At 40.1% G+C, this 1,153,433-nt stretch overlaps 6 protein-coding genes, 2 non-coding genes and 1 pseudogene across 8 annotated transcripts; 5 read left to right on the forward strand and 4 right to left on the reverse strand.

Moving 5' to 3' along the window:
• Window positions 1-43,239: 43,239 nt before the first annotated feature.
• Window positions 43,240-201,096, forward strand: LOC126236606 (transducin beta-like protein 3). The gene is made up of 15 exons (XM_049946043.1): window positions 43,240-43,415; window positions 43,540-43,591; window positions 72,511-72,718; window positions 84,327-84,501; window positions 108,062-108,232; window positions 129,326-129,495; window positions 129,588-129,787; window positions 137,372-137,575; window positions 139,661-139,847; window positions 147,447-147,568; window positions 152,686-152,844; window positions 156,522-156,687; window positions 171,360-171,584; window positions 199,713-199,844; window positions 200,708-201,096. The coding sequence occupies exons 1-15, from the start codon at window positions 43,387-43,389 to the stop codon at window positions 200,884-200,886; spliced, it is 2,379 nt and encodes a 792-aa protein (XP_049802000.1). The 5' UTR covers window positions 43,240-43,386; the 3' UTR covers window positions 200,887-201,096.
• On the reverse strand, window positions 63,457-63,531 carry Trnas-uga (transfer RNA serine (anticodon UGA)). The gene has a single exon. It is a non-coding gene; the product is annotated as a tRNA-Ser (tRNA).
• Window positions 175,234-175,308, forward strand: Trnas-uga (transfer RNA serine (anticodon UGA)). Its single transcript has one exon. It is a non-coding gene; the product is annotated as a tRNA-Ser (tRNA).
• Window positions 201,097-202,894: 1,798 nt separating the features above from the next.
• Window positions 202,895-214,600, reverse strand: LOC126236607 (DCN1-like protein 3). The gene is made up of 3 exons (XM_049946044.1): window positions 214,314-214,600; window positions 214,035-214,211; window positions 202,895-207,169 (listed from the first exon to the last, which is right to left on the reverse strand). The coding sequence occupies exons 2-3, from the start codon at window positions 214,114-214,116 to the stop codon at window positions 206,289-206,291; spliced, it is 963 nt and encodes a 320-aa protein (XP_049802001.1). The 5' UTR covers window positions 214,117-214,211; window positions 214,314-214,600; the 3' UTR covers window positions 202,895-206,288.
• A 717-nt stretch (window positions 214,601-215,317) lies between these two features.
• On the forward strand, window positions 215,318-640,348 carry LOC126236611 (coiled-coil domain-containing protein 40). The gene is made up of 14 exons (XM_049946047.1): window positions 215,318-215,355; window positions 215,437-215,681; window positions 266,347-266,566; window positions 369,661-369,818; window positions 369,914-370,158; window positions 424,820-425,063; window positions 434,769-434,951; window positions 466,265-466,510; window positions 556,375-556,549; window positions 585,201-585,409; window positions 608,373-608,588; window positions 625,018-625,212; window positions 638,616-638,774; window positions 640,055-640,348. The coding sequence occupies exons 2-14, from the start codon at window positions 215,454-215,456 to the stop codon at window positions 640,283-640,285; spliced, it is 2,709 nt and encodes a 902-aa protein (XP_049802004.1). The 5' UTR covers window positions 215,318-215,355; window positions 215,437-215,453; the 3' UTR covers window positions 640,286-640,348.
• Window positions 407,527-407,644, forward strand: LOC126237782 (5S ribosomal RNA; annotated as a pseudogene).
• Window positions 640,349-640,371: 23 nt separating the features above from the next.
• On the reverse strand, window positions 640,372-751,256 carry LOC126236609 (tyrosine--tRNA ligase, mitochondrial). The gene is made up of 9 exons (XM_049946046.1): window positions 750,755-751,256; window positions 750,437-750,584; window positions 717,940-718,130; window positions 717,570-717,865; window positions 710,950-711,158; window positions 710,725-710,791; window positions 679,297-679,485; window positions 640,696-640,821; window positions 640,372-640,506 (listed from the first exon to the last, which is right to left on the reverse strand). The coding sequence occupies exons 1-9, from the start codon at window positions 750,883-750,885 to the stop codon at window positions 640,469-640,471; spliced, it is 1,395 nt and encodes a 464-aa protein (XP_049802003.1). The 5' UTR covers window positions 750,886-751,256; the 3' UTR covers window positions 640,372-640,468.
• Window positions 751,257-751,397: 141 nt separating this feature from the next.
• LOC126236608 (eukaryotic peptide chain release factor GTP-binding subunit ERF3A) lies at window positions 751,398-825,588 on the forward strand. The gene is made up of 10 exons (XM_049946045.1): window positions 751,398-751,729; window positions 752,211-752,468; window positions 756,260-756,406; window positions 761,691-761,836; window positions 762,082-762,383; window positions 765,875-766,049; window positions 789,954-790,127; window positions 790,216-790,305; window positions 809,390-809,558; window positions 824,208-825,588. Exons 1-10 carry the CDS (start codon window positions 751,519-751,521, stop codon window positions 824,249-824,251), a joined length of 1,716 nt encoding a protein of 571 aa, XP_049802002.1. The 5' UTR covers window positions 751,398-751,518; the 3' UTR covers window positions 824,252-825,588.
• Window positions 825,589-977,441: 151,853 nt separating this feature from the next.
• LOC126235160 (putative 3-methyladenine DNA glycosylase) lies at window positions 977,442-1,094,057 on the reverse strand. The gene is made up of 3 exons (XM_049943893.1): window positions 1,093,945-1,094,057; window positions 1,011,100-1,011,551; window positions 977,442-978,332 (listed from the first exon to the last, which is right to left on the reverse strand). The coding sequence occupies exons 1-3, from the start codon at window positions 1,094,055-1,094,057 to the stop codon at window positions 977,896-977,898; spliced, it is 1,002 nt and encodes a 333-aa protein (XP_049799850.1). The 3' UTR covers window positions 977,442-977,895.
• Window positions 1,094,058-1,153,433: the final 59,376 nt, after the last annotated feature.

The raw sequence follows: 1,153,433 nt of genomic DNA on the forward strand, positions 1-1,153,433 counted from the left end.
TTACTCCATACAACTAGCTTTGAACGTATCTGTATTTACAGTTTTTAGTTCATAAGCTACCAAAGGTTTCGTAGACGGTTATTGCGGCTCGTTTCAGTTGAGATAACTGTTCAATTTTAGCTTTCCGGTGGAGGTACATCAGGTTTGTTATGGCAAGCGACTCTTCTCGGACTGCTTTATCAAATACATAGAATTCAACACGGCTGTAGGAGTGACATAATTGTCATGGAAACAATTTAAAAATGTAAACACATATTATCATGCACGATATACCACTTCTTCATTTCTTCATTCACCCACGACCTCTCAGAAACACAGACAGCTTTCTTGGTTGCTTGTGTAGTACTTCTTCACTTCAGCATCAAGTATTTCGGTGTTATGTTTAGTTTTAATCATCGCGATTGAAGCAGATATGTTGTGTGGCTTTGGACTTCCATTTCACTATCCTGTTGTATATGACGGATAATTGAGTTACATTAACACATTTGATACGAGGGTCACTCCAAAAGAAATGCACACTATTTTTGTAAAAATACAGTTTTCATTCTGCATGTGTGAAAGTTTTACGGTGTGTAGATACATCCTTCCCGCTTGTTTTCCTACTTAGTTCAACATGTTCCTGTGAGTGGCGCCGTCACAGCATGTCTTCAAGATGGCTGCTACACTTGACGTTCGTCAGAAGCAAATTGCTGTCATAGAATTCCTGTGCTGTGAAAACGAGACAGTGGGAAACATCCACAAGAGGTTAAGAAAAGGTGTATGGAGATGCTGCTGTCGATCGCAGTACAGTTAGTCAGTGGGCAAGCAGGTTACGTGATGAAAGCGCGCACGGCAATATTTAGGATTGTCCTCGCAGCGGCAGGCCTCGTACTGCACACACTCCCGACAATATGCATAGAGTTACCGAATTGGTCACTGCTGACAGACGCGTCACAGTGAACGAATTGTCACACTACATTGGGATAGGGGAAGGAAGTGTTTGCAGAATACTGAAAGTGCTGGCGTTAAAAAAGGTTTGTGCCAGGTCGGTTCCCAGGATGTTAGACAGTGTCTCACAAAGAAACAAGAAAAACGGTATGCAGAGAACTTTTGGAACAGTATGAGAATGGCGGCGATTAATTTCTTGGAAGAATTGTGACAGGTGATGAAACATGACTCTATTATTTTTCACCAGAGACGAAGAGGCAATCAGTGGAGTGCTATCATGCAAATCCACCCAACAAAAAAAAAATTTAAAACCACACCTTCTGCTGGAAAAGTTATGGCTATGGTGTTTTTCGATTCCGAAGGACATCATGCCAAGTGGAACCACCATAAACTCCAATGCATATGTGACGATACTGAAGAAACGTCAAGCTCGACTGAGTCATGTTCGAGCACATCAGCAAAAGCAGGATGTTTTGCTGTTGCATGACAATTCATGGGCACGTTGTTGTTGTTGTGGTCTTCAGTCCTGAGACTGGTTTGATGCAGCTCTCCATGCTACTCTATCCTGTGCAAGCTTCTTCATCTCCCAGTACCTACTGCACCCTACACCCTTCTGAATCTGCTTGGTGTATTCATCTCTTGGTCTCCCTCTACGATTTTTACCCTCTAGACTGCCGTCCAATACTAAATTGGTGATCCCTTCATGCCTCAGAACATGTCCTACCAACCGATCCCTTCTTCTAGTTAAGTTGGGCCACAAACTTCTCTCCTCCCCAATCCTATTCAACACCTCCTAATTAGTTATGTGATCTACTCATCTAATCTTCAGCATTCTTCTGTAGCACCACATTTCGAAAGCTTCTATTCTCTTCTTGTCCAAACTGGTTATTGTTCACGTTTCACTTCCATACATGGCTACACTCCATACAAATACTTTCAGAAACGACTTCCTGACACTTAAAATCAATACTCAATGTTAGCAAATTTCTCTTCTTCAGAAACGCTTTTCTTGCCATTGCCAGTCTACATTTTATATCCTCTCTACTTCGACCATCATCAGTTATTTTGCTCCCCAAATAGCAAAACTCCTTTACTACTTTAAGTGTCTCATTTCCTAATCTAATTCCCTCAGCATCACCCAACTTGATTCGACTACATTCCATTATCCTCGTTTTGCTTTTGTTGATGTTCATCTTATATCCTCCTTTCAAGACACTGTCCATTCCGTTCAACTGCTCTTCCAAGTCCTTTGCTGTCTCTGACAGAACTACAATGTCATCGGCGAACCTCAAAGTTTTTATTTCTTCTCCATGGATTTTAATACCTACTCCGAACTTTTCTTTTGTTTCCTTTACTGCTTGCTCAGTATACAGATTGAGTAACATCGGGGAGAGGCTACAACCCTGTCTCACTCCCTTCCCAACCACTGCTTCCCTTTCATGCCCCTCGACTCTTACAACTGCCATTTGGTTTCTATACAAATTGTAAATAGCCTTTCGCTCCCTGTATTTTACCCCTGCCACCATCAGCATTTGAAAGAGAGTATTCCAGTCAACATTGTCAAAAGCTTTCTCCAAGTCTACAAATGCTAGAAACATAGGTTTGCCTCTCCTTGATCTAGCTTCTAAGGTAAGTCGTAGGGTCAGTATTGCCTCACGTGTTCCAATATTTCTATGGAATCCAAACTGATCTTCCCCTAGGTCGGCTTCTACTAGTTTTTCCATTCGTCTGTAAAGAATTCGTGTTAGTATTTTGCAGCCGTGACTTATTAAACTGATAGTTGGGTAATTTTGACATCTCTCAACACATGCTTTCTTTGGGATTCGAATTATTATATTCTTCTTGAAGTGTGAGGGTATTTCGCCTGTCTCATACATCTTTCTCACCAGATGGTAGAGTTTTGTCATGACTGGCTCTTCCAAGGCCGTAAGTAGTTCTAATGAAATGTTGTCTACTACCGGGGCCTTGTTTCGACTCAGGTCTTTCAGTGCTCTGTCAAACTCTTCACGCACTATCGTATCTCCCATTCCACTTCATCTACATCCTCTTCCATTTCCATAATATTGTCCTCAAGTACATCGCCCTTGTATAGACCCTCTGTATACTCCTTCCACCTTTCTGCTTTCCCTTCTTTGCTTAGAACTGGGTTTCCATCTGAGCTCTTGATATTCATACAAGTGGTTCTCTTTTCTCCAAAGGTCTCCTTAAATTTCCTGTAGGCAGTATCTATCTTACCCCTAGTGAGATAAACCTCTACATCCTTACATTTATCCTCTAGCCATCCCTGCTTAGCCATTTTGCACTTCCTGTTGATCTCATTTTTGAGACGTTTGTATTCCTTTTTGCCTGCTTCATTTACTGCATTTTTATATTTTCTCCTTTCATCAATTAAATTCAATATTTCTTCTGTTACCCAAGGATTTCTACTAGCCCTCGTCTTTTTACCTACTTGATCCTCTGCTGCCTTCACTACTTCACCCCTCAAAGCTACCCATTCTTCTTCTACTGTATTTCTTTTCCCCCATTCCTGTCAATTGTTCCCTTATGCTTTCCCTGAAACTCTGTACAACCTCTGGTTCTTTCAGTTTATCCAGGTCCCATCTCCTTAAATTCCCACCTTTTTGCAGTTTCTTCAGTTGTAATCTACAGTTCATAACTTATAGATTGTGGTCAGAGTCCACATCTGCCCCTGGAAATGTCTTACAATTTAAAACCTGGTTCCTAAATCTCTGTCTTACCATTATATAATCTATCTTAAATCTGTCAGTATCTCCAGGCTTCTTCCATGTGTACAACCTTCTTTTATGATTCTTGAACCAAGTGTTAGCTTTGCTTAAGTTGTGCTCTGTGCAAAATTCTACCAGGTGGCTACCTATTTCATTTCTTAGCCTCAATCCATATTCATCTACTACGTTTCCTTCTCTCCCTTTTCCTACTACCGAATTCCAGTCACACATGACTATTAAATTTTCGTCTCCCTTCACTATCTGAATAATTTGTTTTATTTCGTAATACATTTCTTCAATTTCCTCATCATCTGCAGAGCTAGTTGGCATATAAACTTGTACTACTGTAGTAGGCGTGGGCTTAGTGTCTATCTTGGCCAAAATAATGCGTTCGCTATGCTGTTTGTAGTAGCTTACCCGCATTCCTATTTTTTTATTCATTACCAAACCTGCTCCTGCATTACCCCTATTTGACTTTGTATTTATAACCCTGTATTCTCCTGACCAAAAGTCTTGTCTGACATGGCCACATGTCAGTCAAAGAACCATGGAAGCGATCACAAAACTCGGATGGACAACACTGAAACACCTGCCTTACAGTCCTGACCTGGCTCCATGTGACTATAATCTCTTTGGGAAACTGAAAGACTCTCTTCGTAGAGCAAGGATTGAAGATGATGACTCCCTTGTGCACACTGCCAAACAGTGGCTCTAACAGGTTGGTCCAGAATGTTACCATGTGGGTATACATGCGCTGGTTCCAAGTCGGCGTAAGGCAATTGAGAGGGATGGAAATTATGTGGAGAAATGAAAGTATTGTTCCTAAAGGATGTATCTACACACTGTAAGACTTTCAAACATGTAGAATAAAAGATGGATTTAAAAAAAAATAGTGTGCATTTCTTTTGGAGTGACCCTTGTATTATTTATGGAATATTGCGTTGGTTCTTGGAGGAACATAGACATATTAATAATCTGCATACAACATATTAATGTTCCACAATAATATTTATAGTGTGTGGAGCCCATATCATATAGGCCTGGCCGGTGATATTGAATATACACAGAGAAGGGCAGCACAAACAGCCACATCTTTGTTTCACCCATGGCAGAGTGTCACTGAGACGTTGAAATGACTGAAGTGGCAAACTCCTGAAACAAGATGTAAATTATCCTGATGAGTCTAGGAATATACACTGACTGAAAAAACTGCATCACCAAAAATAATTAATGTAGAGAATGAAATTTTGGGAATAGATTCGTCTAGATCAGTGGTTTCCAACAGCTGGTCCGCGGACCCCCAGGGGTCCACCAGCTATGGCAGAGGGGTCCGCCAGATGCTATTGGGATAAAAAATATATTAAATATATTTCGTATGATAACAGATTTTTTGTTTTGGCCGCTTCCTGCATGAGCAGAGCTTTAGCGAACGCTAACTTCTGCGTCTAGCGTCTTCCTAGAGCCAACTGACACTAGCACACTCTAGCGCAAAACTAGAAATAGATAGAGGCAAATAGTTCTGCTGTATGCCGTTAGACTGTGCGCGCTGCTTCTTTGCAGCTGACAACTGACAGTCACTTTACACAGAAACTCGCAATTCAGCAATCGACCATTGTTAATTTATTGCCAGTGCTTTCACAGACCGTGTTGTTTACATATCCAATATTCTGTATTAAAACAGTAGTGTTTTTTTAGCGTTGTTTTTCGAGGAAACTACAGTTCGCGTTAAAACGAGAAAGGCCTACAGATGAAGAGGAAGATAATGCATTTGATGTTCAAGCAAGTAAGTCAGTGACTCTCGAACCAAAGTTGTCAGTGTCCATTGAACCTAAATCGTCGACGTCCCTTAAACCTAACCCTTCCAACATCAGTGTTAAGCTTACTGGAAAAATTAGAACATATAACTCTGATTACTTGGAAATCGGTTTTACATTCACTGGACCTGAGCAACAGCCTAAACCCCAAGTGTTATTTGCTGTGAAAGCCTTTCGTATGAATGTATGAAACCAGCAAAATTCCGGCGCCATCTTGAAACAAAGCACATAGAGTACAAAAGTAAGACATTAGAGTTTTTCAAAAATAAATTAGGAGAGTTGAAAACATCTCGTAAAACAATAAACACTGTGGTGCAAATGTAAATGCAACCCTTGCGTCTTACGAGGTGGCTCAGCCTGTATCTAAATGTGGGAAAAACCACACAATTGCTGAGGAACTTATACTGCTATCAGCAATAATACTTTGCAAGAGAGTGTTAGGTGATGCAGCTGCTAAGGTAATAGGAACTGTCCCACTCTCAAATAATACTGTTCAAAGACGAATTACTAATATGGCAGTTAACATCGAAGAAACATTGCTGGCTAGACTTTGCATGAATGACATATACGCTATACAATTGGATGAAAGCACAGACATATAAAAAAAAGCTATAATGTTGGTTTTTGCATGATTCTTATGGGAGGACCAAGTGTTCGAAGATTTTCTTTTTTCATGCGAACTACTGCATACAATAGCAGACGATATTTTTACTGCATTAAATAATTATCTCAATGAACACGATGTCACCTGGAAAAAAATGTGTAGGCTTGTCGACTGATGGAGCAGTCAATGGCTAACAGAAAAGCAGGACTTCTAGCTCGTATCAAAGCAGTAGCCCCTGAGGTGAAATGGACTCACTGTTGTATCCATTGTGAAGCCTCACTAGCCAAAAGAATGCATGAACCCTTGCAAAATATACTTAACGAAGTAGTTCAAATCATCAACTACATTAAAACTCTACATCTACAATCCAGATTATTTTCTTTGTTGTGTAAATAGATCGGCAGTGAGCATGAGCAACTTCTTATTCATACAGAAGTAAGATGGCTTTCTCGAGGTAGGATGTTGTCAAGATTTTTTGAATTCAGAGACGAGGTTCGTGTCTTCCTTCTTGACACAAAGTACGCGGATTTCCTCACTAACTTCTCTTGGCTTTGCTCAGTTGCGTACTTAGCTGACGTGTTTGAACACTTGAATGTGTTAAACTTGAGTTTACAAGGAAAAAATGTAGACATGTTCAAAGTTGAGGATAAGATTAGTGCTATGGTCAAAAAGTGTCAGATCTGAGCGTCAAGGATAGAAAACGAGTCACTAATTAACTTTTCTACTTTAAAACAATTCTTGGAGTCGTCAGAGGAGAGTTTGCCTGACCAGATCAAGATCAATGTAGCCAAGCATCTACGAGGCCTAGCCACCACTTTTAGAGAGTATTTACCTGAATCTAACCCTGATGACAGATGGATTCGAAATACCTTCAGCTGTGAAGAAATAGACAAAATCCAAGGTCTCACTAAAGAAGAGAAAGATCAACTTGTCGATATGTACAGCTGTGGTACAATGATAAACATTTTCATTGGTGATAAAATTACAGACTTCTGGGAATCAGCATGCAAGGACTACAAGAAACTTTTAGATAAAGCAATGAAAAAGATCCTTCCATTTGTAACCTCATATTGGTGTGAGCAAGCATTTTCTTCCAAGTGTTTCATGAAAAACAAATGTAGGAATTGGCTCGACATGCGGTCGGATTTCAGAGTGAAAGTTTCAAGTTTGGAACCTAATATTTCAGAAATAATGGACTCAAAGGTCGGATTGAACTCATCTCATTAAGAACTGAAAATTAAAACTAACTGTATACTGATGGAGTGCTCTGTTGTAACTGTATTTTTTTCAAATAATTAATACCTTGTATGAAATTAGTGTTTTCTTACTTTTCACACATGTCTACTCAATGCAATCTCAAGTGTACTACACTTGAAAGACCAATACACTCAGTTTTAATTTTTCCTGTCATTTTCAGTTCATAATCAATTTTTATTTTTTTGAGAAGTTTGTTATACTAAACACCCACATTTGAAGACAAAGATTTTGAGCAATAATCAAAAATTTAACAATAACAATGATGACTAAATTGAAAAAGTGTTAAGCTCAATACTTTTTCAATAATGAATGTGTCAATGTGTTTTCTAAGTACAAAAATCAGAAAACGTATAAAAAGACTCTTAATTTGGCTTTTTAGGTACTTGATACTGTGATATGACAAGGTACCAATCATGCTCGATGAGGGAGTCCTCGAGAAAATTCTTTTGGGAACCCCTGGTCTAGATAACATATTTAATTGATAAACATTGTAAGATCATAGGTTAATGTAAGTGCAAGACGAGCCATTGCAAATGGGGAATCCTGGTACATTAATAATTGGTGTAACCGCAAGAATACTGGATGCAAGCATGCAGCCGTGCATGCATTGAGTTGTACAGGTGAAAGATGTAGTTTGTGGGATGGGATTCCATGTCTGCTGCACTTGGTTGGTCCATATAGGGAACATTAATGCTGATTGCGGATGACGCTGGAGTTGTCCCATATGTGCTCGATTAGATACAGATCTGGTGACCAAGCAGACCAAGCCAACATATCGACACTGTAGAGTATGCTGGTTTATAACAGCGGTATGAGGGAGCGTTACCTTCTTGGAAAACACTCTGTGGAGTGCTGTTCATGAATGGCAGCACAACAGGTCGAACCACCAGAGTGAAGTACAAATTTGCAGTCAGGATGTGTGGGGTAACCACGAGAGCGCTCCTGCTATCATACGAAATTGCACACCACATTGTAACTCCAAATGTAGGTCCAGTGTGTCTAGCACGCAGACAGGTTCTTTGCAGGCCCTCAACTGGCCTCTTTCTAACCAACACAGAGCCATCACTGGCACTGAGGCAGGACCAGCTTTCATCAGAAAACACAACAGACACTGTCCCTGCAATACAATGAGCTCTCGCTTGAAACGACTACGTCGCAAATAGCGGTGGTTTGGGGTCAGTGGAATGTACGTTACAGGTCGTCTGGTTCGGAGTTGTCCTTGAAGTAACTGATTTTCAACAGTTCGTCGTGTCACTGTGGTACCAACTGCTGCTCAGACTGCTGATGTAGAAGATGGGCCAGAGCCATACGCCGAAAACGATGGTCTTTCCTCTCAGTAGTGCCACTTGGCCACCCACAACCTAGTTCTCACGTGACCACTGCTGTCAGCACTCATTTACAGTGGCTACACTCCTGCAATATCTTTCTGGAGTATCACACAACGAACATCTAATCTCTCATAGCCCTATTATACGACCTCGTTTGAACTCAGTTAGGTGTTGGTAATGGCGTCTTTATCACCTTAAAGGTATTCTTGACTTACATCAGCTCACTAAGTCCAATCTCAAAGTTATCTAAAGCTCACGACTGTTATAGCGTGTGTCTGAAGCAAGCCTGATTCACAAAAAAATGGCTCTGAGCACTATGGAACTCAACTTCTGACGTCATCAGTCCCCTAGAACTTAGAACTACTTAAACCTAACTAACCTGAGGACATCACACACATCCATGCCCGAGGCAGGATTCGAACCTGCGACCGTAGCGGTCTTGCGGTTCCAGACTGTAGCGCCTAGAACCCCACGGCCACTCATGCCGGCCCTGACTCACATCATCATAGTGGTACTATTAGCGCCTCTCTAATGCAACTCGAACGAAACTGAAATAGATATCGTCTATCAGATGTAGAAACATACCTACCGACTTTCGTTTGTATCGCACAACTCCTCCTCGGTGTTTCGACATTTTTTTTTTCAACATTGTACTACAACTCCCTCCACATTGCTCCCACAGGGACTGTGAGGATAAGATAAAAATTATAGCACACACAGAAGCATTTAAACAATCTTTTCCCCAGCTCCATACGTGGATGAAAGGGGAGAAAGTCCTAATAACCAGTACAGTGGGATTTACCATCTGCCATGCACTTCACAATGGTTCCCAGAATGTAGATGTAGTTATACTTGTGGACGTAGACTAAGGAATTGCCTCGGTTTGCGGTTTATGTTCGGCTGAAATCGGTAATTGGTCACGTTACATCCGTCCGTTCGGCTAACTTAACATCCTTCTCATGCTGTGCGGTGCGATCATTGTCGATAAAATTTCTGAAGCCGTCTTTAAGGATTCGATAGCAGCTAAATATTTGTGAGAAGCAAGACTATAAATACTAACTGCTCCCCATTTCAGCTGCAACAATTTAAGATGTCCTCTTAGGTTCTTGCCTAATCACGCCCTTGGAAATCGCGACATAAGGGCAATTCACACTGGCCATCGCATAACATCACATCAAAACATTTCACAGTGCTTTAGAATTTTGTCTTTGTGGGATTTCAAAGACTTAATATGTTTTAAGAAAATGGACCAAGCAAGCTGTAATTTATATTGGTTATTTTCAAGCATCGTATGTTTCAACAAGAAATATCTACAAACAACAGTGACCCCAAAGTGTTTGAAAATGACCGACGAAAGAAGTTAGCTAATAGCACGGACAATAAATAGACTATAGCGTTCTTGGACCATGTTTTCGTTCTTAAAACATATTGAAGCTGTGGACCCCCACTAGAACAAAATTCCAAAAAATTTGCCAGGCATGGCACAGGATAAAATGTTCCAATACCAAAGAACTTCCATAAAGGCGGTAGAGTTGAAGAACGAATGCATTCGTTTCAACACGTAATGTCTACAAGCAGCAGCGATCCCAAACTGCTTCAAAATGACTGACAGTCGAAATTGAATAATGACACAAACAATAGATTACTGCCTGTTTGGGCAATATTTTCGTTCTTAATTGCATTTTAAATGGCGTCATTCACACACGCTGTCAATGACCACCACATCAGATCACATCACATCAAGTGTTATCGGGAAGAAAGTTTGACTGTGTCATGCTAACACCAGAAGTTAACCTATTTTCGCTGCACTCGCTCATGTTGTAGCAGTGTGCAGTGGCATACATCGACAGACATCGTCAATAAACCGTCAGCTGATTTGTTCTTCGTAGCTGTCAAAGGAGTTCATGCTCCATCACAGTAAATTTTACTGAAAGGAAATTCAAGGAGTTACCATTCGAGCTTGGTTGATCGGTTGATTCAGGGGAGGAGGCCAAACAACCTGGACATCGGTCCCATCGGATTAGGGAACGATGGGGAAGGAAGTTGGAAGTGACCTTTCAAAGGAACTATCCCAGTCTTTGCCTGAAGCGATTTAGGGAAATCACAGAAAACCTAAATTAGAATGGCTGGACGCGGGTCGTTCGAGCTTGGACGATCCTGTTTACTTGTGTAGCAGTCGTATCTGCCCTTGTGTCAATTCAGGTTCAGATTACAGCTCGACACCACTGTTTAGGGAGTTTGTATAAGTTTCTGTGGTTTGTTCTCAACAAATATTTTTATCACAGAAAACCTGAATTGATATTTTGTGTCTGTGCCTGACGGAGTTTATGAACGCCTACAGATTATGGCTGGGAAGAACCCTGACAGCAACGCCACCATGTTGAATATTGCTTTTCGTGCGAACACAAGACGTCGTGTTACGACTCGAACTGTGCGCAATAGGCTGCATGACGCGCAACTTCACTCCCGACGTCCACAGTGAGGTCCATCTTTGCAACCAGCACACTATGCAGGGCGGTACAGATGGGCCCAGCAACATGCTGAATGGACCGATCAGGATTGGCATCACGTTCTACTCTCCAATGAGTGTCACATATGCCTTCAACCAGACAATCGTCGGACACGTGTTTGGAGGCAACCTGGTCAGGCTGAACGCCTTAGACGCACTGTCCAGCGAGTGCAGCAAGGTGAAAGTTCCCTGATGTTTCGGGGTGGCGTGATGTGGGACCGACGTACACCTCTGGTGGTCATGGAAGGCGCCGTAATGGCTGTACAATACGTGAATGCCATCCTCCGACCGATAGTGCAACCATATCGGCAGCATATTGGCGAGGCAATCGTCTTAATTCTCGTCCCCATCGTGCACATCTTGTGAATGACTTCCTTCAGGATAACGACATCGCTCGACTAGAGTGGCCAGCATGTTATCCAGACATGAACCCTATCGACATGCCTGGGATAAATTGAAATGGGCTATTTATGGCGACGTCACCCACCAACCACTCTGGGGAAGCTACGCCGAATCGCCGTTGAGGAGTGGGACAATCTGGACCAACAGTGCCTTGATGAACTTGTGGATAGTATGCCATGACGAATACAGACATGCATCAATGCAAGTGGATGTGTTACTGGGTATTAGGGCTACCAGTGTGTGCATCAGTCTGGTCCACCACCTCTGAAGGTATCGCTGCATGGTAGCACAAAATGCAATGTGTGATTTTCAGGAGCAGTAAGAAGGGCGGAAATGATGTTTATGTTGATCTCTATTCCAATTTTCTGTACAGGTTGTGGAACTCTCGGAACCAAGGTGATTCAAAACTTTTTTGAAGTGTGTACTTGCAATACCAGAGGAATTACGACCGACGTCTCAAGAGTCGAAATTTTCTGAGATGATAGACATGCCCACTGTGTCAAGACTTACAGTGCAGCTACCCCCGTTTTGGCTGCACAGACCTGCACTATAGTTTACTCAAGTTGAGGCAAATTTTCTCTGCTGTGGAATTATCACAGACTCCATAAAATTCCCTCTGGTTCATGAACCCCTAGACCATCGTTATACTGTAGAAGTCCAGGATATAATACCGGCACCTCCTGCGACAGTCTTACAAGAAGCTCATGGTAGAGTTGATATGCATGGTGTCCGCCTCACAGGAAGAGAGTGTGAGGCAATTACTTACACAGGAAGACATCAGAGTCAGAAAGCCGTCAGTTATTCCGACATCTGTGCACCAAAGTCGATATGGGAATGGTACCAGGCACATTGCTGCACATGCTGTGGAGCAGCCACCTGCCAGGTCAAATGAAGGCCATTGTAGTATTCCATACAGAGATGCCCCTAGATGCCATAGTGGGCCTGGCAGATAAAATTCAGGGTGCAGTGTGTTACCCCATGAAATATAGCACCATCGGCGTGCAGTAGCACATCGACAGCTACAGCAATGTGTGTCGATTACGATTACCTCACAAAAGAGGTTGATGCCCTTGCCAACAAATCAGTGACCTTCTCTCTGCCAGAAAAATTCGTTCCTCCACGAACTCCTCAGCCATGAGTGGCGCAGTACAGGCATCGCCAAACATTTGTTGGTATCTTCAGAAGTTTGAAGACCAGGCACGCAAATGCACTTCACCATTTTCCTTCCCAAACAGCAATGGCAATGGGACATGGGCGCACGAGATTGCTCGTCACTGTTCCTGTACCACTTCATAAGGATTGGAAGACAGGCTGGAAGTTTCTGGTGAATGCAACACTGCATAAGTATCGACAGCCAACTTCGTTCTACCTCTGAGGGCAACAACTCAACAACAGCGACCTGCGGCATGCAATACACAGAACTGGATTTGGAATTATGCTGTTCCTTTGTTTAGAACTTGACCACAGTGGGTGTGAGTGAACCCATGATTAGAGCTGAGTTCCTGGGGCATTACCATCTCCTGGCAGTCGTCGTCGATGCATATCTTGTCGATAGCAACACGAGCCTAGCTGCTGCCCGGTTTTGATGCAGCGCAGCAATGCACAGCGCCAAGTTTATCCATTCAACATCTGCTGGAACAGTTTCTGGGTATTACACAACCTCTGGGCCTTCCAAAAGGGTTACGTTACAGCACTGTGCACTATTTTAAGACTACGTCAAGCCCATCAATTTCATGTAGTCCAAGAAGGCTTGCCACCAGCCATTATGCTATGGTCAAGGCAGAATTCAGTACTATGCCGAAGGAAGGCATCATTCGCCCTTCTAATAGCCTATGGTTATCACCTCCACACTTAGTGCCTAAAAAATGTGGCGCACGGCTTCCATGCAGAGATCACTGCGCACTTAACTCTAGAAAGATGCCAGATCGTTATCCTGTACCATTGTTGAGAGATTATAATTACGCTTTATATGAAGCAATTATTGCTAGACTGTGCCAAGGCCTATACGCAAATTCCTGTGGCAATAGGCACAACTAAACTCGATAAAGCGCAAGAGGTGGACCAGTAGCTTCAGGACATTCTGAAAGATGCTTTCTCCAACCATCAGCTGAAACTGATCAACATTCCTGCTACAAACGTAAAGCTTTATTGAAAATACTCAAATGGGCGATCTCTCCTGTTTCTATTTTCCGCATTCCGCAGACACACTTTTGAGAGCCTTCACAACCTATGCCACCTTGACATCAGATCAACAGTTCAACCAATTGCTTACCATTCCGTATGGTCCGGCATGCAAAGGGACTGTCAAGTATGGACATGCACATGTGTTCAATGTCAATGTAGTAAGGTGTCTTGCCATGTACATGCACCAGCAGGAAATTTCTCTACAGCTGCAAGATTCACCCATGTTTACATCGTTGTAGTAGGACCATTGCAGCCATCAAATGATCAATGATACCTGTTAACAGCTATATTCCGTTTTGCCGGTTGGCCCAAAGCCATTCCAGTCAACAATATTTCAGCAGAAACACTAGCTTCCACCATTGTTCACACCGGATTTCGGATTACTGTTGTCCACTACATATCAAAGCAGACCATAGCTGATAATTAGTGTCTAAAATGTCTGCCCAGCTGAGCAAAATATCTGGTGCAGCACGACACAAAACTACAGGCCATCACCCAGCAAATAATGGCGTGGTAGAACATTAGCACTGTCCATTAAGAGCCGCACTCATGTTTCATGATTCAATTGGACAACAGCTTTGCTCAGCCTGTGAAGTAATATATATATATATATATATATATATATATATATATATATATATATAAGGTGTCTTGCCATGTACATGCACCAGCAGGAAATTTCTCTGACACAGCTGCAAGATTCACACATGTTCACATCGTTGTAGTAGGACCATTACAGCCATCAAATATCTTTTTGTGGGCGTGGGGGGTTTCATTAAACATTACATTAAGTGATGAAGGGTAAAAATACAATTGTTCATGATGTTCACAGTTATGTAAGAAAGAAGACATAATGGATAAGAAAAACAGGCTCTATTTATTGTATTGTATATTGTATGATGTGTTTGTGTGCATATATTTTCGCTCAGCAAAGAATAAACTTTATCATTGTTGTATAACCTCACTTTCACTGTTTGTCACTGAGCTAAGCAAACTGACATGACGTGACTGACAGTGTGAATACACCCTGACATGGCGGTACTGTGACATGACTTGATGTCCATCTTGAATTGGCCATTAGTGTGAGAGCACGCTCTTACATGTATATAACATCGAATATTGCAGACCATACTTCTGTTACACTAATAAGAAAGTCCCTGAGTGTATTACAAATGTGCAGATGAAAATAAAATATCATGTACAGGGTGTGGACCCATTTTATTCTCTGTAAGAACTGTTATGGGCTGTGACCATGGTTAATGGAACACGTAATAAGCCTGAACTGAAAATGAAAGAACCACAGAATACAAATACCATCGCAGATTAATACAAATTATGCACAAATGCTCAGCATAATACATGTATGTAATATAAATCAGTATGCACTGAAGTTAGCGTTACTACCTAAATTACAGTAAATAAGCTATTGTCATAAATAAAATGCTAAGCCACCTAATTAAAAATATATTTAAATAACAGAAAAAGCTGTGAACCATGTGGCATTATGAACAACAAACTGGCGGCCTTAAGATCTATGATTCACAGGTTACACAAGCTCCCTCTTAATAAATAAGTCGTTAATAAGGAATGGGCCACTATAAATTTTTTTGCTTATGCAAATGGTTGCCAAATTAAGGTTGTCGAAGATATTGACAGGTAAATAACAAAAAAGAGTATAGGAATAATGGGTTTATAGACACTAGGGGTGAAAGGGGAGGGTTGAGACCAGGGGAGGTTTGAGACTTTGGTTTTACTGGCTCAGTACATTTCTATAAGAACTGAATGACAACTTATTATGGCTGCCATATTGGAAATTTTCAGCTGACTTTATTTTAGTTGCTACAGGTAAGTTAACATGAATTTTATTATCTAATGTAAAAAATGTGCTATTTTGAAGTTTGTTCACGCAAAAGTAATTAAATTTATTGCATTGCAGCTATTACTTTAAATGCTCAATATTTTAACTTTGAAATGAACTAAAAGTTCTTGTCATTACATAAACGAAATCCACAGGATTGTGAGAGACAGCAAAAATGTTGGAATACCTACATCAATTACAAAGACGGGTAACCAACAGAGGATTGGACCACTACTGTCTCAGTCCTGCACTGAAGGATCGAACTGATGAGTGGCCCACCGCTTCAGGTAGACAAAGGCTATGCAAAACAGAGTCAACACTAACACGGTGCCTATAGTTATGATGCTTATGCTCTCGATCGTGTGTTGCTGCTCCTACCGATTTTACTGCACATGTGAAAGCATTTGCTCCATTGAAATACATTCTTCTTGCATGTCGATTAGCTGGTTTAAGAATAGAATTAGTTTAGGATCAAATATCTCTATTTCCGGTAGGTCAGATTTCCCACTAGAAGGGTCACTATTGGCTTCTCTGTACAACTGAGGCTGAATAATGATCCATGTGGTTTCCCCTGCAACAAAGGCTGAGAGGTGCAAGCTCTGTTCTATTATCTCAGGAGAAAGAAAACTGGCATTCTACGGATCGGAGCGTGGAATGTCAGATCCCTTAATCGGGCAGGTAGGTTAGAAAATTTAAAAAGGGAAATGGATATGTTAAAGTTAGATATAGTGGGAATTAGTGAAGTTCGGTGGCAGGAGGAACAAGACTTTTGGTCAGGTGATTACAGGGTTATAAATACAAAATCAAATAAGGGTAATGCAGGAGTAGGTTTAATAATGAACAAAAAAATAGGAGTGCGGGTTAGCTACTACAAACAGCATAGTGAACGCATTATTGTGGCCAAGATAGACACAAAGCCCATGCCTACTACAGTAGTACAAGTTTATATGCCAACTAGCTCTGCAGATGATGAAGAAATTGATGAAATGTATGACAAGATAAAAGAAATTATTCAGATACTGAAGGGAGATGAAAATTTAATAGTCATGGGTGACTGGAATTCGAGTGTAGGAAAAGGGAGAGAAGGAAACGTAGTAGGTGAATATGGATTGGGGCTAAGAAATGAAAGAGGAAGCCGCCTTGTAGAATTTTGCACAGAGCATAACTTAATCATAGCTAACACTTGGTTCAAGAATCATAAAAGAAGGTTGTATACCTGGAAGAATCCTGGAGATACTAATAGGTATCAGATAGATTATATAATGGTAAGACAGAGATTTGGGAACCAGGTTTTAAATTGTGAGACATTTCCAGGGGCAGATGTGGATTCTGACCACAATCTATTGGTTATGAACTGCAGATTGAAACTGAAGAAACTGCAAAAAGGTGGGAATTTAAGGAGATGGGACCTGGATAAACTGAAAGAACCAGAGGTTGTAGAGAGTTTCAGGGAGAGCATAAGGGAACAATTGACAGGAACGGGGGAAAGAAATACAGTAGAAGAAGAATGGGTAGCTCTGAGGGATGAAGTAGTGAAGGCAGCAGAGGATCAAGTAGGTAAAAAGACGAGGGCTAATAGAAATCCTTGGGTAACAGAAGAAGAAATATTGAATTTAATTGATGAAATGAGAAAATATAAAAATGCAGTAAATGAAGCAGGCAAAAGGGAATACAAACGTCTCAAAAATGAGATCGACAGAGTGCAAAATGGCTAAGCAGGGATGGCTAGAGGACAAATGTAAGGATTTAGAGGCTTGTCTCACTAGGGGTAAGATAGATACTGCCTACAGGAAAATTAAAGAGACCTTTGGAGAGAAGAGTACCACTTGTATGAATATCAAGAGCTCAGATGGCAACCCAGTTCTAAGCAAAGAAGGGAAGGCAGAAAGGTGGAAGGAGTATATAGAGGGTTTATACAAGGGCGATGTACTTGAGGACAGTATTATGGAAATGGAAGAGGATGTAGATGAAGATGAGATGGGAGACAAGATACTGCGTGAAGAGTTTGACAGAGCACTGAAAGACCTGAGTCGAAACAAGGCCCCGGGAGTAGACAACATTCCATTAAAACTACTGATGGCCTTGCGAGAGCCAGTCATGACAAAACTCTACCATCTGGTGAGCAAGATGTATGAGACAGGCGAAACACCCACAGACTTCAAGAAGAATGTAATAATTCCAATCCCAAAGAAAGCAGGTGTTGACAGATATGAAAATTACCGAACTATCAGTTTAATAAGTCACAGCTGCAAAATACTAACGCGAATTCTTTACAGACGAATGGAAAAACTGGTAGAAGCAGACCTCGGGGAAGATCAGTTTGGATTCCGTAGAAATGTTGGAACACGTGAGGCAATACTAACCTTACGACTTATCTTAGAAGAAAGATTAAGAAAAGGCAAACCTACGTTTCTAGCATTTGTAGACTTAGAGAAAGCTTTTGACAACGTTAACTGGAATACTCTCTTTCAAATTCTGAAGGTGGCAGGGGTAAAATACAGGGAGCGAAAGGCTATTTACAATTTGTACAGAAACCAGATGGCAGTTATAAGAGTCGAGGGGCATGAAAGGGAAGCAGTGGTTGGGAATGGAGTGAGACAGGGTTGAAGCCTCTCCCCGATGTTATTCAATCTGTATATTGAGCAAGCAGTAAAGGAAACAAAAGAAAAATTCTGGCTCGGGTGGTGGTTTGACAGTTTGTGCAGGTATCGGTCCGTGAGTGTCGGTTTTCGATACACGCTGTGTCCCAGGTACGTCGATGATACTTTCGTGGTGTGGAGCCATGGTGAAGAACAGCTCGGTGAATTCCTGAGACACTTGAACAGCCTCCATGCCAACATAACATTTACCATGGAAGTAGAAAAGGACAAGAAACTGCCATTTCTAGATGTGCTGGTCACAAGGGACGGCGAAAACCTGGGACACAGCGTGTATCGAAAACCGACACACACGGACCGATACCTGCACAAACTGTCATACCACCACCCGAGCCAGAAAAGAGGCATGATTAGTACGCTCGTAACGAGAGCAGGACGAATATGTGAGCCTCAACACCTCAAACGAGAAATGCAACACCTGGAAACTGTTCTGAGGAGCAATGGGTACTCCACAAATTACATTAGAAGTGTAACAGAGCCAAACACTCGGCGAAGTAAGGAACCAGAAAAAGAAATGTCGGGTACGGCCTTTCTGCCATACATTCCCAGAGTGACGGACAGAATCGGCCGTATATTGCGCAAACACGGCGTAAAGACGATTTTCAAACCGACAAGGAAGATCAAAGAGTGTCTTAGATCGGCGAAGGAGAAAAGAGACCCACTTGCAATGTCGGGAATATACCGTATACCTTGCACATGCGGAAAAGTTTATGTCGGAATGACTGGACGATCCATTAACACCAGGATCAAAGAGCATAAGCGACATTGCAGGTTGGGGCAGGTGGAGAAATCGGCCGTGGCAGAGCACGCACTGAATGAGACCGACCACGTAATAAAATTCGCCGACACGGAAGTTCTGGCTGTAGAGAAGCACTATCACACGCGCTTGTTCAGAGAAGCTGTAGAAATCCAAAAACACGCGAACAGTTTCAACAAGAAAGAGGAAAGCCTTAAGGTAAACGGATCCTGGCTTCCCGTACTGCAGCGAACGACCGTCGCAGGTAGCAAGAGAAGAACCGCACCGGAAATGACCGCGGAGAAGCCCTCGGACGTTGGCGCGCCAGGTACATATAGTCTGCGGCCGCGAGCTCGCCTCCAGTTCACCACCGGCAATGGAGGGTGAAGCTTTGACAATGCCAGCCACTCGTGCTGGCGAAACGTCAGAAAAATCATTAGATGAACGTCGGCCGAAGAACCCGAGACAGAAGCCAATAGGCAGTTTGTCAAACTCACCATCCTTGCCTACTCTTGACGATATTTTGTCAAATGGCAACAGCATACACCTACACAGTATTGCATAACTTCATATGATGGTAATCCTGTCTCAGAATGGACTTCTGAATTAGACATGCTTACAACAAAGGATAAATACACATCCCGGTCATTATGGTGTGCATTCACATAATGGATCAACATCCTTCCAACTGTGTGATGAACTCTCTCCATCCTACCAGTAGCCTCAGGGTGTAGTGGACTTGTCCTTAACTTCCTAATCTTTAGCAAATAACACAGCTGCTTTAACAAATCTGATGTGAAATTTCTCCCTTGATCAGTGACCATCGTTTCTGGCACCCCAGATCTGAGCAACCAACTGTTGACCAATGCTTTCACTATAACTGCTGTCAGTTGGGTAGATATTGCAATTATTTCCTCATATCTAGAAAAATGATCAATAATAGTTAGCACAAATCAGTTCTTAGCTGGAGTCCTGTTGAACGGCACAAGACCGTCCAACCTAATCATTTCAAAAGGTTCCGTCACTTCTGATAACCTCTGCAAAGGTGTTAACTTATGGCTCATAGGTGTCTTCTAGCTCACTTTTTCCACAATGCCTTATGTACCAGTGCACATCTTCTTTCCTAGATTTCCAACAGTAGCATTCCACTAGTCACCTATTCATTGTTCTACAATCCCCAAATTCTTACAATACGTTGTCACACACTTACTTCAGCATTTCCTCTTTTAGCTTCACTGGCACTATTATTTGCAGTAATCCCCATCCCACATAGTGAATTGTGTTTGCGATGCATATTGTTTACATTCTGCACCAGCACGTTATGCTGCTTCCCATTCTTCAAGATCTTGACCCAGCATCTATATCAATGCTGCTGTTTGGCTTAATTTATCTGTATTTCTGTGTCTCTTGCCAGGCTTGTGTATGACATCATAATCGAACTCACTTAGCCTTAGTGCCCACCTAATCAACCTACTAGAAGGCTCCTTCAACCACAACAACCACTTAAGAGCTGCATGGTCAGTTTTACCACTTTAAACCACTTTCTGCACAAATAAAATCAGAAATACATGATTTTATACATCACGCTAAGCATATATTTTTCTGTAATAGAGTAGTTCCTCTCTGCTCTGTTCAGCTGCCTAGAGGCATACTGTACCGGATGCCCCTCTTTGTTTACTACTTTACTGAGAACAGAACCTTCAGTTTGATTAAAAGAGTCGGTTAACAACATAAACTCTCTCTTGCAGTAGGGAAAAATTAGTACTGAGCTTTATGTCAATATTGTCTTTAACTACTTGAACGTGTCATGGCACTCCGAAATCTACTCGTTTTCTTAACTGTTGTGTAAGTTGTCCCACTGTATCTGCAGACCCCTTAATGAATTTTCTATAATGATTCCCCAACCTTAAAAAAGATTGTGACTTCTTGCCTTTAATAACAAGTAGAAATTCCAGTACTGCATTTATCAACCTTGGATCCATCTTGACCTCTTCACTGCTAATAACATCCCCTAAATAAGTAACTTATTCCAATACAAAGTGACATTTTTCCATGCTTAATGTTAAATTTGCAGCTCATAATCTTCTAACAACCTCTCGCAAATGTGTATGTTCTGCCATATCCTTCGTAAAACCAGTTATGTCATCTAGGAGTATCATGCACTGGTGAAATTTCAGTCCACTTAGCATTCCATAAAGCAAACGCTTAAACATTGTTGCAGTATTTTTTTTAACCCAATCGCCATCCTATTATACTAAAAGTGGTCGCAGGGGACAGAGAGCACTGTTCTGGATGGTCCTTCTCATGTAAAATTCTATCTTACGGCACCCCCTCATTAGTTCTAAGACAGGGAAATACTTCCACTGTCCCAGATTGCAATATTTTCAGTGATGCTCAGGACTGGATATGCATCAGTTATGGTTTCGCTGTTAACATGTCTGTAGTCATAACAGAATGTATATCTTCTAGTCCAATCTAACGACTTAATTGGTACAACTACAACAGTTACACTGCATGAACTATTGCTTTTGTCTATTGCCCCAACCTCCAGCTGTTGATCAATAAATTCTTCTAATACTGGTGGCAAACATGGTGGTATGCAGTATGATCTATGACATACTGGCAACTGTACCTGTAGGTTTACAATGCTGTGTAATAGGAATTGTTGGTAAAGGCCCTTGAGGAAAAAACAAATCCTCAAATTCAAACAATAATTTCTCCATCTCCACTCTGTCCATGCTCCAACTTCCTATACAATTCAGTTCTATCAGCAGTTTGCATGTTACCCTGGTGCACACTAACTGAATCCCTACCCACATAACCCATGACTTCAAAAATAGCTAGCACTATTCCTTTGCTGGTGTGTGGTCCATCACTGCCAAAATGTTCTAAATTCACAGACACTACTTTTCCATCCAATTCATTACATATGCATACTATGCTTCTCCTTGCAAAGCAATGCGATGTGTCCCATTTACCCAAATGAGCTTCCTTGTACCTTGTGGCACCATAACATGTGTATTAATCCTTTGTGTTGTTGACTACAGTTCAAGTGGTTCATCCCTTAAGATTGATGAACCTTGTGTCCATCCATCAATAGCGACCGCCTATTCTAGCTGGAATGCCGTTCCTCTAAGTTCAACTACATGTCACCTAAAGTCAGTTTTGGCATAATATATCAGAATGTGTAATTGTAAGGTCATGCAGTAACCATCACTTACCCAGGACATAGCTTCTACACATTGTTTGAAAAGCTGCATCCCTACCTGAAAATCTATGAGTACCCTTCCTTAACCCAATCACTATTTTCAACCCTGCATAAATTGCAGTGTGGAGAGTTTTATCATCTCTGACCCACAAAGTCCATACATGCCACTGACACGTTCAACCCTATGTCCAATAAAATGTTGTGCTTTCTATTCTGCTCTATACTAAATTTCCCTCTGCATCCTTATTTGTTGCATCAGAATTTATTGGGAACTCAATGCAGTGGACCTGAGGTTCCCTTTTGCATTTAACACCTGCTTATTTGTCTCCTGTTTCCCAATACCATTCCCACAGTCACAATGGCAATGCTCAACCAAACCACACCTACCACATTAAGGTTGGCGACATTGCCTCTGGACATGTCCCATTCTCCCATATCTATAACATCTCAAGTTAGTGGAGAATATTCCTCTCTTATCCCGCTTTTTGTGTAGTACATCAGTTCCTGCAAACTCCATGAGTAATTTGACTGCAGACTATAAATCCTTCCTATTGTACCCTTCTAGACACATCAGGCGCATATCCCCTTAAAAATGCGTCCAGTGCCCTCTGTTCTGTTTCATGGGCATGATCTATTTCCCACATCACTTTCCCCTAATTCATATGTTTGCATAGTCACATGGTCTTTCCACAAAATTTTCTACCGACTCACAATGATTCTTTGACAGACTACCAAACTGCTCACCAAAAACACCTTGTGCTGTTTTGCTGCTTGTACATCTGTAGCAGTCCTTTTCTTCTATTCATCAAATGTCTGTGCGTCTCTTAGTCCCTGTTTACATCTGACATATGTGGAGAGGCATCATTGCTTGCACATTATGACATGTCGCTGTTGTTATCTGTCCCAAAGGTGGCCATTAAGTAAGTGGTCATAATGTTCCAGGTGATAAGTGTGTAGGTGTGTGTGTGTGTGTGTGTGTGTGTGTGTGTGTGTGTGTTTGTGTGTATCTGTGTGTGTGTGTGTGTGTGTGTAAGGTGGTTCTCCTAAGAGTCATGAGGGGAACTTTCTATTCTGTTTCAGCAGATATTTGTAATTTTGGTTTTGCATTGTGTAGCGGGAGTCAGCCCAAACATATAGCGCTCATCACATCTTTCATGTGACACCCAGTGTCAACAGAAAGCATAAGTTTGTCTCTCGTTCAAAGCATAGAATGCTACTAAGTTGCTACTGTACTGCTGTTTGTTCTTGTATATGTTGATACAACAAATATTGGACTAGATTAATTTGGCAGTGCTGTATCGGAAAGGCATGCAAATTTCCGATTTAAAAATAGTTTTGCTTGTAATGGAAATGAAACAAACGCTTTGTTTTGACACAGGCGTCACATTAAAGACGTGGCAAGCAGTAATTGTTTGGGCTGACTCCAGCTGCACAATGCAAAAACAAAATAACAAATATCTGCAATAACACAGTATATATATATATATATATATATATATATATATATATATATATATATATATATATACTACTGGCCATTAAAATTGCTACACCGCGAAGATGACGTGCTACAGACGCGAAATTTAACCGACAGGAAGAAGATGCTGTGATCTGCAAATGATTAGCTTTTCAGAGCATTCACACAAGGTTGGAATTAGTGAGTTCAGGAGGGTAATACGGAACGCCGTGCTGGATCCCAACGGCCTCGTATCACTAGGAGTCGAGATGGCAGGCATCTTATCCACATGGCTGTAACGGATCGTGCAGCCACGTCTCGATCCCTGAGTCAACAGATGGGGACGTTTGCAAGACAACAATCATCTGCCGAACAGTTCGACGACGTTTGCAGTAGCATGGACTATCAGCTCGGAGCCATGGCTTTGGTTAACCTTGATGCTGCATCACAGACAGGAGCGCCTGCGATGGAGTACTCAACGACGAACCTGGGTGCATGAATGGCAAAACGTCATTTTTTCGGATGAATCCAAGTTCAGTTTACAGCATCATGATGGTCGCATCCGTATTTGGCGACATTGCGGTGAACCCACATTGGAAGCATGTATTCGTCATCGCCATACTGGCGTATCACCCGGCGTGATGGTATGGGGTGCTCTGGTTACACGTGGACATTACATTTCAGATGTGTTACGACCCGTGGCTCTACCCTTCATTCGATTCCTGTGAAACCCTACATATCAGCAGGATAATGCACGACCGCATGTTGCAGGTCCTGTACGGGCCTTTCTGGATACATAAAATGTTCGACTGCTGCCCTGACCAGCACATTCTCCAGATCTCTCACCTACTGAAAACGTCTGGTCAGTGGTGGCCGAGCAACTGGCTTGTCACAATACACCAGTCACTACTCTTGATGAACTGTGGTATCGTGTTGAAGCTTCATGGGCAGCTGTTCCTGTGCACGCCATCCAAGCTCTGTTTGACTCAATGCCCAGGCATATCAAGGCTGTTATTACGGCCAGAGGTGGTTGTTCTGGGTACTGATTTCTCAGGATCTATGCACCGAATCTACTGACTTGAAACCCACGGTATTCTGGAGGTATGTTGATGACACCTTTGCAGTTTGGCCCCATGGTGAAGACAACTTCCAAGACTTCTTAAGACATCTGAATTCCCTCCACGATCAAATAAACTTCACAATTGAAATTGAAAAGGAGGGATGCCTTCCTTTCTTGGATGTTTTGGTTCGGCGCAGAGAGGATGGCACTTTGGGACATGAAGTGCATAGGAAGCCGAGGCACACCGATCTGTGTTTACGTGCAAATAGCTGCCGCCATCCTGCCCGGACAATGAGGGTTCTCCGAACTTTGACCCACAGAGCACATATTATTTCTGACGAAAGCAGTCTGCAAAATGAACTTTACCACTTACAAAGAGTGTTTGAAGACAATGAGTACTCTCCACAACAAATACAGAGGGCACCGAAAATGAAACCGAAAGAGGCCACAAAGAAAGCAGAAGAAGATGAAGAAACCTTTAAATCGATGGCCTTCCTGCCATATGTGGGTAGCCTCTCATCAAAAATAGGACGGATTCTCGGCAGATACAAAGTAAAAGTGATTTTTCGTCTTACACCCAAGACAGCTGCACTCGTGGGCTCCATCAAAGATGATTTGATGCTCCGAAAATCTGGAGTTTACAAAATTCCATGTGAATGTGGCCTTTCTTACATCGGAGAAACAACTCTTACTGTCCAAGGAAGTGTACAGAACAGCGGAGGTACACACGGCTTTTACAACCTAACAAGTCGGCAGTGGCAAAGCACTGTATTGACAATGGTCACAGTATGTTGTACGACAACGTCGAAATTTTGGCAACTACATCATCCTTTTGGGACTCGATAGTGAAGGAGGCAATTGAAATTCGCTTGACGACGAATTTAATAAATAGAGATAGTGGCTTCAATCTTGATAAATCATGGAATCCGGCACTTGCTGTAATAAACTCATAAAGACGTCGTCACAGTGCAGCTCACAATGATACATCGATATGCCAACACAGATCGACTGTGGAGTCATAGATACAACTCGCGCATTATGCGTCTCGCGGGCCCCGAGGAATCGCTTCATGACGTCATCAACAAGGCTGAAAGCGTGACAGCGCTGCCTGGTGACTAGACCTGTAAACAACTCTGTTGACGCAAGTGACGTCACACGTTGACTACAGTGTTTATACAGACTTGCCTTCAGCTGTTGTTTTGGAATGTCAAATCAATCCAGATTGTTTGAATGAAGCTTCCGTTAACAGAATAAAATGTAGAAAGAAGGTTTAAATGCTAATAATCTGTATTATGGTGACATGATAAATCCGCAGCGTAGTCAAGGTTACATATTAGAGCCGTACGTGATTGATTGAAACCAACTCATTACAAATTATTGGTCGAAAGGCAGAGTGATTTAAAGCATAACACATATTACGCATTGCGGACAATGTGTCTAAATGTTTTTAACGCATTAACTGCTGCTTACTAATGTAGGCTAATTACCACTGAGACGTTTGCAGCACGAATTTGTCTTTGAACCCATACCAACAGTAGTAAATGCGGAAAAACGAATCAAATACGGTAAAGGATGCGTAGTGGAACGCCCATTGCATTTTTCCAGTTTCTGTACGATATCTGTACGTAATATGCATCAAAACACGTCGGATGCTTGTTCATTTTCTAATATATGTTTTTTGGGGATGACCTAGTAGTTTTATTATTTTTTTTATTATGAGAAATGCGTTAAATGTGGGAAAGTGCATTTAAATATGCCACAAACAAATATTAGGCAAAGACACAGGTCTGTCTGTTATCACAACCTTTATTTCTCATTCGCTGTGTTCCACAACTGTCAACGAAATTATCGCTTTTCAACCTAATGTAGACCTCAGACTATCCTACAAATAAAGTTATTACTCCAGTCAAGGTTTCTAGGGAAAAGGGGGCGAAATCCAGTATAGTGCTCTTGCCCAGATATGTGCTCTTGCCCTGTGTGCGTTACCGATATGCTTAAATTTTGATCGTTGTTTTTCTGTAAACAAACAGCTATACGCCAATCACATCTTCCTGTATGTAGTTTCTCAAAAATCCAGTTTATGTGATCTTAAAATAAAAAGAGCTCAATGAGGGAATATTAATAGATCGAAGCAATACTGACATCTCCAAATTGTAAGACTGCTATAGATGGAAGTCACTGATTGTCAGAGTGTGTCAGTGGGACAAAACATTTGAAGTAAATCACGAAGCTTTAGGTTAGTTCAACTATTACTTCTTAATGTAGTAGGCAGTCACAATTTTCTTCCGTATTTTTATGTATATACATACAACAGAAGCAACCAAATGGTACCGTTCCACTCGCAAATAGAGAGAGGGAAGAAAGGCTGTCTATCATCCGAGCCCTGATTTCTCATGCCTTCTAAATTTTCTCAATAGTGTTATACAAAATAATACTCACACATAGTTTGAAACTACTGGTAACCTATCTAGCATCCAGCCTCTGAGTTGCTTCAATGTGTTGCTTAAATCTGACATGGATCTCAAACTTTGGAGCAGTACTCATGAATGTGTCACGTAAGTGTTCGATACGGGTGGTCTAAGTGATCTTCCCCTCATTTCCAGTCACAAAACATATTCATCTTCCCAGAGGAAAGAAGTAATGCCCCAGAAAGCTAGAAATGGTTCTTTTATTCAAGTGCTGTTTCTCTCATACTTTGTACAAAGCATTTCAGAATTTTACAATGAGTACTGGCAGCCCTACATATAATGGTAACATTAAAACCCTGTTAATTTGAACCTTAGTGTTAACTATCATATGCATCCTTGAGTAAGAACATTACGTTTAATTATAATTATAGAAGGAGAGGCTAATAAAATAATCCAAATATGGAAACTTATTGGATAAATTATAAGAAGAGTAATTTTTAATCGGGATTGAGAAGTGAATATTTCCACCAATTTCGGAATGTCTTCTGATGTTTACAAGATGTTGGTAACACAAGACATATTTAACAATATGATGTCAGAAACAAACATATATATAGCACAGGAACTGTCCAACATGCCATGCAAAAAAAGATGTCAGCTAGCCAATTGGGTTGAAAGTTCTAAGGCAGAAATAGGCAAGTTTACTGGTGTAATGCTAATTATGATGTTAAATGAGGTCCCAGAAACTTCTCTTTATTAGTCAAAGAATTACGAAAATAAATATATAAAAGCCACTATACCTTGTGATTGATTTCCAGCGTTATTATCTTGCAGGCATTTTGTTGATAATGATGACCATAGAAAAGTAAAGGACACAACTTACAAAGTACAGTTGCTAGTTGAACGTCTGCAGAGTAACTTTCGAAATGCTCTGACCCCCTGGAAGAGACTGATAACTGATGAATCTATGATTCCTTGGCGAGGAAGATTGATTTTTTAGGTAGTATGTCCCCACCGAAGTCTCACAAATTTGGTGTAAAACTATACAAAATTTGTGCAGAGGAAGGCTACACTTTTGCCTTGAGTATCTACCAAGGGAAAGACAACATACTGCAAGGTTCAAATCATGCTGAAACTATCACTATGGTGTATCTTAGCATCTTTTTTGAAAAAGCCGCATTCGTTTTGCTGACAATTTCTATATAAGCATTTCCTAGTGTGTAAGTTGTTAGGTAAAAATGTACTTCGTTATGGAACAATACTTCCATATAGAGCAGGACCTTCCAAGTATATTGTGGAGAAGAGGCTTAAAAATGAGGAAATATATGGAGCGGAGAACAATAATTGAATCAAAATTTTTGGCTGGATGCATAAAAGGAGAGTTATAATGATTTCAACGGTTCATGGGCAGACACCGAGAAATAGAACAGAAATGTGGAAGTTTAAATGAAACCAATGGCTGTGCTGGAGTACAACAAGATAAAAAAAAAGGTTTTGATCTCAGTGACTAGGTGTCTTTGTATTATTTACAGTTGAGAAAGGGAGTAAAATGGTGGAGAAAAGTTGCAATGGAACTTCTACTGGGATCTCTATAGCAAATGCTTGGATTCTGCATTGCAAAAGGAGCTCTTCGAGGAGAAGAATGTCACTTCGAATTTTCAAAGACTTCATTGTCTTGCATTTATTAGGATATGCAGCCTGTGCCACTTCTCCGTCAAGAAAGAAAGCTTATACTTTGGGAAAATTGAGGTACAGCACTGAAATTTCGGTGACATTGCACATTCTGCTACAACAGTGTTTTCGCTCAGGAAGGCAAAAAAGCAATATACAACAAAACCAAGAAATGTACACCTTTTGCAATGACTTCCCAGGACACTTTAAAATGTAGATAAGTTGTTTCATCAAAACCAAAGCCAAAAATGACTTTTTAAAAATGCAATATAAGTAGTGCAAAGGTTACACTGATAAATATTTTTTGTATTGTTTGTACAATTTATTTGTTTTTGAAATAAATTAGTAGCATAAAATGTCCTTCAAAAATAAAAAAGCAGGAGGTAATAAAACCAAGAATGAGTTTCTAAGATTCCAGTTGTTAAATAGTGCAAAGTTCTTGTGAAAACGACTTGTATTGTTTCCTGTAAGATACGCGGTAACGAAAGAAAACAGTACAGTAAAAATGTTTCGGGGTCATTTCAGGGTCTTGTGGTCCTACTACAGCAATTTATGTAGATATGACCCTTGACTGTAGAAAGCTCAGGAAGTACCAGTGTGGTGCAGTGACGTCATACAGAGGTACAATTACACTTACGGTGACCTTGGCCGCGTTTCAGCAACGTTTCTGTCAGGTCATCTGTGGGCTGATACACAGTACAGTCGTGACATCAAATCTTCATTTGCAGGGAACATGTTAAGGGCCACGAAAGGGCTCCAGCAGGAGAGGGGTATGAACACCCTCCATAGCAGTCTGCAGCAGGGTCAGCACCTCGTCCATGCAAATTGGCTTCCTCTTACACAGCTAAGGTTGTTCTCTGAGAACACTGCTGCTGTACTCTAGAGATCGGCACCATGTCCCCATCAGGATGCTAAATGTCTCTCAAAATACAAAGATAATCGTTAGTCTACATACAAAAGAAAATATTTATACACATAAATCTTCAGCATGTTCCAGTTAACCACAAAGTTAATTTTTTTATAATCTGTATTTGAGAGCCCTTTTATCTCTCCCTCTCTCTCAGTATTATACATGACCAAATCACACCCCTGTTTAACTGTTTACAATCTTTACTTTTCTAAGTAAATTTTTCCAATATATTGCTAAAACAACTATTTTTTTACCTAACAGACACCTCAAAACTCAAGTTGCTGAAGCCCCATTCAGGAGAAACAATGGGTCGTTGTAGTTTACAAGACTAACACCATAACCACAGTAACATGCAACTCATCATACAACCAAAACACAAAATATTTTTGTAAACATTCCCACTGACTACCATCGCATTACACCTGACTTTCCTTGCACCTTATGTACTAAAGTACTATAACAAAGTACATTACCAACTGTATAATAAACTACATACCTATTACTACTGTTTTTCATCCCCCACCTCAATGACCCAGCTCATCTACACCACTACACACAAAGTGAGTTCTGATCTACAAACAAGTTTTTAAAAATGCATTTTAAAGCTGCTATGGCTAAACTGAAAGATACATAAAAAAGTAAACATTGTGTTCATTATTGTGCCATTTCCATCTTGACTGATTGACACTGATAACATTCAGACAAAGCTACATATATGATTAAGTGCGACAAAAACTCACAAAGAATTCTGGGTCATAAAATTACACACTGACATAAATATAGTAACGTAAACCTGGCTGAAGATTGTCGAAATCCATTCCTTTCCTTGTAACAGACTCCTTCTCTTGACGTATCTTCTCTTCCCTTCTTGATACCTCATCAACAGACCTGGGTAGACAACCCTTAATTCTGTCATCATCATTCCATGGATAACTTCTACTTATCGATTGTTACCAACACTCTTAACTTTGGATATTGCTATGATCTTTCATACATAGTCACACTTTTAAAAGCTCTGTAAAAAGAACATTAATATTAATAATAAATTTTCAGTTCACTTCAATTGTTTGATTCACTGCTGCTCTGGCAGGAAATTCACCAATGCAATTACACAAATTCATTCACCTCTGCATCTATTTGCAGAAACTCATCTCGAAATTCAGCACACCACTATTTTAGCTACTGGCATTTAAAATCAGTAAACGAATTCTTTGCATCCATAATTCATATTTTCTATCACAGAAAATGATAGCAATGCGAAAAACTCTTCTTTTCTGGTCACAGTACACCTTCATGTACTGACCAAACAGAAGGAAACGAAACACAATCATAAGAGCTTCCAAGTCTCTAAGAGTAGTTTCGTTTGGATATGGACAAAATTTGACTCACGAATGTGAATGTCTGAGTCACCATTACAACACCACACACTGCCTATTCAGACAGATGAAACCAATGCCAGGAATAGAGCTATCCAACCCAAGACAGAACACTTTCTTCACATCAGTATGTCATAGTACTAGGGGATTGATTAACGGCTCCTTCAACACCACGATTTCTCGTTATGCTTCTTCGATCCAATTCCAAACAGTATTCTTTGCCGTTAGGAGACAGAGCGGCAATGTAGGTACAATCATATTGATGAATCTTTTGTAAAAATTTACAGTTCCTAAAGAGGTGAACCTGTTGCTTAGTCCTTGGTACTGGATAATTTCTAATCGCATGGAGCTTCTGCAGGTTTGGACGATTCCTTCTGGGAGAAATAACTTGCCTAAGGTAATCGATGTCCTTATGCACAAGCTTTGATTTCATAAGGTTCACAGCTATTCGGTGCTCTCTCGATGCTCACAGCAGGGAAAACAAGGTCTTATTATGCTCTTGCCACGATCTGTCCACATTCAGAATGTCGTCCATGTACAGTGTCAGCTTCTTCCTTATGTCTTCAGGAATTACTGTGTTAAGGGCACTGATGAAAATGTGTGATGACACATTCAGCATAGAAGGTAACTTTTTAAACTGATAGCAACGGCCAAAACACAGGATTGCACTATATTGGCGGCACACTGGGTACAGTTCCACCTGCCAGTAATATGTAACACCAAAAATCCAGATAAAATACTTTCTGCACCAGCCAAAATTTGCGCCATTTAATATCCGTTGATAACTGGCACTAAACTTTTGATTCTGAAACTGTAACCTCTATTACAGAAACTATATTTAATGCATAATCGATGTACTAGCATATTTACTTTTGACTGCATATAATTAATTATAATGAAAATATTCTAAATTGCTGGGTAATAGCCAAGAGAACTTTAGTGGAATGTATTGATAGCAAGAAGAGGAAGAACAGTTTGAGTTATGAAAGAGTGCGCAAGTGTTTGTTGTTCACTCCCGCCGCCGCGGTGTACAGTTTTGCTCGTGCCAATAAAGACGCGCCTGATTTGTTGACTTACGAGTATTGAGAGAATGTTAGGAGTGGATAGGCGGAGGAAGCTGCAGTTCTAACTATTGCCTGTCCCATAATTATCTGTGGCTCTGGAGACGACTCGGGGTTCTCGAACAGCAACAGCAGCAACAACGGCAGCTCAGCAATGTCCTTAGCTACATTTTTCGTCATTCGCACAGCTACAACATCATAAGACTGTCCAGTGACAGACGTAACAATGTAGAGGCTTTGCCCTGTTGATTTCTTTCACAGAGTTTGAATAACTTGAAAAATAACTTGTAGGGCATCTTTGTTATCATTTCCCTCAGACATTATTACAAAGCAGGGTCCCTTTCCCTTCCCATGGAATCACCGAGTGTCGTAAGAATAAGGAAACAAATCAACTATTTACTGCCAGTTTTATGGGTTTGATAATGAATAGTTTCAGCCTACATTTTCTGCCTCTGTAACTGTTATTTCTTATTTTACATGACAGAGGATGCTTATAGTAAATTAAAATTTCACTTGCAAAACTAATAATTAAAGATACAGCACAAATTAAGAGTGTGCAATCTCATTTATTCTGTATTTAGCTTAGTGAGTGACTGCTTCTGGCTTGGTATGTGTTTTATTGTTGTTATTTTAAAAGTAAAACCAACTGCTCATTTGCTTAAAATAAATTCAGTCAATCTTTCAATGATCAAAAGCAAATTGTTTTTCTTTTTCTAAATTTTGTATTGTGTTACACTGAGGTTACTGAAAGTAATTTTTTTTCGAGAACAGAGTTTAAGTTAAGCCAGTCATTCATTTAACCAGTAACTCTATTTAATTTTACTTTCAAAATTTAGTATTTCAGAATAAGTAACTGCAAACTCAGTGCTTTCTGATTTTTTTTCTCGTTAACTGTTGTGCTGCGGAAAAGCCTGACAACCTCCTGCTGGCATGCCAGTGATTATTTGCTTAAATTTCTTTGCCATTACCTTGCTCAAGATTCTTGAGATCCGTTGCCCAAGCGGGCTGGCACCTTTTAATTATTTTTTTTAGCTAATCAGCGTTTTCGTGGTGCTATCAGAGATTTTATAGTAAATATTATGTGGTACCCATTTTTCCTCCTGTGTGGTTCGTGAAAGATTGTACTATACTCCACCCATTTTAAAATTATCATCAGTATTTAGCTTAAGTTTAGAAGTTCTTGAAAAGTGCTAAAGGAAGCTCCAAGCGGCCATTAAAACTTTTCTGAATGTCAGGTCAGTTGACAAGACAGGTGGTAAGTATGCTGTTTCCATGAGCCAATTGACAGCAAGTGTGGCCCGGGGGGGGGGGGAGGGGGGGAGGGGGGAAATCATTTGCAAGTCTGGAAAGAGGACTTAAGGTTCATAACATAATGCATGAACCGCTGAATGTCGTTGTGGGAGGGTATCATTAGAGAGCTAGATATCTTGATCCTAAATAATATTATCATGGTCTCTTATAATAGGGCTAGAATAACAATTTCATTGTCACTACTTGTAGACCATTACATCACTAGGCAACATCATGCACACAGTACGATGAAACTAATTATTTAAAAGAGACAATAGGCTAGTTGTTAACAGTGCTACATTACGTTACAGTTGATAAATTCCTTTATATCATGGAATGGGTGGGCAACTAACCAGTCATAAAGTGTTTGTTTGAATGCTTATTCTGGTAAATCTTGTACAATTTGTAAATGCTTATTAAATAATTTGTGCCCTGTGAGTTCATAGCTGTTAAATCATTTTGACACTCTGTGGTGTCGTGTATTAATTGTTCTATTACTTCTTGTGATGCAACAATACACATTTTCTCTTAATTTTGCTTCCAGTAACTACTCTTTGTATAAAGTAAAACATAGTATACATGTTACTACAGACATGATTTTTTGTTCACATTGTCATAATGTCAAGAGCCTATAATTACCCTAATAGTTTGCTTCTGAAGTAGTAGGATACCGTGCACACAACTAGTGTTTCCCAGTAAAATAATACCGTATAATACAGGGTGATTCAAAAAGAATACCACAACTTTAGGGATTTAAAACTCTGCAACGACAAAAGGCAGAGCTAAGCACTATCTGTCGGCGAATTAAGGGAGCTATAAAGTTTCATTTAGTTGTACATTTGTTCGCTTGAGGCGCTGTTGACTAGGCGTCAGCGTCAGTTGATGCTAAGATGGCGACCGCTCAACAGAAAGCTTTTTGTGTTATTGAGTACGGCAGAAGTGAATCGACGACAGTTGTTCAGCGTGCATTTCGAAAGAAGTATGGTGTTAAACCTCCTGATAGGTGGTGTATTAAACGTTGGTGTAAACAGTTTACAGAGAATGGGTGTTTGTGCAAAGGGAAAAGTTCTGGACGGCCGAGAACGAGTGATGAAAATGTAGCACACATCCAGCAAGCATTTGTTCGCAGCCCAGGAAAATCGACTCGCAGAGCTAGCAGAGAGCTGCAAATTCCACAATCAACTGTATGGAGAGTCCTACGAAAAAGTTATGAAACCATTATCGTCTGAAATTGGTTCAAGCACTGTCTGCAGCTGATAAGATTAAAAGAATCGATTTCTGTGATTTTATCCTTGCTCAAATGGAAACAGATGAATCTTTCGTTTCAAAGATTGTGTTTAGTGATGAAGCAACTTTCCACTCTAACGGGAAAGTCAACTGTCACAATGTCTGTATAAGGGGCACTGAGAATCCGCGGAAAACAACTCAGTATGAACGTGACTCGCCTAAGGTGAACGTTTTCTGTGCCATTTCAGCCAATAAAGTTTTTGGTCCCTTTTTCTTCGAAGGTGCTACTGTAACTGGACTACAGTATATGGAGATGTTAGAGAATTGGCTGTTCCCTCAGCTCGAACAAGAAGCACAACAATTCATATTTCAGCAGGATGGAGCGCCACGGCATTGGCACTTATCTGTCCGTAACTACCTGAACGTCAACTACCCGAGGCGATGGATCGTCCGCCAGGCAGCCCGTGACAGAGCACTTCATCACTGGCCTCCAAGAAGCCCTGATCTTACCCCCTGCGATTTTTTCTTATGGGGGTATGTTAAGGATATGGTGTTTCGGCCACCTCTCCCAGCCACCATTGATGATTTGAAACGAGAAATAACAGCAGCTATCCAAACTGTTACACTTGATATGCTACAGAGAGTGTGGAACGAGTTGGAGTATCGGGTTGATATTGCTCGTGTGTCTGGAGGGGGCCATATTGAACATCTCTGAACTTGTTTTTGAGTGAAAAAAAAACCTTTTTAAATACTCTTTGTAATGATGTATAACAGAAGGTTATATTATGTTTCTTTCATTAAATACACATTTTTAAAGTTGTGATATTCTTTTTGAATCACCCTGTATTATGCTTGAAAAATAGGATGTACTAACGTACATTTCAGGTACGAAATCCAAAATTTACCATAGCAAATAAATGACACTTGATAAAGTACCATCAATATTTTTTACATATTGACACCAAGATAAATTAGCCTCCAAATATGTGCCCAAAAACTTGATATGATTTGGATCATCTGATGAAAGCTTGTCTTTTAGATTAAAACCGTCTACTGCATTTTGTTTTCATTTGGCAATTAACCATTTGCTTTAAAACAATAGGATACTTGAGCAATTGTCTTTGTAACACGAGTTTTAAGGCTACTGAAATCATTACTACTGTGAAGAAAAATTATGTCATCTCCATAAAGCACTGAAGTGGATATAAAAATTGATGACACATCATTAATCGTTATTAGAAACAAGAAAGGGCCCAATACAGATTCATGTGGAACATTTACCTTAACTTGTTCCACGCTGGACTTTTGTTTGCTGACCAAGATAACTTGCTTATGGTTCATTTCCCGTTATACATATATACAATAGGTGTCAAATGAAAAGCAGTTCCAAGTTGAGGAGTGAACATAGAGAAATTTAATGATAGAACGTATTGATGAAAGTGAGAGAGACAGGGAAGCCTGTTCCCAGAAGAAAATAACTTTGGCATTTGACACAATGCGATTAAGAGAAGCTGAGGCAGAAGTTTTGAGCACTGAACTATACATCACACAAGGAACGGGCCAATTGCAGATTCTGATGGAGGGAGATGGTCAGCACTCAATAAATGGCTGAGCAGATCAGGGGGTCAGGCACTTTTCAAAACCTAATAAGCAATAATTCTGAGCACAGAATACTGGCATAGAAAAGTTATGGAAAAAGTATGAAGTGCAGAGGAAGGAAAGTAAAGGATAATTAGAAAAACAAAAGAGAGCATAATAAAGGAAATTAAACAATGTGAAGTAATGAGGTTCATATTGCTGCACAGTGGTTAATATTGTAAAGATATTTTAATTTCTATGTAATGATAATAATTGTTTTCTTTAATCAATTACAATAAAGTTGAAACAAAAGATTTATTGTTGTTTTCAATTATTTGGAGCTACTCTTGACCTGATTAAAACCCTGAGTATATGAGTACAGTGGTGTTCTTATTGACATCATCAGTGAATGATGACTGTTTTGCACAGTAGTTCAAAGTTTGTTTACAAAGTATGTAAGACAGACAATATATTTAATACACCATTGACCTATAAGAATCTCGACTAAGGCTAACAAAAAAAAAGCAGAGCTGTTTAAAGGCAAGCCTGACTTTTTCATATACCTTGAAGAAATTGTAAATAACAGCCAGAACTTCATATAAATGTTTTGAAATTGTGCTTTTAGGCATACAGTAAATGATAATAAAGAGGTCTCTAGTTGACAGGTATCTCAGTGTTGCTTGTAATTTAATGTGAGCTGTCACGTCATCCCACATGCATGCACTGATTTCTGTTTCCAGCAAGGAGATAGCTCAAACGGTATTCAGAAGCACAGTACTTTTATTCATTCATTTGAATGGTTTCTTCCCTTCCAAAAACAATTTTATATTTTTATTTAGCTGCCTCTATTAACTCAAGGATCATATCACAATGATAAGGGATCTGTCAAGGTAACACAATGCAAACCAATAAGCCAAAATATATAACACAAAACATATACCCCAGTATGCTTTATAAGGATAGGTCAGGTAACCAACAGGAACAGGACAGGTGGTCAGCTGTTGCATTGGTTGAGGAATCGTCCCAGTATTAGCCTTAGTGATCTAGGAAAACCACGGAAAACCCAAATCAGGATGGCTGGGCAGAGCAGCTGCATCCTCCTGGATGTGAGAACAATGTCTTAACAGCTACACAGCCTCATTCAGTAATTACTCTTGTATGGTGTTCCTTGACTTACACACAATTTGTTTCAGATAACATACAATTTAAAACATAGTTTAGTTCTTCATTGTCACATACATGAGGATATCTGCTAATGACTCCTGGAATATTTCCAGGAATTTGTAATGTAAAACATAGCTCTGATCTTCACTGCTGCACACACTACGACTCTCATCGAGAATTCCTGGAATGTGAAGGTTCTGCTGTTTTTTTATTTATTTATTTATCATCATCCCAATGATCACATTTGTGATATAGGATTTGTCAGGGTACATTTTAACAACTATATAATATCTTTACAAAATGTGTATCTGCACTGAATTCGAATTAATCTATCTTATGTTTAATACAATATACAACTAATAAGTGTTTTTATAACACACTTTATTATGCACTGATGTAATTTCATTTGTCACATTAACTTAAACATATATTTTATACAGTTGCGCAGAGATATTCACTTGTGCTGTTATAGCATTTGTCAAGCATGTGGTTCTTTAGAACAGTTTTAAATTTATCCTCATTTTCCAGGTCTTTGATATGTTTTGGTAGTGCATTAAAAAGTTTGATGCCTTGATTACATACAAGTTTCTGGCTTCGGGTCCTTGTTACAGCCTGTATGTGGAGATCTTTACATTGCTGTGTATCGTAATTATGGAAGTCTGTATTGGTTTTCATTTTGTCCTGATTTCTTTTGATCACCAACAGACATTTCAGAATGTATAATGATGGAATTGTTAAAATTTTCAATGCTTTAAAAAGGGGCCTACAATGTGTTTGAGGGGGGCTGTGGTTCATTATCGGAATAGCACGTTTTTGTAATTTGAAAATCTCATTTAGACGACAATTTGTTTTTCCCCAGAATACTATCCCATAGGATGCAATGGACTGAAAATAGCCACAACATACTAATCTGGTACAGTCATTACTACAAACTCTTGAAATTACTCTAAGCACAAAACATGCTGAATTTAGTTTTAGGGCTACGTTCACCACATGGTCCTTCCAATTAATCTTCTCATCAATGTGCATACCCAGGAATTTTGCACACTGTACTCTTTCAAGTTGTTTCCCCTCCATGGTGGGATTTAGGTCGCCCTGTTCACTGTGCTCCTCGTCTAAAGTCCAGACTCTATTTTAAACAATGTGCCACTGTCCACTTGAAAACTAAGCCAATGGACATTCCTATTGTGCGTTTTACATCTTCAGACACGATCCTTGTGAAAACAATAAACCATAATTGTGTACTGGACTGTGGCTAGGTGATATATGAGTAGTTATCCCCTTTCATTACTAACCACTGCTCTGTGTCCTCTAAGTAATCTCCAACTGTGTAAATGCATTACTTCTGAAGAAAGATTTAGTAATATTTTTTAACTTCCTTTAGTAATTTATTATTCAATTTTATCCCCTGATATAGAATTCTGTTTTGTGGCTATTTTTTTAGGTAAATGGAGCTCCAAACTAGCTCTTTTTCCATGATTATAAATAGAACTATTAGTGCAGTAAACAGAAATATTTAAGCTGATATGAGCTACAGGTTGATAGATATACTCACTTAGTGCAGTAAGGGTGTCCTTTTTTTTAATAGCTCTTTATAATGCGCTCAACTACTATTTACAGTTTTATTCTTATGGTTCTTCTCTGCAGTTCAAAAACTGTATCTGTTTTTTGTGACTTCGATCTCCAGAAAAGAGTCCTATAGTTGAAAATTGAGGGTAGGTAGGCATGGTATGTCACCACAAGACATTGATTGTTACAAACTTGTGGTAATACTCTACAGACATAGCATACTGATGACATTCTTTTCGCTCTTGTATGCTTAAAGTGACAAGTTTGTTTCACCTCTTTATGCTGAAGTGCATTCTTTTCGTTTTCTTTATGTTCAACGTTAATGTATTACATACTTTCCAATTGTAAACATTCTTGGTGGTTTCCTTTACTTTCTGTAATAGGAGATCTGATGTTCTATCTGCGACTATGAGGTTGCTGTCATCAGCAAAGAGAACATTTTCTCTGTGTCTTACACTATCGGGATAGTCATTTACATGCGTATTATGAACAGAAGTGGCTCCAACACGCTTCCCTGAGGAACACCTACATTTATATAATTCGTGCTGTTAGTTGTTTTATTAAAAATTTACCATCAGCAGATGTATGAGCGATCTCCACTTTTTGCACCCTGCTTTCCAAGAAAGACTGAAACCATTCATTTGCCTCTTATACTTAATGATACTAGCTTGTTCAATAGTATTTTGTTGGTCATAAGTGTGATAAGCCTTGGTTAAGTCTAAGAAAATTCCTGAACACAAATCATTCCTATCACGATCTTCAAGTTGTAGTTTTGTGATGTCTGCAAGGCCGATATCATACTATTTCCACTTTTGAAACCAAACTACACTTTGTTAAAGAGGCTGTATTTACTCACGTCACTTAGTCTTGCTTTCATGATTGTGTCAATTATTTTTTGAGAATGAAGATAGCAGTGAAACTGGCATGTAACTTTCAATGCTTTCTGTATCACATTTCTTTAGTAAGGACTATTTTACTATCCCTACCTTTGATATGTATGTGATCTTAATATGCTATCCCTACCTTTGATATGTATGTGTTCTTAATATTCACTTTGGAAATGAGAGAAAAGAATCAATTACTGAATCTCTTGCTAACTTTTAACATGAAATCTACCATAGAAACAGCAACTCATATCGCAAAGACCACACAGCTCAAAAACTATCTCTGAGTATGGAAACTGGGCTGCAATTTAAACACTGTGTAACAGCTACAAGTAGAAACTAATGAAAATATAAACCACTTTCTACATTAATGGAGCAAAGAAAACTGGAAAGAGATTTATAACGACAAACACACAGATTTATTAACTTTATCAGCAATTTTTCCTACTTTTTTGAATTGCACTTCCCTCCAACACAGAAGGAAATATACAAAAGGAAAACAAAATGGATCACTTCTGGGATTCTGATATCCTCAAAAATTCCGCCAATAAGATGTAAGCCATATGGAATATTGTTTAAGGGAACTGCAGCAGAGCAGATAGATTTCCATAATATTAACCGTGTAATGGAGAAGTAAACTGTTATAATTGAACCTACAACAATTGCAAATACATTTAATTCCTATTTTACACAGATAGCTGAACATCTTACAAAACAAAATAATCAGTGTACTCCTAGAAATCAATCCAGGTGTACTATAAATAATAAATCTCATTTTCTATACCCCACCCATGAAAATGAAATACATGCTGTAATCTAAGAACTGAAACCCAAACTCTCTGTTGGTACTAACAATATCACTGACCACATTTTCAAGAAATGTGCTCCTCTCATGGACAGGCCACTTGTCGGCATTTGTAACTGTTATCTATCGGAAGGGGTGTTCCCATAAAAATTGAAGAAAGTAAAAGGAAAACCCCTGTTGAAGAAGGGATAAAAGCAGAAGTACAAAGCTACAGGTCTATTTCACTACTATTGGGTTTTTTCAAAATAACTGAAAAATCTGTTATAAAAGACTAATCAGTATTATAGAAAAAGTAATTACTTCTCAAATACACAACACGGATTCCGAAAATCTAAATCTACTGGGGCTGCTGTTTTTGCATTCCTAAATGAAGCATTAAAAGCAATAGACAGCAAAGAGCATACCTCAGCCATATTTCTAGACCTCTCTAAAGCATTTGATGTCATCACAACACCTTGCTTAAGAAACTGGAATCTGTGGGTTCTAGGGGCTCGGTTTATGAATTGTTAAAATCAAATCTGCAAAATAGAGAGCAATTAGTTGAGCTTGATATCCTAGAAGGGAACAGGATAAAGTCCTACTACCCAGAAAAGCAGTACGATGTACCACAAGGATACATTCTAGGAGCAATTCTGCTTCTACTCTTTGTAAATGACTTGGAACAGACCGGTCCACACCACAATTACATAGAACTCGCAGATGGCACAAATGTTATACTAAAAGAAAGGACCAGAGAAGAATTACTGCAAGCGATTAAAAATTGTACCGTACACATTACAGACTGGTTTTATGGAAACAATTTAATAATAAACACATAAAAACAGTTACAATGCACTTACACACAATGCAATATAAATGTACACTAACACCAGACATAAAGTTGTTTACCAGAACCCTTGAAAATGTAATCTCTACAAAATTTCTTGGAATATGGATTCAAGAAGATCTACGATGGGTCCAACATGCAAAATACATTGCAAGTAATTTGAATACCATTGGTTATACTATCGAAATTCTTTCTGGCTGCACATCGAAAGAGACACTAAAAGCTTTATACATCACACAGGCAGAGTCCTTACTGCAATATGGCGTAATCTTTTGGGGAAAAGCATCTGCTAGCATATGGTCTTTAATATGCTAAAAGATAACTGTAAGAGACATACAAAATGCTACCTCAAGAAGCTCATGTGACCCCTTATTTAAGAAATTCCACATCCTTCCACTACCTTGTCTATATGTTTTACATGTCATAATGTTTGTTAGGAAAACTTTAGAAAATAGATGCAATCATGTATCAACTAACCAGCATATCCATCTGAACAACACAGGGAGAATGTGGGATATACATGTCCAACATGCATACACAACACTAAAACAGAATGGACCACTGCAAACAGGAAACAGGCTATACAGTAAGCTATCTAGAAACATTAAAACAAAAAATAAATTTCAAAATTTAAAATTGAAGTCGTTAAATATTTATTGCAAAAGTGTTGTTATAATATACATAAACATCTTCAAACATAAAAATTTATTTCCAAATATTAAAAATAGAATGAGTGAAATGTTAATCAAATGTTTTATGTATAAGAACTGATTGAATTTCTTGTGTTAAGTGTCATGTATGAAAGCTGAAATTTCAGTTGTGATAAAATTAAGCGTAAATCAATGTAAATGTTCTTGTAGGATTTAAATGTGTATTGCAAATCACTACGACTTGTCCAGTATCATGTTGTATGCCTTGTACAATAGATGATTAAAAGGACCAATAAAGAAATAAAATGAAGTATTATACTTGGGCCTGCCTTTTCCATTTCTTGTTTTATAAAATGCCACAACACTTATTTTCTGCATTATATAGTATCGTGTTGTCACTACTTGTCCAGTATCATGTTGTATGCCTTGTACAATAGATGATTTAAAGGACCAATAAAGAAATAAAATGAAGTATTATACTTGGGCCTGCGTTTTGCATTTCTTGTTTTATAACATGCCACAACACTTATTTTCTGCATTATATAGTATCGTGTTGTCACTGAATGATTTTTGCCTCAAGAAGAACCTTCCATCATGTTTTCTTATACTCGTTATAGTACTCAATGAACTGTGGATTGTTGCAGGTCTTTTGCGAAGAAATGAGAATTTTAAGGCGAAAACTGTCTGACACATACAGTTATTCATCTATTTTTCTTAGCAGTTGCAGTAGAAATGGGCTACTTTTGGACATGTCACCTCATGTTACAGTGTTTAGCGCCTCCAAACGATTCCTACGAGAAACCTATTCTTGTATCCTATATTTGTTGAGCTGTTTTCTTTTGTTGGCGTTGCTGTGAGCTCTTAAGCTAAACTGTTTTTAGCCTTGCAAATCTTCTTTCAGTTCATGGATAAAGCAGCATTAGAAAACCAGAATCCGCTGTTGTGGACCATGGCCTCCGCGGAAGATTGTTGGAGCATGTGTGTGCAAGTTTTCGTTGTCTCTAGTAAGTCGACTCTAACCAACGAGCCGTTTCGAATTCCGTCTGCCCCGAAATGCATCTTTCTGTAGCATATCTTGCAGGAATCATCTTTGAAAGTGTGTTGACAAACACGTGGTTGTGGGACGCGAAATACGGTTTTTTAGTAAACATAGTTGTGCGCAGCGTTGAGATAATAACAATGTGTCAGTCGTAGTAGTAGGTAAATTTGGGGGTCACACCAAGTCCGTCGTCGATTTTAGTATGGTTGCCAGCAAGAAAATAAGAGATGCGTAAGTGCAACAAATGAGATATGTTTTAAAGTTGTGCAATTATTTGGAGTGAAAGTAAATTACGGTACTGTAAACAGTGACATTGAAAATTAATTCGAAAATCATATTTTATTCATTGTTTTAGGTTTGACGTCGACGTTAAACACGGTGCCTTTTTCACTGGAGGCTATGTTGAGGTCGGTATAGTGAACTTCAATGGATAGCCCTTTTATGTCTATTGTGGATTAATGTTGTTATATTAAGAGTTGTACATGGTAAATCCTTTCGCTACCGACTAAATTTCGGATGTTGTCCAGAGATAATTCCTGAGTATTTTGTTGAAAAGCCGGTTTGTCACGCAGTTACCTCCAATTGCCTTTCTTACAGTGAATATACCTTCACAACAGCGAAAAAATCTGTGATACGCAATCATCAAAACAATTGTGTTCAATATGATGGGAAATTTATTGACAGTACCACCCCAATAATAAATACATTCACAGCGAACTGGATCGACAAACCATTGCGTTCAGGTTTGCGCCATCCCATATCGTGAATGCATCCTCTCTTGTAAACATAGCGTCATCTGTAAACAACAGGAAAATAGTGGTTTTCTACATATTGCTGTATGGACTAATTTACAAAACTCCCTCGACTTTGTAAGTTCGCTGGCTGCAATATGTGCACTTCCTGTCGGTGATTCAGGTGCAGTTACTGTCCATTCAAGATTTTCAAAACAGTTGTTTGCAAGTTTTCAGTTCAGAGATATTGCAACATGCTGACTAATTGGAGGATGTTTGTCTCCAACTCATTCTCTTCCATTCAGACACAAAAGAATTTGCTTTTGCTACTGCAGTTATGTGCAGGCACAAATTGTTGTGATGTGGTTATTGTCACTGCTGGAACAGCTCTCCCATTGCATTCACAAGGTGCATATGGCCATCTCTTCATTAATAAACCTATTCATACTGCTGTGCATAACTGTGGCATACAAGTGACATCGTCTTAAAAACAAATCTAAGACAGAAATGAGCAATACAGCTAATAGCCCCTACTATTAATGTATTTGCCCTGTTGTGCATGAATTTCTGGTGTAGTATAGATGGAAAGATAAATGGAGGTATGAAATGCAATGCAGTGACACTGTACTGGAATGTAAGTTGTGAAAGAATAACAACTGTATTAATGTTTAACACAATTCTAATATATTGTTTACCTTTCAGACTCAGTTACACATTTTTAATACTGTACATGACATGTTTTCATCTCTGTGGACCTTCTTCACATCTAGAAACTAAGTAAAAATAAACATTTACTTTCTTATTTTAGATAAAGCAGAGAAGTATGGTACATAGTTGTAGAATTTATCCATTGATATGTGCTTGGAAGTGCAACGCAATGAACCTAAGGGATACTTCCTTACAGTGTCAGAAGAAATTGAGTTTTTCAAACACTTTTTATAGGAGCCTGGGTGCTTTTTAAATTAACAGAATGTTTTTGTTGACTAAGCACTTTTTAGAAACTTTGAAGGCCTCTCCCAATTGTATATCTCTACACAGCACTCATATGAGCAACAGTCCCACTCACCGATGAGAGAGAGCAGCAGTGTGTTGGCTCACACACCATCCCGAAAGTAAACGAGTGTGCAGACTGGCTTCCGTACATACTGTAAAACTGCATGCCATACGATGCCACTAAGTGAAATCAATTGAATTTAACCATAACTGCCACATCCTGTTCCCTGTAACTATGGTTACACACATAGTTTCACTTAATTATGATTGTATTATTTTATACCTGTCATGGCTTTACACTTTCAATGTCTTAAAATTTTAATGTTTAAGTCACTTAATTTGATTGTCGTTACTTTACATAATTCCACTTTTATAATTCTATTGTTGTATGCCTTGTACAGTTTACACATCCATTGTGCTACACTCTTAATATTTTAATGAGAAATTTTACATAATTTTACTTTTGCAATTTTATTACCTATGTTTAAAAATTTACTATAATGTTTTACCAAATGTAATCCAGTGTGCTCATGACATTCCTCCCTCCTTGTTCTGTACCATTAATTTTAACATGAAAATATTTTTGGCTGCATAATTTTATTGTTTATAATTTTAGTGTACGGTAAGACACTCTTTTTTACACAAGTTAGTGTAATACTTGTTGTAAATCCAACCCCCCCCCTTTCCCCCTGCCTTCTTTTCGCTCTCCCAACCCGCCCTGCCCCACATTTCTCCGTCACCCTTCCCCCCAGCTCCCTTTACCAGCTGCCAATTTAAAACGTGGACCACAGTTGCATATCACAGCACTTGCATGTGTGGTTTTGGCAAAGACATGACATTTGCTGACACAACTGCGTAGACAAATTCTACATTTATGTAGAATACTTTCTGTACAGTAATAGACAATACATAATTAATTTAACATTGTTTTTTGATCTAAAGATGCCCAGGGAGATTGAAACATGTCATGTTAAAAAATGTGCAGCTGGGGCTGAAAATTAAATGATATATTAGAATGGTTTTAAAGAGAAAAGCAATGACTCTGCAATGAGCCACCATAGACACAGGGTCTCTTGTACCAAAATACTGTGAAAAATCCCTTAATAATCTCCAAAATTGTGTCAGTAGAATTCAGGTTCACTCTTTAATTAATTATTGTTTTAAGTCTGCTGGCAGTTACTGCTAACCTGGGAAATGGTTATTGAACTACATTGATTTTTTAGTATAAATGTAGCTGTAACGTTTTTGTGCGAGTGTGGAGATTCTGATGGTGGAAGTGGACTGTTACCCAAGTGCAGTTTAATGTGAATACTGAAATTATTTTCTGTTAGTAAGCATTGTTCTTAGTTTCAACTGATATGTTTTTAACAATGCTATGGCAAAGTAGAAAGCATAGTGTGAGATGGTTGCCAGCGGGTCTGTATCCAGTTGTTTACAGAAATGTGGGAGATCAAGGCATCTATAATCTTGTCGCTCTGTAGTGTCATTTGAGGGAGCTATATAAGGTTTTTTTTTTTTTTTTTTTTTTTTTTTTCCTCTTTTAATCAGGTGATTGGTGCAGGAATAATGAGGCCAGGGCAGCAAGCACAAGGGCTCCAAAGGTTAAGATGCCACAACTCTATTCACGTAATGTGGTATATCAAATGTGCACCAAAATACTTATCAGAAATATGTGGGTCAACTGAAGTTTGTCGTACCACCTGCCTGCTTTGACTCGTGACATAACTGTGTGAAATAATGGTGGTGTGGCATATTTGGAATATATAATGTTTACAGGAGGTATGTTGGGAATACACGGTGGCACCCTGTACTGTGGGATGCCTTTTCTTTATCTAAATTGTTTGCGAGTGCTGTTAGTGATGCATCGGACTTCTGTAATGTTGTCTGTGAGAATAATATTGCAAGAGTTGTGGCGGTTTATTGGTCAGTTATTTTGATGTTGGCAATTATGGGCAATAGAGTCATTTTCAGATTTGGAATTATTAATGTGGTCTGTTGTTTATGGCTGGAGATTTTTTTTGGAGAACTTAACAAGATTACTGCATTAGGACTAGGGACCAGGAGTGTTGCATTGTCGATGGGCCGTGTGTGGCATTGTATCCAGAGAGTTCCTTGTTTTGACAGGTCTAGGCTGGCCATCTCAGAGTTTATGTTAGTGACATTTTTGCTATTGCTAGATTTATGTGTCAGCTGACTTTGGTTGGTAAGAATGATTTGTTTGGTTTTATTATTTTTTAAATTGAAGTATGCATGGTGTATCGGTTGACATGCATAATTGTTTCTTGTGTATCAAAACTGATATGAGGTTGTGTTGTTAGTTGTTGGTAATTATGTTGGATTGTGGTTGGTATGCATTGTGGAGTTTGTTTTACATACATTGGTGAAGTCAAGTTTTAGATATCATGTGGGTGAGTTTTGGTTGTGTGGTACCGAGGACTTTGTTTTAGCTATGTAGCGAAGGTTTGGATACCAGATTTGTTGAGTTATATATAAAACTGTGGAAGTGTGGATTTCTTTTGAGCTATATAAGCCAAGTGAAATTTCTGGTTCTGGGTTTTGGAGTTGTCCACCTGCGGATCCGGGGATTAGAATAGGCTCGAGGTATTCCTGCCTGTCATAAGAGATGACTAAAAGGAGTCTCACACATTTCGGCCTTTATGTGATGGTCCCCTTTTGGGTTTGACCCCCATTTTTCCAAGTTTTCCCAAAGAGTGAGCCAGTTGCGGAAGAGCACCTTACATGGTGCATCTTGTCCGTCATGCACTGAGACCTCTTGCATCCTTTGTCAACATGGATCTGCACTTCTGCTCATTCTCCAGCTGTTGGGCATTTTCCTCCATCCACTGTGCTGTACCATTTTCTGCATTGACGATGATAATGGACCTGTTTGCTTGGTTGCGCCTGATATCCAGCACTGTAGCCAGTCTCTTGTGTTAGGGCCACCAAGTACCCTGTTGGTTGTAGCCCCCTGACCACACAGGGATCACTGTGTTGATGCCAGCGCCGTTAACTCACCACGTATGCCAAGGAGTAGATGCCTGTCACCCTGGGGCATTATGACTCCTGGCAATGGCCATCCTGCCAGGTGGCCTTTGCTGTGGCTGGGTGGCACCCATTGGGAGGGCCCATGGTCACTGGGTGGCATCAGGGTGGATGCCGCTTGATGAAGCGTACCATGTCATTACTTGCTGGTGATCACACACCAGCAGTCTCCAAGTGTTCCAAGTCTCAGTACAACGCAAGGAAGTATGACCCTAAATCATTCCTCTCTCTGGCCACACCGTGGGAGGAACACCATGCAAAGGATGGCAACGAACCTTATCGTCCCATTATCTCGTATGTATGAGAGCTGATGGGGACTGCTTTGTTATAATGAAGCCTCAGTTTTTTGTTGAGCATTTAGAAGACAAGTTTGGGTAGGTGGAGGGCTTGTCCAAAATGTGGTCAGGGTCTTTACTTGTGACGTGTTGGGGGATGTTTCTGTTACCATCCATCCGCATACGAGCTTAAATATGGCCCAGGGTATTATATTCCACAGGGACGTTCTTTTGCAGTCTGACAATGAGCTGCGTGCCAACTTAGAACTCTGAGATGGTCATTTCGTCCGGCACGTCCATAGGGTTCCGAGGGATAGTCAAGTTGCCACTGGTGCCTTCATCTTGGCCTTTGAGGGTGACACATTGCCCGAGAAGGTCAAGGTGATGGTCTACCACTGTGGTGTCAAGCCATATATCCCTCCCCCGATGCGGTGCTTTAAGTGCTGCAAGTTCGGCCATATGTCATCCCGCTGTACTTCCAGTGTCACATGTCAAGATTGTGGACGTCCTTCGCATCCCAATATTCCATGTGGCCCACCTCCCATCTGTGTCAACTGCAGATAGGATCATTCTCCTTGCTTGCCAGACTGCAGGATTTTACAGCAAGAAAGGAAAATCATGGAATATAAGACCCTGGACCGACCGACCTACACTGAAGCTAAGAGGAAATTTGAGCGCCACCATCCTGTGGCTATGACCTCCTCTTACGCTGCTGCTACGAGAACAGTTGTAGCCTCATCACTTCTACGATTTCCAGTCGGCTCTCTGAGTCGGAAGACCACACCTGCCCCCTTGATGGTGGGGTGCGCTTCCCTCCCTGTTGCTCCCACACCACCTACCTCAGGAGCACTGCCCCCCACCCCACCCCCCCACCCCCACCCATTGGGGACACCAGTCCCCACTTCTCAGCCGGAGAAGCTTAAGTCTTCTTCGGCTCCTCTCGCTAGGAAGGGGTACCTTGGGTCACTCCCTTCCCAGGTTTCTGCTAGTGGGAAAGATGACACCCGTCAGTGGCTGAAGTGCCCCAAAGCAGCTTGTCGTAGGGCTTCACGATCATCCTCAGTCCCTGAGGCTGAAGCAGTGAAGGCCTTCCAACAAGAGAAACCCAAGGAGCTGTGAGAGAAACCCAAAAAGAAGACCACCAAGACCAAATGAATTGCGGTGGCACCCACAGCACCGCTACCTATAAGCTCAGCCTCTGAGGATGGGGTGGAGATTCTGTCATCTGCTGAGGATGTAGATCTCGCCGGACCCTCAGACACAATGGACATAGACTGCTCAGGAAATAAGTCGGTGGCAACAGGTGACTCATAAGCGGCTTCAATGTTCCATGCCTTCTCAGCCTCACAATCACATTATCCTCCAGAGGAATTGCGGCGGTTTTCTGCACCACCTGACTGAGCTATGGCAGTTGTTAAGCTTGACCCCTGTCCTTCGTGGCTACAGGGGATATTACAAGAAACGTAGTGAATATAATAGTGTGTCAGGTGGAGTTTGCGTCTATGTCCTGAACTTGGTATGTAGTCAGCCTGTGCTCCTTCGAACCCCTCTTGAAGCTGTGGCTGTCGGGATACTTATACACAGGAAATAACTGTCTGCAATGTATATCTTCCTCCAAATGGTGCAGTACCCCTGAACGCATTGGCTGCACTGATTGTTCAACTACCTAAACCTTTCTCACTTTTGGGTGATTTTAACACTCATAACCCTTCATGTGGTGGCACCGTGCTTACTGGTTGAGGCAGAGATGTCGAAACTTTCCTGTCTCAGTTTGACCTGTGTGGTAGTGACCACTTCCTCATGTTCCTGTCACTCCCCCAGTGTCATGCCCATGGACGTCTACCCAGATGGGCTTTTAACAAGGCAGACTGGGAAGCCTTCACCTCCGCTGTCACTGTTGAATCTCTCATATGGTGCCATCAATGTTGTGGTTGAGCAGGTAACTACAACGTTCGTTTCTGTGGCGAAAAATGCGATCCCTCATTCTTTGGGGTGCCCCTAGTGAAAATCGGTACCTTGGTGGTCACCGGAAGTCGCTGAGGCAAGTAAAGAGTGTCGGCGAGTTCTACAGCGACATAAGCAGCACCCTTCCCTAGAGCACCTAATAGCCTTTAAACGGCTCTGTGCCCATGTTCACCAGCTTATCAAAAGGTGGAAACAGGAGTGTTGGGAGAGGCCTGCCACATGTCAAGTCTGGATGAAGATCAGATGTGGTTTTGGGTACCAGACCCCAAGCAGGTGTCCTTGGCGTTACCATCAGCTTCACCAACGTTCTTTGCAAGATCCTAGAACGTATGGTGTGTCGGCAGTTATGTTGGGTCCTGGAGTCACATGGCCTACTGGCTCCATGCCAGGGCAGTTTCCGCCAGGGTCATTCTACCATTGATAATCTTGTGTCCCTCGAGTCTGCCATCCGAACAGCCTTTCCAGACGCCAATACCTTGTTGCTGTCTTTTTTTATTTACGAAAAGTGTATGACACGAGCTGGTGACATCATATCCTTGCCACATTATCTGAGTGGGTCTCCGAGGCCGCTCTCGATTTTTATCCAAAATTTTCTGTCGCGTCGGACTTTCTGTGTCCAAGTTGGTGCTTCCCATAGGTCCTACTGTATCCAGGAGAATGGGGTCCCACAGGGTTCTGTATTGAGTGTATCTCTATTTTTAGTGGCCATTAATGGTCTAGTAGCAGCTGTAGGGCCGTCAGTCTTACCTTCTGTGTATGCAGCTGACTTCTGCAATTTGTACTGCTCCTCCAGTACTGGTGTTGCTGAGCCTTCAGGGAGCCATCTACAAGGCACAGTCATGGGCTCTAGCTCACGGTTTCCAGTTTTTGGTCGCAAAGTCTTGTGTTATGCACTTCTGTTGGCATCGTACCATTCTTTTGGAAGCAGAACTTTACCTTAATGACGATCCACTCACTATATTGGAGACATATCAATTCTTAGGACTAGTTTTCAACGCCCAATTGACTTGGCTTCCTTACCTTCGTCAGCTTAAGCGGAAGTGCTGGCAGCACCTCACTGCTCTCTGCTGCCTGAGCGACACCAACTGGGTTGCAGATCGCTCTACACTGCTGCAGCCCTTGTTCAATCCCACCTTGACTATGGTAGTGTGGTTTATGGTTTGGCAGCGCCCTCAGCATTGCATTTACTCGACCCAGCACACCACTGTGGTGTTCGGCTAGCGGCAGGAGCTTTGAGGACAAGTCCAGTGATCAGTGTCCTGATGGAAGCTGGGTCCCCTCCATTGACGGTTAGGCATGCACAACTGCTCACCAGTTATGTTGCAGATGTTTGTAGTTCCCCTGCGCATCCGTATTACTGTCTCCTTTTCCTACCCTTGGCGGTTCATCTCCCGCATCAGTGCCCCAGGTCAGGGCTTACAATTGCAGTTCGCGTCCGATCCCTTATATTCAAACTGAAGCCCTTGCCTTGACCACCTATACTTGAGGTCCATTCTTGTACACCTCCATGGTGTACACCAAGGCCCTTTCACATGACCCTAAGGACTCAGTTAATGCCGCAGCTCTCCGCTGCCACTTCCTGTCGATTCTTGACGTGTACCGAGGCCATGAAGTGGTTTATACCAGTAGCTCATTGGCTGATGGTCATGTCGGCTTCTTGTGTGTCCATGGAGGACATATTGAACAGCATTCCTTGCTCGATGGCTGCAGTGTTCTCACTGCAGAGCTGGTGGCTACATCTCGTGCTCTTGAGCACATCCGCTCATGCCCTGAGGATTCATTTCTTCTCTGTACTGACTCCTTGAGTAGCCTACAAGCTATCAACCAGTGCTACCCTCGTCATCCTTTGGTAGCGACCATCCAGGAGTCCATATATGCCCTGGAATGGCCCAGTTGTTCAGTGGTGTTTGTCTGGACCCCAAGTTACGTTTGAATCCCAGGCAATGAACTTGCCGACAGGCTGGCCAAACAGGCTACGCGGAAACCGCTTATGGAGATCGGCTTCTCTGAACCTGACCTGCGTTCTGTCTTATGCCACAGGGTTTTTCGGTTTTGGGAGACAGAATGGCGTAACAGTATGTGAACAAACTGCGTGTCATTAAGGAGACTATGAATGTGTGAAAGTCTTCCATGCAGTCCTCTCACAGGACTGTGCCGGCCTTGCATTGGCCATACATGGCTAATACATGGTTACCTGCTCCGTCACGGGGACCCACATCGGTGTCGCTGTGGCTCACAAACTACGGTTGTCCACCTCTTGCTGGATTGCCCACTTTTAGCCACTCTGTGGCAGACTTTTAACTTTCCCAGCACCCTACCTTCGGTGTTGGGCAACAGTGACTCAACAGCAGCTTTAGTTTTACATTTTATTTGTGAGCGTGGGTTTTATCGTTTGATCTAAGTTTTCGCGCATGTCCTTTGTCCCTCTGTGTCCTCCACCCTAACGCTTTTAGGGTGGAGGTTTTAATGTGTTGCAGAGTGGCTGGTATCTCCTTTTTATTCTTGTAGTCGGCCAGCCACTGTAATCTGCTTTCTTGTTTTACTCTCTTCTTGCGTGTCTGTTATTTTCTTGTCCTCTTTTGTTCCTTTTAGTGTTTGTTACTTTTCCTTCATTCTTGTGGTTTTTCTTTTCTTTCCGTTTTGTGTTGTATGTCTTGTTTGTTTTATTCTCCCCCTTGTGGCATTGTCTTATTTGGAACAAGGGACCAATGACCAAGCATTTTGGTCCCTTCCCCCCTCTTTTAAACAAACCAACCAACATTTTGGAGTTGTGTGTGAGTTTGTGATATCGTGGACTTTATGTGAGCTATATAGGCCAAGTCAAGTCTCCAATACCATTTTTTTCACTGTGGCTGAGTTGATTTATGAGCATTTTATACACTTGATTTTTGAGTTAGCATTTGTTTTGGTCCATCTTGATTATTAGCACTGTCATGTATTTAGCTCATCTCACCTAAAACATCCTAATTTCCACAACTGAAATTAAGTATTTTTTGTATTATTTGTGTCTGTTCGCTTCTGTATTGAGTTATGTTGTGGTCATCATCGTGTTGCATAAGCTTGAAATAAGGGTGTCTACCATCTTAGTGATGTCGCAGGTACAACAATCTTCTGCTATCCCAAATTTGTCTAATAAGCAGTAGAGCTTTTGAAATTTTAGTTTTTATAGTGAAAAGCACATGTAGTATGGCACAGACATAGGCATTTTTCTATACTAGAGGTCATTTGGGGCTAGAGTGTGATTGTAGCTCCTCCCCTCCTCCTTCCATCACCTCTAATTGACAATGTGAGTTGAAGTGTAGGTGTAGCTGTAGATTAGTTTAGAAAAAAAGGTGACAGTTTGGTCCTGAAGATAGCAAAGCCAATTGGTATGAATGTTAAGTAAGGGTTGTGGTAACATATTGATCTGTATTGTAGCCTACATTAGTGCCATCATTAAAGCAATTTGCTATATTTTATGCGTTTTATGTTATACAAATTAAAACGGCAAGGTAAATTCAGAAAATCTGTACTAGATAATGGGCAAGTCTCCAACGATTACTTTAACGCATATTATATACGTATATTATATATAAACTAAAAAAATGAAAGGTGAGTTCACTATGAAAATTTTAGCTGGTAGTGTTGCCAAAGTCTTCACTCTTCCTGGTCCAGTCATGAGGATATAAGCATTCATTATTATAACTGCAATTTTGAACATTTGGTTTACTTGAATGCATAGTTCTAAACCTCACCAACATGTTCGTGTCCTGCAGATACTATACCTGTTGTATTTTTTAAAACTGTTTGTTTGCTATGCATATATGTATTTCGTTTTGAGATGTACATCCTCTTCCTGCAGTAGATGGTAGTACCTGCACCAACTGGATTGTCTAATACAGACATGTTTTTCTGATCGAAAAATAAGTATTCAGTAATCAATCTCTCTCCCTCAGAAAATGTATTATTTTGGTGAAGCACATGATATGTTGCACAAGAGAGTGGACCTTATAGTTATGTTCCATAAAACATGGAACTTAAATGTTTGATATATGATTGAAGAAACTGCAGGAGTGTCATTAAAGTATTTTAGGCCAGATAAATTTGTTGGTTATTCATGCATTTTGGTAAATGGGAATTGCCACCATCTTCAAGTGTAATGTAACAGCCGTTGGTGTGATCTTGAGGGATGTACAAGTATTGGTCATTGCAGAACTGCTGTCGGCCCATGATAAGTCATACAGGCCTTAAGATTGTGCCAGATCATGTGTGCCTCATGGAAACTGCGTTGGCTGCATATGGTGGTTCCTCATATGGGCATAGATGAATATTACTAGTCACCTGTAACTGTAAATTCTGGATATTCTTCAGCTGTCAAAGTGGATCATGGTAGTGAAACGTTGCATACCACAGAGACTGGGAATCCTGACTTCACCACCCATATTACAAAAGTGGTAAATTTTTTAAATAAATTCCTCAACATGTTAAGCATGCTAAGTGGTAATGGAGTAGTTGGCTTTCAAGCTGATAAGGTTGTTTGTGGGAACATATAGGACACATACTGACCTTTGTAGTATTAGGTTTGTCAGATAATGCTGAGCTATGTCTGGATTCACTATTATTGCCCTGATCATGGGGTATGAATGGAATCTATAGTTTATAACACGAACACTCTCAGCAGTTTGGTTGGTCTGTTTGACAGTTATCACTCCCGAACAACAGATTTCATGAGATGTTACACGAGATGAATGCACTTGTGAGGAAATAGCCACCTGTGTATTATTTAGAAAGTAGTAGGAGAACTTTCAGAGTCAATAAAATCAGCAGAATTCCTGGAATGGCTCACTTCTAACTGAGGTTGCTCAAGTAAGTAAAATGTTGATTACGTGATGCTGTAACTGCCGAACTACATGCCGCTCTGAATTACAGTAAGAGGGTTTTTCTTGATACCAACAAGGATAATAAGTTGATAGTGTGTGATTAAGAATACTATGAAGAGTGGATAGTTTTGTCTGAAAGACAGAACACACTATTCTTATATTCAGTTTTATATTCAAGACCTGAGTGTGTAGCTTTATGTTTCATCCTTAAAAAGGGACTGAGTACATAGCTACTTATTTCATCTTACTAAAAGTTAAAGTGCATAGCCTCAAGTGCCAACATTTCTGGCAAAGGCTAGTGATATGCGGCAATTTGTTTCAACTGCCCATGAACCAAATACACAATGTACTGCTCCACCCATGCATTTGATTTGCTCTGGAAAACAATTATTTTTGTGACAATGAATGTAGGGGCTTCAAGGAGAAAAGTATAGGAAATCAAGGTTACTCAATGTACTCAGTACTCTTATGTGAAACAGTCATTGAAGACCATTAAGCCACATAGTTTCTTTGTAATGAAGTCACTCCATTTTCCTGTAATGAAGGAGACTGTTTAAAAAGTCAGTGTTCCACTCAAACAGTAAATTTAATGAAAACAATACAATCTGCACGTGCTCAAGGAATTGCAAATCTGTACCAACAAGTACACCTAGGACAGAAAAAAAAGTAGCATTAGGTTGTTGTGCTGACAAGAACAACACAATATCTCAAAGGACAGACCCAGAAAAGCAAAATAATGCTTATTATAAGAGAGATTTACCATTATCACAAAAATTGAAGTGAGGTATTAACAACAGACATTAAAGGGTTGATACAAAAGTGATAGGGTATGTGCCTTAGTTCGGACTAATTGACCAAATGATGACCATCCTATCCATGATACAGACACCAGCACGATGATGGTTCCCATATTAGTGGATTCAGGACACATACATAGGCAATGGAACTTATGGTACAGACCCGCACCACCAACAAACAGTGGCTGTATCAGTCAATGTGCATAACAGGATTACCATGTATGAGTCTCTCATTAAACTCATCTCCAGTGCTCCCCAACTTTTCATTCAATGTGGGGTTTCTGACACACACACACACACACACACACACACACACACATATTCACATTTTCTGAATTAGCATGTTCAATGACTCTTTTTTTTCTTTTTAGCAAGAAGCTAACTTGATATAAATTCAATTGCAGTTTCTTTAAGTACAATTGTAAAGTACAGTAAATTTTTGCTGACGTATTTTCTTCATCTATATTACAGACTGCTTGGTAGAGCTGATTTACATGCCTCTGTTCCATTCTAACAAAACTAAACTCTACCCGAACAGGCCATGAAGGCCCAACAGGATCGACCAGCAAGCCGTGTCACCCTCAGCCTGCAGGCGTCACTGGATGTGGATATGGAGGGGCATGTGGTCAGCACACTGCTCTCCTTGCCATATGTCAGTTTACGAGACTGGAGTCACTACATCTCAATTGCATAGCTACTCAGTTTGCCTCACAAGGGCTGAGTGCACCCTGCTTGCCAACAGCGCTTGGCAGACCGAATGGTCACCCATCCAAGTGCTATCCCAGTCCGACAGCACTTGACTTCGGTGATCTGACGGTGATGGAAACTGGTGTTACCACTGCGGCAAGGCTGTTGGCTCCATTCTGATGAACATCTCTCAATAAAGACAGAAGAAAATAACAATAATAATTATTAAAAAATCCAAAGAACAGTGTTTGCGATATCATGGAGCTTGCCCCCTCAACATCTGTAGCCCGTGCGATAGGCGCCACAGTGTACAGTCTATGATGCACAGTGGATGAGCCCCAGTCGGACGTGGCACTTGCTTGGTCCCATATAAAATAATAAAAAACAACATCAACAAGAATCAAATCATCATGAAAGAAAAATTAAATATAATGAATAATGGTGTATTAAAACATGGTAACTGTTAACTGTATCATATAGATACAAAACAATGTAAATGTGGTTGTGCTAGCACTAGCTGTACAAATGTTGGTAGCAGTAATTTTGCTCCAGATGTCCAATCACAAGTAATGAAGTCTGTTTAACAGTAATCGAGAGTGACAGTTTGTTTATGCAATAGATTTAGATACATGAATGAACAATAATTGTCAGTCTCATAAAAAATATCAACTATTATTTACATTATAGTTAACAATCTATATGTTGGCATTCTCTTTTTTTCCGAACAAGCACAAGTTTATATTTAACTGATCAGTAGACTGCAGATTTGTAGACCATAAAAAGTACATTTTAGGTGGCTAAAATAGACTTTTTCAGTACCTCATTTATGCTATATAAAATTTAAAATAGACCCTAAAAGTATTATGCAGAGAAACTGCATATAATGTAAAATACAGTGTCGACATGAGCATAATACTATTCATTAAAAGCAAGGAAAATGAAAATATGCACAGTTGCTCAACAGAGCATATATTCTACCATCTTAATGTCCAAATTGCACAACACAGCAAACATCCAACCACTTTAATGTTCAAACTCATCCCAAACCTTTCAAGTTTTTCTAAGATAAAAATGCAATATCAAACACATACAGCTATATGTTGAAATATATGTAATACATAATTTAATATGTTACAGATACACTTGTGGTTTGAGACAAGGGCCATAGTTTGCCTTACAGAATAATTAAAACCTTTTCTAGGTTTTCCATAGAAAAACTATGGTTTTTATCAGTCAGTATTAATTTAAAAGCCAAAAACAGGAAAGCATTCTACGTCAACAGATGTGGCATGGACATACTTGGCTTTTGGCTCATGTTGGACAGAAATGCTGCTGTGAGGGGAGCTGGATTTTCTGTTAAATATGTATGCTGCTTGCTGGTGTTCTTCTGCAAAACCTTTTACATTTTTGCTCATAATTTTTCTCCCACTTCTCCTGGCACTTCAATTAACTTTCTTTTTGACTTACCCCAGTAAAAATATGTTCCTGTAGCTAGGTCTCCCTGAGCTTTGTAATTTGAAAATAATTCTTGGCAGAAATGTGTAGTTGGCTCTAATATATGCTAAACCCCGTTGTATTTGAATGATCTTTGAGTAATGGTTTTGCTAAAGTTACAAAGGCAGCTTCCTGTGGTAGATTTTCAGTTACTCTCTGGACTGCTGGGTGATGCTTACTGTAGCATTCCACTACTGCTAACGAATGCTTCAGTGGATAACAACAGATTCAGGTTCCAAGGGACATCTGGAAATTGTTCTTTGAATGCTTATATCCTTGATGGTTCCTTAACAAAAGCTTTCTTTACAATAGAGATTGATTAACTTGTTCTGCTATACGGTTGGTACCACATGCTACAGAAGTTAAATGCAGCTTGAAAGAATAGAAAATTTGAAGCATCTGAAATACATATATGCAGTGGAATCTGTGAAGGTCAGAAGCATCTTGTTCACATCCATGCCATTTGTATATAACATCTTCAGCATCTGGGTCCAACTTTCCAACAATCAAATTTGCCACGTACTGGACAAGATTCCATCAACAGTAATTCATTTGTAAGATTCCACAATTTCTTCTCGGATTCTATACAATGCGTCTGTGTAAGCTGAATCCACCTAATATTTGCTCAGTGTTGAATCTACAGGAACAGAGTGATGGCAGTACTTCTCAAGAAATCCTTTGAAAACAGGATTTTTTAGTTTTTGAAGAGAGATTTGCTGCCACAATAGCATGACACAACTCACACTTGAAATCTAATGTAATAAAGTTACAAGATGCTATATAGAAGTGCATATAAAAAGTATTGACACTTTAAGGGACAACGATGCTTAATTTTAGCAAATAAAAGAAATAAAATAAAACAAAACATGCAGTACAGTTTAGCAGTTTTAGTTTTCCAGATATCTCGTCACTGAATAGATTTTTGTTACAACTCAAGGCTTTAAAAGAATTAGAACTTGGTGCATCATTTTAAAAACATTTATGATTAGTCCTTCATGTATGACATTTTCACACTGCTTACTTTATATCGAAATTGAAATCTGTAACTTAAAAGTTACAATAAAAGTGAACAGTTGAATCCCAGTATCTCTAGTATAATTTTAAGCAGTATTTAGAAAATATTATGCTTCAAAGATGCTCTGGTGTTGATGATGTGAGAAGAAATTCGCAATTCGAAGAAAATGCTGAAAACAGCTAGTTCCAGTTCTAGTCATAAACAACAGTGGTGCCAGAGTTTCCACTCTACACAACAGGTGGAAAAATTGTATTCTGCCAGGCATGCGACAAAGAGGTTAGTTGTTATGTTTTTAGGGTTCTTAGTTCTTCTTTCATCTTACGTCAGTTCAAGACCTACGAATATTTGTGGAAACAGGCAGTTAGCCAGCAATTACAATCTTTCAATATGCAAGAATTTTATGTGACATTAAAAAAATACATATTTTGGGATTTTAAAGGTAAAATAGGCAAAAATAGGTGGTAACGTGAAAGTAGGCTATTTTAGGCATTATAAAATTAACAATATCAAGTTTAATTAGTTGTGATATGCAAAAGTGCAATTTTATTTATAAGTAAGAAATCAGGAAAGGAATAGGTTTTAACCTAAAAGTCCACAGTCTACCGATCAGTCAGACATCACCCAGAAAGATGATAGGAAAGATGAATGAGTGGTTGGAGGAATTTTGTCTAATAAGTAGGAGACATTCTTCAAATAAGTTTCTATGTTCCGAGCCTGAACGGGAACTACATCCTGTAGCCTTTTTATGGACATTTGAAGATGCTTTCACACCAACACAGAATGTCAAAAACAAAAGCAAATTTATGAGGGCATCTAAAGGCCAAAGCTGGAGAATGCGAAGACCTTAATGTGAAGAAATTCCAGAATTGGAAGACTTTTGAGATGTAATTTAAAGAGAAATATTGGTTTGGGGGAAAGCAGCAGAAACTAATCAGTTACTGGACCCAAGACCACACAAACCTAAATGGGGTGGGTTCTGAAATATCTTAGATGAATGGTCAGTAGGTGAAGGCATGATATTTTCATTTCTCCTATGTTTACAGATTCCTCCAACTTTTCCTTCAATTAATTTGTGCGAGTCCTACAATCTCTGTCACTGTTTTCTATACTAGTAGTCCTTGCAGTACATTTAACATTTGTGTGGCTAACCATATCTTCCATTTGCCTAGTAATTTAGTGTAACTTTCAATATGTTCTCTTGAGTACAAAATTTGCAGGTACAGGTACTATTTTCCCATTTCTCAAGTGGGGTTGTGTTGAAATATTTCTTTCACTTCTGTAAAAAAGTGATTGCTACAGTCCATGTGTTTCTCTAGTTTCTAATTCGTATTGTGTTTCCCTTAACTCAGTACTACTTTCAAGATATTCTCTTCCTGTGATTTTCTTTGGGCATTTATATTAGATGATGCTTCCTGCACCACTTCTATGACTTCAGTTCACATTGCTTCTAAATTTTTGTTGAACTCCTATTTCAAGCATTTGTTCTTTTTTTTCACTTCTTCTAATGTTAGTTTTAAAATTATTCAATTGATCATTAACTATACTAATATCTGATTTTAACTGTGTCTCCTCCCAGTAGTTTGTCAAGTTTCATAACACTAGCATTTAATTCAGCATATCTGTCTGCATTTTTTGGTTAGAAGCTTCAATGGCAGCTGAAAACTTCTCGGTATTTCTTTTTATCTTGACTATTTAGTTATTTATTGAAACTATCTATTCTGAGATTCAACTATTTATTTTATTTAATATCTACAGCATAATTCCTTGTTTAAATCTGTATTTTTTATTTCATTTAAGACATTGCTGGTCCTGTTTATAGTTACATTAGCTATTAACTTTTAACAAAGAAATAGTTAATTTGGTCTCTTCTTGTTATTCCTTTCACTGAGAAGGTTTCATAAACTCACCCACTGGTGGTTCAGTTTGACCTTCTTTACTTTCATAATCACCTTCCAGCTGCTTGTTGTTGTCATCTTCCACATTAGTGACAGCATTGACTGCATCAGTCCACTACTACACATTGGAAAACTGTGTTTGCTCTTGCGACAGCAGTTGGTAGTAGCAGGACAGGGAAACTGTGTCCGTATCCGTGGATGGAATGGACAGATACCATGACTCAATGTCCACATCAGGGACATGCTGTGTTCTCTCACCAATGACTGCAAGGCATTCCTCCACCACCAACATACGACCCTCTTCTGAAGATGTGGAGTTGGCCTGCCCAAAGAAGAGGTCATCAGTCCAGCAGCTATGTAGATACAGGGATAGTGGATTTCAACTCGACACAGGGTTGGATTCCACAGTTACGAAAATACTACAGGAATGCTCTGTTCTGGAGGTGGCAGTGTCCGTGGATGGAATGGACAGACCCCATGGACAGACACCATGACTCAATGTCCACTCCAGGGACATGCTGTGTTCTCTCACCAATGACTGCACAGCATTCCTCCACCACCAACATACAACCCTCTTCTGCCCAAAGAAGAGGTCTTCAGTCTAGCAGCTATATACACTGGTGTCCAAATTAAAGCAACAGACTACTATTTCCCTGTTTTACATCTAATTCACCATATGATGGAAAATCCAGGATGGAATGTAACAATGTTATGAAAAGGGAAGTTGTCACTCACCATATAGCAGAGATGCTGAGCCGCAGATAAGCAGAACAGATAGACTGTCACAAATAAATCTTTCAGGCATTAAGGCCTTCGTCAACAGTAGACATGTGTATATACACACACACACACACACACACACACACACACACACACACACACACACACACACAAACTGCAGTCTCAGGCAACTGAAACCATACTGTAAGTGTGGTTTCAGTTGCCTGAGACTGTAGTAGTGTGTGAGTTGCATTCGCATGTGTGTGTGTGTGTGTGTGTGTGTGTGTGTGTGTGTGTGTGTGTGTGTTGAAGGCCTTCATGGCCTAAAGCTTCATTTGTGACAATCTTTTTGTTGTGCCAATCTGCGATGCAGCATCTCTGCTATATGGTGAGTGGCAACTGTCCTTTTCATAATATTGTTATAATTCACCATATAATCATACAAACTGTCAACAGATGTCATTACAATTGTGTTCTGCACAGAAGATGGCATTTGGATCAACAGACAGCCACGCCAATGACGACGTGAGGGCAGTTATCAAGCGGGGCTTTGTTTGCTGGGTAGTTGCACATTCACAAATGCTGTGTACACAGTCATAGATAGTGCAGTATGGCACAGAGAAGATACCTACAGACACTCTCCTGTGGAGGGCCATAGGAAGAAAGTGTGACTTCAGAAAGAGTGGACCATTATTTGGCTGTAAGAGCATGACAGTACCTCCTTAGTAGTGCACAGAAACTAGCATCATCCCCTGGACATGTTGTACCAAAACAAATGGTGTACAGAAAGCTTCAGCAGAGTGGCCTTTATTGTTGGAGACCTGCTGTCTATTTACCTCTGGCATGTCTTTACAGAAGGGAACATCTTAGAGTGGAGCCATCAACATGCCACCTGGAAGGTCGAAGTGAGGGCCAATGTTCTTTTCACTGATGAGTCACAATTTGGCCTAGAGAGTAATTCTCAACACATACGCATCTGGGGGGCACGTGGAACATGATTTTGGGACCCAAACATTGTGGTAAGAAATTGATATTGATGAGGATTCCTAATGGTGTGGGTAGGGATTGTGTTGAGCACTTTAACACCTATTCATGAAATTGTATGGCTTAATCATCAAGATTTAACTGCTGTCAGGTACTGTGAGGAGATTTTGGGATCTCTTGCATGTTGTGAGGTGCTGTGGGCCCAGACTCGTATTGGACGATAATGGTCGACATCATAGAGCATGTGAAGATAGTAACTGTTCCGAAAGAACAGATACCAGTCATGACCATGCAGCTTCTCTAGAAAGAAATGATAATTAATCGAAACTGTCAGTTGCCGACAGCGGTTGTTGATATACCTCAATGGGGACAGATGAAAATGTGTGCCCTGACCGGGACTCGAACCCAGGATATCCTGCTTACATGGCAGATGCTCTATCCATCTGAGCCACCAAGGGCACAGAGGATAGTGCGATTGCAGGGACTTACCCCTGCATGCTTCCCGTGAGATCCACGTTCCCAACTGTCCACAACCTACAATCGTAATGTTCCTAAAGGATATTTGCCCATTCACTCATTATTCATGCCAACTAAGGTGACGATTCCTGTGGGAATTCGGGTAAAGTGTGTGCATTCGCACAGAAGGAGGTCCATGGCTGGGTAGCCTTTAACTATATGAAGATAGTAACTGTTCCGAAAGAACAGATACCAATGATGACCATGCAGCTTCTCTAGAAAGTAATGATAATTAATCGAAACCCTCAGCTGCCGACAGGTGTTGTTGATATACCTCAGTGGGGACAGCTGAAAATGTGTGCCCCGACCGGGACTCGAACCCGGGATCTCCTGCTTTCATGGCAGACGCTCTATCCATATGAGCCACCGAGGGCATACAGGATAGCATGACTGCAGGGACTTATCCCCTGCACACTTCCCATGAGATCCACATTCCCAACTGCCCACAACCTACATTTGTGATGTTCCTAAGGATTAGAGAACCTGCATGATCATCACTGGTATCTGTTCTTTCGGAACAATTACTATCTTCGTATAGTTAAAGGCTACCCAACCATTGACTTCTTCTGTGCGAATGCGAACACTTTGCCTGAACTCTTACGGAAATTGTCACCTTAGTTGGCGCGAGTAATGAGTGAATGGGCAAATATCCTGTAGGAACATTACGAATGTAGGTTGTGGACAGTTGGGAATGTGGGTCTCACAGGAAGCGTGCAGGGGTTAAGTCCTTGCAGTCACGCTTCCCTCTGTGCCCTCGGTGGCTCAGATGGATAGAGCGTGTGCCATGTAAGCAGGAGATCCCGGGTTCGAGTCCCGGTTGGGGCACACATTTTCAGCTGTCTCCATTGAGATATATCAACACCACCTGTCGGCAGCTGAGGGTTTTGATTAATTATCATTTCTTTCTAGAGGAGCTGCTTTGTCATCATTGGTATCAGTTCTTTCAGAACAATTACTATCTTCATATTGTCGCAGAAGAGGCTGAGTAGTAGCGTGGTGTAGTGGTTATGATACTAAACTGTTGAATGTAGGGTCGTGAGTTCGAAACTCACCTGGATTGTACCATTTTAATTTCTATATTAGATTCGAGTACATTCTAGAAGTGTTCACAGATGTCAAGACTCGTTGTACTGGAATTTTCTGTAGCTGTATATATACTGTATGTGTTCTGGCCGGAGGCAGTTCGCTCCGTGCTCTTGTATGTGCAAGTACTGAATAAACCTTCATTAAGTGAAGTTAGTGTTCGTCATTCATCTAATCACACCTTCTTCTACGTGTCATTATTCTGGTGGAGACGCTGTGTATTGGAACTTGTGATAGTGCACATTATCGACAACACAGTGGGTCCCATCAGGTCACGACAGAGTTTGAGCCATATTCAACAGATTGCAATCTATCGGAGACAGAAGAAGAACAGGACGTTATGATGACAGCAACTGTGTGCCACCACATGAGACGTCCTTCCAGGTTCTCTGGTGATGATGGCCAAGATCCAAACAAGTGGCTGAAGGTATATGAGTGTAAAGCCAAATTTAACAAATGAGATGTCACCGTGTGTTTGGCTAACGTATTTTTCTACTTGGAGGGCACTGCCAAGCAATGGTATGAGAATAACGAGGAGAAGTTCACAAGCTGGGAAATACTCCATGCGGAACTGTGCAAGTACTTCGGTGACACACGACAGAAGTGCAGGGCTGAACATAAATTAAAGTGCAAGACACAGTGCCAGGAGAAACTACAGCATCCTACATTAAAGACATCTCGGAGCTGTGTAAAATAGTGGATCCTAGAATGGAGGAGGAGCATAAGTTTGCACATCTCATGAAGGGTGTTGCTGGGGACATGTATCAGGCCCTACTCCTGAAGGAGGTTTTGACAGCAGACAACTTCATAAAATGGTGCCAGTGTATTGAGACAATGCATCAAAAAAGAATTACATGCAAAAAGTTTGAACGGCTTCCAAACGTCGTATCAATGTCTGTGATGGAGGAAGCAACTGATTTCACAAGTATTCTCCGTCAGATAGTGCGAGAGGAAGTTCAGAAGGCACTCGGATTGCACGGCGAGCAAAAAAACGGAGACGCTTCAAGAGCTCATAAGGGAGGAAGTGGATCAGACATTGAACCCAATCTCTCGTCCTTCATTTCCCTCTAAAACGGTGAAAAAGTCGAGACCCAGGCAGAGTTACATCCCTACAATGCTGCATGAGGAACCTGTTTGGGTACCAAGGAAGACTGATGTCTGGAGGACCCAGGATAACCAACCAGTATGTTTCTACTGTGGACGACCGGGACATGTGGTGCACTATTGTCGAGAAAGGCGGCGGATATTTGATGGCACCCGTGCCAGAAGACAGCAGACCGATCTTAGCCGATGCCAACTCCGGGACGACGAAGATGAACAAAAAGATGTGGGTGGAGGACGACGTAGGTCACCATCGCCACAAGCTAGACGCTGTAGAGGACGCTCCCCAACAGCCGATCAAGGTCTGCATCGCTGTTTGGAAGCTCTAGCTGATCACCAGCCGCCACAACCTGGAAAACTAAAGGGTGTGACCTTCCTTGGAGGTGAGGCCTCCGAAGAGAAAGATCCTCTGCCGCCGATCACTACAAAAATAATAGGAAACTACATCGGTATCCTCATGGATGGCCAATCAGCCCATGCTCTTGTGGACTCTGGAGCATCACAGTCAGTCATTTCGGAGAAGTATCGTCGCCAGTTGAAGAAAACTGTATTCATCGATAGCAAAACATCTCTGCTGAAGATGGCTAATGGGAAATATGTAAAACCTACAGGAAGATGTACCATTCATGTGGGTATAAGTGGCCATACACAGCCCTTAGAATGTATCGTTGTACAAGAGTATAGTCATGACGTCATTCTCGGATGGGGCTTTTTGAAAGCTTCTCAGGCAATTATTGATTGTGGTCACTCGAAGATTATGCTAGACGAGATGAGATACTGTGGATGGTTAAGATGCACATCCAAGTGTGTTGAGACTGTGTGTGCTGGATGAAGTGATCATTCCTGCAGTCAGCGCTAGAAAGATAACTGTCACGTGTTATGCCACGCATCAACCCATGGATCTTGTAGTGGAATGTGAGAGAAGCATACCACTGAAGAATAACTTGGTCATCCCAGCCTCTGTTGTTTCGTTTAAGAATGGATTCGGTGAATTGTGGATAGTTAACTATCGCTGAGAACTGCAGATCCTTCCAAGATGCATGTGCGTAGCAGCAGCTGAGCCGTTAATTGAAGAACATCTGAGAAACCTCCCATGCCGAGTCTGTGGGCGAAATTAGTGCTACCACTATGAGACAAGATCTTCTAGCTCGAATATCACCAGAACTCACCAAGGAACAACAGAAGAAGCTACATGCCATTCTTCAAGAGGTCTCTAAATGCTGTGATCCACAGGTGAAGAGCATATTAGACAAATCGGTGGTGAAGCAGCGGATTAGCACTGGAGACCATCAACCAATAAGTCAGAAAGCATACTGTGTGACAGCAATGGAATGTTGATTAATTTGCGATGAGGTAGAGAAAATGATGATGAATAACATCATTCAGCCTTCACAGAGCCCATGGTCATCACCAGTGGTCCTCGTCAGGAAGAAGGATGACAGTTGGCAGGACGTTTACCCTCTTCCATGAATTGGCGATACTCTAGATTGTCTGAAGGGGGCTAAGTTTTCTCAACCATGGACATGTACTCGGGATACTGGCAAATCGAAATAGATGAGGCTGATTGTGAGAAAACTGCATTCATCACCCCTGAGGGCCGGTATGAGTTTAAGGTAATGCTGTTCAGTTTGTGTAATGCACCAGCAACTTTTGAATGGATGATGGATAATCTTCTACGTCACCTGAAGTGGACGATGTGTCTTTGTTATTTAGATGAGATTATAGTGTTCTCAGAGACATTTTATGAACATATAAAAAGACTGAGGGTCGTTCTTAAGTGTTTCCAACAAGGCAGACTGAAACTTAATCCAAGAAAATGTCTCTTTGGAACAAAAGAAATCAAAATACTTGGACACCTTGTGTCAAATGAAGGTGTGCGTCCAGACCCAGAAAAGGTGAGATCTATAACAGAATTTCCTATTCCTAAAAGTATTAGAGATGTGAGAAGCTTCCTCAGATTATGTTCTTATTACCGTCGTTTTATCAAAGACTTTTGTATCAAAGCCAGGCCACTCCAAGAGTTGTTAAAAGCTGATCTGGGGTGGTGCTCAACAAGGTTCTTTCAATGTGCTGTGAAAAGCTCTGACGACTGACCCTGTCCTTGGTCTGTACGATGAGAGAGCACCTACAGAACTACACACAGATGCCAATGGGTATGGGCTCAGTGCTGTTCTGGTGCAAATTTTGGATGGAAAAGAGAAGGTTATAGCCTATGCTTCTAGAACACTTACAAAAGCCGAAAGTCTCAACTACAGAAAGAGAATGTCTTGCCGTGATCTGGGCCATGTGAAATTTCGACAGTATCTCAATGGAAGGCCATTCACAGTTGTTACAGACCATCATTAACTTTGTTGGTTGACAGTTCTTAAGGATCCAACTGGATGACTTACCAGATGGGCACTACATCTTCAAGAGTATGACATTACCATAGTGTACAGAAGTGGAAGAAAACACCAAGATGCCGACTGTCTCTCAAGAAACCCTATGCAAGACCATCAAGACTTTGATGAAGATAGTGACTGTCTCGCTGGACTCTAGGACCTCTCTGCTGAGCAGGAGGAGGACGCCAAGATATCTCAAATTATGCTTGCCTTAGATCGGTCAGAGCATGTGAAAGGACAATTTAAGGTAGTTAATGGATTACTTTGCAAGAAAAACTTTGATCCATTTGGAAAGAGGTGGCTACCAGTGATTCCTAAACACATGCACTTAGATGTTAGGCAGAAATTCCATGACACACCTGAGGCCAGACATCTAGGATTTATTAAGACTTACTATAGAATCCGCAAGAGATTTTTCTGGCCAGGTTTATTAGGAGTGTCCGTCACTATGTGTCACACTGTAGAGAGTGCCAGAGGAGAAAGGCAGTTCCTCAGAAACCACCTGTCCGACTCATAACAATTCCACCAGCCGAAACACCTTTCCAGCGTGTTGGGATTGACCTCCTCGGACAATTTCCAACTTCTGCTAGTGGCAATAGATGGATTATTGTTTGCACTGATTATCTGGCACGCTATGCCATTACAAAAGCCATGAAAACATCCGAGGTAGCCAAATTCATCGTGGAAGACATTGTATTAAAACACGGTGCCCCAAGGTCATTAATTACGGATCGAGGGAAAATTTTTCAATCGAATTTTGTGACAGAGATAAACCGTCGGTGCAACATTACTTGTCACATGACGACTACCTACCATCCGCAAATTAATGGGCTTACTGAACGCCTTAATAAGACCTTGGCCGACATACTATCAATGTTCGTCAGTGTTGAACGGAGCAACTGGGATGAGGTGCTACCTTTCGTGACGTTTGCCTACAACATCGCCAAACAAGACACCACAGGATTTACGCCATTTTTCCTGGTGCATGGGCGTGAGGCGACTACGACGATGGACACTGTGTTTCTGTTACATCCTGATGACGTGGACGCCGACTTAATCGGCCAGGTGTTAACCAGACCTGAGGAAACTCGGCAGCTAGATCAACTCCGCACGCTGAAGGCTTAAGAAAATGATCACCTAAGGTCTGACGTGAGCCACTGCCCTGTTGTCTACCAGCCTGGTGACCTCGTCTGGATCTTCACTCCTGTTCGGAAAGTTGGTCTCTCTGAGAAGCTCCTCAGGTGCTACTTTGGACCTTATAAGGTTGTAAGACAGTTGTCTGATGTTACTTATGAAGTTGAAGATTTCGACCCTGACACAAGATGCCGAAAGATCAGAGGTACGGTCCACATACTTCGAATGAAGTCCTACAAGAATCCTGCCACCCGGGCTAAATTCGAAGCTCCGGCGACAGGCAGCAGTTGGAAAGGTGACGGAAGAGTGTAGCGGCAAAAGAAGTTCTAAGAAGATCACTGCCAGGGCGAGCATCAGTCATCGGGAGTCAGAGTATGCAGGACCGATGACTCATTCCCGGACTAGGACGACGTAACACCGAGACGCTGTTCTCTTAAGGAGGGAGCAATGTTGCAGATGAGGCTGAGTAGTAGCGTGGTATAGTGGTTATGATACTAAGCTCTTGAATGGAGGGTTGTGAGTTCAAAACTCACCTGGATTGTACCACTTTAATTTCTATATTCGGTTAGAGTACATTCTAGAAGTGTCCATAAATGTCAAGATTCATTGTACTGGAATGTTTTGTAGCTGTATATAAGGGTGTTACAAAAAGGTACGGCCAAACTTTCAGGAAACATTCCTCACACACAAAGAAAGAAAATATGTTATGTGGACATGTGTCCGGAAACGCTTACTTTCCATGTTCGAGCTCATTTTATTACTTCTCTTCAAATCACATTAATCATGGAATGGAAACACACAGCAACAGAACGTACCAGCGTGACTTCAAACACTTTGTTACAGGAAATGTTCAAAATGTCCTTCGTTAGCGAGGATACATGCATCCACCCTCCGTCGCATGGAATCCCTGATGTGCTGATGCAGCCCTGGAGAATGGCGTATTGTATCACATCCGTCCTCAATACGAGCACGAAGAGCCTCTACATTTGGTACCGGGGTTGTGTAGACAAGAGCTTTCAAATGCCCCCATAAATGAAAGTCAAGAGGGTTGAGATCAGGAGAGCATGGAGGCCATGGAATTGGTCCACCTCTACCAATCCATCGGTCACCGAATCTGTTGTTGAGAAGCGTACGAGCACTTCGACTGAAATGTGCAGGAGCTCCATCGTGCATGAACCACATGTTGTGTCGTACTTGTAAAGGCACATGTTCTAGCAGCACAGGTAGAGTATGCCGTATGAAATCATGATAACGTGCTCCATTGAGCGTAGGTGGAAGAACATGGGGCCCAATCAAGACATCATCAACAATGCCTGTACTGTAGAGCAATGAGTCGCATGTCAGCACAAGCACCAAAGTCAACATTACCTTCCTTCATTTAGGCCAACTGGCGGTGAATTGAGGAAGTACAGTACATACTGACGAAACTAAAATGAGCTCTAACATGGAAATTAAGCTTTTCCAGACTCATGTCCACATAACATCTTATCTTTATTTGTGTGTGAGGAATGTTTCCTGAAAGTTTGGCCGTATCTTTTTGTAACACCCTGTATGCTGTATGTGTTCTGGCGGGAGGCAGTTCACTCTGCGCTCTTGCATGTGCAAGTGCTGAATAAACCTTTGTTAAGTGAAGTTAGTGTTTGTCATTCATCTAATCACACCTTCTTCTACGTGAGAATATAGTTAAAGGCTACCCGGCCATTGACCTTCTTCAGTGCGAATGCGCACACTTTGCCTGAACTCTTATGGGAATCGTCACCTTAGTTGGCGCGAGTAATGAGTGAATGGGCAAATACATTACGAATGTAGATTGTGGACAGTTGGGAAAGTGGGTCTCATGGGAAGCGTCCAGGGGATAAGTCCCTGGAGTCATGCTATCCCCTGTGCCCTCGGTGGGTCAGATGGATAGAGCGTCTGCCATGTAAGCAGGAGATCGCGGGTTCGAGTCCCAGTCGGGGTACACATTTTCAGCTGTCCCCATTGACGTATATCAACAACACTTGTCGGCAGCTGAGGGTTTCGATTAATTATCATTTAATAGAGCATGGGTGGTTGATGTTTTTTTGGAAACAGAAGATATTGCACACATGGCATGGCCTGCTTGCTCTCCTGATTTTAATCCTATAAAGCATGTCTGGCATGTACTAAGGAGATGGGTTGCATCATGTCAGCATTCACCAACCACTCTCTAAGACTTGTGAACAGCTCTGCAGGAAGAAAGGGCATTATTGCCTCAACATGAGATTAATGACATCATTCACAGCATGTCTCATCATTGTCAGATCTGTATTGGTGCCAAAGGTGGTCACACGCCATACTAAGCACATTAACCAGTTGTCAGAATGTGTGTGCAAATCTGTTGTTGGAAAAAAAAATGAAGATCATTTTTGTCTATCATTATGCATGTTGCAGTTGATTATATTCTGTATTATTTAAATTGCTACTACTTTACTGTCACCTGTTCATACTGTTTTGTGCCAAAATAAACACAGCCTTGCAAAATTTCCATTTGTTGGTTTAATTTTGGTCACCAGTGTAGATACTGGGATAGTGAATTTCAACTTGACAAAGTGTGGGATACTGCAGTTATGAAAATACTACAGGAATGCTCTGTCCTGAAGGCGGTGGTGTCCATTGACAGAATGGACAGACACCAGGACTCAGTGCCTGGACCAGGGCCGTGCTGCATTGTCCCACAATCGGCTACACTGAATTACCCCCCTCCCACCCCCCCCACCCCCACATGAACATAGCACCCTCTTCTGGATATGGGTGGTTGGTCTGCACAAAGAAGAGGTCATCAGTCCAGCAGCTATACATATATGCAGAACACAGCATCCCAACACTTTGCCTGAAGGTGACGGGTATGAATTCATTGAAACATTGCAACAAGACAATGCTGTAACTCAGTTGATCACCTGGCAAGATTTTATCATGCTGAAGATTGTGTTGGTAAGTGGCTGAATGAGGAAAACTGTGAGATAAATGAAACTGTAACAGTGAAGAAGAAGGCATAGGAGCAGAAAGCATGAAGATTTCTCGCACTGTTGGTTCTAAAGCTGTAGATGTCTTCCTGGAGTACATTATGCAACAACCAAATACACGTCACACCAATTTAGTGATTGTAAAGTGGTTGTGAAATAAAGCCGCCATCATGTGTCATCATTGCAACAACTAAAAATTTGGGTTGTTTTATAGTGAGTGATACTTCTTTATGTGTACACATTGGAGGACTTAAGTTTTCTATGTGAATGACTCTGTCTTTGGATTTAATAAAGTATAGTACCTGTGTGTTTAAACTAAATGTCAGTGACTCTTAGTAATCTGGAACTTCTTCTAATCAGGCACCAATATGTGCAAAGGAAGGTTGGATTAGTGAAAGTGTACTGTATTTTGTTAAGCCTAGCTCACTGCTGGCATGGTGTCAGTTCCAGAGTTGGTACTTTTATCCTTCCCTATGACCTTCATTCATTTTCCCCTTTCTTTATGCTATTTCCATTTTTTGTCCTGGATGAAGGAGGTATAAGAAAATACAGAGATTCAATGATATTTTTAAATTTGTTTAAAGTGTACCATTCAATTTCTTGTGTTGACAAGTCCAAATACATTACATACTACTTCATGAATGTTCAATGTTAATTATTTGTATTCCAGTGGACATCTGATGGCAAGCAGCTTTTGTGTCAGAGCAGTGGCTCCGTAAATGTTCTAAATGTTGAGGATTGTCGTGTTGTATCCATTATTGGAGAGTCAGTAGAGGATGAAGATGAGGATCCCATTACAGCTCTGACACTTAGTTCAGATAATGAGGTACTTGTAACAAGTCACCGAAGTGGGTTGTTCAAACAGTGGAAGTGGAAAGGTATGTATGTGTTTACCTAACTTGCATGTTTTGTTCTGCAATGAGATAGACCACAGGAAAGTAGCAGAGAACTTCCAGGTTGTTATTGTTTTCTGTTTTGATTTTTCTGTAATCTCAGTTTTGGTTTACTATATTTCTGTTTACGTTTTTCTGTGATGTATGTTTTGGTCTTTATGTAATTTTGTTGCACCACTACAGTTGAGATGTAATGTTCTAATTCTAATGGGGAACAACTGAGAAGAGAGGGGTCAAGAATTTATAAATGACAATAGCAAACTACCTGCAGTGGCGTGTGACACTGACAGTGTGCAGCTGCACATGTTGCCTACTATTACAGCAGAAGTTGTGTTCCACGCTGATGAAATTCTGAATTTCATTAATTAACTGTACTCATTATACAAACTTAACCATTTTTGCTGCCCTAACCAATTGCCTTTTTGGCAAAGTGTTCTACAATACAGCATAAGAAACATGAGCCAGTCCATAGAGTTCATCTGTCTTTTCTACAGTAAATTATAACAATATATATGGTGAGTAGCAACTTTCCTTTTCATAATATTGTTACATTCCATTCTGGATTTTCTACAGTAAATTATCTTTTTTCTAACCCAGTTTCAGTGGCAGTCACTCTGGTCATCATCATCATCATCTCTTCTTTTAGAATCAGTACAGGTTCTCCAAGTACTGATTATGCTACATTCCTTTCTAGCTGCTGTACCGTCCTCACTGCCCACTGCGCTAGATCCTATAATACACTGTTATGTATTACTTACCATATGATACGGTGGGTTTTGAAATACATCTATGGCATTATGCTGATCCTATTAGGAGCTTGCAAATTAAGCAAAATTAGCTACAGTCACAAATTACAAAACGTTAGCTTAGGACAAATGTAATATTATTTAATTAATTTTCTCTCACAGTTGCAAACATATTCCTTAGTGATGACTAGTTTTGAATGAATTCATTCATTTTTGGACCATTGGCTGCGTCTTTATCATATGATTGTCAAATAATTCCAATGTCGTATATAAAAGTTTTGTCCTGTTCTTACGGTGTACATTTGAACTCTCTGTCAAAAGTACAACTGATTTCCATATACCAGATCAACTTAGCGTTTGCACCTGGTGTATGAAAGTTAACTGTTATAGTGGTACGGTATTAATGTTGTTTTAAGGTGGCCTTTTCGGTTTGCACTCATTTATGTTCTGACACTTTATATTTTTATTTGTTTTCTATATGCGTCATTGTCATCCACTATTGAGTTGTAAGCTATTACATATTTAAATGACAGACTTATTATCAAGTTTAATTTACTGCCACTGATTACAGGTTTTGGGCCCAAGTGTATAAGTCTGTTTTTCAGATAATGGCATAGCCTTTTGGTGGCATCGTGAGTAACACAAGTTTTTCGTTACTGGCATACTGTTGGTGTGACATGGTGGAACAGTCTGTGCATGAGTGCTTAAGTTGTCTTGAGCGGACAAGTGGACAGCGTGGAAATTCAAAATTGAAGTGATATTCAGAGGAAAAGGCTTTGTAGATATTGTCAGTGGTGTAGCTATTAAGCCTCCAATGAGAAAGAAGGTGAGGCAAAGACATGGCTGGAAAAGGACTCAGAGGTGCAGGAACTTATTGTGACGTGGATGAAGGTAATGCAACTCACTCACCTACTCTCGTGTAAAATGTCAGCTGAAGTGGGGGCTAAACTGAAAACTATGTGTGAGAGTGAGTCCGTGGCAAGCATTCAACTACTTCTGTAATACAATGTAAAAATAAAGTGAGAGAGAAATGAGAAGCTGCGAGTATTGTAAGGAAAGGGGTCATGTGATGTGAGATTACAGATTGTTGAAGTACAAGGAAGGCAAAAAGGCTCATGTTGTAAGTCAGTGAGTTGACCCTTATAATTGGTTTGTGGATACAGGTGTTAGTGAGCACATGTGGAATAGGAGAGAATTGTTTAAGAATAAGAAACTGGACTGTGTGTGAAGCTCATTGCAGGTTGCTGTGGTTGATGGGAAACTTCTTGATGTGATTAGTGTGGTACTACGGAACTGTATGCACGGAGTGGGGTTTAGTTTATCAAAACATTACCTTGTAAAGTGCTTGATGTGTCAATCTGCTTTCAGGAGGAACTGTATTGGACAAAGGTATGTGTTGAGTATCAAACAAGGAACAGTGTGAATTCATGAACAGTGAAAAGGAAGTTCATGCATTAGCCAAATGTGTGAATAAAATTTATTGTATGTTTTTTCCTTAAACGGAACACAATAAGTACTGCCAATGGTTATTTTGACATGCACAGATAAAATTCACTCAAACAAATGCACTATTAACAAACTAGAGACTTCTCACTGCTCAATATTGATACTGCATGTGAGTTAAGAAATTTGGTCTGTTAAATTTGCCTAAACGTGTTGAAAGCTTGAGTGTGTGGCAGTTGCATAAAAAATTGTGCCATCAGAACATTACGCATCTGAGAGAGTTATTTTTATGTAAAGGAGTGGCTTCATTGCTGACTTTGTCGCCTGTGAAGAGTATCTGGCAGGTAAACATCATCACTTGCCTTTCCCCATCAGTCCATCAGGAGCTAATGCCTGCCTTGAACTGGTTCATGCAAATGTCTGTGGATTGATGTAGACGCATTGACTTGGAGGAGTGACATATTTTTTGCTTTTGAAGGACGACTACTCAGGTTATTGCAAAGTATTCTTTATGAAACAAAAGGATGAGGTCAAAGGTTTGATCAAGAACTTTATTGCAAAAACTGAGAGAGAAACCGGCCTAAAAATTCAAGTTCTAAGGAATGATAATACTAAATTGAACTGCTCCAAGTCCTGTAGGAGCTAAAACTCATTTTGAAGCCTTTTATGACAGAGAGATACACATGGACGATTTGAAAATATTTGGTGTTTTTGTGTCTGTTCCTTTACACAAAGAAAAGAAATTTAAACTAGGCCCCAAAATAAAATAGGTTTATTTATGGATTATGATAATGATGGGAAGGTGTACAGAATATTCATATCTTCCATAAAGACAATTGTGGTGCATCGAGACGTAGTTTTCTTGCCGCCAGCAGTATCTGAAAGGAAGAAGAGAACTGGTTTCCCTGTAATAGAATGAGATACTGTTTGTTGTGTAATAGAATCAGATACTGTTTGTTGTGAAGAAGAGAACTTAGATAAAATTTCAGAATCAGATGGTTAGAAAGAAGTAGAAATCAGGATTGAGGTTGTGGAAGAAAATAGAAGTCAGCTTAAAGAACAACAAGAAATCAGTGAAGACAGAGAAAACAAAGAAGACTCTTTTTAAGAATGTAGAGGAGAAACTAGGTGAGAGGCCATACAATCTGAGACCAAAGAGGAATATTCAATATCCAAATTACTTGAGAGTTATGGCCTGGGCCTGTTGACAGCAGTGAATGTTGCTGACCCCCACTGTCTACACTGAAATGATGTCTTGTAACGGTGCTGAAAATCAGAAAGATGCCACAGCAAGAGAGCTGCAAGTTCTGGAAGAAAATAACACAGGGGATAATGTATGTAAGCTAAATGATTGTAATGTTATTGACACAAAGTATGTTTTTAGGTTAAAAAAAGTGGTGAGAAAGGTAATGTTGTTTCTTATGAAGCTTGTGTTGTAGCTGAATGTTTCCAATGAAGATTTATTTATTCAGAAATATACAGTCCAATAACAGAATTAGCTTCAGAGAACCTTTTTCTGTTTTTTTGTGGTTGTAGGAATAAATTTCTTATCTATCACTGGGCATTTGCAATGCTTTTCTGTATGGAGAGATAGTTGGAGATTTATATGTTAAATTACCTATTGGATTTTGCAATAAAATGAATGGTAAAGTTTCTGAGCTTAGAAAGGTTCTGTATAGTTTAAAGGACTCACCAAAAAATTTGAATGTTCAGTTCCATACAGTAATAACTGGCTTAGGATGTGTAAGAAGTGATTTTTAATATTGTTTGTATATAAAGGTGAAAATAGCAAAAAGCAGAGGCATTGAGGTGGCGATAGGCACATGCAAAAGAAGGAAATCTTGCTAGCTTTTGCAGTTATCCTATGATGAGTTAGAGTATAAAACCAGCCCATAACCCCCCCCCCCCCCCCACACACACACCCCTACGTGGTGCAGGCTAGACTATCAATGTCAGTGATGTTTTTCACCAGGCGGATTGATTGTGGTTGGGGTAGTGTCAAGTGAGGTGAGTGGATGGAGAGGGAGGTGAGAGGCAGGGAGAAGGACGGGAGGGTGGGTGGCTAATGGCTCGGAGGGAGGCGGCTGGTTTGTCAGCTAGGAATGCGGGAGGGACAGGCGGCAGGTATATCGGCTGGCACAATCGTAGTGCTGGTGAGAAGTGGCACATGCTGAAGGTGAATTGGAACGGGGTGACAGGATGGGGGGGAGGGGGGAGGGGAAACTTTTGGGTGGAGGGTGTGGGGACAGTGGGTTACCTGAGATTGAGGCTAGGGTGATGTGTTGTAAGGGTAACTTCATAGCTGCGTAGTTCAGAGAGGCTTGTGGTGGAGGGAAGGATCCAGATGACTCAGGCTGTGAGGCAGCTATTGAAATTAAGCGTGTTGTGTTTAGCTGCATGTTGTGCTACAGGATGATCAAATTTTCTTGACAGCAATTTGACGGTGGCCGTTCATCCTGGTGGACAACTGGTTGGTAGTCATACCAACATAAAAAGCTGTGCAGAGTTTGCAGCACAGTCGATATGTGACTCTGTTAGTCCAGCTGGCTCCATGTTGGGGCATATACATGTGTGTGTGTGTGTGTGTGTGTGTGTGTGTGTGTGTGTGTGTTTTATACTCATCAAAGGATAACTGCGAAAGCTAGCAAGTTTTCTTTCTTCTGTGTATGCCTATTGCCAGCTCAGCGCTTCTGCTTTTTGGTGAGTGATCTTCTTTGATCCAAAAGTATTTAAATTGTACAGGAACTTTCCTATAACGAAAATAGCAATAAAACATACATTGACAGTCTGCTGGTTGTTTCAACTCCTCAGAGTGAAATTAACTTCAAAATGAAGGAAACTTTACAATGAAGGATTTAGGACTGAGTTGGTACTCTTTGAAATGAATATTGTTCAAAATTAAATGGCAGAAACTATTACTATTTGTCAAAGTACCTGTCTTGAAAAAGTAGTAGAAGTTTTTGGTGTGCTTGAACGTAAATCTGTCTCGACTCCCATAGAGGAAAATTTTGAGAGCACATTGTGTTTAAACAAGAAAAATCTGAAAATGGAGACATTCAGAAAAGATGTAGAAAATTAGGGTCATTGCCGTATGCGATGGTAGGTTCCAGACTAGATATTTGTGTAGCATTAAGTATTCTAAGCAGGTACCCATTACATGTGAGTCTGGATTTGTGGAATGCTTTGAAAGCATGTTTGATCAGTAATTTGTATTATAGTCTTTCTGGCAGAAAAAGAGCTGTTGTACTTTATGAAGATAATATGCCAGTAATAAGCCTTTGCAAGAGCCCATGGTTCCATCACAGATTTAAGCATACAAATGTCAAAATTTTGTTTGTTAGGAAGTAACTTTGTGCTCAGAAAGTTGTGTTAAAGCACATTAGCACAGATGAGCATGTTCTGAGGACGCCACTTGGTAAAATAAAATTTGAAACATTTAGAGCCTTGCTATGACTTATTTAAATCTTGTAATGCTGTTTGTGTAGCATTGATAATTAACACTGGGAGGGGGGTGGGGGGAGGTGTTAGTGGTACAGTGTTAATGTTGTTTTAAGGTGGCTTCTTTTAGTTTATGTTAACTTCCATTCTAGGATGCTTTTTGTTTTTATTTAGTCTCTGTGTGTCTCCCTGTTTTCTGCCGTTGAGTTGTAAGCTATAACATGTTTAAATAAACTCTATACAAGCAGCTTTATTATTGGGCTTTCTTTACTGACCCTGATTACAAGTTGTGACAATGGCAGACAACATGTGTAGTGTAAGAAGAGAACAAATTTTGCCATATTTTACAGGCTGTAATATACACCTTAATTTTTAAGCAATTTAAAAAAAATACATTTTTACCATTTTTATTATTAGATTGTAAAACCAGTCTAAAAATACTTAGTTTATAAAACCAAACTGACCTTTAAAATCCCTGAAAATCGTCATTTCTACTGTCTTCTTCCTCTTCATCATCGTCGTCATTGTCTTAATATATAAGATGGTCTTCTGTTCCTTCGAGAGTGTTACTTATGCTGCACTTCTTGAAAGATTTAACAATAATGTCTTCTCTCACTCTAGACAACGACTGTTTTATCCACTGACACACTTGTTTGATTGCAGGTTGTTTTAAAGCTCCTTTCGACGTGAATTCATGTTGGGTTTCAGCCATCATCCATTTGTTCCATTCCTCTCTCGTTAACACTTCAAATGGTTTATTTATTGAGACATCAAGACGTTGCTGTCCACTGACACACTTGTTTGATTGTTGGTCATTTTAAAGATCCTTTCGATGTGAATTCATGTTGGGTTTCAGCTATCATCCATTTGTTCCATTCCTCTCTCGTAAACACTTCAAGTGGTTTATTTATTGAGACATCAAGAGGTTACAGTTGTGAAGTAAGTCCTCCGGGAACAACAGTAATCTCTGTGTTTCCCAGTCTTAATTTCATTTCCATAGAATTTTTCAAATGATTACTAAACTGATCTAGCACAAGAAGAGAACTCTTCCTCAATAAAGCACCGTTCCTTCCCTCCCACATTCTGTTAATCCATAATTTCATACCACCCTTGCCCATCTAACCCTTATCATGTATGTAAACAACAACACCACCTGGTGGTATTTCAGGAGGTTTTGGCATTGTTTTGTACTTGAAAATGATCATTGAATTAAGCACAACATAAAAGGTCAACAGTGTAGTGCATATTTTCATGTCCACTTGTTTTTATAGTTACAATTTTAGCACGTTTCATGGCAACACTTACATTACTCGGCACATCAGATGTCCGAGGAGTTTTGTCAGTATTCTCTATTTGGCTTAGTTCCACACTTTTTACCTTCAGTGTTGAATAATAAAGTGATGGAGAGAGAATATTTTCTCTTATACTATTGTGGCATTTTCTGAGATATTTTGGTTTTGGTTCACATGCTAAGTCTATGACGCTTCATAAATCTGTAGCACCAACCAACTCCAACCTTAAAGTCTGTTAAGTTCCACTGTAGCACCAGCTTATGAGCACATCTTTGAATCATTTTTGTATTAATTCCAATGCCATTTTGGAGGTGTCCTTCAATCCATTTCAATACATCATCTTCCAGTTTTGCCATTTTGCATTCAGTCCTCTATTTGCACACTTCCTCTTTCTCATTTTTTTCAGTTCTTCTTTTCCAGTCCACGAATCACGAATGGTTTTTTCTGTTAGTGGAGAGCCGAAATGCAGATTAGCTGCTCTGTTTCCGTGATCTTATTCATATGCTATTACTTTCAATTTATAGCCACCATAATGCGAATACCTTGTATTTTTTCTGTTACAAAACTAGCTATTAACAAAATTATTGTACTGTTACCAGTAACACAAATGACTTTCAATTCAAGTTCACTAACACCGTAGATTGCAGTGACGCATTGTCGGCTAGACAGTGTTCTGGGTTTGTGATGGTGGAGTGGGAGGGACACAGTATAAGCAAGCTTGTGAATCCCAGCAACTCATGTTCATTGCATCGGTGCACTGCTGCTGCCAGTTGAATCAAGAGGTAGATTTCCCGTTACACTGGAAATATTTTACAATCACATGATAAAGACACAGACAGGTGTTCGAAAATGAGTAGATTTCTTGACACTAGCCACCATTGAAGTATATTTATGCAACTGTGATATGAAACTAAATAATTATTATGACAACACAATCTTGGAATTACACATATCCAATTACATATGTAATAGTGTATGTCAATGGTTTGTTTTATGTAAATTCCATCTTGTGTGATTTTTGTAATTTAGATGTTTATAATGTATGTTTGAAATTACAGTAGGGAGCAAATCACGTTTTCACATCCCATATTTAATCAGGGAAATTTATGTAAAACTTGGGAAGCTTCACATGCTATTAGAGTGAGAAGATGGGATGATATGCGGTAGTAATAGGCAGTGTAGCACATGATGCAGCAACCAGCACTGCCTCATCTGTTTGTAGTATGGAACATTTTGCATTGATTATCATGTTATTTTTTGGTATAGTCACAGTGCTTACCCGTTTAGTGATGATTACGGGTAGCATAAAACAAATGCTCAAGAGTTACATTAACAAGCACATAATTTTACTAGGGAGAGTTAGAAGCAGAAACAGTGGCCCAATGTGGCACTCACCGCAGCGTTACCAATTGGCTGAGTGGGCAGTGGCTGGAGTGTGTGGCATGGAACAGAGACAGAGAAAACACTGGTGCTGCTGCAAAATATTCTCTACCTCTCACAGGGCAGACTGTCATGGACCTGACCTGTTACTTGCACAGCACAACATTACTTGCTGTAGAGATTGGCAACTATTTCTTAATTTAAACAAGCAATATAATGAACGTGGCCAGGTAGATAGGATCTGTTTCGTTTGACTGCACTGTATGCAATAAACAGTTACACAGCACCAATAATGAACTGTTTAGGTGTTACTGTTCACACCATCTTAAGATGGAATGATCACATACATAAAGATGTTGAGAAAGTGAATGCAAAAGTAACACCTTTTGGAAGAATTCTTAGAAAACACAATTCATGCCTATGTATAGAGCTCATTTTGGAGTATTGCTCCTCTGTGTTGTATCATTTTGAAACTGAATTAACAGAAGAGAGAGGGAAAGTTTAGAAAAGAGGTGCACAATTCATGACCATTTTGGTGAGTCAGAGGGGTTACAGGTATAATGTACTGAATAAATGCCATTGTGAGATGCCATAAGAAACCTTCTGTGAGATTCATTCTTATCACATACTGACAGTACTGGGCATATAGAGAAATTCGAACTCGTGGAGATTTTTATAAGGTGCAGAGATCGTCATTCTTCAGGAACACGATGAGCAAGTGGAAATATAGGAGAAACTAATTATTATGTTACAGTGTATGCTGTGTACCCTCCATTGTAAATTCACTTCTGGAGTGCAAATATAGATATGCAGTAGCTCATGACTCAGAAAAACTAATTCTAGTCTCCACAATCTTCTGTTGGTTACTCTGGCACCTATGTGGGTTAAATTTCATGTGGTTTTATCTTTCTGCAGGAGAAAGCTGCAAAGGAAATGTGTATGTAACCCAGAAAGTGCCCTCCTCATTGGCTTGTAAGTAAGAAACCAGTATCAAATGTGGATGCAAAAAAGCTCAGTCTGAAAAAAATTCGGAATCTTGATGAATATCAATGACCTGTATCAATAAGGTCATTATTCTAAATGAATAAGGTGCTTGTTCATCCACCACCCATCATGTGTGCCCATTATATAAGTGTTGTTTTAAAATGTGTAAAAAATGGTTTTCAGTAGCCGTAATTATTTTGAAAGCTTTGTAATTCCAAAAGAGTATTAATTGTCTTGTGGGGCATACCAATAATATCAACTTTTCAATTGGAAATGGGTAATTTTGCTTTTCTATTGTCATCTCCCATCTTGTACAGCAGATACAGAAAAAGATAAGTGAATGAATGTAGGTTATGGTGATATTATCATCTTCTGTGGTGTTACTTCATCACTGTACAGAGTTTGTCAGAAGATGCCTGTTATTTGTATAGTCTTATACTTGTTCTTTCCTACACTCTGTCGTGCAAGTTCCTGCAATGAGGATTATTTTGTTGAATGGTTCATTCATTATAAGATTCAAATTATAATAGTTTTTGCACAAAATAGACTTTTTGCAACCATAGTGCTGTTGATACACATCTGGATTTCATACTACACAAAAACCTCATGAGCTGCTGTGATCTCCCTCTACCATTTTTTAATTGTGATATGTTTGACCCCCATATTATTCCACATGTGAAAACCTACTTAGAAAGTTTCTAGAACCACTGGACTCGCATTCGGGAGGACGACAGTTCAATCCCGTCTCCGGCCATCCTGATTTAGGTTTTCCGTGATTTCCCTTAATCGTTTCAGGCAAATGCCGGGATGGTTCCTTTGAAAGGGCACGGCCGATTTCCTTCCCAATCCTTTCCTAACCCGAGCTTGCGCTCCGTCTCTAATGACCTCGTTGTCGACGGGACGTTAAACACTAACCACCAACCAAAGTTTCTAGAACCAACTTTAAGTGATGAGCCTGGGAACATATTACAACCACTTGCGTATCACACCCCTTGGGATTGCTAAGGCAAGGGTAGACTAATCACAGTGCACACAGAGGCGTTAAATCAGTCATTCTTCGTGCACTCCCAACTTGAATAGACTGAAGAAAAGCTCTGATAACTGGTACAATGGGATGTACGCTCTGCCATGCTCTTGACAGTGGTTTGCAAAGTATGGATGTAAATGTATTGAAACTTATTTATTGTTTTGCAACATGGTAATCTAATGTATGAGCTTAAGCTTGTGATTATAACCAGTTGGCTAAGGATTACATGGGGAATTATACAAAGCTTTCAAAAAGAATGATCTGATTTCAAAACACCGTATTTATTGATAAAAACACACTACAAACCTGGAATGAATAGCAAAATACTGACCAAATCTTGAAGTTTTAGCTATGCTATTATAAATGCTCTGTATGTCCACCAGCAGCAGTACGAAAAGCATCTAGATGATAGCTGAATTCGGTATAAACTTAACACAGTGTATCTGATTTTGCAGAAGTTACGGTGGCTGTTATTCTGTTCTTCACTCTTTCAATGTTACAAGGTAAAGGGGAGATGAACACACTTTGCCTCACATATCCCCACAAGAAAAAATCGCACGGGTCAAATCTGGCGATATTGGAGGCCAAGAATACAGGGCAGTGCCTCGGGCTTCCATGCGCCCTGTTGAATGTTGATCTATCTTCAAATGTGCAGAATTGTTTTTTTTTTTTTTTTTTTTTTTTTTTTTTTTTTTTTTTCCCCACAACTTCAGGAGGACTCCAATGACTTCATTTTTCAACAGGATGGAACTGTTACCATACTAGCACAATAATGTATCTCAGTTACTCAGTGACAGTATGCTTTGACACAGGTTAAGGCACATTGGACCCTGTGACAATGCCCTGCTTTCGTGGCCTCCAAAATCATCAGACATGACTCCATCCGATTTTTTCTTGTCGGGTTATGTGAAGGAAAGTATGTTCATATCCCTTTTACCTGGTGACATAGAAGAAGTGAAGAACAGTATAACAGCTGCTGTAACTTCTGTAAAAGCACATACATTGTGTAAAGTTTATGATAAATTTAGCTATCATCTAGATGCTTTTCATGCAGTTGCTGGTGGACACACAGCAGAGCAATTTACCACATGTTTGTAGTATGTTTTTATCAATAAATATGGAGTTTTGAAATCGGGTCATTCTTTTTGAAATACTCTGTATATTACCTTTTATAAGATTTCATGGTGATAGATTAGCTTTTTTCTGACCTCATATTATATACATGTAATGTTATCTGCACAGATTTTTGTTTCAAATCTTAAATGAATATTATTATATTGTAGAGAAGCTGTTAACAAAGGTTTGGAAGAGTATCCACAAAGGGCCTGTCTCTTGCCTTGCATTGGACAATGCTGGAGGTATCTTAGCTAGTGGTGGGTCAGATGCTAGTGTTCGTCTATGGGATGTTCCTCATCACACATGCTCAGATACTCTCAGAGGTGGACAAGGTGTTGTAAGGTAATCTTTTCTATATGTGACTTGTCCACCCCCAGTTTCTAGTAATAATATTGTGATTATTAGTGAGTAAGTTTATCTGAAACCAAACAACATGGTTGAAAAGTGTTAATTTGTTTTGTATGTTATTACTGATTAGTGGTTAAAGTGCTTTAAAGTAAACACTTTCAGCTCCAGTAAAACCAACACACATATTGTGCAGCTGAAGCAAATTTCACCAGTGAGTATATGTCACATTAAACTCAAGTGAAATGTGTGTGACAGCAAATAAATTCTCTTACTCACTTCCACTTAGATATTACCCCAAATTACCAGTATATCTCCCTAAGCTATGGCATTTATAATTAATTTTCTCAATATTTGATACCTTTAATAATTTTGTGGTCTAGCTAGGTAGCAGCCTTTCAGTTGGTTTCAGTACGTCCACCTTTATAAGGCAGAGGGCGTTTTGGTTCAACATTTCTTTCAGTTGGTTGTCCTTCGCTGACAAAATCTTTCTCTCCAATGTCTGTAAGCTGAGAAATCACATTTTTAATGCCTGCAGCTTTGAAGGAGGCTCACATAATTATTAGGAACATGAAAAGTTCCTTCTCATCTGGCACTGATAATGAAATAATAAACCCCTTGTGCAATATAATCCCCTGCTCCATGAATACTGGTATTTTGCCTCAGCCACTTGTAACCTGCTTGATAGTTCCATTACACAAGAAAGTGATAAGAATGAGATCAACAAATATTGAGACATATCCTTCTCCTCCCAACTGTCTCCAAAATAACAGAAAAAAATTTATACTTAAGGTATTATGATCTTTCATGAAAGTGACTCCCTGCTAACGGCGCAGCTGTTTGAATTTCGAAAAAATAAATCCATCAGTGAGGCCCTCTTTTCATTTACTAACCAGATAGCACATGCATTTAATGATAAATCTTGCTTCTGGATTTTTTACTGATCTTACAGAGGCATTTGATTTAGGTAACCACACTCTGCTTATGCACAGTGTGGAAACTTCTTGTTTAAGAGAGATCTATAATGAGTTTGTCATATCTTTCAAACAGAAGATTGATAGAAAGAACAACACGTGATGGAAGAACAACTCATTCAGATATATGTCGTCATCTTAGAAGTCCCACTGGGCTCAATCTTAGGCCCCCTTCTCTTCCTTCTCTTTATTAATAACCCCTCTGGAAATCTACCTTAACAACACCTGTGTTACTCACTGTAATTTGGCTTTATGTTAACAACACAACTCCTGTGATCTTCTGCTTATCAAAGAACTGTACAGCACACATATAGAAGCATTATCCATAGGCAGTAGAGTTATTGGACAGGTCACTGAGACTAAATTCCTTGAGATACAACATTACAGTGACATGTCCATTCCAAAGAAATATATGGCTGTGCAAAATGAGTATTTTCTGCTATGCTTTGGGAGTTCTCTGTCAAATGTGGTTCCTCACTAGCATTAGAACTGTGTACTTCGCCCTGATTAACTCAGTCATTTTGTATAGCATTTCTTTTGGGGGGTCACTGAGATAAACTTATGCTGCAGTGTTTACCTCCAACATGCCAGTGTAGAAGTTGTCACAGAATCAGCTACACAAAAAATCCACGCAATTCACATGTCTATTTACATGTGAAAGCTGACTTCAGAATTTGTCTTTTTGTGAGACCATGTGTGCCAGATTCGTGTGCCAATTTGAAATTCTAAATTCACGTATTTTGCTGTTCATATCACTTCTGCATAATCTTTCACTGATTGTATCAATACTCATTGAGATGTGAAATTTTGAACATTTATGAGTGCCCGATAAACTTCTTCTGTCATTGTCAGCTGTAGGCTTGACTTACTTGTGGTCTTTAAAAATTTTTGAGAACAATAAGCTAATCCTCATGCAGCATGATGATTCTCTAATTTCATTGTATAATTACATGAGAAATAAGTTATTTTTGAAAATTTTTAGACACTGAAGAAACTATATTTTTGAAAATTTTCCTAAGTTTCCTGTACATGTGCTTTGGATAACTTATTTAGTAGCAAATAAGCATTAGTGATTCACAGATACTGCCAAACAATAGATCACTCCAAGTTTCAGTGTATATCAATGCAAATAAACATACATTTTTGATAGTTTTCGAAAATGATCGTTGTCCTGTGTGTAATCTAATTTGGTGTTTGTAGTTTTGTTACTGTATGTATTGTCCTACATTTACTTTTTTCTTCAAGAGGAGTGTACATTACTTACATTTATTGTAAATTAACAGTATTTTTGATTTTGTTAATGACTGTAATTAATCTCAAAAAGTTTTAGAAAACTAGTAATTTTTACCATAGGTTTTTCTGTTGCCTAATGGAAATCTCATTTTGTGTATTTGCTTCAGTTCTTATAGGGAATTAATTATTTCATAGCTCAACAGACTGAATGATAGTCAGCAGGCTTCGTTTAAAGATATTGTTCTCGATCTTGTAATACATTACACCAGGCACAATGCAGCTCCACTGTGAATGCTGTTCTCAAACAAGGGATGGGTTGATTGATATTCGTAAGCAGATGGAAATCACTCTGACTACTGTCAGCCGATTGGCAACCACTGTGAATCAGTGTGCTGGAAGAACTGCTAAGGGTCATACACATGTGGTACCAGTGCCAAAGGTATCTCAGGTACTATCCTCTCTTGTGGACCCTGTCTCCTGTGCAGGAACTACAGGATCTGTCATACCTAGTCCACTTGACTGCGAGTGACATGTCACTGGTAGATCTAGGTGTACTGTACAGGATAGATGGGGACCGGGGAGGACTCAAGAGTGTTATACCAATCCCCTAACCAACAAGTTCATGGTGCTTCTTTCACTGAGACAGCCATGGGACTCACTTCACCTGTTTTGGGAATTTGCTGTGTCCTGTGTCAAGCGGAGGTAAACACAAATGGGTAGGAGCCTATCAATCGTTGGCAGTTCAGATGCATAGCAGGTAATGGTACCCGTAAGGGAAATGGCAGCAAAGGTGGAAAGGAACACCAGATAAACTTAGTGTGTATGCCTGGGAGTCTTACTCAGCATGTTGAAGAGGCTATTCTGGCAGCCATTGAAGGAACAGGGTGCAACCAACTGCAGATTGTGGTACACATTGGAGTAAACAATGCCTGTCATCTGGACTCCAAGGTCATACTTGAATCATTCCAGTGACTGACAGAGAAGGTTGAGAAGATCAGCGTTGCACATGGAATTTCAGCAAAGCTCACAATTTGCAGTGTTGCCCCAAGTTGGATTGTGGCCCCTTGTTGTGAGCGAAGTGGAAGGACTGGACCAGAGACTTTGAAGGTGCAGTGACAATCTTGGCTGTGACTTTATGGACTTGTGCTATGAGGAGAGAACTGTAGGAACCCACTAAACAGGCCAGATGTGTACTACACATCAGAGGCTGCCTCCCATGTAGCTGACTGTGTCTGGCATGCACACAAGGGCTCTTTTTCAGATTAGCTACTCCATCCAGTCCTGATAACAACAACCATGGGAGACGAAGAAATATTAAATGTAAGATCGAAAAGAATGCCCCCCACAGGCGAGAGTACTAAAATCCTGCTGAGCATTTGCAACAAAGTGCTAAAGTTTGAAAAACTCCTGAAAAGCAATGAAGCATACATATTACTAGGTACAGAAAATTGGCTGAAACCTAAAATTGGTAGCAGTGAGATTTTTGAGGACAATTTAAGTGTATTTTGAAAGGATAGGCCAGTGGGAAATGGAGGTGATGTATTTGTCACAGTATACAAGAAACTCACATCCTCGGAGATAGAAATTGAAGCTGCATGTGAAATTGTTTGACAAAGATTCAGTATCAGCATTGGGCATAAAATGGTAACTGGATCCTTATATCACCCATCAGACTCATGTACTGATGTAACAAAAAACTTCAGTGAAAACTTTAGTGTGCTTGTACATAAGTTTCTGAATCATAACATAATCATCAATGGAAGCTTTAATCATCCAACAATCAATTGATAAAATTACAGTTTTATTAGTGAAACATTACTAAATGTCTTCTCTGAAAACTACCAAAAACAGGTAGTTCGGATTGGATCTAATGGCAACAAATAAACCTGACCACTTTGAAGATGTCTGCATCAAAAATGATATCAGTGACCATGAGATGATTGTGGCAACAATGATTACCAAATTGCAATGGACATCTAAAACAAGTAGAGAGATAAACTAGATAAAATATCAGTAGTGTCATATTTCAATGAGGAACTTGAAACTTTCAACTCACATAGATGAACTATGGTTCAAGCTTAAAAGAATAGTTGACCTTGCACTGGATAGATATGTACCCAGTAGAACAGTCCATAATGGGAGAGTTCCTCCATGGTATATAGTCACCGTAAGGAAACTTTAAAGAAACAGGGATTAGTGCATAATAGGTCTAAAACAAAGCATAGGCCTATAGGTAGAGAGATGCTGAATGAAACCCGTTTATATATGGAGAAAGCTATGCATAATGCCTGTAGCAGAATATTATCAAATTATCTTTCACAGAACCCAAAGAAATTCTGGTCATATGTAAAGGCTGTTAGTGACACCCACGCTAGGGTCCCCAACGAATTAGACAGGAACTGAAATTGAGGGTAGTGAAGCAAAAACAAATGCTTAACTCCATTTCGAAATTTTTCTTTACGAATTGCCCCAATGTAATACTCATACCACTGAAAAGAGTGAAATTAGTGTTAGTGTTGAGAAACAGCTGAAATTGTTGAAATTGAACGAAACTCCAGGTCTTGATGGAATCCCTGTCAGATTCTGTACTGAATTTGGGAATGAGTTAGTCCCGCTTCTAATTATAATCTGTCGTAGATCCCTTGAACAAAAAACTGTGTCCAGTGGCTGGAAGAAAACACTGGTCTTACCCATCTACAAAAAGAATCGTAGAAGTGATGCACAAAACTATTGTCCAGCATCCTTAACATCACTTTGTTGTAGAATCTTGGAACATATGCCAACTAGCACAGATTCTGGAAACATTGATGTGAAACCTGACTTTCACTCTTCTCGCATGACATGCTGAAAGCTTTGGATCAAGGCAGTCAGGTAGATTAAGTATTTCTTGATTTCCAAAAAGTATTTGACTCACTACCACATCTATGCTTATTGTGAAAAGTACAGTCATATGGGGTATCAAGGGAAATTTGTGACGGGATTGAGGATTTTTTGGCAGTGAGGACACAGTGTGTTATCTAGGATGGAGAGTCATTGTCACATATAAAAGTAACTTTGGGTGAGCCACAGGGAAGTCTGTTGGTATCTGTGTTGTTCATGTTGTATATGAGGATGGTTTGAAAAGTTCTTGGAATCATCATGAGAGGTCAGTGCTAGCATGATATTCATTGCAATGTTGCCTTTAAACACATGCCTCGCAGTGCTCTTGGAAGAGAGCTGTGGTGGTGACATGGCTCTGTTGGTGTTCTTGTACAGTGATTTATGAAGATGGTAAAAATCTAGATTCGAGCAGTGTTTAAGTACTTCATAAAGAAAGGCATGAAAGCAAAGGACATCTTCATATTCAACTGTCACCAAGTGGACAAATGAATTTAAATTTGGTCGGGAGGGCTTAGATGAAGATCCACGCAGTGGTCGGCCAAGATGTGTCACTGTCACTACTCCAGAAATCATTGCAAAAGTTCACAAGATGGTCATGGAGGATCGCCGATCGAAAGTGCTTGAAATTGCTCGCGCGTGCCAAGATGTCATCTGAAAGAGTATATCACGTTTTAACTGAAGAATTAGAAATAAAAAAATTATCTGCAATATGGGTGCTGTGACTCTTGACGCGGCCGCACACATGTGCAGTTGCCATGGCAAAATTACCCATGAATTGGTGCCAAACCCGCCCTATTCATCTGATATGGCTCCGACAGACTTCCATCTCTTCCCAAAACTGAAAATTTTTCTTGCTGGACGAAAATTCACTTCAAACAAAGAACTGATAGCCAGAGATGACAACTATTTTGCAGGCCTGGAGTAAACTAATTTTCGAGATGGGATCAAAGCACTAGAACATCGTTGGACCAGTTGCATTAATCTACAAGGGGACTACATTGAAGAATAAAAAAACGTTTCAGTGATGTAAGTACTTTTTTTCTATTCCGTTCTTAGAACTTTTCAAACCACCCTCGTACTTAATGACCTTGCAGACAACCCCAGACTTTTAGCAGGTGTTTCAGTTATTTATAATAAAGTAATATCTGAAAGAAGCTGCATAAAAATTCAGTCAGATCTTGATAAGATCGGCAACTTGCTTTAAACGTTCAAAATTGTGCAATTTACAAAATGAAAGAATGTCACATTTGGAATGTGCCAATTCGTACAAATATCTGAGTGTAACATTTGGTAGGGGAAATGGAATGCTTATGTAGGCTCAGTCATGGGTAAAACAGGTGGTAGACTTCTGTTTATTGGTAGAATACTGGGGAAATGCAATCAGTCTACAAAGAGGATTGCTTACAAATCATTCATGTGACCCATTCTAGAGTACTGCTCAAGTGTGCAGGACCTGTACCAGACAGGATTAACAGCGAATATTGAATGTATACAGAGATGGGCAGCACAAATTGTCACAGCTTGGTTTGACCCGTGGGAGAGTGTCACAGAGGTGCTGAAGAAACTGAACTGGCAGAGACTTATTGACAGACATAAACTGTCGTGAGAATTTCTACTTACAAAATTTCAAAAACAAGCTTTAAATGATGACTTTAGGAGTATATTACAAACCCCTACACATCACTCCTCTAGGGATCATTGAGGGAAAGATTACATTAATTATGCTGCATATGTTAAAGAAACAAGACGAAAACCAAATAACTGGACGTACCATCTGCGATGAACTTCACAGTGGTTTGCAGAGTACCAATGTAGACGTAGAAAATAATTGTTGTACAAAAGCAAATTGACAGGATAATGATACATTCGTAGCAAATCCACCTCCCAAGCCAACCTTCAAAGAAGGGGGAATTCTAACTGCCCTAGGCATAGAAGACCACCTCTGTAGCTGATTGGTCAGTGTAGGTGGCTGCCATGCAGGGGGCCCAGATTCGATTCCCAGTACTGCCAAGGATTTTTACTTGGTGGTAGAATTGGTACGGGATGCACTCAGCCTCACACAGTGATTGAGGAGCTACTTGACTGAGTAGTAACAGCTCCGTAGTCTGGAAAGTTTGCAAAACGGCTGGAAGAGAGGTGTGCTGAGCACACACCCCTCCGTACCACATCTGCATGACACCACAAGGCAAAGAATGACATGGTGGCGGGTAGATATCCCTTGGGCCTTCATGGCCTGCTGAGGAGCTTGTTTATGCTTACTTATCCCACAGACTGTGTCATTTGTAAATCTCAGATATATACATACTATGGACTGTTTCACTTGTAAATCTCTTTGTAACAAATAATGTGCATGATCGCCACAACCGTACAAGTGGTATCATACATCATACAGAGACTGAGTAAATGCCACAGTAGGATGAGGCACATTGGTAGCCTACTCTATAATACACTATGTGATCAAAAGTATCCGGACACCCCCAAAAACATAAGTTTTAGGTTCATTGTGCTGCCACCTACTGCCAGGTACTCCATATCAGTGACCTCAATAGTCATTAGATGTCGCGAGAGAGCAAAATGGGGCACTCCGCGGAACTCAGATACTTCAAATGTGGTCAGGTCATTGCATCTCACTTGTGTCATACATCTGTACATGAGATTTCCACACTCCTAAACATCCCTAGGTCCACTGTTTCCGATGTGACAGTGAAGTGGAAACGTGAAGGGACACGTACAGCACAAAAGCATACAGGCTGACCTTGTCTGTTGACTTACAGAGACCTCTGACAGTGGAAGAGGGCTGCTATGTGTAATAGGCAGACATCTATCCAGACCATCACACAGGAATTCCAAACTGCATCGGGATCCACTGCAAGTACTGTGACAGTTAGGTGAGAGGTGAGAAAACTTGGATTTCATGGTCGAGCGGCTGCTCATAAACCACACACCATGCCGGTAAATGCTAAATGATGCCTCCCTTGGTGTAAGGAGCATAAATATTGGACGATTGAACAGTGTAAAAACATTGTGTGTAGTGACAAATCACGGTACACAGTGTGGCGATCCGATGGCAGGGTGTTGGTATGGTGAATGCCTGGTGAACGTCATTTGCCATTGTGTGTAGTGCGAACAGTAAAATTCGGAGGTGGTGGTGTTATGGTGTGGTCATGTGTTTCGTGGAGGAGGCTTGCACCCCTTATTGTTTTATGTGCCACTGTCACACCACAGGCCTACATTGAAGTTTGAAACACCATCTTGCTTCCCACTGTTGAAGAGCAATTCGGGGATGGTGATTGCATCTTTTAACACAATCGAGCACCTGTTCATAATGCACGGCCTGTGGGGGCGTGGTGAAATGACACTAATATCCCTGTAATGGACTGGCCTGCACAGAGTCCTGACCTGAATCCTATAGAGCACCTTTGGGATGTTTTGGAACGCCGACTTCATACCAGGCCTCACCGAACCTTATTGATACCTCTCCTCAGTGTAGCACTCTGTGAAGAATGGGCTGCCATTCCCCAAGAAACCTTCCAGCACCTGATTGAACGTATGTCTGTGAAAGTGGAAGCTGTCATCAAGACTAAGGGTGGGCCAACACCGTATTGAATTCCAGCATTACCGATGGATGGCACCACGAACTTGTAAGTCATTTTCAGCCAGGTGTCCGGATACTTTTGAACACATAGTGTAAATTACAAGAGAGAAATTTACCAGTATAATGCTCCAGAATTGTTTTTATCCTGTTGCTGAATTTATGGAGATAAGTTTATACCAGATATAAGTTTAACTTTGTATACACACTAATAATCTTGAACGAAATTTTATCCATGCTGGATCTCATGAACTTTGCAGCCATTAATCTTTTCAGTGAAGAATGTAACCAGCCACAAATTATGTTAGTTAACGTATGCTTTGTCCTGTAAGTACACATATATTGAAAAATGGAGATCACTGTTAAAAACTACTGTCCTTTACAGTGCATGTGTATTTTTACAACATTAATTTAACAAAAAGTTATATCCCTCTTCAACAATTGCTGTGACTTGTCACATATCATAAACATGATTTCACATATAAATAAATGAGTCAGTGGAGACTGATTATTGTGTAAAATACTTGGTGGATTCTTAAGGATGTAACTTTCGATTCTGTTCGCTGTATGGCATATGTTATGTTTGGATGCATGCAGTGATTATACAGCGTGATTCAGTGATAATGTTACAAACTTTCAGGGATAGTGGACAAGAGTAAATGAAGTAAGGGACTCTGGCCTGGAAATGACCATGTTGAATACCATAAGCGAAAATCATTTTGATACCTCTGTCGGTGGAAAAGATGTACCAGTACTATTGTTGCTAAGATTGTAGTGTAGGTAACTTTCAGAGGTGCTAATATGAACATAAACAAGAAAATGTCTAAGAAACATAGACTCTGAGATGCATACCTTAAGAGCTATGAGCATACAAGAGACTTGTTTCGCATTAGTGAAGGTGAGTAAGTGTTCATAGCCCTTAAGGAATGCATTTTAGAGTCCAATTTGTTTGGTAGAAGAGATGTGTTTCACAGTAGTAAAGGCGAATAAGTGCTCATAGCTCTTAAGGAATGGTTTTTGGAGCCCATGTTTATTACACATTTTTTTTAAATTTGGTCCATACTGCCATGTCTGAAAGGTACCTGCCCTACGATCTTAGCAACAACCAGTACTGGCCCAAGTATTTCACAGTCAGAGGTATCAGAACAGTTTTCACTTACAACTTTCAACTCAAGTCATTTTCAAACCTCAAATTGTTGTATTTACCTTTCTCCATCATCCCTAAAAGTTTGTAACATTGTTATGGAATCAACTTGTATGTGACTCCTTGAATAGTCAGAACAATTAATTTTCATTATGCTTATTATTCCATTCTCTAGCCCCCGCTCCCCCCTCTCCCCAAACCTACACTCTCCCCTGAATCTGTGTCCACAAAAATTCAAAAGATCTACTCACCAAGCGGTGGCAGGAGAACATATATATAGAAAAAGGGTTTTACACATGTAAGCTTTCGGAGCCAATGGGTCGTTGTTCTGGCAAGAAGGGTTGAAGGGGAAGGAAGAGGGGTGAAGGAATGGTAAGTCTCCCCTAACCCAGGGTTTTGGGTGACTTTTCCGAACTCTTCCCTTTTCCTAAACCTCTCCACTCCTTTTCCTTTACCCTTCTTCCTTCCACTTGAACACTTCTGCCAGAAGAAGGAGCCACTGGCTCTGAAAGCTTGCATACTTAAAACCTTTTTTTATATGTGTGTTCTCCTGCCGCTGCTTGGTGAATAGACTTTTTACGTGTCCAATCAGATATATTGTCAAAAATTAACTATTTTCATTGTTACACTAAGATTCAAAGATATGCAGGAGATGCAAAACTTTTTTTTGAGCATTTTATCTAGTATAAGATGCAAAAAGTATAACGTTAATTTGGCTGGAAAGAAGATTATGATTTTAGATTTCGAAGATTTGATATTAACCTTACATTAGTGTAACATAATGATGATTTTATTTATTAACCTTAAGCATGGCAGCTACATCTGCTTATTTTGTTTTTTTCTTCTTAATTTTCTTAATGTACTCCTAATTCTTTGGCTGGAGACACAGAAATAGAAACAACTTCCAATTTTTGGGCCCAAAGAAATCATCAGACAAAAGGAAGAGATATGATTGAAGATAAGTTGAAAAAGGCCAAGAGACATAGGTGAAGCAGGAGCCAACAGGACAGCAAAGAGGGAGAATGGTTCCATAGAAATATAGAGGAAACTGGTAGATATTGGACTATATGCAGATATATATACTTTCAGAATTAGACTGTTGGAGATTGCACCATAGGACACATTGTTAAAGACACAAGACATGTAGTTGAAGTGAGAAAGCGCAAAAATATGCTTGTGAAAGTAATATATTAAAATTAGAGTCAATAGCATAAAATTCATTCCATTTTGAGAATAAGATCCCATCTTCAGGGAAAATGTACAAGAGCCTTAAAAAATGTAAATACTCTGACAGAAGAGAAAATCCCAACACCAAGGAGAGTTATGCAAGATAAATGAAAGTTGGTAGGCGTGTTTCTACATCTGAAAGATGGCTTCTATTCAAATTTTGTTCCAGATGTATAAGAGTGGCATTAGTAGCATGATCAAGAGGATGCAAGTCAGGTTTGCATTAATGCTCGGTTTACACTAGCAAGTTATTGCAGCAATTTACATCTGCAGAGGAACTTGCTGCACGATTTGCGAGTGTAAATATCACCAAGACGACTTGCGACCATAGCAATTTATTGCAGAAGTTGTAAACGCTGCGCTAGTGCACACGATACTCCTTAAAGCCTGTACTATGGTAAGTTGACGGGCTTCACCTTAAGAGAAAGAATTTTTGTACAGATTTTGACCGCGTGTACCTGAATGGAGGCAAATCAGACTTACACCCAATCAGTAATAACAATGATACGTCAAGCAATTCCGGAGTGCAACCACACGTTAGGACGGGCAAGAAACAACACAGAAGATGTTACCAATTTGTTAATAATATGGTCGCCAGCCTAATTAGGCATTAACTGAGTTTCTTCCCTGTAGAAGTTGATGTACGTTCGAGCATAACAACACGTAGTAACACTGCATAATATGGTAAATTTTAGAACCAGAAAATCTACTGAACTGATAATTTCACTTTCTGTACCAATATGGATAAACCATAAATACACAACATTACACTATAATGTTTACTATGGAACTTCGTACTGTCTATTGATCTGATTAAAATCGGGCATAGGTTACCCTAGAAATAGCACTGTCGAAACACACATACAATGTCAATTTTGAATAAGGTAAAACACTGATAAATTTTGGTTTTATATTGATTTAACTTTGCTGGTCAAATCAGTTCAGTACACTTCAGAATTCAAATGAATAGAAAAGAAAAAGGGGGGGGGGACCCTGAAACTGTTATGATCACTGTATTGAAATTTTGATTATTGAAATCATTAAGCACACAAGATTTCCAATGTATGAGTTACTACTCTTTTTTCTTTTTTTTATTTCCTGCTCATTTAACTACCATTATTTTTGTCTCAAATTAATTAAACTTCATTACTAAACCAATTTCAACATTATCCTCCAACTTTGTCAGACCTTTGTTATTTACCTATATATTCATTAACAACAAAGTTCTTTAAACATCATTCTAACATAGATAGGTCTGCAGGTAATTATTATTAACATAAACTTTGAATCTTCATTTCAGGACATTCGGATTGCACAACATGTGGAAAGGACCCTGTCTAGGTTAGTTGTGAGGATAATTAAATGATAGGACAGTTCTGGTAAAATTTAAGTTGTTATTGAACAGTATGGAACAAAAGTAACACTGGTCCACACGAATACAGTATTAAAAGTTTCAACCTGTTCGTATCGATGTGGCGGTCGGCAGGCGGCGAGATGGCGAGGCACAGAGCACACATACAATCACAGCAATGGCTCTAGATGTATCGGCACTTTGCTTCTTCTTAGCGTCGCAATACTTTTCCGTTTAGTGCCTATGGAATATTGCCATGCTGTATAGGCGTCGGAAACGGCACATCCGAGGCTCAACGAAATCACGTTTTCCAGAAGAGCCTCCTCGATCCAGAACGTGTTTCTCAGACCGATGCCCAACTCCGACTACTACTGCTGAGCCCGTTATGCCGTGCAGCGCCCGTGTGCATTTTCCCGTGCTCGCCTGCCATCCACCTTTTACCGCTCCCCTACAGACAGGGTATTCACCCGAGGTTTTGCATCCTACATATTCTAATACATTGCCTACGTATGGACCAGACGCACAATTACAAGTTTAACATCTTACAGCAGTTTTAACATTTGTTAAACTTCAATTCTATTGCAATATTGCTTGAAATTTGACATAAACATTAAAATTCACATCGAAATTTGTTTACAGTTTTCTTAACACAATGACATGAAAAGAAAAAGAAATGAAATCAGAACATCGATTACACTAATTTATCGAAAATCAGAAGAAAAAAATTATTATATGTACAATAGTACAGCGTTGTTGTTGTTACAAAGTGACTTGCACACGTTTTCCGCTTCCAGTGTAAACACCACGCAAGAAGTATCTGCAAGTAACTTGCAGCTTTTAGGATTTATTTCTATTTCCTGCAAGTAGGAAGCGCAAGTTATAGTAAGCATGTTGCCTGCATAACACTCATATTTAACATTTTACTTAATGTGGTGACTTAATTTTATGCAACCATCTTACGTATTATATGCAAACAAATTTCAGAAATGGGGAAGAAACGGGAATGGATGAAGCAGGATAAAGAACATTTTATTGAAGCCGTGGAGAGCTACCCCGAAATACGGAACATGCATAACCGAGACTTTACGGATAGAGTGAAGAAGATGAGCGCATTAAATGAAATCTCGTCTATTTCGACACGTCTATAAAAGAAGTACATAGAAAGTAGCATAACTTGAAGACACAATCCCTTTGCCACCTGCATCCACTCGCTTGTTGTTTTAGGAGTCTAGAAAAAGACGATGTGTAATTATTACATGTTCTATTTACTTAGCTTGTCACTTTCCATTTTATGAGCATTAGAAGAAAAAAAAAACATTTTTATAAGCATATCATTCTGTAAAATGCAGTTTATTTCAATACAAATTTAATTTCATTGTGTTTTCACATACCTTCAAATAATTTTCCCTTTTCAAGACGTTAAAAATGGCTCTACATTCATCGGGTACGATCAGAGAAATCGTGCTGACGGGAATATGAAACAAGTACATTAGGGACTTGTATGAGTCTCCTACAGAGAAAAGATTTCAAAATTCAAACTTTTTTTGGTTGTATGTTTCACATAAATGAAATGCCTATTTTATTCGTAGCTCACCGGTAGCTATAAATCATAGAGTGACTAGCAAACGTTCTTTTGCTGAAATAGCAGTACCGAAGTTTGTGTCTCGTTTTGATATGGGCATCAACAAATATTCCAGATCATTTGAGGACATTCTGCAAAAGTTTTCAAAAGTATCCATGCTCTCGGTACTAAGTTCTTGCAAAAGGCACCAATTTGCAATGTTCTCATTATCTACTCTCTAACCCAAATACTTCTCTTTTTCTTTTTCACGTTTTACATTACAATTACAAGAGCTGCAGCATATCTCACCAGCCTACTTGTCATTTTACACTTCGGCTCACACTCGTAGTGGTACTGAAAGCATATGTAAACAGTATCAGCATGTTGTTGACGCAAGTTTCTTGCCAAAGAACTTGTGGAAGAATCTTGCTTAATTCTTGTGCTGCTGTGTAAACACAGCTGCAAGAGGCTAGCAATAACTTGCAGCAATAACTTCTGCAAGCGACTTGCTAGTGTAAACCCAGCTTAAGTAAACTCTGGAATGGTGTAGCAGCCCTTTTTCTGTTTTCGCTTTTTCGTCTAATAGGTGAAAGTTTGATTTTATTTTTTACACATTGACTGTCATTGGAGGGTTTTACTTTTATTTAATATTGTCCCGGCTAAGTATCAGTTTGATTACTTTTAAAACCCAATGTTAAACGTGGGTCACTACACGTATAGTCTTCCCAACTCTGAGAGAAAAAATCTTTAGTAGTTTTACTACCAATGTTTACAGACGACGATACTTTAACCTTTCGTTCAATTGTTTTAGTTACGACTCGCTAGTTTGTTCTTGGCATAGATCACATAACCTTAACGTTTATTAATCTAAGTTAAATTAATGTTCAAGACTTGTATTATGTTTCAAATTAACGTCAGTTTATTGACAAGAATTATTAATAAATAGGTTCACTCATACGATCTGATTCAAAGAAGTTCTTTAATTAGATGTCTAAGTAGGATTGCCGCTAGCATAAGAGATGTTAGATAATATCCTGTCACTTTCGGTAAATAAGTTATTTCTATTTAATATCCGCAAACTGTCATTAACTATGATCACTAGTCGCGTGAAATTAAAGTTTCCCACTATCACAATTCAAAGTCCGAATCCGGTTAAAATTCTCAATTCAGTAAAGTGTTTAAATATTCACACGAATTGACATTAAAGCCAAAGAGATTACTATTCACCTGCCCGTTTATCTAATCTGATAAATGTCCAAATTAAAGTCTTGAACTGACAATCCTCAAAAACAATCTCGTCACAATCTATTCTTGATGCCCATTTAATAATGTCCCAATTGTTGTTCTCTAAAGCTGTATGTCCTAAATAACTTTTGAACTAGAACAGGCTAGAGACTGGAGTATCGTAATTACAACGTATGGCTATTTATACTTTAATAAACACTATCTTTGGTGTCGCAGACCTACGTTCTATGACTATAATATTGATTTTCTTACATATTGGAACTTCCCCCATGAACCATGGACCTTGCCGCTGGTGAGGAGGCTTGCGTGCCTCAGCAATACAGATGGCCGTACCGTAGGTGCAACCACAATGGAGGGGTATCTGTTGAGAGGCCAGACAAACATGTGGTTCCTGAAGAGGGGCAGCAGCCTTTTCAGTAGTTGCAAGGGCAACAGTCTGGATGATTGACTGATCTGGCCTTGTAACATTAACCAAAACGGCCTTGCTGTGCTGTTACTGCGAACGGCTGAAAGCAAGGGGAAACTACAGCCGTAATTTTTCCCGAGGACATGCAGCTTTACTGTATGATTAAATGATGATAGCGTCCTCGTGGGTAAAATATTCCGGAGGTAAAATAGTCCCCGATTCGGATCTCCGGGCGGGGAATACTCAAGAGGACGTCGTTATCAAGAGAAAGAAAACTGGCATTCTACGGATCGGAGCGTGGAATGTCAGATCCCTTAATCGTGCAGGTAGGTTAGAAAATTTAAAAAGGGAAATGGATAGGTTAAAGTTAGATATAGTGGGAATTAGTGAAGTTCGGTGGCAGGAGGAACAAGACTTTTGGTCAGGTGATTACAGGGTTATAAATACAAAATTAAATAGGGGTAATGCAGGAGTAGGTTTAATAATGAATAAAAAAAATAGGAGTGCGGGTTAGCTACTACAAACAGCATAGTGAACGCATTATTGTGGCCAAGATAGACACAAAGCCCATGCCTACTACAGTAGTACAAGTTTATATGCCAACTAGCTCTGCAGATGATGAAGAAATTGATGAAATGTATGACGAGATAAAAGAAATTATTCAGGTAGTGAAGGGAGAGGAAAATTTAATAGCCATGGGTGACTGGAATTCGTCAGTAGGAAAAGGGAGAGAAGGAAACATAGTAGGTGAATATGAATTGGGGGGAAGAAATGAAAGAGGAAGCCGCCTTGTAGAATTTTGTACAGAGCATAACTTAATCATAGCTAACACTTGGTTCAAGAATCATAAAAGAAGGTTGTATACCTGGAAGAATCCTGGAGATACTAAAAGGTATCAGATAGATTAAATAATGGTAAGACAGAGATTTAGGAACCAGGTTTTAAATTGTAAGACATTTCCAGGGGCAGATGTGGATTCTGACCACAATCTATTGGTTATGAACTGCAGATTGAAACTGAAGAAACTGCAAAAATGAGATGGGACCTGGATAAACTGAAAGAACCAGAGGTTGTAGAGAGTTTCAGGGAGAGCATAAGGGAACAATTGACAGGAATGGGGGAAAGAAATACAGTAGAAGAAGAATGGGTAGCTCTGAGGGATGAAGTAGTGAAGGCAGCAGAGGATCAAGTAGGTAAAAAGACGAGGGCTAAAAGAAATCCTTGGGTAACAGAAGAAATATTGAATTTAATTGATGAAAGGAGAAAAATATAAAAATGCAGTAAATGAAGCAGGCAAAAAGGAATACAAATGTCTCAAAAATGAGATCGACAAGAAGTGCAAAGTGGCTAAGCAGGGATGGCTAGAGGACAAATGTAAGGATGTAGAGGCTTATCTCACTAGGGATAAGATAGATACTGCCTACAGGAAAATTAAAGAGACCTTTGGAGAGAAGAGAACCACTTGTATGAATAGCAAGAGCTCAGATGACAACCCAGTTCTAAGCAAAGAAGGGAAGGCAGAAAGGTGGAAGGAGTATATAGAGGGTTTATACAAGGGCAATATACTTGAGGACAATATTATGGAAATGGAAGAGGATGTAGATGAAGATGAAATGGGAGATAAGTAGAGAAGAGTTTGACAGAGCACTGAAAGACCTGAGTCGAAACAAGGCCCCGGGAGTAGACAACATTCCATTAGAACTACTGATGGCCTTGCGAGAGCCAGTCATGACAAAACTCTACCATCTGGTGAGCAAGATGTATGAGACAGGCGAAATACCCACAGACTTCAAGAAGAATATAATAATTCCAATCCCAAAGAAAGCAGGTGTTGACAGATGTGAAAATTACCGAACTATCAGTTTAATAAGTCACAGCTGCAAAATACTAACACGAATTCTTTACAGACGAATGGAAAAACTGGTAGAAGCGGACCTCGGGGAAGATCAGTTTGGATTCCGTAGAAATGTTGGAACACGTGAGGCAATACTAACCTTACGACTTATCTTAGAAGAAAGATTAATGAAAGGCAAACCTACGTTTCTAGCATTTGTAGACTTAGAGAAAGCTTTTGGCAACGTTAACTGGAATACTCTCTTTCAAATTCTGAAGGTGGCAGGGGTAAAATACAGGGAGCGAAAGGCTATTTACAATTTGTACAGAAACCAGATGGCAGTTATAAGAGTCGAGGGGCATGAAAGGGAAGCAGTGGTTGGGAAAGGAGTGAGACAGGGTTGTAGCCTCTCCCCGATGTTATTCAATCTGTATATTGAGCAAGCAGTAAAGGAAACAAAAGAAAAATTCGGAGTAGGTATTAAAATTCATGGAGAAGAAGTAAAAACTTTGAGGTTCGCCGATGACATTGTAATTCTGTCAAGGACAGCAAAGGACTTGGAAGAGCAGTTGAACGGAATGGACAGTGTCTTGAAAGGAGTATATAAGATGAACATCAACAAAAGCAAAACGAGGATAATGGAATGTAGTCAAATTAAATCGGGTGATGCTGAGGGGATTAGATTAGGATATGAGACACTTAAAGTAGTAAAGGAGTTTTGCTATTTAGGGAGTAAAATAACTGATGATGGTCGAAGTAGAGAGGATATAAAATGTAGACTGGCAATGGCAAGTAAATCGTTTCTGAAGAAGAGAAATTTGTTAACATCGAGTATAGATTTAAGTGTCAGGAAGTCGTTTCTGAAAGTATTTGTATGGAGTGTAGCCATGTATGGAAGTGAAACATGGACGATAACCAGTTTCTACAAGAAGAGAATAGAAGCTTTCGAAATGTGGTGCTACAGAAGAATGCTGAAGATAGGGTGGGTAGATCACGTAACTAATGAGGAGGTATTGAATAGGATTGGGGAGAAGAGAAGTTTGTGGCACAACTTGACTAGAAGAAGGGATCGGTTGGTAGGACATGTTTTGAGGCATCAAGGGATCACAAATTTAGCATTGGAGGGCAGCGTGGAGGGTAAAAATCGTAGAGGGAAACCAAGAGATGAATACACTAAGCAGATTCAGAAGGACGTAGGTTGCAGTAGGTACTGGGAGATGAAGAAGCTTGCACAGGATAGAGTAGCGTGGAGAGCTGCATCAAACCAGTCTCAGGACTGAAGACCACAACAACAACAACAACATATTGGAATAACTAATATTTTAATATTTTATACTGTTTTTCCCCATTCCCATGTTTCTAAAATTTATGATTCAATTTTCCTTTTATTTTCTTTTGCTTTCTATACTAGATATTTCCCTCTGTTTGTTTTTTATTTATTTTTTGTAATTACTACTTGTGGAGGGACTTGAGGTCATTTTGTGAATTGATATTTTAATGACATGGGAGCTAATTTGGGAGCTATTTTTGTTTTTTCAACACCGAGAGACACTGTAGGTGTTACAATGGTCATGAGCATTAGTTACCTTTGAGATCAGATGTAGTGAGTTGATGTTAGTGAAGAATATCTTGAAGATGGCAATGATACCATTGTCAGCAGCTCACTGAGTTTGAATGAGGTCATGTAATAGGTCTGTGGGAAGCTGGATGTTCCTTCTGCAGTATTGCAAAAAGACTTGGTAGGAATATAGCCACTGTGCATGACTGCTGGCAGCAGTGGTCATGAGAAGATACAATTGCGAGAGGACTAGTCTCCGGACTGCTGCGAGGCATTACTGAGAGGGAAGACCATTGTGCTCAGCATATGGCCATGGTGCATCATATTGTGTTTGCAGCAGCAATTCGAACTGCAGTTGGCATCACAGTGACATAACGAACTGGTACAAATTGGTTTCTTCAGGGACAGCTCTGAGCCAGACACCCTGTAGCGTCCCAAACCAGTAGCAATTGTGGCTTTGGTGGTGTCAAGCAAGAACTCATTGGAAGGTACAGTGGAGGTCTGTTGTGTTTTCTGATGAAAACTGGTTCTGCCTTGGTGCCAGTGATGACCATTTGTTGGTTAGGAGGAGGCCAGATGAACATGTGCAACCAACCTGTCTGCAGCCTAGACAAAATGGAGCTACACTTGGAGTTGTGCTCTATGATTTTGTATGATAACAAGAGCTCCCTCGTGGTTATCCCATGCTCCGTGACTACGGATTTGTACGTCAATCTGGTGTTTTGACCTGTTGTGCTGCCATTGATAAACAGCATTCCAGGGGGGTGTTTTCCAACAGGATAACACTCACGCACATACCGCCATTTTAATCCAACATGCTATCTCTACAAACTGTTGACATGTTGCCATTTCATGCTCAGTAATCAGATCTGTCTCCAGTTGGGAACATGTGGGACATCATCGAATGACAACTCTAGTGTCATCCACAACTGTATTAACCATCCCTTTATTGACCTACAAAGTGCAACAGGCATGGAACTCCATCCCACAAACTGACATCAAGCACCTGTGTGACACAATGCATACGTGTTTGATTTCACGTTCTGGTAGTTAACACTAGTTATTAATGTACCAGAGTTTTGGATTTTCAATAGTTTTTATTGCACTTACATTAACTTGTGAACTTGTAACAATTATTATTTAAATATACCTAGACAAATGTATTTCGAAAATTTCATTACTCAACATTAACTATTTCTTGGTACTGGGATTTTTTTCTGTCAGTGTACTTTGTTAAAATACAACATAAAATAACAGTAAAATAATTGGATTAAGCAGTCTGTATCTTATTTTATGTTCAATCCTCTGCACAATCTTATGGCACTGTTGAAACCCCAACAACTTCTTCCATCGACTGGAGCAACTACCTTCTATCATGTGTTCTGCTAGATGTCTACTGGGAAATGTTAATAGGCATCCTGCAGCACTCGTGATGCTCTGGTGTCTACAAAAGAGATTCCGTGCAAGACACTTGTGTTACCCTTTTAGAATGTTGCTCATGTGTGGGGAACCCATATCAAATAGGACTAACAGGGGATACTGACTGTATGTGGAGGGAGGCAGTACGAATGGTCACAGGATTGTTTTACCCACATGGGAGTGTAATCAGTATGCTTAACTGGTAGACACTTGATGATAAACATCAGCTGTCCTGTGAAAGCCTAGTTACAAAGTTTCAAGAACCAGTATTCAGTCAGGAGTCATGGAATAAACTATAACTTTTTGCCAGTAATTTCTAAAGAGACCAGGAAGACAAGTTTAGACTAGTAAAATCATGCACAGAGTAATCATTCTTCCACCACCCCATATGTGAATGGAATTGGAAGAAATCCCAATACAGTGGTACAATGGGAAGTACCCTCTGCCATGCACTTCACAGTTGTTGGCAGAGTATAGATGTAGACATCACTAATAATTTAGATTTTTTGTGGTGAGGATCCTGTACAGTTGGACAATTTTTCACGAGTTGTGATTGGGATGCGAGGAGTGTATGAAGCAGACTGCACCCCACATGTAGAGAGCCAGTGGTAATGGTACTTGACTGCCTAGGTTGACACTGAAGTCATTTGCCTCCTGCTTATTAAAGATTAGGGAGTCTGGTTACCAATAGAAAGTGTGTGATAACAATAGGTATTGTGGTAATAGTATAGGCAGCAATCTCAGTTACAGGATTGAAGGGGGTGACACAAATATGGCAGAAAAAGAATAATTTAATTGAAGGCTGTGTCACATTTCTGGTATATTGATTTCTTTCGTAGAAGTGCAAAGTTGATTTATAAATGCAGAACTGAGCAGGTTTCTGATTACTGGAGGGTGGGCTCTCATAGATATGCGACTAATGAAACCTACTTAACTAAGCAACACTGTGGCTTCAATCTGAAAGCATGGGGGTTATTTGTCTAACAGTATCACAGTTAAATGATTAATGAAAAATATCATATAAAGATGTGAAACAAATACTAACAAAGAGATAGAGGGGCTGGCCAGTACTCAGCTCAGTACAGCCGATAGATACATAAAACACAACAGAAAATTTATGTTCCAAGCTTTCGGAACTTAGTTCCTTCATCAGTGAGGAGAGAGGGGAAAGAAAGGGAAGAAGGGAAAGTGGATTCAGTTACTCACAACCCAGGTTATGAAGCAACAGGGAAAGGAAAACAGGGAGGGTAGCAAGGATGGAGTCATGGTTGTCAGAGGGAAGCCAAAGATATTCTACTGTAAGTACTGTGCCAGCTTCAAACCAAAGAGGATGCATACAGAAGTAAAGAGGTATAGTATAAAGATAAACACAACTATATAGGATGAAAAGATGCATGAATGGCTAAAGAGGAAAGGGAAAGAGGAGAAGACTGAAGAGTAAATGGGAGTGAGGTTGTTTAACGTAGGTTCAGTCCAGGGGGATGGCGGGATGAAAGGATGTGTTGGAGTGCAAGTTCCCATCTCCGCAGTTCCGGGGGACTGGTGTTGGGTGGGAGAAGCCAAATGGCACATACGGTGTAGCAGGTTCCTAGGTCCCTAGAATTATGCTGGAGGCCATGCTCTGCTACTGGGTATTGGACATCTCCTAGGCGGACAGTTCGTCTGTGTCCGTTCATGCGCTCAGCCAGTTTAGTTGTTGTCATACCGATGTAAAAGGCTGTGCAGTGCAGGCATGTCAGCTGATAAATGACATGTGTTGTTTCACATGTGGCCCTGCCTTGAATTGTGTATGTTTTACCAGTAGCGGGGCTGGAGTAGGTGGTTGTGGGGGGATTCATGGGGCAGGTTTTGCAGCGGGGTCGGTTACAGGGGTAGGAACCGCTGGGTAGAGAAGGTAGTCTGGTAATATTGTAGGGTTTGACAAGGATGTTACGGAGGTTAGGGGGGGCGACGAAAGGCAACTCTGGGTGGTGTGGGGAGAATTTTGTCAAGGGATGATCTCATTTCAGGGGTTGACTTGAGAAAGTCATATCCCTGGTGGAGTAATTTGTTGATGTATTCGAGGCCAGGATAATATTGGGTGACAAGGTAGATGCTTCTGTGTGGTGTGGGGGTAGGAACATTGTTGTTGGACGGGGAGGAATTTATTGCTCGGGAGATCCGTTTGTGTACAAGGTCTGCAGGATAGTTGCGGGAGAGGAAAGCACTGGTCACTATCACAGTTAAGGTTCATAAGATATTTGAGTAGTGATTGTTTGTGTAAAATTAAGTTTTAAGTTTTTTGAGTATTTAATTCATAGTAAACAGGTCAACTATGACATTAGAACATGCAAAATGGAAATGAAATGCCTTTTATCTTTTTGAAATAACATTATTACTTCTTCGTGCAGTGATTTAGAGGTAACAAAAAAACGTATCTGAGAACATAAAATGCCAGATTTGAAGCTTGATATTTCATGACATTTATCTCTCTCTATTTTTGACCACTGAAGGATGTTTATTTTGCAATAAAGTTATTGTTTCCAGCACTTAAAATCAATACAGGGAATCTGTGACTTGACCCATGCTACAAATATATTTATCTCAATTTACCTGTAAAACTGTTTGCACCCCTTTCTACATTTCCTGGTCTTTAGTGGAGGATCATATGTTGAAGCTGTATAACTGTATACAAATTACATTGAATGTAATTGAGAAAAAATGGTAGGGTTTAGTCTTACAGATTCTGTTTACCTGTTTCCTTGAAAAATATGTTTAAATCACAGTATAAGGTGATAAATACCTGTGTTTTGTCCTCTATCTGTTGTACTGTACAGCTGATGTGGTGAATTTAAAAAAAAAATAAAAAAATCCTCTTAATGAATTTATAAGAGTAGTAGGTTTAAGTGAGAAGTGATAGATGTTGGAATGCTAACTTAAACTTGCTTTTAGTGAACTTTTGTGGTTCATGAATACTTTTTATTGAATTTGCTGGGCTTAATTAGCTGTGAATAGTACCTTATTTGGAAATGTCATGTGTATCTTATTTGCAGAACTAAACATTTTTATATATTGAGATTGTTGTTATCAGAATTTATAAGGAACTATGGATCTACAAAGAATGAAAATGTTAACACTATATGTACATTTTCAGTGTTTTGAAGTTTCGTCCACTGAGAACTTCACCCCAGGTGTTTGCAGCATCTGATTATGGAGTTATACATGGATGGGGATTGCAGAGTGGGCTGTTGGAAGTGACATTAACTGGTCATTTCAGTAAAGTAACGGATATGACATTTGACCATAATAGTAAATACCTTATCAGGTAAAAATCACACAATTGACAGCTATATGCTGGTTGTAATTCACACCAAAGTTTCATGTTGTTAATACCATATGTAATTCATTCACTACACTTCGTAAATATCCTTACCTTGTGAGCTGTTTTGGAATTCTGTCTCATTCAACAGATTTTTGTGTGCTCTTAAGTTTTGCAATTTCCTTCCCAAATGAGGACCGTACAGAATTATTAGAAGCAAATGTTGATAAATATACTACGTTTAGTATATTATTATTAATATGGTATGTATTGTTATTTATTCCAGCTGCTTTAAGTTTTGTTTTGAGTGTGTGTGTTGGGGGGGGGGGAGGGGTGAAAGGGGGGGGGGAGGTGGGGGTGCGTGTGTGTTTCCAGAAGTGAAACCAGATTGAATGGTTGTATAAAATATAAAAAAATAAAAGATACATCTTCCCATGTTTGTAAAATCTTGTCTCTATCTGTGTAATGAGTCTGCTATGACATGTCTAATTTGAAAGGGGAAGTATTCTACAAAGTTTCCTCTCTTTTCTCAAACTGATTGTGAAGATATTTGTGTGGGTAATCATAGTGTAAATTCAAAACAAAACTGAAGTGTTAAAATGCTCACAAGTTACTTAAAGAGAAAGAGGTAATTTATTTAAAGAAATAGAATGTTTGCCATTCCACAGTGGGCAACTTCACTGTTTAATCAATTGATTATTCTAACAGTAATTTATATAAATAATAGGAGTAAAGGGAACCAGCTGTTGAGTATTCAGGGTCTGCATGAACAAGCTAGTCTTGTGGACAGTGCCCTCCTCCAAGCTAACAGAAAGAAAGAAAGAAAGAAATAACCATGCACGCACAAACTCCTACATTCTTACAGCACTACAGCATGAACAAGAATTTACATAATTTAGAAGTATGTACAAACCATTAGCCATAATTGGTACGTATGCATAATGATCAAAAATAATCTTGCAGTAAATAAAATATTTTATGGCTTTCAGGGTAAAATACTATGTTAGTTGGGAAAAGGTAATGCTGAGATAAAGTACTATGATTACTGAAAATGAGACACAATGTATCAACCACCCAAATGCATAACATCACATTAAGCCTTACCCAAAGAAATATGGGTTGCCTATTCTGACTTAAAATTTAGGTATTACTCTTCAGAATAATATTTACAAATACTTTAGCACTCAGAATGAGGGAGCAATGTGCTGCACACCAAGCTGATGCAAGGTAAAGGCAGTCAGTCACAAAAACCAATAATATAATAGAAAAAAAGTACCAGAATTATTCTTAGCATTTTTTAAATAACGCGTTATGTGGTACTAAGGCAATTTTACGAACATTTATGCTGAGAATCTTGAGCTACAGTACTTGTGTTATTGAAGTAAAGTTAAACCAAAGATCACAGAACAGAACTTGTGAAGTAGGCATTATTTCAGTTATCAGATTGGTAGACAATACTGAGATCTCATTTTTTTGGAGTAGGGACAATGAATTAATGGCATCTGTCCATCCTCAAAGGATGATAGTGTAGCATACTTGGTTCAAACTCTGCAACATCTGCTATGGCTGAAAAGTCCCATGCGAGAGTGGCAGTCTTTACTGCAGTTTGGACACTTGAAATGTGAAGGACTTGCACTAGATGTTGCTCTTTCCTTCCATCTTGCTCTCTTCCTGATGTTTTCTTGCATATGTTCGTTCTCTGCAAGCTCAACCCCATTGTGCACAGCTTGTCGCCACTTGACACGATCACCAGCTGTATTTTCCCACTGCCTTGGATCGATGCTGGCCTTGGTCAGATCACTCTTGCAGGCGTCCTTGAAGTGTATGTGCGGTCTTCCTACTGGCCTCACACCCTCTTGAAGTTCTCCATACAGCACTTTTTTCGGTATTCGCTTAGGATCCATATGCCTGACAAGTCCCAGCCACCTTAGATGTTGGTGGCTCAGGAGTGCATGAATGCTGGTTGTGCTTGCGAGCCGTAATATTTCGGTGTTGGGTACTCTATCCTTCCAAGAGATCTGAAGGATTCTCCAGATACAATGGAGATGGAAGCTGCTCAGTCGGGATTTGTGTTTAACAAGAGTTGTCCATGTCTCACAGTTATACAAAAGGGTGATGATAACACAAGTGTTATATACTTGCAATTTAGTTTTTAATGTGAGTTGTCCATTCTCCCATACTCTGTTTTTCAACCTACCCATGACAGCCGATGCTTTTGCAATTCTGTTGGTAATCTCAGTGTCCACAGATAAGTTGGGACCTATTGTAGATCCCAAGTAGGTAAAACCATCAACTACGTGGAGAGGATTGCTGTCAATGCTGACGGATGGACGATTGGTGGTTCCCTGTGCCATGATTTTAGTCTTTTGGAGACTGGTGGTAAGACCAAATTTTCCACATGCATGTGATAACTTGTTGATTAGATACTGCAGATCATCCTCTGAGTCTGCTACCAAAGCTGCATCGCCTGCATATAACCACTCGCGAATAACAGTTGTATTGACTTTGGTCGTGGCCTTGAGACGGGCCATGTTAAGAGATTTCTATCAGACCTTGTATGTAAATACACTCCCTCCTTACAGTCTTCAAAAGCAAATATCAGCAGAAAGGAAAAGGAAATGCCAAACAGAGTAGGAGCTAACACACATCTGTGCTTTACACCGCTGTTTATGGGGAATGATTCCGATGTTTTGCCATTGAAACAGACTGTTGCTTGCATTTTCTCATGGAAAGAGACAGCTATTCACTGTAGTTTAGGTGGGCATCCAATCTTCTGCTGCAACTTGAAGAGCCCAATTTTGCTCACTAAATCAAATGCTTTCCTGAGATCAACAAAATCAATATACAGTGGTCTCTGCTGCTCACAGCACTTCTCTTGCAGTTGTCATAGAGAAAAAATCATGTCCTCGGTTGATCAACCAGGTCTGAAGCCGCATTGAGATTCTGGGTAGATTCTAGATGCTAGGAATTGCAATCGCATTAGGATGACTCTTGCGTAAGCTTTCCTAGCTACACTCAACAGTGAAATGCCTTGGTAATTGTTGCAATCACTTATGTCTCCTTTCTGTATACAAAGTAACAATCTTTGAATTTTGCATACTTAGTGGGACATAGCCTTCTTTCCAGATGGTTGTGAGAAGTGAATTTAGGTGCTGTAGAAGGACAGGCTTGTTATACTTAATAATCTCTGCAGGGATCCCGTCTTCACCGGGAGCCTTTCCATTAGCTAGGCACTCTATCGCTCTGCCAAGTTCTTCCATAGTGACCTTTGCATCAAGCTCTTCCATAACTGGCATTTGTTTGATGGTATCAAGTGCATCCTTGCTTACTTCATTTTCAGCTGCATACAACTCAAGGTAGTGTTCAACCCAGCGCTCCATCTGGTTGCCTTCATCAGTGATAACTTCTCCTGTCTTCGTCTTCAGAGGAGCTGTTTTTCTGGCAGTTGGACCAACTGCTTTCTTAGTACCATCGTACATTGCCTTAATGTCCCCAAAATCAGCAGCTTTCTGTATACATGTTTCACCAGTAGTTATTTGCGCATCTCCTAGATGTTTGTTGTGCCCTATTCTTTGCTTCTTGCCAGTCATCCCGAGTTCTTTCATTTGGGGTTCTTTTATAAGCAAGCAGGGCATTCCATTTTACCTCAGTGACTTGTTCCTTCTCCTCCAAATTTTGCTCATACCAATCCTTGTTTCTATTCTCTTTCATTCCATAGGCCAATACTGCCAAGTTGTACATGGTGTCAGAAAGTTATTCCCATTTGTTATCAATATTCACTTCTGTTTGTGCATTTGAGTAAAGCACTTTCAAAACTACTGGCAAATTCTTGTCTTTGTTGTGAGCTATGAACATGATATGTGTTGATCCGCAGTTGACATCTCCATTTAGCGTGATGATATTTCTTAGGGGTGAGCCTCAGTCTACTTGCCACTAAAGCATGGTCAGTGTTGCAGTCAGCGCTATGATAGCTTCGTGTCAGTAGGACATTTTTAGATCTGTACACCTAGCTATGACAAAATCAAGTTGGTGCCATGATGAGAGTGGGGGTGTCTCCAGATCACCTTGTGTCGATCTTTTAAGTTGGAAATATGTGTTTGTGATACACGTATCGTTTATTTTTCCCACTCTTTGATGACCCAGGATTAGGTGGGAGCATACACACTAAAGATGTTATTAGTTCCACTTGAAGAGCATATGTGTAAAGTAAGAATCCACTCTGTTCCACCAGATGGTGGCACAATACTGTTCAGGAGGGTGTTTTTAACCACGAATCCTACACCGTGAAGTCTTGGCTCATCTTGTGACTTCCCCTGCCAGAAGAACATGTAATTAGCTTCTCTAATAGCATCCATGTCTGGTAGCCGCATCTCTTGCAGTCCCACAATGTCCAAATTCAAGCGATGGAGCTCCCTATCAATAACTGCAGTCTTACTAATGAAATCAACCTCATGGGTATCGTCAGTGTATCTTGAACACATGGTCCTGACTTTGCAGGTAGCAATATGAAATGGCGGTTTCTTTTTTATTTTTTGTAGGTGTACTTTATCTACCCACTTGTTGAAGACCACTTCTAAGCTCCACGCACCCTATGAAGCAGGCGGGTAGTGGTGGGACAGTATCTTATTGGCTGGGGGCTGCCCAGCTTGAGGTGTGTGGTAGCTGTCCAGTGAGTTGTGACGATCTCTCCTACTGTTGTAAGTGGCCCCTGGCGCTCAAGTCTTATGCCAATCAGACTGAGCTTATAACCAGTGACTGCCTCTTCCCGTGTTGTTCCGATGTCACTAGACGTCGCTGAAGTGTCCTCTACAGGTTGCTACATGCCTGGGCGATAAATATGAAGAAACGTGAGTCGCCCATGCATCACGGTCTCCCTCTCAACCTAAATGATAGTGTCCAGAGGAAAGGCAAACCAATACGTCTGGTAGCACTTCGGTTGCAGGAGTTACTGGGAGGGGACGTAGTACACCTTCCTACTGCCTTTGGGGTTCCACTCCAGATTTTCTTTCAGGGTTTTCTTCTTTATCCTTCATCCCTCCAAAGACTAACTGCGAGGCAGTGGTAAGTAAGATAATTAGATGAGGAGAGGAGTGGTAACTGAGGGTAGGGAATATGTAGGGTCGTCGTCTGGCTCCTCCGCTGATACCTGTCCTGTCCGGTTAGGTTGGACCTGCCAGTAGCTACGCAGGCGTAGCTCTCAGCTTCACCGGAGCACACAAAGTCTCCTGCCTGTATGGACAGTACTACAATAAGGCGGTGCCTCCTGGATTGAAGTAAATAACAAGACAACAAATATGAGGGTTGGAACTTAAACAGTGGTAACTATTTATTAACAACTGATACAAAAGAGTTACATGTTTGCACCTGTTACTGTCCTTCAAAGTAGTCACCAGTGTTGTGTAGACTACCTGTTGCCAGCGATGTGAAAGGCATAGTATACTGTTAGCAAAGCCTGTTCTATTGATGGTGTGAATGGAGCAGTCTACTGCCTGTCGAATTTCTGGAACAGCTCTGAAGCGAATGCCACAAAGTGGTTCCTTCATTTTCGGAATCAAATGCACAGTATTACTGTTAATTTTTCTAGCATCACCTGCGATCAGCTTTGCGAAAGAAGCGGCAACACTTTCTGCATAACCCACCCATCATTTTCCACGACAATGCACGGGTCCATACAGCATTCATGGGACTGGAAGTACTGTACCATCCACCATACTCCCCGGACTTACGTCCTTGTGACTTTGATTTGGTTCTGAAGATGAAGGAACCACTTCATGGCATTTGATTCAGAACTGTTCCAGAGATTTGACAGGCAGTAGACCGCTCCATTCGCACCATCAACAGAACACGCTCTGCTAATGGTATACTGCACCTTCCACATTGCTGACAATGGGTTCTACACAATGTAGGTGACTACCTTGAAGGACAGTAACAGGTGCAAACATGAAACTCTTTTGTCTTGGTTGTGAATAAATAGTTGCCACTATTTAAGTTCCAACCCTCGTATAAATAAAGAGTTATGTTGTTTCTTCCAGTCTTTTCAAGTTTTTGAGAAAGTAATCTGTCATGAAATATGGGCTCATTTTCCTGAGCAGAAATTGTTAACTAACTGCCACTCAGTTTGGCTTTCATAAAGAATTCTCAGTGGAGGAAGCCATATGGGTGTCTCAAAAAGGAAGTCATGACCGAGCTAAACACGAAAAGATTCAGTTGGCAGGTTGCCAAAACCTTTGATTGTGTGGATCTAAAATATTGTGGAATTCATAGAGGGGTTACACAAGGTTCAGTACTGGAATTGCTAGAATTGATTGACTGTGATTCTGCTAAATGACAGGTTTTGGCAATTCCAGAATATTGTGCATGGCCACTATGAGAAATACGACGACTGACTGTGATTCTGCTAAACCACAGATTTTGGCAATTCTAGCATATTGTGTATGACCACAGTGAGGAATACTATGGATGACTTACTATGTAGGTGGGATTTGATGAAGGATGGTGGGTGAGTCAGAAGTCATCTGAATGGAGTATGAACCGTTTATTACTGCAGTAATTCGTACAGAAAGCTCTTTCTGCACTGGATGGTGGGCCTCAACCGATGGACCCAGCAGTAAAGTGCTATAGTAGGTGACCAGCAGCTGCTGTGCTCAGTGCAGACCAGGCGTGACATGACATGGCATAGTCAACATCCCTGGTTTTTGGCCAAGCTATGTCGGGGCTGATGCAGCAGGCTGACACAACATGCGGCGTATGAGTTGACTGTCTGTCGGTAACTGGTGTGATGACCTGCCTGGCTGGATGGACAGTATTTGTGCTTGTCAAAGCTGGTTTGTTGTGTTGCTGCTGCAATGTCACATAAGCCACATGCCTATGTGCCTGATATCAGTAACAAGCCAGGTACTGACCAGCAGGTGGATGGCGGAACCTAGCAGATGCTGTTGCAAAGTGCTCTGTTAGTGTATACTGAAAGTGGCATTCTTTAAGGCATTAAGCCCTATCACCTAGGCCCACACTGTTAACAGTCCTCTCCCCTTTGAAGAATTCAGTCCTCTGAATTTTCGCTGTTCCTGTACCTGGAACTAGTAATTCTTCACAGTTCATTTCATACATATTTGGTTAGTCTTTGGTCTACAATATCTGTAGAAATCCTGTAATGTTTCAACAGTCAAGCATCTTTGTCATTGATCTCGACAATATCAGTATAAGCGTGCAGGTGCTTGGTAGCGGTGGGGTCTGTGCAACTCTAAGCCTGAGATAGAAGCAGACAGTGCCTATCACAGATAAAATCATGATTATGACTTATTTGAGATTCCCCATGCAATGAGTCTGTGCTGGTGCTTGCTATCTTGCTGTCTTATATCCCAAAACAGTTGCTCCACTGAAAAAAGACCATTATGGGCAGCACAACATTTGGTATACGGAACTGAAAAGGGTTAAATCCAGTGTAGCGTTCAGGTAGCTCAGGTTTTCTCTAAGTAGAATTTTGAACAGGAGGTCGAGTAAGTGGAGACAGAACTGTGGTGTTTAACGTTGTGGCTCTGGTAATGGTGCCAGGTAAGTCGTTTGAAGTTGTCACAATGGACGCAGTTGATTATCAGACCCATGTCTGCAGTTTTGACCTCTTTGTGCTACTTAACCAATTCTGGTCATAGGTGCAAGTGACTACCACTAGGTCTTCCACGGAACAGAGCCAACGTGCACCTGTGTTTCAAAAATATTTGTTTCTGCATTTAACCACTACCAAGAACACTCAGATGTGGGTTTCTCTGCACAGAATAGGTCGAGCTCACGTGGCCCTGGATCAGTATTTTGACCCAACATTATAGTAACTATTAGGCGGAGAGTAGTGTGAGACTTCATGTCAGGTGGGACCCATAATACATCACACGTCTTCAGCTGTACACACTTGTTCAGAGCTGCCCATGCCACTGGATGGGAAGGATAGGTTATCATAGTCTGGGGCTAGGATAATTTTAGGAGCACAGAATGTGTTGTAAGGATAACTCCCATCTTTGCAGTTCAGAAAAGCTGTAGGGGAGGATCCAGATGGCTCATATATTGAAGCACCTATTGAAATTAAGCATGTTATGCTTAGCTGCATGTTGTGTGACAGGGCAGTCTACTTTGCTCTTGGCCACAGTTTGGCAGAGGCCATTCATCCTGGTGAAGAGCTAGTTGGTAGTCATACAAATATAAAAAGCTAAACAATGGTTGCAGCAGAGCTGATAAATGACATAGCTGCTTTCCCATGTGGCCCAGCACCTGATGGGGTAAAATAACCTGTGACAGGACTGGAATAGGAAGTGCTGGGTGGGTGGATTGAGCAGGTTTTGCACCTGGGTCTTCCACAGTGATATGATCATTGTGTCAAGATCTTAGGACTGGAAGGAGCATAGGGATCAACTACGGTGTTGTGGAGGTTGGGTGGGCTGTGGAAAACCACTTTAGGAGGGGTGGGATGCATCTCGGGTAGGATGTCCTTCATTTCAGAACATGAGTGAGTATAGGTAATCAAAGCCCTTGCAAAGGATGTGGTTCAGTTGTGCCAGTCCTGGGTGGTACTGGGTGATGAAGGCGAAACACCTTTGTGGTTGGTTCTTGGGGATGGTGGGAGGATTGGGGGTGTGAGAGGAAATGGCATGGGAGATCTGTTAACGGACTAGGTCTTGGGAATAATGCCTGTCTATGAAGGCCTTGGTGAGACCCTCAGAATACTGAGCAAGGAATTCTTGTCACTGCAGATATGCCATCCCCAAGTGGTCAGGCTGTATAGGAGGGATTCTTTGGTGTCAAAAGGATGACAGCTGTCAAAGTGCAGGTACTGTTGTTACTTGGTGGATGTTATGTGGACGTAGGTGGGGATGGAGCGAACAGAGAGGAGGAGGTCAATATCTAATAAGGTGGCACACTGGATTGTGGAGGACCAGGTGAAGCAGATGGGAGAGGAGATGTTGAGGATGTTAGGGAATGGAGATAAGGTGTCTTCACACTGAGTCCAGATCATGAAGATATCATCAATGAACCTGAGCCAGATTAAGGGTATAGTGTTTGGGAGGCTAGGAAGGTCTCCTCTAGATGGCCAGTAAAAAGGTTGGCATAGGATGGTTCCATGCAGGTGCCCTTGGCTGCACCACGGATTTGTTTATATACCCTCCCTTTGAATGAGAAGTAGTTGTGGGTTAGGATAAAGTTAGTAAGGTTTATGAGGAATGAGGTGTGGGTTTGAAGTCTGAAGGACGTTGGGAGAGGTAGTGGTATTCAGTAGCGACAAGAACATGGGTGTGAAGAATGTTGGTGCCTAGGGAAGTGCCATCAACATGCTGAGTAGGGAACCAGGTGGAAGAGGGGTGGGGATGGTGGAGACTTAATGAACGATGTGGTTGACATCTGTAATGGGGAAGATGATATTCTGGGCAATTGTTTATTTGGGGGAGCATTTTTTGCTGTTCTCTGCCAATGCACTGACTGGTCTCTGTCCTCTTCTCTGCGCTTCTCCTTTTCTGTTTCCATTCTGTCCCCCACCCCCACCCCTCCTCCACAGCCTCCTGATGGTGCACCTGGCAGTATCATCTAGTTCCAGCATGCTCCACCAGGCAGTACAACTCCTCTTGCTCCACCCGTAACGTTCTATCCCTCCCTTCTAGATTGCTGCTTGTATTTGACCCGACACCATTGTACGCTGGCCAGAGCCATGTGTGCGGGAGGTGTACTTGCTTGTGTGAATGTGCGTGTATGTTCTCTTTGTGTTCTGAAGAAGACTCTGGCTAAAAGTTAAATGTGTTACTCTCTTCATTGTGCCTGATTGCAACCCAATGGTCATCTTTACTGTGAGCAGCAATCTGTCCTATATTGCTGATATTCCTACCTTGTCTTTCCATTGTTTGAACTTTCTTCTGTAACATATATGTAAGAGGCCTTGTTACTTCTGCAAAATCTGGCTCAAACTTTTGGTAATAATTAGCAAAACCTAAAAAGAACTGAAGCTCTTTTTCAATAGCAGGAGTGAGGAACTTCTGGATGGCATGTACATGCTGTCGTCTCATTTGCACACCATCCTTGCTGATAACAAAGCCTAAATAGTGAACTTAATATGAAGTGACACTTTCTAAACTGAGTATTAGTTGTATCGCTTGGAATGGACTGAAGAGATTCTGCAAATGTACCATGTGCTCTTGGAGGTCCTTAGAAAATACTATGATATTGTCTAAGCACATCTTACACTATTTTGATCTGAGGTCTTGTACCAACCCGTCCAATATGCATTGGAATGTTGCTGGTATATTCTTGAACCTGAATGGCACTCGGTGGCACTGGTAATGACTAGCTGGAGCCATAAATGTGGTCTTATGTATGTCCTCTGGCGCTACCTTTAACTGTTAGTTCTCACTTTTCAAATCCATAATAGTAAAATGATGACATTGCCATGCATTATTCAAGGGTTCTGCGACATTTGGCATATGTGATGCATCTGTGATTGAACACTAATTCAAATATTAATTGCCACAACAGAACTTATAAGCTCTGCTGCAATCTGACAAGGAGACCACATGACAATTGGATGTTGTAATGTTTTTTATATTTATGGGCTCAAAAAATCAGAATTCAAATATCAATCTGCCATAGCAGTTCAATGCAACTCTCAAAAATTCCCAAGAACAGTGACTTTTGCATTCTATGAGCAAGTTTAACTCACTAAAGTTACAACAATTTTTCGACTGGTCATGTGGTTCTATTGGTGGTACTCGAGTCTGCTAATTGCTAGATCACTTGTTGAGTCTTGTTCGATCCTTTTCCTTCTCCTCCTCCTCCTCCTCCTCCTTCTTCTTCTTCTTCTTCTTCTTCTCCCCCTCCCTTTCCCTCCCCCTCTTCCTCCCTCCCCACACTCCCCTCCTCATCCCTCCACTCCCCTTCCCCATCCTCCTTCCCTTTCTTCTCCTCATCCTCTTCCCCCTCCCCCTCTCCTCCTCCCCTGCCGTACCCCTATCCCTCTCCATCTCCCTTCTCTCACCTCCCCCTGTTCTATTCAATCTGAATACCCAAATCATTCAAATATAAAAGTCATCAAATATGTGCTAATTAATACACACATTATTATTTTTACAAAAAATGCGTGTCATCCTATTTCTAATTACATATTGCATGCAAAAGTCCAGTTTTCATTGCAAGTATAAATGGTCACTTATAAAAGTTTAATTTTAAAAAAGATTGTAAATTAAATGAAAAAAGTCAGGTTTAATACTTCTTATTTGCACCGTCAGTAGTTTTGTGCCATAGAGTAACATTAGTCAGAGTGATAAGTGTTGTAAAACCATGAGACCCATGCCATTACGCTATGTTTGTTTCACATAGTTCATGGGGAATTACATTTTTTTCTTTGGCACAGCTGCATTATTTCACAGTTCTAAACTCAAGGCAGATGTGAACCATTGCAAAATACTGCTGAAAGAGAGCCCTGTCTTTTTTTCTGTCAGTTTCCCATACCTGCTATTTTTGGGTGTAGACTGGTATGTGGAGACTATTTTACTTCACACAGCAAATCATTGGACAGGTTCCTTCAAAATATGGTAGCACTATATGAGAGGTGTGCTTGTTTCATTTATAGGAAGGCCTTTGTGCAAAATCGACAGTCTTATGAAAGGCAAGATATATTTTCAGAAAAAAATAGTACACATGATTTTATGTAGCTCCTAGTCCACAGTACGCATGGCATTGTCAATTTTTCAAGGTTTTCAGAAAAATCCATCGTTTAAAACTTCTACAAATTATTTTCTATAGTTTTCTAGATGTTTTCTCTTTTATCAAGACTATATAACCAGTTGTTATTTATGCTTTATTTGCCATTTAGATAGGATGGGTTCTGAGGCAGTTCTTATCATGCTCTCTGACACGAATTCAAAAAGTTTTTAAATGGCTGGAAACAATAATTTTGATTGAAGAAGCTCTATTTTACTGTGTAGTAAGTCATGTCAGTGTAACAATAGTATTTGTGCTAGACGTATATTGGTGAGGTAACTGATGGAAATAGCTACCTTGATTGAAACTGGTGCTGGTAATTGGTGTTGACACTTTTCTGATTGCTACCGACACAACACTTTTTTACTGGGTATAACAAGATACCAGAATCTGTTACACATAACATTTCAATGTCTGTTAACTCAGTTTATCATTCCTGCTGTCATAGGTGTAGATGCACTAAAACAAAAAGTTGTCTGTTACTTCACATTAGCAGTGGTCAGAAATCGGTTGATACGGTCAATGTCATTTGGTTTTTATTGATTCAAGTAGTCCTGTTAGCTACCTTGCTAACAATCTTCTTGCAAGTGCATATGTAATATGTGCACAGCAGACAATTGAAACATGAGAAAAGCATTTAGGGTATAGGGCGTACACTATATTTATTAATATGATTTAGTGATGTAAAGTGCAGGAAATTTGATTAGTCCAACTGTCAGGCCATTCTTTGTAGTCAGCTTGACAGCAGTATGCAAAGAAGTCAGTTATGAAAGTCTGCATGATACAAAAGAGCAACTTTCTTCCCCATTTTTCTTTTTGATGTGGCACAGCAGCAAGCTCAATAAGTTGGAAGGAATGAAACCTGCACCCCAAATCAACTGTCTTGTTTTGTGCTGTCAGATGCATTACTTTCTGTCTTCTGTACTGTTTTGTTTTTGTGGCATGACACATATCTAAATCTACCAACTTAGTTATACAGAAATGGCAATTTTATTCCATCTCCCCTTCCGAAGGTGTGTGTGTGTGTGTGTCTATGTAAACAGAGTTTTTTTTTTTTTACAATCTATTGATTTGTGAGTGATACGACAAGCCACAGAGAAGTGTTCCGTTGAACTTGCTACTGCAGTGTGTAACGAGTTACCCCTCACACAGTGACCCTTAAATTAGCACGCAGCAAGGTTGTTTCCTGTGTGCCATGATGGTTTCCTTCATTTTAGGCACTGGTGTTCTGCTTATGCAATACTTGATGAATGAATGGGTGACTGAGGATTCTTCAGAATGTTGTTCATTTCTTTAGGAACACTTGCGATCTTCTTAGAGCTGGAAGTGAGATATTGCTGAGAACAGAAAGCCAGAGGGTGATTGTACTCCAAATACATCCTTTAATTATTTACTTTTGAATACATTATGGGCACAGCAGTGATCAATGTCTTATAAATAATTACTATTAAAAACAGTCTTGATCGCAATTTATTTAACAAGGTGACCGGTTTCAACCACTACTGTGGTCATCTTCAGACCATTGAGTAGGAACCTCTTTCTGTTGAAGAAATTATTTGTATTGCTTGATTTGCGCATCTGCCTTGTAATGTTGTTAGCAAGAAAGAGAATGTAAAACAGAAACAGAAGAAAAAAAAAAATCGGGAAACTAATTCACAAAAGTAAATTGAAAGCAAGTGGTATGAAATACAGTGTGTTTTAAATGTAATTTGTAAATAAGTCGAAACTTCCTGGAAGATTAAAACTGTTTGCTGGAGCAAGACTTGAACTCGGGACTCTTACTTTTTGCGGGCAAGTGCTCTACCTTGTCTTCTACTGTCCAAACTTCACATAAGCTCTCCAGCGAAACTTGCAAGTCTTAGGAAGTGAGGCACAGAAAATGTAGGTACATTTTGCTGTTTGGGCAGCTAAGTAACTGATGATGGCTGAAGTGGACAGGATGTAAAATGCAGACATAAGAGCAAGGTAAATGTTTTTGAGAAAGATAAATTTGCTAACATGAAATAAAAATTTAAGTGTTTGGAAGTAATTTCTGAATTAATTTGTCTAGGTGTAGCCTTGTGTGAACGTGTTACATAGATACTTCACAGTGCAGACAAGAAGAGAATAAAAGCTTTTGGAATGTAATACCACAGAAGATTGCTGAAAATAGATAGGTAGATTATATAACTAAAGAGGAGGTACTGTATCAAACTGGGGATAAAAAGAGCTGTATGGTACAACTTGACTAAAAGAAGGAAAAAGTTGACGAGAGACGTCCTAAGGCATCAAAGAATAGTTAATTTGGTAATTGAGGGAACTGTGAGTGGTACAAATGTAGAGTGAGACCAAGGCTTGCCTTCATTAAACATGTTCAAGTGCATATAGATTGCAGTAATTATGCAGAGATGTAAAGACTTGTGCTCCATTGTTGTAGAGAGCTGTGTCAAACCAGTTCTCGGACTGAAAACCACAACAACAGATACAGACAATGTGTAATGTCCCAGTATGGAAATTTTGTTAAGGTAACATTTACGTCTGTGTTGCGGTGTTACAACATAGCTGAGAGAAATCTGCTATGAAGTTGTTGGTGTAAATTCTGAAGATTTAGAAGAAAGCAGATAATTACCATAATAGTTAGCAGTTGCCAGATGAATTCTGTTCAATCCTGCCTACTTGTCAAATATGTGGGGTCCAGGAAACCAGCCTTCTCGGATCGCTAGACAACATTAAAAAAAAAAATCGCATTAATGAGTTTTATTACGAAATGAACAATGACAATACTTAAGTTTGACAATAACACAGAAGTGTCACAAGCAAAGGGCGACATGCAAATAAGAAATCTCTTCAGTATGTACAATTCCTAAGTCGCTGGTCTTGAAGTGCGTAATCTTGATGCTGCTGTAGAAATGGGCTACAATCAGTCGGCACGGTGCTTATGTCCTCTAAGTGAAGAGGTCGCTGCTGTCATGTCGTCCTGGAGAGGGGTTGGTCAGCGTGCGATTGGCTGATATCTTCTTCATAACCCTCTCTGCTCTCTCGTTTGTGACAGGTGTCAAGATGCTTGACTTTGCACCATAACAAATTCTATGCATAAATATTAGTGCATCTGCCTGCTTTATCCTTGATATGATTGTACTAATACAGTCAATAATTAAAATAACAAGAAATGCTTCAAAAAAGGGAGAGAAGAAAATCCTATAATGTACAAAGTTGTTGTAACTTAGATTTTTGAGAATATTTATTTGTTGTCATTCATATTTTGTGTATAATAATCATAAATTAAGTTTCACACCAATTTGTATTATCTGAAGGATGTAACATATTGTAGCACAATGAACGAGAGAAGACTGAGGATGATCATCCAGCAGCGATCACATACATAGATGGAATATTGCAGGTGGTGCTGGGAGGTGCCTGCTCAGCCATTGTGCATGGTCACTTGGCCACATTGTCTCCCCGTGCTGAACACCCTTTGCAATAATGGACAAGGAATGACTGTCACGTTGTATGTGTCAGTCATGCAGCGAATGTCAGAGATGATGGCTGATGCCCAATGTCTAGGTTGCAGCTCTGTGGGTTGCTGTATCCCTTGTTTCATGGGGAATCGGCAAGCTGCTTCTCGGTAAATTGACTCCCACCCAGCCAAGTGGCCGGGCAGTGTACTGATGTCTTCAAAACTGTCAAATGGCATCTCCAGTTTTACCAGCTCCCTGTCAGCATAGCAGGAGTGTATGCCTGGATGGTCCTCACCTGGTGGTGCAGTTGGAGTTTTGGTGAGTGTGACACTGTTAGTGGAGGCCCCCCATCAGGTCCTGGCATGGACTGGAGCTGCAGTGGTAGGAGCAGTGCCACTGGGACCAGTACTGCAGTTCAGTATTTTTCAGACATCTGGTCCATTACAGAGGGATTTGAGAGAATGGCAATGATTAGTGAACGGTGCTGAGAACCAGAGGTAACACGAACAGCTGGGGAGCACGAGGGGAGATAATGGAGGGTCCGGCGAAAGAGAAATGAAAGGTGGTGTCACTGCAATGTGTGTTTGCTGGTTGGCCCAGAGACGGTGGTGGCTGGCTGCATGCCACAGGAGTTGGTTTTGATGGCATGTCACTGCTACCGGCGTACTGCTGCAATGCATTTGTCCTGGCATTTGAAGCCCCCCCCCCCCCAAAAAAAAAAAAAAAAAAAAAAAACACCCACACACACACACACACAAACACTGATGCTCAGTCGGAAGCATGGAGACAATACTGTAGGCAGCCCCAGAGACATTGGCAACATGAGTTGGAAGAGCATGCAGGGATGACGGGCGTGAAATAGTTCCACTGGACTCATCTGACTTATCAACGTCAACCTTTAGGATTTGCAAAAAATTGTTAGTGCCTCATCTCTGTGAGTGTTGGACACATATTTCTTCATCTGTGTTTTAAATATCTGCATGAGTCTTTTGAATTCCCCATTTGATTGAGGGTGGAAAGAAGGCAACAGCAGGTGCTGAATGCCATTTCTGCAGAAAAGCCTGTCTGGAAACCTGGAAGTGAATCTGTGGTTCATTGTCTGACACCAGTATGATAGGAAGTCCTTCAATAATGAAAATTCCGCATAGCGCTGCAACCATAGCCTCCACATTCGTCGTCCATTAGTTGACCACATACAGAAAGTTGGAGGACAATCAGCCAGGTTGTATCCAGGATGGGGCCTGCGAAGTCGACATGAACTTGCTCCGACTGGTGTGAGGGCATCAGCCAGAGTGAGAATGTTTGGTGGGGAGCTACTACTATTGTTCATACTGATGACAGTTGTGGACATGTTCAACATGCTAGCCTATGCTCAGCCTTACACTTGGTGTAGGGCAAGCAGTTTAGTTCACTTCAGTGACATTGGTGCAAGTGCTATAAGATTGTTGGGCACAGAGTTTCCTGTAGGAGAACATGGGGAGACTGTTGATCCGTGTTCAGCAGCATAACTCCATCCACTAGATTAGCCAATGTTGGAAGTAGAAGTAATCCTGCAACAGGTTGGAAGCTCAGTCGGGAATACAGTTCAGCCAGCGCTGTTTATGTACCACTGTATGTGTTGTAAGATGGTGTCCTTGGCCTTGGCCTCAGCCACATGGGTCCCCGTGATGGAAAAATCATCCACTGGTTGTTTAGCCTCTACATACAACTGGAAGCAGATCATCTTGTCTTGGTCCCACTCTGGTTCTGGCCCCATCAGGAGATAACTTTTGCATGGTCAAATTGGGTGGTATTACAGAAGGGAATTTCATAATTGTGCCTTCTGATAAAGAGTTCACAGTACTGGAGTTGGTGGCCAGTCCTCTCAGGTAGCATTGCTGCAGGACTGACTGAGAGACATCAACGGCTCATAGTCCTTATAAAGAGGTGAAACTTTGTTCCAATAAGAATACATGAAATTTCTTCAGTGCCAAGATGGACATGAGGGTCTCTTTTTCGATTTATGAGTACCTCTTCTGTACAGCATTGTGTGTCTTCGATCCCAGGCCCCGTTCAGAGGTGTTTGCTGCCACCACTAGCTGTATGCCTGGTTGAAATGTGGTGAGATATGGTACCAACAGGAGGGGCATCTTCAGGATCTTGAATGTTTTTTCACTTGCCTCCGACCATACGAAAGGCACACTCTTCTTCCACAGATTGTTGAGCAGGTGCGCTGTTGACACCACATCTGCGATACATTTCCAATAGTACATTATTTTTGCTGGAACATGTTTCAATCTGTGGAGTGATGATTTCGACCAGCTTCTGTGTGGGCTTAATACCTTAATGAGTGATGATGTAGCCAATGTATTCAAGCAACAGTTGAAACACGGAGGTTTTTCAAGATTGCATTATAGGCCTGCAAACCTGTAACAGGTGCCACAACTTTCCCAAGTGTTCTTTCTTTGGGGCACCTATCACCACAACGTCGTGTAGATAATGTATTCAGCCTTGGACATCCTGCAGGAGCTGCTTGAGGAATCTTTGAAAGATCAATGGGCCTTAGGACACCCTGGAAACTAAGCATTTGAAACAGTATAATCTGTGTGGTGTGTTAACTACCAGGACTTTCTGCAATTCCTCATGCAGGGTAGATGTAAATAAGCTTCAAAAAGTAGTGGCTTCCCATGAGTGCGGAATATAGCTCTTTTTGTTTCGGAATGGGATATATATCGATCTCTGTGGGGGAATTAATCATAACCTTTAAGTTTCTACGCAGGTGCAATTTCGTTGATGGGTTTTTCACAAGAACCAAAGATGTTTCCCCCTCAGTTACAGACAGGAGTTCAATGACATACAAGGCTACAAATCTATCTAGCTCATTCTTGACAGCATTCTGCACTGATTTCATTAGTGCAATGTGCACCTTATAATTCTTCCCATTTCCTAGACCAACGGAGAAAATGTCAAGGTACGTTTGCTGAGGATTTCCAGTTCCTGGAATGGTATTTGTTCAGAGACCACATAGGCCAAGTCACATATTACAAATTCTAAAGCAGAAAAAGTATCAATCCCAAATAGAAAGTGTCTTATGACATTTTTGTATGTTGCTGTGATTGTGTTGTTTGTTATATGCCACGAAGCAGTGGGCAATGAATTGAAGGAAAGGTGCTCCCAGCTGGAGATTTGTTTTTTTGAAGGAGAGGTGCTCCCAGCTGGAGATATGTTTAAGAGTTTAACAGGGATGTCAGGCTGTAGCTGAAATTGTTTATTGCACAAAGTGAGCATAGTGAACAGTTTCTTTTGTGACACCACTGCAGTGTGTGACCCTGATGAAATCACATTACTGTCCATTGGGTCTTGTCAAGGCGATTGTTTCTTGTCCAGAGTGTGGGAGACAGACACCAGATCTACTTCCTTCTGGCACGCCTCGCACTGTGCCCACCTGTCAGGGCAGTAGTGCCTGGTATGTTGAAATATAGTCTGGGCATGATGGAAACAAGCACCGGTCGGGGAGGGGGGGGGGGGAGACTTCACTGTTGCTATATTTTCTGTGTCAGCAAAGTTGGATCCCTTTCCAGAGTGTGTTGCAAGAGCCACCACCTTGTCCTGGAACTCTAATTGATGGCCTGCATCCTGGGAAACTTCATAGGATTGGGCCCATTTTAAAATTTCTTCTCAAGGAGGGTCCTCAATTGTAGAGCTTTCTGACATACCTCCTTATACAGAACTGCCCTAATGATCACACCCCTAAACATCACCTCTGCATGTGATTCATTATTTACTGGAATTACAAAATGACATATCCTACTGACTCCCTGCAGCTCAGCCGTCCAAGTGTGTATAACTGATTTGGTCGTTTACAACAATGATAAAATTCCACCTCGGTTCAATGACGTAGCAGTGTCAGTAAAAGTGGGTAGTTAATAGTTGGTAGTTAATTTGTCAAAGAACAGATGTGCCAGTTCTGTGAGAGGGGCCAGTTTGCACCTTAGCTGGTACGTACTGCGTGAGATACGCAACAGGAAAGTGATTAATAAAATCACTTGCTTCATCAGTTACCTGGAATGTGGCAAAGTGCTACCACAGACACTTCTCGTATGCTTCCTACTATTCTCGTGTCTTGTAAGGTGGGAGTGGTGGCAAATTTGTAGTCGACAGCAATGGGGACAACAAGGCTTTCTGATGTTTCTGTCCATCTAACTGCTGTTGCCCAAGTTGCTGGAGCACGACTTGTATCCACACACCTGGTAAGGTAGCCTATTGTGCAGGGTCCATGGGTATGTAACAAACATGAACAATCCTATCGTCATCTCTAGTTATGTTGTAACTAACAAGATAAAAAAACATGAGACGGCACTTCCAGAACATGTATATTTAATAATCTCACAGGACAGTAATTCTCGACAGATACAGTGCATGGTGTAGCCATATGATGAGCCGCTACAGTGCAGTTCTAGCGAGCTTAGTAAATAGCATGATGAGTGAGAGTTGACTGAGGACAAATGCTGAGGGTGATCGCATATGCAGGTGGCATGTCACAAGTAGTTCTGGGAGGTGCCTGTGCAGCTGTCATGTATGGTCTGTTGCCCGCGGTGTCTCCTCCAGGTGGGCATACTTCACGTTAGTGTACACCGAGTGACTGTTGCACCACATGTGGCAGTTGTGTGACAACATCTGATGTCGGAGATGATGGCTGGTGCAGGGGATCTAGGTAGTAGCCCGTTGGGTTACCACAACTTAAACCAATTTTAGCAAATGCCAGAATATTTCTTTAGGGAAAACAATTAAATTCTAACATATCTTTTTTAGTTTTCTGAATTTCAGACATTTTACAGTCAGTAATGTAGAAGAACATTGTTGTTCATTACTAATAGTGAGAATGTTTGTTTTAGCTTGGACAATTGAATTCAGAATGCATATTTCAGAGATGCTGACATCTAACAACAACAAATGAGACATCTAACAACAACAAATGAATTAGTAGGTAACAAATCTGTGCAAAAGTGTTGTAACACTGAGTAACCAAAATTTGTGATATTGAAGAGAACAGTTTTTTTACATAGCTACTGGAACTGGAGAAATATTATGAATGATAATATACTAATTTTTAACCACTGAAAATAGCATGTTTCTGGCTGTTTGTTGAGAGTCTTGAAACTGTTATTGGAGTGATGGAAAACAAAACAAAATCTTCCACTCCAGTTGTCCAAAAGTAATGTCAACAGTGTAATGCCCAAAAGTAAAGCTCATTTACGTTTGAATATATTTTTTTTACGTAGACATTCTAGTAGAAAGTAAAGCTTTCCTCTCAACTGGACTGAAATATTGTACACATACACTTTTGTTAACTGGGATTACGTTGCAATGGACTCAAGAATGAGAGAAGATATATTGCAAAATATAATTTAAAAACAACTTTACCATAATGCTCTTCAGTTGTGCTTTCTAAACCACACTGGAAATCTACTTTACCTAATAATGATAAAATCCAACAATGGAAAATCCAGGATGGAATGTAACAATATTATGAGAAGGAAAGTTGCTACTCACCATATAGCAGAGATGCTGAGTCGCAGACAGGCGCAACAAAAAGCCTCTCACAATTAAAGCTTTTGGCCATTAAGGCCTTCATCAACCATAGACACACATACGGGCACACACACGTACACACACTCACGCAAATGCAATTTGTGTGTGTGAGTTACGTGTGTGTGTGTGTGTGTGTGTGTGTGTGTATTGTTGACAAAGGCCGTAATGGCCAAAAGCTTTAATTGCGAGAGGCTTTTTGTTGTTCCTATCTGTGACTCAGCATCTTCGCTATATGATGAGTAGCAACTTTCCTTCTCATAATATTAATAATGATAAAATATTGATATTATCAATAATAATAATAGTAGTAGTAGTAGTAGTAGTAGTAGTAACTTTAACAACTGAAGTATCTTCTTTACAGCTGTGGCCGTGATAAAATTCTTATTCTTTGGGACGTGGATAAGGAATGTTCTGTTCGTACAGTACCTGTCTATGAATCCCTTGAAAGTTTGGTTCTCTTACCTCAGAAATTTTCACTACCTAATCTGGCAATTGAGAAAGGTATCCATATTGCAACAGCAGGCGAAAAAGGTAAGAATATATCTAGTATATTGATTTTCAGTTTGATGAAATGCCATAGTTAGGAAACAAGGATACAATCTTTTTTCTTTTTAAAATTTCAGGAAAAGTACGTGTTTGGGATGTGGAGCGGGGCTGTGAAGTTTACTGTCAAGAAAACCCTATAGTATCTGCTGCATCTGAAGATGGTGGCCTCTCCATCATTAAATTAATGTTTTGCCATACTACAAGCACTCTGGCTGTCATATCATATGATCATAATATTATTTTGCATAGTTTGAATACCTTCATGTGTGAGAAACAGGTAAGCACAATGCAGTGCCAAATTTCATTATTGGTATTTGCTTGACACAGTTTCTCACAGTCACTAGAGTTTCTGCCTGGTAAAAATTAGTCACAGCTCAATTTACTGTATTTCATTCTCAGCACTTCATTTAAAACATTTAGACCTGTGTTTTAGTGTGAACCGATGAGCTTTGTGGCATTTTATATGAACAACACTTATAACAATGAAAAATATTGTCTCAGGGTGAGCATAACATCTGTTACTGATTACAAAAATTTATTTCTAAGGAACTATGCTAGATACATACCATTGTTGCAGGGCAGAGGGTGCTTTGTGCCAGTGTTGCATGGCAAAGTGTTCTGATACCATTGTTCCACGGTGGTAGCTGGTACTTTGTACCAGTGTTGTAGGACTGAGGGTGCTTTGTACCAATGTTCTGTGTGGTTTATTGCAAATGGTAGCATACCAGATAACGTATTTTTTTTTTTTTTTTTTTTTTTTGTATATACCGCGTTTGCAATAAGTTGTGGAAATGAGGGAATCACAAATGCGTCAGGAAAAGTCAGGAAAATTCGAAAAAAACTATGGAAAATCTCTTTTCGTGATTCAACAGATGGAATAGTTAGTTTATGCAGATGACATGCACTGTTGCTGGCTGAGTGCAGATGATAAACTGGTGAGTGTTGTGCGGCCCCTCCCTACTCCATCATTCCTACTGCTTATCACCTCCCCATCGCTCCCCTCAGTCAGTGCCACCACTGCTGCTTGCTGCCAGCTGAGCAGCTGCTGACAACAGTGGCAGGGAGACATGAGGAGTGGTTTGTTTGGATCTCAAAGCATTTGCATAAGTTATCCGTTGCACGGACTGATCAATGCAGTGAATAGCTGATCATATGTGAGCGGATTTCCGTAGTGGGCCTGAACTGCAGGTCAGAACAGTGGGCCGGTACTGATGGATCAGGCTCGTCAGTGTAAGGTCCATTGTTTCCCACCAATGTCCAGGCTGCATCTCTCGGATGAAGTCTGTCCGATCTGCCCGCAGGCTGGATCCGTTCATGTATGGCATACATTGGCAGATTTTCAAGATTTATTTGTAGCCTTAGAACTCCAGTGCATCTTCACAGGCCAGAGGCCACAAATAACGGATATCAGAAGTTGGAACTCTGTCTCACTGCAAATACATTTACAGTGTGGTGTTTTACAGGCATTTTGTTTATTGTAGTATGTTTTCACACTTAGAAAGTAGTTCATGTATTCGAGAGAAAGTACGGACAGTGCTAGGAAGAAAATTGTGGTAGTCACCGGCAGTTTGCATGCTATATACTCATATAATTCTCAAAAGAAAAATTGCACATACCTGTCAAATTATGGACGTAACACAGCAGGTAATAGCCTACAGTAATGAAAATAGTACAAGGATTATTTTATTTGCACTCACCATAGTGTTATTTATACAATTCATCCTCCCCTTTTGTATTTCTTTCAAGAGGCCAACATCTTTCTGGGCTTATTTCTGAAATTATTGAAGATATTTTAAATCCATCCTTGCAACTACAAGCAAATTGGTATTTTTTTTACCAAATATGTTTTGTTTTATTGAAATAAAATATCATCAGTGGTCTATAATGAAACATGTTTACAATCTGGCTTGCTTTCTACATCTAAAAAGAGATTGTTACAAAAGATGTCGGAGTTCCTTATGATTTCTTATATCCAGTTTTCAGTCACATCAGGAAACGGTGTCAGCTTGCATGTTTCTTTAGATATTTTTATGTTTGGGACTGTTGTTTCTTGTACCATAGTTGCAAAGATGGATTTAAAATACCTTTAGTTATTATAATCAAACAATGGAAACTCCAGGTAGGAATATCAACAATGTAGGAAAAGACAGATTGCTCCTTTCCATAATGAAGACATGTCAAGTTGCAAACAGACACAATTAAAAAACACTTACTTAAAGCTTTTGGCCACAGTTTTCATCAGTAAAAGAGAGACACGTGCCATCCACACACACAAGCAAGCACACCTCATGCACACATGACTGCCAAATTCAGCATCTCAGACCGAAATGCAACTATCACATTGGATATGAGCAGCTATCTGGTGCAGGCTGCAAAGGGGATGGGATAGCAGTGAATGGGCGGCGAGTGGGGGGTGGGGGAGAGATAAATGCTGTCTGGTGGAGTGTGTAGGGACTACACTGCTAACAGGGAGGTGGGGAAAAAAGGGGAGGAGAGGGAAAAAATGTGCGAATGTGTTGGCAGAGGGCTGCAGGTTGAGGCCAGGATAGTTCCATGAGCAGAGAATGTGTTGTAAGGATAATTCTTGTCAGCACAGTTCAGAAAAACTAGTGGTGGAGGGTAGGATCCAGATGGCTCGGGTAGTGAAGCAGCCATTGAAATGAAGTATGTTATGTTCAGCTGCATGTTGTGCCACAGGGTGGCCTGCTTCATTCTTGGCCATAGTTTGGTGGTGACTGTGCATCCTGGTAGACAGCTTTTTGGTAATCATATCAATATAAAAAGCTGTGCAATGGTTGCAGCAGAGTTGATAAATGACTTGGCTGCTTTCACAGGTGGCCCAGCCCCTGATGAGGCAGGATAAACCTGTGATAAGACTGGAACAGGATGTGCTGGGTGGGTGGATTTGGCAGGTTTTGCACCTGGGCCTTCCACAGGGGTATGATCATTGTAGTGAGGGGTTGGAATTGGGAGTGGCGTAAGGATGGACTAGGATGTTGTGGAGGTTGGGTGGGCGACAGAACACAACTTTAGAATGGGTGGGAAGTATCTCGAATAGGATGCCCCTCATTTCAGAGCATGATGATAGGTAATCGAAACCCTGGGAAAGGATGTGATTCAGTTGTGCCAGTCTGGGGTGGTAATGTGTGATGAAGGTGACACTCCTTTGTGGCTGGTTCTTGGGGGTGTGAGCGGAAATGGCACAGAACATCTGTTTGTGGACTAGGTCTGGGGGATAGTGCCTGTCTGTGAAGGTGCCATTTCCCCTCACACCCCCAATCCTCCCACCACCCCCAAGAATCAGCCACAAAGTAGTGTCACCTTCATAACCTAGTACCACCCCCGGACTGGCGCAACTGAACCACATCCTTTGCCAGGGCTTTGACTACCTATCATCATGTTCTGAAATGAGGGACATCCTATCCGAGATACTTCCCATCCCTTTCTAAAGTGGTGTTCCATCACCCACCCAACCTCCACAACATTGTAGTCCATCCATACGCTACTCCAATTCCAATCCCTTGCCACAATGGTCATACCTCTGTGGAAGACCCAGGTGCAAAACCTGTGGGGACTGATGACCATAGCTGTTAAGTCCCATAGTGCTCAGAGCCTTTTGCAAAACCTGCCAAATCCATCCACCCAGCATTTCCAGTCCTGTCACAGGTTTATGCTACTCCATCAGGGGCTAGGCCGCCTGTGAAAGCGGCTATGTCATTTACCAGGTCTTCTGCAACCATTGCACAGCTTTTTATAATGGTACATGTACAACCAGGTGTCCACCAGGATGAACAGCCACCACCAAACTGTGGCCTAGAGCAAGGTAGACCACCCTGTGGATCAATGTGCAGATGGACATAACACACTAGATTTCAATGGCTGCTTCACTACCCGAGCCATCTGGATCCTTCCCTCCACCACTAGCTTTTCTGAACTGTGCAGATAAGAGTTATCCATATAACACATTCTCTGCTCGTGGAACTATCCTGGACTCAACCAACAGTAATATACTGTCCTCACACCCTCCAACCAATGGTTTCCACCCCCTCTGTTCTATCATCTCATCCCCATTCTCATCTCCCACCCCGTTTATTTGCAGCCCTCTGCCAACACATCCGCCTCTCTCCCCCCCCCCCCCCCCATTTTTTCTCCTTTCTTCCCCATCTCCCTGCCCAACACTTCCTGACGTTGCACCTGTTGTCAGTGTAGTCCCTACACACTCCACCAGACAGCATTTGTCTCTCCACCACTCCCCACCCCCCACCTGTACACTGCTATCCCATCCTATGTTCAGCCTCCACCAGATTGCTGCTTGTGTCCCACATGATAGTTGCATTCCAGCCCGAGATGCTAAATTTGGCGGTCATGTATGCATGAGGTGTACTTACTTGCATGTGTGTCCCTGTTTCACTGATGAAGGCTGCCACTGAAAGCTTTACATAAACATCTTTTAATTGTGTATGTGTGCAACCTGATGTGTTGTAAATTCTTATAATACACCTATCGACAGTATGGTCTCATAAACAAAGATCTTTTTGTGGAACTTCATTTCGCATTTTGTATTTTAGTTTTTATAACAGTGTGGTTTGCTGCTGGAATACAGTCTAGAAATATTTCAGCTATCTCTTTGTATGCCATAATTTTTCACATTCTTGTTTGTGTAATGCTCATGTGTCAGTTTTCGTAAACAAAATATTTCACGATACAATGGTATAAGGTTTTTTATGTGGTCTTTGGTCCAGCCCCTTTAGCAACCAAAACTTACTGTCACATGAAAGCCCCTCATTCATCAGTGGTGAAATTCGAATAACATTTACATTTCTCTTGTTGCCATATTAAAATTTGCTTCTTTTGGCAAACAAAACAGAGATTGCACACTGTTACCTCACCAACATTCTAATATGGTTGCAATTGTGACAAAATCTTGAAACAGTGGTTTATTAAGTGAGGAACTGAGGGCAGTTCAGATCAGAAGCTTACAAAAAATCACATTCTCGGTATAAAAATAAATGTGTAATTTCTGCACTTACGTTGTTGCAAAGCCATACTGTTTCTCATTTCACCAGCTATTGAAGAAAGACTCTTAAAAAATTACAGCAGTCCATTGGAAAGGTGACAGTTACTCGTGTATCGTGGTAGAAATGAAATTTCTGCACATTTATTGTACAGCAAGCCACAACTCAAATTCTTTTTCAGGTTTTCTCTAATCATATTTACCACGACATGTGGGTTCTCTGACCCCCAGATCCAAACATTATGCCTGTTTTCCTACGTTCTTGCAGATATGAAAAGCTGTTCATCAGAAAATCGAACTTTATTTAGGTAATCATTGCCCGCATCAATTTATTCCAGCATGTTCCCAGCCAACTCATCACTTGTGGGCCTGTCGTCTGGCTGCAGAGCTTGCAGGGGTTGCACTAAGTATGCAAGAAAATGTAGCCTTTCGTGTAAAATATTTATCACAGTTCTCTGTGGTATGCCTGTTATTTTGGAAACCTGCTGCATCAATTTCCACAGACTGTGTTAAAATGCAGCACCCAAGGTTGCATGAGTTGCACTAAGTATGCAATGAAATGCAGCTGTTTATGTAAAATTTTTATCACGCTGCTCTGATGTATGCCTGTTTCTTTGGATATATCAATTTCTGCAGACTGTGTTAAAATGCTGAACACATGGTATCAATAGTGTCATCACTAAGTCCATGTGTATCGCTTCTTGTCTTGTCATTATTACTTTTCATATGGTTCTTTGTGATGCTCTTTGCATATGGTGAATCTTGATCATAAGCTCTTTGGAGCACTTGCTGAACTGTAATAGATACCATGTTACATGAAACCACAAAATACATTGTGCTTTGTCTTGCATAGATACCACTGTTACTGCAACACTTCTAAATTATGATGTATAGAAGAAATCAGATGCTGTCAAAACACATGTAAAAGTGTACCCACGAAAACTTTTTGGGTTAAGATACGATTTGCAAATAACCACACATCTGCGCTTAACATAATTCCTTAGACATAAATTATTGCATTCAGGCAAATATATTGTGCTCGCTCTGTATTAAAATCTCCTCAATGTAAATTTTTGCTTTAATGGGGTCCCGGGTTCGATTGCCAACGGGGTCAGGGATTTTCACCTGCCTCGAGATGACTGGGTGTTTGTGTTGTTCTCATCATTTCATCATCATTCCTGAAAGTGGCGAGATTGGACTGAGCAAAGGTTGGGAATTTGTACAGGCGCTGATAACCACCCAGTTGAGCGCCCCACAAACCAAACATCATCGTCATCATCATCAAACTAAATATGTTCAAAAATATGCTCCAGTATGTAGAGTAACTGATAGACTCATAAATTTCTTTTTTGTAGGCTTCACACATATTTGCTATTTAATGTCAAATCTGAAGGAATGTATAATCGCAAGTAATCCCCTCAGTAATTCAGTTTGAGAGACTTTGGCATCCTGTCACCTTGTTGCTTAATTTATTGTACCTTCTATTGTAAGCTGCAAATCAGTGCCTTTCTTGTGTCTTTTTCCTAAAAACATTGAAAATTTACTTTTTCAAAATTACCAAAGCTGTACAAACAGCCATATGCAAACTGTGACAGCTCCTCAATGATAGTCCTGTGAAAATAACTTTTTGTTATTATTTAGCTTGTATTGCTTGCATACATGGTATTCAGTATAAATTGATTTTGAATGCCTCATGAACCTTATCTTTGAATACTGAGGAACTGCTGTTTCCTGGTTTCCAGCAAAGAGGAAACTGTTCTTTAGAAACAAAGTCTTCTTGTACTACTATAAATAAGTGAAGAGAAAAATTTAAGAAATTAACAAATATTTGTAACAAAATGCCATATCATTAACAGTATGAGTCTGTCTCTTTACATGCTTTATAGCCTTTTTGTGTGATTTCTATTTTCATTATGTCTCACAAGATTGAGAATCAGTTCCATATTTTTATGTTGGTATTACACTGATTATGTGTACAATGTTTGTTGTTCTTCATCCCTCTGTAGTGCTCATGCTGTCTTTTTGTGGTTTCTCTATCCTTCTATACTTCCTTTTCATTTTGTAAACAATATCTGCATGGTATTAATTTCAGAGTTAACTATGGTTAGTTCCGTGTATCATAATTTGTAGCTACTTTGGATCTAGCTCATTGCTAGGTTTTGTTCCCTGCCTTAACATTAATTCTTTTACTGTTCAGTGACTTCAAACAAAAGTAAAGCTTTCACCAATCTGAATATTGATTTGATCACATCAGCACTTCACTGGGAATTTTGGGAATGGATTTCCCCTTGCTTTTTTCTGACTTACAAACCAATAACCCATGCAGTCAGATATGAAACTACAGTTTGTTGTAGAATCCAAACCACCGTGAAGCTTACGTTTTCCACAGATGCAACATATTAACAGGCATTGAACTCATATTCAGTGCCCAAGATATACTACATCAATCAGTGATTAGATATCAAACTCTATGCACTGCTAAACTAATGCATCTGTACTTTGCAAGCTACCTTATATTGTGTGTTGTTAAGGATACTTCTTGTAGCACTATTATTTCTCTGTTGCCCTGTTCCATTCGTAAGTGATAAGTCGGAAGAACGTCTGTTTATAGTCACCAGTGTGACTTGACTTTTTTTGTAGCTATGCTTATGTAACATATCAGTAGCACAATTTGTTTACCTGCCTATGTTTTACACAAAGATGAAATTTTTTGACTGTATTGTCCTGCATATGTCTATTGTGGGTAGTATTAATCTTCATAGAGTGAAACCTGCTCTTGCCCCATGATATCGCACAGTTTTGTGTGATGAGACAAGTGAGATCTAATAATGTGTCTTTTTGTTGTAGTTGGCAGGGTTTAGTGACGAAATACTGGATGTAGTCTTTGTAGGGGAAGGAAATTCCCACTTGGCTGTAGCCACTAATAGTATAGATATAAAACTGTACAAGCGATTGAACATGGATTGCCAACTTTTGAGAGGTCATTCTGATCTTGTACTTGGCCTTGCATCCTGCTACGCCAATGCTAGACTTTTGTTATCATGTGCGAAGGTAAGTTGTTATAGATAATTTTAAAACCTAAAACAGCACAAATTGAATTACAATGATCATTAAGAAGTGGGTTATAACATTGCATATTTTAGATCTGTGGATAAGAGAGCCAAGTGGAAGAGAAACAATGCAAACTTAAAAACATGTTACCAGTTGTAGCCCACAGGCCTACAGTTCTGGTCCATAAGTGAATATTAATTGATAACTTCTAACAGTAGAAAAGGATGGAATGATGACAGTTTATGACAAGGATAGGTTACTACTCACCATGTAGTGGGAGATGTTGAGTCACAGACAAGCACAACAAAAAGACTACTAAACACACAAGGTTTCGGTCAGAAGAACTACTTTTGAAATAGACAAAACACACACACACACACACACACACGCAAATGCATCTCATACACACACGATGCTGAGGCCAGATTGCAAGCAACTGCGCATGATGGGAGAAGCAATCTGGGTGGAGGGCGTAAGGAGAAGGCTGAAACTGGTAGGTGGACAAAGAGCAGGGTATGGGTGGGGGATGGTAAAGTGCTGTTTGGTTGAGCATGCAGTAATGACGTGGAGAGAGAGTAGGGCAGCTAGGTGCATTTGGGTGGTTAGAGAGAGGTTTGGGGGTGAGGGAGGGGGCAGCAGAAAAGGAGAGAAGTAAAAAGTCTGGAAGCGCTTGTGGAATAGAAGGCTGTAGAAAGGGAACGAGGGAGGGGATAGGTGAGTGAAGACAATGACTAACAAAGGTTGAGGCCAGGAAGGTTATAGGAACATAGAATATATTGAAATGAGGCGGTGGTGTTGTGAAGGATCCAGATGCCACAGCCTGTGAAGCAGTCATTAAAATGAAGAACATTGTGTTGGGCAGCATGCTCAGCAACTGGGTGGTCCAGCTGTTTGTTGGTGGTCATTCATGCAGACAGACAGCTTGTTGGTTGTCATGCCCACGTTGAGTGAAGTTTAGCTTGTAAATCACATGACTGGTTTCATAGGTAGTCCATCCTTTGATGGGGTAGGTGATGATTGTGATGGGAATGGAGTAGGTGCTGTTGGGAGGATGAATAGGACTGATATAGCATCTATGTTTATCACAGGGATATCAGGCATGAGGGAATGTGTTGGGGCAGGGGTTGTATAAGGATAGACGAGGACATTGTGTAGGTTCACTGGTTGGCAGTATACTGCTGTGGGAGGTTGGGGAGAAAAGTGGGTATGACAATTCTCATTTCAGGATACAATGAGAGGTAGTCCGAACCCTGGTGGAGAATGTGATTCAGTGCTCCACTCGTGGATGGTACTGACTCATGATGGACTAGACAGTGGCACTTTTGAGAGGTGGTGAGTGACTAGAGAGATAAGGCCCAACCCACTTCCCCACCCTTCTTCTAACCACCTGACTGCACATAGCTGTCCTACCTATCCCTATCTTGTCCTTGTATGCACCCCAAAACAGCACTTTACTGTCCTCCACCTGTACCCTGGTCTCCCTCTGCCTCCCCACCACAGCCTCATCCTTACTTTCACCACCTAGACTGCTTCTCCCATCATGAGCAATTGCTCGCATTTTGACCTCGGCAGTCAGAGACAGTGGTCATAGTATGTCAGCTTTGAACGATGTGAATCCCTCAAAGTTGATTGGCATCACTGTCACAGCTGGTCTTAAGAAAGACATCCTATTGCATTTTGACACAGTGTTTCCTTGCTGGAGGAATTATTGAGTGATACTTTCACTGCTTAGGGGTCACTGTGTGGATGTTTCTTCAATACTTTTGTTGATTTATGACAGTCACCTGTTCTCAGATGGCACAAGTGCTGTGACTGAGTGTTTTTATCATTCCTGTAAATGCTGAGGTTGTACTTTTCTGGTAATAAATTGACTTTTTTAGGATATTAAACTTTATAAATTCTAAATTTAATTTTATTTTAATTTATAGTTTCATATTATGTATATATTCTATTCAGTACCCCTTTTACAATATAAAAGATTTTGTAGTACTTGCCAAATGTGCTACACCCAATTCCAGTTTTACTTATATATATGTGTGTGATAATAATTCTGTTTCCTTTCTGTTGATGTAACAATGAGAACAGGACAATTCTGTGAGACTGTGGATTATGGATGCAGAGCAACAGAACATGACATGTGTTGGTTCAGCAGTGAGACATACAGCATCGGTTGGTTCTGTTGTATTCTCTCGCCTGTCAGACTCCTTTTTTCTGTCAGTCAGTCAAGATTCATGTGTCAAACTGTGGGAAATACCCGAAAAACTGGAATTTGGTAAGTGTACTTTATCCTGATTAATTTTTTTATTTCTAGACTCAGTGACATCAACTAAATGATGATTGAACTTGAAGCTCTGCGGATTGTTACTCTTATAATTCTTTTGTCAGGTCAAATGTTTTATTATAGGGAAACAGAGTAGGGAGAACAATAATACAGATGGTAGAGAAATCTTGGAAAAAAATAATATTTTATGTTAAAGATAAATCATTTGAGTCTATTCAGCAATGCGCTGACACACTGACAGAGAAGAAGGACGACTGATGTGAAGAGTTACTGGTAAAGGATAGCGTATCCACAGAAACTGAAGTTTTATTTGCCAGTAGGAAACTTTGCTTATGATATAGAAATGAAAAAAGCTTACACATTAGTGTAATATGCTGAGAGGAATAATATGTTTATCCTTAACACATTCTTTCAGAGAGAGGTGGGATGCGGGGGGTAGGAGGGGGGAGGATTAAAATGTGGATTTTTCAACAAAGTGGAACTAAAAATGAAATTGACTATATTTTATTAAACAAGGAAGAAATAAAACGAAGTGTGACATTCTCCAATCACTTTACATTTTCAAGTGATCGTAAGTTAGTAAGATCAAGAGTGAAAATATACACTAGACTAGAAAGAAAGACATTCACCTTGTGGGAAATCAGGACTCTGGACTGTGACAATTTATTTAGGAATAGCGAGCTATACCAGATCAAAGCAAGCAACAGTTCAACCTCTCAGCAAATGATTATTATTCTAGATGGAAGGGACAGGTATTTAACAAAGAGACTGGAGCAAACACAAAAAGTTGTTGCTGGAACAAAAAAGCAGGAAAATGTTAAATAAAGCAGGGCAGCTATTGAAAAGAAGACATGAATTAAATTTGAAACATGAACTAATCAAAACTATTTCAAAATGTCTCTTGCAGAATGTGAAATTGTGCAGTGATAATTTAATAAGAGGAACAATTGAAAACAGTAAGAGTTTGAGAAACAGTACAAGAATTTATCTTGCATAGACATCACATTTCATTAGTTAAGATGGCTGGTGGCACAATTTCTAACAACAGAAAGCAAAATTGTACAACCATTCCTAGATTTCTTTGATATATATATGGTGTTTGAAAGATAAATTAGAAACACAGATTATTAATAATGAAAACAGTGATGTTACAGAAGTAATAATGATGGTTTGAGTAATTCTGTTTGAAATACAAAGAAACAAAAGGTGCCATATAGGATGGTGCTTCAATATACATGAATAAAGTTGGAGATAAAGTAATACAAAAAAAACTTGCAAAATTGGGTATAAAATATCTGTGGAGGAAAATAGTTCTTCAAAACAGGAACAAAGATGTAATCATTCTATTTCACAAGAATGGAAGTGCATAAGATAGACGTACCAGTGTCCTCGATGTAATCCTCAATGTAATCTTGAAGATATTTACAAAAAATTACCACTACTGGCACTGAAAAAACATTGGATATTAAGCAAGTAAAGAAACAAGTTGGTTTCACTACGGGCCTGATTTAAAATATACACTCCTGGAAATTGAAATAAGAACACCGTGAATTCATTGTCCCAGGAAGGGGAAACTTTATTGACACATTCCTGGGGTCAGATACATCACATGATCACACTGACAGAACCACAGGCACATAGACACAGGCAACAGAGCATGCACAATGTCGGCACTAGTACAGTGTATATCCACCTTTCGCAGCAATGCAGGCTGCTATTCTCCCATGGAGACGATCGTAGAGATGCTGGATGAAGTCCTGTGGAACGGCTTGCCATGCCATTTCCACCTGGCGCCTCAGTTGGACCAGTGTTCGTGCTGGACGTGCAGACCGCGTGAGACGACGCTTCATCCAGTCCCAAACATGCTCAATGGGGGACAGATCCGGAGATCTTGCTGGCCAGGGTAGTTGACTTACACCTTCTAGAGCACGTTGGGTGGCACGGGATACATGCGGACGTGCATTGTCCTGTTGGAACAGCAACTTCCCTTGCCGATCTGGGAATGGTAGAACGATGGGTTCGATGACGGTTTGGATGTACCGTGCACTATTCAGTGTCCCCTCGACGATCACCAGTGGTGTACGGCCAGTGTAGGAGATCGCTCCCCACACCATGATGCCGGGTGTTGGCCCTGTGTGCCTCGGTCGTATGCAGTCCTGATTGTGGCGCTCACCTGCACGGCGCCAAACACGCATACGACCATCATTGGCACCAAGGCAGAAGCGACTCTCATCGCTGAAGACGACATGTCTCCATTCGTCCCTCCATTCACGCCTGTCGCGACACCACTGGAGGCGGGCTGCACGATGTTGGGGCGTGAGCGGAAGACGGCCTAACGGTGTGCGGGACTGTAGCCCAGCTTCATGGAGACGGTTGCGAATGGTCCTCGCCGATACCCCAGGAGCAACAGTGTCCCTAATTTGCTGGGAAGAGGCGGTGCGGTCCCCTACGGCACTGCGTAGGATCCTACAGTCTTGGCGTGCATCCGTGCGTCGCTGCGGTCCGGTCCCAGGTCGACGGGCACGTGCACCTTCCGCCGACCACTGGCGACAACATCGATGTACTGTGGAGACCTTCACGCCCCACGTGTTGAGCAATTCGGCGGTACGTCCACCCGGCCTCCCGCATGCCCACTATACGCCCTCGCTCAAAGTCCGTCAACTGCACATACGGTTCACGTCCACGCTGTCGCGGCATGCTACCAGTGTTAAAGACTGCGATGGAGCTCCGTATGCCACGGCAAACTGGCTGACACTGACGGTGGCGGTGCACAAATGCTGCGCAGCTAGCGCCATTCGACGACCAACACCGCGGTTCCTGGTGTGTCCGCTGTGCCGTGCGTGTGATCATTGCTTGTACAGCCCTCTCGCAGTGTCCGGAGCAAGTATGGTGGGTCTGACACACCGGTGTCAATGTGTTCTTTTTTCCATTTCCAGGAGTGTAGAATGGGATCGTGAGTATAAATTACAGGTTTGCTGGGATTTATAGAGTTAATTTGAAACCAAGTATTGATCCAACCTGTGGTATCATCATCATCATCATCATCATCAGCAGCAGCAGCAGCAGCAGCAGCAGCAGTAATAACAGTAGTCATTTGGCATCACTGTTCCACAAAGACCTCCTTTAGACTTTCTCATACATTACGATCTTCAGGTACAGATGTCCATGTAGCTCCTGCGTGTTTTCCCTTGTCATCTAATCACGTTGATTTATGTCATCACACCAATGTTTTCATATGTTTTAGAATCTAGCAAACCGAGTCCTACGACCAAGTCACTTGGCTACATGTCCTGCACGCCTCCATTTTTATTTGCGCTGCTTCTACTCCAGCGTGTTTCCTGATCAGTTTGTTTGTTCTCCAGTTTTTCTAACAATTTCTAACATGTATTCCTACATTCTTTTCTGAACAACTCTGTTTTTGAATGGTTTTTGCATTTAAAGTCCGTATTAGTGGTAGAGTCATAACAGATACTGATAATACATACTGATTACAAACTTTATGTTTCAGCCACATAAGATGTTTGATTTGGAAAACTCTGTTTCATGTATCAAAAGCACTCGAGGTCATTTTATATCTTTCCCCCTCCATTTAGTTATTGCCGTAAACTGTGGCTTATGTTGATACTAACGATGTACGTCACTTTGGATTGGAAGAGATTCCTTATGGTTCCGGACAGATAGCTGAAGTAGTCAAGACTGCCAGTCATGCTTGCGAGATGAAGGCAGAGCTCACCTTCTGTAGTATACTCGACAGAACCAACTGTGGTTCTTTGGTACAGAGCTGAGTGTTCCTGAATTAGTGGCTTAGATGGTTCGGCGACGACTGTGTAGGTTGCAGATTTCTCGACATGTCAAAGGATAGTGGGTTTCCGGCTTTCACTAAATAGGTCAGGAGTCCACTACATGCAGGAAATGGCCTTGTGGGTTGGGGGGGCTGTATCGAGGGCATGGGTGGTTTTCTTAGGTTAGAGGGTCTCAGGAATGTGCAGGGAGGGCTTCAGCTTCAAAAGGTGCAGGATGAAGCAGGAAGCGGAAGAGACATAGGAATAATCAATATTGTAGTTGTTCACTGTCATAGCTTTGTTGGAAAAGAATCAGAGCTCCAAGCACTAATAGAAAATATTGAATCTCAAATCATTATAGGTACATAAAGCTGCCTAAAGCCGGAAATAAGTTCAGCTGAAAGTTTTACAAAAGGCGTAGCTGTTTTCAGAAAGGATAGATTAAAAACAGTTGGTGGTGGACTGTTTATTGCTGTCAGAAGCAGTTTACCTTGTAGTGAAATTGAAGTGATAGTTCCTGTGAGTTAGTGTGGGCAGAGGTTATACTTGGCAACCGGAATGAGTTAATAACTGGTTCCTTTCACAAACCCTCCCACCCTCCCCCAGACTCAAGATGATGCAGTTGCTGAACAGTTCATTGAAAACTTGAATTTCATTTCAAATAGATGCTTGTCTAGACAATTGTAGTCCGTGACTTTAATCTACCCTCGATATGTTGATGAAAATACATGTTTAAAGTCAGTGATAGGCATAACACATTGTCCAAAATCATACTCAATGCCTTCTCAAACAATTATTTTCAACAACTAGTTCAGAAGCCCACTCAGAGTGTAGATGGTTGTAAAAAATACTTGACCTCTTAGCAATAAATAATCCTGACCAAATAAGGATCATCATAACAGATACAGGTATTAGGGACCACAAGGTTGTTGTAGCTGGACTGAATACTGTAACATCCAAATCCACCAAAAATAAACACAAAATACTCTATTTAAAAAAAAAAGCAGATAAAATTTTCTTGAGACCTTCCTAAGAGATCATAGACCAGATGTGGTTTTAATTCAGAGAAATAATATCAATGGCAATTGAGAGATATATACCAAATAAATTAATAAGAGATGGTACTGATCCCCAGTGGTACATAAAACAGGTCAGAACACTATTGCAGAAGCAATGAAAAAAGCATGCCAAATTTAAGAGAGTGCAAAATTCCAAAGACTGGCAATTTTACAGGACTTGAAATTTAGCATGAACTTCAATGTGACATGCTTTTAATAGTTTTCACAACAATTCTCTGTCCCTAAATCTGGCAGAAAACGCAAAGAGATATTGATCGTATGTAAATTATGCCAGTGGCAAGATACAATCAATACCATCGCTGCGCAATAGCAATGGTGACATTATTGATGACAGCACCACTAAAGCAAAGTTATTAAACACGGTTTTTCCAAAATTCCTTCACAAAAGAAGACAAAAAACAAAACAAAAAAAAAAATTACAAGAATTCAAATCAAGAACAACTGCCAACAGGAATAACTTAGAAGTAAATATCCATGGTGTAGTGAAGCAGCATAAAACACTTAAGGAAGGCAAGTTTCACGGTCTAGATTTTATACCATTCAGGTTCCTTTCAGAGTATGCTGATACAGTAGCGCCATACTTAGCAATCATATACGAACAGTTGCTCGCAAAAAGATCCGTACCCAAGACTGGAAAGTTGCACAAATCACAACAATACCCAAGAAAGGAAATAGGAGTATCTGCTGAATTACAGACCCATATCACTAACGTCAATTTGCCATAGGATTTTGGAACATATACTGTGCCTGAACATTATGAATCCCCAGAAGAAAAGGATTTATTGACAAACAGCCAACACTGATTCAGAATATTGTCACTGAGAAGCACAATGAACTCTTTATTCTGATGAAGTAATGAGTGCTATCAACAGGGTGTGTCAAATTGATTCCATATTTTTTTATTTCCAGAAGGCTATTCCTCATAAGCGTCTCCTATTTAATATCACGTAGTATCGTGTCAGTTGTATATGACTAGATTTTTGATTTCCTGTCGGAAAGGTCACAGTTTGTAATACTTGACAGAAAGTCATTGAGTGAAACAGAAGTAATATCTGGCATTCCAGAAGAATGTGTTACAGGCCCTCTGTTGCCCTTGATCTACAAAACGATGTAAGAGACAACCTGAACAGTCCTCTTCGATTGTTTGCAGATGATGCCATCAAGTACTGTTATGTAATGTCATCAGATGATCAAAATGAATTGCAAAATGATTTAGACAAGATATCTGATTGGACAAAAAGTGGCAATTGACTCTAAACCATGAAAAGCACTAAAAAGAATCCACTAAATTTCAGCTACACAATAAATCACATACACCAATAGGCTGTAAACTCAGCTAAATACTTAGTGATTACAATTATGAATAACTTAAATTGGAACGATCACATATATAACATGTGGGGAAAAGAAACCAAAAACTGCAATTTATTGGTAGAATGCTTAGAACATGTAACAAGTCTACTAAAGAAACTGCTTACACTATGCTTGTCTGCCATCTTCTGGCATATTACTGCTCAATGTGGGATACATTTCAGATAGGATTAACAGAGTACGTTGATAAAGTTCAAAGAAGGGCTGCTCGTTTTGTATTATTGCGAAGTAGAGGAGAGAGTGCCACAGATATGATACATGAATTGGTGTGGCAGTCATTAAAACAAAGATTTTTTAACTTTATCGGACCTTCTCATGAAATTTCAATCACCAATTTTCTCCTCAGAGAGTGAAAAGACTTTGTTGGCACCCACCTACAGAGGGAGAAATGATCAACAAAATAAAATAAGAGGAATCAGAGCTCACATGGGAAGGTTTAAGTTGTTTGTTTTTCTCGTGCACTTTTGAGAATGGAATGGTAGAGAAGTAGCTTAAAGGTGGTTCGATGGACCCTATGCTAGTCACTTAATTGTGAATTGCAGAGTAATCATGTGGATGTTGATGAACTGCCTTGAACACTGACATTCTTCTATAGGTCTTTTGACTAGCATTTTAACTTGTGCTATTTTCTTTTCAGGCGTGTTTACATACCAGATGTTTTACTAATACACTTAGATTTTCTTATATTTTTCTCTCTGTGTGAGGACTGTTCACCAAATCGAAGTGACACTGAGCAGTGCACCAATATACAGAAAGGTAAATAAACAGCTTAGTTCTTGAATAATGACTGTCTTTAGAGTTCACCCCCCAACACACACACACACACACACACACACACACACACACACACACACAGAGTCACCATTTTCTTCTGGCGCTTCAGCATGACTTTATCTTAGCATATTGTTGTCCTTTCTGCATGTCTGTCTGCTGCTCAATGCCTCTTGAGTTTGGTGAATAAAGGTCTATTCTCATATTGATAATTATACTCTGTTGTAGGTTTTTCTTTGGTGCTTTGTCTCATTTGTTTAATGTCATGTCATTAATGTCATTCTCACCACGTGTGATTATTAATTCACACCCTTTCTTTACCAAAAAGCATATTGCAGTTGAATGTTCGAATTCACTGGCTGAATATATTCTTGACTTCAAATTTTTACCTTTAGCACCCAAAGAAGGCATCATTTTTCTTCTTGTATTGTGTTGTAGTTTAAACTATTATAACTAAAAGTTGAAGATTTTTACATTTTTGCTTTTCTTTAATCTGATTATTTTTTAATAAATCTATTTGTATGGCAGAGCAAGTAAATATATTTCAATTTATCATCTTGAGTGCACTAGCATTGTTTTTAATTCAGGGACCTCTCATTCTTTGAATGTTACGCACACCGAGAAGGCACACCAAAAAGACATTAATTGTGTCTGCATTTCACCAAACGATAAGCTGATTGCCACAGGGTCGCAAGACAAAAGTGTGAAGGTAAAGTATACATTTTTAAAACTTTTAATGAATGTTGTACTGGCTCTGTAGAGTGAAATTAGGCTGCACTGCAATATTGTATCTTGGCAAAAACTCTTATAAATGAACAAACTGTTTTTGATATGATATGTGCTGATTTCCATCACAAACTTTTGAATTGACTACTTCTTTTAGCCATGTACTAGAGCCATGAGTGAAGGCAGATTCAGCTGCTCCCATAGTAATCTAGTATGATGGGAAAGATGTGAATCTGGTCAATTGGTAAGAGTGGGGAATTGCTACTGTAGTGTGAAGAACAACAAATCGTACAAAATTTTAAATTGATGGTAGTTCTAATGGTTACTTTGGTATGTCAAATCTTATTGTAACTTGAGTTGTTGTCTTTAATTCTCTGTATCATTGTCTTTCCCACTGTATAATGTACTTGAGTGGTGCTCACATCTGCTATAAATATTGCTTCATTTTTCTTAGTAACACATAACATTACGTTTGCAACATGAAAATAAGTCAAGACTATTATTGATATTGGTTGCTACACTGTGTATGCCCATCTCCTGGTGAAATAAGGTTCCAGACTATGCACTTTGAGATAGAAAATTGAGATTTGCTACTGTCTATTTCATGCACATGTGGTCAAGAGTGTGGAACAATCTTGGGTGGAAGAAGACTTGGCCATGAACCAAAAGCCACTCAAGAAAATTTTGTATAATTTTAATGCTACTTTCCTGAGCTAGTGTGATTGTGCGAGTGATCACGGGTGAGATTGTGGGAGAGTGAGTGACGTTTTATCTAAGTTTTTTTGTATCTCTTTTCTCACTTTTTCCCTATTTTATACATATTTGTTTCTACTAATTTTGTATGGGCACTGATAACGTCATTGTTGAGCACCTCTTCACACACACACACACACACACACACACACACACACACACACTCACTCACTCACTCACTCACTCACTCTCTCACTCTCTCTCTCTCTCTCTTGTACAAGAACCAAGCTATGAATGACAGGAAACTTCTTCCACTTCTTTCTGTAGACTTATCAGACATCCAGCAGTAAATCTTACTGTAACACCCCCTCCATTTGATGTGCGCGGAAGTGGAAGTCAAACACGGACTACTTTAAATGGTGTAGCTGACAGGTGCACATTTGTGTTTCACAGTTGTTTACTTTCATGGTTCACAACCTCCCATATACACATTTAATATGGCCAGTGCACTATTGTTTAACTTTCGATAAGCGTCTTTAAAAGGCAAACATCCACATTCTGCTACAATAGTTTACTGTTGAACATTCAGGAGCAGTAAAAACCTAACCACACAGTTCTTGAAGAATAACAAGGTACGTATGGAACAGACACTGTCATTGTTTTAACATATGGCCTAATTGTGTTACTCTTATTTCACAGATGCATTGTTGTTGTTCTAACAAATACAGGTTCCTCGTCTGAAACTCGGTCATGCACTGACTGTCTCAGAACCAAAAATTGGGCCCTCATGTATCCTCACAATAATAGGTACTGAAACTACACATTCTTTGATGTTTAATTTACAGTAATTGCAATTAAAACTTAACTCATTTGATTAACTGTACACATCGAAAAATTGGTTCTTTTTAACAGTTTCTTCTACTACAAGAATTAGGACGAATTACTTGTTTAAATGATGAAATTAACAGATGTCATTATGCAAACAATACTTTTGACAAAACTGTTAATTACTTTGGAATTAATTAAGGGCTGGCTTTGCTAACATGTTTTCAAATAGAGCCAAATAGATCCTTTAAGAATACTATTAGCTGTTCCTCCAAATGTATATATTTAGTGCAGAATTTATATTTGTTTATAGGGACCGATGCCCTTTCTAGTCTGGTCCCTTCACCCCCACAAACCAACCATATTTGTTTATACATAGAATTGAATTTGTGAAATAATTACTGATATCACCCTATAACAAAAGATACTGATGAGGAGGAATAGTCAAAATAAATTAGAAAATCAGTTACATACATAAAACTATTAAATTAGATCTGGTGTTATATTCTTTAAAACCGAGGGCCAACCTTTCTCTTTTATGAAAATGCAAATTATACTCACATATGTTAATGGTAATTAATTCAAAAATGAAAAAATGAATTTCAAGGAGGCAGATGGCAAAACAAGAGGGGAAGTAAAAATATCCCAGCTTGGTTTGTCACAAGTTGTCATGAATTTGTATAATTGTTTGGCTTTGTAGACGAGCAGTCCAGTTGTTTGTTGTTTTGTTGGGTGGGGGTTATCTAGTTCTCTCATGTTCTTCCACTTTCTTCACTGTTCCTGGTCACTTAGTATATGTTTCTGATCTTTAATTTTGTCTTTCAGAGTATACAGATTTGACTCATGTAACTGGATTTGCCCCTAGGTCACAGGCTGCCATTGTTTTATGCAGCACTGTTTGTATAAACTGAAATGTTTGGAAAGAATTGCTGTGGTTTGAGTTTCTTGTGTATCAAACTATAGTGTGCTAGACACAGAGGAATTTTCATCTCAGGTAATACAGGTTCTGGGTGTTTCACATGCCTCTGTGTAAAGCATGTACATTGAGTATCCTGATTCTTGAAAAACTGTTGCCACCTGAGTTATCTGACATGGGCAACAACATGTTGATTACAAGGTCTCAATTTACTATCATGGATTGTATATGTGTCAAAATGCAGCTTATCATACATCCATTCGGTTGCTGAGCAACAACTAGTGAAGTGCCGTATCATTCAGAACCACTACATCACTATGGAGTAATGAAGTCCTTATCCCTCGGATTACCATACTTCATGGGGTGTAGAGCTTAGTTTTGGCGTGTGAACATGTTATTGGACACTCTGAGCATGTTGGATAAAGGTCACTTTGACTGATGAGCCTCAGTACACGTTAGTACATGCCAATGATATTTTACCAGTGGATCAAGAATCACATGAAATGATGTATCACACCTGTTCACAGGGCACCATTTAGGCAAGTAGTGTAGGTACTACCATGTGGGTGATACATATGATGAAGCTGCGACCCTGATATGCCTGTAATCATGGGCATCACAGCTGGGAGGGGCAAGGGGTGGGGGCATGACATGTACCCCCAATATTTATTGAAAAGCATTTTTCAGAGTTTTGAGTCTTAGTTGACAAAAAATGACACTTGAATGAATATATCCAAGCTGAGCTATTTACACATACTAAAAGCTCTTGTGCAGTAAGAATTAATGGCTTGCACTATTCCCGTCCCCAGTACACTCATTACTGTAATTGTCTGCCTCTAACAAGTGATACAAGAACCTTATGTCTAGTCATGTGTGTCCTTTTTTGTACCCCAAGAGCAACCTGTACCTTTAGCATAACTAACATATATCACCCCATCACTTCCTTATGGTGACAGAATTATTTTACCATCTCTACAGATGGCCCCTGTCCAACCAACCTCTCTGTGTTGTGGGTGGTGATTGAGGAATCGTGCATCAAGGTAGCTCATGGAGTCCATACCATGATGCTTCACAGCCCTTATCAGGTTGAAAGATTGTGCTGCAGAGTACTATATAGTGTTGAGCAGTACCCTGAATGTTTGGTACATTCTGGCAATAAAGTAAATCTCTTAGTCCATCATCTTTCGAGCATCCTCCATGGACAGTATTATTTCTTCTATCTGTAATTCGGATGATAACTGTACAACAGTCTTCAAGCGAAATTTCGATAGAAGAACCCAAATTCTGTTTGCCAGGATAACTCAGGAAACACTGGTAAACTCCCTGTTAACATGGCAACAATCCTTTCATGTCCAACATGTCCACATGTTTCATGTGAGTTTGCAATGTATCCTCTGCTGTAGTGAGTTGTAGTGGACTGAAAACTCACTCTTGTAGTTGGACATTTTTAGAGTCAGTGGTGTATGAGTAATAGAACAGTAATAATTTGGTGGTTTCAGAGTCACAAATCTGACATGTGAATATTACAGTTTTGCTACTCATAGTTACTGCACCAGTTTTAGAGTTAGTGGTGTATGAGCATTAGAACAGTAATAATTTGGAGGTTTCAAAGTCAAAAATCTGCCATGTGAATATTACAATATTGCCAGCTACTTGTAGTCACTGCAGTTTTGTGAAAACTGCATTGGGTGAGTATTCCTCTTCATTATTTAGAAACATAATATTTTGCTTCTATCTCTCTATTTTTTTTCATAGAAAGAGTGTTGGTACCTAGAAAGTGAGGGTATGGATGAAGTCTACTTTTTGTTCTAAGTTTGGCTGTCACAATTAAATCTTTTAAAGAAATCTGTGTTGTGGGGTTGCATATGTGCTACATATTTGGGTAAGGGTTAGTAAACACCCACATCATCTTCATTGAAGGAGGGTACCATTTTTAAGGCTAATTTATTGCTTTGTGTTTCAGTGTATGAGTATATAGATAATTTTCATGTTTTTTACAGTTATGTGACACTTGTAAAGGGTGCTAGGTAGGCAATGTTTGGAATAGGGCCCCTGGTCCAGAGGTGAACTGTTTTCATGCTGCATGGAAAACAATTCGTTTCAATCTTTCATGTCAGCAGACTAGGAGGGTGATAGTATGTTTTTGCAACTCTGGTGATTACTACATTTCTGGTCTGCAAATTAATTTAATAACAAGGCCCAGTGCTGGGGTACATATAAAGCATACCACGTTCACATCATATTACACAGTTGGTATCTTTTTCTTCACTGATGGTCTGTGTCCAGTCACATTACAACGTGTTTTGATTGACTTTGTGTAATGCAGCCTCTATAAATTCTGTAAATGACATTTTTCACTTGGATGTAACAGTTTTCATTGTGCTTTTGCAGTTTTGTTTTACATGCTATTTTCAACCATAAAATTTTATGTTATATTATGACGTAGAAATAGGTTAAAAATAACGATGACCTTGTAGGGCTGTGTCAACCTTGATGGAAATAACCAGTGGCTATTATCAATGACACAAGTAATGTGATAACTAGATTAGTGGCATTTATATACAGGTTGACTGACTTTTGAAGCATGAGGAATGAGATTTAATGCTGCTTGTGTGCATTTTCTTGAAAATATATATTTTAAAAAAATATGCAATTTTCTTCTCCAGTTATGGTCAGCTGCTGATTTATCCCTCTTAGGAGTCATGAATGGACACAGGAAAGGAGTGTGGTGTGTGCAGTTCTCACCTGTTGATAAAGTTGTTGTGTCGTCATCTGCAGACTGCTCTATCAAATTATGGGCTATCTCGGATTTGTCTTGCATCAAGGTATTGTTCTGCCACTAATGTTTTCTGATTCTGTATTGCTTATGAGGTGAAGCAAACTCCTGACAGTTTTCTTGGTTGCAGATTGTCATTGTATCTAGTTTTGTGGATATACCATTTGTTACATTGTGCAATGACTGCAGATTAGATTAATTACTTCTTCACTTCAAAGAAGTTTGAATTACATTATTAAACAAGATATTAAATTGTTTTTAGTATATTTGTTTCCTTCCATTCCCATTCTAAACAAAATGGAGTGGTAGTACAAGGTATAATGAAATGAGTTATTTGTTTGATTAATAAAATTAAATTTCTTTTGAATCATATTTACCTTTTAGCTCATTAAATGACATCCATTAATTTTCTAATTTATTGAAATCTATTATCAGTTTAACGAGTTCAGCAAAATACTCAATTATTTCAGTCATGATTTGTTTATTTGATATGAATTTTCTCATGCCAATCCATGTCTTCAGTGGGTTAAATCTAGAGAACAGTAATATTTAGTGTCTTTTGACAATTGTGGACATGACAATTGCAGGTGTGCTGTGCGTTTGTCCTGATGAGAAACAATTGTTTTCTTCATTAAGGCTTGTGGGTTGCCTTTCTCATCAGGACAAACATCAATATCTCATGAAGCAAATCAAAAAAAGACACAAATATGAACCCGTAAGTGTTTATCATTTCTTGGGTAGTTAATCACACTGTTGAACTGCTGAAAACTTCCTGAAACATTTTCAGTTATAAGAACAGCTGCACTTTTCCCATGGAGAAACCAACTGCTTTGATTGTTGCTTGTGTAAAGCCTTGTTTACACCGGGTCACCATCTTGTAACATTCTGGTATGCGGCACTGCCTCAAGCTACATTGACGCATGCTGTCCCATGATTAATATGACGAAAGTAACACCTGGTGTTATGTTATAAGCTGCCGCAGTGTACCATGGGAAGCTCTCTGGCTCTGTGAATTCCTGTGTGGCATTTTCTGTGTGGCAGAGCAAAATTTGAAACATGAAGTGATCTAATGAAAAGTATCTAAGATTTCTTGAGGGCTGCAGATAATCTGAGGTGCCGTGGAACTAACTACAAAATAACCATATAAAAAGAGATTTTATATGGAATGATGGAATAAAATATGAAATTGATAAAGAGTACTGTAAAGAAAAAGATAAAGACTGTGTGAAGTGCAATTCAGTAAGAACACTCCTGTGTGACCAGTAAAAAATGCCGCTCAGCCCTTAATATGATTGACAGGAAATGCTTTGCTTGTGAATTGTTAAAATTCATTCTCAATGTACGGATCCAAATCCAGGAAATACCAACTTAATTGTTAAAGTGTTTCAATATTTCAGTAGCTATACATATTTTATAACATTAAGGGTACATGTGCAAACTACTATAGTGCACCAATCAGTGGTCATAAAATTATCAATAAGTATACTTTCAAATCAGGAAATTTTATTCTGTTCGTGAAACATCTCACTTTTTTCAATTTCTTGTAATCAGTAGACTACACATAGTGCCTTCTACCAAATGCATTTGAATAGGTTGATAGATGTAAAAAAATTAATTGTAGTTTCAAAATTCATTTACGATAGTACACCACACGATCACATTTGTAGCAGTAAAGTAACTAAAAAGTGAGTCAATTTGTATAATTCTATTTATTTACATAAATTAATATACATGATTATGTCCTGCCATTCGGCCTTCCGGTGTGGTGTCAAAAAATATTCCTTGAATGCTTCTCATGCTAGTCGTCCATCATTGGAAGGTGTTCGAGATATCTTCCCTAAAATGCTTATACTCATATAATTTTGTGTAGTTTCCCTAGAGCCACCAAGAACAGTTGTCTCTTTGTCTAAGTTTTCTGTCCTGAAAATCGTTGGGGGTGAGTGAATTATTCTGGAAGTTGTACTCTGCTTTAAAGAATTGTGTAGATATCTAAAAGCTTTTGTTACTTTTTCAACTTTCTCTACTTTAAGCAATATAGGCTTTCTAAATCTGTAAAAACAGAGGACGTTGCTCGAAATGCATTTTCAACTAAATGTCTTGGTTGAGGAAGTTGGTAATTAAATATTCTTTCCTATAACTTTGGTAATTCCTGAGCATGTGGTTTCTTGATATTAGTGGTCAATGGGAATGCTAAAATATATAGACTCAGTTTCTCTCTTATTGGAGGAGATTATGTGGGAGGAAATTTTAATTTATTTTCTGTTACGCTTTATGAAAAGAAGTGTTCTTGAAAACTCCTTCATCAGATACGCAACCATGACATCTGACATGTATGACTGAAAACAGTAATTTGTGCCTACAGTTACTATAAGCACAATGCTAAATGTTGGTTTGAAGCTAATATATTCATTTCCAGTCTTAGTGGGACACACAATTTGTATTTTTGTCATCTGTCACTCCTATAATATGAGAGAAGTTCCATTTCACTTTGAAAATTCTGGCAACATTCTTCCATTCCTCAGTATCCTACGGAACCTGGAAAGTGAAATATAATCATTACTTTCCCTAATTTTTCAGAAGATGTGCGACTGAATGGTGATGACACAAATCAGTCTACAAAAGAAAATATGCCTCGAACTCCAGGCAAAACATTGCAAAACAAAATTAACAAAAGTAAAAAACAAAAAAATAGGACAGCAGAGCAAATGGAGAATGATGCTATAGCTGAAGAAGTATACGAGATATTGAAAAAGTGCTACCACCAGATATGAATGGAGTGTCTGTTGTGAATACATTGGGAATGAACCGAGGAAATGCCCCTAGACAACCCAAACATATGTGAAGCACTTACTTATGAATGTGCTGTTCAAAGCAGCATTGGGGTAGTATGAAATCATAATATGGTACCAAGTTGAATTCATGGTGGAATACTGTTGGAATACTGTCTTGGTAGTTGGTAATTAAAGTCTCCATTGGACATACTTGTAGAATTATTAAATAAGGCACCATCTTCGGTTGCTATATCTAGTATATTAGTTCGTGGGGCTACTTTAAATACTTTCTTCTTCCAATATTGTTTTCTTTTCTGCTGAATTTCATTTTCATTGTTGGATGCATGTGTAGTGACCAAGTAAGCTGCTGGTTCAATCACTTGATTTCCCATTCTCCTGCAAGACTGACCTAGTGTGGCACAGATTCTGTTGCTTCAGTATAAACAAACCTGCCGCATGCGGCATAGGCAGCAAGATGTTGCCTTTTGTAGCGTGGCACATATACTTAGTATGCCACGTTGTTGCGAGATGTTGCCTCAGTGTAATCGAGGCATCAGAATTAGAAGGCATTACATCTCTTTCACTCTGACAATCAATCAAATAAATTGCACTTAAAAACAAGCAGATCAGCTTCTGTGAACAAAAATTATGCCTCTAAGATAAAAAGAAACATAAAAATCATGTGCAACTTGTGTCAAAGGCCCTAACTTATCAGAGGTCCCTTGTATTACATACAACAATTTCTTAACAGCAATATAAATTAGGATATATTGCTATACACCACATAGTGGAGGTATTGGGTGCCAGCCTGGCACATTTGGCATTGGAGCCTAAGTGCCTGGAGACAACAGAAGTGAGTAGCAATCTATGCTAATTCATATAGTGGATTTTTCACAGGTTGGTTCTGCCTATAATAATTTTTGTTAATTAAATGTACATGTTCCTTTATTTGCAGACATTGGAAGGTCATGAATCATCTGTGTTACGTGTTGAGTTTTTGAATAATGGCATGCAGCTTGTTTCATCTGGAGCTGATGGACTTCTTAAGATATGGAGTGTGAAAACCAGTGAATGTGTTGCAACTATGGATCAGCATGCTGGGAGGGTTTGGGCACTGGCAGGTATGTTCTCTTTCGAAATTATGAAATAACTGTTTTCCATGAGACAACCCCACTTAAATAAATTCATTTCATTTATTTAATTCCCTTGACAACTGAGTAAAACACAATTTTTGTACCATATGCATTTTGCCTATATTCTTTGCAACACATCTTCAGTGGCCTGAAATATGTACATATTTTTGTTTGTACTATTTAGTTTACATTTAGCATTTTATATACATAATTACAAACAGTTCTGACACTTTTTCTTTTGTGTGACGTCGTAGGAATTTAAAGTTCTGCTCACAGATTTCGTGGATGGTGATCTACATATTATGATGCTGTGTTCTTTTTCCTTTGTTATGTCTGTTCTTCTTCTGGTAATTGCAATTTGAATTTTTTTTCTTCCAACTTTAGGGATTGAATGCATGTTTTGATGTTATGTTTTGGATGGTGTTGCCAATTGTTGAATGTTATTGCCAACTCCTGAATGTGTGCTCCCATCATCATTTTTTGTCAGACACTTATTTTCCAGCATGGATATCACAAATACACAAATGAATATCCTCTTGTCATAGAACTATCCTGCAGCCTACTGTCGAATTTCCTTCTGCGTATTCATAGCAAAAACCTGCAAATTGATATTCATAGTTCCCTTTGCACCCATCTAACATTTTTGTTTGTCCATTTCCTGTGTCTCTTTCTTGACTATACTGTTTTTACTTTTTTCCCCCCTCTCTCACATTCACCATCCAGTTTTACCTCCAATACACTCGTAGCATTTACCCATCACACACTGATGTTATTTACATACCTTTCCTTCCCTTCTCTTCCCTACTATCAACCCATCCCAAAAGGCTCTCTGCACGGTCGACCTGCAGTAAAAAAATTGACCGTGCATCCAGAAACACTATGTAGCCCTAAAAGTGAGTGTTTTCTCTAGCCCAAAAAAGGATTTGTCCGAAAGCTAGCAATGATTACAGTCTGCTTTATGTGCCTGCCTCTACTATTCTGTAAGTTGTTACAGTAGAACCATTATTAATGAATCGCTGGAGACATTTTTTTCCCGTGGAAAGGCATTTTCCCGAAATGGAGGTGTTGTCTGAGTACATAGGAATGTCATAGAATCATAATTCAAACATGTTTTGGTGATATAAGAGCTATTCACCAATATCCTGTGCTACAAATTTAAATACAGTATTGTAGAAACACCTCTTGTGTTTTAAAATCAATGAGAGTGGTTTGTTTTGCCTTTCCCGAGTACTGTAATAAAAGAAGTTGTCATTCTAATTTGTTGATATTAATTACAATATACTCATCTACATTCAAAGAGGAAAAGAAACAACCTTCACCTCCTCCTCAACCTGTGCTTCCACTTCGTTGTCATTGTCATCACCAGCTCCTTCACACATCTCTTTTGTGTCCACCTTTGTTGTGGAATTCAGGATGTCAGCATCACAATAAAGTTATTTCTGGAATTACACATTTTCAGAAATATCATTGATACTACTCCAGTCTTCTGAAGTAATGCCATCTTCAGCAGCAACTGGCTATACCACAGACACCGTTTGCGAATCAATTTAACACAGTCCGTTGTGTTACAGGACTCCAAGCAGCAACAAAAATATGCATAGCCTGTAGAATTCAACTGCTGAGTCTCATCACTTCCTGCCTCCCAAGGAAGGAAACTGGCTTCTGCACAAATGCTACTTTGTATCTGGCTTTGACAGAGTGTATTATTCCCAAATCCAGTGGCTTGTATAGTTCTAAGGAAGGAACACAACAATTAAATTAGTCAGAAATGATGTTTTCGTGGGATGTCCAGGCCATTGGTCAATAATAAGTACAAATTTCCTCCCTCCTGTACCTGTTTTGGCATCTAAATATCTGAGAACTCTCTTAAAGATATCTGGTGTCATCCAGGCTCTACTATTGGACTCGTAAATAGAAGGTAGAGCTTTTGCGTTTTTGAAATGTGTGGGAGTTCTAAATTTCCGTATTAGTGGAAGGCAGCTTTTCACTTGCATCATTATTTGTACACAGTGACATCATCAGCCTTTCTTTACTTTTTTTTTTTTTATCTCTGTGGCATTTATGCCCCTTAACAGAACATGTTTTTGCAGGAAATAAATTTTAAAAGGTGTCAGGTTCATCAGTGGTGAAAACGTATCTGGGCCCAAAACCCTGTGGCAATCTACTGTAGTTTACACTTTCTCCACTTACACTTTGGAATGACAGATTATGATGTTTTTTAGAAAGACCCAACCAGCCAGTCAATGGACTTCAGTTTTCAGTGCTGATTTCATGAGCCTTTTCTTGTAGTTTGTTTCCACTTACAGAAATGCTGCCACTTTGTGTTTGTTGACACCCCTTGGGTCAATCAAAACTTGCTGTACCAGTTGCTGGATTTGACCCGTGATGTAACTGCGTTGTTTGAAATCATGGAGGCATGCATGGAAGTAGAAGGTGTGTAATAAAAGGGATCATGTTTGAAGAGTACGGTGGAGTATTTGGTGACACTCTCTAGTGCTGAATGTAGATGTTTCAGAATGTTTTTGAGTGATGTTAGGGACTCATCGGACTGCTTGAGTGCCATTTACTAGGAATATTATTGGAAGTGCGTGTGGCAGTTTGCTAGTGAGTTACTTTTATGTTGGCAGTTATTGGCTATAGATTTGCTTCTGGACTGGAACTCTTAGTGCAATGTGTTGTTTATGAATGGAGATTTAATTTTGCTTATTGTTTGTTATTAGTTATGGATATGATTACGAAGTTTATCAGCAGGTCATTGTGTGCCACTATGAGCTACAATATGGTGAAAACTATTAAATTTTTGTAGTTGTTTGGTTTGATTGCCAAATATGCGAAGTACCTCGGCTGTGGCAATGTTATGGGATTAATCAAAGTTGCTGCTTCTCAGACCAGAGATGAATATATCTGGCGTTCTTGATGAGACTATATTTGGCATTCAGTTCAGAGAGGTTCCTGATTTCAAAACTCTAGGCTGGCCATTCTAGATTTTGTGTTGTTAATATATCAACAATGTAGGAAATGACAGATTGCTACTTATCGTGCAGAAGACACACTAAGTTACTTACACAATGCATTCGGCCACAGACTTCATCAGCAAAAGAGAAAGGGAAACACCTACCATTCATACACACAAGCAAGCACACCTCATGCAAACATGACTGCCAATTCTGGCAGATCAGGCCAGAATGCAACTATCATGTGGGATGGAAGCAGCAATCTGGAGGTGGCGGGGAAGGGAAAAAGGATTGTAGTGTACAGTTGGAGGGAGAAGGGTGGGGGGGGGGGGGTGGGGGGGGGGCGGCAGAGGAATGCTGTCTGGCGAAGTGTGTAGCGGCCAGAATGCTAACAGCCTCTCCCCTGGATCCATTTCCCTCCTCACCGCGAAGACCACAGGCACTCACCTACATGCTCCCCAAAGTCCACGAACTCAACAATCCTGGATGCCCTATTGTGGTTGGGTATGTGCCCGCATTGAAAGAATTTTGGCCCTCATTGAGCAACACCTCCAACCAATTGCACATAATCTCATCAAAGATGGCAACCAATTCCTTCACCAACTCTCCACCATCCCTAACCCTTTACCTCCTGGATCTGTACTTGTCACTGTTGGTGCAACCTCCGTTCACACCAGCATCCCTCAAGCCCACACCTTACTAACTTTATTGTAACCTACGCCTACTCTTCCTTTGAAGGGAAGATATACGAACAAATCCGTGGCACAGCCATGGGCACCCACATGGCACCCTTTTATGCCAACCTGTCTATGGACCATCTACAGGAGACCACCTTTCAAGGGAAGGTACACAAACAAATCCACAGTGCAGTTATTGGCACCCACATGGCATCCTTTTATGCCAACCTGTTTATGGGCCATGTAGATGAGACCTTCATAGCCTCCCAAAACTGCCATACCCTTAGCCTAGTTCAGGTTCATTGATGATATCTTCATGATCTGGACTTAGGCCAAGACACCCTATCTTCACTTCTTTACAACCTCGAAACCTTCTCTCCCATCTGCTTCATGTGGTCCTCCTCAACCCGGCGTGCCACCTTTCTAGACGTTGACCTTCTCCTCTCTGATGGCTCCATGCCCCCAGGGGCTCAGCATTCATTTGCTGGGTACGGGCTTGGCGACCCCGGGGTTCCTGAGCTGGGGACTGGTAAGCGCCGCCAGTCCCCTGTCACCGTAAGCTCTGAGCATACTTCAGCCACCACCGTGCGGTGCGGCGGTGGAACGTTGTGTGTCTCAGGGAATGGGGATCTTGGCTTGACCGCCCGGATCGCAAGGATGGAATAAACCTCTATAAAAAAAAACCTCAATCTCAAGGTGTGCTGCGCGCTGATGAGATGCATGGCTGTTGAGGTGGAACAGTCGTTAGCGGGCAACTTCTGGGGAACCTGCCGCACCTCAGTTGTATAAGGCTTACCTAGGCACGTGGGGCTCTGTCTAGGTGGACTCCTAGTTCCCTAGCTGCTCGTGGGACCGAGATGGAACCCTCGAACTTTTCTTCTTCTCCTCCCAGCGGAAAGGGTGGGCCGCTGGTAGGTTCTAACACCCAATCTCACAAGAGGGCTCGTGTAGCCAGTCCTCCTGATTCAGGTAGTAGTAACAGAACACATGTTGCTTCGCAGAATGTGTTTCTTATAATTAAAAGAAAAGATGGGAGTTTCGAAAAAGTTTCACCATTTTATATCCAGAAAGGCTTAGAGGGTATTGCTGGCACATTAAAATCTGTAAAGCGCTTGCGAAATGGCACCTTGTTGGTTGAAACATCTAGCTTCCAGCAAGTCCAGAACCTTCAGAAGGCACAATTTCTTGGGGAGCTTGCGATAGAGACTGAATTTCACAACACCTTGAACTACAGCAAGGGTGTTGTGACTTGCAGAGATCTCGTTGACATTCCCCAAGACGAACTGAAGGCTGAATGGTCCCGGGAAGGAATTGTCGATGTGCAACATGTTATGAAACGGGTGGATGGTACTCTCATAAAGACTGACTCATTTATCCTTACATTTAACAGCACCAAATTGCCAGAGCATGTGAAGGCAGGTTTCCTACGTCTCAGTGTACGGCCGTATTACCCCAACCCCATGCGGTGTTTTAAATGCCAACACTTTGGACACACTGCTCTCGGCTGTAGAGGGGAAGCCACTTGCGGGAATTGTGGTAAAGCCGCCCATGAGGGAGTTGGTTGCTCCTCTCCTCCCAAGTGTGTTAACTGCTCTGGGGATCACCCTGTGTGGAGTATGGAATGCAGAGTTTTCCTTGAGGAACGGAAGATCCAGGAACTTAAGACTACAAAATGCATCCCGTATGGTGAGGCGAAGAATATTTACAAGTCCATGCAGCCGCCCACGTTCGCTGCTTCCTTTTCTTCCGTTCTCAAACTGCCAGTCTTGAAAACCGATGTCGCTACACAAACGGAGGTTGCTACTGTCAGCACTAGCACCTGCGTTTGTCAATGTACGTGTGCTGCTGCCGTTCCTGTGCAGCCTGCTGCTCCCCCCGGCCTTCTGACCAGGCTGTGGTAGCTGACATCATGGAACTTCCTGCCCCTTCCCGGGTCCAGTCTTGTGCACTGCCCAGCGCTGCTACACCCCCTACTGCTTCTGAGGTTTTGGCTCCAATGCCACCTCAGGCCAGAAAATCAAAGCCAAAGACAAAGGTGAAGACTCGCCCACTAAAGGAGACTGAAGTTATACAGTCTGCTGATGTGGATGTCATTCTCTCTGACGTCTCTCTCGACTCCTCTTCTGAGGCGATGGAGGTTGATGTCAGACTGGGGCAATCATCTCGCCCCAAAACTGAGCCTCCACCTGTTGTGGGCTCTCCTTCCCGACAGAAAGTGAGAATGAAGGTACTTCCACCCTGATAGATGGCTCCCATTAAACAGTGGAACATGAATGGATTCCGGGCACATATGGAGGAACTGAACCTCCTAGCACGGCAATGCCCCCTGTGCTTATGTTTACAGGAAACGCATTTCAAACCATCTGATGCTCCTATACTAAGGGGCTATACGTTATATCGCCACCGAGCGAGGTGGCGCAGTGGTTAGACACTGGACTCGCATTCGGGAGGACGACGGTTCAATCCCGTCTCCAGCCATCCTGATTTAGGTTTTCCGTGATTTCCCTAAATCGTTTCAGGCAAATGCCAGGATGGTTCCTTAGGGCATGGCCGATTTCCTTCCCCATCCTTCCCTAACCCGAGCTAGCGCTCCGTCTCTAATGACCTCGTTGTCGACGGGACGTTAAACAACACTAACCTAACCTAACCGTTATATCGCCGAGATGACCTGACTGGAGAAAGGGCCAAAGGCGGAGTTGCCGTGTTTGTCAATAATGACCACCACTCCTCTGCTCTCCCCCTGGATACTGACCTGCAAGCAGTTGCAGTTGAAATTTATTCCCGTTGGAGGCTTACCGTTTGCTCCCTTTATTTACCCCCTCTAGATGCAATGACCTTAGACGCTCTCACAGATCTTATCGACCAACTCCCCCGCCCGTTTCTCCTCCTGGGAGACTTCAATGCCCATCATGTCCTGTGGGGCTTCACTTCTCTTTGCGCTCGAGGTCGAATTTTGGAGAGCCTCCTAACATCTCAAGTGTTGTGCATCCTCAACACAGGTACTCCGACTCATTTCTCTAGTGCTACAGGGTCATTCTCAGCCATTGACCTGTCTTTCTGCTCTCCAACCCTCACTGACTCCGTTCACTGGGAGGTCATTGACGACCTACATTCCAGCGATCACTTCCCTATCCGCATTCATCTCCTGGATGGTGTATTGCTGGAGCAGCGGCCACCATCGTGGATGATTGGCAGGGCTAACTGGCCACTGTTCACTCGGTTGGCTGTCTTTGACCGCCACAACAGCGTACAGGAATGGGTGGATCACATCACGCTTGTGATCCACTATGCTGCTGACCTGTCCATGCCACAGTCTTCTGGCACTCTTAAGCGGCGCCTTGTGCCTTGGTGGACAGAAGAGTGCCGTTCAGCCATCCAGGACAGGCGTGCGGCTCTTCGCTGATTTAAATGCCGCCCAACAGCAGTCAATCTTACCGCCTTTCGTATCGCGAGAGCCAGGGCACGCCGTGTCATTAAAGAGAGCAAGAAAAGGTCATGGCAGGAGTTTCTGGACTCCATCAACCGTTCCACTTGTTCCACAAAAGTATGGGAAGCCATCTAGAGGATTTCCGGTAAACGCAGCCGTTTACCAGTAGCTGCAGTCCTGAACCAGGGATGCCTCCAAATGACACCCAGAGCCATAGCTCAGTCGCTGGCAGAGCATTTTGCACAAAGTACTACCACTGCAACCCAGGATCCAGCGTTTCGTCACTACCGTGCGACTGTCGAAAGAGCGAACTTGGACTTTCGGTCGAACAGTTCTGAGGTCTACAACTCCCCTTTCTCCATGTGGGAACTTGACTCGGCTCTTACTGAGACTTCTGACACTGCACCAGGTTACGACCGCATCCGGTACTCCATGCTTCGACATCTGCCAGCGGCGTCAAAGGAAATCCTCCTCGAATGTTTTAATCTCATATGGCAGACAGGAGTGTTCCCCACATCGTGGAGGGAGGCAATCCTCATCCCTCTCCTCAAACCAGGAAAGGACCGCACATGTCCCAGTAGTTATCGTAGTATCGCCTTGACAAGCTGTGTCGGAAAGACCCTGGAACGGATGGTTAACCGTCGTCTGGTCTGGCTGCTAGAGACCAGACAGCTCCTTAGTCGCTTTCAGTGTGGATTCCGAAAATTTCGGTCCACAGTCGACAACCTGACCCTCCTCGAGGTGGCTATTCAGCAGGCTTTCCTCCGTCAGCATCACTGTATCGGTATCTTCTTTGATATCAGTAAGGCATATGATACTACTTGGAGACACTGTATTCTTGCACAATTGCATCAATGGGGCTTTCGTGGCCGCCTCCCCATTTTCATTTGGTCTTTCCTGTCTCAGTGGTTTTTTCGGACCCGCGTTGGTAACACACTGTCTGATCGCTTTGAGCAAGAGATCGGTGTCCCCCAGGACAGTGTTTTAAGCGTTACCCTCTTTGCCGTAGCCATCAACAGTATAACGCCTACAGTGAGGAGTCCAGTACAGTGCTCCTTGTTTGTGGACGACTTTGCTGTTTTCTGTTCCTCCTCTAGTGTTGCAACCACGAGCCGTCAATTGCAGCTAACAGTGCGGCGGTTAGAGGAGTGGGCTGCCGATAAGTGTGTTTGTGTTCATTTTAATCGTTCTCGTTGTCTTTTTACGTTGCCTGCCTTGCATATGGGGGATACTGTCCTACATTTTAGAGACACAGTGCGGTTTCTGGGCCTAATTTTTGACTCCAGGTTGTCATGGTTGCCACACCTATGTGACTTGAAAGCCAGAACGCTGAAGGCACTGAACATCCTCAAGTGCCTCAGCCACAGGTCTTGGGGAGCGGACAGGGTGCGTCTCCTTCAGTTTTATCGAGCTTTTGTGCGCTCACGGCTGGACTATGGGTGCACAGTATATGGGTTAGCGAGGCCGTCTTATTTGCGGATCCTTGACGCTGTTCACCATGCTGGGATTCGACTGGCCATGGGTGTTTATCGGACCAGTCCCGTACCCAGCCTCTGTGCTGAGGCTGGCGAACTGCCACTTACCATCCGGCGGCAGCTCCTGCTGGTGCACCAGGCTTGTAAGTTTCTTGCAGCTCCCAGCTCGCCTGATCACCGTCATGTTGCCCATCCACCTTTGGACCGCCTTTTTTCTCGCCGCCCCCAGGCTACGTTGCCGTTTGGGATCCGTGTGCAACGTGTGCTTGAGTCCCTCGGTGTGGAGTCTGTACCACCCCAAATCCTGGGTTTTAACCGCCTGCCACCCTGGTTACTGAAGAGGCCCGGTGTGATTTTAGATTTATTGCAGTACAAGAGAGATTGCACTCCTGCCACCGTTTTTAATGCAGCATTTTCTGCCATTTTATCTGAGCACCACGACTATGTAGCTGTTTTTATGGATGGGACGAAACACGGGGATTCCGTGGGTTGCTCAGTTGTTTCTCCGGAGCGTGTCCTCAAGGTCCGACTGCCTCAGACTTTTAGTGTCTTTGATGCAGAATTGTCTGCGATGTTGCGGGCACTGGAGCAGATGAGACTTTCTTCCTCTCCTAAATTTGTTGTCTGTTCCGATTCACTAAGTGCCCTTCACTCATTGCAACGTTTGTATCCGGCAGACAAAATAGTCCAGACCATCCAGGATGCCCTCCTCCGACTACAGCGACTGGGGAAGGTTGTAGCTTTCTGCTGGGTTCCGGGGCATGTCGGCATTGCTGGGAATGAAAGGGCAGATCTCGCAGCCAAGGAGGCATGTCTCGATCCACAAGTATCTCAGTGTGCTATCCCCTTGCACGCACTCACCTCGCTGTGGAGCTCACGAGTCATGCGTCGGTGGGAGGATGAGTGGCTGGAAGTGACTGACAATAAGCTCCGTATAGTCAAGCCCACAACGCGTGTGTGGTGTACTTCCTTTCAGCCCCATCGACGGGACGAGGTTCTCCTCACGCGGCTTCGAATAGGCCACAGCCCTATGACGCATGGCTTCCTGCTCCGGCGAGAGGACCCTCCAATGTGTGGTGCTTGCGGCGTCCAGGTCACTGTGCGCCACGTTTTATTGGATTGCGTTTTATTTTCTGACCAGCAGGCCGCGGCTGACTTGCCGGCGGACCTGCCATCTCTTTTAGGAAACACTCGGACCAATGTGGTTAAAGTTTTAAAGTTCTGTGCCATGTCAAATGTTTTTACAAAGATTTTAGGGAGAGGATTTTAACTTGTTCACTGTGTGACAAGCTCGCCCATATTTTATGTAAGTGGCCAGCCAATGACAATTTCCTGTCGCATTCTTGTTGCTATGTTTTCCCTTTCCTTCGGTTTTACTTTCTGATGTAGTATTTTCCTTCTCTTCCTGCTTTCTTTGAGTGTGTTTTTCAGTTTTATTAGGTCTGTCCATATTTGTTCCTTTTAATGTGTGTCAGGGCGCTGATGACCTCGAAGTTGAGCACCCATAAGCCCCAACACACACACACACACACACACACTCTGATGGCTCCATCTGCATCTCTGTCCACACTAAACCCACCAATCACCATCAGTACTTGCATTATGACAGCTGTCATTCCTTTCACACCAAAAAATCCCTCCCATACAGCCTGGCTACCTGGGGATGGCATATCTGCAGTGACAAAAGCTCCTGTGCTCAGTATGTGAAGGTCTCACCAAGGCTTTCACAGACAAGCACTGTCCCCCAGACCTAGTCCACAAACAGGTCTCCTGTGCCATTTCCCCTCACAGTCCCAATCTTCCCACCATTCCCAAGAACCGGCCACGAAGGAGTGCCCCCTTGCATTACCCGGTACCACCCCTGACAGGATCAAATGAACCACGCCCTTCACCAGGACTTTGATTACCTATCATCATGCCCAGAAATGAGGGACGTCCTACCCGAGATCTTCCTCACCCCTTCTGAAGTGTGTTCCATCGACAACCCAACCTCCACAACATCCTAGATCATCCCTATGCCACTACCAATCCTAACTCCTTGCCACAAGGATCATATCCCAGCGGAAGGCCCAGATGCAAGACCTGCCCACTCCACCCACCCAGCACTTCCTATTCCGTCCTGTCACAGGTTTATCTTAATCCATCAGGGGATGGGCCACCTGCGAAAGCAGCCATGTCATTTACCAGCTTAGCTGCTTTTAATATTGGATGACTACCTGCCAGCTGTCCACCTGGATAAATGACCTATGCCAAACTGTGGCCAAGAGCGAAGTAGACTGCCAAGTGGCACAACATGCAGCTGAGCATAATGTGCTTGACTTCAATGGTTGCTTCACTGTGTTCCGGCCTCTTTGTTTGCTACCCTCTGCCAAAGCACCTGCTCATCTTCCCCTGCTCCTCTCCTTTTCGCTCCCTTTTTCCCCACCTCCATGCACCATAACCTCCTCACACTGCACCTGCTGGCATTCTGGTCCCTGCACAGTCTGCCAGACAGCGTTCCTCTGTCCCACCTACCCTTACACTACTATTCCTTCCCCTTCCCTGCCCCCTCCACATTGTTGCTGCCATCCCATGTAACACTTGCATTCTGGCCTAAGCTGCCAAAGTTAGCGCTCACGTGTGCATGAGGTGTGCTTGCTTGTGTGTGCGTGTTTTTTCTCTTTTGCTGATGAAGGCTGTGGCTGAAAGCTCTATGTAAGTGTCTTTTAATTGTGTCTGTCTACAACTTAATGTGTCTTCTTTATGGTAAGTAGCAACCTATCTGCTGCAACATTGTTGATATTCCTTTGTGGATTTTATATTGTTTGATTTTGTTGTGAACATACTATTTTTGCTATCACTTCTCAATTGAGTTTTGTGCCCTTGAGACTGGTGTTAGTGATTGTACGTTGAGGTATTGGTTTTCTTTTTGTAGGGAAGTTTGTTCAGTGACCAAGTATAGGAGACAGTTGAGAGGAGGGGGGGGGGGTGTTGTGGAAATTGGTGTGTCTGTATTATTTGTTAAGGTGAAATGTGGGAGAGTGAGTCATATTGTGGGATTTGTTTCTGATTCATAGTCATCTTATAAGGATTTAGGGAATGGTGGTTTAAGCATTTAGTTGTCAGTCAGAGAGTGGAGTTTCAAAATTTTCAAATGGGTCTTGTACATATACAACAGAAGGGTACTGGGGGGATCATTAAATCTGTGATAGACAGAGGGAAGAAGTACACATTCACCTTGCAATCTCACTTAGATGAGTACTGCTGGAGGAAGATTTTGTTATATAATTTTTGTCTGTTTATGAATTTGTAAAACATTATTGGGAAAATGTGTAGGCCAAATTTTTTAAGTTGAATTAATGGATGGAGGTAAGTGGTTAATTTGATTCAGGATATTTTGTTAGGGTCAATTTTGGGTTTGGGTGTAGTGTGTTTTCTTGGTGTAGTTTCTAGTTTCTCTGGAAGGTTTGATGAGGGGTGGGGGTTGTGTTAGATTGGTTTTTTTTGGGGTGTTTTATGTTTTCTATTTCACAAGTATGAATGATGTAATTTTTTAAAATTATGTATTTACTTGGGTTTTGTGTTTCACATGGGTATTAGATTGTGGGTGGGTGGTGGTTTAAGAGGGGTTATGTTTGGAAGAAATGGATGACATCAGCAGTTTTTGTTTCCCAGTCTGTGTGTGGAGGGTGGGGGCACAAAAATCTTTTCGTTGTTTTATTTGTTTTAATTTTAGTGTGTATGGTATGTTTATTTATGTGCTTAATTGGTGTTGCTTGTATATTGAAATTGATATTAATGTATTTTTTTAAAATTTTGGTGTTATGTTTTAACTATTTTGATTGTGGTTGGTGGATGTACTGGATTTTATTCTAGATATTTCAGTTAGGTTAGGTGTTCAGTAACAGCTGTGCAAGTGAGTTTTGGTTTCTTGGCATCATGGACTTGGTTTGAGCTGTGTAGGTCAAGCAAAATTTCTGATACCAATTTTTGGAGCGATTTGTTCTTTTACGGTATTGTGAATTTTGTATGAGCTTGCAGGTCAAGTGAAATTTCTGATACACTTCTTTGCAGATAATTTGTGTCTTGTTATCTTAGAATTCACTTTCTCTTTTTACATTTATTGAGGATTTTGTTTGCTGTTTTTTGAGTAATCTTTTGTTTTATTATGTCTCTAATATTAGAAATGTCATATAATTAATTTGTCTTCACCCAAGGTATCCTAATTCTCACAATTATTTCCTTAGTGTCACACAGTTTATCCAGTTAAATATATGTTGCATTATTTTTGTCTGTTTCTATCTTTAATTTGTGATGTCATGCTCACCATATTGTATAAGGGCGAAATGACAGTGTCTGCCATCTTGATGACTTCTCGGATCAAGACTGACAGATATTGGATGTTTTAGTATCCCCAACCACTTTAACAGAATATTTTCCTCATAATTTAATGTAGACATATAAATTTTCCTCGTTTCAGGTCTGTAGGAATCATTAGCTTTGACATTCAAGAATGCTTCCCTATTTTTTGTATGTCAACAATGTAGATGAAGCCAAATTGTATTTCTTCAGCATTATATTTCTTCGACATCTTTAATGGTGATCAGTTTTAGCTGAATTATAATCTTTCTGCATTTGCAGGCCGTAACTCCACAAAGTGACACCGATACATTTGGCATTTCAATAAAGAAGTAGTTACCCTTCTTGCACTTCGTAGACTAAGTGACAGTGACATCAGATCACATGACCCAAGTTGCACAGTAGGCAGGGCGGAAATTAATTTCTGATTCATTCAACACATCTTCATGGTTTTGCTACAAGGGTAACTGAGTTACTGGGAAAAAAAAGAAACTATGATCTAGCTATGTGTCAATCAAAACAATCAGTTACCATTATTGTGCCGCAAGGCCCAAAGTTCAACCTGTGTAAAACTGAAAGAAATCAGAAAACCACTCAGATATCTTAGGAATTGCATGAAAACTGGACTTTAATTTGCAGAATGTTTCATGTTTGTACCTTAGAAGTAGACTTTCCCCTAAAGTGGGGTGTATTAAAAGCAGAGAGGAATAAAATCATTTTTATGGGAGGTTTACCAGGTCCAACGTAAACAGTTATTAAGAACAGGAGTTCCTTAAAAGCGGATTTGTTGATTCGGAGTACTACTGCTAATGCACCTGAACATTGCTTTCTGCCTGGACATGTCATTACCATATTTATATAATTGTATATGTTGTTCCTTGAGAAAATACTTGCATAGTTAGGGTGGCTTTAAAGTTGGGTATGTTATGTGTTTACCATTTTAAAAATAACATTTTATGACTGTTAAAGAGGTTTTCTATTATCTGTGGGACATGTTTACTCTTGCTTCATTTTGACCCCAATTATAATTATGCTTTTGAAAGCTTAGATCAATTTACACCTGTTAAATTACTGAATTTTTCTTTATATTCCTGTAAGTAGGAAGTGCAATTTGAGTCATTAGGTTATGTTTCTTAATATCAAGAAGACTGAGTCAACATTTCTCTGCAACAGAGCTGTCATTTTATCCTTTCATTCCTCCTGTGGTGACAATGGAAGCAAAGATGACTTTTTGACGTATGATTTTCATGCTGACTTTTTAAAGTCTGTAACTATATGAAAAATGATGTAATGTTCGGTGCTTGAACATTTTACTATGATGTTTATGGGTTAATACATGCATTACCTTAGTACAGTACTATATATTAAGCTTAAAATGTTATTGGATTGATTTAGTAAGTACCAAAAAACTCCTTCTACACAACACTGTAAATATCTTAGCCTACCAGATGGCACAAATAATTGTCATGACAGTTGTAATTTCTGGTTGACCACAGTCAGCTAATTTGGTCTTAGTTACTATCATTCATTAAAAATAATGAAGTAGCTCCACAGCAGTCAAACAAATAATTTGTGTATTTGAAATATGGCTTTCTTGTCCAACACCAAAAAGTCTTTACACAAGACTGAACTTGTAAATCTAATCAGTGAAAATAGTACTTTGTTATAAATTAAATCATTACTGTTCACGTATTTTACTTTGTGCTCTAGAGGTTTATTCGCATGTGTCTTTGTTTTGAGCCTTGGATGTCAAGTAAATGATTCTCTGTCTCTCTCTTTCTCTCTCCAGTGTCCAGTGATGAAAGCCACCTTGTGACAGGTGGCTCTGATTCAACATTGGTGGTTTGGCGTGATGTAAGTGATGAAAAGCGAGCTGCTGCTGAAGAGGCAAGCCAGCAGTTGGTTTTGCAGGAGCAGCAGTTAAACAATTTATTACAGACAGACCATCTGCTTGAAGCATTGCAGCTTGCTCTGTCACTGAATCGCCCAAGACAGGTGCTATCAATTGTACAAGGTACAGTAAAAGAATGTATTGACAAATCCACTCTTAAGGAATTCCATTATTCAGCAAATACTTCCATTGGTTCCAGTGAAATTGATATAAGTACAATGTTACTGATATTTAGTTTTAATGAATGTTGCAAAGTCTGCTTTTATAAACATTTTGCAATATGAAACCCAGCTATGCTGAAATTCCTATCATGTTCAAGAATTTGCTGTTGCTCCTTTTATTTTTGAATGAGAAGTGTTAAATTACTGATAGAGAATAATCAGTAATTCACAATTGATTCTTATTGCTGATAGGTAGATTGTATGTAACTTCTGGTCAATAATTTCAAACAGGTGTCAATTTCTACAGATTGGTCATTTCCTCTGATGACACAGAAAATGCTACCATTGGGTACAAGCTCACTGATTTATCACATTCTGTTGTTCATCGAAGTTTTGAATTTTGCACTGTGTAAGTTTGTGTAGTTGTTGCCAGCAAAAGAAGAAAGCTTAGGTAGAAACTACATATTTTTTGTTATCCAACACAACTGTAACATTAAATTCTTCAAGTTGGTAGCCCTGCACCTGGCGAGACGGGTGTGTTTTGTGCTGCCGTACAGGTAAGTGATTTAGAGTGTAATAAAACTCTGTGTAGTTCAGGAAATCAGTTTAATACGTGTATTAGTGTGTTTTGCAAGCTCACTATTAAAGGTTTCACTTCTCTTTGCGTATTATTCTAGAAAACGTGAAAGGAACATAAAGTAGGGTTACGATCTAATTCTTGCATACATTTTAGCGCAGTAAAACTTATAGAATCTCATTTAATTGTTCTGTTCCGTTCCAGCAAGTTAAGAAAAGCATATCCCTTTGTTGTTTAACTCTTATTTTGCGAAACACAGCGTAAATTTTAAATTCCGGCATCTGGAAACGTTGTACGTATGGTAGTAGCTTTGTTTATATACAGTTGCCACTAGGCTTAATTTTTGTAAATGTGTTTTTCTTCTTCTTTTCAGTAATCTAACTTATTGTCACTAAAGTAAGTTTGTTTACATACGATTGAGACTAGACCTAATCTTTCGTAAAAGTGTTTTCTTGTTTTCCTGTAATTTAATTTGACTTATTCTCGCTAAAGTAAGACTTTTACCATGAGTGAAAAGTGCCTGACATGCCACAGAATTGTTAGCTCTGGGGTTTGGTGTGATGGGTGCAGTAGTTTTTTCCATTGGGGTGACTGTAGCGGCGTGGGAAATGGGGAAGTGGATCAGCCTCATCTGTGGTTCTGTAGGATATGCAGTAGAGATAGGAAAATAGTGGAACAGGAGGGGAAAATTGCTGCCCTTCAGGCACAGTTAGAGCAGGCTAGGGAAGATCTGAACAGGTTAAGGAGGGAGAAGGGTAAAGAGAGGTGGGAAGTGGCAACAGGTAACAGGAGTAACAGACCTAGAACTTTGTCAGACAGCTTTGTGGTGAATGTGAAGAATAAGTTTGACCTGTTGCTTCAGTTAGAAGCTGATGAGCCTCAGACAGAGGTAGGTGTAGAGAGGGCACAACAAACTTTCAGTAGAACATTGAATAAGAATGTAGGGAAGTCAGCTAAGAGAAAGAAAGTTTTGTTGTTAGGTAGTTCACATGCCAGAGGTGTAGGCCAACTTTTGCAGGTCCAGTTAGGATCAGAATACCAGGTCACAAATTTTTTTAAACCAAGTGCTGTTCTGGGTCAGGTGACAGAGGATTTAGGTTCACTCTGTAAAGATTTTACCAAGGAATACACCGTGGTTATTCTGGGTGGGCTTGACAGGTATCCTGGGTACAATATAGAGTGTGACCTGGCAAAGATTGCATCAGCAACGAGACATACTAGTGTTGAGTTTGTGTCTGTTCTGAGACTTCATGGCTGACCTCATTTAAACTCTTCTGTCGGGAGAGTTAATTTGGAGCTGGAACGGCTGCTTGGGTCGAGTGCGGGGTCACGTATTGGTCAGGTTGATTCTCTCAGTAGGTGGGATTATACTAGACATGGCCTACACCTCAACAGGAAAGGGAAGGGTAAACTGGCTGGGCTAATAGCAGGAAATATAGGGGGGGGGGGGGAGGCACTGCCGTGAGTGGTAATACCAGTAGTCATAGGTGTTGGAGCAGCACCTTTTTTAGAATAGGTAGGATAGAACAAAGTCAAGTTCTGAGAGAAGTAAAGATTGAAACAAACTTTGTTTGATAAACAAATCAAACAGCATAATCCTGGCACATTGGATCAGCGAACACAGCTGTTGGTTAAAAATTTACAGCAATCAGCAGAAATTTTATTTCCACCTGATTTCATCTCAGTAAATGTGAAATGCCAACTATCTTTAGTGTGCATCAAAATATTCGAGGGTTTAGAAGTAAAATTAATGAACTACTTATGTGCATTGATGAATTAGTCATCCAACACAGTTGATATAATCTGCCTCTCTGAACATCATGTGACCAGTGGCATAGATATGTTAAACCTCTAGTCATAGGTGTTGGAGCAGCACCTTTTTTAGAATAGGTAGGATAGAACAAAGTCAAGTTCTGAGAGAAGTAAAGATTGAAACAAACTTTGTTTGATAAACAAATCAAACAGCATAATCCTGGCACATTGGATCAGCGAACACAGCTGTTGGTTAAAAATTTACAGCAATCAGCAGAAATTTTATTTCCACCTGATTTCATCTCAGTAAATGTGAAATGCCAACTATCTTTAGTGTGCATCAAAATATTCGAGGGTTTAGAAGTAAAATTAATGAACTACTTATGTGCATTGATGAATTAGTCATCCAACACAGTTGATATAATCTGCCTCTCTGAACATCATGTGACCAGTGGCATAGATATGTTAAACCTCATAGAATTTAAGTTAGCCTCCTACTTCAGTAGACAAAAGATGGAGAAAGGAGGAGTTGCCACATTTGTTAAAAACAGTTTTAAATTTAAGAATATTGACATTAATAAATTTTGCTTAGAGCAGCACTTAGAAGTGTGTGCAACAGAGATAGAATTTCATAATAGGTCCTTCATAATAGTAGCCATATACAGAGCACCTTCAGGAAATTCCAACCTGTTTATAAACGGTCTTGAAGATTTATTATCTCATCTAAAACTTAAAAAAAAAAACAAAGAACTAGTAGTTGCTGGTGATTTTAATATAGATGTCCTGAAACACATTGTCAGCGAACAGTTACTGAAATCAGTTACATTGTCATCCAATTTAATTTCTACTGTAAATTTCCCAACTAGGGTATACAAATGTTCTAAGACTGCCATTGATAATATATTTATAGACAATTCTAGGCAACTAAGCCACGTTACAAAACCAGTAGTAAATGGAACTTCCTGGCAGATTAAACTATGTGCCGGACTGAGACTCGAACTCGGGACCTTTGCCTTTCGCAGGCAAGTGCTCTACCAACTGAGCTACCCAAGCACAACTCACGCCCCGTTCTCACAGCTTTACTTCTGCCAGTACCTCGTCTCCTACCTTCCAAACTCATTCTGGAAACATCCCACAGGCTGTGGCTAAGCCATATCTCCGCAATATCCTTTCTTTCAGGAGTGCTAGTTCTGCAAGGTTTGGAGGAGAGCTTCTGTAAAGTTTGGAAGGTAGGAGACGAGGTACTGGCAGAAGTAAAGCTGTGAGGACGGGGCGTGAGTCGTGCTTGGGTAGCTCAGTTGGTAGAGCACTTGCCCGTGAAAGGCAGAGGTCCCGAGTTCGAGTCTCGGTCCGGCACACAGTTTTAATCTGCCAGGAAGTTTCATATCGGTGCACAGTCCACTGCAGAGTGAAAATCTCATTCCAGTAGTAAATGGGCTATCTGACCATGACATGCAACACCTAACATTAAATTTTGAAAATTGTCAGGGTAAAACATCTATCAGAACTGAATACAGAAGGCCAATGAAACAGTCAAAAACTGAGAAATTTAGGAGATTGCTCAAAGAAATTAATTGGATGGGTGTTTACAGCATCCAAGACACAAATGGAAAATACAAAACATTCATTAATAAAGTTAGCACCTTATTTGAAAATTGTTTTCCCCTGAAGGTAACTCAAAGTAAGCAGAAGTCTAATAAGAAACCATGGATCACATAAGGGATAGATATATTATGAGACAAAAAGGAAACTCTATCTGATACGTAGGGACACCTTTGATACTAGCATTATTGCTCATTACAGAAATTACTGCAAAATAATGAAGAAGGTTATCCAGAAATCTAAACACCTGCATTATGAGAAGAAGATAAATACATCCAGCAATAAAATAAAAACAATATAGGATATAGTTAAAAAAACAATATGGGATATAGTTAAAAAAAAACAATATGGGATATAGTTAAAAAAAAAAAAGGGATATAGTTAAGTCAGAGACAGGTAGAACCAGACATGAGGAGGAAGAAATAGCTCTAAAAATAAATGAAACTCTGGTAACAAACGCATGTTGTGTTGCAAATCATTTGAACAAGTATTTTGTCTCTGTTACTGATAGCATGGGGTTGTCAGGTTCAGTAAATAATGCAATGGAATATCTGGGACCAGGGCACACAAGCAATCTCAGTAAAATGGAATTGACACTTACTTCACCCAAAGAAATAGAACCCATCATTAAGTCCTTGAAATCAAAGCATTCTAGTGGTTATGATAACATATCAGCAAAGTTAATAAAAGAGTGTTCATGTGAGCTTAGTCATATCTTAAGTTATTTGTGTAATCAATCACTTGTCACAGGAACATTCACGGACTGGCTTAAATATACTGAAGTTACCGTATTTACTCGAATCTAAGCCGCACTCGAATCTAAGCCGCACCTGAAAAATGAGACTCGAAATAAAGGGGAAAAAAAAATTTCCCGAATCTAAGCGGCACATGAAATTTGAGACTCGTAATTCAAGGAGAGAGAAAAGTTTTAGGCCGCACCTCCAAATCGAAACAAAGTTGGTCCATTGTAATATGAGACACCATTTAGGTCGAATGAATGACGATACACCTACAGTAGTTTGGTGCGAGTCGTAAGCTTAGCAGTTAAGCTTTACCAGGTAGCCATTGCTAGGCGTCAGGCGCTCCATCCGTATTTATACGAGTACCCTTCCTTTTTCACGTGCTTCATCTGGTTTGAATCGATTGCTTATTTTGCTTTGATCTGATAAGTGCCGTTTTCTTTGTTATAGGTGTTTACGTCACTCTAAACTGAAAATGCATTACTGTACTGTGTCAGGCATTGTTTGTCGCATTCTGATAGTGCGTGTTTATGGCCTGTCACTGCTCGCGGCATGGCTTGCTTTTGTGCGCGCTACCGCCGCTTTTTTTTAAAAAAAAAAAAAAAAAAAAAAAGAGAGAGAGAGAGAGAGAGAGAGAGAGAGAGAGAGAGAAGAAGAAGAAGAAGAGAGGAATCGTCTCATTAGTGAAACAATGGCAAGAGACTGCTATTTTTTGTTACTTACACTGCTGCTTTCTTTGATAATGATCAACAAGAACCAAATAATAGACTGCGTATGATAGAACATGTTCTGAACGAGAGTTAGGCGAAAATTTTTCTCCGTTTGAAAATCTCTGCGGCCGCTTCTTTAGTACATCAAATTCTGCACAGAAATTAGAGTAATCATAGATTTAAAAATCTAGTCAGTTGCCGTGCTTCATTTCTGACTGTATCACTATTAGGCATAAGAATAATACGAATATAAACATAACACGATACATATATTCTTCCGCGTTTGCTGTTGTCTCACTCTAGTTTCGTAGTTTATTAGGCAGACAGGATCTAAATGAGATAGCAACAAACACGAAAGAATACATGGCAAAATGTTTATATTCGTATTATTCTTATGGTGAAGAGAATACTGTATGTGATTCACATTTCATCAGGTTCCTATTAGCAACCATCTCTTCTCACAGGTAGGAAAAAATTCGAAACGTAGAGTTGGCCATATTGACAAGCATCCCAAACAGTCTTTCCAGTCGGATTTTCGTAGTACATTGAAATTCTGCTACATTCGAAGATGAACAATACGGAATTGGTATTTACTTCGTTGGATAATGTATGAAAATGCAGTGGTCGAAACTCAGGGCGGAGAAAAAAAAGCTCGTCTTCCACCATTTTCTCTCTCTCTCTCTGACGCAGAGGGTTTTGGCGCCAGCATTTATCTTTGTGCCTACAAAGCATGCCTGTGTAGCGCTACATATATTCGACGGCACAAGTTAATTGTGGCGGCACCTACCCACATTTTCTCAGAACCTCTGCTTGCTTTGCACTCGATTCTAAGCCGCAGGTGGTTTTTGGATTACAAAAACCGGAAAAAAAGTGCGGCTTAGATTCGGGTAAATACGGGTACCTCTCCACAAGAAAGGGGACAAAGAAATGCCGTCAAATTACCGACCGATCTCACTTCTGCCAGCTTTTTCAAAAATCTTTGAAAAGGTTATGTTCAAGCGTTTACTTAAACACCTTAGTGAAAATAACATACTGTCAGAGTCACAGTTTGGGTTTCTTAAGGGTTCTGATATTGAGAAAACTATTTACACTTACAGCAAAAATGTTCTTAATTCATTGGCAACAAATTAGAGGCAACTGGCATATTCTGTGACCTGTCAAAGACGTTTGACTGTGTGAATCACAGCATTCTTTTAAGTAAATTAAAATATTATGGCGTCACTGGTAGTGCTGCAAAGTGGTTTCAGTAGGCAATCGGACATCATCTGACTGGGAAGAAATTACATGTGGTGTCCCCCAAGGTTCCACTACTGTTTCTTGTGTATATTAATGACCTGTCATCTGTTACATTACCAGATGCCAAGTTTGTCTTATTTGCAGATGATACAAACATTGCAGTAAATAGTAAATCAAATATAAATTTAGAAAGGGCAGCTAATCAAATTTTTACTGACATTAATAAGTGGTTCATAGCCAATTCACTGTCATTAAACTTTGAAAAGACCCACTATATGCAGTTCAGAACTTCCAAGAGATTTCCTTCTGGTGTGTGTATAGTATAAAATATGATGACGTGGAAATAGGAGAAGTTGAGAGTGTAAAATTCTTGGGATTACAACTTGATAATAAATTCAGTTTGGAGCAACATACTAACGAACTGCTAAAGTGCCTAAACAAGTCTGTTTTTGCAATGCGAATGATGTCAGACATAGGAGATATAAATAAAAAAAAACTGGCATATTTTGCTTATTTTCACTCCATTATGTCATATGGTATCATATTTTGGGGTAACTCCACAAAGCCAGCCGGTGTGGCCGTGTGGTTCTAGGCGCTTCAGTCTGGAAGCGCGTGACCGCTACGGTCGCAGGTTCGAATCCTGCCTCGGGCATAGATGTGTGTGATGTCCTTAGGTTAGTTAGATTTAAGTAGTTCTAAGTTCTAGGGGACTGATGATCACAGATGTTAAGTCCCATAGTGCTCAGAGACATTTGAACCATTAACTCCACAAAAAGAGAAAAATTTTTTAGAGTACAGAAGCGAATAATAAGAGTAATGAGTAGTGTAAATCCAAGAACATCATGTCGAAACCTATTCAAAGAATTGGGCATATTAACCACAGCTTCTTAGTACATTGATTCCTTAATGAAGTTTGTTGTAAATGATACAGCTCTTTTTCCAACTAACTGCTTAGTACACAGTATCAATACTAGGAATAAGAACAATATACATAAAGATTTAAAATCACTTACTCTTGTCCAGAAAGGAGTCCAGTATTCAGCAACGCGTATTTTCAATAAGTTACCAGCAACCATTAAGAGTTTAGACAAGGCACAATTTAAACATAATTTAAAAGGATTTTTGGTGGCCAACTCCTATTCCCTCCATGAGTTTCTCAACAAGTGAACAAGTGCAGTAGACCATTTTAATGAAAATTTATTGTACTTTAAGTTTTGAAAATACTTGGTTGTAACAGTCAAGTAACTACCTACTGTGTGAATGATGGATGTATGGAAAGCAGATGTAAGTCTTAAGTCTGTAAATAGTGGAAGTTTGAAACTAGCAAATGGCTGAATGTGGATTTAATGAAAGCAGATGTAAGTATTAAACCTGTAAATATTAGACGTTTAAATTTAATTCATGTACATAATTTTACTGTTTATTGACTGAGAATCATTAAACTTAATGAAACTCAAATTTTTCTAATTACATTTTTGTAATGTGTTTATCTGACATGTTCAAAACCCAGGATGATTCCCTCTTTAATGGGTCTATGGAATGAATAATTAATCTAATCTAATCTAATCTTCAATATGGCAAACAAATATGATTGGGTGCCATCTTCTTTATGCAGTATGCACTGAAAAATAAGGATGCATCTCTCAGTGTTGTAACTCGCAGTTCCACTTCATTAAAAAAGAAGAACGTTCATGCTTCATCATATAAAGGGGCCTACACATATTCAGTTATTTATTTATTTATTTAGCGTATGGCAGTGCACATCATTTTACACTTCTTACAAATGTTTAAATAAAGATACACATAAAAAACACAATAAAATATGCTATACAAGAAATATAAAACATACAGATAATGGGCAATACAATTAAATAGACACATCAAGATTGTATATGGTCAATACAATTAAATACAAACATCAAGATTATGTATAAAGTCTTTTGCGACGTTTGTTGCCATCAGAAAATCACTGAACTTGCCACTGTATGCTCTTCTGTCGCACTCTTGGACGATGCGGTGGATGGTCTGTCTGTTGACTCTGCAGTCAACAGTTGGGAGTTGGTGTTTTTCCCCATTTGTAAAGAGTATGTGCACATCCTCTGTGATTTGTCTGTATTCTGTTAAGGGATGACCGTATTTTACATGGTAGTTCATATACAGGTGGTCTCTCAGTGATGCAGGGGAAGACACACCTCTCGCCATTGTTCCCTCCAGGTCTTTATTGTATCAAAGTTTATACTTTGCAATTCCTTGGCTGTTATCATTGTTGGATGTCTAGACCGAAGTCTGTTTTTTTCCAGGTCAGGCATGTTTCAGTGTATAGGGAGCTGGATATTGTCGAGTATCTTCCTATATTCCTGGAGAAGAGCGTTCTTCTGACGTAGGTCTGCAGGTGATATGTGGCTTAGAGTTGGCAGCCAATGTGGTGGGGTTGATCTCATGGTTCTGCTGACAATTTGCATCGTGCTATTCAGCTGCACGTCAATTTTTTTTGTGTGAACACTATTCATCCAGACCGGAGTGTACTACTCTGTGGCCGGGTAGACCAGTCCGAGTGCCGACATGTGTAGCGTGTCAGCCGAGGAGCCCCAGGTAGTGCCGCACAGCTTCTGGAGAATATTATTCCGAGATGTTGTTTATAAGTGAGCGCTCTGTCCAAAGTGACTCCAAGGTACTTTGGATGCTCATTAGATCGATTTCCCTCGAGACGAACGTCAAGTTGTTTGCTTGCTAATTTATTATTGAGATGGAAACATTTAGTTTCAGTTTTTGTAGAATTTGGCTGTAATCTCCATTTATGAAAGTATGTACTTGACGTCTCCAAGTCAGATGTCAAGGTTGTTTCCATGACCTCAAAGTTCTTGTGTTGTGTTGCCAAGACCCAATCGTCTGCATACCCAAACTTCCTGGAAGATGTTGATGGCATATCGGCAATATATAAGCTGAAAAGAAGTGGAGCCAACACAGAGCCCTGCAGATTAACTGTGTTGTTATACGTCCAAATCAAGATCTGAATGAAAGATGTGTAAGCTACATTCAGATTTCCCCATCAGATTGCTCAGTTCTGGCATTGTGTGTATTATTTGTGATGTTAAAGTGACAATAGGAAACAAAAAAGATCTACAGTTTGTTGTGTGGTTGAACCTGTGTTGCTTGTTTAACTCTTTCTGAAAAGCAAATTGAAGGTTGTTTATTTTCTTTGCTGTAGCACAAGTCACACCAGGAAATTTCAGTTTTTATTTTAAAACATTTTTACACATCCACACTTTTTACAGCACAAACTGGATTGTGGAACACATTCTATATCCCAGCATTCAAGAAGATTCTGAACATATCCAAAAAACGTTTTTGCATACGTGTGTGTGTGTGTGTGTGTGTGTGGTCTATTTTTGACGAAGGCCTTACGGGCCGAAGGCTTTATTTGTAACTGTCTTTTTGTTGTGCCTGTCTGCAACTCAGCATCTCTGCAATATGGTGAGTAACAACTTCCGTTTCATAATATTGTTACATTCCATCCTGGATTTTCCATCGTTGGACTACTAATAGAAAATCTAGATTGGGAATTCAGTGCTTTGAATGGCTGGCAGGATCTCTTGGGCAGGAAGAAAAAGTCAAACATCTTATCAAAATTTTATCTAAAAACAAAGATGATGTGACTTACCGAACGAAAGCGCTGGCAGGTCGATAGACACACAAACAAACACAAACACACACAAAATTCAAGCTTTCGCAACAAACTGTTGCCTCATCAGGAAAGAGGGAAGGAGAGGGAAAGACGAAAGGATGTGGGTTTGTCTTTAAATATGTCTGCTTGTGAGATGTCTGCTTGTGTCTGTATATGTGTGGATGGATATGTGTGTGTGTGTGCGAGTGTATACCCGTCCTTTTTTCCCCCTAAGGTAAGTCTTTCCGCTCCCGGGATTGGAATGACTCCATACCCTCTCCCTTAAAACCCACATCCTTTCGTCTTTCCCTCTCCTTCCCTCTTTCCTGATGAGGCAACAGTTTGTTGCGAAAGCTTGTATTTTGTGCGTGTTTGTGTTTGTTTGTGTGTCGATCGAACTGCCAGCGCTTTCGTTCGGTAAGTCACATCATCTTTGTTTTTAGATATATTTTTCCCACGTGGAATGTTTCCCTCTATTATATTGTTATCAAAATTTTAAGTATACATGGAAACTATTGAATATTGGTAGAAGAATATTTTGACACAGTTGATTATGTACATGAGTCCAGAAATGTTTTCATTGCAGATGGAGCTGAGGCATCTTTTGTAATTTACTTCCTGTAAATTCAGCAAGTCCATTCTGTTCAAGGGAATAAATGTCATGGAAGCAAAATAGCAAAAAACTGTGTGTTAATAGTGATGGCAGTGAAAAGTTACTGCCCTGAATAATGGAAAATTTAAAAATATAACACAACTATTATGCACTTACGATTTAGTTAGCAGTGCCTGGGTGACTGCTGAAATTTGTTCAAAATTTCTTAGTAGTTTAGGTGTCAAGATGTATGCAGCAGGAAGAGAGATCATTCTTAATATTGACACGTACTCTGTACACCCAACGGTTATGAACTACTTTCTTGGAATGCTGTCATGTTTCTTCCGGTTCATTGTATTGCAGCTTCTAGACACGGCCATAATTCATCTTGTAACAGTGAAACAGAGGATGGCTGTTGTGCATAGGTCAATTTTATTCCTCAAAATAAAGGACATTACGAGAATGAACATTTTGCAGGATACGCACATGTTTGTTGCTACCTAGACTGCTGTAACTGTTGTTGCACTGATTTGCAGATGTCAGCTTTGGGTCAGTATCAATAAATGAAGATGATGATTTTCTCAATGCCGTAACAGATATTACAGGAAGTGTGACAGTTCAGGACTATGTTGTGAAACTGACATCCTGACTTTAGCATGGTGGTGGTGGTGATAGTTGTTGCATACATAATTTTTTCTAGTACCTTGAAAACTGAGATAAATAGTGAAGATAGTCAATAGTCAGTAATTATCAATATCGGTCTTACCACCTTTATGTTAAAGAGGTCTGAAAATAGCGTATTTCAATCTGCCTGCAAATATCACCTGTGATAGTGAGGCATTCCATACATCACTATAAACATTATATATTTGTGAAAAACAGGATTTTAGTACTTTATTTGAGATACTGTCAACTCCTTGAGAGTTTTTGGCTTGGAGGGAGTTAATTACATTCTTAATTTATTTGGCAGATCATGGAGTAATTTTAATTTTCTTGTATGTATGAGGCATTGCTTCTTGTATATATTCTATTGCGTTATCTTTTTGCGATGTACTTCAGGGCAATATTATGGAGATGGAAGAGGACATAGATGAAGATGAAATGGGATATATGATACTGTGTGAAGAGTTTGACAGAACACTGAAAGACCTAAGTCAAAACAAGGCCCCGGGAGTAGACAACATTCCATTAGAACTACTGACAGTCTTGGGAGAGCCAGCCATGACAAAACTTTACCATCTGGTGAGCAAGATGTATGAGATAAGTGAAATAACCTCAGACTTCAAGAAGAATATAATAATTCAATCCCAAAGAAAGCAGGTGTTGACAGATGTGAAAATTACTGAACTGTCAGTTTAATAAGCCACGGCTGCAAAATACTAACACGAATTCTTTACAGACGAATGGAAAAACTGGTAGAAGCCGACCTCGGGGAAGATCAGTTTGGATTCCGTAGAAAAGTTGGAACACGTGAGGCAATACTGACCCTACGACTTATCTTAGAAGAAAGATCAAGGAAAGGCAAACCTATGTTTCTAGCATTTGTAGACTTAGAGAAAGCTTTTGACAATGTTGACTGGAATACCGTCTTTCAAATTCTGAAGGTGACAGGGGTAAAATACAGGGAGCGAAAGGCTATTTACAATTTGTACAGAAAGCACATGGCAGTTACAAGAGTCGAGGGGAATGTAAGGGAAGCAGTGGTTGGGAAGGGAGTGGGACAGGGTTGTAGCCTCTCCCTGATGTTATTCAAGCTGTATATTGAGCAAGCAGTGAAGGAAACAAAAGAAAAAATTGGAGTAGGTATTAAAGTCCATGGGGAAGAAATAAAAGCTTTGAGGTTCGCCGATGACATTGTAATTCTGTCAGAGACAGCAAAGGACCTGGAAGAGCAGCTGAACGGGATGGACAGTGTCTTGAAAGGAGGATATAAGATGAACATCAACAAAAGCATAATGAGGATAATGGAATGTAGTCGAATTAAGTCAGGTGATAATGAGGGAAGCAGGTTAGGAAATGAGACGTTTAAAGTAGTAGATGAGTTTTGCTATTTGGCGAGAAAATAACTGATGATGGTCGAAGTAGAGAGGATATAAAATGTAGACTGGCAATGGCAAGGAAAGCATTTCTGAAGAAGAGAAATTTGTTAACATTGAGTATAGATTTAAGTGTAATGAAGTTGTTTCTGAAAGTATTTGTATGGAGTGTAGCCATGTATGGAAGTGAAACATGGATGATAAATAGTTTGGACAAGAAGAGAATAGAAGCTTTTGAAATGTGGTGCTACAGAAGAATGCTGAAAATTAGATGGGTCGATCATGCAACTAATGAGGAGGTACTGAATAGAATTGGGGATAAGAGGAATTTGTGGTGCAACTTGACTAGAAGGAGGGACTGGTTGGTAGGACATGTTCTGAGGCATCAAGGGATCACCAATTTAGTACTGGAGGATAGTGTGGAGGATAAAAATGGTAGAGGGAGACCAAGAGATGAATACATTTAGCAGATTCAGGAGGATGTAGGTTGCAGTAGGGACTTGGAGATGAAGAAGCTTGCACAGGACAGAGTAGCGTGGAGAGCTGCCTCAAACCAGTCTCTGGACTGTAGACTACAACAACATATCTCTTGAATTCTCCATTACAGTTTTCTGAGCTACTTCCAGATACTTGTTATTTAATATGTTGGCTAGCTGACTGCTACAATTTATTATTTGACTGTTTTCTGTAATAACAAATATCTTTCATTCCGTAACTGTGGACCTAATTTCGAATTCAACTATTGCTCAATTTCAATTTCAGCTATTGCCCATATTGTTCTTGTGGTTGTGGTCTTGTTCTTCAGTCCAAAGACTGGTTTGATTCAGCTCTCCACAGTACTCTATCCTGTGCAAGGCTCATCATCTCCAAATACGTACTGCAACCTACATCCTTCTGAATCTGCTTACTGTATTCATCTCTTGGTCTCCTCCTACGATTTTTGCACCACCACAGTTCCCTCCAATACTAAATTGGTGGTCCCTTGATGTCACAGTATGTGTCCTACCAACCAATCCCTTCTTCTAGTCAGGTTGCACCACACATTTCTTTTCTCCCCAATTGTATTCAGTAACTCCTAATTAGTTACATGATCTACCCATCTAATCTTCAGCATTCTTCTGTAGCAGCACATTTCAAAAGCTTCTATTCTCTTCTGGTCTAAACTGTTTATTGTCTGACGATGCCGGATTAGCCACGTAGCAGGAGTTAGCAAATGCTATGCGCCCCGCACCTGGGCGCAAAAACTCTTATCAAGTTGGAGGTTTTTTTTCCCTTTTTCTTTTCTTTTCTCTCTCTCTGTCTCTCTCTCTTTTTTTTACTGTCATTTCAAGTACAGCATTTATTTGTTGCAAGTAGACTAGTGAAAAGGTGAATTATCTCACCATTTGGGGAAGTTCTCAACATTCTACCAATTGGTTAATAATGTTTCTGGCGTCACGATGAAGAACGGGATAATGGCTGTGTTGGAACTAACCTCGATGGGCAGCAATGGCTTCTTAGTGACATTTAGTTCATGCAACCTACCCCTTGCATGTAACCAACGCCACACAGCACAACAATTAGAGATGTGACAGCAAGGGAGTGTTGATGGTGGCAACAGCGATTCAAAAAGGGCAATCGACAAAAGTCCGAGAGGTACCGTGGCAACAGCGGTTCAAAAAGGGCAAGTCCGAGAGGTACAGACATCTAACAATCAGTGCTTGGAGGCCAATTGTCAACTTCTTTTACAAAGAAGAACATTATTATGTGGGTGACATCAATTTTATATAGTGATGCCAGAGTTGCTGACTGAGCATAAGGTAAGGTCCTTGTTTGTTAATAAGTACCCCGAAGTTTAAACAATAAAGAAGTATGTTGGTTCTCAGTATGTATGTGGAAATCAGCTATTTGTGTTTAATACCATCATAAAACACTGTAGTTTTTATTTGGTTGATTTCAAATACAGTAGACATTCATTTAGCGCGTAGAATTTATTCATTCTTAGTACTGGTTTATACTTGAGAGTTTTTAATACCACAATGGAACTTCATGAATTTAATGTCATATTTTAAAGAGGAAAACTGAACACTGATGAAATAAAACCTTGCAATTGATTTTACATCAAAATTTGAGCAATAATTTTAATAGTACGCAGCTTTGACCATCTTTGATGAACAACCGATGGATACAGTTGTCCAGTCTTAACTGCATACTTTCACTATATGGCTCACATTCTCAAGCTAGGTCCTTTGTGGGAGCCGACATTTTACTAGCGTGCTTCCCTTACTAAATATAAAACATGAAGTAAAGTGGATGATGTCTTGTTGAGAGCACTAATTACAAATAATTTAAAGATGTGTCTGAGTTTGTATTGATCAGTAGACAACAGCCGAAAGCTCTCTCTCAAATCTTCTTCTTCTTCTTCTTCCTGCATAATTTTTATGGGCAGAGATTCAATAGATCTCGTTAGACAGGAAGCTGTAGTTGTCTAAACTCTTGGAAGGCAACTGTCCGTTTTGCCCCACTCACGTGTAGTGCTAGTGAGCAGACACTCGCTTCTGCCACAGGCTGTGCTTTTGCTTACATGGCACATGTCATTCGCAAAAGCTCTATGATTGAAAAACTCCCAAGTATGTAGCTTAGCATTTGCACAGTAAACTGGCACTAGCTTCAAAAGAAAATGGACATATATTATTTATGGTATGCATGTATTTATGTTACGCAATCCAAATAAATAGTAGTGTTCCATTTTATTTTGTTATTTATTTTCCCTTCTACACAAATCGAGCTAACCATCATGAGCAGCATACAGAGAGATACCTGACACCACTATGCTTTTGGAAGTGCAAAGCGTAAAGCAAGAGATGAAAAGGAGAGAAAGACATATACTTTTATATCTAAAACACATAAACTGTCTGTGTTTTTTAATGTTAAGAATGATTTTGCTAAATATACAGAGAATTAAGTACAAAATACAAAAGCTGTAATTGATTGTAAGGATGATAGCTAAACTACAGAAGATTCATCAGAATACGCAACTTTTTCCCGATGTAGTTACGTTTTCCACAAGTGATACAGCAATTCAACAGACGGCAAGTCTTCCCAGTTCAGCCATATCATCTCCAAACCAAACTGAATGGAAAAGCATAGGAAGTACCATCGGCCCAGAGACCTCGTCTTCAAGACAAAGAGAAGTCGAAAAACTGTTACAGGCTTCTGATGTTACTGTATCTTGTACAAGTGAAACACAAAGTGAAAGTAAAATGTATTCTAATGATATTGGTGAGTGGCCAAACAACTTTGACATAGATTATTGGAGTATGAAAGGAAGTAGCGAAGTTCAGCACATGAACAGTAGTTTTTTGTATTCAGTGAAAATATATGAGAAGGAAAATAAGCCAAGATTTTATAGAAAGTCATTTTTCACATATAAACATAAACTAACGAATAAAACATAGATGAGAGATTGGTTGCGATATTCAGAAAGCAGTGAGCGACTGTTCTGTTTTGTTTGTAATGTGGTAGATTCTGACGGCGTGCCACGGCTTATGAAAGATGGATTAGATGACTGGAAGAATGAAAATATTTTGCTGGAGAGACATGAAGAAAGCAGTTTGCATATGAAAGTGATAATTTCCCTGTTAGCCATAAAAAACAAGGATGCACCTGTCGATCCTCAACTTGTAAGCCAAATTGAGAGCAAACAAAAGTATTGGCAAACACTCTTACAACAAATTGTTGCAGTTATAAGTTTTCAGCAGAGCGAGGGCTAGAATTTCGAGGTAGTGGAGGGCTAGAATTTCGAGGTAGTGGTGAAATTGTTGGTTCACCCCACAATGGAAATAGGGTTATTAGAATTACTAGCCACGGGCTCCTTGTCAGAATTTGCTACAGGCCCCGTGCTTGCTTAATCCGGCACTGTGTCTGTCCATGTTTCACTTCTTTTAACAGAGAATGAAATTAATATCAAAGATTGTCATGGGCAAAGCTATGACAATGCCAGTAACATGAGTGGCAGGTACACCGGCTTAGAAGCTCAAATTAGAGATATAAATAAGTACGCTGAATATATTCCCTGTTCTTCACATTCACTGAATTTGGTCACCAAGTGTGCTGCAGAATGGTGTACAGAAGCATCCATTTTCTTTGATTTCCTTGAAAGCCTCTATACATTTTTTTTTTTCCACTTCTACCTATCAATGGGGCCTTCTTTCGAAAGCACTGATAAATGATTGTACTAAAATTCCAATTTTGAAAAGGTTATCGGATACTAGGTGGCCGGCCACAGCTGATGCTACTAAGGCATTATTATTTGGCTTTCATTCAATCAAACAAGTTTTGAATTGCATATCTAAAAATATGCATGAAAAGGAAGAGTGCTTACAGACTGGTTGTGAAAATGAGTAAGTTGGAAACGGGACTTATGTGTGTTCCTTGGAACAAAATCCTAGACTGCTTGCAAGCAACTAGCGTTTCGCTGCAGTTGTCTGATCAAGATCTGAGCACTGAATATGCACTTTATAAATCCTTACATGAATATATCCAAGCAATGAGGTTCACATTTTCAAAAATTGAGGCAGAAGCCAAACCCCTGACTAGCTGTGAAGAATATCTGCAGCAAACTTCTATACGACACAAACGAAATACCAAGTACAACCATTTTAGTGGGTCAACTGCACTCGATGAAGTTGTAGAAAATCAAACACCTGGAGAACATTATGAATTTCAGGTGTTTATTGTGATGATTGACAATGTACTAGCTGCATTAGCTAACCGCATCGAAAATAGCATCACCTGACTAATGTTTTTGGAATATTACGGGATTTTAAATCTCTTATAGCAGAAGAAATCTTGAAAAGAACTCCTAATATTGTGAATGCTTACCAGACAATTTAGAAGAGTCACTAGGTGACAAACTGGTACAGTTAGTTGAACTGCTGAAAATACATATCACTGCTGCTATTAACAGAAAAAAGGACGAAGCTTTGGAGCTACAAGTTTACAAATTTTTAATGGAAAATTCCTTAGGATCATGTTTTCCAAATGTAGAAATAGCCTTAAGCATTTACTTATCTTTAATGATCACCAACTGCAGTAGAGAACATTATTTTTCAGCATTAAAGTGCATTAAAAATGAATTAAGAAATACAATGGGACAGGAACGTCTAAATGATCTCAGTATAGTGAAAATTGAATATAATTTGCTCAGAGACATTGAGCTAACTTGCATTATTTCTAAATTTGTCGAAATTAAATTGGTAAAAGTTAATTTTTTAACAATATTGTTGTATTTTACGACCTAAACAAACCACGGGTTCCTTGTCAGAATTTGCTACAGGCCCCGTGCTTGCTTAATCCGGCACTGTGTCTGTCCATGTTTCACTTCCATACATAGCTAAGCTCCATACAAATACTTTGAGAAAAGACTTCCTAGCACTTAATCTATATTTAATATTAACAAATTTCTCTTTTTCAGGAACGCTTCTCTTGTCATTGCCGGTCTACTTTTATACCCTTTCTACTTTCACCATCATTAGTTATTTTGCTGCCCAAATAACAAATCTCATTACTACTTGAAGTGTCTTGTTTCCTGATCTAATTCCTTCAGCATCACCTGATTTAATTTGACTACATTCCATTATTCTTGTTTTGCTTTTGTTGATGTTCATTTTATATCCTCTTTCCAAAACACTGTCCATTCCACTTAACTGCTCTTCCAAGTCCTTTCTGTCAGAATTACAATGTAATTGACAAACCTCAGTTTTTATTTTCCTCCGTCAGCTTTAATACCTAATTCATATTTTCCTTTGGGATCCTTTACTGCTTGCTCAATGTACAGATTGAATAACATTGGGGATAGGTTACTACCCTGTCATACCCTCTTCTCAACCACTGCCTCACTTTCCTGCCCATTGATTCTTATAACTCTTCTTATATTGCCCATATAGGTTTAATTTTAGTATCTGAATTATTGATTTCAGACATTATGCAGATATTTGTTGATATTTTGATCATTTTCGTTAAGACAGCACATGTTTGTTGTAATACATAATCAGTCCTACTTCTCTGTTTGTCCTAATCATTTCAGACAGTTTCCTTTTCCTTGCACAGGATAGTTTGATTTCTTTTATAATCCAGTGCTTTTATGTCTTTTTAGTACCATACTTATTGTTTTTTGGTAAAACAGTCGTTAAAGACTGATAGAAGAAATCTGTGTACAAGTATACTGGATTTGGAATTGACACATATCAGATTATTCACAACCCTCCATGGATATCCCCAGGAAACCATCCTATACATCACTTTTATGGGACACGTTGAAGAACTCAACTAAAACACCTTACATGGTTTAAATTCATTGATAACATCTTCATTATCGGGAACACTGAAAATGACACCCTAATCCATTTCATCTATTCCTTCTTAACTTGAAAGAGCTACTGTTCTAGATGTTAATCTTCACTTTTCATATGACTCCATAAAAACTCTTGCATTTTAATAGGTTTCACCCTCTCCATGTTAAAAAGTTTCTCACTCACATCCTTACCCCCTGTGGGCAACGCATCTTCTTTGGGAAGCAGGTGATGTCAAATATAGGAACAATCTTGCTGGAGCCTTTAGAGAGAGAGAGAGATTAGATTAGTTTTCGTTCCATAGATCCGTGCTAAGGAGATCCTCGTGGAGAGAGAGAGAGAGAGAGAGAGAGAGAGAGAGAGAGAGAGAGAGACAGTACGACAGTACCCTGTCTAGCCAGCCCTGAAACAGATTTTCCATGACATCTCTACCTGAGACACCAACAATTACATCACCTCTGTAAACCAGTCAGGGACTAGTACTTGCCTCATAACCCAGGCCTTGAAAAACTTCTCCACTTCATTCACCAGCACTTTGCATTACCTCTCATCATGCTGTGAGATAAGTGATATCATACCGAGAATCCTTTGCATACCACCCAAACTTGTATTCTTCAGCCCATCCAACCCAGTACTCTGTTGCCCACCTAACCTACACAGTGTCCTAGTCCATCCCTGTGCCATACCTACTCCTATTTCTGTCCTGTGTCATTGACTCAGTCACAAAATCTTTCCTACAGGTCCATCACCACCACCTTCCTGCAGTCCAATCAAATGCTGTTTCTATCTTGTGAAAAGTAGGGGCACATGTGAAACCAGCCACATTGTACAGTATCTGTGTTGCAATTACAGTATAGTTTTTTGTTTAGGAATGCCAATCAGCGAGTTGTCTACTCACTTGAGCTGTAGCTACCCACAAACTCGACAACCAATTGCTGAACATGCTGCACACCACTACACCAATGTCTTAAAAAGATTCGTACTTGTACGTTTTGAGTACTCAACCTCTGCTCTATGTTGGGGAGGGGGGAACTGATGGTCTTCCAACAAATCTTCCTCCTTATGATTCCCCCAGACCTAAACCTCCACAGGTCCCTTTCCCACTCTCATACCTGCCCTTATCCTCACATATCCTCTCTTGTTATCTTTACCCCACTCTTTGTCCAGACCTGTTACTAAGCTCATTCCCCTTTTCTGTTTCATGAATGTCAATTTTCAGTCCGCATTTTGTTGCTTCAATTAACAGTCATTTGTCTTCCATTCGTTCATGCATCTTATTAACTCCCTGCACCCTGCTACTTGCCCTGAGCATTTTACCTCATCTCAGTCGGCAGTGTTATTTCCTCTTTCCTCTCCTCCCATTCTGTCTATTCAAGCATGAGCAGCCACTCATAAACAGTCATTGTCACTGCAACTGTAGGTTGGTGGGTTCACATAACTGTGTGTGTGTGTTTGTGGAAGGGGGATTGGAAAAGGGTGGCAAGGCACCCAGTGTTGAGACGGATCAATTTGTTGTGAGGATGAGGGGAATCAGTGATGAAGGGAAAGACATCAGAGAATGGGACTTCACTGGTCAGCACCAAGCCAACTATAGTTCAGAGATGATGATCTATAGTGACTAACAAAGACAAAACAAGAGAGGAAGTGAAAATGAGAAATGGAGAGCATAATGCATGTAAGGATTGAAAAGAATAGGGGATGGGGGGGAGAGAGGCTTGGGAGGAGTGGGTGAAAATAAAAATAAATGAATAACTTATGAGTTTATATCATATATAAGGGAGGAGTTTTATTAACAGATTGAGTCCAGGAGAATGGTGGGATGAGAGCATATTTTGGAAAAGTAGTACCAATTTATGGAATTCAGTGAGACTAGTTCTGTAGGGGAGGATCCAAATGGGCTGTGTGATAGAGAAGTAACACAGATATATTGTGAAGAACATACTCATCAGCTCAGTTCTGGATGTTCCCAAGGCAGGCACTTCTTTTGCACACATTTATTTATTGAGTCAGTTTGATGGGGGTCATCATTATATAAAAAGCTGTGCAGTGAATGCATGTTGAAAAACTGCGTGAAAAGATTGGTATAGAATGGAGAGCTATCCTGGTTTGTATAGACATCCGTAGATTTGTTTGTAGGTTTGGCCTTAGGTGGAACATTTATGGGTAACAATGAGGGTGGCTATGGGAACAGTGAATGAGATTTCAGTTTTTGGGCTACTTCCAGATGGGTGTAGGGAAAGGTAGTTATAGAGGGCTGAAACACCATGTTGCGTGTGGGATGATGGTGCTTGGGGGATGATGGTGCTAAACGAGGTCATATTAATTGAGCAAAGTCAAAGTGGGAGAAGAGTGACAATGGGTTTGAGATGCTCCATAAAGTGGGTGTTGTCTTTGGTGTAGGGTGGGTGGCTGTGGATGATAGAGTGGAAGTACCCGTGCACCAGTGCTGAGATAGATTTGGTTGGAACTTGACAGCTGTCACAGTAGAACAGCCAGTATTGTTGTTTCCGTATATTTTAGGTAGGAGGACCATCTTGAAGGTGGGAGGGGTAAGTAGTTTTTTTTATTATTTTTTTCTGGGAATGATAAAAAAATACCAGTTAGTCCGAAAAACTTTTTTAAGAAGAACACTTTTTCATGACATTCAGTTGAATTAAGGAATTCAGTTTGTGTAATATTTCAACAACTACAATCTTCAGCAGCACCCCAGCACTTTGAAATACACTTATAAGCCTCATTTGAAACAGACAATTTCTTAATACAATAAATGCTGGTTCAGGCAGTTTCCTTATATTATAACCTCCATATTGATTTATTAGCTCTTTAAAAGTTTAACTTCTACTCAATTAGATTGAATGAGATCAATGAAAATTGTATCCAAGTGCTGAGCATACAGGCATGGGCATGTGATCGAATTGGGAGGTATGTAAACTGCATACTCTACCAGAACTGGGAACTGAAAGTGTAGTCAAAGTGGAGCAACTACTTCTCATTAGAAGAGAAGGTATATAAACAAATCCATGGCAGAGCCATGGGCACTTGCATGGCACCTTCCTATGCCAACCTTCTTATGGGCCATCTAGAGGAGACCTTCCTAGCCTCCCAAACCACCATACCCCTAGTCTGGTTCGGATTCATTGTGATATCTTCATGATCAGGACTTAGGACCAAGACAAAGTATCTTCGATCCTTCCTCAACACATTCTCTCCCATCCGCCTCACGTGGCCCTCCATAATCCAGCGTGCCACCTTTGTAGATGTGGACCACCTTCTTTTTGATGGCTCCATCCCCACCTCTGTCCACATTAAACCCACCAGCCACCAACAGTACCTGCATTTTGACAGCTGTCATCCCTTTCACACCAAATAATCCCTCCCTTATAGCCTAGCTACCTGGGGACAGTGTATCTGTGGTGACAAAACTCCCTTGCTCAGCATTCTGAGGGTCTAACCAAGGTCTTCACAGACATGCACTATCCCCCAGACCTTGTCCGCAAACAAATCTCCCTTCACAGTTCCCCTCATGGCCCCAATCCTCCCACCACCCCCAAGAACCAGCCACAAAGGCACAAAGGAGTGTCCCTTCTTCAGCCAGTACCACCTCAGACTGGAATAATTGAACCACATTGTTCACCAGGCCTTTGATTACCTATCATTATGCCCTGAAATAAAGGAAATCCTATCCGAGATACTTCCCACTCCTCCTAAAGCGGCGTTCAGTTGCCCATCCATCCTCCACAACATTCTAGTCTATCCCTATGCCCCCTACCCCAACCCTTGTCCATAAGGATCGTATCCCTGTGGAAGACCCAGGTGCAGAACATGCCAAATCCACCCACCCAACACTTCCTATTCCAGACCTGTCACAGGTTTATCCTACCCCATCAGGGGCTGGGCCTCCTGTAAAACCAGCTGTTATTTACCAGCTCTACTGCAATCATTTCACAGCTTTTATATTGGTATGATTACAACTAGCTGTCCACCTGCATGAACAGCCACCACCAAACTGTGGCCAAGAGCAAAGTGGACCACCCTGTGGCATAGCATGCAGCTGAACATAACATACTTGATTTCAATGGCTGCTTCACTACCCAAGCCATATGGATCCTTCCCTCCACAAACAGCTTTTCTGAACTGCGCAGATAAGAGTTATCCTTACAACACATTCTCCACTCCAGTAATTATTCTGTCCTCAACCTATGGTGACATACTGTCCCCACAACCTCAACCCAACAGTTTCTACCCCCACTCTTGTGTCATCTCCTCCCCATTGTCATCTTCCACCGTTTGTTTGCAGCCCCCTGCCAAGGCATCCGCCCATCTTTTCCTGCTCCTCTGCCCCCCCCCCCCCCCCCCCGACCATCCACAACCTCCTGACACTGCGCCTGTTGGCAGTCTACTTCCTGAACATTCCACCAGACAGTATTTGTCTCCCGCAACCTGTGCGCTACTATTCATTGCCTTTCCCCACCTCTTCCAGATTGCTGGCTGCTTTGCACATTATGTTACATTCTGATCCAAGATGCTGGAGTTGATGGGGAGGGGGTTACTGACAAAGATTGTGGCTGAAAGCTGTATATGAATGTCTTTTTAGTTGTGCCTGTCCGCAGCTTGATATGTCTTCTTTATGGTAAGTAGCAGTCTATCTTTTCCAACATTGTAGAGATTAGTGAAGTGATATACTACCAAGTTATGCTGAAAAAAAAGTGGAAATTTGTAGCTCTATAGTACTGTCTGTGACTAGACTCCTCAACTACCTTGTAACAGAAGTGAGAGTGGTTGCCTAATTGCAAAAGTGACTTGCATGGTATGCCGGCCGTAGGCTTCGTATGTCCGAATCCAGTCCAACTTCTCCACCCTGCAGGGTTGCCTACCCTTTGCCCACAAGTGTTTCTTCTGGAGGTTGTATATTCATACAAGAAGGGCATCACATGTCAGAACACAGTGCTGTATTCTAACATTATGTTTATATGCTGTTTCTTTGAGGCTGCATGGGGGGGGGGGGGGGGGCGCACCAACTATGATTCCAAGCAGCGCATGCACCAGGAAACTGTTGGCACTGGTATTGAAGAACAAGCACAGTCTGCACATCACGTATGCAAATGTACTTCCACCTGCTGGGTACATAAAGCCAAGCACAGCCTCCAGCAGGCTAGTACAGTTGCTCTTACAGTTCTGGGCCAGGAGCTGCTACATTCATAACTCAAGTGAAACTCACTGAGACAAGCCAGGATGCTCCCCTCTGCTTCGCACTGTCATCGTGTTACTACACTACTCCATGCGGTCTCACGGATGATGCTTGCCCCAGATCTGATATCACGCCAGTGAACTTGATATATTTGTTGTTCTCAAGTGATCATGGGCCAACTTTTCGTTGTTGTTTTCCAGATGAATGTTGTTGTGTACTTGTATAGTTCGTAAAGTGTTCTGTATTGCATCTCGAGAATCACCCTTTAACACAGCAAGCATCCCACCTGTAAAGTGTGTTCATTCTTGCATTTCTTTTCTCACTCCTCATCTACTGTATAGAAAAGTGGTGACGAGTTTTTGTCCATGTATGTTAAAGTTGTTTTCTCTTTCCTCATCCGCCATAGAGGACATTGGTAAAGAGAAAGTTTTCATGTGTGATTTGTTAGTTTGTTTGCTGAAGTAGCATTACGTTTTCTCATTGTTTGAGAGGTTTACAAGCTAACGGATTTTTGCTTGTGTGTCAGTTCTTTTTGACAGGGCAGCGTATTCCTGCTTTTGGTGTTTTCACTGTCTGTATTCAGTGGTGTTAGTCACATTTTGTGAATTTTTCGACATTATCTTTGTGTCACATTTGTTGTCTTCCATTCTTATGTTGTTGCCAAAGGAATTCTCTTAGTTAATGCTGTAGGTCTGTATTGTTTTCAGTGGTTATTTAGTGCCTTTCTCCTATTTCTGTGTCAGTTCAAGTTCCAGGATTGGCAGTGTATTTTTGAGTGACCTTTTCTATTGTCATGTCTGCCCCATCAGTGGAGCTGTCTTTGTTTCACTTAGAGGAGCAGGAAATACAGGAACTGCTGCAGATCATAATATAGCTCACTCAGGTTTTGCTTGCAAAAGCCACATCTTGGCATGCTGCTCCCATTTCTGCTCCAAAGTTTCAGGTATTTGATTGCCAGGAGGAGAAATGTGCCATGTACTGTCAACAGTTTGAGTTGCACTTCACAGCCTATGGCGTATGAAATTTACGGTGCATTGCTCACTATCTTGCAAGTACAGGTGCAGAAATCTTTCATTTGTGTTGTCAGTTTTTCCCTAACTCTCATCCGGAGGCCATAGACTATGACTTATTGGGGTAGCAGTTAGATGTGTATTTTGGTTGTAGCAACACTTCGTCATGTTGTTTGCAATGTTGTACTGTGCAGCACTCAGTTTTGTGTTCAGAGTACCATGGTAGCGGCACCAACACTCTTGGCCCAGCATTTGCCTGTGATGCCTTTGGGCACCAACCCCCATCATTGGCTTCAATTCTTTTGGGTCTAGCCCCGCTATCGCCAGCCCTCCTCTCCTATTGGCAGACCCCGTTAAAGGTGGCCCTCTTGTCCTTGCCAAGCCTGTCAGTGGCGACGTCTGCTCTGTCATCCTTCCACAGGTCACTGGCTGCCATGCTGTCACTCAGTCTGTCAGCTGCGTGTCACCGGCCCTCCTTTTGGCACAAACCTTACCAGAGATGACATCATTCCAGTAGTCAGTCTTCACATGACGCTGGCCCTCCAGTTGTTGCCACATCTGTATGTGACAATGTTGGTCTGTTCCTCAGTCTTTGCGCCGCTGGCCCTATTGTGATCAGCCTTCCTGTTGTCGCCAGCCCTGTCAATATTAATGCCAGCTGTCTTTTGCCAGTCTGTTCATCGCCAGCCATGCCATGGTCTGTCGTCCCGCTGCTGCTGGCCCAGTCATCCTAGGTAGCGCAGCTATGACTGCTCGTGAGTCCGTGCTCATGCTGTTACTGCTGGCCTTGTCACCTGTCTCACCCTCTTAGCTGGGAGTGCTGATCCCCCCCCCCCCCCCCATTGCACCTTCTTGGAAGTTTCGCAGAAAGCCCTGCTGACAGCTGGCCTTCCCCGTTCCCGCCCATTACAGCCATTCACTGTTGCCCTGCACGGACATGGCATGCTTGTTCTGTTGGCATCATTTTCATATCTTGCACTATTTTAGGTCAGTTCAAGGCTTCTCGTTATGTACATTGTTTTTGGTCTTGTTCACTGCTGTGGACTTGAGTACAAGTTGGGTGTTTGGTATTGTGTAATGTGTAACGTTTCCGGATATTGCTACCAGTGGCGAAACAATGTCAAGGGAGACAGTTCATCACTGATGTCCACTTGCCTGATGAAACAGTGTCAAGGGATATGATTCAACACTGATAGCTCCCATCACTCGCCCATGTGCCTGGACCAGCCCAGCACCTCATCCAGTGCCTTTGGTGGCTCTTGCACCATCTCCTGTTCAAGCCTGTACACTGCTCCTCAAGGGATCTTCAACTGAGTCGTCCTGCTTAGCTGCCAGGTTCTCTCTCATCGTCCACGCATAATGCAATTCTGATGCTTCACACATTCGACACACAGCTGCAGCCACGACTGGCCTCCTTCAAGATGGCTTTGCCATCTCCATTGTAAGGGAGGAAGGGATGATGCAGATCAGCTGTAGACCACATGCATCTACCCCCTTTCCCACAAGCGCCTCTTCTGGAGACTGAGTATTCATACAAGAAGAGAATCAGTACTCTAGACAAACAGTATGTATATATGCCATTTGTTTCAGACTCCTCCAGGGAGCACTAGCTACACTTCCATGCAGCACATGCACCAGGAAACCGGTAGTGCTGCTATCAAAGAACAAGCAAAGGCTGCACATCACACATTCGCAAACATACTTCCTCCTGATGGCTACAAAAGACTTAGCACAGCCTGCAGCAGGCGAGTTCAATTGGTGTAGCAGTTCTGGGGCAGGAGCCGGCTACACTCATAGCTCATCAAACTCAATTTGCTGAGACAAGCCAGGACACTGCTTTGCTTCACACCATCATCTTGCTGCTATGTTACTCCACTCAGCACTTGTCATTGTGAACTTTTGCTGTTAATAAATTGTTCTGTATTGCAACTTCAGAATCATATTTTAACACAGCAAGCAACCATGTATAAAAGGCAGGATTGAAAAATTTCAATTTTATTAAGATGTTAGGAAGTTTTATTACTATAGGTGATGCTGAAATGATGAGTTAATAAAAATCACACACATTTATTTATTTTGCATCTGCCCTTAGATTGGCTGTACTCTTTGCTTCCAACCATTCTTTTTATTAATTATGTATTGATTGTTCTGAGTTTCCACAAGGAATTGGTTATATTGGTTTCAGTTTTCTGCTAATGCACCAAGTGCATGACAGTTTGCATTTCATTGCACACACTGAAAATACAACAACTTAAGACATTTTGGGTCTTTGCCTTCTGATGTTGTCAAAGTTAGTCCATATGCAGAAATAAGCAGAGTTAGAAAGGGAAAAAAGTTGCAGGAAATTTTATAAAATTTAGCTCACTGAAATTTGGAAATAAGTGTATGTTCATATATCATGTATACCACTTACTTGAGTTATCTTGTCCTCTCAGAAGATATGAAAATGAATGATCAGCTGGTTATACTCATAGAAAGGAACTAGCTACAATTAATTTATGCTTTGGCCTGGATAAACTTTTCAGGAGCTGTTGCATTTTCAGATTATTCATAAGAAAGTTTTGTAGTTTCTCTCAGTAGTCTTTATTACACATTTATTTTGGAGTATTTACATAATTAAATTTTGACATCTCTGTTTTAATATTTTTCAGATGTTTTGAAGAAAGGTCAGTCTGGGCTTGAGGAAACACTGAGGCTATTAAATCAAGACCAAAAGCAGAACTTGCTCAATTGTGTATCTGCATGGAATTGCAATAGCAAGAATTGCCATGTCTCTCAGGCAAGTTTTATCATAACACGGAGTGTCTGTAACTATCAGTTATTCAATCAACTGAAAATGTGTGGTGTCAATTGACACATTTTTTCATATACAGTAAAGTTTCACTTTAATAAATTGGCAGCAGGTGCATTCCTTTGTAGGTTAATTTACATTTGGATAAATCTCTCAAGTGATTGTAGTCCAAAACAGAATGTGATTGACAGGTCTTGTTTAAGGCAACTTGACTACTTGGTCTTAATGATACAAATTACGTAAAAATCCACACAGACTGCAGAGAACTTTTGTGGTGACGTATTGTCTAGGAGAGCCTGAGTTCTATTTATTCTGACAGTGACATGAATACTGCTGCCATATCAATGTAGGATGATAGTTTTGTCTTATGTTTGGGTAGGTCTCCATTTATTTTTGAAACATACATAAAAAAAAAATCAGAGGACAGGACACTTCATCAATAAATGTGCCAACCATTGGCAAGTTCTGTTGTTTCGTAACATTTAGGCTGACATACACTCCAACAGCATAAAACTCGTGTGAAAATTAACATTTCTACATTGATTATCAATTTGCTGCCGAATATGCATTTTTTTATGAGATACTTTGTTTTGATTGTGAAATGTGGTGCATTAGGTGTAATTGATGTATTAGGTGGATGGACAGTAGGAGAGATGCTGTGTATTTGTTATGCCCTGGACAACTTTACAAATAATCTTTGTTGTTCTTATAGTGTTTTACAAACTGAGATTATCACAACATGGCATTGAATAATTTGTAAGTGTCTGGGTGCTTTACATTAAAATTATGCACATGTACACCCATTAGAGTTTCATAACTAATTCTTTGTTTTTATATTTTGTCTAATACAGTTAGTTATCTCCGTGCTGCTGGAAGATGTTATTGGCGGTAGCCTGACACTTCCTCATCTAGCTGAATCTGTGGAAGGACTGCTTCCATACACAGAGCGACATTTCAGGCGTCTCACACAGCTCGTACAGGACCTCCATCTTCTTCATTATACCACTGCAGTTATGGAACCTCATTCACAGTGATTATTTTCTAGCGTTGTACTATTTCAGGAGACAACCAGAATATTTTCAGTCTCAAGAAAAGTTCTTTGGAAGTTGTACACATTATTTTATATAAATTTAGAACATGAAAAATTACATAATGAAATAAAATATAATCTATCCTTGACTAATTCACGTGCTTATGTGAGACGGAACCATATTTTAACATAAATATATTTTCATTCAGTATTAGTGGATTAGTATTTTTCCTTGTATGAGCTGTATGATCTGTAATATTATTGCTAACCCCAGTCTTTATTTAAATATTGATACCACCAAATTCTTGTGGGTGGAAAACAAAATGAAATCTGAGTGATAACCCTAAGCAGCTGTGTCTGGAGTAATTATGAACAGTTGGAAGTATTTAGCATCTTCTGTCTCACTCTTGGTAATCTGTATCCATACCTCTCATGGAGTTGTAGGGGGTGAATAGACTGTGATACATTGAGTTATTCCATAACTGAATTTGTTGATTCAAAAAGGCATTACAGATCTTGTCGCGAGCTGGTATTGATTGATATCAAGGGGGGACAGTTGAAAATTTGGCCTTGCTGGTGTTCGGACATGGGTCTGCTGCTTACTAGGCAGATGCTCTGACCACCAAGTCATCCAAAAACAGTGCTCATTGCAACTGCACCAACTACCCTAGCACGCCTTCCATCAGACCCAAATTCTCAACTTATCCACACACTACAAATGTAGTGCCTCTTGCCCATTATCATCATCACTCGTGGCATTTCGCAGATTCCCATAAGAGTTTGAGCCTGGTGTACAACTGCACTGAAGAAACCATTGGCAATCTCAATATGTAAATTTGTGGTGTCCATTCTTTCAGACACGTCCAAAAGAATAGAGTTCCAATATATGTGATTTTGTTGACATTTTATATGGAACTTCTAACAGCAGTTCTATGTTTTCAATAGCTGCTTCCTGAGTACATTTTGCAAATACATTTAAAAGTAGCACACTCAAGTATCACTGTGTAGTGCACACTGCTTAACTTTTGCACTGTTACAAATCTTCCTTTCCCTCAATTGAAATGCTTCGAACTTCACAATACTTCTTAGTATTCACTGCTTTACTAATTTTCAAGAATAGAGACAGATTAATTAACTTTCAAAAACAAGGCTGATAGTTGTGTAACTTTTCTTGGAGGAAAAGGGGGGGTGGAGGGGAGGGAGAGATCACTGTTAGATTTCATGCTACTGTCAGTTGCCCATTGCCTAGATTTTTCAGAGAACAGCAACAATAATTCAGTTCTAATGATACATACTACAGTTTGCCCAAATTTTGATTTGACCCAAAGAGAGAGACTGCTAGATTGACTCATTATGATTAGCTGTAGTGAAAAATTAAGCAATTTGATTTACATTTGTGTCGTGTGCAACAATCACACTGTCAAGTTAGCACTCACAATTTTCAAAGAGAATAGAAGGAAATGTTGACTGAGTGCATAATGTCCATTCAATAATTGGGTTGGATTAAGTTAAACAAAATGCCGTGACTACAATAACGTAAATTACTTCACAACTTTATTTAAAGGTACTTTCTTTATATTGATTATAGATTAGAAACCCCTTTCCAGTTATTTAGAGAGGTGGCTTAAAAACTTTGTCCATTGTAGTGCATTTGACATTTCTTTGTTTGAGATAATGATAAAAGTGGCACACTGAATGAAAGACATAGACACTTGTGTTTTATAGCAGATTTTAACCAGTAGCCAATAATGAAACATAAAGTCTATGAGAAATTATTTCGCTTCGAGAATAGGTGATGTTCATACAAACCTATTTGAGTTCTGCATATAATTGTAGTGATACATTTTGCCCTCTGCTGGATATATTTACAGGATCACCCAGATCCACAAAACAGCTGAGTTAATACTGCATACATGAAAGAAATCTATCAACTTACATTGCTATTGTTACAAGACGATATGTAATCAGGTAGTATTTGGAAGGAAACAGTCTTCTGCATAAAATACATTAGATTTGTGTGTATAAACATTTTATTTTGTACATCTTCTCTTTAGAAGTCCAAGACTGCAAGTACCTTGGATGGAGTGCAAAACTTTCATTTGGCATCGTAGCTCTTTATGGAAATATATTAAGTTTATGACCATTGTGTGGGAGAATTATTATGCAAGGCATCACATATATACAGTTTTTCAATGCTGTGTACAATTAAAACCAATAATATTCACACATTATATCAAAACTCGCAAGTGAAAACATATCTGTGAGAACTTACAGCAAATTAGAGGTGGTGCACACTTATCAAAAAGTTATTTCATAGTGAAAAATACCCATTAACTAATGTCACAGGAAGCTCACAGAAACAGTTTATGGGACTATCTCATCAGTGATGTTAAGCCCAGAAAAACTACCAGATGATGTTTACATAAAAGAATATTTATGTTTACATCCTGTAGAACATATCTGTAAACGAATCTGCAGATTTTCTATTAGTTATCTTTCATTAGTAGATACCTGAAACTTATATTACCACTGACCTTATAAGGCCCAGTTTAGAGAAATTCAAAAGTATTAATAACATTGTAATTATTGTTCATGTAAGGTTACTGTGAAGCGACAAATTATCAAGATCAACAAAGACGAATGGAAAATAATTTTAGTATGTGAATCAGTCTTGCAAACTTTAGTATTAATAATACCAACAGACAATGAATGATGGATAAGTGTCTGAGTATAATACTGACAAGTCAGGATTCACTATACAAGATTTTAGAGTATATCATTTAGACAGGAAATATGCATGAAATCAGCCAGGATGCAGCTGTGGTGTTATAATTACTATTGCATATATATATATATATATATATATATATATATATATATATAATTTTTGGGCTACCAATTTCTGCATACTCAAAAGAGAAAAAAATTAATTTCCAAAGCTTACTATAAACTGACAAAGGAAATTTTTACGTAGTGAGAAACTGAGTCCATAGCATAAGACATTTCAGAACAAAGTAAGTTTAGGCAATGTAGCAGCAAATTCATTTAACGTCCTTCATTAATTTAAAGAAGTCAACAGCATAAACACTTTACAATGTGAAAATACATATGGATGTCTCCATTAGAAAAACATTGTTGAGGTGTTTTAATTTAAATAAAAAAAGAAAAGAAACTATCCACATTAAGTGGAAGACTGACATGGTTGCATCACCACATACATTATATGTTTTACAGAAAATTTATACAGCTTTTTTAAAACAAAGACACCAATACAAATAATTATAGTTGTCCCACGGTACCCTTAACATAATGACACATAAGTAAAACCTGACTGAAGATGCAATTTAACAGCCTGTTACAAGTGTGATAATATAGCCCACTTCACCAACGATGGCTATTAAAAAAGCCCTTGCTGCATGAAGACTAATGCTTGTCAAAAAAGAATTTGTATTTTTAAAAATAGAGAAATAAACTGGTAAATCTGCATTATTTGACCAAACAATCAGTCTTCTGAAAATAATGAATCAGTTTTTAGTAATTCAGATAAAAATATTAAAATATTCTTTTCAAAGTCAACAGAAATAATATCTAGTCAACAGCAACATAATGGCTGGTCTGTAATATAGTCGAAAATTTTCATAAACACTGGTTCTTTTCTATTTATATGTGTATTAGTTCGATCATTACATACATTGAATCCTTGTTTGGACTTCCCACCTCACGTGGCTGTGTCTTTGTCAACATTACATTCAGCATTAGTAATTTATATCTTCTGGGGTGTTAGAAATCTCTGAAAGCCACTTCTGATCTTCCAGGTCTCATTTCAATTCCTTAAAAATGATGCTACAGTGCTGTACTTTTAGTCACTGATATTTAAAGGTCTTCATATGAACAATTGTTAAGACATCTTTTACAAAATACAGGGATATGTTAACAGACTAAACCATGTGAAAATATAATATAGTAAGTAAATAATTGAAGAATATTGTTATGGACTTGATAGTTCCATAATACTGTATATTAAATCTTTTTTCCCCATCCATTTAGTATTTTACTAACCATTTTCAGAACACACTTCCTATTCCTCCATCATTTACTTACAAAGGATACCATGTCACTGCAGAATATATTCACACAGTGTTCTCAATCACATCAGTACCTTAATGTTCATAGGCAATGTTTAAGCTTAAGTGTTTATAGTGTGCTGCCTTTCCATTTTTACATTTGAATGATCAAATCCACTGCATTTGGTCAGCTGTTTTACAGTACCTGTTCTATTTCCAAAATGTCATATTCTGGTTGTATTATTATTTTCTTGTACAAATGGTGTGTGGAATGAATAATTTGTTAATAGTCAAACATCAATGGCAACACAAGGGGACATTGAGAACTATGAGAGCTGCAGGTGGTGCGACTTGATGTACTATATTGTTCCCTTAGTGGCCTGTGTCACCTTTTTACACTTTTCTGACTTCCCATTTCTGTTGTTAGTAATTGAAAAAGGAGAAGCTCACCATCTGATACTCTGCTTCTGCCACTGATCAAATCATTGCCTTCATTTGTCAGATGATGCAGTCAATGACTTACTTATTTCATCAACTGACTTTCATATAGAACAACAAACATGTTCAGAGTTATACATTTAGAGCTGAAAAGACTTCATACACTTGACAGTAACCATAAGTCCCTTTCTCTCATAATCTTCAATAGGGAGAGGGGGAGAGAAAATTTCATGTATGCTGAATCTGTGAAAGTTCAGGAATGGTAATGTTGATATTGGGATTCTCTGAAGCCTGGATGATTATAGATACTGATTGGAGTTTTAAAACAAGGAAACTAGAATTATCTTCATATTTACATTTATTTTCAGTGATGAGAGAAACTAATTTAAAAAATGGCATCCTCTCAAAAATATCAAATACCTCTATTTTCCAAGTAAATGCATGATCACTGCAGCACCTTGTCTGTTATTTCTTAACTTGAAACTGGCTTAAAAACTGATCAAGCAATGTATAAACATATTAGGAAATATAATGTGGTGATGCAAACAATGTGCACGATGCTTTCCTGGCATTGTTATTTGAATTTTCTTGCTACCAGTACAATAATTATATTACTACATATTTGAAACTCAATATTAATAAATATCTGCAAACTGATTTTCATGTGAGTGGAAAGAGTCCGAATTTCATATACCTGAAACAACAGCGTATCAACAAGCATTAAACAGTGCTGCTAGAAAAACTGCTACGTTTTTTCAAACAGTTACTGACTGGATACCATATATATATATATATATCAATAAAATTAGAGTTAGCATGGCATCCTAAGCAAACATCAGTCTTACATGTGATAAATTAATAAAAAAATAATCCAAAGTTTTCAGTAATAAAACAAGTTACTTGCTTATTCACAGTCTTGTTTAATTATTTCTTCTTTATCTTTCGATATATTCTGATTCAGTTTATCATTTTCAAATTCAACAAAATCATCAAAGAGACTTGGCCAAGCCTCAGTGTCGTCATATGAACTGAGGTCATTACCCACAGCTTCTGAGAAATTAAGAAACATATTCCAAGTGTCTCGAGGAATTCCTCTCACATGGGGATGATTTTCTAAAAAGAAAAGCCACCGCGAAAGAATCGGTGGCTCACAGGCAGAGAACACCAAACGCCACAGACAAATGGCCATATCGGACGGTAATATACGCTGACCTGACTCTGCATCTAGGCCAAATCTGAACGTAAAGCGGTACAAATCTTTGAACATTTCAGGGTCCTTCAGAACATCAGCGACCAATTCTGGGAGTTTTGCTTGAATAGCACGTACAGAGTCCACTCGCATTGCACGACATCCATTCACAAATTCAGATCTCGTAAATCGGCACATCTGCTCAGCATTTAGACGCCATGCGAGCACCAGCACTTTAAAATCATCTGGCGAGACAGAGAGATCATTGCAAAGTCGCTCAATTCCATCAGCTAGAATAGAATCCTCATTGCTGTCTCTATACTGGTCAAAGAGGACATTAAGCTTCGACTCTGAAGGTTCCCTTCCTTTTGTTTCACTACTTGAAAGTCCAGATGTGCGACTCAAAGGTGGAATACGAGGGTAAAATGTCCGAGTTGTTTTGTCACGGTGCAAGCTGCCATAATTATCACTTCCAATGACAAAGCTGGGAATGCCTGCTCCTTTGCTGTTGCCATTAATTTGTGTCTCCACAGTACCCAAAGGAGAGCAATTAATATCTTCAGCTGAGCTAAGGACTCCCGTCAGTTCCTTGATCTCTGGAATTGAAAATATTTATCGAATAATGTACATGTGTAGCATAACAGAATATGTATAGAATTAAACAGTATACAGGGTTATTACAAATGATTGAAGCGATTTCACAGCTCTACAATAACTTTATTATTTGAGATATTTTCACAATGCTTTGCACACACATACAAAAACTCAAAAAGTTTTTTTAGGCATTCACAAATGTTCGATATGTGCCTCTTTAGTGATTCGGCAGACATCAAGCCGATAATCAAGTTCCTCCCACACTCGGCGCAGCATGTCCCCATCAATGAGTTCGAAAGCATCGTTGATGCGAGCTCGCAGTTCTGGCACGTTTCTTGGTAGAGGAGGTTTAAACACTGAATCTTTCACATAACCCCACAGAAAGAAATCGCATGGGGTTAAGTCGGGAGAGCGTGGAGGCCATGACATGAATTGCTGATCATGATCTCCACCACGACCGATCCATCGGTTTTCCAATCTCCTGTTTAAGAAATGCCGAACATCATGATGGAAGTGCGGTGGAGCACCATCCTGTTGAAAGATGAAGTCGGCGCTGTCGGTCTCCAGTTGTGGCATGAGCCAATTTTCCAGCATGTCCAGATACACGTGTCCTGTAACGTTTTTTTCGCAGAAGAAAAAGGGGCCATAAACTTTAAACCGTGAGGCATCCAGAAGCTTTAAACTGCGCATACCATCGCCGAATGGAGTTAGCAGTAGGTGGATCTTTGTTGAACTTCATCCTGAAGTGTCGTTGCACTGTTATGACTGACTGATGTGAGTGCATTTCAAGCACGACATACGCTTTCTCGGCTCCTGTCGCCATTTTGTCTCACTGCGCTCTCGAGCGCTCTGGCGGCAGAAACCTGAAGTGCGGCTTCAGCCGAACAAAACTTTATGAGTTTTTCTACGTATCTGTAGTGTGTCGTGACCACATGTCAATGAATGGAGCTACAGTGAATTTATGAAATCGCTTCAATCATTTGTAATAGCCCTGTATATAAGTGAGTGAAATGCAAACATTTCATACAGAATTATGAACAAAAAAAGTTGTTTAAGAACTGGACACCCTAATTTTGAAATGAAAGCAATGAAATTAAAGGATTTGTTGAATACAGTCCCAGTCATGATAATGACCTATGCAAGCAAGTGTAGTGGCGTTCCAAAACACAGTTGAAGGTGTCAAACTTACGCATACAGATGAGAAAACAATCTGCAAAGGGTATAGTGAGATGAAAAGAAAAATAGTGGCAGCTGGGACAAGTATGACACAAGGGACATGGTGTTTTGGAGTGGCATAGAATGTGGTAGATGCAGGTAGAGGATACACACCATTGGGGACTGAGGTTTCAACTTGTAGGATGGGTTGAAGGCACAATTCACACATGCACAATTCAGAGAAGCTAACGCTGTAAGAATCCAGATAGCACTGACAAACAGCCGATGAAATTAACCATCCTGGACAGCACACATTGGAACCAGGTATTTGATCTTGTCTGTGGCCACTGATTAGCAACTGAACTCCACAATGAAAACAATTGGTAATAACAGATTGATTTATAAATAAATCTTCTGCTACCAGTCATGATTTTCTTTATTTACTTTTTGCACGATGGGTTTCGGGAAATGATTCCCATTTTCAAGAGCACTGTTTGCTTGTATAGTGCCATTTCTATTGATGTCATCAATGTGTGCGTTTCTGCTTCATTTTGTTGACTTTTGCTGCAATATATAAGAAACACGCGATTTTTTTGTTGGTTATAGATTCTTTCGCCACTAACTTCACCACAAGAAACAATAACCAACTAAAAAAAATCATCTGTTTCTTATATATTGCAGTAAAAGTCAACGAAATGAAGCAGACTCACACACATTGCCAACATCAATAGAAATGGCATAATACACACAAAAAACGCACTTGAGAATGGGAATCATTTCCCAAAATGCGTGTGAAAAGTAAAAGAAAATTGTGACTGGAGCAGAAGGTTGTTTTCACAGTCGCAGGCTTTCAAAAACCATTTATAATGGATCAAATCAGGAAAACAGTTATTAACTGTTCATGAGCACAAATAGTGTATTGGGTAGTGGCGGTAGCCCTGCCTCTGATAGGATATGATACAGCAGTACAAGAACTGCAGCAGGAGATTGTGACTGGGTGCATGGAAAGATTTCTCATGTGACACTTCCTAAAAGTAGAGCCATAAGGCTATGGTTGGAAACAGAGGCACAAAGTTGGGCAAGGATGTAATGTAGATTTGGTGTGGTACATAATACCGATCAGGACGGACAGCAAGAAAGATTTTGCAGAAGATAATTCTTGTTTCCAGATGTATGATGTGATTTAGCTGGCAGTTGTTCGCAATTACGTATAATGTAATGGAAATGAGCATATGGCATTGTTGGCCGGGAGGCCCCATGCGAGGGAGTTCGGTCACTGTATTGCAAGTGCCTTTCAGTTGACACCACTTCCGTGAGTTGTGAGTTGCGGGCCAATGATGATGAAAATGACGATAATAATAATAACAATAATCCGATTCCATGCGCATACTTTGATCCATGATGTAATGGTGTTGTGTGTGACATCACTATGACACAGTGTTTTTGAGTTGGTTCTTGTTTATAGATGTTGTGTTGTTGCATTTGAGAGCAGCCTCTGGTGATGGATGTTGACGTGTTGGCTTTAACATATCGTATTGGGTTCATTTGAGTCTTGGTAACATGGATTTATTTTATTTTTTATTTGTGTCTGTGTGGGGGGGGGGGGTGGCCAATTTAGATGAGTTTGTCAGATCCTTTTGTTGGTAAGTAATTTTTACTTTGGTTTTATTTTATAGCAATTCTGATGTTTTGTCTGTATTATATTTATGGTATTTTGGTTGTTTTAATTAATCTAGTGAATATGTTTTGAGTTGCTGGGATTTTGTTTTAGGTGGTAGTTTGGGGGTTATGTAGGTGTGTGAAGTTTGTCTTTGTGGTTTTTATATCTGGTTTGACAGTAGGTATCAAGAGCTGCATAATATATTTTTTTTATCAAGGGCTTTGTTCGAGCCATATAGTTCAAGGGAAATGTCCTACTCTGCTTTTCGGAATTGCAGATGTTGGTTTTTCGGTATCATTGGCTTCATTTAAAATATCTACCTCAATATAGGTTGAGTGAAGTGTAAGATTCCTGTTAGTTTTGTGGCCGTAGTATTATCTTGTAAGTTGAGATTAAAAACTTTTTTTTTTTTTTAAATATTTGATTTGGTACAGTGCGGTGTTTTGTATTGTTATATATTTAGCTGCTTCTGAAATAAACCCCATATTTCCTGTGGTTGTCCTATTAGTTTCATTTGACTGTTGTAGTGAGATGTTCTTGTGTCGTTTTTATTTTTGTGCACGTTTGTTAGCACATGTGCATAGTGACAACATTGTTGCCGTTTTATAAATACTGGAAGCAGGCGTTTCTGCCATACTGATAAAATCAAGGATCAAAGCAGATAGGTACAGTCAGATGCTTCCATGCCACAGTTTTAAGTCATAGTACCCTAAACACCAGCTGGGTGTTAACTTGTATTGACTAGCATGTAACGGAAGAACGCACTCAGAAAGATGGTACCGCAAACAAAGTCTATTCAAAATAATACAAACAGCAGCAGAATAAATTCATAGGCACAACAGGTTCATATTCCATCTTTAATGGCGATGTCTTCGATGAGTCATTAAACCCTAATCTTTAGATTAATTGAAATATTCTATACTGCTTGTCAACTCTCAAATAAACAGTCATCTTTCAACCTAATGTAGACCGTGATTTACACTAATGATCGGTAGGTCGCCACATGGAATATTCCATGCTCATATTCATTGGCTTCACCAACTCATAGCCCAACAGTCACCTTCTAATCTGCACTGCAGATTACAGTGAAGACAAACATAAAATTATCAACTGAATGGATTACTTCATTCAACAGTTTTTATGGTGGTGTATTCAGTCACTCTGGATTATCTCTATAATTTGGAATTTTTCTTCTACTTGAGTCTACCCTTTAAATCTATCTGCAAAAACCATCAGCTGTTGGTGACCGCCCTTCCTCACAGCTCCATGAACACTTTGTGTACCATGAATTCGAGTCACGTCCTCCATAAGTCTGCCAAAGCCCTGTAGCTCATTAATTAATGAGGGGTCAGAGGAATATTCTATATAAGTCTTCGGCTTTGACCAATGATCGCAAAAGCAGAAAACATCATGATGACTATAACATGATACCAGTGGCAATTTTTTTCAAACAATGGTCTAATCTATAGATCAGTCTGTTAACACAACCAGGCCTTTTTTTCACATCCAATGGATTAGCCAACCAACAATAAATCTGTACATATGCACCAAAAAGTGATGTCGCAGAAGCAATTAACGTTATGTCAGTGGTCAAAAGCAGATGACTAGCATCAAATATTCCTCTTGACCCTAATTAAGAAACGATTTCATATTCCATCCTCATTCATATTATAAGTACTTGAATGACAACTGAAAGGACAAACTAAAGAAGACGGAAAGGTGGGGGAGGGGGGGGGGACGAGGCAAATGTCGTTATTAGAAAGAGGGAAAGTCATATTGGAATATCAACACTCACAGCAAATATGACAATCGAGTTGCAGATAGGCACAATGGAAAGAAACAGAGCTTTCAGCCTAAGCTCAGTTTCTAACAGTCTTTCTTTGGACCTGTTTGCAATTCAATGTGTCATCTTTGTGGTGTGCAGCAATCTATCCTTTTCATAATTGTTGCTATTATTATTATTATTATTAGAAACAAGCATCGTGAATGACTACCTGAGAACTATTTACTGGCTCAAATAATAGTGTTAATACTGAAAACACACTTTTACTTATAAAAAAAAAACATTTAATTTCAATTAATACTGTTCTAACAAAAATTGAAATCCAATCATGACACTACAACACTACATTTAGCATAAAATAAATTTCAGTGCATTATCAATATTTGGTAAATTTTGGAGAAAATTTCTTATTTAAATCTTCTACCTACAACCAGTCATGTATGTTAGATAATACAGACAGTGTTGTCATGCTCTACGATTGAATCTGTTTATATGCCAATATACCAAACCACCATTGAAAATCAGGGAAATCATCATTTTAAAGAAAAGATGATAAAAAGATAAAATGAGACAGAATTACATATTCAAATGTGTATGTCTACAATCCCAAGAATATTGGAAGAGCTTTTAAAGCTTTAGGCACCATGCATGATGCTTTTTATAGTGTTTTAAATGGAGAAAGAATCAAGTATTGATAGCAACATGGCCTCAAACATAGAGGGTGCTGCGAAATAGGAACCCTAACAATGGAAGAGAATTCCACTGTATTTAGATGAGCCATCTGAATAAATGTAGACCTGTACTATTAACTGAGAAACAAGCAGACTTACTTGCGTACATAACATGGGTGGGTAGTTGACACAGAAAAAGATTTTAAAAATACTAGTAAAATTGTTTGTAATAAATTTGTGATTTCTAATGTTTTCCCAGTGTAAAAGATTGATAGCGAGTTTCCACATGTTCAGCTGAGTAACTGCTAAACTCTCAGAAGCTCACTATTAAGCAATAAAGGTCTGTTTTAACTCTTCTGGAAGATCTTGTCTCTTTTCTGGGTATTAATGTGAGAAGCTTGTGTCATCAGAATTAACCTTTAATTTCCTGTTTGGTTGTTACAGTAAAGTTTCAGCAAATTCAATTCTATTTAAGCGAGACATGTGGGTCTGGTGTCTTATCTTAATCATTTCAATGCTAATGGGTGTATTTACTGCAAACAAATCCTATACACCTGGAACAATATGACATTGACCTAGTTAATGACAGAACATAACTACATATAAAAATGGAAAAGTGTGTTATTTATACAGTTAATAATGAATTTATGTAGAATAATATATTACGAAATTCCTATCAGTCTTCCACTTCAGCGTATGGGTAAGAGTTATGAAGGAGAGGGGTTTAAGTGTGGTAATGGATCCTTCCTGAAATCTTAGCTGTGGTGATACACTAATTTGTAGCACATCCCAAGGTCTAGGTTACGTTGAAACAGGGAATTTGGTTGCGAGTTTACAAAGCAAACAAATGTGGAAGCCAAATGAAAGTTGTGGTTAAAACTGACTGGCAGTGCAGCATAATGTTTACGTCCATGCCGCACTGAAAAACGTGTGGAGATCCAATATGTAACTTTTACCTAAAAGAGGGTTGATAAATGATACGGAAGTCCATATGTCTATAGATAAGAAAAATTTCATAATTGTCATGTTGCAGACATAAAGCTATCACAGTAGTATTTTTTTGTTTAAAAACTTTCAGTGAACAAGATTCCTTGCATTTTTGCTGCTGGTCTTGACTAAAAACTGCTCTTAAAGATCATGATACTTTTCTGTCATGTTTATCCAATACCTAGAAAAATTAATATACAATCTACCACATTATGTGTGTCACTCACTGACATATTTGTTGATGAGAGCAAATGATGTGCATCAGATTTCCTAAGCAACGTTTGGCAACTTTCAAGCCAGCTTGACATTTCTATGAAAGACCATTAAGTGTATACTTCACATCAATTCTGGGCAAAAGCCATCAAAGATGGTAATAATTAAGCATTACAAATAAAAGCACAATGAAATTAAGAAATCGCGTCTTATAAGCAAGTGACAAATCTACTAATCTGCCGAGACCATGTTTTGTTTAACAATGACAAGGAATAAGAGCTTATACCACACATATGAAGAAAAACAGATGTTATAACGGGAGAGACAATCGACTCTACAAAAATTTGCTACAAGAATTTAAAAATTTTCAGTTTCAAATGTTTTTGTTACCTACGAACCTTCCTTGTCTTTCTCCAGGGGACCGTTTGTGGACGGAACTGGAGGCGGAGGGCCCTTGAAGCAAGAGAAACAATTTCCCATTGGTTTTCGAACAAACGTCCAGTATTTAGAAGTTTCTGCTTGTCGCTCATGAAGAGGCTGTTGGTATATGTATTACGAAAACACTGCAGTCACCTCTTCACGTAATGAAACAGAAAATACAGTAACATTATTTTTGTAGAACATCGATATTTTAATAATAAACACCATGAAAAGTACTAAAAAAACTGAACTGCTACCTCTAAAATATCAGGCAAAGTACGGGAAGTGTGGTAAAAGGAGGATTTATATTGCACATTCACAGCAGAAGACCGTAGTTGGCGGCCGTACGTCATGTTTACTTTCCCTGAAAATCGAGCTCTCTGTTTATTTAATAATATCATTTATAAACATCTGCCACGTCATGTCAATAAAGTATGTGTGTTCCCACAATTATCATATCTTCGAAAAATATTATTGCACTGAAGTAGAACACTTCACAGCCAGAAAAACAAATACAGACAAATACACACACTTCAGATTTTCTTTGGTTCAATGTAACCAGAGTGTTTATCACCAGAGAGGTTACTAAATTAGACGAATCCAAATTTTGCACGCTGGAGTACTATTAATAAATGATTTACTCTTATTTTTGAAAAAATTGTGGCATTAAAAATGCATTGCTGCAACACTTCATATTCGCATTCGCTTCCAGAAATCATAAAGCAATCATTAGACTATTGAACTAGGCCAAGTTCACACTTTACAAAGTGGCAAAATCTTATACCTATTAAAACCTGAAAAAGTCGACTAAGGATTTAACTTCCACCATTCTCTTCATATTAAAATCCAATAGCGTAGATTCTATGACAGCTGTGCTAGCTACCATTAAAACTTTATTTTAGTGCTGCTATGTTATAAATGACGCATAGAAAACTTAATATATCGAAAAAATAAATACGAGCTCTATTTAGTGCACTCGGACTGCGTGCGACAACAAAAAATCACTTTCCTTTGCATATTTGCTTCTAAGATTTTTTTTCTTCGGTTCACAATGAAAGAGACCTTTTGAAATTGATCATACAGACTTGTACTGTAATCTCGTAAGAATATTCATATAAGTATTTAATTTTATTTTAAAAGAATATCGGGGAATAGTTTTTAAATGTCTTGCTTTCATCGTCGGAATCTAAAGCATTGTTGTCAAAGATTTCGGAGGACCACGCGTTCGCTGTTGCTATGGGTACGATGTCGCTTGTTGTTACTATGACTCCTAATGTCAGCAGGCGTAGCAAGAATCAGGTATTTCGTTGTTGTGAGAGGTGGATTAGAACGGTTCACTGGACTCATTAAATTACGGCTACTCATTGCAAGTTCTTCCAGGGTTCAGTAAGGGAAAAATGGCTCACCAGTTTGAGGCAAATACCGAGGGCGCAGTCCTCCAGGAAAGCCAAGAAATTGAGCGGAAGGGCACATCCACAACAAAAAAGTTCTGGCTTCGGCCCAGTGAAGACATAGAACCAGAAGGATTACTTCCAGATCATGACTTGATGAAGCGCTTCCAAATAGCGTTGAAGAATCACCTTCACCGACAAAATGAACGCTTGTCGGAAGAAGTTTTAGAACTGGTAATGCTTTTTTTTTAAATGTTCCCCTACGTGATACATACAAAAATATTTACGCAGGAGACAATAGATTCTGTAGGAAACCATTGGGCACTGTATAGTTGGTTGCGGTTGCCGTACGTATTATTTTAAGTACTTGAATTTGTATTTTCGCTTAACGTTACCCAGAATCTAATCCAGGATTTTGATCTGGATGGGGGGAGGGGTGAACTCAGAAATTTTGTGTCACTCCTGCTACCTCCAGATTTTGTAGAGTAAATGAAGGTGTTTTCTTAGTTTATGGTAATACCAACAACAACAACCAGAAAATTTTAGAACCTTTTAAGTCTAAAAGCTATGTTGCAAAGAATGCCTTTTCTTTTTTTTTAGATTATGGAGAAACGGGTGTAGTTGTAGGAAGGGAGCAGTGTTTCAGCGGCATGCCAACCACCCCTTCCCCCCGCTACACCATATTTTTCCCTGACATCATCAACATCAGTGTGGCTCATCCCAGTCATTAATAAGCTCTGGGACCACAGAGAGCTTCAGTTATGAGACATAATGCTGTTATGCAAACTTATGCTGAAAGTAAATTGTACAAAGCAAAGAGTTTGCATGTTTCTGTCAAGTATTATGTACACTGGTATGTTGCATATACATCTTGATACGTAAGTCTCCTTCAGAGTTAATGAGATCTGTGGGAGAAACAGCCATAACAAAGCTAATCTACCTGATATGGAGGATATATGAGACTGGTGGAATACCTTCAGACTTTAGAAATGTAATAATCAATTCCGAAAGTGGCAGGTTCTGACAGATGTGAATGTTACCAAATTGTCAGTTTACTAAGTTATGGGTGCAAAATATTGACATGAATTATTTACAGAAGAATGGAAAAATTGGTAGAACCAACATCAGGAAAGATTAATTTAGGTTCTGGGGAATAGTAGCAGCATACAAGGCACTACTGACTCCAAGACTTATCGCAGAAGATATCTTTAGCGAGGCATACCTATAATTGTAGCACATGTAGATTTAGAGAAAAGTTTTGAAAATGTTGACTGGAATACAATATTTGAAATTCATAAACAGCAGGGGTAAGATACAGAGATTGAAAAGCTATCGACTACATCATATGCAAAAACCAGACCGCAGCTGTAAGAGTTGAAGGAGATGAAAAGACAGTGGTAGTTTAGAAGAGAATGAGACAGGGCTGTAGCCTTTCCTTGATGTTATTTACATACTTTGAGCAAGCAATAAAGAAAACAATTGGGAGGAGAATGAAAGTTCAGGTAGAAGACATACAAAGTTTAGTGTTTGTCAGTGGCAGACCAGAGACAGTACAGGACTTCGAAAAGCAGTTAAACAAAATATTGTCTTGAAAAGAGGCTATAAGATGAGCATCAGAGTAAGTAAAACAAGGGTAATGGAACATATTTGAATTAAATCAAGTGATGCTGTGGGAAGTAGACTGGATAAACTAAAAGTAGTACATGTGTTTTCTATTTGAGGAGCAAAATAAAAGATATAGTGGACAAAGTAGATCTGGCAGTATCAAGAAAAGCATTTGGGAGAAAGAGAATTTAGTTAACATCAGATATCAATATAAATGTTAGAAAGTATTATGAAAAGGTTACACCCGCTACTCATCATACAGTGGAGATGTTGAGTCGCAGACAGGCATAACAAAAACGTGCACGCGCGCACCAACACACACACACACACACACACACACACACACACACAACAACAACAACTTTCTCTGGCTACCGAGGCCAGACTGTGAGCAACTGTGCATGATGGGAGAAGCAATCTGTGTGGTGGGGCTAAGGAGGAGGCTGGGGTGGGGAGGGGGAAGGATAGCAAAGTAGTGGTTGGGGACAGTAAGGTGCTGCATGTGGAAACATACAGAGACATGGTGGAGAAATGGTAAGGCAACTAGGTGCAGCCAGGAGGTTAGATGGAGGGCAGGGGATGGAGAGTTGGGGTTGGCAGCCGAGAAGGAGAGAAGTAAAAAGACTGTGGGTGTGTTGGTGGAATAAAAGGCTACGTAGTCCTGGTGTGGGAACAGAGATGGAAATAGGTGGCTGAAGGACAGTTACTAATGAAGACTGACGCCAGGAGAATGATGAATATCCTACCCACCATTCTTCCCACAGTGGTGTTCAGCCACCCATCAAACCTACACAGTATCCTCATCCATCCCTACTTTATTTATTTATTTATTGGTCCAAGAATCAGTTTCGTACATTGTTTGTACATGTGGTGTAGGACAGTGGTAAATCTAGGTAGCTTACAATACAGTAGTCATTTTGACTACATTGTTGACATAATAAAAATGCGTAATAATGTAGGTTGGTGTACTACATTGCTTCTACATGTGATAATAGCAGTTATTAAGGGAGATGACCTGATAAGCACAATCTAAACTATATTATGAATTGGCAATTTGTGAAATTTGGTAAATGCGGTTTACTTATTATGATGTTCCATAAAAACAGACAAAGAATAGAAGCAGTGGTCAAGCAAGAACAGTTTTAACTTTATTTTAAATGCACTTAATGTTGGTATGCATTTTAGGTAAGAAGGCATATGGTTATATAACATAGCTCCAGAATGATACACTCCTCTTTTGCGTAAGTTTGTATTTACTGTGTTCCTGTGTAGGTACATCTTCTGTCTAGTTACATATGTGTGTATATCATAGTTGTGTTTGAAGATATTTTCCTTTTTTAATATGCTCTATTTTGTGAAAATTAGTATTTTGTATATATACAAGCAAGGCAGTGGCAATATTTTCAGAGTTTTAAAAAGGGGTCTACCGGAATCCTTAGCTTTTTTTATTACCCTGATAATCTTTTTCTGTATTTGAAATGTTTTTGTAGTATTTGTGGAATTCCCCCCAAAAATTATTCCGTATATAAGTAGCGACTGTATACTGCAATGATGCATTGTCAGCACTGATGAGCAGCTTGCATTTTGAGTGAGGATCCTAACAGCATATGCCATTGAATTCAGTCTCTTATTTAAATTGTTTAGGTGTACCTCCCACTTCAGATCTGCCTGAACATGTACACATATAAATTTTGCATGACTGACCTTCAACACATTTTTTCCTTCGATGGTGAAAACAGGGTTTGCAGGATGGAGGTTTTGTGTGGTATGAAAGTTAACTGCCACAGAATTTTCAGAATTTATGATGCACCTATTTTTCTTGAACCAGTGTGTTGAGGTACACATAACTGATACTGCAGCCTCATCCAGATTTTCCTCATTCTGTGATTTAATTAGAATATTAGTGTCATCTGCAAACAGTACAGTGGTTCCATCATGTATTTTACTATTCAAGTCATTTACATACAGCAGAAATAGGACAGGTCCTAGAACTGACCCTTGTGGGACTCCATACTTGATTTTCTGCTCATCACTGTAAAAGCTAGAAATTTTTTGTGTTTCATTATCTTTGTGTTTTATTTCTGTAATCTGCTGACGATTACTGAGGTACGACTGGATCCACTTTTCAGACTGGCCTCTTATTCCATAATTACCTAATTTATACAAGAGAATGCCATGATCAGTTACATCAAAGGCTTGACTTAAATCCTGAAATATCCCAGATAAATGTTTTTTGTCATCCACTGCTTTTAATACTTCGTTTAAGAAGACAAAAATTGCTGACTGAGTTGACTTTCCATCTGTGAACCCATGTTGGGAGTCACTTATCAGCCTCTCTTTATTTAAGAAAACTGTTAATCTTCTAAGGAACATTTTTTCCATAATTTTGCTGAAGCCTGGCAAAATCTATCAGTAGCAATATCACTTTTTGCACCCTTCTTATGCAGAGGTGTTACTTTTGCAGTTTACTATGTCTGTTAGTGGTTTCACAATAAATGTTGCACTAGCTTTGATAATAGCATCTGGTATCTCATCAAAACCCCTGAATATTTATTAGGTAATTCTTTTAGGATTCTTGACAGTTCCTCAGGTGTAGCTGGATACAGGAGTAATGTGTTTGAATGAATTTTTTGATCTGAGTGACTGGCTGGCTGTTTGCCACGGTGTGTATTTATTAACTGCTGTGCTATATTTGAGAAATAATTGTTGAAAGCACTAGCAACATGTGTGGGGTCAGTTAGTTTATTTTTATTCATAATCAGCTCTATATTACTGTGATTAACTGGCCTGGTAACCATTTCTTTCCTTATAATTTGCAGGTTGCTCCACTGCTGCTCCCAAACCCATGCTTCATGGCTCACAACCCATAGACCTAGATGCAAGACCTGCCCCACACATTCTCCCACCAACAGGTACTCCAGTCTGGTTACAAACATCACAAGACTACCTGTGAAAGCAGTCATGTAATCTGCAAGCTAAGCTGCAATCACTGTCCTACATCATACGTTGGCATGTTGGCATGATAACCAAGTTGTCTGTCTGCAAGAATGGCCACTGACAAACTATAGCCAAGGAACAGCTGGACCATCCAGTTGCTGAGAATGCTGCCCAAAACAATATTCTTCACTTTAGTGACTGCTTCACAGCCTTCCTACCAACACCAACTTTTCCGAAATGCACAGGTGGAAACTCTCCTTGCAATAATCCTACATTCCTGTAACTTCACTGGCCTCAGGTCACTGTCCTTCACCCAACTATCCCTACCCTGTTCCCACTCCAGCACTACACAGCATACTGTTCCACCAACAACACACCTACAGTCTTCCTACTTCTCTCCTTTTCCATGCCTCCCCCTCCCTCCCTCTCGTCTAGCCGTGTTGGCTGAAAGCTCATTTTGTGACAGTTATTTTGCCATGTCTATCTGCAACTTAGCACCTCCGCTATATGATAACAACTATCCTTTTCATAATATTGTTGTTTTTTTTTTAATTTTTTAAATAGAGTGAAATGTAATTGTTTCTTGGGAGAAGCTGCTTTAAAAAAAATTCTTAAATATGGCGATAAACTTATGATATTTTTCATTAGTATCATTACAGTCATATAAATCAATCCAATTTTCACACTAGAGGGGGAGGGGGGGGGGGAATAAAACAAAGCCAGATTTTTATGTAATAAAATACCTTACAGTATATCTTATTACACAGAGTTTTGAGTTTCCTGCACATTCATCGTAAGAATTTGAGCGTAGTGGTCACAAAAACACGTGTTTGTACCACTTGTATTTTATAGACATATTTGCATGTGTTTATCAAAATTGGTCAGAGATAGATGCGAAGGTTGCCATTTTTTGAGTTGTTTCATTTGCAGTTGAGTCCATATTGAATGACAGTAGTTAACATCTTTGAGTGAATTGGATCTTGAGAAGTCAATATTTCAGTCACCACATATAATTATATTTTTCTTGGGAGAGTGAATTTCTTTCAAAAGTTCCTCCATGTGATAAAGTTCCTCCATGTGATTATAAAACATTTTTTTGTCTCCATCTGGTGATCTGTACATGCAAATAATAATTTTATTTTGCCTTGATAATTCGACTATAGAGAGTTCTATATCTTTTTCACTGGAGAAATTGTGATACTTAGCTACACTGCCGAATTCAATATTTTCTTTAACATATACACAGATGCCCCGATGACTTGATATTTTGCTACAAAACATGCTTGAAAGTTTGAACTGTGGAAGGTATGTTAGTTCCAACATACCTTGTTTAAGCCAGTGTTCTATAAAGGATAGGGTAGAAATATCATTCAGATCATTCAATATTACTGCTGTTTCATTAAGTCTATTGGACAGCAGTTGAACATTCTGATAGAGCAATTTAAAATTAGACACAAGCAAAATATCGTTTGTTGCTTACCACTTGCCTCACATTTTGCACTGGTGTTTCTAGTGGGATTCTTGGGATATGTCTTTTGCTTATTGCTTCACTGTGTGTGGGATTATGCCTTTCTTCTGTTGAGATGTTTTGAATTTCCACTTTATTACAGATGTTTTTCATCCATCTATGCATTAATGTCTGCCTTGTTGCTGCATTTGTTGGTTTGAAATTCAACTCGGTAAATTTGTTTCTGTTTCTTTCTTTCTGCTTGTTTCTGTTTACAGGTGGCCATAATTATCTGTCTGTTCTTGTCTGGTACTTTTACTTCAAGACAGTCATTTTTTAACTATTTGTCCATTTGTGTACGCTTTAGTTATGTACTTGGTTTTCCTATTTTTGCGAGCTTTACTTATTGTTACTTACAATGCACTTAGCGTTACACTCTTATTAACTCTTACAGGATGTTTTAGCAGTAGTCTATATTTTGCATATTACCCTGTCTCCCACCTTTAAGGTCTCATATTTTCAAATCTCGTCTGTTGCATTCCCCAAATCTACCCCTTTTACTAGACCTCTCCAGTCCTTTTCCTTCAGCCCCATCCTTCCACTTCGAAGCTTCTGCTTGAAGAAGGAGCCACTGTCTCTGAAAGCTTGCCTAATTATAACCTTATTTTATGTGTGTGTTCTGCTGCTGCTTGGTGAGTAGATTTTTTTATCCATCCAATTACATTATATTGCCAAAAATTGGTTGTTTTTGTTGTTCTATTTTAGTTCTTTTGTATCCACATGTCTGGCTGTATTATACTCTCCATTTTGGTGTTTATCTGTTTATTTCACTGTGGGGATTAGCTGGTGCCATATTATGTGTGGTAAATATAATTAGAGTAATAAATTTTTCCAAGTTTATAAATAGTTGTTTAGCTCGAAGTAGTTTGCTATGTTTTGTGTGTCGACTGCAATGTTTTCTTGTAGTAGTTCTTTCATCTTTCCTAATATTTAGATGGTGGTGTCATACAGAAATTGGTTTGTTTTATCATTACTCTTATTTCTGTTTAAGTCATTTACATTCATTGACAATGGGATAAATCATAATATTGATTATTGGGAAACACTGTGTTTGATTGCTAACAGATCTGTTTGATGGCTATTAACTGTTTACCTGCTATCTCTATGGACTGTTTTCTTTGGTGGAGCTAGGGTTCAATCAAGAAAAGTAAAGAATGAGTTGGATACAAGCAAGTGGAATATAGACAAATTAGGAGTGAATTAGATGAAGTTTGAATATCCTAGCAGTGATCATTGTATTGAGTGACAATATTGAGGGTGTTTCAGTAGAAGGAGACTGGAATGTAATTAGATTATGGCTGGTAAAGTTATAAATGGTTCAAATGGCTCTGAGCACTATGGGACTTAACAGCTGTGGTCATCAGTCCCCTAGGATGTAGAACTACTTAAACCTAACTAACCTAAGGACAACACAAACATCCATGCCCAAGACAGGATTCGAACCTGCGACCGTAGCGGTCGCTCGGTTCCAGACTGAAGCGCCTAGAACTGCACGGCCGGTGGTAAAGTTATAATACGCACAGAAAGCACAGAAATGAAAAAGCCATGGATAACTAAAAAATAATCAAATTGTAATTAGACAGAGATTACTCCTACAGAGGCTGGAAAAAAATATGGAAATACTGTGAGAAATGCTTGTTTCAATGTGAATGTAGATACTAATCGAACCTGCAGGTGGCACTGTTGTATCAGACGACAAGCAGCATCTGTGCAGTGCTTTCAGTACATTGCAAACTTCGGTCAGTCACAATCAGAACAGCGTATTGTTTAGCTGTGAGAGCATCATTCAGAGATGAATGAATTAAAATGTGGGTGAATTATTCATGCTTCCACAACCAAGTTAGGTGAAGCGGTTGGTGATTCAAGGGGCACCATATCAGAGATTTATATCACACACAGGTTCAGATGGCTCTGAGCACTATGGGACTTAACTGCTGTGGTCATCAGTCCCCTAGAACTACTTAAACCTAACTAACCTAAGGACAACACACACATCCATGCCCAAGGCAGGATTCGAACCTGCGACCGCAACGGTCGCGCGGTTCCCGACTGTAGCGCCTAGAACCACTCGGCCACTCCGGCCGGCACACACAGGAAAAATGGAAAATCATCAATTGCTAAGTCACAGTGTGGATGAAAGTATGAGTTGAGTGATTGTGGCAGACGCCATTAAGAGGATTGTGATGAAAAATAAGTGGCTGACAGCTGCAAAAGTAACTGCAGAACTCAATGTCATGCTCATGAACCCTGTCAACACCAAAATAATGTGAATGGAGCTCCATAAGATGTGAATTACAGAGCGAGCAGGAATTACAAAACCGCGCATCAGTGATGCAGATGCCTGTAATGGAAGGACATGGTGCTAAAGCCACAAAACATAGAAAATGTGGATGATGGAGCAATGGAAGGAAGCTATTTGGTCAGAAAAGTCTTGTTTCACACTGTTTCCAACTTCTGGTCAAATTTAAGTCTGGCGTACACTGTCCCAAGCCTATGATGCAGACAGCTTGCTGACAGGAAAGACATATGGTGGAGGTTCAGTGATGATTTGGGCAGCCGTATAGTGGTAATCCACGGGCCCAGTAGTTGCTCTGAAAGATCACATTACTGCCAAAGATTATATGACCATTTTGGCTGCTCAGGTCCATTCTGTGGTACAGTATTTGCTCCCTAGTTGTGATTCTTTGTTCCCATATGACAGGGCCCCTATTCACACAGCTTGCATCATCCACAACTGGTTTTGTCAGCACAAGGATGACGTTTCACATCTCCCCAGGCCTCCCCTATCACCATATCACAATATTATTGAGCCCTTGTGGTCTACTTTGGAGAGAAGGGTGCATTATCACTATCCATCTCCATCATCATTATCTGCGCTTGCTAGTTTTGAAGGGAGAATGGCATAAGATTCCCGTGAAAACCATGTAGGACTTGTATTTATCCATGCTGAGATAACTGGAGGCTGTTTTGTTAACAACAGTTTCCCTACACCTTATTAATCACAGTAATATATTGTGTTTGTGGTGGTTCCATATTATGTCAAGCCCCTGTATACATCCATCTATATTCTACAAACCATAGTGAAGTGCATGGCAATGGGTAATTCTCATTAAGGAGCTGGTACACCAGAATGAGCAATAGGTTGCCAAACTTTCTATTACCAATGGAAAAGTGCACTGTTGTAAGTCTTGCACTGATGGAGGAACAGTGAAAAATCTACCCAAGTAAACAATGTAGAATATGTTTATTGATAAGAATGTGAACAAAAGTTCCTCCATGGAGTAATTTATTTACAAATAAAAGTTCGATTGGTACTTTGAGTCTCAACAGGGAAGACAAACAATGATTTAAGTGGCCAAAGGCCAAAATGAGTAACAAAAGGTCCAAGTCTAGATTCACTAATGCTGAATTTGTGCAAATTTAGCACGGATTACTGCTTGGAATGTTCAGAAGTTAATCACATGATCAATATGTAGTTGATGTAAGGCCAAAGTCTGAATGAGTAAAATCATTACCATAAGCTTGGTAGGGATTGGAAGATAAACACTGCATGGCTCAAAAGAGATTTTAACATAAATACAAAGTGATTGTCTGATGATGATTCCTTAGCAAGACCCTCATTGACCGCTGGCCCAGCGAGCTTGAAGGAATAACTGGTTTGATAGCTGAGTCTCAACCACTGACCCACGGTTGTGCACCTGCATTAATTCTGTCACAGCACACTGATAAGGCGTTGAACATTTATCAACATGTGGGATGAGTGTGGATCAGTATTTAGCGTGCTGGTTCTTGTGCCTGCTGTGGCAGATGATGCGTGAAGCATGCCCTCCTGCAGGACACAAGTGGGTTGTGAGTTTGCAGGTTGCTGTCTTGTAGGAGGAACACAGCATTCCTTCTCCAGGGAAGAGAACTTCCATCCTTGCCCCAGAAAATCATAGCAAAACCATCAAGAGATGTAGGGCACAGAAGTGGCATTAGAGGCATCCAGCAGCCATATCAAGAGGCTGGGAACCTGGACCCACTGTGAGGCTGATATGTGCAGACTTGAAGTGGCTGACAAGACTGGCAGCAATCAAGGAGAGAGCCATTTGGAGTGAATCTGCAAGGAAACCAAACATACTAACACCACAGAAGAGACAGCGTCAGAAAGGAAAGCAGAGGGCAGATTCTTTAATTTGTATGAAGTCAAGCATTTGGCTCGACGCCATATTGAAAGCGGGTAAATATGCAACTATGGCTGTTTACTACTACGTGTCGAAATGGACATTCGTATGAAATGGAAGTAATCCAACCAGCTAAATGAAAAGTTTTATGAAAGGAAACAGGAATGAAAGAAGCTGTGATAAATCTGTAGTTAAAAACTTATCACATAAAGTTTTAAATTCTTTGCTGTTAACATGTGCAAGCTGTGAACTGCCACTGCTTTTAGCTTCAGGTAACAATGAAGCTGCTTTGTTTTGTAAAAATCATTTTTTTCTTGCGGCATTTTTATTTTATTGCTTAATTTACCTTTTCTGGGACCCTGAGCTAACAAATCAACTTCATTTCTAACAGAAAGAGATGTTATGGGACACTTTGGAGGAGTTTCCATGTTTGTATCAGAGCTGTAAATTTTATTCATGTTTTTAACTTGAAAGTAACACATAGGTGTTGTTTGAAACTTCCTGGCAGATTAAAACTGTGTGCTGGACCGAGATTCGAACTTGGTACCTTTGCCTTTCGTGGGCAAGTGCTCTACCATCTGAGCTACCCAAGCATGACTCACACCCCATCCCCACAGATTTACTTCTGCCAGTACCTTGTCTCCTACCTTCCAAACTTTGCAGGCGCTCTCCTGTGAACCTTGCAGAACCAGCACTCCTGAAAGAAAGGATATTGCGGAGACATGGTTTGGCCACAGGCTGGGGGATGTTTCCAGAATGAGATTTTCACTCTGCAGCGGAGTGTGTGCTGATATGAAACTTCCTGGCAGATTAAAACAGTGTGCCGGACCGATACTCGAACTTGGGACCTTTGCCTTTCTCGAGCAAGTGCTCTATCATCTGAGCTACCCAAGCACAAGTCACGCCCCATCCTCACAGCTTTACTTCTGCCAGTACCTCGTCTCCTACCTTCCGAACTTTGCAGAAATCTCTCCTGCGAACCTTGCAGAACTAACACTCCTGAAAGAAAGGATATTGCAGAGACATGGCTTAGCCACAGCCTGGGGGATGTTTCCAGAATGAGATTTTCACTCTGCAGTGGAGTGTGCGCTGATATGAAACTGTGAGGACGGGGTGTGAGTCGTGCTTGGGTAGCTCAGATGTAGAGCACTTGCCTGCGAAAGGCAAAGGTCCCGAGTTCGAGTCTCGGCCCGGCACATAGTTTTAATCTGCCAGGAAGTTTCATATCAGCGCACACTCCGCTGCAGAGTGAAAATCTCATTCTGGAAACATCCCCCAGGCTGTGGCTAAGCCATGTCTCCGCAATATTCTTTCTTTCAGGAGTGCTAGTTCTGCAAGGTTCGCAGGAGAGCTTCTGCAAAGTTTGGAAGGTAGGAGATGAGGTACTGCAGAAGTAAAGGTGTGAGGATGGGGCGTGAGTTGTGCTTGGGTTGTTCAGATGCTAGAGCACTCACCCGTGAAAGGCAAAGGTCCCGAGTTCGAGTCTCTGTCCGGCACATAGTTTTAATCTGCCAGGAAGTTTCATATCAGCGCACACTGCTTATTATATATTTATAACTTTAGTAGTACATCAAACTACTGTTTACTTGTAGTAAAGTAAACAGTAGCTGATGTACGCAACTAATAAAATAAACAAAATGTATCTGTTTACTTTTGGCTTCAGACACAGCTGTTTACTCAATTTCAATATGACAGACTTCGCGCATGTGCACTAAATTCTGGCACATGATTGCAGCCGAGTTTCCATTCTGTGTACTCTCTATTCTGTAGTAACACTGCACTGTCTGTGGATGGCTCATATGGGTGTGAGAGCACCATGGAAAGGGTACAGGAAAAGTGCAGACAGAGGGTGGATGTGAGTGCAAAAGCATCTGAGAAGTACAATTATTGTGCCCCAAAGGAGGAGGGTGGGAGCACATGAGATGCTAAATTATTGTGCCCCAAGGGCAAAGACGAGTGCAGGAGAACTTGCAAAGTAAAATGATTGTGCCTCATGGCCATAGATGGTTGTGGAAGTATTTGGCATATAAAACAATTGTGTGGGAACACTTGGGGCATACAATTAATGTAGATTTATTGTGCCCAGAGGGTGTAGTTGGGTGTGTTGCAACACAGGGGAGGGAAAATGATTCAGCCCACAGGGATAGTTTGGTGCAGGAACTGGAGAATTAGATATGGAAAGGATATTTGTTAAACTTCTTTGAGGACTATTCACAGAAAGAATAGTTGTAAAATGTGTGCACAGATTAGGATCATAAAAGGATCAGAAATTGTGCGCATTGGTTAGACACAAGCTGGGCTACCGGAAAGGAAACAGGCACTAGTGATGGTGCTGCGAAAATATTGAAGCAGTCACTACTGGTGGGATGAAATAGTGGAAGCCATTGCCAGTAGTGGGAAGAAAATGTTGAGACCTGGAGCCAAAAGAAAACACTCTCTGTCTGAAATAGGTGAGAAACTGAGTTCAGAAGAAAAGAATCCATCATCAAATTTTCTGGGACAAAACTTGGTAGTGGCACTGGACCTAGTGGGGCCAGAAAAAATCCTTATCTCCACCTAATTTGAAGAAGTGGCACTAGAAATGGTGAAAATGCTTACTTATTGCCAAATGATGGGACAAAACTTGGAAAGGCAGTACTGAAGCTGGGGAAAATGCTTCCTTGTTGCCAAATGTTGGGACAAAACTCACAATTTATTTTTTTCTCATTGCCAGCCTGACGTGGAATGAAAACTGAGAGGGGACAGGGGAGGAGAGGGGCTCCTGGGGCTAGAAAATTCCTCATTACCCACCTGGTAGTCTTGTGCTGATGGAGGCACAGTGAGAATACTACCTGCATAAACAGTGTAGACTAAGTTTGTTTGTAAGTACACGAACAAAAGCTCCTTCTTGGAGTAATTTGTATGCAGAAAAAAGTTCGATTGCTACTTCGTGTCCCAACAAGGAAGATAAATAGAGGTTTAAGTGACAAGAGATTGAAGCTTATTTCCATAAAGACGCATTTGTGTAAATGCAGCATGGATTATCCTTTAGAATGAAGTTAATCACATAAGTAGTACTTACTTAGTTGGTGTAAGGCCAGACTCTGAAGAAATAAAGTCGATTCCCTAAGCTCAGCTGAAAGTGCGAGGTATGTTCAAAAAATAACATGACTATATTTTTATGAAAAAATATTTATTTATTCATCTACATTCATGTTGTCCCCTGCAAAGTAATCCTCCTCAAATACAATACACTTCCTCCAATGCTTCTTCCAATCCTTGAAGTACTTCTCATAAGAACTTTTTGGTTAAGCCTTGAGTACTTCAAGCGATGCAGTTTTTATTTCCTCAATCATTGAAAATCTTTATCCTTTCATAAGTCTCTTCAATTTTAGGAACAGGAAAAAGTTGCAGGGAACCAAATCTGGTGAATATGGTGGCTGGGGCATGATTATCATGTTGTTTTTGGTCAAAAAATCTCTCACAGGCAACGATGAATGAGCAGGTGCATTGTTGTGACGCAAAAGCCTTGAATTGTTTTACCGCAATTCCGGACATTTTTTGTGTATTGCTGCTCACAAACGGCGCATAACATTAAGGTAATACTCCTTATTTGACCGTACGACCTTGAGGCAAAAATTCATGATGCACTGCGTCATGGTAATTGAAAAAAATAATGAGCAAAACTTTGACATTTTAATCAAACATGACATGCTTTTTACTGTCTTGGCTCTCCAGGGTGCTTCCATTGGGATTGTTGGGCTTTGGTTTCAATGTCATATCCATAAACTCATGTTTTGACACTAGTTATGACCCTTCTGAGCAAATCGTGATCATCAGTGACATCATTCAAGAGCTACTGAGCGATTCTAATGCGATGCTTCTTCTAATCAAGTTTTAGAAGTTTTGGAACAAACTTCTCTGACACACGTGCCATGCCAAAAACATCCAAAAAAATTGCATGACATGAGCCGACTGATATGCCAACATCCTCAGCAACTTCTCTTTTCAATGATTTTCCAAAATAATTCTCTTCACAGCTTTGCATTATCATTTGTTGTTGATGTGCTGGGGTGTCCAAAGCGAGGTTTTGTCATTGGAATCCTCTCAGCCATATTGGAAGAGCTTGTATGACTAGTAAATTTTTTTTTTACTTAGAGCAGGCTCACTGTATGCCACTGTCAACATTTCCAGTATTTTAGAGCACTTGATTCCATTTTTTGCACAAAATTTGATGCAAATTCTTTGCTCCATTTTTTATAATAATCAAGAATTGCCGAGCACACTGAATCACGTGTAACCTATCTGTCAAAAACTAATGAAGTGTGCTGTACACTTGAAACTGTGAACATGTGTACCAGCACAACAAAGAAAAAGATCGATAATCAAATATACATTGCTCGTGCAATTTGTAAAGTAATCTTACTTTTTGAACAGCCCTCGTATAAGGTAAAAACTGCACAGCTCAATAGAGAATCAAGGTAAACATTGCACAGAGAGTGTCCAACGATGATTCCTAAGTGAGACTCTGGTTGGTGGGCTGTGGATGCATGTAGTCCTGTCCCAGAGAGCTTGAAGGTGTAACTGGTTTGGTAGCTGAAACGGAACCACTGATCCGTGGTTGAATGCTAGCCTAAATACTGTTGTGGCACATGTATACACTGTGAGCTGTTGGCAGGCATCTACATCTACGTGATTACTCTGCTATTCACAGTAAAACGCTTGGCAGAGAGTTCAGCAAAGCACTTTCAAGCTGTCTGTCTATCGTTCCACTCTTGAACAGTGCGCAGGAAAAATTAGCACTTAAATTTTTCTGTGTGAGCCCTGATATATTGCAGAGAAACAGTGTCCATGATCACAGGGCTGCTGTTGTGGAAGCGCTGTACTGGCAGTGCACTAGGCACTTCCTATGATGGCTGTCAGAGACTCTGTGGACAACAAATTGGAGTGTTGCTGTTGTTGCTGTTGAAAGTTGTGCAGAACAATTTCCAACATGCAGGATGAACACAGATTGATGTTTGGCTTGTAGGCACTTGTGCTTGCTGCGGCAAAATATGCCTGAAGTGTGGTCACCTGTGGGATACGAGTGTGTTGTAGGTTGCTGTCTTGCAGGAGAGAGAGAGCACGCTAAATGCTTGGTTCTTAGGGGTATTTGTGCACCACTATAATCATGTTCCCTTTAATTTTTACTCTGCAGTGTCTTGCTGTAAGTCTCTAAAATTCCGTTTGGAGTGAACCAGTACATAAATGATGTGGCAACACACATCATCATTTTCTGTAAAAGTTTACCGTCTAAAATTTTAAATAAGCTTAAATGCGCACTCTTACAAGCCATAGGAGCTTCTGTCATTTCAGAACAGGCTCACTGTATAACAGATGTAGATTATTTGACAAACCACTAGTGATTTCACCAGAGTTCTCTTAAACATCTCTGAAACTTATCATACAATTATGTGATATGGCTGATCCAATGCCTAAGCTAAAGTTCCCCCCTGCTGGCCACCACACAACCTATCACTGCTGGCCTCCCGAGCTAATTGCCTGCATTACCCAACTAAATACAGTTGGAAGCATGTACAGGGTGATTCAAAAAGAATACCACATCTTTAAAAATGTGTATTTAATGAAAGAAACATAATATAACCTTCTGTTATACATCATTACAAAGAGTATTTAAAAAGGTTTTTTTTCACTCAAAAACAAGTTCAGAGATGTTCAATATGGCCCCCTCCAGATACTCGAGCAATATCAACCCGATACTCCAACTCGTTCCACACTCTCTGTAGCATATCAGGCGTAACAGTTTGGATAGCTGCTGTTATTTCTCGTTTCAAATCATCAATGGTGGCTGGGAGAGGTGGCCGAAACACCATATCCTTAACATACCCCATAAGAAAAAATCGCAGGGGGTAAGATCAGGGCTTCTTGGAGGCCAGTGATGAAGTGCTCTGTCACAGGCTGCCTGGCGGCCGATCCATCGCCTCGGGTAGTTGACGTTCAGGTTTATACCAACGTTTAATACACCACCTATCAGGAGGTTTAACACCATACTTCGTTCGAAATGCATGCTGAACAACTGTCGTCGATTCACTTCTGCCGTACTCAATAACACAAAAAGCTTTCTGTTGAGCGGTCGCCATCTTAGCATCAACTGACGCTGACACCTAGTCAACAGCGCCTCAAGCGAACAAATGTACAACTAAATGAAACTTTATAGCTCCCTTAATTCGCCGACAGATAGTGCTTAGCTCTGCCTTTTGTCGTTGCAGAGTTTTAAATTCCTAAAGTTGTGGTATTCTTTTTGAATCACCCTGTACTTACATAGCTTCGACTTCTTGGACTCTTGATGTCAGGATGCATTTCGTCGGTACAATGTAAATTTATTTAAATTGTTATTGTGGTTCGAGTATGGCATGCCACTGTGTATGGATATGTAACATTAATTTCTATATTAAATAATTAGTTTTACTATTCTATTATTCTGTGCTGTACTCTTTTGAGCTCAGAGTAGCAACCATTCCCATCCTCCAGAATGCTGTGCTCGCAAGCTAACAGAGTTCCCCACACATCACTGCTATTGTCCCTTTACTATCTGTCCTTGCCCTTGCTGGCTGCTCACTGCCCTCCTGGGCGCTTGCAACTGTTTCCAGCTTCTAAAATTCACCACCTCTCTACAGAAACAGCTGATGCCAAAGTCCATTTACTTACACATTATACCAGTTATTAGTTATTCTGCCCATTCCACTCATGTATGGATCACTGGATGAATTGCTGCTTTAAATTCCTTTTTGTGCACAATAACTGGTGTAATTTTGTATTTGTAGTCTCTACAAGGCTGTAACATATTCTTAGAGTCCTCATTTAGATGGTGGTTTTTGAAACTATGTAAGTAGTCTTTCATGAGATATGTTGAATTTATTTTCAGGCATCTGCCTGTTTAGTTTTTCCCACATTTCCGTGACACTCTTCCAACAGTTAAACAAACCTGTGAGCATTTGTGCTGCCCTCCTAAGCGAATGTACAATATCCTTTGTCAGCCCAAATTGGTACGAATACCACATACTGGGGTAAAACCCTAATTGGTACAAATATCACATACTGAGTAATATTCTAGGATGTGTCACACAAGTGTTGTGTAAGCAACCTCGTTTGTAGTATGAGAGCATTTTCCTAGTATTCCACCAATCAGCCAAAGTCTGCTACCTGCTTTAACTATGAGTGAGCCTTTGTGGTCATTACATTTCATATCACTTCATATTGTTATACCTGGGCATTGGTACAAGGGAACAGATTGGATTTGTGACTCAATGATATTGTCACCATTGGTAACTACATTTTTTCACATTAAGTGCACAGTTTTTAATTTCCAAACATCTAAAGCAAATTACCAATTCTTGCACCATTTTGAAATCTTATCGAGATCTGATTTATTGAACATTTGTGCAGCTTTTTAGACAGTACATCATATAATAACTGCACCACATGCTAAAATCTAAGATTATTGTTAATAATGGTTGGAAGGTCAGTAATATAGAACATTTGGGTTTTTAAACTGCACACATAATATGTTTTGAAGAAGCCAGAGTTTGAAACCCCAAATTTAATTCGCAGACACAGACAAAAGACCAACAGGAGCTTCCAACCCCAACAAGATGAACATACAATATGAACAGCAAGGGTCCCAACATATTTCCCTGAGGTCCACCTGAAGTTACTTAAACTCTCTGTCCAAAATAACATGCTGTGTCCTCCCTGTCAAGAAACAGGGATGGGAAAACCAACCAGTTAAAACCGATACTAGTATTTTAGTTATGAACAATCGGCAGTTTTCGGTATTTCTTTGGTCTTGGCTATAACAGGTGTTTTTTTTTAATTTTTTTACTAATAACTGAGTTAAAAAAAAAGAAAACAAAGTATCAGTTAGCCATAGCAGCATCGCTAAAATTTTTCATTTTTAAATAAACCTTTTTTAAAAAAGGAGTAACTTTCATTCACAAAGTTTGCATTACTTTGAGATATTGTATTATAGAAAATGGGAAAAGTGATCACTACTACTTTAATAGCAATGCCAACAGAAAGGAGCAACAAATGCATGGCATAAGAATCAGTATAGCATTGCTGAAACAATGTCCCTGTTGCTGAGTGTTGTGGCTTTAGGTACATGTATACAGTAATCAGTTACTGATTTTCCTACTCGGGTGGTACAGGAAAGCAGCACACTGGTAGATAACATTTTCATACCAAGATAAATTCAATCAAATAAAAACTTTTCCTGTTAAGAATGCTCTGTCTGATCATGATGCACAGCTAGTTACAGTATATGATATTGCTCCATACAGTAATGCAAAACAGTCTCCAAAATAGTGCGTTCAATTAAAGATTTAACAATTCAAAATTTTAGGGAAAGCTTGCAACAGTTAGACTGGATGAGGTGTACAGGAAACATGATCTTAATTTAAAATTTAACACATTTCATGATACCTTTGTGAGTGTATTTGAAAACAGTTTCCTTAAAAAAAACATTGAATTATAATTGTAAGAAACCATGTAAAAAGCCATGGCTTACTAAAGGGATAAAAATATCTTGTAAATAGAAAAGGGAAATGTATCTTATAGCTAGGAGGAATAATGATTCTGAAACAATGAAACATTATAAAAACTGCTGCACTGTATTAAGAAAAGTTATTAAAAAGTCCAGAAGTATGTGCATTATGTCTGAGATTAGCACATCTGATAATAAAATTAAAACAATTTGGAATATTGTGAAAAGGGAAACAGGGCAACCAAGAGCACAGGAAGACTGTATTTCTATCAAACACAATGAAAAGTTTGTTAACAAGAAGACAGAAGTAGAAAACATTTTTAATAATCATTTTTTAAGTGTTGTAGAGAAAATAGGTTCCAGCTTTTCATTAGAAATGCAAGGCAGTATATGAAGAGGCAGTACCTACGCAATTTGATAAAATTGAAATTCAGCCCACCTCTCCTACTGAAATTAGGAAAATAATAAATTCACTCAAAAGTAAAAGCTTACATGGAATTGATGGCATTTCCAACAGAGTACTGAAAGCTTGTTCCCAACAAATAAGTAGGATTCTCAGCCACATATGTAGTAGCTCACAGAAACAGGGAAATTTTCCAGATAGACTGAAATATGTTATTTTTATAGCATTTCATAAAAAAGGGGATAGATCTGATACTAACGACTACCACCCAATCTCACTTCTGCCATCTTTATCCAAAATTCTTGAAAAAGTAATGTATTCAAGAGTAGCATCACAATTTGTAAAAAATGAAGTACTAACAAAATGTCAATTTGGTTTTCAGAAAGGCTTTTCAACAGAAAATACTATTTATGCTTTCACTGATCAAATATTAAATGCAGTGAATAACCGAACATCACCCATTGGGATATTTTGTTATCTCTCAAAGGCTTTTGATTGTGTGAATCATGAAATTCTTCTAGATAAGCTTAAGTATTGCGGTATGAGTCGGACATTGCACAAATGGTTTAATTCGTACTTAACTGGAAGAATGTAGAAGGTTGAAATTAACAGTACAGACAGTCTGCAAAAACCAACAGAGTCCTCTAACTGGGGATGTATCAAGAATGGTGTCCCACAGGGTAGGGTTCAGTCTTGGGTCCCTTATTGTTCTTAATATTTATTAATGACTTGCCATTCTATATTCATGAAGATGCGAAGTTAGTTCTTTTTGCTGATGATACAAGTATAGTAATCACACCCAAGAAGCAAGAATCAGCTGAAGAAATTGCAAATAATGTCTTTCAGAAAATTATTAAGTGGTTCTCTGCAAATGGACTCTCACTAAATTTTGAGAAAACACAGTTTATATAATTCTGTACAGTAAATGGCATAACACCATTGATAAATATAGACCATGAACGGAAGTCTGTTGCTAAGGTAGAATACTCAAAATTTCTGGGTGTGTGTGCATTGGTGAGAAATTGAATTGGAAGAAACACATTGATGATCTGCTGAAGCAGTTAGGTTCAGCTACTTATGCTATTAGGGTTATTGCAAATTTTGGTGATAAACATATCAGTAAATTAGCCTACTATGCATATTTTCATTCACTGCTTTATATGGCATCATATTTTGGGGCAATTCATCATTAAGAGAGAAAGTATTCATTGTACAAAAGCGTGTTATCAGAATAATAGCTGGAGCCCACCCAAGACCACCTTGCAGACATTTATTTAAGGAACTCGGGATATTCACAGTACCTTCACAATACATATATTCACTTATGAAATTTGTCATTAATAACCCATCCCAATTCAAAAATAACAGCAAAGTGCATAGCAACAACACTAGAAGAAAGGATAATATTCACTATTCTGGATTAAATATCACTTTGGCTTGGAAAGGGGTGAATTATGCTGCCACGAAAATCCTTGGTTATTCGCCAAATAGTATTAAAAATCTGACAGATAGCCAACCAGCATTTAAAATCAAATTAAAAGAATTTCTGAATGACATCTCCTTCTGCTCAATAGATGAATTCTTAGATATGAAGTAGTAACTGTAAAAAAATATTAATTAATTAATTTATTATTTTGTGTAAAGAAAACGTATGTTAAAGTGACACGTTCCACATCATTACGAAACGTCATATACGTGATCTATGGAACAAGGATTAATGTATGTATGTATGTATGTATGTATGTATGTACAGAGTGTTCAGAACTAAAAGAATCATTCAGATACTCATCATGATTCAAATATCATTCAAAATAAGATCACCATCCATTTTAGTATATTTACTTGTACGCAGAATTTCTAAACTTAATTTCTGGCAACCTTCTGACCAGAATCAATTTGTAGAAGCTAATTGAAATTCATCAAACATCTACTAATTGTTTTGAGATGTGAATCCCTAATGTGCAATAACATCCCTTAAACAGACCACAACAAATGTGATTTTCCTTTTGTCTTACCATCATTTAGGAAGCACACCCGGAAATGATTTTAAAAATATAACCAGATGTAAATCACGAACTGGATCACTTTGATTAAAATTATGTAAGTTTAATTTGTCTGTTTCTGTCATAACCCCTTTAACCACAGTAGTGCATTTAAAACCTCATATCTTTACTTAATTTAAGTGTTTAGTTTCATACTACTTGGTTTGGGACACAACAGTATCTGTAGTAGCTGTATTACTCTCTACTATATTTGCTCTCTCATTCAGTACAGATTGTAATTCTTTGGTCTTATATAAATAAGAGTCTAAATGGGATTTCACTTCATTAGCTCATATTGCACAATTTTTTTCCATTGTTTGAACAAGTTCATTCACCACTAATTTTATTTGACTTAGACTAATAGATATGTTCTCAGTTCCTACAACTGATTTTGTAAACAGCCTCACAAGAACCTTTTAACTCAGAGACTTCATCCCTAACCTAACAAATAACTTCAGCTTGTTTCCTTTTTATTTCAGCCGCAGAGCTTTTAGACTTAATACTTATGTTACTTATTTGCTTATGTGTTACTGCCAAAAATGCAGATTCTTCCCGCTAAAACTTATGACAAGTAGTTATTTCTTGGCTAGACTTAATTATCAGAGTCATTTATTAACTTACTATTCTCATCTTGTGAATGTAGCAGCACTTCTTATTTCTGTGCTTGCTTAAAAAAAAAAATAAAAAAAAATAAAAGAAAATTTAAAAAAATAAGAAAATGGAGAGGAATTCTGCCCTATGTAAGACTCCATGTTGTAGTTTTGTTTTCACTCAGACATATTTTTAGCACTTACTGTGCTATCTTCAATGGATTTATTTGTTTATTTTCATTCTCACATGAATAGGAAAATAGGAATTCGGGTAAGCTACTACAAACAGCATAGTGAACGCATTATTGTGGCCAATATAGATACGAAGCCCACACCTTCTACAGTAGTACAAGTTTATATGCCAACTAGCTCTGCAGATGACGAAGAAATAGAAGAAATGTATGATGAAATAAAAGAAATTATTCAGATGGTGAAGAGCGACAAAAATTTAATAGTCATGGGTGACTGGAATTCGGTAGTAGGAAAGGGGAGAGAAGGAAATGTAGTAGGTGAATATGGATTGGGGCCAAGGAATGAAAGAGGAAGCCGCATGGTAGAATTTTGCACAGAGCATAACTTAATCATAGCTAACACTTGGTTCAAGAATCATGAAAGAAGGTTGTACACATGGAAGAACCCTGGAGATACTAAAAGGTATCAGATAGATTATATTATGGAAAGACAGAGATTTAGGAACCAGGTTTTAAATTGTAAGACATTTCCAGGGGCAGATGTGGACTCTGACCACAATCTATTGGTTATGACCTGTAGATTAAAACTGAAGAAACTGCAAAAAGGTGGGAATTTAAGGAGATGGGACCTGGATAAACCGAAAGAACCAGAGGTTGTACAGAGTTTCAGGGAGAGCATAAGGGAACATTTGACAGGAATGGGGGAAAGAAATACAGTAGAAGTAGAATGGGTAGCTTTGAGGGATGAAATAGTGAAGGCAGCAGAGGATCAAATAGGTAAAAAGACGAGGGCTAGTACAAATCCTTGGGTAACAGAAGATATATTGCATTTAATTGATGAAAGGAGAAAATATAAAAATGCAGTCAATGAAGCAGGCAAAAAGGAATACAAACGTCTCAAAAATGAGATCGACAGGAAGTGCAAAATGGATAAGCAGGGATGGCTAGAGGACAAATGTAAGAATGTAGAGGCTTATCTCACTAGGGGTAAGATAGATACTGCCTACAGGAAAATTAAAGAGACCTTTGGAGAAAAGAGAACCACTTGCATGAACATCAAGATCTCAGATAGAAACGCAGTTCTAAGCAAAGAAGGGAAAGCAGAAAGGTGGGAGGAGTATATAGGGGGTCTAGACAAGGGCGATGTACTTGAGGACAATATTATAGAAATGGAAGAGGATGTAGATGAAGATGAAATGGGAGATACGATACTGCGTGAAGAGTTTTACAGAGCACTGAAAGACCTAAGTCGAAACAAGGCTCCGGGAGTAGAAAACATTCCATTGGAACTACTGACGGCCTTGGGAGAGCCAGTCCTGACAAAACTCCACCATCTGGTGAGCAAGATGTATGAAACAGGCGAAATACCCTCAGACTTCAACAAGAATATAATAATTCCAGTCCCAAAGAAAGCAGGTGTTGACAGATGTGAAAATTACCGAACTATCAGTTTAATAAGTCACAGCTGCAAAATACTAATGTGAATTCTTTACAGAAGAATGGAAAAACTAGTAGAAGCCGACCTCGGGGAAGATCAGTTTGGATTCCGTAGACATGTTGGAACACGTGAGGCAATACTGACCATACGACTTATCTTAGAAGCTAGATTAAGAAAGGGCAAACCTACGTTTCTAGCATTTGTAGACTTAGAGAAAGCTTTTGACAATGTTGAATGGAATACTCTCATTCAAATTCTGAAGGTGGCAGGGTAAAATACAGGGAGCGAAAGGCTATTTACAGTTTGTACAGAAACCAGATGGCAGTTATAATAGTCGAGGGACACAAAAGGGAAGCAGTGGTTGGGAAGGGAGTGAGACAGGGTTGTAGCCTATCCCTGATGTTATTCAATCTGTATATTGAGCAAGCAGTGAAGGAAACTAAAGAAAAATTCGGAGTAGGTATTAAAATCCATGGAGAAGAAATAAAAACTTTGAGGTTCGCCGATGACATTGTAATTCTGTCAGAGACAGCAAAGGACTTGGAAGAGCAGTTGAACGGAATGGGTAATGTCTTGAAAGGAGGATATAAGATGAACATCAACAAAAGCAAAACGAGGATAATGGAATGTAGTCGAATTAAGTCGGGTGATGCTGAGGGAATTAGATTAGGAAATGAGACACTTAAAGTAGTAAAGGAGTTTTGCTATTTGGGGAGCAAAATAACTGATGATGGTCGAAGTAGAGAGGATATAAAATGTAGACTGGCAATGGCAAGGAAAGCGTTTCTCAAGAAGAGAAATTTGTTAACATCGAGTATAGATTTAAGTGTCAGGAAGTCATTTCTGAAAGTATTTGTATGGAGCGTAGCCATGTATGGAAGTGAAACATGGATGATAAATGGTTTGGACAAGAAGAGAATAGAAGCTTTTGAAATGTGGTGCTATAGAAGAATGCTGAAGATTAGATGGGTAGATCACATAACTAATGAGGAAGTATTGAATAGGATTGGGGAGAAGAGAAGTTTGTGGCACAACTTGACTAGAAGAAGGGATCGGTTGGTAGGACATGTTCTGAGGCATTAAGGGATCACCAATTTAGTATTGGAGGGTAGCGTGGAGGGTAAAAATCATAGAGGGAGACCAAGAGATGAATACACTAAGCAGATTCAGAAGGATGTAGGTTGCGGTAGGTACTGGGAGATGAAGAGGCTTGTACAGTATAGAGTAGCATGGAGAGCTGCATCAAACCAGTCTCAGGACTGAAGACCACAACAACAACAACATGAAGCTATTGGTTGTCTATGCTGGTAGCTTTAAAGCTACTACACAGTCTACAGTTTGTCATAGTTTTTAATGTTGTTGTGATGTTCCCTTGTTTGTGTTGTGATAACACACTTATTTCTTTAGCTTGGTGAACAAATCTTACAAAATGCGCGTGTAACAACAGCAAAAGAAATATGTATGTTACCTTGACACAAACAAGAGAAAGAACACAACATCAAAAACTATGACAGACTGAGGATTGTGCAGTAGATTTAAAGCTACCAATATAAACAGCCAATAGCGTTGCGTGAGAAAGAAAATAAACAAATAATCCCACTGGAGAAAGCACATAAAGTGCTTAAACATGTCTGGATGAAAACAAAACTGCAAAAAGGCATCTTGTGTAAGGTAGAATTCCTCACTAATTTGACGATTCTCAGTTCTCCTTCTAATCTCGCTTTTCTAGACTTGAATTCTCTTTCTAATCTATGCAGTTAGTTCTCTTTCTAATCAATTAAGTCTATTATAATTAGATCTTGTCTCACTGAACGCTTTTTGGATACATCCAGACGAGACGGGGATGTAGCATCATAGTAGTAAGTGGGCTTGTACTGCTAAGTTATTTGTACACTGAATTCAATTTTGTGATCACTGAAATAATGTCACATAATATCTCAACTTGTGAAGATCATTTTGTGTCGTCCACTCCTTCTCAGTGCTTCACTCATTTTTCCAGGGAAGTGCTTTTCTGATTATCCCATATTATTATTATCAGAGTGGTAGGAAGGTGACACTGATGTATTTGAAGTTGATAAAATATCAGTAGAAAATAAGAAAGATGAATCTTATAGGTGCAACTGTGGCAATTTGGGAGATGAGAAGTCTACATTTTGCAGTCAGGAAATGTTCAGTGAGATAAGATCTAACTATAATAGGTTTCAGCACTTAGAAAGAGAACTGATTTATTTGGGAAGTGTGTCAGAAAGCAAACTGATCCACAACAGTTGCTACTGATCTGTCATACCATGGATACTGGCACAGGGACAAAGTTGACATCTAAACCAGTCCCATACATGTTCTATCAGGACCAGATCTGGGAATCGTGCTGGCCTCAGTAGTACTTCAACAGTATGCAGTCAGTTCATAGAGACATGCTCCTTATGTGGATGAGCATTGTTCTGTTGAAGAATGGTACCTCGGTACTGTCACAAGATAGGTAACACATGAGGACGCAGGATCGTTTGTGACATACTGTTGTGCCATCAGAGTTCCCTCAGTCACTATCAACTGGGGCCTGAAGTCATACGCGATGGGTCGCCACACCACTACAAAAGGAGCAGCACAGCTATGCCTTTCCAAAACATTGGGCAAATGCGACTTCTCCACAGGTCGCTGCAATACTCACCTAAGTTGGTCACAAGGGGTAGTGCAGAAGGTGGTGTACAATATGGTGATCCTCCCTGTGATCAGACGTGGTCGACCAGAAGTTTGACAATGTGTATGCCTGCCCTCATGTTTCTATGCAGTCCAATATTGGGTTACTGCTACTTCCAGTTGCCACAGATCTGGATATTGCAATGTTCAACCAGCCAGACAAATGGAGACTGAACAATGAGGCTCGTGATAACACTGTCATACATGAGTAAACTTCACCTCCGTGTCACAGTTATTACCCATAATCTGATGCTGTTCTTATCTCTTCTTTTATATGTTAAAAGAAAGGTAAAAACACTAATCATGAACAACACTAAATCACTTACTTAATTAGTTTCATGATCCATGCATCATTTTGCACAATAAATCATAATGATGTGGAGCGAGTGATTGGACATTCACATTGAATATTAATTTGTAAATATGGCTACATACTGAACATATAAAAGATGTTTTTTTTTTTTAAATATGCAGATGTAAGTTAGCAATTCCTACCTGCCACCTTTTACTCATTACAAAAATAGAGACTTTTCTATGAAATAGGAGTTGTCAAGGTGACTTGTACCTTTCACAGAGAATTGTAGCTTTAATCATTTATGTGCCCACTGATGGTGTGATGTGTGTGTATACGAAGATACATTGACACTTGACCCTGTCTTCAGGGGATGCTGCACTGTTTTTGGCAGGCAGTATATTTATATCAGATGCTCCATCTTTCTCCATATTACTGCTGGTTTCTAATTAAATAAATTTGCATAAAGATATTAATTTGCAGCTTCATGAATATAGGAGTGGAAACATATAAAATATTACCACATTTTTAAGTAATATTATACTTAGGCTAAATATTACATGAAACTTACATGTTTTTGTGCCTCGTAACAAAATGGCTTCTTACAATACGCAGAAACAAAAAGGGAAGAGAGAGCAATCTTTTTGCAAAGAACAGCAATTGCAATTCCATTTGCAGATCATATTAATTGATTACAGAGTCTTTGTTATTTTTCTGCGATAATATTTATTTCGTTATGACGTCAGTTTTGGTATATTTGCGAAGTTATTCAATATCATTTTTATCACATTATGTGGCGTACCGCCACAACCCTCCCTCCATTACTCAGAAACAGTTGGATATTCACTATCCTACATTTACTTTTGAAATTAAAATTGAAGCAGGGAATTATAACTGGACCATTACGAAAATATTCAATATTGTTTCTAGTAACAGAGTTCAACATCTCAGTGTCATAACAGGGGAATTATTGTCAGCTGAGAGAAGATATTACAGATTGGATAACAAAGCGATAGCGGTAGCTTTAAGAGTTCACCAATCAGAGAAACAGTTTAAAATAGCTTTGAGTGAAATTTATTACTGAAATTTAAAAATAAAAAGGGCCAACTACTATTACTGGCCATACCATCTGTAGAAGTGGGAACAGTCTTCAAGTCTCTATCAACATACCTGTGGTCTGAATGGAATTCTTACTTAAGCACAAATCCTTTAGAGATCTGACAGTTTAATCTTGTAGCAAACTCTGGGCTTCAGTGAACTACTTACCTCGAAGGCATGAAATAAAAAATCCATCTGAGTACATCAGTGTGCAAGAGGGAAAAGGCAGGGGGGCTGGGGAGGGGGGTGGGGGAGGAGAAGATTGTAGTTCTAAACAGTGCTGAAATATCTAATAATGTATACTGTGATTCATCCCAAATTCCCAAGAATGGGATTTACAGGACACAGATGAAGGAAGGAAGCTTGGAGTGTAATTTTATGAAACATGAATGAATGAACTACTGACTTTTCTGCTAGCCCAACATTGAAGTAGATGGGCCTTTGAATAATTTCAATGTGTGAAGGGGAATAGTTGCAGTTTGCTGCTATGTTGGTTTGTGAGTCATTTCTGGGTGGCACAACATTGAAGCATGAATATTGGTAGTCAGAGGTATGGGTTCAAACATCAATGGCAGCTACAGTTTTAATTTGTTTTGAAGACACGAAACATGGAGACTAATGAGTGGGATTTTGCAATGAAGGATACACAAGTTATTTCCAAAGTTTGCTGTAAGAAAAGTGTTATGGTTTATTGGTGAAAGGTGGATAGGATCTATCTTTTATAATATATATTGTGTGTGCAATAATATATTCAATCCTGCAGGAGGCAGAGCATATTTGTAAATTAACACTAGAACGGCAGAGTTTCTGACGTTCCTAAAACGATGGAAAGGGGTCATTTTGACCCCACATAAAATATTTTCACATTTGACTTAAACAAGTACTTTTTTTTAGTGTTTGTTAATCCATACTTTATTTCTAGTAATCACAACAATTATTTACAATTATAAAAAACAATTACAAATTTATTTGAACAACAATGTATCACACAAATTTATTATTGCTACTGCTAACAAGTTTCTTAACTATAGATTTTAATTCATTAACTATTCATACAGCCTTCTAGACACATTTAATATATTTGGTCCATTTTACTCTCACATGTGTTCCACAAACAGTTCTGTATTACTTTTCACTCAAGTCATTTGAAGCTGCTAGACGCACTTGGCACTGATGATTTCTGTTTTACGTGCACGTTTTCCACACATGGCTTTGTGGTACTTTACATAGTTTTTGCTGGTCTTGTTGCCTTCACAGAGGCTGATTCGGCACTTCCTCCACTTTCTAGGTGATTTCAGTCCCATATCCTCTTCCTTTGCCTGATGTTCTTGCTCTTTCGTTCCCTTGAGTTCATTTGCCAGTTGAAGTATGAACTTCATCCATTCCATTTTCTTGTTTGTTACCATGTTATAGATGACCCATGCATTTATTGCCACCATGTCCAGTATATTGTAGAAGACCTGCATTGGTGATCGCCTACATGCAATCTTCGTAGTATATTTACGGGTCATTTGATCAACCACATCCACCCTGTACTTTGTTGCATTGTAAAATGTTACGGTTTTAGGTTTTTTCTTTCGTTCCTTGCTTATTGCTACTTCATCATGCTGCGTACTCAGAAAAATGACATTTGCATTAATCTTCCCTTGGTATATACTCAAGGTGCAATTTGTGTTGCCGCTATTGTGCAGTATTGTGGTGGAGTGTATTTCAGCATTCGGTTTCCTTACTTCATCGGGGATTTCATGGCAGATCTTGTTCATTGTACCAACTAATGAAGTTTTCTTTTCTTTGAGTTTTTTAGCAAGTTGAAGTGACGTAAAGAAGTTGTCTGTGGTCATATGTCTTCCTTGATTTACAAATGGCTCCATGAGACACAGAACGACATACTCTCCAAGTGGTTGTTTCTCCCTATGCGTGTCCTCTTTGCCAAGGTATAGGAAAGCATTACATATATACTTTGTTGTTACATCAACAACCAACCAGAATTTGAGACCATATTTGTATGGTTTGTTGGACATGAATTGAGTAAACCTGCATCTTGCTTTGCTTGGTAACAGTTGCTTGTCAGTGGTTATATTTTCTGCGTGGCGGTAAGCACGAATACTTTTTTCAATGAACTTTCCCCAAATTTCAGATACAAGAGTGAATTTGTTGGCTGCCAGGCATTCAGCCCAGGTTGATTTTTCATCAAAATGGAGAAATCTGAGAAGCTCCTGAAATCTGTCCCTTGGCGTAATGTCCTTGATAAAAGCAGGCCCCCAAGAGTGCAACCAGCGATCATCCACAGACATACGTTCTGTGCACAACACACCCTAAACATACATGATGGCTATCAGTTTCTCCAGTTTCTCAAGTAACACAGTCCAGTCATTGTTTTTCAGTACTTTTCAAGCACTTGATTCTGTGTATTTCGTGACCTCCTCTCTCCTTCAGAACATTCACAGCTGACTGCCTTCCAGAAGATGAATAATTTCCTATCTCCCGCATGGTTCCATCCCTTGCAATCATCTTTGTATTCACTTCCAACTGTACCTGCTGCGGTGAAAGAGATGATGATTGACGTATATCAGCATCTGAATCCTCTTCCATTAATTGCCCCTCGTTCGCAATGTCTTCATCTTCACTTGTGTCAGTCATAATCTGTATCACTTCAGGCAGACTCGGATGTTATAGAATTTAGCATATTTTAAGATTCAGCTGTAACTAAGAAACATGTATTTTTTATTTTCTCCAAAAAAATTTCTGCTCTGAGATACAGCCTCCAAAGATGACACTGCGAAAACCATTTTGAAGATGCAAATTTTAGAAATTTTTTAAAAATGCTGTATCTCTGTAACAGTTGTAGATATTTAGTTAGAATTTTTTTATTTGAAAGATAATTGATTTATGATTACAATGGTATCCTCCGTTCGGACGTATCTATCAAAGTTCTTTTATTGCCGTCTTTTGAGTTGTTTTTTATAATTTACAGAATAAAAAATTTTTCAAAAATGCCAATCCACAAAAGTTAGACTTTTTTCTGTTGATTAGTACCATGTAGTACTACATTCTCTGTAAAGGAGAGCTTCCACTTTTAAGTTGGACAGTTTTTATTTTTAAAAAATCATTTTTTTAACTTTTAAGAGTAATATGTGTCCTCACTGAGTTTGTTTCTTACTAATTTTTTGTTACAATGTTTATTTCTATTGTCTTTGTTGCAGTTATTTGTTTTCACTTTCATTGTTGTAAATATTTCTTACAATTTGTTATAGTTTCTTGTTAGTTTCTTTGTTGTGGTTGTTCATTGCAGGTTTCTGTATTGTCCTTGTTCAGTGCTAATTTGTTTACTGAAGATGCTTGTAAGAAATCTGAGACCATCCAATGAGTTCTGTGTTTTCATGAGGAACTTGCCAGTTGACACAGTTGCAGTGTGTTTTGTGAAAAGACCTGTTTAAAATGTGTGCTGACTGGGGTCACAGGAGAGTGAAGTGTGCTGACTATGTGCATATCCATAAAAGAGTGGTATATAAGACAAACAAACAGACTTTTACAGGTTGGGAATAAGTGTTCTCATTTGAAGACTCTGTTTCAAAGTGAAGATGTTTCCAGTGATGACTTTTTGTGTTCTAAATGTTTTGACAGAATAACAACAATTAAAGTATCTGAACAAGGTGAAGCCTCCCATGGTGCAGATGATGCAGATTTTGCATCAATAGAGGTTAGATTAGATTAGATTTACTTTCATTCCAATTGATCCGTAGTGAGGAGGTCCTCCAGGATGTAGAACACATCAGAAAAACAACAATACATGACAAATATTTACAACAAAAACAAATAAGCTTTTGTATCATTCCAGGTGCCAAGTGGAATGATCGTCATTTTTAATGAACACTATATGAAAGAGTCATTTTACAAATACTGATGCACTGAATTTAAAATAAAAAAAATGTTTTTATTTATTTATAAGGTAATAAACGTTTAATACAATTACTATAATACTTATTTACAATGAACACATTACTGCACTGAAATGGTGCAGAAGTTAGATTGTACTTACACACACACACACACACACACACACACACACACACACACACACACACACACACATATATATATATATATATATATATATATATATAAAAAAAGCGCTGGCACGTCGATAGACACACAAACAAACACAAACATACACACAAAATTCAAGCTTTCGCAACAAACTGTTGCCTCATCAGGAAAGAGGGAAGTTTTTAGATATATTTTTTCCCACGTGGAATGTTTCCTTCATTATATATATATATATACATCTTTGTTTTTAGATATATTTTTCCTACGTGGAATGTTTCCCTCATATATATATATATACAGGGTGTTTCAAAAATGACCGGTATATTTGAAACGGCAATAAAAACTAAACGAGCAGCGATAGAAATACACCGTTTGTTGCAATATGCTTGGGACAACAGTACATTTTCAGGCAGACAAACTTTCGAAATTACAGTAGTTACAATTTTCAACAACAGATGGCGCTGCGGTCTGGGAAACTCTATAGTACGATATTTTCCACATATCCACCATGCGTAGCAATAATATGGCGTAGTCTCTGAATGACGTGTCTGGCGGAATGGCTTCACATGCAGGTGAGATGTACTGCTTCAGCTGTTCAATTGTTTCTGGATTCTGGCGGTACACCTGGTCTTTCAAGTGTCCCCACAGAAAGAAGTCACGGTCGCAGGTTCGAATCCTGCCTCGGGCATGGATGTGTGTGATGTCCTTAGGTTAGTTAGGTTTAAGTAGTTCTAAGTTCTAGGGAACTGATGACCTTAGACGTTAAGTCCCATAGTGCTCAGAGCCATTTTTGAAAGAAGTCACAGGGGTTCATGTCTGGCGAATAGGGAGGCCAATCCACGCCGCCTCCTGTATGTTTCGGATAGCCCAAAGCAATCACACGATCATCGAAATATTCATTCAGGAAATTAAAGACGTCGGCCGTGCGATGTGGCCGGGCACCATCTTGCATAAACCACGAGGTGTTCGCAGTGTCGTCTAAGGCAGTTCGTACCGCCACAAATTCACGAAGAATGTCCAGATAGCGTGATGCAGTAATCGTTTCGGATCTGAAAAATGGGCCAATGATTCCTTTGGAAGACATGGCGGCCCAGACCAGTACTTTTTGAGGATGCAGGGACGATGGGACTGCAACATGGGGCTTTTCGGTTCCCCATATGCGCCAGTTCTGTTTATTGACGAAGCCGTCCAGGTAAAAATAAGCTTCGTCAGTAAACCAAATGCTGCCCACATGCATATCGCCGTCATCAATCCTGTGCACTATATCGTTAGCGAATGTCTCTCGTGCAGCAATGGTAGCGGCGCTGAGGGGTTGCCGCGTTTAAATTTTGTATGGATAGAGGTGTAAACTCTGGTGCATGAGACGATACGTGGACGTTGGCGTCATTTGGACCGCAGCTGCAACACGGCGAACGGAAACCCGAGGCCGCTGTTGGATCACCTGCTGCACTAGCTGCGCGTTGCCCTCTGTGGTTGCCGTACGCGGTCGCCCTACCTTTCCAGCACGTTCATCCGTCACGTTCCCAGTCCGTTGAAATTTGTCAAACAGATCCTTTATTGTATCGCTTTTCGGTCCTTTGGTTACATTAAACCTCCGTTGAAAACTTCGTCTTGTTGCAACAACACTGTGTTCTAGGCGGTGGAATTCCAACACCAGAAAAATCCTCTGTTCTAAGGAATAAACCATGTTGTCTACAGCACACTTGCATGTTGTGAACAGCACACGCTTACAGCAGAAAGACGACGTACAGAATGGCGCACCCACAGACTGCGTTGTCTTCTATATCTTTCACATCACTTGCAGCGCCATCTGTTGTTGAAAATTGTAACTACTGTAATTTCGAAAGTTTGTCCGCCTGAAAATGTACTGTTGTCCCAAGCATATTGCAACAAACGGTGTATTTCTATCGCTGCTCGTTTAGTTTTTATTGCCGTTTCAAATATACCGGTCATTTTTGAAACACCCTGTATATATATATATATATATATATATATATAAAAAGATGATGTGACTTACCAAACGAAAGTGCTGGCACGTCGATAGACACACAAACATACACACAAAATTCAAGCTTTCGCAACAAACTGTTGCCTCATTAGGAAAGAGGGAAGGAGAGGGAAAGACGAAAGGATGTGGGTTTTAAGGGAGAGGGTAAGGAGTCATTCCAATCCCGGGAGCGGAAAGACTTACCTTAGGGGGAAAAAAGGACGGGTATACACTCGCACACACACACATATCCATCCACACATGTACAGACACAAGCAGACATATTTAAAGACAAAGAGTTTGGGCAGAGATATCAGTCGAGGCAGAAGTGCAGAGGCAAATATGTTGTTGAATGACAGGTATGAGTGGCGGCAACTTGAAATTAGCGGAGATTGAGGCCTGGTGGGTAACGGGAAGAGAGGATATATTGAAGAGCAAGTTCCCATCTCCGGAGTTCAGATAGGTTGGTGTTGGTGGGAAGTATCCAGATAACCCGGACGATGTAACACTGTGCCAAAACAAGCAACAGTACCTCCATTATGACAGCTGCCACCCATTCCACATCAAACGGTCCCTTCCCTACAGCCTAGGTCTTCGTGGCAAACGAATCTGCTCCAGCCCGGAATCCCTGAACCATTACACCAACAACCTGACAACAGCTTTCGCATCTCGCAACTACCCTCCCGACCTGGTACAGAAGCGAGCCACTTCCTCATCCCCTCGAACCCAGAATCCCCCACAGAAGAACCACAAAAGTGCCCCACTTGTAACAGGATACTTTCCGGGACTGGACCAGACTCTGAATGTGGCTCTCCAGCAGGGATACGACTTCCTCAAATCCTGCCCTGAAATGAGATCCATCCTTCATGAAATCCTCCCCACTCCACCAAGAGTGTCTTTCCGCCGTCCACCTAACCTTCGTAACCTCTTAGTTCATCCCTATGAAATCCCCAAACCACCTTCCCTACCCTCTGGCTCCTACCCTTGTAACTGCCCCCGGTGTAAAACCTGTCCCATGCACCCTCCCACCACCACCTACTCCAGTCCTGTAACCCGGAAGGTGTACACGATCAAAGGCAGAGCCACGTGTGAAAGCACCCAAGTGATCTACCAACTGACCTGCCTACACTGTGACACATTCTATGTGGGAATGACCAGCAACAAACTGTCCATTCGCATGAATGGACACAGGCAGACAGTGTTTGTTGGTAATGAGGATCACCCTGTGGCTAAACATGCCTTGGTGCACGGCCAGCACATCTTGGCACAGTGTTACACCGTCCGGGTTATCTGGATACTTCCCACTAACACCAACCTATCTGAACTCAGGAGATGGGAACTTGCTCTTCAATATATCCTCTCTTCCCGTTATCCACCAGGCCTCAATCTCCGCTAATTTCTAGTTGCCGCCACTCATACCTCACCTGTCATTCAACAACATCTTTGCCTCTGCACTTCCGCCTCGACTGACATCTCTGCCCAAACTCTTTGTCTTTAAAGATGTCTGCTTGTGTCTGTATATGTGTGGATGGATATGTGTGTGTGTGCGAGTGTATACCCGTCCTTTTTTCCCCCTAAGGTAAGTCTTTCCGCTCCCGGGATTGGAATGACTCCTTACCTTCTCCCTTAAAACCCACATCCTTTCGTCTTTCCCTCTTTCCTGATGAGGCAACAGTTTATTGCGAAAGCTTGAATTTTGTGTGTATGTTTGTGTTTGTTTGTGTGTCTATCGACGTGCCAGCACTTTCGTTTGGTAAGTCACATCATCTTTGTTTTTAGATATATTTTTCCCACGTGGAATGTTTCCCCCTATATATATATATATATATATATATATATATATATATATATATATATACAAAGATGATGTGACTTACCAAATGAAAGTGCTGGCGGGTCGACAGACACACAAACGAACACAAACATACACACAAAATTCAAGCTTTCGCAATAAACTGTTGCCTCATCAGGAAAGAGGGAAAGACGAAAGGATGTGGGTTTTAAGGGAGAAGGTAAGGAGTCATTCCAATCCCGGGAGCGGAAAGACTTACCTTAGGGGGAAAAAAGGACAGGTATACACTCGCACACACACACATATCCATCCACACATATACAGACACAAGCAGACATATTTAAAGACCAAATATGTCTGCTTGTGTCTGTATATGTGTGGATGGATATGTGTGTGTTTTTGAGTGTATACCCGTCCTTTTTTCCCCCTAATGTAAGTCTTTCCGCTCCCGGGATTGGAATGACTCCTTACCTTCTCCCTTAAAACCCACATCCTTTCGTCTTTCCCTCTCCTTCCCTCTTTCCTGATGAGGCAACAGTTTGTTGCGAAAGCTTGAATTTTGTGTGTATGTTTGTGTTCGTTTGTGTGTCTGTCGACCTGCCAGCACTTTCATTTGGTAAGTCACATCATCTTTGTTTTTAGATATATTTTTCCTACGTGGAATGTTTCCCTCTATTCCACGTGGGAAAATATATATATATATATATATATATATAAAAACAAAGATGATGTGACTTACCAAACGAAAGCGCAGGCAGGTCGATAGACACACAAACAAACACAAACATACACACAAAATTCAAGCTTTCGCAACAAACTGTTGCCTCATCAGGAAAGAGGGAAGGAGAGGGAAAGATGAAAGGATGTGGGTTTTAAGGGAGAGGGTAAGGAGTCATTCCAATCCCGGGAGCGGAAAGACTTACCTTTGGGGGAAAAAGCACGGGTATACACTCGCACACACACACTCTGAAAAACAAGAGTCCGGAATAATTTTTTTTTAACAATGAACCCATCATCATCCCACATTTATATTTTTACATGTGATTTACAACAGTGTGAAGTGGTCATGGAAATATTTTGAAAATATTCAATTATGTACTTTTTGTAAAAAATTAAATCAAAATATTAATTACCATTTTGAAAAAGGTTATTAATTAGAAGCTATGTTTTTTTGTCTATCACTGGAAACAGCATGAAAAATGCTGCAGAACCTTTCCCAGTTCTCTAGCTCAATTAGAGCAGCTCCTAGGGCAATTTAAAAAAAGTCCGTTCACACATTTTTGGCCAGTTTTTGAAAAGTTTACATGACCATATTTCAGGATGGTTTGAGGTAAAAAATTGAAATTTGGTTTCTTAGTTTCGACACCCACTATAAGTATACCAACTTTCAGCAAAATCTAAGAGGGTGAGGTAAATTTTTTATGTAAAGTGTGTTGAGTTAGTATCCCTAGCTCCCTAAACATGTTTCTGCAGGATGTTCTTGAGTCACACCACATATAACTCTTACTGCACGTTTTTGTGCCCAGAAAACTTTAGCTTGGCTTGATGAATTACCCCAAAAAATAATCCCATATGACATTATGGAATGAAAGTAAGCATAGTATGCCAGCTTTTTCATTTTTATATCCCCTATGTCTGTCACAATTCGCATTGCAAATAGCGATTTGTTAAGACGCTTCAGCAGTTCTGTGGTGTGCTCCTCCCAGTTGAATTTATTATCAAGCTGTAATCCCAAGAATTTAACACTGTCCACTTCTTCTATCTGCTTGTCATCGTATGTTAGGCATATACTCGTGGGACACCCCTTACAAGTTCTGAACTGTATGTAGTGTGTTTTTTCAAAGTTCAGTGACAAAGAATTGGCTAGGAACCAGTGATTAATGTTCACAAATATTTTATTAGCTGATCTTTCTAAGACTACACTTGATTTGCTATTTATTGCAATGTTTGTATCATTGGCAAACAAAATGAACTTGGCATCTGGTAATGTTGCTGATGAAAGGTCATTGATATACACAAAAAAAAGTAAGGGCCCCAAAATGGAACCTTGTGGGACCCCACATGTAATTAGTTCCCACTTGGATGATGCCTGATAGCTTGATACATGTCTCTTTCCTAATAACACCCTTTGTTTCCTGCCAGAGATATAAGATTTGAACCATTTTGCAGCGTTTCCTGTTACACTATAATATTCTAGTTTACTTAAAAGGATATTGTGATTTACACAGTCAAATGCCTTTGACAGATCACAAAATATACCAGTTGCCTGCAATTTTTTGTCTAATTTTGTCTCATTAATAAACAGTCACATTGCCCATATAGTACTAGGGACAGAAAGTTGGCTGAAACCAGATGTAGACAGTAATGAAATTCTAAACTCAAATTGGAATGTATACCGCAGAGACAGGCTGGACAGTGAAGGGGGAGGCGTGTTTATAGCGATAAGAAGTGCAATAGTATCGAAGGAAATTGACGGAGATCCGAAATGTGAAGTAATTTGGGTGAAGGTCACGGTTAAAGCAGGCTCAGACATGGTAATTGGATGTCTCTATAGGCCCCGTGGCTGTTGTGCAGCTGTTGTGGCTGAGCACCTGAAGGATAATTTGGAAAATATTTCGAGTAGATTTCCCCACCATGTTATAGTTCTGGGTGGAGATTTTAATTTGCCGGACATAGACTGGGAGACTCAAACGTTCATAATGGGTGTCAGGAACAAAGAATCAAGTGAAATTTTTTTAAGTGCTTTATCTGAAAACTACCTTGAGCCGTTAAACAGAGAACCGACTCGTGGCGATAACATATTAGACCTTCTGGTGACAAACAGACCCGAGCTATTTGAAAGCAGAACAGGGAATCAGCGATCATAAAGCGCTTACTGCATCGATGATTTCAGCCATAAATAGAAATATTAAAAAAGGTAGTAAGATTTTTCTGTTTAGCAAAAGTGACAAAAAGCAGATTTCAGAGTACCTGACGGCTCAACACAAAAGCTTTGTCTCAAGTACAGATAGTGTTGAGGATCAGTGGACGAAGTTCAAAACCATCGTACAATATGTGTTAGATGAGTATGTGCCAAGCAAGATCGCCAAAGCCTTGCAGACAAACAAAAATTACGCGAAGCAAAATGTAGTGTGAGGAGGGCTATGCGAGAGGCATTCAATGAATTCAAAAGTAAAGTTCTATGTACTGACTTGGCAGAAAATCCTAAGAAATTTTGGTCTTATGTCAAAGCGGTAGGTGGATCAAAACAAAATGTCCAGACATTCTGTGACCAAAATGGTACTGAAACAGAGGATGACAGACTGAAGGCCGAAAAACTAAATGTCTTTTTCCAAAGCTGTTTCACAGAGGAAGACTGCACTGTAGTTCCTTCTCTAGATTGTCGCACAGATGACAAAATGGTAGATATCGAAATAGATGACAGAGGGATAGAGAAACAATTAAAATCACTCAAAAGAGGAAAGGCCGCTGGACCTGATGGGATACCAGTTCGATTTTAAACAGAGTACACGAAGGAACTTGTCCCCCTTCTTGCAGCGGTGTACCGTAGGTCTCTAGAAGAGCATAGCGTTCCAAAGGATTGGAAAAGGCCACAGGTCATCCCCGTTTTCAAGAAGGGACGTTGAACAGATGTGCAGAACTATAGACCTATATCTCTAAAGTCGATCAGTTGTAGAATTTTGGAACACGTATTATGTTCGAGTATAATGACTTTTCTGGAGACTAGAAATCTACTCTGTAGGAATCAGCATGGGTTTCGAAATAGACGATCGTGTGAAACCCAGCTCGCGCTATTCGTCCACGAGACTCAGAGGGCCATAGACACTGGTTCCCAGGTAGATGCTGTGTTTCTTGACTTCCGCAAGGCGTTTGATACAGTTCCCCACAGTCATTTAATGAACAAAGTAAGAACATATGGACTATCAGACCAATTGTGTGATTGAATTGAAGAGTTCGTAGATAACAGAACGCAGCATGTCATTCTCAATGGAGAGAAGTATTCCGAAGTAAATGGTGATTTCAGGTGTACTGCAGGGGAGTGTCATAGGACCGTTGTTATTCACAATATATATAAATGACCTTGTGGATGACATTGGAAGTTCACTGAGGCTTTTTGCGGATGATGCTGTGGTATATCGAGAGGTTGTAACAATGGAAAATTGTACTGAAATGCAGGAGGATCTGCAGCGAATTGATGCATGGTGCAGGAAATGGCAATTGAATCTCAATGTAGACAAGTGTAATGTGCTGCGAATACATAGAAAGAAAGATCCCTTATCATTTAGCTACAATATAGCAGGTCAGCAACTGGAAGCAGTTAATTCCGTAAATTATGTGGGAGTATGCATTAGGAGTGATTTAAAATGGAATGATCATATAAAGGTGATCGTCGGTAAAGCAGATGCCAGACTGAGATTGATTGGAAGAATCCTAAGGAAATGCAATCCAAAAACAAAGGAAGTAGGTTACAGTACTCTTGTTCGCCCACTGCTTGAATACTGCTCAGCAGTGTGGGATCCGTACCAGATAGGGTTGATAGAAGAGATAGAGAAGATCCAACGGAGAGCAGCGTGCTTCGTTACAGGGTCATTTAGTAATCACGAAAGCGTTCCGGAGATGGTAGATAAACTCCAGTGGAAGACTCTGCAGGAGAGACGCTCAGTAGCTCGGTACGGGCTTTTGTTGAAGTTTCGAGAACATACCTTCACTGAGGAGTCAAGCAGTATATTGCTCCTTCCTACGTATATCTCGCGAAGAGACTATGAGGATAAAATCAGAGAGATTAGAGCCCACACAGAAGCATACCAACAATCCTTCTTATCACGAACAATACGAGACTGGAATAGAAGGGAGAACCGATAAGAGGTAGTCAAGGTACCCTCTGCCACACACCGTCGGGTGGCTTGCGGAGTATGGATGTAGATGTAGAATCACATTTTCACTGTAAGTGTAGATAGCCTTCTCAATATCAGAACCCTTTAGAAATCCAAACTGTGACTTTGACAGTATGTTATTTGAGATAAGATGGTTATAAAGCCGATTCTACATTACTTTTTCTAAAATTTTTGAGAATGCTGGCAACAGTGAAATTGGACAGAATTTGATGCTATTTCTTTATCTCCCTTCTTAAACAGTGGCTTAACTTCAGCATATTTCAACCATTCAGGAAATATTCCACTGATAAACGAGGAAGATTCAAATACCCTGAATCAGTCAACTACAGAGGAAGGTGTTAGTCCTGTTAAGAAACCATGGTCAGTGAAGCCGAGTCATAAGCTCTATGCATCAAGAAAGCACAGAGAAATTACTAAAGCTATGGATGAATACATTACAGCTAAACTGACCACCCTCTTCAAAGCAGAAATTCCATCTTCAGAAGAAAATGAACCAAAGCACTCTTGCACCTCTTCCCAGGATTTTTTCTCAATTATCAATTCAGCTATTGAATATTGTGCATCCTACAGTGAAAAGGTGCAAGTTTTAACTATTAGTATCAAAGTATGTGGTAGACAAATCAAGAAATGTGAGGTCTGTAAAAGGAGTCTTTGGAAGACCAGATCCCTGTAATGGTCATCCTGTAGAAGCACATCAGTTTCAAATAGTGCAGTCATTTTATCTGGGAGATAAATGGGACTGTTCTCGCCAGAGTGCCAACAAAAAAAGACACTATAACTGTAACAGTTGAAGATCAAAAAGTTGTTGAAGTGAAGGGGTACACAACTCACAGTATTAAAGAAACTTTTGCAATTTATAACAGCAACTATACAACTTCACATATTGCAAGATCAAAATTTTATGCACTATGACCTAAGTGGGTAGTTCCACACCCACCTAAAGATGTCTGTTTATGTGTGTACTGCACGAATTTTGAACTTTGTGTGGGAACTTCGAAGAACTTACTGGAGCACGTGGCATATGACACCTTGGTTGGGCGTGTGAAGTCATTCGTAGTCTGTGACGTAAAGCGAGAGAATTGTTTGTTTCAAGATTGTGGTGACTGCCCTGGAAAGGGAGGACTGTCTTTACAGACACTTGGCCTGGAAGACATAGCAGATAACTCTGCAGAAATTACATATGCAATATGGGAGGAAAATAGACTAACTGAGAAAACTGTTGCCTTTGACATTTCATTGATGAACTTGGTAAATGGTCTGTGAAAGCAGTAAAACACAACACATTGCAGAAGTTAAACAGTGTTTACAAGCTGAAGCACTAAATTTAGTGGTTCACTGTGATATTGCTGAGAACTGGTCTGTATTTCTCTCACAAGAAGTACAAGGGTGTCATTGGAGTAATGACCATGTTTCAGTTTTTACAGGAGTGACATATTTTCAGAACAAGGCCACAGGTGTTGCAGTTAAAAGTGATGACACAGGATACGACTCAGCACATGCTTTGCTAGCAATGTGCAAAATTCTTCAACTGCAAACGGGGGCAGAGAAGAACGTCATTATTTCTGATGGTGCTCCTAGTCATTTTAAAAACTGGTATCAACTGGGTGCTCCTAGTAATTTTAAAAATTGGTATCAGCTGTTTGAATTGAGTAAGTTGCTTGTGCCAGCTGACTGGGTATACAGTGCTACTGGTCATGGGAAGGGACCTTGTGATGCTGTAGGAGGCTTGCTGAAGCACCATGCTACAAAACATACTCTTTCCAGGCCAAATACAGCTGTGATTCAGAATGCTGAGGACTTTATGAGAGTCATGAAATCTTAACATATTCACAGCCCTCATTCCTTTGTCCAAAGAGGAAATTGAAGAATTCCATGAGCAGAAAAAAGAAGAATGGTCCAAACAAACTACTCCAGTGAAAGGAATTCAGAAGACACATTTTTGGACTCAAAGTGATAGGCAAAGTCATATTGCTCGTACTTTAAAGAGAGGGAAAAAAGAAATTTTGTTCATTCAGCGAACACCTCGGAAACAGCAGGATAATATTCAGATTCACAACCTGAGAAGGCGGATATTTGTGGTGTGTGCGCATGTCTGTGATTGGTGGATTGCAGAGATGATAGACACCAGTTAAATGAAATTATAGTGAACTTTATGCTACCACATGGACCAGCTGCTGGATATAGGTTTCCAGCTGAAGGATAGCAACAACGCTGTCAGTGCTCACTTCCTGTTCACAATGTTTTGAAGATTGTAAGTGCTCCAGTTCCTATTGGTTCAACAGGAAGGCATCACTGTATTCAAAGGAAGATATTGAAGCAGTGGAACACATTTTTAATTCATTGACTGGCTAATTTCAGTACAAAACAGAGTGCACAGAAGTTGTAAATTGAAACCTTTAAGTCTTTGGATCTTACACATACATTTTGGAACCATTTAAAATGATTGAAAAATGAGTCTCTTATTCATCATTCAAAAATAAAATTATGTTGAATAAGGCTAGGTTTTGATTTTTATGAGCCTGTTATGTGATAATGTGGTAATAAAACAGGTTTTATGTATGGCAAAAATTTCAGTTGCTTATAAAATCTGTTCAACCCAAAAGTGGAAGCCCTCCATTTTGGGACTGTAGAACTATATGGTACTAATCAACAGAAAAAAAATTAAAATTTTATGGATTGGCATTTTTGAAAAAAAAATTTTTCCGTAAATTATGAAAAAAGTTCAGAACGCTATAGTAAAAGATCTTTGACAGGTAATTCCAAATGGGGAATTTCTGTGTAATCATAAAACAATTATCTTTCAAAGCAAAACCCCAACAACGTATCTAGAACTGTTCCAGAGATACAGCATTTTAAAATTTTTTCCAAAATTCACATCTTCAAAATGGTATGTGCAGTCTCATCTTTGGAGGGCTGTATCTTGGAGCAGAAATTGTTTTGGAGAAAACAAAAAAATACATGTTTCTTACATATGCTAAATTCAATAACATCCAAGACTATGGAGGTAAGATTTTTTCCTGGCCTGTCTGAATTGATATAGACTATGCCATCAGGTACATAATCATCATCTTCATCAGTGAAGTCAATTTCCGATTCAAATTCAGAATTCTCTAAGGGATCTCACACTTCTTCATCAGAAAATCCATGTTCGAAAAAAATACATGTTCGAAAATGTGTTTCACGGACAAAGACGGCCTGAGTGACACGACATAAACTGTGGAAGACTGGAATGTACATGTGCCAAGTTGCCAACAATGAGGAGCAACTGCTCTGCGTTCCTGCTAACCGTTGCCACAGTATTGTTGGATAATTTACCTATAGTCAGAAGAGAAATTACAGTGGGGTCAAATTGACCCCTTCCACTGTTCTAGTATTAACAAAGCATTTCATATTTTGGTACAAAGAATTTTATGGAAACTGGCTTTGACTGTGAAAACCTATACACATACTTATTTTATACATGTAAATCATATTGATTACTATCTGATAAAAACTGAACAATTAGAGCAGACACCTTGACTGTAGAATTATTCAAAGATAATCTAAATTGACTAGCACCTAGTAGCTTACAATAGTAGTAAGTGGTGACCTTAACCTCCCAAGTATCAATTAGGAAAACTATGCATACATTTTTGGCAGTAAATGCAAGCCAGTCTTGTAATCTAATACTGAAAACAATATCTAACAACTGCCTCGAAGAACTAGTCTGACACCCCACATGAAAAAAAAAAAAAAAAAAAAAAAAAACTTTTAGATCTAGTTATGAGCTGAAGCAGTATTTTTGAAGGTGTGACCAGTGAGAGAAGGATTAGTGACTGTGATGCTACTACAGTGTGTTATGGTCACCAATTACAGGAAATGGCATCAAAATAGCTAGGAGAGTATTTGTATTTGGTCAAATGGTTAACAGTATCACTACCAACTTGTTTAAAGTATGGAATGAGAACATGTAGTTTGGATCTGACAAATGCAAATTGAGGGTGATAAGAGATGTCAAAGACAACACCCTGGGTTAATGGTACTACTCATAGAGATGTTGTGAAGATAGAGATTGCTACACTTTTTCTAGAAAAGAGATTGCAGGAAAATGACAGAGAAAAAAATTAATAGCAACTCATGCTCCATAAGAAAAATTGTCCGTAAAGCCTACAATAATTTTCACCGTCAGATCATGGTGAGAGATATCAATATTAGCACCCTTGGTATTGAAAAACACTTAAAACTGCTTCATCAAACAAAGCACCAGACCAGGAGGGAATTCAATTTAAATTTTGTATGCATTATATTGTGGAATTCGTTTCTCTCCTACTTATATTCACAGAGAATCTCTATGTAGCGAATAGTCTCTTGTAACTGGAAAAAGAGTGCAGGTCATTCATATTTACAAAAAGGCTAAAAGATTGCATCCACAGGAATACAGAATAATATTGCTGACATCCGTCTCTTGCAGAATCCGAGAGCATATTCTTAGCGCAAACATTATGATGTTCATGGATGAAAATACATACAGATTCAGGAAAACCACTCATGTGAAACACAGCTATCTTTATTCATGTACACCATCTTACAAACAATAGATGCATGTGAACAGGTAGAGCTTTTGTTCCTAGATTTCCAAAAGTCATCTGACACTGTTCCATATAATTGCCTTCCAAGGTACAATGATATATAATAACTTTGCAAATGTGTGATTGGCTCGATAAATACTTGATTAATAATAAACAATACATTATACTAGAGAGCAAATGCTCCACAGAAATCGAAATAGCCTTGGTATGTGTGTAGAGAAGGCTGAAATACTGAATTCAGTCTTCTGAAGTTGTTTCACCGCGGAAGATCGTAACACTGTTCCTCCTTTGAATTGTCATACGAACATCAAAATGGCAGATATTGAGATAGCCGATTGCGGAATTGAAAAGCAGCTACAATCGCTTAGTAGTGGAAAGGCTTCAGGACCAGATGTGATACCTATAAGATTCTATAAAGATTATGTGAAAGAACTTGCTCCCCTTCTAGCAGTAATTTATCATAGATCGTTTGTGCAACGAAATGTACCTAACGACTGGAAAAAAGTGCAGGTCATTCCTGTTTTTGAGAAAGGCCGTAAGACACATCCACACAATTATAGATCTATATCATTGACGCCAGTCTCCACGCCCGGGTTCCCGGGTTCGATTCCCGGCGGGGTCAGGGATTTTCTCTGCCTCGTGATGGCTGGGTGTTGTGTGCTGTCCTTAGGTTAGTTAGGTTTAAGTAGTTCTAAGTTCTAGGGGACTGATGACCATAGCTGTTAAGTCCCATAGTGCTCAGAGCCATTTGAACCATTTTTTGACGCCAATCTGTTCTAGAATTGTTGAACTTGTTTATGCTCAAGACTTATGACATTCTTGTAAAATGAACATCTCCTCTATAAAAATCAACGTGGCATCCAGAAACAGAGATCCAGCGAAACTCAGCTCATTCTTTTCCTCCGTGAGATCCACAGCACAGTGGACAACGGCTCTCAGGTTGATGCTGTGTTGCTTGATTTCAGTAAGGCATTTGACATCATCCCGCATTGCTGTTTAATGAAAGAAAATACGAGTTTACGGAGTATCGGAACAGACCTGCGATTGGATTCAAGACTTTCTTGCAGATAGAGCTCAACACGCCTCTCTTAATGGAACTAAATTGACAGATATAAAGGTAATATCCAGAGTACGACAGGGAAGTGTGATAGGACAGTTGCTGTTTGCAATATATATAAATGGTCTAGTAGAGAGTGTCGGATGCTCTTTAAGGCTAATTGCAGATGATGCAGCTGTCTGTACCAAGGTAGCAATGCCAGAAGATAGAAAGAATTTGCAGAATGACCTGCAGGGAATTGATGAATGGTGCAGACTCTAGCAGTTGACCCTGAACGTAAATAAATGTAACACATTGTGCATACACAGGAAAAGAAATCCACTACATTACAGCTACACTATTAATGACAAACAGCTGGAGACAGCATCTGACGTAAAATATCTAGGCGTAACTAACCAGAGCGACCTTAAGTGGAATGACCATATAAAACAGACAGTGGGTAAAGCAGACACCAGACTCAGATCGATTGGAAGAATCTTAGGAAATGTAACTCGTCCATGAAAGAAGTGGCATATAAGGCACTTGTTTACCTGATTCTTGAGTATTGTTCATCTATTTGGGATCCATATCAGGTAGGACTGATACAGGAGATAGAAAAGATCCAACGCAGAGCGGCGTGTTTCGTCACGGGTTCTTTTAGCTGGCGAGAGAGTGTTACAGAGATGCTAAACAAACTCCACTGGCAGATGTTACAAGAGAGGCATTGTGCATCATGGAGAGATTTACAATTGAAATTTTGGGACAGTACTTTTCAGGAGGAGTCAGACAACATATTACTTCCCCTCACATACATCTCGCGTATTGACTACAAGGAGAAAATTCGAGAAATTAGAACCAATACAGAGGCATACTGACAATCATTCTTCCTACATACTATTCGCGAGCGGAACAGGGTTGGAGGATCAAATAGTGATACTGAAAGTACCCTCTGCCACATGCCATTATTTGACTTGCGGAGTATGATGTAGATGGAGATGTAGTAGGACATTTATTGTTGTCAGCATATATAAACATTTTATCAGGTAGCCTCAGCATTGACAATGCTATTGTGTACAAAAATGTGTCATCATTGGATGATTGTAAGAAATTGCAGAAAGACTAGGACAGAATTTCTGCTTGGCGTAAAGAATGGCAGCTCTCTCTAAATATGCATAAACATAAAATAATGTTTATTACAAAGAGAAAGAATAGAAAACTATATGATTACAGTATTAGTTATGAAAATTTTAGCTTGACACATCATGTGAGTGTTTAAGGGCATGAAATGGGGTGCTAATGTGAAATTACGGTTAGGAAGCAAATGGAAGGATTCTGGGAAAATGCAATGCATATGCAAAGTAAACTGTATACAAGATGCTAGTGCAACAAATTCTAAAGTATTGTTTCAGTCTTTGGACTATTTATCAAGTAGGCATGACAACAGACAATGAAGGAATTCAACTATGCATTACCAGGATTGTAACTGGTCTATACAGCCCATGCAAAAGTGTAACAGAAATGTTTGGGGAAGTTAAATGGAAATCCTTGGAAAAAAGACATAGTTCTTGTGAAACAGTATTGGGTAAATTTAGAGAACCTGCAGTCTAAGAAGGTTGTAAAACCACCGTGATAGGGATGAAGAACAGTGGCTTTTAGATAGTCATTTTTCCATTGCTCATTAAACAACCAGAAGAGATAAGAAAATTTATAATATTGATACTACGTATCATCCACTGTGTTCTGTATATTGCAGAGCATGTATAGATGAAGATGTAGGTCACTGTTGTCAGTAAATCAATGAATAGACAAAAACTAGCACAAGAGAACTGGACGTTACAGAAACTTTAATACAAATTATGTTTCTTTAATGGCAAGAAAAGCTATTAAGTGCCATCATAAATAATGGTTAATGAGTGAATTTCACATCTTACAGAACATTTAACGAGTGGTATGTTCCTGTGATGGTAAGGAAATAGTAAGTGTGGTCATAAATAATGACACATTGCATACAGAACCTAAGTGTAGTCATAAATAATGACACATTGCATACAGAACCTGTTATAAATAAACTTCGTTGTGACTTTGACTTGTGACTTATTCCACAGTATCAATTCATTTCATAAAGTACTGTTAGGGTTGTATGAATTTGCTTCTCTCTAAATTGCATGTTGTGTCACCTACAGTAGATTCTGTTCCATGAGTGGGGCAGGTGAATTGACAAACTGAAATTTATTATGTCATGGTAGTGAATGTTAGAACACTGGACTCAGAAAGTTGATTTGCATATCTGAGTCCCTGAAGACACAGTTATAATCTCCTGTGAAAACAATTTTTAGGTACTGTTTCAGTGTTTCATATAGTATCCTAACCCACAGTGCTGTGCATATTTTCAGTGCTATTCAGCTTTCCGGATGAATTTGTTTTTCAGTTTCCTTTACTTGATTGACCCCTGGATTTTCTGATTATCAGAATGTATGCCACATTAACAAGTGCAGTCAGAAATTCAATCATAACATCTATATTGTTAAATGGTTAACCTGATTCGTGATTCATCATTCACATTCCCAGTTGCAGGTTGCCTCTCTTAACAGTTTCCAGGGATGACAAATATTTGATTTTCAATATTTCATATAATTATTTTCCTAATTTAAATTGCTGCCATAATCTACTCATTAAGAGGTACAATCTTATATTAAAGGTTTAATACAGTAAGACAAGTATTTCAGTCAGAAACTGTGTATAGACTTTGAAGAGCCAAATAAACTGGTACATCTCCCAAATATCATGTAGGCCATGGCGAGCACACAGAAGTGACACAACACAATGTGGCAGGGGCGTAACTACTATGTGAAGTAGTGCTGGAGAGAGTCGCCACCATGAATCCTAACAGTGCTGTCCATAAATCTGTAAGAGTACGAGGGGGTGGAGATCTCTTCTGAAGAGCATGTTGCAAGGCATCCCAGATATGCTCAATAATACTCATGTCTGGGGCGTTGGTGGCCAACAGAAGTGTTTAAACTCAGAAGAGTGTTCCTGCAGCCACTCTATTGCAATTCTGGATGTGTGGGGTGTTGCATTGTCCTGCTGGTATTGTCCGAGTCTGTCGGAATGCACAATGGACATGAATGGATGCAGGTGATCAGGCAGGACGCCTACATACGTGTCACCTGTCAGTCATATCTAGATGTATCAGGGGTCCCATATCACTCCAACTGCATATGCCCCATACCATTACAGAGGCTCCACCAGCTTGAACAGTCCCCTGCTGACATGTGGGGTCCATGGATTCATGAAGTTGTCTCCATACCCATACACATCCATCTGCTCGATACAATTTGAAATGAGACTCATCTGACCTGGCAACATCTTTCCAGTCATCAATAGTCCAATGTAAGTGTTGATGGGCCCAAGTGAGGCATAAAGTTTTGTGTCGTGCAGTCATCAAGGGTACACAAGCGGGCCTTCAGCTCTGAAAGCCCATATTGGTGATGTTTCATTGAATGGTTCAGACACTGATACTTGTTGATGGCCCAGCATTGAAATATGCAGCAATTTGTGGAAGGGTTGCAGTTCTGTCATGTTGAACAATTCTCTTCAGTCCTCGTTGGTCCCATTCTTAACCTAATATAACATAAGCACAGGATCTTTTTCTGGCCACAACAATGTCGGATATTTGATGTTTTACCAGATTCCTGATATTCACGGTACACTCATGAAATGCTCGTACGGAAAAATTCCCACTTCATCGCTACCTTGGAGGTGGTGTATCCCATCGGTCGTGTGCCGACTGTAACACCATGTTCAAACTCACTTAAATCTTGATAACCTACCATTGTAGCAGCAGTAACTGATCTAACAACTGTGCAGACACTTGTTGTCTTATATAGGCATTGCCGACTGCAGTGCTGTATTCTGCCTGTTTACATACCTCTGTATTTGAATACACATGCCTTTACCAGTTTCTTTGGTGCTTCAGTGTATCTTGAGGCAGCATAAGTTATTGTGTACAAATACCCTGGCTATATTCATCCAGCATTTGAGAATGAAAGCAGTTAGAGACATGCAACCAACTTTACACATAGTTTCAAAGTTTTACTAAACTTTTTCTTGCTGATCTCCTCCACCTTCTGCTACAAATTGATAAAGAAAAGAGAGTTTATTGCTTAATACGTTTTTGCAGTTGAAGCAGCAACACTGCCACATCAGGCACAATGTTTTAATTTATTACTTCTTTAGTACTACCTCTATTCACAACAGATTTTGCAGACAATATCCACATATACCACTGAATGGACCTCCAAAATTACATCATTTTACAGCATACTTAATGAGATTACATCCTACACATTGATGTATGTGGAAAACAGGCTTGTACTTAAAATGGAGTGCAAATTACCCAGGCTATACTCATCCCATGTTTGCTGCTAACGAGAGCACTTAGAAACTTTCAACAAGCTTTAAACGTAAATTAAAATCTTTTCCAAACTTTTCCACACTTCCATGGTTAAAGTCAAATATTTAAAACATTAACTCATTTGTTAAGTAATCAGAAGTTAGAAGTCATTTTATGCATGGCAGTTCAATTTTTAATGAATTGTGGGCTTACTAGTTTTAATTAAAGCAAGCTAAAATATTTTCATATATCACAGACAATATTTCGTATCTAAGGTTGGCACTTTTTCATGTTATATTTGAAAGTCTTAGCTTGTGACTCACATTTTGGAGAAACAAAATTGATTAGCTGACAGCTTCTATGAAAAAGTTCCGTAATTTCAGTACTTACTGCTCAAGAGGGGCTGAATGTAGGAAGTGAGATTTTTCTAAAGATTATTTGATGAGATAAAAAGAAAAAAAGAAAAAAAAAGAGAGAGAGAGAGAGAGAGAGAGAGACTGGGGACTGAAATATGTCTGGATAAGAAGCACGCCTTTCTAACTAGGATAGACTGTACGAAATAAGAGTGAAGGGAATGCAAGTAAAGTAGTCAGTAGAAATTTATAGGTATGTTACTTTCTTTTTTCTTGCATGAAATATAATTTTCTCATCACTTGTTGGTTTAAAATTACATCTCATAGTTATTTTCATGTTTCAGGATGGAGACATCAGGAAGAAAAACAAGGAGCATATAGACTTGGAAGAGACTCTCCGTACAATGCAGCAGGAGGTAACAAAACAGAAGGATCAGCTACTTAATTATCATGAATCACTATCACAAACCAAAAAGATGAGAGATGACATGGAACAAAAGGTGCAGAATTCAAAATCCCATCATTTAGTTGATTCTGACAAGCTAAGAAAGCAACAGAAAAAAGGTTAGCATAATCACAGCAATTTCTGATGTTATTTTTTGTGTTATGTGATTCCTAGCCAACACAGTTATTAAAAATAGGATGTTACTGTATCATAGAGACTGTAAAGAAAAGTAATTTTCAGTAATTTCATTCACAGATAATAACATGTTTCTTAAGAATTATATTCCAGTATTTAATTTCTATCTGCAAATAAATGTCTGTTTTTATTTGTAATGCAGTCTTGGTGCTTTGTCATTAAGCACTCTTAAATGGATGGAATCTTTTCGTATTTACTCAAGAAAATGTTCTGGGTTGGTATCCAAATTTCACATAGTTGACCTCACATCAGTCCTTAGAATATGTAAACAGATTCTGACTGCTGATTGCATTATTGTTGTCCCTTTCTAAGGAAATGAGGAATGGCTTGATGAACCCTTCTTGGTGGCTGTGCTGAAATTTTGCAGTGTTATTGTTACCTTCAGGTGAAAACGTTTGCCAGAAGATGATGAGAGTGACACTCATAGAAACATTGTGGAATTTCAATGCAGCCATCCAGATGAAAGCTTGAGAAGATTACATCAGCACAGCACTCCAACACAGTCTAGATTCCAGGGGAATGGTCTGTTGTCTTAGTTTATTCTGCACAATGGTAACTTTTCTGTCCTCTTCTGATACCAATGCATGCTCCATAAACAAAGCAAAGTTCATCAAGAGCAGAACACTGAATAAAATCAAAAAATGAGAACAAAAAAGTCCAGATACTGTACTGTGAGGAAATCTAATAAGGAGAACAGCGTGATTGATAATGACTCATGTAATAGACTGTACTAAATAGAGTCACAGCTGCCTGCCTAGTGCTGTTGCTGCAAGCAGCTTGGCCCATGTGACGTGACATGCACAATCCCGGAGGTGGTCATCCACCACAAGCTGTAGCACTTGTGAGCTGCGGTTGATATTAGCCATTGATGGAGCTATTAAATCGCTTCCCACTGAAATCAGCATGTAGCCTGAAAATGCCCCAGCTTATACTGGTGCTATGGGAGGGGAGCCGCTGGTGGAGCAGCATAACCCCCTGTGGACAGATCCAGAACCTCAGGCTTAGGGTCAACCAAGACAGGTGGAGGCGATGTAGTTGGGAGGATGCCATAGGCAGCAGATTGAGTAGGCATGACAAGGAAAGGAAGGAATATTAGAGTTTAATGTTCTGAGATCATTAGAGACTGAATGGGTACAACAGCAGTGAGGTAGGGTCAGGGCAATGAGAGCAGTTCCACCTCTAGAGGCTCCAATACTGTGATCTCTTCACCAGCCTTCTGGCAAGCAGCGTTGCGGGAGCAGAGGTTGTACTGGTATGTGGGGCGAGGTGGAGAGACCCAGCAGGTGTGACCCTGGCATCCATCCCGGGGAATGAAGGTGGTAGCAGTGCCACTGATAATGGATGTGGCTCTGGCCAGAGCTGTGGTTCAGAGGGACTTGTCTGGCCATGATGTCAAACAACTGATTATCCTTGTAGCTGATGACAACCCCTTGGGTCTACTCTGGATGCAGTCATCCCGACGCTGATTCCCCACACTTAGGTGGGCCTGTATGGAGGTCGGTCATGCTGTGCAGAAAACAAGGATTTGCAGAAATCAGGGATTTGTGGTCAGTCAGTAGGTGGAATTTGTTGCCATGTAAATGTAGTTGAATAGTTAGCATTGCTGTCTTCAATGTGGCAGGACCCGGGATCAATTCCCAGCACCTCCTCTAGATTTTTTTGAGGTAGGGAGGTCTGGTATGGTGTCGACTAAGCCCTTGTGAAACCAGACGAGGAATTGTTTGAATAAAGAAGCAGCGGCATTATCTGAATTCTGGTACAGGTCCACTTAGTGAGGCTAAATGAGGATCTGTTTGAACTAAGAAGCAGCAGCATCACCAGAATTCATCTGCTGGGCATAATGGTTGAAGGAATTGGCGACTTGCTTATCACATGTCCCAAGATCATAGATCGCTACTCGTTCTGCCTTGTAGGCAGCATTCAGTGTTTACTTTACTTTGTAAATATACATGAAATTTCTTGATTCCAAAGAAAGATCATTAAATCCTCTTTCTCATTTTGTGAATTTTTGAACTGTGCTTTAGTAAATATTCTCAATGCAAAGGTGACTGATTGGCAGTTAAGAAACATCCAACAACTTATGGGATAAAACTGCCACAATTTCATGGTAGAATACATCATTGTCCCAGTGTATGTGGTATCAGAGATGGTGCAGCCTGGAGACCATCCGTAAGGCAGTGAAACACCTATCGGCAGGTGGCTGACCACACAAATCTAAAGCCATTATTGTGCAGCTGATTTAGGAGGTGCATAATTTGTGCTACATGGTGAATAAATGTGGCATAGTACCTGGTTTTACCAAGGAATGACTAAGTTTCATGTTTAGTGGGGATCAGTATAAGTATCGTGTTTAGTAGGGATCAGCACATGACTGACTGCATTGGCAAGGTCACGTGTGGACATGATACCCTTGTGAGTAAGAATGTGCCACAGTTATTTTACCCTCTGGATAAAAGTCCAGTGGACAATGTAAGCCATTTCCCTGGACCCACTTGAAAAGGGATTTGAAGTTCCTGCGGTGTTCTGCATGAGTCGACTCTGTAAGAATAATATCATCCAAATAATTACCACTGTGTGGAATACTTTGAATTAATTATTCTAAATACTTTTGGAAAACATTGGGTGAACTAGCAACCCCAAAGAGAGAGAATTGCACCTCTATTAGCTGAATTGCGTAATTGATACTTAATGGCTGACAGATGCATCATAGAGCAGCAGTTGTTAATATTCTTCCTTTAAATCTATCTGAAAAAGGTAGTGGCTCTTGACCAGTTTAGCTAACAAATACTGGAGGGGAGGCATAGGATAGAGATCATTGTTGGATTGGGCATTTTAGTGGTCTTAAAATTGTAACAAATCTGTAAAGACCTGTTAGATTTTTCATGGACTGATATAGGTATCATCCTTTTTACTGACTGAAAGTGGGGAAATGAAACTTAAATCCTGAAGATATTTGAAGAACTTCTCTAACCACAACAGTAGCAGGCAAGTTCTACAAAATTTGGCATCGCTGAAGGCATCATACAGCTGGATCAGTAAAATTATGTGCAGATCCAAACATTGGTTCAAAAATCTCCTGTGAATTGCACAGAGCATCAAGGTCATAAAAGGCACTGTTTCAGAAACTAAATGAACTTGGTCCACTACTCTGAAACCAAAAACTGGTAAAGGTGTCCAAGCCAAAAATATTAGCAGCAGCAGGGGAGCAACAATTAGGCAGGTTAGTACATGTTTGATGTTTTTGTACCTAACTGGCCCTCCAACTTGAAGAATGGCCTTCCGGCAGTATGACGTCACATGGCACCCAGCCTTTTGAGCAAAGGAGAGTTGAGCTGCCATAATGTGTCCTCATTGCTTAACAACATGACAGTACTGATGTCCAGCTGGAATTCTAATGTAAGCTTCTGTGGTGGCAGGAGAGCAGCCTGCACTGCAGCGGACAGTGAAGACTGATACCCCATGCCACTGCTGAGCATGTGGCCAGTGGGCCACTTGTTCACACACTGCAGCTAGGTGGCCTCAGTTGCCAAGACCGAACACTATGCTGTGTGGTATGGGGAGCTGCTTCTGGAATGCCAGGGCAGGATTGGTGTTTCTTCAACTTGCATGAAGTACAGGGCAATACGGAAGAGGGTGGGCATTTCTGACCCACCCGGGTAACATTACAAGAATGATCAATCGACTCTGAGGGGGGAGAAGAATGGATCAGAATCATCACCTGGCTATTACTTGCAATGGTGAATTACTACTTTTGATACTTGAATCTTGTTATTGCAAAAAGGTCAAAATCCATTGAGCAGAACAATGTGATTTTGTGTAAAATATAAGTTATTTTGACTATGTGGAAATAAAACATACTGCTATATAACAGTGAAAATCTATACAGCTTGTAAAGCTCCTCGCTCTTTTCATTTAACATCTTTTTTTGTTTATTTTGGCAGCTATTTGGCTATCGGATTCAAGTATGGGACCTTTACACAGAGATCATGTTTTGTTAGTAGTTGATGTGACCATGTGCCTAATATGAAAATGTATCTCTTATACCCTGCAAATATTGAATTAAAGAATGAAAAAGTCACTTTGAAATAATAAAAGTACAAGTTAAAGCAGTTGGCTTTATTGTTCCTTTTGCATGTAACACACTTCCCTAACAATGTCTTCTTTCATTCACCCTCGTTTAAGGGCTATGTTGGTTTCATACTTAAACTGAAGTACCCACTGCTACATACTGTTTCCTCATAATTAAACAGGTAAACACTGATCATGGAAACTTTCCCATTTATGTACTACTCTCAGTATGTTTCTCCCTGACAATCACTTATTCTCAAACATGACACTCCATCAACCTTTCTCCATGAAAGTTATTAAGCCTCCAACATGACACTGTACTGATCATAAAACTTGTAATTAGTCTCAATAGCCTTTCCACAAAATAACTAGAACACTTTAACTATTAATTCCACTTTCTACAGAATTCTGCACATTACCAGTTAGCAGTATCATGGCACACTTCTGCTCCATATGGAAGCTCAGTGCCAACTCTTCTCCCCAAGCCAAGATGGTGCATGACTCCGAGTATTGGGATGTTGTTGTCATTATACAGCAAGACCATGTTTTCACAGAGAAAAGGCATGTTCAGCTCTAAAAGTTTCAGAAGACATTGATTATAAGTAATACAATACTGATGTGTTATGACAACAAAGATAGCAATGCTCCTTACATTTCCTCAGTAGATTTAAAAAAAGCATGTGAAAGAAGATTTGTGAAAACCCCATGAAAAAGAAAATAGAAATCTCACTGAAAAAGAAATAACCATTGAACAAACCTGAAATGGTTCCCTCCTGAGTGACTATATCATAATACAAAGAAACATTATGTACACTCCATATTCTCTCATCCCTGTGCTGAAAATTACAATCTTTACATTTTTGTATGTACCTGATAAGCAGGCAGTGATCATACATAGAAATTAAATTTGCATAGAACTGCATTTTATAGCAATAAAAATATTGAAATGCTTTTGTACAGGTGTCCATAAAAATAGTGCCAAAGAAGTACTTCATGTAGACTTTAAATGTCTACAGCATACGGCACATCTTAATTGTGTTAATGTTAATGCATAGTCCTATGAATCGCCAGAAGTTACATGCAGAGGCTGCTTTTTTTAAAAACTAATTTAATCTGGTCATATCAGTAGAAGATATGAAGAAGGAATAAAGCACAAGAATACTTACTGTCGTGTCACATCTAGAGCCACAGAGCGAAAAAAAATCCATCTCAAATGTAAACAACATGCCGTCAATATGTATAACACAAATAATAGTTCAAGAACATTAGTTATCATAACAGAAAGAAATACATAAAGGTTTATTTTTATGTAAATAAAGAAAAACAGACAGAAAATGTGATATTTGCAGTTAAAAAACATAAAGATATACAATTAATACAATTTGGATGCCTTTTTCTTGAAACAAGACACTCACAAACACATGCATATTTTGGCATTTTTACTTTGTCACAGTACACTTTTAGCAGTGCATACATTCACTGCTAGGTGGACTTGCAGCTGATTGATGACGCCAGGCAACAGATGCCAAGCGGGCATGGTGAACATCAATCATTGAGTAATAGGTAGTTGTGTGGCTTAAAGTTTCCATTTCTCCCATCACATCAGGAAGCAACAGGTGTTGGTTACAGTCACTGGCTCTGCAGGTGGCAGTGGCAGTATGTTGCGTAGCAGCCAGAGCCACGTCTGAAGGCCACTGATGTGCACACAGCCTTTCTGGTCATGTGTTGTTGTGAAGGTATCATGCAATGGTGCTGCGGAAGTACATCTGAGGTGGCTCTGTGCTTCACACCTGTTGAGTTTCAGCAGATGTGGCCAGGCAGGAGTGGCAAGTGCATTGCATTATATTCCCCTCCACTGCCTTCTTGGCTGCTCCTCAGACATGTAAATAATGAGCCACTCAGTGTCCATACTCCCAACAAAAGATCAAAATATGCACAGCATGTGACACTCCTACTCTGTAAATGTGGCAATTATGGAAAGCTAAAAAGAAAGAAAATTTTACTGTTCATTCCAACGACATTATAATGACATTGCTGCTAGCCTAACACAGATATGATATCTAAACACAAACAGTGTGAAAATTACTAAATGTTTCACTGTTCATAAATAATTAACAGTTTTTCTAATTGCAAGTGACACTCAGGCTGGTTGGCTGCTTGCTGTTGTGGATCTTGTTTTTGTTTCTTATCGTTTTGCTCTAGCTTCTCTGCAACAATAATCTTTGCATCTTCTGTCTGATTATTTTGCTCTTAAGTAAGTTCCTTATCCACTGAGAAGACATCTGCATATGTAATGAGATTGTGTGCATCTGATAGTGAACTACCACCTCTGGTGCATTACTAGTTGTTTTGTCATTTAAAATCACAATAGCTGTCACTTTGCCTGGCATGTTAAGTTCAGAACTAGGTATTTCCATTAACAGATCAGTGTCTAAGGTTGCTTCTAATTGTGACTCCACAGGTAGTGTACATTCTGACAAGACGCATATTTTGCTTATCTTCACATATGTCTGTACATTTCTCTTCTGGTCTCTCTTTTTATATCTTCGCCACTCACTTATCATACCACTGTTTGAGCTTCATGATTACCTTTTCTTGTTTCCTTGCAAAATATGTTATTGATTTTTCTTGACTGTATTTTAATTCTTTTGGCATTTCTTTTTGACTTTCATTTAATTCCTTTATTTTCTTGACAGTTGCCTTTTGACTTTCTCATAGGTCTTTTGCGGTTTTCTCTTGGCTTTCCCTTATTGTGTTGAGTAGTAGTGTCATACCCAACTGAACTCTACTGGTGAATGACTGCTGTTTAGTTTTACCATGGAGTAGGGCACCTGTAGCTCTTGCTGTTTTGTGTCAGTGCCATTGAGGTTTTACTCGCACATAATTCCTCCAACAGTTCCGTGTCTACCAATTCTTTGTTAGTCATGTCCTCAAAACTGGAATCTTTGATCCTTGACCTATTGCATTCTCCCTCTTTATCAAGCCAAATTCCCACAACATTAACAGCTGATGTTTGCTCCCTTACTGAATACATTTTTACACTTGAAAGTCAAAAGTACAAAGCACATGCCTAACTAATTTCCCCCGTTCAAGTATTGGTACATACCAAACAAGTTAAAGGTTTTGCCTACAGCAATAACTTCAAACTTTGGGCATTTGGCATTATTGCAGCACTTACTTTTATTACAGTGATGTTAGTTGTGATACGGTGTGATGCTGCAAGCTGCACTGCACCCTTGTATTGTCGTGGTGGTCACCTCGAGCCACAGCAATCCAAGATGATGCATAGTGACTCGTCTTGTCTCAAACCAGTGCAATCCAAGGTGCCATAGATTTCCACTTCGTACATGTTCTGTTGGCAGTGATGTATTTTTATTTCTCTCTCCACAAGTAGGCTCATAGCTCTATTGTTCAATGCCCACTATTGCATTTTGTTGACAACTCTTCACTGAAGAACAGTCATCTTTTCATGGTCACTAGATGTAGTGCTCCTTGCTCTCTTCATTAAAATGTCTTTTATGTTTATTTTTGCAGCTATCAGACTATGAGACTCGAGAATGGGACCTTTGTTACATAATTAACATGACCATATGCCTGAAACTAATCTATGTCTCTTCTACACTGCAGATATTAAAGTTATTTGATTAAAGACTAAGGAAGACCACATTGAAATAATAAAAGTACAAGACAAGTTATTTACGTCCATTGTTCCTTTTTCATGTAACACACTTCCCTAATAGTGGCTGCTGTCAGCCAGTCTCATTTAACAATTATGTTGGTTTCACATTCACACTGAACTACCCATTGCTACATTGTACAGGGCGTTTCAAAAAGAAAGAGCAGATTTCAAACATTTATTTCTCAAAAACTACAAATGATAGAAACACAATTCCAACGGTCCTTCACTCAATATGAGTACCAAATGTTACACAACAAATATCAAAACTGTACCTCAATATGAGCACCATTTGTTACACGACAAATATCAAACCGGTATCTCATTTCTTGCCACACACGACGCAACTGGTCTTTAGTTACCGAATTCACGGCCGCAACAATTCGATGTCGTACCTCTTGAAGAGTAGCGGGCATAGGTGGGACATAAACACAGTCCTTTATGTACCCCCACAAATAAAAATCGCAGGGAGTAAGGTCTGGTGACCTGGGAGGCCACAGACGATGACATTGATCTTGTGCTCCTGCTCTTCCAATCCACCGTCCTGGAATGGTGTTATTTAGGTACCGTCGTACAGGTTCAGAGAAGTGTGGTGGGGCGCCATCTTGCATGAAGATGAAGTGATTTGAATCTTCCTGAAGTTGAGGAAATAGCCAGTTTTCTAACATGTCCAGGTAAATGGTTCCTGTGATAGTTTTCTCCATGAAAAAGAAAGGTCCATAAACTTTGTTTACCGAAATTGCACAAAAGACGTTAACCTTTGGTGAGTCTCTTTCATGTTGAATAACGTCCCTCGGAGTTTCACTCGCCCAAATTCGTACGTTATGCCGATTAACTTTACCAGAAATGTGAAACGTTGATTCATCTGAAAAAATTAATCGTTCGGCAAAATTGTCCTCTTCCATGTCCTGTAGAATTGCAGTTGAAAATTCGAACCTTTTGTTGTGGTCGTCAGGACGCAATGCTTGCAATAACTGCAGTTTGTACGGCTTCATGTGCAGACGGTTACTCAGAACGCGCCATACCGTTGTTTTAGACATGTTTAGTTCGTGACTTGCCCGTGCCGTGGATTTTCTAGGGCTCCTTTCGTAAGCTGCACGGACACGCTCGACATTTTCATCCGATGTGCGTGGACGACCCGTGCTTTTTCGCTTGCAGATGCAACCATCTTCTACGAATCTGTGATGCCACTCATAAATTTGCTTATGACGAGGCGGCTGTTTGTTGAATTGACGGCGGAATGCACGTTGCACACCAACAATGGACTCTAACTTTGCAAATTGCAGCACACAAAATGATCGTTCCTGTGGTGTCGTCGCCATTTTCCTACAAACAAACGCCAGCGCCACTGCGGATTTGCATGGAACTTCTGCGCGGACCATTGAAAAACTTTGAACCTTTCTCTGACAAGAAACGTTTGAATTGTGTTTCTATCATTTGTAGTTTTTGAGAAATAAATGTTTGAAATCTGCTCTTTCTTTTTGAAACGCCCTGTATATCCTGGTAATTAAGCATGTAATCACTGATCATGAGAGCCTTTTCATTTATGTTCTACTCACAGTATCTTTCTCTATGACAATCAGTTATTCTCAAACACGGCACAGTATCAGTCTTTCTCTACGACAATTATTGGTGCTCCAGCATGACACCTAGCAACCATAAATGTCGTAATCAATTCCAAGTGCCTTTCCATGAAATAACTTAAAATATTTTTCTTCTACAAACTGACATAACATTTTTAATTCCACTTTATACCAAATTATGTATATTACTTATTTGCGGCATGGCGGCATGCGTTCGCTCCATACGGAAGCTCAGCACCCACTCTTCTCCCCATGCCAAGATAGCACATGGCCCTGGGAGCTGGGAAATTGTTATCATTATGGAACAAGACTGTGTTCATAGGGAAAAGACATGTTCAGCTCCGAAAGTTCCAGAAGCCAACAATAAGTAAGGAGTACAATACGACATAGAGGATGCTCCACTGAACAATTTGTGGCTGGGAACCTGGGGTCGGAAAAGCCAGCTTGAGGAAATAATAGGAATAAAATCACATTACTGTGTACTTTTTTACAGGGCGACAGCTATTGAACTATATGAAAAACAAATGTAAATTAATTACAAGCTGTGGCATGCACTTACTTCATTCAACATGTAAATGTCACTACAGATATTTGGAGTTAGGTTATGATACATTTGATATGTCTGCCATCATTGATGATGATGTGGCACAGAGAATAGCAAAATTCTGCATGACCCGCTGAAGTGTCAGAACATCGATGCTGTCGATGACCTCCTGAATGGTTGTTGTCAACTAAGCAATGGTTTTGGGGTTATTTCTGTACACTTTGTCTTTAATATAGCCCCATGAGAAGAAGTCGTATGTGTTCAGATCTGGAGACTATGGCAGTCAATTGAGGCTGATTCCAGTGGCCTAAGGGTACCCCAGAGTCGGAATGCGGTCCCCAAGGTGCTCCTCCAGGACATCAAACACCCTCCTGCTTCAATGGGGTGAGCTCCATCTTGCATGAACCGCATCTTATCAAAATCAGAATCACTTTAGATAATGGGGATGAAATCATCTTCCAAAACCTACCATTCAGTAGTCGCCATGTCATCAAGGAATATTGCGCTAATTATTTCGCAATTGGACATTGCACACCACACAGCCATCTGTTGAGGGTGAAGAGACTTCTCAGTCATGAAATGTGGTTTCTCAGTCCCCCAACTGCGTCAAGTGTTCTTATTGACAAATCCATCCAAATGAAAGTGGGCTTCATTGCTAAACCAAACCATGCATGCGCATGCTGATTCCTATCATGTCCTGCAGCCAGTTTTGCAGTTTAAATGTCCTAAGGCAAACCGTCCAGAAGTTATGACAATTTTATTTCATGTAGTTCAGTAATCATCGCCCTGTATTTACATTAGTTACAGTTAACTGCAAATACCATCATTGACGCAATGAACATGTCATTTGTGCTGTATTTTACAAAGTCTGCTGAAACTGATGGCCATCAACCTCAGTGCAAGCATGACATCAGCGAACAAGATTCTGACGCACCCTAACAAATATCCATGATATGTATCGAATCGCATCACAGGCAGCTGCAATTCTGCACACTAATTTCATCTCCGTATTCACTGGGGTCTCATACACAAGTGACTTTAGGAGGTGACTCATAAGAAATTGTTACCTGTACAGCCTTTCAGCAATGAGAGCATTGCAACGTACTTACCCATACACAAGATGCATGTCAGTGAGTTCTGCAAAACTGTACTGGTGCTGCTCCGTCATATTATACTGTGCGTCTCTGAATAGCACTGGGTAATGAATGGGCCTGTCATTGATTCATAGCACATTGTGTCATGGGACAATATAAATATGATACAACAGAACCACAGTAAACAAAACCTTCATCAGGACTTCCTGAATCAGGCTCATCATTCACAGTATGTGTAAACTTGTACACATGTTAGTTGTAGATAAGCTGGAAAACAGTAATGTTAGACAAAGTGGTAGGAAAGGTCACTTCCATATCTCCTTAAGCTGGCTTTTCCAAACCCAGTTTTCCTACTTGAAATTGTTCAGTGGAGCATTCTCTATGTCCTGTTACATTTTTGCACACTCTTACAGAAACACCCTGTATTAAAAGGAAACATTTAACTCAGATTAAACACAACAACTCAAAAATAATAATATTTCCACTCAGAAAACGAGAGAAATGTTGATTATCTGCATTTTTTTTTTGTAAACAAGTACAAGTCTGAGTTTCATTTAGACTTAAGAAAATTAAATAAATAAAAAACCTGTCTTCTTGGCAAATCATTATTGGAGGTGGGAGGAGCTTTAAGTTTCAGAAGAAATCCTAGCAACAGTTAAGGATTCAAACCCAGAACATTGCACTTGCCCACTAAGCCACCAAGCCACATCATCCTAACTAAACATAATTTGTTACATGATTACAAATACAACAGTATTCTCAAAGAAAATGATTCTCTATGTATCACATAAATTATATGACAGCACATAGCATTGTAAAATAATGGATATGGTGGTGAACTTCAGCTGTCTAAAGCTATTGGAGTCATGCAGTTGTCAGTATTGGTTCAGCTGAGGAGCTGGTGCGAGAACAGGCAACTGGGCCAGCTATGGTGTGCACATTGCTCCCAGCGAGCAGGTGACCAGTGACAGCAAATTGATGTTTTTTTCCCAACATGGAAGGGGTGAGATGAGTGTTGGCTTGAGTACGAGGGTGTGGAGGAAGGTGCCAACACTGAAGATGCCAGCTGTTGCAATGTGGCAAGCCAAGGTTATTAAGAAATACTCCAAAATTTTAAAAGAAATATGCTAAAGTTTTGGCGTGCAGAAAAACAAATCACATCAGAATAATCATAGCACTGAGGTGCGTGTATTGAGACTTTAATATTACTTATATCCCAAAAACTACTGAAGTTAAGTTGTAGCAGTAAATGAATGCTCTTATAAACATAATTAAAAATTAATAATAGTTGAATGCTTCATATGATCTGGACAAACAAATTATTAAATGATAGTGGAGTAAAGTAGTTATCACCACTAAAAGAAACACATCTATGTATATTTTATTTATAGAATTATTATGTGTCTTATATCTTTTTCATGATGTTTATGTGCCAGGCCATCTTATTTTCCACACTTACCCAGAACAAAAATGCAGCATGGCATTCCTTATACCTTACCCTTTGTAACTAAGTATCGTATGTATAACTTATTAGCTCTTGCCTGTGGCTGGGCTTGCATGACAGTAGTTTTATTATGATGGGTGATGGTGAATAAATAAACTGTTGCAGATACAGTAATGTTGCAGTGTGTGTGGAGGGCGTAGACTGGAGTGCACCTCTATGCTTTGTGTTATTGAAGCAGTTATAAGTTATACAATGTTTAAATTACGCAACGAAACTATTACATATTGAATACTCCATATGTTGAGGGAGACTGGGGGAGAAAGAACTCACAGTTGACATTTATGTTGTACTTATTACATTTATGTATTGTAAATGGTGATCCATTTTCTTTGTCGTATGTTCATTGTGAATTTTGGTGGGAAACCAAAGGCATATAACCACAAGTGAATGGTCGAACGGTCATTCTGTGTCGGTCGGTCATTGTTTGCAAATGGGTCTTAGGTATAAAGTGTTTGTTGGTGACTTGATATCATGGTTTTAGGATTTTTGAAGTGGTTTATTTTGGACAGCAAGTGGACTCAAGAATACTATAACATTTGTTGAGACTTATAAAAATTTCGAGACCACAGAGACTCCAGTTATGCCGCAGACATTGTCTACAGCACTGGGGCCAATGGCAGCAGCACAGGGGCCTTAAGTCTGCAACGCCAGCAGTGGCTTCAGCATTGGCATTGGTTGCGGTTTTAACTTCTGTGACAGCAGCAAAGCAAAGGCTGCAAGATAACCGATAAGTTATCTACTGATATCAATAGTGGAAATATGTGTGAATTTGTAGGACTATCATCAGAAATGGAGTTTTGAGTGATTAAAAATTCACTGAGCTTATGTGGGTCATTTAATGTTAGCAGGCCCGATAGCCCAAAATTAGATATGGGAAATGTAATTGCGGAAGATTCGATGGCATGGTTAAGGCATGCTTTTAAAAATTTGAATTCTAGGATAGAAAGGGGACTTTTGAATTGAATACTAATATTGGTAAATTAAATTCAGAAATTGAAAGTTTAGAATCCAACATTGAAAACGTAAAATCTGAGGTTGGGGAAGTTAAAATTGAGATTGAGGAATAATCTAACCGGAATTGGGAAATATAAGAGTAGAAATGGAAAGAATTCTGGGAGACATTGGCATTGTCAATGACAAAGTCGTTAGAGTTCAAAAAACATTGTGTGAAAAGATTGAAAAGATGTAGGATGAGTTGAGTGGCGATGTGATGGACTATGTGCTGAGGCAGACAACACTCGAAGAGGAGACTGACAAGGTGTTCTGCAATTTTTCTGTGAAAATTAGTAAAGTCTCAGAAAGAGGTTTTAAAAACTGAACAATGTTTTGAAGTGGGAATTAGTGAAGAAGCTTCACAGTACGAGCAGCAGGTTAAAAGATAAAGTGCTGAGCTAAATTCTTTATCAGCAAGTCAGACCACTACTGTGATTAAGGTAGTGTGTGTTGGGACAGAAAATCAAAATGTTTTGCAAAGAATGGAAACTATCATCTTGTAAGTTTTCTCACAGCTTGTAGAGATGGTTTCATATTAGAAATGTTGATGAAGAAAAAAATAAAAATCACAAAGAGAGATTGGGAGCTTGATGCATGATCATGAACTTATTTGACAAATTTGAAGAGTAATTTGTTCATCAGTTATGATGCATTTGAGAAATATTTTCTGAACAAAATTTGGACTGAAGCAAAGCAAATGTGACTTCAGATTGGTTTATCAAATGGGCTGAATTACAGGAAAGACAGTGTTTTAATGCAGAGTTTTGTGTGTCTTGAATGGCAAAATTAATGTAAATAAACCAGTTGCTGGGAATGTTAATGGAAATTGCAGTGTTTACAAGAGAGTTGCTGGATTTCCTATAGTGAGACCTGGTGCATAGTCAACCGATTCAACAGAAAATTTCAAATTTCATTGAGAAATTGGGACAGGCCCCATAATTCAGACCACAGAATTTTAATTACAGGGAAATGGCAATGTATACTACTATATAAAGACAAGTCGTCGTTTAAAATTGTTACCAAAACTTGCAAGACGTTCTTTGGATGGACGTATGCTACATATTTTAATGTATGTGATATGTAAATTTGTTTGCTGTATAAAGAATAAACATTACTAGCAAAAATTTCGTAAAGTTCTTTACTGATTTACTTCAGATTTTCAGTTGATAGACTAATAAAAATTCAGACAGATATAAGCAACATCTTTTTAATGTACAAGATGTACATCAATAAAACCAACAGACTGCAGGGACTGGAAATGGAGGAAAAAAAGGTTCTATGAACAAGTGTCTATAAAGAGACAATGACAACAAATCATTCCAGAACATAGTGCAGAGCTGCGTCGCATCTACATTACAGCAGATGTTCAGAGTGGCCTCCATGGGGTTGCAGATGATAGGGATAGTAGCAGTTGTCATGTGGGATACACATAATTGTACTTTGACCTACACAGTGTTGGCGGTCCAGTTGCCTGGAGCTTTCACTATGGTTCGTCTCAATACCCTGTAGAACCTGGTCCTCCAAATCTGGTGTACGCACAATCCACTGTCTCTCTACATGTTTTTCTGTTTGAAAGGACCCATGATCACATAGATGCCCAAAAAGGGCTTGAAATGTTGTGTGATGTGGTTGGTGTCTGTGAGGGTGTTTGTTGTATTATAGCCGTGCTGCCTCTTGACCATTTCCATCTGTGTGGCTGTACAGAAACACCATCTCACTTGTTCCTGACAAGAATACTGTGCCATTCTGCTGCTTGTAGTATGCTGTGTCAGTCCCACAGACTGAAACACAGAAGGAATATGTGGAATGTGGTCAGCGGTATTTTCATTCATTGGCACCATCTACTGTGGTAATGATGCATTTCCAGACACATGTTCAAAGGACCTACTTTCCTCCATTTACTGTCAGGAATCCACCCATGCAGTTTGTCGGTTTTATTAATGTTGACCATTTATAAAGTATATAAACATAATAAAGCTCCATTTCTATATAAAAAAGGTCGCTGTTCAATGTTATTGTCAAAAATCTCAGAGAGGTCCTGAACGATTTATTGCAGATTTTCATGCTCTAACAACAGGAAAATGTTGTTAGCAAAAATATTGAAAAGTTTGTAACCAATTTATTTAAGATATTTACATGATATTCTAATAAATGTTTGGGCATACATAAGCTATATTTTTAACATGTATATAAATACATAAATTATATAATATGTAAAAGAGAAACATTATTAGCAAAAATACTTCTTGTCTAATTTAATTCATATTTTTATATGATGTAGTAAAAGACATTTGGACAGAAATAGATATATTTTTTAAATATATAAATATAAATAATATATAAAAGGGAAAAGATATAGCAAAAATCTCTAACAAGTCTTGACTGACATACTTCACATTTTTACACGATATCCTAATGAGCATTCGGATGGACATAGGCTATTTATTATTTTGGGGGACAGAGGAAATGGACTTAGAGAGGTGGAAGTAGGAGATGGATGGAGAGAGAGGTGAGGGGGAGATGGAGAGACGTGGGGGGAGGAGGAGATGGGGAGAGAGAGGGGGGAATACTTGATGGATGGAGAGAGGGGGAGCAGAAGAAGCTGGACCAAGAGAGCAGGAGGAGCAGGCAGACAGAGAGAAAGGAAGGGGGAGAAGGAGAGGAAGACATATTTCCAATTACTATATATAAACTTCAGCTACTTAACACGAATGCAACTAGCATAATAATAATGTTCATAGAAACAATAATAACAATTATAAATAGTAAAATATGATAATTTAAATTTTTAGAATGGAGGTCACGATAGGGGCCAGAGGTTTGGCGGACCAGAGATTCATGGACATTAAAATCAAGATAGGAAGTTGAAAAACTGAGTTACACCATGTCTCAGGTCAATAGGTGGCAGAATAAATTGGAAAGGAATGAGACAAGTGTTGTATGGAATTAACTTATGTTTTATGATTTGACTATTGATGCTAAAATGTTGGAGGTGGGTATCGTTATGAAGGCAGACAAGTTTTGGAAAAGATAGAGAACACCAAAAAGTAAACCCAGTTGGAGTAAAGATGGTTAGGAATAAAATACATTGTCTTGCTTATGCGGACGATATTGTTCTAATAAGTGGAAACAAAGAAGAACTACAACTCATGACAAGTTCCTACAGAAACATTGCAAGGAAAGCAGGATCAGAAATTACTGAGAAGAAAACAGAGTACATGACCGTGAGCAAGGAACCCATTGATGGTAGTCCACTGACAGTTGATCTCACTTTTAAAAGAATAGTCACCTTCAAATATTTGGGAAGCATCATCAATGAACAGAAATTGAAATTAAAGCGAGGATAGCAGCAGCGAATAAAGCTTATTTTGGCCTACAAGATGTGTTATCCAGTAGAGATGTTTCCAGAAGCTTCAAATTTAGCCTATATCACAGTGTAATTCTGCCAGTAGCTCTATATGGCTGAAAAAGCTTCACATTTAGAAAAGAAGATGAACAAAAATTATTAGTTTTTGGATGGAAAATATTAAGGAAAATTTTTGGACCAAAGAGAGACCCAGAAACACAGGAGTGCAGAATACTTAAAAACCGGGAACTGAAGGAGCTATAACAATAGGCTGATATTATTCAAAGGATGAAGAGGAGGAGACTGATTTGGGCTGGACATCTAATTAGGATGGAGGAACAACGACTACCTAAAGTAGCATTCTCTGGATCCATAGGGGGCAGAAGGAATTGAGGAAGGCCATGAACCAGATGGGAGGATGACATCGATGAGGACACAGTGGGCTGAGTAAAGGAGAATGGACTACAAAACGCAGGAACAGAGAGCACTGGAAGAGGAATGTTTAGAACGCATATGGTCTCCAAGGCCCAAGCGACAGTTAAGAAGAAGAGTTAAGTAGCACAACAGAGAAGAGTGCACATCAAAAGTAGAAAAATGTATTAATGAAATAAATAGTGAGAATTTGGGGCTGGACATTTTATTTTATTCAGGGTACTATTATAGGGGAAAATTTGGTGTCCAAAACGGCGAAAGAAGTAAATCCAAACTTAGCAGAAATTGACTTAACTGTGAATTCTGATGACATGCGATGCAGTAACAGCAATTTTTGTGAGGTTGGTGGTGATTTATTAGGGAATAATGTTGGTGAAGGCGATGTGGGAAATAATTTTTTATATGTATCAACAGGTGCAAAGGAAGTTTGTGTGGGTAATTTTATAATATATCAGCGGATGTTGGTGAAGATGTTTGTGGAAAGGTTGGTAAGGTATTGGTAGTAAGTCATGTATTGCTAAAGGGAAATGAAGATGATGTTTTAGATGGGAAAATTAGATGTGAGGATGTTGTGGCTACTGAAATTGTTACTTTGGAGGCAGGATTCATTTATTCAGTTTTAAAGAGGCTCTTGATGGAGGCATAGATTCTAAATGTACATTTGAAAATAATGTGATGGAATGGAGGTCATGTTCTGCAATGAATAATTATTTTATTGCATTTTGTGGGAAAAAATGAAGATAAAATGGCTAGGGAGCTTGAAGGGCATGCCAAGTGAAACAGTTGAGATGGATACAGTTGTTGTGGTGCCTAAGGGACATTGTGATAGTGAAGAATTATTTGTAATTAATATGTGTGCTATAAATGTTGCAAATCTGGAAAGAGATATTGTAGTTAATGTAATAGCGGATAATTGTGTGGAGGGGGTAGGAAGGAATAATGTGCAGTCTGAGGATATAGATATTTATATTTATGAAGAAACGAAATGTGCCCTTCTGAATTAAAATGTGATCCTTGAGCAATAGTTGAAAATTTTGTAAGTTGGGGTATGAGTACACTGGTTTACAAGGAAAGAGGCCTTGATTTTGAACAAGGGAAAAAGTAGAGAAAATTGCAATTCAAAAGATACTCACTCTGGTGAGAAAAAATGTTAGGGAAGATAATGACAGCACAGTTGCATCTTGTGACATTGATATATGAATTGTGTAACTTTATTGATTTGTAGACAAGTGTAATTTTTGTGAAGAACGTAAGGCTTTGATGGCAATATCTATTCTCATGAGAGGTGTGTATATTGATGACATCATGATGCATGTGAACAATAAGGAGACAGAGTTTTGGTACATGGATGTGGGGAAAACAGTTAGAGTAATTTTGTTGCGCTGAGGTTGACTGATTACAATAATTTTGTTTGTTTATAAGAGAGAGATTCAATTCTGTACATTGTGTAAGTTAAAATTTGTGGAGGTCAATTTCATTGGGATTATTTTAGTGTACTGTGTGTGTTATTTTTGATAGGTTGTATATGTAATGTATGTAAGTTTTTTTGTTGGGATAACTATACTATGTAAAAATCATAATAAAAAACTCTATCTTGGTTTTTAATTGTAAGTACAGGACTGTGTCACAATTTGTGTATTGAAGCCTATCTGCTGATAGGAGAACATTTAGTGGGGAGAATTCTGTAGAGAGATGTTTAATTTAAAGTTCTGGGTTTGTGCAAATTTAATAGTTATTAATAAATATTTGTAGCCTACCACATCTATTGAATCCTGCTAATATGATAGCCATGTTTTCTTGTGGAAACATGTAAGGAATATTGCAGGAACTTTCACTCTAGACCAGGTGTATTTTGCCAAAGTATTAGCTCAGTTTTTCTTTGGTATTTTGGGAAATACGGAAGCGTCCGATCCTGCCTGTCTGCTTTGACCTGTGATGTCACAAATATGGCGGAAACGACCATAAACCATGATTCGAATATAGCGCATATAAAGTCGTTACGTACACATTATAAAGACGAAAATACACTGAAAAACAAACACACACGTGTTCCACAAAAAGCCTAATGACACTAACTGGACAAGCGCGAGAAATTGGGGAATTTGGGTGGGGACAAACTTTGCCGTCCACCTAACCTTCGTAACCTCTTAGTTCATCCCTATGAAATCCCCAAACCACCTTCCTTACCCTCTGGCTCCTACCCTTGTAACCGCCCCCGGTGTAAAACCTGTCCCATGCACCCCTCCCACCACCACCTACTCCAGTCCTGTAACCCGGAAGGTGTACACAATCAAAGGCAGAGCCACATGTGAAAGCACCCACGTGATTTACCAACTGACCTGCCTACACTGTGAAGCTTTCTATGTGGGAATGACCAGCAACAAACTGTCCATTCACATGAATGGACACAGGCAGACAGTGTTTGTTGGTAATGAGGATCACCCTGTGGCTAAGCATGCCTTGGTGCACGGCCAGCACATCTTGGCACAGTGTTACACCGTCCGGGTTATCTGGATACTTCCCACTTACACCAACCTGTCAGAACTCTGGAGATGGGAACTTGCCCTTCACTATATCCTCTCTTCTCGTTATCCGCCAGGCCTCAACCTCCGCTAACTTCAAGTTGCCGCCGCTCATACCTCACCTGTCTTTCAACAACATCTTTGCCTCTGTACTTCCGCCTCGACTGACATCTCTGCCCAAACTCTTTGCCTTTACAAATGTCTGCTTGTGTCTGTGTATGTGCGGATGGATATGTCTGTGTGTGCGAGTGTATACCTGTCCTTTTTTCCCCCCTAAGGTAAGTCTTTCCGCTCCCGGGATTGGAATGACTCCTTACCCTCTCCCTTAAAACCCACATCCTTTCGTCTTTCCCTCTCCTTCCTTCTTTCCTGATGAAGCAACCGTTGGTTGCGAAAGCTTGAATTTTGTGTGTACGTTTGTGTTTGTCTGTGTGTCTATCAACCTGCCAGCACTTTCGTTTGGTAAGTCACATCATCTTTGTTTTTAGATATAAATATAAACAAATTTAGACACCCACCCCCTTATAAAACCACGCAAAACAACAAAAAAAAAAACCGACAACACAAAACTCTTCAAATTTGTCCAAACACAATATCATCTGGAATCGGACACATCTCGAGATCCATATAGCTCAACAGCAGCTCCCGATCCCATAAATTGGGGTCGAACACTTCCCTTGACCTATACAGGGTGTTACAAAAAGCTACGGCCAAACTTTCAGGAAACATTCCTCACACACAAAGAAAGAAAATATGTTATGTGGACACGTATCCGGAAACGCTTACTTTCCGTGTTAGAGCTCATTTTATTACTTCTCTTCAAATCACATTAATCATGGAATGGAAACACACAGCAACAGAGCATACCAGCGTGACTTCAAACACTTTGTTACAGGAAATGTTCAAAATGTCCTCCGTCAGCGACGATACATGCATCCACCCTCTGTCCCATGGAATCCCTGATGCGCTGATGCAGCCCTGGAGAATGGCGTATTGTATCACAGCCGTCCACAATACAAGCACGAAGAGTCTCTACATTTGGTACCGGGGTTGCGTAGACAAGAGCTTTCAAATGCCCCCATAAATGAAAGTCAAGAGGGTTGAGGTCAGGAGAGCGTGGAGGCCATGGAATTGGTCCGCCTCTACCAATCCATCGGTCACCAAATCTGTTGTTGAGAAGCGTATGAACACTTCGACTGAAATGTGCAGGAGCTCCATCGTGCATGAACCACATGTTGTGTCGTACTTGTAGAGGCACATGTTCTAGCAGCACAGGTAGAATATCCCGTATGAAATCATGATAACGTGCTCCATTAAGCGTAGGTGGACGAAACTAAAATGAGCTCTAACATGGAAATTAAGCGTTTCCGGACACATGTCCACATAACATCTTTTCTTTATTTGTGTGTGAGGAATGTTTCCTGAAAGTTTGGCCGTACCTTTTTGTAACACCCTTATAGCTCAAAAACGTCTCCCAATACCAATTCCCGACATTCACAGCCACACATTGGGATCGAACACTTCTTTTCACCCATATAGCTCAACAGCAGCTCCCGATCCCATAAATTGGGATCAAACACTTCCCTTGACCTATATAGCTCAAAAAGTCTCCCGATACCAATACCCGATATTCATATCCACACATTGGGATCGAAACTTCCCGTGACCTATATAGTAGAACAGCAGCTCCCGATCCCATAAATTGGGATCAAACACTTCCCTTGACCTATATAGCTCAACAGCAGCTCCCGATCCCATAAATTGGGATCGAACACTTCCCTTGATCTATATAGCTCAACAGAGCTCCCGATCCCATAAATTAGGATAAAACACTTCCCTTGACCTATATAGCTCAAGAACATCTCCTGATACCTGTACCAGCATTCACAGCTACACATTGCAATAAAACACTTTCCTCGACCCCAACACACAACACATACACTAAAAACAAAAAAATAAAAACTTACCACAAAAAAGTTCCGGCACCACAAACTCGGTTGGCCACCACAATCACACACAGGCACACACATAACCACAAACCAACGAAAAAATACTCAACCAAAAGAAAGACCCGACCCACCCACACCTCACCCCCCCCCCCATCAACCCAACCTCCCCCCTCACCCCAAAATAAAAAACCCATAAACAAAAACCAAATGCTACATAAAAAAATCTCAACCACACACTACAACTCAGCAAAAACTTCAACAAAATAGATCCCCCCCCCCTCACAAACACACTAACACGAAGTAAACCACCCACCCCACCCTGAACCGCAGCCACCCACCCAACCACCCTAACTAACCACTTTCGGCCTATACATTTTACTAACAGCCATTTAAAAAAAAAAAAAAAAAAAAAAAAAAAAAAAAAAAAAAAAAAAAAGACGATAAACATAATATCCCTCAGGGACACACTTCCGCCAACAGCACTCATCTAAATGAGACTGAAGGTTGGAAGAGCGCCTCTTCCCCCTCCCAAGAATTGACTTAACAGCCCCCCCACATCCCCTCTATTGTATTTGTGCAATCCCCCCCGTCTCATAATTTTTGAACTCTAAGCTATGGTTAATGACTAAATGATTGAGTCCCCTCTCACCCAACCCCCTATATGAAGAAAATGCATCTGAAACTACTGTGGACCCCGGTTCTATATACTCCTCAATTAATCCCACTAATTCCGCCTTAGACCTCCCTTCCACAACCCTAAAAACACATTCAGAACACCCACTTCCCGGAACAACAGCCCGCACACCGACACCAACCACAGACTTACCCCTCCCATACTTCCTTTTCCTAAACTGCGACTTGTCCACCTCCACAACAACCCCATGCCCCCCCAACTTACCCCTGTACTTAATAAACTCAGAACACACTTCACGGCAAAAAGAAAACCAATCAAGCACACTCCTCACTCACACCAGTCTCATGCGCACAAAAACTGTGTGGGGATATATAACAAAAATAATAAGTCACCAGTACAATCGCGCGCATGCCCAACCTAGACTTCTTGAACCAGGAACCACGCCGTATGGAACGCCAAATGTCATCCTTTCGACAGTGTCACATATAACCGTCCCTGGTCCGAGACACCAGAACTTTAGCCAACTTGCCCACAAATGGAGTACTTCATGATCTCGGCAATTAAACCAAACAGCTGTAAAACCTTTATCAGCTCCAAAGCGGTGTTTCCCATCATTTCCCACAGACGCACTGAAGGTTGGAAGAGCGCCTCTTCCCCCTCCCAAGAATTGACTTAACAGCCCCCCCCCCCCCCCCCCACATCCCCTCTATTGTATTTGTGCAAGCCCCTGTCTCATAATTTTTGAACTCTAAGCTATGGTTAATGACTAAATGATTGAATCCCCTCTCACCCAACCCCCTATATGAAGAAAATGCATCTGAAACTACTGTGGACCCCGGTTCTATATACTCCTCAATTAATCCCACTAATTCCGCCTTAGACCTCCCTTCCACAACCCTAAAAACACATTCAGAACACCCACCTCCCGGAACAACAGCCCGCACACCGACACCAACCACAGACTTACCCCTCCCATACTTCCTTTTCCTAAACTGCGACTTGTCCACCTCCACAACAACCCCATGCCCCCCCAACTTACCCCTGTACTTAATAAACTCAGAACACACTTCACGGCAAAAAGAAAACCAATCAAGCACACTCCTCACTCACACCAGTCTCATGCGCACAAAAACTGTGTGGGGATATATAACAAAAATAATAAGCCACCAGTACAATCTCGCGCATGCCCAACCTAGACTTCTTGAACCAGGAACCACGCCGTATGGAACGCCAAATGTCATCCTTTCGACAGCGCCACATATAACCGTCCCTGGTCCGAGACACCAGAACTTTAGCCAACTTGCCCACAAATGGAGTACTTCATGATCTCGGCAATTAAACCAAACAGCTGTAAAACCTTTATCAGCTCCAAAGCGGTGTTTACCATCATTTCCCACAGACGCACGCTATTAATTTTATCTTTCATATCCATTCCTGAACAAAAACAACAACCGATTAATTTACTAAAATTACCACACAACCTACAGTGAACAACACTAAATTAACCTTCACACAAAACCACTAAATCATTAACTCACTGAAACAAATTCCACTACAAACACAGCCAACAATCGAACAATTCTGTATAATGAGCAAGACCAAACTGAGCCCATTACACCACACAAACGAAAGCCTTAAACATACCACCAGAGGGCACAACAAACACAACACGACGACATCTACAAACACGCCACACTCACAAACCGAACTCCGCGCCGCTATAATGTCACACACCACAACACCCTTACGTCACGGGTCAAAGCCAACGGGTGGGATCAGATACTTCTGTCGACCCGTATTTTGTCTTGAAATTGTATCAGTTCCACTGGGGAATGCACTCAGAGCCTGATCTATGGGGATTTGTAATGGCATTGTATTGCTGGCAACTATACCATAGTCATGTTTTGATGGTTGACTCATCCTGACAGTGGCTGCAAATTGACAAATATAGATGGGCACAGTATGTGGCTGTTGGAGCCATGCAAAATGGCAGAGGCATCTGCAGAACGTATGTTATTTGAAATTGATGCTAGAATATTTGTATTGTGTAGTTGCAGCCATGTGAAAGTGCAGTAAATTAACAAGTTAAAATGTTAAATAATACAACACACTGAATAACTGAGGGCAATTCAGATTACTGATAAATATTATTACAGCCCAATTTCTAAATTAATTCCAGTTTTAAAAAATGAGTGCAACAGTGTAATAGACAGAAATTTTAATGTACATTTATTATATTTATCTTAATATTTGATTGCTTATGGTTTTACTCTGGCTTCCAATATTTTTCTGTAACATTTATTATATCCTTACTTTAATTAAATTTATGTTCATGGCATATCCCATTCGTTCATGCTGCTTCATATCCCACTACAAAGTTGTTTATACCATTAGCCTGACACAAATAGTGTGTACAATATATATTATGTTTAACAAAGTGAATTTTGGTACTACATAATGTACCTGTTAGCAAACTAGGTGCCACGTGAAGTGGAGATGTGTAACACACATGCTGGTGAACTATCAACTGCATAAAGTTATTGGAATCATGGAGTTGTAAGTACTGGCTCAGCTGAGGGGAGGGCAAGGGCAGGTAGCTGGGCAATCTTTGGTAACCACAGTGCCACCAACAAGCAAGCGACCAACACAGGAAGTCAGCATTTTTCCCAAGCATGGAAGGGGTGAGGTGAGATGAGCATTAGCTTGAGAACCAGCAAGTGGTGGGAGGTGCTGGCCCTAAAGATGGCATCTGTTGCAATATGGCAGGCCAAGTCTATTGAGTAAGACTTCAAAATTAGGTTGTAACAGTAAATGAATACTCTTACAAACAGTTGACTGCTTCATGCAATCTGGATAGACAGATTATTAAATCATAGTGGAAGACTGTAGCTATCACCATGAAAAGCCACATTTTATTAATTGAATTAAGCTATTCTGGTTGAGGTATCAACAATGTAAGGAACAGGATAGATTGTTACTCACCATAAAGAAGACATGGTGACTTGCAGACAGGCACAAAGAAAAGACTGTTACACATTTAGCTTTCAGCCAAAGCCTTCTTCAGCAAAGAAAACACAAATGCACATTCATTCACACAGGCATGCAAGCCTCACGCCCACATGACTGGCATCTCCGGCAGCTTGGACTGGAAATACTGGATGGGCCATCTTTGGTAGCCACAGGGCTGCTGCAAGCAGGTGACCAGTGACAGGAATTTGGTGGTCTTTCCTGAGCATGGGAGGGGTGAGGTGAGCATTGGCTGGAGTACTAACATGTGGAGGTAGGTGCTGTCATTAAAGATGGCAGCCGTATAAGTATGGTGTTTTATATATTTTTAATTATGTAACTGTACCAGATCACCATATTCTCCACACTTCAAAAAACATGTATGCAGCCTGGCATTGCTTATTCCTTAGCCTTTGTAACTATATCATATTCGTAACGTATTATGTGATTTAATAATTTAATTGGATAGATAAAAAATCTACTCACCAAGTGGCAGCAGAACACACAAAAGAGAGTTGTAATTAGGCAAGCTTTCGGAGTCAGTGGCTCCTTTTTAGGCAGAAGTATTGAAGGGGAAGGAAGAGGGGTGAAGGAAAAGGACTGGGGAGGTCTAGGAAAATGGTTAGATTTAGGGAAAGTCACCACCAACTGCAGGTCAGGGGAAACATACTGCATGGGATGAGAAAGAAAGACTAATTGTTAGAGACTGCATCAGAGAAGATTTGCTTAAACATCATGCATGAGTTTATAAAAGTGAAAAGCTGAGTGCATTGTAAGTAACAGAGGTGGAGGGTGGTGGTGGAAAATAGACGGGCAAGACAATGAAAGATGTAGAAAACAAAAAAGGAATGAAGAAAAGAGTAGTTACTGTGCATTGAGACGGAAAAAAGTAATGTAAATTAAGGCCAAGTGGGTGGAGAGAACCAAGGGACTAGTTTAGTTTTCACCTGCGGAGTTCTGAGAAACTGGTGTCTGGGCGAAGAATCCAGATGGTGCATGTGGTGAAAAAAGGTACAGAATCACGATTGTTATGTTTTAGAGCCTGCTCTGCAACAGGATATTGTGTGTTGCCAGTATACACCCTTTGCCTATACCCATTCATCCTAATTGATAATAGGTGCATAGGGCAAGTGTTGCAGTGGGGACGGTCACAGGTGTATTAGGGAAATGGGTGCAGAAGGAGCATAGGATCTGACAAGAATTCTGCAGAGATTGGGAGGGTGATGAAAAGCTATTCTACGTGTGGCGAGCAAGATTTCAGACAGAATGGATCTCATTTCAGGGCATGATTTTAAGAAGTATTAGCCTTGTCGAAGTAGCTGATTAATACATTCCAGACCAGAATAATTCTGAATGACCAGTTGTGTGCTCCACAGTTGTTTTATGGAGGGATTAGCAGTACCAGGATTGGATGTGATGGCCCGGAAGTCTGCTTTTGAGCTGGGCTGGTGGGGTAATTACGTGCATTGAAGGCTGAGGTGAAAATGATGGTGTATTGCTGTAAAGAGTCTGCATCCAAACAAATACGTTTGCCTCAAATGCCAAGGCTGTATGGGAGGGAAAATTTGACATGGAAAGGATGGCAGCTGTCAAAATCTTAAATACTGTTGTTTGTCTGTAGGTTTAATGTGGACGGAAGTATGTAGCTGGCCTTAAAAAAAATGGTTCAAATGGCTCTGAGCACTATGGGACTCAACTGCCGAGGTCATTAGTCCCCTAGAACTTAGAACTAGTTAAACCTAACTAACCTAAGGACATCACAAACATCCATGCCCGAGGCAGGATTCGAACCTGCGACCGTAGTGGTCTTGCGGTTCCAGACTGCAGCGCCTTTAACCGCACGGCCACTTCGGCCGGCTATAGCTGGCCTTAGGTGAGGACAAGATCAACATCACGAAAAGTGGCATGGGATTTGGAAAAGAACCAAGTGAAATTTAATTGGGTGAAGATATTCAAATATTCCAGGAATTTCAACAGCTCAGTCTCACCAAGAGTCCATATGATAAAGATGCCATCAATGTATCTAACCCAAACCAGGAGTTGAAGACTTGTGGATCACAGGAAAGCTCCATCCAAGCGATGCATGAAAAGGTTGGCATAGGAAGGAGCCATCCTGGTTTGCATGCTTGCATTCAAGATCATGCTGATTACACCGGTTATTCGTGTACCAGCAGTTCATACGAGGGTCACTCCAAAAGAAATGCACACTATTTTTGTAAAAATACAGTTTTCTTTCTGTATGTGTGAAAGTTTTACAGTGTGCAGATACATCCTTCCCGCTTGTTTTCAAACTTAGTTCAATCTGTTCCCATGAGTAGCACCGTCACAGCATGTCTTCAAGATGGCTGCTACATTTGACGTTCGTCAGAAGCAACGTGCTGTCATAGAATTCCTGTGCTGTGAAAACGAGACAGTGGGAAACATCCAAAAGAGTTTGAATCAGGTGTATGGAGGTGCTGCTGTCGATCGCCATGATCGCTGTACAGTTAGTTGGTGGGCAAGCAGGTTACGTGGTGAAAGCGGGCATGGCAATATTGAGGATTGTCCTTGCAGCGGCAGGCCCCATACTGCACATACTCCAGACAATGTGCAGAGAGTTAACGAATTGGTGACTGCTGACAGACGCGTCACAGTTAACAAATTGTCACACTACATTGGGATAGGGGAAGGAAGTGTTTGCAGAATACTGAAAGTGTTGGCGTTAAAAAGGTTTGTGCCAGGTGGGTTCCCAGGATGTTAGACAGTGGCTCACAAAGAAACAAGAAAAACGGTATGCAGCGAACTTTTGGAACAGTACGAGAATGGTGGAGATGAATTTCTTGGAAGAATTGTGACAGGTGATGAAACATGGCTCCATCATTTTTCACAAGAGACGAAGAGGCAATCAATGGAGTGGCATCGTGGAAATTCACCCAAGAAAAAAAAAAAAAAAATCAAAATCACACCTTCTGCTAGAAAAGTTATGGCTACGGTGTTTTTCGATTCTGAAGGATTCTTGCTTGTGGACATCATGCCAAGTGGAACCACCATAAATTCTGATGCATATGTGGCGACACTGAAGAAACTTCAAGCTCGAGTGAGTTGTGTTCGACCACATTGGCAAAAGCACAACAATGCACGGCCACATGTCAATCAAAAAACCATGGAAGCGATCACAAACCTCGGATGGACAACACTGAAAACCCGCCTTACATTCCTGACCTGGCTCCATGTGACTATCATCTCTTTGGAAAACTGAAAGACTCTCTTCATGGAACAAGGTTTGAAGATGATGACTCCTTTGTGCACGCTGCCAAACAGTGGCTTCAACAGGTTGGTCCAGAATTGTACTGTGTAGGTATACAGGCGCTGGTTCCAAGATGGCGTAAGGCAGTTGAGAGGGATGGAAATTATATGGAGAAATGAAAATATTGTTCCTGAAGGATGTATCTATACACTGTAAGACTTTCAAACATGTAGAATAAAAGATGGATTTAAAAAAAAAAAAAAGTGTAGCTTTCTTTTGGAGTGACCCTCATATTTGCAGTGGCTTATTTCATGCTTACATTAACTGTGCTCTCACAATGTGTATCACTTAAATGTGCTGCCTAGACAAATGTCGTCTTGAAATTTCTTCACTTTTTATGAATAATTTTTGTTGTGGTTTTTTTCTTTCAGTGTAGAAGGAAATTACAGAATGAGAATTCATTTATATAAAACAATCAGTAAAACACCACATTATCCAATACCAATGATCCACAACAGTCAACAAGCCTTTTAAATGAGTTATAATCCAACAAACACACAGCAGTGCAGGTCACGATCTGACTGTATAGGTAGAAGGAAACTGAGGTTTTTGTTTATAAGCACAGCAGCCTCAGTTTGCATCAAGTAGTGTAAGTAACACCCTGTTATTATAAACTAACTAGCCTAGTTCCTTTCCAGTATAGTAGTTTAAAACCTTTTTTTAATAAATAAAATCAGCAAGAATATTTGCGTATCACTTTTATACACATCAAGAAATGCCGACTTACCATATACTTGTACATACATTAGTGGTAAAGCAATCCACCAAATCGTATGCTAATGATCATTAATAGGTTCAAACAACTGTCCTTTACAGAACAGTTACACCAGAATAAAAAAATAAAAAGAATTTTAAGACTGTCTTATAAAATGTAATAACATACCAATTAAAAAATCATCAGAAACATAAGTTCTAGTGTAGTTGCTCATACATTAGTGGTTATGTGATTCTCTAAATAATTAATATGAAAGAAATATAAAGGTTCATGCACATTGCTTTCATGAAGATCTGTTAACATCACTGCTAAATACTGAAGATCAATGTGACATGGCTAATTTAACTGGGTGCAATTAATGAAAATATACTAACATCATCTACTGACATAAACTTCTTATATAACATATGGTGTAGTTCCAATTGCTGTGCACTGTTTGCAAAGAATGGTATAGCCAGTTGCCTTATACCTAGTTCCTAAGGCTATTAATTGTACCGTGATTTATTTGTTTGCTGGTAAAACTGATATCGCAATTGATAGTAACAATAAAATGGAAGACAAACTGATCCACTGGTAATAATATATCTGAAGTGATGGTCCATTTCCTTTATTTTATATTTGTTGTGAAGTTTGGTGGGAAGCCGAAGACTTATAAGCACAAGTGAGCAGTTGAACACTTACTCTGTGTTGGACAGTCATTCCTTGCATATGAGTCTTAGAGATAACTTGTGTGTTGATGAGCTGATACTATGATTTTAGGATCTGTGAAGTGACTGACTTTGGGCAGCAAGCAGCTGCTATGATACGTTAACATCTGTTGACATGTGGAAAATTGTTGTGTCAAATGCATTTTAAGTATGTAAGCCATTTGCAGCTTTAACATCTTACAAGGCTAGGTGATCTGCAGCGTTTAACTTTGACTGTTTTTTTGTTGCAACTCTGGAATTAATATTGAATAGACTGCAGGAATCTACACATGATTACAAGATTTCTGATTTTTTGATCACTGTAGTGAACTTTATTTATTTAAGAGGTCGCAAATATTTTGTGTTTAGTTTAATGAATTGGGATTCTGTTTTTTTTTCAACCATTGTTGTTTAGTTAGTAGTAAGGGAGTCTGCTACCACTTTAAATACGCTATCACACAAGCTTTACTGCATTTGATAATTTTTGTAGTTTTGTTTCATGATTATGCAATATTTGTAGGACCACCACTTTAAATTATGTATCCTTTAACTGATTGAATATATCGTAAGTTCATTACAATACAACTATTTTGTAGTTCATTACAATACAATTATTTTGGTGTTGGCTACATCAATTATTCAGAAGAATAGAGCCTTTTTACTATTTTCTTAATATTTATTTAATTGCAACTTGTAGTTATTTAAATATGCATTACATTCTGATGTCTAGATAAATTTGACCAATGGATCACAGGATAATATTTTTGCAGCAAGTTTTACTGCTGGGAATGTAAGCAGACTGTATGGCTCAATCCCACAAAAATATCAAACCAATGTTCTGAATAAAGGTGCGCATCATCCAACTGCACGTGGTGCTTAATCTTGTTGTGGGGATTTATTTAGTTAAAAGCATTAAGGCAGGTCCTTTGCAGTGTGAATATCCATTCACTCTCTTCCATCGAATGAGCACTTCCCTTGTTTCCTCACAACTTTCTTCAACAATGTGGAATTACACATTTTGATTTGGATAGTCAGTAACTATGCACCTGCTGTTTGGCTCTAGTGTAGTCATGACTGCCTCTCTGTTTCTTCTGGCTGGCTTGTTGCTTTCTACGGTAGTATAAGGAAGGATAGGAACCCAGAAGACAGTCACAATGCCACTGGCTTTTCATCATTTTTGCATATGCAGGTTTCATCAGTATTCACATACCTCTTGGAGGAGATAGAGATATACTGCTATCTGAGGTTATCTGGTGTTCACCTGCTCAGTGAGCATGTGTTTGTGAAGAACAGCTGGTTTTGGGAGCTCTTCAGTGATCTCCTGCTTTGGAACAAGAGATGTCACGATCCAGGGGGAAACTAATATGAAATTTTAGCCTACCTTTAATATGACAACACTAGGCAGGATAGTATGTGAAAACATAACTTATTATTATCAATGCATCAATTTGTCTTCCATTTTATTGTTATTATCAATTGTTATATCAGTTTTACCATCAAACAAATAAATCACTGTTCAATTAATAGCCTTAGGAACTAGGTATAAGGCAACTAGTTATACCGTTACCTGCAAACAGCGCACAGCAATTGGAGCTACACCATACATTACATAAGAAGTTTATGTCAGTATATGATGTTAGTATGTTTTCATTAATTGTACCCAGTTATGTAACCTTGTCATGTTGATCTTCAGTATTTAGCAGTGACGTTAACAGATCTTCATGGAAATAATTTGTATGAACTTTTATATTTCTTTTATATTAATTATTTAGAGAATTACTTAACCACTACTGTTTGAGCAACTACACTAGAATGTATGTTTTTGACAATTTTTGATTGGTATGTTATTATATTTTATGACAGTCTGATGTGAGGTAATGGGCGAGTTGCAGTGGCCACTGCTTTGGCCACGCGGCAGGGCCGAGCTCGACAGCATCCGCGTGGTGCCTCACAACATCCAGAGCACGTGGTCCATCGAGCACGTGGCTGGGAAACCCTTGGTGATGCTGTACGCCGGGAGGGCCAAAGATGGCGGCCTTTGTGAAACCTTAATGGCAGACATTTCACAGTTTCTATAGAAATTAACAGTAGCCAGATGAATCATGATACCTCAAAAAGAAACATGTACATTACCATTATTTGCACGACGATTCTGGTGATGTAATCAGATTTTCAATGTACACTCCTGGAAATTGAAATAAGAACACCGTGAATTCATTGTCCCAGGAAGGGGAAACTTTATTGACACATTCCTGGGGTCAGATACATCACATGATCACACTGACAGAACCACAGGCACATAGACACAGGCAACAGAGCATGCACAATGTCGGCACTAGTACAGTGTATATCCACCTTTCGCAGCAATGCAGGCTGCTATTCTCCCATGGAGACGATCGTAGAGATGCTGGATGTAGTCCTGTGGAACGGCTTGCCATGCCATTTCCACCTGGCGCCTCAGTTGGACCAGCGTTCGTGCCGGACGTGCAGACTGCGTGAGACGACGCTTCATCCAGTCCCAAACATGCTCAATGGGGGACAGATCCGGAGATCTTGCTGGCCAGGGTAGTTGACTTACACCTTCTAGAGCACGTTGGGTGGCACGGGATACATGCGGACGTGCATTGTCCTGTTGGAACAGCAAGTTCCCTTGCCGGTCTAGGAATGGTAGAACGATGGGTTCGATGACGGTTTGGATGTACCGTGCACTATTCAGTGTCCCCTCGACGATCACCAGTGGTGTACGGCTAGTGTAGGAGATCGCTCCCCACACCATGATGCCGGGTGTTGGCCCTGTGTGCCTCGGTCGTATGCAGTCCTGATTGTGGCGCTCACCTGCACGGCGCCAAACACGCATACGACCATCATTGGCACCAAGGCAGAAGCGACTCTCATCGCTGAAGACGACACGTCTCCATTCGTCCCTCCATTCACGCCTGTCGCGACACCACTGGAGGCGGGCTGCACGATGTTGGGGCGTGAGCGGAAGACGGCCTAACGGTGTGCGGGACCGTAGCCCAGCTTCATGGAGACGGTTGCGAATGGTCCTCGCCGATACCCCAGGAGCAACAGTGTCCCTAATTTACTGGGAAGTGGCGATGCGGTCCCCTACGGCACTGCGTAGGATCCTACGGTCTTGGCTTGCATCCGTGCGTCGCTGCGGTCCGGTCCCAGGTCGACAGGCACGTGCACCTTCCGCCGACCACTGGCGACAACATCGATGTACTGTGGAGACCTCACGCCCCACGTGTTGAGCAATTCGGCGGTACGTCCACCCGGCCTCCCACATGCCCACTATACGCCCTCGCTCAAAGTCCGTCAACTGCACATACGGTTCACGTCCACGCTGTCGCGGCATGCTACCAGTGTTAAAGACTGCGATGGAGCTCCGTATGCCACGGCAAACTGGCTGACACTGACGGCGGCGGTGCACAAATGCTGCGCAGCTAGCGCCATTCGACGGCCAACACCGCGGTTCCTGGTGTGTCCGCTGTGCCGTGCGTGTGATCATTGCTTGTACAGCCCTCTCGCAGTGTCCGGAGCAAGTATGGTGGGTCTGACACACCGGTGTCAATGTGTTCTTTTTTCCATTTCCAGGAGTGTATTTATTAGTTTCAAGTGTAGTATCTGATGAAAAATTATACAAGTAACACCCAGCAACGATTTTCCAAAATCTAAATGGTTCATCCAATTTCATTGATCTACATGTCTTTAGAAAGCTATGAGTGTAAACCTAAATTGGTATGAATTACAGGCATGTAACTTAAATAGTACATGAGTTATTGGAGGTCAAAATGGACTATTACTATTGATTGTGTCAGGCCATAAGTACTCCACAGTTGCACGAAAAAATGGTAGCAGCATGCTTGTAAGTATATTTATTCATCTGTGTCTCTGTTTATATCTGATATATACTATTCATGAGGAAATTGAAATATTTACTGTGTGTTAGAAAGCACAGAGACATTAGGTTCCTGGCCTACTTTTGCTTCGTTTCTTTTGACATATGTGTATTTAATTTGTTTATATAATTTGCTAATATCTTGAGAAAGAAAACTGGCGTTCTACGGATCGGAGTGTGGAATGTCAGATCCCTTAATCGGGCAGGTAGGTTGGAAAGCTTAAAAAGGGAATGGATAGGTTAAAGTTAGATATAGTGGGAATTTGTGAAATTCGGTGGCGGAAGGAACAAGACATTTGGTCAGGTGAATACAGGGTTATAAATACACAATCAAACAGGGGTAAGGCAGGAGTCGGTTTAATAATGGATAAAAAAATAGGAGTGCAGGTAAGCTACTACAAACAGCATAGTGAACGCATTATTCTGGCCAAGATAGACACGAAGCCCACGCAGTAGTACAAGTTTATATGCCAACTAGCTCTGCCGATGATGAAGAAATTGAAGAAATGTATGATGAAATAAAAGAAATTATTCAGATAGTGAAGGGAGACGAAAATTTAATAGTCATGGGTGACTGGAATTCGGTAGTAGGAAATGGGAGAGAAGGAAACGTAGTAGGTGACTATGGATTGGGGGTAAGAAATGAAAGAGGAAGCCGCCTGGTAAAATTTTGCACAGAGCACAACTTAATCATAGCTAACACTTGGTTCAAGAATCATAAAAGAAGGTTGTATACATGGAAGAACCCTGGAGATACTGACAGGTTTCAGATATATTATATAATGGTAAGACAGAGATTTAGGAACCAGGTTTTAAATTGTAAGACATTTACAGGGGCAGATGTGGACTCTTGACCACAATCTACTGTTATGAACTGTAGATTAAAACTGAAGAAACTGCAAAAAGGTGAGAATTTAAGGAGATGGGACCTGGATAAACTGACTAAACCAGAGGTTGTACAGAGTTTCAGGGAGAGTGTAAGGGAACAATTGACAGGAATGGGGGAAAGAAATACAGTAGAAGAAGAATGGGTAGCTTTGAGGGATGAAGTAGTGAAGGCAGCAGAGGATCAAGTAGGTAAAAAGACGAGGGCTAATAGAAATCCTTGGGTAACGGAAGAAATATTGAATCTAATTGATGAAAGGAGAAAATATAAAAATGCAGTAAATGAAGCAGGCAAAAAGGAATACAAACGTCTCAAAAATGAGATCGACAGGAAGTGCAAAATGGCTAAGCAGACATGGCTAGAGGATAAATGTAAGGATGTAGAGGCTGATCTCATTGGGGGTAAGATAGATACTGCCTACAGGAAAATTAGAGAGACCTTTGGAGAGAAGAGAACCACTTGTATGAATATCAAGAGCTCAGATGGAAACCCAGTTGTAAGCAAAGAAGGGAAAGCAGAAAGGTGGAAGGAGTATATAGTGTGTCTATACAGGGGCGATGTACTTGAGGACAATATTATGGAAATGGAAGAGGATGTAGATGAAGATGAAATGGGAGATATGATTCTGCGTGAAGAGTTTGACAGAGCACTGAAAGACCTGAGTCGAAACTAGGCCCCAGGAGTAGACAACATTCCATTAGAACTACTGATAGCCTTGGGAGAGCCAGTCCTGACAAAACTCTACCATCTGGTGAGCAAGATGTATGAGACAGGTGAAATACCCTCAGGGTTCAAGAAGAATGTAATAATTCCAATCCCAAAGAAAGCAGGTGTTGACAGATGTGAAAATTACTGAACTATCAGTTTAATAAGTCACTGCTGCAAAATACTAACGTGAATTCTTTACAGACGAATAGAAAAACTGGTAGAAGCCGACCTCAGGGAAGATCAGTTTGGATTCCATAGAAATGTTGTAACACATGAGGCAATACTGACCCTACAACTTATCTTAGAAGTAAGATTAAGGAAAGGCAAACCTATATTTGTGGCATTTGTAGACTTAGAGAAAGCTTTTGACAATGTTGACTGGAATACTGTCTTTCAAATTCTGAAGGTGGCAGGGTTAGAACGCAAGGAGCGAAAGGCTATTTACAATTTGTACAGAAACCAGATGGCAGTTATAAGAGTCGAGGGACATGAAAGGGAAGCAGTGGTTGGGAAGGGAGTGAGACAGGGTTGTAGCCTCTCCCCGATGTTATTCATTCTGTACATTGACCAAGCAGTGAAGGAAACAAAAGAAAAATTCGGAGTAGGAATTAAAATCCATGGAGAAGAAATAAAAACTTTGAGGTTCGCCGGTGACATTGTAATTCTGTCAGAAACAGCAAAGGACTTGGAAGAGCAGTTGAACGGAATGGACAGTGTCTTGAAGGGAGGATATAAGATGAACATCAACAAAAGCAAAAGGAGGATAATGGATTGTAGTCGAATTAAATCGGGTGATGCTGAGGGAATTAGATTAGGAAATGAGACACTTAAAGTAGTAAAGGAGTTTTGCTATTTGGGGAGCAAAATAACTGATGATGGTCGAAGTAGAGAGGATATTAAATGTATACCAGCAATGGCAAGGAAAGCGTTTCTGAAGAAGAGAAATTTGTTAACATCGAGTATAGATTTAAGTGTCAGGAAATCGTTTGTGAAAGTATTTGTATGGAGTGTAGCCATGTATGGAAGTGAAAAATGGCCGATAAATGGTTTAGACAAGAAGAGAATAGAAGCGTTTGAAATGTTGTGCTACAGAAGAATGCTGAAGATTAGATGGGTAGATAACACAACTAATGAGGAGGTATTGAGTAGGATTGGGAAGAAGAGAAGTTTGTGGCACAACGTGACTAGAAGACGGGATCGGTTGGTAGGACATGTTCTGAGGCACCAAGGTGTCACCAATTTAGTACTGGAGGGCAGCGAGGAGGGTAAAAATCGTAGAGGGAGACCAAGAGATGAGTACACCAAGTAGATTCAGAGGGATGTAGGTTGCAGTAGGTGCTGGGAGATGAAGAAGCTTGCACAGGATAGAGTAGCATGGAGAGCCGCATCAAACCAGTCTCAGGACTGAAGACCACAGCAAAACAACAATGTGTGTTAGAGCGTGTTTATGGTCCAGCCGTAGGAATATTTATTTAATTTCAAGGTATTTAAATGTAAATGCAGTATTTCGTATGTGCTTCATTATGGTTGTGTGGGTGCATTGGCTTGAAGACATGGCGCGAGTGCTCTAGCCAATCACAGTGCTCGTGAATGCGGAGACTGGATGGAAGCAGGAGAAGAGTTTGGGGCAGAGGACACAGTGATGGCTGGACAGGATGGCGCGACACACGCGGAGTCGGCAGAAGGACTTGGAGAGTGGAGCAGTTTGTGCTTGGTTGTGAGAGATAGAAATACTTCGGAGTGCTGACTTTTGAACTTGTGATATTTCCGTGCTTTCTACAGTGAAGACATAGTACACATTTGGAAGTGAATATCTCGCAAGTTATGTTGTTGTTTGTAACTATTACGTGGAGTAGGAATCTATTGTTTCCCTGTTATTTAACTTCTATTTTATTTAATTGCTGGACCATCAACACCAATAAGTGTTTGGCAGAAATATACGTCATTCTCAAAAGTGCTTCTATATCGTACTCATCGCTTAAAGTCATTAAGATAGTACCTGCAGATTTTATTTAATTGCAATCTTTCATTTATAAATTTATATGTTACATTCACAATTCGCAGTTGTCGAGTGATAGAAACCTTCGACCATTCGATTCATGTGTGTATTGTTATTGTATACTGTAGACTCAGCAGTATTTGGCCTGTAATGTGGCAACTACGTGTCCCAGCCCCTAGACAGCAAAACCAGCCAAAACTTTTAATATTGCAACTCTGAGTAGTTGAGGGCCATTCCATCACATCATTATTATTGTGAAATCCCGCACTGGTGTAACAATTCTGTAAAGGACAGTTGTATGAGCCTATTAATGATCATTGGCATAAGATTTGGTGGATTGCTTCACTAATAATATATGAACAAACACAATGTAAGTCGGCATTTCTTGATGTATATAAAAGTGATATGCCAATATACTTGCTGATTTTATTTATTAAAAAAAGGTTTTAAACTACTATATTGGAAAGGAACTAGGCTAGTTAGTTTGTAATAAACAGGGTATTACTTACACTACTTGATGCAAACAGAGGCCGCTGTGCTTGTAAACAACCTCAGTTTCCTTTTACGTATACACCAGTAAAGTCATATGGTGGCATGCACTGCTGTGAGTTTGTTGGATTGTAACTCACTTAAAAGGCATGTTGACTGTTGTGGATCATTATTATTGGATAATGTGATGTTTTACTGATTGTTTCATATAAATGAATTCTCGTTCTGTAATTGCCTTCTAAATTGACAGAAAAAAGAATCACAACTCCAGAAATGAGTAATATATGGTAATGAAATTTTGAGACATCATATGTCTAGGTGACACATTTAAGCGATGCACATAGTGAGATCACAGGTAAGTACGAAATAAGCCATTGCAAATGTGAAAGACTGGTACACGAATAACCAGTGTAACTAGCATTATGTTGAATGCAAGCATGCAAACATGCATGCATTGTGTTGCACAGGTGCCACATGTCAGCTTACAGGATGGACTTCTGTGCCGTCGTACTTGGTTGGTCAGTACAGGACTTGTTAATGCTGTTTGAGGATGACGCTAGAGTTGTGGTCCAGTGATGTCTGATATATGCTTGATTAAAGACAGATCTAGTGACTGAGCTGGCAAAAGGAACATGTCGACATTCTGGAGAGCATGTTGGGTTACAACAGCAGTATGTGGGTGAGATTTATCCTGTTGCAGAATACCCCATGGAAAGCTGTTCACAAATGTTAGCACAGGAGGTTGAACCCCAGAGTGACATACAAATTTGCAGTCTGGGTGTGGGGGATAACCATGAGAATACTCTTGCTGTTATACGAATTCACACTCCAGACCATAAGTTCAGGTGTGGGTCCAGTGTGTCTAGCACACAGGCAGAATGGTTGCAGGCCCTAAATGTCCCTCTTCTAACCAACACACGGCCTTCACTGCTACTGAAGCAGAACCAGCTTTCACCAGAAAACACAACAGACCTCCACCCTGCCCTCCAATGAGCACTTGCTTGACACAACAGAAGTTGCAAATGCCAGTGGTTCTAGGTCAGTGGAATGTCTTGTCTCAGAGCTGTCCTTGAAGTAACCAATTTGTAACAGTTCATTGTGTCATTGTGATGCTAACTGCTGCTCAGATTGCTACTGCAATATGATGTGCCAGAGACACACCCGAACACAATGGTCTTCCTTATTGATAGTGCCACGTGGCCGTCCGAGCCTGTCTTCTTGCAACCATATATTCTCAAGAACACTGTTGCCAGCAATTGTGTACAATGGCTGCGTTTCTGCTAAGTCTTTCTGCAATTTTGCAAAAGGATCATCCAGCTTCTCATAGTCTTATTAGATGAACTTGTTCCAACTCAGTGAGGTGTTGATAATGGTGCCTATGTTGCCTTAAAGGCATTCTTGACTAACTTCAACTCACCACATCCAATGTCAAAGGTAACACTACCTCTCACAACTGTTACAATATGTAAACCTGATTTCCATCCTCATAGTGATGCTGCTAATGCCACTCTTATATGTCTGGCATGAAATTTGAATAGACGTTATCTTTCAGATTTAGAAAGACATCTACCAGCTTTTGTTTATGTTGCACAACTCCTTCTTGGTGTTGAGATGGCTGAAATCTGGATACTCAATAATAATAAAAAGCCAGTGGGATTATGACTGATTACTGTGTTCCTATCCTCCATTAGAATTGTCTATGGTTGCTGTGCGCAGCAGTTCATTGTGGAATCAAAGTTGGTTCTATAGTAGTAACAGAGATAACCAGAAACACTAGTTGAAAACAGTAACTTACTTGCCAGTTAACCTTGTCCTCATACCAGCTCTACAAAGAACATTCCTTACTCAGAAAAGGCTGTCAGGATGATCTGTGATGATGTCAGTTTGTGAACTTCAGGCAAGTCATTGTTAAAGCAACTTAAATTCTGATTTTGGCATCCCTATACACACTATTTGCTTGTGGCGTTTGTGGTTAGTAGATTCTTGACAGGAAAGCAATTTGCCCTCGAAAATCACCACCTTGACAGAAAGGTCTACACAAACCCACAGTTTACCTTTTCAGACTTCTTCCACCAGAAATAAAAATTCTTTAGGGATAAACCATAGATTTTTAAATGTTAGTTGGTAGTTCTCTTATGATTTACCAATTTTATCCTGGATAAGAGTTTGGCAAAGTAGGTCTGAGCATTTCACTGTAATGTACGTCTTTTGTATACAGGGTGTCCCATTTATCTTGGCCACCCTAAATAACTGTTTGTCCAGATGCAAATTACAAAATGTTTCAAGCAAATGTTCTTTAGCCATCAGGGGGACATTAATCAGTGTGATTGCCTTCATGATAGCTTTGTTTTTTTACAAAGATATGAACAGTGGTATGACTTTTTTAAATGGCACCCTGTATTTTTTATTCAGTAATTCATTTCCTCTCTTAAAGATCTATTCAAAAATGTATCACAGTGTACCATTCACTGAAACACAACATTATTAATTACTTAACACAACACTGACTTTGATGCTCCCAGCTCTTAGTGCAGGTACTCGGGGTAATGGAACACATCCACGTGCTGCCATTGACAGAGGACAAGTGTAAACATAAGTAGAACACACACCCGTCATTCCGTCAGCCATCGTCAGTTGAATAGTTGTGTGAGTAGAATGTACAACAATGTAGAGAAGGTAGAAATGCTACTCATCTATGGGGAATGTAAGTTAGTAGAATAGTAATTGCAATACTGTTTTCTTATGTACGGGTACATGTAGTACAGTAGTTTATTTCTTTTAAATACTGTTGTGTAGAGTAGGCATACGGTAAAGGTTACCCTTCCTACAAACTGTATCAACATAACATTTCTTTTATTGTTGTTGTTGTTGTTGTTGTTGAAGGTAGGTGAAATGCTACGCAAGCGGTGCAACTGTACAGAGAGCGATATCCTGACAAGAACACCTTCCTGACGGATGTTTTCTCGTCTTCTTGCGACGCTTCAGGAAATGGGAAGTTTCAAACCACAACAACGCAATCGTCGTAGCACTCGCACAGACGAAGCTGCCAAAGTCACTGTTCTCTCTTCAATTGCTATGAATCCACATGTGAGCACACAACATCTTGAACATGAGATTGGCATTCCTAAAACCAGTGTACATGATATTCTTACACATCACTGGTTCCACCCTTACCATGTCCACATACATCGAGATATGCATGGGAATGATTTCCAGAATCGTGTTCAATTCTGTTGGTGGACACAGCAGCAAATCCTCGTCAACCTGAGCTTCTTCATCAATGTTCTATTCACCGATGAATGTTCCTTCTCAAACAAAGGAAAGGTAAATACAAGGAACATGTGTTATTGGTCCAGCGACAACCCACGATGGCTTAGACAGGTGGAACATCATTGTCAATGGAGAGTTAATGTCTGGTGTGGGATGCTTGGTACTACAATTATTGGCCCTTATTTCATCAATGGTAGTCTAAACGATACAGTGTATGCCAACTTCCTCAGACGAATTCTTCCTCCTCTTCTGGATGAAGTGGGCTAAGAACCAGAATGCTTATATGGTATCAACACGATGGATGTCCAGTACATAATGCCTTGTGTTCACATTGTATTCTGAACCGAAGGTATCCTGCCTGATGGATTGGTCAAGGAGGAACAGTTACATAGCCTGCTAGGTCTCCTGATTTGAATCCTCTGGACTTTTTTTCGTTGCAGACGCATTAAAGACATTGTGTATCACGATATTCCAACAACTCCAGACGACATGCAGGAACGTATCATACTTGCTTGTAATTCTCTTCAGCAGGTGACACTGGAAGCAGCAAATAATTCTTTCATTTAATGAGTGCAGCAGTGTATCGGTGTCCAGGGTCACCACTTTGAGCACCTTTGAATGTTCTACTCCTGGGCAGTGGTACAAGAGAGTCAAAGTCAATTTTGTGTTATGTTTTTACTTGGTTTTCATTTGTTTTCTGACAACTCCAGCAAGTGGGTGAGTTTGTGATCCCGGGCTCAAAGTCTGTGTTGTATTATGTAATTAATAACGTTGTGTTTCAGTGAATGGTACACTGCGATACATTTTTGAATAGGTCTTTAGGAGAGGAAATGAATTACCGAATAAAAAATACTGGGTGCCATTTAAAAAAGGCATACTGCTGTCCATATCTTTGTAAAACACAAAGCTACAATGAAGGCAATCTTGCTGATTGATGTCCCCCTGATGGCTAAAGAACATTTGCTTGAAACATTTTGTAATTTGCATCTGGACAAACAGTTATTTAGGGTGGTCAAGATAACTGGGACACCCTGTATACCATTGCAAATGTTTTATCTGCTTATCTTTTCTAATATTAAAAAAAATAGTTTGTGTAATTTTTTAATCAGCTTAATGTAAGTTATGTAGTCCAGGTTCCATGGATGCATGCAATGATGAGTTTGCCATGGATATATAGCATGTCAAGGTTATGAATACATATATTTACATGTAACTTAAATTACAACCTACTACTACACAGATATTACTGTTTTATAAATAAAAAACAATAAATGATTATCATCTTCACGTTTCAGTAGTGAAATATTTACAGAAGATCAACAGACATAGTTGTCGTCATACTACTTTGCAATCAGTTCAGCAGTGCAATACACAATAAAAATACATACACACATTACACAGTGACTGAATGAAAACAACATGATCTACATAAAATAATTATATTAACGTGTGATAAATTATTATCTTTATTCTTCAATAGTGATGTGTTTAGAACAGTTTGGCAGGCATAGCCAGATGTTATACTATTGGGCAGTCAGTTTAACAATACATATACAATAAAAGTACATATCCACATAACATCTACATCTATGTGTATTCTCTGCAAACCACTGTGAAGACGATGGCAGAGGGTATGGTCCATTGTACCAGCTATTGGGGTTTCTTTCTATACCTTCAACGTGTAGAGCATGAGAAGAATGATTGCTTAAATGCCTCTAAATGTGCTATAAATAAAATCTGGGAGTGATATGCAGGGGGTTGTAATGTATTCCTAAAGTCATCATATAAACCAGTTCTTGAAACTTTGTGAGTAGCCTTTCTTGGGATAGTAGTGTTGTTCCAGTTGATTCTATTGGTTGGTGGGGATACACTACACATGGCATGCACCTAAACAGGATGGGGAAAGATAAGTTAGCTTCTCTACTAGCAGATACTGTAAGGGGGGTCACAGTCACACAAGGGATGATCCCTGTGGTTAATGGGACCAGGCAGACAGGTTTTTTAGGTTAAAGCCAAAGTCCGGACAGACAACATTCAAGAAAAGTAGAATAAAAGAAACTTCATGTACACTAGATAGGGATAAAGCTAAGGGTAGTATCAATTTACTTCATCATAATATCAGGGGAATGAAAAATAAAGTAGATGAGCTGTTAGTGTGTTTAGATGATCTCAAAAATAAGAGTGAGATTGATATACTTTGTCTGTCTGAGCACCATGTCATTGTGGAGATGGACAGTGTCAGTATAAATGGGTATAATTTAGCATCTTACACTTGCAGGTCTAGCATGGATAAAGGAGGAGTTGCCATTTACACAAAACAGGGGTATAAGTACAAAATTGTACATGTAAGCAAATTTTGTGTCGATCAGCACTTTGAAGTTTGTGGATGTGAACTACAGTTTGATAATGTAGTGTTGGTATTAACAACAGTGTACAGGTCCCCATTATGAGATGGGAACTATTCATAAGAAAGTTTGGTTGCCTATTGTGCTGTCTGTCAGACAAAAAGAAGAAGTTATTAGTCTGTGGTGATTCCCGTGTAAACTTCCCAAGCAATTCTGATAGGAAAAGTGAACTAGAAGTGCTAGTAATGATGTATGACTTCGAATCAGTGATCAACTTCCTTACATGTGTAGCTCAAGACAGTAGCAGTCTAATAGATAATGTATTTGTACAGTAAGAGAATGTAAAACTAGCACATGCTTTCCCTGTGATAAATGGATTGTCAGAACATGATGCACAATTGATTAACTTACAAAACATACATTTCAGAAACCATTAAGTAGAAATGTAAGGAAAACCAGTCTCTATAGAGCACTTCGGAGAAAGTTTAAGAAATGTTAATTGGAGAGATGTACATAACGAGTCAAGCTAATAATAAATGCAACAAATTTCTTGATAAATTTGTATACCTTTTTGAACATTGTTGCCCCCAAAAAAGTTACTAAGTGTGACACCAAGCAGTTTTCAAAGAAACCTTGGATTTCTACCAGTTTTAAAGTATCTTCAGAAAGAAAAAGAAATTGTATGAGATAGCAAGAATTAGTAAAGAACCAGAAGTAATTTTACACTATAAAAAATATTGTAACATACTGAGAAAAATTGTCAGAAAATCAGAGAATGTGTATATTAGAGATGAAATTAACAACTCAGGCAGTATAATCAAATGAATATGGAATGTAGTTAGAAGAGTCAGGAAGAGTAACCACTGGGGTAGCTAGTACTACTATAAAAAGAGTATGAGACCATCTTAACCAACAGTACACAAGTAGCTAATGTATTTAATAACCATTTCTTAAGTGTAGGTGAAAAATTTGGTGAGAATAGTTCAAAAGAAAAAGTCAGGCAGTACATGGAAGAGTCAATTTTGAGAAATCCTTGTCAGATTAATTTTCATCTACCAACCTCTTGTGAAATAAGGAACATCATTAAATCTTTAAAAAATAAATGTTCTATTGGAGCAAATGACATCTCTAACAAGATATTAAAACAATGTGGAGCAGTTACAGCTGATGTTCTGAGTCACATCGGTAATGCATCACCAACTCAAGGTATTTTCCCAGACAGGTTAAAATATGCCATTGTCAAGACTGTCTACAAAGAAGGGGACACCACAGATGTCAATAATTACAGGCCAGTATCCTTGCTTACAGCATTTTCAAAAATTGCCGAGAAAGTAATGTACTCAAGTGTGGTTAGTCATCTCAACAGTAATGGGATACTTAGTAAACCACAGTTTGGATTTCAAAAATGCTGTTGTACTGAAACAGCAATATACAATTTCACTGCCCACATAAAAGAGTCTTTAAATAGTAAAATTTCCCCAATACGAACTTTCTGTGACTTATCCAAAGTATTTGATTGTGTGAACCATGACATTATGCTACAGAAATTACAATTCTACAGGATAAATGTAACAGCATATGAGTGGTTTAAGTAATATCTACAGAACAGAAAGTGAAACGTTTCTGTATATGGTTTAAGTGATTTAAGGAAGTTTCCCACTTCATTTAACTGGAGTGAAATTACATTAGGTGTTCCACAGGCTTTGATCATGTGTCCCTTCTGTTCTTGATATATGTGAATGACCTCCCTTCTTATCTGAAACAAGAAGCTAAACTGACACTGTTTGCTGATGATACAAGCATCATTACTACTCCAGTAATAGAAACTCGAATAGAAAATGATACAAAGAATATCTTTGGAAAAGTTATTGACTGGTTTTCTGCGAATGGTCTTGCTCTGAAATTTGAAAAAACACAGTACATCCAATTTCCTACTGCAAGGTTCAAATGGCTCTGAGCACTATGGGACTCAACTTCTGAGGTCATTAGTCCCCTAGAACTTAGAACTAGTTAAACCTAACTAACCTAAGGACATCACAAACATCCATGCCCGAGGCAGGATTCGAACCTGCGACCGTAGCGGTCTTGCGGTTCCAGACTGCAACGCCTTTAACCGCACGGCCACTTCGGCCGGCTACTGCAAGGAGTACAGCTCCGTCAGTAAAGATAACACATCAACAGAAGTCAGTTGCCAGGGTAGACCATACTAAGTTTTTGGGTGTACATGTAGATGAGAATCTTAACTGGAAAATTCATATTTTGGATCTCCTAAAGCGACTAGGTTCAGCAACTTCTGCAATCAGAATAATTGCTTTGTGGGGCTCGTAGTTCGCATATCTTGTAGGCATCTGTTTAAAAAGGTTAGGAATTCTTAGAACAGCCTCACAGTACATGCTGCTGTAAAACTTTTCGATAAATTACCAGATGAAATTAAATGTCTGACAGACAAATTGAAATCATATCTCCTTGACAATTCCTTGTATGACATAGATGAATTCTTGAATAGGAATAAGTAATTCCATAGGTATAACACAAGCATTTTGTGTCATATAACTTGATTCATGTGTGCATTTCTTATGCACTTGACATGTTCCACTTCATAACGGTTCCCATGAGTTTGGTCTATGGAACATGTAACTAACTAATTAATTTATGTCTGTCTTCAAGAGTCATCCAGTTCAATTTCTTCAGCATCCATGTGACACTCTCCTATAGGTCAAAAAATCGTGTGACCGTTCATGCTGCCTTTCTCTGTATAAGCTCGATATTCCCTGTTAGTTAATTTAGCAAGAGACCCACACACTTAAGCAATATTCTAGAATGGATTGCATGAGTGATTTTTGAGCGTTCTCCTTCATAGGCTGATTGCATTTCCCCTGTATTCTACCTGTAAACATAAGTCTACCACCTGCTTTATCCATGGCTGAGCCTATGTGATAATTCCATTTCATATCCATACAATGTGTTTCACCCAGGTATTTGTATGAGTTGGCCAATTCCAAGAGTGATTTATTGATATTATAGTCATAGGATACTACATTCTCTCCTTTTGTGAAGTGCACAATTTTACATTTCTGAATATTTAAAGCGAGATGCCTATCTTTGCACCAATTTGAAATATTATCAAGATCTGACAATATTTATGCAATGCAGGTGGATAGAGAAAAAAATCTACTTACCAAGCAGCAACAGGAGAACACGCATTAAAGTTATAAAAATTTGCAGGCTTTCAGAGCCAGTGGCTCCTTTTTTTGGCAGAAGGGTTGTAGAGGAAGGAAGAGGGGTGAAGCAAACGGACTGGTGAAGTTTAGGAAATGGGGAATGTTTGGAAAAGTTTCCCAGAGCCCCATGTGGAAAATAGGGTAATACATAAGACACAGCTTACTGGCAAAACCTTGTGAATGAGATAATGAGAGCAGAAAACTAAGTGCATTCATTGTATGTGGTAGAGATTGTGGGAAGGGGGAGGGGAGAGGGGAATAGACAGGTCATAAAAATGGTTCAAATGGCTCTAAGCACTATGGGACTTAACATCTGAGGTCATCAGTCCCCTAGACTTAGACCTACCTAAACCTAACTAACATAAGGACATCACACAGATCCAGGCCTGAGGTAGGATTCGAACCTGCAACCATAGCAGCAGCGTGGTTCTGGACTGAAGCGCCTAGAACCACTCAGCCACAGCGGCCGGCAGACAGGTCAGAGAATGAAAGGTATAGACAACGAAAAGGGAGTGAAGAAAGGAATAGTTACTGGGAATAAATGCTGAGACCTTAGAAATTAACATATATTAAGGCCAGGTACTTTACTTTACTTTTCCGTGTCCAGATCAAATTTTATTTTTCCAATAGTTAGCCACCGCTACGGCTTTGTCGTTGGCTTGTAGCAGGTCACTAAAACTGCAGGGCTCCGGCAGTAGTCGGCACATGAGCAGGTGTGCCTCATCTTGTACCTCTCAGCATCCGCAAAGAACGTCGTCATCGTTAGTCAGCAGTTCCCAATTGCACAGATTAGTTTTGCATCTGGGTACACCAGCCCTCAGTCTATTTAGTGTTCTCCACACTGTGTAAGGAAGTTTGTTTCCAGGTGCCATTTGCTCTTTTGGTATTATCTGCAGCGCGGTTTGTTCATTCTCCCATTTACGGACTCTATTATCTTCCTGTGAACCGTCAAGGATCTTGGTTCTTGTAATAAAGCTATTTCTAGACTTAAGCCTCCGAGCCTGAGTGACGTGCCCATTCAGTGGGTGTCGAGAATCTGTTTCTTTCTTTGTTCTCTCAGCGTCTGCTGCCACCTGCCTTCTGATCTTGGGTGGGGCAATTCCAGCAAGTAGGTACAAATTACCTGTTGGTGTGGGCCTGAGGCAGCCTGTAACAATTCGCATTGTCTCATTTACACTTACATCAACCTGTTTAGCATGTGCAGATGCTTCCCATACTGGCACTGCATAGTCTGCTGCAGAAACACACAGAGCAAGTGCTGATGTTCTGAGTACTGATGGTTGAGCTCCCCATTCATAGTTTGTCAGCCTGCGGATGATGTTATTCCTGGAGCAGACTTTAGCCTTGGTGTTTTGGCAACGTTGCTTGAAGGAAAGCGTTCTGTCAAGTACAACCCCAAGGTATTTAGGTGTTGGACAGTGCTTTAGCTTCTTACCTTGCCATGTAACGTCGAGCTCAACTCCAGCATCTCTATTGCGCAGATGGAAAGCACATACTTGGGTTTTGTCAGGGTTTGGCTTGAGGTGATTGGCGTCATAGTATTGAGCCAGTTCTTCAAGCGCTCTAGAGAGATTTCCAGATGTTGCATCAAAATTGGACCCCTGGACCATCACAGCTGTGTCATCAGCATATACGAACAGTCTTGCATCTTGAGGTATAGGTTGGTCATTAGTGTACACATTATAAAGGATGGGAGAAAGTACACTTCCTTGTGGTAAGCCATTCTTCTGCAGTTGCCATCTACTGTTCTTACCATTTAGGGAGACATAAAATCTTCGATTCTGCAGAAGACTACCAATAACCATCGTCAACCTACAGTCCCCTGTGAGGTGATATAATTTGCGCAATAGCTTTCTGTGGTTTACCGTGTCGTATGCAGCAGTAAGATCTATGAAAGCTGCTCCAGTTATTAATTTTTTTTCAAACCCATCTTCTATATGTTGCGTCAGATTAAGTATTTGCCCACAACAAGATCTTCCCGGTCTGAAACCGGCTTGTTCCTTTATGAGCTTTCCATCTATAGTTTCTGCCACCCGGTTGAGAATCATCTGTTCCAGTATCTTATAGAGATGGCATAGAAGTGACACTGGTCTGTAACTTTTGGGGTCCTTTATCTCCTTGCCAGGTTTTAGTAAAGCCACCACTCTCGCCTGTCGCCATAGTTTTCGAATATTCAGCTCTTTAATACAGGTGTTCATCATTTGTAGTAACCAGTTTCGAACTTTGGGCCCAAACTGTTTTATCTGCTCCGTTCTAAGGTCATCAGTTCCAGCGGCCTTATTCAGTTTCATACTCTGAATGGCGTCTTCCAGTTCAGTTGCTATGAATGAAGCATTGAGGAGTCCGTAATCTTTTTGTTCTTGGGGTATAACTCTTTCCCTTTCTCTTTTCCCTTTCCCATTCTTCAGAAGTTGGCTAGCAATCTGATTTGCTGTTACCCCATTGTTCTTCTGCTGGTGGTCAATTAGATCTCCACTTAAGTTTTTCAGTAATTTCCATGCACGTCTGCTGTTTTGTTTCATGTCAAGATTCTCGACTAGTTTGCACCACCGTGATCTCTTATCCTCAGCAATAGCCTGCATTAGGTCCTCCCCAGCCTCCATCGTATCTTTGCTGAAGGGGTCCTGAGTGAAAAGCTTTTTGTACCTGTCAAGTAAGACCTTGCTGCTGGCGGTCAGACCCTGGATGTACTGGTTACGGCAGCCCCTTGGGATGTTTTTCCTTGAGATCCTTTTCACAAGATCGATAAATCTACCATACTCATCTGGTCGAGGAGGGATTTTCTAAATCTCTTCATCCAATTGCTCTTTAAATTTCTGCCAGTCTGCCTTTTTGAAATTAAACCGTCTTCGGAAAGGCACCTGCTCTGGTTTAACCATGGCATTCACAACACAAATGACGGGTCTGTGTTGTGTAGTTGGGATAGGTTCTTCAACAAGCTTCATGCACTGTGCTGCCAACTTCCTACTCACAAAGATGTTGTCAGGATTATATCCCCTTCTCCATCTTCTGCTGTTGAACGATGCTGGCTGTTTTGGGTCATGAATGAGTTGTAGGTCATTAGTGTCAGCCCAGGATTCAAGCTGTACACCATTCTCATCAGTCTCATTATATCCCCATGCTTCACCATGGCAGTTGAAATCGCCCATGACAAAATTATGGTCATATGTAAAATTGTTTGGTTCATGGAAAACAAAGTCCACATCTGGTGGTTTGTGCACAGACGTCACAGAGAACTTCTGAGCGCGAATGGTAAGTATTTCAATGTTATTTACTTCTGTCATTGCGGCTGATGTTACGATGAGCCCGGGTCTGATGAAAATCGCACTCCCATACTTGTCGTGAGGTCTTTCAATGGCCGAATCCATTCCTGCTATTTTAGGTCTATGGCTGGTGGTTCCCCGGTGTGTTTCCTGCACCAACAATACGTCGCATTTATGCTTATGGCACATGTCTGCTAATAAAACACTCTTATGACTAGAGAATCCCTCAATATTTATTGAGATCGTCACAAGGGGTGGTCTTGATAAAGGCCGTTGCATCTTGATGTTAATTTGGTTTTGGACTTTAACTTGATCTGGTGTTAGAAGGATTAGCCGGTGAAATTTTTCACCGTTTCCAGGGTACGCCCGATTGTACCTGTCTTCAGTCTTTAGGCTCACAATCTTCTAGGAGGCTCCTTCTTTGTACCCCAGGTGTGTGGTGAGAAACAAGGATATGGTGTATCCCCAGTTCCCACCTGCAGAGTTCTGAGGAACTGATGTCTAGAGGAAGAACCCTGATAGTGCATGTGGTGAAATAGGCAGTGAGGTCATGAATTTCATGTTGCAGAATATGCTCTGCAACAGGATGTTGTGTGTTGCCAGTACAAACCCTCTGCCCATGTCTATTCATTGTAACAGATAACTTGCTGATAATCATGTAAATGTAAATGTAAAAGCCCCAGCTGTGTTTACGTAACAGCTGGTGTATGATTTGTCATTTCACTGGTGGCTCTCCCTGTGACATGGGATTCAGACTGGGACTATTTCTTGTTGTTGACCTAATCCTCACTGAAGGTCAGCTACAAACTCCTGTTCACACTAAACCTGCTAACAAACAACAGTACTTACATTTTGACAGTTGGCGTCCTTTCCATGTCCAACATTCCCTCCCATACAGCCTTGGCATTCAAGGCAAACATATTTGTTCAGATGCAGCCACTTTACAGCAATACACTACCATTCTCAGGTCAACCTTCACTGGACATAATTATCCCACCAGCCTAGTTCAGAAGCATAAAAACATTTCCTGGGTCATCACCTCCAATCCTGGTACTGCTGATATCTCCAAAGAACAACTTAGTTATACTCCTCTTGTCACTCAGTATTATCCTGGTCTTGAAAGTACTAAGCAGCTACTTTGACTCAATCATGAATTCATAAAATTATGCTCTGAAATGAGGTCCATTCTGTCTGAAATTTTTCCCACCGCACCTCATCGCCCTCCAAATCCCTGTAATATCCTTGTCAGACCCTATGCTCCTTCTGTACCTATTTCCCTACACTATGGCTTCTACTCCTGTGGCCTTACCTGTTGTAATACTTGTCCTATGCACCCTCCTACCACCACTTATACCAGCTCTGTAACTGGCAAAACATAGTATCACAGACCCAGGTGTGAAATGACATGTCATATACCAGCTGTTTTGTAAACACCATTGGGGCTTTTACATTGACATGATTATTACCAAGTTACCCATTATGATGAATGGGCACAGACAAAGGGTGTATATTGGTAACACACAATATCTGTTGTAGAGTATGTTCTGCAACATGACATTCATGACCTTGCTGCCTTTGTCACCAAACGTGCCATCTAGATTCTTCCCCTAAGCACCAGTTTCTCAATACTCTGCAGGCAGGAACAGGGGGCACAACATGTCCTTGGTTCTCACCAACCCCTTGGCCATAATTTATTTTAATTTCTGTGGTCTCATCATTTCTTCACAGTAACTATTTCTTTCTTCACTCCCTTTTAGTTTTCTGTATCTTTCATTTTCTGACCTGACAATTCTTCCCACCCTTCCTCCACCACCCCAACCTCCGCACTAAGCTTTCTGCTATTATTATTTTGTTTGCAATGTCTTGACAGTAATGTCTGTCTTGTATATTACACTATCTTCCACCTTTAAGCTCTCGGATTTTAAAATCTCATGTGATGCAGTGGTCAACAATAAGCATTTCCTTCTCATTATGTTGGGTAAGTCTCACCTGACCTGGGATTGTGGGCAACTTTTCTGAACTCTCCCCATTTCCCATACTTCACTTGTCTTTTTGCTTTGCCCTTCTTCCGTCCCCTTCAGCTTTTCTGCCAGAAGAAGTAGCACTGGCTCCAAAAGCTTGCAGTTTTTAGTATCTTTATATGTGTTTGCTCCTGCCGCTGCTTCGTTAGTAGATTTTTTATCTATCCAATTACATTATAGTTTTTTGTGAATATTTATGCAGCTTCTTTCAGATGATACTTCATCTTATATAACTGCATCACTTGCATAAAGTCTGAAGTTACTTTTAATGTTGTATGCATGGTCATCAATATACAACATGAACAGCAAGAGTCCCAACACACTTGCCAGGGGCATACACGAAGTTACATTTTACATCTGATGATGACTCTTGATCCAAGATAATATGCTGTGTCCTCCCTAGAAAAAATCCTCTATATAGTCACAAATTTCACTTGATATCCCATGTGATTATACTTTTGATAGCAGGTGTAGATGTGTTACTGAGGCAAATGCTTTTTGGAAATCAAGAACTACTTTATCTACTTGACAGCCTTGATCTAAAGTGTTTGGTATGTATTATGAGAGAAGTGTGAGTTGGGTTTTACATTATTGATGTTTTCAGTGTCTGTGCTGGTTCACATGGAGGAGAGCATGTTGTTCAAGATATCTCAATATGCTTAGCCTCAGGATATGTTCTAAGATTCTACAACAATTCGATGTCAAGGATATTGGATGGTAGTTCTGAGGATCACTCCTAGTACCCTTTTTGTAAATGAGTGTGATCTGTGCTTTCTTCCGACTAATGTCCATGAGTATTTGTTCAGCATATCTACAATAGGTTGTAGTTAGAAGAGGGGCCAACTCAGCCACAAATTCAGGGATTCCATTGGGCACTGGAGCTTTGCTCAGTTTCACTGATTTCAGTTGTTTCTCAACACCATTGACAATAACACTTATTTCACTCACCTTTTCAGTATTACAAGGATTAAATTGGGCTATTCACTTGCATCTTCCTTTGTAGCGGAACATTTGGAAATGGAGCTAAGTGTTTTAGCTTTTGCTTTGATACCATCAGTTTCACTTACTGTCTCATTCATGAGACTGGGTGTTAACTTCAGTGCCACTAACAGCATTTACGTATAACCAGACTTTCGTTGGGTTTTATGAAAGATCTTTTGTCAATATTCTGCTGCAATAGTCACTGAAGGCTTCATACATTGCTCTCTTGACAACCATATATGTGTGTTCCTTTCAGCATCTCTCTCTTCATCTTACACCTGTTATACACTAGTCTCTGTTTGTTTAGACATTTCTCTGCAATGACCGTATACCATGAAGGATCCCTCTCCTTATGAACTGTTCTACTGGGTACATATCTGTCAAGTGCTTGGTCAACTACTCTTTCAAACTTGAGTCATAGTTCCCCTACATGTTCCTGTCCTGTGGTGAAAGTTTCAAGTTCCTCACTGAGATACGACTCTTTTGCCTTTTTATTTAGTTTACTGAACAGATATATCGTTTTGCTTGTTTTAGTTTCCCTTTGTACTTCAGTAATCATTGTTCCCACAGCTGCTTCATGGTTGCTAATACCAATTTTGATGTGGACATCTTCAAAATGGCCAGTTCTATTTGTTGCCATGAGATCTAATATATTTCCATCTCAAGTGGGGTTCCAAACTATCTGTTCTAGGTAATTCTCAGAAAAGGCATTTAGTGATATTTCACAGGATGTCTTGTCATGCCAACCTCTAACAGAACTGTAATTTTTCCAATTGACTTTTAGATGGTTAAAGTGCCCACTGATGAGTACAGCATGAATGGGGACCTTATATACTAGCGAGCTATGGTTTTCTCTAAAGTTTTTGATTACTTCAGGAGGTGAGTCAGGTGGTTAATAAAAGGATCTTATTATAATTTTATTTTCACATCTGATAATGAGTCCTGCCTGCCCTAACAATCTATAATGTATCTTCAGTTTGCAACTCAGTGGATTTGACTTTTTTGTCTACTGCAATAAATACACCACCTACATTTCCCAGTGGCCTATTTCTTCAGTATATGCTTATAAATTTCCCCTAAAGTCACTGCTATCAGTTTCAGCTTTCAACTAGCTTTATGTACCTTGTTTTGTTTGAGCTTTGCTGCTTTTCAGGAGCTCTTGAAACTCTTGCACTTGGTTGCTAATGTTTCAGCAGTTAACTACTAGACTTTTAATACTCTCGCCTGTGGGGCATTCTTTTGGATCTTACCCTTCTAAATATGCCTGTATCTGTATTGAAGCTATCTAGGTTGCATAAAAAGTTATAGAGCAGGTGAAGAGTGACTTTATGGATCACAAAATATGCATGACACATTTTAGAATTATTTCCATCTTCAGAAATCCAAGTTCAAAGGTAGCACAAGGATAAGACTGTTATTAGTCTTGGACGTAACAGAGATCACAGAGTTTCCGAGCAAGAGGAGTCTGCCCAGGAGATAATTCCATATGACATATGGAGTGCACATAAGTGAAATAAGCTGCCTTTGTGACCATTTTGTCTCCAATACAAAAGAGCGTTCTTAATGCAGAAGCTTCTGAGCTCAGTCTCTTCAGAGTTTTAATGAATGTGTTGTTCTCAGTGTAGCTTGCAGTCTAAGTAAATGCCCAGGAAGTTGGTGCTGTCAACTCTCTGTAACTGCTGGTTATTGAGTATTGCTCTGGGTTTTGTGACTTCATCCAAATTGTGCAGACTGTCAGAAAGGACATTAACAGTAAAGGAGTTAAAAACTTTTGATAAAATATTGTTGGTAATTTGACAGATTTACCGTTACAGTGCTGTTGTCATTCGCAAATATAGTAAATTTGAACTCAGAACTATTAACAACTACAGGAATATCATTAGCATAAATCAGAAGTAATAAAGGACTCAATATAGAACTCTGCAGTACTCCATGGTGAATACTGCCCCAACCTGATGCAGTTGCCAATCCTGATTTGCAATCAACAGCTTCCAAAATTAGTTTCTGGTTCCTGATAGTAAGGCAGGGTTTTAGGAGGTCACCTTTTGGGCCCCTGATGCCATACTTTCGGCTTTTTCTAATAGTAGTTGGTCCACACAGTTGAAGGCTTTAGACATAACACAAAAAAATACCCACTGGTGAACTGTTCTTATTTAATGACTCTTAAGATATTTTTTTTACAAATGTTTAGATTGTCTGTTCAGTCATTATATCCTATTGAAGTTCTAATTTTTTTAATTTAATACTGAAGTGTTCACGATGTTTGACTATCCTAGCATGCAACTACTTTTTTTAGTAATTTTGGAAACACTGTAATAAGTGAAATCAGTTTGTAATTCACATTTGAGGCATTCTTTTTTCTTGGATGAGGTTTTATGGTGGCATATTTAATCCTCTTTGGGAATATACCTTGATCCTCTGCTGAATTAGTGAAATGGCTCTGTATTCTATATACACTCAAGTGCCAAAAAAACTGGTGTATTCAAATGCAGAGATATGTAATCAGAGAGAATACAGCAATGCGGTCAGCAACGCCTATGTAAGACAACAAGTGTCTGGCGCAGTTGTTAGATCAGTTACTGGCTACATTGGCAGGTTACCAAGATTTAAGTGAGTTTGAATGTGGTGTTATAGTTGTTGCATGAGCGATGGGACACAGCATCTCCAAGGTAGTGATGAAGTGAGCATTTTCCTGTACGACCATTCCGCAAATGTACCATGAATATCAGTTGTTGTTGTTGTTGTCTTCAGTCCTGAGACTGGTTTGATGCAGCTCTCCATCCTACTCTATCCTGTGCAAGCTTCTTCATCTCCCAGTACCTACCGCAGCCTACATCCTTCTGAATCTGCTTAGTGTACTCATCTCTTGGTCTCCCTCTACGATTTTTACCCTCCACGCTGCCCTCCAGTACTAAATTGGTGATCCCTTGATGCCTCAGAATATCACCTAACAACTAATCCCTTCTTCTAGTCGCGTTGTGCCACAAACTTCTCTTCTTCCCAATCATACTCAATACCTCCTCATTAGTTATGTGATCTACCCATCTAATATTCAGCATTTTTCTGTAGTACCACATTTCAAAAGCTTCTTTTCTCTTCTTGTCCAAACTAGTTATCGTCCTCATTTCACTTCCATACATGGCTACACTCCATACAAATACTTTCAGAAACGACTTCCTAACACTTAAATCAATACTCGCTGTTAACAAATTTCTCTTCTTCAGAAACGCTTTCCTTGCCATTGCCAGTCTACATTTTATATCTTCTCTACTTCGACCATCATCATTTATTTTGCTCCCCAAATAGCAAAACTCCTTTACTACTTTAAGTGTCTCATTTCCTAATCTAATTCCCTCAGCAACACCCGACTTAATTTGACTACATTCCATTATCCTTGTTTTGCTTTTGTTGATGTTCATCTTATACCCTCCTTTCAAGACACTGTCAATTCCGTTCAACTGCTCTTCCAAGTCCTTTGCTGTTTCTGACAGAATTACAATGTCATCGGCGAACCTCAAAGTTTTTATTTCTTCTCCATAGATTTTAATACCTACTCCGAACTTTTCTTTTGTTCCCTTTACTGCTTGCTCAATATACAGATTGAATAACATCGGGGAGTGGCTACAACCCTGTCTCACTCCCTTCCCAACCACTGCTTCCCTTTCATGTCCCTCGACTCTTATAACTGCCATCTGGTTTCTGTACAAATTGTAAATAGCCTTTCGCTCCCTGTGTTTTAACCCTGCCACCTTCAGAATTTGAAAGAGAGTATTCCAGTCAACATTGTCAAAAGCTTTCTCTAAGTCTACAAATGCCACAAATGTAGGTTTGCCTTTCCTTAATCTTACTTCTAAGATAAGTTGTAGGGTCAGTATTGCCTCATGTGTTCCAACATTTCTATGGAATCCAAACTGATCTTCCCTGAGGTCGGCTTCTACCAGTTTTTCTATTCGTCTGTAAAGAATTCACGTTAGTATTTTGCAGCTGTGACTTATTAAAATGATAATTCAGTAATTTTCACATCTGTCAACACCTGCTTTCTTTGGGATTGGAATTATTATATTCGTCTTGAAGTCTGAGGTAATTTCGCCTGTCTCATACATCTTGCTCACCAGATGGTAGAGTTTTGTCAGGACTGGCTCTCCCAAGGCTGTCAGTAGTTCTAATGGAATGTTGTCTACTCCCGGGGCCTTGTTTTGGCTTAGGTCTTTCAGTGCTCTGTCAAACTCTTCACACAGTATCATATCTCCCATTTCATCTTCATCCTCTTCCATTTCCATAATATTGTCCTCAAGTACATCACCCTTGTATAGACCCTCTATATACTCCTTCCACCTTTCTGCTTTCCCTTCTTTGCTTAGAACTGGGTTTCCATCTGAGCTCTTGATATTCATACAAGTGGCTCTCTTTTCTCCAAAGGTCTCTTAAATTATCCTGTAGGCAGCATCTATCTTACCCCTAGTGAGATAACCCTCTACATCCTTACATTTGTCCTGTAGCCATCCCTGCTTAGCCATTTTGTACTTCCTGTCGATCTCATTTTTGAGACGTTTGTATTCCTTTTTGCCTGTTTCATTTACTGCGTTTTTATATTTTCTCCTTTCATCAGTTAAATTCTATATTTCTTCTGTTACCCAAGGATTTCTACTAGCCCTCATCTTTTTACCTACTTGATCCTCTGCTGCCTTCACTACTTCATCCCTCAGAGCTACCCATTCTTCTTCTACTGTATTTCTTTCCCCCAGTCCTGTCAATTGTTCCCTTATGCTCCCCCTGAAACTTTTTACAACCTCTGGTTTAGTCAGTTTATCCAGGTCCTATCTCCTTAAATTCCCACCTTTTTGCAGTTTCTTCAGTTTTAATCTACAATTCATAACAATATATTGTGGTCAGAGTCCACATCTGCCCCTGGAAATATCTTACAATTTAAAACCTGGTTCCTAAATCTCTGTCTTACCATTATATAATCTACCTGAAACCTGTCAGTATCTCCAGGCTTCTTCCATGTATACAACCTTCTTTCACGATTCTTGAACCAAGGGTTAGCTATGATTAAGTTATGCTCTGTGCAAAACTCTACCAGGCGGCTTCCTCTTTCATTTCTTACCCCCAATCCATATTCACCTACTATGTTTTCTTCTCTCCCTTTTCCTACTCTCGAATTCCAGTAACCCATGACTATTAAATTTTCGTCTCCCTTCACTACCTGAATAATTTCTTTTATCTCATCATATATTTCATCAATTTCTTCATCATCTGCAGAGAGGTAGTTGGCATATAAACTTGTACTACTGTAGTAGGCGTGGGCTTTGTGTCTATCTTGGCCACAATAATGCGTTCACTATGCTGTTTGTAGTAGATTACCCGTACCACTATTTTTTTATTCATTATTAAACCTACTCCTTCATTAACCGTATTTGATTTTGTATTTATAACCCTGTATTTACCTGACCAAAAGTTTTGTTCCTCCTGCCACTGAACTTCACTAATTCCCACTATATCTAACTTTAACCTATCCATTTCCCTTTTCAAATTTTCTAACCTACCTGCTCGATTAAGGGATCTGACATTCCATGCTCCGATCTGTAGAACGCCAGTTTTCTTTCTCGTGATAACGACGTCCTCCTGAATATCAAGTATGTGGTAAAACATAAAATCTCTGACATCGCTGTGGCCTGCAAAAGATCCTGCAAGAATGGGACCAATGTCGGCTGAAGAGAATCTTTCAGCATGACAGAAGTGCAACCCTTCCGCAAATTGCTGCAGATTTCAATGCTGGACCACCAGCATTTGTCAGTGTGCGAACCATTCAACAAAACATCATCGATATGGGCTTTTGGAGTCGAAGATCCACTATGTACTCTTGATAGCTGCATGACACAAAGCTGTATGACTTGCCTGGGAGTGTTGATGTCTGGATACATCTTGCCTGGTTGGACAAGTCTCATTCCAAATTGTATCAAGTGGATGGATGTGTACGGGTATGTAGACAACCTCATGAATCCATGGACTCGGTATGTCAGCATGGGACTGTTCAAGCAGGTGGAGACTCTGATATGGTCTGGGTCATGTGCAGTTGGAGTGATATGGAATCCCTGATACATCTAGATATGACTCTGACAGGTGACATGTACACAAGCGTTCTGTCTGATCACCTGCATCCATTCACGTCCATTGTGCATTCCGATGGACTTGGGTAATTCCAACAGGACATTGTGACATCCCACATGTTCAGTATTGCTACAGAGTGACTCCAGGAACACTCTTCTGTGTTTAAACACTTCCGCTGGCCACCAAACTGCCCAGACATGACCATTATTGAGCATATCTTGGATGCCTTGCAACATGCTGTTCAAAAGAGATCTCCATACTCTCCTACTCTTATGGATTTGTGGACAGCCCTACAGGATTCATGGTGTCAATTCCCTTCAGCACTACTTCAGACATTAGTAGAGTTCATGCCATGTCAAGTTGTGGTACTTCTGCTTGCTCCTGGGGGCCCTACATGATATTAGGCAGGTCTACCAATTTCTTTGGCTCTTCAATGTATTTCAATGGAGCAGCATTTCAGTAACTTGCCTGAGACATTATATTTTTTAATGACAGAATGGTATTCTTAAGTTCTCTTTTGGTTGTAGGAGATAACATTATTTTACCAAAAGCGCTTGAAGCTTGTTCGTTGAGAAAATCCATCTCACTTAACAGGTCTGACCTATAGACTAACTGCTCAGTGGCACTTAGGAAATATTCATTGAAGAGCTAAGCAGTCTTTTGCTTATCACTAACTTCGTTATTGTTGTTGTTAAGGACACTATCAGAAACCTTCGTCAACACAACACCTGTCTTGCTTTTTATAGTATTCCACATACTTTTGATTTTGTTCCCTGAATTACTGATTTTGTCTAACAAGTACACTATCTGATCAAAAGCATCTGGCACCCCTGTGTAATGTGGAATTGATGACTAGATATTAAGAGAGGTGGACCTGCCAAATAAAAGGAGGCAGGGAGTATTGTGTTGTCAATAGAGAAGCACTAACAGCAGAATGGGACCGTGAGGAGAGCTTAGTGACTTCAAACGTGTGCTAGTCATTGGATATCATCTGAGTTAACAGATTCTAAAGGTGTCTACATTGACTGCTGGTGATCCGATTGTGAAGTGGATATGCGAAATAAGCACAACTAAATGAAGACTAGGCTCACCTCATATACTAATGGACACAGACTGTCTAGCTTTGGGGAAGATGGTTTTAAAAATGACATGAAATCTGTAGAAGGAATCACTTGTGGGTTCCAAAGTGCTACCACCAGTCCAGTTGCTAGCACAATGACTGTGCATAGGGACTTAAACAGAATGGGGTACAATAGTTGAGCAGCTCCTCATAAGCCACGCATTCTGTAGTCAGTGCTAAGAGTTGCTTGAGGTGCTGTAAAGAGTGATGCTGCTGGGCAGTGGATGACTGGAAACAGGTGATTTGAAATGGTGAATCATGTTGTGCCCTGTGACAATCCAATGAAAGGGTTTGAATTTGGCGAATGCCTGGAGAACATTAACTGCCATCACGTATACTGCCAACAGTGACGTACGGTGGAGATTGTGATATGGGGGTGTTTGTTGTATTTAGGGTGTGGTCCTCTTACTCACTTAATTAAAAAAGTTCTAAATGCAGAAAGATATGAACGTATGAACTCATTTTACAGCACTTTGTGCTGTCTGCATAGAGGAACCGTTTGCAGACAGTGATTGCATCAGCACGACATTGCACCATGACGTACAGCCGCTGTTAGTGTCGGGGCGGGGGGGAATTGGCTTGTCAGCAGTAACTCCTGAAATGGATTGGCCTGCTCAGAGTGCCAACCTGAATCCAATGGAACACCTCTGGCATAAGTTAGAATGTCAACTGTACTTCAGACTCCAGTATCAGTTTTTTAGGAAAACTGGGCTGCCATTCTTCCACAGACATTCAGACACCTCATTGAAAGTGTCCCTAGCAGACTTCAACCGGTCATAAAGGTGAAGGGTGTACACACCCCATTTGATGTCTAGAAACAGCTGTCGAGATACTTTTGATCAGATAGTGTACACATTTTTGCTTTTTCAACCATTTTGTTTCGAATTTTACAATACATTTTGTATTGTATTATTTTGCTGTGGTTGTTCTATGCATGCATACATAAATGTATTCAGTCATTTATGACATGGATGGTTTGAGAATGGATGCAAATTTGAAACAAGTCACTGTCAGTAAATAAAGGAGACTTCCTAATGCATCTTATGATACTCCAACCATTTCTTTCACATTTTGTAGAAGTTCTGTTTAAAACGATTATTTGAAGATCTGTATTCAACGTATTGGTATCTTTTCCTTTTACGTGATATATTTTTACCTTAAAGCTCCTGAGCTCAGTCTCTTCACAGTTTTGAAGAATGTGTTGTTCTTTACTTCTTCACTAATTGCTTGGTGTGCTCTCTGTTGATTCTGTTTGCGAGCATGTTTGCAAACAGTAATGCAGTTTCCTCACTAAACATTTCAGATTTCGTATTGGCTTCAGGTTGTTGATAAATAGCCTCCAAGTCAACTTTTTGAAGGCATCTCTGGCCAAACTTCCTAAATGCAGAGTTTACATTTCTGGATTCTAACATAATTAATGAGCCGGCTTGTTCTCCAGCTGGGTTTAGCTGACTCCCTATTATGCTATCTGTCAGACAAAAATAAGAAGTTATTAATCTGTGGTGATTGTGTTAAATTTCTAAGCAATTCTGATAGTAAAAGTGAGCTAGAAGTGTTGTTAATAACATATAACTTGAAATCAGTGATCAATTTCCCTACACGTATAGCTCAGGATGGTAGTACTCTAATAGATAATGTATTTGTACATCAAGAGGATGTAGAACAAACACATGCTTTCCCTATGGTAAATGGATTATCTGACCATGATGCACTACTGATTAACTTACAAAACCTAACAGGGCGTACACTTCAGAAGCCATTAAATAAAAGTGTGAGGGTGCTCAACACGGTATCTATAGATCACTTCAGAGAAAGTTTAGGAAATGTAAACTGGAAAAATGTATATATGTTGAGCCAAATGCTAATCATAAATGCAGCATATTTCTTGATAAATTTATATCCCTTTTTTAACATTTTTTTCCAAAGAAAATTACTAAATGTAACACCACAAACTTTTCAAAGAAACCTTTGATTACTACAGGTATTAAAATGTCTTCAGAAAGAAAAAGAAAACTCTATGAGACAGCAAGAACTAGTAAAGATCCAGAAGTAGTTTTACACTATAAAAATTATTGTAACATACTGAGAAAAGTTGTAAGGAAATCAAGAAATATGTATGTTAGAGAAGAAATTAACAACTCCATCAATAAAATAAAATCAGTATGGAATGTTGTTAGAAGGGAGACAGTAAAAGTAACCACTGGGGTTGGTAGTATTACTGTTAAAGAGAATGAGACCATCTTAACCAACAGTACACAGGTAGCCAATGTATTTAACAATCACTTCTTAAGTGTAGGAGAAAAAAATTGGTGAGAATAGTTCAAAAGAAAAAGTCAGGCAGTACATGGAAGAGTTAGTTTTAAAAAAAATTTAGTCAGATTAAGTTTCATCGAACAACCTCTTGTGGAATAAGGAAAATTATTAAATCTTTGAAAAATAAATGTTCTGTTGGAGTAGATGACATCTCTAACAAGTTATTTAAAATAATGTGGAGCAATTACAGCTGATATTTTGAGTCACATATGTAATGCATCACTGACTCAGGGTATTTTTCCAGACAGGTTAAAATATGCCATTGTCAGGCCTCTCTATGAAAAGGGTTAAACCACAGATGTCAGTAATTACTGGCCAGTATCCTTGCTTACAGCATTTTGAAAATTTTTTGAGAAAGTAATGTACTCAAGAGTGGTTAGCCATCTCAACAGTAATGGGATACTTAGTAAATCACAGTTTGGATTTCCGAAATGCTTCCGAAATGCTGTTGTACTGAAACAGCAATATACAATTTCACTGTCCACATAATAGAGTCTTTAAATAGTAAAATGTCACCTATAGGAATATTCCGTGGCTTATCCAAAGCATTTGATTGTGTGAACCATGACATTATGTTAGAGAAATTACAATTCTATGGTTAAATGGAACAGCATACGAGTGGTTTAAGTCATATCTACAGAACAGGAAGCAAAAAGTCTCTTTATATGCTTCAAGCGATTCAAAGGAGTTTGCCACTTCATCTAACTGGGGTGAAATTACATTGGGTGTTCCACAAGGTTCGATCATAGGTCCCCTCCTGTTCTTGATATATGTTTTTTTTTTTAAATAGAGGTGGAGCCCCTCCACGCCCACACCGGCATGATGGCCAACACAAAAGGTCTACTGCCATCTCTGCATAAGGGTTAGTATTCACTAAAGTGAGGTGTCGCAGGATGTGGGTACTGCGATGTTTGCGTACGTCTGGTTAGGATTAACCATTAATACGCGCTCATCTGGAGATAGATTGGTCGAAGTCTGACGAAGGGTAGCGGTTTGAAGGGCAGAGGAAAAAAAGTGCCAAGGCAAGAGCCAAGGGAAAAAAACCTCTGCGAAAGTTAGGTCGGGCGGCAAGAGCAGTAGCGGTTGTCTTGCTGCCTGCGATAGGTTGTACAAGGATAGGCTTTGTTAGTAGTGGGTATCATGCATGTCGATACCTTGATGTCGTGCGTTTGTGCTGCTCGGCGGCTGGTGCTGGTACAGAGTCCTCGTTCAGCGTCCTGCAACCTGCAACAGTTAGTTTTGTTATCGGTCTCGTGTCCGATGGTCATATACCGGAGGCACAGTGTGAGGGAGTGTTGGGAGATTGTTCGTGCGTCTGTGGGCGAGCTCGTCGGTGTCCCTGCTGTGGCCTGTTGGTCGGCTCTAATAGCAGCTGGTAGTTGCCAGTCAGTGTTGCTGATATGCAGGGGCTTACCGACGTTTTTCGCTGTTTGCGTATGTTAGTTTACCATAGGTGGTTATGCCCTAGCAAGCAGTGTCTTTGGCCGCTTGTGTTTCCACCTGTGGTTGTGATCGTAGTTTCCCAGAGTGAGGATGAACGGATTGTTCGAGTGTCTCGAGTTCCTGTATAGTCGTGTGGCGTGTTTCTTGAATACTTCCTTGAGGGTATCAAGGCGGTATTCACGGTGAAGATCCACGGTGCGTGTGTAGCGTGGAGCATTGCTAATGATTCGTAGCACCTTGTTCTGTATGATCTGCAGGCGGCGCAGTCGTGTGGGAGCTGCATATCCCCAGACGGGAGCTGCGTACGTCATCAGAGGTCTAATCAGTGTCGTGTATAAGGACCTCGACACCCTCCTATTCAGTGTGCTTTCCCTGTTGAGCATTGGGTAGAGGTGTTTGAGCCTCGCGTGCGCTCGGTTGGCAACGTATTCAATGTGGTCCCCCCATGTAAGTTTCCGGTCCAGCCAGACACCAAGGTATCTGACTTTCTCTCGGAAACGTATTGGGCGTGTATGTAGTGTTATCGGTCTACAGTGTTGGTGTTTGCGCAGTAGTTTCGGTCTGCGTGTGAACAGAACTGCTTCGCACTTGTCGACGTTTACTTTAATACGCCATCGCTCCAGCCAAGGCTCAGCTGTTCTGAGTGCTGTCTGTATTCGTGAGTTGATGTTCGACGGTTTCCAGTCTTGCGCGAGGATGGCTGTGTCATCCGCGTAGACGGCTAACGTCGTGTTTCGTGTCGCTGGGAAGTCATTAATGTACAGGTTAAACAAGATGGGCCCTAGGATGCTTCCTTGGGGTACTCCAGCTTGGATACCGTGTTGTGTTGATTGTTTATCCTGCACGTTAGTGTTGAAACATCTGTTCGTGAGATATGAGTGTATGAGACATACGAGTCCGTCCGGGAAACCAGCTTCGCTTAGTTTGCGTATGAGTCCGTTGTGCCAGAGACGATCGAAAGCCTTTTCGATGTCTAGGAACACGGCCCCTGTGGCTTTGTTCATGTTGTAGCCGTGTGTTATATGTTCGACTACGCGGAGGAGTTGTTGTGTTGACGAGTGGTGATTCCTAAAGCCGAATTGCTCCGGTCTTAGGGTGTCGTTGGCGATGCAATGCCTAGTGATACGTTTTAGTATTACCTTCTCAACAATCTTGCTGAGCGAGCACAGCAGACTGATGGGTCGGTAATTTTGTGGGAGGGAGTGGTCTTTCCCTGGCTTCCTGAACATCAGGACCTTGGCCGCCTTCCAAAAGTCAGGGAAGTGTTGGTGTGTCAGGATGGCATTCGTTATGTGTGCGAGGTATTCTACGGCTTTATCCGTGAACTCCTGGAGGACACGGTTTTGAATGCCATCAGGCCCAGGGGCTTTTCTAGCGGTGGTGTGCTTGATAGCCCATGTAACTTCATTTGTGCTAGTACGTCTTATTTCGTTGCGCGAGGGCTGGGCTACAAGTCGTGTAACCTCCTGGTCCGTTTCAAGTGTGAATGCTGGGTCTGAAGGAACCAGATTCGGCATGAAAGACGCTGCAAGTGTTGAGGCCATAAGCTCTGCCTTCTCCGTCGCGGAGTAGGCTGGGCCGTCTGGTCCTTGTAACGTGGGAATGTAATGTTTCTCCCTGGTGAAGTGTCTGGCCAGTTGCCACACGCCAGGACGTGTGGTATCCAGCCCTGCGAGTTTCTGTCCCCATTGTTCGTTTCTGAATGTTTGAATTTTATTTCGTATTATGCCCTGGAGTCTGTTGACGTGCAGTTTATAGAACGGGCGCCTGGTACGCTGCCAGTATCTCCTGAGGCGGTTCCTCATTGAGATAAGGCCCAGGATTTCCTGGGGCAGGGCCGTCGAGTGTTGTCTTGGTGTTGTAAATGGAATGGCGTCAGTCATTGTGTCTTGGACGGCAGTTGTGAGAGCCTCCACAGCCTCATCGATTTGCTGTGTGTTATTAATTTCGTGGGTGTTAGGAATGCGACTATCAAGCGTTTCCTTGAACAGTGTCCAATTCGCACGCTTGTAGTTAAGCATCCTGCGTGGTACGATGTCCTGCAGTGTCTCTTCCATGTGCAGTATTACAGGCATGTGGTCTGAGTCCAGATCGTTTTCAACCGTTAGGTTGAGTGTGCATGTGATGCCCTTTATGAGGGCTATGTCTAACACGTCTGGCCTATGTCGGGCCTGTGTGGGCACGAACGTGGGAACGTCCGGTCCAAGTATAATGTAGTTTCGGCCTAGTGCGTGTTCGTACAGTTTCTTGCCGTTGGAGGTTCGTATTCGTGAGTTCCAATCGGGGTGTTTTGCGTTGAGGTCTCCAGCGGCTATTACCCGCGGTGCTATGTTGAGTACTGTGCTGATATCGCGTGTTACTATGTTTTTAGGAGGATTGTATAGCGATACCAGTGTGGTGTTGGCTCCGTTGAACTTGACCCTGACGGCCGTAGCCTCTAGTCTTTCAAGTGCTGGGAGCTCGATGTTCGTGTGGACGATGTCTCTGTGTATGATGATTGCCGTGCCGCCTCCCCTCCTGCCATCCGCTCGGTCGGTACGATAGACGCAATAACCTGGGAAGTTTAGTTGTTTGCGAGGCGTAAGCAGTGTTTCGTTCACAAGAGCGATTCGGATACCCTTTCGCTCCATGAACGCGGCCATCTCGGCTTTTTTGCTTGCGATCCCGTTGGCATTCCAAAACAGGATCTGTGTGATAGTGTTTAAGTCTGCGTTTCGGGGCTGGTGTGGTGTATTATCCATGTAGTAGTGTAAAAAGCGGTGTGATAGTGGCTTTGGCGCTAGTCCAGTTGAGCGTACCCGACATGAACTGCATGAAGAGTTGTGAGACACACCCCATAATCTTCGTGACTATTTCGGTGGTCGTGCGTCCGGGGAATAATGTTTCCATTATTCTCTGGAATGTTGTAGTGATGTTGGTCATGTCGGCCTGTGAGTTATTGGTCGTGTTAGCGGCCGCTTGTTCCAGTGTTGGCGTTTGGTAAGGGCTGGCCTGCGAGTCAGTTGTTCGTGTGGCAGTTGTTGGCGCCTGTGTGCTTTCTGTGGTGAGTGGGTGTGTTATGTGGGTTGTTGAGTTGGTGTCCGGGATGTGTTCGTGGGTGTTGGTGTTCTGTTGCCTGTTTACTTGTTGTGGTGCGGTCGTGTTCCTCGTGCTACGGCTGTTTCTCCTTCTCCTCCTCCTCTGGCGCTGGGGTTGTCCCTGTGTAGGTGCGTTTTCTGTAGCCTGTGGTGGGCTGCAGTTCGCGATCTCAGGGGGTAGTGTGTTGTTGTTGCTTGTTTCGTGTGGTGTGCCCGGTGCGGGTGTGGTGTCAGGTGTTGTGCCTGTCTGTTGTGTGTCTGTTGCTGGGGGTGTTTGGTGAGCGTGTTCTGAGCTCTGGGGCTCCTCTGACCGTCCCGCGCTGCTGGGGCTGCCAGCGACCACTCCAGCGAAGGATATTCCACTTCTTACTGGGCGCGGGGGCGGCTTTGGGACTGTTATGGCGGTAGGTTTCGCATGTTTCGCGATTTTGCGCCTCAGAGCTGCTTTGTAAGCAATGCACCCTCTGTAGTTTGCCGGATGGGCAGCACCACAGTTGGCGCACTTGCGAGGTGCTGTATGGGGGAGTTTGCAGCGTTGGGTTGTGTGACCGCCAGCGCAAATGCGGCAGCGGGGTGCGAGACCGCATCTGATACCCGCGTGCGCATAGCGCTGGCAGTTGTGGCATTGTTGGGGGGTGCGCGGCGTGTTGTACACCTCCACATTGATGACCATGTGAAGAAATAGCTTTATCTTCAGCAGGTCGCGGGATTTGGCCGTGTCGGCCAACTCCGCCATGTAGTTGTGAGACGGTCTCGCTGTGCCGAACTCTGACATTCGGTTTACCCGAATGCACTCCCACCCGAGAGCAGAGAGTTCATTGTGTACCGTTTCGGTTGGGGTTCGTGAGTCTATCCCCTTTATCACGTACTGCTGTGTCTTTTCCAAGACTGTCCTGTACGTGAAGTGTTCTACCTTCCTTTCTTTGAGAAAGTCCAGTAGATTCGTGTAGTCTGCCTTGTTCGCCACGTACAGTGCGGCGTGTTCCCCGGTGAGCTTAGAGTAGTATGTTGTGGGGCTGTGCTTGTTGTTAAATTCTTTGTTTAGGAGACTTAGGTCTCCGTAGTTGTGAATGATGACCGGTGGGAAGCCGGTCGCGGTGTTGTTAGTGTTCTGCGTAGCTGCTTGTATATTTGTGGTTGCTGCAGTCGCAGGGTTGTTTGTGTTGGTCCCTGCGTTATTGTTGTCTGTTCTCGGTGTAGATGGTGTTGGCAGCAGCGCTCGGCCGTTGCCTCGTGAGTTTGTGGGCTCACTTGTCTGCGTATTTGGCTGCTGTTTGCGCCTTGGGCCGACCTGCTGCCACGGCCCGTCTTCATCTGTATTTGTTGTGTCCTCTGTCGGCTCTGGCTCCGGTTCCGTCGGTGCCTGGGCCGCCAGAGGTGAAGTAGGGGGCATATCCTTCTGTTGTTCAGCAGGTGCCTGTGTGTGTGGTGTGGGTGTTTCTGTTTGTGTGTTTACACTGCCCAACAGCTCTGCGATCAGCTCCTGCTGTTCCGCTATCTGTCTGTCCTTCAAGGCTACCTGCTCTTGGAAGGTGGACAGTGGGACGGAAATGGCGGCGGGAGTAGCCGGCATATGTGGATGACCTCCCTTCTTATGTGAAACAAGATGCTGAACTGACACTGTTTGCTGATGATACAAGCATAATTATTAATCCAGGAAAAGAAAGTCCGATTGAAAATGATACAAATAAGGTCTTTGGAAAAGTAATTAATTGGTTTTCTACGAATTGGCTTGCTCTGAACTTCGAAAAAACACAGTGCGTCCAATTTTCTGCTGCAAAAGGTATAAGTCCTTCAATAAACATAACACATCAAAAGAAGTCAGTAGCCAGGGAAGAGCATACTAAGTTTTTGGGTGTACATATAGATGAGAATCTTAATTAGAAAAGTCATATTTTGGATCTCCTAAAGTGACTAGGTTCAGCAACTTTTGCAATCAGAATAATTGCCAATTTTGATGATGTAGACATTAGTAAACTAACATACTTTGCATACTTCCACTCTCTGATGTCATACGGAATAATATTCTGGGGCAACTCAACACTTAGACAAAAGGTATTCACTGCTCAAAAGAAAGTAGAATAATGTGTGGGGTTCATAGTCACACATCTTGTAGGCATATGTTTAAAAGGTTAGGAATTCTTACAACTGCTTCGCAGTACATTTTTCTCAGCAACATGGACCAGTTTAAAATCAACAGCGACATTCATGATTACAATACCAGAAAAAAGAAAGTCCTACACTATCCTTTACTTAACCTACCTTTGGCTCAGAAAGGGGTAAAATATGCTGCTATAAAACTTTTTGATAAATTACCAGATGAAATAAAATGTCTGACAGACAGCAGTAACAGTTTCAAAAACAAATTGAAATCATATCTCCTTGACAACTCCATCTATACCATAGATGAATTCTTGAATATGAGTAAATAAATCTGGAGATATAATATATGCATTTTGTGACATTTAAGGGAATGGGATAGATAACAGAAATATTTAGGTATAAGGGTATAATGAAAAAAAAAAAAAAAAAAACTTGTTTCCTGTGTGCATTTGACACGTTCCACATCATAACGGTTTTTCCATGCTATTGATCAACGGAACATCTAACTAACTAACTCTGAGATGTACTGTGGGTAGTAACTATCAGCATTTGACCATCATTGTCAGAAAGGCTTGTGTCATGACCTAACCGCGTTAGTTCACATTGCTGAAAGGAACCTAAGAAATATAAATAAATAAAATTTCTTCATTGATCATTTTATTGACCATAAAACTACAATATCTTCAGTGCTTATCTAAATTTGTCACTGACAACAAGAGGTCATAACTAAATATATGGGGGCATGCTGAAAAGTAATGCCTCTGAATTTTTTATTCTGTACTCAATATCGGCTGAGATATTACATGTCATGCATATTAGTCAGTCAGGTGCAAGTTGCAACCCTCTGGCAGTAAAGAACTCTGATTTATAGCATGTAGCCTGGCAGTGTGTAATGTTAACTGTGTCAGTGCCTGAAAAACAGTTTGCTGTAATTGAGTTTCTAACTGCAGAAAATCTCCCTCCAATTGAAGAATGGAAGAAGTATACAGCAATGATTGTATTGACATCAGAATTGTGCAGCGTTAGGTTGTTCGTGCTTGTATTGGAGGAAATGGTGGCGCTAACCTTAGTGTGTGTGACAAAGCTTGGAGTGGATGGTTGACAAAACTCATCAGAATTGGGTTGATGAAATCATCAAAGAAAATTGATCAATAACACAGACACAGCCCTCAGGTAAGTGTGGCATATCATAAGAGAATGTACAGGCTATCATTTGCAGAACAGATGTACAGAAAACTGTGCATGGTTGGTGCCTCGATTGCTCACTCCTGACATTGAATGGGGGAGATTGGATCTCTGTCAACAATTTCTGTTGCATTTTGAGCATGAGGGTGGTGGGTTCCTTAACAACAATGTGACACATGATGGAAACTGGTTACACCATTCTGACCCCAAAAACAAGAGATCACCAGTGGAGTTCTGCCAGCAAGGATCACCAATGCCAAAAAAGTTCAATACTATGCCATCAACAGATCAAGTCATGCTCACAATGTTCTGGGATGTTTAAGGTATGGCGTAATTGGAATTCATGCCTAAAGGAAATTCTAAGCTTTGCAAGGTACCGCAAAACCCTCAGAAAACTGAAAACGTAATAGGTCGGGGTCCACTACACACAGGAAGTGGCTACACAGGTAGTGGGAGCTCTGTGGAGGGAACCGGGTGGGTTCTTAGGTTACAGAATCTTGGGAAATTACAGAAAATAACAGTCTAAAAGGGTGCAGGGAAAACACAGGATGAGGGTAGACATAGCAGCAATCAGTACTTTAGTTGTAAATTGTTGTAGCTGTGTTGGGAAAGAATAAGAGCTCCAAGTGCTAATAGAAAGCACTAAAACTCAACTTGTTACAGGCACTGAAGGCTGGCAAAAGCCAGAGATAAATTCAATAGAAATTTTTACAAAGGGTCTAGTGGTGTTCAGAAAGGGCAGATTAAATACATTTGGTGGTGGAATATTTGTTGCTGTTAGAAGTATTTTACCTTGTTGTGAAATTGAAGTATATAGTTCCGGTTAGTTAGTGTAGATATTTATACTTGACAACTGGAATAAACTGAATAACATTTCAAATAGGTACACCACTCATGCAATTATAATTGCTGGTGCTTTAATCTGCCCTCTATATGTTTGCAAAAATAGGTGTTTGAAGTTGGTGGTAGGAATAAAATGTCCTTCCAAACAGTACTGAATGCTTTCTCCAAAAATTATTTTGAACAGTTAATTCAGGAGCTCATGAGCAGTGTAAATGGATGTGAAAACATACTTGTCCTCTTAGTAACAATAATACTGAGCAAATAGGGAGTATCATGATGGATAATGGGATTAATGACAACAAGTTGTAGCCAGATGGAATACCATAATGCTCAGATCTACAAAAAATAAACACAGAATATATCTATTTAAAAAAAAGCAGATACAAATTCGCCTGATGCCTTCCTAGGAGACAGTTTCCACTCTTTGCAAATTCTCTATGTAAGTGAAGGCCAGATGTGACTTAAATTCAAAGAGACAGTATCGGCGTCAGTTGAGAGATTTGTATCAAATAAATTAATACAAGTTTTTCTGATCCCCCGTGGAACATGGACTTCAGTGTGAGCTACTTTTAATAATTTCTACAACAATCTCTGTCTCAAAATATGGCAGAAAATCGAAATAGAGTCTGGTCATTTGCAAAGTACACCAGCAGCAAGACACAATCAACATCTTCACTGCATGACAGCAATGGTAATGTCACCGATGACAATGTCACTAAAACCGTATTACTAAATACAGTTTCTGAAGTAAATATTCAAGAATCTGAATCAAGTACAGGCGTCAACACCAGCAATTTAAAAGCAGAGAACCTTGGTGTAGCGAAGCAGCTTGAATCCTGTAATAAAGCAAGGCCCCTTACAGTATACCAGTTAGGTTCCTTTCAGAGTATGCTGATACAGTAGTTCCATACTTAGAAATCTTATAAAACTGCTTGCTCGACAAAATTTCTGTACCTAAGAATGGGAAGTTTCACAGGTCACACTAGTACTCAAGGGAAAAATATGAGTATCTGCTGAATTACAGACTCATTTCACTAACGTCAGTTTGCACTAGGATTTTGGAACATATACTGTGTTTGAGCTTTATGGATTACCTCGAAGAAAATGATTTATGACAAATAGCCAACACTCATTTAGAAAATATCATTCTTGTGAAATGCAGTTAGCTCCTTACTCACACGGAGTAATGAGTGCTATTAACAGGGGATCTCAAATTGTTTCCATATTTATAGATTTCAAGAATTAATTTCTAATTAAATTACATGCCTATGGTGTATTGTCTCCATTGTGTGACTAGATTCGTGATTTCCTGTCGGAAAGATCACAGATGCTGTCATTTATCATCTTGAAAAGTCATCAGATGATCAAAACCAGTTGCAAAATGATTTAAATAAGATAACTGTGTAGTGTAAAAAGTGGCAGTTGACTCAAAATAATTAAAATTGTGAAGTCTCCACATGAATACTAAACGAAATCCACTAAATTTTGTTTTGATGGTAAACCACACAAATCTGAAGGTTGTGAATTCAGCTAAATACTTAGTGATTGCAGTTATGAATAAGTTAAATTTGAACACTCATGTAAATAATTTACACTGTGTAATTAAAAAAACAGTCTCTAACCATAATGGATAATATGGGGAAAACAGAAAAAGGCTGTGTTTTATTGGCGGAACACTTAGAAGATGCAGCAGGGAGCCTTTAGTGGCCAACCCTAGCTGGCTGGTGATTTACAATGCACACATGGTGACACTACGCTTGGTGCACTCAAATTCAGATGCACTAGTAGTGTGATACAGCGCACCTCTCCATCATGCAAAGAGGGTGCCCAGTAGATGGAGGAGACGCCAGCGGTCGGACGAGAGACATGTCCATCAGAACTGGGACGGTGCCAGCCAGTCGTAATCGCGTTGTCATCAGCAGACAGGTCCCAGTGTGAAGGAGACAGGGCTGGACCAACTGATGACGATGCCTGAGAAGATGATGATGATGGTAAGGGTGGCTGGTGGAAGCAGCCCGATTGGAACAGCAGGCTGTGGCAATGGAACCAAGGCTGGAGATGGACCTGTGCTCGGCACAGGGATGCTGGAACCCCAGGGCGCCGCATGTGGGGGAGGTAGCCAATGGGATGATGGTGCTTCCACAGCAGACAATAACGGGTTTTTGAGGCGGAGGGTGGCAGGGTGGTCTGCAGTGCTGGGGGCCACACCCGCATACTGGTTGCTTCTGGTGAGGATAAGGGCCACAAATGATCAAAAGTGGCACGCCACCAGCACACTGACCTTGCAGAAGCTACAAAGACAGCATCCCTGGTGATGGGCAACGGTGGCTGGTATTCACTTGGGCCAGCAGCCAAATCCTCACACCCGGACTGGTGATCCTGGCATGAAGTGACCAGGTGAACCAGATCATGGCAGGTGCGGCACAGGCCACAAAAGATGAGGAGCATGCATGGCTGCTGGCCGTGAAGAGGTGCTCTGAAAATGGAGAAGGGCATCGTCCAGCAAAGAATCCACTGCAAACTTTTTCATTTGGGACTTGAATGTACATACCAGCTGTTCCATCTCAACATTTGATTGAGGGTGGATTGGCAGGACCCTAGCATGACAAATGCTGTGATAGGAACGAAACAATTAAAATGTGTTAGAAATGAACTGGGGCCAAGTATCAGAAACTAAGGTACAGGGCAAACCCTCAGTAGAAAAAAAAAAACCAAAAACGTATGAATTGTGACCTCAGCCCATGTCGACACACAGAAGAGAATGGAAGGAAACCAGGAAAATGCATCCACAGCCAAGAGGCAATAGGAATTCAAGAAGGGACTTGCAAAGTCTACATGAATGCGTTCCCATATCTGACGTGGAGGAGGCCACGGGGACAGAGATGCCTTGGGAGCTGCCAGTTGTAGGGCACACTGCTCACAAGCTAGGACAAAATGGATAATTTCACCATCAATTCTTGGCCAAAAAGCATGTCTCCTAGCTAACAGTTTAGTGTGCAAAACTCCTCAATGGCCTTGTTGGAGAAGGCGCAGAACCTCGTGCCGCAGTGCAGTGAGAATGACTAGTCTGGAAAGGGGTCTTCCATGGACAACAGCAAAACACCATCAGAAACAGTAAGGTGATAGCTTAAGGAAAAATAGTTGTCCAGGGTATCTGAAACCTAACTTAGTGGTTTATTAGGCGGGCCCTGTTGAATAAACTGAACCACCTGCTGGAGAAACGGGTCAGTGACAATAGCAGCTGCTATGCTTAAGCTCATAATTGGGAAAGCCTTAACCACAGCCTGTGTTCCAGTATCAAGATGGAAGCAAAGCAATTCTTCACAATCAAAATTAGAATCCAGACTGATAGGAGGGTGGGACAAGGCATCTGCATTGGCATGTTTAGACATAGGTTAAAATGGATTTTGTAAATATAGCAAAACAAGAACAGTGCCCAGTGTTGTAGGCAGTGTGCTGTCTTGTCAGGTAGGGAAGTGTGAGGGTTAAACAAGGAAACCAAGTGTTTATGGTCCGTAATAAGAAGAAATTTGGAGCCATACAAAAAGCATGAAATTTTTGGAGAGCATATACTGAGGCAAGAACCTTTTTTTTTCCACCTGAGATTAATGTTGGGTGGAGTGAGAGATTTAGAGCTAAAAGCAATAGGTCATTCAGAGCTGTCAGCAAATTTGTGCACTAGGACTGCACTGAGGCTGTACTGTGAGGTGTCAGTTGCCGTAACTATGTGCTGGTCCAGAGATAATGTAGCTAATCAAGGGGCCAAGAGTAGTTTGGATTTCAGCATGTGTAAAGCACATTCACAATCCAGGCACCAGCAAAACAGTACTTTCTTGCAACAGGTGGGGTAATGTGACTGTCCCCTATCAGGAATTTACAGTAGTATGCTATCTTCCCTAGGAAGGCCTGAAGCTCCTTCATAGACCAAGGGTGAGGCATAGATATAACAGTGGAGATGTGTTGTGGCAGAGGATGAATCTCATTCTGCAAAACCTCGGACGCAAACATTAACAATGGAAGGTTGAAAAAAACTTAGATTTCCTGAGGTTACACCATAAGCCTGTGGACTGTAAGACAGAAAAGAAAGTATGCAAATTTTTCAAGTGACCGGCTGTGGAGAAGCCCGTGACAACTATATCATCCAGATAACTAATGCAACCTGGGACAGGCATAGTCAGTTGTTCTAAAACTCATTGGAAAATAGCAGGAACACTAGCCATATCAAAAGGAAGGTGCAAACATTGATAGAAACAAAAAGTTTCTGGTCGTATGTGAAGTATGTTAGCAGCAAGAAACAATCAATGCCTTCTCTGCACGATAGCAATGGAGATACTATCGCAGACAGTGCTGCCAAAGCAGAGTTACTTAACACAGCCTTCCAAAATGCCTTCACAAAAGAAGATGAAGTAAATATTCCAGAATTCGAATTGAGAACAGCTGCCAACATGAGTAACGTAGTAGTAAATATTCTCGGAGTAGTGAAGCAACTTAAATCACTTAATAAAAGCAAGTCTTCTGGTCCAGACTGTATACCAATTAGGTTCCTTTCGGAGTATGCTGATGCATTAGCTCCATACTTAACAATCATATACAAATGTTCACTTGACGAAAGATCTATACCCAAAGACTGGAAAGTTGCACAGGTCACACCAATATTCAAGAAAGGTAGTAGGGGTAATTCACTAAATTACAGGCCCATATCGTTAATGTCGATATGCAGCAGGATTTTAGAACATATATTGCGTTCGAACATAATGAATTGCCTAGAAGAAATTGGTCTATTGACACACAGTCAACATGGGTTTAGAAAACATCATTCTTGTGAAACACAACTAGCTCTTTATTTACATGAAGTGCTGAGTGCTATTAACAAGGGATTTCAGATCAATTACGTATTTATGGATTTCCAGAAGGCTTATGACACTGTACCATGCAAGCAGCTTGTAGTGAAATTGTGTGCTTATGGAATATCGTCTCAGTTATGTGACTGGATTTGTGATTTCCTGTCAGAGAGGTCACAGTTCGTAGTAACTGACGGAAAGTCATCGAGTAAAACAGAAGTGATTTCTGGCATTCCCCAAGGTAGTGTTATAGGCCCTTTGCTGTTCCTTATCTATATAAATGATTTGGGAGACTATCTGAGCTGCCGTCTTCGGTTATTTGTAGATGACGCTGTCGTTTATCGACTAATAATTTCATCAGAAGATCAAAACAAACTGCAAAAAGATTTAGAAGAAATATCAGAATGGTGCGAAAAGTGGCAGTTGACCCTAATTAACGAAAAGTGTGAGGTCATCCACATGAGTTCTAAAAGGAACTCATTAAACTTTGGTTACATGATAAACCAGTCTAATCTAAAAGCCATAAATTCAACTAAATACCTAGGTATTACAATCATGAACCACTTAACTTGGAAGAAAACATAGAAAATGTTGTGGGGAAGGCTAACCAAAGACTGCGTTTTATTGGCAGGACATTTAGAAAATGTAACAGACCTACTAAGGAGACTGCCTACACTACACTTGTCCGTCCTCTTTTAGAATACTGCTGCGCGGTGTGGGATCCTTTCCAGATAGGACTGACGGAGTACACCGAAAAAGTTCAAAGAAAGGCAGCACGTTTTGTATTATTGTGAAATATGGGAGAGAGTGTCACAGAAATGATACAGGATTTGGGATGGACATCATTAAAAGAAAGGCGTTTTTCGTTGTGACAGAATCTTCTCACGAAATTCCAGTCACCAACTTTCTCCTGTGAATGTGAAAATATTTTGTTGACACCGACTTACATAGGGAGAAACGATCACCAGGATAAAATAAGGGAAATCAGAGCTCGTACTGAAAGATATAGGTGTTCATTCTTTCTGCTCACTATACGAGATTGGAATGGTAGATAATTGTGAAGGTGGTTTGATAAATCCTCTGCCATTCACTTAAATGTGATTTGCAGAGTATCCATGTAGATGTAGATGTAGAAGGAATATTCAAAACCAGAACTAGCTGAGACTCTTCGTCCACAGGAACTTTCGGATACACGTGATACAAATCAATTTTAGGAAAGTACTGGCCATCCGATATTTTTGCCAACAGTTCCTCCAAGTGTGGGAGGGGTACATATCCAAGATTGACTGCTTCCTTGACAGCTTTTAAACTACAACCAGCAGAGAAGACCATTCACTAGCCTTAACAGGTTGCACCACCCCTATAGTTTGAAGTTTGTCCACTGACTTGTAAGAGGCAGATGCCATAAATTGTTCCAACAGCACAATGTTGTGTTTGTCATAACTGACCAGATTGTGCTTGACTGTATGTCCAGGCACATCAGTACATGGGAGTGAAAATTTGTTAATATTTATTTTAGTGTTATTATTTATTAGTGTAAAAATCATTGTAACTGTATTGTAAATTTTTGATATGTATCCTGGACACAAACCAAATAGATTACAAATGATTACAAATGTGCATCACGAGATGAATAAACCTCAATTCCACAATGCATTTTTTACTTCAAAGCCACAAAGCCAAGGTTTCTAATCAAACCATTGAGAATTAAAGCCACGAATACATTTATTCTTGTTTCCTATGCCTGGCTGAGATGTTAGAATCTCAGGTGTTTAACGTCATCTTTTCTTAACTTCATTGTGGAGAGACAATTGTTAAAACTTCAGCTGTTGAAGTTCACTTACAGTCAGAGAACTCATTTCTAGAGGATACAAAGCCATAGTTAAAGTTTACTGTAAAATAAAAGAACTGAAAAAAATGAATCAAATGGAATAACTGGAAGCATTATAATAATCTAATTTCACACTTTATATAATTCAAGAAAATGGTACAAGATTAAACATGACACACACAGAGTAATAAAAAAACAGGAAAAAACTACCTTCCACCAGTGCACTAGGGGTGGCAGATTTGGCAGTGCAGAAGCAATGGTGCTCGCCATCCTTGCTGCCTCACGCGCAGCTTCACATGTCCACAACAGCTAAACACTATCTACAAAGACTTTTTTATATGTTTTCTTAAACTAAGGGATGGCTACTGACATTAAGCATGAGGATTATATATTCTACAAAGAAAAATTAAATAAAGTAAAAAGGAGTCATCCCATTAAATGTTATCAATGACATCAAGTGGAAATGGGAGTGCTGTTGTTACACATTGCCTTTACATGATCTACCACTGCTTCAGAGTAAGCCTTGCATGTATCTCATGCATCCCTTACAGCTGAAGTGATGGCCAAAGATAGTGAGAAGATCTTGCCAGCAAGTGTTGTGAAACTCTGGTTCTATTGGGCATCAATCAGTGCTGTTGTAATAAAAAGAAAAAGAAATCTAACAGTGACTGTAATGAAACTGTCAGCAGCTGTCTCCTATTATATACATGTTGATATATGTCTATGGTCTATGTAATTTGTAGTGCTAACCCCCCCCCCTCCCCCTCCTGCAGTGCAGGGAGGGATGTCTGCGAGGCAGGGTGGTGTGAGTGGTTGGTGGAAGTGAGGTAGAAACCCAGGAGGCTTCACAGACAGGCAGCTGCAAAGGTAACAAGTTCCTTATTGCAGCTTCTGCATGGTTTACTACATCAGGTCATTGGCCAGCTGGCCACATGATTCTGTTGGGCTGGCTGCTCGCATGCTCCAGAAGGCTAATGCAGAGTTTCCACCGTGCACCAGTGGCCCTGTTATGTAAGCCAGTAATGAGTTTTCAAGCCAGTGGCATGTGCACTCGATGATGCCCTGTCTGCTGTGACCCCAGGTGGCACCTCGGCTGCTTCACAGTGGGGAGAAGCCCACCTTGATGAGGGGGAAGCCCACCTTGACAAGACACTCATCCTGTGATGAAGGAAGGTGTCTGGTGTGCCTGAGGAGTGACCTGCTGTCTCCTGGCCAGGAGTTGGACGTACTGGTAGAGTAGACCTGGGATGGCCTGCTGTGCCATGGTACTAAGTCCTGGCGGTACTTAGCATGTACAGCTATTGCCCTGCCATGGCCTTTAACTAATGGCTTCTACTGGCAATTCTGTGTGGTGACCTTATCCAGAACCAACCCATCATCCTGGCAGAGCTGTGAGACTGAGAATGATGTTGCTACAAAACATCCAGTACTTGTAATCAGTATTATACAACATGTCTGTACAAAATGCATAGGTAATTAATAACCAAAACAACTGACAGGTTGCCCACATGGACTGCATGCCACATCCAGTCTTACTTACTGCCGATTATTGCTGCTTTGTTTATGGGTCTACTTATTATATTTGTTTTGTGGTTCTGGCAGCTTCAACCTCCATGGCTAGCCCCATTGCCTCCATTTATCTTAACCCTAAATTTACACTACAAGCTTATACTCTCACTCTCTCTTATGCTCGAGGAATTCGGGCTACTGGAATCTGGACTGTCAGCGCCTTAAGCTGATGTTGGTGGTCCACCCCAGAAGAATAATAGCTACACACAACAGAGTTAGAGCCATGGTGGCACTTGGGAATGAAGCACTCAAAATCAGTGTCACACATCATTGTCCTTCTCTGAATTGCTCTACATGCTGCACTAACTGCTCGGCTGAAATGTGCCCTTTCTGCATGGCAATGGATTGCTCTAGGGAACAGGTTAGGTTAGGTTCTAAAGTTTAATTTAGAAATGTTATATTTGGACTGGCAATAATTCCATGTATACCTTTCACCAATACAACCACGGTTGTGATACATTCATTGTGTGATTCCCGTAATCATGGCCAGTAGATGGAAGGTTGGCCTTGTTTTGTCACATGTAATGCCATTGATAAATAAACCACTTCCCTTAATTTCAGTCCATCTGGCTACCGTTAGCTTCCTCTGTTCATAACAATTTGTAACTAATACCATGTCATAAGTGGAGAACATCAAGTGAAAACCTACTTGCTGGAAAAGCAGTCTAGTTTCCAGGATATCCCTTAGAAATCTAGTTCCTTCTGTCTGGCTAAGAACAATTGTCGCATGCATGTGCTTGGGCTGGTTTGTGTTACCCAGATAAGACACACCATCACCTTCCCACTTCAACAATGTTGTAAATCTTCCTGCTTCATTATTGCATGCCTGCTACCATCTTTCAAAATTAGTAATACCCCACAGATGCTGACCTGCATGAACTTACTAAGAACTATCCACTTCATTGGGTACATGTGACTGTCATAACACTTAATCTGTGCAAGTCTTCTGGTTACTGGGAATCGAATTAGAATAAACATTTGACCCTGGCCAGTTTTCACCTCCATTGATGCTGTTAAGTAGTAGAAGGGCAGGTTCTCCATTGATGCTGTTAAGTAGTAGAAGGGCAGGTTTTGTCTATGGTTCCATAATTACCTGTAATTCAGGTGGCAGCTCTCTACATGCTTTCTGTAATCCCGACAATTACTGTTCAGGTAACAGAAGATTAGCAATCCATTGCAGATGTGATGTATTGCTCCTTGTACGTGTGACACTACCCCTCGTGCATGTCATATGCTATCTGCTAATGCTTTCAAACCTCATCAGTACAGTTCCCATGTCCAATATTTCTACCTATGCTTGTAGCACTCGCAAATTCTAATTCATTGTGTCATTTGATGTTCTAGCAAAGTCCATTAATCTGTTCCATCAGTTTTTGTAACAATCGTGTTTTGTTAAGCACTTTGCTCTCCTAATCCTCTATCGTTGTTGTATGCCACTCTTCTGCTGACTTACTTACTTCTGCCAACTTTTTTACTGCTTCCACACTTTCATTTAATTCTCTAATACCACCCTCATCTGCCATTCCAAATAGTGTTCTCAAAATTTTGCCCACAGCATCCAGCATCCTCTCTTCCACCACATATGTCGCACAACTTCCACTCCCTGTCCCTCTTTTCTTTCATAGTTGCCTGTAGAATCTCACTTTATCACATTCCCTTGACACTTCATTGAACAACCCATTTCTCTTGGCACTTTGCTGAAGTCTGCCGAATACTTCTTGCAACCTTCTCACCTCATTCCACATTTCCCGTTTGTTAAAAAAACTTTTGCACCCACTGATTGCTGATAACTATCACATTCTTTTGCCTTGAAAACAGCACTCCTCCTTCCAGGTGCAGGTTCTGCAATGATCCAGATGATGAAACACAGTACTGCTATGGTTCAAATGGCTCTGAGCACTATGGGACTCAACTGCTGAGGTCATTAGTCCCCTAGAACTTAGAACTAGTTAAACCTAACTAACCTAAGGACATCACAAACATCCATGCCCGAGGCAGGATTCGAACCTGCGACCGTAGCGGTCTTGCGGTTCCAGACTGCAGCGCCTTTAACCGCACGGCCACTTCGGCCGGCAGTACTGCTATGACTCGCATTCCGTCCATTGTTGCCCTTGACATATCGCAACCTGAGGACAGAGACTAATATCATCCTTTCCCTCCTCTCAGGAGGCTGCCTCCACTATCAAGCCCAATCACATACAACAAAATAACAGAAAGAAAATCTTTACACTAACATAATTTATTCACTACAATCCTACACATAATCAAATAAATATTAAGAAAGAAACCTTGGAAACACCTGTCATCTTCTTGTCTCTCCCTCTGATTGCTTCTCTTTGCATTTTTCTCTTGCTCTGCCCTCAAAAGTGCCGAAACTGACTGCTGACTACCTCAAAAAGGTCTTAAACATCCAACATACACTATTGTCGTTCTTGTTGGCAACTGGAACTTCACATTGACTGGTGAAGTAGTCTCCACTACCTGATAGGCTCCATGACATCCTGTGATGAGTGTCACCTATTGCCCTACTTTATACTGCAGTAAACTTCTTGCACATTTCACTGATTCCTCTTTCTTCTATTACACTTTCATATTCACCTTCTGTACTTTTTTCTATACTTCTTGTGCATTTTTTGCAAACTTCTGGAGAGACTCTCTGTCTTTACATTTATTTGTCTTTTCAAATTGAGCAGTGACAGCATTTTCCGAGCATACACCTCCTCATATGGAGACAAACCAGTATTCATGTGTACTTTTGAATTTTACATTGACATGACATACCTAAGATGCATGTCCCAATTGCTGTAATGTGCATTCACATAGTAACTCAACATTTTCTCAATGGTCCTGTTTACATGCTCCATTCTAACTTTGGCCTGTGGTTGCAGAGGACTGATTCTTAACTTCTTGTGTGCAACAACCGACACAGCTCCTTCCATAAGTCTGACTTGTAATTTGTACTATGGTCTATAATTATCACACCTGGCACTCAAAACTTCAACATCCTGTAGTTAACTCTTGCTTCTGCAACTGTCATTGCCTGCTGGCTCAGTGTAGCAACTATCTCTACATGAGGGAGACCAAGAGATGAATACACTAAGCAGATGCAGATGGCTGTAGGTTGCAGTAGGTACTGGGAGATGAAGAAGCTTGCACAGGATAGAGCAGCATGGAGAGCTGCATCAAACCAATCTCAGGACTGAAGACCACAACAACAACAACAACTCGTAATACATCTTCAGATGGACATAGGCTATATATTCTGTGATATAAATAATATATAAATCTATATCTAATACATCAAGTGGAAACATTATTAGCAAAAATCTTGAAATGTTCCTGACCAAATTCCCTTCAATTTTTACACAGTATTCTAACAATATGTGTTCCAATATTTCTACACAAAGTATTAGAGTATTGTGAAAAATTCGAAGTAAATCAGCCAAGTACTTATTGAGATTTTTGTTAAGAACACTAGTCAATGAATTGTCTTTGCACAATAATTATAGATAGATATAAATATTTATATATTATATGTATTTAGCCCCCCATGAATCGTGGACCTTGCCATTGGTGGGGAGGCTTGCGAGCCTCAGCGATACAGGTGGCCGTACTGTAGGTGCAACCACAATGGAGGGGTATCTGTTGAGAGGCCAGACAAACGTGTGGTTCCTGAAGAGGGGCAGCAGCCTTTTCAGTAGTTGCAGGGGCAACAGTCTGGATGATTGACTGATCTGGCCTTGTAACACTAACCAAAACGGCCTTGCTGTGCTGGTACTGCGAACGGCTGAAAGCAAGGGGAAACTACAGCTGTAATTTTTCCCGAGGGCATGCAGCTTTACTGTATGGTTAAATGATGATGGCGTCCTCTTGGGTAAAATATTCCGGAGGTAAAATAGTCCCCCATTCGGATCTCCGTGCGGGGACTACTCAAGAGGACGTCATTATCAGGAAAAAGAAAACTGACGTTCTACAGATGGCAGCGTGGAATGTCAGATCCCTTAATCAGGCAGGTAGGTTAGAAAATTTAAAAACGGAAATGGGTAGGTTAAAGATAGATATAGTGGGAATTAGTGAAGTTCGGTGGCAGGAGGAACAAGACTTTTGGTCAGGTGAATACAGGGTTATAAATACAATATCAAATAGGGTTAATGAAGGAGTAGGTTTAATAATGAATAAAAAAAATAGTGGTACAGGTAATCTACTACAAACAGCATAGTGAACGCATTATTGTGGCCAAGATAGACACAAAGCCCATGCCTACTACAGTAGTAAAAGTTTATATGCCAACTACCTCTCTGCAGATGATGAAGAAATTGATGAAATGTATGATGAGGTAAAAGAAATTATTCAGGTAGTGAAGGGAGACGAAAATTTAATAGTCAGGGTGACTGGAATTCGAAAGTAAGAAAAGGGAGAGAAGGATACATAGTAGGTGAATATGGATTGGGGGTAAGAAATGAAAGAGGAAGCCGCCTGGTAGAGTTTTGCACAGAGCATAACTTAATCATAGCTAACACTTGGTTCAAGAATCATAAAAGAAGGTTGTATACATGGAAGAATCCTGGAGATACTGACAGGTTTCAGATAGATTATATAATGGTAAGACAGAGATTTAGGAACCAGGTTTTAAATTGTAAGACATATCCAGGGGCAGATGTGGACTCTGACCACAATCTATTGGTAATGAACTGTAGATTAAACCTGAAGAAACTGCAAAAAGCTGGGAATTTAAGGAGATAGGACCTGGATAAACTGACAAACCAGAGGTTGTACAGAGTTTCAGGGAGACCATAAGGGAACAATTGACAGGAATGGGGGAAAGAGGTACAGTAGAAGAAGAATGGCTAGCTCTGAGTAATGAAGTAGTGAAGGCAGCAGAGGATCAAGTAGGTAAAAAGAAGAGGGCTAGTAGATATCCTTGGTTAACAGAAGATATATTGAATTTAATTGATGAAAGGGGAAAATACAAAAATGCAGTAAATGAAGCAGGCAAAAAGGAATACAAATGTCTCAAAAATGAGATCAACAGGAAGTGCAAAATGGCTAAGCAGGCATGGCTAGAGGACAATGGAAGGATGTAGAGGCTTATCTCACAAGGGCAAGATAGATACTGCTTACAGGAAAATTAAAGAGACCTTTGGAGATAAGAGAACCACATGTATGAATATAAAGAGCTCAGATGGAAACCCAGTTCTAAGAAAAGAAGGGAAAGCAGAAAGATGGAAAGAGTATATAGAGGGTCTATACAAGGACGATGTACTTGAGGACAATATTATGGAAATGGAAGAGGATGTAGATGATGATGAAATGGGAGATACAACACGTGAAGAGTTTGACAGAGCACTGAAAGACCTGAGTTGAAACAAGGCCCCGGGAGTAGACAACATTCCCCACCCCCGGAGTAGACAACATTCCATTAGAACTACTGACGGCCTTGGGAGAGCAGTCCTGACAAAACTCTACCATCTGGTGAGCAAGATGTATGAGACAGGCGAAATACCCTCAGACTTCAAGACGAATATAATAATTCCAATCCCAAAGAAAGCAGGTGTTGACAGATGTGAAAATTACCGAACTAAGAGTTTAATAAGTCACAACTGCAAAATACTAACATGAAATCATTACAGACGAATGGAAAAACTGGTAGAAGCCGACCTCGGGGAAGATCAGTTTGGATTCGGTAGAAATATTGGAACACGTGAGGCAATACTGACCTTTCAACTTTTCTTAGAAGAAAGATTAAGGAAAGGCAAACCTACATTTCTAGCATTTGTAGACTTAGAGAAAGCTTTTGACAACGTTGACTGGAATACTCTCTTTCTAATTCTAAATGTGGCAGGGGTAAAATACAGGGAGCGAAAAGTTATTTACAATTTGTACAGAAACCAGAAGGCAGTTATAAGAGTCGAGGGACATGAAAGGGAAGCAGTGGTTGGGAAGGGAGTGAGACAGGGTTGTAGCCTCTCCCCGATGTTATTCAATCTGTATATTGAGCAAGCAGTAAAGGAAACAAAAGAAAAATTTGGAGTAGGTATTAAAATCCATGGAGAAGAAATAAAAACTTTGAGGTTCGCCGATGACATTGTAATTCTGTCAGAGACAGAAAAGGACTTGGAAGAGCAGTTGAACGGAATGGACAGTGTCTTGAAAGGAGGATATTAAATGAACATCAACAAAAGCAAAACAAGGATAATGGAATGCAGTTGAATTAAGTCGGGTGATGCTGAGGGAATTAGGTTAGGAAATGAGACACTTAAAGTAGTAAAGGAGTTTTGCTATTTGGGGAGCAAAATAACTGATGATGGTCGAAGTAGAGAAGATATAAAATGTAGACTGGCAATGGCAAGGAAAGCGTTTCTGAAGAAGAGAAATTTGTTAACATTGAGTATAGATTTAAGTGTCAGGAAGTCGTTTCTGAAAGTATTTGTATGGAGTGTAGCCATGTATGGAAGTGAAACATGGACGATAAATAATTTGGACAAGAAGAGAATAGAAGCTTTTGAAATGTGGTACTACAGAAGAATGCTGAAGATTAGATGGGTAGATCACATAACTAATGATGAAGTATTGAATAGAATTGGGGAGAAGAGGAGTTTGTGGCACAACTTGACAAAAAGAAGGGACCAGTTAGTAGGACATGTTCTGAGGCATGAATGGATCACAAATTTAGCATTGGAGGGCAGCGCGGAGGGTAAAAATTGTAGAGGGAGACCAAGAGATGAGTACACTAAGCAGATTCAGAAGGATGTAGGTTTCAGTAAGTACTGGGAGATGAAGAAGCTTGCACAGGATAGGGTAGCATGGAGAGCTGCATCAAACCAGTCTTAGGACTGTGGACCACCACCACCACCACAACAACAATACGTATTTAAAAGAAATATTTAGCCTTTGTCCATCCAAATGTTTATTAGAGTATTATGTGAAAATGTGAAGTAAATTGGTCAAGAAATTTTTAAAATTATTGTAACAAGATATCCTCTCTGTCTGATTATTGATGCTCATGTAAAAATTTGAGTAAACCAATCGAAAAGTTCTTGAAGTTTTCAGCTACAACTTTATTAAAAAACATTTGTCTTTAGATAGTAGTATAAATTCATAAACCATGTATATTTAAAAAGATATGTAGCCTCTATCTGTCCAAACATTTATTAGAGTATGATGTAAAAATATAAAATAAATCAATCAAGAACTTCCTAAAACGTTTTCTCTTTATATATATGTGTGTAGCTTATGTCCTTCAAAGTGTTTGGAGATTTTTCGTAACAACATTAAACAACTATTTTTATATATAGTATAGATATAGGTTTTTATATACATATACATTTAAAAAATGTGTAGTCTCTGTCTGTCCAAACATTTATTAGAATATTATGTAAACATCTGAATTAAATTGGTCGGGAACATTTCTGGTTTTTTGCTAACCACATTTTCCTTTATGTGATATATATTTATATAGCATATATATTAAAAATTTGTTGCTTATTTTTGCCTGAATGTTTATCAGAGTATCATGCCAAAATTTTAAGTAAATTGGTCAAGAAATTTTGGAGAATTTTGATAACAATATTTCTCTTTTATACACTGTATATATATTGATATACCATACATATTTTTTAAAAAGTAGCATATATACATCTGTACCTATATATACATCTGTACCTATCAGTCACAAACTTTTCAGGATTTTTGGTAACGATGATCATATAGAAGTTTAGATTTTATATAGATGTTTGTATACTGTTGGTATTAAAAAAACATATATAGCCTATGCTTGTCCAAACGTTGAGTAGAGTATTGTGTAAGAATTTGAAGTAAGTCAGTCAAGAACTTTCTGAAAATTTTGTTCAAATCTTTTCCTTTTATATATATTAAAAAAAATGTGTAGCCTGCATCTGCCTCGCCATTTATTAGAATATTGTGTAGATATTTAAAGTAAGTCATTCAGGAATTTGAGAGTCTTAGTAACATAAAACTACAACTTGTCTTCATACAGAAATATGTTTATTAGAGTATGGTGTAAAAATTTGAAGGAAATCAAAGTAAATTGGACAAGAACTTAAAAAAATTTTTGGTTGCAACATAAAACTACAATGTGCCTTTATATATTAGTATAGATATATTAAAATAATATAGAAAACTACAGGTTGGAATATCAACAATATTAGAAGAAGCATAGTTTGCTACTTGCCATAAAGATGACCTATTGAATTGCAGACAGGCACCCTAGGCCATGGGGTGTATCGGAAGACACTGCACACTGATCTGTATTTGCACGCAGACAGCTGCCACCACCCTTCACAGAGGAATGGGGTGCTTAAAACTCTAATACATAGGGCGCGCACTATCTCTGACGCAGAGAGTCTACCCCAAGAATTGGAACATCTGAGAACTGTATTTCGAAAAAATGGGTAATCAGAGTGGCAGATTCAACGTGGTCTCCGCCCACCCACTACAGCACAACCTGTGGAGATGGATGAAATCACGAGGGAGGAGGTAGGCACTGCATTTATCCCATATACAGGCGCACTCTCGGGGAAAATCGCCCGCATTTTGAAGAAACACCGTGTCGGAACTGTGTTTTGTCCTCTGAATAAAACTCGTGCACTGGTGGGGAGTGCCAAAGATGACCTCGGTTTGAGGAAGGCCGCCGTGTACCAGATTCCGTGTCAATGTGGCAAGTCGTATATTGGTCAGACAATGCGTACCGTCGAGGATCGATGTCGTGAACACCAGAGGCACACTCGACTGATGTATCCGAGCAAGTCGGCGGTCGCTGAACATTGTTTGTCGGAAAATCACGCTATGGAGTATGAACGCACGAGGATTCTGGTACAGACGTCGAGATACTGGGACAGCATTGTTAGAGAGGCCATCGAAATTCGCACCAATGACGACCTCATAAACCGTGACTGTGGCTATAATCTTAGCAAGGCTTGGGAACCAGCAATTGGGTTAATCAAGAGTAAATCGAGCAAATGTATAGTTGTGACGACCACGGCGGACAGAGCCATCACACCGACGTCATCTCAGACGCCGTTGCAATCTGTTCCACCGCGCGACCGTGGCGCGGGGCGCGGACGGCGGAGTGAGTGCGCCACGGGTGGAGGGTATTTAAATCGGCCGCCGCCGCGACCGAACCCAGTTCACCCTGAGCAGCCATAGTGTATGGATCTCCGTGCCGGCATGTTCACAGGAGCTCAGTCCGTCAGTTCACCTGATGATGGCGACATGTATGATCGCCGAAATATTGTGCCCGTTGGACACTGTAGGCAGTACCCCCGTGGATATTTTGATTAACAAAAAGCCTGTTACACAGTATAGCTTATGGCCAAAGCCTTCTTCAGCAAAGAAAGCACACACACATAGTCACACAAACAAGTAGACCTCACTCACATGACCAGTACCACTCGCAACTTTGAGCAGAAAGGGTCTGTCGCATGAAAAGCAATTTGGAGTGGGGCAGGGAAGAGGGATGGACGGCAGGGTACAGGTAGCGGGAGAGAAGATGGCTGTCTAGTGAGGCGTACAAGGACTAGAGATTGGGTGTGTGTGAAATAACAGGTAGCAGAAAAGGAAAGAGGTGGAAAAGAAGAGGAGCAAGGAAGGGGAAAGGATGGGTGGGTACATTGCCAGAGCGTGTCACACAAAGAGGATGAGGGAATGTGAAAAGGGAGGTGATAGAATGAGGGTGCAGAAACTGTTGGGTGGAGGATGCAGGGACAGTAGGTCACCATAGGTTGAGGCCAGGATCATATCCATGTGTAAGACCCAGGTGCAAGACCTGCCCAGTCCACTCTCCCGGCACTTCTTACTCCAGTCCTGGCACAAGCTTATCTTACACAACCAGACGCCACCTGTTAAAGCAGCGATGTTGTATATGAGCTCTGCTGCAAGCATTGCACAGCTTTTTATATTGGTGTGAGTACCAACGAGCTATCCATCAGTATGAATGGCCACCTCCAAACTGCAGCCATGAGCAAAGAAGACCACCCCAACATGCAGCTTGATTTCAGTGCCTGGTTCATGACCCAGGCCATGTGGATCCTCTCATTCACATCAGTTTTTCTGAACTGTGCAGATGGGAGTTATCGTACAACACATTCTCTGCTCCCGAAATTAGTAGTAACCTATTGTCCCCAAACTCACCATCCAACAGTTTCCACCCTGATGTCTTATCACATTCTCCCTTTTCACATCCCTTCACACACTTTGTGTTCTGCCCTCTGCCAATGTACCCATCTGTCTTATTCCCCTGCCTGCCCCTCTCTTTATCCTGTCCTCTTTTTTATTGCTCCTCATTGTTTCACACCCCACCTCTCAGTGCTGCACCTGACAGTCTCTGGCCCTGCATGCTCTGTCAGAAAGCCTTCTTGTCTCCCCCCACCCATACCCCCTGCTATCCCTCCTCCTTCCCCGTCCCACTCCAGGTTGCTATTCATATGAAATTTGCATTCCGGTGGGAGCTGTGGGTGACAATGGTCATGTGTGCATGAGGTGTGCTTTCTTATGTGAATGTGTGTTTGTTTTCTTAGCTAAAGGAAGCTTTGGCTAAAAGCCATTATGTGTAACAGCCTTTTTATTGTATTTGTTAAAAAATATAGCCTATGTCTGTCCGAATGTTCATCAGAGTTTCATATAAAAATTTTAAGTACTCAGTCAAGTAATTTTTGGGGTTTTGTTAACAATGTTAAACAATGAATTCTCTTTATTCAGTTGTATAGAGGTATAGATACAGATTTTTGCAACGCAATATATGTGGCCAGCTGTGTGTTTTATGATTGGTTTACAATGTGTTTGATTGATTAGTTTCAACACTGTTCGTTCATACCCCGAGTTTCAGTTCCATCACCATCTGCCTCAATGGCCGAGTGGTCAGCGCAGCCGAATGCTGTGTAAAGGAGCCCGGGTTAGATTCCCGGCTGGGTCGGAGATTTTCTCTGTTCAGGGACTGGGTGTTGTGTTGTGTTCATCATCATATCATCCCCATCGACATGCTAGTCGCTGAAGTGGCAGCACTTCAAAAAACTTGCACCAGGGACCAGTATACCTGACAGGAGGCCCTAGCCACACATTTCATTTCAGTTCCATCACTTGTTTTTGCCAATGTTAGAATCCATATACCATTGATTTTGCAGTGCTTCCCATTTTAGGTTGTGGTAGTTGTTATGTTATGTTCATACTGTCTTCCTGAATTAAACATGCGTGATGTTCCTTTACGTTCGCTAGGACATATAGATGCATCAGTGTAAAAACTTCCTTAACCAGAAAAAGGGAACATTGCAAATGAACAATATATGGATTCCACCATTGGCATAAACAACTGTGATGAATCTGAAATGCAGTGATGCAGTAACCAGTGCTAAAGCCAACTGATCAAACATAGCAGAAAACAGACAGTTAGGAAATCCATAACGAGCAAAACATGTTATGATGCAGACATGTATATGTACACACAGTTGTAGTCAAGCAGCACAATAATTGCTTTAAAACCCTGGAAAAGGCTATGAAACATCAGATAGAAGAAAAGTTAGTGGATAATGGCCAATATGCTTGAGAATAAACCATTTGGTGGATTCCACAAATGATAGCTGCAGAAGCGTGAATAGTTTTATAAGTGTTAAACATATTGAGCTGAATTATCTTTTTTATTTTGTACAATAACCAAATCTTTTGCATAACTATTTTCCCTGTATGTTGATAACTAATATACCAATAAAATTTTCTCAAGCAAGTTCCGAAAAGTTTCTGTTATCACTCCTTGCCTGTTTTAACCCACTACCATGGTATGTCAGTGATATAAAGACAGCATCATATTTCACACAATATTTCTCTTTTGTTAGTGACTATTTAGATAACATAAAATTGTCAGCCCTGTAAACTTATTATGTCAGTACAGCAGTGTGGCTGGTGATTGCATGCTAATGTACTACAGTACACTGTGAATATCTCACTAAAATTATGCCATTTCTCTGCAAATCCAAGCTGGAAAGTGCACTAAAAGTACACCAGTACTCTTCAAATGTGTGCTGGTATGCATTTGAAACAGATGAAATCAGGTTTTGTTGCACTCTATTTGCATAATTAGAAACCAATGTCGAGTGCTAAAATGACAGTCAGTTGTGGTACCATCACCTCAGAAAAGGGACACAGTTGTTTATTTTTGACTGCGCATGCTCTGTTGTGATGTCATCCCTGCCAGCACTGATGGTACTATATTGGTCACAGCATCGGGTCAGTATTTGTCTTTGAGCTCTTGAGTGCAAAGTATTGTGCAAACATAGAGGATGAGGAGTTGCAGAGCAGCAATTGTCCCAAGAGTGCTGTGGCTGAGAGATTTGGAGTATAGATAGGTGATTAGTCAGCTCAGGTTCAAATCCCACAGCCATCAACATTTCTTTTTTTTCATTTCATTTTATTCCTGTCAGTGTTAGTTATAAAATTTAACCCTTTGACTGCTATGGAAATGCTCTCTACATTCCATGCGGAGAGCTGCTTTGTTGTCTCTGTATTGCTTGTATAATGCTACCTGTGCTGAGAGATGGCATTCTGGCTGCTGTGGTATACTTATCACCATATATTAAGAAAAAAAAATTAGTGAAAAATTTGATTTCTGCGTATCATACAGTTTGATATCTTCACTTGATAAAGGACTGAATTTCTTTTTGTTATTCATCATAGTTACTGTGCTGCATAAAATTAAGTAATGCATAGCATGAAAGTTTAAAGAGTTTGTACAGATAAAAACGATTTGCATAAAGCTTACATGTGGTTGATTTTAGTCCCTATATTGCTGCATATGAAATGCACATAAGATATTGAAATTTTATTTAAAATTGAGAGCATAATCATATCTCATTTCATTCTCAAGATATTGGTTTTTATATCCATCGGACCGTCGCTTGCGACACACGCATTTCTGTTCCTGAACATTGGGAATCATGTGGTCATAACAATCATCATATTTCATAAATGATTCAGTATATCAAAACGAGGTATTTTGCAAATGATGGCACACAAAGAGGCACATATATTTTAAGATGAAATTCGAAAGTTTTTTATTCATTAATATATGGAAATAACTCATGAGAGGGTGGATGGAACGGGATGCATAAACACACCAATAATGCTGAAGATGTCTAAGTGTAAGTATGAGGGATTTTCGAGCATCAGTGCCTGTATCAATTCCGTAGTCTACTGGTTAAGTGAGTAGACTGGCAGTTTTCGACTCGGGTTCAATTGCCACTGCTGACATAATATTTTTTTCTTTTATTAATTCCAGTGTTAAACAACTAATTATAAAATTTAAATATATTTAAGCAGTGCAATTTATATACATAAAATTAACAAATTCAGATTAGTTATGATTACACTGCTAAAATTTCGCACAAGTCACCACTTCAATGTAGCTATAATAGTACTTCTTTGTAATATATTTGAAAATTTTTTTGTCCTTGCAGGACTGGTGAGTGTTTCCCTCTTGTTGTTTACAGAAGTGGAAAGAAAAATATGTTATTCAGATATTAAGTAACAATTGTGAAAAGAAAAGAAAGAAAACTGCTATGTAGTTTATTATGTGAAGAGTAGAAGATGAGCCCCCACTCCCTAAGTTGGAAATATATTGACAGTTGAGTATCTTTTCCCCAGAGTACTGGTCTTAAATACTTATGAAGTAGAATCACAGGTTACCATATAATAACCTGGAAGTGAGCAATTTATCCACTATTGCTGGTTCTGGAAAAAAAGGAAAAAGAACTAAGTTTTTATGTATGTCTTACACTAACCTGCCTATGCTTGACACAGGTTGGATCCCCTAGAATCTGTCCATGTAAGGAATTAATTACTAAAAATGAAAAGGATTCCCCTTATCTCTAATTTGAGGAGAGATCTGACAATTAAGGCAACTCAGTGCTCAAGTGACATTAATGGCACAAAACATTTACTAAATAATACAAAATAAATCGACTAAGGAAAGTCTCCTCTTACAATGTGTGTCATATCTAGTGAATTGGGGAAGATGCCTTATTTTTTTACTTTTATCAAAATTTCAGCTACTGTTAATATGTTTTTGTGTTTTCAACAGAAGTTTCATATTTTGGAAGATATATAAAATAGTATTTCGGCGTACAAAAATAATGCATTTTTGCCATTTTATCCCAATGTAAGGGTAAGATGGCAGATTTAGTTATATCACATAGACCCATAGGATATATATGATGTAAACTTGATTTGAAACATGAATGTCATAACAGGCTGTAAACTAAATCTTAGGGTAATGTAGTGGCATCTTTTTTTACTACAATCATTACAGATATTTTCTTCCTCAGTTGAAGTGTCATGGAGCTACTTCTTGCAAAACACACATCTTATTCAGTCTACTTGAGGTCCTTCATGAGTGTAGTAATTTACAATTAACATTCATTTATTTTACCTGCTTTCATTTGAAATGGTCCCTCCACTTTTTTTTTTTTTTTTTTTTTTTTTTTAGTGGTGAGTCAATCCTAACTCATTCTGTGTGGTAATACAACTATGGTTTTCTTCCTTTGTTCTGATTAAATGTGTGTCAAAACCATCAAAGGTAAAATGTATTAAAATGACTAAGTCTTGTAGAATCTGCAAACATACTAATAACAAGTGTACACAGAGCTTCTAACACTCCTGTATCGTATGTTGATATTCATGACATGCACAACATATCTTTTAAGTAATGACAAATGTAAGAATGTTGCGACTTTAACCATTTTAACCCTTATCCATGAAGATGGTCTGTGACTAAAACCAGTCGATATTTGGGTTTAAAATAAAAGCAGCTGATGGTCAAACATGCATTTCATACATCCTGATTTAGGTTTTCCGTGATTTCTCTAAATCGCTTAAGGCAAATGCCAGGATGGTTACTTTGGCTGGGCATGGCCACTTTCCTTCTCCATCCTTCTCTAATCCCAGCTTGTGCTCTGCCTCTAACGATGTTGTTTACAGGATGTTAAACATTAATCTCTCCTCCTCCTCCCGTATAGCTGGCATCTTCCCCAAGTACTGTGGTGAGACACCTAGAGGTGTCAGTTGATCAAACACAGCTCAACAATGTTGGTTGTTGATGGTAGTGGAAACTTCGAATTTCAACCTGCATTTTACATTAATAGATATTCTCAGTTTTCAAACATAAAAGTGTCTGTTTTGGTTTTGGCATACCTATGTTATAAATTCACTACAATGAAAACTACTCCTCTTTAAAAACACAAACAATCAACCAACTGTGGTAGCTTTAGCTTTTCTGATACACAGTTGATTCTCTAATAACATACACCAATGTGTGCCACTTTCTGTTGTCTGACTGTGAAAATACAAGAAATTATCCATACTATCCTTATAGCCGTCTTCCCCCAATTCATTCTAATGCTTTCTGGTTTATGTAAGGACACTGTCCTGTTATTATTAAGAGTATTAACAGTGTCTCTGATCAAGATAGACTTAGTATAAATGTTGTCAAGTGCAATTTACTCCATCTAGTACTTATTTTGTTTAATATTTTTACTTTGACATGTTGTTCTCGATACCCTTCATATCATTTCATTAATCTCAAAGTACATGTGGATGTTTGTACTGTAATTAATTGCTTGCACTAATTTCAAATTATTATATTCACTTGAAAAATCAGTTGTTAAATAGTTCTCATAAAATTATTAATGTCACATTAAGACAGCTTCCCGGATGAGATAAATGCCCAGTGAAGTTACAAAGCATTATAAAAGTGTTCCATTACAGTCACAATGTAGGAAACACTGTGTAAGGTACAGTAATCGCATCTTCTGTCAACCTATCCACCAAACACAAGGCTTACGGTGTTAACCAGAACAAGCCTTTTCTATTATTGAATCTACCTAACCTGTACAAACACTGGTCTAAGAAGGATACACAGCTCTGAGACATACAATATATAAATGATGCAGAGCTATGTAGAAGTAATTACACTACATAACAGAAAACACTTGCATGGATTTTACACCGGAAATGATCACTTTTATTATGCCACATGAACACAATACCAACATACGTTAATGCTGGAAAATGACCACTCCTGTTCTCCAAAGAACATCATTCACAAAGAGAGTGTTTCAGAGTCCTGTCGTCTATCGACTTGTCACTCCCACACAGCCCCCCCCATCCCCCCCCCCCCCCCTGAAGTGTGGAGTACCCGGCGTGGTGGGGTACTTAAACTTCACCTCTCGGCCTGCCCGAGTGTGGATAGTGCGGGTGTGGGTGCTGCTCAATCATTCCGCTGATACATTAGGTCCCATGGTGTTGAGCTCCGGTGGGTCACCGCTGTCTGGCTCTGCGACAGGTGTGGGTTCGTTGTGAGGTGTGTCTAACGTTGTCTGTGAGATTGCTGTCGGTGCTGTCATTGTCCAAGCAGGTTTTACCCGCTCAGTGGAAACCTTGGTTGGCTTTCCCTGGAGTAGGATATCCATTGTGTGTGTGTTCCGTCCTAGCACTTGGTAAGGTCCAGTGTACGGCGGCTATAAAGCATGACGTACCATATCTGTGTGGAGCATGATGTGAGAACAAGTATCGAGGAACTTGTGTATGAACACTGGGTGCGTGCCATGCTGAGATGTCGGGGCTGCACATAGCATCTCTGCCTATTTCCTCATTTTTTGCAAGAGGCAGGGTAATAGTGCCTCATCTGGGACAGGACCTGGCGCAAGGAATTCTGCTGGAACACGTAGTGGTTCTCCATATACCAACTCCGCTGAGGAACAACTGATGTCTTTTTAATGCGGTCCATAATCCCAGCAAAACCAATGGCAATGCTCGAGTCCTTGAGTCCTTGTGCCACATCAGGGCAGCCTTTAAAGTCTGGTGCCACTTTGCCACCAAACCGTTGCTGGCCAGGTGGTAGCTAGTTGTCCGGTTTTGTTGGAAGCCGCAGAGCTTCGATAGTTGTTGGAACAGTGTTGACTCAAATTGGCATCCTTGGTCGGTGGTAATGAAAACTGGACACCCAAAACAAGCTACCCAAGTTTCCAAGTATGCCCGCGCAGTAGTCTCAGCATAAATGTCCCTCATTGGTGTAGCCTCTGCCCTCCGTGTGCAACGATCCACTGCTCTAAACAAAGGCCACACAAAACGGTCCCTCACTAACTTCATTGATGCATTGGTTCTGGGGTGCGCCAGGTTGTGGATGCTGTCAAATACCTTTCGTCGGAACTGGGGAGTGGCGTATGGGCATGGTCTAACCGTAGAGATGTCGCACCATATCTTAACTGGGCTGCAAGGGGTGTCCACAAGTTGCAAATGTAGGCCAGTGGATGAGTCCACCAACAAGGACTTGGGCCTGGCGGGGGGAACATGAATCGTTGGTTTTGTAGAAAGCTGCCACGAGAGGTTTATGGTCAGTATATATGGTGAACGGCTTGCCCTCAATGAAAGGGCGGAAGTGCCTGACACTTTCATACATTGCGAGGAGTTCCCTGTTGTATGCATTCCAATGAGTTTGACCCCTCTGTAGCTTTTGTGAAAAAACTTAGCGGCTGCCAATGATCCTTCACTCTCTGCAACTTGGCGTGCATCCACTACTAGGGCTAGCTGAGCTCCTGGTGCAGGATGTGCAAGCCCAACTGTGTTGTGTAGGCTGTTTTGCAGCGCCTTGAAAGCAATATCTATCACGGGTGTCCATGAAAGTCGGCGCTTGCCAATTTTGTTGTGTCCAGCCAAGGCATTGTTCAGTGGCGTCTGGATAGCTGCTGTTCCAGGGAGGTGGCGACAATAGAAATTTATCATTCCTAGGAATCGTTGGAGGTCGTGGTAGGTTTGAGGCCGTGGTAGGGTGCACAGCAACTCCAGCTTCTTTGGCAGTGGGAAAATGCCCTGAGCTGACACTTTATAATGCAGGAAGGTCACTAAGAGTTCCCCAAACTCGCACTTGTCCTTGTTAAGTGTTATTCTGTGAGCACTAAGCTTGCTTCGCACCTCGTTCATGTGTTTCTGATGGTCAGAGATGTTCTCAGAAAACACCAGAATATCGTCTAGATAAGCGAAACAATATGGTAGCCCTCTTAGCACGCTGTCCAGAAACCATTGCCATGTTTGGGCAGTGTTTTTCAGCCCAAATGGCATCACCAAAAATTCATACAGCCCGAATGGGGTTGCCACTGCAGTGTTTGGCATGTCCTGCACTGCCATTGGGATCTGATTATAAGCCTTATGGCAATCTAAGACACTGAATATGGTAGCCCCGTCCAGTGAATTTGTGAAATCCTGTATATGTGGCACAGGGTATCTGTCCGGAACAGTTTTGGCATTCAAAGCTCGATAATCACCACACGGGCACCATGACCCATTCTTTTTATGGGCAAGGTGCAGAAGAGAGGACCATGGACCGTCAGATGGCTGTATTGTTCCTTCTTGTAGCATCTCATTGAAAACAGTCTTGGTTTCCCGCAAGCGTTCAGGTGCAAGCCTGTGAACACGTGAGGAAACTGGGGCCCTGGAGTTGTATGGATGTGGTGCACTGTCTTATGCTTCACCCTGTTCTTTCTTGTTCTGTGTTGTGGCTTGGGTGTTGTCTTTGTGATTGAAACAGCAGGAGCCTGTTGTTGTGCTGTTGTAGAAGTAATTACACTACATAAAAGAAAACAATTGCATGGATTTTACACCGGAAATGATCACTTTTATTATGCTGCACGAACACAATACCAACATACGTTAACGCGGGAAAATGAACACTCCTCTTTTCCAAAGAACCTCATTCGCAAAGAGAGTGTTTCAGAGTCCTGTCGACTATCAACTTGTCACTCCCACAGCTATATATGGTCTCTGACTCTGAGAATTTAGTGTGATATGAAGTTCCAAAGTACTGCAACCAGATCCTTTAAAAATTGTGGCACAAGATCAGAGAGAATCTATGTTTGTTTCTAAGAGCATCAATAGGGATTACTGAGGACTATGATGAAGATGCCAAGCAAACAAAATTTTTACATGTTCAGTGGCTAACTTCTCATTCAAATATGGAGGCTAGAAAAGCTCTGGTTCACAATGTTTTTTCAAGGAGGATGGCATGTGATGTAGTGTTAAAACAGTATGTAACATTTGCTGTAGGAGAAACTGTTATTCAGATCACGTGTTGTATCCAGTGGTACCCCATACAGCCATACTGGAGATTTGTCCACTTTTCTGCTATACAACATTGTCTCCTTCTCTGCAAACATCATGATAGTCCCTAACAAGTATGAGGCCACCACTACAGGGTAGATGGAAACAGAAGGCATTCAGAAACAGTCTATCTGTCTACTCAACATGCCAGCAGACCCATTCACATGCCTGATGCAGTGTGAAGTGTTTGTACATTACTGGCCATTAAAATTGCTACACCATGAAGATGACATGCTACAGACGTGAAATGTAACCGACAGGAAGAAGATGCTGTTATATGCAAATGATTAGCTTATCAGAGCATTCACACAAGTTTAGCACTGGTGGCGACACCTACAAAGTGCTGACATGAGGAAAGTTCCCAACCGATTTCTCATACAAAAACAGCAGTTGACCGGTGTTGCCTGGTGAAACGTTGTTGTGATGCCTCATGTAAGGAGGAGAAATGTGTACCATCACGTTTCCGACTTTGATAAAGGTTAAATTGTAGCCTATCGCAATTGCAGTTTATCGTATCACGACATTGCTGCTCGCATTGGTCGAGATCCAATGACTGTTAAAGTGCCCGTCATTTATGACAGCGGCCGAGTTTAGGTTCGTTCTGCGCATCTGACGTCACAAAACACAGTCAGCAAATGAACAGAGAACGACGTTGCCAGAGCTTGACTGCAGTGCAGAGCACGGACGAGTGTCTTTAGTTTTAGAAACGTTCAGTCATAAATAAAGTAATTGAACAAAAGCAATGTCTTGATAGCAGACTTTCTTTTATAGAAAGTTTGGAAAAAGCATTCTTTATACCAATTGCTTCATATTCTATTAATTAATTAAACCAAACAAGCAATAAGCCTCCTAATTCAGGCGATAGCAAGGAAAGTGTTTGCATCATTCTCACTAACCGCTTTTTCGCAATAAAGAACAGCAGTAATTGCTTATTTCCTATTGTACTTCGACGAAACATGAGTAATTCATAATCATACCAACAGTGTTTGTCGGCAGTTTGCGTGATGCTTTAAAGTCCTCCAGGTGATATATTGAATGACGAGCTGCGTTAGCGTAATGGTTAAAGTGTATGGCTGCTATGCGAAAGGTTCTGAGTTCAAATTTTGTTCGGTGCTTAATATTTTCCTTATTTAAAAACAATATCGAAGTGTCTTACTTCATGAATTTTATTCGTTTGAATGTAATTTTTTGAAATTTTTAGTGCCAAGTAAAATCGACCATATGGAAAGTATACGCTGTGGGCTTTTACCTCTGCAAACTCTTCAAAATTTCGTGCAATGGTTTACTACATTTAATGCTGCACAATAACTACATTGAACATCAAAACAAAATTATGTCATTTATGGCGGGAAGGTATCAGTCAAGAAGATGTGTAAAAATCAAATTTTTGGGCCAAATAGTTTTTGTGAAATCGAATGATAAAATGTGTGTCAAAGCAGTCGAAGCACCATGTGTCTGCACAGGCGAGCAGTGCAATGATGACAAAATTGCGCACATCGCGGAATACGGGGAGCACATCTCTGTAGCAGCGAAAGGGTTAATGCGGCCGTGGTGGCTTTACTTCATAAACTGCGCGCTCCCCCCTAAACGTAAGTTTGCGAACTATACTATGGCGCTGCTTGTCTTGGTGTGTACAACTAGCAATGCAGGAATCTCCTGCGTCTGGGCGGGCATGCGCGAACTGCCAAGATAAAAGAATTGAACTATAACAGAATATGGAATCGGTGGGCTCAGGAGGGTAATGCGGAACGCCGTGCTGGATCCCAACGGCCTCGTATCACTAGCAGTTGAGATGACAGGCATCTTATCTGCATGGCTGTAACGGATCGTGTAGCCACGTTTCGATCCCTGAGTCAACATATGGGGATGTTTGCAAGACAACAACCATCTGTACGAACAGTTCAATAACATTTGCAGCAGCATGGACTATCAGCTCGGAGACCGTGGCTGCGGTTACCCTTGACGCTGCGTCACAGACAGCAATGCCTGCGATGGTATACTCAACGACAAACCTGCGTGCACGAATGACAAAACGTCATTTTTTCTGATGAATCCAGGTTCTGTTTACAGCATCATGATGGTCGCATCCATGTTTGGTGACATCGCGGTGTACGCACGTTGGAAGCGTGTATTCATCATCGCCACACTGGCGTATCACCCGGCGTGATGGTATGGGGTCACATTCGTTACACATCCCAGTCACCTCTTGTACGCATTGACGGCACTTTGAACAGTGGACGCTACATTTCAGAAGTGTTATGACCCATGGCTCTACCCTTCATTTGATCCCTGCGAAACCCTAAATTTCAGCAGCATAATGCACATCCGCTTGTTGCAGGTTCTGTACAGGCCTTTCTGGATACAGAAAATGTTCGACCGCTGCCCTGGTCAGCACATTCTCCAGATCTCTCACTGATTGAAAACTTCTGGTCAATGGTGGCCGAGCAACTGGCTCGTCACAATACGCCAGTCACTACTCTTGATGAACTGTGGTATCGTGTTGAAGCTGCATGGGCAGCTGTACCTGTACACACCATCCAAGCTCTGTTTGACTCAATGCCCAGGCGTATCAAGGCCGTTATTATGGCCAGAGGTGGTTGTTCTGGGTACTGATTTCTCAGGATCTATGCACCCAAATTGCGTGAAAATGTAATCACATGTCAGTTCTAGTATAATATATTTGCCCAATGGATACCCATTTATCATCTGCATTTCTTCTTGGTGTAGCAATTTTAATGGCCAGTAGTGTAGTTTGTAACATTGGAAGCTGACACAATAGGATGTTTTTCTACCACTACAGCTTACAACAGATTACACTGAAACTTTGATGGAGTCAGGTGTACATCTGTTACAGTGCTCTATAATTGAGCAAACACTGTGGTCACAACTGTGTGGTCTATTACAGCCATGTGGACTAGGCTATGGTCACCCCATGCATACTAGGACTGTCTTCAATCACCTAGTTCTTCTAGTTCCTCACATGCATCACCATCAAATAAGCTGAAATGTCATGATATCACACCCTTTTTCTTGTGGATAGATTGTTCTTTCAAGGAGGATGACATGTTCCTCATCATATCAAGCACTTATAACTCAGGTAGTTGCTATTATCAGTCACTCACATTCAGGTATTGCGTCTTTTGTTCTCAGCAAACCACACTAGCACTTCGTCTGCAATTTCCATTTCATTTAATGGTTCTTCACTGGCTGAACTCAGTACAACACTGACCTTTCTGTTCAGAGAGAATACTATTGGAAGAAAGATTTGTTTAACAAGCAGATCACAATGACTTCATCAGAGATAGAGCAAGAATTTGGATGGTATATGTATGGGGAGGAAAATTAGCTATCTCCTTTTCAAATGAATCAACCTGATATTTGCCTTAACTGACTCAGGGAAACGATAGAAATACCAGACTGGATGGCTTCATTGGGATTTAAATCTCATTGCTCTCGAATGCAAATTCAGTACCTTAAAAAATTTCCCATCATACTCAGTGGGGTTGTACTGGGCCTGTGTATACACCACCATTCTTCAGTCTTAATCACTTCTTACTGCTATACTTTTTAATGTGTCCTACAAGTTTGGATTCATTCAGTCCATTCTTCATAAATGTTAGAGTGGTCCAGTACGATGTGTGATGTCTCTGCAATAAGCAACAATCAATCACATTTCTTAATGCTTCACAATTTGATATGTTTCTCCATCTGTGTATTTTGATGTGGCTAGGACCAGCTCTTCCAATGTCATCAGGCAACAGCCCTTTCTTGCTATTCAGTTACTACAGAATATGAAGCATTTGATTACACCCTTAGCCAAAACTTCACTTTCAGTTAAAATGCCACACACACCACCTTGTGAACACATAGAAAGTAACACTTATTAAGTAGTCTGAGTATTCTTCATTCAAATTATTACTTAAAATTAATTTTTCCATCCAGATCTATCTTATGAATTTCATATTGATTCAGAAATAATTCACTTAATAAAATCAGTGCCATCCAACAAAATTTTACCTCAATGAAGGGCATAATGTCATATTGTCTTCTCTCTTAGACACAGGTCAGTTGCATTGTGTCTGCATTACTTCTGGAAATATGTCTGCCTGTATCACAATTCTCTCCATTTTGAGAGAGCACTGCTGTTTTGAAGCTGTGTTTGTTGGATATGCCAAAATCAATTGCATAAGTAGTGTTAATAATTACCATATTTTGTCTTTCATGCTAAAGATGATAAATTAAAGATCTTTATAGCTTTATAAAAGTATTCACAGTTTCAAAGCTATTTTCCTTTCATGCCATACCTAGAAGAAGAACTCAGTGCAGATTTAAGAAAAATTTTATTGGTAAAGAAGCAGTTTGTTGACTGGGAAGCAGAGATGGAGTCAGAACTTGCTGTATCTCAGAGGATATCAGAAAAAATGAAACTTGATAAGAAACAGCTTGCAGAAGAGAAAAAGAAGCAGGTATGACTAGTAACATTTGTATTTCAATATCTAATCATTTATAAACGTTATGAACAGTATTTATACAAAACACAAAAATATTTGGTGCATTCCAGGATCTGTTTCTGCTAAAGTTAACAAATGAAGTTGCCAATTTAGAAACACAGATCACAACTCTAGAAGGGCAGTTGAAAGTTAAAGAAGAAGAACGCCTAATCATCAGCCAAACTCTGGCCGATGCTAATGTTGATCTTGAAGCACTAAATAAAGAGCAACAACGATTACTGCAAGCATGGAATGGTGTGGTTATTAGCATGCAGCAAAGAGACAAAGCATATGCTGCTGTGATGGATGAGAAAAAGTGAGAATTTATATATTTTGTATTTTACTTGCAGAAAGCAGATAGGATTTGCAGTTTCCACCTATTTTTGTGGAACATGTCAAAGAATTGTTCATTTCTTTCAAAAGGCTTCATTGGTTTACATTACTTTGTGACGTAGTTTGTATTCTAGTTTCCCCTATGATAAAGCTATTTTCTCATTTTCTTTCTATTTCATTCCTCTCAGTTGTGAGGTCCTGCTAATGTCAGGAAAACATGTTAACTTTTTTCTTTTGTTTTGTGGTGTAGAACATGTGATGACTGGATGTTAGATTCATTTTCAATTGGTTTAAGAACAACTGAATGGATAGCTATTAAACTGTGACTTTCACACCCATCATTTGTAGAATTCACCTATTGGTTGATTCTTTTTCATATTAGCCTTCATCCCGGTCCCATAACATTTGTTCTAATTGACATGTTGCCAGAGTGTTTGGCTAACTTTTTCAATGGTTTCCTAACACTGACAGGGTGTATATGACCCGGGACAACAGGGAGATCCGGAAAAAACCTGGGAATTTTTTCATCCGGGAGAAAACTGGGAAAAACCCGGGAATGGTCTAGAATTCTGGGAAGTTTTCATTGTTTTAGTTTTCAGTTAAATTTTTGTGATTTTGACTGGTAAGAACCAAAACTCTAAAAAGGATATTACTGTATCCCACTACTGCAGAAAAAAAAAAAAAAAAAAAAAAAAAAAAAAACTTAAGTTGCAAAGGAAATTCGCCGTATGCAACAACAAAACAGTGCTCATACAAGCGTCAGCAGAGTGTGAGGTGGGGAGTCTCCACTTGACCTGTGATTTTGTTGTTTCCTCTTCGTTTATTGCTCTCACGTTAAATAACAAACAAATGGGTTTTTGTGGCTGGGAGCTATCAAATGAATTAAAATACGTTCGCATAATTACGGAAGGCTAAAATATGTTATTAGTTTCAGATTTTATTTCCATCTTTCTGACAGTGAAGAGTTAATCACCTTACAGAACAATGAAGTTATTTTTGCCGGTTTGCTAAAGAGATTTGGCTTAAAATAAATCTTTTCTGCTGAAGCAGTCAATTTATTTGAAATGAAGTGTTTAATTTACACTATTGGCTAGTTTCAACTGTTGTTGTTGTTGTGGTCTTCAGTCCTGAGACTTGTTTGATGCAGCTCTCCATGCTACTCTATCCTGTGCAAGCTTCTTCATCTCCCAGTACCTACTGCAGCCTACATCCTTCTGAATCTGCTTAGTGTATTCATCTCTTGGTCTCCATCTACGATTTTTACCCTCCACGCTGCCCTCCAGTACTAAATTGGTGATCCCTTGATGCCTCAGAACATGTCCTACCAACCGATCCCTTCTTCTGGTCAAGTTGTGCCACAAACTCCTCTTCTCCCCAATTCTATTCAATACCTCCTCATTAGTTATGTGATCTACCCATCTAATCTTCAGCATTCTTCTGTAGCACCACATTTCGAAAGCTTCTATTCTCTTCTTGTCTAAACTATTTATCATCCATGTTTCACTTCCATACATGGCAACACTCCATACAAATACTTTCAGAAACGACTTCCTGACACTTAAATCTATACTCGATGTTAACAAATTTCTGTTCTTCAGAAACGCTTCCCTTGCCATTGCCAGTCTACATTTTATATCCTCTCTACTTCGATCATCATCAGTTATTTTGCTCCCCAAACAGCAAAACTCCTTTACTACTTTAAGCTTCTCATTTCCTAATCTAATTCCCTCAGCATCACCCAACTTAATTCAACTACATTCCATTATCCTTGTTTTGCTTTTGCTGATGTTCATCTTATACCCTTCTTTCAACACACTGTCCATTCCGTTCAACTGCTCTTCCAAGTCCTTTGATGTCTCTGATAGAATTACAATGTCATCGGCGAACCTCAAAGTTTTTATTTCTTCTCCATGGATTTTAATACCTACTCCGAACTTTTCTTTTGTTTCCTTTACTGCTTGCTCAATATACAGATTGAATAGCATCGGGGAGAGGTTACGACCCTGTCTCACTCCCTTGCCGACCACTGCTTCCCTTTCATGTCCCTCGACTCTTATAACTGCCATCTGGTTTCTGTACAAATTGTAAATCAGTTAAATTCAATATCTCTTCTGTTACTCAAGGATTTCTATTAGCCCTCGTCTTTTTACCTACTTGATCCTCTGCTGCCTTCACTATTTCATCTCTCAAAGCTACCCATTCTTCTTCTTCCCCTCATGTTTGTCAATTGTTCCCTAATGCTCTCCCTGAAACTCTCTACAACCTCTGGTTCTGTCAGTTTATCCAGGTCCCATCTCCTTAAATTTCCACTTTTTTGCAGTTTTTTCTGTTTTAATCTACAGTTCATAATCAATAGATAGTGGTCAGAGTCCACATCTGCCCCTGGAAATGTTTTACAATTTAAAACCTGGTGCCTAATCTCTCTCTTACCATTATATAATCTGTCTGAAACCTTCCAGTATCTACAGGCTTCTTTCATGTATACAACCTTCTTTCATGATTCTTGAACCAGGTGTTAGCTATGATTAAGTTATGGTGTGTGCAAAATTCTACCAGGCAACTTCCTCTTTCATTCCTTATCCCCATTCCATATTCACCTACTATGTTTCCTTCTCTTCCTTTTCCTACTGTCGAATTACAGTCACCCATGACTATTAAATTTTCGTCTCCCGTCACTATCTGAATAATTTCTTTTACCTCATCATACATTTCATCAATCTCTTCGTCATCTGCAGAGCTAGTTGGCACATTAACTTGTACTACTGTGGTAGGCATGGGCTTTGTATCTATCTTGGCCACAATAATGTGTTCACTATGCTGTTTTTTTACAAGGAGGTAATGGGCCTGATTTATGTGGCATTGCAGGACTAGGTTGGTGAGAGCTGTGGACTGGTGGTATTGGTGGTATTTGAACAGGTAGAGGTCATTGTGGAAGCGGAGGTTGCAGCCCTAGATGTGTAATATGATGATAAGGAGTTTGGGTTGAGCTAAGCAACAACACAGGAACAGTATGTGGTACTGAATTCTGACAAGAGAAAAGGAAAGTTTCCTGCATTGGCACAGAAGGAAGGAGCAAGGGTTCATGGTGGGGGACAGAAACGTGTAAAGACACATATGAAAAAAATTGTAAAAATAAGTGTGGCGAAAAATCACAAAAAGGGCAAACAGATGAGGTATGTGGGAAAAAAGGTGAAAACTAAGGGGTTGGGCTGGTAGTGAAAGTTGAAAACGAATCCTGTACTGGGTGGTACTGAGTCACAAGGGGAGTGCTCCTTTGCGGATTGATGGTAGGAATTTTGGAGGTGGTAGGTGACTGGAAGGACAAGCCATGAGTGGTCTGTTTTTGTACAAGGTTGGGAGGGTAATTTCAATTTGTGAAAGCCTCAGGGAGATCCTTACTATATTTGGAGCTTCTCACTGAGGCCTTCATAGACCGAAGTGACCCTCTCAGCTTTGTGCAAAAACCGATCACCCATGTCTTATTTCTCCAGTTTCCTACCACCTCTCACATTGCTACAGTCTGGTCACAAAGGAGCACAGGCCACAGAGGAGCACTGCATTTGTTACTCAGTTCCACCCAGAACTGGAGCAACTGAATTGCATTTCTGATAGGGTTTCTGATACTTCTGCCCATGTCCTGAGAAGAGGAATATGCTACCACTACCCTTCATCCACATCTACAGCTTCATGATTACTCTATAATGTGATTGGTTAGATAAAAAGTCTACTCACCAAGTGGCTTCAGGAAAACACACATATACAAGGTATTACATATGCAAGCTTTTAGTGTCAGTGGTTCCTTCTTCGGCAGGAGGGTTGAAGGGGAAGGAGGAGGGGTGAAGGAAGTGGACTGGTGAGATTTAGGAAAAGATGTATAGTTCATCAAAGTCACACTGACGTGGAGACTTAACAGATGGGATGAGAAGGAAAGACTGATGGTCGGGGGGCTGCACTGGATGAGATTTGAAAACCTTCCATGACACTATTGCCCCTCTTTCAAGATAATAGAAAATTATTAGAGCAGTCCTTCTTTGAACTTTCTTGATGTCCTCCGTCAATCCTATCTGATGCAGGTTCCAAACTGCACAGCCGTACTCCAGAAGAGGACAGACAAGTGTAATGTAAGCAGTCTCTTTAGTAGACCTGTTGCAGTTTCTTAGTGTTCTGCCAGTAAATCACAGTATTTGCTTCAATTTCCCCATAACATTATCTTTGTGATTGTTCCAGTTTAAAGTTATTTGTAATTACAATCCCTAAGTATTTAGCTGTATTTACAACCTTTAGATTTGTGTGTTTTATCATGTAAATGAAAGTTTAGTACTCGTGTGAGCTACTTCACACTCTTCATTATTCAGAGTCAAGTGCCATTTTTTTGCACCACACAGACATCTTGCCTAAATTGTTTTGCAATTTGTTTTGGTCATCTGGTGACTTTATAAGAAGATACATCTGCAAACAGTCTGAGAAGGCTGCTCAGGTTGTCTACTAAATCATGTATGTAGATCAGGAGCATCAGAGCACCCATAACACTTCCTTGGGGAATGCCAGATATTACTTCTGTTTTACTTGATGACTTTCCATCAGTTACTATGAACTGTGGCTTTTCTGACGAGAACTCACAAATCAAGTTGCACAACTGAGACAATATTGCATAGGCACCCAATCTGATTAGAAGTATCTTGTGACGAATGGTGTCAGAAACATTCTGGAAATCTAAAAATAAGAGAATCAATTTGACATCCACTGTCAATAGCACTCATTAATTCGTGAGAATAAAGAGATAGTTGAATTACACAAGAATGATATTTTCTGAATCCGTGCTGGCTATTTGCCAATATATTGTTCTCTTTGCGATAACCCATAATGTTTGAACATAGTATATGTTCCAAAATCCTACTGCAAATTGAAGTTAGAGATATGAGTCTGTAATTCAATGCATTTTTTCTATTTCATAAAACTGTTTAGTAATGCTGCTTTGGTGGCAGTGTCATCTGTAACATCACCATTGTTATCACACAATGAGGGTATTGATTGTCTCTTTCTGCTGACCAGAATCTTTTTGGATTTTCTGCCAGGTTTCGAGAAAGAGTTTGTTTTTGGAAACTATAAAAAGGATATCATAGTTGCTTCTGCAACAGTGTTTTGTGTACCAAGGGTGATTAGAATCATCTCTTTTTAGTTTATTTGGTATATATCTTCCCAATTACCGTCAATGCTTATTCTTTGAATTTAAACCACATTTGGTCTACACTTACTAATTCTTTGAATTAAAATCACATATAGTCTAGGCTTATGTGGGCAGATTGGAAGGAGTGGAGACTGTCTCTTAGGAAGATGTCAACCAAATTTTTATCTGCTTTTTTAAGTAGAAGTAATTTGCATTTATTTTTGATGGGTTTTGATGTTACGGTAATTAGTGTCACTGCAACAACCTTCAACATCTACATTTACATCTATAGTCTGCAAACCACTGTGAGGCCCATGGGTGAGGGTACGTCCCATTGTACCAGTTATTAGGATTTCTTCCTGTTCAGTTCACATATGGAGTGCAAGAAAAATAATTGTTTGAATCTCTGTGCATGCAGTAATGATTATAATCCTATCTTCATGATCGTTATGCAAGCTGTACTTACGGGATTGTAGTATATTCCTAGAGTAATCATTTAAAGCCAGTTCTTGAAACTTCGTTAACAGACTTTCTTGGGATAGTTTAGATCTTTCTTCAAGAGTCTTTAAGTTCAGTTCCTTCAGTATCTCTGTGACACTCTCCCATGGATAAAAGAAACCTGTAACCATTCATGCTACCCTTCTCTGTATATATTCAATATGCCAAGTTAGTCCCATCTGGTATGGATCCCACGCACTTGAGTAATGTTCTAAAACCAGTCTCACGAGTGATATGTAAGGAGTCTCCTTTGTAGATTGATTGCACTTCCCCAGTATTCTACCAGTAAACTTCCCCAGTATCTTCCTGCTTTACCCATGACTGGACTTATGTGAGCATTCCACTTCATATCCCTACAAAGCATTACAGAAAGGTATGTGTATGCGTTGGCTGATTCCACATGTGACTCACTGAACATTTAGAATAAGTTGCCAATCTCTGCACCAATTTGAAATCTTATCAAACTCTGACTGAACATTTATGCAGCTTTTTTCAAATAGTACATCATTATTGATAACTGTTTACTTCATCGCCAGTAATGGTATCATCTGCAAAAGCCTGATTTTGCTATTAATATTGTCTGCAAGGTCATTAATATACAACATGAATAGCAAGGGTCCCAACACACTTCCTTGAGGCACACCTGAAATTACTTCTACATCTGAAGACGCCTCTCTATCCAAGGTAACGTGCTGCATCCTCCCTAGCAAAAAGGCCTCAATCCAGTCACATATTTCACTTGATACCCTATATGATCAAACTTTTGACAATAAGTATAAATGTATTACTGATCAAATGCTTTTCAGAAATCAGTAAATATTGCATCTACCTTACTGGCTTGATCCAAAGCCTTTAGCATGTCATGTGAAAAAAGTGCAAGCTTGGTTTCACATGATCTATGTTTTCGAAAATCCATGCTGGTTGGCATTGAGGAGATCATTCTGTTCAAGATACCTCATTATGTTTAAGCGCAGAATATGTTCTAAGATTCTACAACAAATCGATGTCAAGAATACTGGATGGTCGTTTTGTGGATTGCTTGTACTACCCTTCTTATAGCCAGTGTGACCTGTACCTTTTTTCCAAGAACTGGGCACAATTTTTTGTTCAAGGGATCTATGATACACTGTAGTTAGAACAGGGACTAACTCTGCTGCAATGTCAGCATAGAATCTGACAGGGATTCAATCAGGCCCTGGAGTTTTGTTCACTTTAACGATTTCAGCTGTTTCTCAACACCACTGACACTAATACTCATATCATTCATCTTTTATGTAATACCAGGGCTAAATTGATGCACCGGCTGCGGTGGCCGAGCGGTTCTAGGCGCTGTAGTCTGGAACTGTGCGACTGCTACGGTCGCAGGTTCGAATCCTGCCTCGGGTGTGGTTGTGTGTGATGTCCTTAGGTTAGTTAGGTTTAAATAGTTCTAAGTTCTAGGGGACTGGTGACCTCAGATGTTAAGTCCCATAGTGCTCTGAGCCATTTGAGCCATTTTTTTTTAAATTGATGCAATTCTCCTGGGTTTTTGTTTGTAAAGCAGCACTTGAAAATGAATTTAAGCATTTCCGCTTTTGGTTTGCTACCCTCAACGTCAGTTACTGTCTCATTCGCTAGGGACTAGTCACTAACATTTATGCCACTAACAGTCTTTATATATGATCAGAATTTCTTTGGGTTGGGTCACTAATCCCTGTACCCATGATGATGCTTTCTATTTGCTGAGGACTACTTGGTGCAAAGAAGTCAAGTAAATTTTCACAACCATTTACACTTTGAGTGGACCCCTGAACTAATTGTTCAAAATAATTTCTGAGAAAGCATTCAGAACAGTTTCTCATGATGTTTCATGTCTACCACAAACTAAACATTTATTTTTGGCATCATATTGAGGGTAGATTGAAGTCACCACCAACTATGATTGTATGAGTGGGGTACCTATTTGAAATGAGACTCAAGTTTTCTTTGAACTGTTCAGCAACTGTATCTTCTGTGTCTGGGGAGGGTGGTGAAAGTAACCAATTATGAATTTATGCCAGTTGCTAAGTATAACCTCCACCCGTACTAACTGACAGGAACTATCTACTTCAGTTTCACTACAAGGTAAACTACTTCCCACAGGAATAAACACTCCCATCACCAGTTGTATTTAATCTATCATTTTGGAACATGGTTTGGTCCTTTGTAAAAATTTCAGCTGAACTTATTTCCAGCTGTAGCCAGATTTCTGTACTGATAACAGTTTAAGATTCAATACTTTCACTTAGCACTTGGAGCTCTTGTTCTTTTTCAACACATCTGCAACAATTTATGACTACAATATTGATTGTTTCTAGGTCTACCTTCCTGTGTTTGTCCTGCTCACTGTTAGACTGACCCCTCCACCCCTCCCACAATATCCATGTCTATTCCTTTTCCAACCCTGTTCGCAACTCCTTGTCTCGTGGCTCATATCTGTGCAATAGACCTAGAGGTAAGACCTGTCCCATACATCCTTCCACCACCATGAACTCCAGTCCAGTCACCGGCTTCACCTATCCCATCAAAGGCAAGGCTACCTGTGGAAGCAGTCAGGTGATCTACAAACTAAGCTACAACCACTGTGCTGGAACCTATATGGGCATGACAACCAACATGCTGTCTGTCCGCATGAATGGCCATTAACAAACTGTGGCCAAAGACAACTGGACCACCCAGTCATTGAAAATGCTGTCCAGCACAACATGCGTCACTTCAATGACTGCTTCACAGCCTGTGCCATCTGCACCCTTTCTACTAACATCAACCACGAACTAAAGTGAATTGAACAGGTGGGATCTCTCTCTGCAACATACCAACATTCCTGTAAAATGCACCTCCCAAATCCCTCAATCCGTGACCTCAACTTCCACTAGTCCCTGTTCTTCACTTAGCTACCCCCTTCCCATTTCCCACTCCAGCACTACACAGTCTTCCATTCCATTGATGCCCCCATAATCTTTTTCATCTCTTTCCTCTCTTCTACTTCTCTCCTTTCCTGCTCCCCCTGTCCTCCTTCCCAGCTCTCGTTGCTGGTTGGGAGTCCCAGATCCTGGTCCAATACAGAAATTTTCGTCATATAATTTGAAGTAGACTTGATAACTGATTTGGGCAAAAATAAAATATTTCATGTTTCTGTATGCCTAGTCAGCAGTGATTATCACTGCCTTCTTTGAGCCTTGGTCAGGCATGAAAACTTTGTTTAGTTAGATTGGCTGTAGGATCTGGGTTTGAATCATGTCCAGAAGAAAACAGTTCTGTTCTGCAAGGCAAAAAGGTCAAATATGTGCACAGGTAGTTGCTTGTGAATACATTAAATAATTATGCCACTTTGTGCTACATAAAAAGCACAATAGGTGGCTTTCGAACTGCACATACAGTTGTGTATCATCATGAGTACAGTGGAATTACTGTTAATATGCTGTTGAGATTGACTTGTTAGTTCAAAACCCATCACCATGTGAACAACAGGCTGGAGAATTACTGTAGAACTTTAAGAGTTGTGATATTCTTGCAGGTTACATTATTTACAAAAAAATTAGTTTTAGTAAATATTACTGAATGGTTTACGTGATAGAGTTAAAGGTATAATTGTCTCAGATACTAATTAGAGTTAGTGACATATTTGAAATATCACTTATTATTTTAAATTTGAGTTCACGAATGGTAAGGGCTGTCTTATCTCTAGTAACATGCTTCCTGGTATTTGTAATATTGTGATACTAATTCACATGTGGCCTTAATAAACATTCAGAAGAGTGTTCCCTAGTTTTACTCTGTATAGTAAAATGACTGTACCAAAAATAGATTTGACAGCCTGAAAGGGAATTACATTATGTGGACGAGTGCAAATCAGGTAGGCTACAATTCAGTTCATACAGGCACTTTTGAGCATGACAGTACATGTTAAATAATGTCGGGAGAGACTGCAGCCCTGTCGTCAATTCTGAACTATTACTTCCTTTTCATGTCTCTTGACACTCATAACTGCAGTCTGTTTCTGTACAAGTTGTAGATAACCTCTGGCTTTCTGTATTTTATCTGTGCTACCTTACGAATATCAAGAAGTGAATTCTAGTCAACATTGTCAAAAGTTTTCTCTAAATCCACAAATGATTGTAGCAGTTATCTTGTAAGGTAAGTTGTAGGGACAGTATTGCATCACATTACCAGCACACCACTTGTTTGGTATGCTGCTATCAATGCAGGCAATGCACAACCTAAACATTTGTTGCTTGACTCATTGTGAAATCTGAGGAGTCAGCTATGTACTGTTGCTTTAATGCCCATACTTTTAACACAGAACTAATCCTTAAACCCTTTTTAATAAAGACACAAGATACTGAACAAAATTATAAATGAATAACAAAATGACTGCGTGAATTGTGTAAAATTATTGAGGTTGATGAAACTAGATAGCTATAATTTAAAATAAATAAATTTCACACATATGACAATGGTGGCCTCACTTGGATTGTGGAGTTAAATGAAAACAATTAAACAATATCACGTTACCTTCCATTCAGAAAGCTGTTGCACTCAGCGACTGTTATATTGACTTGTAAATTATAGATTGCAGCGATCAGTCATCCTTTTTAAATTTTATTGTGCAGATCAAGATTTTGGCTAGAAGCTAGCCATTCTCAATGCACTATTATTTTCGCTCAATACATGTAATTGCCTGTTGGTCGGGCTTCATCCACAGTTAATTTAATTAAACAATAATTAATTATGTAGTTACGTAGTGCGAGCAGAGCACTGAATACAGAAACATATGAACAAATTTAATTTAATCCATGATAATTCACAAAAATCAACAGGAACATTCAAAATATGAACATGCACTTCCACAATATCAGCCACGCATAAAGTAATGTTCATTATTTTTAATCACCATTACAAAATGTGCAACACACAAATACAAATATCAACTGCAACAAATAATTATAGTTCACAGCTGCCTTATATCATTTAAACAAAGTTAGTGTTCTTTAAGTCGTAGACAATCATACGCCAAAAACACAGTCAGATTCTCTTACTTTCAGTCAAAGGTTAAAGACTGTTATTTGCTTTGCCAAGATTAGTCCAAGGCTACTAAAATGTTAAACTTTTTTATTTACATGTGACTGCTAGGCAAAAATACATCACCACCACTGACAAAAAGGCAGTGACGAAAGTTAATGCATGCCCTACCTCTCACTCTTAAATAGCTTCTGTAATATCATGTTAGACTCTTAAATACTGACCACCATTTGAAAGCTAATAGCAATACTAATATGATACTATAAAACAGAAAAAATAATCATTGTCATTTTATGACTTCTTGTTGATATAATTAAACAGTATGAGACCAGTTGTTAACAAAGTTCATGTAACAATCCTGCATCTGGCTTTTTAATGTAACTAAACTTACATAAATTTATAAATACATACTATAATGCCGTCACTAATTTTGGACATTACTGTGAGAAAAGCAGCTCCACTTCAGTAATATGTGAGGCAAACTGGCAGGCACAGCGGCACCGGTATACAGTTTCAAATATGAGTCTTTTTACCAACCACAAGGCAGCTAGGCGAAGCTCTGTGATCTTGGCAATGTAACAGAAAAGCAGTACAACTATGTATCAGCCTGAGGGAAGTTTATACACCTTGAGCCATGAAACTGTTGATTTGTATGTGCCTGGAAGCAACATATCCATCAACAAACATACCATTAACCACTATAAATACTCTTGGTGTATCTACAAGACAGCAGTACTTCCAAAGGGGGAAGGGGTGCAATGGGAATTCGCTGTTCCCGGATTGATGCAGGGTGAGGTAGAGATGAGGGGAGTCATTGTCTAGGTGTTCCATTCCTTCACCACAAGTGGAATGGGGGAACTGCGGGTTCCACTAATGGAAACTGAAGTACTTTCCATGAGACAGGAGGATGTGGTACTCAAAAGACATTGCTGGGCACTGAAGCTGATCCTGAGTGCTTAGAAAATGCTCAAGAAGGTGAGATGATTAGAGGATGTGATATGGAATTACAGCGAGAGACAGAGGGGAAACACATGTTGAAAGAAATGAGAAGTAAGTTGCACCAGTCCTATGTATGCTGACTGATATCTGACAAGATTAACAAAGACTCTAGAGCCCATGCAACAAGCCAAGCCAACCAGCCAAGGAAGTGTATCATAGTGAATTGCCTGAGGGTAAACAGGAAGACAACAGTGACCAGAGGATAACAAACAATGGAGACAGCATGACAGAATAACATGTCAAGCTAATAAATCGAGGTCAAAACATAAGATGTATCAAGTTCAGAAGCAATGCAGTGATGTGTAGCAATATGAATACAACAGCACAGAGAAATCGTGACTGACTACCGAGCTGCTGCACTGCTAGCTTTGAAGGGCCGTGGCAAGGTGGTTGTGTCCCCATGGTGGCATTTGCACTGGTGACAGCATCACTGGCAGACTGTAGCAGTGCCATCTAGTGGCCGTCATCGAGGTCCATGCTTCTGGTGCGCTTTCCAAGATGTGCCAGGCCAGGATACCGCACTCTTCCTCCCTGAAATGGACTTGTAGGGCCGAAATTGCCTAGGATGATGCTTGGGAAGATGAACCAATGGTACGAGAGGAGACCTGGCACTAAAGCCCACCATCTGGAGGAAAGAACCCCAGGCACCTGGCAATGCACTGGTGGAAGATGGCGGGGGCTACGACAGCTGAAGGGGTGGAGGCTGCAGTAAGGACTTGACCACCATGCCCATGTCCATGGAAGCTGCTTCTTGTGCTCTGGAGTGCCAATTGTACCAGTGTGGGTGGGTTATCAGCAAGGTTGGGCGTTCCAGGTTTGTTGGAGCCACTGTTGGTGGTGGGGTTAGTAGGTACAGGTGGAGTTTATTGGTACGACAGTGCTGCAAGCTCCTTGGAGGGTTAACCATCACAAGGCATCACCCAGAGGTGGCAACCATTTTAGCCAGCATCCACAAGGCTTTTGACCACTAAGAGCGTATCCATATACCTGATCCCGGCTGGTAGCACCCAGTGTGCCAGGTCTGGGCTTCCTTGGGCTGTGGGACCATATGGAGGAGAGTATGCAGCTGTCACCCATGGCAGAGGAGGTCCTGTGGATGTTCAGAAACATTGTGATTGCAGCAGTGGTGGTGGAAGTGTCCCAGCACTGAAGACCACGAGCTGGAGGGAAGAACCCTGGGTATCAGGCAACGCACCATGGCAAAATGGGAGGGGTGAAGATGGCCACAGGAGTGGAGGCTGCAGTGAAGACTCAACACCCGTGTCCTCATCAATAGGAGCTGTCTCTAGTGCCCTGGAGTGCAAGTTGTATCCATGTGGAACAGGGATCTGCAAGGAACGGTGGTGGGGTTTGAAGGCACAGATGGGAGTTGATTGGTATGGCAGCAGTCCAAGCTCCTCAGAGTATTAGCCATTGTAATGCATTTCCCATGGGTGGCAACCACTGTAGCCAGCACAAACAAGGGTTTCACCCAGTAAGAGCGTTCCCAAATAGCTAATCTAATCATGGCAGGTAGTGCCCAGCATGCTGGGTACAGGCCTCCTTCGGGTGTGTGGCCATGAGATGGAGGAAAGTATGTGGCTGCCACAGTTGTGGACAGTGGTGGCCCTGTGAGTGCTCAGAAACATTGTGAGAGCAGCGGTGGTGATGGAAGTAGCAGTTACACTATTGCCTCCACATCTTTGTTCAGTCCTGGCCAGTAGGCATGTCACCTTGCAAAGGCTTTCATAAACGACATACCACAATGACAATGGTGGAGGTGTTTGCAAAAAATAGGACACTGGGTGGACAGGATAATGACTTGATGAGTATCTGTCTCTGTGTCAAGCAGGAGAACAGTGGAGATGACTGACAGATGCAGGGAGAGGCAAACCCAGGCCTTGAATTCCAGATCGGTGCACTTAAATAAATAATGGGGTCACCCATGGAGCATTTAGTGCATCACACGCCGCAAGACAGGGGTGTGGTATGCATCTGCAGCTGTGTTAATAGCTGTTATGGAAAACCCAGTTAAGGTGTGCTGTCATTCCATATCAATGTGGAAACAGGAGATTTCCTGTTGGTCGAATGCTGGTTGGACCCAAAAAGGAGATAGGAGAGATTATATTTAATGGTACAATTGTAGGAGCTGAAGAAAAGTGCTCTACACTGGAGCCATTGTACCATCTACTTCAAAGCTGAGAGTGGGCCCAAAGAGTGCCACCAGTGGTTTGTGATCTGTAATGAGGGTAAACCTAGTCCTGAACAGGTGAACATGGGACTTTTAAATGGCAAAGATGATCATCTATGCTTCTTTTTCGATTTGTGAGTAGTTATTTTGAATGGATTTCAGCATCTTTGTTGCACAGTCAATCAGTTATTCAGTACTGTCATTGTTCCTATGTGCCAGCACTGTACCGGTGCCATAAGAAGAAGCATCAGTGGCCAAAACCAATGGATATGAGGAGAAAAGGGTGTAAGGCAAGGTTTTGATCACAGCAGATGCTTCAGCTCTGTGGAAGTGTGCTCACAGTCACATATCCACCTGAACTGAACGCCCTTTTTTTGCAACCAGTTAAGTAGATGCATAATATAGGTCAATTGTTGAAGGAACTTAGAGTGATAATTCATATTTCCTGAAAAAGCCTGTAGCTTCAAGGCTGGGGTAGAGAGTCAATGGTAGAAACATTGTGATCAATGGGCTGGATACCTTCTTTGTTGAGTTAAGTGCTCCTGAAAAAAGTGTCATTTGGGCAAGTGGCAATTGATCCCAGCATCACACAATATGATAAAAGAGTACACAAGTTAATCAGGTGGTCCTGACAGGTAGCGCCCGTAACAGTCTAGTCATCAAGATAGTTAGCGAGTAGGGATGGATCCAATCAGCTGTTCCAGGTGTCTCTGGAAAATTGCCGGAGTGGAGGGGGAACCCAAACAGCGAGCACTTGTGTTTGGATAAGTGAAAGGGAGTGTTGATGATCAGAATGCACTATGATTCCTCATCCAATGGGATCTGCAAATATGTGAGGTCAATCTTTGAAAAATATTCATCCCCTACAAGCTTTGTGAGGAAGTCCTCGGTACATGGAATGGGGGTAGATTTTCACTTGTGTCTGAAAACTGTTGTTTTAAAATCACATAGCCAGATGTTGCTATTAAGTTTTTTGACTACCACCAGGGGTGTGGTGAAAGCACTGGTTTCAACAGTTTCAATTGCCCCAGCTTCATGGATGGGATCAAATTCTTGCTCAACAGCCACAAGTAATAAGACAGAAATAGGACATGCCCAACAGAAATGGGGTGCTGCAGCTGGACATAAGGAGATACGAGCCTGAAAATCTGTGGCACACCCCAGGTCAGGTGCAAATAGAGGTGAGAAGGAGGTGCAGACATTGTCAAGTTCCTGGAAGAAAACTGTGTCACGCCGACCTGAACCTCATCAGTGATGGATAATCAAACAGGGAGAAAGCATTAAGACTGAAAATGTTGTCAGCTGAGTGACTATCAACAATAAACAGAGTTATTACCCATATGACATTTTTGCATCCAGCATTGATTGTGAATTGACCCTGGAGGGTAACTGAACTGTCACAACTTGCAACCAACTTTGGGAGGGTGGGGTCAAAGCATGACAACCAAGACAAGCATAACAACTGCCTGAAGTCCACGCACTACCCTTGTCACATGTAGGGAGTGGTGACCGATTGTTCCAACGGCTGGCTGCAGACAGCTTGGAGATGCTGATCTTCCCCACAGTGGATTCAGTGCATCCAGCCATCCAGAGAGTCCACATGCAGATGTGCCATAAAGCAGTCAAGACATGATGGGAGACCCCAGTGCTTAGGCTGATAGGATGCAACAGGCTGTTCAGAAGCCATTGACACATCCAAAATTGATTAATCATGACTCCACTGTTGAGAAGAAGGCTTATGAGAATTGCACCCCTGAGGTGGCAGCTGGATCTCCTTTACATGGGGTTGAGCCATGTGACATTCATTTGGTGCATGTGTAATCTCAAAAGAGTGTGCAGTTTTCAAAATATCATCCAAGGAGTGGTTGTCTAATCTGAGGGCTGTAGTGGGTACTTCTGAATATGGAGCTGATTCAACCACTAAGTCTCACATCAAAGAATCTGCATAGGACATTTTGCAAGCCGGGTTTTTACAGGTAAAATCACAGTGTTGACTCAATCCTTGCACATCTGTCACTCGTGTGTGGTACAACTGACCAGGTTGCTTGTGGTATTAATGGAACTCAGGGCGCAATGTGGCTATATGGAACCATTGTGAATATTGATGTGGCAGCAACGATCACATCTCCTCAAATGTGAGTGACCATTGGAGAGCATCATCTGAAACCTGAAAAGCAGTGAAGTGGTGTTTCAGCTGCTGCAGATAACACCACCAATTCTCTTCGGCATTGTTAAGTGACAGAAGCTTAATGGGCGGCTCTTTACCTGGGAAGTGATCACAGCCTGGATGGTGTGGGAATCCTAAACCTGTAAGCGAGCCAACAAAAGCTGAATTTCCTGATGGAACAATTCAATCTGTTGTTGAAACTGCTGTTGAACCTCCTGTTACAATTGCTGCTGCAGGGACAGCTGTTGCTGTTGCTGTTCCATGAGCTTTGCATCCATGGTGCACTGCTAACCTTTTACCTCATTGCCTATTAAAGTGATTGGAATCTGACAAGACCAGTAATGACTCAAGAACCTCTACAACTGGCTGACTGGAATAGAGCATCACAGCAAAATGCCTGAGAGTTAGTAGGTGGACAACAACTACTAGAGAATGGCAAACAACAGAGATGGCATCACTGAATAACAAACCTGAAATGTGGCAAATTCAGGATCAGGGCAACAGTGTGTAGTGACATGAATACAACAGCACAGGGAAATCACAACTGACTGCTGATCTACTGCACCATTGTCTTTAAAGGGCTACAGTGAGCACTGACATGCTGTTAAGGCCGGTGTGTCCTCATTTGAAACAGTGACGGCATCACTTGCAGATTGCAGCAGTTCTGTTTAGTGACTGTCATCAAGGTCAATACCTTCCAGCAGACCTTCAGACTTGCCAAGCTAGGATACCAGATTATTAACAATTGTGAGGGCAGATGCAGCAGATAGTGGAAGTTGTAGTGTGCATTGTATGATGGCATAAAAGAGGGTGGTTAGATGCAGGAGGAAGATTACTGAAAACTAATTTTGGGACAGCAGATTTGGGTGACATCTGGGAACTAAATGGTTCAGTAAAGAGAGTGAGTGGTGCGGCAAGGAAGAACAAAGCCAAGGAATAGCAGACTATGCAGTTAACACATTTGGAACAAGGGATATTGACTAACACGTGCACTGTGGAGATTAGCAACAGAGGTAACACAACTCTTGGAGATGACTCTTAATATTGTGAACTGAGTCCTGGAAGTTGTCAGGCACAGGTGGATACTTTAGATATGAGAATGGTAGCAGAGAGATTGATGCAGTCTCTATCCGATGGCTTGTGGGATGCAGTCACAGGAAGCAGTTTTATATGCTGTGCACGGGCATCCGAGTCCAGTTGTGTTAATGCCAGATCAGTTCTTGATAAGTTTCCAGAAAGTGCAGAAGAAGTTGTTACCATAATTACAACTCGTCGCCAAACCATACAAATCAAGTCTACCACTGTGTTACCACACAGCAACAGTTGAGATTAAAATGGATTTAAAGCAGTTGCACATATTAGTTTGATTTCATGTGAACACTGAGTGAGTATGGTCCAAGAGTTTCACTGTACAACTTAACCTGTTAAGATGGGGAAATTTTGGGAAGTTCCAAATTAAAACAAAAGAGGTACTGCTTATCTCAGAGGGTGGTGATAGTCACAGAGTGATGTCACTAACCAAACTCCAACACTGTCAGAGGGAGAGGGTTATAACCTGTCTGACCTGGGTGGCGCATGTTGGCACCGACATGTGCAAGATTGATTTGTGCTTAGGTAGGAAAGGATCATCCATGTGATGTCTTGGAGCCATGGCCCCATTTTGAGCAAGTGAGTCCACAGTGGGTTTATTCTGCAAATGACTCCAATGGTGCAGTAGCAAACTACTACAAGCAGGGCTTGCTTTTGCGAACTAAATGTTTGGAAGGCTTGGGAGAGGCACAATTATTAATGGGACAAAGTTCAACACAGCAGGGCTGATCTCCTACCTGTCAGCCCCTGTTACAAGGGAAACAAAACCAAAAACTATACAGGCACAGTTATACTGGGCAGGAAAGCCACTAAGGATACTTACAGTATGAGATTTTATGTACATAAATGAAACATTAGCTAATAGACATGCAAGATAGATAGATTTTAGTAGAGCAAATTCTTTCACTTGTACAGAAATATCGGCAGGAGCAGCAGCATGCGATCATGACTATGAGTATTACAGCCAAAGGAACCTTTTGATTTCGCTCTATTTTGTGTCTCCTTTGTCTGCCTTAGGCAGAGAGCCACTTGTTGGTGTGACCATCCAGTACATCAGGTTGCATTGGATTGGTTAACCATTTGTACACGAGGTGGTGTGAGGTTTGCAAGAAACTTAATATAATAGTAAGAGAAGTGTATTGTAATGTTGTTATTGTAGTTGAGAGGGCAGGGAGACATGAGTGATGCTGGGATAAGCATCACTGATTATAGTATGAAACACCATAATGGTACAATGAGTAGATATTGATGTAAATAGCTGTTAAATGTTTGGAGGGGTTAACTGGTTAACGTAAATGAGAACGGAGGTCTTATGTAGTAACGTAAGGAAGAATGGATGAGCAATGTAAGGAAGAATGGATGAGCAGATGGGCTAAGAATTGTAGAGTAAGTGTGAGGCCTCTGAGCTTTGTAGTTCAATCCACTTAATGTTAAAGGGAGACTGTAAATGATGTATGTGGGAACTATGTATATGAAGTCTTTTGTTGCAGACCAGTCATGGTTTCTGACCCAGTGTCCAGATCTTCCAAAGAAGGATTAATGTAACACTGTTGGTAATTTTTAGCAATAATGTGAGAAAAGCAGCTCCATTGCAGCGGAATGTGAGGCGAGCAGGTATGTGCAGAGGTGCTAGTATGTGATTTTGTGAATAAGCCTGTTTACCTACCACAACATGACCACACCAAGCTGCATGATCTTCGCACATCACAGAAAAGCAGTTCAAATCTGCCTGAGGGGAGTTTCTACACGTACTTGTCTGGAAGTAGTGTGTCTGGCACAACAAACATGCCATAAAACACTATTTCAATACAGTTATGCACAGTCTGGCAGCACCCCCTTCCCACTGTGCCCCACCCCCGCCCTCCACCTCACCAGGGCCATGCAAGTCTTCACCACATTATGGGCCAACAAGCAGATGATTCCAGTCTGGGCAGCCATCTCCACCAGACCAGCTCACATGGTTAAGTCAACATCCGTGGACTTGGAGCAGTACAGCAAATGAGGGTAGTGGTTTGCATCCAGGGTGAGCTTCTCTTCCAATAGCCGTGGATGTCTACGAGAATCTAGCAGACATTCGTGTCACTGGTAGTTCTCACTCACTCGGCCACACTGAGCTAACTGGGGCATGCACTGCTGAGTGAAGCAAACATTGTCAGGAAAGCAGGACATGGAATCACACATCCAGCTTGCCGCCACAGCGTTTTGCAGCTGACAGTGCAAATAGCAGGCCACACACCTGTACCGGGCATGTCTGCAGCTTCGCAGCACTTCAATCATTGTAGTGGAAGATGGAATAAAGATGTTTTATATTGGAGCTGAGTTTTCCTAGCCATCCACTGGCCAGCACCACCACCTCAACATCCATCCTCTTACCCCACTCCACCACCTCTACACCATAATGGCCCCACTCACCCTGGGTCACTACAGTATGAAATAATGACTTTAACCAATATTGCTTATTACTTATGAAGAAATAGTCACAATCAATTAAATGATATTTTATGATTGTGACTATTTCTCCATAAGTAATGAAATAATGAATTTTGGTAGCTCATCCACTAGGATTATTATGGGAAACTCCTGCTGTGTTCATTTTATGTTTAACTGTGGAGGATTAATAGTATTGACACATTTGCATATCAACTTTTAATAATCTCATCTGTAACTCTTTATACACATACCTAGCTTGAAATGTGAAGTGTTGTGGTGTTTATTGATGTCGTTAACTTTCATATGTGAAATTGTATGATGAGATTGTTCCAATGGTTAATTTTTTATTAATTTTTATAATATATCATATAATAATTAATAATTAAAAACAATAGTAACTTTTATGATAACCATCCTAGAGTCTTTGCACCATAGCATATTTTATCCTGTGTGGAAGGCTGAGTGTGTAAACACGTAACCACACCCATTTGATGGTGCCCAGATACCCAGACGGCATGTTAATAGACCTCAAATTAAATGAATTTGCCTTAGCCCATTGGCTGGAGGGCTGGGGTCCAGCAAGACCTATCTGCTTGTTGTTCTCAAAAGGCACAATCATACGATGCTTTCTCTCCATAAGAAAACCTGTACTATGAAGTGCAGCAACTTCTTAAAACAATAAATAGAAAAAAAACCTCTTCTTCAGTTATGACTGCCTGGTGTTAAAGCAGAGAGAACCAAATCTTAGTCCTGCTATGTGGGTCTCACATGTTTCTTCATGACTTGCAAATGTGGGAGCACTTTACATTAATTGATGTGACCCAGCAGTCACTGGCAATTTCAGTTACTATCAGGAAGATGCAAACATGAGGCACTAGGATGTAGGAGACTTACATGAGACATGAGGCAAGCTATGTGGTGGTATTGTCATCACATACACCAAGGGATGGTGTTATACTTCCTGTTGGGATCAGAGCTTGCTGATGATGCTGCTGTCAGTGTAGTACAGCCTCAAGCAGTATCTGGTAGCTTCTTTGTAACTCTTGTTGTGGTTAATTTCACAATATTTTTTCAACTACATCATTGTACTCAACAAACACTGACACACATTTACATCAAGTGCCCAGTCCCAATGCCTCCCTAAAACCTGAAGGCTTTATACGAGGCGTGTTTTTAAGTAAGTGCCATTTTGAAACTAAAAAAAGATGTGCTAAGATATCTCAATAATTTTATTTTTACATGAAATCCTGTACCTTAATCTACATACTGATGCCATTACAGTCTGATTCTTCCTTGTTTACGTTGTGTACTGAGTGTTTAAGATGCCTCCGATAATTGTGAGTCCCGCCGACTGTGAAGTAAGGGCTGTTATAAGAGTTCTTAATGCTAAAGGCCTAAAAGCGATCGATATTCATTGTGAGATCTGTGTAGTTTACGGAGAAAACATTATGAGTGATGGAATGGTAAGAAAGTGGGTGAGGGCATTTAAAGATGGCCGCACAAATGTGCATGATGAACAATGGAGTAGGTGTCCTTCAGTCATTAATGAAAGTTTGGCACAGGAAGTGGACAATAAGGTGAGAGAAAATAGATGCTTTACGATTTCCTCCTTGCGGAATGACTTTCCTAATGTTTCTCGTAGTGTTTTGTATGGCATTGTGACCAAGCACTTGAATTACCGAAAATTGTGCGCACTTTGGGTACTGAAAATGTTGACAGATGTGCACAAAACCAAACGTTTAGACAATGCATTGACTTTCCTTGAGCAGTACTACAATGACCGTGATGATTTCTTAAGCCAAATTGTTATGAACGATGAAATATGGGTGGCCTACGTCACACCGGAACCAAAGAAACAGTCCATGGAAGTTGAGGAAGGGCATCATTTTGCTGCAAGACAATACCTGTCCGCATGTGGTGAATCAGACCAAAGATCTCATCACATCTTTTCGATGGGAAACTCTAGATCATCTTCCGTACAGCCCCGATCTTGTGCCCAGTGACTACCATCTGTTCCTGCACTTGAAGAAACACCTGGGTGGTCAGCATCTTCAAGATGACAATGAAGTCAAAACAGTGGTGATGCAGTGGTTGACAAGTCAGATGGCAGGCTTCTATGAGGAAGGTATTCAAAAACTGGTACAACATTATGACAAGTGCCTCAATATTGACGGAAATTATGTAAAGAAGTAGATCAAGGTACAGTCTTTCGTGTAAAATAAAATTATTGAGATATCTTAGCATGTCTTTTTTTAATTTCAAAACAGTGCTTACTTAAAAAACATGCCTCATAAAATCAGTTCAGGGGGAAGTAAGTATTATTTTTAGTAAATCTTTTTGCGACAGTACCTGTGGTGCTGTGTGAAGTTGATTCGTTCACCTTTCCTCAGAGCCAGATCTCCAGCTCATGAATGAGTGCTTATTAGGTCTAAAAAAGCTTTGCACTACTTCGCGTCTCTCCTCATTCCCGGAAAAACAGGTAATACCATTCTTGCAGGTAAGGTACATTTTCGCAAATATTCTATGCCTTAACCTTAGGAATTAGTGGTCATATTTCTCTGCTCATATGACTAAAAGTTTCTTGATGGTCATATATTCCTTTCCAGACGAGAATATGCCATATTGGTTACCAACGCTGTCATGTGTACTCTATGCTCTGGCACATAATTTGAGCCCATATTTGCTAAGGAAATTAATTACATGCAAATAAAACAAAATTTTTCTACTTTTCTACTACATTGTCTTTTTCAAACTTTCTAAAATGAGCTAACCATAGATCATGAAATAAATTATTAAATAATAAAGGTGAAATGAGGTGGAATGGACTGTGGACCTCAGCGTATGGGGATATTTTAAAATCTATGAAAGAGAGCATATGAAGATCTTTTGAAATCAGTGAAAGAGAACATAAACAAATAACATCTGATCAGCACACACTTAAACCTACACAACATACGAGGCCTGTTCAAAAAATTCTGAAACATTCATAATTTTGTGCCAATGGTGTGTTGGAGTGAAATGTGGTTGGCATCCCTGAACATGCCTATGTTTAAAGTGTAACTGCAGGAAGTTTCATTGTTGTATGCTTGTTAGCTATTGTTCAGTGGTATATTGAGTAAAGCATTGTGTTGTACTATTTGTGAATTTCGAGATTGCAGAGTTAGAGGAGTAGGATAAAATTTAGCATGAAACTCAAGAAAATGTTTACAGAGACACACTAAATGATGCAGGAAGCCTACAGTAGTGAGTGCTTAAGCCGTACTCGTTGTTACAAGTGGTTCACATGGTTTAAAAATGGACGAAGTTAAAGAGGACCCTCGTTCAGGATGCCCTTCGCCATCTACCAACGATAATCATGTCAGAAACGTCAACAAAATTGTGTGGCCAATCAAAGACTCACTGTTTGAGATATTGCAGAAGAATGTAACATTTCAGTTGGATCGTGTCATGAAATTCTGACACAGCATCTTAGAATACATTGTGTTGCCTGCAAGATCAGCCCATGGCTCGTGAGTCAAGACCAGAAACCTTTGCCTCACAAGCTGTAAAGAGCTTTTGGATCACGTAAATGAGAACAAGATGTTCCTTAAGAGAATCATAACTCTTAATGAGGTGTGGGTCTATGGTTATGATATTGAGACCAAGGTTCAATCTTCACAATGGGTTGGGAAAGGAGAAAAAGATAATTCACAGACAGTGCTTTGCCCGATAGACCAAGAGGTGTATCGTGACTGCTTTCAGAAGTTGAAATCGCATTGGGAGTGCTTTATAAATTGTGGAGAAGAGTATTCTGAAGGAGACTATGCACAATAATTTAAAGGTAAGCACTGAAAAGATTTTTGTGACCAAAGTTCCAGAATTTTTTGAACAGACCTTGTATATGTCATTTAATAGTGTGTTTGAGGTCACAGTGCTGTTCATCTGCCAGAATACTTTTTTCGTTAAAATAAGATTTTAATCTCTTAATACTGTAATTGCAACTATGAGGTTAAAATAAGATTTTAATCTCCTAATACTGTAATTGTAACTGTTTAGTAATCCTTTTGAGCTCAATTGCCCATTTTGCATGGACAGAAAAGCGTGCATAAATTTTAATAAAGGTACATGCATTACTATTACAACATTGGTGCACACATATCAGAATCACTTCATTGTTACCATTATAACTAAATCACATTCATTACCATCACACATAGTTGGTCCTTTATTTGCATTTGGATAAATACACAGTAAAATTTACATCACTATGTCCCATTTGAGTGAGGTAGGACAATGACACTGCAGCTGAGGCTGTCCTTTGTCCCCCTGCCATAAATTAACTAATAGTTAGTCATGGGGATGGGGGTGGGAGTGGGGTGGGGGTGGGGGTGGGGGTGGGGGAAGAAGGTTGTAGCAGCCCCTGGCCCCCACCCATGGCCTCTTTGATACAGAAAAATTATTAATCACAGTCAGTAGGTCCTTAACTAATACCTCTAGACATTAGCGACATTTCTGGCATTGGTAACTTAATAATTCAGCTTTGATGATCTGGTAACTTTCTTCAACCTTGATTTGTTTTCTCAAAAAATCTGGTGGCAGTAAAGTTGTTGGCAGTAGCCAAATATACAGCTTTTCCTTTTCAGTATACATTTTTAGAAAAAAAAAGTATATGGGTTTCAGTAGGCACCATTTTATTACATACCAAACTACAGAATTCAATATTAGGTTAACACTATCGATATAACAATTAACTCTTATACTTGAGCTCTTTCAACTGTACACAAAACAAATACTCTGCATTCTGATATGAATAATCATTTCTGATAAGCATTTCATCAAGCTACTGCCTTCTCAGGAGGGCAAGCTGGAAAACTGACTAAAGCAATCCTTTCAGAGGCTGATATATGGCTTCAAGTCAATTACACAACATAATCTGTGTTGTTTTATGGACTGAGGACAGACCAGACACATGCATACATTGCATTTTTGAATGTATGTAATCACTAGAAGACTTTTCAGTAATGTCCCATTAAACATATGAGTGATCTCTTTCCTATATCCTTACTTTTTAGAGTGATGGATCAGTATGAGTTTGCTAAAAAATTCATGTGAGGCTTAATGGTTAATTTTCACTGAAAACCTTTCACAATACCTAGACGGTGAGAAAATACACTACTATTATGTAGCAATATGTTCAACAAGTGCAGTTTCTGTTGAAAATATATATTACAATGAATTACTCACAATATTAACTTTTAAATCTTCATTGGCAATACATGGATTGTGCCTGACTTTGTACTGCTGAAATGGGACTACAAAGTTATTTTCTTTAGTTGGCATATACAAATTCTTCATTCAAAATCTATTTTACACAAATATTTATTAAAAAAAATTTACCCCAAACAAAAATTTGATACCTAGGCAAGAGGTAATGAGATATTGGTATTCCACCACATGCCCAGCTATCAACATAGTAAGTAATGTTTTTTACTGAATAGATTTTGAAAGCTTTCTAGTGGCCCTACTATTTTCAAACCTTCATCTGGAAGGGATTTAAAAAATCTCTCAGTGGCCATAATTTCTGATCTGCTATCTACACAAACACTAACTTTGACACCTCTGATCTTAATCTTTGTTGTAGGACTCATTACATTATCCTAGAGTGCTTCTTCTTCATCAAGCAAATCTTTGATGAAAAAGGAGTATGCTGTGCAGTATTTACAGATACACTGCTCAGAATGTGGGATAATCTGTTGCCAAATGACAGGTCATTGAACTCAATGCTTCACGTACATGTAATGCACCCCATTTGTCGATGCTGTCTGTGTGTTTGATATTCAGAATCCCAATTGAATCACTTAGATTTGCAGCCTACACAGACATTTTGCTAGATGTAGGTTTCCCAACATCAGCATTCTCTTTATTCAACCCTTCCCTCATGAACTTCATTAGGATTTAATGCCACTTCGTCATTAGGTCCATCTTTGTTTCAAAATTTCATCTGGTACACACCTACTGCATCGTGAACAACTCCTGCTTCCTTCCGTCATTGTGTAACGTCAACCTCTTCTGTTATATGAGACGTTACTCCAGCTTCTGCTCCTATTCTTATATTTGCTACTCTTGAACTTGAACATTGTGGGACTTATAATGACTTTGTCTTTGCTTGATCCTTAGCTGAGACTGCCTCTAGTTTAATGGATGGTCTCATTATCAGAATGATAATTTCGAGAATCTTGTTGAATTTCACCCTCACGTCCAGTACTCTGCAGTGCTGATCTTGACTAATGTGCAGCCCGATCCCCCCTTCCACCCACGCACACCAGCCTTCCCAGCCTTCCCTATTTGAACAAACTTGGCACTCATCTTTTGTACAATTGCTTCCTAGTAAACATTCAACTCACTCTAAAAACCCTACATATTATTCATAACCACCAGTGGGTGCTGATAAGCAAAACATGACTCGTATCAAATAGAAGTTTTTGTACTAGGACAGTTATCTGTTAACTTGTCTAAATACTTTAGTTTGGACCACCAATATTCACAGAAAATTTTCATCGATCCTAAGCATCCCCACTCCAGAAATCCAACACAACTCCTGTTGTGCTTCTTGTGACGAACACTTTTGCAAAAACTTTTCTCAAAACTCACGCATCTCAGTACACGTTCCTGTGACTTCCTGGGCCCATTTGGCAGCATCTCCTATTACATGACCACTAGTAAAAGCAGTTTCTACCTTTTGACTCCAGGATTCAGCTAACACATCGTCAGTCAAGATTATTCTTTTTTCACATGACATACTGCAAACTATGGATGAAGGCAACAGACAGATTCCATATTTGTAGATTTCCGAAAAGCATTTGACACAATACCCCACTGCAGACTGTTAACAAAGGTATGTGCATACGGAATAGGCTCCCAGATAGGTGACTGGCACGAAGACTTCTTCAGTAATAAAACTCAGTTTGTTGTCCTCGATGGAAAGTTTTCATCTGAGACAGGGGTAATATCAGTGGTGCCCCAAGGAACTGTGATAGGACCATTGCTATTTTCCATATACATAAATGATATGGCTGAAAGGGTGGGCAGCAGTCTGTGATTGTTCACTGATTATGCTGTGTTGTACAGGAAGGTGTCAAAGATAAGTGACTGTATGTTGATACAAGATGACCTAGACAAAATTTCTAGTTGGTGTGACAAATGGCAGCTGGATCGTGATGTAGAAAAATATAAGTTAATGTGTATGAGTAGGAAAAATAAACTGGTAATGTTCAGATATGGGATTAGAAGTCTCCTTATTGACACAGTCACGTCGTTTAAATATCTGGACATAACATTGCACCATGGTGGTTCATGGTGTGGGTTCCTGTTGTCATATCCTAGTTCATGAACCACGGGCAACGTATGAGTTGCCAAGTATGTGGTCCTGATAGTCGGGATACCAGTTACTTTGGAATAAGGCTAGGCATCTCGGACATATTCTGAGTCGAGGTCACCTTTGTGCTCAGATGGCAAAGACTACCAAATCCACCGGTTAGTCCCTCAACTGTTAGGGATAAAACTCAATGGGACCCAGGGCAAGTAAGGCTAGCAACCTGATTCCCTGGTGCTTTAAATATGATGCTGGCAACAATCAGAGCAAAATGCCTTGGACCTTTGGAGGTGACGGAGTCCCACCTCTAATTGACAAACCAGGGACTCCTAAGATACGACTTGGCAAATGAATGGTAACGAGATGGGGAGCTATTAATATCAATGGGGGCTACTCTGGGAAGAAGGTAGAGTTGGCGGAGGCTGAAAGTAAGATGGGGTTGGACATTTTAGCTGTTAGTGACATTCGGGTAAGGGGTGAGAAAGAAGAGGAAGTGGGAGAATACAAGGTCTACCTGTCAGGAGTCAAAGCAGGAATAGCACAATGGGGTGTAGGGCTTTACATCAGGAAAGAAATGGGACCCAGAGTAGTTGCAATAAGGTATGTAAGTGAATGACTGATGTGGATAGATTTGACATTGTCTAGCAATAAAATTAGGATTGTGTCAGTATATTCGCATTGTGAAGGGACAGATCAAGATAAGATGGATAATTTTTATGACACACTCAGTAAGGTAGTTGTTAGAGTAAAGGACAAGGACAGTGGGTGATTTTAATGCCAGGATTGGAAATCGAACAGAAGGGTATGAAAAGGTTATGGGTAAATTTGGAGAGGATATGGAGGCCAACAGGAACGGGAAACAACTCTTGGATTTCTGTGCCAGTATGGGCTTAGTAATCACAAACTCCTTTTTTAAACATAAGAACATTCACCGGTATACTTGGGAAGGCAGGGGAACCAGATCTGTCATTGACTGTATAATAACAGATCAGGAATTCAGGAAGGCTGTGAGGGACACACGTGTATTCAGGGGATTCTTTGATGACACTGATCACTATTTAATCTGCAGTGAAATTGGTATTGTGAGGCCAAAAGTGCAGGAGGTCAGGTCCATATGTAGGAGGATAAGAGTGGAGAAACTTCACGATAAGGAAATCAGGCACAAGTACATAACAGCGATCTCAGAAAGGTACCAGTTAGTTGAATGTAGTCAATTACAGTCATTGGAAAAGGAATGGACAAGGTACAGGGACACAGTATTAGAAGTGGCTAAAGAATGTCTTGGAACAGTAGTGTGTAAGGGTAGGATGAAGCAAACAGCTTGGTGGAATGACACAGTCAAGGCAGCCTGTAAAAGGAAAAAGAAGGCATATCAAAAATGGCTACATACTAGAACTCAGGTAGACAGAGAAAGTTATGTTGAAGAAAGAAGATAATTGCAGCAACCAAGAAGAAATCTTGGGAAGACTTTGGAAACAGGTTGGAGACTTTGGGTCAAGCTGTTGGAAAACCATTCTGGAGTTTAATTAGCAGTCTTCGAAAGGGAGGTAAGAAGGAAATGAAAAGTATTTTGGACAGGTCAGGAAAACTGCTGGTGAATCCTGTTGATGCCTTGGGCAGATGGAGGGAATATTTTGAAGAGTTGCTCAATGTAGGTGAAAATATGATCAGTAATGTTTCAGATTTCGATGTACAATGGGATAGGAATGATGATGGAAATAGGATCACATTTGAGGAAGTGGAGAAAATGGTCAATAGATTGCAGTGCAATAAAGCAGCTGGGGTAGATGAAATTAAGTCAGAACTCATAAAATACAGCGCAATGTCAGGTCTTAAATGGCTACACAGGATAACTGAAATGGCGTGGGAGTCGGGACAGGTTCCATCAGACTGGATGAAAGCAGTAATCACACCAATCTTTAAACATGAAAACAGAAAAGATTGTAACAACTACAGAGGTATCTCTTTAATCAGCGTTGTGGGTAAAAGCTTCTCAGGTATTGTTGAAACGAAAGTGTGAGTATTAGTTGAGGACAAATTGGATGAAAATCAGTGTGGGTTTAGGCCTCTTAGAGGTTGTCAGGACCAGATCTTTAGCTTACGGCAAATAATGGAGAAGTGTTATGAGTGGAACAGGGAATTTTATCTATGCTCTATAGATCTAGAAAAGGCATATGACCGGGTTCCTAGGAGGAAGTTATTGTCTGTTCTTCGAGATTATGGAATAGGAGGCAAACTTTTGCACGCCATTAAAGGTCTTTACATGGATAGTCAGGCAGCAGTTAGAGTTGACGGTAAATTGAGTTCATGGTTCAGAGTAGTTTCAGGGGTAAGACAAGGCTGCAACCTGTCTCCACTGTTGTTCATATTATTTATGGATCATATGTTGAAAACAATAGACTGGCTGGGTGAGATTAACATATGTGAACACAAAATAAGCAGTCTCGCATATGCGGATGACTTAGTTGTGATGGCAGATTCGATTGAAAGTTTGCAAAGTAATATTTCAGAGCTAGATCAGAAATGTAAGGACTATGGTGTGAAGATTAGCATCTCCAAAACGAAAGTAATGTCAGTGGGAAAGAGATATAAACGGATTGAGTGCCAAATAGGAGGAACAGTGTTAGAACAGGTGGACGGTTTCAAGTACTTAGGATGCATATTCTTACAGGATGGCAACATAGTGAAAGAACTGGAAGAGAGGCGTAGCAAAACTAATGCAGTGAGCGCTCAGCTACGATTTACTCTCTTCTGCAAGAAGGAAGTCAGTACCAAGACTAAGTTATCTGTGCACCGTTCAATCTTTCGACCAACTTTGTTGTATGGGAGCGAAAGCCGGGTGGATTCAGGTTACCTTATCAATAAGGTTGAGGTTACGGATATGAAAGTAGCTAGGATGATTGCAGGTACTAGTAGATGGGAACAATGGCAGGAGGGTGTCCACAATGACGAAATCAAAGAAAAACTGGGAATGAACTCTATAGATGTAGCAGTCAAGGCGAACAGGCTTGGATGGTGGGGTCATGTTACATGCATGGGAGAAGCAAGGTTACCCAAGAGACTCATGGGTTCAGCAGTAGAGGGTAGGAGGGTTCGGGGTAGACCAAGGATAAGGTACCTGGATTCGGTTAAGAATGATTTTGAAGTAATAGGCTTAACATCAGAAGAGGCACCAATGTTAGCACTGAATAGGGGATCATGGAGGAATTTTATAAGGGGGACCATGCTCCAGACTAAACGCTGAAAGGCATAATCAGTCTTAAATGATGATGATGAACATTGCAAAGTGATATGAAATGGAACAATTCTGTGAGGATTGTGGTAGGGAAGGCAAATGGTTGACTTTGGTTTATTGGGAGAATTTTAGAAAAGTGTGGTTCGTTTGCAAAGTAGATTGCATGTAGGATGCTAGGGGGACCTATTCTTGAGTACTGCTCAAGTGGTTGGGATCTGCACCATGTTTGATTGAAAGAAAACATCGAAGCAATTCAGAGGTGAGCTGCTGGATTTGTTACTGGCAGGTTCGATCAGCATGCAACTGTTACATATATGCTTCGGGAACTCAAATGGGAATCCCTGGAGGGAAGAAATTCATTTCAAAGAACACTACTGAGAAAGTTTAGAGAACCAGCATTTGAAGCTAACTGTAGAATGATCCTACTGCTGCCAACTTACATTTCGTGTTGGGAACATAAGATAAGATATGAGAAATTAGGGCTCATATGCAGCCATACAGACAGCCATTTTTCCCTCGCTCTATCTGTGAGTGGAACAGGTAAGGCCACAACTAGTTGTGCTAAAGGGTACCCCCTGCCATGCACCATACAGTGGTGCAGAGTATTGTATGTAGATGTAATAAATGCTTCTGTATGTATCAGACCCTGAGGTTTGAATCTACAAAATTGCTTACACACAATAAACGCCACCTCTACTGAAGTGATAGGAACCTGCTTTGCAACCATTTTTGAAATTTTTATAAATCTTGTGCAGTATTTTAGAAAAATCAGTAATCTTTTTCTCTGTGTCTTTCATACATTCCAGTTACTTGTTCTGAAATGATCTGCAGGCTTGTCACTCAGCAATTGCCAAGTGATCTATTTATTTGACATGGTTTGTAAGTTTTTCATCATGATCATACAATTTGTTAATATAACTAGCAACAAATAACATGTGATTATTTCAGCTGTTTCACTTTCTGACGCAATGAATGAATCAGCATAAACATCATTACTGAATGTCTCCAGATCCTTTGACACTTTCGTTGCTAAAGATTCTATTTGCCGTGCACACTCTGTAATTATGTTCGTAATTTGAGAAGATAGTTTGTTTGGAGAACAAACTATCTTGTCAGTCATTAAAAATTTCTGCCAAATTATCTTTAAACTTCACTAAATCAAGCTTACCATGTTGTTGTTGTGGTCTTCAGTCCTGAGACTGGTTTGATGCAGCTGTCCATGCTACTCTATCCCGTGCAAGCTTCTTCATCTCCCAGTACCTACTGCAACCTACATCCTTCTGAATCTGCTTAGTGTATTGATCTCTTGGTCTCCCTCTACGATTTTTACCCTCCACGGTGCCCTCCAATGCTAAATTTGTGATCCCTTGATGCCTCAAAACATGTCCTACCAACCGATCCCTTCTTCTAGTCAAGTTGTGCCACAAACTTCTCTTCTCCCCAATCCTATTCAATACCTCCTCATTAGTTACGTGATCTACCCACCTTATCTTCAGCATTCTTCTGTAGCACCACATTTCGAAAGCTTCTATTCTCTTCTTGTCCAAACTAGTTATCGTCCATGCTTCACTTCCATACATGGCTACACTCCATACAAATACTTTCAGAAACGACTTCCTGACACTTAAATCTATACTCGATGTTAACAAATTTCTCTTCTTGAGAAACGCTTTCCTTGCCATTGCCAGTCTACATTTTATATCCTCTCTACTTCGACCATCATCAGTTATTTTACTCCCTAAATAGCAAAACTCCTTTACTACTTTAAGTGTCTCATTTTCTAATCTAATTCCCTCAGCATCACCCGACTTAATTTGACTACATTCCATTATCCTCGTTTTGCTTTTGTTGATGTTCATCTTATATCCTCCTTTCAAGACACTGACCATTCCGTTCAACTGCTCTTCCAAGTCCTTTGCTGTCTCTGACAGAATTACAATGTCATCGGCGAACCTCAAAGTTTTTACTTCTTGTCCATGAATTTTAATACCTACTCCGAATTTTTCTTTTGTTTCCTTTACTGCTTGCTCAATATACAGATTGAATAACATCGGGGAGAGGCTACAACCCTGTCTCACTCCTTTCCCAACCACTGCTTCCCTTTCATGCCCCTCGACTCTTATAACTGCCATCTGGTTTCTGTACAAATTGTAAATTGCCTTTCGCTCCCTGTATTTTACCCCTGCCACCTTCAGAATTTGAAAGAGAGTATTCCAGTTAACATTGTCAAAAGCTTTTTCTAAGTCTACAAATGCTAGACACGTAGGTTTGCCTTTTCTTAATCTTTCTTCTAAGATAAGTCATAAGGTCAGTATTGCCTCACGTGTTTCAACATTTCTACGGAATCCAAACTGATCTTCCCCGAGGTCGGCTTCTACCAGTTTTTCCATTCGTCTGTAAAGAATTCGTGTTAGTATTTTGCAGCTGTGACTTATTAAACTGATAGTTCGGTAATTTTCACATCTGTCAACACCCGCTTTCTTTGGGATTGGAATTATTATATTCTTCTTGAAGTTTGAGGGTATTTCGCCTGTCTCATACATCGTGCTCACCAGATGGTAGAGTTTTGTCATGACTGGCTCTCCCGAGGCCATCAGTAGTTCTAATGGAATGTTGTCTACTCCCGGGGCCTTGTTTCGACTCATGTCTTTCAGTGCTCTGTCAAACTCTTCACGCAGTATCTTATCTCCCATTTCCTCTTCATCTACATCCTCTTCCATTTCCATAATATTGTCCTCAAGTACATCGCCCCTGTATAAACCCTCTATATACTCCTTCCACCTTTCTGCCTTCCCTTCTTTGCTTAGAACTGGGTTGCCATCTGAGCTCTTGATATTCATACAAGTGGTTCTCTTCTCTCCAAAGGTCTCTTTAATTTTCCTGTAGGCAGTATCTATCTTACCCCTAGTGAGACAAGCCTCTACATCCTTACATTTGTCCTCTAGCCATCCCTGCTTAGCCATTTTGCACTTCCTGTCGATGTCATTTTTGAGACGTTTGTATTCCTTTTTGCCTGCTTCATTTACTGCATTTTTATATTTTCTCCTTTCATCTATTAAATTCAATATTTCTTCTGTTACCCAAGGATTTCTATTAGCCCTCGTCTTTTTACCTACTTGATCGTCTGCTGCCTTCACTACTTCATCCCTCAGAGCTACCCATTCTTCTTCTACTGTATTTCTTTCCCCCATTCCTGTCAATTGTTCCCTTATGCTCTCCCTGAAACTCTCTACAACCTCTGGTTCTTTCAGTTTATCCAGGTCCCATCTCCTTAAATTCACACCTTTTTGCAGTTTCTTCAGTTTTAATCTGCAGTTCATAACCAATAGATTGTGGTCAGAATCCACATCTGCCCCAGGAAATGTCTTACAATTTAAAACCTGGTTCCTAAATCTCTGTCTTACCATTATATAATCTATCTGATACCTTTTAGTATCTCCAGGATTCTTCCAGGTATACAACCTTCTTTTATGATTCTTGAACCAAGTGTTAGCTATGATTAAGTTATGCTCTGTGCAAAATTCTACAACACGGCTTCCTCTTTCATTCCTTCCCCCCAATCCATATTCACCTACTATGTTTCCTTCTCTCCCTTTTCCTACTGACGAATTCCAGTCACCCATGACTATTAAATTTTCGTCTCCCTTCACTACCTGAATAATTTCTTTTATCTCGTCATACATGTCATCTATTTCTTCATCATCTGCAGAGCTAGTTGGCATATAAACTTGTACTACTGTAGTAGGCATGGGCTTTGTGTCTATCTTGGCCACAATAATGCGTTCACTATGCTGTTTGTAGTAGCTAACCCGCACTCCTATTTTTTTATTCATTATTAAACCTACTCCTGCATTACCCCTATTTGATTTTGTATTTATAACCCTGTAATCACCTGACCAAAAGTCTTTTTCCTCCTGCCACCTAACTTCACTAATTCCCACTATGTCTAACTTTAACCTATCCATTTCCCTTTTTAAATTTTCTAACCTACCTGCCCGATTAAGGGATCTGACATTCCACGCTCCGATCCGTAGAATGCCAGTTTTCTTTCTCCTGATAACGACGTCCTCCTGAGTAGTCCCCGCCCGGAGATCCGAATGGGAGACTATTTTACCTCCGGAATATTTTACCCAAGAGGACGCCATCATCATTTAATCATACAGTAAAGCTGCATGTCCTCGGGAAAAATTACGGCTGTAGTTTCCCCTTGCTTTCAGCCGTTCGCAGAACCAGCACAGCAAGGCCGTTTTGGTTAATGTTACAAGGCCAGATCAGTCAATCGTCCAGACTGTTGCCCCTGCAACTACTGAAAAGGCTGCTGCCCCTCTTCAGGAACCACATGTTTGTCTGGCCTCTCAACAGATACCCCTCCGTTGTGGTTGCACCTACGGTACGGCCATCTGTATCGCTGAGGCACGCAAGCCTCCCCACCAACGGCAAGGTCCATGGTTCATGGGGGGGAGCTTACCATAGGGCATGAAATAAATTATTGAACAATCAAGGTGTTATTGGTCTTAGCTTCCATGTAGGAGGCATGTTTCATCATGCTTGAAGTTGCAATGAACTCATCCAATCAGCAAGTTTTTTCTGGTGAACTTGGTTTTCTTGTATGATATTCGTAGGGTCTATAATGTTACTTTGTTGAAAATATATAACATTCATCTTTCAGTTCATTCATCTTAGCTGCCATTATGTCTTCTCTTTCCCCTTCAGACAACTTCCTAAGAGACAATCTCCATTCCTTCCGAACTGACTATGCAAATGTAGACGAGATGTGGCTCAAATTCAAAGATATAGTAGCAACAGCAATTGAGAGATTCATACCTCATAAATTGGTAAGAGATGGAAGTGATCCCCCGTGGTACACAAAACAGGTCCAAACGCTGTTGCGGAGGCAATGGAGAAAGCATGCGAAGTTCAGAAGAACGCGAAGTCCCGAAGATTGGCTAAAATTTACAGACGCGCAAAATTTGGCACGGACTTCAATGCGAGATGCTTTTAATAGGTTCCACAACGAAACCTTATCTCGAAATTTGGTAGAAAATCTGAAAAAATTCTGGTCCTATGTAAAGTACACAAGCGGCAAGATGCAGTCAATACCTTCACTGCGCAGTGCCGATGGTACTGTTACCGATGACTGTGCCGCTAAAGCGGAGTTATTGAACACGGTGTTCTGAAATTCCTTCACCAGGTAAGACGAATGGAATATTCCAGAATTTGAACTCGAACAGCTGCTAGCATGAGTTTCTTAGAAGTAGATACCTTAGGGGTTGCGAAGCAACTCAAATCGCTTGATACGGGCAAGTCTTCAGGACCAGATTGTATACCGATTAGGTTCCTTTCAGATTACGCTGATACAATAGCTCCCTACTTAGCAATCATATACAACCGCTCGCTCACCGATAGATCTGTACCTACAGATTGGAAAATTGCGCAGGTCGCACCAGTGTTTAAGAAGGGTAGTAGGAGTAATCCATCGAACTACAGACCTATATCATTGACGTCGGTTTGCAGTAGGGTTTTGGAGCATATACTGTATTCAAACATTATGAATCACCTCGAAGGGAACGATCTATTGATACGTAATCAGCATGGTTTCAGAAAACATTGTTCTTGTGCAACGCAGCTAGCTCTTTATCCGCACGAAGTAATGGCCGCTATTGACAGGGGATCTCAAGTTGATTCCGTATTTCTAGATTTCCGGAAAGCTTTTGACACCGTTCCTCACAAGCGACTTCTAATCAAGCTGTGGGCCTATGGGGTATCGTCTCAGTTGTGCGACTGGATTCGTGATTTCCTGTCAGGAAGGTTGCAGTTCGTAGTAATAGACGGCAAATCATCGAGTAAAACTGAAGTGATATCAGGTGTTCCCCAGGGAAGCGTCCTGGGACCTCTGCTGTTCCTGAACTATATAAATGACCTGGGTAACAATCTGAGCAGTTCTCTTAGGTTGTTCACAGATGATGCTGTAATTTACCGTCTAGTAAGGTCATCCGAAGACCAGTATCAGTTGCAAAGCGATTTAGAAAAGATTGCTGTAGGGTGTGGCAGGTGGCAGTTGACACTAAATAACGAAAAGTGTGAGGTGATCCACATGAGTTCCAAAAGATATCCGTTGGAATTCGATTACTCGATAAATAGTACAATTCACAAGGCTGTCAATTCAACTAAGTACCTGGGTGTAAAAATTACGAACAACTTGAGTTGGAAAGACCACATAGATAATATTGTGGGGAAGGCGAGCCAAAGGTTGCGTTTCATTGGCAGGACACTTAGAAGATGCAACAAGTCCACTAAAGAGACAGCTTACACTACACTTGTTCATCCTCTGTTAGAATATTGCTGCGTGGTGTGGGATCCTTACCAGGTGGGATTGACGGAGGACGTCAAAAGGGTGCAAAAAAGGGCAGCTTGTTTTGTATTATCACGTAATAGGGGAGAGAGTGTGGCAGATATGATACGCGAATTGGGATGGAAGTCATTAAAGCAAAGACGTTTTTCGTCGCGGCGAGATCTATTTACGAAATTTCAGTCACCAACTTTCTCTTCCGAATGTGAAAATATTTTGTTGAGCCCAACCTACATGGGTAGGAATGATCATCAAAATAAAATAAGAGAAATCAGAGCTCGAACAGAAAGGTTTAGGTGTTCGTTTTTCCCACGCGCTGTTCGGGAGTGGAATGGTAGAGAGATAGTATGATTGTGGTTCGATGAACCCTCTGCCAAGCACTTAAATGTGAATTGCAGAGTAGTCATGTAGATGTAGATGCACCCATCATCGAGTTGTTGTGGCATCGGCTCTACCATAATCCTTCACATACTGACCATGGCCAGCTGGCCAAGCTATTGAAATACACACCACTGTCTCTCATGCTACAAGCTGGTTTCTTGTGATGTCACACACCTCCATTTCATATTGCAGCTACTTTGTTAATGACAACATGGAGTAGCACAAGGTTCCGTTGTGTTTGTATCGAGCACACTGCTAGTGCCAAAAATAGTGTTATAATTTTGTGATGAAGGAATCTGCATATACAGTATGCAGAAAACATACATAAATATGAACATAGACTTAAACATAATAAATTCATGTAAACTAGACAAATTGTTAGCATTATGTATTAAAATAAATCTTTAATAATATATCTTATTAAAATGAATACTTTAGCAACTTTGAATTTTATATCTGCCTATGTATTTCAACTGGCAACGGCCTTGCCGCAGTGGATACACTGGTTCCCGTCAGATCACCGAAGTCAAGCGCTGTCGGGCGTGGCCAGCACTTGGATCGGTGACCATCCGGGCCGCCATGCGCTGTTGCCATTTTTCGGTGTGCACTCAGCCTCGTGATGCCAATTGAGGAGCTACTTGACCGAATAGTAACGGCTCCAGTCAAAGAAAACCATCGTAACGACCGGGAGAGCGGTGTGCTGACCACACGCCCCTCCTATCCGCATCCTCAGCTGAGATGACACGGCGGTCGGATGGTCCCAATGGACCCCTTGTGGCCTGATGACGGAGTGCTATGTAGTTCAGCTGATGGCATTTCATCATTAAAAGAGACTTTTAGATTTTTACACTCAACACACCCAATCTCACATTCAAAACTTCACTGTAATTGTATGCCAGTTTTGATCTTTTATGTTATCCTATGATGATGCCAGAAAATTGTGACCAGACTCTTTGCGCCCAGGATTCATCAGTGTGGTTATAAGTCCTCCACTTGCCTTTGTGTACAGTCAGCCACACACTGGCTTCAGAATTGTGGCTGCTACCTTCACCTCTGTGTACTGGCAGCAGTCCAGCCTTTCACGAGCCAAACAATATCTTATCAAATATCCAAACAAACAATCCCATTGAGTTATTGTTTACTGTCTTGACCCATGACTACCCAGTGATAGGCTATTTCAACCCTTCCCTGGTTCACCTTGTGTCCAATTTAATTAGTTCTCCAAAGAGATTCATCAAGGCAACACGAATAAATGCAGCTTTTAAATTTAAATGATTTACACACTCCCTTGACAACCCCAGTATATATTCTTTAACATACCACATCAGAATTATTATGATTAGTAAGTTGTATTCCACATGTACCTACAATACTATTTAAACATGATATAAATAAATAAATTCCTGACTGATCCCCATGTAAATAAACAACAAAATTTTACTCTAACCCCAGATCATGGGATAATCACAACTCTTCTAGAAGAAACTTTCGAACATTTAAATCTGGTTACTGATATGGATTCAAGTAAATCAACAATATACCCCTGCTACTATCAACATTATTAAAATACCAGTATAAATCTAACTCCAGCACACCAAACTCAAGTTACAGATTCCATTCCTCATGTCACACTTGCGCATTAGTATCATTTTAACAAACCTTACCACCAGTGCACACCCTTATATACATCAGTAATGAAATCTACCCAAAATTTTAGTCATGACAAAAATACCCACAGATATTCTTAATTCAAACTAATGTATTTAAGTTACTCCCTGTTCTTCATCTACATCAGCATCTATATCTTCCTGATTACTCTGCAATTCACACTTAAGTGCCTGACAGAGGATTCTACGATCCACCTTCTGACTATTTCTCTGCCATTCCACTCTCCAACAGTGCATGGGAAAAATGAACATTTAAATCTTTCTGTATGAGCTCTGGTATCTCTTGTTTTATTATGGTGATCTTTTGTCCACATGTAGGTTGGTGTCAATAAAATATTTTCTCATTCAGAGGAGAAAATTGGTGATTGAAATTTTGTGAAAAGATCTTACTACAGTGAAGAACTCCTTCATTTTAATGATTGCCATCCCAGCATGCTTTTCATATCTGTGACTCTCTCTCACCTATTTCATGATAATATGAAACGAGCTGCCCTTCTTTCAACTTTTTTGGTGTCCTCTGTCAATTCTATCTGGTAAGGATCCCATACAGCACAGCAGTATTCTAGCAGAGGATGAACAAGCCAGTCTCTTTAGTGGACCTATTTCATCTTTTAAGCATTCTACCATTAAAACAAATGTTGGTTTGCCTTCCCCACAACATTACCTATGTAATCATTCCAATCTGTTGTTCATAATAGTAATTCCTAGGTATTTAGTCAAACTGACTGACTAAATTTGTGAGATTTATTATGTAAATGAAATTTAATGGATTTATTTTTGTACTCATGTGGATGAGATCTGTTTAAGTCATTTTACAATTTGTTTTGAACATCAGATGACTTTACAAGATAATAAATGACAGCATATCTGCAAACAATCTAAGAAGTCTCCTCAGATTGTCTCCTAATTTGTTTATGTTGTTAGGAACAGCAGAGGGAGTATAATTCTTCCTTGGGGGAATGCTGGATATCGCTTCTGTTGTTCTTGATGATTTTCTGTCAATCACTATGCACTGTGATCTTTCTGAACAGGAAATCACGAATCCTGTCACACAACTGAAATGATATTCCACATACACACAATTTGATTAGCAATCTCATTGAGGAATGGTGTCAAAAGCTTTCTGCAAACCTAGAAATATGGGATTAATTTGAGATCCCCTATTGATAGCACTCATTACCTGGTGGGAATAAAGAGCTAGTTGTGTTTCGCAAGAATGATATTTTCCCAGCCCATGCTAACTACATATCAGTAGACGTTACTGTCAAGGTAATTCATAATGTTTGAACACAGTATATATTTCAAAATCCTACTAAAATCAACATTAGTGATATGGTCTCTGTTGACCCATTGTGATCATGGGAAGGAACCAATTATTAAATTATTCTGGCTGTCAAATGTAACCTCTGTCCATACTGACTTGCAAGAGCTATCTACTTCAATTTCACTGCAAGATAAAGTACTTCTAAAGGAACAAAGATGCTATACTTAATCCCTTCTTTCTGAACATGGTTATGTCCTTTGTAAAAATTTGGTAGAACTTATCTTTGGCTTTTGCCAGCTTTCAGTATTTATAACAATTTGGGCTTCAGTGCTTTCTCTTAGCACTTGGAGGTCTAGTTCTTTCCCATCACAGCTCCAACAGTTTAAAACTACAATATTGATAGTTGCTGTGTCCACCCTCTTCCTGTGTTCATCCTGCATCCCTTGAAACTGAAGCCCTTTCTGCACTTTCTTGAGGCACAGCACAGGCCCCGCTCTTTCTGTAGCTTCCTCCTGCGTGTAGTGGACACCTGACCTTTTAAGCAGGACCTGAAACCGTACCACCCCATGGTGCAAGTCTAGGAATCAACCTACATGGTCACATTAACTATGTGAGCCTCTGATTCAGACCCTCTACTCGGCTCTGTACTATGAATTGACAATCGGTCCTGTTGACAATGCTTCAGATGGTGAGCTCTGTCTTTATCTTGCAAGCAAGACTGGCAGTCTTTGCCACTTCAGCTAGCCACATGAAACCAGAGAGAATCTCTTCTTATCCAAAGCAACATATGTAATAGTACTGACATGAGCCACCACTGGCAGCTGGCTGCACCCTTTGCTCTTCATGGCACGCAGAAGCACACATTTCATATCTGGACCGACTCCTCACAGTATGCACACAGTGCATACTGGATTTCTTCCCCTTCTTAGCACCCATATCCCTAAGGTTCCCCATTACGTGCCTGACATTGGAGTTCCCAGCTACCAGCAAACCCAACCTTTGTGAAATCCCAGATCTTGGGGCCGCGAGGCTTCCTCTGGAACAGTGTGAGTGGCTGCATGTGACTCAGAATCATTATCAGCCACAGATAGTGCCCAAAACTTGTTAGTCAGACAAACCAGGGAGGCCCTTCAATTGGATCTCTGAAAAGTCTTTCCTTGCATGCTACACTGTGCCGTGAAACAACCTCCCACTTGACAGGGGTCATCCTCAATGCAGGCAATACATGGGGTGGTAACAGTAGTGGGACAGTTAGAGGACACATGGTACATACTGGATGTGCCCTGAATTCCCTCATTTAGTCCCCCATAGTGATTCCCATTGGTGACAGCTTCAAGTTGTTTGTCCAAAGCCAGTACCACCTGGAACTGCTCACATCTGAATGCAGCAATCACAGTCCCTATCTGTGCTAAAATTGGAGGAACTTTTGAATAAACTGTAATTAAAACACTAAGCTCACAAACAAAATGATGTACCCTGAGGTGCTGCTGCCCAACTAATGAGCTCTACAACTGAAACTGACTGCTCACATGAAAAAGAAAACCTCTTGTCACAAAAAAGAAAAATAACTGTGGAAATATATACTGTACAATACTTAAAACTTGTAACTGTGGATGTGGAACTAGAATCACAAATATGCACGTAATCTAAGATTTTAGACCGAAATGAACACAATAAATAAAACTGTTTGTTTCTTCTTGGTGTTGGAAGCTTGTTACAAATCACAAATGAAACACTGTACCCTTGAACTGCTGCTGCCTGGATGAGAACTGTTGCCAAACTAATGAGTTATGCAGCTATAACTGACTGCTCACAAGAATGATTCAGTTGAGACTCTGACATTTATCTAGCAATGCAATTCATGTTATGCAGCATAAGTATACAACAGTTAACCATAAACAAACATTTTAAGAAAATAATACTCTGTTGTATTTCAGATACCTAATGGTGTCTTGGATACTGGATACTGGTTAGCCCAGTCTATAGGCACTGGTATGTATGTGTGCACTCAGCTGCTTCAAATGGCCCATGATACAATTCAAACATTTTTTTTAGTTTCCTCATTAGTAGCATTTGACTTCTCTTTTATTTGGACCAATACTTCATCAACTGATTTAATTTAATTGTCTTATATATGGTATCATGACTTTTCTTTCTTTCAGTTCCCGTCCTTAACATCTGCTGCTTGACTAATTTCCTTCTCTTGACTGGAGGAAAGTCTACATTTTCTGCCGTTAAATTCCCTGGCTTCTCCCTGTTGTGACCTCATATATCAAGAAACCAGTTGCAAAACTTTTTATGGTTTTCATTAGATCTTCAAACATAGATAGGTAATCCATCATGGTTGTGTGTTTCTTGCTAGAAAAGGTACTGTGAAGTGTACTCAGTTCTCACATGTTCCTCTCAGCAGGATTGTGTGCTGGAACTTTCAGTTCCCTTCTTTAGCACCGGATGCTTGACTGATATTTCCTTCTCTTGACCGGTTACCATGTGCTGCAATGCCATCCCCTCCAATGTGAAGATGCCATCCATAATGTGAAGATGCCCTCTGTGACTTGAAGATGCTGCTCACAACTTGAAGATGCTACCCCCTACATGAAGACACCATCTGCTACATTGACTGCCCCCTTGGACATGGAACAATGCAGTCTGTGCAACATGAATGAGCCCAGATATGCTGCTAAATGCTGCTGCTCCAGGCCTTGCTGACAATGTGACATTTATATGCTGTCTGCCACATTATGCACAATGCAAAGGTGCCCCTCATGGGCTGCTTGCACTGTAGAGCAATGAGATGTAGTGACTGGTACCACATGCGTAGTCTCGGACAAGATGCTACTCGCCTCCGATACCATCTGCTGCAGTCCTTTGCTTCTTCTGTTGCACCTGCTCATCTCCTTCCACAACTGCACATGCACTTTTGGACCTAACTCCTGTAAGTGGACTGGCTGCACTGCTGATGCTGCACTACTGATACAGTGCTGCTCTCAAGCCCCATGCTAACTTCGTAGTCTACTAAAGGTATTTTATTATTCTTTTAATAGGACAACCAATCCTGAAACTAAAATTCTCAACAAGAAGTAAAAAACACAGTTGTATTCAGGACAGAAACTCTAATTTCAAGGCTTAATACCATCTGAGAAATTTCATTTGCAGTTAAACCCTGGAACAGAATCAGAAAACCCATTTACAAGCACACTGATAGATTTATATGCACTATCACTGTGGTTAGTGCATGACCTAATTATTTGTTGGATGAACTAGTTGTGAAATCTGAGGGGGTCAGTTGTGCACTTAACGCAGAACTGATCTCTTCAGGTCATTGCCAATATTTTTGTGAATAAAATGTAAAATGCATCTGTGGTAAATAAACATGCATATTTCAATGCCTGATTGATGAACATTTTATTGTATTCTTCAGACAAATATTGGGATTGCAGCCATTTGTTGTTTAATTCATTGCACGATAATTTGGCTGGGCACCTGCTGGTCATCTTCAGGTGGGTCATCAAAGACTGATGACGAGTTGCTGTGTTCCACAATATATAAGAGTATTATGCGCATGCATCAAAATCAAGTTGACAGACGGACCACACTTCCCAGTGGCAGCGCTCTCACTAGTGGAATTGTAGAACTTAGCTGTCCTCTGCATTACTGCTTGTTGCTGCCATTGGAGCACTCAGTCATCTTCAATTAGAACAAATTTGTCGTTACAGTAACCTCTCTCTTTATTTATGTATATAAAAGGCAATGTTCCAACTGACTGACTCACTCACTGTCTCATCTTTGCCCAGCCAAACCACTAAGGACGTTGTTGTGTTATGATCTTCAGTCCAGAGACTGGTTTGATGCAGCTCTCCATGCTACATTATCCTGTGCAAGCTTCTTCATCTCTGAGTAAATAGTGCAACGCAACCTACCTCTTTCTGAATCTGGTTAGTGCATTCATCCCTTGGTCTCCCTCTATGATTTTTACCCTCCACACTTCTATCCAATACTAAATTAGTGATCCCTTGATGCCTCAGAACAGGTCCTACCAACCAATCCCTTCTAGTCAAGTTGTGCCACAAATTCCTCTTCTCCCCAATTCTGTTCAGTACCTCCTCATTAGTTATGTGATCTACCCATCTAATCTTCAGCATTCTTCTGTAGTGCCACATTTTGAAAGCTTCTATTCTCTTCTTGCCTAAACTATTTATTGTCCATGTTTCACTTCCATACATGGCTACACTCCATACAAATACTTTCAGAAATGACTTCCTGACACTTAAATCTATACTCGATGTTAACAAATTTCTCTTCTTCAGAAACGCTTTACTTGCCACTGCCAGTCTACATTTTATATCCTCTCTACTTCAACCATCATGTTATTTTGCTCCCCAAATAGTAAAACCCATCTACTACTTTATGTGTCTCATTTCCTAATCTAATACCCTCAGCATCACCCGATTTAATTCGACTACATTCCATTATCCTCATTTTGCCTTTGTTGGTGTACATCTTATATCCTCCTTTCAATATACTGTCCATTCTGTTCAATTTCTCTTCGAGGTCCTTTTCTGTCTCTGACAGACTTACAATGTCATCAGCAAACCTCAAAGTGTTTATTTCTTCTCCATGGATTTTAATTTCTACTCCGAATTTTTCTTTTGTTTCCTTCACTGCTTGCTCAATACACAGATTGAATAACATTGCAGATAGGCTACAACTCTGTCTGACTCTCTTCCCAATCACTGCTTCCCTTTCATGCCCCTCGACTCTTATAATAATGATCTGGTTTCTGTACAAATTGCAAATAGCATTTTGCTCCCTGTATTTGACCCCTGTCACCTTCAGAATTTGAAAGAGAGTATTTCAGTCAACATTGTCAAAAGCTTTCTCTAAGTCTAAAAATGGTAGAAAAGTAGGTTTGCCTTTCCTTAATATATCTTTTAAGGTAAGTTGTAGGTTAAGTATTGCCTCACGTGTTCCAGCATTTCTGCGGATTCCAAACTGATCTTCCCCGAGGTCGGCTTCTACCAGTTTTTCCATTCATCCGTACAGAATTCGTGTCAGTATTTTGCAGCAGTGACTTATTAAACTGATGGTTTTGTAATTTTCACACCTGTCAACACCTGTATTCTTCGGGATTGGAATTATTATATTCTTCTTCAAGTCTGAGGGTATTTCGCCTGTCTCATACATCTTTCTCACCAGAAGGTAGAGATTTGTCATGGTTGGCTCTCACAAGGCTATCAGTAGTTATAATGAAATATTGTCTGCTTCTGGGGTCTTGTTTCGATTTAGATCTTTCGGTGCTCTGTCAAATTCTTCACGCAGTAGCATATCTCCCATTTCATATTCATCTGTGTCCTCTTCCATTTCCATAATATTACCAAGTACATCACCCTTGTATAGACCCTCTATATACTCCTTCCACCTTTCTGCTTTCCCTTCTTTGCTTAGAACCGGGTTTCCATCTGAGCTCTTGATATTCATACAAGTGGTTCTCTTCTCCCCAAAGGTCTCTTTAATTTTCCTGTAGGCAGTATCTATCTTACCCCTAGTGACATAAGCCTCTACATCCTTACATTTGTCATCTAGCCATCCCTGCTTAGCCATTTTGCACTTCCTGTCGATCTCATTTTTGAAACGTTTGTATTCCTATTTGCCTGCTTCATTTACTGCATTTTTATATTTTCGCCTTTCATCAATTAAATTCAATATCTCTTCTGTTGCACAAGGATTTCTGCTAGCCCTCGTCTTTTTACCTACTTGATCCACTGATGCCTTCACTATTTCATCTCTCTAAGCTACCCATTCTTCTTCTACTGTATTTCTTTCCTCTGCTCTTGTCCATTGTTCCCTAATGTTCTCTCCGAAATTCTCTACAACCTCTCATTTTTCCAGTTTATCCATGTCCCATCTCCTTAAAACGCCACCTTTTTGCAGTTTCTTCAGTTTTAATCTACAGTTCATAACCAATAGATTGTGGTCAGAGTCCACATCTGGCCCTGGGTATGTCTTACAATTTAAAACCTGGTTCCTAAATCTGAAACCTTCCAGTGTCTCCAGGCCTCTTACACATATACGATCTTCTTTGATGATTCTTAAATCAAGTTATGCTCTGTGCAAAATTCTACCAGGTCGCTTACTCTTTTGTTCCTTTCTCCCATTCCATATTCACCTACTACTTTTACTTCTCCTCCTTTTCCTACTGTCGAATTCCAGTCCCCCATGACTATTAAATTTTTGTCTCCGTTCACTATCTGAATGATTTCTTTTATTGCATCATACATTTCTTCAATCTCTTCATCATCTGCGGAGCTAGTTGGCATATAAACTTGTACTACAGTGGTAGGTGTGTACTTCGTATCTATCTTGGCTACAATAATGCATTCACTATGCTGTTCGTAATAGTAGCTTACCCGCACTCCTATTTTTTTTATTCAATATTAGATCTACTCCTGCATTACCCCTATTTGTTTTTATATTCACCTGACCAGAAGTCTTGTTCCTCCTCCTACCGAACTTCACTAATTTCCACTATATCTGACTTTAATGTATCCATTTCCCTTTTTAATTTTCTAACCTACCTGCCTCATAAAGGTGTCTGACATTCCACACTCTGACCCGTAGAATGCCAGTTTTCTTTCTTGTGATAACGACATCCTCCTGAGTACTCCTTGCCTGGAGCCCGGAGATCCAAATGGGGGACTATTTTACCTCCGGAATATTTTACCCAAGAGGACACTATCATCATTTAACCATATAGTAAAGCTGCGTGCCCTCTGGAAAAATTACGGCTGTAGTTTGCCGTTGCTTTCAGCCATTCACAATACCAGCACAATAAGGTCATTTTGGTTAATTTTACAAGGCCAGATCAGTCAGTCATCCAGACTGTTGCCCCTGCAACTACTGAAGAGGCTGCTGCCCCTCTTCAGGAACCACATGTTTGTCTGGCCTCTCAATAGATACCCCTCTGTTGTGTTTGCACCTATGGTATGGGTATCTCTATGGCTGAGGCACACAAGCCTTCCCACCAGTGGCAAGATCCATGTTTGTGGGGGGGGGAGTAAGGATAGAAACTCAAAATTTGCAGAAGGCATTGATCTTATACTATAGACATTGTTTTAGAAGGTATTTTTCGATATTCCATCCCTAAGGAAGTGGAATAGGAGATTAAAGAATGTTTGGAAACATCACACTATTAAGGCAGTTTTGAAGTTAGACCTATGAAAATTGGTATATGGCTTCTTGGTCAGAATAAAGAAATATATTTTTGGAAATTTAATGCTTATGGGGGTCAAATAGTGAGTATAAAAACTTTTTAAAAATAGTTCATTATTAATGAACTGCTGTAGTATTTTTAGAACTATGTCTGTGAAAATTGGTATTTGACTTCCCAATTACAAGTAAAAAGTGCATGTTTCAGTGATTTTGGATATTCGACCCCTAGGGGGGTTGAAATAGAGGATGAAAGAGGATGAAAGTTTTTATGGAAATATTTCATTATTCATGATTGAAAGTAAGGGGGGAAACGCAATGGAAATAAATGAAAGGTGCAGAAAAGCAGGGCAGTTCTACAAATGCATTAGGGGGCTTATTTGGAGCAAGGAGGTGCCACAGAAATCCAAGGGAATTATATACCGAACCTACTTTGTCCCCATATTGGCATACGGAAGTGAGACATGGGTAATGCACAAAAGCGACAAAAGTAGAATACAGGCTAGTGAAATGAAGTTCCAGAGGAGCAGGTTGAGTGTAACAAGACGAGACAGATTGCGAAATGTGTATGTGAGGGAAAGACTAAAGGAGGAACCAGTACAGGACAGGATAGAAAAATCAAGACTGCAGTGGTATGGACACATGAAGAGAATGGATGAGGGAAGAATTCCAAAGAGGATGTTTGATCTGCAACTGGAGGGGAAGAGGCCCAGAGGTAGACCAAGAGATAGATGGGTGAAGGGAGTGAAGGAATGTGTGACGAGAAGAGGAGAGAACTGGACGAAGGTGGAAGAGGGGGAATGGTGGAAAGACAGAACACGATGGAGAGGCTTGTGTTCCTGACAGACCCAGCCAGTGGCTGGAAACTGTCCAAGATGATGATGATGATTTCATTATGCAAGGATATTTGAAGCTAAATCTATGAAAATTTGTGTTTTGGCTTTTCTGTCAGAAATTTAAAAAAAACACGTCATCGTTCTTTCGAAACTCAACTCCTAGGGGGCGAAATAGGAGGTAAAATGGGGAATGAAAAGTTTCATTTTCTTTTGGGAACTGAACCTCTAAGGGGTGATATAGGGGATGTAAATTTTTAAGAATATATTTTGTTATATTAAAAAAGTTTTAGGGCTTAATCTATAAAAATTGGTATTTCACTTCCCTGTTAGATGTTAAGGAATATGTCTTAGCGGGTGGAAATATCATCATAAGAACCCAAAGGAATGATTAACAAAACCTTTGGACTGCAGCTATCAGAATCACTTTTTGATGAGAAGTACATTCAGAAAAGAACATGCTTATATGGCCTTAATTAGTATGCAAACTCTAGAAGATGTGATTAGTGAACAACATAAAAAAATGATTTAAGAAAACCAAAAACAACTCTGCAGACCATACAGTCTATGTGAGCAAGGCAGTGAGCACTAAGCTAGTGAATCTATGATAATAAATATAATAGAGGGAAACATTCCACGTGGGAAAAATATATCTAAAAACAAAGATGATGTGACTTACCGAACGAAAGCGCTGGCAGGTCGATAGACACACAAACAAACACAAACATACACACAAAATTCTAGCTTTCGCAACAAACGGTTGCTTCATCAGGAAAGAGGGAAGGAGAGGGAAAGACAAAAGGAAGTGGGTTTTAGGGGAGAGGGTAAGGAGTCATTCCAATCCCGGGAGCGGAAAGACTTACCTTTGGGGGAAAAAAGGACGGGTATACACTCGCACACACACACATATCCATCCACACATATACAAACACAAGCAGACATATTTAAATTTGGTCTTTAAATATGTCTGCTTGTGTTTGTATATGTGTGGATGGATATGTGTGTGTGTGCGAGTGTATACCCGTCCTTTTTTCCCCCTAAGGTAAGTCTTTCCGCTCCCAGGATTGGAATGACTCCTTACCCTCTTCCTTAAAACCCACTTCCTTTCGTCTTTCCCTCTCCTTCCCTCTTTCCTGACGAAGCAACCGTTTGTTGCGAAAGCTAGAATTTTGTGTGTATGTTTGTGTTTGTTTGTGTGTCTATCAACCTGCCAGCACTTTCGTTTGGTAAGTCACATCATCTTTGTTTTTAGATATATGATAATAAATAAGTTCACAAAGTCAGTTAGTTAATCACAATATGTAATAAAAATATGTGTGCAGAGCCCTCAAAAATTATAACTAAGAAAGAGTTGTGTTACATAGCAAATTGTAGTACAACTGATACTAGAGAAGGACATAGCCAAGGAAATTGGGCATATTGCATCACTTTATATTAAATAACACTCACCAAATACATGATGATACTTACGTTCAGTATACTGAATTTAGTTATACTCTTTCTGATTTTGAATTGCATAGTAATTTAATTGTGCTAAAATAATCTTAAATGTGGTGTGCATAGATTTTCCTCCATTTTGGAGAAACATTTGAGCTGTGGTGCTTCATTTACATAATATTATTTTCATATTCTTACAATGCCAAGTGCAATAAATATTGAGTGATACAGAAAAGCTTTGCTAGATATGTATGTAGTATTATTGTGAACACCGATAGTTTTCAAAATACAGCTTAATGCTGTATGATGTTTGAAACATGACTAGCTCATGCTCCTTCTTCCACAACACACAGGATTGGTATCTTAATTAATGAATGCAATCGTGTTTGTTGGTATTGTGATATAATTCTCTTATAAAAAATAACTCCGAGAAATAGGATAAGTTGCTACTCACAGTCTCTTATCAATAACCCAAGTAAAAATTGCACCATTTACAGTTTCTAAGTTCTCTAATAATTTCATGAATGGCTTGATTTTATGTGGTAGTTGCTTGTGAACACTTGCTGCAGGAAGAAAATTGTCATATTTTTGTAATTTCAGTTGACAGCTGTTTGAGATCCTTCATAGTCATCTTCAATTTCACTCTTAATGTTATCTCATTCCGTTTAGGAATCAATCCCCCCGTGTTCATCCAGACAATCTAAGGCACTAGTCAGAAGGGCAATTTGCATCCTCACCCCATACTAGCTTCTGTGAGCTCCAAAGTGAAAATGTGTGCTGGACCAGGATTCGAACCCAGGATCTCTTGCTTACTAGGCAGTTGCGTTAGCCACTGCATCACCCAGACACTGTGTTTATTGCAGTTGTACAGACTATTTCAGCAGGCCTCTCAGCTGACCCAAATTCCCACCTAGCGCCACCTATCCACAGTCACCATCCATGTCCTCCATGCTCACTACTTTCAGATTTCCACAGGAGGTTAACGTAATTGTGCATCTGCACTGAAGATGCTGGATTCATTGTCCATTGAGGTGAATCAGATGTATGAATGCTTGGTCTCTGTTGTTTTGGACATGCCCAAAAGAACAGGCACACCGCAGAATATGGTCAGAATGACATCAAATTGCAACGGAATATTAACGGAGAAGGGGAAAATGTATGGCAGAAGAAAAATAAATAGTTACAAAATTTAGGAATAGATGGCGCTGTGAGCAACTTAATTTAATAGTGGTCAACTACAAATGACAAAAGAATCATACAACAAAGTCTAAGGTGTACATTTGACATTAAACAAGCTGTACTACTCAGTGTGCATCGGTGTACAGGTGTGATACTGTTAGTTACGCAAGCCCATCCACCACAGCAAGGTCATATCACATCGGATGGGAAAAATTGGTTTTTAATTGTCCCGAGGTCAAAAACCACATAAAAAGCATCAATCACATTGGTTTTTAACTGTCCTGAGTCCAAAACCGACATAAAAAGCATAAATCACATCAGTTTTAAATCATCCTGAGGCCATAACCGCACAAAAAGCATCAATCCAAATCAAATCAGATTATTAATTTCCATGTGACTGGCACAAAACGTGTTCAATATACTCTCCACCATTTTCTGCAACAAGTTAAAATCGAGAAACAGCATGTTCCACAAATGGTTGAAGTGTTTCTGGGGTCACGTTCAGAATGTGTTGTGGAATATATGCTTTCAATGCAGCTAAGTTTGTAATCAGAACACTGAACACAACATCTTTCAGGTAGCCCCACAGCCAGAAGTCACACGGATTAAGATCAGGTGATCAGGATGGCCAGGATGTAGGGAAATGGCGGCTGATAAGTCTAGTATTTCCAAAATGGCACTTCAGCAGCTGCTTAACTGGATTTGTAATATACGCAGGGTTGCCACTTTGCATAAAAATGATCCCATCCACACATCCATGCTGTTGGAGAGCTGAAATGACATGGTTGTGCAAAAGACACTCACAGCCCTTACCAGTGACGGTACAGGTATCAGGACTGGAAGCACCTGTCTCTTCAAAAAAAGATGGTCTTATGATAAATGAAGTGGTACTGGTTCATTTGCGTGTGGTTAATCCGTTGCCCATATTCGACAATTCTGTGTATTGACATAACCTTTCAGATGGAAGTGGGCTTTGTCTGTCTACAAAATCTTCCATGGCCCATCATTGTCCACTTCGTACAAACAGGAAATTCTAAAGCAAAGATCTCTCTTGATGGCAGGCAACAGGAAGCAACTCCTGCACATGGATAATTTTGAATGGATCACAGAGAAGGATGTTTCATAGGATCTTATGCACTGTGCTCTTGGGTATGTCCAATGTTCGGATAATTCTCCGTGCACTACATGTTTGCACACCACCACTCATCTCCTCCTGCATTGCTGTGGCCACTGCTGCCACTGGCGTAAAATCAATTCAGTTTCTACCTCTACCAGGTTGCACAGCAAAAGAATGCGTCTTTTTGAATTTCTGAGTCATTAGCTCCAGACCCATGGCAGTCATCGAACCAACGCCTTTTTTCAAACCCTTCAGTGTCCGGAACTTCTGCAGATGATGATGATGTTTGGTTTATGCGGCGCTGAACTGCACTGTTATCAGCGCCCGTACAAATTCCTAACCTTTGCTCAGTCCAACCTTGCGACTTTCATGAATGATGATGAAATGATGAGGACAATGCAAACACCCCGTCATCTTGCGGCAGGTGAAAATCCCTGACCCCGCCGGGAATCGAACCCGGGACCCTGTACTCGGGAAGCAAAAACGTGACTGCAAGACAACGAGAACTTCTGCAGAGTGACATGTGCACATTCATCATTCTTGTAATACAGCTTTATAAGCAGAGTGCTATCCATCATTGAGACACTCGTAGTGAACATCGCAGATGCGAAAGGAGGAAAAGCCATGTACCCGGGGTGTTCGTGCACATGACAGGTGTTCTCATTTGCATATTCTGACACATACAGTGCCATCTACTGAACAATTTTCACACTGTTTTTCTTCTTCTGCCATACGTTTTCCTCCTCCTGTGATAATATTCCATTGCAATTTGACATCATTCTGACCAGTGGCATTATTTATACAGCATTTCTAAAGTTTTACTTTAATTATAATCACCCTATATAAGAAGTAAATTGAAGGTGGAGGGGGAAGAAAAGGGAAGGAAAGAAACTCTTGATGTCAGTTGCATTGGGCCTCCATGCTAAATCAGTGGCAATGAGAGAAAATATCTACCGGACCGGAATTTGAACCTGGGCTTGGCCAAGATGTGTGGTGAGACAGTCTGTGCAATTGAAATAAACCCTGTGCAGATGGCACAGTGGTTAACGCAACTGCCTAGTAAGCAGAAGATCCTGGGTTTGAATCCTAGTCTGACACACTTTTTCACATGGTATTGCTGCTTTCATATAAAGTCCCAACACAGCTGTCACCAATAGTGCCTTCCCTTTCCTTTCTCCCCCTTCCAACTTGAATTTATGTATGACAGCTGCAGATTCTTTGTGGTATCTCTTCTTTCAGACATGTCCGTACAACACACACCACACATTCATATAAAGGAGGATATAAGATGGCTTTTAATAAAAGTAATAAAAAATAATGGAACATAGTTAAATTAAATCAGGCAATGCTGACAGAATTGGATTAAGTAATGATACACTGAAAGTAGTGGATGAATTTTGGTATTTGGACAGTAAAATAACTGATGGGCAGCAAAATAACTGATGATGGTCAAAGTAGAAATGTAGTAGAATGTACACAGGCACTCAAGAAAAGCGTGTCTGAAGAACAGAAATATGTTAACATTGAATATAAATTTAAAGTGTTTGGAAGTCTTTTCTGAAGTCAGTTGTATGGAGTGTAGCCTTGTACAGAAGTGAAATGTAGATGACACGCACTTCAGACAAGAGTAAAACTGAAACTTTTGTAGTGTGGTGCTACAGAAGGATGCTGAAGATCAGGTGGGTTGATTGTGAACTAATGAGTAGATACTGAAAGGATTTGGGGAGAAAAGAAATTTGTGACATAATTTGACTGAAAGAAGGTATCAGTTGATAGAAAATTTCTAAGACATCAGGTAATTATCAATTTAGTATTGGAGGGATGTGTGTGGGGTAAAAATTGCAGAGGGAGGCCAAGAGGTGAGTATAGTAAGCAGGTCCACATAGATGTGGGCTGCAGTTTACTTGGAGATGAACATGTTCACGCAGGATATAGTAGTATGGAAAGCTGCATCAAACCAGTCTTCAGACTGAGGATCACAACAGCAATGTGTTGTTTGTGTTTGGATTTTTGCCCCATTATGGTATTGGTAAGTACTGGCCAACCCTTTTGTCTCCTTGTAATTTTATAGTTTTTCAAAGTGGATTTTTCTTGGTGAAATAAATAAAAATATGGTGGCTTTTAGATTTGACAATAGGTTATTAGGTCTTCAGAATATGTGTACTTTGCTTTATCAGATGAAAAATGATTTTATATATTGCACTCAAAAGCATTCTTACTGCATTTCCATTTCAGCACAAAAATCTGGTTTTATCTAAATGGTTTTGTTCACTCTGTAATTGTGTATATGCTGTAATGAAAGTTACTGTCAGATTTAGTGGGTGTACTGGACCAGGACTCAAACCAAGACCAGGACTCAAACCAAGTCCTTGCCTTATGCAGTTATTGCTCTCGCCACCAGACATTTCCATAAGACAGAGCTATTGCCCACCTGAAGCTATGAATCAAGCAAATTGTATTCCTGCATGAGACACTCACTAAGACACAAGAGTGTTTTAAGTCCTGGTCTGGCATGCATACTGTTTTAATCTATCAAGAAATTGCACCAGGTGTTGTAGTTTGCGATGCTGCTGTATACTTGTCATCATTATGTCCACCATAATTTAGAAGTTACTTACCAAATTAAAATACTATCTATTCTTCAGTGGACTTATAAAATGAAATTGCAGGAAAATATGGATTTCACTAGTATTTGTTAGTAGGTCGTCCATGACAAGCAGTCTGTGCTTTCCATGTCTTCCATAATCAATGGATTTGTTCCTGTGGAAAACAGATTACACAGTGGATGATGTGTAACACATGTGAACTATCCACACAGGTGTTTCAATTTTACGAAATGAAGTACTATCTATATTCCTAGGAAGTAATAAAGCAAATAACACTTAAATGAGCATATGCTTTATCTTTCTGTTATTTAATGTTGATATTATTTTTGTTGTTTAGAATGAAAGCTTTGCATACAAAACCAATTGAAAGTTAACTTCTTCAAATATACATAAAGTGGAAATTATTTTTGAGTTAATCTTACACAAACTTTGGTTTGCTTCACCATACATTTTGCTCAGAAATCTTCATGAGAAATTTCTAACTCTGAATCAAGAAATTGAAAGCTATAAAAAGTCAGCTAATGATGAGATGCTGAAAAACGAGAAACTCACAGGAATGCTTCAGAAATTACAGATGGATTTAGCAAATGTAGAGAAGCAGATCTCAGTGAACAATGATAAGAGGATTCTTATTGAGACACAATTGTCATCAAATATGGCAATGCTTGAAGAAACAGAAAAATCTCTTGAAACAGCTGTCAATGTAAGTTTTCCATGGTAACTCAGTTACATAATGTTTAAGTCATATTTTTGGTAAGCTACTAATGCTTATTTTGGTAGTGAGTAACGTAAATGAAAAAAAAAGCCTAAAGTGGCTGATAAGGAAATAGGATTCCTGGGTCAAAGCCTAAAGTATGTAGACTGTTCTGTTTAATTCCATATAAAATGTATATACTCATGGTAGAAAGCGGGGTTTTGTTGTATAACACCGTGTGAGGATGACATGAATGTTTTTTGCTCTCATCACAGACAGAATGTAAAAGAAGGATAGGTAACATGTCTGAACGTGTAATCATTTTATGTATATGTTTGTTACTTGTAAGTTGTTGATAACTTTTTCCACACTAATTTGTTTATATAAAAAGCTACTTTAAAACATGATGCACTAAAATAAAAATATTGTGTGGAGTGTTGGAGTTGGGCAGTTCAGATGTAGTCTTAACAGCTGTTGTAATGAGAACTGCTAGTATGTCCTCCTTTCAGTCTTTAATTTGCTCTCTAAAACACTTTCAGAGATCTTTCATTTACCAAAGAACATAAAAACACTACCTTTTATGGTTTCCAATGTTCTCATTTTTTTTTTGGTGACTCATCAAACCTGAAATCTCCTGTTGTTTGTTTGAAAGTGCAAGTCTTAGTAGGTTTTGGTTTGTTGATAGCTCTTAAGTTTGTTGATAGCTCTTAAGTTTCATTCTACAGTATTGTATATCAGTTTAATCATATTAGGAGATAGATCCCATGGCACAATACTTTTCATGTAAACATTTGCAGTCCATTCACCAAACATTCAAAGAATCATATTGTCATCCACTCTTTTCTCATTTTCTTCACATGTATGTTTAAATATGAAATAAATATTAAAACAACAATGAAAATTCCTGAATGGAATAATATGTAAAATAAGGGAAACCATTGAATTGCAGACAGGCACAATGAAAAAACTGTTACATATCATTATTTAATAATTATTTTATGTGTAGCAGTCTTTTCATTCTGCCTATCTAGAGCTCAACGTGTCATATATCATTTTTCTAATATTGTTTATATTCCAACCTTGAGTCTTCATTGTTTAAAATAAGGGAGAGTCAACCACTCGTCTATAGCTGATTGATGTGTGGCACATAAAAACATGCAGCAGAAAACTATTTGTACTAGATTTTCAGCTCTTTCTCTAATAGAAGTACACACATTCACACACACAACCACACACACTCCCATGGTCACAGGAGACAGTGCCATATGTTGCCCCACAGTCATAACACAATACATACATGCCACATTAATACAAATGCTCATAAATAAACTGAGACTGGTAACTGGAAACTTGTTAACATAAAATGTTTGCATTTAAAGGTTTCCAAATTCTGCTCAGTTTGACCTCTAAAAAATGTGTTGCACTCTGTGAATTTAAGTTTATGAACTGGGATTATTATATTGTATCTTATTTGCCATGCCAAGTTTTTGCCTTAGTATTTGTACAATGTCCCCTTCAGTCTGATAGGTAGCGGTATTGTATCTGAAATGGTGGTTTTTTTTCTGTCATTCATCCTTCATATGTCAAAGTGACATATTTCTTCTTAATTTTTAGCTTCTTATTGTTACATGCTTTTAATTTTCTTAAACTGACACATGGTGTATCCTGCATCCATTTGTTTCTGTGACCTGTTTGGCAAATCACAGTTCTCATTGCAATTTGTCTTTGCCTAGGGGTGTCTGAGTGCCCTACAGCACATCATTAAAAGTATTTTCGACTGGATGGCAAGTAGTTTATCACAACATTCTGTTCCAGTTCTATGGTGAAGTGCCTTTTAGGATGCTGCACATTTAACAATCCTGTTTTGCTCATTTTTCCTCACTCTAAACAATGCAATGGTGTCATCCATTTACTGCTGGTAATAACTCATTATCACATTAATTTCTGGGTAAGTGCTAAAAAAATTATTCTTAAAGTAGTTCAGAAAAATTACTGCCAATATTGCTGAGTGGCAGTTGTCCATGGCCAGGCATACAACTCACCCAAAATATTTGCCACTAAAAATGAAACAGTTGAAGCCTAATGCAAAATTCAGCAAATATAAATGTGCAAAAATTTCACACTTACTCCTTGACAGGTTACTTACCATTTATTCGTAATAGTGTATGAGGCAGATTATTATTTAGAGATTCACAGTGTGTAACAAGGCCAGCAAACACAATTTTTACATTATACATATGCTAGAACCTTTGTCTATGTTGACTCCCACTTATGGGATAAGGCTGTGCCCGAGGGTTCATTAACTGCTTCCCTATCTTCTCAAAGAACCCACATAGACTCATTACCATTATGGAGTGCTACTTGTGTTCTTGTTTCTAACATTCTAGGATTCATTCTAAATAATAATTTAAATTTATGACTTGGGGTAAGTAAAAGTTTCACTGCTTCTAATTTAGCCTTTAAATCAACTAAGAATTTCTTTGTCAAGTACTTTTTAATTTCTGTCTACTGAAAGAACTGTATAGTTGCGCTTATGTAACCCATCTCTTCAATGTCAACAATTGTGTTTCCTTACTCCATTTTAATCTCAGTTGTCTCATTAGTATAAAATTTTGAATTCATTTCGTTTGTCTACCTTAAAGTGTGCATGCTTACAATCTCTATTGCTTTGTGTTCAATAGCTTGTTTGTTACTTGTAAGTTATTGATAACTTTTTCCACACTAATTTGTTTTTATAAAAAGCTACTTTAAAACATGATGCACTAAAATAAAAATATTGTGTCGATTGTTGGAGCTGGGCCAATAAATGTCTTGTGAAATTTAGTCACTTTTGTTTTCCTGCTTGCTACTTCCACATCCAGAATCTTACGTTTGATGTCCTATTTCAGAACATAGTATTTTACTTGTGCTTAAGCCTTTTATTCAATAGTTTTTGTTCATTGATGGCAAAAATAATGTTAAATTAACTGTCATATTAGAATTTATTTATGTCACACTTTTTCCATTTCCTCCCCTGGATCTGTGTCAGTTTTACAAAAGTTAACTATTTTTTTCAAGTGCACTACAGTTTTGGCATGCTTCTGTCTTCAGCGTGCAAAATTGCAATGATGTTAGCAGATTCCATAACTGTACGAAGGTCATTCAATAATTAAAGAGACAAATAGGCTTGGGGAAAAAACTGTATGTAGGGCAAGTTTGGTACTTTTATGGCTTTAAGTTGGCATCACTGGAATGAGCCCTGATCAGCTGATGTATCAACATTATTTTGTTTATAATCTCAAAAATACATTTCAAGATGGCGAGTCTTCTTGAAACGTCCACATTAGTTGAACAGTATTCTGTTATTTGTTTTTTACTCACTGAAGGGTTGAAACCAGTGAATATATACTGTAGAATGTCTAAAGTTTATGGTGAAGGTTGTATGAATTATGCAAATTTTTACAAGTGGGCAGAGCACTTCAAAAATGGTCGTGACTCAGTGACTGACAAACACTGTTCTGGCTGACAAGTTGCTGTTTCAACTCCCTCATTTGAAAGTCGAATTGGTGACATTATTCATACCGACTACCATGTGACTGTGGAAATGATAGTTTATAAGGTTGAAGTTAGTACTGGTATAGTTTATAACATTATATATATATAAAATTAACTATAACAAGCTGAAGTACTGCAAAACATGTGCAAGATGGGTCCCAAAAGAGTTGACGCAGCTACACAAGGTAACAAGGTTGAGAGTGTGCACAGAGCTAAAGGAACATAATGAAAGAGAAGATGAACACTTCCTCAACAAAATTTTAACTTGTGATGAAACTTGGGTTCACTATTATGAGCCACAATCAAAAAGACAAAGCATGGAGTGGGAGCACACCAACTCACTTGTCAAGAAAAAATTCAAAAGCCAAACGTCAGCAGGAAAAGTCATTTTGACAGTGTTTTGGGATGCTGATGGTCCAGTTTTCTGTGATTATCTTGAAGAGCAGCGTACAATAGAATCCAATACTACTCGGATTTTCTTTTAAGCAAGGTGAAGCCAGCCATGAGAGAGAGATGCCGTAGATCTCAGAGGAGAGGTGTGATTCTTCACCAAGACAATGCACATCCTTATATTGCTCAACTAACCTTCGACAAAATTGCCTGGGAAGTACTGCCTCATCTCCCTTACCGTCCTGATTTAGCACCTAGTGATTTCCATTTGTTTGATGCACTGAAGCAGGCATCACATGGGAAGAGATTGCAGGGTAACGAGGATGTGAAAAAGTATGTGGGAAATTGGTTCTTTGCAGCCAGAATTAAAAAAACTTGTAGTCCATTGGAACAAGTGCATAAATGTTCAAAGGGATTATGTTGAAAAGTAGAAAAAGTATTGTTTTGTAAAAATAAACACTTTTTTCTCCAGACCAATTTGTCTCTTTAATTATTGAATGACCCTCGTAAATGTAAACTGAATGTTGTTTTGTTAAACTTATCTTTTTCAATGTATCTTGCCCTTATTTTCTGTCTTACTCACAGTTGTTCCACTTTCTTTTTCACTCTTTTTCGAACATAGCACTATTAATAACCTTGACCCTTGCAAACTTTGGCACTACCCCTAATTGTAAATAGTTCTTATTGAATTCAACATATGAGCTGACTTTCATAATTTTGAATTTTAGTTTGAAGAATGTTATCACATCTCCCCACAACCTTGTTAGGCACTGTCTTTTTTAAGTTGGTCATACGAGGTGCGACAGTAAAGTAATGAGACTGATTTTCTTTGCAAGATGTGGCAACACTGCAGGCTTTTGTAGGCACAATATTTTTTGGCCTTGGTGTATAAGCTGCTTCTAGTCCAAGTGGCACGTTGATGCAACTGCTCAGTCGTGAGTTGTGCTGTAATAAGTGAACACGTGTTTGTGTCTCTCGTCATGGAAACGTATAATATTGCACAACTGTATGCCACTTTTTTTTGCATTAAATTCGGTGAAAACGTGACGACAACTTGCGGTAAGCTCCAGAAGGCTTTTGGAGAGGAGGTTTTGTCAAGAGCTCAAGTTTTTCCTTGGCATAAAATGTTTAGTGAAGGCAGAACGAATGTTGAAGATGAAGACCGCAGTGGACGACCATCAACCTCACGGACGGATTTCAGCTTGACCATGGTGTGTGACCTCATATGACCTGATCGAAGATTATCTGTGAAAATGATTGCAGAACAACTGAACATCAATCGAGAAACGGTTTGTCTAGTGATAACAGAAGATCTAGGTATGAGAAAGATTTGTGCAAAAATGGTCCCCAAAAATCTGACGTCACAACAGCAAGAAACACGGAAAAATGTAGCAGATGATCTGTTAGAGCAAACGGAAATCAATCCAGAATTGTTGAGCCGTGTTATCACTGGTAATGAAAGTTGGGTTTTTCAGTACGATCCAGAGACAAAATGCCAAAGTTCGCAATGGTGCTCTAAGGGATCACCCAGACCAAAAAAAGCTTACATGTCAAAGTCAAAAGTGAAATGCATGCTTGTGTGCTTCTCTGATTCCAAGGGAATTGTTCATAAGTAGTGGGTGCCTCCTGGACAAACAGTTAACCAATATTACTACAAAGAAATTTTAGAAAGACTTCGTAAAAGAGTTCTTCATCCCCATGCCAACATTGCTGATAATTGGATTCTACGTCACGATAATGCGCCATCCCATACTCCTCTGTCAGTACAGCAATTTTAACCTCAAAACAAATTTCAGTACTACCACAGCCACCTTATTTACCAGATCTCGCTCCGTGTGACTTTTATCTATTTCCAAGAGTCAAAACAGTGGTCAGAGAAGTGTGTGCAATCAGAAGGGAAATTCTTTGAAGGAGACAACACTAAACTTGACTAAAATGGTAAAACATTTTTTTTCACATCAGTTTCATTACTTTGTTTTCGCACCTCGTATTTGCCAGGAAGGAGTGATCCACAATCCTTACTTCTAGGGGGGGGACATTGTTTTTTTTTTTTTTTTTTTTCTTTCTGTCAGTGCAAAGTATTATTTCAAGGTTGCCCATTTTCAAATGTATTGAAAAATATAAAAGCAAATGATACTGTAGACCTAATCCTGATTTTTTAAGTATTACTAAGATAAAACAAATGCATAATTCATAGCTGATGATGCTGGGACATTAGATGTTACACCACCTGTCTGCTGTGGCAGCCCACTGGGCACTGACTGCATTGAGCTTAATAATAACAAGACAGAATTCCACTGTGGGGCTCCATTTCAACTGCTACAAAGGACTTATGAAAAAGAACAAGAAAAGAAGAAAGTTTTGTTGTTCCTTATCGACAGATGTGTTTTTGAAATACTGTGATAAGCTTTGTAATGTTTTATGTATTAATTATTTCAAATGTGTATTTAAATTTCATTAGTATGTGTAGAAGGCTTATAGTAATTTCACAAATTTTTGCACTAGTATGTGTGACTGTGAACTTGTAGTCTTACTATACAATTTGTTTCTATGTAATTACTGAAGGGAAAGTCCATGAAAAGTGAAAGTTTTGTTCTGTAACACTTCCTGTTCCTTTGTTTGGTGGCAACACAGTATTATTACCAGGTATTATTATCTACCCAATTTTTTCTAAATTTAGTTGAGAGAATGGTGTTAAGTATGTGGACTAGACATAAAAAAAAAATTTGCTGTTGCAATATATAGATTAAAAAATTTACATTATTTCCATATATTTACAATTTGTGACATGGTCTAAGATCTGAGATTCATATATTTTTAGAAACTGGGTCTTCCATCACTCGAGTGTACTAAATCTAGAAACTCTTCTATTGAATACATAGGATTGTTTAGGAGCCATAATTTTAATTTCTTTTTTGGTTCTGTAATGGTCATTTGTGAGATATTAGGGTGGAAGCTGTTCAGTAATTTTATGCCTGTGTAGTGAGGGCTTGTCTCATAAAGTGTGGTTCTATGAGAGATATTGTGAGGTGTCTCTCTATCTCTATTGTTGTGATTGTGTATTTCTTCATTAAGTGTTTTGTTACTGTTTATTGCCATAATGGTTATCTTAAGTACATACAATTTATGAACAGTTAGTATTTCAAATTCTCTAAATAAATTTCTGCAGGATTCCCTGGCACATTTCTTTCCCATAATTCTAAGTGCCTTCTTCTGTAGGGTAAGTACTCTTTTCGTATTATCTTTACTGCTGGATCCCAGTACCTCTATCCCATAACTTAGATGGGATTCAAATAGTGCAAAATATATTTGCCTCACGGTAGTAATGTTACAAGAAGGTGTGAGTTTTCCTAGGACATATATGGTAGTAGATAGCTTTTTGCAAATATCATTTACATGATCAGACCACTTGATGCTGCATCAAGTATCAGGGCAAGAAACTTGGTCGAGTATTCTTTTTTCATATAATCATCGCCAATTAAAATTTGGTTTTAATGAGTTTTTTGCCTCCAAAGATCAAATTCAATATAGACTGATTTATTTGTATTTAATTTTAGTTTGTTTTCATTAAAATACTGCAGAATTATGCCTGCTGCAATATTGGATTTCACTTCAAGTTGTTAATACCTAGAATTACACCATATTAATGTGGTATCATCTGCATATAAGATAGCTGTAGCAGGCTTTGTTATAGACTGCTCAAGCATTTGGGATCCCTATCAGGTTGGATTGAGGGAGGACATAGAAGCAATTCAGAGGCAGGTTGCTAGATTTGTTACTGGTAGGTTTGATCATCACACGAGTGTTACGGGAATGCTTCAGGAACTCGGGTGGGAGTCTCTAGAGGAAAGGAGGTGTTCTTTTTGTGAATCGCTACTGAGGAAATTTAGAGAACCAGCATTTGAGGCTGACTGCAGTACAATTTTACTGCCGCCATCTTACATTTTGTGGGAAGACCACAAAGATAAGATAAGAGAGATTAGGGCTCGCATATAGGCAGTCATTTTTCCCTCGTTCTGTTTGGGAGTGGAACAGGGAGAGAAGATGCTAGTTGTGGTACGAGGTACCCTCCGCCACGCACCTTATGGTGGATTGCGGAGTATGTATGTAGATGTAGATGTAGATGTATCACTATCATAAATAATATAAAGGACTAGTCCTGATATTGATGCCTGTGGAATACCAAAATTAATGTCAATTGTGTTTGATTTGTATGCTCCCTCTGTAGTGCTAATAGACGCAAACCATTTCCTATTTTTCAAATAGGATCTAATCAGATTATGGGCTGTGCCTCGAATGCCATAGTTCCACAGTTTGTCCAGCAATATGGTAACATCAACACAGACAAATGCTTTTTGTGAGTCTGGATAGATGCCTCATACATGTTTTTTATTGTCTACTCCTTGAGTGATGTCTTTGATTAAGTTGGATGCTGCTGTGTTCATAACCATGGAATCACCCTAATATGGTACCTCATACAACCATTGTTTTGTAAATAGGTGGAACTTTTTGCCTGTGGAATACTTAAAAAAAATCAGAATTATGTCCATAGGGTCATTTGGTATTATATTTTTCAACTAATCCAAAGATGTGTGACAGTGCCTGAAGCTCGTAGTCTCCAAATAATAAACAGCAATCAACAAATCGAAAAAAAAGTATTTTTATGCAAATGGGGTTTGTAGATCACTTTTTAATAAAAAGTATGTTCAGTTTTTATTTGTGATCAACCAGTCCATGTTTGTCAATCATTCCTAACTGAGCATTGGTAATTTTTTATCGTAACTTTTAATATCTAAAATAGTATTTGTTTTATCATCAGTGTAATTTTACATAGGTAAGTGCATGATTATATTTGTGTTTTATGAATTTTAATGAAATTTTTAAACTTTTACACCTTTTAACCACAGCTTCCTGTACTTTAGTAGCCATACTAAAGATCTCATTTTTGAACACCCTAAATCCCATCATCACCACAAATGTTTTGAGGGTGAATATCTCTTGGCTGAACTGGAAGGAATACACAGAGATAATAGCAATATAGAACCTCATCATAATTTTGTAGCAATATGTGTCTTTTCACTATTTGCTGTTATGTTAACACAATCCTTAGCTTTGGAATCAGTGTTTGAGGATGAAAAGCACAAAATAAGAGCAATACATAAAATCATCACTGGCCTTCCATGGCAAGAGATCCAGCTTAAAATTCTTCAAGGAAAATAAACAAAAATATGAAAATAGTATTTCCTATCAAGGAACAAAATTTTACACCAAAATGATCAAGCAGATTAAAAATACAGCTGAAACCAATGTAGTTAAAGAGGAAGTCTAAGCACATTTCATAAAAAAATTATATTGTACACATTATATCATTAAAATCCATATGGAAGCCATTTTTGTCTTGTTTTTATTTCAACTCAGTGTTTATTTCTCTATGTTACTTTGACTAACTTGACCTGGTACAGGTAACAGGTAGACTTGTTTCTTTCCACTTCATTTTAATTTCCCAGATGAAAGCTACCATTAATGTTACCTGTCTTTATGTGGCTGCATCTACTGTCATGTAATGAGTAAAATATTTTTTCAATCTATTTTTATTTGAATATAGTTTAAAAAGAGTTGTTCATTTCATAAAATTGTGTTTCAATGGTTTCATTAGAATTCGGAATAAGTAGGTATAATTTGGTTACTGCTAAACAGCCAGTTTTGTGACAAACATTATTTATACCAGTATATCTTTATTGTGGGGATTGGTTCTCAAGAATAATATTGTTTTTTATACAAATATTTCAGGAGGGAAAGAAGCACAGCAATGAGATATCTGCCCTGCATCGTGAACTTGAAAAGTTGTTAACAGAGAGAACTCAATTAGAGGACAAAATTTTAGAAGTAATGCAAGAGCAAGTGACCCAGGACAAGTCAGCAAAGTATTTGAATGCATCACTGCGGCAGCTGCATGAAAAGACGAGGAGTCAGGTAACAGATACTACAAAACATTCTTTAAAGTCATCTTTGTAATAATTGCCCACCTGTCACAGAATTACTGACCCAATGTTTGTATTTATTGTTCTTAACCCTTTAAGTGCTGTGGACGAGTTTACTCATCATGCTCCATTGTTTGTCAGGTGCTGAGGACATGTTTAAACAAGGCCCCTGGGTTTCCCTTAAGTGCTGTTGATGTGTTTACATGCCCCGTTCCTCTGACCCTCCCACTGCTGTGGAGGAGATACTTCCATATCTTGGTTAATAAAAAAAAATCTAGTATTTATCATGAAGTATGTGTCTCTTTGTTTGCTTTCATTTGCAAAATCCCTTGTTTTGATATCTTGAACCATTTATGAAATATGACAGTTGTTATGACTACAAGATTCCTGATGTACAGGGACAGAAGTGGGCACGCCATGTGCAACCTTCTGCCAGATATAAAAACCAATAAGTCAAGAGTGAAATGAGATAGCATTCTGCTCTCAATTTTAAATAAAATTTCAATATGTTATCTACATTTCTTACACAGCAATGGTTGAGCTAAAATCAGTCATAAGCAATGTTTACGCAATGTGTTTTGCCTCCGCAAACTCTACAAAATTTCGTGCAGTGGTCTACTTAATTTCATGCAGCGCAGTAATGTTTCTGAATAATGAAAAGCAGTTCAGTCCTTTATCAAAAGAAGATATCAGACTGTGAGAAGTGCAAAAGTCAAATTTATCCTCTGAATGGTTTCCTTAAAATCAGATGATAAGTATTGTATAGCAGCTGAAATGCCATCTCTGAGCACAGGTTGCAGTATTAGGTGACCAGTACAATAGCAACAAAGCTGCTCTCATCACAGAATATAGAAAAAACATCTGTAGCAGTCAAAAGGTTAATTAGGAGAATGAAAATATTTCCCAACTGTCTATTGAAAAATAGTTTTATGCGTTCTCTATAAATTTTAGGTAATAGTGGTTTGGAAATGAGAAAAGCTAAACATTAAATATAAGAAATGTTCAGGTGAGGAAATCTAGGAAGAAATTGGAATGTAGAGGAGTGAAGCTTAGGGGTGAGAGGAGACATAATGAAAAGTATAAATAGCAGAAAGATATAAAAAGCATCAAAGAAAAGAGTGTGTGAAGGAAAAAAGGAGGTTAATGTAAATAAAAAAGGAATCAGATGAAAGATAAAGATAGTTGTTGATGTATCTAGAAGTGGAACAGGTATATGCAGGTGGGTCAAGAGTACAAAGGACTGTGAGCACAAATAAATATTCGTTTTCCATGATACACACCTTGTTTTCTCATAAAAGGAAAGCATTAAAATTTCCATTTGATTTTATAAGACCTGTTTCAGAAATGCATTTATACGCATTAGTATTGTTCTCCTAAAAGACTGGACTATGTGACTCACGTTCTGTATGTTTCTTAACTTGTTCTGGCAGAATGTAAATAGCTTTCAGACAAATCCTTTTTCTGGGCTAGACCACACACACACACACACATGTAAAACTACATTTTATGAGTTGAGGGGTTGTGTTGAGCCGAGTGGGTGAGAAGAGAAAAGAGATGGGGATGCAAGCTTGGGGAAAGATGGTTGATAGCTGGGAGTAAGGCAGCAGGCTGTATTAGATAGAAATGGAGGAGAGAGGGGCAGCAAGTGCAAGGGATAGAAACACAACACACGGTTAGTGGAGCCAGTGAGTTCAAGCAGCACATGTACATCATAAGTATTTTTATCGTGAACTGACGGTGCAGATTATATCACTTCAAAAATTAATGTCCAATGGGGCTTTGGATGGCAATTTTCATTGTTCCAATAGGATCAATAATGTACCAGAACTCTTTGTACCAGAAATCATGTCATGTAGAAGAGATGGCTGTTAACAGATGCGTCTTTTGGTATTTGATAAGCATTTTAATGTGTAATTTCTAAAAGCATGAAGATTATATTAATTGTTTTCAGCCTATATAATGGAACACGTGAGTTCTGCATGCATGATGCACTTATGCAAAAACTGCCTTTTGTTGTGGCGACTTCTGCCACCGAATGTATCAGGATGACCAAATGTAGTGGGAAGACATCAAATCTAGTGTATGGGTGCTGGGAGGTGCCGTATTAAAATATGGCGAGAACTTTCCAAATGATTTATTTGCTTCCACTACAGTGCTCCATTCACTTCAGTCTGCGTTACAGGCCTCGCAATGCTGAGGAAGCACACCAGCAGCCTGTGCAATGCAACACTGTGTCATGCCGGCCTTGGCCAGCCCGCTGAGTTCCGATGATGTCAGGATGGCTGTGCCAGCAGCCGACTCAGTGCTGCTTGGTGTGAGCTGCGGGTGGCCAGCTGCGTCCTTCTTCAAGCTGGTGTTGCTGAGATTGCAGTGACGAACACGCCCCCCCAATATCCGGCATCCGAATCTGTGGCCCTCACCTCGGGAAGTCTCTGGTGTGTGTCGGGAGACGAGACAACTGCCCGCAGTAGCGAGCCGAAGAGTGTCCCACCGCTGGTTGGCTGTGGACCATGCGTCAGCCTCAGAGGGTTGAACCAATGACTCGCGGTGGACTGGGACACTGGCGCCCCATCTGCTGTTGCGTGTAGCCCAGTGGTGTGATACACCCCACCGTCCAGGAAAGCTGCCACACTTGTTGGCCTCAGAGGGTTGAACCAGTGACACGCCGTGGACTGGAATGCTGGTGCCCCATGTACTCTGCGTGTAGCCAGTGGTGTGACATGCCCCGCCGTCCAGGAGAGCTGTCACACTTCAATGAATCTCGTTAGAAAACGGCAGCTATTTATACTCGGCTGTGCACCTCTGTTTTGCCTTCGTAACTGCTGGTATGCATAACTTACTGCAATCTGGCTCATGCCTGGCAGTAACTTGTGCTCCGAATATCGCACAAAACTAACTTTCCCTCTCCTAAACAGTGGTGCCGCTACATTATTCCCCTCTTCGGAAAGACCTGGTCCCAGGGTTGTCCATTAACTAACTCTTAAACTAATTTGGATTGGCACTTATGATATACTTACTTACTATTAGAAAACTTAGACGTGGTCTAGTGCCCCTTAAGACCATTACATAAAACAAAATGTAAAAATTCCTTACTGGACGACCATTGCTCGATTAACCTCTTACCTACTCATCTCACGCCCTCGGTATCCAATCCACTGGGACTTGGACTACCCTCGGATCCCTCTGGGAATTGGCTCTCTGCCTGATCAGAAAGAAAACAACACATAACAAAGTTAAGGCTGTGATGACACCTGGCACAAAGGTGCTCAAAATGATCGTTATTTGCTGTTGCCTTTCCCTATACTGAGCAACATGTTGCACAAGCTGTTTGGCTGATATGCACCACTCTTGCTCTAAAATGAACTGGTTTATGGATCTCAACAGACCTGGCTCCAGAGTTTGATTTAACAAGGTCAGATTCTCCTTGGCAAAAACTCTAAAGTGGCTTCTGGCCAGTACAGCTGTGGCTGCGTAACATTCAATTGCGTGACTCCTGAAATTGATGCTGACAGATGGAAGATTGGTCCTATTATTTTACACTTAGTTCCATTGATTAAAATTCCACTCCCCTCAAGCTCTATACGTTTCACTTCTGCAAATACTTCTTGCTCAAAACAACTTGCTACTACTATCAAATTCTCATAGGTGGAGAAGATCCAATGCTTCGCAACCCGTTGCAAGCTCAATTTTGGCTCCACGATGTCCCTTGGACAATCTGTTACTTTCCCCCTAGCGAAAAATAACTGCAACATGCACGTGTCCCATATTTGTAGCTTCACAGATTTTCCTCCAACGTTCACTATTTTTTACCCAAACTCAACACCAATTGTGTGACTACTTTCATCCTTAAATTTACATTATATGTACTGGTGCAATAGCCACGACTTTCCTGACCCAGCACTGTCGATAACTAAAAATTTAAGCAGGAAACTCTGACATCGTTGAACATATATTTGCTATGGCTTTGCCGCAAAATTTACACCGACGTATTTATTTCTCCAGAACTGTGTTCGATTTCTCCTCCAACAACACCCCACGTACATCAGATGCTACACTTCCCTCTCCAGTGACCTGAGGACAGGTGTCACCATCACCCTTCCTTCATCTTCAAGAGGACTGTTGCCCCTAGCAGGCTCACAATACTCAAAAACGCATATAAAATACAATGTCTAATTGCTCTACGCAAACCCAATGATTCATAACAAGAAATCAAAAATAACTACAAGTACTCTACTACTTTCTAGATCGCAAAGCATATGGTACTTCATGCTGTACTCTATCTTCCTGGTTTTCTCTGTGCTTAGCACCTCTTTTCACTCTCTCTTTCTTCCTCTTTCCTTCCTGTGACACATCTGGAATCACATCCGGGCAACCCTTAAATGGCCGTAACCGCCCATTGTGTACTATCGTTGTTCTCGTTGGCAGCTGAAGCTTAACATTAATGGGAGATGTGGTTTCAACAACTTGGTATGGCCCTTGATATCTTGTGAGGAACTTCTTCGTATTCCCTTTTTGCGTTTAGGGGATGGACAGCATTACCCATTGCCCCACTCTACACTGCGGTAAACTTCCTTTCCGCTCCTGCCTTTCCAAAGCCTTCGTATTTGCCTTTTGTACCCGTTTCCCAACATCCCAAATTGTTCTCATGAATTGATATACAGATTCACCAGTCCTTCCTTTCTGTAGCTTCACTAAATCAAATGGTGATGGCATTTTTCGCCCATACACTACCTCATAGGTAGTATGGACTTTGGCATTGTATGCACATACAAATGCTTCAAATACTCATCCCACTGATGGTGATGAGAATTCACATGAAAACTCAGCATCTTCCCGAATGTTCTGTGTACCCGTTCTGTCCTTCCTTTGGCCTGTGGATGCAACACGCTCATCCTCAACTTCTTCACGTTCAACAATTTACACACTTCCTTCATTAAATGCGACATGAAGTTGGTCCCTTTTTCAGTAATTATTGTCTCTGGCACACCAAACTTCAAAATCCAGTTATTTACTAACACTTGTGTGACCATTGCTGCCTGTTGATGTGGCATAGCCACCATCTCCACATACCTCAAAAAATTGTCTATTATTGTCAGAATGAATCTGTTCCCTGATGGTGTTTGCCTATAAGGTCTTAAGACATCAGCCCCGAGCAAAGAGAATGGACATGCTGCTTCCGGTAGTCGTTGTACCTGTATCTGTTTCCGACTCAAATCTGCTCTCTGCGCACATGGTATACAATTCTTGACATACTGATCCACATCTCATTTCCCACCTCTCCACCAGTACCTCTCTACCACTCTCCTATTCATCACTCTACACCCTCCATGACCGGATAACATGTGACCATGTGATTCCTTTAAAACCTCATCCCTCGACTTCATTGGCACTACTACCCTTGGCCCTAACTTTGTTTCCTTGCACAGAAGACCGTCGTACACATTAAATTGTGGCTGTGTCTGATACAATTTACAATCGTTCTCCACGTCCTGTAATTTTTGACACACTGCTAGGTCATAACCTATGACTTCTACTTTTGCCACCTTCCTACTTAGTGCATCTGCATTACCGTGCTTCTTTCCAGGCTTGTGCACCACCTCGTGGTCGAATCCACTAAGCCTCACAGTCCATCGAGTGAGTCTAGTGGACAGATCCTTCAACCCCAACAACCACCTCAATGCAGCATGATCTGTCACTACCCAAAATCTTCTCCCATATAAATAACATTTAAAATATGTGATTCCATAGATTACGCTAAGCATCTCCCTCTCTGTTGTTGAGTAATTCCTCTCTGTTGCATTCAACTGCCTAGATGCTTAGGCTACAGAATGTTCTTTCCCATCAATTTACTGACTAAGAACACACCCTAATGTTTGATTCGATGCATTGCAGGCTAGTATAAACTCCTTTTCAAAATCTGGAAACACAAGAACCGGACTTGATGTTAACACTTCTTTCAGTTTGTCAAACACTTTCTGACACTCTTCCATCCACTCAAATTTCACACCCTTCTGGAACAATCACGTCAATGGCTGTGCTAAATCTGCAAAACCCTTCATGAACTTTCGATAGAAATTGCAAATTCCGATGAATGACTGCACTTCCTTAACTGTTTTCAGTTTCCAAAAATCCCTTACAACCTGTACCAAACTCGGATCTGTTTGCACTCCATCCTTACTGATAATATGACCCAAATATTTTACTTCTTCTAATGCAAAATGACACTTCTCCAGGCTCAACGTCAAACGAGCTGCTCTTAACCTCATAGACTTCCCTTAACCACTGTCTATGTTGCTCCATACTATTTGAAAACACTATAATGTCATCCAAATGGACAAGACACTGCCATGGTTTCAAACCCCTCAAGACACTGTCTAGCAACCTCTGAAACATTGCCGGTGAATTTTTCAAACCGAATGGCATTCTAATGTACTGGTATTGGCCTCCAGGGGAAGAGAAAGCAGTTTTTGGGTGGTCCTCTGGTGCCACCTCTAGCTGATGATCACCACTTGTCAAATCCATCGTAGTAAAATACTGGCACTGTCCTAAGTGATCCAAAGTCTCCAGTATATTTGGAATTCGGTATGCGTCCATTACTGTCTTATTATTGGGCTATCGGTAGTCACAGCAGAACCTGTATTTCTTAGTTCCATCCATAGATTTTTTAGGCACAACAACAATGGCCGCTCCCAAGCAACTATTAATATGCTCTATAATACTGTCCACAAGCTGCTGATCGATGAAATCCTCCACAATCAGCTGCAAATACTTCGGTATTCTATATGGTTTACAGTAAACAGGTGCTTCATTCGCTGTTGGTATCCTATGTTGAACTAATGGAGTTGCTGGTAACGGCCCTTGTGGAAAAAACAAATCCTTCAATTCCCACAATAATTATTCCATATGCTCTCTTTCTCCTCCTTTCAAATGTTTAATTTTGTCACACAATGCAATTCTATCGCCTACCTCTCAAACACCAGTCTTCGTCTTCTGGCACATCCAAATATGCTACTAAAACTCCTTTCCAGAAATTCGTATCTACAGTGCTAAAATTATGCATGTTCATGGGAACTACTCACCCGTCATTCCCCTCCTGTACACGTACAATACTACGTTTCAAAAACAACCCAATGGACTCAAAACTTCATTATCCTCCAATGGTTCAATGACACATACTGTACCCACAGGTAGATTCGACTCCACACTTACCTAAAGTGACTTCCCGGTGTCACCAGACACACACTCATGTGAATTAAGCCTTAATGCTAATGTATGTGGTTCAATTGGTTTGTTCATTATGTTGAACGCCCCTCGCGACAACTCTGCATTGACTCTATCAGAAATAACATTCCACCAAGTTCCACAGTTCATTGCCCAAGGTCAATTTTGGGATGATTTTGATGCAAGAAATCTACTCCTAGGATCATGTCATAGCCCTCGCTTAGCATAATACTACCTCCATGCACGCATTATATCAGACTTTCCCGATGTGAAAGTCAACTGTCACTGACCCCAAAGGCACGACCTCCTTATCCCCCAGTCTACGCAACCTATAACATGGTGGGTCTAATTTCCTTTGTCCCATTATATTCTTAGTAGGCACTGACACTTGCACCCTGTGTCCAACAAAATCTTAAATTTTTTATTTCCTATGGACCCTACCACTGAACATTCCACCTCTGCATACATATTTGTAGCATTGAAATTAAATGGGAGCTCCCTTAGGTGGGTCTTGGGCCCCCTCTGCTGTTTAACGCTTGTCCACCTCTCCTATCTCCGCTTCTCCATCCTCCATGCTGCTGATTTCCACCCCTTCCTCTATTCCTTGGTGACTGGGTACATTGCCTCTGCACATGTCCTGTACAAGCACACTTAAAACATTTCACACCCGCTGCAAACACTGTTTGTCTCTTGCGTACCCCTGTTGCCATGTCTGTTTCCCCACATTGAATTGCCAGCTGAATAGCCAAATACAAATCTCTCGGAGCCCCATCTTGCACTTTCCGTGGCATATGCGCCAGTAACCCTGTCAAAAATACATCAAGTGCCCTTTGCTCGGCCTCCTGCAACAGAACACTATTTGCTTCATCGCTCTGACCCAACTCATAGGTATACTCATTAATTTCCCTTATCATGTCCGCAAATTTGGCAACGGCCTTGTCACAGTGGATACACCGGTTCCTGTGAGATCACCGAAGTTATGCGCTGTCGAGTGTGGTCAGCACTTGGATGGGTGACCATCCAGGCCGCCTTGCACTGTTGCCATTTTTCGGGGTTCATTCAGCCTCATGATGCCAATTGAGGAGCTACTCGACCGAATAGTAGCGGCTTCGGTCAAGAATACCATCTTACGACTGGGAGAGCAGTGTGCTGACTCCACGCCCCTCCTATTCGCATCCTCCACCAAGGATGACACGGCGGTCGGATGGTCCTGGTATGCCACTCGTGGCCTGAAGATGGAGGGCTTTTTTTTTTGCCCGCAAATTTCTCCACCATCTCCCCCTGTCTCTTTGTCACTGTACTTAACCTCTACCTAAAGTACTGAGCTCTATTCTGTTTCTTGTATCTTTGTAAAAGCCCTTCCTGTCGTCCTTAAGGCCTCAGAACACCTTACATATGTTTTCGCTCACCCGTTAATCTAATCTTGGCTATACGTAACAACTGCTCATCAGACCAACCATTCATCACCGCTGAAGTCTCCAAGTCCTCCACAAATGAATGCACATCTCCAGATGCCTGGCCAGAAAACAGAATAATTAAACTTGTGGTGGCTGGATCAATCTCCTGCACCCTAGGCAACAACGACTGATCAGATGTGGTTTCCCACTCACTTCTAGATGTTAATTCACTTCTCAACTGTGTATTGTCCGCTACCAATTGTGCTATCTTTTCCATCAAAATCCGAACCACTTCTGGTTCCGATACACCTCGCATCCTTGACTCTGCCATTGTGTTGCTTTAGTTCCCAGTTAGTCCCAAAACAAAACATTTAAGTACAAGAACAACCTGACTTCCAACAGCTCCCTATCATGATACTCAGTGTCATCATAAACCCATACAAAAGTAATCAAATGCCACGAAAAATAACATCTTACTGCCCTAAACACACTAACTTTTTCCTGCCAAAATAAATAATATGCATACACAAAACATCTAAAAATGTGGCTTGCCAGGAGCCAAGTCCAGTACTCTAAAAGAACAATTTTGTCAGCACTCACCACATCTTGTGACTTTACTGCAGGCGGTGGGCTTGAACGTCGTACTGGACAGACGATGTCCGCTATTCTGACACCAAATGTTGTGGCGACTTCTGCCATCGAATATATCAGGATGACAAAATGTAGCAGGAAGACACCAAATGTAGTGGATGGGTGCCAGGAGGTGCCGTATTAAAACTCAGTGAGAACTTTCCAAACGATTTATTTGCTTCCACTACAGTGCTCCATTTACTTTGGTCTGGGTCACAGGGCCCTGCAATGCTGAGGAAGCACCACAGTGGCCTGTGCAATGCAACACTGTGTCATGCCGGCCTTGGCCGACCTGCTGAGTTCCAATGATGTCAGGATGGCTGCGCCAGCAGCTGACTCAGCGCTGTTCGGTGTGAGCCACAGGCAGCCAGCTGCATCCTTCTCCCCACTGGCATGGCTGAGATTGCAGCCACGAACAAGCCCCCACTATCTGGCGTCCAAATCTGCGGCCCTCACCGCGGGAAGTCGCCGGCGTGTGTCGGGAGCGGAGACGACTGCCTGCAGTAACGAGCTGAAGAGTGGCCCACCGCTGACTGGCTGCAGACCCCACGTCGGCCTCAGAGGGTTGAACCAATGACCCGCCGTGGACTGGGACAATGGTGCCCCTTCTGTTGCTGTGTGTAGCCCAGTCATGTGATACGTCCTGCCGTCCAAGAGAGCTGTCACACTTGAATACCCCGCATTGGCCTCAAAGGGTTGAACCAGTGACCCACCTTGGACTGGAATGCTGGCGCCCCATCTGCTCTGTGTGCAGCCGGTGGTGTGACATTCCCCGCCATCCAGGAGAGCTGCCACACTTCAATGAATCTCGTTAGAAAACGGCGGCTATTTACACTTGGCTGTGCACCTCTGTTTTGCCTTCGCAACTGCTGGTATGTGTAACTTACTGCAATCTGGCTCACACCTGGCTGTAACTCGTGCTCCAAATATCGCACAAAACTAACTTTCCCTAACCTAAACGGTGGTGCCGTTACACTTTATAGAACACATGTTGTTTCTTCAAACAGATAACACATTTCGTATGATAGCACTTTGCCAAAATTAGTTAGCCATTTGAAGAAATAAAGTGCAGTCTAGATGGACAATTTTGCATAAATATTTTGATTTTGTTGACCATGGCATTTGCTTTTGAGATTAAGCATGCAATCATTTTTGTATGTTGTCTATAATAATGGACATATAATATTCCCTTGAAGAACATCTGAAACTAGTTTCAATGCTGGTGGTTCCTTTGCAGTAAGTAGAACACACTGAGTGCTGCCTGCTAGGTAGTCCTGAACTCAATTACAAATCTGATCCCATGTTCTGTAAGTTAATATCTGCTTCAGTAGGTGACATTATGTAACTATACTGAATCTCTTTTGAAAGTCAAGGAACAAAACATCAACCTGCACACAGGTATTTATTGTATTCTATTATTGATGAATGAACAGAGTGACCTTATTTTGTCAAGATTGGTATTTGCAGAGTTATTCAGTCTTCAGATATCTTCACAATATAGTTGCACAGAAAAGTAGTATTGAAATCAAGATCAAAATTTTGATGCTCTCTGGAATCAAATACAGGCAAAGCATGTCTGCACAGTATGCAATGGTTGTGTAATGAATATAAACACTTGTGGCCACCAGAACACAAATAAGCAAGGAGCATATTGCCAGAGACTGTGCAATAGAGAGCCTCAGAAACACCTGACCAACACCAGGAAATTATTGCAAATGAGGCATAAAGATATTCTATTAATGGGACAATGCAGAGTAATAACACGTAAAGATTATGCAAGAACCCCTTTCAGGCTGCAAATCTTGCATACAATTACACCCTGTAGCTCTGAAACTAAACATTAGTCCAGCATAAAACACTGACAGGCTTGAAAAACTCAAGCACATTCAGTTACCTGTACAGGCAATAATGTCATCAACTCAGGGGTCAGTGTATTGCTCATACTGTCTCCATCACTGATAGTGACAGAATGCCAGCTCTGTTAGTTACAAGATGACTGGTTGACATACAAAGAAGTGTTGCCAGCTGCTGCCAGTTTGGGGTCTACTTCTGGAGGGGGGTGTGTGGGGAAAGGGGGGGGGGGTGCAAGCTATTTGACTTGGGAGCAGGGCACCTCATGCCCCACCACTCCTTGGCAGTGTGTGTACTGTCTTACTGACTGTACACTGAGCCTGCCCCTTGGGCTGTCCACCATGTTACTGTTGGGATTTCTGCATACTCAGCATCATGACAACTGTCATCAGGCTGTATGCTGATTTCTTGAGGGCAAGCCCAAGAAAACTATGATCAACGGGCGCATTGAGGCTTCAGCAAACATCCACAATCACTTGTGGCTGTGGGAACATTCCAGTCACACTCCACCTGGCATGAGGATGCAAACCTGACCACCGGCAACTCCAGGGATTACAAATTGCATGATGGGCACTGATGTGCCACTCAGCACATTCCTGCGCTGCAGATGTAGCCTGGCTGATACCATGCTGGATTGAGAAGGAGACTGTAAAACTGTCAGCACTGAATGGATGGTAATTTAATGCTGTCGTATTGACACCTTGGGCGTGACACAGGTCCTCACCACCACCTTTCACTCAACCATTCTGAACACTTGTAGTGGGTCACATCTAGTGAAACTCCACAGTTTCAGGGCAGAAGTGTTTACATTGGCTGCCATTGGCATAGAGGGACCACACCTGCACATTGGGAGCCGTTATTACATCTGTCATTATGTGGTGTGGTGAGTGACCATTTTTGTTGGCCATTTTCTTTTTTCTTATATTTTGAGGTCATGTTGAGTTGGCAGGATATTCATATAAACTTAAAAATGACACTGTTTAGGCCACACAAACGTGCAGATCCATTGCAATTCTGGTGTAACTGTAGGGAGGAATTATGGTCAGCTAGGTGCCAGCATTGTGATTAGCTGGGCATAAATTATCTTCTGCCGGGGCAGTGCTGGTAACTTGTGATATTTTTAGGAGGTTTAGCCATGAAGCACAGCAATGCACTGAGTCCCATGTTGCCATGATATACTGAAAGGATTAGTGTAAGTGTTTTGCTTGTTGTAAATGTCGTGTGTCTAGGGCCTCCTGTCGGGTAGACCGTTCGCCGGGTGCAAGTCTTTTGATTTGATGCCACTTTGGCGACTTGTGCGTTGATTGGGATGAAATGATGATGATTAGGACAACACAGCCGGCCACAGTGGCCAAGTGGTTCTAGGCACTTCAGTCTGGAACCACGTGACCGCTACGGTCACAGGTTCAAATCCTGCCTCAGGCATGGATGTGTGTGGTGTCCTCAGGTTAGTTAGGTTTAAGTAGTTCTAAGTTCTGATGACCTCAAATGTTAAGTCTCATAGTGCTCAGAGCCATTTTAGGACAACACAGCACCCAGTCCCAGAGCGGAGAAAATCTCTGACCCAGCCGGGAATCGAACACAGGCCCTTAGGATTGACATTCTGTTGTGCTGACCACTCAGCTCCCGGGCGCAGACTTTTGCTTATTGATATAGTGTCATTTACTGGGTTCTCATTTGTTCCATAGCATAATTCAGACTGGTGGTTATACAACAACCAGAAACATTTCCTGCAACTTAAAATAAAACCATTGATATTCTGAAGAGTCAGGTAGCCACGTTACTTCAGGATGAAGTGGTTTTGTGAATGAACAATGTGCTGTAATTGATCTCTCATAGCATAGTATCAAACTTGGTGGGACTTTGTCTCTAATGGGGAGAGAGAGCTGTTAGTGAAACAATTTTACAATTTTGCAAGGTGTGCCTGTCATGAAGGTGTTGCAACCTAAACTGCATACAACTACACTAAAGGTTAAATTATAACACAGCAGCAGGTACAGGAAAATTGATCTTGGTTCATGTAGCTATGGGCTTAACAAGGAAATCATTGTGCATGGTAGAACTATTGGACTACAATGAGGAATTAGATAAGTTACATTGTGTGGTACAGAGGAGTGTAGTATGTGCTATGAATATAGAGGGAGATTTATGCTTTCTGTGAGTTTTGACAATTTTGGCATAGATGAGGTTAGTCCACCAAAGGGTGTGATGGTTGTCAATTTGAATGTCTTAGCGAAAGTCTGTACTGACATGTGAAGTAATGATCATAGCCATAAACTACCATTAGCATTTCTGTACTATGTGAGATAGTTAAACACTTGTTATCACTGTACATAAAAATTTTTTGGATGGTACCAAGAAATATAGTTTTTGTTGTGATTATTGCTATCTCAGTGCAAGGAATATCACTGTTGCATATCCCACCCATAACACTACAGAAAAATTCAATAGTTTGGGTCAATGTAGATACTTCTCAATCATGAATTTCAAGAGTGGCTACCACCAGCTTGAAGTAGTTTGAAGACATGCCAAAAACAGATACCATGGGGCATTACCAGTATCTTAGAGTGTCATTTGGACTGAAGAATGCACTGGCTGCATTCCAGACACTCTTGCATGGAGGGCTTTGTGGTTGAAACCTAAAAAATTTCTGGTCTACCTTGGTGACTTAATTGTATTTTCAAAGGATATGTAAGAGCATATGAGAGATTGGAAGAAGCTTTTAAAAGACTGCAGTCTAACACTCAGTGTCAATTAGTGACATTTTGCTCAAACAAAAGTAAACTATCTTGGACATGTAATTAGCCAGGAAAAAGTAAGAACTGATCGATAGCTAATATCAGCATGTCATGCCTTTGTTTTCCGCAGACTGTGAAACAGGTACAATCATTTTTAGGCCTCTGTAATTAACAAATTACAAAAAATTTGTGAGGCATTTTGTGCAAATTGCTGAGCCCTTGAATTGTTTATTGAAAAAAGGAATGAAATTCAGATGGTCAGCAGAGTGTCAAGCTGCATTTGAGAAATTAAAACAAGCATTTTTATCAAGTCCTGTGTTGGTATTTTATAACTTCAAGCAACAATTCATCCTGTCTTGCAATGCAAGCAATACTGCAGTTGGTTGTGTTTTGAGTCAAATTGTGGACTATAGTGAAAGTCCAGTGGCTTATGCGTTGGGGCAATTGAACAAGGCAGAATGTAACTATTCCACAACAGAGAAAGAAATGCTAGCTGTTAGTTATGGTAATACCTACTTTGTTATTTATAAAGCAAATGTTTAAGGTACATGCTTCCCGTAAGTGGCTGTTGGGATTAAATGACCCTTCCAATTGGCTGGCACAGTGAACATTGAAGCTAAGCATGTTTAATTACAAAGTGATGCATAGACCTGGATAAAAGCACACAGACACACTAAGCAGGAAAATTGGAGCTCTGCAAGCATTAGCTAAAAGCTTGTGAAAGTGACAGAAAGCGCAAGTAGCAGATAAGGACAGTGACAAATGCAGTTGTGAATAACTTTATCAAAAAGATATGCAAACCATTGGATCAGAGGAGGAAAATTGCATGTATCTTCTGTGATCTTACACAAGCATTTGACTCCATGTATTATATCTTGCTTATTTACAAATAAGACAAACATGGGATTAAGGACAATGCTCTGAATAGCCTTACATCATACTTGCACAACAGAAAACAAAAGGTAACAATCACTTCAAATGCAGTGATTTATGATTGTAAATAGAGTACAGTATCACAAGGTGATCCTCAAGGCTCCATTTTGTGGCCAATCGCATTCTTATTCTGTGTAAATGATTTACCCGTAAGGGTAAATTCCCCATCAGTTCTGTTTGCGGATGATACTTCTGTGATCACTGAAGATGATGATGAAGAAAAAATTCCAAACTCCATTTTGAGCACTCTGTATACACAATGTTCCAGTTAAATAGCTTGGGCCGTATAGTACATTTCAAAACCAAACATTTGAAATGTGTGGGATTTAAAATAGAATACAACAATCAACTAATGGAAGAAGTTGACACAACCAAATTCCTAGGACTAAATGTCAACAAGAACTTATGCTGGAATATATGTATTGACTTTCTGCTGAATAAGCTAAGCAGTTTTGCATTTTTCATGCAAATAATAGCAAATTCTACTGACATGAGCACACAAAAAGTAGCATATCATAGGTATTTTGAATTGGTCATTAAGTATGCAATAATTTTGTGGGGAAATTCAGTGTGTCTCGAATTCAGAAATTGCGGAAGAAAATTATCAGATAAATGTTTAGTGCACAGCAAACAGAATCTTGTCACCCATTATTTTGGAAACTGCAAATCCTGACTGTTCCCTTCATATAGTTTTATGGAATTAAAATCTTCCTACTCAGCAAACAAAAATTATTTGAGAAGTATCATTTTAACCACACATATATTAACAGGAGAAATAAAAATAATTTTATGTTGCCAACACATCAGCTGAAATTATATGTGTGGGCTCCATAGTATATTGGGATGCCAGTATATAACAAGTTAATAGGCAAAAACATATTTGATATGAAACCAGAGATTTTTAAAACAAGGCTGCAGTAAATTCTGCATGAGATATGCTACTATTCAGTAGAAGAATTCATAAAAGATGAATTGATGATTTGAGCAAGGGATAATTGTTAGTTTTTTAATTGTATGTAATGTATAACAAAATTGTGTTATTACTGCTATATCTCCCATGATGAAATGCTTGACAAGAAATGATAAAGATACAGGTAAACAAGAACAAGTGTTTTATTATGACCACAGTAGAGAAGTGTAATAACAAAGGAAAATTCTTCTCAATAAAAAGTAATACAACTTATCAGACACTAACAAGCACACACCTGGAACACACAGTGAATAAACATAGTGAGCATTTGGCATAGTTGGCCATTAGGTGCATTCTGTGTCTCTTGTACTTGAATCAAATGATTTAGGTTATGTACATTGTGAGAATAATAAACCAAAATTCACAAAAAATTGGATATTAACATTTGATATTTCTGATACTGCAATTGCAGGCCAGGGTACAACTTTTGTGTTAGACATGTCGAAGAATTTGTGTTGTTTGCTTCATATCTGAAAACTGCACACTAGTCCTTTCCATCCACAAGCAAATGTATGTACCGAGAGGATTCGTTGCACAATTTCTAAAATTTTGAATCATTATGTAAACAGTCAGCATTATTTGAGAGTCATACTTCAATGCATCATCTCTGCGCATAATTCTGAAGTACATATGGGTACAGATCTTTCACAATATGAGGTTGTATGTGGATGCCATTTCTTTTCAAGGTTCAGAAATCTAAATTATGTGCTAATGAAGAATCAATGAAGAAGTTCACGAAATGGTTAAGAGAGGTCTGGCAGAAGGTTAAACAGACAAATATGAAGGCACTCGAATGTCAGGAACACACTGGCCAACATACTGGAAAATTGCCACTGTATCAAATGGTCCATCAGGTTTTACTGAAGGGTAGAACAGAGAAGTTTCTAAGTATCTGAGACCTTATCATGTGTCAGAGATGACATCACCGATAAATGTGAAGGTGCAGCTTCCAATGAAGACATCTATTATTCATGTCATCTGAGTCAAAGCAATCAGTGGAGAATTAGATACTTTACCACAGATTCCATAACCACAGGGCCAAGAAGCCACTAGTTAATAATGATTGGGATACAAGCAACATGCTGTAGGCACTAAGACCTCATAATTGGTAAACAGTATTTAGTTTCTTTTGCATTGAAATGTCTTTTTGTCTCGTTCTTTCTCAGACATTGGGGTTTATACTATTGTGTTTTGAGGGTTTGTTTCTTGTTTTGTACTAGGCAGGTTAGGAGTTGGCAATGTTATGTTGTTTGGTAGTGTTTTTCTTAGGCACTCACATTTTTTGAATGTGGGAAAGGAAGTGATGAGAAATTCCTTTCTCTCAGGTGGTGTGCCAACATGGGCAGCTAGGAAGAATTTGGTAATATTGCTAATCACACACCACATCCAGAGGGGAGTAATGGGTATTTGTTCAAACCAGTGAAGAGCTAAAAGTCTTGGAAAACAGGGAAAATTATGCTCTAATTTTCGTGGAAGATCTGTGGTGTTGTAAGCAAGACAATATCATGGTCTGTTCAACTAGGATGGTCCAGAATGACATGCAAGCCTGTGATGCGCAGTTGTTCCTGGGGAGATCTGAAGCTACAGAGTGTCAGAGAGAAGAACTGCTGGCTGGGGTGGCCGTGCAGTTCTAGGCGCTACAGTCGGGAACCGCGCGAGCACTACAGTCGCAGGTTCGAATCCTGCCTCAGGCATGGATGTGTGTGATGTCCTTAGGTTAGTTAGGTTTAAGTAGTTCTACGTTCTAGAGGACTGATGACCTCAGAAGTTAAGTCCCATAGTGCTCAGAGCCATTTGAACCATTTTTTAGGGAAGAACTAACCCCTATCCACATTTTTAGAGAATGGGGGGACATTGGATTTATTCGGTATTCATTCCAGATGTTATGATTCTGAATTATAATGGAAAGGGGAAGTTGCAGAGTATTACTAAGACGAAAGTAAGGGACAGTGGCATCAAAACAAATTGTATGGTTTGTGAGACAGCCAGAACACCTCTCTGCCTTCCAGCCATGATTGCAGGTACAACAATGACTAAATTAAGCCAGCCCTTGCTGTTTTGGCCATAGAAGCTGTTGGAGATACTACCAGTTCAGAACCCGACATTTTTGAATGATATCTTAAATCCAGATATCACTCATTAGATAAATTTATGGCATCACAGAAGGGCCGCATTTCCACAAATGAGACATTGCAATGCAGTACTGAGAGAAGCAGAGAAGCATGTTATGAGTATGAGCCTTACAGCTACCATACTGTAACAATTCTCATGACCATTCGTGTAATTTCTATTTTTGCAAGCAAAAGACTGAATGGCAGTTGCATCATTTACCTGTTGCCTGTTTTAGTAATTTGACAGGAAATAATACTGAGTAAGTCAATTCATGGATCTATACATTAGTAAATAAAGGATAAAAAGTCATCTGGGAATTTGTGTAATAGATTAAGGAATTTCATGTAATGGATTACGCTTTGTGGAATTAGCTTTAGTTAGAGGCAAAAAGAGATCCCATTTAATAAAAGATGGGGGAATGTTGCACAGCAAAATAATACTACAGTGAAGAATAAAATTTTTGAACTGTTTCGAATGACATCCAGACATAGCATGCCTGCCTGGAATTCAGTGATTTCATAATGAGTATAACACTCAGGGGTGCCAAAACACAAAGAAGCAAGGGGCACATTGCCACTGACTGCAAGAAAGCTTCAGGAACATCTGATTCAGCACCACAACATTATTGAAAATGAGTTTTAATGATATTCCGTTAATGTTGATAGGCTTGAAAAACTGGAGCACATTTGGTTACCCTTATGGGGGAATCACATTATCAACCACTGTATAACCATCCCCTTCCTACTAGTCAGGGTTCAAAGTCTGTACATGCCGTCTACATCACTGATGCCAACAGAAGGCCAGCTTCATTAGATGCAGTATGGCTGGTTGACACACAACCAAATATTGACATCCACTGCCAGTTTGGAGTCTACTTGTATGAGTCCACAGCAATCTGGCTGTGAGGAGAGGGTGGGAGGAAGGTGCAGGGGAAGGGATTTGTGTGTGTATGGGGGAGTGGGGGCTTCAAGTCTGCAAGTTGCTATTCATGCTGATCACAATGATAACTGACTGAAGAGGAGGGCCAGGCAGATCTTCCATCGATGAGAAACTAATCTGTCTGACTGTGTGCTGTTTGACTTGGGAACAGGGCACCTTGTGCTGATGCACCACTCAGTGTGCACCAAGAAGGAGACTGAATCACTGTAAAACTGTCAGCAATAATTGGATGTTAATTTAATGCTGTCTCATTAATGCCTTGGGCATGAGACAGGTCCAAACTACTGTCTTGCTAGAACGAGATTTTTCACTCTGCAGCAGAGTGTGTGCTGATATGAAACTTCCTGACAGATTAAAACTGTGTGCCAGACCAAGACTTGAACTCGGGATCTTTGCCTTTCGCGGGCAAGTGCTCTGCCATCTGAGCTACCCAAGCATGAATCACGCTCCGCCCTCACAGCTTTACTTCTGCCATTACCTTGTCTCTTCTGTTTGGCTGTCCTGAACCGTTGTTGGGGGTGACATCCAGTGAACCCCTACAATATATTAGCATAAAACATGTTCAATAATTCTCTAGCTGTTTGATATAGGTTGTAGAAGCTAATGATTAAATGTGCCTGTCAAAGGAACTTTCTTGGCAATAGGAGTGACATGAGTCACATATTCCAGTGTGTCATATACAACTTGAAGTTTTTTTCTTTTTTTTGAAGGTATCTTCACATCATATCCTCCATATACAACTTGAAGTTTTTTTTCTTTTTTTGAAGGTATCTTCACATCATATCCTTTGATAATCATCTTGTTCATCATGTGTAACAGTCCTTTTAAACCTTATTTCTTTCTTTCAGCCATAAGGGTGATGTCATGTGCGAATGAAAAGTTGTATCTTTTTTCTGCAGTACTTTCATTCCTACTGTAAAAGTTTGCTTCACTGTCTCCATTAGATCTTCCACACACAAATTAACTGAAGAGATGATACAGCTTAATCCACCTATTGTTGATGGTATTATCTAATGTATGATTATTCTTGGTAGTTCACTAAAAATAGCAGAAAATGAGTATTCCTTCTCAAGTTCCTGTGCTATTTGTGAAGCTCAGCTAATTGGTGCCATACAGTTCTTCATTTTTTCTTTCTGTTTTCCCAAATAAATAGTTTAAGAGTCTCAGATGTTAAAGTGACTGACAGTTTTAATACTTATATACAAAAGTGTGTATTTGTGGAAATGTGGAGGAATGTCAATTATTTTCTATGCTTCAGACAGCATAATTAGAAAAAAAAGAAAGAAAGAAAGAAAGAAAGAAAGAAAAAATCCTCCTTACTGATCCTCCATTGACTGTCGTTGTTCGAATATCTGCTGCCGCATCAGGGCCTGAATATCTCAGTACACCATTTAATTTAGGATGCATCACAGGGTCTTCTATTTCTTTTACATTAACTTCCTTCTTTTTGCCTTTCGCACTGCTGGAAGTTTCTCTTTTTTGTACAGGATTTAGACATATTTGATATCTGTTTGTGGTTAGTTGAAGTTTCTCATGTGCAACTGTAATTTGTTTATGTCAAAGTGTGTTCTATATGAAAACAATGTACATGTTGTCACTGTATTTTTGATTGGAAGATGGTTGATATTGACTGAGGTTTGGAGGGGAAAAAAAAGGAATGCTCATTCCTGCACAACTATTTGTCATTGTGTATTAGAGCATAACTCTTTTTTGAGATTGAACTGTGTCTTTATGCTGTGAAAAGTTTTATATTATTTATTTATTTGTTTATTTATTTATTTCATGTTCTGTAGATCCTGGAAGCGAATGAATCGCAAGGATATGGAATGCGTCAAATTGTACATAGTTTGATCAGCTCTGTGGCAGTTTGTGAGTTGTTTGTTGCTGATGTAGATTTTCATTCTGCTAGAAATTTTCATTTTAGGTATATTTTCAATAGGTCATAAATGCGATATGTTTTAATGACATGGGGTGAGTCAGTTTATAGGTTATTAACTTAGTTTTTCTTTAAATGCTGGCAAAATGCTGTGTTTCGTTGTAACATAAATTTTATCAGCTGTCTTCACCCTATTGTTTCTAGTCCCATGTCATATATTGTTTGTTATATTTCTTGCCTCCCCAGTTGCTGGTATTTGTTTTATTTATGGCCTCCACTCTGTTTCACTTCTCTTTCCTAACAAGTTTATTTACTTGCTTTTTGTAATCTTTTTTCCCTGTTCTTCTTTCACAGAATTGTCTCTTTCATATAATTCTACAGTTCGGTAATTGATTCATTTGCTTCTTTTCTCACACCATAGTAACCTTCTTATGTATATACTGTCTACATCTACCCAGAATTAACCTTTATTGTTGAAGCAATTGAATTTCCTGACTTTAGAATGTCCCCTGTTGTAGTTTATTTTATTGTTTATTAACATGTTGCCTGCATCAAATTAGTGCTTATAAATATTAAAATTCAGTGCTCTGCATATTACTATATTACAAAATGCAGTCACAGTCAATTACATATTCAGCAGGAAGCACAGTGGATAATCTGAAAATCAAACACAGTGCTCTAACTGAAGGTTGTAGTGAAGATGACATGGCATTTCTTTCCTCAGATCCGTTATAAAGTGTTAAATGTGTATCTGTATCATACAGATTGATAATAGGTATCGTAATTATACCACAAGTATTACTTATGACTGTGTCACAATGACTTGCTTCCTATTTTCCACCTTTTTCTATTTAGCCAGTCTCCATCTTAGAGACCTCTGACTGTCATTCTCTCATAGATGTCTTTCTTCCATTTCGTACTAGTATCCTTTCTTCTTTCTCCCGTGTGGAGTACATTAGCATATTTGTTGTGGACTGCTGTTGTTATTCATGCTTTCCAGAGACTGAGTCACAATAGCTGTTTTCTTTCAGTTGCATCAATTATTTTCTTGCTGGTTCCCACAATTTCCCTATATCGTGTTATTCTTTACATGGATCAATTCAAAATACTGCAATTTCTTGTACAAAAGTCCATTCCCAGTGCCAGTTGCCTTTCTCTCTCCTTCTTTTTCAGCTCCCACGCCTCTGCACCATATGTAGCAATACTCTCAACAATTTTACTGCACCTTTCCTTTGTCCTATTTTGTTATTTGTATCAACTGTGCATCTGCTAGTGGATGACAGTGATACTCCCAAATATCTGAAAGCATACAACTTTTGATTTTTGAAATTCTCTACTTAAACACTACTAGTGCTGCTTGCATAGAAATTGTTATATAGCTTTTACATATGTGTGTAATATCCCCACACCCATCACAATCTGTTTTTGAAATGTTTTCACAGACTTTTTGAGGGACCACAGAGACTTAGTGAGTCATTGTGCCTTTAGCTGTTTGTTTCTACATGAGGTTCTGTAAATAAATATGTCATCTAAGCATGAAAGCAATTATTTTCGAGGGTCTTTTGGGAATGTTTCTCTTCATAATCCTTACAAAAACTACTTCATTGAATATATCATACCAAAACAGAAAATATCACACATGTTCTAACATTTTATGCAGGAGGTTTCCATAAGAGCATGTAAAAGTTTAACAGGAGATAGAGGATGCTCCACTGAAAAATATGAGATAGGGAACCTGGGGTCAGAGGAACCATGTGAAGGAAGTAATAGGAATAAAATCACATTACTGTATAGTTTTTTTTATTTAAGTCAGTTACAGTTAACTGCAGATACTATCACTGACTCAATGAACACACCATTTGTACTGTATCTTAAAAAATGTGCTGAAACGGATGGCCATCAATCTCAATGCAAGCATGACATCGGCAAACAAGATTCTGACACAACCTGTGTTTCAAACCACACCACAGGCAGCTACCATTCTGGCAACTAATTACATCTCTGTATATACTGGGGTCTGATATACAAGTGATTGTAGATATATCCATAGGAAATAATCAAGGGGATTCAGGTCAGGTAACCTCGTAGGCCATGGAATTGGACATTCCCTTCCAATCCAGTGACTAGGAAACACAGCTTTGAGATGGTTGTGGACATATACACTGAAGTGCGGTGGTGCACCATCATGCTGTATCCATATCCTCTCATGAACAGCCAAGGGTACGTTCTCCAACAATTCAGGTAGAACTGTTTGCATGAACCTCAAGTACAGGTGGCCATTCAGATGGCCAGCTAGAAGATATGGCCCAATGAGATGGTCGCCTATAATGCTGGCCCAGATATTCACAGCAAAATGTGCTTGATGGTGTGCACCTACTACAGCATGAGGGTTTACCTCATCTCACACATGGCTATTCCTGCTGTTCAAAATACCATGACAGTCGAATGAGGCCTCATCAGTAAACAGCATGATTTGGAAGAAATCTGGTTGATCAATCCATTGTTGGAGCAACCACTAACTCAATGTGACCCTTTGGGTCAAAGTCAGTCACAAGCATTGCATGGATTCATTGCAGGTGATATCAGTGTAATTGTTATTTGTGGATACTCGCCACATGCTAGTATGTGCAATACTCATTTCACATGCAATAAAATGAGTACTTGTACTGAGGTTCACTGCAACACAGTCCAGCATTTCCTCTTCAAAATCGGGTGTGCAAGTGGTCGTCATGTTGCCAGGTCCCTTGTTTCTTCATTCCACTAAACACATTGATCAAGAGAAATAAGAACCTGACATGATAGATGATGCCTGTTAGGAAATCATTCCCTGTACAGCCTTTCAGCAGCGGGAGCATTGCAACATACTTCCCCATACACAAGGTGCATGTCAGTGAGTTCTGCAAAACCGTACCGGTACTGCTCCATTGTATTGTACTGTACATCTCTGAATGGCACTGAGTAATGAGTGGGTATGTTGTTGATTCATAGCATGTCCTGTCATGGGACAATAAAAATGCGGTACAACAGAGCCACCGTATGGACAAGCACAACATAACCTGGAGGGACAATGCCTCTCTCATTGCGACACACCAAAATATCTTGGAGTCAAACTCAACCACCCTCTCATCTTCAAGGATCACTGTTTGGACACAAACATGAAAGTGAGTGCCAGGAGCAACATCATCCGCAAGCCTACATATAGTTGGAGAGCACAACCCACGGTTCTCCATACATCAGCACTAGCATTACATTTCTCCACTGCGGAGTACTCAGTGCCTGTATGGCAAAAATCCACCCTTGAAAAACAAGTAAATATAGCTCTGAATGAGGCAGGACACATTGTAACAGGCTGCCTCCACCCAACTCGTACAAATCAGCTGTACCAATTTATGGGCATAGCCCCTCCTGACATCAGGAGAACAGCTGCAGAAACTGATAAACAAAAACAAGAAACAGATCCCAGGCATCAATTTTTGGACACCACCTCCAACCTAAAAGACTTAAATCAAGGACGAGTTTTCTACAAACAACTGTTCCAATCCCGTTACCACATAAAGCACGACGAGAAGAACTGTGACGAAACTTGGAACCAGGAAGACCGGGGAAATATATCCAGGGAAGAACCTACAGCCAGCTTCAAACTTCCATACATGATCCAAAAAGCCTTGAATAGATTAAGATTGGGTGTATCACGTTGCAAAGTAAACCTGAAGAAATGATGCTATACCAATATAGACAAGCTCCTTGGAAGTGAAGAACTGCAAGAGCCACAACATTTACTAGTCTGCAGGAAATTGGTTGAACCTTGCACAACACAGGACCTACTAACAGCAAATGACAAGGCCGTTCAAGCTGTGATGTACTGGGCTTTGCATGGGATATAAAGATTGTAATCCCAGACAGAATCATACCAGCTCTTTTGAATGAACTTTGTTTTCTGTGTTTTTGTATTTTACTTTATTTGATCTTCACTTCTCTCACATCCATGTACTATATTGCTTTATGTTTTATCTTTATTGTAATCTTATACATTTTGTAAAAGTGATGTCTTGGATATGACAAATAAATAAATAAATGGGCAAGTAAAGTAAACAAAACCTGCATCATGACTTCCTAATAATCAGGCTTGTCCTTCTTGTTTCCTCGCAGGAAATAAAGGATGTACATGTAAATAAACAGCACAGTATGTGTACAGTTGTTTGCGTGTTAGTTGTAAATAAGCTGGAAAACAACAATACAAGACAAAGTGGTAGACAAGTTTACTTCCATATCTCCTTAAGCTGTCTTCTCCGACCACAGGTTCTCTACCTCAAATTGTCCAGTAGAGCATTCTCTACGTCCTGTTACATTCTTGCATGCTCTTATAGAAATACACTGTATAGCACATCAAATTATATGTACAGGGTGATTACAATTAAAGTTAAACTTTCAAAACACTGTAGAAATAACACCACTGGTCAGAATGACATCAAATTTCAACAGAATATTGTCGGAGAAGGGGGAAAACGTGTGGCAGAAGAAAACAAATAGTGTGGAAATTGATCAATAGATGGTGCTCTCTCTCTCTCTCTCTCTCTCTCTCTCTCTCTCTCTCTCTCTCTCAGGCCCTGTGGACCACGTGCTGCATCAATGATCTGCTTCCACCACCGTCTATCTCTCGCAGCCTCTCTCTACCCTGTGAGAATTCCTAATGCCGCAATGTCCTTCTCTTTGTCATCTTTTCACCTTGTACTGGGTCGGCCCAATGGTCTTGTTGCCTGGAGAGTTCCTTCAAATGCTTTCTTGGTGATTCTGTTGTTTCCATTCTAGCCACATGTCCATCCCATTGCAGTCTCCTACTTTTTAATTTCTGGATAATAATGGGTTGCTTCATTAACTGATAAATTTCATTGTTCTTTCGAATTCTCCATACACCATTCTCCAACACAGATAGCCAGATTTTTCTCATTACTTTTCTTTCAAAAAAATTCATTTTTTCTCTTTCATTCTTTCTAAGCGTCCAGCTTTCTGAACCGTACCGTACTATTGGGCAGATGATAGTGTTGTATATCTTCATCTTTGTGGTGATTAACAAAGCTTTAATTTTGAGTGGGTTGCTTAGTGAGTACAGACATCTTGACCCTGAGGCTATTCTTTCATTTATGTCCATTGCTATGATATTTTCACTGTTGAAACATGATCCAAGGTATTTAAACTGGAGAACTTTTCTGAATTTAGAATGCTGGTCAATTTCAAAGTAAGGATTTGGGTTTATGACTTGACTTATTTCCATATATTTGGTTTTTTCTTGGTTAATCAAAAGCCCCATTTTGCTGGCACTGTGCCTGAGAGATCTGTACATGTCTTCCAGTTCTTCTTCAGTTTCTCAGCAACACTATATCATCTGCATAAGCCATGGGTTTTACTTCACTGTGTTCGAATCGGAGACCATTGAATAGATGTAAATTATTTTCCTGAACCACCTGTCATACGCACGACCCGTTGAAGTTGGTGTAAACATGCCGGGTACATGGATTTTCCTCCTTTCACATCTGCGACGTTCACCATGACTGTCTCAGTCTAGTATCACGATCTGCTTGTAAAGCTGTATTGCAAGAATGATGACTGTGCACATGTCGCTCTGCAGAAGTTCTGGACACTGAAGGGTTTGAAAAAAGGGCACTGGTCCGATGACTGCCATGGGTCTGGAGAAAATGATTCAAAAATTTGAAAAGACAGGTTATTTCGCTGTGCAACATGCTAGAGGGAGAAAACGAATTGATTCGATGTCAGTGGAAACAGTGGCCACAGCATGTAGGAGAGATGGGTATTAGTGTGCAAACGTGTAGTGCATGGAAAATTGCCTGAACATTGGACAGATCTGTGAGCACAGTGTGTAAAATCCTACGAAACATCCTTCTTTGCTATCCATTCAAAAATACCCATGTGCATGAGGTACTTCCTGATGACTTGCCAGCAAGAAAGACCTTTGCTTTAGTATTTCTTGCTCATGTGTAAGTGGACAATTATGGGCCATGGAAGGTTTTGTGGACAGACGAAGCCCACTTCCATGTGACAGGATATGTCAATACAAGGAATTGTTGAATATGGGCAATGGAAAATCCACATGCAAATCAACCAGTACCACTTCATCCTGAAAAGGTCACTATGTGATGTGGGTTTACAGTAGCATTTATCATAGGGCCATATTTTTTCAAAGAGACAGGTGCTTCCGGTCCTGTTACCTGTACCATCACTGGTAAGCGCTATGAGTGTCTTTTGCGCAACCACATCATTCCAGCTCTCCAACAGCATGAATGGGATCATTTTTATGCAAGATAATGCACCTTTGCAAATTGCAAACCCAGTTAAGCAGCTGCTGAAGTGCCATTTCGGAAACGATAGAATTATCACTCGCCATTTCCCTACAGCTTTGCTGTCACAATGACCTGATCTTAATCCCTGTGACTTCTGGCTGTGGGGCTGCCTGAAAGGTGTTGTGTTCAGTGTTCTGACTGCAAATTTAGCTCCATTGAATGCATGCATTGTGCAACACATCTGAATGTGACTCCGGAAACTCTTCAATCAGTTGTAGAACATGCAGGTTCTCGATTTCAATTTGTTGCAGAAAACAGTGGACAGCATATTGAACTTGCTTTGTGCCAGTCACACGGAAATTAGTAATCTGGTTTGATTTGCATTGATACTTTTTATGGATTGATACATTTTATGCCATTTTTGGCCTCAGGACAATTAAAAACCGATTTTTCCCATCTGATGTGATATGACCTTGCCGTGGTGGATGGGGCTTACGTAACTAACAGTATCACACCTGTTCACTCATGCACACTGAGTAGTACAGTTGGTTTAGTGTCAAACTTACACCCTAGGCATTGTTGTATGATTCATTTGTCTTTTGTAGTCAGCCACTATTAAATTATGATGCTGTCAGTGCCGTATATTGCTACATTTTGTAACTATTATTTTTCTTCTGCCATACGTTTTCCCCCTTCTTCAAAAATATTCCATTGCAATTTGACATCATTCTGACCAATGGTGTTATTTCTACAGTGGTTTGAAAGTTTAATTATAATTTCTTGAAATAATTAACTCTGCAAAATGAGTTTTGGTGTACAAGCAACAGGTAAAGCGTATCGTCAATCAAGTTGATGAGGCTGTCTTGTTATTGTCCAGCAGTGTGGGATTGTATGGAATTGTACAGAATTTGGAGCCCTCTACTGACCCTGAGAAACTTACATTTGATAAACAGTATTATGAAAAGAAAAGTTGATACGCACCATATAGCAGAGATGCTGAATCAGATAGGCACAACGAAAAGACTGTCATGAATAAAGCTTTCAGCCAGTAAGGCCTTTGTCAGAAATAGACCACACACACACACACACACACACACACACACAGAAGCAAATGCAACTCACCCATACAATGCATTGGTACTGCTGCTCGCAGTGTGGCCTCAGTTGCCTGAGACTGCAATCATGTGTGGGTGAGTTGCACTTGCGGGAGTGAGTGAGTGAGTGAGTGGTGTGTGTGTGTGTGTGTGTGTGTGTGTGTGTGTGTGTGTGTGTGTGTGTGGTCTATTTTTGATGAAGGCCTCACTGGCCAAAAGCTTTGTTTGTGACAATCTTTTTGTTGTGCCTATTTGCGAATCAACATCTCTGCTATATGGTGAGTAGCAACTTTCCTTTTCTTGATATTGTTACATTCCATTCTGGATTTTCCATTGTTTGATTTCTGCCTTTGATAAACTTTGTCAGTTATTCATGCTGTATTTTGGCCATCAAATCCATGTAGTGGCATCACAGTTGAAGTTTAAGCAGTACCACAAGTGCCCTGGATAGTCATATGTTCTGTGGATTGCTGACATGTAGGGGCTTTTGCACAAGTGTCTGTTTGAGTGTCCCCAATGTGCTACCTCATAAGCAGGCTTGCTAATAGGCTCGCTAACTATGAATGTGATATTCTAGTTAATACCTGATCCATAGGTACAAACTGGGGCATTGACCTTTTTTGTCCCACTCTTCTTTTGCTGCATTCACTAAGATTGCTGAATCTCATGAGCTTACTGCTGTGGCAATGGATGTACTTTCCAAAAATTAAAAAATGGTGATGTTCAGCATGTGAGGTAAATAGCCCCTGGCACCCAGTAATGTTTGTCAGACAGACTTGCCTTCTGGTGAGCTGCAGCGTGTTGATGCTGTTGATTTGAGTGCAGTGACATCACAGTGCTGCTCACCTTTGCCTTTATTGGGCTTGGTGTGTACGCATCAACTGAAGCTTTGTAATTCCCACTCACAATGTTTTTTCAGGTTCTTTGTGTTTCTCTCCTTCAGCACCTCTTTCTCTTCAATGGGCAATATGGTGGTTTTGCCCAATTGTCATTTGGTGCATGTTCAACAAGATTACCTGCGTGTAGAGGCCAAGTGTGCAGTTCACTGCAAAATATGCCACCTGAGTACAGTTTTTGAAAGTTGGCGAGTCACGGGACAGTTTTTGGAGGCTCCAGTGATTTCCTTAGACTCCGAAGCAGTCAGAAATGCCCTGCAAGCAGTGCCCCAGTGTGTTATACTGTTATTGGTTGTGGATGTAAATGACAGTCTCCTTTCTGCCTGCCACCGAAGCCTCCTAGCATTTTATTAGTGCAATTCTGTCCCATGAGAACCTAGTTGGCACCGAGACTCCACTGCTTGTGCATCGAATAAGCTTTCTGTGGCATGACATAACTACTCACACGTGGCAAAAGAGGCACTGGCTATCATTTATGGCACTAAGGAGTTTCAAATGTTCTAATATGGAGTGAGATTCTTACTCATCACCAACCACAAGTCACTGGTTTTCTTATTCAGCCCTCCCGCTAATATATCAGGTTGGACCACCAACTGGTTGTGGAGTGGTCCACTGCCCAACATGCTAGTGCAAATGCAATGTCATAGTTGTCTGCTAATCCTGATGTGGAGTTAGATCAATACCAGGCTCTAGTTTCTACCTTGGACAAGCAGTCATTGTTGGAGTATCGTTTGATGGTTACCATGACTGCTGAGCTAATGTTCTGGAAAATTATTTCCGCTGTCCAGGCAGGTTGGCCAGAGCTTGCGAGAGGAGATTGAGTTTGTTGTATGTTTTTCTCTGCTGCGGGATTGTCTAAACATTTTCCAGGTGGTCCTCATGCATGCCATGGAGGAGCAAGCTGTCATTTGGTCATCCCTCCAGCATTGTGAGCTCACCTACTCCATGCACTGCATGCATCACACTAAAGGCTTTGGTATGGCATCACGTCTACTGACCGGAAATTGATCATGATGTTGGGCAGATCCACTGACTCAGGTGTTTACATGTTGGCGGTGATAGACTGCTCCCAGCAGTTCGTACACTAATTTCAACTATTGCGAACCAGTACCTCACCTCATGTCATGCTCTGTTTTCTGCGTGCTATTGATAATCATCCACATTTGTCAAGTTTGTGTTTATTTTCATGCTTTGTTTCTGTATGGTCTTCGGTCTCTCTGCTGCCCTGTAGAGTGACTCTTGTATTGAGTCTCATTCCCTCTCCCGGGGTTCACCTCCCGGTTTGTTGTCGAGCCACCATTGGCTCGTATAGTTTACGTTCATGCCAACGGTGACAGCTGGTGGCGTTTTTACACCTTGTATGGATACTACAAATTTTATGAATATTTCTTTTTACTGACATAAATACATGTTTGTCTTTTCTTTGACTTTTATAACTACGAAAACAATCAGTCTTTCCTTCTCATCCCATATGGTAAGTCTTCCCTGACCTGCGGTTCTGGGTGACTTTCCCAAAATCAACCCCTTTTTCTAGACCTCTTCAGTCCTTTTACTTTGCCCTTCTTTCTTCTGCTTCAATCCTTGTGCCTGAAGAAGGATCCACTGGCTCCGAAAGCTTGCCAATTACAACCGTCTTTTATGTGGGTGTTCTGCTGCCACTTAGTGAGTAGATTTTTTATCCATCAAATTAAATAACTGTCTTTGACTGTGTATCTTTTGCACTGTCCACAGGTTTCAACACTCACCTATATGAATACAATAATTTGATATCATTTTAAGACCATAATCAGTTTGGTTTTCATTAGACATTAATTTCATGAATTACAGTATCTGATTATGAGATAAAGCAAAATTCTTGCATTAATAACTGAAAGTGTCAGTTATAAAAAATACAAACTATAGCATCAAGAAATATTTGCATATTAATTGCTAGACAAATTCTTTGTATCACATATTATTTTATAATCTGGGTAAGAAAGTTACACTTCACAACCTATCACATGTGCTCATTTCATGTAATATTCCTCGTGCGTATTTATACTTTGTTCATCACAAGTTTTATTGATGCAAAAGTGCTATAATGAAACAAAGAGAAGGTAAAAGACAACATGGTTATTCAAAGATAACTGTGATCCCATATTACATTTATTAGACTGAGTAATATGGCAGGGATTCTGATACTATGAGAAAAATGTAAATATAGCTGTCCTTTAAGATATTTTTGAATACAAAAATAATAAAGAATTTATTACTTACTTTTTAAGCCTTTGTCGATTTTTATTCACTTGATCTAGCTGGTAATTATTTCTGGGCGACTAAAAATTTTCAAAAAACATATATATTTTAATACAGGAACTTGCTCTAATGGAAACAGAAAATCAACTGACACAAGCAGAACTGGAAGTAGAGCAGCAAAATAGTGAACTTCTACATGGTGTTCAGCTTCTTGAAGAGGCCAATCATGAGTTGCAACAAGAAGAGGATGAGTGCCAGCATGCAGCCAATAGCCTCACACAGTTCAAATCCAGTATCAGCAAGCGACAGGCAACTGTTGATCTTCTCAACAAGCAACTAGAGGAACTAGTTGCCAAGACTGGGGTAAGTGTGATTAGCACAATTGCACAGTGTTTGAATTAAAGTGACATTTTGTTTCTATTACAACAATTTTTATTAACTTAATTAGGAATTAAGTGTATTAGTATGGAATAGTATTGTATGGATTGCAAGTTTTGGTATTCTGTCAGAGGGTGATATCATGCAAATTATATGTCCAAGGTTAATTGTTCACAATGTTACTGTAATGTGGAGATTATGGAAACACCAATCTCAAGTATCTCTCTAGTAGATAAAATAAATTAACTAATGTGATCTGACAACTTAGGAGCATATTGTAGGCAACAGTTATCAGGCATTTTTGGGAGTGACACAACAATCCATGCATAGGCAAATGTCTTGATTTTCATTGTTATTGTGAGGTCAGAAGCAGCATATTACAAGAACAGTTGGATTATGTCATTTAGAATGGTGCAAACAGCACTGCCATTGGTCTGTCAAACACCAGAAGAAAGGTTTATGACGTGAAAGGTTACAGTGTGTTATTGGCACTATATGGTCCGGCCTGATGATGGTGAAATTTATTGTAAGTCGTACAGTGAGCTGAAGCTGTTTTATGTGGTTTAGGCATGGGGCATTAGCTGTGGTCAGCTTTAAAATCAACACAAGATCTACATTTTAATGTAACAGATCAAGACTGAAGTATTGTAGGATACAATACATTAGCATAGTATACCAACTGATCCAGTTCAGTTGCATTACTTTTATTTGTTTATGTGGTTATATTTTTATATTTCACTGTGCACTAATTATTTTTAAGGACACTCAGAACTATGTATAGAAATCACTTTAGTTGCACCTACAACAAAATTTTATAAAATACTGTGTACAATTCTTTGGAAAGTAAACTGATGTCTAAATTCTGAACTTCTCGAACACTGGTAATATGCCTTCATTTACCCTCTGCACAAAAAAGGTGACAAACTGGATTTAAATAACTATTGAGGAATCCACCTTCTTTAAGTTACTTACAAAATTCTGTTAGCATGCCTCCTCTAAGGAGTTCAGAAGCAGCTCAATCGCAAAATTGGTGAATACCAAGCAGGCTTAAGCACAGCTTGAAATTCTGTGGAACAAATATTCAGTTTAGTACAGATTCCCTCATTCTTCCTTCCTCAAGCTGTTTCAGTCTGAAGGTGAATAAGTCCCTGGAACTGAAATTCACCATCTGCATGAATGAAATCCCATTCTTAACATAAATGCATGGATTTCTTTTTTAACTGTCCTAGTGTAAATCAGTATACCTCCAGTTTCTCTGAGGCCTGGTACACTCCCATCATATAAATACTATTCCTGGTTCAGCGCACATCCACCTCCTCTCTTCCCAGATGATGACTGAACATGGCAGTTGCCGCCTTACTGTGTTGCAGGTTTATGTGCAAGAATTTGAGCCACCAGCTTGCCACCACTGTCACTTCTGATGTTCTTGATCATGCTGACAGTAAGCTGTGAGAAGCCTTAAGAGTTTTTTAGCCTCAACTCTTTCATTATTTTTAGGAATTTCTCTCCGACTTCCACCACAAGTGTTTGGCATTCAGATGCAACTTTCCAGTTAACTATCCTTTTCTACTCCTTCAACATTTTCCAATTCTGCACCTATATTTGCTTGAACATGGTCTTAGGAGAAACATTCTTAAGTAGCTTAGGTACCCAGATTTATATCTTCATGGTACTCTGCTGTCTTCATCAGCATCTTCGTTCCTGCCATAGAGATATCTTGGATACCATCTCCTTCGCCCACTCTATCGTTCCAATCCCATCACAGATAAAAATTAAAATATATTTATCCTGATAGTCTCTTGCCAATTTGCAGCTTTTGGGTCTTCCATGATCTTTTCAAAGAGAGTCATCTGCATTAGCTCCTCCTGCTGCGAGTTCTACATCTACATCTACATGGTTACTCTGCAATTCACACTTAAGTGCCGGGCAGAGGGCTCATCGAACCATTTTCATACTACTTTTCTACCATTCCACCCTTGAATGGCGTGTGGGAAAAAGGAACACCTAAATCTTTCTGTTCGAGCTCTGATTTCTCTTATTTTATTATGATGATCATTTCTCCCTACGTAGGTGGGTGTCAACAACATATTTTCGCATTTGGAAGAGAAACTTGTTGATTGAAATTTTGTGAATAGATCTCGCTGCAAAGAAAACTGCCTTTGTTTCAGTGGCTGCCATCCCAACTCATATCAGTGGCACTCTCACCCCTATTGCACAATAACACAAAATGAGCTGCCCTTCTTGCACTTTTTTGATGTCCTCCGTCAATCGTACCTGGTAAGGATCCCACACCATGCAGCAATATTCCAACAGAGGATGGACAAGTGTAATGTAGGCTGTCTCTTTAGTGGGTTTGTTGCATCTTCTAAGTGTTCTGCCAACAAAGCGCAGTCTTTGTTTCGTCTTCCTCACAATATTATCTATGTGGTCTTTCCAATTTTAAGTAGCTCATAATTATAATTCCTAGGTATTTAGTCGAATTGACAGCCCTTAGATTTGTGCGATTCATTGTATACCCAAAGTTTACTAGATTTCTTTTAATACCCACGTGGATGACGTCACAGTTTTCTTTGTTTAGTGCCAATTGCCACTTTTTGCACCATACAGAAATTCTCTCTAGATCATTTTGTAATTGGAATTGGCCGTCTGATGATTTTACTAGATGGTAAATTACAGTGTCATCTAAGGGGGCTGCTCAGATTATCACCTAGATCATTTATGTAAATTAGGAACAGCAGAGGGCCTATGACACTAACTTGCAAAATGCCAGATATCACTTCTGTTCTACTCGATGATTTACCGTATGTCACTATGAACTGTGACCTCTCTGAGAGGAAATCACAAATCCAGTCACACAACAGATATGACATTCCATATGCACGCAATTTCATTAATAGTTGCTTGTGAGGAATGCTATCAAAAGTCTTCTGGAAATATAGGAATATGGAATCAATCTGAGATCTGAGACCCCTTGTCAACAGCACTCATTACTTCATGGGAATAAGGAGCTAGCTGTGTTGCACAAGAATGATATTTTCTGAATCCGTGTTGGTTATGTATCAATAAGTCATTTTATTCAAGGTGATTCATAATGTTCGAGTACAGTATATGCTCCAAAATCCTACTGCAAATTGAGGTCAGTGATATGGGTCTGTAATTCAATGGGTAACTCGTATTTCCTTCCTTGAATATTGGTGTGACCTGTGCTGCTTTTCAGTCTTTAGGAACAGACCTTTTGTCAAGTGAGCAGTTGTTTGCTAAGAAAGGCACTATTGTGTCTGCATACTCTGAAAGGAACCTGGTTGGTATACTATCTGGACCGGAAAACTTGCCTTTTTTAAGTGAAATGAGTTGTTTCACGACACGTAAGATATCTACTTTTATGTCATTCATGCTAACAGCTCTTCTGGTATCGAATTCTGGAATATTTACTTCGTCTTCTTTTATGAAGGGATTACTGAAAATTGTATTTAGTAACTCCGCTTTAGTGGCACCACCATCGGTAACATTTCCATCGCTATCGCACAGTGATGGTATTGATTGTTTTTTGCCACTGGTGTACTTTAAATACGACCAGAATCTCTTTGGGTTTTCTACCATATTTTGAGACAATGTTTCATTGTGAAAACTATTAAAAGCATCTCGCATTGACGTCCACACTAAATTTCTAGATTCCGTGAAACTTAGCCAGTCTTGGGGATTTTGCGTTCTTCTGAATTTGGCATGCTTTTTTCGTTGCTTCTGCAACAGTGTTCTGACATGTTTTGTGTACCTGGTGGATCAGTCCCATCTGTTTATTAACTTATGCAGTATCAATCTATCTATTGCTGATGATACTGTATCTTTGAATTTGAGCCATATCTGGTCTACACTTACACAATTAGCTTGGAAGGAATGGAGACTTTATCTGCTGTTTTAAATAGGTATATTTTGCATTTATTTTTAGTGGTTTTGGTTGATATGGTTTTGAGCCCCGCTACAATGACCTTGTGTTCACTAATCCCTGTATCCGTCATGACGCTCTGTATTAGATCAGGATTATTTGAGGTTAAGAGGTCAGTTGTGTTTTCGCAACCATTTACAATTCGTGTGGGCTCATGAACTAATTGTTCAAAGTAATTCTCAGAGAAAGCATTTAGTACAATTTCAGAAGATGTTTTCTGTCTACCACCATCTTTGAACATGTATTTTCACAAACAAATTGAGGGTAGATTGAAGTCTTCACCAATTATAACTCTATGAGTGGGGTACTTATTTGAAATGAGATTCAAGTTTTCTTTGAACCGTTCAGCTATTACATCATCTGAGGGATCAGTAGAAAGAGCCAATCATTATTTTGGTATGGCTGTTGAGTATAACCTCTATCCATAGTAATTCGCAGGAACTATCTATTACAACTTCACTACAAGATAAACTACTACCAACAGACACAAACACACCACCATCTACTTTATGTAATCTATCCTTTCTGAACACAATTTGTGCCTTTGTAAAAATTTCGGCAGAATTTATCTCTGGCTCTAGCCAGCTTTCTGTTCCTATAATGGTTTCAGCTTCAGTACTTTCTATCAGCGCTTGAAGCTCTGGTATTTTTCCAACAAGCTATGACAACTTACAAATACAATACTGACTGTTGCTTGGTCGATTCTTGTCACTTCTTTGCCCTGTACCCTTTGAGACTGGAGCCCTTTTTGATCTTTCCCGAGACTGTCTAACCTGAAAAACCACCCAGTCCACTCCACACAGCGCCTGCTACCTGTGTAGCCACCTCCTGTGTGTAGTGGACACCTGACCTATTTAGCGGAACCCGAAACCCCACCACCCTATGGCGCAAGTTGAGGAATCTGCAGCCCACACGGTTGCAGGACCATCTGAGCCTCTGATTCAGACCCTCCACTCAGCTCTGTACCAAAGTAGGATGACTCCCCCCGGTATGCACACAGAGTACACATTGGCTTTCTTCCCGTCCTCAGCTACCATATCCCTAAGGGGCTCCATCACCCACCTAACATTGGAGCTCCCAATGACAAACAATCCCACCCTCTGTGCTTGTCCGTAACTCTCAGGAAGACTGGCCACTGCTGCAATAAGCAAGGCCATCCTTGCTGGCTCAGAAGTACTTTCAGCAGTGGGCAGTACCTCAAACCTGTTACGGAGGCATAAGGTTTCAGCCTTGCGACCAACACCAACTTTTGCCTTCTGATCAGGGATTCGTGACCCCGCCACAGTTCGCCAATCACCATCAAGCAAGTGTCAACTGGCGGGGACGTCCGAATCCGAGGGCACAGTGGCATCAGAGATCCCAGGCGATGCTACAGGTTCCAGAGGTGCCAAAGCACTCACTTCGGGTATCCCAATGTCACCGTGGCCCAGGGCAACAGCCTGGAGCCTGTCAACCACAGCCAACAAAGCTTCCAGCTGTTTACGGACAGTGGACAATTCCCCCTGAATCTGTACACAATAGGCGCAGTCCCTCTGCGTCCCTAACAATTTTTTTTCCTCTCTTTTATCTCACAAGCTGTTCAAAACAAACAGATGACTGACGACTATGCGAATTTACATTATACGGGTACTAAAACGCGATGCTACAACTCTCAAATACTATTATACGCCCGAAATTTGTGAATTAAACTATGCAAGTACCCAAAAACATACAAAGAAATTAAGAATTAAACTATAAAACAAATAAGTGAGCTAAGAGTGTGACTTGCTGCTGACTGCTGCTTATCCAATGGCGGCTGGGAGCTCACTGGCTGCGACCACCCAACACTGGCCGTTCAAAACAAAAACAGATAACTGACGACTATGGAAATTTTCGCTATTCAGGTACTAAAACACGACGCTACAACTCTCAAATACTATAATATGCCCGAAATTTGTGAATTAAACTATGCAAGTACCCAAAAACACACAAAGAAATTAAGAATTAAACTATAAAACAAATAAGTGAACTAAGAGTACGAGTTGCGAGTTGCTGCTGGTTGCTGCTTATCCAACGGCGGCAAGTGGAAATCTCTGTTGGATTACTAACTACATAAAAACTGAGACTGCAGTATTATAGCTCAGTTTCACTGTTTGTTGTCTAAGCCTTTATTGGATCTCGTTATCCTGGAAAGTGAGAGCAACAAAGTCTTCTCTCATTTTCTTATTCCATGTCTAGAAGCAGAAGGGATGTGTTTATCCCCTTCACTTTGAAGCAGTCTTTCCTTGGAATTCTTGGAGCCAAGACTTTTAATTCCCTCTACTTTTACATATAAAACCATTCTTTGCCTTCTTTTTCTCTTTGTTCTCTTGGAAGTTCTTCTCTGAGTCCCAGGCATGCTTTGATTTTGATATGGTCGAATTTCTCGGTGTCATTTTTTACTACTTGGACTGATCTGTCCCTCAATCCAGTTCTGGAAAACAACTTCAGTTTGTTCAGCACCCAGGGTTTGGGTTTTGAGGTGTCATTAAGTTTCATATGTAACGTATTTCTCTGTTCCCCATTTTGTTCTCATGAGGACCGAAGATGTATCAGGTCAACACCAGCAGAGCCCCATGCTGGTGTAAGCCCAATTACTCAGGGAGGTTGCCAAGCATTTATGAGGCTGTTCATGACACATCATCCCATGTGTCAAGCATTCTTATTAGGGAATATGCTTATAGAAAATGATTATGGAAAGGCTGGGGGAAGAGATTGGACATTGTGAGAGGTGCTTCATCAGTTTCATCCACTGAGTGCTGTCTGGTTTGGGACACACTGCCAGTAGCTATGCTACAGGCAGTATAGCCCCCAGCTTCACATGAACCCAAAAACCTTCGACCAGCATGGTCAGTATCATGATAAGCACTGTCCCCACAGAGATTTAAATTTTTAAACTTGGTCAACAATTATATGAAACACTGAAAATCAAATTTTTGTTGACCATAGAGGCCATTTGATAGGCAACTTACAGCTCAGTCCAGTTGACTGTTTTAGTCATTTAGTAATATAGATATGAAGATACTGTATAATAATCTTGTATCTCCTCCGACTCCATAATATATATGTCCATGGAAATTCTAAGGTGCTGATTTATTTAATAATTGAAACTTCCTGGCAGATTAAAACTGTGTGTCTGACCGAGACTCGAACTCGGGACCTTTGCCTTTCGCGGGCAAGTGCTCTACCAACTGAGCTACCGAAGCACGACTCACGCCCGGTACTCACAGCTTTACTCCTGCCAGTACCTCGTCTCCTACCTTCCAAACTTTACAGAAGCTCTCGCAGGAGAGCTTCTGTAAAGTTTGGAAGGTAGGAGACGAGGTACTGGCAGGAGTAAAGCTGTGAGTACCGGGCGTGAGTTGTGCTTCGGTAGCTCAGTTGGTAGAGCACTTGCCCGCGAAAGGCAAAGGTCCCGAGTTCGAGTCTCGGTCGGGCACACAGTTTTAATCTGCCAGGAAGTTTCATATCAGCGCACACTCCGCTGCAGAGTGAAAATCTCATTCTTATTTAATAATTGTTACATAATTTTGCTAAATTTATGATTTTTGTAGATGATATATATGTCATTCTTGGTGTAGTTGTGAGTGCGTTATGTTCGAGCTAAGTGAATTTGAATGTGGGCAAATTGCTGGTGCTCGTATGGTTGGTGCTTCCATAACCAGGGTAACCAAAGCATTTGGTGTTTCAAGAGGCACCATATTGAAGATTTTTATCACCTACAGGAAAAGCAAACAAACATCATTCAGTAAGACACAACACAGACAAAAGTGTGTGTTGAGAGTTCGTGAGAGACACTCAGTGAAGAAGATTGTGAGGAAAAAGAAGAGGACGACAGCTACAAAAGTCACTGCAGAACTGAATGTCACACTTGCGAACACTGTCAGCACCAAAACAGCATGGAGGAGCTCCATAAATAGGAAACTGCAGTGTGAGCTGGAGTCCAAGCCCTTTCATCAGTGATGCAAATGCCCATAATAGGAAAACATGGTGCCAAAGCCATAAAACCTGTACTATGGAGCAATGGAAGAAAGTGAAGAAGATTGTGAGTCTTGTATCACACTGTTCCAACTTTGGCTGAGTTTATGTCTCAGGAGTGAGATTGGGTGGGAGTGCAGTGATGATTTGGATTGCCCTATTATGGTTTTCCATTGGCCCGATTGTTATTCTGCATGGTCACATTACTGCCAATGTTTATATGACCATTTTGGCTGATCTGGTCTATCCCGTGGGACTATGTTTATTCCCCAATGGTTATTCTGTGATCCAAGACCACAGTTTGCATCATTCAGGAGTGGTTTTGTGAGCATGAGGATAAATTAATGCATCTCCCGTGGCCATCACATTAACCAGTGCCAATGGTATTGTGCCTTTGTGATCTACTTTGGTGAGAAGGCTGATTATTCACTGTCTACTTGATTATTGCTACCTGAACTTGCCACTATTTTGCAGTAAAAATGGTAAAATATCCCCTTGAAAATCATGCAAGATATGTATTTACCCATTCTGAGATGACTTGAAGTGGTTTCCTACACCATAATAGGCATGGTAATATGTTGTGGTTTTGGAATTTCCATATTTTTGCCCAACCAATGTACAATGCACAAAGTAGTACTTCATGTGTTGAGGCTAGTGTTTTATCACAGAACAGTAGCAGAGAGGTAAACAGAGCACGTCTCAAGTATTTCACTAAAAGGAGAGACACTGTACAAGCATGCTTTTTAGAAATGGTTTTGAAGGATGTAACCACTTGTTCTGTTCATGGTGATGCACCAGTAAACAAAGCATTGTGCACTTTCTTGGATTCCTACTTTACACTAAGGAGTTCACAGAAAACAAATGGATTCAGAGGATGGCACTCAAAGGTGATGGGTTAGGGCATGTTATGAAGCAACTTCTTCTTCATGAAGATAGCAGTTTAGAGTGCCTGAGAATAATATAAGAATTTTCAGTCCTGCGGCTGAGTTTCTGTAATACAAAACTAAGCATCAGTGGCATTATGTGTGGATATCAAGTAATAACTTAAATTTAGTTTGGTGGCTCTGTTACAGCTGCAAGGTGGCAATCACATGTCTAATCATAATCACATGTCTAATCATTATTGCGTGTCATTGTGCAATAGCGGCTGGCAGCCAGCCTCACTGCAGTATTAGTTAGTGTAATGTATATCACAACAGCTGTGTGCAGAGATGTGCTTCATAAATATGCAAATACAAAGGTGGGCTAGTGACCAAAAGAAAGATTGCAATATGCAGGTGAAATCTTCAGCAACAATATAATACAAGTACAAGAAATGACAATACAGTGCGTACATCCATGGATAAGATGGACATTTTCCTCTTAGAAGAACATGCATATTACAGCAAGAAATGATATCTATTATGATACGTAAAAAGTTGCTATGCAGGTGGTGCTGAAATGGGAGCTGTATAGTGTTAGAAGGGTATCTTGATACTGACATAACTGGTCAACTGTGAAGAGAAGAAAAGAGGGGGAGGGGGAAGGGGGGGGGGAGTTTTCACGCAGCAGAAATGGGGTCATTTAAAGTATGTGTAAAATGTTCCACTGTGGCAGCAGCTGCTTAGCATCACAGGGAAACATATTGAAATGGAAGAAGTAAGAGATTTAGGTTACTGTAACTCACTGTCACACTAGAATTTTTTTTTTTTGCAGGCTGTTAATAGATCTTCCATGAAACTTCCCTTTTGCATGCACCAACATGGCTGGCGGGGGCAATGGTGAGGTGGCCGGCATGCCAAACATGTGCACCCCATCACATTCATCTCTGATGCATGTACCTCCAGGGCAATGGTAAAGGCACATAATATTTCCTTGGAAGTAGGGTGAACATAGGAAAAGGAAGAGGAGACATGTAAGTAATTAGGGAATGGATCAACAAGGTTGGATCTGTCGAAGAGTGCACGCCTGAAGTTCACAATTTACAATAGTGCAAATGACATGGATTTTCAGAACCAACTGCTGATTTGCACTGCTAGCTGCTTACAGGACAGCCACAATTGAGTGTGCACAACGGGTGTAATGTAGGTGAATGGTTGAAAGCAAATCTGAAAGTAAATGTTCTGACTAAACATTATGGTGAAGTTAATGTTCAGAGATGAGAAACTGATGCCAGTGTAGAGCTGTCACTTGGTGTGTCTGTTGTATTGGACAAACCAGTTAAATGATGTACAAGTACACTAAGGCATAATTTACATGGTGTAGTGCCACTAGGTGCCAGTAAGTTATTTCGGGGAGAGCAGGAGTACCAAAAAGCCAAGTATTACGAAAGGAGTTCAGTCTGTGTTGAGCACTGCAGTGAGAGAGATAAATGGGTCTACCTGTGACAGAATTGTCTTATGTAGTACCATATGTGGTTCATGTGTGAAGGTGGGTTTGGGAAGGTGTTTTCTGGGAAAGCATAATGGGAACTATTGTCACAGGACAAAGTTCTGAATGATGTTCCATGGCAAAGCATTCAAGACCATTGGACAGCCAAACAAGATGCTGAGCGTAAGAGTTTAATGGAGCTGGACCTTCTATTATTAAAGATGACATGTAAGGAAAATTTTTTAAGAGTGAAAGATTTCTTCAGTGTCATTTTAGTTTGGAAGTGTGTAATGGAGAGTTACGAATTGTGTATTCGTAAACATGGCAAGATGTCTACTAATGAAATATGTGGGCGTGGGGCCCTTGAGAGGTGTTGTCAGAGTGAGCACCACAAGGAGATACGCCAAAGTGACAATAGCCATAGTAAGTGCATGTGAAATATTGTAGTTTGAATGTTGATGAGAAGTATTCCCTATGATTTAAGAGGAAATCAGGCCATGGAACAATCAATGAACATCTATAAAGAGAACTGCCAAGGGCTCATGATTGACAGGATGTAGTAGTATAAAGACATGATGTGATGTGTGTTCTGGAGTACTAATGGACTATTACGTGGAGTAGCATAAGAATATGTCTAGTAAGTAAGGTTAGTAACTTAAATTACTGTCTCTGAACCTTGTGGGTTAAGCCTCCAGACATTGTTATAATAGAAACTTTCTCTGTAAATGTGGTATGCTGTACCAGATAGATCTAAAGTGAGACCCATGGAGGCCAGGTCTTCCTGTGGAGGGGGCTAGTGTAGTGCTACTATCATTTTGTGGGAAAACTTGTGAATTATGTTGTAGAGTACAGCAGCAAGGTATCATCATATTGGATGTAGAAACTGAGCAGTGGAATTATTGTCAAACGAGCCAGGCTATTGTTAAATGAACCAGGCTTGGTCTGTGAAACCTGTTGACACAGCAGTAATGCACAGTTCTTGCAGTACTGCAAGCAAGAGGATTTCTCCATCAGTAGGTTTCAGCAGTGTTGCCAAGTACATGACTAGAAGTGGCACATTGGTATAGTAGGTGCAAAGCTATCTTGAACATAAAAGCTGTCCATTTTGTAGCAGTTTCATTCACAGCCCAGCAATTCTATCTGAATGTGGTGGCTATACCAGGTGAGGAAAACACATGGAGCCACCATAAGCAGTCACGAGTTTGGGTCTCTATCATGGTACCAGCTTCCTGCACTGAGTCCACCCTCCAGTCGTAGTTCCACAGTGCAGTTGATTCTGCACATTTTTCCAGTAGCGAGTAGGACTCCTGCCCAGGGGGCAGCAGGCTGTACCCAATTCACGGCATCTGTCTTCACCACCACAGTAGGCGCACCTCCATGCTGTATGCCATTGTCACCAGGATGTAGTCATTCGTCACTGAGATGGATACCACAGCAAGAATCCCGGCCATATTTGTGCACCACTGAATCCAGGTGTTTGTGGCATGACTCACACAAAAGGGTTGTGTGCCACACTGAGCACAGGCAGCAGCAAAGCTGGGCACACATGATACAGTCAGCTGGCCAGATGCTAGGTGTCATCTCGCTGCTCACCCTGCTCTCTTCCCATGGAATGTTGCAGTACCAATGTATGAATGGAAAATAGAGTATTAATTTCGACAGCCACATCTCTCTGGACCTTCATCAACCTGCTATCCTGCCATTCTGGCACTGTAGCCACCCCTCCACCCACGGGGTAAAGCTACCTAGCAGCAAGCACTAGCTGGTGAACCTTAGCTTATAGAACTTTTTCTAGTCTCCTGCCTTCAATATATGAAACTAAGATAGAAAGTGTTCAATAGTGCATTGAGAGGAATGTTTAATACTAATAGGTATATTAAATCATTCAAGACATTTTCAGAGTGAATTATTTACAGAATTTTCAGTTTCATCAAAAAGCAAATGAGTGTGATACAGTTAGGAGTGTTTCTGTTGTATCTTTTATTCCAGAAGAACCTTACTGTCTTTCATGAATAATTTTGTAATAAATGATAACAGACACATCAAGCACAGTTAGGCTGTAGTTTAATTTTCTATGGGAGCATGGCTGTCTCTTGTGAAAGTCTGATTGCAAATCCTTAGGAACATGATTAGTTCCCTTGAATTTATGAGGGATGAGAGGTTACATGTGGCGTACCATCTCACTACACAATTTTTTGCATTCAGTAAGCGCAGAAAGGAATTGTACTGAACTACGAAAAAGACAATAGGGAACGTATCACATTGGTGAACAGCAATGGTTACTGACATACTGGAGAAGTATCATGTGTGTGGCACAACAAGCTCCATTGTCAAGCAGGAAAGAAGATGAATTGCAGTAGTACAAGGCACTGTCATCATGACACATCAGAGGCAGCAACACCCTGAGTTTTCCTTCTCCAGCAGAAAAACATCTAAGTATTGCAAAAAGCTTTACTGTCATAGTTTGTTACATGTAGCATTGCTGGTGTAAACATTGTTCAGTAGAAGTGTATTTCATGCATATGTTGTGAATGAATCAATGTATCATGTTCAAAGGTGTGGAAAAAGTAATGAGGCTAAAGTACGAGAAGCCATGGTGGAAAAATGGCTCTGAACACTATGGACTTAACATCTGAGGTCATCAGCCCCCTAGAACTTAGAGCTACTTAAACCTAACTAACCTAAGGACATCACACACATCCATGCCCAAGGCAGGATTCAAACCTGTGACCGTAGCGGTCGCGCAGTTCCAGACTGAAGCGGCTAGAACCTCTCGGCCACAGAGGCGGGCCCATGGTGGAAATATCAAGACAGGCTGTGATAGTAATTTTGGGTTATACAAACTGGGAATCTATTTTGAAAGAGAAAGGTATATCCAGATTCAGGAATTACAGAAATGTTGGGAACTAGCGCAACAGAATCTTATTTCAAGGATGAGACAGGAGAAATGACAGTAGTACAGCAATTTCACAACTGTGACAAGAAGATAAAATAAAAGGAATAAAATATAATGAGCACCTACACAGATGAGTACTGTAAATCAAGAGGGTTTGGATATGTAGGTGCTCCTGTCATCATTAATGGGTGAGGTGAAGAGAACATCTAAAGTAGAGAAAGAGATAGAGGAAAGCTCAACTAGAATGGAGAAAAAAGATTGGGGAAAACACAGCGAAGATGAGACAAGTAAAAACTCTATAAGCAAAATTTATCACCAAGTGGAAAGAGCAGAACAAGAAATTTGAGGAACGGTTAGGAAAGATTGAAGAAACAAGTCACATGCATGAACTAAGAATGAAGTATGATGTAGCAGTTGCAAAGTGTTGTGGCAATTATTATGGCCAGCTCAGTGCACAGATAATCTCTGTATGAGATGAGGCAAAAACCATAGCAGAAAAGGTTACTGAAATTTGAGAAAGAAGTGAGGCAAAAATTACCAAGATCAACAAGGAATTAATTATGTTTGCTGGCACTGTGATGGCTGACAGTGAAAGAAGCTGGAAACATCAGTATGGGGGCAAACAACATAGTTTTAACTGGTTTGGAGTAAGTACATGCTTTTGAGCTCGACAGATTCAGACCAGGAGGGAGACTACACCCAATGACATTTTTGTGCAGGCCTAAGAGAGCACTACCTAAGATATTGACAAACACAAAAAATGTAGATATCACAGTGAGGCAAATGGAAGAAGGAGTAACAAGCTGGGCAGATTCCCTTAATTTACACAGGATGATATATGACAAGTTAGAAAAAGCCTTCATACAGATATATCTGTCACAGGAAATGCAAGAAGTCCAGGATAAACTGAGACTACAAGCATATAATAGACAGATGGATAGGTCACTAGATGTCATATTAGAAACATCAGTAGAATTAAATATCAACAAAATAATCAGTTTTTACTCACCAAGTGGGGGCACGAGAACTCACATGTATAAAGGTTAAGGAAATCTGCAAGCTTTCAGAACCAGTGGCGCTTTCTACTGGCTGAAGGGTTGAAGTGGAAGGAAGGAAGAGAATGAAGAAAAAGGACTAGCAAGGTTTAGGAAGGGGAGAGAGTTTGGGAAAGCTAACCAGAACCCTGGGTCATGTTGCACTTTAAATGGAGTTGTAAAGATATTTTGATTGATATCCTTGCTGGCGAGCTACGTAATAGCAGGCACTAGCTGCCGAGCCTTAGCTTATAGATCTTTCTGCAGTCTCCTGCCTTTTCTGGTGGGCATGGCAAGTCGCAGCCAGCGATCATGTGCCAATGTCTACAGCATACTGTAAATACTGCACTAAAATTATGCCATTTCTCTTCAAATGCGAGTCAAAAAATGCACTAAAATTATGCATTTTCTCTTCAAATGCATACTTGTATGCCAATAAAACAGACGAAAACATGTTTTGTATCGGTCTCTCCATGATATCAGAAAACAGTGATGAGTGCTGAAATGATGCTCAGCCATGGGATGATCACTTCAGCGAAGGAGCGCAACTGTCTTTTTTTGACTGTGAATGCTCTAATGTGACATTATCCCTGCTGGCACTAAGGGTGCTACATTGCTCACAGCATAAGGTCAGTATTTTTCTCTGAAAGTGTGTGTAAAGTATTGAGCAAACAACATGGCAAATTCTGTAGACAATCTGATAAAGAGGTCCATTTCCAGTAGATCTTTGGAAGAGAAAGTGACAGGTATAAAGTTAGGTAGACCTACTCCAAATCTAAATGTAACTATAGGAGGGCATAGGACTGGGATCACTGATTTGGCCCAAACTATGTGAGTAGAAGCAACTAGATGCTGCTTTCAAGTTCATAGAATATTTTGCCTGAGTGTGTCATAGGAATTATTGACATATTGGTGCCATGGTGCAAGGGGCAAGTGCACAGACTGGCAGTTCATCAGCTTGTGTTTGATTCTCACTGCTACCCCCCCCCCCCCCCTACCCCTTCCAACCTCCCCACCCTCATCCCTTATATTTTTAAACTATTAATTATAAAATTTAAATAATTTAAACAGTTCAATTTATACATGTAAAATTAATATATTCAGTTTAGTTATGATTACTACCCAGGTAAGTCAAAAGGCTGTAAGTGATGTTAAAAAAAAGTAAATGGGGAATTTTAGAATAAAAGTGTATCAAAAGAGTTGGATCTATGAACAATTTTGCTTTTGATGTTTGTTACTGGGGAACAGTGATGCATGGTGTACAGGGTGAGTGAAATATCTAGGACATATTAATGCATTAATAGAAAAAGCATGTGGAAACATAAACATATAAACAACATACTTGGTCTTACTGATGTAGGTAAAGCTAATACTGCATTAATATTAAGTAGTGTTTATCCTGATGACATAGTCAAACACAATCTGTTTATTTTTGTAATGTTGTAGCACATTGGTAAGATCTTGCATGAGCCATCACTGTACAGGGCATTGTTGTGTAATGCCAACAATGCAACTCAGCATGAACATGTGAAGGCAATAGTGGGGCAGAGTTAGCTGAGTGAACATCTAGTGAAAGAGTTGAGAGACTGGAATGCACAAAATTAAGATAGAAAGTATTTAACAGTGCATTGAGAGGAGTATTTAATTGAAACAGGAATCATGAATCATCTGTGGCTTTTTGAGATTTGAAATTTGTCAGTTCCATCAAAGTGAATGAGTGTGGTACAGTTTGGGATGTTTCTGTTGCTGGAAGTTAAATAAACCATGTTACAGGATGTCATCTTTTATTCCAGAAGAGTCTTACCATCTTTCATGATTAATTTTTTAGTATATGATAACATATATGTTGAGCACAGTTAGGCTGCTGTCTGAAAAAGTGGCTATTGTAAGTCTCTCTCTTTCAAAGGTCCAACTGCAAATATTTAGAAACACAGTTACTTCACTTAAAATTTTCGGGTATGAGAGCTTATGGGACACAGCATGTACAATAAACTAACACATAATGACATCCCCTAAAATCTGACAGTCATTGGTGTACTCTACAGAGAAATGGTATTTTCAAAATACTGGTCTCTAGAGCTCACATTTTGTTGAATGCTTACAACTTACCAATCAAACTAAGACAGTTGTTACCCTTTTTTGGAATGTTTGGGATATTGACCAAAAAATTTGACATGCATTCCAGGTTGGAGCAGTGACCATGTGTCTACAAGTTCTGAAGATGCAGGATAATCCTAAGTCAGTTCAAATAGGACTGTTTCCTAAACCCAAAATTTGACCACCCTTACATAGTTTAAAAGAAGATACTGATCTCTCTAAGTCAGGAGAGTGCCAGTGCAGTCCGATATGTTTCGATCTTAGTGAAACTTCAGTGGAAGAATGTTACAATTAACACTAATGGTGTACATAGTGCAGATAGTTTGACGAATCAGCTGTTGCTGAACGTTTTCATTTCTAGAAAATATCATAGCAGGGGATGTGTAGTTGCTCCAGCTTCATCTACATCTACATCTACATGACTACTCTGCAATTCACATTTAAGTGCTTGGCAGAGGGTTCGTCGAACCACAATCATACTATCTCTCTACCATTCCATTCCCGAACAGCGCGCGGGAAAAATGTACATCTAAACCTTTCTGTTCGAGCTCTGATTTCTCTTATTTTATTTTGATGATCATTCCTACCTATGTAGGTTGGGCTCAACAAAATATTTTCGCATTCGGAAGAGAAAGTTGGTGACTGAAATTTCGTAAATAGATCTCGCCGCGACGAAAAACGTCTTTGCTGTAATGACTTCCATCCCAATTCGCGTATCATATCTGCCACACTCTCTCCCCTACTACGTGATAATACAAAATGAGCTGCCCTTTTTTGCACCCTTTCGATGTCCTCCGCCAATCGCACCTGGTAAGGATCCCACACCGCACAGCAATATTCTAACAGAGGACGAACGAGTGTAGTGTAAGCTGTCTCTTTAGTGGACTTGTTGCATCATCTAAGTGTCCTGCCAATGAAACGCAACCTTTGGCTCACCTTCCCCACAATATTATCTATGTGGTCTTTCCAACTCAAGTTGTTCGTAATTTTTACACCCAGGTACTTAGTTGAATTGACAGCCTTGAGAATTGTACTATTTATCGAGTAATAGACGGTAAATTACAGCATCATCTGTGAACAACCTAAGAGAACTGCTCAGATTGTCACCCAGGTCATTTATATAGATCAGGAACAGCAGAGGTCCCAGGACGCTTCCCTGGGGAACACCTGATATCACTTCAGTTTTACTCGATGATTTGCCATCTATTACTACGAACTGCGACCTTCCTGACAGGAAATCACGAATTCAGTCGCACAACTGAGACGATACTCCATAGGCCCGCAGCTTGATTAGAAGTCGCTTGTGAGGAACGGTGTCAAAAGCTTTCCGGAAATCTAGAAATACGGAATCAACTTGAGATCCCCTGTCGATAGTGGCCATTACTTCGTGCAAATAGAGAGCTAGCTGCGTTGCAGAAGAACGATGTTTTCTGGAACCATGCTGATTACGTATCAATAGATCGTTCCCTTCGAGGTGATTCATAATGTTTGAATACAGTATATGCTCCAAAACCCTACTGCAAGACTGATAGCTTCCAGATATAAGTCTCTTAAAATGCTATTGACAATGCAGACCATCATTGAAATATTGTGCATGTCTGTCACAGCAGTTAAGTCATTCATGTGTGGTCTGTTCAAGCATGACCTATATTGAAAAAATGGAAGAATTGCACTTTTAAATGTAGCTATAACTGTCTGATTATGACAGTTGATTTTGCCCATCACATTTCTTCTTATTCTCTCTGCATTCTCTGTATGATTTATGTCATTCCTGAGGCCATCTCATAAAGCACCTACATAGCTTGTTACCCAGTTTTTTCCTTATTGTAATGCATTTTGATTTTCCACTTCATTGACTGTATGGCTTTCAGAAACATGTTTACAGTTTTTCGAGAGGCCAACGGTAATTTAATACTTACATACTATGTCTGAGCCCAGAAAGCACAAAATGACATGTTTATTCTTGAACAACCAATTATGACAAGTAACATATGAACAACCAGTTTTGACAAGTAATACATTATTTGTATATGCCACCAACTGAGCTATATTTCTGTGATCATGATCCTTCTATAGTGTATGCACTGGCACTCTAGGTCCACACGCTCATGCTTGGGTGTATGCCCTTTCATTATGAACTCTGTTGATTCCTGTCTTTTACATATTAATAATATTGATCTTCTGTGGCAGTGGTCTTACAGGCATTTACACTCCAACTCATAGGCAACTCCAAAACCTTCGGGCATCTGAAGAACCACAGCAGTCTGTGGTTATGGACTTTCACAAATATCTGCAATATCAATCACCATTGTTTATGCGTGCATAGATTGAGTGTATCTTGTACATAGGCTGTTTTTGTTGTATGTTCTTTGGATTTATGTCTCCCAAATTTGTACTAGTTAGAAATTGTGTTACTTAATGCTTGATGACCTCACAACCTTGTACATGTAATGGTCTCAAAAACTTTCTGAGGCTGTATGAGGAAAAGGCAAAACATTCTCAGTCTAGCAGTTAAATACTTTGTATGTCAAACATGCATTCGGTTTTAGTCTCCTTTTAGAGCATTGCACAGTTTTCAATTTTTTGTATGAATAGATTCCATTGCTGAAGTGTGATTGTAGATCTGCAAAATAATACACCTACAACTGTCATAGCCTCTTCATTTGAATCAAAATTTATCCATTGACAAAATCATTTAAATGTAGAGTATAGAAGTCAGAGGGTGCCAAATCTCCAGAGGGTGCTACATCTCTCTGCAGTAACAAGTTGGCAAAAAATCTGTTGGATTCTTTTTTCGAATAAATGAAACATAACCAAAAAGTTCATTTTCGCATTGATCAGCATCCAACAAATGTGGCACACACCTTGCACAAGACTTTCTCCTACTTAATTCTTCATTTAATATGTACAACACTCTCTTTTGATATGGCTATGGTGTTATCAGTCTAATAACACTGTAATTATAGATCATTCATAACAAAACTGTACACTTTCCTAATGTTGTTGTTTGTGGTTACAGTTTTGGGATGCATGTTAAATGAATCATCTTCAACAGAAATAAGATCACATTTGTATTCAGCCACAAATTACTTAAGTGTTGAAGATGAACTCTTTATGAATGTTCATCAACTTAACATGAGTTTCCATTACCAACATACCATCCAAACAGTGAATTTTATAATTACATGATCTATCACTTGACCCCCCCATGAACCATGGACCTTGCTGTTGGTGGGGAGGCTTGCGTGCCTCAGCGATACAGATAGCCGTACCGTAGGTGCAACCACAACGGAGGGGTATCTGTTGAGAGGCCAGACAAACGTGTGGTTCCTGAAGAGGGGCAGCAGCCTTTTCAGTAGTTGCAAGGGCAACAGTCTGGATGATTGACTTATCTGTGGGAATTAGTGAAGTTCGGTGGCAGGAGGAACAAGACTTCTGGTCAGGTGACTACAGGGTTATAAACACAAAATCAAATAGGGGTAATGCAGGAGTAGGTTTAATAATGAACAGGAACATAGGAATGCGGGTAAGCTACTACAAACAGCATAGTGAATGCATTATTGCGGACAAGATAGATACAAAGCCCACACCTATTACAGTAGTACAAGTTTATATGCCAACTAGCTCTGCAGATGACGAAGAAATTGAAGAAATGTATGATGAAATAAAAGAAATTATTCAGATAGTGAAGGGAGACGAAAATTTAATAGTCATGGGTGACTGGAATTTGAGTGTAGGAAAAGGGAGAGAAGGAAACATAGTAGGTGAATATGGATTGGGGCTAAGAAATGAAAGAGGAAGCCGCCTGGTAGAATTTTGCACAGAGCATAACTTAATCATAGCTAACACTTTGTTTAAGAATCATGAAAGAAGGTTGTATACATGGAAGAACCCTGGAGATACTAAAAGGTATCAGATAGATTATATGATGGTAAGACAGAGATTTAGGAACCAGGTTTTAAATTGTAAGACATTTCCAGGGGCAGATGTGGACTCTGACCACAATCTATTGGTTATGACCTGTAGATTAAAACTGAAGAAACTGCAATAAGGTGGGAATTTAATGAGATGGGACCTGGATAAACTGAAAGAACCAGAGGTTGTACAGAGTTGCAGGGAGAGCAGAAGGGAACAATTGACAGGAATGGGGGAAAGAAATACAGTAGAAGAAGAATGGGTAGCTTTGAGGGATGAAGTAGTGAAGGCAGCAGAGGATCAAGTAGGTAAAAAGACGAGGTCTAGTAGAAATACTTGGGTAACAGAAGAAATATTGAATTTAATTGATGAAAGGAGAAAATATAAAAATTCAGTAAATGAAGCAGGCAAAAAGGAATACAAACATCTCAAAAATGAGATTGACAGGAAGTGCAAAATGGCTAAGCAGGGATGGCTAGAGGACAAATGTAAGGATGTAGAGGCTTATCTCACTAGGGGTAAGATAGATACTGCCTACAGGAAAATTAAAGAGACCTTTGGAGATAAGAGAACGACTTGTATGAATATCAAGAGCTCAGATGGAAACCCAGTTCTAAGCAAGGAAGGGAAAGCAGAAAGGTGGAAGGAGTATATAGAGGGTCTATACAAGGGCGATGTACTTGAGGACAATATTATGGAAATGGAAGAGGATGTAGATGAAGATGAAATGGGAGATACGATACTGCATGAAGAGTTTGACAGAGCACTGAAAGACGTGAGTCGAAACAAGGCCCCCGGAGTAGACAACATTCCATTGGAACTACTGACGGCCTTGGGAGAGCCAGTCCTGACAAAACTCTACCATCTGGTAAGCAAGATGTATGAAACAGGCGAAATACCCTCAGACTTCAAGAAGAATATAATAATTCCAATCCCAAAGAAAGCAGGTGTTGACAGATGTGAAAATTACCGAACTATCAGTTTAATAAGTCACAGCTGCAAAATACTAACACGAATTCTTTACAGACGAATGGAAAAACTAATAGAAGCCAACCTCGGGGAAGATCAGTTTGGATTCCGTAGAAACACTGGAACACGTGAGGCAATAATGACCTTACGACTTATCTTAGAAGAAAGATTAAGGAAAGGCAAAGCTACGTTTCTAGCATTTGTAGACTTAGAGAAAGCTTTTGACAATGTTGACTGGAATACTCTCTTTCAAATTCTAAAGGTGGCAGGGGTAAAATACAGGGAGCGAAAGGCTATTTACAATTTGTACAGAAACCAGATGGCAGTTATAAGAGTCGAGGGACATGAAAGGGAAGCAGTGGTTGGGAAGGGAGTAAGACAGGGTTGTAGCCTCACCCCGATGTTATTCAATCTGTATATTGAGCAAGCAGTAAAGGAAACAAAAGAAAAATTCGGAGTAGGTATTAAAATCCATGGAGAAGAAATAAAAACTTTGAGGTTCGCCGATGACATTGTAATTCTGTCAGAGACAGCAAAGACTTGGAAGAGCAGTTGAATGGAATGGACCGTGTCTTGAAAGGAGGATATAAGATGAAACTTCCTGGCAGATTAAAACTGTGTGCCCGACCGAGACTCGAACTCGGGACCTTTGCCTTTCGCGGGCAAGTGCTCTACCAACTGAGCTACCGAAGCACGACTCACGCCCGGTACTCACAGCTTTACTTCTGCCAGTACCTCGTCTCCTACCTTCCAAACTTTACAGAAGCTCTCCTGCGAACCTTGCAGAACTAGCACTCCTGAAAGAAAGGATATTGCGGAGACATGGCTTAGCCACAGCCTGGGGGATGTTTCCAGAATGAGATTTTCACTCTGCAGCGGAGTGTGCGCTGATATGAAACTTCCTGGCAGATTAAAACTGTGTGCCTGACCGAGACTCGAACTCGGGACCTTTGCCTTTCGCGGGCAAGTGCTCTACCAAGTGAGCTACCGAAGCACGACTCACGCCCGGTACTCACAGCTTTACTTCTGCCAGTACCTCATTTCCTACCTTCCAAACTTGATGCCTGCAAGGTTCGCAGGAGAGCTTCTGTAAAGTTTGGAAGGTAGGAGACGAGGTACTGGCAGAAGTAAAGCTGTGAGTACCGGGCGTGAGTCGTGCTTCGGTAGGTCAGTTGGTAGAGCACTTGCCCGTGAAAGGCAAAGGTCCCGAGTTCGAGTCTCGGTCGGGCACACAGTTTTAATCTGCCAGGAAGTTTCATATCAGCGCACACTCCGCTGCAGAGTGAAAATCTCATTCTGGAAACATCCCCCAGGCTGTGGCTAAGCCATGTCTCCGCAATATCCTTTCTTTCAGGAGTGCTAGTTCTGCAAGGTTCGCAGGAGAGCTTCTGTAAAGTTTGGAAGGTAGGAGACGAGGTACTGGCAGAAGTAAAGCTGTGAGTACCGGGCGTGAGTTGTGCTTCGGTAGCTCAGTTGGTAGAGCACTTGCCCGCGAAAGGCAAAGGTCCCGAGTTCGAGTCTCGGTCGGGCACACAGTTTTAATCTGCCAGGAAGTTTCATATCAGCGCACACTCCGCTGCAGAGTGAAAATCTCATTCAGGATATAAGATGAACATCAACAAAAGCAAAGGCTGGCCGAAGTGGCCGTGCGGTTAAAGGCGCTGCAGTCTGGAACCGCAAGACCGCTACGGTCGCAGGTTCGAATCCTGCCTCGGGCATGGATGTTTGTGATGTCCTTAGGTTAGTTAGGTTTAACTAGTTCTAAGTTCTAGGGGACTAATGACCTCAGCAGTTGAGTCCCATAGTGCTCAGAGCCATTTGAACCATTTGAACAAAAGCAAAACGAGGATAATGGAATGTAGTCGAATTAAGTCGGGTGATGCTGATGGAATTAGATTAGGAAATGAGACACTTAAAGTAGTAAAGGAGTTTTGCTATTTGGGGAGCAAAATAACTGATGATGGTTGAAGTAGAGAGGATATAAAATGTGGACTGGCAATGGCAAGGAAAGTGTTTCTGAAGAAGAGAAATTTGTTAACATCGAGTATAGATTTAAGTGTCAGGAAGTCATTTCTGAAAGTATTTGTATGGAGTGTAGCCATGTATGGAAGTGAAACATGGACGATAAATAGTTTGGACAAGAAGAGAATAGAAGCTTTCGAAATGTGGTGCTACAGAAGAATGCTGAAGATTAGATGGGTAGATCACATAACTAATGACGAAGTACTGAATAGGATTGGGGAGAAGAGAAGTTTGTGGCACAACTTGACCAGAAGACGGGATCGGTTGGTAGGACATGTTCTGAGGCATCAAGGGATCACCAATTTAGTATTGGAGGGCAGCGTGGAGGGTAAAAATCGTAGAGGGAGACCAAGAGATGAATACACTAAGCAGATTCAGAAGGATGTAGGTTGCAGTAGATACTGGGAGATGAAGAAGCTTGCACAGGATAGAGTAGCATGGAGAGCTGCATCAAACCAGTCTCAGGACTGAAGACCACAACAACACAACCACTTGACCCATTTGATTGATACATGCACAACATGACTATTTTAATAAGATGTACAAACAAAACTATTTCATTAATTAAGGTCATACAACAAGTTAAAATGTGTCTTGTAGTACATATACAAGTCCACACCTGCCAATGATGTTGTTTCATGTAACTATTTACTACATATTCTTAAAATGCTATTAATAGTAAGTTGGAGATGGAGCAGATTTTCAGTTTGCAGTTTCTCTTTTTTCATAGAAATGCCCATGAAGATTTTTAGATGTGCATTTTCTCCTGGTTTGGCAGCAAAGCCTGCCATGATGCGTTTAGAAACTCCAATTTTATAAATAAAATATTTCATCAATGGAAATACTTCTCTAATAGAAGTATACATTTTATAATACAGGAAAACATTGCTACATAACAGTAACATTGCATTTCTGAAAGATCTGCATTTTAAAATTTGAATGGTTACTCAACATTTTTGAATAGTAATTGTTATAACTTCAAGTTGAACAAATACAGGGTGTTACAAAAAGGTACGACCAAACTTTCAGGAAACATTCCTCACACACAAATAAAGAAAAGATGTTATGTGGACATGTGTCCGGAAATGCTTAATTTCCATGTTAGAGCTCATTTTAGTTTCGTCAGTATGTACTGTACTTCCTCGATTCACTGCCAGTTGGCCCAATTGAAGGAAGGTAATGGTGACTTTGGTGCTTGTGTTGACATGCGACTCATTGCTCTACAGTACTAACATCAAGCACATCAGTACGTACCATCAACAGGTTAGTGTTCATCACGAACGTGGTTTTGCAGTCAGTGCAATGTTTACAAATGCGGAGTTGGCAGATGCCCATTTGATGTATGGATTAGCACAGGGTAATAGCCATGGTGCGGTATGTTTGTATTGAGACAGATTTCCAGAATGAAGGTGTCCCGACAGGAAGACGTTCGAAGCAATTGATCAGCATCTTAGGGAGTACGGAACATTCCAGCCTATGACTCGCAACTGGGGAAGACCTAGAACGACAAGGACACCTGCAATGGACGAGGCAATTCTTAGTGCAGTTGACAATAACCCTAATTTCAGCGTCAGAGAAGTTGCTGCTGTACAAGGTAACGTTGACCACGTCACTGTATGGAGAGTGCTACGGGAGAACCAGTTGTTTCTGTACCACGTACAGCATGTGCAGGCACTATCAGCAGCTGATTGGCCTCCACAGGTACACTTCTGCGAATGGTTCATCCAACAATGTGTCAATCCTCATTTCAGTGCAAATGTTCTCTTTACGGATGAGGCTTCATTCCAACGTGATCAAATTGTAAATTTTCACAATCAACATGTGTGGGCTGACGAGAATCCGCACACAATTGTGCAATCACATCATCAACACAGATTTTCTGTCAACGTTTGGGCAGGCATTGTTGGTGATGTCTTGATTGGGCCCCATGTTCTTCCACCTATGCTCAATGGAGCACTTTATCATGATTTCATATGGGATACTCTACCTGTGCTGCTGGAACATGTGCCTTTACAAGTACAACACAACATGTGGTTCATGCACGATGGAGCTCCTGCACATTTCAGTCGAAGTGTTTGTACGCTTCTCAACAACAGATTCGGTGACCGATGGATTGGTAGAGGCGGACCAATTCCATGGCCTCCACGCTCTCCTGGCCTCACCCCTCTTGACTTTCATTGATGGGTGCATTTGAAAGCTCTTGTCTACGCAACCCCGGTACCAAATGCAGAGACTCTTCATGCTCGTATTGTGGATGGCTGTGATACAATACGCCATTCTCCAGGGCTGCATCAGCGCATCAGGGATTCCATGCGATGGAGGGCGGGTGCATGTATCCTCGCTAACGGAGGACATTTTGAACATTTCCTGTAACAAAGTGTTTGAAGTCACGCTGGTACGTTCTGTTGCTGTGTGTTTCCATTCCGTGATTAATGTGATTTGAAGAGAAGTAATAAAATAAGCTCTAACATGGAAAGTAAGCGTTTCCGGACACATGTCCACATAACAAAATTTTCTTTCTTTGTGTGTGAGGAATGTTTCCTGGAAGTTTGGCCGTACCTTTTTGTAGCACCCTGTGTATTTCAAGGAAGACGCAATACATGAAAGTCACAGATCAAGTAAACAGAGTAAGACGTGTGTACACTTTAACAGTCAAATCATGACTGAGTCCAAGTCTAGCGGCCGCTGGCTGGCTGGCCGCTTAAGTGGCGCTGCTGCTGCATGGCTGGCAGACAGCACCGCATGTAGAGGATGCATGTAACTGCACGGCGGCACTTTGAAAGATCGGCGAGTCACAACACTTTTCCCCCCTTTGAAGTTTTTGCGCAGGTCTTGATGGAGGTGGCCTGTAGATTGCTAACGTCCATAGGTGTTGTTTGACTGGCCGTAAAGTCTCGAGGAGGAGGCTTCCTGTACACACGGAAGTGTCCCCGATGATAACGGGTTGAGATGACAGGAGACGTGGGGGTCGAATCTGCTGGGGCCCTGTGCACCAATCTGCCCGTTGTGGCAAGTCCGGTTGTTATAACAGGAGACATGGGCGATGTGGCCGCGTCCATAGGAGATGGAGGCGAGTAGAGTTGCTCCGACAGACGATGGTCATCTAGTTCCTGTGAGGAAACATCTCCTTGTGGTGTCAGTTCTTGTGCTGGCACCAATATGATGGTGAGAGGAAGGCGTTGTGAGTAATGAGAGATTCCAGTATCCCGGGCATCAGGTAGAGCCGAAGGTGGTGTAGCGGCATCTGGAACAGGCGTTGCCGGCACACGAGGCCAAAGCTGGTCCGAATCATACACCCGTGTCTGTCTGGATTTCATACAGGCATTGGCCACGGTGTCGTAAGATGCGGCCAGGACTCCATTTTGGCCGCCTGCCATATCTCCATACCCATACAAGGTCGTCGGCGGTCAACTGGCCAAGCGAAGGCACCTGCGGCCGTGAGGTGGAAGGCCGCAGAAGATGAAGTAGTGTGACGTCTGTCGGCCACGTAAGAGCTCAGCCGGGCTGTGGTCGCCCTTGGGGGTGAACAGTAAGAAGCCAGAAATTGGAGAAGCGCATCATCAGCAGCAGAAGAAGTCAGGAGTTTCCTCATCTGAGCCTTAAATGTGCGGACGAGTCATTCAGCCTCACCGTTTGACTGTGGATGGAACGGAGGGGCCGTGACATGTATGACACAGTGACGGACACAAAAATCTGCAAAATCAGAAGAGGCAAATTGCGGATCATTATCAGTAACAATAGTAGAGGGCAGGCCTTCCAAAGAGAAAATGGGAGCTAGAACAATGAAAGGAAAGTTAGAGTAGGCATCAATAACAAGAAACCAATAAGTATCTAAAAAGGTCCCACGAAGTCAGCATGAATACGCTCCCAGGGCTTCTCAGGCGAAGGCCACAGTGACAAAGATGACTTCAGGGTGGCGGCCTGTGACGCACAAGAGCCGCAGGCAGTGACTATGTGTGCGATTTCAGAGTCGATGCCGGGCCAGTACACATGACGGCACTCCAGCAGGCGATGCAACAGCTGAGCCACCGAAGCAGCAGACAGTAAAAACTTGTTATAGGATGCTATTTTCTCCAAGAAGGCCTCCAGTTCGTTAACAGATGTAGGGCGAGGAAGGGCGTCGATCGCAGCGACAGTTTGCTGAAGCGGAAGAATACCATCCCGAGAGAGTTGAAACCCCAAATACATGATAGACGCCTGAAAAAATTTTTATTTCTGAAGATTACACTTAAGACCGGCAGTCTGTAAGACATGAAAAAGTGTGCAGAGATTTTGACGATGTTCGTCAGTGGTGGAGCCAGTGATGACAATGTCGTCCTGGTAATTTGTACACCCAGGGGCAGTGAGCAATAATTGTTCCAAGAATTGCTGAAAGAGACCAGGGGCACTGGAAACCCTGAATGGCAATCGTTGGTATTGATAGAGGCCAAAAGGCGTGTTAAGGACCAGAAACTGACGGGAAGCAGCGTCGAGAGGAAGTTGATGATAAGCTTCTGACAGGTCAAGTATAGAAAAATACTGGCCTCCAGCAGATTAGTGAACAATTCTTCAGGTCGAGGCATAGGGTAAGTGTCGATAAGGCATTGAGCATTTTCAGTGGCTTTGAAATTGGCACAGAGACGAATATCACCATTTGGCTTAGCAATGACAATGACAGGAGAGGACCACTCACTGGAAGTGACAGGAAGCAAGACCCCTGAAGCAGTGAGAAGATCCGGCTCCCATTTGACCTGATCACAAAGGGCCACAGGAATGGGCCAAGCCCGAAAAAACTTAGGCCAAGCAGTGGGTTTGAGCATGATATGAGCTTCAAAGTTGTTTGCACGGCCTAACCCAGGAGAAAAAAGGGACGAAAATGTCGTTGACAAGGAATCCAACTGAGCATAAGGAATAGCATCAGAGATGATATTGACAGAGTCATCTATGGAGAACCCAAAAATGTGAAAGGCATCAAAACCGAAAAGATTCTCCACGTTACTATGGTCAACCACAAATATGGGAACAGTGCGAACAACAGATTTGTAAGATACCTCAGCATCAAATTGTCCCAAGAGAGAAATCTTGTGCTTATTGTAAGTCCGTAATTGCCTAGTGACAGGTGACAGGATTGGAGAACCCAACTGAAGATACGTCTGAGAATTGATGATAGTGGCAGCAGAACCAGTATCCATCTGCATGCGAACATTTCGACCAAGGATTTGGACAGTGAAGAATAACTTCCCTGAAAGGGAAGAAGTACAATTGACAGACAACACAGAATCATAATCAGTGTCATTTTCATGAACATCATGTATGTGGTCGGATTTGCAAACGGATGGCACATGACCCTTTTTTTCGCATTTGTGACACACGGCCCAATGTTGTGGACAATCTTCTCGTGAATGTTTCGTAAAACACTGTGGACATGAAGGAAGTTGCCGTGGGTTTTGCTGCAGTTTCTTAGAGGTTTGTTTATGGTTAGGCTGAGGCTGCGCTTGGGAGCGTACTGCGGCCACGTCGGCCGGCGGGGACATGCCACACGCTTCGTCAACGTCGCACAGAGGTTGTATTTCCCCAACATCGCCCCATGCCTCTATTTGCGCTCCAGTGGTGCGAGGAATTTCAAAAGACTGAGTGATGGATAGGACTTCATCTAGAGTCGGATTTGCCAACTGAAGGGCACGTTGCCTAACTTCTTTGTCGGGCGCCAATCGGATAATAGCATCCCGTACCATGGAATCGGTGTAGGATTCTTTGTGAACTTCAGTAACAAATTGACACTTTCTACAGAGGCCGTGAAGTTTAGCAGCCCAAGCGCGATAGGATTGATTCAGTTGTTTTTGACAACAATAAAAGGCATCACGAGAGGCTACCACATGCGTTTGCTTTTGAAAACAGACAGACAGAAGTGAGCACATTTCAGCAAAGGACAAAGACGCAGGTTCTTTCAAAGGAATCAATTGCGACAACAACCAATACATGAAAGGAACAGAGACTTACATGTTTGTTCATCCGCGACATGAAATGCCAAGAAGTGCTGTCGAAGACGTTTTTCGTAATCAGACCAGTCTTCCGCCGTCTCGTCGTAAGGAGGAAAAGGAGGTAGAGTCATAAGGAGGAAAAGGAGGTAGAGACAATGATGAGAGATGCCCTGCATTTGATGGTGCGACGAAATCACGAATCGCATTTGTGAGAGGCGTTTGCTATTCTATGAGACCTTGCAATAGTTGCTCCAAAGTAGCCATGAAAACATGTGGGTCAACGATGGAAAAGAAAAATCACTACCTCATCGCCAATTGTTATAACTTCAAGTTGAACAAATATATTTCAAGGAAGATGCAATACGTGAAAGTCACAGATCAAGTAAACAGAGTAAGACGTGTGTACACTTTAACGGTCAAATCATAACTGAGTCCGACTCTAGCAGCCGCTGGCTGGCTGGCCGCTTAGGTGGCGCTGCTGCTGCATGGCTGGCACACAGCACCGCCTGTAGAGGACGCACGTAACTGCGCGGCGGAACTTTGAAAGATCGGCGAGTCACAACAGTATTGTTTTGTTAACAACAAAATTTAGGAAAATACACAAGATGTTCTTTACATAATACAGAAATAGTGTTTTCAGATTTGATAGATCATTCCTAAAACTAGGCATTGTTAGTGGGGTCATTTTTATAAGAACACATTGTTTTCATGAGTTCTGTATATTTTTTAAAGATATTTCTTCTCAAAATGTTTGTATTGTTATGGTATGAACAACAAAATTTATACAATCAAAGCTTAAAAAGAATGCTGATATTTTATGTATTATTTGGTATACATATGCAGTACTTTTGAAGAAAAGAACTAATTCCAGTTCGCTACATTTGACCATATATCCCAGTTTTTATAGCACAGTTCCTACTTTTAACAAATAAATTGTCCTGCTACCCCAAAGTAGTCTTTAGGGACAGCAAAGTTTCCTCAGTTTTTGTTTTACGCTTTTTGTTTACTATTTTAAAGTTGATCACTTGACCTTATAAGATGCTTTCTTTCAGAAGATGAGAAATTTTCCAACCATTATTTCAGTTATTGCATGAGTTGGAGGAATGTTGGTGTCATACTTTATTTCCGTGGAAAGTTAAACTGTCTCAAGCCACAAGTTCAATATGTATTGATTTTAATGGAAACTTGGTGTTGTTGTTTCATCTGCTATATGACACACTGCTTGCAGTTGTGCCTTTCATAATTGATGTTGGATATTTCCTATTACAAGGGTAAACATAAGTGCAAAGCAAACAGTAAATTAATGCAAGACATCTTTTTCATAAATGGCAGGATGAGAATGTTGACGGTATAGTTTGTGGTATAAAATTTAGCACTGGACATGGAGCTTAAATCTACAATACGTTTTCTGTGTTATTCAACTAATATGAAGCTTTCTTAAAAATAAATAATCAAGAATCATTGAAAACAATACCAGAGATTGAAAATAACTTGCAAGGCAAGTAATTATGTGAGCATATCACGCTGTGATGCAAACAGCTAGTGTTTTGGATTGCTGGATTGCAGCACTGATATAATCTCCATCCACATCTATACTGCACAAACTCTTTATGGTGTGTGGTGGGGTATGATTTGCTTATCGTTGTCATTTTTTCCTCTTTCCTGTTCCAATTGTGAATGGTTTGTGGGAAAAACAGTTACTGGTAAGCCTACATGTGGGCTTGAATAACTCTAATAACATTCATCGTCTTTTCATGAGATATACAAAGGAGGAAGCAACTCTTCTAGTAACACACACTCTGGGAACATTAACAGTGAAGCACATCTTGATGTAGGCTGCCTCTACATCTCTATGATGCTTTTATACTTGCTATATGACGAAACATGCTGCTATTTGTTGGATCTTCTCTGTTTCCGCTAACAATCCTATCTGGTATGGATCCCAAACTGAAAAGCAATGCTCAAGCATAGGTAAAATAAGGCTTTTGTTAGCTGCCTCTTTTATGAGTGGGCTACATTTCCAGAGGATTCTTTCGATGAATCTCAGTCACCTACCTTACCTGTGATTGCTCTTATGTGGTTGTTCCACCTTACATTGCTCCATGGGGATACTCTTGGATATTTTATGGATGTGACTGCTTTCAGTGATTTTTCTGCAATTGTGAAATTATACAATAATTCGTGTGCTTGCCTATTTATGCGCAATATGTTACATTTGTTTATTTTTGAGAATCAACTGCCAGTCCCTGCACCAAGTGTCAATCCTGTGCAGGTTTTCCTGTATTTTGCTACAATTTTCTAGCATTGTGACTTCTCTGTATATAGCAGCGTCATCCACAAAAAGCTTCAGATGTTATCCACTAGGCCATTTATATACCGGGTGATCAAAAAGTCAGGATAAATTTGAAAACGTAATAAACTACGGAATAATGTAAATAGAGAGGTAAAAATTGACACACATGCTTGGAATGACATGGGGTTTTATTAGAACCACCCCATATTGCTAGATGCGTGAAAGATCTCATGCGTGCGTTGTTTGGTGATGATCGTGCGCTCAGCCGCCACTTTCATCATGCTTGGCCTCCCAGGTCCCCAGACCTCAGTCCGTGTGATTATTGGCTTTGGGGTTACCTGAAGTCGCAAGTGTATGGTGATTGACCGACACCTCTAGGGATGCTGAAAGACAACATCCGACGCCAATGCCTCACCATAACTCCGGACATGCTTTATAGTGCTGTTCACAACATTCTTCCTCGACTACAGCTATTATTGAGGAATGATGGTGGACATATTGAGCATTTCCTGTAAAGAACATCATCTTTGCTTTGTCTTACTTTGTTATGCTAATTATTGCTATTCTGATCAGATGAAGCACTATCTGTCAGACATTTTTTGAACTTTTGTATTTTTTTGGTTCTAATAAAACCCCATGTCATTCGAAGCATGTGTGTCAATTTGTACCTCTCTATCTACATTGTTCCGTGATTTATTCAGTTTTCCAATTTATACTGACTTTTTGATCACCCGGTACACTGGTGTCCAGAATTAAAGCAACAAATGGAAATTTTGCAAGGTTGTCTCTATTTTGCCATAAAACAGAATAAACAGGTGACAGTAAAGTAGAAACAGTACAGAATGTAATCAACTACAATATTCATAAAGGTAGACAACAAAGTTCTTCGTTTTTTTTTTCAACTTAACGGATTTGCACATGCATTGTGACAACTGGTTAATATGTGGGATGTGACCACATTTGGCACCAATACAAGCCTGACAACTACGGGGCATGCTGTGAATGATGTCATCAATCTCCTGTTGAGGCAATAATACATATTCTTCCTCAAGAGCTGCTCGCAAGTCTTTTAGAGTGGTTAGTGGATGCTGACATGATGCAACCTGTCTCCCTAGTGCACTACAGGCATGCTCTATGGGATTGAAACTGGGAGAGGGAACAGGCCACACCATGTGTGCAATATCTTCCATTTCCAAAAATTATCAACCACTTTTGTTCTATGAGGTTGATAATTATTGTCCATCAGTACAAAGTCTGCTTTGCAACAGCTACACATGAGGTCCCAAATATTGTCACAATAGCTGACAGCAGTTAAACCTTGCAGATTCACCCATACAATTTCATGAAGATGTGTTCATGTGGTCAATATAATTCCTGCCCACAAGATTAGGGATCCTACTCAGTATCAGTCTCTTTCCATAATGTGTAGGTCCCGAAATCGTGTTCCACATTCCCTCCAGATGCAAATCCATCAAGAATTGTTTTCCAGACCAAATTGGGACTCATCTGTGAAAAGAACATTGGCCCACTTTTCGACCACCCAGTTGGCATGTGGATGATTCCATTGTAGATGTTGCCTTCTGTGAAGACGCATCAGAGGTACACAAACAGCATGTCTCTAACAATAAAGGCCACTCTGCCAAAGCCTTCTGTACACTGTTTTCTCGATACAACACGTCCAGTGGATGCTGCGGGGTCACATGCCAGTTGCCGTGCAGTGCTAAGGAGGTACTGTTGTGTTCTTACATCCAAGTAATGGTCCTCTCTTTCTGATATCACATGTGGTCTGTCCTGCTATGGTCTTTGGAGTACTGTTTCAGTCTCAGTAAATTGTTGCCACATCTGAGAAACAACAGAATGATTCACATTAAGCCGTCAGGCCTCATTAGTATGTGACTGTGCTGCTTCCATTCTTCTTTTGGCTCTCTGTTGCAGAGTGTCTGGTAGGTGTCTTCTGTGTGCCCTACTGCACTGTCAGTGATTGTATACAATCAATTGTGGATATGGGACTACCCAGAACACACTATCCCGTTTGATAGGTGCCCTGACATCATCGTTGATGTGTTTGTCCGTTGACTGGAATGCCATTTTCCATGCAGAACATGATTGTAAGGACATGTGTTGATAGGTTTTATGATTATACGGTGAATTACACACAAGACACTTTAGTTTTCGACACCAGTGTATATTGTGAAAAGTAATGGCCCTATAACACTTCCTAGGGGTATGCCCGAAGTTACTCTTACATCTGAGGATTTCTCTCCATTGAGAATGACGTTCTGTGTTGTGTTTGTTAAAAACTGGTCTGATAGTCTAAATACTTGCAGTTTTTACATTACGTGTCAGTGCAGACTGTGTCGGATGTCTGTCAAAAGTCAAGCAGAAACACAACTTCAACCAAGGCACCAGCATCTTCTGTTTTCTGGGTCTTATTAATGAACACAGTGTGATTATTGTTTGTGGAATCCAATTTGATTCCTACTGTTGGAGAGTTTCAGTCTCCAGACATGTCAGAGTATGTGAACATTAAACAGGTTCCAGAAAATTACTACAGAGATTTAGGCCTATAATTTTGTGTGTCTGTTCAACAATTCTTAGTGAAATAGGAATGACCTGCACTTTTGACCCATCACTAGGAACATGCTGCTCAAGTAACCCACTGTACACTGCTGCCAGAAGAGAAGCAAGTTCTTTTGCATACTCTATGTAGACTCATACTGCCAATCCATCAGTTCCAGTAGCTTTTCCTCTGTTGAACAGTTTCAGTGGCTTTTCAATCCCTTGGTCACTTATCTCTATCTCTTTTGAACCTTTAATATTTGTGCAACAATTTAAAGGAGGAATGACTGTGCAATCTTCCTCAGTGAAATAGCTTTTGAAAAAGGACATGTAATACAGAGTCAACCAGAAAAATGTATACACACTTTAAGGGATGAAAATTATTACTTACATATTTATTTTACATTTAATAATTGATCACACATGTTGTACAACCTTCAGTTAGTACATGGTTACTTTAAATGTTTAAATGTTCAAAATGTTGACCATTGGTGGCTATACACATAACAGAATAACGAGTGGTTGCCACAACTATGTCAGTCAATGTTACAGTGAAGATTGCTGCACATGTCACTGCAATCTCCTGGCAAAGTTCCTCCAGTGTGCTTGGCTTATGTCGATAGATGTTATCTTTCACAGTTTCCCACAAGTAAAAGTCCATAGGTGTTAGATCTGGCGACCATGGAGGAAACTCAAAGTGCCCTCATCATCCAATCCAATACCCCGGAAAATTGTCATCCAGGAAAGCTCATGCATCTAGGTGGTAGTGTGGTGGCGCCCCATCCTGTTGGTAGAAGGTGCTGTATCTGTACACTGTCTTCCTGATCTTCCTTTGTGAATATCACAAACTGTTCCATGCAATTCAAACTTGTCAGTGATGCGTTTAATTGGTAGGTGGATTGGTGGTTCTGTTTCAGACTCCCACCTCCACTGACGTTGCACTTCAACAGCTTTATCAAACTTGCAAAACCACTTCACAAAACATTTTCATTCCTTGAATGTCAAGCGTGCTCCAGAAATCACTTCACAAAACATTTTCATTCCTTGAATGTCAAGCGTGCTCCAGCCATCTGGTTCTCTCAATACTGAAATCAAAATACTAACATCTGTTGAGCTAAAGACCATACTACAACACACCCATAACTCAAATCGAATGACAAAGCTGATATCTCAATAGGGCCTGACAAAGAGTGTATACATTTTTCTAGAGGACTCTGTATTTTGGCCTTCTCTGTGTCATTGATAGTTTCGATGCCGTCATGGTCACAGAGTGTCTGGACAGATGGCGTTGATTCATTTACTGGTTTAACAGAAGACCATAGCTTCTTAGGATTTTCTGTCTAGTTGGTAGATAGAAATTTACTTTCAAATATGTTGAATGCTTCACACGTCACTCCCCTTACACTAATTTTAGTTTTATTCAGGTTTTGTTTGCATGTGAGGCTTTGACTGTATTTAAATTTGGAGTGAAGTACTTTTTGCTTTTGTAGCAGCCTTCTAACATGGCTGTCAAAACATGGTGGGTGTTTTCTATCCCTCACAACTTTGCTCAGTAGATGCCTGAGTGTTGAACTTTGTCCATTGATGTACAACATTTGCAGTGCTGGAAATGGAATTTTCATTTTGACCACTCAGGTCATTTTAAATCTATTTATTGTCACTCTTTCCAAGCAGAAATATCTTCCAACCTTCCCTTATGTTCTTATTTACAACAATATTCAGTGATGCTTTTATTACTGATTACTTGTTATGTGCTGAGTCGAGAAGTTCAGGTCTGTTGGTTGTAGTGGAATTGTGTGTGTGTCTATATGTGGACTTATTACACCCAACACTTTGGTGTACTAAATAATTGATTATAATTATTTCCTTTTATTGAAGTTACATTACCATGCAGATATGTTATTTCACATCTAAGCAAAATCACCATATGAACATGATCCCTTTTAATCTCAGGGGTCGAAACTTGAGGGGTTCGTATGTATGAATATTTATTAGTAGGACACTAGTTTGTTAATTTTCCTTGCATGAAGCATATTTAGTTATAGCTTTCTCTGTAATGGCACCTACATAAAAAATAAATAAATAAATAAATAAAAATAAAAATAAAATGTACTCGACATTAGTGGCCCTGTATGGCAAAATTTGCATCATAAAATGAAAATAATGACTGAGGCACTTTAATATTTTCATAAATGCATAATCTGAATAAGTATTCTCAATAATATCTGGGCTAGATGAGCCATGAACACCAAAAATAATTGTTCTGACTGTAATTGCTGATAACAATAAGGTAAGATTGTAACTAATAAAACTTCTAAAAATTGCAGGAAAGGACGCAATTCATCTATAAATAAAAGATGATTTCAATAGTAACAAATAACATTTTGTATTCTGAAAACAAACATAGATAAATTAACAATTATTACACTTATTAGCCGGCTGGGGTGGCTGAGTGGTTCTAGGCGCTACAGTCTGGAACCGCGCGACTGCTACGGTCACAGGTTTGAATCCTGCCTTGGGCATGGATGTGTGTGATGACCTTAGGTTAGTTAGGTTTAAGTAGTTCTAAGTTCTAGGGGACTGATGACCTTAGAAGTTAAGTCCCATAGTGCTCAGAGCCATTTGAACCATTTTTTACACTTATTACAGACCTCTTAATATGGAATATAGGAAGAGTGTGTCTTGCTAGGTCAGTGGTACTGCTCCAAAATGTCTTCTCTTTTATCGGACAAGTGAAAATTAATGGAGTATGTAGTGTCTTTTTCAATCATTGTCTACACAGGTAATAAATCATGCTTATGGTCTTTGTCGTAGTCCTCTTTTCAAGTATATTCACCAGGAAAAATACACCAGGAGACAGCACATAGCGCCCTGGACTGTTTAAGACATTTACATGAAATGTTTTGGCTTAACAGGCCGCATTTGTTGAACTGGCACAAGTTCATTTCATATATTACACATAGTCGCATCAGTTTTCATACATGAGTACATTAATTTGCAGTTGTCTGTTGAACATTACTTGAGGTTGCAAGGTTACATACATTTTGTATTTCATTTAGTGTAATACAGTGTTTTGGTTATTGCAGAAAATACTTGTAGTATTGCTGTGTTTAGTAGTGTTGTATTTTACTACGATGAGTTTTCAAGGTAAATATAGTCCGGAAAATACTTTGTGGACTTCCTGGACTATATTTGTCTTTGCTCCCCCAGTTGGGTTACAGGACTGTGGAAAATCCAGCATTAACATCAGACTACATCACGTGACATGTGTTGAGCAAACTAAATTTTTATGTTGATGTATCCTTTCACAAACGTCAATAGGATGTGAAGATATATATAGGATTGTTTGTAATTTATGAAAATTAATTGAGAAACCTCAATTCATTGAAGATCATCAATGCAGTCCAAGATTTTGTGTAAAAGTAATCCTACATTTGAAAAATTGTATGCTTGCAGTTAAAAATCAGTTCATTTATAATGTTCTGGATAAACTCGAAGTCTGAATGAAAATAAATGTCAATTTTGTACAGAAAATTAGTAATGCTCTTGTCAAATTTACTGTCCTCATTCTTGCTTTACATTATTATGCGGCGTCGATGATAGCTCATGCTGCATGCCGATTGGGAGCATGCTGTCCATGGCTGCAGATGTGATCTGGCTGTGAGAAAGGAAGGCAGAAACCTGTGCCGCACTCCACAGTATGAAGTCCAGCTGCAGCTTCCTCTGGAGCTCATACCATCAAATTGCATGAAAAAAGTGAACAAGCATAATCAGTGCTAGCCTGCAAATGAGAGATTAGTGTTCATTCTGATTCACACTTCACTTGCTCGTAGTTTTTAATATTTTAATTTTTGTGTGTGTCTGTGCTTTCTTATGTAATCCAGCTTAATTCTGGCAGAAGTACTGTAATTGATGATGCACACTGCATCACAATTCACTGTTTATCCTGTCTATAAGTGACGCACGTGATTCATTTCACAAGGTCAACATTCTGTTATTTTTTACTGCGTGGCGCTATGGCACAACAATTTGAAAACATTGATTGTCGGCCACTGCACTGATAACAGTCCGTACCATTAATTTTTGACGTCACACACGCTTTTCTATGTAACTTCATACCTACATCAGTTTTGGTTGTTATTCTATTTAGTTCTAAAGTTATTTAATAACGGAATGTCTTTCCATTCACGTAAAGAGTTTGAGAGGAACCCACAGTGCATCTCTTTTCATCACTGATCACATTCATATGAAATGTTTTATCATTTAACTTAAAGATTTGCGCTGTAGACTTCGTTCATATACAGTTCATGTTTAGCATAAATCAAGTAAGCACTCTCCTTTTTTTTTTTTTTTACATATTTGAACATGGGCACTATCATATGATAGTACAGTCTTTGTCCAATTTCATCAGTCACATTTAGTTTGTGACTGGAATACATCTTGTCAGAATTGCCAGTTGACTCATTCTTATATTGATGTCAATTACAATTCTAATTTGCATCAAAGAGAAGTGTCCTCTGCAGAAAGTAAGGCCACTTGATCCCACTGGATAACAAGTATAGAGTATGTTGTACAATGTTGTTTTCATTCATATAGGTTTGTACCTTAGGCCTCTGACATGATAAAAAGAGGACCGATATGCATGTTCTTGTTTCCTAACAGGAAGCAAAACAAAGCAACAAGTGGAAAAAAAATCCCAAATTGTGTCTCTACAAGGTGGTACACATTGATTGGCACTCACAAGTTGTGGAACAAGGGGGACAACAGTGAAATTTGTTAGTGCAGGTTGTCTACATTCAGGGACAAGTATACATTCTGGCGCAAACCTATTATTCTCTTTTGAATGACAGGTTCTTAACCTATTGTTCTGCTAAGAGGATTATGACCCCTGGGGTTAATCTGTCCTCCTGGGAAACCTCTCCCCACCATTCCTCCATCTCCTCCCAAACCCTCAGAAAACCTCCATCTCTCCCCAGGTACACTTTCAGGCCCAAGTTATTCGAATAGCCCCCTCCCACTCTATTAATTTGATTGACTTATTAATTGAAAATTTCAGCTCAGTTGCATGCTATGTCTTTAAACAATTTGCAGGAAGGGCTGGACAGATGTGTGCTCATAATAGAACTATTAAAAACAATAAACTCATCAGTCAGGAAATTGTCATTGCTGTTGGATTTTTAAAGCACTATAGAATTTCTAAATTGGACCTCTCCACTAGATTATTAAGGAGGAGCAAGGGTCTATCACGTGATGGAATAGTAACAACAACAACAAATACCTCTGCCAGACAGAGTCGACTGCCCTGTATTGAGAAGCACTAAACAAGATACACTTAAACCGCGATTGAGTCTGTAGCAGTAGTTTTCATGGCTAGATGTCGGAGACTGCTATCAATCGCCAGTTTGATGTCACAATTCAGTTTTTAAAGCACTATAGAATTCCTAGATTGGTTCTCTCTGATACATTCAGAAGGACGAGGAAGGGTCTACCACATGATACAACATAGACAACAGCAAGTACCATTGCAAGACAGAGTCCACTGCGATGTATTAAGAAGCACTAGACGTGACACACTTAAACCAAAATTGAATCCATAGCAGTAATTGTCATGGCAGGACCCCAGAAATCGCTGAATAGATTTGCACATCCTGCACACTCACCTCCCAGATGTTGACACACAATGTCCCCATCCCCTCATACACCGTCAGTGCTGACGCTCAGTGATCAGTGAAAACTACCACTGCAGCCACAGAAGTAATCATGAACACACGTGTATGCCAGAGTGCACCACTCCCAGCCATGGAGAGCATCTGGGGATGATTGGAGTGGTAGGAAGTCAGGTGTTATCAATTGTCCAGTGCAAACACCCACCATTTCGAATCTTCTCTCATGCAACTCATGTGTCCACTTCTGTCACACTCACCCAACACACTGGTCATTTTGAGAGCCTTCACTGCCATGGATAAGATCAGACAGCTTGGCACATTGTTTGTACCCATCAGAAGCTGAGCTAATCCATTACTTCCAGTTGTCAACTTCTTGTGACGGCCGCTGCAGCCAGCCACAGTACACTGAAACAAGCAGCCGCAGCTTTAACGTGTATGATAGTCCTAAACAGTTCCACCCCGACATAGACCCACCAGTTTAAGAAGTCCACTTTACTCAATCTGAGGCAATACACCTAGAAATTCGCACGCAAAATGTAGGCTTCCCACTTTCGTAAAAGTCATTTTCGAAGACAGAAGAAATCGAGGCAAACACACTTTTTCACATTGCTGAGTATCGCAACTTGTAAGTGTGTCGTTACTTGTTGTGAAAATTCTGTAACAGTATGGTATAGGCTAGATATCCTCTAAATATTTTCTCATCGGATAGGATAAAATCTTTACTTAATCTGATTTTATTACTATGGTTGTCTCTTCATGTGTGGGTGTAAGATTGAGATACTGTTAAAAGACATTGCTGCAACGAAAAAACGCCGAGTTACTATTCCAAGTCAAGAAACATTTCCATGGTGCCCTAGCAATCACTTCCACCTGCCAATCAGCAGGGTCACTGATATCAAATTGAAAGGCTAATTAATTTGATCATGAGTGATGGTGAGTACTTTTGCAGCAGTTGGGTTACACTGACTAGGTGGTTCAGATGGAATACCTGGAAGGAAGATGATGTTCTTTCTGAGGAACACTATTGAGAATCATCATTTGAAGCTGACCACAGAAGGATTCTACCACTGGCAACATACATTTCACTTAAGGACCACGAAATTAAAAACATGATCACGAAACTATGTTACTGTTACCGTGCATAAAAAGTGGTCTTGTTTCCATAGGCACACACAATAGTCGCTGATAGCGTTACACTTTCCGGTAGAAGTGCTGTCTGGGATTTGGAAACAGCTCTATCCATTCAACCACATACTTGCATTGGACCATATGGAGACATCTTTTAATAATCATAGCCACTGGTGAATAATATTCATTCCACTCTCATATCTGGAAATGAGTTATCTTTTTCGAACCTATCTGCTACAGCAAAAACTCTAGCACACTTTTTTATAGGAGCTCACTGCATCTTGTTGCTGCTCCTCACTATGTGCCCCACCCTCCCTGCAGCTTTGTCCATGTGATTGTCCTAATTTAAGCGAGACCAGAACAGAAGTCAGAGAGTGCTATATCTTAGGTCTTCTGCATCCCGTGGAGAAACAAGTTGAGCTGAGTTAATGCAATAGGATCATGTTTTGACCACAATTTGCAAATGAGATCATATTGTGATAGCTCTGCCAGCTGTGTACAGGTAGTAAGGCTAGCACCAAACAAAGCTTTCTCCTACAATACGATATAGTAGGAAAGACAGTACCAGAAGTTACGGGAAGTGGAAGAAGGATGTGGATTCTGCTACTGCATTGTGATCCATCCCCAAACTACGTACAGGTATTGCAGGCTGAAGGTGGTCTGCATCTCTGACATCATGTCTGTCACCCAAACATTCTCTTCCTCCTCATTATTTTGTACCATCCAACAGAGAAAATCTATGAACTATAAAAACTCCGCTAATATTACCTGGTAGAGAACTCGATAAGATATTACCACATCCCTGTCGTCGGATATATCGAAAACAAATACCATTTGAGTGACCATTGAGCATATGTGCAATCCTATTAAATATACAGGTGTTGGTTCATTGGAGCAGGTGGCTCATGATCCAGTTCACTTCCACAGACCACTATAAAGTTTTGTCACCTGTACTGTAGAGGCACCGTACCCCACAGACTATCCGTCGCAAGAGAGGATTCATGTGTTGTTGTTTCATACATAGGTTTTTTGGCTATAATACATTCAAGCAGTGTATGACTACAGCCACATATACCACCGTAAATTTTGTTTTTTTTCCCACCACGACTTCAAGATCTGTGTCAGGTTCTAAACTGACAATAACATGTTTGATCAATTGGCTCTCACAGAAAACTGGACATTGCATGGTGTAAATTATGTTGCTGCTGCTTCCACAACATATACAGGATGATCAAAGTAAAAGACAGAGGTGGTGTTTCTCATTGGAAAAAAAAGAAAATGTGGAAGACATCATGACATACGGAAACTGGAAGAGTTTTGCAACATTGTGAAGCATTTCCAAACAGCTGTCTGAGGGTGGCTGATTGACCTCAGCATTTAAAGTCATCTTTCACAGCAATGTGGTAGCAGATGTCTCAGTGTTCCGTTTTGATTGATTCCACATATTGCAATCTTGTAGATGGTTACTGTTTCGGTACAGGCCATGCCCAGATGATGTTGCTCCCACTAAGACTCTCTCTCTGTCTCAAACAAGTGATGTCAGTCCTTCATTACGTGTACAAGTGGACAGATGGGATGAAAAAGACACCATCAATGTACTGTAATAAGCACCACAGTTGATAGTGCAATCAACTTTATGCAATTTTATCAGGTTTTTTTTGTAATTTCAACACAGAGCAATGACATGGAAGCATTCTTCTCCGTTTCTGTGCCATTGCTAAACCACCCCTCCACTACTTTATGAGTACCATATACTAGATTGTGAATGTAGTTAGATGACTGTGCAGTACATCCAACATTGTTTTTAAAACCAGACAGTGTCCTATACCAATCTACATATTTCTAGCACTTTGATCATAGTGTGAATTTAAGATTACGAGTGCCCATCTTTCTGTATGCAGATAGGAGTCACAGACCATTCTTGCATTCTTAGGATAAAGTTGGAGATTGAAAGATCTCCTCACATTGTCTTTGACCAACCCACCCTGCAATGCTGTCACCAGTTTAATTTGCAGCTGAGCAGAAGTAGACTGCTTCATTCCCTGTCTAGTGAAGGAGCAGAGTGAACCGAGTCGATAACTGCTGTTCACTGAAGGCTGTTCCCCACCAGTTTTACCCATGGCACCCATCCAAGTGCACAAAATCTCTCCAGATAAGTGTATGTCAAGGAGGTTAGCACCCTTTATTAGTGTATACTAGATATGAAAGTGTTGTGATGAAATAACCGACAGTTATCAAGAAGAAATGTGTGCTTTATGCATCATGGAGCTCCAGATGGATGTAGTAGTAAATCAACTGCACTATCAATTCAGAACTATTGTTCTAGTGTTTGGGGTAAGTACAAAGAAGGTACTGGTAAGAGAGAAATGATGTGGAATATAAACATGTGCATTCTAAAGCTACATGGTTCTGCACTTAAAACACACTATAATGCTAGAGCAGTGCGGTGTCCGACCTATTGGTCATGAGGAATGCAACTCTGTTAATATCACAATGTAAGTATTCCCTGCGCATGACATACATTCTCCATGCCAGTTTCTCTGCAGCGATAAAACTACTACCATGCACACCAAAGAAAACATCGAATCTTTGCAACACAGACACTACAAAGGGTTTCCAGAGGTGTATGATTGCCTGCTGTTTATGAAGTTTAACCCCAATTACAGTTTGGAAATTATGATATGTTCACAACAGCTCCATAAAATGATCATTGACAGCCAAAAATGTGTATGAAGGAACAGTGACATCTTATGGGGAAACAAACACCATGATCAGTAGCCTGAGGAGATGTAACAGTCTTACTGCACTTTACCACCACCCCTGGTAACCTTCCTCTTGCACACAGAAGTCATGATATGATGTTAGGCTGTACTGCTCATGTGCAGGATAATATTGTCATTTTGTCTTGATGTCACGTCTCTAGAGTGCCTCCTCCCTCCACTATTAAGGTGTGTATATGTAGCATCAGTCTACTCTCCTCCTTCAGAACACACAATTGTATTGATTTTGCTCAATACTCTTTTCATGGGGTTTGTCTGTAATTTCATGCATTCTCAGTCAGTTTCCCTAATTTTAATAGATTTTTGTGATTTTGCATACTTCATGGAATTTCCCTCAATTTTTATGTTTCTCAAATCATTTTTTCGTGATTATACCAGGTTTTCCTCGAATTTTACCGATTTTATGTCATTTCCCATATTTTTTCCAGAGTTTTCCATATGAATATGGTCATATTGCTGACTTACACATGTGATGTGGTGTTTGATTCTCTAAGAGAATGTTTGCACATCATATACACCAACCTACTAAAAATCCTGACTTGTTGTCCTCTCCCATTGATCCACTTGCATGCATTTAGGATAGCATGAACATGTGAAGTATAGTAACAGTCACTTCATACCAATATGAAACTGAAGAAAGTAGATGGTGTGATCAGTTGAGAGGGAGAGAGGGAGATGTTGCTGCTGGTCATTTATAATGCATTTAACCATTTTGTTTTTTGTTGTTCTCTCAGGGTGTGTCAGTTGTGTGGTATAATCTGCAATCGACTCATATACAATTGTGTGTTCTGTGTGTGACTTAAGAGCACTATATACATTTGATCATTAACAGCAAACCTCTCAATACCACAGTCGTCCGAGGACTTCCAACCCATGTGTGATGAAACATGTCCATCAACGAAAAACCTGTTTCAGTACCCTCCTCTAGATGAATGAAGATGTAGGTGAAGTAGCCCATTTCTCTGGCACATCTTTGACGTAAATTGGGTCTTCAGTTTCATGTAGGTACGAAGCGATTGTTACTGTACTTTACATGTTCATGTTATCCTAAATGCATGCAAGTGGATCATCAGGGAGAGGGCAAGGTCTAGGATTTTTAGTAGGTTGGTGTATAAGATGCACAAATATTCTCTTAGAAAATCAAACAGCACATGTCTATGTCAGCAAAAAGACCATATACTATGGAAAACTCTGGAAAAAATATGGAAATGACATAAAATCAGCAAAATTCGAGATAATCTGGTATAATCACGAGAAATTGATGTGAGATATGTAAAAATTGAGGGAAATACCATGAAGTATTCAAAATCACGAAAATCCAGTAAAATTACAGAAATTGACTGAGAATACATAAAATTTGAGACACACACCATGAAAGGAGTACTGAGAAAAATAATAAAATTGCATGTATCAATAAAATTGTGTGTTTTGAATGTGGCTAGTAAACTGATGCTACATAAACACAATGGAGGGACGAGGCATTCTAGAGACGTGGCATGAAGGCAAAATGATAATATTATCCTGCACATGAGCAGTACAGCCTGTGTGCAAGAGGAAGGTTACCAGGGTGGTAGTAAACTATAGTAAGACTGTTACATCTCCTCAGGCTACTGATCGTGGTGCTAGTTTCCTCATTAGATGGCACTGTTTCTTCATACACATTTTTGACTGTCAATGATCATCTTATGGAGCTGTTGTGAACATATCATAATTTCTGAACTGTAATCGGGTTTGAACGTCCTAACCAGCAGCCAATCACACACCTCTGGAAACCTATGTAGTGTCTGTGTTACAAAGAATCGATGTTTCTTTGGTGTGCATGGTAGCAGTTTTATCACCCTAGAGAAACTGGCATGGAGAATGAATGTCATGCACTGGGAATACTTATTTGTGATATTAACAGTGTTGCATTCCTCATGAACAAAAAGGTCAGACAATGCACTGCTCTAGCATTATAGCATGTCTTTTTAAGTACTGAACCATGTAGTTTTAGGAATGCACGTTTATATTCCACATCATTTCTCTCTTACCAGTAACATCTTTGTACTTACCGCAAACACTAGAACAATAGTTCTGAATTGATAGTGCACCTGATTTACTACTACATCTGTCTGGAGCTCCATCATGCATATAGCACACATTTCTTCTTGATAACCGTCTGTTATATCATTACAACACTTTCATGACTAGTATACACTAATAAGAGGTGCTAACCTCCTTGACATGCGTGCATTTGGAGAGAATTTGTGCACTTCAATGGATGTTGTGGCTGAGATTGGTGGGTAACAGTCTTTGCTGAACGGCAGTTGCAGACGCTGCTCACACTGCACCTTCATGATACATGGAATGTAACAGCTTACTTCTGCTCAGCTGCAAATTAAATTGGTGACAGTGTTGCAGGGAGGTTCGGTCAAAGACAATGCAAGGAGGTCTTTCCATCTCATAGGAATGCGAGAACATTCTGTGGCTTCCATCTGCATAGGGAAATATGGGCAATCGTAATCGTGAATTACACACTATGATCAAAGTGCTACAAATAAGTAGATTGGTATCGGACACTGTCTAGTGTACTGTGGTACATATGTGTGTGAGAATTAACAATGACTGGCAATACTACACAGTCATCTACCTAAATTCACAATCTAGTATATCACACTCTCAAAGTAGTTGGGGGGAGGTTTAGCAATGATACAAAAATTGGGAAGCATGCTGCCATGTCATTGGTCAGAGTTGAAATTATGGAAAAACTGGTAAAATTGCTAAAATTGATTGCACTATCAACTGTGGTGCTTATTACAATGCATCGATGGTACTGTTGATTACCACATAATGATTGACTGACATCACTCGTTTGAGATTGAGAGAGAGTCTTAGTGGGAGCAGCACCCTCTGGGGATGTCCTGCACTGAAACACTGATTGCATGCATGACTGCAATATGAGGGATCAATTGAAATGGAATACCTAGACATCTGCTAGCACATCACTGTGAAAATGACTTTAAATGTAGGGGTCATCAGCCACCCTCAGAAAGCTGTTTGTAATTGCTCCACAATGCTGCAAAACTGTTCCAGTTTACATATGTTGCGATGTCTTCCACATTTTTCTGTCAACAAAAAACACTGCATCTGTCTTTTATTTCAGTCATCCTGTTTGTGTTGTGGAAGCAGCAGCAGCAGCACAATTTACACCGTGCAGTGTCCTGTTTTTCTGTGAGAGCCAGTGGATCAAGACATGTTAATGTCAGTTTACAACCTGACACAGATCTTGAAGACATGATAGGAAAAACAAAATGTATGGGGTATATGTAAGCTGTAATCATACAGTGCTTGGATCCTCCTACAGTACAGGTGACAAAACTTTATACTGGTCTGTGAAAACAACTTTAATCATGAGCCACTTGCTCCAATGAACCAGTAGGTATGTAATAGGATCGCCACATATGCTCGATGCCAGCATGCAGACAGTATTTTTTTTTTTATATATCGGAAGACAGGGATGTGGTAATATCTTACTGATTGCAATTTAGTCATGTGTAAACATGGTTGGAGACCGTGGCTGTTAAATAAACGAATTGTTGATGGTATACAGCAGCCAGCCTAAAATTGGTTTCAGATTACTTTATTGAAAAAGTACAATTACAGTTTTGAATTTCTTAGAATTTATCATCAGACAGTTTTTTCATGCTTTCCTCAATGTATATTACACATTGGTTTCCTGTTAGTTGCCCTAGGATAAGCAGTATATTACAAATTACAGATGCGTAACCAAATCAGTTACATGACTTTTTTTGTGGAGCAAAAATTTTGGTTGCATGTTTATAATTTGAAAATTATTATTTATCCTAGGGCAACTAACAGGAAACCAACGTGTTATACGTATTGATGAAAGCATGAATAAACTGTCTGATGATGAATTGTAAGAAAATCAAAACTTGTAATGGTGCTTTTTGAATAAAGTAACCAGAAACCAATTTGCAGCTGGTTTCTGTGTGCCATCAACAATTTATTTTATCGAGTTCTGTACCGGGTGATGTTAGTGGAGTTTTTATAGTTCATATTTTTTCTCTGCTAGGCAGTACAAAAGAACAAGGAGAAAGAGAATGTTAAAGTGACAGATACGACGTCAGAGACGCAGTCCTCCTTCGGACTGCAGTACCTGTGTGTACTTTTGGGACACATCACAATGCAGAAGCAGAATCCTCATCCTTCTTCCAGTTCCAGTAACTGCTTGTACTGTCTTTCCTACATCGTGTTATAGGAGAAAGCTTTGATGGGTGCTGGCCTTACTCATTGTACACAGTTGGCAGAGCTACAAGAACATGTTCCCATTTGCAACAAGTGGTCAAAACTTGAACCTGTTGCATTTAACTCAGCTCAACCTTTTTCTCCACGGGATGCAGAAGACCTTAGATATAGCGTTCTCTGATTTCTGTTCAGGTCTGACTTAAATTGGGACAATAACATAGACAATGCTGCAGGGAGGGTGGGGGCAGAGACTGAAGAGCAATTACAAGATGCAGAGGGGCTGTCAAAAACACTGCACTAGAGTTTTTGCTGTAGCACATAGATTTGAAAAAGCTGGCTCATTTTGAGATATGAGAGTGGCATGAATATTATTCACCAGTGGCTGTAATCATTAAAATCATTTCTACCAGAAAATGTAACGCTATTAGCAACTATTGTGTGTGCCTGTGGAAACAAGACCACTTTTTATGTATGGTGACAGTAACATAGTTATCATGATGGTGTTTTTAATTTCGCGGTCCTTACATGAAATGTATGTTGCCAGAGGTAGAATCCTTCTGCAGTCAGTTTCAAATGTTGGTTCTCAACAGCGTTCCTCAAAAAGAACATTGTCTTCCTTCCAGGGATTCCCATCTGAACTATCTAGTGAGTGTAACCTGACTGCTGCAAAAGAAAAGTTACTCACCATCAGTCATGATCAAATTAATTAGCCTTTCAATTTGATACCAGTGACATGCTGACTAGTGGGTGGAAGTGATGGCTAGGGCACCACGGAAATGTCTCTTGACTCGGAACAGTAATTGGGCCTTTTCTTGTTGCAGAGGTATCTTTTAACTATATTTCAATCTTCCTTCTTCACAAGGAGAGACAACCATCATAATAAAATCAGATCTATTACTGAATTTGTAAAGTGGTACATAGTATAAATCTTATATTTACAAGCTCTCTGTGATGTTTCCTTAAGAGACTTTGTATGTTACGAGATGTTTGGTTACCTTACAAGAGAGTTTGAAAGTGAGGAGGTGTCCTGTGACAGTGGTAGATCTTACCAGTCCATGATAAGCCAAAAGTGAGTTTAATATTCTAGTCCTGTGGTGCATGGTGTAACAGATAAGAAAAGATGTTTCCCCTACCTGATGTTTGTAGTCTATACCATACTTTTACAGGATTTTCACAAGTAGCGATACTTCAGTGATGTGAAAAAGTGTGTTTGCCTCAATTTCTTCTGTCTTCAAAAATGACTTGTATGAAAGGAGGAAAGGTACATTTTGCGTAAGAAATTCTAGGTGTATGGTCAATTACATTGCTGCCTTGGATTGTGTGAAGTGAATTTTTTAAATTCGTTGGTCTATGTCGGGGTGGAACTGTTTAGAACTACTGTATACATCGAAGCTGCTGCTGCTTGTTTCATAGTGCACTGTGGGTGGCTGCAGTGGTGGTCATGAGGAGTTGGCAACTGGAAGTAATGGATTAGCTCAGCCTCTGATGGGTACAAACAATGCGCCGACTTGTCCGATCTTTCTCATGGCAGTGAGAGCTGACAAAATGACCAGTGTGTTCGGTGAGTGTGACAGAAGTGGACATCTGAATTCCTAGCACTCCAATCATTCCCAGATGCTCTCCGTGGATGTGGGTGGTGCACTCTGGCATACACGTGCATCCATGAGATAATGTTTGGGTGACAGCCATGAATGCACCCCGAGAGACGCAGACCTCCTTCAGATTGCAGTTCCTGTATCAGGGTGTATATGACCTGGGAAAACCAGGAGATCCCGGAAAAACCCGGAATTTTTTCATCTGAGAGAAAACTGGGAAAAATCCAGGAATTTTTTAGAATTCTAGGAATTTTTCGTTGATTTAGTTTTCAGTTAAATTTTTGTAATTTTGACTGGTAAGAACTGTAACTCTAACAAAGGATATTACTGTATCCCGCTACTGCAGAATAATACTGCAGCATTAAAACATGAACGAGAGAAAAAAACGAAAATAAAACTTAAATTGCAAAGGAAATGTGCCATATAAAATAGCACATTGCTCGTACAAACATCTGCCAACAGCAAAATGTGTCACAGGCTTTCGGAAGACTGTGCAGTGCTTCATAACAACAAATTGCCTTCGATGAGTGTGACGTCACAACTGTTTACATTAGACTCATTTATCAGTTACGAGTGGGCTCATGCACACACGCAGTTGAGTCGCGTATGAGTAGTACCTTCTCCCGCTTCTGGCTACAGAAATGTGGCTGTTGGCTGTGTAAGCAGCAGTAGCAGCAACCAGCCACATGGTACCTGGAAAAATTTTACTGGTGTCCCAAGCTGCCAGATTCATGCATGTGTAGCAGGTCCAGATCTAGTGGGGAGTGAGGGCAAACCAGGGTATCTGATCCGGGTGGCAATTTCGGGGGAGGGGGCAAATTCAAATTCTTGAGAAAAAAAAAACCTTGCTTCACAAAGCACCTAGCATCCAGCGCACATCGGTCTATCTATTATTCATATGATTTTGATATGCACCCGTGCTGGTTTTTGAACACATTCTAAATTGATTTCTGAATGAATTATAAGTTGATTTTTGAATGTGTGCATAGTGTACGTGATGTCTCTGTCAGGAGAATCCTCGTCACATCTAGAAATAAACTTTCCTGCAGACAAAACGGGATGGGGCTATACGAGCTGAGCGGAATAAATCCGAACCAGTGAATGCCAAGTGCTGCTTGTTTATGTGGTTGATTTGGTTCGCGAATGTTCAGTGTTGTTATAATTACTAGTGAAATCCATAGATTCAGACTACCAGAGTGGAAATAAACAACTAACAGGTAAGAAAGATTACGTATTATCTTCTCGGTGTATCCAAGAAAGCGAAATTTTGACAGAAATTTTTTGGCCAGATCGCTATATGAGACAGGGCCTGTTGTAGTCCCCGGCTAGCAGCCGCTTAAGTTCCATTCTGGGAGTAGCGCGGAAAACGCATTGTACGAACACGTAATAATGCCTAACCGGAGAATAATTGCTGGATAACTAAACCAGTGATCGTGGCAGGGTTAGTAAAGTTAACCGGAGAATGAATTTTGACAGTGGTAGGAACAGTTACAGAATTAGTGATGATGGCAAGACTGTTTGTTAGAACGAGGAAGGAGAAGAAACGGGGACATCACACAAATTATGGAAGAATATGACGATTCCAAATTTATACAAAAATTTCGTTCTACTACTATTTGGTCTTGTGCATGAGAAACTGGAGCATATGAATGAAATGTGAAACTATTTCCTAACAAAGCTTTTTGCTCGTAATAGGCCAAATAGGTATTTCGTATAGGTACTTCGTGAATTATATTCTGACGTATTATAAAAATGATCATTGTTGCCAAAACAGTCTCGCTTATTTGGTGTGTGTTACAATTGCTGAAATATTAGAAAGGCCTATTTTGTTTTCTCCAGCACACAGTGACAAAATAGACGCAATCAGATCGAGAAACCACACCAGTCTTGGGTACTGTTTGTATTAACAGCTTTTTCAGTATTAGACAATAACATTTCGATTTTTCATGTAGCGAAACATTTGACGAACTTTGATAAGGTAATAGTCCTTTCGCAGAAAGGAAAGCACGCCATGTAAAGCTGTAGCAAGATTAGAGAGAAAAATCGCTAGGACCTTAGGATTGAAGAAATGTGTACTGTCTTGCCTGTCTCTTGTCTTTAATGGTTTTAGGTGCCCTATATTTAATTTTATGTCACACAGAAGAGCAAGTTATTAGCTAATAGGCAATAAAGAGTCCAGTTTTTCTGAACAGTTCTTGTTCTCCTGGTTACAAATAATCCTATCTAGTATTAATTGCAACGGGTTTTATTTAAAAAAAAAAAAAAATAAAAATAAAAAAAAAGGACGGGGGGGGGGGGGGGGCAGGATGTCAAACCGGCCGACTGGGCGCAGGAGAGACACTACAGGACACAGGACATTTTAATTTCCACTGTCCTGAAATAGTTTGATGGCATCCATTACAAATCCATTACAAAATATACACGTTTGAGTTCCACAGAGCGAAATATAGTGACGTGCGGTATAACAATGTTGTTTGAAGATGGGTGGCACCTCACTGCACACTTAAGATGAAATAATGTGTCTTACATTTCCTCAATCAGACTCTTCAGATAGATGTGCGCTACAAAATGAACTTATTTTTGAAAAGTCTTTTTTTTTAAATTTTTGATGTTCTAATGCACAGAGCAGTCTGAGTTATAGTTGGGGGGGGGGGGGGGTTAGTCTCCACGTGACCCATTTTTACATTTAGTGATTTTTCTATTTCCTCTTCATTTAGTGCTCTCACGTCAAATGAAAACAAGACTGATTTCTGTGGCTGGGAGCTATCAGGTGAATTAAAATACATTCACGTAATTACGGAAGGGTAAACTATGTTTCTAGTTTCAGATTTTATTTATTTCCACCTTTCTGACAGTCAAGCATTAATTGCCTTGCAGAACAATGAAGTTATTTTTGTCGGTTTGATAAATAAATTTGGCTTTTATTAAGCTTTCCATCTGAGGCAGTCAATTTATTCCACACTATTTCCTAGTTTTAACTATTCACTGCATTTCAGGTGCACATTTTCATCTTCTAGCACGTATGGCATTATGCCATAATAAAGAACCAAACATGAGATAATACAGTACTGGTACTCCAAGAAAATTTACGTCCCAAAAACCACACTGAAAAGCTTCATATCTGGTCGAGGCCTATGTCATTGAGAATCTGGACATACGAATGTGCACTGTAAAGCGAACTATGCATTTTAGTATGGTTCATGAAATTCTGACGCTCTTGGAGTATCCTCTGATGTCCTGTTTCTTTTATGACATAATGTAAGATCTTTTAATGTTTTACACGCACGAACATACGGGCCTCCTACGTCACCATAGCTGCGCAAGTGCGGCAATGCCTCTTATCTGGCGCTCTCTCACAACTGCTGAAATGAATCTATTTCCAACAGGTCATGGGAAAATATTGCGAATTGTTGTTCAGAAAGCATTATTTTCAAAGTAAATTTCCTTTTACGCAAGATGAACTATGTGCGAGAATGTACAATGAATTTCTTAAATCACAGAGTGTTTGGTCTCTTTTAAAAATCAACTCTTTGATGACGAGCCATTTAGAAGAATTTCAAGCCCAGAAGATCAGAGATTTATGTCGGTATTAAAAATTTTGCTGGCATATTTTTGTGATGTATCTTAAAGTGTAACATGCGCTAAACAGATCAGCATTATAAGTGAAAGCTTAGCTTCTCTTGTAGCTTATTAATCTTTGAGACAATTATTATATGCGAAAGCTTTGCTTTTTTTGTAGCAACACTATGTGTATTAATTTAAACCATTAACTTTTCCTGTTCATGGAATTCGAATTTATACTTTCGTAATATGAAAATATGCAGCGTAGATGTTGCTGCACATCAAATATCTTTCCAAAACATGTTTTTTCCCCCTGAATATCATTTTCTAAAGTGCCGGGAAATTCTACGCTGCTGTATAAAACCGTAGCCTATCAAAGGATAAGTTTTACAGTTCGGAGGGAAAGTATAGTGTCACTTAACATGGAAAAAGCGTAATTTCACCCGGGAGAAAATTTATTTTTAACTGGGAGAAATCCGGGAATTTTTTCTCCTTGTCCATGTATACACCCTGTGTATGTAGTTTGGGGTTGCATTGCTATGCAGTAGCAAAATCCTCATCCTTCTTCCAGTTCCTGTAACTGCTCGTACTGTCTTTCCTACTAAATCATGTTGCAGGAGAAAGCTTCGTTCGGTGCTGGCCTTACATATTGTACTTGGTTGGCAGAGCTACAACATGTTTCCATTTCTACTGAGTGCTCAAAACATGGTCCCATTGTATTAACTCAGCTCACCTTGTTTTTCCACAGGATGCAGAAGATTGTAGATATGGCACTCTCTGACTTCCTTTCAGTTCCAACTTAATTGGGACAAATACATGGATGAAGCTGTGGGGAGAGTGGGCAGAGACTGAGGAGCAGTTACAAGATGGAGGGCTTCTATAAAAACTGTCCTTAATAGTTTTTGCTGTAGCAGATAGATTTGAAAAAGGTGACTCATTTCGAGATATGAGAGTGGCACGAATGTTATTCACCAGTGGCTGTAATCATTAAAAGTCATCTCGAATGGATCCAACACAAATATGTGGTTGAATGGATAGAGTTGATTCAAAACCACAGACAGTATTTCTACCAGAAAGCATAATGCTAACAGTGACTATTGTGTGTGCCTATGCACCCAAGACTGCTTTTTATGCAGGTTAAGGTAACATGTCATCGTGATCATGTTTTTAATAGTGGTGTCCTTACGTAAGATGTATGTTGCTGGTGGTACAATCCATCTGCAGTCTGCCTCAAATGTCGCTTCTCAATAGTGTTCCTTGAAAAGAACACTTGTGTTCCTTGAAAAGAACATCTTCCTTCCACGGATTCCCATTTGAACTACCTTGTGAGTCTAATCTGACTGCTGACAAAGAAAAATTACTCACCATGCAAAGGGCCTCTCATGATCAAATTAATTAATTAGCCTACCAATTTGATATCAGGGAGATGCCGCCTAGTGGGCAGAAGTGGTGGCTAGGGCATCACAGAAATGATTCTTGACTTGGAATAGTAATCGGGAATTTTTTTGTCACAATGATATATTTTAATGATATTTCAATCTTGTTCCTACACAGGGAGGGACAGCCATCATAGTAAAATCAGATGTATTACTGAGTTTATAAATTGATGCATAGTATACTTGTATACAGCCTGGAAATCTCAGAAAATACTTTGAGAAATATATTAACATGATCAGATACTGCTATGAATCAGTCTCTCATACAGATATTCTCAGAATATTAAAGGCTCATCTTCCTATAAATATACAAGAGAAATTAGTCAGTGTTCATGATACTGACCTGGAGAATTTCCTGTCAGTAATCGATTCCTTGGCCCCCATACAGGATGACGCCAAGAAATTGGATGACACAAATTGGAACAATAATAGTTACCATAATGATGATAACTGCAGAAACAATGGTTTTGGGCACAATAACACCAGCAACAATAGTCAGAAAAATAACAGTATGCCAAAATCTAGTGGCAGTGGTAATAACTACCAAGGTGCCAATAACAACAATGGAAACTACCAGAACAGTAGTAACAACAGCTATAATAGAAAAAGATGAAATAATAACAGCTTTGATAACAAAAACTGTAATCAAAATATGAGGGATGCAAACAGGTCATGGCAGAAACCTGGAACCAGTGGTTGGATGCAAAATACAGCGCTGCCAGAACATAGTCAACAGCAATACTGGCAATCACTGCAAACGTGTGCATCACTGAATTGGACCCAGTGTATGCATTGTGGATGTGATGGAAGCTGAAGAAAGTTCACATTCACAGGCATCAAACTGTTGGAAACCCTGCAGGCCCTCGTCAGTCGGTCAGGGCACAGAATGAAGGCACAAAGCCATGTTGCGATATAGTGATGGGGATGCCCTGAGGCAGGAGTTGTCTCAGAAAATGTGTAATTGTACGAAAGACCAAGTGGAAGTAGTACAAGCTGCTGTTAATGGTTCCATAAATGGTGTTGATGTGCAATTAGTTATAGACATAAGAGTGTCTATTTCAGTTATGAATTACAGCTTGTTCAAATGTATCAATCGGGGCAAGTGTATGCCTATTTCCCCGTACAAAATTGTAAAGTTGTGGGGGCTATCACCGCTAAAAGCCAAGTGATTAAATAGCAGATCCAGGGTGAGGTCATTGTCGGAAAAGGAGCCAATAGTTACATTTCTCTATTAGCAAATAATTTCTCAGTTTATGTGGTCCGCTGGATGGGATTTGATGCATGAGAGAGATGTACAGATTGACTTCTCACGCAGTCTTATTTGCATAGTAGACCATGGAAAAAAAATTGTACTGGATGTTGTAAAAACAATTGTCATTCATAGTGAATGCTGCCATGGTGTCAAGATGAAATGTGTACAACTGGATGCATTTTCTTAACATAATAACTGACCAGTGTTATTGTGATACAAATGTTGCCATAATGAAGGAGTAAGCATGTAGAAAATTTAATGCAGGCTAAAGTAGCAGAATCAGATTACTTAAGTGCCGAATAACAGCATGAGCTAGTAAGCTTACTCTGCCATTCTAAGGAAGTATTCTCGGAAAAACCAGGGGTCATATGAGGATGCACATACTACATGCGAGCTATGAACATCAGACCTACCGTCATGCCATGTATTCTGTGCCATGGTCTCAGAAAGCAGCAGTGATGAAGGAGCTACGAAAAATACTAGACTGGGGTCTTAAAGTCTCATTTCTCAAGAGTTGGAACACAAAGTGCCTCTTACTGTATATAGGGCCACATAAAATAGTAAACATGCCACATGGAGCATGTTATGTCCTCGCAAATCCAGAAACATTGGAGGTAAAAGGACTCTGCCCTCACGCTGACCTAAAACAATTTAGTTTAATAACCAACATTTTCCTGTGATCCATGTAAATAGCAATCAGTAGTTATTCTCCGGTTACTAGTAAGTGAGTTTTATATATTTTTGTACATAGTAGGTTCAAGTTCAATTGCAAGTGAATACCCTTCAAGTGTGTAAAACTTTTTCCAAGTGCAAATGAACACTCCTCAAGTGTGCAATACTTTGTGTACTAGAAACATTCACGTCCATCAGACTCTTTAAAGAACCTTGATTAAATGAATATTTTTACCTGTAATAAAAACACAGTCTTTCACTTCATGAATTTAGTATTGAACTAGTTTTTGTATGTAATTGTGTCACTCTTGAAATATACTGCTGTCATAATATGACTATGACTGTGTGTACCATCAGGCGAGGTGCATGTGCCGTAGACTTGTGGAAGTAGTGGGACTAGGGAAGTACCAGAGCATGGGTTGTCTGCATTCAGGGTCAAATATACATTCAGAGGCAAACCTATTGTTCTCTTTTAATTGGCAGTTCCTTAACCTACTGTTCTGCTAAGAGGATAATGACACCTGGGGATATTCTGTCCTTCTGAGAAACCTCCCCAACACCCCACCCCCTCCTCCTCCCAAACCATCAGGAAACCTCCAACACTCCCTCTCCCCCTCACCAATAAAAGTACACTTTCAGGTCTGACCCTCCCCCCCCTCCCTTCCAACCAGGAAATTAGTGGCTCTGTGCTGGAGAGGGAGGATCTCACAACAGGACATTCAATTAGATAGCAGAGGGCATATTGTTTATTTAAAAAAAATTTATTTTGCTGGGATTCTATCTCTCTTTCTCATCATTCTCTGCTGTTTTAGAAGATGAATGACTTGTAAAATACACCAAAAAAAGTAATTAAATAAATAACTTTTTTAATTCTGGTCATGCCGGGAGTACTGCCATGAAACATCCATCACATGCAATTACACAGTTAAAACTCTTTCGATTGCAAAGCAGGCACCATCAACATCAGCTGCCAGCTAGCCTACACACAGTGCCGGCTTGCGCCACTGCAGACGCAGGCCACTCAGGGTCCCTCAGAGCGATGAGGGTCAAACATTGCCAGTTCCAAACTTTCAATGATGACAAAAAGAATATCCACTCTGTGGTATTCATAAAAACTTTCCGAAGTGTTCTGCTACATACATGGAGAGAAGGGTACAAAATTCAGTTTGCCATCTCACATATAAATGGAGATGCACCACTATGGGCACTCCCAAGTTGCACAGACATTCAACACATTTCTGAATTTTGAGAAATGCTTTTTAGTGTGGCTCTGGTCCACATGTGTGCAAGAATGTCTTAGGAAACTTGGAGTACAACCAGAACATGGGTCAGTCGTATTTCATCTCTAATATACCATTTGCAGTGAGGACCAGTTGTTGGGAAGATCAACGTGTAGATGGGTTTTTTATTATCTCACGAGAGATTCAGTTTCTATAATAAAAGGTAAAAATCACCAGTCACTATAATTTTTGCACAATTTGCCTGGCTCTCCAACCTGCAAGTTTAGGTTACTTTGCCACATGTGGAAGGTAGACTGCACGATTTCCGTAATATTAGGTAGGTCCTCACGTAAGCCTTGGCTAGTTTCACCTTTGCCGAAAGCTACCTCTATCATGGCATTTTCTACCTCTTTCTTTACCTCCCTCTGGATAGTCTCCCTCATCTGTTTACTCATTTTGTCCACAGTTGAAGTGACTTTTTTCACTTGACCTTCTACAGTGTCATGAGATTCTTTCATTTCCTCTACATCTGTTGTCAGTTTTTTCACGTCATCCTGCAAGTCTTTGCAGTTAATCTGCAAAGTAGTGATCTCTTCATGAATACAATCAATATCCTTAATATTCTCCATGACAGCTTTGTCATGAGCATCTAAGACTGCATTTAATCTTGCTACTAATTCCTCATCTTGAGTATTTAGTGCTTGATTTATTTGTTTGATCATTTCCTTCTCCCTAAGCTTCTGTTTAGCCTCTCACTCCTTTTGTAATAAAGCCTGTTGCCTATCTCATTCATTTTCAAACTGAATCAATAGTTGTTTCTCCCTAAGAGCCTGTCTCTCTTCATGTTCTTTTTCTAATGAAGCATGTTTCCTGTCTTGTGGCTTTTCAAACTCAATCAGGAGTTGTTTTCCCTACCAGGCTGTCCCTCTTCATGCTCTTTATCCAATGCAGCCAGTTTGGCTTCACACTCTTTTTACAGTGCAGCCTGTTTGTGTTCATGCTCTTTTTCTCTTACATCCAGGTTTTGTAACGAGAGTAATTACATCTGTTCCTGGTACATTCTGTGTTAGATGATCAGCTGATGCTGCCCCCTGCAGATTTTTACTACCAGATGTGGTACACATATTTCCTTCGTCTACTAAGTGCTGTTCCAAATCCAGAATACTTTTGTCAATATTTTGAGTTTCTGCTTCCCATGTAGGAATTGCATTGTCAATGAAGTCTGAATCATTGTTGTATCTGCTCAGTGTCAGGGATTTTCTTCCATTTTGGCCAAACCATTGTGCTAAGCTATTATTAAACTTCACATGCAGTACACATAAAATACACAAAATATAATAAAGAACTTATAACTAAACACACAAATATTTGCACAAAATTGTTTATTGCTGCTCTTAAAGTTTCTGCGACAATTGAAGACTGTCCCGCAGCTGATCATTGGCATGTAACTCAGGTTGTGTTTATTTATAACCAATTCAAAAAGTATGCTATGCACATGTAGCATAAGGTTACTGGTAAACAACTTGTAAGTGAACATATACACATATATCTGTAACCTGTGATAGCTTCTCTGAATAATACTGTGATACAGTTTAATACAAGTGGCCAATTCAGGTTTATTAGATGATTTGATTTTGTTTCCTTTACTTTTCTTCCTCTCAGCTCATTTAAATGTCGAAGTACATGAAAAGAAAATACTGAGCATCAGCATTCCAGAAGTACCAGCAAATGATGATGTTCATTTTAGTGTACCTCTCACACAAATAAAGAAAGATGACTAAATATGTACAAAATTAAGATAAAATTGTTTATCTGGGCCTACATTATGGAGTGTCTGTGTAGTGTGTGTGTAAATGTGACGTGTTGCATGAAATTGTTTTTTAAACAGATAATAGTTAATTATTTTTATCACAGATATTCTTACAATCTTTTAAACTGAAAAAAAAAAAGAATGGTAACACAGACTTATTACACCCAACACTTCATTGTGCTAAATAATTGATTATAATTATTTCCTTTTATTGAAGTTATGTTATCGTGCAGATATGTTATTGTACACCAAAGCAAAAACAACGTATGAACATGATCTCATTTGGTCTCAGGGGTTGAAACTTTAGGGTTCATATGTATATATATTTCTTAATAGGACACATGTTTGTTAAGTTTCCTTGCATGAAGCACATTTAGTTATAGCTTTCTCTGTAATGGCATCTTTGCGAAAAAATAATGTACTCGACATTAGTGGCCCTGCAGGCAAAATTTGCATCAGAAAATGAAAATGACTTAGACACTTTAATATTTTCATAAATGCATTGTCTGAATAAGTATTCTCAAGGATATCTGGGCTAGAAGAACTGCTATCACCAAAAATAGCATTACTAACTGTAATGGTGGACAATAATGGGGTACGATCATAGCTAATAAAGCTTTTAAAAACTCTTTTTTTTTTAGATGAAATGGTTTGTTTACTGAGATGTCATGTATCGTTGCTGGGTGCACCTGAGAACATGCGCCACTTCCTGCTCCCTAATTCTTACTGCTTCTCCCCTTCCTACCACTCCCCTCAGCTTGCAGTCAATGCTGCCACCACTTCTTACTGCTAACCTAGTAGCTGCCAATGAGAAGCAGGGAGGTGTGAGAAGTGGTTTGTTAGGATCTCGTTCTCAGTAATTGTTGATGCAGTGGCCAGAGACGGTGGTCATAAGTGCATCAGTTGTGTCTGAGTGATTGTGCGAATGTGTGTGTGTGCCCTTGTTTTCTGACAAAGGCTATGGCTGAAAATTTGGTTGTGAGAGTGTGATTATCTTTTCTACATGCCTGTCTGTGGCTCAGCAATCATCTTTACAGCAAGTTGCTACCTACCCTCATTATTATGCTTCTCAAAGTATTGTCACAAGTTATCTGTTGCATAGCTTGATCACGACTGAAATTGCTGTCTGTGACACATGATTTGCTGGCCACATGAGTGGATTACCACAACGGGCCAAAACCACAGGCCATTTCGGTGGGTATCTCTAACAGATCAGGCCTGCCGATCTGAGGCCCATTGTTTCCCACATTATACAGTGCGGCGTTTTATAGACATTTTATTTACTGTAGTACATTTTGGCACTTCAACAGTAGTTTATATATCAGAAGAAAATTGTGGCAGTCACTGGCGATTTGTACACTATATACTCATATATTTCTCAAAAGAAAAATCACACAATACTTGTAAAATAATAGACATAACTGACAATAATGAACATTTTATTGGCAGTCACCTGTAGTGTTGATTTACACAACTCTTCCCTGCCTTATACACTTCTTTCAAGAGGCCAACTATTTTCTGAGGTTATTTCTGAAATCAGCAAAGGTATCATATATCTGTCTTGTGACTCCAGGGGAATGCATATTTTTTTCACCAGATGTGTTTCGTTTTATTGAAATAAAATAACTACAATGGTCTTAATGAAACACTTATACCATTTGGTGTGCTTTTTCCATCTAAAAACAGTTACAAAAGATGTTGATGTTAGTAGTTGAGATTTTTGCTCACAGGAGAAGAAACACAGAAGTCCTTACATTTTTTTTGTCACTTATGTCTTTGCTTATCCCTGAGATCTCAAAATTTGTCAGAGAAAAATGCTAAAACCTGTCTGAAATCAGTGTAATATCAGGAAATTTCACTTGGGGAAACTTGTGGCAACCCATATAACTGCAGGGAAGGACACAAATCTTTTATGAATGAAAGATGGTTTCAATAGTAACAAATAACATTATGTAATCTGAAAATTATTTAGATAAATTAACAATTATTACACTTATTACAGACCTCTTAATATGGAATGTAGGAAGAGTGCTTCTTGCTCGGTCAGCAGTGCTACTCCAAAAGGTACAATGTCTTCTCTTTTATCAGACAAATGAAAATTAACAGAGTGTATATTGTCTTCTTTAATCATTGTCTACTCAGATAATAAATTGTGCTTGTCCTTTCCACTTGATGCACTTCATGTGAAAAAATCTCAATGTTTTAATATATTACAGGAAATATTAAGTCCGTTTTCAAGTATATTCACAGGGAAAAATATGACAGGAGATGCACATGATTGCCAGGAGATTTGATAAGTTGTTTTCACAAGTCAGTTCTCTGTTGAGATGCTCAAGTTAATTTTCAGATAAAACAGTTACATCAATTTCAAATGATTCCTTATCCTTACTACCCATTTTAATCATTTGAGTCTTCCAGTCTATAGCTGGTAAGTTGAAGTCTCTAACTAATACCAGTAAAATTGCCCAAAATATTACCCAAGTTTCCCATAAAATGTTCTTCCACTTGTTGCTCCCACGGCAGAAGCTCTGTAAAAGTTTCAGTTGGCCATTTTTGATCCACCTTATATTCACCCACATTATTTCACACTGAAAACTACTAACATCACTAGATACTATTGCATATGTTACAGGTAAAAGCATGTCTCCACCAACAGTATACAATCTATCTTTGTGATATACATTCCAACTGGAATCTAGAATTTCATTGCTAGTACCATCTGGTCTCAGCCATGTTTCTATTCCTAGAAGTATGTGGACATTGCTACCATTTATAAGTAAGATTAATTCTGGTGCCTTTCCATAGATGCTCTTGCAATGAACTGTTACTATATTGTTTTCTTTCTCTGATCTGCCATGAAGACTGCTGCTGTCTTTAATTAGTGGGGATAGTATTCATTGCTGTCTGAAATCACAACATATATTATCAGGCCCATGGAGGGCTTGTGTAAAACAACCTCTGTAGATCAGTTTGACAGTTTATTTACGTACTTCAAAACATTTCCATACTTTTGTTGTAACTCACCGATCATTCAAAGAGCTGCTGCGCAATTACGCGCGTCCTCTACGTGCGGCGCTGTCTGCCAGCCATGCAGCAGCTGCGCCACCTAAGCGGCCAGCCGAGCAGTGGCCGCTAGACTGGGACTCAGTGCTCATTCGAATGCTAACGTGTACACATGTCTTGCTTGTCAACTTACTCTGTGACTTATATGTGTTGTGTCGTTCTGAAATATATGTGTTAAACTTGACGTTATAACAATTGGTGACGAGGTAGTGGATTTTTCCTTTTCACCGTTGACCCACAGGTTTCCATGGCCACTGTCGAGCAACTATTGCAAAATCTCCTTGAACAGCAAATGCTTCTAACAGAGGCGATTCGCGATTTTGTCGCGGCGTCAAATGCGAGGCATTTCTCGTTGTTGGCTATACATCCTTTTCCTCCTTACGACGAGACGGCGGAAGACTGGTCTGATTATGAAAAACGTCTTCGACAGCACTTCTTGGCATTTCATGTCACGGACGAACAACCATATAAGTCTCTGTTCCCTTCCTAGATTTCACCTCAAATGTATAGGTTGCTGTCACAATTGGCTCCTTTGAAGGATCCTGCATCTTTGTCCTTTCAAAAGCAAACGCATGTGGTAGCCTCTCATGTTGCCTTTTATCGTTGTCAAAAACAGCCACATCAATCCTATCGTGCTTGGGCTGCTGAACATCATGGCCTCAGTCGAAAGTGTCAATTTGTTACTGACGTTCACAAAGAATCCTATGCTGATTCCATGGTACGGGATGCTATTATCCGGTCGGTGCCCGACAAAGAAGTTCGGCAACGGGCCCTTCAGTTGGCAAATCTGACTCTAGATGAAGTTCTCTCCATTGCGCAGTCTTTTGAAATTTCTCACACCGCGGGGGCGCAAATAGAGGCGTGGGGTGAAGTTGGGGAAATACAACCTCTGTGCGCTGTTGATGACGCGTGCGGTGTGTCCCTGCCGGCCGACGTGGCTGCTGTGCGCTCCCACATGCAGCCTCGGCCTAACCGTAAACAACCCGCTAAGAAACTGCAGCAAAACCCCCGGCAACTTCCTTCATGTCTGCGGTGTTTTACGAAACATTCACGCGAGGATTGTTCCCAGCGTTGGGCTGTGTGTCACAATTGCAAAAAGAAAGGTCATGTGTCTTCCGTTTGCAAATCCGACCGCATACATGATGTTCATGAACATGATGCTGATTCTGATTCTGTGTTGTCTGTTGCACTTCTTCCCTTTCAGGGTTGTTATTCCTCACTGTCCAAATCCTTGGTCGAGATGTTCGCATGCAGGTGGATACCAGTTCTGCTGCCACTATAATTAATTCTCAGACGTATCTTCAGTTGGGTTCTCCACTCCTGTCACCTGTCACTCGGCAATTACGGACGTACAATAAACAGAAGATTTCTCTCTTGGGACAGTTTCATGCTGAGGTATCTTACAAATGCGTCGTTCGCACTGTTCCCATAGTTGTGGTCGACCAGAGCAACGCAGAAAATCTTTTTGGTTTCGATGCCTTTCGCGTTTTTGGGTTCTCCGTAGATGACTCTGTCAATATTGTCTGTGATGCTATTCCTTATGCTCAACTGGATTCCTTGTCGACGACATTTTCGTCCCTTTTTTCTCCTGGGTTAGGCTGTGCAAACGACTTTGAAGCTCATATCACGCTCAAACCCACTGCTCGGCCTAAGTTTTTTCGGGCTCGGCCCATTCCTGTGGCCCTTCGTGATCGGGTAAAACGGGAGTTGGATCGTCTCACTACTTCAGGGGTCTTGCTTCCTGTCACTTCCAGTCAGTGGTCCTCTCCTGTTGTTGTCGTTGCTAAGCCACATGGTGATATTCGTCTCTGTGTTGATTTCAAAGCCACTGTAAATGCTCAATGCCTCATCGACACTTACCCTATGCCCCGTCCTGAAGAACTGTTCACTAAACTTGCTGGAGGCCAGTATTTTTCTAAAATTCACCTGTCAGAAGCTTATCATCAACTTCCTCTCGACGCTGCTTCCCATCAGTTTCTGGTCCTTAACACACCTTTCGGCCTCTATCAATACCAACGATTGCCATTCGGGGTTGCTAGCGCCCCTGCTCTCTTTCAGCGATTCTTGGAACAATTATTGCTCCCTGTCCCTGGGTGTATCAATTACATGGACGACATTGTTGTCACTGGCCCCACCACTGAAGAACATCTTCAAAATCTCCGCACACTTTTTCATGTCTTACAGACTGCTGGTCTTAAGTGTAATCTTCAGAAATCACAATTTTTTCAGGCATCTATCACGTACTTGGGGTTTCAACTCTCTCGGGATAGTATTCGTCCGCTTCAGCAAACTGTCGCTGCAATCGATGCCCTTCCTTGCCTTACATCTGTTAAGGAACTGCAGGCCTTCTTGGGGAAAATAGCATACTATCACAAGTTTTTACCGTCTGTGGCTTCGGTGGCTCAGCCGTTGCATCGCCTGTTGCATAAAAACGTGCCTTTTCACTGGTCCGTGTCATGCGATGCGGCTTTCCAGAAATTGAAGACTATACTGAAACAGGCCCCGTGCCTGGCTACTTATCGACCTGGCCAACATCTTGTTCTTGCCACAGATGCCCCTCAATACGGGGTCGGTGCAGTCCTTGCGCACTGTTTATCTGACGGTTCGGAACAACCCATTGCTTATGCCTTCAAAACGCTCCCGGATGCCCAACAAAAGTATTCTCAAATTGAGAAAGAAGATTTGGCCATTATTTATGCTCTTCATAAGTTTGGTGTTTTTCTCTATGGCTCAAAATTTCATCTTGTTACGGATCACAAACCACTTGTTTCCTTGTTTCATCCATCAACGTCACTTCCCGACAAGGCTGCACACCGCCTCCAGCGTTGGGCTCTTTACTTGTCTCGTTTCAATTATGAGATTCATTTCCGGCCAACGGCTCAACATGCAAATGCTGATGCTCTGTCTCGCCTTCCCATGGGTCCTGATAAGGCATTCGATAGAGACGAACATTTGTGTTTCCACCTGGATGTTGCCGAGCAGCGGGTTGTGGGCGGGTTCCCCATCACTGGGGACAGGCTGGCGGCTGCTACGGGTTCTGACCCTACCCTGTTCCGGGTTTTACGCTGTATTCAGAAGGGTTGGCCAGATCGCCCGTCTGCTAAGACTTCTGATCTGTTGCGGAACTACTACGCTTTGCGCTACCGCTTCACGGCTAGGGATGGTGTTATCCTCCTTTCGACTGACAATGCTTCGCCGCGTGTTGTGGTACCTGCGTCATTGCGTGCTTTGGTCTTGCGCCTCCTTCACCAAGGGCACTTGGGTGTGTCTCGCACAAAATCTCTGGTGCGCCGTCATGTGTACTGGCCTGGCATCGACTCTGAAATAGCACACATGGTCGCTGCCTGCGGCCCTTTGTGTGTCACATGCCGCTGCCCCGAAGTCATCTTTGTCACCGTGGCCTTCGCCTGAGAAGCCCTGGGAGCGCATTGATGCTGACTTTGCGGGACCTTTTTTAGGTACTTAATGGCTCCTCGTAATTGACGCCTACTCTAACTTTCTTTTCATTGTCCGTTGCACGTCGCCTACCACCGTGGCAACCACCAGTGCTCTCGCCCACATTTTTTCTTTGGAAGGCCTCCCCTCTACTCTTGTTACTGATAATGGTCCGCAATTTTCCTCTTCCAAATTTGCGGATTTTTGTGCTCGTCACGGCGTTATGCATGTCACGGCCCCGCCGTTTCATCCACAATCCAACGGTGAGGCTGAACGACTGGTCCGCACATTTAAGGCTCAGATGTGGAAACTTCTGACTTCTTCTGCTGCTGATGATGCGCTTCTACAGTTTCTGGCGTCTTACCGTTTCACCCCCATTGGCGACCACAGCCCGGCTGAGCTCTTACATGGCCGACAGCCCCGCACGCTACTTCATCTTCTGCGGCCTTCCACCTCACGGCCGTGGGTGCCTTCACTTGGCCGGTTCACCGCCGACGACCCCGTCTGGGTATGGGGATATTGGAGGCGGCCAAAATGGAGCCCGGGCCACATCTTACGACACCATGGCAGACGCCTGTATGAAATCCAGACGGACACGGGTGTTGCAGTGCGTCATTCGGACCAGCTTCGGCCTCGTGTGCTGGCAATGCCAGGAGACTTGCCCATGCAGGAACCGGATGACCATCCTCTGTCAGAGTAAATCTACTCGCCTCCTCCTCCAATGGACGCCGACACATCGCCCATGTCTCCTGTCATATCAACTGGACTTGCCGCAATGGGCAGATTGGTGCATGGGGCCCCAGTAGATTCGACCCCTACGTCTCCTGTCATCTCGACCCGTTATCATCGGGGACACTTCCGTCCATACGGGAAGCCTCCTTCTTGAGACTTTACGGCGAGTCAAACAACGCCTATGGACGTTAGCCATCTCCAGGACACCTCCATCAAGACCAGTGCAACAATTTCAAAGGGGGGAAAAGTGTTGTGACTCGCCGATCATTCAAAGAGCCGCCGCGCAATTACGCGCGTCCTCTACATGCGGCGCTGTCTGCCAGCCATGCAGCAGCTGTGCCACCTAAGCGGCCAGCCGAGCAGCGGCCACTAGACTGGGACTCAATGCTCATTTGAATGCTAACGTGTACACATGTTTTGCTTGTCAACTTACTCTGTGACTTATATGTGTTGTGTCATTCTGAAATATATGTGATAAACTTGACGTTATAACAACTGTGACACATATAAACAATAAATAAGTTTGTATAATATAGTGTTAAAACAAAATCATCTCCCATCCAATGCAACTTTACATAAAAATGCACATTTTTAGGTCTACATGTACAGTATAGCAAAAAGTGTGTGTTTGATTTGCAAGCACAAAGACTTTCATATGACAAAATAATTTTTATATGGTGCTTATGCCACCAGGTGGCACCATCAAATAATTTCCAGGTCAAGACAGCCTGTGTAGGTGTGAAGTGCCCATTATGCAGAGACACTATGTCGTAAAGTTTCACTGATGAAAAAAATTGTGACTAAAAACATAGTTTGGTGATCTCAGAGCCCAGAATCTTTGCCGTGATTTCACTACATTAATTGAAACTACATTTATGCCTCAGACCACATATTCTGTGCATTATTTACATGCATAAGTACAGTAACTCTGAACCTCTGGATCTCACTAACAGATAATGGTATAAAAAATGTTTTAAAATTCCATGATTTTTAATGATTTTCCATGTACAGAAATAATAGAAGTGCCCATCCCCACAATTGGTATTTTTGATACCCAAAAATTGTGGGTTTTCGTGGTCTTTGCATAAACCACCCATGATCAAACAATGCTTTTATAAGCCAATCAATGCCCACCCTATGCCACACCTAATGCAAAAGTACCAACCAATTTGGCCAAAGGAAGTTTGTAATGTTTAATTATTGACCCTGTACTGTAAGAGCTAGAGTATGCCTCTTCCTCCAATTTGTAGACATAAGATTGCTAGGCTAAGAACTGTCCAGTACACTTGACACCGTTTCCGTTATCAATAGAACCTGAGATATGATCCCCTGAAAACTCGTATTATTGCGCATGATTTTTTTTTTTTTTAGAATATATTGGTATGTTCAGTGTCACGCATGGGCTGATATAATAATGGTAATAAATAGGAAGAGTCAATGATTACTCTTATAACATTGAATAGACACAATATCAGAAGAAACAGCAACCAAGTTTCATTCTGCTTCCATGGGAAGAGATTCATAACAACACTGAATGAAGTATAGAATGATACAAAGTCCCCTAACTATAAAACACTTCACTCTGAAGTCATGAAGGTGAGCATACAATATGTAACTAAACATGAGTGAAAAGAGCAAGGACCCTGCACACCAGGATTATTTTGGGCTGTCGTGCACACAACACTGCACTTACTGCATGGTCTGTCCAGATTGTGAGGTGACATCTGTAGGCTAGCCATGGATGCACTTTTGTCATGTGCAATTTGAGTACACCTGACCACACTGTAGGGTTACAACACTCCTTCCACGTAGGGTAAGAGTGTTCACTGTGAAGATGCCCATGTCTTCATCAGAAGGTTACGGCTACTGGAGCGGTGTCATACTGGCACAGGAGAATATGGTCTGATATGATGCAGGAGTGGACAGGTGCAGTGCCCACAGCCCCACAAGAGGCTGTATGGGAGCACTGATGTCAATGGTGCTGTATCAATGTCCATATCCAGGTAGACACTCAATGATGGAGGCAACAGAGAAGACGGCAGTGGCGGAAAAATGTGCTCCCGATATGGAGGTGGCCAGGCACTGACTACTCTGCCTGGCAGTAGTGGTAGCCAGAGCAAAGATGGCCCTGGAGCCAGGTGAGGCATGCACTGCACCATAGAGCCAGTGCAGATGGTGGATGGGCCATGGGGCAGAATACTCTCCAGTGCGCGGTTGATCACATATGGACAGAACTGGTTGTAGTGTTGTGACGCTGAGCCATCAGAGGTGTGTACAATACAAAGGTGAGAGCCTTGGTAGTGATGGTTGATCACTGGCATCCACATAAGGCACTGGCCAACCTCACAGACCCAGACAGTGGAGCCTGGATGGAATCATTGTGAGGCGGCCACTGGCAGGCGGCTGGGCATCAGCTGGAGCAGACGAAGCAGCATACAGGGCTGGAGGCTATGAAACAGCTCCACTAGGCTGCAGTTTATGACTGGAATTAACCTATATTAACTCAAGAACCTATTGAGTACTTCCGCAGGAAAAGGCTGAGTGATACATTTTTTCGTCTGGATTTTGATTGTATGGACCAGCCATTGTGCCTCCTCATTGGACTGAGGATGAAAGGGAGGGGCCATAAGGTGCAGGATGTCACTCCTCGTAAAAAAAAATCTTCAAAATCTTGAGACAAAAACTATGGGTTGTTGTCAATCGCAGTGGTATACGGCAATCCTTCTAAGGCAAAAATCTTTGAGAGGGCCATGACCATAACTGCCATGGATGTGGACAGGCAATGAACCATGTAAGGAAATTTTGGGAAAGCGTCAACCACTACAAACCAAAAGGAGTTAAGAAATGGACCTGCAAAATCAACATGAATATGCTCATGTGTGTCTGGGGCAGACCACGGAGAAAGAGAGGCCCCTGTTGTTTCTTGATGTGTGGCACGCTGCAGAAAGGTTATCAGAAAGTTCATGATCTCATTGTCAATACCTGGCCAAAACATGTGGTGGTGGGGCAGCAATTTTGTTCGAGAAACACCCCACTGGTCCAGCTGGAAGAGGTGCGTGACGTCCCGCCCCAATATGGATGGAATCACAACCCTTGATGCTGACTGTTTGGTAGCCAATAGCAACACACCATCAAGAATTGAGAGGTGGTGATGGAGAGCATAATAATTATACAAAGGATCCAGTGCAACACACCATCAAGAATTGAGAGGTGGTGATGGAGAGCATAATAATTATACAAAGGATCCAGTGCTCAGCCTGGTGGTTTATCTGGCCAGCCATGGTGGGACAAATTGGACAACCTGATGTGATCTAGGATTGGCCGCAACAGCCACCAAAATCCAAGAACTGGTAATGGGAAAACCATCCACAGTGTGTTGGGCTTCGATGTCTAAATGCAATCAGAAGAATTCATCCTAATGAAATGCTGGATCAGGACCAGTCAGCAATCTAGAAAGAGCATCCACTGTAGCATGTTGTGCTGTGAGTCAGAAATGAATTTCATAGCTATAGTGTGACAAAAACAAGAGTCCAGCATTGCAGGTGAAGGGCTACTTTGTCCAGTAAAGATGCTGAAGGATTCAAAAGAGCAACCAGAGGTTTATGATCAGTGATCAAGTGAAACATAGAACCATATAAGAAAACCTGAAATTTTTGAGTGCATTCACAATAGCAATTGCTTCTTTTTGTATCTGTTAGTAATGTTCCACCTTATTCACAGTTTTGGAAGTGTATGCGATAGGTCGTTCAGAATCAACCACATGTTTGTGAATGAGAACATCACCAAGGCCATACTGGGAGGCATCTGTGGCTTAAAAAAGATGTTGGCCTGGGTGGAAGGTAACCAAGCAAGGTGCTGAGTGTAATTTGGACCTAATGGTGTAAATGCATGCTCACAGACCGGCAACCAGTGAAAAGGAACATTTTTATGTAAGAGAGCATGAATTGGCTTGGCCAATTGACTGCTCCAGTAAGAAATTTATGATAGTACCAGTACGAGGTCTTTCAGAGAAAGGCTTGCAACTCTTTGACATTGGTAGAATATGGCATAGCAGTAGTGACGTCGACATGTTGGTGTAAGTGCTTGATGGCAGCATGCGAGACTTCAAAACCTAGATAGATGATAGACAGCTGAAAAAATTGTGTTCTGTCCAAGTTACATTTCAAACAAGTGGGCTGTAGCACTATGAACAATGCACAAAGGTTTCACAAATTTTCATGTGTTGAAGGACCTGAGACTGTAGTACATCCAGATAGTTAATGCACCTTGACGCGGAATCATGAGTTGCTCTAAAAACCATTGGAAAATGGGAGGGGTACTAGCAGAATGGCAGGCTCTGGTATTGATGTAACCTGAAGGGAGTATTCACTATGAGGATATGTTTGCAATTGTTACCCAGAGGTAGTTGTAAGTAGGCTTCTAACAAGCCTCTTTTGGAAAATATTGGCCTCTGGAAAACTGTGCTATGAGTTCATCCTGATGGCGTAAGGGATTGATATCAGTAATAGACTTTGAACTGTCACTTTTAAATCACATGGAAACAAAAATTGCTGTTAGAGTTTTTGAGAATTACCAACAGACTGGACCATTCACTAGAACAGACAGGTATGATAACACCCAAAGACGTAAGTTGATCTAATTCCAGTGTGACTTGTTCCTGTTAAGCTATTGGAACTGGGCGGGCATTAAAAAACATGGGAGCATGCCGTTGGTTTTATTGTGATGTGAGCCTTGAAATTGGCAGCACACCCTATACCTTCCAAAAACAGAGAGGAATATTCCGACCAGAGAGCACCCAGTTGTTGGTACAGAATTTGATATGATACCAGATGCATTTCATCAGAAATAGAGAGTCCGAAAATTTTTAAGGCTTTAACCCAAATAAGTTTTCAGTGTTACCACCATCCACTACTACAAAGATCAAAGTCGGAACAATTGCTTTGTACACTACAGAAGTAGGAAATTTTCCCATAACGGTATCTGTTTTTTGTAGTAACTCACCAACCAATGAGAGACACAGGACAGCACAGATCCATAGGTTTGAGAATTTAACAAAATCACTGCTGCACCCATGTCTACTTGCATTTTTAACATCTTGTCTGTCACACATACTTCAATGTAGAGTTCGTTTGGGGCTACTATCACTTGGGAACACTGTTCACATCTATGTTTATGTCTGGTGAAGGACAGTGCACGTTGCTCAATGCTTCAGGCTTGCTTCCTGCTCATGTTGAACAAAAGAATAATGGGACAATGGAAGAGGAGCATGCAGCCAGTTTTGTGATGCTGACAGTTGCTGCTGCTTAGCATGGCACTGTTCTATGTGGCATTGAGGCCACAGCTGCACTGCCATGAGCTCGTCTCCTCCCTGTATGCTAACTGACGGTGGTCGAGAAGGAGGGGAAGCAATGGCGGCTACATCACACCGTGCTTCTATCTGATATCCTGCTGTGCTAGATACTTCAAAAGACTCAGCAATGTTCAGAACATCTGTGAGATAGGGATTTTTACATTTCAAGCATGTTCATGAACTTTCCTATAAGAGGCCAGGCATTTAAAGCATTCGAGCTGTTGAACCAGCATAAGTGTTCTGGTGGTCCTCAGTAACAAAGCGCCAGTGATAGCTAAGCCCATGAAGTTCCACTGCCCCAGCTCTGTGCAACTGTTGCAGCTGCAACAGTGGTAGAACTCAATATGAGTAGCAATAACATGAGTATTGCAATGATAATTAGAAAGCAACTGACACATTTGATCAAAAGAGAGACTGGCAGTTTCCTAAAGATGAGCTAGCTGGCACAAAATGTGATAAACATGAGGAAAAATCCATGACAAAAATAAAGTATTTCACTAGTTGCAGTCAGTGACTCCAAAAGCTTGAAAATTTTGCTGAATGTGTTTTTTCTATGCATCCAAATCTTCCGCAGAATCATCATATGGAGGAAATGATGGGTGTTGCATCAACAGCAGTGAGAAATTACTCCATGCTGCTTACATCCTGCCTAGAAGATATGCTCTGCTCCAAGGAGCTCACAGGGAGTGGAAGTCTTGGTTATTGAATTCCCTAAGAAGATAACTTGGTCATTGGTTGACAGTCAGAATATACAAGAGACATTGTACAAAGCAAATGTTGCATGACTTGGAGTGTAACCTACTGTAAGAATGCTATGTACTCATTTGTGACAGAAAGTGAATACATATATAGCAAAGAAGAAGAGTCCGAAATCATTCAGCAATTGTTGGTATCTCAAATAACCTTCCAGATTGACACAGACATTGTGACGGAGGAAAAGGAGTCTGAAGCCAAGATACCTGGGTCATGGTACTTCTGCAACTACTTCCAAGTGCCAGAGGGTAAAGTTTGTAATCTAAGGCGATCAAAAATATACAGAAATGCAGGTTAAAAACACATGATACATTTAATTTCAAATTATACATTACAAGCAAAGAGGAATTCAAATATTTTTGGAGAATAAAGAAGAAGAAATGAAAAAGGATATTTGATGTGGAAGGTAGTAGGCCTGGAGTTTACATTTAAAAAAATAAGAAAGTTGTGTGGTCAGTGAGTACATTCTGGAAGGTATTGGGGTACACTTTTCGACGCCACTGGCACAATGCAGGCAAAATGATGTGCCAAAAGGTTATTCCACCTAGAGCCTAGGAATTATTCTTAAGGTGACTGATATGCCGGTACTGAATTGACTGCTGGGGAATATGTCCATAGGTGTAAAGTGTTTTATTCACATATTGACAATACATTAATTGATTAAAAGGGAATGCATGTGAAAGAATGATGCATCAAATATGAAAAATTTTTATTACAAGTCTGATCTTATTTCTCCTTAACAATTTTTTTTTTCACTAAGGACATTGTAATAAAGTTAATGCCAACAGGAAATTACTTTCCAACTTGCTTGACTTGGGACAGTTAGTTTTGCTTAGTAAAAGAAAACATGTATATTTTAAATGGCCTGTTATTTAAGAGAGAAACAGATATCCACTTATGTGAATTTAGACTTTCTCGACGAATGTTGATGATGAAGTCTTCTTGGGTTATCAGCCAAGTCAAGAGGTTATTCTGTGGCAACATTTCAACAAGTTTCCTACTTGAAACAGGTGTTACATGCTTCACCCACTGTCCCTACTGTCGAGACATCTTCGCGGGTACCGGGCGCGGTTGGGCCACCCTCTCCCCAAGGGGAGTGGCGGGTTCAGCGGCGTTCGCGGCGCACGAGGCGGAGGGTAAATGTGGAGGCTGGCCGTGTGGCATCGCCCGCTCTGCCTGTAAGTGGACATGTGGCTGCTCCTTCAGCAAGGTCCGAGCAGGCACACGGGGGGAGGGGTTTATTAGTTATTGGGAGCTCCAACATTAGGCGGGTGATGGAGCCTCTTAGGGAAATAGCGGAAAGGTCGGGGAAGAAGGCCAGTGTTCACTCTGTCTGCTTGCCGGGTGGTCTCATCTGAGATGTGGAGGAGGTCCTACCGGCGGCGATAGAGAGCACTGCGTGCACCCGACTGCAAATTGTTGCTCATGTCAGCACCAATGACTCCTGCCACCTAGGTTCAGAGGTCATCCTCAGTTCGTACAGGCGGTTGGCGGAATTGGTGAAGGTGGAAAGCCTCGCTCGCGAGGTGGAATCAGAGCTAACTATTTGTAGTATCGTTCCCAGAACCGATCGCGGTTCTTTGGTTTGGAGCCGAGTGGAAGACTTAAACCAGAGGCTCAGACGATTCTGCGGAGATATGGGGTGCAAATTTCTCGACCTCCGCTATCGGGTGGAGAAATGTAGGGTCCCCCTGAATAGGTCAGGCGTGCACTACACGCCGGAAGCGGCTACAAGGGTAGCGGAGTACGTGTGGAGTGCACATGGGGGTTTTTTAGGTTAGAGAATTCCCTCCCTAGGCCCGATAAGACGCCTCCTGAGACGCGGCAAGGTAGGAGTAGGCAAAATGCAACAGGGAATAACAATATTAATGTGCTAATAGTAAACTGCAGGAGCGTCTATAGAAAGGTCCCAGAACTGCTCTCATTAATAAACGGTCACAACGCCCATATAGTACTAGGGACAGAAAGTTGGCTGAAACCAGATGTAAATAGTAATGAAATCCTAAACTCAGATTGGAATGTATACCGCAGAGACAGGCTGGACAGTGAAGGGGGAGGCATGTTTATAGCGATAAGAAGTGCAATAGTATCGAAGGAAATTGACGGAGATCCGAAATGTGAAATTATTTGGGTGAAGGTCACCGTTAAAGCAGGCTCAGACATGGTAATTGGATGTCTCTATAGGCCCCCTGGCTCAGCAGCTGTTGTGGCTGAGCACCTGAAGGATAATTTGGAAAATATTTCGAGTAGATTTCCCCACCATGTTATAGTTCTGGGTGGAGATTTTAATTTGCCGGATATAGACTGGGAGGCTCAAACGTTCATAACGGGTGGCAGGGACAAAGAATCCAGTGAAATTTTTGAAGTGCTTTATCTGAAAACTACCTTGAGCAGTTAAACAGAGAACTGACTCATGGCGATAACATATTAGACCTTCTGGTGACAAACAGACCCGAACTATTTGAAACAGTTAACGCAGAACAGGGAATCAGCGATCATAAAGCGGTTACGGCATCGATGATTTCAGCCGTAAATATAAATATTAAAAAAGGTAGGAAGATTTTTCTGTTTAGCAAAAGTGACAAAAAGCAGATTACAGAGTACCTGACGGCTCAACACAAAAGTTTTGTCTCAAGTATCTAGTGTTGAGGATCAGTGGACAAAGTTCAAAACCATCATACAATATGCGTTAGATGAGTATGTGCCAAGCAAGATCGTAAGAGATGGAAAAGAGCCACCGTGGTACAACAACCGAGTTAGAAAACTGCTGTGGAAGCAAAGGGAACTTCACAGCAAACATAAACATAGCCTAAGCCTTGCAGACAAACAAAAACTACGCGAAGCGAAATGTAGTGTGAGGAGGGCTATGCAAGAGGCGTTCAATGACTTCGAAAGTAAAGTCCTATGTACTGACTTGGCAGATAATCCTAAGAAATTTTGGTCTTATGTCAAAGCGGTAGGTGGATCAAAACAAAATGTCCAGACACTCTGTGACAAAAATGGTACTGAAACAGAGGATGACAGACTAAAGGCCGAAATACTAAATGTCTTTTTCCAAAGCTGTTTCACAGAGGAAGAGTGCACTGTAGTTCCTTCTCTAGATTGTCGCACAGATGACTAAATGGTAGATATCGAAATAGACGACAGAGGGATAGAGAAACAATTAAATTCGCTCAAAAGAGGAAAGGCCGCTGGACCTGATGGGATACCAGTTCGATTTTACACAGAGTACACGAAGGAACTTGCCCCCCTTCTTGCAGCGGTGTACCGTATGTCTCTAGAAGAGCGTAGCATTCCAAAGGATTGGAAAGGGGCACAGGTCATCCCCGTTTTCAAGAAGGGACATCGAACAGATATGCAGAACTATAGACCTATATCTCTAACGTCGATCAGTTGTAGAATTTTGGAACACGTATTATGTTCGAGTATAATGACTTTTCTGGAGACTAGAAATCTACTCTGTAGGAATCAGCATGGGTTTCGAAAAAGACGGTCGTGCAAAACCCAGCTCGCGCTATTCGTCCACGAGACTCAGAGGGCCATTGACACGGGTTCACAGGTAGATGCTGTGTTTCTTGACTTCCGCAAGGCGTTCGATACAGTTCCCCACAGTCGTTTAATGAACATAGTAAGAGCATATGGACTATCAGACCAATTGTGTGATTGGATTGAAGAGTTCCTAGATAACAGAATGCAGCATGTCATTCTCAATGGAGAGAAGTCTTCCGAAGTAAGAGTGATTTCAGGAGTGCCGCAGGGTAGTGTCATAGGACCGTTGCTATTCACAATATACATAAATGACCTTGTGGATGACATCGGAAGTTCACTGAGGCTTTTTGCAGATGATGCTGTGGTGTATCGAGAGGTTGTAACATTGGAAAATTGTACTGAAATGCAGGAGGATCTGCAGCGAATTGACGCATGGTGGAGGGAATGGCAATTGAATCTCAATGTAGACAAGTGTAATGTGCTGCGAATACATAGAAAGAAAGATCCCTTATTATTTAGCTACAAAATAGCAGGTCAGCAACTGGAAGCAGTTAATTCCATAAATTATCTGGGAGTACGCATTAGGAGTGATTTAAAATGGAATGATCATATAAAGTTGATCGTTGGTAAAGCAGATGCCAGACTGAGATTCATTGGAAGAATCCTAAGGAAATGCAATCCGAAAACAAAGGAAGTAGGTTACAGTACGCTTGTTCGCCCACTGCTTGAATACTGCTCAGCAGTGTGGGATCCGTACCAGTTAGGGTTGATAGAAGAGATAGAGAAGATCCAATGGAGAGCAGCGCGCTTCGTTACAGGATCATTTAGTAATCGCGAAAGCATTACGGAGATGATAGATAAACTCCAGTGGAAGACTCTGCGGGAGAGACGCTCAGTAGCTCGGTACGGGCTTTTGTTAAAGTTTCGAGAACATACCTTCACCGAAGAGTCAAGCAGTATATTGCTCCCTCCTATGTATATCTCATGAAGAGACCATGAGGATAAAATCAGAGAGATTAGAGCCCACACAGAAGCATACCGACAATCCTTCTTTCCACGAACGATACGAGACTGGAATAGAAGGGAGAACCGATAGAGGTACTCAGGGTACCCTCCGCCACACACCGTCAGGTGGCTTGTGGAGTATGGATGTAGATGTAGATGTAGATGTAGATGTACCATCTTCAGGTGAAGATGAGAAGTAGGAAACTTCTTGAAATTTTGTTGCAGAATGACCTCTTGATTCTGCTGATAACCCGAGAAGACTTCACACCATAGATATGCATTTGCTGTGAGAAATGTTTCCTTAACCACCAATCTCATTATCTTTCATGAAATTATATGACTACTGTACACAGCTTTTTTCAGTATTATGTGATAATTAATATCCTTTTATTGAGTAGTACAGTAAAATTTCTTTTTGAGAAATGTTAGTAACTTCACTTTGCTGAGGGGAAGGACTGGCAAGGTACTTGGCTTAATTTATGACATGCTAACAAAAAATACTCACAGTGATTAAACAGTCCAGTCACATTAATGTAACCACCACCTATGTTCCATATCAACATGTAGTAACCACTCACAGATGGCAGGTGGCAGTGCTAACAGTGGAACATATATAAAATGTATGGAGGAGATGTGGAAATAGTGCAGCCATTGTTGTACTGCAGAAATGAAGTGATTTATATGACCTCCAAATGGCCATGATGTTTGGCTTTTTGGCCAAGAATGGAACATTTCCAAAAAGGCTAAGTTTGTAAACTGTGCACAGGCTGCTGTGGTTAAAGTATACTGTGCATGGCAAAATGGCACTATCGAAAACTGGCACTGAGGCAGTAGTGGAATTTCAGGCCACAGATGACAAGGTGAACAACAGCTGCAGAGATGTGTATGGGTGAATAGACATGCAGCTATTCAGTAGCTGACCGCCCACATGAACCAAAGGGGCTTCAAATGACTGTTCAGTGAACATTGCTGCTTACAGGCCTCCACAGCAGACACCTGGTCCGTGTTCCCGAGCTGACAGTTGTTTATGGGCTATGATGGCTAGAATTTGCAAGCCAGTACCGAAATTGAATGTCTACTAAGTGGCAACAGGTGGCCTCTTCATACGAATCACATTTTTATTCTCCGTCACACAGATGGCAGTTGGTGTGTATGGCATGAGATGCCAGAAAGCTAACACCTTGTATGCATTATGGTCTGGGGAACATTTTTGTGGCATTATCTGGGTGATCTTGTCATTCTGGAAGGTAAAGTGGATCAACACATGTATACATCTATCCTTGGGGACCATGTCCACCCCTACAGGCAGTTTGTTTTTCTTTGGCATGATGGCACCTACAAGCAGGACAATGCATCATGTCACACAGGTTGCAGTGTAGGTTCATTATTCAAAGTGCACCAGGATGAGTTTACTGTGCATCGGAGGCCCTCAAATGCCTCAGATTAGAATCTGACAGAGAATCTGTGGGACCAGCTTGATTGGGCCATTTGTGCCATGGATCCTCAACCGAGAAACCTATTGCAATTGTCCATGGCACTGGAATTGGCATTACTCCACATCCCTGTTAGTACCTTCTAGAATGTCATTGACTCTCTTCCTGCATGTCTTGCTGCGGTATGTACCACAAAAGGTGGTCATCCAGACTTGTAACAGGTGGTCAGATTAATGTGACTGGACAGTTTATATGTCTTCACATCTACGAAAATAATATTATGGCAAATTAATATGATTTTATAAAGAGTAACTTAATGACAAGGATTGCTATTGAAAATAATATACAATAACCACTCACAGACGGTACAATGGAAACAATGGAAGACTTGAAACTCCAGGTTGGAATATCAACAATATTAGGAAAAGGATGGATTGCTACTCACCATAAAGATGACTCGTTGAGTTGCAGACAGGTGCAATAAAAAGATTTTTTCACATTATAGCTGTCTTTGCTGAAAAAGGCTTTGGCCAAAAGCTATACTGTGTAACAGACTTTTTGTTGTGCCTATCTGCAACTCAACACATTATCTTCACAGTGAGTAGCAATCTATCCTTTTCGAAATATTGTTAATATACTTGGAAGTTAGTTACAAATATTGCTGACTAAAGTGGTATAAGTGGTACGTAGGGGATGAAAACAAGGTAAAACTATAAAACCAGACTGTTTATTTGTAAAGCAAGAGTAAGGACATTTCAGTGTAATAGGTGCATAAGAGGAGGAAGTATTGTTTCAAACAGGTTGCTGTGACCGAATACACATAGTACCTTAGGAAACAGAGTAGGTGTACAAAGGAAGGAGGACCCCACATCTGTGTTGAGGTAAGGGAAGGATTTGGTACACTGGTATATCACCTCTGTAGTAAAGGAGAAGTGGTGACAGGAAAAGAGAAGAAATGTGCCTGAGGAGAGAAATGTGAATAATAATTTTGATACAGGTGAATTATTTAATATTTGAGATTAACTCCAGTGCTGCGCTGAAGGAAAGTTGTCTGAGTTGTGGAAGCTTGATATATGTAATTAAACAGTCAATTATTGAAGGTAAAATAGTGTCTTGAGTTTGTATGCTTGAAATGATGGAAGTTAGGAGATAAAAGAATTATGATGCACAAGTTAATTCTGCTTATATTGTTATGAAGACCACAATGTAAAATTATTGTAGAATGTGTCCGCCACCGTACCTGACTGGACAGCATGCCGGCTTGTCATGTCAGGAGGGGGCCTGGTTTCATTGTCATTGTAGAAAGTTAAGGAAGCCAGACTGTGCTGTGTTCTCATAAAAGTTGAATGTTTTAAAAATTCCTTCTTGTAATTATGTCTAGAAAGAAAATTATTACAACTTTATTGCAGTAGCATTGAGAGGCAAATGCTGTGGTGACAGAACAGAATTAGGTGAGAAATGTAGGCACATTAAAACAAATGTACTGTAGAGGACGTTAAGGTCAAATATTAGTCATGTTATGAAAATATTGTGTGCAAGGATAAGTGCATTGTCCTTTAGTTACAACTGATACATATTTACTTTGAATCGATAATCATAGTGATACATTCACAAGGAAAAGCATAGTTGATAATATAAAAAGAAAACATAGGTACCTTACAGACATTTGACATGTGAATTAAAGCAAAGTAGCTGTATTTACTATTCCAGAAGAGTTATGTATATACCTACATATTGTTACCTATGGATGAGGTTCATGAACAAAAAATGATAAAACAGTTTTTTGTTTTATTTGCATATGGAGAACCATGCCAAGGGATGACGCATATCTTCAGGATGGGATAGCAACCACAGTAACTTTGTAAAAGGAAGTACCTGCATGGCATAAATACAGAGGAACTTCAATTTTACATTCTCTGATTTTACATTTTTCGCAATTCTAATCCATAAATTTGAAGCCCATTTGAAAAATCCATAAGATCAATGCTGAAAATTCCCTGATTTTATGTTTCTTCTAAGTATGGTTTACCTTGATTTTAAGTTCTTATTTGACGTCTCACTTGACTACCTATTGACATTTGATGTGACTGAACAAGTTATAAGTAGCTCAAAAGACAGATGGTTAGCACCATGGGTGGTGGCGGCATTAAGGGAATATTTTAGGCCATTGTGGAGAGGGGAGATGTGAGAGAGGAAATTCTGACATAAGCCATGATTGGTGTTGCAAACACAACTTGCAACATTTTGATTCACTGTGCAATTGTGATACAACTACTGCTAGGTTGCAGCTGTAATGTAAAAGCAAGACAGTTGAAGCAAAGTGTTCCGGATTGAGCCAATACATTAAAAAGGGCCCCAGCTACCATCTTTTGTTGTGCCACTTATAACTTAGAGGCATCTTTTTGCATCTACTTCCGATGTACTGTATTCAGTAACAATATAAATCGTCAAACTTTTAAATTCAAACACTGAGTCTTGAAGCTTATGCTCGGTCATAATTGAGGAAACGTCACCCATTTCCGGCTAGTGAACTCTTATTGGCTGGCGACTTGTTAAGTCGCCCAATAGTCAGCGCAGCCACAACACCACCCTAACACATGTAAAATGAGCTCACCTACTGGATGTATGGAGAGGGGGAATGGCTCTTCACTGATGAGAGTGCAGGTAGGGGTGAAAGCATTTTGTGAAGGGCTGAAAATATACTTTTTGTGTGGATGATGTGCTATGACAGAGATGTCACCTGGAAATAGAACAAGGATTTCACAGTAGCATATTTTAAAGACTTTTGTGTTCAAATGTAACATGATACAGTTGCAACAATCACATACACTACTCATGAATATACTTTACACCACACACTGTACATCGTAAAGATTGGCAGCAGAGCATGGAGTGAAACTGCAGCACTGTCAATTGGAGAAGTAAACTTATTTTTTTTTACATCTCTGTTTCTCTCATCAAGATTAAAATAAGACTTTAACTGTGATGAACATATGAAGTGTGGCTCATAAGAAAAGCACTTAACAATAACAGCAGTAGTGACAAAGTATGTCATTAAGCAGATGTCTGCATTTATGCTTATAGCTAACTGCTGTGTTGTTTTTGGTTTTATTCAACATGTTCATCAACTGTTGCTTTTTCTGGGTGAACACAAAGGATGATCTCTCAAAAATGTGTGTTTTGAACACATAATTTGTAGTCATAGCATGTCAGAAAACAGTGATTTTTTTAAGAACTGATGAAATTCATTACCACACATTATCACACAAACATTTTATTGTACATTTAATTCCCTTCACTAAGTGTCAAACCAACTATTTCCTTAGAGGTGGGGGGGGGGGGGCAAGCAAACCCATTTATTGATTTCATCTTTCAGCAAAACCATTAATAATACATGCATATCGATAGTGTGGGAAGGTTTGTTAGGTAATCAGCGCTATGTTGTTCTACAGAGAGAAACAACTCATTAATACTAATAAGGACCCAGTTTTATATGTCAAGCTCACGAAAACAATTTTGTTGCTTTAATTTTTAAAAAAACATCATTTATCTGGGAAGATATTGTTCCTACTTTATTCCTACTTTATTTTGAGACCATTTATGAAAAGGAGTTCATATTTATTGTAGACTGCAATATCAATCAGCCGGGGAGAAACCTTTTGTTATTATCACTATTTTACGAACACTGTGCATCATATCTTAATGGAAAAAGAAGAAGGCATTTACTTTGTTTTTATTAGACTAAAAAATTTTACATGCAATTTTCAAATGCAGTTTTCCTTTCGACAGTTCAGGAAACAGATTCTTTCATGGCATCCATAAGATTAATTTTTCCAGTCCTGTCTTGATGAACATGGAGCAGGAGTAGATGGATGAATCTCAACTGAGTCATTGTTGATCTGAGGCAAGTTTTAAGTTGTCTCAAGGTGCTGAATGACCTCCCATAGCATGCTGATGATACTGGAACTGTCAGAATCAGGGTGATGAGGCAAATAACTTCCTGAAAGAGTTCTTTAACCCTATCAGATTCAGCAATAAGTTTTATTGCAATAGAGGATACACTACATGGTTGTATGTACCAGTCATAGTGGTTCACAGCATTTTGAGCTGTGCATGAAGCCTATCCAGGTTAAAATCTGTTGCATGTACTCCAAGCAATTTTTCCAAATGTCGTGTAAATGGGGGAGTGTTTGGAAGGTCTTAATAAGTATCTCTTCAAGATGGGACAGCCGCTCTTGGTTGAACCTTTGATCAATCTTATTCAGGAAATCATAATATCAAACAAATCTTTCCTAAATTTTCATTCTTGAGGCAATTCTTTGAGAAGGGAACGGATGGTATTTCTCTATGTTGCAACTGCACTGGTATTTTTCTTGGCCTTGATATATTTGGATCTTTCATATTTAGGTTCTTAGAATAATCTTTGGATTTCTCTAACAGGATATCAAATGCTTCCATGGTCCTAAGATTTGCCAGAGCTACTTTTGTAACTTCTACAGAATGTTTCACTCTAGCTGCATTAAACTTTGGATTCTGTAGAGGTCTGGCCAGTTCCTCATACAGTCCAAACAATTCGGTTGCTACTGTTATATAAAAAATTGTTTCAAACTTTTTGAGCCTCTTCACATAGCCATGCAGGCCTGACTTTCTTTCGTCTCTAACTGAGCTGGGTACATTCAATATTTCAGTCACCATTTTCTGGACCTGCTCATAGTTTTTCCTGAAATGTGTCAAAGATTTTATTCAGACCACCAATTGGGTGGGACACATTGGAATCAGTTGTTGAGCTCTTGGGTTTGGATTCATCTCATTGACACCAGATGGTAGCACAACACGTGCATACACGTTTTATTTCCCCTTTTTGCTGACTGGAATTATATTTGAGATGTCTTTCACAGTTACCAGTATATCACACAATGGCTCAAAGCTGTAGTGCCAGATCCAAACGATGATTCCTGCAGTGGATGTAACAACTCTTTGGCTTGCCTTGGAGGAGTATTTCCTTCACACCTTTGTTCCACCCAGACATAGTGGTTGCACCATCGAAACAGTGAGCATGTAGAAACTCAGTTCCTAGTGACAGTTTTAAAGGGATGTTTTTAATGGTAGTTGCCAGTGTTTGGGCCTTGGAGTCTGGCGGACTATATAAACCCAGAAAAAGTTCTTTTATTTCGAGCATCTCAGGGTCAACACAATGTACACAGAGAGTGAACTGCTCCTGCCCAGCCACATCCATCACTGAATCAGCCATAATTCTTTCTTGTAAGTCTCTTCAACTAGTATTACTGTTATCATATTGAGACTGGCCACTGTCATGGGTAATGCTAATACAAATGATCTGAAATTTTTTAGTGGTACTGCCACCTCCAAAAAATTCCTCGATAGATTTTTGTGGCATTGTACAGTACCACACCTAAAATAACGAAATAGTAATAATTGTACATAAATATCAGCCATGACCCATGGGCCAATGTAAACACAGAAAGTTAATGAAATGTTAGATACTGAAGTTTAAAATTGATGCTACAATTCACTAATTCTATGTGTTGCAAGTAAGAGGAAGCACTGTAAACATTATTGGACATCCGTATAGTGAATTACCAAACAGGGTGCAAATCAGGCTTTAAAGCAATACTGCAGTGAAAATGGAAGAACATTAACATCAGACATAACAAACAAACAAACTTGCACAATTCACATCAAATCGATTGCGACTGATGACTTTAAAAAAGATAGATAATGTGTACTACCATATTTGCTCAGTGATGAACTGCCATATAAAGCACTGTGTTTTTGTGTTTATTTGACATTCAGCTTTCAGTTGTTAAATTGATTCAAGAAAACAGAACAATGTTTGTACCATTACATGTAACATTTTTGATGAAACTGGTGTGAAATACAGAGAATTCAAATCTTGTTTTCTGTGTACAAATGCTTGTCTCAGTGGCTGTATAACAGGCAAGTATGAAGCCACACTAGCATTATATTAAAACTTCTTGCCAGAAGCGACTGTATATTTTTACTTGCTGTTGTTTTTGTGACAAGTTTTATTGTGAACACTGACTTGCACTATAATACTGTATTTTTCCTTTCATAAGCTAATGAAAGGCATTAATATACTTCCATGATGTGACATATAAAAATATCTCAGTATTTATTGTACAGAGAACTATCCATTTCTTTGCATTATATTATTTGCTGAAAACCTTGTTTCAGTACCTCAAACTGTTTATGTGTAGTGACTTGTCACGTGGCACTCTACTTGATGTGCAGAAACTTACCATGTGAGGCATATCAGCACCACATATAATCCATTTACTCGTCATTGGAGAGGTACAGCTTTCCTACCACGATAAAAATATTACTTTGGTATGTTAGCTTCAGTTGGTATGCTGCAAAACATGAGCTAAAGAGCACAAAACATGAAATAATCAGTGAAGTCATTCTTCACTTCAAGTTCTTCAGATTACATTCAATGAGTTATGGTGCTTCATTTATCAACATCATAAAAACTATGACTAATAACAAAGAGGTAGCCAGTTCACAGCCAAGCATGTATTTTCAGCTATAATATATCAAATTTTTTATGAAATCACATGAGAAATGCTGCACAGCGAAAAGAAAAACACCATGCAAATCCAAAAACAGTATTTTTTTTAATTTTTGTGTGCAAATAGTAAAGCATTTTCTGAATAAACTAATTTCAGAAAGGGATGTAGCTTTGCCTCATTCATATAAAACAGTGATCCATTTGACTGAAAATTCGCTTTCTGCTTTGGTTTCTCTGGGTTGCAAGGCAAGAAAAAGTTTTCCACAAACAGTCTGCAACAGTAATATTGCGTCTATGAGCCAGGGATAAGAAATTGCGATAATTAATCTGGATGATAAATCAGTGCATACTAGACTTGAGGATAAAATTATCTATAATGCCACAGTAAACTGAGGGCTGTTTTTGACATGGAAGACATTCTCTAAGCAATAATTGTCACAACTGATCTGATTTTTTATTTGGTCCTGCCAAATACATATTGCACGTAGGGTGTACTAATAATATAGGACATGTCAAGTGAAATAACACAAAATTATGTGAGGATTTTATATATCGTACTGAACTATTGATTGAGGACAGTATATTGATTGCATTGCTTAACTACTATCGCCGAGTAGACTATGAGAAATATGGCCCCTAAATACAGCAGCAGGTGTCAAATCATTAATGTATTATGTATTCCTATGAAACATAAATGGGGGATATTTCTAACTAGTCAAATTAATTAAAATTTTCATTCTGAAATGTGAATGTAGTGTGTGTTATGAACTGTGAACTTGACAACAACTTGGTATATAGTAATGATCTGGAACATACATCTCACTTTTTGATCCTGCAACAGCAGTGGACTTTCTCTTGCTGTTGAATAAAAGGATGATCTACGTACACTGTCATGATGCCTAATTTCAGGATAAGCTGCAATGGGTTATGGAGGGATTTTTTTGCAATACTACACGTAGCTCAAATGCATGCATCCAAATACTAGTTTGAAGTGTGGGGGCACTGCCCCTCCTGCCCCCCCCCCCCCTCCCCCCTGTTGATATGCCATTACTTTACTAAGACAGATTTTATACAAAGTACTGGAGAGGATTGCGATTTTTAATTATATATGCTAGTTACATGTGTTCTTGCTCATATTTTGGGGGTTTTAACATTTTCCTCAATTCTGCATTTACCTCATCTTTGCGTTTTTTGAGTCTGGACCGTACGAAAATGTAAAGTAGCAGCTTCACTGAATAAGAGTTAAACTGGAGAAACATGAAATCCTTGGAGTTAATGCGTGAAATGATGACAATGGATGTGACAAATGAACTTTTTATTACACAGTCATTCTGAGTCTTTCCTTTTATTTATATACTTGTATGTAGTAATTTTAGTTGGATATTCTTTTTGGACATTTGATGTTACCTGAAGGTACCACATAATTATTCAAGAGAAGTAGTTCCTGCAGCAAGGAGAGCACTAATAAGATGAATTCTAGTAGTGCTGCATCCAAGGCATTGGTCAGCTAAAATAAGAAGAAAAGCAGAAACATTAAATGTCCATTGAGTGAAATATGCCAAACTGAACAGAAACACTACAACTTTACTTGTTTCAAATCTTTCTTTTTTATCTATTCAGTCTATTTGAGTTTTGCTCATTCTTGAACAACTTCATTTGAATTATTGCGCATATTTGTTTCATGGGAATAAATCCATGGTCCAAGGTATTTTCTGTATGATGTTTCATCTTCCATTGCTAGAGATACCATCAAAGGCTTTCATGACTCAGAATGCTGTTACTGATCTTCTTTGTCTCTGTAACAGCTTTCTGGGTCATTAAAGGCTCAGATTATGTTGCCTTCATTGGAATATGAGTTGTTAGACAGAGAATTATGCCTTGGTCCATGGCCTGATGCCTAGAAAACAAATATCAGCGATAACTCAAATGCTGGCCTTGAAAGCCAGCATTCCATAATTTATTTGAATTGACAGTATCAAAGCTGTTTCTCACATCAGTGAAAAAGAGTTTACATTTTATAAAATTGTTGAAGCTTTTACAGCCACTCTTTTGATGTGTTGCCTTTTGGCACTTGGCATCTGTATGTAGCCTGTGGTTGTTTAGTGGCCTTTTTGGTGTATCTCCAGCATGATTGGTTAGTATTCTCAAAGGTTCACCCTTTGTTCCTGGTGGCAGTCTGAGCAAGGTGTCAGACAACCACCACTGAAGAACAATTCTTTATAATGGTACTTATTTGTATTGGTAGACTTTAATTGTTAGACAAGTGCCAACAAGCAACTCATCAGTTTACAGTTTTCTGTTGATCTCACTCATTCTTTCATTATCATGTCAGCACTCATTAATTTGCCTTTCCATAGTGATACAGATTATTCTGTAGCACTGACCATGCATAGCTTTTGACATTTTATTAGTGTCATTTAAAAGGATTTGAGAAGCATATAATAATAATCCCCCTCATACATGTGTGCATGCATCTATTAATTGCAAAAGTGTTGTTATTCTTATGTCTATATGAGCCGAGTGTTCCACATTCATGCACATGGTCCGTAAAAAAGATATTTGTGGAGACTGTAGAGCTTTCAGTGGCCACACAATTCCCAACTCCTATACTATACCTAATGTGATTGATTTTAACAGTAACATTAACAATGCTAAAATATTCTGCATGATAGACTGAGCCAAGGCATTTTCCCAGTTAATTCCAGTTTACCACAGTAAGTATTGGGCAGTAAGTAACACTAGTATTTTACATAGCATTAATGATATTAAATTGTGCTTAAATACACTCCTGGAAATGGAAAAAAGAACACATTGACACCGGTGTGTCAGACCCACCATACTTGCTCCGGACACTGCGAGAGGGCTGTACAAGCAATGATCACACGCACGGCACAGCGGACACACCAGGAACCGCGGTGAGGCCCTCGAATGGCGCTAGATGCGCAGCATTTGTGCACCACCGCCGTCAGTGTCAGCCAGTTTGCCGTGGCATACGGAGCTCCATCGCAGTCTTTAACACTGGTAGCATGCCGCGACAGCGTGGACGTGAACCGTATGTGCAGTTGACGGACTTTGAGCGAGGGCGTATAGTGGGCATGCGGGAGGCCGGGTGGACGTACCGCCGAATTGCTCAACACGTGGGGCGTGAGGTCTCCACAGTACATCGATGTTGTCGCCAGTGGTCGGCGGAAGGTGCACGTGCCCGTCGACCTGGGACCGGACCGCAGCGACACACAGATGCACGCCAAGACCGTAGGGTCCTACGCAGTGCCGTAGGGGCCGCACCACCACTTCCCAGCAAATTAGGGACACTGTTGCTCCTGGGGTATCGGCGAGGACCATTCGCAACCGTCTCCATGAAGCTGGGCTACGGTCCCGCACACCGTTAGGCTGTCTTCCGCTCACGCCCCAACATCGTGCAGCCCGCCTCCAGTGGTGTCGCGACAGGCGTGAATGGAGGGACGAATGGAGACGTGTCGTCTTCAGCGATGAGAGTCGCTTCTGCCTTGGTGCCAATGATGGTCATATGCGTGTTTGGCGCCGTGCAGGTGAGCGCCACAATCAGGACTGCATACGACCGAGGCACACAGGGCCAACACCCGGCATCATGGTGTGGGGAGCGATCGCCTACACTGGCCGTACACCACTGGTGATCATCGAGGGGACACTGAATAGTGCACGGTACATCCAAACCGTCATCGAACCCATCGTTCTACCATTCCTAGACCGGCAAGGGAACTTGCTGTTCCAACAGGACAATGCACGTCCGCATGTATCCCGTGCCACCCAACGTGCTCTAGAAGGTGTAAGTCAACTACCCTGGCCAGCAAGATCTCCGGATCTGTCCCCCATTGAGCATGTTTGGGACTGGATGAAGCGTCGTCTCACGCGGTCTGCACGTCCAGCACGAACGCTGGTCCAACTGAGGCGCCAGGTGGAAATGGCATGGCAAGCCGTTCCACAGGACTACATCCAGCATCTCTACGATCGTCTCCATGGGAGAATAGCAGCCTGCATTGCTGCGAAAGGTGGATATACACTGTACTAGTGCCGACATTGTGCATGCTCTGTTGCCTGTGTCTATGTGCCTGTGGTTCTGTCAGTGTGATCATGTGATGTATCTGACCCCAGGAATGTGTCAATAAAGTTTCCCCTTCCTGGGACAATGAATTCACGGTGTTCTTATTTCAATTTCCAGGAGTGTAGAATTTTTTTTTTTTGTAAAATATTTTTTTAAGTAATAGTTCCATTTGGTTTTCCACATGATGATATTGTTATGGAAAGGTAGCCCTCGCCTTTCAGCTATTTTTCCCTTCTGCTCTGTCTCTTTTCTGTTTTAAACTGTTTGTGTTGCTACATCTCTTCCATGTTCTTTAAGTTTAAAAGTTTGGATTAAAACATCTGAGAAATCCAAAAAAATTGAAAATAGTTATGAAATATATTTAATTTGTTTATTGAATTATGTAGCAGCATGATGGTATTCGACCCTCTCTTCCTGTTTTGCTCTTAAGTTGAAATGAAAACTTATCTCTCAGATATACAAATACTTAGTTTTATCTGTTCAATTTGAAATGTGTACATATTTATGAATCTATAATAAATGCAGTTATCATACTAACTGCAGTCTATTGACATTTTCAGGGTCAAGAGGTAACACCATATCAGTTAAAAATGATGTCACTTCAGACAGCTATTGATGAAACAGAACAGAAGTCTGAGCATTTGCAGCAAGTGTGGATAAGACAGCAGAACAGAGTTGTGAGTTTGTCAAAGAAAAGAAATGAGCAACAACATCAGCTGAATATATTACAGAAGCGTAAGTAAACATATGTAAAAATATGTATCTTATCTGAAAAACTTTTGTTGGGTCATTGGAGATAGAAGAGAAGGGAACAGAATGAATCTTATATTTTAATTGTTGAACTGGTCTAAAAATCTTTAGACAGAGGGCACAAGATATGTTTGAATGAATGTGAAGGAAATAAATTAACTATAGGCTTGTTTAAGGAATCATCCTGGTGTAAACTATGAAAAATCTAAATTGATACAGCCAGTTAATGATTTGAACCCCTCTCTGATTGGCTGCACATATTTCATATTTGTCACAATAACAATGCATGGCATGAAGGGATGAGAAAGGGGCGACTTTTGGGGTATTGTCTCTGCTCACATTAAGGCTATTATATGATTTTTTTAAGTACTGTACTGCACTCTCTACACAGGAATGGTTGTATCACATTCCAAACATGATTTGCCAGACCAAAGATGCAACTGCTTCAAAACCTTGATGTCATATGCAAAGGTAATATGTTCTCTGTAGAAGTGAAGAGTACCGACCAACTAACTGGATCTTTTGTAGGGCTCAGTGAAAGTTCATGTACTCGTCACAGAGTAGTGTTTACAAAATGTCACCATATTTTTAAAGAGAGGTAAAAGAAATTGTGTGACACACATTCCTGAACACCACAAGTTGTTTCAGCAAATCCACAACAGAATGTGGGACAATAAGGAAAAGTTTTGGATGAAATGGGAATGCCAAATTACTGCTTCACTGTGAAATTAACATTGTTAGCTTTCTTGTGCAGAAGACATGCTTTCTTGTGGCCCAAGATTTTCTATGTTTTTACTGTGATGTACTGATCCTACAGTTTTTATTGTGGTAGCACACTTGTGTAGAAGGCACCATAAAATCAGCCAAGCTCAAAACTGTGCATTTCACATGTTTATCTACATACATAAGTTGACTTCATGTTATTCAGTCTGTACATTGAGCAAGCAGTAACAAAAACTGAGGACAAAGTTGAAAAGGGAATTAAATTTCAGGGAGATGAAATAAAGACTCTGAGACTTACTGATGACTTTGTAATTCTGCAGATTAAAGAATGAGACACTAAAAGTATGTGGTAGACAAGTTTTGGTATTTGTCACCAAAATACCTCATGATGTAAAATGCAGATTGGTAATAGTAAAAAAAGCATTGCTAAAAAAGAGGAGTTTGTTTACGTGTGATATAAATTTAAGTGTTGCAGGTGGAGGGGATAAATATTAGAGGGAGACCAAGGGATGAACATAGTAAGCTGGTTGAAATGAATGTAGTTTACAGTAGTTATTCAGAAATATAAAAACTCATATGGGTGTTGTGAAACAATATGTTTTTTCAAACACTGAATGCAGTGAGAAACATAATTAGTACCATATCATCAGTTGTGAACTACATTTGTACTTCTATAAATTTTGGCTGTAGTATCTTCCCTCAGACAATCATTCATGCTGGTTTTTACACCTAAATCTACATGCCTCAAGATTTATTTCTGAGAAATTGTGGGACCTTAAAATTGTTGTGTGTGTAATGTATTTTGTAATAAATCAATGGTGTGCAGTCCTGTTGTTTATGCTAAAAATTCTTCAGTATCTCTTTCTGAAAATTGTTTCTATTTATTTGCTTATGTGATCAGTGCACTATTTCCTTTTTTTTTCCATTGACTGATCTGCTTATTGTATGCCAGTTTTTAAGATTTACTATTATGGCATAAATGTAGCTACCATGATGTTGATTTCTGTGGCATTATTTTATATTTTGTGCACATTATAACTTTCATATCACATTCAATTAAGTGTCCTTCTTCAACAGCAGTTTAGTGAGCACAGAAAACATCTGTTTGAGACATAAAGTTAAATTCAATGAATCAGTAAACTTTATTTTTCTCTAGTAATAACGCAAATCAAACAGTGGAAACTCCAGGTTGGAATAGCAACAATATAAGGAGAAGGTAGATTGCTACACGACACATTGAGTTGCAGACAGGCACAATGGAAATATATATTTGTTTGACTACCAACCAGCTGCCTGCCAGCATAAATGGCCACTGCCATGCTGTGGCTAAGAGCAAAATAGGTCACCCTATGGCACAACATGGAGCTGAACATAAAATGCTTGATTGAAATGGTTGCTTCACTGCCTGAGCCATCTAGGTCCTTCCCTCTACCACCAGCTTTTCTGAACTGTGCATATGGGAGTTATCCTTACAACACATTCTCCACACCTGAAATTATCTCGGCCTCATCCCACAGTGACTACTGTCCCAACAACCTCCACCCAACATTTTCCACCTCCTCTGTCCTATCACCTCCTCTCTATTCTCATCTCCCACCCTCTGCCAGTGCACCTACTTCACTCTCCCCTTCCCGACTCCTCTCCTTTTTTGTTCTCAGTTCCACCCTCCACCCCCCCCCCCCAACTCCCCCCAGCCCTCATCACCTTCCTGCCCTATAGCCTCCTGATGTTGCACCTGTGGGCAGTCTACTCCCTGTATGCTCCACCAGATAGTGCTCTTCTCTGTTCCTATACCCATACCCTGCTATCCCTTCCCCTTTCCCACCCCCTCCAGATTGCTGCTTCCATTCTACATGTCACTTGCATTCTGGTCTGAGCTGCCAGAGATGGCGGTCATGCGTACGTAAGGTGTGCTTGCTTGTGTGAATTAATTTGTTTCCTTTTCCGAAGAAGCTTTGGCCAAAAGCTAATGTGTAAATCACACAGATCACATTCTTTTGGACCAGAGATTGGACCAGAGATCCTTGTTACATAATATATCCTGAAATTTATAGAGAAGTATTGAGATTAATTTAAAATTATTTGTTTACTGTTAAGAAACGTACCAGCGACAATGCAACTCCACTGTTAATGGCATGAGATGAGCTGGACACTGTTTGTAACAGGAAATCACTTTGAGCGCTGTCAAGCGATTTTAAGCTGCTGTGAGTGAGTGTGATGAGAGAACTACCAGCAGACACTTAGCAGAGATACCAATGGTCTGTTTACAGGCAATACACTTCTTGACTTGAGTAGTGTGTTGGTAGCAGAACTAGAGGCCTTGTACAGTGGAAGCAAGAACCCAGGAGAACTCAGTGTACAGCACCCATCCTCATAACCAACACATCTTGAGTTGCCGTGTGCCACAGAAACTGGAACAGAGCCAGTGAGGCACATGTCAGTTGTTGGGAAGTCTGCTATGTTCTTATCAGGGGGAAGTAAACACTAAAGGGTAGAGGTTTGTTAATTGTTGGCAGTTCTAATATATAGCAAATAATGGCACTCCTCCTGTGTATGCCAGCAAGGGAAGCAAAGGATCACCTTGTGCACTATGTGTATATTGCTGGAGGCATCATTCAACTTGCTGAAAAGGCTGCTACAGTAGCCATTGAGGGAACAAGGTACAACCAGTGCAGATTGTGGTGCAAATTGACAAGAATGATGTTTGTCTTTTGGATTCCTAGATAGTGCGTATTGTGTATGAACTGGGAACCTAGAAATGATGGAGAGGCTTTGTCCCACCGTAGCCTGCAGTGGTCCACAACCCCACAACAGGCCACAGCAGTCCACCCACCCCACCACCACCCCACACCAAATCCAGGGTTTTTGTGTGGTTTGGCCCCCAGTGGACCCATCCGGGAACGTCTCATACCAGACAAGTGTAACCCCACCTGTGTGGTAGAGTAAATATGGTGTACATGTATATGGAGACAGTGTTTGGGCAGCAATTGTTGACATACTGTAACGGAGGCGGAATAAGGGTAATCAGCCCACATTCGCTGAGGCAGATGGAAAACCATGTAAGAACCATCCACAGGCTGGCCAGCACAACGGACCTCGACACAAATCCGCCAGGTGGATTCATGCCAGGGACCGGCACACCTTCCCACTCGGGAAGCAGCGCATTAGACTGTGCGGCAAGCTGGGCAGGCCTCCTAGGTAGTACTTGAATTATTCCAGTGGTTGGCAAAGAAGAAGACCAACCTTGCTGACAGAATTTTAAAGAAGTTTTCAATCTACAGCATTGTTCCCAGACCTGATTGTGACCCCCTGGTTATAAGCTTGGTAGAAATCTTGAACCAGAAATTTCAGAGGTCCTGTGACAGGCTAGGCTGAATCTTTCTAGATCACTGCCATAAGTTTGAAAACAGTACGATCTCCCTAAATATGTCAGAGGTGCACCACACATCAGAGGCTGTTATGCAAAAATGATGTATGTGGGGTGCACACAACATTTTCTTTTTACATTAACCAACTCTCTGCCCAGTCCAGATAATGATGCTGTGAGAGATCCCAAATTTTAATGTAAGATCCAAAGAAATGTCCTCCATGAATGGGACCATTAAAATCCTAGTGACCAACAGCTGAAGTATTTGCTAGAAAATCGCAGAAGTGTCAGAGTTTAAAGCACCCCTCGAAATCCGTGAAGATCATATAATAGTAGGTACAGAAAGCTAGTGAGTTTTTTAGAATAAACTTTAGTGTATAAAATCTTAAAATCATGCTTCATAACTTCCATAAAAAACATTTCATGAGAAGGATAGATTGATACTCACCACACAGAGAGGGCATTGAGTTGCAGACAAACACAATGAAAGAGAGAATAGAGGGATAGCAAGATAGGGGTTGGGGAAAGTGTTGTGCTGCCTGTGAGAGCGAGAGTCTGCAGGGACATGATGTGTACAAGATAGATCTGCTAGGTAGAGAGCTGGGATGCTGTGCTGGGGGCAGAAGGTGACGAAGGCAAAGGGGAGGGGGGGGGGGGGGGGGCATAAAAGGGAGAAGAACAAGAGAGAAGGGTAAAGACTTCGTGGGTGCATTGGCAGAAAGAGGGCATATATAGTGCATGAGTGGGAGTGGGAATGGGATAGTGGACTGGGACTAGTGAAAGTTGAGTTTAGGGCGAATGCAGGAAGGGAGGATATGTTGTAGAGAGAGTTCCCAACTGCACAGTTCAGAAAAACTGACGTTGGTAAGAAGGATCCACAGAAGCACTCAATGAAGTGACTCAGGTCATCAGTCACAATTACTTCTCCTTTGATGGCATCACCTGCAAACAAATCCTTGGTAGAGCAATGGGCGACCAAATAGCACTATCCTATGTGATAGCAGTATCCTATGCCAATCCGTTGTACGTCTATATCACACTCCACATGACACCATACAGTGTTACCATGCACCACTAATAGTCATTTCCTTTTCTGTTCCACTCACATATAATATAGAGTCAAAGAAAAATGACTGTCTGTAAGCCTCTGTATAAACCCTTATTTCACTTATCTTTGTGGTTCCATTGTGTCTGGGTACAGGTGCAGGGGGACCTGACCACAGTTCATGAACAGCTGAAGATGCTTGTGGCCATTGTCAGCCATATGCAGGCTGTTGCTTTGGGGTGTGGTGTCAGAGGAGAAACTGATGTGTCACATGGGATACCTCAGGTGCCATTTGTTTTACACACAGGTTCTGCTGTTGAGAAACCTACCAGCATACTTTACGTGGTGGCTCTTCCTCGCTATAGGGTGAGTAGTGGATTGTTAAGCAGTCGCATCACTTGAGGGGTGAGTCAGTATGGAGACTGACAATCTTTCTTTGCCCATTCACCCTGTGAGTGGACAGGTGGCTGCTCCTTTAGCAGCGTCTGAGCAGTCACACAGGGGGAAGGGTTTACGAACTATCAGAAGCCCCAATGTTAGGCATGTTATGGAGCCCCTTAGGGAAAGAACATACATGTCTGGAAAGAAATCCAATCTGCACTCGGTGTGTCTGCTCGGATGCCTCACCCAAGATGTGGAGGAGGCCCTGCCCACAGCTATCGAGGCCGCACAGTGCATTAGTGTGCAAGTTGTTGCTCATTTTGGCACCAGTGACATCTGTTACTTGCACAAAATGTACGTAGACAGCAGTAGAATCATTTTGCAGTCAGTGTCAAATGCCAGTTCTCTAAATTTCCGTAATAGCGAAAAGAATGTCGTCTTCCCACCAGGGCTTCCCATTTGAGTTCACAAAGCATCTCCATAACATTTGCATGCTGATCGAATCTACTGATAAGAAATTGAACAGCATGTGCCTGAGCTGCTTAAATTTCTTCCTTTAATCCGACCTGATGTGTGCATCCCAAACAATTGGGCTGTACTCAAGAATGGGTTGCACTAGAGTTCTCAGTGCTGTCTTCTTTGTAGATGAGCTACACTTTCCCAAAATTCCCCAATTAAACATAGGCAACCATTTGCCTTCCCTACTATCAAACAGATTCGCTCCTTCTATTTCCTATTGCCTTGCAGTAATATGACCCGAAATTAATCAAAGTGACTATATCAAGAAGCACACCAGTAGTGCAGTTTTCTGCTGACATAGGATTGTCACTCCACCTAATATTGCATAATCTGGGTATATCTGCATTACTGAGCATAGAATTTCTTTGAATGATTCTACAAGTGTTTAGTGGAATTGGATGTTTGGTAAAAATGTCCTCTAATTAACTTTAGTTCACTTAGACCTGCTAATTGTGTCGAGATAACTTCACTGTCTGACTGAATTTCAACCTCAATAGGCACAATAGTTTTGTTGATAGCAGTGAACACTCACCCTCTTATGGTATCTAATCTGTATTTTCAATACACATTCGATGCCTCACTAAATACTTTGGAGCTTTGTATTTCAGGTTTCATCCCACTCTTCAGTTCCAAGAATAATTTGAGTGAGACAACTTTCATGGAGAGCAATGAATTCAGGAATGTTGCTATGAATTGTTTAACATTTACCGTTAAAATTTGGGCAATCGAAGTGTTTTTACTTTGTATGCAATCTGACTTCACTTTCTTGCTATCAACTGGCGAGTGTTCATCAAAGGACCTTAAACTACTGCCTATCCTAAAAAAATCATGTGCTGTCCCAAGTACTCTGTTACTTGAGTACCTGTTTCCTTTGTGTAGTGCACCCCCGACCTATGAAGGTGGGTCATACAACTCTCCACTCCATAATGCAGGTCCCGAATTCTGCAGCCACAACTGTCACAGAATTGACGGAGCCTTTGGTTGAGACCCTTCAGTCAGTTTCAAACCAAACTCTGACCGGCTTTGGGCACAATGCTGCAAATTGTGAGCTCTTCTTGAACCCTGTGAGTCAGGCCAGCAGTCCTCATCTCTTCTGCCAGCAGCCCCAAGGAACTGAGGATTGCCTTGGAACCCTAAAACAGGTGTCATTAGTGCTGCCCTGAGCAGCAGCTTACAGGCTACTGCACCCTGCACCCTCAACAGCCATAAGCAGGGCCTCCTCTACACCTCATTTGAGGCCCCCAGCAGGCTCTCTGAGTGCACATTGGATTTATTTCCACCCCTGGATGCTATTTCGCTAAAGAGCTCCATAACACGCCAAACACTGGGGCGCTCAGTAATTAGTAAATCCCTCCCCCTATGTGTCCGCTCATACCCTAGTAAAGGAGTGGCCAGCTCGCCACTGACAGGGTGAATGGACAAACCCAGACAGCCAGCCTCCACATTAACTCTCCACTCAAGTGATGCAACTGCATAACAGTCTACCATTCGCTCCGCAGTGAGGGTGGATCCTCCACATTGAGTACACTGGAAGGTACTGTGAGCAAAACGAGCAACACCTGAGCTGTCCTATGTGGCATGCTAGTTTCTCAATTGCCAACACACCCCTAAGCAATGGCCAACTGATGGCTGACCATGGCCATAAGCATCTTCAGCTATTCACAAATTGTGGCCAGTTCCTCCTGCCTCTGCACACAGCTCTGACACACTCAGGTGGTTCAGGTTCATTGTTGGCATCTTTGAGATTTGGATGAAGTCCCTTCCATACAGCCTAGTCACCCACAGCCGTCACAGTCCCTGCCAAAATATACCAAGAATCTCACTGGGGCCTTTACAGACCAAAATTATCCTCCATAACATTGTTCAGGAACCTGTATCCTGTGCCTTGTCTGTCCAGTCCTCTACCAACTCCCGCATCCCCACCATCTCTCGTGACTCAGTATCGTCAAGGACTGGACCAAGATACCAACTACCTCTCATAGTATACTGAAATCAGGAATATCCCATCCACTATCTTCCCGACCTCTCCCACATTGATGATCCACCTCCCACTGAATGTACACAATATTTTTATCCATCCCTACTCCACTGCTGCTACCAAGCTCTTTTCTCATGGCACGTATCCTGCAATAGACCTAGATGCAAGATCTGTGCCATACATCTTCCCGCTACCGCCTACTCCAGTCCTGTCACAGGCATTTCTTATCTCATGAAAGGCAGAGCTACATATGAAAGCAACCATGTAATCTACAATTTAAGCTGTAAACACTGTACTACTTTCTATATGGACATGACAGCTGACAAGCTATCTGTCCGTATGAAAGGCCACTGCCAAATTGTGGCCAAGAGACAGTTAGACCATGGAGTTGCTGCACATACTGGCCAACATGACATGCTTCACATCATCGGTTGCTTCATGGCCTGCACCATCTAGTTCTTTCTTACTGACACCAGCTTTTCTGAAGTGCACGGGTTGGAACTCTCCCTAAAACATATCTTTCATTTGTGCAACCTCTCTCGTCTCAACTAATCCCAGTCCTCCACTCATCTATCCTTTCTCACTCCTACTCCAGCACTGTACATGCCTTCATTCCACCAAACCACCGTTAGTCTTTTCCCCTTCTCTATTTTTCGCCTTTCCCCTCTCCCCTTTCTGCTCCCTGTGAACCTCCCTCCAGCATGGTGTTGACTCTGCACCTAGCATCCTGTCCTCATCACATCCCTGCATGCTCTCACTCTGACAGGCAGCACAACACCTTCCCCCACCTGTACCCTGACATCCCCCCTCCCCCTCTACCCCCTCTGATGCCTCCTCCTTACCCTGCTATCCACTCTGGATTGCTTCTTACATCACACACAGTTCCAGCCTGGTGTCAGGCCACAGTGGCTGGAGACAATGGCCATATTTCAGAAGAAGTCCTTTTGGCCTGTCTCTGACTCAGTGCCTCCTCCACTCTATCCTTTTCATAATATTGTTGTTATTCCATGCTGGACTTTCCAGCCAGTGTCTGATAAAAGACTTTTTTTATAGATATACTCCATAAGCTGTTCCAATCCAGAGATCATCATCTGGCCAAACTCTTAAAATTTTTCGTGGTGAGATCTAAGTGTATATCAGAAGGATAGGTTAATGGTAAATGGAAGTGTTATTTATTTGTTGCAGTGCACCATAAACTCAAATCCATTGAGACTGAAATTGAAGTTGCATGTGAGACTATTTGGCCAAGAGTCAGTATCAACTCTGGGCAAAAATTTATAATTCGGTCCTTCTACCAATTACCAAACCAATTGCCACATTTAACCAAAACCATCAGACAGGATGTCAGTTTTCTAGTAAAAATTTTTCAGACTTTACTGTCATTGTCCATTTATTAGAATAACTGCAGTTTTGCAAGTGGCTGCTGAGGCAAGACATCCTGCAAAAAGTAGTAAAAGCTTTCTCTGAACATTACTGAGAACAGGTATTTTGGAAGCCCACTCATGATGGGAATGTATTAGATCTAATGGAAAAAGGCCCCTGACCTCTTTCAGGATATCCATTGTAAAACTGGTATCAGTGATGATAGTGGTTGCCGAAGTAGCAGTTTAAACAAGTAGGAATATGTTCAGTAAACTAGATAAAAAGGCATTTATGTCATATCAATAGGAGTAATTCAAAACATTTAGCTCTGGACAGGAGCATGTAGATGAACTGCAGTTCTACTGTAGAAGAATAGCTAACCAAGCACTACATAGAAATGCTCCTGATCATTACAGCTGCAACACTGTGAAGGCAGCATCCAATAAACATCATAGTGGTGAAGAGTACTAGAGGTTTGGATATGCAAAAGATTAGCATTTCAGGGCAATCACCCGAAATTGGTACGAGCAATGTCATCTGCATTATGTATATAAGGAAAGATTACATAGCAGTTTTCTGTTAGAGAAGACGTTTGAATGTTGTTTATTTGTGAGAAGATGGAATATTGTCTGTCTGTGAGAAGATCATGATGTGCCATGCATAAGAAGGAGAAACACCTACCAGCACATATCAGAGTTTGACAGTGACAGGACCATCACCCATTGACACAGTGGTTTATCATTCTGTGATATTGTTGCTCTCATTTGTGAAGATCCCATGACTGTAATGTGAATGTGGAATCAGTAAGTTACGGTGGGTTCATACTCAGTGCCCTGCAGGATCTCATTAGCCTCTCATGACTGGCACTTAAGAGATCAGACAAATTATTTGTCCTGCCATACAGAATCTTACAGCCATGTCACATACTTTTGATCAGGAAGTGAGATTGATTGCAGCAAGACAAGTATCCACAAGGACGTTGTGACAACATCTGGAGCCCATGGACTATTAGCATGATGACCATTGTTGCATCTTCCCTTGACATTGCAGCAGACACAGGTTCACTCAATCACAACACTGGACACAGGAGTGGCACAACATCAACTTTTGACATGAGTCCTTATTGTGCGTGGTGGATGCCCCAAGGAGAACAAACATTGCTGTATTACTTTAGTCGTCCATGCAATGCTCTGGTTTGCATAGCTGGTAATGTGGACATCAGATGTTACATTTGTGGCATGTTAAGGCTGATGGCTGTGCTCTGTCTTTCAGGTCTCTGTGACATTATCTTTCAACAAGATAACACAAGACTGCATGTTGCCTACACTGTCCTGACCTACCATGTTACAAAAGATGTTCAGCAATTGCCCTAACCAGCATGTTGTCCCGATTTCTCATTGACTGAAAGTATCTAGTCAAGGGTTATTAAGAGAATGGAATGGCACTATTCGCCAGCCACTACAATTCATGTGCTCCAGCATAGAGTTGAAGCAGACTGGAATGACATACCCATGTTATCATCCAAACTTAGATTCAAATTAATTCAACAAAACTTTCAAAGTCTTTGCAATAAGCACAATGAGTTGGACACCACTGCAGAGATTGGTAACCGTGATATTTCAGTTATAAGTGAAAACTAGTCTACAAATGAACTAATTAGTGTATGTCAGCCATTCTTCATAGTCTTTTGCACTGCCTTCAGCAGAAAAGAGAAACATGGTGGGGTAACAATCACTGCTGTGAGGGGTAATAGTTATAATGTAATAGATTTAAGTACTTTCAGCAAAGAGGGTAAAACAAACCTCAGTACACCAGTTATGAAGCTTGCCATTTCTGACCATCATGGTGGTCATCTACTGAAAGAAGCTTAAAATCATTATGTCAGCAGTGAACAGAAAAAATTATGTCACATGAAGAAACACCCATGATGACAGTGTTGAAAATCTCAGCTGTATGTTAAAAAGTTTACAATGGGATGGAAACAACTGAACTAATTTCAGTAAATTTGCATCAGGCTTTTATTATTGCTTCAATATCTCATGGCCAGATTTAACTTTCCAATAAATGACTGCAAAACAATGCAAAAAAAAAAAAAAAATCATGACGTGAGAACAGTGAGAGAAAAACTTAAAGAGTTTTCCAATGTACAATGCTAAAAGTTGGCAATAGTCATAGACTAAAGGCAGAATTTAGGAACTATCATGATTATTACAAAACTCTACTATTAGGAACTAGAAGTAAATATGTAGCCATGATGTTAAGAAACTCAAGTAAAACTGGCACAGCTGCTTGGAAAGTTATAATTTGCTTTAGGGATTGGAAGGACTAGGCTGCTAGTGACCTTACAATCAACTGTAGTGGGAGTGTTGTCAGATCACAAATGTTTATAATGAGTACTTTTCTTGTGTTGATGACCACTTCAACTATCTTCAGCATAGATATAATGGAATTCCAGTTAAACAATGCATATACTTGGCCCCAACTGACAACAAGGAGATAAAATACATAGCTTAGTCACTAAAAAATTCAATATCAGCACGATATGATGGGTTCGCTATCAGCATATTAAAAAGGTCTGTAGACAATGTGTCAGATGTCAAGGCCACAACAGTAATTTATGTAACTGCATTATGTAGTTTCCCAAATAATCTAAAATAGCACAGATAACCCCAACTTACAAGAAAGGTGATAAATCTAAAACTGAAAACTATTGATGCATCTCAATCTTCCCTGCATTTTCTGAGGTAACTGAGAAAGTTATTTACATCAGACTAATGGTATTCCTGAGTCTACAGAATCTAATATTGCAAAACCAGAGTGGCTTGATGAGAAACAAGTTAGGTTCAGTAGCTGCAGCACAGATAATAGACAAAATAATAACTGCCGTAGAGAACAAGGAGTATGTTACTGGAGTATTCATTGATCTTGTAAAAGCTTTTGATTGTATTTCAATGAAAGCCACCTAAATGTCTGTGCTTCAAAGGCTGCAGTAATGGAATTTAACATCAGGAAATATTATTTGCTATGAACTTATCCACAGAAAAATTCTGGAGAATGATAATCCAGGACAACGTCAACTGGGACATGGATATAGATTCCTTAGCATGTAATGTGTGTAAAAACATATTTGCCATTACATTATTAGCAAATATTGCACAGATATGTATGTGCTAAAAATGAAATATCATTCATTACTCTCATCTAATTTGAAATCTGCAGTTGAAACATGGGGTGTGACAACACAAAATAATCTAAACATGTTACTGACGCTGGAGAGGAAAGCTGTCAGAATTATTTGTGGTGCCAAACACAGAGACTCATGTCGGAACCTATTCCCAAAATTAGGCATAGGTAAATATATGTACCCTGTCTAGTCACATTAATATGACCACCTGTCTGAAGTCTGAATAACCAACTTTTGCAGTGCACATTGCTGCAGGATGTGCAGGAAGCGAGTCAGATTCTGGAAGATACTGACAGGGATATGGAGCCATGATGACTCGTGTGGCATTGCCCAGCTTTGCTAGGTTTCTCTGTTGAGAATCCATGGCATGAACAGCCTGAAAAAGGTGGTCTTACGAATTCTTGATTGGGTTTAAATCTGGAGAGTTTGGTGGAGTAAACTCATCCTGGTGATCTTCAAACCATGAAAGTATGGTGCAAGCTGTGGGACACATTGCTTGTCCTGCTGGTAGATGCAATCATACCAAGGAAAAGCAAACTGCGTGTAGGGATGGACATGGTCTGGGAGGACATGGTATTCAACGATAGATGCAAACGGTTGTTGATCAACTGTGCCTTTCAGAATGATGAGAACTTCCAGAAATACCACAGAAATATTCCCCAGACCGTAACGTCCCCTCCTTATTTGCTTTCAGACATTTCACACTGTACACACCAACAGCCATCTGTTCAATGGAGCAGAAAATGTGATTCATCTGAAAAGGCCAACAGTTGCCACTCAATGGACTTTTAGCATGGTATTGGCAAGCAAATTCTAGTGAACAGGAGGCAGCATGGCTGCATGAACTGGGAACCTGTTGCAGAGGCCCATATGCAGCAGTCATATCACTATCACTGAACAGTCGTTGAAGAGACACTGCTGGTAGCCCCTTTGTTTATCTGGGAATTCAGCTGCTCATTAGTTGCACATCTGTTCACAAGTATACATCTCCACAACCATCATTCATCTTTGTCATATATTGCCTGTAGTCCACTACAGTTACCTCGTCACCAGTTCTGGACAGTATGTTTTAACCACGGTGGCACATGAACAGTTCATGAACTTGGCCACTTCAGAAATGCTTCCTTTCTTCTCCCAAAAGCTAATGATCATGTCCTTTATTATGTCAGATAAATTGCTTTATTCCGTCAGATAAATTGCTGCATTTCCACATACAACAATGACTGCACTGTTTTCCACATCCCCCAGGACATTTCATATATCTTCCACTGCTAGTGCTGCCATGTGCCATCTGTGAGTGGTTATTGCAGGTTGCTTTCAAACATAGATGGTGGTCAGATTAATGTGACTGGAGCATATTAAAAATTTTTTTGCAAATTGTAAAATGTGATGTTATTGTGTTTGAGGTTTGTTTCTAGAAACATGAAAAAATGAAATCAATTTGCAGTTCTGTTCCTCAAATTTAAGGATAATGTGCTAGACTTTATATGCTTTGATGCAATAATTTTTAAATATTCATATAAAAATCATTAATAAGGCAAACACATACGAAACCAATTATTTTTGTTATTATTATAGTAGAACTTACTTGTTAATACAAAATCACCATCCTTAACAAATTGGCAGTTGTATTTAGATGACTCTACACAAACCCAAACAGCTTTGCAAAAAAGTTAGCACACACTGTTTCCAAATCTCTATTTACTGGAATGTGGTACTTGATGATCATTAATGTAGGTTTCCTGTTATCAGTACTTGGGTGGTGTCTCTTTGGTGAAGAACCATGAATCATCAATGAAATGCTACAATCCTTGTCACTTTTGCTTCAAATTCCAAATATTTCATTTTTGGCCTTTAGTAGGAAATGTGCTGGTATATTACAGGAATGGAAACAACCTTCCCTGTGATGGCACGGTTGTGTGAACATGGTCTTATCAGGATCTTTATTGCAGTTCCTACTAAAAGAAATGGAAGAGAGTCATAAATCTGAATTTTGACTTAGTACTGTTTTAAATTGTAGTATGAGGTGTGATCAATAAGTAATGGAATTTCTTTAATTTGTGGCTTTGTACATGTGATTTTCAAATTTTTTATCTTGTTGGTACATATGTTCCTTATGTATATTTTCATTTTTATCTGTTTTGAATATTTTAGTTTATTGTTGACAATCAAAAAGGTAAAACACGTTTTTGTATGATTGGAGAATTTTTACTTATGAAAAGGATGGTTAAAAGAATTTGCATTAAATTTTGTTTGAAAAATGGCATAAAGTACAGCTCCGTATTTGATGCTAACTGTGGCATTTTGTGAGTCTGCTATCAGTAAGATAAGAGTTTATGAGTCATATAAACATTTCAAAGAGAGTCAAAAAGATGTTGAAGACGACGACCTCCCTGGGCACCCTAGCACAAATTACCAGTGACAATGTGGAAGAGGTAAAGAAAATGGTTCTGGAAAATAACCAAATCACCATCTGAGAGGTTGCTGATGGTGTTGGTGTATCCTTTGACTCATACCAAGCAATTTTTTGGATGTTTTTGGTGTGAAATGTGTAGCAGCAAAGTTTGTTCTGAAATTGTTGAACTTCAGTCAAAAATAATGTCATGTAAATTTTGACAAGGAATTGCTGAATGGTGACACCAATCTGGAACTTCTAAAGAAGATTATAAAAGGTGAAAAACATGTTTACATGAATGTGACATCGAAACTGATACCCAAATGCCCCAGTGGAAACTGCCTGACGAGCCAAGACTGAAAAAAATATGACAAGTTTGATCACACTATTTTCTTCAATTACTATGGATTTGTACATCATGAGTTCCTGCCTTATGGTTGTATGGGCAATAAGGAATACTATCTTGAAGTTATGCACCATTTGTGTGAAGCAATCCAAAGAAAATGACCAGAATTGTGGCAAAACCACTTGTGGAAATTGCATGATGATAATGCTTCCACTCATACCTCAAAGCTTGTTCATGATTTTTGGGCAAAACTCAAAACCATTATGTTCTCTCAGCTACCGCAGTCACCAGACAACTTCTTTATATTCTCGAGGCTGAAGAGAACCATTAAATAATAACCATTGGTGAGGTAGAAACAGAATCACTGAAGGAGCTGAACACCATAATGAAAAGTGAGTTCAATTGGAAAAAGCACTGGCATAAGCATATTACATCTGAGGGGGATTACTTTGAAGGGAAGAAAGTTGTTGATGGATTAATATAGATTCTTTCAGAAAAACAAAACTTCCTGTTACTTTTTGCTCACACTTCCTGTATCAATGTTCGTTAGATTTACATGAAACTTGGAAAAACTGCTACTTAAACCTATCTTTCGGTAAAAGAAATATATGGCAAAGACTGTTTATCATGTACGCAAGGTTTTGAATGGTTCAAGCACTTTCAAGTTAGCCAAAAAGACATTGAACATGACTCACACCTGGGATGCCCTTCAGCATAAAAAATGGATGAAAATATCAAAAAAGTGGGTAATATGATTTGATCTGATCATTGGTTGAGTATTTGATTGGTTGTTGAAAGTGTACGAATTGACAAAGAATGTGTAAGGAAAATTTTACATTACCAATTTAACATGAGAAAAGTGTTTGTGAAACTGGTGCTGAAAATTCTCTTGGTTGAACAAAGAAAAGCTCATGAAAATGTTTGTATTGCCACTTTGAATGCCACTGAAAATGATCCTAATTTCTTGGAAAGAGTGGCAATATGTGACAAATTGTTGTTTTTCACTTATGATCCAGAAAAGAAAATTCAGATGAACAAATCAGTATTTAAACCGATGATTGATAGTTTTTTTTTCTATATTCATGGAGTTTTGCATCTTAACTGGGTTCCTATTAATCAGCATTACTACCTTGAGGTTCTTGCTCAACTCCATAAGAAAATAAGAAAAAAATGAGCTGGATTGTGGAAGAACAAGTCATGGGTTCTGCATGAAGACAATACACCGGCTCATATGATATTGTCTGGTAAGGGGTTTCTGGTGAAGCATGGCATCCCACTGTTAGATCATTCACCTTGTTCACCTGACCTAACACCATGTGACTTTTATCTGTTCCCTAAGGTCAAGTCTTCATTAAAAGGGACAAGATTTCAGTCCGTTGAAGCAGTGAAAGAAAAAGTGTCGTGCATCATCAAGGAGCAGATGGAGGATGACTTCCAGCACTGTTTCCATCAATGGAAAATTCACATGGAGGATTGCAACAGGTGATGGCAACTTGATGCCCACATAAAGACAGTGTTCAGAAAAAAATGGATATTCCACCCAGCAGATTAACTGGGCACTGTCAGTTGAAACCAAGAATCAGGAAGTGAACAAAGAGGAGAACACACCAGCAAAATTTTTAGCTTTTCTTCCTTTTGTGGGCAACATTTTGTTTAGAATAGCAAGAATTCCCTGTAAATTTCACATGAAGGTGATTTTCCATCCACCATTTAAGATTGAAAATCGTTTGGGATCAGTGAAGGGTGATTTGCTATTGCGGAAGGCCAGAATTAAAAAATACCTTGCCACTGTGGTATGACTTACAAAGGTCAGACCACTCTCACTGTGAAAGAATGCTGCACTGAATATCAACATTGCAATTGCCTTTTGCAAACCAAGTAAGTCCACTATTGCAGTTCAATTGACTATGATAAAGCTATGATTCTGACAACATTAACTTCTTTTTGAGGATCAGTTTTTAATGAGTTCTTGGAAATATGCCTGGCAGGAAATCTGATGAACCATGATAGTGGCTACCAGTTGGATAGTGTGTGGAACCCCATCATCTCCATGATTTGCTCTAATCAAAGACAACAGAGTGTGCCAATGGCCGCAGTGAGTGGTAATGCAGAGAACAACTGAGTTCCATGGTTCCACCAGTGAAGTCATTGTCACCGTGTGGCCCATCTGTCGACTTGCATTTTGAGGCATGTGTGGAATATTTGCAGCATGCTATATATGGTGAAATAGAGCAAGCCTTCATCAGTGGTTGATGCCTCGCCTAAAGATGACTGGCAGGTGCCCAGTCGCAATAATGTGTGATGAAAGAAACAACGATTGGCTGCAATCCTGAAAATTGTTTGAACATTCAATTTGCTGGGAAAATTTTAAAATTCACAGCAGTAGTCTCCTTGTCTTACAGTCGTGTATTGATAAAAGGTACAAACACATTCTTACTAAACCCTATCATGAGAATAATGGAACAAGTTTAGAACTGATTCACAGCAAACACTTTTAATTTTTAATCTTACAAAAATTCATATTATTCAATTCCATAAAACTAAAAATGGCTTTTACATGTAGAGATTAGTGCATTTGCACTGGATGATATAGTATGTGTGAAGTTCCTAAACATCCAGGTAGACGATAAGCTGAGATGGCACCAACATGTGGAAAAGTTAATCAAAAAGCTCAGTTCTGCTTATTTTGCAGTCAAAAAAGTTGCCGGTTGATGTCAAGCAGAAAACTGGAAATCCAAAATTTAAAAAAAAATAAAGAAGTGACCATTAGGCACTCCTATTATGCAACAGGACACTTGGATTCAGAGATGTAAATGCAAGTTAATACTATTATTTGTATTCAACAAGTTTCCATTCTTCCAGTATAGACAGCTGATAGTGGTCTCTAAAATCAGTAAAATTAAACGAAAGTTTGTATGAAATGGTAGATAAAACAGTGGCTGGGTAATGTAAGAGGTGGAGCTTTTCTCTGGACATGAATATGCATATATAAAATAATCTAGAAATAATTACCTTAATTATCCTTCTGAGCAGATCAGCAATAATAATAAGGCACAATTCATAAACAAAGGTGGCTGTGTGTGAAATAGTGAGGACAGCAAGCTATATAGGGTGTTTCAAAAAGGACTTAAAAATTTTAAAAATTCATATAAATTATTAAAAGAAGATATATCTAAAAAGAAAGATGATGAGACTTACCAAACAAAAGCGCTGGCAGGTCGATAGACACACAAACAAACACAAATATACACACAAAATTCAAGCTTTCGCAACAGACTGTTGCCTCATCAGGAAAGAGGGAAGGAGAGGGAAAGACGAAAGGATGTGGGTTTTAAGGGAGAGGGTAAGGAGTCATTCCAATCCCGGGAGCGGAAAGACTTACCTTAGGGGGAAAAAAGGACAGGTATACACTCGCGCACACACACACACATATCCATCCACACATACAGACACAAGCAGACATATTTAAAATATGTCTGCCTGCGTCCGCACGTGTGGATGGATATGTGTGTGTGCGTGTGCGCGAGTGCACACCCGTCCCTTCCTCCCCCCAAGGCAAGTCCCTCCGCTCCCGGGACTGGAACGACTCCCCACCCTCTCCCCCAAAAAACCCACATCCCCTCGTCCCTCCCCCTCCCCCCCCTCCCCCCCGACGAGGCAACAGTCCGCCGCGAAAGCCTGAATTTTGTGTGCACACTTGTGCCCGTCCGTGTGTCCATCGACCCGCCAGCGCTCCCGTTTGGCAAGTCTCATCATCTTTATATATATATATATATATATATATATATATATATATATATATATATATATATATATATATATATATAAAGAAAGATGATGAGACTTACCAAACAAAAGCGCTGGCAGGTCGATAGACACACAAACAAACACAAACACACACACAAAATTCAAGCCTTCGCAACAAACCGCCGCCCCACCAGGAAAGAGGGAAGGAGAGGGAAAGACGAAAGGATGTGGGCTCTAAGGGAGAGGGCAAGGAGTCACTCCAATCCCGGGAGCGGAAAGACCCACCCTAGGGGGAAAAAAGGACAGGTACACACTCGCACACACACACACATCCATCCACACACACAGACACAAGCAGACATATTTAAAGACAAAGAGTTTGGGCAGAGATGTCAGTCGAGGTGGAAGAGTAGAGGCAAAGAAGTTGTTGAGAGACAGGTGAGGTATGAGTGGCGGCAACTTGAAATTAGCGGAGATTGAGGCCTGGCGGATAACGAGAAGAGAGGATATACTGAAGGGCAAGTTCCCATCTCCGGAGTTCGGATAGGTTGGTGTTGGTGGGAAGTATCCAGATAACCCGGACGGTGTAACACTGTGCCAAGATGTGCTGGCTGTGCACCAAGGCATGTTTAGCCACAGGGTGATCCTCATTACCAACAAACACTGTCTGCCTGTGTCCATTCATGCGAACGGACAGTTTGTTGCTGGTCATTCCCACATAGAATGCATCACAGTGTAGGCAGGTCAGTTGGTAAATCACGTGGGTGCTTTCACACGTGGCTCTGCCTTTGATCGTGTACACCTTCCGGGTTACAGGACTGGAGTAGGTGGTGGTGGGAGGGTGCATGGGACAGGTTTTGCACCGGGGGCGGTTACAAGGATAGGAGCCAGAGGGTAGGGAAGGTGGTTTGGGGATTTCATAGGGATGAACTAACAGGTTACGAAGGTTAGGTGGACGGCGGAAAGACACTCTTGGCGGAGTGGGGAGGATTTCATGAAGGATGGATCTCATTTCAGGGCAGGATTTGAGGAAGTCGTATCCCTGCTGGAGAGCCACATTCAGAGTCTGGTCCAGTCCCGGAAAGTATCCTGTCACAAGTGGGGCACTTTTGTGGTTCTTCTGTGGGGGATTCTGGGTTTGAGGGGATGAGGAAGTGGCTCTGGTTATTTGCTTCTGTACCAGGCCGGGAGGGTAGTTGCGGGATGAGAAAGCTGTTGTCAGGTTGTTGGTGTAATGTTTCAGGGATTCCGGACTGGAGCAGATTCGTTTGCCACGAAGACCTAGGCTGTAGGGAAGGGACCGTTTGATGTGGAATGGGTGGCAGCTGTCATAATGGAGGTACTGTTGCTTGTTGGTGGGTTTGATGTGGACGGACGTGTGAAGTTGGCCATTGGACAGGTGGAGGTCAACGTCAAGGAAAGTGGCATGGGATTTGGAGTAGGACCAGGTGAATCTGATGGAACCAAAGGAGTTGAGGTTGGAGAGGAAATTCTGGAGTTCTTCTTCACTGTGAGTCCAGATCATGAAGATGTCATCAATAAATCTGTACCAAACTTTGGGTTGGCAGACCTGGGTAACCAAGAAGGCTTCCTCTAAGCGACCCATGAATAGGTTGGCATACGAGGGGGCCATCCTGGTACCCATGGCTGTTCCCTTTAATTGTTGGTATGTCCGGCCTTCAAAAGTGAAGAAGTTGTGGGTCAGGATGAAGCTGGTTAAGGTAATGAGGAAAGAGGTTTTAGGTAGGGTGGCAGGTGATCGGCGTGAAAGGAAATGCTCCATCGCAGCGAGGCCCTGGACGTGCGGAATATTTGTGTATAAGGAAGTGGCATCAATGGTTACAAGGATGGTTTCCGGGGGTAACAGATTGGGTAAGGATTCCAGGCGTTCAAGGAAGTGGTTGGTGTCTTTGATGAAGGATGGGAGACTGCATGTAATGGGTTGGAGGTGTTGATCTACGTAGGCAGAGATACGTTCTGTGGGGGCTTGGTAACCAGCTACAATGGGGCGGCCGGGATGATTGGGTTTGTGGATTTTAGGAAGAAGGTAGAAGGTTGGGGTGCGGGGTGTCGGTGGGGTCAGGAGGTTGATGGAGTCAGGTGAAAGGTTTTGCAGGGGGCCTAAGGTTCTGAGGATTCCTTGAAGCTCCGCCTGGACATCGGGAATGGGGTTACCTTGGCAAACTTTGTATGTGTTATTTTAAAGCTGACGCAGTCCCTCAGCCACATACTCCCGACGATCAAGTACCACGGTCGTGGAACCCTTGTCCGCCGGAAGAATGACGATGGATCGGTCAGCCTTCAGATCACGGATAGCCTGGGCTTCAGCAGTGGTGATGTTGGGTGTAGGATTAAGGTTTTTTAAGAAGGATTGAGATGCAAGGCTGGAAGTCAGAAATTCCTGGAAGGTTTGGAGAGGGTGATTTTGAGGAAGAGGAGGTGGGTCCCGCTGTGACGGAGGACGGAACTGTTCCAGGCAGGGTTCAATTTGGATGGTGTCTTGGGGAGTTGGATCATTAGGAGTAGGATTAGGATCATTTTTCTTCGTGGCAAAGTGATATTTCCAGCAGAGAGTACGGGTGTAGGACAGTAAATCTTTGACGAGGGCTGTTTGGTTGAATCTGGGAGTGGGGCTGAAGGTGAGGCCTTTGGATAGGACAGAGGTTTCGGATTGGGAGAGAGGCTTGGAGGAAAGGTTAACTACTGAATTAGGGTGTTGTGGTTCCAGATTGTGTTGAAAGGAATTTTGAGGTTTTGGAGGGAGTGGAGCTGGAAGTGGGAGATTGAGTAGATGGGAGAGACTGGGTTTGTGTGCAATGAGAGGTGGTTGAGGTTTGCTGGAAAGGTTGTGAAGGGTGAGTGAGTTGCCTTTCCGGAGGTGGGAAACCAGGCGGAGCTTCAAGGAATCCTCAGAACCTTAGGCCCCCTGCAAAACCTTTCACCTGACTCCATCAACCTCCTGACCCCACCGACACCCCGCACCCCAACCTTCTACCTTCTTCCTAAAATCCACAAACCCAATCATCCCGGCCGCCCCATTGTAGCTGGTTACCAAGCCCCCACAGAACGTATCTCTGCCTACGTAGATCAACACCTCCAACCCATTACATGCAGTCTCCCATCCTTCATCAAAGACACCAACCACTTCCTTGAACGCCTGGAATCCTTACCCAATCTGTTACCCCCGGAAACCATCCTTGTAACCATTGATGCCACTTCCTTATACACAAATATTCCGCACGTCCAGGGCCTCGCTGCGATGGAGCATTTCCTTTCACGCCGATCACCTGCCACCCTACCTAAAACCTCTTTCCTCATTACCTTAACCAGCTTCATCCTGACCCACAACTTCTTCACTTTTGAAGGCCAGACATACCAACAATTAAAGGGAACAGCCATGGGTACCAGGATGGCCCCCTCGTATGCCAACCTATTCATGGGTCGCTTAGAGGAAGCCTTCTTGGTTACCCAGGTCTGCCAACCCAAAGTTTGGTACAGATTTATTGATGACATCTTCATGATCTGGACTCACAGTGAAGAAGAACTCCAGAATTTCCTCTCCAACCTCAACTCCTTTGGTTCCATCAGATTCACCTGGTCCTACTCCAAATCCCATGCCACTTTCCTTGACGTTGACCTCCACCTGTCCAATGGCCAACTTCACACGTCCGTCCACATCAAACCCACCAACAAGCAACAGTACCTCCATTATGACAGCTGCCACCCATTCCACATCAAACGGTCCCTTCCCTACAGCCTAGGTCTTCGTGGCAAACGAATCTGCTCCAGTCCGGAATCCCTGAAACATTACACCAACAACCTGACAACAGCTTTCTCATCCCGCAACTACCCTCCCGGCCTGGTACAGAAGCAAATAACCAGAGCCACTTCCTCATCCCCTCAAACCCAGAATCCCCCACAGAAGAACCACAAAAGTGCCCCACTTGTGACAGGATACTTTCCGGGACTGGACCAGACTCTGAATGTGGCTCTCCAGCAGGGATACGACTTCCTCAAATCCTGCCCTGAAATGAGATCCATCCTTCATGAAATCCTCCCCACTCCGCCAAGAGTGTCTTTCCGCCGTCCACCTAACCTTCGTAACCTGTTAGTTCATCCCTATGAAATCCCCAAACCACCTTCCCTACCCTCTGGCTCCTATCCTTGTAACCGCCCCCGGTGCAAAACCTGTCCCATGCACCCTCCCACCACCACCTACTCCAGTCCTGTAACCCGGAAGGTGTACACGATCAAAGGCAGAGCCACGTGTGAAAGCACCCACGTGATTTACCAACTGACCTGCCTACACTGTGATGCATTCTATGTGGGAATGACCAGCAACAAACTGTCCATTCGCATGAATGGACACAGGCAGACAGTGTTTGTTGGTAATGAGGATCACCCTGTGGCTAAACATGCCTTGGTGCACAGCCAGCACATCTTGGCACAGTGTTACACCGTCCGGGTTATCTGGATACTTCCCACCAACACCAACCTATCCGAACTCCGGAGATGGGAACTTGCCCTTCAGTATATCCTCTCTTCTCGTTATCCGCCAGGCCTCAATCTCCGCTAATTTCAAGTTGCCGCCACTCATACCTCACCTGTCTCTCAACAACTTCTTTGCCTCTACTCTTCCACCTCGACTGACATCTCTGCCCAAACTCTTTGTCTTTAAATATGTCTGCTTGTGTCTGTGTGTGTGGATGGATGTGTGTGTGTGTGCGAGTGTGTACCTGTCCTTTTTTCCCCCTAGGGTGGGTCTTTCCGCTCCCGGGATTGGAGTGACTCCTTGCCCTCTCCCTTAGAGCCCACATCCTTTCGTCTTTCCCTCTCCTTCCCTCTTTCCTGGTGGGGCGGCGGTTTGTTGCGAAGGCTTGAATTTTGTGTGTGTGTTTGTGTTTGTTTGTGTGTCTATCGACCTGCCAGCGCTTTTGTTTGGTAAGTCTCATCATCTTTCTTATATATATATATATATATATATATATATATATATATATATATATATATATATATATATATATATATATATATATATATATATATAAAGATGATGAGACTTGCCAAACGGGAGCGCTGGCGGGTCGATGGACACACGGACGGGCACAAGTGTGCACACAAAATTCAGGCTTTCGCGGCGGACTGTTGCCTCGTCGGGGGGGAGGGGGGGGAGGGGGAGGGACGAGGGGATGTGGGTTTTTTGGGGGAGAGGGTGGGGAGTCGTTCCAGTCCCGGGAGCGGAGGGACTTGCCTTGGGGGGAGGAAGGGACGGGTGTGCACTCGCGCACACGCACACACACATATCCATCCACACGTGCGGACGCAGGCAGACATATTTTAAATATGTCTGCTTGTGTCTGTATGTGTGGATGGATATGTGTGTGTGTGTGCGCGAGTGTATACCTGTCCTTTTTTCCCCCTAAGGTAAGTCTTTCCGCTCCCGGGATTGGAATGACTCCTTACCCTCTCCCTTAAAACCCACATCCTTTCGTCTTTCCCTCTCCTTCCCTCTTTCCTGATGAGGCAACAGTCTGTTGCGAAAGCTTGAATTTTGTGTGTATATTTGTGTTTGTTTGTGTGTCTATCGACCTGCCAGCGCTTTTGTTTGGTAAGTCTCATCATCTTTCTTTTTAGATATATTTTTTCCACGTGGAATGTTTCCCTCTGTTATATTTATTAAAAGAAGATATAGAGCTGGGTTTAGTGTTATTTTGTAGGAAAACCTTTACCTTAAACTAAAGATGTTGTGTGTGGCTTCCATTGGTTATCCTGCACACTTCCCATCAGAAGTCAGTTTCTTTCCAAACTTGCTGTAGCATTGCAGGAATAACTTGCTCAGTGGTGGGATAAATATTTGCTCTAAGTTCAGGTAGAGAAACCGACACAGGAGATATGAGGGTTGACTGAAAAGTAATGCCTCCACATTCGTAACTCTTCAACAGTTGGCAGCATTGGTGTGCAGCAGTAGTGGCTTGTTCCATAGCTTTTTCTCTACAGCTCCAGCTGGCGGGAAGCCTTAGCATTGAATGGTTGTGTTCTTACAGTGTACAGTATGGAACCATGCACAGACGGTCAGTCAATGCGATTTAAGCAATGTGCAGTCATTGAATTCTTGACAGCAGAAGGTGTCACCGCAAAGGAGATTCATCCAAGAATGTAAGCAGTTTATGGTGATTGTGTTGATGTGAGTACTGTGCATCGTTGGGTGAGTGAGTTTAAAGATGTTGAGGTGGGAACATCTGACCTGCGTGACAAAGAGTTGAACGGCCTATGAAAGCAACCACCGAGTTTCAGACAGATTGATTGAGGACCATCGTCATATCACTCAGAGAGAAATTGCAAGCACAATCGGCATTTCACAAGAATGTGTGGGCCACATTATTTCTTTGCTTGGCTATCCGAAGATCTGTGCACAATGGGTAGGTACCCTGGATGCTGATTCCTGAAATGAAAGCTGACGGACTTGAAATTTGCCAGGAACTCCTGTTGAGTTAGAAGAATGAAGGTGAAACCTTTCTCCATTCAGTTGTGACAGGAAATGAAACATGGGTACACCATTACAACTGTGAGACTGTGGTTGCAGAAACAGTGTGTTGACTTCTTCTGTGATGGCTTCAGAAAACTTGTTCATCATTGGCAGAAATGTATCCAATTGGCTGGTGATTATGTGGAAAAGTGAATATAGGTAATTAAAGATCACATTCTAAGGATTATTTCTGTGTTTGATTTATTAAAATATTCCCATCCAAACCCAGTCAGTGAAGGTGGAGGTATTACTTTTTATTCAACCCCATACAAACGTGACATCCTTGATGAATTCCCAGAAAAGGTCGAGTGGTGTCAGGTCTAGGGAACATGAGGGCCATGCTATTGGCACATCATAACCAATCCATTGACCTGTAAAGCTGTCACTGAGAAAATGCCAAACATCAGCCAGGTAGTGGGATGGTGCACCATCTTGCATGAAGTAAACATTTCGTTCTTGGTCATCCTCATCGATCTGGGGTATCAAAAATTGTCATAACATATCCAGGTACACTAGTCCATCAACAGTTCTCTCATAGTAAAGAAAGGGGTCATACGCTTTGTTCTTGTTTAATGCACAGAAAACACCAAACAGTCATATGTGGGATTTGCAGTTCATGAGGTACATGCTGGGTTGATTTCTTAGGGCTGTTGACAAAATGTTGTCTCACTCGCTCAACGATATAATCAGATGTGCTTGGACAACCTGATGATTTCCGATGTTTTACTGAGAAACCTGTTTCTACAAAACATTTGTGCCACTCATAAATTGTAGGCCTACTAGGAGGATCTTTAGCATACTTGGTACAGAAATTATGCTGAACTGTTTAACGACCTCCTTTGTTATGCACAGTTAGATGACTATTAATTGTAATAAATGTTCGTGGAGTAAAAAATATTGGCTGGGTCTAGTGGCAATTTAAAAAAAATTACTTTTTTATTATTTTTTATTTACAGGATCTCCTTTGATTCGTTGCTTGAATTTCTTCTGTCTGGAACCCAGATTCTGTTGTAGGTCTGGAAACTTAATAGGTTGATGGGTTTCATGAATAACATAGATGGCAAACTGATTCGTATGTAATTTTCATATTTAATAGTCCTAGATGCTTTGCTGCCATCAATTACAATGTTCACTTAGTGAAATACATTCCATTTGTACGCAACTCGAATTTACAATTTGTCCAGTAACTGAGCACAACAGAAAAACTTTACATACCTCCTTCCTTCCTTCCCGCCAGAAAACACTACTCGCACACAGTTAACACCAGCAAAGATATAGTCATACTGAGATTGAAACATAGAACATTAAATTGAAAATAATTTACAGAAAATGAAATTCACTCAACAGCACAATAGAACAATTATGGTAAAATATATATTCAGATTAACAAAATTTTATCTTTTTGTAGTACATTTTTTATGAAATTTGTTTTTTAATCATGGGGGTTTAATTTTGCAAGATTTTTATAAAATAATTATTTTTTGTATTTATCTTTTTAACTAGGCATTTTTAGTTTGTTGAATGAGGTTAGTATTAAGTATCAGATTTTAAATGTATTTTTCCAGTATGAATTTTTTTTAGATAAATTAATTTTATAGGTGTCAGAGAAAATTTTATAATTGTGTTAGCACGGTATATATTACCATACAGTCGTAGATTAAAACATTTCAAATGAAATTGAAAGAAGGATAAGATCATAAATTTGAGAATATACATGGTCCAGACGGCTTATTGCACGTTACATCTGTTGTCACGACTTCGATTCTTCAAACCTAAACACACAGCTAGCACGCTTGGGTCAAGTGAAGGCAGCCTTCTTTAATGCAACTGCTGCTAGCAGTCATTACAGTGTGGATTGGCTCTACCGAACTACACAAGACAAAACTTGATGTATTTCCTACAAATTGACACTACAACACCTCTGTAGGTACTATGAATTAATTTATATGAATTTTCAAAGTTGTAAAGTCCTTTTTGAAATGTCCTATATTATAAAAACTTGCTGTTGTTTGTTGTTGCAGATAAATATAATTTTTATACTCTTTTAAGACAAAATATCAAGACTACTATATATGCAATATAAACTCAGTGAGCTGCAGTGGTATATTCCATGTTCCTTATTCTCTGTGTGCTTCTAAGCAATATTGTGTAATATGACATGGTCCACACCTCCGAAGGCAGTCCTATGTAATGTGATTTACTAATAGTGTACACAGTGCATGACCTATTTGGAGGAGGGGCCATGCTTATTAATTTCAGGAAAGGGGAGAGGTGAAGAAAATAAAGCATAATTTCTTATTAAATGAACATCAAAACCATTGACAAAACTGTGTTTATTAACCAGCAAATATACTCATGTTACCACTGTATAGTATTTACCTAATACTTACTATGTAATTAATTGTACAGTTTGAATGAGATTTGTACATATCATTTCAATTTCTGGCAGGTAACATTCAAACACATTTGAATTTTCTATATTCACATTTGTAGCAGTTTCTTTTACATTGGCTTATAATACAAGAAAAACAGCATGAATTGGAGTTACAATGGTATTGGAATATTTTAGAACTATCCAGCATTTTCAGCTGCAAGGGGACCAAAGATGTGTGGTGGAATAGCTTTGAAATTTCACGTCGCTGTACGAACACTTGTCAGACATTATCTGCTTCCGGTTCTGGCTTTGTTTGTACTGGATTGCTACATCTGTCTGTTTGCTGGGGCATAATTTGAGCTTGATTTGTGAACCTCATTCCTCACCCTTCCCCCTCATCCTCCATAATGAAAGGAGGGTGAAGGTTAACTCCTTCTTAGTTGCTAACACCATGGGAATCATGAATGGCATTTGTGAGTGGATGAATGAATAAATGAAATTAGTTTTTGAGGGGAAGATAAGCCAGTAAAAAGAGTGAGCTGACTTAAGTTTTTTCTGCACATTTTAGGATCTTATTCCCAACTTGGCCACTCCTGTGGACAGTGATAACTTTCTTGATAGTAAGATATTTCTTTCTTTATTTTTCATTTTTTAAATTCATCTTCCTAATCAAAATGATCTCTTTTCAGAGGTGTCAATTTTAGATCAGAAGAACATGACCATAGAAGAGGAAATGGATGATTACAACAAAAAAGAAAGAGATGTTTGTCATTGTATCAGAGATCTTCTAAATAAGTTAGACAAGCTGAATGAGAAATTGTGCGAACATAAAGAATACAAAGAAGCTCTTGACAAGCACAATATTATAACACAGACAGACTACCTCAACAGCCTCAAGGTCAGAATTAGGAAAATAACATTGATTCCTTATAGAGAAAGTTTATAACATCACATTGTGTTATTGACATACATAGTTGTAGTTTACTGTACAATAAGACCATGTCAGTGGCTGAGACATATAGCCTAATCAGTAACGTACTGAGCTGCAAATTTGCTCATTGCTGATTTGAATCATCTTCCTGTTTGTAACATATTTTTTGCATATTTGACCAGAAAAATATTAAAAACATTGACGGATTTTTTCCATCAGCAGTTGGTGGAACATGTTGTTGTTGTCTTCAGTCCTGTGACTGGTTTGATACAGCTCTCCATGCCACTCTATCCTGTGCAAGCTTCTTCATTTCCCAGTACCTACTGCAACCTACATCCTTCTGAATCTGCTTAGTGTATTCATCTCTTGGTCTCCCTCTATGATTTTTACCCTCCACGCTGCCCTCCAATGCTAATTTTGTGATCCCTTCATGCCTCAGAACATGTCCTACCAACCGATCCCTTCTTCTTGTCAAGTTGTGCCACAAACTCCTCTTCTCCCCAATTCTATTCAATACCTCCTCATTAGTTATGTGATCTACCCATCTAATCTTCAGCATTCTTCTGTAGCACCACATTTCAAGAGCTTCTATTCTCTTCTTGTCCAACCTATTTATCGTCCATGTTTCACTTCCATACATGGCTACACTCCATACAAATACTTTCAGAAACGACTTCCTGACACTTAAATCTATACTCGATGTTAACAAATTTCTCTTCTTCAGAAACACTTTCCTTGCCATTGCCAGTCCACATTTTATATCCTCTCTACTTCGACCATCATCAGTTATTTTGCTCCCCAAATAGCAAAACTCCTTTACTACTTTAATTGTCTTATTTCCTAATCTAATTCCCTCGGCATCACCAGACTTAATTCGACTACATTCCATTATCGTCAGTTTGCTTTTGTTGATATTCATCTTATATCCTCCTTTCAAGACACTGTCCATTCCGTTCAGCTGCTCTTCCAAGTCCTTTGCTGTCTCTGACAGAATTACAATGTCATCGGCGAACCTCAACATTTTTATTTCTTCTCCATGGATTTTAATACCTACTCCAAATTTTTCTTTTGTTTCCTTTACTGTTTGCTCAATATACAGATTGAATAACATCGGGGAGAGGCTACAACCCTGTCTCACTCCCTTCCCAACCGCTGCTCCTCTTTCATGCCCCTCGACTCTTATAACTGCCATCTGGTTTCTGTACAAATTGTAAATAGCCTTTCGCTCCCTGTATTTTACCCCTGCCATCTTTAGAATTTGAAAGAGAGTATTCCAGTCAACATTGTCGAAAGCTTTCTCTAAGTCTACAAATGCTAGAACGTAGGTTTGCCTTTCCTTAATCTATTTTCTAAGATAAGTCGTAGGGTCAGTATTGCCTCACGTGTTCCAACATTTCTGCGGAATCCAAACTGATCTTCCCCAAGGTCGGCTTCTACCAGTTTTTCCATTCGTCTGTAAAGAATTCGCGTTAGTATTTTGCAGCAGTGACTTATTAAACTGATAGTTCGGTAATTTTCACATCTGTCAACACCTGCTTTCTTTGGGATTGGAATTATTATATTCTTCTTGAAGTCTGAAGGTATTTCACCTGTCTCATACGTCTTGCTCACCAGGTGGCAGAGTTTTGTCAGGACTGGCTCTCCCAAGGCTGTCAGTCGTTCCACTGGAATGTTGTCTACTCCTGGGGCCTTGTTTCAACTCAGGTCTTTCAGTGCTCTGTCAAACTCTTCACGCAGTATCATATCTCCCATTTCATCTTCATCCATTTCATCTTCATCCACTTCCTCCTCAATTTCTATAATATTGTCCTCAAGTACATCACCCTCTATATACTCCTTCCACCTTTCTGCTTTCCCTTCTTTGCTTAGAACTGGGTTTCCATCTGAGCTTTTGATATTCATACAAATGGCTCTCTTTTCTCCAAACGTCTCTTTAATTTTCCTGTAGGCAGTATCTATCTTACCCCTCGTGAGATAAGCCTCTACATACTTACATTTGTCCTCTAGCCATCCCTGCTTAGCCATTTTGCACTTCCTGTCAATCTCATTTTTGAGGCGTTTGTATTCCTTTTTGCCTGCTTCATTTACTGCATTTTTTATTTTCTCCTTTCATCAATTAAATTCAATATGTCTTCTGTTACCCAAGGATTTCTACTAGTCCTTGTCGTTTTACCTACTTGATCCTCTGCCGCCTTCACTACTTCATCCCTCAGAGCTACCCATTCTTCTTCTACTGTATTTATTTCCCCCATTCCTGTCAATTGTTCCCTTATCCTCTCCCTGAAACTCTGTACAGCCTCTGGTTTAGTCAGTTTATCCAGGTCCCATCTCCTTAAATTCCCACCTTTTTGCAGTTTCTTCAGTTTTAATCTACATTTCATAACCAATAGATTGTGGTCAGAGTCCTCATCCGCCCCTGGAAATGTCTTACAATTCAAAATCTGGTTCCTAAATCTCTGTCTTACCATTATATAATCTATCTGATACCTTCTAGTATCTCCAGGATTCTTCCACGTATACAACCTTCTTTTATGATTCTTGAACCAAGTGTTAGCTATGATTAAGTTATGCTCTGTGCAAAATTCTACCAGACGGCTTCCTCTTTCATTTCTTACCCCCAATCCATATTCACCCACTATGTTTCCTTTTCTCCCTTTTCCTACTCTCGAATTCCAGTCACCCAAATGTTCGTCTCCCTTCACTACCTGAATAATTTCTTTTCTCTCATCATACATTTCATCAATTTCTTCATCATCTGCAGACCCAGTTGGCATATAAACTTGTACTACTGTAGTAGGCATGGCTTCGTGTCTATCTTGGCCACAATAATGCGTTCACTATGCTGTTTGTAGTAGCTTATCCACACTCCTATTTTTTTTATTCATTATTAAACCTACTCCTGCATTACCCCTATTTGATTTTGTATTTATAACCCTGTATTCACCTGACCAAAAGTCTTGTTCCTCCTGCCACCGAACTTCACTAATTCCCACTATATCTAACTTTAACCTATCCATTTCCCTTTTTAAATTTTCTAACCTACCTGCCCGATTAAGGGGTCTGACATTCCACACTCCGATCCGTAGAACGCCAGTTTTCTTTCTTCTGATAACGACGTCCTCTTGAGTAGTTCCCGCCCGGAGATCCGAATGGGGGACTATTTTACCTCCGGAATATTTTACCCAAGAGGACGCCATCATCATTTAACCATACAGTAAAACTGCATGCCCTCGAGAAAAATTACAGCTGTAGTTTCCCCTTGCTTTCAGCCATTCGCAGTACCAACACAGCAAGGCCGTTTTGGTTAATGTTACAAGGCCAGATCAGTCAATCATCCAGACTGTTGCCCCTACAACTACTGAAAAGGCTGCTGCCCCTCTTCAGGCACCACACGTTTGTCTGGCCTCTCAACAGATACCCCTCCGTTGCGGTTGCACCTACGGTACGGCCATCTGTATCGCTGAGGCACGCAACCCTCCCCACCAATGGCAAGGTCCATGGTTCATGGGGGTAGTAACATAACATACTGCAAAAGTGATGTCTTGTATTGTAATATGTTCTAATTACAGATTTTATATACATCAGGGCAATGTATACTGGTACAAGTTTGTGTGTGTGTGTGTGTGATTTTATAGCTCTGAAGAATTGATATTAAAGCCAGCAATAGTGTAAGTTTTGTTTATGTGCCTATCACCAACTCAGTACCTCAGGTGCATGGCGAGTTGTTACTTGTACCCCTTAAAGTATTTATATTCCAGCAAAGACTATCCTTTATCATATTTTTTAATCCTCGGATGTTTTAATAATTGTTTGCTTATTACTTTTGTAATGTTTGATAAGTCAAATTTTCTATGTATTAGATGTGTTGTGCAGTAACCATTAGTAATTGCAGTTGAAATTTTTTGTTGAAATGACTAAGAAAGTAAGAGGAGAAGATCAATTATGTAGGTTCCAATAACCTGTGACACTACTTATGATATCTCAATAGGCAGATTTTTTTATGAATTCATATTTATACTAACAGAATTTTTACCGCCAATTCAATCTTAAAATGAAATGAGCTTGTTGATAATTACATTAATGTTGTTGTTGTGGACTTCAGCTACCAATACTACACTATCTTGTGCAAGCCTCTTCGTCTCCTAATAGCTACTGCAACCCACACCAATTTAATTTATACCACTTACAGTATTCATCCCTTGGTCTCCCTCTACAACTTTTACCCCCCGCACTTCCCTCCATTACCAAACTAGCAATATCTTTGTGCATTAGGATGTGTCCTGCCAATTGATTCCTTCTTTTAGTCAAGATATGCCATAAATATCTTTTTCCCCAATTCAATTCAGTACCTCCTCATTAGTGACTTGACCTAACCATCTCATTTTCAGCTCTCTATGGTGGCTCTGCATTTCAGAAGCTTCTATTCTCGTCTCGTATAAACCACTTACCTGGCATGCTCAGGAATTTGTCAATGGTGGATTATTCTGTATGCCATATTATAAAGTCTTTTTTAAAAACCTGGTTTAAAAAAAGGGATGTAAGCAAAATCTATACTTTTAATACAAGTAATTGTTTTTTATTAAACACAACAGGGGAGATTAAAGTATAACAAAATTAAAAGTCTGTATTACTTTTCTGTAAAAACAAAACTAAATTAAGAGTCAGATATTGTACTGCTCTGTTAAATCAGTTAAGGCTCAAAGTTTTGGAAAAGATAAATATATATACATAATTTTTTGTAGACTAGTTATGAAATAAAAGGCACACCATTGATTTTAAACGGCCAGAAATAAGATAATTAATAAAAATGGTCACCAAGAATTTGGTGCAGTTTATTTAGAATTACTGTCTTTAGGAATAGCAGAGAAATATGAGATTGCTGACAGCAAATTTATCACTAGTACTGTATCAGAGCAATCAGTTGTCGATTTATCATCATTTACATCACTTTCTGTCTCGGCTCAGTGAGGCAGCCAATTGTTACTGAAGAGGAACCACACCAAATGGTTCTGACATTTCTCAAAGGTGTCAGATTATACTGTCAACCACACCAAGCTAAAAATATGGAAAAATTTCTGATGAATTCGAGACTGTTGGGTCTCCCAAAATTTCAAGTGCTGCATTATCACCATCTTACATATACATTTATTTTCAGAAATGATTTCTGCACTGTGGTCAGTCTACATTTTATACCCCCTGCACTTCGACCATCATCAGTTATTTTGCTGCCAAATAGCAAAACTCATAGACTATTTTTACTGTCTCATTTTCTTCAGCATCACCTACTTTAATTTGACTGCATTTCATTACCCTCATTTTACTTTTGTTACTTGTACTCTCTTTTCAAGACACTAGCCATTCCATTTAACTGCTCTTCCAAGTCATTTGCCATCTCAAAGAGAATTACAGCATCCTCAAAGTTTTTATTTCTTCTCCCTGAACTTCAATTCACTCTCCAAATTTGTCCTTGGTCTACAGTGTATGGATTGAATAACACCAGGAGAGGCTACAATCGTGTCTCACTCCCTTCTCAACCATTGGTTCTATTTCCTGTCCTTAACTTGTATAACTGTGGTCTGGTTTCTGAATAAGTTGTAAATGACCCTTCACTTCCTGTATTTTATCCCTTCTACCTTCAGAATTTCAATGAGAGTAATCCAGACAACATAGTCAAAAGGCTTCTGTAAATCTACAAATGCTTTAAACATAGGTTTACCTTCCTTTAACGTATCTTCTAAAATAGGTGATATCATTATTTCTCCAGAATCAAGATTGGTCTTTTCAAGTGTAGGCTTTTACCTGTTTTTCCATTTTTCTATGAATAATTTGTATCAGTATTTTGTAAGCAAAACTTTTATACTTCTAGTTCGATAATATTCACATGTGACAGCATCTGCCTTCTTTGGAATTGAAATTTACATTCTTTTTAAAGTTTTGTAATGGTTGGGTCTCCCAACAATATCAGGAGTTCTGAGGGAATGTTGTCTGCTCCAGAAGCCATGGTTCAACTTAGGTCTTTCAGTGCTCTAATGAATTCTTCTTGCAGTCTCATCTCTGCTATCACAGTTTAATGTACATATGCTTCTCTTTCTGTAATACTGCCTTCAAGTTCATTTCAGTTGTATACTCATTCCACCTTTCCGTTTTCCCTTCTTTCCTTAGTACTGATTTTCCAGCTGAATTCTTAATACTCAACCAACTGCTTTCCTTTTCTCCAAACATCTCTTGATCTGTGGGGAGTATCTATCTTTCCCCTAGTTAATATATGATTCTGTATCCTTACATTAAGACTGGTTTTCCATCTGAGGTCTTGATATTCATATAGCTGTTCCTCATTTCTCCAAAGACATCTTTAAATTTCCTTAAGGCAGTATCTATCTTCCCCTTAGCAACATGTGCTTCTAAATTTTTTTCATTTGTTATCTAGCCATTCCTGCTTCGCCATTTTGCACATCCTGTCAGTCTCATTTTTTAGATGTTTATATGCCCTTTTGCATGCTTCATTTTTATGTTTTATCATTTCATCAATTAAATTCAATATCTCCTGTGTTATCCAAGGATTTCTATTAGGCTTTGTCTTTTCATCTATTTGATCCTCTGCTGCCTTCACTGTTCCATCTCTCAAAGCTACTGATTTGTCTTCTACTGTATTCCTTTCCCCTGTTCTTGTCAGTTGATGCATAATGCTTCCTCTGAAACTCTCAACAACCTCTGGTTCTTTCAACTTACCCATGTCCTATCTCCTTAATTTCCTACCTTTTTGTAGTTTCTTCACTTAAATAATCTGACACCTGAACACTCCTTTTATATACAATGAATGTTGCTTACTGATATTCAGTTGCCATTAAGTATTATTAATCAGGGTCCAGCTAGTCTGTGCCCTGAATCCATGTGCTTCTTCCTCCAACTTGGCTCAGAGTTTGTCTCCTTACGGGCTGCAGATAAAGCTACTGAAAATTAACTTCTTCTTGTCATTCCCCCCACCACATAAATACAAAGTGAGATTCAGTTCACCTCTTTATAGTATCATCAAAATTACAACTCATACATGATAAATGATGACAGCTACCAACTCATTTATTTCCTCTCTGTACTATGTACGTAACAGATCTGGTATTTAACTTGATAATTAACAATTACAATACATTTATTATCTTTGACACATCACGTTTGTAGCTTTCATGGAGCTCTTTCTTCCTTACCGCCTGCTCCCTGGAACTCCTATCCCCACCTAAGCAGGTAGGGTCATCTGTCTGCTGATCACTTCTGTACAGTCACTGGATCATTAGCTCTGGTATCAGCACTTACAATTTAAAACACCTCTCAATAGTGGGGTGCTCACCACTTATTGACTACTCTTAATCACAGTCAGCTTTTCTCTGAAATGTCTATTTAAGGACATGATAACTCTCATTCAAGGAATGGGATGTATCACTACATATACCTCCAGTAAGAGAAAAGATGTTGTGACCACACATTCAACTTTATTATACAAGTGTTATATAAATAGATGTGATAGTTTCACTATCACTTTCACTTTTTTTTTCTTTAATAATATCATTGCAGTAAGTATTCTTTGTGTTTGGTTTTACCAATAACACATATTTCAATATACCTTTTAATGAAAATGTCTTTCTTTCTTGGAGAAGGTAAATATTGGTGTATAATTCTAGGATCAAACATCAGAACACTCTGACATTCCATTGTGTCCTGTGGTGCTGGTAAATTACTTAAATTTAATAATTTTATTTAATCAGTCTGGAGGAAATGCTAATGTTCCCTTACCCAGGCCTCTACCCTTGTGCATATAATAATCGTCGTAAACATTTCTCAACTCTGCCCTTCCAGGGAGTAAGTACTCTTAACTTTGTACCCTCACTAACGTGATGCTCCTCTCTTACCATACAATGATGAGGTCCTCCCTTCGTTGGATGCACTCAAACCTGGTGTAAGTTCCCTTCTTTGGGGCAACTTACCCATAAACTCCTACAAAGTGCCTTAGTCAGTACCACCATTAGACTGTCATTTATTTTCAGTGTTACATTTACACTTATACAATCATGATTTCGTCTTCAAAGTGCCATTATCAAGTGTTTTTTGAAAGCAGATTAGACAGTAACAGTGAAATTCATAACAAGTGGCATAAATGTATAACAATCCATATTTGTAATGCTTACTTACAAGTGTTATAAATTGCCTAAGATGGCATATTGTCACATTAAAATACACTTTTAGACATTTGTCTAAGAGTCGATATATCTGGCAGAGCCTACTGCTTTGTTTCACTACAAAGTACACCATCTTGACTGAATAACAATTGCCTAAGTGTCAAATTGTCTTGGTCAAAGAAATTCCTTTTACAAGCAGGTGAGTCTCTGGACTTAGTGTCCGGCAGGATAGGAAAGGTTAGGAGCAATTTATTTTCTTTGATAGTTTTTACATCTTTGCAGTACCTGTGTAACAAGTATACAGTGAAGTTGCCTGCTCGTAACCATAAACAGTAACAAACCTCTTTGATAATATTCGCTGCATCCATAAATATAACAGTCCAGCTAGTCACTGACATTGTTTAAAGTACATTTTAGTAGGTAAATATACAGTTTTATATGTGAAATTAACACATGGCCAACTCTAAGTTGTGTAATTTTGCCTCAATTCAGAATTAATACAATACAGTGCAATTACTTATTCTACTCACTCATTAAATAACCAGTGAGGTTTGAAGCAATATTTATGATGTCCGTATCATCAGGCATGAAAATCCTGTTATATGTGTTAGAACATTACTTAGGAATAAGTGCAAATAACACAGGTATGTGAAACATGTCATGTATATAAAAGCATTTAAGCCAATAAAAGAATTAAAAGATTTCATGTTGATCAGCACATTTAAATTTAACATAATATAAAGAGCAGGGATATCCTGGTATTTGTTGATGTTTAATGAGATACAATTACAAACGTGAGTGCACCGTGGTATTGAAACATATGGCTGTGATGTCAGTGCTATAAATCTTATTTACATGTTATAGTAGTGACATCTTATTAATACAACATAAAGCTGACATAGTAATGTTAACAACTTCATCAGCTACCACAAATGAAAGCAAAAAGTGGGTTAATTCCTATTTCTTAACAACCAAGATAAATGTAAAATTATTGATCATAGTTACTTTTTAGAAAGGTGATAAACAATTGAGAAGAAACACAAGGCCTAAAATACTACAAATCATTCATTGAAGACTGCAGGCATGTGGAGTGGAAGGGGGGGGGGAGAGGGGGAGGGAGGAGTGTAGAAGGATGGATAGGGGGGGTTATGACTAATGAAATGAAGAAGAAGCTATTATAGTGAGGTATAGGCATGATGGGGGACAAAAGGGTAACTAACAAAGGAATAAGAGTAAAATGTGAAGTAAACAACTTTATTTTTTATTTTTATTTTTAAAAGTGGATGGGATCCTCCATCCCATGGGTCTATTCAAACTTTATATAAGTTCCCTTCTCTGAGGTAACTTACCCATAAACTCCCATAAAGTGTATCACATACTTTCTTTACTATTATTTTGAGTACTCCAGTACTTCTCCCTTCTGTTTTTCTTTTCCCATCTCTACATCGCTCCATCAGGCTCCTACAGGTTCCTGATTTTCTTGAGACAATTCTCCTGCCTGAATGTTCTGCCTATTGCTACTCTCTTCCAAAACCCTTTTGTTTCTACATGTTAACTTGTCACTCTTTTCTTTTGGTCATTCTGACACCTGGCCCCCTATATTCCCCTTGAAAAAGTGACAAGACTAACTCCCACATCTGCTTGAGATTGTGTGCATGACTATACACTGTGTGTGTGTGTGTGTGTGTGTGTGTGTGTGTGTGTGTGTGGGCGCGCGCGCGCGTGCGTGCGTGCGTGCTTTGTTTCTTGGGCAGTTCACTGAAGTAAACTTTATAATCATTCTGTGACAAAAGGAAAACAGGGAAGGGTCTCAGTGATAGAGACACATGAAAATGCAGTGAGGGTATTCAGAATTTATTCTCAAAGCTAAGAAGTAAGAAAGTGAAAAAATAGAATCAGAGTGTTGGACACAAAGAAGGAAAGAAGATAGATGCCAAAGACCAAATCCCTTCCCACTCCCTTACCCCAGGACACCATCCCAGCCAGGTTCTTCATTGGGATGCAGGAGGACACAGAGTGGTCATCTTGCTCTACAGAACAGTAATGTCCTGAAAGGTGAGTCCAACAACCTGCTATGGAATGAATGTCTATAGCACTGTCTTAACTCTGTGTGTGTGTCTAATGTCTGCAAATCCCACACCTCTTGTATACAATGAACACAAACCCACCCACAATATGGTCATTAAATGTAAACCTAATTCACATTGTTCAGAGTGAAAAAACAATGCTTGACTGGGTTTCTAGTCTGATACTCTATTGTTTAAATCTCTTTACCATCTCTATGTTGCATAGTCCTTTTTCTTCCCTGTAGCTGGCTCTACTGGAAAGAATGCTTTTGGATGGGAAACTCCCTCAACTCTGTAGGGTTCAATAAACTTAGAAAAAAAAATTACTGGTCTCTTTCTTAATATTTGAGGTCACATGATGATCATTGATCAACACTAGGTCTCTTATTTTTGTGGTACTTGTTATTGCTCATTGTACTATTGGACTCATAGATCTGTGCTGTCTATTAGGTTTTTGTTACTTGTCATTGTATTTCTCCATTGGCAAGGTTTCGTGTTTTGTCCAGCTGAAGAATTTTAACAAAGGTTCTCCTATAAACTGTTTGTCCATTATTTCTATAGGTGACAGGCCTGTATTTAGATGTGGCAGTTCGTTAATAATCATTTGAAACTCTGGAATCATTTGTATCCAACCTGTATATTGCTTCAAACAGTAGGTTCTATAGAGGTGAGCAATTTCCTTCATTATTCATTCAAAGGGTTACTTTGCACGTGGTGTTTTGAAATAGCAATGTGCTTAATTTTTCCCCATCCTAAAAATTCTTTAAGGATTGATTGATAAACTGTGGCCCATTGTCTGTCAATATCGTACAAGGTTTTCCTATATCACTGAAATATTTCTTTAAACACCAATTACTGTTTAGTGTTAGTGTGTTTGACTGGATAGAGCTTAATGTACTCTGACTAACATCCTAGTAGTACAAATATGTAAATGACTCCTCCCCTACCAAAAGGTAATTGATCAAAAAAAATCCACTGGTGTGAGGTCGTGCAATCCCTTGGGTGTTATCAGATACAACTTATACAACAGTGCTTGATTATTATCTGTCATCCTTTGACATACTTCACAAAATTTTATTACTGAATATACTTTTCTGTACATCATTATTCGTATGGCTTAATGCTAGAAAGTTTATATTAAAGGTAATTCCAGGACCTTCCATTGTTACCATGTCATTCATTCCTAATGGTGAACATGATAATGCATCTGGAACTATATTTTGCAAACTCTTTATACATCTAATATCAATTTGGTATTCTTGTAAAACAAGTACCCATCTTATAAGTCTACTATGCAACAGATGACTTTCCATAAGGAATACTAAGGCTTGGTGATCAGTATATACAATTACTTTTGATCTCCAAATTAAAGTTTGAAATTTGTTAAGGCTCCATACAATAGCTAATAACTTCTCTTCTGTTGCTGTATAATTTAACTCGTGCTTACTTAAATCTTGACTTGCAAATGCTAGCACATTGTACTCTCCCAAATTCATATCTCATTCACCCTGAAACAACTCGTGCGCTATCATGTACTCGGAAGCATCAGTGCTCAAGTTAAAGGGTTGATCCATTTGTGGATTTTTAAAATTGGTGCTTCTGACATTTTATTAAAGACATCAGACTCTTCACTTCCCCAAATCCATTTTGATTTTTGTTTCAACAAGTTTAACAATTTCAGGTTATTCATTGGGGGTATTCTTTGGTTGTGGGAATTATTTTACAGCTCTGATTATTTCTGGATCTGGTTTTATCCTGTTTATAGCTGCTAGGTGTCCAAGGAATTTGTGTTCCTTCCTACCAAAAATGACCTAGATAGTTCAATAGTAATGCCTTTAAAATAAAATTTTTCCTGTATCTTTGACAATAAATTACAATGTTCTTCCCACATCTTGGATAATGGGAGTCTATCATCAACAATAGTTGTTTGTTTTCTATATGGTTATTCATAGTTTGTGCATCCAACACCAGTTCTCCCCCTGTGGCTTTACGCATGACCAGTATTGGGTTGTTACACTTTTTCTATTATTCCTTCACCCAACATCTTATTGATTTCCTCTTGTACTGCTGGGTGTACACTCAAGGGTAAAGGATGTGGCTTAAAAAAGAAACGAGTTTCACCCTTGAACTAAATACTTAATGTACTTTAGTGATATTTTGTACTAATCATCTTTTTGTAAATTGCTCAATAACTCAGACTCATAAGTTTTAGCTTTAATTTGTTCTTGTAGTTCACCTTGCATTCCAGTTTACTCTCCAAGTTTATAACAGTACTACTTACTGTTAAGCAGATGTTATCTCTGTCAGTATTACCACTAGTGTTTCCTTTAGATGGTGTTATGTATACTTCGTCTCTACGAGTACACGTTAAAAGTTGTGTGGAGAAATCAAGCACTACCACGTATGTCGTCAGCCAATCCATCCCAAATAGCAATTGCAGATCCACGTTAAGTACTACTAAACAGGTCTGCATAAACATAAAATTATTCAGTGTTATTGGCAATCATACTTCTTGTTTAACCTGCCTAGCTTTAACTCCTGTATATTCCTGCTACATATACACCAGTTACAGGAAGTATCAGATAAACTTTTTTCTTTCTTAAAAAAATCAAATAATCTTTTTATATAATGGAAATTTCACTTCCCAAGTCTACGTATACATTTGCTTCACAATTGTTCATCATACCTACAACTATTGGTTTTGTAATTTCAGTACATCTCTGTCACTCATCTTCTGCTAATAGTAAGATTTTTAATGGTGTGATTTTGCTAAAAGCTATAAATTTTTGTCCTATGTGGGCTTATATTCAATTTGATACATCCTGGGTCATGATCCTTCGATCAGGATGTCAATCATTTTCGGTCCCATCGTTTGTGTTGATGTAAAGGACTGAACAGCCCCTTATTTCTTGTCATTATTATTATTATTATTATTGTTATTATTACTATCATTAGTAAATGTTTGCATGTGCATATTTGTTAAGTCACGTCATTGTTGTTTCGACTGCCCTCCTGGATACTGGGTCACTTGGCAATAATTTACGTCTCATTTCTTTTGAAGCTTTTAGTTAAACTTACTATTTTCATGACCTGTATCATCCTGATTTGGGCTAGTATTTTCATTGTTCATGGTATCTAGATTTTTCATGAATGATAACACATTTACAGTAGCCCCTCCCCAGTACAAAATTTCCTTGAGTACATAATAGGATAGCCATCTCACTGATACTTTAGCTGAATGAACTTCATCCAGTGGATTGTCTAAACATTTAGACCGTGTTAAAATGCCACTCAGTACACCTTTTAAAACTTCCCCACTAACTGTTGTAGTGCTTTGTTTCCCTTTTTTTGTTTGATTTTGGTTCTTATTATTTTATGTTTTTATAATTTTGGCCTTTGATTGGGTAATTTTCAAGTTAATTTTTCTTGTATTGTTTGTGACCAATATTTACATCCATATTTCTCTTGAAAATTCTTACACAAAGTAAATTCTTCTGACTGAGCATTCCTACTCAGCAGTGTCTCCTACTAGACAACTCAATGCAAAATCTATTTTCCAAGAATCCCCCACTTTTGAGATAAAGATCTAAAAAAAAACTTGTAAGAAGTATGTGGGGTGTACCTCTCCGTCAGGTTTAAACTTTCAGAAATACTTGTATAGTTTCATGCTACTGCCTAATTGCAGTTCTTCTAACAAAGTATTTGCATCTAAAGATTTCCCTCTACACTTACTTTTTGTGATTTCTTGTCTCATTTTAGCTAACACATCCTACAATCATTTAAATTTATTATTTGGATGAGTTTCTTGATCCCCATAAAGCTGTATCCTATTTACAGTTCATGCACTCTCTTGAAATTTTTGATTTACTAAGGCCTGTACTTTTTCCTCCAAACACATAAAAATATCGTGAAAAAACGGAATCTCCATTCTTGCTCCTTTGCTCTAAAAGTTCAACATGATTTTGCACGTCTGTGATATGATTCTTTACAAGTTTACACTCCTTTACTGCAAATTCTTGCAAACTATCTACATCAGTATGAATTTCCCTCATATATTCCTGAATTTTGTTACATACAAGGTCCCTTTGTTGAAGTATTTCAGTATAAATTTTGTCTTAAAAATATTTAATTTATGATCTAGTGTGTCGCTAAACGCTCCTCCAAATGCACAAGTTTCTCATCAAATCGAGCAAATCTGTCATTATTACTGTTAATTATGTCCTCCTTCAATGACTGTACTTTATTATTAATCATTAAAATTGATTTTGTATCTTCTTATTATTTTCCTCATTAAGAGGTTGTATCTGCTTAATAAATTCATCAAATTTTTCCAAAATTATTTCTAAATTTTCTCCAGACGTGGTCATCTTTCTTGGGATGACAGGTATAAATAAATATTTTATTTCTCATCTCAGCATGCTTATCATGTATATTGATGTTTTTAATTTTAAAATTAATTTATTCTACACCTGTCTTATTGTATCACTTACAATGTATACAAATTTTTAAGTTGATTATGAACAGAGCTCAACATTAACTTTATACTGCATGCTGCCACTGGACTGCGCGTCACATGCTAGTTGCTCATGGCTGTGTGTTGCCGACGTGCTGCATGTATTATGCAATCTGCAGATGACTGTGTGCTGCCGACAGACTGTGTGTAGGCTGCAATGTGTCGACAACTGCATGTGTGTTGCAATCTTTTGACGGATGGTTGTAGGTTGCATACTGTCATTGGGTGAATACTGGTTTGTTTCTCCCCATCAGAGTTCTCTTTCTTTTTCCCTCAATTTGATTGTTTCTTTCTGATCAAACTTGATGTATGTACTGTATAGAACTTCTTGTTGTTTTATTCCCATTCCAGTTGGCGATGAGTTTTCTCCTTGGGCTTTCTTATGAAATTTTTATGATTTTTGGCTTTTTTGTTACACTTTATTTGTCTTTTAGCTGCTGAGACCACCACTTGAAGTTTTTCAGGTTGGCTTGGGCTGCGTGGTGGTTTATTGTATTACACCTCATGCACCAAACACTTAAATAAGTTGTCACTGAACATTCATTTCGTATAAAATGCATGTTGCTTACTGAATGTTAGGTTGCTGTTAAGTATTATAAATCAGGGTCCAGCTAGTCTGTGCCCTGAATCCGTGTGCCTTCTTCCTCCAACTTGGCTCAGACTTTGCCTCCTTACAGGCTGTAGATAAAGCATCTTCAAAAATGTAACTCAATACATGGTAAATGAGTACAGCTACCAACCCACGTAATACCTCTCTATACTACATACATAACAGATCTGATATTCACTTGATAATTAACAATTATGATCCATTTATTATTTTTGACATTTCACATTCTTAGATTTCATGGCGCTCTTTCTTCCGCACCACCTCCGCCATGGAACTCCTGTTTGCACCTCAGCAGGTAGGGTCATCTAACTACTACCCACTTTCATACAGTCACTGCATCATTAGCTCTGGTATTAGCACCTATGATTTAAAACACTTCCCAGCCATGGGGTGCTCACCACTTATCAACTACTCTCAGTTATGAACATCTTTTCTCTATCATATGTATTTGAGGATGATACCTCCCAGTCAAGGAATGGGATGTATCACTACAAGCTTCCACTTTCATTCCTCTCCCCCCAGTCCGTACTCACCTACAACATTTCCCCCTTTCTTCCCCTACGCTCGAATTCCAGTCCCCCATCACAATTAAATTTTCATCTCCCTTAACTATCTGAATAATTCTTTTCATTTCATCATACATTTATTCAGTCTCTTCACCATCTGCAGAGCTATTTGGCATGTAAACTTGTACTTCTGTGGTAGTTGTGGGCTTCATGTCTATCTTGGCTATGATAATGTGTTCACTATGCTGTTCATAATAGCTTACCCACACTCCTGTTTTCTTATTCATTATTAAACCTACTCCTGCATTACCCCTACCTGATTTTGTATTTATAATCCTGTATTCACCTCACAGTTAGTCCAAGATTCCTCTTGGCACTGGACTTCTCTAATTACCACTAGGTCTAACTTCAACCTATGCATTTCCCTTTCTAAAATTTATAATATACCTGCCTGATTAAGTGATCTAACATTCCATGCTCTGATTCGTAGGATAGTAGTTTTGTTTCTCCCGATGGCAACATCCTCCTGAGTAGTTCCTGCCTGGAGATCTGAATTGGGGACCATTTAACCTCCAGAATATTTTACCCAAGAGGCTACCATTGGGAAAAATTATGGCTGTAGTTTCCCCTTGCTTTCAGCCATTTGCATTATCAGCACATCAAGGCCACTTTGGTTAATGTTACAAGGCCAGACCAATCAATCATACAAACTGTTGCTCCTGCAACTAATGAAAATGCTTGTATCCCTTTTCATGAACAACACATTAGTCTGGCCTCTCAACTGATACCCCTTCATTGTGGTTGCATCTATGGCACAGCTATCTGTACCACTGAGGCATACAAGCCACACCCACTAATGACAGAATCCGTGGTTCACGGTTTCTGAGCAAAGAGGGGAAAGCTGAAAGGTGGAAGGAGTATATAGAGGGTCAATACAAGGTAGGTGAACTTGAAGGCAATATTATAGAAATGGAAGAGGGCATAGATGGGAGACATGATACTGTGAGAAGAATTTAACAGAGCACTGGAAGACTAAGTTGAAACAATGTCCTGAGAGTAGACAACATTTCATCAGAATTACTGACAGCCTTGGAAATTCCAGCCATGACAAAACTCTTCCCCCTGCTGTGCAAGATGTGTGAGGCAGGCAGAATACAGTCTTCAAGAAAAAATATAAGTCCAATTCAAAAGAAAGCAGGTGCTGACAGGTGTGAACTATCAGTTTCATAAGTTGTGGTTGCAAAGTACTACCATAAAATCTTTACAGGCAATGGAAAAGCTGGTAGAAGCTGACCTCGGCGAAGATCATTTTTGTTTTCAGATATATGTAAAAACATGCAAGGCAGAGATGTAGGAACACCCAAGGCAGTACTGGGCCTTTAGTTTATCTCAGAAGGTAGGTTAAGGAAAGGCAGTCCTACTTTTATAGCATTTGTAGACTTAGAGGAAGCTTTTGGCACTGTTGACTGGAATACTCTCTTTGAAATTCTAAAGGTAGCAAGGGTAAAATACAGGGAGCCAAGGCTATTCACATCTTGTATAGAAACCAGATGGAAATTATAAGAGTCTTGAGGGATATGAAAGGGAAGCAGTGGTTGAGAAGGGAGTGAGATGGGGTTGTAGCCTGTGTTTGATATTATTCAGATTATGCTTATCCATTACGGATATTTTAGAACCGTGACTGTATATTGAATGTAAATAAACATAATTATTCAAAAAAGTGACTGGCTGCAGTTCTGTATAACTTATTTACATATGATATTATTCAGTCTGTACACTGAGTGAGCAGTGAAGGAAAACAAAGAAAAGTTTGCAGTAGGAAAATCAGGGAGAAAAATAAAAGCTTTGAGGTTTGTCAGTGACATTGTAATTCTGTCAAAGGGGACTTAGAAGAGCAGTTGAGTGGAATGGACAGTGTATTGAAAGAATGATATAAGAACAACATCAACAAAAGTAAAACAAGGGTAGTGGTAAATTTGGTGATGCTGAGGAAATTATATTAGGAAATGACACTTAAAGTATGAGATTAATTTTGCTATTTGGGCAGCAGAATAACTGATGATGGCTGAAGTAAGGAAGATATAAAATGTAGACTGGCAATGGCAAGGAAAGCATTCCTGAAGAAGGGAAATTTGTTAACATCAAATATAAATTAAGTGTTAGGAAGTCTTTTCTCAAAGTATTTGTATGGAGCTCGAACAGTAGCAGCTGTGATAAGTCAAAGATTGTAATTATTACGTTCAAGTCCACGAGCTTGAAATGGCTAGTTCTTCACGTACAGTCCTTTCTTAGGAAGAGATTTTAGATCTTTTAGAGCAATCTCTAAGTGAAAACGAGAGTGAAAATGATTTTGATTATGACAGTGATTCTGTAATGTCTTCGGTTGTAATCTGCAGTTCATAACCAGTAATTTCTGGTCAGAGTCCACATCTGTCACTCGATATGTTTTGCTGTTTAAAATCTGATTTTTCCTGTGTTGCCAATTCTCTTTCATGTACACAGACTTCTTTCATGATTTTAAAACCAAATCTTAATGATGATTAAATTGTACTATGTGAAGAATTCCATCATGTGGCTTCCTTTTCCATTCCTTTCTCTCAGACCACATTCACCTACTATTTTTCCTTCTCTTCCTTTACTTAGCATTAAATTCCAGTCTCCCATCACAATTACATTTTGTCTTCATTAACTATCTGAATAATTTCTTTTATATCATATGTTCCCTCAATCTCTTCTTCAAATTACAGTTATTATAACAACAGTATTTTGATATTTGAATCAACAGCATATGATTTTTTTTGAGAACACCTCAACTTGAAGTAGTGCTTGGACTGAGCATAATAATTCAGTTTCATAGAAAAAAGTATTTTATTGTAAGGTAAGACTCCATCATAAAAGGGGGAATTAGACTAGATTTTTATTTTCCCTAATATAATATGATAGCCAACACAGCAATGGTCTTGGCAGCATCATAGATATTTCCAAAGGAAGATAAATTTAGAGAGATGTGCTGCAGCTGTACTAATTATTTATTCAAACCATGATTGGTGTTGATTTTAAACTCCCATCTTCAGCTGTATGAAGTTATTGTATTTGATAACACATAACATGTGACTGGGCCAGTCAGTGCAAGAGTTCCAGACACTATATGTTGGCAGAAACCGTCCACTACCAGGTATTAATGCTTACTACTACTAGTAGTAGATATACCTTGAGTCTGGATGCCATCTTGTCGTTGGAGTCCTCCATCAACAGTGAGGTGCAGGTCACCTCTGACACTGTTCCCTTCCACAAAGTTGACGACATTTGCGCTGCTTTCCCCCCTTATTTTCGAACCTGCCCTAGGGTGCACCCTCGATTTCTGGGCCTCCTCCCATCCAGACGCAGTGCTCTGTTTCTGCTGAGTATAACCCCATTCCAGTCTCTCCTTATGGATACACATCAAGGAGCTCAGTCAGCTCAACAACCCTAGGTTGATTGAACCACTGTAAATCAACAATCAACATCCACATACAAGTAGAAATGTACCCTATACCATGTCCAAAAATCTCCTCACAAAGCTTGTTGGAGTAGAATATTTTTCTAAAACTGATCTTATCGATGCATATTTGCAGATCCTGCTTGATGAGCAGTTGCAAAGCATTGTGGTTCTCAACAACACTCTCTTTGGTTTATATAAGTACAAGCTTCTGACTTTTGGGATCTCTTCCACTCTGGCAGTCTTCCAGAGATATCTGGGGACAGTTAACCATGTTCGGACTCACTTGCACTAAATATTTCGATGATGTAACTGTCATGGGCACTATGCCTCAAGACAACCTGCCTTTCTACCTTATTGACTATGTTATGTGGTGATAGACTAAAATGCCACTTACAAAAATGACAGTTTTTCCAGGACCAAGTGGAATACCTCAAGCACTTGCTCAAAAAAGAAGAGATCCAGCCCCCTGATTGCATCACATCTACTGACTCTCCCCTACTCCAAAAACTTACAGAAGCTGCAAGTTTTTTTTGGGGAAAGGTGAATTCAAAGTTCCTCCCGCAGGTGGCCCACATCATGCATCCACTAAACCAGATGTAAAAGAAAGCCATTCAGTAAAGTTGGACAACTGTTTTTCACACAGTTGAAGTGTATGCTGCAGTCTGCCAGTCAGCATGCTGCTTATGTTCATTGGTTCTGGTCACAGGTACCTATCCATAAGGCAGTGGTGCAGTGCTGGCAATGAGGAGCAATGATGGTAGTCAGCATCCAGTCACCTGTGCATCAAAGGTGCTGACACCTTCTCAAAAGTAAGAGTTGCAGATAGAAGAGGATGCATTTAGCAATTGTCTTCGCCGTTAAGAAGGTCCATGTTCATCTATTCATGACTAACTTCACTTTGATGCAGACACTCTGTCTCACCAAACTGTGGGGCCAGACCCAGTTTTGTCCAGAAGTATATTACATGCTGAATAGCTCTTGGTTTCAAGCCAGGTGGTGCTGTTAAAATATTGTGACATGTTAAGAAATGTCGTACCTTTTATTTTCTGACAAAATCTTATGTTTCCATGTAGATGTGCAATGGAGCCAACCTTTGAAAAGGTTTTCCAGTATGGCTGCATGAAATGATGCAAACACACATAGTGACATACTCATAGGCCAAGTCATGTGCTATGTTTTCCATGGGTGGGTCCTCAAAGAATACCAATCCAGGGTTTCAAGCCTGTTCCCACTTGTGCCACTGTCCGTTGGTCATCAATGATGACTTTTTGATAGAGAGACAGATATTAACCATGTTAACATCCTGACCGCCCAACGGCCTCTGGTTTTACAATTCCTCCATTGTGGTCACTGGGGAACAAGCGAAAGCACCAGCATGGTAACACACTTATTGGCCAGGTTTAAACAGTGATGTGGAAGCTATGGTGTACAGCTGTTTTGCTTGTGCCTGGCATCAGGCCACACCACCCCAGTCTTTTGGCCCCTGGCCTGCCCCCTGTTGCCCCTGGAACTGTATTCATTTGGACTCCTCTGGCCCATTTCTAAGGTCTGTGCAGCTAATAGCCATGAATGCTTATTCTAAATACTCATACAAGAGCAGCACGTGGCATCCACCACAGTTGACGCCACAGTTAATGTGCTCATCCAGATTCTAGCGATAGAAGTGCTTCCCTGAACCACACAGTCGGACAATGGATCCAAATTCATGGTGACAGCTTTCAAACAGTTCTCCTCCTCAGACAGCATAAAACACATCTTTAGTCTGCCATTTCACCCATCCTCCATGGAACTCATCAGCAGCCACTAGGCAGTGTGGCTACATTTGTGAGCACTTGCATCGCTGTGATGCAGTGTTGGTCTCGCTTTACTGCAGGACCATGCCCCTCTTGCCAGCTGATTAGCACTCATGGCAGTACTGTATGTGGCTCTGCATTCAGTTGCGTATTCGTAAGCTCTTGTATCATTCTCCTTACAGTTGGTTTTGGTCTCAGATTTCACTACATCTTAGGTTTCTGCACTCTGGATTACACATTTGTGTTTTGTTATTCTGCCATGTTGTCTCCATTTTCCTCTTTTTGTTTATCTTTTTGTTCAACATAGTGATCCGCTATTGGCAACACCTGGCAGGTCAGTCCAGTCTCAATGGGTTCTTTAGTTGTTCCCAATTTCCTGCCGAATTTTGGTCACAGCACATGAGAAGTTGATTCAGACAGTTACTCAGATGCATGTTTTAATTTGATAAAACTGGAGTGCAGCTAATGTCCCATTATGAATGTTTCTTTTCTACATTTCTAGATACTATTTAGAATTATCATAGGTCCAGATGATCTTCACTTTAGGGCGGAGGTGAACTTAGGATAGTTTCATGGGAATATTTCAGCAATCAGTATTTCAACAATCAATTTATATAGGTGTAAATGCTGTTCTGCTATTTACCGTAGTTGGTATGTGTATAAAAATTAACCTGAGGAAGTGACCAAAAACAGTATCATCAGGCTAACATTGCTTAGGCTAAATTAACTACAGCTACAAAAATTTCATTCGAGATGGAATGTGACTTATGGGCAAGCTAGGCACTGGTTGTCAGTGGACTTGACTGAGCATCCAATGATGTGTCGGCAGCTGGGCCAACACCTTGTAGATAGAGGTGGCTTAAAAAGGCACGCGAGACTAACGCAGACGGGCGTGAAGTACTGGAACAGGATACGTAATTAATGCTATGAAGAAAAGAACGGAGTTTCTCATATACTTATCTTTAATGTCTTCTTGTACATCTCTATGGTGAACACAAGTGAGACTCTAATTACAATCGCTGTAAGGCTAATGGCGCCTTGCTAGTTCGTAGCCATTAACTTAGCTGAAGGCTATTCTGTCTCTCGGCTAAAGAGAGAGAAAGGCTTCGTACGTCTAGTCGCTAGCAGTGTCGTCCGTACAACTGGGCAGAGTTCGAGTCAGTCTCTCGAGACCTGCCTTGTGGTGGCGCTAGGTTTGCGATCACACAGTGGCGACACGCGGGTCCGACATGTACTACCGGACCGCGGCCGATTTAAGCTACCACCTAGGACGTGTGGTGTCTGGCTGTGACACCACATCCAATATCCCTTAATCTCATGTAACAACATACAGGTATATAAAAAAAAAACTATTGATGTGTACTTATATATATATGTGTCAGGGTTGAATCAAGTGACAATTCACTGCTATAATCTGGGCAAAGAGGTCAGACAGATTCTGAACAAAATGAGACATTGTTTTAACTCATCTATAGCATAAACTTCTTCAGCTGTTGACACATACATTCTTCACTAAATAAATTTGAATACAACAGTAACTGAAATGATTACGAGAGAAGCCAAATGGATACACAGTATAACAGCTAGTACATGTACTTGGTAAATTCTCTACATTGAAGTTAGCTTTTTTTTTTTTAAGGTCTTGTGCCTATCTTGTGAGGACACAGCATTACACATATTGGAAGTTTTTTTTGCATTAATGACGTTTCCTTTAAAATGCTAGTCATCAAACACACCAAGGGCTATGAACCTCAGTAACAGAGGGATGAATAACAAAACATTTACTGTTGCAGGATGCAGAAACATACTCACTACAGCTGGAGGCAGAGATTTCTGATTTAGTGAAAGAAAAAGCAGATCTTGCAGAAATGTTGTTGGACAATCAAAGAGAGAATCTTGCATGGGAGAAGAAGGTGCAGATGGCCTTAGAGACAAAACACAACATTCGAATGGAGAAGGGAACAGAGGGGGAAATTGGAGCAATGAAGAATGAGATACACAGAATGCAGGTATTGTCTTCATTTTATTTTCTTAAACATTTTACATTAGGGATCCATGTTTACCATAAATCAGGTAACATGATTTGTTTTGTTTACCAAATGTAAATTTTTAAAGATTTATAAATGTAAAGATATAACAGGTTAAGCTATTCACACACAATGCACTATTATTTGGAACGCAATAGCTGATTGAAATTATGATCACTTCACAACCAGTTGTTAGAGCACTTGCCCGCGAAAGGCAAAGGTCCCAAGTTCGAGTCTCGGTCCGGCACACAGTTTTAATCTGCCAGGAAGATTCATATCAGAGCACACTCCACTGCAGAGTGAAAATCTCATTCTGGAAACATCCCCCAGGCTGTGGCTAAGCCATGTCTCCGCAATATCCTTTCTTTCAGCAGTGCTAGTTCTGCAAGGTTCGCGGGAGAGCTTCTGTAAAGTTTGGAAGGTAGGAGGCGAGGTACTGGCAGAAGTAAAGCTGTGAGGATGGGGCATGAGTCGTGCTTGGGTAGCTCAGTTGGTAGAGCACTTGCCCGCGAAAGGCAAATGTCCCGAGTTCGAGTTTTGGTCCGGCACACAGTTTTAATCTGCCAGGAAGTTTCAAGGCTTGTAGTGTTTAATTTTTAATTGCTATGAATGTATTTAGAGTAGAGTGAGCGAAATAAGATCCCCAACAGTTGCAGCATGCTTGACATGGCTGTTTCACACATATACCTCAACCAGTCACATATTGTAATGTTCTATATGTGTCAATGGCAGTGGTTCATTGATGTCATATCTATACAGATGGCTTGCCGTTTCCACCAGTAGCTGTTTGTGCTTCACAGTTGAAAGCCCCCCAACATCGCTACCATCTGTTCGTGATGTATCTCAGTGACGCTATAAACAAGGTTTTCTTGAATTTTACTCACAAAAAGGAGGAATAAGGCAAGGAACATATGAACAGCAATAGTAAAAACTCACTATTATTACCTAAAGTAACCAAGAGAAATGATGGTTAAGTTCTAAAACAGACGTAGTACTTCAATATTTTAATGCAGTATTAAATGACATATTACTTCAGTGTAGATATCACTGAAATGGACTGAATGAAGTCCAACCTGTTGTCTGCAGAAAGACTTCTTATGGTTAATTCTAAGAAAATGGCAACTTTAGATGAATTTATTTATTTATTTTTACTATTTTTTTACTTAGAAGGGTAGTGGCACTATCTACAAACAAAGGATTACAGTAATTTTTTTTGAAATGTTTAGAGTTGCAATTCTCTGTGACAGATAGAATGGCCACCATATTGCATTAGCATTGTTCATGTTTAATGTTACCAGGCCTGGTAGGGTATACAGTGGGTGCAGACGGTGTCAGATGTTGAGTGATCACTGTGATGGATACAGATAAGCTGCATACTCATGCGAGGCACCTTTACCATCACCTGACATAGTTTGAAAGGGGCTTCATTATGGACCTTTATTTGATTGATTGGTCAAACCATGCAATATCCAGATTTTGGGGCATTTGAATGTTACAGAGGCCCGATGTTGGACTGCATGGGAATGTGAGGTTAAGCATATTCATTATCCAGCTTCTGGTCAACGTGTGACCACCACATAGGAGAACTGCAGTATTGTGCACCAAGCACATCATAACCCCTTCACATCTGTGCATGCATCTGAGAACAAGTAATGGACTTCGTGCAGTGCTGAATGTCATCCTGCACCATTGGTTGGAGACAAGCAGCAGCCGAATTAAGGAATTACCATTCCTGTGTAGGCTCCCTTTGACACAACACAACACAGACAGCCGCATTTGGAATGGTGCTGTGACCTGAAAAGATGGGCTGCTGATGAATGGCATCACATTTTGTTCAGTGATGAATTACTGTTTTGTGCTATCATGAATGATCATTGTTGGGGAGTATGGCAGTGACCAGGGTAGAAGTCCCATTCTTATAATGTTTTGGAAAGGCAGAGCAGTGTTACTCCTGGCATCATGATGTGGAGAGCTATCAAGTATGACTTCAGGTCATGGCTGGTAGTGATTGAGGGAAATCTGACGGTTACAAGTATGTGAAGGATGTCAGCGTCGTCATCTCTCATGCACCAGTATTGCAGTGCAATTTTTCAAAAAGTTAATGCTTGTCCACACATGGCACTTGTCTGTATGAATTGTCTGCATGATGTTGAGGTATTTCCATGGCCAGCAAGATACCCATAGAGAACATGGGTGGGATCAACTTGGGTGGCAACTCCATCCCCCTGCCTGTATCCAGAATATCAAGGACCAGTTAGAACAATTGTGGGCCAGCTTCCATCAGGAGAGGTTACGATGACTCCATTCCACCCTTCCCAATGAATTAGTGCATGCATCCAGGTCAGTAGGGTGCAACCTCATACTGATAATTGGGCTCATACCGCCAAGTTCACAGTAAATTTGACACTATTTTTTAATCACTGAGATAACATCATATACCTCCTTAACTCATTAACTCACAGTTCATTAGATTAAATACTGAAACAAGCCACACCATTAGAAAAAATGGTTTCCTTAATAGTCTGATGAGAATTTATGACTTTTTAGGTTGTTAATGGGGTGGTGTGAGATCAAACGAAGAAGAATTTACTATATTGTGATTAGATTTTCCCGTAACTAAATAGATGATCTTTAAAGTGAGATCTCCATGAATTTACAGAATGCAATGGAGAGTAATGTTACATATCATATTGATAGTAAGGGTGTTAGAGATAAGGCACAGGCTTAGATTGGACAAAAATGAAGGAGCACCCATAATAAACCTTTCATTCTTCAGGAAAGTGCATGCTGTTTTGAAACTTCTAGAGAGATTCAAACTGTGCACTGTAATGGGACTTGAATCTGAAAACTTTCCTTTAGCAGGCAGTGAGATATCAACACACAAGTCATGAAGAGCCATCACAGCTTTACTTCTGCCACGATCTCTCTCCCAGCTTCCAAATTTCACAGGAGCTTTCATGCATATGTTTCCAGGGCTAGCTCTCTTGTAAAGAAGGAAGATTAGAGTTTAGTGTCCCGTCAATAATAAGGTATTTAGAGGCAAAGCACAAACTCAGATTGAGTGAGAAAGGGGAAGGAGGTTGGCTTTACTCTTTCAAATTAACTCGTCAAGGCATTTACCTGAAACAATTTTGGGAAATTATGAAAAATCTACATCTATAAAGTTAGATTGTGATTTTAACCACCAGCCTCCCAAACCACTGCATCACCTCACATGGTAGCACTCCTGACAGAAAGGATACTGCAGAGAAAATGGGTTAGCAACAGCCTAGAGGTTTGTTTCGAGACTGTCTATTGCTTTCAAAGCAAAGTATGCATTGTTTTGAAAGTTCTTGTCAAATTAAAACTGTGTGCTTGTCCAGGACTCAAACCCAAAAACTTGCCTTCTACAAGCAACGTTCTTAATGACAAAACTATCCAGGCATCACTCACATCCCATCATCACAATCTCACCTCTGCCAGTATTTCTCTACTTCTTTCTAAACTTCACAAATGCTTTGTAAAGAAAACTGTCTTCCAGGAATACATGTCCAGTAGGGTAAGCAGGAGAACTTCTGAGCAGTTTGTAAAGCAGCAAAGAACTGACAGAAGTGAAGCTGTATGGGCAGATTGTGGGTCATGCTCTATTGCCTGTGAAATGCAAGATTCCAGACTAAAATCGCAGTGTGGCACCTGCAAGGAAATTCACTGTGCCATTTAAAAGGAATCACTCCAACTTTAACCTTGAACATTCTATTGAAATTATCTAAAATCTGACACTGCTTGGACCAACATGTGTTTGAAACCCACTCCTATATTATGCAAACCCATTGCCTGAACCACAATGAATTATTATAAATATTACCTTTTAATTAATTATTATGACAAAGTTCCATGTACATAACATGTTTTTCTACACCGACATGCATACTCTTCATGTTATGCTAAGGGAACATTTAGATTTCTACCTGTTTCATTCTGAAATATGGTCTCCCGGCTGAGACACAAAGTTGAAATATGCTCACTATTTTTTATTTACTTAAATTTGGCATATTTCGTGACAGTACCTTTTCCGTTAGATGTTTACAAGGCGGTATTGGTCTTGGCTTCAGTTGTCTAGTGGAAGTATGATTCCACAATGCATCTTTGCCAGCTTCAGAAATGACCTGGTTCAATGTGTTTGCCTCATTTTTGGTGCTTCAAATACCATTTCTTCGAATGTAGTTTCTTCTTAAAGTTTATATAAAAAAAAATAGTAACATAATTCAAAATTATTTATGACGGCGACCTGCACATTGTTCTACCGTCAACACACACTAAGAGTTAACTGCCGACTGACTATAGTCAAAGACGACTCCAGCATCAAAGACATTTTACACAACACACAATCTTCCACTTGTAATCAGTCTCTTTGCTATTCTTCGACACCTTTACTAATAGTAATCAATATGCTTTCACTCTCAAAAATATAAGTAAATTAACACATAATAAGGCAAATTATAATAAAATCCTGACAAAAAATATAAGAAAACATTTACAATTTGGTATCGACAAATCCGGTAAAAAATAACACATCTCCCAGATCCATTACAACTGCTCCCCAGGGCTTTTGTTGTTATGGACATATACAACAAAATCCCGACCACTCTCAGTAATGGATCTGTATTACACAATTAGTACATTAATGAATCAGTCTGATAACCTCTTCCAAATTTGGACTCTTTGAATCTGTGGATTTGTTACTGGCTGTTGTTGCAATGATTCTTCCCCATCAATCTCATACACAAAAAATTCAAGTAAAGAAATTATTTGACATGACAAATATACATGGTATAAAACATACATGAGAAATATTCTAACATACAGCATACAGATTGAAAATAATAGAAAGGAAAAACTCTTTTCCTAGAGTAAGATTTAAATATTTTTTTAAATATTAATCTTAATTTCATTATGCTTACATATTGTACAGTAAAAATGATACTGGACATATATAGTGTAGTGTTTTTTTTCCTATATATTTGCCTTTTATATATTTTTACTTCTGATTTTCTTTTTTGAATTTTTTTACTCATTTTTTTGTATTCTTTTTGCTTATGATTTTCTTTTTAAATTTTTTTTACTCATGTTTTTTTGTATATTTTTTTGCTTATGATTTTCTTTTTAAAATTTTTTTTACTCATGTTTTTTTTGTATTTTTTTGCTTATGATTTTCTTCTTTTAGTACAGCTAAAGATACATCAGTATTATCTAAATTTTTTGCAATTATTTATGTACACTTGCCTCTCTACTACAATATTACTACAAGTCACATTCTTGTGAAGAGTACTTTTGCTCCCCACAACGTCAGTATAAAGAACAATAAATTGCTTATATATCATGAGGCTTTATCTAAAATTGGTTTTGAAACTTATACCTTTGCATGCATGTCCTCACATGCATGCGTTCACCCACAGGGAAGACTTAGCTTCCAAAAATTAGAAAAATTCAGAAATGCTCACTAGGGAGACTTTTTTTTTTGTTAAGAAGTAAAAATAAATCTTTCTCTCATTCTTTGTTACAACAGTGTTTTTTCATCAGTTTCAATCAACATGTGACTTCAAATTATTAATTTATACATGCAAATATACACTCCTGGAAATGGAAAAAAGAACACATTGACACCGGTGTGTCAGACCCACCATACTTGCTCCGGACACTGCGAGAGGGCTGTACAAGCAATGATCACACGCACGGCACAGCGGACACACCAGGAACCGCAGTGTTGGCCGTCGAATGGCGCTAGCTGCACAGCATTTGTGCACCACCGCCGTCAGTGTCAGCCAGTTTGCCGTGGCATACGGAGCTCCATCGCAGTCTTTAACACTGGTAGCATGCCGCGACAGTGTGGACGTGAACCGTATGTGCAGTTGACGGACTTTGAGCGAGGGCGTATAGTGGGCATGCGGGAGGCCGGGTGGACGTACCGCCGAATTGCTCAACACGTGGGGCGTGAGGTCTCCACAGTACGTCGATGTTGTCGCCAGTGGTCGGCAGAAGGTGCACGTGCCCGTCGACCTGGGAGCGGACCGCAGTGACGCACGGATGCACGCCAAGACCGTAGGATCCTATGCAGTGCCGTAGGGGACCGCACCGCCACTTCCCAGCAAATTAGGGACACTGTTGCTCCTGGGGTATCGGCGAGGACCATTCGCAACCGTCTCCATGAAGCTGGGCTACGGTCCCGCACACCGTTAGGCCGTCTTCCGCTCACGCCCCAACATCGTGCAGCCCGCCTCCAGTGGTGTCGCGACAGGCGTGAATGGAGGGACGAATGGAGACGTGTCGTCTTCAGCGATGAGAGTCGCTTCTGCCTTGGTGCCAATGATGGTCGTATGCGTGTTTGGCGCCGTGCAGGTGAGCGCCACAATCAGGACTGCATACGACCGAGGCACACAGGGCCAACACCCGGCATCATGGTGTGGGGAGCGATCTCCTACACTGGCCGTACACCACTGGTGATCGTCGAGGGGACACTGAATAGTGCACGGTACATCCAAACCGTCATCGAACCCATCGTTCTACCATTCCTAGACCGCCAAGGGAACTTGCTGTTCCAACAGGACAATGCACGTCCGCATGTATCCCGTGCCACCCAACGTGCTCTAGAAGGTGTAAGTCAACTACCCTGGCCAGCAAGATCTCCGGATCTGTCCCCCATTGAGCATGTTTGGGACTGGATGAAGCGTCGTCTCACGCGGTCTGCACATCCAGCACGAACGCTGGTCCAACTGAGGCTCCAGGTGGAAATGGCATGGCAAGCCGTTCCACAGGACTACATCCAGCATCTCTACGATCGTCTCCATGGGAGAATAGCAGCCTGCATTGCTGCGAAAGGTGGATATACACTGTACTAGTGCCGACATTGTGCATGCTCTGTTGCCTGTGTGTATGTGCCTGTGGTTCTGTCAGTGTGATCATGTGATGTATCTGACCCCAGGAATGTGTCAATAAAGTTTCCCCTTCCTGGGACAATGAATTCACGGTGTTCTTATTTCAATTTCCAGGAGTGTACATACTTGGTTGTACAGGTAGTTTTGTTCTAACAAACATATTCCAGTGGAGGACTTTTGTTTTAGATGATAATAGGTTATCTAAATTTCGAAATTATGATTTCTGTTTATATAGTTTCAAAGAGACAACATTCCTGAGACCAAATAATTTCTTTGACTTAGGATACACCAAACGATAAACATTAGGGTGTGGATTTTCTATGACTTCAAAAGGCCCAATATTGATATCAAAGAATTTTTTAATTTCTGAAGTTAACATTTTTGATTTTTCATGAGATTTGACCAGAACAAGATCCCCAATTTTGAAAGTGGTTATTTTTACCCTATTGTTATGTCTTTTATTCCTCTTTTCCCCTTGTTTCCTCATAATTTCCCTGACAATATCTCTCTCTTGCATAGTTAAAGGTGTACATTTAGGAAATTCAGTAAGTTCTGATATAAGATTTGGAGGTCTAATATTAAACATAATCTCATACGGTGAAAATCCTGTGGAACTATGTTGTAGGCTATTCATAATATTTTCAAAATTTCGAATGTGCTCAAACCAGGTTGGATGTTTATGGCTACAATAGGTTCTACAAAGTCTCCCGGTTGGATGTTTATGGCTACAATAGGTTCTACAAAGTCTCCCAATTTCCCTCATATATCTTTCTGCAGGATTGGTGGATGGAGAATAAACAGATATAAGTATATGCTTCAATTTTGATCTATCAATAAACTTTTTCCAAATTTTAGAGGTGAACCGTGAACCATTATCTGATAATATAGCTTTTGGTTTACCCACCTGTGCGAAATAATCCCTTTCAATTTTTATTATAATTTCATGGCTAGTAGCTTTTTTCACTGGATATAGTTTAATTAATTTTGAAAATACATCTACCATAACAAATATGTACATAGTGATCACCTTTACTCTTTGGTAACATTCCATATAAGTTCACTGCGATAAGGTCTAAAGGTTTTTTCGAAATAATGTTTTTCAACTCTCCACCACATCTTTGATTGCTCACTTTAACTCTCTGACATTTGTCACAGGTTGCCAACTCTTTTCTTACCTTCTTTCCAATATTGTAAAAATAAACATTTTCTTGTATCTTTTGAATGCACTTCTGTATCCCACAATGACCAAAACTTTCATGTATGTAAATGATCAGCTTATCAGCATCTGCCTCTGGCCAACACAGTTTCCAATTATCAGAATCTACATCCGTTCTCCGAAATAAAATCCCCTTATGTAATTTGTAAAATTTATCAAGTTTCTCATACCCCTTCTTGCCTAAACATTCTTTGATTAATTTCCAACTCTGATCCAAATTTTGATTTTTTCTAATTTTGTTACACATAGCTCTAATTGTTTTCTCATTTTCCACCCCTTTCAAGTATCTAATTTTAAACTGCTTTTCCTCCTCTTGTTCAAAAATCTCCTTTTCTCCCCCAATTGGTAACCTTGAAAGTGAATCAGCTACAACATTCTCAGAACCTTTTATGTGTTTGATTTCAAAGTCAAACTGTTGCAGAAATATTGCCCATCTGTTTAATCTACTGTGGTATAATTTGCACTCTTGTAAGTAACTCAAAGCTTTGTGATCCGAAAATACTATGGTTTTATGTCCAATAAGGTAAATTCAAAATTTTGTAAAAGCCCAATGAATTGCCGAAAGTTCCTTCTCTGTGACTGTATAATTTTTTTGATGCTTGAGCAACATTCTGCTTGCAAATGCTATGGTACAATGTATCTTAACTCCATTCTCTACTCTTTTTTAAAATAACTCTGCTCCAAGCCCATAATTACTGCTATCAGTGTTCAAACAAAATGGTAAATTAAAATCAGGTCTGTGTAATAAGTGTTGCTTCCTCAACTCTTGCTTAATTTTATAAGTAACTGACTGAAACATGGTGCATTCAGACTCCGATCACTTATATTTTTTCGGTAATAACCGCATAACCCAAAGAACGAATTTAATTGTTTTTTAGCCTTAGGAATAGGAATTTCTGAAATTGCTTTCATTTTTTCTGGATCTGCCAAAATTCCCTTGTCTGTGACAACATGACCCAAAAATTTTAATTCAGAAACTGCAAATTTACATTTCTGTAATTTCAATGTCATCCCCCCTTTTCTAAGTTTTTCACAAACTGACTTCAAAATCGAAAAATGTTCCTCCCAATTTTGCCCTGTAACCAAAATGTCATCTACATAAATTATCAGTTTAGACGCAAGTTCTTGCCCCAGTACATGATCCAAAGCTCTTATAAATTCAGAAACAGAAGAATTTAACCCAAATGGCACAACACAATATTGGTAACTCTTACCATTGTACAAGAAAGCAGTATATTTCCTAGAATTAACCGAAAGTGGTACCTGATGAAAACCCGAAGTTAGATCCAAACTTGACATATATTTTATATCTGTAAATTTATAGAGTAACTCATCAATATTTTCGGGATGGTCTGTCTGTCTGAACAAAATTTTGTTCAAGTGTGTAGAGTCCAAAACCAATCTTACTCCACCATCTTTTTTCGAAACTACTTCTAGAGGATTATTATATGCACTGATACTCCTTTCTATTATATTACAACCTTCCATCTTTTTCAGCTCTTTCTCAATGGCAGGTCTTTTTGATATTGCAATACTGTATGGTTTTATGAAAAATGGTTCATGAGGTTTTACCTGAAGCTCACACTGATATCCCTTTACCCTACCAGGTATGTCACTGAAAACATCACTGTATTCCCACAGCAGATTTTCTACCTGTTGTTTTTGCTCCCCAGATAAATTTTGTGTTTCTGAAATTTTCAAATTTACTAAATTCCCAAATTCAACTTCATCAGTATCAAATCTATGAGTTTCAATATTCTCCAATCTATTTTCTTTTAATAAATTGATACTGTCAAAATTTCCATTACTCTGATCACCAAGTGTGTTCACAAAATTTGTCTGAATGTATTCCCTTTCACTAGTTTCTATAAAAAGTTTTCTTCCAACCCAATCAAATGCTGTATTTACTTTTACTATCCTATTCATACCCAAAAGAAAATCCTCATTAAATTCCTGAATTACAAAACATCCATGTGTGAACAACTTGCCTTCAATTAAAAATGCCACTACAGCCTGGCTTTTTACCAATTTACTGCTCTTCCAAGTAGCACCTTTTATCTGTACCCCAACAAGTGGCATTTCAACATAATCTTTCCCCACTTTCAATTTCTTGCTTAACCTTTCAGATATCCCCGAGATCTCACTTCCTGTATCAATTAAACATTTACCAATCCATGACCCAATTTGAACTTTAATATAAGGACTGCAAAATTGATCACTTTTCTCAGAACCTGTATCCTCATGTAATAAATCAGTTTCAATTTCCCCAAACCTATACTTATTAGAATCATATGGTATATCATTACATGTATTATTTGTCACAGTTATAAAATTTGCCCAAGATACAAAATTGTCATTAGTACTCTCTATTATCTCAAATAGCCAAGAATTTTCATCCAAATCACATTGTATACTATTGAAGTACTTATCCTTCAGCTTTTCAAAAATAAAATATCTCATCTTTTTCCACCACTCAGGACATACAGTTTCACATACATTAATAAGCATCTTTCTAAAGTTCTTGTCAAAAGAAATAGTTTCACTGTTCAGCAATAGATTCATAAGAAATGTGTGTGTGTCATTAGTATCTGTAAAAGTTTCACTTAGGCTAGAAGTTATACATTTTTCATCATTATTTGTGTAGTCAGATTCTTTACCAACAACATCAAAATTCACACTTTTACATACACCCAGTTTGTGAACCTTATCTATCCTGGTAACATCCCTGGGAATTTCTATAACATTTTCACTATTTAATCCATTTTCAACCATGTGTGTACCCAACTCCCTATTTAAACTAATGAAATACCTTTCCTCAACATCATCATCAATACCATTACAATCATAATCAACTTTACATCAACATCATTATCATTACACATATTCAGATCATACACATTCAAATTATTCCCCAAAATATAATTTCCCCTTTCTAAAGTTACCAGATCCCTTTCACCAATATTTTCATTCTCACAGCATGCATTCTCTCTCATTCACACACGTCTCTGAATTACTACAAATTACATCATTTGACAAAGTGTTGTTCTTTTCTGCCCAAGTGTAAAACTCTGTAAAATTAAATGAATCACAATTACTTTTATCTACTGTATATTCTTGTGTACCGAAAATTTTATCTTTATCAATATCATCATCATTATTTTCCTCTTGAAATTTCTTCAATAAGTAACAACTAATGACCTCATGTGATAGCTTAGGTGTGGAACTGTCATGTTTGGGTTTATGATAGTCACATCCATTGGTCCTATCATCATGCTCACCTTCTGCCTCAACCTTGCGGACCTTCAAGGGGGCGTCTACTCGTTTTTTATTTCCTGAATTACAACTTGTTCCTGCTTGAACTGCTGATTGTGGTTCTGCCAATGTCTCTGATCAACATTTCTGTTCCCATTCCTATGCCAAACATTACCTGATTGTTGGTAGTTTCTATTGTACTGATCTCTAGCAAAATTTCTGTGATTTTGATCCCTAAAGTGTTCTCTATTTTGTTGATTATTTCTGCGAAAATGTTGTTCTTGTTTTGGATAAAAATTAGGGTCCTTCTTTTGAAAATTGTTATATCCCCCTGAATTTTGACTGACACCATGATAATTGTTTTGTTCCGTTTTTTGAAAGATATCATTTCCCCAATTTTGATCATTACCTTTCTGAGTAAACCCACTATGTGTTCTTGTTGTTACCCTATCCAACTTTTCACTATAATTGAGAAACTGCTCTACATTACTATCAGGACAATGAACTAAACTCAACTGCATTGCTGATGGCAATCTTCTCTTTAAGGTATCAATTTTGATCAAGTTATCTTAAGGTTTTGTTAAATGAATAAGTTTTTGAAGTTCACTTTTGCAAAATTGTTTCATGCTTTCATCTGATTCTCTATAGTTTCTCCCATTCAAAAATTCACTTCTGATTCTAGTTTGTTTAAGATCATCCCAAAAATTTTCCAGAAATTTTGATTCAAATTCTGAAAAGGTCATCCCCACGGTTACAATCTGGTTTGCCCAAGTCAAAGCTTCCCCTTCCAAGAATTTTTTCACAAATTTGATTTTCATATCATCTGGTGAGTGAGGTAAAAAACAATCCCTACAATACTGTATAAAATCAATGGGATGTAAGGGTCCATCTACCGAAAAGTGCTTCACTGGAATATTAGATACAAGATTGTATGTGTTGACATTGTGATTTTTGCTTTGAAATTCAATGTCAAAACTTTCAAATTTTTTCGCTAAGTTCTTTGACAGTTTTTGTTTTCTAAATCATTGCATTCTACTTTTTTTTCTAGAGTAACCAAACGATTGTCAGTTTCTTGTTCTACATTTTTTACTAAAACTTTTGTGTTCTCATCCAAATTTTTAATTTCCCCTTTTATCTCATTAAAATCAATTAAATCTCTTTCCCTATCTGCCAGTAACTCATTTTTTACAGTATTAATTTCATCGCTCAATTTAGCATCAATTTCATTTACTTTTGCTTCCACAGATTCAATTTTTTCCTCAACACTGCCAACTCTGTACGAAAGATCACCCACTTGGGTATTGACTGCTTGGACTTGCAACAAAATATTATCAATTTTTTCATCCCAGTAAGTCTTATTGTCGTCAAATGATTGTTTCATTTCTTTCGTGAAATTTACAAGAAAACTTTTTAAATCAAATTGATCGGTTTTTTCTGTTTAATTTGACCTGTCCTGATTTTCGAAGTCTATTAAATTACTACTTTCTACTTTAGGCACAATACTCTCGAAAATCTCATAAGTCATTGTGAAGAGAAAAAAAAATTTATACACAACAATACAAAACAAGATTGTTTTAACAAAATACAAGGGTTTCGTGACTTATCTGAAACACTCTTCTACTGTTGCAAGTCCACATTTTCCACCCATGTGATTGTTGACCAAAATCCTTGAAATTACTTCTTCTGCCGTGAACTACACTTTTTTTTGCCGAAACACTTCTTCTCCAAAACTTTTACTTCCCGATGAACACAAATACTGTAACACACATTCTGAAAAAACTGGTATTAACACACAAAAATTTTCTTCCTCATAGCACTGTTGAAGATCACATGAACACAATATCCCGGCTACAGTCCCCAGTTGAAATATGGTCTCCCGGCTGAGACACAAAGTTGAAATATGCTCACTATTTTTTATTTACTTAAATTTGGCATATTTCGTGACAGTACCTTTTCCGTTAGACGTTTACAAGGCGGTATTGGTCTTGGCTTCAGTTGTCTAGAGGAAGTATGATTCCACAATGCATCTTTGTCGGCTGCAGAAATGACCTGGTTCAATGTGTTTGCCTCATTTTTGGTGCTTCAAATACCATTTCTTCGAATGTAGTTTCTTCTTAAAGTTTATATAAAAAAAATAGTAACATAATTCAAAATTATTTATGACGGCGACCTGCACATTGTTCTACCATCAACACACACCAAGAGTTAACTGCCGACTGACTATAGTCAAAGACGACTCCAGCGTCAAAGACATTTTACACAACACACAATCTTCCACTTGTAATCAGTCTCTTTGCTATTCTTCGACACATTTACTAATAGTAATCAATATGCTTTCACTCTAAAAAATATAAGTAAATTAACACATAATAAGGCAAATTATAATAAAATTCTGACAAAAAATATAAGAAAACATTTACAATTTGGTATCGACAAATCCGGTAAAAAATAACACATCTCCCAGATCCATTACAATTCGTAGATAGATTAAGGCTAGAATGTCTGTTTATATATATTTTTGTGAACTGTTACATAGTTTCATCTAATTGTCTATGAGATGCTTCACTGAAATTCCCATTCTCAAGATTTTTGAAGTAGGATTTTAACTGATAGTATGTATCTTTCTTCAAGCATCTGTCAGTTTACATTTTGTATCATTTCCATTTCACACCCAAGCTATGTTTTTCTGACATTGTACCCAAAACTAAATCCTCCTCTTCATATATTCCTTCTTCACAACTTAACAACCTCAGCAGAGTCTGAAGTCCTCCTCCTCATGCACTTTCCTTGCCATATGAAGCTATTCTTGTAACACCTGTACTGCTGTAACTGTCTCATCTACCATATTAAAGTGACATAATGCAGTGATATTACTGGTAAGATCTACTTTGTTGTATGAAGAACCAGCAGGGAAATGGCTAGTCATAAACTAGCTGATGTGCAGTTGCTGGTGAGTTTTCTATATTGACATAAAGGCCACTAAAATGGTTTTTGGGTCTCAAATACACAGTTTATATTTTCACATGATAGAGCTGTAACCTCAGTGCCTTCTTCCCGCTGCAGCGATATAGATTCATCGTCTTAACAAAAGCACCTCAGAATTTTAAGGGTGTGAAACTGAACTGTGGCTATTTTTTTTAATTCTTGCTACATGTACCAATTGTCTTTGATTATATACCTTTTTATTACATCCTTCTTGTGTCCCTAATATATACTTAAATTTCCTTTTTTGTCCATCTTTCAAAGTTTGGGGATTTCATATATTCCTTTCTTGGCCGCTCCTGTGGCAACCATATACATCTTCCTCTTTTCTTGGTGCTGCTGCTTTATCTCATTTTCCTTCATTTCTGAATCTGTGATTTCTTTATCTCTGACCTGCTGACAGTCCATTCTGTCACTTCTAGTTTCTCAGGTTTTCCAATTCCATTTGCATGTGACATTTCACCCTTGTGATAACCACACACATTAGCACGCCACTTCTGAGATTTAAGGAGACACAGTAGCCCTGGATTGAATCCATTCAGCATATTAACAATGAGGACCAGTGTGCAGACCAACCGGCCGGGGTGGCCAAGCGGTTCTAGGCGCTACAGTCGCAGGTTTGAATCCTGCCTCGGGCTTGGATGTGTGTGATGTCCTTAGGTTAGTTAGGTTTAAGTAGTTCTAAGTTCTAGGGGGCTGATGACCTCAGAAGTTAAGTCCCATAGTGCTCAGAGCCATTTGAACCATTTGTGCAGACGAACATGGATGTGGTTTTTAGGAGGTTTCCCACATATGACTACGAAAATAACTGAGCTGGTACCCAAATCCTGCCTCAGTTACTTGATTTGCAAATATGTAGAAAAAATTCAAACACTTTAAGATGGGATAACACTATATAAAGGCAGTTGTGGCACAAAAATTCCAACGTGATGGGGAGGGGGAAGGGGTAGCAACAGGAAGGACACCTGCCTCTACCTACCACTGAAATTGCCAAAACCAACAATTAACGAGCTGATACACTGTAGAGACGGGATAAAGAAGAAGATTTGCATGTAGCATTTCAATGCAGATTTCGCTGTCATGCTGTCACATTCTGTCTCTGCATATTCTTTTCTTCTCCAACTATCTATCCCCCCTTTTTTTTTTTTTTTTGTAGCTGAGGGAACCTGTAAGTGAAAGCTAATCTTTAATGGCACCACCTGTTTTTGCTTCTGTTGCTGATTCATAGTAAGTAAAAAAATTCTGTCCTATCTTTCATTTTAATTTCAATGTGATATATGATTAATCACCTCATAAAATAAATGACTGGAACAGGTGCCCCCCCTCTATCGCGCACACTTTCAAAATTAGAAACCCTCGTTGAATCTCTAACTTTCAATGTTTATACATACTATAGTTTATGTAGTAAATATGTGAATAACTGAGTTGCAGCTCAGTAATCTGTAGCAGTGAAATAATAATAATAATTGAGATAGTCCAGGTCTTGCGTGGTAGGTCGAATCCACTTGGAAGTTTAGCACCTGAGAAGATGTTATGCAGGTGCACATCTGTCACCGCTTCCCACCGACCTTTCCATTCTTCAAGGGGTTTGAAATCCTTAGCAACCACGTCTGCAGCACATCTCAACAGAATCTGTACCAGCCATGGCCGATGCAGTGATGCTCTCTTTTAAGTGGAAGAAGCTGCCTAATCCAGCCTGTGACTGCAGAGCTCCCTACCAGACTGTTCACCATATTGTCAGTGAATGCAGGATTTGAGCCTATCACGGTGCTGAAGAGGACTTCCGGCTAGTAACTCCAGATACAATGCACTGGATTGAAGGACTGGAAATTCAGTTGTAAAGCCAAACTTAAGTTTATTGTGTGTCAATATGTACATATGTATATGTAATTTAATTTTATGATATGTATGTATTAGCCATACGCTAAATAAATAATAATAATTATTATTATTATTATTATTATTATTATCATTATTATTGTCTGGAATAATTCAGTTTGCTCATTCGTGATATGCTGTTTACATCTCACACAACAATTATTTTTATCAGGTACGGTACACACAGCTGTGTCATGCCCAAGAGAAGCTTGTACAGGATCTTGAACACTGTGTGACCCGAAGAGAAGCTATAGTAAATGGAGCAATTGCAAAAGAGAAGAGAAGTACTAGGGCTATACACAATACAAAAGTCAGTTTTCAGAAGAAGCTGGATGACTTGCGAAGTAAAATAAAACAAAAAGATTCAGTAAGTACTTTTATCCTCAGGTATAGAAACATGTTCTTTGTACAGCTATACACAGTTCACTTATTTGCCAAATGAAGAGGCATATAACTACTCTCTCTCTCTCTCTCTCTCTCTCTCTCTACCTCTACCTGTGTGTGTGTATGTGTGTGTGTGTGCATGCATGTGCATATGAAGAAATAAGGTAGGAGGTGAGAACTGCTGAGTACTTTCACTGCTGAGAAAAAACAGTCAGCTGATCAGAAGTTCATTGCATGAATTGTTTGTTTAGCTGTAATATTAGGAAAAGCATAGATTGCTACTCACTGTAAAGATGAGACAGTGAGTTGCACAAAGCATAATGAAAAGACTGTTACACATTTATCTTTGGGCCAAAGTCTTCCTCAGAAAAGAAAATACACACACATTTACATAAGAAAGCAGACATCAAGCACGCATGACCATCATCTCCGGCAGCTCAGACTGGAATGAAATTGTCACACTGAGTGGCACTATGTAGTGGGACAGGGAAGGGGGAGGGATAGCAGGGTAAAGGCAGGGGGAGAGAAGAGTACTGGGCAGGGAAGGGGGAGGGATAGCAGGGTAAAGATGGGGGGAGAGAAGAGTACTGTCTGACAGTGTGTGCAGACATTAGATGGATACATAACAAGACGTGGGGGTGGGGGTGGGATGGGGTAGGGGGGGGGGGTGTCATGTGTGAGGTGTGCTTGCTTTTGTGAAGATGTGTGTGTTTTCTTTTCTGAAGAAGGCTGTGGCCGAAAACTAAATTTGTAATTAATTACTAGGTTTGGATTTGAATGGTGATTAGTGTAAATCTCAGTATCTTCAAGGATATCTAGTGTTTTACTATTTTTCTCTGAATGTAAAATACATAGACTATTTTTGATTGACTGCAAACAGGATTTCATTCTCTCATGTGATAACCAAGGGCACTCTCTAAATCTTATCTTAAATTCTGCACCTGTCTGACCAGGTGCTGCTGGTGGTGGCATATGTGTGCTCATATTGAATTCTTTACCCAACTGACCAATATAAAACTAACACATAACCTGCACCTTATCTTACAAACAACTGTGTTGCTGTATTTGTCTGTATCCTCAGCTTGGCTATGTTGCAAAATAGTCCTAATTTATTATTTGTTTGGAAACCATTTTTACATTACATTTTTTAAAAGTGTCGGCAATTTTTGTGGAGCGTGAGCCTTCTTAGGAAAGAGAAACATGGGCGACTGAATTTTTAGTACTGGCTGTTTGTTTCTTCATCTTTTTGAAAATTTTTGTACTTAAGTTCTGAATTGCATTTTCGGTAAAGCAATTTGCTACCCCAACCTGAACTATTGTGTCAAATTCCCTATCAGCTGTATCACTATTTAAACCAAGTTTTGTGATCCAACAAAACATTGATATAAAGTAAGCTTGTTTATGTATGGCCGGATGATGAGAGTCTGACAAAATGATTAAGTCTGTTGCAGTGGGCTTATGGAAGATATCAGTATTTACGTTTCAACCCATTCTCATTATTTTCAAATTCAAAAAACTGAAGGGAAGCACCATTTTCAAATTCTGTAGTGAATTTTTTTGCAAAGATTCTTATAGGCTCTAAAAAATTTGTTCTCTAAATCATTTACAAACATTTTGGACAAGATACTTGCGAAAATATTTTGTTGAGCCCAACCTACATAGGTGGAATGATCATCTAAATAAAATAAGAGAAATCAGAGCTCGAACAGAGAGGTTTAGGTGTTCGTTTTTCCCGCGCGCTGTTCGGGAGTGGAATGGTAGAGAGATAGTATGATTGTGGTTCGATGAACCCTCTGCCAAGCACTTAAATGTGAATTGCAGAGTAGTCATGTAGATGTAGATGTAGATACTTGAAAGACTGGATCCTATTGCAAGCCTTTCTTTTTTTTTAAATATAAAAGTCAAAGATAGTTTTGTTAATTCAATAAGTTCTACTGCATATGCATATACTACCTTACTAGTGACTGTACGAATTGGAAAGTTTTCTTTATGAAGCTTAATCTGCAAACATAGCTTCGGCATTTTGGGATTCATCATTATCAATCGCTTTGTGCTCCATTCTGAATTTAGCAGGAAATTAGCACTATTTACATAGCAAAATCTTCAAGATGTAGTCACTGTCAATAATTAATACAAGAAAATTACTCTTATCTGTCTTGGTAACTAAAACTTTATTCTCATGCAACTTCAAATTGAGATTCTTTACATCAGAGAGTAATTTATATGATGATTGTATATTATGTTTAGGTGATGTCAAGGCACTAGTGTGCACAGGATACAGTGGCCAATGCGCAGTGATCAGTTTTTGTCCAAAGCATTGGGTGAGCTCATTCGTTTGTTTGGATGCGGAGCCTGATATTCTCTGCCAGATTTTGGCTGGTCAGCAACACACTGCAATGATGGAGTTGAGGTGCATGCCCTGCAATCTTTCTCAAATGATTTTACAGGAACTATTCAGTAAAAAAAAAAAAAAAAAAAAAAAAAAAAAAAAAAAAAAAAAAAAAAATTTGTGTTCCTTATAGCTTTATGTGTCAGCTTCAAAGATTATGCACCCATCATTACGTTAATGGTCATAGTTACTGTGACATTTGACACTGCGCAAAATTCAAAAAATTTTACAATGAAAAATAGGGGTCGCTATGTTTTTGTATTTGGTGCATATGACTGATATGTTGCTGCATATGAAATTTAACTAACATACTGAAGTTTTCTTTAGACATTGGTGGAAGTCACTATCTGTCACTAATTTCAAGAAAATTAATCTGATGTAGCACACCCATTTGCAGTTGTGAGGGGCAGCCATAAAGCCAGAATGAAATATCCACAACATTCCTCATACTTCATAAATGCTTTGAGATGTCAAAATGAGTTTTTGGCATGTTATAGCACACAAACAGGAGAGTATTTTTCCATATGGCTGTTATGTAAAATTTCATTATCTGTAGTGTTATTTGTCTAACTACAGACTTTTTTTATGAAAGAATGTAATTTTTAAGGGTCGTCAATAGCTGGTGAAACAAGAAGTGCTGTAGATTTTGGAACAACATAAGTAAAAACATCACACATTTATTTTTGTACCAAGGATGTGCTTACTCATAAGCTATTGACCTTACTTTTCTTCAGTTCCACACTTAATAAACCGTTGTTTCAGAATTCTCTCACAGTTGCATCTGCAGACTGTGTCAGTGAAGTGACACTGAGTAAACTCCACTGTATTTTGGCAAAAGAAGCAAATATTAACACAGCAACAAGAGAAAAGTAGGTTTTACTCAAAATTCACAACTCATGACACTTCTATGAAAGTTGCAAATGGTTAACAAGCCAGTCGAAAAAATCATTGCTATTGTTGCATTTTTAGTAGAATTCTTTTTAGACACTAACCAAAGCAGAGGTGACAGATATTTTTGTATGATCACCACGCAAGTGAGAGTGTGGAGGGTCTCCACTTAATATTGGCAAAAAATATGAGTGTAGGCTTCAGTTTAGAACAGTACTTCCACTCCTGCATGCGGCATTACCTCTACAGTGCCTACCTGCAACCCCCACCAATACCGCTCTCCCCATGTGTACACTGCCAGTCGCACATCTACTGGCCACAGTATTCTGTGTGCGCTGTATGAGTTTCCACCACTGTATTAGCTTGTGCAAGTTTTGAAATTTTAGATGATCCACAACAACTTTTTACTTCAGTTATCACTTTTTTGATGACTTTGTCATTTATTTTAAATGGAAAATTTAAGTTTAGTCCTATACTAAGAATGTTAAAGAGAATGCTGTGTCTGTTAAGTTGACCACTCTAGTGGCAAATTTATGATTATTTATGTGGTAAGCTGGAACTGTACTGTGGCTGTTGCTTGCCATGGGGGTCCTATTTAGTTTCTCTCAGTTCCACACTTACACTCAGTTACTCATAAGCTATTGACCTTACTTTTCTTCAGTTCCACACTTAATAAACCGTTGTTTCAGAATTCTCTCACAGTTGCATCTGCAGACTGTGTCAGTGAAGTGACACTGAGTAAACTCCACTGTATTTTGGCAAAAGAAGCAAATATTAACACAGCAACAAGAGAAAAGTAGGTTTTACTCAAAATTCACAACTCATGACACTTCTATGAAGTGCCCGCCTATGGCGGATAATTTCTAGCTGCCAGTACACACATTTGAACACTAATTTTGAAACATTATTAAAAACAACACTCGTACCTATAAAATAGAGCAGGTATAAAATCCAGTTTGGCAATAGCAAGATATGCAACCCACATCCGTTCAATTCTGTGTACAGATATTGAGATTTACATATGTAACCTGCAAGTCACCTTAATGGTACATGGAGGATGGCACTTTGGGTGCCATCAACATTCCCCATATGAGGTCATATTTCTCTTATTTTAACAGTATCATCAGTTTGCGGGGTGTAACAGAGGATGTACTTTGTTGTCGGCTCTACTTGAAACAAACATTTTTGGAATTTTCATGATGAATATCTCCATAATGAAGAAATTGCTTTCTCTTCAGCGGATTTTTTTCTATATCTCTTCAATGAATAGTACCTTGTTGGATCCCTGACCAATGGGCAGTACTCAAGAGGCAGTTGCATAGAGGTATTGTAACCTTCTTGTTTTGAGGATTATATTTTTCTTAGGAATCTTGCAGGGAATTTCATTAGGTCATCTGCCATTCCTACAATTAATTTTATGCAGTCATTCCATTTTACATAGATCACAAAGCATACATCTACAGTTGAGTCAGTGTAAGTTGATCCCTGACAGTTGCAGTAGGCTGGGCACAGCAGTTTCGGGTGCCTACCTGAACCAATCACATAACGTGATTCTGTAAACATCTCTATGGCAATGCCTCAGTGTTGTCATACCTCTGTAGATGGGCACTGTCATCACCTTGTTGTCACATGCAGCCATTTGCGTTTAGCAGCTGAAAGCTGGTAACAGTGCTACTAACTGTCAGGTACTTTCTTATGCCGACTGAACTATAAATCATCTTGTAGACCTGGGTGTACTGCCGGTAGTCTGTGTCTTCCCAGCACAATATTTTGATGTCGTAACTCAGCAACTTCATCGTGTGCCCTGTTTCTGATGTAGATGCTGAGTTATGACCCCCCAAACTCCTGATTCTACGAGATTATAGTGAATCACCAGGAAAGTCTACGAAATTATTTTGAACTGTAGATGTTTAATGATTGATACTATTTGTAGTACTTGCTCCTCAATCAAGTAATAAAAGAATAACAACATTCTTATATTAAATTTCTCTGCTGTGGTCACACAAATGGTATCATACTCAGTTTCAAGTACTTAGTAAGTAAGCAGTGGATGATCTGTTTAGAGAGAAAGAAAATGGGGATGGTAAAACATTAGAAAACTAGATTACAAGCTATGAGTACAAGTTGGTTTGACTTTGTAATTTAGTTTCATAGTATTTTACCAGTGTCTTTTTCATTTCTGATAGTGACTTGCTAAGAAGAACGAACTAGTTATGATGCCATTTATGAGTCCCAATGCTGAGAAATGCAAGAAAAGGTGGTATGTGTAGCCTGTGCAAACAGTAAAGGTTTATTCTGTCTATTGTTGGTCAGTATATTACATGTGTTTCTGTTAAAAGTCAAAGTACAACCCTTGTACCAAGTGTTGATGCACTTCATTTCTGTCTGTGGTTTACTTAAACTTTCAGATGTTGCAATTTGTCTATATACAAAGGCACCATGTATGAAGTCTCACATGATTTTCAGTGTTACTCACCAGACTATTTATATGCATCATGAACAATAATAGCAAATATAACACTCCTTTGGGGCACACCCAAAACTACTTCTACATCTTATGGCTTCTCCCCATTAAGAATAATTTGCTGAGTTTTATCTTCTACTAAGTACTCAATAGAACTGCGAAGATAGTTCAATATTCCCTAAGTGTGTATTTTGTTCACTAGGCAACAGTGTGGGACTGTATTAAATGCCATTGATAAGTAAATTTACACTGCACCAACCTGGGTCCCACAACCTACTACTGCATGCTGAGTGACAAGGAGAACAGGTTGAAATTCAAAAGTTCACTGTTTGCAGACACCATGTTTATTCCTACAGTGGAAAGTGTAGGCCTCCAAAAAGATCATAATATGTGACATTAAAATGTGTTTCATGTTTTTCCGAAAGACTGATGTAAGCAGTATAGTTCTGTAGTTATGTGTTTCTGATCATCAGCCATTCTTAAAAACAGTAACTTCCTGGCAGATTAAAATTCTGTGCTGGACCAAGGTGTTAACTCAGGACCTTTGCCTTTTTCAGGCAAGTGCTCTACTGACTGAGCTCCCTAAGCATCACTCATGCCCTCTCCTTAATTTTATTTCTACCAGTACCTCATGTATTACCTTGAAAACTTCACAGAAACTCTACTGCGAAACTTGCAAGACTCACTAAGTTGTGAAGTTACACAGGAGAGCTTTTGTGAAGTTTGGAGATAAGGTTCTGGTGGAAATGAAGCGGTGAGGATGGAGTGCGAGTCATGCTTGGGTAACTCATTTGGTAAGGCACTTAACCATGAAAGGCAAAGGTCTCAATTTCAAGTCTCAGTCTAGCACACATTTTTAATCTGCCAGAAATTTTCAGGATTGATTTCTGCCATATTTCCAATCACTTGGAAAACTTCATTATTACAATAGCCTACAATTAATTGCTGCTTTAAGGAGATGAAGGTTCCTTGCATAATCTCTACACAACTATACAGGTATCTCATGAGATCCAGACACTTTTCCTGCATTGGTGATTTTTGTTGATTTCGTATTCTCTGATTACTTGTCTTAACATATGTCATTTTGGCATTTCCGCAATGGTTAAAAGGAGTAAGTATAGTACAATCTTCTTCAGTGAAACAAGTTAAGAAGTCATTGAGTGGTTTGACCTTCTCTTAGTCAGGTTCTGTTTTGATGTCCCTATGATCATTGAGCAACTCTACAGTTGATGCACTGAATGACTTGACCAAAACACCTTAGGATGCTTTTTAGACTTACAAGCAGAATTTTATTTTCAGATTCAGTGTACATGGCTTTCACTGCTCTCTGTGTGTTTGGCTTTTGTTTCTTAACAACGCTTTGGATTTATTTAAAGTAGTTGTTTTGCAGTACACGTGGTTACTGGTGTAGATTAATTAAAAATAAAGAAACTAGTTTATTGTACATATTTTCATTCAGTAACGACTTATGTAACCAATTTATGGGCAAATTCAAGTTACAGGGATAGTATTTTATGAATACATGAGCGTGTTATAAGAATTACACCTGGTGTTTATTCAAGAACAGCCTCCAGAGATCTCATCGAAGAAGTGCATATTTTGACAACTTCACCACACATATATTCATTAATCCCCTTTGTTTTTCCAACATTTCTCTTCTCACAACAAACAGTAAAAGAGACCAAAAACAACTTCTATAAAAACCTCAAGGGGTTAAAATTAGTACCGAAATGAGTCAGAAACATGGGTATGACATTTACCAGAGCACACACTCTACTCCACAGAAGAGTATCTTCACATAACCTCTTAAATTTAATGTTTTGGTTATGTATTACTTTTGATGATCGGGAGCTGTATGAAATATTATTCCAAATTATTCACTGAATGTGAATTCATGACGTCAGCTACCATGGGTATAGATGTATTACCCAGTTGTGACATGCGAAAATTTGTGCCGGATCAGGAATCAAACCCGGATTTCCCACTTACTGCAAGCAGTCACTTCAACAATTTCAGCTATCCACGTGCACTCCCCTGCCTGATCCAAATCTCCATATGTCACCATCTAATTTCTTATATTGTAGCATTTTGCTTTAAGCTTGCAACATTACTTGAGTGCTGCTCAGGGAGAACGACACTATCACAAAGAATCAAGACCTTTTTTATCATTGTACGTCCTGTCTCAGTTTATGATATTTACATATGTTTTGATGATCAGCAGCTGTATGAAATATTATTCCAAATTATTGCCCTGAATGCGTAATACATCTGTACCCACTGCAGCTGATCTCATGAAATTCACATTCAGTGAATTACGTGGAATAATATTTCATGCAGCTTTCTGGTTGTTGTCAGGTCATAGGTAAGTATCATAAGTCGAGATGAGACACAGGATGATAAAAATGGTCTCATTTCCTTGTGGTAGTGTCAGTCTCCTGAGCACAAATCGAGTAATGTTGCGAGGTTAAAGGGAGACATACATAAGACTACAATATAAGGACATGGATGGTGAAATATGGGGATTTGGATCAGCCAGGCAGTGTACACCGATAACAGAAATTGTTAAGGCGATTGCTCGTGATAAGCAGGAAATCCAAGTTCAAGTCCTGATCTATCACAAATTTTCACATGTCACTCAAGGGTAATACATCTATAACCATTGCTGTTGATGACATGAAATTTGCATTCAGTGAATAATTTGGAATAATTAATGTTTTAGGTAAAGTATAATTAGAATTTGCACTGTAATAGAGTAATGAAATGTCACTTCATTGTATAGCATGTAAATTAAATTAAATGTTCATCCTTGAACTCTTTCCACATCCCAGAGATCACTCTGTGTAGGTTCCAAGGAACACAACAGATGTAATATGATGAAACTTTCTTTGTTTATGTGAGCTATTGAACCATAGCAGATCTTTCCCATATCTCACAACTTTGCCCAGCACATATGTATCCAGTGCTGTTTTTCTGGGGGAACGCTGGGGGATGCGTACCCCTAAAACTTTTTCGTCGACAAAGTAATTTTTTACAATGTTGAGAACTTGGAAGAGTGCCAAAGATTTATTTCATGGACGTAAATTTTTTATTAATTTTTTGTGTTGGTAATTGCAATACGAATGATACCAGTTCAGTTTTTGGTGGGAAAATCGATGTCATTGACTGTTTCAAGCATTTTGAAGCTGCGGCAATCGTTCTCGACAACTGAATCCCTGGCAGCCAGTTCGACCATAATGTAGTGCCTTTGCCCACTAATAGTGGGCGATGGTAGTACTAAACGGATTGCGTACACTCAAATCGCATGCTTCATTTGAGGTGATGTAAACTGAAGTGTTCGATACCACTTTCTCTTGTATGTGTGTGTGTGTGTGTGTTTCTCGGTATCGCCTGCTTCATTTGAGCTGTAAAGTCAACTGAAGAGTCCGATACTTTTGTCGGAGTATCCTCAAACTTTTTTTTAGAAAAGAAGCACTGTACGTATCTAATGTATATCCCATAATAATCTTGAATTTGATACTCCACGTTTTCATCTCCACAGATTAATGAATGGTACCTATTTCTTATCAGGATAGCTAAGCACTTTTCTTAACAATCTTTTAACACTAACAGTTACAGCTGCTATAACAGCTGTAAGGTTACTGATTACAACTTGTTAACTGAATCAAAAAAGTTCAAATCTACTTGTCAGCAGAAGCTTTCTATGACCAATTTGGCATGGCAGTTAAAGGTAGCAAAACGAAACCCAAAGTTTTAAATTCTGCATTTAAAAAAATTTTTCACAAAGGAGAGTCATACTAGCATACCATCATCTGACCATCGCACGGAATCCCTGGCATAGAGATACAAATGAAAGAGTTGAAAAGTACTCTACGGCATTGGGCCCTTACTTAGCTTGCATTTATCTTGAGTAGCTCAACCAGTGCAAAGTCACAAGCAACAGGAAAAAAGCAAAGGTGACTCATGTATATAAGAAGAGTAAAAGAGTGGACTCACAAAATTACAGACCAATATCCTTAACATCAGTTTACTGCAGAATTCTAGAACATTTCTGTGTTTGAATATTGTAAATTTCCTTGAGACTGTAAAGCTTATGTCCACAAATGAGCACGATTTTAGAAGGCATCACTCATGTGAAACTCAGCTTGCCCTTTTCTCATATGATACACTGCAAGCTATGGATGAAGAACAGCAGGCAGATTCCATATTTCTGGATTTCCAAAAAGAATTTTACACACTGGGTATCCCACTGCAGACTGTCAATGAAGGTACAAGCATACGGGATAGGTTCCCAGATATGTGAGTGGCTCAAAGAAATCTTAAGTAATAGAACCCAGCGCATTGTCCTCAACAGCAAGTGTTCACCAAGGGTATTGTCAGGCGTGCCCCAGGGAAGTGTGATAGGACCATTATTGTTTCCTACATAAACTGTCCCGCAGACAGGGTTGGCAGCAATGTGTGACTGTTTGCTGATGATGCTGCGATGTACGGGAAGGTGTCAAAGATGAGTGACTGTATGGTACAAGATTACTTAGACAAAACTTCTAGTTGGTGTGATGAATGACAGCTGGCTCTAAATGTAAAAAAAGTGTGTTAATGTGGATGAGTAGGAAAAGCTAACCTGTAATGTTCGGTACAGTATTAGAAATGGAATGAGCATGTAAGGTTTGTGATAGGGTAGGGGAATAGTCGACTTTGGTTTATTGGGAGAATTTTAGAAAAGAGTGGTTCATCTGTAAAGAGGACTGCTGCGACATATTCTCAAATACTGCTTGAGAGTTTGGGATCTGCCCCAGGTCAGATTAAAGGAAGACACTGAAGCAATTCAGAGGTGGACTGCTGTATTTGTTACCAGTAGGTTCAAACAACACACAAGTATTATGCAGATGCTTCAGGAACTCAAATGAGAATCCCTGGAGGAAAGGTGATGCTCTTTTTGAGTAATACTACTGAGAAAATTTAGAGAGTATTTGAAGCTGACTGCAGAATGATCCTACTGCCACCAGCGTAAATTTTATGTGAGGACCACAAAGATAAGATATGAGAAATTAGGGCTCATATGGTGGTATATGGATAGTCGTTTTTCCCTTGCTCTATCTAAGAGTGGAGTGGGGAAATAAATGACTAGTAGTGGTACTGGGTACCATCTGCCATGCTCTATAGCTCTTTGACACAGGTGACGTATCAAGACATCTGATTATCATGTTTGATCACCTTTTAATGCTTCCATAAACCCAAATTATTTCACATTTAGAATTGGTAATAATCTCACTGAATATTATAGAGATATTTATGATAAGAAATAAGCCTCCAACAAGACAGCTGGCCTATCGTGACAACATATATTCAAATGTGAATTTAACAGTATCATGAAAAGGAAAGTTGCTACTCACCATATAGCGGAGATGTTGAGTCGCAGGTAGGCACAACATAAAGACTATCACAAATAAGCTTACACACACACACACACACACACACACACACACACACACACACACCTGCAGTCCTTGGCAGCAGCAGCTGTGCATGATGGGAGTGGTGGCTAGGTGGGGGGGGGGGAGGGATAGTAGGGAAGGGGGGGGGAGGGATAGTAGGGTAGGGGTGGGAGGACAGTGAAGTGCTACTGAGGAGCGCGCAAGGACGAGATGGAGAGAGGTTAGGACAGCTAGGTACAGTTGGGAGGTTAGACGGAGGGCAGGGGAGAGGTGGCGGGTGGGGGCAGGGGGTGGGTGGGGAGTAGCGGAAAAGGAGAGAAGTAAAAAGACTGGGTGTGTTGGTGGAATGAGGGCTGTGTAGTGCTGGAATGGAAACAGGGAAGGGGCTGGATGGCTGAGTATAATGACTACCAAAGTTTGAGGTCAGGAGGGTTACAAGAACATATGATATATTGCAGGGAGAGTTCCCACCTGCACAATTCAGAAAAGCTGGTGTTGGTGGGAAGGATCCTTATGGCACAGGCTGTGAAGCAGCCATTGAAATGAAGGATGTCATGTTGGGCAGTGTGCTCAGCATCAGGGTAGCCCACTTGTATCTTGGTCACAGTTTGTCGGTTTGTATCTTGGCCACAGTTTGTCGGTGGCCATTCAATGCGAACAGACAGCTCGTTGCTTTTCATGCCCACATAGAATGCAGCACAGTGGTTGCAGCTTAGCTTGTAGATCACATTACTGGTTTCACAGGTGCACTGCCTTTGATGGGTTAGAAAGACTGGAGTAGGTGGTGGTGGGAGGATGTCCCCCACATCTACCCTGCTATCCCTCCCCTTCACCTTCCCAGCCTCCTCCTTACCCCCACCCAGTTGCCACTCCCATCATGCACTGCTGCTGCTGCTCACAGTATGGCTTCAGCTGCCAGAAACTGCAGTCGTGTGTGCGCGCGTGTGTGTGTGTGTGCGTGGTCTATTTTTGACAAAGGCCTCATTGGCCAAAAGCTTATTTGTGAGTCTTTTTGTTGTGCCTCACTGCATCTCAGCATCTCTGCTATACAGTGAGTACCAAGTTTCCTTTTCATAATGTTGTTACATTCCATCCTGGATTTTCCAAATTTGAATTTAGATTTTTTCCGTAGCTGTCCCCAGTCACTTCAGGAAAATGATGTTTTAAGCTTCTTTCTATTTTTGGTATCCTCCTCTTGATTTCTTATACTCCAGGTTACCATGATTCTCTCTCACAGCCTATTAATATCGGTTTAGATTTTGCCTCCATCATACAAATGGCTGCAAAATTTCTGGCTGGTAGTAAGCCTTTCCAGTGTCTGCAACGTATCACGCTATCACTGCTCTCTCTGACGAACATAATCAGTTTGTGTAAATGGAACAAAATAAAAGGCAACATTTGCAGAGAATGAGACTGCCATTGTTATAAATCCTGTGGCATGGGATGTAGGCCATACGCCTAACAGCCAACTTCCTGTGCAAGATACAGTAGTGACCAATCACAGCATTGTTATGGTATCACACATGCTATGTTAACTGTCCTGTCTACTGGAACTATGTACTGTGGACCTAACTCTTCAATAACTTTAAACAGAGCCACTCTTCAGAAAGGCTCTGTTATGTCTGTTAATGTGTTTACACTGGACCAAACAATGTTCATGCCTCTATGCAGTCATTGCAGTTCTACCATCACTCAGTGTATTAATTTATTGTTATATCCACATGGTGGATAGTGTTATCATTTTAAAGTGTGTCTATTCACTCAGTAAAATGCCAGATTTTTGTTAAAAAGAATTTGGGCATTGTCATTTGCAGATAGGTTGCTTCAGTTGGTTTTACCTTTTCAAGGAGATTGGACAGAGTAAATCCTAACTCTGACATCATTTTCTGTCGAGATAATTTCTCCTAAATTTTCTCATTCATCATATATTTTGTTAAGCATATTGGGAAATTTTTTGAATGGAGTTAGGCCAAACTGTTTTCAGTGCTACTTGCCTTCATGTTTGCCTCATAAATTGCAAGTGCATCAAGAGCTCTGATTGTTAATATTATCCAGTAATTGAAACATTTATTGAGTTGTCCAAAAGTCACTATATATGATACGGTTATCAAAAGTTTCCTTTAGAATTGTGCTTGGGAATTCCAAATTGATAAGCACATTAACTAAATGGCAATGCTTCTTCTCTAGAGTCTTGCATTCACTGTTCCTATCAGGAAACACGACATGCTGAACGTACTGTCATAGAAAGAAAGAAACGACATGAGGATGTTCTCCAAAGGCTGACAGAGAAGCAAGCACAATTAAAGCAGTTGGAGGAGGTGACACAGCAAATTGACAAACAGCTGCAGGATGGTCAACTACAAAAGCATCAGGTAAACTTATTTAACTAGTATTGTAATGGAGATGAAACAGTTAGCATCTAACCTAGAATTTTAAATTAGACAAATTGGTTTTAAAGGTTCATCCAGTTTCAAAAACTATATCTTCTTCATAATTGAAGCTAGAAATTTAGGGTAAATTTTTAATTATGCATAAGGCTACAAACTTTATATTTTCATTTACAAAGGCATATCTTTTACATGCATGCTTGTACAACCTTTGGGTACTTTTTACAATTTTGTTTAGGATCAAAGTGTTCAAGTGTTCATGTACCTTTCACAAATATTCAATGTATCCCCCCCCCCCCCCCCCCCCCAACTAGACTTACACCCATCCAGATTTTACTCATTGCATACATTTGCAGGCGTGAAGCATGTCTCGAATTACTGCTGATTGGTTGATTGGTTTGGGGGAAGGGATTAAATAGTGAGGTCATCAGTCCCATCAGATAAGGAAGGATGGGGAAGGAAGTCAGCTGTGCCTTTTGAAAGGAACCATCATGGCATTTACCTGAAGCGATTTAGGGAAATCATGGGATGGAGTGTTTCAAACACACACACACACACACACACACACCTGAAAATCATATACCATTAGATCAAGTGACCTTGGAGGAGAATGTTGCAATGTAAGATCCATAAGTCCCTTATGGCCGATACATTGTTTAAGTAGCTCATTGTTAATAAATGCTCTTACATGCAGGTGCCTGTATGGTGGTGCTTTGAAATTTTCAGCATGTTCTCAGAAATGTGTAACGAACAAGCTTGTGAGATAGCTGCACCCTGGGGATCCCTAATGGCAACCACATGAACAGACAATTGTGTCAAGGTAAATTTTAATTTCTATGGATAAGGTATAATTTACCCCAGATTTCTGTTCTTGTTCGTGTAGGAGATATTCGCCTGGGGAATTCAAGTAAATCATTTTGAAACACCCTGTATTTATTGCATCTCAATAAAAGCTAACAGTGTAAAATTACTTGTAACAGCAGTACAGACCTTATAACTACGGAACAATTGCTGCTATGTAGTGTTATTTTCTCCCTTTACGTATTGTATATACTTCCCTAACTCATACAGAGCACCAAGTTACGAGAGACGTCATACTGTAACGATACATTCAGTTACACTGACAGGTACACACATTCCTTGTTTATTTTATTTGTTTCTATTATATGTATTGCAATGTACACAAAGCTGTTTTGGGTACATTTTTTACTTCTATGCTTAAGTGGTCACTGACCTGCACTATAGCAACTTATTTCATTCTACAGAATCTGGAATTGTTGGTGCGACGGCAGAGGAAGGCCAAAATGTTTGGTGATGTCAAGGCTGGTAAACATCGCCTTCTATATCGCACAGAACATGCTTTGGATGCAGAGACACAAAGGCAAAAATCTATAAATACAGATCTCATATCTGTTGTTGAATCACTGCTATCAGACTTCCCTGCTCTTCATTATGATCTCACCAAAGTACTTAATACACTTAGGTTACAGTCCTAAAACTTGTGCTGCAATATCAAGCTTTGTGAACTTTTTTATAGGAAAGAACAGCATCACATTACATTAGGGCCATTAACTGCTAGTGATTAAAAATATTAGCAAAAAACTTTATTTAGCTTTGCAAAATAATCAAATGTTTTCAGTTCTAAAAGATTCACACCATAATGAATGCCCAACTTTGCTTCAGATCTTCCACTTTACGACAAAATACTTCCTCTTCCCTGAAACAGGCAAGTGATGTAAAAGTATTAACAAGGCTGCTGCATTAGTATCATATCGTATAATAGATAGAAAACGATAAAATACAAGGATTGTTTCAAGCTTTATTGGAATACACGAGTAAATTCACAGTGAATCACTTTAACATCATATACAAAGGTCACTTAAGACATTATAGATTTTCTACTCACCAACACGAAGAAGTGTAATGTTATTAAGCAATATATGAGTGCCCAAAGTTAAAACTTCACTTAAATTTGTACATCTTTGTTGATTCACATAGAAACCACCTGCTGATATAATTCTTGCAGCATCATCTATGAAATAAAATTAAAAAAAAATCCTTTATCAAAATAAAACACAGAAGTAGCAGTACTCATGTTACAAAACAATTGTTATTAGCTTTCTCTGTTAAAATACAATGTTTATTTAGAGCTGTAAATGATTAAGAACAGATCTTACATTAACAGTATGAAATTTTTTGTTGCCTTCACTATTAAGTTACTCTAACAATAATAACTGTGAAACACATTATGCCTATTAACTATCTTCGTAAAATTTACTCTTTAAGCTTAAAAAATTATGATGATATTCTCGAAAAATTCATAATTATCTGCTGAAGCAGTGACATAAAACCACAGTAGTAATAGACAACTGTTATATACAGTTCATGAAGTATCTTTTCACTATTAATTACACCAATTATATAAAAAAAGGTTCCATTATCTTAAATCTTGTAAAAACAAAGTAGAAACTTTGGAATGAACAATGAACTGCAAATTAAGTGAAAATAAGAACCATATTTTCTTATAGCTCAAAATTTCATTACTTTGTGCATTAATTTTTAACATGAGTGCTTCAGTACCCCTTTATCACAGTTGACAGTAGTATTTCTCCTGCTGGTTGTGAATTACTTCCTTTCTCTCTTCTCCACTTGTTCAAATATCATGACTGATTTGTTGTTGAGACTTTTCTTTCTTTTCCTATTTTTTCCCAATACTTGCATATTATTACCAATAATCATCACTACTCATCTCATATTAAGGTAGATTTAATATTTCCTTAACAGACTGATTATTATTAGAGCATATGCAAGATTGAAGTATGGTGAAGCAGCAGGAGGGTATGAGGTGCCCACAGAAATAATAAAAGCATTAGGACCATTAATGTTACAATGGCCATATAGAGTATTTAGAATAAAGTGAAACAGGAAAGAAATCTCAGAAGAGAGCCAAAGAGTCAATTTTCCCCATATTTAAGAAAGGCCATGAGAAGGAATGTAATAACTACAAAGATCACTCCTAATGTGCATGTAGCTTAGATCTTAATGAGATTGTTAGAAGAAAGAATGAAATGAAACTAGAAAAAAAGAGTATATTTTGAAGACAGACAGATCAATGTTTGACCTAATCTTACATTAAGACATTTGGTGGATAAAAGATGGGAAACTGGGAAAGGACAAGGCAATGACATTTATTGATATTGAGAAAGCCAATGAGAGCATGCCTCAACATTCAGGTTGCGAAACATAAATGATGAACAACTTAGTAAAGTAGACGTGCAAATGATAAAAGCTACAAAATTGTACTAGAGATTGAAGACTGGTATAGGAGAAACAAAACTGTTCCCAGTTGAAACCATTCTACAGTGTGGAAGTGCGCTGTACCTCATATTATTCATCGTAGTCATGAACAAAACTCAACAGAATATTAAACAGAAATCAGGAAGAGATGCAACAAAAGCCATGTTGTTTGCAGATGTCATAGTAATACAGGGTAAGAACAAATTCAAAGTACAAAGACAAGTATGTGTATGGAACCACGAGAGAAAAATGCAACAGCAAACAACTTCTGCCGAACTGTAAGAGGTGTCCTGTGGATCAGAGATGTCCTAAAGGAATGTACAAAATTTCTAAATGGTAATTACACAGTCCAGTCACACTACTGTGATCACTGCCTATGTTCGACTTCATTGTGCTATAACTACTCACAAACAGCAGGTGGCAGAACTGGCAGTGGAGGGTATACAAAGCATGTTGGGGGGATGCACTAAACAGTGAGGTCTTTGTTATAATGTGGAAGCAGAATGATTTATCCAATGTCCAAAAGGGCTTTGGGACCAAGAGTGCAAGCATTTCTGAAATGGCTAAGTTTGCAAAATGTTCGTCTGCTGCTGTGGTTAAAGTATATCGTGCATGGTAAAATGGCGCTATCCAAAACTGATGCTGAGGCAACTGTGGTGCACCATGGGCCATTTCAAAGTGTGTAACAAGTGTGTGTGAACAAGAGCTGCAGAGATCTCTACAGGTGAATAGATTTCCAATTGTTGACCAACTGACAGCCCAGATGAACCAAGGGGCTACCAAAAATATCTTCCCAATGACTGTCCAGTGAACTTCGCTGTGTACGGGCCTCTGCAGCAGGTGCCAGGTTCATGCATGTATCCATGGGGACCATGTTCACCACTACATGCAGTCTATTTTTCCTTGGCACAATGACTGTTTTTCTTTGTGACAATGGCATCTTTCAGCACAACATTGCAACATGTCACACAGCTCGCAGTATACATGTGTGGTTCAAGGAGCACCTGGATAAATTTACCGTACTCTCCTGACCACCAAACACTCTGGATTTAAACCCAACTGAGAATCTGTGGGACCACCATGGATCCTTAACCAAGAAACTTAGCTCCACATGCCTGTTGGTATCTTCCAGAACCTCACTGATTCTCCTCCTCGCAGTGGTCTGTGCTGCGGAAGGGCTTATTCAGATTTTTTATAGGTCATCACATTATAGCGACTGAACAGTGTATAAAGTCCATGAAACATTTCGAAGAGTCACTGCAGATAAATGTCCATGAGCAATGTAAGAAATGATACAGTATATGAAAGTCAAATTCTCAGAGTGGTGTTCACAATGTTTATAAATGTTCTATGTGCCCACTCTTCGTCACACAGGACATGCCCAATTGGTAGTCCAATTCTGCTCTTACCCAACCCTACATACCTGCAGTGACCGTAAGAACAACTGCTGCAATTTGATGTCGCAAGTCTTCAAGGTTCTGTGGTAGAGGCAGAAAATAAAGACGGTGGCTACTCGCTTAGTGCCACGTCACTGGCTGCAACATGGCCTATCCTATGACATGGCTGCATCTCATTCACACAATCTCATATGCAATTGTGGGAATGTGGATGGGTGCTCTCTTGCTGAAAGATGAAATGAGCCACAATTGCACCATGTTGAGATAGGTATTACTACTTACAGTACCCTCAGCAAAGATGAAGGGTCCATAGACTGCCTTGTTGGTCTCAGCACAGAACAATTAACTGAATATCCCTCACATGGCATCTGTCTGTTCTGACATTCCCCGTTAGCCTGAACATTCTGCATTGAACAAATATAATCATAAAATTTCTTGTGCTGTTGTAAACTGGTGGTGTCTTGCAAAACTCACCCCAGAAAACTGTTTGCGCACTTACTGTTGATTGGCAACTGTATTATTTTTTATGTTATACTTAGCCATTTATCTATACTAATTTAAAAAAGAAAATGTTTTGACTTCATAATTACCTTGTATTTTCAAACTATTATGAACCTGAATATGCACCTCATACATGGACAACAACAGAAAGGAAAGGGAGTGGAATGGCAGTGGCAGCGATGAAATTTTCATGAAGTATAAGGGCAGTACAAAAAGATTAAAACCGGAAGATTAAAACCAGAAATGAAGAGGTCAGAAAATGGGTGGGAAATAAAGTTGAAGTGGCAAGGCTACATGATGAAAATACGAGACGGCAAAGTTGGGGGGGGGGGGGGGGGGGGGAGGGGGGGGATTACTAAAAGGTTTCCAGAAGAGACCATGAGGAAGACCCAGAAAGAGCTTGATACAGTGAGGGCATCCACAGAGAAGAGGGGGAAGAAAACCACAAGATGCACTTAACAATGGAGAGAAGTGGTGGAGAGAGAGATAATGATGGAGATTCTTGTTCACAACCCGACCCAGGAAGAAGTAGGACTAGGACATGATATAATGCTAAAAACGAATTGTGTGTCATTTTTAATTACACGTCATTTATTGTCTCGTTTCAGATAAATGGGCAAATGCCGTATGAAGACTTACAATTTGATTTTTCCCCTAATGTCTAAACTCTTTAATCTTATTATACAACTAGCTAATTACCTGATAATACCGAGTTATGTCTTTCTCTTTCACCTTATCTTCACTAGTAGGGCTGAAATGCCATTTAATAGGAATGGCACCCAACTCTCAGTGACCATGATGGATTTGGGATATAACCCTAATGTAAGTCAATTTTAATTGCTTTCATTCTGTTTCATTTGGTCCTTGATATTGTCCCCTCCATTTCTCCAATTCTGAATAAAAATAATCACCAATAGTGACCAAACAAATCTTATATAATCAGTCTGTGAATAACAGGACTCAAGAGGAGTGAAATCTAAATAGGGTAAATCAAGGATTTAAGGTTGAAAGATGGTACATAAAGCCTGCAGTTTTCAGAAGGAGAAAAAAAAGTGTACTGAATTATGTTAATGAAATAATAGTTTATTCTGCACAAAATAACTTTTATTGACTCCAGATGAAACATTTGAGTAATCAGCAAACATATTTCACTATTTTTCTTGAGGTAAATGAGTAAACAGCATCTTTTTGTATGGTTCCTTGACTGACAAGTGAGAGTTTCGAAATAGGGCGATTTCATCTCAAATCATACAGATCAAGAGTGAATGTGTCACATCACTATTTCAAAGTTTGCTGAAAAAAATGTATGTTAAAGTCCCACATGACACCTCTCCAAAACTACATATTTTGATTTTCTGATGATTTGTGAAAACGCTACAGATCTCTCTAAATGAGAGTATTTGTGAAAATGTTGTAATGAAAGGGGAAATTGAAAAACTGAAATAAAGAAACCTAAAGTGATAGAGATCTGAATTTATTTTCAATAAATACTTTGTTCCCAATACTATGAGACATGATTAATATCATTAATTGATACACCCTTCTAAGGTTCTTTTTTTAAAAATAAACTATGAAAATTTGAATTTTTTTTTAAATTTATGTTTTGAACATAGGAAATGTTAACTGTCTTGAGAAATGATAAAGTGGAAGGAGTACTATCATCTATTACATTAATGGATGCAATTCTTAAACTGTCAAAATATTTGTGCGTACAGATCAAAGAATCTGATATTTTTTTGTTATTTAATAATTATTTTCTCCAAAATCCCCATCCTAAATGTTCCAAAAATTGCATGGTGTGTTAGTTGGTCATTGTAATTAGGGAATGTACAACCAGAGTGGGCAATATGTTTCTGTACAAAATGTGAGAAATATTTTAGGTACACCTAGCTCTACTGTCAAGGTCAAAAAATCATGGACACTTAAATATTTCAATTAAGCATTGATTTTAAGTAAATGTTATGTGCAAAAATGTTATTTCTTAACAAAATAATTACTTTACAACACTGGAAGTGAGTGGGAAAACAATTCATAATTTTGTTTGAAAGCATTTTATAACAAAAATGAGATTTTACACCCATTTTTCTTTTTATGATATTATTCACAAATTATTATTGTCTTCTTCATGATTTTGCTTCTTCATTACTTTCCATGAATTAAAATTGCAAACAATGTACCAATCAACATTGTACTGTTGAAAAGATTTATTTATCATTTGCTTCTCATTGGACTTGTATAACCAAGTTGAATTTGCACATGGACAAGGATAATCCAACAAGAGTAGTACTTGGGAAATGGGAACTGCACACTGATCTTTTGATGACGGCCATTTGAAAGCATTAGCAGGACCATGAGGTGTCATAAAGGAGACAGTTATATCTTGCATCTCATGAGACACTCTTATTATTACCACAGGCTTCATAGCAGATCATTCTCCTCTCTTTTTTAAAACAGAATCCCCCTCAAATTACTTTCATTTAGAATTAAGAATTTCATGTTTGTTACTACTTTGATATGGTGTGTACAAATCCAGTAGAATCTCTTGTAGCACCAACAGCTTCTTGCTGGATATTAAATCTTGTTGCAAGATGTTTGCAGGGACCTCCTACTCCATCACATGTTTTTCCATGACCTGTTGCTGAAAATATCCATTTTTTGTTTTAAGTTGTGTACTACAGTGTTGACCAAGTTCATACAGCTGAAAGCTTGATGATGCTCCACCATCAGTCACATACACATGTTTAGGTATGAAATGCATGGCCTCTAGATGCTGTATCATCAATTATCATGCTGACAGTGCATGTGCACTGTCCTGAATGGGATAATCACTGACAATAGCAAAACAATGTAATGTTACAAGGAAGAAGGAACACATGTGAATATTGATACCTGTGATGTGAGACGGTGGTAACTTTGAATTTTGCAATGAAAAGCAGCAGACTAGTTCTCAGCAAAATCAAAATGAAGAACTAATGTGTCAGTAATCTGGGATGTGGCTCATTTTGCTTCTGCTATGGCCCTTCTCTGAATCCTCCAGATATGATGATGAGCTATTCCTTTCATGACCCAGTGCCTAACCCCTTTAACAAACTTCTATGGCTCTTCTGAGTTCTTCACCAACTCTCCTCCACAATGCATAGGTCACATCATTGTCAGTATCCTGAAGGTGTAAGCTTCAACAGTCATCACTTCAGCACCAGGACACATTGCACACTCCTGCAACCAATATTTATCTTGTGGCTCTTGACATATACACAAAAGCATCTATTCTGTCTCTGTGACACTGCTTACTGCAAAACAAACAAGTTTCAAATAGTGCAGTACATACATGTGCATACTTCCTTTGCTGGCTGGCATTTTACCAATTTTGATCGTAAGGAGTAGAATTTAGTGAGACCAGTTTTTAAATTCGGGTTCTCCTTTTTCATTAGGAGATATGCTTCTCTTCTTGATCTTGTCATAAATCTTTTTATCTTTTTAAATTTTTCACCATTTTCAGTAACAGAAATAATATCGGCCTGATTAGGATTTTGCCTGCTGCAATCTTTGTCATCTTGTCCTATTCCAGAGCAACAGTGAGCATACCATCTTGCAATGGATGCCCATAGTAAGGGTCTGGGTGTGCCCAAATACCTTTCCCATTCTTTATTTTATGAGCTTTTGAAATTAAATACTGTGAGGTAGTGGGTATGTGTTTCTGTATCTGCTGCTTAAGAGTTGCTACCTGGTATCAGTGTCAGTAAATGTATCTTCTCAATATTGGTAGCTGCTGAGATAGCAGTATTTACATTTTGAAACCACACGTCACTTTTTGTGCACATATCACAATCTTCAGGTTCTGCACCAAGTGCACCTACATAAACACTTCACAAAGTTTTGAAGACGTTGCTTGTGTAAAACTTGTTTCAATTTCTCCCGCTTTTCTTTTGACATACTATTTTCTTCTTGTGCTTCTTAGCTTTCCTGGACGTTTAAGGGGGGACATAGTAATGGCTACTGCAACAATGCTAACATTCAATGCATCAACAACTTCACACCCAGGAATATAAACATCTATATGTCTTCTTCAGTTTCACATTCGGGTGATGGTGATTGTTCAGGTGGGTAGCCACTAAATTTCTTCTTGTGGTGAGTGTGGCAATTCCTGCACAATCGATGTGCTGCCAATACCGTTACTTGAGGACCAAGATAATTCTACAATACCTCTGACAGATTCACAAGTGTGAAGTGTTTTCTTGCACCTTTTTAAAATTTTTTTTTGCCCCCCTCCAAAGTCCACACACCTCATTCTTTCACTAATGTATTTCCGCCATTGTATCTAACAAAAAGTTCAAACCAAACACAAAACTTAATGCAGAATGCTTTATGTGCAAGTTCTCACTTGTTTGTTATAAACAGAAGAGCACTGGAAACAGTGTTGCCAACATGCATATTGCGTACTAGAAATTCATTGATCCAAAGTATGCAGAATGTTGAAAATTTTTTAACACTTTATACAGAAAAATATTGCCCACTGTGTCTGCACTGACTACTAACATATTAACCAAACAATACTTCACATAATTCTCAAAAGTCTTTGGATGGGGGATTTCGAGGAAATAATTCGTAAAAACTTGTACAAATGCAAATGAAAATAGTTTATTTCTTAACACAACATAGAGGTTATAATAAGTCACCCTCCTCTAACAGTGCATTTTTTTATAGAAATAACTGATACCATGAATACTATCGATTCTTGCTTAGTTTAAAATTATCTCAGCTGTTTCTCTGGGAGAATTCATATGATTTTGTGTACGATGTTTTATAGTTCAGACTAAAATGTATAAAAAGAAATTAACGTGTTACAATTGATGTGCACTAATGGTTGAAATTACTCTTCTTTTAAAAATAATTGAAGTTACGAAATTTGTGCCACACTTAAAATTCATATTATTAATTGCAGAAATTATTAAATTTATTTCTAGATTGATTTATAAAATAATGATACATTTGAGCAATGATTGATCTTTTGTTTCGTAAACTCTTTTGCTTTGTAAACTATTTGGAATAATGTGAGTACCGCAGAATGTAGAGAGTGGTGGGCATGCCTCTGATGGAAACGCACATATTTTGATAAACTTGTCAACAAAAATGTAATTTTTGGTGTGACAGAAGTGAAAATTGTAAAGTCTGTGTGATTTAGAAGAATGTGATAAAATGAAATGAGATTTATAGCAACAGGCAAATCTTCATCAGTTATTTAGTGCAACAAGAACCCATAATGTTAAATCAAAATTTTCAGCAGCAGGAATGTACTCCTACACACAACAGGATGTTGAGCCAGCAACAACAAAGACAACAAGATAAGCAAGATAAGTAAAGAAAGCTCTTCGTTTGTAATCTTACTCCTCTTGAAGTTTTCAAAATTTGTGCAGAGAATGAGAACTTTAATGGTGATGTGTGGGACCTGTATGATTTGAGATGAAATCACCCAATATCTACTGTCTCTGCAAGCGAGTAGTGGTGTGGAATAAAGGCCCATCACAACTGGAGATAGCTTAAAGAAAAAAGGATATTTTATATATTTCAGTTTCTAGCCTTTAGCTGTTGCAGAAGTTCTCTCTGGCACAGCATTAAAAAATCCCAAAACTTGTTACATGCAAATGTAAAAGAAAGTTATGCAAGTCATTTTTGAATTTTCATCATGTGTTATCACATGATCATGTGAGAATCTGACACTTTTGGATGCACAGTTCCTTGAAGTGTCACGGGCTGCAAGCGATCAGATTGCTGCATGGGGGTAGGTATCAGACGTTACACCTGTTAGGCATGCTGCAAGTGTCCAGGGTGACGGTGAAGCCATTGCAATGGTACGACCTTTGACTCAGTTTCGCATGGGCAATGTGGGTTATGGTCACAGCAGCAACAGGCTGCATTGCAACAGTGACTGCGTGCCCCCCCCCCCCCCCCAATATTACCCATATTGCTTTCTCCAACATGAGTATGCTGTGTGCTCTAAGCATAGGGCTGTTTGCAACAAGTGTCAAAAGAAAGGATACACTGCATCAGTGTGTAACTCCTCTTCCACCTTGGCAGACACAGTAGGACTGAGGGACATGAACTCTATCTCTACATTGACAACCAACCCTCCCCGAACAAATTGTTTATTGATTTGTGTGTGTTTAATAAACCGCTAAAAATGCAAGTGGACACAAGAGCTGCAGTGACTTTATTAAACATACGTAGACTTGGGTTCCCCTCCCCCCACGCAGGTTTCACAGAAGTTTGTTTAGCTACAATAAACAGCAGATTCCAATCCTATGTCAGTCCTCTGCTACTGTCTTTTACAAATCTATTGTTTGCACTCTCACCTTCCTTGTTGTGGATCATTCCCAGACCGCAGATTCCATATCGGCAACTGGAGTCCCTCTGCTCAGAGTTTTGGTCTCTGTTTTCCCAGGGCTTGGTTGTGCTGCTGATTTTGAGGCCCTCATTACCACCTGCCCTCATTTTTTGGGGGGGCACAGGAGGTGCCTCTCACATTGCGCGACTCTGTCAAGCTGAATTAGACCATTTGATGTCACTCAATGTCATTTGGCCTGTTTCTTCCAGCGAATGGGCTATACCACTGATCATCGTTATGAAGCCAATGGGTAAGCTTCGCCTCTGCGGCAATGTCAGTGCCACGATTAATGCACTGTCCATGATAGATACATACCCTTTGCGCCATCTTCACAAGTTTCTTGCAAAGTTATCAGGCAGCCACCACTTTCCCCTTGGATGAGGTCGCTAAGCACCTTCTCATTGTCGAATACACCTATTGGCCTATATCAATATCAATGCTTGCCTTTTGGCATTGCTGGTGTGCCCACAACTTTCAGTGCTTTTTGGAACAGCTGAGAACTTTTGTACCCCACTGAATCAATTACCTGGACAATCTCATCGTTTCAAGTTCTTTCACTGAAGACTATCATAGAAACCTATGGTTTTGTTTTCTTTTTTGAAGTCTGCAGGTCTCAAGTGTAATCTTATCGAGTACCTAGGTTTTGAGATTTCTTGCACAAGGATGAAGCCATTGTCTCACCATGTTGATGCAATTGCAGCTTTGCCAAGGCCGACCTCCATTAAGGAACTGCATACTACCATAAGTTTTTACCAGATGCATCCACTGTTGTTCAGCCCCTGTAGGCACTTTTGTATAAAACTGTGTCTTTTTCTGGTTCCCAGCTTGTGACCAAGCATTCACTTTGCTTAAATCTAAGCTTTAATCTGCCCCATGCTTGGCCACTTTTCAGCTGCTCAGCATCTTGTGTCGGCTACAGATGCCACTCAGCATGGTCTTGGCACACAAATATATGAACAGCTCTGAACGACTCATTGCCTACGCTTCTAAGACTTTATCTCCTGCTCAGCAGCACTATTCTCAGATTGAAAAGGAGGCTTTAGTGATTGTGTTCGCCCTCAAGAAATTTCATGTCTTCTTTTATGATTCTAAGTTCCATTTAATTACAGATCACAATCCATTGCTAACTCATTTAATCCTTCATCTTCCATGCTGGACAAGCTGTGCATTGTTTGCAGGCCTCCCATTATCACTATCAGATCCATCAAGGCTACGAGCCAACGCCGATGCCTTATCTCGTATTCCGATCTACATCTACATCTACGTCTACATCCACATCCATACTCTGCAAGCCACCTGATGGTGTGTGGCGGAGGGTACCCTGAGTACCTCTATCGGTTCTCCCTTCTATTGCAGTCTTGTATTGTTTGTGGAAAGAAAGATTGTTGGAATGCCTCTGTGTAGACTCTAATCTCTCTGATTTTATCCTCATGGTCTCTTCGCGAGATATACGTAGGAGGGAGCAACATACTGCTTGACTCCTCGGTGAAGGTATGTTCTCGAAACTTCAACAAAAGCCCGTACCAAGCTACTGAGCATCTCTCGTGCAGAGTCCTCCACTGGAGTTCATCTATCATCTCCGTAACGCTTTCGCGATTACTAAATGATCCTGTAACGACACGTGCTGCTTTTCTATCTCTTCTATCAACCTTATCTGGTACGGATCCCACACCGGTGAACAAGTGTACTGTAACCTACTTCCTTTGTTTTCGGACTGCATTTCCTTAGGATTCTTCCAATGAATCTCAGTCTGGCATCTGCTTTACCGACGATATGGTCATTCCATTTTAAATCACTCCTAATGCCTACTCCCAGATAATTTATGGAATTAACTGCTTCCAGTTGCTTGTAGCTAAATGATAAAGGATCTTTCTTTCTATGAATTCGCAGCACATTACACTTGTCTACATTGAGATTCAATTGCCATTCCCTCCACCATGTGTCAATTCATTGCAGATCCTCCTGCATTTCAGTACAATTTTCCATTGTTAGAACCTCTCGATATACTACAGCATCATCTGCAAAAAGCCTCAGTGAACTTCCGATGTTATCCACAAGGTCATTTATATATATTGTGAATACCAACGGTCCTACGACACTCCCCTGTGGCACACCTGAAATCACTCTTACTTCAGAAGACAACTCTGCAGTGAGAATGATATGCTGCGTTCTGTTATCTACGAACTCTTCAATCCAATCACACAATTGGTCTGATAGTCCATATGCTCTTACTTTGTTCATTAAACGACTGTGGGGAACTGTATAAAATGCCTTGCGGAAGTCAAGAAACACGGCATCTACCTGGGAATCCGTGTCTATGGCCCTCTGAGTCTCGTGGACGAATAGTGCGAGCTGGGTTTCACACGATCGTCTTTTTCGAAACCCATGCTGATTCCTACAGAGTAGATTTCTAGTCTCCAGAAAAGTCATTATACTCGAACATGTTCCAAAATTCTACAACTGATCGACGTTAGAGATATAGGTCTATAGTTCTGCACATATGTCTGACATCCCTTCTTGACAACAGGGATGACTTGTGCCCTTTTCCAATCTTTTGGAATGCTATGCTCTCCTAGAGACCTACGGTACACTGCTGCAAGAAGGGGGCAAGTTCCTTCATGTACTCTGTGTAAAATCAAACTGGTATCCCATCAGGTCCAGCAGCCTTTCCTCTTTTGAGCGAATTTAATTGCTTTTCTATCCCTCTGTCATATATTTCAATATCTACTATTTTGTCATCTGTGCAACAATCTAGAGAAGGAACTACAGTGCAGTCTTCCTCTGTGAAACAGCTTTGGAAAAAGACATTTAGTATTTCGGCCTTTAGTCTGTCATCCTGTCATCCTGTGTTTCTGTACCATTTTGGTCACAAAGTGTCTGGACATTTTGTTTTGATCCACCTACCGCTTTGACAGTCTATATCCGGCAAATTAAAATCTCCACCCAGAACTATAACATGGTGGGGAAATCTACTCGAAATATTTTCCAAATTATCCTTCAGGTGCTCAGCCACAACAGCTGCTGAGCCAGGGGGCCTATAGAGACATCCAATTACCATGTCTGAGCCTGCTTTAACGGTGACCTTCACCCAAATAATTTCACATTTCGGATCTCCGTCAATTTCCTTCGATACTATTGCACTTCTTATCGCTATAAACATGCCTCCCCCTTCACTGTCCAGCCTGTCTCTGCGGTATACATTCCAATCTGAGTTTAGGATTTCATTACTATTTACATCTGGTTTCAGCCAACTTTCTGTCCCTAGTACTATATGGGCGTTGTGACCGTTTATTAATGAGAGCAGTTCTGGGACCTTTCTATAGACGCTCCTGCAGTTTACTATTAGCACATTAATATTGTTATTCCCTGTTGCATTTTGCCTACTCCTACCTTGCCGCGTCTCAGGAGGCGTCTTATCGGGCCTAGGGAGGGAATTCTCTAACCTAAAAAACCCCCATGTGCACTCCACACGTACTCCGCTACCCTTGTAGCCGCTTCCGGCGTGTAGTGCACGCCTGACCTATTCAGGGGGACCATCCAATTACCATGTCTGAGCCTGCTTTAACCGTGACCTTCACCCAAATTATTTCACATTTCGGATCTCCGTCAATTTCCTTCGATACTATTGCACTTTTTTATCACCATAAACTTGCCTCCCCCTTCACTGTCCAGCCTGTCTCTGTGGTATACATTCCAATCTGAGTTTATAATTTCATTACTGTTTACATCTGGTTTCAGCCAGCTTTCCAGCTGTAGTAGTATGTGGGCATTGTGGCCGTTTATTAATGAGAGCAGTTCTGGGACCCTTCTATAAACGCTCCTGCAGTTTACTATTACCACATTAATATTGTTATTCCCTGTTGCGTTTTGCCTACTGCTACCTTGTCGCATCTCAGGAGGCGTCTTGTCGGGCCTAGGGAGGGAATTCTCTAACCTAAAAAAACCCACATGTGCACTCCACACGTACTCCACTACCCTTGTAGCCACTTCCTGGGTGTACTGCACGCCTGACCTATTCAGGGGGACCCTACATTTCTCCACCCAATAGTGGAGGTCGAGAAATTTGCACCCCAGATCTCCGCAGAAACATCTGAGCCTCTGGTTTAAGCCTTCTACTCGGCTCCAAACCAGAGGACCGCGATCGGTTCTGGGAATGATATTATGAATAGTTAGCTCAGATTCCACCCCGCGAGCGAGGCTTTCTGCCTTCACCAACTCCACCAACCGCCTGTATGAACTGAGGATGACCTCTGAACCGAGATGGCAGGAGTCATTGGTGCTGACATGAGCAATAATTTGCAGTCGGGTGCATCCAATGCCCTCTATCGTCACTGGCAGGGCCTCCTCCACATCTCGGATGAGACCCCCCCCCCCCCCCCCCCCCCGGCAAGCAGACAGAGTGAACACTGGCCTTCTTCCCTGACCTTTCCGCTATTTCCCTAGGGGGCTCCATCACCCGCCTAACATTGGAGCTCCCAATCACTAATAAACCCCTCTCCCCATGTGCCTGCTTGGACCTTGCTGAAGGAGCGGTGACATGTCTACTCACAGGCAGAGCATGCCAGACCCTGCATTCGATCAGTTGCTTTATTTTTATTTAGGTACTGAGAACCACAACATGGTTGATGGTTTTTCCATCACTAGTACCACAACAGCATCGGATTTTACGGCCAATCCTATACTCAGTCAGGTCCTCTCTTTTGTGCAGCACAGTTGGCTAGAAAAGCCCCCGGTCTGTGCCTTGGATCCCTTGCGTAATTACTTCTCCCTCCAGCACTGCCTTTCTGTGTTTTACGGGGTTCTTTTGCTAGCTGTGGATGACGCTGCTCTCCAGGTTGTGATACCCACTTCCTTACGTCATAATGTACTACAGCTTCTGCACATTGGTCATTGGGGCACCTCTCGTAATGAAGCTTTGGCCTGTCAGCGTTACCCTGGCAATCTGGTACTCGCCAAAATTCATGTGTGCATATCGGCCATGCTGCATTCCAGTTTCGTGTGTCGAGATACCTACGGTCATTGTTTGAAATGTTCCTGAGTTGTTGTTGTCGTCTCACCATGTTTATCCCCTCACTTCTTGCTAGCTTGCCTCGTGTTGTGTCCTGATTGGTCATAGTGTCTGTCATCCTCTGCTAGTTTTTCTGTCCTGTCTGTTCATAGTTAGCGATACCTCCAGCGGCCCCCGCCTGGTGGCTTCACATCTCCATTCTCTGCCATGCTCCACTCGCCGATCGCTCGCAGCTATAACATTGGCTATGAGGTAAAATGTTCTGTAGCATGGAGGCTAAGTTGGTCTGTCTCCAGGAGCAACAACAGCAATGTGTGCATGGTATCTTGATAGCCCTGTGAGTGAGGGGTGGGAATGGGTGGAGCGGCTCTGCAACAGACACATTGGTGATGGCTGTCTTTCTGACAGAGCATGCGCGTCTTCCAATGATGGGAACAGACTGCGGCAGAGTGGGTGGAAAAGCACTTCGGGCAAGACGGAAGCGACCCATGTGACTGCCAACAAGGGACGACCAGAGGCTCCGAAGCCATAGAGACTTCAGACAAGGAGGAGTCTTGATTATGTTGCTCTCTGTGGGCTGTACCATGCCGATGGCGCAAGGGACGCACCCGCGGGGAGGACTCTAATGCTGCCACCTGTAGCCTCGCCATGTGACACTCATTCGTTGCTTGTGCAATTTCAAAGGAGTGGGCTATGCACAGAATGTCTTCTGGCCAGGGGTTATTGAGTTTCTACACAGCCTTGCAGAGCTCTGGATCGGCTGCCAGGTGAACAACAACATCGCGAATCAACGCCTTGCAACACTGATTGGGCAAGTGAAGTCGCATTTGCAGCTGAAACCCTGCAAGCCATGACTCAAGAGCGGTATGGTTGACCGGTCTGTTTATGATACTGGTGGAACTCAAGCTGAGATGTCACGACATGGTAGAATGGGAATAGTAGTTAGTCAGCAGCACATGTACCTCATTAAAGGTGTGACGCATGGGGTCGGACAATGGTGCCAACTTGTGGAGCAGAAATAATGTGTCTCGTGATGCCCAGGACAGAGTAACGACGACTGTAGGGAGTCATCCATGACCTGACATGCTGTGAAATGTTGTTTCAGATGATTCAAGTATGTTACCCAGCCTTCCGAGCAGAGGATGACAGACACTATGACCAACCAGGACACAACATGAGGCAAGCAAGCAAGAAGTGAGGGGATAAACACGCGAGATGACAACAACTCAGGCACATTTCAAACAACGACCGTAGGTGTCTCAACACACGGAACTGGAATGCAGCATGGCCGAGATGCACCCACGAACTTTGGCGAGTACCAGACTGCCAGGGTAACGTCGCACGGATGCCTAAATACCTGACCACAAGAAATGTGATTGGCTGCGGGTTTCACGAGGTGTGGAGAGTGGCGCACTCACACGGCGAGACTTGTGGCACAGGTTCGCACCCGAGCACAGAGAACTCTAATGAGTATCCAGGTCCATACACTCTGGCATGCATTTAGCTTCTGTGCCTTCTGACACCAAAGTTCCTTTTATGGGACTATTTGTATAAGGGTTTGTAATATCGAAAGAAGACAATTTACTCTTGTTAGAAATACTAACATTTTTAATTTGGTCACATTATTCTTGTGCATTTTTTGCGTATTCTCAAATGTACAAAATTTGTTGAGTAAATAAAGTTTTCTGAATAAAGTGTATGGTAGTAGTCTATCAATACTATTAACAACAGGAGCGATGGGCACATGTTGCTTATGAGTGTTTGGTTGTGCATGTAGTCTTGGGGCTGTGGGGTTCATTATCATGTATTCTCCTACTTCTTTTTCTTTGAAGAGCAAATTGAAATTTTTAAGGGCTTCTTTGATCTGTGTATTAAATTTGTTCATCGTGTCATGTCAGAATTGTCAAAACATCAAGTACAATTGCAACTCATAAACCAGTACAAATGGAGGGACAGATTATGAAGGCACTGCTATTTTAGACATTTGAAAAATTTAAAGGTAACAATTTTTCTGATAATTCACACCATTGTGTTCTTATTTCATATTGATAACACAGTGTGCTTTTCCATACAGATAATCACTGGAAAATTGCTTCAGAAGTGAAAACTCATTGTGAAAAGAAAGATTAAATAGACAATGACCTAAGTAGAAAAAATGCTGCATTCATTCAGATGATCTATCTGTTGTTGAAGTGCACCATCTACTGCAGTTGCAAATAATCAACTATTAAAAAGTGAGAGATGCTTCAGAGCAGTGTGTGATAAGAGCGTGGCCTCAGCAATAGCAGTCCTGACATTGCTAAAGGCAGTTTCTGCTTTGATAGTCCACTGTAATTTGTCACTTGGGTTGGGTAAACTTCGTACGAAGTCATTCAGCAGAATAACGAGAAGCGCATAGTTGTAAACAAAGCAGTGATAATAGCAAGGCTAAGAAACCCTCAGAGTCCGTGGAATGTTCTCAGCTGTGGGAAGTTGTTTACGATTTCAGTTCTCTCCGCGGTGGCCCAATTTGGGCATTAATGATGTGATCCAGGAACTGAACTTCTTGTACTCCAGTCATACACCCGACAGACTGATTTCTAAACCACGTGAACAGAGATAAATGAAAATTTGCCATTAAGTGACCCAGATGTTCCATTTCACAGCTGGACATCAACAAAACATCACCAATATAGACATAATAGATGACGACATCACGTGTGACTTTGTCCATAAAAGGCTGAAAGGTTTGCACTGCTTTGCATAAACCAAAAGGCAGCCTAATGAACTCAAATTAGGCTGAATGGAGTATGTATGTTGGTCTTAGGTATGTCTTCTGGGGCAAAATCTGTAATTGGTAGAAAGCACATACCAAATTTATTGTTTAGAAAACTTGTTTGCTGTGGATATTGAATGAGAAATCTTCAACGTGCAGCTCAGGGAAATAATTGGGAAATGTTCTGGCAATAAATTGCCAGTAATCATTGCATGGGTGCCATCTGTTGGTCTTCTATGGAACAAGAGGTGAGGCACAGTCTCTGTTTGACACACGACAGACCCTTTTGGTGAGCACAAATTGATCATTCCCACTCAGCTAACTTCAATGTATCGTGTGGAAACTGGTAAGGTCAAGTGTGAATTGGTGGTCCTGGCACTGTTAGAATATGGTGCATTGTCAAGTGTCACACAGCCACTAGTGCAGGTACCTGCTGAGTGACCTTCAGAAAAAGTCTAAAAAGTTTTAGATATGGAGAATCACCAGTGATCACGTGTATGGTAGTATTGTCTACATGGCATAAATGCCCATGACTCACTAAGTTAGTGTTTGGAAATATAAGGTAATTGGACAGATAAAACATCTACTCACCAAGTGAGAAAACATATATAAAGGTAAAGTAAATGTTTCTCCTGGCAGAAGGGATAAAGAGGAAGGAAAAGGGATGAAAGAAAAGGACTGCCTAGATTTAGCAAATGGGCTGAGTTTGGAAATGTTGCCCAGAATTCCAAGTCAGGGGGGTCTTACTGGATGGGATGAGAAGGAAAGGTCAGAAAATAACATCATAGGAAACTAAAAGAGAATGAAGAAAGGAAAAGTTACTGTGAAAAAATGCTGAGACTGAAGAAATTAATGTAAGTTAAGGCAAGGTGGGTGGAGAGAACCAAGGACATGTTGCAACATCAATTCCCACCTGCAGAGTTCTAAATTCTCCAGACACCAGTTTCTCAGAACTCCACAGTTGGAAACTGGCATTACAAGTCCTTTGTTCTCCCTACTCACCTTCGGTCTCCTGGGTGAAATAGTTCTCTCTCTCTTGACAGTATCCCATACTACCTTTCACATACTATTAACACTACATGTCTCTTCTTCTTCTTCTTTGGCCTATCTCAATCTAGTGTTGGGTACAGGACTCCTCCTTAATGTTTCCGTTGTTTTAATTTCGAAGAGCCATCTAAAACCAGTGTGTTCCAGCCATCAGCTTCATATCATCAAGCCATCTCTTTTGGGGTTTTCCAATACTGATTTTGTGGTCCCATTGTCTCCAATGAACAATTCTAGGGAACCAAATGCTGTAATCCTGCTGATAACATATCCAACTCATTGCTACTTCAGCCTTGCAATGCCTATGTAGTGGTCAAAAACACGGTTTTTCACTAGTCTTATGTCTTAGACTACCTTTATAAGTTTTCAATAATCAGAGTTTAAGTCACATGTAACTTGTGAGACCAGCTCTGTTGTGACACAGATAGTTTTGGGCCAATGTTGGCCTGTCTCTTCATAGGGGAGGATACCACAGCCAAATACTTATTGAATGAATGTGACATTTTTTTCTACTTAGGCTGTTATTTGTTTAACCTTTCTACATTTTCACAAACAGTTTTGCTTCTGAAGACATTTTGTAGTGATTATCTGTACTGAAAAGCACACTACGTTAACAATACAAAATAGCGAAGACAATGGTGTGAAGGTAAATTGTCAGATACCTAAATCGCAGCATCCTCACAATCTGTACTTCCATTCGTATTGGTTTACAAAATGAAACTGCATTTGACGTTTTGACATTTTGAATGTGCAAAGGAATAATTTATTTATTTATTTTTATCTTGGGTGTGTTTTAGGGGTGTATTTTTAAAATTGTTTTCTGTGTGCAATATAACTTTGATTTCCACGTGTTTAAAAGTTCTGGCTATTTTGTCTGAAATATTACCATAAAACGAGATAACTATGAAATTAGTCTTTTGTTTACTCATTTCTCTTTCTAGGGTAATGTCGGTGGGTGGCTGAGTGCTATGCGAGTTTCAACTTTCGCTTGAACATTTCCTTAATCATTTTCGGATCAAAATCATACACTTTCACTAGTTTTCTAGGATTGACATTTCTTCATTAATTTTGTTTTCATACAGCTGAAAATTTATCATTATCCATAACAATCCGTGAAAGCATGTTTTTTCGTGGTCCTTTGTCTTTATTGTTATATCTAAAAAGTTGGTGTAAAGTTACCTACTCCTGTCTCACTGATGAATTTGATCTCATTAGGCATTCTATTTAGTTGTGCATGCACATTAGTAACATAGACTTCTGTACCATTCAACACAACTAAAGGGTTTTGCTGAGAATATGTCTGATTCATTGCCACCTCAGTCTCGCAATGCCTAAGTAGTGGTCAAAAACATGGTTTTCCACTAGTCTTTAGTCTTAGACTATTTTTGTAAATGTTCAATAATCAGAATTTAAAAGACTATCATCTTGGACAGTTTCCAGCCTCTGGCCAGGTCTGTTTGGAACATAAGCCTCTCCATCGTCTTCTGTCTTGCCCCCATCTGTCTGTCTTCATCTTGGTCCGGTCTTCTCCTTTTGTATGGATGCATTCCTCCACTCCTTTCAGCCATCTGTCTCTCGGTCTTCCTCTTGGTCACTTTCCTTCCAGTTTCATCTCGTGTATCTCCAGGGTATCCTCTTCTCCTCCATTCGCTTATGCCCACACCATCTCAGCCTTGATTTCTCTATCTCCTCTTGTAATGGTTCCACCTTTATTAACTCTCTGATACTCTCATTTCTTAACCTGTCTATCTTTTGTCACTCCAATACTGTTCCTCAAGAATATCATCTCACTAACTTGTACTTTGCTTTTATCTCTTCCTTTCATAACCCGAGTTTCAGATGCATATGTCAGGAGGCTCAGGACGTAATATGATCAGCATACAACCTTTTTACTGATTTGGGGTACATCCTTGCTCCATATTAGGCTTCTGACGCGCTTCCGAAATGCTTCTGCTTTTCTGCCCCGATCATTTATTTCTCTGTCATTTTTCCATCTTCCTGTATCAGACTTCCTAGGCACTTGAAACTCTCCACTCTCTTCAATCGTTCCCCACCAATTGTTATTCCAGTTGTTCATCTCTCCTTCGTTCTTGCTGTGATAATCATCTCACTCTTACTTACACTAAATGTCATCCCATATTCTTGTACTGTTTGTTCTCATATGTCCAACTGCTCTTGTACTTCCTCCTCTTCATTCCCCCAAATCATCAGATCATCTGCAAACACCATTGCTTTCATCTTTCCTTCATTATTTGTGCTACTGTACTCATTATCATCCATCACTACAATGAAGAGTAATGGTGAATGTGCACTTCCCAGCCTCAAGCCATTCCTCTGTTCAATCCAAGCTGTTCTCTCTCCTCCTACTTCCACACAGCTCACATTTTTATTGTACATTTCCCTTTCCTCCAAATCTGTTTCGCTATTCCTCTGTTTTCCAGGGCTTTCCACACTTTGCTTCTACGTACACTATCATACGCTTTTTCAGTGTCCAGGAAAGTCATTAGTAGATCTATTCCATATTCATAATGCTGTTCCTGCAGTTATTTTACACCAAAAATTAGATCCACCATGCACCTTGCTGTTCTGAAGCCATGTTGCTCTTCTCTCATCGTCAAATTCATGCTTACAAAATTTTTTAAAAATCTTTGCACAATGACTCATCAGTGTCATCCTCCGATAGTTCTTGCACTCTTTTCTATTTCCCTTCTTAAAGATCGGGACAAGTATTCCCTTCTTCCAGTCTTCTGGGATCATCTTCTTTCTCCACACAATTTTCAGTACTTGATATATCCATTGCATCCCGACCTCTCCTGCTGCTCTCACCATCTCTACACTTAGCTCATCCAGAACTGGTGACTTCCCTCCCTTCATCTTGCCCAATGCCTCTTCCACTTCTCTCCATATAAGGTCTTTTTCTATTTGCTGTTCCTCCTCTTTTTTCTCCTTAGCTTGTTCCTCCTCATCCAGGTCTCCATTTGGGTTCAGGAATTCTTCAGGATACTCCTTCCACATATTATTGAGTTCCTCCTCATTCTCTACATCCTGGCCACTTTTTTTCACCATTCTGGCATAATCTGTCATACTGTTCTTCCTCTTACTTTTAATCATTCCATATAACACCTATTTTGAACCTTCACTATCCTCCTCCATCATTCTGGTCCACTGTTCCATCCACTTTCTTCTCTCCTCTGCCACCACTCTTTTTGCTTGTTTCTTTCTTGCTTGATACTCTTCTTTTGTCTCTACTGTTCTCTTCTGGAGCCAAACCCTAAAGGCTTTATTCTTCTTCTGTATTATATCCTTTGTTTTATCATTCCACCACAGTGTTTCTTTACAGCTCTTTTTGTTGCTTGTCCTCCCACATATTGCTTCCGCTGCACTTAGTAATGTTCCCTTGAATCTACCCCATTCCTCTTCTCATTTTTGGTTCATCCTTTGGGATGGTTTCCTTTACCCACTTGTGGGTACTGTAGCCTGCTTTCTTCCTCCTTCAACTTCCATACCATTATATGTCTTTCCTGGTTTTCTGTCTCTTTATTATCCTTAGTCCCTCTCAGGTGCATTACCAGTAAAAGGTGGTCACTATCCAAGGCCTCTGATGGTATTACCTCAATGCCACTGATGTTCCTATTCATCTCACTATTGTACAGGAAGTAGTCAACTATCGACTTTCTCTTTAAGTCTTGACTGTACCAGGTAATCTTGTGGCTCTCTCTTTTCTTGAACCAAGCCTTCCCAACCAGCAAGCCATTCCTTTGACCCAACTCCAATAGCCTTTCACCTTCTTCATTTCGGCAGTCCTAACCCTCTGGTCCAAGCACACTTTCGCAGCCTTGTTTAAATCCCCCATTACTATCACATTCTTCTTTCCCATCTGCTTCTGCATTTCCTCTTCAAACTCTTGCTTCTCCTCAGAAGTGCAACCCACCTGCGGCGCATACACTTGCGTTTCCTCTACGGTCATCCTCTTGAGTGATATTCTGGTCTTCATCATCGTATCACTTACTCTTTTCACTTCCTCTTTTAATCCATCTCTTACTACTATTCCCATTCCATTTCTCCTTCCCTCCTCATTTCCACCCCATTACATTCAGTAGCCTTTCCTCAGTTCTCTCCTTCCTTCTTATTTCCATCTCATTTCAGCTAACTGCAATAGGTCTAACTTCCTTCTTTCCATCATGTCTACCATCTCCTCCACCATTCCAGTCAATGTTTGTATATATAATGATCCAAATCTTAGCCCCCATTTAAAGCCAGTTCACTGTCAATTAAATCCGCCCTTTCCGAGGCCTGTTCTGTTTTTGAAAGCAGAAATCATAATCCTATCGTAGCTTCACCCTCATTTTTCAAGGTTCCTGTAGGACCTTCACAGCTACCGTAGCAGTCCCGGGGCATGCACAGTCCCCACTGTACCTCACTCCTATAGGCACAGGCAATCCCCTATTTCATGCCGTTGCCCATCTCCCACAACTTGGACAAGAGGTTGGACTTGTGGGAGAATTTAAAAGATAATTAAAAAAAAAGTGAAGTCAAATGATATCAATGTTCCTGTTCCTGACAGTGTGTCACTGAAGCACAATACAAAGAAAATAAACCTTATATATGTCATTTTTATGTTTTCTGTTATTAATTAGTAGCTTTGGTATTTTCCTTCTTCTTCTTCTTCTTCTTCTTCTTCTTCTTATTATTATTATTTTTGTTGTTATTACAATCATCATGGCAGACTGTATGTTTTTTGCTTCCTTTTATTTATGAAGCATCAGTAAATGGAAGACTGGTTGTTTTTAGCTTCCTTTTATTTGTGAAGCATTAGTGACCTGTTATACGTAAAACCAAACATGTCTGACAGTCCCCTGAGGTGATTTCATAAATAAAAGGAAGTGAAATGTGTAAGGTATAAAAATAAAAACAAACAGCCTTTCATTTAGTTGCAAACACTGATGATCCAAAACATTTTGACCATTGCTTAATAGCTTGTTCATCTGTCTTTGAAACAAAATATATCACAGATTCTGCATATCAGGGATCTGACAGTTCGTTGGTAACTTTATGGATGACATTAGATGTCTACACACAGGTCATGTAATTCACATAAATAATGGGCCACTGATTTGCATATGCCCAGGTGGGTTCCATAGGATTTACATGAGGCAAATTTGGTTGCTGAGACATCAATGTGAGTTCATTATAATACACCTCAAATCACTGTAGCATGTTTATGGCTCCAAAACACAAATAACTATAATGCTGAAAAATGACGTCACCGCCGGGAGAGACACCAAGTGTGAAGGGATGCAGGTGTTTCACAGCTGTCAGCACGTCTTTGATCACTACCACAAACCCCATGCAAGTGCAGGAATATGTCTCCCATAGCATAATACTAATTCCACTAGCCTGTCTGTGGCACACTGCACGTTTCGAGCCACCATTCACCTTGATGACAGTGTTGGAGACGACCATCGACATACTATAGCAAAAATGTGATTCACCCGAGAGCAAACACATTTCCATTGATCGACATCGAATCCTGATGGTCCGCTGCCCAGTACAATCATAAATGACAATCTTGTTGGATCAGCATGTGAACATGAAAATGTGTATGTTGCGGCACACCATGTTTAACAATGTATGATGAACAGTGTGCTCCAAAACACCTATGCGTACACCAGCGTTATGCTCTTTTGGTAGAGATGCCACAGATCACCATGTATCCTACTTTACAGAACAGACATGCCTCATAATCCCATACTCTGAAGAGTCATGGATGTCCATCCAAGGGGTGGCCAGATTTCGGCTCATGGGGCCATGCCTGGGCCCGAGCGCCAAAGTGCTCAGCCATGCTTCACATTCTCCCACTGCCACATCACACTGTCTGGACTCAAGGAGGGGGAAGAGGGAAGACCAGTGAATGTGCAACATTCAAATGGCAGTACAGTTGCTCTGCGTGCGACCTGATTTTATATTTCACTTGTCTTAACAACATAGATCACAAACAAAACAAGTTTTCAGTATTAATTAATTATTTTTGGCACATTGAAGACATAATACAATTTTTACCTGATACAAACTGTCAGCATATCGAGAGATGCACACAATTTCACAGAGTTCCACATTCAACTTGCCATGTAATCGTGACTTATTTAGTTTCATAATTGAAAACGGGTATTTCACGCTAATATGTCAATCGAAATATTGAAGGACTTTTGCAACCTCATTAGGGATACTTGGAAAATCTACCTGAGGAAAGGATTGTAGAGTCCTGCACAGTTTTAACCTAAAAAGATTTACCACTTAAACTGGATTTACCTTGCAGGTCTGTCAGTTATATGTGCACACGGCACAGGACGCTTTCAACTGATACAGCAAATGATCTTCAAAACAGATCGAAAAGAGATGTAGGACTGAGTGTCTTCAAAATCTTTATAAAACTATCCTTTTAATTTTTGCAAGGCCACAGTAAATTGTTCAGACCCCATGCTTTCTTTGATGCCAGTAAGCCTAGAGAACTGGACTGTCTTTGTCAGATACGTCCCTTCTACAATGCGATTTTCTTTTTAAATACATCCCTATCATATTAGAAATAAGTTGAGTCTCACCTCGGAAAGTCTTACTGTGAGCAGTGTGCCGTCAAGTCACTTAAAATGTGAAATCTACGATCAATTCCAGCTGTTTTAATTTTCATTCCTGAATTCTTCTTTCCTTAATAAATTCAACAACAGCAAGTTTTAAACTGAAAAATCATTCCAGGCATCCCGACTTAGTCAATGTACTATGAAGTAATATATGAAGTACCCATTGTCTTCATTTATTTCCACTGAAAACTGTTGCCACTGACAATGGAATAATGGGTGCGACTCCAGCAAATTTATCATTCATACCATCAATTTCTTCAAGTGTGCCATGCCTGCAAATTTACCATAGAGTACTTCTTGATGTACAGAACAATGAATCACGTCTGTCGATTGTTGTAATTTTTTGCTCTTTCATATTTAAATTCTCACTGAATGGTACTGTAACGGTGTTTCATAGCATATAAGGAGCATTCCTTGCTTATGCGAATTAAGATTTCTCATCCCTCTATTGTTATTCCCATTCATTTTAAAGGACTGTGATGATAGAGTGCTAAACTGCCTCTTTTTGTGCAAACAGCCACTGGACCTGTGAAAGTGCTTCAGACCATGAACAAACAGTGAAGGATAAACAGCAATGACACCATGATTCTGCCAAACTAAGAGAGTTGTGCCCACTGAGAAATGTTGCATCACAATGCTAAATGAAATATTGTGCTGTTCCAAGTACTTCCGAGAAGGAGCGAGCAAACCTGAGTGACAGGCTGGGCCTCGGCATGCCCACACACGCTGCATACATGAAGTTTCGCATGTTGTGGCTGGCCCTAATTAAGCACCAAGTGTTAGTTTCACTGTCCTTCTACTTCTTTCCATACAAGCTCACAACAGTAGCACATGAACATTCGACCATCTTCACCGTTTTCGAGAAACTCGTTCACACGCTCTGAGTAATAATAATCTGCCCTTTTTCAAAGTCCCTTATCTCAGCAGATTTCATTTGCAGCCCATACCTTCATCAGGATGATCCCTGGTCTGTCTACTCTGCTTACATATATTTACCGTGTCATGTGACTGCAGCACCACCAGGTGGCATCCGACATTGCAGTTGGCAGTGGTGATAATGTTTTGGCTCATCAGTGTGGATGGACCACATATCCAAGAAGATAATAGCAATAATAATAAAATAATAATAATAATAATAATAATAATAGCAGTTGATTGAATTAATTTTTTGGTAATTTTTACAATAAAAAATCCAGTCTGTAATATATGAAACATAAGCCTTGCCCGATATTTACAAAAACATAAGCCTTGCCCGATATTTACAAGCCAAAATAAGCAGAAAGGTTGCCCGTGTGCGTTAATTCTACAGAAAAAAATCAAGCTCCAAATAATCATTTTCTGGGGCTGGTATGTGCAGGATGTACCAACTACATAATCTGATGTAATACATCCACTATGATCCAAATAAAAAAGACAAATGGAGTACGGTACCAAGAAGTTTGGAAATGAGATTTAATATTGGAAATAAAATGCTGAGGCTATCAATGCATCCTGCCCAAATCTGAATAGCCAATGTCAATTTCAGGTTAGTGAAAGCTTTACTTGCACAAAACCCAACATCAGAGAGTGTTGTATTCTACAGATGTACAAGCAGCTCATACTCCATATTTTATTTCATTAAAACTAGTATTACCTCCTCTTTTTCCCCAGTTTATGCTTCATCAAATGCTCAGCATGTGAATACTGCATTTGGAACAGTAAATATCCTAACTCACATTCTTTATTTATTTGCTATGTCACATCAGCATTAGACATAATCACTCAAAGTCTTATATATTGTTATATGACACATGGATTTCACCCATGGAGAGCAAAATGAGATGTCAGGACGACAGAAGATTTGTTTAATTAACTTATTTATTCCAGCCCTGGGTCGTAGTACATCAGGAACAGCTTGGTAGAGGCATTCAGTTGCCTTTCATGCGAAATAATAGACGTCCCACATTTCTGGCAGAGCAAAGAGGGGGACGAGGGTGATGTAACTTGAATGTCACTGTCAGTGATGTCTGTAGCTGTGAACATAATGACTGGACACCAGTGCAGTTGACAGAACTGTGGAGACTGGCGTTATCTCCTTCCAGTGAGTGAGCTGCTCTCTGCCCTGCCGGTTGCTGCTCTCATGAATCTGGCCACACTTCCCCATCCTGTGGTTGAACAGTGGACCCCGTCCTGCATTTTAGGATGTTGCTCCAAGTGTCGCAGGCATGTGGTGCAGGCTGTGATATGAGATGTAATTATTTTAGTAAACAAATGCCTGAGTATTTATACACTCCAGACTGTATTAGTTTAGGGCTTAAAGACATGTACTCCAGACACTTCTGTGGTGGCAAATGAGGAAAGGCATCTGTCCTTCCACTAGCATACTGCAGTGTTGGTTGTTGCTATATGGAGCCCAGCTGGCTCTGCTTGCAAAGCCTGTTTTGCTTGGCAACACATAAGACTATTGCCTGCCTGTGCTGGCTCTGTTGCAGCATAATTCTGCTCTGGCATACTTTTTGACCAAATATGGTTGATATGCTACATCATCTTCCTTTTTAACACGACCAAATTACATTATCCTTTACACTAGCGTTCCTGATGACCAGTCCTTTTGGCTCTTAAGAATTATTCTAACAACTGGTTTCCTTAAGTGTATCACTTAACCTTACATATTTCTTCAGGGCACTTTGCCCTGCCCCTTAACTCAAACATCATGTAACTTATTTGATTACTAGTCTTCTTGCATAATAACTTCTAACTCTCTGTTCCAAACTTATAAGCTAAAATGCATCAATTGTCCTTAATACTACTCCCTTCTGCATTCACCTTCCTTCTACTGCTTTTATGCTTGGGATATCCAATCCACTGGAATCCAAACGACAGCTGGGTCTGAAATCAGTTTTATGCTGCATCTACTACGTACCAAAACAAATATTACACTCAGCAGAACAAGTGCCGCTGTGGTGGTAGGTATGACAATAGTCTATGTTGTGTCCTTCTGATAACAATTCTTCCAATATAAATTTAAATGCTGCACTAAGGTTTCCATGGAGACTTGTCTCTCCTGCTGGTTCAGAAGTGCATTTATGGACTGCATTAATTCTGGCCCTAGAGTTTGATTTAAGCTGGTTACATTTGCAGCAGGTAGCACTTCCATGGGCTCTCTGGCTAAGGTAAATGAAGTTGCGAAATATTCAGGGGAGTTATCCCTTGAAATCATGGCGGGCAGATGGAAAGTAGGCCCCATTATCTCGCACACTGTTTCCTTTAATAACAACTAGTCCTCTTTAATTCTAACTTCTTTGCTGAAGTAAGCTTCTCTTCTCAAAAGAACTAGCCGCTACTACCATCTTGTCAAAGGTAGAGTACAACCAACATGCCTAGACCTGCTGAATGTACAGTTCCGGTTCTTTCTTGCGTTCTTTTACCTCCTTTTGTCCCATTAGCAGTTTATCTGTGCAGGAGTCCTACCCCTCTCTTATTACCATACTCGGACAGACTGTGATTTCCCTTGACAGCATTTTTATAACTTTGCTTACTCCATTTCTACACTTCTTCCCCTGTCTTTTGCAATTAATAATGGTCACTGTGTTCTTACTTTTACAAATTTCTTCAGGATCCCCCACTTGACAGGATATGCATGCACTATGTAGCACTCATAAATGGAAATGTAAACTTTTGCTCCATCAGTTCTCACCGATATTGTGACTACCTTGAAATAAAACAGAAATTTTTTGTGCTCGGGTTCTAAAACCAATTGCAACTCCAGTGGTGGTTCCTTCTGTAATTTCCTTAGACCCTCTAAATACAGCTCTGGTGACAGCAAGTTTACCCTTGACTGATCTCTTACAGCCTGCTGCCTAGCCTCCTGTAGTTCTGGTACTTTCCCTCGTGCTTCCCAAACACTGTCTTCTATGTTCTGCAAACATTTTGTCATTACTACTTCCTTACCTAAGAGTTCTGCTTCGATTTGCAGCTCTCTCATATTCTGATTAACTGCCTCTTCTATAACTCTGGCTGACTTCTCCAGTCAGTAGTTGTAGTAGTCATGTGTTATTCAATACATCTGCATAGTCTGCTAATCACTCACGGCTTTGTTCCCCTTTGCCCACTGCTCAACCTATTCTATGATGTCATTCACCCTTCGAATGTCTCCCTCATTAGCAGTGCCAAATATTTTTTTATACAAACCAACCTCCTGCATAGATTCCACCCATCTTCCTTCGCTTATGTAGACTAACCCTCAGTACCTGGGTCACCTGTCTCCTTAACTTCTCATACACTCCCATGAACTCTCTCACATACCCCAAGCACTTCCTGTGAGTATCCCACACCTTTCAGTTTCCTGAAGGAATTTGTGAAGGAATTTGTCGAATGCTTCTTCCTATCTTCTCACCTTGTTATGCATCTCCCATGTGCTGAATACCACCTGTATCACCTAGCAATGAGTGGTGATCACTATGTCTTCCTGCTTGGTGAACAGTACTCCCCCTTCCAGGTGGTGGCTCCAAACGCTTCCACCCTGACAAAGCTCAGTAGTCCCACTATGAACTGCACAATCTCGCCTTCACTGCACCTCACCTGCAGACAGCAATACCTATCAATTTTCTTCCCATAAATTCAATGCTACTCCGCAGCTGCTTATACTAATTACACAGAATTTATACCTAATCTAAAAAAGAAATATTAAATGACTCTCCTATGCCTTAATCCATATGGGTTCCTTGGTAACGTTCCATTCACAACCTCTTGCTTATCTACTGATACCTTTCTCCTCACTTTCCCTTTCCAGTCCACATCTCCTATCCTGGAATAACTTACGGACTTCCTTGAAAAGGTTCAACCACCCTACATGCAAAATTGCCATTCTCGTTGGCAACAAAATCTAGACATTTACTGGCAATGTAGTTTCTACCACTTGGTGTGGCCCCTGAGACTTCAAAAACTTCTTTGTTTTTCCCTTCAGCATATACGAAGTTGATATTATCACACAGTGACCAACCTTATACTATGGCATTCTTGCGGTATGGCCTATTCCTTCTTCCTGTTTCTGCAGTGTTTGTGTATTTGCCCTCCATACTGTATTCAAAATTTTCCTAATCACTCTGGCAAATTCCTTAACAGACTCTCCAGTCTCCCCTTTCTACATTTTCAATTTGTTGAATGGTACTACTTCATAAAGTGATAACCCTGTATTATGCTGGTGGTGTTTATTTTAGTTGTAGGCACAGACTACATACTTTAAATAGACGTCCCAGTTGGTGTGATGTAAGTCAACATAGAATCCAAGCATTCACTTCTTCCATTGGCTTGTGGATGGAGAGGACTTGTCCTTAACTTCTTCATATCCAATAACTTACACAATTCCTTGAATTTATCTGATATTAAGTTCATTTCCTGATCTGATATTATTGTTTCAGGCACTCCAAACTTCAGTATCCAATTATTCACAAGTGCCTCTGCCACTGTTGCTGCCTGCTGGTTTGGCATCGCGATCATTTATACGGATCTTGAAAAATGATCTATGACTGTGAGTCTGAACTTATTCCCTGCAAGTGTCTTATTGACTGGGCCTAAAACATCAGTCCCCAGAAATTTGATTGGTGCTAATGCTTCAAGTAAGTCCTGCAACGATACTCTCATTTGACACAAATCCACTCTCTAAGCACACGATGCAATTCCCCACATAATGGTTTTCAACCATCTATGCATTATTCCACCAATACCTTTCTGCTACTTTTGTGCTGGTAGAACTGTAACCTCCATGACCAGCTAATATGTGACCATGAGCTTCTCTTAACACTCTATTCCTTAGCTTGCTGGTACCACTACCCACAGTCCCAACTTGGTTTCTCTCCATAGCAACTCATCCTGTATACAAAACTGTGACTGCTTGAAATACTGCTTACAGTTTTCATCCTCCCCCCATGAACCATGGACCTTGCCATTGGTGGGGAGGCTTGCATGCCTCAACGATACAGATAGCCGTACTGTAGGTGCAACCACAACGGAGGGGTGTCTGTTGAGAGGCCAGACAAACGTGTGGTTCCTGAAGAGGGGCAGCAGCCTTTTCAGTAGTTGCAGGGGCAACAGTCTGGATGATTGACTGATCTGGCCTTGTAACACTAACCAAAACGGTCTTGCTGTTGTGGTACTGCGAACGGCTGAAAGCAAGGGGAAACTACAGCCGTAATTTTTCCCGAGGGCATGCAGCTTTACTATATGGTTAAATGATGATGGTGTCCTCTTGGGTAAAATATTCCGGAGGTAAAATAGTCCCCCATTCGGATCTCCGGGCGGGGACTACTCAAGAGAACATCGTTATCAGGAGAAAGAAAACTGGTGTTCTACGGATTGGAGCGTGGAATGTCAGATCCATTAATCGGGCAGGTAGGTTAGAAAATTTAAAACAGGAAATGGATAGGTTAAAGTTAGATATAGTGGCAATTAGTGAAGTTCGGTGGCATGAGGAACAAGACTTCTGGTCAGGTGAATACAGGGTTATAAATACAAAATCAAATAGGGGTAATGCAGGAGTAGGTTTAATAATGAATAAAAAAATAGGAGTGTGGGTAAGCTACTACAAACAGCATAGTGAACGTATTATAGTGGCCAAGATAGACACAAAGCCCATGCCTACTACAGTAGTACAAGTTTATATGCCAACTAGCTCTGCAGATGACGAAGAAATTGAAGAAATCTATGATGAGATAAAAGAAATTATTCAGGTAGTGAAGGGAGACGAAAATTTAATAGTCATGGGTGACTGGAATTCGACAGTAGGAAAACGGAGAGAAGGAAACATAGTAGGTGAATATGGATTGGGGGTAAGAAATGAAAGAGAAAGCCGTCTGGTAGAATTTTGCACAGAGCATAACTTAATCATAGCTAACACTTGGTTCAAGAATCATAAAAGAAGGTTGTATATATGGAAGAATCCTGGAGATACTAAAAGGTATCAGATAGATTATATAATGGTAAGACAGAGATTTAGGAACCAGGTTTTAAATTGTAGGACATTTCCAGGGGCAGATGTGGACTCTGACCACAATCTATTGGTTATGAACTGTAGATTAAAACTGAAGAAATTGCAAAAAGGTGGGAATTTAAGGAGATGAGACCTGGATAAACTGACTAAACCAGAGGTTGTACAGAGTTTCAGGGACAGCATATGGGAACAATTGACAAGAATGGGGGAAAGAACTACAGTAGAAGACGAATGGGTAGCTCTGAGGGATGAAGTAGTGAAGGCAGCAGAGGATCAAGTAGGTAAAAACACGAGGGCTAGTAGAAATCCTTGGGTAACAGAAGAAATATTGAATTTCATTTATGAAAGGAGAAAATATAAAAATGCAGTAAATGAAGCAGGCAAAAAGGAATACAAACGTCTCAAAAATGAGATCGACAGGAAGTGCAAAGTGGCTAAGCAGGCATGGCTAGAGGACAAATGTAAGGATGTAGAGGCTTATCTCTCTAGGGGTAAGATAGATACTGCCTACAGGAAAATTAAAGAGACCTTTGGAGAAAAGAGAGCCACTTGTATGAATATCAAGAGCTCAGATGGAAACCCAGTTCTAAGCAAAGAGGGGAAAGCAGAAAGGGGGAAGGAGTATATGGAGGGTCTATACAAGGGCGATGTACTTGAGGACAATATTATGGAAATGGAAGAGGATGTAGATGAAGATGAAATGGGAGATACAATACTACGTGAAGAGTTTGACAGAGCACTGAAAGACCTGAGTAGAAACAAGGCCCCAGGAGTAGACAACATTCCATCAGAACTACTGACGGCCTTGGGAGAGCCAGTCCTGACAAAACTATACCATCTGGTGAGCAAGATGTACAAGACAGGCGAAATACCCTCAGACTTCAAGAAGAATATAATAATTGCAATCCCAAAGAAAGCAGGTGTTGACAGATGTGAAAATTACCGAACTATCAGTTTAATAAGCCACAGCTGCAAAATACTAATGCGAATTATTTACAGACGAATGGAAAAACTGGTAGAAGCCGATCTCGGGGAAGATCAGTTTGGATTCCATAGAAATGTTGGAACACATGTGGCAATACTGACCTTACGACTTATCTTAGAAGAAAGATTAAGGAAAGGCAAACCTACATTTCTAGCATTTGTAGACTTGCAGAAAGCTTTTGACAATGTTGACTGGAATACTCTCTTTCAAATTCTAAAGGTGGTAGGGGTAAAATACAGGGAGCGAAAGGCTATTTACAATTTGAACAGAAACCAGGTGGCAGTTATAAGAGTCGAGGGGCATGAAAGGGAAGCAGTGGTTGGGAAGGGTGTGAGACAAGGTTGTAGCCTCTCCCCGATGTTATTCAGTCTGTATATTGAGCAAGCAGTAAAGGAAACAAAAGAAAAATTCGGAGTAGGTATTAAAATCCAGGGAGAAGAAATAAAAATTTTGAGGTTTGCCGATGACATTGTAATTCTGTCAGAGACAGCAAAGGACTTGGAAGAGCAGTTGAATGGAATGGATGGTGTCTTGAAGAGAGGATATAAGATGAACATCAACAAAAGAAAAACGAGGATAATGGAATGTAGTCGAATTAAGTCGGGTGATGCTGAGGGAATTAGATTAGGAAATGAGACACTTAAAGTAGTAAAGGAGTTTTGCTATTTGGGGAGCAAAATAACTGATGATGGTCGAAGTAGAGAGGATATAAAATGTAGACTGGCAATGACGAGGAAAGCGTTTCTGAAGAAGAGAAATTTGTTAACATCGAGTATAGATTTAAGTGTCCGGAAGTCGTTTCTGAAAGTATTTGTATGGAGTGTAGCCATGTATGGAAGTGAAACATGGACAATAAATAGTTTGGACATGAAGAGAATAGAAGCTTTCGAAATGTGGTGCTACAGAAGAATGTTGAAGATTAGGTGGGTAGATCACATAACTAATGAGGAGGTATTGAATAGGATTGGGGAGAAGAGAAGTTTGTGGCACAACTTGACTAGAAGAAAGGATCGGTTGGTAGGACATGTCATGAGGTATCAAGGGATCACAAATTTAGCATTGGAGGGCAGTGTGGAGGGTAAAAATCGTAGAGGGAGACCAAGAGATGAATACACTAAGCAGATTCAGAAGGATGTAGGTTGCAGTAGGTACTGGGAGATGAAGAAGGTTGCACAGGATAGATTAGCATGGAGAGCTGCATCAAACCAGTCTCAGGACTGAAGACCACAACAACATTTTCATCTGTTCTCTGTGCAGTTCACCATTCCTGATGCTCATTACCTCCAATATGTTATACTGCTACTTTTCTACTTATGCCATCCACATTTCTGAACTTCTTCCCAGGTTTACACATGACTTCGAAATCAAATTCACTTAGTCTTACTGTACATCGTGTCAGCCTTAACCCCAACAGCCATCTTAACCTCACATGGTCTGTTATCACAAACTTTTTACCATACTGATAGTATTTGAAATATGTGACTCTATAAATACCAGTATGGCTTGACATCTCTTTCTCCATTGTGGAATAATTTCTTTCTGTGGAATTTACTTTTCTTTATGTGTAAGATACCAGATCTTACACAACTTCTACCTCTTTTGACAACACAAAGCCACATGCATGGTTTGATGCATCACATGATATAATAAATACTCTATTAAAATCCAGAAAATCAGGCTCGATGTTAAACCTTCTTTTAGCTCCTCAAAAGCATGCTAGTACTCTTCTGACCACACAAATTTAGTACCCTATTTTAACAAATGGGTCTACAGTCTGGCAATACCTGCAAATCCTCTCACAAACAGCAGTAATAGTTTGCGACTCCGACGAATGACTGCAACTCCTTTAGACAATTTGGTACAGGAAATTTATGTGCAGCTCTCACCAATCTTGGGTCTGTCTTAACCTTGATCTTTACTTATGATATGACCTAGGTATGCTACCTCTTTCATCACAAAATTACACTTTTCTGTACTCAGTGTTAACTTTTCTCCTTTTAACCTTAGGGATATTTCAGTTAATTACTGCATACGCAGTTTTGTATCACTCCCATGTCATCAAGTTAAACTAAGCATTGGTGTGGTTTTAAACCACTGAGTACGCCATCAAAAAATCTCTGAAACGTTGCAGGTGCATTTTTTTTTTAATCCAAGTGGCACTCTTCTGTATTTGTAGTGTCCCCAGGGTGTTGAAAATGCTGTTTTGTATCAATCCTGGGGGTGAAACTTATATCTGTATAATAACCACTCTTCAAATCCATTGTTGAAAAATAATCTGCATTGCCCTAAATGGTCCAAGATTTCTGTGATGATTGGCAAAGGGTACGCATCCATTATGGTTTTCACATTTAGATGTCTGTCACCGCAACAGAACGTATACTTTTGTGTTCCATACATTGATTTTTATGACACAATAACTTTTCCTGCCCCCCTGCCCCATGCACTATTACTTTCTTCAGTTATTCCACCTTTCAGCTGTTGATCGATAAATTCCTCCAAAATTGGCTGTAAGTACCTTGGTTTTCTGTAAGGTGTGCTGTAGATTGGTGATTCATTTCTCGTTGATATGCAGTGCTGTGTAATATGCATAGCTGATAATGGCCCTTTTGGAAAAAAATAAATCCCTAAAAACCAAAACTAATTTTTTCATTCATTTCCTGTTGTTTCCCTCTAGGTGCTTCACTTTTCCTTGTAATGCAATTTCAGCTTTGTCTGTTGCAGAGACACTTCATGTCCCACTCTTCTTCCTGCAGGATATCCATATTACAATTAACAACCCCTTTATTAAACCTACGTCCTATGTGCTAAAATTATCTATAAAAATAGATACCTTCTTTTGAGCCTTTATTTCTTGTATGCATACAATACCTCTTTTGACAAAGCAATCCGCCTGATCTAATACTTCATTCTCTTCTAACAGCTGCCCCACACACAAAATTCCTACCAACAACCTCAACACATCCCCAAAGTAACTTCCCAGTACCCTTAGGTACACAATCAGGCAAACCAAGTCTTAGTGTGATCTTTCATGGTTAAATCGGTTCGCGACAGACTCCCTTTGCAACATTGCTCACTGGCAATGGCTTCAACTAACTGAAACACTTTTCCGTCAAGTTCCGCCCTATGTTGCTGAAGATCGATTATGGCACAATGATATAAGAAATCTAATCCTAGAATCATGTCACAGCCCTCACTCACATGTGGCACAATCTCTACACATTGTTTAAATTGAACTGTATCCAGGCAAAAGTCTATGTCCACCAATCCTAACGCTGTGACATCTTTACTCTTCACACCACGCAACTGTACCGTCGTGGGTCTTATTTGCTTATGTTTCACCGGATCACTACTGGCTACTGACATGCGCCCCTGTGTCCATGCAATTCTTTTTTCCTATTATTCCTCTTATAGTACAATCCACTTCTGCATATGATTTCGTAGCATCCAGTCTTAGTGGGAATGTTCACTGGTGGACCTAGGGTTCCCGTTGGTGTTTTCACCTCGAGGCTGGTGACACTGCCTCCTTACATGCCCTGTTCGTCCACTCCTGAAACATTTTATATTACCTGCAAACACTGTCCATTTACCCTGCATTCCAGTCGACAAATTATTCTCGTCACAAGCTATTGATAACCACACTGCTGTGCGCAAATCCGCTGGACCGCCTGTCCGTACATCTCTTGACTCTTCCGCAAGCAACTCTCTTAAAAAACCATCGAGCACCCTCTGCTTAGCTTCGTGCAAAATAATTTCATTGACTACAGCATCCTGTCCAAATTCATAGATACATCCATTAATTTTCTTTATTGTATCCAACTGTATTCTTTATTGTATCCAAGAACTATTCCACAGTTTCCGTATTTCTTTTAATTATTACCCCTAATTATTCCTAGAGTGTAGGGCACTATTTCATTTCGTTTATCTATGAATTAAACATTCTTTAAATTCTTTGAATGTTATGGCTCCCTTAAGAGTTTCTGTATACCCTACATAAATTTTACCTTCCCCTCTTACCCTCTATTTTGCAACACTCATTAAGTCCTTATCAGACCAACCTTCCATCTCAGCCAGGCCTGCACATTCTTAGTTGCCTTGCCAGAAAAAGGAACAGTTAAACAAGTGTCTGACAAATATACACCCTGATGTGACGACTGCAATTCTACCAACCCTCGCAGTTCTGTACTATCCACTGTTGGTTGTACTATCTTTCTTAACGATATGCGTACTGCTTCCGGCTCTTGACACACCTTGCGCCTCTAGTTCTGTTAAAGCGTTGTCCTTGAGAACACTTATTTTGAGAACTAACATTCACAAGACAAAAAAACAAAATACATTAACTTAATTCTTATGTCTAATCATGAGCCATCTCAAACCCTGGCATTGCTAGATATATGCCCATAATTACATATATATAACATTTTACTAGAACTGATTCCGTACATGACGCTGAGTGGCCCTCAAGGTAACAGTGCACTTCTAACAGGCACTAACCAAACTTGATCCCATTACCTCTAAAACTAGACAAATCGAATGGTGCTCTACTCACAGCAAAATCTACTTTACCAAATGCACACCTGTCAATCTTTTCTCAATCACCCAAATAAAATCAAAAATTTTTGGACTCACTGTACCATATGCTGCTGGTTCAGAAATTACTCTAAGAAGGTGATGTCAATGATCTGACACCAGTGTTAGATGACCTATGGGTCATCATCTGTGGAGAGGAAATGAGATGGCAGTATGACAGTAGATTTGTCTAATTAACTTCTTTATTCTGGTCATCAGCTGTAGTATATCAGGAATGGCTTGGTGGAGATGTCCAGTTGTCTCTCACGAAACAATAGAGGTCCAGCATTGCTTACAGAACAAAGAGCAGGGTTGAGCATGGCATCACTTGAATGCTGTTGTCAGTGGTGTCTCTGGCTGCACTGTGATGACAGCGTGTGGCACAGCTGATGATACTCATACTGTGCAAGCAACTGTGACCTCCTTCCTACGAGCATGCGACTCTCTGCTCTGGTGGCAGCTGCTCTCGTGACTCAGGGCACACTGCCCCGTCCCTTGGTCGAACAACAGTCATACTGTATTATGGGATATTGCTCCGGGAGTCAAAGGTTCATGGCACAGTCTGTGATACTGAGACAAGAATATTTTAGTATATGAATGGCTTAGTACTTATACGCTCCAGACTAAGCTTGTGTAGGGCTTAAGGCATGTACTCTAAACACTTCTGTGGAGGCGATTGAGGAAAGACTTCTGTTCTCCCACTAGGGAACTGCAGCATCAGCTGTTGCTATGCCACGTCCAGCTGGCTCTGCTTCGCAACGCCTGTTGGCTGTGGTTGCTTCGCAACAATAACACTCTCACTGCCTGCAATTCAATTCCGCTCTGGTGTACTTTTTGACTGAATACTGTCAATGCACTAAAATATTATTCTCTTTGCCAGCATATATCTGTTCAGTCTACATTTCAAAATGTTTACTCCTCTGAATGAGAAGGTTTTCTAAATGAGTAATATGAAATTACATCCACTAACCTTCAGTACAAAAGCAGCCAGCTTCTAATGCTAACTGATAAATTGTCATGCCTGGTTTCAGCAAAAGTTCACACATTCTTGCTTCTTTAAAAACCTGTGTAATATCTTCTGCAGACATCTTGCTAAGAGCATCCACTCCCTTGTCGTAGAGAGCAGTAGTTATTTGTAAAGCCGAGGAAAGACCACTTTCTGCAACAGAGATAAACATTTGCTTCATTGTATTTACGTAAAAATTTGTTCCGTAACTGCCAGAGACCATCCAGAGAGGAATCACAAAATAATTAGAAGATACAGTCTTCAGTGTGCATAGTTTAGAACAGCCAAAGCAATGTAGCTACTGCTGATGAAGTGTACAGCAACCAAAAAATAAAGTAAACAAATAAAAATAAAATATATTGAGAAATGTATCAGATGACCAATTTACATTGAAAGAGGAACAGATCATATGGGTTGACATTCTGGAAAGTGGGTTAATATACCATAATGGCCTGAATATAAATCCCATTTATTCTCCAAAAACTCAGCCTTGTAAAATTATGGTGCAGCTTCTCTGTGTGACACAACGAATACCATCATGTTTTTGCATTATAGAAACTTCAATTGTAGAGCTCGTTCCTTAGCTTGAAATGAAGAAACAAACTTTTTAATTTGTCGTATTTATAGTCCAAATTTCAGACTCACAGTTATTCTAGATACCTGACATTGTCAGCTAGAATGTGATCATGAATTAAATGTAAAGAAAACTTCAGGTATGAAGTTTTTATCGCCTTGATTGCCTGTATGTACTCTGCATTACTAGTTTTGCCAGGGCTAAGCTACCATCTTCAGGTCACTAAGGTTACAAAAAATTATAAAAATGTTACACTGTTGTAGCTGTAATTGTAAATTAACCATTTTATGTAAGTTCTTTTTTACATACTCTCAGTGCACAGGCTATGAAATAATGCAGTGCTATGAACTGCACATTTGTTTTTGTACTATCGTAACAGACTGGGATATAAAAATTATAAAACCACCTTTACATAAGTAATAACAGTAAATTCCTATAATGCCTAAAGGTATCACGTACCAATACCACCCCAAGGGCATCTTGAAGTCAGCAACGGAATTGGAAGTTTCTATCTGGTGTTGATAGCAGTCATGCAGAATTCAGTGGACCCATGGAGGACACCTGCTGAGCCTCCAGTGGCTCAATGCCATGAGTGCCCTCTGGCTACCACAATATAGGATGGCCAGTGTTAGCCAGACAGCACACTTGCCCTCGTAGCCTCTTTGCTATGACACCATCGTTTCTCCTTAGTTTGGAGAGCCTCTTTCTTGTTGACACTGAGAGCTGGGTTCTATTTCTTGCTGCATTATCTGTAAAGAGTCTTTGTTCACTTGGAGAACCCCAAGTTAAGTAAATCTTCTGTTTACTGTGTTAACTTGTTTGTTACTCATTTCAGCTCCCACCACTCTGTAGCCTGCTTCTCCTTACCATTGTGTATGAAGTTGTACACCAAGTAAAACATTAAAAAATATAAATGCGTCCTCAAGGCAACACAGAGTCATACAGGTATGGCACATCAAGAAGTGTTGCACATGACTGAGTTGACAGCCAGTGTCATCTTGCCAGATACCAGTGTGCTGACAATAATACAGAAGAATACCCCCATATGGTAGCAGTCTCATGAATAACAACATGTATTTTCTAGTTTTGTTTTTAAGAATATACTGGGTGAGATCGTGTAAGATGTAACACCCCCTTTATTCCGGGGGTGATTGCACGTATTGGCATGCAGTTTTTTGGCAAATCATAGCGGACTATGGGGCACATATGTTGGTACATGCACAATAATCACAACGTTTATATTGACTGAGATAATGAGGCAAGTACATATTTTTTAAATGGGACGCCACACTTTTTTTACCATCATTCGATCGCTCTGGAAAAGACACGTATGGTGATGCAACGCATGTTGCTGTTGTGATTCAAACTTTGCTTAAAAGAGGGCAGATGAGGATTTACCTACGTAGCATGGGCCGTGCATGTTGCATATAGAGCACGGCAACTCAGCCTGCGGGTTGCGTGAGGCGTGTTTACGGTCTGCAGCTGCTTCCGACCGCCTAGACCTTCAATCATACAATATTTCCCAGCGTCTTTTAAGCGAAGTTTGAATCACAATAGCAACATGCATTACATCACTATACGCGTCTTTTCCAGAGCGTTCGAATGATGGTAAAAAAAGTATGTTGTTGTTGTTGTGGTCTTCAGTCCTGAGACTGGTTTGATGCAGCTCTCCATGCTACTCTATCCTGTGCAACCTTCTTCATCTCCCAGTACCTACTGCAACCTACATCCTTCTGAATCTCCTTAGTGTATTCATCTCTTGGTCTCCCCCTACGATTTTTACCCTCCACGCTGCCCTCCAATACTAAATTGGTGATCCCTTGATGCCTCAGAACATGTCCTACCAACCGATCCCTTCTTCTGGTCAAGTTGTGCCACAAACTCCTCTTCTCCCCAATCCTATTCAGTACCTCCTCATTAGTTATGTGATCTACCCATCTAATCTTCAGCATTCTTCTGTAGCACCACATTTCGAAAGCTTCTATTCTCTTCTTGTCCAAACTATTTACCGTCCATGTTTCACTTCCATACATGGCTACACTCCATACAAATACTTTCAGAAATGACTTCCTGACACTTAAATCTATACTCGATGTTAACAAATTTCTCTTCTTCAGAAACGCTTTCCTCGTCATTGCCAGTCTACATTTTATATCCTCTCTACTTCGACCATCATCAGTTATTTTGCTCCCCAAATAGCAAAACTCCTTTACTACTTTAAGTGTCTCATTTCCTAATCTAATGCCCTCAACATCACCCGACTTAATTCGACTACATTCCATTATCCTCGTTTTTCTTTTGTTGATGTTCATCTTATATCCTCCCTTCAAGACACCATCCATTCCATTCAACTGCTCTTCCAAGTCCTTTGCTGTCTCTGACAGAATTACAATGTCATCGGCGAACCTCAAAGTTTTTATTTCTTCTCCATGGATTTTAATACCTACTCCGAATTTTTCTTTTGTTTCCTTCACTGCTTGCTCAATATACAGATTGAATAACATCGGGGAGAGGCTACAACCCTGTCTTATTCCCTTCCCAACCACTGCTTCCCTTTCATGTCCCTCGACTCTTATAACTGCCACCTGGTTTCTGTACAAATTGTAAATAGCCTTTCGCTCCCTGTATTTTACCCCTGCCACCTTTAGAATTTGAAAGAGAGTGTTCCAGTCAACATTGTCAAAAGCTTTCTGCAAGTCTACAAATGCTAGAAACGTAGGTTTGCCTTTCCTTAATCTTTCTTCTAAGATAAGTCGTAAGGTCAGTATTGCCTCACGTGTTCCAGTATTTCTACGGAATCCAAACTGATCTTCCCCGAGGTCGGCTTCTACTAGTTTTTCCATTCGTCTGTCAAGAATTCGTGTTAGTATTTTGCAGCTGTGGCTTATTAAACTGATTGTTCTGTAATTCTCACATCTGTCAACACCTGCTTTCTTTGGGATTGGAATTATTATATTCTTCTTCAAGTCTGAGGGTATTTCGCCTGTTTCATACATCTTGCTCACCAGATGGTAGAGTTTTGTCAGGACTGGCTCTCCCAAGGCCGTCAGTAGTTCCAATGGAATGTTGTCTACTCCGGGGGCCTTGTTTCGACTCAGGTCTTTCAGTGCTCTGTAAAACTCTTCACGCAGTATTGTATCTCCCATTTCATCTTCATCTACATCCTCTTCCATTTCCATAATATTGTCCTCAAGTACATCGCCCTTGTATAGACCCTCCATATACTCCTTCCACCTTTCTGCCTTCCCTTCTTTGCTTAGAACTGGGTTGCCATCTGAGCTCTTGATATTCATACAAGTGGTTCTCTTCTCTCCAAAGGTCTCTTTAATTTTCCTGTAGGCAGTATCTATCTTACCCCTAGTGAGACAAGCCTCTACATCCTTACATTTGTCCTCTAGCCATCCCTGCTTAGCCATTTTGCACTTCCTGTCGATCTCATTTTTGAGACGTTTGTATTCCTTTTTGCCTGCTTCATTTACTGCATTTTTATATTTTCTCCTTTCATCAATTAAATTCAATATTTCTTCTGTTACCCAAGGATTTCTACTAGCCCTCGTGTTTTTACCTACTTGATCCTCTGCTGCCTTCACTACTTCATCCCTCAAAGCTACCCATTCTTCTTCTACTGTATTTCTTTCCCCCATTCCTGTCAATTGTTCCCTTATGCTCTCCCTGAAACTCTGTACAACCTTCGGTTCTTTCAGTTTATCCAGGTCCCATCTCCTTAAATCACCAGGGTTCTTCCATGTATACAACCTTCTATCATGATTCTTAAACCAAGTGTTAGCTATGATTAAGTTTTGCTCTGTGCAAAATTCTACCAGGCGGATTCCTCTTTCATTTCTTAGCGCCAATCAATATTCACCTACTATGTTTCCTTCTCTACCTTTTCCTACTGTCGAATTCCAGTCACCCATGACTATTAAATTTTCGTCTCCCTTCACTATCTGAATAATTTCTTTTATTTCATCATACATTTCTTCAATTTCTTCGTCATCTGCAGAGCTAGTTGGCATATAAACTTGTACTACTGTAGTAGGTGTGGGCTTCGTATCTATCTTGGCCACAATAATGCGTTCACTAAGCTGTTTGTAGTAGCTTACCCGCGTTCCTATTTTCCTATTCATTATTAAACCTACTCCTGCATTACCCCTATTTGACTTTGTGTTTATAACCCTGTGGTCACCTGACCAGAAGTCTTGTTCCTCCTGCCACCGAACTTCACTAATTGCCACTATATCTAACTGTAACCTATCCATTTCCCTTTTCAAATTTTCTAACCTACCTGCCCGATTAAGGGATCTGACATTCCACACTCCGATCCGTAGAACGCCAGTTTTCTTTCTCCTGATAACGACATCCTCTTGAGTAGTCCCCGCCCGGAGATCCGAATGGGGGACTATTTTACCTCCGGAATACTTTACCCAATAGGACGCCATCATCATTTAATCATACAGTAAAGCTGCATGCCGTCGGGAAAAATTACGGCCGTAGTTTCCCCTTGCTTTCAGCCGTTCGCAGTACCAGCATAGCAAGGCCGTTTTGGTTATTGTTACAAGGCCAGATCAGTCAATCATCCAGACTGTTGCCCTTGCAACTACTGAAAAGGCTGCTGCCCCTCTTCAGGAACCACACATTTGTCTGGCCTCTCAACAGATACCCCTCCGTTGTGGTTGTACCTACGGTACGGCTATCTGTATCGCTGAGGCACGCAAGCCTCCCCACCAACGGCAAGGTCCATGGTTCATGGGGGGAAGAAAAAAGTATAGCGTCCCATTAAAAAAACATGTACTTGCCTCATTATCTCGGTCTATATAAACATTGTGATTATTGTGCATGTACCAAAGTATGTGCCTCATGGTCGGCTATGATTCGCCAAACACTGCTTGTCGATACGTGCAGTCACCAACGGAATAATGGGGGTGTGACGTCTTATGCGACTCACCCTTTATGTGGACATATGAGAGAATACAATGTGAGTTACTTAAAATGGAAAATAGTACAATGCCAGTCATTTAAAATGGAAAATAGAATAAGTAATAATATTTTTTCTGTCTTTTTAGGTAGGAAAAAAACATTTGTTAAAGGCTGAATGAATGGCATCAAGTGGGACACAATGTAGATAACAGTATGAGAATCGTTCACTTTATTGGACTAAGGCATATTGCCTACTTTTCCTATCTATGAAATTTATTTAGTTTCCATAACAGATAGCTGAATTACACGATATATAACTCTTTCGAATATTATTCTTTTATCATTGTCTTGATAATTCTTTACTGGTTCTCACTAAAACGTCAGATTGTTTTATAGAGATCCACTGGTAAGTCCATAAAAAATTGTGCTCTATGTTGGACAATGCCCTGATGTCTACCAAAATACTGATGATAATTTTGTGGTTTTGTCATAACTCTGGGATATAAACATATATTGTATGTTAGTAGTTCCGTATCTGCCATCCTTCTCACTTGTAATTCTGTGTATCCCTATATACTTACCCTGTGTATTGCCCTATAAAGCCAGCAACTGTCATGGTATCTCTCTGAAAATTATTATAGTATCACATCTTGATAATCACACTGTTCAGTTGTTACTTAGCCATCAAGTGACATCGTAGTTATTGCTAAACAAAATTTTACCAACTGAAATTTATCTTCTATTATTTCCTTGCTCGAGACCTCATATTATTACCATGGCATAAGAAAATGTATATGTGAGCACTCACTGTGAAATACGTAATTGTCGACTTTAAATCCACAATCTAGACCTATGGTTACATCGTATACATCAGTTATTCTCATAAGCCAAGATGCTATCACTTTTATTCCATGTTTTGTGTATTGATGTATACATTACAATTAAACAAGTATGTAATATATAACTGGAAATTTCAATATGACATCTACTGTGAGATGAAAAGTATAATACACGATATTACAATTTGTAAAAAGAGACAGTCTGTCATAGTCCTATAAAGTGAACGATTCTCATACTGCTATTTATATTGTGTCGCAATTGACATTCTTCATTCAGTCTTTAACAAATGTTTAATGTTACGTGCATTATTGGAAATAATTTTTTGGTCTAAAAAGACTGACAAAATGTTATTACCTATTGTATTTTCCTTTTTAGATAACTGACATTGTACTATTTTCCATTTTAAATGATTCACATTGTATTCTCTCATATATTGATACATCTACATATATATTATTCGGCAACGGCCTTGCCGCAGTGGCTACACCGGTTCCCATGAGATCACCGAAGTTAAGCGCTATCGGGCGTGGTCGGCACTTGGATGGGTCACCATCCAGCCGCCATGCGCTATTGCCATTTTTCGGGGTGCACTCAGCCTCGTGATGCCAATTGAGGAGCTACTCGACCGAACAGTAGTGGCTCCGGTCAAAGAAAACCATCAAAATGACCGGGAGAGCGGTGTGCTGACCACACGCCCCTCCTATCCGCATCCTCAACTGAGGATTATACGGCGGTCGGATGGTCCCGATGGGCCACTTGTGGCCTGAAGACGGAGTGCATTACATATATACTATTAAAAAAAAAACTGGAAAACATGTGTTATTATTCATGAGACTGCTGCCATCTGGTGGTACTCCTCTGTACAATTCTGTAAGCCCAACTGCTATCTGGCAGTATGTAGCTGGCTGCCAACTCAGACACATGTGGCACTTCTTGATGTGCCACACCTGTAGGATTCTGTATCACCATATGCTCTTTTCATCCTGAGTTAATGCTTTCTTAGGCAGATCACTGTAGTAATTTATGAAAAGGTAATTCTATATTTTTTAATTTCAAATTCACAGCTCATTACAATGGTACAAATACACACATGCCGTTTATCGCACAGCTTGATTTCATAACCAGTGCACTGGGGTAGGTCAAAAAGAACTTACATAAAAGCATTAGTTTACGGTTCAACTAAAACAGTGTAATAGTTTTGTAATTTTTGTAACCTTGCAGATCTGAAGATGGCAGCTTAGTCCTGCTGAAACTAGCCATCCAGTGTACCTATATGCAATTAAAGCAACATAAACTTTATATCAGAAGCCTTCTTTCCACAGATATTCATTATGCGAGAGACCGTCTAATAGAGAAGCTGGCAAAAGCTATGGCTTAGTCAAATCGAATGTGCTGTGTTGGATCACTTTGGAGAGAGAATAAGTTGCAAACTGCCAATTTATGCAGGATGTACTATAGAGGGCCAAAAGCTTGGAAGTATTCTAAATTTGAAGTTATGGTTCCTTCCATTGTATAAAATAACAGGAAAGATGAAATACCTGTCTTTCAATAAATAATCCAATTGGGGATCATGGAAAGTGTGAAGGCCTTAAACATACCTCAGACAGAAGTCTGTATAATCACTAGTTAGTGCTATAGGTTTATGCATAGAAATGGTGTGCCGTGCTTTAGGTTTATGCATAGCAGTGGTGTGTCGTGCTTTAGGTTTATGCATAAAAGTGGTGTGTCTATCCAACAAAGTACTTCACTATGCTGCCTGAAAATTTTACAGATATATAGATCAATGTCAAACGCATAACCCAAATGCAGTAGGAGCACTTGCACCCTACACACAATGGCAATACTTACAAGACAATCATCTTTTGGAATATGCTGAGCAATAAGGCACGGTAATATAAACAGGCAGAAGTATCTATTAAGAAAAAGTGGAAATCAATAACAGATCATTTTCATGAAGTTATCACTTTCATGTGTGCCCAGGCCTTATGGTTATGGAGGACTGACGGCACTTACCAGTCCCCCCAATCATGAAACCTGTACACAGCCAATGAAGGCTTGCCATTTAGAATGACTTGGAGCACATGGGATTTTTAAGCATCCCAACTTAATTGGAGGCAGTTTGTAATGAAGCAGGCTGTATTGGGTCATTGGGTACCTGACACAGCAGGTTTCATAGTATGCGATACATGCTAAAATGTGGGTAGTGTGTAAGGACACTTAGTGAATATGGTCACTTAGTGCAACAGTGTGAAACAGTTGCAATGAAAACGATAAACTGTGTCACAGACCAATTAATGTACATTCTTAATCAGGTAAAGTAATGTACAGTTACGATAAGTCATTATCACTGTGATATGAATTTCGGGGTGTTTTGAAGAGAAAGAACAAGTTCTGGAATCAGTGTTAATAGTGTATAAATGAACCTTTTTCAGTCAGTTTTGTAATTATAATTCAATTAGTAAAATTCATTGTTTACCATAAAACAAATTAAGTAATTAATGTTTCTAGAAAATTCAATGGAGAAATTAAGTGCAATGTCAACATATTACGAAAACTAGAGAATATTCGTTTAGACTGGAGACATAACCTGATTCAGAAAGACAATTTGTATCATAAATAATGTTAGAAGAACGATTCATTAATTTTTTGTAACATGATTTAAAGATTTTGTGATGTGCGTAATTATTCCGTATTTTAGCCTTCAAATGTTGTAAAAAGTCATTTTGAACATTTGAGTTGCAATTTTGATGATGTAGGAATATTACCAGCTCAAAATTGTTTCATAAAATTGCTTAATTAATTAAACTATGTAAAGATATACGAGAATGTTCTGGACTGAATAATAAGAACTTAATTGTTAACTGTATGTATGTTTCAAAATTGCACTTGTAAAAGATCGTTAATTTCGGAAATATGCATTATCATTGTACTTTTTTAATTTCTACTAAAACTCTGTAATGTCAGTTTTTGCTGGATTAATTTATTGCAATTGTAACATCAAACATGAAATAACATAATAATGTCAAAGAACGTAGTTGTTAAAAGATGTATAAATACAGCTTGTCCAAAGCCTGGGAATGTGGTTGGAATATTATCTAGTGTGTTCTGGTTCCTGTTTAGTTGGGATAGTCAGTTGTCGTACACATGTGTGAAAATAAACAAGTATTGTCAACAGATTAATTGGTGTACGTCTGTTAGTGACCCAAGACTTTCTGTAGCGAAGTTATCACTTAAAAAGAAGAAGAAGAAGAAGAAGAAGAAGAAGAAGAAGAAGAAGATACAATCGGCTCTACTGTGTTAAACCTGAATTGATGGGATGCTACGTTAGATTTGGTGAATGTATGAGAAGTTATGTTAGATTTGACGTTGGAGCTGTGCTTCTGGACCTGGTTATGTTTTAAATAGTTTGATGAGCTGTAAAATTACGTTTAAAGTTCCATCAATGGAGCTTCCAGGTCCTCAGATCATGAAACCTGTACCCTGTCAATGAAGGTACATCATTTAGAATGACCTGGTAGTCGTGTGGCTTTTGTCCATCTCAATCCATCTTCAGACAGTTCCATCAATGGAGCTTCTAGGTACGACTATCCTGGTGAAGGGAAGGGGGAGTGCTTTATTAAATCCACTTATACTTCCACCTTCTGACCAGCTGGTATCACAATGAAATGATGAAAGAAAAGCACATGAAACTTGTAAAGATGCACTTAACACATTATCTTAACTGTCACTGAAGAATGGGGGAGTGGGGGTGGACCACAGCACAGGAACAGGAAAAGCCTACACCACGGATGAAATAAAGAAACTTGAGAAAGACCTAACACTATTATTGGAAATAAATCAGTGTTTGATAGCAGAAAAAAAATGAGCTAAGAATAAAAAACAAATTACAAATTAGAGGTTCATGTGTTAATCACACAGAGAAAGCAATGTCAGAGCCTTTAGTTTTCACACAGTTCTAAATTAATGAGGAAAGCTCCACCAGCTTTTACAAACACAAATATCAAATGTCTCATCAAATCCAAGAGGTGTGCCCACTGGAGTAAGGAAGATACAAGCAAAGCCTTGTTTCGCAGTCTTTGTCCATTAAAATTTACATTTATGTAAGAAACATAAGGGGTTTACCATTACAGGGATTTATACTTTAAACAGATGGGTATCTAATTCTTTTCACTCTCGTACTGTCATTTAGCTAATTTGTTGCACCTAATGGATTCATGATTTCCTGTCAGAAAGATGACAGTAATCGATGGAAGGTCATTGAGTAAAACAGAAGTTATATCTGATGTTCCACAAGGAAATGTTACACGCCTTCTGTTCCTCTTAATCAGCATAAGTGATTTAAGAGACTATTTGAGCAGGCCTCTTCAACTGTTTGCTCATTATGACGTCATTTTCTGTCTATTAATGCCACCAGAAGATTAAAACCAATTGCAAAATGATTTAGATAAGGTATCTGTGCGGCATGAAAAGTGACAATAACTTCTAAATAATGAAAAGTATAAAGTCATCCACATGAGTACTAGAAGGAATCCATTAAATTTTGGTTACATGATAAATCAAACAATATGAATGCCATCAATTCAAATCATAACCTAGGGATTACAATTAAGAACAACTTAAGTTGGAAGGATCACATAGAAAATGCAGTGAGAATGGCGAACCAAAAACCATGTTTTATTGGCAGAACACTTAGAAGGTGCAACAGATCTACTAAAGAGACTGCCTACACTATGCTTGTCATCCTCTTCTGGAAAACTGCTGTGCGGTAAGGGATCCACACCAGATAGGACACTGCAAAAATTCAAACAAAGGCAGGTCATTTTGTATTTTCACAAAATAGGAGAGAGAGTGTGACAAATATGATACACAATACATGAGCTGGGATGGCAAACGCTACAACATTGGCGTTTTTGTTGTGATGAGATCTTTTCATGAAATTTCAATACCATATTTCTCCTCTGAATGCAAAAAACTCTTGTTGACACCAACATACATAGGGAGAAACAATCATAATAAAATAAGAAAAATCAGAGTTTGCAAGGAAAGGTTTAAGTGTTCGTTTTTTCCATACACTATTTGAGAACAGCCAGTAGAGAAATAGGATGAAAGTGGTTTGTTGAAATCTCTGCCAGCCAGTTCAGTGTGGATTGCAGAGTAGGCATGTAGATGTAGTTAGCATCAAGTTCAAGTGAAGCAGAATAGCTGTTTGTACTGAGCTTTGATGAAACGAATGTGGACAATTATACAGTGTAAGTCATTAACTATTGCCGTCTAGAATAACTCCAAAAGTATGGTAGTAGCTGAAAAGTTTGTGGGCCAAAAGTTGCATGGGACAATGGGGGCCAGAATATGACATTGGTTTTTTGTTGCTAGGTGGGATCACGTCAGAGATATGGAAGTCAACATTGTTTTTTTAAGTGGGATGCTATAGTTTGGTAGTTATTTTCTGATAGCGGCTATCGAGACAAATCCAATGATGTGTAACAGTAAGGTCTTTGGAGGTAAACAAAGGTCAAAAAGGTGGCATAAATGTCCATTTACAGAAGGTGCTCGAAGTGATGACCATCGATATCAATGCAGTGCTGCAATTTTCTTATCAGGGATTGAGTGGTATTCATTATCACTTTCGCACTTATCAAAGCACATGCTCTGACAATTCTCTCCTGCATATCTTCAGGTGTAGTTGGGATGTCTTTATAAACAATGTCTTTTATGAATCCCCACAAGAAAAAATCCAGAGGCGTCAAGTCTGGCAAATGAGCTGGCCATGACACATCTCCTACACATCCAATCTAACGATTTGGGAATTGTCTCTGCAACTCATTTCTAGCCATCAGCGAAAAATGTGCTGGACACCCAGCATGTTGATACCACATTCTGTTCCTTGTTCTTAAAGGTATTTCTTCCAATAACAGGCCTAATGTTTCTTGCACAAATGTGGTGTACTTCCTACCATTACGATTTATTTTGATGAAATAGGAGCCTATAATTCTGTCCTCCAGAATCCCGCACCATGCATTCACCGACCATGGTTTTTGGTGTGCAACTTGCTGCAGCCAACACGGATTTTCAGTTGCCCAATAATGCATGTTATGCAAATTAGCATTTCCATGGTTCGTGAATGTAGCATCATCAGTAAATAGAATCAAACTAATAAATGTGTCATCCCTCTGAATCTGAAGTTCAGCCCATCGGCAGAATCCAATGCGACGCATACAATCCGTACCAGTTAATTCTTTGCGGAGACTGATATGGTAAGGATGATATTTATGGCGATGCAGAACTTGAACAACAATACTCTTGCTCACCCCACATTCTCTCCGATATGATGTGAACCAACACAAGGATCTCGAACCACACTCTCCGATATGATGTGAACCAACACAAGGATCTCGAACCACAGTGGCAAGAGTACTAATTTCTGTTTCCTCGTTGGTAGCTTTCCTTTGCTGGATATGTTTCCGATGTGTTAACGATCCAGTTGTTCTCAATTCATCATACACATATTTAAATGTACGACATATAGGGTGAGTATGCTGAGCATATCTTTCAGTGTATAAGTCTCTAGCTCTCACTGAATTTCATTGGCATTCTCCGTAAATGACAAGCAAATCGACTTGTTCTTTGAAGGAATACGTCATTCACATTCGCTTGATTCAATTATACTAGTATTACCATTCCTATTAGTGTTGTATTGAACTGTCAAATGGTGTTTATATGTCAATGGCACTTTAGATGGATATGCCGTATGATATATGAGAGAGATTGTCACAGCATGTGCTTCAATAAGTGCCGAAGCGATAATTGATAAGTAATACCACTCAATCCATGTTAAGAAGATTGCAGCACTGCATTGATACCAATGGTCATCACTTCGAACACCTTTTGTAAATGGACGTTCATGCCACCTTTTTGACCTTCAAAGACCATACTGTTACAAATCATTGGATTCGTATCGATAGTCGCTATCAGAAAATAAGTACCAAACTATAGCATCCTATTTTTTTTTAAATGAAGTTGACCTTCATATCTCTAACGCGACCGCACCTAGCAACAAAAAAAACGATGTCATATTATGGGCCCCGTTGTCCCAAGCAACTTTTGTTCCACAAACTTTTCAACTACTATCATACTTTCAGAGTTATTCTACGTGGCAATATAAACCTATACTTCCTTTCCAAAGGGGTTACTCACCTTGATAAGGTCATGGCTAGGATGCCTTTCGACGATATAAAGCATAGTTACAATTTTAACTATGTATTGAACGCAAGTTTCAACTAGAACTGCCTCAAAAATTTGTCTTCCCAAATAAGAGCAGCTGGCAGAGCCTATGACCATCCATTACCAGTGGAATTCCAAAGCTGTTTCTGTATTTTAATTATGAACAGAAGTATTGCAAACATTCAGCATGTTACAACAGAAACTGATGGAAAGTATGTGGCTTCCAAACCATTCACAGAACTGATGCCTGGAACTGAGGATGCTGTCAATAGTAGAAGATGAACAACAAATGAGACACATTGCAGTATATGATTTAACTTCGTCATCTTTGATAGCAGTTTCAGCATGTTCTCTAGATCTCTGTTACATCGTGGGATATATTGCTTCCAGATGCTTCTCCATCACTTGGACATTCTAATGGCAAGATAATGGATGTCTCAAAAGACACTGCAACTTGTTGATGTGTTGATAAACTATCTTGTGGTGGCTTAATCATCCCTTCAGATAAGTGGTTTAAAGTTGTTCAGCGTTTAGAGGCACTATTTTTAAATTTTGATGGCAGCAGCCCTTGTAAGGACATCATGATGAGAAGTAGCTATTTCTCAAGAGGTCATCACAATGTATGCCAAAACCAGAACCTTCATCTGGATAAGACACCTCAACACAGCAACAAAGCCTCAGCAGCTCCAGAAAACAGCATGCAGCTGAAGAGTTTTGCAGTTCACACTGGATCAAATTAAGGTACTTAATTGTGACCTACTAAACTAGGAACTCTTGAGATTTGTGTATTTCCAGTGTCATCAAAAATTGTATAACACTTAAAAACAGAATGAAGGTGCCAAGTTATGACTCTGTAACATAAAATGTTGAGTCATATGATATATACATGTCATGAGCTGTCATAATCTACAGTTTCACTCTTTTCATTACAGGAAGACAATGTAAGTTTCAGGGCCATATTACAGTATGTAGTAGCATTCAGTCCCTGTTTACATTGCTTCTATTGTAACTACAGTTCATTTTGCTTCAGTTTTTGTAAGTTACTGTTAGTTGAAGTGGAACTGTATCACATCCAAAAATAAGATTAGGTCTCATGCTGCTCACCTATTGACAGTGAAGACATGCAGAAATTTTTGAGCGTTTCCAAATGCACTGGCCCAATCTTCTGTGTGACAGTCTAGTAATTATCCATCTCTTTATAGTCCCATCCTCTCTGTGTGTTCTTTCTGAGATCAAAATGTGGCCGTCCTGTCAAACTGGTTTGAGTAGGGAAATGGAGTCTCTCTGGTTCCTTCCTTGAATGTTGTGTCATTTGCCACTGCAATTAACAGTGTAATGCCCTTGGTAAGAAGAACAGTGCAATACTCATTATTCTTGGAGGATTTTATACCTCCTCCAGTACAGAAACTGATATTCAAAAACTGCATTTCACCTTTATGAGATTGGAGCAGTGAACAACATGGAAATTCTTTAAACTGAAGGGAAAATTTTCTAGATTATTAGGCCACATCATGTTTCTTCTGTACAATCAACATTTTCACCCCTCTGCTGGGATCTTCTTCTGGATCTTCACTGCCAAACAGCAGTGTCACATTCTCTTATTATAAAAGAGAGTATTCGTGCACTAACTTGGAAAAGTGGGGCTATTGTGTAAAATTCCTATTGCTTCGAAAACATGCTTTAAATTCTTTATAGAGGTCTATCTCTATGGGTTTCCATGGTTCAAGACACATTTACCATTCACCTATGCTGCAAATGATTGATTGTGAAAGATTTGACTAGGTTTCTCTGTTTCTTACTTATTATGTGGCTCATTGAGTATCATATTTACGAAAGTTGGACAGAAAAGGATCCACAGACACACCCATCATCCTAAAATCTTTAAGTTGCAACACATAGGGAGCAGTTTTTTGAAGCTATTTTGGAATATAGGCAGGATTGTGCATGTAAAGTGTCTGGATTAGCAATAACATAATGTGTCTGGATTACCAATAACATAATGTATGAAGAACACTCACACTACCCACCATGATGGAATGTAACAAGCAAAGCAACTCTAGGCAGATCCTAAGTCACCAAATGTCACGGGGCTACACATCTAAACAAGGTTACAGTCTACATTAATTACCCACATGTAATAACTCATTGGACTCTTGATGCAAATGTAGTTTCAGTCCTTATGAAGGAATGGGACACACTTGTGGGCTGGTTACTGATGGGATGCAAAATTCTTTTGCATTTGATGAGTATATGAGATGTCGAACTCCAGACTATTTTAAAAATATTAATTTACAACATGTTAAATCAGCCCCAGCAGTATATGAGAATTGACACTGGTGTGTCCACACAGAGAGACAAAGTTTACAGGTATAACATTTGTGTAGTATCATAGCTTATCAATACTGCCAGATCCAGTGCCTCAAAGGTTCCCACGGCTGCTGTGAGCAGCACTTTGAACATCGTCTCCAATGAAGAACCTCCAGGCTACCAGCAAATAAAGATTGCCAGGACACTGTTATAAGTGGCAGGCACCTAAGCACTAGTCTTCTAGTTCAAGATTACTTGTAGTTGCTAGTTGGTGCCAAATGTTACACCAAGTTGTTGATAGCTAGCTCTACTAGCAACTATCTTAGATGCATGCCAATGTTGGGCCTCTGAATATAGCTAGCCACAACTGTCAAAAATTGTCAACACTAGCACTTCTTCAGCCACAAGTTGACTACAATATATTTATTTGAAGTGCGCTTGTGTCAACTAATCTTTTGTTTGCCTGTCCAGATTCCTACAGTGAGAGATCCCTTTGGCCACTTTCCACCTATTTATCATCAGCAGTGAATGGATACTACAACGAGAGTGTCCATGTGGTGACTACCAGGTTTAAATTTTTCAGTCCAAAGAAGCAGTCATGACAATCTCATAGATCTCCTAACACAATAAGGAAAAATATTCTCAAGTATCCTGATCCTTATTTGCAGCAAGTTTTGCAAAAAAAAATGGTTCAAATGGCTCTAAGCACTATGGGACTTAAGATTTGAGGTCATCAGTCCCCTAGACTTAGAACTACTTAAACCTAACCAACCTAAGGACATCACACATACCCATGCCCGAGGCACGATTCAAACCTGCAACCATAGCAGCCGCGTGGTTCCAGACTGAAGCGCCTAGAACCACTCGAACACAACCCCTGGCAAGTTCTGCAATCAAGACTCATGTAACAACGCTGTAAACAGTTTTCAATCAGTCAACATTTGTGCTGTAGTACCTCGCAATAGGTGGCTTCCAAGTTGAGAACATAACAGTCCATTTGGGCTCAGCATTGCCAGCCATATAAACAGTCATGCCAGCAAGGTACTGGTGTGAACTCTTGCCTGAGCTACTTCTCAGTGCATATGTGTCACTTATGCCCATCACAAAATGCATCTTGTTTTCATGTGGCAAGAACAGGCACTTTCAAGCTGTGGGCTTACAGAAAAAGAAGGCACCCTCTCCTAACATATGCCCACAGAAATCAAACTTTGCTGAACATGTTGTGTATTTTGAACCAAACAGGGCCTCTACTGTGAAGCAGAAGTGTGGTAGTTCACGATTCAAGAAATCAGTAGTCTCTTCATTGGTGCAGTGCCATTCTAACAAACTCTTTGCGAATCCAGGTGCCTCAGTTTCTTTGCTCAATCGTATTACTTATGATTTTCTTGGCAAGTCCAAGCTGCAGAAATAACACATTATGCTTATGGCACATAATGGATAAGGCATTTCAGTGCTCGGTTCTTGTGGGCTTCCTGTCATATACCAGAATTTTCAAAAGACTGTGACATTTGCGTTCATGGAACAGTGAAAATATATTTAATCTTGATTTGTTTGATTCATTTGGATTGTGTGTGGTACACAGTATGTTGTCAGTTACTCTCCTTTTGATTCGAAGGACACTGTCCCTCACTTGTGTGGTGGATTCAAAAACTTGTTTGCTGATGGCTTAGTCAAAGCTTCTAATTTTTTTGTGTATGTGACCATGAAAGGCAATGCACAGCCTCACTTCTTCAGGGCTTGTGCTGTACCACATGTGCTCCATGAACACATTGCTCAGGAGCTTCCACAGTGGCAGGACAATTGCACCCATCATGGCCAGGCTGTGGGCATCTCAGTTAGTATTCACTAAGAAGCCTTCAGGTAAGGTACATATTTGTGCAGACTTCATGGCAACAGTGAATCCCCAAACAGTGACTGACTCATTTCCTTTACTTCAACCTGATGAACTTATGGACCATTGGGGAGCTGGTGATTACTTCTCAAAGATTGATTTATGCGATGCCTACTTCCAGGTCCCTTTCGATGAACTGTCACAGCAAGTGCTTGTCATTAATACACATGGGAGACTCTTCAAATGTTTTCATTTGCCTTTCAGTAGTGCATCTGCACCAACAATTTTACAGAACTACTTTGTTTATAAATTATTTAGATGAACACCTTAGTAATTTGCACATCCTGTTCCAAATGTTATCAGAGCCTTAAATGCAACAGAGACAAGTGTGTGTTCTTTCAAACTGAGACTGAATACTTGGAGCACATAAATAATTCTCAGGGCATTCATTTGATGCAGTTGCACTTTCAGACTGTTCGCGACCTCAAACCTTCACGGAGTGCTACTAAATGACAGTCGGTGCTAGGGAAGTTGACATATCACATCCACTTCATTTTGAAAGGAACTCAAATTGCAGTGCTGCACTGCAAGAATGTACCTTTTTTGTGGTTCCAGGAATGCGACATCGCTTAAAGATGCTTTGCACAGTGATCATTCCCTACTTCATTTTGATCCTTCCAAACCTGTAGTCTTGGCCATGGAAGCCTCTTCGTACAGCATTGGTGCTGTTCTCACGCGCAGGATTGGTTCTGCCGACAGACCAATAGCCTTTGCCTCGAAACTGCTTAACAAAGCTCAGAGCAACTATTCGCAAAAATAGCAGGAGGCTCTTGCCATCATCAATGGAATGACTAAATTTCATCAGTATTTCTACAGAAGAAAGTCAAATACTTTATGTTTTCCTTTTTCGTACTTATGGAAATATCTATCGAAAGTAATACACAACAGAAAGTCTTCAGTAAAACAGTTTCAAGAGAGAAGCTGTGGCAAAAGAAATGTTGAACTAGAAGTTACAATGTCTTTCAGTGTTCCTTTTGATAAGGAAAATTTATAGGATGAAATGGTACCAGATGCAGCAGTAATTTTATTAAACAGAACATTAAAGTGTAAAAAAACAGGAAGCTGGACGATTTTGTAATAAATTGAGAACAATGAATGCCAAAATAATCCTTCTGCGACATCTCAGATGAATATACTGTACGACTGTTCAGCCAAATCTCCTAGATCATTCTAAACCTGGTAAAGGGTCTCAAATGATAACATGGAATCAACACACACTGTTTTTATTTTTGACAAGAATGAGATGAAAACGAACACTTAGGTGTGCTGATTTTTGATGAAGTTAAGCTTCAAGAAATGCATTTCAATAACACTTTGTTCAAAGTTGAGGATTTCATCAATTTAGGTGAATATATGCCAGAAGACTTGCAAATCATGCTCTGGTGTTTATGTTTGTTCCTCTACAGCACAACAGGATCCAACATATTGTTGTGTATGCTAGTCACCATGCAATTCCTGGTGACATCGTCTCGCAAATATTGATTCAGGCAGTTATCCAGCTAGAGTAAGCCAGAACAAAAATTATTGCATTCACTTCTGATGGCAGCTAAGAGAATAAAAATATCTGGCAATGCCTAGGAATTAGTAGCATAAAAAAGTTACTTGCACATTATCAAATCCAGTTTATGAGACCAGAATAATTTGGGTATTTTCAGATGCTATTCATGTAACAAAGTGTGTAAGGAATAATTTTTGTTATACAGTGGAGGTACTTTTCAATTATAAGTCTGTCAACTACAATTCTTACTGGAGAGTTTATGAACAAGGTAATTCCCCAGAATTTGCCACATTAAAAGTTTGCCACAAGTCAACTTCCACCCACATAGATCCCTTGCCATTTCAACAAATGAACGTAAGATTAACTCTGTAGTTATTCAGTAATTCAGAAGCCAATGGGATAAAATTCTTCAGGGAAACTGAAGTGTCAGTATTCAAAGGCAGTGAATCAATGGAATCATTCATTAGAAGTATTTACAACTTAGTAGATGCACTTAACTCTTCGTTTGCTAAGGATGCTTTGTACAAAAGCTCGGAGACTCACAAAACATTAATGAAATGGAAAAGCCATTCTCTGCACTAGAAGTAACAGCATTGCTTTGGAAAGAACTCTCCAGTCTCTAGCAGTAATGACTGAAAGTACATAAGGAATAACACACTAATTGTGGGAAAGGGGTTGCAACTATTGTTGTGGTAAAACTCCATGAGTATAGTCTATGGGGTGACATTTTTTATGAATGTTTAAATAGTCTGGATCACATTAGTGTTGAAATATCAAATGTTGGATGCTGCAAAGACCATGTGACAGAAATTATTCCCAAACTGATTCTTCATTATATGTAATACTGGTTTTTCACTGGCGTTAAATAAATTCGGAAGGAGCTGAAGTCTTCAAAAACTTCAAAGACTGCCTGGAAACTGTATAAACTGGCTGATGTCTACTGAGGTAAGTTTTAACTATATCCACAAAATTTTCATTTCATTACATAAATTTCATGAATGAATCAGTTCGTGTGCAGCGATTGCCGCGGTAACATATAATATTCATGCAAACAGAGTTGACACTCGGCGTGGTGGCTGATGGGAGTGACTGTAAATGGGAAATGCCTTTGCAATCACTCCCATCAACCACCAGGCAGTCACAACTTTGTTTGCACTTATAGTACTTCCATGGGTCCTGAGTGCACCAACAGAATATGTGAACTAGGAGTGTCAGCACACTTTCCCTTCTACTCACTATGAAAGTCGGAACAATTAGTGGTTTATTTCCTGCTGCTATGTAGCACTACTTGGTGTTGTGGCTGAAGGAAGTAACGAGGTTTCCAAACTGTCTCTACTGCGCATGCGCACCTTCATGATTGTTGTGATCATCTTGACTTGTGTTATTCGCACAATATTTAGTGTGTTTCATTGTTTGGCAACTTGTAGTGCTAGATGACACATTTGCTCACTTTGCAGCAAATGTTTTTGGCTTAAACACAGCACTAGTTACGTATTTGTCGTGTTTAGCAACACATGTTCCGAAAATTTATTCTTGTTGTCAAGTGAAAATATCTACAAACATATTTTTTAAGATGTTTCACAAACAAACAATGTGAGTGATAGTTTGTGTGTGTATGGTTTTCTCCATAATAGAGGAGGCAAAATACCTGATAACATAAAAAGACAATTACAGTGAAAGACATGCAGAACAACACATGCAAACACGACCCAGTTCCAGTTACATCAGCAGTTTTTATTAGATAATAAAGTATTATTAGATACAAAAAAGTCCCTGACAAGTACTCTGATGCATATTGTGTACACACATTTTACATAAAATGTGAAAATGCAAGTGGAGATTCTATACGTAACTTTTAATTCTTAAAACATTATTCCCCACATTTTACATTTTCCTGCATTTTACACCATTTTTTGTAATCCCTTGAAAAATGTAAAAGCAGGGTTCACTATGATCACAAATAGAAAGGAGAGTGTTAGAAATCATTTATGGAGTCACAAAAGACTCGTTTCTCAGTGGCACAGAATTTCAATAGGTTTGCACACCAACTGCGGATTGCATTTCTTGGGCTTATTCTAAGCTCCCTTAGAGGGTGGGGTGGGGATAGTGGGAACAATGGTAGCTAGAGAGGTCAGGTATTAAGTAACTAAAGTTACGACATTCACTACCAGCCCACAATATGGTATGCAAACAGAGACCCTTTATCATGTCTGCTTATGGGCTCATGCAAAGATTTCAACAAAATGAGATCATGTGTGGTCTGACATAGATGACAACCTTCACCAAACAGTGTATACATTTAAATTCCCAACACTGTTCACAAGGTAGCTGCAGGCAAAAGGTACAACCCACTACTTCATACAATGTTGACATAAATACGGTGGGGGTGCCTACACTTCCTACCAAATGGGTCAAAGATACCAAAGTCCCTTTCATGCAGATATAAATTTATATAATTCAGAAATTCTTGTGTTGGACAGCAGATCTGTCAATAAGTAGTGTATGTGCTTTATTTCTTCTATTGTTATCCTCAAATATTTAATCAGCCTTGATATTAATGCACAAACTGCAATGGTATCATTACAAAGGAAGCCACTAATAATACACAAGCTGATACTCTGTAGTTCTTTACCACCCAAGTAAACTGTAAAGGGATATAATGTGGCTTGGCTGTTCTCCCATCGAAGATCATGAGCAGCACCTTGAACAACAAATGAAAGGTTCTCGGCAAAATCCATAAAAATGACGACCACTTTCTCTATGAACTCTACTGGAGTTGCACAATGCTTGTATAGTGTATCCTGTAAGTATGAACCTACTGTTTGTATTCTAGCATTTCTTCTGGATCATAATTTTTTTTTACAGAAAAAAAGTCTACCACATGGATTCCAGCTCAGGTTTCCAGTATACTGTTCACAATGTTGCAGGATGTAGTCTTTTGGTTTCAAATAGCACACACTTTCCTGGATTAGTTCCTCGTAATCCTCATCCTTGATAGGCGTTCCAGCCAGCATCAGTTTGGCATTTTGATGCAGTGCACATACACAAATTGTGTGTGTATCGGCAGCACCAACTGTAATACACCTCTATGGCCTGAGTTTGTAAAAAACTGAGAAACCCAATTCACGGCTATAAACATTTCTTTCAAGTTAAAGTAGCCAGCATTTCTGCTCATGAACTTTTTCACCATCCACTCTTATTGTTATGAAATCATTTTTCCCTGAACACATCAGGGAAAATTCATGATCTTCGAAGAACCTGAAGACTTTAAACTGAGGTGGCACAAGTCATGGGATAGTGATATGCACATGTACAGATGGCAGTAGTATTGCATACAAAAGGTGTAAAAGAGCAGTGCATTGGCAGAGTTGTCATTTGAACCAGGGGATTCATGTGAAAAGGTTTCTGACATGGTAATGGCCGCCTGACAGGAATTTACAGGCTTTGAACATGGAATGGTAGTTGGAGCTAAATGCTTGGAGACATTCCATTTCTGAAATCGTTAGCGAATTCAATATTCCAAGATCCACAGTGTCAAGAGTGTGCCAAGAATACCTAATTTCAGGCATTACCTCTCGTCACAGACAACAGAGTGGTCCATGGCTGTCACTTAAAGACTGAGAGTGGCAGTGTTTGCATAGTGTTTGAAATAACCCAAGAAATCAATATGAGGCATATAATGAATGTATACATTAGGACATTGTGGCGAAATTTGGCATTAATGGGCTATGGCAGCATATGACTGACACGAATGCCTTTGCTAACACCAAGACATCGTCTGCAGTGCCTGTTCTGGGCTAGTGGCCACATCAGCTGCACCCTAGATGACTGGAAAACTATGGACTGGTTAGATGAGTCCCAGTTTCTGTTGGTAAGAGCTGATGGTAGGGTTCGAGTGTGCTGCTGACCCAAGCCATGGACGCAGGTTGTCAACAAGACACTGTGCGGATCCAAAATGGTGTGGGCTGTGTTTACATGGAATGGAATGGGTTTCCTTGTCCATCTGAACTGATCACTGACTAGAAATGGTCATGTTCGGCTACTTGGAGAACATCTGCAGCCATTCATGGACTTCATGTTCCCTGACAACAAAGGAAATTTTATGGATAGCAATGAGTCTTATCAGTGGGCCACAATTATTTGGGACTGGTTTGGAGAACATTCTGGACTATTCAAGCAAATGATTTGGCCACCCAAATTGTCCGACACGAGTCCCGCTGAACATTTACAGGACGTAATGAAGAGGTCAGTTTATGCACCAAATCATGCACCAGCAACACCTCTGCGATTTGGATGTACACAGAGGCAGCATGGCTTACTATTTCTGCATGGAACTTCGAATGGCTTGAGTCCATGCCATGTTAGTTGCTGCACCATGCCAGGTAAAAGGAGGAGGTATCCTACGACTTTTGTCGCCACAGTGTATGTTTGATATTACACTCGAGTATTTTTCCCCTACCATTCTGCAAGTACTGTCAAGATGCCAGCATCTTCAGCTACCTTGCCTGCTTCACTGTTCTTGCAGCAACAGTAAATTCTTCTGCTGCTTGTTCTATACTCTAGCTGCTAGGAGCCAGGTCAAAATTTGAACTATGTTGGAATAACTTGAATAATGCACTTTAATTTTTAATTCATTAATTAAAATATCCATATCCTTACATTTTTAGCATTGCTTAACTACTTTTGTATCAACAACCTCAGCGGAGCTCAAACCAGCAGCTGCTGCTATAGCCTTGGTGATGTAACCTTATACAATGTTATACAACATAAATGACTGAAGCAGTTTCATAAATTCATTGTAACTACATTGAGATTGTCACAAAAACAATGACAAAAAAGCTCAAAAAGGTTTGTATTGTTGCAGCCACACTTCAGATTTCTTTCACGAGAGAGCAGCAGTGAGCAGTTCTGCAAGATTGCGACAGGCACCAAGAAAGTATATGTATTCTTTTATTATTTATTTATTTATTTTTTTTGCGTGGAGTTATATGAAAAATGTAGTGTTTACATCTCTTCTACCAACAAACCTACCAGCATAGTAGGAACGCACTGTGATGAAGCAAGCTGGCATATTTTTACTTCCCCTCTTGTTTTGCCATCTGCCTACTTAAATTGGTTTTTTCAGTTTTAATTAATTACCATTAACACATATGAATGTAAACTGCATTTCCATAAAAGAGAAAGGTTGGCCCTTAGTTTTAAAGAATATACCACCAGATCTAATTCTGTGCTTAGTTTTATGTATGTAATTGATTTTCTAATTTATTTCGACTATTCCTACTTAGTATTTTTTGCTATTGGGTGAAATCAGTAATTGTTTCGTAACTTAAATTCTATGGTTGACGTAGAAATAAACATAAATTCTGTACTAATTATAAACATCTGGAGGAACAACTAATAGTATTCTTAAAGGATCTGTTTGAAAACATATTAGCAAAGCCAGCCCTTAATTAATTCCAAAGTAATTAACAGTTTTGTCAAAAGTATTGTTTGCATAACAATACCTGTTAATTTCATCATTTAAGCAAATAATTCGGCCTAACTCTTGTAGCAGAAGAAACAGTTAAAAATAACCAATTTTTCGATGTCAAATGAGTTAAGTTTTAATTGTAATTTCTGTAAAATTAACTTTGAACAATGTGTAGTTTCAGTACCTATTATTGTGAGGATATACAAGGGACCAATTTTTGGTCCTGAAACAGTCAGTCCATGGTTGAGTTTCAGACGAGAAACTTGTGTTGGTTAGAACAACAACAATGTATCCGTGAAATAAATGTTACACAATTAGGCTGTGTGTTAAACAATGACAGTGTCTACTCCATACATACTTCTCTGTTCTTCAAGAACTGTGAACTTTGTGGTTATGTTTTTACTGCTCATAGATATTCAACAGTAAACTATTGTAGCAGTATGTGGGTGTTCGCCTGAAACCTATTACTGAAGCTTATTGAAAGTTAAACAATAGTGCACTGGCCATACTGAATGTGTATATGGGGGATTGTGAAAAGTGAAAGTAAACAATTGTGAAACACAAATGTGTATCTGTCGGCTTCATCCTTTAAAACAGACAGTACTGCACTTACAACCTCTATTTTTTCAGCTAGTATGTTGACACCAAGGACAACAAACGAAGAGATAAAGAAGGCAATCTGTCACAGCGTCAACAGTACTTTTGAACAATGACACAGGCTGCACCAAACATGGGAAGAACTTTATCGACTTGATATCGGCACATTCAGGGGAAGGGGGGGGGGGGGGCACATATGAAGCACTTGAGCACTTGTAACATGTCAAGAAAACAAAAGTTTTTTCTATGTGTGTACAAATCCCTGTGACAATATGTCAAATAATATAGCTACAGTAAATCTGTGAAATCACTTCTATTGTTTATAATTACCTTTTTTAACTTTCTGCCTTATTCAACCCACTGAATTTCTTTTGCTAATTGAAGCTTTAAAGACGAATCTGAGAGAGGTCAGTGAAGTATTCACTGTAGCAAGTGTCAACTGCATCCACATAACCAGCAAATATTGCTTCTTGCTAATACCAAACCAGTAGTTGCTTATGAGCAAATTCTTGTCTACATCTGAGACAAAGCTTCTGGTCAGGCATAAAAACTTTTAGTCAATAGTTTCAACTTCCCAACATGAGAAATGCCAGTTGGTTGTAAACCATTCTTAACTTTATGTTTGTTTTTCTCAAATGCATTACAGAAGGTATTTTGCAGAAACTGAAATTTTGTCATCTGCAGGGAATTATGGTAAGAACAAATTTATGCAAATTTAAGCGAAATCCAGATCTAAATCTGAAAAAATCTTTGGCCAGCAACACTGGCTACAACTGACTTTACCAAAGAAAATGATGAAGGCTTATGACAGTTGGTGGCATCTTGATCACCAAAAAGCAAGCATCATGACTTCTTAATTCATATCACAAAACAAATAAAACACAAATTAACTTAGTCACAAATCTTTCTAAGAGCAAGCGCATCACAAGATAAACACCAGAGAAGAACTGACAGTTCAAACAAAACATATATTTCGTGAACAGTGGTGTTGAAATGTTTTGGCAATATTTTAAAAGTGTTTGCAATAACGTGTTTAATAATACTGTGAAAAAATTTAGTAATGAATTTGCAAAACCTTTCGGGGGTCATTTCATATCTAAGCAAGCACGGGTCTTTAATTTAACTATATAGCTCCTGAAGCTAAAAGGATACCTACTATTTCTATACACAGCAACAATGTCTTGGAAGATTTTCAACAATTTTTTCTATAATGGGAACGAATTTACAAAAACATTTGGGGGTAATTTCGTCCACAAGTAGGCACATATTTTCATTTGTTTTACTGCTGCTTATTGCTTGGAGTTGATTTGCACATACCTACATTTGTATTTTTATTGGCATAAAAGCAGTTTTCACCGATTATACTTTATTCATTTAACACTTTGGCGACCGTCCACTTAGAAGAATATTGGACCTAGGAAACCACCCATTTATGCTGTTATTTAAAGCTTTCCTGGAACATATGTCGTTGATGTATCTTCAAGAGAAATACTATCTAAAAAAAAGGGCCAAGCATCAACATTTATTTTTCATCTTTGCTTTAGTTCTTTGATGGATTACAAATTTTAAAATAATCTGACAGAAGGTATAATTATCTTACAAAAAAAAAAAAAAAAAAAAATGCGAGGTGAGTTACTGAGCAATATCTCCTATTAACCCAACAACATGATGTATTTGTAGCAGAACAACAACAAACTGTGAAACATAATGAGTACACCTCTATCTATAGAGGCTATGGAAATGGGACCAAACGAGACTCAGAGCTGGAACTGTGTATATATCCAATCAAGACATTATTGAACCAACTCAAAAAATTTCATCGGATTCAGAAAAGGTGAAGCACCAGCCATCTCTACAACTGCTCCACTCGACATGGAATTATCCTGAGGAAAGAGGCTTGTTACCTATGCCAGACCACTCAGAGATAATACAGAACTCAAAGCACTAGAAAACTCCCCCAGTACATAAGAAATTAGTATTGTGCATCACATTGGGAAAATGTAAGGAAGAATTTTTAAGTATGTGTGTTCTTTTGTACGTTTATTGTTGTAATCATGATAGGTGATGTTCGTATTGCTATGTACATGTAGTGTGAAATAGTACAGTTGATCCAAAGATTTATATTGAAGTTTCTTTATCAATGAAAGTGCAGTGAAAAATGAAACAATGTTTTATATTGACATGCCAGTCTTGGCATAGGCAGCAAGCATGATATGAGCCTCTGAGAACAACCATGACAGTGGGTTCACACAGGTTAATGTGAGATGGAAAATGTGTAAAACTGCTTGAACAGCAGCCCCTATCCCGAAAGAGAAGCCCTCTCCCTTAGAGCCGGGTAAAACGATGTTAACATGTTAGAAATGAGAAGTGACATTTAACTTTCAGCTGGACACTGTTGTTATCAAATATGGAGTTTGTTACTGTAAAAGCTCTGAACACCACAGCTTGAAAATTACGAGAATGGGAGGGATCTGAAAGTGGTTGGCCAGAGGCTCCCTAGAGGTGCAGAGCCACACGTCAGATTGGCTGATGCCTGTAAAGCGCAGGAGGGAGTGGCAGGCCAAACAGGGTGCCACCACAACCCTTTAAAATCCTTGGATTTTTGTACTCAAGAAACTTCTCTGTCAGATGAACTCTGTGTCACTCACTGCTAGCCTCAGGTGAGCTGTTTTAAATCTGTTTTCTCACCTGGAGTGCTGCTCTCAATGTTCATACTTTACAATGCTGCTAGTGGTTGCTACTTCTGTTTGCACTCACCCCACAAACTGAGAGACTAACATCTCTTGTTCCAACAGTTGAATTCTTTGCTTTTTCTAATGTTTAGAAGTAACCTTCAGTGTATTAGTTTAGTCTGAATACAATAAAAGAGTGTTATTCAGACCCATGAATTCCTTGAGTCTCCTGGTATGAGTATCCTTATAGAGTCCCAAAATCTCCACCTCTCGAACGTGCCCTGTGATAGTCTTGCCAATGATATAAGAGTCACCTGCCATCACAGGAAATTTGTCTTTGTGCATTTGCTCTGAACCAATTAGGAATTACAGACTGACCTGTAACCTCTTTTTTTTCTCTCTCTCTCTTATGCTAGGAGATGCCAGTTTTATAGCTCATTCTGAGAAAGTTCATGTAAACTTTGGGTTTTGTACTTAATTCTTCCATATGCAGATTTCCATTGGTATATTTACCTCTCAATTTCAACCATTCTCAGGACCAGCATCTGTTTCCTTTGCCTTTATACCCAGTGCTAAAGTCAATGTCTGTGCTGGTAGCCATTACCACTTACGTCAAAATACTACACAAAGTAATAACTATATAATGTGAGAGCTGCTCCAAAAGTGATGGTAAGTTTGAAAAACTTGGTCTGTACATGAGAACATTTGTTTGACAAAGCCATAGAAAGCAAACAGCTTATAAGTTTGATCGTTTACAGCAGTCTTAACGCCAAAAGATTTAAATTCGCCTCAGCTGTAAGCTAATGATGAAAAACTCCTGCAGGCGCCACACGTTACAAAAGTTTTACAATGTTCACATGATTTTCTCTGAAGAGATAAAACAGGGAAATACAAGGTGAATAAACAAAAGGTACTAAAACATTAGTTGTTGCTGATGACTTATAGAGATGACGATTACAATTCTGAGGCTTTGTCATACACAACATTCATATTTATTTTATCTTCTACAACAAATTTAGTTTCTTTCTTTGCAGCCAGGATATGATAGGGGATAATTCATAACCACATAAGAGCTCACCTAACTTGATATCAATGTATTTAAGAGCTAATTTCTATAATACAGGTTTTCTATAATGCAGATTTTCGCATTCAATATTTGCATTTTTGATGATATTTGTTTTTGGGGAATTAGGCTGTTGTCTAAGAGATATTTCTCTGCCTAATGTTTCGTCTTCCAAAGCTGGAGACTTCATCAGGGGCTATAACAACTCAGAAAGCATTTTATATGTCTAATATACTGATCAAAAGTTAATTACTATTGTATAAAGAGTCTAAGTAGAAACTAAGCCCCATTCCAGTGATGATGTTGAACAATGTGCAGAGCAAGTCATAAATACAAGACTGACATAAAGTGTAACAATGTACCAAGCCTCAAAGAATAATTTCTGTATACAACAGAGACAAATAGGATATTTGGGACACACATATTCAGGATCATGGTAGTATTACTAGATGCAGCACATTGACACTATTTATTAATTCCTAACACAAAAGTCAACAACTAACACTGAAAAAAGAAACAAAAACAGATTTATGTATAAAACTCCATATTATGTTCAGGTAGATTGAAAAATGTAAATAGTTGCAAATGAAAAAATAAAAACAGAGGTACAGATGACACAAACACAAAAAATTAAGTGAAATGCATCTCAGGCTTTCAGAATCATAAGTCTGTCACACATTACTGACAATAGCTATTGAGAAACCCACCCTCCCTTCCAACCTCTGCGCAATATTTCAAAATGTTTTCTCATATTTATACACTGAAGCGCCACAGAGACTGGTATAGGCATGTGTATTCAAAAACAGAGATACGTAAATAGGCAAAATACGATGGTGCAATCGGCAATGCCTATATAAGACAACGGGTGTCTGATGCAGTTGTTAGATAGGTCACTGCTGCTACAATGCCAGGTTATCAAGATGAAAGTGGTGTTTTAGCTGGCACACAAGCGATGGGACACAGGTAGTGATGAAGTGGGGATTTTCCCATACAACCATTTCACAAGTGTACTGTGACTATCAGGTATCCGGTAAAAAATCAAATCTCCAGCGCTGCTGCAGACGGAAAAAGATCCTGTAAGAATGGGACCAATGACAACTAAGAGAATCATTCAACATGACAGAAGTGCAACACTTCCGCAAATTGCTGCAGATTTCAATGCTGGGACATCAACAAGTGTCAGCATGGTTCAAATGGCTCTGAGCACTAAGGGACTTAACTGCTGAGGTCATCAGTCCCCTAGAACTTAGAACTACTTAAACCTAACTAACGTAAGGACATCACACACATCCATGCCCTGGGAAGGATTCGAACCTACGACCGTAGCGGTCGCGTTGTTCCAGACTGAAGCGCCTAGAACCGCTCGGCCACTCCAACCGGCTGTCAGCGTGGGAAGCATTCAACAGAACATTATCAATATGGGCTTTCGGAGGCGACAGCCCACTCTTGTACCCTTGATTACATGACACAAAATTTTACACCTCACCTGGGCCCATCAAAACTGACTTTGGACTGCTGATGATTGGAAACATGTTGCCTGGTTGGACAAGCCTCATAGCACATTGTATCAAGTGGATGGATGTGCATGGGTATGGAGACAACCTCATGAATCCATGGACCCTGCATGTCAGCAGGGGTCTGTTCAAGCTGGTGGAGGCTCTGTAATGGTGTGGAGCAAATGCAGTTGGAGTGATACAGGACTCCTGATACATCTAGATATGACTCTGACAGGTGACATGTATGTAAGTATCCTGTGTGACCACCTGCATCCATTCATGTCCAATGTGCATCCTGACACTCTTGGGCAATTCCAGCAGAACAATGTGACACCCCACATGTCCAGAACTGCTACAGGGTGACTCCAGGAACACTCTTCTGAGCTTAAACACTTCCACTAGCCACCAAACTCCCCAGACATGAATATTACTGAGCATATCTCAGATGTCTTGCAAAGTGCTGTTCGGAAGAGATCTCCACTGCCTCATACTCTCACTGATTTATGGACAGCCCTGAAGGATTCATGGTGTAAATTTCCTCCAGCACCACTTCAGACATTAGTAGAGTCCATGCCATGTCATGTTGCGGCATTCTGTGCGCTCGCAGAGGCCCTACACGATATTAGGCAGGTGTACCAGTTTCTTTGGCTCTTCAGTGTATTTCATTCTTTAGATCCAAATGAAAGAATCTAAAATTCTGAAAGAGAAGATTCACTGCCTGTATCAGTTTTACAATGCTGATGGTTTTGCTAAACTTTCCCTCCTTCTAATGTAGTGACAGTCTTTTTACCTATTTCAACATTATTAAGACCACCCATTTGTAGTTATAATGTTTTCAATACAAACCTCCATGAACAAGGACTGTAACTTGTTCAGCCAATTTCTTCTGTGCTAATCGAGCTTCTGGCTTTACCTTAAAATGAAGAAAATAATTTTCAGACTTTAAACAATAAAAATACATTTCAACAGATATTAGGTCTCTCTCTCTCTCTCTCTCTCTCTCTCTCTCTCTCTCTCTCTCTCTCTCTCTCATATAGAAAAATTACTAACATTTTATAAAACATGAATCACCTTATGTTGTTGCATAATCTCATTAATTTTTCCTGTTGAATAGAAAGTGAATAATTTTAAAAGATTTTCTACTTCTGAGTCTCGAGATCGTATAAAAAACTGATATAGTTCAAATGGTGAAGTTTTTTCTCTGTTCAACCATATTGCATTCCCCTCAGATTTTCCAAATTTATTGCCAGTCTCTGTAGTGACAAGAGGGACAGTTAAACCTGTAAAGAAAGAGAGACAAGTTGCTAACACAGATAAGAAATCAACATGCAAAAATAAGTTTTTAGGTAGATCAAACCAACTGCATTGTATAACAAAAACTTTAGCTTGTTTGTTCCAGAGGAACTACAAACAATAAACGGCACTTACTCGCTCACGCACAGATCTGTTTGTTGAGCAGTGTAGGGAATGTGGAATTTTGTCAGCCACTGCCTAGCCATTACTGATACGACAAATGCACATTATCTGAATTTTCAGGAACCAATGTGGCCTGAAAGCACGCGATACCCTTTACTGAAAGCAATACAGTTGTATGGATGATCGAATATACAACCACCTATATTATTGTGTGGAATACTAACCACAGTAAAACATTTGACATTATGCTCTCCATCACGCCTGTTACTAGGAAATCGAACTGATAGACAGTTTTTGTGTGTGTGTGTGTGTGTGTGTGTGTGTGTGTAGAAATAGAGGGCAAGCAAGGAAAACAATTGTTCAAATCATAACAACACCTCTGAAAATATTAAATTCCTTGGTGTGGTGCTTCTGACACACACACACACACTTATGTTTTACTGGTATTAAGCTGATGGATCCTTATAAAATGCTCCTTGGAAAAAATTGAAAGGGAAGGTATCACACTAATGCACAACTCTTAAATGCTGCGCTACACTTGTTTTTACATTGCACTACTAGTAAAAAGAACAATAAATAAATAAATATTCATCTTGAAGAACCAGTGTTTACGTTCATGAAGAATAAAATATTAAAATATGAACTGAAATATATTTTTGTAATCAACTAGAAATGGTAATCTATAAAGAGGAGTTGAGGGTATATTAAACGGAAATGGAATTTTAACAACTAAGAAACTAGAGTGATGAACAAGCAAATTTATAATGTCCCAAGTTTCAGAAGCAGTGCTTGTCAATTTAGAGCTAAAGAGAAAGATAGGGAAATATAGCAATATGATCAAACTACACATGACTTGGGTGAAGAAGTGTAATATTCAAGTTTGCATAGCCTTTCAGGTCTATATTAGCTTAAAGTCATACTCCCTACTCTTTACTATATATTAAAACTCAAAAGGCAACTATCTTTCTTATTTATTCTCACAAGCAAAGGATCCCGGTGTTGGGATCAACGTTTTGAAATCATCTATCCAGTACATAGGTTAAGGTCCCAAGTTTCACACCCTGCAGCCATTCATCCTGGTGCGCCCTTGTTTGCGAATATTGTAAGAGAAGCTCAGAGACCTTGAAGATATTGAAAACAACGAGAAAAAATTCTAAAGAAACTCAACAAATTAACTACATTAGTATCCAGACTTGAGAAAAATACTTCAAAGAATTAGTGACTGAAAACAAATGATAATTTTTGAATAGAATTAATAATGATATAGAAGAAACAGAAAACAATGGCAGAATTTCACTGGATGTAGAAGCAGTAAAAACATCAATTAAAACTTTTAAAAAAAGTGCCACTACAATTGCAGGAGTACCAACTGAACTGATGAAATATGGTCCAGATGAATTACACAAACTTTTGAGAAGTCGTTTTGAAAAATGCTCAAATGGTGAGGCCATACCGGAAGACTGGAAAGTAGGATTTATACCAACAATCGACAAGAAAGGAAGAAAAGATGAGTGCAAGAAGGAAAGAGGAATAACTGTAACTAATGTATTTAGCAGACTTTATGGAAGGTTTATCAAACAATTTTTGGAAACAGAATTTAAGGAAATGGAGGCCAATGGCTTCAGAGCAGTGATGTCAACTACAGTTCATATATTTTGCTTAAAACATATAATTGACAAGAAAAAAGTTAGAAATCAAACCCATAATTCAATATTTGTAGACATAGAAAAAGTGTATGATGATATACCCATATGTAACTTGTGGAAAGCTTTAAAAGTGTTTAACATTAGTTCCGCAATAATTAAAGCAATTCAGATCATTTATGAAAACTCTATAGAATAAAAGCACAAAATTATCTCCCACCTGGATTTAAAGTTACAAAAGGATTATGTCAAAGATGCAGTCTGTCACCAACACTTTATAAAATATATACAGAAAAGCATTGGAAAACTACAACAGAAAATTTAAAAACATGGGGATCCCAGTAAATGATATGATATATTCTTTACAATTTGCTGATGACCAGCTAATTTTGGCACAAGATAAAGAAGACATAGAGAGTACATCACAAGGAAATTAATAGAGGAGTATAAAAATGGGGACTCCAGGTCAACAGGAATAAAACAAAATATTTTGTAATAGGAGACACAAATCAAGATTTGGGGTGACAATGTTGGGTTTGTGGGGCGCTCAGCTGGGCGGTCATCAGCGCCCAAGACCCAGTTGTAACAAAGTCCAATTTTTGCACAATCCAATCTAGCCACTGTCATGAATGATGATGATGATGAAATGAAGAGATAACACAAACACCCAGTCCCCGGGCTGAGGAAATCCCAAAGCTGGCTGGAATCGAAACCAGGACACTGTAAACCAGAGGCAGCAATGCTAGCCACTAGACCACGAGCTGTGGACAAATCAAGATTTGATACTGGATGAAGGGATGGGAACTATTAAACACGCTGAAGAGTACAAATATCTAGGAGTCAGTATCACACAAGATGGAAAAAAAAGACAAGGAAATTATTTCAAGAATAAATGTTGGGAGGTTAACTATTGGAATAGCAAATGGTATTTTATGGAACCAACAGATTAGAAAGGAAACAAAAAGAAAAATCTTCAGCATAATTATCAGAAGCATTATGACATATGGATCAGAAGTATGGTCAGTGAAGTTGCAATTAGGGAAAAGGTTGATGGCAATGGAGATGGACTTTTGGAGGCAGTCCTCAGGGATATCTAGGCGAGAAATAATCAGAAATTAAGTCATCAGGAAGAAAATGGACATAACAAATTCAATTGCAGATTTTGTAGAAGAAAAATAACTGTTATGATATGGACACAAAAAGGATGTCAAAGGGGAGATTACCACATGGAATTATGGAATGGGAGCCACCAGGAAGAAAGAAAAGAGGGAGACCACTGACCACATGGATTCAGGAAATTCGGATCTCTTTTAGAAGAAATATTGAAGAAAATCTATGAACAGATGTACAAAAATGGAGGATGAAAATCAAATTTGATGTGTAATTTTTGGGTACCAGAAAATGTAAAATGCTACATTGTAAAACCGGTTAAAAAAATATAATTAAAATATAATTAAAATTTCACATGATGCTCTTCAGCTGCAAAAAAGGAATGTATAACACACTGATTGCATAGTGTAACGGTTAAGGTTAAGGCCTCACATAAATCAGGCTGTGGATTTGAATCTCATTGGATGCTTTGAAATTTATCGTTTTAAATCTTCATTGAAATGACTTTTATCATTGGTTCTTTCAATTAACTGAGTTAAACGTAACTTTTTTATATCTATTCCTTTGTCACATCATTTTAATCAACATATTAACTTTTTCAAATTGCTCTCATTTTTCCTTCCTATAACCGTCTCTCTGCATGGGATATTTCTGCATGTGTTTTTAATTATTTTTATGTATTAACTTCAATTTAATTTCTTCCATTTTTAGCATCCTGCAATTTTGTACCGCATCCATTATTTCTACCCCTCATTCTGCTTTAATTTTATTTTATTTATAACCCCGTCTTTTATTAACATCTTCATCTGCATTATTTTGTCCATAGCGGAATAAGAATTAATGTTCCAAATGTTGTTACGGCATTAACCAAGTCGCTGGGTGCGAGCATGCAAGGCGTGTGGTGCACGTGGGTGGCAAGCTTACCATCCTAAGAGTGTCCTTTTTTTTCCCTTGTAGATTTAGCCCTAAAAAAGTTCACATGGCTTGTGGTGTTATCACTTAATTGGTATGTTCATGCTGGAGAGTTTAGATGGAATAAAAACAAAGGAATGAGTTAACGTAATAATTCACTGTGTAGCAATGACCAGTTCATCGACTGAAAGCCTCTTTCATGCCACAGAAAATTCCTGTGATTTTTAGCCTGTTATCTAATGGCACGCCTATCTTTGCTGCGTCTCCATAAGACATTGCACATTCAATCTTGCAACAACTTTTTCAGTAGCTTTACAGCATTTTTTCCAACAGTGGCTTTAGTTCCACATTTCTATAGCATTTGGTGAATGTTCCATCCTGCCTAGATGAAGAGAATAGAATATACTGAAATGTGGAGCTACAGAAGAATACCGAAGCTTAGATGCTGGATTTTTAAAAAAAAAAAAAAACAACTAATGAAGAGGTACTGAATTGGATTGGGGAGAAACTAAAAGTATGGAATAGAAGGTTTGACAATGGAGAGGATTGTAGAGGTAGGCCAAGATTTCACTATGATAAGCAGGTTCCAGTGGATGCACACTACAATAATTAAGCAGAGATCAAAGGCATGCACTGGGTAGACTAGCAGGGAGAGCTATATCAAACCAGTCTTTGGACTGAGGACCACAATGGCAACAATTCTGTATCCGACAAATCTATACAACTGTTTTCACTAAATTTCCCAAGATCTATATTTTGCGTCATCTATGTTGCTGAAATTCAATTTGCTCTGATTTATAAATGTAGTGGCTAAACCTGAGAGATTTGGTGAGAATCGACTAGCAACGCTTGTTCACTATTCAATACAGAGTAGATTTCCATACCATAGTAACAAATGCTATCTCAAGAATAACCAGGAAATTAAAATTTTTTTCTCAAATGCAGCACATTGTTTTTAATCATGTTTGCTGAATAGTTTGTTCCTCAAACGTGAAGCTGAGATAGAGAAGGCAATGGTAAAAGATTTTAGTTATGCACAGGTACTGTGAAGATACTGGAGGTCAGGCCTCTTATTATCATTAGTAAGAGAAGATATCTATTTGGTCAGTGAGAAGATGTAAGTGTGTAATCCAGAGAAACTGACGAAGACAGAGTGAAAGTTATGTCACTTATCTAGTAATATTAATCCTCACAGTGCTCAAGAAATATCAACATCAAACAACTGAATCGTTATAGAAGCATTCCTCGCTAGCTCAAGACTTCATACTTCAAAATCATAAATTTAGCAGAATTGCGGATTATACCAATTCTTATTTTAGTTTGGGTGGAAATGTTCCCAAATTTTTGAATTGAATGTAAGCAAAAAGAGAGATCTGTCATATGCTCTGACAGTCTGTTCTGCTAATAAATGATCATGCTGAGATCTATTGCAGTTTTCTGATATGGAATGAAGTACTATCAAGAATGCGAGATGAAATGCATCACATACACATTCATTGATCAACCTTTGGAGCAATATGATGCTTACCTAGCATTTGAGACCATGATTTTGTTCCTGTCTTAATACTGGACAAAGGTCTTCATTAACACCCGAGATAGCTGAAGCAATATTCTCATGGCTAACATGGGCACTGCCTGATGTCACTGGCATGTGTGTACATGATAGTCATAGGAATGGAAACTAATGAGATACAACTGGTGAACAGCAGAACAACTAGCCAAGGACTGAAACCTGAGAGGTGATAAGGATGTATTTATTTTACAATTTACCAGTTTCCTTCGCGGTTCCACAGGCAATCTATTGATACTTGTTTCTTGCATGACTGTTGAACCATATAGCAACTTATAGCTATTTCATTTTTCAAACGTTTGATACTGTAGTAAGTAGTTTCAAATACCTTGACAAAAGCAAGCAGTATTAAAATTCCCATTTTACCCTTCCTGAAGTGATCACTTTGATTAATGCTATGCTGCAGTGTTTACAAAAAGTTGATTTATATTTGTCATGGTTGTTTATAGGTCTTTGGCAGTCAACCAGCTGGTCATGAAAAACACACTCCAAAGCACTCAACACTATGGAAGTACAGTGTTTTGCCTGTAATTGCAAGTTGATTTTGAGTTACCATTGCTGGGTAGGGGTTAGACTAATTTTTGTTTCCACCCAGCAGGAACCAAAAATGTCCCCTAGGAACTAGAATAATAATATCTGCAACTTCTTCTATCATTCTACACAACCTGTACCATTGTCTTCCTCATCCCATGATAGCTATGTGCACTGTTATTTTTGAACCATGTATCAAGAAAAGTGTGTCTTTTGCAGAACTCCTGTTTAAGATTCCAATAAATGATAATTCATCACAGCATGAAAGTTACCTCAACAAAATAAACAATTACTCTATCAGATTATTTGTAACATGGAAGTATTTGTATAAGTAATACCACGTCTTATTCTTATCGCTCAAACATACAAAGCTTCAATGTCTCCCCAAGCAAAAACTCTTAATTTGCTTTCAACTGAGTATTTCAAGCTGCTGATGAAAACAATCTAGGATGAACTGTACAGGAAGTATAAAAAGAGTGTATATTTTCCACATGCATTTCACAACTTACCATAAACTTTTCTATTTGAAACTCTTGAAATTAAGTCATGTCCTGAGACAATATTTCCCATCTGGTCGCTACCACCAATCTGAAATCTGCAGTCATAATTCTCAAGTAGGTATAACCAATCATATGCTTGGAAAATTTGGTAAGTGAATTCTGTGAAGCTCATGCCAGTCTCAGATGCTATACGAGATCCTACACTCTGCCGAGAAAGCATGGTTCCCATCCTGAAGTTGCGTCCTATGTTGCCCATAAATGACAGTACATTCAATTTTTCATACCAAGTATAGTTGTTGACTATTCTGTAAGATAAACACTATGTTATATATGTTAACATGATACACAATAACAACTGATCAAATCTGTTTTTACATACGTAACTGGCACTAAGTCACCATCATCTCCATGACCCTGACCTTTCCACAAAAATGCGTCATGATTTTTAAACAGTTGTTCTACATTCTCTGTTATGCCACTCACATTATGTTTTATGTATTCTGCACTGAGCGCAGGCCTATCTGTTGTTCTCTCACTTGGATCCCCAATGTAACCTGTAGCACCACCTACCTGAAAATTAACAGAAAAATAGTGCATTTAGGAACTGGAAACAATACAGAAATGGTTACACATCCACAGAAAATTCATCATATGCCTGTGAACAATACAGCTTTTCATCGTAAAGCATCTCTGATAGTGAGTCAGTAAATTAAATGTATAGTAGTTTCAGATGAAGATATTGTGGTCTGCCTAATACATGTATATTTAGAAAGATCATACCATACAAGCTCTCTCCAATATTTCTTATTCACGTTGCGTGTGCCTCTGATGTTCTGACTAAAACATTGCCAAGCGATGTCTGAAACTTACTCATTCCATGAACTTTGGTGAAATGAGGGTTCTGGTACAGACCCTTGCATACTGGCACAGTGTTGTAAGAGAGTCTACAGAGATAAAGGTGACAAAGAACCTCATGAATCATGACATTGGGTTACACCTCAGTACAGCCTGGGATCCTGCACTGTAGTTATTGAAAACACAAATGGGCAGAAGCAGAAATCTACAAAATGAACTGAGAGTCTGGACATGGGGAGCAGAGCACCAGGTGCACCAGACCAAAGATGGAATGTCGCAGGATAATTCTAGTGGAAGAGGACAGCAATGGGAACATCTAGAACTGCACCAGACCGAAAACAGAATGCCAGCATGCAGACTGGTGCACTGTACAAAGAGGGAATGCCTCAGGATGCTACTAGGGGGAACGGAGAGCAGACAGAAGGCCTGGAACCAATCATGGAAGGAGAAGACCATAGGTATAAATACCGGACCGGTTTCTTTGAACGAGCAGCTTCAGGTAGCACTTGATAAAGATAGTAAGTCACACTTCTGAAAAGTAATGCCAGAATGATGCTGCTGATATCCTCAAGGTGTCAACAAATTGTCAGGAAAGTCTGAAGAATTACATCAAGAGACTTTAAAGGGAAGAGATGTATTGAAACATCAAGAAGCTGGACATGCTGAATGACCCTGATATCTGGTAGAAGACCAGACACATCAAGATGTCAAGTTTATTTCTGTCTGACACTCACACAGTGAAACAGTTTACTGCCACTCAAGGATCTTTCCAACACTGCTTGTGATTGCTTCTATAGTTTTAAGAGGAGTGTCATAATAACTTTTCTCCATGTTTGGATATAGTATCAGCAACCATAGATGGATTTATTTCAACCCCTTACACAACTGGACACGTCAGCTGTAAATAATAACATCTGGTCCTGGGGCTGCATCCTTAGCAACAGACCAGGCATTTTCCAACTTCCACATGAAGATGAGGCAGCTATAATCTTCTAGATCATCTGAACTTAAGTTCAACCACATCCCCTCTGCAACTTCTTTCCAACCTAGAAATGTGGGACTTTTCTTAGCAGCAGTCCTATGTTATGAAAGGAATTAATCAGTCGGTTTGCTGTGTCAGATGGAGACATTAAAATAATCACATCAATTATTTACTGTAACAGGTGTCAATCAGCCTTTACCCGTGATCTTCCTTATCAGTTCCCATACTCTTGAGACTAAGGCAGAAGACGAATGGAATTCAGAAATTCTCATGACCTTTTACTACTCTCTTTAACTGCAGTTCTATTCCTGTCACTCAAATGATTGTCTCTTGATGATCTGGTCTTCAAACTTCATAATGTTACCCATCGGATCCTACCAGCAGAGCAATATTCATCATTTCACCAGGGACCACACTGTCTTTTAAGGTGCTATGAGAACTTCCACTCCACTTTGCTGGGCACCCACTTCAGCTGCTTTATTTCAAGGTTTCTTCTGGGAAGTGTATCCAGTTAATGAAATGATTGCTTGAGTAAAGGTGAGTGTCCAGTTAGCACTCTGAAATATCTGTGCTGGCAAATAAAAATACAGGTCAATGCCTGGGAATGATCTTGTTGCCCAGCTGAAATGCTTCACTTGACCTCTGTTCAAAAGACACATGTCTTCTGGTACAAAGAGTCCTTCAAGAACTTAACCACTGGGGTAGGTATTATTGGAAACCCAAAGCACATGATCTGCATTAAAATCCTCAACAAGTTGTAGTCTCTGGAGAGTTGCTTAATTGGGTCTTTAAGACTCGCATTTCAAGTAGATCATGAGGTGGGAGATACACCATACATACAGTGATATTCTGTGACAAATTGATGACAACACATATTGCCTTCAAGATGGTGTAGAGTGGGACTGGTGTCACCTTACCCTTAGTTCTATAACCACTAACATGTTTCCTCGGGAGAGAGCAGGTTCCTAGCACAGAAGAATCTGACGGTAGTTTTCTCTTTAATGCATTGCACATCATGATTATCAGTGCCCTTATAAATACTTTTATGAGATGAATGTGGTAAAAACATATAAAATGCAGACAAATGGAAAGCTAGGTAAAACACAGCAGTTGCTTCCTCTACCTCCCCCCCCCCCCTTTTCCTCTTCTGACATTAGCACATGTTGTTGTTGTGGTCTTCAGTCCTGAGACTGGTTTGATGCAGCTCTCCATGCTACTCTATCCTGTGCACGCTGCTCCATCTCCCAGTACGTACTGCAGCCTACATCCTTCTGAATCTGCTTAGTGTATTTATCTCTTGGTCTCCCTCTACGATTTTTACCCTCCACGCTGCCCTCCAATACTAAACTGGTAATCCCTTGATGCCTCAGAACATGTCCTACCAACTGATCCCTTCTACTAGTCAAGTTGTGCCACGAACTCCTCCCCAATTCCATTCAATACTTCCTCATTAGTTATGTGATCTACCGATCTAATCTTCAACATTCTTCTGTAGCACCACATTTCGAAAGCTTCTATTCTCTTCTTGGTTCAAATGGCTCTGAGCACTATGGGACTTAACATCTATGGTCATCAGTCCCCTAGAACTTAGAACTACTTAAACCTAACTAACCTAAGGACAGCACACAACACCCAGCCATCACGAGGCAGAGAAAATCCCTGACCCCGCCGGGAATCGAACCCGGGAACCCGGGCGTGGGAAGCGAGAACGCTACCGCACGACCACGAGATGCGGGCTATTCTCTTCTTGTCCAAACTATTTATCATCCATGTTTCACTTCCATACATGGCTACACTCCATACAAATACTTTCAGAAACGACTTCCTGACACTTAAATCTATACTCGATGTTGACAAATTTCTCTTCTTCACAAAAGCTTTTCTTGCCATTGCCAGTCTACATTTTATATCCTCTCTACTTCGACCATCATCAGTTATTTTGCTCCCCAAATAGCAAAACTCCTTTACTACTTTAAGTGTCTCATTTCCTAATCTAATTCCCCCAGCATCACCCGACTTAATTTGACTACATTCCATTATCCTCATTTTTCTTTTGTTGATGTTCATCTTATATCCTCCCTTCAAGACACCATCCATTCCGTTCAACTGCTCTTCCAAGTCCTTTGCTGTCTCTGACAGAATTACAGTGTCATCGACGAACCTCAAAGTTTTTATTTCTTCTCCATGGATTTCAATACCTACTCTGAATTTTTCTTTTGTTTCCTTTACTGCTTGCTCAATATACAGATTGAATAACATTCGGGAGAGGCTACAACCCTGTCTCACTCCCTTCCCAACCACTGCTTCCTTTTCATGCCCCTCGACTCTTATAACTGCCATCTAGTTTCTGTACAAATTGTAAATAGCCTTTCCCTCCCTGTATTTTACCCCTGCCACCTTCAGAATTTGAAAGAGAGTATTCCAGTCAATACTGTCTCCAAGTCTAAAAATGCTAGAAACGTAGGTTTGCCTTTTCTTAATCTAGCTTCTAAGATAAGTCGTAAGGGTCAGTATTGCCTCACGTGTTCCAATATTTCTATGGAATCCAAACTGATCTTCCCCGAGGTCGGCTCCTACCAGTTTTTCCATTCGTCTGTAAAGAATTCAGATTAGTCTTTTGCAGCTGGCTCATTAAACTGATAGTTCGGTAACTTTCACATCTGTCAACACCTGGTTTCTTTGGGATTATTACATTCTTCTTGAAGTCTGAGAGTATTTCGCCTGTCTCATGGAATTGTGTCTACTCCCGGGGCCTTGTTTCGACTTAGGCCTTTCAGTGCTCTGTCAAACTCTTCACGCAGTATCATATCTCCCATTTCATCTTCATCTACATCCTCTTCCATTTCCATAATATTGTCCTCAAGTACATTGTCTTTTTACAGACCCTCTATATACTCCTTCCACCTTTCTGCTTCCCCTTCTTTGCTTAGAACTGGGTTTCCATCTGAGCTCTTGATATTCATACAAGTGGCTCTCTCTTCTCCAAAGGTCTCTTTAATTTTCCTGTAGGCAGTATCTATCTTATCCCTAGTGAGATATGCCTCTACATCTCTACATTTGTCCTCTAGCCATCCCTGCTTAGCCATTTTGCACTTCCTGTCAATCTCATATTTGAGAAGTTTGTATTCCTTTTTGCCTGATTCATTTACTGCATTTTTATATTTTCTCCTTTCATCAATTAGATTCAATATTTCTTCTGTTACCCAAGGATTTCTATTAGCCCTCGTCTTTTTACCTACTTGATCCTCTGCCGCCTTCACTATTTCATCCCTCAAAGCTACCCATTCTTCTTCTACTGTATTTTTTTTCCCCTCTTCCTGTCAATCGTTCCCTAATGCTCTCCCTGAAACTCTCTACATCCTCTGGTTATATCAGTTTATCCAGATCCCATCTCCTTAAATTCCCACCTTTTTGTAGTTTCTTCAGTTTTAATCTACAGTTCATAACCAATAGATCGAGGTCAGAGTCCACATCTGCCCCTGGAAATGTCTTACAATTTATAACCTGGTTCCTAAATCTCTGTCTTAGCATGATATAATCTTTCTGATACCTTCGAGTATCTCCAGGCCTCTTCCATGTATACAACATCCTTTTATGATTTTTGAACCAAGTGTTAGCTATGATTATGTTATGCTCTGTGCAAAATTCTACCAGGCGGCTTCCACTTTCATTTTTTATCCCCATTCTGTATTCACCTACTATGTTTCCTTCTCTTCCTTTTCCTACTACCGAATTCCAGTCACCCATGACTATTAAATTTTCATCTCCCTTCACTATCTGAATAATTTCTTTTATCTTGTCATACATTTCATCAATCTCTTCGTCATCTGTGGAGCTAGTTGGCATGTAGGCATGGGTTTCGTGTCTATCTTGGCCATAATAATGTGTTCACTATGCTGTTTTTAGTAGCTTACCCGCAATCCTATTTTATTATTCATTATTATATCTACTCCTGCATTACCCCTATTTGATTTTGTATTTATAATCCTGTATTCACCTGACCAGAAGTCTTGTTCCTCCTGCCAACGAACTTCACTAATTGCCACTATATCTAACTTTAGCCTATCCACTTACCTTTTTCAATTTTCTAGCCTACCTGCCTGATTAAGGGATCTGACATTCCACGCTCCGATCCGTAGAACACCAGTTTTCTTTCTCCTGATAACAATGTTCTCCTGAGCAGTCCCCACCTGGAGATCCAAATGGGGGACTATTTTACCTCCGGAATATTTTACCCAAGAGGACTCCATCATCATTTAACCATACAGTAAAGCTGCATGCCCTCAGGAAAAATTACGGTTTTAGTTTCCCCTTGCTTTCAGCCATTCACAGTACCAGCACAGAAAGGCCATTTTGGTTAGTGTTTCAAGGCCAGATCAGTCAATCATCAGGAACTGCAACTACTGAAAAGGCTGCTGCCCCTCTTTAGCAACCACACATTTGTCTGGCCTCTCAACAGATACACCTCCATTGTGGTTGCAACTACGGTATGGCTATCGTTATCGCTGAGGCACGCAAGCCTCCCCATCAATGGCAAGGTCCATGGTTCATGGGGGAGGGTTAAGCCAAAGGAGAAAATAAACAAAAACAAAAATTCTAAAAGCATTAGTGTTGATAGGAGACTATTATATTCAAATGGTGAAGTTGTTCATAACAATTCCAGTGATGATATGGTATTCATTCAACATAGTAATGGTGAATATAATAATCTTAAAATGATTGCTGCCATGAATTTTTTGAAGTATGTGTTCTGCAGCGTATATTATTAAGAACAGTGGAAGAGTTTTAAGTGTAAACTTGGCAAATTCTTGTGCAACAGCTATATTTCTGAAACAAGAGATGCCATAAACTTATGACTGGGCAACAAAAAATGATCTCATTGAAATCAATGTGAAATACACATATCATGGCCCCACTAAACTGATAACAAAGGGTCAATTCATTTTGCTGATAATCAATGTCGTTCTCTAAATACTTTGAGGTTATTCTTTGACAGGAGTCCGACATTCAAAGAACATTGTGACAGTGCCAGAATGGAGTTGCAGCACACTATCTTCAAAAACCTCAAAGGCACAAGTTGGAGAGCAAGCCCAAATATACTTTGGGTGTCAGCTATAGCCTTGTGCTACGTGGTAGGAAAATATGTTTCCTCTATGTGGCACCAACTGTGCCACTCGAAACAAGTCGATATTGCTCTTCAGCTAACTTTCCGCCAGGTGACGGAAGGTTTGATACCATTCAAAGCTGAGAAGATCCAGGTTCAGACCGGAATAGCTTCATTCAGTATCAGATGGACAGTTACAGCAAAATCCAAAAGGATTGAAGTCAACACTGATGACAGACTCCCACTTCATGGGTATGAACCTGTTGCTCAATGTTTTGGCAGCAGGAAAATTTAGCTTCATTTCAAGTGTCTCCCCCTTTGTGAAGTCAAGGGCAGAAGAGAGGCTTCAACACTGGCAGAAAACAGCTAAAAGTGATTGGAGACCTCCAAAACAGGAGCTACCCCAGGAAACAGTGTATCATGGGCAACATGGAGATTACTTTAATCGTCTTTGCATGGGTGTTGACCAAAGTAAAAATGCCATGTTAAAATGGAAACTACGTCATGCCAAAAAGCAGTTCTTCCTTTGAAGCGAACCAATCACTGAGCCATTTTCGTAAATTTTCATATGAACTGAAGCAATGTTCAGTGACAGCGTGTCCCAGTGAGCAAACAGATGATAATCGGATGGAGCCAAGTTGGAGAATAAGCCACATGCCCTAGTATTTTCCAACGAAACACCTTGATTGGTCGCCTGACCCCTTTTGCTGCATGTGAAGGTGCATCATCATGGAGCTATATGACTCTGTGTTGCCTTTTTCCATATCCCGGTCCTTTTTCACATAATGCTTGATTTAAATTGATCATATGCTGTTGCTAGTGATCACTGTTAATGGTTTCACCAGGTTTTAGCAGCTAGTAACAGATAACACTCTACTGATTCCACCAAACACAGAGCATCGTTTTCTTTCCAAAGCGAATTGGTCTTGAACTGGCTGTCGATGGTTTGCCTGGATTCCCCGATAATTCACGATGCTTAGCTTTCTCAAAATATACCCATTTTTCATCACCTGTCACTATTTGATGGAAAAACGACTGTCTTTTGTATCAAGCGAGCAGCATTTCACAAGTGGTCTTTCAATTTGTTTGCTGTCCTTCATTTAGTTCATGCAGAACCCATTTTCCCACTTTCTGAACTTTCCCATAGCTTTCAACCAAAAAGAAATGGCTTTCTGAGTCACACTCAATTGTTTCGTGAGTTCCTGTTGAGTTGGAGCATCATCTTCATCCAATAAGGCCTGCAATTTGTTGTCTTCAAACTTTTTACGTGGTTTCCTGTGGTGATCGTTTCTCACATCAAAATCAACACTTTTGAATTTTTTTAACCACTCTAAACTCTGTGTTTTCTTAAGAGCATATTTGCCAAAACTTCGACAAGCATTCGATGTGATTATGTCTGTGCTTGCAACTTAACTTTCGTTGATGACTTTACTCCAAAAAAAATTTCTTTATCTTGTTTCAGCATATTATATGTGTAAGCCTGGAAAAGGTAACATTCTTTCCTTTAAAAATAACAAATGTTGTATTGTGTTAAAGTAACTATATTCACTTTGATATTTGTTGACATCTGATATCTCAAGAACAGATGTACTGATTCTGATGACATCATCAGACAGGTGCTACTAAGATCAAATATGTTCCTATTGCTCTCACATGACATACATTACAAATATAAATGGCTACTCTGTTCTAATAAACCTCGGTAGCGTAATTCGAACATACAGTTAAAAAAAAAAAAAAAAATGTTAAATTTGCCTGTAAGCCACTATAAAAATATGACAGAATTAGAGAATGTCTAAGTATTTATATATTATTTAACTGAAATATGTAGGTTGCTTTGTTTTGAAATTTCACAGAGATTGAATACAAATATTCCAAATATCCCAGTTTCTCCTACTTTTCCTATAAAATATTATGAATACCCCTGTTTCCCCTGACTCATTTTTCCTGTCTCCATTCACTATGATCTTATGATGCCATATTCTAGAGTAACTCGTCACTGTGGAAGGAAATATTTGTTGTACACAGACATGTAATAAGGGTAATATGTTCTATCCATCCTACATCCATTCCATAGTCATGTGTGTGACGTTTGGAATATTTTAATGACTTATGTATTTTCTTTGAGAACTTTTCTAATTTTTGCTAATTTAAGTGATTACCTATTACTTGAGAATGCTTACAATCTTTATTTATGCCATTATTTCTTTTCTTAGAATTTACAAATCAATACAAACAAAAATTAATTTTGGTGACAGGTATGACTTTGTTTTGGCATCACTTACGATGCAGGTTCTGTTTTTACAGAAAATCTGTGAAACTATTAGTCACACTGTAGCACTTACATTTTTTTTAAACTTGGGCAAGAAATCAATACAGGATGAAATACAGTAATTTTTAAAAATTTAGATATTTTTAATTTGTGAAACATGTTATTGCTGTGATGCGTATGACTTTAAATGTGAGGGGAGTGACCTCATTCAACTATCTGAGCTTGTCCAAAGTCAAGCTAAGTATTACAAATAAACAGTGTGGAATGCTCTGAAATAAATCAAATAATTCATTTTGATGAGAAACAAGGTTATAATAATGAGATTTATAACTGACAGTTCTTCCATAAGAAAAATATCACCGGAAATGGTATACATCAGGCACTATGTTTATTGCTTACAGAAGTGATAAAGCACTGTTTTATACCATTATTTTCAACAGCTATTTGAACTGAAACTGTTCCTCGCTGTTCACTGGAACTGGAGGAGGAACTTTTATAAGAATAAAAGATATAGTTTCCATTGAAATGTCTTTTTTTTCTGGCCAAATCCAGAAACTACCACTATGATGCATGTAATCAGTTATACTTCACATCTTTCTGCAAAAATACCAATTCCCTTAGCGTAATACAGAATTTTCCTATTTGTCTGGCCTTGCTGTGTTTTGGGGTTTCCATTCTTAGAGCACCTTGTATAAAATCAGTCTGTGCAATGTCCTGGATGGAGATATTTCCCTCATGATAAGCTAACAACAAATTTTGTTTCAACACTGATCTGTGTGTAGTTATTTTCTTTGCTGGGACATACAGTGCTTTAACGTCCAATTCATGTTGTGAAATACAAGTGTAGAAGTCAAGTGCAGAATTGATAATGGTTTTCCTGGCCTTTACTTGCATAAATGTTTTATGCTTTATTGTGCCACCTACACTGTCCACTGTCCCTTTGCCATGGGATGTTGCAAAAAGGTTCCACTCTCCTGTCACACCAAAATCCTCACTCATGAAATACGGACTCAGTAACGTATATTTGTTTTTGAACTGTGCAGCACATCAATAGGAAAACACGAATAATTTTTCCAACTGAGGAAACTTTGTTTTCAGTTTAGTAAGAACAGCTTTCAGAAAAACCCAAACATCCGCCTTGGCATGAGAAAGTTCATTATTTACAACTACAATTGCATGCATTGTACCTTTAAGCCAAGCACAGCAAGAGAATATTGTTGATAATAAATAACTTCAATGTGCACTAGCTATCTCATCCTGATAAAGAGCTTCATAATTCACAGCAAAGTTGATTTGCAGCACACATTCATTTTCCTCTATGACACACTTTTTGTTGTCAAAATATTCAGACTGGACACTTTTAACATAGCAGTCGATTTTCAAGTACACTATGTGATCAAAAGTATCCGGACACCCCCCCCTCCCCCCCCAAAAAAAAAAAAAAAAAAAAAAAATAAAAATAAAAAAGAATAAAACATACACTTTTCATATTAGGTGCATTGTGCTGCCACCTACTGCCAGGTACTCCTTATCAGCGACCTCAGTAGTCATTAGACATCATGAGAGAGCAGAATGGGGTGCTCCACGGAACACAGGGACTTCGAACGTGGTCAGGTGATTGGGTGTCACTTGTGTCAAACATCTATACGTGAGATTTCCACACTCATAAACATCCCTAGGTCCACTGTTTCCAATGTGGTTGTGAAGTGGAAACATGAAGGGACATGTACAGCACAAAAGCATACAGGCCGACTTTGTCTGTTGACTGACAGAGACTGCCGACAGTTGAAGAGGGTCGTAATGTGTAACAGGCATCCATCTATCTCGACCATCACACAGGAATTCCAAACTGCATCAGGATCCACTGCAAATACTATGACAGTTAGGCTGAAGAAGAAAAAACTTGTTTCATGGTCAAGCAGCTGCTCTTGATCCACACATCAGGCCGGTATATGCCAAACGATGCCTTGCTTGGTGTAAGGAGCGTAAACATTGGATGATTGAACAGTGTAAAAACATTGTGTGTAGTGACAAATCACGGTACACAATGTGGCGATCCAATGGCAGGGTGTGGGTATGGTGAATGCCCGGTAAACATCATCTGCCAGCATGTGTAATGCCAACAGTAAAATTCGGAGGTGGTGGTGTTGTGATTGTGTTTTTCATGGAAGGGGCCTGCACCCGTTACTTTTTTGGTTGGCACTGTCACAGCACAGGTCTACATTGATGTTTTAAGCACCTTCTTGCTTCCCACTGTTGAAGAGCAATTCAGGTATGGCAACTGCATCTTTCAGCATGATGGAGCATCTGTTCATTATGCACGGCCTGTGACAGAGTGGTTACATGACATGCACAGAGTCCTGACCTGAGTCCTATAGAACACCTTTGGGACATTTTGGAACGCTGACTTTGCGCCTGGCCTCACCAACCAACATCAATACCTCTCCACAATGCAGCACTCCATGAAAAAAGGGCTGCCATTCCACAATAAATCTTCCAGCACCTGATTGAACATATGCCTGTGAGAGTGGAAGCTGTCATCAAGGCTAAGGGTGGGCCAAAACCATAATGAATTCCAGCATTACCGACGGAGGGTGCCACAAATTTGTAAGTCATTTTCAGCAAGGTGTCCGGATACTTTTAAACACATAGTGTATGTAAATTTACTGTTGATTTCACTTATGGCATCTAATAATGAGCTATTACCTTTTCAAACCTTCAGTAGTGCAATGTAACTTAATTAAAACATTCTTACATGGTCCTGGAATCTCTGGATCAAGAATCTCACTGGCTTTATCAGGAAATCAAAATCAGCACGATACTTGCAAATGCAAACATTGTGAGAAGTTTCCTTGACTGGGATAATGAACCGAGGGCAAAGATCATGAAATTTTGATTCCTTCATGCTGAAGGAACTATTTGAATTCATGGTTTCATTATATTCCTTTCTAAATAGCTCATATGTTTCACTAATTGTCTCAATCTCCCCATCTTTTGCAGATTTGAAGTCCCTTTTTCCTGGGGCTTGAATGATAATGTCATCCCTACAGTAGAAGTCTGTAACTGTATCCTTTAGCTCGTGTGTTATCTGATTATTCACTGGTGTATTTTCTTTCGTTATTTTTCTACTTATTTCTGGCAAGACTTCCATCACAAGTTTTTCAAAAACAGCAGTTTTTTTGTTTGGATTCTGACAAAGCAATTTTCTGCATTGTGACACAAATTTTCCAAGTGATTGTGCACACTTGTACAATGCTATTGGAGATAATGTTGTTGGCAATTGTTCAGTAGTTTCAGTTAGTAATAAATGTTTCTTTAAACAATGTCACTTCTGCCTTTCTCTATCATTTAGCCTTTTCAACTTAAGTTTCTGTTGTTTCCACACAGTTCTCTCTATTATTTTCACATCTCATTGTATCTCGATGACGTTCTTGTTGCAGATGTTCTTTCCCTTCTATTCATCTTTCTTAAGCTTTTCATGGGACAATCCCTTCCTGTATGCTGCTGGTTTAGCCTTCATCTAAAGTAAATAGAGAATTAATTAACAGTGTCTATGAATGTTTGTTTACCATAATCGGTTTAAAGGGAAAATTTTACAGGTGAATAGTATAATTTTAAGAGCCTTCTTACAAAAGTACTTATTTTAGTCTTTCATTGTAACATGAAGCAACAATAAAACCAGAATATGTTACTTTTAACAACTGTCGCATCCATCATACAACAGCTGTCACACCCGTCACATGAAAATTAAGCTAAGTGCATTCCAGTTTCAAAGTAATATTGTAGAAACATTTTCAGTATCAACATAATGGAACCTTCATGAAGTTTTATCATCATACACAAAATAAATTTCTTATAATTGAAATAAATACATGTTTTTTGTGACAGATATGACCATAGTGCATTTAAAATAGTTTTTGTGGTAAAACTATTTGTGCTTACCTAGAGAATAAAGGTTTTATGTTAGCAATGTCTTCAATGGAATGTTATTTTCCCTCCAAAACAAAAGACAGCTAGAAGCCAGTGTATTTAGTGGTTATAACAATGAAGTAGCCAACTATCAAAATCATGACTTCCCATCATTATAAATGTCATGCATTTTCAATTTGTATTACTGTACCAGTGACAAAATTAACTACATTTTTTGTTGTGACTCGCTGATCTTTCAAAGTGCCGCCGCGCAGTTACGCGCGTCCTCTACATGCGGCGCTGTCTGCCAGCCATGCAGCAGCAGCGCCACCTAAGTGGCCAGCCAGCCAGCGGCTGTTAGACTTGGACTCAGTTATGATTTGACTGTCAAAGTGTACACACGTCTCACTCTGTTTGCTTGATCTGTGACTTTCATGTATTGCGTCTTCCTTGAAATGTATTTGTTCAACTTGAAGTTATTACAATTGGTGATGAGGTAGTGATTTTTCTTTTCCATCGTTGACCCACATGTTTCCATGGCTAGTTTAGAGCAACTATTGCAAGGTCTCGTAGAACAGCAAACGCTTCTCACAAATGCGATTCGTGATTTCGACGCGGCATCAAATGCGGGGCGTCTCTCGTCATTGTCTCTACCTACTTTTCCTCCTGACGACAAGATGGCAGAAGACTGGTCTGATTACTTCTTGGCATTACATGTCGTGGATGAACAAACATATAAGTCTTTGTTCCTTTCATGGATTTCACCTCAAATGTATCGGTTGTTGTCATAATTCGCTCCTTTGAAAGATCCTGCATCTCTGTCTTTTGCTGAAATGTGCTCACTTCTGTCCGTCTATTTTCAAAAGCAAACGCATGTGGTAGCCTCTCGTGTTGCCTTTTATCATTGCCAAAACAACCGAATCAATCCTATCGTGCTTGGGCTCCTGAACTTCACAGCCTCAGTAGAAAGTGTCAATTTGTTACTGAAGTTCACAAAGAATCCTACGCTAATTCCATGGTATGGGCTGCTATTATCCGATCAGTGCTCGACAAAGAAGTTAGGCAACGTGCCCTTCAGCTGGCAAATCTGACTCTAGATGAAGTCCTATCCATCGCTCAGTCTTTTGAAATTTCTCGCGCCGCTGGAGCGCAAATAGAGGCGTGGGGCGACGTCGGGGAAATACAACCTCTGTGCGATGTTGATGAAGCGTGTGGCATGTCCCTGCCAGCCGACGTGGCCGCAGTACGCTCCCAAGCACATCCTCGGCCTAACAGTAAACAAACCTCTAAGAAACTGCAGCAAAACCCATGGCAACTTCCTTCATGTCCGCGGTGTTTTATGAAACATTCATGAGAAGATTGTTCACAATGTTGGGCCGTGTGTCACAAATGCAAAAAAAGGGTCATGGCGCACCATCTGTTTGCAAATCCGACCACATACATGATGTTCATGAACATGACACTGATTCTGATTCTGTGTTGTTTGTCAATTGCAATTCTTCCCTTTCGGGGAAGTTATTCCTCACTGTCCAAATACTTGGACGAGATGTTCGCATGCAGGTGGATACTGGACCTGATGCCACTATCATCAATTCTCAGACGTATCTTCAGTTGGGTTCTCCAATCCTGTCACTTGTCACTAGGCAATTACGGACTTACAATAAACACAAGATTTCTCTCTTGGGACAATTTGATGCTGAGGTATCTTACAAATCTGTCATTTGCACTGTTCTCATATTTGTGGTCGACCATAGTAACGCGGAGAATCTTTTTGGTTTCGATGCCTTTCGCGTTTTTGGGTTCTCCATAGATGACTCTGTCAATCTCGTCTCTGATGCTATTCCTTATGCTCAATTGGATTCCTTGTTGATGACATTTTCGTCCCTTTTTTCTCCTGGGTTAGGCCATGCAAACGACTTTGAAGCTCATATCACGCTCAAACCCACTGCTCGGCCTAAGTTTTTTCGGGCTCAGCCCATTCCTGTGGTCCTTCGTGATCAGGTCAAATGGGAGCTGGATCATCTCACTGCTTCAGGGGTCTTGCTTCCTGTCACTTCCAGTGAGTGGTCCTCTCCTATCGTTGTCGTTGCTAAGCCACATGGTGATATTCATCTCTGTGGCGATTTCAAAGCCACTGTAAATGCTCAATGCCTTATCGACACTTACCCTATGCCTCGACCTGAAGAATTGTTCACTAAACTTGCTGGAAGCCAGTATTTTTCTAAACTTGACCTGTCAGAAGCTTATCATCAACTTCCTCTCGACGCTGCTTCCGGCAGTTTCTGGTCCTTAACACACCTTTCGGCCTCTATCAATACCAACGATTGCCATTCGGGGTTGCCAGCACCCCCGCTCTCTTTCAGCGATTCTTGGAACAATTATTGCTCACTGTCCCTGGGTGTATAAAATACCAGGACGACATTGTTGTCACTAGCTCCATCACTGCTGAACATCTTCAAAATCTCCACACACTTTTTCATGTCTTACAGACTGCCGGTCTTAAGTGTAATCTTCAGAAATCAAAATTTTTTCAGGCACCTATCACGTAGTTGAGGTTTCAACTCTCTCAGGATGGTATTCGTCCGCATCAGCAAACTGTCGCTGCGATCGATGCCCTTCCTCGCCCTACATCTGTTATGGAAGTGCAGGCCTTCTTGGGGAAAATAGCATACTATCACAAGTTTTCACTGTCTGCTGCTTTGGTGGCTCAGCCGTTGCATTGCCTGTTGCATAAAAACGTGCCTTTTCACTGGTCCGCGTCATGCGATGCGGCTTTCCAGAAATGGAAGACTATGCTGAAACAGGCCCCGTGCCTGGCTATTTATTGACCTGGCCAACATCTTGTTCTTGCCACGGACACCTCTCAATACAGGGTTGGTGCAGTCCTTGCGCACCATTTTCCTGACGGTTCTGAATAACCCATTGCTTATGCCTCCAAAACGCTCATGGATGCCCAACAAAAATATTCTCAAATTGAAAAAGAAGCTTTGGCCATTATTTATGCTTTTCATAAGTTTGGTGTTTTTCTCTATGGATCCAAATTTCATCTTGTTATGGATCACAAACCACTTGTTTCCTTGTTCCATCCATCAACGTCACTTCCCGACAAGGCTGCACACCGCCTCCAGCGTTGGGCTCTCTACTTGTCTCGTTTCAATTATGAGATTCATTTCTGGCCGACGGCTCAACATGCAAATGCTGATGCACTGTCTCGCCTTCCCATGGGTCCTGATCTGGCATTCGATAGGGATGAACTTTTGTGTTTCCACCTGAATGTTGCCGAGCAGCGGGTTGTGGACGGGTTCCCCATCAACGGGGACCGGATGGCGGCTGCTGCGGGTTCTGACCCTACCCTCTCCTGGGTTTTACGCTGTATTCAGAAGGATTGGCCAGATCGTCCGTCCGCTAAGACTTCTGATCCACTGCAGAACTACTATGCTTTGCGTTACCGCCTCATGGCTAGGGATGGTGTTATCCTCCTTTCCACCGAAAATGCTTTGCCGCATGTTGTGGTACCCTGCGTGCTTCAGTCTTGCACCTCCTTCACCAAGGGCAGTGGGGTGTCTCTCGCACAAAATCTCTTGCGCGCTGTCATGTGTACTGGCCTGGCATCGGCTCTGAAATCGTACACGTGGTCGCTGCCTGCGGCCCTTGTGCTTCACAGGCCGCTGCCCCGAAGTCATCTTTGTCACCGTGGCCTTCGCCTGAGAAGCCCTGGGAGCATATTCATGCTGACTTCGCGGGACCTTTTTTAGGTACTTATTGGCTTCTCGTTATTGACACCTACTCTAACTTTCCTTTCATTGTCCGTTGCACGTCGCCTACCACCGCGGCAACCACCAATGCTCTAGCCTGCATTTTCTCTTTGGAAGGCTTTCCCTCTACTCTTGTTACTGATAATGGTCCGCAAATTGCCTCTTCCGATTTTGCGGATTTTTGTCCGCGTCACGGCGTCATGCACATCACGGCCCCTCCGTTCCATCCACAGTCAAATGGTGGGTCTCAATGACTGGTCCGCACATTTAAGGTTCAAGTGAGGAAACTCCTGACTTCTTCTGCTGCTGATGATGCGCTTCTCCAATTTCTGGCTTCTTACCGTTTCACCCCTATGGGCGACGACCACAGCCCGGCTGAGTTCTTACATCGCTGACAGCCCCACACGCTACTTCATCTTCTGCAGCCTTCCACCCTCACGGCCGCGGGTGCCTTTGCTTGGTCGGTTCACCGCCGACACCTTATATGGGTATGGGGATATGGCAGGCGGCCAAAGTGGAGTCCTGGCCACATCTTACGACACCGTGGCCGACGCCTGTATAAAATCCAGACGGACACAGTTGTTGCAGTGCATCATTCGGACCAGCTTCGGCCTCATGTGCCAGCAACACCTGTTCCGGATTCCGCTACACCACCTTCGGCTCTACCTGACACTCGGGATACTGGAATCTCTCATTACTCACAACGCAGTCCTCTCACCATCATATCGGTGCCAGCACAAGAGCTGATGCCACCAGGAGACATGCCCAGGAACCCGATGACCATCATCTGTCGGAGCAACTCTACTTGCCTCCTTCTCCTACAGATGTGGACACATCGCCCATGTCTCCTGTTACAACAACCGGACTTGCTGCAATGGGCAGATTGGTGCACGGGGCCCCAGCAGATTTGACCCCCACGTCTCCTGTCATCTCGACCCGTTATCATTGGGGCACTTCCGTCCGTATGGGAAGCCTCCTACTCGAGACTTTACGGCCAGCCAAACAACACCTATGGACGTTAGCAATCTACAGGCCACCTCCATCAAGACCTGTGCAAAAAATTCAAAGGGGGGAAAAGTATTGTGACTCGCCGATCTTTCAAAGTGCCGCCGCGCAGTTACGCGCATCCTCTACTTGCGGTGCTGTCTGCCAGCCATGCAGCAGCGGCGTCACCTAAGCGGTCAGCCAGCCAGTGGCCGCTAGACTTGGACTCAGTTATGATTTGACTGTCAAAGTGTACACACGTCTCACTCTGTTTACTTGATCTGTGACTTTCATGTATTGCGTCTTCCTTGCAATATACACTCCTGGAAATTGAAATAAGAACACCGTGAATTCATTGTCCCAGGAAGGGGAAACTTTATTGACACATTCCTGGGGTCAGATACATCACATGATCACACTGACAGAACCACAGGCACATAGACACAGGCAACAGAGCATGCACAATGTCGGCACTAGTACAGTGTATATCCACCTTTCGCAGCAATGCAGGCTGCTATTCTCCCATGGAGACGATCGTAGAGATGCTGGATGTAGTCCTGTGGAACGGCTTGCCATGCCATTTCCACCTGGCGCCTCAGTTGGACCAGCGTTCGTGCTGGACGTGCAGACCGCGTGAGACGACGCTTCATCCAGTCCCAAACATGCTCAATGGGGGACAGATCCAGAGATCTTGCTGGCCAGGGTAGTTGACTTACACCTTCTAGAGCACGTTGGGTGGCACGGGATACATGCGGACGTGCATTGTCCTGTTGGAACAGCAAGTTCCCTTGCCGGTCTAGGAATGGTAGAACGATGGGTTCGATGACGGTTTGGATGTACCGTGCACTATTCAGTGTCCCCTCGACGATCACCAGTGGTGTACGGCCAGTGTAGGAGATCGCTCCCCACACCATGATGCCGGGTGTTGGCCCTGTGTGCCTCGGTCGTATGCAGTCCTGATTGTGGCGCTCACCTGCACGGCGCCAAACACGCATACGACCATCATTGGCACCAAGGCAGAAGCGACTCTCATCGCTGAAGACGACATGTCTCCATTCGTCCCTCCATTCACGCCTGTCGCGACACCACTGGAGGCGGGCTGCACGATGTTGGGGCGTGAGCGGAAGACGGCCTAACGGTGTGCGGGACCATAGCCCAGCTTCATGGAGACGGTTGCGAATGGTCCTCGCCGATACCCCAGGAGCAACAATGTCCCTAATTTGCTGGGAAGTGGCGGTGCGGTCCCCTACGGCACTGCGTAGGATCCTACGGTCTTGGCGTGCATCCGTGCGTCGCTGCGGTCCGGTCCCAGGTTGACGGGCACGTGCACCTTCCGCCGACCACTGGCGACAACATCGATGTACTGTGGAGACCTCACGCCCCACGTGTTGAGCAATTCGGCGGTACGTCCACCCGGCCTCCCGCATGCCCACTATATGCCCTCGCTCAAAGTCCGTCAACTGCACATACGGTTCACGTCCACGCTGTCGCGGCATGCTACCAGTGTTAAAGACTGTGATGGAGCTCCGTATGCCACGGCAAACTGGCTGACACTGACGGCGGCGGTGCACAAATGCTGCGCAGCTAGCGCCATTCGACGGCCAACACCGTGGTTCCTGGTGTGTCCGCTGTGCCGTGTGTGTGATCATTGCTTGTACAGCCCTCTCGCAGTGTCCGGAGCAAGTATGGTGGGTCTGACACACCGGTGTCAATGTGTTCTTTTTTCCATTTCCAGGAGTGTATTTGTTCAACTTGAAGTTATTACATTTTTACTATCATTTTCACATTCTTCAATCTTTTATCACTCAGTTGATACATTATAAGTGTGTACTGAGGCAAAATACTTATTAACTGTAAATGTTCTTGGTTGATTGGTACAGATGTCTAGTGTATCTTAAAATAGTTGGACATACTGACAGCAGCCTCACACTACATTTAGTTCCTTATTAAGTTTGCCAACAATCAATATTAGCCCGAAACACCAGTAACATCTAAAACTATATTACTTGAAGGAGAAATGGCATGCACCTCCCCCACCCCCCCACACACAGTATGAAACAATACAGAAATACAGATTTGCTTTCTCTGAGTAACTAATCCGAATGTCAACCACCACAACATCTATATCTGTACTCTACACACCACTATACTGTTTGTGGCGGCAAGTACCTAGTAAAGATCTCAAATTGTCAAAAAACACTGAATTTGTCAAATGAGGATATTGTGAGTGATTCTTTTTCATGCATGAACTATGCTTCCCTTGGATTCTTACACTAAATCTGTCTGGCATCTGCCTCTCCCAACAGCTAAATTGAAGAGGTTGTTCCACCTTATCGGTAAATCACTCCACACACATACTCATTAATACTTGAATGATATAGGTAATCACATACTGCACAGTCAAACAAAGTGGGCTCTTTTTGTCTGTTTGCATACATCAAATCACACTTATACACTCATCCAGTAACATACATGTACTCATCTGTCAAAAACCTGAATAACTCCCTTTGCAGCGTGCACCAGTGCAAAATGTGCAGGGAGAGAGTCAGTGAGGTCCTGGAAGGTACAGACACGGATGTAGAGCCATGCCTGTTCCCCTGCTGTGGTCAGCTGTGCTAGGTTTCTTGGTTGAGGATACATGCCATGAACAGTCCAATCAAGGTGGTCCCATAGATTATTGAATGGGTTTAAATCCAAGGAGGCTGGTGGCCAGGGGAATATAGCAAACACATTGCGTGTCCACAGAATGTCCAGTTGGTAGAAGCTATTGTGTCGAGGAAAAACAAACTGCATGTAGGGATGGACATTGTCCGCATGGATAGATGTATACTTGCGTTCATTCACTGTGCCTTCCAGAATGATGATATCACCCAGACAATGACACAAAAACATTCTCCAGATCATGAAGCTCTGCCAATTGTTGCGGCATGTTGGCTTTTGGACATTTCATTCCATACACACAAATGGTCATCTGCCTGATGGAGCATAAAACATGATTCATCTGACAAGACCACCTGTAATGGCATACAGATTCCAACCTTTGCTGCCGATGAACAGCTATCAGCATGCATGAACCAGGTGCATGAACCAGGCACCTGCTGCAGAGATGCATAAGCAGCAATGTTCGCTGAATGGTCACTGAGGAGATGCTGTTGGTAGCCCCTTGGTTCACTTGGGATGTCAAGTTGTTTAACAGTTGCACATCTATTGGCCTGTACACATCTCCACAGCTGTCATTCACCTGTCATCTATGGCCCGTGGTGCACCACAGATTCCTCAGTAATGGTTTTTGATAGCACTACCTTGCCATGCACGGTATACTTTAAGCACTCATCACGTGAGTAGTTTACAGACATAGCAGCTTTGGAAACGCTTTCATCTTGGCCCAAAAGCCAATGATCATACCCTTTTCGACATCAGAAAAGAAAAAAAAAAAAAAACACACTTTGTTTCTGCATTACAATGACTGCACTATTTTCTGCATTCCTCCGACATTCGTTATGTACCCTCCACTGCTAGTGCTACCACGTGATGTCTGTGAGTGGTTATTCCATGAGAATGAAGTCTTTCACAATGCCACTGATATATAAAACACTCTCGGTTTTCTTGCCACGTCGGTCCGAGATAAAATCTCAAGCTTTCGTTGATAGCCACCACCAGCACCAGCACCACCACCACCACCACCACCACCACCACCACCACCACGAGCAACTGACCGTCTTCACTGCTGCTGTGGTGGCCTTATACAGCCTGTGGACGGCTTCTGATTGGTTGGCGATTACATACTGCTGTAGCAGATGGTGTCAGTGTCTGCACTGGTGGTGCCACTGCTTCCACGAGAACGTAAAGCCTGCAAGGAATGTCTCTGCTGCTTCTCTGCATTGAGCGCTCGTTTCCATGCACCGCTCAGATAGTATCCGCTATCAGGGTTAAAGTTCGTCTCACTCATTCTTATTTCAACAGCCTCCTTAATAACAGAATCCCAATATATGGAGGCATGGGGCAAAAGTTTTGTTTCATCAAACAGTATTTTATGTTTTTTCGTGAGGCTGTGCTCCACAGTTGCCGATTTCTCCAGTTCTCTATTTTTAATATGCTGTTGGTGTTCTGCACAGTGGTCGGAAACTGTACGAATGGTCTGACCTATAAAATTGCTTCCACACTCACAGCGGATATTATAAATTCCACGGACCCCGAGGCCAAGACTGTCCTTAACAGGAGGCATCATCTCCTTAATTTTCTTAGGAGGACAAAAAATCGGTCTTATACCCGGTCTACCCAGAACTCTTCCTATTTTGCTGGATATAGTGCCGTAAAAAGGGAGAACCACAATCGGTGTTTCATCCTGTGAGCGTGCAGCATTTTCACATTTCCTTTTCTTGCAGAATGGTGCTTTTACATCACATGCACCATAGCCATTCTTTCAGAACACGTACTCCACATGGTTAATTGCGTACTTCAAGTGGTCCTCATCAGAAACAGTTTTTGCTCTATATACCAACGTGTTCAAAATGGCTCTTGAACAGGATGGTGGAGACTCTGTGCATTAAGGTTAAATCGGTATGCATTGGCTTGCGGTACACAGAGCAGCTGTGATGCCTGTCCGCCTGTTGTTGTACTAAAACGACTAAAAATGGCAACCTTCCTTCCTTCTCCATCTCAACAGTAAACCAGATTTTCAGACGTATGCTCTTCATTTGTTCCATGAATTGCTCGAGAGCTTCTGCACAATGTGGCCAAACCACAAATGTATAGTCAACATAACGATAAAATAAGGGTGGACGGAGGGGAGCTGAATTTAATGCACGTTCCTCAAAATTCTCCATAAAAAAGTTAGCCAATGATGGACACAATGAAGAGCCCATTGTCATATCGTCCATTATTTTATAAAATTTATTACCATACAAGAAGTAGGTGGTCACCATCACATGGAAGAACAACTTAATAGTTTCAGGAGGAAAAAGATCCGCCATCATTTTGAAAGTGTCCTCCACAGGAACTTTTTTGAACAGCGATACCACATCCAGGCTGACTAAAATGTCATTTGGACCAACTCTAACCTGCTTGATTTTCTCAATGAAAGTCTGGGAGTTTCTGATGTGATGTTCACACCAGCCGAATATAGGAGTCATCAACTTTGTTAGGTATTTGGCCAGCTTGTAGGTAGGAGAACCAATTGCACTGACAATAGGTCTCAAGGTAACACTATCCTACATCCAGATGTAGTTGAAAGTAGGTTGAAGCAGAATATTAGATTAAAGAAAAAAGACTGGTCGGTATCAAACCAGAATAGGAAAAGAATTCTGCTTATAGGCAACGTCATAGGAGGGGTGTGGGCCAGCAGCTTCAGGATAAATTAGGTGCAGGGTACCAGGTCACAAGTTTTGTGAAACCAAGTGCTAGCCTTAGCAAGGTGACAGAAAACTTAGGTCAGCTACGAAGGGAATTTGAGAAGGAAGCTCAGGTAATTATAGCTGGGGGAGCACGAAACAGCCTGGCTATGAATCCGAGATACAGTATTAGGAGTGACCTGGATAAAATAGGATCAGAAACTGAGTACACAAATGTGGGGTTTGTGGAGGTCTTTCAGCGTAATGATCAGCCCTGGGTAAACACTGCTGTAAGGCATGTTAACACTGAGCTGAACAGGATGATCCAGACACCGGCAAAATATCACATAAGTGTTGTTCCAGTAAATGCTATTGGTAGTTGGGTATACACTACACATGGCTTGCACCTGAATAGGATGAGGAAAAGTAAGTTAGCTTCTCTATTAGCAGAAACTGTAAGGGGGTCCACAGTCACATAAGGGTTGATCGCTGTGGTTAATGGGTCCAGGCAGACAGGTTTTTTAGGTTAAAGCCAAATTCCAGACAGACAGCAACCAAGGAAAATAGAAGAAAAGAAACTTCATGCACAGTTAATTGGGGTAAAGCTAATGACAGTATCAACATACTCCATCAAAATATCAGGGGAATAAAATATAAAGTAGATGAGCTATCAGCGTGTTTAGACGATGTCAAAAATAAGAATGAGATTGATATAATCTGTCTGTCTGAACACCATGTAACTGTGGGCATGGATAGTGTCAGTATAAGTGGGTATAATTTAGCATCTTACACTTGTAGATCTAGGATGGATAAAGGAGGAGTTGCCATTTTCATAAAACAATGGTATAAATGCAAAACTGTAGAAGTAAGCAAATTTTGTGTTGATCAGCACTTTTAGGTTTGTGCATGTGAACTTCAGTTAGATAATGTAGTATTGATATTAGCAACAGTGTACAGGTCCCCATTAGGAGACTGGGAGATGTTCATAAAATAGTTTGACTCTCTATTATGCTGTCTGTCAGACAAAAAGAAGAAGTTATTAATCTTTGGTGATTTCAATGTAAACTTTCTAAGTAATTCTGATAGGAAAAGTGAACTAAAAGTGTTATTAACAACATATAACTTAGAATCAGTGATCAATTTCCCTACACGTATAGCTCAGGACAGTAGCACGCTAATAGATAATGAAATTGCACAAAAAGAGGATGTAAAACACACACATGTTTTCGCTGTGGTAAATGGATTGTCAGGTCATGATGCACAACTGGTTAACTTACAAAACCTTACATGGTGTACAGTTCAGAAACCATTAAGTAAAAGTGTGAGGTCGCTCAACCTGTTATCTATACAGCACTTCAGAGAAAGCTTAAGAAATGTTAATTGGGGAGATGTTTACAATGAGCCAAATGCTAATGATAAGTGCAAAATATTTCTTGATAAATTTATATCCCTCTTTGAACATTGTTTCCCAAAGAAAATTACTAAGTGTAACACCACACACTTTTCAAAGAAACCTTGGATTACTACAGGTATTAAAGTGTCTTCAGAAAGAAAAAGAAAACTGTATGTGACATCAAGAACAAGTAAAGATCCAGAAGTAGTTTTACACTATAAAAATTTTTGTAACATACTGAGAAAAGTTGTAAGGAAATCAAGAAATATGTATGTTAGAGAAGAAATTAACAACTCCGGCAATAAAATCAAGTCAATATGGAATGTTGTTAGAAGGGAGACAGGAAAAGTAACCACTGGAGTAGGTATTATTACTGTTAAAGAGAACAAGACCATCCCAACCAACAGTACGGAAGTAGCTAATGTATTTAACAATCATTTCTTAAGTGTAGGAGAAAAAATTGGTGAGAACAATTCAAAATAAAAAGCTAGGCAGTACATGGAAGAGTCTGATTTGAAAAAAAATTAGTCAGATTAAGTTTCACCTAAAAACCTGTTGTGAAATAAGTAAAATTATTAAATCTCTGAAAAATAAATATTCTGTTGGAGTAGATGACATCTCTAATAAGATATTAAAACAATGTGGAGCAATTACAGCTGATGTTCTGAGTCACATATGTAATGCATCACTAACTCAAGGTATTTTCCCAGACAGGTTAAAATATGCCATTGTCAGGCCCCTCTACAAAAAGGGGGACACCACAGATGGCAATAATTATTGGCCAGTATCATTGCTTACAGCATTCACAAAAATCTTTGATAAAGTAATGTACTCAAGAGCGGTTAGCCATCTCAACAGTAATGGGATCGGATTTCAAAAATGCTGTTCCACTGAGACAGCAATACACAATTTCACTGCCCACATAGTGGAGTCTTTAAATAGTAATATGTCACCAATAGGAATTTTCTGTGACTTGTCCAAAGCATTTGATTGTGTGAAACACAACATTATGTTACAGAAATTACATTTCTATGGTATAAATGGTATAGCACATGAGTGGTTCAAGTCATACCTACAGAACAGGAAGCAAAAAGTTTCCTTATAAGGGTCAAGTGATTTAAATAAGTTTGCCACTTCATCTAACTGGGGTGAAATTACATTAGGTGTTCCACAGGGTTCACTCATGAGTCCCCTTCTGTTCTTGATATATGTGAACGACCTCCCTTCCTATCTGAAACAGAAAGCTGAACTGACACTGTCTGCTGATGGTACAAGCATCATTATTAATCCAGTAAAAGAAAGTCCAACTGAAAATGATACAAATAAAGTCTTTGGAAAAGTCATTAATTGGTTTTCTGCAAATGGGCTTGTTCTAAACTTTGAAAAAACACAGTACATCCAATTTTCTGCTTCAAAAAGTACAGTTCCTTCAATAAATACACTCCTGGAAATGGAAAAAAGAACACATTGACACCAGTGTGTCAGACCCACCATACTTGCTCCGGACACTGCGAGAGGGCTGTACAAGCAATGATCACACGCACGGCACAGCGGACACACCAGGAACCACGGTGTTGGCCGTCGAATGGCGCTAGCTGCGCAGCATTTGTGCACCGCCGCCGTCAGTGTCAGCCAGTTTGCCGTGGCATATGGAGCTCCATCGCAGTCTTTAACACTGGTAGCATGCCGCGACAGCGTGGACGTGAACCGTATGTGCAGTTGACGGACTTTGAGCGAGGGCGTATAGTGGGCATGCGGGAGGCCGGGTGGACGTACCACCGAATTGCTCAACACGTGGGGCGTGAGGTCTCCACAGTACATCGATGTTGTCGCCAGTGGTCGGCGGAAGGTGCATGTGCCCGTCGACCTGGGACCGGACCGCAGCGACGCACGGATGCACGCCAAGACCGTAGGATCCTACGCAGTGCCGTAGGGGACCGCACCGCCACTTCCCAGCAAATTAGGGACACTGTTGCTCCTGGGGTATCGGCGAGGACCATTCGCAACCGTCTCCATGAAGCTGGGCTATGGTCCCGCACACCATTAGGCCATCTTCCGCTCACGCCCCAACATCGTGCAGCCCGCCTCCAGTGGTGTCGCGACAGGCGTGAATGGAGGGACGAATGGAGACATGTCGTCTTCAGCGATGAGAGTCGCTTCTGCCTTGGTGCCAATGATGGTCGTATGCGTGTTTGGCGCCGTGCAGGTGAGCGCCACAATCAGGACTGCATACGACCGAGGCACACAGGGCCAACACCCGGCATCATGGTGTGGGGAGCGATCTCCTACACTGGCCGTACACCACTGGTGATCGTCGAGGGGACACTGAATAGTGCACGGTACATCCAAACCGTCATCGAACCCATCGTTCTACCATTCCTAGACCGGCAAGGGAACTTGCTGTTCCAACAGGACAATGCACGTCCGCATGTATCCCGTGCCACCCAACGTGCTCTAGAAGGTGTAAGTCAACTACCCTGGCCAGCAAGATCTCTGGATCTGTCCCCCATTGAGCATGTTTGGGACTGGATGAAGCGTCGTCTCACGCGGTCTGCACGTCCAGCACGAACGCTGGTCCAACTGAGGCGCCAGGTGGAAATGGCATGGCAAGCCGTTCCACAGGACTACATCCAGCATCTCTACGATCGTCTCCATGGGAGAATAGCAGCCTGCATTGCTGCGAAAGGTGGATATACACTGTACTAGTGCCGACATTGTGCATGCTCTGTTGCCTGTGTCTATGTGCCTGTGGTTCTGTCAGTGTGATCATGTGATGTATCTGACCCCAGGAATGTGTCAATAAAGTTTCCCCTTCCTGGGACAATGAATTCACGGTGTTCTTATTTCAATTTCCAGGAGTGTAGAACACATCAACAAAAGTCAGTAGACAGGGTAGAGCGTACTAAGTTTTCGGGTGTACATGTAGATGAGAATCTTAATTGGAAAATTCATATTTCGGATCTCCTAAAGGGACTAGGTTCAGCAAACACAGTCTGCTACAACAGTATGTAATCGCCGAGCAATCAGAAACCGTCCACAGGCTACATATGGCCACCTCAGCAGTTGCTCCTGACAATGACGATGGAGGCTATCGTCGAAACCTTGAGATTTTATCCTGAATTGATGCACAAGAAAACTGAGAATATTTTACGTGTGGTCACATTAATGTGACTGGACTGTGCATATGCTTAGAGTCAGCTGCTAATCTCTGCATCTGACACTGCCCATATGCAAGTGTCTCTACTTTAAATAATGAGTGTCTAATGACGTCACCTTCCTTTACACAATAGTATTGCCTGCAAATAGCCTCATAGAGCTGACATATTTATTTACTTCCCAATTGTGATCCCAGTATGCATGCCATTTTCTAATGATAAGTCACCAAGAGTTGAATCAACACACAGTTAAGAAGTATAGTGTCCTCTTGTATTAGCATATTTATCTGTACCACTTAGCATTCACGAATGTAAAGTGACATGTAAATATCATATGACACAAGAATGATGTCCTCTTCACAACAGTGAATAACATATATATTGACACATTTCTTGGTGAGTTATCACTTGAAATTATCATATATACTGAAATCTTAATTGTGAAGCAAATAAATCCAGTAATAGTCTAAGTGGAATTTGTAATTTCTGAAATGCTATAGGACTGTGAACTCACATAAATAAAATATAAGCCAAAAATGGCCAGGAGACTAATTTGCTGACACCACACACCTAAATACCACGTTGGTCTTGATTGGCCCAACAGAGCCAGAACATGGAGCTTTGCTTTTTGCTTTGCCTCATCTGGGCTCCAAATTATATTCCTTAAGTCGCTGATATATACTACTAATAGTAGTGTACATACCACACAATACAAGTACATTCACATTAGCAAGATGCTACCTCCCGAATTTGAGGTCAGTGTCTCAACAGCTGCACTGCCTCATTTGGTAAGTCCCTAATGTACAGTGTTCCTTGATTTACATACAATTTGTTTAAAGTAACTTGTAGTAAAAGACACTGTCTCATTCTTCATTGGTATGATCTTGTTTTCAAATTCAAAGAATGTTGATCGCATGGCTTTCCATATGTCTGTTTTGACTTGGTTCAGTTTTCGTTTCTCAGCATAGATTTGACTTTATTTGAATTTGCTTTGGTTGTACACAGCCTCTGCACTGAATGGATATGTATCTGTATGTTGTAAACAAGTGAGTTATATTTACACTATTCTCAGAATGTTTATTCACTAAATAATGTCCCCTGCTCAGAAACACATTATTCAAGCAGAAAGTCCTCTGTGGACTATGTGTTGCCAAGCAAAAGTAGTTTCAGTCTGTTTCAAAACTGTTGTAATCATTGTTCAGAATCTTTATTTCACCAAGGAGATAATTGAGGCTACATATTTAGCTACTTTTTGTGTCAGTGTAGGGTTGTTATTATGAGTGATAATTGTTTTTAATCTTAACATCAAATTCAAAATGTCTTCCCTTCTTTTTCTTTGAAACGCCTACTTCAACAATATTAATTTTATTACATTTCTGTTCGCTTCCAGGTAAAGTGCCTGACTGTGGATCCAAAGGTAACGGGTTCAAACCTCATACATTACTAGGACATTTATCTGTCACTTTTCAGTTCTTGCACCTTTTGCAATGTTTCTTAATATGAAAAATTCCATGTTACACCCTGATTCAGAGCCAACTTAAACTGTAGACCCCCCCTATAATTAACTGGGTAAGTCAGCTCATACTTAGGAGATGGCAGCAGCATAACACCACCACACCTGGCAAAGCACTGTGGTGTTCAAGCCAACCTTAAGACTGACGACAGCTTCACTTTCATTAACATAAAACCTAGCTGCAATTGCCACCAAACACTAAGCCATTTCTTTTAACAAAAAGGTTTGACCTAAGGTGGTATTTTTGTCACAGAACTGATGTGCACTACTAAATGATCACAACAGTGACAAAAAGGGGAGGGGAGGAACAAAGGAGGAGACAATGCCTGGAAGCAAACCGAGTTCTGAATGACAACAGTGATTTCTGTGCATGTACTAAAACTACAGCATGCAAGAGGTGTTTAATTGTCATGGTCACTAACAGTGAATAAAAATAATAACTTTTTTTATGGGTAACCATGAGCCATGGACCTTGCCATTGGTGGGGAGGCTTGCGTGCCTAAGTGATACAGATGGCCGTACTGTAGGTGCAACCACAATAGAGGGGTATCTGTTGAGAGGCCAGACAAATGTGTGGTTCCTGAAGAGGAGAAGCAGCCTTTTCAGTAGTTGCAGGGGCAACAGTCTGGATGATTGACTGATCTGGCCTTGTAACACTAAACAAAACGGCCTTGCTGTGCTGGTACTACGAACGGCTGAAAGCAAGGGGAAACTACAGCCATAAATTTTCTCGATGGCATGCAGCTCTACTGTATGGTTAAATGATGATGGTGTCCTCATGGGTAAAATATTCCGGAGGTAAAATAGTCCCCCATTCGGATCTCCGGGCGGGGACTACTCAAGAGGACGTCGTTATCAGGAGAAAGAAAACTGGCGTTCTACAGATCGGAGCGTGGAATGTCAGATCCCTTAATTGGGCAGGTAGGTTAGAAAATTTAAAAAGGGAAATCGATAGGTTAAAGTTAGATATAGTGGCAATTAGTGAAGTTCGGTGGCAGGAGGAACAAGACTTCTGGTCAGGTGAATACAGGGTTATAAATACAAAATCAAATAGGGGTAATGCAGGAGTAGGTTTAATAATGAATAAAAAATAGGAGTGCAGGTAAGCTACTACAAACAGCATAGTGAACGCAATATTGTGGCCAACATAGACACAAAGCCCATGCCTACTACAGTAGTACAAGTTTATATGCCAACTAGCTCTGCAGATGATGAAGAAATTGATGAAATGTATGATGAGATAAAAGAAATTATTCACGTAGTGAAGGGAGATGAAAATTTAATAGTCATGGGTGACAAATTCGAGAGTAGGAAAAGGGAGAGAAGGAAACACAGTAGGTGAATATGGACTGGGGGTAAGAAATGAAAGAGGAAGCCATCTGGTAGAATTTTGCACAGAGCATAACTTAATCATAGCTAACACTTGGTTCAAGAATCATAAAACAAGGTTGTATACATGGAAGAGGTCTGGAGGTACTCGAAGGTATCAGATAGATTATATCATGGTAAGACAGAGATTTAGGAACCAGGTTTTAAATTGTAGGACATTTCCAGGGGCAGATGTGGACTCTGACCACAATCTATCGGTTATGATCTCAGGTAGATTAAAACTGCAAAAAGTTGGGAATTTAAGGGGATGGGACCAGAATAAACTGACTAAACCAGAGGTTGCACGGAGTTTCAGGGAGAGCATAAGGGAACAATTGACAAGAATGGGGGAAAGAAATACAGTAGAAGAAGAATGGGTAGCTCTGAGGGATGAAGTAGTGAAGGCAGCAGAAGATCAAGTAGGTAAAAAGACGAGGGCTAGTAGAAATCCTTGGGTAACAGAAGAAATATTGAATTTAATTGATGAAAGGAGAAAATATAAAAATGCAGTAAATGAAGCAGGCAAAAAGGAATACAAACGTCTCAAATATGAGATTGACAGGAAGTGCAAAATGGCTAAGCAGGGATGGCTAGAGGACAAATGTAGAGATGTAGAGGCATATCTCACTAGGGGTAAGATAGATATTGCCTACAGGAAAATTAAAGAGACCTTTGGAGAAAAGAGAGCCACTTGTATGAATATCAAGAGCTCAGATGGAAACCCAATTCAAAGCAAAGAAGGGAAAGCAGAAAGGTGGAAGGAGTATATAGAGGGTCTAGACAAGGTTGATATACTTGAGGACAATATTATGGAAATGGAAGAGGATGTAGATGAAGATGAAATGGGAGATACAATACTGCATGGAGATTTTGACAGAGCACTGAAAGGCCTGGGTCAAAGCAAGGCCCTGGGAGTAAACAACATTCCATTAAGGCGAGTCACAGCTGCAAAATACTAACGTGAATTCTTTACAGACGAATGGAAAAACTGGTAGAAGCCGATCTCAGGGAAGATCAGTTTGGATTCCGTAGAAATGTTGGAACACGTGAGGCAATACAGACCCTTATGACTTATCTTAGAAGCTAGATTAAGAAAAGGCAAACCTACGTTTCTAGCATTTTTAAACTCGGAAAATGCTTTTGACAATATTGACTGGAATACTGTCTTTCAAATTCTGAAGGTGGTAGGGGTAAAATACAGGGAGCGAAAGGATATTTACAATTTGTACAGAAACCAGAGGGCAGTTATAAGAGTCGAGGGGGCATGAAAGGGAAACAGTGGTTTGGAAGGGAGTGAGACAGGGTTGTAGCCTCTCCCCAATGTTATTCAATCTGTATATTGAGCAAGCAGTAAGGGAAACAAAAGAAAAATTCAGAGTAGGTATTGAAATCCATGGAGAAGAAATAAAAACTTTGAGGTTCGTCGATGACACTGTAATTCTGTCAGAGACAGCAAAGGACTTGGAAGAGCAGTTGAACGGAAAGGACAGTCTTGAAAGGAGGATATAAAATGTACAAACGAGGATAATGGAATGTAGTCGAATTAAGTATGGTGATGCTGAGGGGATTAGATTAGGAAATGAGACACTTAATGTAGTAGATGAGTTTTGCTATTTGGGGAGCAAAATAACTGATGATGGTCGAAGTAGAGAGGATATAAAATGTAGACTGGCAATGGCAGGGAAAGCTTTTCTGAAGAAGAGAAATTTGTTAACATCGAGTATAGATTTAAGTGTCAGGAAGTCGTTTCTGAAAGTATTTGTATGGAGTGTAGCCATGTATGGAAGTGAAACATGGATGATAAATAGTTTGGAAAAGAAGAGAATAGAAGCTTTCGAAATGTGGTGCTACAGAAGAATGCTGAATATTAGATGGATCGACCACATAACTAATGAGGAGGTATTGAATAGAATTGGGGAGAAAAGGAGGTTGTGGCACAACTTGACAAGAAGAAGGGACCGGTTGGTAGGACATGTTCTGAGGCATCAAGGGATCACATATTTAGTATTGGAGGGAAGTGTGGAGTGTAAGAATCATAGAGGGAGACCAAGAGATGAATACATTAAGCAGATTCAGAAGGAAGTAGGTTGCAGTAAGTACTGGGAGATGAAGAAGCTTGCACATGATAGAGTAGCATGGAGAGCTGCATCAAACCAGTGTCAGGACTGAAGACCACAACAAACATGGGTAGGAAAAATAAATCTCATGACTGTCAGTTTCATAATGAATATAAAACCTAGTAAGAGGAAAACTTACCAGCACTATGACTCTATGTCCGCTTCTTTGCCAGTGTAACAGATTAATAATTACAAGCAGGTTGCCAATATGCAGACTATCGGCCGTTGGATCAAAGCCAGCATATACACACTGTGGCTTAGCGTTCAGCAAGTCAACAATCTCCGCACTTTAAAAAGAGCGTGAAAATAAAATAAATGACGATTAATACACACTGTGGCTTAGCGTTCAGCATGTCAACAATCTCCGCGCTTTAAAAAGAGTGTAAAAATAAAATAAATGACGATTAATGTTTATATAAAATTATATATCCTATTTTAACTGCATTAATAACCCAACCTTGCAGTATCTGGGAATATATCCTTATACATCCCTCTCTCGTGCAATTTCAGCACATTTCTGTTTGAATAATGCCTACTGACACTGAGGGAAAAGTGTTTCAACTTCAGAATTCCTTGTACGAGCTTCATACTATAACCTACAATCGGCGGTGTTGTTACAGTACCCAAGTTAAAATATTTAAATTAAACGTCGCGTATATCCGTGATTAGACTCACAATTACAAGTTCCACCAACAGACAAATCCGGTCATATTAAATACTGTGAGATTTTTCCAAATTAATCTTATGTTGTTCACGCAGTAATGGTTCAGTTACCAATTTTTTTCTAACAAACAGCTTTCATGCTTTTAGCGCACGGACTTCTATTTTGTCTTCCTTCCTATTTGTTTACGTACTCTCAAATATTTGCACAAGTACCTATTTATTTTAATACATGATACTTCTTCGTATCGTTTTCAAATGTACCACTACCTACACACAATACATCACAATTGAATTACTTAACAAAACCAATATACAGAGGTATATGCCGTGCGTAAGTTTTTAATTGTCGGTGCAGTATTCTGAATCGACAGAAAACACTAATCTGTGCTTTCTGTAGCGCTGTTGCGATTTTAACAGTAGAAAATTGTTATGACTTTGCCGCAGTCTGCCATTACCTTCCGGTTGCGAGAAGAGAACACACGCGGATATTTGAGAGTGATATTGTGAAATTATTTTTCGTGTTATCTACTTTTGGACAATATTAAGTATATTGTAAAAATGGCAAATAATGGAGCACCCGACTCTTGGGAACAACAAGCTGATGTGGGAGGCGGTGATTCCAGTCAGTCCTCCGATCTGTCGGCGAAAATTTCCACGTTGAATGTGAACGCAGCCGAATTTGTGCCTTCATTCCTGCCTCAACAAACTGAACCTATTTCGAAAAAAGAATCTCCAGACTCCGTGGACGGGCAGGTTCCCGTAACGAATGGTACGAATGTGCTGTGTATTTGGGTTAGGGTGTTTGTGCGAAATAATGAAATGTGTTTCAGGAACTTATAAACAGTGTTCATGTAGGTTATATTATACTACTGCACTAAGAGTGTTTTGACAGTTTGTCCTAAATGTAGAAGTGTAATCATATTATTCAAAAAATTTCATAGGATTGTTTTATTTTTTATGTGGCAGTCAATAACGTGAAGTTTTGTGTATCCGTTCAAAAGTGTAGACGTCCATGTAGGTTAGTAATGTGATTGATCCCAGCGAGGTTAAATTACGATCGGTGTCAGTATTTACCCACCCATTGTATTTGTACATCTTGTCAGGCTGCTTCTCCATGAAAGTCCAAGGGAAGTAGGTGTTTGGTTAGAGCTCACACAGTTGCTGTACCTTAACTCTAAAATTTTGGAACTGCCTGTTGCTGTCAAAAAAAAAAAAAGAGTCACTTCTGTTTAATGGTGGAATGGTTGCAGATAATGAACCTCATGACATGGACGTGGATGAGCCACCTGGGGATGGAGCACCTCCGCCTACTGCTGACAGTTGGGAAGAAGCTGCAGATGGTGATGGCGAGCCGCTGTTAACGCCTGATAATGAACAAGATGGAGAAGAAGAGGAAGAAGATGAATTGGAGGAAGCTGTAATCAAACCCAAGAAAAGACCAGTCAACAAAGTTGAAGAGACGAAGAGCAAGAAGGAACATGTTAATGTTGTTTTTATTGGCCATGTTGGTATGTACTTAGTTGAGAGACCAGCTCACTATTTCATTTAATATCAATTGATTTAATTTCTGTTTGCATTCACCTTTTATGAAAATTACATGTTGAAGGGGGTGTTGAAAACTGTCCATTGGCTTAGCTTCATTAGAAACTTGAAAACACACTTATAACCAAATAACAAATGCTTACATAAGCTTTCTGACTCTTTTTTCCAAGTTTCCTCTTAGTACTTGGGAAAATTCTCCTTAGCATTCCTAACATGAATTTGTACAGTCAAAAACTGGAACAAACACTTATTTGATAAATAAAGGCTACAAATTATTAATTTTCCATTTGTTTCTCATGATCCAATAAAGCTTTTCATGTTTAAAGTTAATTGTGCAGGAGAACTGTGGCTTGGACACAGTTTCTCAAACTGGTTTGAACTGGTTAAAGCCTGACCTTGCTGACAAAGCAACCGGGCATTTGGCTGCTTTTAACCAGATTTTGAATCCCCCTCCCTGCACCGATGTGCAATATAACTTGAAAATATATGATCTTCCTTATGCAGTCTTTTTTTGTAGTTTTATGTAAATAACTTTAATTATGTAGTGTGCTCAGTTGTAATATTACTTGATATTGTAGTTCATGGTATTTTATTATGATGGGAAATGACTGACTCGTTGAATCTCAGTTAACATATGTTCATGAGTGATAGTTGTTTTGTGTTTTTGTTGTTGTTGTTGTTATGGTAGTTTCCATCATTTAGCATACTCTAGAATTATTTAATTATTTTCTCTTTTAATGAAAAGATGCCAATAATTGTGTTGTGTTGAACAAAACTTTGTTGACAGTATGTATACATTAGTGAAGTAAAATGTCTCACTGGCAGCACCAGGAAAATAAGTTTTCTATGAATTCTTAGAGATATATTATGGTATGGTGCAGTATCTTTGTATTTTCACTACTGTCTGAAATAAGTTATTGGACTGTCATTGAGGACAGAGGACCACAAAATTTTGGAGGTACTGTTAATCGATGGTGTATGATAAAAGATATGATTAAATACACTGTGGTCAATCTGTGATGAAAACGTTTTGTGTAGGTGATTGAGATGATGGTAGTTCTGTATTTTGAATGAAATATTCTTTTGTCATGTAATTTAAGTTATTCTGACTGATGTTAGATTCTGAGTAGGAAATGAAGATGCCTGGTGAACTGGTGTATAAATACGTTGCAGTGGAAACTTTGGTTTCCATATAGATAACAGTAACCAGTAAAGTGTCACATTGTCAGTAGCCTATTTCAAATAGATTTGTGTGCACATGCGTATACTGCTCCCAGCTATATCAAAACTTGTGGATTTTCTGCCACTTAAATGTTGCACTTTCCTATTTCGTACTGGATATATAACCTGACTTTGTCAAAGCAAAAACAGTAATATCCTAGTAGCACTCAAAATCCTATTAAAAATTGTTGAATATTAACTTACATAAATATGCATCATTACACAACATTTCACAAATATGCAGTCATATTGTGTATTTGTTGTCATTCTTTAAGTAAATTGAACATCTGTCTCAACAGAACTGATATCACCGTCTGACGTATTAAACGAATTGTGTACAGTATATGAGGCAACTTTTTACTTCCCTTAATTTCATTCCAATCTGTTTGAAATCACTGTATCCTCAAAATCACTGTATCTACTATTTTTTTCCACTCCAGTGGCGTAACTGAACATCACAGTTCCTTGGCTACAGGCACTCCCAAATGTCATTGTACATTTACATCATTTTACCTAACTGATTCTGCTGTGTACATACCAATACGTTGTGTTGAATTTACCCACCATTTCCTGTTATGTCACCTATGACATACACACTGCATCAAGCTATCATAACCATCACTGTGTGCACACAAAAAGCATGTTACATGTAGTATTAGATAATCTTCTTTTTAAATTTGTATAGCAAATGCCATACTAAAAAAAATTATGGCCGCATTTCACTATTACGATGTTCATTGTTCTGTATTTTTTCCAGTAATAACTCTCATTTAAAATGATGAATATGGAATAAACATTTGCACAGTTAACTGCACTTCTTAGCCAGTATGGTACACTAAATTTGTGTATGAGGATTGTGTGTATTTCTCATGCCACTCCCTTACAAGTCATTGGTTAATCTGCTGGGTAATCAGTTTTGGCGTAACAGCCACAAAAATGGAGTTCCCACTTATCAGTTTATTGCCATTTAATAAATGTATATGGAGTAGACAAATGTACGGGTGTGAAAAAACAAGTGGTGTATGGAATTTCTGTTTGCACTGATAGTTGTGAAATCCATGTCAAGAACAGATGATCACTCACAGTGGTTTCTGCAGTTTGGTTCCTGCATTCCCTCAGATGATTTTAACGTAAAAGTTATAATATTGCCTTGCAAGTGTTCGTAGCAAGCTGGCAACAGCAACATTTTTGTGGTCCAGTAAATTACTGCTGCCAGTTGAAAGAGACATTTTTTTTATTTGTTTACTTTTTTTATTATTTGTTATTGATAATGAAACCAGAGTGTTTCCATATAGACCTGAAACTAAGCAGCAGTTACTGAAGTGATAATGTTCCTCTTGCCTAAATCACAAAAATTTGAACACAGTCTGCTTTGTACGTTGCGCCAGCCCTGTTATTGAATCCAAAGGAAATACTGTGTATCAACGTCATAGCTTCAGGTATCACAATAACCTCTGACAATTGTTCTTAGACACTTAAGCTCAGATGTGCAATAAATGGAGAAGTGGGATGCTTGAGCAAGTGTGAAGTATGCACCATGGTAACAGTTACATTCCCTATGAAGCTGTCACTCTCTTGCATTGGTTTAGATGGGATCATCCCTTACCCACCCACTCAGTTATTACCACATCCTTCTTAAATTAAAAGAATGTGTGGCTCTGAGGCATTTCAGTGATAGGCGAGATGAAAGAAGATAGGTCTAACACATCCTGAGTGACATTTGTGATAAGCAGGTATGATATGGACATTCAAAACATTCGTCAGCATCCGCAGAAAAACTGACCAAAATGGTGATTATGCAGAAAAATAGGGACTTTTTTAAACTAAAAAAATCAGCTATTCAGAATGAACCTACCTTTCTTTCTTCCTTTTTTAAAGACCTTACTTTTGCTATTGGGGTTCCTTTAATAATATAACTTGTACACCTACAGTCACCTTTTGTATTTTCAGTTGTGTTGGTACTACAAAATTCATCTTTGAAGATCACTGTATTAGTAAAAAGGTGCTTCACAGATATCGTCGGCAATTTTATTATTAGAAGCACGTACTGTGCAAAGTTTTATAAAGTTTCACAACTGACAAAAAACCTGAATTGCACCCAGTTGTTTGCCTGGATTATTCAGCTCTTGTTTCTTTTAATCTTGTGCTGACCTCTGGTGGAAGGCATGTGAGTCTTACAAGCAGTGATGGCATTGAAAGAAGTTGGTCATCAGAATTTCCCTGAAAGGTTTTTACCTTTTCATTTGTTTATAGGCATTGAGAGTTCTAAAACCATTTCAAGCACTACTGAATTTGGCTGATGATTTACACTTGTAATTTTTAGAGCATCTTCCTTCCTTTGATTGACATGTCCCATCGTGGCCATTTCAGATGTCTGACAGTTCACTAGCTAGTAATTGTGTAAGTACCTCACTTTGTGTCAGCCATGTATTTTTGATTTGCTTATTTTCTTACAGTGTTTTCCAGTAGAATAGAAACTCCAAACCCAATATTAGTATGAAAAACTCATAATGCTTGACATTTATCTGCTTCACAGATGCAGGGAAATCAACAATTGGTGGTCAAATTATGAATTTGACAGGTATGGTTGACAAACGGACACTTGAGAAGTATGAACGTGAAGCAAAGGAGAAAAGCAGAGAAACTTGGTATCTTTCGTGGGCTCTTGATACTAATCAAGAAGGTGAGTCATAAATGAAGGTGTAATAGATGTTATTTATGTTGTGTTCATTGCTGCATTCAGTATTGAGAAACTAGTCATTCCAAACATGTGTAGCTTTCAAAGACTCAAACTTAACACTGTCATTTACAAAAACAATTCTACAGCATGGATTCTATATTTTGTTTACACCAATCATTATTTTACCACACATGCACAACACCAGTCATGTTGTAGGACTGCTCGAAATTTTGTAAATTATGTGGTGTAGTAAAACACACGATGCAGTTGTTTCATTCTCTTATAGAACCCCCTATACAGTGCAGAAGTGAAATATTATTTCTGACAGTAATTTAAATATTCAGGTGTGTGTGTGTGTGTGTGGTGGGGGGGGACTTTCACGCAAAGGGCACTGCTAGTTGCAGTAATAATAATCATAATAATAAAATTGTGACTCAGTTGCATAGGTTTGATGTATAAATTACACACACAAAGCCTGACAGTCTCCTTACCAAACTCACCTAATGTTCATCCTTTCGGGCTTCAGGAGCCAAAACCTCTCAGACAAACAGAAGCTAAACGATGTCAAAGTTAGCGTAAGGAGGGCTATGCGAGAAGCGTTCAGTGAATTCGAAAGTAAAATTCTATGTACCGACTTGACAGAAAATCCTAGGAAGTTCTGGTCTTATGTTAAATCAGTAAGTGGCTCGAAACAGCATATCCAGACACTCCGGGATGATGATGGCATTGAAACAGAGGATGACACGTGTAAAGCTGAAATACTAAACACCTTTTTCCAAAGCTGTTTCACAGAGGAAGACCGCACTGCAGTTCCTTCTCTAAATCCTCGCACAAACGAAAAAATGGCTAACATCGAGTTCGCGAAGGAACTTGCCCACCTTCTTGCAGCGGTGTACCGTAGGTCTCTAGAAGAGCGTAGCATTCCAAATGATTGGAAAAGAGCACAGGTAGTCCCAGTCTTCAAGAAGGGTCGTCGAGCAGATGCGCAAAACTATAGACCTATATCTCTGACGTCGATCTGTTGTAGAATTTTAGAACATGTATTTTGCTCGAGTATCATGTCGTTTTTGGAAACCCAGAATCTACTATGTAGGAATCAACATGGATTCCGGAAACAGCGATCGTGTGAGACCCAACTCGCGTTATTTGTTCATGAGACCCAGAAAATATTAGATACAGGCTCCCAGGTAGATGCTATTTTTCTTGACTTCCGGAAGGCGTTCGATACAGTTCCGCACTGTCGCCTGATAAACAAAGTAAGAGCCTATGGAATATCAGACCAGCTGTGTGGCTGGATTGAAGATTTTTTAGCAAACAGAACACAGCATGTTGTTATCAATGGAGAGACGTCTACAGACGTTAAGGTAACCTCTGGCGTGCCACAGGGGAGTGTTATGGGACCATTGCTTTTCACAATATATATAAATGACCTAGTAGATAGTGTCGGAAGTTCCATGCGGCTTTTCGAGGATGATGCTGTAGTATACAGAGAAGTTGCAGCATTAGAAAATTGTAGCGAAATGCAGGAAGATCTGCAGCGGATAGGCACTTGGTGCAGGGAGTGGCAACTGTCCCTTAACATAGACAAATGTAATGTATTGCGAATACATAGAAAGAAGGATCATTTATTGTATGATTATATGATAGCGGAACAAACACTGGTAGCAGTTACTTCTGTAAAATATCTGGGAGTATGCGTGCGGAACGATTTGAAGTGGAATGATCATATAAAATTAATTGTTGGTAAGGCGGGTACCAGGTTGAGATTCATTGGGAGAGTGCTTAGAAAATGTAGTCCATCAACAAAGGAGGTGGCTTACAAAACACTCGTTCGACCTATACTTGAGTATTGCTCATCAGTGTGGGATCCGTACCAGATCGGGTTGACGGAGGAGATAGAGAAGATCCAAAGAAGAGCGGCGTGTTTCGTCACAGGGTTATTTGGTAACCGTGATAGCGTTACGGAGATGTTTAATAAACTCAAGTGGCAGACTCTGCAAGAGAGGCGCTCTGCATCGCGGTGTAGCTTGCTCGCCAGGTTTCGAGAGGGTGCGTTTCTGGATGAGGTATCGAATATATTGCTTCCCCCTACTTATACCTCCCGAGGAGATCACGAATGTAAAATTAGAGAGATTAGAGCGCGCACGGAGGCTTTCAGACAGTCGTTCTTCCCGCGAACCATACGCGACTGGAACAGGAAAGGGAGGTAATGACAGTGGCACGTAAAGTGCCCTCCGCCACACACCGTTGGGTGGCTTGCGGAGTATAAATGTAGATGTAGATGTAGAGCCTATCATTACAATTTATTACTTATAAAATTGCATGTTTGTGTGCACAAGATACGTATTATCTGATACCATTCAATGTTAACAAGGGAGGTGCTTGTATTTTGGCCAAGGAGTTTAATGGAAAGAACAGTTCCCCCCCCCCCCTCCCCCCCCAGAATGACTGTTTTTCCCCCTAGATTTATTCAAGTGTTCTAGCGTTGTAATTTGAATCGGTGGTAAGTGAAGACACCAATGAGTGGCTTCAGCTGTGTAAATAGGTATGACCTGTTACCACCAGCTTTCAGGTCAATGTGTTGCACATCTTTTGCATACAAGATTAATATTTATGTCTAGGAGGAAGACCAGGGCATACTATGTCCAACACAGTTTGTAATCAGCATAAATACCCTGTACTTCTACAGTGTGCTCAAAGCAATTTTGGCCTAATGAGAAAGTACAGTAGGAGTTCCATAGTGAAGTCCTTAGATACCACCCATACAGAATGAGATTTTGACCCTGATATGAAACTTCCTGGCAGATTAAAACTGTGTGCCGGAACTTGGGACCTTTACCTTTGGCGGGCAAATGCTGTACGATTTTAGCTACCCAACTCACAACCTGTCACGAGTCATGCTTGGGTAACTCAGATGGTAGAGCACTTGCCCGTGAAAGGCAAAGGTCCCGAGTTCGAGTTTCGGTCCGGCACACAGTTTTAATCTGCCAGGAAGTTTCATATCAGCGCACACTACGCTGCAGAGTGAAAATCTCATTCTGGAAACATCCCCCATGCTGTGGCTAAGCCATGTCTCCGCAGTATCCTTTCTTCCAGGAGTGCTAGTTCTGCAAGGTTTGCAGAAGAGCTTCTGTGTAGTTTGGAAGGTAGGAGATGAGATACTGGCAGAATTGAAGCTGTGAGGACGGGTCGTGAGTTGTGCTTGGGTAGCTCAGATGGTAGAGCACTTGCCCACAAAAGGCAAAGATCCCGAGTTCGAATCGCGGTCCAGCAAACAGTTTTAATCTGCCAGGAAGTTTCATCCTCCATACAGTCTCAAGCACCCCCCCATGCGATTTCCACATTTTTGGATCCTTGAAGAAAGACATTTGTGGCTATGAGATGAGATGTAAACTTGGATATTATCATGATCCTGTAGGCAGCTGCTAACATTTTCCATGAAGGCTGGTCTTGTCTCACATTTAGATAAATATATATGATTTATGGTGATTACTTTTGAGATAATACACAATTTAATTACTCCCCCCCCTTTCCGTCTTTTTCAGTGCACTGCTCCTTATACATAAGGTGTAATGAGACTCACGTTTGTTGGAAGATTCCTATATCATTAAAAAATTTCCATAGTTATCTGACTCTGCTGTAGGTTCTCTTAGAAAGAGTGCCACTTTTTTGCGACTGCAATCGCAGTGGATAAAAAGTTGTAGATCATCATGCATCAATATGTTCACTATGATGGCAGAGTTCTAACTGATGCATCTTGGGCACTAACATTTTGCTGTTCTTGGCGTTGCACTTTTGCACATTTTATGGACACAGTATTATTGCACAATAAATATTGTGCATGTGAGGGCCACTTTGCATAACAAGGCATCAGAATAATCAATTTCTACTAAATAAAACATTACAGGGTCCGAAATTTGTGCCAGATTAAAACTGTATGCCTGACCATAACTCAAACCAAGAATCTTGTCTTTAGTGGGCAGTTTTGCAATTCTCCTACCAACTGAACAATCCAGGCATGGTCCAAGACGACTCACCCTCCAGTTTTTGTTCTGCCATTACCATCTCCTCCTTTTCAAAGCAGGACAAACTCTTGATTCGTAATAAAAAATTCAACTCTGATTTTAAAAAGATCTCTCCTCTCTGTCAACCACAGTTACTTTATTTGAGTTATAGTTTTATTATTCTTTTAAATTTCATTTCAAATCAAATCTTCATTAAACTCTCTGCTGTTGCTGAGCTAAACACGTGTAATATAATTGAAATAATTAATGGAGCATCATTAATTTGTCATGCATGGTAGTTCTACACTTACAGTGCCATCAGAGATGTTCAAACCAGAGACTTCCATCTGCATGTTGAGAACAAAATGATGGTTCTGTGTATACTGTAGGAAATAACCATAAGTTCTGAAAATCATCAAGAGTACCAGTACATTCAGCAGCAAAAGATAGTTACTATTTCCAATATCACTAGAAGTCGCAGACATGCACACAAGAGCATAAATCTTGAGAACACACTATTATGCATGTGAATTACGTTTCACTGCTGATAGATAGTGCAGGCACCAGTTTCTCTGTCACTCATCCCTGAAATATTTTAACATTGTTTCTCATTTCAAGTTCAGGTAATTGCAGTTACACTACGTTTGTAAAATGTCTGTTGCCAATTACCTGTTTGTCAAAGACAAAGCAATCAAAGAATCCATTATTGAGCATGGTGAGGCCTTGAACTATGTTAATCTGTTATTGGAATATGTGGGGCAAAAATGTTTGACTATACTCTTTAGAAAATGAGAACCATTGCCAAGCAAAAGCGAATAAAAAACAAAAACTGAAGAAATTGGATAATTATTTTTCCTAAGGTGAACTGAAAGCAGATGATATGAAAACTAGTATGTTTTTGCATTATTTCTGTTTTCCAGTTACCTGTCCAGTCTTGGCCCCTCATTATCCCGGATAATTGGGAGTGGCTCTACACAAATAGAATAATGAAAATTCTTTTTGCAGGGTAAATAGTGATACGTAGACAGACCTCAATCGTACACTGTGCGGTGGAAGCAGCAAAGGTGGACAGATGCGTTGTATATTTAGTTAATACTTTATGTCCTGTGGTAGACAGTATTCGTTTGGAGGCAAAACATTTTTTGGTACTTCTCAAAAAACTAATTGCTGTTTGTTGTTTTTAGTAACTAACCAGAAAATGATCATTTTTGGAAATGTGTAACTGTGTTGTTTACAGTTTGAAAATATTTTGGCTTATATAAAATAACTACAATACTTTTCAGAACGAGAAAAGGGCAAGACTGTTGAAGTTGGCCGGGCATATTTTGAGACTGAAAGAAAGCACTTCACAATACTGGATGCACCAGGTCACAAAAGTTTTGTTCCTAACATGATTGGTGGAGCAGCACAAGCAGATTTGGCTGTGCTGGTAAGTGTCATATGTTGAGTTACATTTCATGAAAACTTGAAGCATATGTTATATTTGTAACTAAGATCTTTCGTCATCTCCTTAAAGACAGAACACATGTTCTCTTAGTATTTGCCACAAATGGATGGCACTATTGTTTGTGAGTACAGTACATCTAGTACACCTAAAATGAAAAAGTGTGTGTAAAAAATAATTCATTTCCATGAATGTTTTGTACACCTTGTAATTTAATTTTTCTGCAACAGGTTATATCAGCACGTAAAGGGGAATTTGAAACGGGATTTGACAGAGGGGGGCAGACGAGAGAACATGCAATGTTGGCTAAAACAGCTGGTGTTAAACATTTGGTAGTGCTTGTTAATAAAATGGATGACCCAACAGTTGAATGGTCTGAAGCACGATACAACGAATGCCGTGATAAAATTTTGCCTTATCTAAGAAAACTCGGTTTCAATCCTCAGAAAGACCTCACATTTATGCCTTGTTCAGGCCTTACGGGGCTAGGCCTGAAGGATCCATTAGATGAAAAAATTTGTCCATGGTACAGGTAAGATATTCTTCAGTATATAAAAGATTCCTTTAAAAAATAATAATGTATTATAAGAGTTTTAATTTGATATTTTTGTAATATAGCCTTCCTTTTACACCTTTCTGGTCACATTTAAGGAATCGAATATCTGGCTTGGTTTTAGCCATGGAAAGGAATACTTCTCTGAAGTGGTGCAGAAATTTACTAACACAACCAACCAATAACCTGAAAACTAGCCTCCATGTCATAGATACCAGCCACTTCTTTCACTGACTCTCCACCATCCTCACCTCTTCACCTTCTGGATCCCTACTTGTCCCTGTTAATACCACTTCCCTATACACCAACATCTGTCATGCCCATGATTTTGCTGCTATTGAACATTACCTTTCCTAACATTCTTCAGACTCCAAACCCACTGTGTCATTCTTCATGCACCTTACTAACTTTATCCTAACACACAACTACTTCACCTTTGAAGAGAGAGTATGGAAACAAATCTACGGCACAGCCGTGGGGACCTGCATGGCAGTCTTCTATGCCAACCTGTTTATTGACCATCCAGAGGAAACCTTCGGAGCCTCCTAAAACCTCAAGCACCCAGTCTGGTTCAGGTTCATTCATGATATCTACATGATCTGAAGTCAGTGCCAAGACACCATATCCTCATTCCTTCACAACCTCAACACATTCTATCCCATCTGCTTCACCTGGTCCTCCTCAGCCCAATGTATCACCTTCCTGGATAACACCCAGGCTGTTGTATCTGCAGTGACAAGAACTCCCTTGTCCAGTGTGCTGAAGGTCTCGCAAAGACCTTCACTGGCAGGCACTACCCCAAGACTTAGTGTACAAACAGATCTCTCACACCATTTCCCCCACACTCTCAGTGCTCCCACCACCCCTAAGAACTAGCTTCACAGGAATGCCCTCTGGCACCCAATGCCTCACCCTGACTGGAACTGGTGAACCACATCCTTCGTCAGGACTTTGACTACTTATCCTCGTGCTTTGAATCCCAAATCCTTCCATCCCTCATACAGTGGTGTTCCATTGCCTAACCAACCTCCACAACAACCTAGTCCATCCCTATGCCAATCCTACAGGGATCATAACCCTGTGAAAGACCAGGTGCAAGATTTGTCCAATCCATTCACCCAGCACTTCCTATTCCAGTACTGTCACAGGTTTATCCTATCCCCATCAGAGGCTGGGGCACATGTGAAAACAACCATGTCATATACCAGATGTGCTGCAATTATTGCACAGTTTTTTGTATTGGTATGGCTAACAACCAGCTGTCCACTAGGTTGAACGGCCACTGCCAAACTGTGACTGCCAAGAGCATACTAGACCACCCTGTGGCACAACATGCAGCTGAAAATAACGAGCTTGATTTCAGTGGCTGCTTTATGAGGTGTATTCAAGTTCTAAGGCCTCCGATTTTTTTTCTCCGGACTGGAAAGAGATAGAAACATGCGCATTGTTTTAAAATGAGGCCGCGTTTATTGTCAATACGTCCCAGAGATGGCAGCACCGTACGGCAGATGGAATTTTACCGCCAGCGGAGAGAATGAGAACTGTTTTAAATACTTAAAATGGCGACGTTTTCCTTACTTGAACAGCGTGCAATCATTCATTTTCTGAATTTGGGTGGTGTGAAACCAATTGAAATTCATCGACAGTTGAAGGAGACGTGGTGATGGAGTTATGGATGTGTCGAAAGTGCATTCGTGGGTGCGACAGTTTAATGAAGGCAGAACATCGTGTGACAACAAACCAAAACAACCTCGGGCTCGCACAAGCCGGTCTGACGACATGAGCGAGAAAGTGGAGAGAATTGTTTTGGGGGATCGCCAAATGACTGTTGAACAGATCGCCTGCAGAGTTGGCATTTCTGTAGGTTCTGTGCACACAATCCTGCATGACGACCTGAAAATGCGAAAAGTGTCATCCAGGTGGGTGCCACGAATGCTGACGGACGACCACATGGCTACCTGAGTGGCATGTTGCCAAGCAATGTTGACGCGCAACAACAGCATGAATGGGACTTTCTTTTCATCGGTTGTGACAATGGATGAGACGTGGATGCCATTTTTCAATCCAGAAACAAAGTGCCAGTCAGCTCAATGGAAGCACACAGATTCACTGCCACCAAAAAAATTTCGGGTAACCTCCAGTGCTGAAAAAATGATGGTGTCCATGTTCTGGGACAGCGAGGGTGTAATCCTTACCCATTGCGTTCCAAAGGGCACTACGGTAACAGGTGCATCCTACGAAAATGTTTTGAAGAACAAATTCCTTCCTGCACTGCAACAAAAACGTCCGGGAAGGGCTGTGCGTGTGCTGTTTCACCAAGACAATGCACCCGCACATCGAGCTAATGTTACGCAAGTTTCTTCGTGATAACTACTTTGAAGTGATTCCTCATGCGCCCTACTCACCTGACCTGGCTCCTAGTGACTTTTGGCTTTTTCCAACAATGAAAGACACTCTCCGTGGACGCACATTCACCAGCCGTGCTGCTATTGCCTCAGCGATTTTCCAGTGGTCAAAACAGACTCCTAAAGAAGTCTTCGCCGCTGCCATGGAATCATGGCGTCAGCGTTGTGAAAAATGTGTACGTCTGCAGGGCGATCACGTCGAGAAGTAACGCCAGTTTCATCGATTTCGGATGAGTAGTTAATTAGAAAAAAAATCGGAGGCCTTAGAACTTGAATGCACCTCGTACAATCAGGGCCATCAGGATCCTTCCTGCACCAACAGCTTTTCTGAATTGCACATATGGGAGTTATTCTCTGCTCCCAGAATCATCCCAGCCTCAACCTACAGTAACCTACTGCCCCATACCCTCCACCCAACTGTTTCCTCACCCTCCATGTGTGTTGCCCTCTGCCACTGCATGTGCTCATGTTTCCCCTTCCATGCTCCTCTTCACCTCCCTGTCCCATAACTTCCCAACTGCACCAGGCAGTCTTGTCATGCCTCCATCTAGTCCCTGCACAGAGGGTACTTCTCTCCCACCCCATCCATACCCCACTATCCCTCCCCCTTCTCTCCCGACTCCACAGAGTGCCGCTCAACATGATAGTTGCATTCCAGTCCGAGCTGCTGGTGATGGCAGTCATTTGTGCATGCTTGTGTCAATAAGTGTGTGTGTGTGGGGGGGGGGGGGGGTTCTGAAAAAGGCTTCATTTGAAGGGTGTATGTGCAACAGTCTTTTCATTATGTCTGTATGCAACTCAGTGTGTCATCTTTATGGTGCATAACGATCTATCCTTTTCCTAATATTGTTGATATTCCAACCTGGAGTAGCCATCATTCGAACTGCAGTAGTTTATAAAATTTGTTAACTGTCAATACTTTGAAAATAGTTGTGCTGGCTTTCATTGTATTGGTACAACTCCCCACCTTCTTCTTCTTCAGTGCTCTTTCATTCATCTGCAATGATCTCTTAATTTAATCATCATAAAAAGTGTTAGTGTTTTATGTAAATTTATGTTTTCCAGAGGTGATGCATTTATACCATTCATTGACAAGTTACCGTCGCTCAATCGCAAGATGGGTGGACCTTTTGTAATGCCTGTAGTTGATAAGTATAAAGACATGGGAATGGTTGTGATGGGAAAAGTTGAAGCAGGAGAGGCAAAAAAAGGACAATCATTACTTCTGATGCCAAACAGGGTAAGTTCTTCCTATTATAGTTGTTACAGTTTAGGGGTTTGAAGTTCTATAATTTCTTTAATGAAACCACTATTGTCTCAGATTTTTCTGTCAGAAATTTGAAGAAAAAATACTTTGTGACAGTGGGTACTGAAGCAGTTAACTTTTCTAAATGTTTTTGTTGATACATCTCATTTAACGTTTTAGTTGTAGTGAAGTGAAACCACCCGGAATCCTTTGGGATGATTGCAGTGTGGTAGTGGGGTGGGGGGGCTGAAAATACAAGTAACCATGAAGTTTGTGCCTAACAGAGACAGTATCTCAAATTTAGGGGCCAATTGCAGGGGGATTTTAAAGAGAGTTTAAAGATGTATATTATAATAAGGAAAGTTGCTACTCACCATATATCGGAGATGCTTTCTTGCATTGTTGACGAAGGCCTTAACGGCCGAAAGCTATAATTGTGAGAATCTTTTTCTTGTGCTTATCTGAGACTCAGCATCTCTGCTATATGGTGAGTAGTAACTTTCCTTCTCATAATATTGTTACATTCCATCCTGGATTTTCCAGAGATGTATATTATGTCGACATACGGGTGCTGTTATTTGGTAAGCTACCAGTGAAAAGAATAGCAGTTTTTTGTTAGTTGTTCCATACTTTCCATCTTTGTAAATTAAATATTAAGTGTATAAAAAGTTATTACTAAAAGATAACAGTATTTGAGTAAAGGTGAAGATTATACTAGATTCGTGAATTCTTCCCATTTATTGCAACTCCTGTATGCTATCATTCGAGATAGAATGGATTGTTGGATCAGTATGATGAGTAATTTTAAATTGTTTGTGGGGTGACTACTATTGACATTGTATTTTAATAATGAACATTTCATATTAGAATAGAGAAGCAAGGGGCGAGGCATTGAAGGAGAATAAAATATTGACTAATATCAGCAATGAAAAACTTATCTCTTTTCATACTGAACACTTTTATTATATTGAAACACATTAATAATTAGATGGTGTGCATCATAAGGCAGCAAACATCATACTATGAAGTAGCTTAGTTGTTGGTTAAATTATCTGTTGCCATACTTTATAGCAATCTTCTTAAGAGAATCTTTTTGTGTAGGCCTATGAACACAGACACATTCAAGATCACAGCGTGAAAAGTAAATGTTTTGTTTTGTCTGTAACACTTCGTGTTCCTTTATTTACTGGCAGATCAGCACAGCTCATATCATCAAACCTTTGTTCATACTCAGGTTGTCTCCCCCTCCCCCATCCCCACCCCTCTCACCATGTTAATACTTCAATGTCAGCTGTGCAAATGTTGTATCTGTAACCGTGGTAACACTAGCAAAGTTAGTATGCACTAAGCTGTAACTAGTTTGCATTATTGTAAAAGATAATTACAAACAAATTGAGAAACAGTAACAAGCAGAGACTGGAACATCGGCAGAATGCCTTTGTAATGAGCAGAGACCAGAATAATGGCAGAATTCATTTTTAAATGTGTTGGCACACTAAAAGGGAGTGGTAGCTTAAAATGTTTACTCTTCATTCAGATGGATCACAAACTAATGATTCTCAGATTTAATGATGATTTAACAGAATAATTATCTGAAGATACAGACACTGAAAACCACACCTAATATTTGGCAGGTTAGTCAGTCAGTATGTGTAAACATATGGTATGTTAAATGTAAGGTGGCTGAATGCCATAGGCAGTTACAAGTAGTGGAGGAAGCCAGCCCAGTCCCCACATGGACTACAACAGAGTGAGGAGCTGTTTAGGTGGAAGGAGTGGGGAGCTAGGAAGCCACACCTACCTCCTACAATGCATGCACATTAACCTGTGCTTCATACTTCCACCAGTCACACATGATGTAAAAATCACATATTTGCAGTTCATAATCGATACTGAAATTGTCTTTTGTATTGACATATTTATGAAAAGGAAAGTTACCACTCACCATATAGCAGAGCTGCTGAGTCGCAGATAATCACAACAAAAGGACTGTTACAAATAAAGCTTTCGGCCTGTAAGGCCTTTATAAAAAATAGACAAAACACACACACACACACACACACAACTGCAGTCTCGGGCAACTGTGAGTGTGGCTACAGCTGCCTGAGACAGCAGTTTTTGTGTGTGTGTGTGTGTGTGTGTGTGTGTGTGTGTGTGTGTGTGCAATTTTTGACTAAGGCCTCACAGGACGAAAGCTTTATTTGTGACAGTCTGTTGTTGTGCCTGTATGCAACTCAGCATCTCCACTGTATGGTGAGTGACAACTTTCCTTTTCATAATATTGTTACATTTCATTTTGGATTTTCCATTGTTTGATAGTATTGACATATTTAATAAAGATAGTAACTGTAACAACAGCACACACTTATCACAAGCGCAAAAAAGAATTAACTACAAGACAACGACACAGTAGACAACAGTGGCTACCTCGCATACTATTGTCATCTAGGTTACATTGCCTGCAACTGCAAAATGATTACCAGCCTTCTGACTTACACTGTTTCAGGATTACAGAGTTAATTACCCAACTTCTAGTTATCATTTTGATTTCTGGCCATGTAATCCTTTCTTGGAATGGCACCCATTTTGATGGATTTTCAATATTTTTTCTATTAAGAATAGTAACAAACATTTAACTGCAGTACTAATCATTTACAGAAGCCAGAAACTTCTCCTGAATTACATATTTCCAGCTTCTTTGAATGTATAGTTTTCCCTAACCAAAGTCAAACTAATTTCTAATTACTATTCTAGTCTTAATAATCACTATTCCACTTTCCATAATTGAAAAATGACATCTCAGAACAATAATAGAACATTGTTATGCTTTATTTTCTCATAGTATAACTTTTTGTGCAATACATTGTGAAACACCTGTTTGCACATGGCAATTTTGTCCTCATTGCACTGTTATTTGGTGTCTTTTCTTGCAACCTTTCATACTTGCTTTTTTCCTATGAACGAGCTTGCTTTACACATCAACTAGATTTTTGTTTCACCTGGTGGAGGTAGAATTTTTTCCAGGAGATGCTTTTTTTTGTCAGTAGTCTCTTCACTTGTCTCCCAGAGGAATTTGGTCTGAGAACATCTTTGCACATTAGCAATTCTACACACAATTCCTTTATAATCCTCTATTCTTTATTATTATTATTATTATTATTATTATTATTGTTTTATTATGGAGAATGAGTCCATTCTTTAGGTATATAAGGAAACAATAAAATAAAAGCTGCCTCCATTATTTCATTATTCTGTACTCAAAAGCCTCATACATCATCCTCAGTTCAGACAGATCAAAACCAACACTCTCCCTCCTTCTCCCCCCCCCCACCCCACCCCCCCACCCCTCCCACACAACTTTTACCTCTAGTTGGTGAGTTCGTGCTTGGATACCACAGGGCCCCTAGCCTTTTAAGCACATTTTCAGTGCTGCATGTCTATCTTCCTGCTACTCTTTTCCTTCCCTTGGGGAACATGTCTGGGGTGTTTTAGGGAACGTGTTCTGCATTTTCAGTAGCTCACATAAGAACAGTCTCACCACTGTTTTTCATTTCTCTTTTTCCTTTCTTTGTTCACCTTTTCCTAGCCTTTCTCAGCTTCGAGGTTTGAGGCATATCATTTTCTTCTTCCTCCCTGTGCACTTCTTTGCTGGCCCATGCATCTTGACAAGTAACTGGTGACTGGGTAACGCATAATTCCCAGCCCTGGTCAACATGTAGGATTCACACCTAACCCGTGGTACAGGCCAGGCCAAGGGAGGGGTGGTTGCCTAAGCTGCTGCCTTCCCCAATTGCCGATTGGTCCCTCTGTCAGGTGTTTGGGAGGTGTGAACAATCACCTAAGTCAGGTGAGCCCCCTCGGGGTGGGGGAGGGGGTATCAGTCAGAAGGAGTGCGCCATTGGACATGCTGCCAATTGTGGGGGATTTTCTCGCAGTGAGCCAATCATTATCTTTGCTGTCTATCAAACATAAATGGAATGATGCTTACGATTCAAAGACCCTCACAGCTGCACCATGGTTCCTCATGGTTTCGCGTACTAAAGATGATCAGTCATTTGCGACTGTAAATCCGTTTCTTATTCAGAAAGGTGTTTATGCAGTTGCCGGCCCTGTGAATTCCTGCTCTCATTTACACAGTGGCTCTTTGCTCTTGGAGACTACTTCTGATACTCAAGCACAACAACTGCATGCCACTTCGCTTCACTATGGCCATCCTGTTCGTGTTGAGGCTCACAGAACTGTGAATTCTTCCTATGATGATATTTACACTAGGCTACTTGATGGTCTGACCAAGGCAGAAATCCAAACGTACCTCTCTGATCAGGGTGCCGTTGTGTCCATCAGTTGATGAAAAAGGTAGGTGCAGTCTTGGTGCCCACAAGCACTCTGTTTCTCACCTTTGAAAGAGTGGTGCTTCTGTCCAAAATCATAACAGGCTATGAAGTTGTCACAGTCTGGCTGCACAATCCGAACCCTATGTTCTGCTACCAGTGTCATCATTTCAACCACACTCAAACATCTTCTCACACCCAGTCAGACGTGTAAGCTGTGGTAGGAATGTGCATGATGGCGACTGTGTGCCTCCTTCTTCCCGTTTTATCAACTGCAGTGGTGACCATGCCGCCTCCTCTCCAGATTGTCCCATGTATCTCCCTGAGCGGGCTGTCCAGGAAATACAGTTAAAGGAAAAAGTGCCTTACCTGGTCGCTTGCAAGTTATTGGTTATTTGTGAATCCTGCGTTCTACCATCTGGCACGTACTGTAATGTTCTTGCTATATCTCGCTACATAAATGACATGGCCACACAGGCATGCAATCTCAAATTCGGCTCTGAGGTTGTGAAATCACTCATTGTCATGGTAGCATCGCCATCTCTTCGTCCAGCTGTGCAACAGGCCACCAAACATTCACCTCCTGGGGTGAAGTCACCTGCTACACAACCGATAGGCCGGAGAGGACAGAAGGAATACTTCTGCAAAGATTTCCTATCCCCTCCAGCCAACAAGCATCTGAGCCTTCCTCAGCCAACTGGAAAGGCTCCAAGAAGTCAAATAATGGGAAACAGTTTTCTTCTTCGCTGACCCAGAGATCCTCTTTGACAGTGTCACCACGTGATACCCTCACGTGGCTGACGTCCGTGTTACCGGTGTGCACCATCAGCTTTTTTTTGCCCTGGACTCTGCAAATCAGCAGAAGGAGAATGTCAATAACTCTGTAGATATGATGGAGCAGGGTCCTCCAGCCTCTGTGCCCTGTAGCCATGAGTCTTTGAAGGCTGGCATTTGGCAACCATCAAGGTGACGCCCCTTCATCGTTTTTTCCCTGCTTCCCTTTCCTCGTTATGACTCTCCTTCATTGGAACAATCATGGCCATCGATCAGACAAAGAGGACCTATGGCTGCTCTTAGAATAGCAGTGTCTGCCCGTTCTTTGTCTCCAGAATACAAAATTGCATCTTAATGACCGCTTTGAGCTCTTGCATTTCTTCCTGGTCCATTTTGACCTTCTCCCTGTGAACAGCATTCCATCTCATGGGGGAGTCATGCTGCTCATATGGGACGGCGTTCATAGTCAACCCACCTCCCTGAATACCTGCTTCAAGTTGTTACATTTCGCCCTTTTCTTCCTCACTTGATCTTTTCCCTTCTGTACCATTTATATCCCTCTGTTGTTCAATATCACCAGGACAGACTTCCTCCAGCTTATTGGGCAGATACCTCACTTCTTCCTGCTGCTCCGTGACTTTAATGCGCACCATCCCCTTTGGGGTTCTCCCAGAACCTGTCCGAGAGGTGTCCTCTTGGTTGCCCTTCTCAATCAACTTAACCTCCTCTGCCTTAACACAGGAGCACCCACGTTCCTTTCAGACTCCACGTACACCTATTCCCATTTGGACCTATCCTTCTGTGCTGCCCAGCATGCCCATCATCTTAAGTGGTCTGTTCTCTTACGCTGCCCCAATACTATTCACCATCATGGCATCCATTTGACCACTGATGCCTTGTGCACTAGCCTAGTTGAGAGTCTGTATGCAGAACTACTGCTGTTCTACCACCGTGACTTTCTCCTCTGCAGATATACATGCTGTTCGTCTGCCATGCGTGGCCACTCATTTTATGCCTCCTTCGATGACTCCTTTGATCGCCAGTGTGGGGCATGTCCCTCTTCTCTGTTACCTCCAGGAGTTCGTTTTCAGCTCTTGCTGCGGCAGCTTAACTTAACACTACCTTTAACTTTCCCAGTGAGTGTGTACCCTTCACCTTCTTGGCTTTGTGCGGCGGTCCGTGTTCACTTTGGCCTTCATTTGCTTACTAAGGACACTACTCCAGCCTTGCTCTATCGCCTTCAGTTTCACGACCTTCACACGGTACTTCACTGTAGTACCTTCGTGTACACTGATGACTCTTGGAGTGGCCTGGTGTCGGGTGTGCCTTCATGATTGGCACTAATGTTTTTCTGTATTGGTTTCCGGAACGCTGCTCAGTATTTATAGCAGAGCTCTTTGCCCTGATCAGGCCACGCAGTGCATCCGACGACACAGGATTTTCAATTGCGTTGTCTGCTCCGACTCTCAGTGCCATTGAAAGCCTCTGTGTGCTGTACACCGTCCATCCGTTAGTGCAATGGGTCCAGGAAAGCTCACTCTTGATGGAATCACTGTGAAGTTTATGTGGGTTCCTAGTCATGTCGGTCTGACAGGAAACGAAGCCACTGTCGCTGTTGCCGAAGATGCTGTCCTTGTACTGCAGCCCACTAGTACTTACATTCTCTCTGATTATCTCTGTGTTGCCGTCTGTCAGCAGGTGGTGTCACGTTGTCATCACCACTGGTCCTCCCTTCATGAGAACAAGCTCTGGCTTATTAAGTCTCTCCCAGCATCTTGGATAACCACCTCTCGGCCCTCTCGCCATGAGGAGATCATTTTAACTAGTTTGCCTATCGGACACTCACTTTGCAGCCATCGCCATCTATTAAGTGGTGCTCCCCCAACAGTTTGTCCTCATTTCGCTCAATCTTTGACGATCCACCATGACCTGATGGAACACTTATATTCTTGTTTGTGTTTGCCGTCCGAGTTATCAGCCGTATTAACGAATGACGCATGGTCAGTCAACCGCGTTTTACTTTTTATCCTGCATGGCAATGTGGCAAAGGTCATTTAATTTTTAGTTCAGGACCTCTGTTTCTCTACAGTGTATTTTATAGACGTCTCTCCATGTTCCTATTTTTAGCTGTCTTCTCTTCTGTTGATTGGCATTAACATGTAGCCGTTTTTAACTTTACTCTTTGTCTTCATGTTCTACAATTCTGACATGGGCATGTGTAACTCATGATTATTGGCCGGCGAACGGTACTTAACATATATACACACACATTTCCAGCGTACAGCTAAAAGATTTCTATTCCTCTAGAACATCAGCTCCCTTCTTTGAATGCTGGGAATTTTTCAAAGCCCAAGACATTCACTTCCCATTCTGCACTACAATTCCGAGAAGACCTGTCTTCTCCTTTAAGAATAGACTTGTATAGAATGTGAATAATGTATCCCCCTCCTTATCTGCTTAGGTGTGAAGTAGTTTTCTCACTACGTGAACGATAACATTGGTGTGGCCATTAAAAAATTCTGTTTTTCCTATATAACTGGACTAAAAAAAAAAACTCACCCAGTGACAGATTGGAGAAAACACATATGAAGGTATTGAAATTTGCAAGCTTTTGGGGCCAGGGGAAGGAAGACAGGTGAAAGAAAACTCCGCAAGTCCTTTACCTGAACGCCCTTTTCCATCACACCACTTCTCATCCTTCCAACTTTTCTGCCAGGAGAAGGAGCCTCTGGTTGCAAAAGCTTGCAGATTTCTTTACCTTTACATGTGTTCTCTCCTGCCGCTGCTTGGTGAGTAGATTTGTTAGCTATCCAATTACAGTATATTTCCAAAAACTGTTTATTTTTGCTGATATATTAGCTCATATACAACCAGAATTTCAATCTGACAGTATGTTTAATTTTAAACCATATTTTCATATCTGCTTGAAATAAATTCTGCCTATGTATTTACACTTGCCATCATTGACCAACAATTTCTTTGGCAGGCAGATATGCCTGCTAAAACTCAATTAGAAGGTGGACTTACTGAAACGGATCATACCCCACCTTGCTTTTGGCTGCTGTTCATGTGACAAATCATAGCCAAGTATTTTATTAGTTCCCTTTCAGCCATCCATTCTGTGTTTAGGAGTGAGCAGACCTGCACTTGTTATTTTCCTTATCCCCTGTATAGCATAAAGATTAGTCTGCTTTTTGAAATGAGCAGTGGGGTCACTGACCACAAGAATTGAAAAAAAGAATAAAAACAGAACTATCTGCATCCAATTCATACAAATCCGTGACACCGTCAAACTCATTAAAGATGCCAATATTTGGCAAAGCCTATATCAGTCCATGCTCCCTCAGAATTGATACAATTTCTTTTTGTGCTGCACCTTTGCCTTGGCCTCCTTTTAGTGTCATTGCTGGTATATGTAAATGGATATTGACAGTTTTCTGTTTACTTCTTGTTTTTGTTACTCTGTGTTCTTTGTATATATATATAGTCATTGTATGGTGTACTTCCTGAATTTTCATTTAATAAAACGTTATTTTACAAACCTTTCACATTAATACTAAAACTACTCACCAGAAGGTTATGGGCTCAGGACCGGGTGTGAAAGCAATGTTTAATGAATATTGAAAATAAAAGTTGTGCGAGGAAATCCAGAATCTGTTCGTTAGGAAGTTGTGTGTGCGCCAACGGTTGATTTATTTCTATTTTTCCTCCTGTTTGTGTGTGCAGTCTGCCAGCAATTTTGTTTCAATTTAACATAAAAATGAGTGGTACAGCTCCATCTGGACTTCCAGTAGTTGAAAAGTTGACCAGAGGCAAAAATTATACTACAGGGAAATTTGCCATGAAGGTGTATATAACCCATGACAAAAAGTGTGGAATTTTATAGAAAACTGTTGTAGAAAACTGATCTTTGGATCTGGCAAAACTGGAAGATTCATGGAAGAAAAGAGACAGAAAAGCACATTCCCAGATTTTACTGTTCATGGACAAAACAAATTACTTCCTATAAAGGATATATGAACGGCAACAAAAGATTGGATGGCCCTAGAAAAGACTCTATACTCACCATAGTGTGGGCTCGCTTAAAACATTAATCTCAATGAAATCAGATAAATGCAAGTTGGTAGACGACTATTGCAATCGAATTGTAATGACCACGTTGGTATATGACTATTTCAGTCATATCATAATGACTGCTTGTATTCATGTTGGGTCTCCATCCGGAACACATTGTCATCTGGAGACAATATTTTGGCGGTCCACCTGACCGCCATCTTCAGTTGAGTAGGCCGTCACACTATCTCACTGGAACTGAAATGAAACACGCTGCGGTGGTTCCTTTGTACACCGACTGTGGGCCCTCTGGGCGTTATGTTTAACTGCCCTCTAGCAGTAGACACAACAATGCACCGGTGGTGGAAGGTCGTGGAAACGATAAATCAATATCAAACACTATTGCCGGTTTTTGATGACCAAAACAAGGTTCATTGTTTCTTGATGTCAAACAGAACAGGGTTCCAACTCTTAGCTAAAGGATACCCCTTATCTCTGTTTATAATATTGGCAGATAGCTGGATTTCAGTGGCTTCTTTCACTACACAGTCTTAATATCGTGACACAGGGGCAACCACTTGTGTCTCATCGTACATTGTTGTATGTTCTTTAATAAGGCGATGTTCTGCCACTGCAAATTTTTCTGGCTGAAATAAACGCATGTGGCAAAGATGACTTGTATGATCTAGGACCATTGTGCGGAACATCGTCGCCATACACATTTATTTCAGCCAGAAAAATCTGCTGTGGCACAACATTGTCTTACTGAAAGACATAAAATGTACGATGAGACACAAGTGGTTGCCCCTGCATCGCGGTATTGGGACTGTGTAGTGAAAGAAGCCATTGAAATCTAGCTCTCTGACAATATTATAAACAGAGATAAGGGGTATCCTTTAAGTAAGAGTTGGAAACCTGTTCTGTTTGACATTAAGAAACAACGGTGCTTGTTTTGAGAATCAAAAACTGTCAATAGTGTTTGATATCGATTTATCATTTCTGCTGTTGTGCCTGTTGCTATAGGGCAATTATTTTCGCACACGCTGCCGCCGCAGTGTGTTTGCTTTCAGTTTCGGCGAGATAGTGCGACGGCCTACTCACCTGAAGATGGCAGCTAGGTGGACCACTGAAGTATTGTATCAAAAAATCAAACAATGGAAAATCCAGGATGGAATGTAACAATCATGAGAAGGAAAGTTGCTACTCAGCACATGCTGACTCACAAAGATGGCTACATCAATACCTCCATCCATATCAGACCTACGAACTATCAGCAATACCTCCATTAGACAGGTGCCACCCATTCCATACCAAAAAGTTCCTACCTTACAGCCTAACCACGTGTGGTTGTCGCATCTCCAATGATGAGTAGTCCCTCTCAAAATATACCGAGAGTCTCACTGAAGCCTTCACTGACCGTAATTGTCCCCCCAACCTCATACAAAAACAAATCCCCCATACTTTATTTTCCAGTCTCCCACCACCTTGCAAAGTCCCACTGTCCAGCCACAAGGGAGCATTCCCCTTGTAACTCAGTACCTCCCAGGACTGGAGCAACTGAATTACATTGTCCACCAGGGTTTTGATTATCTCTCGTGCCCTGAAATGAGAAATGTGCCCGCTATCCTTCCCACTCCTCCGAACCTACACAATATACTCGTCCATCCTTACACAGACCCCACTCACAATCCCTTACCTCATGGCTCATACCCTTGTAATAGACCTAAATGCAAAACCTGTCCCATACAGCCTCCCACCGCCACCTACTCCAGTCCGGTCACTAACATCACCTATCTCATCAAAGGCAGGGCTACCTGTGAAACCAGTCATGTAATCTACAAGCTAAGCTACAACCACTGTGCTGCATTCTATCTAGGCATGACAACCAATAAGCTGTCTATCCGCATGAATGGCCACCCTCAAACTGTGGCCAAGAAACAAGTGGACCACCCTGTTGCTGAACGTGCTGCCAAAGATGACATCCTTCATTTCATTGACTGCTTCACAGCCTGTGCCATATGGGTCCTCCCCACCAACACCAGCTTTTCTTAATTGCACAAGTGGGAACTTTCCATGTAATACATCCTACATTCCCATAACCGTCCTGGCTTCAATCTTCACTAGTCACTGTCCTCTCCCATCCAGCCCCTTCCCTGTTCCCATTCCAACACTACACAGCCGTCATTTCACCACCACACCCAGTCTTTTTATTTCTCTCCTTTTCCGCTACTTCCCCCTCCCACCTCTTCACTGCCCACCGTCTGTCCTCCAGCACTGTCCGCCACCCCACAATACTATCCCGCCCTGCTCCAGCCTCCTCCTTACCCCCACCCAGTCGCCACTCCCGTCATGCATTGGTGCTGCTGCTCGCAGTGTGGTTTCAGTTGCCTGAGACTGCAGGTGTGTGTGTGTGTGTGTGTGTGTGTGTGTGTGTGTGTGTGTGTGTGTGTGTGTGTCCAGTGTTGACAAAGGCCTTAATGTCCAAAAGCATGAATTGTTACAGACTTTTTGTTGTGCCTATCTGCGACTTAGTATCTCTACTATATGGTGAATGGCAGCTTTCCTTCTCATAATTGAAGTATTGTGTCTCTAGACGATGATACGTTCCAGCTGGAGACCCGACATTAATATAACCAGTTATTACGCCAGGAAACTTCACAGAGCCACATAATGACTGCATTTAAGTTAAATGACATGACATGGGTTTACCTGATCATAATTGACCTGTGATTGTGGCACTGAAAACAGGGGCACAGGTACCATCAGAGATTAGAAGATGTCAAATCTGAAGATGCAAATGAGAATGGAGAGACAGTGTTACATGTAAATAAACTGTCATACAGAATGCTTTATTAAGTGCTACAAGTTCAACAGACAAAATCATATTGCTAAATATTGTAGTAAGTGCAAGAAAAGAGGAAGCTTGTCAAAAAATAACAGTAAAGGATATGTAATGAGAATACTGTCAGAACACAGGAACAGTGTCATGAAAGAGACATGTAGTATTTAGATTCTTGTGCCTCAACTCACATCACTGGCGATGGAGGGAAGCTTGATAATGCAAAACTGTGTAATAGCTCAGTGGTCAGTGTGGGAGGTGATGGTTTGGTGGCAGATACTTCTGGCAGTGTTGTACTGATCTCCTCCACCGCTGGTAAAACAGTATAAATAGAAGGATCTAATGTCAGTCACATCCCAAACTCAGCTGTGATTGTGCTCTCATCAAAATTGTAATTAAAAGGTGTAAAGTGACCTTTAATAAAGAAAGAAGACAGGTTTTATGATTCAGAAGGCAAACTAATTGCCCAACTATTGGTTAAGGACGTCTATTGTTTGGACACAAGTGCAATGAAACAATGATATTACTCAAAAAGTCTTCGATTCCTATGGCGTTGCAGGCTGGGACATGGGAATAGCAAAAGCATGCTGAAGTTGGCAAAGGTTTCAACCAGATTAAATGAGGATCTTGTGGTCAAGGACCCCTGTGAGTTGTACATCGTGGGAAAACAGTCACATCTTCCATTCAAAACTGAAAAAAGGTATTCTAAACATCATCTCAGACTTAGGTTGTTCTGATTTTTGTTGGCCATTGGAGACAGCGTCTGTTGGTGGAAATCATTATTTTCTCACATTTGTTGATGATTTTTTTGAAAATACAGGTTTGTCTGTTTCATGAAGAAAGTCAGAGGTCTCACACATTTAAAAACTTCAGAGGCCTTGTGGAAAAGCAGACAGGCAGAAATACCCTTCAGCAGGGCCTGAGCAGGCACGCGGGGGCAAAGGCTTGATGGTTATTGGGAGCTCCAATGTTAGGCGGGTGATGGAGCCCCTTAGGGAAATAGCGTACAGGGCTGGAAAGAATTCCAACGTGCACTCGGTTTGTCTGCCGGGGGGCCACATCCAAGATGTGGAAGCGGCCTTGCCTGCAGCTATCGAGCGTACGGGGCGCAGTCGTCTGCAAGTAGTTGCTTAATTCGGCACTAACGATGCCTGTCGCTTGGGTTCTGAGGCGATCCTCAGTTCGTACAGGCAGCTGGAGGATTTGGTGAAGACCGCTGGCCTCGCATGCGGGGTGCAAGCAGAGCTCTCTATTTGCAGCATTGTTTCCAGAGTGGATCGGGGTCCTTTCGTTTGGAACCGAGTGGAGGGTCTCAACCAGAGGCTTCGTCGACTCTTGTGACAGTCTTGGCTGCAGATTTCTAGACTTGTGCTATTGGGTGGGGAATTGTAGGGCAACCCTAGATAGGTCAGGGGTGCACTACACAAAGGAAGCAGCTACTCGGGTAGCAGAGTACTTGTGGTGTGCACATGGGGGTTTTTTAGGCTAGGCAGTAGTGTGAGGTGCCCTGATGAACACTCACCAGTCGACGTGCAGGCAGGAAAATCAGGACGCGCTCAGTGTAAAGACACTTCTGCTATCAAGATATTAGCAGTAAATTTTCAGAGTGTTCGGAATTAAGTTCCTGAAGCTGCTGCCCTCCAGGAAGCATGTGGCATGCAAATTATTCTCGGGACTGAGACCTGGCTGAACCCTGAGATAGGAAGTCCTGAAATATTTAGTGACGGTTGGAATGTGTATCGGAAAGATAGATCAGACACCATAGGTGGTGGTGTCTTCATTGCAGTTGACAAAAATATTGTGTCTACGGAGGTCGAAGTAGAGTGTGGTTGTGAAATTATCTGGACACGTTTAACAGGGCTAGGAGAAATAAAGTTAATTGTTGGGTGTTATTACCGGCCACCAGGTTCCGCCGTGGCAGTTCTAGAATCATTCAAAGTGAGTCTACACTCTATCGCAGAAGTACCCGGATCATGCTATATTAGTTGGAGGTGACTTCAACCTACCTAGTATAGGCTGGGATGTTTATGCATTCATTACAGGTGGTACTGATAAGCTGTTGTGTGAATTACTTTTGAACACATTATCCAAAAACTGTCTTGAGCAGCTAAATTGACAGCCAACGCGTAATGGAAATATTTTAGATCTGGTAGCCACGAACAGACCAGACCTCATCGACGGTGTCAGTGTTGGGACAGGGATTAGTGATCATGATGTTGTCATTACGACTATGGTTACGAAAGTTAAAAAGTCTGTCAAGAAGGCTAGGAGAGTATTCTTACTAGAAAGAGCAGATAAGCAGTTGTTAGCATCCCACTTAGTAAATGAATCGACTTCATTTACTTCCGGTATGATGGACATGGTAGAATTATGGGCAAATTTTAAACACATTATAAATCATGCATTGGAGAAGTATGTGCCAAAAAAGTGGGTTACGGACGGAAAAGACCCACCATGGTTTAATAGTGCAATTCAGAGAATGCTCAGGAAGCAAAGATAGTTGCACTCGCGGTACAAGAAAGATCAGGAGAATGAGGACAGGAAAAAGTTAGTAGAGATTCGTGCTGCTGTAAAAAGAGCGATGCGCGAAGCATACAACCACTACCATCGTCATACCTTAGCAAAAGATCTTGCTGAAAACCCAAGGAAATTCTGGTCTTACATAAAATCGGTAAGCAGGTTGAAGGCCTCCCTCCAGTCACTCACTGACCAGTCTGGCCTGGCAACGGAAGACAGAAAAACGAAAGCTGAAATTTTAAATTTAGTATTTGAGAAATCTTTTACGCAGGAGGATCGTACAAACATACTGCCATTTGAGCCTCATACAGATTCCCGTATGGAGGACACAGTGATAGACATCCCTGGGGTTGTGAAGCAGCTGAATGGGTTGAAAATAAATAAATCGCCAGGTCCTGATGGGATTCCAGTTCGGTTTTATAGAGTGTACTTACTTAGCTTACATTTATCACGAATCTCTTGCCCAACGTAAAGTCCCGAGCAACTCGAAAAAAGTGCAGGTGACGCCTGTATATAAGAAGGGTAGAAGGACAGATCCTCAAAATTACAGACCAATGTCCTTAACATCGGTTTTTTTGCGGGATTCTCAAACATATTCTCAGTTCGAATATAATGAATTTCCTTGAGACAGAGAAGTTGCTGTCCATGCATCAGCACGGCTTTTGAAAGCATCGTTCCTGCGAAACGTAACTCGCCCTTTTTTCACATGATATCTTGCGAACCATGGATGAAGGGTATCAGACGGATGCCATATTCCATGACTTCCGGAAAGCGTTTGACTTGGTGCCCCACTGCAGACTCCTAACTAAGGTACAAGCATATGGGATTGGTTCCCAAATATGTGAGTGGCTCGAGGACTTCTTAAGTAATAGAACCCTGTACGTTGTCCTCGATGGTGAGTGTTCATCGGAGGTGAGGGTATCATCTGGAGTGTCCCAGGGAAGTGTGGTAGGTCCGCTGTTTTCTATCTACATAAATGATCTTTTGGATAGGGTGAATAGCAATGTGCAGCTGTTTGCTGATGGTACTGTGATGTACGGGAAGGTGTTGTCGTTGAGTGACTGTAGGAGGATACAGGATGACTTGGACAGGATTTGTGATTGGTGCAAAGAATGGCAGCTAACTCTAAATATAGATAAATGTAAACTAATGCAGATGAATAGGAAAAAGAATCCCATAATGTTTGAATACTCCATTAGTAGTGTAGCGCTTGGCAGTCATGTCGATTAAATATTTGGGCGTAACATTGCAGAGCGATATGATGTGGGACAAGCATGTAATGGCAATTGTGGGGAAGGCGGATAGTCGTCTTCGGTTCATTGGCAGAATTTTGGGAAGATGTGGTTCATCTGTAAAGGAGACCGCTTATAAAACACTAATACGACCTATTCTTTAGTACTGCTTGAGCACTTGGGATCCCTATAGGGTCAGATTGAGGGAGGACATAGAAGCAATTTAGAGGCGGGCTGTTAGATTTGTTACTGGTAGGTTTCATCATGCGAGTGTTATGGAAATGCTTCAGGAACTCGGGTGGGAGTCTCTGGAGGAAAGGAGGCGTTCTTTTCGTGAATTGCTACTGAGGAAATTTAGAGAACTAGCATTTGAGGCTGACTGCAGTACAATTTTACTGCCGCCAACTTACATTTCGCGGAAAGACCACAAAGATAAGGTAAGAGAGATTAGGGCTCGTGCAGAGGCATATAGGCAATCATTTTTCCCTCGTTCTGTTGGGGAGTGTAGCAGGGAGAGATGATGCTAGTTGTGGTTACTGGTAGGTTTCATCATGCGAGTGTTATGGAAATGCTTCAGGAACTCGGGTGGGAGTCTCTGGAGGAAAGGAGGCGTTCTTTTCGTGAATTGCTACTGAGGAAATTTAGAGAACTAGCATTTGAGGCTGACTGCAGTACAATTTTACTGCCGCCAACTTACATTTCGCGGAAAGACCACAAAGATAAGGTAAGAGAGATTAGGGCTCGTGCAGAGGCATATAGGCAATCATTTTTCCCTCGTTCTGTTGGGGAGTGTAGCAGGGAGAGATGATGCTAGTTGTGGTACGAGGTACCCTCCACCACGCACTGTATGGTGGGTTGCGGAGTGTGGATGTGGATGTAGATGTAGATGAAGTTGCAGTCTGATAGTGGAAAGGAATGTGTCAACAGCAAGCTAAAAAGATTACTTATGCCTTAAGGTTTCATCTACCATCTTACAGTACAATGCAGTCCGCTGTAAATTGACGTTGCTGGGAGAGCTAATCAAACCTTGCTTAAAGAAGCCTGTACCATGATGTTCTGTGCCAACTTACTGAAGGAGTACTGGGCTCAAACTGTGTCTAAAGCTGCATGCCTGTACAGTTGTTCTCCGTAGACCACACTTGGAGGTAAAAAACCATATGAATTTTGATTCAGGAGAAAGGCTTATGTATCACACCTGAGGATTTTTTGCTGCAGTGTAGTGGTTCACATTCCAAAACCCTGTTGCAAGAAGTGGGGTAAGACGTCACAGAAGTTGATTTCTTAGACTACTGCCAGGGAACCAAAAGCTTGCAGTTCATCAATAGGGAGAACTGCCAGATAACTGTCGGCATAAATTTACTGGAGAATGAGAGTTTCCCAAGTTCAATGATAGAGGATTGTAATATCACCAATATCTTAGTGTTGCAACAAGAAGCAATTCTTCATGACATCAGTGCTTCACATACCGGTACTGAAGAAGAAATTAATTCAGTAAACAGTGATACTGGACCCTTTTATGGTTTGGACAGTGATCCAATGGAGATTGAAGTTAAAGATGAGGAACACGAGAATCGGGAAATGGAGCTTGAAAGGTCAAACAGAGAGTCAGGGCCCAAGAGATTATCTGACCATTTTACTTACTACTTGCAAGCAGAACTTCAAATGAAGCCATCGATTTCAAAGAGGCTTTGGAAGGGATAAATAAGGAAAAATGGAAAAAAGCAGTGAAGAAAGACTTCTCGTTTCTTATTGTGTAGTGACACATTCAAAGAGACAGAGCTACCCAGAGGACACAAACCTCTCAAGACTGAGTCGGTATTTTAAGGTAAAACATGGGACTGGCAATACAACCAGAAGCACACTTAATGGTAAAAGGATACTCTCAAATTAAATGTTGGTTATAAAGAAACCTCAGCACCAGTGGTCAAGCTCGTGTCCATTAGCTATATCTTGTCGGTGGCAACTCAGGAGAACCTGGAGGTTACTTAATGCAATTTAGCAGATGCCTAGGTATGAAAATATGAAACTGCAGGAATCCTTTGCAAGAAAAGCTTCGGAGAAATGTGGAGAGAGTGATACCAAGCCAGTGTCAACAACACTAAAACGCGGATGGAGCTTCGAGGCAGTCGAATCGAATGACATCAGTGTACCTTATCGGAGCAGTAAGAGGTCTTGTATACCTATCATGAATCTGCTGGCCTGACGTGTTTTGCAGTCAATTTCCTTCACAGATTTAATCACTGTTTTAAAAAGATCCTTCAGTTGTCAGTAAAAAGTGTGTTTAGACATTTAAAGGGAACAATGAGCTGTAAGCTAGAATTTTTTAGAAATGGCAATAGAGAAATAAGGCCTTCAGTGATGCAAATTGGGGAACTAAAACCAGTGGCCAGTACTCTGTAACTGCTTTATAGATAAAAACCAAGAATTCTTTAATTTTGTGGCGTAGCAGAAAGTAAAAAACTATTGCACTATTTACTCGGTAAAAGCCGAATATATAACTTTGGTGTCAACTGTTCCAGATTTACTGTGTTAAGGCAACCTTGTGTGAAGGAGATCCAAGTAGTGTCACAAAGTCACTTGAAGTATATTGTGATAGTAAAGGCGCTATTCATTTAGCCAAAAATTGAGTGACAAATTCTAGATCAGAGGTTATAGACATAAAATGTAGTTTTATAAGAAAGCATGTTGAGTCAGATGTTATCAATATTGAACATCTGCATTCTGGAGAAATGTTGGCCGATATTTTCACAAAACCCTAAATAATGTTAGGCTTGAAACATGTGTAAGAAAATGTGTTTTTGTGAAGTAAGTGAGGAAATGGCTGTACATCTGAAGCTCATATTGTGTGGCAAAGTCAGTTCAAGGGGACAAGTTTGGATATGTAAATTGACATTTACAGTTTTCTGTTTACTTATTGTTGTCACTATTACTCTGTGATGGTTGGGTATTGGTATACATGTAGTCATTGTAGTGCTCTTATTGATTTTTCATTTAGTAAAATTTCTTTTGCAAAGCTTTCACAGTAGTACTACAAATGCTCAACATTCAGGACTTATATTTTATAGCTCTACAGACTCATTGTCTTCATTTTCTGAACCTGTAACAAAGGAAAAACGTTGCTGGTTGAGAAAATGAAGGAACATTAGAAAAACGGTAACCAGTGTAAAGAAACACTTTATGAAATTAGAACAAGAAATACTCACTTAAAATTTGATGTAATTCTTTTTGCACAAAGTTGAATGACCATCTGCATCATTGTCAACAAGTCTCGCTCCAATTCTTGCAACAGTTTGTCGTATATGAAAGAAAACTTGAAGCTGTATCTTGCATTTCTTTATGTAGTAAATGAACAGCTGTTGCCCTCCAGCAAAACCTTAATTTCATACAACAAACATGGTCTACTGGCTGCATTAGAATCTACATGTTTCCAGAATGAAATTTTCACTCTGCATCAGAGTGTGCTCTGATATGAAACTTCCTTGCAGATTAAAATTGTGTGCCAGTCCGAGTCTTGAACTGAGGACCTTGCCTTTCATGGGAAAGGGCTCTACCACCTGAGCAACTTAAGCATGACTCGTGGTCCATCCTCACAACTGTACCTCTGCCAGTACCTTACCTTCTACCTTCCAAACTTCAAAGTTCTCATGACAAATTTGTGGGACTAACACTCCTGGAAGGAGGAGATGTACTGGTAGAAGCAGAGCTGTGAATACAGGTTGTGAGTTGTAACTTGGCTGCGAAAGGCAGAGATCCCAAGTTCCAGTCTCAATCTGCCACACAGTGTTAATCTGCCAATAAGTTTCATATCAGTGCACAAACTGCTACACAGTGAAAATTTCACTCTGGAAATGCCTCCCAGGCTGTGGCTAAGACATGTCTTCATGGTTCCAAAAGTTCAGAAGTTCTGCAGGAGAACTTCTGTTGAAGTTTGGAGGGTAGGAGACTAGGTACTGGCGGAAGTAGAGCTGTGAGGGCAGGTCATGAGTCATGCTTGGTTAGCTCAGTTGGTAGAGCAATGGCCTGCGAAAGGAAAATGTCCAGAGTTCGAGTCTCAGTCTGGCACACAGTTTTAATTTGCCAAGAAGTTTCAATCCACTTGTTCCACACAACACAATGAAGATTGAGCGAGCATGTCAGTGTATAAAATTTAGTATGTGAAAGTTTTGCATGCCATCAATTGTTGGGGTTGACAGAGTGGTAACACAGTGTAGCTACAGGGCTAGTAACAGAAATAATGTGCTATTTCAATAAAATGATAAAACTGTTTACTCAATATTTATCCTGGAAGCATCTCTTTCAGCAAAACATTAAGTCACGCAAAGCATTTGCTATTTAAAATAAATAAAATGCTATGACTTGACCTCTAGTAACTCAGTGTTGGCAGTGCTGAACAGTTCTGGGTGGAATTCAGATAATAAAAAGAATAAAGATAATCGTTCACTATGCAGTTGAGGCATTGATCTGCAGATAACCACATAAACAAGATTTGGAACATTGAACTTCACTGTTGTACAATTTATTCTAGAGATGTGTTTCTGGTTGTGCAGACCAACTTGAGGGAGGAGTTTTGTCAGGTGGATAGGTGAGACAAACTAAGTGATATGTAGCAATATAATGAAAAGGATAGTTGCCACTCACCTATAGTAGAGATGCCGAGTCGCAGAAAGGCACAACAAAAAGACTATTGGGAAGTTAACTTTTCACCAACAAGGCCTTTGTCGAAAATAGACAACACACACACACACACACACACACACAAACGCAACTTACACACATGACGACTGTCTGTGGCAGCTGGAGCCAGACTGCGAGCAGCAGGGCATTGTGGGAGAGGCAACTGGGGCGAGGGGTGAGGAGGAGGGAGAGGTATAGCAGGGTAGGGGTGGGGAATGTTGAAGTGCTGCTGGGAGCATGCAGGGATGAGATAAAGAGTGGGGCAGCTAGGTGCAGTCGAAAGGTTAGATGAAAGGGGGGGAGGGGTTAGTGGAAAAGGAGGAGAGTAAAAATACTGGGTGCTTTGGTGGACTGTGAAGTGTTGGAATGGGAACAGGGAAGCGGCTAGATGGGTAAGGACAATGAATAATGAAGGTTGAAGCCAGGAGAATTACAGGAATGTAGGATATATTGCAGGGAGAGTTCCCACTTGTGCAGTTCGGAAAATCTGGTGTTGGTGGGAATGCTCCATATGGCACAGGCTTTGAAGCAGTCATTGAAATGAAGGACATTGTGTTGGATAGTGTGCTCAGCAACATGTTGGTCCAGTTGTTTCTTGGACACAGTTTGTCATTCATGCAGGCAGATTGCTTATTGGTTGTCATGCCCATGTAGAATACAGCACAGTGGTTACTGGTCATTGTGTTGATCACAGGACTCATTTCACAGGTAGCCTACCTCTCGTCGTGCCCTGAAATAAGAAGTGTCGTGTCCACTATCCTTCCCATTCCTCCCTCAGTGGTCTTCTGCCGCCCACTGAACCTACACAATATCCTCATACATCCTTACACAATCCTTACTCTCAGCCCCTTGCCTCATGGCTCATATCTCTGTAATAGACCTAGATGCAAGACCTGTCCCATACACCTTCCCACCATCACCCAGTCCTGTCACAAAAATCATCTATCCTATCAAAGGCAGGGCTACCTGTGAAATCAGTCATGCGATCTACAAACTAAGCTGCAACCACTGTGCTGCATTCTAAGTGGGCTTGACAACCAACAATCTGTCTGTCCACATGAATGGCCACCAACAAACTGTGGCCAAGAAACAAGTGGACCACCTTGTTGCTGAGCACGCTGCCAAACATGACATCCTTCATTTCAGTGACAGCTTCACAGCCTGTGTCATCTGGATCCTACCCACCAACTTCAGCTTTTTTTAATAGCGCAGGTGGAAACTCTCCCTGCAGTATATTCTATGTTCCTGTAAACCTCCTGGCTTCAGCTTGTGTAGTAGTTGTCCTTACCCGTCTAGCCCTTTCTCTGTTCCAACACTACACAACCCTCTATTCCACCAAAGCATCCACTCTTTGTACCTCCTTCCTTTTCTGCTAACACCCCCCCCCCCCCCCTCCCCAAGCTTGTGTCTAGTCTCCTGACTGCGCCTGGCTGCGCTACTCTCTCTCCACCTTGTCTCTGCATGCTCCCAGCAGCATTTCACTGTCCCCTGCCCCTACCCTACTATCTGTCCTCCACCCCACACCAGCCTCCTCCTTAGCCCCACCTGGTTGCCTCTCTCATCATGTGCTGCTGCTCACAGCCTGGCTCCCGCTGCCAAGTACTGTGGTTGTGTGTGTGTGTGTGTGTGTGTGTGTGTGTGTGTGTGTGTGTGTGTTTGTGTTCGGCAAAGGCGGTGCTGGCCAAAAGCTCATCTTGTGACGGTCTTTTTGCTGTGCCTTTCTGTGACTCAGCATGTCCTCTATACAGTTAGTAGCTTCTACCGTTTTCATTTTATTGTTACATTTCACCTTGGATTTTCCATTGTTTGACTAGGTGATATGTAGGGTGAAGACATGTCCACCCAGTGGGAGTGCATATCACTGAGCACAATGTGCTATATGAAGCATGGTGTCTGTTCTTTTGGATGTGTCCAAATTAACATACACAATGCATAATCCACAGCTTTTTTTTGCATAATATGTAAGTTGAAGGTAAAGATGGGAGAAAGAAAAGGAAAAAGGAGGAACTATTGATGCCAGCTGCATCAGGACTTAATGCAGAATAAGTGGTGCCAAGGTAAAATGGGTACCAGACAAGGATTTGAACCCAAGATCTCCTGCTTTGTGGGCAGTTGCATTAATCACTGCACTACCCGGACATCACGTGTATCGCAACTGTGCGGGCACTCCTCGGTACGTTCCCCCAGCTGACCCACATTTCCACATCGGTAGTTCCTTTCCTTTCCTGTCACCTGCACCTTCAGCTTACACAATATGTATCACAGCTGCAGATTCTGCATGGTGTCTATTTTTTTAGGCATGTCCAAAATAACAGATGTGATACATCCATATAATTGATTTGCCTTGATGGGCAATGGATCCACCGCCTTCAGTGTGGATGCATAATTATGTTCACCCTTCTCCGAGAATCTCAAAGTAGCGAGCAAGGAGGATGTGGATGGGGACTGCAGATAGGTGGTGCTATGTGGGTCAGCCAGGGTGCATGCCGAAATAGTCCACGCAGTTGCAGTAAACACAGTATCCAGGTAGTGCAGTGGTTAACACAACTGCCTAGTAAGCAGGAGATTCCGGGTTTGAGTTCTGGTCCAGGACAACATTTTTGCTCATTGCTGCTGATTCCGCATGAAGTCATGATGCAGTTGACGTCAGTAGTTCCTTTCTTTCCTTTCCTTTCCTTTCTCCCACCTTCACCTTCGGTTTACACAATGTGTTAGTTGTCAAAAGCTGCATCACAACCTGTGCTACCTAGAATTTTCCCTACAGAACATCCTTCAACCTGAATCCCCGTGGTTGTTATCTCTCACATCCTCTGATTCTCATTATCACTTCACTTTAGTCTTCCTCATCATCAGTTGTCCTCTTCCCCCTCCCCCCTCCCTGTCCACCTTGGCCCACTCTTTCTCCTTCATCATGTACTACGTGGGCTGTCCCCCGGCCAGCACAGGGGTGAGCTCCTTGTTGCCACATCCCCATTCCCTGCCCTCCCTTCTCTAACTCCCCTCCCATCTCTTTTCCACTCACTCCTCCAGTCTTCCCTAAAAGAGAAAATTGCCCAAAAGCTGAGCTACAAGCTCCAAATCTTGTTTACAAATAAATCTGCTGCTCAATGGCTCAACAATAGTGAGTATTAAGTAAATGGTACAGTGAAACTAAATGCATACAAAATCAATGGCAGATGCAATGAAGATGAAAAAATTACACTGTGTATTCCTTTATAGAGTAATTTTACAAATGCTAGTTATATTTTTCTTCAGGGTATTTATTAAATTAATTCTATTTCCAACCTTGGCAAGAAAATGTTGTGAACTTCTTATGTGCAGTAAATTATTGTAATTCACCTCTAAAATGTTTCAGTACCCAATTACAAATATAGATCTCTCTGTTGGTTACTCGTCAGTAGCTGTATTACTTTATTGTGTAGTATCTGCTGTGTTTTGAGTTTTCTGATATAACTTTTGCTTTCCCGTTTCTTGTTAGACTGTAGTGCTTGTTGATCAGATGTGGTCAGATGATGAAGAAGTGACAGCTGTAGGACCTGGAGAAAATGTCAAAATAAAACTGAAAGGCATTGAAGAAGACGATGTGTCTCCAGGTTTTGTCCTTTGCGACAATGCAAATCCTATAAAGACTGGCAGAGTATTTGATGCTCAGGTTGGTAATTATGTTACAGTTTAGCACTTGCGAAGTATTTAAACAATTTTATAAACTAGCTAAACTATGAAATTTATTTACATCTTAGGTTGTTATCCTCGAACATAAGAGTATAATTTGCGCTGGCTACTCGGCAGTCATGCATATCCACTGTGCAGCTGAAGAAGTTACTGTGAAAGTAAGTAAAATGAATTGTTGAATGATCACTATTAACATGTTGTTGAGCTAATATTGAGGGTGACATACACAACTGTATTAGAAACATTCAAAGGTGAGGTGAGAAAATGCTAATAGAGTTGGTTATAATAAATGTAACCCCTTAGTGGTTGACTAAATTTCTTCATGGAAGAAAAAAATAAAAAAATTATGTTGCTCTAGAAATATGTGAAACACTCAGCACGCGTCAGAAGCATTGGTAGCTTTGGGTAGAATCTGAATGTATTGGCTTTGGCACTCGAAAACAATTAATCTTACACTTACTAGAGTTGCACTGATATGGTGCAAATTCGCGACACCTTGTGTTAGGGTGTTAACCTACTGTCGCAGGTGCAGTATGTACCATAATTGCTGTAGAATGCCAGAAACAGATTTAGACAGGGATGTGGTAGACCAGCTGACTGATTCCCGGACCATAGGAGACAGATATGAATACCAGACAAGGTAGCAGTTATATCGCCTTAGAATTCTGATCTGATTCAGTTGTTTACATGTGAATTGTTGCATGTAATTCTTTTTGCATTATTGATGTAAATAGTGAAGAATATTTGTTCATAGAAAAATTGAAACTGTTTGTTTTACCCAGGTTCTACATTGTGAAACATGATTTATCACATTACACACACACACACACACACACACACACACACACACACACACACACACACCTGAGACCATTCAATACAACGGTATCGGACATGGCAAATAAATTACTTAAATAATATGTACGAATATAGAGCATAAACAGAGTGAGGTAGGATTAGATGAGGATGGGGCCTAATCAGAGGTACCCTCCACTACATTCCACACAAATGCAGCACATTGTTCACAGTATTGTTACATCAGTTTACAGTTAAAGTGACAAGATACTACAAGTCAGAATATTAAATAAATTTTTATGTTTTCATTAATAATTCATATGAGTTTCAGTTAGTTTAAAATTTGAAATAAAAAAATAAACAATTTATTAAATGAAATGCAGCATCTTTTAGTAATTGAAAGTGAAGTTAAAATGTCTACAAAGAAGAGATGATAGAAATCAGTGCTAAGGTGAGGTTGGGATCAGTCCAGGGGCTACACGTAGAGGACATTGATATTATGACTAAACTAATGTGTATTTATTCCACTGTTATATTATTAGTCTCTCTCCTTCGTAACCCGTCTCTGTCCATCTCCTCCACGCCCTCTCTCTTTCCCCCTACTCCACCCTCCACGTTCTTTCCATCTCCCCCTGCCCCCACCCCTTGCTATCTACATCTACATCCATACTCCGCAAGCCACCTGATGGTGTGTGGCGGAGGGTACGTTGAGTACCTCTATCGGTTCTCCCTCCTATTCCAGTCTCGTATTGGTTGTGGAAAGAAAGATTGTCGGTATGCCTCTGTGTGGGCTCTAATCTCCCTGATTTTATGCTCATGGTCTCTTCGCGAGATATATGTAGAAGGGAGCAATATACTGCTTGACTCTTCAGTGAAGGTATGTTCTCGGAACTTCAACAAAAGCCTGTACCGAGCTACTGAGCATCTCTCGTGCAGAGTCTTCCACTGGAGTTTATCCATCATCTCCGTAACGCTTCTGCGATTACTAAATGATCCTGTAACAAAGCGCGCTGCTCTCCTTTGGATCTTTTCTATCTGTTCAATCAACCCTATCTGGTACGGATCCCACACCAGTGAGCAGTATTCCAGCAGTGGGTGAAAAGTGTACTGTAACCTACTTCCTTTGTTTTCGGACTGCGTTTCCTTAGGATTCTTCCAGTGAAAAACCGTCTCTCTGTCTACCTGCTACATGCTTCCCCCCCCCCCCCCCCTCCCATCACTTCCTCCTCGTGTCCATATCTGATTCTTCTCCCTCTGTCCATCTTCTCCTCCCATCTGTCCATCTCCTCCTTCCTTTCTCTTTATCCATCCCTTCTCCCTACTACTCCCTGTCCCTCTCCCCGTCTCCCTGTCCCTCTCCCCGTCTCCCTGTCCCTCTCCCCGTCTCCCTGTCCCTCTCCCCGTCTCCCTGTCCCTCTCCCCGTCTCCCTGTCCCTCTCCCCGTCTCCCTGTCCCTCTCCCCGTCTCCCTGTCCCTCTCCCCGTCTCCCTGTCCCTCTCCCCGTCTCCCTGTCCCTCTCCCCGTCTCCCTGTCCCTCTCCCCGTCTCCCTGTCCCTCTCCCCGTCTCCCTGTCCCCCCCTCGTCTCCCTGTCCCTCTCCCCCTCTCCCTGTCCCTCTCCCCGTCTCCCTGTCCCTCTCCCCGTCTCCCTGTCCCTCTCCCCGTCTCCCTGTCCCTCTCCCCGTCTCCCTGTCCCTCTCCCCGTCTCCCTGTCCCTCTCCCCGTCTCCCTGTCCCTCTCCCCGTCTCCCTGTCCCTCTCCCCGTCTCCCTGTCCCTCTCCCCGTCTCCCTGTCCCTCTCCCCGTCTCCCTGTCCCCCCCTCGTCTCCCTGTCCCTCTCCCCCTCTCCCTGTCCCTCTCCCCGTCTCCCTGTCCCTCTCCCCGTCTCCCTGTCCCTCTCCCCGTCTCCCTGTCCCTCTCCCCGTCTCCCTGTCCCTCTCCCCCTCTCCCCGTCTCCCTGTCCCTCTCCCCGTCTCCCCGTCCCTCTCCCCGTCTCCCCGTCCCTCTCCCCGTCTCCCCGTCCCTCTCCCCGTCTCCCCGTCCCTCTCCCCGTCTCCCCGTCCCTCTCCCCGTCTCCCCGTCCCTCTCCCCGTCTCCCCGTCCCTCTCCCCGTCCCTCTCCCCGTCCGTCTCCCCGTCCCTCTCCCCGTCCGTCTCCCCGTCCGTCTCCCCGTCCGTCTCCCCGTCCGTCTCCCCGTCCGTCTCCCTGTCGCCTTTCATTTTTCTCCCCCCTCTCTCTGTCCATGTCCCCCTCCTGCTTAACTGTTTCTATCTTCTCCTTTCCCCTCTTTGTTTGTCCATCTCCTCCTCTCTCCACATTATCACCCCCATGCTAATAGAACCCCACTGTATTTCTTTCCATATTATAACTAATATATGTACCAAATCAGATTGAAATCACTCCGCAGTTTTTGGATGAGTTTCTTATCCATGGCTTTACCAATGTACATACATACTAAATATATTTCACATACATTTAATACATGTCACAATTCACTTGTATCTCTAGCAAATTTCGCCCTGCAATTTCACTGTAGATACATTCAGTGGCATATGTGGGTTTTGTGTGTGTAATGTGTTGCAAGTCGAATTACTAGGAAAGAAGAAATAAATTTAATCATCAAGCATGATATGGCAGTTTTCGTGAATCTCAGTGTTTATGATGTCATGTCTCCTAAACCAGATGTCGTACAATGATATAATTGTGCTCATACATTCAGTGGTGTATGGAATATTGTAAGCAAAATGTCACGAATACAATTAGTAATAATGAAGTAATAAATTAAAACGTCTTTTTCATCTGGCAATTTTACTACATGGACAGTGAAAATGTAGTTAGCAATAAACTTCCTTCCTTCCATCATTTTGTGGAGGTTTTCATCTGTTTCGTAACTGTTTTAAAATGTGTGTAATGCTTATTTAAAGTCACTAAGTGATCTGATTCTCAAATATTGAATGGATATTCACGCCTTGTTGGTTACACTACTTTTTCATTCCCACCATCGCTTCCGTGAAAGGTTGTGGTTCTTAATCTGCTATCATTCTTTCTACACAGTAAGTGATACATGAACCAGGATTGGCTGAAATGGTCCAGTACCACAGGCGGAATTTGGAACATACATGTGTACATACACTGAGGTGATAAAAGTCATGGGATAGTGATACATACATATACAGAGGGCAGAAGTATGGTGTATGCATTGGTGTAACTGTCATTTGTACTCGGTTGATTCATGTGAAAAGATTTCCGACATGATTTTGGGTACACAGTGGAAATTAAGATACTTTGAATGCAGAATGGTAGTCCGACAAAATTAAACTAATCCAACAAAACGAAACAGTTAACAGTATTATGAAAAAGGATAGTTGCTACTCACCATATAGCAGAGATGTTGAGCCACAGATAGGCATAACAGAAAGACTGTCAAACAAAGCTTTGTGCCCAACAGGTCTTTATCAGAATTAGACAACATACATGCACACACATACACTCAACAAATGCAGTGTGCACACATATGACCACAGTCTCTGGCTGGCTAGGCCAGACCTTGTGTGTGTGTGTGTGTGTGTGTGTGTGTGTGTGTGTGTGTTTGTTTGTTTGTTTGTTTGTTTGTTTTTGTCTAATTCTCTTAAAGACCTGTTTGACTGATATTTTTGTTTGACAGTCTTTTTGTTGTACCTACCTGCGACTCAGTATATCCGCTATATGCTGAGTAGCAACTATCTTTTTCATAATATTGTCGTTATTCAGAATGGTAATTAGAGCGAGGTACACAGGACATTCCATTTTGAAAATCATTAGGGAATTCAAATTTCAGGCATTACCTCTCACCACAGACAGCACATTAACCAACGACCTCCACTTAACGATAGAGAGCAGCGGCAAATGCCGAGAGTTGTTGATACTAAGAGACTAGCAACACTGCATGAAATAACTGCAGAAATCAATGTGGGATGTACAACAAACATACCCATTAGGACAGTGCAGTGAAATGTGCGTTAATGGGCTATGCCGAGACAGTAGACATGAGTGCCTTCCCTAACAGCACAGGGTGTATACGAGCCGGGAGATCCGGGAAAAACCCGGGAATTTTTTCATCCAGGAGAAAATCCGGAAAAACCCGGGAATTTTTTAGAATTCCCGGAATTTTTCATTGTCTTAGTTTTCAGTTAAATTTTTTAACTTTGATTGGTAAGAACCAATTCTCTATCAATGGATATTACTGTATCTCGCTACTGCAGAATAATAATGCAGCAATAAAACATGAATGAGAGAAAAAAAGAAATTAAAACTTTGCGCCTAAGCTGTCAGATTCACTTATGCGCAACAAGCCCGGAACTAGGGGGGTGGGGACAAACCAGGATATCTGCCCCGGACGGCAATTTCAGGGAGGAAAAAGACCTTGTTTCACAAAGGGCCTAGCATCCAGCATATGTTGGTCTATCGATTATTCATATAATTTTTAAACACATCCATGTTGGTTTTTGAACAAATTCTAAGTTGATTTCTGAATGAATCATAAGTTGATTTTTGAATACATGCATAGCGTACATGATGTCTCTGCCAGGGCAATCCCCGTCGCATCTAGAAATAAACTTTCCTGCAGACAAAAGGGGACGGGGCTATACAAGCTGAGTGGAATAAAGCCGAACGGGTGAATGCCAATTGCTGTTTATGTGGTTGACTGGGTTTGCAAATGATCAGCGTTGTTATAATTACTAGTGAAATCCATAGATTCAGATTAACAGAGTGGAAATAAACAACTAACAGGGATAACAGGTAACAAAGATTGTGTGTTATCTTCTCCGTGTATCCAAGAAGATGAAATTTTGACAGAAAAGTTTTGACCAGACCGCTACACTAGTAAGGGCCAGTATACAGTCCCCGGCTAGCACCCGCTGAAGTTCTATTCTGGGAGTAGCGTGGAAAACGCATTGTATGAACAAGTAATAAAGCCTAACCAGAGAATAAATGTGGGATAACTAAACTTGGTGATTGTGGCAAGGTTAGTGAGTTAACCAAGAGAATAAATTTTGATGCTGGCAGGAATAGTTACACATTTAGTGATGACAAGATTGTTTGTTAGAAGGAGGAAGGAGAAGAAACGGGTACTCGCACAAATTATGAAAGAATGTGACAATTCCAAATTTATATAAAAATTTCATACTACCACTTGTCGATCCCGTGCTTCAGAAGCTAGAGAGTATGAATGAAATCTGAAACTGTTTGCTAACATAAAACGTTTTGCTTGTAGTAGGCCCAGTAGGCATTTGATATTGGTACTTCGTGACTTATATTCTGTTGTGTTATAAAAATGGCCAGTTGTGCCAAAACAGTCTCGTTTATTTGGTGTGTGTAACAATTGCTGCAATATTAGGCAGGCCTATTTCATTTTATTTAGCAGACAATGACAAAATATACGTAATCAAATCGAGGAACCACACCAATCTTTGGTACTGTTTGTATTAATAGCTTTTTCAGTATTAGACAATGACATTTCATTTTTTCATGTAGCAAAATGTTGACAAACTTTGATGAAGTAATAGATTCTTTCCCAGAAAGGAAAGTATGCCATATAAAGCAGTGGCAAGATAAGAGAGAAAAAGATGCTAAGACTTGATTGAAGAAATCTGTACTGTCTTGCTTGTCTGTACTGGTTTTATGTATCCTATATTTAATTTTACATCACACAAAACAGCAAGTTATTAGCTAATAGGCAGTAAAGACTGCAAATTTTCTGAAGAGTTCTTGTTCTGTCAGTTACAAATAATCCCACCCAGTATTAATTGCGAGTTGTTTTTTTTTAAAAAAAAAAAAAAAATAGGGGTAGGATGTCAAACTGGCCGACTGGGAGCAGGAGAGGCACCACAGGACATTTTAATTTCCTCTGGCCTGAATATAGTTTGATTGCACCCACTACAAAATATTACACTTTTGAATTCCACAGACTGAAATACAGAGACGTGCAATGGAAGAATGCTGTGTGAAGAGGCGTGGCACTGTACTTTGGCACACTTACGACCAAATAACATGTCTTACGTTCCCCTGAACATATATGTTTTATGTATCAGACTCTTCAGAAAGATGTGTGCTACAAAATGAAGAAATTTTCAAAAAGTCGATATCTTACTTTTTTGGTGTCCTACCTCAAACGCTCGAGGGAGGAGGAGCACCACTATCAAATATTGCCCCAGTTCGTGAATGTCGTACATCCGGACCCGATGCACAGAGCAGTCTTGAGTTGTAGTGGGGAGATGGTAGTCTACATGTGACCCATGTTTACGTTAAGTGATTTTGCTGTTTCCTCTTCATTTATTGCTCTCACGTCAAGTGAAAACAAAACGGATTTCTGGGCTGGGAGCTATCAAGTGAATTAAAATACATTCACATAATTATGGAAGGCTGAAATATGTTCTTAGTTACGCATTTGATTTTATTTCCACCTTTCTGACAGTCAAGCATTAGTCGCCTTGCAGAACAATGAAGCTATTTTTGTTGTTTTGTTAAAGAAATTTGACTGTTATTAATCTTTTCTGCAGAGGCAGTGTGTTTAATTCCACACTATCGGCTAGTTTCAACTGTTCGCTGCATTTCAATTGCACATTTTCATCTTCTAGCATGTATGGCATTATGCCATAATAAAGAACCAAACATGGATAATACAGTACTGGCACTCCAAGAAAATTTACATCCAAATCTGGACGTAAGAATGTGCACTTTAAGCCAAATTATGCATTTTAGTATGGTTCACAAAACTCCCATGCTCTTGGAGTGTCCTAATGTCTTGTTTCTTTTGTGTTATAATGTATGATCTTTTAATGTTTTACACATATGGGCTTCCTGCATCATCGTAGCTGTGCAAGCGCAGTGACGCGTGTTATCTGGCGTGCTCTGGCAACTGCTGTAGCGAACCTATTTCTAACATTCGCGGAAAATATTCCGAGTGGTTGTTTGAAAATCGTTACTTTCAAAGTAAATTTCCTTTTGCGCAAGATGAACTCTGTGCTCGAATGTACGATGAATGTCTTAAAACCAGAGTGTTTGACTCTCATTCAAAAATCAACTCTTTGTGGATGACCATTTGGAATAATTTCGAGCCCAGAAGACCAGACATTTATGTCGTTGTTAAAAATTTTACTGGCACATTTTATATCTTAAAGTGTATCAATATTATGTGTGAAAGCTTGGCTTCTCTTGCAGCTTATTAATCTTAGAGACCAATATTATACGCGAAAGCTTTTCTTTTCTTGTAGCAACACTGTGTATATTAATTTAAACCATTACCTTTTCTGTTTGTGTGTTCGCACTACTTAACAGTTATGTTGCTATTAGCTGACTACATCACATGTTCTATGCTCTGAATATGCGTTGTAATTGGCTGGCGAGATTGCGTGACATGAGCTGTGACTGGCTTACACCCCTTTTAATGTTGGTGCACATGAGACATCTTTCCAAAACATGTTTTTTTTTTTTCTCCCCCTGAGAGACATTTTCTAAAGTACCGGAAAATTCTACACCAGTGTATAAAACCACAACCTTTGAAAGGATTGATAAATTTTACAGTTCCAAGGAAAAATATACTGTTACTTAACAGAGAAAAAGTGTATTTTCATCCGGGAGAAAGTGTATTTTTAACCGAAAAATCCGGGATTATTCTCTCTCTCTCTCTCTCTCTCTCTCTCTCTCTCTCTCTCTCTCCTCGTCCACATATACACCCTGCAGCACGACATTGCCTGCAGTGCGTCTCCTGGACATGTGACCATTTCAGTTGGACGCTAAATGACTGGAAAATGGTGACCTGGTCAGATGAGTCCCATTTTCAGTTGGCAAGAGCTGATGGTAGGGTTCAAGTGTGGTGCAAATCCCATGAAGCCATGGAGGCAAGTTGTCAACGAGGCGCTGTGCAAGCTGGTGGTGGGTCCATAATGGTGTGGGCTGTGTTTACATGGAACTGACTGGGTTCCCTTGTCCAGCTGATTTGATCATTGACTAGAAATGATTGTGTTCAGTTACTTGGAGGTCATTTGCAGCCACTTCATGTTCCTGAACAATGATGGAATTTTTATGGATGACAGTGCACTGTGTCACAATTGTTTGTGATGGGTTTGCAGAATATTCTGGACAATACAAACGAATTATTTGGCCACCCAGATTGTCTGATATGAATACCATCGAACATTTATGGTACATAGTGGAGTTCAGTTTGTGTACAAAGTTCTGCACCAACAACGCATTCGCGATTATAGATGGCTATAGAGGCAGCATGGCTCAATATTTTTCTGGGGATTTCCAGTGACTTGTTGAGTCCATGCTATGTTGAGCTGCTGCACTATGCCAGGCAAAAGGAGGTCTGAAATACAAAATTGTTAAGGCTTTCGTGGCCACTTGTTGACAAACTGCCTATTGGCTTCTGTCTCGGGTTCTTCGGCCGATGTTCATCTAATGATTTTTCTGACGTTTCGCCAGCACGAGTGGCGGGCATTGTCAAAGATTCACCCTCCATTGCCGGTGGTGAACTGGAGCCGAGCGCGCGGGCGCAGACTAAGGGAATTTCCCTAAGGAGGGAATTTCGCTATCATCCCGAGAACTATACCTATGGAGGACATCATTGCCAACACCGAAGCAGCCATTCGGACCCTTCCTTGTGAAAGGGCAGAGGAAATATGCACTGAAACAGCCAGGATACTGCGCCGAGCAAAACCACCAGCTTGCAACCTGAAGAAAGAAGAGGTACAAGCCATTAAGAATCTCAACGCCGACAAGAGTATTTTGGTACTGCCTGCCAATAAGGGGAATGCGACCGTCGTAATGAAGACCGAAGATTATGAGCAAAAGATCAGAGACCTATTAGATCTGACGACATACCGAAAACCAAGCGCATATCCGACGCAGCGTATCACACGGAATACGAATCGATTAATCAAAGCGTCTTCTCTGCCGGCGGACATACAGAGAAACCTGCGCAACACAGAAGCCCTACCACCTCGGCTGTATGGATTACCCAAGATCCATAAGAACAACGTTCCACTGAGACCGATCGTTAGCGCTCCTGGATCACCGACATATAAACTGGCAAAACACTTGGCCTCTCTGCTCCAGCCACACGTGGGGAGGACCGACACATACATTAAGGACTCAGGACATTTCATTGAGAAGCTGAAGAAACTGAAACTTGCACCAAACGACATCCTGGTCAGCTTTGATGTTGTTTCGTTATTTACGAAAGTGCCACTCAGTGACGCTCTGGAGCACATCGGTTCTATTTTCCCGCAAGACATCAGAAAGCTCTTCCACGCATGTCTCACCACGAGCTATTTCACGTGGAATGGCGAGTTCTACGAACAGCTGGAAGGCGTCGCCATGGGTAGTCCTCTCAGTCCAGTGGTGGCCAACTTCTTCATGGAACAATACGAAGCACACGCATTGGACTCGGCGACTTGAAAACCTAAGGTGTGGTACAGGTACGTCGATGATACTTTCGTTGTGTGGAGCCATGGTGAAGAACAGCTCGGTGACTTCCTAAGACACTTGAACAGCCTCCATGCCAACATAACATTTACCATGGAAGTAGAAAAGGACAACAAACTGCCATTTCTAGATGTGCTGGTCACAAGGGCCGGCGAAAACCTGGGACACAGCGTGTATCGAAAACCGACACACACGGACTGATACCTGCACAAACTGTCAAACCACCATCTGAGCCAGAAAAGAGGCATGATTAGTACGCTCGTAACGAGAGCAGGACGAATATGTGAGCCGCAACACCTCAAACAAGAAATGCAACACCTGGAAACTGTCCTGAGGAGCAATGGTTACTCCACAAATTATATTAGAAGTGTAACAGAGCCAAACACTCGGCGAAGTAAGGAACCAGGAAAAGAAATGTCGGGTACGGCCTTTCTGCCATACATTCCCAGAGTGACGGACAGAATCGGCCATATATTGCACAAACATGGCGTAAAGACGATTTTCAAGCCGACAAGGAAGATCAAAGAGTGTCTTAGATCGGCGAAGGAGGAAAGAGACCCACTTGCAATGTCGGGAATATACCGTATACCATGCACATGCGGAAAAGTTTATGTTGGAATGACTGGACAATCCATTAACACCAGGATTAAAGAGCATAAGCGGCATTGCAGGTTGGGGCAGGTGGAGAAATCGGCCGTGGCAGAGCACGCACTGAATGAGACCGACCACGTAATAAAATTCGCCGACACGGAAGTTCTGGCTGTAGAGAAGCACTATCACACGCGCTTGTTCAGAGAAGCTGTAGAAATACAAAAACAAGCGAACAGTTTGAACAAGAAAGAGGAAAGCCTTAAGGTAAATGGATCCTGGCTTCCCGTACTGCAGCGAACGACCGTCGCAGGTAGCAAGAGGAGAACCGCACCGGAAATGACCGCGGAGAAGCCCTCGGACGTTGGCGCGCCAAGTACATATAGTCTGCGCCCGCGAGCTCTGCTCCAGTTCACCACCGGCAATGGAGGGTGAATCTTTGACAATGCCCGCCACTCGTGCTGGCGAAACGTCAGAAAAATCATTAGATGAACGTCGGCCGAAGAACCCGAGACAGAAGCCAATAGGCAGTTTGTCGAGGTCTGAAATGATATTAATAGGTACCCCACGTTGTTTTATCACCTCAGTGTATATACTTGCATTCGTTTATATAATATGGATCGATTATATAACTAATTAGAATTAAAGGGTCACATGATAAGTAAAGAATTACTTGTAGACTGTAGCAGAAGTGTGTGCACAAATGCTGTTAGGAAACCGGTATGAAGGTGTGATTTTATTGTTCTGTTTGAATGTTTACCAATCGAGATGGGAAAAAAGAAGATTGATGGTTTCTTCTTTATTATTCGTGTCAGAAGTATCAAACAAAGTAAATTTAATATAAAGGAGATGAAATATATATTGACAGATTACTCATTTCAAAATTTATAAACAAAGAAATTAAATAGATGGATATAAGGTACGACACAGAACTTAAATGCAGAAATATTGAGCTATGCTGCCTCTGTAGCTGTCCATAATTCCAAAAGTGTTGCTGCTACAGAATTTTGTGTACGAACCAACCTCTCGATTATGTTCCCTAAATGTTCAGTGGGATTCATGTCTGGCGATACGGATGACCAAATCAGTCGTTCAAATTGTTCAGAATGTTCTACTAACTAGTCACAAACAATTGTGGCCTATTGATGTAATGCATCATTGTTTGGGAACTTGACATCCATGAATGGCTGCAGATGGTCTCAAAGTAGACAGGCATAACTGTTTCCAGTCAAGGAGAGTAAAAATATTATGAAAAGGAAAGTTGACACTCATCATATGGTGGAGATGCTGAGTCGCAGATAGGCACAACAAAAAGAGTGTCACAAATAAAGCTTTTGGCCCATGAGGCCTTCGTCAAAAACACACACACACACACACACACACACACACACACACACTGACACACACGACTGCAGTTCAGGCAACTGAAGCCACACAGTCAAGGATGGGCTCAGGTGGACCAGAGGATCCAGCCATTCCTTATGAACACAGCCCACATTGTTATTGAGCTAGAACCAGCTTGCACAGTGTCTTGTTGAAAACTTGGGTCTTTGGCTTCCTGGAGCCTGCACTGTTCTTAAAGCCTACTATCAGCTCTTACCAACAGAAATCAGGATTCGTCTGACTAGGCCATGGTTTTCCAGTTGTCTAGCATCCCAACGGATATGTTCACTAGTCCAGGAGAGACGCTGCAGGCGAAGTCGTGCTGTTAGCAGAGGCACTTGTGTCAGTCGTCTGCTGCCATAGCCCATTAATGCCACATTTCACCCTACTGTCGTAACGGATATGTTCGTCATATGTCCCACATTGATATCTATGGCTGTTTCATGTGGTCTTGCTTGTCTGTCAGTTCTGACAATTCTACACAAACGCCACTGCTCTCGGTCATTAAGTGAAGGCTGCTGTTGGCCACTGCATTGTCCGTGATGAGAGGTAGTGCCTGAAATTTGGTATTCTCGGCACATTCTTGACACTGTGGAAGCGGAATATGAAATTCCCTAACAGTGACCTAAACGGAATGTCCGATGTGTCTAGCTCCAACTGCCATTCTGTGTTCAAAGTCTGTTAATTCCCGTTGTATGACCATGAACACGTTGGAAACCTTTTCGTATGAACCACATGAGAACAAATTACAGCTCTGCCAATGCACAGCCCTTTTACTACTGCCATCCATATCTGTACATATTGCAATGACTTTTATCACCTATATATAATATTTATACAAATTGTGACCAGTATTTGGCTACAATGATGGCATTGGCTGTAGCCAGTGCCAGTTTCAACCTTGTGCTCAAATCTGGACAATGGCATCACTTCACGAGATGACGAGAAGTCTGTTCCTCCAAACATTCGCACAGTTAGTGTCTGTGTGGCATGATGCCCCACTTGTTGAGTGTGTTCTTAGATCTTGCAATGCCTGTGCAAATTCTGTTCACGGACCTCTACATGCACCATGGGTTTTCATCAGTTGGTGGCAATTATTCAATTTTGATATGTTGTGGGTACCTCTGTTTCTGTAGTTTAGCCCCATCTTTCCTTAAGTCTGATTGAAATGTAGAAGAATACTCAAAAGAACAATTCCGAGCTTCAGATGAGCTGATTCATGAAGGGGATAGGCTGAAATGGTACAAACAGTGCATCTCCATATTAGTAGTCACTTCACGTCTAATATTGTATGGAACTATGACTTGCGGTGAATAAAACTTGTGTATTTATTGTTTTAAATAGCATGTGAGTAGGCTGCAGATTTTATTCAAGGTAGCAACTTTCTTTTTCCATGAGATGGTTTCTACCACAGAGGACAAGCATATTCCATAGCAGATTGCTAGGACAGTTGTCCTTACTCCTTGCTGTCAGAGGATGGACACCCCACACAGATCCAGTTACCTTACATAGCTGGTAATTTGTGATGAAACCTTTGCCATAATTTTGATGCAATCTGTCTTGAAGTTTAGAGAGAGGTCTAAGGTAACACCTTGGAGTACCCAGGGCTAGGTTATCCACATACAAGAAACTCTTTGTATGAAGTGTGAGTGGTTGGTCATTAGCATAAAAGTTAAACAGCGCTGGCACTTTAACACAGCCTTGTAGAAGACCATTTTCCTGTATTCCCCATCTGCTCCATTGACCTTGGAATTTGGTACAACAATTGTACAACAGGATGCAAATAATTTGTGTAAGCTTGAAGTCCGTGGTAAGATGGTAGCTCTTGCTTAAAACTATTATGTATAGTGTTGTATCCCAAAGAGAAATGAACAAAAGCGGCTCCAGTAATATCACTATGTTGAAGCCTATATTCTACATGCTGCGTCAAATTAAGAATCCATGTAAATTCTTTCCTGGCCTGAATGCACCACACTCTGGAATTAGGAGAGGTTTGATGACTATCGTTATACAATTTAGAATTATTCCTTCAAAAATTTCATACGGATGAGACATGGGGAAGTTGGTCTGAAGTTCTATGAGTTTGTAGGCTGTGTAAAAAGTTCCATAATTGCAACCACATAAGTCTTTCTCAAGATTTTAGGGATTTGACATTGTTCGAGACAATTACTGAAAGCTGTAGAATCTGTTGAGTGGTAACATTTGTGAATCTGTTCCATATATCATGTAACCCAGCTGCCTTGCTAGCCTACTTCTTCCCATGGGATCTTCCAACTCTTTGATATTGAAATGTTTGGAGAGACTGAATGTTTCTTGTTCAGTATTTCTTCGAAGCTGTGGTGGCCGTTTTTGTTTATCTGTACTGTTATATGTTAGAACTGACGAGTGCTCTGATTGGCTGTAATGTTCATGGGTAGAGGACGTCATTATTCAGATGTCTTGGTAGCTTCCACGCTTCTCTGGTGTTTTTTGCTTAGTCTTGTTTTTCCATCAACTTAATCCAACATTGTCTCTTTATTTCATCCATAGACTGGATTATCCATTGACCAGCTTAGTATGTAAGCCATGCATGTACTGAGACCTACTACATTGTGGGATCAACTTAAGAGAGGATTCTTTTCTATAGCATTAGTAAAAGCGTCGTGTGTCTAAAGAGGTTCAAGATCTGATATCAGTTCACCTAAATACTTTGTGTATTTCACCCAGTCAACTTTCCAAAGTTGTGTAACCACCAAAATGGTACAAATTGTGTCTTGCCGAGACAACTTGACACGTAGGGATCTATGTTTTGCTTTCGGCATGGGTTTGCAGACAAATTTCACACACTGCTCCGATGTGGCTGCACTCACAAAAATGAGATCTGGACTGTATGCAGTTTCCTCCTACTACAATTAAAAGAAACTTACTTTCATGTGTAAAGGGCAGGTGGCTTGACTGTGCCTGCATAATCACAGTTTCGCTCTCTTCATTGTTTTCACTATATTCTCATAGCCAAGCTGCCATAATTATTGAAATCATCCACAATAATATTAATATTCCCCTTTTGCACAGCTATTGATTCAAGGAGATGGAAAGGAACACTCAGTGGATTGTAGACATGTGTTATGACACGATTTGATATTTCAGGTGATAGAGAGTTGTATATCATTGTTGTCCGTGATGGTGTTAGGTGATGTACACTGCTGGCCACCGTAAATGCAACACCAAGAAAGACAAGAGGTAGCACAACAAGATTTATTTTGTAGATAACATGTTGACCAAGTATCAGATGATTACGTGTACAGACGTTTGTGACATGTGGTTCCTGCCAGAATCAGTAGCCAGAGTAGCCGCCATTGTTGGAGATCACCGCTGCCACATGTCTCGGCATTGAGTCAAAGAGACGTTGGATGTGTTTCTGGGGTACAGCAGCCCAAGCAGCTTCCACACGTTGCCAAAGATCATCTGGTGTGACAGCTGGGGATGTAATCTGGGTCACTCGTTGAGCAGCCATGGACCACATGTTTTCTATCGGCGAAAGATCCGGAGAGCAAGCCGGCCAGGGAAGCAATTCAATCTGGTTATTGACGAAGAACCTTTGGACAATGCGTGCCACGTGTGGTCGCGCATTATCCTGTTGAAATATGGCTGTGGCCGAGCCCTGAAGGTAAGGAAGGACAACTGGCTCCAGCACCTCGGATATGTAGCGCCGGCTATTTAAAGTACCGGCAATGCGTACTAGAGGCGTGCGAGAGTAATATCCAATACCACCCCATACCATAATACCCGGTGCTAGACCAGTGTGGCGGTGCATAATGCAGCTGTCCAGCATCCTCTCTCCACGGTGTCTCCACACTCGAATCCGACCATCGTTGTGCTGCAGACAGAAGCGTGCCTCGTCAGTAAAGACAACGTCATTCCATTCTGCTGTCCACATCCGTCGGTCATCACACCACTGGCGACGGAGACGTCTGTGGTTCTGCGTCAATGGTAGACGAAGCAATGGACGTCTTGCGGACAGACCACTCTGCTGTAAACGGCGTCAAATGGTACGCGCAGACACTGGATGATGCGCTACAGACGCAATGTGCTGTGCTATGGTTCGGGATGTCACTGAGTGATCCGTCACTGCCATGCGCACAATTTGCCTATCAGCACGTGCAGTGGTGCACCGAGGTGAATGCGATCGACCACGTCGGTCCGTCGTACCCTCCTGCATCCAACGGTCACATATCCGCATTACAGTTGTTTGGTTTCGTCCAACACGACTAGCGATTTCTCTGTATGATAATCCACAATCTCGGTAAGCCACTATCCTTCCTCTGTCGAACTCGGATACTTGATCAAAAGATGTTCGCTGTTGTCTACGAGGCATAACTGATCGTCTTGTGAAACAACCACAAGGTAAACACACGTGCCGAACGTATACTCGTCGAAATCGCCAAGCCTTAAATGGCGCTATGAGGTGGCGCCACAGGCGCGCGTGATGTGCGTCTGTGCTGAAATTCTAATCAGTTGCATATCTCATCGCTGCAAACCCATGGTGTAAATTTCACTGGATTCGGATGCTTCCTTCAGGGTGTTGCATTTACGGTGGCCAGCAGTGTATTTTGTTCTGGCCTTGTGAATATAGTTCAAATGGCTCTGAGCACTGTGCAACTTAACTTCTGAAGTCATCAGTCGCCTAGAACTTAGAACTAATTAAACCTAACTAACCTAAGGACATCACACACATCCATGCCCGAGGCAGGATTAGAACCTGCGACCGTAGCGGTGAATATAGTGTTCTCTTACTTTCCATGGGGTCTTTCTGTTACCAAGTGTATTCCTAGTACTCTTTGTCACCTTTGGTTGCTACTCCTGTCAGTGTGTTTAACACAGATAACATCACAGCTGTGTGTTTGACATAGTATGTTTAACAGTGTTTATTTGATATTATGCCGTCCAGAGCTACTTGACACAACTGTTAACTTCAGCCCTGAGAGAGGACCATATGGGTGGTGCATTAACCACTAAGGTTGATATCTGGTACCTCTGGAGTGGAAGAATCAGCTGCCAATTGTACACTGTTGCCCAGGGAATGCCCGAATGTTAGCACATTCTATGGGGATGCTTCTTCCATATTCCCATTGATTGTGTGAAACTCATCGATATTAGTGTAGAGTGATGATTTGTTATGGTGAGGAACATGCATGTTTATCTGTCCTGTAACCTTATTTAAAGAAGCACCTCACCTGGGATAAGCATGTAGAGAGTGGATTATAAGTCAAAACTAGTGACGTGAAATGCTTAGTAATGTTGAAAGACACTGGTGAATGTTTCAGTCTTATTGAGGTTCAGCAAGCCTTATCATGCATTATTTGCTGTAATCTGACAGTGTCATGACGTGTGTACTGTGCATGCAGTTTGTGGAATTAAAATATGAGCATTTGTGGGAACTTTGTTAGTGCTTTGAGAGAGAATGTGGTAAAATATTTGAACAACATGCCAATGTAAACGAACTGCAAGTTTGCTACATACCATTGTAAATAAATTGAACACGGAATTAGGTTGTTACAGTTCACCAAAACTGAAGATGCTTTGAACACAACTATCTGTAGGAACAGTTAGGCTGATTCTTGTGACAGAAAATGCGTGGAATACTACATGCTTATAGGGAACACTGGCACCATCCTAATACACTAAGATCTATAGTTAAATTAAAATGTTATACTGCTACACAACAATCCAAAGTCTTGCACTTATGTAACAGCTGCATTCAGTGAGAATCAGAATTATGACTGTGTTTATCATCTACCATATTCATCAAGACGTTAGCTTTTGATGATTTTCACATGATTTGACCAGAGGACCATTTGGAGAAAGGCATTATTCCATATGATGAAACAATAACACTCAAGGTTCAGACAAATAAAGTATTTTTTTAATACTGAAATTTATTCGCTTGGAGTACTTAATGGAGCACAAGGTAAATCATACTGTATAGTTGCTACACAGTCATAACATATTGGCTGACTAATATTTTGGAAGTATTTGTTGTTTTCAGTAGACATAAGGTTGTATTACAAGGCTTATATTTTTAAAGTTGATATTGCTCTGAAATCTCCAATTTTTTCATTCTGTTGAGCATGTATACTGTCAGACATGAAATAATATAAAACATGGATCAGGTATTGCTAAACTTAATCATTTCCTCTCTGAGCATACATGTACAGCAGAATAATATAGTTAGCACTTAAGGTGAAATTTAAACTTTAAAAATATAATGCTGTACTGAATCACCACTTTGCTTCTGATCTGAGAAGTCCCTAACATTTTCCCTCTCCTTTCTCATTAGATGAAATGTTATGAACATCCATTGAACATCTCTATCCAATGGAAAAGCAAAATCGAGACATTTAACTATCTTTCTGTCAGGTTCATTTCACACTCCCTTGTGGCTGAAGGGGAGAGTAGTAATCAGTTTCACAGTAGTATAGACTATTGTATACACAAGGGCATCCATACAGTAGTTTGTAGGGAGGGGCTAAGACTTGACTGTATGAAGTATTTTTAATATTATGGAAGATGAATGGCTACTTGAAAGTAGCCCTAAAAATGCCCCAGTTGAAACATTGATAATACCAACTTTCGAATCATTTTCCTGAAAGAAATACACCTGACAACAATATATTTTTCCTTTTCCCAAGAGCTGGGGGGGGGGGGGGGGGGCATTGTGCGGGTCAGCTTCCCCCACCCCCAGCTCCCAGCTGTGGATATCCTTGATTGTATGTATATTATTAAAGGACTGAAATGAAAGTAAGAATAAAGCAGAGTTGGATTTAACTTGTTGTTTAGTATAGAGAGTAATTAAAAATGAAACTGAAATTGGGATCAACTTGTAAAATTAATTTAAATAAAATTTTGAAAGATTTCACATTTATCCATTATTAAATGGTAATGCTATGCATATTCATGATATATCACTGTAATAGTTAATACTTGTGTAGTTATGTGTATATAATATGCAGTCTGGGGGAAAATCTATTCCAGGCCTTAATTTGTCTGGTGGACAAGAAAACTGGTGAAAAGTCGAAGACAAGGCCCCGCTTTGTGAAGCAAGACCAAGTTGCTATTATGAGGATAGAATGTGCAGGTGTTATTTGCATGGAACAATTCAAACTTTTTCCCCAGATGGGAAGGTTTACACTAAGAGATGAAGGTAAGTAAATTACTTTAAAAATTATATGAGCAGTACATTGTTTCCTTTGTTCAAGTTTGTATTGTGGAACTATAATTTTAAATTGGACATATTTCTAAGTAGTGTGGGAATAGAGAAGTCATTGGTCAAACTCTTCTGTAAAAGATCACGGATACCTTCATTAGTAAATTGTGCCAAATTTAAAACAGTGTATTCGCACTGAATTCAGTTACACTTACGTTGTTAATCCATGTAAAAAAACAGTATACTTTATGTGCCAGTGCTAGAAAAATGTTTTTAACTGCAGTATTTGTGTCAGTCTTTGATGCCAAGAGATTTTTTAATTTTATTTGATCACCAGTTTCATTTGACAGCAGCCATCTTCAAATTAGCAGCAGTATCATCATAGACCCCACTGTATGGGTCTTCCACAAACTTTATCCTTCAGTTTGATCATATATTGTATTTTCTGATGCTGCCAACACCTCGGCAGAAATTATATGTTGTTTTTACAGTTATATTTGCAGAGATAGTATTGTGAAGATGAACATTACTGATTGAAACAGGTTTAGACATAAAAATAAACTCTTGCAATCAAATACTGGTATAAATACAGTGACTTCAAGCATCTGTGTGTTCATTATTTGAGAATATAGTCACCACTCGTGAAGAAAGATTGCATACGGTTTACAAGGAAGCTTTCAGTGTAATATAATATCTTGACTCACTTATTACTTATCTCAGTTGCATTGAAAACTCTTTCTTCTGTAGAAGCTGTCATTAATCTGATAGTTCATGTGTACTGCACTGCTTAACACAGGGCATAGTTTTGTTAGACTTGACATACAGGGGATAGGCAAAATAATGTGAACACCTTTACTTGCTTGGGAATGGTTTATTCGTAAGGTGTTGGACCCCTATTTGCCCATAATACAGCTGTGATTCTTCTTGGAGTACTGGCATATAATGATAGTATAGTCTCCAGGTTGATCAGAGCCTCCTCTAGCTCCTGTAATGACTAGGGAGGCAGAAACCTGCTCCAGAGTTTGCGCGCCAATACCAGCCACAAGGGTTCGATAATGTTAAAGTCTGTGGACTGTGCTGGCCAGGGAAGATACTGCAGTTCAGTTGCATGCTCCTCGTACCACGATAGTACTGTACTGGTTCCGTGAAAGGGTGCATTGTCATCCTGAAATATGGCATCATTATTGGGAACAATATTTGAATCAAGGGGTACACCTGATCAACTATAATGTTAACATAAAACGTTGGCTGTAACACAGCCTTTGAGAGTAATGATGAAACCAGCACAGTACCATGATATGGTTGCCCAAACCATCACACTTCTTCCTTCATGCTTAACCAGTGGACTCAAGCAATTAGGATTTTAGGTTTCTTTTGGTGTTTTCCAGGCATAAACCTGGCCCGATGTTGGAAATAATGAAAACGTTGACTCGTTGGGCCATATGATGTTTTTCCACTGATAAGCCGTCCACTATTTACGCTCCTTACACCATATTTTATGCTTTGCATTAGTTGTTGTCACTAATGGTTTTGGTATAGCAGCTCGTCCTTGAACATTCGCTTTGTGGAGTTCTCGCTGGACAGTATCGATAGATACGGGGTCTCGAAAATGGCTATTGAGCTCTGCAGTCACCTTAGCCACTGCAGTTTTGTGTTGGTTTGACAAAATTTGCTTAGTGTCGATGATGTCTGTCATTTAGTTTTGATTTGCGCCCACTATTACATTTACATGATTATGTCTTTCCATGTTTTGTGTAGGCTGTCATGACTGTTGAAACAGTTGCTCTTGAAACATTCAATAAGTTGGCTTTCTTGGTTACTGATGCTCGAGCTAATCGGTTACCTGCAATCTGCCCTCTTTGGAACTCTGTTAGGTCTTTCATTCCATGTTGACCTTGGTCTCTGAAAGCAAATACAAAGTGTGCACTACTCATAAACAACCTGCACTGATGCCTAGTATGTACTGAACACTCACAGTCCAGCGCGATACATGCCTTACTTGCTTTGTTGACCGTCAAACACAACCATCCCATTACTACCATTGTTTTGCCTATCCCTTGTAGTCTTTCTTAGACTTGTCTCACTTGCATGTTGTAATATATGTGTTTGTGGGGGGGGGGGGGTTACATGGACAATAGGGTTAATTCCCATCAATATTGACCTTTTTACTCCCTAACTGTACTGACAATACTGTTTTCTATTGTAACTTTCTTTCTGATCAGTAGAGAATGAGCTGCTACAAGTCTTATGTGGAATGTGTTTTCTTGTGTGTAAACAGAATGAGTAGTGGTAATCTGTCACTGTATAAAGTAGCCATTGAACAGTAAAACCATACATATATAGGAAGTAAAACTAGTTGGAGCGAGCAGAGTGAGGAGAGGAATAATCATTTTGCAAAGGCTGTGGTCTGATGGAGTGCTGTGTGCTCTGAATTCTCTCTTTTTTTTTTTTTTTTTTTTTTTTTTTTTTTTTTTTTTTTCATTGCCCAGTATTTTGCAGTACTGTATTATTCTTATATTATTTTTGTTTTCTGTTTATTAGTAAGCAGTTGCTCTTAGGTGGTTAGTCCCAGTTAACTGACTCCATTCACATTCTAACACCAAAACTCAGCTGACAGGTGAAAAGATATATTGTCATTTTGAACTTGGCATATTTTGAACATACATTAGGCAACCACAGTGAAAAAAGAAATGTTTATAAATCTTTTCATCATAGAATTTTCTTGTAGATCTTTCTGATCCTATTTTCAGGACTATCTGCTGTCTCTTTTTGAAGGTTTTGTTGCTAAAAATTAAAAAAAAAAATTAATAGAGATTGCCTGAACATTATCTAGTTAGTGTCTGAACGTTATCTAGTTAGAAATACACTACATCCACTCACTAAAATAAATAATCACCGCCTCCCCTCCCCCTCACACACACACACACACACACACACACACACACACACACACAGTTCATAACAAGCATGGAGGCCTCATGTCATTACAGTTCTTTCTGTTCCTGTGCTGCACTGTTACTCAGTACTACATCTTTCCTCAGGCTTGGTCTGTAGCACCTACTTCCTGTTGACAATCTAGCTTGTGTGTAGGAAATCAGTTATGGCTTTTCAAATTTATTTATTTTACAGCATTTATTTCAATTAGCTCATTTTTGGTCCCCACATCCAAAAATTCACCAATGAACCAGCATGGTAGCTGGTCCATGGAGGCGGGCTGTTGAATAACTGTACGTTGGTAGCCCACAGACTACAAAGAGAACATATTATTGTTCCAAGCTGTTATCTCCCCAGATGTACCAAGGAATTTTGAGCACTGGGGCTGCAGGCTGTGGCCATGAGGCCAGGTAATCTACCTGTGTGTCACTTGTGGGTAGAATTCTTGTTCATAGTTGATGGCATCATTGCGATTATCTTGTATAGTGAAAAAACTAAAGTTATCAACTGTTGGCTGTGATATTCTAGCAGTTCTCTTCAGACACAGCTGAATGCTTCAGTGCAGATGGTTACTCCATAAGAACTCCTTGGCCTCACAATGGCAGAAAAACAAAATAAAGTGGACTGCAGAAACATACTACCCTCAGTACCTAGTGCACACCTGGACTGATGGAGGGTTCTTTTTACTTAATGGGTCTAGTGTCTTTGTAGATAATACTGAAAATGCATTTGGAGAAATCTGTTCCCTTAGAAACTATAGAGAGGTTTGGTCTTAATCATAACAGCCAATCCTACCCATTCCCGAATGTTACTCTCTTGCAAGAAACTTGGTGAAGCACCTGTTACAGTAACACCCTATAAGAGCCTGAACATGGGACAGGGCTTAGTTTTTCACTGGGAATTACACTGCTTACAGATCAGGAATTATGTGAAGGTTCCACTTCGTATCTAGGCCCACTAGACAACAAGGTTGGCCCTGGAGTATTCATTCTTGCTTTAACAGGATTTCCTGCCCGAGAAAGTTATCATGGTCTTTATGTGGTGCTTCAAATGCCAACAGTTCGAACATATGACTTCCCATTGTACGAACAAGCCAGTTTGTTCAGGTTGTGGTCTGCTGCTTCATGTAAACTTGTCATGTGATCAACTGTCATTTGTTGTCAATTTTAGATGTGACGTCCCTCCCTGATGCCCGTAGTGTGCTACCTTAATCATGTAACATAAAAATACAGGAAGGAATGAAACAATATTATGAGAAGGAAAGTTGCTACTCACCATACAGCAGGGATGCTGAGTCGCAGATATGCTGTGTGGTGAGTAGCAACTTTCCTTCTCATAATGTTGTTACATTCCGTCCTGGATTTTCCACATTTGATAAAATCCAGGAACTTAGTCGCCAATCACCTCTCATATTTTGAGGTTCAGAAAGAGTATGATCACTTTTGTCTAGGGACAGGAAAATTTCACATATACAACAAAGCAAACTGTGATTATTAGCTACATAACACTAAATTGTCTGCTTTTACATATTGTCGCAAACTTTGGAATTTTTCCTTTTTCCCATTTAAATATGTTGTAAATCTTAAGTGTAGCAGTTTTCTCTATGTCAAGAATTACGGCTCTAAATGTGACATCACATGAAAATACCCTACTTGGGCAATCTCCATTCCAGTAATAGTTGTAGTCACCGGGGTTCATTTCCCAACACTTTCGCACAACATGTGGCCTCGGCAGCCAGAAACTGTGGTCGTATGTGTGTGTGTGTGGGGGGGGGGGCTGATTCCCATGAAGGTCTTTTTGGCCAAAAGCTTATGTGTTTCATAGTTTTCTGTTGTGCGTATCCGTTACTCAGCATCTCCTCATAATATTGTCATTATACCATCCTGGATTTTCCATTGTTTAAAAATAATATTGAATAAATATTGAAATAAACAATCTGCGTTATGTTTCGTGGCCATAAATAAGTTTTTGTGACTTGGCTGATAGCAGCAAACCACACTGGCACCATCTTAATTTATGTGTTTGTGATGTTAATTTCCTGTAATTTGTGTTTTTCATATTTATATTTGCATAGTACAATAATATGCAGTTAATTGATGCACTGCACTAATGATTTCTCAAAATCACATCATTTTTTGTTCAGTTTGCTGTGCAAAAATATCATTAAATCTGATGATGTAGAATAAAACTATTACTTGTGTTCTAAGCAAAAGGTGAAAATTATTTCGTTATAGTGGAGAGATGAATATTCGGTGATTAAGAGTACAAACATTTGAGAAATATGAAGGGATGAAGACTTAAGGCAGAGGTGAAGGAAACAGTGAAATGCACTGTGTTGCACATTCAAGTTAGGCTAGCTATTTTCATGCCCACAGACCCATCTAATCTATGTTCATAGCCCTAGGTTCTTGTTTCGGCCCTGGGATGATAATGAACTCTATTAATGCTTACGTGGCAAACTCTGTTATGTGTACCTAGAATGACTAGAATCAGCAGTGTAAGATATTCTGGAGCAATACAAATATGATGCCTACATGTGGACATCATTATAGGCGTTTGTTTTCATACTATGTGAAGTTTGACAGATGGGAGGCATAATATCTCAGAGGAGAACATTGATGTTACAACAATACTTCCACAAAGATTTTGGTTGGAAAGTTATTTTTCTTTAACTGGTTAGATTTAAAGGGTTTAATATTAATTGATTTATATACTTTCATTTCCAACATGTTGTTGTTGTTGTGGTCTTCAGTCCTGAGACTGGTTTGATGCAGCTCTCCATGCTACTCTATCCTGTGCAAGCTTCTTCATCTCCCAGTACCTACTGCAACCTACATCCTTCTGAATCTGCTTAGTGTATTGATCTCTTGGTCTCCCTCTACGATTTTTACCCTCCACGCTGCCCTCCAATGCTAAATTTGTGATCCCTTGATGCCTCAAAACATGTCCTACCAACCGATCCCTTCTTCTAGTCAAGTTGTGCCACAAACTTCTTTTCTCCCCAATCCTATTCAATACCTCCTCATTAGTTACGTGATCTACCCACCTTATCTTCAGCATTCTTCTGTAGCACCACATTTCGAAAGCTTCTATTCTCTTCTTGTCCAAACTGGTTATCGTCCATGTTTCACTTCCATACATGGCTACACTCCATACAAATACTTTCAGAAACGACTTCCTGACACTTAAATCTATACTCGTTATTAACAAATTTCTCTTCTTCAGAAACGATTTCCTTGCCATTGCCAGTCTACATTTTATATCCTCTCTACTTCGACCATCATCAGTTATTTTACTCCCTAAATGGCAAAACTCCTTTACTACTTTAAGTGTCTCATTTCCTAATCTAATCCCCTCAGCATCACCCGATTTAATTTGACTACATTCCATTATCCTCGTTTTGCTTTTGTTGATGTTCATCTTATATCCCCCTTTCAAGACACTGTACATTCCGTTCAACTGCTCTTCCAAGTCCTTTGCTGTCTCTGACAGAATTACAATGTCATCGGCGAACCTCAAAGTTTTTACTTCTTCTCCATGAATTTTAATACCTACTCCGAATTTTTCTTTTGTTTCCTTTACTGCTTGCTCAATATACAGATTGAATAACATCGGGGAGAGGCTACAACCCTGTCTCACTCCTTTCCCAACCACTGCTTCCCTTTCATGCCCCTCGACTCTTATAACTGCTATCAGGTTTCTGTACAAATTGTAAATAGCCTTTCGCTCCTTGTATTTTACCCCTGCCACCTTCAGAATTTGAAAGAGAGTATTCCAGTTAACGTTGTCAAAAGCTTTCTCTAAGTCTACAAATGCTAGAAACGTAGGTTTGCCTTTCCTTAATCTTTCTTCTAAGATAAGTCGTAAGGTTAGTATTGCCTCACGTGTTCCAACATTTCTACGGAATCCAAACTGATCTTCCCCGAGGTCCGCTTCTACCAGTTTTTCCATTCGTCTGTAAAGAATTCGCGTTAGTATTTTGCAGCTGTGACTTATTAAACTGATAGTTCGGTAATTTTCACATCTGTCAACACCTGCTCTCTTTGGGATTGGAATTATTATATCCTTCTTGAAGTCTGAGGGTATTTCGCCTGTCTCGTACATCTTGCTCACCAGATGGTAGAGTTTTGTCATGACTGGCTCTCCCAAGGCCATTAGTAGTTCTAATGGAATGTTGTCTACTCCTGGGGCCTTGTTTCGACTCAGGTCTTTCAGTGCTCTGTCAAACTCTTCACGCAGTATCTTACCTCCCATTTCATCTTCATCTACATCCTCTTCCATGTCCATAATATTGTCCTCAAGTACATCGCCCTTGTATAAACCCTCTATATACTCCTTCCACCTTTCTGCCTTCCCTTCTTTGCTTAGAACTGGGTTGCCATCCGAGCTCTTGATATTCATACAAGTGGTTCTCTTCTCTCCAAAGGTCTCTCTAATTTTCCTGTAGGCAGTATCTATCTTACCCCTAGTGAGACAAGCCTCTACATCCTTACATTTGTCCTCTAGCCATCCCTGCTTAGCCATTTTGCACTTCCTGTCGATCTCATTTTTGAGACGTTTGTATTCCTTTTTGCCTGCTTCATTTACTGCATTTTTATATTTTCTCCTTTCATCAATTAAATTCAATATTTCTTCTGTTACCCAAGGATTTCTATTAACCCTCGTCTTTTTACCTACTTGATCCTCTGCTGCCTTCACTACTTCATCCCTCAGAGCTACCTATTCTTCTTCTACTGTATTTCTTTCCCCCATTCCTGTCAATTGTTCCCTTATGCTCTCCCTGAAACTCTCTACAGCCTCTGGTTCTTTCAGTTTATCCAGGTCCCATCTCCTTAAATTCCCACCTTTTTGCAGTTTCTTCAGTTTCAATCTGCAGTTCATAACCAATAGATTGTGGTCAGAATCCACATCTGCCCCTGGAAATGTCTTACAATTTAAAACCTGGTTCCTAAATCTCTGTCTTACCATTATATAATCTATCTGATACCTTTTAGTATCTCCAGGATTCTTCCAGGTATACAACCTTCTTTTATGATTCTTGAACCAAGTGTTAGCTATGATTAAGTTATGCTCTGTGCAAAATTCTACAAGGCGGCTTCCTCTTTCATTTCTTCCCCCCAATCCATATTCACCTACTATGTTTCCTTGTCTCCCTTTTCCTACTGACGAATTCCAGTCACCCATGACTATTAAATTTTCGTCTCCCTTCACTACCTGAATAATTTCTTTTATCTCATCATAGATTTCTTCAATTTCTTCATCATCTGCAGAGCTAGTTGGCATATAAACTTGTACTACTGTAGTAGGCATGGGCTTTGTGTCTATCTTGGCCACAATAATGCGTTCACTATGCTGTTTGTCGTAGCTAACCCGCACTCCTATATTTTTATTCATTATTAAACCTACTCCTGCATTACCCCTATTTGATTTTGTATTTATAACCCTGTATTCACCTGACCAAAAGTCTTGTTCCTCCTGCCACCGAACTTCACTAATTCCCACTATATCTAACTTTAACCTATCCATCTCCCTTTTTAAATTTTCTAACCTAGCTGCCCGATTAAGGGATCTGACATTCCAAGCTCCGATCCGTAGAATGCCAGTTTTCTTTCTCCTGATAACGACGTCCTCTTGAGTAGTCCCCGCCCGCAGATCCGAATGGGGGACTATTTTACCTCCGGAATATTTTACCCAAGAGGACGCCATCATCATTTAACCATACAGTAAAGCTGCATGCCCTCGGGAAAAATTATGGCTGTAGTTTCCCATTGCTTTCAGCCGTTCGTAGTACCAGCACAGCAAGGCCGTTTTGGTTAATGTTACAAGGCCAGATCAGTCAATCATCCAGACTGTTGCCCCTGCAACTACTGAAAAGGCTGCTGCCCCTCTTCAGGAACCACATGTTTGTCTGGCCTCTCAACAGATACCCCTCCGTTGTGGTTGCACCTACGGTACGGCCATCTGTATCGCTGAGGCACGCAAGCCTCCCCACCAACGGCAAGGTCCATGGTTCATGGGGGAAGATTTCCAACATAACAGCGAAAAACAATGAAATTGGACAAAAATAAGGAACATGCAGTACTTGAAAGATCAGCCCCCAAAAACTAATACCAATGTTGCCAAATAATAATGCTAAAATTGACAGAAAATAACAAGATTGGCAAATCAGTAACACTATAATTATCCATAAAATAAAACAGTTTTTCCTGTCCCTCCTTGCATCCCATACCAGTGACATCAGATTTTGCCACTACTATGGCCAGGTCATTGGCAGTGCCTTGAGTATTCAATCCCTTCAGCGTCGATCTCCAGTAATCGTGCCTCAATTACTACATGGGGAAGATAGGCATTTCCCTCTTGTGGTTCCTGCAGCACAATCTTCAGGAACTTTTACTCCCTGCACCTGGCCACAGAAGTGTTATATGAGTGGCATATCTGCTGTTACTTCTGGAGTTCTCACTATGTTAAAACATATTTTTCTGACAGATAAATTCTTGTCTGCACTGTATTGTATGTTGCTCATGGAAAATTGATGTTATTAAATTGAAAAGTCACCTAATGCAGGGCTGTTATTAACAAAAATTTTCACTGTTTTTATTGCTGCCCTTTTCATATTCTTATCCTCTAGACATTGATTTAATATGACAGCCGTTTACTACATGGTGGGAAATGAAGAAGAAACAGACAAGGGCACGATTTCTTATGAATTTATGCCAACATAGATTTTATATCATATTTTTATTATGGTGAAAATGGGAATGTTACTATGAATGAGCTACCACATGAAAAGTGTTTATTATTGCAGCATTTAAGATTTGCCATCTTATGCTATATTTTTTCTGTCTTAATGTTGTCTTACAGAAAAAGAATGACTTTGCCGCCTTTGGATTCTTCTTTACTCTTCTCCCCTACGCTCACAAGCTACTATGATAAGTCTAGAGTTATTAGAAGTTGTTAGCCTGTATACAGCTCAAAGGACATACCAAATCAGTAGATAAAAACTGTGTACTACTATCCATTTCATAATGATTGGCCTCTGAATTTGAGATTTTGTTTACATTGCATGACAAACATCAACATGTTACGTCTTGATGAATCGTGGAAATGTCTACTTTTATTCAGTATATGAATATCGTATTTTCGTTGAAAATGGGGTGCATACATTGGTAATATTTAAGAGCAAGCATGCTTTTTTTGAACATTTTTTGGCAAATGTCAACTTTGAAAATTCATAGAAATAAGACCTAAATTAGAAGAAAAATTTCCTTTGCACAGTTTGAAGATACAACCATTTCTATTTACAGGTGAATTTTCATTGCTTTCCAATTAGTCATTTAGTCCTAATAATAGTGGATATTGATTGCCGCAGTTTGCCTAGTGGTGGTTAGTATTCAGATGAGAAGTATTTAAATACAGGGTCTGATGTTGCCTTTCACAGCAGTTACATTTTAATACACACAAATCTCCAAAAAGCGCTATTATCACTTCCTTAATTTATACGCTTTTGTGCCGCATGCTTATGTAAATGATGTTGCCTGACCTCTGAGTAATCTTTCCACTTCATTGTTCATCGTTGTGTACTTGTGAGATATAGTCATCATAACATAATTAGTTGCCTTGTATGTGTATGAAACCATGCATCATTTATGCAGTTGTGAAGTCTATGGTTATCAGTGCGCATCGTAACTTTAAGGCAAAAAAAAAAAGAACAGGGCATGAGCAGTTCTGCATCACAGCCAGTAAAGAAAACATCTGATTGTCTTGGTATTAATGAAGATACAATAAAGCGAGTTTCAAGAGAATGTGGGGAAAATTCATGTCTTCTATCACTGGTTTTGATAGTTTACATTCGACAAGTTTATACGGGTACTCACAAGAAGGAAAATCCATGACTTCTATGTGGAAATACAACAGTAGCACCCATATTGGAGACGTGGAAGAATTACCTGATATAAGTGAAACAATTTTAGGTGTTGTATTGTGAAATTGGGCTTCAGGTTTAAAAAAAAAAGTGTTGATGGAAAATAAACAAGTAATTTGAGAAAGAGGCAGGTTCTAGTGGGAAATAACATAGTTGTGAAAAACTGGATGGTATATTTGCTACACCAGTGAGGAGAGCTGGTGTAGAATGTTTGGATAGCAGGAACCAAACAATGCCTTATGCATCAGAAAATGCATATAATTGTCTCGGAGAAAGCGTTCAAGAGTGGAAAGACTTGGAAGGGAGAATTCAAGCACAATCCTGTCCTGGAAGGGATTGTGTGTCACATAGGAAACAAAGATGGGTTCATGCGAAATAAAGACTTACATTTTTAGGCAAAAAGGAGGTGCTGGTTATAATTCCGAGATGAATGGCATACATTACAAAGAATGGTTTAGGAGCATTCTTGAAAACTTGCTAAACAGTTCTGCAATTGTTTTAGGTCAGGCTCCGTATCACATGATGATAAATCCATTATCACAAAATCCATCTATTAATTGGAATGGATGGAAAGCAATAATGTAGAGCTTCCATCTAATGCAATATCATATAAGGAATTTACAAAGGCTGCAACAACAGAACATGCATTTACATTTTTCGTTTTGTTAATACTGATCATGACTAGGCAAACTGTGGCAATCTCCATCCAGCATTATCTGGACAAAATGACTGATTAGAAAGCAACAAAAATTTATGTGTAAGTAGAGAATGATTGTGTCTTTAAACTCCTAATGATGGTCTGATTTCTATGACTTCTCAAAGTTGATACTAGCACAAAAAATGTGCAAAAAAGCACACTTTCCCTTAAATATCACCACATAATGTTGCCCCTATTTCACCTAAAATATAATATTCATACCCTAAATAAAAATAGACATTTCCACAATTCTGTCAAGGTACAACACATCAATGTTCATTACGCAATGTAACCAGAATATGAGCTTAGAGTCAGAGATCAGTCATTATGAAAGGGATAGTAAACCAAGACTTGAAATTAGATCCATGCATTTATTAGATTGTGCACTATCAGTTATACTATCGAAGCGTGCCACATGGTGCAACTCAGATTCAACTTCCAAGTTGTGAGTCAGTGTTAGAAGTGTGCTGAGATATCACACATGGTAAACAGTGCTCACTACAGAGAGTTGATATTGACTCTGGTCTGACACAGACTTTTTACTTGTCACGAAATGTGTGTTACAGAGCATGTAAAGGGAAAATTTATACCAACTTAGATGGTTTCATGATTTTTAATGACTTTGTGAGGTCCTTAATTATATTAATGATCAAGAGACACATTCAGAAGTAATATGCAGTATGTACTCTTCTTATGAATTAGTGACCACCAGAATAACTCGCATGATATTGATCAGATTTAGTTACTAATTTCCCGGCAATCTATATGAAGTCATTGTGTACTTCACTTTTAAATGTTGCAATAATAAACACTTTTCACATGTTAATTCCTTCACAATATAACCAAGGAAATAGTCAGTATTCTCTATTGTCCAATCAATGATCACAGAAAAAAATCTAGTCTGTAAAATCAAGAAAATTGAATTTATTGGAAAAGTCAGGGAATTCTGAGAAGGTTTATTGTAACATTGGGGGGGGGGGGAGGAGTTAAACTGTTCGATGATGGAAGGAAATGTGTGGAGTCATTTTGTTACTGGTTGTTAAGTTGCGTAAAGAAAAGTTGCAATTTTTGTTGTTCCCTCCAGTGCTCTCATCAACCCCAGGAATCTTGTTGCACTTCATTTTCTGGCTCCAGATCCATTCACCATTGCATAGTTTGTAGTATAAGGGTGAAAAATGATTGAAAATTTGTAATGTAGCCATGAACTGTCGTTCCCACAAATGCAAAGGTGTGCTTTAAATTTAAAAAGTCCATATAAATGCATATGCATATGTGAACATGCCCATGTGTTTTGGATTAGAACAGGATATTCAGGCTTTGGTTCTTTCTTATTAACTTCATTGCAAAGTTTACTTCACCAGCTTAGAATATTGTGCATCAAGTTAACAATCCCTGTAACGTCTAAAGCATTGCTTTGAGAAAAGTTGCATCATTTCTGTCAAAAGTCTACTGATGTTACGTGACAGTTCGCCAAGTGTTCCTGTGAGGATGTCTGATATATATGAGGCTGTTTCACAATGACATGGCATAGTGAAGAATAACAGTAATGAAGGAATGTGTACCAGATGATTCTTCTTTTATAATCTCAAGTAGTCACTGTGTTTACAGAGAAGCCTTGCTCTACAGTCATATCGCCATCAGAGAGGCAGTCTTAATTCACACCTACATACATGAATGTTTCTTTTTTTTTTCCCAAAAAGGAATCTTCAGAAATCATCAGTTTTCTGCACCACTATAAGGCACAGTGCATCTCTCACTTATGGGCAAGTTAGAAGTTCACGAATCTGGCACATTTCTGCGTCACCTATAGAACAGCAAAGGTGACTTTTCCAAAAGTATTGAAAGAATTTTATTTAAGTACTTCAGACTCGCATCATAATTATTAACAATAAGGGTGCAGTCTAGACTACTTGTAGATTTTGCCATCATATGAGTCCATATTTTACACAGTAAAATTTCCAGAAATGCTTTTACTTCCTATTATCAGTTCTTTTATCCAGCTTCAGTTGTGTCAGTGCTTTTAACCTACAGTTGTATCGGGGCAAAATTATACAACATTAATAGTTTCATAAATAATTACTTCACATTTTTCAAAATCAAGGCCAGGGCTGTGTAGAAACAGAACTAATGGATCATCAGATTGAATTTCTCAGTGGAGTAGGTAGACATTAGCTGATAAACTGTGGATCATTGGCAAAATTCGTGACTTCTCAGTAGCTCTTGCATTATCATTCAGGTATGTTCTTCATTACATACTCAGTGAATTTCTGTACTCCCTCAATGAATTTCTTGTTATTGATTTGTGGATTGATTATCATTGTTTTTTGAGGGACAAAGGAGGTAAATATGAATTCTTCAACCACCTAACAGTATAAGAGCCACAAGATTTAGAATAGAGAGCTCTTTCTGCTGGTACATCTTTTAATAATTCGTGAAGGGCACTCAAGTAGAGTACATAGTCACCTTGAATTGCAGAAATGCTGTCCTTGAATGCACCATTGACGTAATGCAGGCCACAACTTCCCAGTTTCAGCAGCTAAGAACTCTTTCGGGAAAGCCATGTTGATATTGGGACCATCAATATCTGCAATTTCTGATGACTTGGGTGTAATAAAGTACCACAATAGCAGACTAGAGAATACCAGCAAGAATTGGGTGCTGGCCATGGGCGTTTTTTGCCTACTGTCCTGATAGAACTTTTAATAATAATAATAATAATAATAAAGCAAAAACTGCTCTTTACATAACAAACATTAGTTCAGGGATATTTGGAATTTTTATTGGGAAATATCAGAGAAACCTTTTGATCAAACACAATAGCCACCCTCACATTAATAGAGTGACAGTCTTTCCTGTTGTTGACTGAAGCTTAAAGAATGTGAAATCAGCAGGAAACCTTCATTAGGCTTTACAGTAATTATCTTCCTTGTTCATATTAAGCTGGACCTTAATTAAGCTGGACCTTAATCTCCCTGATAGTGACAAAATTTTTGTAAGCTCTATAGCACTGCCAAATAACAAACTAAAAATAGTGTTATGTGTGTGTGTTCTTCAAAATATCAGATTAATTTTTTTCTTTTTTTTTTTTTTCCAGGTAAAACTATTGCCATAGGTAAAGTCCTGAAAGTAATCGAATAAATTGTTTAAATATTAAATTGAAGTTGGCTTATTAAAGAAGAGTGAGTGTTAAGGTGGTTTTATCTATCTGCAACATGACAAGAAGAGCTGAGAAGACAGTGGAAGAAAGGGCAACTATCTGAGCAGCAAGGATTTTCATAACAGTGGATTTACCAGCATTCTACATTGAATTATTGTATACAATCCATATAGTCTGAATGCTACCTGGATGGGTGCAATGAAGGCTGTATTGTTGCTTCCCTGTCAGAAACAGTGGTTACTGGATGAAACATTGTAGGCGGCAATCAGACATTTCACTTATGAACTGATAATGTGAATAATGAAAACTGAGTGAAATACAGAAATAAGAACATTCACAGGTGCTTTCTTCTAGAAGCTAGAGGTGCAAGTTGTGCATCAGATTTTTGCATATTTGAGTGAATGGTATTGTGTGTGTGTGTGTTTGTGTGTGTGTGTGTGTGTGTGTGTTACGCTGTGTAAATGGAATTGAGTGACAAGTTATTTGCGATAATTTAGTTAAAGGGGAAGGAATATTGTGACAGGGAAAGACTAGGGCTCTATTTCAATGATCATTTGACACCAGTTACTCTATTTGTTCTTTTTTTCTGTGAAACTAATGCTTCCATGTTCAATAAACAGACAGATGAATTGCAGATTTTGGTATCAGACAATATATATATAAATAAAACTTCTATGGCACATATATTTTTCAACATTATTGTATATGGGCAATAAATGAAAACTTGCACGACTTGAAATATAATGCCATATTTTGTTACATAACTGCTCTTTATCAAGCTTTTATGTAGGTATTGACTTATACTGTTTGCTTGAAGTTTAATTTTGAACCTTTCAGCATATTCACGGTAAAGTTATGCAATGTTTTTAATAGCTTTTACTTATGCACATAGTAGAATGGGTATTTAATGCAGTTTATCTGCACAATATGGCCTTATAATCCATGGTGAATGACATTAGTAAAAAAAAAAATTCTAAAGAAACTTTATAACCTTGTGCCAGATTTGTTGATGCTATAATAACTTTGTAGTTATAAACAGTTGAAAGAGATTTGAATTTAGTTAATAAACAGTGTTGCAAATGAACAAGCTATGATATTAAGTTCTCAAGTATTACTAATGTGGCAGTACAGCTTTACGGTTGTATCTTGGAAGTATTTCACATAACAGTGTGAAAGCAATGACTGCATCTGTTCCAGTGAATTTTGTGAAATGTACTGCAAAAATTACTGCGTAACAGACTGAAAATGGAAAAAATCTTATTTTAGTTTAATGTGTTATAAAATATAAAGTAACTTATTTTTTAAAGATACTGGAAAATGCTGTTGAGTCTAAATTTTTCCTTGTGAGGATGTCACGGTGCCCTACCTTTTCTCTCCTACCATTTGGTCATGATATAATATGAGTCCCTTCTTTGTTTTAAAAGAACCTGCTCAGTAGTTTTTACCAGAGAACATCTGTATATATATTTCTCACTGAGAATGAAACTGAGAAAGTTTGGACAGAAGGGTGTGTTTACATGACAGAAGCAGAAGAATGTCTTGAACATTCTCATCTTTATATTACATGGATGTGACAGCTTACGTGACATCTTGAAATATTGCCTCAGTTGTATGAGACCATCTCATTTCTATTAATTGTAATTTACATTTGTTTGATAGTTACTCGTTAATTAGTTTCTTTTGTATTGCTCTCAGTTTATTTTCATTTTGTTTGACTAACTGATATCTTGTTAAGAATAGCATGAACTATTCATGTATAAGAATTCCATTCAAATTCACATATTTCTGTTAGATAATGTGCATGGCATTTGAAAGTGTGTTACGTTCTACTTCGGTATATTCTCTTATTTTCTAAAAGGAAAAAGGAAGAAAAGCCGACTGGTCAGGGAGTATTGTCCATTGTACACAACCTTATGGTGTGTGGTTTCTCTTTGCCTTTTTATATGCTGCATCAGGAAGTACCTAAGGGGTATGTTCTTGATATGAAATTTTCACATTACAATAAACTATAAAAAAAATATCAGAGTTTTATTATTAGTTAGTCAGTTTATTGTGATTCTGACCAGAAATCAGAAATGGAAGTTGCAAATTATAGTAGACATTAAAGCACTATCACTCACTTTCTTACTCAACTAAAACTTGTTCCTTTTTAAAAGTTGGGATTTCTTGTCCAAAACAAATGTACAATAAATAAATTAGGCAATATTGCTCACACGGGTAGCAGGGTAAATGACGCCATCAGATATGGCAAAAATATTAAAGGCGAAATGAACATTTTATGGTTGAGACTGAGACTGGACATTTGCTTCCAGGAATTTAGTTCAAAGACCCTGAATTCATACATTTTTGAAGTCATATACATATTCAAACATTTTTTAAATACATTTTGACACTTGCTTGTGAAGTTGTTTGTTGATTCACATTCTTGTTATCTGTTGTTTGCAGAATTCAAATAAATTTAAATACATTTCTTATTTGAAGCAAATTTAGAATTTTGTGCAGTTAAGTATTAAAACGATATTTATCAGTGGTGCTTTACAATCTTCACTCTTTGTGACTATTGGTGGGCAGAAGCATCAAAGTATTAAACAAGTGGAGATTACATTGTGCATGAGACAGTCACAATAATGAGAGTAAAATGTATAAACAAACGAAGTCAGGTATTTAGGTGTTTCTTACATTTACGGAGTGGTGCTTTATTTATTAAATAAATTATTTCATAATTATTAGTTACTAACAACATAAAAAAAAGGAAAGCTGAGGACATAGAAACTACCAGAAACGGGATTAAAATGGAAAACTTCCTGCTGAAACACAGCTTCATGCTACTTGTTTAAACCTGAAACAGAGGAGGAGGGGGAAAAAAAATCGTGATAAGAATATATCATTGAAAGCTTTTTTATTTTAATATGGATAATTTGAACACTTGGTTTGTTGATAAACACTGAATATTCAGGCGCTCTATTTTTACTAATTTAAATACAAATTAGTGCTTCATTGACTAATGCTTAAAGTTGACAGTGGGTGAGTGGGAAGTAGTCCAAAAATAGCGTGTCACCATTGCGACCAGCAACTGCAGGTGCTTCCCCAAATGCTGACTCATTCGCTGTGCCTTGAACCCAATCTTCCTTACGTGCAATCTTTTCAGTTTTACTCATTACACATAACTCAAAAACTTATGATGCACTTTTCTGTTTCTAGTTGCTTTTCATTTGGTACTAAAACTGGAATAACAATGCCATGGACGGAGCTTGTGCGTTTCGTGTATAGCTCAAATCGTTGACAATTCAGTGCTGCCTATGTTGTCGACCTAGCTTGTTCTGTTTATCTGCAGTGATTGTTTTTGCTAGTGTTGTTTTGTTCTTGTTTGATGGCAAGTGTAAATGAAAAGTTTGCAGCTATGAAATTTTGTTTTCTACTCAGTAAAAATGCTTCTGAAATGGTTTTAATGTTGAAAACAGCTTACTGAGATGACGCTATGGGAAAAACTCAAGTATGCAAGTGGTTTGCTTGATTGAAAAATGGCGACATGTCGATTGATGACATACCTCATTTTGGATGTCCGTCAACTGTCCGAATCGACGAAATATTGAAAAAACAAACTCGAGAACTTGTGTTCAGATTAGTGGGTTATCTTGTACGTCAAAAAAGACCTGATTTGTGACAGACAGGAGCTGATTCTTCTGCCAAGACAACACACCTGCACATACAGCCATCTCTGTTAGAAAGTTTTTGGCTAAAAAATGGCATGGTTCCGCTGCCCCACGCACCTCACACCTTACGCGCATGACCTGGCTCTGTGCAACACTTTTTTAATTCTGCGCATGAAAATGGGCATGAGAGGACAACAGTTTGACAACACTGAAGAAGTTGAGAGAGAAAAAAAGGGGGGAGGAGCTGTCACCTATTTCTAAAGCTGTCTACAAAAAATGTTTTGAACAATGGAAGGTGGGACAAATGTATTAGTTGTAACGGAGAGTATTTTGAAGGGGATAAAGTTGTTTTGCGCGTAATTTTAAAACATATAGCTTTAAAAAAATAATGCCCCTTTTTACTCCCTCATATATTTTGACTTGTGCATTGCTGCAAGCAAAATGTATGTCACACACCAAAATAGTTTTTAATCATGGAATGAGAACTCCATCTCTCCAGCAATAAGTAAATGGATTCTGTATAATGGCAGAGCAATGTGCCGCACCTGAAGCTATTGCACAATGCAAAATAAAGTAGTGTGCTAAGCCATAAAACCTCCGTGTTTAAGAAACTGTTAAAGATATCAGACAGTACACACATTGTAGGTTACTTTGCTTTATGATTAATGCTGGAAACATTTTTATCTATGTGGATACAAAAGTAACTATAGGTACCATTTGAAAATTTCATCTCCTTTAGATCTTGTTCAGTGCACAGGTGCTGCCGTTCTTTAAAACTTTCGTCATATTGCTGTGCTGCAACCAACACGTCTTTTCTTATTATTATTAAACAACACTAATTCGAGGGGGATATTGTCATTGTTTGACGTACTCAGTTCTGTCCACAATTTTTAACTTACAACTAAAATATAAAATGGAATCGCACTACGCAACCTACTCTGTCACTCCCACAAAATCATCACATCCTAGTTATTTTTTCCAGATCATGTATTACCATGACAATTGCTCTATGTGACAGCCGACTCAGTAATGGCAGTCTCTGCAGTCAGCTCCTCCTATCTGTGTAGTGTTGCTCGGTGCCACACGTTGTGGCCAGAGTTATAACACTAGGGTGCTTTCTGTCTGCTCAGGTCTTAGCAATGAAATAGAAAAAGAATCTACTGAGTTAGGAGTAATCTGGATTTTATTTCAAATGTTTCTTGTGCACAGGCATTTATCATTGTAGTTGCATGTTTCAAGTTTATGGGAACTCATTATGGTACCAATCTCCTTGTAGCCTCTTCTTCTCGGTAGCACCACAAGTTCATCACCTCAAAACTGAAAATGTTTTGGGTGTTGAAGAGTGTTAAACAATAACGAACACAACACCACTGTTTTTAGTTTCACTTGTTAATACATTTATTAAATTTTGGTTGACATTTTGAATGGAGACCAGTTTCTCAACTCCTCTCTTCATGTATCACAAAAACCAGGTTAGCCCATACAATCAGTTACTGTTCATTGGCAACACATCACAAATTTCAGTCTTGTATTAAGCACAGTTCATAAAAACATAAGTCATACAAGCACAGTTCTTTACTGAAGCCACTATAAACATTCAATGTGGCACAGGTCAGTAATGTGTGTGGAGTGCCAATTAATAAACAAAGTTATTGTTCATAATTGGATGGCATAATGACTTTCATACATTTCACTATATAATGAGATGTGAATGGTACCATATATATGAATGGTAGCAATCTCTGCCTGATAAATTAATTCAGTAAATACATATTAACTTATGAAACTGTAGGGTAAGGCTTTAGTATTGCATATGAGTTGTATGTTCCAACAGTAACTTGATTTACATAATATATTGTTAGTTAGCAAAGAAAAAAAAATACAGAACTCTTTAGTATGCCTCTGCTGTGAATTACCTATTTGTAAGTACACTTGCCTAGCCTGAAATTTTTTTCAGTTCATACACATTCTTAATTAATGACTTAATCAAAAACTGGAGGATGTCATTTGGTTCCGAAAAATTAAGGCAGCAAAACTATAATGTGGACTCAGAGATACAATTATCAGTTAAGTAGGTGTGGTGGTTGTGTTTTTTACTCACAAGGTAGATGTCGGAACACATTGATCATTCATTCAAGACTTTCTACTGATCCTCTCAAATCTAACAATTTGTTCATTTGAAAGTCTCCTTTAGATGCTGTTATAGTTATTTCAGTTACACTGTACTTTCAATGTAAACTCCAGGTTGGTTATTAACAATATTAGGAAAAGAATAGATTGCTGCTTGAAGATGACCCATTGAATTGCAGAGATTTACAATGAAATACATATGAGATGGAAAGTAAAACAGGTCATCATCCTTAATTTAAAAAATTATATGCAATGAGAGACACAGCAATTGCTTGGTCCAAATAATTTAGATTCTAAGAATAGAGCATTGCACTTGTCCAAGTTCAGCAGTGTCGGGGTTCACAACTCAAGCAAACTCTGGAGCTTTAGCTTGGTGTTTACATCACTAAATAGAAGCAGTGTAAGAGTTAGGATACAGTATGTGTCAAAATTCTGTTTCCTCTGTGAGGTACTGTTTGGATTAAACAAAAGGCTTTGAGTGCTAGGCATCTTTCATGATTTAACTAGAGCATTTGTGTTGATCACAAAATATTGCTCCAGAAGTTGAGACCATTATAGAATATGGAAGTAGCTCACAACTGATACCCCCTCTTACTTTAATAACACAGCAAAAGGTCATTCTCCACAGTACTGAGAAAGGCCATGATGTGGGGTCTGAGTGGGGCATCGTTGAATGGGGGGTGCCCCAGGGATCTGTGCTGGGGCCACTCATGTTCGTTATTTATGTAAATGATATGCCCTATAGTATTACAGGTGATTCAAAAACATTTCTATTTGCTGGTGACACTAGCTTGGTAATGAGCTCATTGTGTGAAACATTCACACTCTTTCAAATAGTGCAATTAAAGACATAAGTTCATGGCTTGTAGAAAATAAACTAATGCTAAATCACAGTAAGAGTCAGTTTTTACACTTTCTAACACACAATTCAACAATATCCAATGTTTTAATTTCACAGAATGGGCATATGATTAGTGAAACTGGAAAGTTCAAATTTCTAAGTGTTCAGATAGAGAGTAAACTGTTGTGGAAAGCCCACATTCAGGATCTTGTTCAAAGACTTAATGCTGCCATTTTTAATATTCGAATGGTATCTGAAGTTCAACAAAGTAGTCTACTTTGCTTATTTTCATTCACGTGTGACATATAGCATTATATTTTGGGTTAAATCTTCCTATTCTCAAAGTGTAGATTTGGCTCAGAAATGTGCGATTCCAGCAATAGGTGGTGTAAGTTCACAAACCTCTTATCAACCCCTGTTCATTAGTGTGCATATTCTGACACTGGCTTCTCAGTATATATATTCTTTACTGTTGTTTCTTGGTAATAACATCAGCTTATTCCCAAGAATTAGCAGCTTTCACTCAGTTAATACTATGCACAAATCCAGTCTGCATTTGGATCCCATGTCGTCAACTTGTGCAGAAAGGCATGTACTCTACAGCTGCATTCCTTTTCAGTAAGCTACCACAAGAATTCAAAAACCTTAGCTGTAATGCACACGTTTTCAAATCAAAGCTGAAGAGTTTCTTCATGGGTGGCTCCTCCTATTCAGTTGAGGAGTTCCTTGAAAAATTAAGCTGATTCCTGTGTTATGTTGTCCTTTGTGTTTACAGAAACTTATGGCTTGTTGTTGAACCATGGTCTAGGAGTAGTGTCCTTGATTAGAAATGAAAACGTCCTCAGTCTGGGGTTTGAAACCCGCCCCCACTTAAATTTTGCTTAATAATCAGTATTGGCAGCCCAAGACTTATGGCATAAGAAGTCACCGTCATTCCGTCAATGGCCCTGTCAAAGAGGGCAGAGGAGTGGACAGAGGTTCAGGGCACACTCTTGTCCTTGGGGTGGGAAACTGCCCCTAAAGGCAGAAGAATCAGCAGTGATCAACAGCATAAGGATGCAGAAGGCAATGGAAACCACTGCATTAAAGACACATCATGTGTAACCACAGGACATGTGGCCTGTAATTGTCATGATGATATCTCCCTTGGCAAAAGATTCCGAAATAGCCCCCCATTTGGGTCTATGGAAGGGGACTGCCAAAAGGGAGGTGACCGTGAGAAAAAGATTGAATAACCAATAAAAGGGTAACGTTTTACGAGTCAGAAGCTTGAACGTGGTAGGGAAGCTAGTGAAAAGGGAAGTGCAGATGCTCAACCTTGATATGGTAGGGGTCAGTAAAGGTAATGGAAAGAAGACAAGGATTTCTGGTCAGATGAGTGTAGGGTAATAGCAACAGCAGTAGAAAATTGTGTAACGGGAGTAGGATTCATTATGAATAGGAAGGTAGGGCAGAGATTATGTCACTGTCAACAGTTCAGTGATAGGATTGTTCTTATCAGAATCGACAGCAAACCAACACCAGCAATAATAGTTCAGGTATAAATACTGACATCGCATGCTGAAGATGAAGAGAGAGAGAGAAAGTATATAAGGATATTGAAAGGTAATACAGTACGTGAAGGGAGATGGAAAATCCAGTAGTCATGGGGGACTGGAATGTAGTTGCAGGGAAAGGAGTAGAAGAATAAGTTACAGGGGAGTATGGGCTTGTGACAAGGAATGAGAGAGGAGAAAGAGTAATTGAGTTCTGTAATAAATTTCAGGTAGTAATAGCAAATACTCTGTTCAAGAATCACAAGAGGAGGAGGTATACTTGGAAAAGGGCGGGTGATAAGGGAGATTTCAGTTAGATCACAGCAAGATCAGACAGAGATTCCAGAATCAGATACTGCATTGTAAGGCATACGCAGGGGCAGGTATAGACTCAGATCAGAATATAGCAGTGATGAAGAGTAGGCTGAAGTTTAGAGAGATTAGTCAGGAAGGACCAATACGCAAAGAAGTGAGATATGGAAGTACCAAGGAATGACGAGACACGCTTGAAGTTGTCTAAGGATATAGATATTACAATAAAAGAATAGCTCTGCAGGCAGCTCAGTGTAAGAGGAATGGACTTCTTCAAAAACGACAATCACAGAAGCTGGAAAGAAGAACATAGGTATGAAGAAGGTAACTGCGAAAAAGCCATGGGTAACAGAAGAAATACTTCAGTTGATCGATGAAAGAAGGATGTAAAAAAATGTTCAAGGAAATTCAGGAATACAGAAATTCAAGTTGCTAAGGAATGAAACAAATAGTAAATGTAGGGAAGCTAAGAGAAAATGGCTGCATGAAAAATGTAAAGAAATCTGAAAAGATATGGCTGTCGGAAGGACTGACTCAGCATATAGGAAAGTCAAAACAACCTTCGGTGAAATCAAAAGCAAGGGTAGTAACATTAAGAGTGCAGTGGGAATCCCACTGATAAATGCAGAGGAGAGAGCAGGTAGATGGAAAGAGTTCATTGAAGGCCTCCATGAGGGGCAGAGTTGTCTGATGTGATGGAAGAAGAAGCAGAAGTCGATAGAGGGATCCAGTATTAGACTCAGAATTTTAGAGATCTGTGGAGGACTTGAGATCAAATAAGGCAGAAGTGATAGATAACATTCCATCAGAATTTCTAAAATCATTGGGGAATGTGGCAACAAAACGTCTATTCACGTTGCTGTGTTGAATGTATGAGTCTGGCGACATACCATCTGACTTTCAGAAAAGTATTATACACACAATTCTGAAGACTGCTAGCCCTGACAAGTGAGAGAATTATCACAATATAAGCTTAATAGCTCAGGCATCCAAGTTGCTGACAAGAATAATATACAGAAGAATGGAAAAAAATTGAGAATGTGTTGAATGGTGATCAGCGTGGCGTTAGGAAAGGTGAAGGCACCAGAGAGGCAATTCTAACATTGCTTTTGCTAATTGAAGACTAAAGACAAATTGAGACACATTCACAGGATTTGTTGACCTGCAAAAAGCGTTTGACAATGTCAAATGGTGCAAGGTGTTTTGAAATTCTGAGAAATAAAGGAATAAGCTATAAGGAGAGATTGGAAATATACAATATATACAAGAGTCAAAAGGGAATAATAAAAGTGGATGACCAAAAACAGTACAAGGATCAAAAAGGGTGTAAGACAAGGATGTAGTCTTTCGCCCCTACTGTTCAATCTGTACACCGAAAAAGCAATGATGGAAATAAAAGAAAGGTTCAGGAGTGGAATTACAATTCAAGGTGAAAGGATATCAATGATACGATTCTCTGATAACATGGCTATCCTCAATGAAAGTGAAGAAGAAACATGATCTGCTGAATGGAATGAACAGTCTGCTGAGTACAGAGTATGGATTGAGAGTAAATCAACGAAAAATGAAAGTAATGAGTATTAGCAGAAATGAGAACAGCAAGAAACTTAACATCAGGATTTATGGTCTCAAAGTAGATGAAGTTAAGGAATTCTACTAACTAGGCAGCAAAATAACCAATGATGGACGGAGGAAGGGGGACATCAAAAGCAGACTAGCATTGGCAAAAAGAGCATTCCTGGCCAAGATAAGTGTACTAGTATCAAACATAGACCTCAATTGGAGGAAGAAATTTCTGAAAATCTGCGTTTGGAGCACAGCTTGGCATGGTAATGAGGCATGGATGTGGCAAAGCTAGAACAGAAGAGGATCGAAGCATTTGAGATGAGATGTGGTGCTACAGGCAAATGTTGAAATTATGTGGACTAATTAGGTTAGGAATGAGGAAGTTCTCCACAGAACCGGAGAGGAAAGGAATATGTGGGAAACGCTGACATCGGGGAATGACTTCCTTGGTACTAGAGGGAGCTGTGAAGGGCAAAAACTGTAGAGGCTGGAATACATCCAACAAGTAATTGAGGACTTAGGTTGCAAGTGCTACTCTGGGATGAAGAGGTTGGCACAGGAGATTCATGGTAGGCTGCATCAAATCACTCAAAACACTATTTCGTTGTTATTTAATGTACTGACACATTCCATGACTTGGAGATTTGCTCCTCAATTTGGTCCTATGTAACTAGACATGTAAAATTTAAAAAATCGAATTCATTGCAATTTAACTCATCATATCATCTCTTTTGAAAATCATTATTTGACCACATAGAAACAGTTGAAATATGAGAGCTCTATGTCAGTAGAATTACTATGACGACAAGCGTTTCACACCTGTTTCAACGGCCGAGTGGATACGCTTACGGTTCATGAATGTAAAGGCTTTGTTTCTTTCTTTCCTTTTTTTGCCACCTGGTGTGTCGTCTATAGTTTTCAGCTAAGAGAAACACATCAGCTGATTGGCATATTTTACTAAGTCCCTATGCGTGGTTTACATAAGTGAGTGTATGTGCCTTCTACTATCTGTTGCCAGTTTAATATTTGTTGTTCAACTACAGTAGGCCTATTCGACCATTAAGCCAAAAAGAAGAGATCAGTAACTCCTTGGTAGCATGTCAGCGTACTGTATTGTTAGCTGTAGTAGATGTCAAATCAAATCTCATTGCAGCCTCTCACTTTTTGTTATTATATATATAGTTAGTTTGTGAAGTTGATGTCTAAAACTAATCTTCCTTGGAGGGTGATATTTGTCTGGCCTCCCATAAAAATACAAATAATATAGTAGCAAATAGATTTGTATTTCGAAATTAATACTGGTGTCCTAATAATGATATAGGTGTTTTACAGAAAAATGAAATAAAATAAAATGAAGAGTAGGCTACATATAGCTTCAGTATTTTGTCCACATGCCATTTGCATCAAGAACAGCTTGGATCCTTCAGGGCATAGAATTTACAAGTCTATGGAAGAATTCTTCATCCATGGCAATTCTCTCTCTTGAAGAATGAATGAAATCCCATAAGGCATTCACATTTCTCAGAGGAAGGTCAGGCCAATTGTCCCTCAGAGTTGTCTTAAGTTGAGCCCATACATGCTCTGCAGAACTGAGATTAGGTTACTTCAGAGGCCACGGAAGGCATTAAGTAATATTGTCCTCCTTTGAAACCAGCTCTGAACACTAATGCTAGTGTTATGGATGATTATCATATTGGTGAGACATTCTTTGGGGTACCAAAGTTGGGCTCCAGGGATGATTACATTTTCAAGGAAATGTTCATAGCATGCTGAATTGAACTTGCCTTGGATATGTTCTAAAATTCCTGCAACCATGTAAGACATCCAGCCCCAACATTTCACACTTATGCATCTGCTCCTAGCACATGCAGCCATAAAGGGTGCACCGTATTGGTGCCCATCTGTGTGGTAAACAAGAGCAGGACATCTGCTCTTGGGTTCAATTGTGCATTCATTGGAGAAAATGACTTTTCTTCAATCGACATCTTCCCAGAAACTCACAATTGCTACTCTACCCATGGCTTGTTCATCAGACAATGGTTCTTTGATAAGAGCACGATGGGACCTGATTCCGTGGTCCTTTAGTCTTCTGAGAGCAGTTCTTGACAAGCCTGCAAAATATGAAGCTCTCCTTAGTTACTGGATGATTGACAATGTACATTCAATTCTGTATCATATCTCCATGTAGAGACTCATGGTCTTCCAGGTATTGGATGTCTCGTTCTGTTGCCATTATCTCTAAATTGTATAATCCATCTCCTTGCTGTGGAAGTATCAGCACCATAATGACATCTTGCCTCTGATGCACCAAACAGTGTTTTCAAAGACAGCAACATTCAGTTTCGCCATTTTGATGCAGACCTATGACATGCGCCAATCAGCTGATACGTTTCTCTTAGCTGAAGACCATAGAGACACCAAGTGGTGGTTGAAGTAATAACAGATAAATATATCCATTTTCGATATTTACCATGCCCATTTGTCTGTTTGTTTAAAGATTAGGCTATTATAAAACAGAATCTTTTGAACAAATGTGGAACCTAGAAAAGTTGTAAACTGCACAGTTCATAGTGAATTAAGGTTTAAAATGTTGTCTGCACGGGTCTAAAAATAAAAAAACAGAGAGAGAGAGAGAGAGAGACAATTGACTCCAGTTAGATTCGGCCGTCATCCTATCCACTCAACCACTGAAACAGATGTGAAACGCTCATAGTCATAGTAATTCCAGCAATGTGGGGTTCTTATATTTCGGCCATTTCTGTGTGCTCGAATAATAATTTTTAAATGAAATTATACGATGAGTCTCAACATCTACTTATATCCTAACCATTATATTGCTTCTGTCTGACAATGTAAACATCAAGCTGAAGCTCCAGAGACTGCTACAGTTTTGAACACTGGTTCTTCTGCACTTGGGCATGCACAGCACTCTGTTCTCGGACTCTAAATTATTCGGCCCAAGCAATCTTTTTGCCTCTCTTTGTACAATCCTCTATATACAGGGTGATTCAAAAAGAATACCACAACTTTAGGAATTTAAAACTCTGCAACGACAAAAGGCAGAGCTAAGCACTATCTGTCGGCGAATTAAGGGAGCTATAAAGTTTCATTTAGTTGTGCATTTGTTCGCTTGAGGCGCTGTTGACTAGGCGTCAGCGTCAGTTGATGCTAAGATGCGATGGATCGGCCGCCAGGCAGCCCGTGACAGAGCACTTCATCACTGGCCTCCAAGAAGCCCTGATCTTACCCCCTGCGATTTTTTCTTATGGGGGGTATGTTAAGGATATGGTGTTTCGGCCACCTCTCCCAGCCACCATTGATGATTTGAAACGAGAAATAACAGCAGCTATCCAAACTGTTACGCCTGATATGCTACAGAGAGTGTGGAACGAGTTGGAGTATCGGGTTGATATTGCTCGAGTGTCTGGAGGGGGCCATATTGAACATCTCTGAACTTGTTTTTGAGTGAAAAAAAACCTTTTTAAATACTCTTTGTAATGATGTATAACAGAAGGTTATATTATGTTTCTTTCATTAAATACACATTTTTAAAGTTGTGGTATTCTTTTTGAATCACCCTGTATAATGTACAAATTCTTTTTAAAGAAACAAATTATTTTTAACTTTGACACATGAGACAATACACAACACCAATCACTCACTGAACCGTTGAGTCTTCAGAACACACAGACACACACCATTCTGGTCCTGCTCTGACTAGCACCATCCAGTAGTCCTGATAGTGGATTTTTTCTTCATGCACTTTTGCCAGTATTCACGGTTGCTAGAGTTTTCCATTCCCGTATACAAGAAAAATATACAAGATACTTTGTATGAAGCAGGCAAAAAGGAATACAAACGTCTCAAAAATGAGATCGACAGGAAGTGCAATATGGCTAAGCAGGGATAGCTAGAGGACAAATGTAAGGATGTAGAGGCATATCTCCTTAGGGGTAAGATAGGTACTGCCTACAGGAAAATCAGAGAGATCTTTGGAGAAAAGAGAACCACTTGTATGAATATCAAGAGCTCACATGGAAACCCAGTTCTAAGCAAAAAAGGGAAAGCAGAAAGTTGAAAGGAGTATATAGAGGGTATATACAAGGGCAATGTACTTGAGGAGAATATCATGGAAATGGAAGAGAATGTAGATGAAGATGACATGGGAGATATGATACTGTGTGAAAAGTTTGACAGGGCTCTGAAAGACCTAAGTCGAAACAAGACCTCAGGAGTCAACAACATTTCGTTAGAACTACTGATAGCCTTGGGAGAGCCAGCCCTGACAAAACTCAACCATCTGGTGAGCAAGATGTATGAGACAGGCGAAATACTCTCAGACTTCAAGAAGAATATAACAACTCCAATCCTAAAGAAAGCAGGTGTTGACAGAAGTGAAAATTACCGAACTATCAGTTTAATAAGTCATGACCGCAAAATACTAACACAAATTCTTTACAGACGAATGGAAAATCTGGTAGAAGCCGAACTCGGGGATGATCATTTTGGATTTTGTAGAAATGTAGGAACATGTGAGGCAATACTGACCCTACGACTTACCTTAGAAGATAGGTTAAGGAGAGACAAACCAACGTTTCAAGCATTTGTAGACTTAGAGAAAGCTTTTGACAATTCTGACTGGAATACTCTCTTTCGAATTCTGAAAATGGCAGGGGTCAAATACAGGGAGCGAAAGGCTATTTACAATTTGTATAGAAACCAGATGGCAGTTATAAGAGTCGAGGGGCGTGAAAGAGAAGCAATGGTTGGGAAGGAAGTGTGACGGGTTGTAGCCTACCCATAATGTTACTCAATTGTATATTGAGCAAGCACTAAAGGAAACAAAAGAAAAATTTGGAGTAGGAATTAAAATCCATGGAGAAGAAATAAAAACTTTTGAGGTTCGCCGATGACATTGTAATTCTGTCAGAGACAGTGAAGGACGTGGAAGAGCGGTCGAACGGAATGGTGGTGTCTTAAAAGGAGGATATAAGATGAACATCAACAAAAACAAAACAAGGATAATGGAATGTAGTCAAATTAAATCGGGTCATGCTGAAGGAATTAGATTAGGAAATGAGACACTTAAAGTAGTAAAGGAGTTTTGCTATTTGGGTAGCAAAGTAACTGATGATGGTCGAAGTAGAGAGGATATAAAATGTAGACTGGCAATAGCAAGGAAAGCGTTTCTGAAGAAGAGAAATTTGTTAACATCGAGTATAGATTTAAATGTCAGGAAGTCGTTTCTGAAAGTATTTGTATGGAGTGTAGCCATGTATGGAAGTGAAACATGGACGATAAATAGTTTAGACAAGAAGAGAATAGAAGCTTCCGAAATGTGATGCTACAGAAGAATGCTGAAAATTAGATGGGTAGATCACATAGCTAATGAGGAGGTATCGAATAGAATTGGAGAGAAGAGAAATTTGTGGCACAACTTGACTAGAAGAAGGGATTGGTTGGTAGGATATGTTCTGAGGAATCAAGGGATCACCAATTTAGTATTGGAGGGTAGCGTTGAGGGTAAAAATCACAGAGGGAGACCAAGAGATGAATACACTAAGCAGATTCAGAAGGATGTAGGCTGCAGTACGAACTGGGAGATGAAGCTTGCACAGGATAGAGTAGCATAGAGATCTGCATCAAACCAGTCTTTGGACTGAAGATCACAACTTTATATGAGCAAAATAATAAAATTTATTCCTAGTCGTGAAAGAAATAGGATTAATCCCTACACTATATGAAATATGTATGTTATTTTACATAATTATATATTGATTTATTTGAGGTGATGGAAAATACTCTCAAGCACTTAATTCTGTCCAAGTAAAAGCAAACTTTACTGAATCCTTCAATTTTTAATGTTTCCTAATGACTAGGTCATATCTGCTGTCCATTGCTGACAGATCTTTATTTCTCTCAATTATTGAAACTAATTAATTATCCATATATTTTTCTTAGAACATAAGTACTTCAAATTATTCAAACATTAAGTTGTGAATTAAGTTCATACCGTTTCCCCATAAGTTTAATAAACACAACAGACACTTTAGTCATCAATAATACATTTTCCTTCTCTATTTACAACAGTCTGCCAATGCTGGAGTAAGTTTTTCATTTTGAAACTGTAGAAATCAAGTGGTTTTTGAGGCATTGTAGTGGAGTTGTATCACTTCACACAGTATTCCTGGTCCTCGTTCTTGAACTGCATCTGCAGGTTATTTCAGTTGTTGGCAGTAAATGTCAGTACCAATGGTTACACCACAGGGAAGCAATTTGTAGTACACCACACTGTCGTCGTTCCACCAGGTGCATAACATTGTCTTTTGTGGATGCATGCAGGTCTTTGTACAGGGAGTTACTGCTTTGTTTGGGCTCAACCATTTCATTTGTTTCCTTACTATTACTAATATTATTATTAACTTGATTGGCCACATTTGACCAATTCAGTCATTCCATGTTCACTTTCTCACTGAAGATTGAACTACTTGCTTCTTGCAATTGGCCCAGTAATTTTTCACTCATTCCAAATGCAATTTTCTTATCATGTCTGAAATCTCTACTGGTCTTCTGTGCATCATTTATGATTCATAAAGAGAGTGTTACTCTTGTTTTTGTTCTCTGCATCAGTAATTCTAAGTCCGACTGCTTCAAGATCTTGCTGAATTTCTTTGACCCACTGTCCTCCTGTCCTCCTTCCAAGACTTCTCATCACCAGTTTTCTAAAATTCCATTGTCAGGCAGTTGTAAGACATGGAAGAAATATTAAATTCTTTTCTTCTTCATTGTGCTGGTGATTGGGTCAATCTCGCAATAGACAGTTTTATTAGGGAGGATTTTCCAGACTCCATCAACCTGGTATTTTTTATTGATGCATGCTCTGATAATTCTTCGTTCAGTCTTGAGGAGTTGATTGGTTCTTCTTTCATTTTTAATTTGGAACAGAGTTTCACAGGCATAAGTTGCTTCTGGGAGAGTTACAGTTTTGTAATGTTGGATCTTAGTGTCTATTGACAAGCATTTCTTATTATATGTTGACCAGGTTAGAAATTGTGCTTTTTTTCATTTTGTTTGTTCTATTTATCCATGTCACTTTCTCACCCAAGTTGTGCAAAATAATTTCTTCAAGATATTTAAATTGTAGAATTATGTTAATTGCTTGATCATTTATGAAGATTTTATCTATGCAAAGAGGTTTCATGGACACAATTTCAGTGTTCTCACAGGATATTTGTAATCCTTTTTTTGAAGAAATTTTCTGGAGACTTATCTGAGCATGAATTTCTTCCATGTCAAAGGCTAAGAGAGCTAAATCGTCAGCAAACCCAAGGCAGTTTGCTCTTATTGCTGGTTTTCCTCCAATTTTGATTTTACAAGGATTTTCTTTTTGCATCTTGACAAGATGCAATCGAGGGCCACATTGAAAAGCAAAGGGGACAATCCATCACCTTGTCTGAATCCTGTTTTTATTGTGAAAGCTTTTGACATTTCTCCTCTAAACTTGACCTTTGAATTTGTGTTAGTTAAAGTTAGCTGAATGAGTCTTACCAGTTTGGGTGAAGGCCAGATGATCTAAAGATTTTTAGAAGTATGGGTCTATGAACACTATCATATGCTTTTTTAAAACCTATAAATGAGATGAATAACTGTTTGTTTCTACACATGTAATACTCCACTATTAGTTTCAGGCTAAGAATTTGGTCTGAGAGCTTCTGTATGGTCAAAATCCTCATTTATATTTTCCAAGTTGTGGTTCCAGAATGTTTTTGATCATATTGTAAATTATACTGGAGAATATTTTGTATGTGCAATCCAGAAGGGTTATTCCTCTGTAATATCTGGGTTAGCTCTATCTCCTGTTTTAAATAATGGATGGATCATTCCTGAGGTCCAGTGCTCTGGAATTTTCTCTGTGATCCACATTTCAATTTGATGTTGGTGAAGATTTATGACCACAGGTTTTCCTGCATTCTTCCAGATTTCTGCAAACATATGGTCTTCGCCACACACCTTTTAATTTTTTAGTTTCTGAATTGCGACCTCTACCTCATTGATAGGTGTGGGATGGTTAAAATAGGTACTTCAGAGTCTACCTGAAATGTTTCGAGTGGGTCACCACAATTTGAAAGTTGGTTGAAAGTGTCCGCAAGGATCTCTGCATTTTCTTGATTAGTATGTGCCAACTTTCCTGGCTTCTCTCAGCATCACTGTTGAGGACTCATACTTTTTAAGATATATCCCAAAGGTTTTGTAATAATCTCTTGATTGTTTCTTCTGGAAGTTTTCTTCTATCTTTTCTAGATGTTTGCATTTTGTATGCCTGATGATTTTGTGGGTTGACTTTCTTTGCTTAGTTTGTTCTATATGTGATTCTTCAGACTTTTGGGCTTGATGCTTTATCCAATCTTGGTGTCTTCTTTCTAATGCCTGGTCACATTCTTCATTCCACCATTCATGTTTCATTCTGGGATTTATTGGAGCCAATTCTTCTGCTATGGATTTTAATCTGGTGGTTAATTCTTCTAGCATATTATAGTTGATAGATCCCTCACCTGATTTCCTAGTGTATTCCTCATTTTTTGTTAAGATGGTTTTGCCGAATTTTCTTCTACTTTTTTTCTGAGATCTTTTCATTACCATTAGTGTTAATTTTATTTTGATCTTAATAACATAGTTGTCTGACCCTGAGTCTTCACCCCTTAAAACTTTGGCATTGTAAATTTCACGATGGTGAAATTTATCCCTTCATACATGGTCCAGTTGCCTTTCACCCTTTCAGAAATCAGGGTGTTTCCAGGTTTTTAATTTGTAAGGTTTTCTTTTAAAACATGTTGATCTTGAGACCAGGTTATGGTTTTTACAAGTTTCAATTAACCTTTGATTGTTTTTGTTGGTCCATTTATGTGCTGGCCATTTTCCAATGATGTCTCTGTATCTTCTTTCTTGCCCCAATTGAGCATTGGAGTCGCCAAGCAGAATTTTCATGTTAGATGGAGGAATGTTGATTAAGACTTGATCCAGGAGATCTCAAAATTTCTGTGTTTCTTCTTTGTCCTCCAGAGTATTATTTTTGTGATTGCTGGGAGCATGTGCATTGATAATTGCGTATTTTCAGATTTCAAAGTTAGAGTTGCAAGTCTGAGAGACTGAGATTTGTGGACAGTTTTTCATGACTCTTTTTCCAGGGATTCCTTTATAAATGAATTATTATATTAGTATAAAGCCACCATTTCTCATCACCAGTAATGATACAGGTCAGTGTTGTTCACAAGACAGTTGATGACAAACAAACAGAGATGAACATTGACCACCTACTGATTTTTGAGACTTTGGATTAAAACGTGTGGTACCCATACACAATGCTGGAATGATCACAGTTCTTCAAATTTGTCAGTTCTCAAGTACACTGGCATGGATCATTGTGGAATAATGTGTTTAAACAATTTTCATCAAACTGCGCAGATCTTTCTTGACATGGAGAGTCAGTAGTGTTAAACAATGCTCCTTAAAACAAGAAAACCATTTTCTTGCTATGCTCTGTCCAATGGCATTATATACAGGACACAAATGTTTCTACCTGCCTCATCTGCTGTTGTCCCTCTTTGAACTCAAACAGAAGAATATGTCAGAAAGATTCCGATTTCGCCACTTGTCACTCCATTTTCTGGCATCCACAGCCAACTCACTACCTCCAAATAACAAAATGATAATATGTAAACTCAAATAGTGACAGTGAACTACAAATAAGAATGACAATCAATAAACAAACCCATAGCAAACAGAATACCAGATGGGGAAAAAAAAAAAAAAAAAAAAAAAAAAAAAAAAAAAAAAATAGAAACATGTTTACGTAGGTTTTACTTCATGGGTGACTTAAGCATTATGTTGTTTTATAAATCAAGTATGAAGCAGTAAGTATATATATATATATATATATATATATATATATATATATATATATATATATGGTTATAATAGAGAGAAACATTCCACGTAGGAAAAATATATCTAAAAACAAAGATGATGTGACTTACCAAATGAAAGTGCTGGCAGGTCGACAGACACACAAACGAACACAAACATACACACAAAATTCAAGCTTTCGCAACAAACTGTTGCCTCATCAGGAAAGAGGGAAGGAGAGGGAAAGACGAAAGGATGTGGGTTTTAAGGGAGAGGGTAAGGAGTCATTCCAATCCCGGGAGCGGAAAGACTTACCTTAGGGGGAAAAAAGGACAGGTATACACTCGCGCACACACACACATATCCATCCACACACACACACACACACACACACACACACACACACACACGCTTGTGTCTGTGTATGTGTGGATGGATATGTGTGTGTGTGCGCAAGTGTATACCTGTCCTTTTTTCCCCCTAAGGTAAGTCTTTCCGCTCCCGGGATTGGAATGACTCCTTACCCTCTCCCTTAAAACCCACATCCTTTCGTCTTTCCCTCTCCTTCCCTCTTTCCTGATGAGGCAACAGTTTGTTGCGAAAGCTTGAATTTTGTGTGTATGTTTGTGTTCGTTTGTGTGTCTGTCGACCTGCCAGCACTTTCATTTGGTAAGTCACATCATCTTTGTTTTATATATATATATATATATATATATATATATATATATATATATATATATATATAGCTGTTAAATAAGATGTGATGCCATTCAGCTTTTTACTCTCACTGCAATAAATTATCAATATATTTTACCAAGTATGTAGGAAAAGATAGATTGCTGCTTACAATAAACAAGAGACATTAAGTTGCAGACAAGCACAATTAAAAGACCCTTACATACAGCTTTCGGTCACAGCTTTCATCAGCAAAAGAGAGAAACACAGCATTTATACACAAGCAAGCACACCTCATGTACTCATGACTGCCAGCTTTGGCAGCTCGTGTCAGAATGCAACTATCACGTGGGATGCAAGCAGCAATCTGAAGTGGGCGGGAAAGGGGAAGGGACAGTAGTGTAAGGGGGGGCGGGGGGGGGGGGTGAATGCTGTCTGGTGGAGTATGTGCAGGGATAAGAATGCCAATGGGGGCAGTGTCAGTAGGTTGTGGGGAAGAAAGGAGCAAAAAAAAAAAAAAAAAAAAAAAAAAAGAGAGGAGCAGGGAAAGATGGCAGGTGTATTGGCAGAGGGCGGTAAACCAAGAGGTTGGGAGAAGAAAATGGGGAGGAGATGGTAGGACAGAGGAGGTGGAAACTGTTGGGTGGAGGATGTGGGGATAGTATGTTACTGTAGATGGAGGCCAAAAAATTATGGAAGTGGAGAATGCATTGTAAGGATAACTCCCATCTGTACAGTTCAGAAAAGCTGATGGTGAATGGGAGACTCCAGATGGCTCTGGTAGTGAAGCAGCCATTGAAATCAAGCATATTTTGTTTAGCTGCATGTTGTGCCACAGGGTGGCATCAGAAAGACAGGACCATTATTTGGCTGTAAGGGCATGGCGGTAACGCCTTAATACTGCACAGCAACTGGCATGTTACCTTGCAGCAGCCACTGGATGTCTTGTATTGAGGCAAACGGTGTACAGAAGACTTTGGCTGAATGGCTTTTATTGTCAGAGACCTGCTGTATGTATACCCATGATGCGTCTTTACAGAAGGGAACATCTAAATTGAAATTGTCGACATGCCACCTGGATAGTCGAATAGTGGGCCAGTGTTCTTTTCACAGATCAGCCCTGATTGGGTCTGGAGAGTGATTCTCCACAGAGTCACATCTGGAGGTAACATGGAACATGATTTTGGGACCCAAATACTGTGGAAAGAGACTGATATCAAGTAGAATCCCTAATAGTGTGGGCAGTGATTATGTTGACCACTTGAACACCTCTTTGTGAAATTGTATTGGTGTATCGGCGAGATTTAACTGCTGTCGGGTATCATGACAAGATCTTGGGACCTCGTCCAGTTGTTGTGAGGTGCTATGGGCCCAGACGCCGTACTGATGGACAATAATGGTCGACCTCATAGAGCACGGGTGGTTGATGCTTTCTTGGAATCAGAAGATATTATATGCATAGACCTGCTGGCTCTCCTGATTCGAATGCCATAGAGCATGTCTGGGGTGCACTAGGAAGACAAAGTGCATTATGTCAGTATCCACCAATCACTCGCCAACACTTGCGAGTAGCTCTGCAGGAACAATGGGCACTACTGCCTCAACGTGAGATTGGTAACATCATTCACAGCATGCCCCATCATCGTCAGGTCTGTACTGCTGCCAGAGGTGGTCACAACCTATGCTCAGCACATTAATCATTTGTTGGAAAAAAACAAAAAACATTTTTGTCTACCATTTTGCGTGTTGCATTTGTTTATGTAATGTATTCTTTACATTGTTTCTATTTCACTATCAACTGTTTATACTATTTTGTGGCAAAATAAACCCAATGTTGAAAACTTTCTGCTTGTTACATTAATTTTGGACACCAGTGTGTATTACAAGTTTACAGTGTGGACAAGAAGATAATAGAACCATTTGAAATATGGTGCTACAGAAGAATACTGAAGATTAGACGAGTAGATCACTTAACTAATGAGGAGTTACTGAGTAGAATTGGGGAGAACAAAAGTTTGTCACACAACCATACTAGAAGAAGAGATCAGTTGATAGACACATTCTGAGACATTAAGGGCTCACCAATTTAGTATTGGAAGGAAGTGTGGGGTAAAGACCATAGAGGGAGACCAAGAGATGAACACAGTAAGTAGGTTCAGAAGAATGTAGGTTGCAGCAGTAGTCTTTGGATTGGAGACAACAACAACAACAACTACTACTACTACTATAATCAGAATATTAAAAATTGCCACTTCAGTAATAGATTAACTAAAGATATTGCATGCATAGTATTGTGGCCATTGTAATTATAAGTAATATAAGCACAGTACCAGAGAAGGAAAGTTGCTACTCCATATAGTGGAGATGCTGAGTTGCGATAGGCACAATAAAAAGATTCACACAATTAAAGCTTTCGGCCATTAAGGCCTTTGTCAGCAGTAGACAGACACACACACACACACACACACACACACACACACACACACACACACACACACACATAAACACAACTTGCACACACATTTGCAGTCTCGGAGAGCATGGACCACACTGCGCACAGCAGCACCAGTGCATGATGGGAGTAGCAACTGGGTGGGGATAAGGAGGAGGCTGGGGCGGGGAGGGGGAGGGATAGTATGGTGGGAGTGGTGGACAGTCAAGTTTTGCAGTTTAGACGGAGGGCAGGAGAGAAGGTGTGGAGGGGGTAAGTAGCGGAAAGGAGAGAAAATAAAAGGCTGGGTGTGGTGGTGAAACGACAGCTGTGTATTACTAGAATGGGAGCAGAGAGGGGGCTGGATGGGTGAGGACAGTGACTAATGAAGATTGAGGCCAGGAGGGTTACGGGAATGTAGGATGTATTGCAGGGAAACTTCCCACCTGCGCAAGTCAGAAAAGCTGGTGTTGATGGGAAGGATCTATATGGCACAGGCTGTGAAGCAGTCATTAAGATGCGGGATATCATGTTTAGCAGCGTGTTCAGCAACAGGGTGGTCCACTTGTTTCTTGGCCACAATTTCATGCAGACAGACAGCTTGTTGGTTGTCATGCCTACATAGAATGCAGCACAGAGGTTGCAGCTTAGCTTGTAAATCACATGACTGGTTTCACAGTTGGCCCTGCCTTTGATGGGATAGGTGATGTTAGTGACCGGACTGGAATATGTGGTGGTAGGAGGATGTATGGGACAGGTCTTGCATCTAGGTCTATTACAGGCGTATGAGCCATGAGCCATGAGGATAATTATCCTCCCATCCTTGTATAAAAACAAATCTCCCGTGCCTTATCTTTCCAGTCTCCCACCACCTCACACAGTCCGCCACAGAGGAGCATTCCCCTCGTAATTCATTACCATCTGGAACTGGAGCAACTGAATTAAATTCTCTGTCAGGGTTTCGGTAACCTCTTGTCGTGTCCTGAAGTGAGAAATGTCCTGCCCACTATCCTTTCCACCCCTCCTACCGTGGTATTCCACCATCCACCGAACCTACACAATATACACTCCTGGAAATTGAAATAAGAACACCGTGAATTCATTGTCCCAGGAAGGGGAAACTTTATTGACACATTCCTGGGGTCAGATACATCACATGATCACACTGACAGAACCACAGGCACATAGACACAGGCAACAGAGCATGCACAATGTCGGCACTAGTACAGTGTATATCCACCTTTCGCAGCAATGCAGGCTGCTATTCTCCCATGGAGACGATCGTAGAGATGCTGGATGTAGTCCTGTGGAACGGCTTGCCATGCCATTTCCACCTGGCGCCTCAGTTGGACCAGCGTTCGTGCTGGACGTGCAGACCGCGTGAGACGACGCTTCATCCAGTCCCAAACATGCTCAATGGGGGACAGATCCGGAGATCTTGCTGGCCAGGGTAGTTGACTTACACCTTCTAGAGCACGTTGGGTGGCACGGGATACATGCGGACGTGTATTGTCCTGTTGGAACAGCAAGTTCCCTTGCCGGTCTAGGAATGGTAGAACGATGGGTTCGATGACGGTTTGGATGTACCGTGCACTATTCAGTGTCCCCTCGACGATCACCAGTGGTGTACGGCCAGTGTAGGAGATTGCTCCCCACACCATGATGCCGGGTGTTGGCCCTGTGTGCCTCGGTCGTATGTAGTCCTGATTGTGGCGCTCACCTGCACGGCGCCAAACACGCATACGACCATCATTGGCACCAAGGCAGAAGCAACTCTCATCGCTGAAGACGACACGTCTCCATTCGTCCCTCCATTCACGCCTGTCGCGACACCACTGGAGGCGGGCTGCACGATGTTGGGGCGTGAGTGGAAGACGGCCTAACGGTGTGCGGGACCGTAGCCCAGCTTCATGGAGACGGTTGCGAATGGTCCTCGCCGATACCCCAGGAGCAACAGTGTCCCTAATTTGCTGGGAAGTGGCGGTGCGGTCCCCTACGGCACTGCGTAGGGTCCTACGGTCTTGGCGTGCATCCGTGCGTCGCTGCGGTCCGGTCCCAGGTCGACGGGCACGTGCACCTTCCGCCGACCACTGGCGACAACATCGATGTACTGTGGAGACCTCACGCCCCACGTGTTGAGCAATTCGGCGGTACGTCCACCCGGCCTCCCGCATGCCCACTATACGCCCTCGCTCAAAGTCCGTCAACTGCACATACGGTTCACGTCCACGCTGTCGCGGCATGCTACCAGTGTTAAAGACTGCGATGGAGCTCCGTATGCCACGGCAAACTGGCTGACACTGACGGCGGCGGTGTACAAATGCTGCGCAGCTAGCGCCATTCGACGGCCAACACCGCGGTTCCTGGTGTGTCCGCTGTGCCGTGCGTCTGATCATTGCTTGTACAGCCCTCTCGCAGTGTCCGGAGCAAGTATGGTGGGTCTGACACACCGGTGTCAATGTGTTCTTTTTTCCATTTCCAGGAGTGTACTTGTCCATCCGTACACAACCCCTGCTCCCAATCCCTTACCTCATGGCTCATACCCCTGTAATAGACCTAGATGCAAGACCTGTCCCATACATCCTCCTACCACCACCTGTTCCAGTCCGGTCACTAACATCACCTATCCCATCAAAGGCAGGGCCACCTGTGAAACCAGTCATATGATTTACAAGCTAAGCTGCAACCTCTGTGCTGCATTCTATGTAGGCATGACAACCAACAAGCTGTCTGTCCGTATGAACAGCCACCGACAAACTGTGGCCAAGAAACAATTGGACCACCCTGTTGCCGAACACGCTGCCAAACATGATATCCCTCATCTTAATGACTGCTTCACAGCCTGTGCCATATTGATCCTTCCCACCAACACCAGCTTTTTTGAACTGCGCAGGTGGGAAGTTTCCCTGCAATACATTCTACATTCCCGTAACCCTCCTGGCCTCAACCTTCGTTAGTCATTGTCCTCACCCATCCAGCCCCCTCCCTGTTCCCATTCCAGCACTACACAGCTGTCATTTCACCGCCACACCCAGTCTTTCATTTTCTCTCCTTTCCGCTACTTACCCCCTCACCCCCCCCCCCCCCCCGTCTAAACTGCAACACTTGACTGTCCACCACTCCCACCATACCATCCCTCCCCGCCCCAGCCACCTCCTTATCCCCACCCAGTCGCCACTCCCATCATGCACTGGTGCTGCTGTTCGCAGTGTGGTCTGAGCTCTCTGAGACTGCAGATGTGTGTGCGAGTTGCGTTTATGTGAGTGTGCTTGTGTATATGTGTGTCTACTGCTGACAAAGGCCTTAATGGCCGAAAGCTTTAATAGTGTGAATCTTTTTATTGTGCCTATCGCAACTCAGCATCTCCGCTATATGGTGAGTAGCAACTTTCCTTCTCTGGTATTGTTACATTCCATCCTGGATTTTCCATTGTTTAATATAAGCACAGTATGTTTAGTCAAATGCAATTGAATCATAATAGGAAAACATTGGTAATTAATAGGAGTACAACAATGGCAGGTGGAGACTTTCCAATTTGGTATGTTCCCAGTTTCTACATTATTTCAAGAAATATTTGCTGTCCAAAACCCTTTACCATTGTTGGTGCAGGTTTCCAAGTCATCATACTTCCAAGTTCCCTACAATCTATTCAGCTGTGATATTCTTCTTCCCATGTTTTGTTCAATTAGATATTGCATGCATAGTATTGTGGTCATTGTAATTATAAGTAATATAAGCACAGTATGTTGAGTCAAATGCAGTTGAATCATAAAAAGAAAACATTGGAAATTAATAGGAGTACAACAATGACAGATGGAGATTTTCCAATTTGGTATTTCCCAACTTGTACACTATTTCAAGAAATGTTTGCTGTCCAAAATCCTTTACCATTGTTGGTGCAGGTTTCCAAGTCATTATACTTCCAAGTTCCTTACAATCTATTCAGCTCTGATATTCTTCCCAAGTTTTGTTCAATCAGGTGGCTGGCGAAATCAGATTCTTTGCAAATATCAGTGGCAATCATTCTTTGATTCAAGAATTTTGTAGAGAGGGTGAAACAGAACGAACATGAACCTAAGTGCCAGAGCAATAACAGGCAAAATATTTTCCAAAGATTATTGTTATATGTTAAACTTGAATGTTTTTGTGTTCTTGGTGTTTGATACCACATTGTTATAACAAGAACTTCAGCCTCATGCCAAGCATTTATATTGCCATATGCTGTGTGATGGTCACACTGATGAAGAATCTTTATGCCTTACCCACAAAAAGAAAGAGAAAAAACCTGTGATGAAAGTGAATTTGTAATGTGGTAAAGTCTTGTCAGGATGTTATGTGTTGGGTGCCCGTTGCACACCAGTAGCTTTACACTTTCAGCTTCTCAGGTTTTCATGCAGTTACGTTTACTCAGGATTTTGTGCCACACATCCATTTGCCTCACATTTTATTTTACTGTATTCTGTAAAAAAATGCTCTTTGTGGTTTAGATGGGCCAGTAGGTAGTAACAGCATTGACTCAAACAAGATGTAGATGTAGAAATGAATGTCAGTGGTTGGTTATGAAGATATGCCATATAAAACAACAGAATATGTTTATAATGATAGTGTGATTTTAGTTTTGGAAAATGATGATGATTTGTGGGTTGGGTTGATGAACAGTAAGGTTATCAGTGTATTTGTTGAAGAGCAACAGTATTTCATTTATAAATACCATTTTGTGGACGTATAAAAAACACTGTAAAAGGAAAAGTGATACATTTTTGAAATACACCTGTTACCTCATTATATAACCCCAGTGAAGTATGCAAATGTAATAGGGTTTCAAAACATTTTTAATTCAAGGGAACTAAAACATATAATTTATGCAGAGAGTATGAAACGAAGTTAAACAAAAACTAGGAAGAAGTGTTAAGGACGAAATAAATATAATGCAAAATGGGTAGTTTAAGTTTAAGAAGGATGGAGTATTTGTTATGTTCAATATTCACAGAACTTATTAATTTACTCATCTGGGCCTGTTGCATTGTATATGTCATATAAGGACATTATATATTACGGTATGAGACCAAAGATGTTGTGTTTGATTACATTGTTTATTGCTGTAGGCTTGTTTTAGTGTGATTGCCAACTCCAGGTTATCTATGAAAAGTACATAGTTTGGTAAATATTTCAATTTTTTAAGTAGATAACGTATTATAGAATTATGGTTTGTCATTTACTTCAGGTGATCTTGATATCCATATGACATCAAAGTTAGAGTCTCTATCAGTTGCTGTCACACTATTGTATAAGTTTGCCCATTAGATGTTGTTGGAGCTATTGTAGATGTTAAACTTTCGTTGGAGCAGTTATTTGTGTAGTTGTCAAATTATGGAAGTTTATTTCATAATGATGTTTTGTGACAGCTGTATTGGCAATTGAATCAGTGATGTTATATGATTTCAGGTTGTTTGTTTCTGTGGTATTCTGTAGGTAATATCTTTGTGCTTACTAGCTTCATTATATTGCTTTTATGATTCGTTTTTATGTGGTTTTGTGCTCCTATGTAATTTAATCCTATTGTTTTTTTATGGAACAGGTTATGGCAGATAGTGTTGTGATGCATGAGGCTTGTGACAATTTCTTGATGCTGTTTTTTAAACATATTCCTTGCAGTGGTTATTTTTAATTTTGTTTTTGTACCCATCTCGTGTTTGGAAAGATAATTTCAATAACATTTTTATGTAACGTTTGTGTTTTAAATCTATCTGTTCATTTAAATTTCCTGAGAATAGTTATTACGTTAATATGTTATATACATTCACACATACACACACACACACACACACACACACACACACACACCACACACACACACAGAATTGTGTAGGGACTTGATGGGGACAGGTAGGAGGGAGGTGGCATCACTAGTGATGAGTAGGGCACCAGGTGATAAAAGAACAGGGAATGTTGAGAATCAGCGGAGAAAATGGTTGGCGTCTTTTATGTAGAAGGGAAGGTTACGAGTAATAGGCTGAAGGTGTTGGTCCAAAAGAGCTCAGATTCCCTCTTTGAGGACACAGTAATCAGCCAGAATGGGGCATGTTGGATGGTTCAGTTTATGAACTTTAGAAAGCATGTATAATGTAGGAGTGCAGAAAATGGTGGGCGTGTGAAGAGATACAGACTCACTGGGGAGTTTCTGGTACGGACCTAAGTGTTTGAGGGGAGGACTGGAGATCCTCCTAGACTTTTAGGATGTGGTCACTGTGGCAGGGTTTATAGGTGGGCATATTTAACAGCTGGCTGAGTCTGCCAGGTAATCCCTGCAGTTCATAATCACAGTGGTGGAACTTTCTTGGCAGGTAGGATTATAAGGGTGGTTGGATTTTAGGTGATGGATTTTGCAGACCTTGCAGCACATGGAAGGTTGCTTTCCACATTGGGGGATTTGGGGACTGGTGGTGAGGCAGGGGTCAAGTTTAGGGAACACTGATTAGTTAACAGAGGGTGATTTGGGGGCAATGGGAGTGGAACTGGTTGGATGGAGGAGTAAATTGAGTCAGGCAGGTTCAGTGTTGGTTTTGGATTGAGTCTGATTGATATGGTTGGTAGCAAAAAAGCGTTTCCTTCATGGGAATAAGGAGAGATTTGCAACAAGACCAGCATGAATGAATTTGGGAGTGGAGCAAAAGGTAAGGCATTTGGAAAGGACTGAAACTTGTGTAGGATTGAGGCTTTTGGGGGACAGGTTTGTGATCATCTTGCAGGACTGTTTAGGTTCTTGATTCTGTGTGGTGGAGTGACAGAGTTTTTGAGGATATGTTAAATGCAATAGGTCTGGAAGGCAGGGTTTGGCAGCTATCAGGGGGGCTTGATGGAAGCTCTTGTAAAGGCAGTAGATAGTGGTAGTCGAAGGTGGGTGCAGAAGATGGAAAGGTTAGAGAATTTTTTGGGGTGGCTTTGTGCATGCTGCTCTAGTTCCTTGAGGACACAGGTTTCAATCTGGTGGATGGGATGCAGGAATTGGAGGTTCAGAATAGGAGAATTTTACCAATGGAGACAAAGTGTTACAAGGAGGTTTTGTCTGATTTATATGGTTTTGCAGGACTAGTTTGGTAGGGCTATGGGCTGATGGAATTTTAACAGATATAGGTCATTCTGGGAGGAGGGGTTGCAACCACAGATAGGTAATTTGATGGTAGGGCCTTTTTTGGGGATTTCATAAGCTAGGCTCAGCTAGACAACAATGCAGGAACAATATGTGGGACTAGGTTCTGACTTGGAATGGGGAAACTTTTCTGTACTGGGGCAGATGGAAGGAGCAAGGATTCATAGTGAAGGATGAAAAACATACAAAAGTATATGAGAGAAAACCACAAAAAGTATTAAATGGATGAAGTATAGTAAAAGAGATGAATTTGAGGGAGCAGGGCCTGTAGTGGGAAAAAACAGAGAGATCAAAGAGAAAATAAATAAAAAAAGTGATAGTGGGATGCTGGTTGATGGGTGAATCTGCTTGAAGAGGGAGCAGTATGCATTAGCTTGAATAAGGAAAAAGCGCACTTTGCCCCCCCCCCCTCTCCCAGTCCCCCAGTCCACACCCTCCCCATAAAGGAGCAAGTCCATCTTCGCATACTGGTTGGCATACAATATCCATGTGAGATGTGAAAGGTGAAAGGGCAAGAGCATCTTTGATATACACTGAAGCGATACAAGTCATGGGATAGCGATATTCACATATACAGATGGCTATCATATCATGTACGTAGGGTATACAACAGCAATGCATAGGCAGAGCTGTGACTCATGTGAAAAGCTTTCCGATGTGATTATGGCTGCACAATGGCAATTAACAGACTTTGAATGTGGAATTGTAGCTGAAGCTAGACACATGGGATGTTCCATTTTGGAAACTCTTTGGGAATTCAGTATTCCAACATCCACACTGTAAAGAGTGTGCCAAAAATACCAAATTTCAGGTACAATGCAGTGGCCAATGGATTTCATGTAACAACCAAGAGCAGCAGTGTTCGCATAGAGTTGTGTGTGCGAACAGACCAGGAGCTATGAAGAAACTATCCTTTAGGACAGTGCAGCAACATTTGGTGTATGGGGCTGTGGCAGCTATGACTGATGCGAGATCCTTTGCTAACAGCACATCATCTGCAGCATGTCTCCTGGGCTCATGACCATATTGGTTGGATCCTAGATAACTGGAAAACCATGCCCTGGTCAGATGAGACCTGAATTCAATTGCTAAGAGCCGATGGTAAGGTTTGAGTGTCGTGTGGAGCCCACAAAGTCATGGACCCACCTTGTCAACAAGACACTATGCAATATGGTGGTGGCTCTGTAATAGTGTGGGCTATGTGGAATGGACTGGGTCCTCTGGTCCAACTGAACTGATCACTGACTGGAAATGGTTATGTTCAGCTACTTGGAGACCATTTGCAACCATTCATGGACTTCATGTTCCCAAACAATGATGGAATTTTTATGGATGATAATGCACCATGTCATTGGGCCACAATTTTACGCAACTTGTTTGAGGAACTTCCTGGTCCATATTCGAGAATGATTTGATCACCTATTAACACGTTCGCTGCGGTCGCCAGTGCGAGCCGCTAACGCGCGAGGCGGACGCTTGTAAGCGCACGTGCGCTGAGAGCTGAAATCATAGCCCTGCGAAACCTGTAAGTTTGTGGCGAATAAACTAGATGCCGCCAGCTGATTCGTTTGGAGTTCGTACGCTGGCTACCAGAGGCGCAGCGTTCCACTCAGTCAAAACAGTTCGGGGCTAGCTGCCAGGAGCGCTGCAATCACTTCTCTTTGCAGCCGCACGGCCTTCTATGATTTTTATTTCGAGGAAATAACTTTACATAGTTACCGACTTAGCTCGCCACTGTATCTTTTCATAATTCTTATGGATGAATAAAACTTTGTTCTGCAAGGGAAGTCAGCAGTTTCAAGTTATAATAAGATACTGCTGGAATTTATATTTCGTAATCCATACCTGGCTGAATACAAATTATGAACACGCCTAAATTTTGATCGCAAGACTAATGTCTAGTTTTGCGACAAATTCATGTTGTGCACGAACGTAATATTGGCAACGAATATAACGTCTGCGGAAGAGGTGCTAGATATAGAAATACAAGTACACTTTAGCTGCATGCCGATCATGTGATAAATGCTGCCTGCTGTCTGTCGCTTATAAGCGTTACATGCATTTATTGCAAACAATTCTAACAAAGCCCCTTATTTATTTATTGTATTGCTAACTGGACAGAAAATGCAATTCACACAAGTGACAAATCCACTCCATTGAAAAAGAATTAGTCGGAAAACACCAAAAGATTTATAAAACGAAGGAAAAGAAACAGGACTCGTCTGCAATGTGGTGCTATGGAAACCCAATCACAAATATATACATATTATAAAAATGACTGTATGTGTATGTATGTATGTTCCACATCTCCTCCTACTGGACCGATTTCAACGAAACTTGGTACACATATTCCTATTATCGGAAAACTATCACTGTAGGGGTAAGAACCACATACGACACATACGTCAGGAGATATGACGTCATGAACAATGTAATTCGTCAAAAACGGCCGCATCATGTGACGATATTCCACATCTGCTCCTAAACTAGTACACCGATTTCAATCAAATTTGGTACAAATCTTCTCTAAGGTAATGAATCATTTGCTATGGTAGCAAAAACTACTTACGATATATAGTTCAGGAGATATGACGTCATAAACAATTCTGTTCTTGAATAACCGCATCAGGTTTGTGATTTCTATTTATTATGTCATTACTACTAAAGCTATTCGCGACGAATTTTGCAGAGGATATGCATATATACCACTAAATGTAGCTTTGAAATTATATCATAGTATGACACGTAGTACAGGAGATATGACGTCAAAGCTATGAAACGCACGAAAATCCGTCCCACTATGCATGTGGTTGTAATGTATTACGTCTGTAATACCAACTCCATTCGCAACTCATTTTGCAGTTTCCTAATATTCTTCCCGGGGAACATGGAAAATTATATTCTTGTGGGACACATAGTACAGGAAATATTATGTCATGAAGATTGACCTGTGTGAAAACGGAACTGAGATGAATGGAAAATAGATAGCGATAGAACAGGAGGCGATGGACAGAGAGAGAAGAAGCAGATGGACTAAAATAAGACAGGAATGAATACACACCCGGGCAACGCCGGGCACTGCAGCTAGTAACAAATACGTTTTCAAGGTGTAGAGGTGATGTTGTTATAGCAAACCACAAATAAGTCCACATACGGTACTGTACAGAAACATCATATTCTGAGCAACCAATGTAACTATATTTACATGGCTATCAAATAAAACAAACACTTTACAAATCAAACACAAACAGATCTTCCTCTGTAGATACGACGTCCCATTACATTATGGATGTGTAATTGTGCAGCAGTTCAAACAGAATCCAGGTTGGTTTGGACACGTTATACACACGTATGGTGTATCCGTACGCTTGCCCCGTGCCGCGCACGTTTTACATCGCTTCCGCATAACTTGCTTCGTCCCTTCCGTTGCGTCCCGCTTTTGCACTACATGTGTGTCTTTACATTTGTTACGCACACCTTTTGTAACGTCCATCGGTGGAAGTAGTCCCTTTATTATTTGTATTCTATAATCATACAAAGTCATATTATGCCCTGAGTATTTATTATATAGGTAATGTGCATTGAACATTAGCATGTCAACTACATGGAAGAATAGTTTCTTTGGCCAGCGGATTGTCTTTCGTTCACATAAATAATAAGACAACATCTGGTCCTGCCTATCGGTCCCAGACATACAACTATTATATCTGATAATTGGCAGTGGTTTCGCGACTATTTGCTGGCGTGCATTCTGCACACGTTCCATTGTATTGGGGTATTCTGTGGAAATATAGGAGACCTCTCGTCTATCCTTCCATTTGCCGATCATTACCCCGTCCGAATATCGAGCTATGGTGTCCCCTTTCCCCAGCTTGGCGCATACCACGTCTTTAGGGGTATTTTTCCTATTTACCCTTAGTGTCCCGGTGCAATGTGTTTTTGCATTCAACAGGGTTTTAGCTAAGGCAAAGCTGTTGTAAAAATTGTCCATGTAAATGTGATGGCCAACATTCACCTTCTCTTCTAACAAATGCAATACTATCTTTTCAGCATGCCCTTTTCCCCCCATATCACCACGCATCCCCGTGTACACAGCGCATTTATTGATGAAGCCGTCTGGGTTATTTAGCATGTACAATTTGATGCCATACTTATTTCTTTTGTTTTTTATGTATTGTCTAAATGACAATCGTCCCCTCCAAAGAATCATTGATTCGTCTAAAGAGAGATCCCTACCTGGATAATACACATTACACATTTTGTTGTTGAAATAATTCAATATAGGGCGTATCTTATACAGTCGATCATTTGGTTTCGGTTCTCCTGACTCTGGATTTTTTGCAAAATGCAATGCGCGTAAGATCAGCAAATATCTGTCTCTGCTCATACTCATCGTTATTCCTTTATTTTCGAACAGCGGATCCCTCTTCCAGTAGTCTTGTAGTCGGGCACATTTGACATTACCCATATGTAATGAAATCCCCAGGAAGACAAGTATTTCTTCTATACTTACGGGTTTCCAATTACTAATTCTAGAGCCCTCTTGTGTATTTGCGCTCGCAAATATATTCCGTGCGTTATCATTTGTTTCGTCAACTATGAGCTGCAGTATGTCATCTGTAACCAGTAGCCTAAAGAAATCCATTGGCGTATTGCCAGCAGGCTTCATCAGCAAACATTCTGCTTTCGTAAACGGGTGATACTGCATCCCATGTGGTTCTTCATGCCACGTAACACCTGGTTTGCTTACCTCTGCGAGCGCTGGTTCTTTATCGTCGGCGATTTCCTCATCATCGTCGCCCGTATCGTCCGATTCCGAACTGTCACGAAACATACTGGACAATTCTGCTTCCACACTGTCATCACTGTGGTCTGTTTCTGCAGTCTCCAAATGCCAGTCACCCTCATCTGGTTCGTCCTCTCTGAACTCTACATCACTATCTTCTAACACACGTAGTAACTCATGGTCAGTATATTGGTCACTCTTCCTACACTTTTTCGCGTTCGAAGGCCCCGGTGTCGGTTCAGTCGCCGCCATTGCAAACAATGCACAACACAGACGACAAAAAACGAAAACACACAACTGCAGACAGGAACACGTTACGTGATATGTCGTTGGTTACTTGAACTAACACGAGTGCACAGCCGAACAAACTAAACTGAGAACTCTGCTAGTGAACGCGCCGCTTATATGCGTCAGCCGCAGCGAACATGTTGACGGCGTAGCGTAATGGTCAAGCGCATTGCTCACGAAACAGTCGACCTGGAATCAATCCCAGGTGCTTCCTAATTTTTTTCAATTGTTTTCATTCTTATTTTCCTTGGTTTCGTCAGATTTTTCAACTATTTACCGTAGAATTTAAATACATTCAAGTAGTATATTTATATAACTAGGCGAAAGTTTTAATGAAAATAAAGATTTTAAAGATTCTTGTGATTACGTGCGCTACTTTTTATTCATTACGACAGTAGAAGTTTTGCCATTTTTATGGTGACATATCATAGAAACATGTGAAACATATATGTTTCACTCTAGGCACATTTTATGAAGGCATTGTTTGAGCAGTTACATTTCTCTGCAACATGCTTCATTGGAAAGCACACTTAATTCAAGTTTTAAAACTAAGGTGTTTCCTCTAATAGTTTGGATGCAAACCAAGCGTACTAGATCATAGGGGTGTCCACAAGAGCACTGAATTGATGCAGCACGGTCGAATGTATTTTAATTGCATCTTCTCTTGATGATACCTCTCGCTGTTGTTGGAGTTATTCAGGGGCACTTTGTAATCTTTTAATTAGATTTGTGACTTGACGATAGAAATATACATCTACCGTAAATAACCGAACACTCTGAAGATACGAAGTAAAATAAAAATGAGAAAAAAAAATCAGGACGGACCTGGGATTGATCGCAAGTCGCCTGTTTCGTGAGCAATGCGCTTGACCATTACTCTACGCCACTAACGACGAACAGAGCGCTAAATAGGGTATGACCTCCTATAGTGCTATCGGAACAACTTTCGAGAGCATGTTCTCCTTTCCTATGGCCAACTCAGGCGAAATATTTCGGGCACGTTATGTGGAGTCCCACCTCTTTCTAGAAACAATTCGGACGAAATCGGCGTGTCCCAGTTGGCGACCTCCCCTAGTGAGAACTCAGCTAGCGAGCGCACCGCTTATAAGTGTTACCCGCACTGGCTTGCTGATCGCGGCAACGCTTATGAGCGTCAGCCGCTCTGGCGTGTTGATCGCGGAAACGCTTATGAGCGTCAGCCGCTCTGGCGTGTTGATCGCGGAAACGCTTATAAGCGTCAGCCGCAGCGAACGTGTTAAACATATATGGGGCATAGTGCAGAGGTCAGTTTGTGCACAAAATCCTGCACTGGCAACACTTTCACAATTGTGGACAGCTATAGCAACAACATGGCTCAGTGTTTCTGCAGGGGACTTCCAACGACTTGTTGACTCCATGCCACATCAAGTTGTTGAACTATGCCAGGCAAAAAGGAGATCTGAAATTATATTATAAGGTATCCCATAACTTTTGCCACTTCTGTGTATTGGTTTTAAGTTGATACAAATCTCACGGCTAATGCAGGAGGGGTGTACCTTTTTGTTAACAAACTACTATTGCGTATTTTATAAGCATCTTTCTTTAACTCAAACAGTGTTTCAATCCGATAAGGTAAGTTTGATAAAGGTGCAGAAATACAATAATATTATGAAAAGGAAAATTGCTACTCACCATATAGCGGAGATGCTAGGCACAACAAAAGGACTCTTACAATTAAAGCTTTCGGCCGTTAAGGCCTTCGTCAACAATAGACCACACACACACACACACACACACACACACACACACACAGACAGAACTGCAGTCTCAGCAGCAGCACCAGTACATGATGGGAGTGGCGACTCATAGGGGGTAAGGAGGAGGCTGGGGAGGGGAGGGAGAGGGATAGTATTGTGGGGATGGAGGTCGGTGAAGGCACAACAAAAGGACTCTTACAATTAAAGCTTTCGGCTGTTAAGGCCTTCGTCAACAATAGACCCCCCCCCCCCACACACACACACACAGAACTGCAGTCTCAGCAGCAGCACCAGTACATGATGGGAGTGGCGACTCATAGGGGGTAAGTAGGAGGCTGGGGAGGGGAGGGAGAGGGATAGTATTGTGGGGATGGCGGTCGGTGAAGTGCTGCAGGTTAGGCGGGGGGCAGGGAAGAAGTGGGGTGTGGGGGGAGGGGGGGAGGAGCAGTGGAAAAGGAGAGAAATAAAAAGATGGTGTGATGGTGGAGTGACGGCTGTGTAGTGCTGGAATGGGAACGGGGAAGAGGCTGGATGTGTGAGGACAGTGACTAACGAAAGTTGAGGCCAGGACGATTACAGGAACGTAGGATGTACTGCGGGGAAAGTTCCCACCTGCACAATTCAGAAAATCTGATGTTGGTGGGAAGGATCTATACGGCACAGGCTATGAAGCAACCACTGAAATGAAGGATATCATGTTTGGCAGCATGTTCAGCAACAGGGTGGTCCACTTGTTTCTTGGCCACAGTTTGTCAGAGGCCATTCGTGCTGACAGACAGCTTGTTGGTTGTCTTGCCTACATAGAATGCAGCACAGTAGTTGCAGCTTAGCTTGTAGATTACATGATGGGTTTCACAGGTAGTCCTGCCTTTGATGGGATAGTAGGTGGAGGGGGGGCGGGGGGAATGTATGGGACAGGTCTTGTGACTAGGTCTATTACAGGGGTATGAGCCATGAGGTAAGCGATAGGGAGCAGGGATTGTGTAAGGATGGACAAGTATATTGTGTAGGTTCGGTGGATGGCGGAATACCACTGTGGAAGGGCTGGGAAGGATAGTGGGCAGGACGTTTCTCATTTCAGGGCACGACAAGAGGTAATCATAACCCTGACAGAGAATGTAATTCAGTTGCTCCAATCCTGGGTGGTACTGAGTTCCAAGGGGAATGCTTCTCTGTGGCTGGACGGTGGGACTTTGGGAGGTGATGGGAGACTGGAAAGATGAAGTACAGGAGATTTGTTTTTGTACAAGGTTGGGGGGATAATTACGGTCAGTAATGGCTTCAGTGAGATGCTCCATATATTTCGTCACTGCAGATGCAACAACCACAGGTGGCTAGGCTGTATGGAAGGGACTTCTTTAAATGGAATGGGTGGCAGCTGTCGAAGTGGAGATGTTGCTGGTGGTTAGTAGGTTTGATATGGATGGAAGTACTGATGTAGCCATCTTTGAGGTCAACATATAGGAAGATGGCTTGATGGGTTGAGTAGGACCAGGTGAAGCAAATGGGGCAGAAGTTGAGGTCATGGAGGAATGTGGATAGAGTGTCCTCACCTTCGATCCAGATAGCAAAGATGTCATCAATGAATCTGAACCAGGTGAGGGGTTTAGGATTCTGAGTTTTTAGGAAGGATTCCTGTATATGGCCTGTGAATAGGTTGGCATAGGATGGTACCATGCAGTTGCCCATGGCTGTACCCCAGATTTGTTTGTAGGTAATGCCTTCAAAGGAGAAGTAATTGTGAGAGAGGACATAGTTGGTCATGGCGACTAGGAAGGAGGTTTTTGGTTTGGAATTCATTGGGCATTGGGAAAGGTAGTGTTCAATAGCGATATGGCCATGGGCATTAGGAATGTTAGTGTACAGAGAGGTGGCATCAATAGTGATGAGCAGGGCACCATGTGGTAAATGGAAAGAAACTGTGGAGAGTCAGTGGAGGAAATGGTTGGTAACTTTCATATAGGAGGGTAGGTTCTGGGTAGTAGGTTGAAGGTGTTGGTCTATGAGAGCAGAGATTCTCTCAGTGGGGGCACAGTAACTGGCCACAATGGGGTGTCCTGGGTGTTTAGGTTTTTGGACTTTAGGAAGCATATAGAGGGTAGGAGTGTGGGGAGTGATAGGAGTGAGTAGAGAGATGAACTCCAGGGATAGGTTCTGCGATGTGTGTAAGGATTTGTATAGTGACTGGAGATCCTGCTGGATTTCTGGAATGGGGTCACTGTGGCAAGGTTTGTAGGTGGAAGTATCTGACAGCTAGTGGTGTCCTTCTGCCAGGTAACCCTTGAGGTTTAATACAACAATGGTAGAGCCTTTGTCCGCAGGTGGGATTATAAGGTCGGGATCAATTTTTAGATGGTGGACTGCAGTTCTTTCTGTGGATGTAAGATTAGTTTGCACATTGAGGGATTTGGGGAATTATGGTGAGGCAAGGTTCAAGGTTAAGAAATTCTGCTAAGTTAACAGGGGGTGATATAGGGGCAGTGGGAGTGGATCACGGTTGGATGGAGTAGTGAACTGAGTTAGGCAAGGTTCAATGTTGGTCTTTGGTTGAGTCTGATAGGTAGGGTTGGTGGTGAAAAAGTGTTTCCACTGTAGGGACCAGGAGAATAAGGGAAGGACTTTTACAAGTCCTGCATGATTGAATTTGGGACTGGAGCAAAAGGTGAGGCCTTTGGAAAGAATTGATATTTTTGTGGTGCTAAGGCTTCTGGAGGACAGGTTCATGACTGTGTTGTGAGTGTGTTTAGGTTCTTGGTTCTGTGTGGTGGTGGTGGGAGGGAGTTTTGGAGGGTGGGGTAAGTGTAGTAGGTCTGCAAGACAAAACTGCATAGAATTGTGGCAGTCAGCAGTACAGAGTGCAAATCATATACGTTGCCAGATACCAAGCTGTCCGCTTCTCCCGACTTCGCTGCTCACTTTACACAAAAAATAGTGAACTATCTTTTTATAATGTAATTAATATTACTAAGTAAACTTACAGATGTCAACATCATCATTTCACCTAATGCAATGCAATAAAATAAACGATTTATGTAGATGTAATTCAAGTGTCTCATTCACTGAAACTGCAGTCCATATGATTTTAAAGGTACTTGTACGACAGTACACAGGCATGTCATTTTACTTCAGAAAATATTTAATATGGACTTCATTGACTTGACATTACAATAGTGTCATCTGATCTATGGCTGACAGATTAAGGTACGACACACTTAAATGTATAATTTTGGCTTTTGAGATCACATACCTCAGTTTACTAGGCATATGTGCTTGAAAGGTATTTAAACTTCCAAAGTAAGTCCCTACATACTGATTTCTTCTTTTGAGAGTAGTTTGCATCTGTTGAGCTATTGATCTAGTACAAATGAACATGGAAGATTAGATTTCAGATTTTCTTCATACCTCTAAATAGTTAAAATTGCTTGAAATTAAGCTGAATTGCTGACAATTGTCAATTTAGGGCATGCAGCAAGTAATTAGAAATTAAAAATACCATTTGATTCCAGACTCAATAGGACACTGGAAGCTGTGTTACACAAAACAATGTTTCGTTCACCTGTGGCTAAGGACTTAGTCTGCTGCAGTCATGGGTGAAAAATCACAGATGAGTTGAAGAAAAGGGGGTCATGAAACATTCAACAATAGTGCAGTGAAATAGTTACAGTGTTACTGTGGCTAACAATTAGTTCAGATCAGTGAGGCGATTGTCACATGCAGGCATGGTGGTTAAGTAAACAGTTTATGTTTCAAGGTTCTTCAGTACAAACAAATTTACAACTACACAACATGGATATCAAAAACTTTTAACATGGGTATCAAAAACGTTTTTGGTAAGTCATAGTATTCAACTTTTATATACATACACTTTATGATTATTAAACCATACTGTCATAAAGCTATGGCTTTGCCAAATGAATATTAATGAAGATGCATCCATTTGCTCTATCCTATACTACATGATCTTGTACAAGCCAATGGCGATTCGAGTGATTTTGTGACATAACATAATAATTTCAGAAATTTTTTTTAAATAAACAACTGCTGGTAGGCCTAACATTTGTGTTTCTTTCTTAAATGTAGCAATAAAAATAAGTCATGAGACAAATTTGGTTAAAGAATTTTAAGCAAGGTTTACGAGGAAAAAATAAATGCACTCTGAGGGTAATTATCACTTTGGACATAGTAATATATTATTCCCTCCTGCTGCTCTCTATCCAACAAAGTGTAGTTGTGACCTTGAGCAAGCATCTTATTCTTTTAGTAGGGAAGTGTTTGTTTTTCGACCTCATATTGCATGGGAATTTTTTTTCCCGCGTATTATGAGAGTGATATGGACACAACAAATCTGCAAGGCTGAAGAATTTTGTCTTGTTGATTAAGACCCTAAAAAAGTTACAGAAAAAGAACGAATCGATAAAGTTATATATAAGTCCAATTTTGGATGAGGTGAACCCAAGTTTTAGGCCACATAGTGAGAATAAAAAGGGTAAAACTAAATCCTGAATGAATAAGAGCAATAAAGGATAGCCCTGAGCTGCAAAATGTGAATAAGTTACATTCATTCCTAGGTCTGGCTGGATTTTGAAGGTAGTTCATAAAGGGGCAACCAGTGAATGATCAATGTCTTCTATCATTATTGAAACAGCAAACCAAAAGGATGTAGAATATGAGCATAGTTGAAGCAGTTCAAAACGTAAAACAAGTTCCAGTAAATGTTCTGATTCTAAAACATGCAAGGATGGACCAACAATTCATATTTGCCACTGATGCATTTGAATATTGAACTACTTGTGAATTGTTCCAAGGTGAGTGGAATCCAGAGGAAGGAGAACTTAATATGGTAGTGTTTGCTAGTAGGAGTTGGAATGAGCATCAATTGCACCACACAGCAATGGAAAATGAGTTACTAGCCATAGTATAAAGTACACAAAAATTCCAAACTTTAATATTGGGCTCACAAACTGTCATTCATACAGATCACCAAGCCTTGGCATTCCTCATGAAAAGCAGGTTATTACATAGCCATCTAATAAGATGGGTGTTATTTTTGCATGAGTTTCAAATGGAGATAAAGTATGAGTGCACAAAAGAATCACAAAATACATCACCAGAAGCTTTGTCCCAATTACCATTGGGAATGGATAAAATGAGGGACCTGGCGTGCTTTTCACAATTAACTTTTTATCTGTCGGTAACACCAATGATGATGTAAGGCACTTAGTTAAGGAAATAAAAAAATGACTTGCGGTCAGTTAAGTATTCTGGAGAAAAGATGTTATTGCATGAGCATAATATTATATTACATATTTGTGGGTAACACAATGTGGGGATTAGTTTTGGCGAGTGAGTGAGAAACACTGTGCTGCAAGTCGTGAATTCCTGAAGTGCAGTGGAAGATCTAATTTGGTTTATACACAATGAGTATAATCATTTTGGCATAGGGAAATGCAGTAGGCAGATGAAAAAGTTTTACCACTTTAAGAATTTAAGTAGAAAAGTCAAAAATGTCATAAGGACATGTAAGTAGTGTTAAGAAGTGAAATATGATAACTATCATATGACCTATAGGTCACACCCAATAGTACCAAAAGCTTTGTATCTGCTTCTGTAGCTGTGGATCCCTACTGGCCATTACCAAAAGGTAGAGATGGAGTTATTGTATTTTAGTTCTGCTAGAGTGTTGGTCGAAATATGTTAAGTTGTAATTGATAAAATTAGCAAAAACACATCTACCATAATATTATAAATTTTTAAGAGATTACTTTAGTAATGTGGGGGAAACACCACAGTGTACTCACAGCAATGGATCACAATAAATGAGCAATAGCTCCTGGGAATTTTTAGCCTGGGAAGGCTAACCATTTCAAAATATCACACTAAAATAAACACGTCAGAATGAATAATGAAGGAAATTGGTAGACACTGTAAAACTTACTGCTCTGCTAGACACACCACCTTGGCGCAAATGACCCCAGACTTTCAAATAATTGTAAATGAGTGAACCCATGTAACTAGTAAGCTTTCACCAGTACAGGTAATGAATAAAAATGAGAAGTAATGAATGAAATTTTTTGCATGACCAAAATGAAAAAACTTAAGAGATGAATAAGTCAGAAAACAATGAAGACAGCGAGCTAATTATAGGCAATGCAAAATAAAATATTGCTACTCTACCCCAGATGGACTGTTAAATTAAGAAGTAACCATGAGCCATAGCTAATGACATGGTAACGTCCTAGAGAGGATGGTGTATGACTATCCAAGCTTACAGCATCACAACACTTGGTGAGGCATTCTTGAGCATCTATAGTAGCTGTGCAAGTATAACGTGTAGATGTGAATTTTAGATGCCTAGGTCACTTAAAATGGAAGGTAGATAGACACTCCATATGGCATGAGTATAATCAAAAAGCTGCTATACCTGAGTTTGCTATAGGTGAGCTAATGCCAATAAAAAACTCATCATCAAAGCTCAAACTTACAAAAAGAGACTCACAAGTTTTTTCATCACTACGAGGGTCCATACGAGATAAGAGACATCTCACATTCAAAGGCCATATTTTTCATAGCTTCCTCTACAGGTGAAGAGAAGAGACTCTATAAATGAGATATGGTAAAAGGATATGTAATTTATCATTGATTTCCAGGAAACGACTATTGCTAGGAGAAACAAAAATAATGGTTCAGCTGATGATAAAATACATAGTATTGTTTCTTTGACGTACTCTACACCCAAAATTATGTTAGATTTACTGTGATTAGATCATAAAGCAATAAAATAAGAATGAGATAAAATAATAGTAATGAGCTAACCCCTGAACCATTCCAAACTAACTCTATGAACAAGTTTCAAAGAGAAAGTATTTGATATCAAAGTTTAAATATTGACAATGCAAAATAAAATATTGCTACTGTACCCCAGATGGACTGTTAAATTAAGATGTATTTTTCTGGCTGTGTGTTCATAGTGAGATGGAAGAATCTGAATGTTACTGATGTCACATGAAATGGGAGAAGGCTTAGGCATGCTCAAGTAACCATGAGCCATAGCTAATGACGTGGTAACATCCTAGAGAGGATGGTGTATGACTATCCAAGCTTACAGCATCACAACACTTGGTGAAGCACTCTTGATCACCTGTAGTAGATGTGCAAGTACAACACGTAGATGTGAGTTTTAGGTGCCTTGGTCACTTAAAATGGAAGGTAGATAGACACTCCATATGGCAGAGATAATGTACCATTTATTTGTATAAAAGAAAGGTCGGGTGGACCAGAAGGATGACCCAGACCGAAAGGTATGTGGGGATGTAGCAAGAGGACACTACCTCAGTGAAGAATTGTAAGTACATAGGGAGTGTCTTTCGGCAATAAGTGGTGTATTTGACAGTGTTTCAAAGGGTAGTACACCACTGTTAAATTTTTTGGCTTACTGCAAGCTGGCAAAGTAAATGAAGAAACTGGTATTTTGTAACTTCAAAAAAATTAAATGAAAAGGCAGATAAATGTATGAGCTTTGTTATCCAATTGTGGCATAAAGAGAATACGTGAACTGGTAGTGGTAAATGTAAGAGAAGCTTGCAAATAACCTTCAGTATGTGACTCCACTTAGCTGAGAATAGGACAATAATGAATTCAATGATATGTACTTAAGTATATGTTGCAGTGCATATCCCGAGAACAAACCTACCTCAATAATTAAAAGATACCAAGTTTTATTTTATGCATTGTGGAGAACATATATGTTTGATTTGGTAGATAATCTGTTACAAGGATATTAAGTGCTTGTACCTGGTAAGTTTATAGTTTCATGGAATATAAGAAGTATCTGGTGGGTTTTATAAGTACTTTTCTCAGGGGAGGTTAGTTTTAATGTAGGATAAGTTAATCTGTATAATTTCTTAAATAAATTGCTGAACAAAATGAACACTGTAATAAGAATTTCTAAAATCATTGGGGGGAAGTAGCAACAAAATGACTATACACATTGGTGTGTAGAATATATGAGTCTGGCTGTATACCATCTGACCTTTGGAAGAACATCATCCTCATGATTTCAAAGATTGCAAGGGCTGACAAATGCAAGAATTATTGCACAATAAGGTAACAGCTCAAGCATGATGTTGTTGACAAAATAATAAATGGAAGAATGGAAAAGGAAATTGAGGATGTGTTAGATGGGAATCAGCCTGGCTTTAGGAAGTGTAAAGGCACCAGACAGGCAGTTTCAACATTTCAGTTGAAGAGCCAAGAGGGATCAGTAGGAGTGGAAGACCAAGAACAAAGTTCTCAGATTAAAAAGGGTGTAAGAAAATTAACATCAGGATTAAATCAAACAATCGAAAATTCAGGATGGAATGTAACAATACCAGAGAAGGAAAGTTGCTACTCACCGTATAGCAGAGATGCTGAGTTGTGGTAGGCACAACAAAAAGATTCACACAATTATAGCTTTCAGCCATTAAGGCCTTTGTCACCAGTAGACACACATACACATACGCACACACACACACTCATGCAAACGCAACTTGCACACATGTCTGCAGCCTCAGAGAGCTGAAACCACACTGCAAGCAGCAGCACCAGTGCATGATGGGAGTGGTGACTGGGTGGGGGTAAGGAGGAGGCTGGGGCAGGGAGGGGGAGGGATAGTATGGTGGGAGTGGCGGACAGCGAAGTATTGCAGTTTAGACAGAGGGCAGAAGAGAAGGTGCGCGGAGGGGGGAGGGGGTAAGTAATGGAAAGGAGAGAAATAAAAAGAAATTAAAAAATTGGGTGTGGCGGTGAAATGACGGCTGTGCAGTGCTGGAATGAGAACAGGGAGGGGGCTGGATAGGTGAGGACAGTGACCAACAAAGGTTGAGGCCAGGAGGGTTACGGGAATGTATGATGTATTGCAGGGAAATTTCCCACCTGCACAATTCAGAAAAGCTGGTGTTGATGGGAAGGATCCATATAGCACAGGCTATGAAGCAGTCATTGAGATGAGGGATATCATGTTTGGCAGCATGTTCAGCAACAGGTTGGTCCACTTGTTTCTTGGCCACAGTTTGTCAGAGGCCATTCGTGCTGACAGACAGCTTGTTGGTTGTCTTGCCTACATAGAATGCAGCACAGTAGTTGCAGCTTAGCTTGTAGATTACATGATGGGTTTCACATCTAGCCCTGCCTTTGATGGGATAGGTGATGTTAGTGACTGGACTGGAGTAGGTGGTGGTAGGAGGATGTATGGGACAGGTCTTGCATAAAGGTCTATTACAGGGCTAGGAGCCATGAGGTAAGGGATTGGGAGCAGGGGTTGTGTAAGGATGGACGAGTATATTGTGTAGGTTTGGTGGATGGTGGAATACCACGGTAGGAGGGGTGGGAAGGAATTCAGTTGCTCCAGTCCTGGATGGGACTGAGTTACGAGGGGAATGCTCCTTTGTGGCTGGACTGTGGGACTGGAAAGATAAGGCACAAGAGATTTGTTTTTGTACAAGGATGGGAGGATAATTACTGTCAGTGAAGACTTCAGTGAGACTGTTGGTGTATTTTGAGAGGGACTGCTCATCACTGCAGATGCGACAACCACAGGTGGTTAGGCTGTACGGAAGGGACTTCTTGGTACGGAATGGGTGGCAGCTGTCGAAGTGAAGGTATTGCCGGTGGTTAGTAGGTTTGATATGGAAGGAGGTACTGATGTAGCCATCTCTGAGGTGAAGGTCAACATCTAGGAAGGTGGCTTGTTGGGTTGAGTAGGACCAGGTGAAGCAAATGTGTGAATCTTTTTGTTGTGCCTATCACGACTCAGCATCTCCACTATATGCCAAGTAGCAACTTTCCTTCTCTGGTAATGTTAACATCAGGATTAGCGATCATGAAGAAGATAACATTAAGGAATTAAATTAGTAAAATTCCTATCTAGGCAGCAAAATGAAAAGCTAATTAGCACTGACAAAAAGGGCATTCCTGGCCAAGAGAAGACTAATAGTATCAACCATAGGCCATAATCTGAGCAAGAAATTTCATGGAATGTATGATTGAAGCACCGCATTGTATGGTAGTGAGTCATGGACTATGGCAAAAATGGGGAAGATGAGAATCAAAGCATTTGAGTTGTGGTGCTACAGAAGAATGTTGAAAATTGGGTTGGCTAATAAGGTAAGGAGCAAAGAGGTTCTCCACAGAATAGGTGAGGAAAGGAATATGTGGAAAACACTGACAAGAAGATGAGACAGGATGGTAGGACATCTGTTAAAACTTCAGGGAATAACTTCCATGGTACTAGAGGGAGTTGTAGAGCTTAAAAACAGTAGAGGAAGTCAGAGATTGGAACACATCCAGCAAATAACTGAGGACACAGGTTGCAAGTACTGCTCTGAGATGAAGAGGTTGGCTCTGGAGGAAAATTTGTGGCCGGTCACATCAAACCAGTCAGAAGAGTGATGATGACTCAAGAAAAAGAAAGACTGGCAGGTATACTTACAAGTTTCTTGAGTGAAATGGACAGTAATCCAAAGATGGGCCAGATTCTCAAAAGGCAGTGATGCCTAAGTGGAGGTTATAAATAATAGACTGGTTGTTTTGGATGTAAATACTGTAATAAAAGGACTTTGTAAAGAAAATACGCATAAATCAAAAGGGTTTGGAAATACTGAGAAATTATTAAGACTTGTAACTTCAAAGACTGAAATACAAGTAAAAGGGTACAAGAATTGGTATAAGCTATTTTCTCATTTTGAAATCAGCTAGCTGAAGCTATTAACCGAGATATCACACTTATTTTTTAAAATAGTTGTAAGTAATATCCAAGAAAGAATTATTGTCTATGTTTTACCAAGTTAAGTGCAAAGTCACTTGTAAAATAGTTGAAGATATTTTTATTTGTTTAGGTAAGTGAGTTGTCATGACCTCCTTCATTTAAGTGATCATTATGAGGGGTAACATATCACTTTGGAGAAAGTGATATGTTTTTTTCTCTTTGTCTCTATCCGATGAAGGACAGTTGTGACCTTGAGCAAGCATCTTGTTCTTTAAATAAGTAAGTGTCTGTTTTTGGATCACATATTGTGGGGGAAATTTTCTGTTTCTTTTGCACATGTCATGAGAGCAGAAGTGGACACAGTGTATTTGCAAGACAGTGGTGAAGGGCACCTGAATTCTTGCACGAGGAAACATATGCTAGTCGGGATAATTATTTCAAGAAAATGCCATCACACCTCACAGATTCACTGCAGACCACAGAACCTCGCCATGCAAGACAGTGGCCATAACATTGCATGTTACGGGAATCTCAGAGAACATATACAGAGTGAAATGAAAACGGCTAATATGTATTGTGAACTTGATTAAAGTCATATGCTATAACATGGAATGTATATAATGGAGGTGAAATATATGTTCAATAAAGAAGCAACACGTGAATTTATTTTGTAGTGACTGGTGTCCGAGATTTCCAGCAGGCATTGACTTGGCATCTTCAAGAAAGGAGTCTGCTGCCTCAAGATATGGCTACGTGGTCAAGTCAAACAGTTAATCAATCAATCAATCTATCTATCTATCTCTTTATTCATCCATTAACAATATACATTGTATGGATGCAGTCAGTTACAATATAGATCCTTATCTTTAATTTGTTTTAAAAACTTGGATAAAAATACAAATATTTTATATCAGTACATATAAATAATATTACTTTTCCATATTCAGATATCCTTCAATGGTATAAAAACTGTGTGTTAGTAAAAATTGTTTAAGATCTACCTTGAATTCATGAAATTCTTTAATTTTTTTTATTGTAGAAGGCAATGCACTAAAAAGTATTTTGGGCTGATAGTATATCTGTTAAAACTTCAGGGAATAACTTCCATGGTACCAGAGGGAGCTGTAGAGGTTAAAAACAGTAGAGGAAGTCAGAGATTGGAACACATCCAGCAAGTAACTGAGGACACAGGTTGCAAGTGCTGTACTGAGTTAAAGAGGTTGGCTCTGGAGGGAAATTTGTGGCCAGTCACATCAAATCAGTCAGAGGAGTGATGATGACTCAAGAAAAAGAAAGGCTGGCAGGTATGGAAGTGAAAAAGGGATGATAAATAGTTTGGACAAGGAGAAAATAGAAGCTTTCGAAATGTGGTGTACAGAAAATGCTGAAGATTAGATGGGTAGATCTCATAACTAATGAGGAGGTATTGAATAGAATTGAGGAGAATAGGAGTTTGTGGCACAACTTGACTAGAAGAAGGGTTCGGTTGGTAGGACATGTTCTGAGGCATCAAGGGATCACCAATTTAGTATTGGAGGGCAGTGTGGAGAGTAAAAATCATAGAGGGAGACCAAGAGATGAATACACTAAGCAGATTCAGAAGGATGTAGGCTGCAGTACGTACTGGGAGATGGAGCAGCTTGCACAGGATAGAGTAGCATGGACAGCTGCATCAAACCAGTCTCAGGACTGAAGACCACAACAACATCAACAACAGTTTACACTTTTTTGGTAGAGTGCTCCTTTGTGGGTGTCTCTGTGAAAATCATCCCTGTTGCTTGTTTTGTGGTTATGAACCTGATTATTTAATGTTGAAAATTGCTGGTGAGTTTTCAGAAAGCTTACATATTCATAAATTTATATGCTAGGAAGAGTCATTATTTTAAATTCTTTAAATATTTCCCTGCATAACACTCTGCAGGGAACCCCTTTCATTATTCTAATAGCCCTTTTTTGAAGTTTGAAAGCTTGTTTTGCCATACCTGTATTTCCCCAGAAGATCACACGATATCCAAACAAACTGTTAATGTAGGCATAATAGGCACACAGCAATGATTCAGTGTTGCAGCATTCCCGAAGCATTCTTAGCACATAGCAGCATTTACTTAATTTTTTACTCAAAACTTCTAGATGCTTTTCCCATCTCAAGTGCTCATCCACCCATATACCCATATACCAAGGAATTTTATGTATGGAGCTTGTGCAATAACATAGTTCCCTAACTCAGCTTTTACTCTTCTTCTAGCTTTACTTTTAATATTACTGAAATTCATCAATACCGTATAGATAAGTAATTGCAAACACAAAAACTTTTACACAGTCCACCTCCATGCAATGCTTGAACAATGGTAGGTACCATACATTCCAACACACATACAATCTGTGCATATAGAGCACGTGTTTTTCCCCCTATTTCTGTACAATTTGGTTCGGTAGGCTTTGTGACTGTGACATTCATTTTCCACTGCAGGAAACATCAGTGAGCTAGCAGTTCCAGGACTGTTCCTGCCTGTTAAGTGTGTACAGTATGATAACTATTTAAAGAGCTCACTGCTCCATAGTTTTTCAGCTGTCTTTTCTCATTGATACCAACACTTGTAGTATAACAATCTTTGGTATGGACTAGATACACTACTGCATTACATGAGCTCTGCTTGCTTCTATCTTGTCAGCACTACACAAAATTGTATAAATTGCATAGCTCCTTCCCCCTCAGCCTTCTCTGAGATGAGCTCTTAAAAAAGTTGTCGCACTATCATTATAATTCATTGAGTTGTATCACAGCAAACTTAATTTGATACTCATTAACACTAATAAATAGACTAATGCATTTGAACTTGAATGTTCCTACAATGCACTTTTACAAAACCCCATTATGTCTGTATATCATTTCTTTGTTTCTACAATAGCAACTGATCACTATGTGGTGCAAGATGTTGGTAGCAGTGTACAAGAGAGAGGGAAAAAGGGCCCTATGAGTAAGATGGAATTGTTCCTCTACCCCTATGACACTTTGCAATTTAAACCTGAAAAACTTATCAATCTTTGTAAGTGAATGTTGTGGATACATAACTTGCCACCTGTACCCTATTCACAATTATCTGCCACCATGTTTTTAAATTGCTGCTAGGAAATTATAAAATTTTTAATCAGATTTTTTTATTTTGGTAAGAATAATAAAAAGTAAAATTCAAAATGAATTGTTTTTAGCCTTACCTTCTCAAATTTAACAGTATTCTACCAAGTGCTATGAAAAATAGTAGAAATATTTTTGAACGCACCTTGTGTTAAATGATTTGATTGATTGATTTGATTATTTTGTGTTCCATAGGTCCAACTGTGTTGAATACACAAGGATGTGGAACGAGTCAGTTTTTTACAAATACAATTGGATAATCTTATAGCATATACAGAAATTTGAGTACATTATTATAAAAAAAAAAATTATACAGTAAATTCTTTGGGCAGCAATACAGAAAAAGAAAATACATATTTTCTTAGAATCATTAAAACACTACAGAAAACAGATACAGAGCACACACAGATACAGAGCTCAGGTTAAATAACATTCTTAGTGGCATTATGTCAACTTGTATTGGATAATATTAAAATATTACAATTTATTTAGTTAAAAATTCATCTAGACTGTAAAAAGCTTTTTCTAGCAGAAATAGTTTTAGTGCTTTCTTAAACTTACTCTTGTTATGAATTTCTGTCTTTATTTCGGGAGGAAGAGTTTTGCTCCAGTGTAGTGGACACCCTTTTGTGCCAAGCTCAAATTTCTGAGCTCGCTTAGTATGTCATTCTTCCTCCGTGTGTTATGCTCATGATAATTACTGTTTGGCTGAAATATCTCTATATTTTTACAAACAAAACACACGAGAGAAAAAATATATTGGCATGTAGTTGTGTATATTTTAAGTTTACGAAAACTATTTCTACACGAGTCTCTTGGGCGCAATCCACATATAATTCTTAAAGCTTGCTTCTGTGCCATGAACACTTTCCTTGCTAATGGTTGGTTGCCCCAAAAAATAATTCCATACTCAATGAGAGAATGAAAATAGCCATAGTATGCCACTTTTGCAGTGTTAGGTTCAACACATGTAGTGACAACCTGTAAAGCATAGGTAGCAGAGCTAAGCCTCTTACAGAGATCAATAATATGTGAAGATTAATTCATTTTCTTGTCAATGTGCATTCCAATAAATTTTGTTGTTTCCATTCTTACTATTGGTTGATTACCACATGTCACACTTATCTCTCTCTCTTTTTCTGTTTTTGTACAGAATTGAATAAAGCTGGTCTTACTGGAATTTAATGAGAGACCATTCACCTTGAAGCAATTAACCACATCAGAGAGTATGTGATTAATGTGTTCCTCAAGATTGTTGTCTGTCCTACTGCTCATAAAAATTGTGGTATCATCAGCAAATAAAGCAAATTTTCAAGGCAGGCTTGTACATGATGGTAGATCATTTATAAAAATCAAGAATAATAGTGGCCCAAGAATTGAACCCTGAGGCACTCCACATGTAATGCAACTCCATTCAGAATCTGAGAAAGCGTCACATACTCCACCCGAGCTACTCATGACAACTTTTTGTTTTCTGTCTTGGAGGTACGACTGTAGCCAATTGCCTGCAACACCACTTATTCCTACTAATTTTGTTTTTTGGAAGAGAATCTGGTGATCAACACAGTCAAATGCTTTGGATAAATCACAGAAGACACCAAGTGCTAGCATTTTTTCATTAAGGGTTTCTAGGACTTCATTTGCAAGTGCGTAGACTGCGTCTTCTGTTGAACGGCCCTTTTGAAAGCCAAATTGGCTCTTGCTGAGAACTCCATTCTTCATGAGATGATCAGTAATTCTTACATGTATTAGCTTTTCTAGAATTTTGGAGAAAGCTGTCAGCAAAGAGATAGGTCGATAGTTAGTTAGTTCAGCTTTATCACCCTTTTTGTACAGGGGCTTCACAATGCCATACTTATGTCTACTGGCAACAACACCTTTCTGAAGGGAAGCATTGAAAATATGACAGAGAATGTCCCTTATCCACACACAAGAATATTTCAATAAATTACTAGATATATTATCAACCCCTGCAGAGTTCATACTTTTTAGAGACATGATGATTTTTTGAATTTCTTCTACAGTGATAGGCTTAAGGTGCATTTCTGAAATTGTGTTTGAATATACTGCTTGACAAAGAGTTACAGCTTCATCAACATTGGGCTTTCAACCTATCTGTTGAGTTACTGATAGGAAGTGTTTATTAAAAATCTCAGCTACCGTTTTGGGGTTATCTACTAGGGTACCTTCATATCTGATTTTATTTACATCTTCTTTGCATGTCATATCTCTTCCTGTTTCTTTTTTTACAATGCTCCAAATTGTTTTTATTTTATTATTAGAATTATCTATTTTCTTCTCATAATATAGGGCTTTTGATTTCTGTATTAGTTTCTTCAAAATTTTACAGTATAATCTATAGTGTTCCCATTTTTCTACATCTTTACAGAATCTTATTGCAGCATAAGTTTCCCTTTTGGTTTTACATGACTGTTTTATACCTTTTGTAATCCAAGGCTTACTTACAGAATTGGAAGCACTGTTTCTGACCCATTTTTTGGGAAATATTTCTTCAAAAAGAGCACAGAATTCATTTATAAAACAGTTAAATTTAGTATCAACATCATCATGGCTATATACTAAAGACCAATCCATTTGCTGCAACCTGTGGTTGAAAGTTCCTTTTGCCTCTTCATTCATTACTCTTATGAATTTCCATTAAGGAAATTCTTTTTTGAACAGATTAACGTCATAAAGAGTGAGAATTTGTCCATCATGATCTGAAAGCCCACTTATAACCTTCCTGACAGTATAATTCTGATGTCTACTTACATCTAAAAAAATATTGTCTATCATAGTTTGACACTCAGATGAAATTCTTGTTCGGAAGTTTATTACTGATGTCAGATTATGTAAGGTCATCACAATCTCAAAGTATATTTTACTCTTATTTTCTGTCATAAAGTTTATATTGAAATCACCTAAAACTACAATATTCTTTGCTTTTGAAAGTAACCCTGACAGAAGGAGTTCCATTGAATGCAGAAAAGTTTTTATGTCACCTGAAGGAGCCCTGTAGACAGCCAATACTATTATTGGGTAGAATTTAGTTATTATTTCTGTGGCACATGCCTCAAATTGTTGTTCCACACAATATTTCTTAATATCTATAGCTTTGTATGCTACACTATCCTTAACATAAATTGCTACTCTACCTTTATCTTTACTTCCTCTACAGTAGTATGTTACTAAACTATAACTTACTATAAATGGCAAGGCACATTTATCAGTAACATGGTGCTCAGTTAAGCACAAAATCTGAGCATTATTTATACTGTCCTTTTCACTAATGTTAAAAAGAATTTGATCTGTTTTGTTTAAGAGGCCCCTTATATTTTGATGAAAGAAAGAGATACCTTCCTCTTGCTTTTTCATTCTATTAGTGCTGTTACCTGACTGAGAATCCATTGGAGTCTGTCTTGAGACAGGAGAGAGGAGACACTTGACTCTTGGCAGGATGTGAGGCTGGAGGTGTCATGGATAAAGCACTTAACTGGAAATCAGTATAATAAAATATCAGTTCTTTAATGTTATTTTCCATCTTTATTTTTCAGTAAATAAAAAGAGAGAAAAAAACTGAAGACGGAAACTTTGAGAGTGCTATGGAGGATGAAGATGTAGACAATGGGAGAAACTTTGATTTCACAATAGCAGATTCTCAGTCTCAAAAACTTAGCTCAGAAACCTGGCGCTGGTACTCTTCTAATGACTGTATGGGCGGCACATCAAAACCTAGCACTTCAAAAGATAATGTTTGTGATTTGAGTAGGGGAAAAACATTGACTGCCACAGACCACCAATTTTCCCATACTCTAATAGTGAGTTAGTGTTCAACAGTATTTCTTAAGTTCATCATAGAATTGGCCTTTTGTAAATTTGAAACTGGACCCAGATACAGATTCTACAGTGGATGACTGCTATGGAATTGATATTGGCTTATACGAGGTGGAATCCAAAATTTTCAGGACAGGTGCTGCCATCTGGAAAGTAGGAGTAGTAAATCTTTGCACCACTAAGTGGCGAGAGCTGCATATCTGATGAGTCAGTGTGCAGAGTGGCATTCAGATGGGAAGATGTGTTATGTGTCCACAGTGATTTCCAAGTGTGGCAATTTTATGATGAATCCGCAAAAAGAACAACGTGTGTGTATCAATTCTATCTGAATCTCGGGAAAAGTGCTACAGAGATCCTTGCAATGATTCAACAAGTGTTTGGGGCACAGAGCATGAGCCGCACGCATGTATTTGTGTGGCATCAAGGGAACTGGCTGCTGCATCACAACATTGCACTCTGTCACACGCCCTTGCCACCTTTATGGCAAAACACAACATGGTGGCTGTACCCCACCCACCATACTTGACAGATTTGGCACCTTGCAACTTGGCACTATTCCCAAAATTGAAACTCAAGTTGAAAGGACATTGGTTTGACACTCTAGAGAGGATTCAAGAAGAATCGTTGGTGATGAGGTGGTGATAAACACCCTCGAAGAACAGGACTTCCAGAAAATGTTTGACCAGTGGCAGAAGTGCTGGGACTGGTGTGTATGTGCGGATGGGAACTACTTCAAGGTGATGGTGACCATTAGTCCAAAGGTAAGGTTTTCAACAGATGGCAGCACCAGTCGTGAAAATTTTGGATAGCACCTCGTATGTCGATCGAGCATTAGTTTTATTGACTTAATGGAAGAAAGAACTGCTATTAAGTCATTAGACCCTTCCAGCACTTATAAATTTGGAAAAAATGCCACACATTTTAAGAAAAAAATTCAGTTATTCCTAGTTATTCCTGGTTGGAAACCAACTCACCATTGTTGGCACACTCCCTGTGCAAAAAACAAGCTTTTGTAAATACTGTATGTTGTTTCTGCCAAATCTGAATTCTGTTAGGGGTATATTGGGATCTTTTATCGTAAGGCCATTCTGCAAGTTCAAAGACATTCACACGCAGTGCAAAAAGCACATAGAGACCCACTTCCGTAGAGGGGCACAGGAAGCTGGTAGAGCATTTCTTGCAAGTGTACCAGTGGTTGCATAAATTGATAAATATCCCCAGAAAAATTTATAAGAAAACAGGAAAATAATAAAATTCATCATTTCTTGTATTATGTTTTGAGGGACTTATGACTTCTCTCTGAGAGGAAAGCATTATGGAGAAGGAATTGTGGAAGGGCTGTACAAGAAATGATTTGAAGCAGGAGATGTGCTGCTGAAGAAACACATTGTGCATGGGAAAAAGAAGGAAAGCTAATGATTGACCAGTATCAAAAATGACATTATAAGAACGTGTTGGGATGTGCTTAAGGCAGATATTACAAAGAGAGTGAAAAATGCCTAATCATATATTGTATTATGATCTGATTCATGAATGACGGCAGTTCTTGCAAGTTAAGGTGTGGACAGAGATTGCATTGTTGTCAATTGCAAGAGACAGCTACACTATGTGCATACTCATGCTTTCCTCCTGGTGAAAGTATAGATCCTGCAAATTGTGTCCCTCACTTTCCTGTGTAGAATTTCTTGCTTACCTTCACCATCGGGCATGACAACTCAAAACAAATGGAATTAAATTCACTAAATAACTCACTATGATCACATTTAATACATGCATTGCCTACAACATTCACAGCATAGTGCTCCAAACACTACTGATTGCTTGTTGGCTGTTGGAGGACGTGTAACTGCAGAAACATCTGATATTTCTGGAACTGAACAATTATTGATTGGGCTTTGATATTTTGATGAGGAATCCTGCAAAGCTGAAGAAATGTTTGTTGGATTTATTGAGCAGAAAGTTCTAGACACTAAATCAATTTGACAGACCATCAATGACTTTTTGGCAAAAGAAAATCTTAACCCTGTGAAACGAATTGGTTTGGGATCTGACAATTGTTTGTCGATGGCTAGAAAAGATGCTGCTGTTCAAACAATCTTGCACCTTAAGTACACTAAGGCTTTATTCTTTCCTCATCAGTCTTCCTGGGATTTGGACGACTATATGAACAATCAAAGATGTTATTAAGGTACTTAACATTTCCAAAGTATGTGAAACAAAGTGGAATGAGAAACACAAAAATGTCATAGTTCTTAAGGAGAATTTTTCCATTGTAACAATATCCTTAGAATCATTATCAAATAAAGGAAACAGTTTGACTATAAAAATGCTTTCCATCTCCATGTGGCTGCTTCTGGCTTTTCATTCATTCGTAGCTTAATTTTAATATCCAAATATTCAGCTTTGATGGAATCAGTCATCAATATTCTCCAATCCTTTGCTTTGGATGCAGACAAGGAATTGCAGCATATTAAATTAATTTTGCAACTGTTGAAAATTTATCATGATAGTCCTGAATAAGTTGCAGATGAAATTATGAAGGATGCTACTGTCATTGCTGAAAAACTTGGTTTGGAGCATATAAAAACCATGCCTCATGTAGCTGGGAGACAGCAATATCGAGGCAGTCCCTCAACAGAAAGATCGTCAGAATTCTGGAGGAGGTCTTTAATAACACCTGATTAGGCTCCATTACTAACTCTCTTGAATTGAATTTTGCTGACGAAAATATCCCAGCATTTACTTTATATCAGTTACATCTTCTGCAAATGATGACCTTGTTGAAAGATCATTTAATGGAAGCTTGTAAAATCTTCACCAAATTTAATGATTTATCAAAGGCAAAAAGTGAAACTGACCTTTGGCAAAAATTTTGGCAAAACATAGAGAACCCAGGTGAGCTAAATGTTCTTGATATCCTGAGAGAAATGAAAAACTTCTTCCCTGAGACATGAAAAGCGTTAAACATTTTGATTTCTATTCCTCGCACAACATTTACTGTGGAATTCAATGCTTTAGCAATGATGAGTATTCAGATAGAAATTTTCACTCTGCAGTGGAGTGTGCACTGATATGAAACATCCTGGCAGTTTAAAACTATGTGTGAGTATTCCAAGAAAACTTATTCTTGACAATAAACAGGATTTTATAAGTAAAGTTTTGGAAGAATTTACTAAAATTCCAAGGAGGTTGTTTTTTAACTAATTTTCTTTAAATTTTACTAATTTGTAAAATTCAGTTTAATTATTTATAATTTTTCTTAACATTAAACAATTTTTCTACTTTTATCATTGTACCAGCATTTATTGCTTCCCTCATTGTCTTCCTCATTCTGCCCCCCCCCCCCCCCCCTCCCCGGGCCTATTGACTGGCAATGCCTTTTGAATTGAATATGTCACTGAAGTTCAGACTTTCATTAAAAGGGTTGTTGGTGAGCTCCGTAAGTCAGCAGTCACCATATTTAATTCTAACATTCAATTTACTAAAGTTGCCTCAATATAATGCTGAAGGGTTTCTCAGCATTAAAGCTATTCCCAATGTACCTAATCCAATGGACCAGTTTCAGTGTCAATACTTTGACCATACCATCATAAGTGACAATAGTCAGACTATGTGTAGAAGATGCAGCTCCGCTGTCCATGAGCCTGACCTTCAACATACTGCACTGGCCATATGTGTCTATTGCTCCCAAGCCCAACCTGTTTGTAGCAAAGAATTTCCTTTCTTCAAGGAAGAAAAGAAAATTCAGGGGTCTTTAAAGTGACACAATGTGTCTCATACTCTGCTTAGGTCTCACAGTGACCTATTTGGAACAGTCATTTTCCTTGGTGTTCAAGCAGCCTGTGCAGAAAACTAATATTGCCACCCAGAAGCTCACAGCTGTGCAGAGCACATCTGCCAGCAGTGGTCAATGTAACTGCAAACTAGCACAGTGTGTTGAACAGTCAAGCATTTCTATGCCCAAAAAAATGGTGGCAGCAGACCTCAATGTTGGACAGAATAACAGACCTCACAGCAGACAGAAGAAGAGAGCCAAAAATATACTTCAATTAAAATGGCGTTACCATCATCCTCAAAATCAAGCCAGGGATGAAAACCAACAGGCTGAAACAATCAGGTCTGAAGCCATCAGACCATGTGACGTTGGCCCTGTCTGATGGATCAGTCGATGACCATACTATTGATGGTCACGTCTGCCTGAGGGAAGTGGCAAGTTCCTCAATTAACCACCCCTCCTCTCCCCTTTGGTGGAATCTCCCCACCATGGACGAATGATAGTGGGAAAGACGGAGCTAAGTCTCACTGTTAATATCACTTTCATTCTTCAGTGAAACTGGAATGTGATCAGGACACCTGTGGAGGAACTAAGTCTCTTAGCCAGGGTAGAATAATGTGTATCTGTCTTCAAGAGACAAATTTTAAATTCTCTGACACTTCTGAGCAATGTGGCTACATTCTCCCCAAAAAGGATAATCGTGGTGGAGAGAGAAATCTAAAATGAGGAGTGGCTGTTTTTGTGAACAATAGCTACCACTCCTCAGTTCTCTCCCTCATAACCAGCCTACAAGCAGTAGCTGTATCAATGCACGTGCTTCATAGGTTGACAGTATGTTCAAGGTACCTGCCCCCACATGACGTGCTACAAAAAAAGGCTCTCAGTAAATTCCATGCCCATCTCCCCCAATCCTCACACCTCTGTGCTATTTTTAATGCACACAATGTGCTTTGGGGCTCTGCAACCATATGCCCCAGGGCTAGGGAAATAGAGAACCTTTTCATGTGCTCATATGCTTGTATGTTAAACATGGGGCAGAGCATGCACTTCAGCACTCCTGTAGCACTGTTAACTGCAATCAGTCTCTCAGTACATTCTCCAGCATTTAAACACACAGGTGAAATGGTCAATGAGCGACACTCAAAAATGATTATTTCCCCATCTGGATTCACCTGCTAGACAGAGTGGTGTCCAAGCCATAAATTCAGTTATACACTTGGTCAGGTCCAGCGAATGGCAAGCTCAACAAAGGTATCACAGAATGGCATACAACATGATTGTCAAGTTTGGAGCACGGAGCACTGAATAATACAAGGTTTATGAGAGTTAGCAGTGGAGCTAACTTGGTATACTATCTATATGAAGAAGGTGTTAAATAGCAATCTGCAGATCGGGAACTTCAAAACCCAGGAGGTACTGTTAGTTTCAGACAATAAAGAAGCTCATGCAGTTAGCAGATTTTCAGAGTAGACATTTGAGGTCAGTATGTTTTTGGGGAGAACATATGAGACAAGTTCAAAAAAGGAGATCTTGCTACCATGTTCTTACTTTTAGAATATAGGGAGGAATTGGCTGTACTGTGTTTCTGACAAGAAACTGTGTTGATAAATTATTATATAACTCTGTGCTTTAGCAGAGCAGCTTGGTTCTGCAAAGAGTGACATGACAGCATTACAGGAATCAATTTAGCATGCAGTTAATAAATTGCTCATTCCATTGTTGACTCCAGCACAGGAGTTTATATTAGGATAATGCCTTACAGAGAAATGATTTCCAGCAGATTTAAGGCATATACCAGAAGTGACAGAAAGTAGAATGAGGTTTCCACCCTGCAGTGGAGTGTGTGCTGATATGAATCTTCCTGGCAAATTAAAATTGTGTGCAAGACAGAGACTTAAACTCAGTCCCAAGTTTGAGTCTTGGTCCAGCACACAATTTTAAGCTGCCAGGAAGTTCTGCGACAGAAAGTAATTTAGCATTGTTTTTCCATATGGCTAGGATAAGAAGAAGAATGGATGGAGCAGGTGTGTAAATAAAATTTCACTTATCTGTAACAGGAGGCAGTACAAAATTTCAGGGTTACACCATTGATTCATATCTGTAAAAATGGTAATATAGAAATGGATACATATAAGGACCCAGGAGTTACTGTTAATTTCAGACAATAAAGAAGCTCATATAGTTATGTCATTATCAGATTTTCAGAAATCCACTCAGGGGAATATCGTTGTCTGTCCAGACAGACTAGTACAGACAGATATGTAGACATTTGAGGTCAGTATGTTTTTGTGGAGAACATATGAGAGAAGTTCCAAAAAGGAGATCTTGCCCCAAAGTTCTTTCTTCTAGAAGATAGGGAGGAGTTGGCTGTACTGTGTTTCTGACAAGAAACTTTGTTGATAAATTGCTATATAAAATGGGGACCAGAGGGGTTGAGAAAAAGTTGGAATTGCAGTATTATCATTAATGGTATGGCTTGTGAAGTAGTCAGGATGTATTTCTGCCAGAGGGGTTGAGAAAAAGTTGGAATTGCAGTATTATCATTAATGGTATGGCTTGTGAAGTAGTCAGGATGTATTTCTGCCTTCTGGCTATGCTCACTAGTTTGACTACATGGAATATACTGTATTGGCCAGAAGATTAACCAAGGGTGATACCCACCAAAAATTTAACTTTCCTTAATGCTACTCTCAATCCTGAACATACATATTCATTAGACAAATTTATCAAATCACAGCAGGGGAAAATTTCAGTGAAGCAATGTTACAACATGTCCAAAATTTTAAAGAATATTGTAAGCACAGGATTACATCAACAAGCATTTCAGTTACCAGTTGTGGAATGTTTCTAATAGGTATTTGCAAATTTTATTTCTGTAGTTGAGGTGGACATGCACAGCCTGTATTAGTCAGCATAGTCTGGAAGAACAGCAAATGGAAGCAAAATCACTGTATTTAAGTAGTATAAACATTAGGTTAAGCATTGAATTATAGTAGGATTCTGAAAACTACACTTTAGGAGAATCTCATGTTAACAGTAGATAAGGGAGAAATGCACGTGGGATAGTTCATTGTTAAAACTGGGTGCTACCATCAGTACAGTACAGAGTTTTGTGATTAAGAGCAGTTGCAATAAGACTTGTCTTGGAAGATCCGAGCCAAATCTATCAAAAGAGGAGAGGAATGCTGCATCCCAAATAAGTCTGATGCACCAATTGTAGAGTTTTTTAAAAAAGGTTTTATTCTAGCTGCTGGCAGACAATAGGGGCTAGCTTGGCCTAATGCGCTAATCCAGTAGGCCACTGGGCAGTGTAAACAATCCAGCCAGATGCCTTTGCAACACTGGCCATGAGCAAAGCACATAGAACCACTAACACAGTGTGGCCAGTTGTGAAGTAACATCATGTAACTCAGAGCACTTGCATGCTTCCAAACACTAAAAAAAACCTTTAGCAACATGTGCTCTGTGCAGAGCCCTGGAGCGAGCCAAGAAAAGCTGATGGGATGATTAATGTAGAACAATTCAGCTGTCCCTCTCAGTAAGACTACATGAGAAGCATAGTGATAACCACATAAATAATCAAGCCTAGAGGTTCAAGGTATTCAGTCATGCCACCATTATGTCTGTGTCTTGAACCAGAGACAATGACAGTCTTTTCAGTTTCAGAGAAACCATGACTGACATGTGGGTGCTGAGAATTCGCTGGCTGCCTGTCCACTGACCAGTTTGTCAAGTTCCAGCCAAAGGTGTGCCACACCTGTGGTGTAGGAGTTGCTGGACTTGGGAAATGTCACTGATGTGAGGAGCCAATGTGTGGCCAGCCCTCCGAGGGATTTTGACCAACAGACTGGAAGCTGTCTACAATCAAGCTGTGGTAGTCACACTCTTGCAGCCTCCTAGCCACCTAGATGTCATCAGCCACCATCCTGGTCGACCCCTGGTGGAAGACTGGTCCTGGGGGGCATCAAATACCTAGTGTTGGCTATCACACTCAACTGCACAACATAGGGACAATGGGTAAATTCTTGGGTGTCTAGCTGGCCAACCTCCAGAAGCCCTGTATGGGCAATGCCTGTTTCTTCACTGTCTTGTGGGCCACACAGCACTGCAGTACCAGCTGCCCATGGTCCAGGGCAATGAACATCACATCTGCTGCTGGGTCATCAGCACATTCTGCAACCATCTGCACTGCCACGTGCATGGGGCTGTCTCGAGGATGGCTGTTACACTGTACATTGCTGTTGGAAATAAACACTTGCTAATGTTTCCACTGTTTCACTGTGTGCCCCAGCACAAATCACTCCTATCTGCCACATTTCTCTCACCCATCCTCATGTATAGCAACCACAAATAGGCTGCATCAAAACAGTACTATGTAACATAGAAAAGAATGATTGATATCAAGGTAAGCTACAGCTACAATTTTTTCCCAGGGCATACAATCCTGCTGTATGGTTACATGATGGTGGTATCCACTTCCCTAGAATTTTCTTTAAAGTATTGTATACCATGAAGGTTCCCTCCCATTATGAACTGTTCTGCTGGGTACATTTCTATCCAGTTCATGATCAACTATTCTTTTAAACTTGAGCCATAATTCATCTACCTGCAACTGCTGTGTGCTGAAAGTTTCAAATTCCTTATTGATATATGACACTACTGATTTTGCTTCTGTGGAATCCACAGCCTCTAAGTGTTAAATGAAATATACATTGTCCACTGTAGACTGTATTGCGCTTTATTAAAATCATTATATTAGTTGCATAATGGCTCTCAGCCTAAATTAGCTAACAGCAAGATAGTAATGAATTACAATACAGCCTACAATGGACAAATACTACTGCCTGTTTATCTAGTTTGCTGAAAGTATATAACTTTCTGCTTGTTTTAGCTGTCCCTTGTACTTTGGTAATCATAGTTGCCACAACAGTGTCATGGTCACTGATACCACTTTCAATGCAGATGTCCTCAAAGAGGTCAGTTCTGTTTATGGTCATTAGATGTACATCCAATTATTTCCATCATGATTGGTGTTCCTAACTATCTGTTCTAGGTAGTTTTCAGAGTTTTCTACTAACTGCTACACTCAGAATAGCCCTAATATATTTCAATCGTGGTGGAGGATCCTGGGATTACAGCTGCCCTGCTTAGGAGATTTACTAATAGACTTTTGTCTTTCAGGTTGATTTATGTAATAATGGACACTGAAGAGTGGAAAATTTAAAAGAAAACACTGGCATGGAAGTCTGAAATGGACTATATATAGTAAAATCCCTATTTTACATTTTTGCACAGTCCAGACTTAGAAAACGCAAAATTGAGGAAACTGCAGAACTGAGGAAAATGTTAACCCCCCCTACCCCCCCCCCCCAAAAAAAAAAAACAAAGAGCAAAAACACATGTCATTGGCATCTAGGCCTATGATTAAAAACCACAATCCTCTCCAATATTCCTTATAAAAACTGTCTAAGTGAAATAAATTAAATGTATGATACAATGTTTATACAATAATTTGTGATAATGAATTTCATCAGTTCTTAAAAAGTCACAGATGTATAACAGCAAGAAAAACTCATCAAAAAATTGAAGTTGGTATTAGATTAGAGATTAGATTAGTACTTGTTCCATAGATCATGAATACGACACTTCGTAATGATGTGGAACGTGTCAGGTTAATAAAAGGTTGTCTATACAAGATATTACGTTACACAAAATATTACATGACACTTATGTCGGCCGGAGTGGCCGAGTGGTTCTAGGTGCTACAGTCTGCAACCGCACAACCGCTATGGTCGCAGGTTCGAATCCTGCCTCAGGCATGGATGTGTGTGATGTCCTTAGGTTAGTTAGGTTTAAGTAGTTCTAAGTTCTAGGGGACTGATGACCTCAGCAGTTAAGTCCCATAGTGCTCAGAGCCATTTGAACCATGACACTTAATATTTTTAATTTTTTTTTTTTTTTGTCGAGGTTGAGGTAATTAGCCACTTATCATATCCAAAAATTCATCTAATGAGTAGAAGGAGTTGCCATTATGAAATTCTTTTAATTTCCTTTTAAATGCTATATGGCTATCTGTCAGACTTTTGATGCTATTAGGTAAGTGACCAAAGACTTTTGTGGCAGCATAATTTATCCCCTTCTGAGCCAAAGTTAGATTTAACCTTGAGTAGTGAAGATCATCCTTTCTCGTAGTGTTATAGCCATGTGCACTGCTATTACTTTTGAATTCGTTCGGATTGTTAATAACAAATTTCATAAGTGAATATATATATATATATATATATATATATATATATATATATATATATATATATATATATATATATTTTTGTGAGGCCACAGTGACGATCTCTAGCTCTTTAAATACGTGTCTGCAGGATGATCTTGGATGAGCTCCAGCAATTATTCTGATTACATGCTTTTGTGCAATGAACACTCTTTTACTCAATGATGAGTTACCCCAGCATATGATTCCATACAAAAGCAGAGAATGAAAATAGTCGTGGTAAGCTAATTTACTGAGACGTATATCGCCAAAATGCAATGACCCTGATAGCATAAGTAGCTGAACTCAAACGTTTCAGCAGATCTTCAATGTGTTTTTTTCCAATTCAACCCCTCATCAATGCATACACCTAGAAATTTTGAATATTCTACCTTAGCTACCGATTTCTGATCGAAGTCTATATTTAATAATGGTGTCATTCCATTTACTGTGTGGAACTGTATGTACTGTGTTTTGTCAAAGTTTAATGAGAGCCCATTTGCAGAGAACCACTTAATGATTTTCTGAAAAACATCGTTTACAATTTCACCAGTTAATTCTTGTCTGTTGAGTGTGATAGCTATACTTGTATCATCAGCAAAAAGTACCAGCTTTGCATCTTTGTGAATATAGAATGGCAAGTCATTAATATATGTTAAGGACAGCAGAGGACCCAAGACCGAACCTTGTGGCACCCCATTCTTGATTGTTCTCCAGTTTGAGAAATCACAAAGTTTTTGCTTATTATGTGAACTGCTTATTTCAACTATCTGCACTCTTCCAGTTAGGTATGATTTAAATGATTTGAGTGCTGTCCCATTCATACCACAGTACTTGAGCTTATCTAGAAGTATTCCATGATTTACACAATTAAAAGCCTTTCAGAGATCACAAAAAATCCCAATGGGTGACTTCTGGTTACTCAGAGCATTTAATATTTCATTAGTGAAAGTATATATTGCATTTTCCACTGAAAAACCTTTCTGGAAACCAAACTGACATTTTGTTAAAACTTTATTTTTACAAAGGTGTGAAGCTACTCTACAATACATTACTTTTTCAAGAATTTTGGATAAGGCAGTCAGAAGAGAGATTGGGTGGTAGTTGTTGATGCAGTGGTTTAACAATGGCAAACTTCAGTCTATCTGGGGAAAATACCCTGCTTCAGAGAGCTATTACATATGTGGCTAAGAATCCCACTTATCTCTTGGGGACAAGCTATTATTATCCTGCTGGAAATGCCATCAATTCCATGTGAGCTTTTATTCTTGAGAGAGTTTATTATCTTCCTAATTTCAGAAGGAGAGGTGGGTGGAATTTCAATTGTATCAAATGGTGTGGGTAAGGCCTCTTCCATTAACTGCCTTGCTTCTTCTAATGAACATTTAGATCCTATTTTCTCTACAACATTTAAAAAATGATTATTCAAAATGTTTTCGGCTTCCGGCTTGTTGTTTGTCAAGTTTCCACTCGCTTTGATGGTAATGCTGTCATCCTGTACTCTTGGTTACCCTGTCTCCCTTGTGATAATATTCCAAATTGTTTTGATTTTGTTATCAGAGGTATTATTAATCTCAGACATGATGCACATGCTTCTGGACTTTTTAATAACCTTTCTTAATGTAGAACAGTAGTTTTTATAATATTTGGCTGATTCTGGGTCATTACTCTTTCTTGTTGTTAGATACAGTTCCTTTTTGCAGTTACAAGATATTCCTTTAGTAAGCCAAGGTTTTTTGCATGGTTTCTTATAATTAGATTTAACTACTTTCTTGGGGAAACAGTTTTCAAATTCTCTTACAAGTGTATCATGAAATAAGTTATATTTTAAATTAGCATCAGGTTCCTTGTACACCTCATCCCAGTCTAACGGCTGAAGATTTTCTCTGAAATTTCTAGTTGTTGAGTCATCAATTGAACGCACAACTTGGGAGAGTAGTTTCGAATTACTGAATGGAGCTACGTCATATACTGTAACTAGCTGAGCACCATGATCAGAAAAGCCATTCTCAACAGGACAAGAATTTATGTTTTTAAACTTATCTTGGTCTATAAAAGTGTTATCTATCAATGTGCTGCTGTCCTTTTCTACCCAAGTAGGAAAATTAATGACAGATGTCAAATTGAAAGAACAGAGCAAGACTTCCAGGTCATTCTTCCTATTACACTCTTTTAGTTAATCAACATTGAAGTCCCCACAAATAATAATTTGCTTTCCCCTATCTGACAGATAGCACAACAAGGCTTCCAAGATTTCCAGGAATAAATGAAAGTTTCCTGAAGGGGACCTATATACTGTTACAATTATAAAAGAGCCCTCCTCCAGTTTAAGTTGACAGGCACATGCTTCTATATGTTGCTCTAGACAAAACTTTTTTGTATCCAAGCTTTTTACACAGTGATATCTTTTGACATATATGGCAACTCCTCCTCTCACCTTATTCTCTGTACTCAAATGTGCAGCTAGTTTACCTGCTTGCTAAGACTACAAATTACACGTTCAAAACATGTGGTTTTGTGAGATCATCCTTTGTGCTCTCCCCCCCCCCCCCCAAAAAAAAATCATAATAATTATGAACATGTTTAATTTAACCAGGAACATCACAGCAGCTAAGTGGTTAAACAATAAGCATAAATGTGGACACCTGTTTAATGACAAACTTTGTGATCATTTCTGTTATTGTTTAATGTTTTCTTACGAGCCGTACTTCATATGATCAGCGCCATTCAAGTGTTATTTAGGTTGATAAGAGAAACAGAGACGTGAAAAATGAGTTTACTTTCCTAATTGACGTTACAACTTATTAGAAGTTGGTTCAGTGAATTTCCATACACTGTGTAAAATGTAAATCCGAAAGAAAGCTCAGGTGCTACAGTTTGGCTTTACGCCCTCCATCGGTGCTGCCAGGCCTTATGATTTACAGTGTGTGATGTGTGTGGTGCAAAGTATATACGTGAGTAGTGTATATAGCTCTTGCAACTGTATCAAGTCAGATGTGACCATTAAATTCTTTAAAATGTGCTATCACAAAATCCTTGTTCTATTTCTGTGTGACATCAGTGTCATAGCACACTGTCTGCATGAAACGTATATTTTTAGCACTTCACAAAATGCTTTCATCCTGCACTCCCATCACTGAAGGGCCACCCCTCTCTCCACACATTCAGTAGGTGAGGCCATTTTACATTTGTTAGTGTGGTGTGGTGACTGTGATGGCCATTGGGTGACTTAATAAGTCACCAGCCAATAAGAGTTCACCACCCAGAAATGGGCAACATTTCTTTGATTGTGACTGAGCATATTGTTCAGGACTTGGTGTTTTAATTTAAAAGTTTAATCATTGATACTGTTGCTGAATACAGTATATCAGAACTCCACACAAAATATGGGACAGAGTTATAAGCAATACAAAAAGAAGGTTGTGGCTGGGCACCTTCCATCACTTATTGGGTCAGTCTGGAACACTTCACATCGACTGTCTTGTTTTCCCATTAGCAGTGCAACCTAGAAGTAGTTGTATTGTAACAGCACAGTGAAACTAAATGTTGCAAATTGTGTTGCCAACACCAATCATGGGTTACATGAGCATTTCCTCTCTCACATCTCCCCTCTCCACAATGGCCTAAAATATTCCCTTAATTCCACCACCACACGTGGTGTGAACCATCTGTCTTTTGAGCCACTTATAACTTTTTCAGACACATGAAATGTCAATAGGAAGAAGTCAAGTGATACATCAAGTAAGAACTTAGAATTGAGGTAAACCTTACAACGGAGAAATGAAAAATCTAGGAATTTTTAGTGTTTATCTTATAGGTTTTGCACAGGGGCTACAAATTTATGGTGTAAAATTGTGAAAAATATAAAATCACAAAGTGTAAAATTGAAGTTCCACTGTACTGATGCAAGAAGGTGAATATAGAGAAGATAACTGAAAAGTGGACAAAAGATAAGAAAAGAAGACAAAAAAAAGTGATTTTTATGGCATGAAACAATGACATCACAGATAACTGAGTTAAGTACTTTGATTGTTTGTTCTTTCTTTCTGTATTGTCAAAAATTTCATGTGAACAGTAATAACTTAACATGAAGATTTAAATTTTCTTAAAGTGTTTAGAATTGTTTTTCTTTTTATGGTGAATATTAACTAAGACAGCATACCAGTAGAAAATCAGGAATAGGTAGCAAACAATGTTGCAGGTCTAAACAGCAGCATTACTAATAATGAAAGTGAAACTGAAGCAAACAGTGAGGTAGTACAGGACCAGATTTGTGGCAATCAAGCAGTATGAGGTGGTAATGTGAGTGCTTGTTCACCATTCCTTGATTTTGATTAAACTGAAGCTGCAATATCAAACACAATTTTGAAGTTGTTCAGGAAAATGTAGAAGATAATTGTGTTGCATTGATAAATGTAATAAATAACAATAAATCAGACTTAGAATTTAAATTCAAAAAATTAGAAGACTATTGTGATAACAGAGTATTGGAATTAGACTCAAAAGTAAATAATGTAGAAACACTTGTAACTACCGCTATAGATGAATGTTGTATCAAAATGAATCATAAGAGCAAGAAATTTAAGGAGTTGCAGGAGAAGCAGTTTTCAGGTGACAGTAAAATTCACCCTGTTCATTTTTCATACCAATATAGGGACAACTTTGTAAGTAGTATGACTGATAATTTAAAAAACAAATTTGTAAAGAAGTTTTTGCATGGGGAGATACTATCATGCATAAATCAAATTATTAATACTGAAATGTGTTATGATGAATCTGAGAGGTGTTTTAAAATAAATTTTGGTCTGAAACAGAGCAAGCAAGAAAGAATAACGAGTTGATTTTTGAATGGGCCAATTTACAGAGAGGAGCACAAAAGCATGAAAGCATTTAAAAAAACCAACACAGGAGACTAATTCATTTAAGTAAAGCATTTGATGAACTCATTCAGACTGAAACCTTGAAAAGGAGACTTCTGAGTAGAGAGCAGTGGGGACTTTTGTGTGGACCAGATGAATCTGTAGAGAAATTTCTGAAAAAAAATAAAATAAAAATAAAAAAAAAAACAAATGGACAAGCTTGATGGAGTCTTGGAACAAAATGGAAATTGAGACAGTAATTTTAATAGAAATAACAGATGTCAACCAAATGGATGGAATCAGAGTAATAATTGGGATAACTACATGAGGAGAGCTGGGAATAACTTCAGAAATTATTATCATGGGGGAGGAAAGAGGAGGGCAAATCAATGGAATTATAGAGATAGGAATATGAACACAGAAATAGATAACAGGAATGGACCATGGGGGACAGAGAGAGAGAGAGAGAGAGAGAGAGAGAGAGAGAGAGAGAGAGAGCATAGGGAATATCATAATCTGAGATAAGACAACAGAGGCAATGACTAGGAAAATTGAAGGTCACCTCGACAGGTGCCTGTCGGTTTGGATCAAGAGAAAATAATTGGAATCAGGCAAACCACTATAAGTCCAGAGAAGGCAATGTGAAAGCCTGCAGATTAAATAGTAAGGGGACTTGTCAGGTGGGCAGATTACGTTTTGATAGAAAATTTTGGAGAGCAATGAAGTTTGGTGAACAAAACAGAAGAGATTTAGAAACTGTAGAAAGACATGAATGTAGACTGGATATAGATACTTCTCGTAATCTATATAGTCAGGAGAATAGTGAAAGGGTGGGAGGTGAAAGTCCTAATGATGGTGATCACTCTGATCTTTATGGTATAAACAAACTGATGAGTAATGAAAGTGTAAGAAATGTGAGTGAATCTGTTTGTTCTGATGTTAAAACTAGTGACTGTGGTAGTCTTGTGTCAAAGAGGGAAACAGAGAGTGATAATTACAGTGCTGAGGCTGAGGAGGTTCATAATGATTCTATGATTTGTGAGGCTGAAAAGGTTGATAATAATTCTATAGTGTTTATGTTGTAGATGGCATTGATGAAGATTTGAGAAGTGAGATTATTTTTAATGTTGAGTTACATGGGATTATTTATGTGGAGATTACAGGTAATGTTTTTAAGGGTGAAGATGTAAGAAGGGATAATGATTCACTGGGAGGGGTGTGATGTGCATGATAAGATGGCACAAGAGAATCACATGTTGCAGCTGGATGTTAGAAAAGCAGGGAATACTGATAGTAAATAGGAGAAAAGATTAACTTGAATTGGAGATAAGATTTTAAAACTTGTTTGGGATTGTTACCAAAATATGGATAACTAATTTAGTACCACTGCTTCCTTTGTGTAAACTCATGGTCCGCATTGATTTATTTCGTTTTTCTATACTCAAATTTTTATTTTGTTCAGAAATTGCAACACTTTCTAAACTTTTCACGCTAATTAAGGCCATAGATGCATGGTTTTTTCTGACTGTACTTCTGAGCAAAACGTAAATCTGGTAGCTGGAGTCCACAGTTTTTTTTTAATCATGCATTTTGTGTTCTTATGAAGATATATTTGCAGAAACTTTCATCCTAAGCAAATACTTATTTATATCTAACTGAAAACTGAAATACCAGTTTTCATAGATTAAGCTTTAAATTTTTTAATGTAACAAAATATTTTCTTAAAAGTTTTCATCACCTATTTCACTCCCTTTGGGGTCAAATTTCCAAAAAACACAGAAACACATTTTTTTAGATTTCTAACTGAGAATCAAATACCAGTTTTCATAGACATAGCTTTAAAAATACTTTAGTAGTTCTTTAATAATGATTTATTTTCAAAAAAACTTTCACTCACTATTTTACCCTCTTAGTGGCTGAGTTTCCAAAAATGCTGAACATGTATTTTTTTATTTTGGGCTAAGTAACCAAATATCAGTTTTTGTTGTTCTAGCTTCAAAATTGCCTTAATAGTGACATGCTTTCAAAAAGCCCTTGATCCCCTATTTCATCCCCTTAGGAACGGAATTTCAAATAACACCTTCTCAAATGTTCCCTACCATCTAAGGTCCATGCCTTCTCCAAATTTCAAGCTTCTTTCCTTTGCACTTGGGGCTGACCAATGATGAGTCACTGAGTTATTATTGCCCTATTTGACCCTCTTAGGGGTTGAATTTCCAAAACAGTGAAATCTGCATTTTTTTCATTTGTAACTGAGAAGCCAAATGCTAATTTTCAAAGATTTAGCTTTTAAGATGTTTTCATAATGAAATATTTTTATAAAACATTTCACCACCTGTCTCACCTGCTTAGGGATTGAACTTTGAAAAACTGTGACGTGTGTTTTTTTTTTATTTCTAATAAAGAAGCCAAATATAAATTTTTGTAGCTTTAGCTTCAAAAATACCTGCATAATGAAATTTTTCCATAAAAATATTATTATTACTAAAAAATAACATTTTTACCATTTTTATTAATAGATTGCAAAGTCAAACTTTTAATAATCTTAGTTTATAAGACTGAACTGTCCTTTAAGGGGCTCCGGAAAAGCTCAAAATCATGAAAAGTTCAATTTTTACTTTTTTGCGTTTTCTGAATCTGCAGACTATTACCTTTTAATAGATATATAATTTATTCAATTCCGAAGACTACAACTATTTTTAAAATTTTTTTTGAAATGTGTTCTACATGGGCGTGACCCACTGTGGCGCTGTTAAACTGCTGTCAAATGGTGTTATTATTAACGTCCGTGTTCATCAGGTACATTTTAGTGATGTGAGATAAAGTATGTGTTGTGGCTAACCTGTGATGGTTCAATATATATTGCTGGTGTGATTGTCGATTGTTTCATGTTTATTTACTCTGTCGTTATCTCGAAAATATTCGTAATTAATTCTGTTTCTTGAGTCTCTGTTTTGTTGAAGTATAATAATGAGTAAAAGTAAAGTTATTAGAAATCCTCTGAAGGCTTTTAAGAAAAGGAGAAATGTTGGAAAGCCAAAGGTATGTGTTATTACTGTAAACAATAAAGATGATAACCAAGTGAGTGAACCTAACCTCTCAAGTACACCTGCCCATAGCAGTCAAAGTGGGAAAGAAAATACTTCACAGAAGAAGCTTGGTTCAATGAGTGAAAACTATGAATGTTTTATGGGCGAATCGGATGTGAATGAAATATTTGATATGTCAGTTCTCAAAGGAATTTTTTCAAACTGTGTAAGATGTATTCATTGTAGTGAAGTTGGTCTGGAACTCTCCATAATAAAGCACGTAGGACTTGCTAGTGAAATACAACTGAAATGTGATAAGTGTTCATACATGACCACCTTTTGGAACAGTGTTGCAGTAACTGCAACTGAAGAAAATGGTAGCAAAATCTACGAACACAACATTAGATTTGTTTATTCCTTGCATTCAGTTGGTAAGGGTGCTACTGCAAGTGCAATTTTCTGTGGCATCATGAATCTTCCAAATCCCCCAACCAAGTTTACGACCTATAATAAATTAATAGGGTCTAAAGTAGAAGATGTCTGTATAGAATCTATGAAGAATGCTGTGGAAGAGGCAGTAATGGAAAATAATGGTAACAGAGATTTGACTGCAGCGTTCGATGGTACCTGGCATAAACGGGGACACACATCTCTTCATGGTGTAGTATCTGCCACCAGTATGTATACAGGGAAAGTTTTAGATGTAGCAGTAATGTCAAAGTATTGTAGATGTCCACAAAAATATAAAGGTACACATGAAAATAATTGCAAAGCTAACTATAGTGGCAGTAGTGGAGGAATGGAAGTGGCTGGTGTTGCCAGTATATTCCAGCGTTCTGAGGCGTGTGATAAAGTGTGATATGTTAATTACCTTGGTGACGGTGATTCTAAAAGTTTCAAACATGTTCCAGGACTGAAGCCCTATGGTGATGATGTTGTAGTGCAGAAATTTGAGTGTATTGGACACGTACAGAAGCGAATGGGAACAAGACTTCGGCGACTGAAAGCTTCGTACAAAAAACAAATGGTAAAGGGTTGAATGGGAAGGGAAGGTTAACTGACAGTGTAATTGACAAAATACAGAACTATTATGGAATGGCTATTAGGCAAAATACACAAAGTGTCGACGAAATGAAGAAGGCTGTTTGGGCTCTTTTTTTTCATACTTCTTCAACCGATGAAAATCCCCAACATAGCTTGTGTCCCAAAGAAGAAGACAGTTGGTGTAAATATAACAAAGGATTGCTAACTGGTGAAGTGTACACTCATAAGCATAGTCTGCCTCATGCAATAATGGAGGTGATAAAACCTATTTTTAGAGACTTAGCAGCACCTGAACTGTTGAAAAAGTGTATTCACGGAAAAACTCAAAACCCCAATGAAAGTGTAAATAGTGTTATATGGTCGAGAATCCCCAATACTGTATTTGTTGGAATAGAAACACTTCACTTTGGTGTGTATGATGCTGTTGCGACTTTCAATGATGGCAACATTGTAAGGTGCAAGGTATTTAGAAATATGGGAATGAAGATAGGTTCTAACATGGTACAAGCGATGCTTGCTTTAGACAAGGAACGCCTTCGGGCTGCAGGCAGGGCTGTAAAGAGTCTAGAAATACAAGCAAGAGTAAACAGGAGGAGGAACAAGAGGAAGCTTGAGGAGTAGTTTGCAGAGGATGAAGATAATCCATCCTATGGACCTGGAATGCACTAAAAAGTTAATCCAATCTTTGTCGCTCGATTCCCAAAACTTTTATTTTCTCATACTAATTACATGTTTTCTAAGGATCTTCCAAACATATTTGTTTCAAACTTTCAGTAAATGTTTCACAGTACCTTCTGCATAATTTAACACAGCCTTTTTCCAAAAAACTGTATATTTTTGAATATATAAATAAAAAACTGCAAAAAAATGTTGTGAATTTTCATTACAATTGAAAAAAAATCATCTTTAATAACTGAACTAAAATTTTGTAAAATCCCTGTGTTAAGTTGTAGCCCATATTCCAATAAATAATCTGTAAAAAGTTCAACTTCCTACCTCAAATACTTTGTGAGGAAAGATGTAATTTATAAGCGTTATTTTAACATTGCTAGTATAGGGCGTTCCGGAGCCCCTTAAAGTCCTTGAAAATCGTCATTTCAACTTTTTTGTTCTTCTTCTTTTTCATTATCATCATTGTCCTCTTCATATTTAAGATGGTCTTCACTGCCATCGAGAGCATTACTTATGCTGCACTTTTTGAAAGATTTAACAATAATGTCTTCTCTGATTGTAGACCATCATTGTTTTATCCACTGACACACTTGTCTGATTGTAGGATGTTTTGAAGCTCCCTTCAGCATGACTTCATGTTGGGTTTCATCCATTCCATTCCTCTCTCATATATATTTATAATGGTTTATTTATCAAGACATCTAGAGGTTGCAATTGTGAAGCAAATCCTCCTGGAATAACAGCAAGCTCTGTATTTCCCTGTCTCAATTTTTCTTCTATAGAATTTTTCAAATAACTACTAAACTGATCTAGCACAAGGAGAGAACTCTTCTTCAATAAAGCACCATTCCTTCTCTCCCACACTCTGTTAATCCATTATTTCATACCAGCCTTGACAATCCAACTCTTGTCATGTGTTATAAATGATGTGCACTCTGCCAACCAATTTTATGTGACGCAGCATGTGAAAGTTGCTGGATTTGGACGGGTTACTCCTGTAACTGAAATATCAGATCTGAAGATGGTTCTGAATGAACCGAAACCGGTCATATGAATAAAAAATTTGCAATCAAGACGGATTATAAGTATCATTATAAAATGACTGATTGCTGTTATCCCATCAGACATTATGTCTGTTTTTGCAAAATCTTGTCATGTGCATGAACAGCAACATTTGGTGGTATTCAGACTTGAAAATGCTCATTGGATTATGTTTAGTACTGTCAGCACAACATGAAAGGACAACAGTGTAATGCACTTTTTCATGTGACCTGTTTTTATATTTACAGTTTTAGACCTTTCATGGCATCATTTCTGTTACTTGGCACATAAAATGTCAGAGGAGTTTCATTCTTATTCCATATCTAGCATAGTCCCACACTGGTTTTCTTTTGATGTTGAATAATAAAGCGATGAAAAGATAATATTTTCTCTTATATTCTTTTGAAATATTCTGATATATTTTGAACCTACCTCTGGGTTGTTAGTTGACATACTGTTTGTTTCCATTAATTGTGCAAAATTATCAGATAGTCCACTAGTAATTGGATATGAATTAATAGTTTCAACCTGAACACTGCCTATAAAAGTGTTGTCAATCAGTGACCTGATGCACATGAGCTGGAAAACTCACAAGTTCATTTTCCCTGCCTGTGTCTTTTAAGAAATCTACATTGAAATCTCCACAAATTGCTAACTGTTTCTTCTTGTCTGACAGGCAACTCAATAATGCTTCTAGATTTCTCATAAATAGCTGAAAGTTTCCTAGAGCAGATCCCTAGAATGTTACAATTATCGGGGAAGTATTCTGCAGTAACAAATCACAAGCACAAGCTTGTAGGGTCTGATTGACACAAAAACTATTTGTTTCAATATTTTTCACTTTGTGTCCAACTTTTACGTATGTTGCAACTCCTCCTCTTTCCATGCTAACTCTACATGGCAATGATGCAAGTCTATAATCCCTGATATTTAACTTCTCCATCCCTGTGGTTACATGGTGTTCAGAGAGGCACAGAACATCTACCCCTTCAGAATTTTGCATGTCTTCTAGGTGTACAATAAGCTCATCTATCTTGTTTTCAACCCTCCAATCTTCTGATGAAACAAATTATTTTTCTGGAAACAGTTACATTTATTGTGGTCTTGTACTGCTATAATTTCTTTCAATATTTTCTGTTTGTAACCTGACTCTAATATAAAAAAATTTGCCCCTTTGATTCCAGTAATCACAGAGATTTTGTCTTGTGAGATTGTGACCTCCCTTAAAATTTCAGCATGGTGCTCAAGTAATGTTTTCTTCCCCCTCCTATTTAGGAGCAGGCTATGATTACCATACCCTCATATTCCAATCACAGGAACAGATATGAGACTTTGTTACAGTCAAAAGCAATTCCCTCAGCTCTTTTTCACACAGCTAACAGCCATATTAACACAGGACTGGACATATCACTTCAGGACTTCATCAAAGCCCACATGCGTGTGGGATGTTACTTCTCCAGTTTTCTCCAGGACTTATATTCTAAGTTGCTAGCCAGGCTGTTTCCTGCTCTTCGACAATAAGTACCTCATCCTCACCATCAAAATCTCTACACAAAGGTCCTACATTCTCTGTCACCTGGCTAAGCCTGGCACAAGGTTTCATGATGCTTTGGACCTGTATTCTATGCCTAGCTTTTCCTACAGCAATTGGCTTACACATGTCCCATTACTGCTCCCTAGCAGTAAGACTCTTTTCTTTCAACATGACTTTTCTACCGACCTACCGGTAACCTTAAAGTTATTCCTATGAGTCTGCTGTGCCCTGTTAAGCTCAAACACTGGTTGAGGCTCTTCCCTTATTTCAGGTAACAAATTGAACTGATTGCTAACTGGAATTAGAATTGTGAGTTCTGTGCTTTTCTCCTTTTGCCTGCTACTTGTCACCTTCTCCCAGCTCCCATTGTCTCTTTCCCACTCCAACAGACCTAATTCAAAATTTACCCTTTCTAATTTTACCTGAAGGGCACAAATCTTTTTTCACTGTTCCATGATTTTTTTATCTTCACTACATAGTCTACAACTCCATGGAGGGGCTCCATCTGGCACACTTTTAGCTTCCCTGTTGCATTTTCCCCAATGAAACACAAACCCACAGTTCTGACGTGTTCCTCCCATACCTATTAACCTACGACAACACCCATTTTTCTCACACACAACATTACTCTTGCAGTAAACTAAGAAGCACTAGAACACACTTAAGCTGTGATAAAATAACAATCAGTAAAAAGTATCTTTCGAAGAGTTGCGCAGCTAACTTCCAGGTTTCAAGCAGACATAGACAATTTGGGTCCATGGCTTCATGGTGTCTGTGCCACACTTGAACCCTACCATCAGCACTTACCAACTGAAATCGGGACTCATGTGACCAGGCCACACTTTCCTAGTCATCTAGGGTCCAACTGATATGGTCACAAACCCAGGAGATTGCTGCTCACAATGTTGTGCTGTTAGCAAAGGCATTTGCATTGTCTACTGCCATAGCACATTAACGCCAGATTTCACCACCCTGTCCTAATGGATATGTTAGTCATGCATCTCATATTGACTTCTACAGTTCGGTCATGCAGTTTTGCTTGTCTGTTAGCACTGACAACTCTACACAAATGCCACAACTCTTGGTTGTTAAGTGGAGGCCACTTGCCACTGCATTTTCTGCGGTGATAGTGTAAAGGGGCACTATCCTCTAGCATTACCTTTCCTCAACAAAAGTAGTCAATACCAGAACTAATTTTCGAATTTTGAACAAGTCAATATTATCTCAGCTCTTTTTCTAAAAAAAAATTATATGATTTTGTACACGATGTATTATATTTCAAGCAAAAATCTATAAAAAGAAACTATTTTCTTTTCTTTGTTATAATCGATATATACTAGCTCTAAATGTAAAGTTAGAAATATTTTTTTAGAAATATTTGAAATTATGAAATATTTGGCACACTTAAAGTTTCTGTTATTAATTACGCAATCTGATACTGTTTATTATGTTTATTTTTGGATTCATGTATAAATTAATAGAAATTCATTTGTTAAGAAAATTTGTAAACCCTCTGGAATATTGTTATTAGTGCAGAGTGAGGAAGTAGTAGTGGACATGCCTCTGATGTGATCAGATGTGTTTTCCTATTTTGGGAGAACAATGTAATTTTGTCTTTGTTAATGTGAAAATTCAAAAGACAGTGTGCTATAGTAAAATGTGAGAGAATAATTTATCATGAAAACAAAGAATAGGCACTGGCATTCTTTAAAGTTAATTATGTGAATTGGAACCATGAGAACCTAAAATATGAAAATTTCAGCTCCAAGAATCAGACCCCTAGACATGAAGAACTGGAGCCAACTATGAGAAAAGAAGATAAAGAAGATAAATAAAAAGTTTTTTGTAAATATTACTCCTCTCATATTTTTGAAAAAAAAAGAGACCTGTCGGTGCTACATTGACAATATTAGTGACATTGACAAATTGTGGGACAGGGAGATTACAAGTGATGGCGTCGTCTGGGATCAATTGACTAATAATGAAGTTTTGTCCATTGCAGAAGGAAGGGTGATTTGTGTCGTTTTCAGTTGATGTATGAGTGGATTTCCAGTCACATGCAGAAAGTAGACTGAGGGCTGCCCAACAAAGTAAATCATATCAACAGTGACAATGCACCACCAATAATGATGGACTGGATCAAATGAAAGAGGACTTCATAGCTGCAACTGGGGGACATCAAAAAGGGAAGATAAGTACAAACTATTTGTAAAGTTAATTTTTTTATGGAATTCAGTGCTTGTTAACAAAATGAATAGGGACAAGGGTAAACAAAATGTATAAGGACGAGGGTAGGAGTGAAGTAGAAGTGAAAGCTGTAGGATCCAGCTAGGAGATGTCTGAGCCAAGTGAAATCGTAGTCAGTAAAGAAACAGTAAAAACTGATATTTTGCAGTTAATTTTTGCAAAACTAGAGAAAATGAAGACAGACAACAAGAGCAAATTTAGTGCAGTTAATGATCAGTTAACTGAAATAAGAACTGAAAACAATAGTAAAATAGACAAAGTACATGATGAGATAGGTCAACTTAGTAATCAAGTTTCAGAGTTAAAAAATGGGCTGTCAAAGGGGTCAAAAACTGTGAATGAAAAAGTTGATGTTTTAGAAAATTATTTTATTGTTTTGCTAAATGACTTAGTAGTTAAATCAGCAAGACAACTGAAGAATGATGATGACGTCAAAGTTGAACAGAAGGCTGTAGCAGAAAAATTGGAATAAAACACTGCCAGTTTAAGCAAAAAAATTTAAATGTTGAAAACAATATGCAAACTAATGTGACTGTTTTAGATCAAAAAATTTCAGCAGTTCAGGAAACATATGTGAACCAAAGTCTATGTGCAAACAATGGTGTTGTGTGGTCCAACACTCCTATCAAAAGTTTTCCATCAGACAGCTTACATTCAGTAGATTTTCTGCACCACTGTAGATACAGTTTCGTGTCAGGCATGAATAAAATCAAAAAATTAAATTTGTTAAATAGTGTCTTGATGGCAAAGCTCTGTCATGGGTAAATTTAAATTTAAGTAAGGGGGAAACATATCACAGTTTCGAGAAAAGTTTTTTAAATAAATTTTGGTCAGAAGCTGAAGAGGGGAGAATTAAAAGTGAATTTTGAATGGTCCTGATGGTACTTTGAAAGAGTTTTGTAAGAACCAATTTAAAAAATTAACACACCTTGACAAACTATTTGATGAAATGATCTTGATTGATGCACTTAAAAGGAGATTACCTGAAAGTTTTCAGAGGTATTAATTATACGGACCTGATGATTGTCTTGAACAGTTTTTACAGTATGCTGAAAGGCTGGATAGGGCAGTAGAAAGAAGTGTGTACCATAATAGTCAGAATGATAGAAATCACTATGGGAATAATTACAGAAACAGAGATCAAAGTGTCAATAGAGAGAAAAATTTTGAACATCAGCAGTATAGGAATAATGTGGATAACCATGCAGATTTTAATAGAAGAAACAATCACAGAAGTAACTATTCAGGAAATGGAAGTTTGCCCCAATGGAGAAGGTCCACAGTTTTAGGGTGAGGAAACACAACAAGTGCAGGACCCCCAAGTTACACCTGCAATTAGACAATACTCACAGTGTTAATGATATGGCATATGTATCTGAATTTGAACAGTAGGAATATCAGATTTCTCTGTTATGTTTTGATCAAAAATTTTGGAATACTATGTTTAATTATAGTGGTTCAAATGGCTCTGAGCACTATGGGACTTAACATATGTGGTCATCAGTCCCTTAGAACTTAGAACTACTTAAACCTAACTAACCTAAGGACATCACATATATCCATGCCCGAGGCAGGATTCGAACCTGCGACCGTAGCGGTCACGCGGTTCCAGACTGAAGCGCCTAGAACCGCACAGCCACACCGGCCAGCTTTAATTATAGTGATGTAGGTGCTAATCACAAACCAGAGTAGTGAGAATTTTGATGTAGTATCTACTAATGACTTCTTCTCATGGTCGGAAAACAGTGTTACAGATGTATGTAAATCAGGTGATAACTGAATTGGATCTAAATTGGGTGGTGTTTTTTATGTAGATGCGAATGAGAGCTGTGAAATAACTGAGATTGGTAAGTCTGAGACAGGTGGCTTATTGCAAATGAATGTAGGTTAGGTAAGTGACTTTGATGGAGATGAGACTTGTATTGTTAGTGATGTAATTGATGAGGTAATTTTGGAGGAATTGATGGTGATGATGATGATGATGATGATGATGGGTATCAGGTATTTGAGGAGTTTAAGAATAATGAAGTTTCAGAGTTATTTGTGAATTATGTTGACAATACAGATAAGGTAAGTGATTCTGTACGTGAGAGTCATGGAATACCAGTCCAGTCAAAACAGTTTTTCATTAATGTCATGCACAGTAATGATCCAAGCAGAAAAGGTGAGTTATCTGCAAGCCTAGAGAATGAAGGTAAAAATTTTTGAAGTTTGTTTGGGACCAGAATGATGATAACATAGATAAATGTGCATTCTGGAATACATTAGCTATAGTTAGTCAGAATTTGTATCCCAATTGGTGGAATGAAATGAAAGAAGATATAAGCAGGAAGTCTAAATTTGACATTAATGTGTTTTGTGTTCCTTCTGTAACAAGTGATGTTAGTTGTGCAATGGAACCCATTCATTATGCTCAAGACTGTTGAGTTTCCTAAACAAATGTAAAATTCCAACCAATGCACAGAATGGGTTCAGGAAAAACAGGTCTACAGGAACAGCTGTATATCACTTCTTAGAACATGTATTAACTGCAATGGATAATGAGGACTTAAACTGTGAAATATTTTTAGATCCATCCAACACATTTGACCTCATCAACCATGATATTTTGCTAGAGGAACTGTACTGCTATGGAGATCATGGAAAAGCATACAGGTGGTTTCAATAGTATCTGTGCAACAGATATCAAGGTGTTGAAGTAATACATAATGGCACAAAATATTACTCGACATATCAGAAAGTAAACTGTGGTGTACCCCAAGGTTCTCTTCTAGACCCTCTGCTCTCCTGAATGTTTATTAATGTTTTTCCTAACCATCTAACAACAGCAGAATCAGTACTTTTTGCAGATGATAGGAGCCTTTTTATCAAGGACGTTAGTGAAGCTGACCTACAAGAAAAAGTAACTGCAGCTACAAATGAGGCAGCTGAATGGTTCAAGGTCAATTACTTAATTATATTTGACAAAAAACCACTTGGACGAATTTTAGGTACATAAGGAACAAAGTAAAAAATAATGTAAGAGTAGGGATTGGGAAATGTCTGATAGAACAAACTTATTTTACAAAAGTTTTAGGTTTATGGCTGGACAATAACTTAAGATGGGAAAAACATGTTGAACTATTGAATAAAAAACTTAGTAAATATTGTTATATATTAAGAAAACTTAAAGAAAACTGCAATATTGAAACAGTGCTCTGCACCTATTACTCTTTCATACATAGTACTCTCAGATATGGTACTATATTTTGGGGAAATACAGGTTTCACAAAAAGTTGTTTAAGGTCCAAAAGATAGCTATTTGTATTCTGAAGGGTGTTGTCTACAGAAATCTGTGTAGAGGATTCTTAAAGAAGTTGAAAATGTTGTCACTACCTATTTTATTCATCTATAAATCAGTATGTTTTCTCAAGTCAAATCAAGAATTCTCTTCTCTAAAACAGTGAAGTAACACAACTATCAAACCAGAAACAGTCATGATTTCCATATAAACATACATTCAAAAGCCCTGTATGAAAATAGTGTGATGTATGTACCCAAAATAATGTTCAAGACCTTTAAAAAAAAAAAAAATTACAAATCTTACATATATTTAAAAAGAATTAAAGAGGCTACTATTAGTTCAAAGTTTCTGTAATGTTGATGAAATTATTTGCTATCTAAACAGATAGTGCTCATATTTTGATTTTTTTGTATAAACCTTTGTTTTTTTTTTTTAACTTGCATGTAAAGTGTAATTAAGAAAATGTCATTTCCCTTAATTGTTAAAAATATAAATCATGCTCTCTGTCTCTCTCTCTTTCCATATGATAATTCCTATATCATGTATATGATAAAATGGATGATGCTAAATTGAATTGAATTGAACTGAATCATTACCTGACGACATAAGTAACCAAAGTAATGCTATGATACCAGTAAAGCTGATAAAACCTTGTCAAGACAGTGTGGATATAGCATTTGATGAAACTGAAAGTGATCTTTTGCATGAAGGGTCTGACAACAGAGAAGCTGATTCCGATATTGGGTGTCCTTACATTACATTTACGATTAATCTTTGGGAAGGTAACTGATTGATTGATACAGGTAGCCCAATTTGTTGTATATCTGAACAATTTAGAGACAAGATCCAGTACTCTAATAATTTTGAGGAAATGTCCATTGTATGTGTAAAGATAAGAGGAGCTACTGATAAGCAATAAGCAAAGTAAATTGGTAAAGTCTCAGGTGCTGTTAACTTTTAGTATAGCAGATAAGACTTTTGAACATGGATGCATAATGATCTTTAGTGCCGAAGAAAAAATACACTATGTTTGCAGATTCATACAACTATGATTGTGTTTTGTTTGTCAGGAATGGAGTGTGTAGGATGATGTGATTTCTAATGTTCTGTTGTGATTACTGACTGAGTTTAAATCTATGAAACAATATATTTATATCTAAAAACAAAGATGATGTGACTTACCATACAAAAGCGCTGGCAGGTCGATAGACACACAAACAAACACATACAATGGACATTTCCTCAAAATTATTAGTGTACTGAATCTTGTCTCTAAATTGTTCAGATATACAACAAATTGGGCTACCTGTATCAATCAATCAGTTACCTTCCCAAAGATTAATTGTAAATGTAATGTAAGGACACCCAATATCGGAATAAGCTTCTCTGTTATCAGACACTTCATGCAAAAGATCACTTTCAGTTTCATCAAATGCTATATCCACACTGTCTTGACAAGGTTTTATCAGCTTTACTGGTATCATAGCATTACTTTGGTTACTTATGTCGCCAGGTAATGATTCAGTTCAATTCAATTCAATTTAGCATCATCCATTTTATCATATACACTCCTGGAAATTGAAATAAGAACACCGTGAATTCATTGTCCCAGGAAGGGGAAACTTTATTGACACATTCCTGGGGTCAGATACATCACATGATCACACTGACAGAACCACAGGCACATAGACACAGGCAACAGAGCATGCACAATGTCGGCACTAGTACAGTGAATATCCACCTTTCGCAGCAATGCAGGCTGCTATTCTCCCATGGAGACGATCGTAGAGATGCTGGATGTAGCCCTGTGGAACGGCTTGCCATGCCATTTCCACCTGGCGCCTCAGTTGGACCAGCGTTCGTGCTGGACGTGCAGACCGCGTGAGACGACGCTTCATCCAGTCCCAAACATGCTCAATGGGGGACAGATCCGGAGATCTTGCTGGCCAGGGTAGTTGACTTACACCTTCTAGAGCACGTTGGGTGGCACGGGATACATGCGGACGTGCATTGTCCTGTTGGAACAGCAAGTTCCCTTGCCGGTCTCGGAATGATAGAACGATGGGTTCGATGACGGTTTGGATGTACTGTGCACTATTCAGTGTCCCCTCGACGATCACCAGTGGTGTACGGTCAGTGTAGGAGATCGCTCCCCACACCATGATGCCGGGTGTTGGCCCTGTGTGCCTCGGTCGTATGCAGTCCTGATTGTGGCGCTCACCTGCACGGTGCCAAACACGCATACGACCATCATTGGCACCAAGGCAGAAGCGACTCTCATCGCTGAAGACGACACGTCTCCATTCGTCCCTCCATTCACGCCTGTCGCGACACCACTGGAGGCAGGCTGCACGATGTTGGGGCGTGAGCGGAAGACGGCCTAACGGTGTGCGGGACCGTAGCCCAGCTTCATGGAGACGGTTGCGAATGGTCCTTGCCGATACCCCAGGAGCAACAGTGTCCCTAATTTGCTGGGAAGTGGCAGTGCGGTCCCCTACGGCACTGCGTAGGATCCTACGGTCTTGGCGTGCATCCGTGCGTCGCTGCGGTCCGGTCCCAGGTCGACGGGCACGTGCACCTACCGCCGACCACTGGCGACAACATCGATGTACTGTGGAGACCTCACGCCCCACGTGTTGAGCAATTCGGCGGTACGTCCACCCGGCCTCCTGCATTCCCACTATACGCCCTCGCTCAAAGTCCGTCAACTGCACATACGGTTCACGTCCACGCTGTCGCGGCATGCAACCAGTGTTAAAGACTGCGATGGAGCTCCGTATGCCACGGCAAAGTGGCTGACACTGACGGCGGCGGTGCACAAATGCTGCGCAGCTAGCGCCATTCGACGGCCAACACCGCGGTTCCTGGTGTGTCCGCTGTGCCGTGCGTGTGATCATTGCTTGTACAGCCCTCTCGCAGTGTCTGGAGCAAGTATGGTGGGTCTGACACACCGGTGTCAATGTGTTCTTTTTTCCATTTCCAGGAGTGTACATGATATAGGAATTATCATATGGAAAGAGAGAGAGACAGAGAGCGTGATTTATATTTTTAACAATTAAGGGAAATGACATTTTCTTAATTACACTTTACATGCAAGTTAAAAAAAAAACAAAGGTTTATACAAAAAAATCAAAATATGAGCACTATCTGTTTAGATAGCAAATAATTTCATCAACATTACAGAAACTTTGAACTAATAGTAGCCTCTTTAATTCTTTTTAAATATATGTAAGATTTGTATTTTTTTTATGGTGTAAAACCTGTCCAATGCACCCTCCCACCACCACCTACTCCAGTCCTGTAACCCGGAAGATGTACATGATCAAAGGCACAGCCATGTGTGAAAGCACCCCCATGATTTACCAACTGACCTGCCTACACTGTGAAGCTTTCCATGTGGGAATGACCAGGAACAAACTGTCCATTCATATGAATGGACACAGGCAGACAGTGTTTGTTGGTAATGAGGATCACCCTGTGGCTAAACATGCCTTGGTGCACGGCCAGCACATCTTGGCACAGTGTTACACCGTCCGGGTTATCTGGATACTTCCCACTAACACCAACCTGTCAGAATTCCGGAGATGGGAACTTGCCCTTCAGTATATCCTCTCTTCTCGTTATCTGCCAGGCCTCAACCTCCGCTAATTTCAAGTTGCCGCCACTCATACCTCACCTGTCTTTCAACAACATCTTTGCCTCTGTACTTCCGCCTCGACTGACATCTCTGCCCAAACTCTTTGCCTTTACAAATGTCTGCTTGTGTCTGTGTATGTGCAGATGGATATGTGTGTGTGTGTGTGAGTGTATACCTGTCCTTTTTTCCCCCTAAGGTAAGTCTTTCCGCTCCCGGGATTGGAATGACTCCTTACCCTCTCCCTTAAAACCCACATCCTTTCGTCTTTGCCTCTCCTTCCCTCTTTCCTGATCAAGCAACCGTTTGTTGCGAAAGCTTGAATTTTGTGTGTATGTTTGTGTTTGTTTGTGTGTCTATCGACCTGCCAGCGCTTTCGTATGGTAAGTCACATCATCTTTGTTTTTAGATATATTTTTCCTGCGTGGAATGTTTCCCTCTGTTATAAACAATATATTTACAATTTCATACAACTACAGAATTATGTTTTGTAATAGATTTGTGCTTTAGAATGTGATACATGTATGCCACCTAAGTTTCCCCTAACAACCTCTTGTGAAGTAAGTAAAATTACTAAATCTTTGAAAAATAATTGTTCTGTTGGAGTAGATGACATCTCTAATAAGATATGAAAACAATGTGGAGCAATTGCAGCTGATGTTTTGAGTCACATACGTAATGCAACACTAACTCAAGGTATTTTCCCAGACAGGTTAAAATATGCCATTGTCAGGCCTCTCTACAAATAGAGGGACACCACAGATGTCAATGATTATCAGCCAGTATCCTTGCTTACAGTATTTTCAAAAATCTTCGAGAAAGTAATGTACTCAGGAGTGGTTAACCATCTCAACAGTAATGGAATACTTAGTAAATGACAGTTCGGATTACAAATATGCTATTCCACTGAGACATCAGTATACAATTTCACTGTGTCTTTAAATAGTAAAATGTCACAAATAGTAATTTTCTGTGACTTGTCCAAAGCATTTGATTGTGTGAACCATGACATTATGTTACAGATATTACAATTCTATGGTATAAATGGAATATGAGCGGTTTAAGTCATACCTCGAGAACAGGAAGCAAAAAGTTTAGGTCGACAGACACACAAACAAACACAAACATACACACAAAATTCAAGCTTTCGCAACAAACTGTTGCCTCATCAGGAAAGAGGGAAGGAGAGGGAAAGACGAAAGGATGTGGGTTTTAAGGGAGAGGGTAAGGAGTCATTCCAATCCCGGGAGCGGAAAGACTTACCTTAGGGGGAAAAAAGGACGGGTATACACTCGCACACACACACATATCCATCCACACATATACAGACACAAGCAGACATATTTAAAGACAAAGAGTTTGGGCAGAGATGTCAGTCAAGGCAGAAGTGCAGAGGCAAAGATGTTGCTGAATGACAGGTGAGGTATGAGTGGCGGCAACTTGAAATTAGCGGAGGTTGAGGCCTGGCGGATAACGAGAAGAGAGGATATACTGAAGGGCAAGTTCCCATCTCCGGAATTCTGACAGGTTGGTGTTAGTGGGAAGTATCCAGATAACCTGGACGGTGTAACACTGTGCCAAGATGTGCTGGCCGTGCACCAAGGCATGTTTAGCCACAGGGTGATCCTCATTACCAACAAACACTGTCTGCCTGTGTCCATTCATGCGAATGGACAGTTTGTTGCTGGTCATTCCCACATAGAATGCGTCACAGTGTAGGCAGGTCAGTTGGTAGATCACGTGGGTGCTTTCACACGTGGCTCTGCCTTTGATCGTGTACACCTTACGGGTTACAGGACTGGAGTAGGTGGTGGTGGGAGGGTGCATGGGACAGGTTTTACACCGGGGGCAGTTACAAGGGTAGGAGCCAGAGGGTAGGGAAGGTGGTTTGCGGATTTCATAGGGATGAACTAAGAGGTTAAGAAGGTTAGGTGGACGGCGGAAAGACACTCTTGGTGGAGTGGGGAGGATTTCATGAAGGATGGATCTCATTTCAGGGCAGGATTTGAGGAAGTCGTATCCCTGCTGGAGAGCCACATTCAGAATCTGATCCAGTCCCGGAAAGTATCCTGTCACAAGTGGGGCACTTTTGTGGTTCTTCTGTGGGAGGTTCTGGGTTTGAGAGGATGAGGAAGTGGCTCTGGTTATTTGCTTCTGTACCAGGTCGGGAGGGTAGTTGCGGGATGCGAAAGCTGTTGTCAGGTTGTTGGTGTAATGCTTCAGGGATTCCGGACTGGAGCAGATTCGTTTGCCACGAAGACCTAGGCTGTAGGGAAGGGACCGTTTGATGTGGAATGGGTGGCAGCTGTCGTAATGGAGGTACTGTTGCTTGTTGGTGGGTTTGATGTGGACGGACGTGTGAAGCTGGCCATTGGACAGGTGGAGGTCAATATATATAAAATCTTGTTTCATATGTGCATTTCTTGTGCACTTGACTTGTTCCACATCATAACAGCTACCATACCGTGCGAATGACCAATGAAAAATGCAACCAACTAACTAAGTAAATGAGTAGGTCCTTTTACATTTTTAAAATGGGACAATGCCATTAAATATCTAGTGATAGATTTTTAACAATATTATGAGAAGGAACGTTGCTATTCACCATATAGCAGAGATGCTGAGTTGCGGATAGGCACAACAAAAGATTCTCACAATTATAGTTTCTGGCCATTAAGGCCTTTGTCAACAATAGATAGACACAAGCGCTCTCTCTCTCTCTCTGTCTCTCTCATGCAAACACAACTCACACACATGACTGCAGCCTCAGGCAACTGAAACCACACTGCAAGCAGCAGTACCAGTGCATGATGGGAGAGGCAAGTGGGTGGGGGTAAGGATGAGGCTGGAGTGTGGAGGGGGAGAGATAGTATGGTGGGGGTGGTGAACAACAAAGTGCTGTAGATTAGACTGGGGTCAGAGGAGATGTGTGTGTGTGTGGGGGGGGGGGGGGGGGGGGAGTAGTGGAAAAGGAGAGAAATAAAGATCCTTGGTGTGGTGGTGGAATGACATCTATGTAGTGCTGGAATGGGAACAGGGAAGGGGCTGGATGGATGAGGACAGTGACTAATGAAGGTTGAGGCCAGGAGGGTTATGAGAATGTAGGATGTATTGCAGGAAAAGTTCCCACCTGCACAATTCACAAAAGCTGGTGCTGGTGGGAAGGATCCATATGGCACAGGCTGTGAATCAGTCATTGAAATGAAGAAAGATATGTTTGACAGCATGTGCAGCAACATGGTGGTTCACTTGTTTCTTGGACACAGTTAGTCGGTGGCCATTCATGTGGACAGACAGTTTGTTGGTCGTCATGCCTACATAGAATGCAGCACAGTGGTTGCAGCTTAGCTTGTAAACCATATAACTGGTTTCACAGGTAGCCCTGCTTTTGATGGGATAGGTGATGTTAGTGACCGGACTGGAGTAGGTGGTGGTGGGAGGATGTATGGGACAGGTCTTGCATCTAGGTCTATTACAAGGGTATGAGGCATGAGTTAAGGAACTGGGAGTAGGTGTTGTGTAACAATGGATGAGTATATTGTGTAGGTTCGGTGGCTGGCCAACTATATCCTCACCCACATTTACTTCTCCTTTGAAGGCGCAACTACAAACAAATCTAGGGTACAGCTATGGGCACCAGCATGGCACCATCCTACGCCAACCTATTCATGGGCCATCTAGAGGAATCCTTCCTAAAAACGCAAAAATCCTATGCCCCTCGCCTGGTTCAGATTCACTTACGACAACTTTGCTGTCTGGATCGAAGGTGAGGACACCCTATCCTTATTCCTCCAGAATCAAAACAACTTGTACCCCATTTGCTTCACCTGGTCCTGCTTAACCCAACAAGCCATCTTCCTAGATGTTGACCTCCACCTCAAAGATGGCTACGTCAGTAATTCCATCCATATCAAATGTACTAACCACTAGCAATACCTCCCCTTCGATAGCTGCCACCCATTCCATACCAAGAAGTCCCTTCCATACAGCCTAGCCACACATCATCATCACATCTGTAGTGACAAGCAGTACCTCTCAAAATATACTGAGAGTCTCACTGAAGCCTTCACTGCCATAATTATTCTCCCAACCTTGTAAAAAACAAATCTCCTGTGCCTTATCTTTCCAGTCTCCCACCACCTCCCAAAGTTCCACTGCCCGGTCACAGAGTAGCATTCCCCTCGTATCTCAGTACCATCCATGACTGGAGCAACTGAATTACATTCTTCACCAGGGTTTAGATTACCTTGTCATGCCCTGAAATGAGAAATATCCTGCCCACTATCCTTCCCACAGTGGTATTCCAGTGTCCACTGAACCTACACAATATATTCATCCATCCTTAGAAAATCCCTGCTCCCAATCACTTACCTCATGGCTCATGCCCCTGTAATAGACCTAGGTGCAAGACTTGTCCCATACATCCTCCCACCACCACCTACTCCAGTCCAGTCACAAACATCACCTATCCCATTAAGGGCAAGGCTACCTGTGAAACACATCATGTGGTCTACAAGCTAAGCAGCAACCACTGTGCTGCATTCTATGTAGGCATGACAACCAACAAGCTGTCTGTCTGCATGAATGACCACCGACAAACTGTGGCCAAGAAACAAGTGGACCACCCTGTTGCTGAACTCGCTGCCAAACATGATATCCTTCATTTCAATGACTGCTTTGCAGTCTGTGCCATATGGATCCTTCCCACCAACATCACCTTTTCTGAATTGCAAAAGTGGGATCTTTCCCTGCAATGCATTCTATGTTCCTGTGACGTCCTGGCCTTGACCTTTGTTAGTCACTGTCCTCACCCATCAAGTTCCTTCCCTGTTCCCATTCCAGCACTACACAGCCGACATTCCGCCACCACACCCGTCTCTTTATTTCTCCCCTGCCCACAGTCTAACCTGCAGCACTTAGCTGTCCACCATGTTATCCCTCCCCCTCCCCACTCCAGCCTCCCCCTTACCCCCACCCAATCACCTCTCCCATCATACACTGGTGCTGCTGCTCGCAGTGTGGTTTCAATTGCCTGAGACTGCAGTCATGTGTGTGTGTGTGTGTGTGTGTGTGTGTGTGTGTGTGTGTGTGTGTGTGTGTGTGTGTGTGTGTGTATGCATCCAAGCACTTATGTCTGTCAATTGCTGACGAAGGCCTTAATGGCCGAAAGCTATAATTGTGAGAGTCTTTTTGTTGTGCCTATCTGGGACTCAGCATTTCTGCTATATGGTGAGTAGCAACTTTTCTTCCCATAATACTGTTACATTCCATCCTGGACTTCCTGTAGTAACAGATTTTCATATCTTGTACTGTAAAAATTAGGAATAGTATACTCATATATAGTTCATTTTTTCATTGCACGTAACTCTGTTTTATAACGTTTCATATATGAACACTTTTTAATTGTAAACTCCGTATACTTGTTTTTTTTTTTTTTCTTTTCCTCAATATAAATAAGCAGGCATATTGCCATGTGATGTGAGGGAGGTACTGAACAGCATATTTAGTACACAAAACAATGTTGCAGGATTTGATGCGAAAGATAAGACAGGAAGTTACCTATCCACGCCTGGAGCGTGTGATGAGAAATCTACGGAGTAAACTGAAAGATGTTGGTGGATCCACTCCCACACTCCTGGATGGCTGTGCCCTTGCTGGTCCAGTCGACTTAACAAGATATGATAGTTGCTGGGTAATGTACTCAAGCATCCGTCAGCTACATCAGTGTTGTGACTGAAATTTGTAAATTGTTAGCCAAGAAATTATTCTATATGAAGAACTCATGGAACTATTTGTTTAGATAAAACAGTTACTGCCATGGACAGGGTTATTCCATATAAATGTATGTTTTTCCAAGTAAGGGGATTAACTTCCCAATACATTGGGTAACATTTCATCAGTATGTATTTCTTTTATCAATTGTAAATGAATCTCCTAAGCCTCTATGTATGAAGGTTAGTTTGTATGAACAATTAACAAATAGTGTGGAAGACAGTTATTGAGTATAGGCAGAATAACAAGATGACATTTCTGATTTCACACACTGATTTTGGTCCTCGAGCTGCTTGATTATGTAATCATTCAAAAGTAGTTATGACTCTGATTACCTGTATTTATCCTGAGTACTGCAATATTGTACCTCATTGGAACTTGAGTTGTGGGCAAACTCATGCTGGTCATCACAACTGTGTATGCGTGTGTGTGTTTTGTGTAGGTACTTGGTGAAAGACCCTCCGGATATGGTAAAGTTAAAATTTATTTACAAAATGTAACAACGATAATGACAGAATCAAAGACCAGCCATAAGCATCGGCAAAGACATTAATTATGAATGCGCAGTAAGTTGCAGACAAATGAACAAAAAACATCATTCACTTTTTGTACATGTTTTTGTCTCACTCTCTTGTATGTAGAAAGTCGGTCAAGATGTTTTGCTCAGAGTATGGCATGCTACAAGTGTTTTGTATTATATGTGAATCTGAATAAGAGAAGACTTAATAACAGTATTAAGTATTCTTATTTAAGTGAAGTGGAGCTAGGTTGGGAGGAATTTCCTTCATGTTTCATATCATCATGAGAGGCATTGGTGTTCCCTGGAGTTGGCTGCCTGCATCTACCATTGAAATGTAGGAAAGGAAGTCCACAGTCGTATTTTCGAATGGTTAACAAGAAGGAGAAGCTTTCAGAAGACAACAAATATAATTAAAATATATGTAGTAATGGACACAGAAAACAAGAGAAACAATGCAAGGTAAAGTGAAGGAACAATAGCACAATTTCATACAGGCAGAACATTTAATAATAATGTAATTGTATTATCCTTTAATTTTTCCATTTTAATTATATCCATTTTTTATTATTGTAATACAACTGGTGACCTAAGTGCCATGACTTCAGGACACCGGTTGTAAGTAGGGTTTTTTAACTGTTGTTATAGTAAGAAATTTTTATGATATTGTTATTAGTTATAAAAACTATTTGTCAGTATTTTCTGTTTGCATGAATCTCAATGGGGACCAAGTAAAGCAAAAATGCAAACACTCTGAGGAGAAATTTTTGGAAGGAAATAAGAGTTGGTTCCAGGTTACGCAAAATTTTCCATAATAAACTGTTTTGTTCAGCGCAGCAAAGGTAGGATGGCTAAAGGTAGGATGGCTACATAAGTTGCTTGCATGTTTACACTTGGTAGTGCCACTTTTGATGTAGATAGAAACCTTTTCATTATTCCTTCCTTGAATTTTACTGTGGAAAATTTACAGGAGTTTTTCAGTGCAATATGTGTTGTCAGTAAAACATAAAGAATTGCAACACAATAGTTTGTGTGTTATAGCAGACGTAAAACAAGCTTTGACATCTTGTAAATTACAGTTAACAAATGTAATAATTAGTATACAAATTTTTTCCATTTTTTGTGAAATTTTTATTTTTTACATATTCATACAACATGGCAGAAAAGTATATATCCATTGTTGACAGCCATAGCGAAAACGCAATCAGCCAAGATGGCATAGTACTGCGCAATTGAACAATTGAATTTAGGCTACAGTGGACAAACCAAAACATGTCGGTATTTATCCACAAATTTTCATGAGTCCTACAGTAGGTAACAGGGACAATCGTAGAGTGTAAAATGCAGACATACCCACAACTCCAATGTCTGAGCAATTACCAACTGCAATTACATGTAAATACAATAACAACATAAATATGACAGAAAATGCCATGTGTCTATCAACTATTTTTTCAGACGAGGTTTTGCTGTGACATCTGTAAATTCCTACATTCACTACCGAAGGTAAAAGAATGAACCCAGTAGTATCTATCAGTGCTTTCCATTGTGTATTTCCACGCAACTGGACAAAAGCACAGAAAATCAGATTTGTCATGGAATATATGCAAGGTGACATTCTTTTAGGGGCAACTCTAGTGGCCAAATGTTGCAGCACTTATATACAATTTGAATGAGCTTTCATTGACAAATACTGGTCTGAGGCAGTATGAAAAAGACTCAGACATGAGGTTTTCAACCTCACATCACTCAATGGCAAATATGGTAGTCTATGCGGATACTTTGAAAAATATCTGAACAAGGCATGCTACTGGATGAACCCAATATCAAAGGTAGACATACTATAAATTTTTGAAAAGTCAGTTACCATTGCACATTAGAGAAAATTAGTCACAATGTCAGAGCACAACACTGATTACTTTCTGTCAGTGCTTGATTCTATTGAATTAATTTGTGAGGAAAGACCTGTACTGTATAGAACAACAGAATTCAGTCACAGCAACAACACACTTATGTAAACCAGTCAGTGAAACATGATCTAAACACACAGCAAGGATGGCACACACAACAGTACAGTTACATAAGTTACATACCCAGAGGTAATGAGTATGGTTACGGGAACGGAAAAAAACAAATGATTTAAAAGAAATTTTCAAAACAACAGGACTAATTTCAATGCACAAATGAATTACACCATCACAAGGCCATAAGCTAATCATAAATAGAAACAGTCAGCTGCAGCGGTGGCCGATGCGCGGCAACAATGCCATGCCTTATGCTGTACCAAAGCCAATGTTTGGGGAACAAAATAAGACACAGTGGCTTTTATTAATAACAACAAGACACTCATGAAGGAACGTTGTGAGCAGCTAACGACACAAACTGGCGAAGTACCCATACTGTGCAACTAACTGAAATTACTCCAAGTAATGAATTAAGTTACATTAAGCTGTCGGAAAACCCCAACTGGTTGTAGTTAAGCACCAGGTTATTGACATCTCAGGGAATGGGGGCAAAGCAAAACTACAAACATGTTTCATTAGGTTTGACAGAAAAGGTGACATCAAGGATTATCTGTATCACCATGTGTTAGATACAACAAATAATATTGAGGAAGAACAAGTACAAGCAATCATTACGGTGAAAATATTTAACATTGACACAGAGCTAATTTCAGATACAGGTTCAACTACTAACCTAATGTCAAATAAATTTTTCTGTGAATTGAAGAAGAGAGGCAAAGTTCCAACATTTCCTGTCCGAAGTTGCAAGGTACAAACTGCTACTGGCAGTAAGACTAAATTGGTAAAACATCAGGCACTTATTCTATCACTAATTGAACATTTTACAGCGAAGTGCAATTTTCTTATAATTGACAAACTTATAGTTAATTGTCTTATTGGCATGGACGCGTTTAGAACATACAAAACACATATTGACATAGGGAATGGAAAATGCCACATTTATGTAAAGGATCAGATTTTTTCCACTGATTTAGTCAAAACACCTGACAAAAGTAACAAAAATAAACCAGAGTCAAAAGTAATAGTACAATATTCCTTTCCAACTGTATATTTCGCAGACAAATTTGGTACTGAACAAGAATCAAACACTGATGTTAGTTACGAAATGGTAGAGCAGAAACTAAGTGACTCATAGATACTAAATGATATGCAACAACAGAACTTTCTAACTTGTTATTTAAGTATGCAAATATTTTCAGAAAGGAGCCAGCAGTAATCAAAGACTATGAATATAAATTTGATGTTTTATCCACATGAAAAATTTTGTGTAATGTCATATTCTACTCCATTGGCAAAATGAGAGGCAGTAAGGGAAGAGATCAATCATGTGATTAAATGGGGAATTATACAACCTTCATTTTCACCCTATTCTATTCCTATATTACCAGTAAGTAAACCAGATGGATCTGTAAGATTAGTTCTCAATGTTAGAGGCATCAATAAGATATTAGTAGTAGTACACTTAAGACCAGACTACTTGGACGAACTGCTTTCAAAGTTTTACAATTCAAAATACTTCAGTATACTCGATCTCAAGATGTCCTACTGGCAAATAAAGCTCCACGAAGAAAGTTGAAAATATACAGCATTTGTTTGTGGTAGCAGAAGTTACGAATTCTGTGTTGTACCTTTTCGACTGAATATTAGTGCAGGCGTGTTTATATCTGCACTGGACAAGGTCTTAGGACCAGAATTGCTTAGTAAAGTCACTGTTTATGTAGACAACAAGCTAACAGGCACACCCACTTGGTTAGTGCATATCAAGCTGATTGAACAGGTACTTCAACGATTTGCAGAATACGGAATAACAGCCAGTTTAAAAAAGTCTAGTTTTGGTAAGGGAAAGGTCAAATCTTTAGGACATGTTGTCTCAGAACAAGGTATATTACCTGATCTGAAAAAACTTGATGCTACACGCAACTGTCCGGCTCCTAGGAATAAAAAAGAACTAAAAGCTTATGCATGACTAACATCCAATTTTCATAAATTCGTACCACCGCACTGATGAACAGTGATGCATTACTCTACTTGCTATGAAAAAATGGGCCTTTGTTAGGGGATGATAAGTGTCAGGAGGACTTTAATAACATTAAGCATGCATTACTCAATGCAAACATTCTTAGCCACCCTCACATGTCCAAGGATTTTTGTCTATGCACTGATGCCTCATCTCAGGGGCTGGGGCATGCTTGTTCAAGATGCGAGAAGAAGAAGATAAAGAAGTACCCAAGGTCATCAGTTTTGCTAGCCCAACATTATCAAAAGCAGAAAGATCTTACTTTGTGTCAGAACTGGAAAGCTTAGCTGTAATATGGGCATTTAAAAAGTGTGGGGTGAGAATACCAAAGTCTACTGTGATCATCAGTCACTGTCATTTCTTTTAACATATAAACTACTGCACCATAGATTATAGGTGGTGTCTATTTACAATAATTCAGTTTTGAGATCATTTGTACTAAAGGAAGTCAAAATGTTATTGCAGACACCTTGTCTATGTTACCACAAGGTTTACAAAAATTTAGTGAATTAACAGAGTAAGATGCAGAAATCAAACCATTATCAATGCAACATACAACATAAGAGTCTGATTACCATAAGTTTCAGAAGTAAATGAAAATTATACAACAGCAAGATTGCAGATGAAGTAAAGTCCTGCAGAACGTGAAGCAAGATAAAGGTGGAAAGGTAAGTAAATGGTATCAGGAGAACAAAGGCATTTTGTTTCATAGGAAACATGAAAAATCTGATCAGTGGTGTTTGTGTAGTCCTGAAAATTATATTGATGAATTTATAAGACACACACATGAAGTGTGGAGACAACAAGACAAAATCAAACAAGCCATGATTCCCATCAAAAACAGGGCTGAGTATAGAAAGAAAATTCATAATAAGAAACTGAAACATGTAACACAATTTTTTGAAGGGGAATGAGTCCTCTTACAGATGCACCCTAGATCAACAAAAATTGGCAAACTGAATAAGAAGTGGCAATTACTTTATTCAGGACCATATATAATTTCCAAAATACCTTACCCTGGAACGTACAGATTAGTCTATAATAACACAGGGAGAGAGAAAGGTGTCCACCCTCACAAAGATATAAAAGCTTTTATAGAATGATGAAGCGGGGTAACATTTTTCTTTCTACCACAAGATAATTGTGCATAATGTACATAACTTTAAGTACAATTCTTTTAGGATAAAGGAATGTGTATAGGCATAAGTAATTCTTTTGATTTGTGCATGTATGCTTGAAATCAACAGGAATGAGAAGTAGTACACCGCTTCACGTGGAGCAAAAGTATAAACGGAATTAGCTTATGGTTCAGCTGTGCATGCTCAACAATACAGGCTGACATCAATAATAGGAGAGGAGGCAGTGACCTGTGAGCATGCACAACACATTGGCAGAAGGTGCAACCAAATAGGAATACGATATGTACAAGTACCTAACTTAAATACAAAGTAAATGGAAATACTAAGCAATTACATCAACTGCTTAAGAACTAAGGAACCTATTGATATATGTACACAGAGATTTAATTAAATATTAAGCTATATACATCATATTTACAAGCAAAAGGAACCATTATGAAGAAATATACGAGGCTTGTAAGCTAAGAAGAAACAATAAAATAATGTAAAAATGTCAAATAATTTTCTTTGTAGGATAAATGATCATAAAGGGTAATAGAATAAATGAATTATACAGGAGAATATGGGCTTGGGACAAGGAATGAGAGAGAAGAAAGACAAATTGAGTTCTGTAACAAGTTTCAGCTAGTAATAATGAATACTCTGTTCAAGAATCATAAGAGGAGGAAGTACACTTGGAAAAGGCTGGTGGATATGGGAAGATTTCAGTTAGATTACATCATGGTCAGACAGAGATTCTGAAATCAGATACTGGATTGTAACGTGTACCCATGAGCAGACATAGACTCAGATCACAATATAGTAGTGATGAAGAGTTGGCTGAAATTTAAGACATTAGTCAAGAAGACTCAATATACAAAGAAGTGGGGTACGGAAGCACTAAGGAATGATGAGATATGGCTGAAGTTCTCTAAGGCTCTAGATACAGCATAAGGAATAGCTCAGTAGGCAGTACAGTCGAAGAGGAATGGACATCTCTAAAGAGGGCCATCACAGAAGTTGGGAAGGAAAACATAGGTACAAAGAAGATAACTGTGAAGAAACCACGGGTAACAGAAGAAATACTTCATCAGTAAATACTTCCGGGCTAAATTGCCGTGGTCGATCTGTAGAACTTCTTCTCCCTGATTTTTCGTTCTCAACTACGGAGAACATCTTCCGAGGTGAGTAGCAGCCAGTCGTCGACTCACCTCGGAAGATGTTCTCCGTAGTTGAGAATGAAACGTCAGGGGGAAGAAGTTCTGCAGATCGACCACGGCAATTTAGCCTGGAAGTGTTTACTGATGAAGACGCCGGCCGTGAAAGCCTACATGGGATGAGAAATACTTCAGTTGTTCGATGAAAGGAGGAAGTACAAAAATATAATATTCTGGGAAACTCAGGAATAGAGAAATACAAGTCACTGAGGAATGAAATAAATAGGAAGTGCAGGGAAGCCAAGACAAAATGGTTGCAGGAAAAGTGTAAAGACATCGAAAAACAAATGATTGTTGGAAGGATAGACTTAGTATACAGGAAAGTTAAAACAACCTTTGGTGACATTAAAAGCAAGGGTGATAACATTAAGAGAGCAACAGGAATTCCACTGTTAAATGCGGATAGGTGGAAAGAATATATTAAAAGCCTCTATGAGGGGGATGATTTGTCTGTTGTGATAGAAGAAGAAACAGGAATCAATTTCGAAGAGATAGGGGTTCCAGTATCGATATTTAGAAGATCTTTGGAGGACTTAAGATCAAATAAGGCAGAAGGGATGGATAACATTCCATCAGAATTTCTAAAATTATTGGGAGAAGTGGCAACAAAATGACTATTCACGTTTGTGTTTAGTATGTATGAGTCTGGTGACATACCATCTGACTTTCAGAAAAGCATCAGCCACACAATTCTGAAGACGGCAAGGGCTGACAAGTGCGAGAACTGATGCACAATCAGCTTAACAGCTCATGCATCCAAGTTGCTTACAAGAATAGTATACATAAAAATGGAAAAGAAAATTGAGGATGTGCTTGATGACGATCAGTTTGGCTTTGTTGTTGTTGTGGTGGTCTTCAGTCTTGAGACTGGTTTGATGCAGCTCTCCATGCTACTCTTTCCTGTGCAAGCTTCTTCATCTCCCAGTACCTATTGCAGCCTACATCCTTCTCAATCTGCTTCGTGTATTCATTTCTTGGTTTCCCTCTACGATTTTTACCCTCCACGCTGCCCTCCAGTACCAAATTGGTGATCTCTTGATGCCTCAGAACATGTCCTACCAACCGATCCCTTCTTCTAGTCAAGTTGTGCCACAAGCTTCTCTTCTCCCCAATCCTATTCAACACCTCCTCAATTAGTTATGTGATCTACCCATCTAATCTTCAGCATTCTTCTGTAGCACCACATTTTGAAAGTTTCTATTCTCTTCTTGTCTAATCTATTTATCACCCATGTTTCACTTCCATACATGGATACACTCCATACAAATACTTTCAGAAACGACTTCCTGACTCTTAAATCAATGCTCAATATTAACAAATTTGTCTTCTTCAGAAACGCTTTCCTTGCCATTGCCAGTCTACATTTTATAGCCTAGCTACTTCGACCATCATCAGTTATTTTGCTCCCCAAATAGCAAAAATCCTTTACCACTTTAAGTGACTCATGTCCTTATCTAATTCCCTCAGCATCACCTGATTTAATTCGACTACATTCCATTATCCCCATTTTGCTTTTGTTGATGTTCATTTTATACCCTCCTTTCAAGACACTGTCCATTCCGTTCAACTGCTCTTCCAAGTCCTTTGCTGTCTCTGAAAGAATTACAATGTCATCGGCAAACCTCAAAGTTTTTATTTCTTCTCCATGGATTTTAATTCCTACTCCAAACTTTTCTTTTGTTTCCTTTACTGCTTGCTTAATATACAGATTGAATAGCACTGGGGAGAGGCTACAACCCTGTCTCACTCCCTTCCGAACCACTGCTTCCCTTTCATGTCCCTAGACTCTTACAACTGCCATCTGCTTTCTGTACAAATTGTAAATAGCCTTTTGCTCCATGTATTTTACCCCTGTCACCTTCAGAATTTGAAAGAGAGTATTCCAGTCAACATTGTCAAAAGCTTTCTCTAAGTCTACAAATGCTAGAAACGTAGGTTTGACTTTCCTTAATCTTTCTTCTAAGATAAGTTGTAGGGTCAGTATTGCCTCACATGTTCCAACATTTCTACGGAATCCAAATTGATCTTCCCCGTGGTCGGCTTCTACTAGTTTTTCCATTTGTCTGTAAAGAATTTGCGATAATATTTTGCAGCTGTGACTTATTAAACTGATAGTTCGGTAATTTTCACATCTGTCAACATCTGCTTTCTTTGGGATTGGAATTATTATATTCTTCTTGAAGTCGGAGGGAATTTCGCTTGTCTCATACATCTTGCTCACCAGATGGTAGAGTTTTGTTAGGCCTGGCTCTCCCAAGGCTGTCAGTAGTCCTAATGGAATGTTGTCTACTCCTGGGGCCTTGATTCGACTTAGGTCTTTCAGTGCTCTGTCAAACTCTTCACACAGAATCATATCTCCCATTTCATCTTCATCTACCTCCTCTTCCAGTTCCATAATATTGTCCTCAAGAACATCGCCCCTGTATAGACCCTCTATATACTCCTTCCATCTTTGAGCTTTCCCTTCTTTGCTTAGAACTGGGTTTCCATCTGAGCTCTTGATATTCATACAAGTGGTTCTCTTCTCTCCAAAGGTCTCTTTAATTTTCCTGTAGGCAGTATCTATCTTACCCCTCGTGAGATTAGCCTCTACATCCTTACATTTGTCCTCTAGCCATCCCTGTTTAGCCATTTTGCACTTCCTGTCGATCTCATTTATGAGACGTTTGTAATCCTTTTTGCCTGTTTCACTTACTGCATTTGTGTATTTCCTCCTTTCATCAATTAAATTCAGTATCTTTTCTGTTACCCAAAGATTTCTACTAGCCCTCGTCTTTTTACCTACTTGATCCTCTGCTGCCTTCACTATTTCATTCCTCAAAGCTACCCATTCTTCTTCTACTGTACTTCTTTCCCCCATTCCTGTCAATTGTTCCCTTATGCTCTCCCTGAAACTCTGTACAACCTCTGGTTCTTTCAGTTTATCCAGGTCCCATCTCCTTAAATTCCCAACTTTTTGCAGTTTCTTCAGTTTTAATCTACAGTTCATAACCAATAGATTGTGGTCAGAGTCCACATCTGCTCCTGGAAATGCCTTACAATTCAAAATCTGGTTCCTAAATCTCTGTCTTACCATTATATAATCTATCTGAAACCTTTTAGTATCTCCAGGGTTCTTCCATGTACACAACCTTCTTTCATGATTCTTGAACCAAGTGTTAGCTATGATTAAGTTATGCTCTGTGCAAAATTCTACTAGGCGGCTTCCTCTTTCATTTCTTAGCCCCAATCCATATTCACCTACTACGTTTCCTTCTCTTCCTTTTCCTACTGTCGAATTCCAGTCTGATGACTATTAAATCTTCGTCTCCCTTCACTATCTGAATAATTTCTTTTATCTCATCATACATTTCATCAATTTCTTCATCATCTGCAGAGCTAGTAGGCATATAAACTTGTACTACTGTAGTAGGCATGGGCTTTGTGTCTATCTTGGCCACAATAATGCGTTCACTATGTTGTTTGTAGTAGCTTACCCGCACTCCTATTTTTTTATTCATTATTAAACCCACTCCTGCATTTGATTTTGTATTTATAACACTGTATTCACCTGACCAAAAGTCTTGTTCCTCCTGCCACCGAACTTCACTAATTCCCACTATATCTAATTTTAACCCATCCATTTCCCTTTTTAAATCTTCTAACCTACCTGCCCAACTAGGGATCTGACATTCCACGCTCCGATCCGTAGAACGCCAGTTTTCTTTCTCCTGATAACGATGTCCTCTTGAGTAGTCCCCGCCCGGAGATCCGAATGGGGGACTACTTTACCTCCGGAATATTTTACCCAAGAGGACGCCATCATCATTTAATCATACAGTAAAGCTGCATGCCCTCGGGAAAAATTACAGCTGTAGTTTCCCCTTGCTTTCAGCCGTTCACAGTACCACAACAGCAAGGCCGTTTTGGTTAGTGTTACAGGGCCAGATCAGTCAATCATCCAGACTGTTGCCCCTGCAACTACTGAAAAGGCTGCTGCCGCTCTTAAGGAACCACACATTTGTCTGGCCTCTCAACAGATACCCCTCCATTGTGGTTGCACCTACGGTACGGCTATCTGTATCGTTGAGGCATGCAAGCCTTCCCACCAACAGCAAGGTCCATGGTTCATGGGGTGAGGGAGGGGTGGGGAGTGGGGGGGAGTTTGGCTTTAGGAAAGGTAAAGGCATGAGAGAGGCAATTCTGACATTGCGGTTAATAATGGAAGCAAGACTAAAGAAAAATCAAGACATGTTCATAGGATTTGTCGACATGGAAAAAGCGTTTGACAATGTAAAATAGTGCAACAAGTTCAAAATTCTGAGAAAAGTAGGGGTAAGCTATAGGGAGAGACAGGTCATATACAATATGTACAACAGCCAAGAGGGAATAATAAGAGTGGATGACCAAGAATGAAGTGCTCACATTAAAAAGTTTATAAGACAAGGATGTAGCATGTGGCCCTACAGTTAAATCTGTACATTGAGGAAGCAATGATGGAAATAAAAGAAAGGTTCAGGAGTGGAATTAAAATTCAAGGTAAAAGGATATCAATGACACAATTTGCTGATGACATTGCTATCCTGAGTGAAAGTGAAGAAGAATTACATGATCTGCTGAAAGGAATGAACAGTCTAATGAGTACAGAGTATGAAAGAAAGACGAAGGTAATGAGAAGTAGTAGAAATGAGAACAATGAGAAAATTAACATCAGAATTGATGGTCATGAAGTATATGAAGTTAAGGAATTCTGCTACCTAGGCAGTAAAATAACCAATGACAGATGGAGTAAGGAGGACATCAAAAGCAGACTAGCAATGACATAAAGGCCATTCCTGGCCAATAGAAGTCTACTAATATCAAAAATCGGTCATAATTTGAGGAAGAAATTTCTGCGAATGTATGACTGGAGTACTGCGAATGTATGACTGGAGTACAGCATTGTATGGTAATGAAACATGGACTGTGGGACAACTGGAACAGAAGAGAATTGAAGCACTGGAGATGTGGTGCTACAGACAAATGTTGAAAATTAGGTGGACTGATAAGGTAACGAATGAGGAGGTTCTGCGCAGAATCAGAGAGGAAAGGAATATGTGGAAAACACTGATAAGGAGAAGGGACAGTATGATAGGACATCTGTTAAGACCTGAGGGAATGACTTCCATGGTACTAGAAGGAGCTGTAGAGGGCAAAAACTGTAGAGGAAGACAGAGATTGGAATACATCCAGCAAATAGTTGAGGATGTAAGTTGCAAGTGCTACTTTATCTATAAAATGAAGTGTAAATACACTCCTGGAAATGGAAAAAAGAACACATTGACACCGGTGTGTCAGACCCACCATACTTGCTCCGAACACTGCGAGAGGGCTGTACAAGCAATGATCACACGCACGGCACAGCGGACACACCAGGAACCGCGGTGTTGGCCATCGAATGGCGCTAGCTGCGCAGCATTTGTGCACCGCCGCCGTCAGTGTCAGCCAGTTTGCTGTGGCATACGGAGCTCCATCGCAGTCTTTAACACTGGTTGCATGCCGCGACAGCGTGGACGTGAACCGTATGTGCAGTTGACGGACTTTGAGCGAGGGCGTATAGTGGGAATGCGGGAGGCCGGGTGGACGTACCGCCGAATTGCTCAACACGTGGGGCGTGAGGTCTCCACAGTACATCGATGTTGTCGCCAGTGGTCGGCGGAAGGTGCACGTGCCCGTTGACCTGGGACCGGACCGCAGCGACGCACGGATGCGCGCCAAGACCGTAGGATCCTACGCAGTGCCGTAGGGGACCGCACCGCCACTTCCCAGCAAATTAGGGACACTGTTGCTCCTGGGGTATCGGCGAGGACCATTCGCAACCGTCTCCATGAAGCTGGGCTACGGTCCCGCACACCGTTAGGCCGTCTTCCGCTCACGCCCCAACATCATGCAGCCCGCCTCCAGTGGTGTCGCGACAGGCGTGAATGGAGGGACGAATGGAGACGTGTCGTCTTCAGCGATGAGAGTCGCTTCTGCCTTGGTGCCAATGATGGTCGTATGCGTGTTTGGCGCCGTGCAGGTGAACGCCACAATCAGGACTGCATATGACCGAGGCACACAGGGCCAACACCCGGCATCATGGTGTGGGGAGCGATCTCCTACACTGGCCGTACACCACTGGTGATCGTCGAGGGGACACTGAATAGTGCACGGTACATCCAAACCGTCATTGAACCCATTGTTCTACCATTCCTAGACCGGCAAGGTAACTTGCTGTTCCAACAGGACAATGCACGTCCGCATGTATCCCGTGCCACCCAACGTGCTCTAGAAGGTGTAAGTCAACTGCCCTGGCCAGCAAGATCTCCGGATCTGTCCCCCATTGAGCATGTTTGGGACTGGACGAAGCGTCGTCTCACGCGGTCTGCACGTCCAGCACGAACGCTGGTCCAACTGAGGCGCCAGGTGGAAATGGCATGGCAAGCCGTTCCACAGGACTACATCCAGCATCTCTACGATCGTCTCCATGGGAGAATAGCAGCCTGCATTGCTGCGAAAGGTGGATATACACTGTACTAGTGCCGACATTGTGCATGCTCTGTTGCCTGTGTCTATGTGCCTGTGGTTCTGTCAGTGTGATCATGTGATGTATCTGACCCCAGGAATGTGTCAATAAAGTTTCCCCTTCCTGGGACAATGAATTCACGGTGTTCTTATTTCAATTTCCAGGAGTGTATATCATATGCATGTATTTTACCATAATGGTGTATAATGTAATTAGTTTGTATATGTGATGTGAACAAAGAAGTTAAAACTAACAAACAAACTGTAGTAACAGAAACAAGTCAATAAAAAATTTATGACGTTTAAAAACTTAAGAAATTTATGTTGGTGGTATAAGCAATGGGTGGAATGTCAGACATAGGTATAAGCTATCCTGTTATATATTGTAATCCAAAACTTGTATGAATTTTCATTGGAAACCAAACTCCGTGTAAAGGAGTGAACTTAAAAGACAAGCAATTTATACAATGTTTTGGATGGCAATATGAGTCTTTCAACAAAGGGGATGGTGAAGTATGGTGACATTAACATACATATGCAAAGAAGTAATTTATGAGTATTGTGTCTCACCGCATCTGATACATTAATTAGTGAACTATAGTTGTTCGAGCCAGTACTTACCTCATCGATGGATGCTGTTGGCCAGGTTTCTCTATGCTGAAAAGGCATGTACGATGGGTTATAAGGACACCTGAGCTGTAGGAATGGAGATCTTCTTCCACAGCATCGGATTTTGAACAAGAAGCACACACACTGCACTCAGAATGAAGACAAATGCCACGGCAATTCTTTTGTATGTAATATTCAGGTGCAAGTGTGACTCTCAATGTGAAATTACCACTAAGAAATGAGTGCACACATGTACGAAGGTAGCAAGTAGCATGTTGACCATTAGGGGCTCCTGCTTAGCTGCCAAACCTACTAGTGCGCAAGTGCAAAACCTGGCAGCGAGGCTGAAGCAAACTGCACATTATTGTCAGTGCGCTAAATTCAAATATGTAATGAACTATCATATTATGTATATAATCTTTTAATTTCTTGTAGAAGTCTAACATACATAGGATAAGCTGACATAACCATTCAATTAAATAAAAGAGAAGCCGACAAATAAAGGGCATTGACCCCTTTTTGAAAATGTAAATTTAAGTTATGTAAATGCAAATACACTGTACATCTCCATACTGTGTCAACATACAATGTGGGGGCAATTGTGTAGGTACATAGTGAAAGACCCTCCAGATATGGTAAAGTTAAAATTTATTAAGAAATGAAAAAATGATAATGACAGAATCAAAGACCAAACATACGCATCAACAAAGACATTAATTATGAATGCGCAGTAGGGCGCAGACAAATCAATGAAAAACATCATTTACTTTTTTGTACCTGATTTTGCAGTAGTTGGCATCCCTCTGATGTCATCGAATGCGTTTTTGTATTTTGGAAGAACAATGTAATTTTGGCTTTGTTAATGAGAAAATTCAAAATACAGTGTGCTATAGTAAAATGTGAGAGGATAAACTATTGTGAAAAAAAATAATTTGCACAGGCATTCTCCAAAGTTAATTATGTCAATTGGAACCATGAGAACTTAAAACATGAAAATTTCAGCTTCAAGTATCAGACCCCTAGACATGAAGAACTGGAACCAACTATGGGAAAAGAAGATAAGTCAAATGTTTATTGAAAATCTTACTCCTCTTGTATGTTTGGAAAAAGAGACTTTGGCATCAACAATAGCAGTGACATCAACAAATTGTGGGACGGGGAGATTACAAGAGGTAATGTCTAGAATTTGATATTCTCAGCACATTCTTGGCACCATGGGTCTCTGGAACATTGACTTCCCTAATGATTTCCAAAGTGGAATGTTCCATGCATCTAGCTCCAACTACCATTGCGTGTTCAAAGTCTGTTAATTCCCATGGTGTGGCCACAATCATGTTGGAACCTTTCCACATGAATTACCTGAGTACAAATGATAGCTCTGCCAATGCTCTGCCCTTTTGTACTTTGTGTATACAATACTACAGCCACTTGCATATGTGCATATCACTATACCATGACTTCTGTCACTGTAGTGTATCTTAGTGACAAAATATGAAGTATCTATGTTTTATGGTACACATAGAGAATCTACGCAAAGACTTATTGAATAATACACGAAAAAGATTATCTCAGTGATTTATGTCACAGCAGTTTGTGAACCCATTTAGTCAATACTCTTGTCAGAAACATGCATCCTTACTTTCATGTATTTATGAGTCATTCACTGTTTAGGTATTGTAAGATCAATGGTCAATGACCAGGATGATTACAGAGTTTTGTTGTGTATTATGGTATTTTACTACACTTGTATTTCACATTTTATTATGGTAAAGGTGTCAATTATTAATCATAAAATTAGAACACTGAACCTATCGATTTGTAATTGTATGAATTTCTGGCAAAATTAGGTAATTGTGTAGATAAAAAAAAATCGACTCACCAAGTGGCAAAAGAATACACACATAAAAGATCATAATTAGGCAAGCTTTTGGAACCAGTGGATTCTTCTTCAGGCAGAAGGGTTGAAGGTAAAGGAAGAGGGTGGAAGGAAAAGGACTGCAGAGGTCTAGGAAAATAGGCAAGTTCACCCAGAGCCGCAAGTCAGGGGAGACTTACAAACAGAATGAAAAGGAAAGACTGTTTGGGGCTACACTGGATGACATTTGAAAACCTGAGAGCTTAAAGGTGGAAGACAGGGTAATATGCAAGACAGAGATTACTGCTTAAACATCATGCATGAGATAATAAGAGTGAAAAGATAATGCATTGTATGTAACAGAAGGGAGGGGGGCGGCAAAAAATAGACGGGTAATAAAATGAAAGATGTAGAAAACTAAAACAGAGTGAAGAAAGGAGTAGTTACTGCGAAGAATGCTGGGCAGAAGAAATTAACATAAATTAAGGTCAGGCGGGTGGCGAGAACCAAGCATATGTTGTAGCGCTAGTTCCCACCTGCGGAGTTCTGGGAATCTAGTGTATGGGGAAGAATCCAAATGGAGCATGTGGTGAAACAGGCACTTATGGTCAGGACTATCATGTTGTAGAGCATGCTTTTTAACAGGATATTGCATGCTGGCAGTATACACCCTTTTGGCTATGCCCGTTCATCCTACCCAATAATTTGGTGGCAGTCATGACAATGTAAAAGGTCGAACACTGTTTACGTAAAAGCTGGTATATGACGTGTCGTCTCACAGGTGGCTTCCCTTTGGTAGTATATGTCTTGCCAGTTACAGGGTTGGTATAGGTGGTGATAGGAGGACGCATAGGGCAAGTCTTGCAGCGGGGACGGACACACAGGTAGGAACCACAGGGTAGGGAGATGGGTGCAGAACGAGCATACGGTCTGACAAGAACATTGCAGAGATTGGAAGGGGACGAAAAGTTATTCTAGGTGTGGCGGACAAAATCTCAGACAGAATGGATCTCATTTCACGGCATGATTTTAGGAAGTCGTGCCCTTGTCAAAGTAGCTGATTAATACATTCCAGACCAGCATAATACTGAGCGACCAGTGGTGTGCTCCAAAGTTATTTTTTGAGGGGGATCAGCAGTCCTAGGATTGGATGTGATGGCCTGGGAAATCTGCTTTTGAACTAGACTGGTGGATAGTTACATCCAATGAAGGCAGGAATGAGAACGGTGGTGTTGTTGTAAGGAGTTAGCATCTGAACAAATATGTTTGCCTCAATTGCCAAGGCTGTATGGGAGGGAACGTTCCCCTCAAAGGGACCCATGAAAAGGTTGGCATAGGAAGGAGCTATCCTGGTTCCCATGGTCATATCCCTGATCTGTTTATATGTCTGCCCCTTATAGGTGAAGTAGTTGTTGGTAAGTATAAAGTTCATTAAGGCGAATAGGAAGGATGTCATAGGCTTGAAATCAGGTGGGCACTAACTGAGGAAGTGTTCAGCAGCAGACAGATCATGTACATGGGGAATGTTGGTATAGAGGGAGGTGGTATCAATGGTGAAAAACAACGTGTGTGATGGGCAGGTTTTTCAGATAATTTAGGAAATGGTTGGTATGTTTGATATAGGAGAAAAAGACTTTGATCTATGGGTTGCAGATGCTGACCAACTAAGGCAGATTTATGTTCATGGGTGTTTTGAAGCCAGCAACTATAAGACAGCCAGGATGATTGGGTTTGTGGATCTTAGGAAGAATGTAAAAGGTGGAGGTGCATGGTTTGAGGGGGTGAGATGTTCTATGGATTGAGGAGTTAGGGGCTTGAGGTATTAAGGAGGGACTGCAGGTCAGTTTGAATCACAGTGATAAGATCACTGTAGGTAGGGGTGTCAGACAGCTGGTGTAGACCTTCACTAACGTATTCCTTTTGGTCAAGTACCACAGTGGTGGATCCTTTGCCTGCTGATCTGAAACTAATATTCATTAGTGCTGCAATATTGCTTTTGTAATATGTCTATTTTTCCGTATAAAGTCATCAACTCTTGCAATGTTGTTCCCTGCGACTGCACATTTAACATCCTATGTGTGGCAAATGTTCAACACTTGTTATGCCTCCATTTGAACTTATCTGCCCACTCTTATACTAGTGTTTGACTCAAAACAACTATCACCATAATGCACTGCCATCAAATGATGAATTTACATTGGTTTCAAACTGTCAGGTAATAGAAATCTAACAGTACTCCACAGAGCCAGACAGATGGAAACTAAGAGAAAAAAAACCACCCATATTGTTGCAAGCCAGCACCCAGCATTATGCTAGAAATAATGATATGATTTCCAGAAAACCATCTGAAGATGAACCTGAAAGGGTTCAAAAACTGGTTCACAGAATAATAAGTAACTATTCAGAAAAGTGACTGGTTGCAGTTTTATGTATTTACATTCAGTTAACAGTCATGGGTTCTAAAATATACATAATGTATAAGCATAACACTCCACTGCTTCACATTGGTGCAAACCTGCAAGGATGCCACCATCTTGGTTCACTGATTCCCAGCATCCCTTCATGAGGCAGCTGTGCTGCCAAGCCGATCTAATATTTCTAGTATACCATCAAAAAATAACAAAGAAGCACAAACTTTGTCAAAGTTTTGTATTTTTATACAACCTTTCTGTTTATTTATTGAATGGACCTTGTGTTTTATTCTCTCCTGCCAACACTCACAGGAAACCTCAATAGTTATGTGGCTTGGGTGCTATGTATTACCACTCCAGAAATCTACCAATAATTCTCTCCACATTCTGGAAGACCAATATTCCTGCAGGAATTTTTCTTTGAACTCAATCAAATCATTACAAGTGGTTATTATGTCACTAGCCCAATGAATGACATCACCCTACCACAAAAAAAAAAAAAAAAAAAAAAAAAAAAAAAAAAAAAAAAAAAAAAAAAAATGTTCTTGTGCCGACCGAGACAGTGGCAACATCTCAATGGATCCCTATATGAATAAGTATGGTTGTACATTAACCTAAGGATCGAAGTAATTGAATTTGTGATAGCAAATGAAAGCCTGCTTCCACTGAAGAAATATATGAATGCTGTGCTACGCTTTTCTACTACTTTAAAATCCCTTCACCATTTTCTCATCAACAATAAGATTATGCAATAGTTGTTTTTGTGAAATGACGTGGGCGGTTTTTACTCAGCATCCAGTGTGAGAGTTATTTCTATTATGTGGTTGCTAAAATTATCATGCTAATTGAGCATAACAGTTTAACTTATATTCGTCAATTCTATACTGACTTCCTCGTCATGTGTTGCTTGCTGTAATTCCATGTTCACCATAAAAGTGTAATAGGCAGCCTCATTTGCTTCCAATCTCTTGTTGACTTGTAAATCAGCCTCCTCAACCTGTTTCACAGTCTTGACACCCCATAGCAAGTTCTGAGTCTACATTTGAAACAACAGTTCTAACTGCAAACCAACATCTTCTTCCCAGTGTACTTTATATGGGGGAAACAGGTTTTCAGTGCAATTCATTACTTTCAATTTCGATTTCATCATTAAACATGAGTTCTTATGTTGTCAATCATGTTTTTCTTTTCCTGTTCAGTACTGGGTACATGTTGTCCTTGTAATCAATCAGCAAGTTGCCAAAGTGGCATCAAATAAAAAGACTTACACCTAGCAACCAAATTCCCTGAAGAGACTTCTGGATAAGAATGTCATACACACACTACTTTTGTTTTTAATGTTACTAATCTCCATTTTTATGCTATCATTGTTCTTACTAATCTCCATGCACAATTTTTCATTGTCCTTCTGCAGTTCATACTTGATGTTATGTAGTGTCTCAATTAAAGAGAAAAGCTAAACATTCAGCCCACCAGGCTTGACATCTAGACACACTTCACTCAGACTAAGTACAAGTCATTCAACATTGATTTGCTCTAGTGAAACAATGCTAGGAGAATCTACCAACGCTTCATCTTCATACTGTACCCAGTTTAGTACATATCAGGATTGAAAACTTAATTACTACTTAGTTCCTTCTTAATTTTATCCATATCAATTGTTCCTTCAACTTTGCACTTTGAAGAAGAATCTACTAAGATTTTATCACTATCGAAGTGTTACAAGCGTGCCCGACAATTGAAAAACACGCAGCCTGCTGCAATGAGCTACTTGCAATTGCATCAGCTACTTTCTCTGCAATGGTGGTTTCACCGTTCAGCTGTCTAAAGTTGGTTGATCCTGTCATTAGCTCCTCACCCATCAGTGGTGTCCAAACCTTCCCCCCCCCCCCCCCCCCCCCCACACACACACACATGCACACGCATTTTATGACTGAAAAGCCAATCTTATCTGTGCTTGACTAAAGTAGTTGATTCAATTTCCTCTATCCCTTTTATGCTGTTATAAATGGATGCACCAAACTTGCCAACTGTGCTGCTGAGTGTTGCTGTCTCACCCACAACTAAAATACACTTGGAGAATTCATGTCAAAATCATTACTCTCTTACTTCTTCTACATCAATATTCCATATCAATTGAAGACTTTACAACAAAAACAATCCTTGTCAATTTTTTTTGTTTTTTTTTGTTTTTGTTTTTTTTGTTTTTGAGATTTCAGCAGGATCTTCTAGCCATCCCCAGCACTCACGATTTTTTCTAATCAGTTCTACAAAAACATCCTTTGTCAAAACAATTTCTGACAAAAACAGTCTTTGTCATTTGACAAGAGCTATTTTTGTGTGAAAGCAGGTAACAATGCAACAACAATGTTGTTGATTTTCTTAAGTATAAACTTTGGCAAGTGGCGAATCACTGTCTGTATTTCTGTAATGAATTCCAAAGACAGGGCAGAAATGTCAAGATAGAAAGGAAAATTCAATAAAGAAGAAGAAGTTGTGGGTGAAGAACACGAAATTATTTCAGTAAAAGCATTCCTGCGAAACGTGTCAGAGATGACTGCAGGTAAGTACTGTTTACATTCTTTATTTCCATCACTAAATTTTTACACCTGCTTTTCTTGATGGTTAGGTCTGTAGGTGGCCTGACCTCCGTTCGCTTTGGTTGCAGGTGCAAAAGACTGTGGAGCTTTCAAATAACAACAGCTGAACAAAGGCAGCAGCTTTTCTCAGCATTCAATAGAATGCAGTCAAAAACTACGCAAGACACCTATTTGTCTGGCCTTATTACAGTTCATAAGGTGAAACCAAAACAGGTCACACAAAGTAGTGCATAAAGGGGAAAAAATGACAGTTATAGCACTGTTTCACTGTCTGTCACCCCTTTTGCATTCAATATTTCTTTTTATTATACAGTCTGAGTGACTGATGATGCTACTATAGCAGAATTATCTATTCATAGAGAGGCATTCATGGGTTTCCATGCAATCTCTTGAGGTTGACTATGCACTGTCTAACAGCATTTGATCTCAAACAAAATTCTCCAAAAGAAATGAGAGGCAAGCACAATAACAGATGTCATGCAGTTCATCGGCCACTCAAAGACCTTGTTGCATATCACATATCTGCATTTAAACCAAGGATTTGTCACTACTCATTCCATAAGAATTTGTCCAAAAGGTATCTGCCTGAAACTCTTAACAGTGAAGAAAATAAACAATAATGTGCCCTACAAAGTCTACTGGGAAATCTATCATACCTTTATATCTACATCTACATCTACAGAGATACTCTGCAAGCCACCATAAGGTGCATGGTGGAGTTACCCTGTATCACTACTTGTCATTTCCCCTCCCTCCTGTCCCACTTGCAAATAGAGGCGACGGAAAAATGACTGTCTGTACACCTCTGTATGAGCCCTAATTTCTCATATCTTATCTTCATGGCCCTTTCATTTATTTATTCCATGTGATCTGATGCCACACAATGTGTTACAGATGTTGGAAAATATCAGTTAACATTTATTAACATATAGTATCCTAATGTATTATATTGCAAAGATTGGTTAAGTTTACTTCACTCCATTGCTCAATGTTTTCAATTTAACATACATAGCAAGATTACTGTTCTAGGTATTCATTTACAGAGTAAAAACAGTGACATGACAAATATGACTTCAAGGCTTTGCTAAATTTTATGTTGTCTTCGACGGACTTAATACTAGTGGGAAGATTTTGAATGTGCTCAGTGCAGTTGGAGAATTTCCCCAGAATATCACACCATATTTTAGGTGGGCTTGTATATAAGTGTAATGATAACTGTTTTCAGGCTAGCACATGATTTCAGTACACAAAATGCATAACAGCCAGTACTCATTCTGGCATTTATCTTTCCTGTATGTGTATTCCATTTCAGGTTATCTTGAACCCACAGACCCAGGAATTTGAAAACAGTGTCAGTAGCTATTGGCTGGTTATTTACAGTGACAAGTGGCTGAGAGGAATTTGCATTTTGTGTTGTGTGAAAGTTCATGGAAGCTGTCTTTTTGGTGTTGATAGTTAATCTGTTGATTTTAGCCCAGTTGCTGAGTTGTTCAGTGGCAAAGTTCACAGCATTTTGCACAGCCTCTGTATTCTCCCCTTTGAGGAGTACAGTTGCGTCATCAGCAAAAATTATTGTTTTGTGTGCATCTACATTCAGGCTCAAGTCATTAATATAAAGAAGGAAAAGTAGAGGTGCCAATACTGAGCCCTGTGGTACACCTTGCTTTTGTTTGAAATTTCCCTGATACCATAGTGTTCTATTTTATCCAGCAATATTTTGTAGTCAACAGTGTCAAAAGCCTTTGACAGATCCAGAAATATGCCTGTTATGGGTTGTTTTTTATCTAACAGATCTAATAACATATTTATGCAATCATATACTGCAGTTACAGTAGATTTGTTGCTTCTGAACCCATGTTGAGCTAAACTTAGTAAATCTTTTTTTTTTTTTTTTTTTAATGAAGTCCATCGGTTTTTTGTACATTATTTTTTCAAAAACTTTAGAAAAGCAGGATGAGATTGAGATAGGCCTGTAGTTATTCATATCTTTATTGTCACCTTCTTTGAAGACAATATGCGTGGCATACATTGGTGGCAGTAGAAATGTTCGGCAGTCAGCTTCAAGTGCCGGTCCTCTAAAATTTGCTAATAGTGTTCCCAGAAAAGAGCACTGCCTTCCCTCCAGGGATTCCCATTTGAGTTCCTGAAGCATCTCCGCAACACTTACGTTTTGTTCAAACCTACCGATAACAAATCTAGCAGCCCTCTTCTGTATTGCTTTGATGTCTTCCTTCAATCTGACCTGGTACAGATCCCAAACACTCGAGCAGTACTCAAGAATATATTGTACCAATGTCCTATATGCAGTCTCCTTTACAGGTGAACCACTCTTTCCTAAAATTCTCCCAATAAACCAAAGTCGACCATTTGCCTACTGTACCACAGTTTTCACATGCTCATTCTGCCTCATATTGCTTTGCAATGTTATGTCCAGATATTTAAATGACTTGACTGTGTCAAGCTGGACACCAGTAATACTATATCCAAATATTACAGGTTTGTTCTTCCTACTCTTCGCATTAAATTACATTTCTCCACATTTAGGGCTACCTGCCATTCGTCACACCAACTGGAAATTTTGCCTAGGTCACCTTATGTTCTCCTACAGTCACTCAACTTCGACACTTTACTGTACACCATGCATCATCAGCAAACAACTGCAGACTGCTTCCCACCCTGTCTTCCAAATCATTTATGTTTATAGAAAACAACAGCAGTGCTATCACACTTCCCTGAGGCATTCCTGATGATACCCATGTCTCTGATGAACACTCACTGTTGAGGACAATATACTGGGCTCTATTATTTAAGAAGTCTTCGAGCCAATCACATATCTGTAAACTTATTCTATATGCTCTTATCTTCTCTAACAGCCTGCAATGGGATACCATGTCAAATGCTTTCTGGAAATCTAGAAATATGGAATCTTCTTGTTGCCCTTCATCCATAGTTCTCAATGCATCATGTGAGGAAAGGGCAAGATGAGTTTTGCATGAGTGATGCTTTTTAAAACCATGCTGATTCATGGACATATACTGCTTAGCCTACAGAAAGTTTATTATATTTGAACTTAGAATATTTTCAAGGATCCTGCAGCAAACAGAAGTGAGGGATATTGGTCTGTAATTTTGTGGGTCTGTTCTTTTACCTTTCTAATATTCTGCAGTCACCTGTGCTTTTTTCCAGTCACTTGGGACTTTGTGCTGGGTGAGAGATTCATGATAAATGCAAGCTAGGTAAGGGGCCAATGCCTTCATACTCCCAGCTACATTTTCTGACAAAAATTGCTTATGTCAGCAAGGACTGTAATTTACAATAACATCTTATTACTTTGTACCTACACTGAAATGAAGTTAGTACAGAGTTGTAAAAATATTTTAGACATTCCCAAGAAGGAACATAAAAAACATAATTGATGGGAAGACATTATACAGCTACTTATAATGTTTTTCACTCTTCCAAAAAATTTAAAATTTTGACAAGTGTCCTGTTTGTTTTGAAGTCTTCAATTTCTGGCCAATACACCAATTTGAAACATGATTTACTTCTCCTCATTTATTTAATTAATATTATTTTTAGCTTCTTGATGCTAATTAGAATAAAAAGCTTTCATACATAACTTAGCAGATCAATTAACCAGCATTATACATGCACCAGTCTACACCAAGAGGAAGAAGCAACCAGAAACTCACATTTGAAACATGATATTGAACAACCTGTCTGAGATGATAAGCAGTAGCCTGACCAGGGTGTGTGACTTAGGTTTGCACTGTAACTATGTTTGGATGCTGCATACTTAAATACAGCTCCACATTCTTGACCTATTAACCTACCCACCCTTACCTGTGATGCAGTTGTTCTCACGTTATGTTTGATGCAGTTTTGCATGAATATCACAATACTCTGGAAAGGATTGGTAGGATATTAAAAAAAGACCAAATTACTCTGGTAAATCATTTACTGAGGCTCTGTATTGTCCAGTCAAGTTGGTGTACATAAGTTACAACTTTTATTCATAGTTGAGCATGAGACTAACCGTAATTCAAGGAACTTGTGAGACCAACACTAATTCCAAATGACAAGAGAACTCCATGCTACCAGATTAGCGACTCACACATATCATTACAATCAATTTGCTGCTCTTGCATGCAGGATAGTTTTAGAAGTGCCTCAACAAGTGGCGATTTCTCCAAGACACAAAATATGCCAACCCAACAGTCGTGACCAGATGGTTACCTGTTGCAACACTGAACCAGTACACAACTAGACAATTAGCAGTGTTCAATTTACCAACATTTGGTTGCATAATGACCTGTGACATGCCATAGGCTTGGTCCTGTAAACTGATCTCTGTGGGAGTCTGCAGATATACATCAGTAAAAATATACTTTTAAACACCAATTAAAAGCACTGCCTATGCAACTGTACACATTCAGACTTACTCAACATCAAATGAACAAATATCAAGCTTATAATGTAACTAAGGTTCGAGTTCAGCCAAGGCCTGATGCTTTCTCTCCCACACAGTGGTCTGCCACGCCTACCTATAACTTTTGTGATTTATTTTTGTGACATCAGACAAGGCACTTTACCAATAACTTTCCTATCAACATTGTAGTGCCTACACAGGTTCCTCCAGTGAAAACTCTTCCAGATCACTATGTAATACCACAACCCCTTTTGGGATTCTGTAACCTATTACAGTCTCATTCGCACTCTCCCAAAGAGGGCATATATGTAATATTAGTAATTTACACCAATTTAAACTTTGACTTTGTCTTTTCTGGTTATCTGGATTCAAATACACCAAAGATTTTTCATGCAGCAAATTAGTAATTTATGCTAATTTAAGCTATTGTTTTGACATTTTTTACTTTGGGCCTCACCAGTATATAGAATGAAGGAAACATGTTGGATAAAAGACTAATGTACCATCACAATTTGCACACAATACAAACTACAGGCACATGGTGAGAATAAAATTGCAATTGTAATTATGGAGTAATTAACAATTAAAGTTCCAATATTTTTAGTCATCGAGAGACAGCTATTTTTATGTTTTGTTAAATCAGAAATTATTTGTATCCCTAATAGAAATATGACATGATGAATTTTTCAGTCAGGGTCAACCACTGTCATGTTCTAATTGGTGTTAGTTAATAGAACTGTAATTACAACCATATGTAAAATGTAAAATTTTACTTGTACAAAATTTAATTAATTGCATATAGGCCTTTCATTCAATAAAACTAATCACTCTGTCCACCTGTAAATTATAGGATAATTCTCCTTTTAGTCAGTGAAATAATAAATGAAAATTAATGAAATACATTTTGGAATGATAAAACATGTAATTTATAGTCTTAATTGAAACAGATCCTTTCCTGTCTTTGAAATTATTCAATGTTATTCCATGTAACTTTCTATGTAATTTGGGAAGATGGTATGTAAAAACTTTAATTGTTAAATATACAAATTAAATATGTAACAATAACAGTAATTGTTTAAAATCATATAAATAGATGTGATTTGTATGCCACCATAAGTCAGTCTTAGTTCAGTCTTATATCAGTCTTAGACCAAATTTTGTTTCAACAGAATGTAGTCAGACTCTGTACATTCGCTGTAGAAGATCTAGCATGCGAAACAAAATGAAACTTATTTCTACCATTACATGATTCATGTGTGGCAATGCAAGATGAACCTATCAAGATGAACCTATGGCAGCATCAAGAAGCAGCCCCCCAGATTACACAAGATATGAATTATTTTATTGGTGGAGGATATTCATAACAAGACATGGTATATTAATCATTATTTTTCTTGTGTTAAGCAATGATACACATCCCAAACTTCATCCACAAAAACATTTTCACCATGTTATATTAAAAGTACCTGAAATAATCATCCTTAACTCTTACTTCTATAAAAATGCATTTTCCAGATTGAATATTTATTTTTCTTTCCTTGATCATCCATTCTGTGGACCTGCCCACCTGCTTGTTGCCAAAAGAGGTATCCACCCTCAGAAGATGCATCTAACTTTTAGTTTGTGCCAGTCATATTCTTCAGCTCGCTTCCCAAAAACTTTGTCAACATGTTGTATACAACGCCATGATGATATAGTATACTTGCATGCTCTGTCTCCCCAATTCACAGCAATGGATGCCTCCTGTCTCCATCTACTACCACAAATTCTGATTTCAGCACCAGACTGGATTAAACTTTAAACAGCTCGTGATCCATAGCCCTGATCATGTAGTGGTTTTCATCGAATGCTTAAAAAGAAACAACCACATCCATACACCTACTGTTACAGCCTCTTTCTGCTGGTACTCAATTCTTATGCTTACCGAAAAAAATACATCCACTGAACGAGATAAGTGATTGTACACATCACTACCACACCTCATAGTTGCTACTGTAGTGAGCCCAGAATAATAACACCTCATTTTCCACATTTATTGCTACTGCCAGTCAGAATTCAGCCTTTCAGTACTACAGGATGGCTGCCAAGAGGATCAATTATGACTTCAGTTTCACCTCTGATGAAGAATACAACTGCCCCTTCCTATGTGGGAGCTACGTTCTGTGCTTTTTGCAGTTTGACATGTCACTGACTTGCCCATTACAAGATGTTATACACCTCACAGGGCAGAGTAAAGAAATGCTACTCACCATTTTTAATCTTACACTACTGGCCATTAAAATTGCTACACCAAGAAGAAATGCAGATGATAAACGGGTATTCATTGGACAAATACATTATACTAGAACTGACATGTGATAACATTTTCACGCAAATTGGGTGCATAGATCCTGAGAAATCAGTACCTAGAACAACCACCTCTGGTCGTAATAACGGCCTTGATTCGCCTGGGCATTGAGTCAAACAGAGCTTGGATGGCATGTACAGGTACACCCGCCCATGCAGCTTCAACACGATACGACAGTTCATCAAGAGTAGTGACTGGCGTATTGTGACAAGCCAGTTGCTCAGCCACCATTGACCAGACATTTTCAATTGGTGAGAGATCTGGAGAATGTGCTGGCCTGGGCAGCAGTCTAACATTTTCTGTACCCAGAAAGGCCCGTACAGGACCTGCAACATGCGGTCATGCATTATCCTGCTGAAATGTAGGGTTTTGCAGGGATTGAATGAAGGGTAGAGCCACGGGTCGTAACACATCTGAAATGTAACATCCACTGTTCAAAGTGCTGTCAATGCGAACAAGAGGTGACCGAGACGGGAACAAGCGGTGACCGAGACGGGTAACCAATGGCACCCCATACCATCACGCCGGGTAATACACCAGTATGGTGATGATGAATACACGCTTCCAGTGTACATTCACTGCGATGTCGCCAAACACGGATGTGACCATCATGATGCTGTAAACAGAACCTGGATTCATCTGAAAAAATTACGTTTTGCCATTCGTGCACCCAGGTTTGTCATTGAGTACATCATCGCAGGCACTCCTGTCTGTGATGCAGCATCAAGAGTAACCACAGCCATGGCCTCCGAGCTGATAGTCCATGCTGCTGAACTGTTCATGCAGATGGTTGTTGTCTTGCAAACGTCCCCATCTGTTGACTCAGGGATCGAGACGTGGCTGCACGATCCATTACAGCCATGCAGATAAGATGCCTGTCATCTCGACTGCTAGTGATATGAGGCTGTTGGGATCCAGCACGGCATTCCATATTACCCTCCTGAAACCACCGATTCCATATTCTGCTAACCGTCATTGGATCTCGACCAATATGAGCAGCAATGTCGCAATACGATAAACTGCAATCGCGATAGGCTCAATCCGACCTTTATCAAAGTCGGAAACGTGATGGTACGCATTTCTCCTCCTTACACGAGTCATCACAACAACGTTTCACCAGGAAACACTGGTCAACTGCTGTTTGTGTATGGGAAATCGGTTGGAAACTTTTCTCATGACAGCATGTTGTAGGTGTCACCACTGGTGCCAACCTTGTGTGAATGCTCTGAAAAGCTAATCATTTGCATATCACAGCATCTTCTTCCTGTCAGTTAAATTTCATGTCTGAAGCAAGTCATCTTCGTGGTGTAGCAATTTTAATGGCCAGTAGTGTATTTGGGTGTCAGGAGTCTTCCCTGACTTCAGGCAAGAGGCAGTTTTGATTCCACTTTTAAAACCAAGGTAGCACTACGCATACGCAAGTAGTTATCATAGAGTTGCCCTCACTAGTTGTATGGGGAAAAACCTTGGAGCAGATGGTCAACTATCACCTTGCCTGAATCTTAGAATTTAGGCAGCTTCTTTGTCACTACCAGTATGGGTACAGAAGATATCACCCAACTTTTGATAACCTCCTGCAAGCAGTTACACAATAGGCTTTCCCTCACTGCTATCACTTCAGGGATATATTTTTGACATGAAGATGGCCTACAATTCTACTTACAGGCATGTTTTCTGGCAGCTCCATGAATGATGATTTTGAGGATGTCTTCCCATCTTTATATTGTCCTTCCTCTCACCATACTATTTTAAATATCAAGTTATTGATGACCTCCATGCTCACTTTGAGCAGGAGAATGATATCCCTCAAAATACTGTTTTAAGTTTTAATTACTTTGCCATAGCTATTAATCATATTATGTCCATAGTTAAGAGTTCTGTCCAGTGTTATTTGTTTGTTGACGACTTCTCTGTCTTTTTTTTTTTCCCATTCTTGAACCTTGTACCAACTTGTCAGTTACAACAGACTATTTGATGGAGGAATGGGCAGGGAGAATCAGTTTTAATTTCTCGACTGAGGAGTCTGCGGGTGTTCTTTTTAACCAATCACATTTTCCTTTAAACTTTCCTGAGTTGCAGATAGTGGACACTGTTCTTAATTTTGAAGACATGGTGAGATTTCTGGGTCTCATATTTGATTCTAACCTTATATGGTTACTACACATTAGCAACCTGGAAACACAGTCCCTAAAGCACTCATTACTTTAAAATGTCTTAGCCCCGTTTTTGGGGAGCTGACTGAATTGTCCACTCCTGTTTTACAGGGCCTTTGTGTGGTCTTTACTTCTGCATGACCCTCTTATCACAGAATAAAATTACGCTACTTGCTCTTTTGTATACTATCAATTGCTGAAAATATCAGTCCTATAATCTGAACAGTTCACGAAATAAGATGGTAGTTATGTATAATGTGACTCACCCTGTATATTGCGAACAGCATCAGGCCTAGGAAACTGGCTTCAGGAACACTAGATATCCTCTTTCCTTCTGGTGCTACCTCCTCATTAGGAATGAGAAACTGTTCTGTTCTCACAGAAGCTTTCTGTCTAATTGTGTATCCGTTCTGATATTCTATATGTATGCATGTATTTTGTTCGCCAATCTACTGTGTGGACCTGTATCAAATCATTTAGGGTCTTACTATTAACCCCCTGCCCCCCAACTGATTTTTTAAAGAATCAAAGTCCCATGTACAAAACTACTGCAGACGTCTGATTACTTAATGTGTTAAATATTTGACGTTAGGCATGTCAGTGAGAAAAAAATTTGTAAAGGTTTGAATTTATGTTTAAGGTTTGTTGGCAGTCAGTAAGTGCTGTCACAATCAAACACTGGATGAGTATAGTCCCTGTAATTTGTGCTCCATTTTAAGGAAAAGCAAGTTTTGGCAGCTTCTCAATGTTTATTGCATCACATCTCCTGAACTGTGTGTCCTACAGTAATACAATTTTGCAGGTCCTTTCAGTGGTATTTGTAAATACTGCCTGCAAAATGATGTGAATAGAGATAGTAGTAATAAATTAAAATGCCTTGCCTGATGCTGAAGTTTTACAATGTGAACAGCAAAACTACAGTAAGTGATAAACTTTCTCCTTTCATTATTTTGTGTGAGGAAAAGTTTTTGGAAAGATTTGAAATTATGTGTAAATTTTGTTGGGAGGTCACTAAGTTAACTCATTCTCAAATGTAGGATATATATGTTCTGGGTATTTACAAACAATGAGTTACACTGTCTCAAGACATATCACAGTTTCTGAGTGTAATACTTGTCTTGCTGTTTTAAACCTTTGACATAAGATTATATCTGTTAATGAGTAGGTTATGACAGCATTTTAAATTTTTAAATTCAGACTGTAACTGGCCAAAAGGCCTTTGTCTGAAATAGAAAACACACACACACACACACACACACACACAAAACTCACACACCACACACACACACACACACACACACACACACACACACACACACACACACACACAAAACTGTCTCTGGCCACCGATGTGTGTGTGAGCTGCGTCTGCATGAAAGAAAAAAAATTTTACATGCAGGGTGTCCCATTTATCTTGACCACTCTAAATAACTATTTGTCCAGATGCAAATTACAAAGTGTTTCAAGCAAATTTTCTTTAGACGTCAGGGGGACATCAATCAGCATGATTGCCTTCATTGTAGCTTTGTTTTTTTTTACAAAGATATGCACAGCGGTGTGACTTTTTTAAATTGTATTTTTTATTCGGTAATTCATTCCCACTCCTAAAGACCTATTCAGAAATATATCACAGTGTATCATTCACTGAAACACAACATTATTAATTACATAACACAACACTGACTTTGCGGCCGGGATCACAAACTCATCCACTTGCTGGAGTTGTCAGAAAACAAATGAAAACCAAGTAAAAACATAACACAAATTTGAGTTTGACTCTCCTGTACCATTGCCCAGGAGTAGAATATTCAAAGATGCTCAAAGTGGTGACATTGGCTTGGCTTGTATGCACAGGTTGGTTGGTTGGTTGGTTTGGGGAAGGAGACCAGACAGCGTGGTCATCGGTCTCATAGGATTAGGAAAGGACGGGGAAGGAAGTCGGCCGTGCCCTTTCAGAGGAACCATCCCGGCATTTGCCTGGAGTGATTTAGGGAAATCACGGAAAACCTAAATCAGGATGGCCGGACGCGGGATTGAACCGTCGTCCTCCCGAATGCGAGTCCAGTGTCGAACCACTGCGCCACCTCGCTCGGTGCGCTCAAAGTGGTGACCCTGGACAGCGATACACTGGTGCACTCGTTGAATGAGAGAATCATTTAATGCTTCCAGTGTTGCCTGCTGAAGAGAATTACAAGCAAGAACGAAACGTTCCTGCATGTCCTCTGGAGTTGTTGGAATATTGTGATAGATGTCTTTAATGCATCCCCAAAGAAAAAAGTCCAGAGGATTTAAATCAGGAGACCAAGCAGGCCAAGTAACTGTTCCTTCATGACCAATCCATCTGGCAGGATACCTTTGGTTCAGAACATGATGTGCACGTAAGGCATTATGTGCTGGACATCCATCGTGTTGATACCACATAAGTGTTCTGGCTCTTTGCGGCATTTCATCCACAAGAGGAGCAAGTATTTGTTTGAGGAAGTTGGCATATGCTGTGCTGTTTAGACTACCATTGATGAAATAAGGGCCAATAATTGTAGTACCAAGCATCCCACACTAGACGTTAATGCTCCATTGACGCTGATGTTCCACCTGTCTAAGCCATTGTGGGTTGTCGCTGGACCAATAAAGCATGTTCCTTGTGTTTACCTGTCCTTTGTTTGAGAAGGAACATTCATTGGTAAATAGAACACTGGAGAAGCAGCTCAGGTTAACGAGGATTTGCTGCTGTGCCCACTGACAGAACTGTACATGATTCTGGAAATCATTCCCATGCAATTCTTGATGTAGGTGTACATGGTAAGGATGGAACTGGTGATGTGTAAGAGTATGATGTACACTGGTTTTAGGAATGCTAATCTCGTGTTCAAGCTGTCGTGTGCTCACTTGTGGATTCATAGCAACAGAAGCGAGAACAGTAACTTTGGCAGCTTCGTCTGCGCAAGTACTGTGACTATTGCGTTGTCATGGGTTGAAGCTTCCCATTTCCTGAAGTGTCGCAACAAGATGAGAAAACATCCATCAAGAAGATGGGTTCTTGTCAGGATATCACTCTCTATACAATTCCTCTGCCTGTGTAGCATTTTGTCTACATTCAACAACAACAACAACAACAACAATAAAAGAAACATTATGTCAATGCTGTTTGGAGGAAGGACAGCCTTTACTGTACACCTACTCTACACAACAGTATTTAAGAGGACTGAACTGCTGTCCTAAATGTACCCGTACATAAGAAAACAGTATTGCAATTACTGTTCTGCTTACATTCCCCATAGATGAGTAGCATTTCTACCTTCTCTTTGTTGGTGTACATTCTACTCACACAACTCATCAACTGACGATGGTTGATGGAATGACGGTTGTGCATTCTACTTAAGTTTACATTTGTCCTCTGTCAATGTCAGCACACGGATGTGTTCCATTACCCCGAGTACCTGCACCATGCACTGGGAGTGTCAATGTCAATGTTGTGTTATGTAATTAATAGCATTGTGTTTCAGTGAATGGTACACTGTGATACATTTTTGAATAGGTCTTTAGGAGAAGAAATGAATTATTGAAAAAAATACAGGGTGCCATTTAAAACAGTCATACCACTGTTCATATCTTTGTAAAAAAACAATGCTACAACAAAGGCAATCATGCTGATAGATGTCCCCCTGACAGCTAAAGAACAATTGCTTGAAATATTTTGTAATTTGAATCTGGACAAACAGTTATTTAGGGTGGTCTTTATATACATCTGTGTGTGTGTAGGTCCACGGTCAGTTTCATTTTGAAGAATGCCAGAAGTTGTATTGTATATGACTAGTAGCAAGTGTGGCTAGAGCCATTTATCGTTAAATCTCAAAAGCATTTTGGAATTCACTGTGAAACTAATATGAGCTGCTGCTTCCTAGCTCAGATAATGGGTATGGTTTAGCTCCTGGTTGTATGAGGAGGCAGCCTTACTTTTGAGGGAAGTATTGCTCTGCAAGCAGTGCCAGATGGCGTTTCAAGGATCAAAGTCCTAACAAAACTGAGGTTGTACAAGTCCTCAACCTTCACACAATCTATGGCTTTGATACAGCTCATTGCAAATTCATGGGTAATGGGGAAAATAAATTTTCATAGCTTTTCACAACTCATGGAGGGAGGACAACTCACTCTTCAAATTTGCAAAGGATCGTACCTAGCCAAGAAGTTAGTGTACATCACCTATAACAATGTCAGAAAAACATTGGAGTAAACTGTAAACAGCAGCTTTGTCTGTGTCATAGATAACAAGAAGCACCTTCACTGCATTAGGTGTAGGTTCATGAGGTACAGTTGTAAAACAAGCCTTTCTATGATGGCATAATCTCACTAGCACTTTCCTGTATGAGAGTAATGAATTGTACTAGGAAGAGGCACAATATTCTTGGAAATGTTCATCAACTGAGTTTCAACAGTTGCCTTCCTGCTTTCTCATGGTTCTCGTTACCTTAGCTTTTCTGGGTACAAAATTGCTACTGGCTGGGCATGGGAATTGCACCCATCAAGGTAATAGATGTAGCAATCTTTGCCACTGCAATTAAACAGTGAAATGTATATGATAAGATCAGTACTCAAGGACCTCACCTGTGTGACTGTATTTTTTATGTAATTTCTCAGGTTTTCTCACCACTATTGATTAATGGAGTGACTTTGGGCATTCTGCTGAGTTGTTACTCTCGTTTTATGCACAGCATTTGGACTATAGAGCCCTGCTGTCTTCTTCAGGTGTTGCAAGTCTTGCTGTTATGTGTACTCACTGCCTGAACTCCAACCCGAGTGTTGAATTTTATGGAGAACCTCCTCATTTTGTTTTCTACCACTCCATTTAAAAAAATTCCAGGATCTGTTTATTTATTTATTTATTTACATGTCAAGATCCATAGGACCAAATTGAGGAGCAAATCTTCAGGGCCATGGAATGGGTCAGTACATGAAATTAAGACTTAAAAGGAATAACAGATAAAATAAATGTTTATGAATCCAAAAAAATTCAATCCATAAGTATCAGTAAACACAATCAACAATACAACAAGAATCAGATCAATTTTTCAAGATACTCCTCGACGGAATAGAAGGAGTGAACCATGAGGAAACTCTTCAGTTTTGATTTGAAAGCGTGTGATTACTGATGAGATGTTTAAATTTGAGTGGTAGCTTATTGAAAATGGATGCATCAGTATACTGCACACCTTTCTGAGCAAGAGTTAAGGAAATCCGATTCAAATGCAGGTCTGATTTCTGCCGAGTATTAACTGAGTGAAAGCTGCTTATTCTTGGAAATAAGCTAATACTATTAACAAGAAATGACAGTAAGGAATGTCCGCCCCCAGTAGCTGAGTGGTCAGCATGACAGAATGTCAATCCTAAGGGCCCGGGTTCGATTCCCGGCTGGGTCGGAGATTTTCTCTGCTCAGAGACTGGGTGTCGTGTTGTCCTAATCATCATCATCTCATCCACATCAACGCGCAAGTCGCCGAAGAGGCGTCAAATCGAAAGACTTGCACCAGGCGAACGGTCTACCCGACGGGAGGCCCTAGTCACATGACATTATTATTACAGTAAGGAATATATATATATTGAGATGCCAATGTCAAAATACCCAGACTCATGAACAGGGAGTGACAAGAGGTTCATGAACTTACACCACTTATTGCTCGAGCCGCCCTTTCTGAGCCAAAAATATCCTTTTAGAATGGGAAGAGTTACCCCAAAATATAATACCATGCAACATAAGCGAATGAAAATAAGCGAAGTAGACTAACTTTCATGTTGAATGATCACTCACTTCAGATACTGTTCGAATAGTAAAAATGGCAGCATTAAGTCTCTGAACAAGATCCTGAAAGTGGGCTTTCCACGACAGCTTACTATCTATCTGAACACCTATAAATATGAACTGTTCAGTTTCACTAATCATATGCCCATCCTGTGAAATTAAAACATCAGGTTTTGTTGAATTGTGTGTTGGAAACAGTAAAAACTGAGTCTTACTGTGATTTAGTGTTAGTTTATTTTCTACAAGCCATGAACTTAGGTCATGAACTGCACTATTTGAAACCAAGCCATTGTTGTATACAACATCCTTTATTACCAAGTTACTGTCATCAGCTAACAAATATGTTAGAGTTACCCATAATACTAGAGGGCATATCATTTATATAAATAAGGAACAGGAGTGGCCCCAACACTGATCCCTGGGGCACCCCCTACTTGACTGTAGCCCACTCAGACCCCACATCATTCAGTGCTTCCTAAGGCCTTGTATGTGTGCCTTTATATATATAATTCTGTCCTATTTGATAAAAAAACTTGATATTCATTGCGAAGGCATATGGAATGTTCTAGAAGATAGTGCATTGTCATAATTATCGGTGGATTGTTGTCATTGATAAAATTATGTACATATACTAAATTAAGTAAGTAAACAGGAAATTGAAATAATAAGTCCTTACCAATAAATAACTAGAGACTACAGAGATGTTAGCATGAAAAATCAATGCTTCTAATTAACAAAATGGTGACCTAAAAATCCAGTAATAGAAAACATCTTTATCTTGAGAATCAGCTTCAAAGTTATTATCAAGCAATGTATTTTCATTTGTTATTTATGCAATTAATAGTCTTTGTAATTACATTTCTAATTAATTCTCCAATTGTTTACATCTCACAGTTTTCCAATTTCAGAATTTGAGGCCTTATTTGTAATTTTCTCATATGCAGTCGGATAAAGCACAAGATCATTGAATATTAGTAACCAAATCCAAACTGTAATTAATCACATAACTAAAATAATACATGAGACATTATTGTAATTAAAGTTTGGAATGATTTTCTTATGGAAAACTAAAGATATTACTATAAAAGATTGTCATTGAATATTGTATTTTATACCTTATTTGGCTGTAGCATCAGTTTCTTTATGTTTTGTAAATTTTAATTGTAACATCAAAATTGTAAAAAATTAATAACGCTTTATTTTGGAAGCTATTGGTAAAATTATATATAAAGCGATGCAATGAGGCTGCAAGTTAGTTGTTGAATTGTTGTTTTGTCAGTCAGTTTTGAAGTTAGTTTTTGAAGTGAAAGAGATCACTGAAGTCTGTCCGTGTTTTGTTTATGTGACGAGTGTGCAGTTCCGATGTCAATTAATGTGAATAAATTTTGTTAAGCATGACAATTTCACATTCATTCATCAATGGACCAGGCAGACGAAACTTAAGTAACAAAAAAATGGCTCTGAGCACTATGCGACTTAACTTCTGAGGTCATCAGTCACCTAAAACTTAGAACCAATTAAACCTAACTAACCTAAAGACATCACACACATCCATGCCCAAGGCAGGATTCGAACCTGCGACTGTAGCAGTCGCTCGGCTCCAGACTGTAGCGCCTAGAACCGCACGGCCACTTCGGCCGGCAAACTTAAGTAACATTCAACATGAATCTTTACACTGTATTCCGTAATGGTCCAACTTCTGGAGCAATATTTTGTGATCAACACAATCAAATGCCTTTGTTAATCCAAAAAATATGACTAGCGTTTGAAACCTTTTGTTTAACCCATCCTAGAAAAGAGAGTATTGGATTTTCAGTTGTTAAACGACTTCTAATGCCGAACTGTACATTTGATAGCAAATCGTGCGATATAAAATGATCAATTAGCCTTACATATACAGCCTTTTCAATAACTTAAGCAAACACTGATGGCATAGAAACAGGTCTAAAATTAGCTACATTATCCCTTTCTCCCTTTTTATAAAGTGGTTTTACTACCAAGTACTTTTATTGCTCAGGAAACTGACCATTCCTAAAGGAAAAATTACAAATATGGCTAAATACAGGGCTAACATGTGCAGCACAGTACTTTAATATTCTGCTAGGCAGTCCAGCATAACCATGAGAGTCCTTAGTCTTTAGTGATTTAATTATTGACTCAATCTCCCTCTTGTCTGTATCACAGAGGAGTATTTCAGACATCAATCTTGGAAAGGCATTTGCCGAGAAAGTTATGTGATTCCCTGTAGAAACTAAATATTTATTTAATTCACCAGCAATGTACAGAAAATGATTGTTAAATACTGTACATATATCTGATTTACCAGTAACAGAAATATTTTTACTGAGAACTGACTTTATATCATTGACCTTGTGCTGCTGACCAGACACTTCCTTCACAACTGACCATATGGTTTCAATTTTATCCTGTGAATTAGCTATTCTATTTGCATACCACATACTCTTTGCCTTCCTAATAACATTTTTAAGCACCTTACAATACTGTTTGTAATGGGCTACTGTAGCTTGATTGCGACTACTTCTGACATTTTGATATAATTCCTGCTTTGTTCTACATGATATGCTTATCCCACTAGTCAGCCGCCTGGGATGCCTATTACTGCTAGTACCATGTTTAGAATGTTCTAATGGAAAGCAACTCTCAAAGAGCATGAGAAACATGTTAAGGAAAGCAGTATATTTATCATCTATGTTATCGGCCCTATAAGCATCTTGACAATGTTTAAAAAACTCTCTACTGGTGTTGCATTAACTTTTCTAAATAGTTTGTAATTAAATGTGACATTTGTTTGAGTACTAAAGCCTTTCAGTGTTAAAATTTGTGCATCATGGTCTGAAAGGCCATTCATGCTTTTACTAACAGAATGCCCATCTAGTAATGAAGAATGAATAAAAATATTGTCTATGGCTGTGCTATTGTCTATGGCTGTGCTACTGTTCCCCTACACCCTAGTTGGAAAAAAACACAGTCTGCATCAGATCATATGAATTTATGAGATCTACAAACATCCTTTTTCTTGCACCATCATATACAAAATTTATATTGAAGTCACCACATATAACTAACTAGTTTCTGGTACTTCCTACAAAGTGAATCAAGAACCCTCTCTAGCTTGAACAGAAATGCTCCGAAGTCAGAGTTAGGGGACCTATAAAAAACAACAATTAGAAGTTTAGTTTCACTAAATACAACTGCCCCTGCACAACATTCAAATATCTGTTCAGTGCAGTGCCACGATACGTCTATGGACTCAAAACGAATACTGTTTTGTTACGTACATAGCCATTCCCCCACCCCACAAGGAACTCCTTGAAAAACAGACAGCTAATCTGTATCCTGGTAAAGGAAACCTCTGAACTGTCAAATTATTTAAGTGGTGCTCTGATAAGCCAATAATTTTAGATTCAACATATATAAGCAGTTCACTAACTTTATCTTTAATATCTCTTACATTTTGATGAAATATGCTAATTCCTTCTCTACTTGGAAACATTACATCCTCTGAAGGTGAGCCCTTAGTTAGATGGACTTCCTTTATGCAAATATACCTATCAGCTGACTTCAGTCTAAAAAAAGTGCAGCTCTAACACCAACTACTACAGAAATTTTTCCATGTGTGATCCTATCACTATCACCACCACCACCACCCACTACACTGTCACCTATAAGCTTTGCCAGCCTCCCCTTCCCATACCTATTGAGGTGCAGGCCATGCCTAGTGAAACCCGATCTACTGATAGACCCAACTGGCACCACCGAGATGAGACCCATGGCCTCTGCCATCAGCACCCTCCCCAGCCACATGTTAATGCGCCTAACAGGCGTATTAAGATGAGGCTGATCATGATGTTGAAACAGTTGCACGAAGTGCACATTAGTGTCACCAGTTTGAGTAGCTATCTTTACCAAGTCACCACCTACATCACATTCCCCGGCCCTATCAAGACTGTTCCCTGCTCCATCCACTATCATTACTTGATCCTCCTTTGTAAAATTCCTACATAACTCCCCTATGTTGTCTGTCTGTAGTATCATATCTCAGAACCTTTATTTCTCTTCTTTTCTGGTTTTCTCATTGTCTAAGATTCAATTCTATAAATGAGGGTCACCTAAGTTTTTACAAATACACACTGGGTGGCACTATTGGGATGTGAGGTCACTGTTATTTTAAAATTTGTCATGCTGCTGTTGTTAAAACAATGAAAGCTCAGAAACTGACTGAGCGTTTTGTTTACAATGAGCATTAAAACAAATAGCATTGTGAAATAATACAAAATTTCACATGCTGGTTTCCACAGATTACTTTTTTCTTTTTTTTACAAATTTTGATAAGGTCTAACATAGCAATGCTGTCCATATTTATTCTTCAGCTTGTGCTGTCGGCATATATACCTGAACTATACTCGTAGTTGTAGGGATTGGTTTGGTTTATATTCTGATGAGAATAATCATCTCACTTAACTGTTTACAGGGAGTCATTCTTTCCCCTAACTGTCTGCAGGAAGTCACTCTTTTCCCTACATTCCTATTCATAACAGATCTTACTCTCATTATACGATGTTCTGTGCCACTGATCTACACCTGTATTTACATCTTGTAACTTATTCACGTTTCCTAATTTTGCAATGATTTCTACCAATCATATGCAAAGTACAAATACATCATCTCTCTGAGAAATGGTACTCTGTTGTGGTGGCTAACCTAGCTACCAGCATGCACAATCACTCTCTGATTGCACACCCCTTTTTGGTTTGATGAGTCAGTGAGTTCAGTGACACTGCAGCCTATAAACTCATCTGCTTTGCTTTCACTGTACAAGTTCCTCTTACATTTCACTACTTCACATGACACATCCATATACTTTTAATGAAATAACAGGCTAGGGAAGAGATTTGCTGGCCAGCAAATAAATACCAAACTCATCTGGTAAAATTAGACCATATCACAGAGGCCTGTGCCCTCCAATTAAGTTGGTACACATAAGCATTATATTCATAGTTGAAGCTACATGCGTGTGACACCAGAATTCAAGGACCCTTCACAGGAACCATTAATTCAGAGTAAGTATTTTCCCAATGTACTCTAGAAACTTGCGACACACGTGGGAGATGAAACACCCAAACAAGGATTTTTCACACCCATTCTGTGATATGTGTATAAAATATTCTGTCATACTGAAGTTTATACACTAAATGCAAGGGTGTTGAAATACTGCCCAGCACTGTTACACCAAAGAGTTTCTCCACTTCTATCACATGTACTCGTTCACTTACAATCATAAGGTCATTGCAATTATCTAAAAAAACACTGAGAAGATCTGCAGCAGGATAGTTAGCATAGCCCTAATTACCATTACGATGGAGAACAGATACACAGTAGAATAATGACAATATTGTGAAAAGGATAGATTGCTACTAACCTTAGGGGAGACTCTGAGTCACAGACAGGCACAACAAAAAGACTACTAAACAAGAAAGCTTTCAAACAAAAGGCCTTCCTCTGAAAAAAAACCACACACACACATATTCATGCAAATGCACTCATACACACATGATCACTGTCTTGGGCTGTTGAGGCTACACTGTGAGCACAGAGCATGATGAGAGAAGCAATCTGGGTGGTAGGGGTAGTCCCAAGGAGTCCTTGGCCATCACATCTGTAGTGATGAGTAGTTCCTCTCAAAATATGCCAAGGGTCTTACTGATGCCTTAATATGCCATAATTACCCTCTCAACCTTGTACAGAAACAGATCTCCAGTGCCATATCTCTCCAGTTACCCACCACCTCCCTAGGTCCCACTGTCCAGCCACAAAGGAATGTTCCTCTCATGATTCAGCACCTCTCACGACTAGAGCAGCTGAATCACATTCTCTGCCAGGATTTTGACTACCTCTCACCATGCCCTGGAATGAGGGATGTCCTACACACTATTTGTCCCACCCTACCACATTGGTATTCTGCCACCCACCAAACCTACACAATATCCGCATTCATCCCTACACAACTCCTGTTCACACCCCTTTGCCTCATGACTCATATCCATGTAATAGATGTAGATGCAAGACCTGTTCTATACATCCTCTTACCACTATCTACTCTAATCCAGTCACAAGCATCACATATCCCATCAAAGGCAGGGCTGCCTGTGAAACAGGTCATGTGATCTACAAGCTAAGCTGCAACCCACTGTGCTGTGTTCTATGTGGGCATGACAACCAACAAGCTGTCTGTCTGCCCACCATGATACTGTGGCCAACAAACAGCGGAACCACCCAGCTGCTGAGGACACTGCCCAACACAACATTCTTCATTCCAATGAATGCTTCACTATCTGTGTCACCTGGATCCTTTCTAACAACACCAGCTTTTCTGAACTGTGACCCACTCCAGCACTACACATCCACAGTCTTTTTTACTTCTCTTCATATCCACTCCACCACCCCCATGCGCTCAGTCTAACCTCTCAATTGGACTTAGCTGCCCTATCCTCTCTCTCCCCGCCATGTCCCTGTTTTCTCCCACAAGTAGCACAATACAGTCCCCCACCCCTACCCTGTTAACCCTCCCCCTCCCCACCCCAGCCTCCTCCTCACCCCCACAACCCAGACTGCTTCCCCTATCATGCTCTGTTGTTTGCAATTTGGCCTTTGCAACCAGAGAAAGTGGTCATGTGTGCGCGAGTTGTGTTTGCGTGAAAGTGTTTGTGTAGTTTAATTTAGAAGAAGGTCTTTTGGCTGAAAGCTTACTTGTTTAGCAGTCCTTTTGTTGTGCTGTGTTGTCTGCGACTCAGCATTTCCACTGTATGATGAGAAACAATCTATTCTTTTCAGAATACACGATGGAGAAGCATAAACTTTGTTCATATGATGTACCCACGTCTACATCCGTAATTATTGTAATATTTGAAAATGAGTTTTTGTTCACTAGTCAAAGTCAGTTCTCAGATGACTGTACATCTTTCAAATAACAACCTCAAATACATTACTAATTCAGCTTATTGCAGTACTGCACCAGGTTTGATTGCCTCCATTCACATGATCTGCTCTTGGCCAACACTCATCTTGATATCTTTCAAACCAATGGAGCACTACCCCTATTTGTAAACTATTCCCAGGCAGTGGCATCAGATATGTCAACTTTCATAGCAAACATAATCAAAATACTTTTCTTAGCAGCAACTTTGACAAAGTGTCCCTTTGGAATGACAAGGTTCCAACTGAAAAACCCGAAGAAAATGGAGTGTTAGTTTGACAAGGTTCTATCTGACATCTGCTATAAGTAGAATGAACTCATGCTGCAAGTCAAGTTACAAGAACACCAAAGTTACAACTGATATCACTTTGATTCATTGGGATGACAAGGTTCTACTTGACAAATGGAGTTGTGTGTTTCTACAGATGAATTTCAGTTATGAATGACAAAGTTCTAAGTGCTCAGTTGGAACTTTGTCATTCAAATGCAACCTAGTGTGTGATTCTACAACCATTGTTTCAGATATCCAGCATTGTTTCTGTTATTTGTGAATCATAAAGGCATTGCTGTTCTGATTTACTGTTCATGTAGTCATCATAATAAATAATAACAGGATGTAAATAATGATTGGATAACTGAACTATTAGCAGATTCCAGTTCACTACTATTCAGAAAATTCAGATGTTGAAAGTAGTTCTGACTGCTGCACTAAAAGGTAACTAACTATATGCATTTGTTTTTAGGTTCAGTTCCATATGTAAATGCATGTAAAGTTGGAGAGGTAAAAGTGTTCCAGCCAAAAGCACTATAATACTGAAACACTGCACAAATACGTGCACATTCAAGTGCAGTGTAAAAACTGAAAGAAGCACAATTGTGCATCCAAAAATGAATAATAATGTAATCGCCTACAAGTCACTTAGTTTCAAACATTTTTTTTTTTCAATGTTCGAGGAGAAAAAATCTGGGTACGAAAGAAATATTTTCTAGGCACACTTTGTACATGTTCATAAAAAATAATGATCCTCAACTGATTCAAGTTTATTTCTTTTTAAAATGTATTATCTTTATCAAAATAAGTGCTCAAAGAAGTTAAAACACTACCCAAGTATAGTATGTACAGGCATATTTTTGTAATGGAATTAATTTAGAATTCAATGAGAGAAAATCTGATCGCTGCAACCTATGTAAAGAATATAAAATGTCAAAAATATACAACTGACTCAATGAAAATTTGGAAAAAAAACTGTAAACATGATAAAGAAAAAGAAGTGATCAGTAAACTTGGAGGTAAGAACACGAAACAGAAATAATTTCCTGTGCTTTGCTTTTATCTGCAGAATGTAATCTCATGTCCAAGAGCAGAAGTCAGTACATTTTTTTATGGAAGAAAATTAAATGTCTGTAATTTAATAGCTCATTATTCCAGCAGTAAAACTGGATAATGTGTTTTGTGAACAGAGGCATAATCTGGCAAATTTGGAAATAACCTTGTTAGTGCCTTAAAATCCATTCTACACTAGGTAAATGGTGAACATGATTTTATTGACCACATCACACGAAGCGATTTCTGCATTCCAGAGAACTGGAATTCTTTAATTTCCTGTGCTGTTTTGAATTTCCTTAACAAAAACTTAACTCACTCATAACACTGTGGAAAAGGTCAACTCGAAATTCTGCCAAGGAGGGGCATGATCAAACTTTCAAACCTGAAGATAATGAATGTACTCAACTGAATGGACACCTAATTAAACCAAAGAAACTGAATATTGTTAAACCGCTTACCATCAAAAGATAAGAAGAAAGATGTCAATGGCATGCCTCTTGTGTATCAAGCATATTATAAAACTATCATGCATTGAATTTCCCTATGAACACACATGATACATACGCTGACTTCACTGTAGTGAATTTAAATAGAGTTACTTTTTTATAATTGAATTATCTTTCTTGTAAGTAACAACAAATAAAGTTGAATATTTGTACAATTAATTTCATTAATGAAATATTATCATCCAAACAAACATTAGGATTTAAATGTGGAAAATATCTATCACAAAAATTGTTCATTTTTGGGAAAGAAACGGAAATTTGCCCTTATAAATTGACTAAAGAAACATTTCTAGAGATGCATGAATAGCATGATCAGATATCAATTTCCTGTAGCTTTTAGAGTTGCTGCAGCTGGTTTACAAAGAATGAGGTAGGGGAATGTAAACATAGTTATGTTGCACTTTTATTACAATGTTTTTGTAAATGCCCTTTACAGTTCATTGAGCCCAGAATACCCTAGTACCACATCAAAAAGTCCAGATAAGTGTGAGTAGAACTCGAACACCAAGTGCAAACAGAGAGAGAGAGAGAGAGAGAGAGAGAGAGAGAGAGAGAGAGAGAGAGAGAGATAGTTATTCAGTTTAATCGATCCCAGAAACTGAGAATCTCAACAATTTTTGCCTGTTATTACTGTTGATACAGTTGAGATACACACCTATCCTTTCCTGAGACAAAGGGGTCTTAACAGAAGGACAGACAGATAATCAGAAAACAAATGACAAAAAGAAAAAAAATCTATTTTTTTGTGATATAATTACAAATTAACAATTTTCCGATTTTTTCCCTTTACTTGTTCTGTGAAACCTCGTTTCTTTCTAAATATCATGATTCTAGGTCAAGGGAAGTACCCTATGGGTTTCAGCGAGTGAATTTGCAAGTGTAAAATATGTGAATTAAATGGTGGTATCTTCTGATTACATTGCCTTACTTAGAAGCCTAAAGCTTTTACACTGACAAGGACTTATGTGGAATAAATTTCAACTTGATTCATGTATCTGTCCCTGAGAAAAAGGGGTCTTGTTAACAGATGCCACACACCCACCCTGTCCACCAGACTCATATCCTGATGTACCTGAAAACTTCAGAGAAAATCTCCATTCACTTTTATGTAAATTCCCCAATCATATTCTAATCATCAGTGGGGACTTTAATCATCCAATAATTAACTGGGAAAATCGCAGTTTTGTTAGTAGTGGGTGTGATAAGATATCCTGTGAAATTTTACAGAATGCCTTCTCTGAAAGCTACCTAGAACAAATAGTTAGAAATTTCACTTATGGTGGAAATATATTTGGTCTAATGGCAAAAAATAGACCTGACCTCTTTGAAGATGTCCACATCAAAACCAGTATCAGTAACCAAAATGCAGCTGTGGCAACAATGATTACCAAAGTGTAACGAACAAGTAAACCAAGCAGAATGATATATATGTTCAGTAAAGTAGACAAAAAATTGGTAGTGTCATATCTCAATGAGGAACTCGAAACTTTCAGCACAGGGCACAAGCATGTAGAGGAACTCTCAATGCATGATGCCTTCAGTGACTACCATAGTGGAATATTGTCCAGTGATCTTTCACAGAACCCAAGGAAATACTGGTTATATGTAAAGGTGAATGGCACCAAAGTCAGTGTCCAGTCCCTAGCGAGTCAGACAGGAACTGAAACAGAGAGTAGCAAAGCAAAGGCTGAAATGCTAAACTTCATTTTCAAATGTTTCTTTACAAAGGAAAACCCAGGAGAGCTACCCCAATTTAATCCTCATACCACTGAAAAGATGGATGAAGCAAGCATTACTTACAGTGGTGTTGAGAAACATCTGAAATCGTTAAAACTGAGCAAAGCTATAGGCCTGATGGAATTCCTATTAGTCTCGATACTGTATTTGTGGCTGAGTTAGACCCTCTTTTAACTATAACCTATCATAGATCCCTCGAACAAAAAACCATGCCCAGTTCTTGGAAAAAGGCACTGGTCATACCCCTCTACAAGAAGGGTAATAGAAGTGATTCACAAAATACTATCCAATATCCCTGACACTGATTTCTGGTAGAATCTTAGAACATATTCTGAGCCCAAACATAAAGAGATATTTGAAGAGAATGACCTCCACAGTGCCAACCAGCAAGGATTTTGGAAACATTGATCATGTGAAACCCAACTCGCACTTTTTTCACAACGTACTGAAAGCTTTGGATTGACGCAACCAGGTAGATGAAGTATTTCTTGATTTCTGAAAAGCATGGTTCTTGTCAAAAGTAAGGTCATGTGGGGCATCAAGAGAAATTTGTGACTGCACTGAGGACTATTTTGGCAGGGAGGATTCAGCATGTTATTGTCAGATGTAGAAGTAACTTCAGGTGTGTCCCAGGGACATGAGTTAGTACCCTTGTTCATATTGTGTCTTGCGGACAATATTAATAGTAAAATCAGGCTTTTTGCAGATGATGCAGTTACCTATAATGAAGCTGCATAAATATTCAGTCAGATTTTGTTAAGATTTCAAACTGGTGCAGAGATTGGCAACTTGCTCTAAATGTTCAGAAATGTAAAATTTTGCACTTCACAAAATGCAGAATAATGTTGTATCCTATAACATCAATTAGTCACTGTTGGAATCGGCCAATTCATATGAATACCTGGGTGTAAAACTTTGTGGGGATATGAAATGGAATGATCACATAGGTTCAGTCATGGGTAAAGCAGGTGGTAGACTTCGATTTATTAGTAGAATACTGGGGAAGTGCAATCAGTCTACAAAGGAGATTGCTTACAAATCACTCGTGAAACTGGTTCTAGAATATTGCTCAAGTGTGTTGGACATGTACCAGACACAACTACCAGGGGATACTGAACATATACAGAGAAGGGCAGCATGAATGACCACAGGTTTTTTTGATCTGTGGGAAACTGTCACATAGATATTGAACGAACTTAACTGGAAGACTCTTGAAGACAGACGTAAACTATCCCGAGAAAGTCTATTAACAAAGTTTCAAGAACTGGCTTTAAGTGATTACTGCTCACATATAAAGCATGAGGATGTTGTTATTGTGGTCTTCAGTCCTGAGACTGGTTTGATGCAGCTCTCCATGCTACTCTATCCTGAGCAATCTTCTTCATCTCCGAGAAAGTAGTGCAACCAACATCCTTCTGATTATGCTTAGTGTATTCATCTCTTGGTTTCCCTCTACAATTTTTACCCTCCACACTTCCCTCCAATACTAAATTTGAAATCCCTTTATGCCTCAGAACATGTGCTACCAACCGGTTCCTTCTTCTAGTCAAGTTGTGCCACAAATTCCTCTTCTCCCCAATTCAATTCAGTACCTCCTCATTAGTTAAGAGATCTACCCATCTAATCTTCAGCATTCTTCGGTAACACCACATTTGAAACGCTTCTATTCTCTTCTTGTTTAATCTATTTATCATCCATGTTTCGCTTCCATATATGGCCACACTCCATTCAAAAACTTTCAGAAAAGACTTCCTGACACTTAAATATGTACTTGATGTTAACAAATTTCTCTTTTTCAGAAACACTTTCCTTGCCAGAGCCAGTGTACATTTTATATCATCTCTACTTCGACCATCATCAGTTATTTTGCTCCCCAGATAGCAAAATTCATCTACTACCTTAAGTGTCTAATTTCCCTCAGTATCACCTGATTTAATTAGACTACATTCCATTATCCTCATTTTGCTTTTGTTGCTGTTCATCTTATATCCTCCTTTCAAGACACTGTCCATTCAGTTCAACTGCTCTTCCAGGTCCTTTGCTATCTCTGACAGAATTGCAATGTCATCGGCAAATCTCAAAGTTGTTATTTCTTCTCCATGGATTTTAATTCTGACTCCAAATTTTTCTTTTGTTTCCTTTACTGCTTGCTCAATGTACAGATTGAATAACATCAGGGATAGGCTACAACCCTGCCTCACTCCCTTTTCGATCAGTTTCCTTTTTGTGCCCCTCGATTCTTACAACTGCCATCCCGTTTCTGTACAAATTGTAAATAGCCTTTTGCTCCCTGTACTTTACCCTTGTCACCTTCAGAATTTGAAAGAGAATATTCCATTCAACATTGCCAAAAGCTTATTCAACATTGCCAAAAGCTTATTCAACATTGCCAAAAGCTTTCTTTAAGTCTACCAATGCTAGAATGTAGGTTTGCCTTTCCTTAATCTATTTTCTAAGATAAGTCGTAGGGTCAGTATTGCCTTGCATCTTCCTACATATCCCCAGAATCCAAACTGATCTTCCCCAAGATCAGCTTCTATCTGTTTTTACATTCTTCTGTACAGGATTCATGTTAGTATTTTGCAAATGTGACTTGTTAAACTGATAGTTCAGTAATTTTCACACCTGTCAGCACCCGCTTTCTTTGGAATTGGTATTATTATATCCTTCTTTTCACCTGTCTCACACATCATACTCACCAGCTGGAAGAGTTTTGTCATGGCTGGCCCTCCCAAGGCTATCTTACCCCTACTGATATATGCCTCTACATGCTTACATTTATCCTCTAGCCATCGTTGCTTAACCATTTTGCACTTCCTTCTGATCTCATTTTTGAGATGTTTGTATTCCTTTTCACCTGCTTCAGTTACTGCATTTTTATATTTTCTAGTTTCATCAATTAAATTCAATATCTCTTGTTACCCAAGGGTTTCTACTAGCCCTCATCTTTTTACGTACTTGACTCATTGCTGCCTTCACTATTTCATCTCTCAAAGCTATCCATTCTTCTTCTACTGTATTTCTTTCCCCTGTACTTGTCAGTTGTTCCCTAATGCTCTCTTTGAAACTCTCTACAACCTCTCATTCTTTTAGATTATCTATGTCCCATCTCCTTAAGATACCACCTGTTTGCAGTTTCTTCAGTTTTAATCTACAGTTCATAACCAATAAATTGTGGTCAGGGTCCACAATAAAAACCTGGTTCCTAAATCTCTGTCTTACCATTATATAATTTATCTGAAACCTTCCAGCATCTCCAGGCCTCTTCCACATATACAATCTTCTTTCATGATTCTTAAACTAAGTGTTAGCTATGATTAAGTTATGCTCTGTGTAACATTCTACCAGGCGGCTTCCTATTTCATTCCTTACTCCCATTCCATATTCACCTACTACTTTTCCTTCTCTTCCTTTTCCTACTGTCGAATTCCAGTCCCACATGACTATTAAATTTTTGTCTCCCTTCACTATCTGAATAACTTCTTTTATCTCATCATACATTTCTTCAATCTCTTTGTCATCTGGAAAGCTAGTTAACAGATAAACTTGTACTACTGTGGTAGGCGTGGGCTTCATGTCTATCTTCGCTACAATAACATGTTCACTGTGCCGTTCATAGCAGCTTAACTGTGCTTATATTTTTTTATTCATTATTAAACCTATTCCTACATTACCACTATTTGATTTTATATTTATAACCCTGTATTAACATGACCAGAAGTTTTGTTCCTCCTGCCACCAAACTTCACCAGTTCCCACTATATTTAGCTTTAACCTAACCATCTCCATTTTTAAATTTTCTAACCTACCTGCCTAATTAAGGGATCTGACATTCCACGCTTCGATTCATAGAATGCCCGTTTTTTTTCTCCTGATAACACTGTCCTCCTGAGTAGTCCCTGCCCAGAGAACCGAATGGGGGACCAAGAGGATGCCATCATTTAAACATACAATAAAGCTGCACGCCCACAGGAAAAATTGCGATTGTAGTTTCCCCTTGCTTTCAACTGTTCACAGTACCAGTACAGCAAGGCTCTTTTGGTTAATGTTACAAGGCTAGATCAGTCAATCATCCAGACTGTTGCACCTGCAACTACTGAAAAGGCTGCTGCTCTTCAGGAGCCGTAAGTTTGTCTGGCCTCTCAACGGATACTCCTCTGTTGTGGTTGCACCTTTGGTATGGCTATCTGTATCGCAGAGGCATGCAAGCCTCCCTACCAACGACAAGGTTTGTGGCTCATGGGGGGATCATGAGGATAAGTTTAGAATAATCACTGCACACACAGAGGCATTCAATCAATCAATATCCTCACACTACAAATGTGCATGGAACCTGAAGAAACATTATTAACTGGTACAATAGGCTGTACCCTCTGCCATGCACCTCAATGTGGTTTGCAGAGTATAGATGTAGATGTAGATGCACAGACAGAGTGTGAGATAAAAAATGATGAAAAAAAATTTTTTTAGAAATAAAAATTAACAATTTTTGAATTTTTTCTTCAGTTTTAGTGTGTACCTTCAACTCTTGCCAAACTTCATGATTCTAAGTCAATGGAAAGTACCCTATATGCATGTCATGAGTGAGTTTGTGAGTGCCAAAACACATGACATAAAAGGTCATATCTTTTGATTGCACTGACTTAGAAGCTTATTTTTTACACTTCCAAGAGGCCATAGGTCTTAATTTTTGATACAAATTTCAACTTGATTTGTCTACCTGATCCTGAGAAAAAGGAATTTTAACAGCTGAAAGGATAGACAGACATACAATAAAGTGGTCCTATATGGAATCCGTTTGAACTGGTTGCGGTATGGAACCCCAAAAATCATGAATATAGGTGGAGAGACAAAATCATGAATATAGGTGGAGAGACAAATGAATAATGAGGTAATGAAACTTTGAAATCAATTTATATGAAATGAATCAAGTGTTAGTTAACACCTTGTCATTTCAGATAGTCATAAGGCTTATACCTACTCGAATAAATTATTACTAGAATTTCACAATGTATATTTACTATCAAAACAGTACGTTTTCAAATACACTATTTTGTGTCTTCCTCGCTTCAGGGACACAGATGAGCACATTCGTCTGGGACCAGGGGCATCCCTCTGATCAAACTGTGTCTTATGTTTCTTTTTGTAGGAACAGTATGTATACATTAATATAGTAAATGGTAATTTATTCTTTCTCTTAACATCCATTACTAAGTATAATTACATTTGGTAATGAGAATGGGCAGGGAAATTAAATATCATTATCTTGTTTCGATCCATACTCCCCAAGACACTTTACGGCATGTGGCAGAGGATATACTGTGTCCCCCTTTTCTGTTCCGGTTGCGAATGGTTCATGGGAAGAATAATTGTTGATAAGCCTCCATGTGAGCCATAAGCTCTCTAATTTACGTTCACTATCCTTTTGTGAGAAATACACTGTAGGAAGCAATACATTGGCTGATTCTTCTAGGAATGCACACACACTTGGAATTTTAACAGTAAACCACACCATGTTGCAGAATGCCTCTCTTGTAGCATCTGCCACCAAAGCTGGGAGAGCATATCTGGGACACTTTTGCATCTAACAAATGAACCTGTGGCGAAACACAATGATCTTCTTTGGATCTTCTCTCTTTACTCTGTCAGTCCTATTTGGTACAGATCACAGACTGATGAGAAATATTGAAATTTCGATCGAATGAGGGTTTTATAATTGCTTCATTTGTGCATAGACTACACTTTCTGAGGATTCTTTCAGTTAATCTCAGCCACACATCTGCCTTACCTGTGATCAGTTTTATGTGGTCATTCAGCTTTAAATTACTCAGTATGCATACTCTTGGTATTTATGGATGTGATTGGTTCCAGTGATTGTTCTGCACAATTGTGCATTTATGCTTTACATGATTTTCTGCCTCTTTATCTGCAATACATTATATCTGTTTATGTTGAGGATCAATGGCCAATCCCTGCACTAGTTGCCAATTCTATGTAAGTCTTCCTGCATTTTGCTACAATTTTTAAGTGTTGCAACTTCTCTTCATACACTAGTGTGAAACAAATCTGTACCTTTGTGATGTCTATCCAGTAATAGGTCATGATACACCTAAATCCAATGAACTGTTCAATACCATTCATATTACAATGATGTATATTTGAAATTTCATTTATCATATTATGTTTTTACCATTATATTTGGACAATCTGATTCTTTAAATTTTCACTTTGTCTCTGAAAACATTAATTATCCAATGAAGACAAATTTGCTTCCTTCGCCTGTTATCGGTAGATAAACTAACTACAAATTATAATAATTGTATTTAATATCACCTAACCATGTACTCTTTAGAAAATACGTTTGTATTCTGACTAATATTTTGTACATTAAGGATATCACAATCTTATTGCAGTGTCCTCTAACACCTCTTTTTACCATTGAAATGTAACATCCTTGTTTACCTTATGATTTTTGGGGCGAGTTGAAGAGAGTGTAAGTGAAGTGATGAAAGGGATCAGACATGAGGAGTAAGTAAGGGGCTTTTCTCCGTTGTAACTATGTAAAACATACTTACTGAAATTCTATGATGTGTAAAGATATTTATATTCAAGAATTGTTTTGTATATGTTGTTAGTCAAATGTATGAGAAGTGGTTCTCAAAAGCATTTATTTCAAAAGTTTACAAGTTTATCCAGCTACTTTTCACATAATTGAACAAAGTCACATTCCAGAATGAGATTTTCACTCTGCAGCGGGGTGTGCGCTGATATGAAACTTTCTGGCAGATTAAAACTGTGTGCTGGACCGAGTTTCGAACTCGGGACCTTTGCCTTTCGTGGGCAAGTGCTCTACCAACTGAGCTACCCGCGCATGACTCACGCCGCGTCCTCACAGCTTTACTTCCGCCAGTACCTCGTTTCCTACCTTCCAAACTTTACAGAAACTCTCCTGCGAACCACGCAGGACTAGCACTCCTGAAAGTCACATTATTGACAGGACTGATTGCAAGAATACCATACAATGATCCATCGTTATCTGGAGAATATTTTGTTCTTAAGCATATTAAGACCAAGGCCTGCACAAAGATCATTCCCCCAATTGTTTTAAGAATGGCATGCCGAGTCTACATCATCATAATCATAATAATATAATCATCATCATCATCATCAACAACAACAACAACAACAACAACAACAACAACAAGAATTCAAGAAGAGTATATTTTGTGACTTCAGTTTATTGCAACAACAACACAGGTGCTGCCTGTCTGCAACCTTGCTTCCCAGAGTGTAATACTACACACTTCTAGTCAAGAAACTAATTTTCTGTTCAGTTAATTATATTAGTGTTTACTGGACTGAGGGAGTAGGTCTGTTAGGTTTGTTTTTATTTTTGATGGAGAATGTGAATTGTTTCATTTTGTGTATTTTTCTCCAAATAATGATGAGACTTATTTTCACCACAAGTTGTCCTCCTTACATGTTGTCCCAGAACTGATCCAAATTATCCTAATAATTCAACCAACTTTAAGAAGTTCCCATTGTTGTAAGTAAAGAGTTTGAAGTTTGTCTTACAGGAAGGCACTGTCAAGCCAAAAAATGAATAACTGTTATGAGACATTCGGTTACACCCTCCCATTTCTGGGATCCCACATTTAATATCTACAGAATTTGTGCCTCAACAGTACTGCCAGATTTCAATCTACTGGAGAGCTCCGCCTAATTTTGGTGCTATTCTAAGTGCACTTGGGACCTATCAAGGCTAGCTAATGTCTCAGGAATGTGTTGCCAATTACAGTAACCAGCTGAAGTGAGTAATATTTTAACGTTACAGTTGCAGAAACAAAAAACCACATCTGCGCTTTCAGAATAAACTACTCATTTTTTTCTGAACAACTTCAACATTGCACAGTGTACAATTGTAAGTTTTAGAAGTAAAGCAATGATTAGAATCATTCCTAGTATAGCTGTCATGTCCGGTTGCTTGTTTTGTAGGGCCTCTTTTGGCTAAGGTTGTCCTAACAAAATTGCCTACTTTGTTGGGCCATTTTCTGAGATTTGAATCAACAACATAACTTTTAATCTGAGTTTGAGATATGCAGTTGCTAGACTGAGTTGGAACAGTTTTGCCTTCATTAGAGGGCTTGCACTCAATGTCCAATTTACCCTCTAATACTGAAGGCACATCTTCACTTACCGAATGCTTACACTGGTTTATGTGTGCTTCTGCATTCATGCCTAGATAATTTTGATCAACACTATCTTTAGTTTGAAAAAACTTTATTTGAAGAAAATTTTATCTACATTTTTCTTTCAGTTCATTTTTTCCTATACTGTTTGCCTGAGAGGCACTTTCTGCCATCAGACACTGTAAGCGCTTACACTATTAGCAATATAGACTAATGAAAACATGGTGTGTCACAGTGAGACAGCCTTTTCACATTACCCACTAATCCCCGGACTCTGTAAGCTGAGTCAACAAATACGAACTTTTAATGAAATCATTGCTGTTGTGTTTACTGGACAGCCACAACAGAAATGCTACAACAGGATACAAACTTTCTTCACCTACATGATCACTGCACAAAGTTAATAATAAAAATAAACAGTGTGTGGCAAATGAAATATGTTTCTAACAAGCACAGCACATACAAATCTCTATCAGTGACATAAACCACAGTTCAACCACTACGCCCCACCTCACTCACAACCATAATGGATGATAAAAAAGTTTCCATTTGAAGGCTGTACAGTCCAAAATCGGTCTGGTAATCAGGCAATATCACCATGAGCATAGAGGCAATCATACCATTGGTGCACCAGGTTGAAGATACTCATTTCACAAAACACTGTGTCCTGTTGCATGAAGAAGCCTGTCACTGTCAGCTGCACAGTCTCATTTGACAGAAATCGTTGAACTTTCAATGCCTTTTTCAAGGGACTGAAGACATGATAACAGGATGGTAAGAATCAGGACGTAGGGCAGGTGATTGAATGTCTCCACTTCGAGATGGTATAACTTTTGCATCATGACACTCCACAACGGTGGTTTTTGATAAACATGCTGTCTCATATACATTCTTCACCCTCTGATGGATGTCTACCAATGTTTATCATTCAGCAGCCAATAACTGAATAACAGCACATTGTTCCTGTTTGGTTGTATTTGATAATAAATTTGTCATAGTTCATGTTTCCACATTTACCACACACATCGGAAAGACATGAACGCTATGCTAATCCGGTGACTACATCTTGGTGCTTATATAGCTGGATTGGAGTTGCACTACATTGCCTATACACTGCAATAACACCTTCAAATGGAAACTTTTCGATCAGTGCTTGTATTAGTTGTAGTCCATTAATAAACAACTGAGAGAGCAGAGTTTGCAACATGGTCATGGAGACAGAGTGGCAGTACCATGACCAGCACAATAGCAATCAGCACAGCTGAGAACTGCATTGTTGGCAGTATTATCAGAGCTTCCGCTGTAGAAAGTGGAATGACTTACACATAATGGCTTTATTTGTTGGAAAACAAGTGTATAAATTGCCAGGACCTATTTAGTGTGCCCAAAGTATACAAAGGAAAAACAGTTATGGTCAAATATTGAGAAGGTCCTCACTCCGACATGCCCGAAGCACAATTTATGGCTTGAAACAGGCAGTTTTGAAAGCACTTTCATCTATTGTAAGAAAAAGTACCAGTCAAATACTAGTAAGGTTGTTGGAATGCAAACAGTCTGAAATACGACAAAACTGAATAAGCAGTTCATGAAGTGCACATTAGTTGCTTTAGCTCCGAAATACGGTTTGACAGGTTTTATTTATTTATTTATTTTAAATGATCTGAATATCAATATCTGCTGATTATGTCTTTCAAAACTGAGAAATAAAAGAAAATGAGGGAACGTCAAACGCAGTTACAGATGAAATAGAAAAAAAGAATTTATAGAAGAGTGGCACGAAGAGCAATGTAAATGGTAATAACTTGCAGGTCCAAAGGAGAGGGATTGGGGGAGGGAGGGGAGGGAGGGGAGGGGTGGGAGTAAGGATGGCATGCATTTTTTCACTTATAAACACTGCTTGATCACAATGTCTGGGTTCAAAAGACTATGGCATATGGTGGGCAGATCGTATTTTACTTACTCCTTACTTATCTGTTACAAAGTTTTTTCTCAGCAATACTGATACAGGTGTTTAAGGTTTCTATATAGGAAATGTTATGCTGTTATATGCCAACATTTATTCACTTGTCACCTGTTTCACAATACTGCATATAATTTACAGTAAGACACTAGATTTCCAATTTATTCTCACACTTTATGAAAACTTTCACTGTCTTCAGAATGAAATTTTCACTCTGCAGTGGAGTGTGCGCTGATTTGAAACTTCCTGGCAGATTAAAAGTGTGTGCTGGACCAAGCCTCAAACTAGGGACTTTGAGTCTCGGTCTGGCACACAGTTTTAATCTGCCAGTCCCGGCACACAGTTTTAATCTGCCAGGAAGTTTCTTTCACTGTCTTGTTTAATTCATCCTTTTGGAGCCATATTAAAATACAGCATTTTGCCTTCCTCAAAAATCTGCTGCCCAGCATGATGGCTCGATCTGTCACCCCCCAAGCTGGCCCTGGAGTTGACAACTGATCAGTGTTAGCCATAAAAAAACACACTAACAAATACAAAATTAAATTTTTGGGTGAAATCTCTAAGGCTTTTGAAAACTGGTGTAAGAGAAGGAAATGGATTGTCCCTACTGCTGTTCAATTGCGTACCAGCAAAGGTAACCAAGGAATGGAGGAAAAGAACAGAACAAGAAGAAGGACTTTAAAAAGCACAACTGGAAGAAAAGGGGATAATCTGAGTACTGCTTGTTTGGCATTTGCAGATAGTCTTGCATTCTTAGCTACAATGCAGATAAATCTCCTACATGAGACAGCTTCAATATCTTTTGATATCTATATGTTTTGAAAAAGCAGAGTATATGACAAATGTGTTGGAGGCACCAAAATACAAGGAAACTGATTATGGATGAAATAAAAAAGACAACAAAATTTAAATATTTAGATGAAATAATACAAAAAAAATTTAAATATTTAGGTGAAATAATACAAAAAACCACCCCATGAACCATGGACCTTGCCGCTGGTGGGGAGGCTTGTGTGCCTCAGCGATACAGATGGCCGTACCGTAGGTGCAACCACAACGGAGGGGTATCTGTTGAGAGGCCAGACAAACATGTGGTTCCTGAAGAGGGGCAGCAGCCTTTTCAGTAGTTGCAGAGGCAACAGTCTGGATGATGGACTGATCTGGCCTTGTAACATTAACCAAAACGGCCTTGCTGTGCTGGTACTGCGAATGGCTGAAAGCAAGGGGAAACTACAGCCATAATTTTTCCCGAGGAAATGCAGCTTTACTGTATGATTAAATGATGATGGCGTCCTATTGGGTAAAATATTCCGGAGGTAAAATAGTCCCCCATTCGGATCTCCGGGCGGGGACTACTCAAGAGGACGTCGTTATCAGGAGAAAGAAAACTGGCGTTCTACGGATCGGAGCGTGAATGTCAGATCCCTTAATCGGGCAGCTAGGTAAGAAAATTTAAAAAGGGAAATGGATAGGTTAAAGTTAGATATAGTGGGAATTAGTGAAGTTCGGTGGCAGGAGGAACAAGACTTTTGGTCAGGTGAATACAGGGTTATAAATACAAAATCAAATAGGGGTAATGCAGGAGTAGGTTTAATAATGAATAAAAAAATAGGAGTGCGGGTTAGCTACTACAAACAGCATAGTGAACGCATTATTGTGGCCAAGATAGACACAAAGCCCATGCCTACTACAGTAGTACAAGTTTATATGCCAACTAGCTCTGCAGATGAAGAAGAAATAGATGAAATGTATGACGAGATAAAAGAAATTATTCAGGTAGTGAAGGGAGACGAAAATTTAATAGTCATGGGTGACTGGAATTCGTCAGTAGGAAAAGGGAGAGAAGGAAACATAGTAGGTGAATATGGATTGGGGGAAGAAATGAAAGAGGAAGCTGCCTGGTAAAATTTTGCACTGAGCATAACTTAATCATAGCTAACACTTGGTTCAAGAATCATAAAAGAAGGTTGTATACCTGGAAGAATCCTGGAGATACTAAAAGGTATCAGATAGATTATATAATGGTAAGACAGAGATTTAGGAAAGAGGTTTTAAATTGTAAGACATTTCCAGGGGCAGAGGTGGATTCTGATCACAATCTATTGGTTATGAACTGCAGATTGAAACTGAAGAAACTGCAAAAAGGTGGGAATTTAAGGTGATGGGGCCTGGATAAACCGAAAGAACCAGAGGTTTTAGAGAGTTTCAGGGAGAGCATAAGGGAACAACTGACAGGAATGGGGGAAAGAAGTACAGTAGAAGAAGAATGGGTAGCTCTGAGGGATGAAGTAGTGAAGGCAGCAGACGATCAAGTAGGTAAAAAGACAAGGGCTAATAGAAATCCTTGGGTAACAGAAGAAATATTGAATTTAATTGATGAAAGGAGAAAATATAAAAATGCAGTAAATGAAGCAGGCAAAAAGGAATACAAACGTCTCAAAAATGAGATCAACAGGAAGTGCAAAATGGCTAAGCAGGGATGGCTAGAGGACAAATGTAAGGATGTAGAGGCTTGGCTCACTAGGGGTAAGATAGATACTGCCCACAGGAAAATTAAAGAGACCTTTGGAGAGAAGAGAACCACTTGTATGAATATCAAGAACTCAGATGGAAACCCAGTTCTAAGCAAAGAAGGGAAGGCAGAAAGGTGGAAGGAGTATATAGAGGGTTTATACAAGGGTGATGTACTTGAGGACAATATTATGGACATGGAAGAGGATGTAGATGAAGATGAAATGGGAGATAAGATACTGCGTGAAGAGTTTGACAGAGCACTGAAAGACCTGAGTCGAAACAAGGCCCCGGGAGTAGACAACATTCCATTAGAACTACTGATGGCCTTGGGAGAGCCAGTCATGACAAAACTCTACCATCTGGTGAGCAAGATGTATGAGACAGGCGAAATACCCTCAGACTTCAAGAAGAATGTAATAATTCCAATCCCAAAGAAAGCAGGTGTTGACAGATGTGAAAATTACCGAACTATCAGTTTAATAAGTCACAGCTGCAAAATACTAACGTGAATTCTTTACAGACGAATGGAAAAACTGGTAGAAGCGGACCTCGGGGAAGATCAGTTTGGATTCCGTAGAAATGTTGGAACACGCGAGGCAATACTAACCTTACGACTTATCTTGAAGAAAGATTAAGAAAAGGGAAACCTACGTTTCTAGCATTTGTAGACTTAGAGAAAGCTTTTGACAACGTTAGCTGGAATACTCTCTTCCAAATTCTGAAGGTGGCAGGGGTAAAATACAGGGAGCGAAAGGCTATTTACAATTTGTACAGAAACCAGATGGCAGTTATAAGAGTCGAGGGGCATGAAAGGGAAGCAGTGGTTGGGAAAGGAGTGAGACAGGGTTGTAGCCTCTCCCCGATGTTATTCAATCTGTATATTGAGCAAGCAGTAAAGGAAGCAAAAGAAAAATTCGGAGTAGGTATTAAAATTCATGGAGAAGAAGTAAAAACTTTGAGGTTCGCCGATGACATTGTAATTCTGTCAGAGACAGCAAAGGACTTGGAAGAGCAGTTGAACGGAATGGACAGTGTCTTGAAAGGAGGATATAAGATGAACATCAACAAAAGCAAAACGAGGATAATGGAATGTAGTCAAATTAAATCGGGTGATGCTGAGGGAATTAGATTAGGAAATGAGACACTTAAAGTAGTAAAGGAGTTTTGCTATTTAGGGAGTAAAATAACTGATGATGGTCGAAGTAGCGAGGATATAAAATGTAGACTGGCAATGGCAAGGAAATCGTTCCTGAAGAAGAGAAATTTGTTAACGTCGAGTATAGACTTAAGTGTCAGGAAGTTGTTTCTCAAAGTATTTGTATGGAGTGTAGCCATGTATGGAAGTGAAACATGGACGATAACTAGTTTGGACAAGAAGAGAATAGAAGCTTTCGAAATGTGGTGCTACAGAAGAATGCTGAAGATTAGATGGGTAGATCACGTAACTAATGAGGAGGTGTTGAATAGGATTGGGGAGAGGAGAAGTTTGTGGCACAACTTGACTAGAAGAAGGGATCGGTCGGTTGGTAGGACATGTTTTGAGGCATCAAGGGATCACAAATTTAGCATTGGAGGGCAGCGTGGAGGGTAAAAATCGTAGAGGGAGACCAAGAGATCAATACACTAAGCAGATTCAGAAGGATGTAGGTTGCAGTAGCTACTGGGAGATGAAGAAGCTTGCACAGGATAGAGTAGCATGGAGAGCTGCATCAAACCAGTCTCAGGACTGAAGACCACAACAACAACAACAACAACAACAACAACAACACAAAAAAAAAATGCTTTGGACAAAGAAACTAACTTAGCAAGGGCAAAGAAATTGGAGGTGGCTATTAACTTAACAAAAAATCTGTATAGCAAGGAATTTATTCCATAAACGCACAATTCTGATGTTACAACATTGTCATTAGATCAGAATGCTTTTATGCTTGAGAACACCTTTCATTAAATACAGCCAAACAATTAGGGAAATAGAAGGAAGGGAAAATAATCAGGAAAATCTTGGGACTAACATATGAAACTGGGAAATGCAAATTAAGTAGTAATAAAGAAATTTATGAAAAAGAAGAATGAACATTAAACACGATGAGGAAGAAAAGAGTTGTGTTCTATGGACACCTAGAAAGACTAGATGAAAACAAAATAACAAAAAGAATTTTTAACTTTTTTTGACAGAAACCCAAAAACATCAATGATCTGGATCAAAGGAGTTAAAACAGACCTGAGGGAAATGTAAATAAAGCAGGAAGAAATAAGTAAAAGACAAAAGTACAGAACAAAGTAAAAAGTTTCAAAGGCTTCCAGGAGAGAATTAAGAAAAATGACCCGCATAATAGAGACAGAAGAAAAAAAGAGAAAAACATGTGGAAAGCGTGAAAAACTACTGGAAAGAAAGAAGACATATGTCATTTGATGTCGTCCTTAGTAGGCCAAACCATTAATAATAATAATAATAATAATAATAATAATAAAGACACACTTTCATTTGATGTAAGAGTTAAAAGAATCAGTACATTTTTTTTAAAGAAAACATTACATATTATCAAAAATGGAAATGTTAAATCTGGAAGATGCCAGAATATGTTTGGCATAGGTTTTTATTCTGTTATTGCTTCTAATAGTAAGACCATTCCAAACAGAGGATCACAGATTAAAGTCTACTGTGCTACACACGGCGCGGTGCCTGATGTGAGCGATCACAAAGGCATTTCCCATTTGCGTCCCTCCCATCAGCCACCGCGCCAAGTGTCAACTTTGTTTGTGCAAACAATAATGCCTCTTCATATGAAGGTATTCTAGTTTTTCCAACCACTGGTCCACCAGCATACAAAAATCTTACACTAAGTTTAGTTACCGTTCTAGTAACATGGTAACAAAACACAAGGGACATATTGCACAAAAGTGGGTGTCTCATGAAGATGATACAACCATATTTCTAAGTTCTAACTCCTTCTGCTTATCCAACCGACAAACAGATTTGTTTCCCATTAGATAATAACGAAGTGGTTTCTTAGCCCACTCTGCACCAACAGAATCAATACCAATTCTGTGTGTTTTAACAAAAAGCTCACTTTCTGATATTTTACGACTTTCATTATCTTCCTCAATCCACATCCCTTCCCACAGACTTAAATCTTTCATGTTGCAAGTATGACGATCAATATTCATGCTAATACACAACTTCCCTGGACCATTACATAGTTCATGTGGTTTCAGATTGTTGTTTTGCAATGACATTTTTACACTTCCATCGTTTTTTCTTTTCTTACTTTGCTGTCGCTGGAGACACATGTAATTCAATCCTTCAATTGGTTCCAATGCTCTTATAAGAACAGCAGCCCCATCCCCTAAAATAAAGCGACAAAAATAAGTAGGCGATTCAACAATGTCACAGGTACAGAGGTAAATGACATAATTATCAGACAGTTTCTCATACAATATAAAAATAACAAAAACAATTCCAATTTATAATTAAGCTGACAAGTCGAGAATTGAAAACTACTGACCAACCTCAATCTCACCTGCATTTTTTTATGGCGATTGTGAAAGTTATCTACAGTAGACTAGAGAAATTTCTTAGTCAACACAATCTGTTTCAGAATCAGAATGGTTTTATGAAAAATAAGTCAACTTTGGTAACTGCAGCACAATTACTAGGCAAAATAATAACTGCCAGAGTGAAAAGGGAATATCTTATTGAAGTATTCCTTGATTTCAGAAAAAAACATCTGATTGTGTTAACATCACTGTATTACTTGATAAGCTATGGAATGTGAACACAATCTAATGTTTCAGAACCAGAATGGCTTTGAGAAAAATAAGTCAACTTCAGTGGCTGCAGCATAATTAATTGGCAAAATAATAACTGCCAGGCTGAAAAGGAAGTATCTTATTGAAATATTCTTTGATTTTAGAAAAAAAAATCACTGTTCACATCAATGTATTACTTGATAAGCTATGGAATGTGGAGTTTAGAGAAACTAGCTACAAATTTATAAAAATCATACATGAGCAGCAGGAAACAATATTTGTGTAGACAGCCTAAACACATTTTGCAACAGTGTTATCAATGAAATAATTTAGTGTTTCAATGAAAGCCATCTAAAATTTTACAAAGGCTGCAATAATGGAATTCAAAATAAAGAAACAGAGAATTATTTACATGAAACAAAATTGTAAGAAAGTAAAACTGGACAAAAACCTTGGGAATCGTGATCCAGGACAATCTGAAGAGGGACACATTTCCAAAACTGAGTGCGTTTGTCATTTAAAAGTAATAAGGCTTACCAAAAACAGTGATAACAAACTTAACATGTAACCAGCAATAATATCAAACTAAAATAAAGTCAAAACATCACACAAATAGGCACAGAGCAACCTTACATTTAAAAAAGTTATGTACTCCGGGCTAAGCTGTAGCAAGTCAATGTCCTACTTAGAAATCTCACAGACTGCCCCACTACCAAATTGAAAGATCACCTGGAACAAATTCTGACTTAAAATATATTTTATTCTCCAAATGAGTTCTTTGTCTTCATACAAAATAAATAAAAATGTTATTTCTTGCAGATACTTCAGCTTCATAGTATTAAGTAAGTCACAACACACCTGAGATAATTGGAAAAACTGTTATCACTGTTCTTATAAATTAACAAAAGTGAAATATTTAGCAATATTAAAAATGTAAAATGTATCATTAACTCAAAATTGTAATATTACACCTGCATATATATCACAGCCCTACTTTGGTAAACTGCAGTTCGTATATCCTAAACTTCGGTATCCTTACCTGGTGTATTCAGAAGAAAAAGCTGTACGATGTCCTGAAACTTTATTGTTACTGATTATTTGATGTAGAATAAATATTATTATTACTGTGATGTACAAGGTGGAATCCAAAATTTTCGGGACTGGTGCTACCATCTGGAAAGAAGGAGTAGTAGATCTTTGCACTGCTAGGTGGTGAGAGCTGCATATCCGATGAGTCAGTGTACAGAGTGGCATTCAGCTGGGAAGATGTGTTGCGTGTCCACAGTGGTAATACTTTGTGTTTGGTGTGCGGTGATTTTATGATGGATCCTCAAACAGAACAGCGTTTGTGTATCAAATTCTGTGCGAACCTCGGGAAAAGTGCTATGGAGACCCTTGCAATGATTCAACAACTGTTTGGGGGACACAGCATGAGCCGTACGCGTGTGTTTGAGTGGCATGCTGCGTTTTGGGCTGGCCGTGCAGCCGTCGAAGATGATGCTCACACTGGACGGCCCATTAGCCGCACAACGCCCAGACATTGTTGCCAAATTTCAACAACTGGTTCGTGCAGATCAACATCAAACCATTAAAGACATTGCGGATGAAGTGGGTATTGGTTATGGGACATGTCAATGAATGTTGACTGATGAATTGGGCATGCATCATGTCGCCACAAAATTTGTGCCAAGGATCTTGACTGCCGATCAGAGGGCACAGTGTGTTGAAATGCGCATGGATCTTCATCAGACCGCATCTGATGATCTAACTTTCTTGTCACGGGTTATCACCAGTGTTGAGAACTGGATTTATGGTTATGACCCAGAGACAAAGCAACAATTGTCCCATTGGAAGAGCCTGGGCTCTCGAAGACCCAAAAAATCGAGACAGGTGAAGAGCAAAATGAAGAGCACGAGCATCATTTTCTTTGATACCAAGGGAATTGTGCACAAAGAATTCGTCCCACCCAACCAAACAGCGAATTCCATGTACTACTGTGACATTTTGTGACGTCTCCGTGAAAACGTGTGGCTATGATGGCCCGAACTTTGGCATCAAGGGAACTGGCTGCTGCATCACAACAATGCACCCTGTCACACGTCCTTGCTCACCAAGACCTTTTTGGCAAAAACAACATGGCGGTTGTAACCCATCCACCATACTCGCCAGATTTGGCACCTTGCGACTTCACGCTATTCCCAAAATTGAAACTAAAGTTGAAAGGACATCGGTTCGACACTCTAGAGAGGATTCAAGAAGCATCGCTGGTGGTGATAAACACCCTCAAAGAACAGGACTTCCAGAAAACATTTGACAAGTGGCAGAAGGGCTGGGACCGGTGTGTATGGGTGGATGGGAACTACTTTGAAGGCGATGGTGACCATTAGTCCAAAGGTAAGTTTTTCAACGGATGGCAGCACCAGTCCCAAAAATTTTGGATAGCACCTCGTATTGTACAAAAGATAATGATGAAGACCCTCCACCCACCCACCCACCTACACACACACACACACACACACACACACATCCTTTCTGCTTTGAAAGCATGGAATAAAACAAAAACAAATGGGAAGAGCTAGCAAAACACATACATATTCAAATATACATTCAACTAAGGCAGGATGCCTCATACAAAATTTTGAAAGCTACATCTCATTTATGCCCTCATCAGAAACAGGGGAAGCAATTTAGTGTCCTCTCTTCAGCATAAAAACCGCTTGCAGTGAAAATATGGCACACTGTTCTAATAATGTCAGACTGGCCACAATCTGGAGCTTCTGAATGATGCATTAGGGAGTCATGTGTTAAACTGTAATACATTTTATGAATGTGAGACAGTATAATCTTTTTTTCTTCTGAGTGACTGCACAGATAGATGCTGTAACTGAGTAGTTGTTTTAATTATTGTAAGTTTATTTTCATTAATATTCACATTCTTCCTATCAAACTTGTCCACAACTGTACTCCTCACAAAAGCCATCACTAACTGCAAGACAATTCACAGATTTGTTCACACAGTCAACATATTACCCCTGCATCCTGATAAAAGAAGCTGGGATTTGAAATACAGGGACACATTCTTGATTTCTTCTTAATTCGCAAATTTTGGATTTATATAAAATGATGAAACCATGCTTGTACATTGCACATGCCCTAAATGGGAAAAATGCACCCAGATACTCAATTTTGGGAAACAGAACTGTCCTAACTGTGAGAACACGCTATCGTTCATTGATCCTTTCATATGTTCCACATAATTTCTGTTTGGTCTTTTTATTTAAAGAAATGCTTCACTGTCAAGACACTGAATTCAGGTGCTGAATTGTTATTCCTAAACAGTAACAAATAAATTTTGGTTTAACTCTCTGCCAAGCTGCTGGTCATCTACATCTACATCTACATCTACATCCATACTCCGCAAGCCACCTGACGGTGTGTGGCGGAGGATACCTTGAGTACCTCTATCGGTTCTCCCTTCTATTCCAGTCTCATATTGTTCGTGGAAAGGAGGATTGTCGGTATGCCTCTGTGTGGGCTCTAATCTCTCTGATTTTATCCTCATGGTCTCTTCGCGAGATATACGTAGGAGGGAGAAATATACTGCTTGACTCCTCGGTGAAGGTATGTTCTCGAAACTTCAGCAAATGCCCGTACTGAGCTACTGAGCGTCTCTCCTGCAGAGTCTTCCACTGGAGTTTATCTATCATCTCAGTAACGCTTTCGCGATTACTAAATGATCCTGTAACGAACCGCGCTGCTCTCCGTTGGATCTTCTCTATCTCTTCTATCAACCCTATCTGGTACGGATCCCACACTGGTGAGCAGTATTGAAGCAGTGGGCGAACAAGTGTACTGTAACCTACTTCCTTTTTTTTTGGATTGCATTTCCTTAGGATTCTCCCAATGAATCTCAGTCTGGCATCTGCTTTACCAACGATAAACTTTATATGATCATTGCATTTTAAATCACTCCTAATGCGTACTCCCAGATAATTTATGGAATTAACTGCTTCCATTTGCTGACCTGCTACATTGTAGCTAAATGATAAGGGATCATTCTTTCTATGTATTCGAAGCACATTACACTTGTCTACATTGAGATTCAATTGCTATTCCCTGCACCATGCGTCAATTCGCTGCAGATCCTCCTGCATTTCAGTACAATTTTCCATTGTTACAATCTCTCGATATACCACAGTATCATCCACAAAAAGCCTCAGTGAACTTATGATGTCATCCACAAGGTCATTTATGTATATTGTGAATAGCAACAGTCCTACGACACTCCCCTGTGGCACACCTGTAATCACTCTTACTTCAGAAGACTTCTCTCCATTGAGAATGACATGCTGCATTCTGTTATCTACGAACTCTTCAATCCAATCACACAATTGGTCTGATAGTCCATATGCTCTTACTTTGTTCATTAAACGACTGTGGGGAAATGTATCAAACGCCTTGCGGAAGTCAAGAAACACGGCATCTACCTGTGAACCCATGTCTATGGCCCTCTGAGTCTCATGGACTAATAGCGTGAGCTGGGTTTCACACGACCGTCTTTTTCGAAACCCATGCTGATTCCTACAGAGTAGATTTCTAGTCTCCAGAAAAGTCATTATACTGTGACATAATACGTGTTCCAAAATTCTACAACTGACTGACGTTAGAGATATAGGTCTATAGTTCTGCACATCTGTTCGACGTCCCTTCTTGAAAACGGGGATGACCTGTGCTCTTTTCCAATCCTTTGGAATGCTACGCTCTTCTAGAGACCTACGGTACACCGCTGCAAGAAGGTGGGCAAGTTCCTTCGCGAACTCTGTGTAAAATCGAACTGGTATCCCATCAGGTCCAGCGGCCTTTCCTCTTTTGAGCGATTTTAATTGTTTCTCTATCCCTCTGTCGTCTATTTCGATATCTACCATTTTGTCACCTGTGCGACAATCTAGAGATGGAACTACAGTGCAGTGCTTTGGAAAAAGACATTTAGTATTTCGGCCTTTAGTCTGTCATCCTGTGTTTCAGTACCATTTTGGTACAGAGTGTCTGGACATTTTGTTTTGATCCACCTACTGCTTTGACATAAGACCAAAATTTCTTAGGATTTTCTGCCAAGTCAGTACAGAGAACTTTACTTTCAAATTCATTGAATGCCTCTCGCATAGCCCTCCTTACACTACATTTCGCTTCACGTAATTTTTGTTTGTCGGCAAGGCTTTGGCTATGTTTATGTTTGTTGTGAAGTTCCCTTTGCTTCCGCAGCAGTTTTCTAACTCGATTGTTGTACCATGGTGGCTCTTTTCCATCTCTTACGACCTTGCTTAGCACATACTCATCTAACGCATATTGTACGATGGTTTTGAACTTTGTCCATTGATCCTCAACACTATCTGTACTTGAGACAAAAACTTTTGTGTTGAGCTGTCAAGTACTCCGCAATCTGCTTTTTGTCACTTTTGCTGAACAGAAAAATCTTCCTACCTTTTTTAATATTCCTATTTATGGCTGAAATCATCGATGCAGTAACCGCTTTATGATCGCTGATTACCTGTTCTGCATTAACTGTTTCAAATAGTTTGGGTCTGTTTGTCACCAGAAGGTCTAATACGTTTTCGCCACGAGTCGGTTCTCTGTTTAACTGCTCAAGGTAGTTTTCAGATAAAGCACTTAAAAAAATTTCACTGGATTCTTTGTCCCTGCCACCTGTTATGAATGTTTGAGTCTCCCAGTCTATATCCGGCAAATTAAAATCTCCACCCAGAACTATAACATGGTGGGGAATTCTACTCGAAATATTTTTCAAATTATCCTTCAGGTGGTCAGCCACAACAGCTGCTGAGCTAGGGGGCCTATAGAGACATCCAATTACCATGTCTGAGGCTGCTTTAACCGTGACCTTCACCCAAATTACTTCACATTTCGGATCTCCGTCAATTTCCTTCGATACTATTGCACTTCTTATCGCTATGAACACGCCTCCCCCTTCACTGTCCAGCCTGTCTCTGCAGTATACATTCCAATCTGAGTTTAGGATTTCATTACTTTTTACATCTGGTTTCAGCCAACTTTCTGTCCCTAGTACTATGTGGGCATTGTGACCGTTTATTAATGAGAGCAGTTCTGGGACCTTTCTATAGACGCTCCTGCAGTTTACTATTAGCAGATTAATATTGTTATTTCCTGTTGCATTTTGCCTACTCCTACCTTGCCGCATCTCAGGAGGCGCCTTGTCGGGCCTAGGGAGGGAATTCTCTAACCTAAGAAACCCACATGCGCACTCCACACATACTCCGCTATACTTGTAGCCGCTTCCTGCGTGTAATGCACGCCTGACCTATTCAGGGGGACCCTACATTTCTCCACCCGATAGCGGAGGTCGTGAAATTTGCACCCTAGATCTCTGCAGAATCATCTGAGCCTCTGGTTTAAGCCTTCCACTCAGCTCCAAACCAGAGGACCACGACCAGTTCTGGGAACGATACTACAAATAGTTAACTCAGATTCCACCACGCGAGCGAGGCTTTCTGCCTTCACCAGTTTTCAGTTTCTGACTCAGAATAAACACTGAGTCTTTCATCTCTCATCAAACTTATTTACTCACTGCAATTTGGCCCTGCACACTGCGATGTAACTCCAAATACATGACAGAGTTAGAATCAACATTGCAGGCACAATACCATATGCTAGTTTCCCAAGTCTTATACATTATGATGTATCTAAACTTTTGGTAATAATATGAGGGGTAGTCAAATGGAAACTGAACACCCACCACAACAGGACAATGGAATGGTTCCAATCAATGGTAATCACTGCAAGAGCTAATACATTTATCCCACTGGGACACGAGATGATCAATTCTTGTTTCATGTAATACAGTTGACTGCTGATGCATCTAGAGTCTTTCTTGAGGTTGCCGACTATGTGAAAAATCACATGATGAAACATCTGGGCTGTATGGAGACTGGGGCAGTGTTTTCCAACCAAATCGTTGAAGCATAGACTTTACTCGATTGGCAATGTGGGGGCGGGCATTATCTTGCAACACGATGATTCCATCCAAAAGAATTCCTGGGCACTTTGACTTTATGGAACATCACAATTTCTGCAAAGTGTCTTCATAGAATTGGACATTGATTTTGTTCCACGCTTGAGGAACTGGATGAGCAGAAGGTCCCTGAGTCGAAGAAGAGTGTTATCATAACTGCTGATTCCTTGACTTGTGCCATGGATATGTTGGCAAAAATACGTGTTTAAAGCCAGCGATAGGCATAAAATGGCATCTGAAATTGTGCTGAATACCTTCTTGGAAAATTATTTCAAACAACCAGCTCAGAAGTCCACTCAAGGACTAAATGGTTGTGAAAACATATTTGACCTCTTTGCAAGAAATAATCCTGATCAAGAAAGGAGCATCATGAAAGATACAGGACTTACTGACCATAAAGTTGGTGTAGCTAGACTGAATACCACAACATCCAAACGTACCAAAAATAAAAGCAAAATATATCTATTTTAAACAGCAGATAAACATTCGTTTGACACCTTGTTAAGAGACAGTCTCCACACCATCCAGTCTGACTATGTAAGCATAGATCAGATACGGTTTAAATTCAAATAAATACTATTGAAGGAAATTGAGAGCTATATGCCAAATAAATTAATATGCTACTCATCCCCCATGGTACACAAAACAGTTCAGAACACTACTGCAGAAGCAATAAAAAAAAAAAAAAGCATAACAAATTTAAAAGAATGCAAAATCTCCTAGACAAGACAATGTTTTACACAAGCTCAAAATATAGCACAAACTTCCATGTGAGATTCTTTTAATAGTTTCCACAACAAAACTCTGTCTCGAAATCAAGTAGAAAACCCAAAGAGATTCTGGTCACACATAAAGTACACCAGTGGTAAGAAGCAATCAATACCTTCACTGTGTAATAACAATGGTGATGTTATTGATGAAAGCACCACTAAAACAAAGTTACTAAACACAGTTTTCTGAAATTCCTTCACAAAAGATGATGAAGTAAATACTCCAGAATTCAAATCAAGAACAACTGTCAACATGAATAATTTAGGAGTAGATATTCTCATTGTAGTGAAGTAGCTTAAAGTACTTACAAAAAGCAAGGCTTCCAGGCCTTATTGTGTACCAGTCAGGTTCCATTCAGAAAATGCTGATACAATAGCACTATAACTGGCAATAATATACAAATGCTCACTTATAGAAAGATTCATACGCAAGTTGCACTAGTCACATCAATACCCAAGAAAGGAAATACGAGTAATCTGCTGAATTACAGACCTATATGACTAACACTGATATGCAATAGGATTTTGGATGTATACTGTACTCGAACATTATGAATCACCTCAAAGAAAATAACTTATTGACAAATAGTCAACACAGATTCAGAAAATATCATTCTTGTGAAACACAACCAACACTTTATTCTCATGAAGTAATGAGTGCTATTGACAGGGGATGTCAAGTTGATGGCATATTCTTAGATTTATAGAAGGCTTTTGACACCATTCCTCACAAGCGACTTGTAATTAAATTGCATACCTATGGAGTATTGTCTCAGTTGTGTAACTGTATTTGAGATTTCCTGTTAGAAAGATCACAGTTCATAATAACTGATGGAATGTCATTGAGTAAAATAAAAGTAATATCTGGAATTCCCCAAGGAACTGTTATAGGCCTTCTGTTATTCCGTTTCTACACAAATGAAATAGGAGAAAATCTGAGCTGTTCTCTTACAGCGCTTGCAGATGATGTGAATTGTGGTTTACTTGTCTCATAGTGTACATAATCTAAATCTTCTGATTCAGTTACAGGAGACACATCGAAATTGTGGTAAAATTTCCCCATAAACATAGAACAGCTGATGTTAACAAATGGCATAATAAGAATAATAATACAATTTTGATATATATACACACACTAAAATTTAATAACCCTTGTTCAAATTATGTTTTCATCCTCTATGAATTCTTCCAATGAATAGTAGCATTTCTCCCATTTCTGTAACCTCGTTTTTCAAATTTCTAGCTTCATATTTAATACGTTTTTGCTCATTAACTTAACATATATTGTCATCCCTCATATACTATGGAGTCTATGCATATAATCTTCAATTGGTGTGTGGGTAGCATAAAATTATTTTTGTTTCCAATGTTATATGGGTGGTTAAAATGGTCCTCCTCAAATAATTTTTGTCTGCTGTGTAGGAAGTTTATAATTTCATAAATGTATATGCTGTCATTTACCATCATATAAAGTCATCAGATGACTAAAATGAACTGCAAAATGATTTAGACCAGATATGTGTATGGTGCAAAAAGTGGCAACTGACTCTAAATCATGAAAAGTGTGAAGTCATTCACATGAGCACAAAAAGGAATCCGCAAAATTTCACTTACATAATAATTACACAAATCTAAAGGCTGTAAAATCAACTAAATACTTAGGAATTACAATTACAAATAACTTAAACTGGAACTATGAGATAGTTAATGTTGTGTGGAAAGCAAACCAAAGAATGTGATTTATTGGCAGAACACTTAGCAAATGTAACAGGTCTACTAAAGAGACTGCTTCTGGAGTCCTCCTGTGCAGTGTGGGATCCACTTCATATAGGACAGATGGAGGACATTGAAAAAGTTCAAAGAAGGGCAGCTTGTTTTGTATTATCACAAAATAGGGAGATATTGCCACGGATATGATACATGAATTGGAGTGGCAGTCACTATAATAAAGGTGTTTTTCACTGTGGCAGGATCTTCTCATGAAATTTCAATCACCAACATCCTCCTCAGAGAGTGAAAATACTTTGTCAGTGCCCATCTACACAGAGAGAAATTATCATCATAATAAAATAAGAGAAATTAGAGTTTGCAGAGAAAGATTAAAGTATTCATTTTTCCCTGCATGCTGTTTGAGAGTGGAATGATACAGAAGTAGCTCAAAAGTCGTTTGATGAGCCCTGTACAAGGCACTTAATTGTGAACTGCAGAGTAATTGTGTAACTGTAGCTGCAGATGTACTGGAAATTTTGTGAGCAGCTTTGGACTACTTTGGTGGGCTAGATATGGAATATTTCCACTATTGGCTTTGCTGTTTGCTCTCACACTGTTGGGTGGAATCACCCTGTTGTACAATAATGCCCATCCCCACACTGCCAATAGGACAAAGGGTATGCTCCATCAATTTTGTTGAGAAACTCTGCTGCATCCTCCGCACAGCCCGGATCTCTCACTGTGTGATTTTCACATCTTTAGTGACCTGATGAAGGATTTGCATGGATGTTGGTTTCAGTAGGTCAATGATGTGCAAGAGTGGTTGCAGTTGTGGATCTGTCAGTGGCCACCATCGTTCTATGAACCAGGAATTGATTGTCTCATCTACCAGTGCGATACAAGCTTGTAAGTGAGCGACCATTTGTAGCTGCAGTTTGTGGCGGGTCATGGCCCATTGAACATAGGCCGGTGTGAGGTGGAGCGTACACCATCAAGTTAAGTAGTGGTTTTGACTTTGTACATATGTACTGTTTGTGTTTTCCTTTTTTTTCTTTTATAAATGCATAGCTATGGTGTTCTTTTAATCATTGACAAAGGTCTTCTTAGGCACTTGTGGGTTTTATTGTTGTTCTGAAGAAGGTGTAGTTATCAATGCCAAAACCTAGGTTAACACTAGGTGCTTTTTTCGCAATCGAGGCGGGTTTTTAGTTTTTTAATATATTAACCAACGATTGCTGACGTGCTGCGATGTTGAAGGTTCTTATTTACCTTTGAAGTGAGAGGAACAAATCCTGTGGTCTTTATAAGAGTATTTCGAAATGTTTTACCTCGTACCTGGGCGTAAGCCTAGAAAATTAGATTTGTTGTTCAATATACACAGGGTGACATTCTACTATGGGCTACGGACACGGCGGAGCGTAGCCACTACTATGAACAGTTTGAGAGAGCCTTTCTGGATAAAGATTGGTCTGAGGCCATGCAAGAGAGCCTCACACATTAAGTATTCAACCCCTCTCCATTCAATAGCAAACATGGAAGTTTAAGGGGCTACTTTGAAAAATATTTGAATAAAACTAGATACTAGATGAATCCGGTATCTCAAGTAGATGTGCTGAAAATTTTAGGACCATCCACCTGCCCACATTAAGGAAAAACTCATTACCATTCCGGAACACAACACCAAATACTTTCTATCTGTACTGGACTCAACAGATTTGATATAAGAAGAGAGATCAGTACAACCCAAGCCTGTTAATATGCAAATAGTGCCACAGAGATTTATGGATCAACAAGTGAACAACAGATTCGTAGTACAACATGGATGGCAACCTTATCCCACAAAGACCTATGGCAATGGTAATGATAATCACAACGACAATGGCAAAATCCGTAAATCCTAGGGTGGGTATAAAAGAAATGGGCAAATATTTAACAAAAACAACTATAACGGGCAAGTATTGTATGGCCAGCATGTACAACATGTACAGACACAACCTAGCAGCAATAATCAGCCGATCACTTGGCAAACATGAAACAATACCAGACAGCCGAATAACACATAGACAGCATAATTCTGGCAGCAAAGAAAGCGCATATGTCGAATAACACGCAAAGGCAAAGATAATTTCAGTTGAGAGCCTTGCAGGGTACTAACTGGCGTAATCAAACACCAACAGTCCATTAGTAGAAGTTACACCTAACCCAGAGACCTACGCCACCGGGACTCCAGGAAACTCGAAATGGTCATGGTAGGCCCCCATTCTGTGACCTGGAAGGAGAGTGGGGGCACAAGCTTGATTGACACTTGCTTCATCAGATACGATCAAGGTAGTGATGTGAAAAATGATCTGTATCAAAGTAATGAGGACACACAGCAAAATTTGACATGGGGCAAAGTACAAGCTACTATTAAAGCCAAAATATTTGACCTTGATGTACCCATTGTGCTTGACACAGGTGCTACTACTAATCTGACGTCAAAGGGAATCTTTCAAGAACTGAAGAAATGTGGGCGTATACCCACACTACCAGTACAAAATTGCGAAGTACAAACTGCGACTGGTCAGAAATCGAAAGGAGTCAAAATACAAGCTTTAATTCTCATCCAATTAGGTCAGTTTTCTGTACAGTGCATTGTTTTGATAGTGGAGAAATTACTTGTTGACTGTTTAATTGGTATGGATACAGTTAGGACATAACAAAGTACAAACTGATAAAGGAAAAGGCCAATATCATTTCACTGTAAATAACCAATTATTTGCAATAGACCTAATCAGGGAAAGTACTGATAGATGTAAAACTGAAGTTACTCATGACTTTGAGGTTCAATTGGTAAATCCTGTAGTCGCGTTTGTCAACACATACAATAACTAACAGTCCGCAGCAGAAGAGGTAAACGTTGACACAATAAACAGAGAGGTAAGCGAATCAAAGTGCTTGTCTCAAGGACAGCAAGCAGAACTTAGGAAACTGATATTTGCTTATATCCATGTGTTTGAAAAATACCAAGTATCATTAAGAATTTTGTGTACATAATGGAAGTATATCCTCACAAAACTTTTTGTTCTACTTCATACCCTATACCATGGACAAAGAGGGAAGCAGTAAGAAAAGAGATTAACCTTCGTATGTGGGGGTAGGAGCTTTGAATTTCAAATGTTACTGTTTGGATTGAATGTAAGTTCAGGTGCAATTATCTCTGCTCTGGACAAGGTGCTACGACCCGAACTTTTGAGTAAGGTAACAGTATACGTGGACGACCTTTTAGTTGCCACACCCTCATGAGTAGAACACTTATGACTAATTGAGCAAGTATTGAATTGTTTTTCCGAACATGGAATAACAGAAAAATCTCAAGAAATCTAGTTTCGGAAAAGAAAAGATAAAATTTTTGGGACACACAATCTCTTCAGAAGGCATACTGCTAGATCCTAAAATACTTGACGCCATTAGGAACTGTCCTGTGCCTCAAAACAAGAGACAATTAAAGGCATACTTAGGCCTAGTCTCATTTTACAGGAAATTCATCCCTAACCAACTTATGAACAGTGATACTTTTCTCAATCTTCTCTGGAAAAGCAGACCTTGTTTATGGGACAAGCAACGTCAACCCAGTTTCAAGAACATCAAGCAAGCCTTATTAAATACTAATATTCTATCTCAACCAGACATGAAGAAGGATGTTTGCTTACGCACTGATGCGTCTTCTCAGGGTCTGGGTGCATGTCTTTTTCAAATGGCAGAAGAAGAGGTAAAACTCATCCCTAAAGTAATTAGCTTTGCAGCCGCATCTTATCCTACGCCAAACGTCCATATTCAGTTATGGAGTTGAAGGGTTTGGCTGTAATATGGTCCTTTCAAAAGTTTGAATATCTCCTCTGAGGTAAACACACAAAAGTATACTGTGACCGTCAGTCCCTATCATTTTTGTTAACTTGTAAATTGCTACACCGACTGATGGCCAGGTGGTGTATGTATCTTCAAGGATTTGCTTTTGAAATAGTGTACATAAAGGGAAACCAGAACATAATAGCTGATGCTCTTTCTCGACTACCACAAAGCTTAGAGGAATTTAACGATCTTTTAGAGCAGGAAGATTGAAATAAGAGGTATGTTGATGGAAGACTAAACACTCTGACCATACTATGCCCAAATGTGTAAACACATGGAGCCATTACAGCAAGTAGACACATGATGGAGTAAGGTAAGAGTGAAACTTATGCAAAACGGTGTTGAAGAGTTAAAAAGGTTTTTCACTATTCACAAAGGTGTTCTGTTACATAGGAACCATCATGAACAATAACAATGGCGTGTGTGTTTGCCGGAGGAATATGTGGATGATTTTATCTTACACACACACACACACACACACACACACACACACTACTTGGGGCCATTATGGCACTGCTAAGTGCAATGACAAAATAGGTCAATATTGTTGTTTCCCCATCCTTAGATGAAGATTCTACAGGTGGTAAGGAAGTGTGTTGTCTGCCGGAAAACAAAATATTTTAACATCTCCCAACAGATTGAACTACATACCATTGTGGTAGAAAACCTCTAGAAAAGGTGTTTGAAAACCTCTAGAAAAGGTGTCTGTGGATGTGGATGGACCCTATCCCAGAAGTAAGGTTGGTGTAAAGTATATAGTAGGTATGTATGATATTTTCACCAAATACGTATAATTGTATGCTGTACAGAATGCTAAAGCCAGTTCAACTATAAGACGAATCAAAGGGCATTATTTTACAGGAGTAGGAAAATCAGAAGTCATGTTAACAGATAATGCCTCATATTTTGTTGGCTCCAACCAAATGGAACACATTATAATATTCAAATTTCATCCTGAAGCATCCCCCATAGAAAGGGTGTTTAAGGAAATCAACAGGTTTCTCAGGCCCTATATGCCTCGTAAACATACCAAGTGGATTGAATATGTCACTCCCTTCTTACAAGTTGTTAACAACCTTCCCCATACATCAACTAGATTTACACCAAGTGAGATGAAATTCAGTTGCAAACAAGTAGACGAGTAGGAGAAATCTTTGTCGAAGATACCGATACATGAATTATCACTGGAGGATAGAATATGACATGCAGTAATGAACCTTAAAGCCTGGGCTAAATACTGGAAAGGGAAGCTGAAATGTACAAAACAATTTTATATAGGCCAAGATGTATTACCTAGAACACATCCAAAATCCAGAAAAATTGGAAACCAGAACCATAAGTGGCAACTAATATGCACTGGACCTCACATAATTACTAAAATCATCTACCTGGGAGCATACAGAATAGTACACACGAACGCGGGCAAAGACAAGGGCCTTTAATCACACAAAGACTTGAAAATGTTTGTATACTGAAAGAAGGGGGAAATTCACATTCTAGAATTTATGTTGTTAGTTGTGATGTTCTGTGTCTTAATGACCACTGGCTCACAAAAAATGAAAGCCAGTTGTACATTCCTGATGGCTACAAAATAGCACCTGTTTACTTTAAATCTATTATGAAGAAAGGAAGTGTAGGTATACTTGTTAGAGTTTGTGTAAGACTTAAATTCAGTGTAATAGATATTAAGCATTTAACTCAAGAAGAAGAATTTGAAGCTGCTGCTGTTAAGTTCCCAGAATGCCTGGTTATTGTGATTTCCATATACTGACTCAAAAGTTACAGTAGACCACACAGAAAAATTGTTATTGTTTCTACTCAGATATAAGACATATAAAATTCTTATCTTTGGAGTTATTAATATAGATGTGAATGTGCATAACTCTCAAACTAGCCTCCTGTTAAATACATTGAGATCAATTAATTTCTTCTGTCTCAACAGTAAACCCACAAGACAAAATGCATACCTAGATCTACATCTACATCTATATCTACATGATTACTCTGCAATTCACATTTAAGTGCTTGGCAGAGGGTTCATCGAACCACATCATACTATCTCTCTACCATTCCACTCCCGAACAGCGCGCAGGAAAAACGAACACCTAAACCTTTCTGTTCGAGCTCTGATTTCTCTTATTTTATTTTGATGATCATTCTTACCTATGTAGGTTGGGCTCAACAAAATATTTTCGCATTCGGAAGAGAAAATTGGTGACTGAAATTTTGTAAATAGATCTCGCCGCGACGAAAAACGTCTTTGCTTTAATGACTTCCATCCCAACTCGTGTATTATATCTGCCACACTCTCTTCCCTCTTATGTGATAATACAAAATGAGCTGCCCTTTTTTGCACCCTTTCGATGTCCTCTGTCAATCCCACCTGTTAAGGATACCACACTGCGCAGCAATATTCTAACAGAGGATGAACGAGTGTAGTGTAAGCTGTCTCTTTAGTGGACTTGTTGCATCTTCTAAGTGTCCTGCCAATGAAATGCAACCTTTGGCTCGCCTTACCCACAATATTATCTATGTGGTCTTTCCAACTGAGTTGTTCGTAATTTTAACACCCAGGTGCTTAGTTGAATTGACAGCCTTGAGAATTGTGCTATTTATCGAGTAATCAAATTCCAACGGATTTCATTTGGAACTCATGTGGATCACCTCACACTTTTCGTTATTTAGCGTCAACTGCCACCTGCCACACCATACAGCAATCTTTTCTAAATCGCTTTGCAACTGATACTGGTCTTTGGATGACCTTACTAGACGGTAAATTACAGCATCATTTGTGACCAACCTAAGAGAACTGGTCAGATTGTCACCCAGGTCATTTATATAGATCAGGAACAGCAGAGGTCCCAGGACGCTTCCCTGGGGAACACTTGATATCACTTCAATTTTACCTGATGATTTGCAGTCTATTACTACAAACTGCGACCTTCCTGACAGGAAATCACGAATCCAGTCGCACAACTGAGACGATACCCCATAGGCCTGCAGCTTGATTAGAAGTTGCTTGTGAGAAATGGTGTCAAAAGCTTTCCGGAAATCTAGAAATATGGAATCAACTTGAGATCCCCTGTCAATAGCGGCCATTACTTCGTGCGAATAGAGAGCTAGCTGTGTTGAACAAGAATGATGTTTTCTGAAACCATGCTGATTACGTATCAATAGATCGTTCCCTTCGAGGTGATTCATAATGTTTGAATACAATATATGCTCCAAAACCCTACCGCAAACCGACATCAATGATATGGGTCTGTAGTTCGATGGTTTACTCCTACTACCCTTCTTAAACACTGGTGCTACCTGCGCAATTTTCCAATCTGTAGGTACAGATCTACCGGTGAGCGAGCGGTTGTATATGATTGCTACGTAGGGAGCTATTGTATCAGCATAATCTGAATGGAACCTAATCGCTATACAATCTGGACCTGAAGACTTGCCCGTATCAAGCGATTTGAGTTGCTTCGCAACCCCTAAGGTATCTACTTCTAAGAAACTCATGCTAGCAGCTGTTCGTGTTTCAAATTCTGGAATATTCCATTCATCTTCCCTGGTGAAGGAATTTTGGAAAACTGCGTTCAATAACTCTGCTTTAGCGGCACAGTCGTCGGTAACAGTACCATCGGCACTGTGCAGCAAAGGTATTGACTGCGTCTTGCTGCTTGTGTACTTTACATACGACCAGAATTTCTTCAGATTTTCTACCAAATTTCAAGACAATGTTTCGTTGTGGAACCTATTAAAGGCATCTCACATTGAAGTCCGTGCCAAATTTCGCGCGGCTGTAAATTTTAGCCAATCTTTGGGATTTCACGTTCTTCTGAACTTTGCATGCTTTTTCCGTTGCCTCTGCAACAGCGTTCGGACCTGTTTTGTGTACCATGGGGGATCAGTTCCATCTTTTACCAATTTATGAGGTATGAATCTCTCAATTGCTGTTGCTACTATATCTTTGAATTTGAGCCACATCTCATATACATTTGCATAGTCAGTTCGGAAGGAATGGAGATTGTCTCTTAGGAAGGCTTCTAGTGACACTTTATCCGCTTTTTTAAATCAAATTATTTTGCGTTTGTTTCTGGTGGATTTGGAATAAACGGTATTGAGCCTAGCTACAACGACCTTGTGATCACTAATCCCTGTATCAGTCATGATGCTCTCTATTAGCTCTGGATTGTTTGTGGCTAAGAGGTCAAGTGTCTTTTCGCAACCATTTACAATTCGCGTGGGTTCGTGGACTAACTGCTCGAAATAATTTTCGGAGAAAGCATTTAGGACAATCTCGGAAGATGTTTTCTGCCTACCACTGGTTTTGAACAAGTATTTTTGAAAAACATATCAAGGGAAGGTTGAAGTCTCCACCAACTATAACCGTATGAGTGGGGTATTTATTTGTTACGAGACTCAAATTTTCTTTGAACTGTTCAGCAACTATATCATCAAAGTCTGGGGGTCGGTAGAAGGAGCCAATTATTAATTTAGTTCGGCTGTTAAGTATAACTTCCACCCATACCAATTCGCACGGAATATCTACTTCGACTTCACTACAAGATAAACCACTACTGACAGACACAAACACTTCACCACCAAAGCTGCCTAATCTATCTTTCCTGAACACCGTCTGGACTTCGTAAAAATTTCTGCAGAACTTATTTCAGGCTTTAGCCAGCTTTCTGTAGCTATAACGATTTCAGCTTCTGTGCTTTCTATTAGCGCTTGAAGCTCAGGGACTTTCCCAGCACAACTACAACAATTTACAACTACAATTCCGACTGTTCCTTGATCCAAGCACATCCTGTATTTGCCATGCACCCTTTGAGATTGCAGCCCACCCCGTACTTTCACGAGGCCTTCTAACCTAAAAAACCGCCCAGTCCACGCCACACAGCCTCCACTACTCGTGTAGCCGCCAGCTGAGTGTAGTGAACTCCTGACCTATTCAGCGGAACCCGAAACCCCACCACCCTATGGCGCAAGTCAAGGAATCTGCAGCCAACACGGTCGCAAAACCGTCTGAGCCTCTGATTCAGACCCTCCACCCGGCTCTGCACCAAAGGTCCACAGTCGGTTCTGTCAACGATGCTGCAGATGGTGAGCTCTGCCTTCATCTCATAAGCAAGACCGGCAGCCTTCACCAAATCAGATAGCCACTGGAATCCAGAGAGAATTTCCTCATTAGTGCTGTCATGTGCCACCACCTGCAGCTGGCTGCACCCTGTGCTCTTCATGGCATCCGGAAGGACCCTTTCCACACCAGGAATGACTCCACCCGGAATGCACACGGAGTGCACACCGGATTTCTTCCCCTCCTTAGCCGCCATATCCCTAAGGGGCCCAATTATGCGCCAAACATTGGAGCTCCCAACTACCAATAAGCCCACCCTCTGTGATTGCCCGGACCTTGAAGGCTGAGAATCATCCTCTGAAACAGGGCAGGCAGCTGCATCTGGCTCAGCCAGAGACAGTACCCGAAACCTGTTTGTCAGACGCACCGGGGAGGCTTTCTGATCGGCCTCCGGGGATGTCTTTTGCTGCCTGCCACGCCTTGGAATGACGTCGCAATCAACCACAGGCGAGGGCTCAGCCCCACTGCGGACAGCAACCGGGGCAACCACAGCGGCAGACCGATCTGGGGACAGACGGGACGAGGTTGACATCCCCGTGATACCCAAGTCCGGCTCCTCACAGTGGTGCCCATTGGCAACAGCCTCAAGCTGCGTGACCGAAGTCAGCGCCGCCTGCAGCTGTGAGTGAAGGGATGCCAACTCAGCCCTCATCCGAACACAGCAATCAAAGTCCCTGTCCATTCTAATCGATGTTGAACAACAGTTACTGAAACACAAGTCTGTGCCTAGATAACACAATGGAAACACACAAAGAATGTATGAGCTAAGCTGTACAAATGCCTAACGACTGCGCTACAATCTGCCTGAATTTACGATTACAGTAACTAAAACTCGAAATTACACCTCCTATACGAAACTCACACGCAATTTAAGTAAGAATCTACGAAGTAAACACAGAAAAGAAGCTATATACGTATCTTTCTGCGCTGTCGATGTGCACCAACTGGGAGCTCAGGCCAATATCTGCAGAAATAATGTTGTCTTGGATGTTGCGAAACCCATGCTGTTTGACCATGATGGCATATTTCTAAAATTAATTGGGCTTGGCAAAGGTCAAGAGCAAACAAAAGAACCTAGGGCAGTGAGACAGCTAAATCATACAAACATAATAAATATGACACATAGAATTATGAGTGCTGACTGGAATTCCACTGTGATTCAAACTGACTCAGGTACTGGAGCATTTGATTGCTTCCGATGTACAGGTGTAAATATCTTTAATGAGTGCTGCCCACTCAAAACAAAATCAAATTGGTCACATACCAAGAAGCAGAGCAGAAGTTCCAGCAACTGGTATACACCTCATCTCCATAAACTAAGGATCTTACTAAGAGTGTATTATGAAAAATTGCACAGAGACAATCACACTAAACACGCTTATGATAAACTAAAAAAGATATACAGGAAGCAGATTGTTGAAGCTAAGAAAAGGCCATAGTGATTGCATTCTTAATTCCGGCAACAAATGCAAAGCAGCATGGAATGTAATTAAAACAGACACTAGGACTACCACAGAAAAATTACCCATACCCTTAAGTGCAGAAGAGCTTAATAATTACTTAATAACTGTTGGAAAATTTTCTATGACAGATGAAGTCAAGGCAAGAAATAATCACAGAAATGCAGATAGACTGCCCATTTTATGGAAAGATGAATCTAATGCTGGTTTAGAAACTTTTCGGTGGCAAACTGTTGACCTAAGGAAATAATAGTTGTCTCCAAGAAGAGCAACTCTAGAACAGAGAATGTCTATGGTCTGTCCAATTTTATCCTTAAAAAATGGAAAATACAATCTGTCACCGTATGAGTTTCCTTATAAATCTTATGTTCACAAAAGGAGTATTTCCAGACAGCTTGAAGTTAACCACCATACTGCCCGTGCATAAAAATGGAGACAGAAACACACCTAAAAACTATAGGCCTATTGCAATAGTCCCAATAATAACAAAAATTATTAAAACTATAGTAAAAAACCAACTGAATGATTTTTTGAAATTAATAACCTCTTAAACAAGGCTCAGTATGGGTTTCAAAATTGACTGTCTACAATTAAGGCCATTCAAAATGTTGTGTTATCTGCTCTACATGGCTTTGAAGATAGACAACATACCTATGCCACTCTGTTGGATCTTAGCAAGGCCTTTGATACTATTTCACATAATATTTTAATAAACAAAGTAGAACATTATGGAAAAAAAAGCAATGAACTGGCATTCTAACAGAAAACATATGGTGATCATAAATCCAAACAAAAAATCTGATTTTCAGAATGTTATGTATGGGATCCCACAAGGTTCTGCGCTGGGACCCTTCCCGTTTGTTATATATATAAATGACTTGGCAAGTATGGTGCCATGTAAAGTAGTGATGTATGCAGATGACACCACTTTCATCACATCTCATACACATGAAAAGGTTGTGATACAAATGAATGAACAAATGATGGAAGAGGCTAGTGAGTGGTTCAGGGACAACACATTAAAGCTAAATGATGATACAACAGAACACATACTTTTCTCCCACAGGAACCTTGATACTGACCTGCACAAACTCATGGAAAAGTCAGTGAAATTGTTAGGCATTCATCTTGACAGTAAGTTATGTTGGAATACCCAGACAGAAAAAGTTTTTAATAAATTATCAAGAGTAGTCTACCCGATAAGAAAATTAAAAATCTGTGTCAACCAAGACCTCCTCCTTATGGCCTATTATGCATTTTTTCCACGCACATTTGAACTATGAGATAATACTTTGGGGGAACTCTGCTGGGGCTAATAATGTATTCTTGTGGAAGAAGAAAGTAGTAAGATGCATTTTTGGTCTACAAAACACAACTTCCTGCACAGAATACTTCACCAAATATAAAATTCTTATTGTTCCCAGCTTGTACATACTGCGAGTTCTTGTCTACGCCAAAAAGAATGCTCATGAAACATTATATTGTGTTGTCCACAAAGAAATAACTTGTACTTGACGATGTCTTATGCAACAGCAGTGTTGTCTTCAGACAAATAAAAGGAATTGAATTGATATGAATTAAGTAAAATTTTTTTATGTGTTTTTTCTTATATGTTAAATGTGTAAAGGATACAATGAGTGGTTGCAACAAAGAAGAATTTTGCTTTTATGTGTCTAGAAATGACGAGACTCTAAATACAATGTTTTGCCCTGCGCGAAGCCCAGTTTTAAACAAATAAATGAAGTTGTGAAATGCACAGTAGCACACAATTCAATACACAACCCGTCGCGACGCAAGTACTATCAGAGCAACACAGCGCATGCACATTGGGAAGCAAGCTTGTCAACAAACCGCAAGTGCGTGCGTGCCATACAGGCACAGCTGGAAGTTTTGTAGTGCTCAAAACAAACAAACCTGATGAACTACAGCCCGCACTAGCATTTGTAAAGCCTATTGAATAAACAGAAACATAGAACATTAATGGAGAGTCTACACAATAACTATGACTATCTTATACACACACACACACACACACACACACACACACACACACACACGCGCAAGGATGACCTACGGGATTATATAAACACGAAAGGGATGCTAAATTACGAGTTATATACTTAAGCTATGCAATTATATACATTATATCCATATCTGTACAATATTTAAAAATTTAAATATTGAAGGTGCACGCATAATCATACTTGATAGAGGAGAAAAAGCTTGCTGAAGGTAAATAAGCAAGTACAGTATTAGTGACAAATTGAATAAGAGGTTGCACCATGCCTCTAATACACTTCCTTTTTCAGTTTTATAAGGTGGGTAGAGACGCCCACATGACATGAAATAAATTTTGTGATAGCACGACTGCACACTGAGGTGAATAAAAACATGGTTGAATAAATGAAGAACGTATTGGTAGCCAGTGAGCCTGTATACACTTATCTATGAAAATTTAGTTTTAAGTTAGTATTAAGGTTTTTCTTCAAGGGAACGATGCATTGAAATGTCCGACAGTGAAGAAAGATAAATGCTTGTAGAGTGTTAGGTACCATGCAAACATAGGAAAGGATTGCACCACAAGTAAATATAGTTGTAAGTTTATGATACATATGCATGTGATAGTGTGAAAGTAAGTGAAGAAGAAAACAGTTGCAGCACATCATGTAGAATGATGCTGAACTAAGGTTGAGTACTACCAAATAATCAAGGGGCTGAAACCTACCTATTGTGAGTGTCGACTACCAATGAAAGCGCCAAACAACTAAATTAGATTGAAAGTTTTATGCATGTTTGTTACTTATGTAAACATTGTTTTGCGTTCATTATACATAGCACATTGTATTGATGATACAACTCTGTAAAACTTAGCACATGAAATGGTTATCTTTTATACAATGAACATAACAACTAAATATTGAGCTGCACTGAATAAGTATTTGATATGGTTGGTATTTCTGAAAGTATTTGTATGGAGTGTGGCCATGTATGGAAGTGAAACATGGACGATAACTAGTTTGGACAAGAAGAGAATAGAAGCTTTCGAAGTGTGGTGCTACAGAAGAATGCTGAAGATAAGGTAGGTAGATCACGTAACTAATGAGGAGGTTTTGAATAGGATTGGGGAGAAGAGAAGTTTGTGGCACAACTTGACTAGAAGAAGTGATCGGTTGGTAGGACATGTTTTGAGGCATCAAGGGATCACAAATTTAGCATTGGAGGGCACCGTGGAGGGTAAAAATCGTAGAGGGAGACCAAGAGATGAATACACTAAGCAGATTCAGAAGGATGTAGGTTGCAGTAGGTACTGGGAGATGAAGAAGCTTGCACAGGATAGAGTAGCATGGAGAGCTGCATCAAAACAGTCTCAGGACTGAAGACCACAACAACAACAACAACAACAACAACAACAATGGTTGGTATCGTCAGATTTGAGTTGTGCTTAGAAACAACAAACTATTTTGTTCTTGGAATCACAATTAAGTCTATTAATGAGACGTAACTGAGCACATAAATGCTTTTCAGTGGAATTCCCACAACCCTGCAGTGTGTAGATCCTTCCTGGAGAATGCTAGAGAGGTGAGGCCTTGCGTAGTTATCTGAGAGGCTATTATTTACTTCTTTTTGAATTGATAAATATGCTCTGACAAGAAGTCATCATAAACTGAAATGAAATTATTGTATGAATGTTATATGAAGCATGTATAACCAAACGAGAGTAAAATGTGTACTCATATAATTGGAATCGAATACTGTAACGAAAATGAAATCTGACAATATGTACTAAAACCAAATGACAAGTAATGACCCTATAAATATAAAAAGGGGAGAGAATATGTTACAGACTATGATGTATATAAGCGACGATAATGGCATGTCAGCAAATGAATAGGATAAGTGTATTTTGTAATTGTATTTGTATTTTATAATGTTATGTGTAGGGTATGCGGAAAAGACACTACAAAAACTTTATGCAATGCAACTGTATGAAAGAACCTAAAAACAAAGTGCAAAAACATACGAAACCTGGCTGCAAAGTGTTCAGTGTACATGTGGTAAAACAATATGTGGGTGTGTGCGCGGTAAACTAAAAGTGGCAATACTTCGTGTAACATGAATTTTCTGTGCTCGGCAACATCGTAAAAGCAGAAAGGAACTTACCTTGTCAATGGATGTCGGATGTATGGCTGGTCTCCCCACTGAATAAGTGAGAGCAACAAGTTGAAATAAATTCCTCGAGCCGCTGATATGGAAACCAGTTGTCACCACATTGAAAATTTCACAAAGAATCACACTGCTGAACACGAGCTTCGCGAATTTGTGCAGTGAAATCCACTGTAAATGCACGACATGGATACTCTGGCCTCATATGGGACATGTGAGTGCGAACTGTGACGATAACGGATGTTGGGCCGCACGCACCTACTTCGCAAGCTAAACACTGTGCAGATGCTGACTGACAACAATGGGACTATGTTACAGCATGCACTTCGTTAGGAGAGAAAATATATATGTACGTGTTAAAAGAAGCTGACATGAGCACAGAAATTGATAAGCATTCAAGATAACTCCAATGGCCGAAAATAAAGGCTATGCCCATAATGACCAGAATCATCAAACCTCAGAAAGGAAAATAAGCTCAGGCACTGTGCACCTCCGTATGACGTCAGTGCACAGTGGGAGGGGAATTGTATTGAATCTTATTATTTTTTCATTCCTTTCTTTTCTTATATATAAGCTACATGTAAACTGAATGAGTTATAGACACCACCAAGGGTAAATCAACGAGTTTTTTTGTGGCAAGGATAATGTTTTAATATGTCGTTAAATATCTGTGTGAAACAAAGTAAGAAGCACACTCTTCAATTTATTAATTCATGTATCTTCACCCTTTTGTTTCGGGAAGTGGAGTGTGCGGACATATGCTTGGATCCGTCGTATCAGTGTTGTTAGAAATGTGTATTTTAAACATTCATTAAAAGTGTTATAAGTACTTATTAGCAAAGGAATATTTATTCAAGGTCAACTCCTATCTGTTCATCATTTTGCCACCTAGATCCTGCATCAATAGGCTTGGTGCAGACGAGAATAATTTATGCAGTATCCGGAGGAGTGTTGCAGCATCGACATCGTCAGAATCAAGACTAAACTCAATCGAATTAATGTGAAGATTAACAATTACAATGGTTGCGGTGGTTATTTGGTACCGCACACTACTGTAAGAAGCAGTATGTAATGAAAATTATGTTTATTGACCTCGAATGTAATGATGTTAAAGGTCTGTTGATATTGCTATCAGTTAAAGTTCACCCAAGATTGTGCACAGATTCATAAATTACCTTCAAAATTTCTTTTCAATTATTCTTTCAATCAATTTTTCCAATTGTTCAAGCAATTATTAATCCATTTTCATTGCCACAAACCTATTCACTGTGCAGATGAGATTTACCCTTACAACACATTCTCCACTCCTGAAATCATCCTGACCTCAAGCCTACAGTAAGCTGCTGTCCAGCACCCTCCACTCAACTGTTTCCACTCCCTTTGTTCTGTCACCTCCTCACAACTTGCCTTGTCTCACCCTCATTGCATGTTTCTCTCTGCTGGTGCGCCCACCACTCTTTTCTCCTTCTGTGTTTCACTCCTTCAAGCTCCTTGCCCTCTCTCTCTTTCCCTCCCACACAGCCTCCCGACACTACACCTGGCGCTCCTGTCCTATCATCTCTAGTCCCTGCACACTCATTCAGGTAGTGCTGATTCCTCTTTTCCCACCCATATCCTGCTATCCCTTCCCCTTCCCTGCCCCGTTCTGGAATGTTGCTCCTGTTCAACATGTCTCACTTGCATTCTGGCCAGAGCGGCCGGAGATAACAGTCACGTGTGTGTGAGGTATGTTTGCTTGTCGGAAGAAGCTTTGGCCAAAAGCTTATATGTAACACTTTTCAATGTGCCTGTCTGCAATTCAGTGTGTCATCTTTATGGTGAGTACCAATCCACAGTTTTCATAATAATGTTGATATTCCAATCTGGACTTTCCATTGTTTAAACTTATGGTAATATGCAATACAACAGATGCATGCATAAAAGTAATAACACTCATAGTAAATATACTCATAGTAAATACAAATTATGTTATACTATGCACAGATACAGTTTATTCTCTTTAGACACTGTCTTATTCTACATCCCTATATATTCCAAGTACCACTCACACTGATTCTACTAGCATAGTATGGAATGGCAGGGATAGCCTCATCACATCTCTTTGTCTACGTCTTACATGCAGTCGTGTGCTCAGCTCCTGGCAGTGTGATAGAGTATGGCACAACTAAAAATAACAGAAGTTTGAGTACAGATAAAAACTTAGTGAATAGTTGAGGCAATAAGCTGTTAATAAGTGTATCAACAAGACTGAAAGGATTGCTAGCTTTAGGACAAATCCTTATTCAGAGCTACAGAGTACACATACACACATAATTGAGGTCTGTTTAAAAAGTTCCAGAACTTTGTCCATAAAATTTTTCTATGCTATCTTTTACTTATTCTGCATGGTCTCCTTTGAAATACTCTCCTCCACAATTGATACACTGCTCCCAATGTCGCTTCCATTTCTGGGAGTAGTCTTGGTATGTCTCTAACTGGATAGCACAAAGAGTGCCGTCTGTGAATTTTCTCACCTCCCCTTTTCGTCCTTTCAATGGGTTTTTCAACTTCGGAAATAAAAAAAAAAAAAAAAAAAAAAAAAAAAATGCACAGGGGCCAGATCTGGAGAGTACGGAGGATGAGGTAGCACAGTAATTTCGTTTTTTGTGCAATAGTCACACACCAACAGGGATGAATGTGCAGGTGCGTTATGGTGATGTGAGAACCATGAATTGTCTCACCACAATTCAGGCCATTTCCTTCTCACATTTTCTCGCATGCATCGCAATATGTCCTGATAGTACCAGCAATTAACAGTTTGTCACTGTGGCATGAATTCATGATGAACTAATCTTACAATGTCAAACAAAACTATCAGCATAGCTCTGACATTTGATCTGACCTGCTGAATTTTTTTGGTCTTCAAGAACATTCGCTGACCCACTTCGAAGACTGAACTTTGGTCTCACACCATAACTGTAGCCCCACATCTCATCACCACTATGATTCTCTCAAAGAACATCTCATTCTCATTTGCACGATCCAAAATATTGCGAGGCAAATGTCTTTCTGGTCTTGATTCATGAGCCGTAGGATGAACTTGGCAGCAATACGATGTATTCCGAGAGGCTGTGTCAGGATTTCATGACATGAGCCAAATGAAATGTTACATTATTCTGCAATTTCTTGGTCTTCGGTCTTCCTGACATGAGTGCCATCGGTATATGTCAAAGATGCCCTGAACAAGGGTCATCATTAACTTCTGTCCAGTCATTTTTAAACCATGTGAACCATTCGTACCACTGAATACAGCTTAAGCATTCATCATCATAGGCTTCCAGCATCATTTGGTGTGTTTCTGTAAAGGTTTTCTTGAGTTTCGCGTAAAATTTAATTCAGATGCGTTACTCCTCTAACTCTGCCATCATAAAATTCACAAATTGTGTGGCACAACGTTCTAATCAATACAGCACTGAACACTAGCAAACGGACATACAACAATGAAACTTCTGGCAGTTACACATTAAACACAGGCGTGTGCAGGGATGCCAACCACATTTCACTCCAACACACCATTGGTGTGAAATTATGAATGTTGTGGAATTTTTTGAATCGATCTCGTACATAAACCTGTATGACTACATTTTCCACACAGGGTACATGCGCCAAGACAGCAGTTCAACTGAGGTTGATAGGTTGTGTCACGTGATGTGGGTGGGGGGAGAAGCAGTTGGGGAGTGGGAAGGAAGAGTGGGGAATGGTGGCTGATGGCTGGGAGGGAGTTGCAGCTGTTGCTCAGGATAGGAAGATGTCATTGACAAACTTGTTGAGCCTGCAGACAGGGTGAGCTGTCCATAGCATACGATATCATGGAGGAGTGGATTGGGAGGGAGATAGAACAGAGGATGAGGGCAGCTGGACATAAAAGGACACAGGATGAGTGAAGTCATGATCATGGGACAGGTGTAGTGTTGGATGTGGGGCAAGACTAGCAGAGATTGAGGCAATGAGAATTATGAGATTGAAGAATGTTTTGTAATGACAACTTACATCCATGCAGCTCAAAGAAGATGGTGTTGAAGGGATGGATTCAGATGACACAGGTTGTAAGGCTGCCACTGAAATTGTGCATGCTGTGCAAACCAGCAAGTTCTGCCACTGTGTGGTCAATTCTGCTCTTTGGGCACAGTTTGGTGGTGGCCATTCATTCGAGTGGACAGTGGGTTTGTGAGCACACCTACATAAAATACTGTGCAGAAATTACAACACAGCTGGTATATGACATGACTGCTTTCACATGTGGCCCTGCTTCTGGTAGGTTAGAATAAGCCTGTAATAGGCCTGTAGTAGTATGTACTAGGTATGTGTTTCACAGTTATTGCATCGAGGTCTTTCACTAGAGAATGACACATGTGACAAGGGGGTGGGAATAGCTGTGGTAGAAGGGTGGACTACGTTATGCTGACATGGGTAGGTGGTGGAAGACATTACTGGGAGGAGTAGGAAGGATTCTAGGCACAATAAGTAGCTGTGATGCCGAGCAAAAGATTTCAATGGCTGTTCCATGACCCGAAACACTGGATCCTCCGCACCCTACTCCCTCTCCCCCACACCAGGTTCTCTGAATTATGAATATGGGAATTGTCACTACAAAAAAATGAGAACTCATCTCCTTTATTCCTAAATAATTTGTGCGACTCTGATCCTGTAATCCTCTAGGTTATACTGGCACCATGCCCTCATTGTACGATTCTGACTTTAACTCTTGCTGAAATCACACCCTCTTCTCCACACTCTCCATCTTCCTCTGTCCTACTTCCCCCTCCCAACGCCCAATCCACTCTTCCATGTATTGTGCACAGTAGACAACTCCCTCAACATTGAAGGAAATTGACGGAGATCCGAAATGTGAAATAATTTGGGTGAAGATCACGGTTAAAGCAGCCTCAGACATGGTAATGGGATGTCTCTTTAGGCCCTCTGGCTCAGCAGCTGTTGTGGCTGAGCGCCTGAAGGATAATTTGGAAAATATTTCGAATAGATTTCCCCACCATGTTATAGTTCTGGGTGGAGATTTTAATTTGCCGGATATAGACTAGGAGACTCAAATGTTCATAACGGGTGTCAGGGACAAAGAATCCAGTGAAATTTTTTTAAGTGCTGTATCTGAAAACTACCTTGAGCAGTTAAACAGAGAACCGACTCGTGGCGATAACATATTAGACCTTCTGGTGACAAACAGACCCGAACTATCTGAAACAGTTAAAGCAGAACAGGTAATCAGCGATCATAAAGCAGTTACTGCATCGATGATTTCAGCCGTAAATAGGAATATTAAAAAAGGTAGGAAGATTTTTCTGTTTAGCAAAAGTGAGAAAAAGCAGATTACAGAGTACCTGACGGCTCAACGCAAAAGTTTTGTCTCAAGTACAGATAGTGTTGAGGATCAGTGGACAAAGTTCAAAACCATTGTACAATATGCGTTAGATGAGTATGTGCCAAGCAAGATCGTAAAAGATGGAAAAGAGCCACTGTGGTACAACAACCGAGTTAGAAAACTGCTGCAGAAGCAAAGGGAACTTCACAGCAAACATAAACAAAGCCAAAGCCTTGCAGACAAACAAAAATTACGCGAAGCGAAATGTAGTGTGAGGAGGACTATGCGAGAGGTGTTCAATGAATTTGAAAGTAAAGTTCTATGTACTGACTTGGCAGAAAATCCTAAGAAATTTTGGTCTTATGTCAAAGCAGTAGGTGGATCAAAACAAAATGTCCAGACACTCTGTGACCAAAATGGTACTGAAACACAGGATGACAGACTAAAGGACAAAATACTAAATGTCTTTTTCCAAAGCTGTTTCACAGACGAAGACTGCACTGTAGTTCCTTCTCTAGATTGTCGCACAGATGACAAAATGGTAGATATCGAAATAGACGACAGAGGGATAGAGAAACAATTAAAATCGCTCAAAAGAGGAAAGGCCGCTGGACCTGATGGGATACCAGTTCGATTTTACACAGAGTACGCGAAGGAACTTGCCCCCTTCTTGCAGCGGTGTACCGTAGGTCTCTAGAAGAGCGTAGCGTTCCAAAGGATTGGAAAAGGGCACAGGTCATCCCCGTTTTCAAGAAGGGACGTCGAACAGATGTGCAGAACTATAGACCTATATCTCTAACGTCAGTCAGTTGTAGAATTTTGGAACACGTATTATGTTACAGTATAATGACTTTTCTGGAGACTAGAAATCTACTCTGTAGGAATCAGCATGGGTTTCGAAAAAGTTGATCGTGTGAAACCCAGCTCGCGCTATTCGTCCACGAGACTCAGAGGGCCATAGACACGGGTTCACAGGTAGATGCCGTGTTTCTTGACTTCCGCAAGGCGATCGATACAGTTCCTCAGTTCCTCACAGTTGTTTAATGAACAAAGTAAGAGCATATGGACTACCAGGCCAATTGTGTGATTGGATTGAAGAGTTCCTAGATAACAGAATGCAGCATGTCATTCTCAATGGAGAGAAGTCTTCTGAAGTAAGAGTGATTTCAGGTGTGATGCAGGGGAGTGTCGTAGGACCGTTGCTGTTCACAATATACATAAATGACCTTGTCGATGACATCGGAAGTTCACTGTTCACTGAGGCTTTTTGTGGATGATGCTGTGGTATATCGAGAGGTTGTAACAATGGAAAATTGTACTGAAATGCAGGAGGATCTGCAGCGAATTGACGCATGGTGCAGGGAATGGCAATTGAATCTCAATGTAGACAAGTGTAATGTGCTGCGAATACATAGAAAGATAGATCCCTTATCATTTAGCTACAAAATAGCAGGTCAGCAACTGGAAGCAGTTAATTCCATAAATTATCTGGGAGTACGCATTAGGAGTGATTTAAAATGCAATGATCAAATAAAGTTGATCATTGGTAAAGCAGATGCCAGACTGAGATTCATTGGAAGAATCCTAAGGAAATGCAATCCGAAAACAAAGGAAGTAGGTTACAGTACGGTTGTTCGCCCATTGCTTGAATACTGCTCAGCAGTGTGGGATCCGTGCCAGATAGGGTTGATAGAAGAGATAGAGAAGATCCAACGGAGAGCAGCGCGCTTCGTTAAAGGATCATTTAGTAATCGCGAAAGCATTACGGAGATGATAGATAAACTCCAGTGGAAGACTCTGCAGGAGAGACACTCAGTAGCTCGGTACGTGCTTTTGTTGAAGTTTCGATGACATACCTTCACCGAGGAGTCAGGCAGTATATTGCTCCCTCCTACGTATATCTCGCGAGGATAAAATAAGTGAGATTAGAGCCCACACAGAGGCATACCGACAATCCTTCTTTCCACGAACAATATGAGACTGGAATAGAAGGGAGAACCGATAGAGGTACTCAAGGTACCCTCCGCCACACACCGTCAGGTGGCATGCGGAGTATGGATGTAGATGTAGAACATGCAGCCAGAATGAGCTCAGCAGTGCCACATTCCTACCCCAAGCATTTGCTATCTCCCTATTGACCATTCAATCTAACACAACCTCTCACCTCAGTCGAGCTGTTGTGCCAGCGCACTGTAATCAGCTGAAACAATGTAGCCATACAGGCATATGTGCACTATATAACTCTGAAGAAACATTCATCTGAAAGCTACCAACTTTCTCAGTCTAGTTTATATGGCTATCGGCAGCTTAGCATCTCAACTATTTAATGACTTGTTATCTTTACATCTTAAATTACTTATATTCCAATAAAGACTTTCCATTGCCAATCAATAGCAACAGTCTGCATACTATAAAGCCTGCATGTGACACAAATGTTAATTCTGTTGCCTTATATACTGTTATGAATGTATGCACCATGTAGCTTTGTTTCTTCCCTAAAGGTACAGCTAAGTACGAACTCATTATTTTCTGGGTTATTGTCTTCCTCATTTCTACATTAGATTTCTTGCTACCTTCCCTTTTAGCATTATGTGGATACAGATAGGTACATAACTCGAGATATGTTGCCTCCCCTCTCCTCCTTGTCTCTTGCTGTCTATTAATTTAGCAATTAGGACAAAGGTTTTGTTTCAGCAAATGGCAGTGGCTGAGCTTGCAAAGTTATAATTATGTAATTCTTCCAACTTATCAATAAAGTGAAGCTGAATAATTTTTTTATATAATTTGGTACCCTATTTGTAAAGATACAAAAACTAATTTTATGTCATGCCTACCTTGACTAGAAATGTTGAAGCAATGGTACATTCCATATGTGAAATATACATAAGTTGTTCCAGGTTTCATGAACATTGGTTTGTTTCTCTCAGTAATTTTCCCATTGTAAGAATGTGAAGCCTTGTCAACACCACCAAGGTAAGATTCTGTTTCAACAATTCTAGCTTTCAAGGTTATATTATCAAATTTTCTCACAAGTACTTTCCCTATGAGGTTCCTGGCTAAGTCTTCACAGTATATGTCAAAGAACTCTTCCTTTAATCTGATGCTTCCACATGTTTCTGAGATCACCAGATTGGAGTTTACAGCACCAATTTCCTTTTCAGTAGCTGCTGGAAAGTAACAACTTGTAGCTTCTGTTTCAATTCTCTTTTTTCCTTTTGATGTTTTCTCTCTTGTTCTCTTCATGGAAGATAAATGATGCTTTAATCCAAGAGTATAAAATGGATGCCTGCAATGTGAATCAAATTTACATATTTGCCAACAATTCTATTTTCACGACATTGAGAAATATTTAGGTTTAATATGCTACAAAAACAAGATTATAGCTTAACCAAATGAATGATGTGGCTAATGGTGGTGCCATGGCTGCAAATGGTACTTTTGAAAGTTGTTAAGTATAATCTTTTACAATTTTTATAAAAAAATTACAAGACGACAGGTGAACAAAAACACACTGGGTATACTGCACAAGAAGACGTTTTGAAATACACCATTTCCCGCCCCCCCCCCCCCCCCCCCGCCCCAAAAAGGAAAGGCTATAACAGCATTCTCATAATTTATGAAATAACGAACATAATGAGCTACATAACCAAAGCACTTTTCAGTGAGTTAAAAAGTATTAAGATGGCAAAGAAACAAATTGCTATTTCTTTCCTAATAGTTCTCAGGTAAAATCAACAGATGTACAACGTTTTTGTGATGTGAGACTTTACAAAGATAACAGAAGAAAAGACTAAAATAACTTTTGAAAGCAAATAGAAAGAGCAGATAAAATAATAGAGTAAGGACTATTGTGGCACAACAATCACAATTACATATTTCACTGAAAGAAGCTTTCTTTTATCTTTGTGATGTAGGTGGTTTTTTTTTGTATGGGGGAGACCTAATCAATCTCCTGACTGGTTTGCAACATCCTCCATTATTTGTTGGCCTTATTCCAATCTCTGTCTTCCCCTAAGTTTTTAACCATCCACAGCTCCCTCAAGTATCATAGAACATGGAAGTTATTCCTTGATGCCTTAATACATGTCGTATCACTCCCGTTCCTCCCACCGCCCCCCCCCCCCCCAATGAACCATGAACCTTGCTGTAGATGGGATGGCTTTGTGTGCCTCAGTGATACAGATAACCGTACCACAGTGAAGGGGTATTTGTTGAGAGGCCAGACAAATGTGCGATTCTTGAGGGGCAAAAGCCTTTTCAGTAGTTGAAGGGGCAACAGTCTGCATGATTGACTAATCTGGCCTTGTAACATCAACCAAAAAGGCCTTGGTGTGCTGGTTGTATGATTAAATGATGACGGCTTACTATTGGATAAAATATTCCGGAGGTAAAATAGTCACCCATCCGGATCCCTGGGTGGGGACTACTCAGGAGGATGTCGTCATCAGGAGGAACAAATCTGACATTCTACATATCGGAGTGTGGAATGTTAGCTCTCTTATCCGGGCAGGTAGGTTAGAAAATTTAAAATGGGACATGGATAGGTTGAAGCTAGATATAGTGGATGTTAGTGAAGTTCTGTGGCAGGAAGAACAGTACTTCTGGTCAGGTGAATACAGTGTTATAAATACAAAGTCAAATAGGAGTAATGCAGGAGTAGGATTAATCATGAAGAAGAGAATGGGAATGTGAGTAAGCTATTATGAACAGTATGGAGAATGGATTATCACAGCCAAGACAGACACGAAGCCCACACCTATCACAGAAGTACACTCTTAAGTACATGCCACTAGCTCCGCAGATGAAGAGATTGGAGAAATGTATGATGAGATAAAAGTAAAAGAAATTATTCAGAGAGTTAAAGGAGATGAAAATTTAATTGTGATAAGGGACTGGAATTCGATAGCAGGAAAAGGAAGAGAAGGACAAATAGTAGGTGGATATGGACTGGGGGAAAGAAATGAAAGAGGATGCCACCTGGTAGAATTTTGTACAGAACATAATTTAATCATTGCTAAACTTGGTTTAAGAGTCATAACACAAGGCTGTATATGTGGAAGACACATGGAGACAAAATAAAGTTTCATTCAGACTGATCATATAATTGCTACACAGATATTTAGGAACCAGTTTTTAAATTGTAAGGCGTTTACGGGGGGCAGATGTGTACTCTGACCACAATTTATTGGTTAACAGTAGATTACAACTGAAGAAATTAGAAAAAGGTAGGAAATTAAGGAGATGGGACCTGGATAAGTAGAAAGAACCAGAGTTTGTTGAGTGCTTCATAGCGAGTATTGGGCAATGACTGACTGCAATGGGGGAAAGGAATACAGTAGAAGACAAATGGGTAGATTTAACAGATGAAACAGTGAAGGCAGCAGAGGATCAAATAGGTAAAAAGACAAGGCCTAGTAGAAATCCTTTGATAATACAAGAGATATTGAATTTAATTGATGAAAGGCGAAAATTAAAACAAAAAATCAGCAAATGAAGCAGGTGAAAGGGAATACAAATGTTTAAAAAATGAGCCAGACAGGAGGTGCAAAATTGCTAAGCAGAAATGGCTAGAGGACAAATGTAAGGATTTAGAAGAATATTTCACTAGGGGAAAGACAGATACTGCTACAGTAAAATTAAAGAGATATTTGGCGAAAAGAGAAGCAGCTATATGAATATCAAGAGCTCGGGTGGTAAACCAGTCCAAAGCAAAGAAGGGAAAGCTGAAAGGTGGAAGGAGTATGTAGAGGGTCTATACAAGGGAGATGAACTTCAAAGCAATATTATTAGAAATGGAAGTGGATGTACATGAGGATAAGATAAGAGACACGATACTGCCAAAGAATTTGACAAAACTTTGAAAGATCTACATCAAAACAAGGCACCGGGAGTAGGTGATATTTTGTCAGAAATTGACAAAACTCTTCCATCTGGTGTGCAAGATGTTGAGACAGGTAAAATACTCTCAGGCTTGAAGGTATTACAAAGAAAGCAGCTGCCGACAGGTGTGAAAATTACTGAACTATGGATTTAATAAGTCATGGTTGCAAAATACTAATGCAGATTCTTAAGAGAAGAATGGAAAAACTGGTAGAAGCATGGAATGGCTTGTTTGATGTCAGTATTGGTGCCAAAGTGCCTTCCACTGAGAGTCTTCTTCAAAGCAGGAAACAGATAGAAGTCACTTTGTGCAAGATCCGGACTGTAAGGTGCTCCCAACCAAGAGTTGCAATATAGTTTTGCATTGCCATCGCCAATGTGACCCCGCATTGTAATTCATCAGCAGAATGCCAGATCTGAGAAGGCCAGGCCTCTTTTTCCAAATCACCTCTTTAAATTTCGACGGAGTGGCACAGTATCGCACAGCATTGATGGTTGCATCCTCCACAAAGTCCAGCAGAAAAACTCCTGTGGTGTCCCAGAAAATGGTAAGTAGCAATTTATCTGCAGACGGAGTGCTTTTGAACTTCTTTCGGACAGGTGATGATGGATGTTTCTACTCCATGGATGTGGCCTTTGATTCAGGCGTGTAATGATGGACCCACGTTTCATTCTCCGTCACAATTTGAAACAGGTCATTGCCAGATCCATGGTAACGCATGACCTGTTCCAGGCTGAACATCATGCGTTGTTCCATGTGTGTTGTGGTCAGTTGGCAGGGCACCCATCATGCTGACACCTTTCTGTATCAAAGAATGTTGTGGATGATTTCTTGAGCTTGCTCATGACCGATTCCAAATTCTGCCGCTACTCCATCGATGGTGATACACTGGTTCGCTTTAATCGTGTCATCCACCTTCCTGACATTTGCATCTGTGGTGGCCTTGTGCGTCCGTCCAGGTCTTGGTATGTCCTGCACTTGCTGACGTCCATCATGGAATTGCTGGCACCATATCCGCACCATTTGCCTCGACATCACACCTGACCCACACACCTCCACAAGGCAGTTATGAATTTCTGTGCCTTATACTCACGTGCCCATTCATAGCGGATAACAGCTCTCACTTCCACGTTTGACCACGACTCCAAAATGCACCTTCTCTCTATAGCAGGCACTGCGATGGCGCCATCTGCTTGATCGCGGTTGACCTCTACCCAATGGTGTATCGGTGTTGTGCACGTTGACGTGCCATGTTGTCTTTCGCCCATATCACACAACTCTGCCCACAGTTGACAGGGTAAACTTATTTTCCAACTCATCCTCAATAATGAAATAAAATAAACAATTTACATAATCGTAATTAATGTGTCACATTCACTGAAATTGCAAAGACACTGGTACTTGTAAGTAATGTTCTATAACAGTGTATAGGCATGTCATTTTACTTCAGAACATTTCTAATAAGGACTTTGTTGATATGATATTACAATAGTGTCATCTGATCTATGGCTGACAGATTAAGATACAGCACACTTAAATGTATAATTTTGGCTTTCAAGATCAATTATCTCATTTTTCTAGGCATATGTGTGTAAGTCCCTGCACACTAATTTCTTCTGTGAAGAGCAGTTTTTGTCTCGCAAGCTACTGCACTTGCATAAATGGACATGGAAGACTAGATTTCAGATTTTGTAGCGCACAGTATGTTTGTTCATACCTCTAAAAATGTAAAATTTGAGTGCCACTGCTTGAAATGAAGCTCAGTTGCAGACAATTGTCAATTTCTGGTGTGCAGCAAGTAATTAGAAATTAAAAATGCAAAAGGACTTAGTTTTCTGTAGTCAGGGGTGAAAAATCATAGATGAGTTTATGAAAAAAGTGTCATGAAACATTCAACAATAGCATAGTGAAACAGTTACAGTGTTACAGTGGCTAACAATGAGTTCAGATCAGTGATGTGATTGTCATGTGCGAGCGTGGTGGGTTAAGTAACTGGTTTATGTTTCAAGTTTCCTCAATACAAACAAATTCACAGCTACACAACATGGATATCAGAATTTTTTTTGGTAAGTCACATACACTTTGTGATTATTAAGCCAAACTCTCACAAAGCCTATAGCTTTGCCGATTGAATATTAATGAAGATGCAGCAATTTGCCATATCTCATACTACATGGTCTTGTACAAGATGACTGAAACTCGTGTGATTTTGAGACATAATATAATAACGTCTGACAATTTTTTTTAAAGAAAGAAATGCTGGTAGGCCTTACAACTGTGTTTCTTTCTTCAATGTAACAATAAAAATAATTCATGAGACAATTTCAGTCAAAGAATTTTAAGCAAGGATTATGAGAAAAAATATTTCCGCCAGTAAGTTGGGGTTTGTTTTTGGACAGCATATTGTGCAGGAGGTGGTGGTTTCTTTCTCTCTCTCTCTCTTTCCGCATTAGCTAACTGAGCAGAATGTAGGGAGATAGGTGTGTGTGTGTGTGTGTGTGTGTGTGTTTTTCTCCTACAAGCTTGATAATAGGAATTTCATTCCAAAAGCTAGCAAAGGTCTGTACCTTTCACTTGTGTATCTGTTGATGATGAAGAGTTTCTGCCTTTTGGTGAGTCACCTCCTTTATTCCTAAATAAGTTGTTAAATGGAATGTAGGTAGACACATCATATGGCATGCGATAATGTACCCTGTATTTGTGTGAAACAAAGGTGGGGTGGAGCAGAAGGATGACCCAGACCAAAATGCGTGTGAGGGAAGCAGTAAGGGGACACTATCCCAGAAAAGAATTCTAAGTATGTAGCGATCGTCTTTCGGCAATAAGTGGTGTATTTGACAGTGATTACAAGAGTAGTAGAGCACTATTAAATTTTTTAGCTTACTCCATGCTAGCAAAGTAAACAAACTCATTCGTATTTTTTTAAGTTTGAAAAAATTAAATGAAAAGGGAGCTAGATGTTTGAGCTTTGTTATCCAATTGTAGCATAAAGAGTATAAGTGAACAGGTAGCAGTAAAAGTAAGAGTCTGCAATTATCCTTCAGCATGTGACTCCTCTGAGCTGAGAATACAGCGATAACGAATTTCATAATGCATACTTAAGTATATGTTACAGTGCATACCACAAAAATCATCTGGGGTCAAACCTACATCAATAACAAAGAAATATTATGTTTTGTTTATGCATTGTGGAGAATATATATGTTTGATTTGGTAGACTATCTGTTATAAGTGTATTAACTGTTTGCACCTGGGAAGTTTATAGTTTCATGAAATATAAGAAGTATCTGGTGGGGTTTATAAATACTTTTCTCAGAGGAGGTTAGTTTTAATGTAGGATAAGTTATCTATGTATTTTCTTAACCAAATTGCTGAACAAAAGGAATGCAGTAATACGAATTTCTAAAAGTATTGGGGGGAAGAGGCAACAAAATGACTATACACAATGGTGTGTAGAATGTATGAGTCTGGCTATATACCATCTGGCCTTCGTAAAAACGTCATCCACACAATTCCGAAGATTTCAAGGGCTGACAAATGCAAGAATTGTTGACGATCAGCTTAAAAGCTCATGCATCCAAGTTGCTGACAAGAATAATATACAGAAGAATGGAAAAGGAAATTGAGGATATGGTACATGACAATCAGTTTGTCTTTAGGAAGGGTAAATGCACAAGAGCAGCAGTTATGACATTGCGACTGAAGAATCAAGAGGGAACAATAGGAGTGGAAGACCAAGAACGAAGTGCTCATATTAAGAAGGGTGTAAGAAACATAACATCAGAATTGGCGATCACAAAGTAGATTACGTTACGGAATTCTACTATCTAGGCAGCAAAATAACCTATGAGAGACAGAGAAAGAGAGAGCAAAGGCGACATAAAAAGCAGACTAGAACTGACAAAAAGGCACTCCTGGCCAAGAGAAGTCCACCAGTATCAGACATAGGCCTTAACTTGAGCAAGAAATTCGTAGAGCGTATGTTTGAAGCACAGCTTTATATGGTAGTGGATCATGAACTATGGCAAAACTGGGGAAGATGAGAATCAAAGCATTTGAGATGTGGTGTCACAGAAAAATGTTGAAAATTAGATAGGCCAATGAGGTAAGGAGCGAAGAGGTTATCCACAGAATAGGTGTGGAAAGGAATATGAAGAAAACACTTACAAGAAGATGGGGCAGGAGGGTAGGACAACTGTTAAAACTTCAGGGAATAACTTCCCTGGTACTAGAGGGAGTTGTAAAGGTTAAAAAATGTATAGGAAGACAGAGGTTGGCACACATCCAGCAAGTAACTGAGGACACAGGTTGCATGTGCTGCTCTGAGATGAAGAAGTTGGTTCTGGAGGGAAAGTATTTGTGGCCAGCCACACCAAACCAGTCAGAGGAGCGATGACTTAAAAAAGAGGCTGGTAGGTATACTTACCAGTTTCTTGAGTGAAAGGATAGAAATACAAAGATCGGCAAGATTCTGAAAAGGCAGTGGTGACTAAGTGGAGGCTATAAATAATAGAATGATTGTTTTGGATGTGTGTGTGTGTGTGTGTGTGTGTGTGTGTGTGTGTGTGTGTGTGTGTGGTCTTCAGTCCAGAGACTGGTTTGATGCAGCTCTCCATGCTATCATATCCTGCGCAAGCTTCTTCATCTCCCAGTACCTACTGCAACCTACGTCCTTCTGAATCTGTTAAGTGTACTCATCCTTTGGTCTCCCTCTACAACTTTTACCCTCCACACTGCCCTCCAATACTAAATTGGTGATCCATTGATGCCTCAGAATATGCCCTACCAACCGATCCCTTCTTCTAGTCAAGTTGTGCCACAAATTTCTCTTCTCTCCAATTCTATTCAATACCTCCTCATTAGTTATGTGATCTACCCATCTAATCTTCAGCATTCTTCTGTAGCACCACATTTCAAAAGCTTCTATTCTCTTCTTGTCTAAACTATTTATCATCCACGTTTCACTTCCATACATGGCTACACTCCATACAAATACTTTCAGAAATGACTTCCTGACCCTTTAATCTATACTCGATGTTAACAAAAAGTATTGTAATAAAAGGACTTTCTGAAAAAAATACATGCATAAACAGAAAAGTTTGGAAATACTGAGAAATTACTAAGACTTGTAACTTCCAAAGACTGAAATAAAAGTAAAAGGGTACGAGAATTAGTGTAAGCTATTTTCTCATTTTGAAAGCTATTAACTGATTTTTTGAAATTAGCTGTAAGTAATATCCAAGAAAGAATTATTGTCTATGATTGCCAAGTTAAGAGCAAAGTCACTTGTAAAACAGCTGAGGATTTTTTCATTTGTTTAGGTAAGTGAGTTGTCATGACCTCCTCCATCTAAGTGGGCATTATGAGGGGTAACATATCACATTGGAAAAAGTGATATGTTTTTCTCTCTGTCCTTATCTGATGAAAGACAAGCATTACCTTGAGCATTATCCTTTTAGTAAATAAGTGTTTGTTTTTGGATCACATACTGTGGGGGAAATTTTCTGTTTCTTTTGCGTATGTCATGAGAGCAGAAGCGGACACAGTGTATCCGCAAAATAGGGGTGAAGGGCACCTGGATTCCTGCAAAGGGAAACACCTGCTGGTCAGGGTAATAATTCCAAGAAAATGCTTTCCCACCTCAGAGATCCACTGCAGAGCACAGAACCTCGCCATGCAAGACAGTGGTCATAACATCACATGTTACGGAAACTCAGAGACCATATACAGAGCGAAATGAAAAAGGCTAATATGTATTGTGAACCTTGTTAAAACTGTATACTGTAATGTGAAATGTACATAATGGAGGTGAAATATATGCACAATAAAGAAGTAGCATATGAATTTATTTTGTAGTGACTGGTGTTGAGATTTCTAGCTGCCATGGACTTGGCATCTTCAAGAAAGGAGTCTGCTGCCTCAACATATAGCTACGTGGTCCAGTCAAACAGTTAATATAGATCAGTAATGGCAAACACATAAACTTTCATATAGTCCACTTCCATGCGATGCTTGAACAATGGTAGGTACAGTGTATTCCGACACACATACAATCTGTGCATGTAAAGCAGGTGCTTTGTTCCCTATTTCTTCTCGAGACACATCTGTATTCTGTACAATATGATTTGGTAGGCTTCGTGACTGTGACATTCGTTTTCCATTGCTAGCAACATCAGTGAGCTAGCAATTGCAGGACTGTAGCTGCCTGTTAAGTGTATACAGTATTATAACTTTTTAAAGAGCTAACTCCTGTATAGTTGTTCTTCTGCCTTTTCTCGCTGTTGCCAACGTTTGTGGTATAACAATCTTGAGCAATGTGTAGATACACTACTGCAGTACTTGAGCTCTGCCTGTATCTATGTTGCCGGCACTACATGAAATGGTGTAAACTGCAGCGCCCCTTCTGTCTCAGCCTTCTCTGAAGGGAGCTCTTCAAAAGTTGTCGCACTATCAGTATAATTCATTGAGTTGTATCAAAGCAAATTTAATTTGATACTCATTACTACTAATAAGTAGACTAATACATATGAATTTGAATGTCCCTACACTGCACTTTTACAAAACCTCATTATGTTCATTTATCATTTCTTTATTTGTACAATAGCAACTGATCGCTATGTGGTGCAGGTGCTGGTAGCAGTGTAAGAGATGGAGACAGGGAGGGAGGGAGGGAGGGGGGATGGAGGGGGAGGGGTGATGGAGGGGTGAGGGGGGATGGAGGGGGAGGGGTGAGGGGGAGGGGGAGAGACCTTATGAGTAAGATGGAACTGTTCCCCTACCCCTGTTGAAACCTGAAAAACTTTTCAACCCATACCCGTATCCTATTCGCACTGATCTGTCACCATGTTTTTAAATTGCTGATAGGAAATTATCGAAAAGTCTAATCAGATTCTTTTTCATTTTGGTAAGAATAGTACAAAGTAAAATTCAAAATTATTTGTTTTTAGCCTTACCTTAGCAAATTTAACATTATTTTATCGAGTGCTACGAAAAAAGGAAGAAATATTTTCGAACAAATCTTGTGTTAGAATGGTAGGAAGCAGGGCTGGTGGTGTGTTGGATAAAGTGCTCAACTGAAAATCAATATAATAAAATATCAGTTCTTTAATATTTTCCATTTTGTATTTTGCAGAGTGCGTGTGTGTGTAAAGAAGAAACTGAAGACAGAAGCTTTATAGTGATATGGAGGATGAAGATGTAGAGAGTGACAGAAACTTTTATTTCACAATAACAACTCTCAGTCTCAAAAACTAACTTAGAACCCTTGTGCTGGTGTTCTATCTTCTAATGACTCCATGGGTGGCCCATCAAAACTTCCAAAGATATGTTTGTGATAGGGGTAGGGGGAAAACATTGACAGTCACTGACTGCCAATTTTCTCATAATCTGATAGTGAGTTCGTGTGCAATAGCATTTCAAAAGTTCATGATAGAATTAGCCTTTTGCAAATTTGAAACTGGACCCTGATACAGATTCTGCACTGGATGACTGCTATGGAATTGATATTTGTTGATATGTTGATTGAGCGTCAGTTTTATCGACCTAATGAAAGAAAGACTTACTGGAAGGTCATTAGACACTTCCAGTGTCTAATAAATTTGTGAAAGATGCCACACATTTAAAGCAAAAATTCACTTATTGCTGGTTAGAAACTTACTCGCCACAGCTGGCACACTGCTGGTACAAAAAATACACTTTTGTAAATATTGTAAGTTGTTTCTGCCAAATCTGAATTCTGTTAGAGGTATATTGGGACCTTTTACCATAAGGACATTCTGCAAGTTCAAAGACATTCACAACCAGTGCAAGAAGCACATAGAAACCACTTTCATAGAGTGGCACTGGAAGCAGATGGAGCTTTTCTTTCAAGTGTTCCAATGGTTACACAAATTAATAAGTATTCCCAGAAAAATGTAAAAGAAAACAGGAAAATAATTAAATCAATTATTTCTTGTCTTATATTTTGAGGGCTTATGACTTAGCTCTGAGAGATGAGCATTGTGGAGAAGGAATTGTGGAAGAGTTATACAAGGAATGAATTGAATCAGGATATGTGGCACTGAAGAAACACATCGTGCACAGGAAAAAGAAGGAAAGCTAGCGATCGATCAATATAACAAATGACATGGGGTTGCCTGAGGCAGATATTACAAAGAAAGTGGAAAAGATAGAAACGTATATTGTACTATATGCTGATTCACAAATGATGGCAGTCCTTGCAGGTTGAGGCATGGACGGAGACTGCATTACTGTCGGTTGCAAACGAGTTACAGTATGCGCATACTTGTGCTCTCCTCTTGATGAAAGTGTGCATCCTGCAAATTATGTCTCTCACTTGCCTGTGTAGAATTTCTTGCTTACCATTACCATTGGGCATGACAACTTACAACAGATGGAATTAAAATTCACTAAAATAACTCACTACAATCACATTTAATACTCACATTGCCTAAGGTATTCATAGCAGAGTGCTCCGAATACTACTGAACGCTGACTGGCTGTCAGGGGATGTGTGATGTTGGTGAGCAGAACAACCCTAAACTCAACTGCTGCCATTTGTGACTCCAAGTACAGTGGATGAAACATTTTATACCTCTGGAAATGAACAATTATTGATTGGACTTTGATGCATAATCCTACAAAGCTGAAGAAACGTTTGTTGGATTTATTGAGCTGAAAGCTCTAGACACTAAATGAATTCCACAGACCATAAATGGCTTTTTGGCAAAAGAAAATCTTGACCTTGTGAAATGCAGTGGTTTGGGATTTGACAGTTGTTCAATGATGGCTGGAAAGGAGACTGCTGTTCAAGAAATCTTGCACAAAAAGTAAACTAAGACTTTATTCTTTCCTCATCAGTCTTTCTGGGATTTGAAACACTATATGAACAATCAAAGATGTTATTAAGGTGCCTAACATTTTCAAAGTATGTGAAACAAGGTGGAATCGGAAACACAAAAATGTCGTAGTTCTTAAGGAGAATTTTTCTGTTTAATGATATCCTTAGAATCGTTATCAAATGAAGGAAACAGTTTGACTATAAAAAATGCTTTCCATCTCCATGTGGCTGCTTCCGGCTTTTCATTTATTCTTAGCTTAATTTTAATATCCAAATATTCAGCTTTGATGGAACCAGTCATTGATATTTTCCAATCCTTTGCCTTGGATGCAGCCAAGGAACTGCAGCATATTAAATTAATTTTACAACTGTTGAAAACTTATCATGATAGTCCTGAATAAGTTGCAGACAAAATTATGAAGGATGCTACTGGCATTGCTGAAAAACTTGGTTTGGAGGATATAAAAACCATGCCACATGTAGCTGGGAGACAGCAATATCGAGGCAGTCCCTCAGCAGAAAGATCATCAGAATTCTGGAGGAGGTCTTTAGTAATACCCTATTTAGACCCCATTATTAACTCTCCTGAACTGCATTTTGCTGACGAAAATACCCCAGCATTTACTTTATCTCAATTACATCTTGTGCGAATGATGACCACATCAAAAGACTATTTAATGTAACTTGTAAAATCTTTGCCAGATTTAATGATTCATCAAGGCAAAAAGCGAACTTGACCTTTGGCAAAGTCTCTTTCGAAATATTCTCTTACACAATTGATACACTGCTCCCAACTCCGTTTTCCCTACTGGAAGCATCTTGGTATGTCTTTTTCTCGATTGCATGAAGTGCTGTCCATTAATTTTCTTTTATCTTGTCTATTGTTGCAAATCTTCTTCCTTTCAATGGGGTTTTCAACTCTGGAAACAAAAAAAAGGTCTGCATGACCCAGGTCTGGAGAGTATGGAGTATGAGGTAGCACAGTGATTTCTTTTTCTGTGCAGTAGTCATGCACCAACAGGGATGAATGTGTGGGTGCGTTATCATGATGCAGGAGCCATGAATTGTCTCGCCACATTTCCTTCTCACATTTTCTCGCAGGCGATGTAACATGCCCCGATAGAACTATCAATTAACAGTTTGTCCCTGTGGCACAAATTCACGATGAATTAATCCTTCAACATCAAATAAAACTATCAGCATGGCTTTGACATTTGACCTAACCTGAGGAGCTTTTGCTGGTCTTGGAGAACCTTTCCCGACCAATTGTGAACACTGAACCTTAGTCTCAACACCATAACTGTAGCCCCACAGCTCATTACTAGTTATGATTCTCTTAAGAAACATCTCATTCTCAGTTGTACGATCCAAAAGCTCTTCACAGATTACGAGATGAAGATTCTTCTGGTCTTGACTCATGAGCTGTGGGACGAACTTGGCAGCAAAACAATGCATTCCAAGACGCTATGTCAGGATTTTATGACATGATCCAACTGAAATGTTACATTCTGCTTCAATCTCTCAGTCAATCTTTCTTCAAACTGAAAGCACAATTTTGTTGATATTCCTGACATGAGTGATGTCGAAGGGCATCCTGATTGAGGGTCATCTTTTAACTTCTGGCCAGCCATTTTTAAACCATGTGGACCATTCATAACATTGAGTATGGCTTAAGTGCTCATCATCGTAGACTTCCTACATCATTTGATGTGTCTCTGTAATGGTTTTCTTGAGTTTCACGTGAAGTTTACTACAGACATGTTGTTTCTCTAACTTTGCCATCTTGAAATTCAGAAACTGTGCAACACAACATGTTACTCAACACAGCACTGAACAATAACTAACAGACATACAACAATGAAGCTTCCAACAATTACAAATGAAAAATGCTGGTGTGTTCAGGAATGCCAACCGCAATTCGGTCAAACACAACAATGGCAAAAAATTATCAATGTTCTGGAATTTTTTGAACAAATAAATTTACATCAAGAGGAAGTTTAAACAACCTGCCTGAGGTGATAAGTAGTAGTCTTACCAAGGTGTGTGGTTTAATTACAATACAATCCTACCTTCGGATGCTGCACACTTGAGTCCAGCTGCCTGTTGGCCTACTTGTCCTTACCTGTTATGCAGTTGTTCTCACACTGTGCTCCCATATGTGAACCTGATGGAGCTTTGCACGAATACCACAATACTCCAGAAAGGGCAGGTACACATTAAAGAAAGAACAAACTAGTTTGGTAAAATCAAATTATTATTAGGATGTTGGCCATTCAATTAAATTGGTGTACATAACTCACATTTATGTAAGATTGACCATAGCACTCATTAGAATTCAAGGAGCTCGTGAGATTGAAACTAATTCCAACTGACAAGACAGTTTCATGCTACTGAATTAGCTGCTCGCACATACCATTACAATCAATTTTGCTGCTCTGGCACATGGGATTTAGACACGAACCGCCAGGATCATTTTGGAACTGCCTGCAATTACTCACATGATTTTTCCATGACACAAAATATGCTGACCTCACAGTCACAGCTTGATGGCCACCAGTGACAGTCAATGGTAACAGTGAACCAGTATACAACTAAATAATTAGCATCATTCAACTACAGACATTTGGGTGTGCGATGATGTATTGAGAGCTGTAAGCCAGATTCAGTTAACGCGTTTCTGCCTAATTCTGTAGATATTGTCACCAGTTAAAATATACTTTGGTACACTAATTAAAGGCACTGCCTATGTGACTGTACGTTTTCAGGCTTAATCAAGGTCAAATGTTCAAAAACCAGCTTATGATGTAACTAAGATGGACTGCCATCTGGTATAGGTGCAACCTCAGCCAAGCTCCCAACGTGTTTTCTCCTACAGAATGGTCTGTTGCTCCTACTTATAACTTTCCTGACATCAGACAAGCCAGTTTGCCAATAATTTTTCCATCAAAATTTTACTGTCCTATATGGCTTCCTCCAGTGGAAATGCTTCCAGAACACTATCTGAAATAATTCTCCCTTAATTCTTACTCTTGTGCTCTTTGAAATTCATCTAAGTTTTAGTTTGTGCCCTTTGTATTCTTCCCGAAAACTTTCTGTCGACATGCTCCAAGCACTGCTTACCAAAACAAGTACATGAGTAATGTCTCATACTGCCCCAATCGATTTTGAAACACCAGGAATTTTGAACAGTAAGTACATTTCCTGATCTCTCTTCATTTTTTTCATAAAATTCTATACCATTATACTTCACTAAAAATTCTTGAAAATTACTGTATTGCTCATTTAACTACTGCTTAGTTTACTGTTTTGTATTAATTCTTTATATGGGCTTTTAGTTTTTGCAGAATGACAACAGATTTTACTCGGATAAAGAAAAATATAAACATACACAGAAAAACAATATTTTACACTCTTATATACACACCAACAAAAGTTTTGCATCGCCCTGTTATTTCAAAATTTGTGATACAGAAACCAAAAATTTTATCTGAGGCATGCATACACACTCATTTTGCAAAATATTTTGTCACTGCTGACATCCAAGAACAACTCTTTTAAATCAATCCCACACAAGTTCTATGTGGCTCATGCCAGGCAACAGGCAAGCCACTCTATTCTCGTTATCCTACTATGTTATAAGAACATGTTCATGACAAGAGCATAATGAGCATGCAGTTTATCATCCATCAGGATAAACACCAAAATGTTGGCTACACAGTCAGACTTTGGGTTGCAAATTCCATCCCTGTACTAGATAGGAGTGAGATTGTATCCAACAACCAAGAGAGGTTACAATGGCCCCATGTAATGCCACCCAGAACATCACTCCAGCACACATTGTTGCCCATGTGGAACACAGTGTTGGAGGCATTTGATACTGCTGGATTGTCTTGAAACACGTGCAGTTATCAGGGAACACACAGATCCAAGTTTATCCATTAACGACACTGATGCCAATTCTGGGGTATTCCTCACCATGGTTACTGTGAATGGAGATTTGCATCATGCAGTCATCTCCTAACAGTTTGATGTAATACATCTTCTCATGTCCTGTGATCTCTTTGTATACTGAATTCAGTTCTGGAGCTCTCAGCTCATGGGGCTCCTACTGTACAGGGGTGGCCTCTGTGGTGTTAGTCCTCAACATCACCTGCCAAATGCAACCCATTCTATGACCGCATTTTCGTCTCTATTTTCTCCTTTTTGGTTACACTCTTTGACTTCTTTTCACACGCAGAACACTATTTTAGAACACTCGTTTGCATGTTTGTCATTTGGAGATGTATGTGAGAGACTCTTGGGTTCTCCATCAACTCCTCCTCCTTCAGTAAATAACAGTGTGGGGCAGAGGAGGGACCTACTGTTTACTGCCTTTTGTGATGTCACCTCCTGTCTTAAGTCAGCACTGTCTGTTACATCCAATAACTTATCTTTTTCTCGACTGTGGGCTACAGGTACACTCACAAACTTCATATGATGGCCTTGCAAAATGTGTGTGGGAAATCTTATGGGACTTAACTGCTAAGGTCATCAGTCCCTAAGCTTACACACTACTTAACTTAAATTATCCTAAGGACAAAGACACACACCCATGCCCGAGGGAGGACTCGAACCTCCGCCGGGACCAGCCGCACAATCCAGGACTGCAGCGCCTTAGACCGCTCGGCTAATCTCTCGCGGCTGATGGCCTTGCAATGGTGGCTGAAAGCCACTAACTTCCTCCCACATTATAAATAGTTTGTTTTGGCCTCGACCCAGTTCAGCTTATCTGTTTTCAGTACCAGTAGATCATCAACCTTCTTTTTATGACTATCATGAAAACTTTGGAAGCTTTAAATTATTGCTTTACAAAGTTTTTGCCTGACACTGAAACATAATTTTCAACCTACTTGACTCTTTACAATCACATTTTGTGTTGACATATTTCTAGCTACTGAATTCCACACTTTTCTCTGTATTTTGTCTCTCTATCTATTTTGCCACTCTCAGCTGCTCTGTACTCTGGCACTCATGGCTACTCAGTCTCTTTCACCTATTTATCTGCCATTAACACTAATATTCTTTCCTACTTCTAGTGCTCCTAGTATCACAGTGCCTGCTTTCCAATTAGTTGTGGCCCAAAAACTGGTTTGATACAACTCTCCATGCTACTCTATCCTGTGCAAGCGCTTTCATCTCTGAATAACTACTTCAACATAAATATCCCCTTGAACTTCATCTCATAGTCTCCCTCTATATTTTTAACCCCCCCCCTCCCCACCCCCCACCCCACACACACACTTCCCTTCAATACTGAACTAGTGATCCCTTGATGTCCCAGAATGTGTCCTGTCAACCAACCCGTTCTCTTAGGCAAGTTGTGCCACAAATTTCTGTACTCCGTAATTCTGTTAAGTATGTCCATTAGTTATGCAATCTACCCATCTAATATTCAGCATTCTTCTGTAGCACCACATTTTGAAGGCTTCTATTCTCTTCTTGTTTAAAGTTTTTATCATCCACACTTCACTTCCATACATGACTACACTCCAAACAAATACCTTCAGAAAAGACTTCCTAATGCTATTTGATTTCAATAAATCTCTCTTCTTCAGAAACACTTTTCTTGCCATTGCCAGTCGGCGTTTTACATCTCCTTTACTTGGGCCATCATCAGTTATTTTGCTGGCTAAATGGAAAAGCTCATCAACTACTTCAAGAACCTCATTTTCTAATCTAATCTCCTCAGCACTGCCAGATTTAATTCTGCTACATTCCAATATCTTTCTTTTGTTTTTGTTGATGTTCATCTTCTATTCTTCTTAGAAGACACTGTCCATTCCCATTCTGTTCAACTGCCCTTCCATGTTCTTTGTAGTTTCTGACACAATTACAATGTAATTGGCAAGCTTTAAAGTTTTTATTTTTTCTCCCAGAACTTCAATTCCCTCTCTAAATATTGCTTTGGTTTCTTCTACTGCTTACTCAATGTGCACAATGAATAACGTCAAGGTTAGGCTACAATCCTCTCTCACTCCTCCTCAACCACTGCTTAGCTTTCAGGAACCTTGACTCTTCTAATTGCTGTCTGTACAAATTGAAAATAGGCTTTCACTCGCTATATTCCACAACTGCTATCTTCAGAGTTTCGAAGAGATTATTCCAGTCAATGCTGTCAAAAGCTTTCACTAAGCCTACAAATACTATAAATGGAAGTTTGCCTTTCCTTAACCTACTTCTAAGAGAAGTCATAGGGTCGGTATTGCCCCACATGTTTCTACATTTCCCTGGAATCCAAACTGATCTTCCCTGAGGTTGGCTTATTCCAGTTTTTACCTTTTTCTGAAAATATTTGTAGTTAATATTTTGCAACCATGATTTATTAACCTGGTAGTTCAGTAATACTCACATGTGCCAAACCTGCTTTCCATACAACTGAAATTATTACACTCTTCTTGAAGTCTGAGGGTATTTCACCTGTCTCATACATGTTGCACAACACGTGGAATAGATTTGTCATGGCTGGCCCTCCCAAGGATATCAGTAGTTCTGATGGAATGTCATCTACTCCAGAGGCCCAGTTTCAACTTAGATCTTTCAGTGCTCTGTCATGTTCATCTTGCAGTATTGTATCTCCCATCTTCATCTATGTCCTCTTCCATTTCTATAATACTATCTTCAAGTTAATCTCCCTCACATAGACCCCCTATACCTATATACTCCATCCACCTTTCAGCTTTCCCTCATTTGCTTTGTACTGGTTTTCCATCTGAGCTCTTGATAATCATAGGGCTGCTACTCTCTTCTCCAAAGGCAATTCTATCTTTCCCCTAATTATATACGCTTATATGTCTCCATATTTGTACTCTAACCCTTCCTGCTTAGCCCTTTCGCACTTCCTGTTAATCTCATTTTCTAGACATTTGTGTTCTCTTACACAATCTTCATTTGATACATTTTTATATTTTTTGCTTTCACCAATTAAATTCAATATCTTCTGTGAAGTTCAAGGTCATCTACTAGATCTTGCCTTTTTACTTACTTCATCCTTTGCTGCCTTCCCTGTTTGATATCTCAAAGCTATCCATTCATCTTCCATTGTATTCCTTTCCGTTGTTGTAGTCAATCGTTGCCTACTACGAAACTCTCAACAACCTCTGATCTTTTCAACTTATCCAGGTCCTGTCTTCTTAATTTCTTACCTTTTTGCAATTTTTTAATTTTTACTCAACAATTAATAACAAATAAATTGTAGTCAGAGACCACATCTGCACCTGAAAATGCCTTACAGTTTGAAATCTGGTTCCGAAATCTCTGTCCTACCATTTTATAATGAATCTCAAACCTTCCGGTATCTCCAGGTTTCTTCCACATCTTCAGTCTTCTTTCGTGATTCTTAAATCAAGTATTAGCAATGGTTAAACTATGCTCTGTGCAAAATGCTACCAGGAGGCTTCCTCTTTTATTCCTTTTCTACTCTATTTTCATCTATTATTTTTCCTTCTCTTCCTTTTCCTACAATCTAATTCCAGTCCCCTAACACAATTAAATTTTTGTCTTCTTTAATTATCTGAATAATTTCTTATACCTAATAATGCATTTCTTTAATCTCTTCATCATCTGCGGAGATAGCTGGAATATAAACTTGTACTACTCTGGTGGCTTTGTGTCTATATTGGCTATGGTAATGCATTCACTATGCTGTTCATAATAGTTTACCAGCATTCCTGTTTTCTTATTCAGTATTAGATCTACTCCTGTATTACCCCTATTTGATTTTGTATTTATAATCCTGTACTCACCTGATCAGAAGCCCTGTTCCTCCTACCCCAAACTCACTAATCCCCCCACAATGTCTTAACTTCAACCTATCCATTTCCCTTTTTAAATTTCCTAAACTACCTGCAATATTAAGGGATGTAAACTTGCATGCTCTGACCTGTAGAACGCAAGTTTTGCTTCTTCAAATGATGACATCCTCCCTGCCTCGAGATCTAAATGGAGGACTATTTTATCACCAGAATATTTTACCCAAGAGGATGCTATCATCATTTAACGATACAGCCAAGCTCCATGCCTTGGAGAAAAATTATGGCTGTAGCTCCCCTTGATATCAATTGTTCTTTTCTACCTTACATAGTACTGTAGCGACCCAGCCTATTCTTGATCACTGCACATGAGGGTGGGTGAGATAAATGGTGGGGGAGACAGGTGGTCTGTGCACAGTGAAACAATGACAGCATTAAGTGTTTATTTCCAACAGCAATGTACAGTGCAACGGCCATCCTCGAAGTAGCCCTGTGTGCGTGCCAGTGCAGATGGTTGCTGAATGTGTTGATGCCCCAGCAACACCCGTGATTTTCATTGCCCTGAGTCACGGGCAGTTGCTACTGTGGCCTTGTGTGGCCTGCAAGACAGTGAAGAAACAGGCGTTGTCCACGCGGGGCCCACTAAGGTCAGCGTGGATGTTATGCCTTACAAAACACAACATAGTTGTTGTGTGTTGTGAGGCAAGCCACGAGGTGAGGTGTGGAAATAGTTGACACAGGAGCATCTAAGCAGAAGAAGGCTGAAGCCTTTCCACACCAGCAATCGTAGTAGTGTTTAGTATATAAGTGCAAAACAAAGTCGAAGCAAGTACCGTCCATGTGTGTATAAATACCTACACACTTTTGTACTGAAACATTCAAGTGTCAGAATCGCAACACTACCACTGCAGAGCTATGACATTTGGGGTGCCATCCATAACACTGTGCAGGATCTGCAGTTTGACCTCACATTAGGACAGCTTGCCCTGAGAGACAAGACACAAAGCTGAGCCATGGGACATAGCCTGCCGGCCACAGGGCTTCTCCTGTGGTTCACGCTGCTGCAGTGTTGGAGACAACAGCCGTGCCTCAGCCACTGCTTCCTTGGTGCTGAAGCTGGAGGACATCACTGACGGAAGCAGTGGCATTACACCACTGCTCAGCCATGCTGCTCTTCTGTCAGCATTGTGGGACATCATGCACACATATGAGGGAGGCAACAGCCTCAGCCAGACATGCTGGCTGTTTGAACTGTATCCATGCGAAGAGCTCCAATAAAGGTACTTGAAAGCATAAAACAAATCTACTGACTCCAGTTACTGGTGTCAGTTCACTGACACTGCCTTTCTAGAGCAACATCTGTACCTACAGCCTACGGTACGGTGAGTCCAGAAAATTTAATTGTTGTTGAATACTTAGTCATGGGAAGGGCTTGACTGCCACACTTTTTGTAAGGTGAATTTTGTTACATGTAAAAAGTCAACTAATCTGTCACACTTCAGAGGTAATGTGGTCATGACTGGCTGGTAGCTGTTAGATGTAAACATTATAGCTTAGAAGGTCATACAGCACCATGTACAGAGTTAGACCAGTGGTATGTTTCACATGTAAACACTACAATTATATGGCTAGGCTCTGCTGAGAGTCCAAATGGTTACTGATTTGACATAAGAACTAGGGTAATATATTTTATTTTGTTTGCCCTGTGAGTACTGGTGTTTCAAAGTGAGTGTCGGAGAGGACAAAGCTTCTGCAGAGTAAGAGACACTAGGTATGTCAGAACCAGAGGCAGTGCATATTATCAGAAAGGTTAGCGCAGTTGACAGCAAGTAACATGGACTTACGTGGAATACTGAAATCGCAATTGCCACAGCGAGGTATAGATTTGTCAGTCAAGAGTTTAGTTGCTTATTTTTTCTGAAAAATCAACTAAAGATGTGCAAAGCATTTGTGGAAGATAGAATTTGGCCCAGATGGAAGGATGGTCTGACATGGACCTTTTAAGGGTAGCGAAACTGAGATTAGCAAGAGAAGCAAACATTTACCTGGGATATATGGTGGCTCTCAAAGGAGCCAGAACATATGAGGAATTTAAGAAGGGTTTATTCCACAGGTATATGAAGCAGAGTGGTGTCAGAAATTTTAGAGAACAATTGGGCGTGGTAACAAAGAAGCATGTTGATTCGGTGGAAGAATCTGCATACAGTTCAATGGGTGTACTTATGAGTTGGGACAGAATACTGTAGTAAATGAGGTGACTTTATGATAGGCTGAGCAGAAATGTCAAGATGAGTACAGACAAGAGGTCCGACATATTTCTGCAAAGCTTTCTGACTGGCAATAGAATGTGAAGGAATTGACATGTCAACCAGAGCACAATTTAGACAAACAGCATTCTCAACCAAAATAAGGTGTTATAGGTCTGAGAAAACGAGACAAGTGAGGAGGCAATGTAACCAGCCTTGGGACAATGAAGGTAGAGGCAGAGGTCTCAGTAGTTTCAGAGGTAGAGGACTGGGGATAAACCCTATTTTAAACATCAAAGGGAACCTGACGTCCACCTATAATCATTTCCGGTAAGATGAGATACCTAAAAGCCATATGTAGAGGTGGACAGTGCAGTCATAGGAATACCAGGAGAGGAGAACTGCAAGATACTGTTAAACATGGGTGCACTTGTCGCTTGCCTGTGCTGATCTAGTGAAACATGAACAATGGAGCTCCTCATGGTGTAAATTACACGAGTGGGGACAGAGTGGGACATAAGGATATCAGTGGACACAGATTTTTGCCTAAGAATTTTTAACATTGTGCAGCCCTGTCAGCAACTGTGATAATTAAACATATAACACGCCAGCCTCAGTTGCAAGTAGAAACAAATATTTACCTAGGTTTCAGCCAAAATAATTTGGCCTCCTTCAGAAGCTATTGACACTAAACTGTTGCATGCCAAATTTTGGCCATGTTAAGTATAAAACTATAGCATCGTAGTACCCAGTCATAAATCTAGCTGAAGAGAAACAGCACTGCTGATGGCCTTGTGCATGTGCGCTTGGAAATGTAGATGCGTAACAGTAGCTACCTTTACGTTAGGATTGGATTTATATAACCATTAAAACTGTTAATGACATAATATGTAACCGAACTTACTTATGAGGAGAACCAGAACCCTATAAACAGATTTAGAGCCCGTAAGAAAGACTACCTATTACTCAGCAAAATTATTCCTCAATTTTGAATACATTACTATTCGATTCAAGAAAGTGGAGTCAGGCATCAGCTACTGCAAAGGCAACGTAACATCAGGGCTGGTGAAGCATATGTTGAAAACCTTCGAAAAAGTTCTTATTTCTCAATTGTAGCTGGTCATTAAGAATGTTTTCTTTATCAAGCAACAGGTGTTTACAGATTTGCAACTCCTCAAGGATATCAAGCCTAGTGCCTTTAATGTCGCAATTTAATAGCACTGTGTTATTTGGTGGATTGGGAGCATGGGCCAATTGAACAAGGTGCTCGGCAAAAGTCGAGCCACACGTGCCGTCACCACTTTTCATGGGTATATGTTCTTTTTATCTAGCTGAGAGGGCTCTCCCTGTCTGGCCGATGTAATAACTCGGGCAATCACTACAGGTAATTTTGTACATCCTAGAATGAGATAATTTGTCATTAGTATTCTTTAACAAGTGGACCAAGTTCTTGTTGAGGCTGTTATTCATAGAATATGCAATCATAAAGCTATGACTCTTTAAGAGTCATCTTATTTTATAAGATGTTTTGCCAATGATGGGAATAGAAATGAAGCTAGTGGAGTTATCCTCTGGTGTGACACCTAGTGTAGATAAGGTCACAGTTTTTTTACCTGTTTTCTTGTTAAAGAGCTGTTTCACAATTTCTGGTTTATATCCATTATTATAGGTGATAATGCTGTCTGTGTGTAGAATGAGGAACGCGCGCGACTTGTCAGGTGTTCGAAAAGTGCTGTGGTGAGTGTCTTCAACATGGGGCAAAACCAAGCTGAAACCACGTTCAGACATCGGGGGGTTGGGCAGCTACCCCTCATTACAGATGGCAAGTGTCATAGGCTGGGCAGACTGGTAAAACAGGGCAGGCGGCGGACTGTGGCAGAATTGACATGAGACTTCAATGCTGAGCAGAGTAAAAGTGTGTCTGAATACACGGTGCACTGAACATTCCCAACAATTGGCCTCCACAGCCTACAACTGATGCATGTGCCAATGTTAACGCCACAACATCGGCAACTATGACTGAAATGAGCATGTGCCCACCAATGCTGGATATTGGTGCAGTGGCAGAGCATTGCATGATCTGATGAATCCTGATACCTTCTTCATCATGTCGATGGGAGGATGTGAATTCGTTGTCTGCCAGGTGATCAGCTCCTTGACTCCATGGGTCCAGTGGAGCTCCTGCAAGGCACCATGATGGTCGGTCAAGGAGTATTGTATACTGGTCGCAGAATACACACGCCTGCGCCCTGTCACAAGGTCAGGAGTGTGATGGAGTGGTTTGAGATACACAGTGGTGAGTTCCAATTGATGTGTTGGCTCCCCAACTCTATAGATCTGAACCCGACTGAGCACATCTGCGATGTTATTGAACATGATGTCAGAGCTCATCACCCCTCCCCCCTACTGGAATTTATGGGAATCAGGTGACTTGTGTGTGCAGATGCAGTGCCAATTCCCTCCAGTGACCTACCAAGGCCTCACTGGTTCTGTGCCACAACGTGCCACCACTGTTATCTTTAACAAAGCTGGCATACCAGCTATTACGTAAGCAGTTGTAATGTTCTGGTTGATCAACGTAAATGAAGTATTGTATCAGGCAGAATGCTCAGTAAAGAAAAGTGTCGCACGCATAAGAGAGGTAAATGGTGAGAAAATTGTACCTATATTTGTGAATTATTTTAGTACCGAGGAGGAAGAAGAGTGGGATACAAGGTTGTCGACAAAGTCAGTCGTCAGTCACTACTGAAATTGCATTACAAGGAAAGGCAAAGCACCTAAAGGGATGTGATAGGGAATGAATGTAAGAGTTACTTTTGGAGGTTAGAGATTTGTTTTTTCCTAACGGGTGGTTGCCAGCTACACATATTACGCAGTACCAGATACCAACAAGAAATGAATCACAGTTTTGCCATACACTATACAGATTTATGAGGTACTTGCACCTGATTCCGGAAGAATTTATCAACAGGATTACTGAGGTGACAAGTGATGGGATCACTGAGGAGACTAATAGCCCATGGGGAGGGGGTCAGGAATTATTGTCGGACCAAAAAAATCAGCGGATGAAACACTGAAGTATAGCTTTTGTTGCGATTATTGATGTCTGAATCCTAAGACTATAACAGATGCCTACACTTCACCAAACATTGTGGAAACCATAAAGTATTTGGACTAGTGCAAGTATTTTTTAATGACGGACTTAAGGAATGGCTACTATCAGCTAAATAGTGCTTCATAAGATCAGCCAAAAACAGCATTTTCTCGACTGTACGGTCATCATCATTTCAGCAGGATGCCTTTCTTATTAAAGAACATACCTGTGAAATTTCAGAGATTGTTATAGATGGAGTTCTCAGAGTACTGAAACCACAGCAATGCTTGGTGTATCTTGACATTTAAGGGAAGTATTCCTGAGACTGAGGGCAGCGAATTTGATGTTGACTATGGAAAAGTGTAATTTTGTGTTGGAAGAGGTGGTGTACCTTGGTCACATAATAAATAAGGATGGGGTTAAGACAGACCCGTGATCGATTAAAGCTATGTATCAATTTTCTGTACCTGAGGAAGTGAAGGAGCTACAATCATTCCTTGGAGTCACAAACTATTAGCAAATATTTACAAAGACATTTGTAAATGTTGCTATACTGTTGACACAATTACTGAAGAAGGGTTCAAAATTTGTTTCGCCAGAGGTTTTTCAACTTGCGTCTGAGAGACTGACAGTAGCTTTAACATCAAGTCCAACCTTAGTGTTTCCAGATTTCAATAAGGAATTCACTCTGTCATGCAATGCATAAAACCACGCACTTGGCTGTGTGCTGTTTCCGGAAATATAGGGCGCAGAGGACCTGGTAACCTATGCATTAAGGCAACTGAACTCAGCAGAGAGGAATTATTCCAAGATGGAAAAAGAAATGTTGAGCATTATCAAAGAAATCACCTACTTCAATTGTTATCTCTCCGGGAAAATGTTTCGAGTTATAACAGATCATACAGCATTGGAATTGTTACTGAGACTGAAGGACCCATTTGCTAGGTTGACATGATTGGTGGTAAGACTAAGTAAGTTTGATTTTGAGGTCATACACAAGCCCGCAAAAGAAACATGGGAATACAGCTGGCTTTCACAGAAAAGTATCAGTGTTGCAAATTGGTGGTAATGAGCTTAAGGAATGGTAGAAAATGTAGAAGACGGATGAAGAGTGTTGGCAGTTTAGTAAACAATCACAGTTTTCTATGCAAGATGGGCTACTGTGCAGAGAAACGAAGCTGGGACCAAGAACAGTAGTGTTACCGAAGTTGAATCATAGAGTGCCACAAGAGAGACATAATCATTTGCTAGCAGGTCATGAAGGATGTTGGACAACTAACAGGAGACTAGCGGAGAGGTATTTGTGGAAGGACAGGAAGATGGACATGAACCACTATGCGCAGAATTGCATACAGTGGGCACAGAAGGCAAATTTGTGTCAAATGAGACTACCACTGTAGAAATTGTTTGAAGCATCAGCAACATCTGAATTTCTCAGGACTGATATTTCAGGTCCTTTCAACAAAACATCTGCAGGCAATAAATACGTACTGACAATTATAGATCATTTTTTGAGATGTGTGGAAAAGATCACAATGACAATGACACAGAATTAGTGAACTCTGTATATTTTAGTTGGGGTAACTGAAACGATAACAGATCAGGAAACCAACTTTACATTGGATTTGTTCAAGGAACCGTGTAAGCTGTTATGTGTGAAGAAATTGAGGACGAGTGCTTTACATCCTCAAGCTAATGGGAGAACAGAAAGGGTGTACAGAACTATACGGAAAATGCTATGTGGACACACACCATACCAATTGGGATGTCTGATTAAAGTCTGTGGTCTCTGTGTACAACTCAAAACAGTACATAAATAAAGGACTGTCACCATATGAGGTGGTATATGGTCATACAATGTCATCATTGTTCAACATGCTGAAAAACCAAGAATGGCAAGATGGGAGAATAAGTTAATGAATTTGCAAGGGGGTGTAAGTTTTGTTTTAAATACATTATATTTTCAAGTATATATGTACACAAGGAAAAGGCAGGATCATCCTTTTTTTGAACAATGGTCTACATAATTTGAGATTATCTACCCCTTCCATTATTCTTACAATTTTTTTTTTTAATTCATAATGTTTTGATGACATCTCCAGAATTTCCCCAGAACATAATTCCATACCAGAGGTGAGATTCCATGAATGCAAAATGTATGAACTGAATAGTGTTGTAGCTGGTACAGTTTTTTAATGTACGCAACACAAAACAAGAAGTACTTAATTTTTTGCTCATTTTCTCAATATGTGCTTTCTGTTTCAGGTTGTCTTGTGGATGAAGTCTTAGAAATTTGGTACAGGCTGTTTTAATAATTGTGTGCCCATACAGCCCTAGATTGATGATATCAGATTTTTTGTTTGTGCTGTGTGTATATCGATAGCTACAGTTTTTCTAGTGTGTATTATTAAGTCATTGTTATCAAAGTAACATGTTAGCCTACCCGTGGCTTCTCTTATGTTTTTTACAAGGGTGTCTTCTGAGATTCCTGTAGAATGCTTGTATCATTAGCAAATTGAAATATTTTACTGCTGTCATTGCTTATGTTTAGGTCATTTACATAGAGTAAGAACAGAACAGGAGCCACTAATGATCCTTGTGACACATCGTATTTAACAGTCAGTAGCTTGGAATTATATTTCCTAATGACATTATCCCTTTCCTGATCTATTTCCACGTATTGTTCCCCGTTCTTAAGATAAGAGCCGAGTAAGAGCTGAGACAGTTGTTAGCTGTTCCCCAGATGCCAAGATTTTATAGCTTGTGCAACAATTTTTCATGATTTATGGTGTCAAATGCCTTTGACAAATCAAAAAATATGCCCGTGGTAAGTTTTTTGTGCAGGGTGAATACATGGGCACTGGAAATACAAGAGGAAGGAGTGAGCCAAACAGCTAGAGTGCTGCAGTACAAGGTTGGCCAATGGGTGATGCTATCAACTTCATATACTCTGAAGGGAAAGATGAAGAAATTTTTAAGGGATTATCAAGGGCCATATCAAGTTGTGGAAACTACGTCACCAGAGAATTGTAAGATTCAGTTTCTGACAAGAACAACAATTGGGCATGTGGGACATTTGAAACCTTATTGACGGAGCCTGCAGGTTATCCCAGGAATTGGAGGGGTGGACCAGAATGGGAAACTGAGAAAGAAGGTGCAGAGAAGCAAGTGAGAGGTTGTAGGTGAAGCCATGATAGGAAGCCCATACGATTCAAGACCTAGGAGATAAGAATAAATAAATGTCTTTGTACGTTAGATATAGGTGTCGCAAAGTATTTAGTACAGGCGAAATGAGTTGCAGGGCAGCAGTGGAGTTTGCGAGGAAAGGATAATAGGTATACCCGTCCTCATATGAGATGTGCTAGGAAACAAGATGATGTGGGTCATAACTGGACTACTGATCGTCATCGCTGTAGAAGCATTGCGGAACCAGCACCTGGAAGGGGAAGTGTTGTTTGTGAAGCAACAAGATGTAGTGATCACCAGCGTCTTTAATGACATCACGACAGGTACACACTGCCACGTGTTGTTGAAAGTGTGGATTTTGTAGTGCTGCTTGTTGCGTGTTACTTACTGTTGTTTTGCGACTGTCAATTTTAGTGAGTGATTTCACAATGGTGTACAAGTGTTGTGATCTTCACTGTAATGGAAATTATCCAAGTGGAACTAAGGTCCATGAGTTTTCCTTCCCAAAAAACGGAAACCTTCATTGTAAGTGGATTGCTGTCATTCATAGGGATGCGTTTCACCAAACAAATATTCCAAAGTAAGTGAATGTTTAATGAGTTCTTATAGATCTTTGGATTCCTTTATACCTTCAGGAGTCCTGTACGATATAATAACCAGGTACCAGTATTGATCTTGTGTCAGAAGTCTTACTTGGTAAAGAATTTTGACTGCTAAGTTCAGCTTGTTGTATTTCACAGTTGCATAGATGCAACAACGTTTTCTATGTTACTTTTGAAGGCACTATTTATTTGACTTGTATATTGGCATTGAATGCTTTGCAGAATGATCATCATAGAGTAATTAGGTGTTTAATGAAACATTATGTTAGCCTTTAGCAAGAGATTTCCCTTAAAAGCAACAGTATGTGGTTTGGTTTCTAACGTGAGACATAATAAGAGCGTATTAAAAAAATCATCCAATTTGGCACGTCTATATTTCTGAAACTAATAAATTTTGATTTTTGATGAACAGGGAAATCTTTTTATTTATTTATTTTTTTAATACCTTTTCATAGGTGTTCAGTATGTCCACCTTGAGATGCATGGCTTATGTCAATGCAGTATTCAAATTTTTCCCACACTGCAGCGAGCATGTCATAAGTTCCACCTTCAACAGCTGCTGTTGTGAAATGTCTTAGCACATTCAATGTTGTCGATAATGGAGAAACATAAACAGAGTCTTTTATAAACCCTCACAAGAAGTAATTACATACAGTCAGGTCTGGTGACCTTGAAGGCCCAGTAATGTAAGGCTGAGGATCATTTGGTCCAGAGTGACCACTCCATTGTTCAGTAAACCATCAATTTAGTACACCATCAATTTAGAAATTCCCACACTTCCAGATGCCAGTGTGGTGGTGCCCTATCCTGTTGGTAAATGAAGTCATTGCAATCAGTCTCCAACTATGGGAAAAGAAAGTTCTGAAGCACATCGAGATCTGTGCTTCCTGTAACAATGTTCTCGGCAAAGAAAAATTGACCATGTACCTTTTCCCATGAAACTGCACAAAACACATCAAATTTTGGAGAGTCTCTCTCATGTTGTACAACTTCATGTGGTTGTTCCGTACCTCATATTCACACATTATGACAGTTCACCTTTCCATTTAAATGGAATGTTGCCTCGTCACTGAACACTAAGCATGGAAGAAATGTCATCCTCCATTTAGCCAAGAACGAAACTACAGAACTCCACACGTTGTTGTTTGTCGCCTTCATGAAGAGCTTGCAGTAGCTGAATTTTCTATGGTTTCATGTGTAAACGTTGACGCAACACACACCAGATGAACATCGGGGACATGTTGAGCTGTTGAGCTGCATAGTGAACGGATTTCTGCAGACTCCTTGTGACTTATGGCGGATGCGTTCAATGTCTGTGTCAAACACTCGAGGATGGCCCAGTGACTTGCCTTTACACAAACAACATGTTTCTCAGAATTCTTCACAGTTTCTAATGCTCTGTGCTGTAGGAGGATCCATGCCATACCTAGTATGGAAGTCACGGTGAACAGTGATTACTGACGCACACTGCATAAAATATAAACACAAAACACTTTCTGCTGTCCCAACGCCATTTTAGAAGAATTGAAGTGGGGGCACAGAGCTGTTATCTAGTGGAAACATGTAAAACTTGAGAGTTTGCTCTTTCCAACAGTACATTTTTCATGCACATATCTCAGATAACACAATAGTTATGGAGGAGGATATTAGTGTTTAACGTCCCGTCGACAACGAGGTCATTAGAGACGGAGCGCAAGCTCGGGTGAGGGAAGGATGGGGAAGGAAATCGGCCGTGCCCTTTCAAAGGAACCATCCCGGCATTTGCCTGAAGCGATTTAGGGAAATCACGGAAAACCTAAATCAGGATGGCCGGAGACGGGATTGAACCGTCGTCCTCCCGAATGCGAGTCCAGTGTGCTAACAACACAATAGTTATGATTTTTTTAAAACCAGATGATTCATTTTGATACACTCCGTACTTTTGAATGAGTCTTTAACTTCAATCATTGTTTGTGAAATGATTTTCAGGTATGTGAACTACATTTTCCAAAAAGAGGATATTTTGAAACATACAGAGTGCTCTGATAAAAAATCTGGCTTCACTCTACACAGCTAAATCTATGCCATCAGTTATTTCCAACTGCCCTCAGTACCTCACAGTGATCAAGAAAAAATTAGAGATCCCTGAGGCAAGAAAGGTAAGGTTGGAAATAGCAATTTATCTGCTGTAATATATTAATCTTTACGTACATATAGACAGTTTGAAGGAAGAAGAAGGTTCATGGAATTTAGCAAATTTGACTACTTGGAAAGGGAAAAATTTTGTGAAAGTTGGACCATAGTGAAGAAAAAGTAATGTTAAGAGTACTGTTTATCCCCATACTTCACACCCTTGCTCTTCCTTATTTTTTATTATTACAGTGCCCATGGGTTGAAAAGCATTAGGAAAAACAGGGTTACCCAGAAAAATTCCCTGTAGGTTCTCACATACCCTAATTTTGAAAAGATGGACAAAAATTTGCCACTAAATTAGCTTCATTTTCTACCCTTAAGAATCTCCATGCCTTGGAAAGTAAATCAGTGAAAGTACTCCTATGGCTTGAGTATGAAATCTCTCTGCCTACCAAATTTTGAAAGGCAGAATGTAACATATGCTCTAAATGTTTTCGATCCATGGGTTGAACAGGGGCTTCTGCCTTTAGGTGAGGAACAAAATCTGTATGAATATCAGAGTACTACCGATTTTATTACATTAGTTGAAAAATGATGATCAAACAAAAAATGCGAAGATGAATGTCTGAAAGAGTCACTTAAGCATCCACTGATAGTGAAAGGAAACAAGGATAATTTCTTATTTCTGAATAAGTTTCTGAACTGGTTAGATGTTTGGGATGAGATGGGGTTAAAATAATAACTGTCTTACACAAGACACCCAGTTGGGCACTATCAAACACCACTCATAGGATAAATGAAGTGGGCAAGTACTGTACAAATGAACTTGGCTTCAACTACTTTCTGTTTGGTAAAATACAGATGAGTGCTTCTAGGCAAGATTTGGCAATTACAGAGCATATGCATGTTTACAGTACTTAGTATTCTTAAAAGTTTCTGAAGCTGAATTACGATAAGACATCAAAACCTTCTTCCATTACAATCCAGTTTCAGAATGTGACAGTTTCTCTGACAAGTACTGATGAAAGCAGGTTCCCTAAATTTCCAGTTGATATGAAAGCCACTAATGGATCATCCACATCAACTATTAGTGATACAATTCATATTAAATGTTCTCCTACAGGTGTGGAGAAGGTGGAGAAACTACTCCTTACTTATTTATGTGGCTACTGTACTCTGACTGCTCTGAAGAGACTGAAATCTGAATTTTGTGCTTCAGTCATGATTTTGGACAGGGAAGCATTGCCTGAAGATAGTACTGATAATGATACTTTAACAGCAGGAATGGATATGGGAGGTCTGTTGTATCCTCACTCAGATATGGTGAATGCTGTCAGGTGAACTATTTAACAGTACAGAAGTTAATTGAAAGTCACAGTGAAGCTGAATTCTTGAGACATAACAATCAGAGAAAACTTTTAATTAGTTTGACAACAGTCAGAGTGAACAGGTTAGGTTCCTTCCTACTGCACTTCACTTGTGAAAATGGACATTTTAAAGAGCAAATACTAAGTGAGCTGTTACTTGTTTCAACAAATACATTTCTTAATGATATGTGAAGTAAATGTACGATAACGGTGTTAACGTTAAAAAAAAAAAAAGAGGAAACTACAGAGTTTGAGTGAAGAAATACTGTAAATGTAATTGTAATGTCATTATTATCAATACAAATAGAAACTTACTGTTTTAAATCAAAAATATTATCATCTACGTCATTTATTTAAATGTGAGAACCTTATTTTCTCCTCTCCTCAACTCCTCAAGTCCTATATTGACAGAAATATGAGAAAGAAGTGTGTGTGTGCGTGTGTGTGTGTGTGTGTGTTTTTTTAGAAAATGTTTCCCACAGATAATGAATACTGAACATCCTCTTTAATAATGAAAATGTCTGCTTTGGATCTGTGTAGTGGAACAATGTCTGACACTGTATACAGTAAAACAAATTACTGTATTTTACATGATTAGTAAATCGGTAGTTTGTTGTTCAGTATGCATATATTCTAAACTCCTACCACTTCGGGCAGTGAGAATGTATTACATGGATAGTGTGTTTCATATCTTATAGTCATTATCAATGAAGAGTTGTAAGTAAAAATTGGCAATTAATTTGAAGTATTAGAACATATGAATTTTTGCTGCTTTCACACTCATAATACTTGTCTGCTTGGACAAGAAAATGAAATTTGTGGTTTTCAGTGTTCAACACATGCTATTACAAGTGATTTATGCAACCAATACAGTATGTAATTCATTACATCTCTTGACAAAGCATGTAATGTCATACTTAAATAGTCCAACACCACTAGGTCGTGGTGCTTTTTACATGTAATTAGTGCATTTTATGTGGAAATTAGTTTGTACTGGGTTGCTTCTTCAACAGAGTATGGGTTAGTGCTCTTCTTTATGCATCTTGATTGTTCTATGGACAGAGGAGCTGCTACATTCATAATAACACTGCCCCCCTTTTACTTTCACAATAAAACTGAAACTTGTGGTTGTAAGAGAACAACAAATATTTTTCTGAGTGAAGTGTACCAACCAATTAAGTATGTAATTCATTACAGTTCTTAGCAAAGCATATACTGCTATACTTAAATTTCATAGTGCAACACTAACAGTCCTGATGTTGCTTATTAGTACATTTTATGAGGAAGTTAGCCAGTACTGGGTTGATCCTGCAAACAACTATGGGCTTATTTGTGCTCTTCATGTATTTTGGTCGATCTATGGGGGTGAGGAGGAACTTCGGATGTCAACGAAATGAGATTTCTTACAACTATACATGAGAGAAAGGAAGGAGAGGGGGGGGGGGATGGCACCAGAAGACAGATGAGAGAGAGAGAGAGAGAGAGAAATATTTATTATATTTAATAAAATTGTGTTGGTCAAAGTTTCTCCATTTAAGCTGTAAGATGTTACTATTTATCTTTTGTAGCGGGCATTTTCTTTATAGGCTTTGTGGTGTTGTCTGTATCTTGTCTTTATCTAAACAGATAATAACAGCTTTACTATTGCCATTCTTTCAGTTCTCTGTATTACATTTTGCATCTATTGAAATTGTTTCTGTGGTCCTGCTAAGTCATAGATTAAATTTTGGTTTCACTGCTATTAAAGTTTGAATTAATGTTTTTTTATTCTTCTGTGTTATTTAAGTGAATCACAAATTATTTTGCATGTGATAGCCCTGAAGAAAGCTTCCACACTCATTTATTTGATTGAGGTTCAAGAACTTTCAGCACAGAAGTATTTTTGACATAACAAGTTGTTTTGTTCCCTGTTTACAATCATTTTCGATGAAAATAAATCTAGTGTCTAGTGACATTATGACATTCACAAATGTACATATATTTGACATTTGCCTTTCCAGTAAAGCAAATGACAAAAGCCTATTTTGTACTTGAAAATAAGTTTCCATAATGATTTGGAAGTAGCGTGTACTGTTAGTTGACTGTCAAATTTCCGAAACTCACAGTGATGTAATGCATCTTCTCATACTGATCTATGTTACCTTCTACAGGTTGTAGTAATACATTGATGGAAAATAAATCTGCAACACCAAGAAACAAGTTATGTAGAGTAATGATATTTCAGGAAACATTTTTCTATGTAACACATTTAAATGATTAACGTTCCAAGATCACACATTGATGTAAGCATGAGAAAAGCCATTGCCAATGTGAAATGCTGGTACATTCATAAGGTACATTAATAACTGGTGTAAATGTCAAATGTTGAATGCAAGCAAGTAAATATGGATGCACTATGTTGTGTAGGTGCCGGATGTCAGTTTGTGACATGGGGTTCCATGTCTTTTGCACTTTTTTGGTCAATACAGGAATGGTTAATGCAGGTTGTGGATGATGCTGGAGTTGTCGTCTGATGATGTCACATACGTGCTTGACTGGAGACTTATCTAGTGATTGAGCAGGACAAGGCAACATGATGACACTCTGAAAGAGCATGCTGGGTTACAGCAGTGGCTTGTGGGTGAGTGTTATCCAGTTGGAAAACACCCTCTGGGATGCTGTTCATGAAAGGCAGCAAAACAGGTTGAATCACCAGACTGACATAGGAATTTGCAGTCAGGGTGCATGGAATAACCACATGAGTGCTCCTGCTGTTATAGGAAATTGCACCCCAGAACATAACTCCAGGTGTAGGTCCAGTGTGTCCAGCACACAGATAGGTTGGTTGCAGGCCCTCAAATGGCCTCCTAACTAACACACAACCATCATTGGCAATGAGGCAGAACCGGCTTTCATCAGAAACACAACAGATCTCCACTCCACCCTTCAATGAGCTCTTTCTTGACACCACTGAAGTCACAAACGGCGGTGGCTTGGGGTCAGGGGAATGCACGTTACAGGGTGTCTGGCTTGGAGCTTCCTTGAAGTAACCAATTTGTAAAAAGTTTGTTGTCTCACTGTGGTGCTAACTGCTGCTCCAATTGCTGCTGCTGCAGATGCAGTATAATGCACCACAGCCATATGCTGAACACATTGGTTCTTCTCCTTGGTAGTGCCACATGATCGTCTGGAGCCTGGTCTTCTTGCTACCGTACTTTCCCCAAGACTACCGCTGCTAGCAATCATGTACAGTGGCTATGTTCCTGCCAGGTCTTTTTGCAGTATTGCGGAAGGAACATCAAGTTTCTTGTAGCCCTATTACACAACCCGATTCAAACTCAGTGAGTTGTTGATACTGTTGCCATCGTTATCTTAAAGGCATTCTTGACTAACATCGTCAACTCAAAGATAACTAATGTTAACGACCATCACAGCACGTATTTAAAGCCAACCTGATTTGCACCCTCATAGTGGTGCCACTCTTATCTAAATGGTGCCAAATTTCAATAGATGTTGTCTTTCAGATGTAGAAACATGCCAACCAACTTATCTTGCACAATACCTTGGAGTTGTGATTTTTTTTCCATCAGTAATGAAGTCAATTCCATAAACAGAACTACAGAATAAAAATAATAATAAAAAATCTAACTCAGTCCATAGTCAAACTCATTAGTGGGCAGGAGGTGTGAATGGCAGGTGTTTATATGAGCTAGTGACATGCATGCTCAGATACTGGTGACCGCAATGGGCCCAGCATACCTGATTGACATGATGCCACAAATGAGCATCAAGGCCTTCCATAGAGTTGATGTTGTTGTCGGTCATTGATGGGTGATACATGTGGTAATCAATAGATGGGAGATATGGAATGAAGTGAGATGGCTAGAAGAAGCCTTCGATAATTTTCAACAAGGGACAGAAAATCACAGAATGCTTAAAGGAGTTGTTGGGGCACATAGAAGAATACATGGAACTTACTGTGTTTGGGGCAGCTGATGAGTAGGACACTAGGAGAGTGAATGACATAGTAGAAGTAATGAAACAATGGGTGAAAGGAAACACAGCAGCAAAGGGAGTGGCACACAATGCAAACTGAGTGTTTGGAGAAAGATGTGTTGAATGTTACTTGGTTACTATGCCAGCTGACTGGGAAACTGATGAGTTATGCCAAAACTCCTGAAGAATCAGTGAATTGGAACATCAAGAGGTTGAAAACTGAAGTACAAATATTGGAGAAGTTGTGGTAACAAAATGGTTACAGTCCTTTGAGGACAGCATGTGAGAAGCATGAAGAGAGAGATAGCATAGTTACGGGAAGCTACGCAGCAAGCAGTGCAAGGCCAGCTAGGAGTGAACTAGTTGTCACCAGTAGTAGTAGTAGTAGCCAGTTGTTTCGAGCAGGGGAAAGTCACGTTGGCAAAAAGGTTAGAGTTATATGGGAGTGGATTATTAATAAACAGGACATCTTGTGTGAAGTAATGGGATCTCCTTTTCATCAACCTACCCAAATTTTGAAAGTAACCCACCTAAAAATTTCGCAGTCTTGACTATATTAGCCAGCGTACCCCATGGAAGTGCTACCAACTGTGATTTGGACTATGTTAAACCACACTTTTGGACCCACCCTAATCCAGTCCATAGAAAAACTCATTAGAGAGCAGGAGGGGTGAATCTCCATGGAGAAATTGATGCGGCATGTGAATCAGTACAAGAAGAGTTAGTACCAGAGGGAAACAATGTAGATAATTATTACATCAACTATCACAATGATACTCACTCTGCTAAGCATATTCCTTGTTTACACAGATAGAAAGTGGAACACAAGACAAAGTCTGGACCCAGCCATTGTTCATATTCTGGTGGAATGGATTACCAGAGTGTAGGAGGCGGCTGCCAAGGGAGAATTGTAGCAATAAACTGAATTGGGCAGAAAACTAAAGGAACCAGGATAAGTAGTGTTTAAGCAGGGTTGCCACAAGTTTGCCCAAATGAAATTCATTGACACTTCCCTGATTTCCAGACAAGTTTCAGCATTATTCCCTGAAAATTTTTGAGATCTCAAGGGTAAGTTAAGATATGTGTTGACGATCTGTCTTTGCAACCACAATACAAGACACAATAGTGCAAATAAGAAGGGGGGGGGGGGGGGCGAGAGTTGCAAGCAGATGGCGTTTCCTGATGTGAGAAAATATCTTAAGTACTAAAATCAACATCTTTTTTAATTTACTGTTAATCAATGGAGAAAGCAAGCCAAATGGTATATGTGTTTCATTAAGATCACTGATGTTATTTTATTTCAATAAAATGAAACACATCTGGTGACAAAAATACGCATTTCCTTGGAGTTACAAGACAGATTTAAAATACCTTCACTCACTCTGTTATACCTATTATTTTACAGGTATTGTGTGATTTTTGTTCCGAGAAATATATGAGTACACAGCATACAAACCACCAGTGACACACACAATTTTCTTCTTCTTATCATCCGTACTTCTGAAGTGCCAAAATGTACTAGAACATATAAAATGTCTCTAAAATGCCACACTGTAAAATATACTTGCGGTGAGACAGTCGCAATTTCTGAAATCCATCGCCCACGGCCTCTGGCTTGCTGATGAGCACCGCTGCTTGCTGATGAGCACCACTGTCCTGGGTTCATGGATAAACCATGAAAATCTGCTGCATTACACCACACACAAACAAACCTGGCCTGCAGGCAGATCAGTGAGAATAAATGGCTTCAGGACAGTAGGCCCAATCCATTACAGATATCAGATTTTTATACAATAATCTATTAAACATTCAAACAGTAAGGAACAGAGAGATTTGGGGGAAGAGGGCACGAAAAGATGTATGGAGATACTGTTCAAGATGCATGTGGAATTCCCATACATGTTTAGCAATTGCAAAGCATTGCTGGATCCGATAGTCATAAATATATAAACTAAACAGATAACCATGGGAAAATAGTGTTCTGGTTGGGAAGACAGTAATGTGTACTGTAAGAACCTTAGAATCACAGTAATAGTAAAATATAGGGAACACAACAGAGAGGAACAAGATATAGCTTTTTTTAAAAAAAAAAAAAAAAAAAAGGCCACAAAAAATAATAAAACATGGAATCAACAAAAAATGTTCCCAAGAGTAATTGTGCCATATTCGGGGAAAAACAGCAAAATATTTGTGAGAATTACAAATATGACTGTCTGCTTAGGTTCTCGCCTAATCGCACCCTCAGAAATTGCAACATATTCGGAATAAACAGGATAGTTTACATCAGTTACTTAGACCCATGGATAACATTTAACAACAGGTTGCTTACATCCTTCAAATTGTAAACCTCATGATGTTGTGGTTCCAAGCTGAGATTTGGTATCACTCAGGAGAATTGATTCAACAGGAATCACGGAAGACCATGGAATAGATGGTTATCACAATGCCAGACAGTTTGAAGTGTAAAACAAGGCCTATGAAACAATCACTAGTTTAATTCCCAGGAGTACTGATGGGTGGTTAGAATGGTACCTACAGCATTTCAGGAATTGGTTTCAGTGAGGAATTGAGGATTATCTTGCAAACCACTACATACCATTTGAAATGAACACATAGGCAGTGCTCTTGCAACTCCATCTGCCATGTACAACATACTGCCCATTCACAATGGAAGTAGCAAGAAATTTAGTGGATGCTTGTGATATATATACATGTACACTACTGGCCATTAAAATTGCTACACCAAGAAGAAATGCAGATGATAAATGGGTATTCATCCGAGAAATATATTATATTTGAACTGACATGTCATTACATTTTCACGCAATTTGGGTGCATAGATCCTGAGAAATCAGTACCCAGAACAACCACCTCTGGCCATAATAACGGCCTTGATACGCCTGGGCATTGAGTCAAACAGAGCTTGGATGGCGTGTACAGGTACAGCTGCCCATGCAGCTTCAACACAATACGACAGTTCATCAAGAGTAGTGACTAGCGTATTGTGATGAGCCAGTTGCTCGGCCACAATTGACCAGACATTTTCAATTGGCGAGAGATCTGGAGAATGTGCTGATCAGGGTAGCAGTCGAACATTTTCTGTATCCAGAAAGCCCCGTATAGGACCTGCAACACGCGGTCGTGCACTATCCTGCTGAAATGTAGGGTTTTGCAGGGATCAATTGAAGGGTAGAGCAACGGGTGATACGCCAGTATGGCGATGACGAATACACGCTTCCAATGTGCAATTGGGATAGGCTACAATCCGACGGTTATCAATGTCTGAAACGTGATGGTACGCATTTCTCCTCCTTACACAAGGCATCACAACAACGTTTCACCAGGCAACGCCGGTCAACTGCTGTTTGTGTATAAGAAATCAATTGGAAACTTTCCTCATATCAGCACGATGTACGTGTCGCCACGGCGCCAACCTTGTGTGAATGCTCTGAAAAGCTAATCATTTGCAAATCACAGCATTTTCTTCCTGTCAGTTAAATTTTGCATCTGTAGCATGTCATCTTTGTGATTTAGCAATTTTAATGGCCAGTAGTGTATACATTAACTCAGAAACCACATAAGAAAACTGAAATTACAATACTGCACATTTATGTTGGCTAGTAATACCATTGTCAGTACATTTATGTCCACAATCAGAACATGTATTTTCCACTGTGCCCTGAAATTTGCAGGTTTTAGTGGGTTTGAAGGTGTCAATAACAAGGAAATTCTTACCCAATTCCTCTTATTCAAAAGGATGTACTGAGAGTTTGTCAGTTTTTGGTTTGGTAATGTTTCAGAGTTGTTAGTTCTGTCCTCTACAGGCTGTTCTTGAGGTTTGTATCTCTGCCCTGCTTATAACATTTCCAATACATCAGCATGGTTGTTGTTGTGGTCTTCAGTCCTGAGACTGGTTTGATGCAGCTCTCCATGCTACTCTATCCCGTGCAAGGTTCTTCATCTCCCAGTACCTACTGCAACCTACATCCTTCTGAATCTGCTTGGTGTGTTCATCTCTTGATCTCCATCTACGATTTTTACCCTCCAATACTAAACTGGTGATCCCTTGATGCCTCAGAACATGTCCTACCAACCGATCCCTTCTTCTAGTCAAGTTGTGCCACAAGCTTCTCTTCTCCCCAATCCTATTCAACACCTCCTCAATTAGTTATGTGATCTACCCATCTAATTTTCAACATTCTTCTGTAGCACCACATTTCGAAAGCTTCTATTCTCTTCGTGTCTAAACTATTTATCATCCTTGTTTCACTTCCATACATGGCTACACTCCATACAAATACTTTCAGAAACGACTTCCTGACACTTAAATCTATACTCGATATTAACAAATTTCTCCTCTTCAGAAACGCTTTCCTTGCCATTGCCAGTCTACATTTTATATCCTCTCTACTTCGACCATCATCAGTTATTTTGCTCCCCAAATAGCAAAACTCCTTTACTACTTTAAGTGTCTCATTTCCTAATCTAATACCCTCAACATCACCCGACTTAATTTGACTACATTCCATTATCCTAGTTTTGCTTTTGTTGATGTTCATCTTATATCCTCCTTTCAAGACACTATCCATTTCGTTCAATTGCTCTTCCAAGTCCTTTGCTGTCTCTGACAGAATTACAATGTCATCAGCGAACCTCAAAGTTTTTACTTCTTCTCCATGGATTTTAATACCTACTCCGAATTTTTCTTTTGTTTCCTTCACTGCTTGCTCAATACACAGATTGAATAACATCAGGGAGAGGCTACAACCCTGTCTCACTCCCTTCCCGACCACTGCTTCCCTTACATGCCCTCAACTCTTATAACTGCCATTTAGGTTCTATACAAATTGTAAATAGCCTTTCATTCCCTGTATTTTACCCCTGCCACCTTCAGAATTTGAAAGAGAGTATTCCAGTCAACATTGTCAAAAGCTTTCTAAGTCTTTAAATGCTAGAAATGTAGGTTTGCCTTTCCTTAATCTAGCTTCTAAGATAAGCCGTAGGGTCAGTATTGCCTCACGTGTTCCAATATTTCTACGGAATCCAAACTGATCTTCCCCAAGGTCGGCTTCTACCAGTTTTTCCATTCATCCGTACAGAATTCGTGTCAGTATTTTGCAGCAGTGACTTATTAAACTGATGGTTTTGTAATTTTCACACCTGTCAACACCTGTATTCTTCGGGATTGGAATTATTATATTCTTCTTCAAGTCTGAGGGTATTTCGCCTGTCTCATACATCTTTCTCACCAGAAGGTAGAGATTTGTCATGGTTGGCTCTCACAAGGCTATCAGTAGTTATAATGGAATATTGTCTGCTTCTGGGGCCTTGTTTCGATTTAGATCTTTCGGTGCTCTGTCAAATTCTTCACGCAGTAGCATATCTCCCATTTCATATTCATCTGTGTCCTCTTCCATTTCCATAATATTACCAAGTACATCACCCTTGTATAGATCCTCTATATACTCCTTCCACCTTTCTGCTTTCCCTTCTTTGCATAGAACTGGGTTTCCATCTGAGCTCTTGATGTTCATACAAGTGGTTCTCCTTTCTCCAAAGGTCTCTTTAATTTTCCTGTAGGCAGTATCTATCTTACCCCTAGTGAGATAAGCCTCTACATCCTCACATTTATCCTCTAGCCATCCCTGCTTAGCCATTTTGCACTACCTGTCGATCTCATTTTTGAGATGTTTGTATTCCTTTTTGCCTGCTTCATTTCCTGCATTTTTAAATTTTCTCCTTTCATCAATTAAATTCAATATTTCTTCTGTTACCCAAGGATTTCTACTAGCCCTCGTCTTTTTACCTACTTGATCCTCGGCTGCCTTCACTACTTGATCCATCAAAGCTACCCATTCTTCTTCTACTGTATTTCTTTCCCCCATTCCTGCCATTTGTTCCCTTACGCTCTCCCTGAAACTCTCTACAACCTCTGGTTCTTTCAGTTTATCCAGGTCCCATCTCCTTAAATTCCCACCTTTTTGCAGTTTCTTCAGTTTCAATCTACAGTTCATAACCAATAGATTGTGGTCAGAGTACACATCTGACCCTGGAAATGTCTTAAAATTTAAAACCTGGTTCCTCAATCTCCGTCTTACCATTATATAATCTATCTGAAATCTGCCAGTATCTCCAGGCTTCTTCCATGTATACAACCTTCTTTTATGATTCTTGAACCAAGTGTTAGCAATGATTAAGTTGTGCTCTGCGCAAAATTCTACCAGGCGGCTTCCTCTTTCACTTCTTACTCCCAATCCATATTCACCTACTATGTTTCCTTCTATCCCTTTTCCTGCTCTCGAATTCCAGTCACCCATGACTATATTAAATTTTCGTCTCACTTCACTACCTGAATAATTTCTTTTATCTCATCATACATTTCTTCAGTTTCTTCGTCATCTGCAGAGCTAGTTGGCATATAAACTTGTACTACTGTAGTAGGCGTGGGCTTCGTGTCTATCTTGGCCACAATAATGCGTTCACTATGCTGTTTGTAGTAGCTTACACACATTCCTATTTTTTTATTCCTTATTAAACCTACTCCTGCATTACAACTATTTGACTTGTATTTATAACCCTGTATTCGCCTGACCAAAAGTCTTGTTCCTCCTGCCACCGAACTTCACTAATTCCCACTATATCTAACTTTAACCTATCCATTTCCCTTTTTAAATTTTCTAACCTACCTGCACGATTAAGGGACCTGACATTCCACGCTCCGATCCGTAGAACGCCAGTTTTCTTTCTCCTGATAATGACGTCCTCTTGAGTAGTCCCCGCCTGGAGATCCGAATGGGGGACTATTTTACCTCCGGAATATTTTACCCAAGAGGACGCCATCATCATTAACCATACAGTAAAGCTGCATGCCCCCGGGAAAAATTACGGCTGTAGTTTCCCCTTGCTTTCAACCATTCGCAGTACCAGCACAGCATGGCTGTTTTGGTTAGTGTTACAAGGCCAGATCAGTCAATCATCCAGACTGTTACCCCTGCAACTACTGAAAAGGCTGCTGCCCCTCTTCAGGAACCACGCGTTTGTCTGGCCTCACAATAGATACCCTTCCGTTGTGGTTGCACCTATGGTACGGTTATCTGTATCGCTGAGGCACGCAAGCCTCCCCACCAATGACAAGGTCCATGGTTCATGGGGGGGGGATCGGCATGGTATCACACTGTTTACTACTATGATCTGTTTCTAAAATTTAAAATTAATATTGAAAAAAAAAATGTTACTTGGTTATGGGGAATCAAATTTGACAATGAATTCATATTGAAAACATTGAAAGGTCAGTAAATGTGGCAGTTTCAAATGAGACAACTGGAAACGTCATTAGAATATCTCGAGATAGTAACAAACAAACACTGGAAAAGATATGCAGTGATTTTGCAAGTTCTACCTTTTCAGATGCACGCAGTATTGTGAGAAACCATCTGACTGATATGACTCTTGCAACATCAGTAGAAGTAATGACCACCACAGAACCCTTAAAATCAAAAATTTTAGTGCCTACAGTAATATATCAACAAAGTTGAATTTTGTGGCATTTTAAGTTATTTGTGAAACAACCTTTTATCAGTGGAACATTTCCTGAATGGTTGAAATATGCAGAAGTTAAGCCTTTGTGTAAGAAAGGAAATAAAGGAATACCATCAAACTTCCATCCAATTTCACTTTGGCCAACATTCTCAAAAATTTCAGAAAAGATAATATAGTCATCTTCTTAACCATCTTATCACAAATAAAATATTATCCCAGTCACAATTATGATTTCCAAAGGTTCTGATACTGAGAAGGATACCTACAAATACAATGAGAATGTACGTAATTCATTAGACAATAAATTACAGGCTACTGGTATATTTTACGATCTGTCAAAGGCATCTGACTGTGTAAATCACATCCTTTTAAATAAACTAGAATATTACAGTGTAACAGGAAATGCTGCAAAATAGTTCAAATCCTATGTCTCTGACAGAAGACAAAGGGTGTCAATAGGAAAGAAACATGTATTAAGTTATAAAGCATCATCCACTGTGAACCAAAACATGTGGTGTCCCCCAAGGTTCCATTTTAAGCCCTTACTTTTTCTTGAGTATATCAATGATCTTTCAACAGTAACATTACCAGATGTTAAGTGTGAAACAAACATTTCAACAAATAGTAAATCAAGTATGGCCTTGGGAAGGTCATGGACATTAGTGTATTGTTCCTAGCCAATTCTCTTTCACTAAACCTTGAAGAAACTTACTACACGCAGGTTGAACTTTTAGGCTTCCTGTGAGCATACACCTAAAATATGATGACAAGTGAGCAGTTGACAGTGTCAAATTTTAGGGATTACAACTTGATAGTAAATTTAACTGGGACGAGGATAACACAGAACTGCTGAAGTTGTTGTTGTTGTGGTCTTCAGTCCTGAGACTGGTTTGATGCAGCTCTCCATGCTACTCTATCCTGTGCAAGCTTCTTCATCTCCCAGTACCTACTGCAACCTACATCCTTCTGAATCTGCTTAGTGTATTGATCTCTTGGTCTCCCTCTACGATTTTTACCCTCCACGCTGCCCTCCAATGCTAAATTTGTCATCCCTTGATGCCTCAAAACATGTCCTACCAACCGATCCCTTCTTCTAGTCAAGTTGTGCCACAAACTTCTCTTCTCCCCAATCCTATTCAATACCTCCTCATTAGTTACGTGATCTACCCACCTTATCTTCAGCATTTTTCTGTAGCACCACATTTCGAAAGCTTCTATTCTCTTCTTGTGCAAACTGGTTATCGTCCATGTTTCACTTCCATACATGGCTACACTCCATACAAATACTTTCAGAAACGACTTCCTGACACTTAAATCTATACTCGATGTTAACAAATTTCTCTTCTTCATAAACGATTTCCTTGCCATTGCCAGTCTACATTTTATATCCTCTCTACTTCGACCGTCATCAGTTATTTTACTCCCTAAATAGCAAAACTCCTTTACTACTTTAAGTGTCTCATTTCCTAGTCTAATCCCCTCAGCATCACCCGATTTAATTTGACTACATTCCATTATCCTTGTTTTGCTTTTGTTGATGTTCATCTTATATCCTCCTTTCAAGACACTGTCCATTCCGTTCAACTGCTCTTCCAAGTCCTTTGCTGTCTCTGACAGAATTACAATGTCATCGGCGAACCTCAAAGTTTTTATTTCTTCTCCATGGATTTTAATACCTACTCCAAATTTTTCTTTTGTTTCCTTTACTGCTTGCTCAATATACAGATTGAATAACATCGGGGAGAGGCTACAACCCTGTCTCACTCCTTTCCCAACCACTGCTTCCCTTTCATGCCCCTCGACTCTTATAACTGCCATCTGCTTTCTGTACAAATTGTAAATAGCCTTTCGCTCCCTGTATTTTACCCCTGCCACCTTCAGAATTTCCTACTGACGAATTCCAGTCACCCATGACTATTAAATTTTCGTCTCCCTTCACTACCTGAATAATTTCTTTTATCTCATCATACATTTCATCAATTTCTTCATCATCTGCATAGCTAGTTGGCATATAAACTTGTACTACTGTAGTAGGCATGGGCTTTGTGTCTATCTTGGCCACAATAATGCGTTCACTATGCTGTTTGTAGTAGCTAACCTGCACTCCTATTTTTTTATTCATTATTAAACCTACTCCTGCATTACCCCTATTTGATTTTGTATTTATAACCCTGTAATCACCTGACCAAAAGTCTTGTTCCTCCTGTCACCAAACTTCACTAATTCCCACTATATCTAACTTTAACCTATCCATTTCCCTTTTTAAATTTTCTAACCTAGCTGCCCGATTAAGGGATCTGACATTCCACGCTCCGATCCATAGAACGCCAGTTTTCTTTCTCCAGATAACGGCGTCCTCTTGAGTAGTCCCCGCCCGGAGATCCGAATGGGGGACTATTTTACCTCTGGAATATTTTACCCAAGAGGACGCTATCATCATTTAATCATACAGTAAAGCTGCATGTCCTCGGGAAAAATTACGGCTGTAGTTTCCCCTTGCTTTCAGCCATTCGCAGTACCAGCACAGCAAGGCCGTTTTGGTTAATGTTACAAGGCCAGATCAGTCAATCATCCAGACTGTTGCCCCTGCAACTACTGAAAAGACTGCTGCCCCTCTTCAGGAACCACATGTTTGTCTGGCCTCTCAACAGATACCCCTCCGTTGTGGTTGCACCTACGGTACGGCCATCTGTATCGCTGAGGCACGCAAGCCTCCCCACCAACGGCAAGGTCCATGGTTCATGGGGGGAGGGGGGCGGACTGCTGAAGTACCTAAGCAAATCTCTATTTGCTGAGTGAATGTTGTCAGACACAGGTGATATACAAATAAAACAAAGCTGGCGTACTATGCCTACCTTCATTCCAAAATGTGGCTTGGGATTATTTTATGGAGTGAATCATAAGGCTAACCAAAAATTTTCTGAGCCCAAAGCGTGCAACACAAATTATTTGTGGCATGAACTCAATAATGTTCTGTAGAGGGCTATTTAAGGAACTGGGGACACCAACTACTACTTCCCAATATATTTATTCCTTAATGAAATTTGTCACTAAAAATATGTCTCTTTTTCAAACCAACACCACAGTTCATGAAATCAATACTAGAAATAAGAATAACTTTTCACAAATATTTAAAGTCACTTACTTTGTTTCAGAAAGATGTCCACTATTCAGCAATATACATTTTCCATAATACGTCAGCAGCCATAAAAAGTTTAACTAATAATAAAGTTCAGTTTGAGAAGAGTCTAAAGGATGTATTGGTGACCAACTCCTTCTGTTTCATTGATGAATTTCTTAGCAGAATCAATTAATGCGTATATACTGTTAACAATATCCAATAATGTGAATATTGGTTACAATCTGACTTCTGCACAAGTTTTGTGTGGTAATGCAGTAGATGTAAATAAGTGCTATAAAATGTTATTTCTTAATTTGCATGACTCATGGCTGCAATAGCCTAAGAATTATCATATGCACCTAAGTATACTGAATGTTTAATATTTCATGACAAGTTTTACATCACGAAATAAATCTCGGGTGAACAGCCTGGTATGAGTGCGCATAGGACACAATATTTCGGCAATCGACCACGTTGCCATCATCAGGTGCGCTGATGTACTGACCGGCGGTGGGCCAGCGCCATGTATATATAGGACAATTCCCCTCCCGCCCCTCCCTCAGGTGCTTCCTATGAGTCAGTGCGGTCCGCGCCCCGCGCGTGGTCCAAGTACAGCGTCCATTCTCCTGCCGCCTAGGCGCTTCGTCCTAGGTCTTCTCGTTCCGGAGGGTCTGCCGGCACCACTCTCGTTATTCTTCCCTCCTCTCATGAAGTCAGTACACTCTGGGAAATATCCTTTTTCTTCTTAATCTGGGTGATCGCGGGTTCCCACGCCTTGCCAAGGATGTAACCACTGTCACAATTTAGTTGTGGCTCCCCTCACATCAGCGCACCTGATGATGGCAACGTGGTCGATTGCCGAAATATTGTGTCCTATGCACACTCATACCAGGCTGTTCACCCGAGATTTATTTCGTCATAAAATACGCCTGGAGAAATTGAAGAATCACATCAAGTTTTACATCCTTTTAAACTTAAATATGCTTACGATAATTTTTTTTACCAATTCCACATCCACAAGGGCAATTTCATATGGGATCTGTGGAAAGTACATTAGCATATCTGTCCTTATTTGTAAATATTTAGTGTGCATTGTTGTTTTCTGACATTTTACACCTTCCACAGGGTCTCTCACTATGGGTCAACTGGAATGAAAAGTATGTCTAAACTGATCTCAGCAATTCCCTTGTCGGTTGGTTGATCTGGAGGAGTGATTTAGGGAAATCATGGAAAACCTAAATCAGGATGGCCAGATGCGGGTTTAAAGTGTCATTTTTCCCGAATGTGAGTCCAGTATGCTAACCACTGTGCCAACTTGCTCGGCTATTTCCCTTGTAGAGATTGCCAACATCAACAAACAAAGTCGTGTAATGGGTAGCTGAAATCATGACATCAACAGCTTAAATCATGTCATAGATGCCTGAAATAGTTTCAAAGGCAGCTAAGTCACAATCACAGACACTTGGCGTAATTGTACTGAATGCTTTCTCAGAAAATAATTTTGAACAATGAGTTCATGAGCCCACTCAAAGCGTAAATGGTTGCAAAAGCATACTTGACCTCTCAGCAACAAATAATCCTGGACAAGTAGGGAGTATCATGACGAATACAGGGATTAGTGGCCACAAGGCAGTTGCCCTCCAGGCTGAATACCACCACAACCATCAAAAAGAAATGAAAAGTACATCTATTAAAAAAAAAAAAAAAAAAAATCCCGATAAAAATGCATTTAACACCTTTTTAAAAAGACAGTCTCCACCCCTTCCGAGCTGATCACATAAGCATAGAAAAGATGTGGAATAATTTCAAAGAGATGGTATCGACGGTAATTGAGAGATATATACCACATAAATCAATAAGTGATGGTACTGATCCCACATGGTACACCAAACAGGTTAGATCGCTGTTGCAGAAGCAATGAAAGCATGCCAAATTTAAAAGAATGCAAAATACCTAAGATTGGCAAAGTTTTAAACATGGCACATGCTTAAATGTGAGATGCTTTCAATAAATTTCGTAATGAAACTCTGTCTCGGAATCTGATAGAAAACCCACATAGTTTCTGGTCATATAAAAAGCACACCAGTGGCAAGCTGAATTTTTTTTTTAAACTTGGCTTCTGGCATACAAACTTTTTAGCCATCACAATAAATGTACTGACACATATGACAAGGTAACTTTTTCTTTCCTTCATTATACGTACTGTTTAGGGCATACATTCATATGTTTTTAGATCAAAATTATTGTAATCAGATTAGAAAACACAGTTGACTGCTAAAAATTTATTTGTTAATAAAGTTCTTTAGTTAAGTTCAATTCATTTTAGATTTTTATGTCTTCTTTCGCTAGAAACCGGGATATGGCATCATATGTACACTTGGTTGTGTCTCTGAGAAATGGGATCGGGCAAAGCGGCTGGCAGTGACCAAATCTTAAGAGCTCCTTTAAAAGGTCGACTCTGCTTTTCTCATAGCATAAGATGCAATCAATACCTTCACTGCGCGATAACATCGGTGAAGCCACTGATGACAGTGCCACTAAAGCAGAGTTATTAAACACGGTTTTCCAAAACACCTTAACCAAAGGCGACAAAGTAAATATTACTGAATTCCAATCAAGAACAACTGCGAAGATAAGAAACATAGTAGTACATATCATCAGTGTAGCAAAGCAGCTTAAATTACTTAATAAAGGCAAGGCCTCCGGTCCAGATTGTATACCAGTCAGGTTCCTTTCAGAGTATGCTGATGCAATAGCTCCATATTTAGCAATTATATACAACAGCTCGTTCACAGGAAGTTCTGCACCAAAAGACTGGAAAATTGCTCAAGTCACACCAATACTCAAAAAGGGAAACAGGAGTAATCCGCTGAATTACAGGCCCATATCACTAATGTCTATTTGCAGTAAGGTTTTGGAACATATACTGTGTTTGAACATTATGAATTACCTCGAAGAAAACAGTTTATTGACACACAGTCAGCATGAATACAGGAAACACAGTCAGCATGAATACAGGAAACATCGTTCTTGTGAAACACAACTAGCTCTTTATAGTCATGAGGTAATGAGTGCTATTGACAGGGGATGTCAAATTGATTCCATGTTTTTAGATTTCCAGAAAGCTTTCGACACCGTTCCTCACAAGCATCTTCTAATCAAACTGCGTGCCTATGGAATATTGCCTTGGTAGTGCAACTGGAATTGTGATTTCCTGTCAGAAAAAGGTCACAGTTCGTAGTAATAGACGGAAAGTCATGGAGTAAAACAAAAGTAATATCTGGCATTCCCCAAGGAAGTGTTCATGATCTATATTAATGACATAGGAGACAAACTGAGTAGCCCTATTAGATTATTTGCAGACGATGCTGTCATTTACCGTCTTGTAAAGTCATCAGATGATCAAAACGACTTGCAAAATGATTTAGATATCTGTATGGTGCGAAAGGTGACAATTGACCCTGAATAAAGAAAAATGTGAAGTTATTCACATGAGTACTAAAACAAAGCTGCTAACTTTCGATCACGCGATAAGCCACACAAATCTGAAGGCTATAAATGCAACTAAATACTTAGCAATTACAATTACCCTACATTGGAACGATCAGATAGATAATGTTGTGGGTAGAGCAAATCAAAGATTGTAATTTATTGGCTGATCACTTAGAAGGTGCAATAGATCTACTAAAGAGACTGCTTACACTACACTTTTCCGTCCTATTCTGGAGTATTGCTGTGCGGTGTGGGATCCGCATCTGGTGGGACTGGCAGATGACATCGAAAAAGTTCAAAGAAGGGCAGCTTGTTTTGTATTATCACGAAATAGGGGAGATAGTGCCACAGACATGATACGTGAATTGCAGTGGCAATCATTAAAACAAAGGTGTTTTTCGTTGCGACGGGATCTTCTCATGAAATTTCGATCACCAGTTTTCTCCTCGGATTGCGAAAACCTACAAAGGGAGAAATTATCATCATGATAAAATAAAAGAAATCAGGGCTCAGACAGAAAAGTTTAAGTAATCGTTTTTCCCGCGGCACCATTCGAGAGTGGAACGGTAGAGAGACAGCTTGAAGGTGGTTCATTGAACCCTCTGCCAGGCACTTAATTGTGAATAGCAGAATAATCATTGCAGATGTAGAAGCCACATCACCAGCAGCTGAGGTCTCATCACCAATAACTGCAGTGAGCATCACAGCACAATCGAATAAATGATGTACAACACACAACAAGCTCACAGCGATCAAGGATAATTACTGCATCAATGGAGTATTGTTAGGCTACCTTAAGTGAAGGCTATGATACTCAGCTTCAGCTATAATGCAGGATGTCATCAAAATAGTGAAGACAAGCATCTCAGTTATGGCAGCCACTACACCATTTACACAGCTACAGAAAAACGTAACTTGTAGTAACACATTTACTGGCTTCACAAACACAACCGAATTATCACCGTACAACCTAACATGTCTGCTGCCACAACTTCCTTTTAATTGCCAACAGTGACACCACTCATCAAAGAAGATACATCCAATAAATTTCTCTATTGAAAATTGTGGTGACTATGTACTGAGTTTAATCAATGAACCCTAGTAAGAAGTGCTATAACAATCAATGTTTTTTTTTTCTTCAGCATATTTGGCTTATTTTGAAAAGAACTTTCCAAATAAATTAGTCAGAATTCTAATATGCGGAATTATTATATCCATTACATGAGTCACAACAGGCACTGAAAACTCTTGTATGACACTAAGAATTATTTTATAAATAGGCCTACACTTCATATGTTGATCTTGAACTCCAAAAATCAGATGAAATTGTGTGCAAAATCTGCCTATAGCATGAAAAGTGTTAATGATGGTTAAAAGCTTGAACTGAATGTCAGCAGGTGTAAATAAAGCATCGGTGTCATGTGACAGAAACTGTGAAGTGTTTCTCTAGAGATTACAAATTTCTAAAGGCATATTGTAACTGATAATGGAATCAGGAGTACACGCAAAAACTATTAAAACACAGCACTCTTTCTACAAAGTCAGTAAACACTTGAATGACAACAGTCTACTGACTAAAAATTTGCATGGCTTTAAAACAGACAGGACTAACACAACATTAATTTGTGTTAGACTGAGGAAATGTAGAAAACAGCAAAAGTGTGGTAGGACCAAACTTGACAGTGTCGGGAGTACCACCATAAGGTGCAATTTAAGTTATCGTCATATTTTCTACTTGATAAATTCAAGTAGATATGTTGGCTCTCAATAATGCTAATCTTAATTAAATACTGAGTGTATTTATATCCTAATAGTACTGTTTTTACTATGTGTATTTGCAAAAGGAAGCTTCTGTTGTTGATTTTGTATCTTATCTAGTTCCGTTCTAGATTACTGTATACATGTAGCAATTCTGTGAAGCGACACTAACGTGGAAAACTGCAAAATTTTGTTAATGATGAAGTGTTGGGGAAGTAGTGTGTATGTGGTGTTAATTGAATGTCAAATGGTGTTAATTGAATGTCAAATGGAACAAAATTGCAATATAGCTTTGCATTGCAACTGTGCACATAAGTTGTTTATGATGTAAGCTGTTCATAGTTTTTTAAGATATAAATAGGATACACACACCTGCTGTCTGCAGCAGAGAAGTATTTAAGCAACTGAACATGCATCAGAAACGAGCAAGGTTAAAATACTTTTTTGGATCCCCTAAATACTTTAAGAAAAAGGACGTGATGGTTACCTCAACACAACTACAACCAATTTCGTATCCCATCTTTGACTTGTTCCAGCTTATACAACTACAAACCAAAACAACTGCACAGGGATAAAAAGTTTCGTAACTGATCGGGAAATATACGTCGCACCCAGTTTATTGGACTACTGCAAGCCCTTACGCAAATAATTGTTGTTTTATGTTGCTGTGGGAGAACGGCCTTGCTCTGTAATTAGGATTAAAAAAAGAAAATAAAAAAATTATGAAGTAATCAGTACACCCTTACATTTTTGAGCAGTTGCACAAACACTATCCAGTAATGACCATAGTTAATGGTTATCTCTATGAAGCATAGTTTTCAATTACACATAAAAAACTTCCGTTTTAAAGGATCATATCTCCAAGGCACATAAATCACAATCGTCTTTACATTATGGACATGTTCTCTTAATTCACTTTCAATGACAAATGGGAAATAGTAATGCGCTTCTGTAAAATTATACTACTACTCACACTCTAATTATTAATTTGTGTAAACAAAATAGGAACACCGCGCCTTATTCTAAATAATAAACACAACTAGACCAATCGATATTCGTCACACAAAAATCGAGCAGTCGATATAAGCCATTCAAATTGCGACAGATATGTAAGATCGATTCAGACTTGACGGAACAGAGGATGGCGTATAGACTGTGGTTCAAACAGGCCGTCACAGAAATAGAACGGAATGTCAAGGCCAAGGAATCTCGGGAAGAAATTACTAATGTTACAGTTGGTGGGGGGAGAGATGTACTGTTTCGCCATCTAAGTGCGGAAGCTGACCCATTTTCATCGTGCTCAGAAAGTGCTTTAGTAGTCGATTTCGTCTTTTTGTTTCTTCTTAGTTTTTACATTATTTTTTCTTTCGTTTCCGTGAAATATTCCAAATATTGCTGGACTAATTGAGTATTTTTAACACTGTGTGTTCATACACAAAAGACGGTAGACATCTAAAAGCGAAAAATTGTTTGTGTTTTAAGTAACTGAACATAGCTGACGCCTATCTATGTACAAATAAGAACATAAATTGATGGCAATGCTCCAAGTGGCCTGGCAATGAGTTATACGAGGAACTCCATATTTTTTTTCTATATACGCGATAACATAACATGAAAGCTAAGATTAACATCTCATAGATAGGTTTCACAGTCATATAAAATTTTCTAAGTTACCCTGTGGACACCTTTTGACTGCAAAATTATTTATTTGTAAAACCCGATATTGCAATTTCGACCATATGGCCTTTATCGAGTGCAATTAATTCCGCTTTACCTCACGTCAAAGCCTAAAAATCATTCGATTTTACATGACACAGAATCTGGGTTCATCTCATTGTGTTACTGATTGCGACTTCTTGCATTGTATGTTTGTTGTAGTTTGCTTGACTTTTGCTCACATCCGAACCATAGGACGGAGAAAATGATTGAATAATTAGTTTTGTTTCACATAAAATAGAAGTTCTTTACTAGCATGGTGTTCTGTGGACTCTCCTACATATATATGTATTAATGCTGACAAATCTGTGTGTGAACTGCATGATTTAATTGCGTTGTATGTATATTGTTCGTATTCCACATCATTTCTGTTCATCTCTGTTTTTCGTACTTTTTCCCATTTAATGGGGAACTTCACGTTGGCAGCTTCTGACATAATTAATATTCAACTTTATTACATTTTCTCACAGAATGAGTATGTAATTCTGCTTTGAATTACATACTTATCCTGTGCCAAGATGTAATGAAGTTGAATACCAATCCTGTCAAAAACTGCTCACACAGAATTTTCTATTAAATGCGAGAAAGTATTAAGCAGAATGTGCACAATATACATAAACGCATATAAATCGAGCTGTTCACACATGGAGTCAGTAGCAATAATAAATATATGTGAGTCCATGGAAGAACACGCTATAAAATCAGCCTGCATTTTGTGTGAAACCAAAACAAATGTGTAATCGTTAACTTCGACCAATATTACAGCAGTGAGCAAAAATCAAGCAGAATATGAGCAACATAGTTACATCTCAATTATAAAGTAGCCTACAACACACATATGAAACCATAATCAGGAACAGAATGATATGAAACCAGCTTTTGTTTTGTATGAAACCAAATCAAATATGGAAGACTTTATATCACTAAACAAGAAAAGAAAATGATGAAGATTATGGCACTTCAAGTAGCCTGGCAGTGAATCAAGGTTGTTTTACTGGAAATCCATTTACGAGTTTCACCCCTGTGATTCTAAGGTTGTCTGGAGACTGCATGCATGTGGGCAAATTACAACAGACAGGAATCGATCGCTGATTTCTTGGAATTCTCATGTAATCTAAATAATTTCTTGATGTTTGTTGCAATATAACTGCTTGGTAAAGTGAACCACGACTTGGTTTGCAACCAGAATGCGTAGTGCACTACTCCATCTGTCTCATCTGATGTGGAAAAGTAATTTATTGCGAATCTGTATGTTCCAATAGAAATAATCATGGCTATTGGACTAAAGTTACCAAAACAAATGAAGTGCAGGTTCCAAATATGTCACTAATAATTATTCCAAATATAAGAGTTTATTGCTAAAGAGTTCGCAACAGAGAAGAGCATTGGTAGCAGCTATGTCAACACTATGTACTACACAGATGCTTTCTTTATGCCAGTGACCAGGGTAAGAGTTATTCCAAAAATAACTAATTAATTAAATTCAGGTCGAAGGAAGTTTTCTATTCAGTCGAAAGCCGCAACATGCAATTGATTACAATAGGCAAATACATAGTACCTTCCAGATTCAATACCAAAACAGAAGTGATTCATTTCATATCAGTCATGAAAATATATCTCTTACAATTCTAGCGATATTAAATAGTTAACACAAATATTAAATTAAACATTCCATTGGTACCCTATGTACTTGGCAAAGATTATCATCACAGCACACAGTTCACTAAGGTAGCATAAAGTACATAGCATTTCCATAATCAAGTAAGATGCATTACATTCCCCCTAAACGGCGAAATGCTGGGGCTATTAGATTGCGCATGTATTGATCCTTTCAATGGTTTTAAGATCAGTGTCGTTTATCCATTACAAGAGTGCATTACATTAACTGATTCTCATTATAGATTTGTTCGAAAGCATTAGACAAACAGCAATTATACATTATACAAAAGTTGTTTGTGCATTCTGTTCTTTCTTATTATGATGATTTAGAATTACACATTTTCAACACATTTAGTTTGGAATAACATATCAGTTTTCAAGTAATAATTTATCATTGCACCTACGTTGTTGTTACAAGATCAGTGTTTTGAGTGACTATTTATCAGTCATGAAGTTGGTTACTTTTACTGTTGCTGGAATATTCTTATACTACATCTTCACATTCAAGTGTAGTTCATAGACAACTGGCGAAAAACCACTGCAGAGAGCTCCAGCTTGATGACACATTTGTTCACAGTATAGGCTTATGTATTTGAATTTTACTTGATTTTCTTTATCATGATGACTGCTTAGTACATTGTTAGTAAATGCTCAATCGATTACTCAATTAAAAAACATTATTACTCATGATCTACATATATGGGTTTATGTTTAAGTACAGTCTGATGTGAAAATTTCAGAGTCAAGAATGTAACTTAAGGGTAACTGTTCAATTTAAATTCTTTGGCAAATAGAGCTAAATTTTGATATAATTCTTTGTGATGTATACAGTTCGTGATTTCATTTGGAATGCAAGAATCTGAATTGAGATATTATATGAATTTTCACTATTCCTCTTTCTGTACCAGTGATTGGTTACAAGTGTTAGAGTAGTTCACTGACATTTATTCAGCTTCTTGGTATTCATAGTAGTGACTGGCTGCAGCAGGTGGCTGAGGTTTAGGGAAGGATGATCTGCTGCTGGAAAGGCGCAGCTAACTGTAGGTACCTGCATTTGAAGCTACTTCTTGCTTGCCACTCCAGACCTGATGGCGAAACCATGAAAAATTCCAGGCAACATATAATTAATTATCGATAACATTAAAAACTTTCTGTGAATAAAATACGTATGGTTAGACAATAAGAATGTATAATTCGTAATTGTAGCTCATTTCAGTGTTCATTGTCCCCTCTTAATCTGCCTGTGTACCTGAGTGGTAACTTCTTTGCCTACCATTCAATGGGCTCAGGTTCGATTCCTGGCCGCGTTTGAGATTTTCTCCGGTTGTGGACTGGGTGTTGTGTTGTCTTCATCATCACTTCATCATCAACGACGCGCAAGTCGCCCAAAGTAGCGTCACCTGAAAAAAGATATGCAACCTGGCGGCCGAACTTCACCAACTGGAGCTTGCCGGCCGAGAATGCCACATGAGCATTTCATTTTGTCCCCTTTTAATCGGGTACATGGTATATTAGTGGTATCTATGGGAAACTTTGATCTATTTCGTCTGTTTTTCTCATTTTTCCTTAGTCCATGGAATTTAATAGCGTACAGTCACTACATGCACCAGTTAGTGCCTATATTGCCAACAGAAAGACTAATAAAATACTTCATCTGTTGTATACCAGCAACAAAGTAGTCGTTTGCACAGTGAAAGTTTTTATCTCGCCACAGCCCAATACAATACTACTGCAGTGCACAGTGTTTGTAAGATGGATCTTTGTTCTACAGTTGGTACGATGACGAGTGTCCATTACAACTTACTCTGATAGATTCATCTTAAATGAAACCTAAATAAAACGAAGCCATCTAGTTGCTATTGTATGATTGTCCATATGCACTTACAGCCATAACTCGCCACCTTCACTTCATCTCTGACACAGTTCACAATTTAAAGTTACAACGATGTACACTTACATTAGTTCACCATATATAAACCTTTAATAAATCACAATATGTGTCTTTGTTTAACTGTATTTCCCAAATACCACCATCTCATTCACCATTGAATTAGACCTTTTGTTAGAGTACAACTCTCATTCCACGTCCATGCTTTCATTATGAAATCTTCATTCTTGTCTAAAACCTTAGTTGGCAGAAATACACCCAGCACACCTGAAAGATTGTTTTGGCATAACCACAAGTGCCAGAACGAAGATGAGGAATGCAAGAGCAGAGAAGGCGGTGAGACATCAGCCAATAGCATGCTGACCAGGATGTCACCATGATAGGAGCCACATCCAGCCAAAGTTAATATAGGTGCCGCTCCTGCCAGCCTTGGCCAGACATTAGTGGACAGTATTCGCAGAGTATTAGCATGGCCTAGCAAGGAGTGCTACGGTATCAGTTAATAGTGATCCACAAACTGTGTGTCAAACTTTCATGAACATTCCAGAATGAAATTTTCACTCTGCAGCGGAGTGTGCGCTGGTATGAAACTTCCTGGCAGATGAAAACTGTGTGCCAGACCGAGACTTGAACTCGGGACCTTTGCCTTTCGCGGGCAAGTGCTCTACCAACTTGGTTACCCAAGTACGACTCACGCCCCGTCTTCACAGCTTTACTTCTGCCAGTACCTCCTGCCAGATAGGAGCCACATCCAGCCAAAGTTAATATAGGTGCCGCTCCTGCCAGCCTTGGCCAGACATTAGTGGACAGTATTCGCAGAGTATTAGCATGGCCTAGCAAGGAGTGCTACGGTATCAGTTAATAGTGATCCACAAACTGTGTGTCAAACTTTCATGAACATTCCAGAATGAAATTTTCACTCTGCAGCGGAGTGTGCGCTGGTATGAAACTTCCTGGCAGATGAAAACTGTGTGCCAGACCGAGACTTGAACTCGGGACCTTTGCCTTTCGCGGGCAAGTGCTCTACCAACTTGGTTACCCAAGTACGACTCACGCCCCGTCTTCACAGCTTTACTTCTGCCAGTACCTCCTGCCAGTAGGTGGCATTGTCTGGAACAAAGGACTCTGATTTATACTGCATGTCGCCCATCGCTTGCGACGCCATGGTTATTTCAAAGTTAAGTATTATCAATCTGCTTTATTGAAATAAAACTACTAATGTTATTTGCTTGAATTGTTGTATAGTGTTCTGAGAAGGCAGCATCCTTTAGGCATCCTATACCAGACGAGTGGGCAAGACCCCACATTTGGCGACGAGTATCCGCCGAATCCAGTGCCTGACAGCCACAAACTTTTTGTTTATACTGTGCTGGCGTCTTAATTTTCTCTTGTCTTTACTTTGCAGGTACGCTCAATTGCTTTAACTGTTTCTTATTTGTTTTTGCATTTGACACTTCCAAAATGCCCACCCCACCTGTCCTGCCACCAGCTCAGGCGCCACATTTGAAAGCGTTAGACGCCACGCAGCTAATGCAGATGTTTCAATTCTAGACGCCGCAGATTTCTGCACTATTCAACACGGTGCAGCAGCTACTGCCCAACGCTGCGTGCCCGACGGAACAGCCACTGCCTACTACAGCTGCTATACCAGATTTTCGACAGTTTTATGAACAAGACGAGGAATGGCTCGAGTGGTTGTCCCAGTTCGAGTCGCATCTCCTCGCCCACAATGTACCAGCTACTGTGAAACTTCCCTATCTATTATCAACGTTAGGAAGTGCAGTGTTCGGCCTCATTCAAGAACTTTTTCCTAACGCCACTCCGAGTGAACTTAGTTACGACCAGATTTTTGCTTCACTAACTAACTATTATGACCAAAAAGTGAATGTGGTAGCAGCTAGGTATCAGGTCTTTAATTGCAAAAAACAGTCAAAACAAACGTATCGTGAGTGGGTAATGGATTTGCAGGTATGACAAGGAAATGAAAATTGAGATGTGCTTGTGGTGCTTTACATTCATATGTCATATTTCGTGATGCGATCGTGTACAATATACCTGATGCAAACTCACTGTCAGAGAGAAAATTTTGAAACAGTCCGATCCATTATTTCAGCAGGTAGTGCAAATACTAGAGTAGTACAATTCAGGTGCCTTGTCGGCTCATACATTCGAGGAGCACGAAATGTGTTACAAATAGTTTGTTTCACAATTTACGACGCACATTAGATATCTCGCTGGGATCTCTACAGCAGTACCAGAAGAGCTTGGAAAAACAAATGAGTTACGAAATGACGTGTAATTCACGATACTGCCGCTAGTAGACTAGTAAGCAGCAATGGCTGACAATGGAAGACTGACGACACAGCAACGATCGGCAATTGCGTTACTTTTTCATGAAATGAAAGCCTTGTTGTGACTCAGAGGCGTTTTCGACAACAGTTTAACACACGGTGGATCCCTTGCAAGAAGACCATCCACAGGTTGTACGATAAATTTGTACAGGAACGAACAGTATTGGAAGCGAAGCGACCTCGGCCTAAGCCTGTTTGTTCGCCGGAGAATATTGAAAAGATACGAGTTGCTGTACAGAGAAGTCCCGGGAAGTCGTGTAGAAAGGCAGCAGTGCAACTGGGAATATCCAGACGCTCTGTTCAACGCATTCTTAAAAGTGACCTCCATATGTACCCATACAAGATGACCTGTGCACAGAAGCTCACTGAACAACACAAGCAGCAAAGACTACTGTTTGCTCAGTGGGCGGAGGATAGGGAAGAAACTCTCAACAACGTTTGGTTCTCAGACGAGGCACATTTTCATTTAAACGGTGTGCTTAACAAACAAAATGTACGCTTTTGGGCCACTGAGAACCCACAAGTGCTTCATGAATGACAACATTATGCTCCGAGGATTACAGTGTGGGCAGCAATTTCCAGTCATGGACTTATTGGACCCTTTTTCTTTGAAGAAACTGTCAACAGCGAGCGTTATTTGAGTATGCTTCGCAATAGCTTCGTACCACAGCTGTTTCTACTGTCTTGCCCTTCAACACGCAGTGGTTCATGCAAGATGGAGCAAGGCCACATACAGCAAAAACACTGTGTAGGAGTTTTTACACGAGCATTTAGACATGCGGAGCATTTCACTCAGGTTTCCAGGTCGCTTCAATGACGGGCAAAATTGGCCCCCAATAGTCCAGACCTCAATCCATGTGACTTTTTTTCTTTGGGTGTACCTAAAGGAAAAAAATTTCCCAAAACGTACACGTGATTTAATGGAGCTCAGAAGACTATTCTTCAAGCTTGCAGTGAAATTACGGAAGCTTCAGTGTTCGTTTGAAGGAAGTTAGGAAACGAAATGGTGGACATATTGAGCATGTGCTGAGTTAGAACAAATCTCCATGGACGGCTCTTCATTGTAGTAAATGTTCTTTTCAGATTGTATTGACAATAAAATTTATATTCAAAAACAAAATGTTAACACGTTTCGTGCGCCACCCTGTATTTGCCGGGTTGAGTCCCTTGTTTGTAATCTCCCCATTCCGCTCCGTTGTCCTGCACTAGCCACGATGAGTAAATATTGCTGCACGCTGTGTAAGCAGTTCGCTAAACAGGCAGCTACACAGGCGAACAGAATTAAGTCTTGCCCTAGGTGTTATTCATGGCACAAACGCCAAGACTGCCCCTCCCCCCAAGCTCAGTGTTACGCTTGTGGTAGGAAAGTACATGCACAATCCATTTGTTTGGAAAGGAACAAACATCCAAATTCGGCCCACTAACAAAAATCTAGTTACAAGGCCCTTGTCATTAATGCAGTATATTCAAATTCTGAACCAGGCATTCACAGAACTAGCAAGCATGCAGGTTCTACCGTGATTCGCCAGTCAAACAGACTTTTTGTTCATTACTTATTTGTGGGATACATGTGAAATTTCAGTTGGACACGGGTGCCTCTGTCACATTGCTCAATCTTCACACATATGAACTTTTAGGCTCTCCACGCCTGTCTAAAACTAGCATGCAACTAATGGCTTATAATGGACAAGACATTCCCGTTCTCGGAACATGTACTTTGCCTGCCAAGTATCGCTCGCTTTTACAGTGCTAAAATCACGCGAGAGTGAGAACATATTTGGTCTCGATTCATTTGATTTGTTTGAGCTTAAAATTGAGGACAATGTGTTGTCAGTGTTGGCGTTCAATGCAAAAGGCAGTGTAGCTAGTTTGCTAAAAGAATTTCCAGAACTCTTTTCTGAAGGTTTAGACAAAGCTAACAATTTTGTTGCACATATTACGCTGAAAGACAAGGCTCAGCCGAAATTTTGCTGGGCGAGAACTGTTCCCATTGTATTACGGAGCGAAGTCGCAGCTGAACTTACAGAATTTTAAGATAACGGACTTATTGCGCCCATATCAGCTAGGCAATGGACAAGTCCACTGGTTTTGCTCACCAGACCTTCAGATCGCATTCGCCTCTGTGCTGCCTTTAAGTCTACTGTCAACCCACAAACTGTGATTGATACTTATCCGTTGCCACGCCCAGAGAATCTCATTGACAAATCAGGCGCTGGACGCTACTTTTCAAAAATTGATCTGCGTGACGCGTATCTTCAAATACCGCTCGATGAAGAATCTCAAAATGTGTATGTAGTAAATACTCATTTGGGCTTGTTAAAATATTTGCGTTTGCCTTTTTGGCAGTGCCTCCGCACCCGCCATTTTTCACCGTTATTTGGAACAGCTGACAAGTGCCAAACTGAATGAGATATTCACTCTGCAGCGGAGTGTGCGCTGCAGAGTGAAAATCTCATTCTGGAAACATCCCCAGGCTGTGGCTAAGCCGTGTCTCCGCTATATCCTTTCTTTCAGGAGTGCTAGTTCTGCAAGGTTCGCAGAAGAGCTTCTGTAAAGTTTGGAAGGTAGGAGACGAGATACTGGCAGAAGTAAAGCTGTGAGTACCGGGCGTGAGTCGTGCTTCAGTAGCTCAGTTGGTAGAGCACTTGCCCGCGAAAGGCAAAGGTCCCGAGTTCGAGTCTCGGTCGGGCACACAGTTTTAATCTGCCAGGAAGTTTCAAGTGCCAAACTGTTCGAACTATTTGGACAATATTGTAGTAGCACGTCGTACACCTGAAGAACATATTGCAAATTTACGTGCTTTGTTTCGTGTGTTGCCTGAGTTTCAGTATCTTGGTCATGTCAAAACAGTCAAGTGTACATCCTCTTCAGTCACATTTGTTAGCCATACGAGACTTGACAGTTCCTCATAATATCACAAAATTACAGTCAGTTTTAGGGAACATGAACTATTATATTAGGTTGATACCGAATGCTACACAAATCGCGCCTCCCTTGCATCGCTTGCGTCGCAAGAATGTCCCCTTCATTTGGACAGATGAGTCCCAAGTAGCTTTTCAAAAAACTTAAAGATGCATTGCTCAATGATCGATGCTTACTTCACTTTGATCCTGAAAAACCAGTTGCACTGCAAGTTGACGCTTCCTCTTACGGAATCGGTGCAGTGCTTTCGAACAGAATTGGTGATAAAAACAGGCCTACTGCTTTCGCATCAAAAGTGTTGTCCAAAGCTCAGTGTAACTATTCACAAATTGAGAAAGAGGCATTGGCTGTTGTGTATGGTGTCACCAAATTCCACTACTATTTGTAAGGCAGAAAATCCCTGTTTAGTAACGGATCACAAGCCTTTGCAGTCCTTGTTTCATCCGACAAAGCCGATTCCTGTAGGAACTGCCCAAAATGGGCAACAATGGGCTTTGTCGTTGTCTCAATACCAATACGAGATTGTGTACCGTCCAACGGTTCATCATGGTAATACGGACGCACTTTCACGTCCTGCAGTTGGCCCTGATACAGATTTTGACACTTCTTCTGCATCTTGTTGCCACATCGCTGCTCAGGATTCTGAATTGCTTCAGTCTTTTCTGCTGAACTATAAGAAAATCGCACAGGCCGCAGAAGCTGATTCAGATTTGAAATTTTGATCAGTTATATTTCGACCAACACATTAAATTTTCCGTTGTGGTTATCAATAATAATAAACTAATGAATTCTGTAGGGAGGAGGTTGCTCTGTAACCTCTACACAGTGTGGCAGCTGTGCAGTCCCAGCTGTGTGAGATCTTCTTTCCATTTCAGGTCTCACTCTCTTCATCTTTGATATCCACAAAAATTTCGGCCCCTTCTTTCCAATATGAAAATTTTCTGAAACCAATGAATTCTGTAGGGACGAGGTTGTTCTGTAACCTCTACAGAGTGTGGCAGCTGTGCAGTCCCAGCTGTGTGAGATCTTCTTTCCTTTTCTGGTCTCACTCATTCTTCATCTTTCCTATCCACCAAAGTTTCGACTCCTTCTTTGCAATACAAAAATTTTCCGTCATGACTATCAAGCCATGAGTTCTGTAACCATTCTATCCACCGATTATTGAAAAAAAACCTAATGTGACAAACCTAACTGTGACATAAACAACAGAGAAGTATGACGTAATTAAGATACAATGTATTTGAGTAACAAGTATGTATGGAACCCTGGTAATATTAAAAGTACAAACTTGTTGTTTTATTGGAAATGGTCCACCAACAGTAATTTAAAAAAATATACAAATTCGTGTACAAGCAGGATCTAAAGTGGCAGTGAAACCTATTGTATGCTGTAGAGCTAACTAATTAATAGTAAGAGAGAGTGCTTAGTGTTATGAAAAATATGCAGATAAGTTGTAAAAATGAACTCACCTTGTGTAGCAAGGAATGGCAATGTAATAGAATTGAACAATGTTTGTGGTTGAGACGTGAAGGACACGTCCTTAAAGTATTTATAAGTTTGGAGCTGGCCATTATTTTGGTGTAGTGTGTGGTAGGACACACCTACACGTATTGAGGTTACGAGTTGGAGGCGTGAATGCGACCATAGGTACCCTTATGTTAGATGAGACAGAGCAGCTCATGGTGTCCTATAGGTTTATGGAATTTAGCATTACGCTCGTCCATAATTACTTAATGCACTTTAGTGGTAGGTCGAGAGAGACTACCTGTGGTTTCAGTGTCCGATCGAGTGGAAATGGATTGCCACGTGAGCAAACTGATCAGCTGCAATACACTATAGATATGAAATAAATGTGCTATCCTATGCTTTAAATGTTAATAGAGTGAGTGTTAAATAAGTACATACACTAGCAACATAATTGAGTAACATAATGGCAGACGTGAAACATTATTTATAGCTCAGCATAAATACACTTCGATGAAGTAAGTACATAATTGTAGATGTGGAACTGACACAACAGCAGAGGACCAATAAGTGGATTTAGTAGTCAACTAAACGTAGTGTGTTTTGAACACACAGAACTGTACTATTACCACAAGTTACTCACATGTACAAAGAAGCTGAGAAGACAACTACTAATCAAATATACTCATACTATCTCTAAGAATAAGGTAATCGAAGATGAGTCAGTTAAGTAAATAAAATACAATTGTGTCAGGAATGTACCGAGCATTGGTTCAGTGTTCCGGCCCAGAAATGATAAATTGAGATTAAATATGATTTATGATTGTATGCCTTGAGCATAAATTTTCTCTAGTACGTGACTAATGGCGTTTTGAGCCATTTGTTTACCGATTTTATGACAGTTAAGTAACCGCGAGAGTAAAATTGAAAAAGTTCTGTTAACATTGTTCCTGTAATATATTGAAAGATAAAATGTATATATCCCCATTTCATTGTGACCCACCCTTAGATATTAAGTGAACAGAGTCTGAGGCACTCTTTTTGTTTGTTCTACAGGACAAACCAGATAATGGCAGCCTGGTAGCTGCGTGAAAGCGTGGAGTGACTTGGACACAACTCACAGTGACCCCTCCCCTTGTCCCCACGTAATTTAGAGTGAACGTGAAGGACGCACACCATAGCAACTTCCGCTCCTCTACCCTTGTGAATGGAAGTGTAGAACGCCAGCCAAAGCGGCTATAACCACGTGTGTAAAAATGAAATTGTCATGATTTGTGAAATTTTCTTTCAGGTTTAGAAAAGACTGCTAAGATATAATTATCTGTTTATGTATCATGAATAACTGTGTTATTTTCTTTGAATTTGTGTATGTAAAAATGTATTTAATGGATTTAAGATTTTCATAATTTTACATATTTTATGTGTTTGTCTGTGTAAGGCAATATGTATGCCAAAGTGTTTCATTGATTTTGCTTAAATTTTGAGTGATAATGTTGCTTAAGAGGCAGTGAACATGCCAGCAATTTAAATAATCGAAGTACGTAATCAGTTTTCCTTTAATATTTCTATATGTTTACATTTCAGTTTTAAATTTTCATACGGAGTTATGCTGTACTCTTGCTTCCCTTTTTGTAATTAATTTTTTTTCTTTTCTCCATTTATACTAAAAAAAATTAAGTGGAGGGTGATGTAGGGAAACAGCCTACTGACGCCGTATAAGATCCACATCAGTTTTTCCATTGTGTGCCAGCCTAGTCTGCTGTAACTAGCTCTGACGTCATAAATGTTGTGCAGTACTTTAAAAATCAAGTCAATAACCTGAAACGGTTCTAGCATATCAGGAGTAATACTAAATCAATATGTGTTGAATGTCAGTTCAATAACTTTAAGCATTTTCGAAATTTGGACGTTTTTCTGTAAAAATCATTGGCGCAACAGAAAAGAGCTAGAGACTTAAAAATTTATATTTAGATTCCTTTTTCATAATAATTTAGTATAAACAGTATTCTGGATCTTTCAAATTAAAATTTTAGTTGAAATTCATAATTTTCTGGTTTTTGCCTTAAAAATTAAGGAAGCAAGATAGATTAAGTAGGCGAATAAATAAGGCTAGGATGTTTAAATTTAAGTAGAAGGGAGATCCGCTATAAAGATGTGAGAAGTTTCAACTGAATAACTATAAAACTATAGCGATAGCGTATCTCCAAAGGGCAAGATCAGAGCTCGTCTACTGCGTGTAATGTAATTAAATTAATTCTCTCGCCCAAAATAATTGACTTAGGCTCGTCAGACTTTTATTATGATTACTTACCTGTGTGCTGATTGCACATTTAAATTGAGAGCTTCATCGACCATCAGCAAAGGAAGCAATGATTTATTCGATAACTTGAAGAGGTTCATTACTAGCCCAGCGGCTAGTCGGGAGAGCAATTTTGATCAGGCATTCCCTTAGCCGTCCGCACCGCGGCTTTATATATAAGAACGCTGCGCGAGAAATGAAGGCCCCAGTACTCTCCAGACGCTGAATAGCACGCCACCTGTGACGGGAGTCGCGTCGCGTCGGTATAATTTCTATAAACAGCCTCGGATGCCGTAATAAGTTACTCGGGATACGCGTAACCATGATATCGTTTTCGAGTGAAGTGTTAATTCTGGGATGACTTTAATGATCTATCTTCAGTTTGCGTATGTCGTATTTTCACGTGCCGCCGCAGGACAGACATTCTACCATTATTTAGCGTGGCGTTTGATGAACATTATCATCAAATTATGGTGAGCATTGACTTAAACATTAAATTTGGACAGTTATAGTTGCATCAGCGCATTAGACTCTGAACTGCTCTGTTAGATTGTGTGGATTCTTTTTTTTTGATCTGTGACTTTCAGAATATAGCGAACGTTTTTTCCAGGATCGTTTTTGATTATGAATCCCAGACAATCTCCTAATTCCTCAGAGCTATAAGCTGTAGCTATAAGTGTATTTCTCAGATGAAGTGGGCACTAGGAATTCTAATTACAGGCTTCACGTTTTGCTAATCACTTTCTGGTTGCCAATATTGCAGTTAGAGAGCCAGTTTTGAGAACGGCAAAAGACAGCATAAATAATAGGAACATTTATATAATAATTAATTCCACCTGCCACCCCACATATGGTTAATCGGCTGGGAAATGCATATTTTCTACATATTTACATAACAACAATTATTTACATTCTACATTACAAAATATTATTAACAAGTAATTAATTCCACCCGCCGCCCCACATATGGTGCATCGGCCGGGTAAGAAAGAAAGAAAGAAGAGAAACTGAGATAGTGAAAGTGATTTTTAAATATTCAGATTCGGGAGTGAAATGCGACACGCAACTGAGTAATAGAACAGTGATAGTATTACGTGTGCATGTGGACGACGCAATTGGATTAGCAACGCATCTGGATTGACGGAGCTGGCACTGAGTCTAGCGGCGCTGCCGGCATCGCGAGAAGCCAATTTCGCCTCACTGCAGTCATCCGCCAGAGCAACCGGAGCCACGCCTGCAGTTGCTGGCCACACAGCAGCCGTCGAAGTGCCGTCTGCAGTTCAACGCGCCACGTCGCATCAGTAATCCTGGTATGCCACGCCGGCAACGCCATACGTCGTGCAGAAGGAACTAAGTTAAGTGAAAAGCTGTTAAAAATTTTGCTAACCTGCACTAAAAGACTGTCGGCGATGGAACTGCCAGAAGAAACCGAGGTTAAACTTAAATCAGAACCTATGTCGGTTGAGGGAACTGTAAATCCAGACAACGGTTCAAGTGTAAATATGCATGAAAATAGTAATGTTAAAGTGAAACATGAAGTATTGTCTCCTGACAGTAGTGTGAAAAGGGGCAATGATTCAATAATAGAGACCCCTGTAGTAAAGCAGAAATCAGCAATTGTTAATTTATTGGGTGATAGTTTATCTGATGAGTTAAAAACGAAACAGTCATCAGAGGTGGTAGAGTTTAAACAGGAGAAGTTAGATATGACTGATCAATCAGAAGTTTCATTTAGTTTTGATGATTCTGGCGTTGGAGCTAGTTTTTCGTCACCTGAGTGTGTTAAAAAGCCAGCTAGTGAGCAACCCAAAGATCCTGGGGCTATTGATTTAAATGTTATATTACAAGCAATAGCTACCAGTAATGCTAGAATGACAGCTGAGTTAAAATCTAATATAATTGAGGTAAATAACAGGATTGTGGCCAGCCAAACCAATTTTAATAAACGATTGGAGGTAATGGACAATACCTTCAAGGCTGGTTGCAATAAGTTGAAAGAGGATAGGGCAGTTTAAATTATAAAATTGATTACAACCATTAGGATATTAAGAAAAAGGTTGCTCAACAATTTTCTGAAATGTATAAAACAGTAAAATCCGAAGTTGCTGAGGTTCGCAAAGACTTCCAAATGGAAGATGCGAAGCTGGAGCACAAGTTAACAGAAAAGATCGAGGCGGAATCTGAACTGTGATCAGATAGGTTTAAAGATGTTAATATAAAAGTAAACATATGTCAAGCAGAAGTAGACGCAATCAAAAGTGATACTACTCATATTGTGCAAAGAGTAGATAATGTTGAAATGAGAGTAGAAAATATTAGTACTAACATTGCTAACATTGAGAGTAAAGTAGCTTCAGTAACTTCTGGTAATGGTAGTATACAACAAGTTGTAGCTGCAAACGCCGCTTTTATCGGGTGTCGGCAGTTCTTGCGGTTCGATCCAGATAAAAATATCCACCCACTAGATTTCTGGAACGATTTTGAAGATGTTATTCCACCAACTTGGTCTGAACGGGAGAAAATCTCATTTATTAGAAGCCATTTAGCAGGTGACGCCATGCGTTGGTCAGCTGATGTTATGTTGAAGTGTAAAACATTAGCGGAATTTAAAACAGCTTTCATTAATGAGTATTGGTCTAGTAATAAGCAAAATGAAGTGTTGAGAGAATTTTGGAGTGGAAAACGCTTCAATGCAGGCAAGGAATCTATTAAAGAGTTTGCTAGGTCATGGATCTCACGTTTGTCACATTTGGCCGAAAAGCTAAAACCTGAAATGATAATACTAGGTCTTGAAGCCAAACTGCCATGGTACTGGCAAACTAGAATTATATCTGCCCCTAGAGACAATCTGGATCGTTTCATTGAATATTTGGAACGTGTAGAACGTGTTGCTGCCAATGAGGAGCAAGCACGTAATAACAGAAATGCTAATAACAATAGTAGTAATTTTAAGAACGAGCAGAATGGCAATGTAAACATCAGAACAGTAGGTGTTCGCCATCCTAAGAGAGGTAGGAATTGGAGAAATAATTATCAGAACCAACAATGGCATCCAAATGACAGTAATTTTGTTCCGAACAAAATTATGCAGGTAAACAACAGTGCGGAAAGCAATGCTGTTCCAGTTAACTATAATGGAAATAAAGGAAACAGCAGTAGGCCGAGGCAGGAAAAGTAGTTCCGTCTATGAGGACACTGGCGCTCACCAGGCGGTTACTTTTCCTAAGCCAGTAATTATAGTAATTGGTAAGACAGATCAGAATACTCAGACTGAACATGTGGATGAGGGGTCGGTAGCATCTAAGGATACAGAAGAAATATTAGATCACTCACAGTATTTGATAGATACCGTGTTAGAGACGTTTTCTAAGTGGGAAGAGGAAGAGAAGGCGCAGCAGTGTAACGGTAGGGAAGAGCTACAAAATACTGAATTGTCAGGTGAAGAAGCAGAAGGAATTCATGCTTATATTTACGATGAGGATGATGTGCTCTTATCTAAAGTTCCTGTGCAGGATGTTGATACTGTACTAATAGTTTTAGGGCAGGAGGTAAGTGAGAATGTAGAGGGTAGTCTGTTGGGGGTCGATGAACCCAGTAGCTGTGACCAGTTGTCACTTGAGAAGGAACCCGACGATAATAATGAAAGTGGTTTAGCTGTAACTAGTGTTATGCCCGGTCTGGAGGCGCAGAATCGCTCAGACTACAGTAATTTGGGTCAAGACTACTATTCCCAAAGCAGCGTAGTTCAGCTAGCCATGACGTCATGGATCCTTGCCACGTAGATTCGTGGAATGGTATATTTGAAATTGACCTTAATCTTAAATCATTGTCAACAAGCAATTAAACGAATCTAAAATCCACTTAAAAGCTTATTATTGTGCTTCCACAGCTGAATTCCCTTTCTTCTCTAAAAAGGCTGTTACTCTTTTTCTCACACTCTAGTCGTATGTAGAATACACTGAATTATTAATGATAACACTTATCCCTACATACACTGATTCATGTTAACATGTCTACTTACAGATACTGGTTTCTTCAAGAACGGTCTATATCTACATCTAGCAAATTTCTACTTTAGTGAATTATCATTTACATGAACTGGTGAAATTTATCTAAAGCTTCTCTCAGTAAGTCAACATGTTTCTCCTGAGTGTGAGTGGCAATTAATAAATCGTCTACACACAGGGGAATTTTATGTAATAAATCTTGACCTTGTGTGCGATGTAACACTAGCACAAAAACACCACCCCTCATTTTTGATACAAAAGGAATTCTTGAAATTGATAGCTACATCCAGAAAAAAACAAAACTGTATATTTCATTGAAGATGCGGCTAATCTCATTTGCCGGTATGTATAATGAAGAACTATTGAGGTTAGGCACTTTATTCTGTGGAACCACTGCAACTGCTCCTCAAGCTTTTCTGGATGGGTTCTCATAGGAATGAAAATCTTATTTATCACTCTAGCATCCAGCAATTATCATTTATTGCGTTCTGTGTTTGCTACAGCAAAAATGGGATTGCAATATGGGCTCGATGATAGTTCAGTAATATGCCAACCTAGCATTTTGTTAATTTTTTTTTTTTTTTTTTTGGAAACGACAGCACACACCCTGGATGGGGTACAAACACAGACAAAATGGTTCATGAGGTACAACGTTTAGATGACAAAAATATCCCTTAAATATTCCCTGTTCATCTTAAAAATCTTCGGTATATTCTAACAGCACATTATCAATTTGGTCTGTTGGTTATCATTAAGGTATAGTGATTCAGACATTTAATATTAATCTGTTGCTAATGTTGAAATCCTTATTGGTTCTAGTATACTGCAGGTGTAAATATTTCATTCCTCTTCCTAGGAATCTAATTCCAGTTTCCCAACAATATTTGCCATGACCTAAATCTGCCTTCAGTAAATCAGCTGCCACTTCTTGCCCATTAGTAATAAATGCACGTTTTCTCATGGACAGGTTTGCTAGAGCTATTTCCATCACTAATTCCCCCAGTATCACTACTTTGATGGCGATTGTTATGTGCATGGTTTTTGTACTATTCATTAAAATTGCTACACCACGAAGATGACGTGCTACAGACGCGATATTTAACCGACAGGAAGAAAATGCTGTCATATGCACATGCTAGCTTTTCAGAGCATTCACAGAAGGGTGGCGCCGGTGGCGGCACCTACAACGTGTTGACATGAGGAAGGTTTCTAACCAATTTCTCATACACAAACAGCAGTTGACCGTCGTTGCCTGGTGAAACGTTGTTATGATGCCTCGTGTAAGGAGGAGAAATGCGTACCATCACGTTTCCGACTTTGATAAAAGTCGGATTGTACCCTATATCGATTACGGTTTATCGTATCGCGACATTGCTGCTCGCGTTGGTCGACATCCAATGACTGTTAGCAGAATATGGAATCGGTGGGTTCAGGAGGGTAATACGGAACGCCGTGCTGGATCCCAACGGCCTCGTATCACTAGCAGTCGAGATGACAGGCATCTTATCCGCATGGCTGTAACGGATCGTGCAGCCACGTCTCGATCCCTGAGTCAACAGATGGGGACGTTTGCAAGACAACAACCATCTGCACGAACAGTTCGACGACGTTTGCAGCAGCGTGGACTATCAGCTCGGAGACCATGGCTGCGGCTACCCTTGACGCTGCATCACAGACAGGAGCCCGTGCGATGGTGTACTCAACGACGAACCTGGGTGCACGAATGGCAAAACGTTATTTTTTCGGATGAATCCAGGTTCTGTTTACAGCATCACGATGGTCGCATCCGTGTTGGGCGACATCTCGATGAACGCACATTGGAAGCATGTATTCGTCATCGCCATACTGGCTATCACCTGGCGTGATGGTATGGGGTGCCATTGGTTACACGTCTCGGTCACCTCTTGTTCGCACTGACGGCACCTTGAACAGTGGACGCTACATTTCAGATGTGTTACGACTCGTGGCTCTACCCTTCATTCGATCCCTGCGAAACCCTACATTTCAGCAGGATAATGCACGACCGCATGTTGCAGATCCTGTACGGGCATTTCTGGATACAGAAAATGTTCGACTGCTGCCCTGACCAGCACATTCTCCAGATCTCTCACCGATTGAAAACATCTGGTCAATGATGGCCGAGCAACCGGCTCGTCACAATACGCCAGTCACTACTCTTGATGACATGTGGTATCATGTTGAAGCTGCATGGGCAGCTCTAGCTGTACACGCCATAGAAGCTCTGTTTGACTCAATGCCCAGGCGTATCAAGGCCGTTATTATGGCCAGAGGTGGTTGTTCTGGGTACTGATTTCTCAGGATCTATGCATCCAAATTTCGTGAAAATGTAATCACATGTCAGTTCTAGTATAATATATTTGTCCAGTGAATACCCGTTTATCGTCTGCATTTCTTCTTGGTGTAGCAATTTTAATGGCCAGTAGTGTAGTATCATTTTTACCTTTCTGGTGGAAGTGTTGGAATCTTCATTGCTCACATCAATGAACTCTAATGCTGATATGAATTCCTCGATATTCAGTTCTTAAACGTTGATTAATTTCTCTCGAATACGTATTGGCAATCTGGCCTTTAGTATTCTAATAACATCTGGCTATGAGATCAGATTATCCCAATGTTTTGTTTTGTTCAGGTACTTTTCGAAATGTTTGTGGAGGTTTTTTTGTTTAGGTTGATAAGTTTCTGGGTTAAAAACCTACTTTCTTATCCTCTCCTGAACAGCACTTGACCAGTGTTTGCAAGGAATGCACAGTCAAAATCAGCGTAACTAGTAAAACACGCTCCGGTCGCAGGTTCGAATCCTGCCTCGGGCATGGATGTTTGTGATGTCCTTAGGTTAGTTAGGTTTAACTAGTTCTAAGTTCTAGGGGACTAATGACCTCAGCAGTTGAGTCCCATAGTGCTCAGAGCCATTTGAACCATTTTTGAACTAGTAAAACACTGAAGCAGCACTAGTAACCAACAGGATCCTTCTCCATTACTATATCCAGTCACAAAAGCAATATTTTATGCCTCAGTGCATGAAATGTACACTGCTCCTGAAAAATCCTTAATAAATGAAATGGCATGCACACCTTTTTTTTTTTTCAAGTACAAAAGTTAAAGTTGAATGTGTCTAATAAATTTTCCTTCATCATTACATTTGCGAAATATGGAATTGCTCCTGAGTTATGGGCTATGTTATTTGATGATGGTATGGACTGATCAATTTGCAATCACGATATTTTTCTATGCTGTGCTTCACATTCACTTCAGAGGTGCCCCTGAGACATCGTCTCTGACTACTTTACTTCATTTTGATTTCTCACTGTGGTTAGTTGCTTATTAACCGTTTACTGTAAGAGCAAAAGATCTTGGCTTACTTTATCTTTTACTCTCTGAACTGCACCCTACGCTGGAGTGATAATCTGATTTGTACTTCAGCCACGTCTGCGAAAATCTTTCCTACAGCTTCTTGGATTTTGGTATCAGCTAGCTGCGCAATCTCTAGTTCCTTAGCTGCTGACAAAGTAATAAATCCGTCAGACAATATTTTTTTTATTTATTTTCTTCAACAGTTAGATGTTCCACCTTAGAAATTCACTATTGAACAGTTTCTGACAAAAATTTTTTTTGTCTTCCTTGAGACTGTTAACTACTAATGAAAACCGAGCGAGGTGGAGCAGTGATTAGAACTCTGGACTCGCGTTCGGGAGGACGATGGTTCAAAGCCGTGTCCAGCCATCCTGATTTAGGTTTTCCGTGATTTCCCTAAATGTCTCAGGCAAATGCCGACATGGTTCCTTTGAAGGGGCATGGCGGACTTCTTTCCCAATCCTTCCCTAATCCGATGGGACCTATGACCTCACTATTTGATCCGCTCCCCCAAACCAACCAAGTCTAATGAAAGTTTTTGGATGGACACTGGCAAACGGACATGCTCTTACTTTAGTGCAATCATGACATTACTCAATTTTCTAGCATCTGTGTTCTGTTGCACAACAAGTTGCAAACTGCAGATGCGATAGCCTTCTACTTTTTTTAAACTAAATCAGATGCTATAGCACTCTTTATTTCGCCCACTGCAGCACAATTGTATCTTGTTTTTTAACTAAATCAGAAGCAATCATGTCATGTTTCCTCATTAAATCCGAAGCAGTTGCATCTTGATTTTTAGCAAAACCATCTCGTTTCTTAACTAACTTAGAATCAATTGCCTCTCGTTTTTTAAATAAGTCTTCTCCAATTTGTTTGAATTTTCGTTACACAGTAGTGAACTGATCTAATGTCAGACTAGACGGTATTACTTGAGTTTGCATAACTGTAGCTATTTCAGTCAACTTCTTTGCACTAACCTGTCTATTTGTCGCCTTCTGCGAGGGGTCCTGACCCTCACCATAAACTATCCTCAATTCGATAAATTATCTTTCCCTTAATGAGCTAAATAGTACACTGCTTAACATTAAAGGTTATACCAAGCAATAATGTCACTGATGTCACAATCGATATACATTGACAAAAAACAATCTCATATCGTTTCTGTTACTCTTATGATTGGACTTAATAGCTTTACAGTCACGAAATAAAAAAAAACCCTCAAGCTTACTAAATTGAATCACAATGCTGCGACTGCAAGGTAGTCTACTGCTTGACACAAGTAATTAATCTGAACATGCGGTCTAATGCACCCGCCCGGCGGACTTGTGTCGACGTCTGGTGAGCCGGCTGGTCTGTGGATGGTTTTTAGGCAGTTTTCCATCTACCTCGGCGAATGTTGGCTGGTTCCCCTTATTCCACCTCAGCTACACCATGTCGGCGATTGGTCTCCACGTACGCATACACCACGATTACCATGCAAACATAGAGGTGACACTCGTCTGGTGTGAGATGTTCCCGGGGGGGGGGGGGGGGGGGGAGGGAGGGGGGCACCGGGGCCGAACCGCACAATAACCCTGAAAGAGTGGTTCGGTGTGGGACGATGGTGGGGTGAAGTGGACTGCAGTAGTTGTTGTGGGGTTGTGGACCACTGTGGTTGCAGTGGGGATGGAACCTCTCCGACGTTTCTAGGCCCCCAGTTAACATGCAGTACAATACAATTAATCTGAAAGTTGTGTCCAGCTGTTTTACTGATGCCGACCTCCTTGGCTCTCAGTGGATTTGTTTTTTTTTCGATAATTCTTCAATGTCATATTTATTACATTCACTTACATGAAACAGAAATTGAATTGGTATAAATATACATGAATTAGTGATATATACAGATTTCAATCGTCCTTGAGCAGGCGCCAAGTTAAAGTGAACCCCTACTTAGTTAGCAAATGTGTAGTGTAATGATACGTCCTTCTTGTCTCGTGTGGAGAATTAATTTATTCCAAATATCTTTTTTTCAAATAGAAATAGCCGGCGCTACTGGACCAAAGTTCCCTAAACACCAAAAGTCCGTTAACTTTTGAAAATTCAACAGTTTAAAGAACAGTGTAAGTAGATGCACATGCTTGATATGACACAGGGATTAACTGAAACAGAAAAAGTGAACAAAATGAACAACAGCTGGAGCTTCATATGATACAAAAGCAATAATAAGTGTAAAAACTGATTTTTAGTGAAGATGGTGTTCTTTATAACAAATGTTCAACATGATGGCTGTCATTCATCAGTAATACCTGTAGTCAAGAATCAATACTGTGAACATCATTGTACAGCATTAAGTAGGTATGGTGAGAAACTGCCATTGGATGTTATCTTTAAGCATCCCTAATCAGGGCAGATGATCATGGTAGGCTTGCTGTTTCAGGTAAGCCCACAGCTAGTAATCACATGGATTGAGGCCTGGAGCCTGGGAGGCCAAGCATGACAGAAATGGAAACTCAGCACACTATCCTCACAAGATGATGTGTGCAAGAGATCCTTCACATGTTTAACAATATTGGGTGGAATGCCATCCTGCATGAAAGTCATACCTTCCAGCAAGGGTTTATGAGCCAGGCTAGGGCTGATATGACTCTGTAACATGTCAGCCTACCTCCCACCCATCACGATACTCATGCTGCATCACTGACTTCTTTCTGTCCAGCGCTATCTGTTGGCCAGTTTTTGAACTAATTTTTAGTTTCAATAAAACCCCATGTAATTTCAGGCATGTGTGTCAAGTTTTACCTTCATGCCTTTATTATTCCGTGAATGAATGCATTTCCAAACGTTAACAGACTTTGGTATCACACAGTATGTCACTAATAATTAATCCAAACACAAAAGTTCATTACTAAAGTGTTCGCGCCAGACAAGAGCATAAGTAGGAGCTAGTTTAATGCTGTGTAACACAGAGAAGCTTTCCTTAAATATTTCAATGATCCATCTGAGAGTGGAGATATTCAAAAAATAACTAATTAAATAATTTCAAGTTCAAGGAGCTTTCTATTTTAAAGTCAAATGAAAGCAGTTTCAGTTTGCGTCTGGTAATGTAAGGCTGTATTATCTCTTTGGTAGTGTACTAATTTATGATGCTTTTGACATAAAGCAACGCTGTGTATATGTATAGATTAACAACAGTTAATATCTGGAGCTTCATAAAGAGAGGATGGCAGTGTTCCTTAGGCGTTATAACTTTGCTCATTATTCTGATTATTTCACTGACACAGGTGGAATGTTCCCATTGCAGAATGCCATAGGGAATGTGCGATTGAAATAGGCCAAAATATGCTACCTTCAGATACTCACCAGTGACTGCATCTGTCAATTTCCACAAGAGATAGCTTACTCTTGCTGTTATGTTTCAGACATGGCTAATATGTTCCTTCCAGTTTAATTTCGAGTCAATGTGAACGGTTAACTGCTTTATTGATTCACTATCCACAGCTGTAGACAGACCTAGGATTAGATCTTCTGTTTTATCAGGATTGTATAGGAGTTCACTGGAAGAAAACCAATTCATTGCAAGCTTTGTTTCGTTTCACTTTGCCTATGTTGTGTAAGAACTTTACATTACAATTTATACTTATTCCTGGACCATGAACCACACTGAGAAGTGAATCTGACACCAGAGTTGCCATTTATATTAAGAAGCAGTACAGAATACGCTCTCTGATTTTTCAGTCACAAGCATTTTTAAGATTATGCAGTAGAAGTGATGGGAAGTTCATAATACTAGTCATGATACAGTGGCCTCCATCTGATGATTTTGAGTTATTTATGAAACACCTACATGCATTATTAATGTTTCTAACTTATAAACAGAATGACATAATATAATATTAACTGAATGTTTGAATTTAAATGTCCAGGCAAATATATGATACAACTATACTGAAAGTCTTCGAAATTTTGTATAACTCTCTCTCATACAATCTACAATATTAATTATGGTTTTTAAACACAGTGTCATACCATAATATCAAGTGAACAATTTAATTGAAATGTTCAGGGAAAATGTGAGATACAGCCACAGTCAAGTTCTTTGTAATTTTACATAATTTAATTCTGCATCACACAATTTATAGCAAGAGTTATGGTAATCAGCAGTGTTACTTTTGAAAACATTTCTGTAGACACCTCCATCTCGAGATTGCAAAACAAACTGGGTAAATACTTGTAAATGAACTATAAGACTAATGAATGAAAAAGGAATTGGGGACTAATAAATGAAAGAAATTGTATTACCACACTGGAAAGATGTACACAACCGCTTGGCAGCAGTGAAAATTTAATATGTTCTATAAAGTGACTTACAGTTCCCAAAGAAAGCGTTTCACATGTTTGATAATTTACAATTCCCATTTCTTAAAATTTGTACCTTGTTAGTAATCATTGGGATTCAGAGATCAACTAACACTGCTGTTAAGCATAGCAGTTTCTTTTCCATAGCAAAACTTCTTGACACAGTGGAATTTGTAATACTGGTGGGAACTGCTTGGCAAATTTCTCATGGTTAGCAGGGACAAGGCGAGCGACCAATACTTTTTTTTGTCACTATTAAGGCAGTTTTGAAGCTAGACCTACGAACATTGGTATTTGGTTCCTCAGCCAGAAATAAAGAAATACATATTTCAGAATTTCTGGAAATTTAACATTATGGGGGTGGAACAGTGGGTGAAAACTTTTTTAATAAATATATCATTATTAAAGAACTACTGAAGTATCTCTAAAACTATATCTATGAACACTGGAATTTGACTTCTCGGTTACAAATTTAAAAAAAAATGTTTCAGTGTTTTTGGAAACTGAACTCCTAAAGGGATGTAATAGGGTATGAGATTTTTTTATGAAAATATTTTATTTTCTAAGCATTTTTAAAGCGAAATGTATGAAATTTTAAATTTGGCTTTTCAGTTAGATACAGAAATATGTTTCACTATTTTTGGAAATTAAACTCCTATGGATGCGAAACGAGGGATGAAAGTTTCTATGAAAATATTTCATTGTGCCAGCATGTTTGAAGCTAAATCTATGAAAATTTGCATCTGGCTTCTTTGTTAGAAATAAAACATTGCATGTCACTGTTTTGGGAAATTCAACCCCTTTAGGGCATGAAATAGGACGAGACTGATTCACTGACTCATCATCACCCCACCCAAAGCAATAAGAATAGAAGCTTGAAGTTTGGTGAGAGTGTAGATCTTATATTGTAGGTGTCGTTTAACGAGGGATTGTCCGAAATTTCGCTCCCAAAGGGGTGAAATAGGGGATGAAAACCTGTTTGAAAGTATGTCGCTAATATGGAAATTTTGAAGCTGGAACCACAGAAACTGGTATTTTGTTTCTCAAACGGAAAACAAACATATATGTTTCAGTATTTTTGGAAATTCAACCACTAGTTGGTGAAAGTTTTTTGAAAATAAATAATTATTAAAAAACTACTAAAGAATTTTTAAGGTGACCTCTATGACAACTGGTATTTCACTGCTTGGTTGCAAATAAAATTTTTTTTAAGAAAGTGTTTTGTTACGCAAAAAATTTTTACAGTTAAATTTATGAAACCTGGTATTTCACTTCACGTATAGATAGATATAAAGAAATATTTGTTAGCGGATAAAAGTTACTGTGGAAATGCCACCACAAGAACGAAAAGACATGATTAACAAAACTTTTTATTCTAGCTACCAGAATCGCTTTTTGGTGAGAAGTTCGGTCGTAAAAGGCCATGCTTATATGTCATTAATTAGCGTCAAAAGCTTAGAATGTGTTGCAATTTGCGAAAAACATAAAAAATCGATTAAATAAAACAAAAAAATCTCTGCAGGCCATACAATCTCAGCGAGCAAAGCAGCGGGTGCTATATAGTATTTGATAATTTGCCTTCGTAGCACTCGTTTTTGTGTTTCTGAAATGGCGTTGCTCCTCATACATTTCAATAAACTGTACAGTTGTTGCTAACAACCACAGGTAGTGTGAAACACGCACACAGTAAAATTATTAATACGAATAGCAAGACTTGTGATGGTGCTTCGATATTTAAACAGGGTATGACAGTCGAAAGATGCTAATCGATGGTGGGGGCAGGAAAGTGGAATTGCAAATTTAAAGCAACTTTAATTTTTGGACATGGATAAAAGTGGGGACACTTGGGTGGCACCATGGAACATAAGTATTTCCGCACACAGTGCAGTGATGTCTCTCGAGTGGCTGCCAAGTGGCGTCACTTTTATTGCATTTGGGTACTCTGCTTTACACACGTAATGAAAATACGCCAAAGGCAGGGGTAAACTGCAGTGGCAGTGTAGTTTCACTTGTGAATGAATATCCATATTACAGTTGTGTCACAGCAGTGATGCCACTACTGCCATTAGACTAAGGTTTAACTCGGATTTACTGAACAATTAGCCCCGCCCCCCTCCACAAATCCTTTTCCCCCACCACTTGCCATCATCTGCACTTCGTGATTGGTTAAAATTGAATCATGTCAAATTTTCCGCCATAACAGGCCACGCATTGTGTATTTTTGTAAGTTTCATGGTGAATAATGTCACAATATTGTTTGATACCGATTGTACTTTTCAAGTCCAAAAGGAAAGGAAATTTTGTAGGCTAGCTTCTGATGGAATCTATAAAATATAGAGGTACTTTCTGGTAAACAGTACTGATATTAGTAAATAACTGCCGTTTATTTGCTCGTTCATGAACTATCAGTTTATGTTGAGAAACATAATTCCTACATATATCCTGAAGGCAAGCAACAGCAATGCCACCTTGTTTTAATGTGCAACATGTACACTTTTGTCACTGACCGGACTTATGGTGTAGTGGCAACAGATAAATATAAATCAATGTGTTTGTAATCAACGACTGTCAATCAAATAAGATTTACAGCTGAGTCGGAGAAGGGGGAAGTTACATTTCTTAGATGTGGTGGTCAAACGTAAATCAGATGAATATACACAGTCATCCTGTGTACAAAAAACCTACGTGTAGTCCAGAAGAGAGCTATGCTGAATACTTTGGTAGATTGCTGCAGGGGATTGGCACCACATCTGCACACACAAGTCACCTGATTCCCATAAATTCTGGTGACGGGGCTATGAGCTTTGGCGCCACGTTCAGTAACCCAGGGAGCCAGCACATCAATTGGAACTCGCCACTGTGTTTTTCGAACCACTCCCCAACACTACTGGCCTTGTGATGTGGTGCATTATCTTGTTGGAAAATGCCACTGCCATCAGCCGACTTGAACATTCTCCAGAGTATGATGGAGACGCCACCAGCTTGTCTCCAGCGCAGTACAGGTGTGAAGGAGCTGATCTCTTGGAAGACGACTGACATGGCGCATTATCTTGTTGGAAAACACCACTGCTGTTGGGAAACATGTTCGTCATGAGGAGATGTGTGTGGTCTGCAACCAGTGTACAATACTCATTGGCCATCATGGTGTCTTGCACAAGCTCTACTGGACCCATGGACGCCCACTTGAATATTCTCCAGATCATGATGGAGACGCCACCAGCTTGTCTCCAGCTCGCAGTACAGGTGTCAAGGAGCTGATCCCCTGGAAGCGACGGATTCTCGCTCTCCCACCAGCATGATGTAGAAGGTATCGGGATTTATCAGACCATCCAAAGTTCTGCCACTGCGCCAACATCTAATGCTGAAGGTCACCTGCATTTCAGTCATAGTTGCCAGTTTTATGGTGTTAACATTGGCACATGCACGGGTTCTGGGCTGCGGAGGTCCATTGTTAGGAGTGTTCTGTGCACTGTGTGTTCAGACGTACTTGTACCCTGCCCAGTATTAAATTTTGATGTTAGTTCTGCCAGAGTTCGCCACCTGTCCCGTTTTACCAGTCTGCCCAGCCTACGACGTCCAACATCTGAGGGATGACTGCCCAACCCCACGACTTCTGGACGTGTTTTCACATTGGTTTCGCCACGTGTTTAAGACACTCATCACGGCACTGCTCGAACAGCCGACAAGTCGCGCAGTTTCCGAAATGCTCAAGCCAAGCTTCCAGGCCATCACAACCTGCCCTTGATCAAACTCTAATAGTTCATGCACCTTCCTCTTCCACACAGGCAGCATTTTCACTGATACTGTATGCCCCATGCATGTGTCCGACTAGCAGTCATTCTTTGAAAGGCAACGCTGCTATAACATTGATGGGCTTATACTGATAGTAGGTCGGTGGTCGTAGTGTTCTGACTGATCAGTGTAGTAAGGTGGTAAAGTCTTAAACTGGAAAGGAACCAGTCAATCTTCTAGACACCCAGACAAATTAAATAAATATTGCAATCAGTTAAAGACAATTTCGGTATGAGAGTGCCACGGATTTATAATATACATCATGAGTGTGGCAGAAGTTATGTGGGCCAATCTACGCAGACTGCTACCAATCGCTGCACCTAATAAACCACCGTGGTTGAGCACAGTCTGTTAAAAAAGCGCAAAATTTTACTTAATCAAATGCAAACACTTGCTCACACATTAATCTATTGGGTCTCTCTGATCAGGGAATCAGTTGATATTAGACTATGTGAAAATAATTTCAATAGTGACACCAGTTACACTCTTAGTAACGCATGGATGTGTGCACTTGATAAACAAAGAATATTGAGAAAGACATCTTGCTGTTTACCGCCTCATCCAAGGGATGGCGCTGCAAGCAACACTGGATGGAGAGTGCAAAAAAAGATCTACGGTCATAGAGGGCGCCATCTCATTACTCGTCGGTTGTCATGATGAAGTAATCCGGTCAATCACATGCCATTCTTTGGGCCTAAACGTGGGAGCCTCAACAGGTCATGACAACATTTGAGAGTTGGAACCCCTCTTCTTCTCGGGAATAAGAAGTGTCTGGGCTGCTCTCAGGATATAATTCCGACAGGGAATACCTAATGTATTCTGTCCTGCTGCAGCAGTTACATATGCAACTCTCTGTCGCCAACTTCACCTACCTTTTCTCTTCCAGCCATGACTCGCCAGCCACCACCACCACAGTCGCACATGTCATAGCCTGCTGAGTAACAGTTGCAACAGGTGATGTCACAATTCCCACTGCACCGACCATTACAAGCTGTGCTGAAGGACCTGCAAAACTCACAGGTAAGCATCAATAACATCAAATCTTTCCACCCCCGTCCCACAACAATCCTCCTCTCCAACAGCAGCTAAGAAACCCACAAAACGTCAAACCAGTGACATCTCTTCCACATCACGGCCAAAAATATTCCAAACTGAACCCAATGACACTCAGCATATAGATTCAGCTCCTCCTCCTCTAGCTTCTTCCCCTACCATTCACAGATTCATCCTCTTCAACCTCGACCCAAACTTCCTTAAACCGAAATTCCTCACTCTCGAACTCAAAACATACCAAACTAGCCTCCACATCCAATAAACCATCCCAAGAAAAGACTCCATCTTACTAACATCCCTGAAGCTAACTTCCATACTGCTCTCCTCTCCAAGGATGGACATAGTGGTTGCAGGTTCGAATCCTGCCTCGGGCATGGATGTGTGTGATGTCCTTAGGTTAGATTAGGTTTAAGTAGTTCTAAGTTCTAGGGACTGATGACTTCAGAAGTTAAGTCCCATAGTGCTCAGAGCCATTTTGAACCTCCTCACCTTACCTTTGGTCCCAGAGCCTTCTTAATGCCTGTCAATACCACACCCAGGGCCAAGTAGCCTCAATCTCCCCACTCTCCTCCCACCCTCATCATAGTGACAACAAAGGTCGACCTTAAGATCACAGATGAGGAAGTGACATCTGAAGTGAACAATCATCTGGATTTAGAAGTCCAAAAATCCCTTCATATCAACAATGAACTTGACTGCACTTGCGGAGTCTGTGTCTTCTCTGAATCTGCCGCCACCATAGACCTTCTTCAAGAGGGAGGTCTGATCTGCCACCACTGCCACTTGGGTAAACCATCAAAATCCCATGGTAGTAGGGTGACCTATGTTCTACATCACTTTTTTAGTTCAGTTTGAATATATTAAGGGGCAAACTTGATTGATTTATGACCCCCTCCCCCACCCTTTAACCTATTGTCCTGTTAAATGATTATGTCCTTGGGGGGTTGTGTTTATGGCCTCCTAGGAGGTAATCCGTCCTTTCGAGAAAGCCCCAACCCCTCCCCCTCCCTCTCCATTTCCCCCAACCCTCTGAAAGTCTCCAACCCTCTCCCCTCTTCCTCGTCAACACAAGCACACTTTCAGGCCTATTTGAATAGCCCCCTCCCACTCAATGAATTTGATTGACTAATTAACTAAGTCAATGAATTAACTAATGCCAACCAAACCTTACCTCTCTGGTATATTCCTCAGCCCCCTCCCTCCCTCACCTGGAAATTCGCGAGAGAAAGGCTGTAGAGTAAGGATCTCATGACCGAAAATTCAAATCAATGTAATTTACATAGCAACGGATATACCGTTTATTTGTAGAACTCAGTTCGTAGGGGTTGGACCACTCTTTTATTTGGTTGGAAAAGCTTGTCATTCTCTGCTGTTTTGTAAGATTCAGGTCTTCTAAAATACGTCGAAAAGAAGTAATTAAATAGATCGCTTATTTTTTGGATCGCGCAAATAATACAATCATGAAACACTCACCACTCGTAATTACATTGTCACAGATCGCGCTAAGCATACTTGGCGAAGAAATAAACTCTTGTTCACGTCGCTGACTGCCGGGTCAATCGCATTGCACCGTGCACACCATCGGCCAGGGAACACCGCAGTTGCAGGACCACGCTAATGCTCCGCATATAAAGTATCAGGTAGCGGCATATCTTTGAAATTTGATACCAGACTCACTTCCTGCCTCTCTCTCTCCATTGGTCTGTCTCTTTCTCTCTTCTTCTGTCGCAAGTCATTGCTTGATGTTTGTGTGAACCAACGTATGCAAACACACAGAGACCAAGATGTCCTCTCAATCTCTTCTCTCTTCCATCCCCCCTCCCCTACCCCTCGCCACTCATGCAGAGCTGGCGTTGGTAGTAGTACATACCTTTATCTTCACACTTTCACTGCCATGGAAGCCTGTAGCGGATGGAGCAAAGACATTCAAGAAGAAGTAGGTGGCGTCTGTCATGTGCCACACTAACGCCACTTTTGTTCTGAACAAAGTGGTGCATACCTGATAAAACGCCAACTGTGTATGTCTTGGAAATATTCCCTCACTCTATCAAATTGATTGACTGATTAATTAAATCGATACCCTCTGTGTGCGGGCAGTTTCTCCTTGCATCTTATTGGTGGATGCTAGTACTGGTATGTATGGTGGGATTCGATCCCCCAGCTGCCTGGTTTCGAAACCCTACTCGAAATTTTTCCTTTGCCTCCTGCTGGAGGTAGGAAGACCATTATGCTGAAGGTAGCTAAAAATTTCAAATTTCAGCTGAGTTGCATGCAGTGTGCTTAAACAATCTGCAGAGAGGTTGGATTGGTCTATGTGCTTGCAGTACCACTACTGGAAACAATAAATTGATCAATCGGGAATTTCATGTTGCAATTGTTTTTTTAAAGCAGTATGTAGACCTTAAGTTGGTTCTCTCAGCTACACCAAGACGAAGAAAGACGAGTGATGTTCTACCACGTGATAGGATAGTAACAATAACGAATACCAGTCCCATCTTTCCGCTGCAAAACAGAGTCCACTGGACAGTTCTGACAAGCAGTAAACACCACACACTTAAACCATTTTCCATTGCATGGTAGTGCTAGTAGTTACCACAGTTATATGTCGGAGTTCGCTGGAGCACCCGCACATCCTACGTGCTCATATGCTGATGTCCACATGCAGTGCCCCTGGCCAGAGAGAAGTGCAGCGTTCATTGGCGCCATGAAAGCGCTTCTCAGCGGTCGCGCCAGGTCTCCAGACGGAGGGTGTCCACGATGAGTGGAGTGGTAGGAATGCAGACGATATCAATACATCCAGCACTATCACTTGCCAGTGATCGGTACTAAATTGCTTAATTTTCCACAGAGAATACATGCAACATACGCAATCGCAGAGACAGCCTAATGCATACTGAGTATTAGTTCACTATTCAGCTATCCAGAGAACGCCGCAAGGGCCACTGCAAGGATTTTTCCACGTTGCTGTGGGCGAGAAACAACTAGCCATCGGCAGGAACTTTTCTTTGAACCCACCACTCGCGACAGCCTTAAGCCAGGAATGTCAATTCGTTCTAGTTACCGCTTACATCCGCAATGCGCCCCGCACATACGTAGTGTCGTCCTAGGAAACCAATCACATATTTAGCAGTGTAATTACAGTTAAATATTACGACTGCAGAGCCAATATGGCGACATTCAACATGAGTGAAGTATCGCAAAGACCTCCTCGTGATGGCTGTGTCTCTGGAAGTAAACAAAATGTTCAAATGTGTGTGAAATCTTATGGGACTTAACTGCTAAGGTCATCAGTCTCTAAGATTACACACTACTTAACCTAAATTATCCTAAGGACAAACACACACACCCATGTCCGAGGTAGGACTCGAACCTCCACCGGGACCAGCCGCACAGTCCATGACTACAGCGCCCTAGACCGCTCGGCTAATCCCGCGCGGCTCTCTGGAAGTATCAACTGCCCATGTAAATCTATTTTCTTCTTACGAATAAATATAACTTTCCACATAAAATCTTCCATCCATTTTATGGCTATTGATGGACTGAATTCGCAATTTTCGATGTCAAAACCATACCTCCCTTATGACCAGACGTAATCATTTAATTTTTGCATACGTCGGAATAATGGCAACAGTAACCTTACGCATCAAGACATCCTTTATAAGCCTGCCGATCACAGCGAATGTATCACACATCGTCGTCAATAACTGAATGCTGTTCGCACCAAACAATATTGAGCGAAAATTCCTCGATGGATGGATATGCTCCGTTTGTTTTTCTTGCGTGTGGTACCGGTGTGTCTAAGGAAAAGAAACATAATTGTCTATTAAAAACGATGTCACTCTCAGCCTGCATAAAAATCAGTCTTGGTTCAACAGGCACACACATGTATTGCTAACAATATCCATGTTAAAAATTATGCGTGCTTTGTAAGTGGAGGCATATTATAGCTTCCAAATGAAGAGCTCTTCCATACAAATACTGTGACATTAAATATTAACAGATCGAATGTTGGATGCTCGCCACCACCAGTGTAAGGCCGTAATAAAATCACCTTTCTCACCGAATTAAGAAAATGATTCGGTTATGTAACGTGTTATTAAGCCGATATTTACAACTCCCTCATGGAGCTGCTAGATATTTCTCACACCAACAAACACTATTTGTAGCGCATATCTCAGTTCCGTATAGACAATGTAGCAGAGGTTGTGCGATACATCCACGGTGTTATAGGTGAGGGAGGGTGATGGTTGACTGTTAATGATGACATACAGTAGATGGTGTGCTATGTTAGGAATCACTTAAAAACGCAACGCTAGATTGAAGTAGTAGGAAATCCACAGAATCCTATGATCAGTACACTGGCTTTTCATTTCTGTAGTGTTACGCTTTCTGGTAGAAATTCCGTCTGCGGTTTGGAATCAAATCTCTCCATTCAACACACTCTTGCGTCTTTTAATGATTACAGCCACTGGTGAATCAGATTCTTGGCACTCTCACATCTCGAACAAGTCACCTTTTTCGAACTCCATTCAGGAAAATTCCAGAGTGGTTTTAGACAGTCTGTCTGTATGTTGTAACTGTTCCTAAGTTTCTGTCCCACCCTCCCAACAGCTATGTCCATGTAATCGTTCCAATTTAAGTCGGAACTGAGCGGAGGTCGATGAGCACTATATCTATACTCCGTTCAGCATAAGAATAAACCTCATGTAAACATTACACTATGTTTTCTTCCGCACTTGCTGGAACCTCATTGGATTCCGTTTCACGTGGAGTGGAAGCCAAGCTGGTCCGAGTACAATCAAGTACGATAATGAGAACATGTTTTTTCCTGTGCGTTAAGCGTACATCGACTCGGCGATAACATCGGGCAACAGCTTTACCCGCGCATTTAACTTGGACAGCACTGTCCAGGCAAGTGATCCAACTAGCCTGCAGTGATGTGAACAGTTGCAGTAAAGACACAAAAAGAGGCAATGCGAGAACAATGTAGCATTGAATGCCATTTAATTTTTAAACGGAAGGAAGTAATATCTGGTAAAACTCAGGCAATACCCTTCTCAGGTGACTGGACGGAAATCATAACATGCTCTTGATCTTAGCTAACATAGTACTATAACTAAAAACGAGAATGATGAAAATTCCTGACTTTAACAAAGACAATTTTTCTGCGTGAGCTATGGTAAAATCGCACTGCTGATTTCCCACGTAGTAAATATTGAAGGCACTGAAGGTATTGCTGTCAGTCGTCTGGTAATCTCTGAACTCCTTCCATATTGGACTATGAGGAACACAATTCAGTACTGCTACGTTGATAACGAGACGGTCAGCAACAGAATCCCAAACCACCAAAAAAATTGTCATTTCCTCCTCCTCTTTTACGAAGGACTGTTCTGCAATTACCCACCGTTCGGCAGCGACTTGTAACAAAGCTTCTTGCGTTAGTTCCAGTATGTTCAGTAGCTTTAATGTCTTGTTATTTCTCGTGGCAAATCTCTTAACTTGGCTCCAGATCAGTTCTATTGGGTTGAGATTGCAGTGGTCCAGAGACAACTGTAGAAATACGGCAGTTGTACAGTGTACTCGATGCCATGAAAATTGTTGTTTTCTATGTTTCTATGACGCTTATCACTCCGGATCGTGTGAGACCAGATCTGATCCACAAAACAATGGGCATATTCAAATAAAGTGTATTTGATTTTTCATTTTTTTCCTAAAAAATTAATTTTGTAATGTTTTCCTAACAACAACAATTTTTAAAAATCTTTTTTAAAATATCGATAACTAAGAATTTATATTTTCAAAGACAATCGGAATTTTGCATGCAATATGTAATAAGAAACTAGAAAACGTGTATTTTTCTTGAAAAATGATGGTTAAGTATCAGTTAATTAACTGTATTTGATGAATTTCATATTTAAATGATTTAGGTATTCAAACTGAACAAAAATTTGTAGATCACAACGAGATTCAATCAGCCACCTCACAGCATACACATTTATCATTCTACTACCCTATCGATTATGCCACGCATGTACCTGGAATCCGGGCTTTTATTTATTACATAGTGTTTCTCGAAAAATGTCAAAGCTGATTTTTCTCTGTGATTTTGTGAAGAACATCGAGAACAATTTGTTTCTCCACATTAACGGTGTTCCACACGTACGTTTCACTGCAAAGCAGGAAGTGGTGTCATACATTTTCACAGTACGTACTAACAGCAAGACAATCAGAGCACAAGTAGCATTTACAGAGAGACTGTGACTAAACGATTTGTGAAATAAAAACTTCGTAGCTAAAATATGACTAAGAAAAACGTTGATGGCTGTTAATGCATCAGAATATCTTAAAGTTTCATTTATAGTGACATAGTAATAGGATATCTAATACAGGGTGGCGCACGAAATGTGTTACCAATTGTTTCTTTCATAATTTACGACGCACATTAGATATCCCGCTGGGATCTCTACAGCAGTACCAGAAGAGCTTGGAAAAACAAATGAGTTACGCAATGACGTGTAATTCACGATACTGCCGCTAGGAGACTAGTAAGCAGCAATGGCTGACAATGGAAGACTGACGACACAGCGACGATCGGCAATTGTGTTACTTTTTCATGAAACGAAAGCCTTGTTGTAACTCAGAGGCGTTTTCGACAACAGTTTAACACACGGTGGATCCCTTGCAAGAAGACCATCCACAGGTTGTACGATAATTTTGTCCTGGAAGGAACAGTATTGGAAGCGAAGCGACCTCGGCCTAAACCTGTTTGTTCGCCAGAGAATATTGAAGCGGTACGAGTTGCTGTACAGAGAAGTCCTGGGAAATCGTGTAGAAAGGCAGCAGTGCAACTGGGAATATCCAGACGCTCCGTTCAACGCATTCTTAAAAGTGACCTCCATATGTACCCATACAAGATGACCTGTGCACTGTGCACAGGTCATCTTGTATGGGTACTCACTGAAGAACACAAGCAGCAGAGACTACTGTTTGCTCAGTGGGCGGAGGATAGGGATGAAACTCTCAACAACGTTTGGTTCTCAGACGAGGCACATTTTCATTTAAACGGTGTGCTTAACAAACAAAATGTACGCTTTTGGGCCACTGAAAACCCACAAGTTCTTCATGAACGACAACATTATGCTCCGAGGATTACAGCGTGGGCAGCAATTTCCAGTCATGGACTTATTGGACCCTTTTTCTTTGAAGAAACTGTCAACAGCGAGCGTTATTTGAGTATGCTTCGCAATAGCTTCGTGCCACAGCTTTTTCTACTGCCTTGCCCTTCAACACGCAGTGGTTCATGCAAGATGGAGCAAGGCCACATGCTGCAAACACTGTGTAGGAGTTTTTACACGAGCATTTCGACATGCGGAGCATTTCACTCAGGTTTCCAGGTCGCTTCAATGACGGGCAAAATTGGCCCCCAATAGTCCAGACCTCAATCCATGTGACTTTTTTCTTTGGGGATACCTAAAGGAAAAAAATTTCCCGAAACGTCCACGTGATTTAATGGAGCTCAGAAGACTTATTCTTCAAGCTTGCAGTGAAATTACGGAAGACATGTGCCGTAGGGTAATCACTAACTTCAGTGTTCGTTTGAAGGAAGTTAGAAAACGAAATGGTGGACATATTGAGCATGTGCTGAGTTAGAACAATTCTCCATGGACGGCTCTCCATTGTAGTATATGTTACTTTCAGCTTGTATTGACAATAAAATTTATATTCAAAAACAAAATGGTAACATATTTCGTGCGCCATCCTGTACATAAGTTGGACCTACTTCCAAGAGCGGAACATCAGTGTACGAGACTTATGGCTGCTGATGAACCATCACGTTTGTGTTTGTTTGCATCAGATTTATTGTTATGATGAACGAAGTATACCACCTTCTACATCCCTTGGAAAAATAGGGTAAGCTGAGTTAATGGGACCATGTTTTGACTAATTGGTGGAAATGGGAAGATTTCGCTGTAGCTCCGCCAACTGCGTACAATGTGTAAGGTCAGCGCCAAACGAAGCTTTCTCCTGCAACATGAGGTAGTAGAAAAGACAGTACGAGCAGTTACAGTGGTGGTTCTTATCGAGAAAATTAGGAAGACCTCATGCCTCATGTCATATGGAAACTGGAAGAAGGACAAGGATTTTGCTACTGCATTGCGGTGCATTTCCAAACTACATATAGGCACTGCAATACGAAAGAGATCTACGCCTCTCAGGGTTCTTTCATGTCTGTCACCCAAAAATCCTCTCCTTCCTCGTTATTTTGTGCCATTGTGAGGTATTTTGATTTTGTAAGTTATCGATGAGCATGTCAGAGAGAGAACAAGTTACATTACTGTTAAACACTCATTGTTCTTGTTGTAGCACAGTCTTCGGCACTGCACAGTCTGGTACACTCTTCGTTGAACTGTGGTAGGTGACGGACGTATTCAGTAGTGTTGTGTTGACTAGTGATTGTATCTGTTGGATGAAGAATGTTTTATTGTAAAGGACAGCAAGAATGAATATCATGTATATATTGAAAGACGAAAGGAATCTAAATTTTGAATAATGTCTTTTATTAGTTTTTTTTTTTTTGAAGAGAAGAAGTTTGAGGTAAGACTACATCACTATGCACCTGGCTCGTAGAAATGATTATTGACAGCTAGTTAACTTTGTTCATTTGCTCAGAGCCGAGAGAAAAAACCACCCTACTTCCCTGAGTCATGCATTAACATATCAACTGATCAAACCGTTTGATTTTTATATAAATTCTCTGTTAACATTATACCTTTTTAAGGTTATTGTTCACTTAATTAAGCACAGTATTGTTCAGATCAATGTTATGTGTGGAGGTCATGCGAAGTCTTACTGTGTCTTTTTCAGTACATACTTCATTCTAAAATCATTGTTTTGGAATATCATTTCATATTCTACCCATACCACTATTTATCATTACACATTACCACATTGCACCATGTACTATGCAACAGTTTGAGTAGGCTATAGTTCGAGAATTTTGTTTAGAAATATAAATCTAGCTTCGTCGCTGCCTGCTTGCTGTCTGCTATTTTGATTTCGAGAAATCTGCAAAAATGTTGTCAAGGTGTGAGATTAGTGCAAAGTTTGATTAGGCGCAGATAACTGTTTTACTTCAGTTGTGCATCTAACATAAAGAGAAGTTGTATTCACATCAGTTACAGTTCAGTTCAAATAGCGTTTTGTTTACCCAACGGTTAGTATACTAGTTTAAGTTGGATAACAGTTTGTGGCTACATAGTTTTGGTAATACATGGATTTTTATAGAGTGGGAGGTAAAGTTGGGCAAAATTTCTCACAGTAACAAACAAAGTGGCGAGGTTACACTATCCAACAGAGAAAAGTGGTTCAAATGGCTCTGAGCACTATGGGACTTCTGAGGTCATCAGTCCCCCAACAGAGAAAAACTACGTACTATAAAAACTTCACTAACTTCACCCAGTAGAGAACTCAATAAGATGACGACATTCCTCACTTCTGATACATCGAAAACAAATACCCTGTGCATACTGACATCAAGCATGTGTGGCGACCCTATTAAATACTCAGATATTGGTCCACTGGCGTAGGTGGTCAGCGATCAAAGTCGCTTGCACAGACCAGTGTAAAGTTTCGTCACTCGTACTGTAGGAGGACCATATCCACACAGACTGTAAATCACAAGGGAGGGTCCTTGTGCTGTTCTTTCACACGCAGTTTGACGTATTTTTCTTTCTGCTGTAACATATCTAGGAAGTGTATGACTACAGGTTTGTACACCGCCATAAATTTTGTTTCTCTACCACGACTTTGAGGTCAGTGTCAGGTGCTAAACCGACATTAACACTTTCCAATCCATTGGCTCTCACAGAAAGCTGGACATCACATCGGTTAAACTATCCTGCTCCCACAACACACAACATAGTTGAACTAAAAGACAGAGATGGTGTTTCTTATCGTCAAAAAAAGTGGAGGAAGTCATAACATACGGAAACTGGAAGAGTTTGTGGCATTGTGGTGCATTTGCAAACATCTGTCCAAAGGTGATAATTCCTACATTTAATATAATCTTCCACAGGACAGGGTAGCAGATGTCTCGGGATTGCATTTTTCAACGAGGCCCTGAGCATTGATTCATCATATTTGTGGTGCATATTGCACCCAGGTATCCGACCGCTGTTTCATTGTTCTAGGTGGTAGTCACCCTAACCTACAAATCTTTGGATACAGCGACTTCCGTTTTTATTACTTGCAGTGCTTAACTTCACGTGGAATAAAGGATATTCTGCAAGACTTAAACCCATACAGCATCAGTTACCTACCTATCACACTGTTGGAGGGAAGGAATGATTTTCATACACACAGGCGACCACTTAAGTACCCTCATCCCTCCGCATTTTCTGCCATATTTTCATCAGTTTTACGCATTTTCCATAAATTTTCGTAATTTTACCAGGTTTTTCCGTAATTTCAAAGCATTTTACTCAATTATTCAAGGTCCAAACCATCACTCTCGACGAGTTGTCACCTCAACAAAACGTCTCATCATGTCCATCTCGTGATGCTATCAGCCAATCACATTACAGAATGGTTTTCAATTTCTGTATCATTACTAAACCACCCCCTCCATTACTCTGCGAGGGTTATATACATATGGACATATCACGAATCCTGTTACACAGCCTACATCACATGACACAAATACTGTTTCTTAGTATTGGAAATAGCAATAAGCAGAGAGGAGGTGCAAAAATCACGCTCCTTAGCCGAAACACTTCATAAATTCGGTAAGATTTTATTACGATTTGGCAGATTTGGCATCGCCCCCTATTTGGATGGAGTCACAAAGTGTTCTCGAATTCATGGGATAAAATCGGAGATTCGGAGCTTTAGCACTCAGCCCTGTATTTAAAAAAGAGCTACCGTATCGTTGGAGCTGTAGATTAAGGACCCTCAGTAAAATTGTATATGGCGTCTCTCTATGCATCTCGTAACTGTTCCTCTGTCTTTAACCAACACTGTGTTCGATTCGATTTGAAACTGACCGGAAGTGAGAGGATAATATTCGCACTACATTGGACACCTCGAGAGCGAACAGAAAGAAATGAGTTTCATGTAATCCATACACTTCCATATTTTTCTTTCACAACGAGTATAACATCTGTCCGAACATGCACTGACTGACGTTAATGATATAATCCAGTTTCCCCATTCCAATATTGTAACCGCCATTCTGCAAAGACTGTTCCACACCAATATTACGCATCTAATCTATCCAATTGCACATGAGCTCTGCTGAGGAAGTTATCATTCCTTATTGCTGATATAACACGCGCTTAAGAAGAAGAAGAAGAAACGTTTGCTAACGCGTGATGGAGCTCCAGACGGAAGGAGATTGAAACAGTTTATGCAAATCACTTGTGGTATCAGTTCTGTAGAACTGGTGTAGCGTCTGGATTCAATACCATGAAGTTTCTGGGAATAGAGAAATGACCGCAGAAGATAAACACAAACGCTTAGCAGCAGTGTTTTATATATGAAATTACATGCCTCGCTACAATAAGTCACTGAACAGAACTCTCTTGTGACCAGCCATATATAAATTCATTACTCTACATTTGGTGGTCATCGACGTTAAAGAATCTATTCCAGCTATGTTACTGTTGTTCACGTAAAATGACTGTTGCCTGGTTCCCATTGCTGCCATGTTAACTTTTTCCCCTATTCCTCTTGCTGTCCCAACTCATTCGCATGTACAAGAATTTTTATGCACCAAGCAGAGACATGCACGTACCCATCATTCCCCCTCAATTTCCCCGCATTTTGGTGTATTTTCCCTCAATTTATACTTGTTTTCCGTTTTAATTTTATCGATTTTATGTCACTTCTGCCCATGCGATCATGACATCACTTTTCGCCACGTATTCTAAAACTGCTTGTAAATGTAGTACGGTTGTCAACACGTAGCACAAATGCACTGTTTTTCTGTATGTATGTGCCTATAATAATAATTCCAATCCTAAAGAAAGCAGGTGTTGACAGATGTGAAAATTGCCGAACTATCAGTTTAATAAGTCACAGTTGCCTAATACTAACGCGAATTCTTTACAGACGAATGGAAAAACTAGTAGAAGCCGACGTCGGGGAAGATCAGTTTGGATTCCGTAGAAATATTGGAACATTTGAGGCAATACTGACCTTACGACTTACCTTAGAAGAAAGATTAAGGAAAGGCAAACCTACATTTATAGCATTTGTAGACTTAGAGAAAGCTTTTGACAATGTTGACTGGAATACTCTCTTTCAAATTTTAAAGGTGGCAGGGGTAAAATACAGGGAGCGAAAGGCTATTTACAATTTGTACAGAAACCAGATGGCAGTTATAAGAGTCGAGGGACATGAAAGGGAAGCAGTGGTTGGGAAGGGAGTGAGACAGGGTTGTAGCCTCTCCCCGATGTTATTCAATCAGTATATTGAGCAAGCGGTAAAGGAAACAAAAGAAAAATTCGGAGTAGGTATTAAAATCCATGGAGAAGAAATAAAAACTTTGAGGTTCGCCGATGACATTGTAATTCTATCACAGACAGCAAAGGACTTGGAAGAGCAGTTGAACGGAATGGACAGTGTCTTGAAAGGAGGATATAAGACGAACATCAACAAAAGCAAAACAAGGATAATGGAATGTAGTCGAATTAAGTCGGGTGATGCTGAGGGAATTAGATTAGGAAATGAGGCACTTAAAGTAGTAAAGGAGTTTTGCTATTTGGGGAGCAAAATAACTGATGATGCTCGAAGTAGAGAAGATATAAAATGTAGACAGGCAATGGCAAGGAAAGCGTTTCTGAAGAAGAGAAATTTGTTAACATCGAGTATAGATTTAAGTGTCAGGAAGTCGTTTCTGAAAGTATTTGTATGGAGTGTAGCCATATATGGAAGTGAAATATGGACGATAAATAGTTTGGACAAGAAGAGAATAGAAGCTTTCGAAATGTGGTGGTACAGAAGAATGCTGAAGATTAGATGGGTAAATCACATAACTAATGATGAAGTATTGAATAGAATTGGGGAGAAGAGGAGTATGTGGCACAACTTGACAAAAAGAAGGGACCGGTTAGTAGGACATGTTCTGAGGCATCAAGGGATCGTAAATTTAGCATTGGAGGGCAGCGTGGAGGGTAAAAATCATAGAGGGAGACCAAGAGATGAATACACTAAGCAGATTCAGAAGGGTGTAGGTTGCAGTAAGTACTTGGAGATGAAGAAGCTTGCACAGGATAGGGTAGCATGGAGAGCTGCATCAAACCAGTCTCAGGACTGAAGACCACAACAACAACATGTGCCTGTATCAGTTTCAGGTAGGGCCCTCTCTTCAGACCTGACTCAGATCGTACTGGCTGTGAATCCACATTCAGAAACCGCTCTGGACATATAGCAAGTGGATTCACTTTCAAATCCTGTCCTGGCCATAAAGTGTGGCAGATCCACCTCTGAACCCTATCCATGGCCATAATGCATGGTGGATCCAACAGCGAACCCTATCCCGCACTTACGAGTAGTGGATCCACTTTCGAACCTATCCCAGTCGTAATTTGTGGTGGATCCACCTCCGAATCCTATCCGCAGCCATAGTGCGTGCTGGATTCAACCTCAGCCCCTATCCCCAATGTAACATGTTGTTGATCTACCTAAGAGCTCTATCCTGATCTTGTCCTGCACTTACACAGTGCCATACATGCCTCCATGTGAAACCAATGCAGGCGCTCACATACAGAAAAATAGTGCATTTGCTCTAGGTACATTTACAAGCATTTTTAGAATATGTAGTGAGAAGTGATGTCATGACTGCATGGACAATAGTGACATAAAATCGATAAAATTACGAAAACTGACGGAAAACACGTTTAAATTGAGGGAAAATACGCCCAAATGTCGGGAAGGTGCGAGGGAATGAGGGGGTAGTTGCATGTCTTCCACTTGGTGCACCGGCCGGAGTGGCCGTACGGTTCTAGGCGCTACAGTCTGGAGCCAAGCGACCGCTACGGTCGCAGGTTCGAATCCTGCCTCGGGCATGGATGTGTGTGATGTCCTTAGGTTAGTTAGGTTTAATTAGTTCTAAGTTCTAGGCGACTGATAACCTCAGAAGTCGCATAGTGCTCAGAGCCATTTGAACCAAGCAAATCCACTTGGTGCACAGAAGGTCTTGTATGTGGGAACGAGTATGACACAAAAAGAGGAATATCAGAAAAAGTTTACATGGAAGCACTGGGAACCAGGGAAACAGTCATTTTTCGTGGACAACAATTTGACGTCATTCTGACCAGTGGTGTTATTTCTGCAGCGTTTTGAAACTTTAACTTTAGTTATAATCACATTGAATTTCTCATAGATTTCGACATGTTGGAAGGTTTCAGCCAGGGGCTAGTGATTATAATTCTCAAAAACTATAGACCACGTTTTCTGAACAAATACCGACACATAACCTTATTAAAATCGGGCTATAAAGCCGACACGCGTCTCTTAAACACCAGGCTGAAACATCGTTCCATTAAAATATTGGATCCATATGAAGAGCTTATTTCAATAGTGGTACAAGTCCATTTTTGTTCATTCTGAGATACAGAGTCCTAAAGTTAAAAGAGCGCTGAAAAATCTGCAGTTGAGATACTAGAAGTATTCATTCTTCATCCTGGTGTAGCTGAGAGAATCAACTTAGGGATTATATGAAGGGCTTATTTCAATAGTGGTACAAGTCCATTATCTCCACTTTTCTACCTATAATGCTTCTGAAATTAATGATCCAAATAAGCAGAAAGAAAGGTTCATCTCTAGCAAGAAGCCATATGCTTGAATATTTCTGGTACCTCAACTGCAGATTTTTCAGCGCTCTTTTAACTTTAGGAGTCTGTATCGCAGAATGAACAAAAATAGACTTGTACCACTACTGAAATAAGCTCTTCATATAATGCCAACGCAGCCACAAGGCGCAGCGTGGGAAGTTCATTAGTCGAATTCAGCGACATTACTCATCTCTCTGCGATCTGCCCAAATCACCGGGGCGTGATTCTTTTGCCTACAACAAAATCTATGATAGGATTATCCGTAAATTTTTAGCCAGTACCATGAGAAAGAAAGGATTTAGGAGACAGTTTATCAGTGGTTTTTCTCCAGAGCCACTTCCAGAATGTATATAAACGGTCGCATAACAGCTCCAATTTCGATCGGGCGCTCACTAACATAGGGATACCCGTTATTAGCGACCTAGTACGCCCGAAGAGTGGAATCACTACTTCGAACGTTACGTACGTGACTGCCACGTTTGTAAATTTTTGTTATGAAATCCGTTAAGTCGGCGCACGCGGACGCTGTTAGTTTCATTGATAACAACGCAATTGAAATACAGTCAGCCAGACAGATACTTAACAATTACCCCGGAGCAACAGGAGCTAAAATAAATTAACAGGAAACTCACTTGATGGAACTAGAGTATAAAACCAGAACCTTCCAAAAAACCATATCACGGCAAGTAAGTGCAGGAAGCAGTTGGGTTTAAAAATCGCGTTTAATCCAAAAGAAATGTACCTCAACAGCTGGACCCACAAACTAAGAATTTTACGGGGAACGCTTCAAGACCACAATCAAAGCATTTTGAATGGATTCCGGAGGGCTCATTTTCATTTGTGTACGTCCTCAGCGAAATAAACTAGCCTACTTGACGGCGATCGTCCCCTCAGCCCGTTAATAATAATAAAAAAAAAAAATATTCAGGGCGTTGCTGGTTGGTTCGTATGGTGTGGCAGTATTTTGAAAACAAACTTAAACGTAACATCGTTACAAAAAATCGAAGACGGACTGGCTGCAAAAAATCTGGCAGCGCAAACGACTGTTTTATTCGTGAAAGAAACCTGCAAAACTTAACAAAACGATCATAATGTTTTGACCAGCGGCGGCTGGTGATCATTTTCGATGGTGGAGCCCAGAAAAAAGTCAATAAACCTAATAATGGAATTTCTCCTTATTGTCTGTAATACAACCTTCAATTACACTCCTGGAAATTGAAATAAGAACACCGTGAATTCATTGTCCCAGGAAGGGGAAACTTTATTGACACATTCCTGGGGTCAGATACATCACATGATCACACTGACAGAACCACAGGCACATAGACACAGGCAACAGAGCATGCACAATGTCGGCACTAGTACAGTGTATATCCACCTTTCGCAGCAATGCAGGCTGCTATTCTCCCATGGAGACGATCGTAGAGATGCTGGATGTAGTCCTGTGGAACGGCTTGCCATGCCATTTCCACCTGGCGCCTCAGTTGGACCAGCGTTCGTGCTGGACGTGCAGACCGCGTGAGACGACGCTTCATCCAGTCCCAAACATGCTCAATGGGGGACAGATCCGGAGATCTTGCTGGCCAGGGTAGTTGACTTACACCTTCTAAAGAACGTTGGGTGGCACGGGATACATGCGGACGTGCATTGTCCTGTTGGAACAGCAAGTTCCCTTGCCGGTCTAGGAATGGTAGAACGATGGGTTCGATGACGGTTTGGATGTACCGTGCACTATTCAGTGTCCCCTCGACGATCACCAGTGGTGTACGGCCAGTGTAGGAGATCGCTCCCCACACCATGATGCCGGGTGTTGGCCCTGTGTGCCTCGGTCGTATGCAGTCCTGATTGTGGCGCTCACCTGCACGTCGCCAAACACGCATACGACCATCATTGGCACCAAGGCAGAAGCGACTCTCATCGCTGAAGACGACACGTCTCCATTCGTCCCTCCATTCACGCCTGTCGCGACACCACTGGAGGCGGGCTGCACGATGTTGGGGCGTGAGCAGAAGACGGCCTAACGGTGTGCGGGACCGTAGCCCAGCTTCATGGAGACGGTTGCGAATGGTCCTCGCCGATACCCCAGGAGCAACAGTGTCCCTAATTTGCTGGGAAGTGGCGGTGCGGTCCCCTACGGCACTGCGTAGGATCCTACGGTCTTGGCGTGCATCCGTGCGTCGCTGCGGTCCGGTCCCAGGTCGACGGGCACGTGCACCTTCCGCCGACCACTGGCGACAACATCGATGTACTGTGGAGACCTCACGCCCCACGTGTTGAGCAATTCGGCGGTACGTCCACCCGGCCTCCCGCATGCCCACTATACGCCCTCGCTCAAAGTCCGTCAACTGCACATACGGTTCACGTCCACGCTGTCGCGGCATGCTACCAGTGTTAAAGACTGCGATGGAGCTCCGTATGCCACGGCAAACTGGCTGACACTGACGGCGGCGGTGCACAAATGCTGCGCAGCTAGCGCCATTTGACGGCCAACACCGCGGGTCCTGGTGTGTCCGCTGTGCCGTGCGTGTGATCATTGCTTGTACAGCCCTCTCGCAGTGTCCGGAGCAAGTATGGTGGGTCTGACACACCGGTGTCAATGTGTTCTTTTTTTCATTTCCAGGAGTGTATGTTTTATTGCTTAAAAACACTGGAAAAATAGTGAATATGGTAATTAATCGAAACTGTGTCTAAAAATAAAGTATACACAGAGTTGAGCTCAATTTTTTTGTTCTTGTTTTTTTTGTGTTGTGTGTGTAATATTGTAGTTGGTTGATGTGCGTCTAGCCGCTTGGCTTCTAGATTGTCTTCCATACTTTATAAATTAAAGGGCATTTTTAGCAAACAGATTACGTTATTCATTTTAAAAGCACTGTAAGATTTCTTGAGCTTCAACGGCAACGCTCCAGAATACGAAACACAACTGAAAGAGGGCCTGTTTACTGTTCGCAACATTTCTCGTTGATGAATGGCAGTAGCGGTGGGGATAGGAGGCTGGATTATATCACAGAATACGCGTCACTTCGATTATTTTTAACGGTAGGCTCCTACTTTTCCGGATTTCAGCCAACGGAGGACTGGAGTGAAACTGTTTAAGCTAGACTGTCTCAAAATATTTGACAGCATAAAAAGTGAAACGGACCTGACATAGAACACATAATTTCTTCTCACTTTAATTTACTCCCAGGAAAGCATTCAGTGAGAGCTCTGTATCCTATTTTGAGACATATAGAACAGATTTTGGTGCCAAATACAACATAAACATCGATACAGCAGAGATAATTAACGGAACAGCTGCTTTCAAAGTCCGGTAGAAAGATCTGATGAAGAGCACTAACACAGATTGCCATTTGGATATTTTGAAGTTTCTGCGCTCGATGTATGGATTACGAGATGCTTATCCAAACATCGAGATAACATTGAAAGTATTTATGACAATTACAATGTACTGTCAGCAAAATAAAGTTGACAAAAAGCTACTTATGGTTGAGTGTAGGTGAAGCAGACTGTCAAATTCAGCTGTATTGTCGATGGAATGTGACGCAGCTGCTATATTTGATTGCAATGATATTTTCAAAGAGTTTGCTGCACTCCAAGCAGGGAAACGTAAAGTAAAATTGTAATAAGAACACAGTTGTTGGAACAGAATGCGTTCCAACGCAAAATTATAGCCTTTTTTCCCTTTATTTACTATTAATGCTTCATACATTGTTAATAATTTAACAGGAGCAAATAAAAACTGTTCTTTATTATACATCACCATAAAATCAATGTACAGTTGCTGTCACAAACAATAAGACATAGATTTTGTTTTAGTTTCAATTCTTTTAGAAAATTTGGACAATTTGTAATTTATTTATTACACTGATACATTTAATTTGCAGTGTGCAATATTTTTTGTCTATATAGCTCAATTAAATAATATTCTTCAACAACGCTTCACTTTTTTCAAACCTACTTTACAAACTACAAAATGTCTTATATCTGTGCAGAAAAAATTGGAGGAAGATAGTTTTTCTGGGAGGGGTGGAGGGGGGAGGGCCCAGCTTTGGCAGTTCTGCCAGGAGCCCAGGATCACCTCGGCATGGCACTGGCTATGGGTCCTAGCCGGCTGGCCCTACAGTGTGCGCGAGGGTACAGGAGGGGGGGGGGGGGGGAGCAGCAGTGGTTGCAGGGAAAGGGGATCTTTAGTAGAGATGGGCACTCTGCTCCTGAACTGATTCAAAGAGCCAGATCTTTCTAAAGAGTGGATAATGGATGATTTGGAAAAATTGAATGGCAGCTGATGAGAGAAAATGCTTTCTGGTGGCTGTAATGAGTGGGAAGAAAATTCTGTGCAAGGCTGTTGGAATGGCAGCCCATGTCACACCCTTAAAAATGTTTCCCAAGCTACAAAAAGATGTGTTACAGACCATGTACACATGTCGATTTGCAAACCTTATTAGTACATGAAAGTTTTCTCGTCCATGAAAACAGAAAATAAAAAAAGCTCCGTTTTTTTCCAATTCATTGGCTATTGGGCCGTATCCATCCAGCCATGTAAATAGTAATGCTAATTATGAAGACATGAAAGTAAGCACAACATTCGAACCTAGGAGCCTTCACTTTGCAATCCACCCCGCTGACCACGCACCTATCGATAGAAACGGAAGTACAGGTCTTATGAACGATACATTATTCCGAAAACACTTCCAGCATGTTTCCGTTCTTGATTTAAAAAGAATACTCAAATTTCAGAAGCTCAATAAACGTTTACATGCTTTTGAGCGAAATGTTACTTCTTATCCTTTGACTTAGCGTCACACTCATAACGTGTTGCCAGCGATCATAAAAGCTGCGGTCTGCGACCACTGCAAGGTCGGAGCATGTAGTAAAGTGATCCAGGCATCACTCCTCTCCCAACATTTCAGCGCTCCCCCGTCCGGCCCTGGTAGTTGAGTGGTCAGCGCGACGGAATGTCATACCTAACGGTCCGGGTTCGAGTCCCGGCTGGGTCGGAGATTTTCTCCACTCATGGACTGGGTGTTGTGTTGTCCTTATCATTTTCATTTCCTCCCCATCGACACGCAGGTCGTCTAAGTGCCGTCAACTCGTAAGACTTGCACCAGGCGAACGGTCTATCCGACGGGAGGCCCTAGCCACACAGCATTTCCATTAGTGGTCCCCCCAGTCTCACCGATCCCACTGTAGGCTGTCTCACTAGCTCACTGCTCCCCACCATTCTCAGCGATCAGATTGCAAGGCAGCTTACTAGCTCGCTGCTCCCAACCATTCTTAAGCATCAGATTGCTAACTATCTCACTGCTCCCCACCAAGGCAACTAGCTCTCGTGGACGAAATCGCACGGAGCAGACCACACAGCGATTTGATGCGTCACTCTGTTCTCTGCGCTCTCAGTACAGTGAAACAGCTTGCAACTCGCTTTCATGACTGAGCAGGTCTCCATCCCAGTTCAGCTTTTAATTCTTTGTATTCTTATTTGATCTGTTCTAATCGTCATGTTCCTGTGTTGGTGCTCTTCTGTTTTCTTGTTGTGTGTGTTCTTGTTAGCTGTCCTATTGTGTCTCCTGCTATGCCTGTTGCACTTACAGTTGTTGTTGGTGTTGTGTCGGTAGCCTTTATGTATCTTTTAATTACTTTGAGTTGATAGGATACTAACTGCAATGGTTATTTTAACATACATGACAGTCCATGTACAGAGATTGTCTCAGGAGGAATGGTCATTATTGAGAAATATAACAGGAACGATCACTTGGAGCAAAATACTAAATATGGACGTATGCCCTATTCCAAACGGTTTCTGAGACGAAACATATTTGAAGTTACTTTTGTATGTTTTATGACTTTACGCTATGCTACGGCGAAGGGAGAAGCTGAGAAAGGGAAACTGTTTTGTCACGTCACTGTGACTGCAGGTTTATGAGCACAGTGTGTGAAAGGAGTCCGGCCCATCTGACGCTGGTATCTGGCGCTGTTCGAATGGCTCAGCTAGCGACAGCTTAGAGTAACATCGTGTCTGTGCAACGGAGCTGTGGAAATTGAGCCCAGTTACCTCCGGTATGTGTCAGTCGTATTACATCAAAGTCATGTCATACTCAAACTGTCTGATATACTACTGAAAAAATATGCGAAATAAAATTATATCACAAAATTTCTGTTGGGTCCGGGCCCCTCTGGCCATAACGCAATGCCTCTTCAGGGAACTAAAACCTACAATCATTGTTGGACCCATACACCGAGATCTGTTTTATGTAAGACAGTTTTATTTGGAGTGTAAACGCCTACAGGTTTCAACGGTTAAAACCTTCACGAAAAACTTTTAAATGGTACTCATGACAACGGTTAAAACCATCACGCCGGCCGCGGTGATCTAGTGGTTAGTTGGCCTTTGGCTGTGCTGCGGTGAGGACGCGCGGTTTGTGTTCCTGCCGCGGAGCGAGCGCTTGTGTTGTTTACATCGTACTCGGCCGTTTCGCGCGTGCCGTACTCAGCATATAGATCACCATGGCGCACCAATACAGAAAATCGACGCTCAAATTTACGTTCCGCAACGAATTTGCACGGCCCCAAAGCACTCGAAGTCGAACGATTTCTACGAGAAGAAGTTAAAATTCCGGCGACCGACATTCTCGGCATTCACTTGTCCATTATGAGTAGTATCGTATATGTCAAGATCATCAACGACGCAACATGTGAACGGATCCTTCGGGACACGAAACAGGGCCTCCGTTTCTGCCATGCTGATGGCAATGTGGGGACTGTACACGTCGATTATTCTGGCATGGGACTTCGCACGATCAGAATTTTCGAACTTCCTTTCGAATTACCGGCGGAGGACGTCGTGACAGCGCTGCGCCCCTACGGCACGGTCCATGATCATATTGCGGAAAAATGGACGCAATTCCAGACATATCCTGTGCTGAATGGAGTCCGCCAGGTCCGAATAGAACTTAAAAGCCATGTACCTTCATATCTGACTATCGGTGGCTGCCGTGCCATCGTCATCTACGGTGGGCAACCAAAGACCTGCTCTGGTTGTGGGAAGGAGGGACACCTTAGATCAGAATGTCTCCAACGTCGAATCACGCAACTGCCGCCGGCTGACGCAGACCCGCCATCGCAGCCGACGCTGCTTCCCGTGACTTATGCAGCAGCCCTCACGACAGCTACCACTTCACCACGACAGCCGACATCCACTGTTGGGTCGCGGCTCCATCCTCCAATACAGGGCGGAGACGACACACCCGTTCCACAAGCTACGGATTCAATTCCGATGCCGCCGCCCCCGTCGACGGATAACAACATACATGACGATAGCATGGCCGTAGACTCGCTTATTGTGCCTACAGCTGCCTTTGTGCCGGAACGTCGGGAATCTTTGCCGTCGTCTGACACAGAAGGACACTCCAGGAAGCAACGCTCCCCGAAGCGACGGAAGCGGAGGCGTAGAGCAACTTCCGAACGGGATGCGACGCAGCCTCCAGAGGACGAAGACTCCACCTTCAATGACGACGCTACCACAGATGCAGCCGCCATTTGCTGCAGTGTGGCACCACCGAACGGAACTGAGGACAAACCACATATACCTACAGTGGCAACATCGGATGCCGATATGCAGGACAGATGCTGCCCACCACCTTCTGGAGTGCAAGCACCCATGCCGAGTCCTGAGAACGCTAGGGAAGCAGATCTTGCATTGAGTTCCCCGACGTGGGCGGATGACCACGACGACGACGGAACCATGCAAGTTACGCCAACAGGGCCCACGCCATTGGCGCCGGCTCTCTAGAAAGGACGGCAGGTGCGGTTTGTGGGGATGCGGAGGTGTCAATAGAGTCAGAAGCGCCATAGGCAATTCCAGTCTTAATGGATAACTTAACACCTGCGGTTCGGCAACAAGCATATCGTATCGCCACGCTCAACCTCAACACGATACGAACGGCAGTGAAGATCCAGTTGCTGCGTGAGATGCTTCGTTCTTCGGATGTTGACATTGCCCTGTTGCAAGAAGTGTATATAGCGGCCCTCCCCGTTTTCTACGGTTACGTGACACATATGTCACCGGCGGACCGGAATGGCAGCGGTACGGCAATACTAGTGCGCGACGGAATTGCCATCGAAGAAGTGACTTACCTTCCGTCAGGAAGGGGGCTGGCGATCACAGCACTGGGCACACGCATCATTAACATCTACGCTCCATCAGGAACTGACCAACGCCGCGAACGATCGCTGTTCTACTCGGAGGATATCGCCCCCCTCTTTATCAGCCGCTACGATCAATATATCTTCGGCGGCGACTTTAACTGTGTGCTCCACCCCAAAGACCAAGTCCCACACTTCTCGACTTGTCAAGAACTTCGGCTCCTGGTTCGTGATCTGCTTCTCACTGACACGTGGGAGACAGTGCACGGTGACCGTCCCGGGCCGACATACCTTACTAGTCACTCGGCCAGTCGCCTAGACCGCATTTATGTCTCACGAGCTCTAGCGCCGGGAGTATTGGACGCCGAACGTTGGCCGCTTGCCTTCTCCGATCATAGCGCTTTCATATGCACACTCACTCTACAACAGCAGCGAATATGGCGCAGCCGAGGACCCTGGAAGCTGAATGTGGCACATCTTCAAGACCCGGAATGCCGTCGAATTATCGCCAAAACATGGCTGGATTGCGAACGTCGTCTTCCCCGATATCCTTCGACTCTAGCATGGTGGGTGGACTGTGCAAAACCAGCGTTTCGGCGTGTGCTAACTCAATTCGGTAAAGATATCGCAGCTTGGCATCGTCACACATTGGACTTCTATTACACGATGCTTCGCGAACTCGACGGCCAACCACCATCTCCAAACCGACAAATGGAAAGCCGCCGAATCAAAGGTCAAATATTGTCTCTTACGAGGAAACGTTTGGAGGGGGTCGTCGTGCGATCGCGACGTCACGACCGAGCGGAAGGAGAAAACCCGTCTATGCATCACATCGTGTTCGACAGCCGCCGACGCCGACAGCAGCTGATCACGGACCTCGTATTGCCAGGTGGTAGGGTCGTACTGACTCAGGCCGCGGTTACAGAAGCCTTTGCAGATCACTATCGCTAGTTTTACGACGAGGTGAATACAGAGGAAGAGGGAACCGGACGATCACGACATACTGCAGCACGTGTCGCACACCCTCGACAATGCAGCAGCGGCGACGCTGTTAGGTGGAATTACACGGGACGACATCGAGGACGCGCTTAACAAGGGAGCACTCAACAAATCTCCCGGGCCAGACGGACTGCCGCTCGAGTTTTATCGGACTTTCCGCGATCTTATGATGCCCCGATGGATCAGCATGTACCAAGAACTGATGACCCCCGGTTCCCACGTGCCACCTGCATTCGTGGAAGGTCTCCTTATACCGATACACAAGCCTTCCAGAGGTCGGACGGTCGAGGACTACAGGCCCATTACAATGCTCAACTCGGGCTATAAAATCTTCGCCCGACTACTCGCCAGCCGCATAAAGCAGGTTCTGCCCCTACTCCTCTCAATGGAGCAAACGACACAGGGCGGAGTGACCACCATGCAAACGGCAACCAGCGAATGCAGGGATTTAATAGCCATCGCCACATGCTGTCGCCTTCGAGCTGCTCTGATCACCATTGATTTCGACCACGCCTTTGACAGAGTTCACCACAAGTTCCTTCTGTCCGTTATGGCCCGCATGGGCTTCCCGCCTGACTTTCTCGACATCTTTCAACGCCTTTTCCGTGGAGCTGCATCCCGTGTACTGGTGAATGGACGGATTGCGGGTCCCTTTCCGATCCGACGGTCAGTTCGCCAAGGATGCCCACTCTCCATGATCCTTTACGCGATCGCACTCGAACCACTTGTCGGAGGGTTGAAAAACAGGCTCTCGGGAATGTCATTGAGGGATCACACCTTTCACTGCAGGATATATGCTGATGACCTTCTATTACTTGTCCGATCTGGTGACGAGGTACGATCGGTGTTACACTGGATCAATCGCTATGGATTGGCAGCGGGCAGCCTCATGAATGTGGCCAAGTCGGCAGCGATGCCGATTGGGAGAGGTCTACAGGAGGACGCTTTAGCCCCACTCCCACTAGTTAACAAGATCCGGTTCTTGGGCATAACATTTACACAGGATGTGCGCCGCACGGCTGCAATGAACTATGCACGATTACTACAGACCATACGCACAGAAGTTCGCCGGAACTTACTTCGACGGATGGACCTCCTACAGCGTGTGGAATACCTCAACCTTCACGTGGCGCCTAAGATGATCCACATGGCCCAGGTCCTACCGATATCGACAGCGATGGCACACAGATTGCAAGCAGCGTTTGGATATTACCTTACCGCCGGATACCTATTCAAAGTCTGCTACGAAACACTCACCCTTCCTCCGCGTGATGGCGGACTGGGACTTATAAATGTACGAGCAAGAGCTACAGCGTTATACTTGTGCACTATGATGAAATTGTGGACCCACAAAGATGCTTCCCTTACGGGGACGTCTGTTAGAGGAATTGCTGCCGGCGTCTCTTCTGCCACCTGTCACGGTTGCGCACATTACACCTTCACTCTCGCACCTCTCGGCATTTATTCTTGAATATAGTTACGTGCACCCAGAGCTTCCCAACACTCGCACTCCCAAGGCGAGAGACGTTTACAGACTGCTGCTAAGGTCCATACCTCGGAATGTGATTGAGAGGAAGAGCCCTACGACCCTATGGCCGGCAGTGTGGAGAGCGGTCCAGCAGCCGTTCCTCCCCACGTGGGTACGAGCCGCGTGGTACCAGGTGGTGAACGGGAAGTTTGTAACACGACAACGGCTGCACGCTATTGGGATGACGGATTCCCCCCTTTGCCCACGTTGCCACCTCGTGGATACTGACGAACACCGTTTAACATGTGGTTCGGCGTTAGAGGTATGGCTGCTAGTGCAGAAGATCCTCGCCTGCTACCTACGTATCGCGCCTCGCACAATTGAGCCACGGCTCCTCCTTTGTCCAGAGGATACTTATTTCCCACCTACGAAGACTCACGCTCTCACATGGTTTAAAGGCATGTCCATATACTACCTCTTTCGCGATGATGAGAAGATGGTGCTTGATTACTGGCACTTTCTCCAGGACAGTCATAGCACACTTGAGTGTACACCCCGATACCGACAGCTATTTGCGAACTATTTGTGCAGTGTCTTCGACAACCCCCCCTCACAGTTGGGGAGTACCGGGCAGAGGATGACCGCCGACATGGGGCTCCACACGCCGCGAAATGTTTTATCAATTTGGAAAATGGAATCTGTACGCAGATGGGCCATGCACATGGAATGGCGTGCGGGATTTGGTTACATTTTTCTTTCGTTATTATCTATCATCACACTATTTGTTTCAAATTCTTTTTCATAGTTTAGAAGAAACTCTTGTTCTGTTGTTGCTACGGCTGTAATTTTCTAATTTTGTTTGTTGTAACTGAAAGACGCCTTAAAAAAAAAAAAGGGCGTTGGGTTAGTAAGAAAAAAAAGGGGAAAAAAAAGTGGTCAGCGCGACAGAATGTCAATCCTAAGGGCCCAGGTTCAATTCCCGGCTGGGTCGGAGATTTTCTCCGCTCAGGGACTGGGTGTTGTGTTGTCCTAATCATCACCATTTCAGCCCCATCGACGCGCAAGTCTCCGAAGTGGCGTCAAATTGAAAGACTTGCACCTGGCGAACGGTCCACACGACTGCAGACCCTAGTCAAACGACATTTATTTATCGTAGCTATGACTCTATTCAAGTCATACGCAAAGATCACCATTAGTTCCACATTTGACAGTTGACGATGGAATTTTTTGGGATGAAGTATCACAGAAAAAAAAAAGAAAGTGGTTCTGGCGCTGCAGTCCGGAACCGCGGGACTGCTACGGTCGCAGGTTCGAATCCTGCCTCGGGCATGGGTGTGTGTGTGATGTCCTTAGGTTAGTTAGGTTTAAGTAGTTCTAAGTTCTAGGGGACTTATGACCTGAGATGCTGAGTCCCATAGTGCTCAGAGCCATTTGAACCATTTTGAAAACCATCACGAAAAACCTTTATATTGAATTCATGAAAAACAGCCCACCTAACACCATCGAAAAATTTTTTGGCATTTTGAAAGAAAAATGTCTAGAACAATATTAACAGTGTGGTGGCAGTGTGGAGCGAGGTGCTTAATGATATCTTACCAATTAATGTAAAACTACTCGGTCTCTGCGTAAGCCAATAGCGTTTTTGTTTGGTATGAGTTTATTTCTCGGTTGTCATTTTTTATTTATAGTTGTCAACTGTTGGTATATGAGTTTACATACTGTCATTTCGTCATTTGGAGCCGGCCGGAGTGGCCATGCGGTTCTAGGCGCTACAGTCTGGAACCGAGGAACCGCTACGGTCGCAGGTTCGAATCCTGCCTCTGGCATGAATGTGTGTGATGTCCTTAGGTTAGTTAGGTTTAATTAGTTCTAAGTTCTAGGCGACTGATGACCCCAGAAGTTAAGTCGCATAGTGCTCAGAGCATTTGAACGATTTTTTTGTCATTTGGAGATGATGAGTTGAGCTGAGGAAGCTATAAAATGGAGTGCCAAGTGGATAAATCGGAACATTTCCGATATATTCTTCTTTTTGAGTTCAATAGAGGGTTACAGCGTCTGAGGCAGCCAGTAACATTTACCCCATGTTTGGGGATAACGCCGATGGACAGAGCACGGCAAGAAAATGGCTTTCTTGTTTGAAGAAAAATCGTTCTGACATTAGTATCATGGACTGCGAGGCTGGTCCCGGCGGAGGTTCGAGTCCTCCCTCGGGCATGAGTGTGTGTGTTTGTCCTTAGGATAATTTAGGTTGAGTAGTGTGTAAGCTTAGGGACTGAACACCTTAACAGTTAAGTCCCATAAGATTTCACACACATTTGATCATTTTTGACATTAGTGACTCTCGATTTTCAGGAAGATCTTCAGGGTTTGATGAAGATCGTTTAAACGATTTAATCCAGAAAGATCCACGTCAGTGTATACGAGAACTGGCAAATCTTATTAACTGTGATCATTCCACCGCCTTGCGATATTTGCTTGCAATGAGCAAGTTTCAAAAATCGAGTGTACGGATAACGCATGTTCTAAGCCAAAATCGCAAAAATCGGCAGGTGCCCATATGTCCATTTTGCTTGCTTGTCATCAATTGGCTCGTGAACAACACCGACAGTTCCTGCCCTTTATCGTTAATGGTGACGAGAAATGATGCCTTTATGCTATCGTAAGGAAAAGAAAGGAATGATTGAGCCCACACAACGCAGCAGCTCCCCGTATAAAGACCTGCGCGCTCCCACAAAGAAAATGTTATCATCTGGTGGGTCACTGATGGCGTGTTGTACTACTAATCGCTTCCCCGGCGTGTAATCAACACTACCGACATTCGCTGTCGACAACTGATTGTGAGACTTCTTGCACACACAATCCAAGAGAAATAACCAGGAAGACTGCGCGAAGCGAAGTTTCTCCACGATAATGCCTGCCTGCATTCTGCTAGGCAGGAGCTGGGTTGGGAAGTTATTCCGCACCCACCTTATTCACCTGAACCTTGGACCTCAGATTTTCACCTTTTCCGCTCTCTATCGAACAGTATTCAAGGAACTTCCTTTTTGGATGGAAGTGGGCTCTGAACATGTCTCTAAGAGTTCTTCGTCTCAGAACCACGTAATTTATCCATTTACGGGATAGCGAAAAAATGGTTCAAATGGCTCTGAGCACTATGGGACTCAACTGCTGTGGTCATAAGTCCCCTAGAACTTAGAACTACTTAAACCTAACTAACCTAAGGACGGCTGGGTGTTGTGTGCTGTCCTTAGGTTAGTTAGGTTTAAGTAGTTCTAAGTTCTAGGGGACTTATGACCACAGCAGTTGAGTCCCATAGTGCTCAGAGCCATTTGAACCATTTTTTTGCTAGAAAGACTGTAAGCAAAAAGTTTCTTTAGCAAGTAATATTTTTCTGTCACTTACATTTAGATAAGATAGTCTTCAAGGGGACGTCACGGGAAGTAGAAGGATTTAATTTCTGAAAAAAATTATTATTCACCAAGAGGGATTTGTTTAAATAGGAAGACTTATAAGAAGAGTGGTGCTTTCCATTTCAATGGCGGGGAAGCCACGACGCTAGGCGATGTTTGGTGAGCGAAAGGATGGCAGGGTGGCAGGGGCAAAGGAGAGTGTGGGCGGCGGGGGTGGGGGGGGGGGTGGACAGGCCTTAAAAAAGGAAAGGCAGCTCAGTCGGTAGAGCACTCGCACTCGTCTCTGAAAGACAAAGGCCCCACGTTCGAGTCCTGTTCGAGCATATCAGTTTTAATCTGCCACGAATCTTTAAGGAGATAGACCAGGGTTGTAGAATTTTTTAGCCTGATTTTTTATTGGCTTAAAATGTTCTTTAGAGGGTCAATTTTTAAAAGTCATTAGTATAAAGTGCGTCATATATGTTCAAACCGCGATTTACTGCGTGGGAGTCTGACGCATCTGAGCGCTCGAATGCAACCGATGTAATACTATAACACTTATCGATGGAATAAGGGTCGTGTTAGTTTCGGATAGTATTACAGAGGGCATTAGTATCAATTAAAGTTCTATTCTCAACAGGATTTCTCTTCGTAGCATGATTCTTCATGGTAAACAGTGTGAAAGCACGTGCTTCCCTTTCGTCTCCTTTACTTGTCATTTCGCTTGTTTTTGTACGAAATAGAACATGAGTGCTTGAAAAAGACAAACAAACGTATTTATACGGATAGAAATTGTTCGAAAAGTAATCCCAGCCGTGCAAAAAACGCTTCAATAGGTGATGTAATTTCCTTGCAGTGGAAGTGTTTCGACATCGGCGGAAAAGAGCCGACTGTACGGGTGCTGGCAATGCCTATTAAGGGATTGTTAAATTTCAGTATTAAAGAACACAAGTTGAAAAACTGAACGCTTGTTTTTTCAAAACAACGTTTCTCAAGTTAGTGGGAGCCACAACACATGAAATATACATGCAATTGCAGTATACCTTCTTGTAACTTGTGAGTCGGCGTTTTTTTCTGCTGTAGTACGTACAATTTTTGCGATATATTTTACTTCAGATTTTTGCTGGACGTTTTTTAACGACTTTTATTTCAAAGTGCCGTCATTTTTTTGAAAATCATTGTTTTAAATATCCCTGCGTACTACGTCAGATAGTACCATCAGTTTCATAGCAGTTTTTGAAATTTTATTCTAGGTTGAAAATTATGGCGTTCAGAGCTCCCACCAACCGCCCTCCCACTCCGTGAAGGCCTTGCGTCGACGTCGTGTAGTGTCCTCTGAGTGCAAGTTTTTTACTTGAAAAATGCATAATACAATCTTAAGTGTGCACAATAGAGGTCTGTAGTCAATTCCGTAATTTGTTTGTTATTTTACTGAAAAAAAATCACCAATATCGGTTTCAAAATCGAGCGTCACCCTGGTTACCCACTTAAATGAAGGCACACTCAGCTGAGTGAAAATTTATTCTGGATAGGTAGTATGAGTTTGCATGACGTGCAGGAAGCACAGTCTCTAGACAAGTATGTTTTTATATTGCCAGGCCCTAACAAATGCCATGAGCTGGCACTAGGACTTAAAAAGGCAGCTATCACCAGATATCGCAAGTAACACTCAACAACAAATAATGCGCAGACAAGCTATTCTCGCAGTAGTTAACTCTTTTAAGTCGTGCTGACTATCGTATCTGTTCTGCAACACACTCACGATTTTCGATCGAATAATGAATCGTCTGAATATCACAGAGACGCCGCATTCGTTCTGCGAAAATTTTCGACCGAACAAACAAAGTAGACTCTGTGGAGGGGATCCGTGGCACTGGGTTGTTGAGCCGATAATTCTGAAGCGGTAAGTTACTAACTGAATGTGGTGTTACTTGCAGTGTGTGTGTGGATGAATGCCAGCGCGCAGCCACGGTACGCGTTGGAGGTTCGAGTCCTCCCTCGGGCATGGTGTGTGTTCTCCTTAGCGTTGTAAGACGTGTGTATTTCTATTGTCTATTGTCAAACTACAATTTATGAAAGATGTTTGTATTTTATTAATAAGATTAAGTAGGTATAATTAACATTTGTCATGTTGGAAATAATTGTGGTAGCATGGAATGTCTGCACCAAAGTATTGTTGGCAAGAGAGACCGCACATTGATATAATTTTAGAAAGGGCGGGAGAGACAGCGTATGGATACATTTTAAGAAAGAGTGGGCAAGACCGCGCATTGATACATTTTGTAATGGTAGCAGGGATTGCCTGCACCAGAAAGCATTGTTGGCAGGAGAGACCGCACTTTAGGAAGTCAGATGTGAAGCGAGTCGGTAGTAGGTCTGAAGCGAGACGTTGAGAGGAGCGGTGTGCCTGCCAGCCAGTAGCTATGATTTACAAGAGATTATAAACGGATGTACAGAGACATCAGCTAACTATTATCATAAGAGGAACTAATATTATTGAATTATTATTATTATTTTTTTTTTTAGAAACTCAACACTATTGAAGCTATGTTTGCCCAATGCTAGTTGTAAGATTATTGTAAAAAGTAAGTACCATTTGAAAGTTTGTAAAATCATTTCATTCAGAATATAATTAATTTTTGCCAGCAACATTGCATTACTGATTATAATCCATCCCAAAAACCAACAACGCAAAACTTTGCAAAATTTTATTGTTGTCAAGAAAAAGTTAAACTATGAGTTACATAACGTCAGTCAAATTAATTAAAGAATAATGTCAGCTTTGCTATTAAAGAATAACGTCAGCTTTGGTAATAAATACAGCCACTTATTATGACAGCCCACCAGCAGCTAATAAAGTATAGTAAAACAGAGAAAGTATACTCATGTCGCAGTTCGATGTAGCAGTCAGATGGCGATCCAGTAACACTAAAAAAGGTAAGGAACAGTTTTGGGTTATTGCAGGTAACGACTGAGGGCCACGAAGACGACACATTCTATGTTTGTATGCGAAGATTGAGAAAGAGAATTAATTTCAAAGGGAAGATTTCATTTGTTATTATTAAGCAAGAACTAGAAATCCAAAGAGAAGGTTTCATAGGTTATTGTAGAAGGGAAGGTTGCGTAACAAATGAGATATAGAGGAGACGGTTATTGCGTAACAAAAGAGATATAGAGGAGACAGGAAGGTTTCAGCGTAAGTTAGTTTAAATTACATTAAGTAGTGAGCAAGCCTAGGTACCGATGACCTCAGCAGTCTGGTCCCATAGGAACTTACCACAAATTTCCAAAAGATATTTTCCAGCGCGAAACTACTGGAATATGAGGAAGACACTGACAAGGAGAAGGAACAGGATGATAGGACATCTGCTAAGACATCAGGGAATGACTTCCATGGTACTAGAAAAAGCTGTAGACGAAGACAGAGATTGTATGCAACTGTACTAATACTAATTTTAATTAACAAAACTTTATCGTGGATGATGGAGAGCTATCGATGTCGTCCATGAGTAAGAGAGCCTAGATTATAAATGGTTGAGTGGATACAGATTATCAGCAACACAGAACTTGCAAGATTAGAGCATAAACCGAATGTACAAGGTTAGCGAATGCAGTGTAGTTATATGAGAATTCGTAGGATATTTCTAAATTTGCTTGCTATTTATAATTGTAAGTTTCACGCCACAGCAGTTCGCTTCTTAACACGTCTTCAAACCTCTTAGTGTACATTTATAGTGCAGGTTCTTCAGACGTCAGAGTATGTGATTCCTTTGTGTGGTGTGTTGCACCAGGCTTACCTACTATTTATCGACAATGATCTGAACGAGGGCTGGGTTGGGTGAAGTAGACTCAGCAGCTGTCTTCTGTAATTAAGAGGCAAAGTGTAAGCTATCCTACCAGGTTTTGACTGTGCGTCAAGCACGTAAGAGTATTGAACCTATGATACGGATCACAATTAATTGCCTATTTCACTGCTTCTGCTAACATGCTGTTGATTACACAACATCATAGTAAATCCTACTTTGCAGTTTATAGTTATTGAATAAAACCATGCATTCGAGCTGATGGCATTCATCCCATCACAGCTCAAATAGTATCCATTTTCCTTATGTTTCAGATGGTTAGAAAATGCTTAAGGAAGAGAGAGCAATTTACATAGACCACAGAAGATTTGAGAAATACGAAACAAACTATTTCTGTAGATTTATCGACTACAAAGGCTACTGAGAATTTTATAATGCCTCACGGCACACTAAAAGACAGATTAAAGAGTAGAAATGAATCGTAACTGAAGCTAAGTCCTAGAATGTATCACATAGTTCTTCAATAAAGTCAAGTGGTTATTCTGTAGTCTAGTCTAATCCGTTTTTATGCTTCAAATGGGTGGAAAATGGACTGCAGAAGATTTGAAAAAGGGGAAAGAATAGCCCCTGTAATGCTTGGGTGTGACCACGTACAACCGTTCTTAGTTCTCCTTGGCCTGACGAAGGATTTCGGTGAGCACCATTTCTTGTGCATGGTAAAGTGTCTGCCGCGATTCGTGAAAAGCCCTTTAAAATTTGCTACTGAATTTCATCTGATGTTCTTGACGCTGGCTGATATGGTTTATACTGCTGGGCATTTTTTTTGCCGAAGCCCTTGATGTGAATCAGGAGCTCAGCAATAAGGACGTGCCAGAGTTAAACATTTATTTGAGTATAAGAAGGCTTCAGTTTAACCTTGATCCGTCTATTAACCTTGAGCTGGAAAGATTAGTATTTTTCCTGCACTATTGATGTAAGTATTTTCCAGGTTTAGGTATATTAAAAAATTTTTTTTGTCAGTTAATCTCGATCTGGGAAGATTTAACTTTTGCGCGTATTTTCTAGATTCAGGTATCTTTAAAGTTTTTGCTGTCAGTTAACTCTGATACGGAAATATTTGCCTTTACCTGCACTATCGGTGAATGTACTTTCCAATTTTAGGTATCTTTCCATTTTCCACTGTTAGTTAAGATTAAAAGTGCTGTACGCTATTTGCCATTTATCTGTTACGTAAATTAAATGTATTTTTTGTTTGTTAGTTTTAGAATCTGCACTGAATCGAACAACAGTTCAGGTCGTGGACCGAGATAAAGCCGATTACCATGTGTTCGTTAACCCATGCGGTTCAGCCTCTTTATTTGGACTCGACTTGTCTTTGGTTGCTCTTGTGAATAATTTCTTATGCTTATCGGTTTGCTAATGCTAACTTAATTATTTTAAAGTCTGTATAGAAGTATTATTTTGCCTATTCTGTTACCTTGAAAGATTTTTGAATGGTTAAAGTGTATACACATTGCGGTGTTTGTAACATCGAATTACAAGTAGCTAGCCAAAACTATTGTGGGACCCAGCAAGTGCCTCTGAGGCGATGTATTAATGTATTGAGTTCAACGAGTTTGTTTGGTTTTAATATACTCTGTACTGTCATAGAAACTGTAATTATAATTTGGGTTCCATGGCAAATAAGCATTGGTCATGCCTGTTGTTGATGTTAAACTTGGCCTCTGTGGTAAAGAAATAAGTTGAAAGGATTATTTTCTTTATGCTCTGTAGCACTCCCAGATCCGAGCTCCCTACCATTTCATTGGTAGCAAAGTGTGGCTCTGACAGAGTGGCGGGATTCTGAACCTGTATACTGAAAATGAAGAAAGTTTTTTTTCACAAAGTGTATTGCTTATTTTGTTCATTTCACGTTATTATAAGGGAGATTGGACTGGAGGACCGTGCTGGGGATACCTCATCTGACTAAAAACTAGCTCCAGTCCGAGCTTGGGACACTTGGTTTGCCCGTAGAAGGCAGCACAGCCAAGTTAAGTCGACAACTGTGCCTTCCGCTGGACCGTCCGCTCAACATCACAGCTAACACCATTGGCGAGATAGGCGATGCGCGCGCTGTGTGCGGTAGTTTGCTGTCTTGTAGCAGGCGAATACACAGTTCCTGCAGTGCAGTGAGCCTTCGTCGTCACAAGTCTTCAGGATTCAAGCACATCTGAACCATCTGTGTAGGTGGATATGCTGGACCAGCTGCTGTCCCATCTCTTGCGTTGTCGTCCGGGTAGTCGTTTCTCTTGCAGTCGTCCACGTTTGCGAATTTTATCTGATCTTCAATTGTCCATCCTTTCCACACGATCCTCTCAATTTCTTTTTCTTGTCTTCATCCATTTATTTTTATTTTTTATTCCACACTGTTCCCTTATCGACACATTTGTCCTTTTGTCTCACGTGGTTACACCTTCTACCTGTCGTAGTACCTTCATGTCCACTGCCATTAACTTTTGTTTCATCTTTTTCGTTTCTGCTCTAGTTTATGCTGCGCGTGTCTAAGCAGAACACACCATTGTTTTATGTATTTTCATTTTCTCCTCAGTTACCACACATTTTTTCTCTATACAATATTTTGCAGCATCTGGCTACTTTTATTGCCTTTGTCACTTGACTTTTCACTTCCATAGTCAAGTATTTATAGCTGGTCGTAACAGTCCCTAGATAATTCAAGCTCGTCACTTGTTCAGTTGACACGCCATCTGCTTCTAGTTTACATCGTATAGGTGCTTTTGGTATTCTAATACTCTTACTTTTTTGTAGGTGAGATTTGTGTGTAACATCTCTTAACTATTTTATTAAATTGGTGCAGTAACTTTTGTAAATTATAGTCATTATTTGCATCATGAACATAACATATTATATTTACCACTTTCTTTCCGATTTTACAGCCTGGTTTCTTTCTGGTATCATCAGTGATGTGGTTTATTGTTACGTTGAACAGGAGTGGGCTTTGCTGACTGCTCCATTTAGTTGTGAATGCAGGAGGACGGCGTAGATTATTTTCAATCAGAAAGATTCCAAATAATAAAATGAAATAAAATGTTATTTATTAAATGTGAAGAAATAACTTAAACGATGCTTCTTCTTGTAAAATATCCAGTGCAATTGGACGTGTGAAATTGTTACAAGTCCTGTCTCTGTGCCTCTGAGTGATGCCTGCGTAGAGCCCAGGGCTGGCCTACGATGCCTTCGGAGCCAAGCCTCGGAGCCGACGGACGAACACTGCACTTGTACAGTCGGCGGTAATTAGAGACTGTGCACGATTCGGTGCAATAAAGAGAACTGACCGCCGTAGCTCAGTGGTCAGGTATTTAACGAGGCATCGACCAGTCGCTGTCTACACACTTGGTGCCCATGGTTTGGCAGGTATAGTTCGTCCTACCAACCCATACAGCTGCTGCGCTGCACGTGTTTCGAACGTAGCTTATCGATTGTGGTGTGGTACTCTCTGGAGTCATGAGTACCGTCACCACAGGCTTAATGAGTCGTCTAATTCCTTTATCTAGTATAATTTCATCTGTGAGTCCTTCGTGTATTTCATTACATGTATATGTATGTCTCTTCTATATTTTCAGTAAACCCATTGGCACTCTCTTGTCGATTAAGGTTTGAATTGTGTCCTTTTTTTCTAATCCTACCTACGACTTTAGACAAGTCAACAAAGCGCAGGTAGGTTGGGCTGTTATACTCTATGGATTTCTCCACAATCCGACTTAAAACGAAAATAGCATCTATTGTGCTCCTGTTTTTCCTGAATCATTGATGATCTTCTGCTATTTCTATACTGTTCTACAATCTGTCTCTAACTACCGTTGTAACTGTTTTAAGGTAATGCCCTGGCAATTATGTGATACTTGCTTATCTGCTTTTTTGTACTCTGCTATGGTAATACTTTCTTGCCATTATCTTGGTATATTGTCTTTCTTCATGATACTATTAAACAAATTATGAAGCAGTTGATTTACTGCCTGGCCCCCGTATTTCATTAATTCGTTGTGTATGCCATCTGGCCGTGGAGTTTTTGCATTTTTTAGTCTTTTTATTGCAGTGCATATTTCCTCCAATGGGAAGTCTATTTGGTTGTCGTTCTCTATGTTTTGGTGTCTAGTTCAATTTACACCTTTGCCACATTCTCATACCGTAATTTAAAATAATTTTCCTATTGAATTTTGCTTACATTGTATATCCGAAAGTGTTCATTAATATCCTTCTTTTGCTTTTGGAGCATCCACCATACTTTCTTTCTTGTGATCCATATAGCTGTGATGTACAATGCCATTCTCCATGTGCGCTTTGATGGCATCTACCACGAACAATTGATTTGTTTTCACAGTTTAGCGTCTTCCTCCCACAGCTGTTTCCTAACGAAAATAACACATATATTTGAGAGATGCAACAGGTATTGGGCGTACCAGGCTATCAATCTGTCTCAGAATGAACAAAGGGCGTTTTTATAAAGATAGAAAATGCGTCCTGTTTTCCAGCCACTTGCTGGCAAACGAAGGATGTTTGCAGAAAGGGCCTCTATCTGTTTGACAGAATTTTTTTGTCCCCCACAGCTGCCACCTGCACCAAGCCTCCTTGAAGAACAAAAGGAGGTGTAGTGTTGTGTCCTGCCTACTCGTCGAACATGGGCTGCCTAGCAAACCTGCTTCTCAGATCGCTAGACAACAATTCAAGCAAATCGTATTAATGAATTGTTATTACAGTAAGATAAGTGACAATACTTAACTTTAAGAATTTACAATGATGTGTCGCAAGCAATGGGCAACAGGAAGAAAAGAAATCTCACCAGTATAGGCAATTCCTAATACAAGTGAAATAATACAGTTCCTAAGTCACTGATATACACGTGCCTATTCTTAATGCCACTGTGAAAGTCTAGTCTTCAACTGGGCCATGGCCAGAAGGCGCGACGCTTATTTTCTCTTCACCTAGAGGCCACTGCTGTCTTGCTATCGTCCTAGAGAGGGGTCGATCAGCGTTCAAAAATGTTCAAATATGTGTGAAATCTTATGTGACTTAACTGCTAAGATCATCAGTCCCTAAATTATCCAAGGAGAAACACACACACCCATGCCCGAGGGACGACTTGAACCTCCGCCGGGACCAACCTCACAGTCCATGACTGCAGCGCCTAGACCCCTCGGCTAATCCCACGCGGCGACCTCGGTCAGCGTATACTGGCTGAGCCCTCTCTGCTGTAACGTTCCTGCCTGGTGTGGCGGCGCTTGACATTTTGCGCCGGAACGTTCTTCCCCCCGCCCCGTCCGCAAAGCGAAGGACACCATCGTCGTATAAAGAGCTCGACAACGGGAGGGGAGGCAGGATCGTGGTCACTACGCTGGACCGGAAGCTGTGGCGGCAGGGGACGTCAGTCTTCCGGTTGTACCCCACCATCCGGCCTTTGCTCTGGCAGAAACGTCCCCCGGTAAACGACCAGAAGGGTATTCGTCCACCTCCTGAGGCCCATAACCAGATGTAAGAGGCATCGGTTGCTGCGGTGTGTGCGGAGTGGGCGTGTTCAGTTCCATCGGAGCAGTGTCCGATGGCGGCGACCGTGAAGCACTTCCACCAGCGATGGTCCATATCGTGGGTGCGAATGATGCGAGGCGAGAAACAGTTGCAATGCTTGATCACTGGTGTGTGTGGTGCGAAGTTTGGCCATCTGCTGATTCGGGGTTCTGACGTCCCGCTTCGCCGTTTGACAGTGGATGGAGCGGTGCACTAGTTAGATGCTGTATACCATTGCATTCACAGAAAATTTCAAATTCATTTGACGTGAACTGAGGGCCGTTGTACGACACTATGACTTTACGCAAACCTTCGAGGTAAAAATAGAGGATAACGCCTGAACTGTGCTACGTGTTGTCGAGTTCATTGTCACAGCAAAAGGCAAGTTGGTATATGAGTCTACCACAATCAGCCAACGAGTGTTCCAAAAAGGTCCCGCAAAGTCTATGCGCTCACGTTGCCATGGTGATTGCGACTTAGGCCAAGCAGAGAATTTTTGTGGCGTAGCGGATTGATTTTCCGCACATGCGTCACACTATGACGTCGTCTGTTCTATTTGGGTGTCCATACGCTGAGAAGTACAGTGTCAACGCGCTAACTGTTTCTTACGAACAATCCCCAGTGTCCTTGGTGAAGTAACTGCAACACTTTATAACACTACAGCAGCGTATTTACGTAGCTTATACTATGAAGTACCAAGTTTGGTTTATTACGTAGTATATCCCCAACAGAACAAATAGTCCTGTCACGGAAAAGCCACGTATAACACTCCTGTCTGCTGTATTACTGCACCATAACCTCAATGCTAGAAACAGGTTGTGACATTTAACTCTTTTGTAAAAGCAATTATAATGCAAATCAACAGAGCAGTGTTACCCTCTGAGAGGAATTTTGTTAAATTGACCGTGTTGTACCCAACGGAAGTGGCTTATCGGAAATGAAATTTAGAATTACGTAAATATTTAAACAGTACCAAACGTAATTTTGCCTATTTGCACTGTTCAACGGATAAAGAAAACGGCCGCCAGCCTAACTAGGCAAGAGAAAGATTAACATTCTCGATTAGGAAAATAGGTATAAGTAACTATAACGGACAAACACAACCTAAACTTGGCCACACACGAATGCAATGAATTCTGACACACCTATGTTTTAAGATAGAAGCTAACGACTGGAGCAGCACAAAAAAAAAAAAAAAAACTATTTGTACAGTTATAACACGTACAAAAAAAACACTATCACTTTCAGGGCTTACATAAAGTGAATGGTCTTTATAATATTACTATTAACATGCACTTCTAATGCACAAGATACACAAACACTTAACAAACATGAATATATAAAGTTTCACAACTGCAGCTTTCTCACTTTTACTACTGCGAAACACAATACTGACCAAATTGCAAGAACTGACTCACCTTTTAGGATTTATTACAGACAATAATGTGATCATTTACTAAGCAAAACGTTATAAGCCTCAGTCTTGAGAAATTTTAATTTGAAGTTGGCAACAAAACATTAATAAGCATTTTTACTAAGAATGTTATTTTCAGCAAGCATCATTAACTCTAACTCACTTTCTTGCCACATTAACTTTAACTTTACTACGTTCAAGAGGCATTAATTAGAAAACTGGAATTTTAACGTACTTTCAGTAAGGACACTCGGTAATCACTTTACTTCAAACGGAGAGGACCCTGAGAGGTGTTATGATGAGGAGAAAAATCAAGGTAGGTACATAAAGTCAGATACACATTACCTTATATTTCAGCATAATAACACATCCATTAAGCTGATCCTTCACTGTACATCCTTATAATATTACGTTGCAATGATTGCGCAATGTGGTGGCAACTGCATGTTGGTAGGTGGAATTGCAGGCAGAATTGCTGGACTCTGTCGTTTCTTGGTGGCGAAGATAGATGCAAATTCCAGAATAGCCCAGCTATTTATCCATCCATCCGAGGCATTGGAAAATAACAAGAAAAGCCTCTCTCGAAACCAGCACTATGCAACTTTTACACAGCAGTGCACGGACTCGTAGCTCATCTCTGACTGCTGGCTCGTCCCCGACTGACTATCAGTTCCACCTTTTCCACCTAGGCCAACCACATTTTGCGCGCGCTACGCTGTTCCGTTCCTGAGGGGAACCACTACACCTTTTACATACAGAATAACTAAGAGCCCTAAGTGAAGGTCAGCAGTTTACATAACAGCAAACAAACACATTAAATAAAACAGAACATTTGCACATATTGACACTTCTACAAAAATTATTCACACAGAATTACAATCATATACAGTAAGTTTTGTTCCCTCCAATTGGGACAAAGAATATAAAATTGTAGATACACTACTTTGTATTGAACCAAAACATGAAGTCAAAGTTTGTACAAGGAAATGAGTATACAATTTTGTGTTATCTATTCAATCAAACACATTTACAGAAGCTCAATGATGAAACATAAAATGAATAAAAAGCAAAATAAATCATTACAGCATTAGAGCTATGGTGTTACAACTTCTTTTTGCAAAGCATTGGGGATCAACACATGTAACTGTTCACTGTCATTTTGAACAAAACTCACACCTTTCTGTATAACGAGGCTAGGCTGACGTGCAAAGTATCGGCGTACTACAGAGTTCTTTATGCTATGCAAAGAGCGAGGCCAAGGTGTGCGAATGTATATGCGCAAAATGTTCAGATCTGAATCAGCTTCCGTGGCTGTGCAATTTTCCTATAGTTCGAAGGAAAGGATTGAAGTAATTCAGAATCCTGAGCATTCATGTGACAACAAGATGCAACAGAAGCGTCAAAGTCTGTATCAGGGCCAATTGGAAGACGTGAAAGTGCGTCCGTATTACTATATTGAACCGTTCGACGATACACAATCTCGTACTGGTATTGAGTCAACGACAAAGCCCATCGTTGCAATTTTTGGGCAGTTCGGACAGGAATCGGCTTCGTCGGATGAAACAAGGACGTTCAAAGGCTTGTACTCCGTTACTAAGTAGAATTTTCTGCCATACAAATAGTGGTGGAATTTGGTGACACCATACACAATAGCCAATGCCTCTTTCTCAATTTGTGAATAGTTACAAAACTTTGGAGAACAATTTTGATACGAAAGCAGTGGGCCTGCCTTCATCACCAATTCTGTGTGAAAGCACTGCACCGATCCGTAAGAGGAAGCGTCAACTTGCAATACTACTGGTTTTTCATGATCAAACTGAACTAAGCGTTAATCACTGAGCAATGCATCTTTAAGATTTTGAAAACCTTCTTGGCCCTCATCTGTGCAAGCAAAGGGGATATTCTTGCAATGCAAGCAATGCAATGGAGCTGCGATTAGTGCAGCATTCGGTATGAACTGAATATAATAGTTCATTTTCTTAAAACTGACTGCAATTCTGTGACATTGCGAGGAACTGGCAATTCACGTATGGCTAACAAATTTAGCAGAAGAGGAGGTACACCTTGACTCTTTATGACATGACCGAGGTTTAAAAAAATTCACACTTGTTCAGTCTAACTTTAGTCCTGCATCAGATAACACACGAAACAAAGCACATAAATTTGCACTGTGTTCTTCAGGTGTACTGCCTGCTACGATAGTATCGTCCAAATAGTTTGAAGAGTTTGGTACTTAAGCAGTCAGCTCTTCCAAATACCACTGGAAATTGGCGGGTGTGGAAGCACCGCAAAAAGGCAAACGCAAATATTTAAACAAGCGCAAATGAGTGTTCATAGCACACACTTGTTGAGATTCTTCATCGAGTGGTATTTGAAGGTATGCATCGCGCAAATAAATTTTTGAAAAGTAGCGACCAGTGCATAATCTGTCCATGAGATCCTCTGGGTGTGGCAATGGATAAGTATCAATCACAATTTGTGGGTTGACTGCAGACTTAAATTCAACACATAGGCGAATGCAACCTAAATGTTTGGGGAGCAAAACCAGTGGACTTGTCCACTGGCTAGCTTGTATGGGCGCAATAGCTCCGCTATCTAGAAATTCTATAAGTTCAGCACCGACTTTATCCCGTAATGCAATGGGAACAGTCCTGGCCTGGCAAAATTTCGGCTAAGCATTGTCTTTCAGTGTAATATGTGCAACAAAATTGTTAGCTTTGTCTAGACCTTCAGAAAAGAGTTCAGGGAATTTTTTCAGCAAGCTAGCTATACTGTCTTGTGCAAGAATGCAGTCACGGACAACACATTGTCCTGAATGTTAAATGCAAACAAATCCAATGAATCAAGGCCAAATATTTTCTCACAATCGTGTGATTTTAGCACAGTGAAAGTCACAGTTCGCGTATGCAAGCAACACATGGCAGGCAAAGTACATTTTCTAAAAACAGCAATGTCTTGTCCATTATAAGGCATCGTGGGCGTGCTTGTTTTGGACAGGCGTGATGAGCCTAACAGTTCCTATGTGTTATGATTCAGCAATGTAACAGAGGCACCCATATCCAACTGAAATTTAACACGTTTTCCAGTAGTATGCAAATGTAGAAAAAGCTTGGCGTAGCACTCTAGAAACTGCGTGATTGCTAGTATTGCTAATGCGCGCAACAGGCTTGGAATACACTACATTTATGACATGGGCCTTGTGACTAGATTATTATGAGTGGGTGGAATTTTTATTGTTATTCGATTGCAAATATATGGATTGTATGTGTCCTGTCTTGACACAAGCGTAACACTGTGCTTGCCTGGGCGGGCAGTCTTGGTGTTTGTGCGGTGAATAGCACCGAGGGCATAACTTAATTCCGTTCGCCTGTTTAGCGGGCTGTTTACGCGGTGTGGGAAACCATTTATGTGGGGTGGCGCACTCAAGCTGTTGCTGCCTAATGGGCCAGTCACTATATTGGAACACGTGAGGCAATACTGACCTTACGACTTATCTTAGAAGAAAGATTAAGGAAAGGCAAACCTACATTTCTAGCATTTGTAGACTTAGAGAAAGCTTTTGACAATGTTGACTGGAATACTCTCTTTCAAATTCTAAAAGTGGCAGGGGTATAATACAGGGAGCGAAAGGCTATTTACAATTTGTACAGAAACCAGATGGCAGTTATAAGAGTTGAGTGGCATGAAAGGGAAGCAGTGGTTGGGAAGGGAGTGAGACAGGGTTGTAGCCTCTCCCCGATGTTATTCAATCTGTATATTGAGCAAGCAGTAAAGGAAACAAAAGAAAAATTCGGAGTAGGTATTAAAATCCATGGGGAAGAAATAAAAACTTTGAGGTTCGCCGATGACATTCTAATTGGGGACACTGTCTTGAAAGGAGGGTATAAGATGAACATCAACAAAAGCAAAACAAGGACAATGGAATATAGTCGAATTAAGTCGGGTGATGCTGAGGGAATTAAATTGGGAAATGAGACACTTAAAGTAGTAAAGGAGTTTTGCTATTTGGGGAGCAAAATAACTGATGATGGTCGAAGAAGAGAGGATATAAAATGTAGACAGGCAATGGCAAGGAAAGCCTTTCTGAAGAAGAGAAATTTGTTAACATCGAGTATAGATTTAAGTGTCAGGAAGTAGTTTCTGAAAGTATTTGTATGGAGTGTAGCCATGTATGGAAGTGAAACATGGACGATAAATAGTTTGGACAAGAAGAGACTAGAGGTTTTCGAAATGTGGTGCTACAGAAGAATGCTGAAGATTAGATGGGTAGATCACATAACTAATGAGGAGGTAGTGAATAGGATTGGGGAGAAGAGGAGTTTGTGGCACAACTTGACAAGAAGAAGGGATTGGTTAGTAGGACATGTTCTGAGGCAACAAGGGATCACTAATTTAGTATTGGAGGGCAGCACGGAATGTAAAAATCGTAGAGGGAGACCAAGAGATGAATACACCAAGCAGATTCAGAAGGATGTAGGTTGCAGTAAGTACTGGGAGATGAAGAAGGTTGCACAGGATAGGGTAGCATGGAGAGCTGCATCAAACCAGTCTCAGGACTGAAGACCACAACAACAACAACCACAAACGTGGTGATTCACTACTGGATTGAATCGTAACCGGTGACGAGACGTGGGTGAAACACATCAATTGCGAGAAAAAATTACAGTCCATGGAGTGGTCCCCCCAAAAACCAAGAAAATGTTGTCAGCAAGGAAGTTGATGGCGACAGTGTTTTGAAATAGGCAAGGTGAGCGTTTTATTGATTTTATCGAACGTGGAGCAACCTTAAATTCTGCCCGGTACTGTCAAAGTTTTATACAGCCTTAGAAGAGCATTTTAAAACAAACACTGAGGACAGCTAACGTCCAAAATTTCGTTTTTGCACGACAATGCCCGACCTCACACGGCAAACCGCGCTAAAGAACTCCTTAATTCATTCAAATGGGCTGTTTTCCCTCATCCACCCTACAGCCCCGATCTTGCACCAAGCGACTTCCACTTGTTTCCCAAGATGAGGAACGCGTTTGCAACGCAGCGCTTTGATGACGACGCGGAACTCCAGGCGGGCGTGACTCACTGGCTGAAGTCTCAGACGGCAGAATTTTACGACGAAGGTCTTTCAAAGCTTGTCCTCCGCTATGATAAGTGCCTCAATGTGTTTGGTGACTATGTGAAAGAGTAATATGTCAGTCGCTCTTTCGGATATATAAAATGAAACGTATTTCTTTTTTTAATGCCAAAACGTTCCCTACTTTCTGAATAGCCCTTGTAATTTACTAGCTTACTAGCGCCAATAGGAATCTATGATACCGAGGATGTAGAAAGCAGTGTGAATGTAAAATAGAAATCATTTTGTTATGTATGTAAGGCTAGTATACGCCCGGGCTCCCAGGCAAGACATGCCATGTGGAGTTGCGGGCCAGTATAACGTAAGGGGTTTGCCCGCGGCGCTGCATTGGCGGACGCAGCTGCTGATTTATAAACTCCATATATATGGCGCGGCGCCTTCCTCCGCCAGCCAGCTTCTGCTGTTTTTATTGTTCCTCCTCCCCAGTGCGCGGCAAAATCCATTTGTAGCGCCATTAATAACGATCGGCAGGCGAGCGGCGTGCGTTCGCGGATGTGACACGCACACTGCGCGCTGGGGCGGTGGCGGTGGCAGCCGACTCTGCAGTGGGCGGCGCCGCCAATCGATGCTCTACAAGGCATGCATGGTGGCCAGGGCGCGGGAAACGCACCCTGCTCGTTGAAACCTAGACGTAGTGAGTATTCAAGAACAGTTGCAATGTACGAAAGAGGACTAGATTAGTAAATAAACAACTTCTTATCACTAAACATTTCAGTGATTGGGAGAGCGTACTGAAATGTAATGCTCCGGATTTTTCGACGTGAATAAAACAAACGTCACTAACATTCTACATTTTTATTTTCTCTCTCTCTCTCTCTCTCTCTCTCTCTCTCTCTCTCTCTATATATATATATATATATATATATATATATATATATATATATATATATATATTCACCCTAGCGACGAACACATTTCTCCCAACCAGAGATTAGTTTGTGAATGAAAGACACTACACTGGTGTAATATTCTATAATATTTATTGCTTGTTACACGAACCTGCTTTCGATGCTATGCCATCATTACGTACAGAGACAAGAATGTGGTGCAGCGAAAATTTTTTGTATCAAAAACTTTAAACTATTGCATCTACACAGTATCCCTACTTCCAGAGATGAAAATGTTGATGTTAGAATTAAGAGAAAAACAAGAAAGATTATTTCAGCTTAAGCAAGTTGCTAAAATCAAAAGAAGTCACTAATATACCTATTCAGGAGTGCCTAGACATTCTCACAGAGTTACAAGACAAATCAGGAGTTTCCTGGTGGGCATAGATGACATAAGGTTAGCTACAGGAACTTGTTCAAAAATGGTTCAAATGGCTCTGAGCACTATGGGACTTAACATCTGTGGTCATCAGTCCCCTAGAACTTAGAACTACTTAAACCTAACTAACCTAAGGACATCACACACATCCATGCCCGAGGCAGGATTCGAACCTGCGACCGTAACAGTCACGTGGTTCCAGACTGAAGTGCCTAGAACCGCACGGCCACACCGGCCGGCTCAGAAACTTGTGTTTCCGTTTCAATGGCCAGGTATACAAACAGTTGGATGGTCTAGCTATGGGATTCCCCGTCAGCCCAGTCCTTGCTGAAATCCTCGCGACCATTTTGAAACACAGTTTTTGGAAAATAATCCACTCTCTTCCAAAGTTGCATACTGGTTTAAATATGTTGACGATGCGTTGTGCTTAAGGACAGGTACTACCTGACAACTTCAGAAATTCCTCAAGCAACTAAATTTTAAAGACAACCGTATAAAATCCGTAATGGAGTTTGAAGGTAGCTGCATAAATTATTTAGACTTAACCGTAGACATCAGTGACCGCATTCATACTATCAAAATTTATGGGAAACCCACTACCACAGATATGGAAATACCAGTCAATTCTTAACACCCAATGACCCATAAATATGCTGCCTTTTATTCAATGGTGCAACGCCTAATATCCATCACCATGAGTGAAGATCAGTTCCAAATGGAATTAAATGTAATCAAACAAACAGCATCAAACAATGGATATCCCCCAACTTTAGTGGACTGCACAAAAGCCGAAACAAGAGTTATACTCTCTTCTTTGAGCTGCACTCGGCCCACCGCCTCAAGAACGCAGGAAACAGTGCATAGTTCCATACTTAGGAAACGTCTCACTGGATGCAGCCAAAAAGCTTAAATCCACGAACGTAAAAACATCATTTTATATGATCAACACTGTTGGATACTTTTGCCCAATAGTAAAGACAGTGGAATATGTAAAGTTACTTGTAACTGTGGCAAATTCTACAAAGGTCAATCTGGTAGTGCAATATGTGCCCGCTTGAAGGAACACTACAGAAGTTGGGTACTTAGAAAATGAGATTCTACTTTTGCAGACCACCTGTTCAAGGAAGGCCATAGTTACAAGGTGAAACCTGAAGTATTAGATCGCATCCACAATGGAAAGAAGATGAACTAGCTCGAAATAATGGAAATTAATAAACACCTCTCCATCAAACCAAGCTTATTGCTGAATGATCAAACCAGTTCTCTTCCTCGCCTCTTCCAACTGCAGGTACTATTCATAATCCCATTCAGGACATGTTGGAAATTACCCTTCTTACTCACTTGCTCCATTTTCGTTACTACAGTTACTGTAATTTCTCTCGTTGTGTTGTAATAATTTTGCTTTGTGTAATCATAGCTGTTTCACTCACCTGCTTAATATCACTATTATATCACTTCTGTTTGCAATTTAGGATCTATTAAAGGCAAGCTTATTTTGTTCAGTCACATATTTGGAATATGTTGCCAAAGTTTATTGTTCAGTTATTTCCTTCAATGTACAACTGTTGTAATTTGTCTATAATTCATTTGTTAATGTGTCACATATTTTATCATAGTTAAATAATTTTACATCGGATATAAACTTGTTTTATTCCTAATTCTAAATTGACATTTTTCATCTCTGGAAGTGAAAATACTGTGTACATGCACAAGTTTAAAATCTTTGATCCAACACAATTTCATTGTACCACATACTTATTTTTTCTACCTAATGAAGGTGTAACAGCCGAAAACCGGTTCATTTAAAAAGCAATAAATATTGTAGAATATCACACCAGCGACATGTCTTTCATACACAAAGTATAAAATATTCTACCGAGAACCGACGGAACAGTCAATCAACGCAGAGATCAGTTTGTTGATACTGTCACTGTAGGACGTTTGGCTTTGTTGACGGAGCCCCATCCACTCTTCTCCTTGCACGGTTACATCACTATCACAGTGAAGTCCTCGAATATGTTCTCTAAGTTCTGGCAACATGTGAAAATCGGCTGGGGCTAAGTCGGGACTGCATGGAGGATGATCGATGCCAACGATCCCAAGGCGATGGATAGTAACTCTCGTGTGCCGTCTGGCATTGGCGATACAATCAGCGCCGTACACAGCTTCCGTTGTTCTATTATTTCAGTTGGAGGCGATTATAAACTCGAATACAACAGGCTATTTCTCAAGCACCGACACAGCGACTTTTCACACTGCTGCGTTACACGCTACAATTCGGAAGCCTTTAGCGTCAGAGGGTTGCAACAGGGGTCAGCGAAGTGGGAAAGTCAACCGAGTAATATGGATAACATGTAATACCTCAACTGATATATAGAACAGAACAAAAAATTCGGACGCATTACTGTTCAGCACGTCCTCGCGTATTACGAAGGCACTATCCGGAAACCCAAACCGAGCGAGGTGTCGTAGTGGCTAGCACACTGGATTCGCATTCGGAAGGACGACGATTCAAACCCGCGTCTGGCCATCCTTATTTAGGTTTTCCGTGATTTCCCTAAATCGCTTCAGGCAAATACCGCGATGGTTTCTTTGAAAGGGCACAGTCGACTTCATTCCCCATCCTTCCCTAATCCGATGGGACCGATGACCTCGCTGTTTGGTCCTCTCCCCCAAATCAACCAACCGACCGAAACCCAATACCAGTTGCAGGTTGCCTGTTCAACAGTTTCCAGAGGCAACAAAAATTTGATTGTCAGTGATTCGCCTATTTCAAATGGTTCAAATGGCTCTAAGCACTATGGGACTTAACATCTGAGGTCATCAGTATCCTAGAATTAGATCTACTTAAACCTAACTAACCTAAGGACATCACACAATCCATGCCCGAGGCAGGATTCGAACCTGCGACCGTAGCAGCAGCGCGGTTCCGGACTGAAGCGCCTAGAACCGCTCGGCCACAGCGGATTCACCTGTTTACTGACCGAATTTCTAAATTTAATCTACTCATTAAGAACCTCACGTTAAAAGCGTAAGACAAGTATTCTCTAAGCAGCGTAAGTGATGGCGCTCAAATACCTGGACTTTATTCATCCGGTATTTGAAAATGAGAGACTTAACGACTTAGAACTAACTTTACTCATGAATGCAAACCTTGACGAAAGTTTTTGTCGCTAACACCCCAACAAAATGTTGAAAGGAAAAAAGTTCATCACTTACTACATTTTCTCTGTTCATGTAGCAAAATGGCACCGTCATGTCTGACGTTTAAATTGATTACTTTTTCACTACTAACTCATTCGCTAAGCACTTTGCAGACAGTGCCCACATATACTAGTGAATGTGCGTGCAAAATTATATTATTGTACGACTCATAGATCACGAGATACGACGTCATATGCATTTATCTCCGTAAAGACTAAATTTTCCATAAAATGGTGTGCAAAATACCCAAACTATATTCAAGCAGTGTTTGATAATGAGAGCACATAACGACATCCAGCAAATTTCAAGCGTAGTTGCGAACCTTTCCTCAATTTTTTCTCGCTTACAGACTTAAAGTCAAATATGTAACACATTAACTCATTTGTAAAGCAACCATCCATTAGAAGTAATTTTATACACAGGAGTACGCGTCTTTAAAGAATCGAGGTATTGCTGTGTTTCTCTAAATCGATCAATGAAACCTGTTTTTCACTGCCAATGACAATTGATGGCGGGCTTTATGTGGAAATAATGAAAGAGCATTGAGGCATTGTCCTTAGACGCATGTACACTATCTGATCAAAAGGACCTGAATACCCACCCCTGTGCAATGCGGAATTGACCACTAGACGTCACGAGAGGTGGTCATGCCAGTACAAAGGAGGCCGGGAGTACTGTTTTGTCAATAGGAAAGTAATAAGAGGAGAATGCATGGTCAGGAAACGGCAATGAATTCGAACGTGGCTTAGTCACTGCATGTCACCTGAGTAAGAAACCCATCACAGAGCCGGCTGGGGTGGCTGAGCGGTTCTAGGCGCTACAGTCTGGAGCCGCGAGACCGCTACAGTCGCAGGTTCGAATCCTGCCTCGGGTATGGATGTCTGTGATGTCTTTAGGATAGTTAGGTTTACGTAGTTCTAAGTTCTAGGGGACTGAAGACCTCAGAAGTTAAGTCCCATAGTGCTCAGAGCCATTTGAAGAATTTGAAACCATCACAGACATTTAAATCCTATTAAAGCTGCCCAAGTCGACTGCTCATGACGTGATTCTGAAGTGGAAAAGACCGCTACGGTCGCAGGTTCGAATCCTGCCTCGGGCATGGATGTGTGTGATGTCCTTAGGTTAGTCAGTTTTAAGTAGTTCTAAGTTCTAGGGGACTGATGACCTCAGATGTTAAGTCCCATAGTGCTCAGAACCATTTTTTGAAGTGGAAAAGCGAAGTAAACAACAACAGGTAAACCAAGACCAGCCAGGCCTAATATACTGACAGTAAAACAGGGCACATCTGGCATTGCGGATGGTGGTTATAAGAAATCGCACGAAATCGGCGTAAGGTATCAATCGTGAGTACCGAAGTCCTAACAACGGTCCAGCTAACACAATGGCTGTGCATAAGGAGTTAAAAAGAATGGGGTAAAATGGTCGAGGAGCTCCAGATAAGTCACTCATTTCTGTAGTTCATGCTAAGCGACGCTTAACGTGGTGTACAGTGCGACAACACTGGATAATGGATGACTGGAAACGAGTAATTTGGGGTGATGAATCACGCTATACCCTGTTGGCTAATGGATTTGGGTTTGGCAAATGTCTGGAGAACGTTACCTGTAATCACACGTAGTCTAACAGTGAAGTACGGAGGAGGTGGTGCTAAGGTTGGGAATGTTTTCTGTTGTTATGTGTGACCCCCTTATTGCGCTTAAAAAAATCGTAATGTGGAAGGATATGAACACATGTTAAAGTATTGTGTCCTGCTTACAGTAGAGGAACAGTTTGGAGACGATGGTTATTCAGCATGCTAATGCTCTCTGTCGTATGGCAGCTCGTGTGAGGCAATGTTTTGAGGATAATAGCATTCCTGAAATTGAATGGACTGCCTAGAGTCGAGAGCTGAATTTAATGCAACACCTTTCGGATGAGTCAGAACGACAACTTCGCTCCATACCCCAGCGTCCAATATTGCTACTTCATCTGGTTTCGGCTCTGGAGGAAGAAGGAGCTGCCATTCGTCCACAGAGATTCAGGCAACTCACTGGGAGTGACCCCAGCAAAATTCAAGTTGTCATAAAGGCAAGGTTGGAACAACTAAGTGTGTCTAGATACTTTTGATCAGATGATATAGACATTTAGATACTAAGGGAAAACGTATTATTCTGACACCTGCGCACATATTCCTCAAAAGAAGTTTTGCACCATCCTCGGAAACCTCAGCAATCCCTTAAACTCTTTTGACCGTAGGAAGCACCTACGTATATCCACCTGTGTAATGGCTATAAAACCAAAGACGCATTTTCAATGTAGTTCATTATATGGCGCTGTGTCTCCAATTGTGAACGGCAGAATGCTGTTTGTATACATCGATCAGTCTATCGACATGCCTCGAAGGGTCATTTCCAGGTTAGAACGTACGAGCATTTTTGCTGTGTGGCACAAATGGTTATCAGCAGATGGTTGTATAACTGAACTGGCATAGACCACAGCGAATTCATTCAAATATTCATCCGTTATTATAAGATTTGAAACACCGAAGGCCTGCCTCGTTTTATACGCCTGCGGTCAATAACAAAAGCTGATGACCGCTATGTACATATTACAGATAGTGGGTACCCTGAGGAGAATGGAAAGGAGCTGGATCACCTGAGGAAATTGGGAGGACTGTCGACCCAGACAGTATGCACCGGTCGCCGGACGATCAGTTTGACTTGAGGGCGACCATTACAAAAAAGCGGACTAACTCCCCAAAAAAGTGGTGCCTGAATAAAGAGGACAACGGAACACCTGGAATGGTACCTGGACCAGGGACGTCGAGTTCTCTTCACCGGCGAATGCTCGATTCGTCTGACGCTTGATGGTCGTTGTACAAGAGCGTAGAGACGGCCAGGTACACGTGGACGTCTCGTGCATGCAGCTCCACAGGTTCACTAGGCAAATGGGTCAGCCACGTTTTGGGCCAGAATCATGTGTAGATGTCAGTCGCCTCTCTTAGTTATCGATGGTAATTTGATGGTAGTGTAGTATCAGGACAGGATCCTCCACTCGTACAGTCAAAATTTCGACTACTGGTTCGTCTTTCGAGAAGATAATGGACGCGCGATTAGCGCCACTTCTTGGTATCGCCTCAAACATTCTAGGAAATTTAGGAAGAAGGAATCTACCTGTTCGGAAGCTCGATGAGAGACTTTCGAGTATATATCTTTTTACATGTATGGGTTGCCAGCCATCCCGGAGGGCCACGTAACTTTTGTTCCATGTTTTCTTCCTCTATCCTTTGACGAGTCAAAACAGCAGTGTTTTGAGATTACTCTGAAGACCCTCCTCCGCCAGTTACGTCGTTCCAGAGGTCTTCTTCCACCATAACCACAATTAGGTTCTTTGGGGTTCCAGACCAAAGGGAAACTGAAATAGACCCTCGGGTCTCGAAACCTAATATCATTGGGTGGAAGAAAACAAGAGTTGGCCAAGGGAGGCCGATAAGAAGGAAAACAGATGAATCCTGACCCAAGTCAGTGGAAGTAAAGTCAAATTTAGCTAAGGGTCGATGTGGTTGCCACCCACATTCTCCGAAGAAGGAAGCTCCCTGGGGGGGGGGGGGGACTACACATTGTGTGGAATCCATTCGACCAGTCTTGCATGGGTGACTCTACAAGGAACACTGCTCCCGCCAGCAAAGCTCAGTGGATCACTGAAACATACTAACCTCCCCATGAATTGGAAGTAAGAGAAGTGTAAGAAAGAATCTTCCTATTTGTCTTTATGAACTGTTCGTAAGATATCGTTTGTGAAAGTACTAATTCTTTGACAGAAGCTTCATTTTCTATTTTAGTGTTTACGATTTCCTGCTGAAACTTACATGAGACGGATGACAAACGATGATACGTAGCTCTGCACTTTTGTTTTCTTTCACTCTTCGTCTGAAATAGACTAAGTGGACCTTATTTTTAGTTAAGTCAGACTTTCCGCTCCACGATGTATTCTCGATAAATAAACAGAGAAACTTTCACGCTTTTTTCCTTGTTTTCTTGTTTTATTTACGAAAATGTCTATAGCCCTTTATTGCAGAGTGTGCATTATACATCTGTAAAATTTTTAGAATTAGCACCAATAACGACACAGAAATAATTATATGCAGCTTGCGTTACATTATTCAGTAATAACGAAAACAACAATCGCAACGTACACGTTTCTTGCTCAGTGCCATCTTTGAGCTGGGAAGGTGTTCACTTATTTATGTTTGATGTTGCTGGTAAAAATATAGACTTGGAAATCGTTCAGTACTTCGCAATTAACCAGCATGCTTAGTGTTTAAAAATATTCTACGGGTTTGAACACTGTTTTCTGCAGAGGGATCATGCGAAAGAATTTCTGATCTACGCTGCTCACTATTCACTAGGTGATTATCTTCATTTCGTTTCCAACTCTTTCGATTCGTAACTGCACATGAAAGTTAAATGTTCGTGTCGCAGATAGTCGATATTGGCAGAAAACACTGTCTAGAGTCTCCTTTTCAGAGCCATCAAAACAAGATCAGTTACTGATTTAAAACCATATTCAAATATTAGCTTCGTTAATTCAGAACAAACGCATTGTTCCAGTTAATTTCCTGTCAAGCGAGGTAAACACGGCGGCCGGTCCGCACGCGCGGAATAAAGACAAATGATACGAGCGCGGCCGCTTTGTCATGGCAGCAGGCTTGCGAGCGTTTGTTTACCTCGGCGTGTTAGGGCCGAAATGATTCCATAACGGCGAGTGGACAAAAAAAATTACTCTGTTTACTCGTAATCTCCATTCGAATATGTGGCTAACGCAGTGAAATGTCTGCCTGTTTTGCAGTAAATAAATCCGTTACTCACCTTTGCGAACCACGTGCTTATTGATTTTATTGCTCCATTTCAGACAATAATTCACAACAATGTAACATCACAAGTATTAGTCAATATTGTATGTACGGATCTTCTGACTTATGATAGTTAAATTATGCTGATACAATGTGATAATGTGCAAATAGAAAATATTACGATTTTTCGCAATCTTTCTTTCTTTATTCGTGTCAGAGGTACACTAAAATGAACACATATACAATACATACAAAGAAAATTATACAGTATTCACCCAGAATTGGGCAACGTCGATAGCATTGGGTACTGCAGATGTTAAGTCCTTCATGCTACAGCTGGTTGGGCATAACTTACATTTGAAGAGATGCCGGGTTGTCTGCAATTCACCGCATTCGCACAGTGTTGTGTTGGCATTTGGCAGTTGGAAGTTCCATTTCAGGAGACTGTCCCTCGATCTTGCGACTTCGGTTCGTAGTCTGTTCAAGGACTTCCAGATGACCCACTTCTCCATGTGTCCAGGTGGCAGGGATTCTTGTGGTGTCATCCAGTTTGACAAGTGTTGGCATCTTTCTTTCCACTTGGTGAGGTGGGTAGCCGCAGCTGATACTTCTAAGGGCTGTGAAGTTGTTAGGAGACTCTTCCTGGTCTTCAGTCTTGGCTTGGCAGGTTGATGTCCAAAGAGTGGATGTGAAGTCACTGTATTTGATTTATACCTCTCGATGTTAGCGGCGACCTCTCTTCTGATGTCATATGGAGCAATCCCAGCGAGACACGGAACTTTGTCCATAGGGATTGGCCTTAGGCAGCGTGTAACAATCCCACAGCTGTCATTTAAGGCTACATAAACCTGCTTTGCATGTACTGAATTGTACCACACTGGGCTCGCGTACTCTCCTGCAGAATAGGATAAGGCAAGAGCTGCTGTTCATAATGTTTGTGGATGTGTACCCCAGTTAGATCCCGACAGTTTCCGAAGAAGGCAGTTTCTGGAGGATACTTTCTGCTTCAGCTTCAGACAATGTTCCTTGTAGGTTAGTGTACGGCCAAGAGTTACACCCAAATACCTGGGGTGGGAACAATACATTTTTCGCAATGTATCAGTGTAATATAATTGAACTAATATGGCGGACTCGACGTCACATCTTGCTGCCAGCATCTTCTTGTACTAAACCTCTTGTACAAAACTTCTACACTGCTCAAAACGATAAGAGGAACATGACTTTGGGTTTCTGTCATACTCCATTGAGCAGTAATCGAGGACTGGGTGTCTTATCAAATTATACCTTTATCTTGCACAAGTTAAGTACACAACAAAACATCATTACTTCCTCGAACGTTTATATGAAAAGAACTGAAATTCTTCCCGTCATCCTGGGTGCTTTTCATTCGACTCTGAGAGCTTCAGTAACGTGTATGCCCTCCATGAGCATTTATCAGTACCGACAACCACGTGACATTATGTAAGTCTACGGAGGTCAGCCTGTGTTATTCGTTCTCATTTTTCAATGAGTGCCCATGAGAATTCTTGGAGAGTCTGTGGTGGGACAGGATCACCGCGAACACCTCTTTCATGCATGTCCCACATGTGCAGCAGGCGGTTTAGATCGGGGCACACCCTGGCCACACCATTACTTCAATGTCCAGGTTTCGCTAGACAGCTCTACTGACGCCCGCCACATGGGCCCTGGCTTTAGAAGGAATTCAGGGCTACCTCCGTATGCAGCAGTCACCACATGGTCCAACAGGATCTGTTCGATGTGCAACCTGGGGGTAAGGCTACCGTGGCTGTCGACAGTGAAGCCTTCCTACAACATCACAGAACCTTGCCAATCTGTCGATTTCCTGGACTACATCTGGGTGGTACCACTTACCACGGCGACGCCACACACGAACACGGCCATTACCTTGCATCAGAGGATGTCGGGGTTTTCTGTGAATAACACGTTGCGCCAGTGACAAACTTGCTAGTTGATATGGGCACTGCACAACTGAAGGCGAGCTGCAAAATTTTTGTCTTAAGTTCCTTTCTCGTAAACTGTTCATTACAGTCTAATCGGACACAGCAGCTCCAGTGGCCCTTCTAGAATCGTCTTGCAGTGCTGTGGCAATATCCATACGACGCCGCAACGCAGAGGTGGCCAGATATCGGTCTTCACGGAGGTTATTTGTTTGTTGCTTGCTTATTTGCAACGTGCTCCGTTACAACTTTTTTGTAATACCACATGTATGTATTGTTTGTGTGGGTGTTTGTTGTGTAATATTTGTGTTTTACAATGATGACGATGAGAGAAAGAAGATCGTGAAAGCCGGGGCCAACACATAGCCTGCTCCCCGTAGGGGGCCGCCAAGCTTAAAGTCCCCATCCGAAGGAAGGATCACCGTGTCACATGCCTTCGGTTCACGAGACACTGGGGAGAGAGGTTTAGCAGTTAAACTAGGACATTGGTCGTGGTGGTCAGGCAATTTAAGCCACCACCTCCCATACCATTGCCGGCCAAATATTGTGAGAGAAAATTTTTTTCGGCACCTGGTTTCGAATTGGCTTACCCAGCGTCGAGCGCCGCCACAGCACAAGCGTGCGTTAGCGATCCCGGGGGGGGGGGGGGGGGGAGGGGGGTTTAACGCGTCGGCGACCTTGTAGCGTATCCACAACCTATGGCTGAGACGTGGAGAGACATTGATATCTGCAGCAACACGACCGAATGGCCACCCTTTTTAGCTCAAACAGACCACCCTTGCAACTTGCTCTTCATTACGATCTCGCATTGCATGTGTTTGGTTGAATTCAGCGTGCACAAATGACAGCTGCCATCTGTGTATCTCACTATGCGTAACATAGTCAATAGATGGCGAATGATTTTAACTGTTGCCTACTTTGAAAGCGAGGATCTCAAGCCACACGATGAGACCAAAGATACCGCCTATATCAAAAGAGATACCCTAATTCTTTTGAACAGTGTATTTATGCTGAGAAAAAGGTACACATCATCGCTTGACAATCTACGTTTTTTGTGAGGAAATCTCGTGCTGTCGTTGGTGGTGGAAACGAGAGACGGGAGGTACATTTTTGAGAATTCGTGGCTTTTGATGGAGGACCGTCTGCAAAAGCAAAGAACTGCTAAAGAAGAGAGTGTTAAAGTATTTAGTTTTATACTGGTAAGCCAAAATATTATGATCACTGCTCACTGCAAGGCTTCATGGTGCCTGGTGCACTGAGGACACGTGACGCGGTAAGACAAGTATATGAGCAGAGCAGAGACGAATGGGAGATCATTCTAGCGACGGTATCTGGCGCAAATACTGAAATCTGCCAACTTAAACGACTTTGACAAATCGAGATTGTTGTGGCCTAGTGCTTGGGACCGAGCATCTGGGAAACGGCGAAGCTCGTCTGCTGTTCGTGACCTAATGTCGTGAGCACATATGGAAAGTAGTTGAAGAATGCTGAAACCACAAGTAGGCGATAAGAATTTCCGTGTCCATGCCTCATCACAGAACATATGGATCGGAGTCTTGCCCGCTCGCTAAAGCAGGATAGGCGGCATTCTGTGGCAGATCTGACGACAGAATACAGCGATAGCGCAGGCGCATGTGTTTTGGAGCACACCGTTCAACTCGCGGTGTTGACATGGTGTTCCGCAGAAGAGGATCCCTATGTGTTCCCATGTTCAACCAACAATATTGTCAATTATAATTAGAGTGGGCACGAGATCGTCGAGATTGGACCGCGGATCAATGGAGTTGTGTCGCCTAGTCGGATGAGTCCTGTTTATTGCTAAACCAGGTCGATGGTAGTGTCCAGATACATCGTCATCCAGGCGAACGGTTACTCGAAACGTGCAGCACGCCACTGACGCAGACCGGTGAGAGCAATATTATGTTGTGGGGGACATTCGACTGGACTTCTGTTGGGGTAGTAATCGAAGGCATCATGGCAGCTGTGGACTACATGAACACTGGCCACCTGTAGCCCCTTATGCTTGATGTCTTCCCCAGCAGCGATGGCAACTTGCAGCAAGATAACTGCCCGTGTCATAAGGCCAGAATCATGCTGCAGTGGTTCGAGGAGCATGATAGTGAACTGTTGTTGATGTCTTGGGCATCAAATTCGGGTTATCTGAATCCGATGAAACCCAACTGAGACGCTATTGTAATCTCGTAAATTACGGGAAGTGTGTGATCTGTGCGGCGGCGCCTGGTACCACAAACCTCTAAAAACCTATCAAGGACTTGTCGAAACCATGGCACGCATAATCTCTCCTGAATTGCGTTCTAGAAGTGGACTAACACGCTTTTAAGTAGGTGGTCATGATGTTTTGGCTCATCAGTGTAACTGCACTATAGACACTTCTTATCGTATCAGCGTCACTTACGCATCAGACCATCGAAAGTGCAACACCATGAAGAGGAATTATTAACATTTCGGCGCATCAGAAAAAGCAGGTACACTTGTTGACTTTTTTCCACTTAATCGCTATCCTGTTCAGTACATGTGGTGAACCGTGGCATAAGCTCCTTTATGCCCTGCCCGAAGAACTCTACCGCCAGCTCCTTCCTCCAGTTCAGAACCTCTTTCTGTACCCGCTCGTTGATCGAAAATTTAATTCCACTCATGTGTACCTTCAGAGAGGTGGAAATATGATAATCTGTAGGCGCCCACTCAGGGGAATACGAGGGGCGGTGGGGGATTCAAAATATCGCATCCAAATGAGACAAATAGCGCCGTGGTGGCTAAGGCTGTGTGAGTACGGGGGTTGTTGTGCGACAAGCACACTCCTCTCGTCATTATTCCGCTTCTTTCGTTTTGAATGCTTCTTTTGAGTTTTTTAGGGTGTTTCAACTTCGTTGTGTGTTCATGGTCTCCCTCTGAGGCAGAAATTCGATCAAAACGATGCCTTTTCAATCCCAAAACACCGAGGCCGTGATTTTTTTCGTCCGAAATATTGGTTTTGAATTTTTAAGCAGATGGGAGATCTGTGTGACGCCACTGCGACGACTGTCTTTTTGTCTCAAGCGTGTAATGAGCAACCAACGTTTCATTTTCAGTCACAATTGAGCTCAAAAAATTCTTACCTTCCAATTCAAGTGGCTCTAGAAACTCGCGAGTGCTACTAACCCGATTTTTCTTGTGCCACTCTGTCAAGTATTTTGGAACGCATCTTGCGGACAGTTTCTGATATCCCAGAATTTCTGTGAGTGTCTCGTATAAGAGAGTTCTGGAGAGTTATGGAAATATTGTAGAAATTTCACCCTCTGTTAGTCCACGGTCTTTA

This window comes from Schistocerca nitens, chromosome 2 (assembly GCF_023898315.1).
Source record: "Schistocerca nitens isolate TAMUIC-IGC-003100 chromosome 2, iqSchNite1.1, whole genome shotgun sequence".
Lineage (NCBI taxonomy): Eukaryota > Metazoa > Arthropoda > Insecta > Orthoptera > Acrididae > Schistocerca > Schistocerca nitens.

Bases quoted from the DNA above. Each gene is read 5' to 3' on its own strand.
- LOC126236606 (XM_049946043.1), top strand. From the start codon at position 43,387: ATGGTTGCCAGCAAGAAAATAAGAGATGC. The intron at 43,416-43,539 runs GTAAGTGCAACA...TCATTGTTTTAG, and splicing joins AGCAAGAAAATAAGAGATGC to GTTTGACGTCGACGTTAAAC. The intron at 129,496-129,587 runs GTAAGAATATAT...TTAAAATTTCAG, and splicing joins TGCAACAGCAGGCGAAAAAG to GAAAAGTACGTGTTTGGGAT.
- LOC126236607 (XM_049946044.1), bottom strand. From the start codon at position 214,116: ATGGGAAATTGTTTCTCTTGCTTCAAGGGCCCTCCGCCTCCAGTTCCG. The intron at 207,170-214,034 runs GTTCGTAGGTAA...TTTCAATTCCAG, and splicing joins CCTGGAGAAAGACAAGGAAG to AGATCAAGGAACTGACGGGA.
- LOC126236611 (XM_049946047.1), top strand. From the start codon at position 215,454: ATGGCTCACCAGTTTGAGGCAAATACCGAGGGCGCAGTCCTCCAGGAA. The intron at 585,410-608,372 runs GTCAGAATTAGG...TTACTGTTGCAG, and splicing joins ACTACCTCAACAGCCTCAAG to GATGCAGAAACATACTCACT. The intron at 608,589-625,017 runs GTATTGTCTTCA...TATTTTTATCAG, and splicing joins ATGAGATACACAGAATGCAG to GTACGGTACACACAGCTGTG.
- LOC126236609 (XM_049946046.1), bottom strand. From the start codon at position 750,885: ATGAAGCTCGTACAAGGAATTCTGAAGTTGAAACACTTTTCCCTCAGT. The intron at 750,585-750,754 runs GTTGGGTTATTA...CTCTTTTTAAAG, and splicing joins ATATTCCCAGATACTGCAAG to TGCGGAGATTGTTGACTTGC. The intron at 640,507-640,695 runs GTGAGTAGAAAA...TGCCTGTTTCAG, and splicing joins CATTACACTTCTTCGTGTTG to GGAAGAGGAAGTATTTTGTC.
- LOC126236608 (XM_049946045.1), top strand. From the start codon at position 751,519: ATGGCAAATAATGGAGCACCCGACTCTTGGGAACAACAAGCTGATGTG. The intron at 751,730-752,210 runs GTACGAATGTGC...GAATGGTTGCAG, and splicing joins GCAGGTTCCCGTAACGAATG to ATAATGAACCTCATGACATG. The intron at 809,559-824,207 runs GTAAGTAAATTA...TTTTTTTTCCAG, and splicing joins GTTTACACTAAGAGATGAAG to GTAAAACTATTGCCATAGGT.
- LOC126235160 (XM_049943893.1), bottom strand. From the start codon at position 1,094,057: ATGGTCGGTGCAGTGGGAATTGTGACATCACCTGTTGCAACTGTTACT. The intron at 1,011,552-1,093,944 runs GTAGGTGAAGTT...TTCACATTGCAG, and splicing joins TCATGGCTGGAAGAGAAAAG to GCATCCATTTTATACTCTTG. The intron at 978,333-1,011,099 runs GTAGGCATGACA...GCTTTATTTTAG, and splicing joins CTTCAACATTTCTAGTCAAG to GGGATGGGGCTGCTGTTCTT.